Here is a 1,097,165-nt window from a genome sequence, read left to right on the forward strand (position 1 = left end):
CCAACGATGTGGCCTCCCAATCTTCGGGCCACAAGCTCAGAAATATGAAAAAATTTATGTTACTAATTAGAGGCTAACACAAAATGCAAATGAAGCGAGCAACACTCAAATTTGTCATATTAAGTGTTGTCTATTATATGTTTATGTTTATGTACAATTACAAGTACAAGCATATCATAAACAAATTATAAAACTAGCAAATGACTAATAATTTATATAAATATTATATCTTGCAAAATCTAAATAATAATTACACAAAGAGTGGTCTTTTGGGATAGGATAATGCCAAAAATATTTGATATTACCTTGACAATTAATGTACTAATTAGAGAAACCTTTGTCCGTTCAAAATAAATATATAATATATAAACTAAAATATAAGTTGGAAATATCAAAACGAAAAGATTTTATATTGTTTAAGAATTTGTTTCTTATTTCTTACAAGATAACGAATGTTCCATTTCTGATAAATGAGTTATCTAAAAATCAAGGAAGCAAATCAGCGACCGCAGCTGGGAAAATGTCGGAGCAATTTCAAAAGCGATTTCGAAATCGTCGCACAAATCGATCCAATGAATTCCGAATTCAAGAGGCGTTGGCTCGCTTTGTTTACAAACAGAAGAGGTGAGCGATGGGGGTTCGGTGTGTGGGGCCGAGGTAGATCCATCGATTGGGGGGCATATGACAGCCCAAAGTGCTCCATGCATATTAGATAAAATTATAAACAAAACATGAAAAGGCAACGCTGGAAATTTGTCACGCCCCACCGCGGCAAAAACCGACGTGGGGGTGGCGGTGGGGGCAGCCAGGGGTGCCGAACCCAAAGGGGGGAGGGGGTGGGGTCTCTAGATCGCGCTTTTTGTTGTCTCTCCATAGCTGGGGGTCGACCTATTCAATATGCCGACACACGCGCCAAACACCTCCTACGCAGGGCTAGATTGCCTTCGAATGCGGCGTAGTAGAAGACCCGCAATCAGTCACTTTTGCCACTGTGACACAGACGTACTTGTATGAGTTTAAATGAATTCAGAAAAATAAATGGGAATGAGGAGTACCTAAACATTAACCAATAATGCCTCACGCACCAAAATCGATTGGGCAAAATCGTGAAACATTTTTAAACTCTTTGCTATAATATATGTGTTAAGATGAATATGATATATTACATGTAATTTATAAATATTTATTTAATACTAGTATTTATTTAATAGTACTTTTGGTACCATATTTTAAAATCTCACTAAAATCAATTAAAATAAAAAAACAAAATTTGCATAAATTTTTATGTGTTTTGATATGAAATTACAAATTACAATTTAAGGTATGTTTTCCTATTTATTATATTCGAAAAAAATCAATTTTTAATAGGTTTTGACTTTCAATAATGAGAATCTATACAAATTTTATACTTTAGGAGAGTTTTTGTTTATCTCACTTGTAAATTGCATTATTTTACATTTGAAATAAATATATACAACTCTAATGAATTGAGATTTTTTATAACTAACTAGCCCTTTATATTAAACTTATAAAGTTAAAACCTAAATGAAACAACTTGCAACCTAAGATTTCCTATTAAATTTCTTCGTTTTCTTTTTTTAAATTTTTTTCTAGTATTTGAATTGCCTATTTTTTTTTTTTTGAAACTTTCGACATATTCCAGTGTCATACGAGCACTTATTTATTTGCTGGCAGTTTGCAGTCCAGCGTGGCTTTATTTTACAGTCCCCAGCCCACTCGATGAGTGGCGTCCATTGTTTTCGCCTCGCTTTGTTGTTGACGAAACGATCTGTTGAAGTTTGCCAAATGGATGACAGACAGGCGGACCCAGACCCCAAGCCAAACCGAAACAAACCGAACCCATGCGATGCCATGCCATGCCATGCGATCCGATCCAGATTCAGATCCAGATCCAAAGCGAGAGACCCATGTGGCGACCACTCGATCGTCGCATGATATGTGTCTCTATGAAATAAAATGAGATGAAATATAATGGCATGGAGGGGGGCACCAATAGTGGCGATTGTTTAGGATATCAAAGGGAATTTCGGTTGTTGAGTGATATGGAAAATATTGTTTATTTATCTAAATAAACAATGGCACACTTCAAACATTGGTTGCTTAAACAGCATTATTTGCTTTATAAACATTACAAAAAAATATGTTTAACATTTTATTGCTCTGTTTAAGAAAGAAATAAACATACATGTATTTTTAATACATTTATTTAGAACCTCAAATTTAAATTTAAAGCATTATATGTTCGAAAAAAACATTGTATGACTAAAATCTAAGAATATAATAATATATCATATTGCATTATAGTATTAAACCACCTTGATTACAAGTTCACAAATAATCTATACTATCTACAAAATAGTTTTTGTTCTTGCATTAGTTTTTATTTAATTTTAGTTTAACCAAACTTATACACCCCTTTCATACCCTTTAGTTTTATTTTAGCTGCACGAGTGCGATCCTCATTTGGCGCATTTGCTATTCGACTTTGGCTCTGCACATTACTTTTAATCACTCGTCATATTGTTGTTGCCATTGTTATTTATGTATCTGGCGACTGTTGTTGTTGTTGCTCTCGCTGGTCGCCAACTAATTTGCATATTAATACCCGCACACCCGAAGCGACCGACTTATCTAATACGAGCACACAGCTGTGCCTATTTAGAGCCGTGTTTCAGGGGTTCCAAGCCGAGTCCAAAAGCTCTCTATACTTCGCTATACTAAATATATTGGCTATGGGTATGGGCATGGGTATGGGGTATGGGTTTGGGGTCTGAGGCTGGGGGCCATATCGCAGATAAGGAGCTCGCCAGCGATCGTTTGTTTATAGTTCGCCCTCCCTCTAGTGTGCAGTCGAAAATATTGGGGTGAATTTTTAAGCAAAAAATATTTTTATGTTGTTTCTTATATTTCTTAAAGAAATTTATAAAAACCCTTGAGTATACATATAGGAATTACTCTAAAATATTTGATTAAATTTTAACATTTTTATATTTTAAATTTGATTATTAAAATATGTTACTAGAACCTATACTAATAAGTTCCCCAGGGGAAATGATTTATTATCATTTACAGCTTTCTTGCTACTTTATTATAATATGTATGTGCTTGCGACTTTATGATAGTTATTTTTTATGGTGTAGACTAGATCAAAGAGGTGCTACTGTGTGCCAGGGGTGCCGAAGCCCTGGCGCTCTTTTTTGTTTACTTTGAAAAGAGCCCCCCTTCGCATGGTGATGTCACAAGAATAACAAATGTTTTATTTTTTCTTCTTTTTTCTTCTGCTTTGTTTTTTTTTTTTTTTTTTTTTTTTTTTGCCGCTCGCCTCGACGACGGGCACGTTCACGATCACATCGGGGCGTATGTTAATTTTTTGTTTTGTTTGCAATCTATTAAAAAAAAAGGAGAGAAAAAATGATTCCCACTTTCTGCTTTGAGCATTTAAATACAACGACCAAATTAATTCGTATGCCATGTTTGGCGCCTGTTTCTGTAAACCAGCTTTATCTTTTCTGCCTCGCCGTTCGGATTAAAAAAACAAACAGCACACCATACTATTTTTTTTTTTTAGTTTCTCTATGGCCAAAGCACTGAACAGGCCCAGCTATGGGTTAATTAATTGACATCATGTGCCGACCCTATATGATCATTTCTGCCCTCCGTGGGGGAGAACTCGAACTAAATGAAAATCGATTACTAAAACGATTTTCTATAATTGATTAATCATAATTATGCAATGATTGCGGTGAGAGAAAGAAAACGTGAATATTTTTTAATGTGTTTACATATCGTCGTGGGTTATCGACTGCAAAGGAATACTTCCCCTGGGGAACCCAAAAATAAGTAAACAATTTGTGAGATATTGTGTATATTTATGTGTCACAAAAGCGTAGGTGTTGAAATGGGAGGAACGGGCCCACAAAGAGACATTAAGAAAATCTCATTAGCATCAGCACGAGATACAGTACTTAAGGAAAGGCGTCATCCAAGGGTCAACAGGGTGCAAATTTATCTGTCTGCAGTGATCAACAAATAACATTTTTATTAGCTTCCCTCATTTTTTAAATAAATAAAAAATACATACAAAAATATAGAAGATATGGAAAATTTAAAACTGCACTTTAAATCATGATAAACTATAATCCAAATACATAACTATTACTAGTTTGTATATAATTTGTTAAATAGTGTACATGTGCTTACAATTGCAGTGACGCATTTCATTTTTGGCACACTTACCATTTTCTTATTTAAATCAAAGTGCTTAAATGAATTGCTTTTGTTTTAATGAACCCATTGCCAATACTGTAAACCGTTTATATTATTCAGGAAAATAAAATTGCATCTTCCCTTATTCTCTGTTTTAAAAAAGTAACTTTTAAGCAATAAAATGTATGTACTTTACAGCTCATAAAGAAAACTGAGCTCAAATTGCCATGCAAATGGTTTATGTTTTGGACCTTGGATAAAGTGCATGGTGGGACTTTGTCAGTCATATACAATTTAATCTGTGGAGAAGACCTCGCCATTGTTGTGGCTTTTGACAACTTTCAAGTTTGGACCAAGGCCAAAAGCGTTAGCTCTGAAAAACAATTGTAAAAATGAATTCTAATTGTTTTCCACGACTTAATTTACTTATTGCAATAATTGGAAGAACTTGTTTTTAAACAATTTGATCTGGAATATAATTATGAAAAGTGAATACGCGTTCAGTTTTTTATCACACGGCGACTGCGTTCAGTTTTTCATCATTTGGTAACTGCGTGATTCTCCATCAAAACCTTTTAGTTCGTATGGCGTCTTGTTATTTTGCACTATTCAAAAATATTTTTGGAAATGTATAAGTGTTGTCTATTCGTCTGCGAAGACTATTTAGACCGATAAACTGATTGACGCAATTCCATTCCACGCGAGAAGGATCGCTGCGACTTGTTGGACATATGGAGGATTGGCATAATGAATGACTTTGTTTACAGCCAAATGTATCTCATGGATTCGCACGCGTCGAATGGCATTTCGATGGGCCGTTTGCGAAGCGGGGGAAAGTTCGACGATTGCGGGGCGCAAACGATTTCAGTTTCTTTTTTGGTCGGATCCTAATGATATCAATAAAAAGAACTAGGCCATGATAAAGAAGCGTTCGCCCGACTGTTTGTTTATAATTGTTTATACGATTTGCAGACCGAACAACTTTTCCAGATAGCCCGCAATCTATTTCCATGGGGAACCAGATGGGCAAGGCCGGATTATTATGGTGGGGCGGTTGCGGGGCCTTGAAAAGCACACAAACATCCCGTCACACACACTTTCCCATATAATTACACTCTTACTTGTGCACAGAAAAAAATAAGATTTACTAAAATTAGAATACATGAGATAAAACTGATAAAACATATAGAAATGTCTCTAATTTTGGTGTAGAAATCACTTGTTTTAAAATTCGCATAAAAATTCAATATTTTTAGTAATAAATTTATGAAATTATACATGAACGCTACTTACGATACTTAAAATTAAATTGATTTTTATTTCAAGTCTGGTTTAACAACGATTTCTCAAGGCGGATATATGTTCTCCTTAAATTCAAAATGTATTTAAAAAATTAAATTTAATGAAATGTGGGCTCTAAGAACATTTTTTCTCCGTGTACCGAAACTCACACTCAGATTCATTTCAATTCGGTGCTTGTATTTTGCAATTAGATTAGAGAACCCAAAAGACGTCGCAATAAAACATGAACAACACAACCAAAACCGGCAAACAACAACAACGAGAGCAACAACACAAACAACAACATAAGCAACAAGAGCGCAAAGCAAGAAAAACAAAAACATTAAATGGCGATTAAAAGTAATTTAGATAAAAACTCACCGAAAGCAGCAAGAACAAGCGAACAACAATGAAATTAGCAGAGTGTCTTGTTCTGCCTTTAAAATGGATTGGGGTATCCACAAATGAACAATGCATTTGTTGTAGAGAGTGTGTCATTAGCTAATTAATAAATTAAGGAAGTCTAAAATTAGAATTAAGAAATAGGATATTAAAATTAAAAATTATTACCAAGGCTAAAAGGGCAAATATAATTGCTGAAAAATATGATTCGAAATTTAGTTTTTGCTTATAAAAAAAGTAAGTTTTCATCCGTAAATTGACAAATAAATATTGATTTTTCTTTAAAGCGCAATGAATTTAAAAAAATGTATTTACCAATGACTCCAATTAAAAAAACATAAATGTACAATATAAACTCTTGGCTGTCCCACACAAGAACTTATAGCATATGTATTTCCTTTTATATATGAAAGTCTAATTAAATATTTTCTAGTTTCTGCAGTTTTTTTTTTTTGAGGGAAACATGCTTCGTTGCAGTTTGCCAATGTGGAAAATACATATCTTTAGCAGCAACAGGAACCAAAGCCACTTCTGCATTGGAGTTGGGAATGTTTTTGGGGTTGGGGCTTGGTGTTTCATGTTGGATTTTTGGGGAGCAGCCAGAGTGGAGGAGCAAAGAGTCGGGCAGTCTGATAATGGGCGCCAGACTCGCAGACTGGAGGCGACCGACGCGCTTAACTGATTTAGTTAATTGTATTGTTTTTCAATTAAAGTTCGTATTAATTGAGCAAACAGCGCCGGCAAAGCCAGCAGATATGGTGCGCTCAGTTTGGCCCGGCGTGACCCGTAGTTCCATTCCGCCGATAAGATAAAAACCGTGGCAAAAGGCAAAATCCGTGGGCAAACAGCGCGATACCAAAAACTGAGCAGAAACCGAAGAACGAAGTAATGAAAGCACTGAAGTGCTGGAACGGAGTTGGCCAGGCCGAAGTAGCGCCGTTTTTTGTTTGCACATTGATAAGCGCGATGTGAAAACATAAACAAATATTTATGCGCCTATTTATGCCCATCCCCAGCTGTCCCTGTCCCCATATACTATATACTATACTATACTTGACTGGTTGTAGCCTATCTGTATCTGTATCTGAACCCGATTCTGTATCTGTATCTGTGCATATTTGCAGCCGTTTGTGGAAACACTTAATTTGCTTATTTACTGCACAAATATTAACACTACAGCTCGAGAGGCAGAACAAGTTGATCTCGGATCCGTGGAGGAAGACCAGTTGACAATCTGAACGTGATTAATCTCGGATTAACGTCATGGTTTTGCAATTTCAGAAAACAAACGATTAAACTTATTGTAGTATTCTTCTATAAATAATTTCTTTAACAATATTACCACAATCAACACTTTTAATTGCTTAACTTACAAGAAGATGCCTTTCTGCATTACTTTTCTATAATTTTTTTCCATTTTATTTTTTATCAAATATAGCTTTAAACAAATACCAACAATAAGTCGTTCAAATATGTTTGCAACTCTAATGATTTTTTCCAGTTTCATTTCGTTAATAATACAGTGAACTTGCCTGTCAGAATTCCTTAAAGGTAATGTGCCTTTTTATTAAGCGTTTTATATTCATTTAGCCATTAGTGAATAGCTTGATAAAAAATTGGAATGCAAAATTAACTTTTAAAATTTCAATTGATTTCGGGCAATTTTAAATGGCATGCAAATTCTAAATTCAAAAATCTGGTAATGGCTTATATTTAGCAAAATGCTTTTTAATGCTGTGTGACAAATCGATTTTGATGGCCCGAGAAGTTTATAAATAAAACGATAATTTAAGACACCCGAGTTACCGAACAGCCATTCGAAATGGCTCGTAAAAGCATGAAATTTTGACAATTTGTGAGTGCAAGTCACTGGCTTAAACTGGTTCGATATTTGATGGCTTTACTCCGGCACTTCGATTGTTAGGTCACCTCAAAGGGTTTGGGAATGGGAATGAGAATGGGAATGGGTAAAAAAAAGGCGTAGGTCTGCAATCGAGTGTGTGATTGCAGGGCAGTTTGTTTGGGTTCTGCTATAATAACAATAAAAGTGGCTCCGAATTCGAAATCAATTAACGCAGAGTGCTACTGGGCATGACAAGAGCGTCAATATTTGCCCAAAATAATGACTGACAAATAAACAGAATGAAAATGACACTCACACGCAGACCATTTTGGGCCTTGTCCCATGGAATTGACCCGTTGTCGTCTGGCCAGCGGAAACCAATCCAAACGAAACGAATCCAAACGAAACACAACCAAAACAAGACCCTGCCACGCCCACAAATTTTCAGTATTTGCTTAAGCAACTCGTCGGATGTCACAAATGTGTCAATAACCAAAAAGGAAAGTTACGCGCTCATATTGCCGCATCGAATCTATTCAACGATTTTTGTTTATCTGCCAAGTTTTTCTTCTGGGGGACAAACATAAGCAAAGTTTTCCAAGAAGTTTCCGTAACTTTTCTCTGTTTACCACCGAGTGACATGCTAATGTGGTCAGCCGACACTGATAGCAAGGCCTTGGCTCGGTCAACATCTATTTACCATTTACCATTTACCATTTGAATGGAGGGGTTGCAGTGTCCACTGCATTGTCCCTGGTGTTGGCCAATACTGAAAACATGAATTTCGAAATTAGTGTCGCTAGAATATGGCTGACATGTTTATTTTGACCCGAGACTTTGCCCAAGAACAAAAATAAATAAGAACTTGTTCTGTGTGCTGAGCTACAGGCCCCTAAATAACTCATTTTATTTTGACGAGCAAGGCATAAAATTGTCTTTCATAAATATTATGTGTTTACCCGAAATATCTAGCTTCAGATCTTAATTAACTAATGTGGTTCCATCATAAAAAGCAAAGGATCATAAGTAAATGAATTATATTATTTATTAAATTATTTAAAAGAAAAAAAGGGAAAGATTTTAAACAACCAATCTATACAAACTTGTTATAACGTTATTTTCTTTTATTATTTAACCTCAATTTCGGTTTAAAATTAAGATAGCAAGTCCGCTTAAATTAATACACTGCACATAACTCAGCAACAAAGAATGTAATATGGAAATTCCGGAATTTCACGTATCCTTCGATATATATGTTTGGAATTTGATTTCCTCCACTTATATATATTTACATTTATTCGAGTGTTCGCCGTTGTGGATTTTGGGCCTTGTGTGGCATATTGATAAAGAATATAGGCGGCGGGCGGTGGGAACTCCGATATTAATGGAATTTCTAAATCAACGGATTTGCATTCCATTCCGCAGGAGCGACGAGGACGACAGCCCAGGAGCGCAATTCATTCATTCGGGATTAGCTGGAGCGACCTCGCACTTGCCGCAGTTGAATGTGTGCACGTTCAACGAGCCTCCTCATAAATCTTTGGGCATTTTTACTATGCAAGGACCGAAACTGTATTTTAGCCAAAAGAAATTAGAAAAGAAAAAAAAAACTCCCGGCCAGGGACTGAGTTATTGCTTACCTGCCGCCGGGATCCTGCTTCCTGTGTGTCGGCATCGGTGTCCTAGTCAAATTCATTCATAAATTTTAACACCGCTTTAAGTTGAGCTGTCAGCCCGGAGGTGCGAAAGAGATGGAACTAAAGCGGCACTCGGCCGGGCCATAAAAATGTCGCATTATTTTATGCCGACACACGTGCGAGTTCTGCGAAGGACACTTCCGGTTTCAAGGATTCCATGGAGGACCACAACCAGAAGAAGAACCGTGTGGAAATTCGGTAACGAAAGACTCTGGCCTAAGTGACTCGACTGCTTTGTGGCCAGCTCCTTTGTCCGGGGAATTTGCATAGAACCATGGACAAGGTTTCTCCTCAAGGAATCTGGCCTTGAGAAGCATTCCTACCTGCTCAATGGATTGTGCAATCGAAACTGGAGCAATTAACCTGACTGCTAATTGAGTCCGCCGAAGCGAAGGTTAATATTACGCCATCAGTTTGGTTTGCTGGAAATCTGCCTTGGGCTATTGTGTTTTATATGATTTCCATAGAAAGGATTCTGCTTTTATGATTCTTAAAGTGCTGTAAAGGAAACACGGATATAAAAACCTAATAATAAAAAATATATAATATCTGAATTAAATACTAAAACGATGCCAAGGAAAAAATTAAATATGTTTAATTCGTAATGTTCTTTAATTCAAAGGCTTTTGTGAAAAATCTTTTTTTGGTGGAGCCCCAACAACTGATGGATTTATATTGCCTAGTGGTTTCCCCAGATATCGATAGATAGACAGACTTTGACACGTTTCAGGTCACTGCATTTTCAGCTGCAAAATATCACTCAAAAAATATTCCATTTCGCCTGTCAATCATGCAGCGCTTTGATTGCCATGCAATATAGCAAAAATTTCTGCGTATGCAACAAATTTGCGCACAATTCGCATTTCGCTTTTGATTGATAACGGCACGCAGACCGAAAAAAAGATACATAGATAGATACATGCCCGGCATGCAAATATTGCCACCACCCCCAAAAGAAATCTGCAAAATTGAATCATTTCACAGTGACAGCAAAATATGAAATCAGAAATGGAATTACAAAAACTGGCAATACACCAACCATCATCCACCTGCAGTCGGAACGGAAACGCGGGCAAATTGAATTGTGTCACCCTCCGAGAAAATCACCCAGCCCTCCCCCTTTCTCCCCCTTCTCCACTCCAGACCCTTGGCCACCCCCTTGGGCATCGTCTGTCAGTGGGTTCTTGAGGTGAAAATGTAATTATTTATTAGCAGAAAAAACGAATATGTATAACCCATGCACACTGGAAAAATGTGGCCAATAAATACGTAATAAAAGTGGATTCCTAGGAGAACTGACTAACAGTTTAAGGCTTAAAAGATTTTACTTAGTAAACCTTACTAAACTTACTATTGGGTAACTTTGAATCTAAAAAATTATTTATTTATTTTACTAACATGGAGATATCACGTGATTAAGATTAAAAAGACTGTTTCATATGTCAAACCTTTTTTATTTAAAAATTCTAAAAGGGTTAATCAAATTTATTCCTAAAATGTGTATTAACAGTTATGTAAGAACTTCCCTGTTTATCGAAAAAAAACATAACTGTTCTTCAATCTTCCAACAATTTTGTGACATTTTAGAAATTGGTTAACGACTTTGTGATGTTTTCTTTGAAGCAGGCTAAAAGCCTTGTTAATTTTTAATCACCATAATGTCGAATCAAACCCGTATGCATAAAACAACTGTTGCGGGAAGACAATTTGGCATTTGTTTTCTGTGCAGCCACCGGCACTCCGTTCCGTTCCGTTCCTTTCCGTTCCGTGTGGAAAACCGGAGCGAATCCGTCCGTGTTCATGACGCCAATCAAAACATGACGCACGGCCCACAGAGGGCGCCACCGTGCCCCAACGCACGTAACGATTTGGTCGCTCTGTGGGAAGCCAAAAGGGAGAAGGGAAAAAGGGGGGAAGGGGAGGAGGAAGTGGGTGGTGAAAAGAGGGGGTGGGCCAACGGGGCGGATGGGTGATAGCTGACACGGGCACGTATGTAGAATTAGTTTACGAATTGCTGCAGGATACGTGGCCCAACATTTTTCAGCAAACATTTCCCCCCACATCCCCGCATCCACACACACACAAAAAAGGGCCTGCACGAATCGAAGGACCCGGAGTTGGGTAAAACGTAGACCCCAAAATGGCACAGTGGGGAACTTGTCAAATAAAGAACTTATCGAAGTTATTTTGGAATTTCCGTATTCAAAGCCATCCGGGGTGGGCCGAATCCAAGGAGATGGCGATATGAATCTTGGCCAGGTTTGATTTCTCAGATGCCCTCCTTGGGGGAAGTCCATATGGGGGAGTGTTTTTGACGGCCAATATTTATCAAGATTTAAGAAGAGGGATAAAATACTGACCATTAAATAAGGGGGTTGGGTTCTTTAGCAAGTAAAATTTCCATTGTTCGATCAAACTTAATTTGTCATATAAACTTATTTTGCAGGAATTTAAATTTAAAGATTAGTTTCTATTTTAAAAATATTTATGATATGTATGTTAAGGTGATTATTTCGATATTTAACATTTTTGTATATAAAGACTTTAAATATCAATTATTTTAACAGATAAGAGAAGATGTGCGAGATAAAATCGAAAATATTTCCACTGTGGCAAGACCGAAAAATAGACAAGTGTGCAAAAATGGGAAGACAGCAACATCATAGTTGCTTGGCAGTCGGGGGAATTGGCTGGGATTTCGGTGGCAGGGCTTTAAATGGGGGGCTTTGGACGGGAAATTAAGGTGGCATTACGGGAGGGGAAAAGCGAAGCGCCTCGAGAAGTGAGCAATTTGGAGCGCTTGTAACGCGGCGTCTGCCGACAAGCAAGGCAACCTGAGGCACACAAATTTTGGCAGCTCTATTAAGCGATGCCGCTCCGGATCCGTATCCGGAAAATCCCCCCTCTCCCCCTTTTCCCTCCCCTTTCAGGTATCCAAAAACGCCAAAAACCCTTGCCCACCTTTAGCTGAAAACTTTTTTTGTTTGCCTCTCTCACAGTTCGTTGATTTTTCTGCGGGGAAGGTGGCAAGGAAAAGGGGTAAAGGAACTTTTCCAAGAAAACTTGGTCATGTGTATGTGTGTGGATTTTGAAATGAATATGCATGGGCATGGAGGGGCGTGGCTGGTTGGAGGGGGCGGGAAAAACTCTTAGCAAAAGTAAATTTAAAAGTTTTTATGCGCTACTGTCGGCGTGTCCGCCTTGGAGATATGTATACATATATATATGAGTGGAGTGCACACTTTTAGACAAGTTTTCTAGTTCTTTCCCGTTTCAAAAAGTCCCCCACGAAACCCCTTTTTCGATGCCGTAAAATGTGCGATAATTCACATAAGCATTCTTATCATGTGTGTGTGTGTGTGCGTGTCGAGGCGAGTGGGCGTGGAAAATGATTGCAGTGTGTGTATGTGTGTGTGTGTGTGTTAAGTGCGTGTGTATGCGTACTTCCTGCGGAAAGAAATCACCTACCGAGCATTTAGGCAAGCGAAGTTTTCCCGGCTCACGTTCCACTCGAAAGCCATTACACCGCCCCCATGCGAAAATATTAGTACTCCCAAGTGTTGCAACTATTTCACAAAATCAAAATCTATAATAGGAAAAGGAAATATTTTAAATATCATTGCAACATTTGATTTGCAAACCTAAAAATTGAGTGTGAACTTTTGTTTATTCTTATTTGGGGTTGTATGAAATTATTTGAAACTTATTTCTTTTTGTTGGATTTATTTATATATTTCTTAAGAACTGCTTAGAGAACTTAAAAATTGGATTCCCTTGGGAATAATTAAACAGGGAATGCCTAAGAGGTCCATATATGTAGCTTATCGAAAATATTCCCACGGCACTACTTAATACCCTTTTTTATTTGTCTCAATAATATTTAAAGCTCTGAATGACTCAAGCTTTTTAAAAAGTTGAAATATGTAGAAGTTGAAGTTACAGATAAGGATACATATTTTGATAACGATGATTTACACAAACCAATCCGATTTTCTTTGTAAAAAATTCCAAATAGTTTTTATACAAGGACACCTATTCAAATCCGTTTGAGCTAACAAATCGAGGCACATTTTTTCCTTGGCAAGGATATCACACTGCTGGATTCCGACACCTGGATTATTACTAACATTTTCGCACGTACGCATCCGAAAACCATTTAAATAACGCTCCATCATCTAACCCACCCACGGCTGTGTGGAAACTTTTACACGGCAGCACTGTTGCTTCGGGCTGCTGCGCTTTATGGACTCCTGGATGGGTTTTCCCCCGGCTTTTCCATACCATTTTCCTCACCACTACTTGCCTAACCCATAGCTGGCGTTGATAAATGCACGGAGCATAAAAGTTTGAACAAACTACTTGAGTTTTTAGGCAAATTTTCGCCTCGAACTAGAACGTAAAACGTAGCCAACTACTTTCCACTTTACCTGGCGGCGTGCCACGCCCCCCTTCAGCCGCAACGCCCCGCCACGCCACGCCCTCTTACAAATCGCTGGGCCCATTAGAGGCTTGGCAAAAACGCCGCTAAATGCGACGTGAATTATTTAAGGCACGTGTGTTGTGCAGAATGCGGCAAATTCGACAGTGAAATGCATTTATTATTGAAGATATTGTCGGAGTCTGCGGGCGGAAAAAAAGGGGAGGGGATTGGAGGGGGTGGGAGCGGTATCCTTTTGGCCAATTATGTGGGTGGTCGAAGGGGGGGAGGAGTTACATTTTGATAAACGTTTTACAGTTTGAGAACTTTTCTTTTCTGGCCTGGCACGTGATTGGAATTACGCGTGTTCCGCCCTTGGCCCTCAGCCAAAAAAATTTACACAAATCCACAAAATGTTGGATGGATGGAGCTGAAGCAGAGTTTTATTGGATGAGTCGGTTTGGGCCAGCAAGCGTGTGTGCCAGTGTGTGAGTGTGTGTGTGGAACATGTTTGCCATTTTGGCAATCGACAAATGTTGCACACACTGTGAGAATTAGCATAATTTAGTTTTCGCGCTCGGGGCGTTCTCGAATCTCCAATCTGTCTCATCGCATCACGATTATCGGAATTGATTGAGTGCAAAGCACTTCAGGTGGAATAAACCTTTTTCCTTTCAGACGCCTCAATTGAATTGGTAACATATACCCGTTAATCCAAACAGAAACGCATCAATTACAGAGGCGATTCGAAAACTCCGAATTTAATTTTTGTTTATGTATATTTTTAATGCTTTACAAATCGGTAATTATTTATCTCTAAGTGATGTATTCAATTGCAGAGTAGTAGAAAATGGAATTACAAAAAGGATTTAGAATAGATGTGGGTATGCGGTGTAGATAATGGTTTTACATCTGGCGATTATTTTAAGGACGTTTAGGTCCCTCTTCCGTTTGATTGCACCTGAGAAAAAACTTTAAGGATCGGAAAAAACCATTAACATTAAATTGAAATACAACTTGTAAATTAAGTTTCTTTCTATGCAACAAATTGGCAAATATTTTTTAAAAGCGATTTAGAAGAAAATTAAATTTGGAGCACCATTGCGAGCAAAAATCCCAACGATTTTAATTTTTTCTATATTAAAAACAAATAAAATGGTAATCAAAAATTTTGTTGTGGTGAAATACCTTTAGGGTAAAGCGAAAAAGTTTATCTGTTTGCCTTAAATATTTTTCTCAGGTGCACCTAGGACTTTTCCCTCCCTAATTTTTCAGTCTTCAGTTGGCAGCTGGCTCGCCTGCGCCATGAACGTGCAGGATCATCTCAAAAGGATCCCACTCGAGATCGGATTCGTGCTTGACCCGCCGCCGGATGGCCTGTGGGTGGTGTGGGTGTTGTATTGCCAGCGGGGGATGGTGTCCTTCGTGATGGTGCTGCACCAAGCCGATGGGCATGTCCTGGGCGTGCTCCACCAGTCCTGCGGTGGGCGGTGTCGGACGGTAGTGGTGCAAATGCTGCGACGGGTGGTGCTGCGGCTGCTGGTGGTGCTGTTGTTCGCTGACGATCTCCTGGATCTGCTCCCTGGTCTGCTCCCGCTCATCGACCTTCTTCAGCAGGATGTCGCGCATGAAGGTCATCCGATCGAAGTGCTCCCACGTGGAGCGGAAACCCTGGTGGGAGTACTGGGCGTGGCGCTCCTTTTGCAACTCGTCCACGTACCGCTGCTTGATGATCGACCAGCGAGTCTGCATTAGAGCTGGAAAAAATCAAGAATTTTTCGGAGAATTGTGAAAAGTTTTTCAATTTAATTTTCGTTTAAAAAATCTTCAATCTCATTACCATAACGTAATGAAATTTTAAATTGATCTAGTAAGCAAAAAATAATTATAGTTATCTTGTCTTTAAGAATTTGTTGTTCTTATTTGAGACACAGGTCCACTTACTTGGGGTGAGTCCCATTTCGATGGCCGCCTCCTTCCAAACGGCGGACGTTCGACTCTGGCCCTGTCCCTTTTCGCTCCGTTGGCGTCCCGCCCAAAGGGATGGGCGAGTTTTGATGGCATCGATTATACGTCCGCGCATGCTATTGTGCAACGAACTTGGGCGGCCCAACTTCCTAGGGGGCGTGGCCACAGCCTCGGAGACCACAGCAGCTGGCGGAGGTACCAAACCCGTAAAGGCGGTATAGGTCATTCCATGGTTTTGCCCCTGAGGCGGTTGAGGAATAAGATGTGGCAGCGGAGGGTCGGTGGGAGTGGCAGGAGACTGTAGCCAGCTGAAACTGCCGCTGGGCCGCCCGCGTCCATGGGAGGCGCTGGGCAATGGAGGTGGCGGCGCTGGAGCAGCTGGTTCCTCCCCAACTGGAGGCGGTTGAGGCGTAGAGGGGCCAAGATCTGAGCTGGAGCCACCACCGCTCGAATGAGAGCCCACGATCTTGGCTACCGTTATGTTATACATGAAGGACATTGGCTCAAAGTGCTCCCACTTGGTGTTGAAGCGATCCTTGTGAAGGATCTGGCGGTGGACCAAATTGTGGTAGTGGTACTTCATCTGGCTCCATATTGATTGCAGTTTAACTAATAATACATAATATATATTATGAGGAAAATTATAAATGAAAGTTAAGAACTTTTAATAATATTATTATTATTATAATATTATTGCATCATAATCCAACAAAAAGAATTTTCCTTTATTACCATGATATTGACTTTCAAAGTAAGCTCAAATAAACAGTCCATTTGCACTGCGATGCTCTTTTATGCCAAGTCTTGCCTTCTCGTTCATGAATATTACAACATCTAGTGGCGTGGCAAAGATAATTAAGCCTATTTTGAGCCACCCAATTGCATTTATCAAAGTACATTACACCCCTCAATTATTTCCATTGCGAGTGCTTCAATTTGCATTATATAGTGGCGTAAGCTCTTCTATTATTCCAAACGGGCGGAGACTTACAATTTCTTTACGACATGCCCTTTGGCTATTTCAGACTAAGCACTGTGACGTATGTACTTAGAAACAAAGGCTTAGCATTAGTAGAACCAAGTTCTTTAGGTATTAGGTATAAATTAGGTATTTTAAATACCAGCAAACTAACTGGTAACAGCAAGTAGATTAAGTATAAAATTAGTTTTGGTTCTAATTTATTTTTAAGCACATAGTTTTTAACAATGATTATGGATTATTTACAGGATTTGATTTTTTTTTTGGGGATAAGTAATATTAGTCCCCCCAGAAAAAATCACCACTTCGCCACTGGGTGTACACTAAAAGAGAACGCGAAAGGAGAGCGCGAAAGGCAGCAACAATTTCGCACCGGTTGCGAGTGGGAGAATGGCACAGTGGCGCCGAGTGTGAGGGGGTCTAAATAAGAGTGGACCATGGGGATTGGCATCCTTGTTGCGCTCACCTGTCGGCACATGACCACCGAACTGCTCGGCGATCTCAGTCCACATTGGCGATGTTACGCTGCGGCACATGTGCAGCTTGTTATTGGAGTCCCAGATCTCCGGGTATTTTTTGATCGCCTTTAAAAGCTGAGCGCGGTTCACGAATGGATCCTCCTTCGGCATGGTCACACTCAGACCTGGGCACACTGGCGCACTGGATGATACCGGGAGCGATTGCAACGAGAACAACGCCGGCGGAGCACAACTGCGTCCTTTGACATCAATTATCGGCGAATAACTGAAAGTAGAGTTTGCAAAAATATGCGAATTGAAAATGAAAAGGCACAGCGATTGGGGAAAATAGAGAAAACGATGACGGCGACGACGACGGCGACGCCAGCTTTTCGCTGTTGTTGTTGCCCCGATGCCGAAGAGATTGGAAAGGCAGCGAAAGCGTACACGAGATGAGATACACAAAATGCAGGCGAGAAGAGAGAACAGGGAGAATGTGCAAAAAGAAAAAAGAATGAAGACAACAACAAAAAAGAGGCAACAGCAGCGACGTCAGTTTTACATACAAAAGTCTCCGCGTGTAGGTGTATGAGTGACTGAGTGTGTAAGATGGCAGGGCGAAAAAAAGCAAAACAGACAAAAGCAACAAGACCAAAGAGGAGACAGACAAAAAGCAACAACACATCAGCAGCAGCGAAGCTCAGAGCTGCAAAAACCGAAAAACAACAGAGAAGAAAAGCACAGAAAGAAGAAGAAGAAAAAGGAGGAGGAAAAAAAGCAGCGGGCTGGCAGCCCAAAAGAAAGGCAACGATAAACAAGCTATCTCTCTTTCGTTGGGGGTCTCTTTTACCCCCTCTCACTTCTACTCGTAGGAGAAGGTGGCTTCGAGCCATCGCAAACGAGTGAGGGGGTGAAAGGGGGAGCATTAGAAGCAGCGAACAGCGAAACAAAAGAGCAGCGAAGAGTGCAGAGCAAAATGCAGGTCCGCAAAACGGAGAGCAGAGAAATCCACGATGACCGAAGTGGAGAGGTGCTGATGGGGCCGAGGGGTTAGTTGCGAGGAAAGAGAGCGAGAGAGGGAGGCAGGAGACCCGGAGTCCGAAGCCCGGCTGTCTAAACCGGAGACCCAGCAACAACTACAACAACTGCAACTACCAGGGCAAACAACAACTGCAGCCCGAACACGCAACAAAGTGACGAAGTAACCGACGAACAGTGGGAGCCAGTGGAGGTGGCACAGTGGACCCCAAAATGGATGGGGCCAGTAATGCACTTTCGGCAGTAATGTCAGGTCTGGCTTGGATTTGAGCTACTCCGTGGACTAGCTATTAAAGCAAAACGGAGTTGGTTGTCAATAAAGTAAAATAATATACAAAATCCTATTACTATCAAAAAAGAAATATATAATAATCAGGGGATATAAATTTTTCCCCTAATTTGTATTTCATGGTAACAGCAATTCACGACAATAACATTTTTAAGAAAATATTGCTATGCGACCAGTTTATAACAGTCGGCGCCATAAGGTAGGCAATAGTTTTTTCGGTACGTAAATTGTTACGTATACGAAAGTACGTATACGCCTCGTAAAGACACAAAAAAAAAGATAAATGAATTTTAAGAATCGGATCATTGAATAATTGTAAAATTTAAATGTATTACTTCAGTTTTGTTTAACAATAATTTAAAAACAGTTTTAAATAACTTCTAAAAGTATGCCGTGATATAGAAAAAAGTTTTTTTTTTCAAATATTTTTTCGCCAAGTTTAGCCATTTTTGTGCAAAAAGCGTCATCACTGTTGGGTGGGACATTCGGTCGTTTGGTCGTTTAGTCGGTTCGTCGTTGGCCGTTTTGGGCGCCGTGCGTGTGTTTGTGCTAGTGTACGTGCAATGAACCCGCAACTACAACTGCACACAATTGCAGCACGCACACTCGCACACCCGCCCACACACGCACACAGAGTGCACTCGTGTTGGTAGCGTTTCGTAGGCGCAGCGTTCATTTACTCAGTGCCCCAGACCCCGTTGCCGAGCACCAACCTCCCCCACCGTTCACTGCCCACAGCCCACCACCCCTCCTGCTTTGCCACGCCACTTACCTTCTCACGACCCCTCCCCTTTAGATATCTACACTCAGCTAGAGAGAACGAGACTGCAAAACAAACAAGATTCGGCATAAATCAGAGGTGGTCAACTATTTACATAGTGGGGTGTTTGTGTACGGGAGCGGATTTGTGTAACTTAAAATAAACCAAAGAGCGCCCATTACAGCGATTTCGAAATTAACAAACAAAACTAAGAGAGTCGGAATTGAAAGTTGGCGAAGATTTGTATTGCCAAAGAGTCAGTTCCTCACCGCTTACGTTAATCAGATCAAATGATAGGTATAGAAACTTCAGTACTCAAAATTAACAAACACAAAAAAGAAATTTTTATCGTCGAGAAAAAATAACGATTGTTTAGCTTTGATATTAAATTCAGAATTCTGCTTTAGGAAAAGTTTAATGTTTGTACATACACTATTAATTTTACCAAAAGATTTCGTTTGCAATCAAAATATGATACTAAACTAAAACTGAGGAGCTTAAATTCCCTTTATTAATGGGGTGCACATTAATATCAATTTAAGTACCAAATGTTTATACGCAACTCGTTTTAAGACACCAATTAGATAGCTTCGTTATCATACCCCCAACACAGCGATTATTTCGGGGTCATAAAAAATTGAAATGGCTCGGAACGCATACACATAGTGGATTTATCCAAATAAGGAGGCTATCAAATGACATCGGAGATGAAAGTCATTCAAGAATCAATTCGATTAGTGCCAATTGCCCAGTATATGATGTGACTGTACGAAATGGGCCCTATTTGCCAGCATAATTTAGCAGTGAATTGGGGTCGGATTGGGGATGAGCTACTTATCCGTGCCCCCGCTTAATTATTCAACGACAATGGCAATTGTCAATGGCGACTCTATCAATCCGAAATGGCCACTCCACCGTGCCACATCCCCGTGCATCTGTAATGCGGCTGTTAATGTTTTTAATGCCCCCCATTTTATGGGCTACTGTTGCGAGATATCTTTCTGGGTCGGTATCCGTAAATATCTCTGTGAGATGCGTAACTATGAGCTTCCCCCCAGCGAGCCGCATAATGAACGCACACGCACTTTCTTATCGGCCAGAAAAAAAACGGGAGAGGGTCGGCGTCTTTAATTTTTATGGCAGCATAAATGGTCCACCGTAATTTGCTAGATTAGAATTAATTTGAGTCGCAGTTGGGCAGTCAGGGAAGAAGAAGTGCTTTCGGGTACAGTGAAGCCACCTATTGTTTAATTTGCGAAAAAGATTTGTAAATATAAACTTCGAAAACTAATACAATTTTAAGATTTTTTAAAAAACAAATAACCCTTGAAAATAAAATGTGTATTACGTATACGCATAGTTGTGTTGTTAAAAAATTTTTGTTTTCCTGCCTAAAAATTTTAAAATATATCAAAAAGAATACGAATAATAAAAAAACCCATATGTATCATCGAATAAACTTATTTACAGTTATATTTTTTATTTCTACCAAAAAAATTTCTTAAGTACTGAACTTCAGAAATAACAGAAGAACTTCAATTACTTAATTATATAACCGGTGCACTATAATTTTCTTGGTGCTTTTATATGTTTGTGGGACTTCACAACTTTGTAGGCTCCACTGTGTCCATAATTCTGGGTTCTGCCAATGCCCGTGGACAAACTTCGACAGTAAAAAGTAATGTATCTGGGGATGGATTCGGCTCGGGTCGGTCGCACATCAACTGCAGGCAGATAGAGAGGCTGCTAGGTCCCAGGTTCCAGATTGGGGTCCAGACCCAGTCACAGGCTCCACATCAATTGTCGTTCTGCGGATCGGCAGGGACCATGGAGCTATCTGCTGTCTGCTGCCTTTGTTGGGTTTTTATTTTCATTTATGCTTTTTAAGTGCTTCATTAAAATCGCGTACGGCAACGGGGACTGTGAGGCGGGGAGACCTTTGTCAGCGTCATCATCGTGGCACACACAGGCAACAACAAAAAGTATCTTTCGGATACATGTCCAAAAAGCAATGAAAGAAAGCAACATGGTACGAAAAAAGACCAGAGACGACGGTGAAAATAAATAAAAAGAATTAAATCCAAACATGTTTTTACTCAGTTCGCTTCGTGGCTCTGGCTGTGCCTTAAACAAAAAAAAAATCAGTGGAAAAAATCAAAGCAAATCCAACTTTAACTGAGAAAAATATTCTGGGTGTTTGATTTACAATTGTTTATAAAATTTATTGGTGTATCAAGGATTCTGATTCGAATGCAAAACAAAGATGGTATTATGGTATCTTGTGTGGGTTCTAATAAATTTATAAAATAAAATTTTACTTGTAGTTTTTAAGTATAATATGAAATTAGTTTTGTTTTTCTGATTTATTGGTTGTTCACTTTTAGGTACGGTGCTTTATAATGCTATTTTTTCCGTGTACAGCTTGAGCTCATGCTAAAACTCCAACTCGAATCGCAGCTCCAACTCCGGTTTCAAGCCTATGCCCCCTGCATCTGTATCTGTAGCTCTGGGTGACTGTGTATGTTGTATCTTCGACTGCGTGGCAATAAGTGTGCCCCGTTCCTGAGGCAATGCAAAAAAAAAATCAAAACAAAAAAACAGAAAACAGCATTAAGCATCTTGTTGTTGTTTTTTAAGGTGCGCATATAAAGAGGCCTTAACAGCCAACCATCCGACCAGTCTTCGGACCGTTTCCCCATCCTCGGTGAATCACAGTGGATTAAATAGCTGCAGTCCGCTGTCAAAAATGTACAAGCAACGGATTAGGCCTATGTGATATGTGGGTGATAGCATTAAATCCCGTATAACAGAAGGTAAAGAAAATACGGGACAGAAGTTGAAGTTCTAAAAAGGCTTAACAATTTTTTCTAGATCATGAAAGTAATCGGATTAACGTTATTTATTTATATTCGTTAATTTCATGCTGAAGTTCAATAACCTAAAAATAGCTGAGAGTATAAATATCTTCGATCATCAATAATTAACTTTAAAATTTCATTTATTCCTAAATAAATTTCATTAAACATTTTATTTTTCTTTTCATATGAATATTAAAACTATTATGTTAAAACCGCATCTGGGGATTCTGAAGTCAAGCCAATCAAAGAGAAACTCGAATAATTGAATGCCATGGGATGTGAACTTAGGGGTAGCCTCTTAGTGAATTATTTATAAGCGCGAAACCCTGAAATCAGCCCACAGTGCAATGGCACCGATTGCCAACGTCAGAGATAACAACAGCAACTCCAACAGCGACAGCAGCGAAACAGCAGAGGATCGCATTTAAGGCGCAGCATCGAAGAAGCGAATCCATCCGCACTGTGGTACGCAGGGTGAAGAGGAACGAAGGGGGGAGGAGAGGTTTGGAGAGGAGAGGAACGGTGAGGAGAGGAGAGGAACAGAGAGGTGAGTGGAAGAGTGAAGAGAAGGGGGGAGCAGTGGAGTGAGTTCGCAACTCCTTTTCATCCTCATGCCATGTGCAAATCACATACAGTAGCAAAAAATTTCGACAGTTATTTACGATTAGCACAAAAGATACGAGACATGACATGCGCTGAATGGAGTTGGGGACCGGGACTGTGGTCTGTGGACTGGGGTTTGGAAATGGGTATGGGGTATGGGGTATGGGGCATGGGGTATGGAGCTTGGGATGGGGATCGGTGGATGGGGGCCTGAAACTGGGGACAGATCGGACAGACCTGAACCTGGAACCCAGCTTCAGATACGGCCACAGCTCCGGCCTACGCTCCCCATCTGTGCCGGCTACTGTTCCAGCGGATACGTGTTGACTCAGCGGGTGTCGGGCCAGAGATCTCGGCTCTTCAGGTATACACTACGTATATCTGTTTATATGTATGTGCATGTGCATTCGGTACAGTAAGTGATACAGTTTTACCCAGAAAAGTACTAACCAGAATCACCATCTGTTTTTGTTTAGCCGCTCATTTAAAATCGAGATATGGAAAAATGTTATTTTTCTAACAAAAAGAGGTGGCCAATTTGATATGAAATACTTTGTAAATAATAAAATAATTATCATAAAAAAGAATAAACAAATTTTTTACTAATTTGTATTCTTTTTAAAGTATTTTCTTTGGGAATTTAAGCTGAAATAAATTTCTTAAATAGTTAACATAACTATTTAATTACAAAAAGCTCAGTGCTATTATATTACCCTTAGTTGTACCTGCACTCATGGAAAAAAAGAACATAGAGTACACACACTTATGCATGCGGGACAATGGCGATGGGGCACATTTGTTAGCCGGCTTGCCTTTCTCCTCCGCCAAGAGCTGACCTATTAAATGGGTAAACTACTTTGTGTATCTCCCCATGAAGATCAGTTTTTATTTTTTTTTTTTTTTTTTTTTTTGTATCTATCCGCTGTTCTAAAATGGGCCATAAAACGTGAACTTCAATGCTACAACTTTATGCGATGCTGCTAATCGCAGTTTGAGCTCGAAATTGCAGGGCCTATCTGCTAATGGATCGTTGTCGTGCATCTGAATTTGATCACTTCTGAGGACGAGCGGTGTTTTTCACAAGGCATTATTATTAAATCACTATAATTTCTTTACGACAGTGATCTACAGCTTGCTGTATCCATTATATTATTATAATAAATAAGTTACTAGCGCAATAATAATAGGTTTGAACTTGCAGCGAGTGGCTATAGAATTGAATAAATTCAACAACATAGTACAGACAATTAAAAGTATATACAAATATAAAAAAATATTAAATTATTCCGTGAGGAAACTATAGATTACATATAGTTTCTATTTCATTTTTATAATTGGTTAGATAAGCGAAGCAACTAAATGTAAATGTAGTTTGTAGTTAAAATGTAGTTTGTTTGATAAGGTTTTAATACAAGAAATCTCCTCATTTAAACACAAGTTCTAGTCTCCCAGCTTAAGCAAAATGTTTTCCCAGCTGTTTAAGCCCAAGTGGTCGTAGAAAAAAGGCAACCCGGATCGGCGAGCACTAATTGCAGCTGCCCGGCTCTTTATGGGATTTCATTAGGCGCTTCTCCGGCGGCAGTCATTAGACCACTTGGCCACCTTCCATCCAGAGGGTTCCGGAGTGCAGGGGAAATTTATGGTTCTCCTCCGCCCTCCGGCCGCCCATTTGCAGAAACTCGAACCTGGAGCTCCTGTCCGGTTGTCAGACTGCTGAATAATTTAGCTGCGATAATAAGCGGCTGTGGCCCAGTGTCCACCGCCAGGATCGCATTTTGCCATAGAAAAGTCTCGCAAAAAACAGAGAGAGCAAAAAAAAAAAACAATTTATCGAGTCGTGCGTCCTGTTGCGTGCCATGCAATTTAATTGCGGTTTTTTTGGGGGCGTGGCAGGGACGCCTTCTCCCATCCCATCGCCGCCCCCTTTGCGTGCATTTTAATGCACTTTATCATTCGCCCCTGGCCCCGTGTTTTATTATTTATATTTACTATAATTTTCCCGAACGGCCGGCAATAAAAACACAATATAAGCAGCCACGGAACAGTAGCCAGAATTGAGAATCGCTACTGGGGCAGGGCAAATAGAAGCGCAATAATTATAATTAAATACATTTTTACGTGCCGTTTTACCGTTTGCTGGTTTTTCCTTATGCAAATATATAATTGCGTACACCCTTTCCATGGCCAGTTTAAAACTATAAACCCAGAAAAAAAAGAAATAAAAATGGTACATAAACTAGGAAAAAACTGAGGCAATTAATAAGGTTGCCTACCGGACTGAGAAATGAAAAGCAGAATCTATGAATATATTAAGAGGCTTATGCAATCTTAATTTCAAGCGTGTTTTCTACGATTCTGTCGGTGATTTTTCAAAGAATTTTATTCAAATACGGCATAAGCCTATAATTTATTTCTAATTGTTGTAATCTTCTGCAATTATACTGCACCGATCGCAATGGAAGATCGCAACTCATTTGTTAATAAGTCATAATAGTTGGAGACTTTTGATTTGTATGATCTTAATTAGCATATCTTAGAGCTTTGATTAATTCTAAAAAAATTGTTAAAGCAATATGACTAGGTGTGAATAATAACATACAAATGAAACAATTTTTTTAACATGAAAACTTTCTGTAATTCTGAAAATATCCCTTAAAATTTGAGTGTAGGCTCGAACACCTATTACCATGTTTTGGAAAACTTTTTTGCTGACACATTTGATATGAAATTTGATTAATTTCGTCACCTGATGGCACTTGCTGATAAGCCATTCAAATTAAAATGATTGACACTAAAATTGCTTTAATGAATCATTAAATACAAATTACACCTAATCGGTGACATTCTCCCCATCTTTTTCTTTTCCCCTAGACTTGTTTTTCCTCTTTTTCTTGTGGGTGAGTGAGTAAATTTTGTTTTTCTCATGCAGGGAAACGCTCTGTCATTCTGCCTTTTCTGTATTTTTCTCTTCGTGTTATTTTATTAGGGGCCTTTATTTTTTTGGTTTGTGTTTGACGAACAAAATTGCGTGCCGATGCAAAAAGGCAAAACACGCATAATGGATAAATGCGAACAACAACGGCAAAATGAACAAGAAATAAATTCTAATTGCGTGCTTTTGGCATAAAATCAAAATTCGTTATAAAAATGCGAAAAGTGAAGGAGCAAGGCGAGTCGAACACATTTACACAAAGCCCCAACAAAAGGGCAAAAAAATGCCTGCCAAATATGCCCAGAATGAAGTCAAACAAAAACCTAAAACAAAAATATTCCACGATTATTTAAATGTAAAGCCGAAATTTAAGTACTCTAATAATTACTTAGGAATTATTTTGAATTTATTTAAAATTATATTAATTTTTAAGTACTTCAACTATGTTTATAGTTCCCTTGAAAAGTTTATAATTCCAAACCAATGGAATAGGTTTGTTGGAATAAAAGTAAATATTAAGAAAAATAAGTTTTATGTTTTCCTTGCGAATCGGTCATCCCCATTTTTAAGGGTATTCCGAAAAAATCAGTTTTAATAAACGTGTCAGGCAACAAAGAGAGGCAACGGTAGCGGCTATATATACACACTATACAGTATGTACGTCCGTGCCCCAACATGTGTGTGTGCGAGTGTGTGTGCGTGCATGCAACGCATTAATTATGAATTTAATTCACCCAGGCTTTCGGCTGTGGGGAAAGGGGGTTCTGGAGAAAAGAAGGGGGGAGTGGGGGACACGCAGGCAAGTGGCAAAGTCAACAAATGTGCAACGGACACAATTTTCTCAATGCACAAACACGAGGGCAGCCCGCGGCCAAATGGCTTCGCCCCTTCCCCATATTTTAACCCCTTCGCAGCCCCTTAACCCCCTGGCGGCCCCAGGCTGCTACGATGTCTTCGGTGCCTTTGCCACTTTTTCGTAATTTTTCATTGGAAATATCGCGCTACGCAGTTGATTGCAGCATTTAATTAAAGCAACAGCAACAGAAGGAGCAGCAGAAGCAACAAAATTGCAGATGCAGCAGCAGCAACAACTACAGAGCACCTCCAAAAAATATAAAAAAATTTTTATATTTTTTGAAGACCGCTATCCATCTCAAAATAAATACAAAATATTTGTCATAACGAAAATTTATATTAAAAAGTTATTTTTTTGGTTCTTTTATTTTTTTGTAAGTTGAGTTTATTTAAAAAGTAAAATATTTCCAATACTATAAAGTTAATAAATAATAGTTTTTTATGTATTATGTTACTTGTTTAAATGTGCATGTTATCTTTGATCTTGAAATAAATTGTAATAAAAAGATATCTCAGAATTAAAATGAAAAAGGGAACTCTGTTAGGTGTTTCTTTTGTTATTGCAATTTTTTCAGTGCAGCAGCCAGAACGGCATCAACGATTGCAACTACAACAACTGCAAAAGATTTAACAAAAAAATACAATAAAATCAAGGCGAAAAGCAGCAGAAGCAGCATCCTGAGGCAACAACAAAGCATAACAACATGTTGCCGAGATATTTATGCGCAACACTTGACAGATTTATTTATGTGAGGTTATGTTGGTGTGTTGATTTTACTCGGCTGCGGATATATACGTATATATGTTTGCGTTCCATGCTCAATCATTCTGGAAATCGGATGGCAAGGAGGGGGGCGGGTGGCAGATGCATCAAAGAGATAACGAAAAATTTTCGGTTTTAATTTCTACACTCATATATCAAATTTGCGAGATACATATACACACACACGCTTCTGTAAAACTAACGAACAAACAGTGTCTTCTATATTTGAAAAATCAATCATTTTTAGGCATGAGATTTGTACACATGTAGAATTTATATTCAGCTACATGTATCTGTGTCTGTAAATTTATAAATTATGAGATATTTGAGGAAGTACAACAAAAATATTAAATAGTTGCAATAACAAAATAGAGCACCCACCTCAAACCAATTACCAGTTAATAAAACATGTAATAGTTTTAAAACCCTTTTAATTCCCTAAATAAAATGTTTATATTTTACAGCTTAGCCTTCCAATCTATCATTTTATTGCCTGATCTACAAATTCCCAAAGATGTTCTTGCTTAACCATCACATGTCGAAAAGATTAGCCCCATTTTCCATATTTCTAGCACTCGATTCGGTGGATAAATCCAACAACGATGGGGCTGGTGCATCGCGGAGGCTGGGGCCATAAATCAATTTACATTTTCTGGGACTCTTCTTCTTTTTGGCAAGTTAAATTTTAATTAAAATAGAATGGAATCGAATGGAATGGAATGAAAGCGACCACAGTCGAAATGTGCCCCAGTTCGATGCGTGGATAGCGACAGTTTCCCAGAGACTTTTCATTTTCGAAAATAGCTGAGATATCTGCTCTAGTCCGTGCATCGTTCGTCCGATTCGGATACAACATAATTATATTGGAAGCTGGCCCATAAATCAAAGGCATAGTGTCGGCGTGGCCACTGCAACTGCAACTCGGGAGAAAGAAATGGTACTGGGAATGGGTGAAAGAATCGAATTGCACACTTAGAAAAATGATAGACATTTTATGCAAAATAATAATATAAAGAAATAATATTCTAAAAAAAGTCCCAAAATTAAATAAATATTATTTGTTGTAAAATCAAATAAATTTAGCATTTTTTTTTGTATTTATCCTGTCAGATTTAACAAATATTTATAGAGTCTTATGATTATAAACTTTTTTTTATTGTTTGTGAATGTAGTTTAATTAAAAAGAAAATACACAAACGAATAGAAAGTACTCACAAATTTTTTTTCAGTGTACTGTTCGTGGTAATGGAAAGGGAAATGTTTGTGTGGGCGAAGCGGCTGAAGAAAGAACCTCTCCAACATTTGGCAGCATGTGGCAAGTACGCGAACGCAAACGCAAACGCTTCGCTGCAACTTGTAGCTGCAGATGAAAATGAAGATGATTTATGCTGCATTTGTCTGTCTGTCGGCAGCATGTGCCGCATTCACCCGAAATTCATTTTAACCAAGCCCAATAAATTGAAACAATATTTATTTTCGATTCGCTGCCAACGTATTTATTACATCCAGATAATAAAGCCAAACGGCACTCGCTAATGAATTAAAATTAAACCAATAACTCAAAGCCTTTAATTAATGGAACAAATGTTTATGAAGACTATTTGTAGAGTTAAATTTACTTTTCACATTAACATATTTCGAATAAAGAATTTTTTGTGTGAAATGTAGTTTTGCGTAAAAAGAGCTCTAGTTGCTTATCAGTAGAAAGGCCGACAATAGAGTTCGCATTTGATGGCCCACAAATCAAATGCTTTTAGTGGAGACTTCATACGGCGGTCATAATACAAAGACAGTCGTTGTCTTGAGTTTGTCAAATGATCCGTGGACGGCGGCCCCATAGATTTTCAGTACAAATTGGATGCCGAGGGGGTTCGAGGAGGTCAGCGAAGGTCGGCGGTGTCGTAAACCGAAATTTGTTATTTATACACGAGCGTTGACACAGAAATCGGGCAAGTGCCATAAATTATCGCATAATATTAACATAGAGCCACGTAACGAGTGCCACATCTCGTGCACTTTATGTTCTGGTATTGGATTACATAATGCCGGCCAGCTTGAGTTATGATTTCAGCGATACCAGGCCGAAATTCCAACTCGGTCAGAGAGTCGTAATATTTCATATTTTATTGGGATGAATTATTTTTGCATCATCGTAGTGCCGGGGGAAGTCTGTCAGAAACTAGAGACCGCAACCATTCCCCGATGAGTTATACTCCTTGTGATGCCTTTTTAGGGTCTCCCATATGCTTATTGGCCGACAATTTATTCAGCGATAAGAAACTATGCTTTCTCATTTGCATTTAGCTGATGGCATCTTTTCGGTTGACAAAAAAAAGAAAAGTTCTAAAAGGAATAAAGATACAAACCTTAAATATAAGTATATAATATAATAATAAAACATGCTTGCTGAACTCTTTTAATAAAGTTATTTATACCTATTGCTCAAGTAAAATAAATATCATAAGTATGGCTTAAGTTGATATGATTATAAGTGTATATAGAAATCTATAAAGAAGATACCTGAAAAGTCAATATTTTGCAACGTGACTGTACAACAGTCGCAGCACTTTAGTCACCTTAATGTATTCCATTGCATATTTCCACCACCAAAGAGAAAAGTCGCAGTTTCTTTGGCCATAAACAGATATCAAAATCAAACATCCATCGTTACGGGCATAAATGTCGCCAAGAACACACTGTAATCAATGAAAGGCAGATTAAAGTTATTGCCATGACCGATTCTCTAGGCAAGAAAAACAAAAAAAGAACTATGAAAGAAGGACTTGTGAAGCTTTTGTTCGGATGACAGGGCGGGGATTAAAGATTACAGCCGGTTGCCATGGTCATAAACATTTTTATTACGCCAGTATATGCCCATTCAAATCTGAGATTGGGATTGATCCGTATGATTCTCACGTTATAAAAAGCAGAGAACTTTGTTCTTTTCAAACCGCCCCGACTTATTCGCTGAACTTACAGCTGCTGATGGCCAGAGAAACCGATTCCGGTGGCATGCGGTGTAAATTTCACAAAGCCGGAAATAAATCTTAGTTATGCCTCGGCCGAAATCCCTCAACAATGAAACTCAAAAACTATAAATTGCGTCATAATTTTGCGCTGGCAAACAACAAAAGGGGGAAAAACAGGCGGCGTTGGAAAATCGTGAAAATCGTTCGTTTTGGGGGTTCAGATTCAGAGTTCAGGTTGTGCAGGAACTGTAAACTAAGCGATCGGGGTGCAAGAAAGGAGCTTGTTATTATCGCAAGGACACACCCATTTATCCCATTCCCATACCCTACTCCTCCCTCTCGACTTTTATCATGCAAATGATAATGCCTTTCTTCGCCGATCTTCGCCTTGAGAAAAGTGCTGCCTGGGAAAGTGCTTTATTAAATATCTATAAATCAGCGAGCGAAAAGTTTTATTGTTACGCAAATTTTGGCTTTCACCTCCTTTAGAAATCTCGCGTTGACAAAAGGTAATTGTAAACTTGTTGCCTTTTGTTCGTTAGGCAGCCAAAAGAAGTCCCAGAAATCGCAATCTATCAATAAAGTTGTCGGGTAGGTTCTTCACAATGGGTGCAAGGAAAAACAACAAGTAAACAGAACCCGGTTTAGACACAAATTTTCCAGGGGTTTCCACTCAACTTTTCCCCGAACGACGGTTTTCATTGTCTTCGCTGCGGTTTCCAGTTTTCCTCCTCGGTCTCGCATTACAGATCCGGGAATTATCGTGCCTCAACCCTCGGTCTTTTTTATATATTTTTTTTTTTTTTTGGGATCCTCCTTTAAGGGCTCCCCCTGCAGTTATTAATTACGCATCAAAAGATACCGATCTGCAATTTGTTTCTGGAGAGGCCTCCCAGTCCAACTTTGATTTGTTGCCCTGCCTTTAATAGCTTCTATCTTCGATCTCGCCCGATGCAGATCCATTTGCATATTATGAAATTATGTAAATGGCCCCCAAAAAACACAAGATCAGACACAAAACAGTAGTCGGAATCGCCGTCCAAATTATATGAGAATTAATTATGGCAATTAGATCTTATCCGTTGCGGTGGGTCCCAGCCCCCACTTTTAGCTGTGGATTATACAAATTTTAATTAAAAATTGGTTGGTTTTTTATTTTACGCTCATCAATTAGTTGCCGGCCGCTCATCAGTTAATGGTTTTAATGGCGTCTGCGGGTAAAAAATCAAAGAAACGGATATGAAAACAAAAAAAAAGGGAAATCATTTGAAATTGGTCATGGCAAGAATATCACCTGGGGATTCTGAGTTCTGAATTCAATATACCATTACAAATTGAATGGTTTTAGAGATTTTATTTAACATAAAAGTTATCATATGTGTATCAGTATTTAATAACAAGTTGATGGGGTAAAGATATTCAATTTGATTTGGAATATTCCAGAACTTAAGATCTCAAGTGCTCTTCTGCTTAATATTACCTTAACAAATAATTATATTGCTATGTACTTCCTTGGCATACTGGTACCTAAATAGGTATTATTAATCCGTATTACGGATAATTAAATCAAATTCCTCTGGTAATCCCCCATTATTCAATTAAAGCGTATCATAGACTCCAACAAAGTGAATTGTTCTTTCGGTTTTTCCAGGGCATTCGGTGAACTCCCAACTCGAAAGATTCAAGTGGTGATCATCATACCGCCGGTGGAATATTTTCGGAATGCTGCGGAAAACAAAAGGCGAAGCCAGGAGGGAAAAACGCAAAGAATGAATCTCATTTCCCGTGGCATCGGCGGTCTGGGAAGTGGCTAACTCGGGGCCTCCGACTTGGCTAAATGGGAACTTCGCACCGTGCCACTTACAGAAAATATGTGGTAATTATGCTGCCAGCTACAGACAAACAAACAGAACCGCCAGTAGAACGGAGACGGAGTTGGAGTTGGAGTCGGAGAGTTCGGTGGACAGAACACAATGTTGTAAATTGTGCAGTTGTCGAGTGGATTCTATTAATTGTTCGGTTAAACGTGAATTTTCACCGGAACCGCCGGCAAGTTTTTCTTACTCTGACAGAGAAAGGGATTGCGGCCAAGTCGGCATTGCAATTTGTCTTGAAACAAGTTGTACCCTCGACTTAAACATGTTCTTGTTTTAGTTGCTATACTTACCCGAAAAAATAAATAACTGGCTTGTACTGTATATTTTATAGAGGCATTACAAATTTGTTTGAAAATGATTTTTTGTTTAATAGCTTATTACATAAATTTGTTTATTTTTTTCAATCGGAAATTAAATGTTAAAATTTGAAATGTGGAACACTTTAGAAACTGGTAATATGTTTAACTGCAAAATGTTTTCATTTTAATAACTGATTATCTAATAAGTTACAGAGTACTATTTTGTATATATCCTAAAAAGGTATAAATACCAAAAAATGATTTCAGCTAATTAAGAGGTATGTTTTCGTTAGAACTCTTTCATATTGTTTTCCTTCAAGTTTTGGATCTTTGTTGTGGCGTTTTGTTATGAAATGAGTGAGAGGCAGCGGAGCGAACCGAACCGCACCGGCAAGAACTCAGCTGCTCGAACCACATACCAAGATACCCCATCCCTGTCCCGATTCCCTTTTTCCCGACTCCCTTTTTTCCGATCCCCCCTTCCCGCTCCTCTCACGGTTCCTGCCATCAACTCAAGCTCCATTTCGACACGGAGAAAAAAATAATAGGCACCTACCTATATCTGAAAATTTCAATATATGTACCTATAAGGTTACTTATGTCTCATTTTAAAATAGTTACTATAGTATAGGAAAAGAAAACCATTTGCCTTTTAATCGGTTATCGTTTAAGAACTTGAAATATATGTCTTCTTGATTTTATATAAATAATCTGTTTTTGATTAAGATTATAATTTCTTGACAAAAGAACCGAATGCTATGAGAAAAGCTGTTTGAAATGAGTCAATAATTTTCCCGGAAAACATTTTCTCCCAGTGCAGGCTCTCAGCTGTTGTCGCTGTCGGTGTCAGTCGGTCGCTTGTTCGCTTGGCTGGCTGGTTACTATAGTCTGTCGATCGGACCGACTGTCGGCGGTTGTTGTTGTGTTGCGGGTTTCCGGTATTATGCCCATTTACAAAGGCTGCGAGAAAGGCAGCAACAACTTGAGAAGTTCTAAGGTTACAAAAAACCGACAGCAGCAAGAAAGCAAACAATAATGACAGCGACAGCAAAACGCTGATGGGACAATGACAATGCACACTGGTCACAAGCCGAGGGGAATGGCTTAAACTTGCCTTGCCAAAAAGAGTTGGAGATCGTATCGGATTTTATTGTATATTTTAAAAAGCCATTCCCGTTTACTAAGGTTCGAAAGCAGTCAAAGAAGAAAAAGCTGTATTGTTAAGCTTATATTCCGTAGATCAAAACAAGGAGATATATTTTTATTATTTTTTAAATATTTTGTAGAAAAACTTTTTTAAAATCATATAATCCATTAAGATATAGACATATCTTAACCATTAGAAATATTTTTATATACTTTCGGAAGCTCAAACATAAAAATGGTTTAAATTTTAAATTTTTTTTAGATAAAATTTAGTATGCATTGCCATAAAATGTACAGATAATTTTTTTAACCCCGACTTTTCACTTAGTATACAATAATATCAACCAGGCTATACTGTTACTGGAAAAGAACAGGTTCCTCTTCCTAAAATCGGTGTTTTCAATGCAACTTTGTATATGGCTTCAATCAGCGGCTTAATTTACGATCGACTTGATCCACAGCTTTTCGCTCGCGAAGATCACAGTGCGGCTGGATGAAAAAAGAAAAAAAACCGAAGAGATAAAGGCGAATAAATAACTACAGGCCGACCACAGTGACAGCGACACTGACGACACCCGACAACGTCAGCTGAGTGAGACAGGCGACCAGCAGCTTTAATTGTGCCAAAACATTCTAAGTACCCGTAGGTAGTTCTTTGAGCAACCCATTCGCCGGCAACAGCTGATTGTGGAGGGGCGGACTGGAGGGGGCTGGGGCAGGGGGAAAGGGGTTCGGGGGTACGGGGTCTACTGTCAATGTCATCATCAGAACCATAACCAAAACGAGAACCAAAAGCGGTAGCAGCCACTCCGGTAGCCGCTGACGTTGGCAAACTATGCTGGCTCTTGGGTTACGAGCGATCAGTGCTGACAGTGTTGGCTTTTTTTTAGATAAAGCAAGCTATTTTTTAGGATAAAAAAGTTTACAAAACTTTTACTGATAATAATAATTTTCGTGAATTTTTTTGTACATTTCAAAGATGCGAAATAAGTACTTTTTGGAAGTGCTTACGAAAAGTATAACTTTATTTAACAAACAATAACAAAATCCTTTAAAAAAAGTAAACACATTTTAAGGTATCTAGTTATGACATTTAATGATGGCTTGTTTTAAAATCATTAAAAGAAACTATCATACAATCAAACAGGATATGATATCATATTTATTATAATAAAGCTATTGTTAAAATCTTTAGCGTTCGTTTTTTAACCATGGTTATAAAAAGGGCAGAGGCAAGCAAACAACAGATTTGGCTTCTCCAAAGCTGGACAATTCTTTTTATTAATAATCAAAAACTTGTTGTTGTTAGTTTATCTTAGTTGTTTTCGGGTATTTTTTAACCAAACCTGAGAAGTGTTTGTATCATCTGCTTTTTGGTTGCCAGCACTATTTGGGCTACCTTTGCTGAAGGTAAAGGGAGCACGCACAAAAACGAGAGCAACCATGAGGGAAGAAGGGCAGAAGATGCCGCTGTCTCCTCGGTCGCTGCTGGTACTTAAGTTTATGATATGAAGTGTCACGGCCCGGTCCCTTCGGGATCCCTTTCCCCGACTTTTCTCCCCGGGCTCGGCCTTCGCATTGTTGTGCAACAAAAGCGTTGAGAACTTGTTAAAAAATGAGTGGAATTTCGCGCTGCATTGCACTTGGGGGCACCGTCGCTGGCAAAAGGGTCTTGGACGTGGATGTGAGCGAATCATGCGGGCCAGGATGCCAGCTGAGGCCCTGCAATGGATGGCTGCACTGAGAGATATTGTATTACCTTTGAATATTTATTTAATAAATTTCCTACCAAGAGGTACCAACAACATTTTGGAAACGAATATAAACATCAGAAATGCGCAGAAGATACAAAGTTAACTCAAAGAAAGTTAAAAAATAAGATAACTTTGAAAGTATTTATTAGATAGCATAGTTTCTTCTATTCCCAATTTTAATTTTAATATATATTATATATATAATATTCATATTTTTTATTTAAATATTTTATTCCTATTTTCCTTGCTCAGTTTTTATTTTCAGTATGCACTTCGACTGGATATGACTGTCCCCCGATCCATATCCCTTCAGCCGATCCCCATATAGAACAGCCTTTGTCATTGTTGTTGGAGCGGCTTAAGAACCCAAAAAGGGTTGCACCCTAGCCCGATTATATGGCCGCAACCACGACCACGACCCATATAATAAGCTTGATAAAATCAACGCGCTTGTTCAGGAACAGAAAAAACGAAGAAAAGCGGCAATAAAAACAAGTAAGCTAGAAACAATTACTAGGACCATGAAGTACTCATTAAACAAGGGGCATACAAATTATTCCATAAAAAATTCAAATAAAAATAGTAAACAATAAAATAAATTGGATGGGCAAACTAAAAAATGTATACCCCTAAAATTTATTAAGGAATTTAAACAACAAACCTAAAAGTACTGTATAAATGTTGATGGTGTTTATTAAACATCCAAGGTAGATAAATAATAAATATAAATTCATAAGTAACACATTTATAAATTTTTAAAGACACAAATCCCACTCAATGCATTTGTTTTCCTTGGTTATTTTAATAAAAATGTATCCCATTTTCCTTGAAGCATATCTCGAGTACAGGGTAAGGATAAAAAGTGGAAAGTAAAAAATTGTTTTCGTTGCATGCGGGAATTAGCCAGTGGCTGGGGGCACAGACCCTCGGAAATCCCGGTTGGATGAGGGGAAGTCAGGACCCGGCTGGCTGTCTGTCTGTCTGTCCGTCTGCCTGTCGGGCCATGAAAAACAATTTGGAATTTAATCTTCTTCGAGAGGAGCTGCGCACCGCAATCGCAATCGCAATGGCAATCGCGATTCGTATGCGGATTCAGAATCGCAATCGGCATCGACGTTAGCCTGTTTTGTTGCCAGTTTGTTGCCGCTTTTGTTTGGCTGTTTGTTTCGCTTTTATTTTTGGGTGGATCAGCCGCGGCTTATGTGCAGCCAACTTGAAGCTGAAGCTGAAACTGAAGTGCAGGGAACTTGCAACGGCGGGATTAGTGTCACGGGAAAGTCGAGAGCGCGCTAATAAGATGGCAGTTCCGCTCCCCAGCGACTTGGCAGCAGATTTGCCGCCGAACTTTTATCATTGGGCCAGGCGGAAAGTTTGAAGGATTTGCGCAATTTCCTATAATTGAGGCAAGCCGGCGGAATCACATCATCGTCCTTGATGTTGTCAAAGCATTCTGTGGCTTCCTCTTGTGGAAACTCCATCGATGGCCTCCTCCCTTCCCTTCCTTTCCTTTCCAAGGATTCTCGAGCGGAGGTTGTTGTTGTTGTTGGGAAAACTGCCAGAGTGGCAACTTTAATTGGATCCACGTGAATGGGCCGTGAAACCAGAGTTTGTCCAACATTTCTGCCAAGAACAGAATAGAAAGTTCACCATCCACTAAGATCAGCCAGATTGATAAGCTTTAAAGTTGAGTTGATGTGTGCCTGCCATTAATTTAATGGCATCTAATGGGGAAATAAAAATCGATGGTTCGGCTAGAGAAGTTTTGTTTGCTGCTGGAAAAAAATACAAAATATGTTACATTTTATTACATAAAAAAACTCAAGAGAACTTTTTGAAAGATTTTAGTGGGTAAGCTACTTTAATTTAAACGTATTGCTATTATTGATTGGTTTATAAATATATTGTAATTATATATAGTTGAAAAATTCATAAGCTATCCCCAAAATAATTTGTGCTGTGGAAATATAATGTATCATATTTATTTACAATTCCTCACCCTTGTAAAAATGAATGCGAGCATGTTTTAGGTCAATTAGTGCGGCGATGCAAGAAAGTAATACTCCAGAATTCGCCTCGGAACGTCCCGATTCGGTCACAAGACCCTCAGCCCTCAACCCATTCAGCTGGGTAAATCTCGACCATATGTTTTGTGGCTCGGACACGGTCATCGGATCCACCGGCCGTCAGCTGTCCGTTGGCCGGCAACTTGCTACCCAAAGTGGCCAAGTATCCGCAGATACGGGGCATGCATTCACCGAGTATCTTTCAACCATATATCCATCCATCCATCCATCCATCCATCTAGTAACATACATGGCAAACACTTCTTTTGTTTTGTGTACTTTTCGTGGTATGTTAATTTTGAAGAATGCCGGCGGTTGGGGTGTCTCCATTTCTGTTTCTGTGTTGCCAAGTGAAAAGAGGAGAGGCAAGGAACAAAAAAAAAAAACAGAAAAAAAGAGGCAACGCACGCATAATATATTGTATTTTAGCCATGCCCGTGACCATGTCCAGGGTCGTATCTTGTATCTGTAGCTCTGGCTGTATCTGTATCTTGCGGATCTCCACCTCACACCCGCAGTTTGTCAAGCAGCTTCAGTCGTTCGTATATCCGTTCGTAGTCGTTAGCTTCTGGTATTTTATGCTGTCCATCGTCTCTTCCTTTTTTTTTTTTTTTTTTTTTTTTTTTCCTCCCCGAACACCTTGCCCTTTTTCCCCGCCACCATTTCCATTTTCTGGCCTGTCGCTTGGACGGCTTCTGTTGTTAAGTTGGCATTAATGTGTAGTCGTTTGTAGTTAATTCGTTGCTGTCTCTTACGCTCCCCGATCCACTGACCCTGCAACCTCCGGAACCCCCATCTCCTCACCCAACCCAATCCCCCTTGGCCGCCCGGAATGTCTGCACTGAATGACTTTAAATGTATCTGTCCGCTGCAAAGTACCGAAAAAATATATTACACTTTACATGAGCCGAAAAAAAATTATAAAGAACGAACGGGCAAGACGGCAAAAAAAAACGCACCCAGATACACAAAAAACTCTTAGCTTAATGCTGAAAACAAATAGAAAGCAAAAGGGATTTATTTATAAACCGAAAATAAAGAATACCCTTTAAAAATGTGTGACTAAATTTGGGGTACAAAAAATTTAATTTTAATTATTACAACAAAATATTCAATCATAGAATTTTATTTAAATATATCTTAAATATTATAAAAGCATTGATTGAAGTTGAAAAGAATATGAAACTGTTTTAATAGTTTGTTAGAAATAAAAAATTAACCACTTCTGAAAAATGTATTAATGAACCCAAAAGAAATTGATATTCAAGAACAAATTACTCAATGTAAAGAGGAATGTTAACAAAGTTTTATTGTTGTCAGATGGCATGCTTATAACAAATAACTTACTCCCTTTCGAAATCAGCGATTCGTGGCAATTCACGTATACCCCCGAGGTCTCCAGGGTATATATCTGAAACGACATGAAAAAAAAGAAAACGATTTGCGACTCAAAGTGAAATTAAATGAAAACAGAAAAAAGCATTTCCTCGAGCAGGGTGATTTGGTGTGCTCGCAGCCCTGTCGACCAGCTGAGACTCATTATATATCCCATATATATGGCTGGCCAACTATCATTTCCACTTCCCATTCGTCCTCGTTCAGTTGACCAAGTGTACACAAATTAGAGCAGGTTTATCTGATAAGAGTCGGAAATTCTCCCCTCGCACACTGGCTGCAATCTATTGACGGACATTTAGCATTGTTTTCATTTTTTTTTTTTTTTTTTGCTTTCGACCAAAGTCGGGGGTAGACTTTTTTCGCGTCTTTCTTCCGTTTTCGTGTTTTTTGGTGGTTTTCTTTCGCCCCGAAACATTTTAGTTGTGCTTGGATTGCGTTAATTTGGTAAATGTTTTGACGTTCTTGCAATTAAAAAGGCACCGGGTGACTGGCGGACAGAAAGACGAGCGGACGGACAAACGGACGGACGGACAGGGGCCCTTCCGTTTGGTTTACTTTGTTGAACCCGTGACACCGGGCGTCTGTTTTACTAATTAAAAGCAATGTTCCAGAAATGTGTTTACCTGCTGCTAATGAGTATCCACAATGAATTGCTGTCGTAGATAGTCAGTTCCTCCAACTTTATCCGCCGCTTTCCCCCCCTAAAACCCCTCAACCCCTCGGGTTCCCATTCTTCTATCCAGCGAATGTTTCGCGCTGCTGCCGCATTGCGGATTCCTTTTCATAGAATTGTATAATATATATAAAAATATATGTATGTGTGTGGTCAAGGAGCGGAACAGCTACAGGACACGTTTTTGCTGGCTTTGCTTAAGCGGCAAGATAAGGGCCAACTGCATGGGAAACGGGTTTCACTTGGCTAAAAATAGCAGTTACATTAGCCGGCTTACATTGTAAACGAAGGCTGATCGCTCGGATCATTCCAGCTGGCTTTTTAACTGCGTTAACTTGGCAGTTAATTTAATTATTTTGCGGTTGTCGTTTTTGCACATTCAAGTTCGTGTAAAGGGTGTGGTTCTCTTATTGTTATACAAATTAATTTGTTAATAAAAGAGTAACATATATATGTATATTTTTTATGACCAGATAATGCAGTTGAAGAAATTTTATGCAGCATAAAACACACGTTCAAGCTGAAAGGAACTATTTATAAAGGGTTTGACTATTTATAGGTTTTATATTTATATGGGATTAAATGCTGTAAAATAGTTAAAAGAAATCTTACATATTTTATGAATATTCCTTTCATTGTCTAAGGTTTAGGTAATTCTGCTTCTCTTATTTATTTTCAAATCTTAAAACACAGAGTATAATTGCTGCAAACAGTTGCATGAAAACTAGAACATGAAAGCCAAGCAAATGTTATCCAATTTAAGCATCAACTAGGAGTCAACAAAAAACTCAATTGCGATTGTGTTGTCAAAACTAAGGACACCCGTACATCTCGGGCGCCATAACTCTGACATCTTATTGCCCCCGAAGATTATCTGTTACCTATCCAATTGTCCAATCCCCCGATTGCAGGTTTCCCGGGCGGGCAGTAAAATATTTACCCGGCAGCAGCAGCAGCTGTTTGAGTGCCAAAGTTGTCGGTGGGGAAAAAGTGCATAAATATAAAAACTAAGGACAGCAACTAAAGAAACGCTTCCACTCAGGTTGGCATCTTCATATTGGTTTTCCCTCCTTTCAGTTGATTTTTGGTCGGTTTTCGGTTTTCAGCTTGCTGGTTTTTTGTTTTCTTGGCTCAGTGCGTTTGAGTTCGAGTTGCTGGCGCTGCAGTTTCGGGTGCCAGTTTGTGGTATCTGAAAGATACAAAATATGTTCGGCAATTTACCTTTTTCAAGTTTATTGCATCGCGTGTGTGTGCCACTGAGTGTGTGTACCGGTGTGTGTGTGGCAGTAGCTAGTGGCCAGTACCTCAGAAATCAATGTGTGTAACGAAAGGCAGCCGAAAATAAATGTTCTGTGAAGGAATTTCGACGGTTTTTGCCGCCGTGTCTTTTGTATCTGTATCTGTATCTGTATCTGTATCTGTATCTGTCTCTACCATTGCCATTTCCATTTCCATTCCCATTTCCCTTGGCAATGCCAAACCATTTACTCCGCTCCCGGTCCCTGTGCACCGTTCCCGTTTACGTTTACGTTCCCGGTTTCGGTCTCGGTTTCGGCCTTATTTGTTTGCCAGCTTGTGTTTATACCTTTCGACTTATTTAATGCCTTCACTTCAAATGGGAAACAGAACCTAACCGAACCGGCAAAGGGCAGCGGGGGACAGACAATGGAAGTTCTTTTCTTTTGTTTTGTTTATTGATTTAAGTTTATTGCATGCACTACAAGAAATCACCTTTCTTCCAATTTTATTAAACTATTTTTCACCCAATTGTGATAAGTTTTCTATTACCAAATTTAGTTTTTATCATCCCCATTAAATACATTTGTGAATTTCACTTGAAATATTTCTTAGTTCCCAAATAACTTTGAAATGAAAAATTGTTGTTTTTATCTCATGTAACTTAATTTCCATATTTTAACCATTAAGTTACCTTCACTACTTAAACACAGTTTTCTAGTTCCGTAAGATGTTGGCTTAACGTGTTAAATCTTTTTAAATAGACCTTGTTCAACCTCCCTTTTAACGAAGAACTACCAAGATGATGTCAGATAGCCACAACATCTGTTTTTTAGTTTCCAGTTTCGGGCTTCCACGAAATATTCTGAGTGACCCACGGAAATGTCAAGCTTTGAAGCTCACCGCTGTGAGAAAACCGGCCAGTTGGTATTTTTCACAGTGTACGCATGAACGGACATCTACAGGAAATAGGTGTAAGTTTTCCTCTTCTTGTTTTCGTTGTTTTCTCTGTTGTGTTTTTTTTTTTTTTTTTTTTTTGCCAACATTTCGTTATAATGCGTTTGTTTTGTCTGCCGGCCGGGCAGCGTTTGGTTGGCAGGTAGTGGCGTGGGGTGATTAGGGGTGAAGGTTGAGGGGGCGGAGGGCGGCCAGGGGTCAGCCAGGGGGCGGGGCCGTTGCAATTGCAGTTGCAATTCATGCAAGAACGACAGCAACACAACCGAGAAGCAGAACGGACTCGAATGCGAATACGTAAATGGTAATGGAATCATATGTTATGAGGGGCGGGAAAGCGAAAAGGAGGCGTGTCGGCAGAGAAGGCACACAGAAAACAATTTACATAAACATATCTTACTCGGGAGCAAGCCCTTATTAAGCAAAGAATATTTAAACAATAAAACAAAGTAAGCTTTGCAAACAAAATTGTAATCAAAATTAAAAAAAAATATGACATAGAAAAAATATGAATGTATATTTTGTAAACTTAATAAATTATATGAAAACTTTTTCTACCATAATAAACTAATAATAATTCCAATCACATCTCTTATTGGTAAAACTACAATTTACGTAATCGCGTTTTGGCATGTTTGCAGTCATGCTAAATACTGTTCAAATGAATTGCTAATGCAAATTAGTTTGTAAATTAAATGTAAGCTAAACCAATTTGAGAACTTTCAAATATTGTTGCCGTGCAGCGGGAACAACACAAAAACAGAAGCAGCAACATTAAAACACAACGGCAACAATCAGTGAACAAGCGGGCAAATAACAACTTGGGAAATTCTGTGAAAGCAACAGCAACAGCAACAATAGCCCCAAATGCCGAATGCATAAAAGTATAAACAATTGACAGATTCATAAATATGCAATTTACTTCACTTTTTATTTCGCTTGCTGCATTTCCTGTTTCGGTTTCTGTTTCTTTTTCTGGTTCGATGTTGCTGGTTGCTGTTGCCCTGTGCTTGGTGTTTTGTGTTCTGTGTTTTGGTGGGCACTAAAATTACCCAACGGCAACCAAATGGCAACACATGCCCATAAATTAGCATTTAGAAAAAAAAAGGAGGAAAACCGAAATAAAAATGGAAGCGACCGACCGACAGCAGCAGCAACAACAAAGCGAAATGCAAAGAGAAATGTAATTCATGCCCGGCAACAACAGCAACCAGAGCCAGCAAATGGACCGAAAGGCAGAGGAGCCATCAGGAAACTTGGGGCACAGTGGTAAAATAGCACTTATTTATTTATATTTTTAACAAAAGAAAAATATACACACTCCCAGGTCAATTATCCGCAAAAAGGGTTACTATTTGAATACATTATAAATATTATTTTTGGAGTAATTTATGATACATTTCATTAAATTCATTACATATGTGGTTAATAAAATTCGAATCAATTTTTTTAATAAACAATTCTTAATTATAGATTCTAAAAAATATGAAATAGTAGACTGCTTTTCTTAGATTGTTTTTTATGCAAATTATTATTATTTTATAATTACTTTTCCAAGTATTCTAGATACTTTTTATAAGCACTTACCGAATGTTTTTCAGAACAGCTAGTTTTGCAAAAATATTCCATCGTATGCTTTACCACCGGGCACACCGCACATCCAACGACACACAGAGAGAAAAAGCTTATGTAGATTTAAGCTTAATTCGATTTGGTTTTGCTGCCTTTTTGTCTTCGCTTTGAAGTAAAAAACCAAAAATAAATTGGACTTATGCAGGCAGCGGCAGCAGCGGCAGTGGCAGTGGCAGCGGCAAGTTGGCCAATTTGCGGCAAGTTTACGTTGCCGGTGCGGCTCCGTTTCGGCCAGAGAGATAAGTCGGGTCAACAACAACAAGGGCCAAACTGCTGTGCGGTTTAACATGGCCAATTTGACTACGATTTCGGGTTTCGGTATTGGGATTGAGATTTTTCGGGGGGCCCAAGGACGAAGGACGCAGGACGAACGGCTCCTGGTCCGGATAATACTCGGGTATAATTTAGCTTACTAAATGGCCTTCTAAGTGCGATAAAAGGACTTTTTATTAAAATTTCAAATGGCTGTCCAGAAGGAAGAACTGAAAAAGGGGGCGGGGCAAGGGGGGGATGGGGGCGTGGGGTTTGCCAATTGACTTTTATTAAGAGCTCCATTCCGTCCCTTTCTGTCTTACTGCCCAGGCTATTTATTATGTCAAAGTTGGAAGCGGTTTTTAGTTTACAACGATTGCCATTGTATGCTGCCCGATTTGCGGCGATTGCTTGTGCCGACGTATTAGTTGGGATTAGAGGATGGTGTTCTACGGGCGGGATGACATTCATGACAAAGGTGGAAACCATTGACTTTATAGGGGTTGTCCTTTGGCAAGGAAATGTCAGGCAATCAATACTGCCAGCTGCTTAAAGTTCCCAGTAAATTAAAGACTTTTTTTTTGGTTCCCCAAGACAGGTTTTTAGAGATCGTTGAAGCATAAATCCTTTAAAGAAATTTATAACAATGAAATCAAATAATTTAAATATAATAAATCAAATAATAATTTAATCCTTAAAGGAATAGTTCTATGTTTTTAAGGTATTAAGAAAACCTTTAAACCCTTTGCAACATTGAGAGAAATCTGTTGCGATCTGTATCTGTAATTTCTCGCAGTGGCGACCTGGTCCAATTGGTATTCCATCAGGGCGTGCCATCATGCATTGTCATTACCCGAGTGGGGGCCTTCACCTCGCCCGCGTCAAATCCCAGCGAAATAACCAAATTTAATAATAGCGTGAAAAAGCGTTCACCTCTTTCATATGCAATCAGAGAGTCAGACGGGCAGACAAAAACGGCGGAGCTGCAAAAAAGTAAACTAAATTCTGAATAATGATGGCCACGCGGAACTGAACTGGAACTCGAACTCCAACTCGAGCACACAGACCCGATCCCCAATCCCCAATCCCCATCCGCAATCCCCAACCCAATCGCAGAGCCAAAAAGCCAAAGCCAAACCCGAACCCAAAACCCAGATCCGAACTCCGGTTCTCTACGCTTTCTGATTACACCGCGTAATGTTGGGTGTGGGAAATCTGAATCTGAATCGGAATGGAAATGTAAATGGAAATGGGCTCGGAGTTGGGAAAGGAAGTGGGTGAAATTTCGCCAACTGAATGCTGAATGCAAATCGTAATTTGGGGGCTTAACATTTGATGGGTTTTTAATAAATGTGCAAAGGCTGAAATCTGTTCCACTTGGAAATCACAGACAGTTAATGATTGGATGTTAACTGGTTGCAAAGCTGGACTGAACATAATATGGTATTAAGTTATATGTGATTGATTTTTAATATTTATTTAAATACAAATTAATTAATGTTTGGGATACAGGTCTCTGAAAGTACAAAAAAATTTTGTAAATATGATTTTCATAATATCAATTATTAATAATAACTTTTTGTTTTTGTTCTAATAGAAATTAATTAAAAATTCTGAACACCCTAAATAATAACCGAAAGAAAAACATGTAATGAACTGGTAATTTGCAAATAATAATAACAGCAATCGTAATTCGTGGCTTACTACCAAATGAGGCTTTAATAAATTCGCCAGCGGCAGAAAAATAGCCCACTTGGAAATGACCGAAATTTGTCAGCTTATCCAACGCGGGGTTGACTTCTGGCTTCTGGAACCCAAAACTCCTTGACTCCCTGACTCACTGACTGCTTGACTGGTTGGCTGCCAGACTGGTTGGCCAAGCGGAAGCTGGCTAATAAGGAGATTCCCTGGCTCTCGGATTGTCTGTCTATGAATCATGCGCAGCTTTGACATTTATGGCCTCAATTTATTTGATAAATTTCACACGCACGTTATCAATTGGCTCGACAGTGGCTCCCCTCGGTGGTGGCAATAAATTTTGACGGATTAGTTCGCTTATGAGTGGCATCGGCATCGAAAGGACTCGAAGGACCCGAAGGACTCGCTGGCCAAACAGTCGAGTGGGCGAAACTATTCGGTCTGGGATAAACTGTAATAATGGCCATTATTATTTATTTTTATTTTCCTCCCCGCTGTGTGTGTGTGTGGCGTATCAATTTTCATAAAATATCGATGCCTGGTTATTGATAACCGTGGCTAAAGTCATATTATTTCCCGGTGCCCTCTTCACTGCGTTCCAAATCCGGCGTGAAAAACCCTCCGCCGATTGATAAATTTCCACATTTCGAGCTCGCTCAAACCGTGCATTTGTCAATTTCGGCGAAACTCTTTGGGGGCGGCGTTTGATTCCCCAGATTTTGTTACCAAGTCAAGAGAAGTCATCTATGCGTTGATTTTGGCCATAAAGGTTTTAAAGCGGGGGATGCTGACTTGAAAAAAAATCAGGGAAATTCCAAGGGTCGTTTATGATTGTCAAATAATGCCTATATTTGAACTTATTTAAGAAGTGCTCATCTAAGGAGATAAATTACCAATCATAAACACATAAAATTTCTTTATTTCTACTTCAACAAGTTTAATGTTTTGGGAAAAATACATTTAAAGTGATATGGTTTTTTGATAAAGTTTTATTACATACTTTTTATTTTGTGTTACCATTCAAGGAAAATATAGAATTTTTTTTATTTTAAAATCAATAAATAACCGAATAATTGAAGACCACAGCTTTAATGTGAAATGGGAAACACAAACATTTATTTAACTATACACATTGTGCAGCCCCTTTGCGGAAATTATCCAGTTGAGCATAAGCTGCATTTAACCAAATCACGATAATTGCTCCAATCGAGACAATTTGCCGAAGCCAATTGATTAATTAATAAGGTGCTCAAGCTCGGAATAGAACTGGCTGCGTTTTTGGGTGTGCCAGCCAGGCAGCAACACCAGCTCTCCAGATTTCTGGCTACCTACATAATTTAAACCTAATTAATTTTCCTGGCGCAGCTCATTCGAAATACATCAATCAAAGCCCGAGTCGGTCGGGCTAATTGCATTTACCTGATGACGGTTTTCATTTTGGTGCCGCCCCTTTCCCTTCCTTGGCTTTTCCGTCAATTGGTGACAAATTATTCACGCTGTCATGTGGAACACTTTTCGTGTGTGTGCTTTGCATTGGTTTTTGGATTTGGCTTTCGATCGACTCGGTTTAGTTGGGGTTTTTGGGGTAGTTTGTTGCCCCCCAAACACACAAACAACAAATAGAGGTGAAAGAAAACGCTGATTAGCTATTATAATTAGTGGTTTGTTTGTTTAATATTTTCAGTTTATTTCAATGGGTTCAATTACCGAAAACAATCAAGAAATTAAAATTTTTGTTTTGATTTATGTTTAGCGGGAGTAAGGCATTTAATTTGGTTTGATTCATTGAAACATTTGGGAAATGCGATTCATAATTATTTCATTTTGTTTAACTCATCGTTTATTTAAACTGTTCATGGTAATTTTGTGAATAACTACATTTCATTGCTATTCAAACACCCAATGTAACTCATACCTTCTATCCAATTATTAATTTCAATGTGTTGCCCTTTGGTGACCCACAAAGAAGACACAGTAAAACCCAGAGCCATCAAGATCTCAGATAGGGCCTGTGAACGTGTTCGTCTGGCCCCTCGATATGAGAATTATGGGGACACGTTGCTATCGCCAAAATCTGATGCCTAATCCTCGAAATTAATTACCTTCGCTGCACCTTTGCCCCCTGCCCTCGCAGCTCACCGCAGTTCTTTCTGCGTTTTTCCTACGAAATTAGGCAAAAGGAAGAGAAAAGAAAAAGAAAATTCCGTGTAGCCAAAGGCGATCCTAGAAACCAGATACGAGTGGCTCTCCAGACACTAGACTTATGCCCGTGCACGTTCCACGGCGAGAGCATCAAGATACTGCGGAAAAGCGGCGAGGCGGAGGCCACTTGACGCTTCCTTCGTGTGCACACTGTACTTGCACTGACCAAAAAATTATGCATTAAAAAAGTAAAGTTAAGTTGTTGTACTATTTTATTATAATATCAGTATAATCACTAAATTGTGAAGCTATAAATTATACATTTTTGCAATTAATAATGATATTTTCTGTAAAAATTTACTTATTTCCCAGATACTTATATATTTTTTAAATTGTATATTTTATTCCAAATTGAAGCATTGCCATGGTTACCATATTTACATATTTACTCTTATGTTTTTTACCCAACTCATTTATAAAAATAACTTTATTTATATACTTTAAAAAAAACCTTTATGGTTATGCTTATAATCCCCATTATGGGATAATAGCATTTTTTCCAGTGGGACTCTTTCCGTAGTTTGGCTTATGGATGACCCGGCCATCGTCAACATCATAGTCATGTAAATTTTTGAAATATAATTGGCCTAATATTTTAGCCTGTCCGTTCGTAATGCTCGGTCCCAAACACGTACTGCCAGTGTGGCTGGTTGGCTTTGGTTGGTTTGGTTGGCTTGGTTGGGGGCCCCTCGGCAATTCGGTTACTTGGCCCCAAACTCCACTCGTACTGGCACTCATGCTGCAGGCCATGATTTTTATCAGTTTACCTTAGTTTGTGTTTGGCTAACGCACCCAATTTTCCACGGAATATGGGTGTAGCCCGTTGCCGGCAGTTGCCTAATGTGGAAACCTCCTTCCATCCTCCATCCAGTCGCAGTCCCATCTGGCCCAGCCCAACCCAGTCGAATCCAAGCCAAGCCAACCAACCCAGCAGAGCGACCAAACTAACAAAACTAACAAACGGCAAACAGAAAACAGAAAACGACACAATCCGTGCATTAGCCAAACTCAAACTCAAACTCGAACTCAACTCCATGCCATTTGTTTGCTGAACTTTTGATATTTTCCAACCGCCGTCGAGAGTTGTCAGTTGGGATCCGCGAACCTTGGCATTTGCCTGGTCGCTCGATGGTCGATATATAGTATATCTGAATCTGCGGAACAGGTGCCGGACTAAAGGAGTGTGTGCCGCAATGAGATCGCGGTGTGGGAATATTTAATCTAGCACTTCAGTCAACCCACCGACACGAACTTTATTTACAGTATGCGAAAGATTCGAATCTATAAATTACCGAGGGGCACAACGATTGCTGGAGATATAACTGATTGGACTGACAATTGTCGATTGGCAGACTAAATAATTAATTTCTGAGCATTAAGTGCACAGTGTTCCAGGTACAAAAATAATTAACTTAAATATAACTACTTAATATGTTGATAGGACTAGTTTGGGCAATTTAACATTCGTCAATATGATATTTTCAGATTTACAAAGCCCTAGGAACTTAGAGGCAAAACAATTCTATAATTGTTACAAAGGTATAATGACTGAATTAAATTTCATGAATTAAATTTCATGAAAATCGGAGGACTATTTCAAATTCTTAGCTGTCATGGGAAAATATAGGGTATATAAATTTTGGCTCTCCGAAGCTAGCTTTCTTTAAATAAATAAATAAAGATTTTAGCAGTTTTTTCCAAACTAATTATTTAGCTTGCTCATGACAAGTCTTTAAACCAGTTTCCTTTTTTACACATAGTTTTTAAAAATAAGTTGCTAATTTCTATATTTTTGGCTTTATAGTTTGTGGTTACTTTTGTTTAATTTTTATTTTATATTAAACTTGTCAAATAAACAAATTTTAAATAAAAAGACGTCAGCAATCTTTGTTTATTGCTTTAGTAAACCGAATCTAGCATTGGTTTATAGTTCAGAAAACAATTTGAATTCAAGTTAACAAAGGCTTACACCGAAGTATTATTTATAAACATTTTTTTCTTTGGCTGGTGACATTGTGAAGATGTCAAGGTCATCGCGAAGTTCAAAGTTGCCTCCCGTTGTTTCCTCCTCCGTGTCCTCCTTTTCCGGAAGTGAATCGGTTCCAAGTTTGGAGGCCATGTTGCACGTGACTCAGGTGCAGACCTCGGAGGTGGACAACACCGAGATCTACTTCTACAAGGATGGCAACAACAAATCCAAGACGGATCTTCCAAAGAAGGACAGCACTCCCAACTTCGAAGAGGAAGTGCCCACAAGTCCGCCATTTATGGCATTGGTCAGCAATCTGCCAATGGAGTGCACCGAGCGCGAGTTGCAGAAAGTTTTTACCAACTTTTCAATTCGTTCTTTAACTATTCCAAAAAAGGGAAAAAGACCCAAGGGATTTGCCTACGTTGAAATGGGTTCTCGACAGGATCTAATTCGATTACTTCAACTGGATAAGCCCAAGTGTCGTGGTCGTTGTCTTATGATAAAAATTAACGAGAAGAAGGAAACCCCACAAATTGGAGGTGGTGATGCTCATTATAATCCACTACCAAGCAGTGAATGCGATGCGAACTCAGATCATTATTCGGCAAGTGTGAGTGATCTCAGTACCATTGATTCGCCAACCAGTCAAAGTGGATCTCCGATTTGGCCAGAAAGTGAATCGTCCTATTATAGAAGAGATATGCCAATAACTCGTAAGCCAAGTAGCACTGAGGAACTGGAGCGCCGAATGGATATCCGTCTTAAGAAACTGGCTGAATTCGAAAATGCTCAATCGGAGAGATTCCAAAATGGGAGCTTTGATGATCAGGACTCCTACAGCTTGTCCTGGAGCGATATCCTCAGCGAGACCAGAAACAGTGAGGCCAATTAGTTTGGTTCAAGTTTAAATATGTCTCACTATTACCAAAAATTATTATTAAATTTTCCTGCTTAAAAGTGGTTTATGAAATGTTTTTTCCCCTTGCAGATAATTTATTTATTTTGGGTGGCATCACCAGCGAAGTCAAAATTAAATTGTTATAGCCATATATTATTTAAACAGTATTCGATTTAATTTCCATTAAAAAGCTGCAGTGGAAAGCCCAGCCAATGTCCACAAGAATTATGGCCCCAAAATGAGCTAATTAACAAAGCTGAAAAGCTGTTAATGACCAGTCACAGCTCCATTCCCCCTTGGCAACAGCTGCAGGTTTCCAAAACCGAAAACCGAAAAACCAAAAAACCGAAATTAAAAGAAAACAATTTATCAACAATATTGACTAAAAGCTGTCAACTGAATTAATTTAAACTGATTTATTAATGTGGCGACAGTTGGGCGATCGAACCGAACCGCTGACGGCAGAAGTCGATGGTAAATGGTAAATCTGGTGAATTTGGCCCCGCCGCACCCTCTGCCACCCAAAATCCGTTCTCTGTTTGGGCCAACAACAAACAAAGAGCCAAAAACAATCCGGTAAGCATACGCTAATTGACCAACTAATTAGCGCATTTAATGGCTGTGATATATATATATATATATATAGTATGGATAAAACACGGTCACCGAAACAAGAAAGACAGACTTGCTAATGAAATTAACGTAGAGTGGTTAATAGTTTTGCCAAATTTGGAAAATTGTTTTCATCAAATCGGTCGGTCTTGGCGTCATTACTTCTCATGCATTATCTTTATTTCTTTATCATTTTTATTCCTCTGTTAATTCCTTTTGCAACTAATGAGTCGGCCCTTGGGGGCACGATTTTTGCCAGCGGAAAATTACTCATAGCTCCAGACACTCTGGCGATGACTAAAGCGGCTCCATAAAAAAGCCCACATGGATTCACCGACGATGGAAAATTCGGAGCTACAGCGTAGATACTGAATTTGGGTTACTAATTAATATGGGAAAACTTTTTCATTAGCTAAGGTATGGTTCATTTTTGGGTGATGGTTTTTAAAAAGTGCGATTATTTTTGGTCGCATTTTAAACAATTTTTGTGTTAATGAATCTTAATTTAGACAAATTTTCATAATTGGTTCAGGAATTTATTAGTTTGCTTTTAAGGAGTATTTATAAACAACAAGTTATTACATTTTAGTTATGCACATTTATTTTATGCTATGTGAAGGGTTCTAAAAACTGTGTGGTTGATTTCGTATATTAATTATTTTTGGAATCCATCTTATCCGAAATTTATATGATTCCCCATTCTGCCACTTTTGGGGCTTCAATTTATCGACTAATTGCTCGGGCCCGCTTAAATTAGACTGGCTTTTCTTCTAACAATTCGGCCGGCTGCACATAAAATGTCTGTCGACGGGTTTCTCCCTTTTTCGCCCATCCATTCTTTATTATCTCCCTTTTTCCTCTCGACCTCTGTCTCTTCTCATTAACTCAACGGTGCGGACAGCCCTCTCCAATTTGGTCAGAATCGTGGCCAGAACCGCATTGCCTCTGTTAGCGTCATCTGGACACTAAGAAAAATATTACGCAATAAAGTAAAGGATTTACCACTGGCTAGATGCCATAAAAAACGCCTGAAACAGTTGAAACTTTAAATATTAAAAAATATAATAATCATTTTGTAACGTCTTACATTTTTAGATGAATAAAAATTATAATTTAGTTGAGCCAAGATAATACCAACAACACTTTGAAAAATGGTAATGGAAGCTGGTAATTTATAAATAACAAGACAAGCTAAAAGATAATTAAGTTATGTATTTACAGTTTTCATATTTTTTAAATAGTTTCTTCTTCAGAAAAGCTTCATTATTGAAGCTTTATACTGCATTAAAATCGATTTTTCTGCTTGTGTATATTCAAGTCCCAGGCCAGAAGCCAGGAACCACGTCCGGAGTGCGGAATGTTCTGGCCATTGCCGTTGCCAATTTCCGGAAAACGGCAATGGGCATCAGGAGCAGAAGCAGAAGCATGAGAAACAGGAGAAGCGCCGGCCGTTGGGCGTAAATTAAAATTAAATTCAAATGGAAAAGTGTCGTCGCCGCGACCTGGACTCTCATCCAGAACAGGAGTCCGAAGGAAGGAGAGGATGAGGAAGGGACAGGGACAGAGCCAAAGCCAAAGCCAGAGTCCTGGGCATTGGCCATTGGCCATTGGCCATTGGCACGTCTGTCGGTTTATGCAACATTTTAGCAATTATATTCGCGTCGAGCGACATTACAACGGCAATTACACGCAGGAGCCGCAGAACATCGCCCGTGGGCGGATGGCAACGACTTTCGGGGGCGGGGCACTCCATCCGTCCGGCGCTTTGGCATTCCGGCATTCTGGCATTCCGGAGTCCCTGTCATCGTCACGTGGAACGGCAACGTGATCAACTGACGCACGGCTCTGATGGACGACAGTTGCCGCCGCAGAGGGTCCTGTCACCGGCAGACTGCCAGGATGTCGGAACGTTGGAACGTCTGAGTGTCTGAAAGTCTGACTGAATGGCTGAATGGCCCGCCGGCCGGTTGACTGACTCAATGACAGGACATGAAGTGCAGGGCAAAAATGGTTCAGCTTAATTGCCGAAACAACGACATGGAGATGTCCTTTTCGGAACGCGAAAAAAGTGTAATTGCATTTAAATTGTTTAGAGTTCAACGTTGAACGATTTTGTTGATTTTATTGGAACATTTTTCATTGCTTATATAGGCAATCAATTGCAGAATACAGATGTTAAGTGTCTGAGTATAATTTAGTTTCTAAATTTATATTAAAATAAAAACTTGCTTTTAAAACTAAGAAAATAAATAAAAAAATAAATAAAAAAATAAAATAAATATACATCATCGTTGATATCATAGTCCAACTTTTTTTTAAAATGTTATGTTATTAAATATTTAAAAAAAACTAAAAACATTTATATTAAAAATTTAATGAGATAATTAATTCAGAAAAATCCTTTTAAAGAGTATACAAATTAAGCAGCTTCTAAAATATTAAATTCGCCTGCCTGTGTGGGCGGTGCTCATGGTGGTTTGGGTAAATGAAATAAAATAAATGTATGAAAGCAATAACCGACCGACATTACATAAAAATCTACTTGGCCAGGACACATAATTTGTGTGTGTGCGACGTGGGCCTATTTAGGGGGATGTGCGTGTGTGCATGTGTGCATGTGTGCGGAATATGGCCGACACTTCCGTTCGACATGTTGCACATGTTGCTCCCGTTTCCGCTCCGCCCAACTCAACACAATTCGGCACAACTCACCTCATTTAACCCACCTCCACCTCCCACTGTACACTGAGAGCATTAAGAGGTGTAAAACGTATATTATTTATAAAGATTTGTAAAATAAAATGTATGAAACTATAAAATGGTGATAATTTTAAGATAAGCATAAGAAAGTTATTTGTTTTTAAATATTAATAATACAATGAGGCTATTAATATTATTAAAAATTGTATTTAATCAATTACATTGAAATAGTTAATACGACAAATTTAAAAAAAATATGTTTATTTAAAAATATATTGTTTAAATACTATCACCTAGAAAAACCTTTTAAACCTTAAGTTCTATACTGTTGTTTTAAAAATCTCTAAATTTATGGAAATTCCCCCTGATTTCTTCGAGTGTTCCCCAACCAACTTACATAAAACACAATATACCGGAGTCGCCATACATTGTTGTTGTCGCTTGCGATGTTCCTGTGCTTGTAGTTGTTATTGTTGGTCACGCATGGTGTTCCTGTCGCTTGCTGTTTTTATTGCCCGGGCTTCCTGCCGTTCGCTTGTTTCATAATTAATATCCTTTCACACATTATTATAACGGAAATGAGTGGGGATATTTTTATTTCATTCCTTTTTTGCACACACACACACGTGTGCCTATTTGTGTTTGTGTGTGTATGTCCTGCGGTCGGGCAGCAGGAGCTTGTTAAGCATTTTATGCGTTTGGTTTTTCATAAATTTCATTCCGACACAACCCAAACAAGAAGTGTGTAATTAAAAGCTCATGAAAAGTGATTAAAAAGTGAGTTGCGGCTTCGCTCGGTGCCATATATTAAATGTTTTCGCCTCCTCCCCATAAAGTTGTCAAAACAATGAAAGGCAAAAAACAAAAAGGCTAACTGCGCCATAAAAAATGACAAATAAAATATCACACTTTTCCACCAGCTGATGCTGAGGTCAGCAAGCCAGCCTGGCTTTTGGGTATTCGAAAAAAAAATATATAAAAAATTTATTTTAATCCATAAAATCCTAAAATGAACGTGAAACTTTTATGTGAACCAGACTTCTGTATCATAAGGTCTGATTTACTGCTCTCTGAACTAATCAAGAAAAAGTCAATGCCATCTTGTAAAGCCATTTATGGCGTTTTCTCATGGATATCAAACGAGTTTTCCCCTATTTCCGTCAATCAAGTAAACAAGCAAAGCATTTTAACGCGAATTGGGCTTTTACAAATGACTACCAATCAACTAACAGGTTTGAATAGAATTCGGATTTACAAGGGCGGTTGACTCTCATTACCAAAAGAATGGGTAAATGTTACATTGGGTAAAAAAAAAGAGAATGGAAGTTTGTGTAGGAAAACCAAAATTAGCCTTCAAGAAAAAATAACAATTTGTATACTTTTTTTCGGGGGTTGCTTCTTTCTTACCCTGCCAGGATTTTTTGTAAGTGTTGGAACAAATTTTAAAATATCCAGAAAACTTGACCACTCCAAGTGATTGATCTTTTTCCCCTTCCCATTTTACCGCAACCGCAACATTTCCTAGATTTTCCTAGAATTCTCTCGACTGACTCATGTCCTGGGACCTGTGACGCATTTCGTTGGGTGGCCGGCAGGCTTTTAAGGATTAGCATTTAAGAACGTATTTATGGTATGCATAAAGATATTTAAAGTGTCCTGCTGCTGTTGGCAGGCTTTTCGGGCGATAACCGGCTTACACGCATGTCCCTGCCAAGGATGACGCATGACTTAATGCCACGGATTTTCGGGGGGCACAGGACGGGGAGTTGGACTCCGTTCTCCGTTCTCCATTCTCCATTCTCTGTTCTCCGGACTTGGAGCTCCGGATACGGGGCCTGTGACAGAACTATCGCACATGCAGGCCCACGGAACGGAACGCATGAGTGGCATTCCCGCGTCATTTCCATACGCGACCACTTTGCCCGATTCGCGTGTTGCGTGCAATTTGCGTGTAATTCTTGAAAACTCCCGAGGAGAAGGCGGTTGTGGGAAATGGAAATGGTTGGCGGTGGTTTCGGGGAGGGGTGGGGGGAAGGGGTGGTGTGTTTTAACTGCAGCAGTGTCCTTTCGCCGTGCGTGTGTGTGTGTCATCGCTACGCGCGGCACATAAATCATAAGCAACAACGCAAACTGCGTCGCTGCAAACAAACAGAGGCAAGGAAAAGCTACAGAAAAAAAGGAGTTACTGAATCTCAGAGGACTACTCGAAATTAAAATACTTCTTAAAAATATTTTATTTCAGGTTTTAAATAATAATATTAATATTTTTCATTAAAAAGAATTTATTCCTTGATGTACCTTAACTTAGAGTTTAAGACTTTACAAAAATCTCTCTCAAAGATTTTCATATGAGGTTATAGTATTTTCTTTAAGTATATGAATATATGTTAAGCATCCAGTTAATTTATAAAAATAATCAAAATATAATCCTTTATAGCTTGCTTTTGAGGATACCCCATTTACTTAACCAACAAAGGGTATTTCAAAAAGGACGCCAAAGTGAATTGCGTAATTTATGCTGCGCAGGACGCGCAAGGAAGTGCCAGAGTAAAGGGGCGTGGCGGGGCGGGGTGGAGTGGCAAGCAAAGGCAGGAAGGAAGCAAGCGAACACGGACGCACCGTGCCAGGAATGACTGTACCGTGGCAGAGCTTGCAGTTTTCCACCCAAATGGAACTCCCCTCGGAGAAATGACTATTCGAAGTTTCATCTGCGACGCAATAAGGAAAACTGCGATTGTCTTTTACTTGAAGAGCAACCCTCCTCCAGAACAGAAACCCATCGCTTTGTACTTTCCCCCGTAATCCAGCTTTGAATTCAATCAGAGGAGGGTGAAAAACCGAGGAAACTGCGCAGTGCGTCGAGGAAACTCCAGATTGAAGCCCTAAGCGGAAAGTTGCCATGGAAATCCTGAGAAGTTACATATGTTTTGGTTGAGTTCAAGAGCTGATCTTAATCGCAAAGCCCTAAGAACAACAACCAGTTTTTAAGTAACCATTCAGATTAACTGGAAGGTAGGCTTAAAAAGGTTTTTTAAAAAGATAAGATGCTATCCAAATCAAAATTAAAAATTTATTTTGAAAATAGTAATGAACTGTATTTTATTTACACAAACATGTAAGTCTTTAAGCATTATAGAAGTCAAAAGAGTACTAAAAAATAAGTACAAAAACTACCCGACAAAATAATACGTGCTGCAAAGACTTCGCACATATAATTTCGAATAATTTAAAAAATGCCAGGTTAGAAAAGTCTTTTACCATAACTAAGTGCCTTGCCTATGTACTTAGTCACCTTCACATTTCCCATTAGCTATTCCCGCCCAGTCCAGTGCACTCGACTCCAATCCAATCCAATCCGATCCGATCCGGCAGAGTCCTCCCCTCGGTTGCGTTTTATTTTCACATTTCACTGGGGTCGAGCTGACACACACAATAGTGACAGGTCGGTCAGTGGAAAATATGAATACCACTTGAGCATGTTAACCCCGAAAGGCGTTTATAAAACTGTCCAAGGCTATTAATATCAAAATTCCGCACACAGAGCAACCGCCTCGGGCAGCAACTGCGCAGTGTTTTGGTTTCGGTGAGAGTGGAGCGGAGCGGAGTGAAGTGGAGTGGGGCGGAAAAAATTGAACAGGACACTGACACGGACACCCAACTAGCGAAGTCCTGGTCAGCCTATCAAGCGCAACGGACGGAGAAAAACGACAAACGGACAAACGGACAGACTGACGGACAGACGAACGGACAAACGGACGGACAGGAGGAGAGACAGAGTGGCATGTTTGGCGTCCATGAGGCGGAAATGAAAGCGCCTGGCAACAGGGCGTATGAAGGGATCCTTGGTCAGTGGTCTGAGGATTATCAACAGGCAAACACTCACACTCAAACCCACGCGGATACCTAATAAAAACAGAAGGAAAAGCACGATTCCGCATTTCGGTGGAAGGATACCCGCTCACGGACTTTTAATTTTAAAAGCTCAAGGTGTTGAAATAATTTATAAAGTATATAACATATATATTATATATTTATATAAAGTATATTATATATTTTTATACCTGTTACTAAATGAACACCACCGAATAATTGTTAAAAAAGTGCTTTGGAGCTTTTCCGTTTTTGCAATCATTTGTGTTTGCTCACTGCTCACAACACCACCAAAAAATGTGATGTATCCTTTAATGCCTTCGTGTACTGGGTATGAGTATAGCCCTGGTCAACACGGCCACCGGCTGAGGGTAACTCCGTGTTGTCGGGCGGAAGGCTTTTGTTGGATGAAGCTAAATGCCGGGCCCCTGCCGCCATGTGTCCATTGTTATTTATGATTAAAAGCGCAAGGACTTGCCGGTGGGCGTCCGCCATGACGCCCCCCGCATATTTACATGCGGACCTCCTTCTTTCGAAAGCCCCCGTTTGTGTATGCTAAACATAACGCTGCATGTGTCCATACATGTCCATCACTTAATCACGCCACCACACACACACCGCCGACCTTTTTTCTCAGACTCCCTTTTCAAATCACCAAGGATATTCTTTCAACACGGACATGAAAATCTGGTGTGGTCATCTTTGATTGCCCTACGAGTGGGAAATTATTTTACAGAATATGAGATTTAGTACACCATATTTATAAAGTCATTAGAAAGCAAATTTAAAAAAAAAAATTATTGTGAATTAAAAGTACATAATAGGATTTAAATTTACAAATAGTGATTCTTTAAATTTAAATGTTATTCATTTTTATAAATATAAGAAAGTTGTTGGAGTGAACAAATTTTATATGATAAATAAAAGTAATGACTGTTCTATTAATAAATAATATTGATTATTGCAACTTTTTTTCAAATCATAAAGTACCAACTGTTTCGGTTTAAATTTAATTCAGCATAACTTAAAATGTGTACTTTAGTGTATGTTGGTTCGTCCTTTGTCAGTGAATCCTTTCTGCTTGTATGTTTCCACCTCTGCACGCTTTTAGAAAATCTTTGGGATATTAACTTAACCCGGCCTGTCAACCGGCACAGAGTCCTTTTCTCGCCCGCTCACTGAATAATATGCAAATGGGTTAATTTTTATTTATTTTCTTTGGGCATTCCTTTTGCATTTCAAGCGGCACGGTCGGATGATTCACTTTATATAGTAGGGTCCGCATCAACAGAATTTATGATGCAATCGCCTTACGCATTCCGGTTTTGCTCTTGGGGCGAGACGAACAGAAACAGAAACAGGAACAGGACTTGGCAGGTATCCTGCCGCGTATCCTTGGCTTCAAGATTTCCCATTATTATGATCTCTCGCTTCGGCTCCTTTGGTCTCTGTGAGTGTTTTTTATGGTACGTGGAATTCTTTGGGGCAAAGGGGTATATTGTGATGATGCAAAATAAGAAAAAGAAAGATATTTTAATTAAATTAAATATATTTGTAGTTTTATGGCATAATATTTATTTCTAAGGAATACCGTCTTTGAAACATTTTTTTAATTGTTGTGAATAAAATGACAAAATAATTCCTTTAATTTGCTGGTGTAAAAATATATTGTTACTTAGCCCGAAGGACTCTCCGTAAAGATATTCTTTAACATTCCAACCCACATTTAATTTGCTCAAATAAAATAATGACATGTTTTTTAAATGGGTATTAGGTATCGGGAATTCGTGACCTTCCACTGGAGGCTTTCCTTCCGCTTGGCTCTTTTTTGCAGCAGCAGTTGCCAGGCGGCATCTGGGTTGTCCTGCATGTCCTTCCGCCATTAAGGGTGGTTGTTGCGCCACAGGCGGTTAGTTAGGCTTTGTTCCCTGCCCGCCGAATGGACAAAGCATTTTATTTGAGCTTTTTATTTTGCTCAATTCCCTTTTTTTATATGCGCCGCATTCCCAACTCCTTTTCCCTCCGCTTACCTCCTTTTTTCCCGTCCAGTGTCTTTGTGTGTGCGAGTGTGTGGCCTTTGTCCTTTGTTTGCGAAATGTGTGTCAGTGCGTCAGTCGGTTGCCAGGCACTTGGTTCGACTATTTCCGGTTTCAATATGCGCACTGCCTTTGCCATTGCCTTTGTCCTTGCCCGAATGGTTCAGTACAGTACAGTTGGTACAAGTCCTTCAGCCCGCTTCCCCTTTCCCCTACCCCTTCCACTTCCACTCCCAAATCCAGTTCCAGTTTCAGTTCCATATCCAGTTTTATTATCCCTTTCATTGGCACAAATTAGAAGTGGCCCTGCCGTTGGCTACATGTTATTAACTTTTGCTATGCCTTGTCGACTTGTCGACAAAAAGGTGTCAGCAATATGGGGTCCTGATTTACGACCACAATATCCATGTATATATATAGCGCACTATGCGAGCATAAGTGAATGAATACATTGAGCCAGGATCGAGAATCGTCACCTCACTGAATCCACAGCCACCCATCAATTTGACAGCTGGCGAATGCGTCCTTGCGATGACTTCAGTCCACAAAATACCAGAGTGTAATGAGCTGGAAAACTACTTTGGCTACGCAGTGGCATCGCATGAATAAAAGGTAATATTTTTGGGCTAACAAAAAGCTGAAAAACAAAAGACAATGGGTTAACTTACCGGTGGGGCGAGATCTTATTTTTAAGGTTCTCGAAGGCATCAAACCAGTTGGGGTAATGGAACTTGAGATGTTCCAGAAACTTGACAAGAAGATCGTTTTGGATAATTATTTGCCTGGAAGGGAGATTCCCCTCAGTTGGATCCTGTTTATTAAGTTACTTGTGTAGCTGAATTGAGATTTTGAAAGCGTATCTGGTGTCAATTCAATTTGAATGTATCTTGGTGATTGATAAATTGTAATAAATAAATAATAAAAATTAAAGGAAATTCACAAAATGGAGATATGTTGAAACCGTTCCCTTAACTAATAATAAAATCACCTTAGGTTGAATAGTTGGTATTTAGTATTAAGATACAAATGTTTACTGAGATCATCTCTCCATATTTTACCCTCGTGATCTTTTGATGCAGAAGATTAGCGAGAGAAATTCAAATTACCCCGAATCCGGAGTTACCAATCGATAAAGCCGAACCAACCGGTGATAATTCCCGCTTTCTTCGTGTCAATTCAAGCCGATCGAAAAGCGGAGAGAGAGACTGAGTAAAATCAGAATCGAAAATCAGTCAACTAGACGAGATCACTTAATCAGGCGGGCTCCAAAGAGATTGGAAATGGTACGGAGCGAGGTATTAGATGGGGCCTCCAAATTGGAGCACATCGATCGATCCGCCGATCCACCGATCGATCCGATCTTTATGCGAGACCGATTTCATGCACGACAGCCTGCGATTGCGATGAAAAGAAACCATTGAGCTGGGGATTTTGGGGTCTGGGGATCGGCGAATGGGGATTGGGGATCGAAGATCGGAGGGGAGTTGATTGCTCCACTGTCCGACTATCGGACTATCCCTCCGATGGTCGGGCAATTGCCAGCATGCCATCAATTAAAGTAATTTAAAGGAATCAGCCACGACGGCAACGGCACAGCAGCAGCAGCAGCATACGAGTATACTCATACAACATTGTATGGATAATGCGCGAACCGGCTAAAGAACCAATGTCCGTAACTAGATCCATAAGCTGAAAATCAATCAGGCGGAAAGTCAGACCGTCGGGCCTGTTGTTCAGCGAGGAAAAAAACAAAGTAACAAAATAACAAAATAACAGAGAGCGGTGCAGAAGCCTATTAGAAGACAAGCGGCGGCGAAGGCCCAAGGCGAAAAGCAGCCAGCAGAAAACAACAACAACAACAACAACAATAACAACAAACAACTGGCCGACAACAATCGAGAATAACAGCAACGAAACTTAAAATTGGATGAACTAGAAAGAAGAAACAGTAGCCACGAAATCGATTGAGGAGCTAAAGACTTGGCGATTGGAGCGCTTGAGTTTGGGCTCCGTTTCGATGACGGGTGACGAAGATGTTGTTGATGATGATGATGGGCGATGACGGTGCACAGTGGAGCAAAATACCAAAAAAAGGAGTTACAAAAAAAAGGTGCAATACAAAACTCGAAGACAAGATTTTCTTGCAGACTTTATTTCTATATTTTATTTATTATTTTATTTTATTTTTGCATATAGGTATGTTTAAGCAAACTTTAAACAATAAGTTAAGTTCAACAAAATGGATACATTGTCTGTTAAAAAAGATGTACATATTTCTATATTTTTAATGACAGGTTTTTTAACGGCTGCTATTTGTTTTCATTATTCAAATATTTTAAATTTCGTAATGAAAAAACTAATGCATATAATGTAATATTTATAAAGAAAGTCACAGTTTTCCTTCCTTTTCTGCTTACAATCTCCTAAGCTCGGTTCTTTTTTTAAATTTAAAAGTGCATCTACTCATTCTAATTTGTTGGTAACACTGTGCATCATGACGAAGACTTTGCTGCAAGGCATTTACTTAACAATAGCTGCAGCACCGCCAGTGAAAAACAAGAGCAACAGTCATCATTAACAAACAGTAGCCGAAAGAAGGAGTCGGGCCAGAAAAGCGGTTGTTCGGTCGCTCGAGTCTTGGGTTTTGAGACTTGGGTCTTTGGTCTTGGGTCTTCGGTCTTGGGTCTTCAGTCTTGGGTCTTAAGACCTGACTACGAATCAATAGACGGACACGATTCGAGTGGATAAGCGTGTCTGTGGGCCATAAAAGTGTAATATCTGTAACTCATTAATGACAGCAATTTCGGGCCACAGCCGATACCGATGCATAGATATACACAGACGACGGGTCTTTGGGCCCAGCTGGACCCGAAATTATTATGCTAAACTCCGAGTGTAAATCCGTGGGCATAAACACAAAGCCAGCGACTCAGAGGGGACACGGCTCTCGCTCGAATCCGAATCCGAATCCGACTGGTTCCAATCAACTGCCACTTAACTAAATGACTCTGCGTCTTGCCAGTCCAGCCGAAGGTGAAGACGAATATTCAGAGATTCGGAAACTCGGCGACTCGGAGATTCGAAGACAAAAGGCCAGACGGAAACTGAAGACCCAGACTTTGCAGCCAGACTCGTGAACCGGGCCCAAATAAAATCTTGTCCCGATGCGAGTGCTCACCGATTTTATCACGAATGACTGATGAATATGCCATTAAAGATATACGAGTACGAGTAGGAGAGTCGGGCCAAAAAGCAGTTTTCGATGCTCGATTCTTGGTTCTTCGTTCTTGGTTTTTTGGTTCTTGAGACACCGGCAGATAAATGACCAGCTGACCGAAATGAAACTGATGTGTTATTGCTTCTCGGTCGGTTTTCTGTTGTGGGTTCCGTAATTGCGGACCCCGTGGTGTTTTTCGACGGCACTGGATTGGAAATCTCTTCAATCTGTTGCGGGTTCCTCCTCTTGATTTGTGATTGCTATATGGCTCTAGTCTGTTTGTGCCTGGCAAGGTAAGGTTGTTTGCTTTTGCCCAACCGCAGGCAAATACAGTAGAAACCTTTTTGGACAGACACACTTCAAGGCAATGCTATAAGCACGATATTTTAACCCATGATTCAGATAACTAAAAAATATAATCGTTAATAAAAGCACACATTTGTCCAACTAAAAAAGATATATAACCTTTTTAAATCAAATCCTGAATTGATAATGACTAAAAATATTTTTGACATATTTAATTGAGACAGCTATCAACTAAACATAAATCTTTTATATTATAATATAAATAATATTTAGAGAAAGCTTATATAATATACTATCCCCACAACATTTTGCAAAATTTATAACAATTTTTAGACAGATAAAATTAATATTCAAAGCAATAAACCATTCATTTATTTTTGTATTTGAAAGCATTTTTGACAGATAAAACTTAAACACCATGCACTTAAGCATTAATCTCTTAAAACTATATAGAGCCAGTGAAAGCATAGCAAAAGCCGTGATAAAATATATCTTTAAAATTTATTACTTCTCTGGGATAAATAAATAATTTTAATTAATCATTTGCTGGTCTGCTGACGCTTTTGTGAGGAGGGCAACGCATTTGCATCCGAATCTCCCCATAAATCACTCGAAAAGTGAACTTAATATCGGGGCAACCGCAGGTGAGCCTCACCCTTCGGTCAGTTTATGATTGCCACACTAATCACAGCTGGCTGTGGAGCCCCAGATCGGGCTATCCATATATACATATACATACTATATATACATATATGAAGATGGATGCACTGGGGGAGGCGGATGGGTGTGGAACTGGCAACTGGCTACCGGGTTTGCGGTGCACCGCGATTGTCTATCAGCTCTCGACTTTGGCTTTTCTTCGTTTCGGGCCAACGCCTCCATTTACGACTTACGACTTGCCCCAAACCATGAGTTGGCTTTTATTGTCTTGCCTTTTGGGCTGGAGTCCCCCAAAGGGCCTCAAAAGTTAGAGTGTGCCATTAATTGTTTGGGCTCTCGGCCCTCGGACGGAGGCAACTTTCCAAAATTTGGTTAGTTTTTTCTTTGATAAATGCTCAGCTCTGAAATATTAATTACACTTGTGCGCTGCTCGTCGGGTGTTGAATTTGCTTAGCGGCCATTTCCCGAAAATTTATTGAAAACAAACTCAAGACGCGACTCTCCCTCTTTCCCCGAGATTTATGCCATTGTTTTTGTTGTTGGTTGCATAAGTGGAGTTATCCATTAACTCCGACACCAGTTAGCACGGCTTTTCCGCCAGATGACAGCTGATGCATGGCCTCCAAGTGGTATCCACTCATCATCATTTTTCTAGCTCAAGAAAACACAAAGCTATATAAAATATAATTTGTTTTGATAAGTTTTAGGTATTAAATCGTAACTATTGTTCAATGAAGTAACCAACGGAATTGTTATTGCTAAAATTATTACTTCTCAAATGTGCTCAGAAACTTAAACCATATACCGAAAAACAACCCAGTTCGGTTCATTCGATTTCAATTTATCTATTTTCATATCTCATTTTCAAGTCGAAACCAAAGCACTCCATAATCGTTGACATCATCTCGTGACTAACTCGCCGGTTTGTGTTTATAGATCAAATCCAATTCCCCGAACTTCCAAGACAGAGCAATAATGACTTAACTTATGCAATAAACGCACAAAGCAGCAGCTCATGAATCATTTATCAGTCATCGGTTATCAGTGCGAGTATAGTTCAAGTTTCGAATTCAGGCCTTGAGTTAAAAAGTAATTTTACTGCTCTGTCAGCTTCACGTTTCCACCGCTCCCATCGGGCATTCCTAATCAATTCGGGTGGCTGGGGGCCAAGTTAATAAAATTTCATTCATTTTGTGGCAGATTGGTGGAAGGAAGAGGCTACAGTCGGAGAAATTCCTTATGCACATTGCCCCAAGTGGTACAGCAGGATATTCAACTCGCAGATGCTTCTAACTTTTTTTTCTCAGTGCTCTAGTTGGCAGCATACAAAATGTTTATTAATGCTAATGAATGTCTCTCGGCCAGCTGCTGTTCTCTCATCTCGTCATTCGCATCTATTTCAGTACACTGAGAAAATTGATTGAACGTTTTGTATTTCGTAAAAGTGTTGGCTAGAAAGAAAACTATTCATTGTGAAAGGGAAAATGATACTCAAATAAAATCACGTATTTTGCAAAAAACTAAACTAAAAATTAAATAATTATTTTATATGTAAATATTTTCAAATATTTTTTTTTTGCATGGGAATTTCTTCTTCCCTTAAAACATTTTCTGATTGACTACCTGATTTGTTGCAGTATATCTATTGCTGTATCTATATCCATCCTTGTATCTGTGCACTCGCATTTCGTTCATTTGGCTGGCTTCGTCAATCAAAAGTTTCATAAGCTTCAATGATGAAAGCACTCCGTTGGGGGCAGTTGTCCACTGTCAATGATGCTGGTCCTGCCCCCCTGTTGCCAGGGTCCTTGGTCCTGGTTCCTTGGCTCTTGGTGCTTGGTGCTCGGTCCTTGCAATGGTCAATTACTGGAACAGGCTACGAGGGAAACGAGAAGGGCCCTCATCGAGTATGCAGCCAAGTGTAAATGAGCAAAATATCACACTGAATTGCAGAAAATATGCCTCCAGCTGCAAATGAATCGATCGATCTGCTTGATTCTGGATTTCCATCCTCACTCCTCGGGGGGTGGAATATAATTCCCGATTATGCGTACTTCAATCGAATGCAAAATAACGTTTTCAATTTGAACGCCTGCCGCACAACTCTTGACTGCTGACTAATTCACCAGCTCCCCCATTGTTTTCCTGTTTGCCCCCACAATTGCCACACTTTCCACGTTTTCCATGTTTAATTATAAGTTCAATGCAGAATGTTGCCGCCTCCAACCCGAACTCTGCCCGGGATTGGGATTGGGATCCAGCTCCTGTCTGTCAGTCAGGCAGTCAGCCTGTCCTGGAAAAAGAGCGTCCGCCTCCAGGGAAATTTACGCAAACTGCCGTGCCAAGACACTGGGTCGATGCTACTAAAATGTGAAGCAATATCAAAAACGGGGGGATGGGACAGCTGTTGAATGTGCAAAATAATAAGGCCTAACACTAACCCAAGAATATAATTTTTTAGAATTTTTTTACAGGATCAACATGGACGAGATAAAATATCTCTAATGTCTTTTTTAAATAGGTTTCATTTTTTACAGCCAGCTTTATATTTAATGTTTCGTATAAGCTGAATATTTTCAAGGACTTTTAGAACATATCGACTTAAATATTTGAATAACAATATTAAATTTATTATAATTTAAACTTTAAATATTAAACAAGTATTCAATATAACATATTTTAAAGTGTATATTCATATTATAGCAGTTAGTTAAATCCGAAATTAATTATTTGTCTCATATTAATACAAATATTTTTTACCAAAGGGTATTCATATTTTAAAAGGTCTTGAATATCCCTTTTTTTCTTGCAATACCCAATAAGGACAGGGACACTGCCACTTAGATGTCCCCATACCTCCTTGTTTGCCCTCCACCACCATCTGCCCACATCCTTTGAAGCTCATTTCGAGCGGAGAGGAAATATGAGAAGAAGCCGAGGAGGATCTGAAGGGGAGAAGGCTGCCACGTTGACTGGCAAGTGTTTCGTCTAAATTGAATATTGATTATGAAAATAATAAGCAAAAATTGCGTAACTTTCCGCCTGGGCCTGACAACACAGCCAACAACTCGAAGAGGTGGAAGGAAATTTGGGGGAGGAGACAATGGGAAGCATACGCCAGCCTCCGACTTCTCCAAGTGGGCGGGAAAATGGGAAATGCGAAGTGGGTGTGGCGGTGGCGGTGGGTCGCGCAGTGCTGCTCAAGTGTCCATTGATTGACTGCCAACATGGCGTATACGTAATAAGAACGTTTTTGTTTTTTCGGGGGTGGGCGGGGCTAATCAAAGAGTGTTAATTTACCCAAAGGACTTGCCCGGAACAACACTTTCGAAACAGGGAGAAAAACAATAGAGGAACAGGTAACAATAAATTATATTATATTCCAAAGAAATGTAGAATGAATATTTGTTGGAAATTTAGAATATATCTTGCATACTTATCAAATTTATTTATAACTAATATGATTAGATGGCACGTAAACTTTTTGGTTATTAATTGCATGGGAAACATTACTTAACTTTCCACAAAAAAATATTTAAGGGTTTCAACTATGGAGTTGAGTAATTTATAAATTTGTAAAGCTATACTTTTGAATAATATTATTTTTTTTGTGTAGTATTTTCCCCCCTCCCACTGAATCGCCTCATTATTGTACTCATTCGGCTTTGTATTCGTGTTGGTCGAATCTCATTTCGGGGCGTGCCAAATTGACGTTTCGTCTCCGGCATAATTTCGTGATGAAAAACTAATTTGAGCCCCACTCCCTCACTCACCAACCTTGTTGCCTTTTCGCAGAAGAAGCGACAGCTGGTCGGAGTCCCTCTTACCGCTTCCCGCTTCCCGCTCCTTCGGTTGGTTATTAATAAATTAAGCAATTAAATGCGCCGGACGCTTTGTTTGTTTAATGAAAATCTAATAAATCGCTTCCGTGTCCGAGGAACTACTCCTGAGCAAATGCTTTTCGGCCCAGTCACGTGCGTAGTGCATAACTCTCGGCCACGATTTGTCGACGCCCGTTGGCCTCTTTTCACCGCCTGGGACACTTAACTTTGATGTTATGGCCCCGGACATCTGTGGCCCCAACTTGATATGCAAATGGCTAATTAGCAGTGCGGCCAAAGGGGGGAAGGAGTACAGGTGCGTGGGGAATGGGTTTTAATGAGTTATCTAGCTGGGGCGCACAACAGATGGCTCCTTTATCGATTATAGATTAAGTCGTTCCCGTTCCTCGGTGGCACTTGAAAAGGATTTACGAGTTATTAGCAACGAACTTCATATTCATTTTGTAGAATGAATACGAAATGCGGTGTAATTGTTTCCGCTTTCATAGTGGCACTTAAAAAGCATTTACCAGTTATTAGCCATCACTTTGTGTTAATTTTGTAAAGGGAATTCGGAATACGTAACTAACCAATTTAATTGGTTCGCTACCTAACGAAAACTTCAATTAGTTTTGAATAATTAATATCGAATTTCTGTGACATTCTACACCGACTTAATTATTTTGCAAAGCGCTTTTTTCCTTTTCAGAACTTCACTTTGAGTGCCTAAGGAATAAACACTTTAAATATTTAATTAGGTTTTAGTTTCCCAAATGACTTTTGATAGATATCTTTGCACCGAAAAGTAGCTTATTCGAGAAGCGAATGTCTTTAAATTACTAAAGATACTTTTACAGATTTCTTCAGCCAAGTTGACAAATTGATATTAACAACCATCGACGGCTCTCGTCAAATATTTTAGTGGGGTGATTCGGTGTATCCAACTTTTTATGGGTCGTGCAATGCTAATGGGCTTATGTGGGTGCTAAAAGCGACTCATCCCGGTTAATAGGCCATCCGAATAAGGATAATTAGATGACGGGTCCGGGCCTGGTCCTTGGCCTCGAACAGCTTAATCGTCTTGAGTTTAACTCGACAAATAACCCGAGGCCAAATGCCATAAAGCTTGCGAGTCGTTCGGCGTTGGGTGTCGTCTTTCGTCATGTTATTTATATTTTTTACAACATTTAAACTGCTGCAAGCTAATTTCGAAATTGCCGACGTGGCAGCCCCAGAAATCCAATTTGAGTGGATGGGCTTGTCGTAAAAATCTCCTCATACGGAATTTTCTAAGAAATTTTAGAGAGAATCGTTGAATCGAGAGGAAAGCCAATAAAACTTTAAAATAATTCCTACTCAATTTTAAGCGATGAAACTCTAGAAGCCCAAGTGCAGGGGGAATCTGGAAGGGAACTAAAATTTTCGAGGTCTCAATTACCAGGCAAAGATATGGAATATGGGGAATTTCAGGGTCGAGGGGAGGCGGGCGTTTTTAATGAGCGCGCCGCAGGGGAACAATTAAAAAAGCGTAACGTGATCAAAATTTCAAATGTCTTTTTGGTCCTTGACGTCTCTGTCGCCTCTTAGGCTTTTGGCCATGAAATTAGGCAAAGTGCTGTGGCAAAAAAGGAAAATACGGAACCCATAAAAAGAGAAGAACTGCTCCGAACATCAAGTTCGTAAAATTTTAATGAGTTTCATTTGGTTTTTCTCGGCTTTTAATGCTTTTTTCTCCCTCGCCCATTTGCCCTGCTTTCCTTTGCCTTCTCTGTGAAATGATGCGAAAAAATGTTAATGTAAATTTATATACGAATATAATGCGCTGAACAAGAAATAAATGCGCTTATAAATAAATAAATTAAGAAAGAACTGGGTTCTATGTTCCGGAGTTTTCCATTCTTTCTGTAAAAATATTTGGGGACAGCAATTGTTTAAAAGAATTTGTGGGAATGACATTATTTTAATTGAAATTGATTACATCTGAGGTATTTTTAGTAAAAGAAGAAGTTAATACTTAATCATTCTTTAATTCCTTAAAAATCATTAAGAATGAAAATAACCTTACTCTTAAAACACATGTTTAATATTATTTATGTTAAATTAGTTTATTGAACCTTATTTAACACACATTGGAATTTATTTGTTTTTTTTTTATTACCACCTCAATAAAGGGTTGCAATGAACTAGAAATCGAATCGAATCGCCGTTAACACTCTTTCAAGGTGCCCCACTACCACTACTACTTACTACCCCCTTGACCAATTAGGGGTTAAGGGGTTATGTAGTAATTTGTTGTACGTGGATAATGAAAGTCGAGTCGAGTCTCATCGAGGGGCGGGACAACGCCCTCTTCAAATGTCAAGTGCATAATTAGCATCCGACTTCTGCTGGAAAATGCCGAAATGTCGGTGCGAATGGAACTACTCGAGGAGGAAAAACCGGTGGAACAGCAGGGGGAATGGTCAAAAATGAGGGCTCAAAGGAGGGGGAAATGGTCTGGGCCCTGGTGTTGTGTTGATGTCACTAAATACAATGGGAATATGGGACAATGGACCGATGGGAGCTGGGGATCCGTCGGACCTTTTGACCAGAGCTGCCAACACACAATGACAGGGGTTTCGGGTTCGAGTTTTCGTTTGGGTTCGAGTCCGACAAATAGACCAAAAAGTCCGGCCAAAATGAACAGCAAAAGCAACAGCAACAGCAACAACAACAACAACAACAACAACCAAAACGACCGGCGACCAGCGACAAAGACAAAAGGTTAATTACAACAATGGCAACAGCAACAATAACAATGGCAATCATGAAATGATCAAATTAATAAAGAGCAGCAAACAATCGAGAAACGGACCAGAGTCCCAATGCCGAAGGGGGTGATTAGAGCTCTGTGGAGTGGCGGGGAAAACTGTATGGGAAAATTGCAGTGGAAAAATTACGGAACAAAATGGAAACAGACGTTCGCCAAAGTCGGCGATAGAGGTGGTACTTCTGAAATATTAGCTACTAATATAATTCTATAATCATAGTACAAACACAAAATCTTATGGTTAAGAAAATATAATTTGAATTTTGTGGGTTTTCTTTGTCAGCACAGGTGTACAATATTTTGTTTATTTATATTTCACTACAAATTATAATACAATATTTTTTATTATTATTATTAATATTATTATTATTAGTAATATTATTATTAGGGTTTTAAAGGATGAGAAAGCTCTTGAAATTTCTCTATTGAAACTAATAGGAAATCGACTGAAGTGCCATCCCTAAGCTGCGGCAATTGCATGGAAATGGAAACAAACCTTAATATAATTTATTTGCGTGTAATAAACCACAAAACAAAACTCGACCCGCTGAGTGGCAGTACTATCCCCTCCCCTCCAATACACCGCACCATATACCATCCTATCATATCCCATCCTATCCGAACCATCCGAACCATCGAAACCATCCCAACCACCCCGTTTCGATTTCGGGCAGCTGCTCTATCCGTTGCCTGCAGCTCGGCTCGGGAAATGCGGTAGTCGAGTGGAAAAAATAATAACAAAAACATTTGATTGTGAAAATTAAAAAGATGATTTCTCACACGCGCTCCCTGTCGTTGGCAGCGCCGTCATCATCACGAAAATCATCATCGCTGATGGGTTCGGGGATGACTGCGGCAAACACTGATGATAATGGCAGTGCTATGGTACACTGGGACTCGAAACGATATGCACTCCCAAATGCATGACAAATTCGAAATTTGAAACCCTTCAAAAATATCTACTGGTTCACTACAACAGCATTCTAATGGTTTCTTTACGCACTCGTAAATGTAATAGTTCTCTACAATTTCAAAATATATGAAGAGCCATGAGTTCAATAGGCCTCAAAAACCTTCGAAAATTTTTCATGTACGTTTTTTAATTTTCCAATAATTCAATAATATTAATATTACCTAAATATATTTAATTTGTTTCATTGGCTTGGAATTAACTTTATTGAATATGGTCAAATTAAAAAAGTTTCTGCTTCATAAACCTTTATACCATATACTCTATAATATACTCGTACATTGTACAATTATTGCATTTTGGATTGACTTGCATTCTATTAAAAATGCCATAGAAATGTCTTTAAACTGTTTGTGATTCCTATTGCTTGAGTTTCTGTTTCAATATCATTAAAATAAAAAGTGTCTTTGTAGCTTGGCTACTTTAGAGATTCCTGTGAAATGTTGCAATATTTTTGGCAAACCATATACCACGGTAACTGCGATCCGATCCGAGTGGTCTTTGTGCAGCAGCCGGGGCAGAAGCAAACGCAAACGCAAACATGCAGCAGGGAGAATGGCGAATGGCGACGACGTTGCATGTTGACAGATAAACACAAACAACATTTGGGATGAATAGGTAACGGCCGTGGCAACGGTAAAGGCAGTGGCAGCAGTAACGGTAACGGCAATCCCGGCGAGCACCCCATTAATGCTTATTACACAACAACAACAACAACAACACAACAACAGACGTCCGTGTTCGTCCTCGTGATTTCGTGCCAGTCCCCGGATTCCTGATTCCGGGATGTTTCTGCCGGGGATCTCCGGAGTTTGCTAGCTCGGTAGCTGGGTAACTGGGTAGCTGGGTAGTCCTTCCAGGTAACGGTACCGGGAGTCCTGCGCTCCTTGGGCGCTTCAAGTGTCGAGAGCGTGTCGAGCGAGTTCTTGTTTACCGCTGTTGCAATTGTTTTCGCCGTCATTATTATCGCTGCGCTGCGTTGTTATGCCACAGCACACCATATCGCACTCCCCGCACACACATGGCCAAAGTCCTTCGCGTGGTCCTCGTATTCATCACCGCCCACCACCCACTCCCCTGCCACCCACTCTTCATACTCGTCCTGTTGAGCGCTCAAGTGCTGTGGCAAATTCGTTTTGAACGCCACTCCAGGCGCCCGTCCGGATACGTGAGGGCATCCTTATGCACTCCAAAAAAATATAGAGCTTCTTACAAAAGATAATTTTTTGTGTCTTAGAAAATATTGTATTCTTTATCTTAAAAAGTTTTTGCTATGAGAAAAATTCAGCTAGTCGTATTTTGTTCTATTCGTATTCTTCTAATATTATAAATTCATAAAAATATACATTTAATATATTCTAAGATTTTGTTATACAACAATGTTATGTTCTACCAAGGAAAAATATTTTAAAAATATATTATCTCAGTTTCTCAGCTTTGAGTAATTTATATTTCAGTTATTTACTCGTTTATCAAACCCGCTTTCTAGTAGGTTGTTTGCTATAATTTCTCAGTTTGAAGCTTTAAATACTTAACATTTTTTTTCGTGCACAGCCCCACCTCCAGTCACTCAGGTCCACCCTACATTGTTCGGCTTGCATGTTGATTACACTTACTCCTGCCAGTATTCGCCCTGTCCCACACAAGCTGGCGAACTATGCGCTTTCAAGCACTTAGGAACAGAGTGGAGTTGCCGGGAAGGTGATCGAGGGATGGGAGAGGGGGAGGGGAGGGGATTGGGTGGAGGAAACCCAGGGAGAAAACCAGGGGCCTTGAGCGAAACGTGGAAATGGCAATGCAATTTGTCCCGTGTAGTCTCGTGTCCTTCGGTTGCAGTTGCCTGCACTCGAGTCCTTATCTTATGGGATTACATTAAAATGTCTTCGGGACGCTTGCTGAAGAATCTGAATTGGTGGGCGTGGATGGGCGGTGGTGGGTGGTGCATGTTACTCGTCAATCTTCATTTGGCCCCCCGACTGTTTGCCAACAACACCGCAGCTTGTATTTCAATTCGAGCAACGGCCAGCTGGGATTAGAGCAGCAAATGCTGGCCAAGTTAGCAGTTGGCATATTAAGTATACCTCTAAAAAGCTTCCATCAATCTGGATCGAATTTCCCGAGCACTTTACATATTTTACTAAAATAAACTACATCTCGTTCAAAAATAAAATGGGGTACTTTATTTATTTAAAAACATTTATTGGAACCAAGAAAATGTTAGAATTGTAATTATTAGTTATTTAAATAGCAGGAAAATAATTCAAAAACTTGGTTACATAAGAAAAAGTTAAGTTAAAATGTGATCATATAGATATATTAAAATATATTATTAGTTTACACCTTGATATATAATAAATTTCTTATTTTTCCCCTGAAACTATAATCCACCATCCCCATATTATCCTGCCCCAAATGGGGCATTTCATTCCTAATTGGATATTTACCCCCACACAGCGGACATAATTACTTCGGTGGAGTAGCAAAGGTTACCTGCAACTAATGTCAACCGAAATGAGCCGAACTCGAGAAGGAAATGAAAGTAAAAACGCTTTCGATTAGCTCTCGTTTGGAGGGCCCTCATAAAGGTGCACCCATGTATGTGTTGCCTTCGTTTTGGGCAATTAAATGCAAAGAAGTCCGGGCCACAGCCCAAAAAAGGTGTCACTCGAGTGCTCCGGGTCATTTCGCTGCCACAATGGACACTCTTTTGGGCGGATGGAGGGGCAACCGAGGAGGCAGGGAGTGGGAATGCCAAATTGGATCAGGCTAATGCTCGGCAACTGTCATGTGCAGTTAGGCAAACATAGCATAAAGTACAAAAAGCCGCACTGTGAAAAAATATCTATCAAATGTCCCTTTTAACTGTAGGTTTCGGTTTCAATCTTAAGATACACAAGAACTCAGAAAAAGATTTACTTTCAAAGATAAGAAATTTATAAAATTTAATAGATCCTTAAATAAATGGGAAAGTAAAGAATAATAATAAAGATCTAAAAGATATTTAGTTCTTATTACCATTTACAATTTAAAGCATTGTAATTGTTTAACTGTCGAAAATAGTAGAAAATATAATTCTTTTTCTTTTCTCAGTGTAATTACACACACACTGTGTATGACACTTGACGCTAAAAGTTAACGCACGCGACGCCATTAGGCGCAACTTGGCCTGCACCGGCAAAACACCTAACCTCACTGCCCCTCTCCACTTCCACTCAGCGCCCCCTTCCATTTTCCATTTCCATCAGGCGAGCAATACGACAACAACAACAGCAACAATGAAAGCAAACCGAAAGAGCCAAACAACTTTGAACATTTTCGACAAACATGTCACACATTCATATGCGCAACGCAACGCCCCCGCCCTCTAGTAACTAAAATAAGGGGCGCGGCACAGTGGGCACCAAAAAAGCAAAAATATTAAAAGAATACTATTCTTTTAGAAATATAGTAAAATAGCATTTTACTAGTGTATAACAAAATAAGAAAATTTAAAATGAAGCAAGGTATTAAATCAAGAAACCAAACCAAAGCAAATTTTTTTATTATTATCTTTTTTGTAGTCGGAAAAAAATTAAATATAGGTATATTTTTTTATTGTAGTATTTTGTAGATTTTGTCAGTCCTTGCCACACTGCATGGGCACTTGACACCATCGTACTGTATGAACATGAGCACTATTCGACCTGGCAACAAGCTATCGCTATCGTTTCTGGCCAGTTCATCCACTGAGCCTTTTTATAGCCACCTTTTTAAAATGCATTGAAATTTAATAAAAAAAATTAATTACCTGCAAATTTCTGTTGGATAAACTTATGAATAACGTCTATCACAAAGACTTTTTTGAACACAACACGTTGGGAATACCTTGATCAACCAACTATATATTATGGTTTATGTAATATTTAATATTTGTTTATTATAATTATAATATTTATAGTATTTCTCTGAGTACCTGGCTGTGTAGTGTCGCCACAACATCGATCGAATTCGAATCACACCGCCGTCGTGTTTTCGTTGTTGTTGTTGTTGGTTGGAGGCCCTTCAATCAGCTGTCAAATGAAAATGTCAAAATATCAAAAGTGAAAAAGGCAAAGTAAACTTAGGCCCCGGGTCTCGAGCCCATTATTGTGTTTCTTCCTCCTCGTCTATGCTGCCAGCCTTTTAAGAGGTCTCCTGTTCTCGTCTTGTTGTTTTTGAGTGTCCATATGTGTGCCGGGCTATATGCTATATGCTATATGCTATACTCGTATGCTATGTGTTTTTTGTTTTGAGTGTTTGGCATCGGTCGGTCCGCCGATTCGTTAGTTTCGTTAGTTCGTCATGCAATCAGTCAGTCATCCACTCCGCGCGTCATTCCGTCAATCTGTCACTCAGTCAGTCAGTTCGTCAGTCGCCTCAAAGTGGCCCTAAAACGGCTGAGAAGCCTAGTACAGTGGAAACTAGGGAGCAGTGGCTTGGCCGTAATCGAAATCTTTATAAATCCAATTTGATGTTAAAACATTTGAACATTTAATTTCGAATAAGGTTTTAAACAATGAAATTAAAATATCTATTTACACGGAAATTATAAGTTATTCAACGTACAAAAAGCTTTAAAATTTCAGATCAACAAAAAAAATCATTCAAAATGAATCATTTTATTTAAATCATTTGTTTTTCTTAATTTGGTTAGAAAAACAGGTACACAACTAAACCTTTATCTTATTCCACACGTTCCACTGTATGTACATAAAGCAAACCTCAAAGTGTATGCAGGCCGTAGAAAGAAAAATCAACAGATAGAAACAACAGACATTTCGTGCCTCGAACACATATAGTACACTCGGCACTTTGTATACCTTAAATATATACTTGAGGCTGATATACCTTCGCATTGAGGGTAACAAGTTGACGGCTCTCTGTGGCGCAAGGTGTTTGCCATTACAGGGCTAGATAAACACATTCGAACTGTTCCTCCAGCAATCGAGCCAGGAACTGGCTGTTCAAAAGGACACAAAGGCACATAGGCGCAAACTATCGCATCCTAATTGGGTTTTACGACTCATAAACAAAGGCACACAAGGGATCCATGTGCTAACTGATTCGTGTCCAGAAAGTTATAAGTCTTACTTCTGTATCTATTTACAAAAGTTATTTATTATAGTTTTTTATTAGTATTCTTTTCAAATCATCCCCAAACCTTTAGAGACCTATAAAATAGTTTTCATCATCAAATGAAACTTTTTTTTAATATTGTCTGATTTTTTAGCAAACTTCAATGGCACATAAAAAACATATAAAAATTAAACTTTAAATATAAACCAATCATAAATTATTTGCTCATGTTGGAAATATGAAAACTTTTCACTAAACTATTGTTAAATATTGACCATTCCTACTTAATCATGATTTAGTATATAATCAGTTGGCACCTTAGAGCCAATTAAAGGTTCACGAAAGGGGGAAACTCGTGGAGAGTTCAGTGACGGATGACGTTTGACATTCGACCCCGCCCATTGGTGAAAACATGACCGTGACAATAATCGCATTTCCAGCGGCTTCCTTATAATTCGGCACACCTTTGCACCGTCCGTCGCAAATCAATAGCTCCGTAGAAAGACACGAACGGAACGGCCATAAAAGCGCCTATCGAGATACGAGATTGTGGGGCTGGTGTGTTGTGTTGGACACCATTTATGGTCTGGCCCATTGTACTATCAATATTTGTGGCTCCTCTTCGGTTTATTATTTTTGGCTTTGTGCATGGCATTACCTCCGCTTTACATATTCGGCGTGTGGGTGTTATACTGCTCGTGCTCTTAACGGGTTTCTCTGGCTTTAACGGTTACGGCCGCTCTTTTACGACTCGTTTTATTGCTGTTATTAATGCCCGAATCTTCCATTTTTGGGCGGTGCGATCTTTTGTCTGTGCCGGTGTTACCTTCAAACTCGGCTTGAATGTGAAGTAATAATCGACAGCGGCTTGAATGCTATCACCAATTTGTATCTCCGAGTGGCGAACATCTCACGGATAGATATCTTCGTATGTCGTGTTTTTTACTCATTTAACTTTGTTCGATTAGGAAAGAAAGAAAAGAGTTTACGATCAAAATCAGTTTTCAATAATAAATCTTTAAACAGTTTGACAATTTAAAAAAAATAATAAATAAAAACTTTCTTTCTATAAAACGAATTATCTATTGGTTTTTTAATACATTTAAGTTTCTTCTTTATTCAAAACATTCATGTTGATATTTTATTTAGCTTACATTTTCATCAAATTATTTTATGTTCCAAAAGCATTTAAATTGAAAAAAAAGAAACAATAATACAGTCCATAAAACCGAAGTCCACCAACATTTGCTCTTAACGAGCTTCATCCCATTTCAAGTAATATTTCAATCAAATTCGCGTCGCCGCTCCAAATTACAACATAATTTTCAGATCTTTTTGCCTTTTACAATTTCCGCATTACAAATTAATTTCGACGACCCTCCGCCGCCCCGAAAAAATGCCACCCAATAAACGCTGGAATATTAAAAAATTGAAATCTGTTTAATGTGTTTACTCGACCAGCGCAGGGGAAAATTTCATTAAAAGGGAAAGCCCGGCCAGAGGATGCGAAATAGGATGTCGATGTGGGCGTGGCAAGAGTCGCATGGCGGGAAACGGGAAAAGGCGGAAAGGGGGGAAGGGGGGTTGGAAAATTGTGGCGACTCATGGCGCAATCGTCAATTATGGCCAACAAGGAAAGCGGAAAAAATATTGTGTTCGATAATCAAACCGAAAATGTGCACAGCTTGAGTCAAAATAACGAAAGGGGGATGGGACCAGAAAAAGAAAACAGGGCAACAAAAGGCGCAGAAAGCGTAGAAAAAAAAACTGTGAGGGGCAGGACTTTTGAGCAGCAGGATATGCGTACATTCGACTTCCCCTTTTAGTGTAACCTTGTAGTGCGCAGTACTCTAATGGTATAGGGGTATATGAAGTTCAAGGAACAGAATAATAAAGTGTCAGTACAAAATAGGGTTTTTGGAAAAATAATACAATATTAAAAAACTATAAGACTAAAGATCTTGGGGAAACTATGTGTAAATTAAAATAATAAAAATCGATAAATTTTATAAATAAAATTTAAAAGGCAATCTTGTCGACCTTTATTAGAAACAAATGGTTTTTGTTAGGACTAAAAAGTTAATGGTACTGCAAACTATGACTTTTGGGTATCCATAAGTCGGTTAACAGGATCCTATCCTTTTTTCGGGCCTTTTCCAATTTTTTGTTGTTGTTTTTTTTTCTTGGCAATTTGCCACCCACCGCACGCGTCGCCGTCGACGTCGCCGTTGACTCAGAAGTTGGCAGGCCCATAATTAAATTACACATATTTTAGTTCGGTGCGTGTGTGCGTGTGTGCATGTGTGCAGGCCTGCTGACTTGCTTTTCCCATTGTGCGTCCTGTTTTGCCGCCCAGGATTTCGGGACCTGCCCCGCCCCACGCCCCCCGCCCATTTGGGCATGACTTAGACATCCGGAGAAACCGAAAACTTGGCCCTTAGTGTGAAATTAAATATTACCCTGCGCAGTGTTTGTAAACGTAAAGTATGTAATCACCGAAATGTTGCTTGAGTTATTTAAGTAATTACAATTTTATTTGAAACAAAAAAAACAATGTTCTGAATTGTAAAGCGCATAAAATTGTGAAATATTTGCGCTTTCAATTGTAAAAGTTTTACTTTGAATTAGTTTCTATCTTGGTAGGAGCATTTAAACATAATTTACAAACGACTCAAATTTTAGGGGATCAAACAATTTTCAAAAATGTACGTTATAGGTAAAGCTTTTCACACAAATTGTATTTTTCGCGTTATGAAATTGTAAATATTACCTACTTATATAAACATGTTCAAAGTTTATTGTACGCCATTTAATAAAAAAATATGTCTTTTAAAGTCTTGAAGCAGGACACTCTACAAGTTTTTAAATTTTGTATTTTTGTTTTAATCTTTGCAGTGATATCTACAGCCCTTTTTGATTAAGGACTAGATTTTTTTAATCAAGATCCGATCCCAATTTCATTTATTCCACGGGTCTCTAGCATATTACAGTAATCTCTCGAAATGAGCTTCCCAATGGGTTAAGGGCAGCTGGCGACTGCGAAATGAGATGAAATCGAATCGCTGACGGCTCACTCGACCGCAGCTGGAAATGAGAGTGGAAATGTGACCTTGAATGCGGCATATACTATATGTATATATATGGTACACATGGACAGGAGCGGCAGGACTCGGATTACGAATGCGCTGCGCGTGACTTCCAGTTAAGTCCTAATTATGTCAGTAACTCATACGAGATTGCAAAGGATTTCTGGGAGGACTTCAATGGGGAGGGGGAACTGCTGCGTGCCCGACACGTTCGCCGCACGGCGGTGACGCAATTTCCAAAAGATTTGCAACCAAAGTACACAAAAGGTGGCTCGATGTCCTTCGGTGCAGGATGTGCTATGTGCTATATGCTATACTATATTCCATCGTACGCCATCGGGGGTTGATGCGCCACCCATCCGAAGCCAACTGAAAATATCTGAAAACAACTGCGGCAGCCGGCTCTCGTCACTCACTCGCTGCCCAAAACAGATTTTGCACTGGGAAAAATTAAAAGCCATTAGTTAATTAGTTAAAAAATTTAATTATTTCCAATATCAACATATAAAGGTATTTCTATATGATTTTAAACAAATCTACATAAAGTGTTATAGTTATTATAAATATATTGCTTAAAGGTTACTTAAAAAAATTGTTTTACAATTACCAATCTTATTTTAAACTTAATATCTTTTGCTAAATGCAGAACAGCATTGAATAATAACCAGTTTAATCATATAATTATTTTCCGATCTTTGTTTTTTAGATAAGAGCTGTACTTTAACTATCATAGAGTTAAATTGTAATAGAATATAATTCATTAAAAAAATCTAAAAAATTTCCCTTTGTGCAGCTATTATAATAATGCGATTCCAGGGGGCGTCGGTGGGCGAACAACCCTCGAATGTGCAGAGCCTTCACTCATTCATTCATCCATTGTGGCATTCAGTCAGTGAGTCAGTGGGAACCCGGCCAGCCAGCCATCCAGCCAGCCAGCCAGCCCACTCACCCAGTTATGAGTGTCCTGTGCCTTTCGTCCTTTCGTCCTGCTTGGCAACAAGCAGAAAAATTCCACTTCGTGGCATAGGTAAAGCGTAGTGGAGTGAAGTGAAATGAAATTGGTGGTGCGTCCGATGCTCTGATCCCGAGATGCATCCCCCAAAATCGACAGTGTTTCAACCCCCGATACGATGATTCACAGCGGTTGCAAATGCCGTGGAAAATTCCACGCGTCCTTTAATAGTACATATGTATTTAATAAGTAACCTTCAAATGCGCACATAGCCATCGAAGCTGTTTAGGCAATTTTAATTTACATATATTAAAGTATTTATATATGTTGCGTGCAGCAATAATTAAAATTCCAGAAAAGTAGTCACAAAAAACGTGACTTCTAATTTACCTCAATTCTTTTCCATACATTTTTTTGTTTTCTATATTACTCACTTCTGTATTTATTTTTACTTTATATGCTAATTGCTTTTACCATTTTAACGATGAAAATGTAAGCCTAGAATTATGTTTCACAAAGGTTTAATTTTTGTAGGCAGTTACTGTTTCTTAAATTAATCTCGGGAATTATTTTATCAATGCAAGTTAAGTTTCAAGGGTCAATACCCATGAGAAAAGCTTTCGAAATCGGAAGCGATGGATCCATTGCAAAAGTGGTTCACCTGCGAGTGTCCTTCGCAACTCAGACTGATTATGAAACCAGGACGGTGGCTCCGTCTCCACTCGAGTGCCTTCTGTTCCCATAATCATCTTAATAATTCCAGAACTCATGTCTTTATTACATTTTCCCACTCCCCTACAGTTTTCCGGCACCGCCACCGCAATATAATTTCCCGGCTCTCGGAGGAATTTTTTAATTTCAAACAGAGGAAAGTATCTTGTGGCGAGGAAGCAGCACAGCTCAAGAATAAAATATAAAAAGTAAGAAGAGAAATTGTATCTTCATGCGTGTGTCCCCAGACGCATTTCCATTTCTTAAGTAGACGTATTTTATCAAAGATTTTCCCTCTCGCCTTCGTCTTCTTGCCACGTAGTAATTTAACCCCTCAGTGCTTTTCGTGAAAAATTTGGCTGTAATAAAGAGGGAAAGCGGGAAAGCGGGAACCCTTCGCCTCCCAGCAGGTGACCCATCAGCCATCGATGGTGAAAGAGCAGCTTAGCTAATTTGCAGGAGGACTCCCAATCAGCCGTAAGGATAAGGACCCGCTGCACGGGGCGGTCCTCAGTAATATCCCCTAATCCTTCCGAGGCAACAAATCAAGACCTGTGTAATCCATTGGGGGTACACCTTGATTGAAGTCTTTTCCTAAAGACCTTTGTAACTGCATGGGATCTCAGCCCTCTTGGTTTCGGTTCATTCGGTTTTTACTCAAGCAAGGAGAACTTTGATTATTAACGCGTATTCTACTTTTTTTCTTTAAACCTTATGAAATGAAGAAAATGGGAACCTTATCCATACAATACATAGAATATACAGAAAAACTATTTAAAGAATACTGCCAAATATATTGGGAATCTATTTTTTTTTGCATTTATACTTGTAGTTATCCTGTATTATTCAAATTTGACAACAAATTTTAGTTATTCTGTTGTTAGTTAGTTTCCTCAATTAATTTCCATTAAGCACGTAATTTACACTTCTGAACTTCCGAACTTAACCATTTCAAACATATTTGCCTTGTCATGCCCATTTGTGTTTTACGTATTTCAGATCTTCTGTCGATATATCATTCCCTCAGTTCTCAAATACTTGTCGTTGCGCTTGGTAAATTTGGGATATTCAAATGTTTTACTTCCCCATATAAAATAATTTCCAACATATTTTCTCTGTCACATTTATTTGTGTCCTAAGTATTATGGACAAAAACGGAACGATCTTCCCCTAAAACCGATTTTCATGCCTGCTGCGCCGGAGATTTAAATTTAGAACGGCCTTCCAACAAAACCAAGAACAGGTTCCATGGTTCACCCACACACATGTTTACAGACCGAACTAATTTTAGGTCCCATCCCATCCCATCCCTTCCGACGGAAACATTTGAAGGTCTCCATGCAGTGCAGCTGCATGAAATCTTTAATTGGATGGCGTTGGGACCGATCGCCTTAATTTAGAGTCTTCGTTGGCAGGGGAATCCGAAAAAGGGTTGAATGCGATCCTGCCACGATTCCCACGCACCTCCAACAGTCGGTGGATAAGGGAAAAATGCAATAATAGAAATGGTTCTGCAAAGAAATATAATTGGACCGAACTCTTTTGTTCCAACAAATACAAATTTTCTTTTATTCATACGGCTCTTGAATTTATTGCGGAAAACTTCACTTTTGTTTAACCACATAAATTACTTTAATTACAATGCAGCTTTAATAAATAGAGAAAATGACTAAAACTAAATCAATCGCATGGCAGAGCACGCTCTAATACTTTTTTTTTGACAGATTTAAATATAAGATTTTTATACTAATCGTCAATCGTATATTTTGAAAACCTTTAGTTTAAAATTGTCAGTTGTCCTTTAAAACAAATTTTCAAAGAAAAAAATGTCTTACTTTTTGTAAATGAAAATAAAAATGTCTTCTCTTCAATTTGGAATGGTTCAAAATAAAATATGCTGATTAAGGTTCTGTAGGGTATTACCAGTTTCGAGCTTTCAAATAGCTCATTAATCTGGTTGGTAAGTGTTCCGGCTAGATTCGCTGAGATAGATCGCTGATCGGTGATAACCCGCTTGGAGAGCAAATTACCGAATGGCCGTCAGTTTTCGACGATCTGCCATCGCGAGAGTGTGTCTATCGATGCATACCTATTCAGTGACTTACGAGGGTTCTCCCAACAACACCCCCGGTTCCTCCTCTTATGTGCCGTGCCTGACCTTTGCCCCCGGTCAGAATGAATCCAATCAAACGGTAGAGCAGCGGATCGGACCGCTTGTCGCCGAACGAACTTCCCGGCGGCGTTTCTTCTACGGAATTGAAGTAACTGCCAACGAAATGGGCGGCGGGCCACCAGTTTGCTTGAACTTCAACCACTTCCTGCCACTTCTGCCGACCTTTGTCAGCGTCGTTTGGCTAAATCAGCGGTACTGGGACGTGGAGCCAATCGGGCAAGTTAGGAGCCTCCAGATGGCCAAGCACCTGGCCACCCACATCCCCGTGCTTCCCCACCTGACGGCTTTTAGATTGTCGGAGCGGCGACTCAATCAGTTCCTGGACCTCAACTTCAGCAGCATTTTGGCCGTTCGAGGCGATCAAGTCCACGAGGACCAGCGGTTCCGGTTAGCTTTGCCAATGATCGAGCACCTACGGCAGCAGCGAGGTGAATTGTTTGCAGATAATTTGAATAACATTCTATTTTTTACCAAAATAAAAAAAAAACCATTAGAAAAATTTGAAAATTAAACAAAATAATTTCAGAAAACATACAAAGCACTTTTTTCAGCAAGAATTGTAGTAATTTTCACATAGAAAAAATTGATTATAATAATCGTTTGTTCTACCAAAAATCCCCGCTTAAATTCCATATTTTTTCCCAAAAAACGAGTTTGTACATATATTATACATATATTTGTTATATAATATTTTCGTTACAGAAAATATTTCAATCTGCGTGGGTGGATACCCAGAGGGATATACCAATTTAGGCGACTTTCCTCCAGCTTTTACTAAAAACATAGCATTTCTGAAAAAAAAGGTGAGTTAACTTTATAGTAAACTTACTTCTTTGGCTTCCATACTATGATAAGTATATTTTATTAAGGTTATAGCCGGAGCAGATTGCATTATTACCCAGATATGTTACGATTCCGAGGCAATTGTGCAATTCATAAAGGATTGCCGGGCTGCTGGGATCACTGTTCCCATTTTAGTGGGACTGACACCGCACGAATCCTTTCGTTCGTACTTGATGATGGAGAATGTAGCCAATGTCCGACTGCCGACCGACTTACGCCGACTTCTTGACGACCAGCGAGGCATTCCGATAAGGGATACGCTGACCGAAGAAGATCCTGTTAAAAAGTTCTTTATAAACCTAACCGTCAAAATCGTTCGCGATGTCCTGGATGCTGATTTGGGCATTTGGGGTTTTCACTTTTTTACTCTCAACCAATTTAAACTTGTTCAGGAAGTGCTTCAAGAACTTCGAAACCTTAATGTGATAGAAGATGGTGACCAGAATGGAAAGCAAGATTGAGCTTAAAAATAAAAAAAAAAAAAAATAAAAAATAAAATAGTATATTGTAAATGGATGTTATTTATTTCCTTGTCAACATTTTGGTCTCAGGTAAGTTACAATATTTAAGTGATCTTAAACAAAAGTCAAAAAATTATACCAAAATTTATTTTGATTCGCATATGGTCCAGAAAGAGGGTGGCAAATACCATGAACCCCACGCGGTTTCCATCTAAAATAAATGTGCGTACAACCCCTTTTCCTTGACCATTGATGGGCTGCAGCCAAACAATTGCTCATGATGTGACTGACATGTCTAATGACCGGGGTTCGAGATCTGCAGCTGGCCAATAGTGGAGTGTGATGAATGGATCTCGGAACCCTTTCCCCTCCTTTGCATATGGAATGCGAAGCTTTGCAGCTCTGGTGCGTCATCAACGTCAGTCAATGTCAAGAGCGGCTCAAATCGCAGGCCAAAATGCGTAGATATTTGTTGATGGTTCTCGACCGGAATAATAGAACTGTTGCGTCATCGCACCTTCCTTCGGGACTTGCCACCAGAGGGTTGTCGCCCTCCTGCCCTCACAAAGACGCACTGAAAGGTCCTTTGACAAAGACGGAATTTGACATTTGTAACTTGCGGTTGATCGGCCATGGAGAAGGGATAAGTGATGGCCACCACACTCGGAGAAAATATGTGCGATTGACATTGGACAATATACCATTAAAATGTTGAGTATTTTTGTATTATTAAATTTATTTTTAAGAGAAAATCAATTTTTATGCTTAGCCTCCTTTTCACGAACTACCTTAAAACATTTCCTAATATATTCCAAAAATACATTTATATTCAAACTGTGAATCAACCCTTAATGGCAGTAACATTTCTCCGAGTGTACTTGGAAGGGGTTGCCGTTCACCACGGGCTCCCAGATGACACAGATGGAATCGGGGCTAAAAGGTTTCGCCGCCACCGGTTCAAATCCAACGCCTGCTTCTTTTTTTTCGCAGCTGTCGCCTGGGCCTGAAAAATGATTTGCGAATGTGAATTTCCTTCCTTTTCTTCCGGCTTTTGGTTGAGTTTGTTGACGCGGAGGATGGGGGATGTTTGTAACTTCGCTTTGCAATTATTTATCGGCAATTAAGCCAAACAAATGACGCCGTTAGAAAGGACAATGTGCACGTTGCGTATACGCCATGTTTGCCAGCCGAAAAAACTCCTGGGGATTTCGGTTCTCTTTTTGATTTAAAACTTAAAATTTAGCAAGTGCTTTAAAGCGCAGTTCAGCAGATTTAATGGATAATATACTTAAAGTAAGATATACATTTTTAAAAGAATACAATAATAATAATAATATTTTTTGATTTTTTTTGAATTGAATGTTATCATATAAACCAACATTGCTAAATTGTATCAAGATAAAATATATACCTTAAAAAAGTTTACCAATATATGTATAGACATATATAAGAACCCGAAAGTCACGTTTGTGCCCCTCTGTCGCAGTCGCAGTCGGCAGAGGCAGTGATCAGCTGGCAGATCACAGCTGAGCTAAACAGCCCTACTCACGAACAAGTTCTCTCTATCTCTCTTATTCTCTTTATAAAATTTAGATTTTATTTAACTCAAGAGCAATCCAGTTGCCGTAAGAGAAAGATGAGTGGAAATGATCGAAGAGATCCCCTGAATTTGAGTAAAAAGAAGCTCAATCGATCAGAAAAGTCACTCAAGAGAAAGCTGGTAGTAATAACGTTCATAAAGCTAAGCAGCTTCATAAATTTGAATAAGATCACTTAAAAGGCATAAATAAATTAAAATGAATATTAAAATGTATATTAATTTATTTTAAGAACCGTGTTGTTTTATTAATGATTCGGGATGTTAGTTTATACGGTCTTAGATTACTCTTTATTGTTTTACCTTCGAATTTTTCTCATAACATTCCTTAAGGATTTATATAAAAATTTGCATTTACTTTTTTATAGGCAATATAGATTTTTGCTAAGTTTGAAAAGACGCCTTTCGTTGCATGGCAGCCATGGTGTTGAACGCTTTTGCAGCAGCAACATCGGCAACATTGCTAATTTGCGACCTGCCCCACCGCAATTTGCATACACCGCGTGCGTGCTCGTGTGCGCACTAAATTGGCACACAGATAGATGCGAGAGATACAGATAGTCGATCGCAGATGCAGATACATTTACATTCGAATTTACAGATACACGAGCCGAACGCATGCAAAAGCGAAATTTGCCAAAGCTCACGCGAAATTGACGGAAAATTGTAACAATTTTTAAATTAAATTACTGCAATAGCAAAATTTGGAAAGTGCCACCTACACGAACACAAAGTAATTATACTCTGAAAACTAAAATTTACATTTGTTGACATGCGGAAATCCACTTTAAAATATAATGTATAGCTACTGATTTTTTGTTTTATGTAAAAGATTATTTTTACTGTGATGATTATAAAAATTTAACTAAAAGACACAAGCCAAAATTTATTAGTATTGCTTTTTTGTTTTTCAAAAAATGAATTTGGCATCTTATAAAGTGGTTACTTAAAAATAATCAGCTGCAAATTAGAAAACATTTACATTTACATTCTTATTTACCGGCACTTGTCCGATCCAAAAATGTGTGGAGATTCTGGGAGGAATATTTACCTTCTGGGGAACGAGCACACTCACACATGTTCCGTTTGGTGGTATAATTTATGGCTAGACTCGAGAGCGATCAAAAATAAAATGATTATTTTCAGAAGGAAGCAACAGAAATAATAAAATCGAAGCGCTACGCAAATTATAAACAAACGTCAACGAAGAGTCAGCTACGAAAACATCAACAAGCTACGTAAGCAGCCACAACTAGATCGAATAATATTCATTAAAATATACCGTGTAATATAGATTTTAGTACCCTTAAAAATTACTACAATTAAAATCAATATAATCTCTAAAACATAGGTAATTTTAAAGGCTCGCACTTTTGTAAAACTTTTAAAGTGATAATTTAGTAAGTTAAAATAAATAAATGGCGACTAAGACCTTTTTTATTTTAATTATAATACAAAAAATATCTTAAGCATGTATTCTGATAAAGAAATAAAATTATTTTTTGTACCACATTGGGAGCAGTAGCCCAATATTCCCCACTTAAATTCTTTTAAGGACCCAGAGACCGATTGCAGTGATGCTTTTTGATCTTTTTTGTTCAGCACGGTGCTGTTGCATTTCTCAGATAGTCAGATACTCGGATACTTGTGTGTGTCCGCTGCTTAGCAGGGCCAGATAGTACTCGAGTGTGTGTGGCCTGTCAGCGGCAGAATTGGTAGAAAATATGCGGCATGCGAAAGACGGCAGCAGAATTGGCAAACATAAACCGCAGGCGGCAGGCCAAATCGGAAGCTGCACTGAAATCGAAATGAGTGAGGAGGAAATCTCGACCGAACTGAGGAATCGTAAATTGAATTTGGCATTCAGATCGTCCATTAGCTTTCCACACAGTCTCTGACGCAATTCGCACCCATATTGCCATATAGCTTTCGCTTTGGGTTAAATCTTGAGATGTCTGTGCGGCAAGTACAGCTGCTTTTACCAAAATATTTTGTTTTTAACGTGGGGAAAACAAATCGAATATTTTTCTATAAACCGAGTAAACAACTTATACATTTACTTTAACCAATATTCGGTAAATTTGTTTACCAAGTCACATATTTTTAATTTAAATATCCAACAATTATTTGGCACACAAAACTACTTGTAAAATACATATTTATAGAAATACTCGTATATAATTTATATGTTTTACAGTGTATACTATAAGTATGGCGTATCAAAACTGACATAGGTTCGGTATTAAAACTGTGCACCTCTTAATGAGTACTAGAAAGGCAAATAATCGGTAGGAGGGGCACAACTTTTTGCCTGCAATTACACGGCTAACAGCTAACTGCAAATGGTGCTAGAAAAAAAATAAAGACAGCAACAAAAGCTAAAATAAAATCGCGCCAGACAAGCTGACGGCAGCGTGTGATTTTATGCCCGCTGCGGTTGAACAACCACGAATGGGCGTAGAAAAGGGGGTTTCAAATAAATAAAGTTTGGCTTGCAGTCATAAAAAATATTCCACTATAAACTACTAATTTCGAATATATTTTGATTTTCTGAAAGCACTCAGATTGGGAATAAGAAGCTACGTCTATGTTTGCAGAAAACTGGGAACTGCAATAAAAAAATCCAAATGACTAATACCCTTCGCAAGCAAAACAACATAAATGCATGTTTATTATCGCTTTTATTGGTAATATTTTTGATTGGAAACTGCATTCAGCAATCTTTAAAGCTACATGCATTTATGCAAAAACAATCTAAAAAAGAATAGAAGTTAACGAAATAAACTGAATTTAAACTCATGGTCTTTAAATTGGAACTTGTAATGTAAAAGGTATTGCTTTCAGTGGAGAGCATTCCACCTTCGGTTCGATAAAAACTAGATAGTCGGCGATCAAATCGAGATCCGTGCAATTGCAGGCCAGATCGTGGCACTTTTCACAACATCGCATGATGATTGATGATTAGTCATCGACCGGTTTCTCGATTGTCGGCCGCCCAGCAACAGCACGCGAGTTGAAGGTTCGACGTGTAATTATCGAAGCCACAACACATCGGCCGGGCCAGAAAGTACTGTTAGTCATAATTGCCCACAGCGATTTTAAATTGAGGACCGGCTGACCACGATCCACAGACAATCGTTAACCACAATTAATTGTTGTTCACATAGTAAATGTCAATAGTGAAATATAATATTTCTTCTTTGTTCTTTTGGCCAAAGATTCAAAGAGGGTGCAGGTGCACAAATATATATATTTGCTAGTTACAATTTAATATACCTACATATATTCATTATTGTTTTAAAAACTTACAACAAATTCTCTTCTAGATATAAAATATTGAAAGTATAGTTAAACCACCTTCGGTTAAACAATTAAATTGTGAGTACGTCACAGTAGTTAGAAGTGACGTCTGAATAATTTCTGTAGATCCTCTCGAGTACGTGGCTCTTTAAGGACTGCTTTTCCTAACGTAGCCGCCAAACTCTGAACCGCACGTGTTTCTGTCCAATATTTTTTTATAAGTTAAGGTTCAACGATGACGACTTTGTGACTATGATTCTGCAGTAAAACCTACGTGACGACTGAATCAACGTGTAGCAGTGATCAATTTACGATTTTTGTATACGTATACCATTAATTATACTACATAATATATTCCTACTGACGCTTTGAAAACCCTATCATTATTTTAACAAATTCTATTGGTAATAATGAAGAATGATAGAAATTATTAAGAAATTCTTTTCTAAAGCAGCTACTATTTATTTTATACTACTTTATATATTTTATTTAGCACTTGACTTTAAAAATGTGTGCACACACAGAGCAAATTTTGTCCCATTGTTGTTGGAAGGCGCTGTCGTTAACCTTGACTGATCCCCAACAAACTTCAAACGTGCTATTCCAGAGAATTGATCAAACAATTCAACAGCTGTTCGCGTGCGCTAATCGAAATTTAACAGCTTGTCAACAATCTGTATTCTATAAGGCCTTTAACCTTTTTTAGGTTGTTGCTTAAATTATCATTGCAGAGCAAATTCGTTTTTAAAGTACTACTCAACCTTGAGCAATCTTCCCTAGAACACAATCTTGAGTCAAACGAAAGGATGAACTAAAGAATAAATCCATTCAAAAATTAATAACACTACAATACAGTGCTTACCAAAAGATACTGTCTACAACTAGTACAACTATTAGAATTACCTTCTTCCCTGTCAAAAAATGTACTAAATAACTTATTTCTAATTTACACATTAAAATCCGCTTAAATTAAGACGTTTATTAAACTAATAAAAATTTGATTTTCCATGGAAAAGATCTAATGAACCAGATATAATCTGGTTTTATGCATTTTGTCAGGCATGACTAAATGAATTTTATTTTTCAAGACGAAAAGTATAACATTTATTGGTAAGAGTTTTTAAAAGTCTCTTGATAAAAACCTTATTTAAAACCAGCATATGAATTCATACTTATAAGAAAGGACAAATTCTCAATGGGACATCATACTGAAAACTCAAAGGACTGAATGACAGAAATGGGCCATTAGCCATCTGCCTTCAGGACAAACAATGGAAAACTGTCTCTTTCTTGGATGAGTTTCGGCTGTCGTTGCTCACTTTCGGAACATTAGCACAAGTGGGGTCCTGAAAATATTTGAAATCGGAACCCAAACTCTAACCGAACCGGAACCTCCTGCTGAAAGGATTGAGTAAGACAATGGATGAGTTTTCCGGAATCATCGGGCAGCTGATTTTTGCGCACGTGACTGAAATAACATTGAATATGAATAAGTTGGCATGGAAAGGGAATGTGCCTGTTAACAGCTGGATTTTCGATGATCACTGGGTTTGTAAGGCAGTTTCCGTTTTCGTCCTGTTTTTAATAGTTTCTTGGTAACTTGTGAAACAGAACTTTTTGATATAGGAAGAACTTACCAAAAATAAATTAGAGCCTGGACCTTTTTTTTAATAAAATCAATTACGTACTTTTATGTAAAAGTATAATTTTGTTATTAAAAATATAAAGTTGATAAAAATTGAATTGAAATTTTTGTTAAGAATATATTAATATTACGATTATTAACTTTTTTCAAAGTGATATCTTTTAATTGTTTTTTTTACGTTTTAGTTACTTCACATATGATTTTACGAAACCTTTTTTTTTTGCTTGTTTTTGAAAATGAGGACTATGTTGTAGTTAAGTTTGAATGGGTACAATGTAATACTCTTCTATATGAAAAAATGGAATCTTATCTGATCTTAATGTATTTACGAACTTGTATATGAAAAAAAGTATAGTGATCAATCGCGGCGAATCCTTTGCAGTTTGCAGGTTCGCTCCCAGATGACGTGATTGATGTGCTCACCCAGACGATAGTAGACGAAGCCGAGGACCATGACCAAGATGAAGAAACCGACCCGCAGGAACCAGGGGATGCCTCCCAGGAAGGGGTACACCCAGATCCCGGTGACCCACCAAACGAAGTGGATCCACGCCAGGTAGCCCACCATGAAGAGACCCAATCCGATGAATCCCTTCATCCTGCTCGGATATCTGTGGTGGGTGATGGCCAGCTCGAGGAGGGCGTAAACCACGACGAAGGTGTGCATGGCGTGGTTCAGCCAGCCGGGATACACCAGATCCAGCACCACTGGGTATATAGACTCCCGATCGATGGCGAAGAGGGTCCAAAAGGTGAGGCTAACTGTGAGCGATAGGGGAACCACAAAGCTGGCCATCATGTAATCGCGCAGGGTGCGCAGCGATGACAGGCGAACGAGGTCATAGGTCAGCGCCAGGAAGTAGTAGACGAACTGGATGATGCCGCCCAGGAAGGTCATGTACTTGAACTTGCCCCCGATCGGCGGCTCCAGGCGGAGGACCACCGCCAGCTGGGGCAGCTGGGCGAACCAGTAGTCGAAGTAGATGGCGTAGCCCAGGTGAAGCGAGGCGGTCAGGTGCAGCAGCAGGCGCGCCTTTCTCGCGCTCACCGGCCAGTTGCTCCGCTCCATTTCCGGGTGGATACTGAGCCCTCCTGCCTCCAGTTTCAGACCGTGCTAATCGGGTCCCCAATCGATCCGTTCTACGATACGAAACCATGGCTGAAACGGTTCCATTCATCATGGTACCAGGCAGTATAACCAAAGCTACAAGTTTTTTAGAATACAAAACTCTGAAATCTAGTGCTGAAAATGTTCGGAAAAAATCTTAAGTCAGATATTAAACCATATGCTGAATTTGAACAGCATTAAGAATAGGCAAAAAATAAATAAGCATATGTATAACATTCTTTAAGTAAAAATAAAATGCAAATAAGTTTTCAGACTAACCATTAGCTAACCATATTCCAACATAACAATACATTTAATTAAAAAGCTTAATGAAAAAAAAAAAAAAGACAATTAATTGTAAAAATATACAATTGTTAATTTTTTATTCATGGAAGTTAATACAATTGATTTACAAAATTATTCCAAACTGCAGTAACTCCAGCTTGCAGATGGTTTTCAATTTTGTAGCCAAACTCCATTTACCAACTTCTCTGTTAGTTAAATTATTGATCCACTGCAAATAGTAGTGTATATTGAATTGGGGAGGTTGCTGCGAATAAACAGGGGTGCGACCTTGGGCACAGCTGATTCGAATGGACCGAGCTTCTCCAATTTCGAAACCAGATGTTGAAATTGGAAAGGAAAGGTCCGCCGACCGCAGGCAATCAAATGGATGTGTGCTCCGTAAATATTTGTTTGTTTCCTTTGTCGGCAGTGCAGATCTCAGCGATAATTAGTCAGGCCCATCGCCACCATATGTCCGAGGGAGAACCTTCGTGTTTGGCCAAATTACCTTTGCTTATTTCAATTCAGCCATCTGACGGGCAATCGATACCCACTTCAAAATGTTAATTAAGGAAGAGGTGAAAATCTTTATTAATATAAATAAAATGTAATTTATTATTGGTATTAGTTATATATTCCAAATCAATGTTTGTTCTTTCTTACTTTAAAAAAGAATAGTTTTAATATTGGTTAGTAAAATAAATAAGGAAATTGTATTTCCTCAAACTAGTCATTTCCGGTTTTAAAAATATTCAGCACACTTATTGACAAAATCTCAGACTAAAGTAAGTCGACATATGTTTGATTAGTTGGTCTTTGCTTTATGCGTTTGAATCCAAATGTTAAATAGTAGATTGTTGCTATTTATAAAATTAATTTAAGCGTCTGTGAAGGGTGATAACCAATCTGAGTTAAAAACGAAAGGAGTCGCGAAAATTAAATGCCATGACGCAGGTTCGATGGCTGGATGTCTGCGAGCCATTTATAAGATCGATGTATGCCCATTTAATTATGATCGCCACAGCTCAGACTAATTGGAGCAATGTTGTTAATTTTTAAAAGCCGCCGTCGGACACGTTTCGCTACGGTCATTGCGAAAGAGATATTCAAATAAAGGTAGACGACTCTGACCGATATTTTCGCACTTGTAATGGGGTGTACAATATTTGACAGTCAAACATTTTAATCTCTGTGGGGCAAGGGGTTCTGCTGGAGGTGGGTTGAGTGGAATTACAATGCGGAAAACCTCTTGAGCTTTGGTGAAGAGCAGATTAAACTGCGTAAGAGAGTCTATGTATGAGTCAAATAAGCTTCACTCAAGAGAGCGATGGGTAAAAGGGGTTTATTTTCACACATTTCGCACTCTCCTCGAGTCGTTTATTCGAGTTGAGCTAAATATTTTGGGTGCGTTTGCTACCAAGCTCAAGTTTTAGCTTGAGGGATAAAATCTCAGAACCATGTAAGAAAAATTTTTACACTATAATCAGTTTTTCTTTTGTATAAAAATCATCTTGGCTCAGAAATTACACCTATAGCAGGAAAATATACACAATCAAAGTCATACATAATGCAACCCGCTTAAATATTTTAAAAATAAATCTTTTTATTAATTCCAGCATTTCTTTTCAACCAGAACTTATCTATATCAGGGCTAAATGACAAAACAATTTTATTGTAATTCTATTTCACATAGAAATTTGTAAGGTTAATACAATTGTAAATTATTTGAGAAGACCATTGAACTATGAAGAAATTTAAGAATTCTCTACCATTCTAGAGCTAAAATTTAAAGCTTAAAATAAATTACTAAAGAAGTTATAAGGTAAAGGGTTACAAAAGTCGCAGGAAATTTTCGCATAATTAATGCTCAAATCATCTTGAATAAAAGCGTTGCGTGCAAACACCCCAGCGAAATGGCCGTATCTATTAAAATTGTCAAAACCACCCAAAAACTGGCGCATTATATATGTATACATAGCTCACTACCTTTGAGATTCAAATTCTAGGAATAAATTTCGCCCAACCCCTTTTTGTTGCTAAGAATTTTCTCTAATGACTTAAACGCGGTAACCACTAAAACATTTACAGCGCATACGGTCCTGTTGTTCACTTTTCACCACATCTCCGCCGGAGCAAAGGTAAAAACCACGACGCCCCATAACATCCCCAACCCAATTTCCATTCCATTCCCCCCGGCACTTAAAGGTAAAGAGTCGCATTTTTGCGCAAATTTTCCCCGAAACCGCAAGTAGAAAACTCATTAAGCGCAAAGCGTTTGGTGGCAAAATAGGCTGGGAAATTGGAGGGCTGGTGTGCCATTGGAAGCGGGGGGAAACTTTGCCTGATCTACTTGTATTGCCATTAATTTGAACTTTTCGAGGTATGGTTTTTAAAATCAAAGTTGGAAGTGAAGTGGTTTCCTAGTTTTGAAGACTTTTCCTAACTACATAAATTACACAGAAATATAGGACCTATTTTATTAAACTAATATTATCTGCACATTAAAGAATCGATATCGAATATACACTATTTTTTTTATTTTATTAAATTTAAATGTATCTTTATTTGTAGATTCCATCTGAACGTTCGTTGTCCCACATTTTTTGTATCGACTGAACTCGATTTATTTTGTGTGTGTATTTTGCAAATTTGTATCTTTTAAGAGTGCTTACGGTAATATTTGGATTGCGTGAACCTGTGTTTGCTTTTCAGTTGTTTGAGGTTGGTTTTTGATCGGGAAGGGGAATGGTTTTTCCGACATGGGACCTGCGGACTACATAGACACGTGCGTTTGCCAAATAAATCCGCCGTAATCCCCTTTTTCTTGTTTCTTTATTTTTCCAAGCGAGTTGGACTTATCCTTTTTTAGCATTCGAGTTCGCATACTTAAATTTCGGTCTGAAATATTTGAATTTGGTTATTTTTTCTCCCTTTGCACATGTCGCCTTATTTCGGAGTCAGGACATCACTTTGTAGTCACACACATGCAAATTTTGCGCATACATAAAATTACGCATAAATTCAAAATATTCAGGAGCCTTTGATTTGATCTTGTTATTACCTAACTATTGATTTTAAAATTCCAGAAATAATTGTTAAGCTCAGACATAAATGAAGACACGATTTAGCAAACGAAATTGACATTTAACTTTATTATCAACTAGTTTTGGCATTGAGAGCCATCGTCTCCCAAGGAGCTTTCCAACATCTCTCAAGGACCAAGAGGCGGCTGCAGGATGCAGTCCGCAAAGGTCAGCCCAAGGACAAACATCTAGCGAGATGCACAAAAATCCAGCTTTCCTATTAAAATCGATATTTAGTGCCACAAGCAGTGATGCCAAAAATGAAAAATAAACATGGCAAAAAAAAAACACAAGAAAAATTGAATATTATAAAAACAAAGTTTCTTTTATGAATGACATTAATTTCTGCTGTTATCATAGCATAGGAATTTTAATATATCTTGATTTCAATTTTTCACTAGCTACTTTCTATAGTTTTTCAAGTTTCCTATTAGCTTTTAGAAGTGACAACACTGGACCAAATAACGCGACTGGGGCGTGGTAAGAGTATTTGCATTAAATTATGCGGCGAACTGCGGAAATGTTTGGCATTAAACGCAGAAGGGCTGGAGAATCGAGGGCAGATGAAGGAAAAATCCGAGATGAAGGCAGCACCGCGCACCGTTAAGTGCGGCGGAAGCAATTTCACTCTTCAGCAAAGGGAAAACCAAAAAGGGAAATACAAGTAAAGCAGCCACGACATCGCTGAAACAAAACAAAAATGTAATAGAAATCCTTCAAACATCTGCGAACCGCTCACTTCACTTTGCTGTACGAACACCCCCACAAAAAACCCAGCATCCTTTGGTCCTGTATTTGAATACACACACACAACACACACACACACATACGCACATACAAAGGTGAGCACGTGTGTGTGCTCGCATTTGTAATTGTTTCCTTTTTTGCTTTACGAGTTTTTCATGTATCGCACAATGTGTCACCGTCTCATCCTAAAACTCAGCCAACAATTCACTTATAAAAATACAGCTTTAAAATATTTAAAAAGAATTTTAGATATTTTTGGAGATACAATACTTTTCCTAGGTGTTCTAAAGAATGTTTAACTTTCTTAGTGTAAATGTATATATATAAAATAGTTAAAGGGCAAAATAATTTATTAAACTAAAAATTTGCACTTAATAAATAATTTTTTTAGGTGTACAAACATCTGGCAACAGCCGCCAGCCACTGCAATTTAATCGCCGTCATTAAGGCGGCAGGTTGGTCGCAATTTTCGTATTCATTCCATTTTATACCACCGTTTTCGAAATCCCTAAGTACAGCCTTAAATACTTGGCATTCCTACTGAAAAGTTAGAAACAAATAGGTATTTATGGAAATTAAAAACTAAATTTATTTCTTTTAAGATTTTTTAAAACGTTTTTTATACAAAAAACTAAGACCTGTCTTATAAATATTTTTAAAATATTTTGGGATAAATTTAAGATTATTATTTTGTTTGCAGAGCTCTAAACTCTTTAAGGAAATAATCTTAGACTCCTTTTCTTGTATGGAATTAATGTAAGTACTGAATTTTGGAAAGCTAACAACACTGCGAGAACAAATGCGACCTTCTGGGGTCGCTGTCAAAATAATTATGTTCATTTGTATGGCCAAGCTGTTCGTCATCTCCGGCGGCCATTACACCCTTTCCCAGTTGCCGCCGGGCAGAAATACTCAGTGGATGGCCAACAGCCCGGGATCCCACTTTCCGTCCGCTTAGTTCCGGGTGGCATTAAGGCAAATCGACATTTTTCGCCGGGAGTAAACTTTATGGGGTCATCGGTAGATATTGTCCTATCGTCCCATCAGGACACTTGGGTCCTGGTCGCTGGCAGGTTTCAAGAGAGCTTCGCCCAGCGGCGACAGCATTTTTCTTTTCGCTTATTAACATAATGACCAAAAGGAGATGAAAGGGACATAAGGCCAAATGGCCAGCACAGGCAGTCGAGCGAAAGCTAGGAAAAGTTGTCAAATAAACCAAGGAAAAGCGAGTGCTGCTCGGGCAATATTTCTACTCATTATGCTAATAAGTTCGCACGAAACCAGCGCTGGAAAAACGAAATTTTTCAGAGGCAGTGGACACGAATTTCAATAAATCTGGGCGCAAAATCTTTGTTTTAAGAACTCAAAGTGGTGCTTTCTTACACCAAAAAAAGGAAAGGGTGAGGAAAAAGCATTGAAGATAAATGCTTAGGGAATTTTAAATTATGCAATCATTAAAATTGTTGATATCGTTTAGAGAGCATGAAAACTTCGTAATTTGGAAAGTGGCTGTTTTATTCCTATTTTCCTATTTACATCTGGCTGTCGAATGTAGCAGCTGATCTTTGGCTTTCGATCTGTGTTCCACATGTTTTTACTTAGAGCACAATTATTTCCACATCCCTCTTGGATACAGCAGCTGGAAACACATTTGCATTTGATACTGGGTTGGAGTCTAAAATGTTTTTTGTTTATTACATAGGGGCTCTAAAAGATAAATTTCATTAAAAGTTGTGACTTAAAGTGGAAGGGAATGAATTAAGAACAAGTCTGCACCCGGCTTATAAAATATAAAATATAATTTATAGAATTAGTAACTTAGTAACTATTTTTTCTATTTTGTAGTTACTTTAAGGGAGTACGTTTATTTTTAATAATTAGTTAAATTTTTGTTTTAATTTTCTGAGTGCACTCTGTATACTAGAAAACACATTAAAAATGTTTTATTTATTGCGTTCAACGTGATTTCAGCTATACATTCTCAGCTTTCTCCCTATCGAATAATTTTGGAAAACAACAAGTGTTTTGAGGGGCCTTATCTCCCCCAAGTACAATTAATGCCTCCCCAAAGACCCCAATTTTTCGGTTCCGTATGCAAAATGGTACGCACTTGACTGCATCATTATACAAGATCATTGTTCGCATCCCATCGAGTGATATTCATTACTGAAACACATAGAGTCGATTCACACGAGTATAGAATGCTCATTGAATCACATCTGAAAATGTTTAAATTAATTAGATTTTACATTAATCTTGTTACATTTAAAGAGTCATATCTTCGCACTTATAGAGAAATCATAAAAGCAGTAAATTTATTAAAACATTCTATATCTTTACAGAAGTTTGTAATGTTGTTTTTTGCCTTGTTGTTAATAAAGTTAATTAATGTAATTTTTTTTGTACGACACTCACTGCTCTTTATACCCCAAGCCATATTATATTATGAATACATTTTAATTATTAAATGCAAAGACACTTCAGTCTTTTAGTTCCATTTTACTTCGCAAAAGCAAAAAACGCCAAAACTAGCAAATCAAAGCAAATGAACAGCAGTCGTAGGTGCTTTTTTCTGCGGGCTGGGATTAACTTGCCATGAATTTCAATTAGGCAAAAGGGTTTCAAATAGGCCAGTGGTTGAAGGGCTCTGGCTCCGGCTCTGGCTCTGGAAACTCATTACGCAGGCAGGCAAACAGCGGATTCTATGGGGTTTCTTCCCAGCGAGCCGAGGAGAATTCGCTTTGCTTTGTGGGACAAAGAGCAGAAAGAACAAACAAGTCCAGCGGTACTACTTGAAATAATAAACCATGGCAGATAAAGCCATCGGGATCGGGGATCGGATGGAGAGGGGTGGTAAGGGGGAGGTGAGAGGGGAGAGGCGACACGGAGAGGAACGTAAAATAGGAGGCGCAACAAAAACAATAACCAAATACTTTAAGCCCAAGAACAACCAAACAGGGCATCCAGTTTTTCTAGCCCAACCTTTTTTTTTCGTTTCTTTTTTTTTTTTTTGATTTTTTTTTTGTTTTTCTATGTTGTTTTTTAAATCAAAACAAACGAGCGTGGAATGAAGAAATCCAAGCTAAACGTAAACAACGCAACGGAGGGGCGCTAAAAAAATATAAAATAAATGGGAGTGACTGGGGAGTTCGGGCGGAATTGAGGAATTGAGTGTGTGTAACTCCAGTAGTGGGCCTCGCATAAAACAACCTTCGACAACCAGTTTGGCCAGTTTCGGCCTCTTCGGCCTCTTTGGCCTCTTCGCTTGCAATTTTCAGCTCTTTGCCTCGTTTTGTTTTTTTTTTTATTTTTTTGGCTCAGCCACAATGGCCAACAGCCCAACAGCAGATCTGCATCTCTTAGCCAAATGTCCCATAAAAACATGGGCTTGCTGCTCTTCAGAAACAGCTTTGGATAATTGAAGTCCGTGGCTTTAAGCCATAAAAACTATTAATTGCTGTTCAAAACTGTTGAAACGACTGCAATTTATTTTCTTTAACCATTGATTATTTAGCAAAAACGTGAGAACATTCAAACAAGAAGTATTTTTTAAAGAAACTCGTTTGTGATTCTTTGATATTGTTAATATTTTTATTTTAATTTATTTTTAATATGCCAAGAGATTTCTATAAATTTAAACTTAATAGATTTTAAATAGGTTTTCTTAACTCAGGTTTCACACATTAAAAATAAAAATTTTAAACTATTGATATTTCTCGGGCAAGAAAAAACGTTTAAGTAATTGAAATGAAGATAGTTTTATAAAGCAAAAGATTTTCCATAAGAAGAAAAATACAATGACTTGCTAGTTATAGAAAAGTACGCTAGCGTCACGATTTCTGATTGTGAATAAAACAGTTTTAAACTGCTTAATCCTGGAAAAGACTTAAAAAAAGTTCCATAGAAAATATAAAAAGAGTTTTTTAAGGTAAAATGTATTTATTTAATATAATCTCTATAAAGTAATGAAACGTGATTTGAAGCTCGCCCAGTATCTTCAATATCATCAACTACACTCTCGTAATTTTTGGCTAAGCCACAATATATCGCTGTCTAACGCCAATTGAGATTGGAAATTTTCCATAAGGTTTACGCAGACCGGCAACGTTTCACTGGCAAAAACTTCTCCGCTTGCCAACAATTATAACAGCTGACTCAGCAGCTGACTGACGAACCAGACCAGGCCAAAGCCAAAGCCAAAAGCCCATCTTCAACCTCAACTTCAAGTTGGAGCGGGGCTGTCAAAATCATATGGCAAGACCCGAACCCATCTGAATGTCTCTTTATCTGTTCGCCTTTGGAGTTGGCACTTTGGCTTCTTTAAAGCTATAAAATCCAGTTAAATTTTATTTATTTTTTTTTTTAAATTTGTTTTTATTATAAATATATTTTTATATAATTTTATTTCAATGCTTTCCTTTCCTTTTTCCTAACAAAACCATTTTCAAAGTTGCTGAATCATTTATTGAATACGCCATACATAAAATCTTGAGAGAGTTGTTTTGCAATTATAAGAATTAAATGTTGGATTAATTGGAAATTAAAAAAAAACTAAAATTTTTAAGGCAATCTATACGAATTTCTTAGATTTTGGCAGCACTGGGCTGCGGTAAAAGTCGGTTTCTAGGGCCAACTTACTATACTCTTACCCTGCCCAAAAGCTTTCCCCCGTGTCATGTCATGTAGAGAGCATAATGGCACCCAAACTGCGATTGGGGGGAGGCGGGGGGTGGGGCATCGAGTGAACGGGGGCTGGAGTAATTACCGGTGAACCCAAGCGAGCCAAGCTCCAGAGCCCCAGAGCTCCAAGTGATCTCCGCCTGACAGCTGACGCTCGTACCCAGAGCGTTGACTGATTTATGAAGACACTTTTGCAAGTCGCCCAACTTGATTTTCATAAACCGTTACGGCACTGAGTTTTTACATGTCTGTCGAGCCAACTTGTCCAAACCACCGAATTTGGGAATGCCCTCTCCTCAAAAAAGTCAATGGTAATCAATCAAACAACCTTAAAAAAATTCAAAATATTTATAGCAGTACATAAGCATTAATCAAAACCAACGTCAAATAATATGTATTATTAATACTTCAAAAAATATAAAAATAATCTTAATATTCTGAAAGATTGTTTATTAAGGAATTGGGAATCCTATGTTTACTACTTTTATATTTAAGCTTTATATAAAAAATATTTGCCAGCCCTTCTTAGTCAACATTTATGTTATATCTATAGAAAGGGTATAAAAAAGCGACTAAATTGCCAGGCGGCTCCCCTTAATTTTTGTCTATTGCCGGTATACGAATACTTACTGAAGTGTCTCGTACGTTTTGAGCCATGTTTGTTGCCAGGCACCAAAATAGCTGGCTGGCTGTAAGTCTTTCTGTCCCCAGCTTTGTCTTGTCTTGTCTTGGGCCGTCTTGTCTTCTCGTTTTTGGCCCGGTCTAGTCGGTCTGCTTGGCTTACTTTGGCTCGGTTCAGCTGGGTTGGGTTTGGTTTTGTTGGTTTGGTTTGCTTTGGCTTGGTTTGGCAACAGTGATCGCCAGATCTTCCAGCTGCTTTCGACCGAACTGCGATGGCCCAGTTGCCGGCAGTAGTTTCAGTGCGAGGTTAATCGCCGGCGTAATGGTAATGATCGTGTTTGCTGCTCCAAATCAGCTGATTGCCGATGTCCGATAATGATGAGTCAGCGCTTTCAATCCACTGACTTTGCTTTCAAAATGCCTTCTAAGAGTGGTTCTTAGACCTGCGATTGATGGTGGAAATTGCTGTCTACCAAAATCGCATTTATCAAAGGTGCTTTGGATTACTCTGAGCCGAACAAATAAAAGAAAATGTAGTTCTTGGAACAGCTTAGTATTTGCAAAAAAGAAACCAGTTGCATTTATAATATTTAAAATTTTGCAATGAAATTAAAAATAATATTAAGGGAAATTCATAAGATCTCTTAAATATTTTAAAGTGTAAAGGGGCTTTGACTGATCGATCAAAACTTATGGAAAAAACATTATTCATATACATGTGAGCTAAATTCAAATAGTTCCACAAGTAGTGCAGATCAATCTCATTCGATACCAACTTTGAATATTGTCTTAAATTAATAGAGTGATAACTACACAAGAAAAACTTAATTCGAAATGCCTTTCGTAGGCCTAGGAGATCATCCAAATAACTGGCAGTATCGCCGTCACCGGAACCAATTCTTGGGTCGCCACCATGTCGGTGACTGTGTGGAGGAGCAGGAGGACGTGGATCCTCGACAGAGGGGCATCCTGCAGAGCACCAGCTGCCGGCGTCATCGGGAAAGGCTGCGCTCCTCCAAGCAGTCGGATATGCGGCGAAGTCTCGTCATCATTGCGGGGCTGGTGGTGGTTTGTAGCGCGGTGATCCTTCTTGGAATCGATTTGCCCACAGAGCGGAAGGACATTCCCGAACAGCAGGAGGATGGCCTCTGGTCGGGCGCCTTTAGGCTGCTCGGTTTGGAACAGGACCAGCCAGCAGGATACTCTTTTATGCAACCCAATGTAAGCATTTCAATTATTGAAACAAATTAACAGATTACGTTAGTTACCGAAAAGGTGTGATACAAACAAACAGAAGACTTCCAAGGGTGTTTTCATAAAATTAGAAAAATGTGTTAAATTGAAAATATCAAAAATAATATTAGTAGAATGTAGGGTATAAACAAATTGATCTACAAAATAAATTTAAGTGAGGAATAATTTTGAAAATTGAAGCAATTTAAGTTTAATTATTAAAACAAAAAGCTTTGCTCTTACAATTAACACATTTTTATTTCTATAAATTTTTTATATCAGTTAATTATTGTGCTAAATAGAAGTTTATAACTTATCACGGAATCTCAAAAAATTACTCATACTTTTGTTGACGTTGTCAACAGAGTTACGATTAGGTAAACTTATGCTCATCCTATTTAAAATGACATTTTCATAATTTTACCTCATTGATTATTAACTACAAGTCTTTTGTTAATATAAAAATAATTTCAAATTAAACTTAAACTCCACGCAGGCTGAGTTCTGCAGTCCGCAGGCTCTGGACTTGAGGCGGATCTTTCGGCAGATGAACAAGGTCGTCCTCAATCAGGAGCAGGCGATGGCTCGCCTGGAGCGGGCACTGAGCGGCACGGAACGCTTCCGCTCGGTGGCTCTAATTGGACCGCCGGGAGTGGGGAAAACCCTGGCGGCCAACACCTTGCGAGAGTGTTCTCCCTGGCCGGAAAATGCGCACTCGTACTCCTGGAACACTCGGGTTCAAGATGAAGCGAGAAAATTCCGACTGGTGAGGCAGTACGCCGAAGGGCTTTCGAACTGCGGAGTCAATCTGCTTATTATCGATAATCTGACGCCCTGCGACCACGGATTGGTACCCATCTTTAATAGACTGATTGTGGAGCGCGAAGGCGATCAAAACCGGAATCAAACTGTGCTGGTCGTCTACATTTTCAATCTGGAAACGGAGATGTACTGGGAGCAGTGCGAATTGCTGCAAGAATTGCCAGCGGAGACTGCCATGATTAACTTTCGGTTCTTTAACCGAGATGATCTTCAGGATTGCCTGACCAATGAGTTGTTAAAAGAGCATCGAGCTCTTAGCAGGGAGAAGGAGTCCCAAATACTCGATGAGGCCATGGAGATTGTGCAAGACTCTGGATGCAAAAGCCTGAGAATGCTTCTTTTAAAAAATGGAAACAAACTTTAAAATTTTATATATGTAATAATTTATAAGACCTAACAATGAAATTTACCCAAGCTAAATTAACAGTACTATAATTAATAATAATAATTTTATTCATTTCTTTAAAAATATTCTTAATCTAATCATAATCAACTTTGGACTTGTGTAATAATCGTCAAAATCTTTGGCAGGCTTGCCTACAAATTTTGAATTATGCGTCTCGCTGAAATGCAATGCAGATAATTATTTTACCGTGAGACACACACAAGATGCATAAATAAAAGTACTGCACCCATTTATCAAAACAAAAACTAGAAGAAAAAAATGCAAAGCAAACAAGCACCAAATTGCATTGCTGTAAAGCATGTTTTGTGTTTGCTTTTTTATAGCATTTTTAAACAATTTTTTCTGTTTGGCGAGCAAAACTTCTAGGCCGTCGAACGATGTCGCTGCCTACAAATTGCACGTTTGAGTTCGCTAGGTTTTGCCAACAAGTTTGCTATTAATAAAAACTTACAAATTCAGCAAACGAAAGGTACAACTTTATTTAATATAATAACCAACTTATCAAGTAATAAAAATGTAGTGTACAATATAAATATAAATTAATTATAAAGTAAATGTTATACATTTAAGAAACTTTAATTTTTAGGTAATTTAAAAGTCGGCTATGCCCTTAAAACAACTTGTGATGCAATGCAAAACGCACACGTTTTCGGCGCAGTGCGTTTCGCCTTTGCATCCGAAAGATACTTTGATGCGAGTGCTAAGTGTGAGTGCGGTAGCAAGAGCCAACAACCGCATCGAGGCCAGGGTGCACTGAAATAAAAAGAACATTCAATTACTAAATGGAAAATAAATGTATACAAAACTTTACTAAAATAACAAAGCTTTAATAATTGGTATCTAAAAAAGTATTTTTAAAAGCTATGAATAAAAAACTTCCTTAAATTAAATTGACTTATAAACTGGTAAAGTGTTCTTGAAAAAACAAAATATTTTCCAGAAGGGTTAACTTTGCAGTAATAGTGCAAGTATAGAACATTTTCTCTGAGTGCAGTGCAACGACAAACGAAACACAGCCAGCGGCTTTTGTAGTTCATGAACGGCCAGCGAACTCGGCGTTCAGCGTTATAATCAAATAAGATTCGACTGCTCAACAGTTCGTGGCAATTTGACGGCGGAAAATGGCAGCTAGAGGGGTAGGAAAATCAGGGGAGGCGACTCTGATATTATTTTGTTTTTTTTTCTTTTTGGCGTAGACTATGCATTCGCCTGGTCACGTAAGCAGCCGTTTCAACGGAGCGGTTTAAGTTTGCATTGCAGTTACATAATCCTCCGATTGATTTAGTTTTTGGTTTTGCGGAAGAAAGTAGTCGTGTTTATATTTGGAAACAGCGAAGGACAATGTCAAGAGTTGAGTTTAAGTTGAAAGCTACAAAAAGTGAAAAATATAAGTATTATTATTTGTTTTAGAAGTGATTACAATTATCTAATCAATCGTTCGTATAAAAAATATATTTAAGAGTTGTACACTAGACAAGAAACCTCTATTTTTTATTCAAATTAAATATGTAATACAGACAAATCAAATGTTGTAACAGCTTAGAAATTTTATATATAACCAATTTGGGGTATTCTCTTTTTAATTCCAAAAGTTTTTCCTTTACAGCTGCTTCGGTGGCTTCGGTTGCACAAAAGTTTTAATTGGTAGCAAAAATGACTCTGCATAAATCGGTCAGTGTGGTCGGTTTGAATGCAGATTTAGTAAACATTGTTGATCGATTGTTTTAATAAAGTGAAACCCAATAAGGCAACTTAGGTCACAAATAAGCTAGACAAGAGAAGGAGCTCAAAGTGCTGCAAATGAATTGCAACTCAAATAAATTAAAGAAATGCAACAAGCCGACATTGTTAGCCTTCGACTGCGAGTTTGAGTTGGCTTCGATTGCAGCCAAGTTGCATGAGGAGACAAAATAAATTAAAGAGAAGCCGACGACGCAGACAGAGCCGTCGACTTAGATTGGGATTGGGTCTATTGAATTACAGTCAACGAAATTACTGTATATAGAATTTAATGTAAGAACGTGGCAAATATGAAGTTAAATATAAACTACTGCATTTCTGGTATTATTTCCTTAAAAAAACTTTGAGTTACCTTTTGAACATTTACTGAAAATGAAGAATAATATTCATAATATTAAAAAAATATATGTATCCTTTATTCAGGCATATAGTATTTTATGAGTGTTTGGCAAACAGGACTTGAACGGCGACACCATGCAATGCCAGTCGCCAATTGCGCAGCAAAGACAACTGACCTGGCCAGACGAGACCAAACCTGGCCAAAAAGCAGACAGATAAGTGGAGTAAGAGTGTGGATGGGCCACAATCAGAAGGCAGCAGAGAAAAGTTCTAAACTAGGCTGGGAAAAACCGGAGAAGGGAAAGCTTCGACTCTCTGCATCCGTATCCATGAGATACTCAGGCTATTTAGTCGCACAAAATGTTTCTAATCTGTGCCGCCGTTGACGCTGCCGATAAATACATCCCGTGAGCTGCCTGTTCGCATTCCCATTTTTACACAGAACAAAATTAAACAAAATCCAGCTTGGATTTGAGAGTCATAAAGAATGAAAATAATAAACTAACAGAACACTTATAAAATAGAAAATCTAATTTAAAGCTGCCGAATGAATGATCTCTCTTTTTTTTAATGACTTCAAATAGTATTATAATTGATGACCAATTTAAGTGTTATATTTTTTTCAGTGCATTCCCATTCCCAGTACCATTTCCATTGCCATTCTCATTCTCATCACATCAGAGTACCGTCTTCGTCTCCGTTCGTGTTGGCCAGATTAAATTTCAATTAACACTGTAGATACTCGTACGCGTACACGCACAAATGTGGCAGACAGCAGCCGGAGTATCAGTTTTTCAATTAGATTTCGCATTAATTAAACGAGCACAGCGAAGCAGAAGACGCTCGTTTCTTCTGGCCAGAATTACAATGGCAAAGTGGCAAACTGATGGCATGGGATGAGGTAGCCTGGCATCTGGAATCTAAATTAGTTACATACCTTTTCTACGCTTTTCCTAGCCATCGAAAACAATAAAAGTCTCGCCTATTAATTATATTTTCTTCTTCGCATTTGTATTTTTAATTTAACACTTGCACGCAACAGCACTGCAAAGTGCTAAAAACAAATTTAATTTATTTGCTTTCTTTCTTTTTTGACTTGGGAGATTTCGATCTGTAGCGTTCAGTTCCAGTTTAAGCAACTAAGGACCTAAACCAGAAAGAGGTGGCACAAGTGTAATTTAAGCTTTAACTTCGGGCAAGTTAACAACCCTGATGATTATATGCATTTGTTTATGGCCACAAAGGCACGCACATAGAGCATAAATTATGCACATAGTATACTTATTCACTGCTAACAGTGCTGCTCTATTGTAATGGGTAAAAACTAATAAACTTATTTATAATTATAAATTGTATTAAAAACATTGTTTGAAAAATAAACCAGGCTAGTTTTACAAATTCTGGAAATGAAGTTAATGTAAGTTTTCATCTTTAAAATTGAAGCAGAACATTTATTAATGATTGAAAAATAAAAGGTCTTTTATACCACAAAGAATGACTGAAAATATGGCTGAGAGCAGCTCTGTGAGTCCTGGAAAGTAATATTGGCTGGACGTGAGGGCCAGGATGTCGGTAAAAATCGTTAAATTAACATGACAAATGACAAAGAGCTGATAAGACATCCCTGCATGCATGCACGCCACCCACTCTTTATTTTTATTGTGGGTGCAGCGCAGCGTTGACGTTGAATGGCAGTCAACACAATAATAAATCCGTTAATATAATGGCCAAGGATACTTTGGTAATTGGGCGAGCTTATGCTTAACGGCGCTTTAATTTATGCCGGAGTGCCCGCCGCCGAGCTGTCCGTCCGTCCATCCGACCGCCCATCCGTCCGTCCGTCCGCCGCACAACCGCCGGACCTTCCGCCGGCCATTAACCACTCGGCAAGTACACGGCTCTAGCCATAAAATGTCGCGGTCGCCTCGCCGTCACTTCCCAGCGGGAAAAAACCTGTGGAAAATATGCTATTTTCCTGTGCTTTCTTCATACAAGCGGAATGTGGAAAATCCCCTTTACCCCTTACATTTTTGCCGTCTCTCCTTTCAAAATACACGGGGGTGACACAAAAATGAAGGGGTAAAGGGAAAAATCCAGTGGACCTACAGCTGCTGAATGCAGGACAAAATCCTGTGGATGCTCTGGCTGCTAAAAGCAGGGCAAAATCCAGTGGACCTACGGCTGCTGATTGCAGGGCAAAATCCACTCGTTTTTGTACTGAAAAAACCAGTGGAAATCTGGCTGCTTAACGCAGGACAAAATCCACTGGTTTTTGACCTTCCCGCTTTACAGAATTTCCACAATAAAAAATAATACTTTTTAATTTGGTATATGCATTTATTAATCTATTTACAGTCCAAGGTCCTTTATCATAAATATTGTTGTATGTTATTATTTGCCTTAGTGAACGGTGAACGCAGATCATCTTGATATTGGGGAAGACTGTAATTGTCGTTTCTGAGTGACTCTGAAAATAAAAACCATAATATGTTAATATATTACACATTAATACATATATAAAAAGTAATGGGAAAAATGGAGAAATTTAGAAAAATAAGTAATAAACATAGTAAAAAGCATGGGGACAGGGCTGTTGAAACTTATTAAAAATTTAGTGAGTACTTACAAATTCTTCTGGATTGGCTTCGGCATCGGAGTCCAAATGGCCGAGTTCTTCAAATGACGAAATCGAATTGTCCGCTTGCGCTTGTTCAGATTTGCCGTTAATATTAACACAAGGGCCAGAATCTTTGAAGTCGAATCTATTACAAACTCTAAAAAAAACATTGTTTGTTCTTTTAAAATTGAAAAATAAATTTAAATGAAAAACTTACATACTTACTTGACAAACGCCTCCGGCGGCTAAAATGTAGTTTTTGGAAAAATGCCTATGTTCACCATATCCGTAACGCTGAAATAAGGATATACATACAAACAAAAATATTTATGTTATAACTTACCTTTATCTTGTTTTTTAAGATTAACACAACGTTTTTTCACTTTTTGCACGAAATTTTATACTGATGTGACCGTGCATCATAACATAATTTATAACAACATTCCGAAGAAAGACAATAATTAGTCACAACTTCGTTGTAACTTATGGTCATATTCAGAAACCCACCCCATTTAGCGGTCCGAAATTATTTACCCCTTCCCAACGCCTGCCAAAAGAAGTAGGTTTTCATCTATCCCTACCCCTACGCCTGCTAAAAGCAGTAGGTTTTCCACTGGTTTTTTCAGAACAAAAAAACCTACTTCCCACTTTCCCGCTGGGTTGTTTACGATTATGGCCGCGTTCTATATACCACATATATACACACCACACACACATACATACATATGTACGTTCAAATATTCGTGTGTGTTCAAGGGGCGCTGCTACGTGTGTGCGCTAAAATTTTAACGGGTATGTGTATAAAAATACCGGCTTGGTCACCCACTCAACCGCTCAACTGTGGGACAAATATGGATCTATAACCATTAATTCAAGACAAATTTGTAAATTATTTCATTTAGTTTGATTACCTAAATTAATCGGAAAGGCATTTAGTTAATAACCTGCTGACAAATAAATAAAAATTCGAAAAGTAATTGATGAACTTATTAAACCATTAATTAATTAAATATAACAATTCAAAATAATATAAATATTTATTTTCTTACACCACCATCTTCTAGTTGTTTTATTAATTTGATGTATAATAATTCAGGTTAAAAAGTTCGAGTGAAGAAATTTTAGTAGTACTAACAAATATTACAAAATTCACAACAATGACCGTATACTTTTAGAATAAGTTGAATTGGGTTTGATAAGCTAAGCTCCTCAAAATTTTAAATTTTTTATAATTTCCAGAATAATAATGGCTTAAACACCCACTGTTACTCCTTGGGGAGGAGCAACTGATGCCAATGGCGAAGCGGAAACGGAAGTTGGAACACATTTTGTTGTTTTGGTGCTTGGTGGGCACTCGTCTTTTTATTACAATATTTGCCGGCGTAGTTGCCGTTGCGCTTTTTATGAATGCTTTGCATATCGTTAAATTAAATGAACGAAAAATGTTTACGTATTTTCGGACTCTTTTATTACACTGGTTTGCAGGAATGTCGTGGGGTTGCACATTCTATTATTATCGCATTCCGGGTGCGCTGGTGCTCCTCGCTAATTTGAATAAGGCGATAAGCAGAGTAACAAGCTCGTCCACCGGGTTGAAATCTAGCATCGCCAGCGTTGTCCGCATTGGAATCAATTAAAAGTCGCCATCCCCGGGGAAAAACCCATTAAGCCATCCAACCGTGCTGTCGCCAATCCAAAATCCTCGTCGTTCTCCGCCTTCTTCATTCTGGCCATTGTTCATTCTGAGTGGCAGCAATTAACCAAGAGTCGATTGCTTTATTACCTCGTCTGCAAACAATGTGTATCCTTCTCAGTGATGAGAGAGGTCCTTTAAAAATCATAGCATAAAACACTAATTCACTTTAAAACTTTTTTTAAATAAGGAAATGAGTTTTGCTCTATTGCAATGCTTATTCCATTTTTATATATTTTCCCTACTATTTTGGTATATTTCTTTTGCAGTATTTCATGTACAATAAAGACAATAAGTACACAATACCTTTGTTTAATGATGCACTTGACTCTTCCCATCACTGATCCCTTTCACGGCAGAGTAAGAGATAGAAAGTTTGTTAGTGCGCTTAGTAGTTTCGTGTTCATACATAAATTATGTTAATACCATCAAACGAGAGTAACTAGCCATAAAAACACCAAATAAAGCCCTGCATAGCGAGCGGTTAGTGGACACCAGGCATCAGGTGAAGCAACGATGGACAAAAGGACGAACTGGAGGATGCGGAGCGGCAGGACACGCCGAATGGGCAAACGCATCGCTTTATGGGGTCGTTAAAAGGTCCAGGGACATAAAACTCATGAAGGAAATTAAGTTCTGCCAGGCGGACAAAGTGAATTTCTGATCGGCACTTCAAGCTGAAGCTTTTCAAGTTCCCTGACTTTAATGAAAAATGGTTCCAAATTGTTACAATTCGATTTTTGAAATAAAAAATATGTTTTTTAAGATATATCTTAAATAAAATAATCGCCAAAAAGGAGCCACATAAGTAAAAAATTAAACTAGCCATTAATTTTAATTAAAATCAAAATTTTATTTAGCTTTTATGTTTGTCTTCTGCAAAAATAACAATCAAAATTTAATTATTTTGGAGGTTATTGTCAATTTTAAACATTTTTAACCTTTCTATTTCTTGGTATTGTATTGTTTTAAGACAGTAAACCGTTAGCGAATTTATTTAAAAAGATTATTAACAAAGTTATCAAGCACTCGTAACGTGATAAAATATAGGTTTTCCTCAGTGTTTTTCCTTTCAGTGGCGAATTACCCGTTCATGATTGATATCCTTGTTAGGGGAAAGCAAATTAAAGTCTGAAAAATAGTACTTTAATACATTAAAATGGCTTTCCTTTCAGGACATTCGCCTCAACCCAAATCGGCCGCTTTGCCACTTTTTTGTTTTGATTTTTCTTTTGCTCAACTCTTCGGCGATACCTTCATCAATCATTTCTCGCGAAGGCAAACACTGTCAGGTCCCGGGTCTTGTGTCCTGTGTCCTGGTTCCTGTGTCCCGAGTCCTGAGTCCTGCGTCCCGGTTCCGTTTGGGTTTGGGTTCGGGTCGCGGCTGCAGTGGATTAGGCAACGAGTACGACATCGGCGACAGTCGACGTCATCCTATCCCTTCCGGGTTAACAAATGAATTTCGCGCGTTGCCCCTTGCGACTTGAAAGGATTTCAACGCACTGAAACCCAGACGGATTGAACGGATGTGTACAAGAAGCTGAAATTCGAGGGAAAACCAAAAAAAAGGAAGAGAACCAAGTAAAAGATACCTAGTACTTGATAATATGATAAGATGGTTCATAATTATCAAATGCATACATATCCTTTTTTAAGCTTTGTATTAGAATAGTCATTTCATACTAAGAAATCCAATTCTATTTTAAGTTTTTGTAGATAATCCGATCTCGAGTAAACCAATACACCCTAGTTTCAATATAAAAACTGAGCAGTAAAAGGAAAAAATAAGAAGAACTGCGAGTAAAGGGATAACCAATGACTTTTACCCCACGTGTGTTCCGCCCTCTAAACCCGCACTCGACTTCATTTTAGTCGGCGAACTGTGAAAAAGCAGCCAAGCACGAAAATAATAACAAATTCCTGCACAAAGCCGAGTGAACTGAAGTAAAGTGAAATGTTTTTTTATGTAATGAGCGTAATAATCAGAGAAACATGCGAAAGGATCTCCCACGATTTTGTTGATTGATTCCGGCACAACAGCGAAAAACCTTATTAAATCTAAACACCCCAGAAAAGGCTTTCATTTCTATCACTTCGCTCTGGCCCAGCTCTCTGAAAAATCAAAGCCGAGTTAACCAAGACAATAAAAATGGGGTAAAAGCATCGACAGCGAGAGGGTTTGAAGTCCTGTAATCAGAAGGCAGTTTCCAAGCCATGATGGATGAGGGAATGTAATCTGATTGGGTTCCGAAACCATTTGTAGGCTGTGTACTAAAAGCGTTTATTCAACAAAGTGCTGACGTATTTAATGGCTTTAAATCAATATTTTCCTCAATTGTATGTACTAAGATATATATAAATTACCTTTTAACATCTAGTATGCAGATGCTTCTTGATAAAAGAGAAAAGCGTACTTACTGCGGAATATATGTGAAGGTTAATCCAATGTCGTTGAACCAGTCTTTGCTGCTGCGCCACCGATAAATAAGAATAATGTGCGGAATCCGGCGAAGGAAGCCTCCATAATGACCATGAAAGAACAGTTTATGGTTAAATAAAGGCACAGCGGCAAAACTCCATTTTCTAGACAGAGAGTCGGGCGTTACTGTACCGTCCCCTCAGCGGGATATTCTCGATGGTTATGCAAAGTAATGCAAAATTGCGACGCCGGCCAGCGTCAGCAGCGATTCAAATGCAAGTGGTCCACTTACACACACCATACGCACAGTGGTCACAAAACCATGACGAAAGCCAAAAAATAGCAATATGTCTAGCTGAAAATATAATATACATTTTAAGATTAACATAAAAGCCAAGCAAAAAATAAAAATAGGTAGGCATAGATTATTTTGGGTTTTGCCTTCTTCATTTTTGAATTGTTTTGTGTGCTAAATCTATTGATTTCTAACCACGGTTCAAAGTTGTTGTTTTTACAGCTGTGCGCTTGGCTGAAATGCATGGGTTTGTGTGTGCGTTTTTTTTTATTGGCCAAGCTTGATAACGCATATTTTTGGCTTATTTTGCAGCTTACTGCTGCGGTAGCAATTTTGCACAACTGGATGTGTGTGTTCTATTCCTGGGATCACAGGACATGAAAGGGAATGTTCAGCTGTTTCTACTCATGCGACAAAATACCCTGACTTAAAAATAAATATATTTTAAAATTTTTTTTGTATATTACTTACTTACTTTTTTTAATTTGAAAGTTAAGTTTAATTTTGTAAGCTTAAAAATTAACACATAGTAAAGTTAACTTAAAAACATTTGGAAAACTTATAAAGATTATTAAAATAAACTTGTTTTCCATTTATTTTTCATCTTTCTACAGGGTACAATAGAAATTTGTAATGCCTTTGTGATTGGATTTTCACACAATCATTTTTTGTCGCTGCGGTTTGCCCTTCGCTGCCCGTCTGCCGATAATCACGCTATTGCCCCATCAACCGGAAATGGGCGCGCCGCCATCTTGTGTCTGCGTTGTAAGCATGTGTGTGGCTGTGTGCTTGTGTGTGTGTCTATGTGTGCTAGTGTGTGTGTGTAAGCCCGACGAAATATGCGTGCAAGTGGCATAAAGTGGCAGCCAGGCGGCCATCTTTTGGGTCTTTGCCGTGCGGACGGGTCTGCCAATCTGCTGCCAAAGTGCAGAGCGTATATTGGATTTGCCAATCATAAACTGAAGCCAACTGCATAATCTATGCACCATTGCAGTCGCGCACAGACGCCGAAAACTGGATGGGGGCGTATGGAAATCGGGATGAACAATTTGCCAAAATGGTTGCGGCTCCAAAAATCACGGAAAAGAGTCACCATCAGTATTCGAATTCTTTTTACTTTTTATAAATTTAAAAAATATTATAGTTTAAAATCATTGAACAATCTTTCGAATTTTCATACCATTTTCTACAATGCATAATTTTTGTTGCGTTTTTACATTGCTTTTATTTTTTTTTTTTTTTGTTAAATAACTATTATATTCACATTTGCATTGTGGGAAATAATGTTGAAAATCTGTCGGATGAAAATTCCAAATATTTTCATTTTAATTGACATCTCGTGTTTAACTTGTTTTATAAAAATACGTACACAATCTTTTGGATTTACATGGGAAATGCTTATTGACGTAATCGCTTTGCTTGTTGTTTTTTCCATAAGGTTATTTATCTTGGACTTTTTTCCACAACTATTATATTCGCATTTACATTTTTTTTGAACTGTGAACAAAATAAAAGCAGACTTAAACAGCAGTCCGTCGGATATTCAAACCATAACAATTCCAACACATTTGCGTCCTTGTAAATCCGCGGCGCATGGCTTTCCATTTTTCCGCCACTATTTCAGTTTCGGTTGTCTGTGGCTCGAAATAATAACAATAACTATCTTTTATATCTGCTTAACAGCCAATGCAGTTAAAAAAGCAAATGTTTTTCTCAATTGCCACTGCCATTGTCATGACTGTTATTATACTTGCTGCTGTTGTTGCTGATTCTGTTGCCAGTGGTTCTGCTGTATCGCTGGTTATGTCCAATTCCCTAAGAGAGAGAGTAATATAATGGTAGCAAGATATGAGTTTTGGAATTAATGCGGGAAAAGCAAAAATATATAAAAAAAAAACTTATAAGCTTATGAGTTTAAAATAATTCGGTATGTGAGATTGTTTAAATGAGCTTAATAAATTCTAAGATTTTCAGGACATACTTTTAGTAAGTTTATCATATTGGTTTTGTTATTTATATATATTAATTTTATCCTTTTAATGAACTATATTTGGTTAAATGATTTAAAGCTTTGTGTTTACTGTTGGGATTGTGAAAAAAACCTAAAAAAGGATAAAATTTATGTTTTAAATCCCTGTGATCATTTAGAAAGGGTACCAATGACTACGACTTGTAAAACTTGAGTTTCTCACTCCCCCTCAACTTTTCCCCTTGTTAGAACGCTCTTGCCAACGACATCCATGCCAAAAACAATTCCCACTGAATTTTTACAGCCGAAATAATTTTTAATTTACATAAATGCCGGTCGCTATTCACAATGTAAGTGTGTGCTGTCGGTTTACTCTTTGGCTTTTGCCGGTTGCATTCAAAATGGCAGTGGATCCGGAAGGCGAATGGAAGCGTCTCCGGCTCGATCTTTCCCTCTTTTGAACCCGGAATGTGGGTGAAACACTGTAATAAAAGAAGGGGAACAACATTAAAACCAAAACAGATATAATATTACCCAAAATAGGTATAAATGTTTATTCAATGTTTGATCTTTGAAGGAAATCAATATTTTCCTAATAAACTACATTAATTTATACTAAAAAAAAATTCAATAAATAATTTTCTTAGAGTGTAGCTCCCCCTCTAGTTGGCAGCTGCAAGCTTGCGACACATAATTCTGGTTCATATTCGCATGGCAGCGACACAGCACCCGAAAAGGAAATAAGTTCCTGCGCTCGATGTTTTTACGAGGGAGTTGGCACATCCAGATGCAGCACTTTTGGCCATCCGCCTCCAACTACGCCAAATGGTTGGACATTTATCGATTGGCTCGGCCAGGAATTATTCGGGCTGGCTGGGCGTCGTCATCTCTGGTAATCTATGCTGCTTCGCACCGAAATTATCTTCATCGCTCATACGCCGCGTGGCCAGGGAAATGCATGAAAATTGTCACTTATATTCGTGGTAATTGTTGTTGCTGCCACTGCCTTAGCCGCTGCCTGTTGTCCGAAATGATAAATGACCAAGAAACCGCCTTGCCTTGCTATTCACAACATTTGTCCACCGCCCAACGTCTGCATAAATGTATATCTATTAGCATTTATCTTGGTCTCGGACCCGGACAACTTTCGCCTGACTCAAGAATTAATCATGTGGCAATTATGCTGTGGCAACAGTTCTTCCTCAGCGTCCATTTGCACACACATACATAACCTTCCTTTCTGGCCATTTCCGCTTAGGTATGTCTTTGATATCATGAAGCGGACGCCCAGCAGGATTTCAACTAAATCATTGTGTCTGAATTTATGCCATGCCCGTCAGAGCCACCAACCAATATTCGAAGCACAAGTGAACCTGTTCATCTACGGTTTGTGCTGGAATTAAATCAACTTAACTGTAGAGCTAGCAATAATCCGAGAAACAAGGATACCAGAAGCTTTAATAATTTGTGTTGGTATGACTGAAACGAATTAGCATAATAAATACATATAGTAAATATAAAATAAATAATAAATTTAAAAATATTTATATATATCATCCAAATGGGTGTACTGTGTTTTAGAAAGCATTTTTGTTTAATGTCAGTGGTTTTTTCAAAATTGTTTCGTTAATTCAGAAAGTTGTGTTTCCAGCGCATAATGGCCAGCAGGGGCAACAAACTATCCTGGGCGGTGGGCAAGAAGACTGTGATGTGTGTCGGCACCACGACCATAGACTTCATCTCAACCATTAATGCCTTTCCGGTGGGAACCCACAACGTGGCCACCGCTGGCTACTGGATGCGAGGTGGCAACGCGTCGACCAATTGCACGGTGCTCTCCAATCTGGGAGTCGAGGTGGAGTTCTTCGGGATGCTGAGCAACCTCAGCATGTACCAGCTGCTCGTGAACGATCTGAAGGCACGCGACATCATTGTGGAGAACTGCCCGACATGCGCTCAAGATGCACCCTTTTCATCGGTTATCCTCTCAAAATCGCCGAGGGCGAGGACTACTATAGTCTGCAACAGTAATTTTCCCCACGTGGGGGTCGACGATTTCAGGAAGCTGGACCTCAGCAAATACGGGTGGATTCACATGAGGGCATTAAACTTCGAAAACACATTGGGAATGATCAAGGAGCTAGCTGCGTACAATGCCTCCAAGGAGGAGAAGATCGTAGTTTCCCTGGAGTTCGATCACAATCTGGAGGAGATGTGGCCCCTGACAGAATATTGCGACTACGCATTTTTCTCGAAGCAGCTGGCCCAACCGAATGGATGGACTTCTCTCGAGGATGCCTGCAGTCAGCTGGATGAGAAACTGCGCATGCGATGGGGTCTCAATCTCAAGCGACCGTACGTGATCGTGCTGTGGGGCGATCAGGGTGCTGGAATCATGGATCTCAAAGGGAACTACACCCACTCCAGCCCCCACAAACCCAGACGAATTAAGGATACCCTGGGAGTCGGCGACACCTTCGTGGGTGCCGTCATCTACGCACTTTACATCCGGGAGAGATCTCTGCCAGTTGCCGTGGACTTTGGCAACCGGATGGCCAGCTACAAGATGACCAGAAACGGCTACGATCACATCGCCAATATTCTACTTTGTCCGGTTTTATAGCTAAATTTAAAAGAATTATTATTTAAAAATTATCATTCTGTAGTAATAGTTCTGTTAACTTTTGATATGCCAGAAAATTTTTTACTCCTTTAAATAAACAAGAAAGGTAGATATGATTTTTCTATTAAAATTATAATATGTTATATACATATTTTTTTTTTTAATTTTAAGCAAACCTATTTTTGGGAAATTTGGAAAGGGGAGGTTTAGCCTTTAGGTATATTGTTCGACTTACTTAATAACTGCAAGGGTATATAGACTTCGGCTCGCCAAAAAAAATAAAAATAAATAAATAATATTTAGACAAATTATAAATATTAATTTTTTTCAGATTTAAAAGATTTTCACTAGACGATACATGGCACACTTCCGACATCCCTAGCTGGTTGATGGCCGCTCCACGAGATCTCCGACCGCCGGCTGCTCCACGGTGGCGATGGAGGCACTGTCGACCTCCAGGAACTCGGCCGGACGGAGCAGATACTTCCGGCAGGCGTTCTGCTGATCATTTTCCTCGTCGTCGTCGGAGTCCTGACTTTTGCCCTGCGTTAGTTCGGGCAGCTTGACCGAGTCGATCTTCAGGGTCCCCAGGCAATCGAATCCCACGAAGGCCAACTTAAAGCTGGCCACGGCATTTGCGAAGTCCACGGCCTCGGCCAGAAGCCTTTTTCGCACAAAGGCGGCGTAGATGAAGCCGGCCGTGAAGCAGTCACTATCGCCAACCCGATCCACGATCTTCTTGGGCTTGTAGGGCGGCAGCTCGAAGTAGTGGCCATCGGTGGTCATGCATCCTGCTCCCAAGCTGCTCCAAGGAACAATTACACAGGGCCTCCGGATTTTGATATCCCTCGGCATTCGCAGGAGCTCATTTATACCCACGCAGGCTTCCTGCGGCGTCTTCCAGCCTCTGGTCTCCGATATGTACTTGGTCACAAAAACATAGTCACACATTCCGATCAGATCGACAACCGTTGCGAAGGCATTGAAGATCTGCAGCGAGACCACAATGCGATCCGCTTCCTCGCGTCCGTTGTTGTGATCCTGGATCAGGCGGATCATGTCGCAGGTTTCCCGCGGAGATCGCGCCTCGAAGTTCACCCAACCGTACTGGTCGAGGTCCAGTTTCCGGAAATCATCGGCCGTCACATACGGAAAGGGCTTGTCGCAGTAGAAGACCGTGATGCGACGCGTCCAACGCTCCTGGATGATCGTCGAGAACGGCGGACTCTCGTCGGTGAAGGTGCAGTGGCTGATGTCGATGCCCCGCTTCTCCAGATCGTCCAGGATCATGCGGTAGGTGGGATTGCGGCTCAGCACGCCGAACAGCTCGACATTGGCCCCCAGGAGCCGCAGGGCAGTGCTCACATTCGAGGATCTTCCGCTGCGCTGAAGATACCCGTTTTGGGCGCGGGCTCGGTCCTTTTGGAAGTCCAACTTCTCGATGCTCGTCACGTAGTCCACTTCCGTGCAGCCGACGCAGAGCACGGCCTTCATCACACTGATCGCACACCATTGCGTCATTTTAGGTGGTGATTGCTAAGTACTAAGTAATTAAAATCCTCAATCTACGATCCCTGTCTTAGTTCTCGTTTGCCATAATTTGGTTCACAGTTCCGAAAAGTTTGACACATGGCTCTCAGTTTTCAGAACTAGAATTCTAAATCAATATTACTTACCCATTAATAAAAAAAGGTTCTCAACATATTCCTTTCAATCAAAATTTCTTATAGAAATAAATAAAATTCTTTCTGATAATTTATTTATTGCTGCCTTAAATAAGATTTCACGGATGTTTATTGTATCAAAGTTCAATAGTGCTAATAATAACAATATATAACAGTGTTTCCCAAACTTTTCGGGACCGCGACCCACCTACACAAAAAATTGCAAGATCTATATGACAATTAGTACCCAGCAAAAATCTACCCGCGACCCACCAGTGGGTCGCGACCCACACTTTGGGAAATACTGATATATAATAATATAATATATAATAATAACAATATAAAATAACTTTTAGGGCGTTAAAACCTACAACTTTAAGGCGTCACACAACATAAATTATTTCCATTTCCATTCAACCTAAAATTCGAAAATTATGTTTTTAAATATTTCAAAAAAATTCTGCACGAGCCTTTGTTTTTAAAATCTAGAGAAGATATTTTTATTTAATGTCATTGGCTTGTGTAAAATTTCTCCGAAACGTCAGAAAGTTTTTATTTTCGGAATGTTTAAATCAGAAAAACGTGTAAGCTACGGAACCAAGCGTATCCGCGGCAGCAAACTGAGTTGGGCGGTGGGCAAGAAGACGGTGATGTGTGTCGGCACCACGAGCATGGTCTTTGTCGCCACCGTGGAGAACTTCCCGGAGGCAACCCACAACGAGGCCGCCGGTGGCTATTGGATTCGCGGTGGCAACGCGTCGAACAACTGCACGGTGCTCTCCAATCTGGGGGTCAAGGTGGAGTTCTTCGGGATGCTGAGCAACCTCAGTATGTACCAGCTTCTCGTTGACGATCTGACTGCACGCGGCATCATTGTGGAGAACTGCCCGACTTGCAGTCAAAGTGCACCCTTCTCATCGGTCATCCTCTCTAAATCGCCGAGAGCGCGGAGCATTGTAATCTGCAACAGTAATTTTCCCCACGTGGGGATCGAGGATTTCAGGAAGCTGGACCTCAGCAAATACGGGTGGATCCACATGAGAGCTTTGTACTTCGAAAACACACTGGCAATGCTCAAGGAGTTGGCGGCGTACAATGCCTCCAAGGAGGAGAAGATAATAGTTTCCTTGGAGTTCGATCACAATCTGGAGGAGATGTGGCCCCTGACAGAATATTGCGACTACGCTTTTTTCTCGAAGCAGCTGGCCCAACCGAATGGATGGACTTCGCTCGAGGATGCCTGCAGTCAGCTGGATGAGAAACTGCGCATGCGATGGGGTCTCAATCTTAAGCGACCGTACGTGATCGTCCTGTGGGGCGATCAGGGTGCTGGAATCATGGATCTCGAAGGGAACTTTACCCACTCCAAGCCGTACAAGCCCAGGCGAATCAACAGTTTTTTAGGTGCCGGCGACACCTTCGTGGGTGCCGTCATCTACGCACTTTACATCCGGGAGAGATCTTTGCCAGTTGCCGTGGACTTTGGCAATCGGATGGCCAGCTTCAAGATGACCCGAAGCGGCTTCGATCACATCGCCAATATTCTACTTCCCCCAACTTTATGACTCTAGTAGATAAATTTAGAAAAGGTATACATTTTAACCGAATTCAGACTTAAACATATATGTTGAGCATGTGTAAACAAAATCAGTAACAGTGATGTAAGCTTTTTATAAACCGACATGTTTTAACAATTTTAAATGAAAGAAATTTCAAAATACAGTTTAATTTTATTTTAATTTAATTGTATTTCAATTTTTTTAAGTGTATCACTCGCAATTTAAAATTTTAATTTTTAAACCGTTAAAACCGAGTATTTATTACGTATGCGCACCGTTGGCCAAAGATAATAATAATTACCTCACCAGACGCTCGCCCAAAGTGTATCGGCAATAAATTAATGGATATGCGAATACAACTGTGTTTTCGCTCCACCTCGTTCACATTGTCATTTTGTCGGACTTTCCAATTGATTACAAAACGGACCTGCAATGTCATTGGGTTTTCCTCCTGCTGAAAAGGGTTCAAACGATTCCCATTCATTTGTGTACCTTTGTCGTTTGCGTTTACCCTTGGCAATTTGAAATATAGCCAGATTATTTAAATAAATGGAAGCCGTTCGGCCACCAAATGGGGCAATACACATGCGACCAGCAGGTGACCAAGTTGTCCCTGTTTCAAGTCGATAAATGAGATCTCCGCCAGCCATCGATTATTATTCGCTTGTGTTCGCACAGATTATGCAAATGCGGCTCAGTGGAAATTCTTAATTAGAGATTTGCCATGGCAAATTCGAATCAAAATCAATAAAATCCCTGATTTTTGAAATTTGTTATCGTCAAGCTTGAAAAGTGCATGGACCACGAAAAGAAAATCCCCGAAAATAATTCATAAATATTCAAATGAAAATCCTCGCACCAATCCCTCCCCAAAAAAAAAGTCAAATCGAATTATGTATAAATTTATACGCACAATCCTGCGATTCAAGGAGCCAAGTGGTCAAAATGGGCAACTGGCCGCCGTCAACTTCACTTTTGCCGCTTGATTGAAACTCATTTATCATCATAAATTAGAAGTGGGGGGTGGGGGGATGGAAGAGATTCATCATACTCCCGCCAGTGGACTGTAATCTGGCTCAGATTGAAAATTAATGAGGTCATCAGGCTCTGCATACCCAAATAGCTATGCCAAGTAATTTAAAGCAGTGCGCGTTTTTCTCGTTCTTCCTACAAAATGTTATATTTACCGTCAATCTCGTGCTTTTTGTTGCTTTTTATAATTTAAGTTAGCGATAGCAGGGGAGCTGGAAATCATCCACCCACCGAGAAAGTTCCTCGCCCTCTGCATATTCATCCCCCACATTACCAAATAACTTTTTGAAATTGTTTTATACTCAAATATTCGTTTATAAAACCAACAACCAATGGTTAAAGCCAACCACAGCTAAATTATTTTTAAAACAGAAAAAAAGGAAACAATTTAAACAAAAAAATACATTAATAATGTTATGGGGATAGAAACAGGATTAAAAAATATTATTCTATACTACGCTTTTCAATATTCTTGTACTTTCTACAAACAATTTTTATCAGCGGAAAAAGTATTTAGTTTTTAATTATAAATATTGGTCCTTTAACTTCAGTTTTCAAAAGGTTTTGATTGCGTATTGAAACCCCGGACCAATTTATACTGCTTGTAGAGCTTCCGGTTTATTGGGCAATTACGCAGGCAGCGCTTTGATTATGCATCAGCCGGCAATTGTTTTGACATTTAATCAAGGGAAGGACAAAGGGACTCCCCTGAATGGTGGAGATAGTGAATGTGGGGATGCTGCCATGGAAACCCTCCTGGATTTTGTCATCCGGGTGCCTCGATAAGCTTGACTGGACACTTTGGTAATTGTCCATTGGCACCGCAGTTCAATGTCCTCTCAATGCTACTTGCACATTAAATAGTTTAATATATATAACTCATAAAAATGATGATCTAAATAAAATAATATAATCACTTCAAAGAGAACATCCCCTATTTGTTCTCTCTAATAAACAACTAAAAGTATTCTATTGGTCGAGTCAATTTTCTTCGTGCCAACATGGCCGCCACAAAATGCTTTCATTTCCTTTTCAGCTTCCATTGCTGTCATTGTGCAAAGGAAGAGACATGACTGTAATAAGAAAAACACAACTACAATACTGGCCACATCCTTCGATTATGTCAAACAAAGAGCCAGTAATTTGGATTTAAAAAGCGACCTTGGGGGTATGGACATGGCTATATGGCTTTTGTATGGTCGGTACTTCAATTTACTTGCCACATTTCCGCCAAAGTCTTGCCCAACTTTTCTCATTTCGGCTGCTGTTGTTGTGCTTCATTTCTATTTCAATTGCTACATCGAAAAAAAGAACTTCCGCTTCCGCTGGCGCAGCTTGATGCTCCCAGCCAAAAACTTTTGCGTTCACTCTGGCCTGCGAAAAGTCCCTTGATTGAGGATCCCCACTGCACTTACATCTTCAGTGCTCTGGCTTAGCACTCGAGACTGAAATTGTTTTAGGTCCGAATTTATATAAGAAATCAAGGAGAACACAATCAAAATGTAAATAGCTTTAAAAATCATACTGCTTTGGTGACTAGTTAAACGTTATTTATTTACTAAGGCCACTCGTATATTTAAACTTCTACAAGGATATAGAAATGGTAACATTTCTATTCGTAAATTTTATAAAAATCTGTAATTGAAAAATATTATATTTAAATAAAACTAAATATAATTACTTACCATGTTATAATATATAATTGAAATAGGTTTCAAAAGTAAAAACTTTTGTAAAAGATTTCTTTGAAAAATGGATACACATTTTAAATATATTAAATATAAAAGGCTGCAATTTATTGGCACTCCAACTATTAATAAATTAAGCCCACTTCTATATACTGTTTATTACATAAGCACTTTATTTTGCTCTGACTTTGAGTTCTTTCAGAAAACTTTACCAACTGTTCGCATGCGAAATGAAAAGTTCCCCCAGCGGTCAGAAAGTCAACAAGATATCAAATCCTAATTTGCATACACGATGCCCAAGTTAACCGAGCGATGGAAAACCCTTTCTCCCCGACTGACTGACTGACTTAACTCATGTTCTCGTTTGGCGCTATTGGGAAACGGTGCGTATACGTAATTAAGGCCCCGGGGTCTTGATGAACTCGCGTCAATTTACACAATTTAACCCTTTGCCCTTCAGTTTCCTTTTCTGATCAACACGCATAAAACAGGGATTTTAGCAGTTTAAGAAATTTCGTTAAATATTGTTACTTAATAAAATGAGCAAAGGCACTGAAATTAGAAACATTTTTTAAGTTAGTTTTTTATTTTACATACTTTAATGCCAATTTTATGTAATACACATTTATTTTAAGGATTTTCTTTTTGCTAACACACCTATAAAATAAAATTGGAAACTATATACTCATTATTGCATAGTATTATACCCAACTACAAAATCAGTGCTTTGCTTTTACGATTGTCTTGAGGGATTTTAGCCCGTGAAATTAATTCGATATTTGCTTGCATGGTTACATAGAAGCTATTTGAAGAACAATTTCCCTCATTCGATTATGGGAAATCGGGCCCCTGACGCGAAGACCCTCATTTGGGTCGGTCCGATACGCTACCCCTAGACAGATAATGATGACCCGGGTTACCTGGGATGTTATTGCAGACAATTGCATGCTATTGACATTTCAATTGTCTCCTATTATTGCCAGGAGCGAGGACAAAGCAATGGCGAAGGGGGCGGGAACGACCCTCATTTAAATTACAAAAAAGTCGAAACAATGGGTGAGCAGTTCCGTGGGGGAAGGACACGCATGCAGTAAAAGCAAAAATTTGCATAATAATAGCAATTGCACACGCTTCAGGTATTAAAGACTCCGCTCGAGCCATCCTCAACTTAATTTGCAAAAGGGAAAACAACCGAAGCTAAAATGAATGCAAAATAAAAAGCGAACGTGAAGGGGAAAGGCGGGGGATAAAAGGCCAAATGTAAAGAATCCAATTTTCACTTAATTTTCCGCGAGGATAGAGTCTCTTTCCCAGAGTTGTCCCTATGGTCGGTCGGTCACAGCTTCTATTTGAGGATATATCAACGTCCCCGTTCGACAGCCATTTTCACTCCTCTTCGCTTCATTTCGCTCGGAGCCATTTTCATTTCGTTTGTTATTTTGTTTCAAAGTATCAATTTGTGTATCATTAAAATAATTTGATTTCCACTCGAAGAAAAGGCGACCCTACCCGTAGGATAAGGGTTCTTCGCCGTTGACTCTCACGACCTAATTGTGTTCGCATTCAGCCGACGGGTTTTCCGTCCCTTCGCAAGATTTTCCTACCCCGTCCTCATGACAACACGACCCGAAGGCCCAAGTAAGGCATCTAATACCACAACTTGATTGACTGGCATCCAACACATATTATATTTCATTCTCGTCGGGGAACTTAATAAGCTCGTGGCTTGACGCTTACATTTTAAAGAGTAAACAAGGAAACAGAGTCCTGCGAAGATATTTTAAATTTAAATTTAAGTTATTTACTGCAACAAGAAGTTATACATATTTTATATTTACACCTTATACTAAATTAACACGAACCGAATAAATGTTTACTATTGCATTTAATAGCATCCAAATTAAATAAATAGACATTTTTCCTTTGTTTAAATACATGTTCCAAAGATAGTTCAAAATAGTTATATTCCGGATTTCAAATTGATAACACTTTATCTTGTTGTTTTCTTTCAAATTTTCGTGTTCCTGCCAGACACCAGAGTATATTTTTTGTTAAGCTTCTTGTCGATATTACAAACATCCTTTCGGTGGAACAGGATGAGCTTCTGCAAAAAGGGTGAGCAGCGCCAGGAGAGCGACACCTTGGGACCCATGGAGGTGCCCATGGATCGCTACTTCGGAGCTCAGACCATGCGCTGCATGCTCAACTTTCGCATCGGCGGCGAGGAAGAGCGAATGCCGGTGAGTTTTCAACAAAAAAACATTATAATATATAATATTCGGATCCAAATTTGTTGTAAGCAATACGACCACAACAAAAACTACAAGAACTAACACATCACCGAAATTATTAATGAATAACCTGCTATATCCAATTACTTATTTAAGTTTCATTTACAGTTTAGTGAAATATTTTTAAAATTGTTCATAGTAATGCCATTTTAATTCTTTTCTGTCCAACCAACATCACCAAAACCAGCGCCAGGTAATCCAGGCAATGGGCATCCTGAAGAAGGCGGCTGCCGAGACCAACCAGGAGTTCGGATTGGACCCCAAGCTGAGCTCGGCGATCTCGAATGCCGCCGATGACGTGATCTCGGGGAAGCTCTACGACGAGGGACACTTTCCACTGCCCATTTGGCAGACGGGATCCGGAACGCAGAGCAACATGAACACCAACGAGGTGATCGGCAACCGAGCCATCGAGATTCTGGGCGGAAGGATCGGCAGCAAGGACCCAGTACATCCGAACGACCACGTGAACAAGTCGCAGAGCTCCAACGACACCTTTCCCTCGGCGATTCACATTGCGGTGGCCACCGCTCTGGCCAAGGATCTGAAGCCAGCGGTGACGGGTTTGCGGGATTCCCTGCATGCCAAGTCCTCCGAGTGGAAGGACATCGTGAAGATCGGAAGGACCCACACCCAGGATGCAGTGCCCCTAACCTTGGGTCAGGAGTTCAGTGGTTATGCCCAGCAGCTGACCAATGGACTGGCGAGGATTGAGTCGGTCCTTCCGCGGGTTCATCAGTTGGCTTTGGGCGGAACGGCAGTGGGAACTGGATTGAATACCAAAAGGGGTTTTGCCGAGAAGTGCGTGAAGCGGATCGCCCAGCTCACAGGACTCCCTTTCGTGGTGGCTCCCAACTTCTTTGAGGCTCTGGCCAGCAGGGATGCCATGGTGGAGGTGCATGGAGCTCTCAATGTCTTGGCTGTTAGCCTGATGAAGGTCACCAATGATATAAGATTTCTGGGATCGGGACCGAGATGCGGTCTTGGGGAACTCCAGCTGCCGGAAAACGAGCCGGGCAGCTCGATCATGCCTGGTAAGGTGAATCCCACGCAGTGCGAGGCCATGTCCATGATCTGCGCCCAGGTGATGGGCAACCATGTGGCGGTCACCGTGGGTGGCGCCAACGGACACTTCGAGCTGAACGTTTTCAAGCCGCTGATCGTGTCCAATGTTCTGCGATCTATCAAGCTATTGGGTAATTATAATATAAACATTTTCTCTAGCTTTATAATTTTCCTATATCGTTAACAAAAAGGATAACATCTTCTTAAGCTTTTAAAATACCTATATCTCAAATGGATGTTTAGCCTAAGCTTTTATGCTTATTAAAACAATATTCTATTCTATTCTATATACCTATTCTATTCTGTTAACCGATTCCTATTTTTCTCTTTATAGCGGATGGATGCATCAGCTTCAATGGCAATTGCGTCAAGGGCATTAAGCCCAACAAGGAGAAACTGGCCAGAATTGTGAACGAGTCGCTAATGCTAGCCACCGCCCTCAGTCCGCACATTGGCTATGACAAGTCGGCCCAGATCGCCAAGGCGGCTCACAAGAATGGAACCACTTTGAAGGAGGAGGCCTTGAACGCCGGCATTTCGGAGAAGGACTACAACGACTGGGTTCGTCCCGACAGGATGCTGGGTCCTTCTTAGGCTCCAACCATCTTTGAAATTAGTCATTGCCATTCAGTGTCACTGCAATACTTTTTATTGAAAACCATCAAGTGATCTGTAAACAACAAGAATTATTCTCGAAGAGTTGTCCACCTTAAAACGTAAAAATTAAAGTTGAATTAATTCTACTTATTTAAACCCAGTCATTATTAAATACTATGAATGTTTTTAAGAAACTACATTTTCTAAAAACAAAAAATAAAATAATTAGTAAAAGAAATAACCCAAGAAGTAATATCTTTAAAAAAAACACAAGACCATCTAAAAACATCTGGAATTTGGGCGACAATGATGACGTGACAGCAGCCCATTTTCTGGCGACAAGTTGGTCATTTTGGATTTGTGGTGCGTATGAAATTACAATGTTGCCTTTGCCACAAACGGAAAATCATTTTTGCCATGAAAAGAACAAAGACTCCCCAGACGTAAGAAGTTATGAAACATATTTTACTCGCTTATATACACCATGCAATTGTTTGGAAATTGACTTTGTCTTAAGTTCTTAGGAGTGCTCAAATAAAAATATATATTGTATACATATGTATGTATTTATATTTTTCTAAATTCTAAATTCAGCTACTTCAACCAACTTTGTCAGTTGCTTGCCCGCAGCACAGAGAAAAAACTATCTGAAAAAGTTGCGTAAACTTCAAGTGCAGGATAATCGAAAAGAGAACAGAGTTTTTGAGAAGTATGTTCAAATGTACGTAACTATTCTGAGGCAACACAATTCAATTAAACTTTTTCATTCCTTTTGGCCAACTCTGCTGTTTTTGTTTATTCCCCGTATGTGTGTGCAAGTGCGATATGTGAATGTTATGGCCATTTCCACCGAAGTCGGAGTGCCTTTCAAAATCAAAATGTTCCTTATGCACGACAGATTTCTGATGGAACGAAACAAAACGAAATAAAAGCCAACGGCCTGGAAGTTAACCAATGTTCATATATGTATTTACATACGTATGAAGGATGGAGGGCATCAGTACGAATATGTGTACCTATCCCACCCTATTTCACTGTCCGCGATTGTACCAAGCTCACCGGTTACCATGTTTGACTATGAACAAAAAAAAACTGGGCTAGTCCAACAGTCAACACGAAAACTAATTAACGCTTATTGTGTATATTGGCCGGAATCATGCGCGAAAGAAATTATGGATAGTTATACTTTATCTTCCCAAGTTCTTTAACCTTTTTCATTTATAATATAGTGTTGATTTCAACGAGAATTGTTAATGAAATTGAGTATATGCAAATGGTTCCTAATAAACCTACCAAATGATTTAACTTTCCACCCGAAATATATTATTCACTGAAAAATGAAGCATTGCGTCTGCTCATTTTTGGTGAAAGATGTCCCATTGCATAGAACGTGGTCGACATTAAAGCACGAGCACCCGGCAAATATATAGAGCTCAAGGAATCGGGAAAAGATGGAATACGTCTCCGACTCATTTTATTTGCAAGCAGCCGGGCCATAAATCTCCGCAAACTAGCGCCAAGTGGGTCGGTTGGGCGGCGGAGAGGTCGAGTGGTCGAGTGGACGAGCGGTCGAGAGGACACGAAACACGAAATCACATTCGCAAAAATAATTAATATTTATTACCCAAGAATGAAGTATTATCAAATTGCATAATTGCTGTGTTTCTCATTCGACACGACAGGCGAGCAGAAGACCAAAAGGGAGCCCTGATCCTGGCCACCCGCACAGGTCCCTCCGCAAATCCAAGCCCAAGCCGAGGACCTGCCTGTAAACTGTGTACAATATATATTGCACACTGATGAAAAATCGCTAACTTTGTTTGCAAATCAAGGAAAAAGATTTACATTTTCTTGGTTCACATTTGCAAATAATTTAATTTAGGAAATAGATGGTATATTAGTTAAATCCTATGTAATTACGCACAGTTCGTTATTGCTGAATTAAGAGTAAATTATTTTATTATCTTTCATTTTTTTTAGCACAACAACTACATGACAAAATATATATGGTACAACCGATTTTTAAATATTTTGAATTAGTAAATATATTTTTTTTGCTTAACAATTAATAGATAACCTTTTGGAACATAACAAAAAATTCAGAAGAAAATAAAATCCAAAATAAAAATTCGATCACTATGTCAGCACTAAAAACCATTACTTAAATATACTTGCCAGTACGATACGAAGTGTGCTTCAGTTTACAATATCTGCAATTGGTAAAATTAAAATTATAAAAAGTTTATTCACTATTGTACCCTTTTTTCGACCAGTGTAGAGACGTCGTCTCGGACTTGGCCTGCGATTCTGGTCTTGGCAGTGGACCCCGGCTACTTGCGCGCAAATTGCTACTCTCGTCCACTGCGCGGTACGAAAAACTTTTTGATATATGAATTAAGTTTCCTTCTCGGGCTTTGTATGTGTGTGTGTTTGGGTGTGTATGAGTGTGTAAGTGTAAGTGTGTGTGTTTGTTTGGGTGAGTTTGCAACGGCTGTGCGGCGTTGAGACATTTTGGATTTACGTTGTAATTACAGGATTTTGGATTTCTCCGTCGGGCAGAGCCAACTGGCAGGCAGGCAGGCAGGCCCCCGGGTCGCTTGAAGGTTATTTATTATGACATGTTATTTAGGTTTCATTTCAAAAACTTGATTGGACACTTTAGACTGCCGTTGCAGCGGAAACATTGCGTGCCCATGTGTTGTTCGCCAAAAAGCGAGCAGAGCACACGGCAGCAGAGCGGCAAGGAATCGCCAGGAACCGCAAGGAACCGAAGGAACCGCAGGAACAAGGACGATAATGGGAATCTAAGGAGAAGGAGGAGCGCCTCTAGTATTTCGTGTGCCTGGGTGTGAAGTTTCAAGCGGCCAAAACGCACGCGATTCAACCCGCGGGGTCAACAGTTAACCCAAGATTGCCCCAATAGACTGCTTATAAACATCGTGTAATCCAGCTTAACCACAACTTCTGAACTACTAATTTGCTAAAGTATTTTACTTGGATGCATCTTGGATAAGATCAAAATTGAGTAGGGGAGGGTGGTCCCATACCGACCCCCTAAAAGGCAAAGGCGATAAAGGTGAGAAAAATAAATTTTTCAGTTCAGTTCAAAAATTTACTATGTAGAGGGATCAGTTTACTATACATCTAAATGATTAGTAAGTGCGTAGGTGCTTTGAAGCGTTAGATATTCAGGCAAATATAAAACTCCACTTTTTGGTCGTACTCAAAAGTAGTGGTCCGAAACCGACCCCCTTTTTTCTTAACAGAAAAATTTAATAACATAAAATAGAATTTAATGATTTTGACGTTTATAAAGAAATATATTGAAGGTTCTTTCCAGAAAATAAAAATTAATGTATGAAATAAAGGGCACTGTAGTCAATTGATGAAGTCTGAGTTGTCCTCTTTCTCATAGTAAGTTTTCGCGTTGTTTTCGCGTTGTTTTTCGAAAGCCGCTCGTTGATGACTGTCTCTTCGCTTTCTTCTGATGTTTTTTTTTTGTTTCTGTTACTTTTCTTTACTGAATCTTGTTTACTTTTTCATATTTTCCCTCAAAAATACGCTATGACATATTAAGCTGCCTATAAATGGGGGTCGGTTTCGGACCATCACTTCGCGGTCGGTTTCGGACCACCACAACCTTTTCTAATTAACTGCTCGCCATTATCTGATGACGCAAAGAGCGATGTAATTCTAATAGCGTGAATGACAGCTAGGACTATCAACTATCAGAAAACCTTACCCTCCGATTTTTATGCGAAGAAAAAAAACTTTAAAAATATTTAAGCTCAAGTTCAGTAACGAAAAAAAACTGAATGTCACAGGCGTTGAAACAAAACAAACGGAAAAATTGCAGTGAAACAAAAGAAGTCAAATTGGCTTTCTATCTCCAAAATGTCTGTGTTATAACAGCTTTTCACTGAAGTTACCGAAAATTCGGCTAGCATCGCCATCTCTGAGAAACATGGGGGGGTCGGTATGGTACGACCGGTCGGTATGGGACCACTCTCCCCTATCATATTTCCAAAACTATTTAATACGGTGAAAACAAAGAGCAAATGTATTAAGTAGCTTACTTTAAAGCACCAAAAAGTTTGAATACCTTTTTACTAAATGAAATATTTTATAACAATTCTATCATGCCAAAAACTATTCGATTCGCTGAAAATAAAAAGCACCTTTATTACGTAGTTAATATTACATTAAAGCACTCTTAAAAGTAAACACCTTTTAAAGACCGCGAACCTATTAATCCAAAAACAAGAGACACACCCAGCTTAAGTGATGAGTAAGAAGGGCGGAGAAATCCTTTCAAGTAGAACCTTCATGAAAAGAGCCAAGCAACAACAAAAAATCACGATGATGGGCATGATATACGGGTTTTGGGGCCAGACAATGTGAGAAAAGAAAAGCAAAATCCGAACGTGAATTCATTTAAATAATTAAACCATGATTCCAGCGTGTACACATTTGACCTTAAGAGCCGGCGAGTTAATAGCTCTCAAATTATATCAACTTGTATGACGGACAGGAAAATAAGAAGCAAACAGCTTCGCAGCAGAAAAGCAGAAAAGCAGAAGAAGGGGAATAATTAAAATAAACGAAATTAATTTGTTCCACTTCAGCCACCCGCCTAACAATGATAAGACGTTTTTGCCCGACGTCGATTGTCGGCCACGTTTGCCCAGATTGTCTGAGCCGTGGCCCAAGCCCTTGGCCCAAACCACTGGGCCAAACTCCATGACATAACGCACGTTTGTCGAGAACACAGCGGTTCTCGCCTAAAAAAGCCGCTCAGCAGAATCACACAAAGGGAATTCACATACACATACTATTCGGTTGGACAAAAACCACAGGTAATTTATCTAAGATGTACACAAAGAGAAATAATACAAAAGTGCTTCCGATTCTTAAGAAAAAGGTGTGCTATGGTTAGATCAACAATAATTTATAATAAAATAAGATAAATAACTAATAACAAAAATAATAAAATAAATAATAATTTAACATAAATAATAAAGTTTGATTTTTAACAATAAATTATTAAAGTGTTTAATGATATTTTTTCGAGCTGAAGTACAATGGATATTGAAGCATTATATTTTCGCTGAAAAAATGTGATGTGCAAAATGTAGGTAAACGATTTTTTAAAGTGTAGAACTGGCCAGCCAGCCGTGCAGGCGGTAGGTAGCAATGACTGGGCAAAAACCATCGAAACCGGGGCAGCAAACTGACCCAAAGAGAAGAGAACCAGCAGCGAGGATCAGCCTCACCTGCATTTCGAGGGTCGGAGTGCAGTTCACTCACTTTCCCCAGTGACCTTAATCAATGTCATCAGCTTCACGCTTCCATATTTCAGGCCAGTCGACCTTTCGATAGCAGCCACCTGTGCCGACCTCTTATCCTGACTCCCATAAAGTGGCTAAATTATTAGCCCATTTCAATACTTTTATCTTTTCCTTATCGCCTAACCATCTTAAAAATACACAAGAGAAAAGGAAGCTACGTGCCGCTTATTAGTAACTCACTAACAAAGAATATTTATATTTTGTATTTTTAACTTACACTTTTTCAACTTGAGTATTATAATACTACAAATATATTTTAGAAGCTTAAAACATAAAAAAGAAGGAACGCAATGGGTTGTCTGTTACTTTATACATCTATATACAGTCACCCTCTTCTTTGCAGTAATAAATGTATACTTAACGGGTATAAAAATACTATAGTAATATGGATAAGAGACCAACGCCCAAAATTAAACAGCGTAAATAAGAAGCAACTGGCTTAAAAGACAAGAAGGATAAATACTATAAAACGGCAAAATTACTTTGCCATACAGTTAAAAAAATCTTAGAAAATTATACTCGTGCTAAAGAAGATCAAGATCTAAAAAAAGAAATAGGGAGTAGGTGTATAATATTTATTTTCAATATTAAGTTAGTGGTGACAATATTTTTTTAAAATTAAATCTAAAAACATCAAATGGATCTCGTTTTTTTCGATGCCTTGAACAAAACTGTGAATAGATTTCTTAAGGCCAAGTTCTAATTCCGAGCGAAGTTTGTGTGTCAGTGATGCGTCGTTAAGCTGCAAAGGACCGTAAAAAAAAGCGGGCCATAAAAAAATGAGCGAGTAGAGTAGAGAATGGAACAGAGACTGGAAGCGATTTCCTGCCACAAATGAACGGGGCGCAGGCGAGTAAATCATTTTACAATGGGCCATAGGCCGCCAACGGCTTTATGGCTCTCATGAAGGACAATCAAGTAATAGCTGGCGATTTTTACGATGACACAGAACTACATAATAAAAGATATATCAGCAGCTACTGTCCGGGCGGACGGGACGCCCATTTGGCCAGTGAAAGGCGGCTCCGGAATTCAACAAGCTCTGCTCTGTCTAATGCCCAAATCGTTACATTTGGCACGCCAATGTCGGCGATGCATGTCGGCAATCACTCTTCCGCCAGTTGGACTCGTCCGACATTTTCAATTTTCCATCCCTGTTTTCCCTGCTGGTGTGTGTTATTTTCCGCCAGCATATTGAAATTGACGCACAACACGCAAGCCAATAACCCTGTCAGTCCTGTAACATTATGCATGGAATAAGTCCTCAAAATCACACGCCAGTGCGAATTACTTTTTGAAAAAACTTATCCAGGACCTCGTTATTAAAAATATAACCAAATTCGGAGGGTTTTTATAAATTCTTCTTTACAAGGAATAAGGGTGAACATCTCGAAGGTTTCAGAAATTATTATAAGTTAAGTAGGTTAAAAAATTACCCATCCTAATCATTTTAATTAAACTCCAAGTGGATATTCAAATAAACTTAATTTTCGGACAGCAATGTCTCATTTCCCAAACTGAATATACATTAATCATCCTTACTAGGTTTGTATCTAAGACAAGCCCTTAAGCACATATATTTCCCCATATTATTTTCTGGTATGCGTTGAATCCACCCAAAAACAATGTGACAGTCTGGTCTAATGACCATATAAATTTAAATTACCAGACTGAAATTGCGTCATGAATTCCGAAGTGGAATATTTTAGTACTGACTATTGTCTAGAAAAAGTTAATAATGCTTTTAAAGGTCAAAGAGTTTTACAGTAATTGCTAATTAAAGTGTCAATTACTTGTAAATAAAATATTTAGATATTCTCATGCGATGTAGATTTATTTTAAGTTAATATAAAAATCGATTAATTAAAATGAAGATCCTTTCAAATCTAAAATTCTATGTAAACTAATGAATAACTTGGTAACAGGTCAAAAAGGGATTTAGTTTATTTGCACGTTTAGCTGCATCATGGCCAAATCGCTTCAATTTCGAATTTCGAATGAACTTTTCAATTTGTCACTTGGTTGGGCAGAAGGGCTTTAATGTTCTTGGCTTCGGAGGGGGAAAGGGGGGAAACCGTTGGCCGACTTGATTGACAGTAATGACATTTTCACGATTCGCCGGGCGGAAAACACTGCGAAAGCAGCTCGCTAGCACGGCAACCGACAACCAGCAGTCAATAATAAAAATTGCATGTTGAAAACACATTTGGGATTCCGAGAGTCACACACAGTCCTTCTGTTGCCAGTCGCCGTTGACTCCATCGCAGCGGAAGCAACAGCAACAACAAAGGGAAAAATGGTAAGGGGAAAATGGCAAAGGGAAAAGGGAAAAGGAAAAGCGACCGGAGCGGAGCGGAGCGGTTGACACTTCGGGCCCGGCGGAATCCGGGAACCCTTTAAGCCCCCTTTGGGGTTGAGGGGGGTTTCCAGTTAATTTATTTTTGGTTAATTTCTTTCGTTAGTTATGTTAGTGCCGGCAGCTTTTCCGGGAAAACCCATGGCACCACATTTATTGCACATTGGCAGGAACTTTCTGATTTACTTTACTACAGTGAACCGAACAATTTTGGGACAAGGCTGTGCGAGAGATTAATCAATGAATGGGGCTAAACTGGGGATTACTCGGGGATTACCGGAAAAAAGCTACCACAGTGTTAAACCACTTAGAAAAAATATGATCCTTAAGCGAGGAAAATCCTTAACAATATTTTACCATATCCACTATACAATAAAGTTGATTGGAGTTGACCTTGCCCAATTATTTTGGATGTGAGTTTCTACCAAAAATAACTTTATTTTTAGTGTAATCGTAGAGCACATTTATTTAGAGTTTATTTATTAAAGAAAGGCGACTGAAACTAAATATAAATTTAAGTATCCCATTTGGTATAAAGTAAAAAAGTAATGTTCCTCATAATATATTTGACAAACTTAAAACCAACAACTTAAATAGAACTGACTTTGTCCGAAGCCCTTGAAGAAAATCAAATGGGGCATGAAAAAGTAACAGAAAATTTATATTAGCAATAATTCGAAACATAAATTCTTTTATTGCCCCTCGCAATCATTTAATCATCTCGAGTCATCAGTTCTCTCTGGCCAGAAACACGGTGGTGTGGGGTAAGGAACTGGGTGATATAGTGCGTGGTGCGGTGGCTTGCGATTCGGTGGTGTTGAGTGGTGCGCAGTTCTCTGCCGAAGGATCCAGATCCCCGAGTGGGAATAGCAAATTTTGTCGCGCTTCCCCATCGACCATTTGACACATGTGTCACTTGCAACCGTTCCGCTTGCTAGCAAAGTGACAGTGCTGCCGTCTCAGCAGTTTTCCAGTCAAATCTAGCTTGATTTATGGGTATTAAAAGAACAGAAAATTCTTTTTCGAACTTTAGTAAGGTTTTTAGTTTATGAATTTCAATGAATTTATGTTCAACTAAAATAGTGGCACATACTATATGTGTAAATTGATAACTCTGTGTTCTTTATCATACCTTAACCTATAAACTTTTTTTAAGCAAAAAATATAAAAATTTAACATTTTCTAAAAATTTTTTTGGCAATAATTTATTAGGATAAGGTTGCGTCAGTTATCTATTTTACAACTTTGGGATAGAACAGTTAACGAATTCTGTTTACAGGTATAGTAACTCCTTAACTTAGTACTCTCTAACCTACCAAATATAAAAATTTTTTAAAACTTAAAAAAATTAAGTAGTCCCCGTATATTGTTAGAATATTTATTCTATTATTTTTTTTTACTACCACTGACGATAATGATTGTTAAAAAAAAAACTCGACGACAGCACTGGCGACTGGGAACTGGAACGGGAATGGGACTCCGAAGGGGCCTGCGAGTGCGAGTGCGAGTGGAGCTGTCGCCTTCGGTTGACAGCTGTCAGTGTCAGTTTACATAATTTATAGATTTCAGCGCATAAAAAAGTCATAAAATTTACAATGTTGCTTTCAACAAAAACACATTCGGGCGATTCTTCTGATGCCTTATTTTTATGAGGCAAGACATCAATTTTCGCACAGCACAGTCTAGCCTGCCTACAACCAATACACACACACACCATCACAACTACGCCAGCCCGTTTATATTTCTCAATTTTCCATTCTTCGAGGCAGTAGGAAAAGATTGTTTGTATTGCCATTGCCATTCGAAATGCTTTTGATTTATTTGTATTTATGTGATTCCTTTCCCATATCCCAGCTCCAGCGATAAATTCTTGCACTCAACAAAATACATAAACGATTTATAGTTGCAAAAAGCGGGCCAAACAATAACTAACAAAGCGCAGCGACAGCAGCCACAATGGAAGCGACGACCCAAAAGGAGCCAGGAGTGGAAAGGAAGAAAGGATTTCGATGGGACTCGGATCCCTCAGCGCAGCATAAATCTTTAATGGAAAACCTTTCGCACTTTTAGCTGCTAGATGTGATTAAAATGCTAGAGTTCTTTTGTGGAGCAATCGTATATCACAGTATTTCTCACAGGTACCCATTTAACTATACTATTTTTACTTCATTTAAATGGTTGTTTATTATTATATTTAAAGGCAACGCCCAAATTCAAAAAATTTTAACATTATGGATAGATTGATATGTATAATATGAAAATATGAGGCCATTCTGAGAAATAAATTAAATTAAACAAATTTCTAACTTTTTAAATGGCCATATGACTCTAGATAGTTAGAAAGCTATATAAAGAAAATTCTCCCACTCCAAAAATTATTTCTTAAAACACTACATTACTAAATACATAATTATTTTTCTTTAAATAAAATTTATAAATTTAAAAAAAATATTAGGAGCAATAAATGATTTTCAGACAAAAGGGTGGCTTTGAGTTTTAAGTCAACTAAGGCTCCCAGTTAATAATATAAATAGTTGGCTATTTGACCAGAGGCATTGCTGAATATAAAAGATTAAAGAACTATAAACCGTAAGCTAATTAAAGTATTTGCACTGCAATTACCCGTTTAAGTTGATTGATTTTGCAGAACCTCTTTCAAGATGCCAGAGGAAGTTGCCGAGAAGGATAGGCCGGCGTATTCGTTCTTCTTCGGATCGATGGGAGCGGCCTCTGCCATTATCTTTTCGGCCCTGGGTGCGGCCTATGGAACGGCCAAGTCGGGAACTGGGATCGCAGCCATGGCCGTAATGCGACCCGAACTGATCATGAAGTCGATCATTCCGGTGGTGATGGCGGGAATCATCGCGATCTACGGACTGGTTGTATCGGTTCTGATTGCCGGATCGCTTTCGGATACGTATACCATTCGCAAGGGATATATCCACTTGGCAGCGGGACTATCTGTTGGATTCTCTGGCTTGGCAGCAGGATTCGCCATCGGAATTGTTGGGGATGCCGGGGTAAGGGGAACCGCTCAGCAGCCACGCCTCTTTGTGGGCATGATCCTGATCCTGATCTTCGCCGAGGTTTTGGGTCTCTACGGACTGATCGTCGCTATTTACTTGTACACCAAGTAAATTCATTTTTATGCGCAACTTAAAAAGGTTTTAATATAAAATAAATTTATAAAAAATATTATGTAAATAATTACTGAAGTAAAAACCAGGATTTGTGAGCTAAATATAATAAATATTTTAAGTAACTTTTATGCGGTTTAAAGGTATTAGGTTGGAGATCCGGATCAAAGTAAACTATGCTCTACTGACATTTTAGTGTAGTAAAATCTTCGCTAACGAAATCTGTGAGTTATTACCGCAGACTGAAAATTAAAGTTTGACTGTGGTTCAAATTTAACCCACAATTAAAACAAACCAACTGTGTCAGCTTTCTGAGAAAGAGCTGAGCTAGAACCTACCTGTTCCTCAGCCAAGAAGCAATCAAGAATCTGCTGCTCTCCCCCTTTTCGGTTCACACAAAAGTCGCCTGTGACAAATCTGTGCCAACTTAACAATCACATCACACGAACGCAAAGCCACTGACAAAGTTACAAGCTCCCTCAAGGAATATGCGGAATATATATATTCAAAATGCAAAGCAGCCAAGTTGGGGCCACAAATAAAAACGCGACGGCGAAGGGGGAGCAATTGAAGCCCCATTCCCACAAACAATTCCGTCCTTTTCCCCTCGACGTTGGCAACAAATTTCCATTTCCATTTTGGGGAAACGAAACAGCATTGCCGAGGTGGGGACTTTCAAAAGTGTCGCCTTTTTAAGCTCAATAGTCGAGTCGAGCTCATATTTTCCAATTTGTTTAATTGAAACAAGTGGAGGGTAACGGAAAAGCGCTGAAAGGCAATGGGGAAAACCACTCAAAGTGGATAGGTAACCGCAGCTTCGATTTTGAATACGTAGAATGGCTTTTGAGGAAAACCCATAAAAAGGAGGAACACTTTTACTTTCAATCTGTTTGCATTTTTAAGTCAATGAAAACCATTTGCGTTTGCTATAAAAACACTAGGATTGTCAAATTAAAATCCAAATTTTTCCAGTTTAGAAAAGGCTTTATTCAATATAAAAATATATATAATATAACTTATTAAACCAATTGTTATACATATTGATCAGAATTAGAAATTATCTTGAGGACTTGTATTATTTATTTCTTTAACTTGTATAAAAGAGAGAAGGCTTTGGGAATTTCTTCAATCTGTTATTAAAAATTAATTGACTTCCAAAAGGCCTAAACAAAATGGTAACTGCTGCAGTAGATGATCCCTTTCCGGCCTTCGCCATTTTCTTGGGAAGTACGGGGGCGGCGTTCGCCATTATATTCACCTCATTGGGAGCAGCCTACGGAACAGCGGTTTCCGGAATCGGAATTGCCAAGATGGCGGTGAACCGACCGGATATGATCATGAAGGCCATTATACCGGTCGTAATGGCAGGGATCATTGCGATCTACGGCTTGGTGGTTTCCGTTCTGATTGCAGGATCGATCAACGATGAGTACACTGTCAAAATGAGCTATCTGCACCTGGGCGCCGGATTATCGGTCGGACTGTCCGGACTTGTGGCCGGAATAGCCATCGGAATCGCCGGAGACGCCGGAGTCCGGGGAACCGCCGAGCAACCACGGCTTTTCGTGGGCATGATCCTCATCCTGATCTTCGCCGAGGTGCTCGGACTTTATGGCCTTATTGTGGCCATCTATTTGTACACTAAATGAATTAGGTATTTTGCACCGTAAGTTAGTGCCATTTGCATTTATTGTACTTCAATTGTATTTTTAATTTTAGATGTCCTGAATTTCTGTACTTTTTATATGGATTTATGAATATTTCTCATTTCTCTTAAAACCATAAAAAACAATTCATGTAATTGATGTCATTATATGTTACATTTATATTGAAATGAACATAAGCTATAATATACTTATTTTAAGTCACCCATTAAATGTTTTTTTTTTATTAATTCTTATAATCATCAAATATACATTCCCATTTTATCGGCTTCGCACATTTGGCTAAGTAATTTTGTTTCCCTGTTTGTGTGTTAATTGAAGCAAGCCGTCTACCTTCCATCAAGAAGCAATTCAATCAATAGAATGAGATGAAATGAAAACCAATTTCAGCTCGAAAAGTGTTGAAATGTGAAAAGGTATGCGTTTCAATTTACATTTCATTCGCAGGCAAATAATACGTTTTTGTGTACGCACGTGTGACACTTTTTTGGCAACCTTTTGCGAATCGAAGTGTGTTTGCATAATAAATATGATAACACAAAATATCGATTCGATTCAACCGCAAATCCCTTGAGCAGCAGACATCGAAAGTAATAAACGAAAATTTGCAATTTACTTACGGATTCGAAGGATTTATGCTTCACCTTCCTGCAGATAATTGTTTTCACTTCCTCTGCCATTCAATGAACTTTTAATGCTGAAATAACAGTAAATGCGTGAGGAGTGAGTGGGTGGGATGGGTGGTTGGGTGGTTGGGTGGTCTTAAGACGGTCCAAAAACGGAAGCAGTACCGCCCCCTCTCAAGGTTCCGCCCACTTGCCATCGGCCCACTGACAAAGTGCTTAGCGAAATGGGTTTATTAAGTGCAAACACTTTGCACAAATGGCTGGCAAACATAAATAAATATGTATTTAGGAAGTAATGTGCGGGAGGAATAAAATATGTGCCAGCCTCCTAAGGAATTAAATCCTAAAAATGGCGTAGCCATCATCTTACGTATTTTGTGAGCCACTATGTAAAAGAAACTCTTAAACAGAAAAAAACTAAATTGAATTAAGAACCCAATCACATTTAGAAATCATTTCTAAAGCTTGTTTTAACAAATTCCTTTCCATTTTGTATATATATTTCCATCTATATTTCCTGAATTAAAGCATCCTTAAAAGAGACCCCATATTCATCAAATAAATAATGTTTTAACTTCTACGTATTTGAGTAATGGTCAAGGAAATCGAATCATTCCTAAACAAATGTTGTATGACCTCCGCCAAAATCAAATATAAATCAAGAAGTGGTTTGTCAAATCCGCAGGACTTGCCCAAAAGTTGTCCTGTCATACATCAAACGTACATCAATATAAGGGACTCCTGTTCTTCTGTTTATAGGAAGTTGGAGAAAGCCATTTGTTAGGTGGTTATGCTTGAGGGGCGCCGATTTGTTATTGCCGAAAATGTGGTTTCCATTAAAGCCGCACACATCAATTGTGGTCGACGGAGCAAACGGACGAAAATGGCCAAAGGCCATTCTACTTTAATTTTAATGTCCCTGACAGATTCTCCCATTTGCCTTCCATTTGGCATCTTTATTCATTCATTCATTCGAGCAAATACTCATTGAATAACTTGCTCGTTGTCAGCCGTTTTGCCATCCCATCATCATTATGATCAGCTTTATACGATTTTGGACCCTAACATGGCTTATTTGGCTTATAACTAAAGAAACTTACTGGGAGAAAAGGAAATTGGGGAGCTTTTCATATGAAACCAGTTTAATCTATGATTTTGCATTCTTTATCATGTTCCTTAGAAAACCTTTTTGGATATTAATACCACATATCTTTATTAAATATATATCCGATGTCATGTTTCACCTTTAACCTTTCATTTAGGGCAACTAAGATTCGACTTCTTAGAGAAATTTGCCCTCAATGTACTAATTTCATTTTCGTATTTCTGTGGCTGAGTATCCAATGATTTGGAAACAATTTATATATTGTGTATATGGTCGGGTTTCGGGACTTGGGGATGGTTATATTATGCTGTGCGGCAAGGACATTTATTTCTTGCTGATTTCATTTTCGGATTCCGACCGACCCCAACCGCTGCTCTCAATAAATACGAAATAAACACTAAATGTGTAGTTGGTTGCCTTCGCTTTTCCGCCCTTCCCTTTTTTCCTCCTTACTTACTTATTTTTTTTTTTTCCTTCTTCTATATATATTTTTTTCTGCTGATTGAAGCTTTTCCTGTTGGCAACACCTCAGAGGGCTGACTTTTGTCCTTTGCCCGTGGCATGTTTGTCCTTTTCCTTTCCGATTCCACGCCCCCGATTTCCGAGCTTCCCCCTCCCCCCAGTTTTCCCCACTCCCACTCCCTTTCCCCATTTGCCAATTCCATTCCCTCTCCATTCATCAGCGCGTGTTTGTGTTGTGTTGTGTTGTTTCCTTTGCATTGAATTATTCTCCTCCTGTCTCTTTGGCGTCGCACAATTTCCCTCCATTCCGCAGTTTTCCTCTCTGACCTCTGATATCGTCCGACTCGCTTTTCATATCTGTCGCCTTCGCTTTTTTTTCTGGGCGTGTTGAAGCGATGTGTTAAATATCTGCCAAATGAAATCGCGATGGCAACCAGCAGGTGGGCGTCTGGCCTAAAAGCCAAACACGTGCCAAATATCTCCGCAGTTATTCAAATATTAAGTGTTAATTAAAAAATAACTTAAGTGATTTTATTTCTAAGTGTTAGAAAATAATGTGTTACTTGGTAAAATTAATGAAAATAAATAGTAAACTTTAAACTTAGTACTGCTTTTTTAATGAACCTAAGTTTTTTCTTGCCATCTTTTCGCAGCTGTAAAAATATAATGTTATAAATTATTTTTACGACAATACGGTTTCAGTAGCTTTTGTTCAGGACTTGAAGAATTTTTCTTTTGCTTTGTTCGAGAATTTCACAATGAAAAAGGGTCAACAGAATGGTCAGTTAGAAAAAATATCCGAAGTCAGCAAAAAGAGAAGCGGGTGTTTTAAATCGAGCAGACGATTGTCTTTCAGTGCTGTCAGTTTCAATTTTGGAAAGTCAAGCATGGTTTATTACGTTTAATAAATTTTTAAAATGCTACATTCAAGATAGAATGAAAACTACGTTAATACATAAAGAATTTGTAATTTTAATATATAAATATATTTTTATTTTGCATTTAAATAAAACAAAAAGTTTTTAAGACTTTGTGGAATTTTCTTCATCCTGCATTTATAGATACATTGAGAACTCATGTATTTAAGATATATGTTGCTAGGATTTTCTTTTTTTTTGTAAATTTTTAAAGGCTCTACTGAGTTCACTTGTAAATTAAACCCATATCTAGGCAACTTTGCAGTCAGTAAACACAGTCAATCCCCGGCAGTTCGCTCAAAATGAAATTTATTTGCCAACCACAGTGAAATTATGAGACGGCGGCTGAGGCAGCGGGAAATCGAATAGTGGGAGCTTTTGGATGGAAACCCACATGTGCGTTTTATTGCATGCGGTATGCGTTCCAATTGCGTGGGTTCGTGGGATGGCGAACCCAAGAACCCCAGAACCCCACAACCCACTTGCCACCCCCTCTATAACTATTAAGGTTGTCAACGCCCCCCCGAACAATCTACAGCAGACAATGGGTGGATGGCTTTTGTACGTTCGAGTATTTTTATTCATTCTATTCCGTTGGTTTTTTCTTACTTTATTTATTTATTTCGCTCGCCGGTTGCCAGTTGGTTGTCCACCCTCCTCCGACGCATTTGAACAAAAATAAGATTTTTATTTTATGCTCACAGTATGTTGTAAATCTTGTCGCTGCTGCTGATGAAACGAAACGAAATTAAGAATTTTCCTTTTTTATTTCTCCTTCGCAATTCCAGTAATAAAAGAAATGCCAACCGGGATGACGACGAGGACAGGACGAAGACAGTTCGCTCTGCTTTTGCTTTTGGTTTCTAGGCGAGCCGAATGCGAGTGCGATTGCGAATGCGATTGCGAATGCCTTCCTGCCCATCCCGACATTCATTATGAAATCATTTGGTATTTATTATTTCGTTTATGTGGTTCCATTTGAGATATTGCCTTCATTTGCCGCGTTGTTAGTGGCGACAGTTGAGGAAGCTGCCGGCAGGAATCACCAGCGGCTCCTTAAAGATGTGCGGAAAACATCTTTGAAATGGAAATCCAAATCCTACACATTTTAGGGATTTAACGATTTCTGTATATTTTATTTTAATATTTTTTTGATGCACACTTATACAAAAAATAAAAAATATATTTTTCTATAGGTTTTCACCAGTTTATAATTTATCTGTTAGGCAATAAACTTTTAGTTTTTATTTTCTAAAAATTAACTTAACTTTTAAGTTATTACATTTTTTTAAATTTGTTTATTATTGTAATAGTTTTCTTATAGATTTTCTTCCTTAAAAAGTGCCAAGTGTATTGTACCTTGAATGAACCAGATTCCGATGCTCAAATGCATACTCTTGAATCGGATGTTAATTCAGGAAAACTAGGGGGTTATCCTGCATTCACCGGGGATTTCCCCCGCCCCCTTTCCCGTCCATCAATCTTACAAAATCCCGCATTCCCTGCTCTTAACCCTTTTCCTCGTCCATTAACCCACATTCTAGCACCCCACTATGCGCCGGGATCAGTCTAAATGTTTTTGTGTAAACACGAAAGTTCGACCAAGGGCTCCATCGTCCTTGCTTATCCTCCCCCCCTCCACCCTCCTCCTCCCCCGAAACACCCATAGAATACCTCATCCAAGGACTGAGTGGGTGGCGGTGGGCGGACACAGTGCTCGGTAATTGTGTGCGCCTTTGTTGCCGTTGCAGCTTTTGCACTTTACTTCCTTCTTCGGGCTTTGTTTTTCGCACAGTGAGCAGAATAAATGTACGGCTCTGCAGATGGGAGGGATTGTCAGGATTTTACAGAGATGCTAAATCTGTTAGAGAAAAAGATGAATGATATTCGTATTCACATATATTTTTTTTTTTAATTTTAAAGATCTATATAGTACATAATTCCATTTGTATTTCAACAGGTCATATCATAAGTAGGTCTTTAAAATAAATCTTTGCATTAAATACTTTGACACAAAGGCAACAGAATATCCATTGTTTTTCATTGTAATATTATATTTAAAAAAAAAAAATATTTGAATTATGTATACATATTTTTATATACATTTAATGTAATACTTATTGTTTTCGATTACAATACTACCATATCTGTTATCTACAGAAAAAAATTAAACCTTTAAATATACCTTTGATGTTTAAATATAGTACGATTTTAATTTTACTCAGTAACACACCTATAAAAAGAGATAAATTATAATTACGATTTTAAGTTGCAATAGATAAAATAAAAAAAACCTTTTGTTATTTTATTTTCAAATAATACTTTAAAATAATGATGAGTTCGGTACAAAGCCTTTTTAGTGAGATAAGAACCTTTACTCCCCATCCATTTCCAAGGCTGACTTATCCGGGGTTTTTCTAGTAGCCCGCCGGCATCTCTGGCCGTGGAATCCGGGTGTTTGAACGGCGGACAGCTTCGGCTTGCTACTTGTCCGGACTTTGCTTGCCTTCCGTTTTGTTGGCGCTCCCTTTGTTGCTGCCTTACACAATGACTTAAGCTGAAATGTCAATTGGATGTGCATGGCACGACCAGAATCGGGATCTCGAATGGGAATGGGAATGGGAATGGGAATGGGAATGGTAGCAGGAACGGGAAACGGGAGCAGGACCTCGACGATGAGGAACCGGACCAAAACCACCAAGACCAGGGCCAGAAATGAAAATGATGAAAATACACCCCCGGGGCAAACGGCAAACGTAGCGCTGAAAAAGTGCTTGTGACAGCAGCAAAAGCAGCATTCCCCATACCTAATTCCCCATTTCCCCATTCCGCTTTCCCTCTTTTCCTCTTTTCCAGGCAAGGCAGAGAAAATCCTTTCTTGAGCTAATAGAATTCAAACGCATGAAGGCTCTGAATAGGTTCGTTTTCGAAGGACGACGCATTGACGTTGAGCTCTGGCCATTTTCCGAGCGGAAAGTGGTCGGAGGTGGAAAAGTGAAAGTACGTGACATTACACTGCCCTCCTGAAGCGAGGGTTTCCACCAGCACACTTTTCATTCAGAGGATAATGAATTTAAAAAAGTATTACTCTTTAATAAGTAATGTGATCAATACAGTTTCATTACAAAATTTAATTAAAAAATAAAGAATATATTATATCAACATATAATCATATTATATCATTCATATCATATCACTCCACACATTTCTTAAATTTTCCTGTATTGTAAAATCATTCTATTGAACAGTTGAAAATTTTAATAATGCAAAATGTTCTTAAAATACCCAATATTATAAGTTTCTTAGAGCCACCCTCGCGCCTTTTGAAGACGGTGTCTGTGACGTGGCCAGTGCAGGTTGGCAACTGGAGCCGAAGCCAGGGAAAAGTGGGAGGACCTCGGTGCGGAGCCATCCTGTGTATAGTTTGTTTTATAAGTTTTGCGAAAAACCATTAACGACGCTCCACAGCTTTCCCGTTCGAGGCTCCTTTGCTCCAGCTTCTGCGCTCAAATTGAAAAGAGAAAAGTGAAAAGCTGAAAACTTTTAAAAGTTTGAATTCTCAGCTCTTTCCTTCTCGGACCTCCTGGATACTTTGTGGGCGGCCTGGCGCTGCTCATTTGGTCAGCAACACGCGTTCGGGGGCTTGTCCACTTCTTGACGTGACTCGGACCAGGAGAAAATTGGCAAGGAAGGAGGAGGAAAAAAGTGGAATTCGTTTCCTCGTCTCAGCATTTTCTGGCCCAGCTAATGGCTGTGAAAATGACTAAGTGAATTTCCATCAAGGAGAGTGGGATTTTGAATTCTGTAAGACGGCCAACGGCTGGGTCAGGGGTCACTAATAGCCTTAAACAACAAAAAATAAGGCCAAATACCATTTAGGTTTCAACTTCGCATGGTTTTAAATATATTCTTTTATAAGGAAAATATAAGAGCTGGAAAAATTGTATTATTTTTGTTGCTTTTTTATTTTTATGGGTATTTATTAGAATTTTTAGTGTTACATTTCATGAAGTTCGAGGTTTTAAAATTGGTTTGGTTTGCTATTTGAACCTTCATCTTTATGATTACTGTTTTCAAAATACATTTCTTTTTACAAGACATACTTATAGTTTAATGTTAATCTATAATGACTTTGTATGATTGAGTTCATTTAAAATCTAATCACAACCTAATTGTGCAGTTTAAATTAGGCATAATGACTTACCTTAATGCAGGATTTATTATATGTCATCTGGTTAGGTGGTTCCATATACATAATATTTCTATGCAGTCGATAATAAGAGGGGGCGTCTTAACAACTGTGGGAACCTGGCAAAATGGTACTTGCAGTAATTCCCGACCAGGCTAAATAATGAAACGGACTGCGGTTTTGGTCTCTGTTTGTCTCCGTCATGGGGAATGGATAATATGTAATGGAGTGGACGGTCGGCGCTGTTTGATTTCTGCATTATTCAGGTAAAGGGCTCAATTAAATGGGCGTCGCAGTAATTTCACCGCATTGTCATTAGCTTCTTGCTCTGTTTGCATTTCCAAGTGGATATCGATTTGCTTAGAGGCTAAAGAATTGCAAACATCACAGTAAAATATTCAATTGATAAAAACTTTAAACCAAGTATAAACTTCAGTATATCTTATAAAATTATTGTAAAATATTTACATTTAGGGTTATACCACATAAGATGCCTATGTAAGATGCTCTTTAAAAAATTCTAGCAAATTCAAGGAGCAACCAAAATGAACTAGGGCATTTGTGAAATATGCATAAACCATTCCCCGGAGGCGGCGAGTTTGCCCAGAAAGTAGTTTATTTAAATGTCCCAGCTCGTATTGCGAATTATTAAAATAAATTTGTAATTCAAAGAGCTTGCAATAAATTTGGGCGCCCGCAAAGACGTCGCGGCCTGAGGATTGCCGCAAGCTGCGAACCGGAGAGACATACAAACACACTACACATACTATATACCATATAGCAAATATAAATAGGTTGCGGGTAGCGACAGGAGGGATTCCGTGGGTTAGTCCTGGTAGTCCTGGCTGAAAGCGGTGGCTAGGAGAAGCCCGGCTCCGCTCCGCTCCATTCCGTTCCGCTGATGTGTGCTTGTCGTCGGCACGGCAAAGTACTTGAAGAATTACACACAATGTATGCATTATTCATGCTTACTTCAGAATTTGCGTTACAAAGTAAAAAATGTTGTAAGGACACTTGTGCCATGCCAGGCAAGTCCTCGTGAAGGCAAGCAATCCCGGCGAGTGTGCAGAGCGGCCAAAACACGACGACGACGACGACGAGGAAGTGTGAATGGGAAAGCCGGGCTAAGGAGCACTCGTCGCCCCAAAAGGAAAAGTGCAAAATATTCGAGGTGAGCGCAGAGCGCAAAGCGCACAGACCGCTGATAGATTAGAGTCGTCGCCCGGTGGTCGTTGGGCCCCTCAAAAATACACTGCTAAATATGCCATATAAATAAGTGGAATTATTGAGAACAACAGATAACACTTTCTATTTTAAGGGGAAATAATATTGAAACAATATATGGCTCCCAATTTGTGGTTGCACATGCCACAGACGCAATTTCGGATATCAAGACCTTTCCTCCAGGATCTGGGTTATTCCAAGATTAAATTCAAGTTGCAGGAAAACGACGATAGTATAATTTTAAAAAACATTTCACCATTATCCCAATTAATTTCCATTTCTTGGGAAAGAATTATTCGTTCCAGCTTTCTTAATGTGTTAATATTATATCAATATTTCAAAAGGTCACCTATAATTTTTAAAGATGCTATTTGTGATCGTTGTTCAAACTGCACAGATCATATTTTATACTTCAAATGAACATATATATAATAATAATCACAATATATTTGTCTTTCCAGATCTCATTATTCCTTAGGAGCATCATTCCTTAGAAAAGTTCTCTATGTGCAAACTGAATTCTCCAAGTGCAGATTCTATTCGTCGGCCTGGCATGTAAATTGCGTCAGCTTTCTGCGGTGGTTTGGAGGGGGGCGACACCACCAGGGGACAAATGTACATAATCATGTCAGATGTCAGCCGAAACGAAACGAAATGAGTAACGAGTCCAGGAATCCAGAAATGCCGGCAGGCCCTTTGATTGCCCCAGTGCTCCCCTTCGCCTCGAATAAATGGCAATTGCCTGCCTTGTTCTCAGCTGCTCGGAATACTTCAGTTTCTTTGTTGCGCAACAGTCGTCTGGTCGGTTCGCAGTTTCCGATTTGACGTCTTACTGCACTTCGAATTTGATGGAGTGTCTGGTTGGTCAGCGATTCCTTATAACCCAAACCGAACTTTAAAAATTAACAAGCGAACAGAAATTAATCAAAGCCAATCTTTCTTTAGAGCACAACTCTAGGATCATAAAGAAAAAGTAAATTCTTTGGAAGCAGTGATTATATATTTTTGTATATCTTTGAATGGATACATTTAAAAACCTGAATCCATTGGATTTAAATTTAAATTTCTTAAGTGGTTTAAAATGAAACATATATTTGGTAACTTAATATGTAGCCATGCAACGCTTCGTAGAAACCTCCCATCAAGCCTGAGAAAAGGGATAACTTCTTCCCCTTTAAAAAGTTCGACTGATGCCCTTTAATATGGCCCAGCAGAGAACCGGGGATGGGATGTTAGATGAAAGTCAAATGAAATGGAGCCGAATCGTTGGCGTCTTATCAAACCGCACACGCGCCCATCTTCCTCGTGAGGAGCACTATACATTGCCACTGCCACATCCACATCCACATCCACTTCCACTACCACCGTCGTCATCATCTTCATGATGCTGCAGGAAAAGAAACAGAAATCTACTACATCATAAACTAGAAAGATGGGGGCGGAGTGGCTGTGGCTGTGAATGTGGATGCGGCGATGGCGATGGCGATGGCGATGCCTGGTGCGGATGGGTGGTTTTCGAAATTATGTTGATAACCTCGCATGATCCTGACATTAGAGCTGCTCGGTTGCTCGGCTGCTGCTGTCGACAACGACCGACCTGGGATAAAATGCGGACCGACAGGGACTGCGATGCGAATGGACCAAAAACGAGATGGAGATGGAGATGTGCACGTACCGGCTTAAGTATATTCTGGCATATGGAGGGAATCAAGTGAAAATCAATAAAACCCAAACACGTCTACACAAATCACATGAAAATCGATGTTCATGGCAGTTACCGCATCTCCTAGTTTGCACCAAAGTCCACACCGAGAAAAACAAATAGTTAATAGCGATGGTCAACTAAACTATCCAACAACTAACTATCATATCCTATATTTTGTAAGAATATTATATTTTAATGCACAATATTGGTAAAAAGTTAAAGAACAGAATTACAAAACATACTTAACCATATTATATCCCAATTTACTCGCAGTAAAATTCGCAACTGATCATGATATACCTCATAAATATCAAAACGATAAAAAAAAGGAATAAATCGCTAGCAAATTTCGTACAAATTGTACCTGTTAAAGTGAAATATATTGCCAATACCATTTTTTATTCCAAAGCCCATATATTTGGAAACCGAGAAATAAATACTTTGAATCTTGATCCGGCTAATTAATGGGCTCTTCATTTTTTTTCACTGTGCAATGGGCGCGAGAACTAAAAAGCCACTCTAGGCTAGCTCCAGTTTCCTGCTCCCAGGCGATGTATCGAAGAACTTAAAGGATTGTTGGCCATGTTGTTCCAGCTATTTTATTGGGAAAACGTGCAACGCATTAAAAGAGCCGGCTCCGCATTTTCCTCCTGCGCCACAAAGGCCCACTAAGTGGTCCATTCGACGATAGCGCTGGGTTGCACGGAAAGGCGTTCATTTGTATCCCATTTGGAATCCCAGCGAAGCTCCAATGGTTCCGTTCGGAATTCGGAATTGGGAATTTTGATCCTGCGAAGAAAGGATTGCCGCTCTAAGTGCCCAGCAGTCGGGGCTTTGGTTGAGGCTTTTAGCCACACATTTTCTTACGGCTCCCATTCCGCATCGCATTTGTCCTGCGAAGTGCATTTGTGTGTCTGCGAACGTGGCAGGCTTTTCCAGTTTCGGTTTTACACCTGTGGAAAGGTTTTCAAATCACGAGAAAACACCCAAACTGAGTGGATACGCTATATGGATTTCATGGCACTTTTTGTTAGTTGAAAAGCTAGTTTTCCTTTTTTTTATTATGCTGAAGAAAAATGCTAAAATAACTTCTTAACCCATTGGACCTCTCACGTTTTAAAAATAACCTTATTCAACAATAAAATTTAACTCAATTTTCGCTTTACCTTCGCTCTCTGTAAAATATACAATTTATTGGTAAGATCTTTACCTTCTTAACTTACCCTGAAACTTATCGTTTTTCTATTAAATAGTTCACATTTTTCCTAAATGGATTTTATGTAGTAATATCAGTATGCTTTCAGCAAACTTTTTTTAAAAAGCAGTGCCAGTTCTTCGCAAAATAAAGGCCTTTACATTGTGACAGGGTCTATTAGGCTGCCATGGGTTGATTTTGGCAAGGGGAGTTGTAAGCCGCCCTGAACATCTCATTTGGCTAACTCCCGACGGGACGTATTTAGGTTAAACTCGTGTGGCACTCACTCACATAAATCATGCATTTGATTAATTGTATGCCACTGACTTTTATCCTGTTCGACACTGCTGCAGCGTGGCAACAAAAAATTCAAAAGAAGATGAGGGAGTGCTGGCCTTTAAAACTTTTGGCATACAGTTGAAAAAAAAAACCTTTAAATTCAAAGTAACAAAAAAATTCTACAAATAAATTTTTTTAAGTAAAAAAAAGAAATGTATAGTTTGAAAGATTTCTTTAAGTATTTATTGTTATACAACAAAATAAGCATTTCATATTGGCTTAGAAATGTATTCCACAAACATTTTCATAATTATCCAGCAGAAAATATGATTTTTATGTTTAATGTATTTTCCTTGTTGACTTAGTGCAATATATTTCAACTATTCAAGAAAAAGCTCTTAAAATTTGACCAACAGATCAGCTTTAGTTCATGTACCGCAGCTCCCACATTTTTTCATATTTTCTAACCCAAAGTATGATTAAAGTCTGACTTTTGCATAGTGGTTTTTTGTTTAAAAAAAAGAAACCATTAAATGGAAACATAGTTTTTTAGAGTGAGCAGCGGGCATCTCGCAGCAGTGGTCTATGGCCAGTCTTCCCTTATTTTTTTTATTATTTTAATTTCTTTCTCTGTACATCGGTGCGGCAGAAGCCCCATGCTGGGCATTCTGCCCCCACCCCCTCGCCCTCCGCCAGGCAATTGTGTTGTGTAAACATTTTTTCAGCATTAACTGACATGTGTAAATCCCCCCGAATGCCACACAAAAAAAAAAAAAAAAAAAACGAAAAAAAAATAGAGGCAGCTAGACGAGGGAAATACGGATGCTTTCTCCAAAAGCCGATCCAATGGAGAGCGGAGCACCCACAACGAGCCAAGTGACAAATAGGAAAAGGGGAGTGGGTGGTGGATATGGAATATCCGATATGGAATGGGTGGCTATAGGGGGGATAGGGGGGATAAGGGCGGCTTGAGGGGGAGTGTTGGCCGGACTGTCCAACGCCAGCGGCGCCATTTTTTATTTCTATTAAGATGAATTGTTAAAACAGTGACAGGCCCTGTGTCGGCGAAGCATTTTCATCCATTTTCTTGCTTTTCCCTTCCATTTCCACCAGAACGAGAGGCGGTACAATGGGTCTTGTCATCCGGTAAAGGCCAGATATATGGCCATCAACATATGTACATACTGTACTATACTATATATACGCCGATATATGCACAAGTGTGTGCGGACGACGTATTCCCCAAAACACCATAAATCGTCCTACGAAATTCGAATAAAAAAAGGACCAAATGACAAATTAAGAAAAGCTTAAGAAACCGGCTAAAACTTTGTTAATGTTAATGTTAATGTAACGTTAATATTCACAACATATTTGCAATCCTAAAAGTTGTTTTTATCAATGATGTCCCCAAAAACAATACCGCTTTTATGAACTCATAACCAATAAAACTATAAGGTTTGTTAATTGAATTCAATAAAAAAAAATTTTGATCGGTGGAAAGTTCCTAAATGCATTTTTCAACTTTAAAAATATTATACATTTAAATAAAATAAACAATTTTCACATAATTTTATTTAATTAAAAAAGTAGTAATGTATCCCCAAAAGATCTCAAAAAATTTTTGTTTTTAGCAAACCTTCAAGTGAAAAATGAATATGTATATGTATTATTAGATGTGTTATTTGAGAGTAAATCTCAAATATATACTTCTTAAAAGGCTTCTAAATTGTTTCCCTTTGAGCACTTTTGCAAATCGACTTAAAGAGAATATGTGTCATAAATTTTTCAATAAGTCTGTTCTAAGGCTCAAGAGTTCTCCAGAATCGCTCAAGAGAGCAGCACTGGCAAATAACTCAATCGCTCTTGAGTGGACTTGAGCTCGAACAACAACAGCTGACGGCGACGGCAACACATGATCGGCAGCAGCTGGCCGGCAGAAAAGAGAGAGAGAGAGACAGCACGCTCAAGAGAGAGTTCACGGCCAAGGAAAAGCTGCGACGCCGGCAGCGCTGCCCTCGCGGAAAATCGGTATAAAAGCAGCAGCACGCGAGCCGGCCGGATAGTAGCTTTGGAAAACTGTTTGGAAAACTGCTCCGCTCCGCTCAGCTCAGCTCTCCAGTGTGTCCCGTTATCGAAGTTGCCGCAGTAGCAGCAGCAGCAGCAGCCGCAGTCCAGTTTTTCTTCTATTTTCCAAGCTCTCTCGCCGCGCTGCTCTCACCCACACAAGCAAACGATTCACAGCTGAGCGAGCGTTGAGGAAGGCAAAGAGAGAGAGAGAGAGAGAGCGAGAGCCCAAAAGGTGCCTCTCTGGCAAAACTGAAGCTCCGTTTTTAAATACGCTCCACACACCGAAAATCCCGCAGTCGTACGCGGCCGCCAAAAAAAGCATCGGACCAAAAGATAGAAACAGAAAACGGCAAAGCAGAAAGAACACTTCTACTGAAACGCAGCCATCAGCACTTGAAACTCCGCCATATGTAGCAAAGCAAGCGAAGAAATAAATTGAAAATCTCTGTCCAACCAACAACAACGTCTTGAGTTAAATCAAAAACCATGTGCTGTGCTTAAATTTATTAAAAAAAATAACCAGACAGAGCGAGATAGGAAAGGAGAAATAGAGCGAGAGAGAGCTGAACGGGGCGGCAATTTGCGTTGATTTATTAGCATGTATTGAATTGAAATGTTTAACTAGAATAACAAATTTAGTTGTTGATACTTTTCCAATTGTTTGTTAAACGCTGTCGCTGGAAAATCGAACTCTCACCGCCACACAACAAACACCCAACACACGCGAAATAAAATCAAATTCTTGTGATTAAAGTGCATTTCTATACGTACGTTAAGTACAACTATCCACACTCACGCAATATATAAAACGCAACGAAAATCGGTCGAGATTAGCATTGGGATCGAAATCTTTATACCGAATTCGGGAGCAGGCGACAGGCTTTAATTTGAAAACCACACTCGGCTGAAAACACACAAAGTAGCAGTTTCAACGGCGATTCTATGAAGATGGAAGTGCTCTCAGTACAAAATCACATTCAGGGAAAATTCGGTGTTAATAAAATTAAAGGTAAGTTAACAGCTAAATAAATTTAAGTTTTAAAGTTACTGAACAACTTAGGATTTCTGTGAAGTGAACTTACATAGGTGCTGTGATAAATTTTCTTATGTTGGAGTGTTTTTATTTTTCTTCTCTCAGTTGCAAACTTTTAAGAAACTTTTGATAACTTTTTAATTACATTATCTGTTGCGGAATTTTCATAAAAAGTTTGGAATTGTAAACTTTACAAACAATTTCAAGCTGTTTTCTGAAATATATTGAAGAAAAATGAATTTAGTGCTAAACTAAAACCTTGCTTTATTTAAATAGTAAATCACAAAGTGCAAAAGTTTTTAAGTTGCAGTGATACTTGTGTAAAAAAAAGTTCAACAATTATAGAAAGTTTTTTCTAGCAAGCACTTTGAAAATATAAAAATCGTGTGTGAAACAAAAGTACTTTTTCTGATTGCCAAAAACAACACCTTTTGTTAAAATTAAAGTCAATGTAAAATTTCGATTTTTTTTTTATTGGTCTCGAATCAGAGAACATTTTTGATTCAGAAGTTATAAAATGCGGCACAAGCGTACAAACAGCAAGCAATACAAATTTACTGTGTTGTTAATACGCTTGATTAATTTTAATGCCCTGCCACACATTAAAACTAAATTTAAGGTCGCTGCTCACCTTGTGAACTTACAAAATCCACTCCGGTCGTTTCTTGCAAGAATTCTCAATTAAGGCACATTTCGGATATTTTAATGTGCCACGAACATTTTTATTTTTCATGTTTATGGGCCATTATTATTCTTTTTTTATTCAATTAATTTTATAGCGTACAGGAACATTTCATTTGATGTCTTCAGCAAATTTTCCAGAGATTATAAAATTCATTTATTCAAGTATTTCTTTAGCCAAAGGAAAATGTTTTTTTTTTTTCAATTTCAAATGGAATGCGTTGAGTGTTTTTTGATTTTGATTGAGATAGTCGTGCACACAACTCCTACTTTTCGGATTCCCACAGTTTTAAAACATTTTTTTTTGGGAAACGAATATAGAATGTTCATTGATGAAATTGTGTGCTTTTTTACAACCCGATAAAACTCTGTTTTGCGGGGTTGCAAAAATGTAAAATTTGCATTATGCATTTTGCACTTTGTTCCTGTCCGAAGCCAGGCCGGCATATCCTGTTCATGTGTCTGACGGGAGGATTATGCAACATCCTGTTAATCCTGTCACTTTAAACTTTGCACCACGGCACCAAGAAAGAGTTGAGTTGGGCAAATTAGACGGGGGACAGCCGTCTGGGCAAAATGGAGGGATTGCATATGCATATAGCCACGTAGCACGTAAGCCAAAAACAGCAAAAAATGTAAAATCACCCAGAGGCGAACACAACACAACAAGCGGCGGTGGTAGCGACATGCAACAACATGTCGCCTCGCACACACACTCCCGCAGACTTACCGTTACTCGCAGTGTTGCCAATTTTAGCGGGAATATTTGTTAAAAAAGTGAATATTTTAGTGAAAATATATGATTATATTCAATTATATACAATGATGTTAATCTAACATTAAAAGTATACCGAAGACGTTACCCGCTAACAAATTTTTTTATGCAAACGCTTTTTTGCCGACGCAAACTTATGTAAATACTTTCTTCAACATTAGGATGATTTGGATAGTTATGGCTTATCTGTATTTACATACGTAGTTTATAGTATGGCTTATCTGTAGTCTCGTAATTAAAAGTTTATTTGTTCATGTTTTTTTTAAGCGATGTCCGGGATTGTCATATTAAAAGACAGAAAGTTTATATAAACCACGAAAGCATACCATTTTTTGTATTAAAAGATTGTTAAAAGTTTTTTTTTTAAGTTTGGGGTAAATTTAAATGCTACATAGATAACAATGCAAAATATAGGGCCATTTCTTTTTAATCAAAAGACTTAATGGTCTGGAATGGACAGATTCGGCGTGAAAAAAGCTGAGGGGGCCGCGTTGGTTACATTTCCACCTTGTTGTTGGCTTGCATCGTGCTCAAAGCTCTGCAGACCCCACCAAACCTCCGACTCTGTACCACCCCCTTTACCGCCCTTCCACGCCCCTGGCAACGTATGTATTTGCAGTCAATTTAATTTCATGACTGACTGAGCGCATGCAATTTTATTTTCGAAGGACATACGAACAAGCCAGCCTCACCAGCACTCACACATGGTCATTATTCTTTCTCCATAAAGAATATATACAGCTGGGTTAAAAATAATAGTAGAAGTATTAAGAACACTTAATTTATTTTTAAAAACAGTAATAAAAAGATTCACACTAAATATTACATAAAACTAAATTTAGTAAATTATTGCTGTGCTTCTGTTTTGATTTGGAAATGATTTGAACACACTTTGATTACAAAACCATACAGTAAAAGTCCCCAAAAAAAGATGTCAGAAAATGAGAGGCACAAAAACTGGGCTGACAGGAGAGGGTGGCAATATTGTTATTTAATTATTTAATACATTTCTTTGCATTAAATTACATACATATGTACATACATATGTGAGTGCCCCCTCTCATTTTAGTTTCCTTACAATTACAAATGTATACTCCTGTTGGGCTTTGCAAAAAGGGTTATAAAGAACTTGATTTAATATTTATCAACCCCATGCGTAGGTTTGTCAAATTTAGATTCGGAGCTGTTTCCAAAGATTTCCATTAGGGGGCCAAATGCGAATGACTGCCAAAATTGGTTGTCATGAATTATTTATAAACTGCTTATTGATTCAAAAAAAAAAAAAAAACTAAAATACATGCAGACCCACATATGTATGTATGTATGTACATATGAAGAATCATACACAGTCCCATACGAGCCACAGTTCATGGAGCGTCTTACATCCAATTTAACTCGATTAGCGTACTTTTATTAAAGATCCAAAATAGAATGGAACCGAACAATTAACTTTGATAACAGTTCAAACTGTTTACTTTGGTAATTAAGCTGTAGGTCTAAAAATAACAAAACCAGCCGAGCCATCTTTTATTCTAGTTCTATTAGTGTAAACAACGGATGAAAAATAATACAAAAAATTATTATTAACTAAATTTTGGTTAAATTTTTTGAATTTTTCTTTACTTTTCCTAAAATCAGTTTTTACTTTTTTTGTTAATAAAGTATATTACAAATGGTGTATAAGTTATTAAAAGTCTTACAAGGTATATGTACATGCACTGTAAGAACATCATTGTCATTTCAAAATGCACGAAAATTGAATCTCAAGGCCAAGCGACGTCACGCACTAAGAGAGCCAAGTAATAAGCCCCAAGCTCAAATATCGCCCACTCTTTCCCTCAACCCCCGCGCCCCCTCTTTGCTTCTCATTCACGCTACACAACAACAGGAAAACACAAGAGAACAAGAACAGTGATGTTTGCGGTGTACCGTTAACTTGGATGGGCTGATGCTGCGTCGGTGCTTCTTCTTTTTGCAGGTATTGTTATACATTCTTGGGTTCCTGAGTTGTTGTTCTTGTTGATTTCGAATGCACAAAATACACAACCACAAATGCTCCACGATTGCTGCGGCAAGTAAGAGAGGGGAAGAGCGAAGTGTAGAGGGGTAGACAAGGTTGAGGGGGAATGTCTGTTCATCAATATGCCCATCTCTCTTTCAAAAGCAAATATGCATACAAATATGTAGAAACACACCACCCACAAAATACATATGTATGTACATATGGTTGAATGTTCATCCTTTAACTTATGTACACACATATATGTGCGTACATAGATATATAAATACGAGCTTATTTACCTACATACATATATATGGTTAAAAGGCACTGTCGAGGTACATACATATGAACATATATACGTACATATATACATACATATATGTATGTAAAAGTCTTCATCTTTATTTAAGTTTATCTGTAAAGTGTAATAAAATGATCTTAAAAGTATTTGTTAAGGAATCGATAATTATAGTTAATGTCCATAACTTACACTTTTTATGTAATGCTGTTACCTTTAATTGCCTTTTTTTTTTAATTCTGAAAAAAACAAAAAAAAAAATGATTTAAAACCCTTAAGGATTAAATTCACAACTTTAAAAAATTTTTGTCGAGCAAATTGAGAATCGGAGAGAATCGGAGTAACCTTTAAGATACATGTATAGGTGCGATTTATAGAATTTCTTTTATTACCTCTAAAAGATAACAAGATTTTATTCATTTATGGGTAAAATTTTTGTTGCTTCTAATTTGTTCCCAGTTGTGGCAGAAGTACATACATCCATACTGACAATGTACGCATTTGTTTGTGTGTTTTGTAATTAAGTGTGTGGTCGTTGTCGGTTTTTTTATGTATTTGGTTTTTTTTTTTTTTTGGCTTTCGCTTTTTTGACTTTGCACAAACCCTTTTGTGGAGACAACGGCACTTGACAAAATCCAATAACACATTCGTGGTGGGAAAGAGACGGGCTATCGAGTGGGTGTGGAAGAGGAAGAGAGATGCACACATGTGGACACATGCAGAGCCGCAAACATGTGCCGTTAATTTCTTAATTACGCGGGTGTGCTCCCCCAGCGCCCCAAGGAGCCAGAGGGAGATGGAAGACTAAAGAACGACAGAGCGTGCAAGATGCAGGGGTTGGGGCGAGGGAGAGAGAGATACTTGCAAAGCTAACGAGAGCAAATTGTCCATTCAGCAACGTTGCAATGATTATACAGTGGGCGGCATGGGGAAAAAGAAGGGAATATGTTATGGTGATAGGAGGCAACCCCTTGAAAGAGTTTCCGCGCTAATTACAAGACGTTGTCGAGACAAGCCAAGTAGTTAATTTGTGTCCGCCTGCTGCACTTGCAGTGACATGTTTATTGAACAGAGAGTCATAAGGAGTTGGAATTTGTTGTCGAAGTACCCTTAGAATAAAAAATAAAGTTATGGTCGCTAACATTAATTTAAAAGAAAATATTGTTTTAATAACCTCCCTCTTTTTTTGGGTATGATTATTCAAAAACTTGTTTAACGATTCGTCCCACTGTGCCATTTCATTTGGAGCTCAGTGAAGTTAAGTTTTTGAGAGGAGTTGAGCTCCGCTTTTTTTATTGTCTGGTCGGACGGGTAATAAAGTAACAGCAAAAGAAATAAAAGCAAGTGGCGGAGAGGAAGTCGTGCGAAGGGGGTCAAATCGAAGGGGGAGCGGCATAAACTGCTGACTTGAGAGACAGAGAAAAAGATACAGAGCGAAAAAGAGAGAGAGTGAGCGTCAGCTGGAAATGGAAACGGCTGATTTTCCAGCTGTTGTTGCCAGGTGATTTCCCCCGCCCCCGCCTCGCCCCCCTTCGCTCCTTGGAAGGGGATTCTGCGCACTGCACTCTTTCCGGTTCCATCGCGTGGAACTCAATTGTGGATTCCGAGTCTCACACATCAGCTGATTTTTTTCGATTCCATTCCCATTCCCAAGTAAAACTCTTTGCCGGTCGGTGTGCCATCCATTACTACAGTCAAACTTCCGTAACTCAAACATTTCCTAACACGATTCTCGCGTGAATCGAGAGAAACGTGTTAACAGTGGTTCAATGGCTCAAGGCATTTAAAATGTTTTGGAGGCTTTTTTACTTGTCAGGTATTTGAAAAATGGAGCTATAAAAAACCCCAATTTTTAATACAATAGATGAATTAAAAGTTTTGTTTATTTGATTTTTAATCGAAAATATTTGAAACTTACAATGCGTTCAATGCGTATCTTTTGAAATGCGTTTTTCTAGACATTGATTGCTTCAGAGAACTTTCCTTTGTTAATGGAACTTTAAACTTTTTAACCGATTTTAACTGATTTTTGTATTCTCTGGTTTTTGCAGACTGGCAATCTTCAACGGCGCCGCTGGAGGAGGAGGCGGAGCTGACCGCGGTGGTGAATGGGAACACAGCCGTTGGCGAGGGAGTCCTTGACGTCGACGTGGTTGATGGCCATCCGGCCTCCGTGTTGCACATGCGACAGCATCAGGCTCTCAACACCCGCCCAATTGCGCCGCCCCCGGCGTCGGGAGGCGGTGGTCCGTTGGCGGGTGGCGGAGGAGGGACCGGAGTGGGCACTCCCAAACAGGCCACCTCCCCGATGGCGGCGGCCAGTTTCGAGGTGCCCGTTAGCGGTGCAGCCGCCTATCACCACGCGTACATGACCAACGTGCTGGCCAGTACCGCCCAGCAGCATCAGTATCAGCACCCACTGCCCGCCTCGCCGCTGCAGTCGACGGCCGGCGCTCGATTTGGCGCCGCCGACAACCTGGACGATGTGAGCGCCAGCGCGGTGCGGGAACTGTCGCAACAACTGCAGGCCCAGCTGCGGGACGCCAAGAGACGCCACCTGGCCTGCACCGAGGTCACGCTGCCCAACGACCTCACGCAGCGCATCGCCGCCGAGATCATCCGGATGTCGGAGCGGGAGCCGTGCGGCGAGCGGGCCTGCACGCTCTTCATCGAGTTCGAGAGCGAGCCCAATAAAGTCAGGTTAGTACATGGGCAATAACTGGATAGTCTTATCGGTTTTAAAAATCCCGCTCTTCGTTTTCATACACTACAAAAATTTATTGGGGAAAATTAATGTAAAAATTGTTTTAATCTAACTCATTTGATTTTCTATTTAATTAAAATTATTTTATTTTAAAGTTCAGGTTGGAATTTTTTGTTTATAAATTTTTGAAAAATTATTAATTATTAATTTCCCTTTGCAGGCGTATTGCTTCGTTCAAGGTGGACCCGGATACGGTATCCATATTCGAGTTGTACTTGACTTTGAGGCAGGACAAGAGCGGCTGGACCTCCCTGCTGCCGCAGTTCATAAAGTGAGTAAACTTGAGCTAAACTCGGTTAAACACCTTTACTAAATAGCTCTTCGATTCCCTTCAGAAACCTCACCCGTAGCAATACCATCAACATCAGTCCCGACTTCACGCTGACCAAGAACAAGCTTTACCCATCGGAGTGAGTCGCTCGACGGAGGAGCCGCATGGAGTGCGAACCAGGATCGCTGGGCTGCTCAAAACTCAATCCCTCCGAACAACAACAACAACAACAGTAACAGCAGCAGAAATAAGAGCAGCAATCGCAATAGCAAACATCTCCTCGGTCGCGATCTCCAAGACTCAAGATCTTTATGATGGAATACGGAGAGATAATGTTTAACCCGTAGAGGCAAACTTTTGGACCACAAACTATCAACTTACTCCTGCAAATAACAAATCAACTCTACGCTAAAGCAAAAACAATTATTTTGGAACCTAAGCTCTAAAACAAAACCAAAAAACCAAAACGAAAACAAAAACAAATCAACTGCAGTTGCAGGCAACTCAAAACTCTTATTGGACTGACTTTTTGGCTTAAACAAAAAAGGTACTTTTTGAAAAATGAAAAAAATTGCAAAAAAAAAAGAAGTATTGAAAATGAGGAGAAAGAGAAGAGCACACAAAACCATAAGGAATATTCAAAATATTGTAAAACGATAAGGCAGACAAGCAGAAGAAAACTTCACTCAGTGAACGGTTGTCGGTGATCCGTTTTAAATTGAATACAAAAGGCAAAACCCCCGGATGGAAGTATAGAGTATTAACCCCATTTGTATGTATGGATGTGTGTACACCATCACCTTGTATCATCATCATAATCCAGGAATCAAATGTAGCTTAACTATTATGTATGACTTCAATGCATAATAATGAGTACATGTTTTTTGTCACGATTCAATTAGGCTATTACTTCTAAATGCATGCATACATACATACATCTATATACTGTATTGAGATAAAGAAAACCAACAAATTTCTATATATATTTGAGAGCAAACAATACGAATCGGAATCGATCAACCGAAGCGAAAAGAGGAAAGTTAATAATAACAAATATAAAAACAAAGTTGATGTGATATTATATAATAATTATGAATATTGATAAAAACGCATACACACACTCACGAATACACTCACATACACCAAGAAATCGATTGCAGAATTTTTGAACAGATTGGAAATTATTTCGAAATTTTGTTCGATCCCGACACTCAACAAGTCGGTGCCCAGTTATTTTAGAGAGAACCAACAAATTCATGTTAGTAAAATAGATTCAAACAATTCTCAAAATATTTCCACCTATGTACGATTAAGCTCTGTATTATTATTTTAATTGAATATTATTATTTTCTTGTTTTGTACAGAGTTCCAAACTCTGCGAGGAAAGTGTGGCCAAGTGGCTGAATATACAATATACATATATAGATATATATGAAAAATATTTCTAATATTTGATGTGTTTCTAATGTAAGATTTTAATATTAAACAAGCAAAAACGAAATCAACAACAAGAGAAACTAAACTAAAATCCAGCAGAAGATTTCATTCAATGTGCGTAGCTGTGTGTTTATCTGTAGTTTAGTTAACGTAAAAACAAATGCAAACCAACAACAAACAATAATAACACGATATGACAAACAAACAAAATTGATAAGGAAGAAAGGATGAATATCGATAGGAAGCGGATAAAATATTTAACTTATATACATTTATGGATACATTTTGGCTAGTTAGTTGGCGAACAAATTGTTTTGATTAACGAATGATGTAAGCAGTGAAATTATTTATAAAAAAAAAAAAAAACAAGCAAAAATTTATGAAAAAAAATGGGTAACTATTGTGAAGAGGCAGAAGCAAAAACTTTCGGAAAATATAAAGTCATCTGTGTTAATAAATTTTAAAATAATTTTTAGCGTAGAATAACAAAACAAAGAAGTGAAGTCGTAAAGGCAAAGCAAAATTCATTATATCTGTTGTTAATGACAGACCTCTTAAAGCTCTCACATACGCCACAAAACAAAAAACAAAAACAAAACAAATCCCAAGTATTTGACAGGTTAATTGTAGTTTATACTCGTGCATAACACACACCCACAAACAAACACACGCAATGGCAAACAAGAATTTATTTATAAAACCAAGAAATACAAAAAAACATTTGCAATAATTTAAATTAAACTAACTAAGTACTCTTTTCCATCAATAATCAATCCCACAAAGATCTCGACTAATAAGATGAAGAACTCATTATATGATAAAGTGAAGAGCGGAAGGAAAATTACACAAGCGAAAATACAATTTAGGTATTTAAAACTTTCTTTAAACTTATTTAGGTTAACCAAGGTGTAAAATGCCAACAGCCCTCTAACGCATAACGAATGTTTTAGCCATCTCAGACTCAAGTATCGACGTTTTTTAACTCCATTTGATCATTAAACACAAACACACACATAAGCATATGCATATATTAAATATATATAGTATATGTACATAAATAGGGCCACCGTAGCAGCAATAAATGAGAAGAAAACAAAAATTCTATATATACTGTATTAACTAATTAAATGTGAACATAAATAAAGCAAGTAAAGAAATAGAACCATGAATGTGATCTATTTAATAATCAACAAAGTAATTTTAACTAAAGTTGCAGAAAGCAAGAAAGAAATCATTTAAAATCATTTCCTTTTGTTCGATTGATGAAATTATTAACCAAGTAGTTGTAGAAGATTTTAATTTGTAGATCTTCCGATATGGTTTGCCCAACATCTTTCCATATTAATCGGTTAAAGTTTTTGTTCACAAGTTGCCAGGCTTTGTAAGATTGTAGGACTCGCAGCGCTTTAAATGTGGTTTTTCTTGAGCTTTTTCTTTTTAAATCGGATATTGTATTTTGAAGTAGAGAACTATCTCCAGTGTTCGGAGGATTTTTCGTTACGTTTTCCATGGATAAGTGAAACTGTATAGAGATACAAAGAAAGAAATGAATCTTAGATCTGTCCAGTGCTCCTCAAAGTATTTTGTAAACAATAATGATAAACCAAAAACAAAAAGAAAGCGAAAACAAAAATCGTGACAAGTATCAAGCCCATAAGCAAGCGGATATAAATATGTATTTATGCATGGGTATGCAGAAAGTTCTATATATGAATGTAAAATAGATGTATGGATATATCTATATAAATTGTAGAATTTTTACACATTCTATTACAAACTACAGAGTTACCGACTAAGGCAAATATTATGATTACTACTACGGCAGTACTAATGTATATTTTCAATGTATGTGTGTGTGTTGTTTAAGGGAACCAATTAATGCATTCAAGAATCAAATAACAAATCAATTAAACGAACGCCTCAAGTGAAATCGAAAGCAAATAACTCAATCCGCAAATCTAGAGATCCCTTCAAAAACTAGACAGTCCCCGAAAATAAATTTAAATTGAAACTGCATTCCAATTGCGACCGAAATCAGTATGGCATCTTCGATTATCGATAGGACGTTTAATTCAAACGATTATCCCACCATATGCAATCTGAGCCAGATTTCATTATCATTTTCATTATAAGTTCACGGCTTCATCTGCCTTCGTTGGCAGCTACGCTCAATCAGCTAAGGAAAATCTAAAAATCCGATTCCCTCCCGAATTTTTGTCCAGTTCAAATCTGCGCTTGTTTCATTTACCACAAATCAAAAATTCAAGGGAATGGAAAATTGTTTCAGACTACCGTTAACGAGAATCAGTGTTTTACACCATAAAGTTATATGACGAAATACTGTTTATATATAACAATTTCCATTATACATATATGTGGCAATAGGTCTTTAACGAATACCGAGTCTAAAGCAAGATCTGAAAAGAAGGAATGAGCGGGGAAAATAAAATATATATTATATATGTATACCATATACTACCTATATGATTATGAGTGTATGTAATGAAACAAAACAAATTTAAATTTTAGTAGCGCTTAACAAATTCTAGCAATTTAACAAATTTTAATTAATCAAATTAAACAAACAAATGCAAAAATTGCAATTTAATTTTTTTCTCTGTGTAAAAGTTGATTAAAAAATAAAAAATACAAAAAAAAAAAACAATAAATTTTTTAAATGTGAAAAAATGTGGTTTTCTTTTTAATATCTTTTTTATTTACTGGAATGGAATAAATGGAATAATAGTAAACCAATTTTTTTGAAATTCTGGCATACGTTGTATTGTAATCAGTTTTATGGATTTTTACTTCCAACTAACATATAAATTGTCTTTAAATATTTGTCGCCACCTGTCAAATAATTTTATATTTACTTTTCTACCCAACTTCCCCCAAAAAATAGTTTCCTAAAGCGATTATTACCGATACCAAAATGGTTCTTTGGCAAATATAGTATAAAGTAAATAGCTTTGGAAGAACGCGTTAAAGGCGGAACTTGGGAGTTTACTATAAAAGTGGTCGGTAAATTTTCAGTAAGTCACAACATCCAATCGATTCTTATCCAGAAGATCCGAAATACCCCACCATCATTTAAAATGAAGTACCTCTTCGTAGTTGCCCTTATTGCCTTGGCCATTCAGTGTGCCTACTGCGCAACCGGAACAACTACAACCACAACAACTACAACAACCGCTGCCTCGACCACAACAACAACCACAGATGCAACAACCACGACCACAAGCTCTTCCACCCACAAGAAGCGTTGTTGGAAGGGCAACAACTGGTGCCACACCAGGATTCCCAAGAAGAAGTGCAAGCACCCCAGAAGGTGCCACAAGACCGTCGTTATTGTAACTCACAGGAAAAATTAATCAGATTCCTTGGACTTTATGCCTGAATAAACATATGCATAGCAACAATTTTAATTATTTTTATTTCGGGGTTTTCCTTAAATCCCACTTATACTCCCACTCTTCCAGTGAGAATCATAGTGTACTCGATTTTGCAGCACCAACGGAGATATTAAATAGAAGATTTCATGTATTTGAATTACTGGTTTATTTCGCATTAGTTGAGTTTCTACAACATTCAGGCATTTTCTTCTCAAACGCTCTTGCCAATCTTCTGCTGAACACTGCGTATAGTTTCCATGAGATCCTTTTGCAGTAGTTCCCCTTAAGAAAATCCGTTGCAAGCAATGGACTGTCTTCACTTAGAAACAATTTCAACAAGGATGGTTGTGTCCTGATTTCCAATCATCAATGTAAGGTCCACCTTCTTAATTTTTATTTAACCTTTGTAATTTCAAAGGGATTATTTTTATTATAAAACCAGGCATCTTTTTTTTAATTTTTAAATTTAAGATGAAATATGTGTATATTGTAACCCGTACAATTTCTGTTATTATTGTCGTTTCAATGTGTTGTTTACATGAACACGAACATGAATTTTGGATGGGTTGGCAAAACACTCCAGAGGTTTCCTTACACGTTTATTAGCTATAATATTGCAGAGCTCACATTTTGAAATCATCAGTTGTTGCTGCAAAAACCAATTTGGAAATGAGGAAAACTTTACCATCAAAAAATGTTAAGTTTTTTTTCGAAATATTTATTTTATTTTGCAAGGGTTTCGATTAATTTTTCCTGTGAGTTACAATAACGACGGTCTTGTGGCACCTTCTTGGGTGCTTGCACTTCTTATTGGGAATCCTGGTGTGGCACCAGTTGTTGCCCTTCCAACAACGCTTCTTGTGGGTGGAAGAGGCTGTTGTAGTGGTTGTTGCATCTGTGGTTGTTGTTGTGGTCGAGGCAGCGGTTGTTGTAGTTGTTGTAGTTGTAGTTGTTCCGGTTGCGCAGTAGGCACACTGAATGGCCAAGGCAATAAGGGCAACAACGAAGAGGTACTTCATCTTTAGATATCGTTTAGAATTCTCGGAGACCGCTAATGGAAGAAACTTTTAATTGTTTCGAAATGGTGGTATCGAGTGTTGTGATTGATTGGAGTACCACAAGCCTCTTTTATAGCGATCTACTAGGTTTCGTGACAGCTTTGTCTGTTTGTCCAAAAATAATAATCGACTGATTTCCTGACCGAGTGCGTATCAATTGAAAAGAGTTATTGTTTGCTTAATTAAATACTTTGCAAACAGCTGGAAAACAGACACGACTAACCCAATTATAGGCGTTATTATGAGCTAAAGTATTTAAGAAAATGTTTTTTTTAAATATTAATTTAAATTAATAAAAGGGCTCTTTTCATTTCTTAATATCTGCTTTTGGAAATCGGTAGAAGCTAGATTTCATTTTGAACCATGAGTTAAAGTTGTTATTATATGGTTTAGTTTAATTTTTTGAGAGGGAATTATAGTACAGCAAAGACAATTTGGTAAGAATTAAAGTAAGGAGTCTATAAATTGTATCTCTTTTGGGCGCTCTAAAATTAATAACAAAGGTTTGTGTATTTGCTGGGAAGTCAGAAAAGTAAAATGTATAAATAAAAATAAAATGTCAAATCAAATCATTGTGTCAATGTAAAGTAAAGTATAAAAAGTAGATTAATAAAGAAGGAACGATCATAATTCAGACGAAGATGGAAATAAACTCGTATGGAAACTAAGAAATCTAAATAGTCCTCAGTTTCTATTTAAATAGATAGATAGTAACTCTCCAAATACTTGCCAAGTTAAGCATTTCCAACTTAATGTAACAACTACTTAAATAACTATGAGGTTATCATAAATAAATCTTTTCAGATTGGTACTTACTCAGTTAGCTCCTTGATCTGCACTGCAATCTTTCGTCTTCTTGAAGTAAGATAATCACCGCAACCACGTTATTCGCAACATTTACACTTAACACTTTACCCTGAAATTAAATAAAAAAAAACAAACAAAATATAATAAATATTTATATATTTATATTATATGTCTCTATTTGTTTACAATTATTAATTGTGTTTGATTTTCATGTACTTCAAGTTCAATATTTGATAAAATTTACCTTTAAAATTTCTTTCATGTTCTTGAAAACTTTCAGATCTTTATCTGTTGCTTTTAGTTTCTTTGTCAAAATATTTATGATTTCTTAAAATATATAACTTAATTATTTATTGTCTAAAGGATGTACTCACTGCGTAATAACCTTGGTGCAGTGCATCCTGATGTCGAACTTCAAGTTACAAGTTGGATGGTGTCACCAATTATTTTCTGCAATCAGCCAAATACACAACCAAAAACCTGAAAAAAAAAATATAAAAAAATTGAATTAATTAACTGCATTTTTTTTAACAAAAGCCACGTCATCACATAATTAAAAAAAAACAGCAACTCACCTTTTCAGGTTTGGATGCCCTGCATCCTGGAGTCCACTGCATGCAGGAAGGGATCGGGCACCTTTAAGTTCATGCCAAGTCAGGTCATGATGCAGTGCATCCTAGGAGGAGTCGACCCATGGTGCACTGCATCCGGGAGTGGACACCAGTAGGAGGAGTCGACCCAAGATGCACTGCATCCGGGAGTGGACTCCAGTAGGAGGAGTCGACCCAAGATGCACTGCATCCGGGAGTGGACTCCAGTAGGAGGAGTCGACCCATGGTGCACTGCATCCGGGAGTGGACTCCAGTAGGAGGAGTCGACCCATGATGCACTGCATCCGGGAGTGGACTCCAGTAGGAGGAGTTGGCCAGATATTCTCTCCCACTCTGGAACCACGTCACTAACACACACGCACACACACACACTTCCAGAGACCGGAAAAAGTTTCTTAGAGAAACTGCCGGTCATCCCGGAGAACTGAGAAAATGGCCAAAATCAAGGGGTATCCCACTACGAATCAGCCAGAACCACTTGGGAATTATAGGTGCAAGAAAACGAAAAAAATAACTAATTATCATTGTCGCTGACGTGGCCATATTAATTTAATTAACATTTAGTTAACATTACATTTACATTATATTAAATTAACATTATTTTAACATTAAATTAACATTATATTAATATTAAATGGATTTTAATTAACATTTTACATTTAAAATAGTTTTTTTTACCTGTTGCATTTTGATTGATTGGTGTTGTTGTTTTATTAAAATAGCTTTTAAAAAATATATTCTGTTCAATTCAGGATCCATCATATATCGTGCCACAAACAACTTCATTTGCGACCACCGTGGAAAGCACAACTCAAACGGAACCTCCTGCCGTTTCTCGATTGCATCAAATGTGGCTTTGCCTGAAAAGCGATAATAGTTTTCGAAAACAGCGAGAGCGGAATGCTGCGCCTCAAAAAAACGAACAAGAAGGCGCCAATGTTTATGTCAACAGTGTTTCCCTCATCATGATTTGGAATGATTTTGAAACAAAAGGGGCGGGGGGGATATTGAAAATTTGTGAGGTCATCACCCCACTCAAAACTGTTTCTCCGGCCCTGCTTGCTTTTAAGACTTTTACGTAAATATTTTTAACTTTTGACGAAGATTAGTTCCACGAGTATTTTTTTTTTATAATTAAACTTTATTTAAAAACTTTTTATATTGTTTAATACATATAAATAAACTCACCTAGCAATAAAGGCAATTGCACTTTTTAACAGCAGTTTATCTTTTTCTAAAATTAAGTCAGCTCGATCGATTGAACCCGAAAATATTAAGTCTTGGTTCGCATGTTTACATTATTGACAAATGGTTTGTTCCATTGATTCCATTTTTAGAAATGCATTTTTGGAACCAAATGTACCTATAAAAGGCAAGGAATCCCCAAGGAATTTATCAGTTTGTGGGCTTTTTCCAATTGAACAAGTCAATTCAATTAAAAGAAAGACATGAAACTGACCTTTGCCTTTATCCTAGGTATGTAGCACCGATCCTCACGGGAATCGGGAATACTTTTAATAGATACACTAATCGATTTCTTTTCTTAAAGCGAGCATCCTGCTAATTGGCTTTGCTAACGGTACGGATCTTGGTTGTCCATTGACATCGAGCACTTGTAAACCTTCTACGACGACATCCACTTGCAAGCCACCAACAACCTCTTGCCAACCACCAACAACCTCTTGCAAACCACCAACAACCTCTTGCCAAACACCAACAACCTCTTGCAAACCACCAACAACCTCTTGCCAACCACCAACAACCTCTTGCAAACCACCAACGACCACTTGCAAACCACCAACAACCACTTGTAGGACAACACCTACAACAACTAAGCCGTCAAAACCCACCAAACCAAGCAAACCCACCAAACCAAGCAAACCCACTAAGCCGTCTAAACCAACCAAGCCTTCTAAGCCAACTAAGCCGTCAAAACCCACCAAACCCACGGAATGCACGAAACCCACCAAACCAAGTAAACCAACCAAGCCGACGCAATGCACAGAGCCTTCCAAGCCAACTAAACCCTCTAAGCCTACTAAACCTTCGAAGCCCACTAAACCAAGCAAACCAACCAAGCCTTCAAAGCCAACGGAATGCACAGAGCCCACCAAGCCATCCAAACCTACGAAACCATCTAAACCCACTAAGCCCAGTAAACCCACCAAACCATCCAAACCATCCAAACCCACGAAGCCATCCAAACCCACCAAGCCATCTAAGCCGACAAAACCATCCAAACCCACCAAGCCATCCAAGCCCACCAAGCCATCCAAACCCACCAAACCATCTAAACCCACTGAGCCCTCTAAGCCTACCAAACCATCCAAACCTACCAAGCCAACGGATTGTACTAAACCCACCAAGCCATCGAAACCCACCAAACCAAGTGGTTGCAAGCCTTGTGGTCCTGGAGGAGAGCCCTGCAAAGGATGTCCTGGAAGGGAATCGCTCTGCCAGGAGCTCCTCAAAATGGTTCGTGACCTCGACCGAAGGATCCGCCAGTGTGTGTGCGGCAAAAAGGATTAAAGCATCTAAGGATCATTTAACCCTCTTTTGATATTATTGATATCATTTGACCTCTGCCAAAATCAATTGGTGGGGATGTTCGTCATAGGGAATACTGCTCTGGATCCTGTAACTCTTGTTTTTATTTCTTTCATGGACTTGACTTGTTGTTGTTAATAAAAAAATTTTGTTATCGCAAATATTTTTCTAGCATTTTTTTTATATTACCCTCGAAATAATTCCTAGATAATGAAATCATTTTTGGATTTTACTCCTGTAAAAATTCTTATCTTCTTTTTAGACTTGTTTTTCTGTTTTAAGCATATTATTATTTGGCATCAAAAATTGATCAATGTGTTGATAATAAAATAGTTGTTGAAGTGGACTTAAAATTAATATAATAACAAAAGGCACTTGTTAAGAGCACTTGAAAATATTATATATTTAAATATTTTTATTTAAACCAATTTATATTTCTTTACAAAATCTTTGATTTCACTCAGAACGCCAGAGCCTTCGCCCAGAGATCTCTTGTATTTGGAATTGGTCAATGGATCAGCTGACGGTTGGTTCGTGCTTGAGCTTCGGTTTTGGCCCGGCTCGAATCGGCGGCTTTGGCGATCCGCTCGCCACTCGATCGTGGTTGCTTGTCGCTGGTGGACGCGTTTCGTTGAGGCTTCGATTTCTCATTTAAATTTATTCGGCGCCATTTCATAAAATTCCAGTTGAGTGTTGGTGATAATTACCCAACCAAAGTGTGAACAGAATCCATATAAACCAACGAAATTCCAGGATACGAAAGCAACAGCAATGTGCAACATATAATTGGTGGGTGGTGCAACACGTAGAATAACTCGGATATATTTTTCTGAATGTGTGTTTGTGTATCTGATGCCGAGATAAAACTGCCTGCCTTCAAATTGTCAATTGCTGGTGGTTAATGGCTTGGCAATCTCAAGAATCGGCTCTTTTGTTTTGGGCATCGCGGCCGGCAGTGAGTGCATCGGATCGAATTGAATTGAATAATATGGATATGGATGCGCGGCACCGCTAAATAAATGACTAAAAACGCTCTTCCATGTAAGATGTCTATCTCAGGTGGGCAAGGCATTTAAGCTCGAAGCGGACTAATCGTTGGCAGACAATCGTCGGCGGCCAAGGAGCTCGGCTTAATTGGTGGGACCACCCATTCCGCCGAGCCCTTTGACAACATTCGGCCATTGTACTTGGCCGGCCAGGCGATCAACTTGTTTACTCACCTTCGTTGCCAAAGAGTCCTCAGATTTCGCCACTAATCCAGTGCAGATCTCTCGGGAACTGGCAGTGCCACCCGCACGCTCGCATGCCAAATATCGATCCCTATCGAGTCATATGCAGCACATGTATGCAAAGTGTTCCAGCGAAGTCGCCAGTTGCCATTCTTTTGGCAGAGACATACACTCGAAGAGTTATTCAAGTTGGTCAAGGGATCAACAAGTATTTCTTGAGATTTATAGGTAATTTTAGGGGATTTTTACATACTTTTTATGGAACCACTTCTATTACTATTTTTACATTTGAAATTAAAAATTCCTGAAAACATAATGTGTTGTGATTCAAAAAAGCTGGATGGTACATAAATGTTATTTAAATCATACTCTTTTTTTATTTTTATACAATTTTATAAATTATAAAAATCTAAACTTAACAGTATAAACTGTGATTTCCACAATTTTAAATAGTAAAATGCAACAACAGCGTTTGATTAATTTAAAGAAAATTTATATTATTTGCATATTTGGCAACCAATTCAGAGATATAATGACTATAAATATATAATACTTTAGTTTCACCATTAGTTTATTAAGTCTTGTTAATTTCTTGTTCAAATATATAATTATTTAAATTTCTTTTTCGTACAAAAATTCCAAATAAACCTAAATAAACGAATTTCGCGGAAGAAATGTTTCGCTATGAAGAAAGAGCGATAGACGCGAACAAGTGCAATTGCCAAAGGGCCTGGCGCCGAAACCTGACCTCCGATCGGGTGTTAACCTTTCAAGGTGGTCAAAGGCCCCTTTTTCTGGCAATTCGCCTCGATTTTTGCTGAGTGGCCGTGGCAGTAGGGTGAATGAGTCACGAGTCAGGCATTTCCTTCAGTATCAGTTTGCTAACTCGGTTCTTATTGGTTTCCAGCTGCCATAGAGAAAGACCACGGAATGGAGTCCAGCAGCAGTGCCATCGCCGAGGTGGAATCCCCCGGTCCAAGTGATCATGGTCAGCCCACCCAGATCACCTCCATCGATGGCTTCTTCAATCGCAAGCGGGGTCGTCCGCCAAAGAATCGCTTTGTGGAGGTCTACAAAAGCGTGAGTATTGGAAAGATAAATGCTAATAAATATTTAGTATAATTTTTGAAAGATTTTTCACTTTTTTTACTCGTAAACAAGAAAAAATCAATCATGCTTCTATTCCGTTATTGGATGTAAACCAATTCAATTATTTTATATTTTTTCTACATTTTTTAATGAGTAATTTAATCCTCCATTAGATACAGTTATTTAAAATTAAATTTTAGAATTTGGAATTCTAGAAGATTAAGTTTTCATTTTAATATTTTTTTCAATTATTGTACTCTTAATAAGATAAGTGTAAATGGGTTTTTAGATTTTTAAAAAGTAAAAAGTAGAATAAGGGTTATTATTGCTTTTAAAAAGTAACTTTCACACTCCCCCATTCTTTTAATATTTATTCCATTTTCCGATTCAATTACGAGGTTCTTGTGAAAATATTTGTTCACTGACTCGACCCAGTTGCTTGGTTCCTTTTCCGTGTGTCTGCGACCCGATCGAAGCTCAATTATAATTAGGAATTTGCGCCTATTTGTGTGCAACGTCAGCCATTCAGCGCCCTGCCACGCCCCCCTCGTCCCACCCCGCCCCTTCAACCGTTTCCCCAACGATCGAGGGAGCCTAATGCGGCATTTTGTGTGCTGTGCGTTGAATTGAGTTTTCGGATTTGGTTTTTGCCATATTCGTCATATTAATATTGACAACGAGTGTTTCCGCATTTATTTCATTTGCCCGTCTAGCGTCGTCGACGGCACTTCTCTTGGCACTCGGATCACCTGCCCCGCCTGCCCCCAATCCTACCCTCCCCTCCCCATTTTGCCACCCCCTCCCAACGCCCTTCCCCCGGCGACGAGCATTTTGTGCTTTTAACTGTCATTTTCATAATTTCTACATTTTTTCGAGCCAAGCTCATGCACACGCACCACATCGCACTTGTGTGTTTACGATTACCCAGCCCACGCGTCACTCTCCTTGGTGAGCACATTTAACATGGCCAGTACACTGAAAAAAAATCACATTTTTATGAAATATTGTTATATCAAAATTAGGGAGTTGAAAAAACTTACATATGTTTTTTCGGGAGTCACAGAAGTCTTGAGAATTCATTCCAAATCTATTGACAATTTATTTTTGAGTATGTATTTTCAATATAATTAATATCATTATTTTATTTAAATTAAATTACATAAGTTTTTTAGCTTTTTTACGAGCCAAAGGTATAATATTGTAAAAAACTTATATAAAGGCAGTTTTAAGATTTCACTTAATAAGTAAATAAGAACAAGAAAACCTAAATTACATTAAAATTCCTTTTCCTTAAAACCCTTTAAAAAGTGTGCACCATTGAGTTGCCAATTCAATTAATTTTTTCAGTGCACTGTGTGTGTGAATAAAAACAGAAATTTGAATAAATATTTTGTCCATTGCCATTTGTGGCATTCTTTTGGGAAGTAAGCCGCGCCAACTTTGAGAGCGCAAAGGGGGGAAAGGTGACCCAAATTGGTCGCAGGAATCAAGGTGGTGCAATGGGTGGATCTCCTCTCACTCCACCACCCACCCAAGCTCGCGGGCCCCTTCGATAATCCCAAACGGCGATGGAAAGGAATGATATACACCACTAACAATAGCAATAAAAATAATAATAATTTCTATACACACTTATATCGCATTTAATCAAATAAGGTGTGTGCTTATGTGTGTGAGCCACAACTTATCAGGTAAAGCCAAACTCGTTTCATTGTCTTTCAATATTTTCGGTGTAATTATTGTTATAAGTGAACACGAGAGGGTCATATACTCTGCATGGTAGTGAAAACTATTTCTGAATTAAGAGGGAAATTTAGTGAATTGTAGATCAGTATTCGGTTACCTATTGTTCCTTTTACCTTTTTCGCCTGCTTTAAATATATTTAACTGATTACGATGTCATCTTTCTACATAATAATTTATTTATTTTCCACTTTTGGGAAAAATATTTGAGTGCCATTTTAGTAATCCTATTTTTGGATCGTTTAGGGTATCTACGCGTTGCACTTGTGTTTTTAATTTCGAATGGTTTCTCCTTTGTTTTTGCTTTTGGCTTTTTCACTTCACTCGTTCTTTCTCTCTTTTTTTTCGTTTTTATTATTGATTTGATGCGTGAACAAAATTTAAATAGTGACATTTTGGGCCAACGACAAACATTAACAGTAATTTCGGAAATACGAGTAATAAACTGGTTGCGCGCCGATTGTTTGTCATAAATCCAAAATTCAAAATCCGAAAACTATGACAATGACAACAACGGCAGCAAGTACGGCCCTGCCATGCCAAAGTAATTTAATTCCATGAAAGGCGCCCACATTGCTGCGTGGAATATCGCAGATAGATTTCGATTGTCAACAAATATAGAAATATAAGTTGTTGTTTTCTGCCTTTTTCCGTTTTTTTTTTCACTGCAGGCACAACACTCGCCGCAGGCCATCTTCACCAGTTTCAAACTGGAGAGAAGCGATCACTCCGTTCAAGGAACTCCAGTTTCCAGTGGTTCGCTACAGGATAATGCAGAGGATCGTCTTTCTATAGCGGATCACGACGGATCAGCCACCGATCTCACTTCTAGTCGGAACCGGAAAAGGGCTCGAGTTTGGGCCCCATCACTGAATTCCCCAGCGGATCATTCAATCAAGAGAAGCTCTGTTCATGTTTCCCCTTCAACAGCGAGGAGTGAGACTCAGTCTCGCAGTTGCCGCAACGAGTCTTTAACACAGGTACTAAAACATTTAGTAATTAAGTAATTAATATGTTTCTAATAATGTTCCATACATTTTTAGCCTATTTTACAGCCTTTAGAACCTTTAGAAGCAGTCCCGTCAAAGAATATGCCAAGTAGAGCTCTGGATAAAATTTCTGGTAAGTTGTTGTTTAGTTTGCTTAAGATATATATTCAAAACTATTTAAATTTTGATTTAAATTTATATAAACTTAATTTTATTACTTAATTAAAGTTGTTCGTGCAGCGGGAACTTTTTATCCGGAGAATGCGAGTTCAGCTGGGCATCAAGAAGTGCCGGAAGCTGGATCTTCAAGATACATAAGTGGCAGGGAGTCGGCAGACCTAGAATTGGATCAGCCAGAGGATCTGAGCATGCGTTCTTCCCTTTCCGAACCAAACTCCTCGACAGTGGGACCAGCTTTGAATATGAATCTGCTGCAATTCAAGCAGCTGATCGATTTGTACCAGCGACAGTTTTTACTACCCAATATTTTGGCGGCCGCCAGTCAACCCATGGCATTACCTGGATCAGTATCCGGATCAGGATCGGTATCTGGACCACTTCTGGATATGCGACTTTTGCTGGAGAATGCCGCCCATCAAAAGCTGATGCTCCTGAATGTAGCTGCCAGTGCAACGGCAACCGTAGCTTCAAATTCCACGGCGGATTCCGTTCAACGGCCTCCGGTGAAGAGAATCCGGGATCACGACATCCCCAGTGGCTACCTGAAGTTCCGTTTCAACGAGGACTGCGGCTTCGAAAGATGCGGCTACCGGAATCACCAGTCGCACTTTCACTGCAATCGCCGCGATTGCCACTACAGTTTCTGCGACAAGACGCGGTTTGTGCAACATACGGCGCGTCATGAACGAATGGACACTCTAATGGGAGACGATTTCCGCCAGTTTCGGGCCAACATGCAATGCGGAGTGGCCAGCTGTTCTTATGCCTCTTCAGCGGGTGGAGGAGGAACAGATTCCCATCATCCAAACCGGCTGGGTAAGTCATCAAATTTGGATTGTCCTTTTCCACAGTTTTTTTCAGGAAAATGATTTTAGTTTTAAAACTATGAATCAACAAAATTTTTTTTTATTTTTACTTTATATATATTGCAACATTTTTAAAATATTTCTTTGCAATATTTGGACAATTGCATACAAAAACTAAACAAACTGAAAGCCTAGTTGTTCTTTCTTTTAAAAAATGTCGTTAAGCTGTGTTTCTTATATCCATTTACTGTAATGTTATTAACTCCCTAAAAAAAACCTAATTCCTTATAAGAGCTTTAAGAATTGTACTATTTTTAAGCATTGTTTCAAACATTTCCTTCCTAATTTAGAATTTAATAAGTTTTAGTAACATTTCCTCTTTTTTTTTGCAGATCCAACAGAGGCAGGTGCGGCGTCCTCGAGGAAGACTTCCCACTTCCACTGCCGCAAGTGCGACTACGTGTGCACGGACTCCAACAAGGTGGTGGCCCACCGGAGGTTGCACCTCCGCCAGGATTATGTGCGCAGTGCAGGATTCCGCAAGGTGGGCGGAAACGAGCCGTGCGATTCTGCAGGTTGCTCATACGCCCTGAGGCACACGCACTACCACTGCGTCACCTGCGACGGCGGCGTCCTTTCGCGGGCTCAACTCGCTGGCCACAAGCACCGAACACCGCTGCCCAAACAGGCTGCCGATAGCAATCCCTAGCATATTCTAGAAAAATTATAAAACAAAGACAAATCCTCGTATTAAATAACAAATAAAAGTCAAGAATTGACCTTGTTTTACACAACGTCACAGTAAAATTTATTTTTGCTAAACCAAATTATCTAACACTTAATGATTTTTCCAATTTTTATTTGTATTAACTTTATATTCTTATAGATGTTGTTTTTGTATGACGTTTGTAATTGTAAAATTCTTCAGCAACAATTATTCTTATTTATTATGGTAATTTATAATATTGCATATTTGTTCATAAAGTAATCTATTTTATAGTTATTTTAAAAGTCCAGGCAAAGTCTAGTCCTCGCTTATCGATGTGGTGTTTCGGGGGAAACTGAATATGCAGTTTGTTGTGATCCGAAGTCCACTAAAGTTCAAACAAAAATTAAAAACTTAGTATTAGTTAGTAGTATCCAGACCTACCTTAATTTTGGTGTCCTCCATGCCCAACATAAGGACTTCAGTGCTTTGCTCATTTATGATCTCCACATCGGTTCCCAAATCGATTCCTGTCAACATGACATTCCGGAATACATTGATTTCCCTGCCGAGTGGATAGATATCCAGCTCATTGGTGTCATAAGGATAATCCAGTACGAATGCGTATACGGTAATGATGCCATTGGAAACCTCCTGTCGTCGCGTGTACCAAACATTTGGAGTAATGGTATCGTTCTGATAAATCCAGGGGACACTTGCGTAGATACCTTCCCCATTGATTTTCAACCAATGACCCATATCCCTCAAACGTTCCTCGAATATTGGTAAAATGGTGCCATATTTGGTGGGTCCCACATTTATCAAAACATTGCCATTGCAACTGACAGTTGTGACGATCTCTGGAAAATATAGTTTAAAACAGTATTAGAACTTTATTTACTTTTGTAATAACTTGACCCACCTTTAATCACCTCTTTGGAGGTCATAAAATCGGCCAAACTGACATCGAATCGTTGACCCCAGCTTTTGCGATCCAAAGTGAAGGCATTTTCCCACTTGTGAGCCTGCAAGACTCCCGGATTGAAGCGATCCGCGCAGTTATAGAAATCGCCATGCAAACAGGCGGTGCCGAAGCCCCAACGATCATTGGTCACCACGGTATCCCTCACTGGACTATCGTTGTAAAGCCAGGCGATGAACTCCTCGGATCGCCAATACTTCGCCGGAGCCTCCCAATCGCCATCGGACCAAATGATCTCCGGCAAATACTGCTCCACCAGCTCCATTTGCTCCGGTCGCACCTTTCGCTCCACAAAGTGCTGCTGCATCAGCAGGTGCAACTTGTCGTCGGTCCACAGGGGGTTGAACCACTCGAAAAGTGAATAGTATAAACCGAATTTCAGATCGGACTCTTTGCGAACCGCGGCAGCTAGTTCCTCTGAAGGATAAAACTAGTATGTCAATTTCAACTAAATATATTGTTTGTGTATAAGTATAACTAGTAAAAATTCATAATTAAAAAATTAATAATAGTAATTCCATTCTTGATTTTTTAACTTTTTAAAAAAATTCAGCTTTTGATATTTATAATACCATATGCGAATGTATTCAATGTTTTTTTCATTATAATTATTTGTCAGGTTTTTGTTGCTTATAAGTTTGATTAAGAATTTTTTCAATCTTTGATCACCAATGGCAAAAAGTTTTTAATCTTATATAAATATAAAATATAATTTATTTTTTAATTCATTTTTTTGATAATGGAAAAAGAAAGTACAGAAGTAATAACATTTACTTCTTTTCTTAATCCATTTAAATCAGCTTATTTGGCTCTACCATTAATCTCGAGTTACTAATCATAATACAAACTTACTGATTATATCCCGCTTCGGTCCCACATCCACTGAATTCCAACCGAAGCTGCTCTTCGATGGCCACAGCGTGAATCCATCGTGATGTTTGCTGGTCAGCACTACGTATCTGAGGATAAATATAAGAATTAATGATCGGTGGGATATAGAGATAATACTGAAAGAGTATGTATGTGAATACCTTGCTCCGCTATCTCGGAAAAGTAACGCCCACTGAGTGGCATTGAACAGCTCCGCAGTAAATTGGTCCGCGAATTCCTGATAAGTGAAGTCGGGCTTGTAATTGCGTTGCATGAATCGGATGTAGTCGGGATTACGGAGACCTGAAAAAAGATTAATTCTTTTAAGAAACCCAGTATAAAATTGTAATATTTTATTTAAATAAAACTAAAGGACCGTCACATGTTAAACTCTTTGAAAATTAAATAACATATTAACTCAATACTCAAAAAACAAAAAACAAAACAAATGTTCGTTGCACTTTCATTAATTCTAAAAAATTTGTTAAGTTGTATTCAAGAGAATAAATTATTTACTTTTTCAAATTAGTTTATAAGTTTGAATAACACATAAAAAATGTATATGCCGCACTGAGTTCTTTATCACTTCCATAAAACTTGTTTAGTTTAATTTCCACATAGTTGTTAATTTTATTTTTTTTTAATTTTATTTTCGTAAAATGTAATGTAATGTAATGTAATTTCGTACTTTTCCAGTTGGTCCAGAACCACTCGGAGCCAAAACTGGGCACCGAGTAGACGCCGTAGTGGAGAAAGATGCCCACCTTGGCCTCATCGTACCATTTGGGCAGTGGCCTCTGGTCCAAACTGGCCCAATTGGGCTGGTATCTCGTTCGAGGGCCTGGCACCTGGGCCCCAACCTCCGCTCCCGATCGCCAAGCTATAAGAGCCACCAGAAGCGTCCAAGCGGAGATTGCCATTTCCTCAATTAGCCGGCGATCTGATTTCCAGCTCACTCTGATGATGCGACTGGCTCGCTTCGTTATCCAAACACAACTGAAATGAGAACTGTGAGCAGAACGAACAATTCGCTCTGAAAGTACGGCTTCCAGCTGAATTATATTTTTTGTGGGTTGTGTTTACTTTCACAGAGGGATAAATAAACAGCTACACTTAAAAAAGAATCAAAAGAATCTGAATTAAACAACAGAAGCTAAACAGAGCGCTTTGTTAAAACTTGCTTAAATGTATATTTGGGTTTGATTATAAAGTACTTTATTAATAAAAGTACTGATATTTTTTTGAGTGATTAAAATACTTTGCAAGTGGCAAAATTTTTGATAAGAAGTAAAATTGCGGTTCGGGACAGCATTGCTTATCAGCGTTTCTAAATTGTAAACAGGTTTTGGGACGCCAGTAATTTGTTAACTGATTAAGAGGCATATGTTCAAAATTCTTATACATACTTAATCTTTGGATTGCAAATTATTAATATTTCTTGTATTGTATTATTTTAACTTGTATTGAGTATTTTTTAATTTATTTCCCTTACATATACATAATTTACATATCCTGAAAAGGAAAATAACATCTCAATGCCCATTTATTTGTGATATCACTATATCTCAGGTCCAAAACCATCGCTATTGGACGTGAAGGTGCGGAAGCGACGAACAGGTCGAGGGCTGAATGGCGAGGAGAGCGAAGCACTTGTTGGGTCCTCGCGAACCAGAGTTCCACCCAGAGTGATCACTCGTCGGGATTCAGAGAGAAGTTGCTCCGCAGCGGATGAACTCTTCGAGAGAAGCGAGTTCTTCGCGATCTGATACATGTACTCGTACTTCTCGGCCAGGCTGAGAAAAGTGGACTTGCCGGGACCATCGTAGAACTCTTTGGCCGAGAACTTACTGAAGTCAATCAATTTGATCAGATCAGTTACGTATCTTGGCTGTATGGCCTCCTTGCTTGGGTTGCTGGAACTGCATTCGACTGGCGGACAACTGGTTGATGGAACATCAATTTCGGTTTCAGTACTTTCTGCTTTCTCCACCTGAGTTACAAAATCGGCGATATCGAAGCCATTATATTTAAGATACATTTCGAGCAGGCGAAAACGCTCCGCCTCGGATATTTTCCCCTCAATAACTTCGATGTAGTGCTTGAAGACGTCCCAATTGAACTCGTAAATGCCCGTGTGATCCAAGGATCGTTTGAAAGTAGTCTTGAGGTCCCAGGACATTGTATCAATCAGCGATTTTCGATTCACCCGATGGGCACACTGAAATAGTCGAAGTAACTCCCCCAAATCGAAAGTGTCCTTGCGCACCATCAACTCCCTAATGCAATCCTCCTCGAGGGACAGAACCAGATACTTGTTGGCAAACTCGCAGAGTCGGATTATCGTATCAAAGTCATATTTCGGCAGCTTCTCACAGTCGTAGCCATACACGTAGTCCCGGAACTTTTCGAAAATATTGGGATCAACATCGCTTAGTTTTACCATACCGCTGGTCGACTCATTATATTCGCCGTAGAGCATTCGATCGAAAACATCCGAGGCGCAGCTGAAGATCAGTTTGTGGCACGGAAAGGATTTGCTTTTACCGCCTTCGAGTTCGATCACAAAACTGCAGTCCGAGTGGCGATTCGAAAGGCCAAGCTCGGCGAGGGAATCCCGCAACCTGGTACGAAGGGATGTACGAATGGACCTGCGATTTAGTTATATCAAAATAATAACACTCTATCAATTTGGATGGCCTCTTACCAGGTACTCATCTTAACCAAGCGAATCCAAAAAACCCCTCAAATTTTTGAACGAGAAAATTTGGTGTGAAGAAGTATTCCTTTCGAGAAGCCAAAAAAATTTTTACTTACTGAATGAATGAAGTGTACTGCTATGAAAAATGTTTTGAGTTTCGGATCTGAGTTTTTAATACCCAACATAAAACCAGTAATAAAACATCGCCTCTCAATTGAACATAACAGTTTATTTTATTCTCATCTCTCTGCTTTCGCCATTTTTGCATTTAATTGTTTTTGCCGACTTAAAAGGTTTGTCTTAGCATTCAATTTCCTTTCCACCTGTATTCTATTAATAACTCACATACCTACATATAAATACATGTATCTTTTACCGTGTGTCTTCATTTTGTTTTTGTTTTTGTTTTTGTTTGAGTTCATTGCATCGCATTGAAAGTTCAACAGATCGAAAGTGTGTGTTTGTGTGTTCGTTAAGAGTATAGTGTTTTGTAGCTTAGGCCTGGACAGTAGTTCAGTGAAACTGGTGTGGATCAAGTTGCATTATCTACATCGGGACAGGTGAACCATTTGTAATACACAAAATTTGCCTCTAATATTCTACATCAAACGCTTTCTGTTTCTAAAGTAAGTTTCCTTCATTGCCATTTGTTTTCGCTATGGGTTATTACAAACACAACACAAACACAGCACAACATACAAGTCCCTTTTTTCCATTTCATTTGGTTAGAAGTCCTCCGAAGCATAAATCGCATATTTCCCTATATCTTTATTATTTAATGTTTCCAATCAATACAAACTTGGTTTAAAATTGCCATACTTTAACAACGTGTGGATCCCAACTGAGTGGATTGTGTGTGTGTTTTATCCGCTGCATACTTTTCGGAGATATTTCGGTGCGATCTTGAGTGTGTGTGGGTGAGGTGTGGTACGTAAGTTGTGAAATATTCGGTGCATACCGTTAAGACACCTGATCGCAGTTCGTGTGGGTGACTTTTCGGTGCATACTTCCAGGCGCTCGGTGCCAAGTACACTGCCTGTAAATACGGGTGAGTTCCTATTTTAAAACTGCGGTTCATCGCCTAGTGGAATTTGTGTGCCTATGTCTTTGAACAATTGAACCAGTGTACGCTCTATTTTAAAATGTGATCTTGCTTAGGTTAGTGCCGAAACTAAAACATTAGACCATTTCATTTGCACTTTCAAAAAAATAGGAATATGTATCGTTTCTACAAGATAAAAAAAATTCAAATGTTTTTTTTTTGAACATCTACAATAATTATAGTTGGGTAAATGTGATCCTTTTTGCAGGAATAAATTATAAACGTAGACTCCAATTAATAAGTTCGGCAATAAAGATTATTTCAACAAAATAAAATTGGAAAGCACTCAGAGAAAAAAAGGTGTATAATTTGCTGTATAATCTTTTCTAAAAGTGACTTTTTCTCAACATTTGGGAGTAGTTCAAAACTCTTTTATTATTGTTGCCTTCAAGGCGTTGACTTTGTATTTGCACTCAGGCTTCAGTCAGGACATTTTAATTGTTGTAGAAGAGTAAGGTTAAAATACGTGTAAAGCATAAGCACGCGACAACTCTAAACTCTATGCTTGCAGCTCCTTCTTCCTCTTTCTCTTCTTCTTCTTCTCTTGCTTTTCTATACAATAAGTACATATCTAAATCAACGTTACGGAACTACGATGCCAACTTCGATTAGCTATCTTAATAATTTTGTAGCTTGTGTGTAATGGCTGCTGCTTGTTGTTGTTTTTGTTTGTTGTTTTTGCAAATTAGCTGCTGTTGCACTTTAATGTTTTTCTTTTTTTTTTTGTTTTGTTTATTATTTTTACAATATTTTCAACTTTAGGATCATAGAAGTAACATTAAATAACATTTTTGCGTAAATCTAGTATTTCTAATGTTTTTTGTTGTTGCTGTTGCTGCTGCTGCTGTTGTAGCTACTGCTCCACTATGCCGTGGTGGTTGAGGAGGCTGCTGCAGTGGCTCCGCCGGTGGTTACCCCAGATGGATTGACGCCACCTCCACCGCCAGCTGCATTGCACTGAATGAGCCCACTGTGCTGATGCTGCTGCTGCTGCTGATGCTGCGCCGCATGATGGTGATGGCCATGGTGGCCATGGTGGTGATGATGGTGGTGGTGATGGTTCAAGTGATTCAGATTATGATTATTGTTATTATTGTTGCTAAAGTTTAAATGTAGTGCGCCCGCGCCGCCATTGTTCAATGCGGCAGCATCTGTGCCACCGATCGATGCTGCTGCTGCTGCCGCTGCCGCCGCCTGAGGAGGAACCGCCGATGTGCAGTAACGCGTTGTATCACCAAATTCGCCGCTGGTCAGGTCGCCCAGTATGCCGCCCAGCAGGCCGCTGCTGCCCGCCGGCTTGCAGCCCGCTCCCGCCTCGGGTTGCGTGCAGATCGGCGGCGCCACCGCATCGCCATCGATGAGGGAGACGCATGCCGATGCCGATGCCGAGGCGGATGTGCTGCCATTGTTGCTTTGTGAATTGACGTGCAACGCCTCCGCCGACGAGGTGCTGTTGCTGTTGCTGCTGCTGTTGTGGTGTTGCTGCTGCTGCTGCAGTTGCTGTTGCTGTTGCTGCGGCAGATCGCCGGCGGAGTGGTCGTGAACCGACGAGGACGACGTGGAGGTGGCATCCGGACAGCCACCGGTGTCGGTGTCGGTTAGCCGCAGTGCCACCTCAAGGTCGCGCAGCACGTCCGTCTCCTTCTCGTCGATCAGATTGAAGCGCCGATGGAGGGCGGTGAGGTGCGCGAACGTCAGATTTAGATGGGTGTGCAAGCCGAGCAGCGCGATTTCTCGGAAATGCGCCGCATACAGATGCGCTATCACATGAAATTGCAAGCGTAGTATCTTCCGCGCGATCGACTCGAACGAGCCGGGGAACTCGTTGGCGTATTTGGTTGGGAATATCGACTCATCGCTGACCGTCTTCTGGGTGAACGTCATCACGTAGTCGATGTACTGTGGAGCTGCGACGCGCGTCTTCTTGCCCTTCTCGTCGAACCATAAGTACGTTCTGTGAATCGATTTATTATGCAATTAGTTGATGGCTCCATTGAATAGAAAGTGTTCCGCTGGACTCACCTGTTGCCGGGTCCGGTCATGTCGGCGCATCCGGATTGTGTACAAAATTCACTAATAGTTCCATAGACCAAGTTCACGTGCTCAAATAGAGCAAGGGCTAAAAGAATAGAGAAGATAAAAGATTAATTAGGTTAAACAGGAATTTCAACAGATTGTTACAAGGTTAAAATTTCTAATCATAAAATAATAACTTTAAAAAATCATAAGCCCATTAAAAGTAAACAATTTTTAAAATATGATATACATAAAATAATTATTTAATAAGATGTTTAAAAGACTGAAAATACTAAACCATATGCTCTGTTTTTTGTTTCCAAGTGATAACACAAAGTGGATTAAAAACAAGATTAACAGAATCACAGAACTACAAACATTTCTATAACTAAATAAATGAAGATCAACAACCTGCTAAACACCTGCCAACTCTTTTTGTCCAGCAACACTTTTAGCAGGTGCACAGATAACTTTCAACTTTCAAAGCAAAAGCAATCTTATCATCGAAAAGAGACAGTGGTTTCTTTCAGTGTGTGTGGTTTCCAGAGATAAGAGCCCACCGTCAGCATACGATGATATTTATTGAGCGGAGCCACCCGGTAAGGTCAATGCCGACTCAATATTTGCACAAGTGTCCCCATTACGTCAGTGGGAGAGCGCTGCATTATGAAATGCCAGCCGCAGAATTGGAGCAAAATAAACCGATGGCTTAACTCGCTTTTCTTAGACCCCGATTCCGAAATAAGCCAAGGGGGAAAATCCAGGGGGACTGCCCGCCCGTAAAGTCAGCAAATTCAAATATTAAATTTGCATATGAACTTGCAGCTGACGCCATCGGGCGACGTGAAATGACCCTGATCATCGCCCACGACAAACAGTTTGGCTTTGATTGTTTTGTTTCTCCAAAACGAAGGGAAGATAATGAAGAGGGTTTTTCGGTGGATATAGGGGAAAAAGAGGCTGAAGACCGAGGGAATTGTGTTTGCAATGCCCCCGGGTGCCTTTGGTGGCCGCAATTTGCTGATACATTGCCAATTATTTGCCTCATTTGAGTCAACAAAGAGCTGTGTAATTTGCATTCTGCCACCCAGCAAACAGATTATTTACAAGATGATGTAATTTCTCAAAATCGATTCTCTGCCCTGTTCTCTCCTCCAATGATGTAACCGAAAAAAATAAAGACTCCTCCGTGAGGAGGGGCAAGAAACTAATTAAGCTGTGACTCACAGTATATTGGCTTATGCGGGATTTAGGGGTATATTAAAATTTAATTAAAGAAGGGGTGCCGTTCTGACTAACGAAGAAAACACATACAAGTTTATGACAGCGATTAAAATGTTTGAATAACAACGAGAATCTATTATTTTTTAATGAGTTTTTATGACCAACAAATCCTAAAATAGCACTCCTTCAAATTTAGAATTCTAACAAAGCGTTTTTGAAACAAAGCAACCACCTGATCATATATTTTTCTAAATTTATTTGCACCCTGGCACTTTTAAAACTGCAGCAGATAATGGCTATCGTCCAGACAGAAATCTTCAGTTCAAGTTCATTGGCTTAACGATAATGTATCATACTATATAGTGCATTGTGGGGAGTGCTCCATAAACCGGGGCACTCGACCGGAGCCACCGAGTGGCCAGTGGCGATTAGACTATCAAATTTTTGCCAACCAGTAGCTGAAATCGCTTGGGGCCAGCCGCTCGTTAAACTCATTTGTAAATCACACGATAAAGCTGCCAACAATGGAGGCAAATGACAGATGTGGGTAAATAAAGGCAATTTGAAAAGAAAATCAGCAAACACAAAACATCACGTGAAGTTCAAATAGCAAGGTGTGGGTCGAGGTGCAATAAGATATAGACAAAACAATAAACATGTTTGCTATAATGATGGATTTATATATCAGTCATGATATCATCCTTTCAATAAATATATTACAGTTATTTTAAAGTCAAAGTAATGGTATTTAATTCGTAAACCTTTCTTGGTTATCGTTTTATATAGTATTAATTTTACAGCTCTTTTAAATTCAAAGTTATTATTTATTGTTAATGTTTTCACTTATTTTTTAAGTGTTTAAATCTTAACTTACTGTGTGACGCTAGCCATTCATTGTAGTCCAAACCAGCTGGAAGATCCACTAAGGCTTTGAGATCAGCTTCAGGTAATTTACGTTCTAGGACACTCTCCTCCAAATACAATTTGGTGTCTGTTGAATTTTGATCGCCATCGCGTTCTTTGCGACGGGCCTTGCTGCAAAGATAAAAGAAAACATAATACAATTAAATGACGATCATGGATAATATTATTTACTTTCTAAGGTTCATATAGATATAGAAGATCTGTAAAAGGAATCTCACCCAGCTACGCATAGAAAACTATCGACAGAGTCCTGAGCATAACGGTACAGGGTACCTATGGTATCACCGATTTTAGAGGGTATTGTCGTCACTTGCCACATAAAACGCGCCGTTCTCAACAGACATTTAATTACATAAGAAGTTTGGTTCGGTGGGGGTGTTGTGGTGGTTGTTGTTGTTGTAGTTGTTGTTGTTGTTGATATTGTTGAGGTCGACGTTGATGGCGAACTTTTTAGTTTTCTCTTTGGATCCGATTCAGATACAAACGTTACTCCTATTCTTGTTGGCACCTTTGAGCTTAGAGTTTCTTTCATTTTTTGGTATTGTTTACGTTGCTTTGGTCATCTTGCCTCCTGCGGTTCGCATTCGAAATAATTAGACCAAAATCGAATCCGATTTAACCAACCGAACCGAACCGCGAACTCGCTTCAAATGTTATCGCTTGATAAATATTACCCTCAAACGACCCCGGAACCAAAAGTTCTCTTGGTGAAGAAAAATTTCTCAGAGAATCGAAAAAAAAAAAAAAAAACTATAAGTCACTTAAGCTATTCAATGTTATATTAAGGAATTGTTTATTGATAAAAAAGAAACCGAATGACCTTTAGGGGAACAAAGTTATGATAAGAAAAATAGAAATTACAAAGGGTTTACACTATAAATAAGTATTTCACACAGCATTTCATAATAAAATGACACCATAAAAGCTCAAGATAATATATAAATAACTTGAACGGCTTTAGTTGGAATTCAAAAGAATTAAAATATTCAATATATCGAACACTCGGTTCTTTAAACTTCATAAAATGATACCCAATGTGCAATGATCCTCTGAGGATGGCAAAAACCTTGAACTTGAGCAAATATTTAGCACGCGCCTCTGTTAAAACCCAGAATTTAGTAAGAATAACTGGCACGTTTCGAAAATATTTGCAGAACCGAACTCAACTGCAGTTCTTGTTTACATAAATACTCGTTGAATGGTGTTTAATCCATTTTTAAAATTCCCTGTTCAAACTGCACAAAAACAAAAGCTGCTTGGGTCCTATAAAAGCAGAAGTTTCCACGAAGAAAGGTATCAGTTTGTGGATTCACCTCAGAAGAACTTAAATATTCAAGTAATTTAAGTATGAAGGCGACTGTTATTGGTGGGTAGAAAATATCCTTAAACGGAGATAACTTTCATGGTTGTCAAAAGGATAAAACATTAAAGTAAAATACAATTTTATGGTTTTTCCTCTTTTGCAGCTGGTATCCTGGTTATAAGTTTGGTGGGCTTCACCACAGGAAATTCTTGTGGTTGCACTGATCCAACGACAACCACATGTGCACCACCGACAACAACATGTGCTCCACCAACAACAACATGTGCACCAACGACAACGACAACGACAACGACTACAACTTGTGCTCCACCAACTACAACTTGTGCCCCAACAACAACCACAACAACGACTAAAAGAACAACAACTTGTGCACCAACAACCACAACAACTACCACCAAGAGGACAACAACTTGTGCCCCGACGACTACAACAACCACTTGTGCCCCAACGACTACAACAACCACTTGTGCTCCAACAACAACAACAACCACAACAACAACAACAACAACAACAACGACAACAACAACCACCTGTGCTCCACCTACAACTACACCAACAACTACAAGACCACCAACAACTACACCAACAACTACAAGACCCACAACAACCCCTTGTGCGACAACAACCACCACCAAAAGGACAACAACTGCGGCTCCAACTACCACTCGCAAAACCACTGAAAGGACCACACGAAGGACCACTCAAAGGACCACACGAAGGACCACACGAAAGTCCACTTGTAGAACCACCCGAAGGACAACCACTCGCCCACCCAAACATGGTTGTGGTTGCGGTCCAGGGGGTAAGAAATGCAGTGGTTGTCCTGAGCAGGATCAACTCTGCCAGGAGCTCCTCAATATCATTCGCAATTTGGATCGCAGGATCCGCCAATGCGTGTGCGGTCAAAAGGAGTGGCAGTTGTAAGCCCTCTTCCCAGCATAAACATGATCTACTACGATCCTATTCGATCCCATATGACTCATTGTTCCACTGCCACCAAACAAGGACTACGATTTGGACCACATCATTACAGTAGATACTTATAACTTTATATTTATTGCATCTTGTTGTTAATTTGTTGAATTTTGATAATTAAATAAATGTGTAACTTAGTAATCATTTAATACAATAAAAAAGAAGGTTTATAAAAAACCATCTCATCCGCCATTACTTTCAATAAATATAAAACCAATTTTTTATTTAGTTAGCAAGGAGTTTGTATTTTAAGCAAAGCCTTTCTAGACAAAGAACGTGTAATTATCAAGTTTAAATACTTTCACGTGCCATAATCTAATTTCCCCTTTGAAAGCATGAAAAAAACAATGCTTATCAAAACTAAGAATCAACAACAGGCCTTTTCATATTTGTTTTCCTCTATGTATTTTTTATGCAAAGAGCTCTTAAAAAAGTGCGTAGCTCATGAATGCTCGGCTCGTGCTCATGGGCATAACCAACTTTAAACAAATTTATCAGTCGACCGGAGCGCGACTCTTTAGGCATTTAAACAAATGAACTTAGTTGTGATTATAATTATGCCACCCACCGCCCCCCCGTTGTTCCCGCATGATATCGGTGAAGCGTGCTGATAAAACTCGAAATGCCTAAGCAAAACACATATGCATTCGACTATATAGTCATTCGCTTGTGTACACGGGGATATCAGACAATTGTGCGCATTTGTTTTCCATTACATATTTGCTGGGAGGCGGCGAGCCGTTTCCCCCACAGGTAGCCCCCATTAAACTTCCCAGTTCGGTTGATGTGGTTGTTGTTCTGCCAGATAACGAGAATCCACCCGCATTAAGGCCCCAGATGGAGTGCTTTTTTAAACTGGGTTTGCTGGCTCTGGCACTCTAAGTAATAGTTTTTCCATCAAGTGCCAAATAATGCCAAGGACCTCCCCCTCATTTCCTATCGATCTGCGGTACCTTTCGCTTTTTGTCGCCCCAAATTTGCGTGTCAGGTCAGAGGCGCCGTGGAAAAGGTCGTCCTAAATGGTTTGTGCTCGAGTCTCAATTTAAATGCCCTGCGATGGCTTACTGAGATTGGGGGAACTCAAGGCGAGGCTAAAACCCTGTAATCGGACAAATTGCAAGGCACTTATTTCAGGGCAAATGTAGCCTTAAATATTTAGCCTTCCTTCAAACGAACATATATACATATATGTATAAAATTAGAATAAATTAGAAACTCAATAAAAGCATAAAAATAAAGAAGCTACAAAATAAAATTAATCTACAACTTAAACAAATATTTTTAGTTAATATTGCATCAACCGTATTAATTTTTCTTAATATGTATTTTCTATCATTAATCAAATCCAAACAAAATACATTTTTACATTTATTCATTTAATAAAAGCAAAATAAGCTACAGTATATCAAATTCCCCTTTCTCAGTTTTCCTATATCCGCGTGACACATATTTTTCATGACTGAGAACTGAAAAACACGTTCACTTGGAAAAGCTCTTAGTCGATTACCGATTCGTGCGACGACTTTATTACTGCTCCGATCGAATGAGAAATAGTGGCAAACAAACCATTAACCCACACACACACACCTGCACACTCGCACACTCAATTTACACACTGGGCCAATCAAAGTGACGTGTTTTGTGGCCCGATAAGACGACTTCTATTTGGGGTCTTGCAATTTCACAAGAAGTTCTTAGGAAACGTCACACACAGGCCCTACAAAAAATAGGTTTTATTGGACCCAGGTAGTCGTATTTTATTTTACATATAAACACCTCGCTTCCATATCGCAGAATAGGCCGCAAATATATTTGCACGTTTCGATTTTAATTCGCATTTCTGACTGCGTCGAGCGAAAACCTAAAACTAAATGGCGAAAACAAAAAAAAAATGGAAATGGAAACGAAGCGCCATTAATGGGTGCATAAAAAATTGGTGATAAATAAAATTGAAATTCGAACTCATCAGTTCCGTATTGGCACGAAGTGGATAAAGGTGGGTGGGTGTGGAGCTTCGGCTTTAACCTTGCCGAAGATAAGGCGAATGGCTTTCAAATATTCAGAGCTGGTCAAGAATCAATTAGCCAAAGGAGAAAAGCCAGACACAACACAAGACCACAGAGCCAAGGGAATTTAGCATATGTAGTCGGTCCGAAAATGACCAAGAACCTTGCCCTAATGATATATTTATTATTGTTGTGTCCAGCGAATCGAGCGATTCCGAAACATATGGTAAAAAAAACACCCCGGGGAAGTTGACTAGGCGAAGGGACTTCGAATTGGGGCATATGAGCCCCCATTGGAGCGGCCCTGAGCACACATGTTGCTGCCCATGTGCACTTACCTCCCCCCATCCCCACCTCCATTTTTTTATCACTTCAGATAAGCAACACGGCTTTCCCAACTTCGCTCTCGTGTGCCATTTACCCCGAAAATATTGCGATAGGCCTCGCCATATGCTGCTACGCACAAAAGCAATCATCGTGATATTGATCTATCAATTAAAAGGCTTTTGCTGTTGCCACATCGCACAAGATATTAATTGTAATCAGGTAGGTGTTTTTTTTTTTATTCGTACGTTAATGCATATCATACCCAAAAAGTCGCTAGTCACTCGAAATTCGTAGACAAAAGCACTCGAGTATCAGGTGGTTATCTCCGTTTTTTATTTATAACCAAGCTTAATTGATAGAGCAAAGGCACGAGACCGTGATTTACACCTATTCTTAGTCAATCACCTTTAAGAACTTTTAAAAAGTATAAGTTCAACAGGGTTTCTCTGCTCCTCTTGACTTTTATTTGTCTCGAAATGAAGTCTTATGTAACGCTTTGAATATTTTATTAGCATGAGCAACTTACAAAGATTGTATGGCGAATATGGAAATTTTTTATCCGACAGCTGAGTTTTTCCAGTATTTGTTCTGTTTTAAATTTAATTATTTTTTCTGATATTCCCAAAGGCTGATAAATAAGTAAACATGATGTTTATGTATTTACAAAAATAAAAACATTTTCAGCCTTTCAGATATTCTGAGAATACTGTGTCCCTATGACACACATATGGCCATAATTACATATAAGTTATTTTTATGCTGATACTTGGGCATCAAAATAGCTGTTTATTTTATCCGCTGATGATGATGAAATCGAGCAAATGGCCAAATAGACCGACTAACTGGGCTGATTATTACAGAAGAAGAACAGCGAGGGAAATGGAAATGAAAATGTATCTCATCGAGAGTAGGTGTAGTTGGAAATATTGCTTAATATCAGACAATGACTAAACTGCGCCCAGAAACAAAGGCACATCTACGACACATCCACAATAGACAATGGAAGACCCTTGTCTCCTCCGTCCTCCTTCCCCTCCATATCGTAGTTTTCCATAACTGCTATCAACTGTGGAAGTATTTAGCTATATACCCGCCTATATACGACTCGGTGTGGGTGAGGGCGGGTTATTGTTGTTGACGATGTCGAAAGTAACGGCGGTGTAAGTGTCCAAAGGTGTTGAAATTGCTGAAACAACAACCACAGTGGCGGAGATATAACCGAGTCGTACGATAAGTTAATAGCCACAAACGGCGGGCCAGAATGCAGTCAACAACTACACGGCGAAAGACAACAACAAGAACAGCAATAAAAAAAACTGATAAGATACAGGAAAAACGAGGTAGCACACACACACCCAGATTCTCGATGAAAGGCACTTTAAATAGGTTCTTAAAAGAAAACATTTGCTTCAGTTTTGGAAAAAGCTAAGTGATGTAAATAAATGTAAAAAAAATTATCTAAGTAAACCTCCTTAAAACTAAACCAGTTGGGAATTATAAACGCCCTTATAAGAAAGACGTACTGACCTTCTATTTTACCGTACCAAATTATTCTGTATTATTAAACTTTTTTCTTCTATTGGATTTCAAGGATTTCAATAAGGTCTTATGTCTACGTTTACAAGTACAAAAATATCAAGAAAGACCTCAAGCAAAGGAACTTTCACTACTAGAATTGGCCACAAGCAGTGTTGACTGTCACCCCAATCATGATATGATGCGGATGATGTAATGCTCTGGCCATAAACACGGCCTGTCTAACTAGCTCCGTCTTGGGGTCTGGTCGCTATAATAGTGTTATTGTGGTCTGACTCCCCAGTTCTTTGTGTCTAACACTCGAGGCAAAAAGGGCCAGCCCAAGCCGCAGAAACAGAAAAAAAAACCAAACTGCCGAAATGAGCATAGAAACGTGACAGAATAATGGCATCACATAAACGTCTCATTGATACACGATAGCTCGGGGTGCGATGAAGTAAATGGCATACATAAAAGGCCGACTTCACCGCACAAGCCAAATGTGGGGCAGCAACTCTTTAAACCCCAAGACGCAAATAGAGCTGGGTTAAATTACGCTGGAGTTCGAGATGAACTGGAGACAGCTGAGTTTCAATCGAAATGGTTGTTCTTTCCAGGAATACTCTTTCCAAACTCAAGTATTTTTTATTTTACACAGTTTTTTAATAATCACTTCATGTAATCCTGAATTTGATTTGTGGATCATTTTCTGTTAAGTGTTATAGGTACAAGTTCTAGATCGTTGGATCATTATTTCAATTAACTTAACATAGTTTTACACTTTAAATAAAGTAAACTTGTTTGATCTTCCGCCCGTGGGAGCCTCTACTGTATCGAGACTGACAATCTCAGCCCCAATTTGCCATTGCCATCGCTGAGATGCAATCGCATCTGTAAGTGTATCTGCATCTGTAACCGGTTGGAACCGTTCACCCGTCGGATATTCATACAGAATGCATAATCGCGAAGGCGGCAAACTAGAGGCCACTCAACCGGGCGCGAGTTACGTCATCCGATCGAGCGGTGCATTTATCCAGATGGATTCACACTATTCCGCACTGCACCGCATTCACCGCAACTGGATTGCCCGATTGTTTACTTTATTGACACGCCTGATAATTGTCTATTGGGCGAAGGAACACCTAGGCAAGCAGCCGCCAGACACTTGAAAGCAAAACTTGGGCAATTAAAAAAGAATACCGAAAGGTTTCCCCAAGTGCGTATAAATTATCATGGCAAATCGAAGCAAAAGGCTGCGATCGCCAGAGCTTAATTAACGACAATTGCGGGGTGGGCAGACATATAGTCAAGTACAAAGACTGGCGATGTGTCTGCCCTCCTTTGATCGATGTCAATTCGTGAGTCAACCGAATTCATGAGGCACAAACCGAGAAATAGGCGGTAAGGCACGACAAGTGCATGGAATAAGTCATGGCGGAGCCGATTAAGAAATCCCTGAATGGGCAACCAACCTCAAGCCATTAAAAACTGTTCCACCAATAACGATCAAAGTCGAAGGGAAGTTTAATTGCATATAGGAAATATCAGGTAAACGGCCGAATTTATATATTCAGCACTTATAAGAAACGTTACGAATTAATGACGGATTAGTATGAGGCAGCCTTGATAAGAAAAACTTTTAATTCTTTTTTGCTACTAATGACTCATGAAGTACTAACTATGATATTATTAAACTGAATCACAGAATGCTTAGGTTTACATTTTTAGAGATATGTATTAGTATGTATTGCATTTTTCTTTGGCGGAAATCGTCATTATAAATCACAAAGCTAGAAGCTTTTCGAAACAGCACTCAAGATAAGATTAGTTGATTGGAGGGAGCTTTTCGACTGTTTACTACAGAAACGACACATTAACCAATTAACCCATTCAGTTTTGCCCATACTCCTTTTTATGTATGCTACTGTGTGACTACGATTGTGACTGAAGTGAAGTGGCGACAAAAGACAAGTGCACATAATCAAAAGAAACTTCACAAAAGAGACGATTCGGCGTCGCTGAAAAGGGGGGAGCGACTGGGGGGAGGGGAGGGGACTTAGACAAATGACAAACTTATTTGAAGGTTAATCGCGGGCGGGGGCCGGTTAATCGGGTGTCGAACGCGTTTTTCAAGTCCAATGAAACGGGTGACGCGAACGCAGAAGTTGGCGTCGACGCGTACGCCGGTTGGGGCTTTTATTTTAATGCACAGTAAACAAATTTTATCTTTCTGGACCAGAGTGTATTTACATCAACACATTATTTCATTTAGCTATTTTCTTAAAAACCGTATTTAAATAGGGTATCAATACTGTATAGAATTTATTAATTAATTTTTTTTTAAACACAAGTTTAAATGAACTCAAAATTTATTAAATTCTATTCGTGTATTTATTTACAGTGTGCTCAAATTAATAACTCTACTTCTAAACATTCAGTTGCATTTTATTTATGTAACAAAAGTGTGATCTCAAAACTGATCAGTAATTTGTTTCTGTGTTTTTTTTTTGTGTTGCTTTAATTTAAAGTTCACCCAGTTGCGGATTTTTGTTGTTTCCCTTATTTTGCTTCATTTGTTGATTATGACGCGTACCGTTAACCGAAGGAAACGAGTGATCGCAGAACTTTGTTGCTTGTATTATTATTTTATTTTGATGTTTTGTTTTTGTGCGTATTTTTCACTTTTGGCTTTTATTTTTGGTTGTTTTTATTGGCAATATTTATGGGTTTCCTTTGTTTTTCTTGTTTTTATTTTTTTGTTGCGTGCGTGCGTGTGGCCCGCCGTTCGGCAGCGGAATCAGAAGACTGTCCGTCCGTCGCGACGCGCACCTTTGTCGCGGCGCAGCGCGCTTTGATTGTGTGCGCGGGAGAGAGAGGGTCTGAGCCATTAGAAACGTGAGAGAGAGAGAAAGAGAACCCCCACAAATCAGCTGTTCGGCCGCCCTCTCTCATTCTCTTTATAACCTTCTCCCGTTCTAACGCTGCACTTTGAATGAAATTGGTAACGGCAGTTTGCATTTGAGCTTACATATCGCATATTGCATTCATATATTGCATATTGCGCACATATATAACGTGGCTCTCATAAATTTTGTTATGCAAACCACGCGTCACTGGGGTTCTTCTTCTCGGAGACTCTTCATTTTTCAGCTTTGAATGACGCAGACGAATGTCCCAACGCGATGTGGATTATGACTGCAGAAAAAGGGACAGAGTGACATGTACAGTGGAGCCTACCTATTTTGCACCACTCTAAATTTCTGCTAAAAATAAAACCAGACATTTACCAAATGTGTTGCCTACATCAAGGACCGAATTGGGAAGTGGTTTTTTGTAGCCTACGTCATGGGGCAAAATACTTACACATACACATATGTAATTTTAAATGTTTGTGGTTTTGTAAGTGATATTTTGAACATCCGCAGTCAACACGTAGATAAAAAAAGTTGATTGTAAAAATGATTTAACAATTTTATTTTATCTGAATGAACGACTGTTCTAGGAAAAACAAGAAGTACCCCAACATGCGACAATCAAACAGCTGCGCTACAACAAAATGTGTACAATATCAAGTCGCGATGGACAGAACGCGGGAGAGGAAGGGAAAAACGCTCGTCAAATTGCCTGTTTGCCCCATCAGCGCTTTCGTTTGCCTTTGCCAAGTTCAAAATTATTTAAAACAATTAATATTCATTTTGTTCCGTGTTGTTTTCAGTGTGTTATTGTTGCTTTCAATTAGCCTTGCTCAAACTGATGATCATCATGCTATTTCCCTTGCTCTTCCACTGAATGTCTTCCTCTTGATGAAGGTGTCAGAAAATTGCAGCCATAAATTAATAAAAACAATCACAAACGACCAAATGACTCGAAATTTATTCAATTAATCGCACGCTGACGACTGCACAACACGAAATTATATTCTACGGATATAACGCTTAATTTACAAGAAATGTTCAAAGTTTTTTGGCAGCATTTTACGTGAAAAATATTTGGTGAATGCAGAATGATTCAGCCAAATGTAAGCACCTTAAGTAGTATTTCGTTAGTTAATTGAAAAAACTAATTTACTTATCAACACCAATAAACTAACTATCACAAACTATTTAGAAACCTTTTAAAGTAAAACATATTGTGCACATAGCATAGACCTTTACTCACTTATAATGGAATGGTTTCGACCACAGGGAAGTAAATTCCAATTTAATTATATTGTTTTCTGCACAATAGCAACGGATTGCACATTATTCTCGATGAGCTGGCTGCATTTGTCGGACAAATTGTGGAGCTAGGGGTTTTATTGATTTTGCATGTGGATGTGGCAGACAATAGAAGAATTGTGGAGCAGCTCATGGCGAACGCATTAATCTATCAGAGCCACGCTCCATTTACGCGGTAGACAAGCTGTGGGAGCGGCTCCATTCCCCCCAGTAACCACCCCCTCCCCCTTCCACTAAATGTGTGTCACAATTAACAATACGAAATTACGCATTAATCAAGCACAAAGACAAAACTTTACCGTCATAACAAGAGGCATTTGGTGCACAGCAGAAAAAAAGGTGAACTATTAGAATCCAGATTTATAAATATATTACTTCTTTAGAACATCATATATGTATTACTTCTTAAAAATTTCATTCTTATCTTGATAACCGATATTCTATTTTATTTTTTTTTTTTAGCAAAAACGTATACCTTTTTTTCTATGTGTATCAACACGGACATGGCAAAAAGAGCTTAGGAAATATACATTTTAATTAACGTTATTTTTTTCGTCAATGGCGGATGTCGATGGATATATGGATGGATGACTGAGGAGTGGATGACAGTGGATTGGGTTTGGGAAAATGGCCAAAAGCCGATATGAATCAGCTTCTGCCAAAATGTGACCGAGTCCCAATCATTTTGCTGCTGCCTCCGTCTCTTTCTTATTGGCACAAGACAAAAACCCCGGCTATAAATCGAAAAGTACCGTTTTACCCATTTGGCACTGCGACACTCATTCAGCATACAAAACATTTAAGACGACTGTTTGTTTAATAAAGTTGCAAAGGTGAGATACCCTGTACTTCATTGGATCCATATGGGATTGCATTTCTTACTAGTGAAATGCACTTTTAACTTTTTTAAAGAGTACTTTAAATTTATTTTTTTAAAACTTCTAAGCTGAATGGAATACTGATAGGGAATATTATAATATGTAAAATTAAAGCAAAATATATTTATCGATGTTTATTATGCAGTTTTTGTATACTTTTTTTTTTTGCAGAATAAATCTCTAAGCTTGATATTTGGTTTTATTTCTTGTTTGGTATACCCTTTTACATTTTAATTAAGGGGAGAGTAAGGTCAAATCATGCGAAAAAAGCCATGTTTTTGAGATTTTTTTCCTGACGACATAGTTAAAATTTATTTATTCAACCAACGGTATATTAAGGTATGACATTAGAAGAATGTTTTACCAAATTTTTACAAAAAAATATTAAAAAATGTGGCAATGGTAGCAATTGTCCGGACGTGTCGCCAAAAAAAGTTGAATTGCGGTGCCCCTAATAACTCGGTGCTGGATCATCCGAAATCAAAAAATGAAAATTCATTCGTTAGATAATAGTTCGCCCCAGGTAACGCTGTAAAGTTTTTTTGAAAATTGCAATTTTTTAATTTTTTGGAAGATTTTGAAGTGAAAAACACAATTTTTTGGGAAAAAATCGGTTAATTTTTCATTGCAAAATCAAAATTATGAAAAAAAAAAAAAAAAACTCGACAGCGTTACCTCGTAAAATATGTACAGAAATAGTATTTAAAATTTCAAAAGGATCGGTGCAGTAGTTTTGAAGTTATGAGGGGCACCGACTTTGAAAATAGCGTGTTCGGCAAAATCGATTCAAAGTATTTTTATACGTGAAAATACGCCCAAATACGGTTGTTTAAAACGCTGTAACTCCGTTAGTTTGACTTTAATTGACTCAAAATTTTTACACAATGTTCTCGACATATTAATCATTCAGAAAAAAATAAAAAAAAAAATATTAAAAAAAAAATTTTAAAACCTTACCCTCCCCTTAATAGGCACAACCAGAATCGTCTGATGCGAGAGCTACAAGTTTTTGGCTGAGAATGGGAACTGGCAACTGGTAACTAGCAACTGGGAACTTGAAACTGGTAACTGCTGACTACTCGCTGATAGTTGAGAGCATGGCAGTTGGCTTAGAAGAGCAACTCTCTCGCACACAGCTGACGACAGCAGCTGTCCGAGAGCTTCACTGTATGTGAGCTGGGTGAGTCATTTGGCCAAGACCCCACCTTCCACCTTCCAAACCCCTCGACCCACCCGGGGGTGACGACAACTGGCATTAATGTCTCACTGATGAAGACAAAAGCAAGAGACACAAAATAATAATAATAATAATAATGGAAAGTATTTAAAAGCGAGAGAGAGACTCTTCGCCCGGACAGGTAGATGGATGGCGGCTGATGACGGGCAATCACATGTGGCTAAATGGATTAAAAAGCGGCCAAGAGAGCGAGAGCGGGATGGCGAAAAGCTGGGCACGTAAATGAGCCACAGCCGGAACTTGGCCCCAAGTCAAGGTAAACTTTTATGGGCTTCGTTACTCACTTTTTCTGTTTCTGCAATTCTGCATGCGGGTGAAATTGAAAATACAAAAAACACAAAACAAATTTACTGTAGAAACACCATAAAAAGTGGGCTTTATGGGCTACCAATGTGTGCGGTAGCAATTACTTGGGGGCAAAAACTAACGAAGACAGTTCGTAAAACAAATTATAAAAAGAGACAAATGATGCTCTTATTTTAATGAACTTTTAAGGGGACGGGGTCGGATTGGTCTCTTGTTATTTAGGTCGAATTTAACGAGGCCCAAATATTAAATGGGACAATAAAAAACTGTAATTCTTTGGGTTAATGACTTTTAAAAAAATCTTAAGCTCAAAAGAAGTATTTGTTCGCTCGTTAAAAATTGTTTTTTATTAAAAATTTGTAATGTTGTGTAACCATACATTTTCTTTTCAATGTCCCTAATAAAAGAGAAAAAGTTTAGATTTATGTAACCCCATTTAAGCCCTTAAAATTTCCACCTAGGGTTACGCCTATTGTTTCTCTTTTTTTTCTTGTTTGGGCCCACCTGCAATTATGTTGAAAACAAGTTCACGAGGCTGCCAAGTCGCCCATTGTCATCTTTTTGGCATCAGATGGAAGCGAGTGGTTCTGGGAAATGGAAATTTCCGTTGACCTTTGCCGCTTTGGCATTGCTCCCCCATTCGACACCAAAGTCGTGTTCCAAATTTCCAACATTTGCCATACGCGCCAAGCTAATGGGCAAATAATTACAGCCAGCATCTGGACGGCTAACGTTATCCGCTGGCTACCGTTGCACAATTGTTGGCTAACTGGGGTCGGGGGTCGCAATTAGAAGTTTGTTTTATGGCAATTGTTTCTCTTCCCAAACGGATAATTGCTCTAAAGTTAAGACACCGTTCTTGATTCGTCTCGAAGTGCCGTTGCTTTCAAGAAGTTTACTTCATTTTTGGAGGTCGGGTTAAAGGAGTCACATGAACTCAGTTGGGAATAGTTGAAATGCTCCATACAGAAACTGAGATAACCGTTACAAAATCAATTAAATCTTAAACAAGGGTTCACTCATCCTTAACTGCATTAAAAGCTTATTAACATACTTGACACATTCATAAATTATCAGTGTTAACAGCAAGCTGACCTTTTAAAACAGGAAAGCCATAAGTCATAATCTCATAAAACTAGTTTAAAGTTTCTTTAAGATAAACTGCATTTATATTAATTTAGGAAAAATTAATGTTGAGCCCGGTTTTTCTTATTAAAATATTTTATGTTTTTTCTCTTATAATAGGGGGTAATGCAAACTTATTTTATCTTAAGAAAACATTTTTTAGAATTATTTAAAAGTTCCCGCAGCTTATGTTTTTATAGTTCCATGATTTTAACAGGTTTAAAAATATCTAATTTGTTCGTAATTTGGAAACCCTTGAATCATTTTTCAATGGGCGTTTTAAATGTTCTTCACACATTAAAACACCTTAATGCAAGAAACCTTTGCCAGTTCTAATTCTTGGGGCCCTGGGCGCTAATTGCCCGTTCTCCATCGCTGACTTGCTGGCCGTCAGGCAATCGTAATGAACTCGGGTTCGAGTTGAGTACCTTGATACGCCTGCTGGCTGCACTAATTCGAGCTTGATCCGGAGGCGCTTTTGTCTTTGTCTCCGCGACAGCTGTTCCCTTTGTCAGTAAGTCAGTTAGTCAGTCAGTCAGTTAGTCAGTCAGTCAGTTCGTCAGTTCGTCAGTCATTAAGTGGTCCAGTGCGTGGAGTGTCAATGAACGGCGGCTTTAGAAGCTCGGGATCGTCGGAGCACCTGTTCTCGTTTGAATACCAAAGCCCAAGGTGATGTGACAGCTGTGGCGGGTTAAAGCCCAGATGATTAGCAGACCGAACTAATGGACGGAACGGAAAGCCTCACTCTAGTGCTCCATCTAGAATTAAATCTGAAAATCTCTAAGCCGCTCTTTCTCTGTCTGCAGAAATGTTTTGATTGCTCGTAAATCGCAAATCAGCAAAGGCAAAACGGTCGGGCTATAAAAGTCCGGCATACACCAAACATATTAAATTGGGACAGGAAATTAAAACGTTAGCAGCCAGCTGGAGCAGAAACGGTAACAGAAACGGAGCTCCCCGGCCATATGATAAGGCACCGAAGTCGAAGTCGGGGGCCCAAGCATGTGGAGCGAAAAACCCAACGAGCCAAAGTTGAGCAGCTGGCGAAAAGGGCAGGGGAAAAGCGGCTTGTAGCTGCTACCAAGATTAATAATGCCCAGACACGGAGTAAGAAAATGAGGAAAAAGTGCAAGTAACATGTGTGTTTGGGCTGGTTTGTATTATGTACTTTACTTTACTGGACCGAAGTGGACCCATTGTAACAGTGGCATTCGGTGCCCAAGGGAAAAAAGAAACAAACCAAAGAAATGGAGGTGGAGTCCACTTCCTTCGTAGATGACTGAGTGAAACTCTTACTAAGAAAGCTAGCTACTATTTACGCTTTCTACAAAACTTAGGGAGTGAGTGGTCAAATTAATGTGACCGAGTAATTACAAGAAGCAAAATTACAGCAGAGTGACCATGTTCAAAGTTCCAATCTTGTTGTTATACAACAATGAAAACAAATAAACCCATCTCATAACGATTCTTTTTGTTAAAATAGCAAATATTATAAGCTTGTTAGTGAGTCACAAGTGATGATCTCAAATTTGGAAGAACAATTCTAATTCCCACAGTTGTAGATTTAAGAGATATATCTTCAACACACCTCCTAATTAAAACTTTGATAAACAGCAAAAAAGAATTAGGATATTGCTGTTTTTTGTCGTATAGGAAGTTTTTCAAGTGTTAAACACTTTGTGTATATTTCTTTGTGTTCAATTACCTCCAAAGTACAGTTGGCCACAAAGAGATCTTCGCTCGTCTGCAGACAATATTACTCATTTATGAAGACCTGAGTCTTTGTCCGTTTTATTTTTGTTAATTTTTTATTTGTTTACATAGTATGTTTTTATTCAAATTTTGGAACTTCTTGAAGAAAACCGAAGCAAATGAGACAATCAAAAGTTTCGAGCATTATTATTATGTAAATTCAGGGCTCGGGGATGGAGTTGTTTTTTGGGGCCTGGTAGCTTAGTGTGCCATTGACACTCTCTGACAGGTTTATCATTATCATTTTCATAATGCGTTCCCTACTCCCCAGCCGCATTTCCTTCATCAACTCACTGAACAAATGACTGTTGTTATGTGGTTCTCCTGCTGCTTGCTTCTCACTCACTTTGTATACTTATACTGTTAGTCATTGTTTTGGGGGGAGGAGGAGGAGGGTCTGTATGTGAGTGGCATGCACAAAGGCGACCCCCAAAACCCAGTGAATAAGTTGTTACTCAGAACGTTACTTCGTGGATTTTATAGTATTCCTATTCGTATAGTATTTATGCATGTTCATGTGTGTCAATATTTGGTTTCCTAACTAATTATCAGTTCAGCGCACTCTGTGGCAGAGTGTCAACGCTTTGCGGTTGTCTCACCTCGGTAATTTGAGAGTTCGTTTAACTTTGCTTCTCAAATAAAGCCGGATCACGAGCAGATAATGCTCGTTTGAGTTAAATTTGGACACTGCAAATAAGGAAGCAGCAGCATCAGCTGTTAAGCCCACAAAGCCAGTCGCCAAGTTACAGTTTTGTTTTACAGAGCTTCGCGTTTGGGTCACCACCTAATTCTGGTGACCTTGGGGTCGCATTTTTATGTGTTAGCTTTAGGCCCAGCATATGCATAAATTTCGTTGGCCACCTTTGTTTCAGTTTCTATTTCTGTTTGCTTCTTGGCTGCTTCCACTCTTGTGATGTTTTAATTGCCGCTTGAACCTTGAATTTGCGCACCACAAAGTGTTTTTGGTGGTCACCAAACAAAACGAAAAAAAATAATAACTCTACAAAAGCCGCTTGAGAAATGCTCGTAATTAAAGCCATAAAAATGAGTAAATACCGCATTTATCTGCTCTGTTTTCTGCGTTCTTTATTGTTCGTTCAGTTTTTTTTTTTTTTGCTTTCGGCTTCCTTTGTTCGACCTCTGACACGGGTATCTTAAGTATTTCCCTAATGCGGACAAATTATAACTTTGTGCAATTCTCCATGACTCGACCTTAGAAAGTTGATCGCAATAGAGTGAATGCTAACGAGCGTAATGTTGATGGAAAAAAGATTAATAGTACTTATTGTTAGCCTAAAACTATTGGGCATTCACAAAGCTGTCCATAAATCATTCTTGCAGGTAAGTATATCATATTATCTCATGGGAAACTAATGCATTTAATTAAATAAAATATAGCCTAAGTTAAATAACAAGTAATAATGGAATACGATATCCTATCAATCCTTTTAATTGTCTAATTAATTCAATTGTGGTTTATAGGCTGGCAAACTAGAACCGTAAATCAGTTACTTTCTCATGGTTAAAAATAGCATTCAGTCTGTACTTTCAAAACTGGTTTATAAGTTATGCTAAATTATGGCAGCGAATGTATCAAGTGCTATTAGAAATTCTCTTGAATTGGGCAATTAATAACTTGTGAACAATATGATTGACACAGCTGACGTATTTTTGTACGAAAGCCCCAGCAACAATGACTAAATAAAACTGGCAAAATCTGCCGAAAATACCGGATTGGGGACTCCCCTCTTTCTGCCACCTTGCTAATCCCCCCGAAAACACAAATCATACAGCTCTATTGTTCGTCGAGAACATTATAAATTCAATTCGAATGGCATTTAAAGACTTACGCAACCAATCCGCCCAAGAAGGCAACTGGACCGCCGCCGATTAGTCGGATCTTCCGATGACAGGAATCGAAGAGGGAGGTTCTCGTTGGCGCTTGTGAAGTGGGTGACATGATGATAGGATGATGATGTCCACCACTGTTGTTGCTGTTGCTGGTGTTGCTGCAAGTGATGTTGCTGCTGGGATATTGCCGATCACTTGGCCTGCTAATGAGCACTTGTTGCTGCTGTTGTTGTGTTGATGTTGCTGCTGTAGTTGCTGTTGCTGTTGCTACTGCTGTAGCTGCTTTCCACGCTTGTTGTTCACTTGTTTTGCAATTGTAATTACGAATGTAGTTATTGTTGTTGCTACCCGAGTGCCGCGTGTTTTTACTGTTTCTATAATGAGTGTTGTTATGATTGTTAATGCAACTATTAGACAAACTGTGGCTGCTGCCGCTTGTGCTGCTGCCACTGCCGCTGCCGCTGTTGCTGTTGATGCTGCGGCAACTGTCGTCGTCGTCGGTCGATGTTGCTGTTGCCGCTGCTGTTGCCGCTGGCTTTGGCTTCTTGTTTCGCCTGAGAGCCGCCGCAAAATTATAGCCGCCCAACTCCTTCTTCTTCTTCGGCTTCTTCAGCAATTGCTCCGAGTTTGTGGTTAACGTTGATGTCAGAAACAACAAGCAATTGTCGCCTTGTTGATAAGAAGAAGTTTGCTGCTGCTGCTTCTGTTGCTGCTTGAAATAATATTCTGTTTCATGTGTCTCCTCTGCTGTGACTTTCGGCAACTTGTGTTGCTGCTGCCTGAAGCGTTGCAACAAAGTTTTGCGCTGATGTTGCTGCTTGCCGTTTGGTGTTGCTGCTGCTGCTGCTGCAACTGATGTTGCTGTTGTTGTTGTTGTTGTTGTCGTGGTCGTATTCTTCGTTCCGAAGCCGAGTTGCACGATGTGCTGTGTGGGAGCTCTCAACATTATTCACTGTCACTTTTGGCTTTTTTATTTTGTCACTATAATTTACTTTATTTGTTGTTGCTGCTTCTGCTGTTGCTGTTGCTGCTGCTGCTGCTGTTAACTGATTTTGCACACAATTTAATTTTATTCAGTTCGTTTTTTTCCATCTTTCACTCTTGTTTAAGCCAAACTTTCTTCTAAATAAAAATAAAACAAACAGGGAATTAAGTTTCAAAGCGAACTTTCAACTTCTTTTTCTGTTTTTTCATTATTTTTTCTTTTTTTCTGCTTTTTGACCATTCCCTTTCGCGTTGCTTTGCGAAATGGTAAAAAGCCATTGAAAACTTCTCGTGCTTTGGGTGCCAGTATGTGTCATTCATCAGCTTCAAATTTTTCCACAAGAACTGCACAGTGGAACGAAAACCACTTAACGGGGATTAGGATTAAACTAGATTTTCGGGAACCAAAATAATTGTTGCACATAAATAAGCCTGCAAGATTTGATTCTAAATATACAAACAACATTGGTTTGACGAAAGCCTTAATCCGCATAATCCCAACCAAAATCCGACTGAGTTGAACCAATTTTGTAATAAATTCTTGGTCGCTAATCTCCCACAGTGCGATGATGGCAATGCCATGTGCTTTGAGCTTTTGTATTTATTATTTAGTTTTTATACATATAGAAATGTGCGCGCTTTCAGGCACCCCACAGAAAAATATATATATTTAAATATGTGTATATATCGTTAGAAAATGCGATCGCGTGAGTTTTTCGACTCGTTGCGTAGTTCACACAAAACCAAAGAAAAACAACAACAAATGCAAACAAATTCGCAATGGTGAGTGATTCGTGTAGGCGCGTGTTGGTGTGAGTTGCTAAGCTGAAATCCGCTTATATGTTAATTAGATTTACTAAAGAAATAAATTATAAGTTTCTTCCGTTTTTGCGTTGGCCTGACTTTTTGTTTTGCTTCAACTTTTCAGCTTGGCTTGAGTTGTTTGTTTTTCCCTTTTTTATGCACTGCAGTTAATTAATGCAAATACTTCAACACCCAAGGGAACAGCAAGTTTAAAGATTTAATTGTACAAATAAATGGGAAACAAACAACAAAAAAGAAACTGCGCTGCCATTTCAGAGTTCCTTTTCACATTCGATTCAAATTGTCGCTTATTTATGTGGTTTTTTAAGTCATACTTTAAGACAACTCCGGCACAGGCCAAAAGAAAAAGAAAGTAAGAGGCGGCGGCGTCATCATCCGCTGGCTTACGCAATCGCAGGCAAAAAAGCGAAACGACAAAAGCAAAATTAAAACACATCATTAAAGAAGCACGACCAAGAAATGGGCTGGGCCCCAAGAAACTGGAAAACCTGCGGCCCAAAAGATGTTCAAGAAAAAAAAACAGGAGAAGTAACTCGCAGCAAAATTGACTGAAGACTGCAAGCAGCGCGTCAAAAAAAAAGAAAAAAAGAAAAAAAAGGAGTTGGACACCCGATAACCTTCACCCAAATACCCACACATAATGGATTGGGTCCACCCTAGCCTTGCTGAAAAGAGAAGGGCACCTAGTCAATCTAAATAGATTGGGAACTGATTGAACCGATGGGGGGATATTTGAAACTATTTGGTAAATGAAAATCAATATAATGGTAATGGCACAAAATCAACACAAAAGGATTGTCGGTGATAAATCTTTTGGGGCAAGGACGATGTCAGCCTGATGAATGCAAATTAAATGAGATTAAGAAGATTAAGATGCCTTACTTAGGCCCAATGATTGATATTAAAATTGTATCTGGTTCTAAAATAATTAAAAAATAACAAGAATTTGAGAAGCAGGCAAACAAGAAGATTAAAATTTCTAAAATATTTTTGTTTGTTAGATGCCCATGGAGCTTTGAAATTAAATCTCTTTCACATATTTATAATCCTTATCTTTTCAAGAACCCTGACAAACTCACATAATTGCCATATATTTTCGGAAGTAAGTCAAAGTTGGCAATTTCGGGTAGCGACTTCGAGATTAAAACCCAAATGGACGTCAGAGTTTTAGCAGAGTAAGCCCTGCTCAAGCTGGCGATTACTGTATCGCATTGGATGACACACGGATCTCAACTTTATGAATATGCCACAGAATTTCCCGGCACATGACAAACAAGAAAGAGCTTATCTGGCATGAACAACGTGCCCGATGAGCAAATTCAGTGATTCAGTGGCACGAGACAAACGAAACAAGATGACGACTTGAAACAGTTAGCAATAAAAAAAAAAATATATATATATATATAAAGAGATATGGAAAATTATCTGTTCAGCTGAAGCATAGCTTACGGAAAAGTAAAAGAAAAAGGTGTGAAAAATAGAATGGCCTCGCCGTTTTGACACCTCGGGAAGTGTTTGGGAACTTTCACAACGGGCCAGTAGTACTCGAGATTGAATTGGCTCGGATGATAATGATAGTGATAATGATGATGATGATGGGTGGTGCCAGCCAACACCTGGCTGAAAAATCGAAAGTGTGTCTTATGGATTTGGCGACTGTAAAACTGAAGCTAAAGCACTTCTAAAGGGGAACACTTTCTATGGCTTTTAATTAGCGAATTACATGCATGCAAATTCTGAAATTCATTTTGTTTTTCCGTCTCGTCATGATGCTCGTTTCTTAGTGGATTTGCCAAGCACGTTGTTGGCCATATAAATTGCTAGAATTAAGCCAAGCTGGCAGCCATGAAAGTTTCCAAAGAAAGCCGAGTGCAAAAGCATGAAAGATCTTAGACAGACAGTTCGTTTTTTGGGGCGGAGGTGATCACGATGATGATGACACTTGGGATTTTTACTTTTCTATTATTATTTTATTTTTTTTTTTTTTTCGTGGGTTCTACTCCTCCGAAACCCGGCAATTGACACTAGAGAGTTGGAAAATGGGGCGGTTGTGTGGTTTTTTACTGTTGAGTGTGCGCAACACGCTTCGAGAATTTTAAAATGAAAGTTCGTGCCCGTTCACGGTTGACAAAGCATGCGGAAATCTCAAGCCGAAGAAGTAAATCGCTTAAGAGCAAAATAAAAGTGTAAAACGGCGAGAGGAGAGGGGAAAAAGGTGGAGAAGATACAAAAGTCTGGGCAAGAAAAATAATTATATTATTTTAATGTGTTTTCTCTGGTCTGGCTGCCTTTTCCACTGTTTTCCTCTGTTTTCCTCATGTTTATCCGCAGCAGCTGTCGTTTTCTAGCTGGCATTACTGTGAATTTTCAATTAAGCCAGGCCAAGACGGGCTGCTACCACTGCAAACCATTCCATTCTCCGCCATTCCTTTTCAATGTGGCTGCTGCTGCACAAAAATCACAATGATGATTAAGATGATGATGATGATGATGAAAGCTTTCTCCACTCTAAGCCCCTTTGCCGATTCTTTGGTTTCGGACGCTTGGAAGGGTTTTTCAACTTGCGGGCTTAAATCCCGGTACTTTGTACTCAGTACTCGGTACTCGGTACTCAGTACTCAGCGAAGCAAGAAGTGTCATGGAGTGGCAAGGTTATGCGCTGTGCATAAGCAATTAGCTTTGTGGTTTCCACTCTCGAATGATATATATACCCATCTATCTAGCTAGATATAAATGAGCGTTTGTGTGCCGCAAGAGTCAGCTAACCAGCTTTGAGGTCACACACATCGCGGCTACACACACATTAAGTAGAAATGGAAATTGATTTGGCGCTACTTCGATCATTACTGGGGAACACAGAAGTCTCTTTCTCAGGGGGGATCGCTTGAAATGGGCACAGCATTGCGTACTACATTCTCCATTGCATTTCACAATCGCTTGTAAAGACCACATTTAGATTCTAGATGTTGCCTATTGGACATCCATTAAAGATGTAGTAACAAAATATAAGACTGTGTTCCATTTATAAATCACATATTAAACCATCAAGCATTTTGGATATTAATGAATTTAAAATGCCTTAAAAACATTTGTAATGGTTCTTCTAGGCATAAGAATTAAATTATCCACATCAAATTGATATGAACTAAATAATTATAAACATTCAACGCAAAGCTAAAACTTGTTATAATCTCTAAGCTTGAAACGAATCACACTTTTCGACACACAATCTAGTATTATAAATTCGCTTCAATTGAATTATGGAATTTTCTCAAGTGGGTTGGAAACAATCCGATTTGATGTGGAACGTCTAATGTTCTACTAAAGCTTAAACTAGAGCTCAGCATTGATGATGCTGATTAATGAATTGATTTCCATACAGCCTACAAAAAGTGGAAAACTAATTCGAATCATTAACACTCAATTTGATCGATGAAATCAGAAAATTGAAAAAGTAGAGCACAGGTTTGAACTACAAACTGGGTTTCGGATAAAGCTGCCCTTTTAGCTTTCAATTTGGTAATGGAAACTCAATGATTTGGCTCCAATGACCCCATCGCATCGGACAATTGGCCAAGCCCCCCGGTTTCAAGGGCTCGGCCCCAAACGGATGATGATAGATCGCCAGCCAAGTGGATCATGTGTACTTGCATCGCGATTGCAGCTGCGCGTTTAGCGATTGCAGCAATTTTCACACTCCGAAGGCCAAACACAATTGACTGATTAACGCCGCTGTGAGTTTGTGCGTTCAGTATGCAAATGGGATGGTTTACCAGTGCAGCCATAAAACAAAAGAAAATTTAAAATAAAGAAAGAAAAAAGCGGAAAGGCAATCCGTGGATTGATGATCCATCTACGTGCAGCAGTTGCTGGGATCTCTGCGATTCCGATTCCGATTTTGATTCAGATTCCGATTCAGTTTACAATTCGAACGTTTCAATTCGCTGCTGTCATCTAAAGCGAAGCGAAACCTGAGCGATTGCAAAGCCGCGATGTTCTCACGGCGAGTTACACAAAAAGCCGCACATCACGTTTCCAGCATTAATGGGGGGCTGCCCCCCTCCCTATTGCTATTGCTCCACTGTACCTCGTCGTTTCACTGTACTCCAACTGGAAACTGAAAACTCCAACTCCAACTCCCCAATCCAATTCAATCCATTCACGACGGCGCTCTCAGGCTGCGCCATAAACTTGTACGAAGCCCAAAACGTGAGAGAAATAAGAAAGGCCAAAACCGAATGAAACAACAACAAAATAACAGCCAAGAAGAGACCCACTGAAATTACCGAAGAGAAAAACAATAAAAATAAATACATAGACCCAATTAAATCGTGTAAAAAAAAAAATACAAAAAAAAAACTAACCCGCGGTGGGGCCTCGCATTTATATATCTGAATAATGTATGTGTGTAAGTCGCGCTAATTAAGCAAATTAGTAAAAAGCAAAATGAAAATATGGTAAGAAAAAAAATAAAAAATTATTGTGCTGCGGTCAGCGGCGCGTCTGCTTTACCCACATTTTGTTGTTGTTTTTTAGACGGCGGCGCATTGTCAACACAGCTGAAATTTGACCCATAAAATTTCCCACAAAATTATAGTAATTTCGCTAACTCAATTTGATGAACGAAAAAAACAGAAAAACAGGGAGATAAAATTATAGGAAAATCCAGCCGTTGGGGAAATGCGGGAAGTGACCGGGCCGGCTGTGGGAGTCTATTGCAAAACTAGCCAAAAATTGTTTACCCGTTGCAAGGGAAAATCGGGGAGGGAAAACCAGCGCAATTTTCACCAGTATCCAGTTACCGAACTTCTTCTTTTCACTCCGGTTGAAGATGCCGCCGCTGCCGCCGCATCTCAGCAAGGGGATAATGGTGGGGGTTGTGATCAAAGGGGCCCAACCGCATAATTATAGCCCGCCGATCTCAGCGGCCAGCTTTGCGGGCGGTGGGCGGGCAATTGGACGACAGAAAAGCGGCCTGCAAACGCAACTCGAAGCGCTTCATATGAAAGAGCACAGTGGATGATCTCGGTGGGAAATGCTCATCAACTATCGAAATCAGCGGGTAGGAATTACTAATGGATCTTAATTTGCCCAGGAAAGTTTTTTTTTTTTTATAGCGAGGAAACGGAAAGTTTGAACTTCAGTTACCTTTAACTAAAACTTGGAGTGAAAAATTGAATATCAGTGAAGTGAAACAGATACTAAAAATAATAGAAACAACCTAAAGAAAGCATTAAAGAAATTCAATAAAAATAGTGAAGGGGTTTTAACATTACTACCCAATAAAAAATTTAGTATTGCCGTAAACAAATAATTTTTGAAGTACTTCCTAGTCAAATCAAAAATCTCTCAATAAATTCTAAACATTTGTAACAATATTTTCATTTGGTTCAGCTTACATCCTTTCTAGGTTCAAAAAACTGCTATAAAAATACATTGAGTTGAATGAATATTGTTGTAAAATATTGAAACATTTCCTCAAAACATTCACAGCTTGAATCCAGCCATATAAACTGCCCATAATGTTGCTGACTATGGAAATGCATCTGAACTTCCTCTATAAAAAGCATTTGATTACCTCTGCTCAAAATGCAGAAGTTGTAGTCAACCGTGTTAACAAGACGCACGAATAGCGGCGAGAAAGGCAATAAGTCAGGTTGAACATATTCATTTTTCATAAGTTTTTATCACTTGGAGACCACAGTGCCTTCGTTTGGTCATTGGAGATGGAGGATGGTGGGGGGTTAACGTGGGGCTTTCTTGACAATGTTGTGGGAGCACAATCTTCTCATACAACATCATCTCGAGTGGCGCAGTCTCGCTGCTCCGAGGCTGTTACAAATCCTCAAAAAAAATGGGCGGGGGCGGGATGGAAAAAAACACGATTGCAACACGGATATTTCATCTTCTGCTGTGCGGCGATTTAGCCTCCAAGTTTTTATTTTGTTTTGTCTCGATATATGTTTTATTTGTTTTGTTTGTGTGTATGTTTTTTTTTTAGCCACGGCAAAAAGTGACGGCTAACAATTATTTAGGAGGCCTGGTGGCAAGTGTATCTGTATCTCAACGAAATGGTTGCAAACGCATGCAATTAGCGGCGCGTGTTTCTCGGTGGGAAAGGTGAAGGAGGCGTGAAGTGCTTTCTGTGACGGAAACATTTTGCAAATTTTCGCTAGCCACTGCACAGTATTCATTTATAAAATATGAACACATGTACATATATTCGCAGTTTATTTTAGGAAGCTTTTAGTGCCAGCCAGCAAAAAAGGACTAGAAAAGCGGGCCAAAAAGCAAAAAAAAAAATTAAATAAAGGAAGAAAAATGCTAAAAGAGATGGGAAAATGCCTATGATGGTAATGCCGACAGCTGAATAATAAATTTAGCACGGGCGGGCTCTTCGATTTTTCCGATTTCACATCGGTTTTGCTTTCGATTTGGTTCGGTTCAGTTTGGTTTTCGTGGCTAACACAACAACAGCTGACATTGACACTTTTCGTGTGGCCTGGCGGCGCAGAAAAATCGTTTAAGGTTATTTATAAAAGCAAAAATATCGAACAGTCCCCACAGACAAAAATACATGAATGTGCCAAAGCCAAGCAGAGGAAAACGCACAAAGAAATATTCAGCGGGCAAAAAATTGCCTGTCACAGTGAAATTTCCTTTCAATTCGTTTTTGCTAATGCATTGCAGCATATATTTCAAAACCTTTTTAAACCATATGACAATCATTTAGCGGTTTGGTCTAACTAAGCTTAGATATTGTTTTTCATGAATGCATAAATGTTTTCAAGTTAGGCATTTAGGCATTATAATATTTATGCATTTAAAGAAACCACTTACAAATAAATTATAGAAAACAATTGGCACTCGCACTTTTAAGAATTCTATTTTAAAAGCCCGTAAAACTGCAACCATAACTGCTCCTTAATTTTCTCTAAAGAAATACGATTGGAGAGTGTTAGAAGATAATGGAAACTCAAGCTAGGAAGCCAATAAAACTCCCACTAAAAGTGTCGAAAAAATAGACCTCTGGCGTAAAGGGGTTAATTCTTTTTTGCCTGCTTGAAAGCTTGAACTATTCGAATATCCAAACGCTCAATTTCCGCGTCGCTGTCGACTTAACCTTCAACTCGCATTGAAGCCAATTTGCTGACTGTTGTCTTGTTATTTTTTTTTATGTGTTCTTTGTCTTTGTCGCTGAGTTTTTCCCCTTCTAGTTTCGTTTTCACACCTCCGCCCATTGGCGCCATCAAATCAAAATTTATGATGTGATTCTAGTAGCGCGGCGTCGAGTGTTTTGGATTGCCATTGCTCGCGTTTTGAATGAGCTTAATTGTTGCCGATTTCAGAGTGTTGTACACCCGTTAAAGGTCAAATGAGCATTTGGCAAAGTGAGAAAGAGTTTTGGAGGAGGAGGCAAAAAATAAACAGAAAAAAAAAATAGAAACCGAAACCGAAACTGGCAAGTCAAAAGGCAGAGACAGATAGAAACCCCCTGGTTCGGTAGAAAAGCTGTAGAATTATTGGTATCAAAAGAAATAAAAACGAGTTCCACAACTGAACAACTGGCAACTGGCGAGCAGGAAGACGGAGACAGATATGGAAAGAGAGATAGAAGTAGTACGGCGGTGACGTGAGATGCACATGCAATGGATGACATGATATACATAGATAGTTGTGCTCCTCCATACCCCCTTAAACGCCATATACACATACATACACATACATATATATCGGTTGGTGGTGAGCTGGTTTGGGTTATTTTGTTGTTGCCTTGTTGGTTTTGGATGCTGCCCGGCAGCATATATGGCATAACGGTTCACTGGAAAGGCGGAGAAGTTTTCGGGTCGCTAACTAACCCAGTTAACAAGAGATTTATCCGACAGCGCTTATAACTGTGACTATCCTTTTCATATGGGTTAAGCGATCGATTAATCCATAGCGAAAATTCAGTAAAACACAACAGAATCGATTAAATACACAACCGACTATATACAGTTTATTTGTAATAGCTTAATGGGGAAATACCGTGAGAAAATAATTTCATCACGGGGGAAAACACTCAATAATAAATAGTACACAGTAACTATTAGAACTAGTTGGTGTTTGTACGATATCGAATTGCATTCATAAAATAAAATGCTAAAGTTTATTTACTGGGACTTTCTGAGAGGTTTACAGATTTTCTGCCTAGCAACAAAGTGTTTTATTTGTTTAAGCACAGATTGACACCACTTTTATTAAAGTTTTGTTTTGATTAAATGAAAAGTTTTGAGCTGTATACACCTATACTGCAGGAAGTCAAATGAAAAGTCAATCCATCCGTTAGATAATATCGCACCACAAGCGATTGGATTAAATTCATTTCGCTGCCTTCCGCAAAAGTCCATGGGAATTCAACTATGGGAATCCGCAACTAATTCCAGTTGGTTTTGCAATTTTTAGCATGACCTAAAAAAATCGATAAATGGCCCAGCGCATTTCAGGCTCAAAAGGGTTTACGAGGGGCAGGGCGAGGGGCTTTTCACCGGAAGGTGTGAGAAATAACAAGCTGCTGGTTGAGCCACTCGTACTGTTGTTTTTTCAGCGTATTGAACACGTAGGCGTCAACGGGGTTGACAAAAAATAAAAACAACGCAGCCAGGATGTGCACCGAAAAAAATGATCACTGTATAATTAATGTTTTTTTCAAGATTTAACACACATTTTTAGAAAGCAGATTGTACAACAAAAACTTTAACTATCTCTGAATTATAATTGTTAATATAGTGTGGCTTAGAAAAGTTTTTTTTTTAAATATGTCGAAATTGTGTCGAATAAGCTTTCTATCAAATTTCATACTATAAAAGGTAGTAGTTTTTTTCTGTGTTGCACAGAAACACCTGACAGTGTGTTAAGGGTGAGGGGGCGGCCGAAAGGGCGGGTTGAGGGATGGATGGCCAGACAGACAGGAAGCCCGTGAGGAAGGAAGTTCCTGCCGCTGCGGCAAAGGAAGTGGTTAAAACAATATGGCAGAGGAGGAAAAAGCAGTGGTGGAGTGGCACACCAGCAGGGCATTGTGAATGTACCGTTGTTGTTGCTACTGCAGTGTCTGCTGTTAGTATTGTTGTTGCTGTTGTTGTTGTTGCTGGTGTGCCAATTCTAAGCGTTGCATTGGCAACAGTCGCGCTTCGCCGGTTTCGCAACTGAACTCTCAGCTGCTATTGCTCCTCTGCAGTTGCTGCTGTTGTTGTTGCTGTTGTTGTTGTTGCTGCTGCTGCTGCTTCTGCTGCTACTGCTGCATTGCGCGTAATCAGTGAAGCAACAAACCGTGGCAGCTAACTGCAACAGCAACAATAACACGCCAGCAGCAATCGCGGCTCTGAGGAAAAACTTGAATGCAGCTTTTCGCAGTGAATGACACAGTTTCACACTAGCACACACACACACAGAGAGATTCACTTCTTTTCTTTTTTATTTTTTTTGGTGAAGACTCCTTTTTTTCTGCTTACATTTTTGCCCTTTTTGGGATTTCAGTTTTGATTTGCTTTCAAATTTTATTTCACAATCTAGCATAGCATTTCACGAAGGGCAATCGATGTTGCTGCTGCTGTTGCAAATGTTGCCAGCTGATTTAGTTTTTAACTGCGACGCAATGTGATGCGATATAAAGAGGTTGCAACCGACGGCGGCGCCTCGAAAAACAATGTCAAATATTGACGCGGCGATAGACAACAACAGTCCACCATCGACGACCTGCGACCGCTCGAGCGACCAAGCTTGCCAAAGGAAATTTCTACACTGAGCCAAGCCGTCCGTCTTTGACTGACTGCTGCTCGTTCTGCTGCCAGCAGCAACACATACACCGCAGCAGCAACAGCAACAACAGCAACACTAGCAACAGCAACAAAAGCAGCAACATCAACACTCACGCAAATAAGGAGAGAAAAAAGCAGAAAAAACAGAAAACTGGCAAACGAAAGCAGAGCGCACAGTAAAGATGAAGTGGTTGCTGTTGTCGTTGCTGATGTTGCTGCTGTTTTTGTTGCTGATGTTGCTGCTGTCCCGCCAACCAGCAACATCTGCTCTCATTCGCTCTCTCGCGCGCGCAGAGAGCAAATGCCTATACTTGTTTTGCATACAAATGCGTCAGTCAAGCGAGACACGCACATTTATACAGTTTTCGACCACTTGTTTGACTGCTTTGGCTCTCCCGTACTCTATTTATCGCTCTCTGGCATCAGCTGAGCGCTCATGTGTTGATGCTCAGCAGCTGACAGGCGCAGCGTTGCCACTTGGCCGAGAAAGAGAACATGGCTAAAGTTGCACTAGAATAGTAGTAGGATCTACTACTTTTTTGGGTCTAAGCAAAAGGGAAAACGTTTCATTTATTTTTGAAAAGATCTTTAAAGGTAAATTTGTTTGGTAAGCAGTATTTATTTTTTAACGCCTTTTAGTATTGTTAAATTTCGTAATATTATAATGTTGTAATAAAATTTATAAGTGAACAATTTATTTATTTGACCCTTTGCTTTGACCCCTCAAAAAACTTAGTAAATTTAAAAGATTACCTGGGATTTAAGAAATCTTCACTTCACAGAGTACTACAAAAATGTGGTATAGCATGTCTTACTCACCTGAAAGAAAAAGAAAACAAAATTGATTAAAAGAGACCTCCAGCAAGTCCTTATCAATGAAGTGACCCCAAGCCCGCATAATTTGTCCCCCTCTGACCATCAACATCCCCGGAGTGTAATTATCACGCTCCTTTTCGGGAGGAAGACATAAAACCAGAAATCAAATAGAACAGAGCGGTAGAGGAAAAACGAAGAACACAGGAACTGCATTTGATGCCTGACTTACACAGAATCTAGACCCGAATAACAAAACAAAATATAAACGCATCGTCATTCACAGTAAATAAAGTCGAAAACAGGAACATGGTAATACACTCAGGGAAAAAAGGTGCATGAACTAAGGGTCAACGTACCCGATTTTACCCACATAACAATCATTTTACTTCATGAAAAGTTCGAAGATCGCAAGTCTACTTTTATTAGACTTCGATTTAAGGCTTTTTAAAACGAATATCATATGACACCTTTGAAATAAAATTTACCATATTTTTTTTTAAATTTTTTTAAGTGTATTATGAAACAGCTGTCGGTTAAAGAACTGAGAAAATAGAGCTAGGGAGAAGAGGTGAGAAGCGGATAGACGGAAAAAGGAATCTTGGCCGTGGACAACGAGCACCTGTGACCGCCCGCAACGCAACTGCAACGGCGGCAAGTTCATTTGCACCACATCAAAATTTCATCCACAACAATGCACACACACCGAGCGACTAATGGAACATCTGATCCGCACTCTCTATATCTGTATATCCCTCTCTTTCCACCGATTTTCTCCATCTCACTCCCACCGAAGGGGCAATTGCAACTGCAACGCTTGGCTGCTTTCTAGCGGTTCAACTGCTGCCATTTGCCATTACTCGAATTGCTTTGTGCCCATTACTTATTGCAGCGACTGTTGCAGTCGGACAGCAAAAACGGCACACGATCGCGATCTGCGGATTATAGATATTGCGACAAGAGGCTAGACAAACATTTCCCAAGACCAAGAAATTAACAAAAAAGGTAAAAAGACATACGATAGACCACCAAGGGTCATATAATTAAATACAGTTGTTTATAGGACGTTTTGAGGCATTATAAGTTAAGTTCTTTAAGGCCAGGGACTGTGTATAATACTACAAAAACATAAATAACTTCAGCATATGCACACATTTTTAAAATAGAAAAATAAAAACTATTGTTGAATTCAATTATAACTTAAATTTTAACTTTTGTCTACAAAGTAAGGGGGCATTAGTTTTATTATTTAACTACACACGTATATCTTTAAATTTAATTTGGCTGCACCTTTGTTATCCTTTTGCTCCCAATAAAAACCAGGACAAGTCACCCAAAAGGGCCCCATAAATATGACAGAAATAAAAAATGGCTCCAATAGCGTAAAAAAGTTCAAACAATGCTCCAAAAAAGTTCACTTACATTATGGGTAAACTTTTATTGTTTATACAAGTACGATGTTCGCCGAGCAACCATAAGAATTATATTTATATTTACACTTGAAGATTGTAATTTTATGTTAGCTTTAAAAGATAAAAACAAAATCAAAAGAAGACATTGAAAAAGAAATAAACCGGCATAATTAGAAGTGTAAAACATTTTTTTTTTTTTTTCCTTTTTATACAAATTTTTGAGCACATGAAGTATCTTTTAGTTCTTTATACTAATTTCATTATTTTCTCATGTGACTCACTAAATAATTTAAATGGCTTATAGGCTTTTAACGTAACCGTGCTAATCAAATAATTTCTGTTCTTATAGATTAAATTTGTATTAATTTCAAAGTTCTACCTTTTAAGTGGTGGAATAGATACTAAGATACTTTTTCCCTAAGTATATTTGTTCATATACATATGAACCCAGCTAAACGAATGGTTGTTGTTTATCAATCATAATATTTGATTTATGATTGGTTGTTGTTCCTCCACCTCCAACTTCCCTAGTTAATTGCAAAGTGAAAGAGTTAAGGAGATTGCTTCCTGGTGCCCGAGAAAAATAACAAGCAAACAAACCATCTGCATAAGTATGCAAGGAAAACACAATTGTTCATAATACACACACACAGTCTACACAGAAAGAAACCATTTTTGTTATAGGAAATAAAAGAAATAAAACAAATAGTTCTATTATGTTTTTATGTATCTTCATATTTCAGCGATTAAAAAAACTTTTTGTTTTTTATAATAGATTAGCTTTAAGTTCTTTGAATTCTTTTGATTATATAAATTCTTTCTGTGTAGCCTGCTTAGTGTGATTTGTTTTTATTGCCGCCGTGCCCGAGATGCTGTTGTTGTTATTGCTCGCTTATATGTTCGTTTCTAGTTTTGCTTGGGGCCACGTTTTGCGATTGGGGAGGTGGAAGAGGGGGGGGCAAAGGGGCGCGCTTTTAGATGGTGGGGCAGGGGGTGGGAGTTCCGTTTAGTCGGTCACGCCACCACATAAATAAGACGGAACAACAAAGCGTATCAAGATGTTGTTGCCAGCGTTACTGTAGTTACTGTGCCCCTGTTTTTGTTGCTGTTTCTGTTAGTGTTGTTTTTATTGTTTTTGTTGCTAGTGCTGGTGCTGCTGCTGCTGCGGGTCATGCGCAATGCCAATGACGTCAGAGGTTGCCATCAAATTAGGAAATGCGCAAAAAAAACATCCACAAAAAATGGCAAAACAATGAATTTGAATGAGCGCCACATAAATGCAGACACATACGCATAAACCTACAGCGGCAGTTAAAATCGTAGCAATAAAAACAATCGTGGAACTTTTCGACTCTCAATTGGTAAACTCAATTGTTTTTAAGAACCATTAAATTTACTGCAAAAATAGGTAGTAAAAGTCTACGCAGTCATATGTTTTTAATTAAGAAACATTAAGCTTAATCTGGTATGCTAAAAATGGCAATTTATTCAGTTTAAACTGGGTTTAAGGAATACCATTAAATTTCAAAAAAAAATTTAATATTGTTGATATTAATATGATCAATTTTAATTGGGAATCATTCAAAATAAAACGCTTATGTTTTCCAAACAGTTAAGATTGTGTTAAAATGGTGTATATTAATTTATTTGAAATTTTTTCTTTTAAATAAATTTTCAAATTTATTACAAATATGGTTTTCTGTAGAATAACTTTTGCAAACAATATTTTATTACTTGCTGACGCCCCAAACCCCTTTAAACGATCTACACTCGTGACCCCAACTGTGAGTTTGAAAATGCGTCTCGGACATGGCACTGTGAGATTTATGTGTCGCCGTTTAATGAAAGGGGGCGTGTGTAAATCGCGTCAGGCGGTGGGTCGTTGGTGGGGGGAGGTTAATGCCAAAATGCCAAAGTAATGTATATGTATGCAGCAGTCGTCTGGAGGTGTGAATCACCAGGGACCAGGGAACCCTCCTGTCTCCCCGCCCATGGACATCGCAGGGGTTTCTCTGCAGCATGGAAACCCTACAAAAACCCCAAAGCAGACCAAGGAAAACTGCGCCGCAAAATGTAATAATTTACAAGAAGGAGGGCTAAAGTCGAGCAGGGAAATCCAATAACAACAAAAACAGCAAAGAAAAAAACGAAAACACTGAAAGACAGACGCAGAAATCAGCTGTTTGGCGAACTTTGTTCGTTGTGAAGCACATATGATATGGCCAAATGGAGGAAAACTGAGAGAAAAACGAGTCGCAGAGAGTTTCCATCGGAGAGAGGGTGAAAGTATAATAATCACCAAACTCTCGCACACACACACACACAAACACACTTGCCTTGGGAAATTGCCTTGTCCCTAAACGAATGCAAAAGAAACGACGCAATTTTCGCGATTTTTCCAAAGCAATTAGGGAGAGCCCCAAATGACAGAAAAACTATAAAGCTTGGCAAACATTTTGGCAGTTTCCACCAACCCATTAACTGAAATAAACAACCAGCAAATCTTTGATAATGTCTTAAATAAAATTCGCATAAAGGGATTTTCCGCTACTGCAAGTTTAGCCTATAAATATAGTTGAAACGAAAAACACTTTTTCAGAATTGTAATTTTATTAGAAGCTTAAGTTTGCCAAATCAATCAATATATAGTGTGGGGAAAATTCGTTGCATTGAATATTAACAAACTGAACACAGGAAACCTCTTAAATAATTCATTCTTACAATTTCTTCTTTTTTATGAGAATCGCAAGCAGAAAGGGTCGCCTTCATAATGGAATATTTAATTTAATATTCTTTGGGAGGATTCCTTTTAGGTAAGCTAAGTAGGCACACCTTTAAGAATTTTGGTTTACTAAGCTTTTAATAAAATTAAAAGTAAAAGAAAAAACAAAATTGTTGACATAATCTGTACGGGCTTTAAAGGAGTTTTAAATCCTTTCACTAAAGTAGACAAATAAAAAAATGTTTTCTTTATATTGGTTTCATAAACAAGGTTATAAAAAAACTGTGGCGATGGGAATTATAAATAAAAAATGCGCTGAGGGTATACTAATGGGTTAAACATCCTTGCTCTCCTTTAAAATAACTGAAGGATTTTATAAATCACCTCACTTGGGACCCATTTTATTGCACATTTTCCCACTCCTTACCGACAGAAACAGGTGACGGTCTCCTCGACGTCCAACGGCAGCGAGAGCTGTGCCGCTGGTCCGGAACCCGTGCCACCTGCTCCACCACCGCCCCCGCCAGCACCACCTGCCCCGCCTGGAGCACCACCACCACCACCCGCGCCCGAGGAATTCCCCTTGCCGCCGTTCTGGCCATTGGCATTCTGGCGCGGCACAGCCCGCCCGGGAATGTGGCGCGATGAGGCGTGCAGGAAGGTGGCGGCGAAGGTGGACGACAGCGAGGAATGCGACGCCGAGGGGCGTGGCGTGGAGGCGGTGGGCGTTTGGGGGGCCGTCGAGGATCCATCGGTGGTGGCGTCCGCCAGGGGAACCGACGAATACCGGACGAGGATCGCACGGCTAACGCGGTTGCCGCCCGTCAGATTCGAGATGGCCCAGTTCATGGTTAACCTCCGGAGATGGTTAATGGAACGGATTTTGGCCAACTAAACGCTTCCGCCGCTCGACTGCAACTGAGCTGTTGGCCAGGCCAGATGGGGTAAAAAACTAGGATGGTTCTACTGCTGCTGCCACTGGTGGTTGTGTGTGTGTGAGTGTGTGTGTGTGTTGCAACCTTCTTCGCACATACTAAATATACACAATCTTGGGGCTGCAAAAAAATTGATTTTGTCTAGTGATTTTCTGATTTTCTGCCACGCCCCACAACTTGGACTCGACCGGCGCTGTCTGTCAATCAATGAATTCCCTCTAAGGCTGCAAAAAACGGCCAAGTGTCGCTTTTCTCTCTCGCTATTTATGCCTTTCCCCCGGTGCATTTGTTTTTGCATTTTTGTTGCAGTTTATTTGTAATTTTCCTTTTTTTTTCCTGCACTTGCACCCGTTGCCGGCTAATTCAATTAGAGTTGTACTAAGTGCGCTTCAAGGCTGTCGGAATGCACACGCCGTCGTCGGAACAGCGAGGGTTGCTAATGAGGTATACTACAAATTTACGGGTGCCAGCTCGAAATTACCTTATGCACATGTCGCATTTTCACCTGTGCGAAAAATTAATTTCCTGAAACGGACGCTTTAATTTCGAACAGCAAGTGCGCAACAAAAGTTGCACAAATTAAAATAAAAAACTTGCATGGATTTTAAATTCAAGAAATGTTTGAAAAGTAATTGGAATAATAAATGAGATCTAATTTTCTTGGAAGAAATATATTTTGAAATTGTTCTTTCAACAAAATTTAGCTTTAAAATGATATTTATTATTTTCTTACTATAAATACCCCTAGAATTTCTTTCCAGTGGATGTAAAAACCATCCTCGCTGTGAGAAAATCGATAGCCTTTCTCTTGCCACATTTTTAATTGTTATGCTAGCTCTAATGAAACCCCGCTCCATTGGAGGGCGATGACGTCCAGCCCAGTCCACCCAAAAAAAAAAGTAAAAACCCTTCTGCAGATATCTCCGCACTCGTATGATGTTGTCCTCCGCTGGCAGTGCCATCAACTGATGTGTACTTTTCCCCTTTTTTTTGGTGTATGGGGTGTGACATGTGACACAATTTGTTTGTTCTTTGTTGCTCTCACATCGTTTGTTTTTTGTGTTCCTTTGCCTATTTGGATGCTGTGACAGTCCACAAAAGATTGGCCCCTGTATGTACATATATATATATATATATATATACGTACCTACATATAGTACATATTGTACCCTGGTATATAGGTTTTACTAACGACTTTAGCATCTGGCTTTGTAGGCAAAAAAAAGAGACACACGTAAGCATCAAATTGTCAGTGGGATGTGCGGACTTAATTTATCCAGTCGACCAGGGAAGCTTTCATTATGTATACCCTCCAGCCAGAACGTCTGTTTCTGTCTGTTTCTAATCAACTCGATTTCCGCATTTTGCCACCGCTCGATTTGTCTGTTTAATCACTAAATTGTGCTTAATTGGCTGTCTTTCCGAACTTTATCCCTTTAATTTGCTTAGTTTTCGAACAGATAACGTGCAGAAGTCATGGACTTACGACCCTTAGTTTGGTGCTTAAGTTTGTTCGTATATCTTAAGAGTCAAAAGTGAAAAGCAAATGTCTATAAATAACTGATTAACCTGAAAGGTAGTTAGGATTAGGATAGCCAATAAGCAATAATATTTATAAGCAAAATTTATGATATACGTAAAATCAAGTTAGGAGTTCTGAAATGACCTACAACGTACAAAATCAGACTAGAATGCTAAGGGTGATTTTGTCTAACAAGTCTCAAAGGTAAAACTAAAGAGATTTTCATCCACCATCTTCACAGGTAGACCTAATATTTTATATCTCTTACCACCCTTTTGGTATTCGTGAATCCTTAAGGGTTCGAGCATTGTCCCTTGCAATATAGAAATTCCTATTAACATTTTGTGAATGCCTAGCATAAGCTTCACTCATAAATAATGGATGATTGTCTTGGTAGACTACGGATATGGTTGTAATTATTAAAACAACATTTACTAGTTTTAGGAAAAAGGTAACTTTGAAGGGGCTAATATTCTTTATTTTTACAATTATGTGATTACTAAATAAGATTTTAAAACGTAGGGTTGAAGTACAAATGCTGAATTCTGAATAAAAGCATAAAACTTAAGTGTTGTAGATATTTAAACATGTTAAAAATTAGATTACACATATGTATGTTAGTTAAATATTTCTCATAATATGAAATGTGGTAATCTTTGGTAATTGCGCAATCTGCTCAAAACGTACTTTGAAAAGTCGGCACTGTCGAAATATAAATTTGTTTGTGTTTCCTAAACATGATAGCGAAATGGTTGTGTGGTCACATTCTATAGCTAAACCGACACCATTGTGGTAATGAAATTGGCAAGTTCATTAAACCTGCTCTTATCTCCAGAATTCCGACCCTGCTCCAAGGCAAAAACAAAGGGCGAAGAAGAAGAGGAGGAGAAGGGGCACCGCAGACGGGCGCAAAATAAACGCAGTGCAATCAAAGTGCAGCGATGGCCTTGCGACTCCGATTCCGTGGGAAGAAGAAGAAGCAGAGGATGATCACGCACACCATCACACGCTGGACACACACACAGACACATACGCAGGCACATCACAAAGGTCATTCGAATTACTGGGAGTCCGGTGGGCAAGTAAATCAAAACACTTGCGACTTGGTAACCACATTTGAGAAATCGATAAAATGCCCATTGATTTTCATATGCCGCAATCACAACAAAGAAATGCCTGTCATGTAACTGGTTCTGAAAGTAATATGTCGAAAACTTCTGCCTGAGTAATTTATCAAATGGGAATAATGGAACTAGTGGAGCAGGGAATAAATTTGGTACTTTGAGTTTGTGCAAAGAAAAAGATATTTATTGAAATGGGAATCGTTCTGCAAGATATCACGAGCTAAAATTTTAGATTATATAAACAAACAGAAAAGTTTAAGTATTAGTAACGCTAAAATTGTTTGTCAAGGTGTCAAATTTAGTAAACATTACCACTATCTCCTTTGTTATGTAAACACCTTTAAGTTCTTATAGTTCACGGATTCGAGAAAGTACTGTAACCAAGCTTTAATGCTACAATGGGAAGAAAGTAAAGGGCTTTTTTCGTAGGGTATTTCAGAGGTTTACATTCCTGTGGGAAGCAGCGACGAAAAAAGAAATTTCAGTCAGCGAAAATGCGAAACGAGGCCAATTGGCAAGAGGCCAAATGGCGACGAAAAAGAGCAGCAGACGAAATAAAGCAGAGGACACCGAAGACAAAAGCGACGCAAAAGACCCACCAAGTGGCCAAAAAAAAAAATATACCCTGCATGTGTATGTTTTTCTTATTGGGACGAAAGGATCGTGCTAGGATATATTATATAGTGGTGTAACAACTTACCCCATAAGCCAATCGACCGTGTCGCGTAGATATTCCGGAATTCGCTCCAGCTTGACGGCTGTTTTTCCTGCTACCTGCTAATTTTCCAAAAAGTTTTTCCCCAGCTGAGGAGCGCACGCACACACTCTCGCCGAAACACTCACGCTCACGGACGCACACACATACACGGTTAGCGGTACGCTCACGGACACGCACGCACACCACCACGCCACCAGGATGTGGAGGATCACCAATTCGACACTTTTACTTTCGTCAATCAATATTTGGGTGATTTTGGTTTTGAAACTTTGCACATCAAAATTTTTCCTGCTTCTTCTTTGCTTGTTTGTGCACTTTGTTGAGTCCCGTTATCGACGCGGTACGATAGTAATCGATAGGCCCGACCTGCGCACTCTTTCGATTGCAGCTGCGCAGCGTTTGCAGGGAGGGTTTTATGAATGGTTTAAAATCAGGAAATACCTGTTTTGGCTCACCTTTCAAGTTCAAGGAATCAACTGCAGGCACGCAATAGAATTTACGGGCCCATCGATAAGACAGCTTAGATTTTAAGCATGCATCCCTGGTTGTTGACAATCAGCTGGGTGGTCAACAGAGGCGTAGACCCAAGCAAAAATAAAAGCAATGTAATTTAAGAAATCGAATTAAAATTTGACAGTCATAAAATTTAATTCGAATTGAGTATCTGTTACTTCATCTTTATAAGTTTATGCATGACTTAAGAAAGTAATCCCCTTTAAAGTTTTTGTGACTACGCCGTTATTGCGCAGTAACAGCTACTTTAAATTGAGAAATAAACACAAACATGACTTTCAAGCTTATTAAAAAGCAGTCAAGGTTAAATTACACATAATCAGGTTTTGTTTTAGTTAATACAATTAAAATAAGTTTACAATTGTTTTAGAAAACAGCTTTCGATTACACCATTCCCCAGAACGACTACCCTATGACTATCGATTACCCAACAGCTGGCAGCAGGCCATGCAGTTCCACAGATTTAACAGCTGTTAAAATTACATAAAAATGGTACAAACTTAAATCACATTGTTTTTGAAGCAAAAACAAACGTAACTTATTCCGAATTTCCTCCATTCCATAATTTAAAATTGTCCGTGCGATGTCGACCAACTCGAATAATTTTACCCCGAAGGCGAGCTCCGTGATTTTGGCCGGACTTGGAGTGGCCGCCGTGGGATTCGCCGGCAAGCACCTAATCCGCCGGATGCCCCAGATGACCACGAAGTTCAACGAGGCCCTCAAGAACCTGCCCAAGTTTGATGCGGAGTCACTGGCGTCCTCCAAGTACTACAAGGGTGGCTTCGATCCCAAGATGAACAAGCGGGAGGCTTCACTCATTCTGGGCGTCAGTCCCAGTGCGTCCAAGCTCAAGGTATTACTACGTTCAATCTTTGGAGATCTCGTTAGATACATAAATATATACGATTTTGTAATCTAAAGTTTTACAAATTGAACTTAACTTTTCATTTATTTACAGATCAAGGATGCCCACAAAAAGATCATGCTGTTGAACCATCCGGATCGAGGGGGTTCCCCTTATTTGGCGGCGAAGATCAACGAGGCCAAAGACTTTCTGGACAAAGCCAAGTAGACAATAAATCCCGCCTTAAAGTGCAAATAAAGTAATTTGTGATTAGCATGTAAGCTGAAGTCTTATGCGTTTTATTACCGCTTTTTAATCGTTCATATTTTAATCAACAGAAAGATTGCATTGGCTGAAATAAGTCCATCACTGACAAGGATCAAAACAATTGTCTAAAATTGTAATTGTGCTAAAGGATTTATTACTCAGGAATCAAAAATGCAATAGTTTCATTTATATATTCATGTATATACGTTAATTGAGTTGTTTGCGGGTGCCTTTTATGGAAAATAACAGTTTTAAAGGGCTTAATAAAATAAAAAGGAATAAGCCTATTGTTTTAAAGCAAATATTTATTGCAAACGTATACAGCAATTAATTTTGTAAGGTTTTAAGTAAACTTTTCATACAGGCAACCCTTTCCGAGTCCCAGGTAAACGTGTTCCGGAAGACAAACGCAATTGTACATCCAACAGTAAACAATTCTTAAGCTACATGTCCGATGTTCTCCCAAACTACATTCTAAAATACAATTTATATTAATATTGTTCATTAAATTGACTTAGGGAGCTTACTTGGTCGCAGCATCGGATTGAGCAACCCAAATACGTCGAGTATTTTTAGGTTTAGGCAGGCAACAACTAATATCAGAAACTTCAAAATCAACGACATTCTTGGTGTGAATGATTTCCAGTAATAAACTACTGTAAAAAATAGTACTTAAGATTTAACAAAGAAACGCTTGCAGCCAGCAAGTGTTTATTTAAAAGTAAATCAAATATGGCTAGGCATGATTTCATTGGAAATCTCGGTTTATACTTATAGTTACACCGAACAAATGTTTATTTTTATTAAACACTAATCGCAATTGATCTTGCTTGAAACATTCTATGTTGTGAGGACTCACTTATTTTTATTCCAAACTAAAAATAGTCTAATTAAACAAGTCCTTCAATGGCGCTCGTGCAAGTAAACATAAAGTCTTTTTTAAGCCCAGACACTATTATTAGAAATACTATAACCAACAGCTGAACCCCAGAATTATTTAAACAATTGCTCTAAGCTACACTTAATTTTTCGCAAATTTGTGTGTTTACTCGACCCTGTTTTACCTGCAGTTGTGATTAAGTGACGTATTAGCTTCTCACGCTGAAATCGAGAGCAAAGACTACGGATTTCAGATGTTTGGTAAAACCACTTGTTGCACTCCAATCACCGAAAGGAGTATAAATAGCGAAGCCCAGACTCCAGAACAGCATCAGTTGATCGCCTTCGTTTAGGAACCATCATCATGAGGTATTTCTGTGTCCTGATCTTTTTGGCCACCTTGGCTATTTGCCTGGTGGGTCAGTCAAGTGGTGCCAGTTCCACAACGACGACGGAGGCAACCACAACGACCACGACCACCACCACCGCGGCCTCGTCCTCGTCGTCGGACAGCACCACCACCACAGAGGCAAGCACGACAACCACCACAACCACCGCCTCCTCCGCCAAGTCTTCCTCCTCTACCAAGAAGAAGAGGAGGACCCACTGCAAACGCAAAACAAAAAAACCAAAAAAGATAGTCAAAAGGCGCAAGCACAAGAAGAATAAGAAGAAGAGTTGTTAGGCTCCAGATCGATCCCCCAAATCCCCAACTTCCTAAAACTCAAACCAAAAAAAGATTTATATTATTTAATTTAACCTTAGTTTACGTAATAGCATTATAAAATAAAATAAAAAAAAAAGAAAACAACCTGAAGATCAGTGAAAAAACCATTTTAATTCGTTATTAATTTTTAAGTAAAAGCCAAGTTATTATTTGCTGTTATTATTTTAGGTAAATGGTCTAAAATTCGAATGTTTTCCATCCCAAATAATTATCAATAAATCAAAACTTAATCCTTTTTTCTTTTGTAAGACACTTTAAAACAGGAGTATAATTTTTATTTAAAATATTTGAGAATATTTTACTGAGAATAGGAAATATTTTTGCCATTCTTATAAAGCTCAACTCCAGGTTAAATTCCCTTCTTCATCTCAGCACGAAATTGAGCAACGGATGCCATATCAACTTGATCTCCTTGATCTCCTTGATCTTTCATCAGACTTCGCCAAATCGATTCGAAGTCATCTTTGGAGACAATGTCCTTAAATATTCGTTCCATTTCGTCCTTGCTGCGTAACATTTTGAAGTCACTTGGCCAGACGCCACGTACAGTTGGCAGATCGGGATTCATAAGGTCCTTGACATGGGTATTGAGTAAGTCCTGCTGAATGGGTGTTTGGTTAGGATGTCGAAGGACTCGACCTTCGGCAGGTTTCTTCTTCAGATCGGCACACAGCTCGCGATATGCTGTATCCTGATTATAAACAATATGTGGCACTGGTGATAGGGCTCCAACCATTGGCAAGGACTTCAATATTGAGAGGAGTTGGCACAAATCCTCGTATTTAACTCGTTCCGAGGAGCAGCCCTCATCTACGATTAACTTATAGTGTGAAACGGCGGTGCGAATTTTCTCCGCATCCGCGGGAATATTCATCTTCCGCATCACAAGGATTATCTCTGGCAATGGAAGCATCTTTGTGCTTTCTTTATCCCTTTTTGCCAGCGCCTGTATTAATTGGTTCATATTGAAATCGTCGCGTTCCTGAAGCAATTTCCGTATCATATTGAGGTGACTAATGGCACTGGCCAACTTTTGGCATAAGACGCTGGGCGAGGTATTTTCCAGCAGCGACTGCATGTCCATATCATGGGGCTTCACTTTGCCAAAGGTCATGTCTTCCGGGATCTGGTAAGGGTACCAACTGGAAAAAAGAATAGTTAATAACATTTATAATAAAACCAAAAAGATATTTGTAAATGAGAGAATAATGTAGTTAAAAAATCTATCGTTCAGAAGGGTAGTTTATATTGTTTGACTGAACTTACATGTACTTTTTACCCAATGGCGCTTTGGTGCGATCATCCAAGTCCTTCTGGGGCTTTTTGACTATCATCAGGTGCTCCTCGCCTTCTTCCAAGCAGCGTTTTACCCTAATGCCACTGTGTTCGGCACAAGCCGGTAAACCGAAAGTATTTTGCCGATTGAAATGCTTTGAATATCTAAAACATAAATTGGAAATAATATAATAGTTCATTTGTATTTCTTATCTGACCTTCTATTAATCTGCTCCGAAGGAAAGTAGTGATTGTGGCTGGTGATGTGTTGATTGTGAAAGTAGGCATATTCGCGATTGACCTGATTGGGTGATTTTGGCGGCATAACCAGGCAGTATAGAGAATCTTCGGCATTGGATGCTTTGCCAAAAGTTCGGCTTAAATTGGTCACAGAGTCCGGCTTGGAATTGGCCCCCTTGGCCTCACCCAAAGCAGGTTTCTTAAAGAACATATTCTCGCGAAACTTCTCCTGGAACTCGGCGAAGAGTCCCTTGCCATTTTTGCCAAAAATTTCTTCGATCCTATTATTGGGTAGCTTGGGTGTTCGCTTGCCATAAGGTTTGGGTATGTTCCTCCGGCAAAGTGCCCTTATACGATTCTCCGCCTCTTCTTCTATGTGGTTCATTGGTAGGCACTCCTTGGTGCCGTAGTTGTTCGCAGGATCAGGAAGTGATGTGAGTCCTGCAGCCCGCAGTTCGGGATTTCTGTCGATAAAGCGGCCTATGTTTGCCATTTGTATTGTTTTTTTGGTTCAGTTTAGTGATTATGTTATATAGTAAGTTATGTGAAGGTATTTGAAGTATGTGAATAAGACGTCTTCGATTATATATTTAATTGCATCAGTTTATGGTTTTAAGAACCTATATTAAAAAGTTTACTAAAAACGCTAAAGTATGGTACTTTCCAATTATTTTTTACCTTGTGAAGTTATTATATATTCTCCTCAATTACTTAAGAAGTATGCGATTTATTTTAATTCTGCTTAGCTTTTATTTGTATAATAGTAAACTTGTGATATTATATAAAAGAATTTTTGATTCACAATTTAAGACGGGGGAGCAGTTTTTTTAAGCACTTCGGCTCGAAACTGAGCAACGGAAGCCATGACCTTTTGATCCTGTTCTTTGTTTTCCCCCATCAGCCGTTGCCAAATGCGTTCGAATTCCTCTTTGGATACAACTTTTTCAAATATTCGCTCCATTTGATCTCTGTTCCTTAGACAAGAGATGTCACTGGGTTTAAGACCAATCTTCGTGGCGACTTCCGGTTGAATCAGATCCTTAACATGCATGTTGTCTTCAAATCGATCCCATATGGCTCTTTCTGATTTACCTTTCTCAAGATCTTTACAAAGAGTTCTATAAGTAGTATCCTTGTTGTACATATTATCGAGAACTTTGCCAATGCAACCAACATTTGGCAGCGGTTGTTGAGCAGAAAGTAACCGGCAAAAGTGATCGTAGTTAACTAGCTCCGTGGAACATCCTTCGTCAGTGAACATCCGGAAATGGGATAACATGGTGCGGATTTTGGCCTCTTCCACACGGATGTGCAACTTGTGCATGGTCTCCAGAATCTGAGAAAGTGGCATGTGCCCCGTTTGCTTTTTATCGATCCTCTCGAACACAGCAATCAAGTCCATCATGTAGAAGTCAGTCCGCTTGTGGAGATTCTCACGCAGTCTGTTCAAATAGGATAGCGCATTTACCAAGGTGTCGTCCTCTTCGCAGGGAGTTGTGTTCTCCATTAGCATTTTGACACCACATTTATCTTTCTCGCGTTGACCAAACGTCAAGTCGGGCACTTTATCCAAGTATCTATAAAAAATATATTTTTAGTATTTTGTGGAAAAAATTATAAAATTTACTTATGATTTTTGCGACATTATCAACGCTTATTAATTTACTTTCTTTTATCCTCATTGTTCAAATTTACCTATTAAAACGTGTTGTATTATTTTTCTTGTTTTCACAAAACCATGAATAGAAACTTCAAAAATGAGGCCTTAGTATCTTAATAATTGCGACTTAATTAATAAAATGCCTAGGCTTGAATGGCCACTTGAGCAAACACTTGAGTAAACCTAAGTTAATATTGCAAAAATGACTTTCTGCGTTTTACTTAAGCGTTAAGAAATATAAGTAGAATAAGCCAAAGAGTTTCTTGAGTTATCAAAAGAGTGGTACATTTTTAATTGCTGCGAAAAGAAAAGAACATAAGAAAAGCTGCAGGGTTTTTTGTGCAACTTCAATGGCTACTTATTAGGGATCAATCTGCACTCACTTTTCAAATTTCTTTCCCAAAGGTCCTTTGGTGCGTTTCATGTAGTCCTGCCAGGGCTTAGATACCACAGTCAAGTGCTCATCTCCTTGCATTAAACACTTCTTCATAGTCGTTCCTAAGTTATCAGCGCCAAAACGAATTCCAAAAACTCCAGATCGATCGAAGGGCTTGGTATATCTGATTGAAAGATAATATCGCATAATTAAACATTTAAGAAACCATAATAAAAACGTAAAACTTTACCATAACTTGTTATTATAAAATTAACAATAAATTAAGGTTTGTATTGACTTGTTTTGTACAATAAACACTCAACTAACCTGCGATTGATCTGCTCAGAAGGAAAGTAATGATTGTTACTGATGATGTGACCCTCGTGAAACTCACTATACTCCCGATTGACCTGATCGACTGACTTTTTTGGCATTATGGTGCTATATAGAGATTCCGATTCGGGATTGGCACGTCCGAAAGTCTGACTCCAGTTGGTAACGTGATTCGGTTTCGAATGGGTTGGCTTAACTTCTGCCAATTTTGCGTTTTTGCAATACAAATCCTCGCGGAACTTCTCCTTGAAGGTTGTCAATCGTGTTTTATCACTTTCGCTGTCGAGAACATCGGCGATTGTGCTTTCCAAATTGAATGGCGGAAGTTTTCCGAAAGGCGGCGGCTTGTTTTTCCTACAATTTCTTTCTATATGGCTGCGAATAAAATCCTCCGGATGTGCAATAATCAAACATTCCTTGCAACTCATCTCAGGTCCATTGGGATCAGAAGAAGGCAACCCGGCAGCTCGATTGGTGCCATTTCTCTCTATAAAGTGTCCTCTGTTTGCCATTGGTTTTTTTTTCTTTTTTTCCCACTTTTTTTTTTGTTTTGTATAAAGTGTTTTGTGAATGTTTTTTTCTTTTATGAGTTAACTTAGTTTTTTTGACATTTAGGGGAGCGATCAATGTTGACTTGGAGTTTCATTTCAAAAGATTACATTTTATATAAGTAGGTATAAGTATAAAAAATAATCAAGTATTGTTAGTTGAGATTAATATTATGGGTATTAAGAAAAAGGAAATGGATTTAATTGTATTATTTTCCAAACAAATGTGATCTTAACCTCTATTTCGGAACTCTTTCTTATTAATGCGCAAAGGTAGCATTAAAATATTTACAAGCTTTAAGAAGCATTGCCAATAAAATGTATCCAAATCTTTCCATTTCATAAAACGATACTTTTAAAACTGGAAATTCCGAAGGAATGGTAGTGATAAGGAATGAAAGCAAGGTCTTAATCATTTTAAGATATTTATTTCGAACATAAATTGATATACAAGTTTTGGTAATGGTCTTCAATTCTTCCTGTGGGTTACAATAACGACGGTCTTGTGGCACCTTCTCGGGTGCTTGCACTTCTTGTTGGGAATCCTGGTGTGGCACCAGTTGTTGCCCTTCCAACAACGCTTCTTGTGGGTGGAAGAAGCTGTTGTCGTGGTTGTTGCATCTGTGGTTGTTGTTGTGGTCGAGGCAGCGGTTGTTGTAGTTGTCGTAGTTGTTGCGCTTGCGCAGTAGGCACACTGAATGGCCAAGGCAATAAGGGCAACGACGAAAAGGTACTTCATCTTGAATTATTCTTTAAGCTTTAAAAACTTCTGATGTATTCTATAAGAACTCGAGTTGTGTCTTATCACAGAAAAACTGTAGCCTTTTATAGGTAAATTTATGCTTTTGTTATGTTTGTATTTGCCAAACACTAACTCTAGAAATGATTTCCTATAGTAGGCCTACTAAATTATATTTCTATACGATGTCAAATATTAAATTAAATAAATATTTGAACAGCCATAAGTATGCCTAATAGATAACTGTCTAGGAAAAACAGCTGTTGAAAGACTAACCCGATTAAGCCAGATTGTATTTAGGTACTTTAAGTGGTGGGTGTTTAGTTCAAAAACGTATATGGCTTTGAGGCAAATGTTGGACCTTTTTATTTTTTGCCGTTTTTTTGTAATAATTATTGCTCTGTTTAAAAGAAAACTCTTAAAATTATTCTTACGTTACGTTAAAGGAAAAGCCATACCAGCTAAATAATTATTAATTCTAAATACTCTTAACTTCAAGAAATAAAAACAATTTAAAATATTCTTTAAAATGACTGTAAACCAATATATTTTAGCAATTGTAAATTACAACAAACAGAGAAATTTAGACAAACTGATAGCTTATGTTTGCTAACCTTTCTTAGGTGGCAAAATAGCCACATTTAAATGAAAATATTGCTCATACGCAGTGTTACCTACAAAGAATAGCTTGGGTGGTAACGTTAAAAAAACAATCCTAAAATAAATGTTTAATAAAATTTAATGATAAATTAAAAATCATAAATTATTTTTCTTTTGTCCTGCACTATGTTATACAATTGTCATAAGTATAATTAGTTTTGAGACTACAATATCATAAAATTCAGAATGTTTTAAATGTCGGTAGAGTTTTATTTTTTTTTTTAAGAAAGCTTTATTTATTTTTTATTTTTGGATTTAGTTCTTCCTGTGGGTTACAATAACAACGGTCTTGTGGCACCTTCTCGGATGCTTGCACTTCTTATTGGGAATCCTGGTGTGGCACCAGTTGTTGCCCTTCCAGCAACGCTTTTTGTGGGTGGAAGAGGCGGTTGTAGTGGTTGTTGCATCTGTGGTTGTTGTTGTGGTCGAGGCAGCGGTTGTTGTAGTTGTCGTAGTTGTTCCGGTTGCGCAGTAGGCACACTGAATGGCCAAGGCAATAAGGGCAACAACGAAGAGGTACTTCATCTTAATGTTTTGGGGTGTTTAAAAACTTCTTTTGATGTCTTATCGAATTGAAGTCAACCAATGTTGTGATTTTTAAAAGTAGAGTAAGACTCTTTTATAGGTCTTTTATAGGTTCCGTGTTCCCTAAATTTTTAATAGGCTGTTTCTAAGATTTGGCAAATAAAAACTCAGGAAAAGATTTCCTCATTATAGAATGATTCAGCCAAAATAACACATATGTATACAATGGTGGGAAGTAAAATATTTGTATAATATGAGGGTGCCTCTTGTTTATTAATACGTGCTGACAGCTGGGCAAATACTAATTTATTTTACCAGCACGACGGTATTTACCTAAAATTATATTTCGTGAACCTCAAAAGTATATTAAATAAATAATTTTGCCCTTGAAAAAGGTAAAGTACTACGAAGAGGTATATTTCATCTTTAGCTCCAGCTAAAATAATAAAAACATTTTATGTAACCCAATGAAATTATTTGAAAATTAATACTATGGTATAGTTTATATCGTTTCAAATTTGACGCATTTCTCATTATTATTTAATTACATAATTACATAAAAAAGGAAGTAGTCAATAATTTATTTACATTTCATTAGGTTTGTTTAAATTACGACTTGCGAAGTCAGAAGCAGGTACAGAATATAATTTAAGATAGGCAGCATATATTATCATAAATTAATATGAATAATTATAATTTTACAAGTAACGAAGAAAAAATCTTAAATATTTGTTGCACCCAGCCTTTTCCGCCAAAACAAAATTTTTAAGAAATTCGTAAAAATTCGTGAATTTATTGACAAATTTAAAACAAAAAGTTTTGTTATAGTTCTTAAAGTGAGGTAAAATAAAGAATATGATAATATTAATGACACTGCCCAATAGTAATCGCTCCATTAAAAAAAGAAAATATAGTGCTCATATTTATGTATTTATTTCGATATTGTATTAAAAATCAGGTAGTGGTCTTTAGTTTTTCCGATGGGTTACAATGACGACGGTCTTGTGGCACCTTCTTGGGTGCTTGCACTTCTTGTTGGGAATCCTGGTGTGGCACCAGTTGTTGCCCTTCCAACAACGCTTCTTGTGGGTGGAAGAGGCGGTTGTGGTGGTTGTTGCATCTGTGGTTGTTGTCGTGGTCGAGGCAGCGGTTGTTGTAGTTGTTGCGGAGGCGCAGTAGGCACACTGAATGGCCAAGGCAATGAGGGCAACCACGAAAAGGTATTTCATTTTTAATGCTGCTGACAAGTTGAAAAAGGAGTAAATCCGGTTGAAAAGCTGCGATTGAGTGTTGTGATTGACTAAAGTTAAAGTTACCTCTTTTATAGCTGTAAAGTTATTTCCGGAACCGATTTGTTTTTCTTGAGTTGTTACTAGAGGTTTATACCTTACAAATAGCACTTACTAATTATTCAGCTGCCGAAAGCTAAATATTTGCTAGTCACAGGGATCAGCCCAAAGTTATGCTATAATTTATGAGAAGATCGTCAGTCTTAAAAACATAGACAAAACAAGAAAGGAAGGTAACTTCGGCGATTAGAAGTTTTCAATGTGTTATTAATAGGTACATATATTTTTTATCATTTTATTATTACATTATTATAGGGTATTATAGTATATTGGGCATTTAGTTTTTTATTTGGTTTTTATTTCATTCAGCATGCTGCTACGAAACTGGTTGACTGATGCCATTTCATTCTGATCGTTGTGCTCGACCATTAAACTCTGCCAAATCAGCTCGAATTTATCCTTTGTTACAAGCTTTCCGAAAATCCTTTCGATTTCAGCCTTGGGACGCAAACGTGTGAAATCGCTTTGATTTAAGCCACGCAAAATGGTAAAATCTGGATTTATAAGGTCCTTCATAGAAGTTGTATCCTCTTCCAACTGCTGGTTATCCTTTGGCTTCCCCGTATCCTTAGGCTTCTTATGATAATCGTCACAGAGTAAACGATATGTGGTATTCATGTCATGAACTTCCGAAGCTGAAGCCAAATTTCCTATTTCGGGAAGTGGTTCCTGAATAGACAGCAGTCGAATGAAATCCATGTAATTCACTCTCTCTGTGGCACATCCTTCATCAACTATCATCTTAAAATGTGACAAAGCATCACGAATTTTCTGTGCATCCAATTGGAAATGAAAGTAAGCGATGATTTCAAGGATTCTCCTCAGCGGAAGATAACCCGTTTTATCCTTGTCGTTTCGCTCCAGTAAGGAAAGAAAGTTTTGCATGTCAAAATCAAGACGCTTTCGCAGTCTTTGCCGATTTTTGTTTAAATAGCTAATGGCATCTAACAAGCGATTTGTTTTATCGGAATCCACGCTATTATTTAGCAGCATTTTTACATCGCCATTGCTGCGCAAAGGAATACCGAACGTGATGTCGGGAACTTCATAAGGATACCTATGTTATTAATTGAAATATTATTTATTAATTTAAATAAATTTTATAGAAGAACTCCTACTTTTTGAATTTGGATCCCAATGGAGCTTCGGTGCGATTCATAAATTCAACTTGAGCCTTTCCAATAACCTTCAAATGGTTTTCACCCTCCTCAAGACAACTTTTCACATGATGTCCAAAGTTGTCGATGCCCTGGATTTCTCCACAAGGATTTTTACTATCAAATGGTTTGGAATATCTGAATGGAAATATATATGAAAATAAATTATTAATTGGGTAATCAGTTATAAATATAGAATTGTAAGAGATATACCCTCGATTGACTTGCTCCGATGGAAAATAGTGATTGTGGCTAATGATGTACTTGTCGTGGAACTTTTGGTACTCCTGATTTACTTCTTTGGGGGATTTGGGTGGCATTATGGTTGTGTATAGGGAATTACTACCATGGGTTGGATTGGCTGCTCTTCCGAAAGTCTGACTAAAATTTGTTACGCTTTCCGGCTTTGAATGGGTTTCCTTAGCATTACCCAATTTGGCTTTTTTGAAGTACAACTCTTCGTACAACTTCTCCTTGAAGGACACGAAGAGAGATTTCTGCAGCTCACTGGTCATCAAATCTCGGATGCTGCAACTGGGCATTACCAATGCACTGGGAGAACTTTGGGATTTTGATAGCTTTTCTTTGCATTTGGCTCGAACGAAACTTTCGGCCAAATCTGCTGGGTTTTTAATGCTGAGGCACTCGGCCACATCTCCCTCGCCATCCAATCCAATGGTGGACAATCCTGCTGTCGGAATATCTAGATTTCTATCTACAAAGTGTCCCTTGTTGGCCATTTTTAATGTGTGTATATTGTGCGATTTTCAGTGTATTCTATGTGTTTATAAAACCTTAACTAAAAAGTCAAACTACAGCTGATTTGACATCATTCTTTAAAGTAACACGATATTCTACACAAAAAGAATTGAATAAAATAAGTGGCACCTAAAAAATTTAGGCTTAATTAAACATTTAATTACATGAGAAACTTGAAGTATTTTATTTTTAAACTTGTTTTTAATCTCTCTTTATAATTACACATTCTCCTACGGCTCTCAAAACAAATCATTTTGAAACCGCATCTAAATTAAAATAAATAAATAATTGTTTTAATTGGTTTTGCAAATGAGTATGTTTACATTTCAAATAATTTATGGCTTAGCACTAGTTCAACTTTAGCTAGGTCTCCTAGTCTATTGTACATGGTACGAGTACATGATTGCACGTCTCTCTGGCCGCGGAGATGGAATGTGGATATTTTTCTCAGTGCAGTGGGTGGTTTTTGTGCAGGACAAAGTCCCAGGTGTCCTTCCATCGCAGCCGGCGCACCTCGCCCACGCTCATCTTTCGCGCTCCATAACTGAACGGAATGAACTTGAAGAAAATGCTGACCACGCAAATCAGCCAAAAGATTAGGATGAGGCGATAGAGGCGCACCAGATGAACTCCGCGTCCGGTGCAGAAGCGCCGCAGCAGATAGTCCAGATGCTCCACGACGAAGCACAGGAGGAGTAACTTGAACACAAAGGCTGGCAAGTAATTGTGCAGGAAGAGTGTGCGATCCACGAAGAAGTACGGCAGGTAGTGGACCAAGTAGCCTACGAAGAAGGTATCGCCGGCAATGAGGAACCTCTGCCACTCCTCTTCGGAAATATCGAAGCACAAACGTTGTCTTCGAACCGCGTAAAAGGCAAGTAATGCGGCGTAGACGAGTATTCCCGCGGTGGCCGTGTACCAGATGAGTATGTTGCCCAGCAAGTAGATCTGAGCACTGGACTCCGAGTCCAGCCAGTAGGCGATGCCCTTGTCCATCAGCGGCCACTCGTGCGGCATCGAGCTGTACATGTGGCTGGGTATTCCCCTTGTCTGGAACAGCATCTTCGACTGCAGCTCCAGTAGCTTGGCCCAGAACGAAAGGCGAGTCCGTTGAGTGGGAATCATTTCGGCGGTCAGCAGCTGGCGTTCTCGTTCCTGGTGATCTTCAGCTGTTTGGAAAGAATAAAGTATTGTAGGTATTTAAAATAATTTTATATAAGTGTGTTGAAATACTTACTCTGTGTATATCGGTGCTCTTCGACATTCCAGATGGTGTGCTCGTTCAACTTCTGATCCCGATCCGCCACCACTTCGTGCTGATTGAAGCCCCAATCCGGCAGTTGATGGCCACTGAACTTGAGAGCGGCTCCCGTGGAGACGTGAATCAGACGAATCTCCGACTTGATGGCATGCCAGCTGTCGCCTTCGGAATCGCGATTCATGATATCCACGCGCCACAACAGTTCACCGGCCATTTTGATCTCGTAGTCGATGTAACAACTGACCTCCTGACATTGTGGCGTCATTGCGGCAGCCACATCGTGGGAATTCAACGCTCGACTGGTGATTCCATGCACCAACTGGATGATGTCACCGTGTCGAATCACATCCGGATTGTCTCCCACCACCAGATTCTCCTTCGTGGGTCGTTTCACCAGCCACCAGTTGTTCACATCCTTGAAGGAGTAGCAGGTGACCTGTTGCTGATGCGAGGAACCCCTCTTGTCGGGATAACGCACTGGATAAACAGCTGCATGCGAATGAAGCCAGCAGGTGCGTCCGTGGGTGTGCCGCAAAGTGATCTGGGATCCGTGCACCACATCCAGTGGTTGTCCCTTTGTAATCGATGCCAGTCCTCCCTCCAGGGAAGCCTGAAACGCACTGGTCATGATGCTGTCATGGGGTCCTGCTCGGTGCAGTGTGCGGAAGTGGACGTAGAAGACTCCTATGTAGACGGCCAATGGAAGACCAATAAAGAGCAGCAGACGACTTATGGCGTGCACCCACAATTGGCGATCTGAAAAAAGAGAAAGTTAATATGGTTTCATTTGCAAATGTAAAAAAGTTAATGGAAGACAAAGAACATTTTAAATAATTTTTGTAACTTTAAATTATTTTTATCAATTTGTCTTAACGTATACGCAATATTAACAGATTTTCAAAAAATCGATCTTATATTTTTGGTAATGCATATTAATTATATAGAGCTTCACAGTTATTAAGAAATCTTTCAAACTTATCTTAAGAAAGTTATAATGTTTCCTACACCAGAAAATGCGTATACGTAATGTGAGCAGAACGTTAAGAACATTTTTAAAAACTTTATAAATAAAATTGGCTTTAGTTTTTTTTTTTTTGTTTTTATATTAATCAATGCAATATACATCCTATGAATCTTGAATAAAATGTTTCGAATGTACAACAGTGCGTATGCGTGACAAGAATTTCAGTTCTTTTCCTTATCAATTCTTACTGGTCAAACTCGCATCGTAGAGCAGTTGCCAAAGCGTGCGGCACAGCATATAAATGGCCAGTCCAAGTGCGAGGTATCCGATGTACTTGATCGTTCCAGCTGCTCCCAAAAAGACAGCGGCCGCTGCTCCAGAGATTATCCATTGGACGCTGCCGAGGCGACTCCTCTGGAATCGGAGCAAAAACGCGATGCCCACTGTGCTGGCCAGCAGCAGCATCGATTCCATGAGAACGAATCGGGATTGGGTGAGCAAGGAGTTGTCCAGGACGACGAGCAGACCACCCAAAGCGGATGACCAGCGACTCAGCTTCGCTTCCAGCAGAAGTTTGTAAGCTGCGGGTGCCAGCAGACTTCCGCACATCGCCGGAACGAACCGGAACCAAAAGATGGGCATTTCCGGTGAGTAGGGCTCTCCGATTCGGGTAAAGTTATGGTCACCTTCAAAGCCAACCAGGCTGACCAGACCGGCGATCAGCTGTTTGCCCAGCGGCGGATGTTGGTCGAAGAAGAAGATGTTGCGCAAGTACATTGAGATGTACTTGCCGTAATGCAGTTCATCGAACCTAAAATGTTTAAATATTTCTTGGTTAAATGTAAATTTAAATTGTTAGAGCTAGTTCTTTATTTATATGCAGGGCTAAAACTTTCCCTTTCAACAGTTGTTAATGAAATCAGAAGTCATAAAATGAGTTAAAAATCGGAAGAGCAACAAAAGAACAAATACAAACTTATTTTCTTTTTAACGTGTTTTGTGATCATAGATTATTTAATGAAGTTTTGAGGGACATACAAATGCATAACAACAAATTGCTTTTTAATATAAACATCACTATACAAACAAAAATATTTCGATAACATTAACCTAATATCTTTTAATAGATCATTTTTGGTTTCTCTAGCTTTGTTATTGTTTTTGTTGATCTTTACTTACACAATATGCGGCGGTGTTGCCAATTTGTAAAAACGCGTGCCAAAGGCCAAGAAAAAGAGGGTCCAGCTGAAGAGATCGATGTTCAGGCTAACGGTAAATGGTGGCATAGCATCGGGATCTCTCTCTTTTGCTGTCACTGATGCTGCTACTGCGCTGCTCTTGTGTTGTTTGTGGCAGGCTGAGAGCGAGCGGGAGCGAGACGGTGAAGCTGAGCGAGAGCGCGAACGATCAGAGGTAGGCGATGGGGAGACTTGTTTTGGCGTCGCTGTTGGAGTAGGCGTCGCAGTCGGCGTCACCGACGGCGTCGTTTGCCGGCTAACGCTGCCGCGCAGCGGCGCATTCAAATGGCAATTCACGTCGACGCAGCAATTGAACATCGTTAGAGCACCGTTACAGCACAGTGGTGAAGGTGAATTTCTCACAGCCGACGCAGTTGTTGTTACTTTTGAGTTTGTCGAACGGCTGCGAAAGTGAAGTCTTTCGTTTGGCTCGCCGCTCGAATCGCTGGCCGCCCATTGTTGCTGTTGTTGCTTCGTCTTGGTCGTCTTGCGGCGCTGTGTAATAGTGTTTGTGTAGGTGGAAGACATAGCGGTTTCCTCGTTTTTGTTTTTGTCTTTTTAGCATGCTATTTGCTCATCGACATTTAGCGGGCATTTCTAGCTCGCATTGTTTTTTCTCACTCACTTTCACTGATCAATTAGCATTCATCAAACATGAGATAATTCAGTGATAATCAAGCGATCACTTATTTTCACTTTGTTTTGTTTGGGTTTTTTGTTGTTGTTTATTTCTTATTTTTGCCACGTTTGCCTGCTAGCCGAAAACCTGTTTTGCACTTTCTACACTCCACTTGTCTCGTTGGCTCTTCCTCTTCCTTGCCTTCTTCAGTAATTTGCATTAACATACAAATGATGGCCAGCTGGGGAAGAAAGTTTCGATACCGAAATATTCCCACAAACACACACTCACGGAAGTGAAAAAACAAACTATTTTTATTTCACTGGGCTCCTTGGCCAAAATCGCAACCTGCACGCTTAAGATCTCGCTACTGAATGGCCTGGGACTTCGACTGAATGGAAATGGATCCGCGGTGGCTCTCTTTCTTCTGCGCAGCCGCAGCTGCTGCTGCTGCTGCCCTCGGCGCACAGTGGATTGATTTCCCAAAAAGCGTAGCAAAAATGAATGTACATATGTACATATAAAACTATTTAAAATACATGATTGTGATTCACTATGGCTAAAAAATTTAGTTTGTGCTATGAAGTTTTCTCTAAACGTTTTGTTTTTAAATTAGTTCCTTTAAGATAACGACCACTTTAAAAAGTCAACAACAACATCATTGGTTTTTAAAATGAGTTTCTGATAAACGATCCACTGTGCGACTGCGCTGTTATTGCCTGGAATGCGGTTCGGCTGCTGCGGCCCTGTCTCTTTCCTCGTCTTATTCCTCTGCGCCTCAGTCTACCTTGATTTTTAACCCATTTCCCGTTTTGTGAGGCAAGAAATGCTCAGTGATGACAGATATTGATTAGGAGAACAGCTAGATTCTAAAAGTCGTAAAACTAAATTACATAAACAAAAAAAATTTCAACGTTAATGCACTCTAATTTACTTTTGGCCCTCCCTTTGAAAAATATGTAATCTAGTGGAGTCCATGTCTTTCTGAATTTTAATCAGAACAACTTTGACAGTCAGTGGACGCAGAGTAAAATAAACTGAACGCAACCTTCAATTTTTTTTACAACGAAGCTATGAAAAAGAATGTATTTTTAAAAATGTGCGTGGGGTCAATAAAATCTAATTTAGTATGTAGCTATTTTTGGTCGAATAAAATCTGAACCTGCAACACTGGGTGAGCATGCAAAAAGATCCATCCTGTTCTCAACCCCTCTCTCGCTCTCGATCTCTCTTCCGTAGGTGAGTGTCGCCAAACGGAGTCTGCAAAAACAAAGAACACCAGCAGTACAATTAAACACCATTTATTGGCGCTGTAAAGAGCGGTTGTTTGGTATTTAGCGGCTAAAGTTATGTGCATATGTATGTCTATATGTATGTTTTGTTAGTATGTTTAAGTGAGGGGAGACGTAAAAGCACGCGTCACAGGTTGAGAGTTGGGAACCTGTTCTCTTGGCTTGCGACCCATTCTATTGGCCATGGACCAAAGATGTGGGTACCCGCCTGACCTATTGGCCTTATTTATGTTTTTTCCTTTAGGCCTCGAAGACATTGTATTAATACATTGTTGCTTTGCATCAAACTTATGACATCAGTTGCCGGATTTTTGTTTAGTCTTTTGGGTTAGGTAAACGGTTCTAAACTGGTTCTACAAATAACCAGAAGTTGGTGCGTTTTTTCTTCCCACAGAGTATAGAAACAAAAACATTTGAAATAGAAATGTGTTTACCTAAAAAAATATACAAACAAATCTGGTTTAAATAATGGTTTACATATGGTATTAAATACTTAAATCTTAATAAGAATAATATTTTAACTCTACAACAAAATTTATTAAGATGGGGAAACGTAATCAACCCCATAAATAATTTTTGCAAAGGTTCTTAAACTATGAATAACGTGTTTCTAGTCTGCTACATTTAACACATTGTTTTCCCAGAGATACAATAATAGAATGAGAAAGTGCGTGGATAAGTTTATACAGGTGAAACTCCAAACCAGAGTCAACATGTTTCAAGCTAAATCTAAAGTCTTCAAAATATCTTGGATATTTGTACAACTGCCTTGTTGTAGGCATATAATTTTTGCGAATTATTGTTTGCTTGCCCTGGATAGAAAGGCCTAAAGATGTGGATCAGCTGGTATTATGCGTAAAGTTCCCACGCTAATTCGGATAAACCCAGATAATACAGATGTTTACTTCCGAAGCTAACCCGCGGGGTATAAATAGTGAGTGTTTCGAACCAGAAAGGCATCAGTTGATCCACTTCAATTACCAATCATCAACATGAAGTTCACCTGTGCTCTGCTCCTTTTGGCCACTTTGGCTTGTGTCCTGGTGAGCCTGTCAAGTGCTGCCAGTTCCACAACCTCAACAGAGGCCAGCACCACCACCACAACAACAACGGCCTCGTCCTCGGACACCACCACCACCACTGAATCCTCCTCGGACACCACTACCACCACCACTGCTTCCTCTTCTTCCTCCTCCGGCAAGAAGAAGCACATTATCCACTACAAGCGCAAGGTGCACCGCCCCAAGAAAGTCAGGAAGATCCACCGCAAGAAGAACCGCAGCGGTTAGACGCCCTTAAAAATCCATCGCTCCTGTTAACCTGTTTCGAACCTTAATCCTGAACCACTGCAAAACTACGCTTTTATAGTTATAGTTCAAAATCTTGTTATTTTTATTATATAAGCACCTTATACATGTTATTTAGTTAAAAATATATCAAATAATTATTCAACCAAAATTTTTAAATTACATTTAAGCCTTCAGCTTTTAAATAATCAAGCACAATAATTTTATTTCTGAACCTGAACCCTAAACCATTGGTAACTACCCTTTTTAGTAAAAGTTAAAAATCTTCTATTATTATTATGTAAGAACCTTATACTTCTTGTTTATATAGAAATATATCAAACCACTTTTCAAATAAGATTAAAATTATATATTAATTTATATTTTACTCAGAGTGCTTTGATTTTCTATACACCAGGAATTCCGAATTAAGTTTTAATTTTCCTAATATATAAACAGAAACAGTTTCGACTTTATAAATTATGAGTGAATCCACAACATTTTTATTTGATTCTTTCCGTTTTTGTAGTTTGTCCTTCATTTGATTTTTTTTATAAAAATTAAACATAACTCAAAAATTTGTTTTTCCTCGATATAAATATTTTATATTTTTTTTTAAAGATCAAACATTTTTAATATGTATTTAACATATTGTATTTACATATCACAACAAATTATATACATTTACATTGTCAAAAATGTCGTTGTCACATAATTTTACAAGTGGCAGTAGAGGAAATGGGCGTTGACAAAACTTGAATTGCGTGGGTAACACACGTGCCACATTTCGAACGCCAATTTGCAAGCCCCTTGGGTGATTAAATAAACATGTTATGCAAGTTTTTTTTTGAATAAAATATATATTTAACAAGCAATTTAACAAAAAAGCGTGTAGTGCTTTCACTTAAACAATAAAACGATTGTAGTAATAAATTAAAACCAAAGTGTGGAAGGGATTCAGGACATCAGTCGTTCAGGCGGGAAATAACGGTAAACAGTTTCGAGGAGGCTTAGGCGCTGCTCTTCTTCTTGTGGTGGATCTTCACGATTTTCTTGGGGCGGTGGATCTTTCGCTTGTAGTGGATAATGTGCTTCTTCTTGCCGGAGGAGGAAGAAGAGGAAGCAGTGGTGGTGGTAGTGGTGTCCGAGGAGGATTCAGTGGTGGTGGTGGTGTCCGAGGACGAGGCCGTTGTTGTTGTGGTGGTGGTGCTGGCCTCTGTTGAGGTTGTGGAACTGGCAGCACTTGACAGGCTCACCAGGACACAAGCCAAAGTGGCCAAGAGAAGCAGAGCACAAGTGAACTTCATGTTGATGATTGGTAATTGAAGCGGATCAACTGATGCTTTTCTGGTTCGAAACACTCACTATTTATACCCCTTAGGCATAGTACCATTTGATCCAAATCTGGGATACTTTATCTTAAAACGAGGTTGGGCAAACAAAACTTTGCAAAAAACTATGCCTACCGCGAGTCAGTTGTTCAAACAATAAAGCCACAATGACGTTATTCTTTAGAATCACCTGCTTATATTTACACACGCACTTTTTACAAATTTAGTAGGCAGTTTAAATAAACACAATGCATTCTGTTAGTTCAATTATATGTATTATTAGCATGCCAAATTATATCATTTCAGAAATACATTTTCTTGTCGTGTTTTCGGATTATTATAGACCATTATATAATATAATATTTATGTTGTTAAAAAAAAATAACTAAGCGAATACAAATTGTATATTGTTCTTATTGAAAACAAAAAAAATTTTCTAAAAAATATTTAAATTAAAAAAATGTTTTATAGTTAAAATTGGGATCAAAACTTTTCTTTATTTAATTATCATCTCCGCACCAACGGTCCACAAAAAAAACATTATCTGATATAATACTTATTTGAAACCTTTTGGCTTTTTGCGAAGGTGAATAAGAATTAAATATTTCTTGAGTAAAAATTATTCCTAAATATTTGGGTGCAGTTTTGTATATTGTATTGAAAGTTGGTTTTAGCTAAGTCCATACACTTTATGGCATAAATACATAGTTCTATTTATAAACGCCAATTAATTAGAAACTTGGTTTAGCATCGGTATTTTTTTTTGTGGGGGCATTAACCTTATTAGAAACTTAATCTGGAGCGCTCAAAAAATATGAATAATATAAAATGAAAAATATAAAATATATTCTGTAATGTAACCATTGAAATGTAAAAATTCAACGAAAACTATCATAAAGATTAGAATGGCAAAATTGCTTGTATTTGTACAATAAGGATTTTGATTACAGTTGTGGAAATATAATATCAGAAGAATTCAGGGAGTCAGATTTTGATATAGCCGGAAGAGGATTGGGGGAGTTCTACTGGCGTTTAACCCCTGCGGCTCCTGTTAATCTTGCGGTGGATCTTCCTGATTTTCTTCGGGCGGTGGACCTTCCGCTTGTAGTGGATCACGTGCTTCTTCTTCTTAGTGGAGGACGAAGCAGTGGTGGTGGTAGTGGTGTCCGAGGAAGCAGTGGTGGTGGTGGTGGTGTCCGAAGAGGAGGCCGTTGTTGTAGTGGTGGTGGTGCTGGCCTCTGTTGTGGTTGTGGAACTGGCAGCACTGGACAGGCTCACCAGGAAACACCCAACTATGGCCAAAAGAAGCAGAGCACAAGTGATCTTCATGTTGATGTCGGACAATTGGAGTGGATCAACTGATGCTTAACTGATTTTATCCCTCACTATTTATACCCCTTAGGTTGCTGAGGGAGTTAGTGTCTGACGTATGTGGGTTTATCCGCAATACCGTGATAGACTTACGCACGATACCTGATCTAATCTACATCTTCAGGCCTAACAAAAACCAAGCCAAGCAAATAATAATTTGCAGAAAGTTATGCCTACTACAAAGCAGTTGTGCTAATATTTTAATATACTTTGCGAACTATTAATTCGCGAAAACAGCAAATGTTTTAATAATGCGAATTAAGACAAACAAATTTAATGGAAAAATTTTAGTTGTTTGATAATAAACAATTAATAATAATTGATAATTCTTAAATCATTCCGATAAAGTAGGTAAATATATATGATATTTTTTAAATTTTATTTTAAGTTGACCGTCTTAAAATCAAATCAAAGTCAATTAACTTAAAAATAAGTTAAAACTCTCCTCTACTTTACATTAATCTCTTGCTCTACACAAACTTAACATAAGTCTCCCCTGTTATTAACATGATGCTGTGAACAAACCCACATGAATAGACTAACGGAAAGAGGGAGATAGAGTCTCGTAGAGTGAAAGAGCAAGGACGAGACACAAACAGATAGAGAGCACACTCGAAAATCCGTGGTGCGAGTCCGAGTTCAGCACAAATCTGATGAGAACGTGAGGTTCGATGGGTTGGTGTGCAAGTGTATTGGTGTGTTGGAGTGCTGGTGTGTCGGTGTGTGGTGCGTTGGTGTGCGGGTGCTTGTGGGTGTTTGTGGCTCGGGGAGTGTCTGCTCTGCCACTGCAACTTCGAGCTTGGAGTGCAGGACAAACGCCCAGGACCTCTCCTCCACCCATTCGGAAAGCATCGGCGAGGTGGGGGTCATGCCTACAGCCAGGTCCTTGCAACTGCAACAATAAACGAAACGGGGCTGAGATGCGGCAAGGCTGCTCTGCTGGCGGCGGATTGGTTGCCGGGCTTAGCGGTGTGGCTGTGAGGTCGCACAGAACTCACAGGACTCACAGGACTCGTGCCCACCTCCCACGCCCACTCCCGCCGTTCGCCTCGCGGCCTGCACAAGTGCAAGGATATTGTCGCCACCGCCTGCTATTGCACGCAGAAAAAAGGATGTTGTTTTTAGGTTCTACAAAAATATACTGTGGGAAACATATGTTCTTATATGTAGGTTTACTTCTAGATTTTTGCGAATCTAGAAAATGTTGTTACAATATGATGGTCAATTAAAACAGCCAACTTATAACAACCATTTTTATATTACATTATAGGATTGAGATCCAATATTAATCGAAACAAGAAACGTTGATAAACTTAACAATATCTTAAGAAATTTTATAATCGTAATAATAATTCTTCTTATTTGTTTTACAAATGTACCTAGGGATATATTATTTCTAACTATAGTTTCAATGATTTTAGGAAAAAGCTAATCTTAAGCATATGCTAACCAATAATGTGGCTTTCTGCAGAGTTTTAGGCTTTTGATTTCTGAACACAAGTAAGTACTGTTTTTTTTCTTTCAGTATGCTGGTGTTCCTGATTCCTGTTCCTCCGTCTGTTCCCCCGTCCCTGCCCCTTCCCCATTCGCTTTCTGCGCCTGCATCGTTGCAGCATCGCTGTTGCTGTTGTGTCTCGTTTTCGCCGGATGGATGGGCGAATGGATGGGTGGTTGCAGGCGGTCTGGCGGGTGGGTGAATGGATGGATGATGGCTGGTGGGTGGTTAGGTGGCTGTGTGGCTGTGTGGGTTGGTTACGGTGGTTTGGTTTGGTTTGCTGCCTGCCGTGTGCCACTTTGGCCATGTTCGTGGCCGTGGCCGTGGCCTCGACTCATGCGCTCGTTCTCGTTTCCCTGCAGCTTCACCACTCAACCAACCACTCAACTCAACTCAGCTCAACTCCAGCCAAGGCCAAGCCGGCAGAGGACGACGTCGCCGGCGATAATGTGGCACAATGACATTGCCATTGAACTAGGTCGAGGACGTGTTCCCTTTTGGCCACCGCCACCGCTTGTTTGGTTAATGTCTGCCTCCGTCTTCGTGGCCTGTTTCTCGTGGGCGGCGGTGGCACCACGAACCACACCAAACCACACCGCACCCCGTCTTGCGGCGAAATGCGGAATGCGAATTGTGGTTGTGGCAAGTGGATGGCGATGCAGACGGTGCTTTGACTTTTTACTGCATGGCGCAACGGGAGTGTTATCTATTAAAGGTTAGCTGTTCACTGTTTTCTACTTTAAAAGATGGCTTTCGAGATATGATGAAGCGAAAAACTTATTAAAACTTAAAGATATATATACCATCTCAATTTAATAATATTAATAATGGTTAAAAGTATGGTATCCGTCTTGAATTTCTCAAAATACTTATATTACTACAAGCGATTGAGCAAATACTTCAACAAATATAGCCACTAATTTTTCGTTATAATTAATTATATGTTATAAAAATAATACTTGTTTTTAGCTACAAAAAAGACCAAAGCTCCTTTAAAGTAAAAATAGAATAGAAATAAAAGATAATAACTGAACTATATTTATAATTATTATATATAATATACAGATAACTATTTCAAAGAATAAGACTTAATCCTTATACTTGTGAAATAGCAAACAAAAAGCAATTACATAAATTAAAAATTCAGCATGCTGTCCAAGAACCGAATGCCAACTAAATAATTTCTTAATCAATTTTTTAGCTCCTTTGAGAAACTCAATACGTCATCTTGTTCGTGCGGAAAGATTGTGAATTTAATGACATTAGGCGCAATGTCCGAATACAGCCGGAGATTAATGGAATTTTGCCAAAAATAAAGCCGACAAAGACGGCTGGCAATCAATTAAAATGCATAGACTGCAGTCGGCCTAATGAAAGCTTTTTCTTCGATGTCCAGACAGCTTCATCTGCTGGCAATTTCGGGGAATTGGGAGTAATGGAGCCAAAAGCGGGGTTCGGGCCATTATGGATGTGTCTGCGCTTTGTCTAAGTTCTTGTTTTTGGGCCGCCGCGTCGGTTTTTGGGGACGAGTTTTATTTATTTTAATTTAAATGAAATTTATTTTATGCACATACGCACGCACACAGATGCTGTTTTTTTGAGCGGCTAGTCAAAAGCTAAGGGTTGATTTTGTACATTTATATATGCACATGGATTATGCACCCACACACGTTTATTCCATTCGTTCGTTTTCATGTGTAAATAGGGTGGACCTTTCAATGGCTATATTAGAAAGTTAAAGCTTACCTTTTGTTTAAGCCTTTATGATAAGATCATGATGCTTTTAAATTAATCACTACAATTTTAAGATATATATTACAACTTAAGGCGGGCAAGTCAACAGATTGTTTTGTTCTTTTTAAAAAAAAATCAAAGAATAATACATTTTATTAGGCTTCTTCGTCTGCGCTGTTAGTCAACACTGCGTATGAGTTATAAAAATAAAAGCAGATATTTCCCATGATAATTATTTTTAAAGCTTAAAAGCTTAATTATTTGTTATATTAAGGTTCACCCTAGATCGCATATTCCATATAGAAAATGCAACTAAAATGTTTCACAGGCAGTTTGTTTTTGCTGTTTTATGGCCAGTGTCTGGCCTGCCGCACCGCCTACTCCCCCCACAAAACCGCCCCCTTAACCGCCCTCATTCCGCCCACTGGTCGTTGTGGCAGACGAGATATTGCAGTTGCAGTTGTTGCAACAACATTTGTTTTTGTTGCTGCTCGCCTGCAGTCTGGCAAAATTTTTGCCATTTGATTGCATTTTGTTGGGCGGCCTTTTTGTGTAGAGCAGAGTTTGTTGCACTTCACCATGAAGTTAGGTGATGCAAGCGCACACACACACACACCTACATTTTCACAGGATGCAGAAAAACGCACTCACACAGGCACACATGTGGCATAGGCCTTAGGATACTACAAAACTTCTACATATGCATTTGCCTAGACATACAAACCAACGCATTTGTGTGGGCCTGGGCGTTATGTAAAGCCATTTTTTTTATTATATATAAATCTCTATACATATTTTATAATATGTATACATAAAATTCCATTTTTTAGTTTGATTTTGCTTGCTAGCGTCTGCTAAAAATAATAACAAAATGGCCGACCAGCCGGTACAGTTGTGTTCAAAACATCGACTAGTGCAGTTTCCTGTGCATGGCATGTATTGCATACTTTCGAGCGTTGCACAAGTAACACACTTTCGGGGCACAAGAAACGGAGGCATTACCCCTTGTTGCAACGCTCCCCAAGGAAGCACTGTAACCAGAGGGAACACCAAAAGCCCCAAGTGCATCACTCCCTTCCATGGCCATTTAACTACAGTCAAACTTCTGTAACTTACATTTCATGGTACTGTTTTCAGAAATTAAAGATAGTTTAAATAGTTTGATTGTTAAACAGTTGCTTATCAAAATATTTGAAATTTTATCATGATAGTATTTCAAATCTAAAATATCTTGAAAATATTTTGCTTACTTAAATCAGATATCAAATATTTTATTTCTTTGAATAAGTTCGGTTTTTAATGAAGTTAAGTTAAGTTGTCAAGCATTTGCATTTGATATTGTTAATAAGTTTCCAAACAAAAACCTTTCATTCATAGCCTCTTCTGTATAATATTTCCCCCTTCAACCAGTGAAAATTTGGTTCGCCAGCTCAATTTAGAACGCGTTTGGTTAGAGAGTTTAGACTGTGGCCAACCTAGAAGCCATCCATCTGTGCAGCACCGAACATTGTGGGTGCTTTTTTAAGCGCGGCACATACACGTATGGTCGTCGCCCAACTGCGGGGCATGCAGCAAGTGGCAGAGGACCACCGGGCGTATGAGTTCTCCTCAGAAGGCCTCCTCCAGCCACGCTGCCAACTGCAAACTGCCAACTGCCAACTCCCAACATTCGGCCGACTGCCGACCGGTTTGTTTAGAATTTTAGATTTTAGCGCGTTTTAGAATTTTATGAATGAATTTTTGGCGCTCGGCAGAGCTCCGCCTGCCGGGTGGTGCCCCCATTTTCCACACCCACTTCAATTTGCCGGAGCACTCCGAATCGTTTGGCTCGATTCACTTTTAGTTTTTGGTTAGTTTTCGGTTCCCCATTTGTTTTTTGGGGGTGTCGGTGTGACCTTGCCGGGGTGTTCCGGTGTTGTTTAGATTTAGTTTCTATTGGGCTGCACTTCAGCTGGTCCCTTTTTGCAGTTGGCACAAATCTATGCATATACATGTGCGAGGCCCTTAGACAAAAGTCGGTCCTGTGCCCCTTTTTTTCTCGCATAAGGGTATTGATTTTATGGGAATTGTAGAGGTTTCACCTCTTTAAAATTACAAAGCAATGAAAACACATGGTTGGCTAATACAAAGATGTGCGTTTAAAAGTTTCAGATTAAAGGAATCAATACAAAACAGCATAAAGGTATAAAACTAAGGTCCAATGAACTAAAGAAATTTAAAATTCATTTATAATGACTTCATTGATTTTCAAAAACACTTAAAATCAAATCATTTTCTGCAAACTTTTGAAGACTGAAAAAAGGTAAACCATTTTCCTCTTTTTTAAGTTGAATTTTTGTTACGATTTTAAAAAGTAAGCTTATCTACTGACAGGTTTGGCAAAGCGTAGATTCTAAATAACTCAAGTATTTTATTTACGATTGAAAATTTAATTGCGATATAAATTATTATCATAAACACAACTTTTTTGGAAAGCAAAGTTTGTTAGCCATCAATTTGGTCAAAGAAAATGTTCTGTAGATAATTTTTCTGTCATGCTGCTATCGAATACTTGTTTCTTCACATTTAAATTGTCCATAGGGAAAAGACAAGATGTAACCCCCACCATCTTTCTTGAGAAAAATAATTCAATTTTTGAATTTGAATGCTTGCAAATAGATATTTACTGCATATGTACAGGCTGTCATGTATACATATATCATCCTCACTAAATTTCAACATGGCCCATACCCTTCAAAAACTGGAATCAAATAAAATGATTTGTAGCCCGCCCTTTAAGCTAAACAAAGACTGCTTTTTGTGCATGACCATATACATTACATAAATACATAAGTGCACTTATGTAAATTCCCATGTACTGCAGTACTTTAATAGGTTTTGTTAGATCTGATGCAGGCAAAAATGCCTATTAAAAATGCGTTTGGAAAAAACTGTTGCATACCTGACGGCGCGCGCTCAAATTAACTAACGGAACATTGAAAGTTGCATTGTGAGCGCAAGAGAGAGTTCGTCAAGTGACGAACGCATGAGAGCGCAGCATCCGAGTGGGAGAGAGAGAACCGAAGCGTGGCGAAGTATAAATATAAGGGGCAAATAGGGAATTTCGGCACTAGATGTTCGGAGGCCGCAAGATGCGGAGGGGGCCGAGAGCATTCGGCACTAAGCCGGCGAGAGAGCAAACACAAAAGCGAAAGCGAGGAGCCGGCATAGGAGTTGTCTGTGTGCGTGTGTGCGGTGATTGGGAGCGGGTGTAGTGACTCTCGTCTGTGTGTGCACGGATGTTCCTATAGATATGTGTGTGTGCGTGTGTCGCTTTGTCGGCAATTTAAAGAGTAAATAATTGTCTGCCGGTGGCAAACATTTGGCCAAACTGCTAGTCCACACATTTTGCGACTGTATTGGTATTGCTACTTTCGTCTGCCTGTATTGGTGCCGAGTATCGGCTCTTCGTCACCAAACTCTACACAATTTTAGGCGCCGGACGAACGCACTTTCAATCAGTTAACTTTATAACGTCAGCGTCGACACTACGTCATCCGGTCGAACGTATCGAATCAAATTGGCACCGGTGTTACGCCCCCGAGAACACAAACTTTGCCCTTGTATTCGTTGCCGCGCGCTGCGATTTTCGTCGCGTTTTTACTTTCACGCGACCAATTCGCTCAAAGTCAACAATTGTCGTGAAAACGTGTGTCTGCAAAGTGTTTTGTAACCTGTATTTAAGCATGCTTTTATCGTGCTTCTCCCCCAAAAGCCGGCAAATGTGACTTAAACGCCGAGCAATTGAAAACCTGTGAGTACATAGCACTTTTCGGTACATGCAAATCACTCAAGGGAACTTAATCAAGCAATCAGAGCTGTTGTGGGCACACAAAAGTATGCTATTTAAAATTTTATTCACTAAAGCCTTATAACAACTCTTGAATGGTGTAACAATAATTCATACCGACACCATAATTTAAAACAAATACAAGGTCCCTGACTATTACAATTAATGTGTACTGAACGATGTCTTAAAACCATTCGTTAATACGAATAAAGAATATTTTAAATATAAATAAGAATTTATTGTAAAAAGCTTTTTATTATGAATCTTTGGTTGAATCAGCTAGAATATTTTATTAACTTTAATTAGTTTTGACTTTATTGAATTTATACGTGTCCCCTAAAAATTTTTTTTTTTAAAGCAGTAATAGTAACAATAAACTTAAATAAACTTTTAGACATATCCCTAAAAAAGGCTAAATAATTAGTTAAAATTCATTGAAGAAAATAGTGGTACAAATTATAGAGTTAAAAAATTTGAAGGCAACCTATTAAGCTTGCAACATTGCTATCTACCTACTTTTACTGCTCAAAATTTTAAGCAGCTTCTTAAATCGGAAAACGCACTTTCATCGGCGAAATGCCGGCCACTTAATTCGCACACAATCGGGCAATAAATCAGCATTTAATGCGCCTGCATCGAATTGGCGACTCAGCCGGCATAACGTCATCGACATCATGTGACCGCGTTTCCGAATTTCCCCGAAACTTGTGTACGTGCGTTGTGTGTTGGCCCCGAAATACAAAATACAAAATACGGAATACGAAATACGAAATGCACGGCGCAACGCGGCGCAGACGACGGGTCATGGCCACGGCCACGGCCACGGCCACGAATATGGCATTTCGGCGACTCCGGCTGCGGATACGGCTCCGGCTCTGACTGCAAACTCCGGCTCTGCCGTGCGTCGCAGTTTCACTTTCACGGCGCATACACACACACTTACACACACTTGCACACACACAGCTGCGAGGGCTGCGAAGAGACGAGATCCGTGGGCGTTGCGGGCGCGACTTGCACTCAGCCTCACAGTTCGTCTTCCCCGAAATCGGCGGCGGGTGCACAGTCACGGCCACGGATACGTTTACGGACACGATTACGGCCCACTCGACCTGCCAATGACAATGTCGCACAGTGGGCGGAAATTGGTTTTTGTTGGGCAATAAACCAAAATGCGCGGGCGGAACTAAACTGACTTAACTGGAATTCACTTGTGCGGCAGAAATGTTTTTTGTTTATAACTTTTAAACCCTTTAAAATTTAATTGGTTATTGTTCTTAAGTGGTTTTGTTCAAATTGATTAAGATTTTCCCCGAAATCAATTACGTATACTTAATATAATTACGTATACGCTGGGCCAAACCAAAAAGGGGGCGGAACTAAACTGAAATTCATTTGTGCAGCAGGAATGTTTTTTCTTTATTTCTTTTGAACCCTTTAACTGTTTGTCAAGTGGTTTTGTTCAAATCGATTAAGATTTTCCCCGAAATCAATTACGTATACTTGATATAATTACGTATACGCACCTCCTAGCATCAAAGTAGGCAATGATTCTTTTTAATGATGATATCTAAGAAGTCAGCGTAGTTGTTATTTTAACTAGTAATATACACCAAAATAACATTCTCTGTGCCTTAAAAATACACTTTCTGACTGGTAAAAGGTGCAAAAAAATGCATCTTAAACTGTTTTTAAAATTCAGTGCCTTTGTGTGCCTTTTGTAACACATTCTGCATCCGTTGAGAACGTGTTGGATTGAAGAAGAGTAAAAGGGTTCTGGATGGCGAAACGGAAATTGGAATGAGATTGTTGACGGGTGGACCGGCAAAATGCGCCGACTTCCGCATGCTCATTTCTGCCGATATCCTGCCGCCATAACGACCACAACGACGATGGCGATGGTGATGGTGATGCAATGCTGTATGCCGGAAAGCCGCCGAAGTGCCCATGCACACAAAGCACCCCATCACAACAGCACACCCACAAAACACCTCACCCACACTATTATGCGCATGGGAGAGTTGCACTTGCCGAACAGCCTCGCCATGAAGCACCCCCTTTATCCCCCTCTATCCCGTTATCCTGGCGCCTCTTTCTGCCGACACTCTCACTCTCCGCTTCACAAGTGTGTGAGCTCTCGGTGTTTACTCGCCGCCGAGTGCAGCATAGCCAACTACACTGGGAGAAAAATGTGAATTCTTGAAGTTTTAAATGACATTTCATTCTGCAGATTAATTCTTATTAGTTAGATTATTAGTTAAATTAGTAAACATAAAATCTGGCTTAAATTGAGCAGGCATAATTCATAACTAAACTATATAACTTTTAGGGTATTATTATTTAACAAAAAAAAACAAGATTCTTGTTTGCATTATGGTATTATACATTAAATGTTCATAACTCATGATAGGTTATATAAGTTACAGTATTTTGAGGAGAAGGGAAACTTATTGAAATCCTATAAAATATTAAAAACTTCAACCTATATTTTTATAAAATTGCATTTATATAGAAATAATGTACTCGTATGTAATTAAGCCTTTAAAAAATGAAAATCATTGAGTTGTTGGCACTTAGATATTTTTTTCCCCTGTAGCATTGAGTGCAGTTACCTCTGCTCCTGGAGATGGGCGATGTTTTCGGAGTGGGTGTTCTGGGTGTCCGTGGGTCCGGGGAAGCCGGCCGTCTACTTTGGTGGTAGGCTGTTTGCCGGGAGCATCGCATCGCATCGCACAGAGCATCGCATCGCTACGTCATCGCCGTCGCCGTCGCCATCGCCATCGTCATCGCCACCGTGCCGGAATTCGTGTGCGTGGCCTGATTTCGTCGATTGGCCTTGTGCGGGTTTCAGTGTCAGGAGCGCAGCATCTTTGTTTTGGTTGCAATTGTTGTTGCTGCTGCTGCCGCTGCTGCTGCTCGACTTGGCCTGCATATATGCAAATCACGCACACACACGAGCTGCACTCCTTGGAGTGGGAACGAGTGGCAGGTCCTGTATGCGGGAGCAGGTCCTTTTGTCTGGAGAACTGTGAAGTGGGCATTTGTGCGCCCTTCATGTTTCAGATGGCCAAGTAAACAGAGTCGAAAACTGGGTTTCAAGTGCTTCACGTTGCAACTCTTTAATTTTTTACTTATTAGTAGGTACTCAAAGAATAAATACTAGACCATTTTTTACTTTTAAATTTTTTCTTAGATAGCAAACTATTTTGTTGTGATTACTTTAAAAAATATGCATTCCTTTGCCTTATATATATTTTTTTTTCCATTAGACTGTAATCTATTTATCTTCAGAAAATTATTAACTAAATAAGTAACGCTGATTTTATGTGATAAAAATTCGTGAAGCTTAAATAATTGCTTTAGTACAGCGATGGATTCAAAGGTGTTACTACATTGTGTTGTGTTATTCAATGTAATTTTAGCACGAAAAAGTTATCACAATGGTGAATAGCTCATGTCCCATTAAAAATTAGGTGACCATTTATTTTTTTTTACTTTTTTACTTAATATCTTTAGATAATCACTATGAAGTTGTGGGAGTAGACTGCAATGAAAACGAAGCAGTCAGCTGTATGCTGATTAAATGCCAAGATACCAAATTTTGTCCGCCGGAGAACTTTTGCTATAACCCCAAGTGCGTTTGCCGCAAAGGATTTCGGCGTCTTGGTAATAGTTGTGTGCCAAAACACAATTCCTGGCTGCTAAAAGAAAGTGCATTACAGTCAGCTCTGCTGGAAATTCCCTATCGGGAACTTTTCTTTTAATTGTTTTTATCTAACTTGGTAAATACTTTTAAATTATATTATTTCAATAATGTGTAAATAGTTTTATATTATAAAAACAGTTTATAATGAACTATAATAAATAGTAAACACTTTTAAATTAATTACTATATATTATATATAAAAAAAAAGTTTAAAATGAACTTTAATAAACATTTTAGAGCTGTGCACAGCAGTTGACGAATGTAATCTTTAATAACAACTTAGAGTAATCGATTTGATCTCTATTATTTGATTAAGTCTGCAATCTATATCTGTGTAAATCCAGCCCAAAGATATTTTTGTTGCCAATCTCTTTTCAAAATGGCAAACAAAGTGTGTTCTTTTTTGCCAGCCACTTTGGGAGAGCGTTTCGATTGTTGGCTCTCGCCACTTATTCCCGATTCATATTCGTTGCTCTCCGGCACACACACCAGCACACACAAACACACACATAGTTAGAGCAACTAATGCAAAAATGGGCGGATTGTGTGGGGTGTATTTTGTATTTTGGCCAGGCCATGCCGGCTGGCTGGCTGGCAGGAAAGAGCCGAGAGCCGAGCCATTATGTCTCGTGGCGGAGAGAAAAGTCGGAGTACTATATAGCGACGGGTATCGGTAGTAGTAGTCAGTAGTCAGTAGTGAAGCTACGCGACACGCCGCCAGGTGGCTTCGTTTGTGGATGCGGCGGGTGTTTAATTCGCATGTGCATGTGCATGTGCACCGCAGACATTGAACGGTACGAAAAGCCCTCCCCCTTCCTCTCTCCCTCCCCCTCCATCGAAGTAAAAACCCCTCCACAACCCGGTATCCCACACAATACATACTTTTTTTTTGTTGTTCTCCTTTTCTGTGTTTTTTTTTTTTGTTGGCCGTATTTTCGCCGCGGAGGAGGTGACCTCCAGAATGGGCTGGCAAATGCAATTGGCTGCACTTTTCCTTTGTCAGCCCGCCTTGCGTTTTATTGTGTCACGGGTTCGCGCGCAGATGGTAAAAATAAACGACCACGGTGTTTTCCCAAGTGAAAGTCTGTTTATCTACCGGCAAAAATGGAAAACTATATATACACCATAGTTGTTGTGCCGCGACGAAAACGACGAAATATATGTGTGTTCTCAATTAGCAGCGACACTAATTTGCGTGCCTAGTGAAAATCGATATGGCGCAGCCTTTGACTTTTGGCACTTGGCGAATCGTTTTAGAATGTTCAACACTGCGTATGCGTTATATTTTGATGTAACTTCTCGATTTTCTTAGTTTGAATTGTATGAGGGCAATGAAAATTGCTCGCACAGGCGGTTTAGGTCAGCCCTAACCTAATCTTAATGTAGCGACATACTAAATTGCCATATAGTGGGTCGTCATCGCCGAAACCCCCCTTTGAAATATTACCCCCCTGGATTTTTATTGTTCCCACCTCCCTGTCTCCCCACTTCTTGCTTTCTCTCTCGCTCTCGTTGTCGCACAGCGCGCAGGATTCGCGCTCTTTTTTATCGCCACCTTTACAGTTGCAAAGTGGGCGGTGGGCGGCTGTTTAGACGAAAGTTAGTGTGTCTGTGTGTGTGTGAGTGTGTGTGTCCTGCGATTCGGCAAGTCAGCTAAAATAACAACAACTGCAGCGGTGTTTTCACTTTCCATTCGAAAGCCTTCTAAGCTTAAATTGTGCTGCAGTTTTTAACCACCGTTTGTTGGTCTATTTTGGGGTTTTTACTGATTTATGGGGTTATTTGGTAATAATAATAATAACATTATTAAATACTCGCTGATCAAGTTATAATTAGGTTTTATTTGTTGAGTAAAGAGTGTGATTGTTATTATTTATACTTATAAGATTATAAGATTATCTTACCAGATTAGATTAAAAAATTAATGGATTACAGGATCTTGAAAATTAAAGGGAATGAGCAAAACTAAAACTTAAACCAAAATGGTATATATTTTAATTGTATATATTACAAATCCCTTAAAAATATTTTATTATATATTTACCGTTCACATTTAAACACTTTTATAATTTTTCTCAACGTTAGTGATGCAACTTAATCCTTTTAAACCTGAATCCTTATCTACCTTTACAATTCTCATTTCAGTAGCCTTACTGTCGACGCACAAGATCCCAGAAAACCTCCCAGGACTCCCCATTTCTAGCTAAGAAACGAACGCACAATGAACTTCACCCCGTTTGGCAACACCTTTCCCGGCAACATTCCCGGCCTGCCGCAGTTCACGACAAGCACGGCGCCCCTGGTTTCCACGGTGACAGCCGCCGTGACGGACGTGACCGTGACTGCCACCAACAATCCGCAGCAGCAACAGCAGCAGCAGCAGCAGGATGCCGCCGGCAGCAGCAATCGCTACCAGCAGCAACAGCAACAGGTAGCGCACTTTGGCCAGGCCACCATGACTTCGGGCCAGGGCAGCAGTGGCAACAAGTTCCGCGACGGTCAGGAGGATGCTCTTCAGGGTGACAAGTACAATGGCCACTTGGTGGCATCCGCCCAACAGCAGCAGCAGCAGCAACAGCAACAACAGCAGCAGCAGACGCAGTATGCAACTGTTGCGTACGCAAGTGCAACAGCCACGAGTGCCGCGGCGGATGCGCTGCAGGCGAGCACTTCCGGCCAGCAGCAGCAGCAGATGCAGCAGCAACAGGTCACCGCCCCGCAGGAACTCACCCAGGATCTGTGCAACGCCATCCTGCAGCAACAAGGTAAATATCAAAGAAATACATTTAAGTAAGGGCATAATACTTTAAAGCTTTACCAACTGTATGAAATTTAACTTCGAGACAGTAGTTTGAATAGAATTCTTTCAAGCAAATTCTAACGTTAGGCTAAAAAGCAAATTAAATAAGTTAAAAATTGTATCCAAATTATTAAACCTTTACAAAACGAATAACATGCGATTATAGATAAAACAATTTTTCACCAGATAAACACTTTAAAGTTTAATAAATTTTACCTTCTTAATCCGGTAAATTGAGATCCAAATCTGTACGAAAATAACTCAAAACATATATATTTTAACCCTTACAGTACTTCAGAATACCTCGTGGCAAACTCTGACGCCGGGCACCACAGTGGCCGACTACCTTTCGCATCTTCCAGCCAACACATTGCCCCTGTCGCTGCACCACTTCCTCAAGTATTCCGCGGAGACGATAAAAAAAGAGAACCAGCAAAATGTGGTAAGGATAATTGACTTTCGTACAGTTTCAGTCGCAGTAAGACCTATGATAGTTAAAGCTGACTTTATTCAAATAAACCATTCCCACGTAACCAGAGATTCTTATGATTTCTAAGGTAGAATTTCAAAAATCTCTTTTACTTGTATATAAAGAAAAAACTGAGAATGAATGTTTGGAAGTAATCTTACTTCTTTAACACTCTTAAGGATGTTAATGATTAGCTTCTCATAAAAGAGCTTTTGCATCATTAAAAACTAAAGATTGACTCTTGCTTTCAGGTACTGCAGGTGCAGACGGGACCAGCCATCGGGATCAACACCCTGGGCACGACAACCATTAGTATACCTCAGCAGGAGCAGTTGACCCTGCAGCCGCAGCAGCAGCAGCAGCAGACGACGTTGCAGGTGCAGACGCAGTCGGCGGCTGTTACGGCGACGGCGACGGCGACGACGGCGGCGACAGGGACGACGGCCGGCGGATCCGGCGGAACTACGGGCAAGAAGAAGAAGCGCAAAAAGCGAAGCAAGGACCGGAAACCGAAGCTGCGACCCGGCGAGATTCGCCTGGGAACGGCGCTGGACGGGAGTCCGCTGTACATGTGCCCCGAATGCCATGTGGCGTATCCGGAACCGGAACTCCTCGAGGTCCACCTGGTGGGCCACAACCTGGAGAAGCGGTACGTGTGCGACATCTGCCAGGCGTCGCTGAAGCGCAAGGACCACCTCACCCGCCACAAACAGTCGCACAATCCGGAGAGGCCGTACATCTGCACCGTTTGCCTGAAGGCCTTCAAGCGGAAGGAGCAACTCAGCCTGCACTTTGTGATCCACTCGGGCGAGAAGCGCCACCAGTGCGGCGAGTGCGGCAAGGGTTTCTACCGCAAGGATCACCTGCGCAAGCACACCCGCTCCCACATCGCTCGCAGGGTCAAGGCCGAGTTGAATAGCCATGTGCGACGGGAGAATGGCACCAGCATGTTGCAACCAGTCGTCACGGAGGCAACGACGGCTGCCTTGCAACATGCCAATCAGTTGGCCAACGCGCAGCAGCAGTTGCAGCAGCAGCAGCAGCAACAGCAGCAGCAACAGCAACAGCAGCAACATCACATTGTGATCACGCAGCAGCAACAGGCGCCGCAGCAACAGCAGCAGCAGCAGCAGCAGACTTCGCAGCAGCAGCAGCAACAGCAGCAAATGATAAATTAGCCAAATGATTTTTGTAAAGTCAGTTAAAGCAAAATTCAATTTAGTCTCATCTGAACCCTCAAATGGGTTTGGCTGCTCAAAAAAAAACATAACTCTCTCGGTCCACACAATTTAATTGACTCTCACAAATCGGATAATACAAACAGGAGGATGTTAGCTAATGTCTTCGAGGATATCCCCCTGGGAAATCTCAACGTTGTACAATTTTAATCGTAAGTCCACGATGATAATAGGGATCGACCATTAATAAATACACACTCATTGGGATTGAAATTATTTTCAAGATTTATGTTTCAAAATGATAGGAATTCAAATTATAATGAAACTAATAACAGATCCTCCGTCGTTAAGAAAAATCATTGTTTTAAAATGATTTGAATTAAAATACAATAAAATGAATAATAATAATTAATAATTTGCAACATCTATGAACTCAAGAACAACGATAAATTTTCATAACAACTTCAATAGATAAATATTATGGTCGATCCCAGGCCTTTGTCCGCCCTAACATTCCATACTTTAATTTAAGACAAATGTGCAAAGGAATAATAATTTTATACGCAATGTATTTTAGTGAAATGTATTTTTCTACAATTAGAATCAATGTTGTATGGTATATATGTCTGTCCATATGTACATACACCTGTACGAATCCTTGAATAACGTTCACTGGCAGCGAACTATATATTTATATACTATGTAAACAAACGCAATTTAGATTTACACTTAAATGTATGGACCCTAAACCCGAGTCCCAAAAACCTTGTAAATATGCAGTAAATTATATAATTTGATCTAAACTGAAACTGAATTTTATTGAAACCTAAATACATAAACAAATTTTAATTTTTGGGGTTATCTATTTGCTTTATTAAGAGTACTCATAAATTACGATTATTATGCACCATTTATTGTAGTAATTAAATAATTAATTATTAGCTTTATCCGTATTATTATCTTTATATATACGTCTGCGTGTTAGTTTTATATCGTTTATTTATGTACGAGCAGGTTTTGATTCACCGTCAATATCGCGTGCGTACCTTTCTAGGCTTAACGTTATGATGTATTACAAAGTAGGCATTAATTTTATGGAAAGGAACGTGGCATGGAGGGGTATTTATTCACGGTAAAAAAGCGGACAGGTCGGGGTTGACGGCTTATCAAAATTTGTGCTTTATACACATTCAAATCAGGAAATTCAATAATGAACCATTCATGGATTTTTTTTTCAATTTCGGTTCTGATGATTATACAACGAGGCCTAATTAGAAAATATATGTTTATAATATTTATAAGGATAGTGTTATGTGAGAGTGAAAATGTGTAAAAGCGGGTGTGCCTCGATTTCCATTGCAAACATTGCAAAGTTCGTTTCACGCCCACTTATTAACATTCAAGATCGTAGATAATTTCTGCGTATTGTTTTTTTCTTTTTGGTAAGTTTTGTGTTTCGTTTTCGTTGCGAAAAGAACTCTTAGATCACTGTACATAGAACGAAGCGCGACGATAATTCAGCGCCTACGGTCCGCAGAGAAACTTTCGCTTTTGGTCCTCCATGTAATCGCGCGTCGACATCTGGATGGCCTGCTGCAGCATCTCGCTCTCATTAACTCCTGTTAAAGGTAGGGAAAGGAATGGAATTAGTTTGACATATATAAAAACCTAAAAGATAAAGCGTGCTCTTCAATTTATAATCAGATTTTAGGTCCCTCAAAAAGGGATAAGACAAACTAGGTTTTATACTTTGATTGTGATAAAAAATATCACATTTCCTTTCTCTCCCTATATCACAATTAGAATACAAAACTCACCCTCATTGGCGTAGGATGCCTCGAGCAACTCCTGGTAGAAGTTGGAATAGCTCTGCTCCCTCGGCGACTTTGAGTCTCCGCTCTTCTGTGGCGAATTGGAGGACTGCTTCGAGGTGCAAGGGCGCTGCTCAGCCTCTGGCGTGTTGGCGCGAGCCACAGAGGGCCCGGAATCGCGCTTCGGACTCTTCCTGAGCGGAGCCTCTAAAGCCTCAGCGCTGCAAGTTAGGAAGGAAGGTGGGGGCCTTAGTGAGCTGCAATACAAGGCATTCGGAAAACCAACCTCTTGCCGGACAGGGGCGCCTCGCGAGTCTCGTGGCGACGCTTCTTTCTGAGGGCAGTTGTGCGACGTTGCGACTTGGTTCCCTTGCTGGAACGCTGACCAGACGCCGTGCTGGGCGACGAGTTCCCGCCGCAATGACCCACCGAGCTGGTGCTGCTCATATCTGTGGCATCGCTGTCGTAGCCAGCCAATTCGTTCACCTCCGGCGGCAGCTTGTGACTGAACTGACTGAGCGTTTTCGGCGACAGGGAGAACGCAGGAGCTGTGGCATCAGCACCACCAGCACTGGTCAAAGTCACGGCCGGATTGCCACTGCTGCCGGTGCCGCCACACGAGGTGTATTTCGAGGGCGAGGCATCCGAATCGGTGAGCGCCTCCGCCGATGTAACCGTAGAGGAGGTGGCCGAACCTGCGGCTGTGTTGCTGCTGCGCGAACGTTGCATATTCTCGCGACACCACTGCAGGTAGGATTCGCGAGCGATTTGCTCCTCGATGGCTTCATTGGTGGCCTCCCAGTCTGTTGTCTTAAGCTTATCCTCGAACATGGTCTGTGAAATGGACGAGTTAACAAAGTGAACTCAATTGAGTAGACAGAAGTACATACCTGCTCAATCTCCAACTGCTCGCTGAGACGCACTGCCTCTTTAGTTTGGATCTCGGGCTTGTAACCAGCCAAGCCCAAGCCCACGCCCACGGTGGCGTTGTAGGGATCTAATATAGCATTGTAGTGTGATCCGCGCTGATAGGATAAACGCAGTGGTGGATAGCCAGCCTGGGACTGTTCCGAGTTGAAGATGTTAATAGGATCTACAATAAAAATAATACACATTTTAAATATTCATCCCCAAATAAGAATCTTTCTGATTTGTTCGTTGTTTAATCAATGCAACTTACTCGACTGGTAGCAGTATACTTCGACGGTGCGGCTGTAGATCTCGGATATGGCCTGGATCTCGATGTGGTTGCCATGAGCATCACGAGCTCGTTTGCGCTGTATATAGCTGTTGATGTCCTCGGTGACGAACTGACCAAAGTACTCTCGATTCTCGTTCTGCAACGTAAACCATTTCAGTTAAAGTAAACTTTATAATATCCAAAATAATTACTTACAATATAATCCATGGTGTGCTGGCGGATCACATCGTGCATTTCCTCGTCGCCGTAGATCTGCAGCGAAATAGAGCGAAAGAGGCAGGCGCCGTCCTCCTCGACAGGCTTCAGTTCGTAGCCGCGCTGCTCCATGCACTTGGCGAACTCCAGATCGCGGCGCTGCCACTCCTCCACCGGAATCAAGCGCTCCTTGGGCTGAAGGTGCTCATCGCCGCTGTTGTAGCCGGAGAAGGTCTCCTCCACAGTTTTCACCAGATTAGCAGCTGCCGTTGCCGGCGACATTTGAACCTGAGCCTTGGGCACCGTGGCACAGCCTAGTCCCAAATGCTCGGGTGAATTCCTGCCCACCGCCGAGGGACTGCTACTGCCGGAAGTGGACGCCGACGGTGGACTGTTGCACTTGTTTGACACGCCGGGTGATCCGTTGCCCGTGACCGCCGCCGGATGGTTTAGTTTCTCGCGCTCCAGACGATCGCGCTTATAGTGATGGGCGTGGGTGTCGTGATGGTCGCGACGCTTCGAACGTGTGCTGTTTGAAAAGAGAAAATCGTCAAAATTCGATTCCAAATTAAGTGTTACAAAATTTAGGATTTTAAAGATTTGAATGGCAACTATAGATTTGAAAACATAGCCAGTGAAATTTTTAAATCAGCCTTCAAAATTTAAAATATAAGTGATGACTTTGATGGCTTTGTCTTAGAAAATCTGGTTGCAATTTAAGATTTTAGAAAAAGGAAAGGAATTCTTACTAAAGTTTGGTCATCCTTTAAAGCTATTATTTCTGCAAATGTTTTTGTATTTCAAGAATTTTAGTGTTTTTTTATATATGGATTAAGAACCTTTCAAATAAAGGAACATTAAATGATCTAAGCAAACTATTTGGAATACATATTTATACTAAAAGTTATTTAGGTTGCATACACTTAATATTTTCTTACTATACTCCTGCCGATTTCCCGTTTTTTAGCCATTAGAAGTAATTATACTAAAACCAAGTTGCATTTTACAAAGACTGCCTATTAACTGCCTTGTCACGCAAGTTAAAAAACCACCAAGAAGGATCCTACCGAAACCCTGTAAATTGCTTTGTAACACAAGTTATGCAGTAAGATTGCCGCCCAGACTTAGGGTAATCCCCTTTCTTTTTGCCCGTAGGCGAGTAACCCAATTAAATGCAGCTGCTACAGGGCGTAGGACCCCACCCCGGGAAATCCAGTGGCTCCCAGCTCCATAACTCACCTCTTGTGGGGGCTGCAGCGATGGGTGCGTGCCAATTCGTCGTAGACCTCGCCACGCCTCTGGGGACTCTAAAAGGTGGGCGTAAAAAATGAACCAAATTAATGGGTTAAGGCGGGGATGCGATATTAGCCCACTTACCTGTCCATGTCCATCGATGACGACGTTGCGGTGGTTGTGCGTGTGGGTATGGGTCTGGTTAACCACCGACTGCTCCACCACAACCACCTGAGCCTCCTTGTTATCCTGATCCACATTGCCAGCAACGCGTTTCGCACTCGGTGGTGCGCTTACTGGCTTGATTGTCATGGTGGTGCGCTGCTATTCTAGTGGTCAGCGGCACTGTGCCCACTTCTTTTTGTTATTACTTAATTTGAATCACTGGATTTAAGCACGTTCTTAGGGAGAAAACTATTTGTTGCTTGCGACGTCTCCTTTTTATATTCGCCTTACACACAAATCACAAAAACTATGTGTTCTTTGTCCCGAGATGTCGTCGCAGAAAATGCGACCTCAGTGGTTCCTTTCACCCACTCGAAATGAAGTCTCCCTTTTTACCGAATAGTGAAAAACGTACGGCTTTATTGAAAGCCGATTGTGTTCTTTAGTTTTTCAATACCAATTCTGACACCAAATCACATGGACTGCTGGATTTGACAAAATAATAAAAAATGACAATTTCCAGATTTTCATCTGTTTGTGCTTGTATGGGCGAGTGTGTGTGTGTGTGGGCAGTGCTTTGGTCACACTGAACGCTGCAGTGTGGCCGCGACATTTCCTCACAAAAATGTTATTAACTGGGAATTTGGTATTTCATTAAAAAAATACTACACATATTCCGTGAATTCAAAAATACGTTTTTATTGTTTTTTGTAACTGTCTAAAGGAAGGAATAAGGAATATACACTATTTTTGCATAAATTATCCAATTATTAAATATTTTAAAGAAGATTAAAGTTTTAATTTATTAAAGAAAATCCATTTTTATAGCTGCCTCCTTTACTTTAAAAACGTTTATAGACATTTAAATTTTACTTTTTAAATAAACAATAAATGTTTGTCTTTAAGCTTTTACGAATTATCTAATATGTATATCTGAGACAAATATGGCATCAATATTCAGACTACTCGTGCACTACGCAGGTTGGTGACTCTATGTGGTTTGAGATTCAACTTAGAAGCATGTGTGCAAATATTTAGTCCAGTATAACATTAGTTAATTTTTATTTTTGTTTTTGTTTTTTTTTGGAAAGGTATAAAACACCAAAAAACGTAGTTTAAATGTTAGTCGATTTTTCAAACATGAAGACAGAGGTTCTATTTTGTATTATTGTTTCGGTGGCGATGATGGTGGGGCTTGCTAACGCCCAAAGTACTACAAGCACCACGGCAGCCCCCACAACAGAATCTCCGTCAGTTCCCCAATGGTCATGGACGGATTTCTTTAAGTTTTTCAACAGTAGCAGCAGTAATGGAAACAAGTTTTACTTTTTCTTCTGAAGCTATTTTTGCGCTTTTATATCCCGAGAAAAAATCTTTATACACCTGTGTGTTGATTTACTTGGCCAAATAAAAAATAAAGACTATTAGAATCATTGAATTTTTATTTTGGAATAAAATTTATGATCTGAGTTTCAATAACCAGCTGAATAAAATAAAACTTTTTTTAAATCCATTTAGTTACAGATTGGCTATTAGCGGTCTAAGTAACGTGAACGCATATACTGAAATTCGTAGACCTTTAAACATACATATGTATATAATTTTTGCCATCCCAACAATTAAATAAACAATTGTATAATATTCAAATGCATATATTTTACAATCGTTTATATTAAAGTCACAAGCCATTTTTACTGGCCCTTTTCAATATGGTCCAACTTTAATATTGATTGCTCCAACCGCCCCATCCGCTTCCGTAAGGACTCCATCCGTATTGCCAAGACGGCCTGGTTCCGACGCCCACCCAACGACCGTTGCCCCACCAGTAGGGATATTGACCGGTTGAGCCCACGGAGCGTCCTTGGATCGTAGCTCCGACATTCTGCCCGTTGACGGATGCAGCTCCATTATTAAAGGTGCGCGACTGTGTGTCAACACCATTTTGGCCTCGAGTTAACCGGAATCGGATGTCTGGAGATCCTTGGACAATTGAACTGTCACCAGAGAATCCCGAGCGCTGAGTCCAGGATTGCTCGCCACGAGATCCGATTGCACCTGCAATAGAACCTGAAACAGATGAGCCATCGCCGTTGTTGATTTCACCATCTGTGGTCTTTCGCTTAATAAGTTTCGACCAGGAACTCGAAGAATCTCCACCGCCGACAGAGATTCCAGCATCAATGGTTGGAACGGTTAAACGGATGGGATCAGATGTCCTCGATGAGCTAGACCAAGAGTATTCAGTCCGAGTTTTAGGAGCCGATGAAGTTGTCTTTGTAATTATAGTTTTTCTTGTGGAAGAACTAGACTTTCCATAAGATCGAGGAACATTAGAGCTATTGGAGGTAGAAGTTTTTGTTGTTTTGGTCGTCGCTGAGCTCGACTTTCCGCCATTATGAGTGTGGGTACTTGAAGATTTGCTTCCTTTGGTGGAAGTAGTTGTAGTTGTTGTGGAAGATTTTGAACTTGTCTTTCCTCCATTAACCGAAACTACTGGCGAAGATAAGTTACTTGATTGCTGATTGCTTCCTACGTTTGTGGTTGTTGTTGTTGTAGTAGTTGACGATTGGCTGGACTTTCCACCATTACTTTGGGAACTTCCTTTGGTGACCTTGACAACAGGAGAAGATGATGCTCCATATTGGCTTTCAGATGTAATTTTTGTTGAGCTGCCATTATCTATCAATGAGCCACCCTGTGCGCTTTCCAAAAGGGGGTCCGAAGATGAGGTAGATTGACTATTGTCTGAAGAAGTCGTAGTTGTTGTCGATGATGAAGTCTGGCTTGATTGTCCGCCGGTGGATACTTTTTTCGATGAACTAGACCAGGAGTGTTTTACTGTTGGTGTAGAGGAAGAGCTTGTCGTTACGGTTGTGGTACTTTCGCTGGTACCAGTGCTGGATTTGCCACTTGATTTTGGAATTTTAGAAGTCTTCGACGAATAAGTTTTTGTGGTTTTAGTCCATTTTGAGCTAGATTTTCCACCCTTTATCACAACACTAGGTTTGACAGGTGAGGATGGGCCATAACTGGTTGTTGTTGTGCTCGTAGTCTTCGTCGTCGAATGGCTAGACTTTTTACCACCTTTGTGGGAGCCATTTTGATTGACTTCGACAGCAGGGTTAGAAGAGGATGTTATCGTGGTGGACGTTGTAGTTTGAGTCGAGTTTCCAGCACTGTCCGAGGAGCTTCCTTCATTCACTGACACAACAGGATCAGAGGAAGAGCTGGACTGACCGTCATCCGATGAGGTTGTCGTTGTGGACTGGCTAGAGTTTCCATCAGCATTCGACGAGCTTCCTTCAGTGGATTCTACAACAGGATCAGACGAGACTGTCGATTGAGCGTCATCCGAGGATGTTGTTGTGGTGGTTGTTGAGGATTGCGAAGAGTTTCCAGCACCGTCCGAGGAGCTTCCTTCAGTCACAGTCACAACAGGATCGGAGGAAGAGCTGGACTGACCCTCACCCGAAGATGTTGTCGTTGTGGTGGTTGTTGTTGTGGAAGAAGACTGGCTAGAGTTTCCATCAGCATTCGACGAGCTTCCCTCAGTGGATTCTACGACAGGATCAGACGAGACTGTCGATTGACCGTCATCCGAGGATGTTGTTGTGGTGGTTGTTGAGGATTGCGAAGAGTTTCCAGCACCGTCCGAGGAGCTTCCTTCAGTCACAGTCACAACAGGATCGGAGGAAGAGCTGGACTGACCCTCACCCGAAGATGTTGTCGTTGTGGTGGTTGTTGTTGTGGAAGAAGACTGGCTAGAGTTTCCATCAGCATTCGACGAGCTTCCCTCAGTGGATTCTACAACAGGATCAGACGAGACTGTCGATTGAGCGTCATCTGAGGATGTTGTTGTGGTGGTTGTTGAGGATTGTGAAGAGTTTCCAGCACCGTCCGAGGAGCTACCTTCAGTCACAGTCACAACAGGATCGGAGGAAGAGCTGGACTGACCCTCACCCGAAGATGTTGTCGTTGTGGTGGTTGTTGTTGTGGAAGAAGACTGGCTAGAGTTTCCATCAGCATTCGACGAGCTTCCCTCAGTGGATTCTACAACAGGATCAGACGAGACTGTCGATTGAGCGTCATCCGAGGATGTTGTTGTGGTGGTTGTTGAGGATTGCGAAGAGTTTCCAGCACCGTCCGAGGAGTTTCCTTCAGTCACAGCCACAACAGGATCGGAGGAAGAGCTGGACTGACCCTCACCCGAAGATGTTGTCGTTGTGGTGGTTGTTGTTGTGGAAGAAGACTGGCTAGAGTTTCCATCAGCATTCGACGAGCTTCCCTCAGTGGATTCTACAACAGGATCAGACGAGACTGTCGATTGAGCGTCATCCGAGGATGTTGTTGTGGTGGTTGTTGAGGATTGCGAAGAGTTTCCAGCACCGTCCGAGGAGCTTCCTTCAGTCACAGTCACAACAGGATCGGAGGAAGAGCTGGACTGACCCTCACCCGAAGCTGTTGTCGTTGTGGTGGGTGTTGTTGTGGAAGAAGACTGGCTAGAGTTTCCATCAGCATTCGACGAACTTCCCTCAGTGGATTCTACAACAGGATCAGACGAGACTGTCGATTGACCCTCTTCCGAGGATGTGGTTGTGGTGGTTGTTGAGGATTGCGAAGAGTTTCCAGCACCGTCCGAGGAGCTTCCTTCAGTCACAGTCACAACAGGATCGGAGGAAGAGCTGGACTGACCTTCATTCGAGGATGTTGTCGTTGTGGTGGTTGTTGTTGTGGAAGAAGACTGGCTAGAGTTTCCATCAGCATTCGACGAGCTTCCCTCAGTGGATTCTACAACAGGATCAGACGAGACTGTCGATTGAGCGTCATCCGAGGATGTTGTTGTGGTGGTTGTTGAGGATTGCGAAGAGTTTCCAGCACCGTCCGAGGAGCTTCCTTCAGTCACAGTCACAACAGGATCGGAGGAAGAGCTGGACTGACCTTCACCCGAAGATGTTGTCGTTGTGGTGGTTGTTGTTGTGGAAGAAGACTGGCTAGAGTTTCCATCAGCATTCGACGAGCTTCCCTCAGTGGATTCTACAACAGGATCAGACGAGACTGTCGATTGAGCGTCATCCGAGGATGTTGTTGTGGTGGTTGTTGAGGATTGCGAAGAGTTTCCAGCACCGTCCGAGGAGCTTCCTTCAGTCACAGTCACAACAGGATCGGAGGAAGAGCTGGACTGACCCTCACCCGAAGATGTTGTCGTTGTGGTCGTTGTTGTTGTGGAAGAAGACTGGCTAGAGTTTCCATCAGCATTCGACGAGCTTCCCTCAGTGGATTCTACAACAGGATCAGACGAGACTGTCGATTGAGCGTCATCCGAGGATGTTGTTGTGGTGGTTGTTGAGGATTGCGAAGAGTTTCCAGCACCGTCCGAGGAGCTTCCTTCAGTCACAGTCACAACAGGATCGGAGGAAGAGCTGGACTGACCCTCACCCGAAGATGTTGTCGTTGTGGTGGTTGTTGTTGTGGAAGAAGACTGGCTAGAGTTTCCATCAGCATTCGACGAGCTTCCCTCAGTGGATTCTACAACAGGATCAGACGAGACTGTCGATTGAGCGTCATCCGAGGATGTTGTTGTGGTGGTTGTTGAGGATTGCGAAGAGTTTCCAGCACCGTCCGAGGAGCTTCCTTCAGTCACAGTCACAACAGGATCGGAGGAAGAGCTGGACTGACCCTCACCCGAAGATGTTGTCGTTGTGGTGGTTGTTGTTGTGGAAGAAGACTGGCTAGAGTTTCCATCAGCATTCGACGAGCTTCCCTCAGTGGATTCTACAACAGGATCAGACGAGACTGTCGATTGACCCTCTTCCGAGGATGTGGTTGTGGTGGTTGTTGAGGATTGCGAAGAGTTTCCAGCACCGTCCGAGGAGCTTCCTTCAGTCACAGTCACAACAGGATCGGAGGAAGAGCTGGACTGACCCTCACCCGAAGATGTTGTCGTTGTGGTGGTTGTTGTTGTGGAAGAAGACTGGCTAGAGTTTCCATCAGCATTCGACGAGCTTCCCTCAGTGGATTCTACAACAGGATCAGACGAGACTGTCGATTGAGCGTCATCCGAGGATGTTGTTGTGGTGGTTGTTGAGGATTGCGAAGAGTTTCCAGCACCGTCCGAGGAGCTTCCTTCAGTCACAGTCACAACAGGATCGGAGGAAGAGCTGGACTGACCCTCACCCGAAGATGTTGTCGTTGTGGTGGTTGTTGTTGTGGAAGAAGACTGGCTAGAGTTTCCATCAGCATTCGACGAGCTTCCCTCAGTGGATTCTACAACAGGATCAGACGAGACTGTCGATTGAGCGTCATCCGAGGATGTTGTTGTGGTGGTTGTTGAGGATTGCGAAGAGTTTTCAGCACCGTCCGAGGAGCTTCCTTCAGTCACAGTCACAACAGGATCGGAGGAAGAGCTGGACTGACCCTCACCCGAAGATGTTGTCGTTGTGGTGGTTGTTGTTGTGGAAGAAGACTGGCTAGAGTTTCCATCAGCATTCGACAAGCTTCCCTCAGTGGATTCTACAACAGGATCAGACGAGACTGTCGATTGAGCGTCATCCGAGGATGTTGTTGTGGTGGTTGTTGAGGATTGCGAAGAGTTTCCAGCACCGTCCGAGGAGCTTCCTTCAGTCACAGTCACAACAGGATCGGAGGAAGAGCTGGACTGACCCTCACCCGAAGATGTTGTCGTTGTGGTGGTTGTTGTTGTGGAAGAAGACTGGCTAGAGTTTCCATCAGCATTCGACGAGCTTCCCTCAGTGGATTCTACAACAGGATCAGACGAGACTGTCGATTGACCCTCTTCCGAGGATGTGGTTGTGGTGGTTGTTGAGGATTGCGAAGAGTTTCCAGCACCGTCCGAGGAGCTTCCTTCAGTCACAGTCACAACAGGATCGGAGGAAGAGCTGGACTGACCCTCACCCGAAGATGTTGTCGTTGTGGTGGTTGTTGTTGTGGAAGAAGACTGGCTAGAGTTTCCATCAGCATTCGACGAGCTTCCCTCAGTGGATTCTACAACAGGATCAGACGAGACTGTCGATTGAGCGTCATCCGAGGATGTTGTTGTGGTGGTTGTTGAGGATTGCGAAGAGTTTCCAGCACCGTCCGAGGAGCTTCCTTCAGTCACAGTCACAACAGGATCGGAGGAAGAGCTGGACTGACCCTCACCCGAAGATGTTGTCGTTGTGGTGGTTGTTGTTGTGGAAGAAGACTGGCTAGAGTTTCCATCAGCATTCGACGAGCTTCCCTCAGTGGATTCTACAACAGGATCAGACGAGACTGTCGATTGACCGTCATCCGAGGATGTTGTTGTGGTGGTTGTTGAGGATTGCGAAGAGTTTCCAGCACCGTCCGAGGAGCTTCCTTCAGTCACAGTCACAACAGGATCGGAGGAAGAGCTGGACTGACCCTCACCCGAAGATGTTGTCGTTGTGGTGGTTGTTGTTGTGGAAGAAGACTGGCTAGAGTTTCCATCAGCATTCGACGAGCTTCCCTCAGTGGATTCTACAACAGGATCAGACGAGACTGTCGATTGACCGTCATCCGAGGATGTTGTTGTGGTGGTTGTTGAGGATTGCGAAGAGTTTCCAGCACCGTCCGAGGAGCTTCCTTCAGTCACAGTCACAACAGGATCGGAGGAAGAGCTGGACTGACCCTCACCCGAAGATGTTGTCGTTGTGGTGGTTGTTGTTGTGGAAGAAGACTGGCTAGAGTTTCCATCAGCATTCGACGAGCTTCCCTCAGTGGATTCTACAACAGGATCAGACGAGACTGTCGATTGACCGTCATCCGAAGATGTTGTTGTGGTGGTTGTTGAGGATTGCGAAGAGTTTCCAGCACCGTCCGAGGAGCTTCCTTCAGTCACAGTCACAACAGGATCGGAGGAAGAGCTGGACTGACCCTCACCCGAAGATGTTGTCGTTGTGGTGGTTGTTGTTGTGGAAGAAGACTGGCTAGAGTTTCCATCAGCATTCGACGAGCTTCCCTCAGTGGATTCTACAACAGGATCAGACGAGACTGTCGATTGAGCGTCATCCGAGGATGTTGTTGTGGTGGTTGTTGAGGATTGCGAAGAGTTTCCAGCACCGTCCGAGGAGCTTCCTTCAGTCACAGTCACAACAGGATCGGAGGAAGAGCTGGACTGACCCTCACCCGAAGATGTTGTCGTTGTGGTGGTTGTTGTTGTGGAAGAAGACTGGCTAGAGTTTCCATCAGCATTCGACGAGCTTCCCTCAGTGGATTCTACAACAGGATCAGACGAGACTGTCGATTGAGCCTCATCCGAGGATGTTGTTGTGGTGGTTGTTGAGGATTGCGAAGAGTTTCCAGCACCGTCCGAGGAGCTTCCTTCAGTCACAGTCACAACAGGATCGGAGGAAGAGCTGGACTGACCCTCACCCGAAGATGTTGTCGTTGTGGTGGTTGTTGTTGTTGAAGAAGACTGGCTAGAGTTTCCATCAGCATTCGACGAACTTCCCTCAGTGGTTTCTACAACAGGATCAGACGAGACTGTCGATTGAGCGTCATCCGAGGATGTTGTTGTGGTGGTTGTTGAGGATTGCGAAGAGTTTCCAGCACCGTCCGAGGAGCTTCCTTCAGTCACAGTCACAACAGGATCGGAGGAAGGGCTGGACTGACCCTCACCCGAAGATGTTGTCGTTGTGGTGGTGGTTGTTGTGGAAGAAGACTGGCTAGAGTTTCCATCAGCATTCGAAGAGCTTCCCTCAGTGGATTCTACAACAGGATCAGACGAGACTGTCGATTGAGCGTCATCCGAGGATGTTGTTGTGGTGGTTGTTGAGGATTGCGAAGAGTTTCCAGCACCGTCCGAGGAGCTTCCTTCAGTCACAGTCACAACAGGATCGGAGGAAGAGCTGGACTGACCCTCACCCGAAGATGTTGTCGTTGTGGTGGTTGTTGTTGTGGAAGAAGACTGGCTGGAGTTTCCATCAGCATTCGACGAGCTTCCCTCAGTGGATTCTACAACAGGATCAGACGAGACTGTCGATTGAGCGTCATCCGAGGATGTTGTTGTGGTGGTTGTTGAGGATTGCGAAGAGTTTCCAGCACCGTCCGAGGAGCTTCCTTCAGTCACAGTCACAACAGGATCGGAGGAAGAGCTGGACTGACCCTCACCCGAAGATGTTGTCGTTGTGGTGGTTGTTGTTGTGGAAGAAGACTGGCTAGAGTTTCCATCAGCATTCGACGAGCTTCCCTCAGTGGATTCTACAACAGGATCAGACGAGACTGTCGATTGAGCGTCATCCGAGGATGTTGTTGTGGTGGTTGTTGAGGATTGCGAAGAGTTTTCAGCACCGTCCGAGGAGCTTCCTTCAGTCACAGTCACAACAGGATCGGAGGAAGAGCTGGACTGACCCTCACCCGAAGATGTTGTCGTTGTGGTGGTTGTTGTTGTGGAAGAAGACTGGCTAGAGTTTCCATCAGCATTCGACGAGCTTCCCTCAGTGGATTCTACAACAGGATCAGATGAGACTGTCGATTGACCGTCATCCGAGGATGTTGTTGTGGTGGTTGTTGAGGATTGCGAAGAGTTTCCAGCACCGTCCGAGGAGCTACCTTCAGTCACAGTCACAACAGGATCGGAGGAAGAGCTGGACTGACCCTCACCCGAAGATGTTGTCGTTGTGGTGGTTGTTGTTGTGGAAGAAGACTGGCTAGAGTTTCCATCAGCATTCGACGAACTTCCCTCAGTGGATTCTACAACAGGATCAGACGAGACTGTCGATTGACCCTCTTCCGAGGATGTGGTTGTGGTGGTTGTTGAGGATTGCGAAGAGTTTCCAGCACCGTCCGAGGAGCTTCCTTCAGTCACAGTCACAACAGGATCGGAGGAAGAGCTGGAATGACCCTCACCCGAAGATGTTGTCGTTGTGGTGGTTGTTGTTGTGGAAGAAGACTGGCTAGAGTTTCCATCAGCATTCGACGAGCTTCCCTCAGTGGATTCTACAACAGGATCAGACGAGACTGTCGATTGAGCGTCATCCGAGGATGTTGTTGTGGTGGTTGTTGAGGATTGCGAAGAGTTTCCAGCACCGTCCGAGGAGCTTCCTTCAGTCACAGTCACAACAGGATCGGAGGAAGAGCTGGACTGACCCTCACCCGAAGATGTTGTCGTTGTGGTGGTTGTTGTTGTGGAAGAAGACTGGCTAGAGTTTCCATCAGCATTCGACGAGCTTCCCTCAGTGGATTCTACAACAGGATCAGACGAGACTGTCGATTGAGCGTCATCCGAGGATGTTGTTGTGGTGGTTGTTGAGGATTGCGAAGAGTTTCCAGCACCGTCCGAGGAGCTTCCTTCAGTCACAGTCACAACAGGATCGGAGGAAGAGCTGGACTGACCCTCACCCGAAGAAGTTGTCGTTGTGGTGGAAGAAGACGGGCTAGCGTTTCCATCAGCATTCGACGAGCTTCCCTCAGTGGATTCTACAACAGGATCAGACGAGACTGTCGATTGAGCGTCATCCGAGGATGTTGTTGTGGTGGTTGTTGAGGATTGCGAAGAGTTTCCAGCACCGTCCGAGGAGCTTCCTTCAGTCACAGTCACAACAGGATCGGAGGAAGAGCTGGACTGACCCTCACCCGAAGAAGTTGTCGTTGTGGTGGAAGAAGACTGGCTAGCGTTTCCATCAGCATTCGACGAGCTTCCCTCAGTGGATTCTACAACAGGATCAGACGAGACTGTCGATTGAGCGTCATCCGAGGATGTTGTTGTGGTGGTTGTTGAGGATTGCAAAGAGTTTCCAGCACCGTCCGAGGAGCTTCCTTCAGTCACAGTCACAACAGGATCGGAGGAAGAGCTGGACTGACCCTCACCCGAAGAAGTTGTCGTTGTGGTGGAAGAAGACTGGCTAGCGTTTCCATCAGCATTCGACGAGCTTCCCTCAGTGGATTCTACAACAGGATCAGACGAGACTGTCGATTGAGCGTCATCCGAGGATGTTGTTGTGGTGGTTGTTGAGGATTGCGAAGAGTTTCCAGCACCGTCCGAGGAGCTTCCTTCAGTCACAGTCACAACAGGATCGGAGGAAGAGCTGGACTGACCCTCACCCGAAGAAGTTGTCGTTGTGGTGGAAGAAGACTGGCTAGCGTTTCCATCAGCATTCGACGAGCTTCCCTCAGTGGATTCTACAACAGGATCAGACGAGACTGTCGATTGAGCGTCATCCGAGGATGTTGTTGTGGTGGTTGTTGAGGATTGCGAAGAGTTTCCAGCACCGTCCGAGGAGCTTCCTTCAGTCACAGTCACAACAGGAACGGAGGAAGAGCTGGAGTGACCCTCATTCGAGGATGTTATCGTAGTAGTGGTTGTTGTTGTGGACGAAGAAGAGCTCGACGGATTCGCAACTTTTGTTGTACTTGTTTCACTCGATTTATCCGCGACAGTTTTTGAGGTCTCATTTGAGAGTTCAAGTAGTTTTTTTCCGTTGACACAGTTCACATAATTTGGATTTCCGAGCAGTTCTCCGTCGTGCAAGAGAAGTAATTTTCCAAAAAGTCTATCCAGCAGCCACAAGCGTATATCCTTTCGTATTTCAATTAGAGTTTGGCGAACACTTTCACAACATGGCTGTGCTTTTATATCAGGGGAGGCCACCGCAGTAACCGCATTAGATTGGGATTGGGCGGCTGCGAGGGCGAGCAAAGCGGCCAAAGTCGCGACGAAAAACAACCGCATTATCCTCCAATTAACCGCGATCGGTTAGATCTGTTGCCAAAATTAAAATTTCGAAACCTTTTATACTCTAGCCCGGGGGCCTTATTATTTTTTGGTTATTTGCGTAGATGCTTGTCTAGCTTGCAAATTGTATTTGTTAAACAACATTTGGTACTTCTATTGTTGCCAAAAAAGAACAAAAACTGATCAAACGTCTGAATTATACTATACGTCAAAGTCAACATCTATTTAATACCTCTTAAAGAAACAACTGTGCAAAATATTTGATCTTAGCTTGGATTAAACAATTGTTAGATATTTTGACTTTACGTAAATCGCTAGCTCGTGTTAGAAGAATACGTCAGAGGTGCATTAAACGATTTTTGAACAATTGTTTTGGGCCACACGAAAACCATTTATTTGGTTAGCCAGCTCTATAGAAATTATAGAACTTAAAAAACAAAGTCGTAATTTAAATGTTTGTTTATTCGTACAATTTAAGATTAAATGATTATGTAACAAATTATAAATTTGAACTGTGGACTGTGTTGGCTTCTAGTATTCGTCCTTCTCGAAAGGGTGGTGCGGGTGACCGTACTGGCTGTAAATATTAAAATAAAACATTTATAAGTATATCTCGTACAAAAGTATTTCACAGCAACAACTTTTTAAAACAGCCGCAAGGCAAATAGTTTCTAATGGAACAACTGGTTAGCTATAACAAACTAAAACTATTTTCAAGCTTATAAATTCACTTCAGTTATTTCACAAAGCAAATATAGAGTGTTAAAACATATGCAGGGAAAGGTAAACTAATATTAAAAGCAAAGTTTATCAAGCTTGTGTAAATATCAACAGTCAGGAGAAAAACACGTTTGGGTTTAAAAACATACGTTAACCTCGTGTTCATGTTTATGTAGATCTGCGGTATATTTGATTTCTTTCTTCAAAGAGTTTCAGTTTTCAATAGGTATAATTTCTCATTTGTAGGAATTTTTCTTCATTACTTCTCGCTTAGCAGATATCGATTCGATAAAACCTAATACTCGTCGTGAAATGGGTAGTACTTGTGGGTACCAGCATCGCTAGATAAATATAAATAAAATGGCAATTTATAAAACCAAAAAAATGTTTAAAAATATCCCAAATACACCCAAATTCCATGAATAAAGTACAAAAATAAATATTATTTTTAAAGAGCTCTGTATACTTACTTGAGCAGGGGCACCAGGCGACCATTGCACTCGAAGCTCTCGATGGTTTTGATTTCCTCGGGTGTCAGTTCAAAGTCAAAGACCTGGAAGTTGGACTCAATGCGACTCTTGGTGACAGACTTGGGGATAACGATGTTGGCGCGCTGAATCTGGTAACGAATGAGGATCTGTCCAGGAGTTTTGTTTTTCGCGGCTGCGATCTCCTTGATCTGAAACAGTATTATATAATTGAAATTAAATAAGCAAAATAATTTCCTTACTAAGAATTAACATACCTTAGCCTCCTCGAGGATGACCGGATCGCCGGCCTTGGCCCATGGGCGATTGGGGGATCCCAAAGGACTGTAAGCAGTGATGGTGATATCTTTCGACTTGCAGAAGTCGATCAGTTTCTTCTGGGTCAAATATGGGTGGCACTCGATTTGGTTGGTTACCGGCGGAATGGTGGCCACCTCCAGCACGCGCTCAATCTGCCTCCTGTTGAAGTTCGAAACGCCAATAGACTTGACCAGACCTTCCTCGACCAGCTTCTCCATGGCCTTCCACGTATCGACGTAATCGACCGGCGAGAACAGGGTCTTGCCCTCCTTATCGGTGGGGAACAGTTCGCAGCCCTCCTTGTAGCCCATGGGCCAGTGAATAAGATACAGATCGAGGTACTTGAGCTTCAGCCCACTCAATGTGTTCTCCAGAGCAGTCTTAACCAGATCCGGACGGTGGAAGGTGTTCCACAGTTTGCTGGTGATGAACAGATCCTCACTGAAAGTGGTTGAAGTGTAATTAAAACAATCGAAGAATGTTAAATTTTATTTTGGACTGACCGCTTGACAACGCCCTCCTTGATCTTGGCCTCAATGCCCTCACCGACCTCATCCTCGTTTTGGTAGACATAGGCACAATCAATGTGCCTGTATCCGGCATCGATGGCCACCTTCACGGCCTCGGTTACTTCTCCCTTGGGGCTCTGGAAAAATAATCGCGTGAGATTGTTAATAATAAAGTAAGGGAAAATCTAATGCTTTTATGCAGAACAATTGTAGTAGTTACTAATCAATTGTAGTTATCACCAGTTTAATTATCAAAAATTGCTTCTTGCAGTTTCCATGTTTAATAAATTGTCGGCATTAAATTTTTGCAAGTAATATGCTTAATAGTTAGTTGATAAGTACGTCACTATGGAATGTTCGATGTTCAAAAATGAATTTCGCAATTCGATGTCAAGCGAAGTTTCAGTTAAGAGGAGCGTGATCTGAAATCTATAAGTTTGCCAATCTGACACTTGACGTCACTTATCAGGCCCCTTAGTTCCCGGTTTATGAAAATGTACCCCGAAAAATCGGAATTAGTTCATCAATTAAAATTAATTTTAGATTTAAGCACGTGAATTTTAAAGCCTAAAAAGGAAAGATTAATATTTCAAATTGTGCGTTATCTTTCATGGAAAGGAAAGGTCAAAAACTTTCATTTCATTTTGACATAATAAGTACATATTACGAATACTTAATTTGTTTAATTTATGGGTTGGGACGCAATTCCCGTCCAATCGTGATGTACAAATAGTGCACGTAAACTAAACAGATAAGACCTCTTTCAAATTACCCTTATAATACCCTTGCTTATTAAGCGCTGCTTATCAGCGACTTTCCCAAAGTAATCTAAAAAGCTTTTCTATTAGAAACTATTTTTAACTTAATGGTTTGAACGCAGCTTTCTATTAAAGGGGCACGTCTTTCATGAAAACTTCAAACGTCTCCATAATGAAAAAAAAAATACTTAAAAAAAACTAAAGTATTGTTGTCAGGAAATCCTCCACTTCAGATAAGAAAGTTTATCAACTTCTGTCTGCGAATAATACTTGTAGAACCACCTAGCACCTAGCTGCCCCAAATATATGATTGTTTGTGGGGGTATAACAAGAAGTGATGTGGCAAATATTTTCTAAAAGTTTCCACTGCCATAAGAAGGTAAAAAGGGTCACCTTGGCAAAAAGGTCACAGAGATCCTCAAATTGAAAGCCATTTCAATAGGGTGTTAAAGTGAACAGTTGCTAATTAGCATAAACGCTCTAGAAAATCAGTTATTTTGGTACTATAGCTGCCATTTTTGACACTCCCACAGAAATGTGCAGAATTATATTCTGTATATATGGTAACTATGTATATAAACAGATTGGCCGGCAAAACATAGCCGGCAAACTATCAGCAATACGACGCGTGTCAATTTTTTTTTGTATCCCCCATTTATTTAAGCATCAGTGCAAAAAGAACTTGGGGAAAAAACGGGAAGTCGTGGGCAGCGGAAAACTACCCGATTATTATGTCCCACAAATACATTTGCAAGCATTTTGCAAACACTATAAAGAGATTAGTGCACTTAGTTAATATTCTACTTACGCCCCAAGTTCCCAGTCCAATGATTGGGATTTCCTTGCCGTTGTTGAACTTAACGTTTGGTACTTTGGCAGCCATTTTACACTTTTCTTGCTCCTTTTGTTTACTTAAAGGATTTAAATAAAATAATAATACAATTGAGCACCTTTCGACAATTGCTTCTTTTCTACAAAGTGAACAATCCCCCCAGCTGATTGCCGGTTTTATACGACCCCAAAGCTTTTTTAATATTCTAAAGAGCTTTCAAAACAAATCAGGGCTGCAATATTATTGGAGCAGGTTTAACAGCTGAGCGATCGTCAGTTTGATTTAAAATTTATGTATTTCAAAGTTTGGTTTTTTTTTTGGCATACCTTTAACAAAAAAACAACCAACTCATGAAAAAGGACATTAATTGATGTACAAAAATGTGTTCTATTGCTATTCGTTATAAATTCAAAGAAAGAAATTTAATTGCAAACGTTTATTATTAAAAGCGACAAAACAAGAAAGGTTGGTATACAAAGAATTTTCAATTCAATTTTTTCTTTCTCTGCTTCAACAATAAAGTAAAATTTAAACTTTTTAACACACATAGATTTGAGTTTGAGATGGAACTGCATTAACTCTAACGCTGATATGCGTAAACTTTTTAAAGCTCTATAAGTGCACAATTGTATTTTAATCATTTTTTTCTAAACAAGTTTTTTTCTTTCAAAATTCTTGTAATTTAGTTTTAAAAATTTTAGATAAGGATATCATGGCAAATTTGGCTAGCTTAATTAGGTGTTCAAATTCTACTTACGTTCCATGTTCCAAGCCCAATTACTGGAATCTCTAGGCTGTTCACGAAAACAACTTTGGGAACTCCAGCATACTCCTTCTGACACCTTAAAATATGAAATTAAACTTTCGAAGATTTGTTGGACTTCCACATATAATACCACATAAATCGCTCCGCTTTTCCATAATTCCTTAATGTAGATCGAAAAACAGGTAGAACCCGTTGGATTTTCAATACAGTGTTCATAATAGTTGGTGGATATTTCGGTTATTTAAGTAAACACTATTTTTATGCTTTGGAATGCAAAGCCTTCTTGGTTTTAAATTTTTTTTCTAAACAAAAAATAGCAAAACAAATGTGTATATGAAAATAAAAAGCCACATTTTACCAGAAATTTAACCTTGACATTGAAGTCTAAAGCTAAGCTATAGTAAATATAATGTTACACATTTTTATTATATAAACACTTAATACAGATATTGGTTAACATTGGTTTATGCTTGCATTGATTTTACACGAAGTTTGATTATCTCCGATAACAATTTCACTGCAAAAAAGGCAATTCTGCGTCTTTTGACTTGTTTTTGGTAAGAGTCGTCTACCTTCTTTCCTCCAAATCCAGAAAATGATGTATTACGGCTGAACTGGCTCAAAAGGATGATGAGGGTGTCCATAGGCCCTGTCACAAGAAAAAATTCAGGATATTAATTAAAATAATAGAAATTGCAGATGTTAAAGAAGTTTAAAGGCCCAGAAAGCACTAAACAAAGTGGATTTAAACCAAACATATGGTATCAGGATAGAAATCACTTACGCCTTCATGGTCATAAAACGACCATTACAGTCCAGATCATGAATAGCCTTGATATCATCTATGGCCAGTCCAAAGTCCCAGATTCGTTTGAAATTATCCTGCATGTGATGTTTGCTGACGGATCGCGGGATAACGATAATACCCGACTGTGTCTGATATCGAAGAAGGACCTAAATAAATGTAAAGTAAAAATTTAGTATAAAAATAATTTATAAAATAAATACTTGTGCCGGTGTCCTTTCGTATTTCTCAGCTATAGCCAGGATAGTCGGGTGCTGAAGCAAAGGATACGCGCCGGGCTTTTCGTAAGGCGTGTGTCCTGATCCTAAGCAGCTATAGGCGGTTACAGCAATGGCATTATCATAACAGAGAGTAATCAATGGCTTCTGACTCAGGTACGGGTGACACTCGATCTGCAGAACTACCGGCTTTAGCTTGGCTAAGCTTAGCAGCCTAGTGATCTGTTGTTCATTGAAGTTTGACACACCAATGGCCTGGCAAAGTCCCTCATCAACCAGATCCTCCATGGCCCGCCATGTGTCCACGTAGTCAATGTCCTCGAATACAGCTTTATTCGTATCCGGACAGGTGGGATATAGGACATCGCCCGACTTGTAAGCCATGGGCCAGTGCATCAGGTAGAGATCCAAGTAGTCCACTCCCAAGTTTCTCATACTTGTCTCGCAGGCAGGCCTCACTAGCTCTGGTTTGTGGTGCGTATTCCATAGTTTGCTCGTAATGAAAAGCTGGTCCCTGAATAATTTAAATTTTAGAACTAAATTACAAAGAATTAAATTGAACATATACCGCGTCACCACACCCTCATCTATTTTCTCCCGCAGAGCAGCGCCGACTTGGGCCTCATTCCCGTAGATATGGGCACAATCAAAGTGGCGATATCCTATATCAACAGCATCCTTTACAGCTTGAGTTACGACCTCAGGGGGACTCTAAAACGGGGGAGGTACTATTAAAAGCTAAAGTGCAACTAAAGCTTTTGAGCTTTGACATTGACCGTGAAAAAAAGCATTGTAAATGCGAATTTCAGCAGGTGAATTATTTAATAGCCATTTATGTATATTGAAACACTTACCCTCCAAGTTCCAAGACCCACTATAGGCATATTTTTACCGTTGCTCAAAAGAAAATTTGGCGTCGACATCTCTATTTTTTAAATGGAGTCCTTCCGCTCCTTGTGAAATACTGGAATAAGTTATTCTTGTTTTGTAAATCTATAATTTATAGTTTACCAAATGATTTAAACTGAAAAGCCGATTAAATTGGCTAGAAGCAACATTTCTCGTGACAGCTCGTGGTATCACAACTATATATACTTAAATTGTTTAATTTTAGAAACTTTAGGCAAGCAAAAGACCTTCACTAAACAAAATCGATTTGCCGCTAAGAAGAATTTACACATTTTCAATTTTGCTTAATACAAAAGACAAAAAGTCCCAGCTTATTATGATTTTAAAATCATAAAGGTAAAAATTATTCGATTCACTGGAAAAAAGGTTTTCTTCAATACTTTGTTGCCTGCTAATAAAGATGCAAGTTCCGGTTTTGGGAATTTCCAAAAAAAAGATGTTATATTTTGAAACCTTTTTAGGGAGATCGGCTTAAAGTTTATTTTGTAATTTTTTTAAACATTGTTAGAGATAAACACTTTTAAAAACCTATAAATCATGCGATTCTACCGTGATAGACAATTTTCCCAATATTCCCTTGATATTAAGAAAGTTTCAAGTAAATTTTTATAAATAAAACAATAAAATTAATTTTTTAATTTTATTTTCTTAAGATTATGAGCGTAAACTCGTTTAAATTTTGTACAGTTTTTGTCCAATTCAAACCTGAAGCACTATCGATAGCGGTACCGACATACCCATAGACCTTATCGATAGTTTCATCGCTGTTTTACCATCACCAGTTTGCCGCCTGTCCAAAAGAAAAACAATGTTTGGCACCGTAAATAACTATTTATCCGGCGTGCTGCACGCTGCCCAGGACTGCGATGGCGAGTTTTTGGCCACCCATCTTTCGCTGCGTGACGTTCACGTGCAGAACCACAACCTCTATATCGCCCAGCCGGAGAAACTGGTGGAGCGGTTTCTGAAGCCACCACTGGACGAGGTGGTTTCCGCTCATCTGAAGGTCTTGTATCACCTGGCGCAGGTGCCGCCCGGTTACATGGAGGCCTACACCCAACAAGCAGCGGCTTGTGGAGCGGTGGTGCGTCTGCTGCAGCAACTGAAGGATGAGAATTGGTGCCTGCCTTTAATGTACCGTGTCTGCTTAGACCTGAGATACTTGGCGCAGGCCTGCGAGAAGCGTTGTCGTGGATTCACACCCGGCCATGTGCTTGAGAAGGCCGCTGACTGCATGATGGCCTGTTTTCGAGTCTGTGCCGCCGATGGACGCGCCTCCGAGGAGGACACCAAGAGGCTGGGCATGATGAACCTGGTCAATCAACTCTTTAAGATCTACTTCCGCATCAACAAGCTGCATCTGTGCAAGCCCCTCATCCGCGCCATTGACAACTGTGTCTTCAAGGACTCCTTCCCGCTGCCGGAGCAAATCACCTACAAGTATTTCGTAGGCAGACGGGCCATGTTCGACTCCAACTACCAGGCTGCCGTGCAGTACCTTTCGTATGCCTTTAGTAACTGCCCAGATCGGTTTGCCAGCAACAAGCGGTTGATTCTCATCTACCTGGTGCCAGTGAAGATGCTTCTGGGCTACCTGCCTAGCAAATCCCTCCTGCAGCGATATGATCTCCTCCTATTCCACGATCTTGCACTGGCTCTCAAAGCGGGAAATGTGAATCGTTTCGATGAGATCGTCAGAGACCAGGAGTTGGTTTTGATTCGCAGTGGCATCTATTTGCTGGTGGAGAAGCTCAAGTTCATCGTATACCGAAATCTTTTCAAGAAGGTGTTCATCATTCGGCAGACCCATCAGTTGGACATGGGAGACTTTCTCTCGGCGCTTCAGTTTGTGGGCTTGACGGACGTTTCTCTGGATGAGACGCACTGCATCGTGGCTAATCTCATATACGAGGGAAAGATAAAGGGCTATATCTCACATGCCCACAACAAGCTGGTCGTGTCCAAGCAGAATGCATTCCCCTCCATATCTTCGTAAATCATTTTATTGACTGTAAAGCATTTCATGATTGTGAACTTTTAAGGGTAAAAGTCTGGCTTAAAAACCCGTATTTTATATTTTTGTTGCTGAGGGATCAAAACTTTTTAAAAATAATATAATTTAAAAATGTTTACCTCTAAAATACAAAAGAAGATGTAAAATACAAAAGAAGAAATAAAATATTTGTTTTAAAGATTTCATAAAGACCACCGTTATAATTTATTTATTCGATATTTAAATAGAAAAATCGACTACACTGATGTATCGAATGCCGAAGGTACTTCCATCTCTTAGCAACCTACGGTCACTCAGAAATTTTTAGGCAGCTTCGTTGAATTGTCGTAGTTTAGCGAAATTAAACATAATAACACAAGACTTTCGCTATTACTTGGTATGTGATTCAGATCCTGAACAGAGCAGTATGCACCATAAACAAGTGTCGGCAAATAAATCGAATTAGTTTTCAGTTTTTTCTCAGCCGGCGACGTGTTGTCATTTTGCTATCGTAAAATCAATATTACTAATTTTGCTTTGCGTTTACAACGTGACATAACTAATTCGCAAAATACGGTGCGTGGTTGTTTTCCATTGCTTTGCAGGAATCCGCTGAGACAGCTTATAAAACACACGGAAAAAGCGCCAAGTCGCCAAATCGCAAAGTACCTGGAAAAGTGCGTCCACAGTAGAGGCTAAACTAAATAGCAGGCATGTCTGCACCGGTCATTGTCGAGGCCACGGCCAAGCAAACCGCCACGGTGAGTATCCTGGCGTAGTCCCTTTCACAGAGAGGATAAATCTAATATTCATTTTTATACATTCCAGCTGATCTTCATGCATGGATTGGGAGACACGGGGTGAGTGTTTTCTTTTGCTGCAAAATAATAACAATTAAAACAAGAATGGTATTTTGGCCATGTTAAGAGCACTAGAGACATCCACTTAATATCAACATCTTAAAACATTTCTTATACAAAATCAAATCAAAGGGGGTAACTGAATTCCCCAAACTAATTAAATGGTTTGTACTGGGACTGAAGATTGTTATAATGGTTATACAAAATAATTTTTACTGATAACAATTACATATCAAAATTTAAATGTTAATGTGGTTTTTATTCGATAAGACCTCATAACACATTTCTCAAACTGAGTTTGCCAATTAAAGTAAATGTATAATTTAGTTTTAAGCTATAGCAGTGCTCAGAGCATATTTTGAATAACATGCTTATACTTTTAATTCCAACATTAATTTATTTATTTCTTTCAGCCATGGTTGGAGCAGCGCCTTGGCCGCCATCCGACCACCTTTCATGAAGGTCATCTGCCCCACGGCGCCCACACAGCCCGTTTCGCTGAACGCCGGCTTTCGGATGCCTTCGTGGTTCGACCTGAAGACGCTGGACATCGGAGGACCCGAAGACGAGCCTGGCATCCAGGCAGCCCGCGACAACGTGCATGGCATGATACAGAAGGAGATAAGCGCGGGGATTCCGGCGAACCGGATTGTCCTGGGTGGATTCTCGCAGGGCGGAGCTCTGGCATTGTACTCTGCACTTACCTACGATCAGCCGCTGGCCGGCGTGGTGGCCCTTTCGTGTTGGCTGCCGCTGCACAAGCAGTTCCCCGGCGCCAAGGTGAACAGCGAGGATGTGCCGATATTCCAGGCGCACGGAGACTACGATCCCGTGGTGCCGTACAAGTTTGGCCAGCTGAGCGCCAGTCTGCTCAAGTCGTTCATGAAGAATGTGACGTTCAAGACGTACAACGGGCTATCGCACTCGTCGTCCGACGACGAAATGGATGACGTCAAGGTGAGTGCGGCGCTTGGAGCGCCATTATCGGATTCCATTGGCAATCAAAGCGCTAAAGAACTTCATAACGCTCGCTCTGCTCTTTTCGATTTCAGGACATAATCAGTAAATGGGTAAACTAATTTCCAATGAACCTTAGCACTCTTAGAACGTACGAAAGCCCCCGACCCAGCCCGTTGCATTCCAACGACCACGAAATACGGAGCAGCTGAACATGATTAAAGCGTATTTAATAAAAATCAAAGCGCAGTAAGAGAGTCACACTGAGAGTTACACGAGTAGGCTCTCTATAGCCCAATTATGGAAATTATCACTGAAAATCAATTCGAAAAGCAATCAATTATACACACGTAGCTATACCTAATGAAATGCCAAAATACAAGCAATTTGCGAGGGAAATTCAACTGCGCGAGACGTTTCAGAGTACAGACAACTCACTTTGATATTTGTTCGCTGCTAATTATTTCGGTTTACTTATTTGGGAGTTGTTCGTATTTAAATTGAAATTAATAAAGTTATATAATCCAAGAAAAAACGAGAAAAAAAACTGTAAGCCGCAATCTAAATTGGATTACTGTTTTAACTCAAGGCCCGCTTGCCAGCGATTTTGTTTTGCTATTCAACTGGCAATCGGGTGCAATTTCAGATATTTTGAGGCACTACCTAACATTTGTTTGTTCATTGTAGCTAACATGAAACCTGATACTTTTGATTCCATTTTGATTTGATTCTTTGTTTCTCGTTTTGTTTTATTTCGCACAGCAACAGAAAAACAATCATCTGTAGAGCCCGCGGCCCCACTGGCTACGATTTGAAATTTGCATCCTTCAGTTGTTAAACCAATGGCAATAAACAAACCGGTTGTTCAGATTAAACGGGGCTCCCCTGGGCCCTCAAGTATACTCTCTCTCAGACTCTTTACGAACTCACATGATTCACCTGCTAAAACCCGTAGTCCTGCCGCACCACTCACCATCTCTCATCTATATATTTGCAGACACATTGGGAAAGCCAGAACATGGCTAGAAGGGCGCAATGCTGCCAGATATCATAGTAGCATCCGAATGCTAGTGTAGTGAAGGTTCCTTCCGCAAATCAAAGCTCCTCACCCTAGTCAAGACGTCTCGGGCCGCACGAGAATTGTATTTTAGTAATTATTTTGTATATATACACGATGGACTTGGTGTACCATGAATGGCTGTCCTATCACCTGGTGAAGTGACAAGAAACTGATTCGCTAAAGCGAATGGCCAATAAAGTTGTTTGAAGCTCTCAAGTGCAAGACGAACTTAATCGAAGGTGAAACAAGAACTTAATCGACAAAAAGGGCTTCCGTTACACCTAAGGCAAAGGTCAATGTTTTTTTTCGAATTTGTAAATGTAACAGTTTTGTTTTTTTTTCAAGTTTAGAACCAGTGCTGTACAGCGTATGATTGCAAGCTTTGATTTTGCCAAACTTTGTTATCGATAAATCTGGCGCGGTTTCAAGTCAGATTTAAATTTACTTAAACTGTAGTGATTTTGAACTTTTAAATTTTGTTGCAATTTTGAACTTAAGTATAAATTTATATAAACAACGTAAAAACTTAAAGGTTTCTTTTTGTGCATTGCGTATTTTAAAATTGAACTTGTGTATATCACTGTTCGACCAATAAGAATAATAACGTTCTTTAAATTAACTTAGTTAATTTAAATGTGATACTGGAGTGATAGCTAAAATAAGATTGAAAAAACCTTCAAAAGGAAATTATATTGTTATTTTTCAATATTCCAATATTTGTCTATTTAAATAATAACAATAACAAGGCAGAAACTAGTCATATTTGGTGTTACGTTTAAATTATCTAGACCTTAGGACAAAAATGTAACTTTAAAACAAATGTATAAAAAAATATATGTTTGACATTGTTCATGGTTAAAATGATGTCAAAATATTTCGTTGAATTTTTTTAAACTATAATCGTCTGTGTACTGCGACTGACCATTTTTATTTGGGGAACCCGTTGGATGTCGACTTCAAGTGCCGACTAAGCGGCAGTTGTTTTCACGCCGCCGTCGAGAGTGGACGCGTTTTCGCCAGCTCTTCGATAATACATTTTACGCCGCCATATCCTCGGCTAATTCCAGTAAAGTTTTCGCGGAGAAATATTAAAAAGCATTACACAACGAATTCCAATGTAAGGAGTAAACAAGAAAAATCAATGCTATCTAATTTAACTGCAGTGCAAATGCCAATCAAAAAATATTTGGCGAACAAAGCGGTTTATTTAAGGTTTCGTGTCTGCGGCTTTGTTTTGTTTTGGCTTTGTTTAGAAAATAAGAGCCTTTTGTATTGTGTTTGACCAGTCGGATGTGCAACAATGCGACAAGAAGTGCTGGCAATATAGCACACAAAAAATATAATCTAAATATGCACCCAAATAAGCAAGTTCTATAAAGTATCATTATGTGAAGTACCATTAAATAGAATTTCCGACTTTCGTAATTTATCTGAAAACATGCAGGAAACTTGGATTGCAATAAAGCTGATAATAATATAATTTTTATTACATGTTTGTGTACATTTAAGTAAGCCTGAAAACAACGAATCAAGAACAAAAGTTTCAGAACAAGACTTTTTGTTCTAGATTATATTATAAAAAATAAACAAATTTATACGTTGTATCAAATGAAACAGAAATATTTCGTAAAATGATATTGTAAATTATTTATACAAATGTTTTTTTGTTATAAATTTCATTCGGCTTGGCTTTTTACGATAGCATTGTATAAAAATGTACGACGTATAAAATTTATGAACGTAGTTTACTTTTCATGGGAAAAAACTCACGTGCATTTTAAACACCAAATAAAAACTGATCCCAGCTTAATTGATCGTCTACGTCTTGGCTTAAAATATTTGTCGATGTTATAATATAAAATTCGACACATGGAAAACAACAAGAATTATATTTTGTTAAAGTAGTTAAATTTATAAATGCTAAAATGATTCATGTTTATAGTACTGCTACCTGAATTTCCCCCTCGAACCATCGATTTTGTTTTCTGTCACTGACCTATAAGTCCAATGAGTAATTAAACTTAAAAGTGGTTAACCAAATTGCTCAAAGTACATGCGTTTCTTTGTTGATTACTGAGTTGTATGGATTGCGCTCCTACGTGACGTGGATTTAATCCAAAAGTTATAGGAGATTGCTTTATAATGCACCTCCCTTAAACGGTTGGGTGATTTGCTTTAGATCTGGATTCGGATTTGGGCATGCAATATATACATATAATAAAAAGTCATAAACAGCAACGCTAATATTATGTAGATTGAATCGCCTAAAGACTTTTTAAATAACTTTCAAATTATGTTTTTCTGAATAAATTAAAGTGCTTTCAAAGTTATAATCATAATTTGTATTTTGTTGATAAAAATTGCAATAATTATCTTTTTTGAATTGTTATCCAAAGACTTCTTCTAAAAGCATTTATAATGATTTTAAAAATAAGTCATTTGTCAGAATTTGACTAATGGTTTTTGAAGTGATTAGCTGAAACTCAATTGCTAGTTTGCCGGTTTCCTCGATGGTTGTTTTAGCTAATGTTCTCTGTATGCTAAACTATTCATCGGGGGTCAAAAGTCTAACCAAACCGATGAGCTTCTGTTGCCACCTGACGTCACAGAATAGACCGCAAAGAATAGAAAATAAATCTGACAGCCGACGAGGAATTAGCATAAGTTGCTAAACTGAGTGTAGATTGGCATGCATATTTAAGCTTTCAATTAGCCCCTCTTAAATTACCACCTTACTCATTTTCTTGTCGGGAATTAGTGTTCGTTCGGATGCATTTCTTCTTTGTTCGCATCCCAAAGAACTTAATTCCAGGTTTAAATCTGAAAATGCCTCTTGTCCAGAAACCAGAACGGGTTTCTCGTTTGCATTTAGCCAGTCGGCGCCAGTTAATTTCGAATAATCCGACGACGCCAAAAGCATTAAAAAAGTAAATAAGACAAAAACAATTCCCATTTGGATTTGGGGACACAATGCGGCGAACTCTGAAGTTTTTAAAGAATCTTTACTTGTCCGACAGGAGCAGATCATCAGGTTATTCGGAATGCTTTGAATAAATAATAAATAAATACTAATTTGTATTGAAATAAAATAAATTAATCACTGACAGTTGATGGGGAATTAAATTACTGATCGTTGGAAAAGATGTTTTATGCGGATAGATTTTCAAAAGAATTAAATAGCATTTTTTGTTGTAAGTAATTGTTTAATTTAATCGCTGGCGAGCGGAGCGAATCTCAAGTGTGAAAACGTGATAAATCTGCGATGTCAACACAGCTCCGCCTCGAAAGCGGAACGTTCGTGATCCGTCAGTCAGTTAGTCAGTGGTGTCATCGATCTAGACTCGTTAGCTGGTGATTACCGTAATACTCTATGAACTGGCTTTCTGACCTGCTTATTGTAGTTATTAAAAAATAGTGCATTATAAGGTAACCAGCTTTTAGTTTTTATTGTCTCGGTTCAATCTTTAAGGTTTGATTTAATAATAGTTCCATATCGAGCACTTTGTTTAAATTTTAATGTTCTCACAATTCACATTTCATTTATCTAATTGTGGTTGACTTGCATTTTATAATTTAATACTATAATTATTTCCGCGTTGTTATATTAGTGAGATACTTTTTTGAACTTTGAGTTTGTTTAACGTTGTGAAAGCGCTGTTTATACAAAACTATGAAAAGATAAAAACTGGGGAACATTAAAAAAGTTCTGGTGAAGTCTCATGTCAGATAGGTTATTTTTACCGATGATATCTGGTTATTATCGAACTATTTGCCATATTCATTATATAGTTTTGTATATATGGTGAAGAATGTAAGCAAATGTGCAGCTGGGTAAAAGGGTATTAGCAATTAAGATATTTATCACTGCCTATGATACCTGTATATAGTCAATAAATTGAAAACATTGATTTTTACTCCATAAGCATTGACATTGAGCGTTGGTTCTGTGGGTGCTTGTTAAACTTGAACTTGAATAGGATCAATGCAATTAGAATATTACTACTATCTTCAAGTTTATTGGCTAGTTGAAAACTGTAGTGCATAAACAATACCGGTTCCTACAATAAAAATAAAAATGTGATGACTAAGTAAAAATAAAATTAAGAAACCAAACAATTGTGCAAACATTTACCCCAAAAAACCTTTATCAGGTCGACCTGTTGGGCGTTAATTTCAAGGCTGCCAGAAGTTGATAAGTCGTATTTACTTATGTTTCTTTTAATTCTGACACGCTCCTCCTTCCTCCCACACATGTCAAAGTCTATAATGATTAATTTCTTATTTGCAGCGCGTAAGTCGCCAGCGTGATCAAAACAAAACGGGCAATAAATCTGCAATCACACGAGCATGCGTGCATGAAGAGGAACAATAACAAAATCAACAATAATAATCGCAGCGCTGGCAAAAGTACAGAAAGAGAAAAAGTGTGCAAAATATATAAATAAATAAGTCCGGCACCCATTCCCATTCCAATTCCGACTTTGGTGCGGTAGGTAATGACACATTCGGCAAGCGGCGCACGTATCTAGATGCGAACGAGCCAGCGAAAAGTATCTGAATCCATCAGTGAAAATCCGCGGAGCCACGACTCCGCCTTTTGCCACCCGCGTAGTTCACTAATATATGTGCTTTTGAACGCCGCATTAAATAGCAATAAACAAATTATTTGAAAATCCACCATGGAGCTGTCGCGAAACCTCCTCGCCAAACAATCAAAAGATGTGGAGTTCCAAGATGTCTTCTACACAGTTAAGGAACGCAAGAACTTCTGTAAGTTATACAATATTAAGCTTATATATAATTAACCTGTAGTTGGTAAGCCATTAAATTAAACTTAATCAAAAGAATGTAGTTATCATGAATTATTCATTCAAAAGCACATTTTCTCCCTTGAGTTACTATGATAAATAATCATTATTTAATCTGCACTTGAAGGTTTGCATAAGTACAAAATTATCCAGTAACCTTTCTGTTTCTAATTTATGGTAATGGTTAAATTTAGAACGGGTTTTACATTACTTAGAATCTAAGTTTCTCCAGTTAAAAAAATATATATAAATATTTGTTTTCTTTAAATTTAAATTGTGGTTAAAGGTAGCTGGTAACCTCTTTAAGACTTTAGTAATTTGACTTAACTTTATGATCCCTTGTATAAACATGTGGGTTAATAATAAGAGCTACTTAAAGCATATTTAGTTTAATAGGTTAAGTCATATTTAGTTTAATGGGTTAATTCATATTTAAGCTTAATATGTTAATATGGTATCGTCACAAGTCCTTCATGGCTCCATTGCCAAACGTCTTCAAAGTGCCAAATATTTGTACGAAATGTGCTTTTGGCTTGCGGAGGTTTTTATTTGCATTCGAGTACATCAGACTTGTTTTATGTGCTGTGTGCAATGTTTTCTTCGTCGGCGGAGGCAATGGTCATGTAATAATGACCAAGTAGTCATCTGGCCAGCACTAACTACTCCATAATTGAAGTGGGCCAGCCGGTTTGCTCTTTTGGCCTTTTCTTTGCCTCTATTTCTAATGTCAATTGCACAATATGTTACAATTTCTTAAGGTTTTATTCGACATTACATGCGACACACTTGGCCGAGATGGTCTTCGTTCTCGGCCACGTTTATGGCCACAACCTCTGCCTTTGGTGTTGTGCCAAAACAAGTTTTTCCATCCGGGGAATCAATTGGATTTTCTAGGCGAAAGTTCAACTTAAGTGCGGATTATATTGCTGTAAATGCCATTGACAGAGAATCGAATGGATTGAATAATGTAATGGATTGGCAGACTGTCAAGTTTGTTCTGGAATTGAGTAGTTGATTGAACCGAATGAATGGAACTTAAACTGCCCACTGCCGGAATCGGATAACTATTTGAATAAATTTGTTTGCACTAATAATGTTCTTGTTATTTTATTTATTTAAAATGAAAGTTCAAGGCTCAATGGCATTTATATAGAAGCTGTTATATGATAGTCTTGCGTATTAGGTATGTTATTCAATTGAGTCATTATTTTAACATATATCAACTAGTTTTTTTATATAAGCTTATACTAAGAAGCTTCTGTAGATATTATGTAGATTTAACTATCCCGTGCCATTTCGAGTATTAAAACGCATTTGATTTGTATATATTTTTAATTACAAGTACTGGTAGTAACAAGTAATACATAATACAATCACTTATTTATAATATGCCCTTGAAATTTTTTCTGCATCATTTATATTGTAATTTTAACTTCATTGTGTAACAAGCATGATGGATTGTAGCTATTTACTTAATTTTTTTTAAAAAGTGTTTTTTGCAATCTGTTAACTAAAGCAAGTGTTCGATTGATTGAATTTGACATCTGTTTGACAGAAGGAGAAAAGTTTTATAAACTACTCGCACCTAACTTACTTTTCGCTGCTACCTGCAGCTTGAAGTAAAGCTTCCTGATTGAAGAGTCAATCTCAAGTACAACTGGTGATTAATTATTGCTCATACGCCATGTGCAACGTGCAACCAACGGCGTGATATCGCCTAATGTCGTCGCCATGGGGAATAAAATAATGAACGACGGGCATGAGAATGCATGCAAACATGGCTTCACATAAATGTAAGGCACTTTGGAAATATTTTATTTCATTTATTAAGAATTTATTTGAATGATAAAATAATATATTCATTCAATTTAGTTGAAGTGCAAAATTAACTGAATGAATCAAATTGAATTTTCAAACTCTCAAGCCAAAGAATTATAATAAAAGGTGGTTGAACTGCGATTGAGTGTAGTGGGTCAAGTCAATATTATGTTTTCACCGAAATCACTACTTTATACCGCACTGTACGAGTAAATAAGTACCCAGAGTTTAGTATGTGAGCTTAATATTTTGTGTACACATTTATCTCGGCGCACACACACATTCACACATCGTGGATACATTGCCACTTCCTCGATGTGTCCCGCATCAATGAAAACTACAGTAGTACTGCTGCGACAAAAACATTAACAACCTCATCATCATCATTACCATCATCAGCAATCATCATCATGATCGGCAGCAGCAGCAGCAGCAGCAACAGCAACAGCAGCAACAACAATTGCAGCTACAACAGCAACATTATGTTGTTGGCGCACAGTGAAAAGCGAAAATTGCCCAACATTGATTGAATAATTTTCCCCTCCAAAAGTCGCCAAAGCTTGGACACGTTTTTGTTTTTGTTTTAGCCTTTTATTTTTCTGTTCCGCGAGAGAGACCGCGCTTTTCCATTCCAAGTCCCCAGGGCAATTTCAGATTAGTCTGCCAGTCAGTCAATGTCCGGGTTTTTATTCAGTCTAAGGGGTTCAGTTTGACTATTGGGATGCCAATTAAGTGGCATGCAACTCTACTTTTGCACTTAAATCAGGCACTTGCACATGGTTAATTCAATTCCAGTTTGCAGATCAGTGTAAGCTACTTGTATGCATAAATGTTTGACCAAATACCAATTAAAGATTAAAATTCTAGTTAGGGATACGGAAGTACTAATTGCTAGGTGGTAAACCAATTAAAATTAATTTACTATCATTGAATAACTACTAGAAATACCAAGCTTTCTACACTTTAATTTATAACGAAATATTTTTTATGCAGCTTGAATAATTCAAACTTGGTTATTATTCTATGCACTGCTAGATTATATAACTTGAATGATTCAGAAGGGATAGGTACGCCGAACTTGGTTATTATTCTATGCACTTCTATCTTATATAACTTGAATGATTCAGAAGGGCTAGTTAGAAGATCAAAGATCACACAATTTCACTGAATCAGTCAGTTCCCATTTCTATTGTTGTGCCGCATTGTAAGTCGCATTTGTCGGGCAAACGCGGTTGGTATGCTAATTAAATTGTGTTAATTAGTTGGAGCCAATTCAATTGCATCAATTAGCGAGCACGTCCCTTTTCCCACCTTTTCAGCTTCTAAAAAAGTGACTCAGCAGACGATCTGGCTAGAATTCACAGATTCGTTCAAGCAATTAAAGATTTGTGTTTGTTTGAGTCGCAGTTTCTATTTTGGCTTGAACCAAACAAATCTGAAATTAAGATTAACAATTTCGGAATGTTTTTGTTGATATTAGTAAAAGTTGTTCCTAGTGAATAGTTTTTGTTTTCGTTCTGGTGTTATTTTCCACAGATAAATGTTTTCGATATTTACGATATGTAAACTGATTATTTATTATGCTGAAGATGTTTACCGATATTATGTTACCTGCTTTTTCTGATTTAAATTTTAAAATTTCCGACAAAAGGTAGAAGTTTGTAAAAACAAAGCATAAATCTGACCCAACAAAAAGTGAAGCGGCAAACCGGGTTTCCGTATTATCGTCTGTAGATCAGTTTCCCAACAAATTGTCACGCCTCATTATGTGACTCACGTAGAATCGTGGGAGCCGCGGTTTACAATGTTTGAGGAGGGGGAACGGTCCGATAAATCAGCCGAGCCAACGTACTGTTGATTATTCGTTGTTTTCGCTGACAGTTGATTATTTTTTTTTTTATTTATTTTTGGTCTTGGCCGCTGCGCGTGCTCAGAACGTGGTGGCCAGAAAGCTGAAAAGGCATGCTCGAACAACACCGGTTAATTGATATGTCGCCAATTGATATGGAGACTGGTTGCCGGTAAACACTTTTTGATAATAGGATTTGTGACAGAAGCCGACTTGTCAGTGACCTTCTTGAATTGGTTCGCGAACTGCAGCTTAATTGTGGAATGAATGTTGATTGATTGCAAGGAGTAACTGGGTCATAAATTGGCAAAGCAAGGGATTTGATTCAACGGAAATATTAGTTTAGCAGTCAGGAAAAACTAAAACATTAAACCACTTTTTAGTTGTTATTAAAATTAGCATCTTTATAGTGAAACAAATTCAATTCGTATTGTAGGTAAATAATAAAGACTTCTCTTCATTAGTAATCTTTGAAGCCAAGAGGGGAACAATTTTTCTTATTAACCATTCGCCCTGTTGGCAACCGAAAACGAAAGTGAATCCCAAGAATCATTTATTGCGTGAGACATTTGATTCCGGCCTTCGGTAACATCGCTTGGTATATAACAGCTGCATTGCTGATAAGAATTCCAGTGGCATTGGCACATATTCAACTCATTTGTGCATTGAGACTGACAGATCGTGAAAAATGCAGGTCAGGTTCGTACGCGATAATGATAATTACTGGGAAAGTAAAAGCCTTAACCTACAGATCTTTGATATTAAAAACTTCCTGCGATTAAGAATTCTTCACCCAAGCCAAATTTAATTTGGAATAAATTATGCGCGTGCGGACACCTTCGAATAATTGTAGTTTTCAGACAGTCGAATTGAATTTGACAGCTGGTTTCAGTTTTGCAAGTCATGTAATTTACTCAAACACAATATTTGTTATCTTCGGAATCTTTTTGCTTCGGAACCATGACTTGATAATAATTATTATTATTTGACTTTTTCCCAGGCTATATTTAACAATCAGATATTCTGAGCTGTAAATATCTATGAATTCCCCAATGAATGAAACTGAAATAATGTTTTCCATTCACAATACTGGGCTGATAATGAAACTTGATATGTTTAATTTATTTCTCTCCGCTTCTTAATATCTCATGTTCTGCGTTATAAGCAATCCGTCTGGCTAAACCAGAAAACAATTTATTCAGACGTAATAAATGGAATATATTAAATACAGAAGACGTTGTTTTTTATGATTCACTCAAACTATCAATTTTTTGTGGATGGTGCTTAGCATATTCGAGTTTTCAGTTAGATTTAATTTACATTAATTTAAGACACTTTATTCTAAATAAACCCAAACAGAAACTTTCCAAGACAAACATGTCATTTGAATACATCTTTTTGAGTAGTGATAAACTTTTCTTATAAAAACAAGTTAATAAGTATTTAATAGATAAAGAACCTTTTCATATTTAATATATTTGTTTAATATAAATTTTTATATGTTATTTTTAGGGCGCGTAACCGGGGAGCGTCAAATTCTGAACGGAGTCAGTGGCAGCTTCCGGAATGGACAACTTTCGGCGATCATGGGACCCTCGGGAGCCGGAAAAAGCAGTTTGCTTAATGCGATTTCGGGTTTCAGGTGAGAACAAAAACCAAACAAACTCGACTGCAGTTAACTTTATGCTTTAAACGTCATCGGTGCTCAAGTGTAACCAAAAAAGCAATAATATTTGAGAGCCGAAAGTTAACCGGTTCTATGTTCAACAAACTGGTGATAAAAGTCATGTTCTTGACTGGATTCTGACTCAAATGCGAAAAGTCAAAAAAGTTCTTTAGGGTTTGAGGGGTTGCAGACAGGCAAACAAATGTCTGTAGTCATTTGATTCCATTCTGGACCAAAATAACCTTGAGACTAATGCTTTGTCAGAATATGTTGGAAATTTACCGACTTAAATAGAGTTGAAAAATCTGACAAGTCACGGATCTACGTGGTATATAAATAGTTCTGAAAAGGTTGTCCAGTTTGTGCTGGAAATTTTAAGATTTTGCTGGTCGTCAAGCGAAATTGTTGTTTGGAGTCTGAAGGGAAACCAGACAGAAAAAACAATAGAACCATCAAAAGAATTGGAAAATCACTTATGGAATCCAATCATCTGTTATTTGTCTATAAACTTTATATAGTTTATTAGTTATTTTTTACAAATTTATTTTATAATTACAATTTTTAAACTATCGTTTGTATTTATATTAAAAAAAATATTTAAAATCCATTGATCATATATTAAGATATATTTGGATAGTACTTATATAGTTTTAAACAATTCTTAATGAATTAATTTTTTTTTAGACGCGATGGAGTCACGGGAAGTATTAAGATCAAGAGGGACAATGCCTGTTATATCACTCAGGACGACCATCACCAAACTCTTTTAACTGTGGAGGAGCTAATGAATCTCGCCTGTGATCTCAAACTGAAGCAGCGCCACAAAAAGGCAGAAATCATGACAGACATCCTTGAGAATCTCAACCTGAATCACCGGCGAAATGTTACAGCGGAAAAGTTGAGTGGCGGAGAGCGAAAGCGATTGTCCATCGCCTTGGAATTAGTGGACAATCCCAATATATTTTTCCTGGATGAACCAACCAGTGGTCTGGATGAGGTGACCGCAGCCCAGTGCATCCGATTGCTGCAGGCGATGGCCTACGAGGGTCGCACGATCGTATGCACCATCCACCAACCTTCGGCGACAATCTACAACTACTTCGATAGCATCTATGTCCTGGCCAAAGGACACTGCGTTTACCAGGGCAGTCCTCGGGCCACCATTCCATTTCTAAGATTGGCTCAGCTCGACTGTCCCATACATTATAGTCCCTCGGATTACAGTGAGTTTATTTCATTTATTTTTAAAGAAAACAACAAATAAGGATAATAAGTATTTATCTCAAACTAAAATCTGTTTATTTTGTGTACGTTTTAATGTTTGATTGTGTTATAAAACTTTAAACTGAATTTAAATAAAAGTTCTATTTCTATTTAATACTAATAACGACTTCATATTCCTACAAATCGTACCAAATTTAATAATTTATATAACTCTCCCTTAATATTTTGTAGTTATTGAACTGGTGGATGCGGAGGATGGCCACCTGGTGCCAGGACTCAGCGACCTAACCGAAAATGGCAAGCTGATCTACGCGGTAAATGCGTCGGATCAGTTGGGAGCCACGCTGACATCTCAGCAGGCGGTGACCACGATGTTCGTGGAACAGCAGAAGCGTCCGTTCCTGCCCTCCTTTTTTGCCGGCAGTGCCGCCTCCACGGATGGTTCACTAATTGGCGGCACGAGTGCGCTTGTGGAACAGGTTAAGGCCTTCTCCCGGCGACTCAACTCGGATCGACGGGATGTATCTGGAGTGCGGCAGTTCATGGTGCTCATGAGGGTGATGCTGCTGCGGATAACCCGTGCCCGTTTGGCCCTGACCATCCAGCTGTTCCATCATTTATTGTGTGGCTTGTTCTTTGGCTTGATATTCTTCCAGTTGGGCAACCAGGGTGCTCGGATGTTCGATCACCTGAAATTCTGCATCGGTGCTGTTCTTATGATTGTGTACACCCAAGTGATGGTGCCCATTCTGAGCTGTAAGTTATTCAAATCCCACTCCAAAGTATCTTACTTATTTCATATTTTATGCTGAAGATCCCGCTGAGGTGAAGGTGGTCAAGAAGGAGACCTTCAATCGCTGGTACACCCTGACCCCTTACTATATGGCATTGACGATATCGCGTCTGCCACTTCAGGTGCTTTTGAATATCACCTTCATGGCGGTCACCTACTATATGTCCGGATTGCCACAGCAGTTTTGGCGCTTTGGAATTTTCGTGGCCGTGGGCTTGATGATCTCTCTGGTTGCCGAGGGAATGGGATTGGCCATTGGAGCCACCTTTAGCATAACGGTGAGTTCATCTTCTTAAGGAATTGTACCAGTAACCAGTAACATCAGTTTTTTAAATATTTTCCCTTCAAAAAGTATACTTTTGGGCTCAAGCAATCTTGGCTAAAACTTTCTGTTCTCTAATCTTTGCAGAATGGCAGTGTGGTGGGTCCCATGATGATAGCACCTCTTATGGGACTGGCGGTCTACGGATTCGATTTCGCACCCCAAATCTCCGGAGGAATGCAACTTCTGATGAAGTTCAGCTACGTGCGAGTGGGCGTGGTCTCTCTTGTTTTGGCCGTCTTCGGATTTCATCGAGAGGAGCTCGACTGCGATGAAATCTACTGCCACTTTAGCGATCCCCGCGTGCTTTTAAAGTTTTTGGACGTGGAAAAGGTTTCCATGCTGCACCAGTTCGGGCTGCTGGCCATGCTGATGCTCTTCTTCCGGGTGATGATGTACATCAGCCTGCGAAAGAGATGCTACACCTGATTTTGCAACCAAAACACCAGATGAATCTTAATCTCTAATTGTAGCCAATGTCAATGCTGTGATGTTCGATTTTAAACAGACAGATAGATACTCCCTGTACATATGTGAATATACACCATTCCCCTGACAAGACAAATGTTAACATAAATATAAGTTAGTTTTAAGTTAGAATACTAGTTGACGCCTGCAAACATATCGAAATTAAAAATAACAGAGCGGAGCCTAAAATCAATGATGTCGAAAACAAGCAATTATCTTAAATGAAATTTAGTTAGCCGACTTATTTTTTGATCTTGTTTAGAAGGCGACCATATTTTGTATAGTTTTCGTGGGTAAAGTAAAGTTATACAAATTTGACAAGAATAAAACTAATGTCTTGGATATTTAATATGATTTATTGCGTCGTTACAAAAAGTGTTATAATCTAAAGGCCAACACAAATGGAGATATAAAAACCCACATTATTCGTTTTCTGGTTTGGGATTGGCTTCTAGAGTATTACTCCGAATGGCTTTTAGAAATTCCAAATACTGTTTCTTCCGCCAAGTAACTTTGTCCCACGAAAGATCCAACATGTTGGAAAGGCTAGAGAACAACGTATAGGACATTTTGTTTTTGAAAACAGCTTTCAGTGCGTAATACTCATCTTTGGTGGTCACCTCGTCAATGAACGGAGTGAGAATGTCCTGGACTTCCTTGTTGGAAAAGCTAAGAATGGCTTGTTAATTATTCTCTATTGGATAGAGTATTCATTTAGCACCCACCTGCGCAGGATTTCCTCCATTTGGTCATTCAAGAACTGAGTGCCCAGGTGATGACCCAGTGGGGTTCTCAATACGGCGGTAAAAAGACCCACGACTAGTGATTTGGGAACCTTATTCTCGTCGAGGGCCCAGTTGAGCAACTTCTGCACAGCCCAATACTCCGTGGTGCAGCTGAGGGAGCGCAGTAGGATACCCTTCTCCTTCTCCTCCGTGGCTTCAAGGTACATGTCCCGCACTGTTATCCAATCCTTCTCCAAATTGTTACGGATACCCCTGCAAAGGACTATTTCTCGTATGTCCTCCGGAATCGAGGAGCTGGATTTTTGATTTATCGCCGACTTATAGAGGTTTTGTGCATCGGTTACGCAATCTTCAATATCAAATTGGCACGCCAAGCGGTAAATAATTCCTGGCAATTTGTTGTTTGTCTCTGATTCACTTGATTTTGATTCAGGGTCACTCGGTGTTTCAGGATTTGTCCTGGCTTTCGACGAAAGGGATTTCACTGTTGTTTTAAAAGTAGGCTCAACTAGTTGCTGCATGAAAACCTGGAAAAATAATTTATAAAAAATCTTTTTACTGCATTGATAGTAATCAAAGTCACCACCTTAAAGATGCGATATCCAGTACTCAATCTCATGATGTTGTGGATTTTTTCGAAATTCTTTATTGCCATTTGCCAAACGCTAACGCTGGTCTCGCTTTTAAGGTACTTAATAACTCCTATGGAGGTGTTATATTCCATTTGACCTGACCAGGCCAACGCGAGGGCATCGTCAACCAACTGGGCTCGCCCCGCCTCCGGAATCTGGTTGTGATCGTGGAGCAGTGCCTCACTGATCAGCTGCCAGTTGTCCATGTCATAGAGGACACGCACTGGTGCTGCAGCCCCTGTGTTCACCAGCAGCCACTCGTTCGGTTTGGGGACGTTGGTCAACTTCAGTTCATTCGGTTTGTTCCTCTTCCCACAACCGAGCCACTCAACTTGATACAGCTCCACACTCTTGGTGATGTAGATGACGGGCAGCCACCAGCATTCTTTGCCATTAGGCGGGGATTTACCCTGATAATAGCGGCTCTGAATGGTGGTCACCGTGTTGGACTGATCGTCGCGCAGGACGGTGAGCAGCGGGTATCCCGGTTGATTCAGCCAAGAGTCCATCACGGTGGTCAAGTCGATGCCGGCGGGCAGTTGGTGACCTCGGCGCCCCGCTTTTTGGAACTGCTCCCACAGTTGCTTGGTTGTTGCAGCCGACCCGCTCCACTTGTGAAAGAAGTCTTGCAGTCCCTCGAAGAAGACCTTTTTGCCGACGGCCGAACTAATCATGTGGATGAGCAGGCACATCTTATCCTTGCGCAGCTTCTGGTGTCTGGATGATCTCGAGTCTGTTTTGAGTGCCATCGTGTCGTCTAGCGAATCGTAATGCATAACATCCAGTCGGGTTGTCAGCAGATGGGCCATCTTGAGGGTGTCCTTGTTCTCCATGGCCATTACATGGAGTGCCAGATAGTAGTTCAAGCCGTCGCTGACATAGGATGTTTCCGATTCCGCAGCGCCTACCAGAACTCCGTTCCACTGACGAGCCAAGAGCTCGGCCAGCATTGCCTGCATATCTTCTGGTCCTTTATCGCTTGAGGTCACCTCACCCTCGCCATAGATCAACAGACCCTTGCTGCTATCCACATCCGTGTACTCAGGGAGGACGACATGATCGTAACTGCCGCCCCAATCAATTTTGCCTGACAACGGACGGTTGAGCAAGGTTTCATAGCTACGGAGCAGTTTTGTGGTTAACTCCGCCGCCTTTGATAGCTTCTCCGTCAAGTGCGGTCTTGCCCACACAGTCACATTGCCGCCCGTTGCAACTTTCTGAAGGCGGTGTAGAGTCCACATGACCATGTGAGTTGGCAGTGGCGGTGTCTGCATGAAAGTAGTCCAAACATAATCATTGATTTCCGCACTGCGAGGAAACAAATAACAAATATAGATTTATAAATATTTAAATACATTTAAGAGAATATACTTACTGTGGTGTCAGCTTAATAGCGGGCATATTGCTGAGGGCAACATATTTTTGATTGTGCACAAGGGTAATGTTGAAAGGGGTCCGGTAACGCGGGTTTTGGAAGCAGGGAAACGCGTAGTGTGCGTAGTCCGGCGACAAGCGAGTTACTCCGTACAACTCCCTAGGTGTTTTATTGTATTGACCGACAAAGAAGCCAATCCGCTCTGGTCGATTCAGTCCCGCAGTGAAGTACATGTGCAGCGTGTAAACCTCGCCGACGTTGAAAAAATGTGTGCATGTTAACATTACCTCATTGGGTTTCTTCGCGGTTCTTTGTATTTCCCTCACATCGATTCGCCCCCACTGGCATATCGCACAATCCAGGTTTTCTTCACATTTAAGCTCAACTCTCGGGGGGCGTTCAAATAAATAGTATTGCTCCTCTGCTTCGACAACATTTTGATGGCCATCACGCCCTCGTACCGACTGTCCGAAATTGGGTTAAACAAGTGCGCGAGAATGGTTAGATTGTAATGCAGCGGTTTCATCGTGGATTCTGCGACATTTCCCGATGACAAACTCCAGCACAATACAAGTGTCCACAGCAACATTCTGAACGCGAATGCATATAATCCGCAGCAGCTTCAGTTTTGTAGTGTCTCCGAGTAATGCCAAATTTCACGCATCTTGGTTCTTAAGAGAGACCTAATCAGTAAGAGAACTACTTCCGTAAAAAGAGGAAATATTGTGGGTGAGAAACTACACTGGTAAATGCGATTACAGAAGTACCTTGCTGGCATTTTAATTCTTTTCTTTACAGAATAACTAATTTCACAGAAAATTAGTTTATTTACAGGAAAATGATCTTAACCTAAAGTGCACTACGGTTTTTATACGGCAATTCAAATGGTTAAAAGTTACTTGAATTATTGGGTTACAAAAATAACAACATGTTCATATTAAAATTTCTCTACGAAGCAATTAAGTTAAAAAGAAGTGAAATTATAAAAACTAAAACTCACTGAAATAATAACTCTATTTAGAAATAGATATTCTACTTCTTCATGCTGCCCATTTTCTCCTTGCGTTTTTTCACGTGCTTTTTCACTTTCACCTTGCGCTGCTCCGCCTTTGCATCTTTTACGGCCTTCTTCCGCGCCTTCTTGCTGTCCGGAGATTCCTCCCTCGGTCTTGCTGAATTCTTAAAGCGGCTGCCATCATCGTCGTTTTCCTTATCCTGCGAGTCCTCGTCTTCGCTACCGCTGGTTTCTGCATCACTACCCTCCTCTTGTTTGGAAGATGCAGGTTCCAGGACATCAGGCTGCTGCTGCACATCCAGATCCGATGTCAACCCGGTGATCTTGCCGTAGATGAGATTTTGCTGCACACCCTGTTTAGCCTTTGCCACATCGCGCTCAAAGTGACGAACCTATAAAAAGGGTTCTATTTAAGAAACCGACTTTGGGTAAGAAACTGAATGGGAAAACCTACCTCATCCAAGCGCTTGGGTATGTATGTGTTTTGCCACACAGCCTCGTCGATTTTTTCCTGAGCCGAGATGGCATCAAAGTCACGGTCCTTAATCCGTTCTGAGATGCGTTCCAGGCACTCCTCCATGTTGTCCACGGTAATAGTTTGGTCGGTAATAAAGTCAAACAGTTCCTTGACAGTCATCGTGGCCACCGCTCGCTTGCGGAAGAACTCAGATATATTGGTGCAGTCCTTGCGCAGGAAATCAAATGAATGTGGATGATCGTGCTCCACCGACTGGCTCACATCGATAATCACCAGCTGGCCGTCCTGCAGCAAGATGTTGAACTCCGAGAGATCGGCGTGCACCAAGCGGCACTGATTGTAAATGCGCCACATGATGACCACACAATCCCTGTACAACTCGCGCGCCTTTGAAGTGCTCAGCTCAACGTCCTTCAGCTTGGGAGCGGGCCAGCCGTCTCGACCGCAAAAGCGCATTACCAGGACATGCGAACGCAGCAGGATTGGCTCCGGCACTGGAACTCCAGCGTTGCGCATCCGCAGATAGTTACGCATCTCCTTCTCCGCCCAGGTGCGCACCATTTTGCGCGGATTGTGCTTGCAGTAACCGTGCCGGAAGCGGAACTCTCCGGACACATACTTGTCGCGGTCCTTGAACACCAGAATCGAAGTCTTGTAGATCTTGATGGCGAACTCCTCGTCACCGTTTTTAGACACAGCATGGTAGACGTTGGCCTCCTTACCGGTCGAAATGCATCCGTTGATCTCCTGTATGAGGCCACGATTGAGCAGCTTGAAGAGTATCATCCGGGTGCGCGGATCCATCACCTGTTCGGCGGTTGCCCGATCGTGTTTGTCGCGCACTTGCGTTCGATCGCGCCGATCGAAATTCACCAACCTGTTGGCCGCCTGGGCGCTCATATTCGTGGTGGGATCATACTTCTCAACGTTGATGCGAGCAGAGTAGCGGCGCAGCAGTTTTTCGTTTGGCTGATAGCTGCTGACGCGTTGTGGGCCACCACCTCCTCCTCCTCCGGATCCGCCACCACCTCCACTAGCGTTTGTTAGCTGCGGTTGAGTGTGGAGCTTGTTGAAACCCGTGTAGGCCTCCTCGTAGGTATCGTAGTCATCACCCACATCGTCATAGTCTTCTTCATCGTAGTCCTCGGCCTCATCGACGTCCTCCTCCTCCTCTTCGTTATTGGGTTCTATAACTTGGGCCAGGTCATCGTTGGCCTCCTTGGGCGTCAGCTTTATGTCCTTGAAGATTTCGTGTTTCACTGTAAGGTTCTTGAAGTCCTTAACCCATTCAGACTGCAAAAATTAAAATAATAACACGGTGCTCCTAACATTGGATAATTTTGCTTACGTTCTGTAGGTCTTCTTCATCTTCCTCGGCGTCGCTGTACTTGTGCTGGTCGTCGTTCATCGTAGACATTCAGAAATTAATTCAAGTTTATGAGGTATTTATAGCGCAGAAGCTTGAAAAGCCACAAAACAAATTTCGCAAACTTCTAAAAGCGCTAAAATTTCACAAATGTGTTCAACCGCACGTGTTGCGATTGCCATTCACAGTAAAGCGTTGACATTGTTTTGGTATTTTCCACCCATTCGATATCATGTTTAAATATTGAAGTAGTTTTTAGTATTATTTATTTGATGGTGTGACCGCATACGCACTACACATGGTAATTCGCATTCAAAACAATGAACGACCATTAGTTTTTAAATCTTTATTTAAAAAAATTGGATGATATGTTCGTGCTGGCCGAGCTGAAGGACAATGTGCGAATTGCGCCGGACCAGTTCCACTTAAAATTGGTGGACGCAGTGCGCGACGAGATAGACCGCAAGTTGGCCAACAAGGTGGGTTGAATGGGAGTCCCATTTGAGGAGGTCCTAATTTCTCGTTTCTTGTGTACTGCAGGTCCTGCTAAACGTTGGCCTGTGCATTGCGCTCAAGGACATCGTCTCCCTAAAGGACTCTATCATCCTTCCGGGCGATGGAGCCTCACACACTGAGGTGCTCTTTCGGTACGTGGTTTTCCGACCGATGGTGGGCACCGTGATTACCGGAAAAATACGGAACTGCAGCCGAGAAGGTGTCCATGTGACACTCGGCTTTTTCGACGACATCCTTATCCCACATGCCGCCCTGCAACATCCCTCCCGATTCGATGAGGCCGAACAGGCCTGGGTTTGGGAATATCCACTGGAGGATGGCGCCAAGCACGATCTCTTCATGGACGTGGGCGAGCCCATCAAGTTCCGGGTATCGCGAGAGATCTTTGAGGAGACCTCACCCATTGGACCGCCCAAGGCAGAGGCTCAATCGCAACAGGGACCCAGCACATCATCAGCAGCTTCTGCCGCTTCACAAGAAGTCAAGACACCGTACAGGATTATTGTGAGCTACTTTTTGTCTTATAAAGGCTTTATCCTTATACGAAACCACTTGCTTACAGGGTGCCATTAACGAATCCGGCCTAGGCGTACTCTCCTGGTGGGATCAGCAGGGCAAGGACGACGAACAAGACGAAGAAGACGGCGACGAGTATGACAACGATGAGGATGGTGAAGGCGCTTGCGAGGAATGACCCTGACGTTTACTCAACTGTATGATAATTGCATCCGGTTTTATTGTTAAGTTGTCGATTTCCAATATTAAAACAAACAAATGTTGGACCATAAAGTTTTATTTAAGACTGACAAGTCATCAGACTTTTTTTTATACCGCTTCAAAGTTATTTTCCCAACTTTTTCCCCATTAAAACAATTCATTCAAATTCATTTTACCATTTATTTATTTTATCATGTACTTGTTGAATTGTGTTTGTTGTTGGTTTAAGACTGCAGTTTCCAATCTTCATTTGCTTAATGTTCATGATGAAACTCTCTCACATTGGAATTAAAAACAAAGCATTTACATTAGGTTTGAATGTGAGGGTTTTGCTTAATGAGGAGAGCAGCTTTAACGTAAGCTAGATATATAGAGTATCTTTGACGGCCAGAAGTCGATTGTTTCATGATTCGCACCTTGACAACAATTTACTAAACATTGTGTTAAATATTGACTTCATTGCTAGCGTGCATTTTCTGTCACCGAATCCTTGCTTAAAATACTTTCAGTTGCCGTAAGTTAATTACAGATTAGTCATATGGTACAATCGAAGTAAGGTTTCTCTGGTCAGGGGCTGCAAAAGTCTAGGATTTGTAAATTTCAATTGCAAATTCAATCAAAAGCTGTCGGCAACATTTGCACGTTTCCGCAACACTCGTAAATATTTTTGAATTTTCTTCTTTTGTTTGTTTTGCTTCTTTGAACTAATTTAATTTAATTGCATATTTTGATTCACTTTGTATTTTGTGTTTTGTATTTCTATTTGTTGTTTGTTCGTCTTTTGGGCGCAATGTTTTGTTTTAAATCTTTGTGTTGTTTGTTTGTTTGTTTCCTTTTCTCAGTAATTTACACGTAGACTGCATGTTTAGTTACAGCGAGAGTAGTAAATAAAACGTTCGTTAAAAACTACAATAATATAAATAATGTATATTTATAAATATAAATATATATAATTATGTATTTGTATATTAGACATATTGGTATTGCATGTAAATAAATATCATCTTCGGGTCTTTTGTGGTACATCATCGTCTTAAACAGATCAACTTAACTAAGTTCCGTATCAAATCACAGCAGAAATCAAAAAAAGTCTAAAACTATAAGGGATAGAGTACAGTGTTGAAGGAAAGTTAAAGTCACATAGCACGCGAGGAACTTGCCGACTGGAGGTTAAGTTAACCAAAATTAGCATACTCGAATACTCGAATCCAAAACGAAAATCACTGCTCCGAGAGCTCCATCGGGATCGTCGGTCCGGTCGGTCCATCCGGTCCATCGATTATTCGATGATCAGGCAGCGGGGCAGGTGTTCCTTCAGGTAGTCAAACAGTTCGTGCGACGCCCCCGGGCAGTTGGTCAGCTCCAGCTCCTGCAGGTGCCTCAGCTGGATCAGGCTGGACAGCCCCGAGGAGGTGAGCAGCGGGCACCCGGCCAGTGAGAGCACCTGCAGGTTGCGCATCGAGCAGAGGTGCTGCAGCCCGAAGTCGCGCACCTGGGAGCACCAGCGCAGGAAGAGGGCGGTCAGCGACAGCATCGTGGAGATGTAGCCCACGCCAATGTCCGTTATGTGCACACACCTGAAAAGGACACGCAAGAGGATCCATCGATTATTATTAATTATTAATAACATAAAAGGTAAGAAAATCATTACAAATTTAGTTTTTGTATTTATTTAACCAGTAATATTAAACGCTCTTATAAAACTTCTTTTCACATCATTGATATTATTAAAATAATTAAGCTTGAACCCATCGGTCAGTTTTAAAGCTTTCTGTTGATATTTTTCCATGAGTCTGACATAAAAACAGATTAATTAAATAAAAAACCGATGACAACGCCTGAAAAAAAAGTCCCAAAACTTTATTCGAGGCATACAGTCAAACTTCTAACACTGAAATAATATTTATTTAATATTAACTATATTAACTAGTTCCGCTTATTGGTAATTAAAAATATAGTGTTTCACTGATTTATAGAGTGGTAATAATTTCCAAACTAAGGTCGTTTCCTTTTCAGAGGTACTATCAACACAAAACAATTAAATATTTTCTATGTGTACTGATAATGGTTTCTTCGAAACAAAATGTCATGAAGATCAATTGCGATTCAAGCTCTGCGTTAAACTTGTGATTCATTCGCTTCGTGTATCTCCTAAGATGAAGACGTTCTCTGCTTGGATTCCTTTGTTTGTTTTGTTGCTCGGCCACCAGGCTGCTTCCCAGTTCCTGGAGCCATCCTGTGGATTCGTACTCAATCCCAATAAGAATGGTGGAGTTACACAACCTTCTGCCTGGATGGCATCCATAAGTAATGCAACACAATTTCTATGTGGAGGCTCGTTGATTCATAGACGTACGTTATTGATTATGGAATAAAAAATTGCTTGATAACAACTAAGAATCTTTGCAGGCTTTGTTTTAGGTGCTGCTCATTGCATAAATGGCCAAACAAGTCTGTAAGTAACACAAACAAACTAACTAACATAGATCTTAAATGCCAGAGTTTTTTAGTTAAAAACTTTTCTTTTAAATGCGAAAATAAGATTAAAATGTTTTCAAATGTATTAATACACAAATGAATAATAATAACTGAACCGGTTTTATTTTTCACAAAAAAAAAAAAAAAACTTTTGAGGTTTGTTTTATCAGCAAAGTATGCAATACTGAACTGAATTTAGAGTATTTTAAATTTTGTTCATTAAAGATACGTAAATTTGGGAGATGACACTACTACGCAGGAAAGGCATTCCTATACAGTAACATCGGCTATAATTCATCGACTGTTCTCCGAAGAAAATCTCGAGAGTGATATAGCTCTGCTAAAGTTGTCGCACAGCGTCGACTTTAGTGGTAAGTAAATGATCATAAAGAATGTTCAGTTGAAAAAAGATTATTAACATATTTCTTCACAGACAAAATTTTTCCAATATGTATAGTGTTGGACACCTCTATTAAGAGCTTTGTGCAGATGACACTAAAGTTCAATACCTATGCAATTGATCCAAATAGTAGTGGTGAAGATTTTTTAAGAATTACCATCGATCATCTAAATCCAAAGCAATGCAAACAAATAATGGCTGTTGGTCCCAATTCGAATCAGATATGTGTAGCTTATCCGAGTCCGCAGATCGAAAATGTCGATTCCGGGAATCCGTTAAGTCAACTTCTAATTCTTGATCCAAGCACAAACTCGTATCGCGAAGTTCAAGTGGGGATCGCAAGCAGAATCAACTCCATTGGAACCGGTTTTTATACTGATGTGGTAGGCTACGGGGCCTGGATTTCAGAAAAAATAAAGGATGCTGACACTGAGGACTTGCCCGAGACAGTCCAACCAGGACCAACAAGGCCAACTGAAGCTCACAATTCGAGGAGTCCATCAGTGGCTCAGAATCAGGGAATCTGGTTGTATAGCGACTGCGGTGGTTACAACTTAGAATCGTACTTGATGGCAGAAATTCGTGGAGCTAACTACTTTGCCCACGGTGTCTTTATTACAGACAGTGAGTGCCTTTTCCTAAATTCTAAACTACTATTTTCCTTATTTCTGAAACTACATATAAACTCTTTTTTTGTTTGTAGGGTTTATCATTACAATCGCCAACGGTTTGCCGAATAATATGTAAGTAGCATTGCACTCTGAAACTACTAGAATTTTTTGATAGCTTTATTTATTTAGCAGAAAAGTGATTCCGATGGGAGTTAATACATATCCATACCCTTCCGTAGCCGTTGACTCGATCAATATTCATCCGAGTTTTTCAGGCGATTACCAGCACAACATTGCGTTGATCAAACTGAGGCAACCAGTTAACATAAGTAATATGTTTATTTTGTAATCCAGTCATTTTGACCAACTAAGAATTCTTTTGCAGATGGCTTGAAACCAATCTGTTTGATACGAGCAGCGAAGAAAATGTTTCAACGGGGCTTAGAATCTTCCCCGCCTTTTGCATTCCATGATGCCGTATTAACTGAAACAAAGCAAATCATATCCACCCGGAATGTGGAACTCGCAAATCCCGCCGATTGTTCAACTAATCAAAGTGTTCTCGGAGAAAGTCAGCTCTGTGTGCCATTTCCTCCCGTAATGAATCAACTTTATGGATACCGAGGCGACGTATTGGGCAAACAGATGATGTATTCGGGAAAAGAATGGTTTGCCTTGTTTGGCCTGGTCAGTTATACTACGGATAGAGCTTTCGTTCTCACAAATGTTATGAAGTATTCCGATTGGATAGAGCATGTTATAACGAATACTTAATAACTGCTTACAAAGTCTTTCTATTCAAAATATTTTATCAATTCTTGTTTAATCTATTTTTTGGATTTTTAACAACAACAACTTTGCTTCGGGAAAAAGAGAAGATTTTAATTGAAAACAAAATAATTGCTAAAACATTTGATATTATAAGTCTATGCTATCCCTTTCTTTTCATTAATCTCATTCATAACTATGCTTTTTAATTAAAAATATATTATATTTCACGTATATATAAAATATTTGTGCAGTGTATGAGTGGAAATATTGATGATATATACTATTATTAGATTAGATTAAAATCACTAACATATAATGGGACTTTTAACAGGCCTACGGATTTTTAACAAATGAGTTCATATCTTTTTCCTAATTATTCTGAAGGCAGTTCAATAATCAACAAACTTTAGTTAGTATTTTAAAAGGCGATTCTAAATAGTAACTACGCTATTTATTTAACAGACAAGTGAAAAAAGAGTACAACTTGTTTTTGGTAAGTGCAATTGGCTTCAGTTTTGGCCAACTAATGGTTTGCCGGCGGAGATGAGGTTGAGTCACTAGGCGACGGAAATTGAATTTTTCTCATGAATAATTAGGGCCCAAAGGGGACATTGGAGCACAAGAGGGAAGCACTCACCTATCCAGCGTGAGCTCCTCCAGCTGGTTCAGATCACAGGCGATATACTCGAGCGAGGCGTCCGTGATGCGGGGACACCAGGAGAGGTCCAGGGCTCGCAGCTTCTGCAGGTTCTCGGCAATCAGCTCCACGCCGTCGTCCGTCAGTTTGCTGCACCCGGAGAGGCTGAGCACCGTGAGATGCGGCAGGGAGTGCACTGCAATCGGAGGAGAAGAACGGCAGTTTGGCATTAGTTTCGGGCCCAGGCATCAGCTGGGGAACTGGCTCCTCGGCTGCGGAGAATTCGCCTCACGTAGCCGGCTGCAGATGCTCCACTTTGTAGGGAACACGTCCCAGGAAATGGGGTCTCTGCAGTCGGCCGGAGAAGTGTGTTCGTGTGGCTAATGCCTCCCAGGAGTTGGCCCCATTTAAACTCAAACTTTAAGTAGGCATTGAGTATGAAAACTTAGTTGTTCGCCCATTAAATTAACGCAGTAATCACCCAAATAAAGTTCGGCCAAAATTGAATTCATGTCCCCTGGGTTGCGTAAACTTTAATTATTTTTTGGTTAAATATGTGTTTCAATTTTAAAGAAGTCATGTTTTCTTTATAAAAATATATACTTTGTAGGTATAAAATCATGTTTTCTTTATAAAAATATATACTTTGTAGGTTAGGAACTTTAATGGAAGGGAACCTAATAAAATCTTTTAAGAACAAAATAAAAAGAGTTTTAAATCTTGTCAATGAAACTCATTAACATATATTTTGTTGGATTCTTAAATCAAAAAATGTCTTGAAGTAAACTAGAGTTCCTTCAAAAGTAAGTATGTACATATATAAAACCCGAATGCAATATGAGTGGTAATTAGGTTTTGTGGTTATTCATAAGATTGCAACACCAAGAACCTATTTACATGAAGCTATTTACTTGCTCCGGATTTGTTGCCAAGCTCTATTCTGTCTTGAGATAGACTAATGTGTCATGTATCTAATTACCACGGCTATTTAAGGCCCACAGAGCCAACTGCTGTTCTAGTTAAACAGAGAGGCTGTTTCTCAGCTCGTTCCATTTGTGTCGACTTCAGTTTACTCTGCTCCACATTTCGCCTTGTCACTTTTGGCTTGTTTGTGCTGCTTTTCCTTTGCGAATCACGGATTATTTGTCCTTTCGGGGGATAAAGGCACAATGCCCTGTTTACTTGGATAAGCTTTGGGTTTGGAGCATGTGGGGAATATTAGAGGACAATTGAAGAAGAATAATGGCACAAACTTCTTTAAAGTTTAAAGAAAAGTCTGATACCCTCTTTCAATGGTACGCGCAACGATATTTGGGCAAGAAACCATGTTGTTGTTGTTTCATAAATTTTAATACAATTTTAAGATTCTAATTTTCAAAAGGCAAATATTCATGTAAAGATAAATCCGTGACAAGTCATAGTTGTCAACTCATTGCCTTTATTTGGCCTCCTTAATGATAGTCAAAGGTAAAAACCCCAAACAAATAAATCAAACTCAATGGTTTGTTGATGACGTCAATATTTACATTTCCCTGTGTTGTGGAATTTCGAAGAGTTGTTTTGTGTTGCTTTGTCATTATGGATTACCAATAAATGATAATGTATAACTTATAATGTGTAATGGAAGCACACAACTGCAATTACCGTTCGTAAGCCGCTTAGACTTTGCTAATGAGAATTAGGCATATTTTCCCTTGGTGAAAAGCGAGAGGTAGTTGGGTTTAAGGCGGAAGAGGAGGCCACGTGCTGCGGCTGCGTAAACAGAGATAAAAGCACCCAAAGAAAACAAACTCCAGGCAATATAATGCGCTGTGTGTATATGTGTGTGTGTTTGCGGGAAACTCCCGACCCCATTATCATCCCCAAACACTTTGTCCCCATTCCAGAGTTGAAAGAAGTCGAAAAATGCAGGGTCCGGTCAACTAAGCCGCTTTGTATTCACTTAGAGTCACTCCATATTCACCTTAGAATCACTCAGAAAAAATATAATGACAACTAAGGCATATTAAATAGAAATATAAATTGCTTTAGTTCGAAATAAACAATTACTGTGGCTGTTATTAAACGTTAATCATTTTCAGTTTCTAATCATTAAGCTCCTAAAAAAATAATAATATAACAAAAAGTAGTACAGCATTCCCTGACTAATATTTATATAAATGAATTATAATAGTTTCCAGTTTGGCCAGTGCACTTCTATCTATAAGTACGCAAGTAGGTGGGTGTGTGCCCCACTTTGGTTACCGCCACATACTATACTCACATACTCAGAAACTTAGATACTTGCGAGGAGCTGTGAAGCGCTCCTCTTGTTTGGCTTCTGACCAAAAAAACCACAAGGCCTACGAAAAGCGATTTGAATTACAAAATATTCGCCAACGAGCGAATCCACGCAAAGATAACCGCGATACTAGCTCCTGGGCCAAATGGAAAGCCAACGCAAACAGCGATCTGAATGGGGGCCTATGAAAAATTAACACAAACAAATCGCTGTGCTCAGCCTTTCTGTTGACTAACCCAGCTGAAGCGAAGCTTTTATGTGCTCTACATAAAAGAACCTTTATTTTTAGAGTTTAAATTTTGAATTTCAAAAAGTGAATCGAGAACGAAGCGAAAGGAAATTATTATTAGTCCATGACAAAATGTTTTTATTGTCTGAATTCGTTTGTACCAAAGATTACTTAATATTTAAAAAAAAATATATATTAAAACTTACTTCACAAAATTAATAAATAAGTGCTGTTTACATGGGACTTAAATAATAAGTGGGAATCTAATTTTAAAGTTTATATAAATAACCCACAGATAGTTACATTCACTTCTGATAAAGTTCCCACAAACTGTCTCTTCAATTGTCTTAATCAATTTGAATGTGCTGCTTGGGTATCTGATTTGGAGTATAAATTCACCGCCTTATCCCTCCATTTAAGGAATAGCAGCATTTGTAAAAATCCCTTTTTATCTGGATGATTGTGAGCGAAGGAATTGCAAAACCATTGCATATTCAGTTGTAATCGAGGGGGCGGCTGGAGGCGTTCGGCGTTCGCCGTTCGGGGAGAAGCCACAGCAGTGACAATAACCGTAACGCTGACGACCAACTTGGCTAACGCGGGAGGGCTCTTGGCCAAGTTACCAGGCGACGGCAGCTCCTCAAGGAGCTAACTGTAATTGTATCTATCAAGCGACGGATGCAGTACAATCCGCAATGGCAACGGCGACGCCCCAAAAGCTAAAAACCGCAAAAAACATCCAACGACAAAGGCGCCTCTGTGCACACAAACATCTAGTGCAGGCAGTGAAGCTTCATTAAAGGGAACTAATAACAAATAATTGATAAATAAATAAATCTAAAACGCTTAATAGGTTACAACATAATTATTTCAAAATTTAAAAATGATTTTTAGGAGAACTTTTTAAATTGGGAAACAAGACTTAAACACCAATATTTTTACCAAAATGCTTTATGAGTAAAAACTAAGTATACTTTTTAAAAAAAATTATTGTGATATTTCTTTCAATAATATCTACTTTAAAGCAAATAATAATATTAATAATAAATACTGATTATTATATAAAAGTATTGTTTTTATTTAGCCCTAATAAACAGGAAGATCTTTATTTAATTTTTGGTGGTTAGTGGCTTAGAAGTTCTACTGTACATCTGTGTATTTATACCATAGACAGACGCATATACAGTTACGATGCACTAAGTCGTGATGGCAACTGTGATTAAGAGCCGCCGGCGACGCAATCAGACCACAATGCGATAGGGATAGGGATAATCCGGGGATCGGGGAACGGGAAACGGGGAGCCGTGTTCGATCGATAATGATCGCAGCCAGAGTGACATCGATTGAATTACACTCGGAGCGAGTTCGGAGCATTAGCGTTAGCGTTAGAAGCCCCTCAGATCGACCAGATGCAGCAGATCGCATATTTATCACGCCTGCAATCACCGCTGAAATTCATTTCGTTATCAGCGTTGCATCGGTGCACAACTATCTCGTGATTCTCGACTCGAGTCCCGATCGGAATATTACTTTATATTTGCCCAGGCTAAAGCCAGTGATCAGGAGTTCCTATCCTGTGTTGTTGTTTCGTTTTGTGACCGACACTAACGGGTAATTGATCGGCCCCCAAAAGCCGCCCACCGCAGGATTACTCGTTTTTGCGATCACAAATCCTGAAATTTCAGCAAAGAGCAGCAATTCAGGGAACCAGTGAAAATATAATATAGTATTGAGTGCTCAAAAGAAAATAAAAAATGGCAAATAGTAGCAATTGTTACAAGAATTTGTATCCATATTGACAAAAAACATATTTAATCTTTTTTTAAAAATATATGTTATGTGAAAAGGAATGTTAAATAAATTGTTTTTAAATGCGTATTATCAGAATTGCAGAGAAGATGACTTCTTCACACGAGGTGGGTATAATTATAATTACTAACAACATACATTCATTAAAAAGTTTCATTATTATTGTTTTAAAATTCCACTAACTTAAAAGAAGATTTTTTTAGTCGAAAAGCAGCACTCATTTTATTATTCTATTTATATTTTGCACACTGCGTTTTATTGATAAGGAAATTCAATGCCAGACTTGCAAATATAACTTAATCTTGAAATTGTTAGCCTCACGGGAGAGTTGTAGATTATATAAGAGGTCGTCACTGACTGTAACCTCTATATATTTTATTCATTTCGTCAACTTTTTTGCTCTTAACCATTTGAATTCCTGGTAGCTGGCTTTCCCAACATTGACTCTCTCTTTTTTTTTTTGGGTGGCTGCCCCGCAGGTGGGGAAAAACAAATTACTAGCCTGCAAAGTTCGGAATGATTCGTTCGTTCTATGAATAAATTGGGTTCATTTTCCGGGAATTTCCGGCGGATTACGAGTCAGGAGAGTTGACGAGAGCAGAGCAAAGTCTACCTGGCTGCTTGATATGGAAATGGGAATTCGCGGCTGACAAGACAACGGCATCAGAAATAGTGTCCCAAATCGTGGGCTTCTATTCCCCCAGCACACGCACTCGTTGAGACAGAGACAAGTGTCAATAGAAAGGACTTAAAAAAAAAAAAAATGAGAAAGGATGGGGGGCACAAACATGTCAGGCAAACAACTTGTAACTTGTGTATCTGTGAGATACATTTACATTTCCCAGAACAACTAGCGTCGTTTATGCGAGGCTCGTTTGGCATTCAGCTTGGGTTTCTTGTTTCCCAGAATTTCACACAATAATGTTTGGCCTGTCAACGCTTGACAGCCATAATTTAATTTGCTCATTAACAAAAAGTTTTCAACCACAAGGCTTCGATTCAAAAAAATGGCTGAATCGCATATTTTTATATATTTCTGTAAACTTTTGTTGTCATTTCTTCGAAAAGAGCCCCTGTCAGTTTGAGTATCTTTCCCGGGACTGGGACAACTCACAAATTCCATGCTTATTGACAGTTCATGGCTCTCGTCATGGCTTCCATTCTGCTCCCTTTTGGCGTGCCAACGATTTTTATTGATTTTTCGAGCTATTACACACTCACATGTGGAAAGTTATGCTCACAGAACGGTTAGCATTTGTTTATGACATTCATTTGATGATTGCCGATTCTTTCAAATTGCCTCGTTTTGGGTTCAATCGGCAGAATTGTATTTGCTCAAAGTTTTCCCATTCAGACAGTACTTAATTGTGATACACTGCGTATGAGTGATGTAAATATTACGTATACGCATTACTGATATATATATTGCAATTTTTAATAGCTATAAAATAGGAGTAAATAACTGAACTTAGTTTTTAATATTGGATATTTATCTTCCTAAAGGTTGTTTGATGGTCTAAGAAACTTATAACAAATGTAACCACTTAGTTAAGTTAACAACTAAGAGAAAGAACCAACTTTTCTGCCCACCAGAAGTTAAAAGCGATTAATTCTAGTCATTAAAGGCAACTGCCAGTCGAACAAAAATCAATAAATTAAGCTGGTCTTCAGGATTTCGCCGAGCAATGTGAAACTCATTCAAGCAAACTCCAATAAAGCTGCTTAAAGTTTAGGTTCAGTTGCCTGCCAGTGGCAGTAGATGGCAGTCATTATGCCAATTACTCAACTGTTGGGCAGAGGAATGAAGTGAGGGGAAAACGCCATGAAATTTCACTGTGGCAACAAAACTTTTACGAGTATATTAAATAAAGCAGGAGCAGCAGCAGCAGAATGAAAGCATTTCAGCTAAATCAGCTCATGCTAAATCGAAACGTACCAAAGTCGCCTTTCAGTTTCTTTGAAAATAATATTCAAAATGGTTTCTTAACAAATGAAATGCCTTCAATGGCATTGCAGCCGCAGAAGTTACCAATAAATACCCCATTGTGCGAATACCTTGGCTTGGATTTAATTTCCACGTCAATAAACACTTTGTAACATTTAGAATTGTTTATTTACAATTATTTGAGGCATAAATAAGAGGTCTGGAAATAAATATTAAATTCCTAGAAGCTATTCCTTCTAAGAATTCAAAGGAAAATGAATACAAATTTTTGGAATTTCGTAAAAGAGATCCCAGAATTTCTTTGAAATCAATTAATGAGAATCTCCTCAAAGTTTTTCATAAAATGGTAAAAATGTGTTAAACTGTAGAAAGCTGTAAACCAATTTTAAGTTGGCCAAGGAAACTTAAAATTTTACCGCACAAGGAAAGTTAATGAAAGCCTGCAGGAGTATTTTAGTGCTGAGAAGCCAGGATTCAAGTTATTTTAAGTTACCTCCGCCAAGGATTTGCAAAAGCTGCAGTGTTAAAATAAATCTTACCCAATTTCCCGGGCTGCAGGGAACTGAGGCTTAACCGCTTTAGGGTTTAAGTGGCCTGTCAATTACCGGCAAACTTTGAGGCCAAACAATGAGTGCGTAAATGAGCGGGGAAAGGTCGTCTTGGGGTTAAGAGGTCGTGGTTCGCGAGTCTAGTTCCCTCGCATAGGCAAATAATGTTCGAAACGTGCAGGCCTCATTAGGCTTCCCCCTCATTACAGTTTCCATGGCAAATGGCAATGAAGTGGGCGGAAAATGGGGGGAAATAGCGGAGTGGGCGGAATGAACTACCGCGAATCGCGATGAGGTTGCGCAATGCCAGATTAGCTCCTCCTGGGGGTTTGGGTTATGGTGGAGCCATCAGGTCCTGACAACTCAAGATTCCAGGAAAGTTAAAGCAAGCTCCTCTTAAAATCCAAAGAGGATTCGCCAGCTAAGTATTACAAATTAAATTAGAATTTGTTACTCTTTATGTAATCTTTATGAGCTGAAGTTCTACAGAAATCATTGGCATTTACTAAAATCATCTATAGAACAATTGGATACTTTGCTTTTCAACAAAGTAAGAGAGCTTCAAATAAATAAATCTCTTTAAAAGGTGTTGAAAACTGAATAGAGAACTAAACCTAAATCTAAATAAATCTGTTCAAAAGGTGTTGAAAGCTAAAAGTCTAAATAAGTTTTACAGTGAATGAATGTCTTGTTGACATAGCACCTGAAAACAAAATCATTATTTAATTTCTTACAAGACAATTCTGCATAAGTCAAAACCAGAATCGCCAACCTTGAAATATCTGAGTGTATTAAACTAATGTTGATAAATGCATGTGCTATGTTTTTATTAGGTATATACCTATACGTTTATTCTTCTTATGTCTTGTTATACCATAAATCGTGCACTAATTTATGCAAATGATGCGATACAAATTGCCAAAAAGACAAAAAAAAAAAAAGAAACGTTGAAAGCGTGCCACAAAGAAATCGACGAAAATAAGATTTAGCTACAATTACGATTCTTTTGGCAGTTTGACAGAATTCACTGCAGGCAAACAGTTTCAATCAGAAATAATCTTGTTTCTTTTCTTTCGGCGGGGATTGCTTGTCAAACTGGTAATTGAGATTACTATGTTCGGGGAATTATTTATTTATTTGAGAAGTGATAGGGCATTTGGTTTAGTTCAACTAAGGACACATAAGTACAAAGTATTTTAATTTCCTTAATCTTATATGCTGCCTAAAAATACCAAAATCATATGCTTGTTTCATAAAAACACCCTTAAATTCAAAGATTATATTATTGCTTATTGTTTAATCCGTAAATTTTAATTTTTAGAATTTTTAAAATATTTTATAATATTTTATTAGTTAGCTAGAGTCCATACATATAAAACTGGTTAATTGGGGGGCTAATTTCCCTTACTACCTTATACTACCTTATTTATTAATGAGGTGGCCCAACTTAATAATTAGTTAGTCTTAAACTGATTGACCCACTGAGTCCTATTTTGTATTTCTCCTTGAAGCGACTTTATTAAAAATGCATTTTAAATGCTCAGGTGAATTGTCGTCTTATGGTCCCCGTGCTCTGGATCTTTCTGGATACACAAACATACATATATTATATATACACCTAACAAGTCTGTCTGCGAACGTAGTTTCCCTGCCTTTCCCACATTTTCCTGCGTTTTCCACGCGTTTTCCACATCAGATGGCGCGGGTCATTGCTTGTGTGTGTGTGAGTGTGTTTGTGAGTGTGTGAGTTTGATTGGCAGTTGGCAGGAGCCTCTGGAGTCCTCCCTTGTGACTTGGCTCACATCTTTTCCAGGCATTTCCGCAAGCAAAAAAAAAAAGGGTAAATTGTTAACCCAGTTTCGTGTGCTGTTGTCTGTTCTTCTATTGGCCAACGAGTGTTTTTTGCAGGGCTTTCCGCTCTGCTTCTTGAGCATTTCCACTGAAAACTTTAATGACGTCAATTACTCCTCCCCAGTTAAAGTTAGATTGCGCCAGTTTGACTCACCGATTGCTTTTTAATTGCTGAGAATTGCTGCAGCGGTTGTATTTTGCTTTGTTTTGCTTTTTTACCAATTGAAAGATTTTTTAGCTTATATAAAATAACTTTTGCCAAAAGTTTGAAGAATGGAGCAGTTTAGGTACAGCAAAATCAATAAAGTTTTAAGCTTTATAACGTGTTCAAATATATGTTACATGAGCATTTATCTGTTATAAGCAAAATAAAAAACTTTTTAAAACATTAAATATTTGAATATGGTTACGATTTTTAAATTTTCTAAATTTTCAGAGAAAATACTACGACTGAAATATTGGTTGTCAAATGTTGAATGTTTTTACTTAACAAATTCCTAACTTTTGACACCATTTTAATAACAATTTTATAAGTGTGTCAAAAAATGACACAAACTTTTGAAAGCAACGTGTTTGCTCTCTACTTTAACATACATATATAATAAGTATAAAGCTCTGCCTATGCCAAAATTAGCAAGAAGCTTATGCCATATCTTGCCCCAGTTCGAGTTTTGTGTACCATTTCACTTGACACTTTCCTCACTGTCCGGCGAAAGTGACAGAAAGTCCCCACAGAAGTCACTTTCTCCGGCAAGTGGAGAAAAGGAGGGGGAGGTGGGTGGTGGGTGGTGTTAATCCTGAGCTGCAGATGGGCGCCTGGTGCCATATATACGATATAATATAATGGCCAGAATAAGTAGGGACTGGCTAACTGTTTGGAGCCCAGCTGTCGGCCAGTGACAACATCATCAACATGAAAATCAGCATCTCCATGATGCCCCAAGTGAATATGGTATATGTGTGTGTGTGTGTGGGTGTTTGTGTGTGTGGAGGGGGAGTGGGTACATTTATGCATTGGCAGCTGGCAATTCTTCTGCCTCTTCCTCCGATTTTCCGGCGTGCGTCATTGCGTGCCACTATTTCCGCCGTAATTCCGTGTGCGTGCGGCTGTCTCAGCTGCCATCAAATGCAGTTAAAATTGAATTTCACTCTCCCACGCGCCCGCGCAACTTTTGCCTTTTCACAACGCCGTTTTTGATATTAAACTTGCTGCATGTGGCAGCCTCTCAAATCGCATTACATGAGCCAGCAATTATGTTCCTTGTGGCCTGGCCCTCAACTTTGAACTTGCATGTTTGCATTCAAGTTGACGTTATGTGCGTATATATATGTATATAATATAGTTGCACTGAAATTGGAGGGGAAATCTCGCCGGCGAAGTGCAAAGCCAGTTTGTCCTTGCCCTCCATCTGCTATCTGACATTTCGAGCCTCGAAAGCAATCTGTGTGCATTTTATATTGCATTTATTTAAGGCCTGCATTTGTCAGTTTTATTATTTATTTATTTCTCCTCCAAGTGCCATTCAATTGCAATTTCATATTGCTTTTGCGAGGACTTCATCCGTTTAATTGCTTTTATTTGAGCGATTTTTATTGCACGTTTATTTGGAAATAATAAAGTCTGCAATTTGTTTCTGGTAGACCGAACTTTTATAGTTTTTTATTTGTTATTTCGAAAAACATTTCGAAATAATTTCTAAAATATTTATTTAATAAATGTTATACATTTTATATCTTTATCGATGTAATTCATAGTTTTGTTTACTTGTAGGTTCGCATTTAAATGTTCATTCCCCAGGAAAACCTCTTTTAAAAGCCGTGGGAAAAGGACACAATCTCAACCCCGTTTATCCCACCTTAAAAGTTAAGAAGCTGCCTTTAATTAACTCAAATCACTGGGGAGTGCACTTTCCATATCGCTGCACCCATCGCACTTCAGGTGATCTTTAAGTCGCGCAAGTTTGTTGGCGATTTACATTAAGTTCATGGTCACCGCCAGCTGACAATTGATTGACAATTTGGCCAAGTCTCCGTCGCCGATGCAGGGGAAAATAAGAGAAGACAATGCGTGTTGGGGGAAAACGATGGCATCGCCCCCCGAAGAGCTTTTGTAAAAATAAAGTTAATTAAAAATTTCTCGGCGAGAGAGCGAAAAAAACACGACGGCACGGCAGCAACCTCGGCTGCCAGGGAAATGCAAATGTAATTAAATAAACACGACACCCGAAGGGCGTTCATCATCAGCATCGTCAGGGAAATGGGACCGACCGCGACTAGGATTCGATGGACGAAGGACGAAGGTCGGAGGATGCGGCAATGCCACGCCCCTTTTTTCCCGGAAAAACCGAGGGAGTATATCAATTTTTGGTCTCGGGGGCGGACAGCTGAAGAAGATAAATTCGATGCCTCGGTGGACAGGAATTTTGTCTTTGCCAAAGGAAAAGGAAGAGGACAAGGGAATCCAGGAAAGGTAAATACAGATATTGCCTCAACGGTGTATAGTTACAGGTTCAACATAATCAGCATTGGGTGGTCTTTAATTTAATCTTGAGCTCAAGGATCTGGAAAAAAATTATGAAATTGAAGGGCAGACTAACACAAAATTATTCTTAAATTTGTTTTCATTTATGTTCTGAAGTAAATTAAAATTGCTTATTGATGAAAAGATAAATTGAATGTATTTCATTTTGTTGGAAATATTATTAATAATTTAACCATAAATTAAAACTGGTTTTTAAAAGCAGTAAAAATACAACCAATGTATTTTATTTTACGCTCCTGCTCAATCAAATCACATTTTCCTATGCACTTTGTTTAGTCGATGGGTTTGAATCCCACTGCAATTTCATCATGTGCATCCACTGAATGGTAGACAAACAGATTGGCTGGCAAACCCCTCTAAATTTGGGGATGCCTGAAAGGGAATCGAGCGGATGATGCCGCGGGCGGAGTGCAGTTTGCGGTTAAATTGATGGACATGTCGCATTCGCGTCGACAAATGCAATTGTTCAGGCGCGAAACGAACCGCAACCACTTCATTAGCAGTTTACCCAGCGAATCAACCAGCATCCCACTATTCAGCTTTTTGGCAATTAACAAGCTTCTAAATATTGGGGTGTTTTTAAGGGGATATGTCTCATAAACAAAATTTTAATAATGATTATGGCTTTAGTGTGCAATCAATTAATTAAAAGCTATTTTATGTATGCATAGGGGTTATTATAATAATCCTAAAGAGTATTAACAAGATATTAATTTATTTGGATATCACTTATGATTTTGGATTTAAATTCCAAACCAACGATTTTTATGTTTAAAGGTGTAAGATTTTTATAGGAAATGTACTTTCTCAAACATTAATAATTGGTCAAATAAATGTTATTAGGTTGGTTAAAAATCGCACTCTCTTCTTTCTATTTTTATTTATTTCCAAGAAACCCCTTTCTTTACCCAACACAACGCCCCTGGTTAATTCATCAGCTGCGAGTGCTGCTCACAATGAGTGAAAAGCTCGGTGGGCCAGGTAGAGGAATTTGATTTGTCGCCCGGCAAGATTTGTAGTTGCCGCAATTCATTATTTCTTTGCTGTGGCTCTGCTAAATGAAAGGCGACATTCCTGATGACACTGCTAATTAATGGGAGATTAACTTGTTCATTGTTTCGCTTACGATTCGCCACTCGCCACTCGCGATTCGCAATTCGCACTCGCGATGCTTTCTTGTTCACGTGCGAACGCATAAATCACGCATACGCCCGGTTGAACGACCTCGTCGGCAATTAACGACGCGGCCAGCAAGGGCGTCCTGTCAATGTGTCAGTCAGTCATTCAGCCAGCCATTCAGTCAGTCAGTCAGGCAGCCGCTCTTCCGGTTCCGCCTGCGGGACGGATTGCGTGCCAAATGATGTGTCACCTCGCATTCAAGTCCCGAAGTGGCAAATAAAACGGCAGCCACATAACACGAGCCAAAAAGAAAAGCACCCATTTCACGGAGAAAAACAGCTCATAAATTGGTCAGCTGCTTACATTCGACAGCTCGCATTTGTTTTGGAATTCTGTCAATATGTAACATAAAATATAACTTCATTGCTTGTATTAGAATATGAAACTACGGTTCTCATGTGAGTGCCACATCACAATTATTTATATTGAATATTGAAGGTCAATTCAAAGTAAATACATTACAATAAAATGTAGTTGCTTCTGGCAATTCTAATTCAATTTCGTTAGATAGGTTGTTATTTTACAGAACAATAATTTAATCAAGGCAAACTTTCAACTTTTTTTTTGACCATTATGAATCTTCATTTATTTATATAACTACCTAAAATACTACAAAGTGAATTAGTTTAACGCCACATACAAAAAAAAATCCCTTGCTTATAATATAAACATATATAGAAAAATATTAAATTTTAAAAGTACGCACTAAAATCTAATTTTGAATTAAACTTAACAATTTTCGAAGATCTATTGATTCTTTTTGAATTTTTTGCTTCTCTGTTTTATGTACAATCTGTTACATAATCAAGACTCGAGTTTTTCCCCCAGTGCTGCTGACACGGGCCATAAAAATGGAGCTGGCCGAGTGCCAAGCGAGTGGGCAAGTGGGCCCCCGTTGTCTCCTGTGAGCGGAGCCATCACTCCGAACCTGGAGCCTGGCCCAATTCAATTAGATGCCAAATGCAATTAGCTAAATGGCTTCTCGATGTTGTGATAAGCACCCACCGGAGCAGACAGTTGAACCTGCCACGGCAAACAGCAGTTTTCATGGCCGCCGGGCAGCGGAAACGAACTGGGAGTTGTTATTAAAAGTTTTGCCACCGACGGGCCAAAAGTTCAACGCCAGGCAGCTGAAAACAGAAAACTGAAAACAGAAAACTTTAAACTGTAAACTGTGAACGGGCTTAGCCAACTTTTGACATCGGCTTAGACTACAACTTGCCACTAACTGTACAAGGTTGCGCTTTAAATGCTAGTTTTAAACTTAAGCTAAACTTTGGATAGCATATTGCTTCAGTGAGGCAAAAAAGTCCGATTTAAGTGCAGCACTTTATAGACATATGTTATGTTTTAAGCCATGAACTCATTTTGTTTTTAAAATGAAGTCCATTGAATATATTAAAGCTATATTGATTTGTACAATTAAATGAAGCCCATCTACCTGAAAATTTTAATTTCAGCTTGCACTGGCACTTGAAAAATGGGAAATGACAGCATTAATTATGTTCTTGGATTACTGTGAAAATAAATGTTTAAAATGTCCGTCCTGTATTGAGTGTTAAGGGTTTTCGAGGCCTTTGAATGACCATTAATTATTCATGTTTTTTCGGAATGCGGTCACTTAAATTAAATCGTAAAATAAATAATTACGGGCTTACATTTTCCGATGGCTTTTTCCCGTGATCTGTCTCTTTTTTGATTCGAATTTTCTGTTGGCTTGTTTATGCTTGCTGGGCAAACAGTTTATGATTGGGCTGCAATTTACACAAAATGCCGCCATTAAATATGGCGCCTATTTGCTTATGTCCTTACGAATCAAAAGCCCATCGCTCTGCAAAAAAAAAAAATAAAAACAGACACAGACAAACACGCAGACAGAGGGAAGCCAATCTTTGTTATACGGGGCGGATGTGTAATATGCCTTTTATACTTTTGTTACTGGCTGTTTTTGGCCTTTTGGTGCTCCTTCATCCATCAAGCTGTTTGCAGACGCACAAAATATGCTTAACACAGCGGGTGCTCGACTGTGTTTTAATATTTTATATATATTTCATTTTCCCTAAGCTCTAAAAGTCATGTTTAGTTTGTTTATTTTTCAGCTTTTTAAGGGAAATGAAGGGATTTACGATGGAGCATTTTCTCTCTTATTTTTAATAAGTTTACTTTGAGGGCTTTATGGGCGAAAGTATTGATTTTATTATTATTATTATTAAGACTGCTTTTAATATTTTTATTTAAGAGTATACTTTTTATATATTTTGGTTCTAATTTTTTAAGCTTTTATTTTTGCAACTTCAATTGAAGAATAATAAGAACTTAATAAACAAATCTTTTATTTAATTAACCTTAAGATAACTAAATATGTTTTTAATTTAAAGCTTCTCTAGAATATTTTTCTGCTTAATCTTGTTTGGTTTTCATATCTCCAACTTTAATTTTATTCTTAATACCTTTGATTTATGTTTACTAATGATCTTATATAACTCAGCTGAAGTATTTTTCCAGGAGTATCTGTGGAAATCAGTGTCATAATGCCACCCACCACCTCCTCCTCAAAAAACCAGCGACTGCAGCCGCGTCGATGATCAGTGAACTGCGATAATTCGATTTCGATGCGCAGCTCTGCAGCCAGGAATCTGGCTGGTTAACTGCCGAAGCCGAAGCTGAAGCCATTGGAGCCGGGAAATGCATGGGAAAAGCGGAGGGAAACCCAGCCGGGGGAAGCCATCTACCATCTACCTGGGCGCCTGCAGCAACTTGCTGCAATCTGCAGCTTAATTTGTGGCGCAATGTGTGCCGAGGATAGGGAAAAGGCAGCCTTTCGCCTTTCTTGATTGCCAGCTGGGGGAAATGGCGGTGGGAGGAGGTGCTGGTGGAGGTAGTTGGAAAAGAAAATGACGTGCCATGAAATTGATTGCAAAGTTTGCCCCCAAAACTCAGGCCCCCCGGAAAAGAGGAAAACGACTGAAGAGGCAGCTCCTGGAACTCGGGACTCAGGTGGGCGTCGTCAAAGGTCAAAGCAGCGTGCATAGGCAAAGCAAAGAGTGTGCCAGCCCCTCGACCTCCGACCCTTAACCCTCGAGTGGGCCGGGGGCTTATGTTTGCCAGCTCTGTCGATCGCATATTAAATGAGTTTACCGCCAGGCGCCTGAAAAAGCCCCTAAGCACGCCTTAAAATTGCTCAGCTGCGAGGCATTGTGGCCGTCAATTAAAGTGGTTTATGGCCAAGTTTATCCGGAGGATGTGTTTCGAGCAAAAAGAGCAAGTTGAAGCCGCTTTTGACTTGGCTAAACTTCAGCTTAATCGAGTAGTTTACTGCGTATAATAACGAAGAACAAGGGCTACCGCAAAACTTTGTGCATATTTGTTGCCTCAAGTTTTTTTTACCCAAATTGTTATCTTCGATAGAAAGAAATAAAAATCATCCTTTATTGTAAATTTGGAAAGGGGTTATAAATTAAATTAAAAAAAAAAAAACAGATAAAAAAATAAAAATATTTCTAATGATGCAGTTTGTTATAGAATAAGAAAACAAACATTTAGAGCTATGCCATTTCTAAATCTGATTAAATTATGCACTTAGAATAAGTGAATATTGGTAAATTTTAAGAAAATTAAAAAATTCTAAATTCTAAAATATTCTATAATACCCTCTGAAAGAGTATACAAATTATATAAATAGTTATAAAGGTTACAAAATCCTTTGTTTGGATGTTTTATACCACCACCACAGAATTGCTTTTCCATAATATTTTAAACCACTTTTCCAAACAAATTCTGTTTCCGCGACAACAAAGTTGTTCCGGAATAGACTGTCTTATTCTGGTTTATTTATTTATTGGTTTGTTTGACCAGAAACCTATTTATTCAGAGGTTTTTCTAAACCTGTGGTCAGTTACGTATTTATTTAGATTTTTTGTCGTTGGCAACCGTGGAATTATTTCCGAATAAAACTTTTATTTGCTTTCATATTTTTTGTTTGCTCTGGCCAGTGGAGAAAAAAGTGGACTTCTTTGGCCTGGACCCTGCCAATTTGCAAGTGAAAAGGGTTCTTTTGCGCCGTGACGTCAAAGGATGTAAAAATAGCTGCTTACTCTGTTGGCCAGGAAACGGCATCGCACAAAAAGTGTCCCACAAAAAGTTTCAATTAGTTGAGTGCAATGTTTAGACATGATGGCGAGGACCCAAAGACACCCGTTTTCGGAAGCAGGACAGACCCGTGGGGCAAAAGGATCCCTTACTCTCAACACGGGCATTTCATTAGCCATGTTATGTCCGCAATTCTTCTACAACTCGGGCTTCCATTGGCACACTCCCGGCGGATGTCCTGCACAGTTTTTTCGGATCACAATCAGCACGGATGCGAAGGACATCATTACACGCGTCCACTCAGTTATCCGCATTTCTGAATAAAACATTACAATCGATGGAAGTGGATGCCAGCGCTCAATTATTCTGATTGTCAGGCGAAACGAAAGCTTTTGCTTTTTTATAAGCAGTGAGAAATAATTGTCAAACACTTCTTAAAATTGTATTTAATTTTTTAAATAAAAAAACTGTATACTGAAATACTATGTACTATCATCAGAAGAAAGTTTCTATGTTCAATTGCATTTTGAAATGTATTCTTGAGATTTCTAGGCTTTATATTCATTGTTTCCAACTTTCGGGAACCACTTCAAAGGTAACTTGATTTATTGTATTTTTTTCCCTGTGCAGTTTGCGGAACAAATTGTATCCGATACGACCCCTCGCATTCGTTCCACATGTTATTTGATTAATTTGCAGGGGGCAAAGTGTCGCTTACCGATATTAACGATGCCGTGGTTGGTCAGTTCCCAGCAGGACTGCAGTCGCAGGATGCTGAGGCTGTGGCTCTGTTTGGGCGAGAAGTAGCCGAGTGCCGCATCCGTGACGTGGTAAGCCTGTTGGGAGCGAGACCAGATTCAATTAATCCAATGAAGGGTAAAGGGGAACAGTAGGGAGTGGGGAGGGGGAAGGAGTATCTCCCCTCCCCTTGGATCCCCATCAATCTGAACTTGCCTGCAGCGAGAACTCGTAGAGGGAGGGCAACAATTGGGCCACCGCGCCCACCGCCTCGTCGGCGATATTGATGCAGTCCGCCAAGGAGAGCGACACGATTCGGGGCGTCAGACACGCCCACAGTCCCGCCTCGGTCACCTCGTTGCAGCCAGCCAGCTCCAGTTCAAACAAGCTCTGCAAATCAAGGGGAGAAATATTACAGTCCATTCATAACAAGCATAAACTTTATTTACAGCGAGGCATAACAAAAAAACAGGAATCAAATGTTTCTTTTATATATAAACTCTCGTAAGTCTGGATTTTATTTTATGTAAAATATATTATTTTTTTTTGTTAGGATTGTTTAAATTTTTAAAGCAAAGTTTAAACAGAGAAACCCCTCAAATCAAAAGGCAATTCATTTTATGGGCCTATAAAGCAATGTAATAAAAGTCAAACTTATATACCTCACAATTTCAAATAGAAACCATGTGCAAAAAAATGTTTCGGCAAAAATATTTGTAAATTTGATTTAAACCATATTTACTTTACTTCAGTGCGTTCTTTTTCTTGGCAATGAACTTGATTTTCTATTCAAAAGACTAAGAAATTCCGAATATTCCTAAGTTTTGTTGTGGATTTCTTAGTCTTAAATTTGCTATATTCGTCTAAAAGGGTGTCATAAAATCGTCAAAAGTTTTTATGATCTGCCGCCCGATGTATTCTAAAATACTTTTGGACATTTTTCACAGCGTTCATAAGCGTTGACACTTGACGAGCCGAAAAAATAAAGGCCAATCGCAGGCCAGTGAAATTATCGGAACGAAAATACCTCTGCGCATATATTTTTACATAAAACATATATAAAAGTATATGCATTGGTATGGTATAAATACGTTTAAATCTCAGGTGATTTTATATATTTATCATCTGCTAAAGAACATTCAAAATTACCACATAATTATACGCAACTTTTTATTTGCCTTGACGACCACGAAAATTTCCAAAAAAAATTTATATCTATACACTTTTTGGAAAAATATAAAACCAATTAAATTGAAGTTCAAAATATGCAAGTAGTTTCCTTCTGAAATGTTTTTTCGCAAAGCTTGAAACTTAATGGAATTTTTGCATTCACGGCAGTCGGTAAACAAAACACGGAAAATTGCATTCTGAATCGCTCCGTGGATTGCGTAGAATGCGGTAAATTGAATGGAAAACTGGACCACACAGATCCAAACAAATTACTGATGCCACCTGGTGGTTACGACCATATTACCGACGATATATAACACAGAATAAAAGTGGGAATGAAGTAAAATTAAATTGCATTGGGTTGAACTTTTTATGCAAAAAGTAACGAGTCAGCAAATTGGCAAAACTTTTCTACTAACCCAAAATAATTTATCCATGCGTTGGGCGAGCCATTTAATTTCCTATAACTGGATAAACTTTGACCTTTTCAAGTGCAAAACATTGTCGACGAAATAAAAACAAACCTCTCGATGGTGGCGACCCGATTCGAGTGGCAGACTTTGTGTCGAAATGTAGTAGCCATTGTTGTTTGTGGACCCTCGATTTGAAACCATTTTCCATTTCCCCTTTCCCGGGAAAACCGGAAACAAAGAAACAAAGGCGATAAACAGTAAATGCAGCCGGAAGCGCGATATAAAAATGAAAATCCCAAGGATGGTCACACACAAAACGCATCAAGCGCGAAAAATTCCAATTCTCGTAGCTGACGCCAAACTGGAGACTGGGGAAGAATAACAAAACGTAAACAGCTAAAACAGCGAGATACCAATTTAATCAGAATCCTGCTTAATGCGAATTCCCGTGAGTTCGTGTAATAAATCAAAATTAATCCATTCAACCTCCTTTTCGGATTAATTTATTTTCTCAGCACGAAAAACCAATAAAATTCTGGCAAAAATGTTACGTAGAACATCAAAGAAATACCTTTCTGTTGTTATTACACAAAATCTGGTGAAGCATAGGGAGTTTTGGGTACTCTATGGGGTTCCCAACAATATTTTTAAATAGAAAAAACAAATCAAGGAAAGGATTTAATGACTGAAAATTGGTTTCTGTTTTGTCAATTCAGAAAAAAGGATTCCCAAAACCATTTCCAAGTCCTTTTCTTGATTTTATCTTGGCTTTTCATTAGTGTCCGATGAAACGTTGCATAAATTAGAACTAAGGATCCAACTCATTAGCGAATTAAATGGTCTAATTGCGGATGTGTTGAATATACATGGCCAGTAATTGGATTCTGTACATCGGTTAACTTTGCCAACAATCAGCAGGGAAAACACAACAGCAGCAACAAAAATACCAAGCCTTTTGGCATGACTTCATTATGAATGGTAAATGCTCGGTTGTTGTTTAGATTTTTCCTCTCTTCGTGTTCCGTATTTTGTTTTTATGGACAATTGTGGAACTTTTTCCCCCCATGGCTAACTCACACTCGAGCCGCAGAACGGAAAACACAGAGCAGAAAACACGTTGCCGTAGCCAAGGGAAACTTTTTTTCGGTGCCATGTGTTTTCGAAAATCGATGGGAAAAGTCAGCCACGCAAAGCAGAGTTCCACAATGAAATGCTAATGGTGGCACACACATGCCAGGATGTGTGACTATTTAGCCGGATAAAGTTTTTCAGTGTTTTCGCCTCGGTTTCTGAGGTTTTCGTTGGAGCGACGACAGTTTTTGGTCGGTCTCGCCCAGGAAAAGAGATAAATTTAACATAAATTGGGTAGATGTAGTGTACTTTATCTTGGCTTTCAAATTACGAATATTTCTGCTTGCATAAACAGAAATATTTATTTGACTTCCGTGGTCTGTGTGGAAATAGAATTTCCTTTTCCTTCGAACTTTAAGCCTTTCATTGCAATAAAACATTTTATTTGATTGGGAAAAAATATTTTGAACAAAAATGCATAAATTAAATTCCACAGACTTGAATAAAAATGATACATTTCGCTTTATATATTTTTTTTTTTATTTACGTTTTGAATATAAAATAATTTAAGATAAAATGTATTTTCTAATTGGCCGGATTATATTCTAAAACAATATTTTAGCTTTCTATTTAATCACTTTCAGCAGTGGCATTTGCAGGCGCATTAAAAAGAAGTATTTTCCCACAAAAGAGAAGTGAAGATTGTATTTAAATAAATTGGCCAATTTAAATTCGCAATTGCAGCTCAAACGGAATACGAATTTGAATGGCCGAAGGTGCAAGAGCGTAGCATAATTTTCTGGGTCAACGCAGTTGGGTTCAACGTGCTCCGGAGCCCGGACCCACTTGAGGCCCCCCTCGGAAAAGCGAAGAGTGGAAAGTTCGGAGCGGCAATGCGGAAATCGCATATATTCGTATTCGCCGGAGGCGACTGCAGTGTATTTGCCATTAAATATGTATAGGAATGCAGGAAAGTCACCGCATTTCCGTCGCATTCAGCGCCAGTAACTAACATTAATTTCGCGTTGCATGTTGAGGTTTTTCCGGGAAGCTTACGAAAAGCGGGGAGTTGGGTTGGGAATTCCATTTGGTTAGCTCGCATCCACTTTATGCCGAGTCCCCAAGGTCGAATTCCTGAGCCCAGTGCGGTTGATCCTTTCGCATCATGGCGAACCCAACTTGTCCCCAGTGTGTCATTGTTGTTGACATTGCCAGCGACAACAATTTGCAATCAGACCATTTGTTGGCGCTTCCTGCGCCCACAAACTCGCATTCATCGGAAAATTTCCAAACTGGGGAAATGCTACTGGCTACTAGGTACGAGGTACTAGGCTCATAAACATGACGTGCATTCGCACTGGATTAATTCTGACATCAGCATGTGGGAGTGACGTATGCACAAAAGGGTGAGCCTGTTCTACCCGGAATTCATTTGAAGTTACAGCCCTTTTTTATTTAAAATCCAACCTTTTCTACAGGTTAGGAATCCAGGAAATCAAAGCGTTTCAAAAGGTTAAAAGTACCATTTATAAATTATATGGTATTCTACCCTCTTTACTTTTATTCATTATTTACAAAGTGTTGGATTTGGAGTGCGTTTGAAGTCAAATTTGCAAAGGCTTTTATTCATAAATGAATTATTAAAATATTGGAAAAAAGCATAGGTTTAAATCAGCATCATACGCAGCGTTGACCCTTGTGTAAAAACAAAGTTTATCAAACAGAAGCTTGGCATAAATTCTTGAACGAATTTAAAGTTTTTAAACTATGTTTTTCATAAAACATACTTTAAAGTTAAAGATTTCCGTATATATGAATTGGTATGCATATTTAATCACGAATATGGGATTACAAATTCTGCTGTTATTTATTCAACTTTTTCCCAGCGAGGGATCACCCTAACATGAAAATTCCCTTAAAATCAAGGTTTTGGGGAACAGAGAAGAGTGATGGCAGTCGACTCAACGAGTGTGTGACTGACTGAGCTGACAGGACCGCAAATTCATGGAGAACGCTGCTCCACAGAGGACTTGGCCACAGTGAGTTCACCAACATTATCCACTTTACTGGCTTCTCCCCAAATGTGTGTGTTTGTGTTTGTATTTGTGTTTACTTAGATGTATGTGCTTCGGTTTGTGTGTATGTGTGTGTGTGGTTGTTTGGGGGATTGTACCATTTCCGGTGCTTCATGCTGGGCCCCTGGTGGATTAAGTTCCCAGATTGGTCGGGATTGGTCCATGAAATGAATGGATTAGTTCGCCCGGGGCCCTCCACACAGTTGGCCATCAATTAAGCTCCCCACTTGTTCGTCCAAATTCGATTTGGGCCTCCCTGGGATTGTTGGGGCAGTCCGGCAAACCGAAAAAGATGAAATCGGTTGGAAGGCCATAATAAAGACAAAGCGTGTGGGGAAACCAAGGATGAAGTAATGGGTTATTATGGCTATTCGAGATGAGAGCGCTGTAAGTGAGAGCTTTTGCCAGGATTTGGATTATATTTCCATGACAGAACGCCAAACTGGGTAATTAAGATGAGAAGATATTGTTTAAAGCCCCTTGAAAGTATTCAAAGCAGAAAGCATCATGCTTTAAGCTCACCAAAGTTGGATTATATTTTGGTTTTGCAATTTTGCTGCCTTTATTTATCATTAAAGTAAAGCCACAAAAATGTAATAAAATATTTTAAAGCATTGCTATTCAATTACAATTTTGTAGTTTAAATTCATTGCTGAGGAGTCCTCTTAAATTGCTGAATTATTTTAATTAAATTTGGAATTTCCCCTCCAAACAAACACTAATAGTCCGGAACTGGAGTGCATCTCATGAAAGATTCACCTGGCGGAGCGTGGAAATTATGAATGCACCCTGAGTGCTTTCAATCGAGCCACTCGCACAGTTCGCTCAAATTAGCGCAACAAAATAATAGGCTAAATTAAATGAAATTTATGACGGGGCTTTGATGTGATTTGCAACTGAAATTGATCGCATCAATTCATTATGCTGGTCGTCGAGTGACGAAAACGGGGATTGTGGAGGGGGGGTTGTGTGTTTTTAGTTTTTAGCCATTCGCGAGGCGATGACACACTTTCAGCTTTTCAGTTTTCAGCTTTCAGCTTTCAGCTCTGACACGTTTCATTTCTCTGGCGCGCGGCACAAGTCCCGAAATAAAATCAAAAAATAGTTTGCTTTAACCATTGCCCAGATTCAGATTCGTGTGCGAATTTATTTCGGTTTTTTTGTGGCCCAAAGCGGGACTGACCACTGTCAACTTGCCGCTGGCCAAAACGCCCACGGCCCAAATACTTATGCTCTCTCAGCCATTCTCCGATTCCATCTCCGTCGGGGTCCCCCCCCCAAAAAAAGGAACACAAAAACCAAACAGACAGCAAATCAAGTCGGATGTTGCGCCAAATGAAAGTCGTTTCCAGGGGCCAGCTGCTCCCCAAAAAAAAAGGGGAGCCATCGAGTTGGGAGCAACTGCTTTGGGTTGGCCTTCAGGGCCAGATTTCCGGACATTGCCGTCTGCCCCCGGGCCAAGTTGTCTTGCATTTTAAATAAACGACAGCCCATTACTTAGACTTGTGTGTGAATACTATATATATATAAATATATATATATATGTCTAGTGGAAACTTGTAACTCAAAGGACGAAGGGATAAAATCGAGGCTTGCCAAACATTTTCAGTCTGCTCTGTTACATTTTCTCAGTGATTCATCTTAATGAGCAAAACAAATTTTCAGCTTCTGTTGATTGTACGGGCTTTTGAATTTTTGAGTCTGCTTTAAACTTTGTGTAAGCTTAGAAAAATGAGTAATTATTAGAGTTGCCTAAACTTATATTTGACCATTAAATATATTCAAATTAGTTCTTTGAGTAATAATTTGATTTTTGACTTGGCACATCAATTAAATAGTTCTGTGATATATTATATTTAACTATTTATCTGGATATTATCTAGTAAAATGTAATGATAAGAAATGCATAAGTGGATCTCTTGGAGACTTAACAAGTTTAATACCCTTAATTTATGAAATTTTTAAGGTGTTGAATTTAATTAAATTGTTGGTACTCAAAAGATTGAATTTCAAATGACCTTTAAAACTTATTAAATCGTTAACAGTTTCTAATTCCTTGTATTTTATCCTTGATTAAAGTAATAAATATTTTATAGATGCAAACTCACCTGGAGATGGTCGAGCAGGGTCTCCAGCCCCCGGTCGCTGATCGAGGAGCAGCGCAGGCTGAGCGAGTGGACGTGCTTGGAGGCGAGCGGGAAGGAGTGGACCACGTCGAGGGCGTCCTCATCCGAGGCGCCCACCAAGCCGAGGGCATGGAATCCCCGTCGGATGAGCGAGTTGTAGAGCTTGCCGCGATCGCAGCCGGGCATTTGGCGCAGTTCGCGGCACTGCAGCGTGGGCAGCAGGCCGCTCCAGTAGCGCGGACTGCGGTACAGTGTGTCCCGCCACTTGATGCACACCTGGGCGAGCACCCGCCGCTCGTACGGCGAGAAGTACTGGAAGAATCTACTCAGAAAGCGGTCGTCCAGCATCAGCTGCTCGATGCTGTGGATGGGCGGCGGGTGGAGCTGGTGTTGCATGATCAGCGGCGAGGCGGTGATCCCGCCTCCCATGCCGCCGTACGGATGGTGCAGGTGCGGATTGGGCAGCTGCTTCCTCAGCTGCAGCGGAGTGCCCCCGCTGCTCGCTGCCACCTTCTGGGCGGCCACCATGCCCATGGTGCTAAACGTGGGCGATCCCGGGTTGACTCCGCCACCCGGTATGGTTATGTTCATCTGCTTGGCAATGGACTTCACTGTGGGCGTGGGCGGGGCGCCCAGCGGCATGCCACTGGGCGGGGCAGGACCCACCATCACATGGTGGTTCGAGTTGATAAGCGTGGATGCCTGCAGCTGCAGGTGTTGCTGCTGCGACTGCTGCAGTTGCAGGTGTTGCTGCTGTTGCTGCTGCTGTTGTTGCTGTTGTTGCTGCTGTTGTTGCTGTTGCTGCAGGAGGTGGTGTGTGGAGTTCTGGACCTGCGACTGTCCGCCGGGCATGGCGATGCCCCCGGGACCGGGGCTACTGCCGCGGGAAGGCTTGTCCGGCGTCTGGGGAGGATTGGCGTTGCTGGCGGGCGAAGGAGCAGCGGCCGCTGGTGCAGAGGAGTTGCTATTGGAGCTGTTCGATCCGGAACCCGAGTTCGAGTTCGAGTTAGAGTTGCCGCCGCCACATAAAGCGTTCGTCACGCGCTCCATCACCGATGTCTTGCCGCTGGAAGCTGCCGGCGGGGGCGTGGCACCCGAACCGGGGGCGGAGGAGTCGCCACCACTGCCCGCGGCGGCGGTGGAGCTGTGGTGGTGCTTGGACCGCAGCCCCAGTCCGTTGATCCGCTTCGAGAGTTCGGCGGAGGCACGCTCGACCACGCCCTGCGCCGAGATCGATGACATCGTGTGCTGGAACAGATTCACCTTGCCTTCCTTTGGAAGAGCCCGTCTCGGAAAAGTGACCACCCTCGTCCTCCTCCTCCTCCTCCTTCCTCCTTCCTCTTTGCTGTTTCTCTTGCTTCTCGTCTGGTTTTGGCTCGTCCTTTACATCCTGTTTGCACTCTGCATTGTTGACCCTTTTCACCGGCAGTTAGCGATGTCCACCTGAAACGAGGAAGGTGATATGCGAAGGGTTAATGCTTTGGTTTTAGGTTGCAAAGGTGACTCGTTAGGACAGCGGAGGAATTTCATTAAATTAACATATGTGATTTACTGGGCAATGACTTTATTTTTGTCATAGCCTCCAGGAGAAATACTCTTACATTTAATTACAAGAGCAATCCTTATTATCACAGTAAATCAATAAATATGCAAACTTGAAAGAAGCAGTCGATAATACAAATAAGTGGTATATAGTAGTATCCACTATTTATTTCTTTGCATTTACTATATTGAAAAGTTGAAGAACACTTTAAACTTTCGCTGAAATCATTGTAGGAAATTAAATATTTTTTACTTCTACTCTGCAGTTTATTTTTAGAGGCATTTGAAACATTTATACTCCGCAATCAGCAAACCACTCGGCAATTTGTAGTAATTTCCTTCAAGAGCCACTGCAACTACATGATTTATAGGAAGTTGCCAACTGCGGTTTGTCACTCCCTGTCGATAGTTTCGCTGCGACTTGCCCCATGTCGAATACGTGGCACTTTCGCGTGCCTCAGCACGACATGACCAAATAAAAAAGAAGGCCACCACCGTCCAGATTTATGGCCCACTTTCGTGGGGTTGGCGTGCAGGCCGTAACCTTCGACCTCGATTCTTTCTGCGACTTGTTGTGGCTGCAGAAAGTTCGCCGATAAGGCAAACAATGTTAAAACTGCATTCGAAGTAAGCCAAGGTGAGGCGCCACCCGGTGCATTGCCTCCTGAGTCGCGATTTCGGACCGGAAGTACCGAGTCCTGCGAATCTTGGGCGGAGCCATTGGTCCTTGAAGTCTTTTCGAAGATTTACAATCGAATTACCAAGACGGATACCGTGTGGCAAAAGCTTATAACTTTATTGATGACTTTGATTACTATCTCAATTATGGTAAAATAGGCAATAGGTTGCTTTGGATATCAAATTGTATTTTCTAGCACGTGATTTTCAAGAACTAAAGAGCTATAACTTCAGTTATAACTATTTATTTGGAAAAGTTTTGTGGATTATTGAAATCCTCTTCATACTTATATTTAAGCTGGCTTCTATTTTGATGATATTTATTTTAATTTTAAATAATACAACCTCCATCCAAGAAAGTGACACTTTTGTATTAATAGATACAAATTAAATGAACCTTTTGTGTCGATATTGAAAACGATAGCTATTGCTTTTAACCTTAAGTACATAAATAAAAACTTAAGTGCTCAATTAACCGAGGCCACCTCGAAAGCTCTTCGCCGAGGATGCTTTATCGAGGGGATATTTTGCCATTTTACGGAGAGGCAAATTTAATTGCCATAAATGCGCGGATTCTGTTCCGAAAGAGGGGCCTTAAGCCCCGAGTCTCAAGGTGAGCCCCCTCCTTTCGCAGAGCGCTTATCTTTGGACCGCCTGGCTGCATCGACATCCTTCATCCTTCGGTGGGAAGGATAAGCCATCTGGGGGTCCTGTCCCAATCTTTGCAACCGTCGCTGCCTTTCCGTTTGGACGTGAGCCCAAACAAAAGACAGTCATCTCGCCGCCCAAGGAGGCGTGGCAGCGACATTGACTGAGCTTTCTCTGTCTGTCACTTCCGGTCGGTTCCAAATGAGGAATGTTCCCCAAAAGCACACTATTATAGACAGGGTATTCTGCTATATATAGCAGATGTTACCAAAAGTATATTGTCAGAAAAACAAAACCAAAAGAATACTAAAAGCATTTAATTCTTGATACCAAATTTCGTATTCTTTATTAATAAAAAATTATTTACTATCCTCCGATGTGTTAAAATTATATGAAAATATTCAGTCATAACCTTGGCAATAAATCTTTCTAAACCAATTATTCATTAAAATCATATATCATATCATATTATTTTTCTATTTCAATTTTCAAATTGAAAATTTATAAGAGTATTTAACCTTCGGCTTGATTGTAATCGCATTTTTAATACGACTGGTTTTTATTGTTGAGATTTGATTGTGCGACAAATGCAAATACAAATTTGGTGCACGACACAGTCGAAAGTTGGCGTTACCCAAGCAGGCTTCCTCGGTCCTTTCCGTCTGCTACAAGTTACACAATCCTCCTTGACTTTGCCAAAGGACTCGCGGAGCAGAGGAAGCGGAAATGGAAGTGGGACGGGTGAGGGGGGAGGGGGAGGTCCTGGCGAATTCTCAATTGGGTTACTTCAAGTGGAAGCGAGTGTCTCGTCGGTTGGGTGAAAATTGGCTTGATAATTTTACAAATCACTGTGTATGAGACTCCAGCCCATACTTTTCTGCTAACTTGGTTAATTTAAAACAGCATTTTAGACACCACCAATTTAAAGGCATATGTACGGCTTGTTTTCCGTAATGAAATGAGGTGTAAAGCATAGAATTTACATAATTTATCGTCGAAAGGAAGCTGGTACTGTATTTGTTTGTTAACTATGTTGTTTAGCTTAAAAAACACATTTGTTTGCATATCAACGTGTGTTTTATATCCAAATGACTAAACGAAATCCTAACCATCACCATTTAAATCTATCAGTCACATATAAAACCAATTTCAATTGTTTAAATTGGAAAGAAAAATCTAGATCGGATATTGCATTTCTTTTCTATTTTCTTGTTTCAGAATATTATTTCAATTTATTTTAATTGTAATATTACGTTGTCTTGAAGATGACCATGCTTAACTTTTAAATAACAAAATTATGCATCTTGCAGAAATGTCAAATTTACGTAAAGCCATTTTCTTTACGTTTTAAACACATTTAGTTATCCCCAAATTGTTTAAATTAACCGAGCTTTCAAGAGCAATTTGGCGAGGAAGTGCAGACCCACATCTTTGCCCTGCCCGAAAATGTTTAATTACAAGCTAAGTAATTTGATTAATATTCCGGAAAGTGCATTTCCCCACCCACTGCCACACCCACCGACCTCCGACATGCAACTAAAATTTTGAGAACCTTTTGCTCTGCTTTCGGCGAGCCAGCAGTAAATGTGCAGCATACTGAGAGGCGCAGTTGGCGCAGGGAATAATTAAACTATGTATGATAGCATTATCTCAAAGAGAACCAAAATGTCTTTAAACAAAATATTAAAATGGTAACTATTCATAGGAAATTCATAATTTAAGTTCATAAATGTCTAGAATTGGTAAAAATCCTTATAAAGATAGGAAAAACATTATTGTTTTTGTTCAAAAAACCAACAAACAAACATAAAATTACGCAATTTCGTTAATAGTTTAAGAAAGGTTTTTTTTAATTAAAAAAAATACTCCTGCAATTTTTAAATTAATTTTATTACAACCATATTTAAATATGATTTTTTCTATACATATTTTTAGTGCTCTTATGATTTTCTAAAAAGAATTTTCCTTTTTTTCTATGAACCACTAAATATGGGTCTTGTTTAGAAAATGCGTGCTCAGTGTGTTCGAGTGTTTGGGGGTGGTCGAGTGGGCGGCTGGGCTTGCCTAGTGTGTTTCTTTTTTGTGTGCCCTCCGTTTTGTGCGCATTTTCCGCAGCTTGGCTCCGAGTCTATTTTTGGAGTTGGTTTGAGTTCGAGTTCGAGTTCGCGTGCTTATTGGATTTTCCAGCGAACCCACCCCCCGCCACGCCCTCCTGCCTCCCCGCCTCTCTGTGTCAGGGCCTGCTCCACATTGCCCGTGCACTCCGTCCGGACTTGAATCCGGGTACTGTGCGGGTATATGGGTGTACGGGTGTGTGGGTTTACGGGTGTGTGGGTCTACGGGTCCGGGTCCAAGCCACGTATCCATAAGCCTGCGTGCTGCCAGCGCAGCAGTATCGATTTTCGCCACTCCGCTCTCTCCACTCCCCACTTTCCATTCTCCGCTCAAAACAAAACAAAGTGCGGAGACTGAAAAGAAATAGTAACCCTACCGAATAGCGAATGTCAATATTTCTCCTCCGCTTCCCGCTCAAGTTCAGTGTTGTTCTTCCCATCAGCTGGGAAAATGGGAAAATGTGTGGCAAGAATGGAGCGAACAAAACACGGGGACTGCAAAAATGTTGCACGTACGGATTTGGTGGGGGACAAAGTTATTTAGTTAATAGTTGCGGCAACCAGGGAAACCCTTGGGATTACGTTTGGCAACACTTAAATAATTACAACTATGTTGCTTTGTAATATCTGTAATAGTGGGTGTAAAATGTTTCTCTTTAACAGAATTTCACCTTTAATACTAACTTTGATGGTGTATATAATATATTTTGAAAAGCCAGCATAGGTAAAATGTCTATAAAACGTTTAAAACTCAAAACAACGATAAAGTATTTATTTACATGTATCTCAAAACGTTTTATTTAGTGTATTTTTGATTTGTTTTCAATTAAAATCAAACCAGTTTCTGCTCCGAAAACCAAACTAATTTGGTTGCATATGGAACACCTTTTCGCAGGATTGAATGTGCCACGTGAATTTCAACTGGTTTCGATTGCAAATGAGTTATTCTGGATGCATCGAGGCTACTCGTTTCACATGCAAATTGAACTTGGTTAACACAATCTCCATCCGAACCATCATCCCAATACGAACCCCAATCCCAGTCACGATTCGATCCCCCACAAGCTATAGCCAAGCAGTACGTCAGTGTTCGTTTCTGGGTCACTATGCAACTTTGACCTGATTTGTGGAGTAGGCCGACTATATACACATTAAGTACATGGTATATAGTCCACATGCAGCCGTGATAACGGATGATTTTCCAGATATCGAGCGTTATGCAAAGGAGTCCACAAAGAAATCCGCAAATCAATGAGCTCAATGAGGCGCTCATGAGAGGAGGACGCGCCAGGATGTCTAAGACCATTATTGCGATTATGCCGATGGGCGGTGGGCAGTGGGCGGGGGGTGGTATGACATCACAGACGAGTGGGTGGTGCCACCCCCTGGGGGGCGGTTAGCGACCGGCTCTCTATTTTTCGAGGGTGAGCACTACTGTTTCCACACAAGAGGGTGAAACTGGCTAACAACAAATCACGTGCAGCCACCAACAAATGTTGCATTAACTCAAGTTAATATCTCTTCTTTTTTAACATTTTTTTTTAAGTTTGTTTTTAGAACGTTTTCATTTTTTTGGGTATTTGGGAAACCAACCTTTTTCTTGCCTGATTCTTTATATAATGCTTGAACTCTGCGTCTCATACAATAAAAATCAATTTGGCAAAAGTTGCGGCGCCGCGTTTTCCCAATTTCCCTTTGTGCTTATCGTGGCTTTTCTTTGGGCCCCGTATTCGCAGCGGAAACACACAAAAACATCGAAAGAAAACACACGCGAACGGAAAAACCAAAGCCGCAAAAGAAACCCGCTGTCTCGCAGACAGAGAAGGAAATTGCAGTAAAACGTTCGAAAACAACAAAAAAAGTGTTTGCACGCTTTTGTCGCCTGTAATTGTTGTGACCGCTGTGGAAAATTGTCGAGCGGAAAAGCGAGGAAAACGAGCGTTAGCGCGCACGACTCAAAATTCAAACTGCAGACGGATGCCACCAGCGAAAGTGGAAAAGCCTGATTCTGTTTTCCCCGCGACGAAAGAGAGAGCCTGCGCACTCGATAGTGCTCTCTTTTGCTCACGCGGAAAAGCTTTTCCCATGGACGTAGTGCCTCAGGGATTCGATGGTTTAGTTCGCGGAAAAGCGTCCAAACAACCTGGGCCTACTCCTCTGTCCATTTTCTCCCAGAGTTTGCGCCCTGAACTTCGGTGCAAGGTAAACAAGCTCAGGTGGAGTTTCCGATGGGTGACCCACCCCACGGAAAACTCAGGCTTTTCCAAGGAATTCAGCCAGCCGCTTAGGCTGATCGCCCGTGGGTGTTCACGTGCAGCAGTTAACACTGTAAAGAGTTGTACTTTGTTTCAACAAATTTTTATATGAGTTAATATTATTATTTAATCATAAGTAGAAATACAAAGTGATCTTTTGGATAAGATTAAAATCATTATTGGTACTTTTAAGTGCAGCACCTGATTATAAAAAATCCCACACTATTTATTTTTGTTTAATGTTGACCATAACAAATGAAATAATTGTAGTAAAATGCCGGGCCTGGTTAATGTCGCGATAAAGCGCTTAGATAGTTAACATAACGTCCTTGGCTTTTGTTACCGAATGTTGTACGAACTTTAATGTAGGGTAAGATGGGGTAAAACCGCCAAAAATGTATATTTGACGATGTCAAGCTTTCATTTATAAAATGATCAATGATCCAAATCATATTTCTGAAAGTTTAATCCCTTGGCTACATAATTCATTTAGAAAGTTTTTATGTAGCTTTTATTTTAAAAGAATTGTGATCGTTCAGAAGAAAAGTTTAAAACGGCGGTTTTACCCCACCTAGTGGGGTAAAAACGCCATTCTGGTTTTAGTGTAGTTAAGTACCCAAATAATGTCAATAACTTCTGAGAAAAATTTTTATTCAATTCAAATGGATATTACATGTTACAACGAATATATTATATAAAAGTAAAAATAAGAAATTGAAGCGAAGTCATAAACAAGTCGTCGAACTGCTGTCCGAGAGAAACCAAGAAATATAGCTGATGCTTTTATGAGATATTTCTCAAGCGATGCCTCTTGGTCGTCAGTAAAAATCTGTAAAATAAGAATTACGTGGTTAAAATAGTTTTAAACTAAGAAGAAATGTCGCATTAACAAAGGTTTGAAACTGAAAATTAAAATATTCTTATTTAAAAGATAAAATCATTTTATACAAAACTGTTTGCAATTATCTGTTCAAAAAGAAAGGCTGTTATTTTTAAATTGAATTGAATTCAAAATCATGACATTACATATTGTTTCAATTGACAAAAATTGTGAATATTTGACACTTTACCTGGGGATGATGGCCATAATAAGCGTTGTGCGCTTTGTTGACTCGGTCTCGCAAAGTCTCTCGGGGAATCCCATATTTTTCGGCAACAACTGCCACCTTGCTGCCCTCCTGAACTTCCTCGATTGCCCGAAATATATTTTCATCAATTTTTGATTTTTTTCTTGCGTAATTGCGAGGCATGATGCTGAAAGACATTCATTCTCGATTAAAACGAGTTTTTCCGTTATCAAATTGTGTGGCGTTTTTACCCCACCTTTTCGCGGCGTTTTTACCCCATGCGCCAATTTTTTTTCGAGGTCACTTAGTTTGTACAATTTTGGAAATATTGACTAACTTGATACATGTACATCAGTATCAAGGTTCGTACTATAAGCGGACACTTACCTCTTTTTTTAAGCCGTTCACTTACACTTGATTGAGCAATCTTTATAACAAAAATTTTTTGGCGCCATCGAGTGAAACAAAAATGGCGCTATAGAAATTGTCACGATAAAGCTGCAGTATTCCGACCGACTTCAAAAACCGCGCATTATCAATCAGAATCTACATTATCAACGGTTAATCGTTTCGGCGCTTCATTTGAATTTGAAATCCAAATGGCGGTTTTACCCACCGGCGGTTTTACCCCATCTTACCCTACTCCTAAACAACTTATTGTTCCGGGTCAATAACAATTGTGCCGAGTAGAGAAATAATATGGAGATCGAATGCTAAGATTATTATAGCCAAACAAAAAGAATAATTGGAAGAATGGTACCCGAAATACTATCCCGAATTAAAAATTCTTCAAGTAAATACATTTTTCGTTAGCTAACCTTTTAAACATTCTCATTAACACGTTTTCAAACAAATAAAAACTCATTGGCTATTTAGTGAAATGTTCTAAAAGCCTTCGTGACCAGAATACTGTTTCCCAATAATTACTCCCATTTCTACTTCTTGGCCGATAAGTTTCACTCCATTCTGTCTGTTGGATTTGCATTTGTAAATAACAAGCAGCTGATTCGGACGTTGGCGTTGTGTACCCAATTATATCCATGACATTCATCGAGGACAACAGAAGTGTGTTGGCAGCCAAATAAACACGCAGGAGGACGTCTGCACCCCCGACCTCTGACCCCGGGAAACGGTCCACCCCCTCGGCGGTGGCTGCTTTGTTTGTGTAACTAGGGGGTTTTCGTGTGGGCGAGCGTCGTTCTGGGGGATTACACCGGAATGCACTCGAACGTAAGGCGAAGTTCGCATTAAAAAATAGACGACCCTAGACAGCGGAGCATGAAATATTAAGCACTTCGGCTGGATAAACAAAGGCGGCGAGAGAACGACTTGTTGGATTATTTTCACTTATTTGTGCGGCCAAAACCATTTGAGAGCAAATAGCGCTCATATGCGGAGTCCTCGGAAAAGCCAGAACGCAAATATGGAAATTAAGTGCACACAAAAAGGATTTTTCGGCTTAAATCTGGGAACCTAAAATTTAATACATTTTTTAAAGCTTAACTAAAATTAATAAAGTCAATTAACATAATTTATTAAGATCTACTTTGAACTTAGTTTTATATTGTAATTTGTATTTATATAAGTCAAAATCTTTCTTATATTAAATAAAAATTAAATTTATTACTTAAAACTATAACTTTTGAATTATAATACTTACCAAATAAATGATTTCTTATAAAAGTAAATGCGCCTTACCTTCAAGGAACTGTTTATTTCAGATAGCTTAATTTAGTAATGGCATTTTATAAATATTTTTACCTTTTCGGATATCTGCGCATAAATTGTTTCTTCTTTTCAATTTTATGTATATTTCAAAGTATTTCGTTATATTTTTTCAACCGGTGATGTTTAAATTTAAATTGTTATATGTTAGATGTGGCAATGCCGTTAAGTGAGAGTATAATAATTGGTTACAGGGATAGCTGAATTACTAGCTAAGTTTCCCACCTAGCCGTGCAGAAGTGTTGGTAAATTTTAGCGTTCGTGTCTTGGTAACACTGCTACACAAAAAAGAAATTGGCGGCGGAAATTTTATATTTTTGCCGTTGAAAAGCAGGAAAAATACGTCAAAATCGGTTACAGATGAGTGCCGCTCCACCCATGAATATACCTGGACCCACCGCCAACTGTGAATAACAGAAAACAACGCTGTTTTTTCTGGATAACAAAGCCGAGAGACTGGTGAGTAGCGTGGAAGTCGCCAGGTCAAAACGCCATTCATTCTATATATACGACCGATCCTACAGATAAACCTACGATGTCATCGACGTCGGCGGCTGCCTCGAACTCAGCGCCCGCGAAGACGGAGGTGCGCTACGTGACCGAGGTCCCCAGCAGCCTTAAGCAACTGGCACGCCTCGTGGTCCGTGGATTCTACTCCCTGGAGGACGCCCTCATCATCGACATGCTGGTGCGGAATCCGTGCATGAAGGAGGACGACATTGGCGAACTGCTGCGTTTCGAGAAGAAGCAACTGCGAGCCAGGATAACCACGCTACGCACCGACAAATTCATCCAGATCCGGTTAAAAATGGAAACGGGGCCTGATGGGAAGGCCCAGAAGGTCAACTACTACTTTATAAACTACAAGACCTTTGTGAACGTGGTCAAGTACAAACTTGATCTGATGCGGAAACGCATGGAAACGGAGGAGCGGGATGCCACCAGTCGGGCCAGTTTCAAGTGCTCCACGTGCTCCAAGACATTCACGGACCTCGAGGCCGACCAATTATTTGACATGGCCACGCTGGAGTTCCGCTGCACCTTCTGTGGCAGCTCAGTGGAGGAGGACAGTGCTGCGATGCCGAAGAAAGACTCTCGCCTGTTGCTGGCCCACTTCAACGAGCAACTGCAGCCACTGTACGATCTACTCAGGGAAGTGGAGGGCATTAAGCTAGCGCCAGAAGTGCTTGAACCGGAGCCCGTGGACATCGATACCATTCGAGGACTGAACAAGCCGAACGCCATGCGACCGGATGGCATGGCTTGGTCAGGCGAGGCGACGAGAAACCAGGGCTTCGCCGTGGAGGAAACCCGCGTGGACGTCACCATTGGCGGCGACGACACCTCGGATGCCGTGGTCGAGCGCAAATCGCGACCGATTTGGATGACCGAGAGCACTGTGATAACCGACACGGATGCCGACGATGGCGCAGCCGATGCGGTGCAGACGGCCAGCGGATCCGGCCATCGGAACCGGAAGGAGAACGAAGACATCATGTCTGTGCTGCTCCAGCACGAGAAGCAGCCTGGCCAAAAGGAGCCGCACATGAAGGGCATGCGCATGGGCTCCTCGAACGCCAACTCCAGCGATTCCAGCGACGATGAGAAAGACATCGACAATGCCAAGATTCGTAAGGATTCAATATACATTTCATATTTCAATCAAATAGTAATTTAAAATTCATATCCCATCTACAGCCGATGTTGACTTCGACAATTATATCAACTCGGACTCCGCGGAGGAGGAGGACGATGTGCCCACTGTACTGGTAGCAGGACGACCACATCCGCTCGACCAACTGGACGACAACCTGATAGCGCAGATGACGCCGCAGGAAAAGGAGAACTATATACACGTATACCAGCAGCACTATAGTCACATCTACGAATGAGGACCCCTGCAATTAGCCACGTTTTCCCTTAATTCCCCATCTCACGCATAGGTCATTGTAATTATAAGTTAGCCACTAGTTCGAGAGAAACTGTACAAATGAAGTGCGTATATAAATGTGCATAAAGAAATTTAATTTTGTATAATCTTCTTGATTACCGAACAACGTAGCGGTTGCTTCATCCGAAGTCCTGAAACGTAGTTCACTGAGATCCCCTATTTTATGCGTACTATTTCCCGTTTTTATCAATTTATAAAATATAAGTAGGATTTCAATTTTGTCGTACAAACATAATTATTTTTAAAATTTGCAAAAGCTCGTGAGTTTTGCGAGATATCACTTGCCATCTCTAGCTCGAGCCGCTCCCATCCCTAGTCGGCCCAGTCAGCTGTGTTTGCAATTTATGTAGGTTTATTTTAAGTTTATTCTGGTAAACCGACCGGCCCGGCGCCTCTTCACGTTCGTCGGTGGGCGTATTGAGTTTATAATAATTGGTGTGCCGCAGATAAGGGGAATTCGTAAACAAACGACGGCAAACGCAAACAAACATGTTGACACTCGGCTCGAAACGCCCGGGGTTCCAATCAGTCGTGTTGTGGATGTTCGCCTAGCCGGAGCCCTCGATTTCTGCGGATTGTGCGTGGTGCGGGTTTAAATTAGTGCTAAAAATGCGACAAGTTCCCAAGCCTTCTAATTAGCTGACATGCGAAATTGATGATTTTTTTTTAACAAAAAAAAAACGCTAATGTAGCAAGTTCCAATTGGAAGAGAAACGTGATCTCGGGCACTAAACACATGGATACTAAAAACACTTGCACTTACAGCCGTTTGCATGTGTGAGTCAAACACATGCTTTTTTGCTTGAGTTCGCATTTTTTGTGAATGAACTGGAAAACGCGGTAATTTAGCACCGATAAAACGCAATTAGTATTGATCTTTGTGGCGCGGTTAAACGTAATTACGGCAGAATGAAGGCCACCATCGATAAGGAGCTGCTGCCCATGAAGGCGCACTATTTTCTCTTCAATGCCGGTAAGTTATATGCATGCTACTCCCCCTAAAAAAAATACACCCACAAACCCATTAATTTAAGTACCGCGCATCGCTTACATCAGCCGATAAGGTTTTCCCGTTTTTAGACGCACGCACGTGCTAGAGGTTAAATATTGTGCTGCTAATTGCGAACTTTTGATCTCTCGCTTCGATTTCGTCATTCAGAACACTTGCCCTATGTTTAGAGATAAGAAAAACACCCGGAATATAGAACAAAAGGCAATGGCGATCGGAGAGTCCAATAAGCTAGCGATAAGCTAATGCAGGCCGATTCGGGTTACAATTCCTAGCGAATGATACAGCACTTTGCTGCGTTTTAATTGAAATTACAGTAACTTATAGGCAATTTTTTTTTTTAAATGGTCAGTAATTTTAAACCACATTCAGAACGGTAATCTTGCTTTGGCGATCTGGAAATGTTTGTGGGGTCTTATTAATTGACTTTATTTGATTAATGAAATCATATCCAATGAATAAATCATTTTTCTGTGAAATCACACTAAACAATATAAAAAGTATATGGTGATACATATATGGAATGGAAAATTCTGACCAAAAACGTCTGAGCTCTAATTAAGAAACTCTGGGTTTTGCCCGCATGGAAACCAAATTTTCGAATTTTCAATCTGCAGTTAACTGACAAAATTCACTCACTACTCAATTGGGGTAGCTGAAAAAGGAACAAAGGCTGTATTTTTCTATTTTATTCTAGTAATTCTAGTAAAGAGAATAAATGTTTACGTAAGTGATTAATACATACTTTGCACTTTGTTCACTTGCTTAATTTTATTTACAAGATAATAACGTTATAAAGTAGTACATTCTTTAAGATGCAAACACAGACACGAGATAAGGTCTTCTCATAATTGTTGGTAGAGCTCCGTGACTAAATGCCGAACCAGAAATATCTGAAATTCAGACTTGGTCTCTCCTTCAATTTAGAAGCAGTTTGTATAAGAATTCCGTAAAAACATTAAGAGGTATTTCTCTATAACATCAGTTTAAATTGGTAAAGTTATAAGCTTTTTGCCACAAATGTGGGCAAAGGTAAAAAAACGAGATTTAATAACAACCCCAGCGACCGAGTGAACTGCCGCTCCCCGAAACTCATCAAAAGTTAAGACGTGCCGACAGCCAAACCACTTTCAACAATTAAAGCTTACTTTTACTTTTCTTTTCAATTACCATTAAGTTCTACTTGGCAGCGAGTTGACGATATCTAACTTACTTGTTTGCGATAGACGTTGCTTATCAGTGAGGGAGAAACACCCACAACTAGACGAAAACACTGAATATAATGATGTCAACTGCCCATATGCATATCTCCACCCACTCACTCATCCACTTATCAGGTCCAACGCATCTGAAAGATAATCTAGTGTTTTTGCATGCTCTATTATCTAGGTACCGCTCCCGTCGTCCCCTTCATGCCCACTCTGGCCGGACAGCTGGGATACTCCCCCGCGGTGGTGGGCACCATGTACATGATTCTGCCCATCATTGGAATGCTGGCGAAGCCCCTATTCGGCTACATTGCAGACCGGTGAGATGATCTTCCTAATCTGTAGACTTACTAAACCTATTTATCAAACGTTTACTTTAGAGTTGCAAACAGCTACAGTTCCCATTTCATCGTAAAACGTGCTCACTTACAGTTTCTATTTACACAAACCTATTTATTTATACTAATACCCATTTAGTGCCTTTTACGAGCTACATTTTTTTCCCGAAACTCAACACATTTTTTAATTTTTAGGGTAAATATACCCTTGTTGTTCAATGAGCTTTTTAGTTTTTATAAAAGCTGTAATAGGTTTGAACTTGGAAATAATATTAGCGCTTACTAAAGAGTATGACAAAATAAATCAATAAGCCTTTTTATAGCCTCAGTTGACTAATTGAATAACATGGTAAATAGAGTTATTATCAGTTATCGTAAAATTGTATTTTATTAGCAATCGTTTCTATTAATTGGTTGAGTTGACGTATTGATATTATTTAAATTGTTAACGTATTTATTATATAAAAGAGCTTTCAATATACACAAACCGTTTTTTGGCCAGTAAATTATTTCTACAATATTTAATATTATTTATATATTTTTACCTATATAAAGGTTCCATCGGCATCGCTCCCTCTTCCTTGGGGGCCAGGTGCTCACCGGCATTGCCTTCTTCCTGATCATGTTCGTGCCGGGAATGGAGAAACCGCTGCCCAAGGTGGAGTTCCACTGCCACTCGGGTGTATCCAACGTGCGATTCTGCTCCGGCTTTGGCGAGTGCGTGGAGCGGAATCTAGAGCGATACTACGGAAATCAGTCGCTGAACTGCCACCTGAACTGCGAGGCTAAGCCCTTCATGTGGGACATTGTGTGCCAGGATTGGTTGAAGAACAATACGGACAACTGTGCCGCAAATCGCACCAATCCTCAAATGGAGTTTGGAACGAGCATCAGCATGGCGGAGATTTTGCCCGAGAAGGAGTGCTTGTTTTTCATGATTCCCCATGATCGCGGCCAAATTGCTGGTCAGAATGTAACATTCAATTGTCCAGCGAACAAGGAGTACTTCGCAGCCAATTGCACCATGGACTGCCAGGAGGAGTACATCAAGGAACAGCTGGCGGAGAGTGCGGTGATCAACACAAGTAGTGCCTTGTCCATGCCGAAGTTCTGGCTGTTCTTCGGCCTGCTCATCTTCAGCTGGATTGGCATGGCGGTGGTGGTCAGCATCGGTGATGCCATCTGCTTCGGCATCCTCGGGGATCGCCATCACCTGTATGGCAAGCAGCGCCTGTGCGGCTCCCTCGGTTGGGGAGTCTTTGCCCTGTTGGCCGGCGTCCTCGTGGATCACATGTCCGTGGGTGAGGTGAACAAGAACTATACGGCCGTGTTCTGGATGGCGCTGATTATCATGGGATTCGACGTGTTCGCCTCATCCAAACTGAGGGTGAGTTGAACGTAATACCACAGTCATTTCAAAGAAATATGATGACTGTCTTATTAAATAAAAACATTTATAAAGATTATATTTTAATAAACCACTGCACAATATTATAAACTTTTTTTTAGCACACGCAAACCCATTTGTCGTCCAACATTGTCAAGGACGTTGGTCAAATGTTCCTCTCAGTGCGCTGTGTCATCTTCTTCCTGTGGTGCGTGGCTATTGGACTCGGAACGGCTTTGATTTGGAACTTCCTGTTCATCTACTTGGAGCAGCTGGACAAGGCGTTCGAGGGATGTGACAGCTCGATCAAAACCCTGGAGGGTTTGGTCATGGGGATTCAGTGCTTCGGCGGAGAACTGCCGTTCTTCTTCCTGTCCGGATGGATCCTGAAGAAGATGGGGCATGTGAACGCCATGAGTCTGGTGCTTTTCGGATTTGGAGTGCGATTCATTTTGTACTCGATGCTGCAGAACCCCTGGTACATTTTGCCCATCGAACTGCTGAATGGCGTCACCTTCGGGTTGTTTTACGCCACAATGGCCTCATACGCGAGCATTGTGGCTCCACCTGGAACGGAGGCCACCATGCAGGTGGGTTTCTTGGCCCTAAGAAGAGTGTCCATCAATCCATTATCTTTTTTCTTGCTCTTTCAGAGTCTGGTGGGCGCAATTTTCGAGGGTGTCGGTGTGTCCATGGGAAGTCTGATTGGAGGCCAGCTCTTTGAGGCGGTCTCGGCACGCACGACCTTCGAGATCTTTGGAATAGGTGCCTTCATTATCTTCGTGATCCACGTCTCGATTCAACTGTACCTGCAGCGCAACAGGAACATTGACGAAAATGGTAAGGGTAGGGTCTCTTCCGCATCCGCCACTGCCACTGCCCCAGCCACTGCGTCCTTGGAGACAGACAGGCCCAAAAACACTGACCATAAAGACGGTGACGGTTTCCGCGAAGTCGACTTGAGTTGATGCTGGCCAAGGTCCCCCCTTATAACATTTTTTATTGAACAAACGAAAAGGCTAGCTCCCTGAATTTATTTAAGTATTAACCGTTTAAAATACAGTGTAGATAGATTTTTATCTATTTGAATTTTTATTTGGCAAGTGTACTTAAAATGCCCTCAAACAAAGGAAATCGACATACTATTACCACTCGAAAACCATCCTATGATTTTTAAGATCTGCCATAGATTATATTGTAGATAACTGACTCAAAATGAATTTAAAGCTCACTTGCCTGATTAAGTAAAATTGAATGAATTTAGCAAATCACAACGGAACTTGATATTCTTATCATTATTTTTTTAATTTAAATGTATGTGAACTGAAATCAAACAAATAAATCGACTGTTCATATTCTCTAATGAAGATGAAAAAATAATTTAACTAAGCACAATAAAATATATTTGTGGGGAAACAAGAAACGTTATTATTATTATTAGTTGGACTATCAATTTTCTAGCGACCACATAGCCCTTATTTATTTTATTATTTTTCAGTATTTAAAATATTTAAACATTTTACTAACTGTTCTGAATATTTTTAGGCACTGTCAAGTATTTCGCACCGACAGATGCAATGCACATGCTGAATGATCAGGAGTATAGTAGAGTTAGCTAAACGATGTTTGGTTTGACCGCATCACCCACACCACCAATCAATCACCAACGAACCAGCAACAGCGACCACAAGAGGCCACGCTTCTACTGACCAACTGAATGCTCCACACCAACATATTTCTACTCTCGAAGCTGCATGTTGATTCGGTGTACTACCTATATTGTAAACGTGCTTTATTTAAGTAGTAACTTATCTTAGTAGCCCCACACTCTCACACATTGCCACCTACGAGCATGACGCGCAAGCGAAACCCTTCCTCATTTACCTTTCAATTCAATGTGAGAACTTAATTATTTGTAGAATTTCAAGCGCAGCAGGTTGTTTGCATGTTCTAGTAGTTACAACCAATGTTTACCGTGAGTTTTAGTTTATATTATATAAGCCGCTGCCTTGGCGCTGTGATTGTTCAACTATTGTTTCTCCACACCATCTTAATGTTTAACGAGTTTGTATATTTATATGTAATATTGGTAGCTAAATGTATCAACGTAGTCAATGGCTTCCCCTGTTCCGGGTGCATGTGTCTCTTATTTTTGCGAAATCTCTTAAGTATTTACTTAACTATACACAATATACAATGTAATGTTTTTCGACTTATCGCAGGCATACGATAGCCAGTTCTTATAACGTATACAATAATTATTATTATGTATCCAAATGGTTTAACTTTTGTTCAACTGTTATCTTTGTTAAGTTGTTATCGGGAATCCCAATGTAAATGCGCCTTTACGAGGTGTTGAACTTGTAAAATCCCAGATCCACCTGGTCAGATGGGATCTGATAATCTAGTGCTTCTACTGGCTGCCGATGAGCGACTCCTCATGCTGTTGCTTTTCGAGTTTGCGCTGGTAGTCGCGCTGCTTGCAGGCCGCCACGTTTGCGGCGCGTTTCTGTAATCAGCAATTAAAAAGCTAATAAACGTTTTAATCAACACAGTTTTTAATTTTTTTTATTGCTCCCTTTACTCTTTTACCACGGGTTTTTTTTCCTTAAATCATTTCTCACCTTCAATTCTTTGGTGCGCTGGTAGACGCCCTGCATTTCCTTCTTGATCTTTGTCAGTTTTTCTTTGTATCGCTTCACATCGCTCATCTACATAAATGGAAACGGCAATAAAGGCTGTTACTTTGTAGTTTGTAATTTCGAGTTGATTTATATGCTCATTGTTTTGAGATTAGATAGTGATCACAGACGTTTGCCTGCACCCACAGATAAGATTTACCAACCTAATTGGCCAAGCTTTTTTGTACTTGGCTATTGTGCCTTATAAAATGGCCCTAATTGTTCGGAATTAGTAATTACACAATTGACATGATATACATATGGAAAGCTCGATCGGAATGCATTCCTAATCAATCACGGCATTTGTAACTAATAAAATAACAAACAAGTCAAGAAAAGCGAAAGACTAGCTATATCAAATTTTGTATCATTAATAAGAATTAAATATGTTCTGACATTCGCACATTTTATAAATGTAGCTCCTGCTACAATATTTTTTAAAAAGTCTACAGGAAAACCAAGAGAAAATTTGTTTTGTGGATTTATAGGAACATGAAATGGTTCTTACCATGTCATTCAGTCTGGCCACTTCGCTGCAATCCAGTTTGTATTTCTCCTTGGACAAATCGATGTATATTTTGTTCTGCCTTCCACTAAAAAGGGATTTTTTTAACATTTAAGGATGGGGTCCTGAAAAAAACACTTACATCAATTCCCTAAGTTGTACGCGAACATGTTCTAGCGGAGGTTCCGCTATTTGCAGTACCCCAGCGGACAATTGCAAAGCGGCTAGACTACCCATAACATCCTGATCCTTGGATGAGCAACAGGTTTCCGCTTTCTGTTTTTTGTTTCCATCGGGGGAAGGTGACACTGCCGGATCCCTTTTTGTTTGGTCAGGGATTTCATTAAGGACACTATAACGAACATTTCGGGAGTTACATTATGGGAATATCAATGTTTTACTTGATGTACCTATTTAAATTGCTGCTCTTCAACATAATAACAAAAATTGGCAGGAAAATCAAAACAAACCAACAAGAGATTAAAACTGAAAAACAGCTGATTGATCGGTGTTGGAAAACTTCAACATTTAATACCGGTACATTGAACACAAATCAGAAATTTAAATGATATAAAAAACTCGGTTCCTGTAAACAAAAATTTACTTTCTTTAACCTCATTATTTATTATTTTTGTTTTACTTTTGTTTTTTACATTTAAAAATAAACGTTGTTTTCTGCTCGGATAACGAATAGTTTTATCCATTATCCGTTTAGTAGAGTTTTAAGCCAGTTTAGCGGCGACACCTAATACTGTTTTTTAATCAGCTGTTCGTATATTTTCAACAATAAATTATTATTGCTTAAATGCGCTGCGCTGTGAATAATTGCGGAAATAATAATCGCAATTGCAATAGAATAAAATGGCGATACTTTCATTTCCCCAAGGAGAAACCGGTTCTTCAAAAATGGATAGATTTCTGCCAGCGAAAAAGCATGAATCCTGCTACAGGTATTATTTAATGACAGTTTAAAGAGTAAACAAATTATTAAAAAATATCCATGTGTATATAAACAGCTTGTATTTGCAATGAGCACTTTACACCTGAAGATTTTGAACGGAACATGCAGTACGAACTTGGGTTTACCAGAAAAAATCCAACTAAACTTAAGCCCGGCTCATTTCCCACTATAAATAAACCCCGAATGCTGAAAAAGCGTGGAAAACCAAAAAAGGATAATTTTAATGTTTCTTCAGCTAAGTCTAAGAAAACTCAATCTCTAGATGATGATGATAATGAAACCATCGAAATCCAACTATGCGATTTTGCCACTGATTTGCAGCATCTCAGAGAAAATTCGTCCAGCAATGAGGATGTGGAGCTAATCAGCGAATCTGATTTAAATAAAGACCCCAAGAGACTGAAAGATTATATGCATTTGGAAGTGGAAATCCTGGATCCTTTAAATCCGCAACCAAATGCCAAGGATCATGTGGAGATCGTCGACTCAGAGGGCGACAATTATGTCAAACATTTGGAGCACGAAGTGTTAGTTTCTGCCATTAAACGTTATGATAACATTTTTTTATATTTTTAAAAACATATACACTATTCCAGATGTTCCTTAAAACGAGAGGTATTTTTTCTTAAGGAGGAACGCAAAAAATTACTGGAAGAACTTCGAATCCTCAAGGCCACTTTTCAAAAAACGGAAGTCTAAAAAAGGCTGAAAAGGCAACTCTTTGTCAATTGCAGCGTAGTTGACACTTTTTCATCAACATATTTTATACAATATAACTGATTTCACCTTTTTGTAATGCATTAAGAAGTAATAATTAATTATAATTAATTTTAATAACTAAGATGTATTTTAAAAGTAAGCAAATACTATTAATTTGATGTCAACATATTCACTTGTAAATAAATTCATTCAAATGAAAAGCCTACATCCGTTCTTTATTTAAAACAATCGTGTGTTTCTGTTTTAATTTAATTAATCCTCGATGATGATATCTTAAGTAGCGAGTAGCAAATGTTTTACATTTTTAAGAAAAACCGTACATTTGTTTAACATGTGGCATGCAGGCGATAAGCCATAGGCAAAATTTTGGAAAATTGGCCTGCTACCTATTTTCCGATTCTATCTACTTAAGCACTTTCCACTAAATCAGCGGGTACTCAAAAACATTTTCTAGGTGTCCGCGTTATCTTTCTCAGAAATTTTTGGGTAATCGCGGTTAGGTCGTTTTTGCCAAGGTCAAAGTCATTACAGCAGGCAAGGAAACCTTACCCGATAATTTACTTTACTTCGCCTACCTGTAGGAGTATAAAAACCAGTGGTCTATTGGCAATCGATCTGCACTGCAAGCGATGTCCTCAAACCGACTACATCCTGTCGGACCGACGACAGCTCCAAGAAGTTCAGGAAGTCAAGGACCAGCAATTCACCTGAGGACACAATCAACCAGCGCTTGCGGTGTTAGCAACGTATACAAGTTTAGACAATTGTAAATTCTAGTTAATTTGATAGATCAATTGTACATTTTAGTTAATCTTCTAGTTCAATTGTATATATACATCATCAAAATTGTATATACCAAGCTAGCCAATTTAGTTTAAGTAGTGCATTTGTATATAAAATCCTTATACCAATTTTAGTCAATTCAATAGTCCAATTGTATATACAGACAAATCATAGCAAATTATTTAGAACAATAACTCCAGTCTTTAAAGTTCTGGAAAAAATGTGATGATCGGTCTGCACTGCAAGAAATGTCCAACAATCCGACAACATCCTTTTTGGACCGACGACAGCTCCGCGATCCATCGATGTACTTTAGTGGAACTTCAGGATCAGATGTCAAGGACCAAAAACTCGCCCATGGACACAATCAATCAGCGGTGTTATCAAATAATCCGAATTTAGACAATTTTAGTTAATTAAATAGATCAATTGTACATTCTAGTTCAAATGTATATATACATCATCAAAATTGTATATACCAAGCTAGCTAATTTAGTTTAAGTAGCGCTTTTGTATATAAAAACCTTATTACAATTTTAGTTCAATTCAATAGTCCAATTGTATATACACACTAGTCATAGTAAATTATTTAAAACAAGAGAGGAAGCAAGCTTCCCTGTTGATTGTCGAGAAATTCGAATAAATGTTTAACAACATCGAAGTAACCAATTGTCTATTCATTTTTGAATAGCTTCCCTGGGGAAGCTATGTATGTATATGACCAAGAGGAAAAGCTATTTTCACTAGAATTAAGTATGTCCTCAAAGTTAATATCATCCTCATATTTGGCCAATATATCGCAAAACTTTGCTTTGTACCAGCTGCAAGATATTTACTTCTGTGGGAAAGAAAACCAGGAGTTTTGGCATAGCACATTTCATATTTTCATCACAGTACCAATTATTCAAACAAAAGTTTGAAAACATATATGAATAGCTGTGCAGTCTGTTTTAAACATTATTTTAATGTTAAAAGTGGTGTACATTGTTGCTGTTACTATAACAATTGCATCTCTGTCAAAAATATAGCTATAACTTAAATAAAGAACGACATAGCGAACATGGAAAATACAAGCCTATCTGTGATGAACACAAGAGATGAACTAAAAGTAAAAACTTAAAAAGCAAATTTGTACTAACTAAATTATATATATTTGGGCAGACGACCGTCGCTAGTCGCTTGAGATACAGGCTCTGTGGGCAGTTGGAATTGTCACAGATAGAACCCTTATCCTTTCTTAAAGTCAAGGAGGTCGTCCAACGCCGCCGCCTTGCCGGAGTCGTCTTTCTCCAGTTCCGCACGCGTACAGCGCCCACAGCAGTCGGCCGAGGGTTTGTTTTCGCACTCTCCCAACGCTGGTGGCTTAAAGTTGGGAGTCCAGGGTCCCAGGCTGCCACTGGCGTAGAAGTCCATCGGATACGCGTTGTTGCGTGGCGACGTGTTGTGTGGCGTCCACTCAACATCGCCCAAAACCACGGATAGCTCATAAGGATTTAACAGCGGTTTTGTGAAGGCAGATCCCCAGTCGATCGAAAGTCGCGGGCATGCAATCTGTACGAAGGCGTCGATGTCCTCAAAAAGTGCCAATTTCTGCGGGAAGATCTCCGATAGCAGCAATGTGGTAGTCTCGATGCCTTTGGCATGCAGTCTTTTCTCCAAGAATCGATGCACCCTGGAACTGCCCTGTCTGCCGAGTGTTCCCAGAATGATGCCGATGCGACGAGCCTTCTTCGAGCGCTGTACGGCATCCAAGCGAATATTCTGCATAGCCGTGTGGTCGTACTGCTCTATGGTAAACTTCTTCTCATACGGATCGTACTTGTAGGCCTAAGAAGGTAAACAAAAATAGTTATTGACAGTGGAAAACGCATTTTGAAGCTACCTACCTTCAGCAAAGGGTTGGCAATCATGGCGGATTCCAGGTGGAAACGCCCATCGCCCAGGTAAATAATCATCTTTGCAGTCTCTGGCAGCTGCGGCGACGTGCAGCCGAGAATCTCTCCGGGACTTAGGGGCTTGGCCTGAGGCACTATCACATCATAGCCGGCTGCCTTCAGCTCTGTGGAAGCAGCCTGCAGCGTGGTCACAAACTGTATTGTGCTGACCAAAGCAATCTGGCCCACCTCCGGGCGGAAGTTCAGCTTTACAGAGTCCAGAAAGTGCAGCGGGTCGATTTTGATGTCCACAAATATGTATAGCACCTTGATGCCGCAGGTCTGATCGACGGGAATGAGGCAGCTGTGGCCGTAGTGGACCAGCAGATCCGCTCCCAGAGCCTTGGCTGTGTAATCGTCCACACAGCAAGCTCCGTAGGTTACATCACCCATTATGACGGTATCCGCACTGGTGAAACGCTCCACTATGTCGCTGATGACCATGGCGTACATCAGCAGACCCTCCGGCAGCTGCAAAGCCACTCGCTTGGCCTTCATCTCCCGTATCCGCCAGATGGTCTTGTGCATCTCGAAGTTGTAATTCGAGGGCAGGCGGTCAATGGCCTGCTGCAGCTGTGGATCATCGAGGAGCTCCTGGGGAATCCGATTAATACGCGCCTTTGGCTTAAACACCTTTTTGGGCCTGGCCCTGACCACCACTACTTCGGTGCTCTCGCTGCTCGGCAGGTTGCTGTTCGGTTGGATCACGTCCAACATGGTGCTAAAAAGAATACAGTTAAATCAGGAAATGAGTGTACGTTCAATGAAAAACCAGGCCTACTTTTGCTAACCGAACAGAACATAATTGCTTGGATTTAAGTTAGATATTAAGTTTGTGATCGCTTATTCGTTTTTCATTATTAAATAGTTATTAGAAATTTATAAAAAGTTTTTTTGTAATATATATTGATATTTTTTAACGTAAAATTTTAGGAATTAATTTAATACGCATTAACGTTAAGCTATCAATTCCTTAAACCAGACATGTTAAGGTCAAGATTGTTTTGATTATTAGACATTATGTATTCAGTTTTCATGCTTTTTTTGTGGTGATAATTTCAACAAACAAACAAAGAGACAACGCACTGCATGGATTTGGTTGCTGAAGCTGGCGTACGTGACTGCTGAATGGAATGGAAAGGGAGGACCGGCCCCTTTGGTTGCAGTAAACCGGAAAAGAAAAACCCGAAATCTTATATTTAGCTTTTGCCAGGTGGTGAATCATTTAATTGACAAGGCGGCCCCACCTTGGGGAAACACTTTTAAATGAGAACTTTCAAATCAAAGCCGCGCCAAGGTCTGAATTAACAATTGGCAATTACAAAGCAGAACAAACTTGTGTTTTGTATAGTAAACTACTAATTAAACCAAACACTGATGAGTAAACCTTTATTTTTTTTTAATCATGGACACTTTGAGTGGAGTTTTAATATTACGAATTGGTTTTCGAAACACAGCACTGATAATTTAAAATATTTGCATAGAAAAACAATAATCTCCAACCAAAACTAGTTATGTATTTATATGTTTACATTCAACACAAATTGAGTTCACTCTAGAGACTTTGTCTTACCCGTAGTATTTGTTTAGTTAACAAAACTAATTTTATTTAATCGTATAATACACAAAGTGCTCGGCTCGGATCGTTCGATACCTTTATCAGTTGAACGTTAGACGCGGTCTGAATTTCAGGGGTTGCGTTTTGCCTTTGGCTGCTGCACGCAGAAATTGGTCACTGAACTTTCCGTTTGTGTTGCGCCATTGATAACTGTTTCTGAGTCACGTAGGCCGCACACCATGCAACACGAAACGGGTTGCTTCTGCTACCTGATTTCGGCAATTGCCTGACCCAAAATATCCAAAATATGATACTGGTTCTAGTTGATTTCACTGCTCTTTGTTGCCAGGTGATTGTTTTTCTTTCGCGCTAGCTATTATATCACTTGCACAATTAATAGTTTGCCCTTAGCGCTTTAGTTTGTAGGAAAGTGTAATTTTGGCACGCTTAGTCGCACAGCTGATGCAAAATTGTTGCTTCGATTGCCTTTCTAAATGCCACTAACTATTATTTTCTTATTATACGGGTTTTCACTTAGTTGTCTTTTAATGTTACTTACAATTTCTGATTTATAAGCGTCTGTTGTTAAAGTTAAACTTATTTCCTCGCAATCCCGCGTGTAAATGTAGAATGACAACAGCTGATTGGACTGAATGGCTCGTGAACTTGTGAAACACGTTTTAAGCAAGTTCCAGTTGAGGAACCAGTTGTATTGAACACTAAAATTGTATAGTGTTGAAAAACGATGGATGCCCTTGTTGGCGGGATTTTAATAAGTTTTAAATTTTATGAAACCCTTAAGTTAATTACCGGGAGTAAATTATATCAACTGTACAAGAACGTTTTAACTTTGATTTTAGAAGGATAATCAAACAATTAGTTGAAGGACTCTTAAATGTGTCGTCTAACTTTAATATTTTTAAGGACTTCTTTATAACATTACAGCTCCATTGAAGATTTACAGCTTTGAGCTCTCTGCCTCGGACACATCAGCCTCCTCCGCATCCTCTGTAAATAAATGAAATATTACAAAAATAAGTGGGAATTGGCGGAAAAGCGTTAGAGATATAAAACCGCCTTCGTTCACCTACGCTTTCCGCCGGGAAGCCGCCTTTGGCGTTCCTGTTCCACGGCAGCAAAATATTCCGAGGCTGCCTGTTCACAGGCTCCCTCAAATGGAGCCATATTGATCTTTCCGTTGATCATCATGTTGTCCGCCTGATCCTGTCCGTGATTGGCCTTCACCTTCAGCTTGCTCTCCCGTGACTTGGCCTCCAAGATCTTCTCACGGCGGTTCTCACGCTCAAACATCTGAAGAAAGATTTTTTTATCAAAGGGTTTTTGTATTTAATTACTAAGAACTTACCGCAGTTAGCAATGGCTTATCGTTCTTGGCCGACATCACCATGTTGTCGGATACTTCGATAAGGAAGGTGGCTCCCAACTGGCTGCCACAACTCACAAACTTGCCGTTCTCATTGGTCCGGACACAAAAAAGTGGCTCATCACAAACCTTCACCGTGAGAACCGGCTCATTTTGCTGCTGAAGCAGATCCCAGGTGTCCAGGACACCATCCATGCGGGTAATGAAGAACTGGGAGACTCTAAAAGATTTATTAGTAATAACCCCATTAATCTCAAAAAGATATATGTATGTAAACTTACTTGGTGTAGCTCCAGGCACCGTCTGTCAGCATGGAGCTGCTGCTCTTGGTCCAGATAATGGAGCTCTCTCGGCAATCCTCCGACCAGATGCGCGCACACCAGTCGCCCACGGTGAGAAAGTTCTTCACAAAGGCCGGATTCCGGGTGATGGCGTACACCGGACCCAAGTGGCACATCATCTATAGAGGAGAAAATAATATAAAATGAACAAAACCCCTTACCCAACAACCATCAGCCTACCCTTATTTGAATTTTCTCCGTGGGCGTCTTGCCCTTTCGATTGCAGGAGAAGAGCATGCCCATTTCGGTGCCAGCCATGAACCGAGTGGGAATGGTGGTCTCGTATTCCAGCACCGAAATGCCATAGGATCGGGATAGATCCTGATCGTCACTCTTGACTGGATCCATTAGCAGGCGATCCAGGGGCTCACTGAGTTTCCGGGTATCCCACCACAGAACCTGACCGTCGGATCCGCCGGAGAAGAACTCGGTGCCACTCTTCGAATTGTTCCACAGCACCGAGTTCACTGGATCCCGGTGGCAGACCTCCCTTTCGCTGATCATCACCGGGTGCTTTCCATGCCGTGTATCCCAGGCCGCCACCTGACCATTGTACATGCCACTCACCAAGCTGGTTGGATCCTTCTGATTGTACTCCAAGCACACGCAGGGAACCTTTGGCTCCAGGGTGAGGAACGGTTCGTTGGGGTTCTCCACCTCCCAGATGTACGAGTTGCACTTCTGGTTGGACTTGTCGCCCTGAAACCGCATGTCGCAGTGGCTGACGGCCATCTTGATGCCGCCATCCGGGGACCAGGAAAGATGCTTCACCGGCACCTTGACGGGATTCGGATCCCGGTAAACGTTCACCGTTCGCGACTTACAGGGTTCGGGAAGTGGAGCCGGGTCGAGATTCTCGAAGTAGTTCTCATAGATGTTAACCGCATTGTTCTGATGGATGTAGTGCTCCATCGGCTTGGTGAGGTTCATCACCTGGGTGATATAGTTCTCATCCTTCTCGATTTTTCGCTTGTATCGCACCGTCTGCTCCGGATCGTGCATATTAATATCCTTTGGCCATCCTCCCTCATTGTGTGTTATTCCCGTACTTTTGTAGGTTGCCCTTTCTGTATTTGCCACACTCAGCGAAGTTTGTCCAGCGTATTGCGTCACCCGATCCACGGGATTCTGCAGGATGTAGTTCTTAACCAACTCCGGATTGGAGTTCTCGCTGAACACCACATCATCCTTGTCCTCAAAGGTGACGCGGGCACCAAAGGTTCGTCGCTCCTTTTTAAAAATATATTCCATTTTTGCCAGGAACTAAATGTAACCACTCCTCAGTTTCAGCAAATAAGTCTACAGACAATTTTCTGGCCTATAGATGTTCGATTTCAGCCATGGCAACTGATTGTTTGGTCAATATTATCATGTCGCAATCAATGGGTTTCCGGATGGGAATAATAAAACTAATTTATACCTATACATATTTATTTTCCCAATCAAAACAATCAAAAATGATCCACAGATATTTGCAAGTTTATTTTAAACATAAAATGAGAGATTTATTTCGCGTAGAAATGTTTGCAAACAAATGATTGAGAATGCTAAAACTTTCGTACTTACAATAGTAATAGTTATAGTAAAATTAATGTTATCGAACTGGTATTTTACAGGTAAATCATGAGGCTGGGATCGGGGTTTCTACTAACGGGTATCTATACACACAAACATTATCAATATTTCTGTTTTGTTTCGACAAGCACCGATCCATTAAAGAGTGTTTGGTTTGGTTTTGGTTTGGGAAACACTTGGCTTCCGATTTGTTTGGGGGAAAGGAATTAGTATCTGTTTCCAGGGCAGGTATTCCATAAAATTACTCTTAAACTGGCGACGGTCTCTAATATTTGTATATAGCATTGCCTAGCGGCAAATCGCTCGAAGATTTGTTATCGTTAGGTAGGTGTATTCGTTTCTAGCTTTGCTTCCTGCAACATCACATGATTTCCTCCACTCGGCGTCTTCTACTCGGAACTTTAAATCGAATTGGATCGCACTGGGGACGGGGTAACTAGAGCTGGTTTTTTATTTCATTTCACTTGATTGGAACTTATAATAAGATTTAGCACCAAAAGCAGCTGGTTTACGTAAAAGAAACTACACTTAACACCTACAATAGATCGCTCAAAAGTCATGCATAAAAGTGTATTTCTCTCGTTTGTCTTAAAATGAACAAATCGGCAATTATATATACTGGTACGTTAAAAATAGTTTTCTCCATGCACGGTCTCGCAATAATCAGCTTGACAAAATATAATCGCTTATTCTCGTTTTGTGGCAGTTCGTTTTGCGTGTCCTAAATAAGTCTATAACTGCTCCGATCTCAAAAATTTGGCGATCCAAAATTGGACCCTGGCAACTGACACGCGAGTCGATAAACTACACAACTAATAGTAATCTTCGGTCCTCCACAGCTAGTAATTCACCGGAAGATGTCACAATACAATAAGTTGCCAAATAACTGAACTAAAGCCACGCTGAACTAGAATCTGAACCTTAATCTGGACAAACTGCAAACCAATCGAAACGAGTCTGGCGGCCTACGCACATACATATATGTAGTTATAGATTAGGGATTTCTTTATCACTTTGCTTTTTCTGATCCACTCCTCGACTATCCAGCCATCCATCCATCCATTCCGCCTCTCTCCAAGGGTAAAACTTTAACACACACATAAAGACTTTCATTCGCAGCCAAACAACCAATCCTGCACGCCTCCGTAAAAATACTATCGATCTATCTCTATCTCTCTCCCTTGGTCCGGTCCGCTTACAACGAGAAGTACTTGAGAAACTGGGCCGGAGGCACCGGCTGGGCCAAAGCCAGCTGTCCGCCCGCCTCCTCCAGGCGCTGCTTGTAGTCGGGACTCTGGTCCACGATGCACGGATGCCCGTCCGACGGCCAAAAGAGGCAGCAGCACGAGCGGCACAGGGCCAACACCTCCGCGAACTGGTAGTCGTCGTTGACGCCGTACGTGCGTCGCAGCTGGTGATAGATCTGCTTCCAGTCCTTGATCTCGCCCATCTGCTTGAACTTGTCCAGGTCGAGGATCGTGTGGATCTGGCGCTGGTTGAAGTGGAAGCGGGTCAGCTCGCGCCAAATCCTCTGCTCGGAGACCAGCTTGGCCATGGTCTCCCAGGCCTCGGCGGCCGACTCCAGGTCCCGATGGTCGGCGATGCACAGGATGATCTCCCGCACGCACTCCTCCGGCAGCTCGTGCAGTTTCGGTTTGGCCTCCGGATCGGGCTAAAATATGCGTATTATAGTTTTTTGTTGACATTTATGTAGCTCCACTCACCTCTCGAATTTCAATTTGGCTGGCGACGCGCTGGATGCGCTTAATGGTGGCCATGTGCTCCTTCCACAGGTAGGTGCTGCCCAGTGGCTTTCCCCAGCACTTCTGGTTCTCCTGGCTGACGATGTTCTCCAGCTTCAAGGCCAGGCCACGCAGCACATTCGGATGCTGCTGGCTGTCATTTACTAAAATAATTCAAATAACTATTAAGCACAGTTCAGTATGTTATAGTGCATCACTTACCATGGGAGGCAACCTCCTCGACCATTTGGAGTAGCTGGCGTTGAGCACTGCCCGGCAGACTAGCCAGTCCCTTATTGGACACGAGCAGCAGGAAGGCGCAGATGTAGTGGAACCTTTTCCGATCCCGCACCGATCTTTGAAAGTTTAGACGCTTAACGGCCTCGCTAAAGCCATTGAATCCTGCTATTTCTCGGGTACACCGAATAGTGATGTGGTAGTGCGGTGGCATCACCGCGTCCTCCTCCGAACTGTCGCTGCCCGCATCCTGGTAACTGCTACTTCCCTCCGAATGATGCCTGCAAGTAGAAGGAAGTATAACTAAGTTTTGATTTTGAAACACGATTTCAGCAGTAATTAATTTAAAAATGTTTATTAATTAAAAGTTAACTATATTACTCATTCTATGTTGTTATTTTGTTCAAATGCAATGCCTTATTTTACCGGCAGTGTAAGGCCAAATAAACCATTGTCAATGCAACATTTCGGAAGTGATTCGGCCCAACTCTCTGGCACTCCTAACAACTTGGGGGATTAACCAGTTTGTCCAGTTGTGTGTTATGCCAACTCTAAGACTGCGATTGCAACTACCATTTGGATTTGGCGGCTCACAAGTGTTAAACGTTTTTGAGCCATTTTTCAAGAGGCGGAAGCTGGGCAATTTCCCACCACCTGATCTGCGGACCTGTTCGGTTATTAAATTAAGCAATTCAGAGAGGAAACCCAGCGGAGTGTCAAGTTTTTAGCCATGTTTAATGCAATTACAAGCGTTGGGTCGCGTAATTTGTGAGATTGTACACATTTACAATTCAATTTTCAACTAAGCTGAGTGTCATTTGAGAGCAAAGAGGAAATGAAAGCGTTTAGAAGATGGGTATCTTGTGTAAAGATTTATAAAACCGGCACTATCAGATTTATAATTTGTTACTGGTTATTTGTTGGGTTCCGTAATTTAACCATTGTATTTGTCTAAAACAATAACAATGGTAAGTATTTGCTCTGGATTATACCCTTTCATTTGCCAGTCTCCGAGACAGACTCAATTCAAAAAGGCATTAGGCAAAGAGTGAAACCCATTAACGACCTTGAAAATCGACATTTGCAGCGTTTGAAAGTTGTGAAAAAGCCCGATCTAAGAAAATGTAATTACGAGGCAATTATGGGGGGGAAAACTTCAATTAGACAAAGTGCAGTCCCACGAGAGGCGAGCGCAGTTTGACCCAGTTTGGGGGAAATCAAAAACAATTTTCCGGCACCCAAGGACAGGACGTGTCCTCGCCGAAATTACAAACCGCAAATGGTCAAGGCGCATCGATTCGGCTAGCAGGGTCTCTTCTCAGGTATGTACATATGTATACCCTGCCTTTCGAAAGTAAAGTAAATTTAATTCTGACCCGGAATTAGGACCGTAATCAGTGGTAATCCACTCATGCTCCCAACAAGAGGAACCGAGAGGAGAAAGAAGCTCCAAGGAGAGCAACAATCAAAGACAGGACGAAAGTGGGACGAGGAACAACTGAAAAAGAAAACGCACAAAAGCTCCTCGCCCCCAGCTGAGCGAGTCGAGAGCCGAGAACAGACGTTGGCCTGGTCCACAAACTAGGTCACCGCTTTTATTGGCCACCACTTCGTATACGTAATGTGCATTGTACGGCCATATGTTGCTGCCATGATTTGTTTTTGTTATGGTTTTCTTTTCTAGTTTTGGCATTGTATTTTCGCATTTCATTTGAGTGACACTAGCGTATGCTCAAGAACAGAAACGATGATATTTAAAAGCAACTTTAAAATACTATTTCTTAGAGAAAAGAAGGTAAATGTTGAAAATGAATATTAAAGGAATATGTTCATATTACACTGTGCGACAAAAAAATGTTTGAGTTGATTTTTTCTTATTTTTCACTTCTACTAGTCAAAATAAGAATACAAGTTTGTGGATTTGTTAATATCAATAGCCAATCAGCTTCTACGCACACTCAAAGGTCCCAAAAACGCGTGTTTTTGCATATTTCACAGCCTTATAATACCATATTGGGAAAATATTTTTTCACCGTTATAAGCGTTTTATGCAAGTTCAATATCTATTAATTAAAATATATTAAGCAAATATACCGTTAGGCTTTTATAACAATGCTTTAAAATTTTTTTCTCCCAGCTCTATACTCTGGGCGACTACGTATGGAACTTGTTACGCGAGGATACCTCTGAAAAAGCAAAAAAAAATCAGAAAAAAATTTCACTTTTAAAAAAAATAATAGTTTATTGGAAGTAAAAAAAAAAATAATATTTTGTGTTAAATATTTTCATAATAATAATTTCATAGTATTTATCATAAAAAAAGAAATCCTATCACTTAGAAGGTGGCATAAATATTTTTGTGCATAACTTATGCCCCTTAACCGAAAACAAACAAAAAAGTAACTCAAACAAACATTTCGTTAAATTTTGTCGCACAGTGTTATTTATTAAAATGGTATTTTTGGATAATCTATTACTTAAACTATGTATTTTGTCTTTGTTTTGATATACACTTTCTTTCCTTTTTACCAGTTTAAATGCAATTAAGTTAATTTGTTGCTCGTGGGCGTGGTTAACTACAATTTAAAAATACAATTTCAAAGCGACTGAATCGAATCGCATTACCGGAATCAGATAAAAGAAACAAAGAATTTTGCCCATCCCAGTCAACACTTTATTATTGTAATTTTCAACGCCAATTATTGTGTTTTGATTATTTCTTTGCATTCCGTTTTCTTGCCCGAAATTCGTGATGTTGTCGCTGTAGTGGCTGTGTTTTAGTTAAATGTGCAATTATCTGCGGATCTGTGTAAAAATAGCTGGCGAACAATGAAATCACAGCGGCTCTTGCTCCCTGGATGCCTCCTCCTGCTCTGGATCTCCGATTTCGTTGGAAAAGTGCGACCCTGCCCACAGCCATCGTCCCATCATCCAGCCAACAGAGCATGGAGCAGCCGACGACCACGTGAATCATATAAATCACTCAACGACGTCACCATCAAGCGTTCGTTTACCTTTCTCCAAGCGAATTAAACAAATGATTCGGAGTGCGAGGCCCTTTTTGACTGGCAGGCGCAGCGGGAAAAACTACGAGTTGCAGCGGAAAATCGCTTTTCTATTTATACGCCTGTGACCTTTTTCGACATAAATAATTGGATTTGGAGTTGAGGACCAGCGAAGGAGCCAGAAAGTGATTTGAATATTTCTAATTTTAGAATCAGAAATTGGAAGAGATCACAAATGAGATGCAGACTCTCATTCGTAATGAAGAAACTTCGGTTGCAAAAGATTTAATTGGAATTGTGAGCAAAGCCATGAATATTTTTAGAAAATAATGAAACAATTTTAAGCCATACGAAAATCAACAAAAAAGTAATTTTAATGTTTGAACATAAAAACTTTTCCCAATTAACTTGAACTTCTTAAAAAAAAAACATTAAATATCAGTCAAAAGGATTTCTACCGGTTTCAATTTATTTTCTCTTGCCTCCGCGATCTGCTTGATTTTTTGTTAAAAGGCAATTTTCGAGTGCAGATTTTCGCAGTCATTAATCAATTTTAAGCAACTCTGAACACACGAGTTTATTGTATGTGTGTGCACCCATATGAAAAGCCATTTTCCGCGACCTCATGCATCTTGATCGAGTGGAAAAAAAAAAAAAAAAAAAAAAAAGAAAAGAGAAGCGAGGCGAAAGACGGGAAGGAAAATCGATCAAAAAGCGAGCGAGCGGGCGATCGTTGGTCCGCAGATGTGCAGCGAAGAGTGCAGTGAAAGTGGGTCCGATTCCAACTCCAACTCCAATCCCAATTCCGACTCTTTGACTTGGACTCCATATCCACCAAGTAGTCGTCGGCACGTCCGCTCGTGCACCACGGATTCGCTTTTCCATACAATCTGGCATTTCTAATTATTGTTTTCAGGCATTATCTAATGGGTTCAGTGCCGGGCGACGGCCATTTGAATTTTTAATTGACCAGAAAGAAAGTTGGGTAATGCTCGAAATACGAGTGCTTAACACGGTTACGAAATGCACACGAAAGTTTGGCAATAAACCTGGTAAATACGCTTTATAATCGTTAATAAAATTATGCACATTGTAAAACAATTTATGGATTTCAGGAAAAATTAAGTCACGAAAGTTAGACAGTCGAAAACATGTGCTCCACTTCCCCATTAAGTTTTCAACTTGAAATAAAGCTTGGAGCTGTCGTTTTAATCTAAAAATTGGAACCCAAAACTTTGGTATGCTGATTAGAGAACATTAAAACGTAAATTGATTTTGACCTCCTAAAACTGGCGAGTTATTTTGAGATAAGCCGCGGAGTTACATAAGACAGAGCATCGTAAAACTACGGAAATAACGCAGACGCGGAAGATGTCAGGGGAAAAGGAGAGAACTTGAAGTGCACTTTTGACAAGTCATAAAGAACGAACCAAACTCATGGAGGGGGCGGTTATTTTTGGTCTTTCGAGTAGTCGTAAATGGGGAAAATGCGGAAATAACGCCCCTCGTGATCTAGTCGTTTAGGAATATACAGTGAAGGTAAAAATCCTAGTACTACTACGACAAACAAACTAAATTAAATAAGAACCTCTTTAGACCTTGTGTTTAGAAAAGAATAATACAAAGTTAATCTGGTTTATAAATTGATGGACCTATTGGATCGACCGTGGCTGTATGACAATAATGTGTTCCAAAAATAGAAATGTAAGAAAGGTGAGCCACCAAATGCATATAAAGCCCCATTGTAACTACTTTATGTGGTGGCTAGACAGGAGAAATTAGTCTTAAAAACTTCAAAAACCCCCGAATTTACCAACTGTAGGCGTAAAACTCGGTCAAGTTTAGGCCAAAGTATGGGATTGTGAGAGAGCTTGCAACGGCACAAAAAGCTCAAGGTTCCGCAACGCCCACTGCCGCCCACTTTCGACCTCTTAACTTCCTTTTTCCACCCAACTTCGCCTTTGAATCGATTCGATATATGTCAGTCATCAAGTAGGAATTTTTTATACTAGCTTACCGGAAATCCATCATTATGTCAAATTAAAAATAAATAAACGTAAGAAGTGCAATATCGTAATTAAAAATTAGAAGGGGATAGAGATGATTGAAATACTTATTTAATATTCAGAAAGCCCTTGAAAATCAACAAGGCTTTACACAATTTTTACTTTCATTGTAGCAAAGCATCTTTAAAGATTAAAGTCGAAAATATATATAGTTTTTAAACGAACATGAACATTGTGAGCGAAAAAACCTATTGTTTTTTCGAGCTATGTTTTCACTCTCACCCTCAATGGTCTTAATGTTCGTAAACTTTTTGTTCCACTTGCATTTTCCAATTGCAATCGTGCGAACAATAGCAATCAATCAAATGAGCAATCGATCGGATGACAGAGATATAAAAACCAAGCCAGACAAACTACAACCACTCGAGATACGGATATCGGTGGAACTTCTGCTACTTTCACAGCCATTTCGAGTGACTCACCCAAACGAATGCTAAATTCTGGCCAGAACTAGTGCCCCACGGTACACTAAATAAATCAAGATATTCAGCACTGATTTGCTGATTTTTTAACGTATATATTCAACGGCACAAAACACAAACATTGATTGTCACACACTTGATGATGTGTTGCTGCCTCGGGCTTGAATTTGAGAAATCATCGATTCGGACATCGAAGGGAAGTGGGTTCCATTGTGTGAGCCACAACAATTATTCGCTGGTTTGCTTTGGCCAACTTCAATGGCACCACTGGGCATTGGACCCAAAAGCGAGTCTATTAAGCTGAATGATTTAAAGGTTTCGGCAGTAAAACTGCTAGACAAAGCGTCGATGTGATTGCCAATATTTAGTATTGAGTTTAACGGATTTTGATGTTTGTAAATATCGGAAGTGTATATATAACATACGCCTACCCTCAGACTTTAGATAAATACAGAATAGGAATAATAGATATTCATCAAAATGGTGTCGAGGCCGATTCATATGGTTCAAGGCAAAATGTTATCTTTGCTGATAAGAATTTTGCAAGTAGACTTTTATATATAACCTTGCTATTCCCAAAACGTAAACATTTCAAAACTGAAACCCAGTGATAAATCACGATACGGAAATCTAGACATTGCTTAAAACATTTTTTTTACCTATGGGAACGAGACTAGAATATATGACTAAGCAATTATCATAGCAAATACAGTTTAATAAAGAACATTTTTATAAGTTTTCAAATTCACATAAACATCATAATAGTGCGTTAAAAAATCACAACCACAATCACATCAATTGCTTAATAAAAAATCGATCACGAAAAATTTTTCTTATCGGGCTCTCAAAAAGACGACGTAGTTTTTTATTGGATGAGTACAAGATTGCCAAAGCAACGATTCCATATAAGGTTCGACAAACAAAGCTGCAATTACTGCCAAATACTATTGTACACTTCGTAGCTGCCAGTCAAGCTTTTATAACTAAAACATTGACTAAATTATATGCGATAAACAAATATCAAGTCATTCATTTTAAGTATCAACTTTTTACTTTCAACAAAAAAAGGTAAGAGCATTTCAAAGAAATGCATTTAACATTATTTCCTTTGTCTTTAAATGCGTGTATGCGTTACAATGGTTTATAAAAGGGAGTCAGATTATATCAAAAAACTTTACAAATGTAAATACTTTGTGTGTAATTTTTGGAGATTTAAATAATTTCGAAATCAAAATCATTGTCTATTATAAAATTGTATCGCTGATAAGGAAAGGGGGTAACTTACCGCTTCCGTTTGCCTCCGCATTCGAGCACCTTGGAGCGCTCCCAGCCGCCTTCGGTTTTAATCCAAGTTTCCCCCGGAGATCGAAAATCTTTCGAAATGAACGCCATCTTTTAAAGATTTTAATTCGGCGGAGTTCGCGGTTTTTATTTTTATTTGCCCAACGATCGTTTGGTTTTTGCGTGAAGTTTTAGTTATGTATTGTTTACTGTTTACGTTTTAAGCGGACGGTTGACGAAACGCGTTTGATTTTGCTGCAAGAGGGAATTTCATAATTAGGTGCAATGCTTTGTTTACAGCTCATAAACTAATAAATTCGTTCAATTAGCTAGAGATCATATTAATTTATTTTGAGGTAAAAAAAACGGGAAATTAGTTCGTAAAAAATATTCATAATAGAACATGAAGATTTACAAGTATATTTGTGCAACTTAACAACAAAAATACGCTTTTACTTTTAACCTAAACTAAAATCCAATTGGATTAGAGGCGAATGGCTCGCAACAAGCGTTGAGTAAAAATCAAAACAAAAACAAAAGTCAGTCCAAATAAGGAAAAAACAAGTGATGAGCTAGCGGGAGAACGAACAAGAGAGCGAGAGAGAGGCCTCCACGACCAGCTGTTGGGTTTCTATGGTCGGTGGAGGAGCGGGGCGATGGGGTCTTTGGAGCGTCGTGCTCCCCGCCCCCCTCTTTCTGGGGCTCTAGTTCGTCCGTAGGTACACAGCTGATTTCTGCAATTACGCGTTTGTTTTGCCTTTGTTGTTATTGGCCGTAAAATTTTCAGAGCAGTTTCCCAAACACGCAACCGAATTTGTACTTTCATTTCCGCATTTCAAAGTCACCGCCGAGGCTTTTGTTGCAACGCTAAAATCTAGGGATCACAAAACTCTCGAATTTACGTACTCGTGCGAAAATGGGGCAGGTTCTGGAAATGTGGAAAACGCAGTTTTCCTCCGAAGCTTTAATTACGCACTTTGCAGTGCAATTACCGATAATAAGTTGTGGCTGACTTGCAGGCAAGTAGAAATGGCGCACTCTGCCTGGAAAAGCGTTTTCCGCTAAGCACGTCGCACTCGAGCCACCAACGAAAGTGAACTGTTAATTTCAGAGGGCCCCAAAATAGAGGAAAACTAAACTAAGCACTCGTTGTAACGGACGCAAACGCGCAGCTCCCGTTAGAGTGACCGCCGATGGGGGCGCCAAAAAATACTATAGGTCTTTGGCGCTGCCATTTGATTGTAATGCTATCCAGAGTTGCCAGAGCGGAAATTTTGTTTAATATAATATAAAATATTTTAATATTGAAAATACCATGTAGTTAATTACATTTCTGATTTACTGCACAATCAAAGCCAATATTTTTTAAACAAAGCGCAAGAAGTCAAAGGATTTAAATATTTCAGACTGATGTGGGGTTAATAAGTAGGCGTTCAAAAAGCTTATTAGTCAAAACACACTGTAAGACGCAAGAAACATTATCAGTGTGGCCATATTCTCTTTAAAGTTTAATGGTAACACCATTTGTGTAAGAGATTTCATAATTCCTGCTGTTTGGCGAGAGAAACGCGAATAAAACCTTATTTAGCAGCGATTATAATGTCGGCGTCGGGGCAGGGACCTAAGATAAAGTACGGGGAAAGCGCTCCGAAGCTGGACAAGGCGCAGCTGCAGTTCATGAAGCTAATTGAGGAGCAGAACTTGGACCGCGTGCAAAAGTTGAAGCGCGTTCGCCGCAACAATCTCCTGACCGCCGGCGCCTTGGGTGTCTCAGTTTTGGCTATCTACGGCTACTCGATCTTCTCAGTGCAGCAGGAGAAGTTCCTGGACGATTTCGAGGAGCCGAAGAAGGTGTCTTCTTAGCTCGATCAGTTGTTAGTTTTCACTAGTTTGTAAGCGTTTTCATCATTTTACACACCGTTTTACACTTTCGAAGTCGTTGCACAACAGGGTAAGTCATTAATTCGGCCTTATCTGCCCAGTCTTATAGAACTTATTCTTCAGATGGCTCAAGCTAGTGCTCGTGTGCTTCAAAGCGGAATGCGTCTGCCTCCAATGCCCACGATTCGAGAGCTAGTAAAGCTCTACAGACTGCAGGCCAGAAAACAGCTTAGTCAGAATTTCCTCATGGACGAACGGCTCACGGACAAAATTGTCAAGTCGGCGGGCCGAATAGATCCCAGGGACTTGGTTCTGGAAGTGGGCCCTGGTCCCGGTGGCATAACCAGATCTATTTTGCGCCGCCAGCCGCAGCGTCTGGTGCTCGTGGAGAAAGATCAGCGTTTCGGAGAGACCCTACAGTTGCTCAAAGAATGCGCCAGTCCGTTGAACATTCAGTTCGACATCCACTACGATGATATCCTGCGCTTCAACATCGAGCAGCACATACCGGACACGGCGCAGAGAATCCATTTGATTGGCAACCTGCCGTTCGCCATCTCCACCCGGCTGCTGATCAACTGGTTCGAAGATTTGGCTGCAAGACGTGGAGCTTTTCGGCGCATCGACACCTGTATGACTCTAACCTTCCAAAAGGAGGTGGCAGAGAGGATTTGTGCTCCAGTGGGAGGTGAACAGCGCTGCCGACTTTCCGTAATGTCGCAAGTTTGGACGGAGCCCGTGATGAAGTTCACCATACCGGGCAAGGCATTCGTTCCAAAGCCGCAAGTGGACGTGGGCGTCGTTAAGCTCATCCCACTGAAGCGCCCCAAGACGCAGCTCCCCTTTCCTCTCGTTGAACGCGTGGTACGACACATTTTTAGCATGCGGCAGAAGTACTGTCGCCGCGGCTATGGTACTCTGCTGCCTCCTGAAGATCGAGAGGAAGTCACGCAAAAGCTCTTCCAGCGCGCCGAAGTGCAAGACACACTGCGTCCCTTTGAACTGTCTGTGGATCAGTGCTTACGACTTGCGGAAGTTTACTCGGAGCACTTGGTGGCCCATCCCGAGGTGGCTGCCTACGATTACCGGGCGCCGAAAAACGTAGAAATCCTCTAAAGCAACGATTTCACTCCTGTTTATAAATGTGGTAAAATGTATTTAATTAGTTGATTAAACACAAGACTCTAAAAAGTTGTAGTCATGTAAAAAACTTGTACACAAAAGTGCGGACGGAATGTTAGACGAGATTCGTCGTTGTCGAGTTGGTTAGTAAGGCACTTTGGCTTTTCACTTTTGAAGATATTCTAGCGGAGAAGCAGCGCAGCGAATGCGGTGAGCAGGCCCATCAAAGCGGACATCTTCAGACCACTGGCGCTATTGCATCGGTGGTCCAGGAAGCAGAAGCAGAACGTTGTGTCCGTAAAGTAGTCCCGCCGCACATCGTGCTCCTTGATCGTATGGTTGACGTAGTTAGCCAGCTTTAAGTCCGTGGCAGCAGGACGACATCCTTCATACTTGTCGGCGGGAATGTCTTTGCGGAAGTTCAGGGCGCTAAGGCAATCGCGGGTAATTGTTTCCCTAGCTGAAAAGGGATTCGAATTTAGGTCATGTGATTGGGGCGACCAAATCTCACTTACAGCCGCGTCTTTCGGTCACTTTAACGCATATGTCGTTTGGCTCCGGGCAGTGCTCGCCCAAAAATCCTATTCCCCGCCAGTTGAACTTTTCCCCGCAGCCGGGAGTGGCCGAAGTGCATCGGTAGCACCAAATCGCAGAGCCTGTCAACAAATTAGTTGAATGATTACACATGGTAAGTGGCTTCTATTGCTGAAAATCGTAATTACCTTCGTGGATCAATGCTGCCAGCAGCAGGATTGCTATGAGATTCGTCCGGGGATCCATTTTATTACAAGTTCTAGGCTTGTAAGCTAGGGATTCTTAACAAATTAAGAGGAATTCACAAACGTAAATAAAAACTACGAAGAAACGCCCTGCTAGAGGTGGTACAAAAAGCGATGTTTGTAATCGATTTTCTAGGCAATATGGCATCACTGTATGGAAAATATTCAAAACAAGTGTTGCCTAACGCAATCAGATGATTATTTTGGCGCGCTAAGCTAATAATTTAAAAATATTCATTATAGTTGGTAATGTTTGAATTGGTAAGAAATTAGTATTAAAAAATATTTTATAGTGATTATACAAGTTAATCAGAAATTATTTCAATTGTTTAAACTTTTAAACTAGTCTTACATTTTATACTCGAATGTATTTAAGTATTGAAATGTTTAAAATGCAATAAACACTCGGGAGCTAGAGAATCTAAAAAAGCGTAACAAAACCGTATGAAGTAGTATAATTGTAATTTCTGTTTTTTATTGCTTTTAAAAGTTTAAGGACAGCTTCTATTTCGGTAACATCCACAGCTGAAAATCGAGTTGAGTGCCGAAGCACCGGCATTTCCTGTTGGCTCTAATAAACCTGGCTATAAACTTAACATTCGCATCAGGCGCAAAGTCGGTAAACCGTTGGACTCTCCGTGCAATAAACTTTTGATCGTATTTGGAGCCAAGCTGCGGATCGTTTCAAATGCGGCATGTGCGATGTTTGCCCAACGAATGATCCGCAGATGAGTCAGCCGGCTATAATCCCATGGCTTATTAACAAAGTCCCAAAAAAGAAGAGCGCGTAATCCGGTGGACTGCGCAAATAAACGTTCAAATTTGGAAATGACTCTGCCAATCACGTTTCCAAGCCAATACGTTAAAGTAAACATTTGCATATTTCAGATTTTTTATTACTTCGCTTAAACCTTATGGACTAAACATAGTTGGTTTTTGTTGTTAGTCATTCTTGCAAATATCGCATACAGGGACTTTTGAATAAATCAAAACAATTTGAATTATGCTCACGCGTGAAAACATGACATGGGGAAAGGGGAGTTATGCAGATAATGTGTTATTTACAAATTAAAATAAATAAATTAGGAATGAGTCACAGGCACGCACACAGTCGCTCGATTTCATTCACTCTTCACTTCATTCAAACATTAAAGTACTACGAATACATTTCATGTAAAATCACGTTTCATTTGCGCCTATACTATATATAGGGGATATATAGCGGGCGATTTACAGCGAGACGATAAAGTCCTTGCCGGTCTTGAAGTCGACGCACTTGAACTGCGGACAGCACTTGGGGAACCGCCAGTTGGGATCGCTGGGCAGCTCCTCGCAGCCAGGGGCCTCCACATAGGGACAGGTCTCGATGCTGATTTCCCGAGCCTCCAGGCTGCAAGTCATCGCCGCACAAATGCCCTTCGGCTTGTACTCCTTGTCGGGCAGAAGGGCCTTGCGGGTCAGCTTGTCGAAGCACTTGCCGGGATGTGCTGTAAAAAAGAGGGGAAATGCGATTTAGTACACAGCAAATAAAAGAAGGTAATAATAAAAATAAATTACTGATCAGAAAGTTGTATTTTTCAAAAATAAAATTATAAGCTTAAAAAGTTATTGTATATATATTTGTTGCATGAAAAACACTTCGAATTGTGGTAATTTTAATAAAATTATTTTCACTTTACTGTGTTGCAAGCGGAAGTGGTACCAGTCTTCTTTGTTGCTTCCCCGAAGCTGTCGTAGTTACTGCGATTTATTTATACGCTGTCCCCCGACTTGCGAGCTTATGAGGAAGTGGCTATAAATCGTGATTGTGTCCGATCGAAATTGAAATATGTGCATGCATATCGCAGACTGACTTACAGAAGATAAAAGCGAACAATGCTGCCCAAGGGGAGATTTTTTAAGAGCTCTTCTGGCTAGTTTTTCGATTTTGATTGTTTCTAAATATAAATAGCTTTGTAGAGTGCCATAACGACTTCCACTTATTTTAAGACTCTAATTGAGCAATGGAAATTTTCGCCCCTTAAGGAAAGACCTATTTTTGTGGCTATCCATGACTTGCACAAGCGGAGCAAACGAAAGACTTAAGGCACGAACTTGACAGTCATTCGACATGAAAATTGGCACACATGAGTGGAGGCGAAGCACTCGCCGGGATATAAATACATCAGAAACAAGAGCTATGGCCACAGCCTGCGGTCGCGATTGCCATTGCGATTTGAGCCAGGGAACTGGGGGAGATTTATTTTTAAACCTCGAGCACTAAGTCGAGCTGACAGATGGCGATGGAGCGAGCGTACGGCGCACTCGTGCTTTTATTTATAACGAACTGCCTGCGGCTGGGAATTGTTGAGTTGTCGGGTTCAAAAATAAATTACCGAATAGAAAGGTAAGTTTGATTAATGACACTCGCCATTAATTTACCATCACTCGAGGAGCCCCGAAAAAGAACACGCATTCCGACCAATTGTGCAATTAATCGCCGGCCGCGTGAACTCATCGCCTATTTTTAAGCAGTTGGCGCTAATTTCTTATAGATTAGTGAACCAGTCGCGTCGAAATGCCCGAAATTCCCAGCCAAAACACATCGGACGACCTTCACGCATGAATAATTCAGCAGCAGGAAAATATCTGGCGATATGGCGATCTGGCTGCGGATTGATAATCAATAAGTTTTCTAACTTAAATCCGCATAGCGATGCAAATTAGCAGGGAGCTTGAATAATAACCACATCAGCACATTTCTTATGCTAATTTTTGGCGAATGCGAAAAACCCAAAAAACTTAAATTCATATCTATCTCTATTCGAATCTGTATCTGTATCTGAATATGTATCTGTATCTGAATCTGCTACACAATCGAAAGGGGGCCAATAACATGACAAATTTGAAATTTCATCTGATTTGAGCTTTTGTTGTTTTCGTTTCGTTTTCGCCTTTTGCGTTGTTCGAATTTATTGTTTTCTTTTGTTTATAATTTCGATTTGTGTTTGTTGACGTCAGCGAAAGCTGCCAAATATCACAAACATCTCAACCCATAAATCACATGGCCAGCGACGTAATCTTAAACAAAAACTGCTCGACTTTTGACGTCAATCTTCGGCGGTTGACCAAGAATTAAGTTCTTTTGGACTTTCGAGTGAGTCGATCTGCGAGATCGGCATTCCAATCAAGAATGAGCTAATGTTGGACCTCGAAAAATCATCGCCACAATCGTAAATCAATCACTGAATCGCCCGCCAGCCGCTATCAACATTTAGTTTTTATTGTTTTTCGTGGTTGGTAAAGGTCGCCAATTAATTCGAAACTTAATTGGAAAACTCTATAAGCAAGCATCGAATTAATTGCATTTTTCAATCAGAAAACTTGCCTACATTTTTAATCAAAACAATAATGGAAAGCTCACGATTTTCTCAATGTCGCATTAGAGTGTTTTTTTCCTAAAACTAATTGATGGGGTCATCTTTTATATTATCTACTACATTAATTTTCCTTCTATCTTTCTGATACAATAGTTTTTAAGGTTTATTTCTAAATAAACACTTACCAGGTAGGAAAATGGCGGGCTGGGAGTAAACTGCTGCATCCACAACGCTGGCGAAGATTGCGAAGATCGCGATGGTGGCACAAACTTTATCCACTTGCATTTTGCAGTTGAGTTTTCTTTTGGGCTTGGATGTTGTTAAATAATTTGATAATATTCTGTACGATTGGATGCTATTCCACTCTCGTATTTTTCTTTGATCACTTGCGGGGTTTTGCGCGTTTAGCTTGAGTTGCTGTTGCTTTGTTTGCAGAGCTGTTTACGGGCTGAGTTTCAGTCACCAACTGAAGCTACTTGGCTGGGGGCACCCATATTTAAGTCGGTCGAAGTCGAGAGGCGCCGAAAGAGAGCCCTGCGATCGGGTTATATCTCTTTCGATCTGGCTCTCGCAGATCGGCCGAAGCACATGTTTTCTTTTTCGTCGCGGGGGCTTGGGATATTCCGGAGTTTGGGCGACCGCCATAAATCTCACGGTTATTTCGAGAGCTATCACCACGGGCTGGCGAAATGCTTTTACCCCCCAATACGAGTATGTCGGGCCATTGTTCTGCATTATTTTGCAGTTTCGCGTTATTAATTACACGGCCTCCCCAAATGGGTCGATCACCAGGTAATGGGCCGGGTAATGGGTTAGGTGCCTGGGTGTGCCTAGCATCGGAATGCGGGGTCGCCCACCCCTGATCTTCATAAAAGGCAAACACTTGGCGAGCCGAGCCCCATTTAGCCGGCAATTGTCGAGGCGCATCGAATGGCCCGTCAACCGAGCGAATCTCGGCTTAATGCGACTAAGAGATCTTACCAAATTTGGTAGCACTTACGACGAAGTCGGTGCTTTGAAGATATGCAAAGAGCTCAAGGAAAATGTTGACAACCGATGGCCTATAATGGTGTTGATCAATATGGAGTAGGAGTTCAAAGAACAAAAAACATATTGAGACTTTAAAAATAACATACTGACAGTTTGGGATTCAACTCTTTCAAAAGAGCTTCAATCCTAATTTTCGAAATAAAATGTTTCCATTAAAAATGGGAAATAACACCGATATATTTCTTGATTAACAAATTGCATATTGCAATTAAGGCAACGCACACATTTTGTTAATTGACCCAAACAGTTGGCCATAAAAATCTCATTAAAGTGTTGGTGTCAACAGCATTTTACCTGAATACTGAATGTTTGATCCAAATTCTCCATATTTATACTCACCCCCGATTGTGTTTACGGCTACACTGAAAAAAAGGCTTAAAAAATCAAGTACATATGTTTCCCCAAAGGGTTGATGAACCTGGCGTAACGTGGATATTTAAATTGCTGCTGCCGTGCTTATTATCCCATTTGACCGACGCCAACTTGTCGCCGTTCGCCACCTTTTGGCCAACAAAAGGCGTAACTCTTAATGAAAACTAGTCGCTTCCCGACTCTTTAGTGCTTTTATTGCATGCCAGGAACCTGTACACAGTGTCGTCGGTAAGTTTACAATCCTGGTTTACCAAGAGGTATTTACGATATGTTAAAAAATTATTGCCAACATTTTTTATAAGAAATAACTTACAGCTTAAGCAATTTACCTCCAGGTATCCATATTTTATAAACAAGAATCTGTACTGTATTATTTTCCTACATTAAAGTGACAAGTGTCAACATTGCGTATGCGTAATGAACTTAATGATAACAAATAAACAAACAGTATAATATATTAATTGTGTTTGTTAAATTCAACTATATATCAAAAGTATAAGCAATATACTTTCTTTAATGATTGTCAAAAGTAAGATAAAAAAAATATTCATTAATTAACACATTAAGACAAATAACGTTGAAAGGCCTACACTGCGTATGATTGATTAATTATATAACCGCTTTTTACAACTTTTTAATACACGATATTTAATTTATAACTTTTATGCCAAACATTTATCTTTATATTTTTTACTTAACTTAATTTTTTTGCACATAGGCACCCCCTAGTGCTCTTTAAATCTCACCAACTTCTCGATCGGCCCAATTGTCTCGCGTTGTTTTGAAGCCAGGCAACATTTTTGATTAAGGCCCCGTTGTTTGTGTTTGCTGCCTGGGATGTTGGGATCTTGGGATCTGGGTATCGCACTCGTACCCGCACTTGTACCCGTCCAACCCGTTTCCATTTCCACCGGCAAGCCTTGATACGTATGTCGCACTTGCCGAGGATCGCCAATCTCAATCTCAAGCGGTCAGCGTGACGTCAATTTGTTTTGTTGTTTTGCTGTTTTTTTTTTTTGTTGTTTGTTTGCCGGGGCCTCGACTTTTTGTTCCGATGCAGAGAGCAATTCACTCCGCGGCGCACGCTGGAATTTATTAATTATGGCCGCAGTCGGAGGGGAACAGCCAGTATATAGTAGTATAGTATTCCATGGTATTCCTGATCTTTTGACACAAGGAGATAAGGTCGCCAGCAATGAACTATGCTTAAAATTCCACCCGAAGCGACCGATTTGCGGTTGATTTATTGTTCATTCGTTTTCGTTTTATTGCCAACTTTTTGGCCTACGTGCCATCTCCACTAGCCACAAGTCCCATATGTCCAATGTAAGCTCCACTCAAAGAAGAAATCAATTTTTAATTGAAGAATAAATCCTTTAAACAACATTACATCTCTTTTTCTTAATAAATAAGTTTTACAGGTTTTTCAATATAATTCTTCCTCCTAATAATTGTTGGTAATAAGATGCCTAAGTTTTTCAATTTTCCACATATTTCTGATTATTTTATTGTATTAAATTAACTTAATCTTAACCTAATAGGTTTTTTGTTTTTCTTTTCTGAGTGTAGGGCAACATACATCAGACCATTCTGGGATGTCACAAAAAACCAGAGACAAATCGATAAATATTTATGTGCCTTAGTTTTGTTGTTTTGACGCCGCGCATAATTAGTAATTAATATTGGCTTTTTTCCACTTCGAGCCCAGCGGCGCACACGGTAGCGAGCAGGTAATTTCTGCCTTCAGCCAATAAACGATCAATTTATATAAAAATTAATTGTTGATTAATTGCCGCTCGGGTGTGATGCATTATGTATGAGCAGCCCATCGTTAACATTCACTTTGCTGGAACATGGCACTGGTTTTTGGCCCACAACTGGATGGCCGAGGACAAGTGGTTATAACACCATTTTAATGGCACACCATTTTCGTCCTTGCAACAAAAAAAAAAAAAAAAACAAAATAAAAAATGCCTTGACGAAAAATAAACGGTTAAAAACGATAACGAATAAAAACAATAGGTATTATTTATTATTTTTTCAGGCAATGTTTTTATTAGACAATCATGATTTTTGGAACATAGAGTTTTCTTGAATTACAAATTAAATTTTATCAAAATCGGACGACTATAACATATAGCTGCCATATGAACACTAGTCAAAAATATGGAAAATTAATAGAAAAATCGTCATCGATTCGATGTTCTTTAGCCTTTGTGTATTTTTTTCAAAATATTTTATGACTGCAAGGGTATATTAGCTTCGGCTTGCCGAATAACTAGACTTTGTAGATATTCAAAGTGTTTTTTTTTAAACAATTGTTTTAAGAAATGCATTACTTCGTTGTGCAGAACAGGTTAAAAAAAATACTCTTCCTACTACTTATCAAAGGAATTTTACGCCGCTCATTATGCTAATCGCAAATGCATACCAAATTGAACTTAAATGGAAACTTTTAAAATGCACTTACTACCCCGTGACCTAATAACAGTTCGTGCTTAACTGTGTCAAAAATCCTTTACAACCGTGACTTAAAAACAGTTCGTGCTTAACTATGTCAAAAATCCTTTACAACAATATATATATATATTTTCTTTATTCTTTTTTTTGTAAAAGCATAAACTTCATTTTACACTTTCATTTTTCTCCTTTTTAGGGTTGTGCCTTACATTTTCCATTTTCCTTATGTGGGCATAAGTATTGAGGATCTAATATCAACAATAGACAGAAAATTAATTAAATTAATTAATTAATTTTAAAAACTTACTGATTACGGAGATTGCCACCAGGCAAAAAAGGACAGCTTGTAGAAATACCTTAGTAAACATTGCTAATTTTTTGAGCCAGTATTCAATACTTACTCCCTTTTATATACCATGAAAGTATTGGGTTGCATAAGCTAGTTAGGGCGTAGCATGCCTAAAAGCCGAGAAAGGTTGAAATTACTTAACTTTTTTACTAGGGTAATCTTTTTTTTCGTGCGCCTACAAAAAATTAAAAATAACTCGACTTTGTTGATATTCAAACTGATTTTTATTTTTAAAATTAATAATTGTTTTAAAAAGTTCATTACTTCGTTGTGGAAAACAGGTAAAAAATATATATAGGTACATTATTTGAAGGTTCGAATAGCCTTCCTTCTACTTATTAAAGGAATTTGCATGGATACTTAGCAAGCCTCTTACTAAGTATGGTCATTATGGTAATCGCAAGTGCAGACCAAATTGAACTTAAATGGAAACTCTTAAAATGCATTTGCTAAATAATAATAATGGTTCACAGTAAGTGACTTTATTGGTTTCTTACCATATTCCTAACTGCTAACAATAGGAGTTCCACTTTAAACCCTGCGTATAAATGCCAAATTGGCCAGCCTTTTTTGCATAGCTCGACTGGAAATGAATTTATGGGGCGGGCACTGGGCTGTCATGTACCATAAAATCTGTCAAATTCCCAGAATTTACTGTGGCGACTTGGAGACGCGACAGACGTCGTCGCATCTGAAATCTGAAATTCCTGCATAATCGGCTGAGATTCGGCATAGGGAAATAGACTCGATTCGGCAACGGACTGGACCGGTCAGTCCGGCTATCTTTTCCACGGCGACAGTAGCCAAGGCAATGTGTAATAAAATCTTCACGCCGATCAGCCGAAAAGCGAAAAAAAAAAAAAACAAAACATACCCATATTATATAGTAAACATCGCAGCATCGCAGCGTTCCCAAAGACGATTAGCACATGGAGCGGACGTGGAGCTCAAATAACTTGATGGATTATTGGCAATTTCTTTGGCGCCAGACTCGATTCCAATTAGCTTCTGCTCGTATGCGGATTTCGGATTTCGATGCTCGGGGTTTTTACTCCCGTACGATAAACAAAAGGCATCTGTGTTAAATATGCAAATTTGAGTCAAATTAATTTATCGAGTCTGGGATTAAAGAAATTTCTTTCCCTTTTCCGTTGTCCGCTCGTCCACCATTCTGGGGAATACCTGATAGAGCCATTAGCTGATTGATCTCGGATTCCATTTGCCAATTTAGGGCTGTCGAACTAGAAACGCCCCAAAACTTGGGCTTCAATCTAAATGAAAGTGCTCAGCTTGTTGGGCTAATATGTTGGGAAGACCCTTAGGTGTTTAGCTCATAAATAACTACAACTATTTTAATAATATGGAAAAACCAAAATTTAAATTAACATATTTTCTGCCATATCATTTAAATATTTTTTCTCCAATAACCTGAATGGAATTTAATTTAGAATCTGGACTAGAATCGCCTGAGTCATTAACTTTGAATTGGGAATGAATTTAAACCGAATTTTATTGACTTAATTCCTAGTTTGAAATCAAGCATGTCTTATGATGCTCAAGATTTTGTTAATTTCTTTGTTTGCTGGTACTTCTAGTAGATTAAGTCCATAAAAGCAATGAGGAAGCGTTTCCGATTAATTTGGCTACGCCATGACTAAGTTAATTAGATCCACCAAATTTGCAAGAATTTCTGCATAATATACCATTAAAGGCTATCTTAGATGTTGAAATAGGGTCACTGTTGTTGGTTCTTATATAAAATGGTTAGCTGGGCGAAATACATCCCGAAAAGTTCGATTCAAGCAAATGAAATCAAATATGGGCATAGCTAATATTGGGGAATTTCCGCATGCCTGTCAAGTGACTAACAAGGCACAACAAACGGTCCAAAAGCTGTCAACTGATATGGCTATATCGCGAAATATTGAATATCAAAGTCAATTCGTGACTGGCACACGCTTATCAAGTTAGTTAAGATTCATTTATTCGGTGAAATTCCAGCCAATCGTTCGGAAACATTATGAGAAGTTCAGATGAAACATTGTTTTTGTTTGTTCATGAAAATATATATAACAGAAAGGATGATTTGTTATTGAATCCAATTATATAAATGTACAATTTTGTATGAAAATATTTATATGTAAATTTAAAGAACTGCATAAATGATTGATCATGTTTTATGACTTCATGACTTTAAACTACTTTATTTTCAAGCCGCTTAATTACTTTTGCATAAGTTGTTAAGCAAGTTTGAAACCTTTTGTAATCGCTAATGTACCGATGTTTACGACTTTTTGTTTCAATAAATCCGATATAGCGGCACTCGGCTCGCAAAGTGCCTGAATTAATCCGCTAATTTTATTTGCCCACATCCGAAACGGTCAATTTACGCGATCGCCCCCGCAGTTCGGCTTTAACGCTCCGCTGGCGAAAATCACTTAGCGGAGAAACCGGCAGCGGAATGCAAAGCGAGGAGAAATAAACTGGGAAACGATTAAATTACATTTGTGCCTGCGACTAACACAATGGGAATGGGATGATGGGGTTTAACTTTTGGCAAATTCTTTGTTCGCAGACCCTCCGCTTTGATTGCCCATTTCGGGGGGTTTAACCCACTGGATCGGCCGATCTGGCCGGCAACTTTCACGATCCGGTTTCGCGGCAAGTGACGTGAATTAAACATAGAAAAATCGTAGTAAACAGCGGATTTTCGTTTGCCGAAAACAGCCAATAATTATGCGAATTCGCCAGCGAAACAAACAAAACAAATGCCAAAAGAGAGGAGGGGCAAAAAACAAAAAAAAACAAATATGAAATGCCAACTAAGGTCGCCGCCGGAGAACCTGCACCACTGGATCCCCAGATGGACCACGGGGCCAGGGCTATGGCTATGATCACTAGGAATTCCCCGATCGACGTTGCTAATTCAACTTGTTATCGGCGGCGAATGAAATATTCGTTTTAAAGTCCGCCGCACGACGGAGTTTCTTGGTCCACTTTTCAGTTGGCCGTTGAACGATTTGTTTTGATGCTTTGGCACCGTTACTATTAATATTTGTCATTGGCTAATCTCAAATCGTTATTTTATCCATATTTTATTTTTTGAATACAATTTACGGACATAAGCTAATAAACAATAGAAACGCCTTCAATTTGTTTGTTTAGTCGATTTAATTATATTAATTAGCTGATTACAATTTTTGGATAGATTTATTTCAACGTATAATAATAGATAAACCGAAAAGTATTGCTTTATAAGTTTCCATGTTTAAAAGTTGAAAAAATAATTGTATACATTGGGTTATTCACATTTTACTGAAAAAAAAACCAAAATACAAAGTACAAGTCACAAATTTATATTTTATATTTTTTAAATGCTTATCGATTCAAACAGAAAACCCGTTACATTTTAGCGAGGCCATCAACCTGGGGTTGAAAACCTGCGGGTGATAAAAATTATGCGAAATTATAAATTTAACAATCAAAACATTAAAATTGAATTTGTTACTAATCTGTCTACATATTTTTTTTTTCAAATAATGTCCTGAGAGTTTGTTATTTCTGTAATGATTTGTCGGAAAAGAGATTTCCCGCCAAAAAAAAGTGTGGCCATCGAACAAAGGTCTTTGGTATTGCTACCGGAAATATTGACGCCCACACTAAATTTATGCCTCCGAGTTGTTGTTTTTGTTTCGTCTCTTAACTTAAGGTAACTTAAAGGAAATAAACCGATTGAATCTCAATAAAACCTCTTGGTTATCTTATTTGTTGCGCAACCAAGTAGAAAGAGTAAAGAGCTTCCAAAGAAGCAATCGTAAACCGTATTGAATCAGGACATCAACAGGTGCGGCGCCGGAAAATGGGAGACGTTAAGGATTGGCGGCCTTTTGTTTACGGAGGAGTTGCCTCAATCACGGCGGAATTTGGTAAACAAATCGCAGGGGGTACACCTGCAAAGAACCTCCTGAGACACCCATCACTAGTTGGGTGTTGACTTGTTCTTATCAACCCGATCGAATCGTTGTAAACAAATCCATTTGATTGCAGGCACCTTTCCTATCGACACTACGAAGACGCGCCTCCAAATCCAAGGTCAGAAAATCGACCAAACGTTCTCCCAGTTGCGATATCGCGGCATGGCCGATGCCTTTGTAAAAATCTCCCGCGAGGAGGGGACTGAGGGCCCTGTATTCCGGGTAAGAATATTCAGGGGGGATCTTCATTTGGCACGTTGTCAAAACATGGTCTCATCATGGCATTCTTATCGCGGTAAACGTGACGGTCACGTGTTCGTTTTGCTGGGGAGCATTAAAAGTCGATGGCACAAAGTACAGTGAAGCGTCCTTAAGATGGACTACAGAGTAACCCGCACTATAAGCTTTGAACATCTCTGGCTGTAGCTCTAGAAATCAGAATGGATATCGCAATGGGCAGCGAAATTCTTGAAATGCCTTTGCATACTCTTTTTTTTTATTGCTCAGCACATCAAATGTGAATGCTATAGAAAGTAGACTGTAAACAGACAACCATTGATAATGCCTACTCACGGTGGGCCAAAAATAAAACATTTGTTGGGGCGGCTGGTTTAATCAGTTAGAAAACTTTGCCCGTCAGCTAATTCGGTCGACTTTGCATCGGATATTGATAGCAAGGCACAGCAAATAATAATCATATTGGACCTGATACTTTGAAAAACTGCGAATTTCGCAATTTTGCTAATTTCTAGTATAAAATCTTTTACTGTTTCAAACTTTTCGAACATCTTGCAGTATTTGGCCAGCGGTATTGAGGCAGGCGACCTATGGCACCATTAAATTCGGCACCTACTATACGCTTAAGAAGCTGGCCACCGAACGTGGTTTGCTGACAAACGAGGATGGCAGTGAAAGAGTGTGGAGCAACATTCTCTGTGCGGCGGCGGCAGGAGCTATCTCCTCGGCGATCGCCAATCCCACGGACGTACTGAAGGTCCGAATGCAGGTGCACGGGAAGGGTCAGCACAAGGGACTGATTGGCTGCTTTGGGGAGATATACAAATACGAAGGAGTACGTGGTCTCTGGCGAGGAGTGGGCCCAACGGCCCAGCGGGCCGTCGTAATCGCCTCCGTGGAGCTGCCTGTCTATGATTTCTGTAAGCTGCAGCTAATGAACGCCTTCGGAGATCACGTGGCCAATCATTGTATGTAAGTGTGCGGAAGCTTGTTAGATCGTGCGGCTTAATAGCTAATTTGCACAAATTGCAGCTCGAGCTTTATTGCCAGCTTGGGTAGTGCCATTGCCTCAACCCCCATAGATGTCATACGGGTAAGTCCGGACTAAGCGCTGGCTTAACTGGCACTGAACTGATTTATTCTCTTTTGCAGACCCGCCTAATGAACCAGCGACATGTGAGCATATCATTAAATGGAGTTGTCACGGCGGCAGCCACACCAAAGCTTTACAGCGGGAGTCTTGACTGCGCTGTGCAAACGATCAGGAACGAAGGACTTCTAGCCCTGTACAAAGGATTCATACCCACCTGGGTGAGGATGGGTCCGTGGAATATAATATTTTTCATTACGTACGAACAACTCAAGAAATACTAGCATAGGCGAGTGGAATGTGCAGGGAATCCAAGTACAAGTCGTATTCTAGCATTCAAACCAAAAAGATCAGATCTGCTGCCAGACCTGGCGTAACTTTAGGATCATAGTTAAAGAACAGAGGGGTCACTAAAGTGCCTGTAACACACTGGCTATTCTATAGCCTCCAACCTGATCCAGTCTCATCTTGCCTTGGGCAAGAGTGAAAACGATTTGTCGCATTTAAAATGTTGGCGTATTTAAGTATTTGCATTTTTGGGAAATTTTTCAACGAAGAATATTAGCTGTTGCCATGGTTTGGTCGTTGCACTCTATTTAGCTAAATTAAGCTTTTAAATTAATTACTCTCTTAGTGGAAACTTTGCATGATTTGAATTTGTATTAAAAGCGCATTTTGTTTTCTTCGAAATGTAGACATAATTTTCGATCGTATTAAATATGCATCATTGTAAATATATGCATTTAGTAATATTTATCTTACTAATAATGTTACTAATACAGAATGTACATGTATACAAATTTACTCAATAAACTGTTTGTTGGAAATCTCAATTGATTTAACCATTATTAAAGGTTATCGGGAAAAAATTATCCCACCGTTGTTTTTGATCATATCGACTTGATTCTCCCAAATTATGTTCCTTAACTATTATTTAATTTATATTCATATTTAAATTTAATCGAAATCGGATGACTATATATATATAAGGCTGTCAAAGCAGCATTTATTAGCTTTCAAATGCATACTTTGACGGCGCCAAAAAACAATCGATATTGATTGGTCAAACTGATCGTGCTTATTACTTAACACTGCCTTTACTGAACACCGCCATTTTGATTTTTCGGCGTTTTCCATCACGGCAGACGCCAGGAGAAAGTTTAAAATTTCTGTTTTACTGAATTTAACTGCCTAAAATGGATTTCTTTACTGCCCTGTCGACTTTAGGCAATTCGGAAGTGAGTATACAGGTTAAGAGTTTGTAATTTTTGATGGTTAAAACCAAAATTTAGTCGGTAGCCGGGGAATATGCTTGTGCTTTCCTGCAAGCCGTGACTTCGGACCCGCAGAATTGGATTGTAAAGGTGTCACATAAATTTGTGGGCCAGTGCTTTCGTATTCTTGGCCTAAATTTCAATGTGAGCGAAGAGGCCTTTAGCAGGACTCAGGACCATCCATATCGCAATGATAACGCCAACTATATCTTCGATCCAGTTCCATCTTTAATGAAAGAAGTTGACTCGTTTTTTATTCGGCTGCCCAGTATATTGGCCGAATTCGGGGATGAATTGGCTAAGGCTGGATATCGGACAAGATTTGATGAGCTGACTCAGCCATTTCCATGTTATCTCAGTCTGATAATAAAGTGGATCAGGGTGGTCCACGCCTTGGACCAAACAATGGAACTGCACAGCAGAACCTCCTCGGATCGATTCCTCTGCGAACCGCTGTCCAGAATGTGTAGGTTTTGGTCTACCTATTGAGTACAATCTTTTTAAACCAATATCTACATTAGCTTTTAGCATTCTTGGTGGCTTGGCCAAATTACTGCCAAAATATGGCGAAGACGTTCCGAGACTTAAGGAGATTTGCATATCACTTTCCGTAGACGTTCGCTATGGTATACTGTAAGTAAATTTGCGAAATATACACAGAAATACACCATTCTTTTTAAATTAAATACATATGTTATAGTCATTGAAACCAGATACTTGCATCAATTTATAATTAAAAACTGTAAAATTAAACTTTCGTTAAAATGTTAAAATATTTGTTCAGCTACCAGGATACCTGCCCAGTGGTGGTTCCACCCATGCTGAATATGTTCAAGGAGAACTACACCATTTTCGGTGGCCCCGAAAAATCCGCTTTGGACTTTGTTTATTGTATCTTGACCGTTGTGGTAAGATTGTTGTGCAAACAAAAAACTACATATGTTAAATACCTGAACTTCTAGGAGACCAATGATGATAGCTATATTCAGGCTTACGAATTTTTGGAGGCCATGATTAACAAGTTTGCCAAGATTAAAGATCAAAGTCAAAACTTATATCTACGGCCATTTACCAACGAGTTGATTTCTGGAAAATATCTAGTGCTGATATTTGAAAAATTAACGTCGAGCAATTCAAGACTTTTGCTTTTGTCCGCCCTAAAATATTTGATGACCCTTCAAAGGTAATAATGTATATAGCTAAAACATTTGTGTATTACCTAAAATCTTTCTACAGACATGTTGTAAGCACAGAATGTTTTACCGTTCGTTTCCACGAGGCCCTGTTGCAGGTGGTTCTTCGAATGCAGAACTCTGCTCCGTCAGTGGCAACTCTGGCAGCCGAGGTTTATATCACAATGTCCCAGCGTCAGCACCAAGATCGGGATATAGCACAGCAAATTCTGGAGACCTATGCAAAGATTAACAGTAATCCACGAAAAAATATCACCTATGCGCAGTTCCGAAATGAACTCAGGCGCTATCTGAAGACCCTTATTCGACATTTTCCCGCACTGCAAGAGTTCGAGTTCTACGCTAGTCTTCTCACTGCTAAAAATGTGCGCTATGAATTGAGCGTTATAGCCGCCCAATCTGCGAGCATTGTCTTTGAAATGCATATGGCAGGCTACAACTTGTTGCCAGAAGCCTGTGAGCAGGTCAACAAATTCCTGCGCTGCTGGCCACTTTTTCTCCAGTCATCGATAAGTCAAACTCGACCTGTGCTCTACAGTTTTTATGGCATGATCGATTTTGACTCTGTAGCGCAGAATGATGTCGATGTAAGCTTTAGGAATGTTAATGTAATATATTTTATGCAAACTTTAATATGATTTTTTTTGCAGTTGCTTTTGACCTTGGAGACATTTTGCCTAGATCACTTTTTAAATGACGACACTCTCGGTGAGGCTGAGCTCTATGGACTTTACAACGATTTATCGCGTTCTGTGGATGAAACGGGCAATATTCAAATACACACAACAGCCGCGAGAGCTTTACGTGATCAGCAATCTGAATTGAAGGATCAGTTGGATAAATCCAACTCTAGTGGGCCGGAAAAGAAGAAGCTATTGGACGCGTATGCCAAAAGCATTCGCCGCCTTCATGCGCTTTTAATGGCCAATAAGCTTCACAGTCGCTATGTGGTGGACATTTACGAGACATTGGTTAAATATGTGCTGGAAATGCCTACTCAAAATGACAGCATAAGTAAGTATTACTGATTTAAAGAAAGTTCATTTTAATTGAGAATGTGTATTTCAGCGCTCTATGGCTCTGAATGTTTGGCTGCTATTTTAATCCTCTTATACAAAGATCTAAAGGAATCGGACGACGAAATGGGTGTCAAGATTACCGTTCTAGTGAAGCAGCTGCAAGAATTTTGCGTTTCTAAATTTTCTAACGTCAATCTCGACTTGAAACGAGCCAAGTTCTTTTTCTGTTCTATTCTCATATTGTATATCAGCCCGTTGCCATTTTTGACACTTGATAGCTCTACTTATGACAAGCTTTTGGACCTATTAACCACTCCACTACCATCGCAACCAGAAAACGATCTGCTTGCGAATAGTTATCTGCCAGAGATGCACATTATCTTTCGGCAACTCATTCGGGCACAACATATTGAATTGCCTAGTAATCGTATATGGAAGGTGTTAATGCAATACAAAATGGTGAGCTGATAATATATAACACAGTTTATGCTATGCTAATACTATTTTTATCTTTTTCTAGTCAGCAAATACGTTAAAGTACCTCGACCCCGAAATTGAGGAGCTTATTGCTGACCTCTTGGAGTGCCGAGTCGAAAGTTACGTGCATTGCCTGCCGATCATTGAGTTGCGCATTTGCAACGAGAACAACGTCAAGAAGCGAGCTTTAGATGCTTTAAATGCTCACCTGGCGCTCATCGATAAGCACGCTTCCACTTTGGATTCCTGGCTGCTGCGGTTTATAATTCTTCAAAATTCGCTTAATGTCTTGAACAAAAACATGCGCATTCGGCGATTCGAAGCGACCAGTTCACGTAAACGAAATCGGCTTCTTCCGCTACAACATTTCATGAATTTGGTGTCGAATTTGCGACTTCAGGAAAAGCACTTCCTTAGCATGTGAGTTCAATAAATTTAAATATTTTTGCCTTTATCTTATGTTATGCTTTTATACAGCGCCAAAATGTTGCACACCTTAAAAGAGGAGGCGATTGGACCTCAAGAAAATTCGGAAATCGAAAACTTTATTACAAAGATCAGTGTATTTAAATATCAGGTCGAAGATGAACAGCTGGAGGCTACGAATAACGAGAATTTCGAGGGTAAACTTATTGAGTTGCCTCCTGGTCCACTCAATTTTTGGCAACACAATGCTCTTCATGATAATGGGGATTCGTCTACATAACTCGTCAATGAAAACACTTAAATTACTGGAGAATTTTCGTTGTTTTATGAATTCCACTTATTACTTTAGTGATTTTTTATTCCTAAAAACTGCAAAATTTACAATGTTCTGAAAACTATTTTAGTTTTAATGTTTATCTGAATTTATAATTTTGAGTTGTTTAAATTAATAAAGCAGGCGAAAATCATAGTTGACTTTGATGCTATGGGTACCGACTCCTTTCAAAATCTCCTGGGCCATAGATATAGAACACGATATAAATCAGTGCCTTGTTTCGAAACAAAGATTTCAACAATGACTTCCAGCAACAACAAATCTCTTGCTTCCTCGGCCATCGAGGTGGATGCTTTGGATGAGTTGGCCCAGGAGCGGTTGGAATGGGAGTCCCTGGTTCTTTGGCGTCGTCCGGTGAAGACCTTGATGTACGGAACCCTGGAGGCAGGTCAATTACTGATATCGTTCATTGCCAAGCTGCTGAATTTTTGGCTATTGGGTGTTTTGCTGTTTCTGGCCATGATCTGTTTTCTGCCCGGACCACATGCGGATTTTGTGAATTTCTGCCAGCAGAGGTTCGGATTCGCCGTCTACTGGCTGGGATTGGGAGTACTCTCAGCCGTGGGATTTGGCACCGGACTGCACACCTTTCTGCTCTACCTGGGCCCACATATAGCGGCAGTCACTTTGGCCGCCTACGAGTGTCAGACGCTCGATTTTCCAAGCCCACCTTATCCAGAGATGAAAGTCTGTCCACCGGAGCCGTATAAACGCCAGTATATAGATCTCTGGCTGATTCTTTCGAAGGTTCGGCCGGAGTCACTGCTTTGGGGATTAGGAACGGCTCTCGGCGAGTTGCCACCTTACTTTATGGCCCGTAGAGCCAGGCTTTCCAGTAAGGAGTTGGGCGGAGCAGAGGCGGAAAAGCTATTGGCAAGCAAGCGAATGAGTGGAAACCTTAATATTTTCGAACGCGGCAAGCTATTCATGGAGCGGGTAATGCGAAGAGTTGGCTTCTTGGGGATTCTACTCTGCGCCAGTGTGCCTAATCCGCTTTTTGACCTCGCTGGGATCACTTGCGGCCACTTCCTGGTTCCCTTCTGGAAGTTTTTCGTGGCCACCCTGATTGGCAAGGCATTGGTCAAGGCCACAATACAACAGGTGTTCGTGATTGCCTCTCTTACGGAAAATCTGGTGGATAAGTTTGTGTCCTATATCGGACAATTGCCGTTCATGGGATCCCCTTTGGAGCAGATCATCAAAGACGTTCTGCGGTCCACCAAGATGCAGATGCACGGAGAAGGAAATTCCGATTCTCTGACCTATCTGGGTCTGATAGTTCGGGCCTTTGAGCTGTGCGCCTTCATCATGGTCGCCTGTTTCGTGATATCCTCGTTGAACTGTCTGGCCCAAATCCATTGCAAACGGCGGCAAGAAAGAAAACGTAAGATGCGAGATCTGGAGCTAATCCTATATGCCAATGGAGATTCCTCATCATTGGAGGAATTCGCCGTCTAAGCGGCAGTTAATATATTATATTTTTGTTTCTGATGAGTAACTTTTGACTTAATTGCTTTTATCATTTGTTGAGCTATACGATATATTTTCTTTAATCCTAATATTCATGGGGTATATTTATTTTTATATTTTGAAATCTGCTATCTATTGGAATTTAATTTTTTTACTTACTTTTTTTAAGCCAAATGCCAGTTAAACATCTTAGTTATAACGTTTTATATTCTTTATTTTATTATAATTAGTTTCTTTTGGATTTGGGTTCTGTTTTCTGCATTGTTATTGTTTGATGTGTTCTGTTGATGATCTGTGTGTTTCTGTGTGTTCAATGCCATCGTAATTATTATCATTGTACAAGTACATTTATATTCAACAGCAATTTAACACAAAGCTAAGCATTACTTTACGCGATCCCTTAATCATATTCCTTCGATTCGGGTTAGTATGTTTCTCAATTGTTATTGTTTGTTCGCTGGTAGGTATGCATAGTTTTTTTTATTTTAACTCAACCAAAGGCTTTAACTCTAAAAGTTGTGGACTTTCTGTGTTTCGGAATGCGTGCAGTAACTGAATCAGGAAAATAATGCACTCGTTGCTCCCTAAAGGAGTAAAACGATCCGACTTCGGTTCTATGGCGTAATTTCGTCTAAGATTTGCACTACGATTTACTGTCCGTGGCTCTTTTCGGTTGTGTACCTAGTCAATCTATGCTTAAATAGCCTTTAAGCCCATAGTTATCCATCGAGGGGCTCGAACCCCTGGCTCTCTCCACACAAAAAGAATTTAATTTACATCTGCGTGTACACGATTCTCTACCGAACTCAAAGGTTTTGATAGTAACTTGCATCACACTTGCATATGATTGCGTGGGAAAAGCAGGAGATTTTAAAATGACTTATTCGGAATATTTTGTTGCTATTATTTAGGTACATACCCACATGTATTGTACCATACATTTACATATAATAAGTAGAGTTAGACTAATTGCGGCAAGTCTTTTCGAGATTTAGAGACGGTAGAAGGTATTTAAAAAAAACGAATCTTAACACATTGTAACACTTACACTGGGAAAAACGAAAAGCTCTCCCCACCATCCACACTCGCCTATTATAATCGTTCCACACAAAACATCGGGGACCTGCAGGGTCTACAAACTATCCGGCTCCCTAATCCTGATCTCCGGACTTTCGTCCACAGTCCGAGTCCCTTTCCGATTGATTTGCTTTTAGGTAAATATATGTATATTTTAACTACACTCATATACGACATGATCTAACCGATTTTCACCAGTGGGGAGTAGGCATGCGATTACGAGTACAATTACGATTAGATATTACAATACAATCTTGCCTAAACGCTTTATTGACGCATAATTTTCAGTATTCAATATTCCTGTATTGCATAAATTAGCTTTGTGGTTATTCAGTTATTATTTAGTATCATTTATTATCATCGGTTTTAAGTAATTAAGATTAATTTGTTGCCATGTATGAATGTGGTTTTAGCTCATACACACATAACATACATATCTATTCAATGTGTTTTTCTTTCCTTCGGCATTTTGCCTCTTGGTTTTCATTTCTCTTCTAAAATTTGACGCCTAATACAATTTGCTTATAATTTTGGTTAAAAATTCAATTTATCATAATACCATTTTCCTATAATTTATGATATAGTATAAGACGCTTGTAGTTTTACAAATAAGAGACGGGCAAAAGAGGGGTGAAAAGAATATATTTTTCAGCGGAAATTATGCCTAGAATATTAGTTAATTTAGTTCTCGGGTTTTTCATTACTGCTAAGTACAAAACTAATTTAATTTGACTTATTCGCTTTGATCGGGCTGAACGTATACCTAACACTTTCGCACTTAATTGAATAAATTGTATTTTCTGGCTTAGCAAAAGGAGAAAGTGTTTTTAATTATCGGCTATTATCTGGGAAAAGAATATCGAGGAGCCACAAAACTTTTAAACTAACCGGGCCTATGGAAGTATTTTGAAAGACAATTTTTAGCAGCGGAAAATTCTTACTTATTGCTTCTTAGTATAAGTATTATTATTAAGACTTGCATCTGTATTTTGTAGTATGTACGATATATTAAAAAAATATTAACGGCGGGAAGTACTACAATCATTTTGAAGCATTTTAGTTTGGTTTTCTCGAGTTACACATCGTCGTCAATACGAGTATATATATATATGATCGTTATCATTCGATTTTGTAGCAAAATGTTTTCAACTCTGTTTGGTTTTATGTATTTTACGTTTGTTAAATTTTGTGTAGAATTCGATTTTGGTTGATTGTAGAAAATTGTATCCGGACATATATTCTGTAGGTTAAAATGCATGCCACGTTACGTTCTCAATTTAGTTGTATCAAAAGCAAAAGATTTCACTGTATTGTCCTTAATGTCTCAGAATATTTCCGTTAAGCATTGGTTGTTTTTCGGCTCTTGAATGAGGAATGAGTCTCTCGGTGAAATGTTTGCTTCTGTCGGAGTCTCTGGATAATGATCCCAAGGATAATGATCATCGGGCAAATGCAGACTTCCCAGTGGACAATGGTTAGTGGAGGTGAAATTGTATAGATGACAGCTGCGTTAGAAGTTTTCGATTTGGTTTTGGTTTTGCTATGTAAGTATATTGTCGACTACTTATGTACATCCCTTGTTTTGGTTGATCTTCTTGTGTCCATTTTGTGATTAGAATTCAGCTTAATTGTTGTAAAAACGCCCTGGCCATTATCTTCGCCAGATATCTCAAATTTGTCAGATTCGGAAGTTGTATATTAATGACAGTTTTCGGTTATTCTTGTTTGAGCTTTAATACTTCTTACGGTTTCTGTTCACAATTCAATTAAATGCTTACGATTGTTTCTTTCAAATGTTAGTTTACCTCAATGAATCTGCGACTATCTCCGATTCGTTATACAAATATTTTAGGGATCTTTCTCTGTGCATATTGAACGCAACCCGCTATGCAAACTAAGTGTCTTTAATCGAAGAGCAATAATTCAAGTCGAATTGCTTTCTAAACATACGTAATTACCTAAATAAATGCCAACATACTTGCACAAAATTAGGATAGAGGACTCTTCCGTATTACTTTTTGTTTCAGTGGATATGGGGTTTGGGATCTTGTTTTTTAGCCAGCTTGTTGTATTAATCAGTTAAATCATAAACGATATATTTATAAACTATTTACAGGTGCACTGGTTATCCGACAGAACCGACGAGTTCTGCCCAATGCGATCGAGATTCTGCTTGGGTACGAGGAGAGATCTCTGTATAATACACCCTGCGCGGTGATGTCCACACTAATTGTTGTTAAATATAGTCTTACAGTCCTGCAAAGAAAATGAGTGATATAATTTGTCAGTTATATGGATATTTTTTTGACTAAGAATAGCTTATACGATATATACAGGGTAAAGAAGGATAGCAAACAACTATTTTTAAGCTGTTCTATATAATATATAATCCATAAGAACTCATTTTAAACAATTTTAACCTATGTATATTGAAAATCATGCTCGTGGAATTAAAAACAATAACGGTATAATTTGTATACCCTTGCAGAACAAAGGGTATTAAATTTTCAGTCAGAAGTTTGCAACGCAGTGAAGGAGTATAATTATAATTATAATTATAATTATAATTATATATAGTCTTAATCAGCATCACCATCAGAATCCAAATACGTCTGTACGTCTGTCCGTCTGTCCTCCAGTCTGTTTATATGTAAACTAGTCTCTCAGTTATAAAGCTATGTTCCTGAAACGTTCCCAAAAGCTATGTAGTTATTGCACGAAGTATATAAGCAGGAACGAGTTACCATTTAATTGTTATTAAATAAGTTATCGATAAGCAAAGGGTGGTATACGGGGTTGTTGGCCTAGGCTTTGGAGAGAACACATGTGAATAAGATTAAAAATAAAGATTTAAACTAAAGACTACTAAAGTTTTGACGTAAGCACAATAAACATTAACTTAATTTAAAAGCTTATTTTAAAAGTTCTCAAAGTGAATTCCTGATAAGAACCATAATAATGTGTTAATAATTCCTAGGGGGGAGGGGGGGATTGTGCGATAGGGGCAATGGCCCCCTCCCCCCTCCCCTGCGTCCGACCGCCATTTAGATTAAAATTAATTAATTTTTTACTTCAAATTACAATTTACTTTTATTTTAATTTATTTTTCAATTTTCATTTACTTCAGCTACTGTACATCACATTAATACAAATTTGCATTTATGAATAGCGTTAGAGTTTAAGTTATATTTATGTTCCTAAGATATCGAATGAGGTTGTGAATTAGACCTTATGTGCAATGTACAGTGTGTTTTGAATAAAACTATAGTATCACCTTATTGTTTGAAACTGCGTATAATTTTTTATTATTTGCCACCTGCTACTTGCATTATTTAAAAACAATTATGATCGCCCTCCTCCTGGCATATACCTGTATCCGCCCCTGAATATGTTTATAAACATTTTATTGTTTTAGGTCTTATCGCCTAAGTGTTCGGAGATCTTTTATATAGTGCAACATTGGCTGTCTAAAGCCAGTGTTATAATTTCTCTACCAACGACAAGAATGTCTCGATTGAAAGGAATACTTTCACTTCTGTGCCTTCTTCTCGCCACCTGGCAAGTCGAGTGCGCTTGTGGTGGAATGGAGGGTTTTGAGTGCGTGGTCCGTTCAAGGTGCAATCTTGATTTGGGTTTTGGAACTCTGGAGGCCTCCAGCATGGGATGCGCTGCCACGGAGATCTGCTGTCTAGATTCTCTAATAGTAAGTATAATAGTGAAAGTTACAAAAATACTGTGCCAAAGAAATCACTTAAATAAATAAATATATACTATATGTACATATTAGGGGGTAAGGTTTTGAAGGCAAAAAAGGCAATTTTGTGGTTTTTTTTTTGTGTCGACATGAGTCATTTAATTTTGTTAAGTTTATTGACATATTATTATTCAAATTTTAAAGAGTATTAGAAAAAAATTTGAGTGGAAAATATTAATAAATAGAAGCGCCTAGAAAAAATTGTTTTGCTGTGAACATCATTCCTCGTTATCGGATCATCCGAAACAAAAAAATGTATATGCGTTTTAAAGGTTAAAGGTTTTTTTGCAGCACTTGGAAACAAAAAATGCCATTTTAGCTCAAAAAATCGCTTTTAATTTATTATTAAATAATAGACAAAAAAAATTTTAAAAAATCTTAGTGTGTGTGAAGAATTTATGTTGAAATTTTGAAAAGGATCGGTTTAGTAGATTTAGAGTTAAGATGTTCACGGTCTTTAAAAATAACGTTTTCGGGAAAATCAATTTAAATTTTTTGTATAATTAGCAGAGAGCGGCAACGATCACAATTTTTTCGATCATACTCGATCATTTACTCGGATTTTTTGTGATTGAAAACATTGGTTCAACAAAAATGTATGATCGTAAGCCAGCCATTAAGATTGACATTTTTTTAATTTTTAAGTTTTTTTTTTATCTTATTGAAGTTTGTGTTCTTTAATATTTGAAGCATTAGTTTTGTTGATTAATTTAAGAATTAATTCTATTTTAATTTTGAGCTTTAATAATGAAGAAATAAATGAAGTTTTGTATTTTGATTAAATAAATGCGTCGCAGCTTGTTTCCTTTAAAATAAACATACATATTTACATAACAACTATGCACACATTTTCGATCTGATTCGTTCACTCATATTCAATTTAAGTGCAACTTGATCGAAGTCTGAGCGGTTCGTGCGTCGTTGTACTTGATCGTCTTTTTCGGTACGATCATTTTCGATCATCATACTTAAACCAACAAATCAGTTTGAATCAGTAAGCAGAACACTCAAGTGAATGGTTCGAACTTCGAACTCGTTCGTTTTGTGCACGAAACTCGATCGTACCACTTCGTAGCGAAGCGCTGTGTTGAGTTGTGATCGGTTTGAGCAAGTTTGATCGAACATGAACGATCATACATACTCGATGCAGTTTTCTACTAAAGGTTTTCAAATAATTTAAATAAATTAATTAATTTATTTATATATTATATTATATATAGTTATAAAAATTAATAAAATTTATATACAATAAATTTATGTGAAAACATTTTAACTTGCGATAACTTGAAAATGTGTTGTTTCAACATAAATTATAAAATATACAAAAATTTCCTCATAGAAAAGCTTTTGTTTATTTTTTTGCCTTTTTAGATCATCAATACAGTTGGGCAAGTCGATGAGGTATCAAATACCGATTGTGGACGACGTAACTCATATGGAGAATCAACTGGATTTGCCCAGGAGGCCGAAATCCCTTGGATGGTGGCTTTGCTTAGATCAAATCTCAGCTATATGGCCGGTGGCGCCCTGATTGCCGATAACGTGGTTATCACCGCCGCCCAAGTACTCGGAAACCTAAGTGAAAGCGATCTGATTGTCCGGGCTGGCGAATGGGATTTCAAAACGACCTCCGAGACCTATGGCCATGTAGACGTTGGCATCCGGAAGATTGTGCGTCATCCTGATGTGGATCTTTCTAACGGGGCTAACAATTTGGCCATCCTATTTCTTAAGGATCGGATCAAACTGGCCAAGAACATTAATCCCATTTGCTTGCCAAACGAAAAACAGTATCCTGACTTTCGTGAGTGCATCTTTACTGGCTGGGGACCCAACATGGATCTCATGAGGAAGGTGGAGTTGCCGGTGGAGCCAAACGATGTGTGTGAACGAAAAATGGGCAATTTTTATGGTCTTGACTTCCACAACAGTCTGATGTGCGCCGGCGGGGAGGAGGTCAATAATTTCTGTCAAGGCGTCGGAGGATCCCCGCTGGCCTGTCCGATGTTGAGCGATCCTACCCGCTATGAACTGGCCGGGGTTATGAACTTCGGCGTTGGATGCGGAGAAAGGGGTTATCCCATTGTTTACACAAGTATTGCAAAGCTTAAAAGCTGGATTATACAGGAGGGCTATAACAATTTCATCCAGTGGAAACCACCGAACCAAATCAATTTTAACGATCAGCAAAGAGGGGTCAATTCAAACAATCCTCAATTCATTTATGGAATCAATAATTATGAAGTCCAATGGGGTGTCTTTTCCCCTCCTACACGCCTTCCATGGACAATCCCGAGTTCCCGAATGATGCCGACGCCCTAATAACATCAAGAAGGGAAGCTAGCTTTGGCAAGCCGACTTTATCATATAACCGACATATCGATAATATGGAAAATTAATAAAAAAAAAAGTCATAGCTTCGATGCTGCTTAGCCTTCATGTATTTTGTTCGTGTGCTTGATGACTGCAAGGGTATATAAGTTTCGGCTTGCCGAAGCTAGCTTCCTTTCTTGTTTTTCCATTATTTATATATATATTTTTCGATCTTTCCTATGTATGACAGCTATATGATAGAGTTGTCCGATTTTAATAAAATTTAATCAGAAATTCAATAGTAGTTAGAAAACACCATCTGGAAGAAATCAAGTGGATCTGATCAAAAACAACGGCGTAAGAATTTTTTATTTCATTCTCTCGTATTGGAGCTATCTGATAAAGTTGGCTGATTCGGCCCGTTCCGACTTATATACTGCTTGCAATAACTACACAACTTTTGGGAAAGTTTCAGCAAGATAGCTTTAAAACTGAGAGACTAGTTTACATAGAAACAGACAGACAGACAGACAGACAGACGGACAGACGTACATATATATTTCGATTTAGATGCTGATCAAGAATATATATATACTTTATGGGGTCTGAGGTGTCTCCTTCACTGCGTTGCAAACTTCTGACTAAAATTATAATACCCTTTTGCTCTGCAAGGGTATAAAATAAATAATATATAATAATAATCTTTTCATAGAAGTCTAGGAATATAATTTTAATTTCTTTGTTTTTTTAATAACCTATAAAAGTTATTAAATAGATCTAAGTATATTCTTCAAGCATACTCACTTCATTTAATGCTCTGCAAATATCCATAAATTTACTTAATAAAGTACAGATTATTGTGCTGAAGTCAATCGGTCGATGCACAGTGTTGCCTGGCCCTAGACGAACCACTCGTCCTTCTGCGCAGCGCCGACGGCGTTGGCATTGGGATGGCCGGCTCCGGCGATGTTCGTCTGACTGAGAGCGGCGTTATTGTGCGAAAGATCTTGACCTAATTGACGGAATTTGCCAAGCACCAAATGGGACGGACTTTGGTGGCCATCTTCAAGTAGTTGTGTGGAGTGCGGTGGTACCCGGATGGTCCCGCAGGGTGATGCCAGTTTCCCGGATTCGGCAGCTGGGTGTGCTCCCTCGTCAGCGTTCCGCCGACACTGATGCCGTGGTAATGCAGATGTTTCGACGACCCGTTCGTGTCGGCCGTGTGGTGCACTGCAACAATAAAACCACGATTTATTACTGAATCCTTTTCTATTAAAGGAGATGCTCTGATTTGTCCACTTACGCTGGAGCGCGGTGTTCTGGTTGGCGGCGTTCTCGTCCTGGCGACGACACACGCAAATGGCCACCGCCACGATGAGGGCACTCAGGACGAGCAGGACGCCCACGACAATCAGGACGAACCAGGTCATGTCCAGCCCGAAAACCGTGCTGCTCGTCTCACCTAAAAAAGGATAAACAAATTTAGAAAATAATCTACAAATTTCTATAACTTTTACTTGAGATTTTATTTTGTATGTAAGTAAGTAAAATAAATATTTTATTATATAATATTTTATAAAATATTTTAAATTAAAGAATGAGCTCTTGCTCAAGAGAACTGGCAAATATATAGCAAAAAAAATTTTAAAATTCAAAATACCACTACCATTTATATAATAAATTCAAAAATGAAAGTAGTGTGCAGTTTTCTAAAGAATAATTAGTTACACAATTAATTAAGCAAAATCTATTTTATGCAGTTTAGCTTTCCAATTCGGTAAATATTATTATTTAAAAATAAAAGTATTTGTACAAGCTTTTGTAAATAAAATATATATTTATAATTGAGGAACTCTTAAAATACATCTTGTAGATAATCTTTAAGATATTAAAATGTAAAAGAAAAGGTATTACTTCTTCTACAGAACTCAAAATTGTTCTAGAATCTAGATAATGATTAGGAAATTATTTGTAAATTTCGTAACCTAATATGATTGTGGTAAGCGGAGAATGCACTTACTCTGGCAGAGATTCTGCACGGACTCGTCGGAGTTGTCGCCGCAGTGGTTGATGCCGTCGCAGAGGAGATCGGGATGGATGCAGAACTCGCGGGTGGCGCAGGTGAAGTCCTTGCAGGTGTGCTCTGTAAGGAAATTAGCTTGTAATGGGATCTGCAAGGGAAGACACCATCCTCCTCCGCCAATGCCACTTACTGGGATCCTTCACCGACGTAATCACCAACTTGAAGCCGTTCGCATCCGTTCCCCAGCCGTCGGTCACGTACTTCAGAGTCACAAAGTTCGTGCGCGTGAGGAGCGCGTTGACGGTGTTCTTGGTGTTCCGACAGGAGATGTCAATCTGGAAGGCGCGGAGGTATCCACAAATTAGTATCTGCTGGTTTATCATCAATTACAGTAACGAGCGCACGCCGAGTGCAAATGGGAGCAATGATTTACGTTTCAAGTAATTGCGGGCCAAAGGCATTGGAATTCAGCCACGATTGTGGGGCTTTGATTTATAGTCACTCATTTCAATGGGAATAATTGAAAAAAGGTGGCATTTCATAAACGAATTGGAAATAAATTAAGTGTTGGCCTGGCAAACTAGAAACTTAAGAGCTAAAAAGTAGAACGCGACTACTCGAGTCTTGCTCAGCATAAATTCATGAAAAAGTTATATTTTTTAGTCCAACTTTGAAGTAGTTGCAATAAAACTCAAGACTTAATTCCTTTGACGCTGTCAATGCTTTCTGATGAGAAAGAAAGTCAAAGGAGGGAAAGCTGCTTTTCTGCAGTGCCAAAGAGCTGAGTGGCAACTTTTCGCATTACGGGAGGAAACCATCGATGAATTGCCATCGGGCAACCCGCTTAAACTGCAACCCACATATGTACCATATTGATATTGATGTGCTCTGATTCTGATTCTGATTCTGTGGTTAATTTCACATCAGCATATGTACCTGCAGAGTGCACTGCAATCACACAATCAGACAATCAGACAATGAGGCGGGAAAGGCGGGAAAGGCGGCACAGGTGGGCTGGGCATTGGGGCACACTCGTGTGGCGTCACTTTTGCTTGCCACTCCCACGACACCTCGCTCATTCGCCCGCATTCAAGTGTGCAACAGACTGGGTGGCAAATGGCAAATGGAAATTAAGCCCAATTTACACCTACGGAAAAAAAAAAAAATGTATTTTCCTGAAGAAGATGCCTTTTCTTGGTCTGAGGTTTACAGTTTCATAGTACTTTCTTAAATCGAAAGTTTGTTTTTAATATCAAAAAAAATTGTTTTTCTATTAAAATTGAATGAGCCAAATATTTAGAAAAAAATTTTCTCGTTTCACATACATTTATAACATATTAAAAATTGGTAAAGAAGAAATGTTTTCAAGATTCATTTAATATACGTTTTGTTTCATTTTAAGTAATTTAAACCAGTAATATTAGTATTTCCTTTCAATCTTGGAATATTTGCCTAAAAACATTTTTCAAATTTAACTGTTTGATATTTGAAAACAAATGTATTTTACATGTTTTACAGTCTTATAAAAGAGCTACAACAGCCGTTTAATTTGATTCTGCAATTAATTTGCAGAGCTTGTCGAACTTTTTCCACTGTCGTCTGCTGGTTGGTCACGTTATCGCCATCGCCATCGTCACCGCATCCTCATCCTCAACCGACGTTCCCATCCCCATCCTCATCCTCTTCCTCATCCGCCGATGCCGCAAAGTGTAAAATGATGATGATGTCTCCGCCTCCTGGAAGGACCTCCTGCCCCACTCACTCCCCTTTTTGGCACGTGTATGCGTCACGTCGCCTGGTTCATCACCAAGGATTCACTGCCACTCCCACTTTCACCTCCCATCGCTTTCCCAGTCCATCGACCACCCGCAGCTGTGTAAATTTGTAATGTTGTTGGCTTTGGCTCATGAAAGTTCCACTGGGGGTTCATCAACGTCCTCCCAGGATCCCCCCACAATCTCCCCTTTCCCCTCCTCACACATTTGTAGGCTTTGCTGTGGCTGCTTTTCTTGACACAACGTCCTGGTCTTGGTCCTCCATCTCGTCCTTTTTCCCCCTCCATCATGTGTGTGTGTGTGAGTGTTTGTCTGGCTCGGGCGTTCCTGCATCTTCGACGTGCGGCGCTTTGTGGCATATTTTAATTTTGTTGCAGCCCGAAAATGCAAACTTTTCTCGGCTTTTTTCCCCCGCACGACGACGACGACAACGCTTTGTAAAGCTTGTCATCGCTTCTTCTATGTACATGTGCTTGGAAAATTTTAATTTTGGATTTTTGCGGCCACCGCCCAACTCCTGATGCAGTGACAACTTCTTTTGTCAAAAACTATTTACATATTCGTAAAATTGTATTCGTTTTCCCCCTCAGAGTTTTTGGGCCTTTGCTGTGGGCAGCGTGGCGTATATTTACATACTTTTGCCACTTTGCCGGCAACTGAAGTGTTTCGCGTTCAAGTCAAATTCATAAATCCTGGCCGGCAAACGGCAACTTCTCCGCCGTAGAAATTGTGGAGAGGAACTTACAAAGCTGCTTAGGTGGCAAATACCGCAAGTCGTCTGATTCGCAACTTCTGCAGCTTCAAATATGCACAGAGGGACTGCAAAACAAGACACTCGACAAATATATATCCGCTAAGGTGCTTATCGCAACCATTTAGATGTCAACCGAAGAGCAAAGAGGTCAGGAAAAGGTGGAGATTCTCCATCGTAGACTTTCAGGCTTATTAGAAATATGACGTGCAAGGGGAAGTCCTTTAGAGTCATTCGAAATTCACTCATTCAGCTTAGTTTTTAATCATTTGAGGGGTATACTTTTGAACATAAATATTGAATATAATATTAAATATATGTATAAAAAGTTTATTATAAATGCTTTTAAACTAGGCATTTAATTAATTATAAATAACAATTTATTTAAAAAGCTATCTACTATGGTAGTAAATTTATCAGACTTTTAATCAATTAAGTAATTGCAACGTTGCTTTAGTTTATTAATTTCTTTCTTTCTTTTTGAACTTGTTGTAATAAATAAAATTCAGCCTTAAAGATAAATATTCCATTTAAACTTTAAAATGTTTTGAGATCTTCATTTAGTTTATCTAACAATGGATAAGCTTTAATCAAATAAACTTAGAAAAATAAATGGATAATCTAAAGTACTGGGCAAAAGTTCCTGGCTAATCCATTTTGATTAAATTAGTTCCAGAGATGGGGATTAAATATATTTATTGCAACAACGCCTTGCCCCAAATTAGTGGCTTTGATGGACGATGGGTTGGTGGGTCGTAATTCGACAGGCGGCACTGCATCCAGCTAATGGCCGAATCAGGCGGGTGATTCGGGTGATTCAGTGCCTCATCCATCCTCATTGTTTTGGCCATGAAGGCGTACGTGCGTGTTGACCTTGTTTGATTTAAGGTTGTGGCCCCCCTTCAGTTCGTGTTTCCCCTTCCCCAATCGCACGAGTATATTCCCCGTTTTCAGACCCATTGAGTGATGGCGCCTGTTGAGCTCGCTTGTTGTCCTTGTTTTGGTCCTTGGCATCGCCGTCGCTGATTTGGCAGAACGATTTTACGATACTTTTACTTTTATGGCCTTCCATTCGCCTGCTAACTTATTTACGATGGGTTCTCCTCTCCGCAGGGCGAACCTGCCTCCAAATCACTGTCGTCCTGCTCCTTGGTCCTTGGATAATAACTGTCACACGAACTGGCATCTCGAGCACTGAGCTCTCATAATTACGGCTAATTTTGTTGCCATCGATATCGACGTGGCCGTTTGGAGTACCGCTCAATAATGTTCGAAGATGACTCTTATTTCGGGGGACGCAAAAACCAGCAAAATTACTTTCTTTACGACCTCATCTCAACTGGCATTTCCACTCGCTTCTGTAGCCTCTGTTGCAGGTTATAACCCGACTTTTATTTCTATTGTTTAGCCATATTTAATGAGCGTACTTTGATTTAGATGTACTTGAAGTTACGTTCATTTCGAATTTTTTATGGGAGTATATCCGAAGTTTTTCACGTCCTTAACACTTATAATGTATATAAACATATTTTCCAAAGTTAAAAGGTTTAAGATTTCTGTTATATTAGTAACGTTTCGAATAGCAAAATAGACAAGGTGGCGTATACGTAATATTCGTATACGTAACAATACAATGGCTCAGCATTACGTATACGCCATGTATATACATTTTTTAAGGGGCACGGGGGGGACGGTGGCCCAGCAGGTAGAGCGCTGGCCTCCGGTCCGGAAGGCCCGGGTTCGAGTCCCAGAGGCTCCCCGAGAAAAAGAAACGGTCTCTTTTTCCAAATCTCCACCACTTCTATGCTCTATCACTCACTTAACTTTAGTAACAAATTTCGGATCCCCGGACCCGCACACCCCCTCGTCCACGTTACTATGGACCCAACAATAGAACTTTCGTCACTCCTAGATGGCACCAGGTGGAAACCCCACCGCTAGGATAAGTCGCTACTGGCTTATCACCGGTACGATCGAAAATCAAAAGATAAATGAATCCTCTACAAGAAATTGTAGAGGCTCTAAGCTCCCGGGTGGAGTAAAAGAATGTAAAAAAAAAAGGGGCACAACTAGTGTGACGGCCTAAAAAAATGGTGATGTTTGGGAATTTTTATAAAAAAAACTACTTGATCAATTCTTTTCAAATTTTCAGAATATATTTATACATGTTTTAAGAATGTATAGTAAAATTTTTAAAGAAAAAAGTTAAATATTTTTTAAGTTATAGTCGATCTCCAACGGCGCTAAAAAAAAAAGTGCCTCAACTGCTGCAGTGATTCCGGCCCTCTCCGTGGACGAAATCAAAAAATGAAAAATTCTCGTGAAACTAGATAATATTTTCCATACCATGAACTACGATAAAAAAAATATCAAAAAATGACAAAATGGCAGCGTTTTAAAAAAAAAAATCGAATTTTAACCAAAATTTTGGTCGTTTTTGGCCTGCCAAAATTCGATTTTTGATCGGATCAAAAAACCGATAGTTCATGGTACGTAGAACTATATAAAGAACATGTAAAAAAAATTTGGTAGTGATCGGATCACAAGTTTTTGAGTTATCACTGCAGCAAATTTGGAAAATGCTGTTTCGAGAAAAACGCGTTTAAAGATAAAATGATCGTTTGCACTGCTATGAGAGCGGCTGCTCTTAAAATTGTTATAACTCAAAAACTATTTGAGATATCGATTTTAAATTTTAATATGTTATTTTAAAAGGTGTAATCTACCGAAATATGAAAAAAAAATTTTTTGATTTTTTTAAAACTTCACACTAGTTGTGCCCCTTAATCAAATATAAAATTATGCTATCTTTTTAGCGAAACTTCGAAAAAAGTGGTGTTTTTAATTTTTTAAGGAACCTGTGACAATTAAAAAAGTTTTTTTTATAAATTTTTACAAATTTTTTTTTTTAAATATCTTGGATTGATTTATTTTCTCAGAGAATTTTTTCAACCATGTAAGCCAAAAAAGTATTCTTTAAAAAAATGTACAAGATGTTGCTCGCAAAATGCATACAAAATTAGGTCTGTAATAATTTCGCTTTGGCCCCGCCAATCTGACCAGTCCAAGTGTCAGTCGCACTCAATCTTTTCCCGGGGAAAATGACAGGGCTTTGGCAGTGGCCCAGTGGCACGGGCTCCGCCAAAGTAGCCCTAGATCTGGCAGAACCACCACCGCTAGAACCGCCAGGAGATGGGAAATTGGGTCGCGCCACACAGGCGACAAAAAGCGGCAGAAAAATTGTTATTTTTTTTAGCTTTGGCACATTCAGTTTCAAGGTTTTCCCCAGAGAGGAAAACAGAGAGTGAAAGTGGGAGGGCTGAAGAGGGGGGAGTGGAGGGGGGGAGGAGGGGGTTACGGCTGCCTTGGCTGGCATTTTTCTAATTTTCTAGTTGAACATTTTTTATGCATATTTTTTATGTGTTGTTGTTGCATTTGTTGTTGTTGCTACTGCTAGTGGCACAATGTCGCAGCTTCCTTTGGCAAATAAAGGATTTGGCTTATGCGCGCTCTATTTGTGGCCACTTTCCTTGGCTCACATTGCACAGACCAACATTTTGCCGCTTTTCCCTTTCCCCATTCCCATTCCCTTTGGCAGACCGCATTAAATAATGCACTGAGTGGTGGGGGTTGGGGCTTCCACGGGGGGGTGGAACGAATGAAAAATGGAAATTGTTGCTGATAAAATCACAGAGCTATCAGCGGCACCAGAAGCTGTTGCCGCAATGCAGCCAGCCCAGCCCACTTTTCCCCCGTCCAACCCAAAACCAACCAGCACACAACATCCTTGCTGGCTGTCATCATTGCAAATGTTGCAGCGGCAAAATTATGCCTGCATGAGTGTTTGTGTGTGTGTGTGTATTTAAGTGTGTAAGTGTGTATGTGGAGCATCGCATGTTGGCTGAGCGGAAGCCCCACAGGGATTGAACCTAAAATGTCAGAGGCATCAACGTGATCTGGATAATGTGGTGGCTGCGGCTGCCACGCCCCCAATCCCCCTGCAGCTGCCCCCTTTGCTGGCAAACAAATTGCAGTGGATTCATATATAAAACACCCACACACCCACACATCTACACACACCCACACACACTGGCAACTATGCGCCTTCGAGTGTCGCAAACTAAGCAATGATTGGCCTTAACTATCGACATGTGATGCCAGCGCATATTTACACACACACATGCATGCATGCAAGGATGTGCAAGGATATGCAAGGATGTGTGGCGACATCGGATTCCTTAAACGTTACTTAACCGGGATGCAGCTCCTGGGATCTGGCATGTAATCGATAGGGGAATACATCGATGGCTTCTCCCTGGCCAATTTCAACTGAATTCGACAAGGCATTACCCAAATTAAGATGTCCTTTGACTTAAATAAGGCCAGTAATTGAGATGCAATCCTTACAGGACTGTTATTTAACTCAGAGGCAGTTTAATTATGATTGCCTAAATAAAATAAATGGAAATGTAATAAACATAAATTTAGAGATGGAAAAATAAATGGCCATATAATGAGATAACAGTGCATGAAAAATAATTATTTCCACTATACAAAAAATATATAAATATAAATAAATAATATTTTTCGCTAGTTTTACCTTTTTAAATTAAATCCCAAAAAATATCTCGAATATATTATGCTAATAACCACAGTTAAATGCCAAAAACTGATTAAATAAATAAGTTTTTATGCATATTTAGCGAACGAAAAGGTTCAGAGTATAAATATTAGGCTGGCAAAGGTTTTTTATGTACGTTAGCAAATGATTCCATAATGAAGGTATGCAAATATATATGAATACGCACGCTGATGGCCTGGATAGTATCTTCTCCCATCAGGGACAAATTAAATATACATTACCCGACCCAAGTAAACACAACGGTGTTTCCGTTGGTTAAACAAACGAAACAAAAATCTATAAATAAATATTTATATTTTTGTGGGATGGGCCCTTTTTTTCTCCTTTGTTATCGATAGAGTGGGGTATAAAATCCGATTTGCAAACAGTGCACTGCAAAAGTATCGATGACTTTTATTTGATTACGAAAATGGAGAAGCAACATCATTTAATTCACTTAGCATATATCCGCATTTGCATACATATCACTCTGCCGTGAGTGATTCTAATTTGAATTGCCTGTTTCACAGTTCACTTCGTAATAATTCAATCTACTGTGCACCGATATCCATCTCCACATTGCCACATCTCCACATATCCACTTATCCACATATGTGTCCCCGAACGTATGCACATAATTACAGCTCCGTGCACTTCTCCCCACTCCCCTCGGGAGAGTCCTTCTCCCAGGAATTCGATACAAACGCACGGTTGCAAGCTCAGACTGCGTCGCTACCACAATTTAATTGTTCACACGGCGCTGCTCGACTCACTCATGTGATTAGCCGTTTCCAGGCGAGTCAATAAAGGGATGGTGCAACAATACACTCAGGGAAAAAAATGTATACAAAATATTTAGAAAAAAAAATGGTTTTAAGCTAAAAATAGGAAGCATAGGGAAACCTTAAATATGGTAAATAAAGGGATCCATTCCAAATTAAAAAGTTTCGATATATGGAAATGGTAAACATAATCTATGATGGAATTGATAAACTTTGGAAAATTCTGTTATAAGTATAAATGCAATCAGCAAATTCCTCATTAATTATATCAATTGTTGATTAAAATTCTTTGTCTTATTTTATTTTCTTGCCAGTGCAACCTTTGTACAACCTTTGTGTAAAAACCAGTGAAACGGATTTGGTTCAACTTTTCGATTTACATATGCAAATGAGGCATCTCGCTAATAAAAATGTGGGGCACGTACCGCACCCACATTGGTTTTGAAATTCACCCAAGGCAGATTCCGATACCACCCTTTGTGGGAGTAATATCGGTTTAATTACCGGAGGAGAAGGGAGCAATACGTGTTTAGGGGACTCACCTTGGGCGTGGATACGGCATGGGCTCCATCGTAGACCAGCAGGTGATCGTTGCAGTCGAGTTGCAGCATATCGAAGCGCAACATGAAGCGCTGCAGCACGGAGTGCGTCTGGAAGGTGATGATGCAGTCCAGATTGCGTTCGTTCTGCGACCAGAGAACTGCTCCGTCGATTTTCCTATAGAGCTGCTGCAGGAAGTGGTTCTTGCACAACGATTGCATGTAGTCTGCAGAGATACAACAAAAATAGGTAAATTAAATTTTACTACCTTTATATTTATATTATATATATTTATATTATAGTATAGAGTATAGAGTTTTCTTACGACTCTCGAATTACGATTTAAATTTTATCAAAATCGGATAACTATATCATATATCTGCCATATGAACAATAGTCGAAAAAATGGAAAATTAATAGAAAAATCAATGTTGATAAGCCTCTATGTCAGTGTTTCCCAAACTTGTCGGAACCGCGACCCATCTACACGAAAGATTGCAAGATCTGTACGACAATTAGAACCCACCTAAAATCTACCCGCGACCCACTGGTGAGTCACTTAGGGATATACAGCTTTATGTATTTATTTATTTAATTATATACAGGCTTCGGCTTGCCAAAGCTAGCTTTCTTTATTGTCTTAGTTTTTGTTTTGGATTTTAGAAAGTATTGACGTAAGCACAATAAACATTAATTTAATTTGAAAGCTTTTTTTAAAAGTTCCCAAAGTGAATTCCTGATAAGAAGCATATTAATACACATAATCATTTTATTGTTTTCGGTCTTATCGCCTGAGTGTTCGGATGAGCATTTATGTAGTGCAACATTGGCTGTCTAAAGCCAGTTTTATAATTTCTCTACCAACGAAAAGAATGTCTCGATTGAAAGGAATACTTTCGCTTCTGTGCCTTCTTCTGGCCATGTGGCAAGTCGAGTGCGCTTGTGGTGGAACGGACAATTATCAGTGCGTAACCCGTTCAAGGTGCAAAGTTGATTTGGGTTTTGAAATTCTACAGGCCGCCAGCATGGGATGCGCTGTCACGGAGACCTGCTGTCCAGAATCTCAATTAGTAAGTATAATAGTGAAAGTTACAAAAATACTGTGCAAAAGAAATCACTTAAATAAATAAATATATACTATATGTACATATTAGGGGGTAAGGTTTTGAAGGCAAAAAGGCTTTTTTGTGTTGTTTTTTTTGTATCGACATGAGTCATTTAATTTTGTTAAGTTTAATGACATATCATTACTCAAATTTTAAAAAGTATTCGAAAAAAAATTTGAGTGGGAAATATTATTAATATAAATAGAAGCGCCTAGAAAAAATTGTAAACATTCAAAAATTTTCTAATATAATTTTTTTTTTTTTTGCCTTTTTAGATCAATAATACAGTTAGGCAAGTCGATGAGGTATCAAATACCGATTGTGGACGACGTAACCCATATGGAGCGGTCTCTACTCATAGAGAATTATATGGATTTGCCAAGCAGGCCGAGATCCCTTGGATGGTGGCTTTGCTTAAACCAAATCTCAGCTATATGGCCGGTGGCGCCCTGATTGACGATAACGTGGTTATCACAACCGCCCAAGTGCTCGGAAACCTAAGTGAGAACGATCTGATTGTCCGGGCTGGCGAATGGGATTTCAGTACGGACACAGAGAAGTATGACCATGTAGACGTTGGCATCTGGAAGATTGTGCGTCATCCTGATGTGAATCTTACTAACGGGGCTAACAATTTGGCCATCCTATTTCTTAAGGATCGGATAAAACTGGACATAAACATTAATCCCATTTGTTTGTCAAACGAAGAACAGTATCCTGACTTTAGTCAGTGCATCATCACTGGCTGGGGACAGAAGATCTTACAGCTTTATCCCAACTTGAATCGTATGAAGAAGGTGGAGTTGCCGGTGGTGCCAAATGATGCGTGTGAACTTCGAATGCGCCATATTTATGGTTCTGATTTCGAGCTCCACAACAGTCTGATGTGCGCCGGCGGCAGGATGATCAATAATTTCTGTCAAGGCGTCGAAGGATCCCCGCTGGCCTGTCCGATGTCGAACGATCCTACCCGCTATGAACTGGCCGGGGTTATGAACTACGGCGTTGAATGCAGAAAAAGGGGTTATCCCGCTGTTTACACAAGTATTGCAAAGCTTAAAAGCTGGATTATGCAGGAGGTCTCTAGCAATTCCCTGGATTCCCAACCGGAACCTCAAGGAAGGAATCAATCATATTAGGATCTGATCGTGATGCTGATCAGGAATATGACTGACTGAATATATAATACCCTTTGCTCTGCAAGGGTATCAAAAAAAAAATTTTTAGAAGTCGAGAAGTTCAAATTCAAATTATATATGAGTTGTTTGTTTTGAATTGGGAATCAAATTGGGAAACCCTTGTTTTGGGGTGTTCCCTTCATAAATAGTGTCTGTATAAAAAAAAATTCAAAAGAAATAAATAATCAGATCACCTTGATTTCTTCCAGAAGGCATTTACTATTGAATTCCTGATTAACTAACTAACTACTGTTGAATTTCTGATTAAATTTGATCAAAATCGGATAACTCTATCATATAGCTGCCATAGTAAAGGTCGAAAAATATATGTATAAATAATGAAAACAAATTATAATATCGTTGTTTTTAATCCCACGAGCATTATTTTCAAAATATGGAGTTAAACATCTTTTTTTTTTCATCAGACAAGCATGTTTTTTGGAGTTTTCTAACGACTCTTGAATGCCGAATTAAATTTCATCAAAATCGGACGACTATATCATATCGCCGTCATATGAACAATAGTCGAAAATATGGAAAATTATTAAAAAAATCGTCATAGCTTCGATGCTGTTTAGCCTTTATGTATTTTGTTCCACATTTTTAATGACTGCAAGGGTATATAGGCTTCGGCTTGCCGAAGCTAGCTTCCTTTCTTGTTTAATATTTCCATAACCCAAATACAGGATAAACTCAGTCACCGCCCACCGACTGCCACGCCCTTTACGCCCCCAAACGCCTGCAGGACGTCTCCGCTGGCAACTTCCTTTCGGCTTAATGGCGTTGCGGCGTCTCGTGCGCTGCGCCGGAAAATGTGCACTTAAATTTTAATGGAAGGATGAAAAATTCATTTACGCTTCGCTTCGCGTATTACTCGCACATGTTCCCAAGCTCACTAGTTGCGTTTATTATGCCTTTCCATACTGCAAACTGAAAACTGCACTGCAGTTTTCCAGTTTGGCAACTGAATGCGGTGCATTTGCATAATGCCCGATCAGAAATTCAACGCACACGTTAATACCTAATCTACTCGTAAAACGATCCGGAGAAGAGCTTTTCCCAGCAGTAGATGGCCAGAAAGGATTTAAAAAGAGGAAATTCAATTATGTGCTAACTTAACTTAAGCATTTGCTTAGGGAATAGTGCAACACTTACTTGTTAAAACTTATTTATTTAAACAAACACTCCAAAGTAGCACATTTGTATGTAGATTTTCCAGAAATAATTAAATTTTACTGATTGGCTAACAATTAATTAGAAAACTTAAACAATGCAGGAAACATTTACAGCATAAATGAAACTTTTTCATTTGCTAATGTCAGCAAATAGAATTGGTTAACCAACTTGAATGGAAATAGGACGCCATTTCCCACTTTTCACTCCATTTTAAACCGCTGTTCCAGCGAAAATACATTTATATATATTGTATATATATAGATGAAAGGAACTTTCCTATCGTTGGCCACTTTTAGTGATAACTTTGAATGGTCCGAGGGGACACTTTCCGTGTCGCAGAACTTTTAATTTGCCCGGCTCAATCAAAACGACCTCAAGTGAAAGCCAGCTGCAGACAAGCGGCAATGCGAGAATAATATCCCATTATTTAAGAAACTTTTAATTAGTTGAATGGCGCTAACTATGGCGCTTAAGTGCCAAATGCATTAACATGAAACGCGAGCCATTGCGAAGGAGCTGTCCAGTGGCTCGTTGCATGCAAATGAAGTCAGGATTCTCCTGCCTCACCAACGCACACACACATTCTCATAATATGCCGTAAAACCAAAGGCGGGACATCTGGGCGGGTTTTTAATGAAACATAGTAGTAGTAGTGTAGGTGGGTGGGGGTGGAGAATAAAAGTGGGGCAGGCAACCCCCCACCGAGCTTACATGCGCCTGATTTCAGGCAATTTCCTGCCTAGCAACCGCTTCCGTTCCCGCCGCCGCACTAATTCAATTTCGCCCCCAATAAAACGCACACGAAAAGATGACGCCGCATCCTGGCCAACTGAGAGATTGGGAGTTGCAGAGGGAAAGGGGGGAAAAAGAAGCACGCCCAAGGAATTTACTACAAATTTGTTTTACGCCCCGGCACTGGGAGCGAATGATGGGCAAAAAGAGCCATCATGTGAGCTCCTGGGCTTCCGGCAAATGCCTCATTTTCGGTCACAAATGTTGTCGTCGCCGCGCTGCCAACTTCAAAATTGAATTCACAATTTGGATTGAATTGCTGACAGACTTGGCTGCCCTTTGTTTTAGACCCTATTGCTTTTCTACACAGAGAAAAACACGAAAAAGGCATTAACTATTCCTTTTGTAAAAAGTATAGCATACTTTTTTGGGCAAATATTGTAATAAACTCAATTAAATCTTGGGAACATATGTATTGAACTTGTATTGATCCCTAATTTACTATTGAATCCTAAGCTACTGTACAGATTTTGAAACAATTTTTAAGATGATATATTTTCTTGTGTATTTCCCCTAAAAAAAAAAAATAGATTTCCTACAGCCTGAATAGGTAGACAGTTTTCCTGCTTTATATGTAATTGGCAATTTCGTTACACATTTCGCTTTGATCTCCGGCAAAGTAAATAGCAGAGTGTAGCAAAGAGCCCAAAACGGGCGTAGAATGGGAGGTGAAAATGGGGGCGTGGTTGCTCCGCTCCTTTGCCACCTGCACAAATTGGCCGCAAGCCACTTGGTGAGTAATTTTCCGTGGCCTTTCAGCCAGTGGAAATTTTTGAAGGCAGCCATTCCGCCGCTGGCTTCTGTACTTAGCTCAACAACATTCAACATTCTAGTGAGTAAACAAAGCAGGGAAAAATAACTCACAAGTCATGGCCTTAACGAGAAATTAACAGATTAGCGTTAGGTAATGGCTGGCAATCATGATACCAACAAAATATGAGCGTAACATAACGCCCAGTTTGTATTAAGTTTGCCTAATGGCTTTTTCATTACGGCTTGTAAGCAAACTGTATTTACAAATAAATGCGATACCCAAATAGAAACTGAAATTATAATAAATTATTTATATTGTAAATAAAGATAAGCTTTAACAAGAAAATTAATATAATACTTGTTTTTTGATAGTTATTCAATCTAAAAGTATAAAAAAGTTTACCACCTACTCAAATTAATTCTGGCACATTTGTATCTTTTTTTTAACAACTGACTTAAAATATTAAGAAGCATCTGTGATATTCTTGAAAAAAATTACTTGACTTTAGTAAATGCGATACCTAAATAGAAACAGAAATTATAATAAATAATTTGTATTGTAAATAACGATAAGCTTTAACAACAAAAATAATATACTACTTGATTTTGGATAGTTATTCAATCTAAATGGGGTATCTAAAAGTTTAAAGAAGTTAACCACCTACCAATATTAATTCTAGCACATTTCTATCTTTTTTTTAACAAATGACTTAAAACATTAAGAAGCATCTGTGATTTTCTTGAAAAAAATGACTTGACTTTCTGCTGGATTTTGGGTTACAAGGGCTTTCGGGCGCAGCTGGTTTTACTGCTCTCCTGAATATGTATATCAGAAGTTATGTTATCAGAGCTCTTCCTGCTGATAAATTCACTTGCAGCTGCTGCCGGTTGAATAATTTCACTCAGCTGGGAGTGGAGTGCAGCATCGACAGCGACAAATGGGGCAACTCAGTTCGGCGCAGCGCGCAGATCCATGTGCATCTGTATCCGCATTCAGCATTCGCATCCGTATCTATATCTGCATCCCATATGGCAACTGGAGGTTGGGGGTGAAGTGAGAAATAGAAATAGAATTTCTGCACAATTTGCCACAGAATCACAGAGGACGAAGGACGAAGGACGAAGGAGGTTGGAGCTCTAAAGGAAATGAACCGGCAGAGACAATTGTAAAATATCAATTACGTTGTGTGGAGTGAAAATGGAGCGCAAAGTGCTTGGTTGCCGTTTCCGTTATCATTGGCTCCTCGGCGGCCAGAAATCCCTCAATCATTTCTGGACAGGATTGCCACTGGACTGGAATACAGTGGAGTTGGGGTTGCACTTTGTGGAGTGGAGTGGGTTCGAGTTGGCTGTGTGTGTTTACCCCCGAAGTTCGTATCGGGATTATCATGCATCTGCGCTGAGGCCCCCGGGGAAGAAGGAGATGTACCGAGATAGATAGGAGGCGGAAAAGGAGCAAGAGGAGGAGGAGGAGCAGGAGGAGGAGGAGTAGAAGCAGGAGTAGGAACATCAGGAGTGGGAGTGGCTGTCGGGACATGAGCAAATCGTGGCTGCCTTCGGGCTGTCGGTCCTTCTGTGTGAAGTGAAAGACAAACGAAAGCCGCGCAGGACGTTGAAACCCATGTGACATTCATGGCAGCCCCGGGATGGAGTCCTTTCCCATCCAGCAGATACATTTTCTATAAATTAAGGCATTTCTGACACAAATGTTGCCAGCTCCAGGGAAAACAATTCCATTTGCCGGGGGAATGGGGAAAGGGGAAAGGGGGAGGTGGCTCATCGCGGATCTGGTGGCTGAAATTGCAACATGCTTCAAGTTCAGTTTTTCCCTGAGCCAACTGCATGCACTTTAAATAAATTAATTGAAGTTGTCAAGCTTAATTTTGAAAAGGTATTGTAAATTCAAACCATTTAAAATTGAATGTTCAAACTTTTGATATTGTTAAGCAAATCTTCAATATTCTCCTTTTGAACATTGTCTTTTTTTTTGACAATAAATTATAAATTGAAATAAATATTTGTTCTGAATATAAGTCTACAAATTGACGCTTTAATAAAAAGCTATTATTAAAATTTCTTGTAAAACTTAATAACATTTTTTTTTTAAATCTCCTTAACTAATTAGTAATTTTTTAATATTTTTTTAATTGCATTTTCTTCATCAGATTTCCTAATATAAATATCTTTAATTTTTCCCTCGGTACCCTAGCTTATATATATTCTCACATAAGTATGTTTATCTTCAATTTGTTTATGCACTCGCAGGGAAAAAGCGGGGAAAAATAAATGGAAGGGCAACCGAACGAAGATAACGAGGAGGAAAAGTGGAAGTGGAAAAACCACTCGGATCTCGAGAGGAAAATTCGGACTTGGGGGCAGTTGGGAGCTTAGTTCTGATGGCTGGGCAGCAAAAACACAGGAAAACGGCATTTTCGAAATTAGGGATAATGCCCGGCTTAAATCCGAAGAGTGTCCCACATCAAAAGGGAGACGAGATGGCACAAAAAAAAGCAAAAAACCAAGCAAATCTGTACGGCGTGTTCATGGAAATATCCAAATCCAAAACCGACTGAGTCGCATCTGCCATTCAAAGCCAATTTTTCAGTTAATGGCAGGGATTACTTGGTAGGAATGTCGTTTGCTAAGACTGAGCCAAAAGGATTAAAAATGGCATAATTAATTTGGTGGCTTTAATTCCCGCGTTATTAATCGACTAATAATGCCACGAAATCTGTTTTCCAAAAGCTCAGACTTTCAGCTTTTTTTTATGTTGCCAATCGAGAAAGATTCAGCCAAGTTTTCTGCCTTTTTTCAGCTCCTTTCGGACTTATCGTGATGGCTAAAGTCCCCATATTGCCAGTGGCAATTCGCAAACAATCTGCGAACGTCCAAGTTGCGGGTCGTCACCATAACTCGCGGCACTCGGAATCGCATTGGTAATGGCTTTCGTAGCAGGAGAAGCTATTCCACAGCTTAATGCTTCCGGTCGAAAGGGGTGAAGGGTTGGCCGGAAGTGTTTGGTGGTCCTAAATGCGTTTTGGCCCAAACTCCAGTTGCAGTTTTTTCGGTTTCTAGACTCGCCTCCCCGGACACTAGATGTCTTCTTTTGCTCGGGCTGGAAAATGATGTTTACTCAGCTTTCTAACTTTCTTCTCTTCCCGTTTTCTTTTGGGGACACAGTCACACGCATGGAGCGACCTTCGCAAATAAAGAAGTCCTTTGGTACACGGGAAACAATTTTGACATTGATTTAAAGCAGATTTTTATTGAGTTGGAAAACATCTCTCAACTTTTAAATAATTATATTTTTATTTTTAATACTGATTTACCAAAAATTAAATACTTTTTATTCGATTTTTACTTTAAAAATTTTTTCACTTATAAAATATTTATTAACTTTTATATATTATATTATAGATGCTCATACAACTACTAAAAGTTTAGTTTCCAAATATCCCCAGTTTTTTAAATCTTTAATTTCTATTTTTTCTCAGAATAAAACTACCAATAGTGGAGTTTAATAAACCCTTAAAATATTATTATGTAAGCTCATAAAATAAACTTTTCTTTGTGTGCAGCTTTTAAAACTTGGAATCGTCGCCATTTCTGGCACCTTGAGAGCATTGGCAAATATAGAACGAGAGTGGAAGCTCTGAGCAGCGAGCTGAGAATTATTATATTCGTTGACACACGTAAACAAGTGGATCTCGGCTAAAAGTGTTTCCCAAAGGATATTTCCCAGGATAATCACCAGGAGCATTGCAAATACGTTGGCAGGTATACTGCATCGGGGAACGGTGACTTCGGTAAGTTTATTTGATGAATTTAACTTTGTGCCAAACTGTGATTAGAGAAAGTTTCGAAGATGCCTTGGCAAATATTTCGCTGGCATCGCAAAACTTTGGTTGGAAAAACAAAGTGTACGAGAGGAACTTCAATATTTATTGACTCCTCATGTTTTAGTTGGTAGTTCAATAAAGTGGTTAAATGAGTTTTAACTTTTTCGACTATGGGTAGTTCGCAATCGGATGAATTTTAAAAGTTTGAAAGTACTTTAGTAGTTAGTCGTGTACTAGGCTAAAATAATATAGACTAAATAAAATATGGGGTGAGTTTTAAAGTTGAAAATGCTCTAGAGTTTGCATACATTTATTTATGATTTTAAATTAAAATCAAACACAAACTTCTCTTAATAATATCCAAATATTTGGTAATCAACTTCTCTTCATAAATCAAAATCTCTCAAAGAAACCGCTTGCAATTTCCTTAGGAATTTAATTTATTCTAGTTAATCAAGGGGTTTATTTAATTAGCCATCCTTTGGCGATTCTCCTTGAACCCGGCCAACAGGCTAATGCCCATTTAAGAGCTTATACTTATACTTATACTTAGCATATCCTGCAGCCGAAAAGCGCCCGGAATCGGGATGCAAATTTAATGTAAATATTTTAAACTAATTTCCAGTGATTATGCAAAACCACAAATAAATCTGCAGCAGTGGAGCCGGAACCGGAGGATGGAGATGAGGATGACCACCGTGGAAGGAGCTGTGGCAACAATGGGAGCTGTGGCAACCAACGGTAACGAAACCGCAACCGGGAAAAGCTTGCTGCGTGCCCCAAAGCACCGGGATTGAACGAAAGTTTCGTTTGGTGGAGATTTTCCGAATGGGGGTTTTCCAAGGGGTCAAAGTTGCCTTAGCTACTCCATGCTTGCTCCAATGCTGTGGCAACTAACTTTTCCCCTTTTCCCCTCCTCCCCCGCCTCGGAAAATCTGCTCGGTTTTCGATCGAGCTCCGCCCCATTTTCACTCCGGATGCGAACGGCAACTTGGCTGCAACAAAATAATTTCGCTGGCTCGTTTGTCAAACTAATGGCAGGAATTTGAGCAATTTAAGCAACAAAGGTTAAACAATGAATTTCCTGGGCTCCGATATTGAATTTTACTGGCCCCCAAATGACCCGCCATGTTCGTGTAGAGTCATCGCCCCACAAACTATACACTGAGTGGTGAAAAGTATGGGGTATACCTTGCTTTAAAATTTCAAAAGTAATTCTGGCTGAAATAATAACTAATTAAATTGTTTTAATAGTACAGAAAATATTTTACTTTATCACACTTAATTTATCCAACATTATTATGCCTTTGAAGAATGTAACTTGATTTATTTAATAATATCTACTTGCTGAGTTTATTTCAGATTCTTTGCTTGAAATATCATTAAAATATTTTTACTTCTACTTATTTTTTGTCGGAATTTCTTGGGTGGAATGATAACTAATAAATTGTTATTTATATTATAGAGAATATGAAACTTAATTATCAAAAATTTACCGAAAATTATTATGCTTTTAAATGAATGTAACCTGAATTATTTAATAATAATAACTTGAAGAGTTCATTTTAGATTATTTTAAAAGATTTTTACTTCTACTGGCTCTTACAGATTTTTAGCGATTTTGTATATTTTTTTAAATTCATATTTCATGGTTTGTATGCTTTATAGGCTTCTCCTTTTTCAATTTTCTAATTTTTTGCCAGTATTTCTTGGGAAAGATTATAAAATTGTTGGGTATACTGTACGCTCCATCCAGTTGACTAAGTCGAAATGCTGGCTGAGTGGGACAGCTGGTGGCGGACTCACACGCTCCATTAGCGCCACCGAAATTCGATGGCATCTTGGAGGCACACTGCGATGGCCACAAGGATTCGCAGGATTCGCAGGACTCGAAGGACTCGCAGATGATGCCCCCGGACTTTTGTCGCTTGATGTTGCTGCTTTAATGAAATAATTGAAGTAAATGCCTTTCGCCTGGACGACTCCGTCCATCGGAGCTCATCGGTTGGAAGGCGTTTGCATAATGAGCTTAATCTCCATTCAGGAACGGAGTCCTCCTGCTGTTGCCGTTTGCCGTTTGCCGTTTCTATTGGCCCCAGGATGTCCGTCAGGATAATTCTCGTGGAGCTGGCTCATCGAGGAGCTCCATTCGCCGCCGGCGGTTTGTCAAAGTAATTGGCCAATTTGCGTGGCACATCGGACGGAGAGGCTTTCAAGTTCCACGGATATTTATGCCAGTCGGCAATTATTACAGGTCGCATTAGCTCGTAATTACCCAATGATTGTAATTTTTGCCACGCGAACTACTCAGCCCACTCATCGCTCATGTTTTCGACTTTGATCAAATTAATTGCAGATGTGGGCCAAGTTAATATAATTTCCTTGGAACCAACAATTTTAAGTGTCATGTAATTGCGATCGATATATATGCATGGTAGATTTCCAACAATTAACCTTTAGTATCAATTATTTCTCTTAGAAGTTAAAGCCTACTTTTATATACATAATATAATTATATCTTCTGTCTTAATATCATGTTCATTTATTACTAATTTGAGTCAATTAAACAGCTGCATAGTTCAGTAAAAGTATCTAAGACTCATTTCATTATAGTAACTACACAAAAACAGACCACATTGCCATGAAGATCCTGCAGGACATTCGAGCTATAGCATATCCTTCGCAGATATTTGCTTTGCTGCCATTTTATACTCGAAATGACGAGGATAACTTCCGATTGGGGAAATGGGGTCGCTGGTATGGACGCCTAGTTGCCTTGATTATACTGATCAGCTCATTAATCTTCGCCGAGGATGTCCTTTTCGCCTCGAAGGAGTACAGACTGGTGGCCAGAGCCCAAGGAGACACCGAGGAAATCAATCGGACCATTGAGACTCTTCTCTGCATTTTGAGCTACACAATGATGGTTTTGTCCAGTGTACAAAATTCATCTCGACATTGTCGAACTCTACAGGATATTGCCAAAATAGATGAGTTCCTGGTGGTGAGTGGATTTTGCGAGAATTACAGCTGCAGAAAGCTGGGAATCCTGGTCACCTCAGCTGCATTTGGAGTACTTTCTGTGGCCTTCTACTACATTCACTATCGAAGTGGCATTGGCTCCAAGAAAAAGATTATTCTGCTTCTGATTTACTCCCTTCAATTGCTATACTCCACTATACTTTCCATATATCTTCGATCTATTTTAATGGCTTTATCCCAAAGGATTGCTTTCCTTAACCAGCGACTAGATTCCTTGGGTCTTCAGGATAATGGAAATCTGGATAATTGGAGGGAACTGTGCAATCTGATAGAAGTGCTGTGTAAATTTCGCTACATCACCGAGAATATGAACTCTGTAGCCGGAGTGGCTCTACTATTTTACTTCGGTTTCTCTTTTTATACAGTGACTAATCAGAGTTATTTGGCCTTTGCCACCTTGACTGCCAATATTTCGAGTTCCAAAACAGATGTGGCTAATACAATTGGTTTATCCTGTGCCTGGGTTTTAGCTGAAACCATCACAATGGCCGTAATTTGCGATGCCTGTGATTGTTTGGCCTCGGAAACGAATAGTACGGCTCAGATTCTGGCCAGGATTTATGGAAAGAGTAAGCAGTTCCAGAACCTCATCGATAAGTTTCTCACCAAGAGCATTAAACAGGAATTGCAATTCACTGCTTATGGATTTTTTGCAATAGATAACTCCACTTTGTTTAAGATTTTTTCAGCTGTTACTACTTATTTAGTGATTCTTATACAATTCAAACAATTAGAGGACTCCAAAGTGGATGAAATTAATCAGACTTAAGGGGAGTTATTATTATTATAAAGCAACTACTACTAAATTATATAAATAAGTTTAAGAATACAAAAGCTATCTAACCCTTCTGTTATTAACTGCAAATAAAATTACATTAAACTTAATAAAGAATCCAAATCCCATTTTTTTAATCATAAAGGAAACAAGTAAATTGGGTTTGTGTATTTCAGTTGTCTGAAGGCGATGTTAAGTGCCACGGAACCTACACCATAATTTGTCTGGAAGTTGCGTGATGAAAATCAATAACTTGCTGGCAGCTGCAATTTTTCCAAGGCTTCTCCTCCGTTTGGCAAACAAACATTGCAATGCGTATGGCTCATCAAATCCTTCTATGGAATCGAATGGAGTCGAGTCCTGCGGAGGAGAACACTGTGGGTGCCAAAGGGCATGCCACGTGCAACTTAAACGCATCATTAAACTTTTGTCACTCTTCAGAATGTGGCAACCTCAGAGCTCAGAGCGGAGGCACTCGAGCGTGCAGCCAAGATGAAGTGCCAAACTAATGAAGGAACTACTGGGACAACTGGGCGGTGGCAACTGGCAAGTGGGCGGGGCTGGTGGCCACAAACAGGAGGAGCTGGCAGGCGAAAAGGACACGCTAGAAATGGGCCACACGATAAGTTTCCTCGAAGGACTTTTCCCCGCCATTCCACGGCAATAATCAAGCGAATTGTCGCTTGTCAAAATGTTTGAATAGTCAAAAGTTTCACAATTTATACTTCACTTTTTTTACTTCGATAGCGATGGCTTCCTAAGTGAAATAACATTAATGTCGATAAAATAAATGATAAGGGAAACGTAATGGCAAATGACTTTTATTTAACTTTTAGATTTCTATAACTGTAATAAAGTATGAAAAGTTAGGAAATGTTTATTATTTTTGGAACTTGTTATATACTTAAGTGTTCTAATAACTATTTTACTATTTTATACATTTTCTTTTATCTATTCAAAAAGACTTTCGCGTTCTATAAAATCTTTAAGGCCATTGTCGCCACTTTTACGACGAATGTTCAAAGGACCTAGACTCCTTCTCCTTTTTTTTTTCCAGATTGCACAAACTTTGGCAGTTGCGCTTGCAAAAGGCAGTTTAATTATGTGCGCTTCTCAACTTTTCATTAAGAACTTGTCAAGGAGCTCTCAACTTGTCATGCGGCCATCGAAGGGCTACTCAATGCCAGGACTAGATCATTTCCAGCCAGAACTATGAAGGTAAATCCTGAGCTAAGACCCCTGGATATCCGATGTCCTTCGGGAGGAGCCTTGTTTACTTTGAGCCCTCACAAATTGTTAATTAAATTTTGCACTGCCCTTCGCTGGCATTTTCCCGGTCTTATCTGCCCCATAAACGGGGACTTAAATATATATATAGTATAATATTTTTCGAAAATCATCTCTCCTCTTATTAATTCCATTTTTGCTGGTGCTGCGAAAAACAAAGCGAAAACTTTTTGCATAGTTTTTGCCGGCGAGTTTGGCTCCATCGTTAGTTTATTACGCTATTGTTGTTCCTGCGGCTTTTCTCTCTATTTTTTCTGTGTTGTTTTTTTGTTATTATTGTTGTTTACTTATTTCGGTGCTATTGTCTAGGCGCGCTTCTTGCAATATTTTTCTTTCAGCCACCGGCCACGCCCACCCACGCTCCGCCCCTTTAGGAATCTTAGCTCGGTAAGATAATTTCGACGCTTTGTTTTGCCGGCGCGTGGATTCTGGATTCCCTGTGCAACGCCTAAGTGGATCACGCGCACACAAAACTCAACCAAGGATACAGCACACACAGATACTCCTTAGTATATATATAAAATATAATAAATATATATATATACTCTATATATGTATTTGGGCAAGAAAAGCCGGCCGATACAAAAAGCCCATCAGGAGAGGACACGAAAGAGGTTTGGGACTCTCGCACTGGATTTTTCTTGAATAGAACTCAATTTTCTGTGCATTTGATTACAAAAGGGATTCATGTGCTTAACTGACGGCACAATGCCCGGAATGTTCAACTCATTTTATGCCCCTTTGTGGCCCGTCCTGCACAGTGTACACTTTCCCTCTTTATTCGCTCCTCGAGGATTTGCGGAATTCATCAATGCAGCACTCAAGGATTCAGTGTTTCGCTGTAAGGTTTCCCAATTAAATGGGCAAATGTTTCGCCGGAGATACAACGCACCAAATGAATTCATCTTGGTCTTCTGTCATTTTAAATGGGTCAGATATGCTTAAATATTATATTTAAATATTCTAACAAACTAAATTCTAGTTTTTGGAAATTTTAAAAAGAAGTTTCTGGTTTGTCTTAGGAGCTTCGAAAGTATTTTTACTTCAGTAAGTTTTACAAGTCGGAAAAAATAATATGTGTAGAAATTAAATTATTTTAAATTGGTTAGACTTCTTAAAAACTGAAAACATAATATATAAATAAAAATGTATTATTCTTTTTTCACTCAGTAATTTAATATTAAATTATTTTACCAAAAAGTTTGTTCAAAACAAACATCAATAAATAAATACTGATTGGCTGCCAAGGAAAACCCTTTTCAAGCCAATTAAAAACGGGTGAAAGTTTGTAAATTCCCCAAATTCAATTTGTCAAGTCCAATTCGAGCAATTGACAGAATGTGTATGTTTTTTTGGCAATACATAAATTAAGTTTGGAAATCGTTCGACTGCGGGGTTAGTGGGCCAACGGAACCCACACGTATACGGTATACCATATGTATTGCATTTATCGACCGATTTCGAATAATAAGCGATTACCTACTCCGAATCCAGCAGCCGAGCGGAAATATTGATAAATGATCCGCCCACGTTCGTGGACAATTTCACAAAACCAATTCGCATCGAACGAATTCATTGTTCGGTGTTTTTCGGTGGGAAATTGGTCGGAGGTGGGAGGCTTCTTTTTTTGGAGGTTCAAGAGGGGACTTTTTGGCAATGACATCGTGCCGCGGGATGCCAACGCATCAATACTCGATTTGGCATCGCTCCCTCGCAAAAAATCCGCCTCTTCAACTCTTTTCAGTTGCCCCGTTCAAATATTGCCCCAAGTTGCGGACTACAAATGGAATTTATTATGCGTTGCCTGATTTCTATCCGCTGGCTGCAATTTATCTTCCATAAACATTTATCTGCGCATTTGACTGTGACCTGTGCCCGCTCTCCAGGGATCGCTAAGCAGCTGAGTCATCGTCGCCCCGGCAAAGATTTATTATTAGACGGATTGGGATTGGGGGACTGGAAGCCAGTAGGTCAAAGGTTGCCATGACCCACAAAGTGAATAAACTTCGCTTTCAACATTTTAAATGCGCCCAAATGCAGCATAGTTTTATTTTGAGGTATAAAAAAGTAATAACAAATAAATGTAATAATATTTTTGTATATTTCTTTGTCCTTTCGAATTGCTAAATATATTTTCTAAAATATATTTTCAATTTTAAAAGAACTTAGAAATTTCAGAAATATTTGTTATAAGCATACCAATATTTATTATTTTATTTAAATTATTTTGAGGAGTATATTGATCACGTCGAATTGGTTTATCTTATGTCATATATTGTCTTTAAAAATGTAATTCAATTTCCAGTACCCGCCAAAATCTATTTTAAAATTAGTATGGGAATATAAATTCACCTTTTAAATAAATAACAACTTCAATGTGACATGTTTGCTAATGAAAGACCTGAAAAAACAAGTGTACCTCCTTTTTTGTTTTATTTAACATCAACATAGGCATCATGTGAGTTGAACCAGTTTAACTCTGATATAAAAGGGTTAAGCATTTGGGACTTTAAGTCAAATAATGCCACTCACAATTAATCAAGATATGCCAGACAATCATTTTCTCACTTAGAGAGAAGTTTTGAGTTTTGAGGCAGTGAAAAGAAAGCGCCACCAGATGATTGCTGCGGCTTGTTACAAATCTCATTTCGTATGCGCAAGGATTTAGGGAAAATTAAAATTTATTGCCCATGGAAAGTCTCCCCTTTCCTACCCCCTTTCCCTTCCCCTTCAACCCTCTTAACCCCCTTCAACCCCCTTTAGCCCTTTTGCCTTTGTGAACTGAACCGTTGACGTGGGAAGACCGCATTGGTCTCCTCGACTGAAACTCATTTTGGAATATTTCCATGTAGCAGAGCGAGGTGGAGTATATGCCGCAGTGGACCAGTTGGTCCCACTTCCATTCCCATTTGGAGCTCCTGCTTTGGCTCCTAAGCCTCAAGTCCAAATCCATTCATTCATATTTATGCCAACACAAAGAGCAAAAGTTTTATGCCACTTCTTCGTCCTCGTCGACAGTTGTTTTTCCCTCAAAATTTATTGGCAGTCGGCCATCGGCTTCTGTTTGAGTTGGACTCGGTAACAAAAAGGAGGAAGGAATGGGGGAATGAGGAGTTTGATCCCAGCAACGTGACATATTTTCAAAATTATATAATGTTCGCATTATTGCATAGAATCGCACAATGCGATGGGAAAAAGTGGGGAGAGTTTAAGGTTTTTATTTTCCGGAGTTGGGGAAAAAGCGTGCGAGCTGTCAGTATCCCTTGTCAAAACATACGCATTTCCGCCATTATAAAAAGCCAATAAAATGTTCGCATAAAAGTTAAAAAGTATCCGCAAAAAGTATAAAAAAGCAAAGGAATCCGCCAAAGATTTGCACATTGTAAAAAAGGTAATAAATAACTGCTTACAAAATTGTGAAAATGTTTTATAAATCTGGTTATTTACTTTCAGTCTGATAAAAAGGTAAATATAAAAAAAATATATGTATATTTATATTAAATTACAAACACCAAAGAATTCACTCTTCTCATTATTTTAAGGCGTAAGACTAACGAAATAACTTCTACAATTCCCAAAGTCATATTCCACATTCGCCCAATTTGCTAAACTAACGCACGTCTAATTTAACAAAATTGAACGCAATCCAATTATCAAAACACGAGACCCCAAGCAATAAACTTGTAAATATATGTTTATATAATTACAAGCAAATAGCGCACACATAATTGTGAAAGGTTTGCTAACAAACACGTGAAAGTGGAGTTCCGGTTTTGTGACAGTCGCAAAGTTTTCAACACACATCCATTTACCATGAAGAACTCACACAAAGTAATTATGAAAACCACTTGCAAATGCCTCTGAAAACCCCCCAAAAACCTCTCAAATATATATATGTATATGGCTGGGGTATATATTTACTTATGAAAGTAACCGTTTGCAAGTGTTTTTGGGCAGAATGGAATTTGAGTGAGACCCAACAAGTTTGTCCCGAGTCGCTGCTCGTGCGAGTCATTATAAGTTACGCTAATCAAGTTGAACGTGCGACCGCATTTTGTGGCAAAGGAGAGGGGGGTAAAAGGATGTAGGAGTAGGTGGGCGTGGCCACCAACAGGATGCCTGGCAGACGACACCAAAGTGGCTGCTTCGAGAGCTGAAGAAAGGAAATGACAATTCAAATTAAAGATACCAGTCCAGGAGATTTTTCTCCTCCTTTTTTTTTTGTGGAAACTTTGGGTTGGAAGAGCAGGCTTTTTGGAAAAGGGGGGCTGGTTGGCTGGCTGGCACGACCACGCCCACCACTCGCATTGCCACTTAACATGAAATTAATTATGAAACTTTTGTGCAAATTTTGTTGAACGAGTTGAGAAGTCTTCAATGCGGCTCGACAGCGGAATAAGTAGGGGGAAATAGGGGAGTTTTCATGGCAGAGGAGGTATGAGGTAAAAAAAAAAAGAAAAAAGGGGGCAACGGCAGGCAGTAAGTATGTGGCCGGTGAAAAAAGTTAACGCGCCCTGGCGATGAGCATGGGAAATTAAGTACACGCCACGTGGGCCACAATTCTGATGGGGACACAACCGGCGAGGGAAGCGCCAGCGGTTCGCGTTTGTGTCTCAGTTGGAGTACGGGTGTGTGGCCACTGCAAATAAGGAGCAGCAGGACCAGGATCACGGGAACCAGGAGCAGAAGGAACAATTCTTTGAACAGGAGCAGCAGAAAGTGCAGCTAAGCGTCGCCCGGAAATGAGCAAGTAAAACAAAACTATGGAAGGGAACAGTGGTATATGATGATAAAACGGGAAAGATATCTAAAGATAACATTATAACATTATACCATAGTTGTACTGCATCTATTTTTTACTAATAAGAGCTAATCAAACAACAAATCATTTTAATTATATTTATTTCAGTTTTCTAGAATATATAATATTTTGTTTTATTTGTTTTAAAATTATCTCGCTAAAGTTGTTTCTATTTTATACCTATTATATTCATATTTTGTTCTTAAATTTATCTGGAATTGTTACCACAAAGAAGATTAATATCTAAAAGTTTTCTAAGACTTTAAAATTTGATTTAATTTGATTACAAATTTTTAAAGAAAATGTAGTAGAAATTTGTAGTTGGCTTATTTCAATGTGCAGGAAAGCAAATCCCAGTCAGCATCGACACTTGTCACCCAGCTCTTTTTCCCCTGGATTCTGCAATTAGGCTGCATCTCTCCTCGCGGAGGAAAAGCGGGGAAAACGGGGAAAGCGAGGAAAGTGGAAAGGAAAGGCAGCCGCGTCAGCAGCAAACCGGAAACAAGCCCAAATAAGTATGCAGCGAACTTTTTCTGCGCCCTCGACTAGGAAAACTTTTGCAGCGACTGCAACTGCGACTGCAGCTCCGCCCCCGAATCGTTGAGCCCGCTTTTCCCGCAAAGTAGGCGGCGCCCCCAATTGCTGGCATGTAAGTTGTTTTACTTCAAATTTTAATTATGATTTAATGCTAAAATACGGAAATAATTTGCGCCAACAACTTTCGTCGCCGGAACGCAAACTGCAAGGGAATGAGTATGGTATGGAGGTATGGAGTGCATACTTTGTAACCGAGCAAACGACGCGTCGCTCCGCCCGAGTAATTCCATTTCATGGGTCGCCAATTGCGGTCGCCATTCTCCGTTGGCCCCATCCGGGAAACCATATACATACGGGTACGGTCTCCCCAGCCAGTTTATAATCGGACTATTTCCGACACTAGGCTTGTTAGCTGAAAACTACTTTTCTGGGAGGCAAGGGGAATGTTTTATAACTTTAATGTGTAACATTTGTCTTTGGGTTGTAGGAAAAACAAGCTTATCTCTTATATGGAAAGTAAATATTTATTTAAATTTATATCAAGTATTGTTTATTGCAGATAAATATTTTTAGTTTGAAACTTATACCAATGTAATTTCTGCTTGAGAACTTACAAAAGAAAACCTATTAAATCCTAATTAAATTCTTTACTTTAATTAAGTTCTGCATTGATTTAACCAAAGGAACCTAAAGAATTTATCCGAAACCGAAATACTTAATCCGAGAGTCACATAAATACTTTTGTCCCAAAAATAAATGCCTTTGCACGTGCTTTTGTACACATGTAAATACTTCTCTCTGCACGTTGACATTGCATCATAAAAATGTATTTATTCGTTGTTTATTTGCCACATAAACAATATGCGGAAAGTGAATGAATTACCACAAGAGCTTTGCCACACAATGTTATCGCCCTACCACATATATATACCCATTTATATATATATTTATATACATTTGCGTGAGTGCGTGGTGCTTATATGTTTATAGTTCGAGGATTCCCATTTTTTACGGATTTTTCCGTTCGGCAACATTTAAATGCACTTTTATTACATTTGCTCAAACAAATTTTTATTGTCGTGCAAGGGAAATCGCAGAAAAACATAAAACTAAGCTGTTGACAGATTTCATTGTACAAGACGAGCAGAGTTTATGGAGGGTGGAAAATGTTCGTTTCCTATGGGTACATATAGTACTATCATCAAATGCCACGATGTATTCCATTATGTCAATGCAAGAATGTGGATTTTTATTTAAATAGAAAACACACATTGGTGGCTATGTGCAAAATGAAAAACCATTTTGCGGCTGACATCGGAAATGCGATAAAAGTTTCTTGCTAACAACAAACAATTATGTTGTATGGTCTAAACAAGATTTTTTTATAAATCTAGAAAAGCTAATAACCACTTAAAATAAACTTTAAAAACTTATTATAAAACCTTGATAAATTTTAATTCCTTATAAATATAGTATACTATAAAAATTTAACAAGAATATCTTGTAATACTCTTTTTACTTATACTGGTTTATAAAAAACATATCAAGTAAAGAAAATGTTCCTTGAAATTGGTTTAAACTTTTATGTTGAGAAGAAGAGAGAAACTTTAGATAATATTATACGTTTTGAAAAACATTTTATGAAGTTCTCTATAAAAAATTTAAACTTTTTAAAGCATAGTATTATACAGTTCATAATTAAAAATTAAGCTTTTATAAAAACGCCTTTGATGTATAATATAATTCAAAGAGCATTATAAAAACAATTAAAATTACTGTATGATATATTTATAAAACAATCATAAGGTGTACTTACAGTGTTTACTCTTCTCGGCGGCCACCTGGCTGCTCGGTGTCTGGGCGAGAATGGCGAGGAGTCCGAGGAGGATTAGCAGCCACTGGGGAATGCTCGACCCCGAAAAAGTCCTTGGGGCGTGGATCCCTGACCGCCGGACCGACTCGCCATCATCTGTCGCTCTTCGGGGGGCGGGGGAACGTGGGCGGTAGTGGGGGCGGGAGTGGGAGGGGCAGTGAACGTGGGAGGTGTGAGAGGGCAAGGACGAGGGATGGCCGAGGTCGATGGGTGGCCCCGGCCCACAGGATGTGGGCATCAACAGCATCGCCGCCGCTTCGTTGGCTCAATTTTTGCGGCTTTAGCTGCTTTTAGCTGCCTTTTGTCGGATTGCCTAAAAAGTTTGCTTCACTTTTGTTCGCTCGCGCCGATTTCTTGTCGCGTTTGTCATTCTCCGGCAATTAGAAGCTTTCATTTATGAATTTTCCTTCCCCCGAATGTGTCGCCCCATTGGAGATTAACGGCTTTGCGCCAGAGGTCCAATTTCGCTCTGCAAACAAAAAGTGCATTTAGTTAGAAAAAATGGCATTTGATGGCTGGAAAAAATTGCCAAGGCAATTGGCAACAGCTTGCAGCTAACAGATTATAATGGATAATGGTCTCTGGAATTAATTTTTAAAGAAAAGCAGCTGTACTTTCTAAATTTTTAATTTGCTGAAGATATGAAAGAGTCCCTAAATAGGAAAGTTATTAAAGTTAAACTAAATATAAACCCACTCCAAGCAAAAAATTATAATATTTGAGTTTAAATTTAGTTATTTTCCCTTAAGCTTAATCCCATTGAACTGGATCAATGTTTGGAAGCGTGAAGACATCTCATAAATCGAGGCAATCAATGCATAAATTTATCCACTGGGAAATGCGGAGGCAGTTGGCACTTAAGAGTGCATGCAAAGTGAAATATTACGCATACGCAGTGTGGACGGGTTTATCATGGCGTCGCAGGCCATGAATACATTGTCTCCCCATGCAGATGCCACCCCAAAAAAAAGGATGTGTGGGTGGCTGTTCGAAAGTAATGAGGCTGGCAATAAGGAGCCAGCTTTGATTTCCAAGTGCTGCCCAGCTGCTCCACTTTGTTCCTTATCCGTGGATTCAAAAAAGCAAAAAAAAAAAAAAATAGAAACGCCATGGGGCTTCGCTTGCAAGTTTATCACACTTGGAAATCGTCGCCAGCTGCTCCACATAAACTGAAATAGTAATGAGAAATCAGAAGTGGCGTGCAAAAAAAATGCAACATATATATCATGGGCACACACATCCACTGTACTCCATATTCTGTATATATATAGTATATACATATATTGGACTTTAAGTAGAACCCGCAGCCAAATCGTGAGTCTTGGCCAGTGACCGTGTCACACACATTCCAAGTTCCAAGCTAAAAGTTGCCTGCCTGACATCCAGCCAACGTTCCAATTTCGTGTTTAATTAAATCTGATTATAGCTTTTCACTTTGTCCTCTTTTGTGAGCCACTTTTTCTGCTCTTGGCATCCCAACCCCACGGGTGGCTTTGTACACAGCATCGCCCCAAGAAAGATTCCACTTTTATAAATTCCGATCCCCAGGATAGTAGATAATAGCATGAATGTTGTGTAGAAGTTAAGGTGAAGATATTTACTAGAGTGGCTAATATAAATATAAATGGTTTTAGTCCCAACAAAGTTTTTATTTTTACCTTAGAAATAAAATAAAAATTATTGCAAACATTGGGAATATATTATTTAAGTAATTTAAATAATTGATGAATAGTCTTTAAAAATACTGCTCTTTTGATTGATTCTTTTAAAAATAATTTCTCAGAGTTTTTTAAATAGTAAAGAATAGATTAAAAACAAAAATGTAGTAATAAATATTTTCTGAATATCAGCTTACAGCTTACAAAAACTCCTCCTCCGAATTTTAAGTGATTAAAGCCCTGAACGAAATGTTAGCAAAACTTTCCACTAAACACCACACAATCAGAGACAAGCAACCAAATGTTGTGCTAGGAAAACAACAATTAATAAAATGCCCACCCGAGGAAATCAGGAAAAGCACACACACACACGTCTGTGACCTAATATTCACACTTGCACACAGGTCCACACACACACTCACACACACACACTCGTAAGTAAAGGAAGGTGTATATGTACGATACGAAGGAGCAGGCGAACATGTTTTTCCATGGCTGCTCGCTTTTTGTTATTGTCCCGGCCACCATGGCAACCAATTTTCTGGGCAGTTGAGAAAATCGCTTTCGAAAGGACATTAGAGGATACAGTTTTCCCTGTTAGCGACGACCATTTTCGGCGTGTGTGTGTGTGTATTTGTGTCTGCCTTTTCAGCGAAGTGAAATAAAAGTTTACGCTTTGATTGCCCTCTAATTTGCAAAACTCGAAAAACACAAATCAAAGCGAATAATTTTGTCTTGGCTGGTAACCGAATGGTATTCGGTTACTGTTTCATGTTTAATAGAGAAAATGTGTGGAAAATTTTGAGGAAAAATGGGAGTGGCAGGGCGGGGAAGCCGCATAAATTACCAGCACTAGTATTTCAACACAAAGAAGGCTGCAACGCAACAAAAGCCGCTTTGCCAGCTCCCTAGGAAACATGGCCAACAGAGTTGGCCAACTTAGGAGCAATAACAGTAACAACAGCTGAAACTATGGCCGAAAATGGCCAACACAACGTAACTGTGAAGAAAAATTAGGCGACATACAATTAATGGCCCTGTGGGGTTTCATCGTCAAATCGCTTTGGAGCCCTCATTCGTTGGTTTTTTTTCTTCTTTTTGTTCCGGCCATATTTCCTTTTGTTTGACTTTGATGGCCGAGTGCACCCTTATATTTACCATATTCCATGGGATTTCAGTGACAGAGGGAAACAAAAGGCTTTAAGCGGAGTGATAATGGGAATGAAAGGCTGTAATTCCCTATCAGATCCATTAAAGCAAATAAAGTAAAAGGGGAACTTCTATATAGAACATTAGCCATCCTAAAAATTATTGGGGGAAATATTCTTCACTCTGGAATGAAAACAATTTAACCCAAAAACATTTACCTAAGTTTGATTATAGGTTTGGCTATAATAGAATACAAAAACAGAGAACCATTTTTTACTTTTTGATCAGTGACTTTATAGTGGTTTTTCAGGAAATAAAGTCAAGACTTTGGCACACTAGTACATTATGAATATTTATACGCAATGCATGACATAAAAATCCAGTTCGCTCGGCACCTGAACAATTTTTGACAGGGCGTTAAAAGCACGCAAAAAACGCTCACTTTGGCTTTCAGTAAATACGTCGAAAACGGTAGCAGGAAAAACATTGGCAGTAAGGGCGGTAAGAGCAGTAAGAGCAGTGGCAACAATGGCCAAAAAGGGGGAGTCACGAAGGGATGCCCTTTGTTGTCCTGCGACTGGAGTCGTGTGGGGAGCATTCGCCGACACCTCGGCAACACCGCACACAATGCAAATGTATTAACTGCAGGACGCTATAAACAAAAGAAATTACGTTATGGCGGCGGAGTGTTTTATGTTGGCAACACTTCGCCAACACCCGCCAACAATTGCTAACGGATTTCGCATATTTTCTCCACCCACATACACATACGAAAAGATCCAGAAACTTTTTAATCCTTTTGTTTAACCATAAATATGTTTTATTTAAAAAAAAAAAAAAGTAAATACAAAATGTTATTTTTAGGAAATTATACTTTTTAATCCTGATGAGCAAAAGAAATGTTAATTTGTTTAAAGTAATATTATTTGTTTAGCGAAAAGTCCTAAAATATTAAATTCTACCATAGAACAAAAAATATCTGTAATTAGTTAATTAAAAAAGTGTAGAATTGAAGGGCTCTATTTTATTAAAAAAATTATTTACAAAATGAAGAAAGTTAAATAAGGATACTGTAGGCGACAGCTAAAAATAAAATTGGTTTTTTTTCATCCTTGGTGAGAACAATTTTTAAGGTAACAACGAATGATACATATATATTATTTTTCTGGGTGCATGCATGTTTGCCAACCGCTTTTCCCTGTCTGTCCGCCAGTGTCCTTCCCTGTCCTTCCCTGTCCGTCCCTGTCCGTCCCTGTCCGTCTGTCCGTTTGTCCGTCTGGGTCCGCGTCCGTATCGGTGTCCGCCGGTCTCCGTCCATGTCTGACTCACGTCTGCACGGGGCATGTCTATTTGTCTGCTGAAAACGGAACCGAGCTGCCAACAGCGACTGCCACAACTACAAAAACAACAACACTAACAGCAGTAACAACAATAAAAACAAGAACAACAGCAGAAACAGAGAAACACGTCACAATGTGTAAGTACATTCGTGCTCCACGGCGAATGAGTAATTTCTGTGGCAAGAAAGGGTTTTCGGGAGGGCCACATTGTTTTGGCCATCGCTTTCGTTTAGGTCTTTTGTGCGAGCCATGTTCGCGTGTATTTTTGAAGTCATTTTCTGCTGAATTTAGTACTTTTATGTTTTTTTTTTCCATTATGTGCACACAAGATCATTTTACAATAGCACCCAGCATTTAAATTAAATATACCAAAAAGGATGACAATTAAAAGGAATTTCAAAGAGCAAAAATACGTTTCCTTTATTTTTAAAGAAATATTTTAAAGACTTACAACATTTTATTAAACATAAATAAAAGTTTGAAAAATATTCTTCTTTTTTAAAATATCTTAAATTTCACAAATAACCACTCCCATTTGTGGAGTGCTGAGAAAACCCTTCGTTTCGCCACTCATGATGCCCATTTCCTTAAGCTGCAAAAGTGCCAAATCATGAGATTGTGCCTCCATGGCGATTGCGATGACAAACCGTGAAAGTGGCGGACTTTCTGGGGAAGATGGCTTAGTGGAAAGGGTGTTGACAAGAAGCCCTAACGACTGACAGCTGAGACAATCCCAAGACGCAAAAAGCGGCCACAATGATGACAAGAGCAATCGGATGGCGAAGTACGAAAAAATCAAAGCCCTCGATTTGCCTTTCGGCCAAATCCCACTGACAGATTAATGGCGAGGGCGAGCCCGGGGGGCGAAATCCAAGTCCGTGTCCAAGTCCAGACAAGAAACCGCAATCGCAATCAAATTTATTTATTTATTTTTATGTTCAGCCATTGGCAGTTTTCTCATTTGTGCCCAGCGCAGCACATAAGCTGACAGCCCCATCAACTTGTTTTTCTGCTCTTCGATGGGGGGAAATGGGGCTTTTCAGGGGTTGCTTCGAAAGGGTCGAGGTCAGGCTAATGATTAATACGCCTGGCTGCTCCAGCGACTCGGAGTTGAGTGTCCACCGCAGGAGCAGTAACAGAATTATCCAGCTTTATGCTCAAATTTATTAGGGTCGAACTAACCAATTTAGAGTACATTTTAATTCGAAAAAAGATCTGACAACTAAAAACACACAAATAACATGAATGATTTTAAGGAGTTAATTGTTTGGAAACTAATTAGTGTCAAGTTTTATAAATTAAATTACCTGAATAGCTTTTCGTGTTATAAAAAGTGAAAAGGGTACAGAAACAGTGGAACTTCACATGTCAAAATTTAATTGTTTTTAACTTGTTAGATATTTATAAAAATGTTATTGTGTATTTATATAGTTAAAATATGTTTTAGCTTACAGGGTTCTTCAAAAACAAATCTTATTAGGTCATGTTTCCCTGATTCATGTTTCCCATTGTGTTGTTAGTACTAGTTAGGGAATCCTGACTGTTTTTATATGCGTCCCTCGAGTGGTGGCCAGGATTACGGCTTGCAGCGAGAACTACTGGGCTTTATGGAGTGCGGACACAAATAAATCACCTGTCGGTGAGCCTTGGCTAAAACCTGGTCGAACAAAAAATATAAATTAGAAAATCCAAAACGGAGCAGCCCGAGAAATGGAGTGGGGGAAAGTTGGGGAAAGCAACAGAATAATCCTCCATTACCACACTTCCTGACCTGACCCTGGCACATGAGTGTGTGTGTGTGTTTGTGTATGTTTTGATGTGTGTGTGACGCTTGACACTACTTTCACACATTCGTCTGCTGTTATAGTATGTACTCCTGCACACACACACACACACATGCACATATATGCCAGGGATATGCGTGAAGGACCTTCGCCATCGACCACACCACTGCACTGCGAGTGCGAGCGAGACAACAGGCTTAACAGAAGTCCTTGCACGCTCACACAGCGCGCTCTCGCAAAGAGAGCGGAGAAAACGGATACTACTCGCTTGTAGTACTCGTAGTCGAGGGCGTAAAATGTGTAAAACTCAACTTGACGGCTCCGTTTTGCGGCTCTCTGATGAATGAGACGAACCGGCGAGCCAAAAATCCACCCCCTTTTTTGGTCCTTGCGACAAATGAGTGCAAATGACCTCAACACACAGGGAATACGGGAGCAGCAACCCCCGATCCTGTTCCTATTCCTATTCCAATTCCAATTCCTATTCCCCTTAACGCTACCGTTACCGTTCCCGCTTTTGTGGTCCTTAAAAGCGGTGCCCATTCGCAATACTCGTCCTTTTTTTTGTATTTTTTACGACACACTAACTGAATTTATTATGCACTTGGCTTTTGTTGTTTATTGGTAATTCCATACAGCCTCCTGATTAATCGCGTGTTTTTTTCATACTATACAGATTTACTCACACAATCAAGAGTTATCACTTAAAAATTCACAACTGGACTTCGAACTTGTTTGTACGCAAAAGCTCAAGCGTTTATTTCTACGAAATAAGCTTTGCCCGTGTATATTGAATATTAAGTTTTATATTTCATAGTATATTTTAATAAATTTTGGCTTGGCACAGCGCGACGAAAAGCTTCTCACTCAACGTTTCAACTGCGACTGTGACTCGTTTGATTTTAATGGCGATTATTTTGGCGTCTCGCCTTAAACTTTTTACCTCCAAACACTCGCTGCTGTAAGTTAACGGGAAAAGCTAACAGCGATGAACGAGTGGACAGCACTGCTGTTACGCTTATCGATTGCAAAGCCGTGTGCGAGCGAGATAGATAGACAGCTCCACTGAGACTCCGAAAATGGGTGGACAGTTTGAGGCTTATATTTGCAGTGAAAATAGTTAGTTGCAGGTTTAGTTATCACTTTCCATTTGCTGTTTAACACAAGGTTTATATCTTCCTTTGCATTTGTTTATATTTAAAGCACCGAAATTGCACATTTATCTCAAACGAATCATTGTGACAACCGGAGAGGAGCGAAGTTGAAGGCGAACTGAAGCCGGCGCCTTTGGGGGTAGAAAAAAAAAACCTGCCACCTAAATTCAACCACCCCTTTGGCATTCTATTTCGCTCTCTCAGCACACAATTCAAAACTCCCCCTATTTTTCTCTCACTATCTTTTTAACTTGTTCTATTCGATTTAGGTAGAGTTTACTGTAGTCAAATTTGGCGCCCTGTTGGGGATAACTTGGTTTTCTTTGAATGATTTTGAATCTGCACCTTAATCTTAAAAGGTTAAAAGGCTTATCGTATCATTAAATATTTAATTATTTGTAACCAACTGGACTTTTACTTGGCACCGTATATCCAGAGGCAAAACTATGTACATCAATGTACATTTTTGAATGTAAACTTTCATCTTTTAATATCTATGATATTATTAAATAAAATTTTACTTTTTAATCTAAAGTAATCTCCTACTGGCACTCTAGCAGGGCTTACTTTAAAACCCTCTATTACGATAGGCCTGCATAGATTTACTTTCCACATGATTGCTAAGAAGGCGCTGAAAAACGGGTGGGTGGTGTCGTGGGCTCTTATCAGATGGCAAGTGTAACATGAGACTGGTGCGTCTGATGTCTGATGTCTGAAGTCTGGACTCGCCTTGGAATCAAATCGATTTCGAGGCAGCACCACCCCCGGATTCTTCCATCGATGAGTTGGCGCGCAAAAGGAGCCGCCGTGTCCTGTAATTTGTCGCCGCACGACAGTGACGCAAAGTGCCTGTCAGTCTGCCACGGCCGCCCACAAAAGGACCCTCCTCCTCCACCTCCTCCCGATCCTTGGACAATTTAATTATAGCCGGAGACCGAAACGGAGCGTAGACGGAGTCGTCGACGGCTTTAAGGTAACCGGAGCCAGCACGCTCCCCACTTTCGAGCGCAGTCGAGCCTAAGCGCCTACGTCAGAAACATCAGGAACATGCGTTTATCTCGTAATTAAATTTAAATGGAATAACTTTGTGGCCGGCGTCACTTCCGCCGCACAAAGAAATTAGCGGCTGTCTGGCCTTTGCCTTTGCCACGCCAAAAAGCGCCGAGATAGCTGGCTTAAATAATAATGGAGAGGCCGCTTTGCTTTTAATCGCTAATCGGACTTCTTTTTGCAATTTTAAGACGCCGTTTCAAACTTGACAGCGCTATAAAAGAACAAAGATAAACTAGGCTTTTTTTAGCACTTTATATTTTACTTAGACATAATGCAATATTTTTAAGTTTTAGTGTACCTTTTAATATAATTGAGAACAACCCATTTCCCATTTCATTTAAAACCTTCTCGTTGTGGAATTGTTTTATGTTATATTTGTAAGTACTTTATTTGTTTTATATCTTCTAAGCAGGATAAGTAGTGTATCAACTGGATAGGAAGCATTAGAGTCTGCATGTAACTTCTGAGTCAGTAACCACTCTAATATAAAATAATTCCTATAGTGTTACCCGTAATCCCAAAATATATATATTCTATAAACCCTACCACCACAATCCTATAACTAGAATACAGATCAAGACATGTACTTAATATTAAAAGGTTTCTGTTTGTTAATTCACTTTAGCTAGTCGCTTATCGATGCACTTCTGACTTCGAAGGTCGAACCATTTTCCTGGACTGCAGTAGTGCAGAACAGCCTTTCCCTCCAGACAGACGTAATATTTATTGTGCTGATCAACATCACCAAATCGTGTATCCTCTTTAACTTTGCTGCAATCGGGGAGTCCTTCGGCCAGTAAAGCTTCAGGAATATCTGAGGATTCATCTTTTAGCAATGTTTTATTTACACCCGCTTGATTCTCTTCTATAGAACATTGAACCAGACTCGGGTAATTGCAGAAGTTTGACTTGGTGTCAAAGTAAAGTCCCCGCGGACACTGACGAGAAATTGGACGTCCATTGGCACAAACATAGAACTTGCTACACGATTTCGGATCTCTAACATAAGCGCCATTTTTCAAGGAATTGCAATCAATATCCGACTCTGTGTTCGAGGGTTTTTTGGTAACATTTTCCAGAACTTCTTCGGCGGAACAGTCCACCAAACTGGGGAAGTTACATACCTTCCGCTTGATGTCAAAGTTCAGATTTCTGGGACAATGGCCTGGAATCGGTTTACCATTGAGACACACATAGTATTTGTTGCAAGACTGTGGATCCCTGAGAAAGACTCCATTTACCAAGTTACTGCAATCGTTCAATACTTCAGGAAGACGCGTGGTCGTTCCAGTTGGAGGTTCCAAAGTTGATGTGCTAACTAGGTTTCCCTGAGTTGAAGTTTCTGGTTTTGGTGGGGTTCTAGTAAGTGGCGTTTCGGAACTGACATCATTTCTAGGAGTTGTAGTAGGATCTGTGTTTATGGGATTTTTAGAACTGGAAATATTATATTCTGTCGAAGTTCCAGTTGGAGGTTTCAATGTTGAAGTTTCTGGTTTTGGTGGGGTTCTAGTAAGTGGCGTTTCGGAACTGACATCATTTCTAGGAGTTGTAGTAGGATCTGTGTTTATGGGATTTTTAGAACTGGAAATATTATATTCTGTCGAAGTTCCAGTTGGAGGTTTCAATGTTGAAGTTTCTGGTTTTGGTGGGGTTCTAGTAAGTGGCGTTTCGGAACTGACATCATTTCTAGGAGTTGTAGTAGGATCTGTGTTTATGGGATTTTTAGAACTGGAAATATTATATTCTGTCGAAGTTCCAGTTGGAGGTTTCAATGTTGAAGTTTCTGGTTTTGGTGGGGTTCTAGTAAGTGGTGTTTCGGAACTGACATCATTTCTTGAAGTTGTAGTAGGTTCTGTGTTTATGGGATTCTTAGAACTGGAAACATTCTTTTCTGTCGAAGTTTGCGTTGATGTCCTTGTGGAAGTTCCTCCTCCAGGACCATTATTTCCGGGTTCTCCAAAGTTTTCTCCGGTGGAAGGTGGGGGTTCTGTGGTGGTTGCTATCTTCGTGGAGCTTTGTGATGTTGAAGCAGCGGTACATGGAATAGTACTTGTGGTTGGATTATCGGTACTGGGATTATCCACCTCAGTGCTAGAAGGTTCGGTGGTTATGGGATTATCGGAGCTGGAATCATTATTTTCTGTCGAAGTTTCCTGAGGAGACTCTGTTGAAATACCACTTTCGGATCCACTATTTCCAGAGCCGCCGTCCTTCTCTGTGGTTTCTGGTGAGGATTCGGTGGTCGATGGACTTTCGGGTATCTCGGTGGAAGTTTTTGGAGTTGAAACTGCAGTACATGGTGTAGTAGTAGTAACTGTGGATGGATTCTCCGAACTGTTCCTTTCAGTTGTGGTTTCTACTGCAGGCTCTGTGGTCAAAGGACTCTCGGAACTGGAAACACTTTCCTCTGTCGAACTGGAGTCACTTTCCTCTGTCGAACTGGAAACACTTTCCTCTGTCGAACTTAATGGAGGTGGCTCTGTGGAGACTCCACTTTCCGAACCACCATTTCCGGAGCCACCGTCCTTTTCTGTGGTGTTTTCTGAGGGTTCAGTGGTCGCAGGATTTTCAGGTGTGTCTGTGGTAACTACAGGATTTGAATCTGTGGTGCAAGGAATTTCTGGGCTAGAGATATTCTCCTCAGTTGTAGTTTCTGCTGGAGAAGGTTCTGTGGAGATTCCACTTTCAGATCCACTATTTCCGGAGTCATCATCTTTTGCTGTGGTGCACGGAGAAGATTGAGTGCTTGAAGGATTCTCGGAACTGGATACATTTTCCTCTGTGGTTTCTGTTGATGGTTCTAAAGTCGTTGGATTTTCAGAGCTTGATATGATATCCTCAGTTGAGCTGGGTGGCGATGGCTCTGTGGAAGGATTCGAGGATGAGGGACTTTCGGAACTGGAAGAAACATTCTCTGTAGAACTTTCTGGAGGAGAACTTTCAGTGCTGGATATACTCTCTTCCGTTGAACTTTCCAAAGGTGGCGAGCTTGAGGATGGTTCTTCGGAGACACCACTTTCTGTGGATTCTGTTGAAGGTTCTGTGGACGATGGATTTTCAGAGCTAGATTCTTGATTCTCTTCTGTTGAGCTTTCTACGGATGGTTCTGTAGACGAGGGATCTTCAGAGCTTGAAATATTCTCTTCCGTTGAGCTGTCTACTGATGGTTCTGTGGACGAGGGATCTTCAGAGCTTGATTCTTGATTCTCTTCTGTTGAGCTTTCTACGGATGGTTCTGTAGACGAGGGATCTTCAGAGCTTGAAATATTCTCTTCGGTTGAACTTTCTACTGATTGTTCTGTGGACGAGGGTTCTTCAGGGCTCGAGCTACTTTCTTGGGTGGAACTTTCTTGTGCAGATTCTGTTGACGAAGACTCCTCTTCTCCAGTGGATGATTCTGTGGATGAAGAGGTTTCAGTGCTTGAATTACTTTCTTGAGTAGAACTCTCTGGTTCTGATTCTGTTGATAATTCTGTAGACGGGTCTTCAGAGCTTGAGCTACTCGCTTGAGTTGAAATTTCTGCTTTAGATTCTGTCGACGAAGACTCCACTTCTCCTGCGGATGATTCTGTGGAAGAGTTTTCAGTGCTTGAACCACTCTCTTGGGTGGAACTTTCGAGCTGAGATTCTGTTGAGGAGCCTTCCGAACTGGAAGCAATTTCTGTTGTTGGTTCTGTAGACGAAGGACTTTCCGATCCTATGACTATATCTTCTAGAGGGGCATCCGTGGACAAAGGGCTTTCCGAGCTTGAAATACTTTCTTGGGTAGAACTCTCTGCTTCTGATTCTGTTGAAGAAGACTCATTTTCCTCTGCTGAAGATTCTGTGGACGATAAATCTTCAGAGGTTGAGGTAGAGATACTTTCCTGTGTGGAATTTTCAAGTTCAGATTCCGTTGAGGGACTTTCCGAGCTTAGAATTATATCCTCTTCGGAAGCTTCTGTGGACGAAGGATCTTCTGAACTTGAACTACTTTCTTGGGTAGAACTCTCTGCTTCTGATTCAGTTGATAGTTCTGAGCTTGAGATACTTTCCAGTGTGGAACTTTCCGGTTCAGATTCTGTTGAAGGACTTTCCGAGCTTAGAATTATATCCTCTTCAGAAGCTTCTGTGGAAGAAGGACTTTCCGAACTTGAATTACTTTCTTGGGTAGAACTCTCTGCTTCTGGATTTTCAGAGCTCGAGATACTTTTCTGAGTTGAACTTTCTGGTTCTGATTCTGTGGAGGCACTTTCGGTACTTGAATCGATGTCAGGTGATGATTCTGTGGTCAAAGAACTTTCCGAGTTAAGGAAGATATCCTCCAGTGAGGATTCTGTGGACAAGGGGACATGTGAGCTACTTTCTTGTCCAGCTTCTGTGGTTGAGGGTTCCTCTGAGCTGGAAATTCTTTCCGGTGTGGAACTTTCTCCTGCTTCAGTGGAAATTTCCGGTGGTGATTCACTTGTGGAAGGACTCTCTGAAGAACTATCTGCTGAGGATTCAGAAGAGGATGAGTTCGGAGCTTCTGAGCTAGTTAAGTTATTCTCAGCTGCACTATCTAAAGAATCATTTGCAGAACTGGAAGCTGTTAAAGAGTTGATATTTTGCACGTTTTCACTTTGTTGAACATCCCCGACACTGTTAAATAATTGCATGTGAACTATGGAGTTGGTTTTCGGGGGCGAAGGAGTGGTAACCTCGGAATTACCCCATAGACTTGCAAAGAAATTGAAGTTTCCAAAGATGTTGAAGATAAGTGGTCTGTCCACATTCACATGTTGCCTGATGTTCACTTCCGTTTTACCTTCATCTTTTCTTTGCTGTCTCAGTGATTTTAAGGATGATTGGCTTTCGAATACACATGCCAGCGTTTCACCATCAAAGCTATATCCATTTTCGCAAGTATTCTTTATTTGGCCGAGAAATCCGAAACAGAGATAGTAAGATCGAGGGTCTTCGGGATCGACGACTCTGGATCCAAACGATTGCCCCACGCAGAAATCCTTTGCGAGGGCCTGAGGAAGGAACCAAAGCAAAGCCCAAAGGACTTTTTCTGAAAAATAAAAGCGATGAAATATCCATTTCGGGAATTGACTTTCTCAACACTTACCACATAGCATTTTAAAAGCACATTGAAGAAAATGCTATGGGGCAGGCCCATGTTCACTCCTTTTATACTTTACATTTTCGTTGAAAAACAAGTAAGTTATCTTAAGTGGAATGTGTACAACAATTTGTAAAGTACAAGTATTTTAAGCAAATTAACTAACGACCAAAACAGAATGCTTGTAGATTGTAACACATGTTTCATAATTGCAAAAAAAGGAAGTAAAAATATCCATATTATGCAAAACGATGAACGAAAAAAATGTACTAGGTTTTACAAAATATTATTCAATGTATTTTCGTTCACAGATTTCTTAATTTTAATTTTTTTTCGGTTCTTAGATAAGGAGTGGAAAACTTCCGATGAAATTACAGATCGAATTGTATAACAGATTTGGGGCTTGCAATACATTTTTAAAATGATTTGTCCATTGCAAATCCATTAAGTATATGTAAGCATAAAATAAATTAACATTATAAAATGCATTAAATAGCTTAAATTTCTATTAACCCAAAAAGCTAATAGTATTACAGAGTTTATTAAATATTACTTGAAAAAAACTTAAAGAGATTTATGTAAGCGAGATTTGACTGTGAAAATACGTTTGGATGAGATTTTGGTAAAGCCCCTGATAAAACAAAATATAAATATGAAAATAACAACTATTTGCACGATCTTGATTAGCGATTATATTGTCTCTGGAAAGGTCTTCCGACCGCATTTATAATCTGTCTAATCTGGAACCGTAATGGAGCTGTCAGCGAGTCTTTATCTCAGCTCACCTTGGGCGGACGCCAATGCCGACCGTTGTATACGTATCCCACCCACAAGTGCCCACCACCCCCCCTTTGCCCCTTGGGGCGGACCCAACCATACGCCAACCCTCCAGTCCACCCTCCCTTTTCCATGGAACATTTCCGATTAGTTGTTGATGATAAGGAACCGTCTCAGCACTTATCGCACCCGTATTCTTGCAATGATTACTCAAAACCCCGGGCCACTTGTTGTTGTTGTTGTTGATGGTTTTGGGAGGGGCGGGACAGGTGGGCGTTATATCTATTTTTAGAGCGATAGAAAGCTTTGGATGGGAAGCTCCGATCTCCAGCACATAGCACCGTTTTGGCCCGCACTCTTATCGTAACTTGTGTGGCTTCGAATGTACCTAGTTGAGGAAAGATCCCATGTCGGATTTTGTTACCTCTGGTATTCGAGCCAATAAGTTCGGCCACGAATTCGCATTTTATCTTTTGCATTTTTATTATTTTTGATTTTTTCGTTTTTTTTTTTTTTTTTTTTTATTAATTTTGGAATTACTTGCAGCATTTTTTTTGGCCAGTGCACGGGGTCACCTGCACCTGCTAGAATTTCCGTAATTTGCCATGTTCAAGGTGCTTTAGCCGGTACTGATACCACATACTTTTGATAACTCCTCTAACTTAACTTGGCCCACCAACAAAAATGCATACAGTCATGTTAATTTTGATTTAAGTGGCCTTAAATTGGTTTAGCTATCAGGGGGTCATGTTTAATTCTTAAAACCGGTGATCTATTTTTTAGAATAATCAGCTTGGGTCGCAAAAGTTTGGTGAGCTACTAAACTTTTGTTTAAAAGCAGAAACCTTTAGACATTGAATTTATGGTAAATATTTTGTAAAATCAATTAATGATTGCATTGTGGTTTTAATAATATATTATATTAATTATTATTACAACTAAGTAAATTTCTTCTGCATTTAAATTAATATTGTTAAAACGAATTCATCAATGAAAACTTTTCTTTTTTTTTTTGCAATTTTTTTCATATTATAAATAAGATTTTATTCAAGACACATATTAAAGATATTTCGTGAAAATGTATTATAATACTAATCAAACCCTTAACCCATATAGTTTGCCAACCAAGAAAAACTTCGTAATTGGCAAGAAAATCTAGTCGAATTTGCATACACCGAGAGATCATGCAATGGATTAGAGTGGTCTCGAAACTACACATTCGGTGCTCTCCTTGCAAACTGCATTTTGGGCCAGTGAGCCGGGGCACTTGCTCATCCGTTAGCTAACGAGACCATTCCAAACACGATAACGATCAGGAAAAGTGCACATATCAAGCTGACGGCTATCGGTTTATACCCAAAAGACAACCCCCACCAATCCCCAAGAGGGTCTTCCATTGCACTTGCACTTTACTATATGTATATATAATCAGGAGGTTATCACTCTTTAGCAGCGATAAGCATAAGTTGCCACTGGCAAATGATTAAAAACGACTCAAAATGCAGTTGAGATCGGATCAAAAATAAAATAAATCATACTTTAATGGCAAGGAGATCAGTTGTTTATCTCCACCGTGTCCAGATTCCTGTACTGCTCCCTCTGCAAGCGATTTCCATAGGTGCGCGAAACGAGATTCCAGGCGTCCATGAAGCGGTCCATGCACTGCGAAATGCATCGCTGTTCGGTGGTGTCCAGGGCTTTGCCCGGCTTCTGGATGCACTTCTTGAAGCACTTCTCCGTCATCTTCGAGAGCATCTCCTGGGCGTTGGCCAGCGCGATCTGCTGCTTCACCTGGCTCATTAGCTCCCCCTTCTCCATGTTGGCAGCCGCCATCTCCTCAGCTCCTCACTGGATCGACAATTTTTATTTACAAACGAAACTGAACTATTCAGGTTTGAGCCTCTGTCGAACACCTGGTTCGAACAGAAAAAGCAAATATAACTATTTTTATAAAGATATAGTACTTGTAGAAGTTAAAATTTCAATATGAAAATATGATATATAGAAATATATAGAAATTAGAATTTATTTTTCTCTCAGGCATTTAAAAAACTTCCTTAAATAAAAAAGCGTGAGTTTTTTTATTTGTTATGCTTATATATTTGTGCCAAAAAATTGATTATTACATCAGTTTACAAATTTTGTTACCCCTCAGCATTTACAGAATAGTTTTGAATTTTTCCTTAACTTTGTTCTTCTTTTTATAAAAACAGATACATTACCGATAGTTTCAAAGTACTTTTTTAAAATATTCAGGCAGATGTAGCTCTTAAATGGTTTCCGTTTATAAAAATATAATCTGTTGATTGCGGTGTATGCTCTTATACATATTTTACAATATTCGTTTAATTTGTTAAGACACTTTTAGTACTTGTTCTCTCTGATTGTTATCAACTATTTCCTTGTAAATTTGTTGTTAGTAGTTAAGAGTTGAGTTTAGACCCAAGCACAGACGCTTGCCAAAGGCAAAGTGATCTCATTGAGAGACTGAAAGCAGCTGAGTGAAGATTAAAAAGTGTGCTTTTGATTTACATATACCATTAGTTTTTCAATTTGAGTCTGTGCGTAATGATTTGGTCTGATTTTCGGATTTGTTTAATTATTAAGTAAGTAGACGTCGAAAAAGGAGTAGTAATTTATTAATGTAAATTATTTAATATTAAGTTTCATAGTGCACAAATAGACCTTCATCGAAAAAAGAAACTAATTTATTTGAAGTATAGAGAATTTATAATCTCTAACGTTTTTTTAGTCATAATACTGAACATTTATTTAACTACTCGAAAAGAACATTTCCCGTTTACCTACAACAGAATGTTTCGAACTAAAAACTACCAATATGCAAAATTTTCTAAATTCCCAAAGTGCACAATAAAATTGATCGATTTAAAATCTCATCCAACTTCAATCGAATTAAAAGTAGAAAGTAGGTGCAAAGTTAAACTTTAGAGTTATAATTACAATTAAATGTCCAAAGAATGTTTTATGTGGTGGGCATAAAATATTTACATCTGAGGCACAAGTTGAAAGAAATAACACTTCTACTTATAAGTTATATATATAATAGTTGTATATGGAATGTACAATCACTTCAAGTATTTAAGTATTATTTCGATCAAGGGAGGACAGGCACAAACATATATTAGTATTGCATAATCCTAGGCCTGATTGTCGGTAGGCAGAGTGTCCCAAGAAGTTCAGAGCTCGCTCGTCCGATCTGGTCAGTTCCTGGGCACCGTGCCCAGGCGATGCCAATCGCAGTGCTCCTGGCGCAGGTCATGTTTCGACAGATCCAACTCGAAGCCTCCGAGCAGCTCGTTCTCCTGCAGCGTATCGTGTGACCAGACGGTGACCTGCAGTCTCCGCTCCTGGATAATATTGAGGGGCATGCGGTACTCCAACTACAAAGAAATATCCACAAATTAATAAGACATTCCCAGGATAATAAAGGTAATTCTAATACCGTTTCCATGAAGCTGGGAACACAGGTCTTGCGCACCACTTTGGTCTTGCGTTTGGTCTCCTTTTTAGGATCCGGTTTTAGGTAGCACTTCACATAAGTGTTTGGCTCCTGACCGCCCTGCAACATGGGCAGTCCTTTGGCGTGGTGTATCTGCAATAAACGATTCAGAGGTCCAATGATTAAACTATCATAAATCAAACTATATAGTACCACCCACCATCACAGTAAGTACGCCGCGTTGATACTGCAGCGATAGTCGAATTTGGCCAATCTCGTCAGGATTATCCCGCGAAGGTTGTCGCTTCACCTCTGCAACATATTTATACATTTATTTAAATATAGTATATGTATTTACTTAATTAATTTATTATCTCACCCTTTATCTTTGGCATCCCTAGTTTGGCCTCCTGCTGATCGCGCAGCAGCGGATGGAAGAATGTGTACACGAGCTCGGAATGCGCTATTTCCTCGGACGCATCGAACAGTGATTTCAAGAATCGCTGTATGAGAGGTAGTCGTTTTTCTGCCACAGATTTGATATTAGAACGGCCCACATGAACGCCAGCCGGAAGACTAAAAAAAAGGGGAAAAACATGATTTAAAAATGTGGGTTGCAAACAGATATTTAATTGGTATTTATTTATATATTATTATATTGTTTAAATAAAAAATAAGGGCTTTTGAAATAATTATACAACTTAAAAACTCATTATTCAAATAGGAACAATGTGAAACTATAATATTAATTACCTATACTAATTGATTATTTAGTTAAACATTTTTCATGCCAGAAAAGCTGACAAACAAGTTTGCTAATAGCGATCCGGACAGTCGGTCGTATTACATTTAACCGTAACAAAATACTTACAAAAGATCGATCAAATTGGTAATAATTGAGTGTAAACAAAATCGGATTATCTATAATTACATGGGCGTTACTATCTATCGCCTAAGATACGGTTCGTCGGCAGCTTTTAATAGCCGGTCATTGAGAAGCCATTATTATTTTTTTCATGGTGTTTGTAGAGTCAGCGGTTTGTGAAGGTGCGTTGACAAATCATGGTACAAATTGGCGATTACTTATCAGTGCTGGCAGAGCGTCTCCCCCAAAGTCCATGGCACTGAGGTAACACCGCTAATAGCTGATAAATCGGCGACTCAGTGGGACTGATTTCACCCGAATCGGAGAACCGGAGAATTATTGCAGAATTATTATTGCAGAGAGTGGGAGAGCCAGAACCTTTAATATGTAGTGGGTGAAAGAGTGAGTGAGTGAGTGAGTGAGATATCGGGCCCGAATCGCTTCGATAAGCGGCGAACGGAACGCTCCGCTCCGCCAAAAGCGGTAGCGGCAACGTCAGCGCTCAATCAGTCGACAAGCGAACTGGGAAACGGAACGGAGGAGCCGAAGCCCAAAGAGCGTTTCGATTAGCAGACGACGTGGTGGTGAAGTTTCATTTCATTTTATATATTTTTGGCCAAAACAAAGCCGTCGACTTAAAGTCAGAATGCCAAGCCAACAGATTTGCTGGTGAGGAGACACGAAAGACATGGCCCAGCTAACGAATGTGGGCCAAGGTAGGTGATCCATCGGCTATTAGATTATCTTCCAGAATTTGTTTACCCCTCATTGAATAATCTCTCCAGATCAGCAGGCCTTTGTTGGCCCACTGGTCGCCTCGGCCATGTTGCTCATGGGTTTGGTTTTCGCCCTGCTGGGCATCAAGTTCTTTGGCTTCCGGCGGCGTTTGACTTTCGGTGGATCGCAGGTGCAACAGTCGCCGCAGCAAAATCAACAGCCCACAATCAATCCGCCACGTTACGCAGCTTTCGAGTCTCAGGTGCGTATGCAAATCACAAGAACTTAACAGCCGATGCACGCAGTTTATAAAGGTTAATGTGATACCGATACCACCACTGACTGATACCCATATATATATTCATATATAAATACATATATTTACGAATACACAGATCCAACGACGAGTGGTTCTGATAAGGCAGGGCAAATACGAACACAAACATTCGCAGGTGTTGTGGCTATATCAGTTTGGAGAGTGTGTAAGTTGGACAGATAGCGATGGGGGCGTGAGGAATGCAAATCGAATTCTAAATCGGCTTTCACTCAACTGAATATTGGCTAGAATGGCGGGGTTCTTCATTTAAATTCTATGCTGCAGAAGGAAGTTGAATGAAAGAATTTTACGAGTTTTCAATGGGCAGCCATAAACATTCGCTTAATTCAATTGTAAATTCTCTTTAGATTTAAACCTTCAAATCAAAAACAGACATACTTCATTTGTATCTTACCAATAACTATTAGTTTTGTGGTTTCCCATAAAAAACAGGTTGCTTGAAACAAGAAGGCTAAATCGCTTATCGAAATCATAGTTAAACAGACATCTCAAAGCGAATGGTAAAATCACACCTTATCGCATGGACGTGTTTTTTTCATACTCGTCTGAGTTGGCGTGTCTGTGGTCATGTGTAACACCTTTTGCATTTGCACTTGTGACGCATCCCACTGATCAGCAGCTGTTCATAATGAATTCCGAATATCGCAATACCCTAAAATGCAATTTGTGTAATTCAACAGGTTAATGGCACCGATACCGCTGTTCACGGAGTGTTCCGACGGCGCAATCTCGAGGAATTCGAAAGCCCATGGCCATCGCCATCAACAGCGACAGGTGAAGATAGCAAACCGAAGGCATTGAATCGAAACTACTATATTTAAGTAACAAGTGTCGAAATTTCCTGACTCTTTAACTATTTAAAGAAAATGCTTGGTTACTTGTTTTTGAAAACGTCAAGTTCACAGATCTTTTATAAATATTTTTTTTTTTAATATTTAGAGCAAACTGTTTAGTAAACTTTGAAGAACTAATTATAAAAATTTTTCTATTCATATGCCAAGTAATATTTCTGTCAATAGAATTTCCTTTTAATTAACCAACCATTTTAGTAATTTAAATTATCTTTTTTTAATAGGTAACAACTACATAACTGGTAGCGTTCCAAATCTGCAACTATTTGGTGCCAGTCCCAGGGAGACGAAAACCACTGAAGGATCAGAGGTCTCCTATAGGGACAAATCAAAGGCTCTGCGAGTCCAGCGAATGGAGGTGCACAGTGAACGCTATGAATACTATACCTCTCCACCAACCCGAAAGCCACCTGCTCCTCCCGTAGAAACGGATATAGATGAGGGAACACAAGCGTTACCTTCTCCATCTAAAATACCGGAATCTATACCATCATCATCATCTAAAGCTGCGACTGATGCTCCAACTTTACGCAGGGTTTCGCCTCCAAACAATCTACCCCTGACTTCAGTTTCTGCTGATTCTGTTCCAGAACCTCCCAGCGAACTGGGAATGCCGAATTTCGATCACTTTGCCGAGAAATACAACCTGTTCAGTGTGAAACCAACGACGGAAGTCACAAAAGCAACCCAGCTGAGCAACAAAAACAGTGGTCGTTACGTCAAATTCGAGCCTGTGGATGATGTGCCGGAAATTCTCACCCCGGAGGATTCGATTCCCGAGCCACTGACTCCGGATGATGGTTTGGGAGGAGCTCTGTCAGTCACAGCGGTGGTGCATCGAGGAGCAATTCCCAAGGAAGAACCAAAACCAGACGGCCAAAGAAGAGATCCCTTCGAGGATGCAAGCCATGCAGACTCCGCTTTCGTGGTGGAAATCATAGCAGGAAGTCCGGAAACGGAGGGAACTCCAAGCATGCAGCTCCCAATGCAAAGGAACCTCTTCGAAGATCTTGAGTTGCCACAAGGTGAGCACGATAGCGACTTCGTGCGAATCCGTTCGTCATTCGTGATGAACGAGGCGGACATCCTGGATTTGGATCAGCTGCAGCTGCCGGCGGCCAGTAGTCCGCCAGGATTTGGCAAGAGCATCGACGAGGATTGGGAGAACTTCGAGAACCTCGACGCGGCGGTGGATCTGCCAGAACCCAACTGGGCACACCATCCAAATAGAAATAGTTTAGAGCAATTGCCCACGGTGGAGACGACGCTAAGTGAAGCCACTCTCGGATTGGACAATGTGCCACGGGATGAGGGTCTTTTCCATCAACTGGAGCTGGTGGAGCCCGGGTTGGATATCTTCGAGCCTGAACCGCCAGCTCCCGTTGTGGATCCACCGCCCTACGATCCTGGTCTGCCCTATCTACCCGACTACGAGTCCCTCATGCAGTTGGAAAGCGCGAAGAGCGGCCAGAATTTACCCAAGTACACAGAGGTAATGGAGCAAAGGTCCAAGAAAGCCAACTATGTGAGTAGCATAGAGGATCTGTACGCGGATCTGGAAGTGAATGGATTGCAGGTGGCAGGTGCTTCTCCTAACCAGAGTAATGGCATTCAGAACTTCGAGGAATTGTGCCAGGAAATGGCGATGGTGGCGCCATTGGTGCGTCAGGCTCCTCAGCCAGCACCAAGATCCACAAAGCTAGCCACCCTGAATGTTCGGGGGGATGCTCCTCCTTTGGCGTGCTATCAACCCGGCGAGCTGCCCAACTCCAGTTCCAGTGATTCGGATGGCGAGGATGGAGCCCGATCATCAGCTCCACAACCTGCCAGGCGTGATCCGAAATCGCTGAAGGTCCGCTTCGACGTGGATAACCTGCAGTACTACCAGTCCGCCGAGGTGGTAACCTCCAGTGGCGAGGAGTCCGGCGAGGATGAGCAACTGCCTCGCCCGACGCCAATGCAGCGCGTCGCAATCTTCGAGCCGAGGAATAACGGAGTGCCCAGTCTCTTCGGTTCCCAAGTCTCCCAGGAGGACAGTGATGAAGATGACGATGGCTTTGGACGCGCGATTAGCCAACATCGTTCCATGACCGCGGCCCTGAGGACAAACGCTGTGCGGAGTGATTCCGAGGCCTAATCCTTCCTAAATTCGCCAACTGCCGCACTTTCTGACTTCCTTAGCAAATACAGTATTTTACGTGTTAATTATTGCCAAAAGGCTATGACCTATTTATGTACATACATTTCGCTGATAAGTTGCCATATCGTGTTGACTATATATAATATAATAATAAACTTATAACAGGAAAGCCCATGAAGATAAAAAACACACATTTTTAACATAGTTCTTGGGGGCCTTAAAAAATTATTAAAAACGAAAATCAAACATTTTTTGAGTACATATTTGTACAGTTATTGATTATACGGCATGTGAGTTTTCCATTCTTCAATGTCTAGATAAAATGCCTGATAGACATAAGTCACTAACTGGCAAAAGGGTAACCATAAACAAGGTATATAATCAACTTATCAATCTCCTATCAGTAAGTATAAAAAACAAATCATTTGTTAGTAATAATAAATCATTTAAAATGAAAATTGTTTTAAAAAAATTCGAGGGAATGGCAAACGTTATAAAAAATGTTTTTCCTAACTATTTAAATAATTATTAAAAGGCATAATACCATTGACAAACTCACCTGTGCAGTTTAACCAAGGGAAAGTTCCAGCATAACTTCTGATGGAACTCGGTAAACTCGCGATATGATCTAAACAAGTGGGTTGGATCCGGCTGTCCATGTCGCGTCACTTCCAGAATATACATATAGAATTTTTCCATGCTATAATGCTTCTGGAAACACACCACTTTCACAATCTTCAAGCGGCCATCCTGCTGCATACTGAAAGAAGGAAGATTTATTTAGCTAAAATATAGTTGTTTAATATTTAATGGTACAGAAAACTCACGTATATTTCCTTGGCACGAACGACAGCAACTCGCCGTTTCCCTCATCGGGGGTAAATCGCAGCTGAGCCAGATTGTGCAAGAAGAAGTTGAACGGCGTGAACCAGCTTTTCAGCGAGGACTGTATCATCTTGGCAAAGGTGGCGGCCGCCTCGGGATTCGATTGCGATGGCAGCAGAGCACGTCGCACGTACTGCACAGCATTCGAATTTACTCCTGTCATGCCGGCAGTGGCCATGTGAGCCAGAGTATGTAAAAGAAGATCCGCGTTCTTTCGCACAATATTAAAGGCCCGACAGCACAAGTCCACAAAATAGTGAAAAGCAGTGGAGGATTTATCTCCGCCATTTATGACGTACGCCATGTCGGAAGTCAGAACAAATGGAGTGCGATCTCTGAATAAAAAGAAATAATTATAATAATTTAATAGTATATTATGATCAACTACAATACCTCTTAAAGTTGCCAAACATCTGAGCATCGCCAAGGAACTTTCCAAAGTCGATGTGGAACAAATGTCCCGAAGTCTTTAACATGATATTGTCGTTGTGCCGATCACAGATGCCCAACACATAGGTTGCAACGCTATATCCAGCGCAGGATAATGTGAAGTTCCGCACAGCACTCTGGTGATCCAACGTACTGGGATTCTGCTTGCTCAACCACTCGTGGATCGGACGATCCTTGAAGGAACCCGTCAGTCCATACTCCACTTGGATCTTTCGCAGTGTTTCCGCCTCGTTGACCAGCTCAATCATGCCGCTCTTATATCCCGTGGGCACACAATTAAAGGTAACCATTTTCAGGTCTAAGCGTTCGGCCAACCACATTTTGTTCATAATCCGAATTAGTTGTATGGTTAACTGATCCTGCTGCAGGTCGTCTCCGCACTGTTGGTGGATTGGATTCATTAGTTTAGGATTTGCATGACATTAGTAATAGAATATCTACCTTAAAGATTGCTGGTAAAGATTCGGCATCGGGTCCCACAAAGTTTATTTTCAGCGGAAGCGTATTTGAGTTGAAGTAGCTGCAATTCCGGACACTTACTCCCGTTACCTCCAATTCGGGTCCCAAAGGCAGGCAAGTGGGTTTCTCAAGCAGATCCTGATGCACTTCGTCCATGCCTGCGGCCAGGGTCTTCTGACGCATTGACTCCTTGGCCTCTTTCACGGACTCCGCAATCGTCGTGAGTTTCTATAAACAATACATAAAAGATTAACAAGATGTTACAAGGATGTAGTTATACAAATATGTATATAATTATTCAAAATCAAATGGAATTAACCAGGAAATTAATTGACCAAGAAAGTTAAAAGTTACCTGACACATGCGATGTTGGTACATGAATCGTTGCAGCATCTTCTCGCCACAAATGGCCATCAGAGCGCGCAGCATCATCTTGTTGCGGCGGTAGTAGCGCGCCTGGGTAACCTGCGATTCATCGTACTCCTGGTCCACCATGGCTGCGCCGATCGAGTTGTGCGGATCATCCGGCAGACTGTGCACCAGCAGCCAGTACATGTGGTGGGCGAAACGCGGCGACTCCAGACACTTGGCCAGCAGGAATCGCGCCATCGCCGAGCCTTCGTACGTGTCATGCTTCAGACTTTGAACCAACTGAGGCAGAAAGTCAACCAGCTGATCGTTGGGCATCTTGGAGATCCACTCCACGGCCTTCTCGCGAACCTTGGCATCTGGATAGCGTGGCAGCAGTAGCTCCAACGATTGCAAAGGTGACAGCGGTGCCCACGAGTGAAGGAGTGCATGCAAATCAATCAAGTTCGCATAATCCCAACTGTGCGCAGCATGCAAAACCTTTGGCAGGGCGTTGGGATAGTTCTGGAGGTACAAACGCTTCTCCCAGAAGACTTCACGACGCTCCGTTGCGCCAGTGTAGCCCAACTCAGCGGTGTCCAGCAGCTCCTCTTGCAGATTGGCATCCAGAGAGGCAAAGTCATAGCTGAATAAGAACATTTAATTAGTTTCTTTATTATTACGATCATATCTTTTGAATCTTCTACTTACTGCGGTGCAGGTTTGGGTATCTCCTGGTGCTCGGGGAACTCAATTCGCCCTCCGTACGGTGGCACCTCGATACTCAAGACGGGACAAAAGTCGGGATGCGGATGACAACCCCTCGCCGGCGCTGGTCCCAACATCTTGTCCGTGGTCGGCGGCCACAGGGACAGCAAGTAGGGGCCGCAGATCATCACGCGCTTGAAGTCAAACAGCTGGATCGAACACCAACCCAACTCGGTGGTCACCTGGCGCCGCTCACCATTCTGTTCTGCATTTGGTTCACCTTCGCTGGCCGCCTGCTTGCCATACAAGACGAACGTGATCCTGGCCTCTCTTGGCAGAGTGCAAATGGGATGCTGATCGAAAGTCAGCCAAGCACTGAAGTTAAGTCGCGGAAACAGGCCACCACTCGTGTCATTCGAGCAGGTGAGCACATTTGGCCTGGACAGCAAGCGAGTTCCATAGACTATTTGGACACAGAGAGAGTAATCCTCGTACTTCCAATTTGGCGGTGGTCTGTGTAAGCAGTTAATGCAAACCACAATCGGCTTGGACACGCAGGAGATGGGAATTGGAGCTGAAAAATAAAACAGAATCTGAACTAAGTATGTACATATGTTTAGGTTTTAATCAGCAAACTTACTTGTTGAGTAATCGGGAGTCTTTACAGAGAATGCCACCCGGAACACGTTCGCGTAGAGCTCAACCAGTTCCTGAACGGCATCACGCAGCTCATTGCACTTGACCTTGATCTGCTCGAGCATCGAACGCGGACGGAGAACAACTTGAGCGTAGTCACCATAGTCACTCACAATCTCCGGATTGCTGGCACCCGCTGAGTACTTCTTCTGCTCCACTTCGCAAATGCGCTTCAAGTCAGCAACACACCGGGCAATTTCCAGGGTATCGATGGAACCCAGAAGAGCACAAATGGCTTTCACCGCTTGCACCACTCCCGAGCAGCTGACCACACTCCGACCGGGCACTCCGTCGGCCGCCGACTCCAGCTTATCGATCTCCATTTCGAGCGTCTCAATGAGTATCATCATGTTGTCGTAGGTCACAATCGGCACCACTTCGTTGGGCAGCAATTGCTCTGGTAGAAGGTCCGCATCGTGCTCGTCATCCCGCTCCGTTCGTGCCACCGCCTGCATGTTGGCCGTCGTGCTGAGGCACAAGCCCAGATGCACATCCTTCTCCAGCTGGAAGCTGTTGTGCACGCACTCCAGTTGACTTAGTTTCGAGGTGGGTGCCAGCCACTCCAAAAGGCCAATGGGCTGCAAATAATAAAAATAAATTAAATTTATAATGCAATGTTATTTATATTCAAATACCCACTTTAACCACATAATCGGTGACGGTGCCCTTGACTTGTCCCTCCAGCGAAACCAAAGCCTGGGCAATCACCTGGGCCACAACTGAGTCAACTGTGGGCAGAGAATCAACCTTTAGAGAGATCCCCAAACAATTTAAAATCTCACTTACTATCGCAGGTGAACGTAACTGGCGTTCCATAACCCTTCACCTGCTCCTTGCCAATCGAGGCGGAGAGAACGTGCGATTGAAGGGTGTTCAGAGCCGGATGCACAATCACCTTGATGCTGGTGTCCATTATGTAGTGGTAGTTGAACTCGGCGGCCACAATATGACCCACATTGGTGGGCGCATCGTCATGCGGATATCGAGCACGGAGCTCTTTAACCATGTGGTAGAACTCGAGCAGCTCGGGATCATCCGTGCGCTGATCGCTGATTAGCTCGTAGAGACGCGTGCAGGTTTTCCGTCGATCCAGGACCACGCTGGCCGGAATGCTTGAGGTATAGCTGTCCGTCAGATGAGTGGATTGGTGAGGTTTCGAGGTGGTGGGCACTGTTGCCTGAGTTGATTCATAGAGCTGTTGATTCCTTGGCGGCAACGGTGGCGGCGGTGAGATGCTTCCGGATCCGTTCTCCGACACCTTTACACTCTCCTCCGGCGGAACATCACCGTAATACGACGATGATGTCGCTGGTTGCGGTAGAAAATCTTGCCGCCAACCGATGAAACCCTCTTTCGGACTAACCGTGGTCGCACTTTTGTCCCACCTGTTGACCGCCTCGTACATGGGATCCGAATTTTGGGTGCCTCCATCGCCGCTGTACAGAAAGTCAAACGGATCGTATTCCGCATAGTAGGAGGTGCTGTCGGAGGCGCTGTCGTATCCTGCAAGTAGCGAGTGCATGATCAGTTCCGGTTCGAGTCCAGTTGCCAGACCCCCAGTCTGAATATTGCCAGCAGTTATGCAAATATGTTGCTCGAGACCCGAGGCCTACTGCGGCGTGAGTCCGGGCACATTAGATCGCGTGGCCAAAAATAAATAAGAGACGACCCCAACAGGCGGGCCAAGCAGACCGCTGTGGATTGCACATAGTTGTGTGAGCACCACTGGCGATGTGAGAACGTTTCGCAAATCTACTCTAACAAATCCGGCGGTCGGCGAGGCTGCTCTGCCATCGCTAAAAGCTAATTGTGATTTCTGACAAACGTCGCCCACGCTGGCCCGGTACAGTGGAGCACCGATCATGTCTAGACATCATAAATGTGGAAGGCAAAAATTCTGATATTTCATGCAGGACAACTTTGAATTTGACTTTCAAATAAACAACTATAAATACTTATTGGTCTTTCCACATTTGTATTTAACCTAAAGCTAAATTAAGTATCCCATTTTGATTTGTAGTCGACTGACCACTGTACCACTGTATTTTTAAATCGCTTTATTTATATATTCCTTTCCAATCCGTCGTCTCTAGTGCCCTCACATCTGTTTCTTGTACCACAAAAAGGGAAGCTATTTCCCTAAAAGCCTTGTAATTCAAAGTCATTGGCAAAAGTCCAGATGTAACCAATTACTCTGAAAAACTAAAACTTCTCTTAAAACAAAACCATCGAAAATTAGTTAGTTACAAGAAAATGGATTAAGGTGCAACCATTTAAACGCAAGCAAAAAGTGAAAGTATTTCAACAAATCAGAACTGTTCCCAAATCCCTTTGAATGTAATGAATAAATACATACATATGTTAAAAAGCTTTTAAATTCCAATCTTACGACAATTATTGTTTAGTAAAGCGTAAACAAACAGGCATAATTAAATCTGGTAAGCGGGAATTGGAAACGAGCGACTAAACGATTAATAAAACAACAACAGACTGCAATTTGTTTAAGAAATTATTTATTTGTTCTCTCACAGAAATACACGATAGTATTAAACATATGTATGTATTTATTTGTTGTATATATGTGTATTAATGGATATATGTAGCAGCAAATCACAACGTGTTCATTTCGTAATACATGGTTATAAAAAAGAGAAGACTCGATCTTCTTTTCGGATCACTTTTTTTCCTTAAATGACAGTCGTTAAATTCTTTTAAATTTTGAAAAGCTCAATACTGTTCGATCGTTATGAATATACGATAATTATAATTATAATATGATAATTTCGACATCGATTTATTGGCTGTCTTCAAAATGCTTCACGTAATAGCGGAAGGCACATTTAATTATTTGACATTATTACTTTCTGTGTAAGTAGGTGGTTCTAAGTATGTGCTGCTACAGACACTAAATGGTCTTTGCCTCCGAAACGAACCAAACCGACCCGAAACCTTTTAGATGGTGTAGTTTTTGTGGGTGTAAAGTAGTTGCAGTTTTTTGCAGTTTTGGTAGTAGTAGTAGTACTGATAGTAGTAGAGGACTTGCAATTAATATGGATTACTTTTTCGACACTGCAATATAGAGAACGAGAACATTCAGTTTAATTTTTAACTAATGGCGAGTGCCGACGTTCTAATTAGCTATTATCAATTCTACAGTTTTAATGATTCTGTAAAAATACACCTCTTTAGTGTTCAAATAATGGTAGCTAATTACGAAAAAAAAATAAATAATAATAATAAAGTACTTTAAGCAATAATTGAAAAAACTAGGCTTTAAATGAATTTTAATTTTAAATCAAGTAAACGTTTTTTTTATTCCAAACCTAAATTCGTAATCCAATACTAAAGCTTAATAATGTTTTTTAAATGTTCTTTGAAGTATAATTTCATTTATCATTGAAATAGTCTAATCTGGAATGTAACTAGGCCAAATAGCTTTATTGAAAACTGGACAATGTTTAAATCTGTTTAGGGTGTGAAAATACTATAGAATTTTTGGCTGAGATCCGGGGACTACATGTTAATTACAACATTGTGGTTTCTTACCGGTATTGTCGTTCAGCAGGGGATCGAAAGCCTCCAGCACACTCACACGGGAACTGAAAAGTCAAAAGAAAGGCAATATAAATTGTTAAATACTAATAGGTTAACCAGAATTTAGGGGTACATACTAATCCTCCTGGTTGAGGTCTATCAAATCGTTGCCCCTACGCGGTCCTTGAGGATGACCATTGTTCCCGATGTGGCTACTGGAGCTCGTACTGCCGGTCGTTGGCACTTGGCGACGCGGCTGGAAGGCCACTCCATTTGACTCCAAAGAAGTGGGAGGAGTAAAGCGATTGGACGGCTGACTGTGATGACTTCTTGGCGGAACTGGTGTCGGAGCTGGTTGCGATTGGGGACGCTGCAAATCCATGTGTGTGTACACACCACCAAAACCGTATCCCTGAGCTGGATACTGCGGTGGCATATAGGCAGCCGATCCGGATACAATGGGCGCCGTGTAGGGTGCCACAAGCGCTCCAGGATAATACAAATACGCGTTAGGCTGAGCAACTGGTGCCACGGCCATTTGGGTGGGCATACTGTACAGCCGCTGGAGCTCCTCGTTGTTCAGCGGCCTTTGCTGCTGGACCGCCGGTTGATAGGGCACCAGCTGGAGATCACCATACGCTCCCCCTCCGGCTGATGCACCTGCCACCATGCCATACGCAGGCGGTGCCTGTTGTTGTTGCTGAGGTGGATAGCCGTAATGCGGGGGTATCGATGCGGCTGCAACCGGTCCCATGGGCACAACAGCCGACTGCGGATTCGTGACCTGCATTCGCTGCAGATCCTCGATGAGTTTGCCAAACGGCGTGCTACTCTCCGGCTCTTTGCTGGTGGGACTTGCGAAGCATATCAGGTCGTTATCCAATACCTGAGCCGGCGGTGTGCGTGATCGTTCCACATTCCCCGAACTAACGGCCACCTGATGGACTTCCGAATGTCGTCGAGCCTGAAAGTCACGCTGGTAATCCCTGCCAGCTGAGTGGCTACTTTGATGGTAGCCCGATCCAGTGCCGTATTTCTTGTTCCGCCGGTAATCGTCGAGGGCATGCTGCTCCAGACTCAGGGCGGTCGCCTTGGCCAGGTCATCCTGGAACTGCTTGTCGTAGTCGATCTGCGCCTGGTTTGACATTATCCCCGCTGAAGCGTCCGTTGCGTTCAACTGCGAATGACGACCTGAACAGAAAGTAAGAAAATTTCAAATTTTGTTTCAATTTTTTCTTTTTTTTTTTTCTTTCAATGCTTATTTGTTATTCTCTATGCGAACAAAGGCATTTGCTTTTGGGACCTCTTATCTGTGCGATAACAAACAGGCAGCGATAAAAGCGATTATGCCTTGTTAAATGTAAAGGTATGAATACCTGGACGAAGAACAGGTGAAAAACAGTTTCATGGGGGGACCCTCCTCACGAAATAGCTTTTTAAGAGCTCCAAAAGGGGTTCGGCAATCGGAATATTGGCGAGTACCAATCGGATGATTCAGAAACCAGACAAATGCTGATTGTACGTTGAAATAGACTAGCGTCAATATGCTTTATAACGATTACAATCTTATTGTGGAATCGTTCTTATTCAAAATGCTTTAAATAATGATTTTTAAAATATACAAATTGTTTACACGGCGCGTAAACTAACATTTAAGCTATGTATGGTCAGCGTAAGCTTTCGGGAGCAAATGAAAATATTTTAAAATTAACAACGGAAACAGTATTAAAAACTATGATAAGAACACAACAAAAAAAGCATATAGTCGGGTCATATATATATATATATATCAATATTTTAAATTTCACATACAAACAAAAATTTGTGATGCGATACCCCGGATTGGCGCAAAAAGGCGCAATTGAGCGCTCAATTGTAAATAAATAAACAAATACAAACAATAGCGGCGGCATCAATTTGCGTGAATGAATGCTGCAAGTGCCGATTCCCCACAGATTATATGTATATATATGGAAATTAAATACATGTGTATATCTGCAATGGAAGTGTTCTGATTTTTTCCCCTTGAAACCGTTTTGTATGCAGATAGGAAACAGCTGTTCAACATAAACACACCCACAGACGTCATGAGTGTGTGTGCGTATGGCGAAAGAGGGGAAATGGAAGATAAGAAAATGCGAACCGGCGAGGGAGAATAAACAAGAGAGGGAAACGGCAAAAAGAGAGAGAGAGGGACATTTGCAGCAAAGGTTAAGGTAAATCAATAGATTACAACAAATATAATTTAACTTTTTATACACAGCAATCAGCTCAATTGATTGCCAATTTATTCGAATGTAAAATAGAATGAGAATATGAATTAACTTTTTAAACTCTGAGTTTTGGTAGAAGGGCGAGGAAATATGATAATTTAGGCTGCCATTAATATGCAGACTTGTATTTCTCTTTGTTATTCTCATTCGCTTATTGCCAACTTACTCGCTTTTTAAGGTGTCACCTTTGATGGCTTTTTTCGGTTCCGTTTTGAACTTGCTCAATATGCTGGGGTTACAAATTCCGGTAAGCTGCTTGCTTTTTTCTTGCTTCTTTACTTGGCAGTTATAATTACCGAATACACTAAATAGTTATAACTTTCGGAATATTTTTTGGATGGGGAGGTGCTTCACCTCCTACACACATTTACACCCACACACACATGCGGGACTAAGGCGAACGAACATACACAAAAGACGAACAAAAAACAGTCACGAAAAACGGTAAACATAACACGTCAAAATACTGATAACTTGGATTTTCCTTAGATTATGTTCTTTCACTATCACATACTATTTACATATTGGTTAATTTTATATTAAAATGCTCTTTCTTTTGCACGAACGAATAACATGAAAACACGGAATGCAACAAGCACTCAGGGAGTGTGACCAACGAAACTTTAAAAATAAATACATCTTGACTTTAAAAAAAACATACCAACAAAGACCGAAAAATAATTTTTTAAATTAACCGAAAATTTTAAAATAACCGAAAACCAGGGAAGAATCATTTTTATAAGTCCTATTCACACAAATATTTAGTTTCTTATAAAAAAATATTCTAAAATACATAAGTAATTATGCGTCTACTGATAAGTTTTTTTTATTTATCTTTGGTTAAAAGTTTCTATTTAAAGTTGGCCAAAAATGCCTCATCCAAATCTAGATTCCTGCCGTGATCCATTGCTGCCTTGGAGTCATCGTCCAGTCCACCACCATAATCGGGATCATCTAAGGAACTACTCGGTGGGGCGTTATACATCCGACGGTAAGAGGCCTCTATATTCTCGTCCAGCATTCGATCCACAATGTCACTCTGAACTTGGCCCGGTTCTTGGGCGGACATTTTGGATGGCAACTGGATATCCGTGATGGTCTGTGGATTACCCCGTCGAAGGGCAAATTCCGCAGATTCTGCACCCATTTTGCAGAGGGCACACCTGCTGCGAAGAATCTGCTTCTTCAGATTTACCAGGGCGATACGATCTTGTGCCAGAAGCATTCGTTCCTGGGCCAATTGGGCCTCCTTTTCGCCCAGATCCTGAGCCCGTTTGGCCATTATCTTGAACTTGGCCTGGAGCACCTGGTCCGCCTCTCGAGCCTTTGCTCGGCCAAGTGGGTGCGGCTGGTGGCCAGGCGATAGGCACCGGTGGCTTGACCCAGCTCGTCCTCCTTGAGATTGAGGGCATTTTCCTTGTCAAGCAGAAGACGTTTGCGCTGCTCCACTTCCCGCTGAAGCTTGTGACACCGATCCCGCTCCTCATCCGCCCGTCGAATGGCATCGCGGGCCACCTGAAGTTGAGCCTCCAACTCTCGGCGATCTTTGTCCGAATCGCCGTGCTCGTGGAGCTGCTGTTTCAGCTCCATTTGCTGGCGTTCTACGGCCAGTTGATTTCGCTCCTGTTGGAGATCCTGGTGTAGTCGCTCCATTTCGGCCAGCTGAAGGGATTTCAGGTCTTCTACGCGCTTTTCATCGCGCTTCATTTGCTCACGATGAAAGTCCTTTTCGCGCTCGAAAGCCTTGCGTTCCGCCTCCAAACTGGACATTCGCTGTCGCAGCTGCCAGTTCTCCTCGGCGGAATCCTTGGAAAGGCGGCCCAACTGAAGCTCCAGGGTGCTCACAAGTTCCATAAGTCGGCGCTTCTCCTCGTCAGCCGTTTCCTCATCAATTTTTAAACGCCTTTCCTGGTCGGCCAACCGACGTTCCCGAGCCTCCAACTGGCGTTCCTTCTCTTGGTTGCCAGTCATCCCGTCGCGAAGCTCCTGAAGATTACTGGAGGCCAGGCGGAGGGTCTCCAGATAGTTTCCATGATCCTGCACGGCAGAAAGCTCCAGCATTTTCGCCTGACGAATTCCCTCGAGATCCTGTTCGTGTGACTGACGCAACTTGCGCACTTCGTCCTCGTGATCCTGTCGCAAGTTCGAGATCTGTTCCGTGTAGTCCTCCTTTTGCTTCTCCAGTTTATCCGTGTAGTACTGACGCAACTCGCTGTTCTCCAGCTTCAGGCGATCCTCCACGGCGGCCAAGTGCTCCTCCAGTACTTTTAGTTGCTTTCTGGAAATTAAAACAATTTGTAAGCATGATTTGTATTGTAAAAATTATGAAAATGTAAAAGAAAATACTTGAAATATTTTCATATACAAAATATAATAATGAAAAATATTTACTTGTATGAAGTGTCGATCATTTCGATCTCCTGCTCGTAGTTGACCTTCATGTTGGCCACTAGCTCATCCAGTCGCTGTTTTTCGAGCAGATTGCGCTTGGCTTCCATTTCAAGGAGCAGCAAGTGTTCCTGTTCCTGGCTCGCTACCTTCATGGTATCCTTGGGTTCCGGTTCCGGTTTCTCCACGGGTGCGGTTACCGTTGGTGGTGGTGGTGGTACGTCCTGGACATGAACGGGTTGCGACATCATTAGCTGGATATGCATATTAATCCGTTCCTGCTGTCCCTTGATGTGCTCCTCCATCTGCTGCTGGCGCTGCAATTGCTGTTGAATTAGAGCCTGGAACTTGCGATCCTGGCTCTCCTGACGCCGTTGCATCTCGAGCAAAGTCCTTTCCTGGTTCTTCATTTGCGCGGCAATCACCAATTGCGCCTCCTGTTGTTGCAAGGCATTGAACTTGTGATTGCTCTCCAAATTGAGATTGCTAAGCATCAGGATATTTTGAGTAGAGGCTGTCACGGCAGATGGAACAGGTACAGCAGGCATTTCCGGTTCCGGTTCGATTTCGTTCTCATCGGAGTCGGGAAGTCGCAGAATTTCGGATGTATTCTTTGGAGCGTCTTCATTGGATTCCTGCTTCTTTTGGGGCGTCTGCGGCTTGAGAGTAACGGGTTGCTGATCCTGTTCCTGCTCCAAACCCAACCAATCGGCGGTGGTTCCCCGCTTTCGCGAAACCGGAGTAGACATGCCCGAAACGGTGGCATTTGTATCCCTATTAAAAAGTCCCAACGGATCGGTATTCATGATGACCGATTGCGCCGAACTCCTTCTACCCGTGGAGGTTTTGGGTCTCGCCTGCGAGTTTTCCGTGGTGGTATCCGTGGATTGGCGGGACATTGATGGTTTGGCGGTGGCAGGACGTTTGCCAGCATCTCCCGCGAGAATCTCATCGAATATATTCTTCTTCGGCTCCACATTGCTAGGCAGCAAGTCGTCGAAAAGACTCCTTTTGGCACCACCACTTTTGGGACGCTTGGGATCAAAGCCCAGATCGTCATCATCGCCGAGGTCATCATCCAGTGAAATCGAGGGTTTCTGCTTCACAATCCTTGGCGTGCTGGTCGCATTGGGTTTGTTCCTGGCTCCTGAACCCTGGCCCTGTACATCAGCCTCCGTCTCCTCCTGAATGCCAAACAAATCCTCCAGTTTTCCCTTCGGTTTTGCCGATTTCGACGGTTTTTTGTGTCCTCCTCCCGCTGGAGTGTCAAAAAAGTTGTCATTATCCAGGCTATTATCGCTGAGAAGTTCCGCTAGTGGATCTTCGTTAAAATTCATGCTGAAGTTAATCAAAACTCACAATTGAAAAAGTACAAATCAAAGAAAAGTAATAAAAGAAACAAAACGGTTGCCTAGTAACACATTCTAAACGTCTAAAGGAAAAAGTTATCGAAAGCGCTTTAGTTAATAAATTAATGTTAACTTACCTTATTTAATCTATGTGAACAATTTTTTTATTACATTAAATTAAAAAGCAGTTGGAAACATAAATGTTTCTTTTCAAAATTATATTCGTTATTTTCTTTGCCTGTCCATGATAATACAAGGGTATTATTTTGGTATTTTTAATATAAATTTTCCACCGTCCGTTGGTAGTTTTACAAAACCAAACTCAGGTCACACTGTTGCATTGATTGTTTTGGTTAGTTGTTATTATTTTGCCAAAATGAGCAATATTTACATCCAAGAGCCGCCCACATCAGGCAAGGTCCTTCTAAAGACCACTGTGGGCGATATAGACATCGAGTTGTGGGCACGGGAATGTCCGAAGGCTTGCCGCAACTTTGTACAACTTTGCCTGGAGGGATACTACAAGAACACCGAGTTTCACCGACTGGTCAAGGGATTTATTGTCCAAGGAGGCGATCCAAATGGGGATGGCACGGGTGGCGAGTCCATTTATGGCCAGCCCTTCAAGGACGAGTTCCATTCGCGTCTGCGGTACACGCGTCGTGGTCTCGTGGGAATGGCCAACTCTGGGAAAGATGACAACGGATCACAGTTCTTCTTCACTTTTGCACCCACGCCGGAGTTGCAGAATAAAAATACACTGTTCGGCAAGATAACTGGTGACACCATTTACAACATGCTTAAGCTAGAGGATGGCATTGTTGACCACCAGGAGCGTCCTATGCACGCACATCGAATTGTTTCCACGGAGGTGCTGAGCAATCCCTTTGATGATATCGTACCTCGAGTATTTGCTAAGCCGTCCAGCAAGACCAAAAAGAGCAAGAAGGATCGACAGGGAGTCAAGTAAGATATCAGCTTTTCATCTCAGATATGACTTTATGTATTTACATATTATTGTTGTAATTGTTGTTCAAAGCTTCTTACGGTTTAAAAATTTCAATACATATTTGCATTTTTTTATATTAAATTTTTTCCTTACGTTTTCCACCGTACCATTTATCTACTTATAGGTGAATATTTAACCCTTTACATGGTGGTGATGCATATCTGCATCATACCGTTCAAATTCATTTATTTTTCAACGGGCGTTGCAAAACTTTCTGAAATCTTTTGATGCAGTTCAGAAACTTTCGTTTTTTATATAACAAGTGTTAGTCACTCAGAATTCTGTCCAATACTCAACAGATAATTACTTTTCCCGCGAATTTGGTGAATGTGGAAATCTGAACTGGTTGTGCAGTTTCTCGTCCAAATATAAATATCAAAAAAAAAATGTACAGTTAATTTAATTTATATTTATAAACAGGTAAAAATTATATTTTGTTATATATTGTCGAGTTTTTGTGTTTGTTGCATTATAATACGAATAAATCAGCAATTTTGCCTTGTTGCAAATATGCATTAAAGTAGCTTTACACATAGAAAAAATAAGGTAAAACCAAAAAAATTAAAAAAATAAAAAGAAGTGTATTTTTTATTTTCACTTATCTACCAAACAAAAAAAAAATGAAGAAAATCGGAGTTATTGCCATGTAAAGGGTTAAATATTTGTATTAACCGTGACCAACAATTTGTTCCAGTACTTTGACTTAGACTTTTTAAATATTTCACAGAAACTTTGGCCTGCTTTCATTCGGAGAAGAAGCCGAGGGCGATGAAGAAGAAACCAACGTGTATGTTAAACAGAACGCCGGTAAAGCTAAATCCCTGCACGACGTAACCGATGATCCTAAACTGAGCAAGGAACCCATTCGAGTACCCAAGTTGGAGAAACCCGAAATCGAAGAAGCTTTGTCCGATGATTGCCTTGAGGACAGTGTCAATGATAAACCGTCAGCCGCTAGTTCAGATCTCATTAAAATGAAGCTATCAAAAAGTTCAAAGACTCGACCAGACAAAAAGGCTAAGCCTGTGGAAGAAAAGACTGATTCAGAGGACGAAGAAGATGTTTTGATGACACGCGAGCAAGAACAAAGTCGAAAAGTCTCCGAAGAAAAGTAAGCTTAATTATATTAAACTCTGAGTTCCATCTTAATTTGTGTTTACCCATTTCAGATCCAAGATCCGTGAAGAAATTGCCTCCCTAAAAAAGCAATACCAAATGGATAAGCAGACCAAAGACAAACTTCTAAATAGTCAAGAGAAATCATCAAAATCTTCAGAAATTAAAGGAGCTAGCGAAAACCATTACATCCACGATTTTATAGAGTCCAAGGAAAAGTACACTGCTAAATCTAAGCTCCAACCAAAAGGACAGTCAAGGTAGGTTCTATCTCCTAGCAAAACAGATTTTGTGTCATAAAAACTTTTATTACTTTCTAAGAGAGGAGTTTACATTGAGCTTGCTCTCCAAATTTCGCACAAAACTGGATAACTTGAAGCAAAAGTCAAACTCCGATGATACTGAACCGGAACCCAAGGAACTGGATGACAGCTCAGTGGAACAGGAAATAATCGGCGACGACTGGCTGTCGCACACCTTGAATTTCAATAGCACCGCTCCTGTTTTGGCTAAAGACGCCAATAAAAAGGGTGACGATTGGTATGATGCCTACGATCCACGAAACCCTTTGAATAAACGCAAGCGCGGGGAAACTGGTTCTAGCAAGTCTAGTTCGAGCCAATCAAAGTCGAGAAAACGTGACTAGTAATAAAATATAAAAACAAAAAAATAAAACCTTTTTAAACAAATAAATTGTATTTTAAGGGTTAATTGATTCAAAGAATTACATTGTTTTAATTTGTGGAAACGATGAATTTCCCATTAACAATATTTCTTTATAATACGATACAGAAAGTATACAGGGCAAAATATTTATTTTATTCGCTTTTAAATTGCGCGCCAAATATTGGGAGTACCATATATTTTTCAGAACGCCGCTCATGTTTAACGACACAATGAAAACGACACCTGGCCACACTACAATTTGAGCCATACACTGTTAACCGCAGCTGAGACAAAAAAAGCTAATTCAAGGTGAAGTAATTGGCTTCAAAATAACAGGTAATAATACTTGATTGCCAAACCGTCTCGCAGAAATGTTGAAGTATCTAAAAAACTTCAAACGTTGCGTGCAAAACGAAGGCGAAGTGGCAAAATCAGATGGTTGCGTCAGGAGGAATTATTGATTTTATTCGTCATTTGTTTTCGGTCGCCACAGCTACTTGACTTTTTTGAGGGGGAGCGCCCTGAGTCACTGCACACAAAAGAGCACAAAAATTACGGAAACACAGACTTCCGGCGATGAGTGCCAAGAACAGAAGACCCGGGACTGGCGGCAGCCAGACACCCAATGAGTGCGTCCAAGTGGTGGTCAGATGCCGACCCATGAGCAATCGGGAACGCTCGGAAGGATCCCCAGAGGTGGTTAATGTCTATCCCAATCGAGGAGTTGTGGAGCTCCAGAATGTGGTGGACGCCAACAAGGAGCAGCGCAAGGTCTTTACCTACGATGCCGCCTACGATGCGAGTGCCTCGCAAACGACACTCTACCACGAAGTGGTCTTTAACCTGGTCAGTTCCGTGCTGGAGGGATTCAATGGGTGCATCTTCGCCTACGGACAAACGGGCACCGGAAAAACCTTTACCATGGAGGGTGTGCGCGGAAATGACGAACTAATGGGCATAATACCGCGCACCTTCGAACAAATCTGGCTGCACATCAATCGCACCGAGAATTTCCAGTTCTTGGTGGATGTATCCTATTTGGAAATCTACATGGAGGAACTACGTGATCTCCTGAAGCCGAACTCCAAGCATTTGGAGGTAAGGGAGCGGGGATCTGGCGTTTATGTGCCCAATCTGCATGCCATTAACTGCAAAAGTGTGGAGGACATGGTCAAAGTGATGCAGGTGGGCAACAAGAATCGCACCGTGGGATTTACCAATATGAATGAGCATAGTTCTAGGTAAGAAGAGGGGTATTTTGGTGGTCTTTGTTCCGTAACAATGACTGTGATTTTTAACTTGCAGATCTCATGCCATTTTTATGATCAAAATCGAAATGTGCGACACGGAGACAAACACCATCAAGGTGGGCAAGCTAAATCTCATCGATCTGGCCGGCAGCGAGAGACAGTCGAAAACGGGAGCCTCAGCGGAGCGCCTAAAAGAAGCCAGCAAGATCAACCTGGCGCTCTCCTCCTTGGGAAATGTGATCTCCGCATTGGCGGAGAGTTCCCCTCACGTTCCTTATCGTGACTCCAAGCTGACGCGGCTACTACAGGATTCACTGGGTGGCAACTCGAAGACCATCATGATAGCCAACATTGGACCCTCTAATTACAATTACAATGAGACGCTGACCACCTTGCGTTATGCCTCGCGAGCCAAGTCCATCCAGAATCAGCCGATCAAGAACGAGGATCCGCAGGACGCCAAGTTGAAGGAGTACCAAGCGGAAATCGAACGGCTCAAGAGGCTGATTGCACCGCAACAGCAACAGCGAAGCGAAAAGCAGGTCACTGCGAAGAAGCAACGGGTCAAGAAGCCCAAAAAGGAGCCCGTATCCAAGGAAATGTCCGACTCTCTGCAGGTGTCTACCATTGAACAGCCGGCGGAAGAGGAGAGCGATCCGGAGGGGGCAGAATCCGAGTCGGATAAGGAAAACGAGGCCGAGGTAGCCAAGTCCAACGAGGAACTGGAGCGCGAGCGTGTTGAGAACTCCAAACTGGCAGCCAAGTTGGCTGAGCTGGAAGGTCAACTGGTGCGCGGCGGCAAAAACCTGCTGGACACTTATAGCGAGCGACAGATTGAGCTGGAGAAGAAGCTGGTGGAAATCGCCGAGCGCAAGAAGCGCGAAATCGAAATCCAGCAGCAGCTGGAGCTGCAAGAGGAGACAACGCTAGAGATACGCGAGCGAAATGTTTCCCTGGAACAGGAGGTGGAGCTAAAGAAGCGCAAGCTATCCAAATGCTATGCCAAGTACTTGGCCCTGCAGCAGGAGCTCAACGACTGCAAGTCTGATCACAACCAGGATCTCAGAGAACTCGAAATGGCCCAGAATGAACTGGTCAAGGAGTTGAAGCGTCAGCTCTTGATAATCGATAACTTTGTGCCCATCGAGGTTAAGCAACGTTTGTACACGCAAGCAAAATACGACGAGGAGCAGGAGGAATGGAAGTTCTCCTCGATGCCGTTGCCCACGCCTCCCGGTGGCGATGGCAAGTTCAGCAGCAAGCGTCCCGTTTCGCATCCTCAGCGCAGGAGGCCCACCTCCGAGTACGCCCTGCAGGAGGCCAAGTCGAATGCACCGAGCTCCCTGCGCTTCAAGAGCGAGAACATCGTGAACTACGAGCTGGAGATGCCCTGTCGCACCACCCAGGAGTACCGTACACCCAAAGTGTCTGCCTCGCTGCAAGCGGTGCTCGCCCAGGCCATGCAAACGGGCGGCGATGATATCGACATTGTGGATTCGCACACGAATTCACTGCGCAGCCGGCTGGAGAACATCATCAATGCGAATGCCAATGGAGGAGCGGGTCCTGGCGCTGGCTCAGCCGTGGGCAGTGCCATTCCCAATGTCCGGAACATTAAGTCGAGTCGCGGAGTCCCAAGTGCCGCCTCTAATCTCGACTCGAACCGCCGTCCGCCCACAGGTCGTCTGCCGGCCAAAAAGCCAGCTTCAGCGTATCCCAAAGCCCGCGGCCTGGTCAACAAATAAAAACACAATCGAAACGACTCGAATTGCAGCTAACCAATATCATGCAAACACAACACTAACCAAAGTATTTCATAGTCATCGCAATATGTACACCTCGGTACTCCTAGCCCAATTTACCCACATTTCGCGCTTTGTAAAAGTTTCCTTTTGGCTTGTGCCAACTCAAAGGACTGGCATTTGAACTACTGAGACTTTTTCAGATCTGAATCATCAATTCCATTTTAGAGAATGCCATATGTTTTAAGAGATTCGGCCAGCCGCCCCTTACTTTCATTAATTGTTTTTATGTTTATTTGTTACTCGACTCGAATTATTTGTTATTGTTTTTTATTATACATACATATACGTACTTTTGTGCTCGGTTAAGTAGGCGCTTGCATTTACTGACTTGGCCAGTCTTTCTTTCATCGTGCAATCTAAGCTTAAGTTAAACGCAACTGCAACAGTCTATTGTTTACTTAGTAAATGATCTTTAGTTAATATTACGAACCAAATAAAGCAACACCTTAAACACAGCGATTGCGATTTAATAGTTATGCGGCATGGGTGACTTTCTGGTCAATTTGTTTTTGTTTCAATAGAACGTAAATTCTTGTATAACCTGTCTTTTTTTTAGATGGTTACTTTAATTCTTATTTGTTTCTTGATTATTTATATATTACAAAAATTTAAAATATAGATAAATGCAACATTTAAATGGTTATCCAAGGTAAATTCATTTTTGTATAAGCTTCTATACATTTTAATGAAACTAAATCGTTTAAATGCGGTTTCATTTATATAAATGCAATACACAATACTGAAACCAGTTCCCGTTCCTTACTGGATTACTTTCAAAGAACGACCGACTTCTATGAACGCATCAACTGCCCGATCGATTTCCGCTTCAGTGTGGGCCGCCGAAACTTGGACGCGGATGCGGGCTTTTCCCTGAGGAACCACTGGGTAGCTAAAGCCAATAACATAGATGCCACGAGCTGAAAGTAAAACACGATTAAGATAAGTAGAGCTTAAGGAAAAGCAATTGGCTAACTCACTGAGCATCTCATCGGCAAACTGGGAGGCGAGGCGAGCATCGCCCAGCATCACGGGGCAGATGGGATGGTTCTCGCCGGCAATGGTGAACCCAGCCTTGGTCATGGCCTTTCGGAAGCGCTGAGTGTTGCTCTGGACCCGCTGCGTGAGCTCACTTGACTCGAGCAGCATGTCCATTACCTTCAGGCCAACTGCCACCACGGCGGGCGGCAGGGTGTTGGAGAACAGATACGGCCTGGACTTCTGGCGCAGGAACGAGATTAGCTCAGCGGGACCAGTGGTGTAGCCACCGGATGCGCCGCCCAATGCCTTGCCCAGCGTCGAATTGATGATGTCCACCTGGCCCATGACATTGTCGTATTCCTCGGTTCCCCTTCCCGTAGCACCAAAGAATCCCGTGGCGTGGCATTCATCCACAAACACCAGTGCATTGTACTTCCTACCAAGCTCAACAATGCGGGCCAATGGTGCTATATTTCCGTCCATGGAAAACACACCATCGGTGGCGATGAGCTTAAGGCGAGCATCGCTGGCCTTCAGCTGATCCTCCAGGTCCTTCAAATCCCGATGCTTGTAGCGCTGCTTCTTGGCCTTGCACAGGCGGATACCATCGATGATCGAGGCGTGGTTGAGTTCATCCGAGAAGACCGCATCCTCTGGAGTGAGAATGGCCTCAAAGATGCCGGCATTGGCATCAAAGCAGGAGGCATACAGAATCGTATCCTCGCGTCCATGGAACTGGGCTATCTTTTTCTCCAGTTGCTTGTGAATATCCTGAGTGCCACAAATGAATCGGACTGAGCTCAGCCCGGCGCCATATTGCTCCAATAGCTTCTGGCTATGCTCCACAATCTCCGGATTATTCTGGTGGTCAAAAGAACTTATAAATCGAAACTAATGGGCATTTATTCAATTAACCTACCGCCAGTCCAAGATAGTTGTTGGCACAAAAGTTGAGTATCTTCTTTTCGCTGCCCTGCACTGTAATTTGGGTGCTCTGCGAGGATGTGATTATTCGTTCTGCCTTGAAGGTACCCGCTTCCTTAATCCCGGCCAGCTGGGTGCCCAAGATCTCGCGCAGCTGAGTCTGAGCCGCAGCGCTGTAATGACGTCCGCTCGCTGTGAATGAGATTTAATTTTTGTAACATAATCTCAATTTAGTGAAAATAAAAAGGTAGAAATTCAAAAAATATAAAAACTAAACAATCCTTTTAGTTTTTATTTTTATAAACACATTTATATTTAAAGGTACATATATCTTTTATACACATTTGTATGTACATATATACAATAATTTTGGTCTATAGAAAACGCTTGGTTGTCTTACCCGCTCGGAACAGCAAAATTTTTGAGAAAATTGTCATAATGCGGCTGGTTTGTTTTTCTATATTTTCCTATTCGCGAATATATATTTTCCGCCTGGCTGGTGTCCAGATCGGTTCGACGACTCGCTCTTGACTAAATGACGGCAGCCAGTCGACGTAGACAGACGTGGAAACAAGTAACCTTAGTTGGGGGCTCGCACTGCCAGCGGCAACTAAGCAGCTGATTTTTGTTTTTACACTTATAAATAGTACATATGACTATGTATCCATGCGAGTCAAGCCTCACAAAACAAATACATACCGGCAGCTTTCGTTTTATCTAAATGGATTTAATTTGCTTTCCCTCTCGTTGTCATGGCGGCGTGTTTACATAGGATACACATGGAGAGATACTTAGATACAATTGTATCTGCTTATCAGTTCATGCAGAATAGAGATTCGTGCTTATGCTACAGATTGTGCAAATTGTATCCAAGGTCGATGTCAGTTAAGCATTGCTTTTATTCCAATTGAACATACTTTCAAAGATTATTTGTCAAGCTGATAATGCAAAATAACAAACGATGAGTAAAATTAAGATTTTAAAAAATCTTTCATAAATCATTATAAATTTGGACCAATTCTTATTTTTTCCCCTATTAGTCTACCCAAAGATATATGTATAAGTGGCTTATAATGGAAGTTGTCAATATTTGTTAAACAAATAATACATAACTTAAAGAATATACACTACATTAATGCAAGTAAAATAAAAATGCGGATTTTCAGGTTCTACCGAGATTTGAACTCGGATCGCTGGATTCAAAGTCCAGAGTGCTAACCATTACACCATAGAACCACTAATTTTCGGGAGTCCAAAATAGGAAACAAAATTAAACATTTTGTTTCAGAAACGAACCTCGATTAATTGCCTTCAGCTATGAAAAACATGTCTTATCAGCGCAGTTTAATCAGAGATGGGGTTAGGTCAAAACACATATATAAATTATAGACGGCTAATTTTCACTTATAAATATGTAATAACATTTCAATCAACAGCAATTTCCGCTACTAACCATTGTTATAAAATCTATTATTATTTGCGAAATAAAATCTTTTATCCCTTTTCATGTCAGCTAAAGGATTTCATTTATCAATTTAATTCAAAATGTACATACTTTTCTATACAAATAAATACATACATACATTATTATTAAAATTATAGATAAGCTTTAACTTTATGTCTTGGCTTTAAAGCAAGGACCTTGTGGATGTGAATGACCGGTAGGTAAAAAATTTGCATGGAGCCGATGGTTCTGATTCCAAACATTACTGATTATGTTTGAGAACCGTTCTCAATATCTTAATTTTAATTTTATGTGCAACTCACCAATAGAAAATGAGTTCCACAGCTTCTCATTTTACCAATATTGTAGACGCCCACTTTTTGTCAGTATAAATTCTGGGGTCCAAGTCATTCTGGCTCCAGTTCCCGTGGATATCGCCTGTCGTGTGGTGGAAAAAATTATTAAAGCCAACAAAGAAAAAATATAAAGTTAAAAAATATATAAATTTCTTACAGAACAGACAAAATGAACCAAAATGTTTCTTAAGCTACTTAAAATACCATTTGTGCTGGTGTTGTGCTTACAAATCTTGTCCGCAAAAGGATATAGCGAAAATCTGGAGCAGCGTGCTCAGATCGTAAGGCAATCAAACGATAACCTCCTCGTCGAGGTAGCAAGGGATCAAAATGTAACTCTGAGATTGATGGGCGAATCAGCTACTGTGACGATCAACGATGTGGACATGTTGTCGTTGCTCCGGCGACGCCAAAGGATAATAGCTAATCGCCAGGCGGCGGCTCGAAGAGAGCCCCTTTCGTTGGAGGTGGTTAGGGATCAGTTCCGGAATGTTGAGCGAAAGATTACGAAGGTCCAGAGAAAGGTCTTTAATGCGAGCAACTCCACGCGAAGGGGTGGCCTGAATCAACGCATCCTCCGGCGACAATTGCAGCGCGTGGAACGGGTCAGCGGTATTCTGGCAACCATAACCGCGAATCTGGTTAAGAACGAGTGCGAATCAAGTCCCTGCAAGAACGGGGGAACCTGCCACGACGCCTACAAGGGATTCCAGTGCGAATGTACTGCCGGTTGGCAAGTGAGTAATCGGGGGCGTCTCTTTTGTAGATCGGGGGCGTATTCTCACATAGAAAGAAAAAGGTTTCGTTAGTTAGCATTTCAAATATGCATGTATAATACCTAATATACAAATATAACATAAATAATCTTTACAACAATTTCAGTGAATTGAGACTTTTATTTTAAGAAAAGACAAAAATGCAAATATTACAAACCAGTGTTGCAAAAGCATATCAAATGAAACGAACGGCTTATATTAATGTGTAACAGCTTTTAGCCAATGTTGGTTAATGTGTATGCTTCGCCGTTAAATAGTCCGCCATATTTAATAAGGAACTTTCTTCCTGAATCATTGAAGAAAAAATTACTTTTTTATGTCTTAGGGGGAAACTTGTGAGGATGATGTGAACGAGTGCATCACCTTGGCAGGCACAGATCTTGCTGGTTGCTTGAATAATGGCCAGTGCATAAATACACCCGGTAGCTATCGGTAAGTGAAAAAGGATTAAAGGGATAAAACTGTTAAGGCACGATTTTAGTTTCCGGGGCGCCAAGATTTGAGGACATATTTTGGGTAATTGGCCCAAAATAAACACTTTTTAATAAACAAAATTTTTTGATATCTCGCACAGTTTACGAGATATCGAGCCTTAAATATCGGCTTGTAGTGCGGCCGTTACACTGGCAAAAACAATTTTTTTAAAGAAATTATCTCAAAAATAAATATAGCATATGTATCAATGCATAAGTGCGCGCGCACTTATGCATTGATACATATGCTATATTATTTTTTGAGGTAATTGTTATAGAAAAAAACTAAGCTAAAAACTGAAAATTGGCCAAAATTTTATTTTTATAAAAATTATCTCAAAAAAATAATATAGCATATGTATCAATGCATAAGTGCGCGCGCACTTATGCATTGATACATATGCTATATTATTTTTTGAGGCAATTGTTATAAAAAAACTAAGCTAAAAACTGAACAAATAAATTTAAGTGTTCGTCTTCGACCGAAAGTACCGCAAAACTTGAAAGTTCCAGGAAAAATATGTGCAATAAGTAATTTCGCCTGCTACCAGCCCTCACTATAATCCGAAATTTAGGGCTCGATATCTCGTAAACGGTGCGAGAAATCGAAAAATTTTATTTATTAAAAAGTGTTTATTTTGGGCCAATTACCCAAAATATGTCCTCAAATCTTGGCGCCCCGGAAACTAAAATCTCCCCACTGTTAAAAGTTCAACATGTTTAGGTGTGTTTGCCGAAATGGCTTCTCCGGAACCCATTGCCGACTCCGTCACAATTCCTGCTTTATGAGTGGATCCCGGGAACTCTGCGGCGAGCATGGGACCTGCCTCCAGGCCGCCAATTCCGCCGGCTATGTGTGCATCTGCGACCAGGGATGGACGTGGGCCGATGAGAATGCAACCTCCGCCAGTCCAAGTGCCTGCACCAGGGATGTGAACGAGTGTGATCCTCGCGTGAATCCCTGCCATGACGTGTGCATCAATCTGCCGGGAAGCTTTCGCTGTGGTCCGTGTCCTCCGGGATACACGGGTGATGGTCGACTCTGCCGCGACATCGACGAGTGTGCTGGCGAGGATAATGGCGGCTGCAGCCTCCAGCCACGGGTGGCCTGCACCAACACAGAGGGTTCCCACCTTTGTGGCCGCTGTCCAACGGGTTGGACAGGTGACGGACGCACATGCACAGCTGCCGATTCGAACTCATGCAACCACGAGGGGATCTGCCATCCCCTGGCCAAGTGCGAGTACGTTTCCGAGACGGTGGTTTGCACCTGTCCACTGGGCAGCTTTGGTCATGGTTACGGTGCTGATGGATGCACCTCGGACTCCAGCCGGCAGCCCTGTGAACAGCATCCGTGCCAGAACAACGGTACCTGCGTGCAGAATGGCAGGGGAACCACTTGCATATGCCAGCCGGGTTATACTGGTGCTGTGTGCAACCAGTCGGACGCCTGTCATCCGAGTCCTTGCCTGAATGACGCCACTTGTCGCTTGTTGCCCGAGAACAAGTACCAATGCGTTTGCCCACGAGGCTTCACCGGCACCACCTGCTCGCATCAGCGGTTCTTTTGCGGAGCCACTCTCACGGGGCCAACGGGTCAGCTACATTTTCCACCCAACACGGCCGACGGGAATTACCAGGCGGACGAGCGCTGTCCATTTATCATACGCACCACTCCCAATATGGTATTAAATTTAACCTTCACCCAGTTTGAGCTGCAGGACAGTACCGACTGCTCTGCGGACTTTCTGCAGCTGCACGACGGTCACTCGCTGTCCTCGCGCTTGATTGGTCGCTTCTGTGGATCCCGCTTGCCCCTTACAAACGGGAGCGTGATCACCACCCAGGAGGAGGCGTTCTTTTGGTTCAGATCCGACAACGAGACGCAGGGAAAGGGCTTCCATGTGATTTGGAGCTCTCTGCCGTTCGCCTGCGGTCAAAGTATGAATCTGACACTTGCACAGACCGGCGTTATCAGATCTCCGGGCTATCCTGGCCAGACTCGACCGGGCGTCGACTGTCGCTGGCAACTGACGGCGCCGTTTGGCAGCCGGTTGCTGTTGCGCTTCTACGACATCACACTGGGCAGCACCGAAACAGAAGCGGCTAATTGCACTCAAGATTCGCTCATTGTTTACGACTCCGATCGCCAGTTGCTCCGAGCCTGCCAATCGCTCCAGCCAGCGCCGTTGTATAGCTCTTCAAATAGCTTGCGCCTGGACTTCCATACGGACAATGTACGCTCGGATAGTTCCTTCCAGATGCACTACGAAGTGGTGCCAGCACTCCCAGGGTGCGGAGGAGTGTTCACGGAAGCACGGGGTCGCATCACTGGCCGAATGGATGCCGAGGTCTGTCTCTATCTGATCGAACAGCCCCAGGGGACACAAGTGGAGCTGGTTTTTAATGAAGTAAACCTTATGGGCTGTCTCTGGCAAGAGATCGACATCTTTGACGGCAGAACAACTAATTCGATCCCTCTCAGACAACTGTGTGGTAGTCCAGAGGCTAGTGAGTTGGAGCCGCTGACATCCACTGGAAATGTTATGCTCGTGCGCTATAGATACCGGCTGAGTGGTGTGAAACAAAACAAAAACTTTGTTTTGAGTTACAATAGGGGTAAGTAACGTGCATTTATAACCTAATGAGCTTAAAAACATTTTGAACTTGCACATCAATTTGCTCCTTTATATGATAAGGTGTTTCTAATTAAATGAACCATTTCGAAGATAATAATAATAAATGTGGTGTAAATTTAATGAATCTATGTATATACTTATCACATTATAGTGTGCACTGGTAACTTTGGTTATAGCTTTCTGAGCTCATCTGGCATCATCACAACACCAAACTACCCGCGTTCCTATCTCGATGACATAAAATGCACGTACAACCTGACGGCACCGCTGAATACAGTGATTCGTCTCAACATCACAGACCTATCTCTGGGAACTGGCAATAATGACAACGAAACATCCTATTTAGATGTAAGTGACTCATTTATTATTTTACATTACTTATCACGGTTAAGTCCTGTAGGTATATTTATCGCGTGATGAAAAGCGGCACATTGTGAAGTCCACGGAGAACTTTGTACTGACATCCCATTCAAATCGGGCTAGTCTGGTCTTCCGGGCAACTGGCAATGGCCGCGGCATGAAAGTGGAGTACAACTTCATCCACACCCGTTGCGGTGGTTTTTTAACCGAACCCGATAGAGGATACATGAAACAATCCGACGCCCCTTTGTGTCAGTATTTCATTGACGCTCCAGGAAGGAAAAAGATTTCGGTCCGTGCATTCCGTTCATCGGAAATAAAAATATCTATATATGACAATTCCACAAGCCCCGATATTCTGTTAAATACGTGCGTATTTGTCAACTAAAAAGATTTTGTTATATTAAACCAATTATTCACAAATTTTAGATATACGGGAACTGTAGACGACGTGTTCGACGGAGATCTTTTGACCATTAACATTGCATCAGTAGAAAGATATATTGCTTTGTTAAGGTTCGAAATTGTAGAGCAAGGTAAGTTCAATTATAGAGCTTATACAAGCAGTACAATTTTAAACAATATAGAATTTTAAACAATATAGAATTTGTACTGCTTGTATAAGCTTTTTAACTGTAGATTTGTACGTAGACTTTATGCATTTGACCTCTAATATGTATATTCGAATTAGATCACTGTGGTGGAAATTTCACAAGCCTTTTCGGCTACATAAAGTCGCCAAACTGGCCAAAGAAATACAGTGCAGATCAGGATTGTGAGTGGATCGTGCAAGCACCATTTGGCCACCGCCTGGAATTGGTGGTGCACAACTTTACGCTGGAAGAAGATTTCACTCCCACTTGCAAAAGCGACTGGCTAGAGATCAGGTGAATATTCCAAGAAACCGCTTAATACGTCTTCAGCATATAATTTTAAATAAATTTACCCTTAGAAACGGGAATTCTGCTACGTCACCGCTAATCGGACGTTACTGCGGTACTAATATTCCCAGTCGACTGCCCTCGTTTGGAAACGTACTTCGCCTGAAATTCCATTCGGATTTCGCCTTACAAGATAAGGGATTTCTTATAAGTTGGCAACAGACCGGAGCCGGTTGTGGTGGCAAACTCAGCTCCTTCACGGGAAGCATTCATTCTCCGCATTTGTCGGGGGAATTGGCAATGCCATCGCCTGCGACTGGCAAATCGTCGTCGCTGAGGGCTCAAGAGTGGATCTGCAACTGGAGAGCAATGACGAGCAGCTCTGCAACGGCCAACTGACCATTTTTGATGGTCCCACTACCGCCAGCAATACGATGGTAATCCGATGCAATGGTACCACTGCCCAACCGCTGAAGTCCTCCGCTAACCGTGTCCTTGTCCGGTACGATGTACGTCATGGGACGGCCGACAACATCGCGTTCGTACTAAACTACCAAACCGATTGTCGAGTTCAACTTCAAGGACTGGAGGGTGCCATCGAATCGCCGAACTTTCCGGACAACTATCCACCAAATTTAGACTGCGAGTGGGATATTCGTGCTGGCGGACAGAATCACTTGCAGCTCGCCTTTTCTCATTACTCCGTAGAGGATGGCAATGGCGAATACTGCTTTGATCACTTGACACTAATAAGTATGCAGGACGACAAAAGTCTCCAAGATAAGAAATATTGCAGACTCGATGGCTTGGCGCCCATCACTACGCCAGGGAATCGGCTCCTTCTTCGCTTCCAAAGCGATTATTCAGCCCAGGAACAGGGTTTCCGGGTGGAATACAAGCGTGTAGGATGCGGAGAACACTTTCGTGCGCCAGGCGGATCATTTGAATCGCCAAAAACATCATCCAGCGGGGACATGGACTGCGATTGGGTCATCACATCATCAATGGGAAGACAAATCCGTCTCGTGCTCCATGAAGTACAATTTGATGCGCCTCAGGGCGATTGTACCGAGGCACAATCTAAACTTATAGTTTCCGCGCCCAATGGATTTAACTCATCGGTCGTTTTATACCAGACTTGTCGCGAGGAGACGCAGTCGCAAACCTTCACTTCCCCGGGCACTGAGCTGAGGGTTCGGTTTATCAGCGGTTCTGCGCCGGGCAAGAAGTTCTTCAAAGCCAGCTACGTCCAGGTGCCAGCTAGTTGTGGTGGATATATCAGAGCCAGCAGCGGTGTGCTAACCACTCCTGGCTTCCACAATCTCCAGGACAGCAGCAACGTCGCCAATTACTCTTCTAACACAGACTGCATATGGACTATTGAGGTAGGCCTGAAGGAATCATAGGGTAAATCGTAATTTGTTGGCAACAAAGATTTAAGCTCTCTAAAATCCGCAAATTTATTCCAATTTATTCATAACTAAAAACCGATTGTTTTAGGTAACCAACGGCTATGGCATCAGGGTGCGGTTTGAGCAGTTCAACCTAACCGACTCGAGCAACTGCTCGACTTGCTTCTTGGAACTCGTCAAGCTGGACGCGGACGACAAGGAACTGTTTCTCGAGAAGGCCTGCGGAGACGATGCACCCCTGATCCGAATGATTCACGGCCAGAAGCTGCGTGTCCAGTTCAAGGCACAAGCTGCCACTTGGGGCCGCTTTGCCATGTACTTTGAACGACAGTGCGGTGGACCTCTGTCCACTGGAGAGGGCTACTTGCAATCCCGCCTTGACGAGGACTGCAACTGGTTGATTTCCTTGCCGAAGGGCAGCAAACTTAGTCTTCAGATTAATCAGCTTGAGTGTCCAAAATGTTTCGCATTGTCGGGAAATTGCACGGAGGGTCTGCAACTGCTGAACGACGATGACGAGGTAATACTGTACCAAATGTGTCGCGATCATCCGGCCAACTTGATTGTGCCCGCCAGCAATGTGCGCATCCTGACCAAAGGCGTTCGGCTGCAGGCGCAGTATAGCACTTTTGAGAACTCGTGTGGCGGCAATATCACATCCGCCCGCGGTAGTCTCAGTTCGCCCAACTATCCGGACAGCTATCCGGCCAACATAGAGTGCGTTTGGACCATCGAGATTCGGCCGGGAAATGCTTTGGAGATCAATTTCGAGGCAATGGACATTGTCCGGTCCGAGCACTGTAACGAGGATTTCCTGGAGCTACGCGCCGGCGTCCAGGGTCAACTGCTGGGCCTTTACTGCGATAAGAAAAAACCGGAGGGCCCCTTGGTTGTGCAATCTCAGGTTTGGATTAAATTCCGCAGCAGGCCGAACAACACGGCCGGCGGTTTCCGTTTACGTTGGAGTTACGGTAGGGGATCTTTAATAATTGTTTGATAATCTATCTCAACTCTTTCGTTTGCCATTCTTAGTGCATAACATAGAAATAACATCGGGAATAAATGGAACAATAGAGCCACCGCCACCGCTGTTTGTTAAAGGCGAGGATCAGCCATTCACCTGGCGCATTTTCTCGAGACGCGATGAGGTTTTGGTGCTGCATTTTCAGGATTATATATCCGGACTTTTGGTTAGTATGGTTGCATTCTTAATTTAGTGTTTGAGTACGTCATTTTAATATACGAATTGTAAACTACCCTTTAGCTCTTCAATGGATATGATGAGAATGCTTTGGCAGTAAATATCGCAGACAGTCCGAGACAATTCACCTCCAGCAGCAATGTGGTCTTTTTGAAGACTGTGAACGCGGAACTGAACCCTTTTCGCATTACGTGGCACATGTTGGCCAGTAATCTGGTAGAGGGTAACCTCACCCTGACCACCAAGGAGTGTACAAGGGAAATTACTATGGAAAATGCAGCATTCTTGACTATAAGATCACCAGGATATCCGACCGGCTACAGACCCAATCTTGATTGCGAATGGACTGTGAAGCCAAAGGACCCGGCCCGTCATGTGTATGTCAGTTCCTACGAAACTAACCTGGAGGATTTTGGCGAGTGTTCCGCCGATTATCTTAACATCCAGAGCTCGTCCGATCTTAGCCACTGGACCAACGAGCTGCGCAGTTGCAAAGCCAACGTTGCGAATGCTCAAATTCACGGCACGCCCAATCTTAGACTGCAATTCCATAGCGATTTGTCCGTGAATGGAAGCGGATTTCAGGCATTCGTTCGCACTACTTGTGGCTCCAACATGACGGATAGTGTTGGCACCATTCTGGCCAGCATGTTGGACACCGAGTGCACCTGGCACATAGATGTTCGGCCAGGTCGAAAGATAGATATCTCTATTGAGTACGATAACCCGGCATTTGCAGGGGCTTGTAAGTCGTACGGTCTGATCTACGACGGACTGGACGACCATGCGCCTTTGCTGGAGCATACAAAATTCTGCAACGAAGCGCCTTTTAGGAAGACAGCGTTCCGAACAAGCGGCTCGCATGCCTACATAAAATACAATCTCGGCCTTAGAGGGTTCCAAGCTATGAACCGTTGGAAACTCACATACCGCGAGTTCAACGAATGCAATGGTGAGATTCAGTTGAACCACAAGGCTCCCAACTATGTGATCGAGTCGCCGGGTTTTCCCAATTTTCCCCAACCGCATTCGGAATGCACGTGGCTGGTAATGGCGCCGGCGGGTGAGACCATCGCTGCCACCTTTTCCGATCCATTCGAGCTGAGCGCCCGTCACTGCAACATGGAGCACGTGGAGCTCTTCGATGGCTCGACAAAGCTGGCCCGCAGCTTGGTCCGCACCTGTCACAAGCCACAGACTACGGTGCGGAGTTCTGGCAACCTGATGCTCGTGCACTACCAGTCGGAGCTCAACGAACCCAACGGAGTCTTCCGGCTGAACTTGTCGCTAAGCGCTTGCGGCGGAGAGTTCAGCGGAATGTCGGGAACGCTCAACTCCGAGAACTATCCGACTCTCGGTGGGTATCCCAAGCCGTCGGTGTGCGTTTACAGCATTCGCTTGCCCAAAGACATGTTTATTCGCTTGAACATCACGGATCTGCACATACCATACAATCCTGATGGCATTTCCTCGAAGAACGGCAGCGACCGTCTGGAAATCGTTGACCTGATGGACCCGACCCAAGAGCTAATGATTCTGGACGGCAGCACGGTCACGCCCATGGTCGTCACCTTAAACACCAATGCGGCAGACATCCGCTTTGTGGCGATCCAAAATGTTAATAGCTATCGGGGCTTTAGGTTGGAATATAGACGGGCCATCGGAACTTGCTCGCGGGATGTTAACGGTGCCGCCGGGGACATTGTGATCCCGCCCATGCCAAGTTCAACATGGCTGAGGTTCTGCCGCCTCACCATCATCGTGGCAAAGGGACAACGGGTGAGGTTCGATCTCTTGAACCTTGCTGATATTCGCGTTCTCATCCGAAACGACACCAACCGGTAAGTAATGCCATCCAAAGGAGACTTGGATCGATTTATATTCATAATTTGTTAACTAGAACTATATTATTTGTTAATATGTATTTAAAAAAGAAAAATCTTATATTATTTTAGAAAGATTTAAAGGGGCTAAACTATCGGTTTTTTAACTAATCTCAGATTCTCAAGACGTTTGGAAACTATGCCGCATTTTACTTTCTATAATGACGCCAACTCACTTTCCAAAATCACTGAATTCCGGATCGATGGCTACAACGGCAGTGGAACTATCGAGTCTACGGACAACTTCATGCTCGTCGTCGTGACCACTAACCAGTTGGATTTGAGCACCTCGGCACTGAGGGCAAGGTACAGCTCCAGCGAGCCTTCAGTCTGTCCACCGGACATTGGAGACCAGGCCGCGGGATCGCTGTCCATTCAAACGCTTCTCCAGCTGTCCGACTACCATTGCACAGTCCGATTTGTGGGCACTGCAGGCACAACGCTAACCTTTAAGGTCGATGAGTACCTGTTCCAGACCCGTGGCGGTCCAGCAGTTGTATTCAGGGACGGCGTTCTTCGTACTGCACTCAAAGCAATGTACGCCAATGTCACCAACAGTTTTGTATCACTGGCCACCACTTCTGGAAGTGTGACGCTTCTGAACAGCAAAGACGTCAAATTACTTCGCTTTCGGGCGACTTATCGCCGGCACAATTGCGGCGGAAATCTGCAGGCAGCCGAGGGTGTCACCATTGCGTCCCCGACACTGTTGAGCACCCTTGGCGAGAACTACGGTGAACTGGAGTGCCTTTGGACGCTGGACAACAGTAACGACTATGTGCTGGAGGGCAATGTAACCCTAACCGAACGCTGCGATCGCGAGTACCTGGTGATCTTCAATGGCCAGAGGGAAGTCAATCGCATTTGTCGAGGCATGACCATGAATAGCACGCTTCTGGAACGACCGTTATCCAAGATACTTTACCACTCGGAAAGCCGAGTTCTCGGACAAAGTCGGTTCACCCTGCAAGCCCGACAATCCGTGTCCGTGGCCGGCAACGTTGTACGGGTTGACCGACTTCCATCGCCACCGGTGACAATTGGGAGCAAGAATTACCTGAACAACATGGAGCGAATGTGGGAGTTTGCTACCAAAGATGTTTTGTCCCTGCAGCTGCAGTTCCAAGATCGCTTCTTCATTGAAACGTCGCCGAACTGCACGAAGGATAGATTGACTGTAGAGCGTTACGATCGGTCAACTGGAGTGTTTACCGAGATGGTCAGCCTGTGCGGCAGGCAAGCGCCGGCCAAGATTCTGGTGCCATCTTCCAAGATGAGAGTGATATTCCGTACGGATGCCAATGTCACCGGCGACGGCTTCAGTTTCCAAGTCTCGCCCAGCTGTGATGTCGTGCTGCAGGCCACACCCGAGATCCAAAGTGTCGGCAGTCCCGATTGGGAGGCTTCCCGCGGGATGCAGCTTAACTGCAGCTATGTTTTCCAAACTGCAGAAGAACACCAACTGGTGGTCAGTGTGAAGGCCACAGGACGTTCATGGACACCGATTATCTGCACCAGATCTTACTTCGCTGCTTATCGTCGCGAGAACGAGAATGCGGAAACGAATTTGGGCAGGATGTGTCCAAACTTTGAAGTTAACGGCTACGGGGATATTCGCCTGCAGTATGTTTCTCCAATGGTGCGTCGTTTTGAGATCCAATACCATCTCATTAGGTGCGGCGGCAGCCACGATAAACCCTTCATCCTGCGCCCGCCGCAAGGAGAGGAATCCGGCGTTTACGCCCACAACACCAAGTGTCAGTGGCTGGTGACGGCACCTCCGCAGCACGCGATTGTGATTGATTTTAAGTACTTTGACATGGAGGTCAGCAGAACTTGTCGTTTCGACAGCCTGAACATTTATCGCGGCAAAGTGGCCAGCGAGGAGAATCGGGCCGTGCAATTGTGTGGCAATCAGACCAACGATTTACTCATAATGGTGGACAGCAACGAAGCACTGATCGCTTTGTCTACGGACAGCTCGAACAGTGCCCGCGGATTCCTGGCCAGCGTGCGCTTCACGACGAACTGCAACGAGAACGTTAACCTGGACGCGGACGCCAATCGCACTAACTTGATGCGGTCGTACAGGATCAATGCCACCGAGTCGCTATTGTGCCATTTCAGGGCCACTGTCCCGCTGGATCATCGCATTTCCCTGGAAATGCGCAAGTTGCAACTGAATGATGCCGACTGCAAAACCTGCAGCTACCTGGAAATCATTGACAACGCACTCGACGAACGTCAGAGCCTTGGCAGATACTACGAAACGGAAGCAAACCGTGCTATAGTCTTTAGCTCGTACACGGAGATGGAGTTCACGTTGAGCGCCAAGGCTAAGCAGCAGAGAAACATTAGCTTCGAACTGATCCTGCAAATGGAACGCACTCCTTGCGGTCAAACGGATCTCGACATGACATTAAATGACGTAATTCTCTCTATGATATTAATAATTTGAATTGGCTTTTAATTGAAATACATTCCATTTTCTATGATCCGAACAGACCATTACGTTGGGTATACATTACGACAATACCACGAGAAACATAGAGGGAAGTATTCACTGTACCTGGACCATCAAGGTCGAGGGAGATGTGGAGTTGGATTTCCAAAAGCTTCGCCTTAAGGAAGTATCTCAGCAGACAGGAAAATGCGAGGACTACCTACAACTTTCATATTCTTACGTAATATAGAAATAGTCGCTATTTGACATAACATATACTAATATAACCGCATTGCAGTTTTCCCGATCATTTTGCGGTCAGCACGACAAACCCTTCAGGATAATGGAAGAAATTGGAACTAAAAGTTTGCAACTTACCTTCCACAGTGTTCATCTCCTGGAAACTCAAGGGTTTGAAGTTATTATCCGAAAAAAACCAAGTATGTATATTGTGTTAAGAATATTTGGTTCCACAAAACACCTAAAATTACTTGGTTTTATTACAGTCTGCAATCGAAATTTTACGGAACTGACTCAAAAGTTTGATACCAGCAATCTGTCCAACTGCACGGAATATATTCGCGTGCCAGAAGGTTACAGCATTACGTTTTACGTAATGTCAGTGTTGTTCAACAGCTTAAATAATAACTACTTAAATGTAAGTTAATGGTTATTTATAATATTTAAGAATTGAATTACTTTGTGAAACCTATTTAGGTGACGGATTTAAAGTCAAACAAGACGCTTTTTAGCACATCGCACATTCAATGGGAAACCAAATCCAGAATTACGACGACCAACGAGTTGCGCCTCGACAGTCGCGGAGTATCCTCTTTGAAATTCTTCTACTTTTCCACTAGCAACCAGTTCCCCGGAGGCTGTGGTGGTGAACTAGCTGTGGCTGGATCGAGCTCAAGTTACCTGGAGAATCCCTCGTATGAAGGCCGAAATAGCTCTTTGTGCAGTTGGACTATATCAGTACCGCAGGGTGCTAGCCTAAGATTCAGTTTTCCAGGTAAGCCTAGAGTTTTTTTTTTTAATAATTATCCATTATATAACATCTTTATACCTTTTAGAATTTAACATGGGCTCGCTAACCAATTGTGATCTGGACAATTTGCAATTCTATGCTAACAATACTGAAGGCCCCAGACTTCTAAGAACCTTCTGTGGGCCGAAAATTCCAGATGATTATACCGTAACCAACAATAACGTCATCGTAACTGCGAAAAAATCACCCAATTTTGATGGTTTAGGATTCAAGATGGATATTTTGCAACTTGGTTAGAAACTGGCATTCTTTTACATTTTTAAAAATCAGAAGCTATGAAATTGATTAATAAAACTATCAACATTATATAACATATGTAGGCCTACGAATTCTAATATTTCTTACAATCACTAATTGCCCGACAAAGTTTAGATTTTAGCTTGACAAAGACGTTCGCATTAGAAATCAAGTCGTCAACATCTTTGCGATAGGGAGTCAATCTGGCAGTGTCCTCGAAAGACTGCTTAGCACGTCGCAACCGGCTGTGAATCTCTCCCAGATCGTGAATCTGGCCAATGGAAAGCTCCAGATCGGTGGACACCAAGATCGAGAACAGAACAGCCGATTCCGGACTAATTTTGCTTTTGTACCCAACACATGTCTTTTGCTCCACCTCTTTGTTGTCCACAAGTAAGGTTTGTGATATTTCTTGGGAATCTGGTGTCTGAAAAAATAAAGGAAATTTCAGAGATTCGACTAGCTAGATTCTAGACTATTAATAAAATCAACTTTCATAATATGAAGCAGAAGTTTTAAAGTTTTCTGTGTTATTGGAATATAAAGGTCATATTGAATTTTTTTACCCTCGTTAACTCGATATCGTCAGTTAGTCTATAATCCTTATGGCGCTGCAAGACGAAGCGGGCCGCTAGTTCGCAGTCCGGACTGTACTGATAACCCTCCGAAACGCGTCGAAAAAATGGATGGATATCCAGAAGCTTAAAGCGCTTCGCAATTCGCTCCGGTAGTTTGAAAGTGTCCAGTCGAGGTAGCACATCTGTAAGGAATATGTGGCACACTTCGGAGACAGAGAGATCCTCAAAGGACTCAAGTTCCGTCGTCCATTCCTGCCAGGCAGAAGCGTCCTGGATGTAAAACATCCGACACGAAGCCGTCGCATAGTGGATTAACTCCATATGCAACGAATGTCCGGATGCAGGCAAAGGTGTGGACCGTCCTGATCGGTATGTACTGGCATCGAAGATGGTCTGGTTTACTGATTCATCCATTTTCGTCTACAATTTGAGCATCAACAAAAAAAAACGTCAGTTACCATTTGCGCTTTTAATTCTCCGTTTTTTATCGATATCGGGAAGCAACGCTGTAATTTAAATTCCTCAAAAGGGTACTCCCGCCCAAATCGTTTTATTGTAACGTTTTTTCCTCGCAAAAAACCTGAGAAGTCAACATATTTTCAGAAAATCCGCTGTTCTGAACATTTTTCCGATTTTTTTTGTAATTTAAATGTAACTTATAACCGCAAAAATTCGTATTCCTAATTAATATCATATCGTAAAAACTATCGCTATGCGCTCTTGCGATATCGCAAGCTCTTCGTGAGCGTTTACTGTGAATTATGCTCCTCTCAATTCAAATCACGCGTAATCTCCTCCCTAATAAGAATTTCTGAAAAATGGAAGATGAATTGGAAACAATCAGCAACAATTTAAACAATGCGCTGGCCAAGTTGAAAGGCAGCAAGGGCGATGACCTGCAGGGCCGCAAAGAAAAAATGGCCCAGCTGATCCGCCTGCACCTGCAGCATATCCAGACCACGGTGGTTACGCACAGGAGAAGGACCCAGCTCAGAACCAGGCAGCGGTTTAGGAAGCTGCGCTCTTTTTTCATGCGCCAGATGATAGAGATGCACTCTAATTACCTCCAGATGTACGCTATGCTGCGCCTGAAACACGCACAATCGGACGAATTTGATTCGGAGACCAGCGAAGAGGATGGTGGACAGCAAGAGGATTTCACCATGCAAGCGGAATTTCCCGGCTTTGATTCGAACTTCTTCGAGCATGTCATTCCCGAACTGTGCGAGGAGGAGTTCCTCAACACGCTCCACGTAACGCGCGGTACCTTCGAGACGCTTTGCAAGCAGTTGGCTCCCACACTGCGATCGGCCGATGAGTTGGTCAAGCGATTGCCCGCCATTTCGCCCGAGAAGTGCGTAGCTTTAGCCCTGTACTTCCTAGCCAGCGGAGAGCGCCTTTCGCTGATCGCCGAGAGATTTTCCCTTCCCCGTCCAAGGACGATTAAGTGCCTGAAGGTATTCTGCAACGCAGTCATGTCCACCTTGGGTCGAGCTCTTCGCCAGTTGCCGCAGCTTCCGGTAGACTGCAAAAATGTAGCCGAGGGCTTCCAACGGGAGAGCAACATGCCCGCCGCCCTCGTCGGAGTATTGGGCGTCTGCTCGATTCCAATAAGAGCGAACGGAGATGCCAAGAACTCGGTGCTGCGCATGGAGTATCTGCTGGACGACCGGATGCTGTTCCGGGAGCTGCAATTGGGTTGTGGCCTACGGGCTACTTTAGTTCCCATGTTTTCACACTCGCCAAATACGCTCTCCGCGCTGCCCAAATTCCGTATCAATTCCCACCCGGTTCCGGCTTTTGTCCTGGCTCCGGTTTCCCAAAATTATCCACTGCGTCCTTGGCTGCTGCAGCGCTATTCCGATCCGGTTGCCCCGCATGAACACGACTTCAACGAGGTAGCCGAGCATCTGCAAGAGCTTAGCGACTGTGCCCTGCATCGCCTTATGTCCCGATGGAGTTTCCTAAGCCAGCCGCTGGACATTAGTTTTCACACCGCGTCCTGCATCATAACAGCAGCCGCTGTGCTGCACAATCTGCTCGAGGAACTGAGCGAACCGCACATGTTAGAGTGGGGCAATTTGGTGGATGTGTCCAAGTTTCGGGCAGAACCACTGGATGATTCCACTATCGCCGAGGACGAACAATCGCAGGCGGCACTTGAGGTCCGCGACTTTTTGGCCAGAACAATAAGCTCCACTGAAATTTAAACCTAGCTTTAAATACTCATAAAATTGTAAGATAACTAAGTATAATTTCGATCTATTCTAAGTTCTGTAAATCTTTAAATCCATTAAATAATGTGAGACGCACACTAATGCAATACAATTTAACCCAACAAATAGGTTCCCATAAAGATTAAATTGTTGCAACATATTTAATACATTGTAAAAATGTAGGCTCTCATTTATTTCAAGATGTTACAAAAAGAGGACAGCCAGATCTAGTAGAGACGCTGGGGTGGGCCCATGGAGGACTTGACGTGCAGGGAGCGCACGTTCTGCCAGTTCTTCTTCAGCAGCGAGACCAGGAAGTTGATCGACAGGTTGACGTTCTGGGCCAGCTCGTCGGACTTCATGCCCACGTGGCCAACGGCGACGGACAGGCAGAGCACCTTCTTCATCTGGAACTTGATGGTCGACTTGACCTCCTCGATCTTGCCGATCATGGACTCCTGATGCGACAGCAGGGCAGGGAACTTGCCGGCCTTGTTCAGACCAGGGCCAAGCAGACGGGGAATCTGCTTGATCAGCGACTCGGAAGCCAGGAAGGCGTCGTACGACTTGGCCAGCTTCTTCACCAACTTCTTGTTCTTGTTCAGCTTCTTCAGGGCCTCGGCGTCCATGAAGTCGACGTTGTTGGCCTTGGCCTCGTCGCAATGCTGCTGATCACCAAGGATGCACACCTTCATCTTGGGACGGGGGATGTGCTTCAACCTGGAAAACAAAAAGTGGAGGTTTAATAAGCTGGCGTGTTTTGGGAGCTTTATTAAAAGGTATTTGGTGGGGGCAGGGAAAACTTACAAAGCCCACAGGGAGCACGTTTTCGTTTTTGTTTTAAGGGGGGACGGTGTCCATTGCTGGAGACCTACTCAAATTTTAAAGACCCTGAGTGCAGGTCCGCCGAGTTGTGTCAGATATCACACATTCTCGACTACCTGATGCCGTGATGGACTCGAATCTCAAGAGATTAGGTCTCAAAACACGTGCGCAGGTGATTTAGCCAACATACTTGACGGTGCCGGAGAAACGCTTGTCCTTCTGGGGATCGTAGTTCTTCAGGCCGATCTGCAGTTCCACCGTCTCGAGGAAACCGCGCTTCTTCTTGGCCGAAGCCTCCAGGAGTCCATTGACGCCCTCGTACAGCGTATCACGCGAAACTTTCGATCTGCGAGAACAAAATTCTTTGTTAGCCCATGCTTTTAAGAAATAAATATTAACATCAAGTTTAGGAAGCCGGTAAAATGTCAAACTAATGCGCAAAGATGGCAGCCCACATATTAGTTGCATATTTAGCACAAAAATCACGTTTTCTTTTGCAATCATTTCCAAACTAATATTGACATGGAAAAAAGTCAAAAGAGCTGGTTTCTGATTGCCAAAATTAAAAAGAGCTGACCCAATTAATCAAAGTATTGCGAGGGCTCTTAAAAAATCCAAAGATGTTCTAAATTATGGAGTTTTTAACTTACGCCATCCTAACTGTTCAACGTGCAATTTCAGAAAGGAAGAGGAAACAAGAGGAAGATATTAGTGATGCAAAAACATCGATGTCGCAAACGATGATATCGTTATTATACAATTCGATGTTTTTTCAACGAAATCGATGTTTGGCCGCCGATGTTTTTGAACCGACCGTCTAGAAGGCATATCTTTTATTGTCAAATCGTCTTAATCGTATTTATTTTTCAGAACCTATACAGATTTTATGCATTTTCGAAGCTTCAAAAAAATTCTAGTTATGTTGGGATGTGCCTGAAAATATCTTCGATTTTTATGGTGCTGCCAATTTGTGTTTAAGATTTAGTTTAGCAGCCCTGGCTTTGCGGCTTTGTTTGGAGCCGAGTAAATTGATATTAAACTTTTGGTTAGTCTCTCCACTAGAATAACTTTTACTGAAAAAAAAAACATATAAATAGCTGTTAAATTTCTGTGTAAATATCTGGCCTACGTGTTGCTTGCAAATATCTTAATTGACTTATTTTCTTTCAGGTCCAGTTGCTTGTTACGAGAAGAGACCTGTCGGCTTGTTAAGAGAGGCAAACCGAATCTCCCAAGCGCGCTCTCTTCGTACTCTTGCTCTCTCATTCTCTTGGCCACTGAGAGTGCGTGGAAATAAAAACATTGCTTTCAACAGCCTCGCGATTTTAGTCCGCATATTAGTTTAGTCGGCATTTCTTAGGTAGATAATAACTCAGTGCGTTGCAGCTGGCCGATTATATAAGGGATTTAAGCTGCATTGATTTTCCGTCGGTTAACCATGGCGCGTGTCGTCGAGACCAATGTAAGTTAACTGCAAAACAAATCCATTCACCGCTGATTTTACATAACTCCCAATTCGTATCCGCTGCCCCGCCCCCTTTTCTTTCTCAACTTTCTTCTTGTTCTCGCATTCTGCCATTTCATAATTGTCAGCGATGATCTTTTGTTTTTCTCTTGGCAAAATTCCTAAGTGGTTTTGCACTGCTGTTTATATTGTTGGTCAACAGTGATGGGAATCTTTTCAGCCACCGTTTAAGGTATTTTAAACAGATTGGTGTAGTAACAGGTACTTTTATACTTTAAACTAAACATACACACTAAATGATAAAAATTAATTTCTGTTATTTAGTTACCTCTTCTGTGCATTTGTCTTATTTGTAATATGCAGGCGCTCCTTAAAAATGTACTAGCCAAAATTATTTATCAAATACATATGTACATTTGTTTTGGTTTATTTTTTTTTTTTTAATTTTTTGTTGATATAGATCTCTTGAAAATGTTTAAACTTACAACAATTTAGCAACTTAAAAAAAATGTGCAGCTCAAGCTTGTTCATATTTCTTTGGCCCACTTCTTAACCCAAAATAGTACCCTTCCCATCACTGTTGGCCAGTGACGTCGCCGGTATAAGAATAGCTATGATGTCCGCCTGGTGAACGGCTGAAAAGATGAGTGATGCAGATCGTCTGGTGGCCAACCTGCGCCATGTGCCCGTTCGTCTGCCCAAGGAGGTGGAGGTTCGCCGATTATGTCGCTCCCTGAGTGACTTGCTCCTAGAAGAACCAAATCTGCTAAGCCTCCAAAGTCCGCAGATTGTGTGCGGCGACATCCACGGACAGTTCCAGGATCTGTTGCACCTGCTGGACTTAGGCGGATCGATCGACTCGGGACATCGCTATCTGTTCCTGGGCGACCTGGTGGATCGGGGAAAGAACAGTTTGGAAACCTTTCTCCTTCTGGCAGCACTTAAAGTTCAGCATCCTGGAAAAGTGAGCTTACTGCGGGGCAACCACGAGTGCCGTCGTGCCACGCGATCCTATGGATTTTATGCGGAGTGCCTGGCCCAATATGGTTCCGCTAATGTCTGGAAGATGTGCTGTCGTGTTTTCGATCTCCTGCCCCTGGCGGCCATCATTGACGGAAACATATTTTGCGTTCATGGCGGCCTCTCGCCGGAAATCAAACAGTTGGATAAGTTCCAAAAGCTGGATCGCTGCCACGAGATTCCCGAAAGTGGCTGCATAGCCGATCTCCTATGGAGTGATCCCCAGGAAGCACCAGGATGGACTGCATCGCCACGCGGACATGGTCATCTCTTTGGCGGCGATGTTGTGGAGGAGTTTAATCGGCGGAACGGAATTTCCCTTATATGCAGGGCTCATCAATTGGTCATGGATGGCTATCGGTGGCATTTCGGCCAAAAGCTGGTGACCATCTGGTCGGCACCCAACTATTGCTATCGCTGCGGCAACAAGGCGGCCATACTACATGTCAACTCTGGCGGGGATTATGACTTTCAGGTGTTCGAAGCGCAGGCGCTGCACACAAGACCACAGCCGAAGAGACTCAAAAAGCGGTGTCGTCAGTTTTTCCTATGATGCAATCTCCTCGACAATCTTATCGCTTGATACAATGTCAAGTTCGCAAAGAGCAGAAGCATCAGCTGTTGCAACTAGTCACATACCCACCTAGACACTCTTAAATCAATACTCTCCCATTCCACAATACTCTTAGTCTGGTAATCAATAAAAATTTACTCAGCGATGGATCTCTTAAAGCTTTACCCATTTATTTTATTATCTCTCTCCTGACTTTGCAGCTGTATCTTTATACAGCAATGTTTTTATCATTTTTTAAAAAAAATTTGCAGACATTTGTGCAAATCGGCATAAAGAATTAGGTTTGTTTTTAAATGTTTTTAATAAATTGTAAAAAAAATAGCAATACATTTTTTTCAAAATGTACACAATTAATGAGATTTAATTAGAAACATTTTACAAAATCATAGATTTTATTTAGCTGTCAGAAAGTTATACTTTCATTGTTAAAATTGTTAGTTAAAATATTTACTTTAGTGGAGAAAAATAAGTGGTCATATACTTTTTGCAGTCACGGTGCTGAATCGTGCTGACTATGCAGTTTAAACGCAGAGAGAGAAGAGTAAGTTAAACAAGGGAAAAAGGGGACTGAGTCAAATTGAGAGCCTAAGTTTTTGTTGTAGATGTGGGGGGCTCTTCCACGCGTCGACTTCACTTCATTTCAATTGGAAATTGGAATCGGCAGCACGCGGTTGCTTTCAAGTTCGGTGTGCAAGTCAAATCAACAAATTAGTCAGCTTACAACAAGTGTTTTGTATTAAAATGACGGATTTCGATGTAAGTTCGAGTGAAAACTTTCTTCCTGGTTGCTCTCTCCACATTTCTCTTTTAAAATGCCGGCTCTCTGTTTATCTGAGCAGTAATTGTGACGTCATGGCTAATGGGTTTCGTGTTTGTTGTTAGGGTACAACATTTTTTTATGAATACGTATAACTCAAGGTCGGGTGTGATATCGGGCCAAAGTTTGGTGTCTCGAGCTCGTAACCCCAATTAGCCGCAGGTTTTTGTTTGAGGGGCTTCGCGAATATCATTTTCGTATGTGTACAACCAAACACTATCTGAGATTTCTGTGGTTTGGTATTAATATTTTCTTATCACTGTCGGCAGTTTCCACTAGCCATCGTGACCTCTCATCAAAGCAGAAAATCAGCCCACCAAACGTCTAACCATAACATCAAGTGCTAACTCACCTATTACTAACCAAAAAGTTATTTAAATGTACCACTCAAGTCGAGATAAATGTTAATTCATGGAAAGTGAGTTGTGACAAAGAGGTTTTAGTAGATGTTAATTGGACATTTATAACTTTGCCGCTCATTAACTTTGAATAAGATTGTTCTCAGCATGTTAATCATGAAGTTATAGTTTTGCTGCTTGTTAAATTTAAAATAGAATGCGCTTAGCATCTAATTCAGAAGTCCATAGTAAATTTCCCATTTAATATATATTTTTTATATTTTAAGCTTAATTTATTTAAGTTATTTTATTTATATTCAGCAGTTTCCCACGGTGGATTTTGCTTTACCCATGAGCATTTTTGAATTACTTACGTAAGCAAGATTGTAAAAGCAAATCAGTATATTATCAGTCAGGTTTATTTACAATCAATACGCAATTTGTTTAGAACTAATATGCAATCAGCTAAGGGTGAATTTAAAACCTTCCTGGGTCAAAGACAAATCGACTTTTATTAAATTCCGTATTACATATTCTATTTATTACCATTTCCCTTTAGTTATTGGACTTGTTTACTTGCTAGATTACTTATCTGACTTTCAATCCATTTCTTGCAGTTTGTCCCCATCGCAGTGGGCGTGGTTGCCGTGGTCGCCGGCGCCCTGATCGTCCATTACTTTCTGAACAAAAAGTCCACAAAGCCACGTCGCGAACCCAATCGCACCGCTCGTCTGCGCACTCTGGTGGATCCCAATGACAAATACCTGCTGCCCCTCATCGAAAAGGAGAATCTCAGCCACGACACGAGGCGATTCCGGTTCGGATTGCCCTCCAAACAGCACGTTCTTGGTCTGCCCGTTGGTCAACACATCCATCTGATCGCGACCATCGACAATGAGCTTGTCATTCGGCCATACACGCCCATCTCATCGGACGAGGACTTGGGCTATGTGGATCTGGTGGTCAAGGTATACTTCAAGGACACGCACCCGAAGTTCCCCGCCGGCGGCAAGATGACGCAGCACTTGGAGCAGCTCGAATTGGGCGACAAGATCTCGTTCCGCGGTCCCTCGGGTCGACTGCAGTATCTGGGCAATGGCACCTTCTCGATCAAGAAGCTGCGCAAGGATCCGCCCAAGAACGTGACCGCCAAGCGGGTGAACATGATTGCCGGCGGCACGGGCATCACTCCCATGCTCCAATTGGCCAGAGAAGTGCTCAAGCGCAGCGACAAGGACAAAACCCAACTGGCACTGCTGTTCGCCAACCAGGTTAGTTCGAAATTAATTCTATTGTTTGAAAGTATTTATAAATTATTAATAACCTTACAGAGCGAAAAGGATATTTTGCTGCGCGGAGAGCTGGACGAACTGGCCCAAAAGCATCCCGATCAGTTTAAGGTCTGGTACACCGTCGACAAAGCCGCAGAAGGTGAGTTAAACTATTAATGAAGTTTATATTACATTAACCCCATGATCGTGTTCATCAAACAGTTTCATTTGTTATGTTTGGTTAGAAGGTATTATTGATTCGTAATTCTTGTAATTATAAGCAAATAAGCAAAAAACTATTTGATTTAAAAACCTAAAAGATGAAATTCAAAGAGGATATTATTGTAGAGGCTCATCAAACAAGTAAAATGTTTTTTAAAAGTTATAATTGTACAAGAATAATGTTTTTTAAAATTATTCAGGAAATGTTTGGTAAAACAATCAAAGATTTTAATAGCTTAACGTTCAACTTTTATGCACATACGAAAAATAGTACAATTTATTGAATTCTATAGTAGCCTGCACCAATCTTTCCCTTGACTTGAGAACTCACACTCCCATCAACTAGTATCATTCGCATTCACCATCCTTAGTGGCAGTTAACATATCATTGAGCCATGTGCCAAGCATCTATTATGTTAAGAATCTTGTGTCTGCCCCTCGAACCATGCTGCACTCAAACGGATGCCGCGAACTGGAAACGCGCGGTTTGTAGCCTGGTCCTACAATACTGGCCACGTCAACGACGACATGATGCAGAAGCATCTGTATCCACCGAACGAGGACACATTGTGCCTGCTGTGCGGACCACCGCCGATGGTCAACTATACGTGCATTCCGGGACTGGAGCGACTTGGCCATCGGGCCGAGCAGCGATTTAGCTATTAGGATTAGCAGCTCCAGCTGGCAAACTAGATTCTACACCTGTGTTTTGCTTTCATTTAACAATGCCAAGCCAGTGTGGGAAAGATTGTGTGCAGCAGGTCTCCCCAATGAAAAGCTATCCTTTCTCAAATATATCATTTAATATATTTTTATTTGTATCTTTTGTTTACTTAGGCTGGCCGTACAGCGTTGGCTTCATCAATGAGGACATGATTGCCGCCAATTTGCTACCCGCCAGCGATGATACCATTGTCCTGCTCTGCGGCCCACCGCCCATGATCAACTTCGCCTGCAATCCGGCGCTGGACAAGCTCGGCTACCATCCGGACACCCGGTTCGCCTATTAGAAACACACTCCTGCGGAGCGAAGAAGAAATTGCATTTCGGCTTAGTCATTTTCCATTAATATCGGTTGCCTTCATTGAAAGTTCGTCTGAATCCTCGAGGAATCCCCGAAATTGCGGCTTTGGATCGGTGTGTTTAAACGCAAAGCGAATAAAAACTAATTCGATTCTAATTGTTGAAGTCTTATTTTATGATTTGTGAATAAACGAGTGTTGAAAACAAAGCGAGCCGAAAATTTCATTTACAATTTAAATGTATGCGCGAGCAATTTGCCGGCGTTGAACTTGCCGATCCTCAATTTACATTTTGTTGTGGGGTAGGTTTGATAAACAAAAATAAAATAAAATACGAGTTTACAGTTCTTGTATCGCATTTAACTTTATTATATATTATATTATTATTTTGAAATTATTAAATCAGTATCAATGTGCACTCAGTTTTTCCTGTGGGTAACAATAACGACGGTTATTGAATTAATTGAAAAATTAAATTATAGTGCTCACATTTATGTATTTATTTCGAAATTTTATTGGTAATCAGGTTGTGTTCTTTAGTTTTTTCGGTGGGTTACAATGACGACGGTCTTGTGACACCTCCTTGGGTGCTTGCACTTCTTCTTGGGAATCCTGGTGTGGCACCAGTTGTTGCCCTTCCAGCAGCGCTTTTTGTGGGTGGACGAGGACGTGGTGGTGGTTGTTGCATCCGTGGTTGTTGTTGTGGTACTAGCAGCAGTTGTTGTGGTTGTTGTTGTTGTTGTTGTCCCAGTTGCAGAATAAGCCACCTGAATGGCCAATGCAAAGAGAGCGATCACAAACAGGAACTTCATCTTGAATTTTTTTAGGATCTTTTTGTTGATCTAGTTGATTTGAAACTTAATCGAGTTGTGATTGGAAGCCAGTAAATCATGCTCTTTTATAGCGATCTACTAATCTTTGGGCCACATTTGTTCCTATTTGAGTTAGCAAATACCAACTTTTGATCTGATTTCCTCAATGAGGGCCAAAAACGGTAATTGAACTTGTATCAATACAAGACTTTACAAATGTCGAGCAATCAAATATTTGCACAGCACAAACAACGTCGTATGTTACTTCAGAGGAAAAACTAATTTTCAAACAAGAAACTTGCTAAAACTAAATTATTTAAAATATATATCATAAATTTCTAATATTAAAGAATCCTACAGGAAACCTGAGATAAAGATTCTGAAGAGTAAGCATAACCATATTATGTATAGTCAATTGTAGAAACACTTTTTTAATTAAGTTAAGGTTTGTGTGTTTGCTAAAATGTAAAGTAAAATTCAAGTACATGTATACATGGAGTTCGAGTAGATACACAATTTTTAATATATTTTGGTTTTGTTGTTTTCCCCAAATAATTCTTTTGAGATCATAAACGTTGCTTGAAACTCCAAACCAATAACTAAAATAAGTATTCTCAATATTTTTGTTGTGCATGTCTTTCACATTTTTATTGAATACAATAGGTATATATGGAATATACGGCCTGCGAGCACGACGCACTCGCATTGCTTTTACCAAATTACATTGAGAAGTTAGTACAATCGTATATAAGTTATGTTAACGTAGAACCTCGCTAACTCGGCTTGTCTGCATTTAGCTATAGCTCTTTTAATGCTCTCAGCAACATCAACCCACCCACCGACACGGGAGATTAGACTAAGTTTAGTAAACATGTAGTAAGCGTCATTAGATTAAGATAAATACAAGTCGGGCAGCAATTCGTGGCTGCCACCATTTGGATCGGGACGATTGGCTGTGCTGCTGGTCTATTGGGTGTGTGCTTTCGTAGGCGGCTAAATGTGTATATTTTGTAAAATTCACTTATGTATTTCGTATCGTGGTTCACAGAACATTCTTGGCCTAATATAGTTGGTTTATATGTATAAATATGTTAAGGTAAAATAGTTCTTCAAGCTAGCTGTTTCTGCTTAAGACACATTGTATACATCCCGTATGAATCAATTTATAAATACATAAAAATACATCGAGAACAGAGATAGAACAGAAAATAAAATATTGGTAACCTGGGCAGATCAACTAGGTAAGGTTTTCGTTGTTGTTGGTCGGATAGACTAAGACTGCCGCAGTTCCTACTGCTCACGCTTGGCGTGGCAAGCTCTCACCGTGGACAGACGTGAATGCTGGGTTCAAATTAAGAGTACTTGGTTTGGAAACTAATCTTTCATATGGCGCGCATATAAAATTGTCCAGTACTTTTTACGGGAGCTTGCCAATCGGCCAATCACTGCAGAGAGCTCGTATGCGACCTCTTTTTTTTATGGCATCAAACTGCCTTTCCTCTACGTTGTGTATGTGAGTGTGTGTGGTGTTTACACTTATATCTAAAACTACGAAATGCTACATGGGGGTACACTAAACTAAAATACAATTTGACCATGGCAGAGGCGAAAAACACTTAAAACTTATAAAACAAATTCACGTTCGATTTGGAATTGCTGCTGATTCTCGTTCTGCTTGGCGTTGTAGGCCTGGCAAAGCTGATCAAAGTCCTCTTTGGTCAGCTTAATTGATTCGATCGCAGCAACCTTCTTGTACCTGCAGAAATAAAAACCTTTTAGCACCATTGCACCATTGGATTTCTAGTATTTAGCCAAATTACTTGTCTCTATTGTACTTTTCCCGCATGGCCTGCGTGTTGAGGTCCTTAGCCATTTTGTGTGTGTTGCAGAGTTGCAGGACCACGGTTTTCAGGTCCTCCAGCTTGTAGGTGGTAATCTCCTCCAGCTGCGGCGACCACATCTCCATGCCGAGAAGGTGGCGCGCCAAAGCGAGCGAAGCGGACGACATCAGAGAGGGCAAGTATTGCAAGTAGGTTTCACCCTCCATCAGCGACAGCTCAGAAATGTACTAAATGAATGCGAGGAATAGGGAATTAAGTTCAGTTCGGTTGTATAATTTTTAGGGACATACCAGCGTCAGGAATTTCAGCTTCTCGGGCATGTCGCACAGCACCGCGTACGTGTTGATAAATACATAAGCAGTCGGTGTGCACAGATCGAAGGAGAGAATCTTCAGGATGACCTGTTCCATGCGCAGCACTTGGGCCTTGGTGTAGCTGTCGTCGGTGAGGAAGACAAACTCGCCCACATCTGGGGGATAGATCTCCTCGTATTTCCTATACAGAAACATATCATATCATTTTGTTTGTCTATCAAATTGTGAACTGTAACCACTTACGAGGCAATGTACATGGCTGCTGTGCCGACCAGCTGCAACTTGGAGCGCACCACCGCCATCAGGCTGAGGAAGCGATCCAGATAGAAAACGGATAGGTAGAGCGTCTCCGTGTCCAGCTTGTACTCCTCGGACACCTCAACCAGCCAGTCAATCAGGATGGAGCGCATGTTGTGGCTAATATCCTTCTGCCGGCGCATATACAATGGCTTCGGGCGGTGTTTCTTCTGCAAGATTTAAACAACAGATTAGTCTCGGCTGAGCAAATTAGCAGCAAACCCATAATTTCTAATTACTTAAGCAAACTTTGCTCAGTTTTGGAAACTGAACTTCGGTTGGCTTAACGAAATTCTCATCGTTAACATATTTCGCGCAAATTTTGGTAAGGCTTGATGCCTCCCGCAAACACAGTATTTATTTCCATAAATTTGTTTAGTTTGCGGGGAAAAAAACCTGTGAGCTGCTCTGGTTTGTCAGTGTATCAACTATTTTGTACCTCTTAATTAAAATAAGTTTACTATTTGATTAAAAAAGTGAGTTTATTTTGGGTGCAAATAATATCAACTAAAATTTAAAGTAGATTAAAGAAATTCGAACATATATAAACAAGGGTATAATACATTTCCATATAATATCTGAAACAAAATTCACTCCAGTCAACCTAAACGTATCCCAAGGGAGGAGTGGCCAGCAAAAGCGAGGGAATCGAATTTACCAATTTTTATTTGTTTATTGGTTATTTCGTGGTACGTGGTACGTGAGTCGCATTCAAATTCCCAGTTCAAACGTGAAAATCTTTGCCAAAACGCCTATGTGGGCAATATGTACATTAGGTGTTTATTTAATGGCCGCTTTAACGATTATTGGACACGTCAAGCGCCACGACCAGCAGAAATGGAGAAAAGGTTTAGACCATTTTGCCTTCTCAATTGGTTTGGATATTCGTAATTGGTCAAAATGCAAGTACGCTTCGTTTTATTTTAACCTTTTGGTATTCCAAATGCAAAAGAAGCTTTTACTAAAATGTTCTAAAGATTACCTAAGCTTTAAATGGTTAAAACAAAGATGCATATTTTAATGAACAAATTGGTAGCATGTTCTTTATAATCCATCTTAGTGGTTTGTGTGGTACAATACCTTTAAAAGGAATCGACTGAGAAAGGCTGACTGTACAAGAGTATTTACTAAGGACAAACAACAAACAAAGCACCGGGCAACCGGGCAAACAAACTCAACCGGAACATAAATAAAGTATTCATTATTTTTCTACAGGGTACGGGAACGGCAGACATTTCTTCAGACCTAACAAAAAATCGAACAGAAATTTAGCCTGTGTATTTTGTACAACAATACCGACACAAGATGACGCTCAAAATCGGAATATGTACGAAGCAGGACCTGGACGATGCGATGAAGCTGCAGAAGCGGGAGCAGTACGAGGATGAACGCAAGCGGCGCATCTTCAACGCCAAGCAGCGTCTCTATGGGGTGAGTAATCTCCAGAAATCTCTATTAAATATATCCCTTAAATCACCTTGGTACATCGAACTATATAGCTTGATCTGGAAACGCTGGATAAGCAAATCCTGGAGAAGAAGAAACAGCGGACCGCACAAGAGGAGTGCGACAAGAAGTTCGAGGAGCAGGAGCAGCTGCAGAAGCGTCTGATTTCCGCGCAGGAAAAGGAGCTGGAGAAGAAGCAGCGCATGGTGGACTCGGATCTCAACTACTATCGCTGTCGCTATCAGCGGAAGGAGCAGCGTCGCGAATTCGACCTTAACGATCCGGATTTCCTGAAGAAGGCGCGTCCGACCCGCGTGGCCGACAACGACATCGCACTGGGCGTGTCCAGTGCCCAGATCTTCCAGGGCGAGGACCTGTACAACACCGAGCGCAAGGTGCGCCAGCGGGAACAGCAGCGCGCCTGGTTGGATCAGCAGGTGCAGGAACGCAAGCGAGCGGAGGAGGCGCGCAAGCAAGCCGACAATCTGCTGATGGAGAACGTCGGTTGCCGGGACCAGCATCTGCAGGAGATGGCCAAGTCCGATCACCAGATGCGCAACCAGGTGATCCAGCGAGTGCGTCAGTTCAACATCAACATGGCCAAGCAAAAGCAAATGGATCGCGAGCGGGAGAAGCGCGAAAAGTACGAGGACGACATGGCCGAAATCTACAATATGCTCTCCAGCGACATGCTCACCGAAAATCCGGATGTGGCCCAGTCGCGCACCGATCCCAACAAGAAGATCGCCTTCATGTATCGCGGCATGACGCCCGAGGAGCTGCGCGTCTTTCGACTGGGCCAGGAGCAGCAGCTCCGCTTGGCCACGCAGCGCAAGACGGAGGCCCAGATGATGGACAAACAGTGGGAGCAGTATGCCATCAACATGGATCGCACACTGGTGCTCCATCAGATCGAGGACGATCGCCGACGCAAGGCGGAGTTCGATGAACTGATGCGGGCCAACTCAAAGTTGGCCGTGGAGCAGGACAAGCAGCGCAAGGAGGCCCTTGTGGCATTGAGCAACGCAGTCTCCGACGATTTCTACGATCAGTTCAACAAGAACTCACGTTGATTGATTTAAGATTTAGTTCCCCACAGCGGAAATTGATAATGATGACCTGGATGCGATTGGGAAGCTGCCTCACCAGAACTTGTGTGTGTGTTGCAATTTTCCACACGGATCCAGAGCTCATTCAATTGGCAAAAGTTCGTTGGGAATGAATGTTCCAAGGAAATTCTTTATGTTTTAGTTCAAAGCTAAAAATTTGAGTAAATTTAAGTTAACAACATTTTAACCTAGAATTGCACATCAAAAAATCTAATAAATTTTAACAAGGCTTAAACATTCATAAAAATAATTCATGGTTATTCGTTAAAGAATAAAAAATAACCATTTTATTTTAAAATTTGAACTATTGCTTTATTGCATATCAGAAAGAATCACTGCGCTACCAAAAGTAGTATACGAATTAATTTGAATATTTAGTATTATAAATCAACTAAATGCTTTTATAACTTTTTATAACTCATTTATTTCAATACAATGAATTTCAGCTTTGTTGTTGCACAACAAATCATTGCTACAAATATGCACAATTTTGTCTAATTTTGGCATTAAAAGAACCCGAGCAAAACGTGTCAACAATAATTATGAGTATGTATTTTTGCTTTTCTGGAGCAGGAAAACATAGCGTGGCCGCAAGAAAACAACAGCAATTAGCTGCAAGTCAAATTCCATTAGTTCCGAGGGTGCTGCGTCTGTCGGTGAAATAGTGAGGAGTCGGGAGAAGACGAAGAATAGTCAATAGTACCGGGGCGAAGGATGAGATGCAGGCGAGCGTTGCGTTTCCCGCCCGATAAACATGTGCCGAAGACGGGGAAAAAAGCGAGGGAATGGGAACCCACGGACCCAGAAACAGAGACAGAAAACGGGCAGCGTTGCGTGAAGGGAATGCGACATTAGGGTGCGGCAGGGTCCGTCTTCCTGGTTTTTTTTACCCCCGCTCCTTGAGAATAGAGGAGTTACGTCTGCCTGCGTCTGTACACAAATATGAAATGCACATGGCCAGAGAAATACGCGAAGGGTAACAAATACAACAACCAAGATACTCAAGGGGAGAATCCCTACCAGACGACATTTTTGTTCTTATCATGCTATCTTGGTTTTCTCTATCACGATAAAAGAAAACCTCGTCTGCAATATGCTTTAAAATAACTAAATGAATTTATGATCATACTTTTGGAACTACACTGCCTTACATTTTAATAAATCTTTTTCTTTCTTATCAAGAACAGCGTTTCTTTTGACTATAATGAGTTGATTTGACTTGCCAATTTACATTTGTTTATCGCATTTTTAAATGAATTAGCATAAAGATAAAGTTGTTGTAAAAATCTCACTTTACTTAAACTTAAAATTGTCAATTCTAGGGTTTTAAACTTATAAGTTTTGGTTTCCAAACTTACCTCACTCTCCCGGAAATTTTCGAGTATGTCCATCTGGTACTGGACCACTTCGAAGAACCGCTGGCGATCGTTGCACGGCGGAAGCTCCTTGGGCTTGGCTACCACTTCCACGACACTGTCGTCATTCGACTGGATGACACCAAGGATCGAGCGATCCACGGACATGGGTGATATGACCTCAGTCACGGACATGGGCGTGCCGTCCGGATCGCAATTGACAAAATCCTTTTGCCCCGCATCGCTTTTGGATATTACAAACCATTAAAGTTTGGGAGGAAAACCAATGAAGCCCAATCAAAACTTACAACTTAACGCCGGCATATTGGTTTTCCTTGTCGGCAAAGGATGCCAGCGATTTGCCGGGTGGCGCCACCTGGGTGTCGCAGTTGTCCTCGTAAACGGAGAAGGTCTTGAACTGCTCCACCACCGGCACCACATTCGATTTTTTGGCCCCATACTCCACATTTTCATCCACATTATGGTTCCGCACGTCACGTAAGACTTGCTGGAAGGAGCGTACAAAGGAAAAGGGCAGATAAGTAAACGGAAAAAAATATGATGCAATAGGATGATATCATTTTGAAGATAGGCTATGTTCTTAAATGTTGTCAATATTGAATAAAATAACATGGAAATAAATAGCTCCAAGCATTCGCAATAGCATGTTGTTAATTATTAATTTACAATTCAAAAGAAATAAGCCATGAAATCCATGAACTGTGAATTTAAGAGCAAAAAGGGTTAACGACTGTCCCCTTCCCTCCCGCTGGAGTGATCCTGTTATTTAGTTGCGCGCCTTTCCCTGGCTTCCCATGCGTGCGCCTGTGCATGAGTGTGCGGGGGTAATTGCATTTGCTATTGCTGTCCTCTTTTGTGTGCTGATTTGTTGTTGCAGTTGTTTGAAAAAGGCGCGAAATAGCAAGGCTTTGCGCTCTTTTCTAGGAAAGTTTAGAGGTTAGGCTCCAATGATTAGCAAAATTTGTCTAAAAAGAGCAACTAAAGGAACAATGTGGTGAAGAGAGCGGGGAAAAAGGAGAAAAACCACCACCGCTAAGCAGACACACGTTCAGGCGCAGTAACTTGGAGAGCCCACCACCATCATAAAAAAAACGGCAGCTGCATTGGAATTACGGAAAACGTAATCGGAGAAAAACGGTACACTTACCACTTTTCCTGACGGACGCGGCACATTGTTGTTGCTATTGAGCACGGCGAAGTTAGTCCGTGGCGCAAGCGCATTTTTCTCCGATTTTACGCCCAACGGCTGCTTGGCATTTTTCACTCCGGCCGGAATCGTAAGGCCCGGGTTTTCCTTGTTGCTGGTGTCTTGGTGAATCTGGAAACTGGACATCTTTGCTCCTTTTTCTTACTTTCTTCGTCTACTAAAATGGTGACTTCTCGCGCCGTTCTCTTTGTTCCACTCTTTCGCTAAGCGTCGCTGGCTTAAAGTTGTTGTTGTTTTGCGCTGTTTTCTTATGCTCGACGCTCTCACCGACACGCACAAACACACACACAATCACAGGCTCTTATGCTCAACAGCAGCGCACAGACACATTGGCAGGGGCGCAGGCAAATTTTATCATCAAATTGACGCTTGAATTACACGCACACACACAGTTTAATACAGAATTCATTTGACTTTCAATTTTTACAGCGTTTCGCGTCACGGGAGCGTTGGAATATGTTTCCTCGTTTGGATACGCTCGCTCGGACCCAGCTTCTCTTCACTTTTAGCAATTCTGTACTTCTGTGGAGGATCGCGGTCGAAAATCAATTGGAGGCTTCGTTTGATTTCTTCCCGGTCAACACGTCGGAGCAGGGTTGTCAAGCGCTGGCAGTTGTCGAAAATATATCAAAATATCGATATCGATATCACAATTTTTGTTAAAAAAATCCTATATTGCAATGGCGGGCTTACAGATACCTTACATTAAACAAAATTACCCAAACTGGTAAAAAGAAGACAATTTAATGCTTAGAAAATTATTGAATAAGAGTAAATCGCGGCAGGATTGTAAAATGCATTTTCTCTATATTTGCCTGCATAGATCTTTTCATCTACCTAGAAATGCATTGGTTTGTGGCAGTGATCGGTTCGTAAACTTCCCAAAATATTAAAACCAGTATTCTGCGATCGAACTCAGCAAGCGCTAGTACATTTTAGCGTTGCACTGCGTGCCAGTGTTGGCAAATTCAAAGTGGGCGGGACGTTTAAGATTAATGACTGGTAAGTAAAGAAAATATTTACACATGATTTTGAAGGATTCAGTTATTTCAAAGATATTTAAACATTATTGCTGTCAGTTTCGCACAATAAATAACACTACATGGTTATTAGTTGATTTATTATCTATTATTTTTAAAATTAATCTGCCTAATGACCCTAGAATGTGTTGTATTACCATCAGTACAAAACTCTCTTAGGGAAAATTAAAGCAATTTAGAAACATTTTCGGTTTGTCCTTGGCTTGAGCAGTCGGATTTTTCAAAGGTTACGCTCTTTAAGCGCCTTTTCTGGATGAAAACGCCTCGGAAAGACCTTTTTGTCGGTCGCGCTGCAGATGCTTATAGTTTGCTCACTAGACAAAGCGCCGCAGGACTTTCGGATTTGGCATTGTCCTGGACCTCTGATAGTCGACTTAAGAGGACAGCAGCGGGCGGCTGATGGACATCTTCGTTCGTTGACCCAATTGCAATCAGAGATGAGTATAACTATTTTTGGTACCTAAACAAAGTGCAGGTGAGGTTCATGTACCAAAGAAATATTTATGAAAACATTACTTAGGTACAACAAAATATAAAATTAAGAAGCAAGCATTTATATTCAAATTTAAGATAGCCAGAAATAATTTCTATATATATATAAGTACCTATATGACTACCAGATTTTTCCCTCCACTAGTTGCAGTTGCATGCAACATGGGCTCGCGCTCAAAATGCAATTTGTGTGTATGACTGCGGAGTCCATTGTCCTTCTACCTGGACTACAGGACTACAGGACTCCAGGACCCCAGAGGTCGGTTTGCATTTGTGTTGACTCTTCTTGCGAGCAACGGTTGTGCAAAACGCACAACGTTATGTTGGCCAAGACTGCGGATACGTGAGCTGTTTTCCATTATTTTAAGGGGTTTTTTTTCCATACCCACACATGTACGTCTGTCCATAACTCTCATTGTTTACGCATTCCAGTAGTTTTCTGAGGTAGGAAAGTTAGTTTCCGGGGCGGCAGTTGCAGGATTTCTTGCGCAGGACAATGCGAAATCTCATACACCTTTCACTCACTGTCTTGAGGCGATTCAGCTGCTCCAGAAAATTGATTTTCCTCCCCACAAACAGTTTCCATAGATAAGAAGACAGATTATTTATGGACAGAAGAACACTTTTTGTTTTTGGGAATTAATTTGTTATATTTATACACATATTTAATTACGATGAAAAACTCAAAACTTATTAATTAAAATAAGTGTGTACGAATGTACAACATCAATTATCTACTACAATATTATTCAATTTTTATTGTTAGTATTAAAGAATTGTGAAGTTGTGAAAACCAAATATCTGGTAAATTTCCCAAGTCAAAAAGCAATTAAATAAAATAAGTTTTAAATAAATCTAGTATTAAAAACCTTTAAAATTGTTTTGTTAAATCAATAACAGCAAAACCGAATATCTGGTAAATTGACCTAGACAATCAAAAAAAGGTTTAAATGAATCTTAATAGCAAAAAAAAAAAAAAAAAGGATTAATTTTTTGATAAAGTATTAATGCTTTCAATAGAATATGTTAATGTAAGCAGTTAAATTATCCGTGGACAACATTAATGCTACTGAGAATCACTTCACAAAAAAGAAAACCTTTTTTAATAACATTGAATAATGATAACTTATAATTTTTTTGGCTTTAAAATTCAGTTAAACAGATAACAAATACTTGTTGGTCAGCATTCAAATAAGTGCTTTAAGTTTTTTGACAACTATCAGAGTAGGAGGACTTTGGGCAAATACGGGTTGGCGGAAAAGCAGACACATCTGGTTTTATTTTTTTGGGGCGAGACACATTTATTCTGGCGGGAAAAGTTTCCAAGAACTATTGATTGACATCTCACTTGTTGTGGCCAAAATGGGAAAGTGGCAAGAGGGACAGACTGGCGCCAGTTGGGTTTGAGGCTTTCGGTTAAACAATCGCAGCCAGTGAAAATAAAAACGAATTAACCGCAGAGCAGAAACTTTCGACTTTCGGCCAACTGTTTGTGGGCCTGCAGAAGTCACCGCCAGAAACTGATTCAGAAACTGTATCTGAATCTGAAACTGAAACAGGGACCGCCGCAGAAAGTTTTAATCGGCGGGTAGCCGAGGCCTCCTGGGGGTTCGATCCAAACGGCGGACTGTGGACCACCTAATGGGGATTAAAGTGTTTCTGTTTACCAAGCAAACCTTTTGGACACAACGCATTGCAGGGTTAACTAAGCGCACAAACTTCACTTCAAGTTGGAGGACTTTAAAATCAGATTTATGAATAATTTCAAGGAGAGCTTATGGAAATGAGAAAATTAATTCAGAATTAAATTCAACGAGTTTGAACAATTACATACAAATATTATGATTATGAATCCAGAAACCAGCAAATTGCATTACTTATAAATGGTAAGTTTACATTTTAAGAAACACAACCTTTGAAAGTTAAGTTAAATACATAGGTATATAAAAATTAGATAATAATTTTAGGAATTAATTAATTTTCATTAAAATTGAACATTATAAAAATACTTTAAATAAATATAATTTCTCTGAGTTTAATCAGTTCAGAAGTATTTTTCTGGTAGTAAACATATAAAGATTATGATAATTTTCTGAAACTTACACCTATGATAATATCAAGTTTAAAGCAGTACTTCTAACCCAATGAACCGAGCTTATTGGGTGTCGAGGTGCGAAATTCAACCATTAACTATTGCAAATCACATCGTGGCTCAAATTCAGCACACCTCACTCTCGCTCGAGTGCCAATTTGAGCCGAGGAAACTGTGCCAGGCAAGTTTAAATAATTACTTATTAATGTGAGTAATGGCGAGGAGCCGTGGCGAACATGGCCAACAGGCAGTGGCTCGTTTTTCGATTTCAGTTCGAAATAATCGTGATTAATGGCCGTGATTTCCAGCAGGTGACAGCAGTTAACAGACTGGGTCCTTCAAGGGTTCCTTGAATGGCTCCACGCGGAGCAACAAAAAATGACTTAAAAGTCTATTAAACATTTCCCAAGGACACTTTCCCCTCCGTTTTTGGCCGTTCATTTTTCACAATTCACGCAACTCCTGCGAAGCACAGTAAAAATGTATGCTCAATTAATCTCGGCCAGCAGAGTTCTTAGTAAAAGGCAGCAAATCGATAATCTATTCCCGGTCAATAATAATGAACAGGCAGTGGAAAATTTTGGCCAAAAATCCCTGCAAAATTAGTGACAATTTATGGGGAGTAATTACATTAATTCGGAAAGCGGTGGGAATCACATTTAACGAACATCACTGCAAAATTAGTGGCAATTGATGGATGGTAATCAGATTAAATCTGGAAAATTCGGCTAACGGATTCGGGTTTTCAAAAGCCAAATTACGCTTATAAACAGCGCTTAATTTAGTTCATGTGGAAAAGGTGTCTTTAGTTAAGCAAATCACATTAATTTTGCAGTAGAGAAGTCAAGAGAAATTTTCTTTATTTAAGTATACATATAAGTATTCGGTGTTAAAATACAAAAGCTTTTGGGGAACAATATCGCTTGTAACAATTTCTAAGTCTTACCAACTGCTAGTTTGAAATATGTAAAAGTTTTTTGTACGCTAACAAATATTCCCCATTGTTTCCTACTTTTTTTCAGACTAATCCACGAGTGACATTTAGTGGGCGATTGCGAAGTGATTTACTTAGCGTATTAATTTCCACTACCACTGCACTCGACTAAATCCCAAGATTATGTAATTGTCAGGGTGCGAATTTGTGCATTAAGCTCCTTGTCCATCGCTGATGCACTTTCCCCTCCAGCGAGAGCAAAAGAAAATCACTGGAAAAGCGTAAGGAACAACAAAAAAGAACTTCGTTTAATTGGATTTTTTTTTTTTTTGAAGTGCTAGCAAGGACTTGCATAGCGGATCAGCGGCAAGGAGCATCCGCATCAGCTTTCCTGCTCAGAGCTGCTCAAAAGAAAATATTTGGCAGCGAAAAGTCCGCGGAGAGGCGAGAGTGTCCCTTCGAGTCCTTCGACAGGCGACGCAGGACAAAAGCCCCGCCCGAGGCGCATTTTCCGCTTTTCCCGACATCGCCTTTGAAGTTCCGCAGGGAATTTCTTAAAGCAAAGCAGCAATTTGGAAGTATTCCAAGTTTAAATGGTTTTAGTGTACTATATTAATAAGATGATTTCTTCAGTTAGTAATTAAAATTCTTTTCATATTAAAGCCAACAAAACATTGATAAAATATCAAATAAATTAAAAAACAAATCTATGTACAATCTGTTGTTCTACAAAATAATCTTTAAAACTGCATCCAAGATTGCTGAATTTGTAGTGAATTGGTAACAAATATTTATAACTACATTAGGAGCAACACTTACCTTTGTATTTTCATGGCATCCGGAGTATAATTTCTGTTCCTCGTTTGAAACCCATTTACCAAGAGTCCAATTTCGTACGGGGTCAAAATCCTAAAGAGTGGAGTTCTCGAACTGTTTCAGCGAAATGAAAAACCCAAAGTTTCGCCAAACTTTTCGGGGGACCCCCCAACCGACACATAAAGGGTGAAATTGTTGAGAGTGGATGGCAGGCAAATAATAATAATAATAGCAATAACCGAAATAAAGCTCGGAATAAAAGTTGCTTAGGGTTTTGTTGGCCCTTTTTTTTTTGCTGGCTGACTCTTGAAATTGTCGCCGAGATTATTGTTGTTATTTGTGCTGTTTCTGCTACATACAGTTGATAATTTGTTCAAAACTTCAAGTTGCCACTTTGTTGGCCAGAACGAAACGAGGAATGGGATGGGATGGCTAAATCCCTTTTGGCCGCCCTGCAGATTTCAGCTTAGTCGGTTCCAGTCAGTTTTTGGGTGCAAAACAAAATGTTGATGGCTTTTTTATCGACTCACCTGCAGAGGCAGCCGGCATTTCTTCATCTGGCTCTCATTTCGAGCCACTCGAGCTCTGCTGCCTCCCCTTTCTTATCCTTGCAGGTCCTTTTGCTTTTTAGCCATTTCTCCACTTGAGTCCTGAACATTGTTCAAAAGTTCTTAAACCGTTGATGAACCGAACACCTGAACAAGGAGCAGGTGGACTGCGCAGTTTAGTGTTTTCTACTAGAGATAAACGAACTGCGGAATTTAGCCTATTTTCTTGGTTCTGCAACTTTGTTGAAGATTTTAATTGCTGGTGATACATGTTCAATTTGTTTTATTGTTCTTTTATTTACGGGATGTTGGAGACTTAATTGTTTAGAATGGTTACCCTATGCTATACATTAAAAAATATATATAATAATTTGATTGGGCAAACAAACAATGTAAACATCCTAACATTATTTTTCATTTAAAGTTAAACTCATTTTACATAGTTTTTGTTTAAGTTGACAACCAATTAAGAAATCCTTGGTTATAATTTAATTTTACTATATAAAATGAACACTTATTATGTTTATTTAAAACCACATTTTACAAAGCTTTTTGTTGTTTAATATTTGCAAACGAACAAATACTCTCAATTTCAACGACCACCAAAGTAATCAAACGAAAAAGGTAAAAAAACTGCAATAAATTGTCCTTGTTCACGTGGTAATAATCTTATTTGCTTTTCTCTGCCATAAAGTTCGCTTTTAGCTTGTTTTTATCACATAGTTTACGAAAAAGAAAAGAGCTTAAATAAATAGAGAGTTTTATAAATAGTTGTGTGCTTTGTATTTAGTTGCAATGCCACAAAAAATTATACAATATTTGCAGTGTCCCATCTGCAATGGCCATGTTATTAAGGCAGACTTATGCCGGTTGGCCCTAACATGGCTAACTTACGTTGGCTTAAACCTAACAGCCGTGTGGAAGGCGTTTTAACAGCGTAAGAGAAACTAACAGCGAGCTTTTTTGGCCACCCACTTTTGGGCCACCAAACATTGCGCCACCCCACAGAATTTAAAAACCACAACAAATCGCATCAAAGTGCGAAGATGCTTTATCACACAATGATATCCGTTCCTCCTCCGCATTTATCATAAACAATGCGTATTACGTATACGCCGTGTTGCTTGTAAATTTATGACTTCATTTGCAAATCGTCATGTTTCGTTATCGGGCGTTAAAAATAACGCCCACACATTTATATTTGCACAGGGATTTGCTGCCGGGGATGTCTTCAATCTCCTTCGCAAATAAGCCAAGCCAAGACCTCTAATAAACAAACAAATGGGCTAAAAGGCGTCAAGCGCTGTGCAAACGAATGCCACTAACCCTGATTTGTTGTCCTCCCAGCTCTTAACTTTTAATCAAAGATACACTTCTCCAACTCTCATTCGCTCCCACTATTTGGTAGTTGGTTAGTAGTTCTTTCAATTCGCATTGCTGAAATCCCCAGGAAGTTAAATCGAAAGTCTCGTTGTTTGTATACAATTCTATTTTACTGCTCGCAGCATCCGAAAGTTTACCTCCAAACTAGTTGGCAAACAACAACAATGCCAGGACTCCTGAAAAAGGTATCAAATTCCTTCTGTAGTGATTGGCGGAAACTACTTGTTTGTCTGTAATTACAAGACAACAATTACTGCCAAACTTTCGAACATTTTAAGGTGATTTGCATGCTTATCAACTGAATTACTCGTCATTCAGTTTCCTTTATTAGTAACTATTTAATTATTAGTGTTAAGCAATGGTAAGAATCTTAACTGAATAAAAACAGATTTTCTGATGGTCTAATATAAAATAAGAAACTCGTGAAGACTTTTTTTAATAATGTCATACGTAATATATACAATTTATAGCAACTATATAATATATTAATTAACAACTGGATAAATTACAATATTTAGCAAACGACTTGACTTCAGTTGCACCGAAACACATTTCCAGCAAATAATTAATGACACTCTTAGGGTTCGTTGCGACAAATAATGGAAATGCGACGTGTCTTCGGCACCGGCGTCCCCTGGAACTCGGATTGCTCCTTGGCCAGGATCTCGTGCGTGAAATTGTAGCGAGCCGTGTGGCTCATTATGTACAAGGAGCGACGTGGCAGCAGGAGATCAGCGTAGAAGTTGTTTTCCAGTGACGCCACCGGCTGATGGCGATAAGCTGCATCGGGTTCTGACCCCTTGGATTCCGGTTCCGTTGCAGCGTCTGCTGAATGCTGCTGGTACCGCTGGGCATCCGTGCGCACGAGTCGCATCACACTGTCACTCAGGAGGCTGATTCCAGAGATTGTGGTGCCGCAGTACTAAAAGGGGAACAAGTTTATTTAGTTACTTGTTTAAATTTCTCAACCCTTAATATGATTTTTTTACTATAAAAATATGTAATTATAAGACAATAACTTACTCGAGTGCTGTCCACATGTGGTTTTATAACGCCATCCGGTGCGAGATCTAGGATGTGAACATAGGGCATAATTGCTCCATCGAAAGCTACTTGACGCACGCGCTCCAGAACTTCTCGATTGTGAGGGAACCACTTCTTCCGTTCGGTCTCCCGAAATCCATGAATGGCCTGCAAGATAGTAAACCTCAATTTGGGTACTATATTTATAATTAAATATGTATATATTGAAGTCTAAACCCACATCATCCCAGTGGTCGAACTCGTAGCGCAGGCGACTCATATAGGGTTCGATTTCCTCGTGAAGCTGTTGTTCCTCCGATTCACTAATGAAATCCGGGATGATACGCATGTGCTGCCGGAATTCCTGTTTCTCATTTTCGGGCCATTTCCCAAAGTATGCGGTTAAGTTTGCTTTAATACTGCCGCTTTCAACCGCTAAATAGGATTGTTTAACATAAATACAACTATCAGGTTATATGTGTGATTAATGTTTTTAATTACCCTGACGATGACAGCGCCTCAGAATCTGTTTTATAGGCGAACATCTATTCAGGATTATCATTTTCCGGTATGAATATTGTTTTGTTTTGAAAGTTACGTGCAATTAAAAAAAAAGTAGACAAACAGCTGACTGATAATGAAACAGCGTTGCCACCCTCTCTGATTTTATTAGCTGTTGTTGATATTTTTTATCAACCGTTAATTTCAAAAATTATCTTAGACAATTAATAATTCTGCCACTCAACAATAGCATTTCTTTTAACAGCCATTTAATATTACCTTCTATCTAGATATCTTTCCTCCCTCCGGCAAGGGATATATTCTCATTTTTGCGCAGCGCCATAGGCACTTTCCCAATATTTTTTATTTTCGTTCGCTTTTAACGGTGGGCTGCGCACACACCGTTGTGGCAACAATGTAATGAAACCATCATCCGTTCTTTTGCTTTTGTTTCCAACTTTTTTCATCGTGTACATCGCACAGTCTTGTTATTGCTCGAAAGCCTGTTGCAGACATCATGGAAATGGAGTGAAAGTTTATACGCATCCAAATGAAAACCAGTGAGTGTGTCGGAGGATATTCAATTTCGACAGTTGGTTTCCATTTGAGGATGCATCTGAACTGAATTCTGATTAATCCGGCTATTTCACGAACATATGAATATATTGCATATAGTATATCCAGTATATGCAATGTCATTCGTTTTCTGTGAGACAAAATTAAAGATTGAACTAAATTAAATTGAAATACACATGAAATATAATTTTTTAATTCTTCTCTTTCGAAAAATATGTAAAACTGGTGTTTGACCCGTTAAACCTGTCGTTTTTGTGTAAAGTCCATTGAATTTTTATCAAACTCGGATGAGAAGCAACGTAGTACTAAAAGTATTGCAATTTTATGCTGTCCCCCTGGGAATCAATTACATTTTCACCTTTAACAGAAATCCACGAGCCAAAATCCACATTGCCATCATGGAGAGCTGGTGAAATTTATTGGAAATACGGGTACACAACGTGCCATCAAAAATTGGTTAGAAATTCGGGGAAAAGCGTCGAATAAAAACAAAGGCAATTTGTGAGGCGAAACACCCCCGAAACCAAAAAAAAAAAAAAAAAAAACAGAGGCGGCCAGCGAAGTGCATAAAAATGGGAGGCGCGCAACAATTGAGCGGAAAGTTGGTGGGGATTTTTCAACCATTTGCCGAACCGACCGCAAAGTGATTTAATCAATGCAAATGACGGGCCGATGTGCCGCATGCGCCGACATAAAGCGTTAATGGAATTTCAACCGACGGCCGGGCTTTTGGCAATAGAATCCCGTCCGACCCAGCCAAAATCCCATCTTTTGGCCATGTTTGGACTGTTTTCCCGTGCGTTGGCGTGTAAATGATAAATGAGGGGCACCGTCGGTGGCTCTGCGTGCAACTGTTCCGGCCGGAACCACCGGCACATCAGCCCCTGAAAAACCTCCAACCTCGAACCTCCAACACCGCCGACACCACAACGGACCATTAGGTGCCATTGTCCCTTTTTGTTCGTCCTTCTCATTTTTTTTGTTCTCCCCTCAAAAAGTGCCTCCTTAGCCATCGCATCGCCAGGACAACAACGGGTATTGTTCTGTCCAGGACCATTTATTGTTGCCACGCCCATCCTTTGATGTCGCAAGATGAATATTGCCCGGCATCCAGGAGCCATCAGTTATATAGACTCCCATTTAAGCTGAAGTACTTCGAGTGCTTCGTTCACGACTTTTATTATTGGCTTTGCGATATTTAAGACGACCTTTGGAGTGGACAAAAAAAACGATAAAAATAATTAATTCACTGAGGATTTAGGACAAAGTTAGTAAAATCCGTCCAAAGCCGTAATTTCATTTCAAAGTTACCCTTCATACATATAATTAAAACTAATATAGCTCAAATCTTAAATATAAAATATTAATTATTATGTTTTATGTCTTATATTTTACTCTTTTTAACAATATTTTTGCAACATTCTTTGATGTATTGAAATGTTTGTAATACAACTTTAGGTCATTTCAGTTTTGAGTTTATTAAATTCAAATTTGTTTCCCAAAGTGCCTTAATTCATGGTAATCGATTTTACCAAACTGAATTTGCATAACATTCTATGGCAAGAAACTTTAAAACTGGAGTTACCCATGTTCCTCCATATGGAATAAACCAATTTTCAAGAAAGACAAGGAAGTCAAAGGCATATACATACTTGGAAACTCCTTGTGTTGAAAGTGAACTTCAGGTTTGGACGAAGCACAGCTTATGATGAGATTTTGGCTGCATCTGTTTTCCTGTGCAAGATTTGTTGCGTATTCTGGTTTCTTGGGCAACGTGAAAGCCCTTTGAGGATTATGGGGCTACTACAGCAGAACCTTTTGCGGTCAAAAGTTTTCTTGCCAGGCCAAAGAGCTTTAAAGTTGCCGGGGGATATTGCAAAACAGAAGGAAAACAAGAGTTGGCAGTTGAGCAGCCCCAAAATGTGTGGAGAACAGATCTGTGTAAAGTAGGTTCCGACTATAATTTTGTGTGCGTTTCAAGCGAACAGAACTTTCTATTTAAAATACTCAGTAATTTTCGTTTTCTACGTTGATTGGCTGCAACGCATAATTGAAATGGACACGGTTTCGCATTAATTTGGCACGTTTGTGCTGCCAACGAGTGATCAATATGTGCATAATAAAATAGTAATTAATTTATTTACGCACATGGGTAAACAGAACTCAGCCACAGCCGATACTATCAATCATATTTACTACCATTACAAAACAGTTAGCCTGAAATGACAGCTGCGCCAGCTTGGGCAGTAAACTGGGGGGTTTCCCATTAATTACCAGTTATTGGAGGTCACACATGGAAGATCAAAGCCCTTAATATGCGACACTATTAAATAATTGTATTGATCTTAGTAAAAAGCAGGTGTAAGTTATGGATAATTTAACCATAAATCATTTGATTCATTTGCACAGCAAGCAAATGGTTTTAAAAAATTAAGCGCAAATAAGTTTCAAATCAGATAAAAATCGAATGACCAACGATCGATTTATTTTTATCGAAATCACAGAGCTGCCACTGCTCAACTGTCATTTTATGAGATCTTTTTTTAATTATTAACTCTGGTCACTCTACGTTAAGAAGCGGCAATTTCTGCATCAAAACAAACAAACAAATAGTAAAAACCCAATAGAAAGTAAATAAACGAGATGGAATCCATCAACTTCAACGATTTTACGCCAAAGGAGCGTTACGAAATCATTAAAGAATTTCTGGTGAAAATGCGAAAAGCTGATTCCATGCCAAGCAAAGATTTACATGTCCAAAAATTCTTTGAGCATTATTTGCGAAAATTCTACAAGTTGCCGAGAAAATTGGTAAATGATATTGCCTACTGCCAACGGGCTATGAAAACACATCTGGCCATACATCAAGTAAGTGAATATATATATATAAAATAAAAATATATAATAATAAGTGGACTTCGTTGTTTCTTGCAGACAATTGTTGGTGTTTTTGAACAACAGGCGGATGCAGTAAGTTATTGCTTATCGAGTTGTTAATGAGTATTATATATCTCCCATTTACTGGTCTCAGTCATGGGAAAATAAACCTAATTAAGGCGCTCTACGATTGAACTACTCTTAGAAAACAATATCAATTAAGATAGATGGAAGTATTTCTAAGTCCATTTGATTCTACAGTATTTTAAAAATGAATTTGTCGAATGATAACCTAAATACTTTTAAAAATTGAATCCGACTTCTTAATGTCTTTATAAATTATAGGATCCCGTGATGAAAAACAACTTTATTAACGAACTGGAGGATATATTGTACGAATTAAATGCAGAATGCCATTACTTGGTTCTTCGTCTCCAGGACGACATAGATCGTTTCTGCTTGGCTTTCACGGAACAGAATTTGAAACCGAACGAATTGGTGATTAAGGACATTGTCAGTGAAGCCATTGTTCCCCTCATTGTTGCCCCGGAAGTTAACATCAAGCCGTGTTTTGTATTGGAGCGACCCACCGAGACTGAACTGCTCAAAAAGTATTTCATAATAGAGGGTGCAGAACACCTCGTCGAATCCAAGCCTATGGAACCCCCGAAATCTCTGCCATCCACAAAAACTGATCTGGAGATTAAGAAAAGCCGCATTCATTTACAGGAAGCTCTCAAACGCGCTCGGTCTAATTGCAAGCCAGCGAAAAAGATCCAGGAAGATGTCGAGCCGGAGCAAAAGAATTTATTTATGCAGTCCGTGGGTCTCTGCTCCCATGAGGAGCACAAACGCCTGAAGATGTCGATGGTTTTGGTGCCGAAACGTAGGCCAAAGCCAACTGAAAAAACAAAATAACTCAAGATGGAAACAATTGTTAAAGTTTTGTCATTTATAAGTTATTTTAAGTACGCTTACAATTATATAGGCTTAAGAGACGTAAGCGCAAGAAAATGTGAATAAATTTGTCAAATAATTTTGGTAAACAAGCCCAAATAATTGAAAACCTAAATCGATCACTTTTAAACTTTCAACATTAATTTGTTCGTTGTAAACTATGTTAAATACATATTCAAGAACCTGATTGTAAAACGAAAAACTTGGCGTACACTGAACAGAAAAAAACTGCATTTTATTGAGATGTTTTGTAGATGTTTACACAAAAGATAGATAATATCTAGTGAATATTTCAATGTAACAAACAAAGTATTCTCATTAGGTTCAGTTGGTTTGTTCAATGTGAACACAATTGGCTTCGCCAATCGCAAGTATGGTTTTAAATCCAGTTTCATTGTAAGTACAACTTCATTCAGTACTTCAAACGCTGGCGGATTCAGTTGGTGGCGTGGAAAAGTTGGCGGCGCACTTCATGGGTCCGCGTTTATTTTGACTCACATCAGCCTGGAAGGCAAGAACCTGCTCGGCAAGCTTGTCGAAATCATCACCATCACTGTTACACCGACGCTTAGGAGGAGCAGATTTCCTCAAGAACTCGCTCCACATCTTGAACTTGTCCATGTCGAATTCCTTGCCGTGCAGCTTGTACATTTTGATGGTCTTCTTGACAAGGGAGGCACGCATCTTAAGGTCCGACACCGTCTTGATGAGGGCAACCAGGGCGATGTGGCAGCGACTGTGCTCCAGATAGTAACCATCCGTTTGGCAGCTGCTGATGACGGCCACAACAACTTCGGCGAGCGGCTCGCCCAGTGCCTCGGCCAGTTTGGGCATTTCGAACTTCGAGAACACTGCTCCAGCCAGCGGAGTGAGCACCACCTCGCCGCGTTCCACCTGGTGGGGAACCAGCTGGCAATACTTCTCCACGGCCAGCAGACTGGCCTGCTTGAAGGACAACAGCAGGACACCCCGCACCACGAAGGGCTGGCTCTGCGGCGGATCGCGGATCCAGTGCGTCTGGATCCGAACCTCGCTTCGGATCGGAGTGCCCTTTGCGTTCTTCACATCCATTCGCATCGACCAGGATTCGTCCTTCTTCTGGGACTTGGCTGCCGCCGCCTCCTTGCTGAAGGTGAAGATCACCTCCTGGGCGAAGCGACGACTGGTCGTGGCGTTCTCATAGCTGGGCTCCTCCTTAAAGTCCGGACAGATCTCACTGAAGGTCTGCTTCAACTTCTTGAAGTCGAAGACAAATTGGGAATTTGGTTGAGTCATAGTTCTGAAATATGGATTCGCCTTGGATTAAAAATAATTCTTAATTTTGGTAAAAAACAATTGTATTATTTCCTGTATCTTTATATAGTTGAAGGTTAAAAATTACTTTTTGTAAAAATTACTATTTGCCAAAATTATTATTTTCGGTATTTTTAAATAATTATTATTGTTAAATCTGATTGTTCTTTCATTTCAAAATTAAAATGGGAATACGGAATTTTATATCGAATTTTAAATTGATTTGAATTGTGTATTAAAATAAAACACAAACACAGGCAATTGTAAAAGTTTTTTTTCATATCGAATTCATTATCATTGCAGTAAGTTAATTAGGAATTTTAACAAATGATAATGAGCAAATAGCCAATAGCTTTTTTTTGAAAAGTTTAAATTGAATACAGATATGTATGCAGAAGATATGTAACCAGTTTTAATTGCTTCCTTTTGCAAATTTAAATGATGTATATGTTTGTATAATTTCGAAAAAAAAATACAAATTGGGCTTAATTTTTTGTTTAAGTATTTGATAAATATTATTTAATATGCATTTGGTTATTCTGATGTTTTTAATTTGTATATAAGCTTAGTAGCAGAAAATTGCGCTTTTTATTTGCAGGTTTTTCTTATTTACTTCATCCATGTAAGCGCACCGAGGAGTTAATCAACTTTGTCTTTGTTTTTATATGTCCATATATATGTATATATCAACGCAATTGCACGGAGTGATTAATAAACAAAATAAATACGTATGAATCTTTGAGAACGTACACTGAAATTTTTTTGAATTGTAAGAATACACTGTCTTTTCATATAAGTTTCACTGTTTTGCTTCGTTTTTATCTCACTTATTAAATGTAAGAGTAAACCGAGATGTTATGCTTTTATTTTTCAAAGTCCCACTTTTATTTCCATTGACGCAGCGTTTTTGTATATATTGTATATAATATGTACGTAAAGTAAAGATAAGAAGGGAAGAAACCCGGCGCAAAATGCCTTTACAATGCTCGCGATCCGCCGAAGCGTTGGATACTGAACTTGGATTTCAGATCGGGCGTTAAAGCAATTGTGTATAAGAGCGCACAATTCCAGAGGCATATCTATAGTATATACATCCAAAGTGCATTGTTAGCCATACGTACATACATATCGTACTCAATTTTTCATACTATTTCATTTGCTCATCGGTTCCAGCTTGCAGGACTGGAGATAAATCTAGAAACACAGATTTTCACAAGCGAATGCATATGTACATACATTTAAAGATACTTACCTATGTATATCAATATTTATTTATTCTAAAAAAAAATGAAAATAAACAAGAAAGGAAGCTAGCTTCGGCAAGCCCAAGCTTATATACCCTTGCAGTCATCAAATATGTCGATCAAAATGTATTTCTATTAGTTTTCCATATTTTCGACTCGTATTTCTATATAGATTTTTCGATCGCTCCTATGGCAGCTATATAATAACGTTGTCGGATTTTAATCAAATTTTTTTCTTAAATTAAGGGTTATTAAAAAACTCCATGTTTTGAAAATCATGCTCTTAGGATTAAAAACAACAACTTTATTATTTTTTTCCATTTTTTATATATATATTTTTCGATCTTTTGTATGGCAGCTATATGATAGAGCTATCCGATTTTAATAAAATGTAATCCGAAATTCAATAGTGGTTAGAAAACGCCATCAGAAGAAATCAAGTCGATCTGATCAAAAACAACGGAGTGAGATTTTCTTTTATAAATCTCTCGTATGGGAGCTATCCGATATAGTCGGCCGATCCGGCTCGTTCCGACTTACATATATACTGCGTGCAATAACACAACTTCTGGGAAAGTTTCAGTAAGATAGCTTAAAAACTGAGAGACTAGTTTGGGCAGAAACGGACAGGAGGACAGACGTATTTTTATTCAGATCGTGATGCTGATCAAGAATATGATGTGTCTACTTCACTGCGTTGCAATCTTCTGAATGAAATTATAATACCCTCTGCAATGTAAAGCGATCCAATGCGAACGAAGCATAGTGATCTCTTAATTTTTTGGAATCTTTTTTTATAGACATATTTAAATTATCTAAAACAAACTTTTGGCATATGTAAAGAATATATTTTATTAAAGACAAATAAACAATAATGAAAAAGCAAAGCTTTGATCCAATCCACAGACGTACATATTCGTTATTTTCGAAATACTTTTTAACAGTTGTAGCAAAATAAAAGCTTCTCTTTTTTTCGTTTCATAACATAGTTTTTTTTTTTTTAAGTAAAACCATCGATTCATTCGAAAATATTTTCAACGGGTTTAGCAAGTTAAGAAAAGATTTTCGTATTTCTCCTTGTCGTTTAGCAAATTAGACTTTCCGACAACGTTGTAAAAATCAATTTTAGTCATACGGTTATAGTCAATGTAGCCCAGCAAAGTTTTTATATATTTAAGATGCGTTCGTTGTATCCTGCTTTCTTTTTGATCGCCTACTGCATCATCTGCAACTTCTCCACTGCTATTGCAAATCGCCTTAGAAGTTCCTGGTTTGTCATTCGGTTCTGGTTCTTCTACATCGCTTTCTTCAGAAGTCACTCTTAACTTAACTTCTTTCTTTTCAGCATCGACGACATCCTCTGAATTCTCGGCGAAATCGGCATAAAGTCCTTGTACTTTAACATATAGCTCGATCATTTTGAAACGTTCGATTTCGGGCACATTTCCTCCTCCGCTTGCAATGAGGTACTGCTCGAAGGCATCTGAAGTCAGTGCCATTGCGTCGCTTATGAAACACTGACTTTGATTCCGAAATAATGACTTCAAGCGCTTAAAAAGATAAGTATACAAACGAAGAGGATTTTATTTAATTAATATGTAAACAATTTAAACGAGAAACATCTAGATTTATGTTAAATAATTTTTTTCCAAAAAATGTTTCAAATGTTAAATGATTAAATAATAAAAAACGATTCCAACTCGGAAAGTAAGTTTTTTAATATGTATACCTGTTGTTAAGTTACAACAAAATCTGGCTTGAGTTGCTTAATTTTTGAATGTAATTAAGGGTATTTATTAATAAAATTATGTATATCAACAATTGTTTGTGAACATTTTAATTTGTTTCAAACATTTTATAAAATGTATAAGTTATATGTATTTTATATTAAATATATTTTGTATATACATAGAAAACAAATTAAAAAACTCACTTGGTATATGCTGTATGTATGTACAAATATAAAAAACAAAAATTTCACTAAGCGCTCTTACCTGAACACAGCATTCCTGGAGCTCGTTATGGTTTGTGTCGTGGGCGCTCTGAAAAGTCGGGACAAGATCGCTGATTGTCATACCACCGATCCGTCCTTTTAAGATCTGAACACAGTCTTTTTGAATCGAATCTACCAGCCAGGAGGAACCGAGTTTGAGGAGCTCAGTTAGCATCGCAACTGAATGTGCTGCGAGTTTTTCCTTGTTGTAAGAATACACATATTGAAGGAAGTGGCTAAACGTCTCCGCCTTCACCTCATTCAAGCGAATTTCGCCCGATTGAGACTCCTGGAATTTGCCCAGAAACATACGCTCAAAAAACTCTGATGCAACAGCCAAAATATTTTTATGGCAAGCAAAAGATTGGTCTTCTACCAATATAAGACAGTCGGAGAACATCTTGTTCTCTCGCATTTTGCTGAGCGCGTGTTCCAGACTGAAAAGTTTGATTAAGTTCATTAAAGTAATTTTCACTTCTCCTTGTATACTCACCTGTCACTCATATTAGTTTGTATTGTTGGCTATCAATAAATAAAACGATGACTGTTAAAAAACTAAGTTATGAGTATTCAAAGAAATGCGATGAAGCTGGCTTTTTTCCGCTCCTTCTACGTACTTGTTTTTAAACTTGCATACATATATTAGGATATCGGTACATCGATTAAATATCGATACAATATTTATTGTATTGTTATTGCGTCTATTTTAAATGATCGATTATCGCATATCGATTTTATTACCTGCAAAGAAAATAACGCAAAAAGGTTTTTACGCGCAAATTTGCGCTATTTAATACATATGTACATCTTACATCTTCAATATTTTTTTGCGAAAGAAACAAAACCAACAACAATACCGATTCGTTAGTTTACATCGGAGTATTGGCTTGTTTTTAATAGCGATGTATGCCTTAACCCTTTACATGGCAATAACTCCGATTTTCTTGATTTTTTTTTTGTTTGGTAGATAAGTGAAAATAAAAAATACACTTCTTTTTATTTTTTTAATTTTTTTGTTTTTACCTTATTTTTTTATGGGTAAAGCTACTTTAATGCATATCTGCAACAACGCGAAATTGTTGATTTATTCGTATTATAATGCAACAAACACAAAAACACGAAAATATATAACTTAATATAAATTTACCTGTTTATAAATATAAATTAAATCAACTATACGTTTTTTTTTTTGTTATTTGTATTTGGATTAGAAACTGCACAACCAATTCAGATTTCCACATTCACCAAATTGGCGGGAAAGTAATCATTTGTTCAATATTGGACAGAATTCTGAGTGACTAACACTTGTTATATAAAAAACGAAAGTTGCTGAACTGCATCAAAAAGATTTCAGACAGTTTTGCATCGCCCGTTGAAAAATAATTGAATTTGAACGGTATAATGCAGATATGCATCACCACCATGTAAAGGGTTAAAATTTAATTTATTTAAACCAATATAAAAAAAAATCGATACAATTTTATTTCAAATTGATATTATCACGCCGTTGTTTTGATCAGATCGACTTGATTTTTTCCAGATGGAGTGTTTTAACTACTTTTGAATTTGGGATTAAATTTTATTAAAATTGGCAAACTCTATCAAAAGGATAAAAAAAATATATATAAATAATGGTTATAATTATAACATCGTTGTTTTTAATTCCACAAGCATGATTTTCAAAATATAGAGTTTTTTAAGTTTTTTTACTTTAAAATATTTTTTAATTTTAAGAATTTACTGTCTTTTCATAAAAGTTTCACTCTTTTGTTTCTTTTTTATGTTACTTATCAAATTTAAGAGTAAACCGAGATGTTATGGATTCATTTTTCGAAGTCCCACTTTTATTTTCATTGACGCAGCTTTTTTGTATATATTGTATATAATGTGTATGTAAAGAAAAGATAAGAAGGGAAGCAACCCGGCGCTAAATGCCTTGACTTTGCAATGCTCGCGATCCGCCGAAGCTTTGGATACTGAAGTTGGATTTATGATCGGGCGTCAAAGCAATTGTGTATAAGAGCGCACAATTCCAGAGGCATATCTATAGTATATACATCCAAAGTGCATTGTTAGCCATACGTACATACATATCGTACTCAATTTTTCATACTATTTCATTTGCTCATCGGTTGCAGCTTGCAGGGCTGGAGATAAATCTAGAAACACAGTTTTTCACAAGCGAATGCATATGCACATTTGAAGATACTTATATCAATATTTATTTATACTAAAAAAATGAAAATAAAAAACTGGTTCTGAATATGGGGAATCACTGTCAATTGTAATATGACAGACATTGAAACGTTTTGTTTAATTATTACACATACCTAAGCATACTTATACAATTGCATTTGAAATCTATTAATCTATCTTTCTTACTCAAATATCTCATATCATTATTATTCAAATTAATTGCCAATATTAGTAGAATATTAAGGTGGCTCCAATGGTTTGTGATAGAATTTCATAGTGTTAACTTTTTTCAGTTAGATAAAGTTCACTTTTTTTTAACCCTTTTCAAGTGCTATTTTTTAATCCATGTTCTCTTATTTGTTTTAGGTATCCGATGGATTACCGCATTACTAATTGTTATAACTTATAATTAAATCGGTTAATTTGTCTACCCAAATTCGGATTAGGGTTATAGTTTTGTTGAATTCCGGTTGTGTAATATCCGGACTAAACGAAATGTGCTGAAGGTTGTGCCACTTCTGTCTGTGGATGTGGGCGGTGTGGGAGTGGCATCGAGTCTCCTGTTCATTTCCATATACATCTAGACATATATCTGTGTGTGTCGGCGGGTGGCAGTCCTTTTTTTTTTATTATTGACTTGCCAGTCTCCGACTTGCGAGCAATTTGCATACGAAATGTATCTGCACAACCCCGCATCGCTTTTCTATTCCGGGGTATTGATATATCGCAACCAAAAATGCACAGCATGGGTGGAGGGAACAACAAAAGGCATCGCACAATGGACTCTGACCAACTGACAAGTGACACATTTTCGAATTGAATTTCAACACCGAACTCCACTCGGCGGCGAAGTGGAAACTGGAAACCGGAGAAGTTATATCCGAAGTAGCCCCTTCAGGGCATGTCAGCCGAGATGTCATAAATTCACATGAGCATAGAGATCGAGTATTCCAAATTGAGCTCTCGTTTTGAATTTCTGTAAATTTCCAATACCAAACTGCGGAGCAAGCAGAATGGATGGCTGCTACAACGACATCTTGGCCCCTCTAATCCTGGCCGTCATGGTGGCCAATGGCCATCCACTCACTCTGGACGAGATCGTCGATGGACTGATAGAGGTGATAAGCTCCCAAACCGAACATGCCGTTGTGTTGGAAAACATTGGAGACGGCAAATATCTTCCCAAACCTTGCAGCTACAAACGTTGGCGTTGATAAGAGCATCATTTGTGTATTAACAAAAAACATTTAGACCGATAACATTACTACGACTCATGTGTATATTAGTAGAGCAAAACCATCATTTAAAATAAAGAAGTCATTATAGCTGATAAAAAACATGTTTTTTAACATTTAAATTGTTTATTTTTGATGCAACTAATACAACTTTCATATTTAAAGCTTAAACAAGTTTAAAGTAAAGTTTAAAGTACAAACGAAAACAAATTTACCGGTGAATAGTTTGGAATTGAAAACTTTTATTAAATATTATCAGAAATCCAGAAAGTTAAAAATCACATACTTCTTGTTTTGAATGTTGCTTGCCTAACATTTAATGTCAAAACAACATTTTGAACATCTTTTTAGGTATAAGCATCCCAAGTTAATTTTTCTGATAAAATAATATACTAAAGCAATGATCCTTTTTTTTTAATTTTAGGGAAAAAATTCAATTAAATGATTTTGGTCAAAAGTCTTTCCTTTTAATCTTTCTTACCTTTAAGCATTTCGTTTTACTCCTTAATTCAAAGTCTTTGTTTGGAGCTTAAAGGAGGGCATAGTATATATTATATTCTCCCACCTGAATGGTGTACTATACACACATGAAGGTGGAGATAACCGAAGCAGAAACACGCGTGGAAAATGTACGAACGGAGCGAGTTAAAAGTTTTCCAGCGTCGCGAAAAATTGTTTATGTTTCGCCTTAAAAGGAGCAAGGAACATTTTTTTTTTTTTTTGAATATGTGGTGATGGTGGGTGAATGGGTAGGGAACTACGGAATCGCACCCAAGTGGCTCTGGCGGTGAGCCAATGTGGATGAGGATGCGGTGTGGTTGCGTCGACTGTGGAAAACACTTTTCCACGGGGCTGGGGGAAATTGTCAGCACCTGTAACAGCCAGCCGGGTTGGGCTGGGAAAATTTTCGGCGAGGTATCCCACACGTACGCTCGTTCGCCTAATAATCACGTGCCGTGGAAGCTCATTAAATTCGAAGGTGAAAAGAAGCCTTGTCCTGTCTGTCGCCAAGTTATTGCGCACATGGCCACATAAATATATCCTCTGGCAAGTAAGTAAAAGCTGCGAAGCTCCATTGCATTGTTACTTTTTCTTTAGCACTCAGTTTGAAAAAAATATATACATGTCAGAGGTGGGCCCTACATATATATTGAGATTTTAGGTTACTAAATCCTTTGTTACAATTAAAAAAGAAACTTGCTTTTCTGCCTTACATAAAATATTGCGTCTTAAATATTAGATCTTTATTGTATTTTAGCTGAATACACATATTTATCGATTGAAAAAAGTCTACTTCAATGCCGATAGCGTTTTCGATCTGTTCCCATATCAAATTCTGTGACTCCCAGTCAGTTGCAATTACATTTTCCCCGGGAGCGGGACGTTCAGAGGAGCAAATAAATAAAGAATTATCGAGGAACTGCGCAGTTTTAGTTTGTTTATTTGTACATACGATTCGAGTGAATACTGAAATCCTAAACGTTGCTATTTTTTGTTTACAAACATCTACGAAATAAGAAATTGTATACGGTTTCATTAAGTGCATAAGTCTACTGTACGTATTTCCTGATTTTTTTTCAAGAATTTGTGATCTGCAGTATTCAGCGAAAAAAGTGTCTAGTTATAAATAGTTTGATATGGAATTAAAAGACTTTTAAGGGGATTATAATTTCTTGTTTTTAGCTCAACCAATACTAGTTCTTATTATAGTCTTATCATTAAAGCTTTAAACCTTAAAGTCGGCTATAAAGTCTACAATTCCTATAATAAATTCAATCAAAGTGATTTCTTAATCTGCTGATTTCCTCGTGTGTAGGTCATCATGGCTAGTGGATCTCGAGGAATGTCCAACGAATTTGACTTCAAGACTCTGTGCGCGACTTTTGCCGAAATCTGTCCCGACTTTCGGAATGGCTGTGGATCGGAGGAGATGGAGAGCCTGGACTTTGCCAACCGGGTGATATTCGAGCTGGGGCCCAAGATGCGGCAGCTGAAGCAGAGTGGCAGGGACCAGATGTGGCGCCTCGCCTTCCACGGCGGCGGCAGTGTCTATATCTACACGTACACCTTCCAGAAACCAATCAGCGGACAGCCCCGACTTGGAGGCGGAAAGCTCTACTTGACCCTCAAACAGGCGGGTCTGCTGGCGGTGAAGAAGTTGTGCGATTTGCTGCCAGTGTATCACGATCCGCGAGATAAAATACTGCTGACTCCGCTCGCCAGAGTCGTGTTCGATCCGTCGAATATCCAGCGGATTGCCAGCGGACTGTGCACTCTGCTGGGATGTCGAGTGGATTGCAGCGAGGTGCTGCGCGCCGTGATCAGCAGCTGCCAGAGCGATGGCCACCACTTGGAGCACAGCCAGAGCCACGTCGCCCTGGTGGCCGTGGGTGCCACAACTCGGGATGCCGCGGAACGCAAGAAGCTCCGCAGGAAAACAATCAAACAGTACAGCAAATGCGGCAAGGTCTTCGATCCCGATCAGTACAAGATCTACGCTAGATTCTCCAGGATGGCTGCTCCAATTGCCGCGGAGCCACCAATTCCCGATCCAGAACCACCAAAGGAAAAGCCACCCGCCAGTGTCCGCAGTGTGAGTGGGGTACTGCGGTCCATTGCCAAGGCCATCGATGATCCACTGAGTGGTGACACCATCGAGATGCAGTACAAGGCTCCACCGGCTCCAAAGAGCAAAGAGGACACAGTGGGGGCTATGTGCCCATCCATGGATGTCCGTCTGGAGGGCATAACTTTGGATCACGTGAGATCAATTGTACTGAAAAATTAATTAACAATTTCGTTGAGTTTTATTATCGAAAGCAGTGGCCAATGAAATCATACAACAAATGTGCTGATTTTCTATTCCAATTTGTTTATAACCAGATTTTTGCACAAGTTTCGTCTTAATAAAAACCTTTACAAATTATTGTTTAAATACGAAATTGTATTTTAAAATTGTGAAACCTTTTCAATTATAAAATAAAGGAATATAGTATATATAAGTTTAGTCTTTTAAAACTTTGAAATTCTATTTCTTATGTGCTGATTTTCCTTTTCTAATTATTATTTTTAACCAAATTTTAGCACAATAAATTTCTTAAAAAAAGCATTAACAATTTATTGTTTAAATAAGAAATTGTATGTCAAAGTTGTAAAACCTTTTCAATGATAAAATAAAGGAATATAGTATATACAAGTTTAATGGCAAAGTTATCTTTAAGAGGGCCAAAAAGTCAATTGCACTATAAAAATAAAATGACCATCGAATAGACCATATTATACACACTCGTATACACACATGATGTCATAAAGGGAGGCTCCACTGTAAGCTTTGAAGTGTCCAAAAGAACCACATAAATTGTTAAATTTTTGCAATTTCCGCCGTGTCTTCGCCGCGCTTTGATGGTGTCAATCAGGCATTAATTTCAAGTGTTCAACAATATATGGCGCTCGATGGCGATACCGTTCCGTGATCCTAAGGAGCCCGTAAAATTTTATGTTCGCAGCCTCTCGTTTTTGTCCTTGACGGGAAGTGAAAGCTCCGTCGATGGCGAATAAAGTGCAGGAAAAAAGGGCGGAGGCGGAAGACAAGTTCGCAGTTCATAAAACGGCAGACGGGGTGCGACAACAAAGCAAATTGGTGGACATCCAGGACATGGGAGCTCGGCTCCATCCGTGGCAGGATGTCCGCAGGAGTGAGTCCTTTCGACCGCAGACTCACTGCTGCGGGCGCTCGTTTTTACGTTCGTCGGTTCGCCAGTAAAAATAATCTTATGACCGCTTATCTGCCCTGCCGAGTCCTTTGCCATGTCCTCTGCCATCTGCAGATCCTCTCCAGCGCGAGTTTCTGGTTTGAAAGGCTTGTCAGCGCGTTACTCTCCTATTTTATGCATCATTTTTATTTAGCAATTTAAATAGATAATTTTTCATGTCTCTAAGTTCTGAAGCCATTGAAAAGTGAATACTTTTTGAAACGTTTACCAAAAAAACGTCAACTTAAGTTCCAAAAGTTTATACACAAATTCTTAAGGAAAATGTGCAAGATATTTGCAATTGTTTTTAAGTTCCTATATTTTATATAAGGAATTGATGAACTAAAAATAAAATACATTTGGTTAATTAATTTGAAAAAATATTTTTTAGGCTATTATTAACATTAAGATAAATTTTCTCCTTAGTCAGAAAATATTAAATACAAAGAGGGATGCTCTAACATTCCAAGGTAATAATTAATGCTCCTTCCTAAATTGGTATTAGCGAATTTGATTTTATTGGCCTAAACTTATGCTGTGTTTATCTATAGTTGATGCTAAATATTCTGAAATGTTCACTTTATATTATTACTGAAGAATATAAAGTTCATTTGGAAAGACAATCAATATACCAATATACATATAAATTCGTTTGGGTTTGAAGTTGGAGCACTCTGAATGTAAATGGGTCCCTTGGGCGTATTTTTACGGATGTGCTGATATGAAACGATTTCTCAAATTTTAATTGATTCCCTGTACCTCGACTCGCTTTTTGTCTACCCGATAATGAGCAAAAAAAAAAGCATAGGACTTTTTCTTGCAAAATAAGGTTATTTATTGCACAAGGAACCATTAAACGTGTGCCACAGTCATTTAGATAATTGAGGCATCAATGCCGATGGTGTTTTACTGCCACAGCAAGAAACAATTGATTAAAATACATAAATTCGTTCGAATGGAAATAAATTTAGGGATTTTCAGCACAAATAATTGCGTTCCTTGAGGCTTTAGTGGTTGACTGTCTGTGAGCACTGAATTTATATTAGAAATACCTGCCTTTTTAATTGCGGAGACATTTTCCACTAGAAACTAACCCATATCTTTCTTCCTTTTTCAAAAGATTTTTATTGATTTGCCCTTGGCTCACAATTGACCCACTCTTGGGGCAACTTGGAAATTCGTTTTTCCATTTAATTTTATTTCTTTTCGGCGTGCTGCCGGTTTTTTTTTTATTTGTTTAAAGGGAGCAATCTGCGAGGGCCACCATAAGTGACTTCATACATAACTCGGTATATGTATATCTACATGTATATTTACATGTACCTATGTATGTATGTTTGTTCATTTATTGGCGTATCTGCATCTCTGTATCTGTATCTGTACATTTTCAGTGGCCTTTTGTGCTTTGTGTACCACTGATTTCAGCTTTTCATTTCAACTGTCTCGCCGTTTGTAATAAAAACGTTGATAGAAGCGAATTCCCGAACAAGAATTTTATAGCCTAATTCCAATCCACAAAAAAATAAAAAAGGAAAACAATTAAATGGGTGAAATTTTTTTCTAATATTTAGTCTTTAAATAAATACATTTCTAAATAACTGGAAGATAATAATTTTTAGTAAATGCTATATTTTTTTATAAGTTCAGAAATGTGTTATCCTGAAATTCTGGATTTTTTTGCTATTCAACAACCTATAACGAGCTTTGTGGTAACATCAGTTCTTTTTTTTCTGGAGTGTAGAAGAGCTTCCTTTGCCATGCAAACTTTACTTATGGAAAATGCCGGTTCAGGCTCGTAAATCGCCCAAAACCACGCTCCATGCATAACCAGACCAAGAGGTTTTGCCTCGTTTCGGGGCCAAACACGAAAATCAATCGAAATGTAATTGAATTGCAGGCACTTGAGAGTGAAAACCGCCGAGGAAACGCATGCATATTTTACGTGAGCGATTTGCCGAGGCGCTGTGCGAAATGGGAACCAAACTGAGGGAAAACGAAAGCCGCAAACTCGAGACGCCTCGGCGTTGCAGAGTGTGGAAATCCTTTTACCCAAATTGCCCGCAAAATATGCAAAAGCGAAAAACAAATATCGCCCTGGGAACTGGTGGGCCGTTTGCTCACCAAGTTTAAAATATTTCGCGAACGTGAAAGTCGGGCTCTTCCAGCAGTTCTACAGTGCGTATGAGTAACGTTGGCGGCACGTACACAACGTATTCGTCATATGTCGACAGGACGGAGTCTCGGGCAATTGGCAAAAAAAATCGAATCGAAAATGTTGTTTTTCTCTCCGGACTCCAAGGACCCCCAAGGCGACACCGAGTTGCCGAAGAAGGAAGCGGAAATGTAAGCGGAGCACACTGGTTCAAGATCAAGAAACTTGCCTTTGAACTAAAATTAAAATAATATCGCTGGAAAATTTATATAAACATATAAGCTTTGTATTTCTTAAAATCAAAGTACTAAGATACTAAGAATAACCTGTTTAAAATTGTACAAATTTAAATTAAAAAAAAAAAAAACACTAGTTGCCTACAAAAGTATAATATTAAAAGTTAAATAAAATATAAAAAGTTTGAAGGTAAATAAATATGAACCATTTTATATTATATTTTAAATATGTATATATTTTCTTACTTTTATTTTCATATCTTTATAGAGCTTTGAAGCCCAATGTGCAATAGAAACGAATGGGGAGCCAAAACACCGGCGTGGTCATGCATGAACGGCAAACGACGGCGAGGAACAAGGACTACGGCCGTACTCGGTGCGCCGTACTCCGGCAGGATGCGCCGTGAGTGCACGAACGCGTCCAGGAGAAGATGGCCAAATTAACCGACTTCACGCGGATGATTTTTTGAATTTGCGCCTGGCTTTGTCTTCCCCCCAAGTTTTCTCCATTGCGGAAAATCATTGATGTTCGCCAAATTGAAAATTCAAAGCTTATGCTTGTAAAAGTAAGAGGGAATCCATTTGTGGCTCAGTGGCTTTGCAAGAAAGTCTTTTTAGATATTATTTATATGTCCAATAATTACAGAACAAACCACGCGCTAGGATAAACAAAATGTTCTATGACAAAAGCCTGAGGTTTCCCCTTGACTTTGAAAAGTTATTCTAGTTATGAACAACGTTGTGATTGGACTATAAGGCAGTGCTTGTATTTACTATGGTACATAAATAGTAAACTTTACCACCCACGGAGCATTTCTCGATGGGATTGGATGTGCAAAGTTGGCTAGCTTCCGACTTAACGACGTGTCTGTAAGAGTTTCGGTTCGCTCTGGCATACGCATCCAGAGTTGGTAATTCATTTTTAATATTTCCCCTATGAATATTTGCATGAGCCTGTCTCTCACCTATGTATGTTGCCATCCTTTTGCTTTCTTGTGGGTGTTATATATCTCGCCCGACTCGATTCCGCCATTATGTTGTCCATAAACGTGCACATCTGAGTGCCGGAGTCCTCCAGTCGGGCTTCCTTCCACAAAGATTTTAACATCGCCGTAGATTTTCATATTTCATGGAGTAACAACCAAGCAGATGGACAAGTTGGCAGCATGGGAATAACAAATGTGTGTAGGGAGAACATTTCTTATAACAATGTAATTTTAATAACAAAACTTTTTGGAAAATTAATTGGAAAATATGAGAATCTCGTATTAAAAAATTATTTGTATTAAAAACTAATTAAAACTTGGTCAAATAAGTGTGAAATAAAATATGTTTTAAAATATTAACATCTGTAGAATATGTTATTTAACACTTTATGTCAAATATGGGTTATATTTTTCTCTCTGTACCTATATAATACCTTTGCTTACATGATAATGACGGTGGGCTGGTGTCGCATCTTTGTAACATTTCCTTCGACGGCGAAACGGAGTTTCCTTGGCAAATGCACTTTGCAGGCGGAAAAACAACAAAAACTAGTGCCGTTTCCCCCTGAAAACTAGCCCATCTCCTCCTCAAAGCAACTCAAAAGAAAAGTGTTAAGTGCGTAGCTTTAAAATCATCCTTCGCAACAATATTAACACCACAACAATTGGGCTTCAACGGAAAAATAACCAAATATCATCATGGAAATAGTTTGCGTGCTTTTATTGGACTGATTAACTTATAATAATAATAATAATATTAAACTATATTTAAGAAAATAAATATAAATACAAGTTATAAAAAAATAAAACACGCAATACGGGTTTTTCTCATTTTTCGGCCAAGAAGGTAAACAATAAAAAATAAAAGTTATATGTTGTAGAACACAAGTGTGAAATATTATTTATTCAATTAAATTTAACTAGTTTGCCCTAAAAACAAATCTTCATAAAGGACCTGTTTGGCGAAGTGCCCAATTGAATCTAAAAACGCCTTGAGCCAGTTGCTCTTGAATTCCCCCGCAAAACTAATTTTCACCTGACAAATGCAGCATCCAGCCGTAAATAACCCCATTTGCAGGCATCGGAACACAGGCAATGGTCAAATTTATGGCACCACAACATTAACTACACTCTGGGGACGGACCATCGCTTAATTACGACCGTGTTCTGTTGGCCAACTCTTACAAGCCAAGTCATGAGCTGGCCAAATGAGCGTGCCAAATTGGCCTGCAGCAAAAGTAAATCAATTTCAACTTGTACGCACAACACGCACAGCCAAACAATGGCCTTTAGAAGCACAAATGCCACGGGACAAGACTCCTTAACTATTTCCTACCCATTTACTTTAACCAATACATATTTCAATAGATAGATATTTTAATTATATAAAAAAAATGGTTAAAATACATAAAAACTATTATCAAAACTATATTTGTGATCAGGGAAATACACTTTACTGTTTGTAAAAAATCTTTTACATTTTTCTTTTAATTTACAACAGTTTACATTTAATTTATTTAATTTTTACAAACTTCTGTCTTAACACTACTTTTGACATTTTAAATTTGCGTTATTAAATCATATGCAATGTGCTCACATAACAGCCAATTTTAACAAATGTGCATCATTTGTAGTCCTACACCAAAGTGCTGTGGGTAAATACCGATAAGCCTGGGCAAATATCAATAGCAAGTGGGAAATGGCCGACCAAGATGAATTATTATAAATGGATTAAGGGCGAGTTGTGTAATAATTAACTGCTGTTTGTCCTGGAAACACACTCTGTGGCCAAGTGTTCGATGGAAAACGGGATTCGTATGTGTGCATAATGCGGTTAGCATCGATGGGAAGCCAGGATTGGCAGCAAGGACAACGTCAGATTTGCAGATTCATGTCCGACAAATGGAAAATTTTGCAAATTTCCTAATTACTTACAGCTGGGTGGGCGATGACCGCCCAACAACGGAGTCGGTCAATTGTTCAGTACCACAATATTTACTATCGGATTTGCCTGGACTCCCCACGAATGAATGTCTTCGACACACCATGGATTGTATGTGTGAAGTACCGACCGCCCAGTGGTCCATTGAGGCAAACAGATTTGTGATAATTTATATTTGAGCTGACCAAGCATTTACCATTCGTTGCGAGTTCACAGATGATTTTTGAGTAAAAAGCTTTGAAACATGATTAGGCCTCAAGTATTAGGTTGGGTGTATGTGAAACTATAGTTTTTAGCTCCCATAAAAAAAATGGGAAATTTCAAAGTTAGAGAGTTAAGAATTGTATAAGTTACCTAACACATTAATCGATGTTTAATAAATAAAAAATTGTATTGTAGTTTCCAAGATGTGACTCAGGGCTTTGGGTAATTTTTTTAAAATATCGTACTGATGATATATCAATGAAAGCTTTTTTCCGTTATTTTCTTTGCGGTTAACAATATCGATTTGCGATAATCGATCACAAAGAATGGTCGCGATAACAATATAATCAATATTGAATAAATATCGATGTATCGATATTTTAATATATGTATATTCGACATCCCTACCTCACATGGTTTTAGCTTGGGACTTTCCAGTGTACGAGGTCGTCTTCAATTTTTTCAGGAGGGCAAGAAACGGTAAGAAAAATTTGTTCGTATGCATTAAAAATGGGAGTTCCCCGAAAAAAAAACTTGCCAAAATATCCATCGTGTGTATAATATAAAGCTAGCTTTTTTTTTTTTTGGTTTAAACAAAAAAACATGTACATACGTAGAAAGAGGGGAAGAAAAAAAGCCGGCTTCATCGCATCAGTTTTAATACAAAGAGCTTAGTCTTCGTTTAATTTGTTGACAGCCAACAATGCAAACTAATATGAATAACCGGTGAGTATACAATGAAAGGAGAAGTGAACATAACTTAAATGAACTTTATCAAACTTTTCAGTCTAGAAAACGTGCTCAGCAAAATTCTAGAGAACAAGATGTTCTCCGACTGTTGTATATTGGTAGAAAACCAATCTTTCGCTTGCCATAAGAATATTTTGGCTGGTGCATCAGAGTTTTTTCAGCGAATGTTTCTGGGTAATTTCCAGGAGTCCAAATCGAGTGAAATTTGCTTGGAAGAGGTGAAGGCAAAGACATTTAGCCACTTCCTTCAATATGTGTATTCTTACAAAAAAGAAAAACTCGAAATGCATTCAAATGAGATGTTAGTTGAGCTCCTCAGACTCGGTTCCTCCTGGCTGGTAGATTCCATCCAACAGGATTGCTTAAAAATCCTACAAATTCGGATCGAGAGTATGATAATCAGCGATCTTGTCCCGGTTTTTCAGGGCGCCCACGACACAAACCATAAAGAGCTCCAGGAATGCTGTATTGAGGTAAGAGCGCCTAATGAAATTTTTGTTTTCTATATTTGTACATACATACAGTATTTACAAAGAAAGTTTTTTAATTTGTTTTCTATGTATGTATATACCAGAGATCTGCAACGAGTATGATTGAATCAAAACGATCAGCATACCAAAACTTCGCTTAATTCAAGTAAATTCTCTCGGCAGAATTGTGCCACCACTCCATTAAATAAAAATTTTGGTCAATTTCAACATATTCCTTGCAGTATTTTTCCAGTTCGCCCTCGGGTGTTTCTGGGATTTTGATTAAATTAGGAAAGAAAATAAAATATATTTAATATAAAATACATATAACTCATAACTTTTTGTAAAATTTTTGAAACAAACTGATATGTTCACAAGCAATTGTTGATATACATATTATTGTTAATAAATACGCTTAATTACATTCAAAAATTAAGCAACTCAAGCCAGATTTTGTTATTGTTTTTTGAACTTAACAACATGTATTCATATTAAGAAACTTTCTTTTAGAGTCGGAAGCGTTTTTGCAAAAAAAGTACAAAAAACAATGTTTGTTTTCAGGCAAACGTTTATTTGAAAAAAAATATTTACAATAAAATTTGTTTATTTGGAAAAAAAATACTTATAATAAAATTCTATCAGTTTTTCATATAATTGTTTACACATTAATTAATTGAGATCATTTTCGTTTGTATACTTATTTTTATTAAGCGCTTGAAGAGAATCTTTTTGCAAAGTAATAACTGTTTCGCAATGGACGCGATGGAACTGACTTCAGATGTCTTCGAGCAGTACCTCATTGCCAGCGGAGGAAGAGTGCCCGAAATCGAACGTTTCAAAATGATCGAGTTTTATGTTAAAATGCATGGACTTTATGCCGATTTCGCCGAGAATTCAGAGGATGTTGTCGATGATGAAAATAAAGAAATTAAGTTAAGAGTAACTTCTAAAGAAAGCGATTTAAAAGAACCAGAACCGAATGATAAACCAGGAACTTCTAAGGCGATTTGCCATAGCAGTGGAGAAGCTGCAGATGATGCAATAGGCGATCAAAAAGAAAGCGACATACAACGAACGCATCTTAAATATATAAAAACTTTGCTGGGCTACATTGACTATAAACTTATCACTTTTACTGAATTTAACAGCGTTATTACCAAGTCTAATTTGTTAAACGACAAGGAGAAAAATCGCTTAGAATTACGCTATTAAAAATATTTTCGAATGAATCGAACGTATCTATAAGTTTTACTTAAAAAAAACTATGTTATCAAACAAAAAATAGAATAAAAGAATATCTTTTATGTTGCTAAAACTGTTTAAAAGTATTTCGAAAGTAATGAATATTTACGTCCGTGGATTGGAGCAAAAACGTTGTTTTTTCTATTATTGTTTATTCGTCTGTAATAAAATGTATCCTTTTCATATGCCAAAAGTGTGATTTATATAATTTAAATAGCGGCTAAAAAAATTTAGGAATCACTAAGCCTGGGATTGTTTTTACATTTCTTTATTTAAAACCAAGCATTTGTGACATCACCTTTAAGTAGTAAATAGCTTTTATTTTGGGGGCAGAAGGGGATAGCACAGATTTATGATGCTATGAAGCGCAAATTTCGGCCACATGATGCGAAATTCCACTTATCAGTAGCCACACAACAACAGGATGGGGAAGAAGGAACAACATTTTGCTCATTATAAATGTCATCAGGCATTATTTTGTCCATCAGCTCGTCGCAGTTGTCGGAGCGCATTGTTTATGGCTTTTTGCCTCGTGGGCCGGAGTTGAAAGCGGAATCTGCTGGCGCTGGCTTTACTCGCCATGCAATGGGCCATTTATAATGGAAAGAAAAATTAAACAGGAAATTGAAACCGGACTGGCGTGTTAATGAGAATGCGATGCCATGCCGCTCGTCTCGTTAACGGTCACTTCTTAATTTTCGCCTGGGGACGTCCATTGTCCTTTAACAGCCGCCCCAACTTCCAGTGGATTGTCCTGGCTGTTTGCGCTGAGGTGTCCGTGAAATTGGGTAATTACTTTTAACGGCCAATGTAACTGTAAACGAAGTTATGATGATGTCCACAAGTTCGGTAGCCGTAACTTTGCGCTAAATTGTGGAAATGGAAAAATACTTTTTTAACGCCACTCTTAAAAATTATATACATAAATAATTATAAGGAAAACCTAAACATTTCTATATGTTGTATTATAATTATTTGTAATGATTTTCAGCATATCTGTTGTTCTTTATTATTTAGAAATATGTATGCAAATATAAAAGCAAGATAACAACAACAAGGATATAAACATTTTAATAACATATCAAAACAAATTGTAATGTTTTAAACTTAACAATATTAATTAGAAGTTCAAAGGTTACAGATATGTGGTTTTGTTTAAGCTAAAAAAATATGTATTTGACTGGTGTTTTTTAAAGTAAACTTTTAAACTCCACTGGAAGTTTTTTATGATAACTTGTATTCATATTCAATGCACATTTGTACAAATAGCTTCCATGTAGAATTTATAAACATTTTCCCCCAGGCAATATTCGCTGAAATTCGAATACAAGCTTAGCCAGCGGTTCTGTCTGTACACAACAATTAGTGACTCTATTAAGTCGTTGCAAAATCAACAAAATTGAACAAAGCCCAGCGGAGTGCTGTGATGCTGGGGGTTTCGAAGCCAAGCAAAAGCAATCAAAACCGAAACTTGTAAACAAAACAAAAAACAAAAGAAAGAAAATTAAGGGAAAAAAGTCTGATATGAAAACTTGATGGCGTCGCAGTGATGTCTGGCCCCGAAAATCGTTGGGATTTTTTCTTAGTTGGGAGGCGGCCGCTTAGTTTCATTAAAATTTAAGCAAAACTCAATGGACTGCAAATGCACGGAATTGGATTGCTCCCGCCGCCAATTTCCGGATCTTTTGGGAGTTGCTTTCTCAGTTGGACTAAGAGTATCTGGAAATAAATACCGGAGAGGAGACAATAAGACCGAATAGGCCAAGGGACTCCGTGTCGTCGCAAAGTAGTAAAGGAGGAACTTTGCGAACTTTCCCATTCTTCCACAATTTTGATTTACGACCACTTAACGTTTTTTATGTTCCCAGACTCAGCGATTGTATAAGGAATTCATGTGTGCGTGTGTGTGTGTGTGTGTAAAAATTATCGTATAGCTAAGCTAACGGCACTATGTGCTTGCGTATATAAACTAATGTATCCAAAGCTCTTGATTGATTAGGCATAAAAGTGTGTAGTTTAGTAAGCAGAACTAAAATTTTTTATCAGATTAAAGGCTTTCAAAATCATCAAGAAGCTATTTTGAAAAAAAGTATCAGTTATCATCAGTATTAAATTATGGAAAGAAAATCCCAACCAGATTACCTTTTTTCATTGATTTTGTTTTTAGTATGTGAAGAACCCAAAAGTGGAAAGAATAACACATTGTATGTTGTTTTTTATTTTCGATTTATTTAAGGAAATGTGTTTGGGTCTATTCGATTATACACATTGCCTTTGCGGGAATTTACTTATGTTTCAGTTTCTCTGTGGTTTATATATATAGGTATATATAGCTATGCATACACGAACAATATTTCGATTTTTGGTTTTTGATTTTTATTTGGTTTTTTATCATTTGTTTTAAACTAACCTAATGCAGAAATTAAGATGGTTTTAATTGCATTCGCCGGGTGGCTGTTCTTACAACAGATTTTGCAGTGCATGTTGCTCGACTTTTGATCCTGGCCTTTAATGCCAACTGTGAATCTGGATATCCGTCCGCTGCGATTAATTCAGTTTGATGATTTATATTCGGGTGCTTGTGTGATGCTCGTGATTAAATATACTCCGCTTAATTGCGATAATTAGCGTGAATCATTGATGTGTGACCTACATATTTAATATAATACAGTCGCAGATAAGTCAAGAAAGATTTCGGTTTGCGGTTCGGATTTCATTGCATCGCGCATACGGCCCGTGGTACAGCAACATTATCAAGTATCCGCACTGTGCATAAATTATGCATAGCCACAACACCAACAAGTTTAGCTGCAAACAATCATGGGCTAAATACTAGTACATTTATTATTATTATTATTTATTCATACGCCTATCGATGCATCCTATGGAAGTAAATTACGAGTACGAACTAATTATTCACGGCATTTTCCACGAAAGTTTTTTTTACTGGCGGCGAGTAATGGATTTTAGAACTGCATAGCTTAAAGGGTCTACAGTTGCACAAATAAGTTCAGGTTTATATACAATTTTAGCTCTTCATTGGGTTTACAATATATTAAAAATAAAATTGAATTATGTAGTTATTGAGTACAAGCTTTGTTTCAATTACAAATAAATCCAGGTAAAATGTTAAAAATAAATAAAATTTCTGAAATCATTTTAACATAAATTAGATGCAGTTTGCTAGATTTTAGGAATCTCTCCTAGATTTATTTGTCGCATTACTCGCCTCAAACCGAACCGCCAACCGAAGTCCCGTGCTTTGACTTGCCATCCAAAAAATCGGTTTACTGGAGCAGTTCGCTGACCGTAAAACTCGTGGTCGTCGCCGCAATGAACGCTGGATGCGAGTGGTTTGTGGCAGAGTCCGAGGTCGCCTCCGGACTGCGATCCCAGAAGTTCTGTGCCTGGCCACCCGCCAGTGTTGCCGTGGTGCGATTGGTTCGCTCCACGGTGGTTCGCTCCACATTGGTTCGCGGTGGTTCCTGCCGTCGCTGCCTTACAGCCTGCGATTGCGACTGTGACTGTGACTGCGACTGTGACTGCGCCTGTGCCTGGGGTCACGAGGACATGTAGGTGCACTGCGTCTTCGGCTGCGGCTCCGTCTGTTCGATCGGTTGGATGGCCGCCCGCTTCCAGTAGTCGCGCACCGTTTCCACCGTCTCCATGATGCGCAGAAAGTTCCGGCCCGCCAGCATGGCCACATCCTCCTCGCTCCAGTTGTGATCCTCGAGCAGGGCGGCCAGCAGTTCCGGATACTTGGACACATCCTCCAGTCCCAACGGCGGCATTTCGATGCCATCGTAACCGGCGCCCAGTCCAATGTGCTGAATGCCAGCAATGGCCCGCACATACTTGATGTGCTCGATCACGTCCTGGAGGCGGGCCTGCCGACCACAAGCGACGTCCTCGGAGTCGAAGCTCAGCATGATGAGGCCGCCGTTCTCGGCCACCAAGCGCAGGATGTCGTCCGGCACGTTGCGCGTCGAGTTGCACAGCTGGCGGGCGGCGGAATGGGAGAAGATGACCGGAGCCCGGGTCACCTGCAGCACATCGCGGGCGGTGGCATCCGAGCTGTGCGACAGATCGATCATCATGCCCAGCCGGTTCATTTCGCGGACGATGGCCTTGCCGAAGGGCGTGAGTCCCTGTTCCGCCGGCGAGGCACTCGATCCCGCCCACGAGACGTCGCAGCGATGGGTCAAACTGAGGTAGCGGGCGCCCAGTGAGTAGAAGGATCGCAGCACCCCCAGCGAGGAGCCGATCGTGTGGCCGCCCTCGACGCCAATCAGCGAGGCCAGCAGGCCGCGGCGGTGCGCCTCCACGATGTCCTGCGAGGATGTGGCCAGCACCGTTTCCCGGGCGTACATGTCCGACAGTCGCCGCACAATGTCGATCTGCTCCAGTGCCAGTTGGACCGCGTCCAAGCCCTGCGCCTCGCACGGCACATATGCCGACCTGCAAGGAGGAAAGGAGAAACGGACAAAGGTCAGAGGACTTTCGCTCCAGGACACGCTGCCAAAAAAATCTATACAAAAAGGAAAATTGTTGTACCATTGTAATACGTTTTAGGAGTTCAAAACGTTGAAGTGATTTTATATTATTGGATAGTAAGCATTAATGAAAAGTTTATATTTCTTAAAGATGAAGTAATAATATACTTTTTTTTAAATTTTATATTCTAATTTAATATTTCTGATTAAGTTCAATTTAATTCAACTATGAATCTTATTTCCATTGTTATATTTTCTTCTCGTTTTGAATAATAAACTTTTAATTTTAAATATGTATATTTTCTACTATTTTTTTTTTTTTTTTTTTTTTTCAAATATTAAGCGCTTAAAAAACCGTACAATTTATATTGATCTTTAAGTTGAATCTTTATAAATTTCTCATGGCAAAGCATTGATAAATTGCGCCAGTTTACACATTATCTCATTAAATAGCTGAACATTCTGCCCCCAAACGACTTGAAACTGGCAAATGCAAATTGAAATGGCTAGTTAGCAGCAACGTAGAACGTTTCCATATTGGTTGCCATTTGATACGGCAATAAGCGAGCCGGGGGCCATTGAAAACTGCAGAGAGAGCGGCGAAAACCAGAAATCCCCGCTGGTTTGGGCCAAACTTCTAAACGAAGTTCAGCAGAAGGCCAGCCAGCGAATTGAAATGCGAAATTGGCGAAAAGTTACGCTTGCGCCATCTGGCGGTCACAGCGGTAAGCGGTGGGTGGTGGGTGGTGGGCGGTGAGGGGGTTTTTGGGGGCGGAGTAGGTTTGCTTCCAAAATGAAGTCAAGTCGATTGCCCATCAGCGTTTTTCCCAAACTGCAACTGTCTGCCGCCTGTCAGATTGTGTTCCTGCCTGTTTCCTCTGGCCAAATTCGAAACGGGAATGCGGAGTGGGTGTGCAACTTACACACAAAAAAAAAATACCTAACACTTACATTATAATTTTAATTCTGAATTATTTTCTGTTAAAAAAAGTATTGCATATCCAAAACCGCAAATAACCCCTTCATCTGTTTTTAATTAACTATTTTTGATGATAAATAGTTTATTTTTCTAATTATTTATGTTTATTCATTGATTTTATAAAAAAATATTATTTGTTTAACAAGAAAAAAACTGTAAGGAAATAAGTTGATTTATGCATTCAAAGTAAACAGATAATTTTAAATATCTATTATATCTAATTCATTTCCGCAAGAAGTATTTTAAACTTCAATTAACTTAAAGTAATTAAAAATTTTTTTTTCTCAGTGCTCGCTTTTTGCAGAAAGAGGCAGTGGGGAGCCACGGCAGACAGGTTGGCTACTTGCCCTGGGGCTTCCAGGCGGTTGCCAAATTTTATTTTGCAGTCAAATTGTTGGCAGCTTTTTATTGCCGCGCGGGGAAAACTGTTGAGGTCAGGAGTGGGCGGCTATTTGGATGCGCCCACTTGGTGGGCGTGACAGCAAGGCTGTATGTTGCCATGTTTTCGGCCAGCACTCGAATGCATCGTCGAGGGGTCAAATCTCTGACCCGGGTAGATGTCGCATCGTTCTGATTGCAGTTTTATGTGAATTTTCAATTTTCATGACTTGGCCGCTGGTGGGCGAATTTTCATTGCGTATACGCCCCATTGCATTTTGCAATTGCAGTTAAGCATAAAAACGGGCTCAATTGCATAAAAATCATGCCAATGTTTGCAAAATGATTATTGTTGAAGGCTTAACCTTTATGTAATTGATGTGTTGTGTATCAATAATTGGAAGTAGTAGGGTTTCTCTTTGAATGGAGCAATAAATTATAAAATTGAGGTTTTAAAAATATAAATATTATAAGGTGTCTGATGAAAGGAGAAATGCAAAAACGATCTTTTATGGAGAGTTACTTACTCTACACCAACTCTTCAATAACAGAAACCACTAATCTAACAATAAACACTTGTAAATACTAAACTTTTTCTTTAAAAAATCTTGATTATCTACAATAATATTTTGTAAGCACTACTATTTATTTTTTTTAATATTTTTTGTGTGCTCTTATTGAGTCCTCTGAGTAGCTTAGAGATTTTCCAATGGACTTACCACACTTGGACGCTGACCAGTCCCTGCTTGAGTCGCTCCATATCGGTCTGCGCCCACGCTGGCCGCGCCCACAGCGACTTGTGGTCGACGTCGTGGCTAAGATGCAGCTCCAGGCTGCTGTGGGCGTACTTGCGCACATTCCAGGCATAATTGTTGTGGCCATCGACCAGCGGCACCTCGCGCAGGATCCGCCTTACGATTCTCAGTCTTTGGGCGTGCGAATTGCGGCTGGGCGCCATGAGGAAGTGCTGGTAGGCCAAGGTGGCGGCGATGGCCAGCAGGCAGATGGCACTCACCAGGGTGAGGGCCACCAGCCAGGAGCCCCTCCTCCCCTTCTGGCCGCCATCTGCTCCGGCGTTCGCCTTTCTCGACGCCTTGCCCTTTGCCTTCCCCGCTGCACCGGCTCCCGTCGCCGAATTGAGCGATGTCGGCGATTTGGCATCCAGGCCGACTATATCCCCGCCCACGACCACGCCCCCGGCCAGGGGATTGCCAAAGTTCACCTTCGACTTCTGGATGCTGGCTATCTCGCCGCCGGAATCGCTGTTCGAGATCGAGTTCTGGCGGGACAGAGTGCGGCGGATGTTCGAGTGCTCGGTGACGTCCGGTAATCCACCGAAGCCTGTCGTCTGAAATTTAAAAAGAAAGGGGAAAACCAATTTTATTAAAAAGTATTCAACTGAAAATACTCTTCTTATTCTGGTATTTTTAAAAATAAAATGTAAAGGATTGTCGAAAATTTGTGTTGGTAATAGTAACAAGTATTATACTAATTACTTTAATCAATATTTTATTTTCTTCCCTTTTTTGTTTTTTTTTTTTTTTTTTTAAATTAATGCTAAACTTGTTTATTAATTTTTTGAAATTTCATTTGGGGGGTTTAAGATTGTTTGACCCACAAAAACCAGCAGCATTACTAATATTAAATTTTACTCTATAAATTAAAAAGAATTCTAAAGTAATAACTGCAGCAAGCTGACTGGTTTGGCGGTTCAACTCTGTGCCGAAACCCAATTTTTCCTCCCACAAAAACAATGCCCCAGTTCGAAGGGAGGGAAGAGGATTGGAGGAGGGGAAGGTAGAGGAGGGGGAGGGAGGGGTAGAAGATTCCTGCGGGGTGATACAACCGTTCGTCGAAAAGTTGCTTCATTAAAAGTGCGTCAAAGTTTCTTCGTTGATTTTGTGCCCTAATTAAAACTGCAGCCGAAGAAGCAAACTTCGAGAGCACGGCTGTATTCATAACTTGCATGAAACATCAACACGGTGCGCTGGGGAAACTTTTTAATGAACCGAATAACCATATCAGAATCAATATGATGGCAGACCAGCCACCACCCGATTTTCTACTTCTTCTGCCGCTCCGAGTGACGGAATCATGGCTGCCGGGCTAATCTTGGCCCGACATAATTAAGCCTCAGCCATAATTCATGGACTTGGGCCACATGTGTCCCCGGGTCCGAAAAGCCAACATCTCCGACCCTTTTTTCGATCCCTCGTGAGGGGTGGGCGTGGCATGCGCCCAACATACATAGAAGGGACAAAATGGGAAAGTTTGTCGTGCGAAAGTTGTGACATAAAGTTTGCCCGGGGCAGGCAATGATTTGTTTATATTGCGACTGCCTGAGGATTTATGCCAAACTGCGCAAAGTACAAATCAAATCTAAATGCACACATTGTTCAGCACAAGCCAGGGAATTCCAGGGAAGATGAAGAGATATCCCAGCTTGAAATTGGTTTCAAAGAAAACTTATGATAGCGAAAGCTACCTTGCTTGTTATTTTAACTGGAGTAATGTGAATCAGTTTTCTATCGATGGTGACCAGCTTTGTATTTTTAAAATAGTCATTTCCGATGTTTTCATAAGCCTTGGCTTATTCTTTCAATGCATTTGAAACTCTTTTTTTAATGCATTTTAAATTGAGGTGGGGAGCTAATTAAATATTTATGCCCCTGTAAGTTAAAAAAAACTATAACATTTTCACCCAATCGTTTTGTCACATTAATAAATAATTCATGGCTTAACACCAAACAAGCCTGCTCAAAAGGCACACAATTTCCTGTTTGATGAGGTTTACAAATGAATTCATTTCTTTATAAATTTACTTTAACATCCAGTTGAGAATTTTTATTTATACTCGAAATGTTTCAGTTAAATTCTTCACATAAATGCATTTTTCTTTTTTTTGGAACTTTAGAACTTAACATTTTTGTTAAGGATGGCTTTGCAGGAGTTTTGACTTTTCCGGACGGTGGCTAATTAGCTGGAAAATCGGTACCACACGGCGTATGATCAATGGGCGTGATGAAAAGCAGAGCATTGCTTTCCTGGGCTTTAGTGTACGGAAATAATTAAAATTAATTAAATTTTATTTAATACGACCACAAAGGATGATGTAGGCACTGCCTGCTCGCTACATTTTCAACTATTTTTAATTATGAATTTCAAACATCATGAGGCGGGCAACGGCGAAATCAACTTTCATAAAAAGCTAAAAACTTTTGTGCTGCTCGGGGGAAAGTAATAAAACGATAACAAGCTGACTGAGGGGAGAACTTTTTCGGCAGCGAAAGAAATATTCATCTCAATTTATTCAATTTTTAATAAAAATGCAAATATTTTACGTGCTTCCGCTATCGCTGGCACCCTTCGCAATGCATTCCGCTACATAGTGGCATAATTTTTCCCCTCCTGGATTTTTTTTCGCGTTCAAAAAAAAAAATCACGCTGAAAAGTTTTTGGAGCCAGCGTTTCGCTGCTTAAAAGGCGCTTCATTGTACCGTGCACACTGCACTTTTCCGCTTTCCACTTCTGTGGGAAAAGGACGAGGCGTGGTTTTTCCGGGACAGCTTGGTGTGACGCGAAAAGTTTGTTTGCCAACGGAGGTCGCATCCTCGTCGTCGTCGTCGGCGGCATTGCGGCATCTAAAGCTGTAATCCGGCCACCAGATTTGGCCACATTTTCCGCAGACTTTGCTTGCATTTTGGCAGGCGTCAGTGCCGCCCGAAAAATGCATGACCATGAGGTGGATCTGATGCCACGGGATCTGTCCCGCAGGTTCGCCCGAGTTTCGCCAAGTTTATAATTAGTTTAGTCGGGGTCATGCCCCGAATTGACATGCCGCCGAGAAGACAAACATTTGCATCTATGGGCGAGATTAGTTTGTTAAACAACATGGGGTAACTAATTGCTACCTTCAACAAGTGAGAGGTGCATAAGATGTAAATTTACTAGTCGTTGAAATATGTGGTAATCACTATATTTTATACAACAATTTTCTAAGCTATTATTCTTCAGAGTAAACTATTTTTAAGAAAAACTAGGAAAAGTGTGATTTTCAATTCTTGTCTTATACTTTCTAGAACAAAGTTGTCTGCTTAAACATAATTTTACTCCAAAATACCCATCGTAAAACAAAATACAGAAAAATTCATATTAACTTAAAAAATTTTAAAAGGGTTATATTTAATTGACAAAATAAATACTTATAAATTATATGGTAGAATTATTATTAAATTAAATATTTAGAGTATGGTTATTTTTAACTGCCAAATAACTGACTAAAACACTTATACAAATGTTGTATTATTATTGTATTTGAGCCCGTCAAACTATTGAATAACTAGTGCATAACTTTCTAATAGTTGGTTATTTATGATGTTATTATCTGTACTTGGTTATCTGTTTCTAGCTCACTTAGCACTTTGTTTCCACCCACATAAAGTGGTTGCGATGGCAACGGATGACGACGGCGATTGTGCGTCTGGCGGACTTGGAGCAAATTGGCCCCATTGTTGTTGCCTGTTGCCTGATCCCCGACCCGGGGCAGAAATTCGTCCAATTGAGTTTTAAATAAAAATGAGCAGACGATGCGGCAACAACAATGGCAAGTGCAACTCCGGTTCTCCCCGTTGGCAACAGCGGCAACCTGCAGCACGTCACTGGCAGCAGCAGCAACAACATCAGCAGTAGCAGCAACATCAGCAGCAGCAGCAACATCAGCAGAAGCAGCAACATCAGCAGCAGCAAAAGCAACATCAGAGTCATTCAGCTCGAACAAAAGGCGAAAGGAAAGGCGGCAACAGGACCAACGTCAACAAGGACAATAACAATGAAAACGGCAACGGCAAAAATAGAAACGGGAGCAAGAAAAAAACTGTTACGGAATGCTTTATAGTTTCCGCCATTATTTTCCCTTTTGCCGCTGCAGTTTTTAGCAGAACCTCTATATATATTTCTTCTTTTTTTCGTTTTTTTTTTCCTCAGTTGTCAGCAACACCCTGGCAACGAGAATTTAGTCCGAGACTAAAAACAACTAAAATCTGTGCCGCATGTGCAACAGCCAAAGGGTTTCGCAATGGGCGGTGGACAGGAAACGCTCTTTGCTGTATGCTGAAAAGTATTTGTCATGCCATATAACATATATATATATATATATATACTATATCTCATCCCGGTCCACGTGCATTTATCATTTTGTACGCGCCACTCGTGGGAAACAAAGCAAATCCATTCCATAAATAATTTCCCCGGCAGCTCCATCGTGAATTTTTGGGGAGCGGAATGGAGTTGCGAGTGCCAAAATATTCCCACATCCTCGAAAAGCTAAAAAAGGGCAGGTAAATTGGATGTATGGCTTAATCTCTTCCCTTCGGCTAGTTTGTTTCTCCTGCAGAGCTTTTGATTTATAATCAGCTTAACATGATAATACGGTTATTTTCTTAAACGCTATCAGTTTGTTTACTAAATTGTCCGAGGTGGTTATCGCTTCAGACGAACAACAACTTAGCCAAAAATTTGGTAAAATTAAAGGGTTTACACTAGAGTTTTTCACTACAGCATGAAATATTAATAAATATATAGATTCAATAATAAATACATAGATTCATTTTTGAACTAAAATTTGATTTAAATAATTTAGATGAAATTTAATTTGGATTAAAGATACTGTAACGCTCAACTTGCATTAAAGCTATACAAGCTATAAATTAAACTAGAAGTATATTTAGTTTCAACCTAAAGTTAACCCAAATGGATATTGTTGTTCCTGCATTGTTCAGGTTTTGTGGAGATTTCATGCATCAGGTAAGAGCAAACTTTCTGGAGGGGCAATAACTTTCGCAGACAATGCAATAAACTTCACCATATCAATTTATCGAGTTGTTCTCCGCCTTGATTATGATTGATGCGACCATGAAGGGAAAGTAATGTACAAAGAATTTGCGGTCAACTTTATCAATTCGCCTCCTTTGTATAGTACGGCGAATGCGATGAAGGACTCCGGGTCTGAATCCGGGACTGAGTTTCTAAGTCCGGAATATAAGGACCCCGGAGAGTGCGCAGCAGGCAATTGAAATCCCGAAGTTCTCGACTGCGGTGAATGCCAGCTGCTGTTCCCGTTCCTTCTGCTGTTTTTAGTTTTTCAAATGTCATTTGCCCATTTCACGCTGATGGACATCAGTCTCTGTCCCCGAACCCTTCGCTCTTCGTCCTTCTAGTCCACAAATTGCCTTGTGGCTGCCACGTAATTTTTGCCTTCCGTGCTGAGGTTGCTCTCCGGCAACAGCCGCATTCAAATGTTGCAATTGTGGATGGCAAAACCGAAGCCAAACCCAAACACACACCAGCACTACACTAAAAAACTTTAAGTTATAAAAAAAAGAGCAACAAATAATTAAATAATACTTTTGTGAGCTTTTGAGCATTCCTTCTAAATTAGTTTTAAGCATGTTTAAATTGTTTTCATAGACTACTAAACAAACAATGCTTATCAAATTTCATGTGTTAAATGTAATTAATAATAATTGTAATAAAAAAGAAAAAAACAATTACACATTAATCAGAAATAAATTTGGAGTAAAAGTAACTTGTTTATTTTTAAGTTAAATTAATAGATAGTCAAATTAGTAACTTTGAAGATAAAAACATCCGTAATTTAATTTTTTAAAAACTATTTTTTATAAGATATATATTACATCTTTATTTATATATTCTACATATTTATATTCCCCTTCTCTGATGTCTAAATTTTTCTAACATTTTTTTTCTCAGTGCAGGTCCTGGAGATTGGTCCGAAGGACAGCAGACTGTTGGCCGTTGGCGTTAGCCACAATGGCTGTGTTAGAGCCTCGCATTTTGTTTGTTTATTCTGCCGTCCCATTGCGACTTATGTGGGCGATGACCGGCAAATGTCGGCACCCTCCGACCATTCCGACCATTTTTCACCCACTGGACGACGCCTTGTGTTTGTTTTGTGCCAACGGAATCGAAACGTTCTAAGTGTTCATTAAACAATTTAAAGTTGATTGGCCCAGCCCGGCGCACAGAAATGTGTGCTGTGTGTCTCAATGGATTTGGCCTTAAATGTAATTTGGTAGCTGATTGCGTTAAGCGCCTGAGCACTTTCCTAATTGTAATGTCTTGTGGCTGAACTAATGCCTGATCGGAAACAGATTGATGTGTGTTATCATCTGGTAAGCTTCAATGAAGATTATAGCCCTTTGTTAAAGATAAGCTAACTAAATTTGATGAGGCTATTTGCACAGAAATTCATTAACTAAAAACCATTGAAAAAACAATAAGCTAGACAAGAAAATATTATTAATTAAGTGAGTAATAGTATAACAAAATTTACAATAAAATAAATTTATTTATTATTAAAAAGCACATAAGTATTTCTATAACCGTCGTAAGTCATATCACATAAATTTGTATTTCTATTTGTATTATATTATGTGGTTGAATATTAATCAAAGAATTATTCTTTTGTATTCCTCGTAAAGGCAGTAATTTGGTGATTGGGCAAATTATACTCAGGAGTCACGTGCAGCCGCACAAAAGAGTGTTTCATCATTTCCACTCCGCTTTTGTGGAGCCTGACAGCCTCTCAACATCCGCGAACAGGAACAGAAAACCTGGGAGCGCAGGACAATGGATTCAATGGATGCGGAGTGTCTGGTTTTGGCGAACTTGACACGCGACTGGACCACCGTGTCCATCAATCAAAACTTACTTGGAGCTGCGGTGGCACAGTGTCTGCAAAAACTTCTCCACTGGCTGGCGGCTCTCGGTCAGAAACTATTTGCACACGAAACACAGGAAGCGCTGGGCGGAGTGCAAAGTTTGACTAGAACCGAAAGTGTGGACTCGACATTTTTGGGCGGTGTCAATGGAAAAGGGGGCGGGGTGTCAGGAATTTGGCAAACTATTGGCAAACTCAATGATGGGAAGCAACGGAGCGAAGCAACCGACACGGATCGGACAAAAAAATGATGCATAGGAAAAAATTTCAGGAATTTTAGGAACAAAATTTAACACAAAGTTTTCATATAATAATTTGTGGTAGTTATATGAAGAGAACTTTAAAAAATGTACTGCAAGTCAGGCAAAAAAGGTAATCATTTTTTAAATATATTTCCAGCATTTAAAGATAGAAACGTTTATCTTAAAAATGGTAAAAGCTTTTAATTAACGCTTACTCGATATAAATTTGAAATTGATGTATATCGTGAAGAAAACCTAATCTAATTGACATGCAAACCTATGTTATTGATTGAAAGCAATTAATTACAAATGATAAGCTATTAATAACCACATCTTGTGTTATTTTTCCCAGTATTTCAGTGGGTCCTAAGCGAGTGGACAAGGCAACAAAGCGCGAAATGAAGACGGGAGGTGTGGGGCTTGTGGGGGAGCTGGAAAATAATGGCGATTTTTATGGCTTTGGCGGAACGCATAAAAAACCCAAGAGCCGTGAAGCTGGAGGAGATTCAGCTCCGGGTGGACAAATGCCCTGGCAAACTGCTGAAAGGCAACTGAAACTGAAAACTGCAAACTGAATCTGCAACTGCAACAGAACGACATTTGCAACATTTAATTTATTATTCAAATGTGAACAAATGGCGCCGGCGACCAAAGATGACAGCGCTCCCGGTGAATAATGGTTTCGAAGGACAATTGCCTCGCTTCCCAGGACCTTTTGCCCCGAATTCCCTTTTCTTTTTCCATTTTTTTATTTTTTTTTTTTTTTGGGTTCTTGAGCTTAAGTTTGCCAGTTTATTGTCGGTGGCTTTGGCAGTTGGATAGGAATCATGTCCTGGATTTGATTCGCCCTAGTTTGCAATCCAAACAAATTGAGTTACATGCAAATAATCGTTTGTCCGATTTTGTCACAGGATGTGTGGGCCACGATGGTGCAAATAAAATCGTTGGTATTTATCATGTTTGGTTCCCCTTGGTACTTTTGCTTTTTCTGTCGAATCACGACAGCTAAAAGATGTTACCAAAAAGAAAAGTTGGAAAAGTGGTGTCCTAAAAACATTTTTAAAGATCTCCTTGACTCGCTTAGAATTTACCAAGAGCTCAGGAAAGTTATTTACATATCCTTACTTCAATGCTTTAAGTTTCGTAATAATTGACACCTTTTTGTAAAGTGGTTAACCACAGATTTTGTTCATTTTTTTTGACAGATATCATGTACAGCAGAAATTGCTCTTTTTTTCATCAAATTCAATGCAACCGCAAATAATTAAACATTCATCTGATTCGGGTGCGTTATATTCACTTCAGTTTACACAACTTTTTGGCTGCACACCTCAAATTCAAATGTAACATCTGGCAGAGCCAATTTGCATGTTTTCAGCATGATGGTACTCTATGGTCTAACTAAATAAACCACTGCAAGTGAGCACTTATCAATGTATGATAAACGTAGAATATATTTACATTTTAATGTATGATAAACGTAGAATATATATTTACATTTATTATATACATATCTACGTTGTTTAATTTACGCTCTTGAATTTAGTGGAGTAGTACAAGTTTAGTTTGAAAATGTTTCCTGTTAGTTAAAAGTTTACTTTGACTAGACTTTGTTTGGTGATTCAATATAAAATCATAAAAATCATAAGGGGACCCACAGTTTCCTCGACGCTCTACGTTCTAAAATTTAATAATCTACCTTGATTTAGCGATTGTTTGACCTTTTTAAGACCCTTGTGTCTGCTCCAAAACATGTCGTATAATAAGGGAATACGGATATAGCGGATATGTGCGGCATAAAAATATACGAGCGTCTTAATGGGGGAATCTGCATAGCGGATCCTATCTGGTTGAAATAAAAGCGTCACAGCTTTCATTCAAGACCAGGTCGTTTGATTCTGTTAAGACAGTCTTTACACTACAGAAAATATATATACATATATATAAATGTATTGGTCCAAATGTCTTCATGTTTTACTATATTATATATATTATTCGTTTTATTTAATTATTTTTAAAAGTATCACCTTTAAATAAAAGTTTATGACTTTAAACATAAATTCTAGAATTTAAAGTTATATTTTCTTAGTGTTTGCTTTGTGACAGGCGGTGTCGTCAAGTGAAATCGCGGCACGAACACAAAGACCCGGCAATAATCGTAAATGCTTCCCTCTCCTCATCCAATTTCTGTGGGATAAACGCCATGAATGCCAATTACAGGAACGGCAGTGGTCTTATCTTAATAAAAATTGCCACCCACCTCTAAATTGCTAGATTCCTATACATTACTTTTTTCTAATCGCTATTTTTATAACGTTTGTATTCTAAACTTTAAAATACATAAGCAGGTTTTGGTGTTTTTGACGTAGACAATACCCAGTAAATAATTTAATTTGCTGATATCGGAAAACTTCTGAGGTAGCTCAATATGTATTGTGTTTTGTGGTGTTATTTCTCACAAAAAATACGGTTGAACTTTTTAGACTTGTATAAAATAAAATATATTAGAAACATATAACATAAAATAAATAAAAAAAATTAATAAAATTGTATTGTCACGTAAATGTTTATAAATCAATATATTTTGTATGCCCAAACCTAAAACCAAGATGTATAAAAGCCTCTAAAACAAATTGTAGACAATATATTTTATGTTGTGAATACCAATATATTCACTACAAAAAAGGGGAGATTAATAATATCTATTTGTTTTATTCTGCGCTTTAAAAGAGCCCTCAATAAAATTGTATATACCCACTAGTGGTTTCCAATAAAAGAGGAATAAAAGCATTTAGTTTTCCCCGGCTTTCTCTTCCAAAAGTTCTATTCGTTAATCCCCTCGATTTGTAGACCCACCTGGTAGTCCATGTAGTTGTCGAAGTGCATGTAGGAGCAGCTGCCAGCATCGCCGGGAATCCCCGGAATGGGCAATCCGTTCTCGTCCAGTTCGACGGCGGGCGGGGGCGGTGGCGACGGAGGCGGCAGGTTGTCGCCCTTGAAGGACACCCTCTTCGGCTTGCCATGCCCACCCACCAATCGCCTTCCGCGTCCCAGAGTCCCGGAACCCATCATATAAGCCAGCGAACCACAACCCACCACTGCATCCTGTTGCTGGTGTTGCTGCTGATTCTGCTGATGTTGTTGCTGTTGTTGTTGTTGTGGGTGGTGCAAGGATTGGAGGCCGCAGGCTCCGAAACGGAAGTGCGGCATGCAGGTGGTGGTCATCCCGCCCGCTCCGCACTCGCTGCCCTCGAAATCCGACTCGACATCGGTAACAAATGCAGCCGGTTGGAAACCGCGTGGCAAAGTCGCCGCCATCGGGGGATTTGGATTGGGATTGGGATTAATATTTAGATTGGGCATGGCCATGGCCATTGCCGGCATCCTTTGGCGTCCCAGCGTTCCGGTGCACAGGATATTCATTTGCTGTGGATGCTGTGTGATTGTGTGTGGAATCTGTTCGGTGCCAGCGAGGAGCGTCAATTCGCCGGGATTTCCTCCCGTGCTCGTTGCTCCTCCTACTCCTACTCCTCCTCCTCCACCTCCTGTTGTTGCTACTCCTGCTGCTGTTGTTGTTGTTGCCGCTGCTGTTTCGATTGGCAGGAGGTGGTGCGTGGGCTGCAGCTGATAATAGTGCTCCACCAGGGCATTACCACCGCCAGCTAAACCACCACCACCACCTCCTCCACTGGGAATGCCTCCACCCACTGCTCCTTCGAGAGGAGCCGGCAGCAGGGCGGTGGGTATCACCATGATGGGCATCATGGCCGGCGCAGCCGAGGATGCGGACACCGTTGAGCCGCCGGCCGCCTGGAGCATCTCCATTTGGCACATCTCCTCGTAACTCAGCGGACGCAAGTGCTCCATACTTTATTTTTATTTTAAAGAATTCTAGGGCGTGTCGTCTGCTCAATTCCACTGAATATTTCACTTCACTTTTGTTTTTCTACAATATTTTTTTTGGTTTTCTTTGTATGTTTTCCACCTGTACACACTACCAATACATTTACCAATACATTCACATATTTTTTTGGGGGGTTGGCGTGGAGTGGGTGGGAAGTTTTCGCGCGCGTTCCCTTGTTTTTGCTCACATCGCGCTCGATACTTAAAAATCGCGTGCGCCTTGATCCTTTCGGCAAACTTTAGTCCGCGACTGTCCTGCAGCAACTGAGTGTGTCTGGCAATCTCTGGAGATTTTCGCACCGCCAATTCGCCGGAGTCTGTGCAGGATTGGCGCCTGCGCCGCTCGAAGTCCTTTTACCAGGCTCCGCTTTTCGCCGGAGACAATCCCCCTTTTACCCCCACTTGACGTGTTTTGTTTTGATTCCGTTTCGTGCACGGAAAAAAAATTAAACCAGAAGAATGGCATTTTATAACAAATAAAAAAAACGATTAAAAATAATTATGGTGTATTTTGTATTAATTGTACAGCACTTAATTGATAAATGATTTATTCGGTAAAAGATATATTATTGAATATTCTGTACCCCTCTGTATATTTTTTAGTTTTAATTACAAAAATCTCATGTTTTAAAATAAATTTTTATTAAACGATAATTTTTGAAATTTTTTTAAACTAGCTAATATTTTTGTAGCTATCTAAAACATGAATATAAAAAATCCAAAAAAATAAATATATATATATTTATTTATAACTATTCAAAGATCAACCTTAAAAAACATCCCCCTTTTCTCTCAGTGTTGGCTTAAGGGGTTATATACCTTTTTGACCAGAGAAATACAGGGTTTTTATTTATTTATTTTTTTAGCATGTTGCCATTGTTTTATTTAAATTCAATATATATTTTATCAAAGTACGTGTCCTTAACTTAATTCGTCTGAAATTTTGAGTGAAAATTTTGAGAATTGTGGAAGTTATAGTCCTTGCCGCAGAAGTCCTTTTTTCATTAGAGGCTTGCGGTGAGCAAGAAAACAAGAAAACGGCTCAACGAAAAAAAAAACAACAAAAAAACTACGTTAGTATATAGTGTTACCTAGTTCGTGAACGAAGGATTTTACGAAAAAAAATTATTTACAGTTACAGTGATTATTTTTTCAAAAAAACCGATTTTTCGAGGTCTAATAATTTAGTTTTTCGCCCCAAAAAAATAGAAAAATTTATCGAAAATAAAATTCCTTCGTTCACGAACTAGCTATTGTATCTACAAACAATCCCCCAAAATTTCAAATCGATCGATGTAGTGGTTACCGAGATATCGTGCTCACCGCAACGACCTTTTCTCAAAAATGCGATTCCGAGATAATCGCGGTTAAAGTTTTAGGTGGACATTAGGTAGTCATGCACACCGTGCGCTATGAACGGCTGTATCTTAGGTTCTATTGCCCCGATCTCTAAAAAAATTTTGCAGAAAAATTGTTGAAAGTATGTACATCAAAAAAAATCATAAAATTTTTTTCGATTTTTTGATTCTGAAAAAGGTATATAACCCCTTAACGTTGGGGTTGGCGAAGTTGATTGCTCCCATCGTCTGTTTTGAAGCCATGTTGATTTTCGTACGTCGTGGGAAATTAAAGTGCTTCCCAGCTGCTCCCGCCACTCGAATACAAGATTTTAATTGCCGCTTGCCGGGAAGCGTGGCTGGGAAAATCCCAGAAGAGCGGGAACACCACGGTGCAATCGCGTCCTTTTGGTCCTGCCGCAATGCGCAGATGTGCAACCAACTGTTGGGCTAGGAAACCAGTCACCATCCCACCCACTACCTATACCCACCCGACTGCAACTATTTATGCGGACGATGAGTGGTGAACGCCACCCGGAGACTCCGAAGGGAATGACCCGGCTGAATGGCCGCTGATTGCACGAAGGTGGTCTGCAAATGACTTTCTGATATGGCCAGAAAAATATGGACTGCGGCTGAGCTTACACAATCCCACCGCTTTTTCAAACTCATTGGGGAGTCCGAAAACTACTTTCTGTCGAGCACTGAGCAAAATCGACATGCAACTGACATTTATTAAAAAAAAAAACCAGGTGGAAAAACTCCCCCAAACTGCAATGATGGCTTACCCTGCGGATGGGTGATATTTTTTATGTTTTTTGTAAGGCTGTACCTGAAAAATCACTCATCCGCACCGAGGGCCCAAAAGTGGGCGAACTGCTGTATTAAAGTTGTATATATTCATGTTGTGGGATGACTTCTTTACTTTTTACAATTTAAGCTAAGCGTAAATAAAAAGACAGAGTTGTTTTTAAAAATGAACAATTAAACATTAATTGTAGAGAACTTTGAAGTATTTATATCAATATAGAGTATTTACTATAAAAAACCGCTAAGCGTGCGCTATATCGTGCTATATTATTTCAATTTAAATTTCACCGAAATAAACACGGCATTTGTTCACTTTATTGTCACAAAATTCCCGTGGCAGCCTAAAATGAAGCCTACAAAAAACGTACAACCGAAATTCGATTGATAAAAGAGCTTTGTGTCGACTGCCGGACAAATGCAAAACAAACAGAATGGCAAAAATTTGTATGTGCCAAAAAAACATTTGTATCTTGACACTTTGGACGACCAGGGCCCGTAAATTTGTACACCAAATAAGTGAATTCAGGCAGCATCAAGATAGAGCTTAAAATATTTGTCATAGTCTGGAGTATCGTACATGGAAATCTAGACACGACAGACTTTTCACTATGTGAGGTAGTTCCCTTCAAAAAAAAAATAAAGAAACACCCTCGAATAAATCCCTGTAGTCACGAGTCGCGATTTCTGTTTTATTTTTGTCGTTTTTATTTATTTTTTTTTGCTACCTGCGGCGATGTTCCATTTGCAACAGAATAAAAGGAAAAAAAAACTCTGCTGGAGATGTCTTTAACAGATTTTTGAGTCAACGTTTTTATGTTGCGATTTGTTTTGTTGTGTTCTTTTCCTTTATTGTTATTATTTTTTTTTCTTTTTTTGGTAGCACACTTCCCAATGCAACTGGCCTCCCCCTTCATTTACATTTGTTTCATCCTATTATCCTGGTTAACCGGCCCGTTCTCAGCACTCCAGCAGTTCCACCAAGCTAAACAATCTCCAGCAGCTCCACCGTCGTGCCATTTGTCAAGTTCTGCGAGCAACTTTAGCCCGCGGCTTTTTTGTAATTACACAACTGGTGGAGGAGCGGTGGGAAGAATGGAAAGCGGGGAAAAGTGGAGTGGAAAAGTGGGGATTTTCGGGCGGGTAAATGAAAGCGGCTTAAAAAAGCAGAGCGTTCGGGGTTTTGTGGTGCTCGTTAAAATTTGTTGCTCTCATTTCGATTGTTGCTGCGGTGGCTGTTGTTAGCTTGTTGTTCTTCTTGTTTTTGTTTTTGTTTTGGTTTTGCGATTGTTGTTTGCGCCGCTGTTGCCGATTTTAGTGCGATTTCCCCCAACAACGATGGCCCCAACAGGCATAAAAGTTGGCCCAGGGATTGAAGGTATTACGCTTGAATATGCGATGCGGATTGAAAAGCTCGCTCGAAGTTGTCCGACCATGATTCATGATCCCCCTTCTGGATGGCCACTTTAATGCTCATTCAATTTTCCAGCTACCAACAATTAAGAGTTTTTAATCATCCTCCACTAGCGGAGGCCCAAAAGTCCCCAGCTGGATGGCGAACTCTATATGGCCTTTGAATGGCTCCATTATGCGGTTGATTTACTACCCAAACAGCTGTGAAATATCATGGGCCACCACCGGGAAGCCTCTTGACCGATGCCAAACGGAACGGAAACGGGTCAAAGGGATCTCCACATATGGATATTGTCCCCCCTTTAAGTTGGCAGAAGTTTCGTCATTGAGGATTCGAATGGAAGGGGATTTTCATAGGGATTTTAAATGAGGAGAACCTAATAAATATTATTAAACATTATTATTAAATAATATTTGTAAATATTATAATTTTTAAAATATAACTTATTGTTCTTAATTCAAATACAAATTTTTGGTTTATTCTTAAGCAGACAAAGTAATTTATATACTGATGAAATTTTCAGAAGTTTTGACACTGGAGATTAAAAAGTTTAAAGTGAAAAAAATGTTAGGCGCTTGTCATTACTATTTTTATTAATTCAAGTAATTACTACATTTAGTATTCATTCAGCATATTGCATATTGATTATTTATTAATAAATTTGTATGGCAAGCTTATGAGCTTATAATTGAATTACAAAAGTTCCTGTAGAACTGGTCTTCATTATTCATATTGGAATACGTATAGAATTCATTCTTTGAAATGAGAATAGTTTTTATATATATTTTTTTTTAATTCATAAACATGTCTTCCTGTCTGGTCTTTTAAAATCCCAGCACTCTCATATTCAACTATTAAAGGATTACCCAGCACCCGACTGGTAATGACTGCATTTATTATCCATTTACTGTAGCAAGTTAATGCCCTGATCCCTGGCTTATCTCCGCTCGAAGGCAGCAGAAGCAGCTTGTTTACACCCATATTTATCAATGCTGTCCGCAGTAAGACTTCGACAGAGCCATGAAATGCCCTTCTTCTCTTTAGCTGAAAGCAGAAAGTTTTGAGCAACCCGGCTAGAAAAATCAAGTGGCATTAGGGCCAGGGGTCTGGCGAATCTGCTGCCGCTGCTGCTGCGGCAAGATAAATAAATTAACTCGTTCAACTTGGCTGACAGATGGACTTAGTGCCATCGTGATGGGACAGAGTCATCATACCCCTTCCTTTTTGCCTGGCGAACAAACAAGTCGTTAAAAACGCGTGAATCCTGGCTAATTTATGGCTAATTAAGTTGACGCAACTTTTATGCGGGGTAATAATGGCAGGGGGATCCCCCTTCCCCCTCATCATTCATCAGCAACATATGCCACACGCTTCGAAGGCAGTTATGTCATTTGTGTTTGAAAAGCGGTTCGCTTTCGGTGTGTATGCACCAAATTTTCCACCATATACTTATGCACTTAGCGAAACAAGGAGCGAAACAGACTTGCCACTGAATTCCTTGCCAATTAAGTAGACTGTTATGAGCAGCTTACCAGCGTAATACATTTTTATGATCGCAAATGGAATTATAACTGCCGGGCATGTGACTACACAATGGTCCACCCAGTTTTACGTTCACTCTTGTTCTTATTCCGTCTGCAAGCAGAAGTAAAACACTGAGGGAAATTTCTCTTTCAAATTTAAGAATAATTAATGTGAAACATTTCCTGAAACTACAGCATGAATATTTTTCTGTTCTTAAATGTAAAATGTTTCCTTTAAATATGCAGCATGAAATTTACATAAACTGAGTAAAAGGAATATGGAACCATCTTATTATTATTCCTAAGTACTGTAGTAATTTAAGGTCTACCAATATTTAAATAACTAAGTCATTGTTCTTAAGGACTTTAAATTGTATAAAAATTGTATATTGTTTTTAAATTTAAAAATATTTCTAATAATTTAATAAGATTAATATTTTATAATTCTTTTTTCGATCCTCAAAAGTACAGATTTGGTCTATTTAATTTTTGGATTAAAGAATTAAAGTTAATTTCCATATCTTTTTTCATAATATAATTTATTTCAATAAGTTTTTTGCTCTCTGTATTCACACACAATTCCATTACTGGGGCATAGGTTATGGTTGGATGGGCCAGCAGGAACCCCGTAGACAGGATCCGGAGTCCGGGAGGATTGTACCTCCACAACATACAGAACTTGTAGGGACTTGGTAACATAACCCAGCTCCCATCTCCCGGCTGCCGGCTCTCCTCTCCGGGTAATTTCGTAGACAAACATCATTGGCATTTCTGTTTGAAGGCTCTGAGTGCCAATTAACTGAACGTGGCTGGGCCACCTGAACCGGACGGATGGGTGGACAGATGAGGGTGCTCGACCCCCGATTGCACAGAATCCAGCGCATATATAGTATAGCATAGCAGATATTGATCAGAGCCGGAAAACATACTGCCAATGGGTGTTAATCGCATTGCCGACTGAGAGTGTCGTAATTTTTATCAAGTCATTACAAGAACTTGAACATGAAGTGGTTTTACTATAAATAGTGTCAAGGTAATATGAGTAGTTTTAATTATTTGTAATCAATATAAACGTATACATGAAATCAAATCTTACTAAACATTATCATTATGAACTGATATATGAAATTTAATCTTATTAAACAGCATTTATTATTATCTTCAACAGATAGATATAATTAAATCTTATCAAACATTGACATTTATTTGATTTATTTCCTTTATTGTATAGATAATTTTCTGCATCATCAAATTGAACTTGTTTCTCAGTTAACTGCTTGTAGGCTCTAACAAAATAATTAAGTTATTATTTAATGATTCGAGGAAACAGCCAACAGCTTTATTTGCACTTGAGTTTTTCCTCGTCTACTTCGGTTTGCCTTTGGCGGTGACTTGGCAAACTTGGTCATCAACACGTAGTCCCATTCGGAATACTTTAACCACACACAACTCATCAAGGACCCCAGCCGAGATGGTTGGCCACGTGCCGAAAAGCCCCACCCCCTGGCACTCCGCCCACTCCTCCAGGAAAAAGGATTCCGTTGGGTGGAACTGGAACCGAGCTTTTAAATTAAATCACAAAATGAGGATGGAACGACTAAGGCAACCGAGTCAGCCGCTAAAACCAAATAAATAAACCCTTTGGCCGCAGTCCTTTCTCGGTGTCCTTGCTCCTTGAAGGCGCGTCCTCCTTGGCAGAGATAACGGCAAAGACAGGAAGTCAACTTGCCAGTGGGCCAAAAGGAAAACAGCGAACGGTGGACAAAGTTGTTTATTAAAAAACAAAATAAAAGAAAACATCAAACGAGGTTACTTTTGCTAACAATTTCGGAAGACATTTCTTCAACATAATTTTTACTTTTCAATTTGTTTGTTTTCCTAATTAACTAATTTTAAATTAAGTAAATATTTCACTATTTCATCCACTGTGAAATGGTGGAAAAGCGAGAGAGTTGACTTTTCCGTTGTGCTCGGCAATCCGGTAGCCAAAAAGGACACACGGAGACCAAAAGGGATAATAGCATAAAATCCAACAAAATGAAAAGAAAGCGGCAAATCATGTTAAGAGATTTAAATTGGATTAGTCGACATGTGAGTGTGAGTGTGTGTGTGTGTGTGTGGATGCCCTTAGTCCTTGGTGGTGTCAACTGGCGCTGGCCGTGAAGCCCCTGGATTTTTTTCTTTTCGCCCCTGGATGTGGATATCCTGGCACGGCCGCCGCTCGCTCATCTTGACATCAATTTTGTCACTTGATTTCCCTTTCCCTTTCTTTTTTTTTTTTTTGCATTTTTTTTTTGGTGCCGCCCCGTTGCTTTTATTTATTTTTGTACGCTTGACACAATTCCACGTTGAGGGCTTAAGGCTCGAGTGTCTCTCCATCCCTCGATGCCATTCACTTGGCCGGAATCTGCTCTTTCCCAGTTCCCGACGAAGGTTTCGACCAGGCTCTTCTGCATTTGACAACTGAAGTGGAGGCCACCTTCCATCCGCCGTCCTCGTTCCCTCGAAGGTGAGGGATATGGTATTATTTGGACAGGTTGACTTGCCATAATAGTAGGTGTCACTTTGTGAAAAGCTCTGGCTGAGCAATGATTTATTATAAGGAATGAGCTCAGCTTAAAGTAATTGCTGGTCAAGAAAATTCATTAAAAATTCATACTTAGACTTCTGTTTTTGAGCTTCTTCTTGTGGTTTTTTGATGTTGTTTTTCTCAAATCATTTGATGCGCAGCAAATAAATATTAATCTAGCAATAAAGTATGTTTGTGGTGATTTTGTGCAAAATAAAACCACACCAACCATATTTTGTAATTAAATCTTTTAAATTACATACTTTTTAATGAGTTTTAGGCTTTAGTAAAATTTGTTTTTATTTCAACATAAATTTTAGATTGACCGGCTTTTCTTGAGTACTTGAGATTTAAGACACCATGGTAGTTAAAATAACAAAGGTTGAAAATTGAAAGTTACTTAAAATTTGGGTCTACACAAAATATTATCCCGGGATGTACAGATTTTATTTCAAATATTATTTTTTTTCCTCCTGGTCCGGCTTCTTGCGATACTTGATTTGAGAGGTGAAGACATCGTAACCCAAGCTGATGGTGTTATCGTAGAAGACCCTGTACTGCGGCTTGATCAGCAGGAAGTTGATGAACTGCGCCAGTGGCCACACTGTCCACTCGGCTGCGTAGAGGATGAGAGCCTTCTCCCTGATCTCCTGCTGCAGTTCCTCCCACGAATTGTCCTCGAGGAGAGCCATGGTGAGAAAGAACACGGCGATGTACAGCGGCGAGCAGATGAACTGGTCCAGCAGGATCTTGATTACAACCACCTTGAAGGTTCGCTTCGGAAACAGATAGTCGAGGTATTGGTACCAGTAGTGGCACACCACGCCCACCGTGAATCCCGAGATTCCCATTCGCAGAGTGCGTATCCGGTTCCATTCGGGAAGTTCTCCGATGAATCGCTCGTACGACTGCTCCATGGTGTCGCCCACCATGCTGAGACCCACCGAAATCCCAATGTTGGTGTACAGAAGGAACTTCGGACTGAAGGCTGCCTGGTGGAACCGGTCCGCGGACCTTACTATCTGCTTCCACAGCACTCCCACCCGTCCTGCCATCTAGGATAACCAGATGATCACTGCCCTTCGTCGGTGGGCGTGGCCATGCCGAGGCTAATGCTCAGAAATAACAAATGACAAACAAATCACAGCAGCCCTCAGTTTGGAATTTTAAATAATTTCTGACAAGTGTCAACTGAATATGTTTGTAAAACCCTTTTCAAATAATTAAAGTTTTGTAATTAAATTTTGTACAACAAATATGTACTTTTCTAACTCCTCATTGAAGATAGTATATTTCTTAGATAAATAGTTTAGGTAAACAAAATAAATTAGATAAATAATAAAATATAAAATTATTTTATGTAACGCTGATTATTCTTAATATTTCATTTTTGCATTGTTCAAATTGCCAAATATTTCATTTGTTATCAAAATAATTTTAAGCGAGTGTGAAGCCACGCCACTAATATTTTACCGAAGGCCTCAAAATTCCAATCAAAATTTTAATCAAAATGCCGCAGGAATGCCGATAAATATATTTGTTAAAGATAAAGGCCTGACCTAGGAAATGCTGTAACTGAACGAAAGGATTCGAAATGGATAGGGGGATTTTGGCATTTAGCTGCAAAACAAAGCTCAAACAAACAGGCAATGAAATCAATTTGGCGCCAGCCAAACGAAATGAGTTTTCGGAGGATTTGTTGAGGTAGCCTAAGCAGGATCCAACTTGTATCTAAGGCCTTCGGGGGAGGACTCCATCCGCCGTTGAAAGGATCAAAAAGGGTTTGCCCGCCCGAAAATAAAACCACCTCGCTTGGCATTCAAATGAGGCTTTCTTTCTCCTCGCTCGATAATCCCCGCCCCACATGTTGCTCCTCCGAAAATTTTTGGGGAACGGGTTCTTTGGGGGGTCCTGATGCCTCCGGCAGGGAATTCTCGTTGGCACTCGGGTGTCGGGGAGTTAATTCTGCCAAATCATTCGCACGCGATTCCCAACCGCAAACCCCGAACCGAAACCCCCTTTTTTTGGTCCCCCTTGGGGAAATCATATGTGCGCTTCCCTCTTTTGGGGGCCAGTGAATTGAAAAATATTTACGGCCTTCTACGAGTACAATCTACGCTAAAATCCAATTTTATTTTTATATTTTCCCTCCGAAAATCCGCTATAAAACCATCGCCCCTCTTCGGTTTTCCAGTTGCCCGTTCCGGTTGTCGATTCAAAAAGCGGCAGCCGTAAATTCGGCTTTGCAGTTTGTTTGCCCGGGCTTCCCATTTCAACTGATTCTGATTCTGACAGAATCGGAGGTCGGGGTGCCGGCATTTGTTTCATTAGCACCGCAAAACTCAGATCTATTTACTGTTTTTCACCCGACAATTTCCTGCATGCGCTGCATTATTTGCAGGTGCTAAATATACGAATTCTAAATGATGTCAGAGTGTCAGTTGAAAAAAGGCACGGAATCAAAAATAACAGGCGTAAATACGAAACCAAAAATAATAAATGAAAACGAGTGACATAATTAAAATGGTATGATGCATTTGCACAAAAATAATTTCAAAAGATAAACTGGCAACTCAAAATAACACTGTTATGCAGAGAACAAAAGTTTATAAGAGCAAACATTTTATCGGAAAGTTTTTAATCTTTGTTATAAGCAGTACATTGTTTTTATTACATTTTAAATATGCTTGTATATTACCCGAAATGGGTGATTTAATTATTAGAGAATGCTTAGAATGCCACTAAGTTTACATCAAATTTTTAATTTATTTTAAAACAAATATGTACTTTGACGGTTTAGTTATAATTGTTTATTAGAAATATTGCATAGGTAGACATTTGTTTTAGGAAAGGTTTGTTTTTAATTAATATAATGAGGTAAAGTCAAAGCTGTTTTCAAATATATTCTTCATTTTGTTGAACAACAAAGAGCATTGCCTCCAATGTTCGTAATCAAGACAGCCTAAAAATCTTTCCCTTTGAAAAGGTCGACAACAATAAATGCCGATTCGGCGGGTTTCGTCGCAGGACCTTTGTTACAAAACCCTTCTAGGTCTAATTCTTTGTGCAAATGAAATGTGTTTACAGGACTGGGCTATTTACATACTGGCACTTCCAACCCATCGCATACGAGGTCCCTGGGGAAAAGCGGAGAGTTATGGAGATGGTATATTGTGTCGCCTGTCCCGAGGTCCATGGACACATGAGTACGTCTGGCTGAAAACTGGATGCTCGCCAGTTTCGTGGAGCGTGGCGAAAAACTGGACACAAAAACAAAAAAAAAAAAAATAAAGGGAAAGGAAAAGTGAAAGCAGCCATGCCGGGCGAATGCATTTTCATAGTTTTTCCCACTTTGTTATGCTGATTTTTCACATTTTCGTTTCCTTTCGTTTATGTTTTTTTTTTTTCTGCTGCCAGCGAGCCTCGTTCGTTCCGCTCTCAATTTTTTCCCTGGCACTATATGTTATCCGTTTTTTTTTTTTTTTGGGGTTGAGCCATCGAGTTGTGGGGCTCGTAGCATGTGTGCATTTTAATTGAATTTTTCATTTCGCTCAATAAAAAGCAAAAGTCGAATATGCGAGCAGCGAGCCGCAAAAAGTGTCATAATTCCCATCGTGTCCTTGGACCCATTAAACTGAATGGTTGGCTGGGGAGTTCGGGAGACCGGAACAAAAGTCCGGTGATTTGGTTGATTTACTCCACGGGCGGCTAAGCATTCCATTTAATATAAATATATATTGCAAATCACTCTCTAATTGATTTCGAATCGATTTTCAATGGCGTTTTAGTTCATGTTTAGACTGCCTCGGCTCGGCTTCATTTTCCACTGGCTGCCCCTCGACTTCAATTTATGCAAATTAAATCGAAATGTGATTTTAATGGTATTTCAGCACGCCCAGGCCCAAATGATGATGAGCGTGTTTGCAAATAAATGGAAGTCAAAAAGTTTTGTGAGCTCTGTGTGCAGGAATCCGTGCACCGGGGAAAAGCCACTCCGCCGAGGGAAAGGAAACTATAACCGCATGTTCCGTTCCGGAAAACTAACTTATTCAATTAGTGGATGGGAAACTTTGGATGTTTACACAACACTCGGAAAAACTATGGTTCAACAAACTTCCTATAGAAAGAGTATCATAGAATATAATATTGTATTTCACCCTCTAAGAATGTCCATGCATAAACATTTTTTTATTATAAAAAATTACTTGCTTTTGAAAAATGTTTTTGGAGTCATTTAAGCTTTACAAATTTAATGGTATATTTGCTGAAGCCTAAAAAAAAGGACTATTTTTACCAGACTTTTTCTAAAATATTTTTTTTTTTCTGAAATTGTATTCATTATTGTATTATTTTCCCCAATGTATTTCGAAAAGTCAAACTCTGTCATCGAGTTTTACTCCAAAGCTGCAGCATTGATTGCGGATAAAAAACAGCACTGCAGCCAATTAATCAACTTCCATATGAACGCAATAAATCTCGTATATACATACAAGAAAATTCCTCTATTTTTGTAGCCACAACTGCGGGCCAATGGGAAAAACTTTAACATTTTTATATACGAATGCTTTATAAATACATATAAAAAGAGCAGATTGTATTAAAAGGCTTAATACCGATGAACATCGGCTCAGATTGATATCCGTTTTAATGGAATTAAATTACTCAATATACAAATTTTCCAATGAATTACCTCCCAACCAAAATTGTCCGTTTATACGAAATATATATGTGTATTAGACTAGTTAAAGAATTATTTCAAACGGAATCCCAGACGCGCACAGTGAATGTCAAAGGTCAATAGAGTTGACAGGTGCAATCAACCGGTTGTGGGGTAAAGGAACTGCCGGCATATTTGAATTGCACCGCCGAGGAAAATAAGTCAGCTCACCGTTAACGTAAACGAGCAAATAGCCAAACAGGCAAACAGTCAACACGGCGGCATCGCCTTCCGCCACTCGTGCCAATTTCGTTAAAGCAAACGAACACAAACAGAAACAGGGACCACCCCAAAAACAGTCGACCCAAACCAAACAAGAGCCACCCCATTTTTCGCTGGCTGTCTGGACGTTGCACAAAAACAAAAGAGCAACAAGGCAAGGAGTTGGGGGACGGATGACAGGTGTCCTGGTTCGCGACACAGGTGCACTTGAAAAATATTTCACCAGCATCAAGAGTTTATTCTTGGGAAGAAAGTCTTTTTTTCTTAAATTTAAGAGCTGAACTTCCGGTTATTAGAGGGACTTAGTAAGTTGATTAAGGGATTGTTAAGTAGTCGCATTCTCAATGTTAGGGATATTTCGTGGAGTTCAATATTGGTTACGGATATTTCTTATTATAATCATAACCATAATCATATATAGGTTTATATTTTGAAAAGCGATTGTAGGAATGTAGATTATTACAAGCAAGAGGTGCTCGAATAAAATCGAATAAAATTTTTATTGTAGGAATGTAGATTATTACAAGCAAAAGATGCTCAAATAAAATCGAATAATATTTTTTTATTTAAGTACCTAACCAAGACATTTCAGAGAGTCACAGAATATATATTTTTAATAATATTATTAAATATTAATATTAAGAGATATTTTCGATCCTCAAATAATATATAGTATAGATTATTTTACAGTGCTCGTTGCTTATTATCGGGTGTAGAGCACAGCTGTTTATGAGGCGCAAAAATGTCATACATCATGCGACACGCGATGTCAGGATGCGAGGACAAGGCAGCCAGGAACCTGGCCGCCTGCTCCTGCTCCTCGTCGGAATCGGAGTACGTCCGTGTGCCTGTCCCTCGGTTCATCCATCTGTCCGTCCGTCCGTCTGTCCGTCCGTTTGTCCGTTTATAACGCGGAACGAGATGAAATTGGCTTGGTTCGCTAAAAGGGGGCAAAGCGGCAGGCATGCAGAAAACAACGTCGCGGATTTGTAACCGAGTTGGATCCACTAACGCCAGAGAAACGAAAAATGAGTGTTGCAAGGGAGGATGGAGGATGGGGCTATCCGGCAGACAGGCTGCATCATCAGCACCGCCATCGCCACCAACTCCCGCATCATCATCATCATCCTGCAGTACTTTACCATTATAATCAGCGGCATTACGAGGAGGAGACAAGTCCTGCGTCCTGGTGACTCCTCGCCAGGATAGGCATTCACGCCCAGCTAAGTGGCACACGAAGCGTTAAACTATTAAGCACATGTTGCCACTCCGCGGGTGATTCATGAATGGGTGGGGAGGGGGATGAAGGAGGGGTGGAGGGAGGAGGAGGGTAGGTTACGTCACGCACAGGAAGTCCTCTCACCGCTTTTGTTATGCGACTCAAGATAAATCATGCACATAAGTCCCGGGCTGTGTCTCCTCGCCGGGAGATTACAACATAAATTCAGCTTGCCATCACATTTAAAAATTTCATTTTGTCAACGTTTTCAGGAGCTGTCCAAGTGACGTGTGATTGGGTCGCAATTTCGCCTCGCAGGTGACAGAAATTGTCTCTGGCGGAAAATAACAAATTAAAGTTACATTTGTTATGAATGGAAACCATATGAACGGAATCATTTATTTTAAGGATATATAAAAGAAAGGGAGATTTAGAGTTAGGGAAACTCCTTTTTAACGAACAACTTTTATTTAAGAAAATAAGGTTCCAACATTTTAAATTCTGTAAAGTAAAAACGGATTTTTGATCCGAATAAAACACAATTCCAAATAAAAAATGTATAAAAAATTTTCAAAGGAAAATAAAGTATTTGATTCACAAACTTACATTAAGGATTGGCATGCTGTTCAATGCTATTGGAATGCAGTAAATGGATTGAAAGTTTCTCAGAAACTACATCTAATTTAAATGTTGGCTAGTTGACTGTGGGCAAGTAACCAAGGACTTCAGTCTCAATTTCAAATCAGAAAGGTAAATACCTTTCGCCTGAAGCTTTTATCTACAGACACACACACACACAGGCGCACACACATTAGCTCTTTGAAGGAAGTGTAACTGCTGGTAAACTAAAGTGCTTTAAGCCAGAAAAATAACAGACAAATTAGAAACACACACAGACACAGCTCCACAGCTCCACAGCTCCACTCTCCGTCTAACTGAATAACTTTTCAAAGGCACTGCAAAGGATATCATGGAACTGCGGGGGGTGGGGCCACTCTAATTAGAATAATTTCTCGCTGCGTTGCGCTTGACAACGCTGCAGAGCTGGCGCCATCTGGTGGACGCTCGCTGGCACGAGAAAGGTGATGCCTGCAGGACCTACACTCATACATACTCACTGACACACACACACATACACAGGCATGCTAAGACACAAGGCAAACAAGTGCACTAAAAACTTTAATTTATACCCCTTTCCAGAAATAATTATTTTTACTTTTAATTTTTAAACTTCATAGAAAAAAACTTCAATTTATTTGAGATTCAAGCAAGTCATTTTCAAGCATTCATTTTGTGGTTACGTTAGAAATATCTGTAAAAAATTAACTTTTTACCATTACATAAAAAAAAATTATTATGTACCTATTATGTGAAAAAAATATTTTTTCTAAATTTACTTTAAATTTCTCGCTTAAGTGGAGAATTCCTAGAAAACGAATCAGCCTCATGTTTTTACCTTTAATAAATAAATCAGTTCCTTAATTTTTTTGTAAGTGCAAAGGAGTCCTGGCCTGCATTGGAGTGCATGAAGAGCAAATGTCAGGACGAAAGGTCAGCGAACCCAGGTGCGGAGAGCCCCAGGGGGTTGCGCAACATAATCATGATAAAAGCATCACACATACGTACCGTGCGCCCGCAGGAGGCAGCGAATTCAAAAGGGGCCAGCCTTAAATTACAGAATTTAATTAATTTCGCAGAGATTTTTCATCGGTTGCCGCGCACTTGACTTTGTTCTTTTAACTCATCGCCATTGCTCTTTCGGCTGCCACTAATTTCGCCATCATCTGCGGTTGGGAAGCCTTTTCATGGGGATCAGGACTCGAGTTCGCCACATGTGCAGGATTCGCGGAGCTCCATTTCCATAACCATATCCATATCCACATTCACATCCACATCCACATCCAGATCCACTCCCATTTTAATTTAAATTAATTTCAATGTGTATGTGGCAGCTGTGACTGTCGCCTCGCCAAGAATCATGGCACTGGTTTCCCGGAGGCAGTCGAGCAGTAGCCAAAATGATTATGAGTAATTAGTTTTAATGGGCTCGAAGCATGTCCTGCCAGCTGCAGAATGTCGCACGTTTCCCAGGTGAAGCACTACGTAACTTTCGGCCAGGATGCCTGCATCCTCCAGAGATGAAAGTTAACTCGAGAGCCTGGCTAACCAAGGGCTAAATATTTAAGTTGGTTTTGCAAATTACAATATAGTGCAACCTTGATACCACGTTTACCTTCTGGTTGATTAACCAGCCTAATTAAATGCACTCCAAGTGGATATTCTCGTTTGGGTGGGGCTCTACTTGTTAGGTGAATATTAAATTAAGTTTAAGTGACATACTTTATACACTTTGAGAACATTCATTTGATATTCCAGGTAATTTAAAATTCTGTTTTCGAATTATGTTTAATTGGGTAATTGAACGATGAATTATTAAATAAGTAAGTATACCATATATGCCTGTTTGATGGTTTCAAAATATCTTAATAATTAAATAAGTAGCATTAATTATAGAAAGACCGTGTTTGGATTTGCGTTTCAAACGAAAAACAAAGTCCTGCCCATTATTAATGACCCACAAAACAAATTTAAGGTGGAATACCTTTATTAATTAATGTTAAATAATGTTAAAATGGCTTATAGCATAAAAAGTAGCTATTTACAGATACACTAAATAATATTTAATTTGAGTTATGTAGAATCAGTTCAGGAAAAACATAACGTAAACCACCTATAATCAGCTTTTTCCATGGCTTTCGATCTGTATCAATACGACTTAAGCTGAATTTGCGAAAACAAGTCATAAATCAAAACCAATTTGTGATGCAATATAACTGGCATTTCGCTGTCTCTGCGCTTTGATCGCTTTTGCAAATAGATAAGTGTCAACAAAATATTTACAAGGACGCCGAAAGCTTCAGCCAAAAACAAAAAGGACGAAAATTTGGCGATTGACTGGGGGAAAATCAAATCACAGGAATCTGAGCTTTGAACGCTGAACAGCAAGTCAATTTGGAGCACATACAACAATGCGAAAATGTATGCTATCGAAAGAATGGGAAAATTGCGAGAAAATTCAAGAGAAAGCTGGGAAAAGCGGGTACCATACAGAATTTAATGGTGCGCAAATTTTGATTGTTTTACTTTGAGAATGAAAGTTTCCTTCCTCCCTTTTTTATTTTCATGATTTTTTTTTTTTTTGTTTCTCGTGTTCCATTTTGTTTGCATTCGCTATTTATTTATTTAGCCAAGCTTTGAATTCGTTTTCCCGCATTTTATGCATATTTCAGACTCAAATATTTTTCCTGTGCTATTTGCGTTGACTGGTCCCTCGCGTATTTGTATTTGTTTAGCTGCGGGCTCTCATCTATAAACATTCACAATCCTCATTTCAGCCAGAAAACAATGTCTAAACTGGGCGATGGATGTTCTGTTCTGTTGGCCTTCAGGTGCTTTTGTTTCCATTCTCATGTCGTCCATTGAAGAGCCAGTAAAAAGTTCTTGTCAATGTGTTTCAATTCGATTCCCATTCCACTCGACGGACTGTTTCTATGCTTCTATGATTGCGCATACGCTCCGTTGGACAAAAAGCAAATTGTAATTAGACACAGTGGCCGAAATGCGACATGCGTGCGGAAAACAATGAGCGGAAATTCTTCCTAGAATCTCGTTGTGTCCAACTAGAGACGGCAAAGAAGTGACCTGAGTGGGACTCTAATGAAAAGATGCAATAACAAAAGAAAACGAGTCCAAGAAACACCGGAGATGAAAGACAGGAATTTTATAAGAAATTTTAATTAATTTTAATGAAGACTTTTATTTTGTATTTCCATTTGAGTTAGCGGTAATAGCGTCCCCATTCTGGAAAATTAGATACAAAATGAAAAAAGATAAAGTAAAAAGCAAATGATAAAAACCCAAAGATTGCCTTGCACTTTGACTCAACACTCATTAAGCTGTAAGCCATTTGTGTTCTAAATCCCAGTGAATTTTTATTCCTTTACTATTTTTTTTTATTCTATAGAATTCCAGCTTAGACAATGTTGGCCAATGATGTGGATGTTACCAATTCAGATGGGCAAAGTGAGGCGAATGCAGTCGACAATGCCCACGAATTCGATACCTCGAAATGCAGTTGCAACTCCCCAGATCTACAAACTATTGATCTATCAGAACAACTAGAAGTAAAAATCTCTTCCACAATTACTTCTGAAGAGACCTTTAAAGAAGACTGCAACTTGCCCAGTTTGCCAATGGAAACACTTTTGTCGCCTTTAAATATTATCGATCGATTAAAAAGGGAGACTGAGGTAAAGGACTTTTTACCATTTAAGTGTGGAGTGGGAGAACTTTCTTTTTTTGGCAATCAAGAGCAATCTTTGTGCGAAAAGCCGGATTTTTCTGAAGAGAAGAAAGTGCCTATGCCATACTTTATTCCTGAATTGGAGATGGCGTGTGCCAATGATGAGAAAATAAATGATATAAATTCATCTGAAATTAAACAGACAATTGAGGCGAAGATCGAACTACCAGAAATTCAACCTATCAACGAACCAGTTTCACCAGAAATCAAAGAAACAACATTGTTTCGGATTGAAGAACCAAAACTTGCTAAGATAGAAGAACCAAATTTACAAGAAATCAAAGAAATAAATGAATCTAGAACAGAGAAATCTACTCTACTAGGGATAAATGAAGCAGAAGAAAAGCATCAACATAACGAAATAATTCACGAAGAAACTGGAAAAGAAATTTCTACAGTTCTTCAACCAAAATCAACGGGAATCCTAGCTCCTTTAACTTTGCAGATCGAAGAGCTGATGGCTCCATTTGTGGAAATAGCAAAGCCAGTAAATAAATTGGGTTTCATTAGTTCCCTCTTGGCAAGCAGATCAACTTGGAAACCCAATGTTAGGACATCTTTTGGTGATAGAGTTTCGATAAGGAAAAATAACCGATCCAGGGAAAGAATTCAACAGGAAGCTTCAAAATCACTCAGGGCTCTTATTTTAAGTTTAAATATGCTCAAAAGATTGGAGGCATCTTCACATGGTAAGTAATTATCAACAAAAAAAATATTTAACAATTATTAAACTAAGCTTTATTTTCAGAGAACTCATATAAAAGCCGAATAAACAGATTTGAGAAAATGCGCAACTCATTAACCTTTTCAAGAGTGTTTAGGCAGAATATTTTCCAGCTCACTTCGGCTGCAGAAAGTAGCAAGAATAAAATTGAAGAAAAGTCGTTGGCTTGTGAACCTGTAATAATGAGACCAAACATAAATGAAGAATTACTTCCTGTATTATACAGAGAAGATGCGAGTGAAGGATTGAATTGCAATGGATTAAATATAAGCAAGGATTCTGTTTTTAGTGATGTTTACGAAACCGATGACTCGGAAATCCAGAAGAAGTTGTGTGTGAAGAAATCTCTGACAGAAGTACACAATTTACCAAAAAGAATTGACAATTTGGCGGAAATTCAGAGAAACGGAAGAGTTATGTTCAGCCAGTGCGTAAGGGTTTTCTGTTTCAACAAATTGAAGGAGTGGAAACGGCAAGGTAAAGTTAAAGGTTCCAACGAGACTCCTTACCGCTCCCCATCCTTCTCAGGCGAGGGTCAAATCGAGATCATGGAACACCTTGGACTGTACTATATAATACTCCATGACAAGGTCACCGGTGAACTGATCATCCTGATGCGAGTGGACGAGAAGTGGCGCATCGACTATATGTCCCAAAGTTCGTACAGCTGCCGCTGGACGAACATCAATTACGCATGCTGTCGCGAGGGAATCCTGGAGAGGATCGCCTGCTCCTTCCGGGAGCCCAGCCACGCTGCCGAGTTCGTCGCCAGGATCCGGAATAGTGCGATCCAATCCCGCATCGAGTAGAGTTCCTTGTTTTGACTTTTTTGTTTTTCCAGCCTTCGAGTTGATTTCCCAGTGAAATCTTGGTGTTTCTTTCGTTCGAGGACGTGCTACAAGCCGATCTATAAATTATGGTGGTGTCTTTCAATATATTTTGTATAAATTGTGGTTTAATTATTAAAAATTCTAGAAGAGAATAACATTTTTGTCAAATAAATGGGGTTTAATAGATATACAATGTGACTCAAAAATGTTTATTATTTATTTTTGTATACTTTAGTATGTATCATTCATTATTACTATATTATTATTATTAGTATTATTATTACTAACCTTTATTTAAAAGTGTATTTAGTTGTTGCCAACCACCAGATTCCTTCGTTAAACTTAATCGTTGCCACAGCAACTTTAATATCGATTAAACAAACAGTTTAGAAAGCATGTTTTGTGAAAACTAATTTGAAGAGGTAAACCACAAGGAGGAGGTCATGGAATCGGACAAGTTGAACGAATTAAACCGACAAATAAATGAGATTAAAAAGCGCATATTGTTGGCTGGTATGTTTGCAAAGCCTTTAAATTATTAAAGTAATAATGAAACAAATTCCCTTAAGAGGGCCAAAAGACGGCCAATGCAGCCGAGTGGCAGAAGCAAAACCGCATCAATTGCGACACGATTAGCTCCTTGAAGAAGGACATCAAGGAGCTGACGGTGAAGGCAAGTCGCCTGCGAAATCCTCTCCAGCGACCGGTGGTCATCAAGGAATCCACTGGGGAGTCCCGCCGGGCTCAAAGTTGTACACCAACACTGATTGTGGGCAAGGCCACGTATCCTGTGGGGGCCAAAAATGCCGATGATGCCATTTTTCTCACTGATCTCAAGATTACCGAGAGCCGCAAGCAGATGGACTTGCTGCGGCATCGTTTCAAATCCCGCCAGCAGCACTTCAGCAAGTTGGTGGAGAAATATCGAGGACTCCTGGCCAACAAGGAGGCACAGAACCAGAATCTGGGCGAGAAACCACCCGAAACTCTTGAGGAGGATGCAAACAGGAAGGTAAGAAAGTAATTATCACATTAAACTACTTTCAGGAAAACTTAAGCTACTTATTAAAATTATTTTAAGCAAAAAATCGGTCTAACTTTTATTAATGAATTGCTTTTAAGAAGTTTATTAAGTATTTAATGCAAATTACTTTCGGGAAATGACTGCAATTACAATTTAAATACAGAACAAAAAAAAATTCTTTAAAGAAATCAATTAATATTCTTGAAATTGACAACCATTTAAATATGCATATTATTTCAGTTTAAGCTTGTAGTATCTTTAAAATTTGAATGGTTTTTAATCCCTCAAAAATCCCACAGCTTGTTTGCCAGCTGGAGAACGAGATCCACCGCACCAACGTTCAGTGGATGGAGGCGGAGCACATCCGCAAGAAGTACCGCTCCATCGAGGCCTCCTTGATGACGGATGCGGAGCGATTCGAGAGGAGTCTGCGGGAGCTGGAGGCCTCGTTGAGCGACCAGAAGGCGGAGATCGAGCGACTGCAGCAGGTGCACAACGAGGCGGTGGATATGCGGGACGCGGCCAAGGTGATCCTGCAGCGCCAGGAGCAGCAGGCGAATCTCTCCCAGAAAACGAGGGAGCGGCAGGCCCTCGACTTTCGCAAACAAGTGGAGGCCCGCAAATTGGAGCTGGAGCGGATTGGTCGGAAGCTTTTTGCCGAAACCAAAACGCTGGTCCATCAGGATAGCGTGGGCTCCAGTTCCGGTGACCAGCATACTGCCAAAACGGAGAACGGCGAGGAGGAGCCGGTGTCCCAACTGGAGAGCGTTACCAGCGACATGGAGTCCCTGTTCAAGCAGCTCATGGAGGCCTCCGGTGCCACCTCGCCCTTCGAGGTCTTCGAGAGATTCAGCGCACAAAAGGAGTCCGCAGCGCGGTTGAACTATTTGCGAAAAGCCGCAGAGGCGGAAAAGGCCAATTTGGAAGCGGAACGAGAGGCTTTAACCAGCGAACTGGAGGCCTCCAAATTCTCAGACGTAAAGGAAAGCGAAGTGTGAGTATACTATGATTAATGAAATTCCTAATAAGAACATTTTAAAGTCATTGAAAAATCTTTAAAAATTTAATCTTTATAAATTGAAATTGTTTTATACATTTATAACGTTTGAACCTATACAAAATGTTTTAAAAACAGTTTAGCAACTTATTACTTTATTTGAAAATTTGTTGAAATTCATATTGAATGATTTTTAAAATAATTTATAAACAGAAACCAAGAGGTCATCGAGCAAATCAAAAACAGCATTGCCGCCAAGGAGCAGGATCGCAAATTGGACACCGATGAGGCGGGCAAATCGATGGGCGTACTTAAATATCTCAAAGAACGTATCTGTGAGATGATCTTTAAGGTTCAGGAAGTGGATGAGAGCAACATTGAAATACCCGAAAGGAAGCTCCATGTCAGCGTGGCAGAACTGCCTAATTTTTTGGCACACACTGCCGAAGATGAAGATATGATTGAGGTGGGTATTTAAAACTAATATTTATGAAATCTGTATTAATTTCTGCTACTATCTAAATAGATTTTGAAATTGAAAATCAAACGCTGCCAAGAGCTGAGCAAATCTGAGGATGTGCCACCGTTTGAGATTCCCAAGTTGGACATTGTCGACGAGGAGGAGGATGATTTGTACAAGGCGGAACCACCCAAATCCCCATCTGCTCCCGAAGGCGAGAAACCACAACCAATGCCCGTTTGCTACTACAATTTGTTCGCAGGACGAGCTCAGCGAGCGGCAGGAACCTCCTCATCCTCTCCGGAACAGGCTCCAGCTGCAGGTAAACTTAACATAATAAAATATAAATAATCTGCTTACTAATTTATAAAAATCTTTCATCTAAAGTGGCGACAACTGATGATGACAATGAAGTGCCTTCTCGAAACTTCCTAAAGCGACAATCCGTGCTTATTGTCGACTCTAAATCCCGTCGAAAACCATTCAGACCAACACCCGGAGGCAGACGAAAATAAAAGAGTTTATGATAAAAACACTTTAGTTACCCATCAAGTCTTATTTTATAGACTAACTGGAATGAAATTTAGTTGCCCTTGAAATTTGTACTAAGTTTTGTGCCTTTCCTAAGTTAAGTTTAATCTAAATATTCAATAATGAAGTATCTTTTAAAAGGTTCTAAATAAGAAGCAGTTATGAGTTCATTTCTTTAATTTCTTGACAAGAAAAGGATTTTATTTGGCAAAAATCCACATCGACAAATTCTGAGTACATATACAAAGTGCCAGCAGTGGATAAATTTTTAATAATGGATGAAGTTCCAAGAAGGACAATTTGGCTATCTATTTCTGTACTTTATGAGCGTTTCACTTTCAAGGCTAGAATTTCCGACTAGAATGCTCCACAGTTTCTTGTTGCCAGCGGGCGATTTAATATCTGAGGCGGCATCCTCTGCATATTCATTCCGCTTGCTGCAGTTTCTGGATAAATGTCAGCAGCTTCAGTCAAACGACATAACAAATAGCTGTCCTGGCGATGCATCTACTGCAAAGACAAGGACAACGGAGTGGGTAAACAGAATTTACTGCCCCGAGGAGGATGACTTGGCCGCCTGGGTGCCGGGATGCCTCGGTGCCGGGATGCCTGGGTGCCAGAATGCCTTGAACCAAAGGGACGACTTGGAGGCTGGCTTGGGTGGCCGGGTGGTAAATGAAGTGCAAAGCGGAACAAAATGCGGACCGCGGCTGTTTCAGACGAAATAACCTTTCAAAAAATGTTTACACCACTGGCTTACAGTGGAAAAAATAACTGGTAGCACAAGTCGAAAATGCAAGCTTGTAAAAAATATATAAATAAATAAATTTAGAAATAAATTTATATAACGAAATACAACTTATCTTTATTATCAGAAAGTTAAAGTCACAAGTAATTTTTAGACATTTATTTTAAGTAATATTGTGCAGATATTATACGTTTCATTTACAGAAAACTTAATTTAATAGTATTTCAAATATAAAAATCAATTATAAATTAGTTTGGCTTGATAAATTATTTAGTTGTTATAATAAGTATATATTTCTTTACGTATTATTTGGTTAAAGAGTTTTTAAAAGCTGTTTATAGTAATCAATGGTTTATGAATTTGCCAAGAGCGCGATGACTGCGCTTAGATCTGCAGGATATAAAACTCTCAATGAAACTTGGTAGTTTCCACTGTCTGGCAAAGCAGAATGGACGTCCTGGCTTTCCTCGTTAGCAACAATAAAGCGCCCCAGCTGACGATGAACAATCGGGAGTGGAGGAGTGAAGGAGCGAGAGGCAGTGGCAGCTGCAACTTCGGTGGCGATGTGTAAACAAAGACGCCGATGATCCATTGCCAGGGCTTGTTGCCGGAAGTCCAAGATGGAGAACAGTTCGGGAGGAGGAGAATGGGGAGGGGATCCGTGTTGTGTGTGTCAACTAAATGTCAACAAGGAGGACATAAACCACAGCAGACGCATACAAACAACCAAGCCGGCAGTAAGATGGAAAACGGCAGTCGAGGGAAGGCGAGAAGCGTTCACTGGGAAAACTGGGAAACTCCAGGCAGCAAGGAGGTGGCCCGAGTCAACCAGTTGGAAAAACAAAAGCGGGTCCTTTGCCTGCGGTAAAATGCGGCAAAGGGATGCCAAGGATTCGAGGGAATGGCGCTTAGCAATGGAATGGCAATGGCATTGGCCCTGGCTGGATTCAATGAAGCCCGGCCAGGATGGTGGATAACTCGAGGGTCTCGGCGTTTTGTGCGGTTTTCACTGCCATCGAAGGAAAAACGCTTGACACTGGAATGTCGCGGCCTGCGGTTGAAGTCAGTCCGCATTGGATTGCACTGCTTGGCCCCAACCACATTGGCCACCACAACCACTCGCACCACTGGCCCCACTCTTTGTCCTCCTCCGTTTTGCAAAAGGACTCCAAAGGACTGCGCCGTCATTTTCCCCTCTAAATGAATATGAATTATTTCTAAATGAGAAAGTGCGCTTGAATGCGGGCGTAAAACAAAGAAAATTCTTTTGAAATTGATTAAAACCCAGCAGGTGGCTGGGAAAAGATTTAAATTTAAATAGGGCTTAATATGGATAAGATGGAAAAATGTGGTCTTTTTCTTGGCCTTCAGAATGGCATTTTATGAGGTAAGATTTGCTTTACGAATATATTATATATAGCTACTCAAACTTAAACAAAATACAACTATCTCAAACATTTAAAAAAAAATAATTTCCTAATGGGTTTCTATTTTAAGTTAATTAATTTAAAAGCAAAAACAAGATTTGTTTTAAGAGTTGATTCCTCAACTTGTTTTTATATATTTTCTGGCAAAAGTGAGAAGTTTTTCTACTTCAGATCTAGGTGCTAGAGCAAGTTTGTCGAAGTCTCCCCGTTTTATGACTTTTAGTACCCCATCAAAACTTCAGTTTTATTGAAATTAATTTCCGAGATAAGCTGATAAATGTAAGTGCGGAGTTAGATGGTAGATAACATAAATACCGTCATTACATTTCTCCGCCGACTTTAGCAGTTATTTCCCTTTTTTTTCTATGTTCGGCAGCAGAAAAAGTTTCCGCGGCTTCGAAGTCTGGCCAACTTTCTTCAGTAATTTTTTTTTTGTGTTCTGCCATCCAGTTGGGCATAAAGCCGTAAAGTCCTCTACAGCAATTACTAAACTCTAATCCCCGGAGTGCGCCGTCGGTTAATCCCCGAACCACAATTGAGGACGAAGACCTTAAAGGGAATTAGCTAATTAAAGGTAAGTGATGGCGGAACCAAAACGGCTTACTGCCTCGACTTGACTACATCGTGTGTAATTGGATAGTCACGACTTTTATCCAGCCATTAAATCCACCCAGCCTTCTACACTCTACCATACAGTCAGCCATCTCCTTTCCACACCCACGGCCACGCCCACTTTTAAGGCAATTAAGCGATTCAATCTGATGGTGGGACCGTTAATCAAACGCCCATCGATTCGCAAGACAACGCCACTAATTTTAAGCCCATCGACTAAAGGTGGGCGTGGCAGGGACGACCGGCAACCGCAAACAATAAATTTGAATTTCTGCTGCCGCCGCGGAAAACTTTTTAACTGTGCACAAACTACGTTGGAAAAGCATCAATATTTAACACAGAAAAAATTTTGAAATATATAAAATAGGTTATTTAAAGAAACATATAATTTACTAAATCTAAAAATAAAAATAAATGTAATCTTTGTAAGCTTAAAATTATTTCTTAAAAATAGTTAAGTATCTTTAAAATTATTCAAAATTAATATTATTATAGATCTACATATAAGTTATATTTGAAAGTAACCAAGCCATTTACAAATTATTAAAAATTTTAAGTTCCTTATACATTACAACATATTTCTTTTAGTGTACCTGTGTGTGCGCTTGACAGTGTTGTAAATAAATGAGCGGATCCGGAAACGGTTTGGGAGATGTCTGGCTTTCTCTTTCTCTCTCTCTCTCTCTCTTTTCCATGGGAAAGTGTCCCTTTCGCTGGGTCGCCACTTTGCGAATGATAAATAACGTAATTTCTTTACAACTTTTCATTCAAATTTTCGCTACTTTTAACCGCACTTCGGGCTGCGTTCGCAGCCTGTTGTTAAGTAAAATAAATTGCGATTCCGTGTAATAAAAGTCAATCATAATAATTCAATGACGCGACGCATTGTTGTGCCTCGTCATTGGGCTGCCTGCAGCCATAGCCTTCTACCAATCCCTCTTTCCCCAAAAAAAAATCCCCCCTTCCCTTCAAAAGAATTTCCTGAAACACCCACCCACCCATTGGGCTTTCATAAATACAGCTCTCTGGGGAATATTTGAATTTTTCGTTGATTCATTTGATTTTCTGGCAGGCAGACTTCAACTGGAAGATGTCTCTCGTTGACTCTTCACTTGTGCTTCGTCGAATGGAAAAGCACAAGCAGCACTTACAATAATTAGTTATCATTAGTCATCTAATCAATCACTCAACATTTTCAAAATACTTATGCTTTCTAGAGAAAGAAGGAAAACGTTTGGGTCGGAAAATAAGCGCTAGACTTGCCATTGAATATTTGTATTTTTTATTTATCATCTGAAATTCATTAAAGAAGAAGTTTAACGTTCTTTTTCAAAAGCAAAAAGCAAATCTCGAACTGAAAGAAAACTCAATTTTTTTCCGACCCAGACTGACTCAAATTGGTGAATGGAAAAAAGGCGAAGCATAAATCTTTCTTGGTTCTTTCTCATTTCTTGTTTGTTTTTGGTTCAAACTCGTACCTTTTTCTTGAGAAAGTATTCAGTGGTTAGAAAAGAAGAAAAAAGACGTGGTTTTTGGTGCCGACGAAAACAATTTTTGTATAGACAACTGAAGCATGAGCAATTAATTATAGGAATATTGATTGAGTTTAGCCAAAGCAAATAAATAACGTTTTGATTTTTTTACCTAGAACTTAATTTAATGTAGGTAATTATATTAAAAATTACCAAAAAAAATTGATATTTAGATGATTTAATACATGCGGTTTATTTTAACACAAAATATTTTAGAAGATAAAGTGTATCTGTTTAAATTGTCTATTAATCCCTGTTCAGTATTATAAATTTATTTTCCTTTTTCTGCAAACTTTTGCGTTTACAATATTGTGAATTTTAAAATTAAAAATTTTTTTAAATATTTTTTTTATCCATCCATGAAGCACACCCTGTAATTGGGAAATTCCTTAGTGCAGCGCCACAAAAGCTCATCGAAATAAGGTACATCCGTTGGGCACTTTTCCGATTTCATCGAGCGATTATCCTGGCAAATAGTATACTCCTGACAACCCGTGTTTATGGTGGCCATCAAAAACTGATTCACATTGCCGCAGCGATCGTAGGAACAACTATTATCCTTGGGTGAACCGCATTTCTCACTCCACCACTCAAAGTGCTTTCCCCAAGGACAACTGCTCCATTGTCCTTTATCAAACTGAGAAGTACAATTGTAATAACCATAGCAGGTCATTAAATCCGGAATTAATTGCGCTCCATCCCTATCCATTTGATAATACTTGTTGCATATATGATAATCCTGGGATGGTGGCATTTCCCAAAGAAGATCCTCATCCTGATCGCAATAATCTGGCATCCAGATTTGACATAGACCAGTTTTCCTGTTGAAATATCTTCCACCGGTGCAGTTGATCTGAATTCCAAATCCATTTTGGCATTTGTAGTAACTCCTGCAGGTGTTGGGATTTCCCACTAAGGAACCATCTTTCATATAAGAGCAGATATTATCCTGTGGGCAACCGGACACCTCCTCCAAACAGGTTTGCATTTCATTACTGAACACCTGACCTTCTCCACAGTCAATCCAAGAATTTTCACCGATGTCCTTGCACTGGATATATCTACGACAGTTAGCTGGATCGGCAATATAATCTTCAGGTTGGAGTTTTGCACAAATCTCTGAAGTATCAGAATGACAATTTGCATTCGATACATTTCTGCAGGTTCCATCTCGAAAGTTGAATAACAATCCCTCATTGCAGTTACTCCGTCCGCTGAGTTTGTTGTCCTGGCAAAATCCCCAAGCACGACAATCACTTGGATCTCCGATGTAACCTTTTCCAGCCAAATGCTTGCACTTTTCCTCCATCGAAAATCCTTGGATTTCGGCCAGCCAAGTAATAAATATGGCCAAGTGGCAAGCACATTGCAAAACTACGATGATCTATCTTTAGTCTTCGAGCATTCATCACTCCGCTTTCAGTACCTCTCATTTTTGCTAGACCGCCAACTCTTCCGGAACTCAGCGAACTGAACTTGTTTTCCAATCTATTGACATATTTAAGTACTGAAACGTATCTTGCATTTCTTGTCGCAGTCTGTTTGTAGATACTAAAAACAAGGCGATAAGAAAACGACTTTCAAAAATGTAATTAGAAATGTTTTGGTTGAGTGACATACGGATAAGACTGTCTCGAATAACCAAAACAATCTCATCGAAAATGTGACGGGGAAACCCTTCTATAACAATTAACAAGGTATTTCCCTTGATAAACTCAACAATTACTAGTTGCAGCGATTTAAATGTCTAAATATAAATCCTGAATGTTTGTGAGTTAAATAACTATACAAATGTTATATTAAGTATGTGACTTTATGTGAACTTCAACATTGGAATTTAAATAAGTAAAAATGAGAACAGGTTTTTGCAGTCAATTTTTAACAAGGTAAAAAAATGTGTGTGTATAAAAATATCTGCCATATTCTGCAACGTCATGGCAAAAATAATAATACAAAAAAAAAATAATCAAAAAATATGAGCACTGCAAAAAAAATATCATCTGACAAAACATAAAAAATATTGACACCCTGGCCGTTTTTACCCTGATCTTTATTAAAGTCTCTTTATGTTTTTTAATATCGCAACATTTTAAATAATCCTATTTATCTCCATTCTTTAAATTTCGTTTCCGGTGTAATGCAAGCGAGAATTTGCTTATCCAAATACGTTTATCGGAAAATATGAGACGCATGCATAAAGATAAGCTTGTGGGTGTGAGTGTGATTGTGCTTTTCCGTGTCCTTTGCATTGTTAGCGCAGATCCTGCTGGAAAACGGCGACACCGGAGGGTAAAAAGGACTCGGAAGGACTCGGTGCCTCAGTGGCTTGTCGCAATGTAAACTGCTTAGCATCGATTGGGTGCACTTATTGACATTTTATGCTTAAGGACATGCTTAATATCCACAACGTGCTCTCCCAGCCGCTCCGACTGCTCCGTCTTCGCGGTATTAAAGTCCTTAGAGGGATCCAATGGCACAGTGGAATAATTGATATAAAGAATTACAAAAAGAAAACGTATAAATGTATACAATATTAAGGAAAGAAACTTTTGTCTTCAAAATAGTAAAATAAAAAAATGATAATAGTAATTTAAAATAGACAAATAATTAAAATAAACTGTTCATTTGGTGTTTAAAGACAAGCTGTTTAACAAAGCTCCCTTTTTTTGTCGTCACAAAATTGTAATTTACTGAATTATTTTTTAATTTGAAGAGGGAGCCTTTTTAATGCCTCAAAAGGAATTTTTGATCCCACAGTAAATGTGGGAAAAGGAACCTGCTCTGCGGAGCAGAAAGAAACAGTTGCCATCAGCGGATGCCGTCTAGGGGCATAGAAATATCTATGTGTACTCTCGAATGCAAATGGCTGGGGGTCCTATGCCCAATGCCTTTGGCTCCGGGGCTTCTACCACTTCCGGAACCCAAGGCCGCTGGTCCCAGTAGCGGCGCCGCTCACTTCCGTTTCCTCTCGTCCTTTCGCAGGACATTTATGCTGCTCATCAGCGCAGCAGCGCCGTCGATGTGGAGACCATCTGGCGGCCACCCGACTACAACTACTTGCCCGTAATTTTCTTTTCAATCAGTGGCTGGCTGCCTATCCCCAGGGGCCATCCCCTCATCTTCCATCTCCGATGCCATCTCCAATCCACCTACACTTACAGTGGCAAATTGTGCGGCTGCGACTTTTTCCGAGCACTCGATATGTTTAAGAATGTACACGGCACAGATTTAAGAGGTTTAATCAAAAAGAAAATTTAAAATAAATGTTTTTTTATTTAACCAAAGCTTTGCAAACAAAATGAAACATAATTCTTAAAGGTTTTCAAAATATATGTTGCAACATCTTAACACCATTAGATTTTAAACAACATTTGGCTTAACTCTCAGCCAAGGGTCTTCTAACCTACTTAAATATTTTTTGCTTATGTCAGATGTATGAATTTAAGAAAAAAGTACAATTCCAAAACCTAGATTGCTTTTGACTTTCCTCTGTGTGTTTTTATGTGTAATGACTGTTAAGGATTTGTTTCTTCATTCGAGAGACCGCCTATTCTGTCCGTCCATTTTTCACCTTCCCCCCGATTTCCCTGTCAGTTGGCTGGATTTTTGTGCGCCTTTTCCTTTTGCTCTTTGTAATTTTCCCCACATGTTCACGGCTTGAATATTTTATGGGCTTAAGTACTTTCAGTTAGAGCCTTTGCCTGGCCTTGTGCGTTTTGCACCTTGCAGCCCCTACATAAATTCATTAGGTTAGTTTGCTCTTTGCTCCTGGACACTGTTTGCTGATTGTCGAGAAGAAGGATCCACTTGTTGAGACTTGGCTCCATTAACATACCTGCAATGATAAGAAGCGGGATAGAAGTCAGTTTGGGTTAACTGGATTGTATCAAAGAATAAAGTGGCTTTTTAGCTTAAGGTTTTGGGTAGGAATCAGTAATTTGATCTTAAATAAAATGTTATTCAATAGTGTTATTTACGGTTAATAATAGTAATTAAAGTTCAACATTGTGATTAAATACTTTCCGCTTGCTTAACCTTTTATCCATTAAATTAGCTTATTAAAAGGCAATTAATCAAGTTCCACGAAATGCTTTCGTATTGATATTTCGCCATTACAGAACTTGTAAAATTACTTGTATTCATTCTGTTGATTTATTTGTAATGTAAAATATTATTCGCAATAATTACTACCCTTTTCGTATTTCCATTTTCCCTTTTTATTTTTTTCCTGTGGTAAATTCAAAGCAATAAATCTCGCGAACATTTTAATGCTGATTTAAAAATCGCAGCGCACATTTAACTCCTCAAACGAAATGTTACTCTATCACAAGTAAGGGAAAATGTTGAAAAGGTAACGTTAAACATTATGGCGACTTGTGCGGGAGGGCGAAACATCTTTAGCTCAAGGCGCCACTTGGAAAAGCGGGGGGAAAATGAGCTCCGGCAAAGTCAGCAGGTCAAGGATTAACACGCTCTCCCCACCTGTCTCATATAACTCATTTTAATTAGGTTAAATATGCAATGGAAAACTGAAAAGTGCCGACCGAGCAGGAGGGAAAACGGAAAAGCGGAAAAGGCAAGACACAGACCCCCGAGATTCCGGAAAAGCGTTCCGGGGCGGTTTTCATGAGCGGCTACCAGCTCAATGAGATGCAAAGGACGATAAACAAGTCCGCCAGCGACGAGGAAGCTCCGCTGAAAAAATAAGGTTACGGGTCCTCGACTCAAAACCGAAGACACGATGCTCGGTGGCAAAAAGGCTGAGGAGCAAACTGCACGGCCAACGGCAGCCACCAAGTCATATTTCTTTTGGCCAAAATGAAAACGGCAAACAAACACGGAGGAAAGACCCAAGACCTAAAAAAAAAAAAAAGAATTATGGTGGCTTCGCTTCGAGTCGAGGGCGGTGAGCCAAATGTGGCTGGGGGTGTGGCACGTACTTGAAGTATTTTGCCAAAATTAAAATTTATGAACAGATAAAAAAGCGTTAATGGCAACTCGCAAAGGTCACGAGTGGATGGACATACAGTGGGTCAAACGGAAAGGAAATTGTAATTTAGACAAGTACGTTATGAGCATATCGTCAACTTAAATTATATACTTTAGAAAGTAGTTAAACTTTTTAATGACAACATTACCATTAATAACATTTTACCTTTTAAGTCTAGACAATTTTAACCAATTGTCACACAATATAAAATATTTATCCGTTTAGTTGAGATCAGCAACTAAAAGTTTTTAGTTAATTTATTACAAATATTTTTTATAAAATTTAAAGAAATACTGCTCTAATTTACTTTTTATTTTAGTTATATACATTAAAGTAACTTACAATTTCTTCTTACATTTTCTGTAAAATGTTGTTTTATATAACTTTTCAAATAAGATAATTATCACCACTGTGCTAGTGGGGTGTTAGTGTGTAACAGTTTCCACCGCGAGTGGCAAATGGAGCGAAGTGAACGTGGCCGCAAAAAAAAGAAAAACCACATCGAGGCAACGACAGCGACCAGCCATAAACGATGCAATTTTATTGCAGGGTCTTACGAAATTCTAGGTAGCTCTTCCAATGTCCAGATGGGAACCAAAGTGCTCCGTCCCCATTTTCTGGGGGAGTGGCAGACATTAGAAGGGACGATTTTAGGTGTAGGCACTTTGCCAGAAGCCACGTGTTGACTTAGAGTGGCGCCACCTGGGGAGCGGTTCGGGTATCTCGGCCATAAGCTAGCAAGGTCAAAGTGCATGGGTGGTCGAAAAACAAAACAATAAGATATATGTTTAGTAGTTAAGGTCATACTTTGTTTAATTTGTTGTTGGTCACGGAATATTTAATTTTCCAAGGGTTTTTTTTTTGGGTAGCCTTAAACAAAAGGACCTTGGAAAATAATTCACCTGAGTAATGGTTACTCTCAAATATATTTATAAAATAACTTAGACTTCTTAAAAGTGAATTATGTATTAAATTTGTAAGTTACTTTTAATAACATACTCGTACACATAGAATTACATACTTTGTTATTCCACGCCAACATGTTTTTCAATATGCTGTCTAGACAGCTTTTTTCTTCAGATAAGTAACATGTGTGAATTTTTCCATTTGGAATTTCGCTCACTTGGGCTGTGTCTCTATAATTCAAAAGCGTGGGATAGATGTCGAGCTGCCGGAGCTGCCGAGCACACGGGACATGTTGTCATTGCTCTTGCGATTGCTCGGCCTGCGAGTGCGAGTCGCCGTCTTCAAGGCTTCAAAGTCGCGTTTCTCGCTCTTGAAACAATGTCGCCTCGTTGACAACGTCCTGAAGTGCACCTTCGCACACTCCCCAGATGCTTTGTGCCAGGGCCACGCCATCCTCATCCTCATTTCCATTCCCATTCCCATCAACACCCCCATTCTCATCCTCTTCAGCATCCTCGACCAACTCAACGATGCTAATGGTATTCGCCAGTTGTTGCTGTCGCAAACATTACCGATGTTGCTAATGCTACTTCTATTGCTGCTGTTCTCGCTGCACTTGCATATAAATTAAAAAAAATGTTTCGAAGAAAACAAGTAAAATATAAATAAATTATGTAAAAAATAGTATCCTGTCAGTGCAGGCAGTGCAATTTGATTTAATGGTCAGTAGTTAATTGGAGTTTAAAAAGTTAAAGGAGAATTCTTAAAAGTTCTTTCTTCAATTATAATAAACTATAAATTTGTTCTTAAGCTTATAACACCTGGAGTTAATTGCTTAGTTATGCTTCAATTACTAGTATTTCGTTTTATTTTAAATTCAAATAGACAAATTTTAGTTTATTTTTTAAACACAAATTTAATAAATATCAATGTTTTAGCTGATTTAAAAATTAATTTCATTCACTAAAGAAAAGTTTGGAAGAAGCTAAGGTTTTTTCGAGTGGCATTCACTCGAAGGTACTTCTAAATATCGGATTGTTCTGAGTGTTGTGCCCCATCCACGTCCTGAGCAGCTTTGCCTTACCCCAAGTCACGCGCGGTTGAAGGACTCGGACCCAAAGGGGAATCCATGGGCAGTGCCAGTGGCAGGCACTTTGGCCAGATGCAAATACGCGTGAGTGGCGCCTGGGTCATCTTTTCACCGGGAAAAGGGGTCCTGCGATGGGTCCTGCGATGAATCCTGAGATGGGTCCTCGCGGGCTTCTCCGCTCTCCGGTCGGTCGTGTTGTTTGCGGCGTTTAACGACCTTTTAAATGTGCGTCTAATTATGTTTACGTGCTGCCCCGTGCGACACCCGAAACCTAAGAACGGATGGCTAAATTGCCAGGCGAATGGCTAAAATGGGTTTAGGCCGACTAGAAGGCGGGGGCGGGTTGACTTGCCACAAATCCATTTGCTCACAGCCTTGTTAATAATGCGAGTTTACGGTCACTCGTTGTTCCAACGTGACCTTCTCCTCGGCAAAAGTATTGTTTTAATTTTTAATTGGATGTGGACCCAAGTGGGCGGAAACATAACCTTTATTGGCACCACCTTTTGCGCTTTGAGTTTTAAAATTCCGGCTTTTTAGCTGCTTGACAACCACTTTCTTTATGGCCAAAAGTTTACTAATAATTTATTAATCTCTGCGTTTTTAATTGCTCTCTTTTGTGTTATTTTCATAAATCTAATATTTATTATGCATAATAACAGTGCGAATAGAGGTGACAAAAAAGTTTAGAAAGTAAAAGTTATAAAACTTATTATTAGCTCTGAATTATTTATTTAAACAAACTATGTTGTAATATCAAATCTTTAAATTATTTATTGGGTAGATTTTTTGTGTGTTAATAATACATTTTACTTATGAAGGACCCATAAATACTTTTCCTTGGTCGCTAACAAAATATAAGCTAATTTTTTAAACAACTTGCCTTCATTCTACTTCAATGAGCTAAACAAAGCGCTATTAAATTACGCCGAGGGTCGAAACCTCCTTCACCTTTCGCCGTGTCCTTCCAGCCACTTGGCCGTTTTCACCTTTTCACCTTAGCCTTTGCAAGGAAAACAGCGGCTGACCTTCTTAGCTGTTGCCTGGGGACGGTTATTAATTTCTTATTTTGAAAGTGGCCCTGTCGTTTCACTCAGCTCATTCTCCGGGGGCCATCTCAATATCGCGATGCATTTTAAATAATTTCCCATATTGCCACGATGTGTAAATTAATCATCAGCATATTGAGGGTGAGTTGTTCGCCATTTTCGCAATGAGATGGAGTACACAAGTACAAAGGAAAGCTCGCTGGAATTATTCATAAATTGAGGACGGGCGTGGCGTTATATTGCTTTTTAATAACCACCAACTGGGGCTTCGTCGCACTGCCGATGAAATCGAATCCGCCGCCCCGAAATGCATACCATATATATATTTCATATCCTTGCCGACAGGATACGCCCCCAATTTTTATGGGGCTTCGCCGAAAATTCAAGCGTGAATTGTGGCTCTGCCAATATGGGAATGAAACGATCCGACTGCGTTTATTGCATCGCCCGCAACAAAATGTTTTATTCGCCAGACAATAAACCATAAATGCAAACATGAAAAAGTATCTCGCAAATCTGGGCTGGCATAAAGTGTAAACAACTGGAAGGATGCTGCCGGGATATATATTTCATTCGTTCTCTCCGCGGGTAATTAGAGATTCACGGTTAATGGGACGCATTAAGTTTATTGGCTCATTTTGCTCAGGTTTGCTTGGATTCCACACAAAGTTGAATGCAAATGCCGAAACAATTCTTGTTTATGTGAGCATTTAACGCAACGTTTCGCGTGCTTGCATTTCTTTAAAAGCTAATTTGAATTTTACAACCACGTTTTGTGTATCAAACATTTTTGTCAACCTTCTTTAAAGTTGCTTTAACCTAAAAAGCTGGAAGCCAAATATTGTATTCAATTTAGCGAAGGCCGGAGGTCATATATTGTGTTATTTAACAATTATATTTTAGGTTATTTAATTTGAAATATTTTACCAAATTTTAATCCACAAGAAGCAAAATTGTAAAGAAAACATAAACAGGATTAAAACAAAACCCAACATTTAGTTCAAATGATATTCTAACTTGTTTAAAAGCAACACTTTTAATTGCCAAGAAAATATAAATTTAAATGAAATTTCCTGTTTGAAATCTAGCAAAGAAAATATTTGTAATCCAAAATCCTTTCTCCTATTGTAATAATACCATCAAACAGATGGCTTCAACAATCCGGAGTGGAAGTCCCCAAAGTAAGAATGGTACTCTAATGAGGGAAACTCATTTGGGTAAAAGCACAAAGCAAAGCATTCCGCCCATTAAGAGGCATAATAATAAATACTTATCACCAAAGGAGCCTAGCGGAAAGGCGAAGGGAAAAGCGCAGCAAACATATTGTCGCCGCACCGCCGCCCACAGAAATTCACCCGCCGCTTTCACCCACCTTTCGCACTTTTCTCCCGCAGCGCACAGATGTGTGGCAGCAAATGCCGTAAAACAAATGTAAAGTGAAATTGCTTTCTCTGCTGCCAGCAACCAGCAACCACGCCCACCGACCTGTTTGCTCTACGCCTCCGAAAAATGAATGAATTTCTGGCAGTGTTACTTTGTGTGTATTTGTGCAGAGAGAGAAAGTTAGGGCTATTTTATAAAATAAAAAATTTATTCTATTAAAACAAAAAATAATATCAAAATTATAAATAATAATAACTATAAATGCCAACAGAACTCTCAAATTGATTTTTATTATTACCTTCACTTAAAAAAAGTATTCTTTTCTTTTCGTAACTTCATTTTTTCAACATTTTATTAAAAAACTTTTCTTTTCACAACTTAACTCTCAAATTAAATTTAATTATTCTTAATTATATAACAGTTATGTATATTCTTTAAAATTTTTCTTGTAATTACTTTTAGATTTGCCAAACTTTTTCTTCCAGTTACCTATGCATATGTGTGCGTGTCGACAGACGGATGCGGAAACGGATGTGAAAAGTGCAGTCATAAATGTGCCGCCGCCCTTTCTTTAAGACGTTAATAATTGCCGACCGAAGGCGCTGAGCTGGGTTGCTTGTTGGCTGTTGGTTGTTGGTTGTTGGCTGGTTTTAAGGTTGGCTGTTTGGCAAAAAACATATTTGGAAGCTTTGTTTCCCTTCGCAGCTGCCATGCCAACGAAAACGGAGATGAAATTTTCAAATTCGCGTATTTTCTTTCCATTTTATGGCGTTTCTACTTGCTCTTCGGCTTCCCACGGGCGTGGCTTTGTAATTATGACAAATGCTAAAATATGGAATGTGTGCGCACACATATTTGACTCAGTGTGTGTCGTTATGTTAGGGGATTTCAGATTTTTTACTTTGCCAGTTTCTACGGCGGATCTGAGTTAAGCCCCACAGTAAACATAAAAATCCCCAGGAAATCCGCATTCACACAAACTACTAAATCAAAATTCAGAATCGCCCAGGAGATGAAAACTAATTTGAAAAAAGATTTGTTATTTTCATTTTCGGCTTATTTTGTTTGGTTTGTATTTGAAAAGATTAAGGCTAAAAACAATGTTCATTTAAATATAAATTTATTTGTTGATATGGGTTTTATGCTTGACAAAGTATTGAGTATTAATTAAGGTTTTTACATTTACCTACAAATATTCCCTATTTATTGTCTACAATTTGACCCAATTTTTCAAGTAATTGAAAAGCATTCGACTCTCAAGTAGTCCCTATTTATTGTTCACAATTTGACCCAATTTTTCATGTTATTGAAAAATGTATGCCGGCCTTTGGGCCTGTCAATCATACCTGTTCCATAAAGACTTGCCTCTCGGAAGCTGATGGCCGGATATCAATTGCCAGGGCTTTATCGATGGGATTTATGAATTCTGCATTTGTTTGCTTACTGTTTCTGACTTGGCTGCAACGAAACTTTGCTCTCAGGCATAATAAATTTGCCGTGTCTGGATTTCTTGGCGTCGGTCGGATCGGAGAGAACTTGTTCACAGTTCGATATTTTCCAATTACATGCACGTATCCCTTGGCACTTGGCTCCATGTTCCACTCGCAAACGCACACTCGACTCTAAAAGCTGTGTGTGCGAGAGCTCGACATTGAAATCCAAACTTTAAATTGAATTTTTGCGGTTTGTCATTGTTCACATCCGGGTTCTATATGCGAGTAGAAGCGACGCCTGAATTCTAGGGATGTGCACCCAATAAACGAGGCGGTTATTGTAGGGAATATTGCTTTTGAATCGACATTATAACATAAAAAACTTAAAAAGATTTTACAGAAAAAAAATACCCTTAACTAAATTATAATAAATAATTTAATAAATTATTAACTAAATAATAATACTTTAAAGCAATATTATTTTTTACGGTGTCTATCAGTAAGAAAAAGATAATTTCATATTATACTTTTTCTTTTTATATTAAAGAACGTAACATCTGCTTACAAATTTGTATCTCTTTGATTAAAATAATAAAATAATTAAAATTGTTAGCCTTATGACAGATAAAGTGTGACTTATATTTGAATGAAATTATTAAGTAATTAAAAAGTTAACGCTTTATGACAGATCTAGTTTGGCTTATCCAATTTAAACCATCAATATTTTAAAAAATCGATGTTTCAGCCTTCTCTGTTTCAATTCCCCCATATCAGCGGTCACTTTTGTTCGTTAAAATGCGTTTCTAATTCAATTTGCTGTCAACGCGGTGGCCAAAAATCGAGAAAAAAAAGCGAAACCGCCAACGCCAGTTGCATTTCCAGCGGTCAAAAATCGCGTGGGCGTGTCATGTTTGCATTGCTATCCTCCCCCGATGACTAACTTTTTGCGGTTTGGAAAATTATTTCGCTGTAAGTGATATCTTTTAATTTGCGGAAATTGCGCCACGAATTGTTGCCGCTGTCACAGGGGGCATCCTTGAAAAGCCATCGACGCTGCCATTGCCATTTCTGTTGGAAATATGTTTGCATTAAGCGGATTGCGAACGGGAATCGAATAATGAATGGTCCTTTTGCGTCCTTTTGCGTCCACGCCCCGTTGTTTAGTCATGTAATGCGATTGCCGCCATGTAAGCGAAACAATAGAAATTTAATTAGAATTTCAGGTTATCTAATTAACCGCGCGATTTAGCGATAACGAAGCTCGACGGGGTTGTAATATGGCTTTACCCATTGCTCTGTTGTATAATTGCAAAGTATATGAATTATTGAATAGTGTGTAATGTGCTCTAATAAAGTTGACAACTTTCTATATGCTCCTCGTAGGAATTTCCCCCTTGGTAAAACCAGTCCAATTACCACGGATTAGCACACAATTTGTGAAAGAGTTCTCGACTCAAAACTTTAAATTGGATAATCGAGCTGAAGCTGAAGCCGAAGCTGAAGTTGCCTTTGTCAGTTGGCAAGCGTTTACCAAGTGCTTTGCACACATTATGCTTCGTTTATATCAGCCATCGTTCGGCTGACGCTGCGTATGCGTAATTTTGCAACCATCTCGGGTGTTTACAGAGCAATTTGCAAGTTAAGCCAACATTACCAGCCAGGGGCCAAGCATTTATGAAATGGGGTTCCTATCCTAACGTCTTCACTACGGAAGCGACCCACAAACAGGAATTAAAATAATAATCAAGACCGGAAGTGATTGAATTAGAATTAAGTGAAGATCAAATAAGTGGGTTCTGATGGATATATAATAAATACAGGCCTAAAAATATTATAAAAAAAATTCTAATATGCAGTTTTTTATAGAATCAAAAAACAAACATTTAAAGGTATACCACTTCAAAATCTGATAAAGATTGAAAATATTATGGACTTTCTTAGAACTGGTAAAATTTGGTCAATTTTCAGCAAACAACAAAAAAATTGGTTTGCTAAAAATTTACCAATTTGTAGCATTGTTAAGTCCATAACTTCTCTCATTTTAATCCGATTTTGAAGTGGCATTGGTCCTTTGTTTAAACCATTCTTTTATCTGAAAATGTTCATTGGGGATTTTAGCCTTTCCTCACCTTTTCTGCGAACCAGAAAGAGTTTATCATCAATATAAATTGCAGACATTCAAAATGCAAATGAAATTCGCGGAATTAAGGCGAGAACTGCCAAGAAAACTGCTTCGGACTTCTTTTCGCATTGATGCGGCTTTTGGAACGTGCCCGCAATTGTGAGTCCTGAATTTGAATTTCAATTATTTTCGGTTTGTCAATCGGCATTTGAATGCGATGCGAACGTCTGTGCCACGCGGAGGCGACTCGATGCCATGGCAATTAGGAAGCATAATTAAGTGAATGCCAACCGACGGCATCGGGCTCTATCACGGACGTATCGTCTGGCTGTTGTGGCCGGGTTGATGCCAATTTAAATGCAAAAAGCCTTTTGAGCCACTGCGTAGAGTGGCAGCCGAAATGTGCCAAACAGGCAGTTTCACTAATTGCGAGGTGAGGCAATAGAAAGCTGGCCAGGACATGCCTTTTGGTCGAGTCAGCAGCACAAACAATGCTCAGCAGCCACTCGATGCACAGGAATAAATTTTTAATCATGTCTGATAATATTTATAAAAATAAATTGGGTGACATACATAGCTTTTTTTGTTAATTAATTAAGAGACAAACATAAAAGTTATGGTTAATGGAGAGACACAAAATAATGTTATTGGTATTATTTAAGTTCGGTTAAGTCAAAAAAAAAACACATTGTTTAACAATCAGAACTTAAACATAAAATATATTTGACAATTTTTATTTGTTTTATTTTATTTTAACAAGTGTACATATGTATGTAGTGGAATAAAAATAAAAGTATATTTTAAATATTTAATATGAATGTTATAATGTTAAATGTTATTAAATTTTTATTTATTAATACTAAGCACTTTTTTGGTAAGTTCTGTATTTTATTGCAGCGGATATGCTTTTGATTTCGTTTTTTTCTCTGCACTTTTTGGAAATCTTAAAAGTATGCTACGTTAGTTTTACGAGGCCTGTGGAAAAGTGAATTAAAGGAGGCTCCGGAGGAGGCGCTTTATCTGATTCAGTGACATGGTGGTGCCTTCTCCTTGGGCCACTTGACGCTGCAGCTGGCGCTTAAATGGCCGAGGACCTTGTGGAATTTTGTAATTAAAACGGCGTGGATTACATTAGCACGTACTCGCCAAGGACGCCAAGGACACACTCACACACTCACAGTTGCAATGGCAGCACTGGCACACACACATACATGGGCCAGCAACTAGTGGTCAGTGGTTAATTAAAGAACGGAGGGGCGGGGCTAAAAGAATTGGAGTGGGCTGAAGTGGGGGAAAGTGGAGAAAAGTGGGGGAAAAGGGAAAGGGGAGGGGGAACCTGGCCAAACAATTGGGATGCCTCGTGGCGCACAGGGTCAAAAGTTGTTTTCTATATGAAATATTCGCATTGACAGCCAGTTGGCCGCAGGACATGGCAAACATGTCCAGCACACACACACACACAGATACCCACACACACATACTAACAAAGAAAACGAGGGTAGGCCCATCGAGCAAACAAAAAAAGGCAGAGCTGTTGAAGCTTTCGCTTTGTAAATCTGACAACGTTTACACTTCGAAGCTGGCCAGTTTTTTTGCGAAATTTCATTAGCCCAAAGTTTACCAAAGAAATAAAAGCATTTTCAACAATTGTTTTGCAAAGAATTAAGCATTGTTTGTAGTTGTCTTTTTGAAGTTCCCAGGTTGGGAAATTAAATGGAGTTCGGAATTGTTTGGCATTTTGTTATTTAGTAATAATATAAATAGGTATTTTCTTCATCATATTTTAATGAATTTCTAAGCTTTTTATTTGCCTTGATTTATTACATTTACTTATTAAGTCTAAATTTGAGCATTTTGCTAATTATTATTTTTATTATTATAAATTATTTGTCTTTAATTTCTAGTATATTAGTTATAAAATTTAAGCTGCATACGGAAGTTATTATTAAAATTATTATTAGATTAAAAATGTAATTAATTTTGCTTGTTTTGTCTGCCATTCAGCAGTCCACAAACTTAATTTACATGGAAATGAAATATAAATTTCTGGGAACAATATTTTCTACGAGTTGCTAATTGCATTAGAGACAATTACCTTGGAGAAAAGGTAACTTTCCACCCAATATTCCCAGAGCTGCCCTCGCAAAGTCATTGCGCAGTAGCTGTTGCCTTTGGGACAGGTGTTATTTTTGCTTCGCCAAAAGTTTTGCGTGTTCAGCGGTGGGCGGGCAGCCACGCCCACCAGCAGGAGCAGCGGCAACAAGGATGCACTCGACCAGGAAGCCACTTGTGTGTGTGTGTGTGTGTGTATGAGTGTGTGAGTGCGTGCTGGTGCACATCCTTTCAACCTGCAGCCGCTGTCCATAAGTTTACTTTTCAGCAGAAGTGATCATCAGAAAGCTGGCATCGGACATGACATGCGATCTGCAGTTGGATATATACATATATATATTTGTATATAATACAAACTGCTGCTGTCGGCCAGAAGATAAAAACGTCACTGCCGATGGCGGGAAATTGAAAATGCTGTACGTTCTCACTTTTGACGATTCACCCGGCGCAGTATTGAAAAACCAACAGCGTTCTTTGAATGGGATGCCTTCACAAAATCATTAATTCTATGCAATTGCAAAAACTCATGTCACGAGGTTTCCGCACGGACAGCACTTTTGACTGCAGTTTAATAATTTATTTTACTGACAAATGTTGTATGCACAAATACTGCCATAATCTTCGATTCTGTGTGTGGCAAAAATAATATTTTTCATTCAACAGTACATTTGGAAATAGTAAGCCACATATTTTGATTGTCAGAATGTATATTCCGTTTGTGGTTATATTTGTTTAATGGACTTTGCTTGATTAATTTTGCTTTGAGACAACTTTTAATTACAGAGCTACAAGGACTTAGGATTGAAATGATGTTCCACACAACTTGCTCTACCTATAACTTCGTATGCTAATCCCGACTAACTAACCAAATAATGACATGTATCTACAAAGCACGTGGCCCGTGGCACATTTGTGATTGTGTTTGTCCTATGTTGCAGATACTTTGAGGGTCGGATTCCGCGCCACAGAAACTGTGGCAATTCACCGCGGTGACAACCATAATTAATTCGGGGAACACATTTGGCCTTCGGGCCTCTTTGGCTTCACCGTTGACATTGAGGCAATGACAGACAGCCAACACAAACAAAATCAGGACGTTCCATTAAATGTGGCGAGACATCAAAACATAAGGAGGCAAAAATGTTTTGAAGACAACATTAAATATGGAAAACACATGATTGCGAATACGTAGACCGCTAATAATTGTGAAACCTGTTAGGCTGCGAGGTCTTTCCTAACTTATATATTCACAAAAGCCCAAGGAGGATACACAAAAGAACTTAATGTCGGTGCTTATATCTATAAAACACTTTGTTTTATGAGTTTGAGAGGCGTTTCGTAGGGGGGTGAAATAAAAATATCACAATAAATAGTAGAATAGAATTGTACAAACAAATAAACAAAAATATAACAACTTATTATCGATAGCTAGATTATTCTGCAAACACAACACTGCGTATGCGTGATATATTTTTAAGGCATAAGTAAACTTGAGTTAATTAATTAGTAAATTTGGGTAACTATTTAAATAAAAAGAACATTTACATTTCATTAAAAACAAACTTCTTTTTTCTCCCTTTAAGTTGAAATAATTTAAATTATATTACCAAAATAAACATCTTTTGCCAGAACACCACTGCGTATAAGTGATATAATTTAAAGCCAAATGAAAAGTAAGCCAATCAGCCATTTCTTTTAACTGCTTAAATGTGAAATAAATGTAAATTTAACGAAAATAAAGCAAGGCAAGGATGTGCACATTTATTCCCTTTGACTTCTACGCCCATGTCCTTTAGAATAAAACGCGGACGTGAATTGTACTTGGCGATAAGTACATGTGACTGCCTGAACTGCCTCTGTGTATGAGTGTGTGTGTGTGTCTGTGTGTGCGTGTGTGTTTGTGTCATGTGCGGTCTTGAAGCTTTGTAAGTTTAAGTGGTAGATATTATTCAAAAGGAATTAAGACCGAAATGAAAAGCCTGTCGACGACGACAGCCAAACGAGGCGAAGAGGAAAATGGCGGGAAAGTGGGAAAATGGGAAAGTGGATAAGCGGGCTGCCAACCGCAGGACGAATGCTTTTAATAAATGTGAATGCTCCGTGCATGTGTGAGTAGAATGAGTAGTGTGTGTGTGTGTGTGCGGTTGTCTATGTTTACCTTTTGTTTGTCTGTTGATTTTGTGTGGCTGCTTGTGATGCGAATGTCGAAGGAAATGAGCAACAGCTGCTTTGGGCCAAAAGCGGCGAATGCGGCCGAAAGATCAGCAGAGTGCAAACTAGTTGACTAAATTGTGTACACAAAGAGGAAAATATAAAAGAGATATTTATGCTAATTAAAATTGCAGGTCATTATAACTTCTGCAGGTAATTTAGCTGTAAGATATTTAAACTTTAAGAAAGTAAATTAAAATAAATACAAATAATAAAATACACTTCCTTTAAAAATTTTCTTTATTTTAACTAATTTGAAAATTAATTTTAAGCAAAAAAAAATATATATAAGTTTTTTTTTTAAATGTATAAATAACTCATAAAAAAGGTATTTTTAGGGGTTAGAATAAACAAATTTGTAATTAATATTTTTAGTGGCTGAAATATTCTTTAGTAACATTATTCAAATAATTTACTTATTGCTCTACTACTACTACTATTCTGTGTTTATTTTTTTCTGGGTGTAAGTGTGTGTTTCGGTGAGGGAAACCGCCGAACCAGCCAAGTACAAAGATGTGCGGCGATAGTTGCGGCGCGCTTAAATAACGAAGCCAAGTGTCAACAGGATAAGTTCTCTCCAGCGGAAGCGAAGCGGTTCGGGGTCATCAAGTGCCACTAAATGCGATTGTGGGGGATGTGGATGCACTTGCACAGCCACCAGCCACCAGCCGAAGCCAATTTAAGTACAAACAGTCGGGTGACTTTGCCTACTATTCCTGTGGAAGGACCCCCAAGGGAAGGGGGGGGAAAGTGGGGTCAAAGGATCGGGGTCAGGTCGGAGGTTGGGCTGTGTGGCTTTAGGCGGCAATGCCACCCAGTGCTTGGCCACATATTCGCCTCGCTGCGTGCTAAATGAGTTTAGATTGCTGCACATAAATAACCATGGACTGGCGAGGCGACAATCGCAGGCACAGCCATCCAAACAGACATGAACCAGGACATGGACAGATCCACCGAAGGAGATGGAGACGCAGATGGAGATGGAGGCGGAGATCCTGACACAAACAGAGAGATGCCATTAAAAATGGAAGCAGAGGGAGGGAACAAGGGTCAGGATGTCCAGGCAGATTAGTTCCTGTCGAACCATGGGCATTGTATTTCACTTAAGTTTATTTAAATTTAATTAAAATATGTATACAAGAATGAGTAAGAAATTTAGCGTTGAAAATATATTTATTTACAAGCTTTAACAAATCCGAAAATATAAAAAACTATCAGGTAAAATTTTAGTTTTAAAAAATTGTCGAAACATTTTAATATTTTACAAATGCCACTTGATTATGCTTTATAATAATATACCCAATTAATTAATTTATATTTAATTTTCTCTGATACAGCAAAACCAATGAAGTACTTTTTTGCAAATTAAAAGATAACAACTCCCGCCATCAATTGATTTAAATTTGTTTATTTCAGTCAGCACTTTTTATAAAATAATTGCACATGCTAAAGCCTTAAAAACATATTAGGCTGCAATTATTTCCAGCTTATAAAATCAATTTGATTTTATTTTAATCAGATCACAAGTGCATAAAAACATTATCATCGACCGCCAGTTCATTTGAATGCAATTAATTTTTGTTTACGTATCATTTGGCAGGTATTGTCAGTACTCAGAATCTTGTAATTACATTAAAATATTTTGCAAGTAGCAATCCAAATAGTAGGAATTTAAATCAAGTTTAATTAGTCGGCAAACGCATAAATTAATCCTGGAATTTACAATGATTTTGCTCCGAAACCCCACTGTGCGGCCACAAGATGGTTTTCCTTCCTGAAAACCCCAACTCCCAGCGGAGCACACATGGTGAATCTGCTCGAATGCCGAAAACTGGTAAGCAGGACAATACAAATAGTCACAGAAGAACTCGCCCACCCAAAGGCCCTTGCACACACTAACAATTGGCACAAGGTTGCTCCTATTTACACAGCAGGCGGTGGGTGGTGTTCGGTTAAAAGTGAGTGGTGGGCGGTGCAACTAACAAACTGCAATCCTGTCAGGAGCATAACCCACTCATCTCAATTCATTAGGAGCCAAGATAAACTGCCGGTGTCCAAATGAAAGCTCCCCACTCAGACAATAAATCGCCTTGGTGCACAGAGTTGGCATAGAAGCAGATTTGTATCCTTACTGGAAAGTGCATAAGTGCTTTAAAACGATTTTAAATTAAGCTACCTAATAAGGTTTATAAATCACAGCATTGCTTACCATCATTTACTATAGTATATTATTAAATATCTAAACAGCTTTAAAATTGATTAACATTTTTTATTTTAGGAATTAAGGATTTAATACATCAGCAAAAAAAGGATTACAATAAACATATTTAATTATTTCTTTTTTTTACAACTAACAATTTAAGAGATTTTAAATGGATCCGTTGAAATAAATATAATTTATTGTACAAGTACTGACTAAATCTTTCCAAATATTTTTGCATTCATGGGCTTAACAAAAGCTTGAAATTCCATTTGTTCCGCCGCTCGAGCAGTTTGTAATTTGTTTTTATGGCACCCGGCGCTCGTTAAACTTTAACTATTTTTAATTATTTAGTATTTAGATATATTTGCCTGTGCAAATGCCAGGGGAATCATAAAACCCTAACTCGTTTTATTGCCGACTGTGCTTGTGACGCGGATGGTCGAAAGCTCAGTAAATTGCGCCAGTTTAGTTGGAAGTTTTGGCGGGCAACCGGCTGGTAAAGTCATTTACACGCCGCGCTCTTTAAAATTCGATCAACAGTGCGTATGCGCAATGTTAGTCTGTCAATTACAGTCGGCTGTCAAATGTACGAGTCGCGGCAGTCACGAAAATCAATTCCCCCGCCCGCCGGCCGTCGCCTTCAATGGCACTCAATCAATCATAATTAACTTTCGAGCACTTTCACTTGAATCGTTTTTTAAATTGCCTTCCCTTCTGTCGAGCGAATTTTCAAATTCCCGAGCTCCCGACTCAAACTTATGAACCCATCTGAGCTGAAAGGAACTTAGAGCTCGGATCCTTTAAGGGTTCAGAGGCAGGACCTCTGAAAGGGTTGGCATATCATGCGCAAGGCAATAAATCTCCATGTAATAAGATTAAATTAGAACAAATGAGTTCATTTGTTCCGGGGCCAGCTGACGCAGCGCGAAACTCGTTTCAACCGAAGGCTAATGGCCAAGTTCAAGCCTTTGAGGGGCTTTTAACGGCCCGGCCAGTGAGCAGTGCCTGAAATTGGCTCGTGTCACAGGTCATGGCTTAAGCTGCGGGACTCTTTAAGTCGCCTTCGCTTCAGATCAAAGCGAAGCTGGCAGGGAGAAAAACATTCAGCTCCTCTGAGGCGTACTTACTTGACTTTTATTTGACAGATTCCAATTCAATTGATTTTTCGGGGACTCCTCAAATAAGACCACAAAATTTGAATTTATTATAAAAGCAAATAAATGCGAGAATGCAAAGTGGCACTGGTGTCTGGAAAACATTGTTTTCTTAAAGGTTTCTAGCAATCTCTTTGGCAAAGCTTAAATTTCTGTCATGAGCACTGTAAAATAACTGAAACCCTTTTGGCAACTGTTGCTAAGGGAAATATTCGTTCGGAGGATAAGTTGGTGGACGTGTCAACTGCAATGTCGTATAAACTCGCATAAAAATCACTTACAGATTCATAAACTGTCATAAATAAGCCAGTAGAAATATCGACCCTTTTTCAGGCTTCCTTGTGAGTATTTTCCCCGGCAATATTGCCTTGATGGCATTAAGTTACTTAGGTTGTGTGTTAGCCCGCCTATGAATAATACCCATGTGAAAGCAAATTATTGACAACCTGGAAATTCATTGGCATTGCCTAATTTCATTAATTTCATGCGCATTCAACGGCATCTGCAAATTTCACAGCTTGCCAACGTTTCCTATTCCCCAGGGGCGCCACAAAATGAGGCACAATTTAGCTCCCCGCTTTTCTGTGAGATTTATGCCTCTGTGAGTTGGATGGTTAGGCGGCATTCAGAGCCATTTGACCGGAAGTGACAAGTCAGCAAAATTGGCCCACTTACCTTTCAGGGGGGGCGGGGAAGGGAATGTGGTGCTTTTTTCCCCCTCTGACTCCACTGATTGGCTGGGGAACCAAGGCGATACATAATGTATGCCATGGTGCCTGCCTAATCATCCATGGAGCCGAACGGCAAATGTCATACGAGTTATCGAACTGTCCTCCGTGGGTTCGAGGTCCTTGATGTGTTTTGCTTGTCTCCTACTTCAGCATACATTAAGGAATCGATTCATTTCAGTTCGTTTCGGTTCGTTTTGGGGGGCAATAAAAATTGAACATTAGGTCACCGGTTTCCCTTCCCGGATTTCCCTTCCCCTAAACTTATCGTTTACTTTACTTTCTGTGTGTTTTTTGGGGCACGTTTATGATTTTGATTAATGTTCTCCGGTATTCACCCAAATGTTTCTGTCCATCAGCATAATCATAATGTCGTAGCTAATGTTGATTTACATTTAATGTGTTGTGCCCAATTTTTTGTTACATTTTCGTTTACTCATGCACTCTGGCCCCACACCAAAAAGCCACATGTGGATGGATGAATGGGTTTTTAAAGAGCTGGCCTTGCAGTTGGGCCCGGTGGAAGGTTAACCCAACTCCTTGCTGGCGAAAAAATATGCAGAGAAATTTCTGCGATGCTAAAGTATGCGGATAAAATGTTGGCAATGGTTTCCAGCACGAACCGTAAATAAATAATATTCATCTTTTACGCCAGAATCAAAAATATGTAGTTCTCATATGTATGCAAAAATGTTTCATATCTGTAAATTTTTTAAAATAAAGCTAGCACAAGAAAAACTTTGCTGCACAAATATTTTTGGGTGTTAAGACACAAAGATTTTTCTTTAATTTGAAATGCTTTTGAATGGTTTTTTCGTTATTTGCATCAAAAAGTTAAAGTTTATAAATATCAGCAAGTTTAATAAAAGATAAATAATATAATGACTTTCTTTTCTAAGTTAAACTTTTTCCTAAGAACGTAAAAATGTCACCAAGTACGATAATGTTTACTGTTCACTTCCCTTTTTTTTCTGAATTGAATGGGGAGTTTTTCCGGGGCGTGGTTCAGGTTTTCTGCCCTTTATTTCGGCTTCCGTTATGTTTGACACTTGTCCAACGTTGGGCAACTTTTTGTTTTGGCCTCCGCCGGAGTCGCCACCCCCTTCGCTGCCTTCGCTGCCCTCCCTGCCTTCCTTATCCTGCGGGCACGTCGACGTGTCCTCGCGGACAAACACGGCCATTGTTGTGGCATGTCCTGTACGTCCTCGCTGCAAATTGCTGCCGCCGTTGTTTTTTCATATTTCCCGCACTTTTTGCATCGTTCCATTTTTCTTCGTTCCCTTCACTTTTTCTCTTTTTCTTCATCAGTTTTTCCCTCGCTCCCATTTATCCTTGAGGGCACGACAGCTTCGGTAGATGGGGACTTTAATGGGCCAGAGGAGCGCCAGGATCTTAACGACTCGAATCTCACTGTGGGTCGAGTGCAGTTTTAATCCCTTTGAAATGCACCAAACTGCATTTAGCAGTCGATTATTCTCCTAATTGGCCAACTTTCTTAGTCTCTTTCCTAAGCGGGCCACATAAAGTGTTGTCTGAAAACCCAATTACTCCGAATCCTGCTTTAATTCTTATAAAATCCTTTAAGAAATCTATCAAAATGGTTTAAAGGTATGTCGCTTTAAAATAAGATTTAAATTGGTGGCTACAGGTTTTAATTGTGGTTTATTTTTTGCAATTGATAAAAACCTTGAAATAATCTAACAAATAAAAAACCTTTATCTGGAACTCTGTATCGGATATGTTTAAGATTGATTTTTCTTTCGGTGCAGAACCTGTTTGGGATCCTGGGGAAGCCAACCAGCCTGCCTGGTTACCCGTACCGACTCGACGATTAATCAAACAAATCAATAATTCATCAAATCAACGTCAAGGACGACAATCAAGGCGAATCCTGGACGGACCGTCTGTTTGGACCGTCTGGACATGAAAAATCGAATCACTTGCATTTTCACATCAATTTGCTCACTTTATCCTGCCCAGATCCCCGTGCACTGGGGTCGGCAAACATTTGGAATTTGTGCGCACATCCCGAGAGCTCTAATTGTGTGTGGGGGGGTGGGGGAAATCGGAGGAATGTCTGCATCCAGCAGATGCAATCCTTCTTCGTTGGTCTCCCCCACGGAACTCAAGGTACATTGATTGATGAGGCGTAGCCTTATCTTGCGACTGCCACAGGAAAACAAGCCGAAGCATTTACATTTGTTATTTATTTCGCTCTTACTCCATCATCGGGTTAACATGGATTTTCGATTTCATTGACTGCAGTGCAGTCGGCGTTGTAAAAAAATCGAGTCACGAGGTCGGCAATTGAATTTCAAATCATATTTTCAATAACTCTGTGTGTTCAGCGATTCGTTGGCGAAAAATCCCAACTGCAAAAAGTAAAAGTCGCGGTGCGTATCTGAAATCAGGTTTTATGGAAAAGCCATGACTTGACAAAGGGTGAAACCATTTTATGAATTCGTTTCCACGCAAAGCACAGTGGGGATATTACCCCATTTAAGTTGAATTTAAAATACATCCATTTTGTAAATTTAATTTAATGGCAACTCCCGAAAATAAAAGTTGCAGAAAAAGAACTACTTGCATTTTATGAATTTCCTTTTCTTATTTCCTTCCATTTCCTCCGAATTTTCTTTATCCCATTCATAATATCTTTTTTGGCGAAGCGCTTGCTACAAAAGTACACAAAGTCAATTGTGAACTACTCTTCTACTGTAACTACAATATTATCTTTATTCTATTATTCCAATCACAAAACCTTCCACTGTTCTCCGCTGTTTGAGTTCACAAAACGGAACGTGAAAAATGACTTGCGATGTCTGCCAGAAGGCAAAGTTGTGCGCACTGTTATTGCCGCTGATGTTGCACATGCAACTGCAAAGCTGAAAGTTTCCGAAGGAAGGGGCTTAGCGAAATAAAGGGGATTATGGGGAAGGGAAACAGGATACTCGGCACCGCGCGTCACATCGTTAAAGGGTAAAATCAATTCAACGTCAACCTGCGACTTTTGCTTTGTTTACCGGCTTTCCCGTGTTGCAACTACTGATGGTGCTGATGATGATGATGATGATGCTGCTAGGGAAGGTGATGCAGGTGACTGCGACGAGGCCTCTGAGTAAAGCTCTAAAGGCAAGGCCCACGTTTTAGGACCAGTGGCAAAAGCAGAGTTGGTTTCAAGGGGCTTGGGATTAGATAAAGGCTTAACAAAAATATTTAAAGGAAATCCCTGATTTTCAATCAGTTCTAAAAAACTACACTGAATTTCAGTAAATTCTGTATTTACCACAACGTTTATAAGATCCACAATAATAAACGCTTTTTTCGATTCAATATGATATATAAAAATAAATTTCGAATATCTCTGGATCTGTTATTATTTTTTTTTTTAAATTTCTCAGTAGCACGGCGATAAAGTCCTGTTAATATTTGCGAACCTCCTTGGTGGCGCCACCAATGATGATGATGATGCTGCTAGGGAAGGTGATGCAGGTGACTGCGACGAGGCCTCTGAGTAAAGCTCTAAAGGCAAGGCCCACGTTTTAGGACCAGTGGCAAAAGCAGAGTTGGTTTCAAGGGGCTTGGGATTAGATAAAGGCTTAACAAAAATATTTAAAGGAAATCCCTGATTTTCAATCAGTTCTAAAAAACTACACTGAATTTCAGTAAATTCTGTATTTACCACAACGTTTATAAGATCCACAATAATAAACGCTTTTTTCGATTCAATATGATATATAAAAATAAATTTCGAATATCTCTGGATCTGTTATTATTTTTTTTTTTAAATTTCTCAGTAGCACGGCGATAAAGTCCTGTTAATATTTGCGAACCTCCTTGGTGGCGCCACTGGCAACAGATGGCGGCTTGATGCTGACTTGCAAAATGTTTGCAAATTTATGCAACACTCACCTGTTCTGAAGCTGTAAGCTGAATTACGGTAAATACACACAGACACACACACACACACATTTACACGTCGCCCACCCCACACGCACACTCACGCACACAAATACGCGCACTGCCAACATGATTACAGTGAAAACAGAATAAGGACGTACGGACCGCCGGGAGCAAGGATCAATCCGCTTACATAGCGAAGCCAAAGGAAAGAGTTCCCACACTGTAAAAAAAATTGAGCGGGAACTACAAATTCATAGCCAAAAAAACATTGATCCTAATACTACAGTGCAAAAATAATAATTTAAACGTCGAAATGTTTTTGGGTTAATAAAAGGTTGTTTGAATTTTTATTTTAAATAACCCTTTCTGTATATTAATTAAGTAAAATACTACAGCTGAAAAATTTTTTTCTTGTGCATTATGCTGCTACCCGCTCTTCCACCCAACCACCCACTTGGTGGGTGGGTGGCAATGCCTTTCAAGCATCTGTAAAAACTATTATGCAAAGCTATGCAAACGTAAGGCATTGCCTCACCACACTCCCCTTAAATGCGGGCAAAAGAAGCCACAGGAATCCGAGGGAAAGTGGGGAAAAGCTGAAAGAAAAGGCCACGGCGGTTGAAATTTAAATTTCATTATCTTCCTTCGGCAACGCATCGCTGCAGAGCCCATTGAGGAAAGTCAATTCATAACGCTGCACAGTGGAGCTTATGAAAAAAGAAAACAATAAACCTTAAACCATATACATTTTGAAGAGAAATTAACCCAAGACAAAGATATTAACAATATTAAAATCAAAAGAGAAACAAAAGATTTAGTTGAATGAAATACAAATATTTAATGGCATAGTAAGCTTTAAATCTTTTAAAGAACTTAAGAACAGGCGGTTGTTATTTCTTCTGCATCATTACCTTAAATGTCGCCATTTTTGAGTTGCCATGAATATTTCCGAAATGCACACCATATTCACACAAAATCATTTACCACTTAAGTTTTCCCCTCGCTCAAGGACTCTCCAGCAAGAGATGCCACTCAGGCGCTGAGCAGTCCTTCCGAATATCCTTCCATTGTGCACAGCTGTCTGTGAAGAGCTGCGCTCGATACCGCAGTCATTCTTATTATCCTGCCATTCCAGCCGAGCGGGCTGTTGTTGGTAAATACGCCGACCAATTGAAGGCGAGCCCAGGAAAAGGCCTCGATGGCCACTTCAGAAGTCGAACGGCGATTTATGGGCCAGTGGCTTCAAGGGGTTGAAAGGACCCCCCAGGCAGGCCATCTTGGATCCGGCATCGCAGGCTCGGCTCATCCCCTCCCGACTTTCTGGCATTGATTTTCAATTTGTATGGCGGCACGTGAAGTTCTTCCGCTTCATTTGCCATTCTCAGACAAAGTGCCGCTCCGGAGGAAGTTACCTAAGTGAGTAAACACGCGTTCGTCTCGTACATCTCACTTCTTATCCTGGCGACAGTGCTGCCAAGTCGGGTTTTTTTTTCATAATTTTTGGGTACTATTAAGCCAAAACTGGTACTCAGCGTAAGACTAAACTATTTTTTAAAAACATGGTAACACAATTGTTTAAAAATTCCATTCAAAAAAACATTTTTGAAAAATATTAACTGCATCTATCTATATAAAAATAATAGAGTTGCAAACCTAAATATTGGGTATTAATCATGAAGATAATGTGAACATAAAAACAAGTTTACATTTTACAATAATTAAAGTTCCTTTAAAATAATCCTTTACTTTGTCAACACTTACTTATAAATTGGAAAATAAATTATTTATTTTATTATTTATACAAATATTTTCCTTCCCAATGGATGGCAACTCTGCCTAAAGACCGCAACTATCTTGCGATTACTGTTAGCCAGTCAAGCGTTGATTCAAGTTGTAAACCAAATAGCCGACTATAATCCAAAATTCGGAGCACGGAGGATTCGAGTTCAGGTGAAATTGAATTAATTTGGCCGTATCCATTGAAAGGCTCCCTACCACGGAAACTGTTTTTCCGGATACGGAAAACTGCACGCAAAGATCAAGAGGAAGAGGGGGAAATGGTGGCGGGTGTGCCCCGAAAACTATGCAGTGCATTTTTATTTTCACGCTTTTAGCCGTTTTTTTGCACACATAGACAAACGATGGCGGCTTTTAAAACGGCATTCAAGCAAAAGTGTAAACAAATTGCTGAAAAATGCAGGCGCTGTTTACTAAATTTCGACCACAACTAATAGAGTGGAAAACTTGTAAATATAGGAACTATTTTCCAATTGTTTACCGCGAAAAAGTAAGGGAAACCTATTTGCAATGTAATAACATAATGGCAACAAATTTAAAATGATAGCAAATAAAAAATTGAGTAAGTAGATTAAAAGAAAAGTGACGTGAGTACATTATGTAAATTTAAAGTGAAAAAGAACTTCGATATTGTAATTTCGCTGCTGCCGTTGAACCATTTTAATGGGAAATGTAAAGTACACATAAATTGATAATTATATATTGGCTGAACTCCTTTCCTTCCTGACCATTTTCAATCAGCTTTCTGAATCGGTCCGGTGGAAAACTTTTCACAGTTGCCGGGGATCCGCCAATTGTCTGTCACATTCATTCCGGTTTTAATTGGAAACCACATTTAATTTGCCTGCTTTCTTGTTGTTGCCACTGTCGTAGTTACAGATGCGTTGGCATTGGTTATTGTTTCATAAAATATGGAATTTTCGCATTTAATATGTCGCTGATAAATGGATTTCATCGCATGCCCACACACACAAAATAATTATGAAGTGGGCGCGCTTAAGGGGTTATATACCTTTTTCAGAATCAAAAAATCGAAAAAAATTTTATAATTTTTTTTTGATGTACATACTATCAACAATTTTTCTGCAAAATTTTTTAGAGATCGGAGCACTAGAACCTAAGATACAGCCGTTCATAGCGCACGGTGTACAGTGTACCTAATGTCCACCTAAAACTTTAAACGCGATTATCTCGGAATCGCATTTTTGAGAAAAGGTCATTTCGGTGAGCACGATATCTCGGTAACCACTACATCGATCGATTTGAAATTTTGGGGGATTGTTTGTAGATACAATAGCTAGTTCGTGAACGAAGGAATTTTTTTTCGACAAATTTTTCTATTTTTTTGGGGCGAAAAACTAAATTATTAGACCTCGAAAAATCGGTTTTTTTGAAAAAATAGTCACTGTAACTGTAAAAAATTTTTTTTCGTAAAATCCTTCGTTCACGAACTAGGTAACACTATATACTAACGTAGTTTTTTTTCATTTTTTTTTAAGTTGAGCCGTTTTCTTGTTTTCATGCTCACCGCAAGCCTCTAATGAAAAAAGGACTTCTGCGGGAAGGACTATAACTTCCACAATACTCAAAATTTTCACTCGAAATTTTATACGAATTAAGTTAAGGACACGTACTTTGATAAAATTTTTATTGAATTTAAATAAAACAATGGTAACATGCTAAAAAAAATAAATAAAAACCATGTATTTCTCTGGTGAAAAAGGTATATAACCCCTTAAATCGAGTCCCTTCTTTCTACAATTTTGTTTCATTTATACGCTTTAACCAAACCGAAGGTTTTTGCACGATTCTGAAACCATCTGTATATTGCTTATGGCTTCATTTAATTTTTAATTAAATTATTCGACCAAATGGGCGTCAACTTAATGCATCGATGATTACTAATTTGCATTAAAGGCCATTCCAATCAAAGTTGCCTGCATATATAATTATTAAATTTAACTTGTGAAGTAAATAATTATTTTCTTGCTCAACATTATTGAATTTGCATGCCACAGTATAAAAGCGAATTTGCCACATCAATTGGCATATTTAATGTCATGGGAAATCTAATTCTAAATATTGCCCACTAACCAAATAATTAAGATCGATTTATCGTTTTAAGTTTCTTCGCTTAATTAGTTTTTATTTTCCTTTTTAGCTTTTCAGTTTATTGCACATCAATAATTTATTAATAAATGGTAATGCAGACATTTCGAAATGCCGATTCAAAATGTTCTTTTACCTTTGGTTTTAGTTTGCCAACAAAATTCCAGTCACCGAATTCCAGTTCTCAATATTGGCAAAACAAAATACTTTCGATTAATAAAGGAGAAATACTCGGAAGGTCCTTCTGTTTTGGATCCGCTTGGCTGCGAAATCAATTGACAATGAACTTTCTGCCCGAACGACAATTTCAAAATATTTTCGATGCCAACGAAATTTATAAATAGAATTTTTCATCTTTTCCCTTCACTTGCTTTTCATGCTGGAACGAGTTTCGTTCTCGAAGCTAAAAGGCAAAGAGGAAAACAACATCAACTTTTTTCCCCGATAGTTTTCCACTTTCTCATTTCTTTTTTCTCATTTTCCATTGTGGGTCAAGAGCAAGACCTTTCCCCCGCATTCTCCCCTTGCCAGCATCCCTTTTCAGTCTCAATTACGAAACTAAGCACAAATCATTAAACAAAATAATAATTTCCGCAACGGAGGACCGGGGACGAGCGAGGTCGAGTGGGAAACTGACAAATTGCACCACCCACATGGAATGGAATGGGAGGGGATGCCGGGGGTGGTGGTGGTGATGGTGGTGGAGGTGGTGGTGGGGCTCCGGACACACCTAAATCGGATGGGCAGGCCGGTTCCGGCCGAATGTCAAGAACAGGGTCCTAAATTGTCGCAACCTGAATGGCACACTTAGCGAAACTCAAAAACTCTTTAAAAGTAAAACTATACTATACAATTAATCGTAATATAGGAGAGTCCCGTAAAAAATAAATTAGCTACAAATTTATTTCTAACAGAAACACACTGGAGCTAATAATTAAAAATATGGTTTAATTTCAGAAATTCTAAAACACACTACAATATTGTTTTCGAAAAGTTATTCTAATAAAAATTGTGCTTTAAAGATATTTTAACATAAAATATTTGATGATTGAATAACTGATTGATTTACATACATTTTATTTGCCGAAAAAAAATGTTATATGTTACATATTCTTTTAAAATATGAATTCAAAACATCTTTTTCTCCGTGCAGGACCAAAGCACCAGAAGGATGTGATGGGCACTCGGCCCCAGGACCTGTCGTCCACTGTTGACCAGCCTGCTACTTCTTGTGTGTCCTGGGGCAGGACGAGATGCCTGGAGGGGAGCATTAATAATTTAGCCTACTTTTGTGCGCACTTAAGTCCTCTTCCTCTCTGTTTTCCAGTTTCCCCAAGATGTGGCAACGAGGATTTGGAAATTGTCAAATGTGAGAAACGCAGTGCCAGCAAAAGAGCAGTGAAAAATGTGAAAAACTTTCCTAATAATTTGCATACTTTTCGACGCGCCGAGGAAAACTTTCCCGCACGCACGATTTTCGCCATGTACACTGACTTCACTGCCATTTATTCAGCGGCGAAAACCTTCAAGATGGATAGTTTCTTGCAGTCAAGATTATGACAAATAATGATGCATGGTTGGAAAATGTAAGATGACTTATATATTTTTTTATGTTTAATAAATTGTAATATGATATATCAAGTAAGAAACTTTTTACCAACAATTTAATAGAAATAGAAACATAACTAACTCAATGGTTACAGTATTTATATTGTAAATTGGGAACCTTCGCTCTGATTTAAAGATTTAAAACGAAAGGAGTGGCTTAAAGGATAAACAAAAATCCTTGAATCCTACTTATTTGCGCGCTAAATCAATCTCTTTCACTTCAGTGTGCCACTTCTCAGACCGCAGAAATTAGAGCGGGCGAGAGCTTAGAATACATTTTCACACCCTTCGCGAGTGCAAACAAAATTAACGGGCACGCAAAACTTTAAGCAACCAGCTGACACGCCCCCCTCTCTCCATTCCGCCCTCGTTTTCCCCTTCCCCTATCTGTTGTGTTTTCCCCCCATAAAACGCAGTGCAGCACAAAAAGTTGCACGAATGCAAAAACCTTCTGCGAAAATGTCACAAAAAATAGTAGCAGTAGGACGACGGGCGGAGGTTCAAAGCAACCCGGACTCGTAACCGTAACCCGTAACCCGTAGCCCGTAGCCCGTAACCCCCTGTCCGCTTTTCACGCTCCGGACTCCCAAGTCCGGACAGGGACAGCATTTTTACGGCAAAGAGCGCGCTTTTACCCCAACGTTGCCAACGGGCGAATGCCGGCACTCTTTGTCGCCATTCCGCTGCTTTTCCTACTTTCCTCGCTTTTCCCATCCAAACAAAAAAAATACTCAACGAATAACAGGTTGGCACGCTTTAATCGTGCGAGACGACTATAAAATTCCGGGTACTGACTATATTAATAATCACATATTTTGAATTTATTAGGGTGGCTTGTAAAAAACTAATCTAGACGATTAATTGGTTTTCACTAATTGGTGATTTCTAGCAACAATAAAAAATGATGGTTTATTTAGACTTTGATATGCAATTTTCCGGCTCATATACAAACTAAAAAATAGTTTAAAGGCTTTTAAAATATTAAAGAATTATAACGGTAAGTACAGTATATAATATAAAGTGATTCTTTAAATGTTTAGTACACTTTCGATTTAAAGTCCATACATATCCCCTGTGATCTATAAGTACCAAGCACAAAAATGACACAAGAGTCCTCAGCCTTCGTACTATTTTACCCACATTACAGCGGTAACTTAGCCAACTTGCCAGTGGTCAAGACTCGATGGGTGGGCGGTCCTTTTTCAGATGGCATGTGAACCGAAGGACACTGGACTGCAGAAAGGCAGCTTGTTGCTTCTTCCCCGTGGACAAACTGCAATTAGCAATACTTTTCCTTGTCCCAGGCAGATGCGAAAATCTTGAGCACAGTTTGCTGGCTGTCCGGTTGTGTCCCTCGAAAGTTTCGCATTTGGAAGTTGTTGGAAATAATGAACAAGGACGCAGTATTTGATGGTGCTTAAGAAGTTCCCAAAACAACTTTGTTCGGAGTTGAAATGTGAGCCCGAAAAGGTTCGATCTTCCAGCATGGGGAATCAAAGTTTCATAAAAGTTGTTAAAGAAGATAAACAAATAAAAAAGTATTATGGGTTTCTTAAATAAGAAAGGTATTAAAATGAATTTAATTTATGAAGTTGCACAAATAGTTATTTTATACTTTAATTATTTACTACATTTAATGGAAGTAAGTGAACTCACTCTTGATAATTCTATACAAAACTTTAAAATGTTTATTAACTAGTTTGCATTTCATATTAGCATATTATTGAAAATATTTTAAAAACACTCAATTCTACAATCAGAGAGAGCGGAAATATTTAATTTAAATTCCAGCCAGCAATTACGACCCATGCTGATCCGTGTCCGACCTCCCAGGAGTATCCTAAAAATATGGCTCGAATTCCGTGCCCAGCAAAGCCAAACAAATACCCAATTAATTAGTTGGGGCCCACAGACTTGGTCATCGTGTTTTGGTTTTCAACTTTTATTTCGTTTCAAGCAGCCACAGAAATATTCGACTACAACTTTGAGAATAAATTTGCTTCGCGTCGCTGGTGCTCCTGAAAATTTCTAATGCGAGAATTTTCCCCTCGGCTTTCTGTGAAAATTATACATCCACCTAAATATATATGCACACACCCGTATAGTTTGTTGTTGCTGCTGCGGTTGAGCTGGGTAAATAAAACGGAAAACAAATGAATATAAATGTGAAACAAACCAAGTCCAAAGGAAAAAAAAAGGAGTCCGATGCAGGGAGAGCGAAATGAAATTGCAACGGAATTTAGTTGTCCAATGCACAGAAAATATTAAAACTTGTTTTATCCAGAGTTTATAACCAAAAGTAATTAATGGCAAATAATCTAGAAACTTTATAGAGTAAAACTAGGTGAAATTCAAACTCTGGATAAAGTCTTAACCCTTTAAAGAAATTCGTAAGGAATAGATTTTTGTTTACTGTGTGGAGCTTCTGGATGCTTTTCAGTGCGCCATCCTTGTTTTGAGTTTTTCCTTCTCATATTTGCTGCCACCGAGTGGAAAACAAAGGAAAAGAGCAAGGCGAGTGACCATTAATGGAAATCTGCTCAAAGAAATTTCGCATTGCAGAGTGGGTGTTGTAATAAGGGAACTCCGCTCTGGAGAAAACAGGTCGACAGACAGCAGGGCAAAACTTCAATTCCAAAATCGAGTTTTGTGTGCACAATGTGCTCGCATTACTCATGCGCCCCGTTGGCCAGCACGTAATATTCGAAAGTGCGCAAGAAAACAGAACGGCAGAGTGGAAAAACAGCTCCTGCCTTTGCTTTTCCTTCTGTGCCTTTGCCTTTGCCGGTGCCGTAATAAAATGATAAATGAGTACGTGCACTCCAAGCTAAACGTATTTTAATTTGAAAAACGGAAGCAAACTCTGCTGCAGGAAGTACAATGTGGGAAACAAAAAATAATCTCGAATGGCTGGCAAGGGCCTGCTCATTTTTCTTGTTTGCCTTAATTATGCATTCCCAGCTAGAGAGCACCGAGTTGATTCCTTTACCTACGAGGTATTCCAGCCTAAACAACGTGTATATACCCGGTACTTCAGAGATAAAATGCTATTTTGTGCTTCTGGGAACCCTCGTTTTACTCGTATTTTACAAAAAATTACAAATGTTTTCCACATTTTGAATACGAACTAAAACCAAATGCAAGTGCATTGAAAATATTTACCGAAATGGAAGCTATTTATTCTCCTTTATCGACTTTAAATTAACCTCCAAAGCAATTAACCTAATAGTCAAATATTTTTAAAAATATTTTTAAAATAGCATACGTTTTAGTTAAGAGGTATTTTTGATGCAAACAAGCTACTCATTTTTTCTGTTGGCATTCAGTGTTTTTATTCCGCATTTATGGTGCCGGGCAACTTCTGGTCGAGTTACTCGACTCCGGCTTTCCTCGATGTTTTTCCGAGCTGAGCAGCAAGTGGCAAGGGACTGGTCGACAATGTTTGTTTATGCAAAACTCATTTGACTCCCGAGAGCAAGGCAAACGCAATGTATTTCCAATAGTGCCAACTCGGTGTGCGAGTGCAATCATCTGCACTTTCCCCAGCACTTTCTCTCGTCACCGGTCCCCAGAACATTTGCACAAGCAAAATGTTGTCGGAGACACGGATGAGTCCCAGATGGGAAGGCCTATTCAAATTTTCCACCCGCTCCCCCCGAGCATTTCCCACCGAACGCACCCCCCCTTTTCCGACTTCTGAGCCGAGTAAACTGTCTGCCTGTCAACACGTTCGACCGAGTATCGACATTAAATTCCTGATTGGCAGTCGATATAACTACAGAAATGCCTTGCAGCTGGGAAATGCTTCATTTTTGCTCTCAGCTTGCGGTCAGAAATAATAAGGCATTTATAAGCTAAACCAATGCTGATGGTCTTTTTACAAAGTGGCGAGGACATTTTTCGAATTTCTGAATATTGCATAAATCAGTTATGTGGGTAACGTAGAACTGTGGTCTTGGTTTGCCAATTTGCACTTTAAATGTAGTTTACTTATAAGATTGTAATAAATGTAAATGTGACATCATTTTCAAGATATTTATATTCTACCTTTATAAAGGTAAATGTAAATAAAGCACATCTTTAGGTAAATTTTTTTAAAGGTTCCTAACTTTAAATAGCTCTTAATACTTTAAAGAATTTTTGTAGAATTAAATGTTTATCTTCAAAATGTGAAGATATTTTAAAAACCACCAAATTCTACTTACGATATTGAAGTCCCATCGTACGTCACCTGGCAAATGCACAAACTCAATTGCAGTTGCATACTTTCATGCAGAAGGCTTATGGAAATAACATTATTTTTCGATGTCATGCTTTTAGGCGACTGCAAAAAATATACATTTTCCATTTGTTTGTCTCAAAAACAGGCACTCAATTCGCTTTAGATTCCACCATCAATTTACCGGAAAACATGTGTAAGTACCCAGATACAAGCTGGAAATTCAATTTTCCGCACATTTTTGGTGCACGAGCCTGCGTTTTCCCGCATTTTAAACATTGCCCGGACCGGAACTCACCTGCAAGTAAATAAATGGAAATAGAAATGAATTTCATTTTTAGAGAGAGCGAGTATAATTTATTAATAAATCAAATTTTATGCAACCAAAAGTTTTTGGGCGGGTGTCTGTGTGTGTCGAACAAACACCAAACTCAAAACCCAAATCCAAAAACCATTACCGAAAACAAAACCGAGCCAGGACCAAAACAGCAGAATAGATCGGGTCGGCATGCAGTTTGGCACGGCCGGAATAGTTGGCTGCCAAAGTGGTCAAAATGGACAGTCGGAATTGTAGGCATTTGGACATTGCCTTTGACTCGGTTTTCCCCGGGGGCAGTTCTAATGGAAATTATGGAGCTCCTGCTGCCTCCAAACGAGCAGATGATTGAGTCAAAGGCATGAAAAGCAACATATAAATGATGGGCCACCCGAACGCTTGGGGCCATGGAGCAGATACATGTATCTCCGCTCGCAGGTCTTTGGCAAATCCTTCAAATGCCAAGTCCAATAACTCAGTAGGAAGCAGTCAAAAACACTAAGAAAAAGCAGATAAACTGGAAGAAATACACCTTAAAAATTATTTACTTGTATAACAAGTAAGACATAAAAAAAGTTTACCTTAAACAAATTAAATCTTTATTAATAAATTTTTATTTATTTAAGCATCAACATTTTCTAAACATACAAATCATGTAAACATGTTAGTAAAAAAATTAAAAAATATATTTTTTTACCGCAGCTAAGAAAACTTCTAAATAACTTTAGAAAATTTAGAAAAATCATTTTTTTTTTTTACTATTCCAATTATAATTTACTACTAAATTGTATCATATTTTTTCTGTTTAATTCATATGACGATAAAAACCATAAAAAAAGAATACAAGTTTGGCAAGTTGCTTTAGCTTGTGTTTTCATTTTCTTCGACTTGAAAATGTATTTTCCGAGTGCCTTTGTACGCATTGCGTTCAATTTTCGTTTCCTATTTTCCTGCGGGGCTAGTGCACTGCACTCGTTGACTGGGTAAAAGCTTTAACTGAAACATTTTGTTTTGTTTTCCGATGAAGTGCAGAATCAACTTCGAGAGTTTCGACAAACTTTCCATCCACTGCAGCGTATGGAAGCCAAAAGACAAGGAAAGTGCAAAAGGCAGAACAGCAAAAAGGAGATACTGGAGTCCCACTAGATAGATTTCCCCAGGCAGTCACTTCAAAATGTATTATAAAATATCAAATTTTAAATAAATACATTTGGAGTGCAGTCAAATATCGAGCAAGGCATTAAAGTTTGAATGAGAAAAGAAAAATCACGTTCTTATTAAAAAACCACATGGCAACAAAACTTTGATCATTTTATTGTATGTAAAAGTTTTCATCTTTGGAGGAAGTTTGTTTGAAATTTATTAAATAAAAAATACAACAATTCCCACAACTGAATATATATTGAGCAAGAAAAATTTGCAAAGAATACTTCCCTCACTCTTCTATGCTTTCGTTTTCGCATTATGATTTAATATAGGGCTTCAGTTGAACTATTTAGAACTAGAACTTCCACAAAGTACCTCAAACTTTCCCCCAATACGAAGGCAGCAAAAATAAAGTTTTACGTTGAAACGATATCAACAAAGTTGTGGGGACACTTTTAAGTTTTGCACCCACGCGATTAAATGCTTTGTATACTTTTTAAGAAGCCAATTAAGATGCGTTCTCTTATTATATAGCTCTCAAAAAAGTTCGGCAGAGTTCGTCGTGTAAGTTATGGTAATTTAGATGTATAAGGTAATGGCTTGTGAGAACAAGCACCATCAACAAAAAAGGCCGTCATGAGGCACAGATATAATAATATGGCCGAAAAGGTTGTCCACAGATTTCCCTTCCATTAAGCCCGGTCTGAAATAAATAAATTCAAAATCCCCAGCAAAAAAAAAAATCATTTTATCCAGTGACCAGGAATCCTCGTTAGGCCCGTTGTAACCAACATTTGTTGCCGCAGGAAAGTTGAATCGAGCAAACTATTTTTTATGGCCAAGACTGGGCGGGAAATCATGTAGCATGTGCTGAAGGGGGCGGGAAAATGGGAAATGCTAAACGGGGAGGATGGAGAATGGACGGGGGGGTGGCATCATAAAAATAAATGAAAAGGTCACTTTGTATTGGTTGTGGGACAATTTAACACAGGCAAATGTGTATGCAACTGTAATTTTTCTGTCGGTGGCAGCCGTCCAGCAGCAAAACCATATGAAATAGCAACAATTGTAACAACACGCTGGCACACGAAATACATACCAAATAGTTGGGGCATGTCCTTGGTGTTTCTGGGAGGTGGGAGGAAGGGATTTCGGGGGTGTCCTGATGTCCTGGCAAAGTATTCGTGTGGCTCTGTTGTGCTGGCCTTTCATTTGCCGTCCCACAGAGGCTCGCACCAAAGCACCAACACACCCACACACAGAAACATTTACTCATAAGCCCTAACAAGCGCCATTATTATTGGACCCACACACACACACACACCCCGGCAATTTCCCATTTTCCACGCACACACATGCGGCCAAATGAACATGTTAAGTTTTCAACAGCTATAAATTATTTCTTTACCAGGCGCACTCGGCTTTTTCTCTATGCTAAATGCCCCTAAATGAAAATAATTTATTGTGGTCATTAGGGGAGCTCCTCCCATCGGATCCTCCTTTGAACATTCCTCGCACAACCTACAACTTATTCCTGTGTCGGGTAATTATTTACACTCAGACATCGGCAACAGTCGCACGATAACAGAATCGCCAATCGAGCTGCACCGATAAACATCTGGTGCTAATCCCCGTTTTAAGTGTTTTGTGGTGGCAACTGTACTTCTCGATCAACTGTTCTAGTTTAATTTTGATTCACATCATATTTTAAATGACTAGAAATTATGTCACCCACATTATGAAGAAGAATTCTTGACATTTTCCTTAATTAATATATTAATAAATTATACAACATAATATTATATAAAATATTAATTTTTTAAATATATGTTTAAAATTATTTTAAAAAATTTAGCTATGCCATGGTTATTGACTTTACTTTCACTTCAAACAATTTTTTTTAATGTCTTTTATATTACGATCATAAAATGCTTCGCCTTCAGTATCATTTGGTTTGTACGCCAAATCACATTAAAAGAAACCCCTTCACAAAAAGTAAAAGTTAGCTAAGAGAACTATTTATATTTTGGAAAAATGCTCTCGCAGATGCTTTTACTCCTACTGTTTTCCAAGCCCATCGTGGAAATCGGAAAGTCCTTGGTTTCCGAAAAGCAGAGATGTTCGGAGGTCTGTCCACGCTTTTCCGTTTTGGTTCTCAATAAAGCGGATCCTGGGGAGTCCCGTTTGATAGGCGGAAACGGAAATGAAACCATCACCCAGATCACTGAGAAAAATTGGAAGCAGTTGTTGACCGGCGAATGGCTATTGCTAATCTGTCAGAAAAAGGAATCCAAATGCAGGGAGCTAAAAATGCAATTTATCGAACTGGCGACCATTACAAGAGGCTGTCTCGACGTTGGATTCGCATTTGTGGATATGGTCGAGCGCTCCACTCTGCCAAGAAGATTCTCTGTCTTCACTAGGGAGACCATCTATCATGTTTTGGATGGAGAGTTTCGAAGTCTGAACCCCAAACAGGACTCCAACTCCTTGCGAAATCTCCTTTGTTGGCGCGAATGGGAGGAGATCTCCCCTTTGCCATTTTGGCAACATCCCACGGCTCCACTTATCCGATTGAAGGTATTCGCTTTAAGGATTGTCTTGAAGGTCTGGGATTCGGGTATCACTGGTTACCACTTTCAGACGGCCAACTACTGTTGCACATTCTTTTTTGCCACCGTTTTTTACGCCAGTTTGTGGATGATCTACTTCTTGTGCGGTTTTATCAGAAACTTTTTCCAGAAACGTTCGCCGCTCGATTTTCATGATGGATATGGGGACGAATTTAAGAAACAGGAAAAACAAGGACTTTCTTCACTAATTCAAACAACCATTCATGGAAAATAACAACCAATTATCCCATTCCTTTAAAACAAATGTATACCAAACAAAATAAAATAATTTTACACTATCAGATCAAAAATTTTGGGTTAATCATAAAATAAAAAGAATAATACCTTAAGCCTTACTAATCATGCTTGTTATATTTTTTAATAATAAAACAGTAATAATTATTAACTCACAAAAACCAGAACTAGATATTTAATGCTGAGGTAAGTACATACTAGTTTTATTAATGTTCTTAAAGTAGTAGGAAATATCAGACATATTATTTTGCATTATAAATTTTAGTGTTGATTAATCCACAAATGTTAAAGTAAACCTAATCGAATTCAGTATGTTCGTGGAGCTGGTGGAATGGTGGCCACCGAGTCGTCTAAAGTGTCGTCTATCACCGGTCGATATTTGACCGAGGCGCATCCCTTGCCTCCGAGGACAAAGGTCAAGGTGTGTTTGCGCCAGTGATTCTCGATGGGCTTCTTTTCCTGTCCCTCCATCGGAGCTCCGTAGTCCAGTTCGTCCAGGCGCGTCTTGAAATCCTCGCGAGAATGCGATCCCCTCGACTCCTTGCGATTCTCCATGGCCGTGATTATGTGCACCGCATTCGCCAGCATATTCTGCAGTTCCAAAGTCTCGATAAGATCTGTGTTCCAAACGAGCGTGCGATCGGTGACCTTGATGTCCTTGAACTGCTCGTGCAACTCGGCGATTTTCAGCAGTCCCTCCTTGAGGAGTTTTCCCTCCCGGAAAACAGCCGCATGTTTGGTCATCGTCCTCTGAAGTTCCAGCCTCAAAACGGAAGTCGGCGTGCAACCATTTGCATTTCGCAGGCATTTGAAATTATCCAGCGACTTGTCCGTCGCCTTGTCTTCCACGCAGGGCGTCTCATCCCCCGGACAACTATTTTCGGCAATGTCCGAGGCACAAACCCTGCCGAAGATTATCAAATCCAAAAGGGAGTTGGCTCCCAATCGGTTGGCGCCATGAACCGAGGCACAGGATGTTTCTCCGCAGGAGTAGAGTCCTTTGACCACCTGCTCCTTTCCATTCTCGTCCATGGTGACCACACGTCCTCTGTAGTCCGTTGGTATCCCACCCATGATGTAGTGCACCGTGGGCAGAACCGGCACTGGCTCCTTGGTCACATCCACTTTGGCGAAAATCTTGGCAGTGGCGAGAATACCCGGCAATCGCGTCTTGATAATCTTGGGATCGATGTGATGGAGTTGCAGGTGCACATGATCCTTGAGGGGACCACAGCCATTGCCGGCCAGGACCTCCATGGTCATGGCTCGAGCCACCACATCCCTGGAAGCCAAGTCCTTGGCCTTGGGGGCGTATCGTTCCATGAACCGCTCTCCCTTGGAATTCAGGAAGAAGCCTCCCTCTCCGCGAACTCCCTCGGTGATCAGACAGCCTGCTCCGTAAATGCCCGTCGGGTGGAACTGCACGAACTCCATGTCCATGAGGGGGAGCTCCTGCCGGGAGACCCAAGCGTTGCCATCACCCGTACACGTGTGTCCCGCGGTGGTGGAGAAGTAAACCCGGCCACAACCGCCGGCGGCAACCACTGTGTTCTTGGCCAGGAAACGATGTAAGGTGCCATCGTCCAGCTTCCAGGCCAAGCAGCCCACGCAACTGCCCTCCGACATGATCAAATCGAGGACGAAGTAGTCCACAAAGTAGTGGCATTTATCGCAGTGCTTCAGCGTTTGTCCGTAGAGCGTGTGGATGAGAGCGTGACCCGTGCGATCTGCGCATGAGCACGCCCTCCGCGCCACTCCCCCCTTTCCGTAGTCCAAGGTCTGCCCGCCGAAAGGTCGCTGGTAGATCTTGCCGTCCGGGTTCCGCGAGAAGGGCATTCCGTACGAGTCCAGCTCGTAGATCGCCTTCTCCGCCTCGCGGCACATGTAGTGTATGGCGTTCTGATCGCCCAGCCAGTCGCTGCCCTTCACCGTATCGTAAAAGTGGTACTTCCAGTCGTCCTTGTCCATGTTCGAGAGCGCCGCATTCACACCGCCCTGGGCGGCGACCGTGTGGGATCGGGTGGGAAAGAGCTTGGAGATCATCGCCGTCTTGAAACCCTTCTCCGCCAGTCCGAAACCCGCCCGCATTCCCGCTCCGCCGGCTCCGATCACAATGGCATCGTACTTGTGATCGGTCAAGGCGTACTCGTCCTTGCAGCAGCAGTTTCTCACGCAGGATGCTCTTCCGAAGAGCCCAGCTGGACGGAGGAGGCCTCTGGTGACAGGGTGTAGTGTCCGCTTCACAAAAAACCGATTCATTTTCCGCGGCGGTTTTACAACACCTTATAAAATTGAGTTTTGCGCTGTTTAGTTCACAGTGTATTGGAGTTTGGATAGAAAACACAAAGACTATGAGACTATCATAAACGAAGAAACGAGAAAAGTTTAAACAAGTTCTTTTATTTTATATTTAAAACATTTCTTAAATCTTCAGTAAACATTCCACTAAAGTGATTTCATTCCATTGGGAATGTTTCATACATAATTTTTAAGGAAAGGGCCACTACTAACACATCCTAAAAGAAATTTATACTGAATACAAAATTCACCACTGTCTTAAAAACATCTTTCTGTAAGTTTAGTAAGTAAATGAATATAATTTCAAAGGCAGTTATTCTTTAAAAAAAAATGATATTGAAAACCACTAATTGACCAGGAAGCTTGAATTCTATTTTCAAAGTCAAATCAGCAATCCCACTCCCAACTTTTTGCGGACTTGTTTTCCTCATTCGCTGTTTGTGGAGTCACGCCATTTTCAAGTTTGGAGCTCGTTAAAGCTGGAAATTTCCACGAAAATCCTGCTGCGGCTTTGAAGGGCCAGAAGTAGACGAGCGGCAAACGGGCCGAGATGATACAAAATGGTCAAGATGGCACAAAAGCAAACACGGAGAGATCGGACCGGGCAAACATACTTAAGCGCAGCGAAAACAGCAGAAAACGAGCGATATGTAAATGAGTTTTGGGTTTTGGGTCTGCGCTTGGGTCTGAGTTTGGGTATGAGTTTGGGTTTGGGTATGGGTTTGGGTTTGTGTTCGAGCAAACAGACTAGAAAGGGGCGAACCGATGGGCGGAAAGCCAAGAATGGCGAACGAAAGACTTCGGACACGAACTCGAACGCTGGGTTTGCTCTGGGTTCATCGATATCGTCTGCGGGATTTTCCCGCCGGCTAATTGCGCTCAAAGGACATGCATATTTGCCAGGATCCTGTGTAAACCGAGTGCCTGCCCCGTTTTCTTCCTTTTCGGTTTTAGTTATATATATTTTATTTTATTTTTTGCCTGCTCGACGTTCGCACTCTCGCGTGTTTGTTTTATGAGTTTACAACCTCAGCCTAATTGAGGCGGGGAAATTCGCTTAGGCGGCCATAAAATCGAATTGTTTGCAAACACACAAGCAGAAAGGATTGGCCATAAAGCGTCTACAATGCCGTGCGGTGAATATTTAGGGCAAGGACGATCTCCAGAAAAAGGATTGAGGATCGCGGAGGTTTGGACCGCATTTCCGCGTACTCCTTCTGCCGGATTCTTAATGAAAGTGTGCGGCACCTTTAATGAATGACCAACATCTATAATAGGTAGCCAGACATCCGTCACGGGTGCGACAACTACATGGCGATCCATTCGATTCACTTGTCTATCGGCCAGATACATTTCTCCATTAGCCAGCCCTTTTGGCCTCCCCTCCATTTTCATCTGCGTTGATTTTATTGAGTTCCCTGCTCTGTTGATTTTTCTCATTTACCACCGACGGGTTGCTAGGTTGTCGGGCTGCCAGGTTGCCGGGTTGCAGACCTTAAACTAATGGCCATCGTTGCCCGCGGGTTGTTTGTCTTTCAGCGCCATAGAATGCCCAACTTTTCGAACGTTCCCAGCCCCCCGGATAAAGTCGGCGGTCCATTGACACGCGGCGATGACTTGAAACCGACTAAAATGCGAGCCCGAATTTACTAACAAAATTACTAACAAAATTTCGGACAGCGACTGCAAGAGGCGCGTGATCTCGAAAATCACGAAAAAGCTATAAATAGTTGCCGCATCGAAGCTCAATAATACACAAATTTTACACGGCCCAGCAAATGTTCAATGAATCGGTTTGAAAATTAGACTAGGAAAGCGTTATTCACCTTTTATTATATTCTTTAAATTAGCACTTGAATTAAGGCAATAATAAATGGTTAATGAAAAGGTATTTTTAGATACGCTCTCTTTTAAATTGTCTATAAAAAACATTTATTAGAATGTGGAACTCGAATAATTATTTATACAACTTGTCATCATAAAATTATTAAATAGCATGGCTAGGAAATCAAAATGTTAAGATATAATTGCTGTCTAAAATCGAACATAAAAAGACCTCTGAACCTTTTCAAATTAATTACACCTTTATTCTTGACAATTTCGCTCCAATTTTGATGCCAAATCTCGTTGGGTCGAATTTGGCCACGCACCGCCCCAAAATCGATGCAACTCCGCCCCGGGCCAACTTTGTATTTTGGCCACATACACAAATTGACGCACGGAGTCAAATGTTTACAACTCGAAATTCGGCTGAAAATTTTACCAAAAAAAAAAACAAGTGTTGGATCGGCAAACCCGTTTTGGACTGCAAACAGACCCCATGGAAAAAAAATTCAAAGTTTTAATTGGTTGCGCAAACAAAACACGAAACGAGCGTCTAAACAAATCAAAGTCAGTCTGCGGCGAACAACGGACAAAAACCGACGGACAGCAAGTCCACAGAGAAAAATACAAATCAGTTCTACAACTCAACACCCTATTAAATATATTTAAAGAATACTGTAAACAACACATTCCCCTTAGGTGGTTACAATACAAAAACATTTAATGCATAAAAATGTTTATAAAAAGAATATAATTATTATGCGTTGTATTTAGATTTCGAATCCTAAAATCTCTGATCCAAACTAGCTTAACTTTCTTACAATATTTTTAAGTCCTCCCTATACCTTGTCAGCCTGAATATAAAACTTAATTTAATCCAATAATATTCTACAGCATGTTTCAACGTAAATTATCTGGGTTTAATATTTTTATCTTACAATATTATTTAAGCTAAGGAAAATAAATTTTAAAAATATACTGCAATGATTTTCTCTCCAAACTAACGCTTTAAAAACAAATAAATATAAAGTTGATTTATAATAAAATCTTAAGGGGCACAACTAGTGTGACATTTCAAAAAAATCTTTTTTTTTTTCTTTCATATTTCGGTAGATTACACCTTTAAAAATAACATATTAAAATTTCAAATCGATATCTTAAATAGTTTTTGAGTTATAGCAATTTTAAGAGCAGCCGCTCGTATAGCAGTGAATACGATCATTTTATCTTTAAACGCGTTTTTCTCGAAACTGCATTTTCCGAATTTGCTGCAGTGATAACTCAAAAACTAATGATCCGATCACTATCAAATTTTTTTTAGATGTTCTATATATAGGCCTCCCTACAATGACCTATCGGTTTTTTGATCCGATCAAAAATCGAATTTTGGCAGGCCAAAAACGACCAAAATTTTGGGGTAAAATTCGATTTTTTTTTTTTAAACGCCGCCATTTTGTCAATTTTTGATATTTTTTATTTATCGTAGGTCATTGTATGGACAATATCATCTAGTTTAACGAGAATTTTTCATTTTTTGATTTCATCCACGGAGAAGGCCGGAATCACTGCAGCAGTTGGGGCACTTTTTTTTTTTAGCGCCGTTGGAGATCGGCTCTAGCTTAAAAAATATTTAATTTTTTCTTTAAAAATTTTACTGTTTATTCTTCAAACATGTATAAATATATTCTGAAAATTTGAAAAGAATTGATCAAGTAGTTTTTTTTATAAAAATTCCCAAAAATCATCATTTTTTCAGGCCGTCACACTAGTTGTGCCCCTTAACGTAGTTTATGCTCTTGTTGGAATCCAAAGTTAAGTTTCTTTTTCTCTGTGCAATGATTTTGAGCAACTGAAACACGTTTCACTTAATTTTTGGCGCATGCAAAATTGAACGATTATCCACGGGGCTACAGTGGGGCCTCCATAATCCCGCCTAGGACTCCGATTCGGCGAGGAGTGCTCGCCCTGAACGATCCGACTCAGCTGAGGGTGATACCGAGATACCAAGGCTTCTTGGCATCTTACCTGTTGCCGGGTTCCCAAGCGATGGCCGCAAATTGACCAGCCGAAGGAAAGAGCGAGATGCAAGATCGGACAACGGTCTTACCTGTTAGAGGGTGTGGCCTAAACATCCGCTAACCGATCAACGATCGGGCCAGAACGAGACAGCTATAGGAGCGGGAAAGAGTTGCACTAGCCGGCCATCACGGCCAAAAGCAACAAAAACCAATACCAAAACAAAAGCAACAACAACAACAACATCGATGTCGATGTCGGCCAAAGACGAGAAATAGAGGAACCGAAAGCGCGGCTTGTGATGGTTGAAAAAATTAGCACCGATCGTTGATCATTAGCTCGGGAACGGTGGCAACGCAAACACACGATCGGCGGCAGCTCACAACTCGAAACTCGAATCTTGAAACTCGCAACTCAACTCGAACCGAAAATCTCAAAAAACCTGAAAAAAGGCACGCGGATCGCGGCTGTCGCTTCTTCCTTTTAACTGATCCTTAAACAAAAAAATAAAAAAAAAACATAAAAACGCGGCGTGATCCTGAATTAAGTGAGCCTTCGACCAACTAGTGTTAACAAAAGTGCAAGATTTAAGGGCTTTTCCAACCAAGTTCAAATCAAAACCAACACAACTTCAAAAGGAGCTCTCCCACTGGATTACATCAAGAACGCCGAGTTACGGCGCGAAACATTTTTTAAAATATGTAAGTTTGTTTTGAGATGTTCAACCGAAATTTCTCTGCTGTTTGTTATTATATTTTATTATAAATAGTTTAACAAATTTTAGGGGTGCAAGGTTAAGTAAAGAATTAGAATAAATCGGATACACTGCTCTAGAAACAGTAAGCATAAAATTTTTCTTTTGATTTTTAGAGCATATATGTATATGTTTAATATATAGAAGAAAATACGAAGTATTTTAGAATTCAAGTTTTAAGTTGTTAAAAGCTATTAAAACCCAAAAACCGAAAAATACTTCTGCGAATTATTTAAAATCAATTGCTTTGTTTAATAGATCACACTATTATTAAAGACGATAGTCTTAATAAAAACTTTTGTATTTTAAAAAGTATAAAGAGTATATTATACCATAATTAATCCCGTCGGCAAAATAGGTTAAAAAAAATGTAACAATTATTACGGCTAATTTTCTTTTAAGCTATTGGGTTTTCTAAATAAATTTCTAAATTTCTGGCTAAATACAATTCATGTCTCATACGAAGCTCACATTTTTAAAATATTTAATGCTTGTGATTCATCAGACAAAATCGTCGAAATTGTTATGACTAAAGCTCTGTCACTTGTTGCTTTAAAAGTGCAATAAAACTTCATGGCTTAATTCAACTAGTATTAAAAGTCTGCAATCCCAAACTACTGACCCCAAAAACACATATGGCGCCTGAAAAGTGCACATCGCCATTTATTCGATTCTCCGAATCAAGAGCTCAGAGATCATAAAATGTCAGTGTTTGTTTCGCTTTGTGACATATGACCATAAACGTAATCAAATAGCAAATTGGCAAACCTATTTAAACGAACGTGTGAAATCCAAATGCCGAAACCAAACAAAACCACCAAACAGACACTTTTTGACACTTGTCCAAAAAAAGCGAAAAAGTGTTGACGGGCCGCCCGAAATCCAGCGGGCAAGTGACAAAATCCCCCATTAACGATCCTAATAATACCACTAATGACATAAAACAGCAGCCGAGAAGAAGGGGGCGGGAGGAGCTATATATTTCCATGGGCCGTGGGCGTGGCAGACGTTCACACGCAAATTAGTGGGGACATAAGAATTTCAACGCAGACTTTAGATATGGATTGCCGAAAAACACCAAGTTAAATCGATCTGGCCGGCCGGCAGCCAATTACGACGCATGTGAAAATTATCCTATTAAATGCAAATCAAAGATGACCATAAACAGACCGAAGGAGGCCCCCACTCCGCCCCCGCAGATCGTTTAGTACTTGACAAATGCTTACTAATTAATTACAGTTTGTACAAAATTTTAGTACGCCGCTCATAAAGTGCGCCTATCAGTGTGCCGTGCAGTGCAGAAAACAAAAGTGTGACAATCGGCGTGTACCCCCCAAAAAAAGTACAATAAATAACAGAAGCAATCCGGTTAAGGTAACCCACTTCCTTTTCTTTCGAAGGCGTGACCTTTGACATTGTCCAACGGAAATACATCCCGATTGGCTTCCCTCCTTCCGTTTGCTCGAAAAGGTTCGAATTCAGTTCGCCCCCGCAGTGTCTAAATTTAAATTCGGTTTATTTTCATGCGAAGTGGTGTGTGAAATTTAGCAAATTTGGCTTAATCGCCTCCGACGGGCTACCAGCAACTTGTCATCGGAGCCACCCGCCGGCATCCTGATCAGGTGCGAATTATAATCCTTCCGAACAAAGTGCGAATCGGAGTAGATAAATCGATGGCATAGCGAATAAATGCAAACAATCGTACACGTGTGCGATTATTTACCACGGGTTTGCGGTCAATGCTTGATAATAAAAAGAATAAAATAAGACTGTAAATACCAAAGGAGAAAAATATTTAAATAAATGATTAATACACGTATTCATTGGAGAATTATTTCAGAAAACTGATAAAAATAATTACAAAAAGAAATTTAGAGCTACACATGTAAAAAAAAGTAAACATTTTTTGTTATATATTAATTGTTAAAAGTGCAATTAAAAAAAGTGAGTCAAGAGATTAACATAATGACGGCATTGTCTTAGCTTCAGCAAAAGCTAACAAGTTTTTTAAATCACAGCTTTTGCCTTTATTTGAAACCACGTTTAATCAACGTTTATGTAAATAAAGCTATTCAATCAATTTGTCCATGCATTAACACCCAATTAAAGTGTTAAATATATATTTTCTAGAGTAATAAAAAACACTTTTTAAATTCCATTAAAGAAGGAATATATTAAATGGACCGTTTTGTGTGCAACCAATTAAAGCTTAACTACCATAATTAAATGATGGAGATATACAACTCATTTAAAATTTGGTGGTGGTTTTTCCGTGATTTAAAAAGGATTTATTAAGGCGAACCCTCCTATTAACTGAAACTCCAAGCTAAATAAATCGGATGTAACTAAGGCTTGTCGAATGTGTTTTAATTCACGACCATTAGTACGTGTTTGCCTGTACTTTTGTACATGTACTTTGAGTACGTAAGCGCCATGTTACAAAAGGTTCGCTTCGATTTCGAATAGCGCGCATATTTCATACGAAAAAAAACCCCTCAAAGCGTCTGGGTAAATATCAAAGTCACGAAATGATTCAAAAATCAACAAAGCCAACAACAAAGCGGATGGGGAAAGAGTCCAAATGCAAACGCCGAGCCGAAAACCCGTCATGGCTGCCATCAAAAGTCAAAGTATATACCCTATACCATATATACTATATGTATATATATGGTACACATCGGCAAACATTCACACACGCTGCCGCGGATGAGGAGACAACACACAAAAACGGCTTTTCATTAAGCTTAGTGATGGAGCTCAGAAGCTCCGATGCTGGGACACTGAAAAATAGAGTCTGGAGTGGCGTGGCGGTGCGGATCGATGTGGAACACAAACACGGCCATGGAATGAGCCATGTGGGCAACCATCAACCATCAGCCATCAGCCATCACCCAACAGCCATCGCCCAACACTCTGGGCCATGAAGAGTGAATTTTTATGGTGTCGTCTATTGGGGACATGAGAAAAACCCGCTGAGAATCGCGTGAAAATTAGGATAACGCGACGCAAACACGAGCTGCAAAAGCGGAAGTCTTTGAGAATCCATAAACCGAATTTATAACTTTCCGCCGAAAGATCGAAATGGTTGAACTTTGAAGTTCAACTGATTGAAATCAATTTAAAACTTTTTAATTGGATGAAAGCGTACAGATATGCGGACAGTAAAATGTCACTGCTCTTTTTTATTTGTTTTAAAAATAATAATTGCTTTTGCTTGGCTTTGCTTGAACTTTTAAAGCACAAGAAATTTCCCATAAATATTTATATATTTATTTGATTAAAATTGGAATAATTTTATGGCAAGAAAGTGCTTTAAAAATATCTGCAAAAACCAGACTAAAAGTGAGTTATTTATGAACGCTTTCAGTAATTTCCTTTCAACCACACCAATGAAAGTATAAAGCGATTTGGTTCTTTAAAAACCCCTCCATGATTGATTTCTTGATTTGCCCTTTAAACTTTAGAATCCTCCAAGGGGAACTCATCTGCTGATTGATTATAGAGTTGGTTTTATGTGGGTCTCACCTAGAACCCAAGAGAAACCTGTTCGCTTGACACCATCAAATTAAATGGTTGACAAATACGAAAGACATCAAACCGCATTCGGCTGTTGCCATTTTATGATGGAAGATGGGCCAAGACATTTCCCATAAATCAAATCTGGATCCAAGAAGCAAGAACAATCAGTCGAAGGTATTTCGGGTCGTTTCCATAAAAGAATCCTAGACGGCGGCACTTGGCCTCCAATTCGTGGCCCAATAAAGACAAACAAAACAATTAATACATTTTGTTAATTTATGATTACAAAACATTGCGAGAAACACTTTCGGTCCAGAATTTAGACATCACCCAAAACGAAGGAACCGGCACATCTGAGGGGTTTCTTCGAGGGGTTTAGGGGTTTCAAGGGGAACCGTCCCATACAAAATGACCCTGGCCCGAACCCGACGCAAAAACAGAGGTGTTTGTTGCCGCGGCCATAAATAAAAAGGGTGCCCGTTGTTTATGGCCAGCCAGCCAGCATCTCAGTCGACTCATTCTCATTCCGAATCCCCTACCCATTCCCATTTCCATTCCCAATCCCAAATCCCAGCCAGACCCACTCGCAGACGAAATGCCAGCCATGGCTAAAGTGTGCAATATAATTAAAAGCCGACAAGAGCGCTGGACGAGCATTCTTCTAATGCTCCTGGGACACTGCTGTAAAAGCATAAAGCCGACACTTCGTCAGTTTTCCGGCGGGTGATGTGGCTTTGATGTAATGCCACTGCACACTGACCACACACTCGATTGTATTCCTTATCAAACGTAGAATACAAAACTATAACCAATCTGTAATATCGCAGCCATTAATCTCTCTCTCAGTCATTTATCTCTCTTTTTAACACATAAATTTTATTTGAATTTGACAAATTATAAAATATGTATGACTTGTTTTCCAAAATTTGTAATAAATTTTATTCGTGAGAAAACAAAAATACAACATAATAATAATGCTTATAATTGTAAATTATAATTTTTATTACCATAAAAATATGGTAATTAAAACTGAAACTCTTCTATCCTTGAGTCCCATTTCATCTAATCATTATCAAACTGTGTTAAGACAGTGTAATTTTCCAATGGCTCCTAAACCGAACAAATAACGCGTTTAGCTAACAACGAGTTTTCTTGTTAACTCCAACATTAATTAACTGAAAAAATTCTTTTTAAATTCAGAGAAAGCTGAGATGTAGCCAATCATATGCAGTTATATATACGTTTAAAAAAATGAACGGATAAAATACATTCTACCAATATAATAAAATTTTAGATAACTTCCGTATACGTTTGAATAAAAAACTATGTATATAAATAAAAAAAAACTTAATAAAATCAAAATGATAAATTAAATATATTTTCCTTCTGTACTTTGCAGCTGACATGACCACATCGCACATCTTGTCCGCCGTGGATCCAACGACCGGGCTCAGTGGCAATGTGTCGGGAGGCGGTGCGGGTGGAGCCGGGGGCGGCGGTGGAGCAGGTGGCGGTGGCTCTCCGCAGCATGTGACCCACAATGGACACGGCCATGGCCACGGGATGGGCGGCGTGGTGGCGGTGACCGCAGGCGGTGCCGGCGTGTCCGGAAGTGGTGGCCATCGGGTGGTCGGCGGAGCAGGCAGTCCCAACGAGCTGGACCGCAATCTGCGCATCTCCCTGGACGATCGGGAGCTGTGGCTGCGGTTCCAGAACCTCACCAACGAGATGATCGTCACCAAAAACGGCAGGTGAGCGCCTCAAATTTTCTGGCTGCCTATTTAAATTTCGAATGTGTTAAATGGCGATGGCGGCGCATTTTGTTTTCCTATGCAAATTGGCAATGAGGTTTTGCGCTTTTGTTTTTCTGTTTCGCTGCTGCATCGGTTTTCCATGGTTTTCATCTCACTGCTCGTCGTTGGCAAGTCATAATGAAGCGTTAACGTTTTTTCAGTTCAGTTTTAAGGGGGTACACTCGAAAAAGCAAGTAGTTTACACTTTTAACAAGAAGCACACAAAAATAAGTATTGCTAAAGAGCACTAAACTTAAATATAGTTGATTCTTTTAAGATTATAATATATATTTCAGAACTAAAATATTAAATAAATTGTTTTTCAATTATTTTAAAGTTTAGTTCTGATTTAATAAACATACAAATAACAAAATGAGAAACTATATGTTTAGTTGCTTTATAAAATTATTTGTGTATTCCCTTAAAACAAATTTTAATTAGTTACATGTTTTAATGAGCCCAATTCCAATCGCTTAGATCCAGCTTAAAATCTAAAATGCCCTAAGGTTTTCAAAATCTAAGTATTTACTTAATTCAAGGCTTTAGTAATACCCAACTATATTTAGCTTAAAATGTCGTATACCGCATGAGTGAGTTTCTCTGAGTGTAAGGCTAGATCTCTACGTGTGTTTATTTACATGCCAGCATTTGTTGAAATAAGTAAAAATATTTTCCAATTTACGGGCATTCGGTGTCGGTGTGTGTGTGTGTAAGTGTGTGTGAGTGCGAGGGTTTGTGTGTGCGAAACGCGCGTTTAGAACTTGGAACCGGGCCGAGAGTCGGGTCTGCTGGCCTGGTCAGGTGCTAATTAGCACGGCCCGGCAACAGCCGCCATCTTGTACTAATTGTTGTGGAACAGAGCCCGCATGAGCGTTCCAATATTTGCCCACAACGCAATCCGGATTCCGGACCCTTCCCCACTATCCTCCATCCTCCATCCTCCTCCTCCGAATCTCCCAGGGCTTCAGGGGGTTTTGGTTTGGTTTTAAGGTTTCGGGTAGAGCCATAGGTTTGGGTCTCGGCCAAAGGCAATGGCAAAGGTAAACGATTCGTGGCAGTTGACCATTTGCGCTCACTGTTTGCCCACCATTACGAATGCACGGCGACTGTTAGGTAACTGTCATAATCGCTAATTGCAATCCCCGTTGTCACCGACAGGCGCATGTTCCCCGTGGTGAAGATCAGTGCCTCGGGTCTGGACCCCGCCGCCATGTACACCGTCCTACTGGAGTTCGTCCAGATTGACTCACATCGGTGGAAGTACGTCAACGGCGAATGGGTAAGTCAACTAACTATTTTACTCTATTTTTAGTTACTAAAAATAAAAAGCTGGCTATCCAAAGGTGTTTCCAACATGAATAAATAAATAAATAACATTAAATAAAATAAAACTACCGTAAAGCACTTTTCATGATCTTGATTTCAGTTCTTGATTCATTCATTAAAATTTTTTTTTTTTTTTTTTTTTTTTGTAAAAAAAAATCCGAATTTTTAACTATTTGGTTTAAAAAATGTTGGTTCAATTTAAATATCAGATAATGTCTAATGAAATATTTAAGAAATAAATTAATTTTGTTTTCCCCTTTAGGTTCCTGGTGGCAAGGCAGAGGTTCCCCCATCAAACCCCATTTACGTACACCCCGAGTCACCCAATTTCGGAGCTCACTGGATGAAGGAGCCCATCTCGTTTGCCAAAGTAAAGCTGACCAACAAAACCAATGGCAATGGACAGGTGATGATGATCGCTATTTAAATTAGATTCACTATTTAAACGATTTGATATTATCTTACAGATAATGCTAAATTCGCTGCACAAGTACGAGCCCCGTGTCCATTTGGTGCGTGTGGGCTCCGAGCAGCGTCACGTGGTCACGTATCCCTTCCCGGAGACGCAGTTCATCGCGGTGACGGCGTATCAGAACGAGGAGGTCACCTCGCTGAAGATCAAGTACAACCCCTTTGCGAAGGCCTTCTTGGACGCCAAGGAGCGACCGGACACGCTCTATCCGCACGACACCCACTACGGCTGGCTGATCCCGCCGCCCACTCATTATACGGCTGCAGCTGCCGCCGTGGCCGCCGCTCCACCGCTGTCCATTGCCCAGAGTCACGGGCTGGTGGGCTCGTGTCCGAGCGTTTCCTCGGCGGGATCTGTCGGATCCTCTGGGGGCGCCAGCACTTGCGATCGCTACGGAAGATCCCTGTCCACAAGGAGTGCGGCGCCCACTCGCAGTACGCCGTACAGTCGACCGAGAGTGGTCTCCGGTTCCGGATCGAACGGAAGTGTCGGCAATGCCTCGTCCACATCGCCGCAACCGCCTTCCGCTCCGCAAACGCCGACCAGTCTGCACTCCTCGTCCGCCGGATCCGTGAGCACCAGTGTGAGCAGCTCCGGTGCCGCCGGAATCGGCACCTCAGCGAGTGCCGGTTGCTTCAGCAGTTCCTACGCCCAGTCCGGCTTCATGCCGGTCGAGGCCAGTCCCACGGCCTCCGTGTTCTCCTATCCCAGCAGCTGGCAGAGCAACGGCAACTACTGGAACGCCACCAGCGTTCCGGGTCCGATGACCATGAACGTCTGCAGTGGCCGCAACATCTGTGAGTATTCCCCGGAAAAAGGAGACTTGATTCTTGTAAAAGTCTCTGAGTCCCAATCAAAGATAACCTAACTGATCACTCAACCTAATATAAACATTGTATATAGTTTGTGGCTCAGAAAAGCTTAAAGGTTCTTACAATAAAATTTCATTGTATTCATTATTGCAAAAATCACTAAGTCCTGATCCGAAAGAAGCTAGCTTATCCTTCAATTCGAGTACAACAAACACAACTTAAAGCACTTTATAACGTTTTAAATAGGTTCTTAATTAATTGGTTTGTTCCTTCAAAATAACAGAACTATATGGTTTCTTTTGTAGAAAAACCTTTTCGGAAATTATTCATGTTTATCAGTTTAATACTATAACCACATATATAATATTATCACACATATCAAGCATGATTATATAGAAAACACACAAATTTTAAGTTCATGTTAAAAAGCTATTTCTGTTAAGAAACAAATGTTAATTTCTTTTGCCTAAATATTTTTCCCATTTTAAGAGGAGACAATATTGTTATCAATTATCAATGACCCTCGATTGACCCTTTCAGCCTCCCACAACTCGCCGTCGCCGACGAACGGATCCCCGAGCTACACGACCTCCTCGCCCAGCTACACGATCCATCACCTGACGCCGCACAGCCACCAGTACAACATGACCCAGCCGGACATCTACGGAACCGGCGTGGGCCTCGGCTCCGGAGTGGGCGTGGGAGTCGGGGTAGGAGCCGGGTCCGGAGCGTCGGGATCCCCGCAAGCGGCGTACGGAGCGTCTGCCCACCAGGTCTACCATCCCACGCCCCCCTCGCCCACCCACCAGCTGTACACGAACGCCGTCCTGAATGCCCCCTCGGCTCTGAGTTATCCGGCCAGTGGGTGGCACAACGGATCGGGGGCGGAGTACGGATTGTATCAGAACGCCGCCGCCGCTGCGTACTACCAACCGGAGTATATACCCCTGGAAATCGGGTAGGTTGAATCGGGGGAGTTCGGGGGGGAACTGTGCGATCTTACCGCTAACGTAGCTATCAATGATTCCCGCGCCCAAACCCGAAATTGCAGCTATGCCAGCCATCCGTTGGAGCCCGTGGAGGTATCGAAGTCGCTGGACGATCCGCAGGCCGAGATGTACAAGCCGAGCGAGGAGCAGGGATCGGTCATCACGCTGGAGTGCGCCACCTCCACCCTGAAGACAAGCCACGACATCAAGATAGAGTCCTCGTCCCTGGAGAGGAGCAGTGTTCCCGGCGGCGCAGCGGTGGTTGCCGTGCCCACCGCCGTGGTCAGCGGTACTCCGGCCGTGAGTGCCGACACCTGGACACCCCTCACTCCGCCCCAGAGCACGATGCAGTGATTACCCGGATGCGGATGCGGATGCGAATGCGAATGCGGATTCGGATACGGATACAGTTGCAAGCCCCAGCCATTAGACGCACGACCCCATGGATGTACGATCGAATTAGATGTAAATTAGTAACGCTATTAGAAATGCACCAGCGCAATCGCACATATTGTAGAGTTATCTGTATGCTGTAAAACATTATCCTATAAAGACGTAATCAAAGTACACAACTGGATGGGTTATTTTTTATGATCCCCTTTGGGAAGCCTTTGTTTTTAATAGTTACAACATTTTGGATTTCTTCAGAAGCTGTTCGTTCTATTTTTTTTACAGAAACTAATTTCTCGCATTTCGGAAATTAGTAAAGGTCGAGGTTTTTATACCCTTGCAGAGCAAAAGGGTATTATAATTTCAGTCAGAAGTTTGCAACGCAGTGAAGGAGACACCTCAGACCCCATAAAGTATATATATTCTTGATCAGCATCACCATCTGAATCCAATTCCGTCTGTACGTCTGTCCGTCTGTCCGTCTGTCCGTCTGTCCTCCTGTCGGTTTCTATGTAAACTAGTCTCTCAGTTTTAAAGCTATCTGGCTGAAGCTTTCCCAAAAGTTGTCTAGTTGTTGCACGCAGTATATAGGTCGGAACGAGCCGGATCGGCCGACTATATCGGATAGCTCCCATACAAGGGAATGAAATTAAAAATTCTTACTCCGTTGTTTTTGATCAGATCGAATTGATTCCTTCCAGATGGCGTTTTCTAACCACTATTGAATTTCGGATTAAATTTTATCAAAATCGGATAACTCGATCATATAGCTGCCATAGGAGAGACCAGAAAATATATATATAAATAATGGAAAAAAATTATAACGTCGTTGTTTTTAATCCCACGAGCATGATTTTTGGAACATCAAGTTTTTCAAATACTCTTAAATCGAGAAAAAAATTTCAGAAAAATCGGAGTAATATATCATATAGCTGCCATAGTTTCCTATATCGAAAAATCTATATAGAAATAACGGAAACAAAATTATTACCTCGATGTTTTTCATCAGACAATCATGATTTTTGGAATATAGAGTTTTCTTATGAGTCTTGAGTTACAAATTAAATTTTATCAAAATCGGACGACTATATCATATAGCTGTCATATGAACAATATGGAAAATTAATAGAAAAATCGTCATAGATTTGATGCTGTTTAGCCGTTTTGTATTTTGTTAGACATATTGCAAGGGTATATAAGCTTCGGCTTGCCGAAGCTAGCTTCCTTTCTTGTTGATTTTGCAGATCATTTATTTTTTTCATAAAAATCGTCATATTGATTCGTAAGTTTATGAGTTTATTTCGATTTTCAGAACAGAGAAGGGAATAATTTTTCACCTTTTTTACTACCTTTTTTAAAACGAGTGCAATATTGCTGGGAAAATAAATGTGCTCGCAGTGGACTGCTGCCAGGACTTGAAACCACTTGGATCCTTGGTGTTGCACAATAAAAGTCACCCAGCCAGGGGGGCCACTGAGTGCAGTATTGCATCGTTGGAGTAAAACAAAAGATAAAGTCCTTAGTGTTCGAGGGGTCAGAGTGCTTTGCACTATTCGAAATGGCAGCTATTAAACTTGAAATCGTCTTAACAATTACCGACAATAACGATGTGAGGAGGCGAGGGACCCCCAGCTAAATCCGGGCATCCAGCTCATTGTTGGCTCCAAAGGGGTATTCAATTTAGTTTAAAACTTTGCCCCATCCTGCGGGCCACTCGCAGTCAAACAATGAAGCACTTGGCCGAGTCAGTGCCCCCGGGAGGATCTCCGGGCGGCAATCTGCCAGGACCAACCAATCCAGCCGTGAGCCCGGAATGCCCACAAAGGACCTCCGCGATAATGAGTTCGGATAACTCGCGTGTGTTGGCCGCACCGAGTGCATTAGAAAGTGGAAGGTAATGGCCACTGACTGTGCCGCCATTCACCTGAATTCCCGGACACCCGCACTACAGAAATAGTTGCTGCAATTAAAATTACACGCCGGAATCATTTGCGAAAGAATGTGCTCGCCAGGGATTCCTTTGCGGTTTGGATGAAATGGCAACACGCAGAAAAATCAATCAGGCTTAAAACACCTCAAATGCTATACAATATTTATTATAGTATTTCTCTATTATTCAAATTGTTTGAAACTTTTTTTCTAATTGGAATAAAAATTCAACTAATATAAGGTCAGCTAGCTTTGCTATTGTATAATAACTCCATAAATTAATATGCAATTCATTAGTAAGTCTACATTTAATTACCGAATAAATTGATAAGACTGTATATGCATGATACAACTTCCCCACTAGATGTAAGTCTGTTCTCACTCACCTGATAGTCCATCGAGTTGCCGTAGCCCATGTGATTGCAGGAGCAGGAACAGTGCTTGATATGTTGCTCCAGTTCGTCATCGATGACAGCGGATGTGCCTGCTGTGAGGTGACCGAGTCCTTCGTGGTGGAAGTGGACGTGCTCGAGTTCCCAGTGATCCCGTTGCCGGAAGCGAGTGTCCTTCTGTGCCTGCTGTTCGACCAATTCCACCTGATTTGCAACCTGATGTTGCTGTTGGCCAAGATGTTGCTGCTGGCTTAAAAGATGCTGTTGCTGTTGCTGATGCTGATGCTGATGCTGATGCTGCTGCTGTTGCGATTCCCCGGGCCAATCCAGCGAGGACGACTTGAACATCCTTCTGCCCGCTGTGGATTGCGTTTCCCTCGCGGGACTGTTACTCGGACTGATGTCACTGGCTTTACCGTTATCGCCGCTCTCTTGCCCTGTTAAGCTGCCGCCGCCGAGTTGAAAGAGAGCGCTGCTCTCGAAGCTTTTGGCCGCCTGATGGAAAGCTTCGTACGCAACAGTTTCGTCCTGCTCAACATCGCTGGCATTCTGGTAGCGTCGCACTGGCAGGACACCACCAGTTGCTGCTGTCACAATACCGTTACAAATACCGTTACCGTTACCAATGCCCAAGCCGTTCCCAATGGCCGCCGTTGCCGTTGGCGTTACGGTTACCGCCGAGCTGGCCGCACTGAGCATCAATCGCAGGACTTCGTTTGTATCCTTTGTGGGCAACGGTACACTGCAGGAGCCCGTTTCCGCCTCGGACACTTCCGGCGGCTCCGAGTTCATCTCGTCGGAGCCGTTCGATTCCTCGACCTCGAGCTGTTGAGTCTTTTGGCGTGCCACTATGGAGGCAGCCGTGGAATTGGCCCCGTACTTCCAGTACGTCTTTCCGGTGCCGGAGATCCTTTGCAGGTGACTACTTCCGGTCGCCTGGCGCTTCCGCTCCTGCAGCTGCTGCAGATTCTTGAAGGCCTTGCGCACCGGTTGCGTGTGATGCAGGGTGGCGCAGCGTCGCATCGGCGGCGGCGTGTATACCGGTGACACACTGTAGCTGTGCGAATGGCGTCCGGGCGACAGGGAGCCACTCGATTTGGCGCCGACCAGGCGGGCCTTCAACTTCCGCCCGAAGCCGAGACCACCGCCGTTTCCGCTTCCGCCGGCCGTACCGCTTCCGGTGCGCGAGGTCAGCGAGTGGGCGGACAGGGAGAGGGCGCGGCTGAATCGCAGGCCAGCAGCCGACCGCTGCTGCTGCTGCTGCTTCACCGCCATCAGCTGGCACTCGTCGATCGTCGGCAGCTTGAGCAGGTGCGGATGCAGCTGGGCGTAGGTGAGCGACGGCTTCGCACTGGCCGAGGGCTCCGCAACGGGATTCGGCAGCGGATCGAAAAGGTTCCGCTGGCTGAGGGCCAGAAACTCGCGCTGCTCCTCCTCCTCGAGCGCCTTCAGCGCCCGCAGGTCCCACTCCCCGGAGGACATCCTTTTTGGTTCGGATTGTATCTAACAGCTAGACCGAATGTCCAATTCAGGGTCAGCGAGGCATAGTTAACAAAGCACCTTCACTTAGGCAACATTATCTTCATGAGTCATAATGTCAAGAGGAAGGTACCTCTTTGCACAACTAAAATTTCATTCGATCATTATAGTTTAATTCAATCACTGCTGCAATTAAATTTAAAGGATATGTATGTACATATACATATATTACAAATTAAAACCTAAACGTCTAAAGTTTATTATGATGGATAATTACTTAAAATATCTAATAAAAACAAACTTGTAAGCAGTAAATAATATTATTATTAATAAAATCAATGATGTAATATTTTAAATTATAACAACTAAATAAATTATAAGCTGTTATGAAAACAGAAAAAATAAAAAAAAAACACTGATGCAAAAAGTGTAAACAATAGCTTTAAAACACAAATATTTTTTAAATTTAGGCATTTAAAGTTTATTACTACCGCTTGAAAAGTTCTCTCAATACTTGTAATGAGTATTAAGTTTTTTGTGTTTTCATCATTTTTTAGTAACTTAAACAAATAAAATATAACACGCACAATCCCGCCAATATTCCGTCACATTTTCCTGCCGATACCGAGTACGTTTACTGTTACCACCGTTACCGTTACCGCTAGCACACTGGCCTCCATATGGCTTTTACCGCTACTTTATAACGGCATTGCTAACAGCAGCAGCAACAGCTTCCGCAATAAGTGAGTGGATTCTGTGGATTGTAAGTGACCTGGCCCAACAAAAAAGTAAGGCAGTGGGTCGCCATGTTAACGCAAGTTGGTGTTTATGTTATTAAGCTGTTAAAGCTCGACAATATTAAAAACAAAACTGATTAAGGGGAGGTTCTTTTCTTTTTTTTTGAAAAAATCGATTTTTTTTTCTTTAATAAAATGAAAGTTACATATGTTTAGAATATACGTGCCAAAGGATATTTCGATTCGACGCGTATTTCTTGAGCTAGAGCGTGTCAAACATACCCATGTCACATGCGCTGTGGTACGCTCTAAAAACTTTAAGGGGGTCTTCCTATGTGACGGTTTGAAAAAATCGATTTTTTTTTTTTTTCATAAATTGATACCTTAACATGTCTAGAATACGGTAGTAAAGCGATTTTAGAAAATTCGAAGTCGTTTAAAAGATACAGCAGGTAAAAGAAAGAGCGGTTCGGAGCGCTGAGTTGGCAGTTAGAAACTTTAAACGCGTTTTTCTCAAAACTGTGTTTTTCAAACTTTCCTCCATTGTATCTCAGAAACGGCTGGACCGAATTACTTGAAATTTACAGGGCACACTCAATATATGTAAACGCATGGAATGAACTATTATCAATCGAAAATTTTCAAAACTTCGATTTTTTTATAGCAAAAAAAAACAAAAAAAAAAACGCCAAATTTGCAACTTTTTTTTCAAATGTCTATCAAAAATCCAATTTTTTTTATATTCATTTGATTGTAGTTCATTCCGTGCATTTAAGTCTACAGATTAAAACGCCGTTTACTTTTTTTTTTTCGGATAAGCCGATCAGCCGGAATCGTGGAGGAAGTGGGAGCTCCTTTTTTCGAGGCGGGGGTGTTCAGAGCGCTGTAACTCTAGTTTGACCGAATATTTTTTGCTGAAATTTTTTATTTATACTGTCCAAATATGTGTTAATAAATGATAAAAAACTTGAAGCTCTAAATATTTACTGGTCGTAGAAAAAAAATCCTAAAATAACCCTAAAAAACAGGCCGTCACATAGGAAGACCCCCTTAAACGCGTTTTTCTCGGAACCATGTTTTCAAACCTCTTGTCGCGCACAGGGGTCGTTCTATTGATCCGATTTCCTTCATTCAAAAAATTTTTGAAAGTATATACTTTTTTGTATGCCTTATACCTAAAATTGGCATAAAAAATTGTTTATTTATAATTTTTAAACGAGATCGAAGTAAAAAAAAAGTCCATTTTTTTTAAATGTCCATAAAATTGGTTTATTTTTACCAAAATTGATTCTAGTTAGGTATAAGGCATAGGAAATTCCATCAATTTTAATAAATAATTTACATTTTTAATTTCGGTTCACTACCAGCGGCCCGACACTCGACAAAGCAGAAAAATAGAGGTCTACGAGATCCGCCATTTTGAAGCCGCCATTTTGAATTTCCTGAATATTGAATTTTTTTTTAATCCTTAATAAACAACGAATCAAAAGTTCAAAAGCTTAAGTTCGTATGTCTTTTCATTTTTCCGCAATTAATTCTTAAAGTTTGCTTAATTTTCGAAAAAAAGAAAAGAACCTCCCCTTAATGCTATTTAAACAATTAACCAGAAGAGACAGAGATTTATTTAAACTATAACTTCGATCTTTAAAAGAAATTATAGAATGAAATTCTTAATTGATGATACACCACTTCCTATTTTGATATTTGTATTTGGAAATAAATATTTAAATTACTTTTTTATTTTTATTTTTATTTTTTTGGTTGCCCCTAGATATGTATGTAGCTCTATATTGAACCTGAAAGAATATCCAGCCAAGAACCATTGTTTTTATGACGAAGTTAAACCGACTTAAAGGCAAAGGTGGCCCGCAGGTGAGACCGCAGGTGACAGGGCGGCAATGAAATATGCAAGTGCATTCATTTGACATCCAAAGCAATTTCGCAGTCAGCAGGACGACACACAGCAAGTTTTGTTAACCTCAACTCAAAACAAGTGAACAAAAAGAGAGGCGATAACAACAAAAAACGAACATAACGCTAAAACAAATCAATTGGCCTTAGCAACTTAGAAAAATAGTGGGTTTGTACTGATGAACAGATGTACATATGTACAGATGAGCGCTCATTGTCAGCCTATAATTTGAAATTATTTTTATAGAATTATATTTTTTTCCAAGTGTTGACTTTCCTTGTAACTTGGCAGCGCCACCAGTTAACGGTGCAATGCATGGCCACATTTCTGCAGACCTGTGCTTGCGTACATACTATGTACATATGTACATATATGTAGGTAGTGACACATGGCACACAAGTCCTCTGAAGTGCTCATCCTTCATCCTGATGTACGGTCATCAAGAATCGGACAAGGTGCCAAAGAAGGGGAGTCGGAAGGAGGAGAGGATGTAAGCGTTTACACCGTTGCACTACCCAAATCGTGTTAATGAAATTCAAGCTGGGTCTAAAAATTTGCATTAGCACGTGCTACACTCAAATGCAAATCGTATGCAAGATACGAGGTCATCCATAATTAATAAAAAGCGGATATACTATAAGGTCCCCGGGAATATATCTTATTAAGTTAACATATGTAAATTTATATTATATAATTTACAGATTATAAATCTAAATTTCTTATCTTAAATAACCAATTGAAAAGGTTTTGTTATAAAATAATAAATAGCTCTGCAAACAGAACATTTTGTTGAAATGCTGTTTTCAAACAAAACATAGTATTCTGCTTAGACCTTGGATCTGATTGTTGTACACGTATAAACGTTTTTATGAATAAAAATTAGATATTAATCAAAAAATAGGCCTGGCCCTAGAAATTAAAAGAGCCATGGAAAAGCCCGTCTTTAAAGTACATACATATATCGCTGTCGGAGTCAAGCCATAATTTCCCAGAAACATGTTGGCCAGCCACGCCCATGCCCTCGACTGCAGTTCCCTGCCACAGAGGATGTCAGAAGTCAAGATCGAAAACAAGCGAAAGTTGTAGCAAGCTCTTCTGTTGCCGGTCTGCGTTTAATTTCTTTCATAAGGACATTGAAGTCAGTGAGCCGAAATCGAACAGACCTCTTGTTCTGGCCAGATGGCAAACTTTGGCTGGAAAGCCAGGACCATCTGCGTTGCATGTTGTGCCATACAACCAAAATCGGGGCCAAGCCAAACTTTATTGAATAAAAATTTATTTCATATTTCTGTTGTTTTTATCCCTCTTGCTTGAAGATAATTGGTAGAGAATTAAACGGGAATCGGTTTGGTAAGCTTAGCTTTATCTGTTTTTATGCATGACGCCGTCTCTGTTTCCTTGATACAAAATATACAAATTTAACATTATTTTTAATCCCCTTACAGGTTTACCACTAGTATTTTGAACTCAATTAAAAATTTTCCTTTTTGAAAATTGAATACTATTCAGAAAGAGAAATTCACACAAGGCTAGTGGATTCTAGAGGCTTGCAATCACATCCCAAATACTTGGCAACCGTTGGGGCGACAAGACAAAAATTCATTAAACAATTTCAAACTGCATATTTGTCATGGGCTTTTCGACCCGCGGGTGCACTTGTCCCGGTGGATATTTCGATGTTTTGGTCCCATAGCACACAATGCTCCCAAAATGCCCTGATTTATTGCCTGGGTGCCATGCAGACATTTGCTTTCAGGCCAGCACCTTTCGAAGCATTCGGTGCTTTTCACACGCCATCGGATAGCTGAATGTCAACAAGAGAGTTTTGTTTAAATAAAAACGGGGGGAAAACTGTGAGATTCAAACTTATACTTTCCTTTAAACCTTTTGCACATCTTAGATTTTATTGGAATTATTCATTGAATAAAGAGTCACATTATGAATGTTTCAATTTTTATTCGTTTTCAATTCATGTAGTACTTTACACATTTTTGATTAATATATATATGTATGTACATTCATATACATATGTATGTATTCAACTTGTGTTATAAGAAGCCTTAGTTAATAAAGAAAAAAACAAATACAAGTTTTCTGAGAATTGACCAAATTAAAGGAGTTTTCAATAGTTCGTCAAAAAGTTGTTCTTGGGTGGTTATTTTTCTACAAAACGAAAGAGCTCTTACTTAATTGTCAGGTAAAGATTTTCGAATTTCTCCTGGGAAGTTAACAAAGGCGATTTTCCAACAACTTCATAAAATTCCTTACTAGTCATCGATGTGTAATTAATGTGGCTTAAAAGCCGCTTTTTATAATTCGAAGGCATTTCTTCTTCAGATTCTTCTTCGTCACCCCCATCCGAATTTTCGGTTTTTTCGGTGTAAGATTGAACCATCCTGAACCGTTCGACTTCTGGCAAGGCTCCTTGAATAGCTTTGAAGTAATATTCAAAGGCTTTTGAGTCCATACAGAGAGCATCGTAGCAATTCAACGAAGCTGGAAAGCGTTCTATCAAATTCTGCCAAAAAAGTTGGATTTGTTAAAAATATGTACATACATATATAACATATATCAGCACTAAATTGCTGAGTTACTCACATATTTGGACACAACCAAGAGCTCATTATTGTTAAGTTTGACTGAGAACTCAAAAAGGTTGAGAAGACCAGTAAACTCGATACTTTCAGCGCGCTTCGTGAGGAGTTCCATACAGACTGAGGTAAGTGATTTTACAAGCCATTTGGATCCACACTCGAAGAGCTCCATAATCGTGGAGTCTGAATACTTATCAAAATCCTTTACGTTCTTGGTATAGGCATAACGAATAAACTTGTAAAAAGTTTCCGAACTAACGTCGTTCAACAAATATGCGCCATTTCCTAAATTTGGGCTTTTCAGGAGCAATCCCTCGAAAAATCCAGATATACCAGCCAGAATAATTTTGTGGCAATTATAAATGTATGGCTCCACCTGAATGCGGCAATCAGAAAACTTTTTTGCCTCGAAAAGTTTTAGGTAATCCTGATCATTCCTAAAAAAGTGCAGCTTTTGAGTAAAAGAAAATTCTAAATTCGTCTAAACGAAAGCTTACATCTTAATTTTATATCCTTTTATGGCTTGGAATATATGTATGTAGACCTATAATAATTATAAATTTTTATGTTAATTATAGTTTATGAATTAAACAAACTTAAATTTAAAAAAACTTAATTTGTGTGTATATACATATGTACATACATTAACTCCGTGAACTTAAAATACGACTCATTCTGAAATTTCTTGGGAAATATTCAATTTCTGGGAATCCACTTTTTAATAAGAAATTTTCACTTCTGCTAGTCGGTTTGTTATGCACAGGCAGTTGTGTATATGTATGTACATATATACACGAAAATTTATTTAGCACTCTTACTTAAACGATTTTGAACACAAGCACAGCTGTTCTGCTTAATTTTTTAATATGTAAATGGCTTTTGTAACAAAAAAAAATTTAAATATATGCGTTACTTACAACCTTCGATTCTCGAGTTTTTCCAAAATGATCTAAGTTTAAAGGGTCAATCGATAAAGAAGACAATTTTTTGACTAAGTCTTATCGATTATTCTTAAGAAGTTCGATTTTAGAATAGTAGTTCATTTTCACTATTCTTTTCTATATATTTTAACTATTATATATGTATACTTCAACGCTGTGCTCAGTAGGATATTCTTACTTATACAATTTTTCTTTTTGGTTTCGGATAATTTTTATTTCTTAAATACTTAGTTCGCTAATCAAGGTGTGAAAATTCTAAACATGTTCAGCCTAAAAGAGTTTGCTAAGCAACTAATGTTAATAGGAAAATCTATCAAAACAAAAACAATATTATAACTAAAATAAATACATCATAATATAAATATTATAGCTCCGACTTCAATTAATTGCGAAATGTAGCCATTATTCTGATCCTTAAAAATATTTTATACAAGTTATCCAATTCCAGTTCCTGAAAAGTCACTAATTTGTAGTTATCAAAAGAACCAATGGTTCACCTCAGGGCTCCAATCGCTTGAACTTGACAGACGTCAAAATCATATCGTGAGTTGGCACATTTTTAAAAAGACGTTCGGGATAATTTTAACTAACTGGGATTGCATGATATACGAATGGCGGCTCCCCAGCAGGACGATGAGCGCGTTAAGGCGCTGACCCAATACCGCACCAAGCTTCTCGAGCACCGTGAGATCGAGTCGCGGTTGAAGGCTTTAAGGGACAAGCACAAGGAGCTAAGTGCCCAGTACGAGAAGTCCGAGGAGAACCTGAAGGCGCTGCAGAGCGTTGGCCAGATGCTCGGGGAGATCCTAAAGCAGCTAACCCCGGACAACTTTATCGTGAAGGCCTCGAATGGTCCGCGCTACGTGGTCGGCTGTCGCCGGCAAATTAACAAGGAGAAGCTGAAGGCCGGCACTCGGGTCGCCCTTGATGTGACCACCCTGACCATCATGCGCTACCTGCCGCGGGAGGTGGACCCCCTCGTCTACAACATGACCCACGAGGATCCGGGCAACGTGAACTATGCCGAAATCGGAGGACTGGGCGAGCAGATCCGCGAGCTGCGCGAGGTCATCGAGCTGCCACTGCTCAATCCGGATATCTTCGTGCGCGTCGGCATCCATCCGCCGAAAGGATGTCTTCTTTACGGGCCACCCGGCACCGGGAAAACCCTTCTGGCCCGCGCCATCGCCTCTCAGATGGACGCCAACTTCCTCAAGGTAAGCTTTTCGCAATTCTGACGTCAGCACAAATCAATGTTCTGCAATTTTTTTGTACAGAGCATAGAAAATTCTACTTAAGGAATCTGATGAGTTAAAGTTTGGTCGAAAAAATAATATTAAGTTTACTTATCACTTGCTTTTTTGGCAGTTTAATGGCATAGTGTTTTCATTATGATTCTATGATTAAAATTATGAAAAACGTATAAACAAAACTAATCTATGCAGTTAATCGAAAAATTTTTGTTTACATTGTTTAAACTAACTTTTCTTAAACTCTTATTCCTAAACGCACAAGTTGTGGAAACCAATTATAAACATTTCTATATAATCCTAAACTTAAACCATTTCTTACAATCCCCCTCAAAGGTGGTTTCTTCGGCCATCGTGGACAAGTACATTGGCGAGAGTGCCCGGCTAATCCGCGAGATGTTCGCCTATGCCCGTGACCACCAGCCGTGCATTATTTTCATGGACGAGATCGATGCCATCGGAGGCCGACGATTCTCAGAGGGAACCTCCGCCGATCGCGAGATTCAGCGTACGCTTATGGAGCTGCTCAACCAGATGGACGGCTTCGACGCCCTGGGCCAGGTGAAGATGATCATGGCCACCAATCGGCCGGACACACTCGATCCTGCCCTGCTGCGTCCTGGGCGTCTGGATCGTAAGCTCGAGATTCCGCTGCCCAACGAGGTGGCCCGCATGGACATCCTCAAGATTCACGCGGGACCGCTGTCCAAGCGCGGGGAAATCGACTACGAGGCGGTGGTCAAGCTGTCGGATATGTTCAATGGCGCCGATCTGCGGAACATTTGCACGGAGGCCGGTCTCTTCGCCCTGCGATCCGATCGGGAGTACGTCGTGCAGGAGGACTTCATGAAGGCCGTCCGCAAAATTGCCGACAACAAGAAGTTGGAGTCCAAATTGGACTACAAGCCCATCTAGAAACCAATTTAATGTTTTAAATATTATCCAAGTATAAGGTTAATTACTGTTTCACACGCCAACAAGAGAGTTTTGTTTAAATAAAAACGGGGGGAAAACTGTGAAATTCAAACTTATACTTTCCTTTAAACCTTTTGCACATCTTAGATTTTATTGGAATTATTCATTGAATAAAGAGTCATATTAAGAATGTTTCAATTTTTATTCGTTTTCAATTCATGTAGTACTTTACGCATTTTTGATTAATATATATATGTATGTATTCAACTTGTGTTATAAGAAGCCTTAGTTAATAAAGAAAAAACAAATACAAGTTTTCTGAGAATTGACCAAATTAAAGGAGTTTTCAATAGTTCGTCAAAAAGTTGTTCTTGGGTGGTTATTTTTCTACAAAACGAAAGAGCTCTTACTTAATTGTCAGGTAAAGATTTTCGAATTTCTCCTGGGAAGTTAACAAAGGCGATTTTCCAACAACTTCATAAAATTCCTTACTAGTCATCGATGTGTAATTAATGTGGCTTAAAAGCCGCTTTTTATAATTCGAAGGCCTTTATTCTTCACATTTCTCGTCGCCACCCCCATCCGAATTTTCGGTTTTTTCGGTGTAAGATTGAACCATCCTGAACCGTTCGACTTCTGGCAAGGCTCCTTGAATAGCTTTGAAGTAATATTCAAAGGCTTTTGAGTCCATACAGAGAGCATCGTAGCAATTCAACGAAGCTGGAAAGCGTTCTATCAAATTCTGCCAAAAAAGTAGGGTTTGTTCACACATACATATAAAATATATATTCATTGTAAATCACTAAGTTACTCACATATTTTGACTCAACCAAGAGGTCATTATTGTTAAGTTTGACTGAGAACTCAAAAAGGTTGAGAAGACCATCACACGCCATACTTTCAGCGCGCTTCTTGAGGAGTTCCATACAGACTGAGGCAAGTTGTTTTACGAGCCATTTGGATCCGCACTCGAAGAGCTCCATTATCGTGGAGTCTGAATACTTATCAAAATCCTTTACGTTCTTGGTATAGGCATAACGAATAAACTTACAAAAAGTTTCCGTACTAACGTCGTTCAACAAATATGCGCCATTTTCTAAATTTGGGCTTTTCAGGAGCAATCCTTCGAAAAATTCTGATATACCAGCCAGAATAATTTTGTGGCAATAATGAGTGTATGGCTCCACCTGAATGCGGCAATCAGAAAACTTTTTTGCATTGAGAAGTTTCAGATAATCTTGGTCAGTCCTAAAAAAAGTGCAGCTTTTGAGTAAAAGAAAATTCTTACACTTAGACCAAAGCTTACATCTTAATTGTATATCCTTTTATGGCTTGGAATATATGTATATGTATAGTTGCTTAGACCTATAATAAATTATAAATTTGTATGTTAATTAAAGTTTATGAATTGAACAAATTTAAATTTAATAAACCGCATTTGTATGTACATATATATGTACATTACTCTGTGAACCTAAAATATGACTCATATGTAGGTATGTATTATTAATTATAGTTTATGAATTGAACAAACTTAAATTGAATAAACTAAATTTGTATGTACATACATATATAAATTCATTGACTCGGTGAACTTAAAATACGACTTATACAGAATTTTTTTTTGGAAATACTCGATTTCTGGGAATCCTCTTTTTAATAAGAAATTTTCACTTCTTCGGTTTGTTATACACAGGCAGTTGTGTATATGTATGTACATATATACACGAAAATTTATTTAGCACTCTTACTTAAACGATTTTGAACACAAGCACAGCTGTTCTGCTTTATTTTCTTAATATGTAAATGGCTTATGTAACAAAAAAAAATTTAAATATATGCGTTACTTACAACCTTCGATTCTCGAGTTTTTCCAAAATGATCTAAGTTTAAAGGGTCAATCGATAACGAATACAATTTTTTGACTAAGTCTTATCGATTATTCTTAAGAAGTTCGATTTAAGAATAGTAGTTCATTTTCACTATTATTTTCGATATATTTTAACTATTATATATACTTCAACGCTGCGCTCGGTAAGATATTCTTACTTATGTATACAATTTTTCTTTTTGGTTTCGGATATTTTTTACTTCTTAAATACATAGTTCGCTAATCAAGGTGTGAAAATTCTCTAAAAATTCTAAGCAACTAATGTTAATAGGAAACCTTATTAAAGTAGAAACAATATTATAACTACGACTTCAAACAATTAATTTCAAAACGTAGCCAGAAAAATTCCTTATACTTACACGATCTCTAATTCCAGTTCCCGAAAAAATCGTTAGCTTGTAGTTCTCAAAGGAACCAATTGTTCACCTCAGGGCTTAAATCGCTTTAAGGGGGTGATATCCAGTTGCAATTTTAAAAAAATCGAATTTTTTTTCCCCCGATTTTGAATGTATTTATGTATATTTAAGAATGTTGTCTGAAAATTTCAAAGTAATCCGGTAAATTATTTCGGAGTAATGATCGTATTTGTAAAGACAACTCCGACGAATGTAGTTCAATTAGAAGCCAAAACTTTAAATGCGTTGACGCCGATCTAAATCCCAAGGATTTGCCTTGGAACAGACTACATTATCCGTTCCGCGACATGCGTTTTTCTCGAAACTATGTTTTCAAAGTCGTTGAGGAAAATTTCTCCGATACGGCTTGATCGATTGACTTGAAATTTTCACAGGCTCTTTTTAGATATTTTTGGGTCCGACAAAATTTCGTTTTTTTTTTTGTCACTTGAAAGCTTTAATTTTTGTGCAAAAAACAAAGTTTTATGTTTGGGAAGTTGCCATTTTTTCTAAAATCCAAATTTTGAAAATTCCCCGCGTCTTTATCATAATTTGTCTATCCTTTACGTAATCCTTTTGGTTTTTTCTATTTCTGATAATTTGGATCAGAGATATCTTCGTACCCTATATACGAACCCTTTACTTAAATGAAGTCAAAATCATAACGTGAAATTGTTCATTATGTTTACCTAAAACGGTTTGTTTTTAAGAATAAAACTAAATATTGGGCGGAAGTCGATGAAAGCTTTAATTAAGTAAGGAAAGCTGAAGAACGATTGTAGAAATAAATGTAGTTGGACTAAAAAAAAAAATAGTAAAACCTAATCGGTTTACATCGTCAATCATTTTCGATAAAAGAATAAAATCTGTATATTTTTGCAACGTTTATTATTCTATCTTTGAAAAAAGCATATTTTACGTGTTATAATCTTCACATTCAATTGCTGTATTTTTTCAATTTCTGGCACTAGGTAGAACAAGCTCCGTAAGAGGTTTGCGTTGCGATGCAGCTCTGTGAGCCAACGTTAAAGTACATGGTGTCATTACAAGCGATGGTGACGCCCTCCCGACCATCGACGCACTCGATATACTTCTGGCATCCTTCGTCCTGGGCGACCACGTAGCCATCCTTCTTGCCGTCGCACCGATCGAAGTCGCACTTCTGGTTCTCGCGGGGAACGCACGCCTGTCGCTCCTGGCTGAAGAAGTAGTCCTCGCTGCACTGCTGGTAGGTGGGATCGGGATCGGGCACGCCGGAGCCCAGATCCCGGCAGTAGTAGTAGCCGCGACAGGTGGCGTTATCCGAGACGAACTTGTTGCGGTAGGCCAGCTTCTTGGTGCCACATGCGTCCTCCGGCAGCGGATGTTTGTCGCATACGACTAGCTTTTTGTCAATGCAAGTGGCCGTGGCAACGTCGAAATATTTGCCAGCATCGCAGGTCTTCGGATCCAAGGCTCCCTTGCTGGTGCAGACGAAGTACTTGTTGCAGTTGTCCTCGTCGCGGAAGTACGTCTTCACGGGCACAATGTCGCACATCTCGTAGGTGGCAGTGCAATCGGTGTGCTCGGGATAGACGCACATTCCCTTTTCTTTATCGAAGACCATGCCCCCGTCGCAAGCTCCCTGGCCCTTCAGGTCTTTACCATCGCAGTAGTACCAGTTGGCGCAGTTCCTGGTATCGCCCACATAGCCCTTAATGGAGGCCTTGCAAATATTGCTTGTGCTGCAGTAGGAGGAACTGTCCGAACTCTTGTAGCACTTGCCCTCCGAGAGACTGAAGTACGGAGTGGTGCCGGAACAACTGCCGCCATCCGTAGACACAGAGTCCTGGCACACAATCTTCTCGTTGCAGGTGCCCGGCTTGCGGAGTACTGTTCCACTCTTAAACAGCCGACAGATGTCCTCGGAGGAGGAGCCCAAGTAGAGCGTTTGACTGCTCAGGCCGACCATTAGGACCAGCAGCGCGGCCAACAGGATTGATGAACTTGAGAGTTCTGAAATGGTTTACTCATATTACTTTTCGCTTTCAAAGCTCCACGATTCGGTTGACAACACCTCGCATTTTGAAATCGGCCACCCGTCACCTTCTGTTTAGTAATTGAACTAACTTTAAACAGGTGCAAAATGGGCTTTTTATAGAAGCCTTAGTGCTCAAGTGACAAATAACAGATATTCCCAATCGGATGACATTAATTTACTACACCGAAAGATGATAAGATTTGGCTTATGTCACGCATAGATTTTGGTGGTTTTCCAATTAAATTTTTTGGTAACTTCAGTTTATATATAAACACTGATAAGTTTACGTATTTTCCTAAAAATAAATGTATATTTAATGATGTTCTTTTAACAAATATATTTGCAACACCTGCAAATTGAAATTGACTTTTATGTTTGAGTTAAACTTTTTTTTGTATGTGTGCTAACTTAATCGAAAGGGTGAGCAAATTTTCGGCGTAAGAATTTAATCGATAAGCTCAATAGGAACATGTATTGTTAATTAAATTGACGAATCAATAACTAAAAATACTCTATCGTTTCAATTGAGTTTCCAGTTATTAATACAATAATTACAAAACTCATAATGGCTTTAAAAATATGTCACAAAATAAAATATAACATTAAAAGAGTAAAAATATGTAGTTCTGAGTCTGTGTAGATTTTTATACCCTTGCAGAGAGTATTTTAATTTTAGTCAGAAGCCCCATAAAGAATATACGTTCTTGGTCAGCATCAAGATCTGATTCAAACTAGACGTGTACGGCTGTCTGTCTGTTTATATAAAAACGAAACTCTTATTTAAAGCATGTTGTATTTTAATTCTCTAACTAACTGCATCATTAGTATATTTTATATTTTTTTTAACTTTAAATTATCTGGTATCAGTTCAGTTATGATTGATTTCTTAGATTTAGGGAAGTTATATGTAATTAATTTTTTTTGCTTGCGAATTCTATAAAACAAAACATCCTTAACGAGATTAGTTTTAGTTTTTAGGCGACAACTGTCGTCTTCTCCACACTCAATTAAAATGTATTGCCTGTTAAATCTTGCGACACTTTTCGTCTCGGCACTATAATAAGTGTAATTCCATTGATGACGAATCAAAGTTGTTTACTTATTCTGATCTGTAGTAAATACCCGGTCAGAGTCACGATTGCACTTGGCTGGCTTCTCCCAGCAACGCGGCTGCCACTTGCACTCACAACTTGTTGAATTGCGTTCACTTTGTCTTTTAAAATCATTTTCGATATCTTGGTTTTCAGGTATTCTGGGGACACAGTTGAAGTTGAAGTTGGCTTTGCTTGCGACACTCTGCTGATTGTTTCTTATCAAAAGCACTGATTTCGAATGGTGCTAGAGTTGAAATGAGCGGGTTTCCTTGGTATATCTATGCACCAATCGATCTCAGTTCTTCGATTCGAAGGCTTCTGTGTGGATTCCTGATTCTTGATACCCATCCTGCCGATTTCGGGATCGAGGGCCCAGAACTGAAAGCCGTGCTTTCAACGATCGGTTGCGAGGCGAGGTTCGCTGATGACTGTGTATATCACAGGCGCGACCTCTGTTTAAATCCGAGAAACCTGTTACACCTGAGAAGATATTCATAATAGAGGCTGTATGGGTGCGATGGCAGATCCACTCATATTTCCGATGGGCCCCCTTTTGTGCCCCTTATGAAGTCAGACGATGGGCGAGCGGTGTAATGGACACCGAAGAAGAGTCTAAGCCTTTCCATCCAACTCAACTACAACTTTTGCTCTCCTTTCTACCATTTGGGTCTCCGCCAGTTGGGTAATTTAATTCAAGCGTACTTGGCCAGCATTTGAATAATTAGAATTGCGCTGTCTTGAGTTTCATCTTCACTCGCGAGCAGGAAGCCTCTCACCGCAGTCTTTGGCGAAATGTGTCTCGTTCTTCAGTCTTCTGGGTCCATAATAACAGTACTTGCTTGTCATGAACCGATTGCATTTCCCTGACAAATAGACCTCCCTCTACTTCCATCACTCCCCCTTCCGAGATTGAAACCCATTGGTGAGTAGTGGCCCAAGTGAAATGACAGGAAAAAGTAATTTCCCCCATTGAATTTCGCATCCGAGCTAAGAGCGCATCTCCCTCTAAGATGACAAGTTGAAATGCTATTTCAGTGCTTTGTTCTTGTTTCTTATCGGCAAATTTGAGTCGGTGAGATTGCATTCAATTCCAGGAATTAAAGAAATAGACCTATGTCTACTTTTTGATAGCAGCATTTAAAAGTTCTCTACAATCGCAAAACCATGGAATTTGTGAATGGAAGTAAGGTCTCTGCGGGGTGTGACTTAAATATAAAATGGCCACTTTTTTAAGACAAAACCGAATTTTTTAAATCTGGATTTCTTTTTAAAAATCTTACATATGTATTTATTTTATAAAATTTTTTAGTCACTTATTATTTTATTTATATATGAAATATGTGGAGTCAAAGTACAAAAACATGTAAATCAAACACTAACGAAACAAAGGATAAGTAATATTGAACAGAAAAAACCTTATTTTATGAGTTGATTTTTTGAAACGTAAAGCACACAATACATAAATAAAAATACAATGAACTAATTACCTTACTGGCTTTTGTAAAAATAAATCAAGTATCCCAAAGTCGATCATTATGCGTAGTGCTCGGAAGTCTATCGAATTTCTGGCACTTCATTTTGAGCGACAATAAACGTCATTTAATTTGAAGTGGCAATAGAGCGATCCGAATGATTAGGTGTTCGATTTGGCGCTTATCGAGGAGCGTGCGGGAACAAAAAAATTAGACAGACGCCGGGGCGGTAACCATTCAGCAGTTGAGAATCCGCGCAACTATTTGGATTCCCTTTTTTGTGGTGCAGGTCGTGTGATAAGAAGCCCAGAACTTCAGAGAGAAACCCACACACAAACAACCACCTACCTACCATAATTACAATTGCGATAACGAGTGGCGCAAACAAATCAGTTGTCGAACTAATCGAGAGATAGATTTGGTGATTGGTATTATCAGAAGATTGACTACCGATTCCAGGCAGCCAAAGCAGTTAAATGGTGCCACTTGGCCAGGTTTGCCACTTAGTCGTTCGCGAATTTCGGACTACTTCAAATAGGACAACTTCGATCGGTTGAAATGCGGAAAGTCAATGGAAGTGGTTAGTGATCAAATGGAATCCAGCTTCAGTTTTCCCACAAAAATACGCTTTACTCTTGTAGGCTTTCGGATAGTTCTCCTGCTGAGCGTTCTGCAGATTGCTGTTGGCCAGCTGGCAAGCGTTTGCCTTCTCGAAGAGGACGGCACTCGCCTCCCGCTGGCCACCCACTGTGCCCGCTTTGTGGTCTGCCAGAGGGGTGAGGTCGCCATCATTGGCAGCTGTCCGCGGGGTCTTCACTTCAATCGGGAGCTGCGGGAGTGCGATTTCCAGTGGCGAGCCAATTGCCTGGGACTCTCGGCCTTCGCCGCAGAGGATGATCAGTGCACCTGCGACTGCTGTGCCGAGGAGTGCCAGGATGCCATCGAGGAGATTGAGGAGACGACGACAACCGACTGTGATCCGGACACGCCCACTTCGGTGACATCGGATCCCTCCGATTCCACGGATCCCACGGATTCCCCGGCTCCCTCGGACTCCACCGATTCCACGGACGAGACCACGGAGTACGATGACGCGAGCAACTCCTCCAACACGACTCCTTCGACTCCTTCGGGCGTGGTGCCCTCGAATTGCAAGAGTTCTCGCACGGATTGCGTGGACAAGCCAACCGGCACCTACGTGGAGTTGCCCGGAATCTGTGTGAGCTTCCTGCAGTGCAACGACAGGTGCGCCGAGGAGTTCACATGTCCATCGGGTCTGTACTTTAATAAGAATACAAACGATTGCGATTACTGGTGGGTGGTGGACTGCACCCCCACCGCCGATGCCTCCGATGAGGTGGTAGGTCCCTCGGGAACCACCTGCTCCAGCCAGGGGGTGTGCAGAGGCCAGAAGGACGGAGCCATGCTCAAGGACCCGGACTCGAACGGATACTTTGTGTGCCAGTGCCAGTGCCCCATTGCGATGCCCTGCTCCGAGGAGCTGACCTTCAACCAGACCGCCCAAGTCTGCGATTGGAAGAGGAATGCGAGTAATTCGGATAATGATGGGGAAGGTGCTGCCTCCTCCCGGGTTGTGTGTCCCGATGGCCTGGTGTACAATGCCACCGCGGATCAGTGCGACTGGCCGGTCAACTATGTGCCCGAGGTGCCGTGCAATTCGACGAGCAGCGTGTGCCAAAATCAGCCGGAGGGCGAGCTCTTCGCGGTGGAGGGCAAGTGCAACATGTTCTACAAGTGCAACTTCAACTGCGCCGTGGAGCAGTACTGTCCGGACAACCTGGTCTACGATCCTGATATCGAAGAGTGCACCTATCCGCAGTTCTACGATTGCCCGTGGGAATACACCCGTCCATCGGGTCCAAGTGCCGGTCCCTCGGGAATCGCCTGCGAGGCAAACGGGCGCTGTTCAGGCAAACCCGAGGGCACCTACCTGCCCTCCACCACCGACTGCGGCAGCTTCTCCGTCTGCCAGTGCGAGTGCGAGGTGGAGATGGAGTGTCCCGAGGGGTTGTACTGGGACCAGGAGATGGAGACCTGCAACTACGAGACAGACGTGGCCTGCTCGCTTTAACTGCGCGGTTGTCGAATAAAGCAAATCACTATCAGAAAATTGAAACCGATAAGCAAATCAACTGGCTTTTAATCGGCTTCTTTATGAATGGAGCTCGGGGTGGGTAAATCACCCTAATCATTAATCAGGCGGACTCAGTCCAGCAGATGGTGGCACTCCATCATAAAGAGTGGCATACACTCAACGATTAGAAGTACCCTTTGATTAATATAATAAGGGGTATACTTTAAGTAGTCTCTTTAACGCTGCGCAACTAATCATAATTAAACAATTACTTTAACAAGTTAGCAAATTCCTTTTTTTTCGTTTTATCATTATTTTTTATCGCTTAAAAATCAATGAGTCTAATACTTCCCTTAATTTTGATCTGTACAGCATTTTACTTTTGTAAGATAAGAAGGAAATAATATTAACAGTATGGCGCCATAAATTGTTTTAGTTTTCATTTTGATAAGACTTAAAATCCTGATAGAAGTCTTCTTACGAAAATTTGTTTTTTTTTTTAACATTTTTAAAACTGTGGGTTTTTTAAAAGGATAAAAAATTTTCTTTTGTTTGTAAAGTATAAGTATACTTTGCACCGAAGTCAAAATACACTACCACCCAAAACACTTTCAATTAGGTTCTCCTCCAAATATTTCTTTCTTTTTTTTTGGTGGAAGTGGAAATATGTTTGCAGAAATTGCAGAGGAAGCATGACAGATATTTCCTTCTGCACTCTGCCAGTTCACGGATTCTCCGCTCTCCGCTGGGTTTTATAAATAGTGACAATATCAATTGCTTGTATAACTACTGTAAATATATGCTGATAATATCGCGAAAGATTTCACAGTATCACCGGCACATGCTGTGAAGCAGGAAAAGGCATTTCATTATTTTAATTGCCGGTAAATATAAAAGGAGATATGGACCGAAGAGTCATCAGTGAGCGTTGGAAATGCGCAGTGCAAAGATGGCTCAATCCAGAAGAAAACATTATGGTAAGACTAGACTTTCAAACACACCATGGATGGATCTTAAACCCGAGCTTCCCCCCAGGAGTTTCCCTGTGCCTCGTGATCTCCCTTTTTGTGGGTTCTCTAAACGCCGAGTGTTGCAAGGAGGGCGAGACGAAGGTCGATGAGGAGGACTGCACCAAGTATCAAGTCTGCTGCCATGGCGAGTTCGTGTCCAAGTCCTGCGGAAGTGGCGACTACTGGAACTCGGAAATCGAACTCTGCGAGAAGGACAGTGGCCAGTGCCAAGCGCCAAGTTGCAAATGTGGAGAAATCGAACCAAATCCCGACGATTGTGCAGGTTATTTGGAGTGTGTGAACGGCACTTGGGTAAATCAAATTTGTTCGGATGGAAACTACTTCAATTCGACCCAGAACAAGTGCGTTGTGGACACGTGTGGAGTTTGCGTTAATTGCACTGAGGGAAACGAAAAGGAGGATCCCAATGATTGTGCCAGCTTTCTGATTTGCCTCAATGGCAAATACGTGTCCAAGTCCTGTCCCAGCGGAGAGTACTGGGATTCCGAGATCGGGAAGTGTGAATTGGACGAGGGTCAGTGCAATCCCACTCCACCCTGCAAGGAGGGGGAAACCGAGGTGGATCCCACGGATTGTGCGGGTTACTTGATCTGTTCGAATGGAATCCTTTATCCACAGAGTTGCCCCGAAAGAGCTTATTTCAATGAAACCTATAAGACCTGCATTCCCGATGAGAAGGGAGTTTGCCTGAATTGCACAGAGGGATCCTTGGAACCGGAGCCATCTGACTGCACCAAGTTCAAGGTTTGCACAGGTGGAAAGTATGTCACAAAGTCTTGTGATGACGGGGATTACTGGAACAACAAGACGAAGGTTTGTGAGAAAGATAATGGTCAATGCAATGGCAATGGATCTAATTGCACTGAAGGCGTTATCGAAGAAGATCCTAACAATTGTGCTGGTTACCTGATCTGTTCGAATGGCAGTCTGGTGGAAAAGCAGTGTGCCGACGGAGCTTACTTCAATAATTCCACTCAAACCTGCATTCCCGATGAGAAGGGAGTCTGCCTGAATTGCACGGAGGGAACCTTGGAGCCCGAACCATCCGACTGTACCAAGTACAAGGTTTGCACAGGTGGAAAGTATGTTACAAAGTCCTGCGATGACGGAGATTACTGGAACAACCAGACGAAGCTTTGTGAGGAAGACAAGGGTCAATGCAATGGCAATTCATCCTCATGTACTGAAGGCGAACTCGAAAGAGATACTTCAGATTGCGCTGGTTACCTGATCTGTTCGAATGGAAGCCTCGTGGCAAAGAAGTGCCCTGACGGAGCTTACTTCAATACGACCCTGAAGACTTGTGTCCAGGACACCGATGGAGTCTGTCTGAATTGCACCGAGGGCGCGAAGAAGGCCGAGCCCAGCGACTGTGCCAAGTACCAGATCTGCGCCGGTGGAAAGTACCAGGTGATGTCCTGTGCCAGCGGCGAGTACTGGAATAACAAGTCCACCATCTGCGAGAAGGACAATGGCGAGTGCCACGGCAACGCCACCTGCACTGAGGGTGCGGTGAGGGAGAACCCCGCCGATTGCACCGGTTATCTGGAGTGCATACACGGCGACTATGTGGCCAGGCAGTGTTCCGCGAAGGAGTTCTTCAATGCCACGTCGAAGGAGTGCGAGGTGGACACGGATGGCGTGTGTATACCCAAGACCTGTGATCCCGATTGCTGCGACGTGCCCAACAACTCCATCTGGCCGGTGGAGAACAACTGCTCGGCCTTCTTCTATTGCGTGGATGGCGCTAAAATCGAGCAGAGGTGCCAGTACAACCTGCAGTTCAACAACAAGACGGACCAGTGCGACTATCCCGAGAACGTGGGCTGCGACGACGGATCCGCTCCGCCCAGTGGACCCACCGCCGGTCCCTCGGGAACCTACTGCGAGAGCCAGGGCGAGTGCGTGGGCAAGCGGGACGGCACCATGCTCCCCGATCCCAGCGGCAAGTGCAGCTCCTCCTACGTCGTCTGCCAGTGCGAGTGCGAGGTGAACTTCAGCTGCTCCTCGGGGCTGCTCTTCAACAAGGCGGTCAACTCCTGCGACTGGCCCGATAATGTAGATTGTGTAGAGTGAATGCCACAATAAATTTTGTCTTAAGCAGCGCAATTTTTTGGGTGATTGTATCACAGGTTTTAAGGGCTTTCCAATTTTTTGATAATCAATTTTTTTTGAAGCCAAAACCCAACGATTTTCAAGTTAAATGTTTACAGCTTCCCAAATAAAAAAAGTTATTTAAGTTTCTCATAAAATATTTTTTTTCACATCAATTAAATAAAGAAATTTTCTTGATTTTGCCAAAAAAATTGTATTTTTTTTGGTTTTTCCTTTCTTGGAAGGTAGTTTTGAATTTAGCCTAAAACATTTTACATATTATTATTATTAAAGTTCAGATACACGTAAAGGTTTTCGTTTAAATTGTATAAAATTGATATATGCCTTAAGTACTCTTATTCGAAAAGTCGCATTTGTATAAAGTTAAGAACTTTAATTTTTGGTAAAGGAAGTAATGACTTTACAAGAAATAAATATTAAAGAAATACCCACTGAAAAATATCTGTAAAAGTCGTTTTAACCTTTTACAATAATTCCATATCAAACATTTTATTTTCGGTCTCATAAAAATGAGTTACAATCGTTTGGGCTTTCGAACAAGTTTCTTGGATTTCTTTTGCTGCGTCTGGCATTTGGCAATCCTGGGGTAATCGCATCGCGAGGATGCAGCATTGAAGTGCAATCCAGAGGGGCAATCCATCACCAGGAACATCATGTTGCTGCAGAGCATGAACTTGCCGCAATCACTTCGATGGGCGACGAGTGAGTTCTCCTTTTCCTCGGAGCACATTCCTCCAGTGGTGGCAGGTCCATCCAGTTGGACAGATTCCTTTGCAGCCGAACACTTGGCTTCCGATGGCTTCATGCAAATTCGACGACTGGGACTAAAGTGTTGCTGACCAGAACATTGGCGAAGATGGGGTTTCTTCGCCTTGCAGACAAAGTATTCCTCACAGGATCCTTTCTTCGCCAGCATCACTCCATCCTTCTTGCCAGCACACATTCTACTCAGAACATCAGAGACTTCTACATCCTGTTTTGCAGAAGTTTGTTTCTTTACTGGTTTGACAGTCACAGGAGGATCAGTTTTAACAATCACTTCATCATCATCTTCATCACTTTCTGAACTCGATTCATTGTCACTGGTCAATGCACCCTGGGCATCAAAAATACAGTCGACTTCATCAGCCTTATCGCAATGTAAAGTCAAGGGATTAAACAAGGTATTCTCATCGCAAGTTCCGATCACAGCCCTTCCATCCGCACACACATAATATCCTTTGCAATTTCCGAACATGGGTAAAAGTCCACCATTTTTGCCATCGCACATTGCCGTCTTGAATGCGAACCCGTCCTTCAAATTTAAACATGGTTACTTTATCTACTTTTGTGTATTTATTTCCAAAACATACTTGTATTGCAGCCAGTGTACTTTCTTGGAGTATAAGAATTCCCCAAATCAGCCCGAATAGCTTCATTTTGTCTGACGCTATCGAATGTTTAATCGAACTGAAACTTTCCGCTCATCGAACTGCGTTTATATAGAATATCATCTATGGGAAATTTGCATGATATGCCAATATGTAATGTCGAATTCATTGATTGTATCGTACTAGTGAGATAGGTGCTCGAATACGTACCATCTATATAATTTTACTGGGAATTGATAAGCGTTCATTCAGAACATATGTAATGTCTCAAAAAAAAATGGTAAATGTATACGTATGTACTCAGGCTGAGGTTAAAGACCACAATTTTAGAGTGGAACACCTTTCATGGCTCAAAGAATTGTACTTAGTTAAAGAAAATTAAAAGTTAAAAAAGTTTTTTTTTTCTGCAGCTTTAGCTTTTTAAATTGTGTTAAAGCAATTGGTCTAGTTTATGATTTCATAAATTGTTTTTGTAAATGATAAACACCCATCAAAGCCTAAAAGTAGGTGACGAATTCCGAAGAATACAACCTGTTGATTTTGTAGAATTTAAGTGGCACATGAAGAGAATGGAGCCAAGTTTCTGTGGAATCTCACTGAAATTAATTAAAATGAAATCAGAAGTGGAAAGATGTTAATCTTTGGTGATTATTAATTAGCCGTTGTCTATTTCCTTGACCAAAAGGCATGTGTTTTCTTTCTTGTTGCTTCTAGTAGAATGTTATCAAATTTATTAGTCATTTTTAGAAAAAAAGTACGATTGGAAATCGTTTATCAGTTGTTATTGCTTAGAAATTGCCAAAAAAGTCGAAACCGATTCAGTTAATTCCAAGACGTGGGAATATAAACATCCCAAAACTACCTCAAAAGAAATATTTTTAAAGCAATTTAAAGATTGTATTATATTTATATTTTTTATGGCATTACCCTTTCAATCAAATCTTACAAAAATCTACGCAATGAGAGGTAATATAATTAATTGCTTTATCCTCGTACTTTGTTCCATAATATTTAAAAAAATATTAATATATATTTTTTTTATTTATAGAACTTGCATATTTTCCATTTATTTTTTGGATCTTGGCAAGTGTTTTCTGTGCCGGTAGCCAAATTCCAAGGAAAACTGTTGATCTAAGCACACAATTATCGTTGTCGGAATCCAATTCACCAGAGTGTTTGACTTCTTCGGAAATGGATTCCTCATATTGTCTAACCTTATCGAATGGATTTTATCAATATCCGTATGACTGCAGCGCATATATATCTTGTAATGATTCATGCGCCGATTTGGAGTACTGTCCGGATGGAAAACTTTTCAACAGTCCTTTGCGCATCTGCGATACTCCAGAAGCAGTCGATTGCAATCCGATGCCATATCCAACACCTCCATCCACGGAATTACCACCAGAGAATCCCTGTGAGGGCGTAAAAAACAACACTTTGATTCCCTCCGCTGATAAATGTAATGAATTCATTGTTTGTGTAAACCAGCAAAGTGAAGTGTATAGATGTCCTGGTGAATTGCTTTTCAATCCCGATCTTAAAGTTTGTGATGATAAGGATAATGTGTTGTGCTACGGTGACCGAACTACCGAGGATCCTTTGACAACAACAGGGAATGTTGAGGAATCCTTTACAAAATGCGAGGGTCAAAAAGCAGGAACAACCTATCCGTATATTGAAAATTGTCAAGAATATTACTACTGCTGGGGAAACAATTCCTACATAATTCTGCCCTGTCCCGTTGAAAATTGGTTTAATCCGATGAGCGGCAATTGCGGTCCTGAAATATCACCCAAAGCTTGCAGAGATTTGGTGGCTACAACTGCTTCTCTTTCTACCACTCCAATTTCTACCACAGATGCTCCCAAAACAACGGAAGTCACCGAAGTGAATCCCTGTGAAAATCAGGAACTGGGAGCAAGTTTCCCACTGAAAACCAACTGCCAAATGTATCTTTTATGCCTAGGAAGTGGCCAGTCGACTACAGCAAAATGTCCATCAAATGCCTGGTTCGATCCAAAAACTGGCGACTGTGGACCAAATGTATCGCCAACTGCTTGCCAGGAATCAGAAACAATCACCACAACAGTTGCCACAACTCATTCGAGTAATCCCTGTGCCGATCAGGAGTTGGGAGTATCTTTTCCAATGGTGACGAATTGCAAACAATATATTGTGTGCATGGGAAATGGCGAATCCTCCGTGGCTAATTGCATTTATAATGCCTATTTCGATCCGCAAACTGGAAATTGTGGACCCGAAGTTTCACCAACGGCTTGTAAGGAAACTGAATCCACGACAAGTCCTGCAACCACTTCTCCAACAACAATTGCATCCACTTGGTTGACCACCTTACCCACAATTTATCCAGAGGAAACAACAGAAATACCATCGGATACTTCAGGTATTTGTACTGGACAGATCGATGGTTATTATGCCACTTATCCCGAGGACTGCAGCAAATATATATTGTGTGCTAGTCCAGTGCCAATAGCATTTTACTGTCCAGAAGGATTGTTTTTCAATGAAGAGCTGCAAAATTGTGTGGAATGGGAATCGAGCGAGTGTCCCAAAGATGATACCACAACTGCATATCCTGACCTTACAACTCTCAGTCCAGAAGATTCGATCTGCTTTAATAACTCTGGTAATAACTTGCCCTACCAGGAAAATTGCCAATGGTTTATAAAATGCGTGGATGATAGTTCTTATATGATGGGGATCTGCAGCAGTGGCGAGTTTTTCGATCCTTTGAGTGGAGAATGCGGCTTTGATGTCTCACCGGAAGCCTGTCGTGAATCCTTCACCACTGTTGTTACAGAAACCACACAGGAATCGACCACAGTCACCACCGAAAGTACTCCAAAAACCGAAGTAGATCCTTGTGAAGGAGCTGCTGAGGGAAAACTGGTTCCCTATCCGGATGACTGTACAAAGTTTATACAATGTGTTTGGCCCACTCCAAAGGTCTACGACTGCCGCGAAGGTCAGGAGTTCAGTGCCTCTTTGGAAAGGTGTATGGCTCCGTGGTACGCGAATTGTTCGATTCCTGCCACAACTACAACTGCCTTTCCCATCACAACAACCACATTGCCGTCGCAGGATGGCTTTTGTGAGGGCAAAGGCGAAGGATCTTTGGTTCCTTACCCCGGGAACTGCAGCAAGTACATTGTTTGCCGGGATCCCATTCCAGTGGGTTACGCTTGTCCGGAGAACGAGGAATTCAGTCCCACAGTTTTGACCTGCATGGATGCTGAACTGGCTAACTGCAAACCCAGTGGCTTAAGACTTCTTTCTACTAATTTGTTAACGAGAAAGTACTCAAATGGGCAGACCGTTTCACTTTGGCAGTCTTTTAAAAGGATTGCAAATTGGTTTTCGTTTTAAAGCCACAGAATTGAGTTGTACTTCTTTAACAAACAGCCATGACCTGAAATAAGGTTACAAAACAAAAATACAAAAATTTATTTTTATGATACAACCGCTTCTATAGAAATAACCGGTGAAAATATGGATAAATAAATAAAAGAATCGTATTTACTTCAATGTTGATTAGCCTTTATGCATTTTTCTCGACACTTGTAATGTACATGGGAATATAATATTCGGCTCGCTGAAGATAACGTCCTTTTCCCGTTTTTCTCAGGATTTTAGCAACCAAAAATAGGTGATTGCATAACTAAATCTGATTTAGAAAAGACAACCCTCTCCCTTAACAGTCTTTGAAATCGACAAAACTCTTTTTTTTTTTGTATTTTTTTTTATGCAGAATTTTTAAATTGTATGCTTTTTATAAACAATATTAATAAAATGTCTTATCTGCAAGGCTTTAGTTTCACTGGGGGTACTGGCAATCAGCGTTGGATGTGTTGCACGAAAGTTGGCTTGGGTTCCAGTAAAGATTTCCCGGACAAGTTAAGACGGTGGCCGTTGGTCCGCAGTAAATAAACTTGTGGCAATCGGCGGGATACGGAATGTAGGCATTTGAAATGCCTTGGCACCGGGCTTGGGCATCAATTGGTAACCGACCAGAATCAGTGGGAGTATATCCTGCGGATGGCGGAGTGGCAGCAGTGGGTATAAGATCAGTGGGTGGGGTAACAGGGGGAACTGAAACAGGATTGTCCTGGCAACTCGCATACTGGGGTGCCACACAGCGCTGGAATTGTTGGCTCCAGAGGAAGTTCTGTTCGCAATGATGGACTCGTGTCTCGTAGAATCGACTGCAGTCTCCGGGAAATGCAGAATACTGCACATCGTTGTTGGGTTTTGGCGGATTGTCCGAGGTGCAATCGGAGTACTCAGCGTAGTCACATCGGTAGGTTAACTGGCTCCAGAACAAGTTCGAAGGACATTGCCGCTCGAAGGCCTGTCCCCTTAGGCATGTGTAATACTTGCGACAATCGTTGGGATATGGCAACATGACCACATGATTGGGATCATCATAAGGTGGGCAATGCACAGTTGTTACGGGTTCAGCTAAAATTGTATACTAGGAACAGGGTTTTCTTATAAAGATTTGCATTCAATTGCTTGGTTTACTTACTTCGCCCTTAACAGCGGACAAGAAAGCCACCAAAACTAGGTACACAAAAGTAGGTCCTCGCCGCACTGAAAATAGTAAATTAAATTATAATCAGAGCTCAACTGTTTTTCGCTCCTTAATTACTTTTTATTTTATCCAGTCAATGCGCACTGAAAAAGTGAGTGGAATGCCTAGATGGAGTTGCGCCTTTTATACTCACATTTTGCTGGCGATTGTTATCAAGTTCAAGCTCTTTTATTTATCTTAAAACATTCCTGAGAAGCTAAGAAAGTTTACTCGAAGAATCCGATTCTAGAAAATAAGATTACCTATGCAACCAATCGGAAGCCTCTGTAAATGTCATACTTTTACTATTACTAAGAATTAATAATCGTAATTATTTTCTTTTCCACTTGACCGGACATAAAATAAGATAAGATTCAAGGACGAATGAGATATATAAAACAAATAATTGGTTGAAGCAACTGAAGAATCGATATTTATTTGTCAATAATGGCTATTTGATAAGCAACGATATAAAAGAGTCCCAACGATCAGTGAATAAGTCTCAGATGAACTAGAGAAACTTTGCGGAGCAATAAAACAGTATAAGAAATGAATTTATTTAATGTCACTCTAACTTTCTTATTTTTTAGTGGCAAACAATTTTTCCCGGACATTCTCATTATGTGTACTGTACATTGGGCTCTGTGTGGCACAAGTTGTAATTAGAGAGTCCTTTCCCAATGATTGCAGCCGATTCTACGAAACACGTGAGCTGAAATGTCCGCCGGAATTTCACTGGAACTCCCAAAGGCAACAATGTGATTTGAAAAGTGTCGCCGGCTGTTCCTCTACCTTAACGATACCGAATTGGAATGACGTCGAGGGTATTAACCCGATTTCGAACCAAAAACTGGAACCAGAAAAGCAGAATCTTTCAGGAGTTTGTAACAAGCAACTCGGACAGTTGATCGCTTATCCAGGTGATTGCACCCGCTTCATTCAGTGTGATTATCTGCCCTTTGTGAAGACCTGTCCGCAATATCTCTATTGGAACTCCCAGCTACTTACGTGCGATAAGATTTGTGTTTAATGGCTTTAAAGATACAGCAAATGACTTGTTTTTTGTGGTTTGTTATTAAATATTAATTACATTGGCAAATCGTACGAAGTATTTAAGAAGTGGCAGTAAAACTCTAAAATTATTTGCGAAAAACACTTAAATGCTTAAGATCAAGCTGCATCGAAATACAAATAGGTGTTTGTAGATGGCACTCGGTTAAGCTGTCCTACAATTGAGCCCCTTTAAAACTGATCTACTATAATATGGGTGGGTTAAAGTTGGGATCCTTGGGTCCAGGGATCCCCTAGCATTTGCCATTGGTCGTGGCCTTGGGCCGGCAGATCTTGCTCCTGCCATTGGCGCCGTAGACAATGTTGCAGGAGAAGGTGAAGTAGCCGCAGGTGGAGGACTTGGTGTAGTAGGTCGACTGGAAGTTCTTGTTCTCCTGCGGCGGGTTCTTGCTGTTGTCCATGCTGCCGGTCACCGACTTGGTGACGGTCACATAGCTATCCGGAGCCCGGGGAACCGGCTTATCCCCACGAACCGGACCCTCCTCTTCGGGGGCGGCGATCTCCACCCTCTTGGGAGTGGGAAGCTCCAAGGCCTTGGTGTGGTACTTCTTCTCCACATTGACGGTGCCTCGGAATCCCGGTGGCACAGCCTCGGTGGTCGAGGGTTCGGTATGGACGCTCACCTTGCCGTTCTGCTTCTGCACCAGTTGGTATTGGTCTCCGGCCACCGGAACCACAACGGCCTTTTGGCTTTGAGAAGGAGAGGATTGCTCGAAGGCCTTGGTTGCCGGAGATGGCTCCGGTTCCTTGACAATGCTCGCCGGCTCGGGACTCTCCTCCAGCTTCACCGGCTTCTCGTTGTAGTACTCGTCCTCATCGTAGTCGTCCTGGTCCTCCTCGTCGCCATCCTCGTAGTGAGCGGGCTCCGGCTGTTCGAGCTTTCCCTCGGGCTGCCTGGGTTCCTCCTTCGATTTGGTTGACTTCAGAAGCGATTCGGGCAACACGTTGGAGTCATCAGTGAGAGCCGGTCCACTGTAGACAGCATCAGCACGATCAGTAACCCTGAAAGGAATAAAAACATATAATGATAGTCAACTTGCCAAGTTTAAGAAATCAAAATAAATCTATTGCCAAAAAAACTTACAATCACAGTCTTCCCTTTTAAATAAGTTAATAAGTCTTGTTCAAATAGTTTTTTATTTATTAATAACAAAAATTGAAACTTGATAATGATATTTAAATAAATATTTGATGATCACAATAAACAATAATGAGACTGCATTAAATATATCAAAAACTGTGAATGACAAATATTTTGTTAAGTTGAATTTTTAAATATGCTTGCTTTTTTTTAAATTTGTTTCTTTAATTTAATTTTTTTTATGCCAAATTTATTCCAATTTAATTAATATTTAAAGATATTTCTTTTGGAATTACTCACGCATTGCCGTTGTTGCCGAACTGACTGATGGTGTTGAAGAGCTCTCGGTTCTGCTCCCTGTAGGAGGCCACCTGCTCCTTGGTTCCGGATGCGGATTGTGCAGCACCATGATACGAAACACCAAAGCTGAAATGGAAACCATCAAGTAAGAGGCATTTCCAGAGTACTCCAGAATTTCTTTACTACCTAGATGTTCCGTGGATCTGCGAACTACTCTGACTAGAGTGGGTGCCCGATGAGGAGGAGGCCTGACCACCGCCGTCGGCAGCCGTTGGACCGGCATCCTGACCGGGACGGAAACCGATCTGCGCCTGCGAGGAGGTCTGTCCAGGTCCACTGGACTGAGCATCCGCCAGTCCACCCTTGTCATTGGCGTGCACCTCGCTCTGGCTCTGCTGGATGATGCCGCCGCTCTGCGAGGAGGCCTTGGTGCCGCCATCCTTGGCCACCTGCACCTGGGCCTGCGACTGGGCCTGTCCTCCAGATCCCTGCGACTGGCTCACGGCTCCGTCGGCGTTTCCGGTCACCTGGGCGCTGGCCGCGCGATCCGCATCCGAAGTCATGGCGCTGGCGCTGAAGGTTCCGCCGGAGCTGTACGTTCCCGACACCTGCGTCTTGGCCGTGCCTCCGTTCTTCTGGCCCTGGGCACTGGCCGAGGCCTGTCCGTCGCCAATGGAAGACTCCGCCTGGGAGAAGGCGTCGTCTGCTCCACCAGTACCGCTAGCAGCTGGAACACCTGTTAAGGATTATAGTGGGTTAATGCTCCTAATGTTTTAACCTGTTTTAGCTACTCACCAACTCCGCTAGAGCCTCCAACTCCTCCAGCTCCAGGAACTACTCCAGTACCAGCTGTGTAGCGTCCAGGTGCTCCGATTTGTCCACCGGCACCTGGCTGTCCTGTCTGGACTCCATATCCTGGCTGACCCACTCCAGTTCCCACACCTGTTCCGCCTACTCCGGGTTGCACTCCGTAGCCGGGTTGTCCGCCGCCCACTCCTGGTTGTCCCCCGACTCCTGGCTGGGTTCCGTAGCCGGTTTCCGCCTGTCCACCAACTCCAGACTGTCCTCCATATCCAGGTTGACCGACTCCAGCTTGTCCACCAACTCCCGTTTGTCCACCAACCCCCGTCTGTCCACCAAATCCCGTCTGAGTCCCGTAACCGGGTTGTCCGTATCCAGGCTGTTGGCCACCAGCTCCTGGCTGAGTGCCATAGCCAGTTTGAGTTCCGTATCCAGGCTGACCTGCTCCAGTTCCCGGTTGGACTCCTCCAACTCCAGGCTGGGTCCCATAACCGGGTTGTCCGCCTCCGATTCCCGTCTGTCCCCCAACTCCAGGTTGGACTCCATATCCCGGCTGGCCGCCACCAACTCCAGCTTGCCCTCCAGTGCCTGGCTGAGCTCCATATCCAGGTTGTCCTCCAACACCTTGTTGAGTTCCGTATCCAGGTTGACCACCAACTCCAGGCTGGGTACCATAACCGGGCTGAGATCCACCAATGCCTGCTTGGCCCACACCAACTCCAGGCTGAGTGCCGTAACCGGGTTGACCGACTCCAGCTTGTCCACCAACTCCTGGCTGTCCTCCGAATCCAGGTTGAGTACCGTACCCAGGTTGGGCTCCACCAATACCAGTTTGACCTGCTCCAATTCCAGTCTGTGTGCCACCAACTCCGGGCTGGGTTCCGTATCCGGGCTGTCCAACTCCAGCTTGCCCTCCGACTCCGGGTTGAGTACCATATCCAGGCAGAGATCCACCGATTCCGGCTTGGCCTACACCAACTCCGGGTTGAGTGCCGTATCCGGGCTGACCGATTCCAACTTGTCCTCCGACTCCTGGCTGTGCTCCGTATCCTGGCTGAGTTCCGTATCCCGGCTGAGCTCCACCGATTCCGGTTTGGCTTCCACCAACTCCCGGCTGAGTTCCATAGACTCCAGTCTGTCCGCCAACTCCAGGTTGAGTTCCATATCCTTGCTGTTGTCCTCCAACACCCGGCTGAGATCCATATCCAGGTGAAGTTCCGTAACCTGGTTGGGATCCTCCGATTCCTGTTTGGCTTCCTCCAACTCCCGGTTGAGTTCCATATCCAGGCGCTACCCCAGTTCCCGTCTGTCCGCCAACTCCGGGTTGTACTCCGTATCCAGTTTGACCCACTCCGGGCTGTCCTCCGATTCCAGTTTGACCCACTCCGGGCTGTCCTCCGATTCCAGTCTGAGTTCCATATCCAGGTTGGGAGACACCAGCTCCCGGTTGACTTCCTCCAACTCCAGGCTGAGCTCCATAACCAGGCTGAGTGCCATAACCAGGCTGCGTTCCATATCCGGGAGATCCCGCAGTTCCAGGTTGCGCACCGTATCCGGGTTGTCCGCCGCTCACTCCAGTCTGCTGGCCACCAGCTCCTGGCTGAGTTAAATATCCGGGAGCGGAGGGTTGGCCTCCATAAGTAGGTTGTCCATATCCACCTTGACCACCAACTCCCTGCTGTAATCCGGATCCGGGCCCAACTCCTGTCTGTGTGCCATATCCGGGACCTCCATACCCGGGCTGACCAGCTCCAGTTGGTCCACCAACTCCGGGTTGCGCTCCGTATCCGGGTTGTTGTCCTCCGACTCCAGTTTGACCACCATATCCAGGTTGAGATCCCCCTACTCCGGCTTGGCCTACACCAACTCCAGGTTGAGTGCCGTATCCGGGTTGCCCAACTCCAGCTTGTCCTCCGACTCCGGGCTGTGCTCCATATCCAGGTTGAGCACCATATCCACCTCCAGGTTGGGTTCCATATCCGGACTGTCCACCACTTACTCCAGGTTGACCGCCAATTCCTGTTTGAGATCCGTATCCGGGTTGAGTACCATACCCGGGTTGACCAGTTCCAGTTTGTCCTCCAACTCCCGGCTGAGTTCCGTATCCAGGCTGTTGTCCTCCGACTCCAGTCTGTGAACCATATCCTGGCTGACCTCCACCAATGCCGGGCTGACCTCCACTTATTCCTGGCTGTGTACCTCCACCTCCAGTCTGAGTTCCGTATCCGGGTTGCCTTGCAACACCAGGTTGTCCTCCGTATCCTGGCTGAGATCCACCAATTCCCGGTTGACCTCCGCCAATTCCTGGTTGAGCTCCTCCAACTCCGGGCTGTGTTCCATAACCGGGTTGTCCGCCTCCGATTCCTGTCTGTCCGCCAACTCCTGGCTGACTTCCATAGCCGGGTTGTCCATATCCGGGCTGTTGTCCTCCAATTCCCGTCTGTCCCCCAACTCCAGGTTGGGTTCCATATCCCGGCTGGCCGCCGCCAACTCCAGCTTGCCCTCCAGTGCCTGGCTGAGCTCCGTATCCAGGTTGACCACCTCCGACACCTGGCTGCGTGCCTCCCACTCCAGGTTGAGTTCCGTATCCGGGCTGACCGCCAACTCCAGATCCTCCGTCAGCTCCTGGACGTGAGCCGTATCCAGGTTGTCCACCACTTATTCCCGTCTGTCCTCCAACTCCGGGCTGAGTTCCGTAACCTGGCTGTGTTCCATAGCCTGGCTGAGCACCACCGATTCCGGGCTGAGATCCACCAATTCCTGTTTGGCTTCCTCCAACTCCAGGTTGGGTTCCAATTCCGGGTTGACCAACTCCAGTTTGACCTCCAACTCCCGGTTGCGAACCATATCCAGGTTGAGATCCACCAATTCCGGCTTGGCTTCCTGGCTGCCCCACTCCAGGCTGGCCTCCAATTCCGGGTTGTCCACCTCCGATTCCTGTCTGTCCACCAACTCCGGGTTGGCTTCCGTAACCAGGTTGTCCACCTGCTGAGCCTCCGATTCCTGGCTGAGATCCATATCCAGGCTGAGCTCCACCAATTCCTGGCTGACTTCCTCCAGCCCCTGGCTGAGTTCCAGGTCCGTATCCTGGCTGGGATCCACTAATTCCGGGCTGTGATCCTGCAGTTCCGGGCAGTGAACCGCCGATTCCTTGCTGCCCTCCGATTCCTTGCTGACCTCCGATTCCTGGCTGTCCACCAATTCCTGGCTGTCCACCAATTCCTGGCTGTCCTCCGATACCAGTCTGTCCTCCAATTCCTGGCTGTCTACCGATTCCTGGCTGTCCACCAATTCCTGGCTGTCCACCGATTCCTGGTTGACCTCCGATTCCGGTCTGACCGCCAAATCCTGGTTGTCCTCCGATTCCTGGCTGTCCACCAGTTCCTGGTCGTCCCCCGAATCCTTGCTGTCCTCCGATTCCTGGTTGTCCTCCGATGCCTGTCTGTCCTCCGATTCCTGGCTGACCACCGATTCCAGTCTGTCCTCCGACTCCTGGCTGTCCGCCGAATCCTGGTCCCGTTTGGATTCCTGGTTCATAAATAGAAGGGGGTGTTCCATTGCAATAAGAAAGGCTTCTTATTTAAAAAAAAATCTTACCCGGTAAGCTTATAATAGATTCGGGTCTGCCAGATCCATCTGATCTACTGGCGTCCAGTATTCTGCCAGAGGAGGAAGGATAATCCGTTTGGTAGCCAGAACATCCATTGCAGTCGCCGGATGAAAACTGACTCTGGGCCTGGCCCATTCCATGGGTGCCAGCTGAAAGAGTTTTTAATCAGTCAGTAGGGTAATACACAAATAAATTAAAGTAGGTATATAATTATAAATATATTTTATATATATTATCTATACTAATATTATAAAGAGGTAAAATTTGTTTGTTTGTTTGTTTGTTTGTTTGTTTGTTTGTTTGTTTGTTTGCAGGGAATAGGCTCCTGAACTACTGGTCCGATTTAAAAAATTCTTTCACCGATAGAAAGCTATATTATCGTGGAGTTAAATAGGCTATAATTTATTTTGAAAAAAATTAGGGATCCGTAAGAAAATTGCAATATTGTCGCATATAAAGTGAGTTGCTACCTCATCACACTGACAAACACGCTCCCTTAGCATTTTAACTCAATTTTTGTGTTCACTGTGAAATTGTTAAAAAAAAAAAAAGAATTTTTATTCAATTTAAGTTGAACTGTGAAAATTATGTGGATCGTGCATTTGAGGATAAATTCACCACTCTGTCCATAGTCCGAAATGCTTAGAGGACGACGTGCAAACATTGGCCACAGACATCCAAGCCAGCAACAAGTATATTCACAAAACTTAAGCGAAGAAAGACAAATGAGCGCATGGAGATCATTGGCATCATTCAATCGCTTGGCATTCCAATATGACCCCACTGCGAACTACAGTGATAATGAAAATTTAGATATTGGACTATATACCGATATTGCAGTGCGTTAAAGTTTAAAAGAGAAACGGCTGGATTGTGCTGCGCAAGTGGAGAAGTCAAACTGGAAAAGTGTTAAATAACCATCTTTCTATACTTCCCCATATATTTGAAAAATGTTGCAACATTGACTTTTATGTTGTTAAATTGTGTTGGCCAGCGAAGCGGACACAGGCCCTCTAGTTTAATATAATAATAGAACTTACAGACAGTTGAGCGAGATCCATTTTCGGTGGCCTCCGCCTCGGCCTTGCCATCCTGTTCGGGTTTACCGAAGTTTAAGTACTGAGACTGGGTTTGTCCCCTTGAACTGAGGAAAGGCAAGATTAGGTTTATTTATTTACTTTAAACAATCTTATATATTCCAATTATGTTATAACTTTTATTCGAGTTTTATTAGTTTTATTCGATTTTTGTATAGATTTATATTTAATTGAAATTTACTTACTAGCCTCTGCCGCTTCTCTTCTCTCTCTGCAAGTCATTCACAGCAGCAATCTCGTCTTCAGTTGCCAGCGTGTTTTCCTGAAAGTTGTTGAAACGATCTATGTTAGTTCAATGCTAATGTCAGCTTAATCATCAAGCATTCCACATGTGTCTGCAAGTGCCCCCAATTCGATGCCGCTTCTAAAAACTGACCTTGGTCAAATCAGGTCTTATCGGCCACAAATCGAGTGGAGTTCATTTGCATTGAACTACTCTAGATCCGCAGAGGCACCGACTCAAGGGATTTATTAGCATTGACAAGTCGAAAACTTACGATGGCGGCTCCATTTGCGCTCACTACGAAAAGCAAGGCGCCAAGCAGCAGGCCCAAGCGAAAGGGCAGCATTTCAATAAATTAAGCTCTGAATCCAATTGAAATGCGTCGACGTCGTCGCAACACAACCAGCAAACTGTGGAATGGGATGAAATTAAATTGTATTATCAACACACTGTGTACATGCGTGTTATTATTAGTTCACACTCCTTCTCTCTGTTTCACAGGGGTTATCACTTTTATAGTATTTCTAATGAGCACGCACGATGTTGTTCGATGCCAAAAAAAGACAATCGATCTTGAGTTCTATTTCATTCTTAGCAATGATGTAATCGTTAGCTAATTAAACTGCGGTCTTTTAATCAACAGGGCTTAACTTGGCAACTGGCAATCATATAAAAAGGATATTGAGGGGATTTAACAAACACTATTTACACTTGCTTTATATTATATTTATATATTTATTCATATATGTTTACATACGATTAAGTACATAATACTCTTTTTCTCACTTCCTGTTTTTTCAATTTCACTTTTCCTTTTCCCAATGTTTTCTCAATTTATAATTGTATCTAACTGCTTGAACCAAATTATTTATTTTATTTTTGTAAACAATCACGTTGGATTTTAAGGTTTGAAATAAAACATTTTGATTATCCTTGCGATATTATTATGTATTTTATTTGCTTATTCTGCCTGTCAATTTTAAGGCTTATCACTTTTCATTTTTCTTTCATTGATATTTTTCGATGATGTAATCGGAAAAAGTGATTCGTTTAATTGGCGTTGAACTTAGAACATCCTACTTAACAGCTCAACTTCCTAGGATATCCTTAAAATAATTGTTTTAAAATGTTTCAAGAATTTTTAAGATTGTTATTCAATTGAACTTTGTTTCCTTTTATATTTTATGCTTTTTGATGAATCTCATTTTGCAATTGTAGCTTTAATAAAATATTTATCGATTTGTTAATATTCACTTTTTTTTTTTAAAGACATTGAATTGCACTATTCATATAATTTTTCTTTTATATTCACAGTACTTTTGATTTAGACAACACTTTTTAAAATAAAATAATTTGTAGTCTTAGTTCACAGTTTACATGATAATCGGGATTGCCTTGACCCAATTTATATTTTTTTTCACACTATGTAAATCCTTTATCCGAATAATGGTCGAGTCCTTGCTGAAAGACATACTTCGCCTGTGTGTCTAAGGATTCCAAGGGAGGTTTTCCGATTTGCTTCCGATCGCGACAACAGCTGGATTGCGAATAACGCTCGGGAACTCTAGAGCTTGAGCAGAACTCGAAATTCATTGAAGAAGGCGAGCAATTTCCAATACATTTGCATGTGGCCGGAGGCAGCATGAATATTTATGTATGGTACTATATTTATGTAGGATCGACACTGAGAAGTGAGTACTGAGCAGTGAGCACTGAGTGCTGGTATCTGTGAGGCGGATCAGGGCACTTGGAGCTCCGGGCTTGGAGCCCGTCGCCAGTGCCATTCATTCGAGTGTCTATTCCATTACGTATCAGCGCTTTGATCGTGTCAATCGATCACTTGGTCTGGTCGCCTCTCCATGGAGGGGGAGCCGTCGACGTCCCCTTCGACAAATGAGTTTCTGGGGGCATTACAACATCACGGTCTTCGCCATCGGATGGGGGACACTTTTGACCCATTTTAGGCAAATGTGCTGGCATTTATTAGCATATAAAGATACGCAATTGTACATCTCTTGGATACATTTTCAAGTGTGTCTCGCTTGGATTAATGTGATCTCTTTGGGTTTGCATTTCCCCAGCAAACTTATACTCACTTCGATGGGCTTCATTTTGATTCAGCCAAAATTGGCGGAAGTAATTGGCTTGTGATAACCTTTGAGATTAAGAATTCGCTGGTTAGTCTGTCCATCGTCATATCTATATATAGAGCTGCCCCTCTTCAAGCCCCCATTCAATGCTGAGTTCGGTTATTTCTTATCTGCTGAAAGCGTCTATGAGACCATGTGTTTATATTGAACTCAAGCATTAAATTTTAATTTTTTAAAGTCCCATAGGCTGTATGGGGTGTGTTTCAAGGCTAGCTATGTTTTTAATTGAAGCCTAGATTGATAAGATCTACGAAAATGCGTAGGAATTTTAGAATCCGAGTATTCTGACTAGAGAATACCCATTGAGTTGGCCTTTCTGGTACTAAGTGACCACAGAAACATAAGGTAAATGCCTTGTTTTATGCACAAAATTGCATTAATATTGCTAACTTAAATTAAAGTTTTAACGCTAAATTTATCTGAATTTAAATATACTTTCGTTTTATCCATGCCAAGGGTATTTTATAGTATAGAAGAGCATCTTTCCAATGAAATAAATTTGCATGCACCCAAAATGTCAATCTATTGGGAACATCTCAAAAAGCCTAAATGAAAAAAGAATGATCACGAATGTTTTTTATTTTTATTTATTAAACCATATTTGAGTGTTCATCTTATGCATGTTGGTATTTTCTTTTTATGTGAGGATTGCCAGCAGATTTTTATATTTATTAAAATATTTTTTCTTTCAATATTAAAAGACATATTTAACAAAATGATTGTATTAAAGCGGTTGAATACTGATTTCGGTTAACCTGCAAAAGTAAGGTAAGGTAAATATTTTATTATTGCTTTTTTATAAGTATTTAAAATATTTAAACTTACATTTATTTGCAAAACCGTTGCGACTTTTGGCACATTTCACTAACAGGGTTCCAGTAAAGCCCTGAATTACAACTCATGACGATTCCTCTCGAGCCAAGGCACTTTATGTATTTCGAGCAATCGCTTTCATAAACATCGAAATTTAATCCTGGTGCGCAGGAAATCGATTCTCTTGCCCGCGAATCTGTGCAGTATTTATTCGACCAATCGCAAACCTTGAGCTCCGGGTTCCAGTACAAATCCTTAGGACATTGGCTCTCATATGCCACGCCATTACTACATTGCAAGAATTTAGTACAGTCGGTCGGATGAGCCACAAAATCTACTCCCGGACCGCAGACATTCTCCTCTGGACCAACATTTTCCTCATCGTTATAGCAAACACTTTGAGATCCGCTGCAGACCAAATTCTTATAGTCCCAATAGGTATTACCTGGACATTCCATAACGAACTCGTTTCCATTACTGCAGTGGATAAACTTGCGGCAGTTTGTTGGGTGTGGCAAATATTCCAATCCACTGCTGCACGAAAGCGGTGGTGAAGTTGAAGTCGAGGTGTCGGGAAGAGATGTCGTTGACGATACTGAACTTGTGGAACTTGAATAAGAAGGAGTTAAACTACTTGTGGTACTCTCTTCGGTTGTGGAACTTTTAGTAGGATGTGGTGTGGAATCCTCTACGGAGGTGCTTGTTTCCGGCTGTTTCGAAGATTCTTGAGCAGTTGTCGAAGTTTCTTCTGGAATCGGCTTTGCCTCTTCATTCGTGGTACTATCTTCAGGATTGTTTGTGGAGGCAGTGGAGGAACTTTCATCAGTAGTCGCTGTTGACTCAACTATTGTAGAACTTTCTTCTGGCTCAGCTGTAGTAGTTTCGTCAGAAATTGTCGTTGAACCCTTAATCGTAGTACTCTCCTCAGGTTCAGCTGTACTAGGTTTGTTTGGATTCGGAGTAGAATCCTCTGCAGTGGTAGTTTTCTCCGGCTCATTTGCAGTAGTTTCGTCAGGAGTCGGAGTTGAATCCTCTACCGTTGTAGTTTCCTCTGGTTCAGCTGTAGTAGATTCGTCAGGAATCGGAGTAGAATAATCTGCAGTGGTAGTTTCCTCTGGCTCAGCTGAAGTAGTTTCGTCGGGTATCGGAGTTGAATCCTGTGCAGTGGAAGTTTCTTCTGGTTCAGCTGTAGTTGTTACGTCAGGAATTGGAGTCGAATCCTCTACCGTAGTAGTTTCTTCTGGTTCAGCTGTAGTTGTTTCGTCGGGAATCAGAGTCGAATCCTCTTCAGTAGTAGTTTCTTCTGGTTCAGTTGTAGTTGTTTCGTCAGGAATTGGAGTTGAATCCTCTGCAGTGGTAGTTTCTTCTGGTTCAGCTGTAGTAGTTTCGTCAGGAATTGGAGTTGAATCCTCTGCAGTGGTAGTTTCCTCTGGTTCAGCTGTAGTTGTTTCGTCGGGAATCGTAGTCGAATCCTCTGGTTTAGCTGTAGTAGTTTTGTCAGGAATTGGAGTCGAATCCTCTACCGTAGTAGTTTCCTCTGGTTCAGCTGTAGTAGTTTCGTCAGGAATTGGAGTTGAATCCTCTGCAGTGGAAGTTTCTTCTGGTTCATCTGTAGTAGTTTCGTCAGGAATTGGAGTTGAATCCTCTGCAGTAGTAGTTTCCTCTGGTTCAGCTGTAGTTATTACGTCAGGAATTGGAGTTGAATCCTCTGCAGTGGTAGTTTCTTCTGGTTGAGCTGTAGTTGTTTCGTCAGGAATTGGAGTTGAATCCTCTGCAGTGGTAGTTTCTTCTGGTTCAGCTGTAGTAGTTTCGTCGGGAATCGGAGTCGAATCCTCTGCAGTGGTAGTTTCCTCTGGTTCAGCTGTAGTAGTTTCGTCAGGAATTGGAGTTAAATCCTCTGCAGTGGTAGTTTCCTCTGGTTCAGCTGTAGTTGTTTCGTCGGGAATCGTAGTCGAATCCTCTGGTTTAGCTGTAGTAGTTTTGTCAGGAATTGGAGTCGAATCCTCTACCGTAGTAGTTTCCTCTGGTTCAGCTGTAGTAGTTTCGTCGGGAATCGGAGTCGAATCCTCTACCGTAGTAGTTTCTTCTGGTTCAGCTGTAGTAGTTTCGTCGGGAATTGGAGTTGAATCCTCTGCAGTGGTAGTTTCTTCTGGTTGAGCTGTAGTTGTTTCGTCAGGAATTGGAGTTGAATCCTCTGCAGTGGAAGTTTCTTCTGGTTCAGCTGTAGTTGTTTCGTCTGGAGTCGGAGTTGAATCTTCTGCAGTGGTAGTTTCTTCTGGTTCAGCTGAAGTTGTTTCGTCAGGAATCGGAGTCGAATCCTCTGCAGTGGAAGTTTCTTCTGGTTCAGCTGTAGTAGTTTCGTCGGGAATTGGAGTCGAATCCTCTACCGTAGTAGTTTCTTCTGGTTCAGCTGTAGTTGTTTCGTCGGGAATCGGAGTCGAATCCTCTTCAGAAGTAGTTTCTTCTGGTTCAGTTGTAGTTGTTTCGTCAGGAATTGGAGTTGAATCCTCTGCAGTGGAAGTTTCTTCTGGTTCAGCTGTAGTTGTTTCGTCTGGAGTCGGAGTTGAATCTTCTGCAGTGGTAGTTTCTTCTGGTTCAGCTGAAGTTGTTTCGTCAGGAATTGGAGTCGAATCCTCTGCAGTGGTAGTTTCTTCTGGTTCAGCTGTAGTAGTTTCGTCGGGAATCGGAGTCGAATCCTCTGCAGTGGAAGTTTCTTCTGGTTCAGCTGAAGTTGTTTCGTCAGGAATCGGAGTCGAATCCTCTGCAGTGGAAGTTTCTTCTGGTTCAGCTGTAGTAGTTTCGTCGGGAATTGGAGTCGAATCCTCTACCGTAGTAGTTTCTTCTGGTTCAGCTGTAGTTGTTTCGTCGGGAATCGGAGTCGAATCCTCTTCAGTAGTAGTTTCTTCTGGTTCAGTTGTAGTTGTTTCGTCAGGAATTGGAGTTGAATCCTCTGCAGTGGAAGTTTCTTCTGGTTCAGCTGTAGTTGTTTCGTCTGGAGTCGGAGTTGAATCTTCTGCAGTGGTAGTTTCTTCTGGTTCAGCTGAAGTTGTTTCGTCAAGAATCGGAGTCGAATCCTCTGCAGTGGAAGTTTCTTCTGGTTCAGCTGTAGTAGTTTCGTCGGGAATTGGAGTCGAATCCTCTACCGTAGTAGTTTCTTCTGGTTCAGCTGTAGTTGTTTCGTCGGGAATCGGAGTCGAATCCTCTTCAGTAGTAGTTTCTTCTGGTTCAGTTGTAGTTGTTTCGTCAGGAATTGGAGTTGAATCCTCTGCAGTGGAAGTTTCTTCTGGTTCAGCTGAAGTTGTTTCGTCAGGAATCGGAGTCGAATCCTCTGCAGTGGAAGTTTCTTCTGGTTCAGCTGTAGTAGTTTCGTCGGGAATTGGAGTCGAATCCTCTACCGTAGTAGTTTCTTCTGGTTCAGCTGTAGTTGTTTCGTCGGGAATCGGAGTCGAATCCTCTTCAGAAGTAGTTTCTTCTGGTTCAGTTGTAGTTGTTTCGTCAGGAATTGGAGTTGAATCCTCTGCAGTGGAAGTTTCTTCTGGTTCAGCTGTAGTTGTTTCGTCTGGAGTCGGAGTTGAATCTTCTGCAGTGGTAGTTTCTTCTGGTTCAGCTGAAGTTGTTTCGTCAGGAATTGGAGTCGAATCCTCTGCAGTGGTAGTTTCTTCTGGTTCAGCTGTAGTAGTTTCGTCGGGAATCGGAGTCGAATCCTCTGCAGTGGAAGTTTCTTCTGGTTCAGCTGAAGTTGTTTCGTCAGGAATCGGAGTCGAATCCTCTGCAGTGGAAGTTTCTTCTGGTTCAGCTGTAGTAGTTTCGTCGGGAATTGGAGTCGAATCCTCTACCGTAGTAGTTTCTTCTGGTTCAGCTGTAGTTGTTTCGTCGGGAATCGGAGTCGAATCCTCTTCAGTAGTAGTTTCTTCTGGTTCAGTTGTAGTTGTTTCGTCAGGAATTGGAGTTGAATCCTCTGCAGTGGAAGTTTCTTCTGGTTCAGCTGTAGTTGTTTCGTCTGGAGTCGGAGTTGAATCTTCTGCAGTGGTAGTTTCTTCTGGTTCAGCTGAAGTTGTTTCGTCAGGAATCGGAGTCGAATCCTCTGCAGTGGAAGTTTCTTCTGGTTCAGCTGTAGTAGTTTCGTCGGGAATTGGAGTCGAATCCTCTACCGTAGTAGTTTCTTCTGGTTCAGCTGTAGTTGTTTCGTCGGGAATCGGAGTCGAATCCTCTTCAGTAGTAGTTTCTTCTGGTTCAGTTGTAGTTGTTTCGTCAGGAATTGGAGTTGAATCCTCTGCAGTGGAAGTTTCTTCTGGTTCAGCTGTAGTTGTTTCGTCTGGAGTCGGAGTTGAATCTTCTGCAGTGGTAGTTTCTTCTGGTTCAGCTGAAGTTGTTTCGTCAGGAATCGGAGTCGAATCCTCTGCAGTGGAAGTTTCTTCTGGTTCAGCTGTAGTAGTTTCGTCGGGAATTGGAGTCGAATCCTCTACCGTAGTAGTTTCTTCTGGTTCAGCTGTAGTTGTTTCGTCGGGAATCGGAGTCGAATCCTCTTCAGTAGTAGTTTCTTCTGGTTCAGTTGTAGTTGTTTCGTCAGGAATTGGAGTTGAATCCTCTGCAGTGGAAGTTTCTTCTGGTTCAGCTGTAGTTGTTTCGTCTGGAGTCGGAGTTGAATCTTCTGCAGTGGTAGTTTCTTCTGGTTCAGCTGAAGTTGTTTCGTCAGGAATTGGAGTCGAATCCTCTACCGTAGTAGTTTCTTCTGGTTCAGCTGTAGTTGTTTCGTCGGGAATCGGAGTCGAATCCTCTTCAGTAGTAGTTTCTTGTGGTTCAGCTGTAGTTGTTTCGTCAGGAACTGGAGTTGAATCCTCTGCAGTGGAAGTTTCTTCTGGTTCAGCTGTAGTTGTTTCGTCTGGAGTCGGAGTTGAATCTTCTGCAGTGGTAGTTTCTTCTGGTTCAGCTGAAGTTGTTTCGTCAGGAATCGGAGTCGAATCCTCTGCAGTGGAAGTTTCTTCTGGTTCAGCTGTAGTAGTTTCGTCGGGAATTGGAGTCGAATCCTCTACCGTAGTAGTTTCTTCTGGTTCAGCTGTAGTAGTTTCGTCGGGAATCGGAGTCGAATCCTCTGCAGTGGAAGTTTCTTCTGGTTCAGCTGTAGTTGTTTCGTCTGGAGTCGGAGTTGAATCTTCTGCAGAGGTAGTTTCTTCTGGTTCAGCTGAAGTTGTTTCGTCAGGAATTGGAGTTGAATCCTCTGCAGTGGTAGTTTCTTCTGGTTCAGCTGTAGTTGTTACGTCAGGAATTGGAGTTGAATCCTCTGCAGTAGTAGTTTCTTCTGGTTCAGTTGTAGTTGTTTCGTCAGGAATTGGAGTCGAATCCTCTACCGTAGTAGTTTCTTCTGGTTCAGCTGTAGTTGTTTCGTCGGGAATCGGAGTCGAATCCTCTTCAGTAGTAGTTTCTTGTGGTTCAGCTGTAGTTGTTTCGTCAGGAATTGGAGTTGAATCCTCTGCAGTGGTAGTTTCTTCTGGTTCAGCTGTAGTTGTTACGTCAGGAATTGGAGTTGAATCCTCTGCAGTAGTAGTTTCTTCTGGTTCAGTTGTAGTTGTTTCGTCAGGAATTGGAGTCGAATCCTCTACCGTAGTAGTTTCTTCTGGTTCAGCTGTAGTTGTTTCGTCGGGAATCGGAGTCGAATCCTCTTCAGTAGTAGTTTCTTGTGGTTCAGGTGTAGTTGTTTCGTCAGGAATTGGAGTTGAATCCTCTGCAGTGGTAGTTTCTTCTGGTTCAGCTGTAGTAGTTTCGTCGGGAATCGGAGTCGAATCCTCTGCAGTGGAAGTTTCTTCTGGTTCAGCTGAAGTTGTTTCGTCAGGAATTGGAGTTGAATCCTCTGCAGTAGTAGTTTCTTCTGGTTCAGCTGTAGTAGTTTCATCAGGAATCAGAGTTGAATCCTCTATCGTTGTAGTCTCCTCTGGTTCAGCTGTAGTAGTTTCGTCAGGAGGCGGTGTTGACTCGTTTATATCTAACTCATTTGATTCTGTAAAATTATTCACTGGGGCTATGTCTCTTTGAATTGTGTTCCTTTTATTATATTTGTGTGATGGGTAACGATTAAATATTGCAGTTTGCAAAGTTTTTTTAAGGAAGTGGCCATTATCAATTTGATTGCTTTGCTCTTGAGAAATTTGTTTATGTTCAGCTTTCACGTGCACAATTTTGGTTAGTATCACAGTTAACACAACACAAAGCAGAAAATCCTTGCTGAGCAGCTTAATATAATTCATCGCTCCCGATTTGAGTACGAGTCTTATAAAAACATTTGTCGAAATGAGACTTCTACCTGGTGCATTCATATTTATAACCCCATTGTATGGCTCATTCACCATCTTATCTCGTAATTTTCGCGAAGCGTGTTATCTTTAAGAGGAACTCAATTGAACACCAGTCTGCTTAAAATCAATTACGTTGAATTGTTTATTTCTTTATTTTGCTTCCTAAGTACGTACATTTTTGTGGGTTATTACAAAATGATACACCAATTGCTAGCGGTTATTGCACTTGCTAGACATCAGAAAACGCGAGTCCATTGTCGCAAGTATAATCACACGACTGAAGGGGTTGGTTCCAAAACAGTCCAATTGGACAACTCAGTTTGAACCCGATATTGTAGACACACTGGATGAACTTGGTGCAATCGGGAGCGTAGGGCAAAAATGGTAATCCAGATGCACAACTCAGAGACGGAGACTTAGTGGTCTTGTTTTCCTCATCAGAACAGTACTGCGATTCCCAGGCGCAGACATTCAGCTCTCGATCCCAATAAAGTCCTTCGGAACACGATTTCAGGACACCTTCACCGTAAAGACACTGATAATACTGCCTACAATCTGGAGCTGGAAGAAATAGATCCTCATCATCACAAAGGACTGGAGGTGGCAGGGTAGTTATTTCTTCAGTGGTATTTTCATCTGTTGTGGCCTCAATGGTAGTGTCTTCTCCTGACGAGGCATTCGCACTCATAAGGAGTGCAAACAATCCCAGTATCCTGACAAGTTTTGATCCTTAAAATAAATTAAATATTATTTTTCGCTTCAGTAGATATAAACTTGTGAACCACCTTTCATGTTCCTAAAAATGCAACAACTTTTCTGTTAAAGTGCAATTTTACCGAGGTTTATATAGCCTTCAATTGACAGCTAACTATTTTTCTTTTTTATTTTTCTAATCTTTTGATTTACACGTGTATTGATAGTTATGGTAAGTCAACTATTATTCCTGTTATCAATTTATTGCTTTGCAATTCTCAGGGCTATTTGTCTTCTCCGACGGACATATACTCTTGAGACTAACACCAAGGCAAACAAAACAATTGTCTTACAAATTATTTAATTTATTTAAAGACTTGTCTTATGTTTACCAAACTTGAGTCATCACCTGAAATTCTTGGCTTCAAAGACCTTCAGCTATTCATTTAAGATCTACAAATATTAATTCATATTTATTTAAATATATTTTTCAGAAATTTTGATTAAGTAGAAAAACGTGTTGTTTAGTTTGTTGCTGAATATTTGCTTTTTGATACTTTAATGAGTACCCTTTATCAGCGTTACTCATTTTTAATGACTTAAGTTTGAAGTGTTCTGGGAATTTAAACTTCTGTCCTAGTTATTATAAGTGAATCCGGAAGCCTATAAACTACGTATCACAATGAAAAATTAATTATAGGCTTGTATTTTCCAAGTTATATTTGAACATGCTCTAATTAAAAAAATTCTATCTTATATAATTAAAGCAAAATTATTTTTCGCAGCAGAAAGCAGCAGAAAAATTATTGCACTTGTTTTTTATTATAGGGGGAAGTACCAAGTAAAACTTTGTTTTATTGATAAAATGTGCTAAAGGAAGGAAAGTTAAGACATTTGTGGGTAATCAAAATCAAAGTGATAAAAATTTTCCATTCTTAAATCAAATATGTGATTGGTCTTGTTTATGTCTTTTGGTGGCCATTACTTGCACATTAACTGTCCATTCGCAATACATATTGCTTTTTATCGAAGAATCAGTACCTTTATCACCAGTACACAATATTTTAACAGAGCAATGCCTTTAACATTGTGGCTTTGATTATGTTATTCTGCTCTGTTAGGCTATCATATTGTATCATTATCTTATCATAATGAGACATATCGAAATGTCAGTTGTTGGTCTTGAAAAACTGATAAACAAACAAGAGATGCTTATTACCGGATATAAATGTAGTAAAACAATTAATAATCGGTTCGATTTATTTTATCTAAATGCTTGAATTATCTATGATACTTTAGTTGATTCATTTCCTTAATTTCCTGGTTTATTTCATAGCAGCTTTAATACCTTATCAAGTCAATTATGCAGACTTATCAGACTTCAGCAAAGATAGTGCTAATTAATACAACTTAGTGCCTTGTTTTATGCTAATTAATGGCTGCATCGCGTGCATTGCAAAATCGTATAAATGCAACGCCAATCGAAGAGTTTTCATTGGGCTGAGTTGCTAGAAGACTGATCGCAGCTACAATGAGATGTAAGTACCGATCGAGAAGCTGAATAATATCCTTTAACATTATAGGTAAACGCTTTCGGATTTCAGTGGTCTGGATATTGATGTCCTTGCAGCTTATGCTCCTTGCAACTGCGCTCAGTGCCAGAAGATGCGTCAAGCCAACTGTTGCACCAACGACCACGGAAGATCCTGACGATCCCACCGACGATCCCTGGGATCCCACAGACGACACATCTGAAGAGCCATCGGATCCAACAAACGAGCCCCAGGATAGCACTCCAAAGCCCACCGATTTACCCACTGAAGTTCCGTCGAATTCAACTGAAGGTCCTTTGGATCCAACGGGGGATCCAACTGGTGAACCAACTGGTGAACCAACTGGTGAACCAACTGGTAAACCAACTGATGATCCAACTGATGAACCAACTGATGAACCAACTGGGGAACCAACTGGAGAACCAACTGGTGAACCAACTGGAGAACCAACTGGGGAACCAACTGGGGAACCAACAGGAGAACCAACTGGAGAACCAACTGGAGAGCCAACAAAAGAACCATCGGAAGGGCCAACTGGGGAGCCAACGAATCCGTCAGAAGAGACCACTGAACCTCCCTTAGATCCCACTAGAGAATCCTCCAATTCCACGAAAGAACCAACTAATCAACCGTCGACAGCAGAACCCACAACTCCAAATGATCCAAGTGGAACCACCCAAGACACGCCCAGCGTGGATGTGAATGCCTCGTGTCGAGCCCATCCGGGAGTCCAATTCCTGCCCCATCCGTACAATTGCCATCTGTACATCCACTGCAGCGGGGAAACGGGTTACATCATGGACTGTCCCAGTGACCTTTACTGGAACTCCATCGATCTGACCTGCGACAAGACCTGCGCCTAAATAAATAAAGCACTTAGAATAGCATGCTCTCAAAAATCAATGTATTTCCTTTAGCTTATTGAGTGATCTTGAGCTTGAACACTACCATGTTCATGACATTCATTCATAACTTTTCGAATTTCCATCGTCGAATTTTGGGGAGTGGTTAAACGGCGATAGCTGTTGACTTCCAGGAACTACACAGTTCACACCTCAATTAGACTGACATTATGGGTCCATGTCTAACATGATCAACATAATTGGGGGAGATAAGGTTACCTGACAGCACTAATTTCGTATATAAAAGACATGAAATTTTTGGCAATGATGCGGAGTACATTTCGACCATCACAAGCGGAATAAGACAAGCGAACAAGATGAAAGGTGAGCTCGCCAAGGATCCTAATTTTAACTAGGACTTCAAGTACCTTCTCCATTCTGTAGTTACTCTGCTAGCTGTGGTGGCACTCACTACAGTGGCTTCCCTGGTTGGAGCCGCCGATCCTGAATGTGTGTATCGGCGAATGAGAAACCTGACGACTCACTGGCCAAAGCCCTCGAGTTGCTCAACGTACTACCGCTGCTCCTCGAAGAACACCGTCCGCACGGTGACATGTCCTGCCGGCAAGGAGTACAATCCCAAGAACGGCAGGTGCTCCAACGCGGGTCGTGGCCTCTGCAAACTCAGCCTGGTGGCTCCACTCTTGGAGGTAAGTTCATATTTTACATTAGAGCATTCGAGTAATTCCAAGATTTAAACCGTTTTCTAACGTTGATATTTTATTAAACCACTTAAAAATGTTATTATTTTTTACAAGAATATTTTGTTTTTTTATATAGAAGTACCTATTCCTTTATTTCAAATCCGTTTAACCCAATTCTGATTATCTGCAGGCCACCAATGTGTGTTCCGACGAGGTGAACGGCGCTTATTTGGCCAACAGCGATAAATGCGGCGAGTTCTTCATCTGTGATGAGCAGGTGGCCTACGCGCAAAAGTGTGACTCCGGCAGTTACTTCAACGAGACTCTGGCTGCCTGCATTCCGGATACGGATTCCCTGTGCTGGCAAAACCTGTGCATAAACAAGACGGACGGAGTCTTTGTGGAGAACGAGAATAACTGCGGCAGCTACTACATTTGCTCGGATTCGGAGGCCACTCTGCAAACCTGTCCTTCGGGCAGCTTCTTCAATACCACGGTTGCTGCCTGCACAGTGGATGTCGGAAACTCGGAGTGTTGGGTCAACTTCTGCATCGGAAAGTCCGATGGATCGGCTGTGGCCGATAAATCCGATTGCTCCACGTTTTATGTGTGCAGCAACAACACGGCCACTCGGCAGGAATGTCCAGAGGGCAGTTACTTCGAGGACAACAACTGGGGCTGTGTTCCCGGCGATTGCCCCACGGAGCCACCTTGTGATGGATCCACCACCACAACCCCTGCACCTTGCGATGAGGTCACCACCACAACTGAACCCTGTGAGGAAGTCACCACCACAACCACCGAACCCTGTGAGGAAGTCACAACCACAGAAGCTCCGGCTTCCTGCGATTGTGGAGATGTTAAGAATGGTGACTTCGTTCCCGATGAGAGCAATTGCCGCAAGTATTCAATCTGCGTTGATGGCAAACTGGTTTCTGGAGATTGCGGCAAGGGCAACTTGTTCAACGCCACTCTGAGTGTTTGCGAGGTGGACGATAAGAACCAATGCTGCGTTGCTGATTGCACGGATGGAGTCCTGGAAGTGGATCCCCAGGATTGCACCAAGTACTTGACGTGCACAGCCGGCGATTGGGTATCCACGTCTTGTGCAACTGGAAGTTACTTCAACACGGATCTGAAAGCCTGTCAAGTTGATGAGAAGAATGTGTGCATTACTCCCTCGTCGACAGTGAAGACCATTTCCGCCAACCAATGCAGTGCCAAGGATCTCCCGACCAGTGGCAAGAACTGCTGGAGCTACACGGTCTGCGTGGATGGCCAGTGGGAGGAGGGAACCTGCTCCAAGGACTACTACTTCGATGACGCCGTTGGCATTTGCCGCGAGGACACCCGCAACGTTTGTCCCGAGAACCGATCGACTGGATCCCGCAAGAAGCGGAGTGCGGACACCTGCGAGGGAGGCATTCAGCAGGGAAGCATCATAGCTCATCCCACGGACTGCGACAAGTACCAGATCTGCGAGGGTGGACAGCTGGTGGTTGGCCTGTGCGGCGTGGGCAATCTCTTCCAGAACAGCAGCGGCGTCTGCTATCCGGACTACAAGGCCACCTGTTGGGTGTGCATCAACAAGCCGAACGGCTACCAAATGCCCAACCCCACCGACTGCACCAGCTACCTGACCTGCTGGGACGGAGTGGCCACGGAGCACTCCTGCGGATCCGACGAGTGGTACGATGGCAATAACGAGTGCGCCGTCGATGTCGCGGCCAAGTGCATCAATCCCTGCGGCTGTGGAAACGGCAACGTGGCCCATCCCATCTGCACCAAGTACTTCCAGTGCACGGACGGAGTGGCCAAGGTGGTCCAGTGTCCCGCCGGTCAGGGCTTCGACTCGGAGACAGGTTACTGCTCCTCCAACGTTGAGTGCTCTGCTGAGGATTGCTCCACCGCCTCCGATGGCACCACCTATCCCGTGGCAGGAGATCCCAGCAAGTTCTACTACTGCAACGACCAGGTGGCTACCATCGCCTCCTGTCCTCCAAACTCCGCATACGATGCCAGCCTGGGCTTATGCCAGTCCGAACCCAGCGTAAGCTGCCTTTGGTAATCTCTAAAAATAATTGTATTAAAACCTATTCCAACTGCAGACCAGCTGCGACCAGAGTGTTTGCAAGACAGCAGCGGATTACTCAACTTATCCTTCCCTGAATGACGACTCCTCGACCTTCTGTGTGTGCCAGGATGGCGGTGGCTACATCAACTCCTGTCCCACTGGCTTGTTCTACGACAAAGATGAAGAAGCCTGCACTTTCGTAAGAATATAAAAACATTATTGGATGGTAGATTAAATTAACAATATTTATATTTATATTTGCCATTACAGACAGGAAACTGCGATCCTCGAGTGTGCGATGACGAGTCGGAGTACTCCGTCTCCCAGGATTACGCAGATCCGAATAGCTTCTGCCTGTGCCGCGCCGGCGATCCTGTTTCAGTTCCCTGCCCCAGAGGCTACACCTTCGACAGCGAAAAACTCTTGTGTGTCCTCATTCCCCAGCCAGATGTAAGAATTAATACTTTTGTAATTAAAAGAAGAAATAATCAGATTTCCAATCCCATTTTAGCCACGTTGCTGCAAAAATAGCTGCGTCGGAAAATCGGACTTTGACACCGTGTCCGCCTTGCACACAGCCGATGGCTTCTGCCTCTGCGTTGATGAGGTTCCCAAGTACACCAACTGCCCCGCAAATTCCCAGTACGATGCTGACCTGGGTGCCTGTACTCCCGTTGAGGTAATGGTTACAAGTTTCCAGAGTTCCATTAGCTAATCTAAATTTTTGTAGGAGGAAACCATCTGTGCAGCGAACGAATGCGAAGCCACTTTGTGCGAGAACCAGCCGGACTATACTACCTATCCCCTGGGATGCAAGACATCCGGTTTCTGCTACTGTTTGAACAACTGTCCCGTTTATCATCCCTGTCCCGGTGATCTGGTCTACGACACCGATCTAGGCATTTGCGACACTCCTGTGGTGAGTAATGAATACTGAAATATAGAAATAATAATATAAATAATATAAATAATAGAAATAATACTGAAATATGTAATAATAACTATATTCCCTTGCCAGGATCCCGACTACAAGCCCAAGTGCAACGACGATCAGTGCGATATACTGGGGGATAACACCGCATTTGCTCCCAATGATGGTTTAGATGGCTTCTGCTACTGTGACGACGGTTTGGCCACTTACCATGATTGTCCCGCTGGCGAGCAGTTCAACGAGGAATTCGGCATTTGCCAAGCACCTGATGTAGGTTAAAAGAGGTGGTTATAAGAAACTTTTGTTTATACTCTCGTCATTTGCAGGATGCCTGCGTGACCGCTGAATGCGATGTTGCCAAGTGCGCAGCTCTGGGCAATGGCGGTACCTTCCCAACGAACTCGGCCACCGAGGATAGCAACTCCTTCTGCTATTGTGACGACGACCAGGTTCACCTGCTGCAGTGCGGCCCCGAATTGGTGTACCTACCGACAGAGGGAATCTGTGGGGTGAAGGAGGTGAGTAGATACTATAATAACAGTACTCACTTAAATAGCTTTAAATATCTAAAAGTAAAAGCAGATCCAAGAAAAGTTTTTAGCCCAATAATTGTACAATTTAATCACAATAAACACGCATTTTTGTTTGTTGCAAACACTAATGGTTTTTAATATTTAAAAATTGAATACATTGCTAATTATATGTTGTTTTCCAGGCACCTGCATGCACTTGTGAGGCTGGTAAATGCACCGCCACCGACGATTACCTTGCGTATCCGGCTCTGAATACGGAAAATGGCTTCTGTTTGTGCGTGGCCGGAACTCCGGTTTACAAGGATTGTCCCGAGGGCGAGAGCTTCGACAGCGACGTGGGTGCCTGTCTGTCAGCCTCAAAGATGTTGAGTGTCTACGGCATTTGTGATAGTGCCCTGTGCCACAGCCGAGCTGTCTTGGCCACCACCTATCCGGCCAAGAACACAACGAATGGATACTGCAGTTGCCAGGAAGTGGGTGTCTCCAGCTTCACCAGTTGTGCAGCTGGACATGTCTACGAGCAGATAATGGGAACCTGTGTGGTGGAGGCCTGTGATTACACCGTGTGCCTGGAGCGATCCGCGCCGGAAGCCTTCGAGGCGCGGAACACCACCGATGGATTCTGCTCCTGCAACGGAGTGCCGATCTTCCATCACTGCCCGAGGGGTCAGGCCTACGACAAGGTGGAGAAACTTTGCGCGATCAAGGACGCCATCGCGATGATCTCCTGCAGCCTGAAGGAGTGCAAGAGGCGAAGCCAGTTCGAACCCTTTGCCGCCGAGAATACCAAGTCCGGATTCTGCTCCTGCGATGACCAGGATCTCATCAGTGTCACCTACCATCCCTGTCCGGCGGGCGAGGTCTTCGATCCCGAACTCGGCGTGTGCTCGTTCCACAGCATCCAGAAGCGCTCCTTGGAGGCGGAGGAAAACGTAAGGTCCATCTCCCTGTTCAAGAGATTCTTCCCCAAACTCTTCTAGGCCAGCTTTCGGCCAAGCCCTCTATATACTCTACCCACTATCCTAACACTAACTAACTAGTTGTTATTTATGAGTTACGTTTCATGTGAATGTTCCGCTTGTTCCACTTCTATACGTATTAAATACCCACTAATGTACTCTACCCACATATGCGCTATAATAAATTCAAAATAGATGAATTACAACCTTTCGGCTTTTCATTTGTGTGCCTATAGAATGGAACATGTGGTAAATGGGGGGTTCAAAGTTCAAAGAAGCTTCAAAGTTCTGTGTGGCAATAATAGTTTCGGTTATATAGAAATGCAACTGCAAGAAATTATTATGTTTGGAAGTAATAACATAAATATTTAAAGTATTAAAGTTTAAATTAAGAAACACGAGTAGTACTTTTTGTTTTAGAACTTGTTCTTGAACTCCAGAAATTCCTAACCCTTGTTTAAATTTTATAAAATTTTAATAGCATTTCTTCTTTCCATTTTTAATGATAACAATTTGGTTTATTTGAAGATATGTGACCCGGATGAGATGCGTTCTGTGCCGGCAAACTGTTCCCAGTATGAAGTATGCATCGATGGCCACTGGAGGCGACGCACCTGCTCCGACCAGCGGTACTACAATCCAGAGCAGCAGCGATGTTTAGAACCGCGGGATGACTTGGTTTGTGCCTACGCCAGAGTATCGAATCTCCCGATCTGCAACGATTCAAGTGAATCCCAGACTGTGGCCACGAAAAGTGGCAACTGCTGGCAGTACTTCCGCTGCTCCGGTGGCAAGTGGCGCCTACGCAGCTGCCCCAGGCAGCACTACTACTCATCTGGGATAGAGTCCTGTATTCCAGTGCCGAGGGGCCACGAAAAGGACCAGAACCAAACGGTTTGCAATTGGGCGAGGGCAAAGTCGGCTGTGATTCAGGATTGCCAGCACCTGGAGGTGCGTCCTTCGTTGGCAGGCGGATGTCTCAGTTACCTGATGTGCCTGGACAACTCCTGGTGGCTGCACCAGTGTCCTCTGGGCATGTATTTCAGCACGGAGCACAACTACTGTTTGCCCAACGATGCAGGACAGTGTTCCCTGCCGGAGGAGCTGATTAATTCGAATTGCTCCGATGGAGAGAGCAGATCCCTGGTGGGCAGTTGCCACAGTTATGAGTTCTGTTCGGAGGGACAGTGGATTAGGAGGCGTTGCCAGGAGAAGGAGCAATTCAAACCCCTGATGGGTTGTGTGCCCAGCGATAGGAGCTGCCAGGATAATGGAATGAGGCGCGTTTGCAGAGAGGGTGAATTCAGAGCCCAGTTCAACAATTGCTCCCAAACATTCCTCTACTGCGAATCGGAGGAATGGCACTTGGGCAGTTGCCTGAGGGGACATGGTTTCGATTCGGATCTCAACAAGTGCCAGTTGCAATCGAAATGCCAGCCGAAGGTGAAGGATTTCGGTACGGAAAACCAATGCCTGGGTCAGTTGGATGGCCTGAGTGTTCCCGATCCCTCGGATTGCACTCGATTCTACTTGTGCATCCAACAAATGCCGGCCCTTCTGCAAAGCTGTCAATCTGGCAGCTTTTTCGACTCCAAAGAGGGTTACTGCCGACCAAATGATGGCTCCTGTCAGCTGGCCATTTGTTCGGGGTTGGAAGATGGCAAACTGGTGGCTCATCCGGAGGATTGTCGCTCCTACTACAGTTGCTCCACTCAGAATGGAACAACTTTGGTGCAATGCGAGGAGGGTCAGTACTTCCACAGCCTCCTCTCGATGTGCCGCGTGGATCATGGTCAGTGCAGAAAGGTTTCCGATCAGGAGGACACGGGAAATTCCACCAGCTTGTGCTCTGGTCTCCATGGAGTAAAGGTTCCCCACGAGACCTACTGCAATTTGTACTACGCCTGCGTGAAAGGCTTAGCAATTCCCATTGAGTGTCCCGTACAACACCAATTCAATCCGGTTCTATCGACTTGTGAACCGGAGTCACAGGCCGTGGAAAAGTGCCTCAATGGCCAGCTTGAGGGAAACTCCAGTTACGTTTACAGCTGTGGAAATCTGCAGGATGGCAGCTTTTTGGCCAATCGAACTGACTGCACTCGGTACTTTATTTGCGCAGGAGGAGTAGCCACTGCCCAGAAATGTGCAGCTGGCACCTTCTTCGACCCGGAAAAGCTGCTCTGTGTTGTGGATGACGGATCCTGTCCGCTGGTGGAAACCACTCCCGACGACGATGACAATCCCAATAACCAGCATGTCCCGCCAGATCCCCTCGTTTGCGAGGGAAAACATGGTTATATTATGCCCGATCCAGCCAACTGCAATAACTTTTACATCTGCGTTTCGGGAAAACTCCGCCATGAACTTTGCTACACGGATTATTTCTTCAATTCCACTTTGCAACAATGTCAGGCTTATGAAGTTAACTCTGATAGTGGTTATCCAACCGAGAAACCCGTGGAAACCCAACAAATGGAGATCGGTGGCCAGGAAAAGGCTGCCACTTCAGGAATCTGCAGAGATGCTGCCACCAGTTTCGCTGACATTTGTGGAATTATTGGAAACGGAGCCTCCGTGGCGGAACAAGGAGATTGTCGAAGGTACACCAGTTGTGATAATGATGAACCCACATCCCAGCGATGTCGCAATGGCGAAAGTTTCGACAGTCTCCTGGGAATCTGCCGGCAAAGCGATGGAACCTGCTTAATGGAGAATGGCGAAAGACTTGGTGTCTGCAATGGAAAACATGGACAACTGATCCGGGATGCGGATAACTGCCGAGGATACTTCACCTGTGTCCATGGGCAACAGATCGGTGGGGAATGCGAGCAGGGAGAGTTCTTCAATAGGTTGACCAACTCCTGTGAACTGGATGTCCTGCAGCAATGCAAAAGTGACACAGAAGACGTAATCAGGGGAGATAACCTACGTTAAACGGAGGATAATGCTTACTCTGTGAACTCTTGATCTGATTTAGTTAAGTCAAAAATTTGGTGGTGGTTGAAAACATATTCTACAACAATATTTCTTCCGGGAATAACAACATTCCTGTAGTTCCGATAAATATACTCAACTTAAATATCAACCAATTGCGATTCCGTGCAAATTACAAAACTTTAAATGTTTTTCAAAGGTTAAAAATAAATACCCATGTTTGTATAAAGTTGTAAACAACTCATTAACATGTAAATTGAGGAATTTTCTTTCAAGTTTGATGTTCCGCAATGAAAAACCAGATTGCGTGCACTTTGTTCTCTCATTTTCCTAAGTGCTCTGCGACATTATTGAGTTCTTTCAAAAGCTTTAGAGCGTTAAAAATAGACATGCAATATGGAAGTAAATAAAACTTGAACTATTTATTCACTAATAAACACATTAAATAATTAAAAGCTTAAACATTTAAGTTAAATGCACTTGCAAAGGGGCCTTACTTGACCCAAAAGACTTTTTCTTTTCCTCACTCAACTGACGCAATAAAGTCGACAAATAACAGCCATTTGCATACTTGAATTCTTGAGTACTTCTTCTACTTTACTAACAATAAGATACTGTCAATCAGAAACAAATAGAGCTGACAAAACGGTCAAATCAGCACGCACTAAAACCCGAAATAAAAAAAAAAAAACCAGGCAAGGTTGCTAGAGTTATTAATGACGTGCATTCAATCAAAATAGACTCCCGGCCGTACAATAATAGTACTTACAACATACGAGTACCAGACAATGTCGCATAGGACTCTATTTTTATGGTCACGAATTCGGGCTGGTAATCAAGCATAGGAGTAGTGCGCCCCTGGGATAGCTTCATTCAGGCCCCAAATTAATTTTGTCTATAGGTCAACCGCCATTATATACTATATTTATGTGGGAGTCTAAATGCCTGACGTCATCTACAACTATTACCACTGTGGTGCGGTGCTACAGGCGGCCTGATTTAAAATTAGAAAGTCATCACGAAGCACCTCGTGCAACAGCGAGTCAAATACCATATTAATAGGATATTCGTGTTAAAAGTACCCTTCGCATATCCCACACAATCATTATAGAAGCGTGGTTAATATGGTTTAGTCAGTGATGCGAAAATTTTACTAGTTTTCATTATCAAGAACTTATCAAAATGGTTGTGGATCTTGTTTTACTAAATATTTTGAACTTAGTAATATTTTAAACTTAACTTATTTTGAAGATATATTGGAACGTAACTTTGCTCTTTGTAATTTATTGATTACACTAAAACTTTGAATTATTTAATATATTTATAATTGTACATATCTTCGATCAGAGAAGTATTTCTTTTAACCAAATCATACCTAAATTAGTTTGATTTTAGCTTATTCATTTTAGGTTTGATACGTAATTTTTTTAATGGTATATTGTATAATTGCATAGTAATACAAAAAAATGGTTTAATTACCATTTTACTTTTAATTGAATTAAGTTTAAGCTCGACGGTATAACGTCCCAAAGGAGCACATATCTATCAATATGCGTCTAAAAGGTACTCGTTGACCACCCATCCCTACTCGTAGTGCTCCTTCCAGCGATATATACTCAAGTTCCACTCATCGGGAGAGCTGTGAGTACCAGTACAAGTACGAGTGCGAGTGCGAGTGTAACCGTGATTAGCTATCTGTCCCAGAGTGTCACTGTCCTGGCCAATGGGTCATAGCTCCTGGTCGGCCAATCGGTCAATCGGTCGGGAGCCGTCGTGGTGAGCGGAACGCCATATGGAAACCGGAAAGAGTCGAGTTCCGAGTGATATGTGAAGTGGCCAGGATGGACGTGCGAGCGTGTTCCTGAATAATGTGAACCTTGATTGAAAGATAATAGTTACCAAGTGCATTATAAAATCAATAGTGGATGGAACGTTTCAAGCTGGAAATTGAAAAAGAAAAACCACCAATAGATCTCGAGTTGATCAATTAACGTGAAAGTGATACACACTCAACTCCAATTGCATTTGAATACTAACCGCAAATCAATAATCGATTACTCATACGTATTGTGCTGGGAACGGACAGGAGCGAATCAATAAACCTTCAATTGTTGTGATTACTTCAATGGCATGGGACTTTTCACAACTGCCAACGAGCGCTGACATTTCCAGGACGTCCGTCGCACGCTTATTAGTGATCCAGGTACGAGTTTGAGTCCGCGAATGGATTTATTTGTTTGTCGTCCGGTGGCAAACCGCTGACCTATCCCCCCCACACCCACATTCCCATGTTCCGTATCCCCAATACCAAATCTAGGACAATTATTTAGAACCATTGTCATTCGTTGTAGTCACCACTCGTAGCAACAAGTTAGATTCTCGACCCAACTGGACCCTCTCCCAGGGTGCATTAGTGGCTAATGTGAAGGCATTATTCCCAGTGGTCGTAGTTTTTACCCCTTCCCCAAACGCAGATATTCCCCATCGGGCTGTACAAACACCTTCCGAAGGGTCAATGTCGAATGCGAGTTCACCTTTTGATTGGAGCGCGCCTGCAAATGAAGATACAAATACTCCAAGGGGTATAAATTAACGCCCCGCTCGAGGTTGTAGTATAAACATACATGAATAGTTAATGTGCGGTGAGCTCTCATCGAATCGGGGGATAAAGCTACGCCTATTGAATGACAGCTCCCTTCCGTAAAACTTTTCGAACTCGGTACCCTAAATAGTTTATCATGGGTAACGGAGCAGGTGCTCCGGAATCGAGTCTCTAAACTAGGCCAAATTAAAATGTGGCCCCATATGACGCGACGCCCCTCCAATTACGCTCCACAGGATTCCGATTCCATGACGCACTGAAGAGAGAGGACGATGAGCAGTCACGAAGGACGGTCCGGCGAGAGGTCACACATCTTTCAAATTCGGATCGACAGCGTCGAGGATGAGAGCACCGCCCCCATAACGGAGGCCAGTTCACGGGAGGATCTCATCGGGAGCGCAGCCAGGGAAGGCGACCGGAGCAGCGAGCAGTCCGTCTTTCAGTTTCCCAGTGAGTTTAAGAGTGAGGTTAAGAGTGGCAGCATAAATTACAAATATAAGAATATATAATCGTTTAATAGCTAAAGTTATACAGTGTTAACAGTTAACAATGACTACAAAAATTAAAATATAAACAAAAGTTAAATCGTTTAATAACTTAATTACATAACAGAACCAAACTTCACTAAATCAAACAACAGTCTTTAACAAAAATGTACAAAAAGGGATTCCCAGCTACACAATTAGACTTTGAATTCAGCATTGGATTGTCTTCCATTAATTAAACACCTATAGTTATTCATTCAACCTTTTTTAAGAAATAAAGCACAATCTTAGACCTTTCACATAAATGTTAAATGTTAATTAATTAACATTAAATACTCAAATTATACTCGGAAATATTTTGAGCCCTACAGTGGATTATGAAAAGTTTCTCAGAGATAAGCACCTTTCAAAGGGTATAATTTTGAAACATTAAAATCATTTAATATAAATAATTATTAAACATTTTATATGAATTTCTAAGTATATAAAAAAATGTACCTAGTAAACATACGTTAAAATTCCTATTATTTTTACTAATATTTCTCAAGGATTCCTTTCGGTGCCAACTCTGCGTAGTCCTCGCCAATCCCCAGATCCCTCCATCAGAAGGCAGGTGATGTCCAGTCCGGCAAAAAGCGAGCGAATGAGCCGCCGGAGTCAGACGAAGGTGAGACCACGAAGACTTAGCCAAGATAGTGGCATTGTGGCAGGAAGACTAATAGGATACGGGGTGAGTTTGGTTTGTGCCTTGAATAAACACATTATTCTGAATTCCGAATTCACAGGAGAGTGCTTTAATTGACTCGGATCTCCCACCAAGGCAAGTTGTAACCATTCCGGCAGAGAACTTATACCCCTGCCAAAAAGACGATAATGTTTCGGTTGGCAATGCCAAGCCCGCCACTCCGATTCCTCCGAAATCCAAACTGAGTGGAAATAGAGCGCGAGCTGGTTCGGCTACCTACACGGAAAAGTGGCTCAACTCCACGGTGATGCGGACCAGCAATGGCAACCCGCTGTTTCCCAAATCCAACTCGATAGCCGTGCCATTGCCCACTCACCTGGAATCCGAATCCGCTGAGCCAAGTCCCACGCAGGCATTTGGCCCGAAAATCGTAGGAAGTAATGAAGAGGACATTCCTGGCACTGCAATGCGTCGAAACCTCGGTCTTAATTTGAGTCCCACTTTAGAGTCCGCAGATCGTGTTAATCAATCCTATGAGATAATGGAGTCCTCGCACTCCAATGTTTTGCCCGATCAATTTGGCTATCGGCAACTTATGCCCACGGAGAGAAAGGCCTCGGATACCACGAGTTCCGTGAGTGGAAGTTACTACGGCAGTCGAAAGGCCAGCAAAAGCAACAGTTTGGGAGGTGAATCCGGAGATGAGAGAAGAGTCAGCAAGCAGGATCGGGGAGGGCTTGGATCCCGAATCGTTGATGTTCCGGGATGGCAGACGGAAGGTGGACATGGTCTTGGCTTGGGAGGAGGAGGATCTGGGCGTAATGACCGAAGCGGAAGCAAAAAAGCGGGATAATCGACGCTGCTTCATGGAGAACCTCATCAAGGAAGGACTTGAGGTCGAACTAGAGGACAAATCGCAGTCCTTCAACGAAAAAACATTCTTTTTGAAGATACATCTGCCTTGGCGACTAGAAACACGGCTGGCTGAAGTCATGAATCTGAAGCTTCCCGTCAAAAGATTTATCACCATATCCGTAAAGCCATCTTGGGTGAGCTCTTTCAGGCTTTAAAAGGTTAAAAGGGGTTTTAAATTATTGTATATCTGTTGACAGGATGAGGAGAATGTTGTTCTAAGAAACGTACAATATTGGAAGGATGTGTGGCAGCGCTTGACCAAAAAGATTCAACTGGATCATACTCTTTTGGAAGGAGAAACTACATTTAAGTCTGCAACAGCTAATGGCAATCCGGAAGAACAGTAAGTTATTCACAAATACAATTTTTGGGAGAAATTTCAGATTTATAAAAACCTTTAGTGATTCTTTTAATTTTTCTAAATTCATCATTAATTTTTAAAGATTATAAAATTCAGAAAACTATATAGGAAAAAATAAGTAAATAGTAATGTCAAAATGTGATACTGAAAAATATACATGCGTATACTTGATATTGCGCTTATGAATTGTTGTGCGTATACTTCATATTAAGTATACGTAAGCCAAATTTTTTTTTTTTTCTTACTAACTGTTTTTAATTTATTTCCATTTTTACTTACAGATTTATTGTAAAAGACCGAGCCACGGCCTTTACTAGCGCCCAGCGATCGCTGATGGTGATGCAGGTGCTCATCCGAACGCCCTTCGACGAGAGCGATCGCAGTGGCATCCGGCGGCTGATGAACGACGGCACCTACCTCGGCTGCTTTCCGCTTCACGAGGGGCGGTACGACCGACCGCACTCCAGCGGAATCTCCCTGGACCGCCGGGTGCTCTACCAGACGTGGGCTCATCCCTCGCAGTGGTACAAGAAGCAGCCGTTGTGCCTGGTTCGCAAATACTTTGGCGACAAGATCGCCCTATACTTCTGCTGGCTGGGATTCTACACGGAGATGCTCGTCTATCCGTCTGTGGTGGGAACCCTTTGCTTCATATATGGCTTGGCCACTCTGGAGTCGGAGGACAACACTCCCAGCAAGGAGATCTGCAATGAATACGGCACGGGAAACATTACTTTGTGTCCTTCGTGCGACAAGGCTTGCAGCTACCAAAGACTCTCGGAGTCCTGTCTCTTCTCACGACTTACCTATCTCTTTGACAATCCCTCGACGGTGTTCTTCGCCATCTTCATGTCCTTCTGGGGTAGGTAGTTCTGAAATCCTTTAAAGAAAATTGTATCATTTATTAGTACCAAAGTTATTATTAAAAAATGTTTGAGAAAGATTCCTTTATTAATTGATCAAATTAATCATTAACTAAACTTGGAACCCTTTAAACAGCCACCACTTTCCTGGAGCTTTGGAAACGCAAACAGTCGGTTCTAGTTTGGGAATGGGACTTGCACAACGTGGACATGGATGAAGAAAACCGTCCAGAATTTGAAACGAATGCCACCACTTTCCGGATGAATCCAGTCACACGGGAAAAGGAACCATACATGTCCACATGGAATAGATCAATTCGATTTGTCATTACTGGAAGTGCTGTGCTTTTTATGGTAAAATTTAATACATTTTATATGAATTTTTTTTGTCAGGAATTTATTGTAAAATTGTTTTATTTACAGATCTCAGTGGTACTCTCTGCTGTGTTAGGAACCATATTGTATCGCATAACGCTGGTCTCAGTAATTTATGGTGGAGGAGGATTCTTTGTTAAAGAGCACGCCAAACTTTTCACCAGTGTCACGGCTGCCTTGATCAATTTGGTTGTTATTATGATACTCACAAGAGTAAGATTAATTTGCAGTTTCAAAAGAAAACATTCGACTTATAATTTACATTCCATTTATAGATTTACCATCGTATGGCCATCAGATTAACTAATCTGGAAAATCCGCGCACTCACACGGAATACGAAGACTCCTACACCTTCAAAATATTCTTCTTTGAATTTATGAACTTTTACTCGTCGCTCATCTATATCGCTTTTTTCAAGGGCCGTTTCTTCGATTATCCTGGTGATGATCAAGCCCGGAAAAGTGAGTTCTTCCGACTAAAGAATGATATCTGCGACCCAGCGGGCTGCTTATCCGAACTTTGCATCCAATTGGCCATTATTATGGTGGGCAAACAGTGCTGGAATAATTTCATGGAGTACCTATTTCCCAAGTTTTGGAATTGGTGGCGACAGCGGAAACATAAACAGGTAAGATCTAAAATTACTAAAAAAAAATAAATAAAAATTAACAACACTTAAATAAAATGTAATAAAAACTATATGAGCTAAAATTAAGTTTAATAGGATTCAAACAATTCTTTTTTTAGGCCACAAAGGATGAATCACATTTGCACATGGCCTGGGAACAGGATTATCATATGCAGGACCCAGGTCGATTGGCTTTGTTTGATGAGTATCTGGAAATGAGTAAGTATTTTGTTATATTATATAACACAACTACATTAAAACTTACTAACTTTAATTTCCACAGTTCTTCAATACGGCTTTGTCACTCTGTTTGTGGCTGCTTTCCCTCTGGCACCACTTTTTGCTCTCCTTAACAATGTTGCAGAAATCCGTTTGGATGCCTATAAAATGGTCACGCAGGCAAGACGTCCTTTGGCGGAAAGGGTAGAGGATATTGGAGCTTGGTACGGCATCCTGCGGATAATCACATATACGGCCGTCGTTTCGAATGCCTTTGTAATAGCTTATACGAGTGATTTTATACCTCGAATGGTGTACAAGTTTGTTTACTCCGAGACCCACACTTTGGCTGGTTACATCGAGCACTCGCTATCCATTTTCAACACCTCGGATTACAAGGAAGAGTGGGGTGCCTCGGTCAGTGAAAAAGATCCTGACACCTGCCAATATCGGGGCTATAGGTGGGTTATATTCTTCAATCTATATTTGTACAATTTAGTAAAGGAAATGTTTGTTTGTCTAGAAATGGCCCCAAGGACTATGAACCTTATGGACTGAGTCCTCATTATTGGCATGTCTTTGCTGCTCGTTTGGCATTTGTTGTGGTTTTTGAGGTGAGTATCGTTTACGTTTATTAACTACTTAAACACTTAGAACTATAATAATTAAAAAATATATTACAATTTCAGCACGTTGTTTTTGTCATTACTGGCATCATGCAGTTCATCATTCCGGACGTTCCATCCGAGGTAAAGACCCAAATGCAGAGAGAGCAACTGCTGGCCAAGGAGGCCAAGTACCAGCATGGAATAAAGAGGGCTCAGGGCGATAATCAGGATATCATGAGCCTTTTCCGGGACACCAGCAATCGCACCTCGATCGCGGGAAGCCAAGTGACTGCCCGTGGCAGTTGGGCTCGTCGATTCAGCCGGCTGAGCGATGGATTGGATGCCCACGTGGAGGTGGCTGCCCGGCCACGAAGATCGGTGGAATCCACGGTCTGGGAGGTTTCCTGACACGAGGAAGAGGCCGAAAGTGAGGCCCAGGATCAGAACAAGAGATGAGGAAGCAACAGGAACTTCTAGGCATTGACCAATACTCGTCTCCTCTCCAAAAATCAATAAACTAGATTATTTCATGTGTAATTGTTGTCGAAAGCTCCACAGTTTATAGTTTTTTGTTAAACACAAATTTCATGCCCTTTGTAAATAAATAATGTTCAATGTTGTCGTGAAATAAAAATTGTTTAGTCTTAGATATAAAACTGGTTTGGAAATAAGTTTGGGCTTTCGTTTGTATTACATATTTGTTTATTTACTTTTAGTAGGTATTCTATTTCAACCTTAAAACCATCCGCCCCGTTGCCCCAACAACCAATTTGAAAAGACTTTGTTTATACCAAATCAGTTGGCTTTATCTACATATAAAACTATCTGACGTTTTAAATTTAACAGAAATCTTTCTGAAACAAAAATTATTTGAGGATGAATAAGAAGCTTTCGCCAGAAGATGCATTTTACGAAAATTTGACATTGGGCCTTATAAGGACCCTCTGTGAGTACGAGATTATCTTTAGAACTGAGTCCTGAAAAATTATGAAACACAAATTTTCAGCCAATGTGCCGAGGGTGTGTAATGTGACTTTGGAACGCCGACAACCTCTGAACTCCTGTCAGGTTGTCAATTGGGAGCAGAGACACTGCGTCTACCTTCCCGAAGATATGAAAAAGTTCTATCTTTCCTCTGATGGATTCATTCTGAACTGGAGTTATCAATACGCTCGTGAGTGGTTGTCCTCAATTTCCTTTTTCCTTTAAGAAAACATTTCTTTTTCAAGCAAACGATATCCGGCGAGTGGGTCACATCCACTTTCCACACCTGCTTCAGGTGACTCTTCTGCGGGAGAATATCGAAACAACAGCAAGCCAGTCCAGTAATTCAACGACTATGCCCAATAGCAACTCGGATGTCCTGGGCGCGGCAACCAGCTCGCAATCCATTCCAGCTACAGTGTCCTCCGGCAAGGACAAATGGGGAAATGCCACGCCTATTATAACGGCCAAGTCCAAGATTTTTGAGATCAACAATGTGAACGAGGTGGCCAAGGTGGGTTCTATGATTAGTATATAGAATCCTATATAAAAGTTCTCCGACAGGTGTGCATGCTGTACGAATCCACCAGTTCCAACAATCCCAAGTTCTATTTGCTGGAATTGAGCACCTTGAGCTGGCAATTTCTGGCGGACACTTTCAGTGAATACCTGAGAATGGCCATCGCCCATTTGGGTCTGCCCTACTGGGAGCTGTGCTTCTCCACCTGCGGACTGCCCTCTTGGACGGAGCAGCTGTTCCTTCTTCTGGCTCCACATCTCCTTGAGGAACACGAACCTAGACGCGGTAGAGTGTTGAATCCCGCCTGCGAGCATCCGTACAACATAATCGATCCGAATATTTTTCGGGGCAAGCCGAAAAGTGTGGCTAAAGCGACTGCCAGTAGTACTAAGCAAAACCATAATAAGTGACTTTCAGTAGAAAAGAAAACAATTTATTTGTGAGGGTACATAAATGCCACAAAACAATGAAATGAATACGTGCAAGGAGTTTCCTGAGGTAAGATTGGGTCAATATGTGCGGAAAAAATTCAATAAAGTAAATAAACCCCAATAGCAGATGTCTTATAAAATTTTCGGGTATGAAATTAGGTCAACTATTTTTGTCGTACCAAAAATTAGGTATGTATTTCTCATATAGACACTTATTGCTTACAAACGGGGTTCCAGTAAAAAAGAAATCCAGCTTATTTTCTTTTAGTTTAACTCTTTTAAAAAAATTAAAAGAGTGAACCAAAAACCAGTTTAAATTCCATGACTCATTCCTAAAATATTGACCCTCTTCTCAGAAAAGTGAATGGGGATTATGATTTGGCTACGATTTAATAGAAGTCAGCGCTCTTGTCTTCCAGATCGGCCAACATTTTGTCCCTGATTTGTGGTCGCGGATCTTCCGTAATCTCCGTGGGCACTGCTCCCGCCTGTCCCAACATAAATTCCAACTCCTCAGCGGTCAGTTTCTCGCCGCGCAGCTCCAGGGGACCAATGTATTGCTTTTTCAGCGATCCCTCGTGGTAAATGAAGATGGTGGGCAGGTTCTTCTCGGGGAAGTTTGGTATGCAGGTGGTGGCAATGGAGCGCAGGAACTTCGTTTGCGGGAAGCGGATGGCCAACTGTTGCATGTGATGGTGGATCAGGGCGCAGAGTGGAACTCCGTTGGCGTACAGGTGGAGAACCACCCAGATACCCTCGCCAGCTTTGGTCACCTCGTTGACGTATTCTTGTCCGGAGATTTCCCTCACCGATCCAAACCGCGCCTTTTCAGCCGTGGCCCTCATTTCAGCCATTCGCCTTTGGCGATATTGTTCCAAGACTTCCTCATCCTCGGAGTCTTCCAGCTCGTCGAGCTCGTCCAACGACATGTCGTCGATCTTCTTATCCCTTTGGCCCTCATTTAAAGGGAGATCTGTGCGCCGCTGGATGGCATCGTCCATCAACTTCTGGATTTGATCCTCGGTGATTTCCGCCTCCTTCGCCTTGGGTCCAATGATTCCCTTGGCGCGGAGCACATCATTCCACTCGGTGTCTTCATTTGGATCCTAGGAAAAATAAAGCCACGTGAGTTTTCATTCAGCATTTTCATTACCAAATATGGAATTTATTTTTGGCTGCACCATAAACACACCCACAATCGCGTTTACCCAAAGGGAACCAATTGTTTTTAGGGAAATTTGTGCAATTTATTGGGGTTTATCTTACCTGCATTTTTATTGACTGAACTTTGCTGAGATAAATAACTTAAATATATTAATTTTCTGAACGCATGCAACGTTCTTTTTACTAAAAATAAAACTGAATAATTCTAAACGAAGTGACTCATGACCAGGGATGGAGCGAATACCGATATATCGCCTGCTGTCAGTCGCTTAGAGATGCCAACTTGTTTTATAGCTGGTGAATTTAAATTCAGTTTTTAAAAATTATGGATAATAAATATTGGTAACTTAAAAGCGAGAGTTATAATAATCAACAAAATAAGGTTTTAGGCACACATATACATTTATTTAATATTTCATGGCAAGCGTTTAAAGAACAAATGTATGGACGCACGACCAAAATGATATTTTCAACAGACACTCTCCTTAGCTTTAATTTAAAACCGCGCTTCTTAACAATTAGGTACCGATTTTCTTTGTATCATTCATTTGTGATATGAAAAATGTTAAGATAAATAATATAATTCTTGGGCAATTGTATTTGGAAATTAAGCGTAATCATAAATTATCTTCACATTTCCTGCTTTGCCCTTTTAATAAATAATATGTAATTTTTATTCTTATTATATAAACTAAAACAAAACATAAATTCTTTTCGTTCTAGCATATAAATTACATTTCTAACTTTATGTTAACAAAGCTTATTCGGACACTCAGGCTGTAATTCTTTCGTTAATATTATTAAATGTCTTTCTAAGCGCACAATACTTGCAAAAACAATTTCCTACCTACGATACCCTTCACAGTTTTATTTTAAGACGTTTTAAGTTTTCGTTTGGGATCTAGAATTATCCTCAGATACCTTGTAGTAGTTGTTAAAATTAATAATACATATGAGGTCTCCGATTTCCTCCTGGTAACCAGATGCGGCCGCTTTGTTGCCCAAATATATGAGATACTGCATGAACTTTTCAAACTCGGATTCCTCCTGCATAAGGCGTTTAAAGCGGGGGTGCACAAACTTATTATCTTGATCCATTACAAATGATTGCGACTGAATGACTCTGAAATATAAAATTTAAATGTGAGTATCAACAAAAAAGAATAGTTGGTATGACTTACTTGCAAAAACGTAGCACAATAACAAGGATATTATCAATTGTTTCTTTAACCTTGGCACTCCTCCGATTAAGGAGAGCTAAGAAGGCGACCCGCTTTAAATACACAGCATGCTGCTTGTACAATCCCTCGATGGAATCGACGTTGCACAGCGCCTCCTTAAAGCTCCTCCAGGTGGCTTGCAGGGCTTTGCCCACTAAATGTGTCTGCAACGAGGTCATAAAGTGCGACAACTTGTGTCGCACCATCTGCAGATGCCGAAAATGAGCAGCTGTCCGGAGTTCCGGTCCAAGAAGCTTGCCTACTTGTTGCAAATACTCGTAGGTGCCTTCCAAAACATAGCTAACATGGCGTAGTTTTAGTAAGTGCCTGAAAATCTGTGCATATTTGACCAAAGTCTCCGAGCTTATCACCAGATTTAATGGCCAATCCACCTTGCAGTCAAGTGTTAGGAATGAAGTGGCTTCCACCGACATGAAACTAAGCGTTTCCGGTATGTTTGTGCAGTTGAGAGTGAGATTCTGGGATACCGTGGTCTCATCCGCCGGACACGCAGCCAAGGCATTCGTTAGCATTGTGTCCAGGATTCCCTTCTGACAAATGCTTCGTGGATCAATGCCCGCCTTAATTCTTTCCAGGATATCGTTTGTAAGTAATGTTCCAAACTGTCCGTCAAGTAGGAAAAAGTAGTTCCTCAACTTGCGGAAATGCTCATAGATACGAAGCTCCTGGAAGATCCGTAGCACCTCGTTTCGAAGCAGTGCATAGTGTGCATTTACAGGAGCCATTACGGAAAGCTGCAGACAGCGGCGGGCCATGAAAGGATTGCAGGCCTCCGGTAAAATGGGCAAGGTCGTTTCCTGTTCCAACTCCATTCCCATTCCAAAGCGAGAGGGCAGATGCAAAGTCGGTCTAAGCGATTCGGGTGATGAACCGACTGGTTTAAAAATTACAAGTTCGTGCCCTGGAGACTCCGCATAAGACTTTTCACTATTTACACTAATATTGTTATTATTAGCAGCATCGTTATCATCTTGTTCTGGTATTTCTTTGGGTGACAAGCCAAACACATCTACATCGGAGGTGGTGGACATGGGTGTTAGCGCCGCCAAAGGAACTTCAACATGCAGCTTGTTAAGTTCCAGCGGAAGACGAGGCAAGCGTTTTTCAACCTTATCGCCCACGATTATATCGTATTCGCTGCCCAAAACGCGCCGTCTATTCCGGGCACGTTCTGAATCCGATTGCACTTGAGTGCGCAATCGCTGAATGTGTTCATCCTCGGTTGAGTTAAAGCTGCAGAAGCCATCGTGGTGCTGGCTCCGCAGGCGGTTCCGCTGTAGATCACTCAGCTCTTTTGTTTCCGGGCGATTTAGATTGGCATTGATGTCTGGGGGAAGTTGAGCGTGCAATCCTGATCCCGTGCTGGTTTTAACTGAATCCGACTGTTTAAGATGAACAATCGTTTGACACTCCTGAATTTGATCCGAGGAAGGAATGTGCTGGCGATTTCGATCAAGTTCGGTTTTGAAGGCTGGCTCATTGGAGTTCAGAACATCCGAGTGACTTCGTAGGTATTGAACTCCGACTGAATCCGACTGTTTAAGATGAACAATCGTTTGACACTCCTGAATTTGATCCGAGGAAAGAATGTGCTGGCGATTTCGATCAAGTTCGGTTTTGAAGGCTGGCTCATTGGAGTTCAGAACATCCGAGTGACTTTGTTGGTATTGAACTGCATTGGGAACTGAAAGTTCTGGTTCTACCACGACTGATTGCTCAGGCTCCACACTTGCAATACTTTCCGATCCCACAGTTTGTGGTTGTTTCATTTCATCTTCAGCTGGCTTCTCCTCAACCTTGTCCGTTTTCTCATCGTCTTTTTGCGAGGGCGAATCTGCTCGATCATCGGGTTCTTCGAGACAGGATGTAAAACTGAGGTCGCTAAAAGTGCTCTGGTCCGGACTCGCCGCTTCATGAGTTTCTTTTTCAGCCGATTTGCCAGCCAGCTGTGATACTTTCTTCTGCAACTCTTGCTTTTCCAGCTCTAGCCGCATATCCTCCAACCGTTCACTTTCGCGCTGAAAAGCAAGCTCATTGACAATCTCCTGTCGCCGCTTCTCAAGGCGATTTTGATGATCCTGTTCTATCTCCGCATTGAGTTTATCGTACATGATTTTCTTCTGGGCGTTCGCCTTAAGCAGTAGTTCACGTTGCTCGTTTTCCCAGGCGTCCAAATGGGCCTGGGTGCGTTTCACCATGATGTTTGCGAAGTTTCGTTTAGCGGCCATCCGTTCTTCAAAAATGCTTTGCATGCTGCACCATCCAAATTGCTGGTAGATATCTGCATACCTTTCCGCTAGGTTGCGACGCATCTCTTTAAGCTGCTGCTCTGTTAGACAGACCACTAGATCTGGGTACTTCACATCAAATATGGGGTGCTATGAGGTGAAGAGAACGACTAAGAGAAAGTTGTAGGTTGGAACCAACTTTTACAAACCTGAGCTTTGTAAGCCTTGAGCACCTGGTTGTAATTGCCACACTGGAGGATGTCCTGCTCGCAGCCGGTCAAGAAATCTGGAATCGCATCGTCCACTACTTGGTAGCCCCTATCGAAGAATTCCTTGCTGCACTCGTCTAGCAAAGCTGGCGAAGTATTTATGCAGCGTGTGATAAAAATCTCGTTAACTGCCGTATCCAGTTCGCCCTTGTAGATCCATTTTTGGAGCTGGATGAAGTACGTTTGGGAGATGCAGCGCAGCAAATAGATGAGCAGTTGCAGGAAGTCACTATTGCCACAGGTGTCGATGGCCACCCAGATGCAGCTTAGCAGGAAGGAGCCAGATACCCCAGTATCAAGGTTTACTATTTAATTGAAATTATAATTCGACTTTTTACTATATGGTACGGTAAGGTATTCTTACATCTTGGCTCATTCTTGAACATAATTTCCACTTGACAGAGCAGCTGCATGGCAAGACGCGTGTTGTCCAGCAGCTGGGGAAGGTTATCCACGGTTTGCGTGAGGAGAAACTGTCGACTCGTAGCTAGGAAATCTGCCAGGACCTCTCGCATGGCCTGCAAAAAAATCTTGATTCGGAAACCATTCTGCAGTGTGTAAGGGATTTTAACTTACCCGATTTAGAGGCCTTTCTACGCGAGATTTGGTGTTCCGATTCCATCTGACGCGCGCACTCAATCGCCGAAAGGCACTGCCTGAACGCAGAAAAGGATGTGCAAAAGCTTCTAGCACCTCTGGCAGCACAGAACGTAATGTGGTGTTGGGTCGGAATACCAACTCTAACTCATCCTTTGGAGAACTTAGGATTGTCTCAGATTGAAGGCCTGCAGCTGCTTTTTTTAGATGAACAATGAAGATTGATTCCTCTATATAGCTGAGCTCCAGTTCTTTGTTCTGGAGGAGCTTCAGTTCATTGGTCATCATTTGGTCAGAAATAAAATACTTCTCTGGTCCAGGGTTGGCTACAAAGGGCGGTGGCTTCTCAGGAGGTGGGCTCTTTTTCTTGATGACTGGCAATCGGGGCGGTGGGTTCATTGGGGAAATATTGAAATCTTCCATGCGCGACATGGATTCCGCTATGGCGGAAAATTTTAAGTAAGCTGGGTTGATCTTGGGTCGTGGCCACCTTGGGGTCGTCTCCTTTTTGAATCTGCTCATGAGGAGATTAGAGTACGGCTTCAGTTGCAGTGGCTTCAAAGCGCGCTGCATTTGGTCCAGAGAGTTTAGAGACTTGGGACATTCCTTTAGCAGAAGCTCCTCGGTTTTGTGAAGCTGCAGTACACCCGGTTGTAGCACTCTAATTCTATTTTTGGATAAGTTTTCTTCATTTTGCTTCTGCTCCTGAGAAACCTCTTCTTCCCGTCCTTCCAACAAATTCTGGATGCTGTGCAGCATCTCGCGCTGTTTAGGGTTCTTGGCCACCTCATCGCTCACCTGCTCGAGCATCTCCAGTTTCTCCTGGGTGGACATCGTCCCGCCGAGCAGCAAAGCTTCGTATATTTTGATGCGCCGCTTGGCCACCATCGCAGCTGTGGGAACATTGGGCTCCAGGCCCTCCGCCTCCAGCATTGTGGCCAGCTGGGTCACCAGGTCGAGGACGCTGTGGTTGCATTTAGCCACGGTTGCCATCGGAATTCTTTTTGGACTGCACAATAACGGGATACGTTCAACCCAATAAAACAAAAACAAACCAAGGACTAGAGCGCGGTGTGACCGCACCGCTGGGTTGGAAATATACTGAAATTTTGGAAAAATACCAACTGATGTTTAAATTCCGTTATGTTCAAAAATTTAAAAGTTATACACACTTCATGATAAGCCTTTCTAAGGTTTTAAAATGTTTGAAACCTTAACTGTAAATTTGAATATTTATAAAAAAAAGTGTAGTTCTCATGCCAACATTTTTCAATGATTTTTTTTTTTTCATATATAAAAACAAATATATTGAATAGCCCGTTGCAACCGAGAATCAAACACTAAGCCACTGTCACAAAAAAACGATTGCGGTTTACACTAAATTAAAAAGTTTTAAATATATTGTTCTTTTGTTTTTTTTACAAGTACACAATATTCTATTTTGCCCTTTGGCTTACAATATTAGCTTAGTTACCTTACTTTTGTATCGTAACACAATTAAGACATGCAGAATTTGAAATTGAATCTATTTTATGCAGATTTCTCTCATCATTTTTTGGGATTTACAATTAGTTTTATGCAATTTTTTTGTATTTTGCGGTTTATGCTTTTTTTTTTTTTTTGGGGCTTGCGTGGTAACATCAAGAGAGTAGCTGAATGGACAACGGGATAAAAGTTTGTAAATGGGAACGTTCCGTGACTGATGACAGACTATTGCAATGGTGTGGTTGCAGCGAGAAGCGGTTGTCCAGGTGGTGTGGCCTGCACAGTTGCCGGCGGACCACCGGATCCCTCCTGCTCGATCTTCCGGTCGTGTACGACCACGTTGCCCATTAGCACGAATCATGAGGCGCTGTTCGTCTCGCCGTTGCTCTCGTGGAAGTTGGTGCCATTAACGATGAACGAGGTGCCCAAGCCATAAAGGTGTCCAGAGTACTTGGCATGATCGATGTTATCCTCGAAGAACATCTGAAAAGGTTTGAAGAACCATTAGACATGAAACTTTAGATCGTGTTTGAATTGGGACAGGACGAAATTAGTGACGAAATTAGTAATGGTATGAATCTCTACGATGTTCTAAGCGAGCAAGATTAATTCGATACATTGAAGCGTTGAAAGCACATACATCTCTACCGCAGCAAATCTTAATAGTAACCCCAATCAGATCGGGAAGTCTTAATTATAAAGTTGTTTAGTTACATACCGTATACCCATGTGGTTAGATGGAGGTTTTATATTAGTAACATTCTTAATTTTGTTGGTTAGTATAGGAGTGGGAATAAATCTGCAATTTTCTTATTTCGGAATTCACCGGCAGTTCGTTAGAATGTAAAGCACTTGCTAAGTTGATACACACAGTGCAGTGTGTGGAAAGTTACGTCATTGTAACGCTTAAATGGCAAAAGACACAATACGATGTTTAACTCTGTTAAAAAATCAAAACATTTTAAACTTAAAACTAAAATGAACTCAATAAATTAAAAAAGGCAAAGGTCCCAGCTAATATACAGTTAAGCCAAAAGTTTAGGTGATAATCAAAAAGTTGCGTACGCATTGCCCAGGCACCAAAAAATATAAATAAAAATTTAAAAAGAAAATTAATTCCAATTCATTTAATTTTCAATTCAAATCCAGCAATTCTCTCAGTTCACTTCGTTTCGCGAGCTTTAAAACTAAAAGACATGTTACACATGGTTTTAACAGATTCAATCTAACTAGAAAACACTTCAAGTTATGGATTTCATTCATAAATTCACAAATTACTGCCCGATGGCACTGCAGATACTGCATGGTATAAATAACTATTTACATATGTATGCTATGTAAGGAAATGGGTGAGTTGTGACAACCATGAACCAGCTTAACCTAATGAATTGATGATATCAACGATGATGATTGGCGGAGGCAAGTTATGTTAGTAGTGGCAAGGGCAGGGCAACACCACTGCTATTTAAAACTCCAGTTTTTTCTTGGCCTGCGAATCGGAATAGACGCAAAGCAATTGGGCAAGCGAGGAGTCATTGCGATCCGGTAAGCCGGGAGTTGCGGGAGGCGTGACCACTAAGGAGCTCGAGGTAAGTAGGTCGCCGCTGGAGGAGCTATTGTTGCCCGTGCCGTTGCCACTGCTGACCTTTGCAGCGTCATCGGGAGGCGAACCACCGATGTACGCCGGACGGCTCAGCAGATCGATCCGGCTGACCGTCGGCTTCAGGTTCATGGTGTGCTCAAGCAAATAGGAAAAGAGTACAACGGGCGCTTCAAGGTCAAAGTGCAAATCAATTGTGTGCTGTACCTCACGCATTTTGAAGAACGCCATGCCTGTCAGCAAAGCATCGGAGCCGGCCTGATGCTGGGGGCCAACGCGCCGCAGTTCCAGCTGATCGGCCACCTCCTGCAGGCCGCCCTTCAGGGTCTTGCACGACTTCATCAGATACTTGATGTCGAAGATGTTCGGGAAGTAGATGTGCAGCAGCTCGAAGAACTCGCTTTCATCGGCGGGCAGGTTCTGATCGGTGAGCAGCTTCAGAAGGTAGCCGAAATCGTAGCCGGAGTGGAAGCACAGCCACTTAATGTTGTCCACCAGCACGATGCCGGAACTCATCAGCAGCTCGGCAAACTCAATGGGGTCGATGCCGTCCTCCTCGTGCTTCTTGAACTGGATGCCAGAGTTCTGCAGAAGATCGATAGAGTCCTGTGCGTACATGTCCTCGCTGGGGAAACCAAAGGATATTAAAGAAGTTTTAATAATAATTTAACGATTGTTATCTTACCTCAGGTTAAACTTGAAGTTAAACTGCCAGGTGGAATAGCCGGGGGGTGTCTTGCCATCATCGTCCATGAAGGTCAGGCCCAATTGGATGATCCGCAACAGGTCTACATTGCAGCGCAACAGCTGGTAATGGTAGTCCGCCGTGGAGCGGAATTCGCCCACGGGTCGAGCCACCACACCCGGAAACTCTGTGTCCATGGCTACATAGTGGTACTTCTGCACCACCTTGCGAATCGTGCGGAACTCCTCCTCCAGGTTATGCTTCCACACGTCCCTGATGCCGCATTCCTCGTTGCTGGGTATGTGGACCTGGCCATGTGCGGCGCCACTTATGGCCGAGGGCATTGTCTGCGAAAGGTATGGGGTTTCATGTAAACAAATTTGTAACCTAAGCTTTTTCGGGGGATATATAGTGTACTTATGTGTAATTGTGTGTGTTTTGGAGTCCCACAAATAAATTTATAAGCTTTGGCAAATATTGCATTCATTAGTAAGAAATACTATATGGCAAAAAAAAATTTGTATAGAACAAATAATATTTAAAAAATATATTCTAATAAAATAACCCAATTTGAAAAATGCAAAAAGGTTTCTATAAATATTTTTGTAGCCCCTAATAAAACTAATCATAAATAATATTTCACCAAGTGAAATGAATTTTGAAAAGTTCTTCCCACAATTTCTGATTCGCTTGCATCCATATTGTACATAAGTAAAAATAAACAGTTATTCCTCCAAGTGTGTGTTGTGTTTGTGTGTATTTTGTGAGGAGGTGGGGGTTAGCAACATAATAAAATAGCTGGTCCAATTGGTTAAACACGTTAGAGAGCAACTAAACAAGAGTTTGTAATTGAAGTTCGGCCAATTTCGCTGTTAGAAGTGCTACAATTTTGCTGCAGATACGAAAGAACAACGAAAAATCAAACAAAAACGAAACAAAGGCACGATTTTGGAAATTTGCTTGGAGGTGGTTACTGGAGTGATGGGGATTACGATAGGCGCTGCTTACATCGTCGCCGGTCGCCGCCTGGTGCGCACTCTTCGTCGCCGGATCAGCCACCTCTTCGCACTGACCTACAACCAAGCCTCAAGCAACAAGTTCCTCTTGGGTAAATGGTATTACGGTTTGGTTCTGAAGATCAATGCTCTTGATCAACTTGGGAGGGGAATCGGAATACATACAATTGTAACTATGCCTTTACAATAAGCTAGTGCACCTAAATCATATTGTATTCGTCGACACACTTTTTAAATATCATACGATTTGCATTGAAGGCCTTAGACTCAGTTAACGACAACAAATCACCAAATTAAAACTATGTTTTGTATTCTGTGCTGTATTGCCAATACTAGTAGAGTAAAACGGGTCAAATAAAATGTATTAAGACTCGTCTCCCAGTCATTATTACAAAACAAATGAATGTATTGTAACACAAATACTTCACGCTTTAAATTGCCACCTCGTGAGTTATGGTCAAAAGTTTCTATATGCGAAATTGACTGTATCTGGCTTTCATAGATTCAGGGATCTGTTGATGCGAACAAAAAGACGGATCCGATGTTTAAAAATACATATATTTATAACTATTTGGGGGCTGAAAACAACCCAATAAAATTGAACAAGGGAAAATCATGTTATCCTGGAAGTGTCAACATTTGCTAGGTTTCGTTTAACCAAAAATATACAATGACACTGAAAACTTTCAAGGTTTTTTTTAAATTTAATGGAGGATATCGCCACAGTGTACAACCTTAATGTAACCGTAAAAAAGTTACAAAATCCGTTAAATTTGTTGCGAAAATTAAGCACCTAATAAACAGTTAGAACGCCCTCAAAAAACTGCATACACACACTCACCGCACCGAAACGCATACACACTCATGCAACGGCATTGAAGATGCATTTGCATTTGCAGTTTTTTTTCCATGAAAAATAAAGGCCCTGGAATCCGGCCCTCCATTCGGAATATCCGTACACCCACTCGTTCGCCTTAGCAGCTTACCCATTTCATAATATTCGATGGCGGTCTGTGTAGATCTTAGATATTTGCACAAAATGTAGTTTTGAGCGGCGTCTACTCGTTTTGCGGGGTGGTGAGGGGGTGATGGCCGGGGAAATTGTTTGGATTTCGGCACTTTCGCTACCGTTACAGCGGTCCTCTCGAGCAGGAACCTTAGCGTGAAGAGTCCTTGACGTCTCGCAATGGCTTCCAATTGATTTTATTCAGCGAATATTGTTTGCGAGCCGCGCAAGTGCCATAATAAAAAAAAATTGTTCGTGATTCCGACAGTGTAGGTAAGCGCTTGCCTTTCGATTTTAGTGCTGGTAAGCGTTCGAATAACGAAATATCGATAGTTCAGCCACTATTTGGGGCCCTACTTTAAAATTTTGAGTTTTGTACACATGTGTATATGAAAAATTATAAAATGCAACATATATTTTGATAAAATATTAATATAGGCCAAAATAATTTGTCTGTTTTGAGTATTGTCAATAGTGAGTAGCGATAAGATCCTGCCTTTAGCCTCCTAGAGGTCGCTAATGTGAATAAGTAAGGTTTCGCAAAGCGACAACCCTAGACTTGCAGCTGTTCAGTGGAAAGCAAACAAATTTATTTATTTCAAACTCACCGGTACAAGTGCTTGCAAAAAGTTATTAACATAACTGTTGAGTGATAATATCTGATAATTGTTTAAAAACTATAAAAGAACCAACCAGTAAAGGTTGCTTTGTTTGTTTTTCGGTTTTTGTGTATGTGTCTTTCCTTTCATTTAGTTTAACCCATTTGTTGACGCAAATTCTGCGAAAACTGGCTCGCGTTATAAATAAACAATTGGTTTCCCTGTCTTCGTTTTTTCTCGCATTGTTTACTACTACTACATTTTCACTACTTAAATTGTCGGGTATAAGAAAACTAGTTTTTGGGGTACATACATTTGACTGGGAAAAAAGAAAGCAAAAAAAACGCAGATTCCTTCACGCCGTCTGTCAACAATCGGCAATTAGGTGTTTTCATATGAATGTACCATTTATGTACATATGTATATACACATGAGCATATCAGTGGTCTCTCCAATTATATTGGTTTCGTGGACCGGGAAAGAACGGATTTCACCAGTTTTTGTGAAGGGTTAATAAACTTTTCGCGCTTCACGTTGCACGTTTTTTGCTTTTATGCTTTTTTAATTCCGGTTACAAGTTCCTGATAAAGAGTACTTGAATGAACGTTCCCCTACTGATAAGAAATTCTCTTCTCGCAAGTCTTGATCTTGATTATTAGTAAACTTACAGCAAGGTCAATATAATTGTCTAGCTTTACGGAAACCTTAAATTTAAATATTAGGCTTTTTCTTTTGGCAGAAAATAGATTTTAATATACCTTTGCAGTTCTAACTGTTTAAGTTTAAAAGTTTCATTCTTGATTTAAATGTGGTTTTATAGTATTTTTTAATATTTCAAAAATCGTGGTTAAATTGTATGCATATAACAACTTTCTAATGGTTGGCGGAACTAATAATACACACTGCAAATCATTCGGCACTTGAAACCCAATTTATTTACGCTTTAAAGTGGAACTATGCACATTTAGTAAACAAAAACGGTGCTAAATCAACTGAGTATTACTCTAAAAAAAAGTTAAATACTTAATGACACAAATAACAATTTACTGCAGTTCAAATAGTCTTTTAAAATCCAATTTAAATAAATGCTGATTATTATTTTTACAAAATGATTTCAAAACATTTCCATTCAAGCTAAAGTAAGTGATATAACAAACAAACGATTCGCGCAAAATTATTGGCCATAAATTGTAATTAATTCGCAAACAAAACAATTCGAAATTCAATTTGCGGGCACATATCTCGTGCTCATATTTATTTCTTTCGATCGAGCAATTTGATCACGTTTTGAGCGGCCCGAACCAATACTTTCAACTCTGCCACTTGTTTAGCTAATTGAGGCGGTCGTGTGATCACTGATCAGTTACTCTTCGCTCACGCGATCTCCCGGAACGATCCGTTGACTTATTCTTCAGTCTTTGGCCAGCCACCCAACCGATCTGAGCTCCAAAGCTCACCGGGCTTTTACCCAAAAGAATTTACAAAAAAGAATTCAGGTCTGCGAAAGAACGTGCCCTTCGCACAGACAACATCAAAACATTTGTTTAAATATCTACGTGAGTTTCCAACAAAATATAATGAATTGCGGGTAGATAATAGACTTTTTCGACCGACTTTGTTATTATGTGAAATTGGCTTAAGTGCCTCGAAATAGATCGTTGAGTTATTGCGTTTGGCTCACCCTGAGAACAGCTACTCAAACAATTTCCAATCAAATAAATAATGTAATGAACCAAAATATATAGAAAAGCTGCCCTTTCGGTTTAAAATCCTTTAAAATTAAAAATGTTGAATTTTATAACTCATTTGTGAAACCTTTCATCACTTTCATTTCAATCAAATTAAAATACAAACCCAGTTTTCTATTAAATCGGTTTTATTTATTCGGTGAGACATTTGTAATCATTAAGGTTTGTTTGCTATTCTTCTTTATTTATCACAAACTCGTATTTCTTCTATTGTTTTGAGTTCCTCGGGGCTTGTTTATGACTTGCTTTTTGGTAATAACATATTTTGACGTCTCTTTTTCTTTGGGCTTGTCCGTCACGCAGACGTCTCGTAATCAAATGTATAATTATGCTAAATTTGGGCAAGTCGTTGACCTGCGCTTGTCAATCTTTAGATTTTTTAGATTAATTCGCTATTAATCTTCATTGAAAATCTCTTTTTGTCATATTAATGAAATACAATTTACAAGAAATAAAAACTAAACAACTATTTTAGGTTTCTAAAAAACTTCAAATAATCCAATCAATATTCTTGACTTTAATCTTCAGATAAATAAAACATGAGCCTCCGGGAATGTGGATATCGGCTCCTGCCGGGTCTCAAGTGGCTGCATGGCTACACCGGCCAGGATGCAGTGGCGGATTTGATAGCAGGAGTTACAGTTGGACTCACAGTGCTGCCCCAGGGATTGGCATATGCCACGTTAGCTGGATTGGAGCCACAATACGGCCTGTACTCGGCTTTTGTGGGCGGCATCATTTATGCCATGTTGGGCAGCTGCCGCCAAGTGACAATTGGACCTACGGCTTTGCTGGCTTTGATGACCAGCCGGCATACCGGATTGGGATTGGCATCTGGGCCTGCATACGCAATACTCCTGTGTCTTATATCTGGTATAGTGGAGCTCGGAATGGCAGTGCTTAAGCTGGGTGCATTGGTGGATCTAATTTCACTGCCGGTGACTGTGGGATTCACCTCAGCCACTGCTGTCATCATTGGAACATCGCAGCTGAAAGGCTTGCTGGGTCTGCGTGGAGGATCTGGATCTGATTTTATTAACACCATGCGCTCGGTTTTCGGAAACCTCAACAACGTGCGACCAGGCGACTTTACCCTAGGATTGACTTCCATCGTAGTTCTCTTGCTGTTGCGTGTAAGATAATACTTTTAATTACCTTTTGCAACCACTACTAATTATGTTCCAATTTAAATAGAAACTTAAAAACGTAAATCTAAACGGAAGAATCACAAACTTACGTGCACAGCAGTTGATAAGCGGTGGCATCTGGGTCATCGCCACCGGGAGAAATGCGTTAATAGTTCTGGTGACCAGTATGGTAGCTTACAATACTTGCGAGCAAAATGAGGATTGTCCCTACATCCTCACCGGAAAGGTTAAAAGCGGCCTGCCCAACATTTCACTGCCCAAATTCGAGACCACGATTCTGGATAAGAATGGCACCGAAATCACTCAGAACTTTCAACAAATGGTAAGCTTTATGACTCACAATCTAGTTACTTTTTTTTGCGACCGAATAAATTTCAAGGTCTACAATCTGTTTAACTAAGTGCGTCGGTTTATCTGGTTTATTATTGCTTGCTTTAAGATTCTCGTAGCGTTACTTGTTTTTAATTGTTTGTTCTAATGATACTTAGACTTGAAGGTATCTAAATTAATTCAAATGCTTTGAATTGGATTTATTATTGAATAGGTACTGTTTGAAATTAGTATTTAATATTCGGGATCGGATCATTAACAACTTTAAATTTTATTTATATCATTCCTTTCTTTCTTACCATTTCAGTTTGCCGAATTGGGTCCTTCCATGTTGGTACTACCCATTATCGCTGTGCTGGGCAACGTGGCCATCTCGAAGGCCTTTGGCGGAGCTGGACTCAGTGCCACGCGGGAGCTAATTGCCCTTTCGATGAGCAACATTTGTGGAGCCTTCTGCAGCTCCATGCCGGTGACTGGATCCTTTTCGCGCAGTGCTGTTAACCACGCAAGTGGTGTTAGGACTCCTCTGGGAGGCTGCTACACGAGCATTCTGGTTCTCCTGGCTCTTGGCCTTCTGGCTCCCTACTTCCAATACATTCCAAAGGCGGCACTCAGTGCGGTCATTATTTCGGCGGTTATATTCATGATCGAATTCGAGGTCATCAAGCCACTGTGGCGCTGCAGCAGAAGAGAGCTGCTCCCGGGTGCCATCACCTTTGTAATGAGCCTTGCTGTGGGCGTCGAAATTGGCCTCTTGCTGGGCGTGAGTGCCGATGTGGCCTTCCTGGTTTATCGAGCTGCCCGACCCGTACTGACTGTCTACAAGCTGCAGACCAGCCATGGCATCAACTACATTCTGATTCGTCCGAAGCACAGTTCACTGTACTTCCCGGCCATCGAATGGGTGCGATCAGAGATCTCCAAAGCATTGGCCACTCACGGAATCGCTCCTGTTGTCCTGGATTGTGCTCATGTTCACGGTAACTTTTTGTAAGAGGTTATCCAGTATTTTTAATAATATTTTCTGCTTGCAGATTTCGATTTTACGGCTGCTCGAGGAATGGGTTCGTTGCAGAAGGAACTTTCCAAAGCAAATGTGCCCTTGTTTTTGATGAGTGCTCATAAGGATATTGGTGTTATTCTGAAAGAATCAACCAACATTGATTTCCCGACTATAGAATGCGCTGATGACTTGGAGTTCCTGTTGGAGCAAAGTGAGATTAGATTTGGTAGTTACAATTTTCAAGCTGTTCATCCTTTCTGGGCAGGAAATTTCTCACGCTTTTCTGTTTGCTTCGCTTTTATCCACAGCTTGTTCTTCTGTTTAATCCTATAAAATCAGCAACGCCACATCTAGCACCCTCCATCTCTATTAAGTCAAGAATCTGAGTTCGATCTGTAACTAAAATTTTGTTTTTCCAGCTCCCGAGTACTGTCTGCATTTGCAGATATCAACTCCACTCGTTGAATCGCGTCTGGTACATTGCGATGCTGGAGAGCCCACTGAACTGAGTAAACTAAATGGAAATACTTCTTAAGAACCAGGATATTGTTTGTTTTAACTGTACTTAAGTATACGTTGCGGCACAAGTCTTATTTATGTCACCTTCACCTGCATAATTCTTTGCAATAATTTATAAAACTCGCAGCTCTCTAAGCTTTTCCTATTCCCAACTATAGTATTTAATTCAGTCCACATTTCATTTGCAACTCTTCCATTCCTGTATCCTAAAGTTTCCTCGATTAAGTTAATTTCAAAATGTACATACATATATAAATAAGTTTTTATAATTGTTTTATAAGTTGTTTTTAACTACTTAACTTTTAGGTAATAAAAAACCAGCTTAAAATTATGCACTGAAAGTTTTGAAAAAACATAGTTTTAAAACATTGCTCGAACTGATTAGGCATATCCCCAAAAGACTACACCAAACAAGAAAGAAAGCTGACTTCGGGGATCCGAAGCCTATATACTCTTGCAGTCATCACAAGTGTTGAGCTTAATGGATAAAGGCTTAAAAACCTTGAACCCATGACGATTTTTCTATTAGTTTGTTATATTTTGACAGATTTTTCCCTGACAGCTTTATGATATCGTCGTCCGATTTTCATGAAATTTAATTCAAAACTCAAGAGTCGTTAGAAAATTGGATATCCAAAAAACAACGATGATATAATTTTGTTCTGTTCATTTTGAATAGATTTTTAATTTTTCCTTTGGGACATATATGATAAAGTCGTCCGATCTGTAATTTTCCGATTTATATACTGCCTGTCTGTATTTACTACTTAACTTTTTTTTCATTAGGACACAAAGAGTCTCTTTCACTGCGTTGCAAACTTCTTACTGAAATTGAATTCCCTCTGCAAGGGTATAAAATGCTAAATATAAATTTTTTAAAAAGGTTGTTTTTATTTAATCTTAATAAAATTCGCATTTACTTTATATATTTGTTATTTATAAGAACTGATGCTTACGATAGATATGTTTTTAAAACTACAACTTTACATGCGTATGAACTATTAAAAGACAACTTTAAAGAAAATTACAAAAAGAGTGTCGTGTTTAAATTAAAAAAAACATTCGAAGGCAATAAATAGCAAAAATTAAGGTCTAGGGTAGCGCTTAAGTTAGGATAGCGATTAATTCGAAGGGTTCACGACGAGTACAACACTACACAACAATCGACATTTACAAATCGGTGATCTCGTGGTGAGATTCATAGACACCGGATGCTCCGCCGCCGATATTCGACATCCGTCCGGCTGGATCCTCGTTGCTCATGGAGATCCGGGTGAGCAGCTCGGTCTGGATGCGCTTCAGCACCTCGACCACCTCGCAGAGGACTCCGCTCTGTGCCGCCTGCTGCATCGCCTCATTGGCGTCCACCAGCGCCTCGTTCAGTGCTCCCAGTTCCATGCGCGCCTTTGCCCTGGCGTAGTATCCCTCGTAGCTATGTGGCTTCTGGGCAATTGCCTGCGTGGCCAAATCTATGGAGGCGTCAAGTTCCTGGTGATCGTAGAATTGGTAAATCAGTATACTACTTTCTATTTGTATTTATTCCATACTCACATTTAGTTTTCGCTTGCAGCGCGACAGATTCAGCAGCAGATTGGTCCGCAGCTGGGCGAAGATGGCATTCCTCTCGAGCAACTGCTCCAATCCAGAGATCTTGCGCAGGGCATACTGATACCGATGGGCGGCCTCCTGGAAGCGGTTCTTCCTGTACAGCACATTGCCATCCTCCAGCAGTTTGTTGAGCAGCACCACCAGGATTTCCGGCTTGCCCATGGCCATGCTCCACGTGGTGGGTCCCAGTTTGGCTCCCTTGCGCAGGAACACCTGCACGGCTTGGATGTTTCGACAGGCAATGGCTCTGTCCAGTGGCCGCATTCCGTGCACATCGATGTGCTCCAAGTTTCCACCCTGATCCAGGATGTACAGAACCAGACTGGCAGCGCCCTGGTAAGCAGCCAAATCCAGGGCAGTGCGTCCATTGTGATCCTCGTGGTGGCGATTGCAGCCGTGTTCAATGAGCGTCTTGGCCGCCGCCAAGTGGCCACGCAAACAGGCCCAGCTGAGCGCCGTGAATCCCTCGTGATCCTGGGCTTCCCGGGCAGCTCCTCTGGCCAGCAGCAGTTCCACCAGCTCCAGATGTCCCTCCTCCGCGGCAATCATCAGTGGTGTCTTCCGGGTTTGTCCCAAAGGTTCATCTAAAAGGGCACCACGTTGCAGCAGATGCTCCACCACACTCCAGTGACCCTCCTTGACGGCCAGCCAGAGAGCCGAGTAGCCCTGACGATTCCTCGCATCGATCTGTGCGCCGCGGGACAAGAGGATGGCCACCACATCCACGCAACCATGTCGGGCGGCGGCAGTCAGCGCCAGTTCACCGCTGCTCGGCTCCATGCCATTCACATCCAGATCGAACTCGGACTCGTTGAGATCCAGCAGATCCTCGAGGATCTTGCAGTGCGCCTGCGCGGCGGCTCCAATCAGCGCCTGTTGCAGGGCCACCGATCTGGTGACGTCCTGGGAGTGAGGACGCGGCGACCAGTCGCAGGCCAGCAAGTACTTCACCACCTCAGGTTAAACTTGAAGTTAAACTGCCAGGTGGAATAGCCGGGCGGTGTCTTGCCATCGTCGTCCATGAAGGTCAGGCCCAATTGAATGATCCGCAGCAGGTCCACATTGCAGCGCAACAGCTGGTAATGGTAGTCCGCCGTGGAGCGGAACTCGCCCACGGGTCGAGCGACCACACCCGGAAACTCTGTGTCCATGGCTACATAGTGGTACTTCTGCACCACCTTGCGAATCGTGCGGAACTCCTCCTCCAGGTTATGCTTCCACACGTCCCTGATGCCGCATTCCTCGTTGCTGGGTATGTGGACCTGGCCATGTGCGGCGCCACTTATGGCCGAGGGCATTGTCTGCGAAAGGTATGGGGTTTCATATAAACAAATGTGTAACCTAAGCTTTTTCGGGGGATATATAGTGTACTTTTGTGTAATTGTGTGTGTTTTGGAGTCCCACCAATAAATTTATAAGCTTTGGCAAATATTGCATTCATTAGTAAAAAATTTTGTGGCAAAAAAAATTTTGTATAGAACACAAAATACATATTTAAAAAATATTTTCTAATAAAATAACCCAATTTAAAAATGCAAAAAGGTTTCTATAAATATTTTTGTTGCCCCTAATAAAACTAATCATAAATAATATTTCACCAAGTGAAATGAATTTTGAAAAGTTCTTCCCACAATTTCTGATTCGCTTGCATCCATATTGTACATAAGTAAAAATAAAAAGTTATTCCTCCAAGTGTGTGTTGTGTTTGTGTGTATTTTGTGAGGAGGTGGGGGTTAGCAACATAATAAAATAGCTGGTCCAATTGGTTAAACACGTTAGAGAGCAACTAAACAAGAGTTTGTAATTGAAGTTCGGCCAATTTCGCTGTTAGAAGTGCTACAATTTTGCTGCAGATACGAAAGAACAACGAAAAATCAAACAAAAACGAAACAAAGGCACGATTTTGGAAATTTGCTTGGAGGTGGTTACTGGAGTGATGGGGATTACGATAGGCGCTACTTACATCGTCGCCGGTCGCCGCCTGGTGCGCACTCTTCGTCGCCGGATCAGCCACCTCTTCGCACTGACCTACAACCAAGCCTCAAGCAACAAGTTCCTCTTGGGTAAATGGTATTACGGTTTGGTTCTGAAGATCGATGCTCTTGATCAACTTGGGAGGGGAATCGGAATACATACAATTGTAACTATGCCTTTACAATAAGCTAGTGCACCTAAATCATATTGTATTCGTCGACACACTTTTTAAATATCATACGATTTGCATTGAAGGCCTTAGACTCAGTTAACGAAAACAAATCTCCAAATTAAAACTATGTTTTGTATTCTGTGCTGTATTGCCAATACTAGTAGAGTAAAACGGGTAAAATAAAATGTATTCAGACTCGTCTCCCAGTCATAACTACAAAACAAATGAATGTATTGTAACACAAATACTTCACGCTATAAATTGCCACCTCGTGAGTTATGGTCAAAAGTTTCTATATGCGAAATTGACTGTATCTGGCTTTCATAGATTCAGGGATCTGTTGATGCGAACAAAAAGACGGATCCGATGTTTAATAATACATATATTTATAACTATTTGGGGGTTGAAAACAACCCAATAAAATTGAACAAGGGAAAATCATGTTATCCTGGAAGTGTCAACATTTGCTAGGTTTCGTTTAACCAAAAATATACAATGACACTGAAAACATTCAAGGTTTTTTTTTAATTTAATGGAGGATATCGCCACAGTGAACAACCATATTGTAACCGTAAAAAAGTTACAAAATCCGTTAAATTTGTTGCGAAAACTAAGCACCAAATAAACAGTTAGAACGCCCTCAAAAAACTGCATACACACACTCACCGCACCGAAACGCATACACACTCATGCAACGGCATTGAAGATGCATTTGCATTTGCAGTTTTTTTCCATGAAAAATAAAGGCCCTGGAATCCGGCCCTCCATTCGGAATATCCGTACACCCACTCGTTCGCCTTAGCAGCTTACCCATTTCATAATATTCGATGGCGGTCTGTGTAGATCTTAGATATTTGCACAAAATGTAGTTTTGAGCGGCGTCTACTCGTTTTGCGGGGTGGTGAGGGGGTGATGGCCGGGGAAATTGTTTGGATTTCGGCACTTTCGCTACCGTTACAGCGGTCCTCTCGAGCAGGAACCTTAGCGTGAAGAGTCCTTGACGTCTCGCAATGGCTTCCAATTGATTTTGTTCAGCGAATATTGTTTGCGAGCCGCGCAAGTGCCATAATAAAAAAAAATTGTTCGTGATTCCGACAGTGTAGGTAAGCGCTTGCCTTTCGATTTTAGTGCTGGTAAGCGTTCGAATAACGAAATATCGATAGTTCAGCCACTATTTGGGGCCCTACTTTAAAATTTTGAGTTTTGTACACATGTGTATATGAAAAATTATAAAATGCAACATATATTTTGATAAAATATTAATATAGGCCAAAATAATTTGTCTGTTTTAAGTATTGTCAATAGTGAGTAGCGATAAGATCCTCCCTATAGCCTCCTAGAGGTCGCTAATGTGAATAAGTAAGGTTTCGCAAAGCGACAACCCTAGACTTGCAGCTGTTCAGCGGAAAGCAAACAAATTTATTTATTTCAAACTCACCGGTACAAGTGCTTGCAAAAAGTTATTAACATAACTGTTGAGTGATAATATCTGATAATTGTTTAAAAACTATAAAAGAACCAACCAGTAAAGGTTGCTTTGTTTGTTTTTCGGTTTTTGTGTATGTGTCTTTCCTTTCATTTAGTTTAACCCATTTGTTGACGCAAATTCTGCGAAAACTGGCTCGCGTTATAAATAAACAATTGGTTTCCCTGTCTTCGTTTTTTCTCGCATTGTTTACTACTACTACATTTTCACTACTTAAATTGTCGGGTATAAGAAAACTAGTTTTTGGGGTACATACATTTGACTGGGTAAAAAGAAAGCAAAAAAAAAGCGCAGATTCCTTCACGCTGTCTGTCAACAATCGGCAATTAGGTGTTTTCATATGTACCATTTATGTACAAATGTATGTACATATATACACATGAGTATATCAGTGGTCTCTCCAATTATATTGGTTTCGTGGACCGGGAAAGAACGGATTTCACCAGTTTTTGTAAAGGGTTAATAAACTTTTCGCGCTACACGTTGCACGTTTTTTGCTTTTATGCTTTTTTAATTCCGGTTACAAGTTCCTGATAAAGAGTACTTGAATGAACGTTCCCCTACTGATAAGAAATTCTCTTATCGCAAGTCTTGATCTTGATTATTAGTAAACTTACAGCAAGGTCAATATAATTGTCTAGCTTTACGGAAACCTTAAATTTTGCCTCATATAAAATTTAGGCTTTTTCTTTTGTCAGAAAATAGATTTAAATATACCTTTGCAGTTCTACCTTTTTAAGTTTAAAAGTTTCATTCTTGATTTAAATGTGGTTTTATAGTATTTTTTAATATTTCAATAATCGTGGTTAAATTGTATGCTTATAACAACTTTCTAATGGTTGGGCGGAACTAATAGTACACACTGCGAATCATTCAGCACTTGAAACCCAATTTATTTACGCTTTAAAGTGGAACTATGCACATTAGTAAACAAAAACGGTGCTAAATCAACTGAGTATTATTCTGAAAAAAGTTAAATACTTAATGACACAAATAACAATTTACTGCAGTTTAAATAGTGTTTTAAAATCCAATTTAAATAAATGCTGATTATTATTTTTACAAAATGATTTCAAAACATTTCTATTCAAGCTAAAGTAAGTGACATAACAAACAAACAATGCGCGCAAAATTGTTGGCCATAAATTGTAATTAATTCGCAAACAAATCAATTCGAAATTCAATTTGCGGGCACATATCTCGTGTTCATATTTCTTTCTTTCGATCGAGCAATTTGATCACGTTTTGAGCGGCCCGAACCAATACTTTCAACTCTGCCACTTGTTTAGCTAATTGAGGCGGTCGTGTGATCACTGATCAGTTACTCTTCGCTCACGCGATCTCCCGGAACGATCCGTTGACTTATTCTTCAGTCTTTGGCCAGCCACCCAACCGATCTGAGATCCAAAGCTCACCGCGCTTTTACCCAAAAGAATTTACCAAAAAGAATTCAGGTCTTCGAAAGAACGTGCCCTTCGCACAGACAACATCAAAACATTTGTTTAAATATCTACGTGAGTTTCCAACAAAATAAAATGAAGTGCGGGTAGATAATAGACTTTATCATTATGTGAAATTGGCTTAAATGACTCGAAATAGATCGTTGAGTTATTGCGTTTGGCTCACCCTGAGAACAGCTACTCAAACAGTTTCCAATCAAATAAATAATATAATGAACCAAATTATATTTAAAAACTGCCCTTTCGTCTTAAGATCCTTTTAATTAAAAATGTTGAATTTTATAACTCATTTGTGAAACCTTTCATCACTTTCATTTCAATCAAATTAAAATACAAAACCAGTTTTCTATTAAATCGGTTTTATTTACACACTCTAGTTTATTCGGTGAGACATTTGTAATCATTAAGGTTTGTTTGCTATTCTTCTTTATTTATCACAAACTCGTATTTCTTCTATTGTTTTAAGTTCCTCGGGGCTTGTTTATGACTTGCTTTTGGTAATAACATATTTTGACGTCTCTTTTTCTTTGGGCTTGTCCGTCACGCAGACGTCTCATAATCAAATGTATAATTATGCTAAATTTGGGCAAGTCGTTGACCTGCGCTTGTCAATCTTTAGACTTTGTAGATTAATTCGCTATTAATCTTCATTGAAATTCTCTTTTTTGTCATATTAATGAAAGAAACCCTTTCAGAATTTACAAGAAACAAAAACTTCAATTAATCCAATCAATATTCTTGATTTTAATCATCAGATAAATAAAACATGAGCCTCCGGGAATATGGATATCGGCTCCTGCCGGGTCTCAAGTGGCTGCATGGCTACACCGGCCAGGATGCAGTGGCGGATTTGATAGCAGGAGTTACTGTTGGACTCACAGTGCTGCCCCAAGGACTGGCATATGCCACGTTAGCTGGATTGGAGCCACAATACGGCCTGTACTCGGCTTTTGTCGGCGGCATCATTTATGCCATGCTGGGCAGCTGTCGCCAAGTGACAATTGGACCCACGGCTTTGTTAGCCTTGATGACCAGCCGGCATACCGGATTGGGATTGGCATCTGGACCTGCATACGCAATACTTCTGTGTCTCATCTCTGGCATAGTGGAGCTCGGAATGGCAGTGCTTAAGCTGGGTGCATTGGTGGATCTAATTTCACTGCCGGTGACCGTGGGATTCACCTCCGCCACTGCCGTCATCATTGGAACATCGCAGCTGAAAGGTTTGCTGGGACTGCGTGGAGGATCTGGATCTGATTTCATCAATACCATGCGCTCGGTATTCGGAAATCTCAACAATGTGCGACCAGGCGACTTTACCCTAGGATTGACTTCCATCGTAGTTCTCTTGCTGTTGCGTGTAAGATAATACTTTTAACTACCTCATGCATTCACTACTAATTATGTTCCAATTTAAATAGAAACTGAAAAACGTAAATCTAAACGGAAGAATCACAAACTTACGGGCACAGCAGTTGATAAGCGGTGGCATCTGGGTCATAGCCACCGGGAGAAATGCGCTAATAGTTCTGGTGACCAGTATGGTGGCTTATAACACTTGCGAGCAGAATGAAGACTGTCCCTACATCCTTACCGGAAAGGTTAAAAGCGGCCTGCCCAACATTTCACTGCCCAAATTCGAGACCACGATTCTGGACAAGAACGGCACCGAAATCACTCAGAACTTTCAACAAATGGTAAGCTTTATGACTCACAATCTTGTTACTTTTTTTGCAACCGAATAAATTTCAAGGTCTACAATCTGTTTAACTAAGTGTGTCGCTTTATCTGGTTTATTATTGCTTGCTTTAAGATTCTCGTAGCATTACTTGTTTTTAATTGTTTTTTTTAATGATACCAAGGCTTGAAGGTATCCAAATAAATTCAAATGCTTTGAATTGGATTTATTATTGAATAGGTTCAGCTTCAAATTAGTATTAGTAGTAGGTATAAACAACTTTTTTATTTTATTTATAACATTTATTATCATTCCTTTTTTTCTTTCCATATCAGTTTGCCGAACTGGGTCCTTCCATGTTGGTACTACCCATTATCGCTGTGCTGGGCAACGTGGCCATCTCGAAGGCCTTTGGTGGAGCTGGACTCAGTGCCACGCGGGAGCTAATTGCCCTTTCGATGAGCAACATTTGTGGAGCCTTCTGCAGCTCCATGCCGGTGACTGGGTCCTTCTCACGCAGTGCTGTTAACCACGCAAGTGGTGTTCGGACTCCTCTGGGAGGCTGCTACACGAGCATTCTGGTTCTCCTGGCTCTTGGCCTTCTGGCTCCCTACTTCCAATACATTCCAAAGGCGGCGCTCAGTGCGGTTATCATTTCGGCGGTTATATTCATGATCGAATTCGAGGTCATCAAGCCTCTCTGGCGCTGCAGCAGAAGAGAGCTGCTCCCGGGTGCGATCACCTTTGTAATGAGCCTTGCAGTGGGCGTAGAAATCGGTCTCCTGCTGGGAGTGAGTGCCGATGTGGCTTTCCTGGTTTACCGAGCTGCCCGACCCGTACTGACTGTCTACAAGCTGCAGACCAGCCATGGCATCAACTACATTCTGATTCGTCCGAAGCACAGTTCACTGTACTTCCCGGCCATCGAATGGGTACGATCAGAGATCTCCAAAGCATTGGCCACTCACGGAATCGCTCCTGTTGTCCTGGATTGTGCTCATGTTCACGGTAAGTCTTTCTTACAGGTTATCATTTCTGTATTTTTAATAATATTTTCTGCTTGTAGATTTCGATTTTACGGCTGCTCGAGGAATGGGTTCGTTGCAGAAGGAACTTTCCAAAGCAAATGTGCCCTTGTTCTTGATGAGTGCACATAAGGATATTGGTGTTATTCTGAAAGAGTCAACCAACATTGATTTTCCGACTATAGAATGCGCTGATGACTTGGAGTTCCTGTTGGAGCAAAGTGAGATTAGATTTGGTAGTTACAATTTTCATGCTCTTCATCCTTTCTGGGCAGGAAATTTCTCACGCTTTTCTGTTTGCTTCGCTTTTATCCACAGCTTGCTCTTCTGTTTAATCCTATAAAATCAGCAACGCCACATCTAGCACCCTCCATCTCTATTAATTCAAGAATCTGAGTTCGATCTGTAACTAAAATTTTGTTTTTCCAGCTCCCGAGTATTGTCTGCACTTGCAGATATCAACTCCACTCGTCGAGTCGCGTCTGGTACATTGCGATGCTGGAGAGCCCTCTGAACTGAGTAAACTAAATGGAAATACTTCTTAAGAACCAGGATATTGTTTGTTTTAACTGTACTTAAGTATACGTTGCGGCACAAGTCTTATTTATGTCATGTTCACCTGCATTACCTTAAGTTATTTCTTTGCAATAATTTATAAAACTCGCAGCTCTCTAAGCTTTTCCTATTCCCAACTATAGTATTTAATTCAGTCCACATTTCATTTGCAACTCTTCCATTCCTATATCCTAAAGTTTCCTCGATTAAGTTAATTTCAAAATGTACATACATATATAAATAAGTTTTTATAATTGTTTTATAAGTTGTTTTTAACTACTTAACTTTTAGGTAATAAAAAACCAGCTTAAAATTATGCACTGAAAGTTTTGAAAAAACATAGTTTTAAAACATTGCTCGAACTGATTAGGCATATCCCCAAAAGACTACACCAAACAAGAAAGAAAGCTGACTTCGGGGATCCGAAGCCTATATACTCTTGCAGTCATCACAAGTGTTGAGCTTAATGGATAAAGGCTTAAAAACCTTGAACCCATGACGATTTTTCTATTAGTTTGTTATATTTTGACAGATTTTTCCCTGACAGCTTTATGATATCGTCGTCCGATTTTCATGAAATTTAATTCAAAACTCAAGAGTCGTTAGAAAATTGGATATCCAAAAAACAACGATGATATAATTTTGTTCTGTTCATTTTGAATAGATTTTTAATTTTTCCTTTGGGACATATATGATAAAGTCGTCCGATCTGTAATTTTCCGATTTATATACTGCCTGTCTGTATTTACTACTTAACTTTTTTTCATTAGGACACAAAGAGTCTCTTTCACTGCGTTGCAAACTTCTTACTGAAATTGAATTCCCTCTGCAAGGGTATAAAATGCTAAATATAAATTTTTTAAAAAGGTTGTTTTTATTTAATCTTAATAAAATTCGCATTTACTTTATATATTTGTTATTTATAAGAACTGATGCTTACGATAGATATGTTTTTAAAACTACAACTTTACATGCGTATGAACTATTAAAAGACAACTTTAAAGAAAATTACAAAAAGAGTGTCGTGTTTAAATTAAAAAAAACATTCGAAGGCAATAAATAGCAAAAATTAAGGTCTAGGGTAGCGCTTAAGTTAGGATAGCGATTAATTCGAAGGGTTCACGACGAGTACAACACTACACAACAATCGACATTTACAAATCGGTGATCTCGTGGTGAGATTCATAGACACCGGATGCTCCGCCGCCGATATTCGACATCCGTCCGGCTGGATCCTCGTTGCTCATGGAGATCCGGGTGAGCAGCTCGGTCTGGATGCGCTTCAGCACCTCGACCACCTCGCAGAGGACTCCGCTCTGTGCCGCCTGCTGCATCGCCTCATTGGCGTCCACCAGCGCCTCGTTCAGTGCTCCCAGTTCCATGCGCGCCTTTGCCCTGGCGTAGTATCCCTCGTAGCTATGTGGCTTCTGGGCAATTGCCTGCGTGGCCAAATCTATGGAGGCGTCAAGTTCCTGGTGATCGTAGAATTGGTAAATCAGTATACTACTTTCTATTTGTATTTATTCCATACTCACATTTAGTTTTCGCTTGCAGCGCGACAGATTCAGCAGCAGATTGGTCCGCAGCTGGGCGAAGATGGCATTCCTCTCGAGCAACTGCTCCAATCCAGAGATCTTGCGCAGGGCATACTGATACCGATGGGCGGCCTCCTGGAAGCGGTTCTTCCTGTACAGCACATTGCCATCCTCCAGCAGTTTGTTGAGCAGCACCACCAGGATTTCCGGCTTGCCCATGGCCATGCTCCACGTGGTGGGTCCCAGTTTGGCTCCCTTGCGCAGGAACACCTGCACGGCTTGGATGTTTCGACAGGCAATGGCTCTGTCCAGTGGCCGCATTCCGTGCACATCGATGTGCTCCAAGTTTCCACCCTGATCCAGGATGTACAGAACCAGACTGGCAGCGCCCTGGTAAGCAGCCAAATCCAGGGCAGTGCGTCCATTGTGATCCTCGTGGTGGCGATTGCAGCCGTGTTCAATGAGCGTCTTGGCCGCCGCCAAGTGGCCACGCAAACAGGCCCAGCTGAGCGCCGTGAATCCCTCGTGATCCTGGGCTTCCCGGGCAGCTCCTCTGGCCAGCAGCAGTTCCACCAGCTCCAGATGTCCCTCCTCCGCGGCAATCATCAGTGGTGTCTTCCGGGTTTGTCCCAAAGGTTCATCTAAAAGGGCACCACGTTGCAGCAGATGCTCCACCACACTCCAGTGACCCTCCTTGACGGCCAGCCAGAGAGCCGAGTAGCCCTGACGATTCCTCGCATCGATCTGTGCGCCGCGGGACAAGAGGATGGCCACCACATCCACGCAACCATGTCGGGCGGCGGCAGTCAGCGCCAGTTCACCGCTGCTCGGCTCCATGCCATTCACATCCAGATCGAACTCGGACTCGTTGAGATCCAGCAGATCCTCGAGGATCTTGCAGTGCGCCTGCGCGGCGGCTCCAATCAGCGCCTGTTGCAGGGCCACCGATCTGGTGACGTCCTGGGAGTGAGGACGCGGCGACCAGTCGCAGGCCAGCAAGTACTTCACCACACTCAGGTGACCCATCCGAGCGGCATGCACCAAGGCACAGCGTTGCGTGATATCCAACTGGCCAAGGCTACTGCCAGCGGCCACCAGTGGACGCACCACATCACAGTGGCCACGCATGGCGGCCAGGATCAGGGGAGTGCACCCCTGACTGTTGGTCAGTCCCACATCAGCACCGAACTCCAGGAGCAAACTGACCATGGGTAATATACCCTCATGAGCAGCTATGCAAAGGATCGGAGCTCCGCCCATGTAATCCGTTCGGTGGTTCGGAGAAGCTCCCGCCAGGAGAACCAAACGGGAGACCTTCAAATTCGGACTGTACACATTGCGCAGGGCGCCTAGCGAAGCGGAGATGTTGTCCGCCGCTCCGGCCAACCAATAGGATTGCAGATCCCTGGGGGAAAGCAGAGTCAAGCTGGTTCCCCCATACAAGTGCGCCTTGAGCATGTGGTGACCCAGTTCCAGGGTGAGTTGCGGAGACAGCGGAGCCTGCAGGCGGGACAACCGGAAGGCGATGGCCGCATGACCCAGCCGGGCATCGCAGAGGAACTTGTTGGACTCGCCCTCGTCTCGTCGCATCAGCCACTCCCGCAAGGAGCTGTGGAAGAACATGTACGTGTTGTCCAGCCGCTTGATCAAGAAGCCATCCAGCAGCTTGAAGCGCTGCATGAAATCCGGCCAGCTAAGCGACTCTCTGCCATGACCCAGTGCCTCCATGCTGTAGTAGATCTCGTCCAGAGTCAGGGGATACAAGGCAGCCAGGCAGACATTCAGGATGGGAGCAGCCTGCTCAAAACTGCGAGCGGTGGGAAAGCGCAGATTGAAGTGCAGCAAGAAGATCTGAGCCAGCGAAACGGGGAGCACTTTGTAGCTGGACGACTTGATGACCAACTGGCCGCGGGCAATGAGATCCAGGATGAGCTTGGCATACAGCATGGATCCCCTGCTCAGCGACTGCAGATGCGAGACGAACTTCGTCTGCGGCTGGCCACCCGACTGCGAACTCTGACCTCCGCCTCCACCGCCACCGATGTTCATCCGGATTTCGGGACTGTCTGCCAGTCTGGCTCCAATGTAGTCCAGCATATCCTGCTGCAGGGCCTGGCTGCTGGCCCAACTGTCCAGCGTGAGCTGCGTGTAGCTGGGCGCCTTCACCAGCTCCAACATTTGGGTTCTCACGGTGGCCACCAGTTTCAGCCAGGCCGGGAAATGCGGCGTCAGTTGAGCCAGGAAACTGGCAATGGTGTGTCCATGATCGGGTCGATGGTACTCCGCCTCGCACAGGGCATCCACCAGGATGACGGCCACCTTGGCGGGTATCTTGCCAGCCCGATGCAGCTGGGCCAGTGGCTCCAGGATGGCCAGCTTCATCACCCGCTCCGCATCCGCGATGCACTCGCGCACACTGAGAATGTCCTGGAGATGCGGCTCCGACAGCAGGTAATCCCTGTAAGCGGTGAGCTGCGGAGCCTGGCACAACTGGGCGGCCAGGGAGTGGACGAAATCGGGCACCTGGCAGGTGAGATTGGCGTCCGCCTGGCAGAAGTGGTAGCCCACCATGTGGGAGGCCAATCCCCGCATGCGTTCGCAATGGGCACCCAACTGGAGTTGGCTGTAGATGCCATCGGGATCCTCCTGCATTTGCCGCCGGCCGAAACAGGAATACTCCACCAGCTGGAGGCAGAAGGCGGTCTTCCCGGTGCCCGGTTGTCCATTGATGAGCACCACCCGCGTCTCCGTTCCCAGCAGGATGTTCGAGAGCTGCTGCACCAGCCACTGGCGACCCACGTACGGTGGATCCGGTTCCTGCAGCGGCACCTCGAAGAACAGAGGCTTTAGCGCTAGCTGAACCGCTGCCAAAGTGGAGGCAGTTACTCGGGATCCCACAGCTGCTGCTGCTGCTGCGGAGGAGGATGTGGAACTGGATCCCTGCTGGCCGCGAGTCGATCTCCTTGCGTTTCCCTTGCGGCTCTTGCTTGGCAGTGCCTCGTACACGTGCAACATGGAGCAGCCCGCCTTGAATTTGCCGCACAGACTCAGTGCATCCTCCTTGACGCCGTGACTGGTGGCCACCGACAACTGGCTGCCACTCAGCATCCCGGCTCCGCTGGCCAGCGTCTGCTCCGGGCTGACGTTCTGCGAGGAGCCACTCGTGGTGGTGCTCGCTGCTCCCACTCCGCTGCTGCTGGTGGTGCTCGTGGTGGAGTGCGCCGAGATGGGTTCGCATCCGCTGCCGCTGCTGCTGCTGTTCCCATTGCACCCGTTGCTGCCTGGATCGTTGAGCAGCAGGCCGAGGCGAGCGTGGAGCTGGTCCTTCTGCAGCTTCTCGTTCAGGAGAGAGGAGTGGTGGTCAAGGGCGTCGCTTCCTAAGGGAAGAATTATAAAAAAAGGGGATTAGATAAGGTGCTTATTATAAGGAGAGCATGCAAAAAACAGAGTTTTATAAAATTTTAATAAGGAATTGTAATTTTGATATAACTTATTTTTATAAATTAATAGCAATTAAGTTATGTTCCTGATCTTCAAGACTTAGGTTATGGTCTTCAACATTTAGTCAACAGGGAACATTTACAAAAAATTTTGATAAATAAATAATTAGTGCAAAAAAACCTTAGATTTTCTAAAAAACAATTTAAAACCAATGACTAACAAACCTAGTTTGAAATGGTTTAATTTGAACAAACGGAATTTGCTAAATAAAAACTTATAAAAAAATCAATAAAAATATTCCTATAACATTAAAAGCCTACAAAAATGTTAACTTACTTACTCCCTAAATAATATTTTCTTATTATTAAAAATAAAAACATGCAAAATAGCTTCATAAATGAATACTCTATGTCATGACAAGAAAACTTGGTTAATTAACGACAATGAAGATGCAACATGCGACGTCTGAAACTGGAAGATGCACAAATGAGGAGTGGATCCATGCCTGCTAGTTGGTTCAATCCCGCCTCGCTCGAGTTGGAGGAGTTGACGCTCCACAGGGACTTGATCTTGCCGAAGACCAGCGAGGACAAGTGGCCCGCATAGACTGAGGTTCCGGCCAAACTGAGCCTGTTTAGTCTATTCTCGCTACTCGCTCCGTGGCGAGCGGAGGTCTTCAGGTTGTGATTGCTCACGTTCTTCCTTCGCCGCCTGGTGACCGCCGAATCCGAACAGGTGGATGTGTTCAGGGCATTCGACTCCTTGCCCTCCGTCTGGATGTCCTGGTGATGATGCTGATGGGGATGATCTAGTGATGGATGATGGGTGAGTTATCTTTTCGAGGATTTTGTACCATTTAGAGAAGAATCTTAATTTACAATCTAAAATGCATCCAACTTAAAGTGTTATTCTTTTAGGTGAAATTATGTTTGAAATTATAAAATTCCGATTATAATGAAAATAATAATTATAATTAATTATTGATCTAATTAAATCTAAAATATAATATTATATATATTTTTTTTATCTTATTAAAGAAAGAGTAAAAATATTCAAATATAATATAATTTTTTAATGTGCAACTTGTGTGTCTTCATTTTCGATCTTTTGCAAACAAAAAAGTCAACAACATTTGAACCTGACCCCCACTTGAATTCCATTCTGAACTCACCTCCGGACAGGATTGATGCCGTGTCAATGGGACAACCTCCATTGGAGGCAGTGCGTCGATGGCCGCCGCCCACTCCTCCAGCGGCTGCTCCACCTCCTCCTCCACCTCCTGATCCACCATTGCCTCCTCCAGTGAGGGCACTCCGCAGATTCTTGTGGTTGAAGAACCGCCTACGCGTCGGCGGTGTGGCAAAGGCCGGTGGTGCGGCACTCAGTTCGCTGTAGGCCACCGCATGGATGTTGTGGCTCAGGCTGTTGCTGCGACTGTGGCCACCAATTCCATTGCCGTTCTGCTTGCCAGCGGCGGAGGCAACGTTGGCCGCACCACCACCACCGCCGAGGTGGTTGTGGTGGTGCACATCCACGGTGACCGTTTGCGTGGTGCCGGTGGAATATCCATTGCCATTCGCCGAGGCCACAGCCCGGGGCAGCTTGCCATTGCTCGCGTAGCGGTGGTGGTAATCCGGCGACTGCGACTCCTGGCGGTGCTGCTGCAAGAAAATGTGCCAATAGAGTTAAGGACTTATCAATGATGAAAGTGTATATATGGAGAGAAAACATTATAATAATAGGGAAATTATACAATCAATTTATTTAAAAGAAATGGATTTGCTTAAAAAAATTATTTTAACTTCTTGTGCAACTTTCTAATTGTAAAGTTATATATAAAATAATATCATATAAATTTTACTAATTTTTTTCTGTGTTTTTATAGAGCAGCTTTCGTCAATTTGAGCAGCCTGTAAAAGAAAAGGCGTTGCTATTCGATTGGTCACATGTGTGGGCCATCTCGAGATGAAAGCTTTCAAAAGTGGTCATATATTCAAAGCACCTACTTCATAAAGCCAACGAGGTGGTGCTTCTAGGCAAAAAACCCACCTTGCAGCTGCCCTAAACCAAAATATTGTCAGGCCGATAAAAAGTGCAATTTTACCAGCCGTCATACATAATTATCATTTCAAGATCAACCTGCACAACACTTTTAAAAATTTCCATGGTTTTAACCTTGGTCTCAAAAAAAAAGTTGGGGAATTCTTTGAATTGCTGAACCCAAAGTGTGGAAAGTCAAACATGTTAAACAATTGGGGTGTTAAAATATGCTGTGAAAATGTAAAGGCCAACCAATTATTCACAAGCTAATACGAACTGCAAATATTTAATTAACAGATTTTACAAGATAATATTAAGGTTTCAAAAATCGAACAATGATTTCATCTCATAAGATAAAGGTACCTGAACTATTTAACATTTTTTATTATTATTGTATTATATTCAAGGTTAGTTTTTCTTAGTGAAACCCAGAGCCTGTCCAGCTTATAGACTGTTGTCCTCCGGTTTCACTGGGCACTAAGCATAACCAATTTCATTCACATTCGCCACAAATGACCAGCGATCGAGGTCTTAGTCATCGTCTAGTCTTTGGCTCCTTTGGATGTTGGATTGGATATGGGGGTTTCGTCTTAATGAACTGCAAATCATTTTCTGTCTGCGTTGGTTTTCGCCTTCTCTTGTTTTCCTCAGATTATGTATTTTTTTTTTGGGTAGGCCGAACAGAGACTGGACATGGCACAGAAAAGCCTGAAGAAACGTGATTTCCAGGCCAGAATCGGTAACAGAAATAAGAGTCAGAACCTGAGAACCAGTTTCTGGGTTCTGTGTGGGATAATAAGATGAAATTGGTTGGCTCCGCCAAACAGAGTCTGAGTCTGGAGTCCATTAATTGACAGCCAGGAGGTGTGTTGTGGAGGCAGGCAGGTGGTTGGATCCCGCGGAGGACCTTTGGACTTTGGAGCCAGCCAAAAGCATCGAAGGGACTGTTATGAAATTAATTGAAAGCCAGGAATTTCAAGGGATCGATCCTCTATTTAGATCATCGATTAGGGGCTTTAACAGAGTTGTTGAAATTATGGTTAGGAAAGTATAAACATTGAGTGTGTCGGGCTTGGAGCTATTCAATTTGGTCCGTTTGATGATTGTGATTTGGCTAAAGAACCCATCTGACAAGTTGGTCCGCCCGCGGATGTCTGAGTGCTCTGGTTCTCTGGTTTGCTTCCTCCAGCGGATGTCTGGCTTTCGGATCTCGAAGTCACGACCACGAGTCGCCCACTTCCGCTGGAGGATGTTTGAACAAGCCAGTCTGCCCACAAACTGTCAACTGTCTAAGTGAATATACAAGATTCTTAGATTTTTCCTATTAAAAAAAATATTACAACAAATCAATTTAGAAATGCTAAATAGAAAAAAAACAAGACAAAAATGAATGAAGAAAATCTAAAACTTAATCTAAAGTAAAAGCAATATTATGTCTTTAACTATTATGTTTATAACTGAACTTCTATAATCCTATTTTATTTTTAGAATTTTATTTATTCATTTTTTTAAGTTGATAAGGAGCTATTTAGATTTCGAGATACTTTCTATTAAACTGCAACCGTCAGCTACTTTGGCCAACTCTCTAAGGCCTTTTGAGTATCGCTGATCGCAGGCTCCAATCTCGGATAGGCGAACCACCGGGATCAGCTGGGGAATTCCGTGGCGCTGATCTCCTATCCATCGATATGCGGATCTATTGATCCGTGGGCCGAGTTCCGCCTCTATCGCATCGTAATTAAGCTGCGGTTCGCTTTGGTTCGCTTTGGTTTCGATGCGCTTCACTCAAACTCAAACCCAACCCAATCCAAGTCGATCCAATCCCAGTCCCAGTCCAAGACCCCAATCCCAGACCCCTCCTTTATTTCTTTCACTCGATGGTGATGCTGATGCTGATGCTGATGGTGGTGGTGGAAAGGCTTTCTTTAAACTAGTTCGTCGTGGGGTCTGGGATCTCTTATCGCTTCCCGCGGCGGCGTTTTAATTGGCCCCATCACTTTGATTAAGTTGTAGCCGTCACACGAGCCGTGTGCTTTGGAAAATAATTAACAAATTATGCTTGCCATACAAGGGGGGGCCATGGAAAATTCGAAAATTGAAAAAAAATCACAACTGAAAAGGTGATTTTCACTTTTCCCGCTCGGCAATTTGTCCGCCACAGAGAAAGAGGAGTTGCCACGCGGCTACCGTGAAAAAAGCGCCATAAAATTTGCACCTCTGGTTGGAGTTGGAGATGATCGGGGCCATTGAGATGGAAACAGGATGCCATTAAGTAGTGTAATTTGTTAAGAAACACAGGTCATTGTCCACTACACGTTATGCGATCACGGTGTCTCGGAACATAATCTTAATAGACATTTTTAACATTACTACAAATTGCTGCGATTTCTCTTAAGACAGGCCTTAGGTTTCAAAATTGCTATATGATTTATTAGAAAATAACTCTTTGTGGACTTAGCATACTTAAACAAACCTTAAGTGTACAAAAAACTCAGGCCAATCTTCCATCCGTACACGACTTTGTCCAAACCCACTTTTAAATCCAATTTAAATGTTTGGCAAATTATAATCGTGAGAACACACCAAACATTTTTTTTTTTTTTTTTTTTTTGTTGTGAGGAACAAATCATGTTAGAAACTTATGAACTGTCAACCGTTTTGCTGAACTTTAACCGCTCCCAAGTCAGCAAACAAATGAGCAGAACGAGCCAATTGACCGACTGACTGCTACCCAGAAATTATATCGGCCAGCAAAGCTCAAAAGACCGAACCGGATCGAAACCCCGAGGGGAGTCTCTATATAACTGCATCTGTATATCTGTATATATACCGAGTCGCAGGTGTAATAATGCCAGCTGCCACAGACTCGACCAGAAAAAGCCAGTAATTGTAATATGACAAACCCGCATTAATTTGCTCGCAAAAACTAAAGCGAAACCGAAACTGAGAAAATCGGCAGACTCCGAGACTCACACAGAAAAAAATATATGTTAAAGCTCATGTTATAAAAAATATGTAAATAGGTTGCAAAAGCTTAAAGGAACTTTAAGTGGAAATATTAATTATATTTTCCATATAAATACATAAAATATTACTTATAAAAAAGTGGTTTTTCTTTCAGTTTAAGTGGCCCACAAAAAATAATTAATGATTCTTTTTCACAATCTTGGTTACATATCGCTTGATAATATTTTGCAAATTTAAATTAAATAAATATTTTAGTTCAATATTTATTTATGCCACCGAAATTTTTAATGTTGCATTCCAATTTATCAGTGCAATGCAATTACAGCGGCGGTATTTAATGATCGAGTCCACCGAGCTGGCAACAAGATTAATGGTTCATTCAAGAATTCGATTTTCGGCCACAACAACAACAGCAGGTTCATATCAAAACAGTTTTCTTTTTTTTTTTCGCTTTTCGTCAGGCATTTTTTTCTCTTTTAAATTATGAAAAATAAAATATACATCTCATGTTTGGCCGCGGGGCGTTTGCGAGAACAACAACAGCGTCACAGAATTTGGCGGTCCCAGACATTGTGACACCAGCAAAATGCAGCAGCACCACGGCAAACGGCAAACGGCAATCTGTGGCCAAAACGAGTCTTGGCCAAAACCACGAGGGTGTGGGTCCGGCCAACTGGCTGGTTAAATCAAATGATATTTCAACAACAGTTGCCTGTGTTGAAAAATAATTGTTTAAATGTCATAAAATAAACAACACAAAACCCAGCGGAGGTCAACAAGTGTGGAGAACTGCAGGAAATTGCATTGAAAACTGGCCAAATTCAATTCAATAGTTGAGAGCGCCGCCCAAGTAGTTAGTTTTTATTATAGGTTTATTAAGTTAATGAAATTATTGAGACCACTTTTTAATTAAAAGATTTTAAAGTGCTTATGATTATATAGATCTAAGCATAACATTTAGCGTGAAGCGTTTAAATTTAATAAAAATTTAATGAAGAATGGAAGATAATAATAGTTTATTAAGCACAATGAGAAATATCAGGTTTGAAATCATAAAGTAAGTTAGAATTGCTTAAGTTGTTTGTTCCATTGAACTAGATATAAAGATATCCCACATAAATTACCCATCGATTTTGATTGAAACCTCCTCCTAAACCTTGGAATCATTACAAAACACCACTCAGCATTATTCATCCGTGACAAATGTTTATGATCACGAATCGCATATGGATGAAAATGTTCGAGTACCATTTAGTTGGAAGCATTAGCGAATCGCATGCAAACGCTTTTGTGCGATTTTAAACGCGCTGGCATTTCAAAACCGCCAGTAAAAATCGCCCACTTTGCATTCGGCGTCTAATGGAAAACGTTGTGCTCGTTGGCGGTTTTTTTTTAGAAAAAAAGGAGCCCATTAAAATGGGGGCCCAGCATTGTTGGCACTCGTATACCAAATCTCCAGTTGCTTGGAAGCATTTTAGACTAATGCATGCGCATTTTGGCCAACGATTCGATTGCCAAATCTTCTGGCTGGCATTATTAAAACATATTTCTTGTATTGTAATCATGGCAGAATGTTGGCCAAGTCTAAGGTGTTGCCACAAATTGGATTTCCTTGTCCGGCTTGTCCGACTGCACCGAGAGAAAAAAGCCAATTAGGCACCGATGTCATATCAACAAATACCATTTAATCTAAACTTCACAACAAACACATTTTTTCCCGTGTGTCGTTTTTTTGGCCACTTGAGTTGGAGTGCATTGAAATCTGAGCCAAAACAAACAACTCAATGCAAAGTGATTTCGGCACTTTGTTTAATTAAGATTTTGCATTACTCTGTGTACTTTGTGCTGATGTCAGCCCAATTTGAATACCAAATTTTATTAGGATCAGCGAGTCGTTAAAATGGATTTGCCATTCAATTGCAGTCAGGTGAAAGCGTTCGCCTTTTGCTACCGGGTAAGTGGAAAAGCTTGCCTAACAATAACCGAATGAGCCAAACATTAATCAGTTGGGTAAACAAATCAAGCGGGAAATAATGTACTCGTATGGTAAATAAAAGAGTGGAGATAGAGTTGTTTTGGGGGAAATATGTCAGCAATTGCGCGGACATTTCGACAATTGCAGCCGAATTGAGTGAGAAATTAAAGGCCACGCGCGGCTCTACATGACCATAATTAATTGACAAGCTGGGAATTTGGTTTTCCACTGGCCAAATAAATCAATGCTGGCCAAGAGCAGTGCATGCTGAGCCTCTTTACTTCGGCGAACACGGTTACACGAGCGGTGAGAAAAATTAATGCATTTACTTAACGATCGATAAATCGAGTCGAAAAAGCCGCTCGACGACAACCGAATTGCGCAAAAAAATATTATGACCATCGCCATGTGGCGTATATCAAAGGCCCCCGCCAAACTCTGGGCCAAGATAATCCAAGCCAATCCGGCCAGATCAACAAGACCGAACACACGACCTGAGAAATTGTTTCTCAACATGCAAATGCCGTGCGATTTATTTGAGGAAGCGGCTCGCATGCCAAAACCCAAACTCCAAGCCACAAACTCTAAGCTCCAAAACCACCTAGAGATAGAGATACGGGGAGATAAACAGGTGAGATATTGAGACAGCCACCTGACTCGGTGAAATGGGTGAGAAAATATATATACTCGTATATATACGATATTCATATGCCGGTGTCAGTATGCTAAAAATGCAAATGCACTCGCGTAGCGAAATTAAGTTGTTGCTGCTTGCCCGGCTCATTTATTTATGGCATTTCGAAAGTTGACAATCCTTTCGCTATCTGTCACCTGACCCATTGGACTTTGGTCAGCTAAAAGGCTTCTTCAAATTGATTTTCCCATCAGCTTTCACACGATCGGGCCAGAATAATGGTGCACTCTCGTCTTCCCACAGTGGCAATAATAATTCCCCCGATTTTCCCCCTTGGGTTCCAAACTCATTACTATCACTGGCTTTCCACAAGATCCCATAAAAATTATAACCACGTGAAAGAAGGCGCACACAAATCATAAAAGCAAATAAGCCAAAGCTGCGAGAAGATCACACATCTAACGCATTTCGGTTGGTGCGTTAATCAATGGGCATATTTTATAAGGTGAGTGCCATCGTAATTGGGCAACAACGCAGTTGGCTTACAAGGAAAAATATAAATTTATTTGTGAAATAAAGGAATAAAACCCAAGTTAATTGGGAACCGAAAAAATCTTAAATTTTTTATAAAAAATATAAGAAATATGAAATATCTACAATTATGAGATATTTTAAATAATTTTAGAAAATATTTAAGAACTATTGTTTCGATTTTACAAATCTCACAAAAAAAAAAACAAATGATGTTCTGATTTCAGGAAAATCCGACATCCAATTTAGGGGTGTTATAGGGCATTTCCCTTGTATTTTTTTAAGTGTAAAGAGCATTTAAAAGTGGCATTGCTTGAGATTGATTAGGGCATAAAGGTACTCGCACTCATCAGACTCGCGGGGCGTCTTCAATATCACGGCTCTATTGATTTCTGGGAAAGTGAAATGCACTTTTGAGCGGTTCAGCTGGGCTTGGCTATTTGGCTGTTACGGAAGAAAGGCACTCGAAGAAGCGTTAAGGTAACGAGAACAAGCTGGGCATAAAATGCATTGCATGCGCACTTTTAGTGGCGGCTTTCTAATGCCATGGCCAATACTATATGTATGGTGTACCTGGGGTCGGTTCGTTTATGACCCGGCTGCCCCTTTTCGGCTTTTCCCCGGAGAGTGTGAAACGTGCTCGGCATGCCGAATGCTAATGCTAATGGCCATCGTAGGGGAAATGGACCAGCCACTCCGGCAAACAACATCCCATCCATCCGTCCATCCATCCATCCATCCTCCACTTGGCCAAGTACTCCACTTGAGCCCGGCTTAGTTGAGCGTAAATAATCTTCGGATGGGGAGGCTGCCACTACTGACTTGTGGGTCAGGTGGAAAGAATCATTTGGCACGATCACGCTCGCCAAAAGCCAACTAAAGCGACAGAGTGTGGCCCTAATGATAATTAGAGGTGTTTGGGGTTAATGAATTTATGGCAGCATTAAAGCAATTCGTTTTCAAAAGGGAATGGCTTTTCACAGGGGTCTAAATGGGTGGGATTTATTTGACATGTAACAGGATGTTCAAATCGGTTTTTCTATGTCAGTTTGTGGGTTTCTTTTGGGCTAATAAATTATAACAAAATATTTAAGAAATGTTTTTGTAGTTAGAGTTTTTTAAAGAAACCTAACACTCCAACTTTAAGTACGCTAGAAATCAACAATCCAGCGCATTTCCCAATTTAATTAGCAGCTTTTAAAGTAAACAAGCCTTAGACACTTTAACACCTTTTGCCAGAAATATCCGGAAATGGTCTCTAGGCCCTTGGAGTTTTTGTTTACTTTTGACCAAGGCTTAGAAAGTGAAAACTTTCATGATCAATCCAAATTATAGAGGCCAAGCCAACATGCAGCGTTAATTGCAATTCGTGCCTCGCACTTTTGTAAACAATTTCAATTTTAAAGTGCAATCAAATCGGGTTTTATTGTGTTCCATTTTTGTAATGGTTTGTGAAATCACATATGGTAAATTTATAATTAAATATAAGTATTTTTTAAACAACTTTAATTTGTCTTATTAAGCGGTTAGATTCCTATGAATTTGCTTCTCCGCAATCTCAAGTTTGCGAACCTTTTACTAAACTTTTATCCCATCTTTAGTTTATATAGTCATGTTTTTTGGTGAGGAGCTCTGATCATTGTTTGGACTTAATTTTCTCCGCATATTATGCAAATGTTTTCAGCCATTTCTCCAACGCCCCATCTGCTTTCATCCCAAAGTGTCTGCATGTTTTATCACTTTTGGCACAGCCCGCAGTCAAATTAATTTCAGTCAAAATCTTTTGCCCAGCCCTTTTGGGTTCAGTTTGAGTTGGGTTTTGGTTTTGGGTTTGGGTTTGGGCTTGTATTTTGGGGTTTGGGTAGGTGTGTTTTATCCGCTTGGCTCTTTCTTCGCCCGACTTAATGATTAATTTGGCCACATGTATGTTTTATATTTCGCATTTATTGTGCTGTGGCCTTTCGGCAAGACATCTTGTACCCGACATTGTGGCTCATATTTCTGCTGACAAGCCAACTGATGTCCATGTCTCCTCTTTCTTTATTCTCCTTTTTTTTTTATAAGGGGGCCAGATTGAAAGCGACTTTCTTTCCATTTATCACGGTACTGAAATTTGGCTGCGGCCTTTGTCTTAATCGCTAATTGCACTTTGTGGCAGGCCTCAATTTACTTGTTGGCAAATTGAAATTTGGGCCAATAAAGATAAGCCGTGTAATTTGTTTTATATTTATTTCTGCTGCTGACCGATGTGGGCAGTTCATTTATATGGATTTTCGGTTTATTTTGATTTTAATTACGGTCCAGCTGAAGTCAAAGCGAGTTAATTTGATGTGGGTGTGTTTATGATACGGCATGGATTTTTATCAAAATTGGTTCGTAAATTAAATTTTGCCATTAATTGAAAATGGCATGTGGCATATGGCATATGGCAACTTGGCATTTATTTTTATTCAGTATTTAATAAATGAGTTATCGAACGAGCAGTAACGATCTGTAGATTGTCCATAATCCATTTTACAATCACATATAGTTGTTCAGTTTCTTAACAGGATTTTGTAATTTAGATTAACTTTTTAACTACACCATAAATTAACAACTTTATGAAAGTCGCTGAATTGATAAATGCTGTGTATTAATGACTGTAAAGTGTTATTTTCAACAAAAGATAAATTGTTATTGAGATTACATGAATAGGGAAGTTAATGGGTTACAGAAAAAAAGGCTATATTTTTTATATTTAATATAGAGTTATATATTATAGGTTGACCCATTCCATTGAACCGATCATAGTGCCACGCCTCCTTTAAGTGTAAATCAGAAAAATGTCAAAGAGGCGGCTAATGAACATATTTTGCGGCATTTATTGAACAATTCCAGCAATTTACGTTTATTAGCGACCCACTAGTAACTCGCAAATCGCTGCGAAGCCTTTGACTCATTTGCATTTTGCATAAAAATGTGGTCAGCGGACATAAGTGTTTTCCAGTAGCTCAACCTGAAATCAATTAGCGACTTACTATATAGTAGTGGCTTTTGAATTTTTAAATTAACTCCTTGGGCGATTTCCCAACAGCAAATGGCTTTAGTCCAAACAAAAAGTTCTTTTTATGCCAGCCTTAATTAGAGACTAATTCTGATCGAAGATATAAAGAAAATTGATAAATTGTCGGTTTTCAAGCCACCCAGCAGGTGGCGCTTTGAGTGTTTGCGCTTGCCAGCGGTTTTTGTCGCCTGCAAGTCGCGCCGGGAGTTCAATGACGCGTTTGTCGCTTTTGTTGCAATAATCAGTCGCTTGTTCGACATCGGATTATGATAGTAAATGATATGTTGGCTGTGGCTATTTTCAATGTGCATTTAAGCCTGATTGCAGCTATTGTTATGACCGTAATTAAGCGAATGATTGTTGAGTGAGGGAAAGTCAAAGTGGAAACGTGGGGCTGTGTGCATAGTATTTATGTTTGTTATATATGAGAAAAATTAATGGTAAAACATTCTAACAAAGCATAGTTATTAATCTAGAAAAATGTATTTAACTTAATTGGATTTCAATTTAGAAAAAATACTAGAACTGCAGGTAGGTTTCCCTATCATTTATTAAAATAAATATTGTGGACTTCCGGCTAATATAATTAACATTTTATCGGAATGTAATACTGATTCCTAATCACTTCTTTACATCACTTAACAAATCAAATATTCAGATTTCTGGTCTTGTATTCGCATTAGTTTGTGTGAGATTATCATATACCTTACATTGCTTATTCAATTCGGAATTGAATCACTGGATTTATAATTTTGCTTTCCTTTTCCTGGGTCACACCCTCAATCCAACCTGAACCCGTGAGTATTTGCAAACATGTCGCTAAATCACGGCCAATCGAAAGTCATCGAGATCAGCAATGAATAATTGCACAGCGGGAGGCAAGTGAACAAAAAAAAAAAAAAGAAAAACAAAGAAATCAGTTCGAGATGCGGCGATTCAGGCAGGTGTCGCAGTGCACCACGTAAATACATAAATCTCTTGTGAAATCGAAACAGCAGCCGGTGGCAGAGCTAATGATACACGATACTCGGATAGTCGTACAACTGCCACACATCCATCCAATCGAATACCAATTACAATGCTTGACATTCCGCAAAGTAAAAGATACTGGCGAGTACTCAAGGTGCGCTCCATTTGATTGATTGCCTTCCCCAACTCGCGTTTGCTTTTTTTTTGGCTTTTGCTAATCATTAATACGTGATGCTATCGAAATTGTGGATAATTAACGCCATATTTGTTGCCAGCAATGGACAATTAGACGAGGCACAGACCAAAAGGCAAAATAAATTGCATGCGAGATAAAAATCTCGCGTTGCGTTCGTTTTCCTTGCGTCCGGCTAATGGCTCGAAAAACGCGTTCGAATCGCTCGCAAATCGTCGCTCGCTATCGCTATCGACTTTATTTGGCGCTTTTAATGCAAACTATTTCGCATTTGAATCACTGGCATTTTCCAAGTTGATTTGTCGCCTGTGCATGTCAATCACAAACATTGAGGTACCTCGATTTCGTTTTTTGTGCCTGTCCAACTTACAATGGCAGTCAAAATATTAGAAGATGTCCTAAAAATCTATAATAAATCTTAAAATTTATTCAAAGAATTCATTTTCTACAAATGCTAAAGCTTTAAAAAGGATGCTCTTGAAAATGTAAATATTATTAAAAATAAAAAGCCATCGTTATTTGCTAAAAAAGTGTTATAACTCAAGAACATTTTTTTTAATAATTTGAAAAGCGTTTTTAGATTTAGTTGGAACAAAAACATTTGGTTTTAGAAAACCAACAGAATTTATAAATGTAAGTACTTTTCAATATGCTCCTAGATTTTGAAGCTCTATCTCTAAACATTTTTTTCAAGAAGAATAGGTGCTATGTAAATGTTAATGGCTGTTAATTTTTTTTTGTCGAGCAGCTTATAACACGATTTCCAAACGATAATTAGACAGAGACCACGGGGCCAGCTGCCACTTAATCTAATGACAGTTCTCAGCCCCAGCACACCTCACTTGGGGCAGCCAACCAACTGGCCGGCTGATCGGCAATTGCCTAAACGACTTCTGGTTTGGCTTAGATAGATAGATAGTTATGTAAAGTGCTCGTTGGCCGGCAAACAACCAGCTAGCTGACACACTTCCGACACTCGAGTATCGCGAGCATAACCATATCCACATCATATCGATCGCGATCGCGGAGAAATGGAAAATGTAAAATGGAAAATCAAGGCAACTCCGGCACTTTTGCGGCCAAAACAGAGACTGGCACTCATTCTCCGGCCATAAACTCAATTCACATAAATTGCCAGGCATTGAGCAAGTTTTTCCGGGCGCATCTCGACTCATCTCAAAATCAAATCAAGTCGAATCAAATCAAATCAAATCAAACTGATTCCAAAAGTATCGCGACGAGTCGTATTAATCAGACGCGATTGTAAAAGGAAACTTTCTTTCTTGGTCATTTCTTTGCTGGCATTTTCAAAGGCTTCGACTTGTTTGTGTATTCGACTTAATGGCACTTAGGTGTCGAGCATTTTATGATTTTACGATCGATGGTGTTATATGGCGTGCTGTCTGCTAGCTTTGCTTGATTAATTCAGGCAAATTGGGGATAGGAAACAAATGTGGGCTTTGTTTATTAAATGTTATCTTGGGAAGCGCCAATCTAAACGTTTTTATGTGGAAATTGTAAACGGAAAACAATTGATATATAAATACTTTATTTAAATAACCCAAATAAAGTTTAAAGTTTTTTTTATTTAAATCCTATAAATTGTCAGTTCAATAAAAGCCTCTCTCTTTTACATAAATCCCATAATCACTTGCTACTTTCGCAAAAAAATCAAATCAAATCTTTTGGCTTTACAATATGACAATAATTAGAAATCAATTTACACGTCGGATTTGAGATCACCGCCGATCTCTCCCGACTTGTGGAGCATTGTTTGTCTAGTCCGTCCTTTTTGGCTGTCGGATCAGAGTCCGCGGCCAAAATTTACATCCATGTCCATGTCATGTGTCCGAAAGACTTGGCACGTTTATGTTTGCTTATGTGCGAGTATTAAAGTCTTAAGTGAAATCCCATGTCACGTGTCAGAGAGCCAAAAAAAAACCCGAAAACTACAAAAAATACAACCCCAGCCGAAATTGAAATCGAAAACTGAAAACTGAAGCTCAGCCCCCAGACCGAAATCAATTGAGAATCGCTATGAAATAAATACTTCAGCGTTTGCAAATGTTTATAAATAAATAAGCTGCGAGAAAAAAATATTATGCAGAGACAAAAATAGTTTAAGAAATTGTATAAATTACTGTATTAGATTTTTTATTAAAGATGTTTTATATTTTGTAGATAAGAATTTTGTGAAATACAAATCACATAAATAAAGATTTTAAATGTTATGTTTTATTTACTTTTTATATGTTTATTTTCAGAAATTTTTTATAATTCTTTCCCTGAGATAGAATTGTTTTTCCGATATAGTTATAATTTTTTTGCTCCGTGCAAAGTGGGTATTTTGGCCTGGCTTAGAAAGCAGAAGACACTGGACGATGGTCGGGAGCCCGAGGCGACGGTCGTCCGCCGGAGTGACCCAGTTTCCCTCCATCGCCATACCATCTTCATCTCCATCTGCGGATCTAGAGTTCCCCAACTGCTCCTCCTGCTCCACACGACTGCCACTACCACAACTACTTCGGCTTCTGCCCAACTTTGTCTGCCGTCGAGCGGTGGAAAAACAAACTGTCAGTTTAACCATTTGACAGTCGCTTTGAGATACACAAGCGCAGATATGAGATACGACTGCGGGTTCGAGTATCTTGCAGCTACTTCTGCGGCGACTGCATCCTGCCAGACAAGCTATCTGGCACCGGCGATCTTCTCCAGCCCCCCAACTTCATCCCCATCCTCGTTCCGATCCCCATCCTCATCCCTGATCCTCGCAATCCTCAAGAATTGACTCCCAACGGCGCCCGACAATTGAAACTTTTGCGCCGTTTTGGCGTATTTAAAGTGACATTTGCTGACAGTCGGTCGGCAATGATCCCGATGGAAAAGATTCGAGAGGATTCGTGGTGGAGGAGGAGCAGCCAGTGATCTATGATACAAGCCATGGCTGCTGGTTAATCGACCAGACGATCAGTTCAGTGGGAAGAGCCACCGCTATCGTTGTGCTTAAATCAAATTCATTTAATTAAGAGGAAAGTGATGGTTGTAATTGTTTTGTAGATGGTTCGCCAACGGCTGCTGATTTCTCGAAAATTTTGCGGAGTAACGACGGCTACTTAACGTATTTAAAAAGCGAGTGAGTTTATTTTTTAGTATATTTAAAATATTTCTAGGAAAGTATTAAACTCAGCTATTTAACCAGGTCAATATTCTTTTAAAATTTTGTCGTTTTAATATTCTTTTTATCAGAATATTAGGGTAAGATGGGGTAAAACCGCCAAAAATGTATATTTGACGATGTCAAGCTTTCATTTATAAAATGATCAATGATCCAAATCATATTTCTGAAAGTTTAATCCCTTGGCTACATAATTCATTAAGAAAGTTTTTATGTAGCTTTTTTTTTAAAAGAATTGTGATCGTTCAGAAGAAAAGTTTAAAACGGCGGTTTTACCCCACCTAGTGGGGTAAAAACGCCATTCTGGTTTTAGTGTAGTTAAGTACCCAAATAATGTCAATAACTTCTGAGAAAAATTTTTATTCAATTCAAATGGATATTACATGTTACAACGAATATATTATATAAAAGTAAAAATAAGAAATTGAAGCGAAGTCATAAGCAAGTCGTCGAACTGCTGTCCGAGAGAAACCATGAAATATAGCTGATGCTTTTATGAGATATTTCTCAAGCGATGCCTCTTGGTCGTCAGTAAAAATCTGTAAAATAAGAATTACGTGGTTAAAATAGTTTTAAACTAAGAAGAAATGTCGCATTAACAAAGGTTTGAAACTGAAAATTAAAATATTCTTATTTAAAAGATAAAATCATTTTATACAAAACTGTTTGCAATTATCTGTTCAAAAAGAAAGGCTGTTATTTTTAAATTGAATTGAATTCAAAATCATGACATTACATATTGTTTCAATTAACAAAAATTGTGAATATTTGACACTTTACCTGGGGATGATGGCCATAATAAGCGTTGTGCGCTTTGTTGACTCGGTCTCGCAAAGTCTCTCGGGGAATCCCATATTTTTCGGCAGCAACTGCCACCTTGCTGCCCTCCTGAACTTCCTCGATTGCCCGTTGAAATATATTTTCATCAATTTTTGATTTTTTTCTTGCGAGGCAGGATGGTGAAAGACATTCATTCTCGATTAAAACGAGTTTTTCCGTTATCAAATTGTGTGGCGTTTTTACCCCACCTTTTCGCGGCGTTTTTACCCCACGCGCCAATTTTTTTTCGAGGTCACTTAGTTTGTACAATTTTGGAAATATTGGCTAACTTGATACATGTACATCAGTATCAAGGTTCGTACTATAAGCGGACACTTACCTCTTTTTTTTTAAGCCGTTCACTTACACTTGATTGAGCAATCTTTATAACAAAAATTTTTTGGCGCCGTCGAGTGAAACAAAAATGGCGCTATAGAAATTGTCACGATAAAGCTGCAGTATTCCGACCGACTTCAAAAACCGCGCATTATCAATCAGAATCTACATTATCAACGGTTAATCGTTTCGGCGCTTCATTTGAATTTGAAATCCAAATGGCGGTTTTACCCACCGGCGGTTTTACCCCATCTTACCCTACTAAAAGCTTTCTAGTGCCACCCAGAAAAGAACAATTCTATTATAATGACTCCTAAAAACCGTATTTTAAATAAAACAAATTGGTTCACACTCTTTTATGACTTGATTAAAAGCAGATTAAACCGTTTTACGATCAACTATGAGCTTTAACATAATTTCAAAGCCCAAAAAGGTGTTCCGCCTACGATTTCCCCTGAATTTTTTTGTTGAACTGGAACTCTTATGGAAATTGTGTCAAAGTGGCGCTGATAACCCAAATGGGCGACAAAAGAGGCGCTTAGAAAGATGAGCGGAAATGGGAGTCGATGAGATATATAACAAAAGTCGCATCACCGACAAAAAGGCGATTATAAAAGCGATTTCTTTCTCTTTTCCATTCTGCTGCGTTGATTTCGATGCCCTTTCTTCTCTTTCCCCGCAGCTTTTCCATTTATTTGATGGAGTCTCTTCATCTCTAGTGGCAGCATAATCAAGAGGCCATTAAAGTAAACACACTAAAGACGACGCCGAAACCCCTTCGTTCCCACCTCAAATCGCTTGTCAGTGATATGAAAGGGTACTGTTTTTCATTTTACGTGGGTTAGGTACAATATGGAAGAGAATAAACTGCTGGGTGATGTACAGTTTATGTTGTTTTTGTTTAGGTATTTAATCTGATATTTAAAGTTTATGTTTAATTCAAAAAAATGCTAGAAAATAAAATTATCTAGGTAACTTACAAAATGTAATTAAAGGTGTAAATACAAATTCAAATAATATTGTGGAGGTACGTTCCCACTTATAGTTATCTAAAATATTCTATTTTATTCTCTGATATAAAAAATTATGCCAAGATTGCCAATTTTTAAAGAAATTAGTTCTACAAAAATCTATAATTATAAGATATATGCACATTACAAAGAACTAACCTCTCCTAAATATTTATACAATTTTTTTAAGTATTAGGTTCTTTACTCCTCCTTCCTTTTTAAATTATTTCTAAATTTTCAGAAAGGTTTTTTCCTTTTAAACGTTCTTTATTGTACCTATAAATTTATATTTTTCGGTTGGCTTTTTCTTTGGAAAATGTATATAGTGTACCTTGTTAAGCAGTTACACTTTCCATCACTGTTTGCTTTATGACGAAGCTGAGTGTGATGGCTTTTTGAGGAGGAGTATCTCGGGGAGTATCTCGGGGAGCATTTCGGGGGATCAGGGGGTAAGTACTCACCTGCATGTAGCGCGCCAGAGCCGCGTTCCGCTGCGCATGCGATCTGAGTTGCGGCTGCGGAGATCCGAGTGGACTCACAATCGTCGATGTGGATCCACCGATTCCGGTGTCGTAGCCCTGAGCGTTGGCGCCATCAACATCTGCAACAACAGAAAAAAAAAGGTCATAAAACAAATGCAAAACCATGTTAGTAATCAAGTCAAGAAATGTTTGCACAAACGCACAAACGGGGAAAAATTGCAAAGTTTAATTGTGGAAATGTGTGAGTGCAAAAAGCCGAGTGAAAAGTGGCACACATGTGTGGCCCTTGAAAGAGACGCTTTTCCTGCCGCGTGCAGCGGGTCGAAGATGATGGATGTGGGTCAAGAAGTCATCGGGAACTCGTGAATCTTTATTGAATCGCTGGGAAAAGTATCGTGCTAAATTTCCCTGTTCGAAACTCAAGCAAAATAAACAGAAATGATTTGTAAATAAAGATAAATTGCCTACTCATTTCTTTCTTTTTAAATTTAATTAAATTGTAATGCCATTGTTGAGGAATTCAAATATTTAATTTACCAATAAGATTGAAAATGTATAATGCAGTAATCAAAAATATTCTCAAGGGTTTAACTAAATATTTCAAGCATGTAATAACAGTTTTTCTTATTAAAAACATTGTTTCAAACTTTGTAAAAGTGATCGCAATCATTTTTAAAGTGCTCTTTCTTAAAGTCCCCACATAATTATCCCATCTAAATACCGTAACCACATCCACTACTGGTTGAGGTAATTTCCATTCCACGAACTGTATCACTTAATTAGGTATGCAAATAAAGCAGAGCCCTGATCATAAATAAAGAGGCGATCCACTGGAATTGGAGCTGTGGACAGATCGTAAATTGTGGAGAAGCCAGAGGGCTGAGAGCAGGTGACACGATCGTGTACGATTGGCAGCCAATAAATCCAGTGGCAGCCAGGGAGTTGGGCCACTTTAATCGTGTCAGCCACTAAATACGGACATAACTTTCGTTTTTCATGGGCATGTAACCGGTAGGAGTGGGCCTCTTATTTTTATGAAGTTAACCGACAATACGAACCCTGCATGCCAAGCAATTTGTACACAATTTGAATATTAATTTTCCAGAAACAAAAGGTGAGTATGCCAAGAACAGGTATCACACGATCAGTAGCTGCATTTGCAACTCGAACCGCTATTTGAACGACAGAAGAAATTGCCAGGCAGACTGAATTCTAAGGGGTAATAAATTAAGCTAACGATTGCAAGTTTGAGAGTTCTTTGAAATGCATATTTAAGGCTTGGTAAATTTGGAATTATTATTGCTTAATATTCTAAAGAATATATATCATATAGAAACTTACTAACTTACTGTAGTATTAAATGATTATTCTTTATATTGCCACAAACTTGATAATATAAAACGTATTTTCTTTATCTTTTCTCACTAAAATATTGAATATCAAAATCCCCTATTTTATTATTACATATAGTTCTTTCTGTCTGCAATATTTTAAAACATATATAAAAATAAAATAAGGGGTTCAACCATACCATTTTAAAAATAACTCAAAACTATTAAATTTGTTGAACCCTTTTCTCACTCCAATTAAAGATGTATCTGCAACCACTTAAGTATCCATTTGTTTCAGCATTCCTCCGCATAAAAAACAACACACCGGGTATTATTATGGTCGCAGTGCAATTTCCGCGGCATTTTGCACTCGACATGTAACAAAATATTTGCCAGCCTCATATGGCATATCCGAGAGATATGCGAAAAGTAAATGAAAAACCGGCGAGATACACATTAAACAGCATATCTGCAGATACTGAGGAGTACCTGGCTGGACTTGGCTGGACCTGGCTGGAGCTGGGGACTCACCTTTCAGCGAGCTGTTCATGCACATGGGGCACTGATCGTTGCGGAACATGCAGGAATAGCAGCGCTCGTGGCCGCAGGTGTCGATCAGTTTCCGTCTCTTTCCCTTGTCGAAGGATATGCGGCAGGAGGGGCACACGGATCCACTGGCATCGTGCTCCAGGAGACGTCGAATTGACTGGAGATCTGCAACAAGATTGGCAAAAGGGGAGACATTATGAGTTGTGGTTCTGTAAACAGGTTGCAATATAAGTGAGCATGCGTACAGAAAACAGGAAAACAGGAACAGTTTAAAGCGTTTCGAAATGGTAATGACGAAATTGCCAGAAGACCTTCAAAGGATTCGACAAGCAGGTGTTTATTTATTATTCCCGGAATCACTATTAGTCGGCCAGATTATCATAAGCTCCAAAGCTTGATTGCTGCCGTTATTATTATAATAAACATCATGGGCAATAAAATGAGTTTAAGAACCCTTAATTTCGATAATCATAATTATGTCATTAAGTTTGCGTATACTATTAAACATAATTTAAAGGATTTTAGCTTTAATTTTTTTTGTGTTCTATGATATATTTATCTGTTAAGATATTTTATTGTGGTATCAAAAACATGCGAACTAATTCAGAAATAAAAGGAATATATATATAAAATGTTTTCAGGAGCTTTTATATACTTTGAATATTTTATTTCGTTACCATTGTTAATAAGACAATACAGCACTCCCATTAATTTCAATTCCCTTTTCAGTCTTGTGGCTCAGATGCCATTTTCCACTGCTAACCAGATCGAATCACCGAAAAAAACAGTAACAAATTCAAATCTAAATACACAAATCTCGTTGCACTTGTTTTATGGCCACCGTTTGCATAAATTGACTCTGTCAATTAAATCTCGTTGGAGCAACTGTCAATTGTCTTGGACCCAATCTCAGTTGGCAAAAAGAGGTATTCGCCAGTTCAGTTTTTTGTTTTAGGATCGTTTATCGTTCGCTTGGCTTTTCAGCTGCACCTGCTCTCCTCCTTCAGAGTTTTTTCTACCCACAAACTGGCCATTTAATCCAAAGCCGTGCCGCAATCAGCGGAATTCTTTTCTTGACTGCACTCGGTTCGTTCTCGTAATTGATTTAATCTACGCCGCCTGCCTGGTTTATTATTTCTATTAGCACTTTGTCTTTCTGTGTCAATATTATGTAAAAATGCCGGCCACCGATCGTCAGCGTTTTCATTTGCGTTCGTTTATTTGTTTTTTGTTTACAAATTTTGAGTGAAAAAATTGCTGACAATCAATTGGCTTCAGCGGAATTGCGAAGCAATGGGAACAACTTTTTTTTTACTCGATGTATAGCTTACTTTTTAATGCAGTAATCATGTTTTAATTTAAACTACAGTGTTAAGAGTCTTAAAATTAATAATCTTATGAAGAAACTTTTATTATTATTTTCAAAATTACCATCGCAGTTGACAAAAAAACATGTCACTATATATAGGCAATTTGTGGCTTTAAAAATTTAATTTATTAACTGTCATCTGATGTTTCGCATTCCCCAATTAAGTTTGCAATTTGAGGACGTCAGTTGCAGTTGCAGCTAGTCACTTGCAACCCCAACATGCATTTTTCCACCCCTTATGAAAAGTTTCCCTCGCTTTTTTGTGGCATCTGGTGGTTTTGCTGCTTTTTCTGCTGTTGCGCCTGCGCACACGACATGAATTTGACATTTTGTGCAGTATGCAAATTGGCTTTGTCTGCGGCCAAACAAATGTCAGGCAGGCGCACTTGTTGATGGAACAGTTGTCCATGGGTTGTGCCATGTGCTGCTGGCTCTTCGCAAAGGGGGTCACGCACTGGCATGGTCAACTGTATGCCATCATCATCCGAAGTCGACGCTGCCCGTGAAGTTCAAAGATAAGCGAATCCATGTGGGCTGCGGTTGCCTCCTCCTCTTTTTCTTTTTTACCCAGAGCCTCCTTTCGATTCCTCTCCATTCCAGAGGACAGAGAGGCAGCTGCGACTGCCCACGCGGAAAAAGCAGAGAACCGGCGAACAAAATATCAAACTACGGCTTTTGATTTGCAATAAATAAGCGAAAAAACGTTGCCTGTTTGTTTACCCTGTTTTTAGGTATTTAGGAGTAAGTTGGACTTACAGAGAATAAGAACAAGAAAAATGCAATAAAAAGGTGTGAGCTTATAAAAATTATACAATTTTACGTTATACTTTAAATATTCAAAATATTTTCTGAAACAATTTTATTTTTGTTAAATTTTTAATACAACAAAATAACTTTTAAACAGAAAACATTTCGATAATATTTTTGAACAATTAAGGTGTTCTACTAAACACTTTATTGAATCATCTTAGGATTTTGATAGACAGGGAAATATTTCTATAATTTAAATTATTTTTATATTAAAAAAAAAAAATTTGTAAAGCCAAAAATTGCTATATTGCATAACCCATTTAAACGATATTATTAGGTATGCCACAGTCGACTTATTAGCTTTAAATACTCCTTTTTGTTTTGCTTTTGTCAAGTGGGCATGAATGGCTGTGGATATGGAAATAAAAGTTGGAGTAGAAGTCGCATTCGCATTCGCATTTAGAGTCGAAGCCCATGCGCTTGTAATCCACTTTGCCAGCCGACCGGACGTGGTTCTCGTTGGCGTTTGTCGAAGTCGTTGGTTGTTGCTTGTTTCCCACTCTTGAAAGTCCCGAATGGAAACGGGAATGCAAAAGCCTTCCAGTTGTTCGGGGGAACCATCTTGGCCAACAGCAGAAAACCGACTGGCCGTCTGCCATTTGTACTTATGCAATCGATAAAGTGTTATCTCAAAGTCGAAGTCAAGTCACCTGCTGGACATGATGATTTGTTGCCTGTCCTCCCAGGTTACAATTTTCTGTGTGGGCTGGGAAACTATTCAGTGAAAAGCTAACTAGACTTGTATTTTAAAAACCTAGATGATATAATCAAAATAATTATACACATTTTACAGATATTTCAATATATTTAGATTATTTCTCAATATTAAAGAACCAATTAAAAGTTATATACTTTTAAAATGATGGAATATATAATTTTCCCCCAGTTTCTTAATTACATTTAAGCTTCCTATCTCTGAAATATATGTGCATAGCTATTATATAATATGCATTTAGCTTTTTATCTCCATTTAAATTGATGACATCCTGTGGGAATATGTAAGCATTTCCTGCCTCCTGCAATGTTCTACGTATCCAACTTCTTTCAGTTTTTTTTTAAGTTTTTCCCGTGGAAGTAGATCTGATAAAGAGTGTGGGCTGTCCAGGAGTTACTTGCTTGTAGAAACATTAACATTTTTATATGCATTTATCAGGCTCAGACACGCACCTTGTTCTATGGACCGTGGAAATATACTTAATTTCATGGGTATTAAACAAATTAATTGCGTGGATGCCGTTTCGCAATTCTTGGCCCGTAAGTTATGGCCAAAATGGAAAAAGATCCCAGCTGTGGCTGATTTATGTGGCTTGTTGCTGCCGAGTCCAATGCACTCTCTTGTTAAAAAAGTGCAACAATAGAGAAAAAACATCTAAATTGCTAAATTATGCGAGGTTAGCTACCGCAAGGGATCTCGCCTTCTCCCCTTTCAATTTTCCCTATTTTTTTTCTACGCATGCGCGGCACAATTCTCGACGGCGGTTAGTTTGCTGTTCATTGGATTTTATTCATTGCAGCTCGCAGCTCAAAGTTGCGGTCTGCGCTAAATTGATTTGAATTTTCCGCTGCATTTTCCTCCCTCCCCCTCTCTCTCTTTTCGGTCGCAAATAAATGTTAGTCGCTTGCCGGTTTGCCCCCTCAAAGCTTCCAAGTTGCTGCGTTGCCATGTGGGCGTTTTATTTCACCTAAATTGGCAAACCGCGGATCGTACGGCTATATAGTAGTTGGGTATAGTAGGTGTGTGGGCGATATATCTGCGTGTCTGCATCTGTCTGTCTGCGCTCTTGTGCTGGCACTTGTTTTCCTTTATGTAATTTCTTGCAAATTATTTTCTTAATGCCCAACTCGGGCCTAATTCAATTTGCGGTTTTTCCCCTTAGCCGAAACGATTCCCAGCGGAATGCCTTTGGAATGCGGCATGATGATCACTGTTGTTGCGGCGGGTTAGCCACAAATTCAAATTTGTAAGTACATAAGTAGCAAATTGGTTCTCAGGGGAATGTGGGAATCTAAGAAGGGAATTCTTCAGTTACAAAGATCAAAAACAATCAAATGGGGGTAGTAACATTACCAACAACTCCAGGAAGAAGCTACAACCTTTTACAATTTTAAATCTTTAAAATACCTTCCTTTTTCTAAGGTTTGTTGCAGTGAATTTAACAACGCAACGAATTATATTAAACTAAATTAGCTACACTTTTAATTTCAATTTTTTCTGTATTACTTTAACTCATTGCCTTTTTGAAAATGATTCTCGTATGGCTGATATTGGTGTCCATACTTTTCATTTATCCTGCTGATTCTAAATTTTTCACACGTAAGCTAGTTAAAACTATTAAAAAATCCTTAAAAATTACTTTTTTTTAGATTGCAATAATGACGGGACTTGCGTTAATGAGAAATGGAGAAATGGCACTCATTACAACCTCACTTGTTTGAATTGGATGGAACTCGAGAGTGGCGAAGTAGATACTTGTCCCAAGCCTTGGAAATGCTGTCATACGACGCAATACGAAAAGAAGATTCCATATCCAAAGGGCTAACCGTGAAGCCGTTAATTTTATATCACCTATATGACAAAATCACACAAACTGGTTTCTGATTTTATGACCCGTTAAAAAATACAAATCAAAACAAAAGGGCACGAGCTTCTCTAGTTTTTTCGCGAAGAGGTTTTAGGTAAAGCTTTGCATATAAAATGATTTAAAAATCTACATACAATTTTTTGTAGAGACATATTAAACTGAAAATGTATAGGTGTTTAAGAATATAGTAAGTGTGATCTTCTAAAACAGCCACTTTGTAAAATTTATTTATAATACAAATAAAATAGCCTAATTACGCACAAAAACAATTTAACATTTTAATGGATAAGATAGACAAAAAAAAACCGTTATTTTTTGTGTACAGTTTTACCAACAATGAGTAAAAGTATTTTAAATAATTATTTCTGATTCGCAGGGCAGGTCAGGGTTATTCTAAATGGGGTTTCGCCATGCTGATTGGACAGCTCAGGGTTAAGTGGAGAAACATCTGACCCAGCGGGGGAATGATGGTCAAGGCGGAGGGGAAGGGGAGAAGGGGGGACAACACTCCCGTCGAGCTCCCATAGAAAAATGCGTATTCATTACAATTGATTGACAGACGACTGGACTCCGATTCAAGCCAAATCAATTCATGCCTGAAGTGAGCGCCCAACGGACCATGGACCATTTACCAGTTGCCACCAAAGAAAAAACACCAAGCACCACTGACCACCGACCACCGACCACTGGCCACCAGTACAACCACAATCGACAGCTTTTTGCAGCCTCAATTAGGTTTTAGCAAAAACCACAACAAGACCACACTTAAAATAAAACATTAAATATTCTAAGAAAAAAATATAATTAAACTTTTAATACTCTAGCAAAAAAAAATATAAAAAGACTTAAAACCATCTTCCAAAGAAGTAATCTTCTATATTTAATTTTTTTATTAATCCAATAAAAGGTACTACAGACTAAAAAAAAATAGGAGGCTAATTTAAAATAATATTGAAAGTGTTCAAATATTATTTTATTATTTACATTATTTATTTATTATAAAATAAATTTTTAACATTTTTCTGAGTGCTCTGCAAATGAGTTTCCAGTGAAAAGGAACCTTTTCTTTCCACAGCAGCAGTTTTCCATTGTTTTCTGTTTAAATACAAGTTTTAGTAAATTGCTTTGACTTTGGTTTTTTTTTTGTTTTGTTTATGCTTAATTGCTTTAAACATAAATTTTATATTGTGCTTTATTTTTGATCACTTTGAAGGGCTTTGTTTGGATAAAACATTTTCAAGTTCACAACGTGGGTAGAAAGTGTTGTTATATTTTTTGTTTTATTACACGATTTCTTGTTAGTGGGTTTCTTTCGCCTTTTGACGTGCACATTTTGCGTGGGTCATGGTTTTCATTGTTGTTATTTCGAGAGCGGTATCCAAGTGGATACTGTTTGTCATCGTTGCTTTTCGAATGAGTCAGCTTCCCGGCGAGTCGGAAGTGAATCGAAGCGATCTATAATTATACCGGTATTCCTGTGTACTTAAATTTGCATTATTCTGGCGAAGCAGTCGGTGCGGATTTAAACAAAGCCTTAAGCATTTTGTGGGATTGGCTTTAACAAACCCTTCCCTTAGAGAAATGGTGACAAAATAAAAGAAAACAAACCCAAGAGAAAGGTAGAAATGGTAGGAAAAATAAGACGGTAGGCAGGTAAGCTAAAAAAAAAAACAAACAAAAACAAATCAAATTAAGCGCGAAATTGGACGTTTCTCAGTGGTTTTTCGTTTCTGGAAGTTATGCGTTAACTTTTTATATATTTTTTTGTTTTATTTTTGTTTTTTTTGCGAAAGCCCGTAAAGTGAACCCAGAAACGAACTGTTAAATGTGTCATAAAACCGCGAGAGCTGTCCGCTTAAATGAGTGACCATAAATAACCCAAATGGCCGCTCGAATGGCAAATTTCGTGAGATTCTGCACTTTGATGCGCTCTCTCGCAGTTCGTGAAAACGTGAGTTGAGTTTGGCCGAGAAGAGTTACCTAAGCGTAGCCTGCGGCCAAAAGACTGGGCGGGAAAAACGAGGCGTTGCCAACCGGCCAGCAACTGAAAATGTACGGACCGCTGCGCAGAGGGCTTCGCTCACTTTTCAGGGAAAACCCATGAAAATGCACAGGGGAAAATGAAAAATAAATTGATTAGAAATACTGATTTTTCGAGGAAATATATCTGATAAAATTATTCAAAATAAAATACTTTCATTTATTAAAAGAAGACATGTTCTTTCTGAATTCATTATTTTCAATCAATAATAATAATGAAAAATATAGCTTAAGTAAGAATTATATTATATCGTAAGTAATTTGAGCAGCTTCTGGTTTTCTTACTATTTTATATTTCTTAGGATTTTTTTAGTCTATTCTATAAGATCATATTTTCTCTGCAAAACAGGATATGCCCAACTCACAATAAAAAACCACTTTTAAGTACACTTTTTCCATTCAAAGTTTAACCGTTCCCATGTGTTAAAGCATCCCACAACCTTAACTCTCTACTTCCTCACCACACTCCAAATTTGTTTTCTTTTATCTACCATTTAGCATTGACCCACATTCCCGGAAAGGCGGCAAAGACAACAAGTTCAGGCCATATGTGCCATGTGTTTAAGACACCATCTTGAGGTGATCGGTGAGTGAAATGTCACCATTAGTCAAAGCCAAATCAAATCTATATGTGTATATGGCCGCAAATTAATATTTATGGCACTTAAAAATTGTGCGAGACACATGCAAATTCAAATGTGTGTCAAGCCGGCCGGAAATTTGCCAACACACACGCAGTAAATACACAGAAATAAAATCACCCAATGCGAATAAATCAAATGGCACTTCCGCTGCAACGTGGGCAGTGCGATTTTTAAAGAGCTGGAGAACCCGATTCCGAATTCGAATCTGAAACCGCCAAAACGAATGAAAAGTGACAATTTCATTGTGGAAGACGTCGAGTATCCAACCCACCAGACGACAAGCACCCAAGTCAATGCCGCGGGATTTCGTACTTGTAAAAAATGTTTGCTGTTTTTATTGCTATTTGGTTTTTTTTTTTGTAGCTTTGAGTGGAGTGCAGATTTTTTTTTTTTTGGGGGGGAAAACCCACGCACAGAAAATCGGCCCAGACAAGCTGGCCACCTCGTCTATCGGGTAACTCATTCATTTCCAATACGCCCCAGCTGCATTCACAGCTGATTCATTCGATTCATTCACTCGATCATTCAGTTACGTTCCATTCCATTCATGAGACATTTTTGTTTTTGACAAACAGTCTTCGAGTGTTGGCTTTTTTTGGGTCGTCGCAGTCATCGTGGTCGTTTTGAGTGGAGTGGTTTTAGCCGTGGTCCAGAGATCACTGTCCATAATTGGCAGCGACCATCGATCAGTCGCCCAAAGTTAATGCGGGCTTGTAGGCTGCATTTAGCCAGAGTCTTGAGTTCCCAAAGATTTAGTGCATCGCCTTCGCTTTGCGTTTATATGGCCGATCGGAGGTGGGCAATTTGTTAGGCCATAATTGCCTGCATTATGCGGGTTCGAGGTGGGAATGAATAACAGGTGATAAAAGCAGATAAATCATACGTCCGTTTTTTATTGGGTTGTAAAAAACATGAAGTTGGAATCATAAAAACTTCGCAATGTGCATAAGAATGCAATGCAAAAAGTAATGTGATAGAGATAAGTATTTAAAATCCTTAACCAAGCTTAAGATTTTAAGTTTCTTAAAATGGTATTTGATAAAATTAATTGGCGAATACTTTAAGCATTAAATTAATAGCGCTTTATTTCCTATTTGAATTAATTTAGTTAATATTAAAATCAGCTTACAAAATACTTTAAAAAGAAATCAGCTTTTACACATTCCGTTCCACCAAATCCATAAACAACTGATATCAGAAATATAAGATCTTTTTTTTAAACGTTTTTTGTAAACAAAACCAAAACATTCCGAATCAATACAAAGCCAAGTCATCGCTTAAAAATTCATTTCAATCGATTTAGATTAACTTTCCATCAACAAAAGACTTCCACACCGAATCGACCTTGTGGCATTAGTCTTATGCATAATCGGTTGGACTAAAATGCATAATTATGCAGATGAAATATCATCTGCCGAAAAGTCTCATCCTATATCTGCTTAACTAGTCGGTCGGCTTTAGTTTGTATTCCCCCTTTGGGGTTAAAAATTAGACTGAGATTAATTAAATGAAATTAAGTGGCTAATTTGGGATTCGAATTTCTTTAATACTAAAAAACCAAACAAGCCGCCTATATTAATTACGCATTTTCATCGAAAACGAATTAATTTAGTAGACCTAAAAACTACAAAATAAAAGAAAGAAATCTATAAAAAAAAATATTTGTTTTATTTCGATAGTTCTTTCAACTCTACAATACTTTAACTTTTTTAGCAATAAATCTAAAAAAATTTGCTTTGCTAATGTCATGTTTGAACATAAATTAACGATGCTATCTTAATAGTTAATAAATGTAGCTAAATGTGCTAAAATCTATTTTGGTTATGCTAAATTCGGTAGAACGTGGGAATAGAGAAAATTAATTATTTGCAAAAAGTGAGCAAGGAAATAAGTTGTTTTCCAAGAAGTATAATCCAGTTTGTATTAATAGAAACATATATCTATTTATATGTTATTTGCAAATGTTTTTTTAAACTAATAATAAGGTAGCAGTTTCTCATTAATTTACTGATAGCCATCTTCAATATTATACTCAAGTTTAAGGCTATTTGATTTAAAGAGCCGCTCGGCACAAGTCTTCTATGTTGGGTCTATCACCATAATTTGTTAAAACAATATTTCTGTTTTGGTTGTCAAATATCGTTGGCGACATTAGCACATCATTAGCAGTATTTGTTGCTGGTTCTCGCAAAAGAGCTTTTAACTATTTCTGGTTTTTTGGCTACTGATCTAAGAACCTCCTTCTGGCCAACATTGGTCCATTATGCAAATGGGCTGAAAAAGCGGCTTTGGAGTCCGCAGACTTTTGCAGAGGCTTAAAACAGAAAATTATAAAATATTTCTTTCAACTGGATTGGGCATAAATCTGCATAAATTACCCATATGGGTACCCTGATTCCCCCTCCAGGAATTGACAAGTTTTCAGCATTTGTCTGGCGCGTTACGCGACGCCATCGATGGTAATCTGCCACAAGACTTCGGAGGCAGCATACCAAATGAGGATGGCCAACACGTGTGGGCGCCACTTCGAGTGGATGCCACACACTCAGCAATACAATTATGATATTCAGAAAATTATTATTAAAGAACAACAAAAAATATCAGTTTATAGAAGCAAACTTTTACTAAGTACCAAGCCCAGTTTTAAAATAATAAACAAATAAAATAGAATAGAATAAAAGAAATGCTCGTACAAGTAATTTAAGTATCAAAGCTGACTTATTTTAATTTATTAAAAAATGTTATATTCTTATAATTAATGTTAAAGTTTTTTGAAATATAAAAAAAACAGAATTTTAATTTTTTTCCCTTATTTAATCCAAATTTTCTCAGAGTGCATTTCCATGTAATCCCTATTTGTATCTTTCATTTCATTTGGTGTCTATAATGTGTGTAAGATTTAATTTCCCCTTTCGATCTTTTGCCGTTTATTGTGGCGTTTGAGGCACTTTCTCAGCTCCGTTCTGGCGATCATTAATCAATTCTTTCTCTGGGCGGGGCTGGTAAATATTTTGACCAATATTTGTACCAGTTTTATCGTTTTTGTTTCCTCGTGTTCGGCTTTTGTTTTTGTAGTTTCTGAATTTTTAATTTGCTGTAAATAGAGCGTGTGATTGGCCTCGCCGTTGGAGTTGATTTCGGTTTTTTTTTTCTTCGGTTTTTGTATCTTAAAATGAGATTTTTAATGCCTTTTGATTGATTGATTTCACTTTTTATTTGTAAGAATCAAAGAGAATCAGCTCTGCTGGTGGAGTATTTTTTTGTGAAATCAATCCTTTGGATAGAATATTCGGTTACACTTTTGTAATTCTTTGATTGACAGCTTTAATTGGCATCGTTGGCAAAACAAAAAGTGATAAAGTCAATAGGGAATTTAAAAATATTTTTAACTGTCATTGTTTTAAGTGAGTCATCAATTGGCGAACTGATGGATGGATTACAGATTGCAGATCATAAAACAATGGAAATTACTTCAGTTAGCAGTAAGCCGCTTTCATAACTGACCTTACATCAAAACGACCTAATAATTACATGGTTAACTAACTCATCCCTAGCAGCTTGAAACATTAGCTTTTGGTAACATTACCCACATGATTAATGGAGCAAGATCGACGGATCGGTGAGCACTTGAAATGACACTGAGGGAAAACCAAGCCCAACCAGATTAACCTCAGATTATCGACACAACATGAGCATATAGCAAAAAAGAAGATCTAATGGCTCGACTTGCGACCAACATCGAGTGGTTATAGTTACTCAATCAGAGTCTCAGGTGTTTGACTCTCGAGTGAATGACAAAACCAGTGTAAAACCTCATGTAAGACCGAGACTTTCCACTCCACTCCCCTCCAATCTCAATGTGAACCTCAGCCACTTGGGCAATTTGCCACGCTCTTTAGAGTGTATCAAATTCAAAATAATCCAGCAACAAATTGCCTCCGAAAACGTGATCGAGTTGACATTGAAATGTTGTTTTGTTGGCAAACTGGCATGGAAAACTTAATAGCTGCGCCACACACATATCGCCCTATGAAATCAACTATTCTATATACATATAATGAACTAAACAAAGTTGGACTGTCAAGCGTATTTATAGTGAAAAGAATGGAACGCTTCAATTGATAATGAAAATACACAATTAAGAGTTCAACTGATTTAACCCCTCGAAATTGAAAAGCCTCAACATAAGTTTGCGTCTCGCTTCGATTGAGTTTATTTTTGTGTGGAGCTGAGAATCGGGCACAAACTTAGTTCACTAAAATTCTAGACAATTACAAGTATACTTTATTACAAGATGACATAAGCCTCGCAAGTATTTGGCACTTATTGTTCTTGACTTTGCTTGTAAATCGGTTGACCGACAGGTCAATAAATCAAAGCCATTTTTTAACATGGGTACATATTATATTCAAGATCACATATTCAAGATCGCAGACAAGAAATGGCAATGTTCTCTTATATAAGATGCCTATCAAAACTGTAAATCAGTTGTACAAAAAGAACATATGACAAGGCAAAATGATAATGTCCAGAAATAGAACTTCAGAGTTTTGTAGACACAAACGCAGTTTGTTTTTTAAGATGTACATATGTTTGATAGAAATTAGGGTGTGTGCCTTGATTGATGACTGATCGTGTGCCAAAGTTCTATAAATTATAAATTACCCGCACATTTTTCACCGCTTCTGTGTGTAATTCTTTTGGCTCAAAAAAAAAAAACATCCAATCAATTTCCTGTCGTAAAAAACTTTCTATGGAAGCGCTGCTTAACGATTGGAACTTTATAATTAGAACCTTCATGAGAAGCCAGATCGGCTCATCAAAAGTTGTTGCCTGCCACCGTTTAAAGTGTTTACGACGATGTCTTGGCCATGGCTCTTGAGATTGAAACGTCTCTTAATTGCATGTTAATTGCTTCAAGCCGCCAGAAGAGAGGAAAAATAAGAAAGAAAAACTTGCAGATTGCCGGAAGATACAGATGCAGAGAGTATCTCCGAAGAATCCACTAGGGATTGTTATGCTGTTTCTTCTGTTCATTCTTCTGTTATCTTTTCTTTTCTTTTCTTTGGGTTTCCAGTGTAAACTGGACTGCAGGTTCGGGCTAAAACAGTTGCACTCATTTGTTGGCCCAGTCGTTCTTGTTGCTCTTGATCTTCTTGGCTTCTCCAGTTCCCAACTTACCAACTTCCCGACTTCTCCAGTTCTTGAGTTCTTAAGTTCTCAAGTTGCCGAGTGCAAGTAGTGTCTACTACTAAAGTACGTGTGGCTTTATGGCCGCCTCAGTGCCTTTTTGCCCCAGCCTCTGGCCAACGCTGGCAAACTCTGGAGACAAAGACAAGTTTTTCAAGTTTTCCGACGGGGGCACATGAAGTCATTCAAGTGGAAGCAACGAACTGGACGGTAGTCGTGGACAGGCGAAAGGCTTGTGGTCTCCGCTCTTCACTCTCCAGTCTTCGTTCTTCGGTCTCTTGTCTTTCCTACTCGGAGCTGTCATTCGCACTTGAAGATCAAGTGATATATGTCTCGCTATCTGACTCTCTGACTATCCCACTGTCCGACTGACTGACTATCTGACTTTCTGACTCGTTTCTGGGCACGAAGACAAAGTAGAACCACGGGCAGTCGTATATTTACATGGTATCAGGCAAAGTCTATGGGGAGCCAATAAGTTTCGATTAGATAAGAATCGGGTACTTGACGCAGTCTCCGATGAGGTGTTCTTGTTGTTCTTGTTGCTGCTGTCGCTATTCAGATGGTGTAAGTGCGCAAGTTATAGACCACTTCATGTCATAAGCATTGGGAAACTGTGAAGTGCTCTAAATGCTTAAGAAGTTGACTAACACTGATCTCAAGTGGGTGGAAAAGGGGTCAAATGGTGTTGAATAACAAAGTGGAAAGCAGTGACAAATTAAGATCTCATTACAGAAATAAAAAAAAAACAATTTGATAATGCTTGGGTAAAAATAAATATATTAAAATGAATACAATATTTTATAGATAAAATTGCAAAGCATTTAATTAAGCAAGTGATATTTGCTTCTAAAAATTGGTTATGAATATCCCCTTCTTAACGTATTTTTTTCTATAAAATTTTTTATAAAATTTTCCATAACAAAAGAATATATATATAAATAACCCCCAAAAGCCACCAGCTCATGGCCTAAACTTAATGGCCACTAAACTTTCATAGTTCTTAGAACAACCGATCCCTGCAAACTGACCGCATTTTAACACCTTCAGCGCTTAAAGTGACTTGCGCTGCGATAATGTTTGAATATAACCTGGATTTCGGGGTAAATAGTTGGGCCTGCCCCTTTATCGCCCCGTCATGGGTTCGTGTGTATTTTTCTGTGGCTTGGATAGATATAAAAAAAACGAACCCCAACAACGAGCGACAAAAGCGGAGCACTGACCCAATTCAAAATTGAAATGAATATTCCCAAAGTTCGTAAACGGGCCAATGTGCCGGTGTTTTTGTACGGATTCACAGCCAGGTGTTAATTAAATTTATTTAAACCCCCTTTGGAGTAAATCTACGATTTCAATGATCCGATACGAGCCAAATGAAGCGTGCCCAAATAGATTTGCCCTTTAGGGATTGGCCCTCATTTTCTTTTTTGGTTGGGGAAATAAGTTGACAATTGTGAACGGAAAACTTGAAGCGAGTCCAAAACCAGAAAACTAACCACACCAGATTGGATCGGTTAGGCTTGAATGGCTCCCCCGAAAATAAAGTGGCTAAATGTAATTGCCAAAAGCATCAACAATTTTTATCACAAAACCTGTCACTGCCACTATGGCGACTATGCCAAATGGCCTCAACATAACTTTTGGACATAATTAAGCCATCAAAGCAAAATCTTTGCCATTTGCGTTGACAGTAACCTGTCGCTGTGTTGGACACCGGTGTGCACAGCCAACTGTGCACACAAAGCTAATTAATTAAAATAAACTACTCAAAATGTGGCCAACACTCGACAATTTCTGTTTTGGCATTTCGCTTACGACACTTGTGGGATGATGAGTTGCGATGATTTGAGCTAAATTAAGTGATTAAATCGGGGTATTACAGGGTTATTTTAGATTGGTAAATGGTTAGATTAGTAGAATATTAATTTTATTTTAGAATTAATATACTCCTAACATATTTATTCTTATTTATTTGGCAACTTAATAATCATAATAGTTTTTTATAAGAATTTTATATAAATCCATTACAAGCTCAAAGCATTTTTTGTATTTTGCGTATAGAAGATCTATTTACTTAGGAACTCCAAGGCTACCATCAACTTCCTCCCTTGACTACCAAACAAAACAAAGGCCATGGAAACCCCACAACTTACAGATGAAATCAGTTAAACAAAACTCCAGTCAATAAACAACCTTTGAACAATGCAATATTGCTGGCTGCCTCAAGAACGCCGTGAACCAATTGTACGGGAAAAGCCACCGGTGGTGCTCTCCAACAACAGATTCCAGCGAATCCGTGCAAATGCCTTTCAGGAAGCCAAGAAGGAGAAGCTGCATCAGCAGGAGCTGCGCAACCAGGCGGATGAGAAACTGCGGATTGGAGGCGAGGAGCTCCTTCGGAAATTCGCTGGTAGGAATTTGTGCATTTCGAGGGAGGAGGAGTGTGCCCGTGAATTAAAGCAGCTGGAGGAGCAGCACTTGGAGGCAAAGCGACTGGCGGAGGAGGAGACGAAGGCCTCTCGCCTGGAGCACCAGAAAACCAAGAAGGAACGCATTGAGAAGGCCCAGAAACTTCTGGAGCAACTGCGTCCTGGTCCCCGAGAATTACAATGTGCCCGATTGCAAAGTGAAGTCATGCGAAGTGTCAATGTTCAGAGGGAAGTTCAAGCGGAGTTTGACAAGGCCAATCAGAAGCAGAAGGAACTGGACAGGAAGATCTTCCAGGAACAAGTCCTTCGAGGATTCGAGGAGGCTCAACAGCGCCACAAGGAGCAATGCCAGCAGTTGGGAGAACACAAAAAGGAGTTATTGAAGTTAATTGAGGAGAGGGAAAAGGAAAGACAGGTGGGTTTTAAAAGCACATTTAGTACATATTATTATCACTTATTTTTTGCCACAAAATATCAACGAAATGTTATCTACACGTTTTCTACATTTTTTGTTTGAAGCTAGACAATAAATTTATGTTAACTCACGTTTAAATATCTGACTCAGAATCAACTTGAAAACATCTTACAATGTGCATAATTATCTACCTAATTAGCTGGTAAGGTTTTTATAAACGTTAGTAATGAATTAAAAAATTTATGGCATGACGTTTAAATAAAAAATAGTCAACAAACTTATTAAAAGTGTTTTTTAAGTGTCTCACATATGTTTAGTTCGGTATAAATCTACTTTATTTTCTGTTCACATCTTTTTTAGTCTTAAGATAATAAATAATAATCAATTCATCTCAAATTTAATTCTTAAAACATGGAAACATTTTTTGTATTCCAATCAAATTTTAATCAATCTAAAAACCTTTTTTTTTATTTATACCCTCAGGCCACCAAAGCCAGGGAGTTGGAGGAAGCCCTTGAAGAGCGTAGGCGCAACGAGCAGATGTTAAAGGATCAGCAGGATAAGGAAAAGGAGCAGATTGCCCAGAAGCAGCGCCAGAAGAGAGAGGCAGCTCTGGCCTCCCTGGCCATGGCCGAGCAGAAGCAAAAGCGCCTTCTGATGCTCGAGGAGGTGGAACAGGTGCAGTGCGATGTCCACAACCAGGCCAAAGGTTATTTGGAGAAACTCAAAAGGGACAGGGCCAAGGAGCGAGTGGAGCAACGCATTCGGAGAAATGAAAAACTGGCCCAAGAGTTGGCTCCTCGACTTCATTACAGTGCTCGCGAGGATGAGGAACGCCACCAGCGACAATTGGAGGAAATGCGGAAAATCCACAGTGCCGAGCAGGCCAAAAAGAAACAATTAAGGGAGCAGGCTAAAAACGCTCGTTTGGCCATTCAAAAAGAGGAGGAGGAATTGGCCAGAAAGATAAGGGAACAGGCTGAAAAGGATCGCCAGGAGGCAGTGAAGCTACGCCTTCAAAACGATCTAACTAATGTCAAATTTAAACAGCAGCAGCGACAAGATGAACTAAATCGCATTAGAGAACTCCGACGAGAACTCGATGAACAGGTGAAAAAACGAGTTGAGGAGGAAACTCGACCAGGTACAAACTACAATAGAGAAGCTCAATTGGAGGAGCTACGCGAGGATGCCTTTTTCTTTGACTATGCTCGCCAGTTGATGGACGAGGCCAAGAGCAAAGGATGTCCTTTGAAGCCATTCATCCGCGCTGTTGGCCAGTACAAAAACGATAATCGCATTGGAGCTGAGATACGGATTCCCCGCCATATGGTAACTCGATTGCCGATGGGCAGACGCACTCAAGGAGATAGCAAGGCCGAGGGCAGGGAAAAGTCCTTGGAAAAACAGGAACCAAATGCCGAGGAGCTGAGCAAAGAGGAACAGCTCCACAGGCAGAAGATCGAGGAGAATCTCAAAAAAATCGAAGAGTTGGTGTTGCAGGAAGCCAAGGCAAAAAATGAGTCAAAGGTTTCCAAATAAATTGATTGGTTTTCAGAAAACAAGAATTTAAAGCTATACAAATACATTTTTAGAAATTTTATATTTATTTATTTTATTTATTTCTATTGAAGTTTAGCTTACAACTTTAACTACCCCCTGAGTGATCATTAAATAACCTAAAGAAACCTCAAAATAAAATGGTTGAAAATAAAACCCCCAACTTGACATGAATTGCGGTTAAGTATGTAAGCTGTAACTCGAAGGCAAAGTATTCGACTGATATCAATTACAATGGCAACACGAGGCTGCCAATAAAATGTATTGAATTGCAATTAAAGGTGCGAAATTTAAGTCGCCGGCGATCGATTTCCAATGCCATTACTCACTTCTCTGCCGAATTCCGTCTTCGGGCTTCAATTTCATTTAACAAACTTTCTAGAAGCTCAAAAATTTAAGTATTTCAAAAGGCAGCAGGCTTGAGTAAATCAATTCCCAGACACAGCTCCCTCAAATATCAGTTCTATATAAAACGTAAAGCAAAACGGTGCTCTAGGGAAATCTAAAAGTTTTTTATATAGAAAATCGAATCATTTTTTTTACATTACTAAATTATTCGTTGTTTTTTTTGGGGTGAACAAAATGCAGGCACCAAAGGCAGTGAACCCCACTCCGGTTCTCACAATGAAAATCGATGATCTGAAGAAATATGTTCCTGAATCCGAAATTGAATTGTTGGAGCGCAAGAAGGACGAAGAGACTGCCTTGAAGGTCGAAAGGGAATTATTTCAGACGAGATTGAATCACTTGCTGCACCGCTTGAATGATCTGGATGATAAGTTGGAGCTGGAGGACATTTGCGAGGACGATTACCGAGCAACGGATCACCTCAGGGATATTTTATCGTTGAGACATCAACTATTGGTGGAGAGACTCGTGCGGATTGGAACCCAACTGGCCAGGATCAAAAAGGAACTGAAGTGTAGGGAAACGGCTATATACGCGGATCTTAAAGCCAGGCGATTGGTATAGAAAGTATCTCAAAATCTCTTTTGTTGTAAAAAGTTAATACATTTATCCATGGACCAAATGGAAGTTTTTTCACGTTTTGTATGAGTGGCAAATTCCTCGCAGCTTTGAAAGTAATTCAAGAATCCATTTTGTGTACCCTGGGATGTTTTTTAGTTTTAAATTTATGGATATAATTATTTTGGAAACCAGATATGTAAAGGGGTCATGTAAATAAATACAGAATTAAATGCAATATAGAAATGTAACAAAACTCTTCGTTCTTAATTGGAGTTTTATTATTCATTTAAATCTTATCATTTGGTTCTTCAAGCCAAGAGAACCCAAAGTTTTACAATGGAAACTTACATAAAACCGATTTGATTATTGCCACCCCCAAAAGGCATTGAGTAAGCAAGTGAATTATCTGTTTTTTTTTTTTTTTTTTTTTTGGCTTGTCACTCAAATGGGCTTTTAGGAGGTTCATATGACTTTTTGTTTGGAGTTCTATTTACCTTCTAAGCAAAGGTCTGTTGGCAATGAATGGGAGCATTTGTATTGGTTTGGGTATCTTTGTGTATTTGCCCGACGCTTTAAAGTTTTTATCTTTTCTGTATTTCTATTTTTTTTTTTTTTTTTTTTTTGGCTGTGCTTGTGATGTCGTCGTGAACTTGTTGATTTTAGATACAAACTCGGAGTCGTTGTCGCTGTTGTCAGCGGTTGTAGTTGTTTTATTTGCGCAACGAAACGAAAAATACATTTCAGAAAATTGTCAAAAAAGTAATGCCAACGAATACCCGACTTGAAGGTTAATGTAGCTTCTTCCATGCCTTTGTGCATTTTGTGTTTGATTGCAAATAAAGCCGAACAAAAAAAACAAACCAAAAAACGAAACTTCAGCCAAAAGGAAGTGAGATTGAGGTGAGCTTCGGTTTCAGTCGCCAAACGATTTTGCCAGACATATTTATGAAATATTGTGTCCACACTCGGTTCCCGGAATTCACGTTTGAAATATGAATTTAGACTGACACAGGTAGAACTCCTTTCTTCTTGGTCTTGTTTTAGTTTGCCAATTAACCGAAGGATTTGGCAGCCAAGGAAACTGGTTATGAGATCATATCGTGTTTGCCGGCTAATTATGTTAAATGATTTGGCAAATGAAGCGTTTATATGGCGGCTGTCTAATGGAGTGTGTCGAGCAATTCTGAAAGGCCTTACATCTTAATAAATTGAGCGTATTTTTCAGGCTATGGAAGGCAGGGTTTCGTTTAATTAGGTTCAAGTGAGATCAGACTACTGATTTTAGGGTTTTTAAACAAGACATATGGTAACTCGGTGCCATTTAAAAGCCCTTCAAAAGTGAGGATGATCTAATCCATGAATCCATTTACCTTAAAGTACCACTTACGTTTATTTAACCAAGTTATTTACTTACAGATGTGTTAATAATATTGAAGAAGTTACGTTGAACCAAAACTTACCTGAAAATAAAAAATACACAAAATTAGTTTGGTCTTGGAAAAGATATGGGATTACAAAAATATATAAATAGCTCTGATCTCATTAGATGTTCATTATGTGGAAAGATCTTCCATAAAACAAATCCTCTTCATAAAAATAAAGTTTTACAAGAATCTGCCTGGGTTGTTTACACAAGGCAATTGGCTCTTACACATGTACTACAATTCCCCAAACATTTTAATAGCTCATTAAAACGGTGGCATTAAAAAAAGAACGACAATTCTGTGAAATTTAAGTGGCACACAGAATCATTAAAAGCAAACACACATGTGACATCAAAAGTATTATGTCTCAACTTCTTACGACAGTAAAACCAATTTGTATCTAGCGCGATTCGATTGGAATTAATTGTTTTGACATTTTACTGGATAACCTCTTCAAAACCCCCTTTTCCCAGATAGGATGCCAATTTGAAGTTTGCAAAATACTTGACAGTAATTAAGTACGACTGATATTATTGCCCTCGTTCTCACTTGAGATTTTAGTGCGTTGTTTTGCATTCCATGGGAAAATTATAGGGCGCCAGACTTTAGTTTTCATAAGATCGTACAATTAACATAAAATACCAAGAACTAACCACAAATATTAATAAAAAATTAATGCTTTATTTTACCAACAGATATTTTGCTATTTGAATTTTTTGTAACACTTGGTAAGCTTGAATTTTTAAGCCATAAAAATGTGGTTACCCCAGCAATTAAATATTTTTATTGATTCACACATTCTTGTTATTACACTACTTTCAAATGTCAGTGGTGTCAGTGTCATTTAGATAATGCAGAAACCTTCGGAATACCAATAAATAGAACAACAATCAAAGAATCGTGGCCACAGCAAATCACGAAGTTTACACAACTTGATTTGTGCTTGGTGTAATAAAAACAAAATCGAAATAATACAGAAAATTAAGCTTGAAAAATGAACCAGTGAATAATCGTAACAAAGTGTTGGTCTTAACCTGATCGGTCTGATCGGCAACTCTTCCGCTTTGTAATTAATCAATTTCAGGCTCGCAATGCATACAAAATAAATCGCGCGCATTGTGTGAGAAATCAGCAGTCAAGCTGCTCGCTTGGCTTTTATAATAAAAATGTTAAAATTTACGAGACAAAGGCGAAACATTGACGGCGGCAACATGTATCCGACGACTTCAACTTCGACTTTGAGTCTGGATCGCATCGGATCGAAGTCGGCGAACAAAAAAATAAAACTCAAGAGTTTAAACATCCGCAGAGGAGGGAAATTTTGCATTATATGGCCGGCGAAGTTCCTGGGCATATGCATTGTGTTTATGGACTTTCGTTAAATGTTTGCCAACATTATGAAAGTCGAAGGGGCGGAAAAGGCTGCTGGGAAATGCAAGACACTGTGGGAGAATTTTAAAAGCAAGCGAAAATAACAAAAGATTTTTTGGTTACTTTTAATTAATGCATTTTTAATGACCAGTCTTAGTTGAGAGCTACAAAGTCAGTAATTAAAATAAAAAATATATTGTGTGATAAACTCTTAATCTCTTCAAATTAATTATTTGCTTGGTGGTAAACTTTTAATAGCTTCATTAAATTTCACAACCAATTTAGGATACTTAACTCCTTTACTACATTTTATATTTATTGTAGTTGTGTGAAATAATAATTTATGAAAAATATTGTATATCCATGTTTGTATTTCTTGTGCCAGATTTAAATCTAAACCTATCAAATTTTATATAAATAGGTTACTTTTCAAAATTCGAAACAGAACCCATTAATTTTAAAACTGTCAAAAATACATGAAAAATTCTACTCAAATTTCGAGCAATGATAAAAATCAAGACAAGCTTATCTTGAACCGAAAATTTCTTAAAAAGTTCTTGGTTTGAGCTCAAATTGTTGTGACTCATTTAAAAGAGGAAAATTCGGGTTTTGGCCTTTGTTATCTACCATTTTCCACTGTGCCGCGTTTTGGGCCCAAACAGTTTTCCTACTTAGCCGTGGCCTATAATTTATGTTTGGCTGCATTTAACCGGCAGGCAGAGCGCATTTGGTAGTCGTGCCGTTTGGGCCTGGAAATTTGACTGCGGTTACTTCCTTGGCTTGGCTCTCTGTATCGCCCATTGAGCATCGCAACGCATAAATCAAACTTTGGTCTCGCCGAGCAACGAGCGACGAGCTTTTCCTCGCCAGAAATCAGAAAAAATTGTGGGCATTCGGAAATGTTTGGCGTTGGCTATGGGTTTTGGTTATATCAAGTTGCCAGCTTCTTGGAAGTCCGATGGTCCACAGCCAGTTGGCCAGTTGTCCGACAAATTTATGGCCTTTTAATGCTGCAAACTTCTTTCCCTTCTTCTTCCTTTTCTTCTTCTTCTTCTCGTTTGGCGTTGACATTGTAGCGGTACATTTTGATAAATTAATTCGCAGCAATGTTGCAACGTTGCAACGCTGAAATGTTGCAGGTTCCAGGTGAGTCAGCGAACCCCAAAAAGGGTTCGACATAAAAACTTCCAGAAAATGTCAAAATAACGGCAGGGGTTTTTATAAAACAACGTTTTTTATACACCGAAAAATTACAGAAATATTTCGTGCAAAAGAATTTTATTCCCGGAAATCTCCACATCCATCAAAATCAAAAGTTAAACTGCTGTAATCCGCTTTGAGGTTTCAGGTGTCAGATCAATTTACCCGATTGCCAAATTTCTGTAATGAGCTAAGATCCAAGATTACACATTCACAAAGTTCAAAAAACTCTTGGCGTTCCGCCCTTTTGTTATTGTTTCGGTTTCATCTGCGCGATGGATCTTCTAATTAAATGAAATGTTTAGTCATTAGGCCGTAATTTCACTTTGGCGAGGTGAAAGTCATAAGAAAATACAACAAGAGGAAAAGAGGAAAGTAAAGACACTAAATCATCTGAGCGGCAATTAAACCGAGTGAGAAAAAAGCACTTAATAAATTACCGCAATGCGACACGCCCATTTTGTAAAGACCAAGAAAAGGTTTTTTGGCCGAAAAGAGGAAACAGTAAGTGAATGAATGACAACACTCGAATGGCAAATTCATTTGCAAAAATTAGTCAGCCAAGGGGTTCCTCTTTAAGTTAAAAATCGCCGATTTTATGACAGCAACAAGCTTACGTGTAAACACGGAAAACATTGCAAATTTAAATACGAGTGCACTTCAGATCTATTGATTTTTTATTGGAGTTCATAACCCACGCGGCTTTGATTTTTTAGATAGAAGATCCAAAGATATGGTTAGTTTAACCATTTCTTTATTAAAAGAATATAATACATATATTAAAATGTATACAAAAAATTGTAGAAATACAAAATGTTTATATTCAAAGTTTAACATTGGCAATAATATAAATGTAATCAAAATAAACTTCTAAGATATAATTTTCTAAGAAACTTGTATTAGTTGGTTACTGCTAACTCATTTTTGATTAGTTTGGAATTCGCGAAATGTGAGGACCTTTAAGATTAGATATAGTAGTGACATATTTCCACACGTGAAAAGGTTACGACTTGGTGTGATTCGCACTTTGGCCACAAATGGGCGCACCTGTTGCTCTGTCGCCGAATCGATAAGGTTTTCGGTGGTTTTCTTAACTTTTTTTCTGCGGGCGCCAAGCGAAAAGTCGGTCGGACATTTTAAATATTTACAAATAATTAAAAACGGTAATTGGCTTTGGCTGTTGTTGTCGTTGCCTCGCTCGGGTCTAAATAAACAATTGTTGCCGCTATCTGAACGCAAAAAGTTTGCTTGGCAAATTATCGCGGCGCTCGAAATGAAATAAAAGAAAAAATAGTTGAAGTTGAGTGGGGTGGAAATAGACGATTTTAGTTTGTAGTGCAAATATTAAAGGTAAATTTGCATTTGTAAACAAAAGTCAACAAATGTTAGCTAGGCACTTTTTTTGCACGTCTCTCTTTGTATCGTTGGTTTCTTTTTTTTAGTCGATCTATCGCAAGTTGATCTTAACTTTTATGCAGGGGAGGCTCCGAAGAAAACGTGACTTTTGGCGACTATTCGCTACGAGAGTTTTTAATGGGCAAGATGGGCTAACTCTAATGGAGATTGCAAGGTCTGATAAGACCATGTGCTAGATGCTAAAATCAGATACTTTATATATACTATGGATGAGTGGAGGCTGAATTTCATTTCGTTCCCATTGAGAGTCCTCAATGAGTTGGAATTATTAACCATAAATCAATTTATGTGCCGGAGTTATTCCTTTTGAACACATTGCCTCCACATGCTTAATCCATTCAAGGTTTTTTCCCATCGCCAATTAAATTTCATGAATGTAATTGCAAATCCATTGAACAGATCGCCACGAGATATACGATTTTGTATCTCCCCGCTACTTCTTTTCTTCTTTTTTTTTTTTTTGCCACTCCATTTGAATTCGGTGGCCATGTCCTCGGCTACTTGTTCACGTCTCTTTTCGAAACATCTGAAAAAGATACCGACAGGCCCGAAGACATCGGCAAACTACTCACGCCTACAACTTCACAGCAGCTGCCACAATCACACGCAGATACTCTCAAAAAGTACAGTGAAAATCAACAAAGAGTTACTAAAAATATTTAATAAATCAATAATGCTCTTAAAACCCTTTTAAGAAAGTTTTTGTGCAAGGATTATTTAATCATAAATTAGACTCTAAATAAATCTCTTAAAATTTATTTTTCTTTATAAAAGTACCTATCAACTTTGTTTACTGTACACTTGAGATAAAATGTGTATAGTTTTTTAGTTGTATAATATTTATCTCTGTGTTACTACAACAAATTGTTACGCAGCTAAAGGCAGTGGCAGTTTTTGTTGTTCCTTGAATTTTGCAATCTACAACGAAAAATAACAGCCAAACAGCAACCAGAGTTAAATGGGCAAATAATTAATTGGTTTTGTGTCTTTGTGAATTATTTCTTCAGCATTTAAGATAAAAGTTTTAGAGGCTTAACCTTACAGCCGAATAAACGGGGCATTCAAAATTTGTTTTGTTTGAATGTTTATGCGAAGTTTTATGCGAAAAGCGGCTCAAGTTTTATGAATTTGCTAATTTTGTTTTTATAGGTGTAAATTTGATTGTTATGTGCGGTTTATAAGCCGAGTTCGATGATGGGGAGTCAACCGAAATGCGGTTTCCTTGGAATAAAAAATATAAAAAAGAAGAGGAAACACAGATGAAAATTAAAGATATGCTCGCAATTATTGATTGCATCAATTAAGAGCGGCAAGACTTCTGTTGCGCCCAATTGCGGTCGGCAATAATTCGTGAAAGATGTTAATGAATTATATCCAGTGGCTAATGGGAGAAAGAGTGTCGGAGTACTTAATCATCGGTCGTCGCGGAGAAAAGTTGTGCAAGTTTTGCACTTGCGACAGCGGCAACTACAGGCACATGTTTCTGGTTTGCCGTTGTGCAGCCAACTCTTGTCAGCCAGAAACTTCTGCAACACGTTTTGCCTGCCAGGCCAAGTTGATTTCAAAATAATGAGTTAATAAACTCCCGAGAAGAAAGACCAAAAGAGCGATGGCGAAACAGCGCGAGCGGTGGAAAGATGATATGCGCCTGCAAAGTGTCAAATAACTCAAAATGTCACAGCAAATGCAAAAACAAATGGAAAGCCATTTTTCCTGCCCAGCTGCGGACATGTTTATGTTGTTAGGGAGCAGCCAACATGTTTCGCTGCACATGCTGGGTAATAAACATTTTCTTTCCACTTATCAGTTGCACAAGTTAAGAGAAATTAAAAACAATCGTACTTTGGGGAGAAAAAAATACATTTTTAGAAGCAGAAAGCTAGTAAAACTATTTTGTACCATATGAAACAATTAGAAATAATTTAGAATTTATTAGATTACAATGTGATATTCCAGATACTATAAATTTATTTTATATATTTACCATTACTAACTTTTAAAATGTAATCCCGTAAAATCCCAACTAAATAGAGCTATAATTCTCCCACAAATTGGAAATAAGGAAAACCGTTTAGCACAATTTGTAAAATACGACATGCTAAATGGCAGTTTTATGGGATTGAGTAGACCTTAAGTTGAACTAAGCTTGCCATTTTTTTTTTTTTGCCCGACTAGTGCTCATTATTCATGCTCATCGGCCCTGCCATGTGGCCATATTGCAATCTCGTCGAGCTTGGCGAGTTTTAGCCGACACTTTAGGCGCTCATTTAGGTGGCAACCCGCAGAGCGGCTGCTGTTGCCGCTCCTTCCGCCCCTTCCGCTCCTTTGGCCCGACGCCCATGTGCTTGACCCCCAGGGCTTTGCATTTCCAACTTCCAACTAATTCCCCGGCAGCTCGTCTATAAATCTCACTCGGAGTGCAGGCTAATGAGGCCCGAGGGTGTGTTTTGGCAGCAAATTAACTCATTGCCACTCACAGCTCGCAGTTCCTCATCTTCCTCGCCGATCTCCCTTTCTAATTCGATGGACTGCACAAGGAGAAACCAATTCAATCATAATAGATTTGTATGATTTGATAAAAAAATTTGATAGAATATTATATTACATATCATTTATTATAATATATAAATATAGAATATTATTTAATATACAATAATATATTTTATTATGCTTTATTTAAAATTTATAACCTTTATTTTGAGATGTCAATCGGTTATTGGTTGTGAAGTCTGTATTAGTTTTGACTTTTAGAATCCATATAAACTGATTGATTAAACTAAACTAAAAAGTGAAATTAAATCCATAAAATCCTTGAACGATAGTGAAAGCCGGAAATGGTCTGACAAATCAATTCGAAAACCATCCCCTTGTTTGTTCAGTGTAAATCTGACATTGAATACGACCGTCTGCGAATGCAAATGCCCAGCTGGTGGATCTAAAAATATGCAAGATATTTGTTCGGCAGCGCAGACATCGCCTTAATTAGACTCGTTATGGTCAGTTTTGCAATTTGCAATTAAAACTATGCATCCGAATGCTTCGACGGATCGTCTCGTCTGGCAAATGGTAGATGGTGAATAGTAAATGGAATTGGAAGCGATTTGCGCAGTCTGCTGCCCCACACGCGTCGAGATTGGAATTGGCATCGGATTCGATGTGGCCGGCTTTGAAGGCTGGTTACCAGATCGAATCAGATCGAATGAGTTATTGGCTAGCAATCCTCTATGGGGGAGCCTCATGAGCCCCATTGAACTGGTTCTAGTGGATTTATAAATCATTTTATCGGCTCTAAAGTGTGTAAAGCCGGGTTTAACTGAGCAGAGATTTCAAATGCGAAGCGAATTCCTTGCGACTTTCATAATTTTAAAAGCTTAACAATTAATGTAAGGAAATTTTAAATTACTTCATTTTTGTATTTCATTAAAAGTGGATTAGATAAAAGTTAATATATGTATTTTGCTTTACAGCTTAAACAATTTTTAATTACTTCTTTTTCTATCTTTATAAATATTTCTTTCCATTTTATTTGAAATCGACACCGCTTTCTTAAAGCTTTGCAATCCTCAAAATCTGCCAAAAGCTGTCAAAATGAAGAACACTTTAACCCATTCAATTTCTATTGGTTTAACAAACTCCTGGGCCGCTAAACCTCTGAGAAATCCACTCGAACAACAGAACTCCTTCTAATTCAATCGGAAGGCTTCAGTTCATTCCCGGCTCAACTTTAACCTTCAACTTGAAGTCTCAGGCAGCGAACAAAGCCGGCGATAAAGAAAAGAAGCCAACCCAGCAAACACTTGATACACTTCATGGCCCAGGCCAAAACAACAAACAAAAACACAGTGTTCCCTGTGTATTCGAATAGCTTCTGTTGTTGTTGTTGTTGCTCTTGTTGTCTGCTTGTTAACAAATTTCGAAGTAAAATATTTCTGGGAATTCTTGCAAGCGCACAGACACACAAAACCAATGAACCCACAACACGGAAAAAAGTGAAATAGAAAACGTAGTAGTTTTTTTTGGATTTGGGATCAAAATAATTAATTTGACATTTTTTTTTTGTTCTTGATAGACTATATATTGTAAATTTTTTTTAGAAATACTCATTTGTGTAATAAATATATTCCAAAATCTATAATTTTTTTTTAAAGTGTATTACCAACAGATAAACAAAGCGCATGTGCCGACATCCCAAAAACTCTGTCTTACTCTTCTTCCCACAACTTTGCGCATGCGCAATGAAAAGATCGCAGAAAACGTAAAGAAGCTTTTTTGGTATTGCGCAAGCGCAACATAAGAAGCAGAATAAGTAGGTTTATGTTGTGGCTTTGAACCCTAGAATACCCTTTAAGACAATGTTTTGGTTCTTAACTAGAATTATTTAAAAACAATTTACTACGATGTACATAATATAACGATTTTAATTGTAGCTTCATATCAAAGATCGTATTGAAACCAAATCAACTTCTTCTAATACCCATAAATTTTAAGACCATTTCTTTAGTTTATGGTTAATAATGCTTAAGCTTTGTTAATTAAGCTCTATTTAAACAGTTTATGTTAAACAACGATCCTATTAAAACTTCTAATACCCATCAAATTTTAATTGGATTGCGTACACCCTGGTATTTTGCAAATACCGTGTAAGACAAAGCAGAGGAAGGAGTCCCGAAGACTCTGGAATTTTTATGGCATTTCACATGGTTCAAGCTCACACTCACTTAAAACTCCTCCTCCCCCGCCCCCAACTCACACACATACTAACACAATGTACTGGTGTGTGATCATCACAAAAGACTTCCATTGTCTCTCCAGGCGATTTTCTGGTCACTGGAAAGGGGAGAGAGCGGTTACATTTTCCACTGCAATCGTCGGCGCGACATGTAAATTAGTGCAAAGTATTTGCATTTTATTGTAAAGACAACAACAATGCCGCAACACAGAAACAACGACAAACTCAATTTGAACAGAAAATTGCAATTAATGCAATTTGCATTGTAAATTGCTGCTAAAAAAAGGGAACCACTTCAAAAGTTCGCGACATAAAAGCGACATTACGGAAAAAGGTAAATGCGATTTGTGAAATTGCAGTCATTCCAATGAAAGAGATGCGATGGTCATAAGATAAAGCTCAGGTGATCAAAGGAGCCGCCTTAATCGAGATGGTTCGAAAAAGTTTTAAGTGCAATGGGCGGAGTGTTACTAATGAAGCATTATTTCAAGTGAAAATACAAAAAAATTGTACAAGTTGCAGCAAAATTAAAAAAATCCTATCTGTACAAAGTTATGAATAAATCTTTTAAATTGTAAGCTATTTAAAACGGGGCCTTATATTTTTTACCATAATACATTAACTTTTTCTCACTTCCCAAGCATGTGAAATATTTAATTAACGGGACTCTTAAGTGCTTCACTTAATATTCACCTAAAAAACTGCAGCTATTTCCACTTCCAGATCGACGACCGGTTGTTTTATTGCAGCTCCAATTATTTTCAAAATTTCCTTTATCCTTAGCGATGTTGCTGCCGCCGATCTGTAGGTTGTTATTGTTGTTGTTTATATTGCCGGTACCTCCGATTATAAAGCTCGTGGTCTGGTTGTTGTTGTTGTGGTTGTTCGTATTGTTGTTGTTGGTGCGATTGCCACTCGAAGAGCGGTTGGTTAGTGGGAACATGGCATGTATCTTTTGTGGTTCGTTGGCTGCCTCATGTATGTATCTGTATCCGTATCTGTATCGGCACTGTTATATATGTATCTGAATCAGTATCTGGATGGATGCAGTTCCAGCTGCGAATCCTTTCAAGTCGATTTTGTCCAGCTTCTTGGGCCGAATTCCTTGTTCTGCCCGTTTTTTTTTTTTTACTTATTTTGGCAGCACGTACTTTTGTGGATTTTTCCTTTATTCCTCTTCGTTAAATTCGTTTTCGAAATACATTTAAAGAGCCGGCGTTGAACGCTTTACAAAATAAAACACTTATTTAGATTTATTACTTTAATTTTTTTCACACCTTTCGATCAATGAGTTAAGGTTGGTTTTTGTTTCGTTTTTTGAGTTACTGTGCCATGATTTTTACTTGATTACACTGAGTCCTTAATCCTTGATTTATTTTAAAATTATTAGATCAATCGTTATTTGAGAAAACTTGAATTAAATTTGGAAATCTTGGATACTCATTTAAGATTGATTTATCACTGAAACTTCAAAGCAGACTTATTGTTCTAATATTAAATATATTCGTGAAATAGTGTAAATCCCACTTTCCAAATTTCAATAAAGGTTAGTCAATGGTTATCTTATCTGATTTTGTCTTAACCTGTGACTCAATTGGTACTCTTGGAATTTCGCCATGTAAACAATAAAAAACTTGGCACATTTCGCAGACGAAACAAAATTCCTAGACAATGACACACACACACACACACACATTCAGTCGTATTTATGCTCAGGTGAATATATTACATTTATCCGCACTGTGGTCACATTACGTATACGTCACATGGGAGCTTTGTATAATTTAGCGATTTTAGCACGTTTTGCGATTTGAAACCGTATCCAGAGTGTCGAACGAGAAAATGCCGGTTGAACGATCGCGAGTCGAAATGATTTTCCGATTGGAGGCGGCTTTTCCGATTTGCATGCGGTACGCTTGCGCGAGCTTTGAAGTGCGTTTCGAGACTGAGCGCAAAAAGCCAGATAAGTGCCGCAGAACCGGAGAGTCGTGCAGAGTCTCCACTTTGAGCCAGCTGAGAGGGCAAATCTTGGTAAAATGAAGGCTAACGGACTTAACCCGAACGATTTGTTAGCCGAAGAGACAAACTTATACGCATGCTACCATGGAGCAAACTCTCCACACATACCGGTTTTCCAGCCCCGCTCTGTGACTCTCCCTATCTCTCTCCCTCTCGGTCTCTCTCTTTCCCTCCGATACGCGATCTCAGCACGGCGCTCGTCGCTTATCAGTACCACTATCACTATCACTCGTTTTTCAATTTGCGCTGAGGAAATTCATTCACGCTTCGTTGTCGTTGTATTTTTATACCCTTGCAGAGCAAAAGGGTATTATAATTTCAGTCAGATGTTTGCAACGCAGTGAAGGAGACACCTCAGACCCCATAAAGTATATATATTCTTGATCAGCATCACGAGTAGAATCAGAATACGTCTGTACGTCTGTCCGTCTGTCCGTCTGTCCGTCTGGCCGTCTGTCCGTCTGTCCGTCTGTCCGTCTGTCTGTTTCTCTTCAAACTAGTCTCTCAGTTTTAAAGCTATCTTGCTGAAACTTTCCCAAAAGGTGTGTAGGTATTGCACGCAGTATATAAGTCGGAACGGGCCGGATCGGCCGACTATATCGGATAGCTCCCATACGAGGGAATGAAATGAAAAATTCTCCCGCCGTTGTTTTTCATCAGATAGACTTGAATTCTTCAAGATGGCGTTTTCCAACTGTTATTGAATTTCAGATTAAATTTGATCAAAATCGGATAACTCAATCATATAGCTGCCATAGGAGAGATCGAAAAATATATATAGAATTAATGGAAATAAATTGATAGCATCGCAGTTTTTTATCCCACGAGCATGATTTTTTGAGTATCAAGTTTTTTAACTAGCCTTGATTTATAAAAAAAATTTCATAAAAATCGGACAACTATATCATATAGCTGCCATAAGAAAGATCGAAAAATCTATATAGAATTAACGGAAATAAAATGATAACATTGTTATTTCTTATCAGAAAATCATGATTTTTGGAATATAGAGTTTTCTAACGACTCTTGAATAGCAAATAAAATTTTCGAAATATTTGATGACTGCAAGGGTATATAAGCTTCGGCTTGCCGAAGCTAGCTTCCTTTCTTGTTTGTATTTGTTTTTAAATACCCGTTGTTTATGATGCAAAAGGGTATGCTGCACTGATAAGAATTCAACTTATTCAGTTTATTATATCCTGAAACTGAATTCCTTTAAACAATCTCATGGATCTCATGGATCTTATGAGCTATAAATACCAAGTTTCGTATATAAATTAAAATTAAAACCAATTGGTTTACCCTTAGATGCTTAAGGTATGTTGGCAATTAAAAATAAAATAAGCCAGTTTCACAATTAGCCATCGAAAGTGCCTTTAATTTAATTGGAAATTTACTATAGCAGAACTTAAGAGGTTCTTCAACTTTGTAGTTTTTTCTTAACAAAAGTTTCAAAGTTGCATTAAATACCAGGTACTTCACATTCGATGCCCTTAATAACAGTGGTAACACTTGTGGAATTTATATTTGTTCTTCATGGGTTTTGACTGATTGAGGTGCTGACTGCAGGAGTTGCCGCTTATCGCGGTGTCAGTCCGAAATAGCAAACATAAAAGTCAGGCTAAGGGTCTCTTGTCTCCCTGTTTTCCAGTTTTTAGGTCCGGACCTTTCTTTTTTCCAGCTACCCAATGACGCAAGCGTACGTGCCTCTGGTGTCTCATTAACCCACGAGATACTTTCCACGCCACACAGGTTATCTTCGCGATAAGCGAGCCACTTTATTGTGAGGGGATGTGCGAGGATCATTGTCCCTAAAAGTGGTACCCGAGATTTAAGGAAATTGCTTTTCAATTGAGTCATCTCTCACGCATTTTTATGTACTTAACAGGGCCCAAAGAATGTTATAATCAAAGGTCGAAGTCAAGTATTATAATAGATGAGAAAACAAGGAGTGACAAAATCAAACTTACACCTTACATGTTATATACATTTTCTCCTGAACTTCGAAGGAAAAAATAGAGTTCAAAATAAAGTAAGAACCATTAAAACATTTTAAAAACCTTTCTTAAAAATTCTAAGAAATGTAGGTCAAGAAAAGCGTATATTTCCCATTTGCTACTATCTTTAAAAGCTTTTTACCAATTCATAAATATTCTTGCAACGCTCGGATCGTCATCGACACTATCAACTTCATCATTACCAATTCTGGTAGCTTTCCAGGCCATTAGCAATTACTTTGGTGTTGAGCAAGCCACAAACATTTCGATAAGCGAAAGCCGGACACAACTTCAATTACATTAGAATTAATCTACTCATTAGCGGGCAAATGAAATGTTACCGCTGCCAGTTGACAACGGTAATAGTTTGTAATCGCCCAAATGTTCCAATGTTGGATGCGATCCCCATAGACCCTGAATCGATTTCGTTTTGAGCCCCCGAAAATGAACTAATACCTTTGACACAATCTTGATTAATGGTCTTCGATAAGGGGAGCGCAACGAGGTAGAAGTTGATGTTTAGCCATTTCAAGTTTTTCTTTCATTTGGTTGGGGAAATCTGTGCAAAGCAAAAATCTAAAAATGACGTCTAATTGCAAGCATTTGTAAGATAGAAAAGCCATAAATATTGTTAGAGATTAGATTGCAACACGAAAGAACAATATTAAATACTTGAAGATAAGGCAATAATTTAGTTGTCTATTGGAATTGGAGCAGCTATTATATATAGCTAAGTTCCCATTTAACTTCTTGTTGAAATTGTTAGCTCTGAATCAGTTTATATATAACTTGGTATGTTGATTCTCTTTAACCTAAAGACCTTTAGGAACAGTTCCTTACTGGCAGCACTTTCATTATCGCAGGCCACGAAACTAACTGCAGAGTTCAACTCATAAATATTGAGAGACCAATTGCAAATTCAAATTCAAGTGCATTTTCGATTGTGGGAATCGCCGGCTCGCGGTTATCGAACACACAAAATGCATTCGCCTTTTGCCGGTGCGTGCGCCGCAATTTTATGGGACTCCTATCTGAATCTGCGACTGGGTCGCCGTCCCCGGGATCCATTCCAATAAATACTATAGCTGGCCATCCGAGGAGTCCATGCTGTGCCCACGGCAACAAAGTTGCAATTGCAATTGCGACTGGGGATGGAGTTTCAATGCGGAGTTCGCATCCCGTATCCGTCAGATTCAGATACAGTTGAACTTCTCTAACCAGAATACTTCTGTGTTTAGTTAAATATGATAGGTTTTTGAAGTACCACTTAAATCTTTAATATTCAATGGGGAAAAGAATATATTTAATATTTTTGTTTAAGGGCCAATGATATTTTCAACAGAAAACGAATCTAGTTTACAAAATAAATAGTTATGCTGAAGTAACTAACATTACACTTCTTCTAATATAACACTTCATCTTATATAAAAATGGATATATTTGTTTTAAAATAAATAACATTTTTAAAATATATTTATTTTAGTTTTTTTTTTTTTTAATTTATTCTTCTCCATTTTTTTGGTTTACCGAATATCTACTGTAGTTCCCAGCCGGTTTGAGGTCTGTTGTCCATTCATGGCAACTACCGTTTGGGTCTTTTGTTTGACTTTGTCTTGCGGCCGTCAGCCCGCGTCTATTTGTAGATACAAGCCAGCCAACAGCTCCTCTGTCCTCTGTCCTCCGTTTCCCACCCCAAACCCAATCCCCAATCCTCTAAGTCCCCTTTGCCCAACCTCCGTGGATCTTTCTCTTGGCGGTGTGTGCTTAGGCTCTTCTGCAGAAGAGCTTCATTTTCGTATACCTGTTCGTAGACGCGTCTTTCGAGCGCTCTTCGCTTTTGGCTCGGCCACCGAGCTCGTTCTCGCCGCAATCTCAAGTGTTTTTTAAAAGTTTTCCAGCGATAAGCCATGTAACTTTATGGCCCATCCAGCCGCATATCCGATGGCTCGCCTGCTGCAGCTTCATCATCATCATCATCCATCCCAGTTGGCCATGCGGTGGAGTGTGCTGGAGTTCGCCTTGGTGTGATCATGATGTATATGATTCATGACTTTTCACTTTTCCGCACACAAACACACACGCACGCACAAAGCTGGCAAAGTAGCAAAATTGCAGCACAATGGGGTGAAATGGGGAAAATCTATAAAATTTTATTGGAAATCTATTTCTGTCTAAATTGATGGAATACCATAATTAAAATGTACAATTTCTAATTGTAATAGGATCACTAAACTGTAAATGTAATCTTTCTATAGATAACCATCAATTTAGTATTCATTAAAATGTAAGTGTCTTCCTTGACTTTTAAGAGATCTTTGAAAAAGGTTACACTTAAAAATGATATAATATTTTAAAAGTTTTTCAATGTTTCGGTGTCATACGTTTAATTTTATTTAAGATTTGTTAAGTGGTAATAATATTTTTAAGAACTATGTCTTTGTTTGAATTTATAGTAAACTAAAGAACATCATTATTGCCTCCTTAATTTTTAAAAGAGAAAATAAAAACTTTTAAAAGCTTCTTAAAACACAAGCCTAACAAGATGACGATGATCTCATGCCGAAAAGGCTTGAAAACATTTTAATGACACCAGTTGGCGAAACCTCCCACTATGCATATACATATAGTATATTGACGAGGCTGACACTTAACCCTTAGCATAAATTCTCATCAGCTTTGTGGCCGTTGAACATGTTGCACGTAAATTACTGTGACATTGCACTTTGCAACATCATTTGGCAATTTGTTGAACACTTTTGTTGCTCGCGCTGTGCGGCTTACTAACTGTGCCAGTTTATTGATTACTTTTAAATGAAAATGGAAGTCAGTTTGCGCACGGGCATAAATCTTGGCCAATTTTCTTATTAGAAACTGTCAATGTCAGCGAGTTTTCACCCCGAGGATCTGCTCGATACTATATGCAAACCAAATAGGAGATGGATAAACGCGGTGGATATATATCCATTTGGATGATTTATGACCCGGGCGGGCTTGTTAAACATCTGTGTGAAATGGGCAAACTCCGGCCACTTGTTTGGCTTTCACTGGCTTTGTTTACTCTATTGCCAATCGAGTTGTGTGCACTGTGAAGGAATCTTTAACAAAAGAATATCTTTTACAGCTTGGGAGGTTTTTATTTTTGAGTATTTTTATATTTTAAATAACCGAAAAATGTTAGGAGCAGTAAAACTTATCTTAGAGTATTTTAATAGCTTGCGTGGGCGTTACAGAAATTGTTTCTATTCAAATTAAATTCAGAAAAATACGTTTAAATAAACAAATTAAAATTCTGAGTTAGGGGGAATCTTTAAAAATGTTTATCATAAATTCAAAGCAAAAATGTAATATTTTATACAATTTATTCTTTGATAATAAAGGATTTTTTAATCTAAACTGTGTTTTGTAAAAATTCAGAAAGTTAGAATTTATAAAGAAAATTCTTATTATTCGAGAAATCGCCAATGTGATCAATAATAGAAAGCCGGCTATTGTTTACAATTTCCTGTTAATGAAGTAGTTTTCGGGTTTATAGGCCTTAACAAAAAATTAAAAAACCTTGAATTGTGAAACCAATATTTTTCCAATTGTTTTAGAACCATTCTCTATAGTTTTTTGCTATTTTTATTCGAGTGTACGGAAAGATGCCCGCGGCCATTGGAAGTTTGTTAGTTTTTTCGGTGGAGGATATACTCGTACTGCTGATGATGTTGCAGTAGGAGGCTGGGAATGCGAGGACCCGCGGATCCATGGATCCAAGCAAAGGGGAAGGGGGGAGGTGGAAGTGCTGGGGGTCAGCCGCCGCCTCGCGGGCAGCCTTTCTAATGGCGAGCAAATGGCGAAATGTCGAAATGGCGAACTGGCGAAATGGGTCCGCTGCGAGTGGGTCATTAAAACGGTGCGCCTGTTTGCATGTCCGGTAATGAAGGATTGTAAATGAGTTTAATGCCCTGCTGCCATTGATGGATTGCCTTTCGGTCAGCGAAGAAATCACCAGAGAGAAATCGTTAAAGTGATCAATAATAAAAAGCCGGCTATTGTTTACAATTTCCTGTTAATGAAGTAGTTTTCGGGTTTATAGGCCTTAACAAAAAATAAGGCCATGCCGCTTGATTTTAACAATTGGTTTTACTCTCGACAAAAACAAGGTACTCAAAATTGTAACCAGCCAAAAAAGAAATTAAATAAGCTGTTAAATTAAATATCTAATGGTTTTTAGCCACTTTTCCGGAAAAGTCCTATTTTTTGGGATTTAAAATATATAAATAAAATACTAATTGGGTTTTTTTTATAGTTAATATATAGATTGTATCAACTGACACAATAGTATTAATTTTAAAATAAATACGTATTTGGGTTTTAAATATCTAATTTAATATTATATTTAATAAATATTTAATCAGCTTCGAATAAAAAGTTTTATAACTAAAATTTAAGATCTTTTGCGATTTATGGAATCTCTTAAACATCTTAATAGTTTATCAATTTATATATTTTATTTGGTATGGGTTTGTTTCTAAAAAGTCTTTGAGCACTCACCACTTTCTGCTGCAATGAGGCACTTGGCGGCCATCTCCTCGTTGAGTTCCTCGGCGGGATTCCCTTCGCCGGAGTCGAGGACACAGCTCACACTGGCCGATCCCCAATCGAGGGCACTCACCCCATCGCTGGACATCATGGATATGTCCAAAGGAGGCACCGAAGTGCCCCTCAGGGTGCTGGTTCCACTGATGCCACCCGAATCTCCACCGTTCAAGGATGCGTACTTCAAATCCAGAGAGGAGTTCATGGATCCCCCATACAAGGAACTGGTGAGCGAGGCACAAGTGGAGTCGAAACTCCGATTGCTGGCTCTTCGCTTTTCCGGTGTGGCATAAACGGGATCCGCCTCCTTTCTGGGCGTGGCACACTCGGAGTAACCCGGCGGAGCAGTCGACGATATCTCGCTGGTTAGAGAACCATTCAGAGCTCCATAGACCGAGGTCATCATGATATCATTCCGATTGAAGCTTGGCTGCCAGAAGTCCTCCTCCACATTTCCGGAATCCACCAGATCCGAGGATTCCTCCTCCTCCTCCTCCTCCTGCTGTTGCAGCTGCTCCTCGGCCACCAGTTCGTCCAGATAGTCGGCCTCCAGGAGACGCGACTCATCGATCATGGCGATGGTGTCGTCCAGGTTCTCCATTCCCTCCTCCTCCTCGCTGCCCGACTCGTCCTCCTCCTCGTTGGCATTCAACTTCTGGAAGGTCTCGTCCGCCTGCTGCATCATGTCGTAGGCGTGTGGAATGGACGATCCGTGCAGCGAGTCCGAGTCGTTCTCCTCGATGCAGGACAGGTGACGCGTGCGGAACCCATACACGATGCCATTGGCCAGCATCTTGGGAGGTGGATTTATCGGGAGCGGGGGCGTTGGCAGCTCCACCTGATCTCCTTCCGTTGGGAGAGCCAGTTCTCGCAGGGTGGGCATCCTATAAAAGATATAGATAAAGTATTATTAGAATAATAATGTATTAAAAGTGTAGTTATTAGTATTAATCTATTAAATGATAGTTTTAAATCCGAAATAATATTTTTTGTAAGCATACAAAAATAGTGATGAATATAGTAATATATATTATAATAATATAGTAATAATGTTCCATTTGGCATTTGTTATTTATTTCCCATCAACAACTATCTTTAAGCATACAAGAAATATTTAGATAAATTAAAAATAAGTCTTAGAACAACTTAAAGCAATAAAATGCAATGCTTTGTTGGGTACTATCTCCACTTTCTAGTACAGTAGCACCAGCAAATGCCTTTGTACCTGGCTAATGCTCCACATTAAACATAATTTGACATATGTAATTTTAGGGCTGCCTTGACTTTAACGATCAGCCATAAAGGCGCACTGAAATATATGGATTTCCAGCGGAAATGGGCAGAGATCAGTTTAGTTATAGTGAAAGACAATGACACAGAAAGAAATCTATGCAACAATATTATCTATTTTGATGTATAATGATGTTTCATTTAGATCATAAATGATATGAGGTGATATGATAAATTTTTCAATAATAATTCTAAATAATTAATATTGATGTGGTAAAAGTTTTTCTTAAGTTCTTCTTTGTTGGAGATTTGTTTTATTTAATTTCTCAAGAATGGAACTATATTTCTTTCCTGTGTAAACGCATCTTGAGGTGCGAGCTTGTGCTCGGAAGAGATAAGCCCGGACAACTTTAATGCCACTTAATGCCCGGCTAACAGTGGGACGTGAAATTGTCCCAACATCAATCTCCAGCCCCACAGTTCCCACATTTTCGGGGGGAGGGAGCAGGGAAATGGGAATGGGAATGGGGATGGGGATAGATACAGCCATACAGCAACTGCAGACATGCAGGGCATGGAGTTTGGAGTACGGAGTTCGGAATGGGGAGTATGGAGTACACAGATCCCGAGACGGAAGTGTCCCCCGAGCAATAGACAACGACTTCCCCTCGCTTTTAATGGCCACATGCGCATCTCGCTCACATTTGCTGCGCGTGCGTATCTGTCTATCTTTTCCTTCTTCTTCTTCTTTTTTTGTGTTTAAGTGTGTGAGTGTGAGGGTGCCCCCTGCAGCGATTCTGCTGACGGATTCAGCTGCTTCTTCCCCGGTGCAAGGAACTCAAGTACAGTAGAACATCCATAAGATTATATAATAATTATTATATATATGTATAATAATTAATAATTGAGATTTTAAAATGAATTTTCATACCAGAATAACCAAAATGAATAAAAAGTTAATACGGAGTTCGGTTTTAACTTTTAAATTCTACTTATCAATTTCTTTAAAATTTGCTTTTGATTTTTGTTGTAGTTTTCTATTAATATTTTTTTAATATTATAAATTGTTAGAATTGTTTTTGTATACTTTTATAGGATTTTTTTTTTTATAGTCGCATATAAGGACTCTAAATTTTTTATGGAATACTAAGTATTAATTTTAACCTGTTTCTATTAAGGGAAGTTTGACTGTAGTTGTGCTGCAATGTCGTCGGCCTCTTGACATTCCCCTTCCCCTGAACCCCCGTGATTTTACCCTCGAGTAGGTGTTGCAACAGTTATTGTTGCTGCTGTGGTTTCCCCTCCATTCCATTCCATTATCTAAAATTCGCTGGGGAAAAACTAACGTTCGGCGTGTGCCACTGCCACTGCAAGTTGACTTTGGCAGTGCAAAGTTTTAAATAAACACCGCCATCGGTTTGTTTGAGGGCAAATTTGCTTAGACAGGGTTGAACTTGATTTTTTTGCTTGCTCAGGTTTGGCGAAACTCCACTGCAGAATTTGTTAGGGGGAAGCTATAAATTAAACTTAAAGGGGTCCTTTTTTTAAAATGCATTGTAAAAAGTTCTGAGGGGTTTTAAAAGAGATCTATTAAAATTCAAATTAATAGAATAGATTGCATTTATCTAATTAGAAGTACATATAAAATACGATTTATGAAATGAATATAAAAGCTAAATGGAAAAAAATAGATTGAAATGTTCGAATATTATTAAAATTTAAGTCTAAGTGATTTTGAGAAAGGAAAATAAAATGTTATGCATTTTTATCTATTTCAAGCATTTTCAATTCTTCAAACATTTAACTTTCGCCGACTCAATTTTTACTTTTATTGGCCCTATATAAAGAAAATCTTAATCATTGTGTTTTATGTATCTTGTTTTTTCTGCAGTGTATATTTTCCACAAAACTAATGCAGCAAACAAATTACTCGAGGCGACGAAAAACTACACATCCCAAAGCGGTACGAAAATAGATCGGGCAAACGATCGCCGGAGGAGGAAAACTAAGCGGCGCGACGTGGTTGCAGTTGTTGTTGTTGTTGTTGCATTTGTAGTTGTTTGTCGTGCGCCAAGGGGCGTGGTAAAAGGGGGAGGGGGCGGAGAGGGGGTGAAACTGGGGACCAGGATCCCCAGCAAACTGCATTAAACTACTTTCCGTGCAGTTTATTGCTTCGTCTGCGCGCGTTTCTACTTTTAGCTATTCTTTCTCGGTTGCATTTGTGTGCGTTAGCGAGTATCTGTGAGAATCTTGAACTTGTGCTTCTTTCACTCTTTTTGTCTTGTTTACATTTGGCAGCCTCCTACTTTTTTGTTTTTTTACTCATTTTTTTTCGTGGCAATGGGCGCCCCATCGAACATGCGACATTTTTCAGTTGATTCCCAATTTAAATTCAGCTGCCTTTGTTTCGGCTCGCCGCTCCAGACATTTCCCCACATTTCCACATTTCCACTTAAATGCTCTGAGTTGTGGTCACTGAACGGTGCTCCCTTTTTAGGATCCGATCCGCGATCGGAGGGATATTGCGCATTCCACCAGCTACTTAGACGACATCGAATTACTTTGCCATTACTCATTCCGAGCCATTATAGATTGAGCTCCCATTGAGGTAAATGCAGTATTTAAGGGAATTATTTACAAAGAATTTTTTAAATTTCTGGTTTATTCAAAAAATTTTAAATATAATTTTTGTGAATTATTTTGAATTAGATGCAATGATTGGAAAATACCTTTAACACATTTAAAGAGTATCAAATATTAATAAATGAACCTAAATTCAATGCTTTATTTTTCTCCTATAGTGTTATGTTGTGCTTATTAGTAAATGATTTTTTTTTTAATTTAAATATTTTAAAGATTGATTATTCAATAATTCATTTTTTCAATATTTAGTTATTTGCAATCCTTATTAATCTAAAAAGTATGCTATAATATTAACAACTGTAATTTAATACAAACCTTAAGTTGATTTAAGTATTCCTGTTGTTATATAAGATTTATGGGCTCTTATTGGAATCGACTTGGAATTTTAGATTTAACGAAATCTTCTTCACTCACAATAAATATTAAACAATAATTAGTTTAGGAACTGTTTGCAATCACTTTTCAGGGTTTTCAATTGTATAATGCCACTTATCAAAAAGAATTCTCTCACTTTCACATTCACTTTCTCACTGATAATCCAATGTGGCAATTAATCCGATTGGCGCTGCTGTTTCCGTATCTGTATCTTTTGTCCGCCGTAAACGAGAAACCGTATCCGTACCGAACGCGCGCTGGAATGCAATTGAGACGAGCGGATTGCCGAGCGGCAAATGCAACTGCATCCGATGGTTGAATATATCAGAGGCGAAGGCAGCGCAGCCGCAACAGCCCTCGGCAACAGGAGGATCTATACTCGTGCTCGAGATATGCAGATACAGATACATCCGTGCTCGGATGTACGTGTATCTGCCCCATTGCTAACTAGACGGAGAGCCAAACACGGCGCTAAAAATATCCCCGGCCAGAACGTGCAGTCAGCGCCGGTCCATCACTTTTGTTAGATTCCGTTTCCAAAACGAATCTGCGCAATCAGATATTTTATGGCCAAGTATCTAGATTTTTTTGGATCTAACAGTTCTACTGAGTGGATAAAATTGTATAATATTTTCTGCATATATCATTTTTGTAGTTTAAATAATTTTAAGTCGGTTTGTTCTAGCATATTTTTTTAAGATAAGATAAAAATTAGGTATGCCTCAATTAAAATTTTATTTATGTGATTATGATACATTTTTTCGTTACTCAAGTTGAGGTCCTGATATTTATTAAATAGCTTAAAAATTTAAATAAATATTACTTTTTAAAATCTTGTTCATATTTGGAATAGGTTTTATATAATTTTTTTATTTTAGCTTTATTTTTTCTATATTAGTCATCTCTGATCCCCAAAAAGTAGACGCAACGTCTGTTTTCGCTGCACCCCGCGAAGCGTTCTCAGTTTCTAATGGGATGTTTTCCAGGGGAAAAGGAGATGGGTGGGGGGGGGGGAAGTCAAAGGGGGGGAGTGGTATGGCAGTGGCCCAAAGTTTGCCAGCGGAACCAGAGTGTCGCTTGCTTGGTTGCCATTTAATTGCACTGCGATCTTGCCAGTCGGACTTCATTCGATGTCTAGGGGAATTCCTACTTTGGTGAGTGTTTGAAGTATCCCTCGAAAAAAGACATAGAGTTTCGTCTAAACTAAGCGGAATTTAGATATGAAATCTATTCGGGGGAACATTTTCTATTAGTAGGAGTTTTCTCTGCATAAGGGAAAAACGTTCTTCTAAAAGAAAGGATTTTATTTTATATTACAACTAAGGAATTTAAAAATAGTCAAACCTTTACAACTCAATGGATTTATTCTATAAATCTATCAATAAAGGCAATATAAATGCAATTTGTAACTACTAGATACAATTATTAGGAATGTTTAAATGTCTTTTAAATCGAAGACTTTCTTTGCAGTAAAGCCTTGTATCTTTTTCCAATTAGCTGATATCCTGGTGACTGTACTTGTGCCCCAAAACCACCGCAACCACAACCCCAATAAACCGTGCTAAGCCCGAGTTCAATGCACCTGGGGTGGGACACTATATAGTAATGTAGTAACGCAACACATCGGCAACAAGTCTGCCGAGCAGGACTGGATACAATTGCAGTTCGTTCAACCCGCGGAGAACAAGGATGAGACGAGGTGAGCACATGGAGATGCCATCTAAGTCTAGCGACGGAAATGGACTAATTTTTCATGTTTTGAAATTGGATGACAGCAACAGGAGGACACACTTCCCGCGAACCAGCGACGCATGCGCAGCCCCAAAGTTTGTTCACCTCGCGTATCGAAGATGCGATACAAAGATACATAGATACATAGATACAAGATGCATCCGTGTACTAAGTAGTTATAGTTACGCACGGATTGTATTACACGATGACTGAATGCTTCGCTGGAAGTGCTTGGCCCCCCTGAATTTTGGGTGATTTTTCCAAGCAACTGTTTCAATTTCCCTGGCTTTTCCCTGTATTTATCTTCCGCCGCTTTAATATCACTTCCACTTTCACCGCGCCAACCCTCTTCGCTTCCTTGGTCGTGTGAATGATTTGTGACACCTTCTTGATGACTTTTCCGAGGTGCGCCTGCGCTCCGGAATCCCCTTAATCTCGTCAGATCATTTGAGGAGTCCTCCGTTGGCAGAGGCTTTTCGTTTCATTTGCCGCTTGTCGTTTTGATAAATTATTGTGGGAACCACACATAAATTTTGGAGGCCATCAGACCTCGTCTTGTGAAATCATTACAATAACCTAGTCTTTGAGAGTAATATCATCATATTTTAATATATTTTATGTTGATTGGGAGGAACGAGTTGAACTTATTTTCTTACTAATTTACTTTATTTTATCCATTGCATAACAGATTATTTCAAGTTTCTAAATGATTTGCAGTAGAAATACTGACCTTTCAGAGTAAACAACTTATTTTTACTTTCACTTATATTCTATTTAAAAGATGCATACCTCTAAATATGATTTCCATTAAATTTTTATTATTATTTTATTCATATCAAAATTTTCCAAGTTGTCTATGATTTCCATAAGATAACCCACATCGGTACTTCCAGAAGTCAAAACTCTCATAATTATTATCCAATCTAAAAGAGACAAACCTCTAAACGATTGTGATGGAATTGCAAATCGAACTGCGTTTAAATTTTTCTATTTGAAGAGGGTAGAAATTTTTACCCACGTTCATGTAAGATTTGTTCAAAACTAAAATGGTTTGCGCAAAATTAACCAAAAAAGGCACTTCCAAATTCTGAAACTTGACAAATTTTAATCCGATCTTAAAGTGACTTACCTCTAAGAGTTTGCGATACAATTTTTAGGCAGACTGCATAATTTTCTGTGGCGCCATAAAATATGTGTATTCTGTTCGCTTGTGAAACTAAAAGATCTGGTTGAAGGCTTTGATGCCGAAGGTTTGTGTATTGGGTAAAGTTAATCAGGCGCTAAAATGTAGTTTCAGTGACTTCACAGTAAAGACTTTGTACCAAATGTTGTAGTTAAAATATATTGTATTTTAGAAAGGATTAAAAAATTGTTCGGTATTCAGTTTGATAAAAAAAAACAAATATTACTTTCTTTATAGCAACTGTATTTATAGTTATACGCTTTTGGGATGTAGGTTTGAACGTTGGCTAATGTTGACAGCTTTTTCAGCAACATGTTGCAGTGCACATTAGTTTTGCCTTTTTATTGAAATTAGCCTCGAAATTAGGAATGCCGGTAGATCTTTATGATTTGTATTTCCTTCAAAAGCAGACATTTCCTTGAAAGGTTTTATCTCAACAAAGGAAGATGTATCATCCGATTTTAAAATATTAATTAAAAACCCAATCAAGTCGGTTAGTAAAACTTGTTTTATTGTATGGATTTATATAACTTTAAGTCTATATTTTACAGCTTCGACTACGTCAGTCCGCACTTTAAACAATAAGATAACTTAAAAGTACGGCAATAAAAATAATTACAATTACATTTACTTATGTGTCTGCATGGCAATAATTTTGGGAAATTTAGCAAATTCTCTAAACAATTATTAACGGTCAGTCTCGTTTGTTGGGCCACATTACAATCTAAAACGATTTTTACAACAAATTCAAATGACAGTATCTACAAAGCTAAATGCAGAAATGATTTAAGTGGGGTGAATTTCGAAACTTTTGGATTTGACTAAAATACTTTTTGATCTTAACTCATAACTTTTAAATGCCTATGCTACTTAGGTATATAAACTAGCTCATTAAGCTTAATGAAAACGACTCAATGTGAGTCAGTCAAGGAACTTTTTGCATCTGCATGGATTTTGAGCAAAAAAAAAACTTAATTATCGTTGTAACATTTCCGTAGACAGTTTGTTGGTCATGTCAATAAATGGCACTAGGGGTTTTTCGAGGATCGCAGGTTCTCTAGAACTTTTCGTCATCGATGTTGCTTCGGCAATTGTTCAGCGCAGATTGTCGTTTCAGCGTTCCAGTTTCGCAATCATTGTAGGTTTTGGCCAGCACTTTGGGCGTATTATTGTGGTGTATGTTGCGGTTGATAGTGCCGTTGCCATTGCCAATATTACTCGTTTTGGCCGGCATTCGGAAGCTGGACTGCCGTTTCGGTCGCTGCTCGTAGTACTGTAAAATAAAAAAATAATATATATTAGATAGGGAAATATAAAAAAATTGATAAGTCAATTGATCAGCATCAAGAAGTAACTTTAAAATCATATGTGTTAAAAAAGGTAATCATTTTTTTTTTTTTTTTGCATACAATTATAGAAGTTTTAAGATTTTGGTTCATTTTATTGCTTTTTTTTATATTTAACTTACATCCTTGGTAGGCAGACTGGAATACTGATTGGGATACGTGTCGAAACTGGCCGTTGTGGTCGTGGTTTTGTTCAAAGCCTCTTCGGCACTCAGCATAAATCGTTTCTTGGTGTACCGATAGGTGGCATAACAACAGCCCACAGTAAATAAAAAGCAAAGAGTTATCACGATGGGCAAAGTGGCAGTTGAGGCAGAATGGGTTTCTGTAAGATCAACAAAAAATAAGTTTTAACTATGAGATCACTTGTAAAAATATTGAAAGTAATTAAAAGATTCCGATTTTTAAGTTCTATATTATTTTAATAATTTGTAGAAATATTTTAAATAATTAAAAGATTCCAATTTTTAAGTTCTATATTATTTTAATCACTTGTAAAAATATTTTAAATAATTAATAGATTCCAATTTTGAATTTCTATATTATTTTATAGCTTACAAATATTTTTAACTTACCCTCGCATTCGTTGGGAACACAGGCGGTCTTCTCAAACTCTGCACCATGGCACTCCTTTGAATTGGGATTTTCCACCAAACAGCGGCGATGTCTTAGGCGGATGCCATCACTAGAACAACTGGACCACTCACTCCAAGAACTCCAGCCCAGGAAATCTGTTAATAAAATATATAAAAATTAAATACTTGCAAAATAAATAGAGTTTTCGTGTAAACCCACCTTCACAAGGCACCATTTCGCACTTTTGCTCATCGAGGGCGCGACCCTGGCACAATCTCTCGTGTCCTGCGAGGCAGCGGCGAGTCCTGCGACGGATTCCCAGTCCACAGGTGACCGAGCAGGCTGACCACTCCGACCAGCAGCCCCACTCCCCGTGCTCCACTTCGTTGTCCAAGGAATTGCTGCTGAGTTGCTGATCATCCGCTGGACAGGGATGCAGATTGCAAACGCGACTTTGGACTCCACGTCCTCGTTGTCTTTGCTGGGTTCCTCCGCCGCAACTCACGCTGCATGGCGACCAATCTGCTGCATCTGCCGAGTCCTGGGAATCGTGATCGCCCTGCCTTTGGCAACTTCCATCGGCGTGGCAATTGCGCAATTCTTCCTTGGCCAAGCCAACTCTCACGGAACTTGCATCCGGACTTGTGGCCCGGCAGACGTATCTGAAGCGCTTTTCCACGTGCGGTTCACTGGCGTTTCCACTGCCGGAAACCGTAAGCCACGGAGTCCAGGCACTGAGTTTCCTCACCTCCTGGCAGCTCTGCATGTTGCACTCCTCGTAATCCAAGCGACAGCCAGGACACTCCAATCCTCCATTCAGAGGAGCAGGATCATTGCATTCCCTTCTTCGCATTCGGAATCCTCCGCCACACTGGGCACTGCACTCACTCCATTCGCCCCAGGGACCCCATCCTCCGTCCACGGATTGCGGCTTGGCCACTGGACACGGTGGCAAGTGGCGGCAGTACATTTCCGACTGCTCCGATCCCACACAGGTGCGACCTCCGAACGCCGGACGGGGATTCCCGCAGGTGCGTCGTCGGATCTTCACGGCAATGCCGCAGGTTTGGGAGCACGGCGACCAGGCCGACCACTCCGTCCAGCCTCCGTGCTGCGTGCAGTTCGTCACCTGGGTGCTGTAATTGGATTTCATATTAGAAGTGGTTTAAAAAAGTGGGAAGATTCACTTTTTAAGAAATATAAGAGCTCTTAGAATATATACTTTATGTAAGTTTAGAAAGATTAGTTAGTTTTTAGAAATAATTGTTAAAAAAACCTTTTAATAATATAAGTGATTATTTTTGGAACTGCATCTTCATAAATTCCTCTTCATTTGTCGATCAATATTTTAATAATTAAATCCTTACTCTTAATTAGGTACTTTATTTTTGTAACAATCATTTAAATTTGGAAACCCTGCTTTGCATTATATTATATAGTCTAGAACATATCTACTTTATTCAGACTTCCTTTATCACTACAGTTCTCCTTGTAGCAGTAAAATAATTCAAGCTCTAAAAATTCTGAGACACTTTAAAAACTTTCATACTCAAACTGAATATAAATAGTTCAGTGTTTATAAATTTATAGCTCCAACCCACCTGGTGCCACTTGAGCCTCCTTAAAATTAATTGTAATGTTTTAATAGTGAACAATTTTGATTTCGATCCTATTCAAACTTTTTCTAATTTTTTTTTAATTTTTATAAAATGTATAGCTCCAACCCACTTCCAATTAATTGAAATGTTTGAATAATAAAAAATATCGGATTCTAAATCGTTCTTATTCTATCTTCTTATGGTATATAGTATAAAATTTATAGCCCACCTGATGCCCTCGCAACTTGAGCCTCCGTGTTGCGGCTGCGGATTGTTGCAGCTGCGCTGGCGACACTGGCAATTGCTGTCTGGTTGCTCGTGCTGCTGGCAAGCCGCCCAGTTGCTCCAAGTGGACCAACCACCATCAATTGGGGCATTTAACACCGGACAGGTGATCTCGGGAGCCTGCTGCCAGTGCTGCAGGACAGAGGAGTCCAGTGGCTGGGGCATGCAACGCTCCACCAACTCGTTCCAACCGCAATAGGGATCCATGGAGTTGAGGCAACTGGACTGCGATCCGTGACGACTGCAATGCTGGGCGGGAATCCTTGTTAGGGCCAAATCGGTGCCCAAATACAGCGAATCTGTGACCTTCAAGTAGGCCATATTCAACAAGGAACTGCTCCCTGTATCATCCGCTTGCCAAAATTCCACCAAACAAGTCTGAACTCCTGGGTTTCCATACTTCACTGATAATTTCTTAATGTAATTTCCAGTGGTGGCCACAAAAAGCACATGGATCTGCTCCGTTTTTGTGTTAATTATATCCAAAGCCAATCTACCAAATTGTTCGAGTTTCGAGTGGTATAATGGTTCGGAATTAATTGGTTGCACTGCCAAATCCATCAGTTGGTAGCGGGAGCTCTCCAAAATGTGGCCAAAACTGGTAGAACCGCACTGGAATTGACTTCTTTGCCTCGTATTTACAGTCTGCCAAGCGGCATCTGCGTGCTCTTGATGTTTAAAAGGTCCATCGAAGGCTTCATTGATCGCACTCAGGTTATAGGCACACACAGCCGATCCGAAAATGCTAGATCTATAAGGAGAAAATAAAATATTTTATTATTAAAATAATAGCTACATTTCAGATAATGTATTTATTATTTTATTTATTAAAAAAACATACCCTGAAGTTCTGAAGGTGGCATACAATATAGATTCTGATTCGGCGTATGTCATGCCCTGGATTTCATCAAAGTAGTAAGGATATTCCCCAGGCAAAGAGCAATTAAGCCGAGCCTTCAGAAATGAAGTCCAATTGTCCTTTAAAAACTGACCACTGCCACCAGCATCGTTTTTGCAGACACGAGCAATCCTCGAATATATTGCCTAAGATATGGATTTGGAAAATAAGTCTCGTAAAGATTATAAGATTGAAAGGTTGAAGTGAGCACTCACCTTGCCACAACTCATGTGCTCGGCGGCGGATTCGCGAAACAGAAAATAGACAAAGTTGCCAGCCTCGAAGCTTCCCACGAATTGGGCTCCACTCAACCAGTTGTTGTTGTAGAGCTTCGTGCGGAGGAAACGCTGAAAATTGGATAATAGAACCATTACAAATAAGTGTGGGCAGGGGTGTGGTTTAGTAGGTCAGCACATAAACTATTATTTTTGTATTCACCCATGTAGCATTTTAAAACGATCTTCTTTTTTTAATTTTGTTTCATTTGTTTTTTCAAGCCCTCAGGCAAGCATACAGGCAAATAAATTTTTCTTGCTTTATTTACTGAAATCACGTCATTTGATTCGCATTCAATATATTTATGGACTATGATTAATTATATAAGAAATTAAACTAGTCATTAAAGAGTTTTCTAGTTGGTCAAAAAATTACTCATACGCAATGTGTGCTACAAAAAATAAGTTAAGTGTTTGATAAACCGAAAATGCATAACTTAGTCATCAAACTTAATTTTTAAACAAAACACTTAACTGGTCTTATATCAAATTAAATAAAAGCTTCTTTATATTACTCATCCGCAATGTGGTCCCAATTGACATTCGATGATTTTTAATTTATTTATAAAACTGCAGGGTATTAATATCGAATTGATCGAATGTTATATTTTTTTTGATTTTAAATACGATTGCTTTAATTCGTAAATCAATACAAAGTGATACAAACAAAGATTATAAGCCTTCTACCTATATTATATCATTCATACGCAGTGTGGTCCTAATCAATAAATTGAATCACTCTAATCATGTCCAGATATAGAACATAATTTGATTTAAGTAAGTTAGAAATGTAATACCTTTGCTGACATTTCCTTACTAGACATTACTCATCCGCAGTGGTGTACCAATGAATTAAACAAATAGGTATCACTACTTATTCAAATAATCGTTAGTCAAGCTCACCTCATTGGACTGGAGTCCTGTGCGCATGATGGCCACATCGCCTCCCGAGAAATCGGTGGCGGTGCCCACGAACAGCTGGCCATTGGAGTGCAGCAGACTGGTGCTGTTCGCCTGCGGATGAAACGGACACTTGACCACGCCGCTGTCCACGCCCGTCACCGTGAGGTTCTCCATCTGCAATGTAGAAATAATATATATAAAATGGGAGAAGGGTTGGGGTAAATGGCGCGTCAGCCTGGCGACTCCAAGAGTCGCGCCGAGAGCCGAGTGGACAACTCACCTGGCGCCACGAACAGCTCGGCTGGAAGGCGTTCGTCCCACACGCGTACAGCTGGTTCTCACCGTAGCTGTGGAGCACGCGCACGTAGTTGCGACACCATCGCTCCAACTGGCCTTTTACCTGGCACATGGCAATCTCCGACGGCGTGGCCCCCCAGCTGGCCCGCTCCAGCGGCTCCAGGTCGAAAGACATGCGGTACAGGGTGTCCCTGCAAGCGGAGATAGTTAAGATATTTTAGATATTTAATTGCACTGGGAGAAATTCACAACTTATTATATAAATGTGATATGAAAATGTAGAAGAAACCAGAAATCATATACATATTTAGAAATCTCTATTAAGAAATATATATAATAATACTTCTACAATTCTTAAATAAATTCTTAAATGCTTAAATAAACATTTTAAGCATAGTTTGTGTGGTATAAAAAGTGTAGCATACTTATTGGATTCATCCTTTCCTTTTAACAACAAAAGACGAAACATGAACTTTAATATTTTAAAATTGTATAAGTTATGTTTTTTTATAAAAAATATTCAAAATATATTAAATAAAGTTTATTTAATCAGTTAATTGGTTCCATGTGTTTATATATTATTTAAATATCTTTATTACAAAGTAAATATCTAAAATCTTAATAAAGTTATACATTCAAATAACGTTAACAATGTTTTAACTAATGCTTTCTCGCAGTGGAATCCTGTTGAAAGGCTGCCGATTGGCCAGCAATAACAGTTAGAGAGGCGGCCCACAATTGTTTACAAATAAGGCAGACTCCGGCTCCAGCTTCAGTTAGCATTCATTCCCCCCGAAATCCCCCCGCGGCCATCAGCTGTCATAATTTTGAACTGGTTGGCCGCCAGTGCATTGAACTGCAAGGCAAACAGGTAACGAAACTTGGCCCCACTACAGTGGTCTCAAATTGCAGTGGGCCAGTTGGAAAAGCTCTGGAAAAATTCGCAAAACTAAAAGTTTGTGGGCGATCTCGAAGGCTGACATATTGACAAAGTCGCAGACAAGAGCATGCCTTCGATAAGATTCCTATCATAAGTTTAGCAATAAAAGACAAAATGTTGAGATATGAAAAAGTGAACACTTTGGTTTTAAAACCAGTTAAAGTTTGAGAACATTTATTTAAAAAGTATAATATTAAACTCCCCGTAGCTCAAGATACATACTAAGTACATATACGAATATATGTTTTTTTTAATTTTTAAGTTATATTTTAAATCTTCTTAAAATTACCACTGTACTTAGCAAACTTCAGTAGTAATTCCTACACAACCACTGTGCTACCCGCATTTGGCGAAACAAACACGAAGATCAATAGATCAAGTGCATTCGAATGCGCGAGAAGCAATTGCTAAATGGTTACATCTCGACTTGGACAGCGGCATTTTTCCAGCTAAGAGGTGGCGATTCTACTGAGAGATTTTAGAGGGGGATCGGGCATAGAATTGAAAATGGAATCGGTGATGGAGAATGCCGCCGTGTTTGGGCTTTAGAAGGAATGCCGCCGACCAGACGTCGCCAAAGAGCTAAGCTGCAAAAAAAGAGATCACTGCCCACAGTTCGGCCATCTAATGGTCACTTGCGAATGTTTAGCGGCCTTAGGATATCAACTGAATGCGGAGCTGGGCCTTGCCATAATACACTTGAAAAATATCTATATAAATTCCAAGTAAATTTGCAAATGATTTTATAAGGAAAAGAATAACATTAGTCATAATGAAGTCTGCCCTTTATAGAAAGATTTGAGCTTTCTGAAGTCAACACATTTAAATATTATTTTGAAGATTGTTTTTAATAAATAATGGGAATATATTGGATATATTTTCGGAACACCCATAGGTACAATATTTCCAAGTAGTAATCTATATAGCATTCCTTTTTTCCCTGTGCAGATACTGGATCGTCAGGCGGCTCGCCCAATATCAATCATTTGGATTGCAGCTGGCGCAAGGCGCGTGGCACTTTAGCCCCCGTCAACTTGTAACTCAGGTAAACATATATATTTGTATGTATATGTATACGGCTCAGGTGTAACACGAGCTCCACGCGATGCTTGTGCGTCTTAAGCGGTACGTGATGAGGTAATAAACACGCCAACATTTGCGAAAAACGCAGCTCAGCCATCGGCAAACATCGTCGCCCTTCCCAAACATTCGAAATGTGGCAAGAGGAGCAGCTGTCAATAGCCCTCGATATTGGCAAAATGCTGTGTATCTGGCAGATGCAAAACTTATATGGCTTTCATGGTGGTTTCACGCTTAAATTACGGCCTTTGATTAAGTGATAAATTATTGTTCTGACAGCAAACCATAAGCAAAGTAAAGCAAAAGGAGTTCATACAACGATATTGTAAGCAAACAATGTTGTCTTTAATTTTTTTTTTTTTTAAATATACAAGAATAAAGAATATCATTGTATATGTATAAAACGTGGAAGCATTTTCTTGATTCTGAAGTTTTCTATTTTATTTTAAAGCCTTTTAATAGACAACTTCCTCTGTTAAAGCCAATTGAACTTTGTTCTCTATTTATTGGGCTTTAAATATTATATCTACAAGTTTCCTAAGAATTGCGCTTTATGGCTTTTGTCAAGGGTTCTTAGGTAACGTAAATACTTATAGCTTTATAGATTCATAAAAGTCCGTCATTGCAGTTGTAAACAATATAGAAACGCATTAGAACCCAAGATTACAACTGCATTGGAGGTCTTAGCGCCTGAAAAGCTCCCATATCAATCGATGATTGAAACTCAAGTGTTAGGGGAGTGTTTCAAGATCTTCCAAAGAGGCGTTACCGGAAATCAATTAAACTTTGCAGGCAACACCCCTGGACACTAATTCATTCGAATATCCATGTGAAAATGACACGACAAAAGCCGGTGGAATGTGAGTGCAAAATTGCAAAAAGTAAACAACAAAAAAAGGCATTTTTGTTGGCATGTCGTGTGTAAATTTCAGCTAGACTTAACGGCTGCGAAAAATTAATTACTGCTGATTGTGCTCGTCACAGTCTACAGTTTACAGTTCTTGGTGAGTTGGTAAGTTGAGTACCCTGACAAGTGGTCTCAGCGGTGCGATTACATTTGTCAAGCCTACTTATATACAAAAATATAGCAAAACGTTTCTAATAATAAACGACATTCCCTTTATTATTGGTAAAAAAAATTAAACTATAAAGCATTGAACAAAAAACACACAATCTTAGCTCTTCACATTACATATTTTAATGCTTTCATAAATGTTCACTTTTTAAAACATTATTGTTTCTTTTTTTCTCCATTAGGAAAACAAAGGAGTGGAAGAAAGAGTATTAAACACTTCTAATATTTCAGTTTGCCTATTTAATTTGTATGCTTATTTTATTTTTAAAGCTAGAACACAAAAACAAACATGTAATAGGCGTATCGAATTCCTAAACATTTTGTTAATTTTAGCACAATTCCTAGTGCACTGGAAATAAATAAACTAGTTTTCCTTTTACATGTTTATTAACAACGTGCTTGTGAATTTTTAATCACCTCAAAGGTGTTTCCTTAGTAAATATTTTAAGATTTATTTTACTTATTTTTCAACTTAAAAACTATAAACATTTTTTTTCTGACAAGTTCAATGAGCTGTTTTTTTTTAGAAAAAGCAACAACAACAAAAAGCAGCCAGTGAGCGATAAGCAACGGCCTTGTCAATTAGCATTGGCTTTCGAATGGCTCCCCGCTCCCCCTTTTTTTCCCCTTTTTCGCACCCATCATCAGCGGCCGCCTCACCTGATTTTATCTTTCGTTTCACCTGGCAGCAGCGAAAATTCCGCTTAGGTGTGAAAAAGGCCGATACACATGTATCGCTTTTCTTTTCCCACTTTTTTGTGGTTTTATTATTTCTTCAACTTTGTTCCATTCGTATCTGGTGTGCTGTTTTGGTTTGTTTTGTTAGTTGTTTAATTTGTATTTGTCATTATTCTTTGCCATTCGTATCTCTGCGGAGCGCGTGCGTGCAAATATGCCAAGTTTGAACATGGAAATGCTCGGATGTTTGCTCGCTCGATCACCGCATTCAGGTAACAGGTAACGGTATCTTCTCTAAGCTTATTCTTCCCGCCATATTTAGAAATGATCGCATTTTTTTTAAACGGATCTGCAGAGCACGTGATTAGTCTTAGGTTTTTGGCATGTGATTATTCTTAGCAAAAGTTTATAAAAAGCTAAGAAGAAATTATTGTTGGGGAATGTATTATTTATAGAAGGAAGTTAAGCAAAATAAATATTTCTGCTTCTGATAAAAAAAATATAATATAGTAAGTCGCGTTGCGGTTTTATTCAAATTTTTTATATTTTTTGGAAGAGGAAGAATCTTAAAATTTTTTTTAAAAATAATTTTACAAAATCCAACTAGATATACCCCTAGCAATGCAACCACAAAATAAATAAACAAGCGAAATCCTACAAAATTGTGAATTGCTTTCAGGATCGCCATGACCCATTTGCATCACCGACTTATCCACACCGCAGACCCCAATAATGATCTACATGTGTGCACCCCTGAGCATTCGCATTTCGCATATTTTTCGCACACCTTGCGACGCTGACTTTTATTTGAACGACAAGCGCGACAAGATAACAAAAAGGCCTCTTTGTAAGCGCAGTGGAGCAAGTGGAGTTGGGGCTTGAGATACAGATACGCGGATACACGGATACACGGATACACGGATACATATTCGCCGGGGAACAGCGATCGCAGCGACTGGGGCTATTAAAAATGCAGTGTCGCCGCCTGTCGCCTATTGCCAGGTATTTTACCTGCGAGTTGATTTTGCCGCCAGTTGCTCAAGTGGTCGAGTGGTCGCCAGTGGTGGCGGTGGTGCCAGTGGTGCCGGTGGTGCGCCAGGTGCGTGGGCGTTCTGTCTGCCGCTCCGGCGGCAAATCTCGCTGTCCGGGCTTAAATGGGTTGCTTGTAATTAAAAATGCCGTTGCACTGGCCAGCGCTAATCTCAGCTAAAACTGCAGCAATTACAGGTGAACTTACAGAAGTCACATTGCATAATGTTAGTCATTATATAACAAAAAAAAAAAAAGATAACTCAATTACTCAATAAACGGTTCTTTAAAAACTTTTCTGTTTTAAGTAACCTCTTTTGATATTATTATAATAGATAAACAAATTCTATAAAATGATAATTTATTTTATGTGGTTTCTAATAAATAAATACAAAAACAAATTTTGTACATATATAAGGAAATAATTTTTGGTCCCTAATAAAATTTTTTCATATTTAAATTACATAATATTTTTATTTTTATGCTGAATAGTTAACCAACAAACGTTTTCCAGGCAAAACAGGATAGAAACTTTCAGCAAAAATGAAATAGATTTTTATATAAAAAACCTGTACCAAAATATCACTACATTTTTGTACACTTTATTGGTAGTTTAAGGTTTTAAGAAAACGTTTCTTTTTAAGGAGGTTCCACTGTATACGTTTTATGCGATCTGCCTACGCTACCGCATTCCTTGCTCTCAATCTCAATCCGCGTTCGAACGAATAGCTGAGTGTCAGTCTGGAGCCGCTCAAGAGGTTTTTAATAGAAATATGCAAAATGCTTGCCAACAGTTCGCAGAACGCCCTGATATTCACCGACTAGTACCCACGCCCCCCCTGTCGGTGCGCCCCTGCCTTTTTTCAAAAAAAAAAGGAGGGGGGCTGGTACAATGAATGCAGTTTGATTAATTTTGATTTCAATTTCGGCATCCGTGTGCTCCAGTAGCCGTCGAGCTGACGTTAACTGTCACAGGTGCATTTTTGTATCTTGTAGTTCAGAGATTGAGTTACGGGTTAGTTTAGTGATTTTGGGTGGTTCCTAACCCACAATTATTAAGATTTATTATGGCTTTGTTATATGAGGCTCATTCAAATGGAATGCAAATCAAACGAAAAGAAAATGGTTTATAACACTTGTAATATTCAATGTTTCCCAAGGAAATGTTTTGTTTTTCAATAGTTTTTCTTGGGTTTTAGTTCAGGCCACCCCAGCATTAAAGTTGAAATAAAATCCTCGACTAGGGAGACCTGCTAACATCGTCCACCCGGCGACATTCGAGTGGAAAAACAATATTATGGTTAATGCACAACACACGAAAATAATTTCCTTGTTTATATAACGTTTCGGTTCGGCCATTTGTATAAACATTTGAAATGCTTCCCAGCAGGTCATTTGCATGCTCCATTTGCGACAGGCCACAACAGAAAAAAGCAGCGCTTAGCCGACCCCTCCGAAAAATAATCCATATAAATATGTACTGGTAATGCAGGAACTCCACTAAAAAGGTTGCCGTTGAAAGACAGGCGAACGAAAGCGAAAACAAAACGCAATATTATTTTAATGCAGTCTATATCAAATTTCGGCCAGTTGCAAGAGACTTCGTAACCCATACACTGAGATAAAAAAGGAAGAAGTCTGATTTTGACACATTAAATTATGTGTTTATGTTCTATGTTGTTACATAACAAATTATGTAATTAAAAAATTACGATTATCTAAATAAGTTCTTTAAAGAACAAGATGAATTTTAGTATAAACATAAAAATTTTCAAATTTATTCCAACTTTTGTGTTGTTATTATTTTTAATAAAATTATTCATAAAAGAGTAAAATGTTTTTACCACTTTAAATAATTTTTCTCTCAGTGTACCTATAGGGCACCAACTCCAGTTTTCTGTTCATGACAGAAAATTACGCGATGGTTACCAACTGAGCAAGTTGCCTCGTCACTCGTCATGGGACACGGGCAAAAGACCCGAGGAGTCCCATTCCCATTCCCATTCCCACTCCCATTCCCGTTCGCATTCGCATTCCCATTCCAGTCCCGATTCCCTGCCCATGCCACTCGTCGTTTCCAATCCCATTTTCCAGGCCCCGTCAACAGGCGGCTGGCTGGCAGTAATCCGATCTCGCAGTCGTGTCAAGTGTGCTGCAGTCCAGATGCAAGAAGCAAGAAGCATGCACTTCACTCGCCAGCACATCTGCGGATCTCAACAACAAAGAGCCTCCCAGATACGAAACCACATATTGCCACAGTACACTGTACTAGTGGCAGTACCAGTACGAGTTACCCAGCAATTGCCCATCCTAACCACAGAAATCATAAGACCATTGTACAACTAGTTTAGATATGTTCAGCCGGATTGCCACAATTAAAATGCGGTCGGCGATTAGAGAAGGTTTTGAGTTGCGGCAACCTGAGGGTCATTCGGTGGCTTTCGACTTGCGGGTCTTCAAAGTGAGTTCTTTTTCTACATTTCTTATTTGGAAGAAGCCTTATCGAAATCGCTTTAACAAGAATGATGGTTAACCTTAGGTGGTTAGAGATTAGAACTGCAATTGAGAGAACACCTTGGTAGTCGTAATTATCTTGACAACTGCAAAACACGACCACTTAATCCCTTAATAAAATGGTTTTATACAGAAATTAAATACTATACAGTACTATACTGAACATCAAGAATTTCAAATATTTAAAAGTTTATTCTACTAGTAATTTCAAGACTTTTATAGTAATTTAAACAATGATACTCTTTCTTCTAGTTTAACATGTACAAAAGTAAGTTTCTTTGTAAAAATTTTATCAAAAGGAAACACATTGATACAAATTACTGATTAGTTTTCCTGACAAGCTGTCTCATTTTATTACCTATATTTCTAATCAAACGACATCAACTTTCACAAAATAAAAGAGCTTAAAACCTTAAACCCACCGTCTTAGGGCAAAAAGTAGAAAGAAACCCAAGGCGGCGGCTGCTGCAATCTAAAAACCCGTCTAGTCCCTTTGATTAGTTGGCCTTATCAACTAAGCCCACACATTATAGAAATAAATTACGTTTTATGTGGTTAATAAAGCCCACTTGCCTATCTGCCCGCCTACCTACTTAATGCTCGATGTGCTCTATGTGGAGCAACTGCCCTTCGCTGAAAACGGTTTTTATATCGGGCCAGCCTTATCTTACTGCCATAATTCAGAGGTTGGTAAAAAAAAAAAAAAAATAAGAGTAAAAAAGATGGGAAACCAGTCGAAGTGAAAATCATAGGTAATAAAGAATAGAAGGAGACTGAAAAGTCTGACAAATGATTGACGACAACGGCATGATAAACGACTTCCCCTCGGGCAGCAATGGGTTAAGGGCCCACATCGCACACACTATATAGTATGGCTGGGTTTATCAACATGACGACACTATAGACATCTGCGTCCATGTGTGTATCTTATCGGGTTTTCCTCCACTTGGAGAGGTGTCGCATCTATGCGAACGCAGAAACAAATAAACTTCAGGGAACCACATCACATCGTTCTCAGCGCGTAAATGAAAAGCAAACCCCGGCTACAGATACATATACATTTACGCAGATACAGATACGCGTACTCGTATATTAAATTGCTCAACAAATAAGTGGAGTACTATACACCGCTTCTCTTTTGGGCCCTCCAATATTATTTGGTTACCACCTTTTCGTTTCTTGCCTTTTCCCCTTCTTTTCTTCTTTTTTTAATTTTTTAATTTTCGTTTTTACACTCAATTATCTTTATTTATTCCCTTGTGCACAGCAGGTACTCGAGATAAGTTCTGTTTGGGTTGTTTTTTTTTTTATTTTAGAGCTTCGGTGATATGTTCCAGATATTCGGTATATCATTGCGTGCACTTTCATTTTTATTTTTTTAACTTGCGTAATATGCCAAAAAACCAGAAGAAGAACATTATCAGCCAACGTTTTACGTACGCATTGCATGTGTTTTTTTTTATTCTTTGGATCGTTGAATTTTACGTAATGACTTTAGCTGATAAGCCAAAGCCAACAAGATTTACTTTTTTGGGGGGTGTTTTCCCTTTCGGTCGTTATCGCTATCAATGTTGAAAAATAATGACCCACTTATCGGTTCTACTAATTAAAAAGTGACTCCTACAAGCGGTATCTTTGAGATTTTGAAGCTAAAAACAAAAAAAACAGTCATAATGACTAGGTACACGGCTTAGCCGTGACTCAATTGGCCGGAAACAAAATCTATAATAACTATTATAACAAAAGGCTCCCGGTTTTTACCTGGCGCCGACTATCACTTGGTTCCTGGCCACGTCGAAAAGCATTTCCGAATACCAACTCGTTTCGGGATCGTAAAATCGTTTGGCCGTCGACATTAAATCTGTAAGAAGAAAGGAAATGTATTTTTAAAATAGTTCAGTCGTATAAATAATACAACAATCAGTATTAAAACAGTTGGAGAAGCGTAACTAATTGCAGTTTTAGCAAAAAAAAAAAACTCATTAACTCATTTATTGGATAATTATTTTAATGGCTAATTTAAATTATTCAAGGCTGAATTATGTTGAATACAATTTCGCAGAGAGAAATTAATGTTCCCTTACTCCTGATTCATTACCCAATATTTAAGTCCGTCTGAAGGGCTCTCACTTTTCATGGGTAAACAATAAGTTTCTCTCGAATTTTAATATTTAACTTGGGGTAAAAAAACACTACATAAAAATTAAAATCAATGTCAACAAAACGTTGAGCTGAGTTCGCTTTTTAAGTCGAATTTTAAGCTACATTCCACTGCAAAACCAGAAAAAAGAGCAAATATTTAAACAAAATGCAAAACACGAAGCTTTTTTTTTCTGATTAAAAGCAGCAGATACACGGATGTATTCGGGTGTCATAAAAGCGGCTGGCTGGGGGATTCTTTTAAATCGAGATCATTGTTGACGAGTTGGGGAAACAAACAGGTGGGCAGATGGGTGAAAAGCCGCCTGTTGATCGCAGATTGCGCAATCGAGTGCAGACTCTCGAAGCACTTAGAACCCTGACAGGCATCAACCCAATTTACAGTTTACAGTGTACAGTTCCCCTCAAGTGGCCAACTTGATTGATTGCCTTGCAATTGACACAGTTTCGTGTACTTTATTTTTTTTGATAATTCCCACCTTAGAACTTACCTTGATAGGAGATGTATCGCGAATCGTTGTCCAGCAACTCCACATTCGATTGTGTCTTGTAACCACTGCCGGCCGAAAGTTGGGGGCCTTGCAGGGTTAAGAGCGATAGAAGCAGAAGGAGCCACAGTTGGCTAAACATTTTGGGAAGTTTTAGAATTAACATGCTGCAAAGAAGGAAAATATAAAAAATAATTGTAGAAAGGCAATGCGTACAAAAATTATTAGGACGAATTAAAATTAAAAAATTGGATAATACAATTTTCAAAGAACAAATTTAATATACATTTATTATTTTTGTGCTTATTGAGCTATTAATAATCTAAATATTTATTAGACGGTGTAATAATTAAAATAAAAATGTTACAAAACAAAAATAATTTGCAGTTAGTGAATTTGATTTTCATTTACAGCTTGAAAATTTTGTAAGCTGTAATAACATATACACGAATACTATTTTTAACACATTTTACACATGTTTTATTTTGTAAACGTTGATTAGCTCATAATGATCGAATTTAATTTTAAGTGCGAATAACAATATTTGTAAAGTTAAACATTCTGTGTGTACACAGCTTCCGCAAACATAATTTAGTCTTTTAACAAGCCGATTTTCGATCTTGCTTTCAATATCAGAAATACATTTCTGCTAAAAAAATGTACACTTCCTCAATTAAATATTACAAAAAATGTAAACAGTAAAAATGCGGATTACAGATGAGATTGTTCGAACTTACTTCATTTAGTGTCACGTAGCGTGCGAATACGAAGATTAAAATTTATTCCATTCAACTTTTGCGATGAACAGATTGTAAAAGACTGTTGGTAAATTGTATAATATAGGCGTGCGCTTGATAAACAAGCGAATTGATTAAGCGCGTGTTTCTTATTCTTCAGATGATGATCATTTCAGATCACGGATGTTCACTTTTCACACAACAAGCACTCACAATTTTTCAATTTTCGGTTTGATTTTTGTATTTTTTTAAAGATATTTTCAGAAGAAAGGCGAAATGGCTTCCCCTTGAGCTGTGTTTAAAAACATTGACAAAAGACACAGATAGACACCAACAACAGCGACAACAACAACAAGAGCACACAGTCGACGAATATAGCGAGACGGGTTTTTTCTTCAGGCTTTATTTTCTACTCTTGTGATTTTTCAGATATATAGTCGCGCATGCCCCACGATCGGCGAAGTTAACGGCGCAGAGAGTCGCAAGAAACTGAACTATGGAACGCTCTGCGATTTCCAGTCAGCCGATATTGCGCGAAGAGAGTGAGATAGCGAGAGCGAGCGCGAACGAAATGAAAACAAAAACGTAAAAACGAAGACCGAACGCAAAACAAACAACAAACGCTGAAGCAAAACGAAGAGCGAAGAACGGGCTAAAACGCCGACGCGCAAGCGCTGCCCACGTCGCAGTGGCAGCGCTGCCGACGAAGATAACCGGCTTCGACAGCGGCCTCGACTTCGGCTCAACTTCGGCTGGAGTTCGAGTGTACACTCAGAAAAACCAATTGTTACTAAAATAGCAAAAATTTATTTTAAAAAAACTCTTTATAAAAATGTATTTTGGGTAACTTTTTTTCAATAACAAGAAATAAGTTTCATTAAGGCTAAAGGACTTTAAGCAGTCCAAATAAAACAAAAAGTTTAGCACACTTTTTGGGGTCAAGGCCTAATTTTATGCTGTATAAGCTTCCACCAATTATAAAGAGCACTTAAATCTTTAGGAAGATTGATAACCTTAAAAACCTTTTTTCAAATGCTGAGGATATTCGGAAAATGTAGCATACTTCTTGGGGACATCCGGTATCAGTAATTAATATTTTTTGCAAGATAAAAAAAAAGGTTTTCTAAGTGGGAATAACATATTAAAGATTATAATAACCGAAACGGAGTTCCTATTTAAAATTGCTAACAAAACTAAGAAATTTTTACATATGATTATTTACCAGAATTTCAGGCCATTAGATTCTCTTAAACCAGGCTAGGAAAATTCCATTTTTTTTGAGTGTCCGCTTGGGAGTTAAGAGGCGCGGTTACGGCAGCCGCATCGACTGTGGCAGCAGCAGCAACTGGGCAGGGCGCTCATATATCATGAGACAACGACAACGACAACGACAACGAGAACGACTCTTCAGAATCTCCGGGATCTGCAGTTCAGGGAAGAAAAGAACAAACTGGATGGTGGGAGGGGCACTTGCTGTGCTGCGCTGTGCCTCGATTTGGTAGCCTGACAAATTGACATTAGTATTGCCGACGTCGCGGTTCGAGGACACGTGATATTCGTCCAGACCAGCGACTAACAGATCCTATCTCTTGGATATTTTTGGGATCGTCAGCGAAAATATATCAGCAAATCGCAGAATTGGCGCCAAAATAAATGAATGAAATAGATCTGATGGTGTCTGGAATAATTATATTTCACTTTAGCTGCAAAAAATGTTTAGCAAAATTTTTTGTAAATGGAAAAGTTGGAACTACATTTGTATTTGAAAAATACACCTTACTTGGTAGTATAAGATATTAAGTATCTTAAAAATTAAATGAAATCGTAGTTTTCTTGTCTTGTAAATGCCACCTTTGAATTATACTAACATATTGATTTACAACCCAAAATAAATACCTATAAGGCAAGACTATAACCTTCCCATTTAAGAAATAACAATATATTTAACGCGTTTTCTTGGGATTAGATTTGCTCGTTCTTTAAGATCTTTTTATAGCTCCTGCCAAGGTTTCGCTTTTATTCAGGGAGTTTTAACTGCATGCAGCTTTGTTGTGAGTTGCAACAGCATCCCAAGCCGAGCTATTCAGATCATTGTCAACCTTGACTCGAGAGTGAGTGTGAAAACACAGCTGGCCGCCAGAACAAATACACCATCAAATGGACCGTCTGTCGTGGCAGTAACCTCAAGTTAAATGCAACTGCAACACGATCTTCCCAGTTTGTTTATGCCACAGCACGAATCCGAGGGATACACAAACATATAGAACGTCTGGCAGGCAAACCAATCCGATCCGATCCGATCCGGGAGTTAAGTGTGGGCAGACAACGATCGACATTAGCATAGGCCCAAAACATAGCCAGCCCATGACAATTTACGGCTACCTGAGCCATTGTCGGTCTGAGTTTCCTTTTCTTGGCCGAAAAGATACAGTGGCCAAATATGCTAATTCTGTTGGTATCACAGCCGAAAAACCATTTCCCCGAGAATCCCGATAATTTACAGCTCAACTTTCCGACCGACCGACAATTGTAATGTTAATGTGGCATCGACGGGTTTCCGTCAGGTAAATATATGGTTGTTTTCTTTTTATTACCAAAATATCTTTTTCCCGGCTTCTGTGAGTCATTTGCCAAAAATCGAAAAGGGAAGTGTCCTTATCGAAGGGCAAATCCTTGTATAGCCAAACTTCCTTTTCCGGGACAGTTTATGGTTTTCACCTGTCAATATTGTTATTAACCCACAAAAGGTTTCATTTAACTGCGTTTTGGGTAAATATAGGGAGGTTTTCGAATGGGGGAGATTGACAGTTAGTTGGTTCAGTTGGGTCGTTCGTCAATATTTGCATTTGTCATTCGTTTGAACCAAAAGTGAATTATTATGGCTTTGACAGGAGATAAGAAAGGGGTGAGCTGCCAGGTGCACAGTAACAAAAATAATATATATTTATTAAATATATTTTTCTTAAATTTTATAATGAATGTAATGGATATATGTTTTTTACTCATTGTTATAATCTTTTTAATGCTCTGAATAAATTATACAAAATTATATTAGATTTTATTCTCTGTGTAAAGCAGGCCAACTCAGATTGTTTATTCTCAAATTTTTCGTTTAAGTTTGGGGTCTTAAACCCTTTAAATCAATTGCGGTCTAGATATATTTATGAATTGTTCAATTGTTCCGAAAGTTTCAAACGACAGTTAGAAGTTTAAGAGAAAAAATGTCATTGTTCCCAAAAATACAATAAATGTATATAATTGCTTCAGTCATCTGATCTACTTCAATATCCACTTACAACTAAAAGAAAATCTTTGTGGCTAGTTGGGAAAGCAGAAATAAATAAACTTTTACAACTTAAAATGCACCAAGGGAAGCCCCGACTTTCGAGCACTAAAACTCAACTCCCGGCCAATAAATTCATAAAAAAAATTTGATTCGAGAGCGCAGAAATATATAGTTATATAGTTCAACTGCGAATGTCTGTCTGGACCAATCAAGCCCGCTGATGATCATCGATTGGGCATGCAAATTGAAAAGACCTTAAAATAGAATTGAAGCCAATGAAGGGGGACTCGAATCAAAGTGCGAGTGCATTTCGATTTCGATTGGGGACACGAGGCGAGCCATAAATTGTGGCTCGTTGGCGAACAATTGAAATGCGTTGGTGTTGCACGGTTAATTTTTAGGGTGATTAAAAACTGTCAGGGGGCGAGGCAGTTAAAGATGAAAAATCGAATACGAGTATGCTAAACAACTTTCCACGACGGACCAAAAACCATAAAAAAAGTAGAAATCTGTTTTATTGGCCTTCGAGAAAATGCCATAAAATATTACATTCCGAAACATAAATTCTGACACAATAAAAAGAATTCAATTGCGCGACCCTCACGAATTGGAATTGATTATTAAATCTGCTGCTGCCACACAGCTTATCAATAGCTGAAATAAACTATTATAAATATAGGGTTCAAGCTCAAGCCAAACTATATTTCATGAAATTTATGACATCGCACGAGGCGATAAGGAAGGGGTCAAAAAATATTCCAACTCGAGTTCAACAGACAGCGGCGTCTTTGGAAACTGTTTGATTTAAATTGGAATTACATTTCTCATTCGAAAATTGTGTAAATATTCCAAATCGATACAAATAATGTGTCGAAAATAAATAAATAAGCCGAATATGGTAATGAGCAACTGCCGAGTGATCGAAATAACCATCTTAAAAGCTCAGTCATTAATTTGTGATTTTTTTTTTTGGTCGTTAAACTTGGAAATGAAGCGAATAAATAACGACTAACTTACTTTTATAAGGGGTATTCATAAATACATTTTATTATCACTTGGGTAAGATAAAAACTCTTTTTTTTCTTAAAATATAAATGACATTAGACCCCCAAAGATTTGTTCATAATTAACGTACAATAGATTTTAGTTAATTTCTCATTTAAATCATATCTCAAAAATGGCTTGATGTATTTTCTATTAACTTAGTTTCCGTATAATAAATTTATACAAAAGTGAAACCATAATTTAGGCCGAATACCCCTTTTGAGCTTTCAGTCCAAACAATTTCCATATTAACCAGCTTAAGCCGTGATTTCATTTAGATCTCGATTTATTGCAATAAAACAAATTTATTATCATCTTTGTGTGTAATGCCTTTGACCAACTCCGCGTCTGGCAAAGAAAATTAATAAGTTTTAACACAATTCCTACTGGATTGGTAGCAAAAAGGCGGCTGAAGGGGGATCTATGCAAATGTTTCGCTTTAGCATTTGTAATTTATGAAAACATTCAATTCGACGAATTCCACCTGCTGTGGCTCTTAATGATCTCAGTTAGGAAATTATATATTCCGATCATGCTGCGAGCCAAAAGGAAAAACATTTCGAACACTTTGGGGCAGTTAAAAAGCATTCGGCGGAACTCCCCCCAAAATGGAAATATTTCGCCTAGATTTATTACTCAAATGATCCATGAATGATTTTTTATGCGTCTCTTTTAGGTTTGTGTTGCTTTGGGGAATTTAAAAATATCAAGAAATAACAAGAAATTTAGAGCGAGCTGTCTGCCATATTTGGCGGCAAATCAATTTACAACTTTTGCCCCGAATCGCCAAGTGAACAGAAATGTTTTGTATTATTTGATTTCGCTCGGAACGTTCTTTATTTAGACAGATTAATGAGTGGCCTGGTCGAGCTGTCTGGTGTCATTTCATGCCTCTCAGTTGTCAAATTAAGGCCTTTGCAATATGTGTTTATTATACTTATGTTTGAGTGTCTACAAACTGCAAATGTCGCGTCGTCTTAATGGTCTCACTTCAGCTTTTCGCCGCAACTGACAGCGTTACAATGGAAATTAGCTGGAAAATCGTATCTCTCTTTAAGTGCGAATTAAACGATCTCAAGTGCTAAATGAGGCAATCGTCTATGAAACAGCAGAGCTCAACAAAATATTTTTCTTTGGTTCTCAAGTAATGGTTGCCCATATAAAGAGGAGTCTCTTATAGAACATTCAATTATTTATTTTCTTGTCGATTTTTTTTAAGTGGGTGTAAAGTTTTTTAAAGACTCATAGCCGGATATTGATTTAAGATGGCAAACGGGTCAATAAAATATGATTTTTGTAGGAAATTAAATACCTTACAACAATAGCTATTAAAGCAATATTGTTTCTTTAACTTCCTTTAGTAAAAAAATTCAATTGTATTGTTGCTTTTAATATGATTTTTCCATTGTAAATGTAAAGCTACAGTTTAAAGTTTTCCAATTTCAGTTATTAGGGAAGTAACATATTTACAATAGAAAGTAATACAAATCCAGTTTAAGGCACATTTTATAGAGAGTGTTTTATTTTAGTGTACTTGCTCCCACTTTCTGGGGACATTTCATTTTCAGCCCGGTCAAAAGATTTGTGCCAGATTTCATTATTTGCCAGAGCAACCGGTTAAACAGTAGCTCGACTTTTACATGGGTCGCATGTAGTTCTCCTTTATGATTTAGTTGTAAAAAAAAATACGACTCGAAAGAGTGAAGGTAAATTCTGAAAGATTGTAAGGGTTTTGCCCTTTTACAAAAGAAAAGAGAAGGCCACACACGTTGGAGTTTTTGGGGCTTTTGTTTTTCTACTTGTAAGTAAAACGAAATTAGAGAAATTTTCTTGAAGAGCCATACAGATGTGTAAAAGTAAATAGAAAACTTTCGAGTGGCAAAAAGCCCATTACAAATTACAGATTTTACAAGGGCTTGAGCAAAAAATTAAAAATATTTTTGGGAGGAGTGGCGGATTCCCTAATCCAGAAGCCAAAGAAGTTTATAAAGCCAGCGAGCAGCGAAAATTTACATAAATTTCTGTTTGGCACACCTTATCTCACATTTGAATGTCTTCATTTCGGTTTAATTTTCACTCTTTGTGGGTGTCGCACTCAAAAAAAAAAATATACTTTATATTTATGTGCGACAGTGAAAGCCATAGAAATATGAATCGCCGTGCGATCATATAAATCAACCTGAATGTCCCCTGCCACACGAATGCACACCCTTTTTTCGGAGTTTCCGCTTGATGTAGTTGTTTTTGGTGTGGTGTTGGCTATTGTTGGGCTGCCCAGAAGGATTAAATGATCGTAAATGGCACCCAACACGCGTGTGGTCTTTTATGAGTTCGGTTATGGGTGTTATATGAAATCAGAGAGCAGGAGAACTTGTTTCATAAGGCAAGTTCAAGCGTAATTCCATTGAAATCAACTGGGAAAGTTCAAGGAACACTTGAGTCGAATTATAGCTCATATGTAGAGGTAGGTACATTATGATTTTTAGGGAAAAAGTATCAAAAATGTTACCTTTTAATGTAATATTAAAAATAATTACATACTCAAATATATTACTGTTTAAATACTTACAATTTATATAATCTCAGCAATTGAATAATGTATTTTTTTTTTTTGTTGTGAATTCTCTGAAGTGATTTTGCAATCACAAACCCAAACAAAAATGCATTAAAAATCGTTTAAGTAAGTCCCCTCCCCTCTGACGTCAGTCAATTCCAACTAATTCAAAATAGTCATAGAGTACAAAAAATTCCAATAAACTCGAGGAATTTGTATTGCCATTTAGCATAGTGACAGAGTCAACAACAAAAGGCCATTAAAAGTAATTTGAATAAATCAAGGGAGGGAAGCGAGAAAAATTAATGTTTAGCCACTGCAAATGTCCAGTCGTGAATACTTCATATCTATATAAGACAAAAACAATTCCAACCAGTAGAATATTTCATTTACACGAGCACACGATCAAAATCAATAGAAGGCTCGAACCGGAGGTGCGGATAATTTATTAATGTGATTAGCATTGCCATTGTAGACTCGACCGAAGATCCCATGGGCCGTCTTTGTTTCGCCCAGATGAAATCATAATAGTGGCTAAGCCCCATCTTAGATCTTCGAGGTGTGAAGAAACATAAAACTATGTAGGAAAAATATGAATCCATTAAGTTACGTTCAGAGGTGTCCGACCAAATGGCTTCTATGAATGTAAATGGATTTGACAATGGACCTCCCACAAATCTTACTCAAAATATTGATCTAATTTATGATAGCCTTTATTGGTAACTTATAATACATATAGACACCTTTTATCTTACAGAAAAATCTTACATTAATATTAAGGTAATATGTTGTTTGAAATTAAAGTAGTATGTTAAGAGTATCCATTTTAACAAATGTCATAATTTACTCCTCAAATTAAATACAAAATTTTCTCGGTTCGTAGCTAAATTCGCAGTTTTTTAAAGAAAATGTCTGTGGAGGAGGCCACCTTGAATCTTCCGGCTCAGGTAATAAACTTGACCATCGAAAAGCAAGTGCTGCTGGAGCGACTTGAGAAGATCCAGGACATCCTCAAACTTCTAGAGAATCGCGACGAAGGACAAACCTGCACGGTTTCTGCGGGAAATGTCTACCAAGTCACCACCGTGAAGAATTTGAGGGTGTTTCTGGCCATCAACCGGTCCGTCACAATCAGCTATTTTGTTAAGGCCGACAGGAAGCTCCTTCAATTACAGCAGAATATGAACCAAAGTCTCGTCAACACCAACAACAGGACGGAGACATCTTATTAGAACTCAAATGGCAAATTAAATATTTTATTTTTAACAAAATTATTGTATGCAAAAGATTTAATATGTAGTTAAGAATAATATTTAAATATTATTTAAATTCTCTCTGAATAAAAAACTTATTAAAATTAAACAAACCTAACCAATTTGAAACCAAAGTTCGCATAATCCAAAGATAAATAAAAATTTTATGGGATTTATTAAAGTTACAAATCAGTGTTAGTTCATCTGGTCCTAATCTCCATAAGTTATTTAATAATCCACATTTTCCTCACCCCTGACCGCTAGTTTTTCCATTAAATCATTAAATCACGTAATGCTTCCCTGGGAACTCGAGAGGAGTTTAGCCAGTCACTGATCGAGTTGATAGTGCTGACGACATCGCCTAAAGACAATGGGAAGTCAAATGGCAGTTTTCAACTTGAGCGACAACATGGATCATTAAAGGCATTAGTGTCAGGCAGAAGTCAGCAGCTCAGGCAACCGAATAAAGTTTCAACTGAATTTTCACAGTTGAATTTCCCTATGAGCCGAGACAGTGTCGGAGAGGGGGTTCAGGTGGGCAGAGGAGGAGCAGAGGTGGAGCAGCGGAGAAGCAGAGGCGTAGCCGAGTCACCTTGTCGTAATTAAATGTGTAATATTTGTCTACGCTTTCGACACCTTTCCCTGTTCCACGAAATCTTCGCAGACCCCCAAACTCTCATCTGAAATTCCCCAAGTTTTCTTTCAACGCCTCCGCAGATGATCGTGTAGTTGTTGTTCAACGAGCCATGATCTTTTAAGTGGATTTTTAAATACTTATATTTGATATACTCGTATTTAAGACAAAAATTTAACCCTTTATTTGGAAATGATAAATTATTATTCCGGCTCTTTAATAATTCCATATTAAAATTAATTTTATTTATAAAAACCTACCTTGAGGAACTGCAATTTAAAATTACTTTTAAGTCCTTGAAACTCTTTTTTTAGATTTAGATTAACGCTTTAAACAAAAAATGATTCTAGAGGAAAAAAAAAAAGCCTTATTTTCGGATCAAGTTAATACTCGTAAGCCTCGAATTCTTTTTAGGTGGAAAACACTTTGAAATTCTTTTTGTATAATTAGAATAACGCTTTTAACAAAAAATGATTCAGAGTAGTTGTATAAAAAAACCTTTTTTCAGGTTTACAAAACCCAGAAATCGCAAGTTTTAGCCTTAACGTTAAACTTAAAGTAAAATGTTTTCTAAAAAAAATACCCAACCTGCTCAGAGAAAGAGCAGGGGCTTCCACGGGCATTATCCACATGTAACGCGATAGGTGTAAATTGGAAAAATCACGGGGATTTCATCAGTTTTAAAACTCTATTTCTTTTATATATTTCCGAAACTGGTTCCGCTTAAGTCGGCCCAAAAGCGAAAAGTGCGTCGGCTTTGGTTTTTTGGCCCCCTCGATATTTCCCTCTCATCCGAAAGCCTCTTTTGGAGCCATTGTTGTTTGTGTTTTGTTCGACTTTCTTTTGTATGGAGTTGTTGTTGTTGTTTTTTATTGTTTGACTGCATTTTGCTTTGCACTACGCTTCGTTGCTGCTATTGTTGTTCTTCTGGCTGATGTTGTTGTTGTTGTTGTTCTGCAGATGAGGTTGTTTGTTGTTGCTGTGTTGGCACGTGCGTCAAAAGCGTGCCCATGTGGAAATTTAATGGTTGAGCTTGTTACCAAAGTGGTAAGAGCTATAATTAAAATTGATTTTTTCAAGGGCTTTTATGTAAGATCAGGAAAGAGGCATTAAAAAATTCTACCATACCATAAAGTTAATATTTTTTTTAAATTAAAGATACATTGATATACTTTTTGAATAATATCATCAAGGCATTTTGTGACCAGTAAAATTATTTGGCACCAAAAACTTATTACAAACTGACTATTAAAAATTCATTTAGAAAACATATCCTTCCTTTAAGACTTGGTTGTAGCTTATATCTTTTAAAGATATATTTTTTCAACAAAATAATTTTTGTATTTCCTATTTGCCTTCCCAAAAATTTCTATTGATCTTCTTGCATTTCCTATTGGGCATCCCCGTCTGTATGCCCAGCACTGATTGTTTTGTTTGGGGGCTTTGTAATCTTTTGAGCATTTTTCTCTCTTATTTAATAATCCATCAATTTAAGTTACGAAAAATGAAGTAATTTCGGTGCGACTGTTGATTTGTTTGGCATTTAAGGGGGTTCGAGATCGGCGGCGACCCCTCGCGACTCGTGCTCAATGTTGTTAACAAGTCTGATTAATGTCCCCGATTAGCATAAGTAAACATTAAGCAAATTATGTATGGAGTACGGACGGGTTCGGCTGCCGCCAGTTCGTTTGCCGCCCGATTTCGTGATTCAATATTAGATTTCTTGATTTTCTGTCTATTATTTTACTTGTGCTTTTTTTTTTTTTATTCGCTAATCAGTAAACAGCCGAGCGCCAACGAAATGTAGGTAATGCCTGCGGGCCCCAAAGTCAAATAAGTGCTGGAAAAACTCCGACACCAATAACGGCTGTAAACAACCTTTAACGTTAATTTAAAGTGTACACAGAAATTTGCATTCACGACAAAATTGGTAACCAAAACATTTGTACAGTGGTAGTTCCTTAACTTCGAAGGAGGAAAATTGATACGTAATTAGAGGTTATTACTTAATGTATCAAAGAGATTTCTGGCAAACCTTTTTTTAATTGATTATCAAATCTGTTGAAATTTAGAAATGATTTGTTCCTTTTTTGATTGGAAAATATGGTTTTTAAAATATCTAGTAAATGGCCTCTCTTTATATTTAAAATATTATTTTTTATAGTTTTTTTTTATAAGAGTTTCTACTGTACCCGTAGCATAGATATAAAAAATGAGCTAGGCAGGCCAGCTCGCCTTTTTGATTGAGTTTGTCGGCGAATTTATGCGCTGACCGCTGCTGGCGGCTATTTGGCGTTTCTTAACGTTTTTTTTTTTTGAGTTCCTTAGCGTTTCTAGTATCTTGGCGTGTTGAAGCTGAGCGCCGTCTCAACTGTCAGTTGTGATAAATGCCGCTGGAAATCGGTATTCTGTTTTGGCCGCATAAATAATTCGGATGTAATTGGAAAAAGCCGCTGAGATTATTTTGACATTCGTGCCAGCTTGCAGGTGAATGAATAGTTTCTGCATATGCCAAAATAAAACAGTTTTCAATTAGCAGTTTTTTTTTTAATTTTCTTTAAAGCAGTGACCTTTTCATAGATAAATGCATGCCAATTAGTTTTTTAATGATTTAAAAGCTTTCAGAATAGCTGATAAGATTATTGAATTAAATCTGTAAATTGTTAGCCGTAATTTGCATTGATTACGTTACTTAATGGAAGTAGTTTTTTCTATAAGCCAGGTTGTAGAATTAATCAAGCTTCTATTAGCTTATGGGAAAACAGTTATTGATTACTATTAAAAGTTAATGGTTTTTAAATATACGAGAATATACACTTCGGATTAGTCTATAAATTTGTTATTATTTTTAAGAGGATTATAAATCCGTTTAGCTATACAAATTGTGATTCTTATTCACATACAAAGTATAGGTATAGTTTTTATATGGCTTGTAAAGCATTAAATTTACAGGTTTTTCCATTCTAAAAACATAGTGATTTGTGAGTTAATGATAAATTTGTATGCTAATTAGATACGTATTTGGCAAAAACATACAATTCATCCAATTAAACGTATTAATTAACCCACTAGACACCTCTGCGATATCACACATTTTGAGCTGTCCATATTTCATGTGAGATGAGACACAACCTCTATAAGGAAGTCGGTTTCCCACTCGCAAGTCAAGTTCAATGGCAATCGGTAGTTCGTAGGCATTCGTTATGCTGTCACTCACCTTTCTCCACCGATCCATTCATTCATTAGTAAAATTAAATTGCTTCAGTTTTTCGGTTTGCCGGCAACGTGGAATTCCCCGCAAATTTACTATGGTGGCTGTAAAAACGCTGTGCAATGCGGCCAAAATAAAATGTAAAAACGATTTGATTAATGGCATTTACCAACTGGTGAGCAACGTTTACGATAATGATTGTTACCCCGATGTCGGGTCGAGAATAGCTAAATAGGTGGACGGCTATAGGCATTAATCAAAAAGCGTTTCGAAATCGAAAGAGGCCAAAAAGAGGCTTCATCTTCGAATCAAAAACCAAGGTGGCACGTTCTGCTCGTGCGACACTTGCCAAGCGCCCCCATATTCGGGATGGCTTACTATATACATATATATATATGTATTCATGCCCATTATAATATAGGCACGATCCCACTCACATTATAATGATTGCCATGATACCGCAGAGGTGGCATTTTGATATGCGATGTGCTGCCAACGCCAATGACGCCCCCATTGCTCGCCAGTCTGGCCTAATCTTTTTCCCCCTTTATTTTTTTTTTTTTGGCTAAATCTATGGATTTATATGGCCATAAGGCTTTGTCTTAGTCTTCGATTCCGCATCGAAATCGAAATCCACAGGTTTTCACATCGCTCCGGTGGCGTTTTTCGTGCTAAGCGTGCGTCTGGGCTCATTAATAAAACCACTGCGATGCGATCCTATATCCCATCTGATATATATCCATTCACACAGACATACTATATACAGTATATTGTTGTGTTTGGCAGCTTTGCACTGTGGGGCCAATGAACTGGAAAAGCACACCGGGCTGGAAATTGGATGCCAAATGTCTAGACAAATTCCTTCACTGAAAACGAAAGTGATAACCTAGCTTGGAAAGTCGACGATCTAATTACAGCATTGCGAAGTGCTGTTGAATAGAATTTCTAGGCTAGCAGACAGAAATATTGCAAAACCGTTCTACTATGATGTTATGGTAGTAACTCAAGAATTTATTTTGATTCCCAAAAATAAATGAGTGTATAAAAATGTATACAAATAATTTATCTTGTTGAATAACAAAGGTTGAAAGGAATACTAAAACTTTATACTTTCATTTAAGGTATAAGAAAGTAAATAAAAAATTGTTATAAATAAAATATAAATGTATGTATGTAATTATAAATACTTAATAATTTTTGTTAGTCACGAATTTTATTTTTAAAAATTTTAAAGCAGTGAGGGAGTTTTAAAAAGTTTACAAATATGGGAAATGAATGCTGAAGTTGTAATTTATTAGCTTAGACATTACTTAGAAATTCGATACCCATAAATCACAGCATTTAGTTATTAATTACTTGCTGCTCTCTCTAAACTGTAAGTCAACAGCTCTATTGACTCTCGAATTTCACCCCATTTCCATTAGCCATGGATCCCACTGTGCCGCCCGCACAACTCCGCCAAAAAAAAAAAAAGAGTTTAAAATAAAACTCCAACCTCGGGCCGCTGCGTTGGTGTTGCAGTTTTTTCGATTTGGGCTCGAGTTTTCGAGTTTGAGTTAAACAGATGGAGATGGAGTCGAAGTTGGAGGTGCAGTTGCAGTTGCAGTTTTCGGTGTTTTGGTGATTCGGTGTTGGCCTGGCCAGCGATTTTGAACGGATTTATACGGCCAGCGACGCCAGTTTTCGTGGCTTTTCTGTACAAATTTCCTAAAGGGTTTAGTTTTTGTTTTTGGCTGGAGTGCAGTTGCGTGGGCCAAAACCATTGAGCAGCGTCTTTCTTACCATTTTACTTACTTTTTTTTACCATTCGATGTGAGCCGGCTGCTGCTGTTGTGGCCATAAATTTGTTGGTTGAGGTTTTTTGTTGTTTGTGGCTTTTTGGTGGCTGCCGTGAAAGTTGCGTAAATCAGCGTGAAGTAGAAGAAAAGTTCAATAGTATTGAAAATAATTGTAGAAAGTTTTTATTTTTTATTCGCCCCCACCTTCGCCCTCCCATTCGGCGAAGTGTTTATGCAACGACCAGATACAAAGATACGTAGATACATAGATACATAGATCGAAAGATACGCTCGAAGGCGTGTTCCAGCCTCTGCGATCGAACCTTAATTGACTTTCGTTTGTCCAGCGATATTTGTTTGAGTTTTACATAAACCAATTGAGATGCAAACCACTCCAAACTTGAATCTATTGTTCTCTGGAGGTAAAATTAAAACATAATTGGTTATAAATTCTGCTACACATGGTAATTACTTGACATACTTACAAAGACCAAAAATAATTGAAAAAAAATAATTACATACATAACAAGTAGTAAAAAAAAAATTAAATAAATGCACATTAAATAATTATTGCTATAAATCTTTCAAAAGAACAGTTGAGTTTATAGTTTTAATATTTTTTCTAAATCTCATTCACTTTAATTCCATTTCCGTTGATATGTTAATAACTAAATTCTTTTCCACGGCAATTAGTTTTGATGCCTATCGAATCAAACGTTTTTACAAAGAATTCGTCTGGCTTAAGATCTAAATTCTTAACCCAGGCGCCATGTCAACCGGGAATCACTTAACATGCATATATGGTTATGTAATTAGCATCAGGTTTATTTATTCTGAAATCGGTTCGCGTTAATAGCTTGCGGACAGATATGATAATTTGTAAGTTGTCTCAATCAACTTTTCTAACCTTTGACAAGTTAAGGTTGAATTCGAAACTCTGGGGTTAGTTCAAAGATTTCCAGTCAGATATCCAAAGGTTTAAGGTTACGACCTGTAATTCGATATGTCTAGATTTAATCAAAACATCTTGATTAAAATGTTGTAAAATATTTGTGGAGAATATTATAAATTCTTGAATGCTTATATTAAATAAACAATGATAAACTCATTTTTCCTCTATGGGAAAGTTTAATTATTTAAGGTACAACCCATCTCATTAAAGGTATCTTATTAAGGGTATAACTTTTTCCGAGGAATTTCTCCTTTTTTTGGCACACCTGATTATGGGTTGCCGAAGATAAACCCATTAATAAACCAAGACTCTGATTCGAGCACATTAAGCTGTCCATTAGCGTAATACCTCAGCCGTCATCAGTCTGTAATTTCGATCTGAAATTAATGTAGGACAGAAAGTTCCCGCTCGGTCGACTTATGGTACATACCATACTTCATATTCCCCAGCGATAACTGACACCTCTTATCCAAGTTGGTGGACCAGAAAACCGGCAGCCACCATCGCGCATACGTGTCCGACATCCAGGCATTAACCGTGTAAGCTTTAGTTACCGATCCAGTCCCAAGCTAAGTTCCACCGATCCCAAACAAAATCCGGTCACATCCGTGGTCGGCCAAGTGTCGCAGCTGACCCACATTCCTCGGGGGGAAAAAAACGAGCCAGCAAACTACTACCCAAATGAAATGTTAATAAAATGAAATCAAAAAATAAATTACACAAAATGGCAAAAAAGAAAATCTCTGCCTCGCCTCAACTCAACTGACAGAAACGGTTCGTCGTCGTCGTCGATGCCAAAAAAAGGAAACCAGTCGACAACTTTATGATGGGAACAAACTGAAATCGCCAACAGAAAACAACAACAACAACCAAAAAAAACAACAAAAATGGTTTTGAAAATCGAAAACTGCGTTGACGTCCGGTACAGGAGCAATTAGGCAGCGGTCTTATCAACGTCGCTCAGTTTCGTAAATAAATCTCAGCACCCAACTACTACTGTAGGTAAATTTCGTTTCAAATTTTAAAGCAATTAAGGGGCGACAAGATCGAAGTCTAAATGCTCTTAAGGCCTTAAAAAAATATAACTAAATATACTTAAAATTAAGAAAAGTGTTTCAAAACTATTTTAAAGTTTTTAGAACGTAAAATAATATTATAAAAATTACTAAGAAAGCTAAGATAAATGGAAAGATTTTTACAGGAATCCCAGTTTTCTCCTTAATCCATTCTAAACTGGGGTATTCCCACAAAAAAAATTCTCAAAGGCTTGAAAAAAAGGTTCAGAATGAAAAAAGTAACGTTTAATAAAACGACAAAAACACGATACCCAAAAAAAAAAAATAAAAAGAGTTAGCAATGCCTTTGAACGACCTTCGCCATTATTTTGTTTCTGTTGTTTTCTGATCGGTTACCTTTAAAAGTATTTCGCTGTTGTTGCTATTTTTTCTTCAACATACAAGTGGCCTTTATATACTGCTATATGTGTGTATATAAATTTGTTGCGGATGCATAAAACATGTTACCGATCTCCACGGAGTTGCCTTTTGCCTCCAGGTAAACCCAACTGAATTTAACCCCTTATTGATCGCTCAATAAATGTGAACAAAAAAATTCCAAGAGGTGAAACAAAAATTGGTTGAAGTTTTAACTTATTGGTATGTTACTCTTAATATTTTACCAATATATAATTTTTATTTATTAAGAAATTCTTTTTTAAAGTAAATCAAAATTAACCAAGGATCTTAAATGGGTTAACTCGACTCAAGTCAAAAAAATCTCAGCTGACGGTGGTGCGTGTTCATCCGTTGGGCCAAGTTTCCATCAAGCCGGGTTGGCAACATGTAGCCAAGAAGATTGGCAACAACGCTTCAATGTTGCCAATTTCTGTTGCCAAAAGTGGCGTGATTTCTCTCCCCCAAATTTGTGTGTGTGTGTGTGTGTTTGTGGAGCGTTTGAAGGTCGCACAACGTTTGTCCGTTGAAAGGTTTGAGGGGGTGGGCATCAGGACACTCGAAAAATATTTAAATATCACTATTTAAAATAATTTTTTTGATAATTTATTTTAAATGGTGCATAGCAAACTGTTGTTTGTAATGAAGAGTTACAATATTAAAATAATTAGCATTTTTATACATTCTATTTTATATTGCCTTTCACTTTGTAACTTAACAAAAAACCTGTAGCAAAACAGTCAAAAATGTTTTTTCCCAATATATACTACAAATTACTTCTTCATATAAAATATTATAAATTTGTTTCTGTGCATCAAAAGCCCGCCAAAAAACTAGGGAGTTCCTGAAACCGCTTTCAGTTCAATTTTCAGTTGCACCTAATGAATCCTGAGATTTATGGCCTTGCGGTTGGCTATACATTTTTTCCATTTTGGTGTTTGGCTGTTTTAGATCTAAGCCAAGTTTGGGATCTTTCAATCTGATGATTTATGCATTTGGAAGCGCTTCGAGCGCATTGGAAATTGCCTTGATTGATGCTGGCAACACATTGCTTGCGAAAAGTGCCAGGAGAAAATTGTATGCGAAAGAAATTGCCTAATCTCTGCGAATTATCTTCGATCGGAAAAGTGTGAAAATTTAAGCTAAAGAAAGTTAAAATTTTTTAACAAACAAAATGGAGGAAACGAGATAAACAAAATAAGTTTAAGAAATGTTTACTTCATTAAAGGATTCAGTTTGATGTTCTTTTATATTTAAACACAAATCTTAAATTTCAGCTCACTCCGAAATAATGATTGATTTGCCCAATTTGTCACTTAAAACGCCAATCTGCGATATTTATGCATTTATTTATTTGGTTCGAGTGGCAAGTGATATGCGTGTGATTGGAATCCATCGCAATGCGAATTGACACCGCCTTTGCACTTGGCTGCCACAAAAAGTTGCTCGAGTGGCCAAAAGCAAAACCCCCTCTGATCTCCAATTGATTTGGCCGCTGCATCTGAGGCTTGGAAGTCGTATCGGGTTTCCACTTCGCCTTCGCTTTCAGCTGCAATCACTTTCAGCTCACTTCCAGTGTATCTCGGCTTGTCAATTTGTATCTCAACACGGCTGGCTGATAAAATGTTAAACTAAGTGACAAGCTCTGGTCAAAAAGCGGGGAAAAAATAAAAATACAAAAAGATGAGAGGCAGAGGCGCCTCAGGGTCGTTCACTTGTCTATTACTCTTTTGGTCATTTAAAAGCCAAAAACCAAAAAAAAAAAAAAACTGAGCCGGGCGGCCCTTCATTTGCCATTTAAGGCACAACTTTGTGGGCTTTCTGAAGGTCGCCTCGAAACGCTTCCCATGTAAATTATGTCAATTACTCCGCTCGCTGGTTTTTAAGCTTTTGCATTACTTCTCTTGTCACGACCTTAGTTATCACCTCAAAAAACACTCGGTAAAAAAGTGTTAAAAGTAATCTTAACCTTCTGGTTTTACTGGCTTTTTTCTGTACAACCTCTGCACTCTGACGTGCATATTGTAAGTTCTGAAAAATACAGCAAAAAGTTACAAAAAACCAATAAGCTAAAGCTGCCATTTAGCTCACGAAAGTCTCAAAAATAAATCAAGCGAAGGTCGGTATAGGAAAAGTTCTAGATTCAACAGGTGGTCTTTGTTTTAGCTGAGTTATTGTGCGAAAAAGAGATACTGAATCGATCTTTGCATATGGTACAGCTAGATTAAATTGTAGAAACATTTACAAATCAAATTTATTTGCTTTAAATTAAAATAAAATTCTTAAAGAATTAATATTATTATTTTTGCTGTTACAACTTCTTCGATCTTCAACATTCTCTAGAACTCTTTTTTATTTATTTCATACAGAATATAACCCATTTTGTTTATAACTTCACACAGGAAATACAATTTCCCATCTTAGGGATTACATGGCCTTATAAGCTCAATGGCACTCCGATCTTTGGCCAACATATGCGATGGTTTTTGTTTTTGCTAAGACACCCTGACTGAGTTTAAAAGATGTTTTGTTTTATATATTCGAAACAAAGCCGCGGCATTCATTGAATAGCGAAACTAGCACATAGATACGAAATACACGCACTATTTATACAAGTGATTGTATTTATTCACAAGTTGAGTATTACTGAAGCAGGAAGTGCAGCGTATGGCAGCATTTTAGTCCATCTTCTTATTTGTTTCTGCTGAGGCAGCAAATGTGAGGCATGCTGCCAGATGATTTAGTAGGCGTTGCAAACATTCGCCATATGCGTGCAGCATGCGGCAGGCAGCCACTTAAACTCAAACTCTCATGCCACAAAAAACAAAAACAAAAGGGGAAAAACAAAAACAGAAATCAACAGCAGAAGAACAGCGCGAGTTTCCTCACTTCCCCCAACTACTGACAGCTTTTCGCACCAGCACTTTAAAAATAAATTAGGAAAAAATAAATAAATAAGAAACAAATAAATCAAGTTTTCATACTTCCGCAAAAGGAATTGTATACCGAGAATTTATAATATTTTTGTAACTACAAAATTAGTTTACAAACTTTTTTAAATATTAAAACTTGTTGAGAAAATTCTTTGAAATACATTTCATAATTTTAACAAATGTTTAATAGAAAGTGAATCAACCATTACATTTTATTAAGTGTTTTATTATATTTAAATATTATTCTTTCTACTGTTAGCCAGTTTTTTTAAGTGTTCCCTTCCTGTTGGATTATGCGGACTGTCCCCTTATGAATCCCTTTTAAGCCCCTCAACTTTCCGATCGGGCTCATTGGAGGCCACGCATGCGCAAATTGCTCGCCGACTGCTCCGGCAATAAATTCATAAAAAATCATTAAGCAGAATTTAAGCATCCATAAGATGCAAAACTTCTTCGCACATCTGAGTGGGGATTGGAAAGAGGCATCGGAATCGGGAATCGGAATTGGGTTTGGGATCGGGATCGGGATTCGGATCGGGGCTTTTGGGATGGGCTGTAAGAGCTCTGTAACATCGATGCCGATGGCGCAGCCGAGATGTCGCATTAATTTCAAGCTTAAGCAAAGGCACTGTTGGACATCCCCTATATAAATGGTATCTCAAGCACTTGGGCCACTCGTAAATTTTACTCAGCAGCAGCGAAACGATCGACTTGGGTGAAAAACAAGGTGACTCAGGATAAAGACGTTAGACAATCCCATAAACTATATTAGATAAGTGCTTTTATCTCCATTACAGCTTGTTCATGTTATTGCTTTAAAATGGCAATTTAAAGCTTTGTTTACTGTCACGGGATGTTTTATCATGTTAAAGTGTGTGGGGTAGGTCAATATTTAAGATGCTTGTAGTATATATATAAGTTTTTACATTTTAAGACTGTAATACCCTTCAAAAGTCAGTTGAACCGATTGAAGTTTTACATCGGAAGCGCGGTTACTTAAAAACATACAAACAGAACAGAAATTTGCATTCTGGGCATGAAGAAGATTTCTGAAGAGTCAAGGTTCCGCAAGAGACAACAAATGACACCACAAAACAGAAACGGAATGAAAACAAAAATTATTTTAATTTTATGCTACGTTCTTCGACTGTTTTTTGGGTGTTGTTGAGGTTTTTTTTTTTTTTAAGCCCAGCTTGGGAAGGCGTCAAGCGAATTGTTTGTTTATGCGAGTTGACAGACCAAACAAACCGAGGATAAAATTTGAGATGAGCCGAGGGAGTGGCAATGCAGAAAAGATACCGACGTCGCCGACCGAAAAGATATAAGTTATAGAGATAAAAAATGTGCATATGAGAAATTTATGCGTTATTCGCGCTGTGAATTAACATTCAGACATCTTCAAATTAATGCTGACACTTGTCTCCTCCCAAGATCTCTTTTTTGACCTTCTCCGCGCCACGCGATTTTATCTGCCCAAAACAGAACTCATTAGAATCCCCTTCCAATTTAACTCAAGGTTAGGCCCGCTCGTCCTCAACCCTCTGCAAATTTATTATTTTCTTAATTCTACCCTCTGTCTTCTCACTGCCATTCTTCCTTCGGACTCCAGTCTTCAGTATACAGAAGCTCCTCTTTCAAATCAAAAACAAAAGAAACAGAAAACCACAAATCTTAAAGCTGATAATTCTTTTCAGCTGCTGCTTTGTTCAGTCAGTCCGATCGGGACTTATGATTGCATTTGTTTTATGAAGTTTTTACTCAATATTTTATAACATTCTATTAAAATAAATCTTAAAATCTGTACTTAGAAAGATATCTATAAATTTGAACTTATAATATAAACTACAAGAACATTCCTTAATCCCCAAAAATATTCAGTAAGATATTGATATACTGAATTATTGATGGTTCTGATGTACTGATTATCCCTTATCACCCAAAATATTATATATTATATTCTACTTAAAGATTGTTTTACCACTTTTCGGATACACAACTTATTATTTCTTTGATTTAGCCGTTTCTTCAGTGTCAAATGCAAATCCTCCAAACTCAAGTACCTCCAACTCTTGGCCAACAGTTCCACCCTCTTGTTCGTTCCTTTAAAAGCCTTCCCCCGTCGGTTTGTTTATGTTACACCATTTTGGTTGAACCAGGCTTTGTGACGCAGATCTCGTTGCCTGCACTCCACTCTCTCTCTGGCTTAAGTGGCCGACGTCATCACTCCACTCCACTCCGATCCACTCCACTCAGATCCACTCCCATCCCATCCACTTCCCAGCGACCCCAACCCATTCCATCTGATCCGATCCGATCCGATCCGATCCGATCCGATCCGACCGATCCTATCCTATCCTATCCGATCCGATCCGAACCGACCACATGTGGTGTTTGTTGTGCATACACACACACCACAGCCAGCTAAAAATCTCCATGATCATGAAGATCGAGTCGCGGTTTTTTCGCTCTCACTGTACAGAGAAAAAAATGTATATTTTTATAGGAATAATCTTAATCAAACGTTTAAAGATCCTCATAATAAATTAATTTTATAAAATGGGTCTTAAAAACATTTTTCTTTATATATTTATTGGGATAAATAAATAGGTTTCAAGTTTTCATGGATGTGTTAAGATCATTAAATAATTACTAAAACTCATTTACTCAATTTTAAGAATTAACATGTTTTTTGAAGTTTATAGTTTTTGTTCTGGCAAATGTTTGCCATTTGCAACAGCAGCTCTGAGTTTCTTCAGCAACTTCTCCTCCCGAGTTAAATCTTCGCTGCCGATCTTCAGACTAAGACAACGTTTCTATTATTCATACCCGTTCGCAGTCTTTGCGTTTGCAATCTTTGCGCATTTCTTCCAGTTTTCACACTTTCCTGGGGCTCTGCGAAAATGGTTGCTGCAGTGCATGTAGCAATTAAAAATAATTTGTTTAGCTTGTTTTGTGTCAAAAATCGTGAAAATACATCATAATAAAAGTAATGTTGTTATCAGAGGTGCGGCTTTTACACTGATAGATGCGATATCTAAATATTCATGTTGGTTGCATATTATTTGTATTCGTTTTTTAGCTTGTTCACCGAATGGGAATCATTTGTTGGGAGAAATTCGCTGGGGAGAAACTATTGAGAAATGGGGGAGATTTGCTGGGATTAACCTTAGATTGGATTATTAATTTAATTATCTATGGGATGAAAGTTTATGATATATAATATATAAAGTGTATTTTTCAGATCAGAATAACAACAATTTATCATTGTCTATCACTTAAGACACCATTCCGAAATCCCTCTATTATGCATTATATAACTTTTGGGGCTTCGACCCAGACCTTCGAATTGAAGTCCGGAACTGGTTTACTGACTGCAAAGACCGATTGAAGTGGCTCTTGAAACAAAAAAGCACAACAAAAAATATATATCAGCGAATTCAGCCAAATGTAAACTTATTTCCCTCGCCCGAGTGGCTTTGATTGAAAGGCAAATAAGCTGCCGGATTCAATGAAAACAGAGGCTACTCACAATCCATGGACTTCGGCTGGGAGATATGATGGAAATCCATTTGACGACGGCGCTGACAGCGGCAACAACAACAACAAAAACAGCAACAACAACCAACAAAATCGCCGAGCATAAATCATTTGCACAGACTGAAATGCAAATCTTTGCAGATTAAAACAAAAACAAGGCGGCTGTATAAATAAACATCAGGCGAGCCAGACACAAAAACCTAAACCTGTCAAATCCGCGATATCGTGAAGATAAACCCGTGAGCCGGACAGTCCCCCCTTGAGTGCGTTTTCCCCACCCATCAAATTTGTTTTAATTAAATGCCTATCGCCGAACGTAATTGCGGCACATTAGGTAAAAAATCAAAAACAAAAATCCAAAAAAAAAAACTAGAAAAAAAAACTCTCAACAAATCACATAAAATATTTTCAAAAATATCTCCGACGTTTTATCTGCTCAAGTTGAAATCGAAGCGGACATTAATTGACCAGCAGAGATTAGCCAACCGACTTGAGAGGCTGAGATACCATCGACCATATAGAGATCATGAGGAGAATGGCCAATCGCCAAATCTGACAGTGCTTAAAAGGTCAAAAAGATTGTACAGGAGATCCGCAATGATAAAAAGTGAGTTAAAGATGAACATTTATTTTTCATTACTAACCAAATTCGTTTATTCAAAGCAAAAAAGTCTATGCAACATAATAATTTTTATTATCAAAAAGTTATTGTATATTGATTAAAATACAGAGCTTTTTTAATGAACACTTTAAACATATATTTCTCATATCTATAAAATCCCTCTTAAATATGGCATCACCTCATGATGCAAGAATCATGAAATATAATTAGTAAGTCATCGGAAATTGTATTCTTTCAATTCAAAATTAATATCCATAAACAACATGCACAAAAAAGTAATTACCAACACTTAAACAAATAATAAAAATGAAATAAAAGACAAATTAATTTGCATTCATTCTTAGCTTGCGACAATGTATAAAAAAACACACTGATGGATTATGTCCAATAAAATTCTACAAGTCATTACCACAAAATTTAACAACCTGAAAATGTATATTTGGTCTGTTATTAAATTTAATAATTATAATAATTATTGTGAGCGTAGAAGTAAGAAAAACAAAGCCAAATGCACCCACAAAACAAAAGCAAAAAAAAAGATAAGTATATGAAACCTTGACTTTAAAAACGTTTGATATTTTGCATAGTCTGTGCAAGAGAGCCGTGGTTGTGGCTTGATCCGCAACGATCATATTAAAATTGCCAATTGAAGGTCTACTATATATCAATAACTCCCCCCAAGACCCCCGAAAAGCTATATCCCCATTAACTCAGTTGCCATTGTGCCGCGTTTGTTTCGAGGCAATTAGGCGAGAATATTTTTATTTGTTATGGTAATTACATTTGCCGTATTTCTTCATGCGGCCAGTAAAATAACAGCCCCGGCAGTATTTTGTTGATTTGAGCTTGAAAACTTGAACAGCGAATGGCGAAAAGGTCAATGATGACCAAAGCTTTGAAGTCGATTTTTCGGGGCGTCGCTAAGTGATTTCTAATAATCCGCTTGAATCGTGTCTGTAGAAGGTTGAATCGGAATTAAAAAAAAAGTTCATAGATCAATTATTGCAGCAATTAAAAATAAGTTCATAATATTGTATACATACATTTTGAGTTCAAGTTTTGCTTAGATTGAAAAATACTTCAACGTATTCCACAATGTAAATGTTCATGTCTCAATGCATTAAAAATCAAATAAATTATATCTGTCGCATTAAAAATCTCTTATTTATGCTACTCTCGCCAGCACCACTCTTCTAACCATATCGACTGAAACAAAGTACTCTTAAGGCCCACACACCATATTTCATTATAACTAATGAACATTATGTGGCGCATTGACAATTAATCAAAATTTAATTAAATAGACAAAATGCCGCATTAAAGTATGCACTTTGCATTGTTGCTTTTGCCATGGCAAACAATTTATTGTGCTTGCATATTCAGATGCAAATCTGTCGCCAACGTGCAAAATCTTAAATTGTTTTACCAGCCACCGGGCAGGCAAGTGTGTACTCGTACTCGTACTCGTACTTGTACTCAAACCCGTACTTAGACTCACACTGGTACTCGAACTCACACTCAGTGGTGTGGTTTTGGGCCAGGTTCGGTTTGTGTGTGGGCCGCAATTAGTGGAGAAGGTTGAATGTGTGCGGGCCTTAGCCACTTCGAATGACAGTGACAGAAATGTTGACCAGTGCTGCTTGTAAGCTCCTAGGTTTAACTAATAAGTAATACATTGTAGTATAGTAGTGTATAATTAAACAAATGAATAGATAAGAACAGATAGCTTGGGTTTGTGAGTCAGTTATACTTTTTATTTAATAATATAAATTTATTTAATTTAAACTTCAGTTACATAAAACGAGACAGTTTTTCTTTAATACATTTGTTTTGTCCTTTCAAGAAGTGCCTACTTATGCACTATGTTTTTAATGAAAATATATACATACTTGAATTTTTCAAAACACTGAATTATTGTATGAGCTTAAAAAAAATCACATATCCACATGCAGTTGAAAAATACCCCCAGAGGCAAGCACACTCATCCATGGCCACTGACTACCGACTATTGACTAGCAACTAAAAGCTAGAAGAGCATTTGGAACAGCGATCATTATCAGCGACATGCGATCGAAGCGTGCAATTTGAGAATTTATCGATTTCCAATAGTCGAATGCGATCTGCATAAAATGTGGGGAGCCGGAAAGTTGGCTAAAACATGCAACGTTTCATGCAAGAGTTCTCAAACATGATTTCGTGCTCTTGGCCAGATGCATTCATTAATGCATAATTATAGACAATTAAGTGTCGGCCAAGTAGAAGAAGCCAAGACGAAGAGTCGGGGAGTTCGCTAATGGTGACGGTGGAAATTACCGATCAGGGAAAATTGCAACAATTCGATCGTAGCCAAAAAAAAAAGTGTCTCAGATGAGCTACAATCGATACGAATCGAACGAGTGTATCTTTGAATGGCTGCATATCTTGTATCTCGTATCTTTTGTGGTTTTCCTTTAGCAATTCATGCAACGCGTGAGCGATTTGCCTGTTGCAATGTTTCGGTCGATGCACTGAGAAAAACAATAAAAACTAGAAATCAAAAAAATTTAAGTTTGTATCTCCTTGCCTCAATTGTAAATCTTTCTGAAAATTTACTTACAAAGGTTTTTTTTCTAGCATGGTAATTATTGGTAATTGGCATCTCTTTTTTTCTTTTCGTGTCTCTTGTTGTTTGTTTAAGCTTTTAACGCTTTTCAGCTTGACTTGATTTCGGGGCGATGTCGAACTAGTTTTCCCACGTTGGAAATTCTTCGATTTGCGTGCAATCGCAATCTCAACTGACACCTTTTCAGATTCCCCCTCCTGACGTTCTCCTTTCCACTTGAGATAAATACCTTGCCATAGAGCAAGAGAGATATTTTGCAGCCACATATGAGCATAAAGGAAATTCTTTTGCCAATTGCTTGATTGCGGACTGCAACGATTAGAGAAAAGAATTCCATGGTAATGCCTTGTTTGAAGGGAAAACACTTCTGCAAACTTTTACAAATTTGCAATCCCAAACCTCACAACAAACAGCTATCCCACGTTCCAAAAAAAAAGTTCAAGTGAAATAGACAAAATTCGAATGATTGAACAATGAGAATTCAATAAAAAAAAATGTACAAAATCATTAAGAAAACAACCAGCAGATCTTTCACACATAAAACAAACTAAAGCCTAAGAAATAACAAAGAGAGAAATATAAAAAACAATTGCGAAAAACAAGTAAACTCATTGATGAGAAATCACAAAATCTGTGTCACAAAAATGACAAAATTTCACAGTAGAGAAAATGTAGAAAAACAAAGAAAGGCAACCGAAAAATTGGCATACATTTTTAAGCCAAACATCCTATTGGCGATTAGATATGCCAAGATATTAATTGCGATGGAAAGGGTCAGAAAGAATCTATGCCATCTTAGCCAATTAATTTTACTGGGCTTTCTAATATTTAAATGGGTATTTTAACAACCTTCGAACAACTTCCTTCTATTTGTTATCTAAATGCGATCAAATATTTCAACGAAAATAAATTCTCATTTTCCGAGACAGCAAAAGTGGATTTATTAAAGCCAAAGTATGGACCAAAGTCGGTGCCAACTGGTTCCAACTGAAGATCAGCATCGCGTGCTATCCGGTTAATTTTCTGGGTCCCCCGAAAATCGTGTTAAAAAACACACTACTAACTGACTCACCTCCGAATACATGAATACCAAATTAAAATTTATACAAATTTCAAGCGCGCCTCTTAATTACAGCGAGTGAGTGAGTTTGCCTAGGCCTAAAGGTATATATACCAAAAAAAAAAAAAAAAAAAAATTACCGGCTCAGTCCGGGTTCACTCAACTCGGTCCAAACGAAATCATAATTATTTGACGAATGTCTCGCGGCTCATTAAATCAGGCAGCACATTTTTGCCGGTTTTTTTTTCAGCATGTGTTTTTTGAATGTTCACAGTGAGAGTGACCGTGAATATGTTTTTATGTTTTTCGGGCATTTCGACTTGTGGTTCGTATGATTAATGTTAATTAGTTGCCACAGGAAACTATGCAAATTAAAAACGAAAAAGGTAATAATTAAGATGTATGCACGGTCTTTGCAGAAAAATTATGATTTCATTTGTAGGTAATCCCATTTGCTGTAAACTTTTCTGTGGTCTCGGGTCGGGTCAGCTGGTGGTATACTCATCCATCTTAAATGGGTGTTCGCTGGGAGACAAAAGCCACCAAAGCAGATGATTTATGTTGGCATGCGAATTTGTTGGTTTTTGACATAGATTCAAAAGAAAATGGGTTATGTTATTAATCAATGCCCCAATGTGGGTTAAATTATGAAAGTTTTCAAATGGAATTGGGTAACAAACTTGTGTAACTATTTACTAAATTTCACTGGAGTTAGGCACGTGTTTGGTTTTTTGGATTAAGAAAAAGAAATGTTAATAATTTTATAGAGCTCTGCAATTTCGAAAAAAGATTTTTAAAATTGTCGCCCTGCAATTTACTGAACAATAATAATTGCCTAAGCAAACTCATTTGCATAATTAAGCCGTCAATAAACGATGCGAAGACTGGACAATTGATGTCATTACCCAGAGATGAGGAGTGAAAAAGAGACGGGAATAGGGACAGACTGGGAGCGAGATACAGCACTCTAATGTAATAAAATAATGCAAAGTGCTTAAAAAAATTTTATATTAGGGAAAATTTAACTTATACTAAAAAATATAAAAAAAAATAAAATAATAAATAACTGAACTTAAATATTCATAAAGTATTTATAAAGATTTTCAAGCATATTGTAATAATTCTAGTATTTTGAGCGGAACTGTACGGGCCACTGGCATCCTACATATATGGCATTGCATAACAATGCGCACCGTTAGCCGGCTTGCTAATGAGCAAAGGAGAGAGGTAAGAAGGAGTGGGGAGATGGAGTGGGGAGAGGGCGAGGGGAGGGGAGGGGATTGGAGAGAAAGGAAGGAGTGATGCTCGTAAGTAAGCAACGCACGTAACAGTTCTCTTCTGATCCGGCGATCCAAAAGAACCAGAAGCACGAAGAAGAATTGTGCATATTAAGATAAGAATGCAGTGGTCAGCCAAAGAACTCGGAACTCGAAGAAAAGCCAAAAGAGTTGCCGAGTGCCCCAAAAGAATCTGTTTTTTTTTTCTCCGTTCAGACATGCATCGGTTGTATGTACCTACATGCACAAGTCAGTGCAACTGGTTGCAACTTGCCTCCCCCATTTGCAGCCCAAGAATCTGCTTCTAAGCCCGTCAGTCTGGTTTTCTTCTCCCATTTTGTTCTTCTTCTTCTTCGCTGCCGCATCTTTTGTGGCATCGCCTTAAGCTCTGAAATGGGTCAATTTAGTGACAAGCGATGCGATGCGATGCAGTGCCACAAGTCCCAGAGTCTCGGGCAGTGACAACTCGACATCCCTGAACGATTGACACATGCGGCACACATGCAAAAAATTCTATTCATTCTTGACAAAACCATAAAAATATCTTTTTGCTTAAAGAGTGCTAAATACCAGAATCATCGGAATCAATATACATATCAAAACTGTATAGTAACATATTTAATCAGTTCACAAGTATGTTTGGTCATATTTACGACCATCTATTTGTATACAGATATTTTTATTATTTTCTGTGCTTAATACAAAATTCTTTATAAAAAATATTTAAAATGTGCTCAAAAAAAAATATAACAGATCAAGAATAAAACCAACTTTTCAAATTATTTTCTCTGCAGCCATCAAACAAGATATGGCTAGCACATGAATGTAAGGCATTTGCCATTTCTCTCATCGACGGCGAATATCTCAAACAGGGAATCGCTTCTGCACAAATTCTATGTTAGATGCACAAAAACCTAAATAAGATATATTTATTCTTGAACTCTAATTTCAAATACAATAATTTGAACAATTGCAGTAGGCATTGACTTAGTCTTAGTGATTATTGCGTATGTCGTGCAATATATTTTAGTTCAAGATTTAATAAGATAGTCATAATCACTCAAAATCAAGATTCGTAAGACTGGTAAGATTATTCTATTTTTAATGAAATTGTGCTATTATAACCCAAAAAATATAAAGGTTTTTTACAAAAAATAATATAATGAATAAAAATTAAATTATATTCCGAGCTCGATTCAGAGCCATAAATAAATTCCCTTGAAATGAAGTCACCCTTTTGTATGTAAAGAACTTTTTATTAATTGTTCCCATCAGAGCAATTATATTGTTTAAGTTTTCCCTAGTTAATTTTTGCGGAAAACGATAATGTTTGTTTACAGGAAATAAAAATACTATATTATTACTAAAACCGACTTTAAGTTCAAGATCGCGGCTTTTCGAACAAAGAAAAAACTTACATGATAGCAAGAAAGCGAGATAAATAAAATTCGAAAGCCCCGACTGCCGGACTCAAATAAAGTCAAAAGATATAGGCCTTTATCGAAAGCAGATAGTGTGGGCTCACAAAGCGAACCTAAAATATTTTACATATTACCCACGAACGTTAAAACATATTCACCCACCATACGAACTGAAGGTAATCAATTAAGCCCGAGAATTATGGGGTCAGTTCATGTCCGACTACTGGTGGACGTGGGTGCCACTTTATTATGCGGCTTACCGCATTTGACTTATTTGATTTTATTGCATTCTGCTGGCCAGAAACAAAAGCCAACGATAATAGAGGGGCGGCAACTTTAAGGCGCAAATAAATTAGAGCAACATGGTTGGGTTTCAGGTCGCGCTGCCAGTTTTATCAATCGAACAATTATATCTTGAGCAGCAGCAGCGAGAGTTTCTGGGGTCCCCCCTTATTATTTATTTTTGGTTTTCCTGCCCAGCGAACTGGACCGGCACGCAAAACGAGTCACGATCCCACGAGCCAGGAAAAAAGGAACTATGGAACCAGCCAGAGATTGGCAACCAGCCCAAAAAGATGACGCCAATTCGCAAACCCAAACCGAACCGAAACCGCCTTAACTTATTAATTTAACCCACTTTTTCGCTCGTGTCGCAGCCCAATAAAGCAGCCAAGAGAAAAGATTGTCTAAGTAGATCTGGGAAGCTTTCAAATAATGGAGACAAGAAAAGAAAGTCTAGTTAGGTCATCGAGATGAAGAAAAACGAGACAACAACTTTAAGAAAAATACAGAACTTTAGTGCATCAAGAATTTAATTAATCTAAGATTTAATTCAAGCTTTGGTGCTGTGAACTCCAATCTTCATTTTAAATTTTTGTATTTATTTTTATTTTGTTACCAAGTTGACTAAATGAACCATTAATAAAAATATCGAACTAAAAAAACTATACGTTTTAATAACTAAATGATTGTGTTTATTTTATCGTAAAACCTTTTGCAAAACGTAAACAAAAAATGAAAATCCGCAATAAGAGAAGCCAACAAAGAGATTCAGAGAATCGTGGAGCTGCAAAGAGTTATCTCGCAGAAGAGAGACTTTTCGTAGAAGAGAGTCTTCGGTGGTTTGAGTGTGTATGAGTGGGAGTTTTAAAACCAGTTTGTTTGGCGATCTTCCATCTCTTTCCTTCCTTGTATGTTTTATACGCTTTTAAATTAAAAGCCGTTGTCGCGTTTTCCATCGTTTTCCTTTCTTCTTCTTCTTTTTCTTCGGCTTGGCTCCTTCTTTCTTCTGTCTCTGTCGCACAATCAAAACAAACGCGCTTTTCGATCGTTCTCTGTTTTTGTTTTGAGTTCCTCTGGTTGCTTTTGTCGTTGCGGTTGATTCTTTGTGGTTGGTGTTGTAGCTGTTCTTCCTCTTTTCAGCTCATTAAACTTTTTACTGCTACTGTTCCTCAGTCGCAGACTATCCCCCACCCCCTTCCACACACTCTAAAAAAATTATGTAGTTGTATAACTTGTTCTCAGAGTTCATCACACTCCGCAAAAGTCAAAATACTTTTATATCAATCAACGAATAAAGTAATGTAAGTAATGATTTATTGTAATTTCTTTTTGATATTTTTATGTAATTAACTTTTAAAAGAGTTAATAGTAAAATAACTTTTCAGTTGGAGCTAAAAGTCTTTTTGTCCCAACTAATATATTATAAAAAATTGTTGCCTGCTTTTCAGCGTTTACACTACAGCCTTTGGATATAAAAAGAATACTTTTTTAAAATAATTCAAACCTATCTTTTGCAACTTCTTTTAGTCTGAGCCTTATAACTGAACAATTTTCCAAAAGTTCTTTAAGAACTCAGTATTTTAGTTTTCTGTGTACGTGCGTAATTAATTTCAATGGCCGCGAACTGTTTGGGGCACGCTCAATCGTTCTGATAAGCCGCCTTATTGGTTTCGTGTTCTAAGCGAGTTCCATGCTTAATTGACTTTTCTCAAATCAAATTTGTTTCAACTCACAGTTTTTGTAATGATACAACGTATACTCTATAAAAGTAAAAAATCAAATATTAATATTAAGTATACGCCTAATGGTCTATATTATTTTTACACCCAATTTTGGCTTTATAAAATGGAAAGCATAAAAACTTTTGTGTTTTAGTTTACCATTTCATTTTTAGGTATTCCAAAGTCGAGTATTCAAAACTTCTAGAATGTTTAAGATCGTCTTCCCATCAGTGAATCTCCATCGGTTATCTGTGAACCTGGCTTTATATGTTTAGGCCGGATAGTCTCATTTAATGCTGTTCACAGTTAGATTGAGATGATAGACCAAGGAAACAATTTCTTATTCTTGTCTTCCAAGAACTTTTGTGCCGCGTAAATTGGGTTAAGCTAAGCCCACGGAGTTAACAGATTTTTTTGGGCTTGTCCGCCTAATTGATACGTCGACGTACCTATGCATTAATAAAGTTTGGGTGTAGCTGCTATCTATAAAACAACTATAAATTTGACTTAAAGTACTAATTACGAGTCTGAGTAAACAAGTTTCATCGTTTTGTATCTGATCAGCATAGTATCTTGTTTTATAGATTTCTATTAATTGTAAATTATAAAGATTTGAATTTGCAATTTAATTCGAAAGAAATGTTTATTAACAGTTTGCAAATGTGAAAGTAATATGCCAACTATCTGAGTATTGTGAAATCCGTTGTATTTATTTTTTCGAAGTCCGTAGGTTCGGCAACTTCTTTCGGCCGAAAAATAACACTTAAGCTTCGTTGGGAACGCTTCAGCTGCGGCACATTTATGCAGATTTTGTTCGGTTTAGGCAGGCATATGTACATATCTTATCTGGCTGCACCACCCACCCACACGGTGCCACACGGGCGCACCGCATAAGTTGTGTTACTTTATGGCCAGACTTGTGTCAATATAGTTATGAAGTGATGCAGAGAAAAAAAATATTGTGTCAAAGATCATTTATGATAAACAATAATGATGAAACAAGAAATTTATAAAGTAATAAGAAATTTTAGTTCCTAAAAAATAAAAACTATAAAACTAAAAAAATTCAGATTATAAAAAAAAACCTAGCTATATATAGTTTATAAATAAAAATCCCATATTTTTTAATAAAAAGCGCTTTGTTAAATTGCATAGATTTTCTTTGCAAAACGTGACTGTTCAAAATTTTCTTTGCAATTGTTATGCCTATGGATGCAACTCTCGGCCGCCAGCGAAGCTGTAAGCGTGATCTGAAGCCGATTTAGAGTTGGAAAAGGCAATAATATAATACAATCCAGCAATTGTGGGCGCACACCACCCTGCAATCCAGCCATCCAGCTATCCTGCTGATCTGGAAACCAGTTGGGGAACTCACGTAAGAACCGACCGACATCGACCCACGTCAAAAAAAGGGACATGGCCAGCATAAATGCAATTGGAGATACACGCCGCTCGTCGGGGATCCTATAGGATGTGGATGTGGGGAAATGTGGGGGAAATGGGGGAAAATGTGGGGATATGGGCCGTCTGTCAGTACTGACTGAATGGATGCGCGTCGAGTGCGCCGAGCCCATGACAACCTGCAATCAAGCGCCAGCAGGCACATCCAACCGATCGGGATATTGCATCAATACACAGAAAATATTGAAATAGAGTTCAATTTAAAGAAATATTAATACGGGTAAATAACAAGAAATAAGAAATAACAAACATTAGATTGTAAACTTTTATTGAGCATTTAATTTTAGTTTAGAAACAAAACAAAATGCGCTAAAACCAAAAAATTACATTATTGTTAATAGTTTATTATCATAATTTACTAAATAAAAAACTTTTTATGCTGCTTGAATTGTTTTATATTTTGAAACTATCCCATGAATCCTCATTTTATTCAATTGTCTTTTTCTGGGCATCAGTTGCATGCAACCGAACGAACCGAACGCGTAGGCCAGCTACAACGAACGAGCAACCGGCAACAAGCAACTGGCAACTGGCAACATGCAACAGACAACGGACAACATTCAACAATACGACATTTGCACGGGCTTTAACTTAAATTATGCGCCAAACAAATAAGGTCTCGCCCAGTCTCAGCTTCGGAGCCAGTCCCATAATGATGCCATGAGGCCATCGGCAAGTTGTTAATGTTTCTGCACTTAAAAAAAAGATTGAAGGATCTTCCTTCAAAATTATAGTTAAATATAAAAGCATTAAAATAGCTTAACTTCATTGTATCACTTTTCAAATTGTGATATTCTTTAATATTGCTTCATATATCTTACAAATCAATCGAAAACTTTTTCAAGTGCTGTTAAAGTGGCTGCGATGTCGCCAGTTGCACAAAGTCATGGCCACAGTTGTCGGTTTTTTTCAACTGCGATTGGGGTTCCCGAGCGGAAGGCAAAAAAAAAGAAACAATGTCAGCAGCCACAAGAAACAATTAAGTTTTCTCGACACAATGAGGAAAGCCACGTTCAAACAGACAGTTGGATCAGCGTGCTTATGTGCTGCTTGAATTGGGATTGAAAGGAAGCATGGCATCATAATTGCAGCTCTAGTTGGAGTTTTTGTATTTTCAGTGAATAAGAAATCGAAATATATATTGTTAATATTATTTTGTAATGTTTTTAAAACATACAGACATGTTTATGCAACAAAAGATACAAGTTTCGATACAAATTTCGTCGTTTAAATTGTCAAGTTCTTTAATGAAGGCACACAAAATGCGTTAAAATAAGCCATTAATGATTTATTTTTCATCGTATGTGTTTTTTAAAGCTAATTGCTGCAACAGCTGCTGCTGCGGCACGAGCCAAGCGTCATTAAAAAACTTCTGGTCGGAAGAGGGCAGCTTTTTCGATTAAGTGACAGGTTAAATGCTAAACCATAAGTTTTGGCCAAAAGCAGCTGGCAATCACCGAACACGAGCCACAACATTTTGCACCCGGCCAAAAGCAGGAGCCAGGAGTCCAGCACAGAGAAAAATATTTCCTTCATCCGGTTATTAGGATTCTATAGCTAAAGAAAACTTTTTATATGTTCCTTCAAAATGATTTTATAAAGAAATATACAATTTATTATAATAAAATCATAACAAAATCTTTCAAAATCATAAATGCATTGAAAAAGGTTAGAATTTAGCATTACATTTTTCAAATATTTTATCTAGATTTTTTTCTTGTGAAGACTGGTAGAGTCAGAAGACAGGAGGCTCACTGGAAACCGGTTGCAAATCTCCCACAGGCACCTTCTGTCTGATGCGACGACGTGCGTCGGCCAACCATTAGTCGCAATCTTTGGGCAATTGTCGCTGATTGTCGTCGTCCGTTCTGCCTTGGGCTCTTTCCCAGATGCAGATGCAGATGCTGTTTGCCGCTGCCGTTGCAGATGCAGATACATTGACGGCTGACCTAGCTTGATTAGCTAAAAGTGCGTGCGAAAACCATATGGGGAAACATTTGGGGCAATTGTAAGCCCCAGTAAATTCATTCAAATTAATGCTTAAAGGGCTGAATCTTCAACTTCTAAAATGACATGAAAATTTCCTGATTACAATTTAAAAATAAAGATTATTAAGTTTAGAATGATTGGCTTGCTAACATTCCCAAAGTAAATATTATGAAGAAAAGTAATACTCCATTTGAATTAGTTAAACTTAAGCATTGTACATAAAACAAAATCAAATAAAATTTTTTCGACCTAAACACCAATTATTTGTTTACAGATAATATCTGTAAGCGATAAAGATTTACAAACTGATAACCCGTAATTTTTAATAAGTGAAATAGTTTATTTAGTTCGACACTTGAAAGTTTTAAAATTTTCCCGCCATATAATACCAGGGCTGTCTACCTTTAGAGTTGTAAAACGTAGAAATTGGGGGAGCATCGGTTTCAGTTTCATCTTTAGGTCACATTGTTTTTCTTTTCCGATAGTATCGAAAAAAACACCGAGTTATGTTTCATCTCTAGTACGACAACAAACGCGAGGACATTATTAAGTGCGCTTAAAAAACAATTATACTAATTAAACGAGAACCACTGACGTTTTCAAGTTGCAAACATCTTGAAGAATATCACAATGCCGTCGAAAACGATTGCAGGTGGTGAAAATGGAAAGCAGGGGATTTTGAGTTCTCGAAGAACGATCAGCGGACCGAAGAGCAAGCGGATTGCGCTGAACAGCCGCAATCGAAGTCTTGGGGGTGAAAAAAAGCAATTGACGATGAGCCTCAGCGAACGTTCCCGCCAAAATCCGAATATGAGCAGTTCTACGAGTCTGTGTTCCTGGCGGAAGAGACACCAGAGAATGAAGTATGTTTTCCCATAATTTATTCTTAAATATGTGATATAAAGTCCAACCACAGTCAATGCAAATCACCTTCTTTTGAGGTGCTCTTGTTCCTGAAGTTAAATGTCTAGAATCAAATAAATAAACAAATCTATTTATTGTTTTCAGGTACAGGCTGTTCGCCGGAGACCTGGACCGCGCAGCAGCAAGCGGCCTCTGCAAGTCCTCCTTGATGATGAACCAACCCCTTCGATAGCTTCTCCACCCGCAAAGATAACAGCTCCGAAAAAAAACGTTGAGCCAGTAAATGCAATTGCATCGAAGAACGAGACATCTCCAATCGTCAACGGCATCTCCTCAAAGGCGAAAAAAATGCGACAAGCTAAATTTGAAGAGTTCTACACTAAAACGGAACGTCATGTATGGAAAAAGGATGCCGAGCGAATGTTATTGCAGTTGTGGGCACAACATCTAAAGGATTTCCGAGGCGAAGCAAAGAATGTCCTCATTTACCGGCAAATGGCAAAGGAGATGAGCGAATTTGGACCAAGTCATACGGAACTTAAAACTAAAATGGACAATATGTCGCGAAAGTATCGGTAAGTTATAGAAAGCCATAGCCGTCTTACGTAATCATTTTATATTTCATATATTCCTATATTTAATTACAGAATTGAAGCTGAGAGAGTCCGAGAATCCGGAATTCCATCAAAGTGGGAACACTTTCATAAGCTCCAAGCATTGCTTATTGGCACCAATGCGGTAGATGTGTTCGAAGACATCATGGTCGATAATCCAGGTAACAAAAATAAAAAAAACGATGCAAGAAAAGCCCTTAAAAACCTTTTCTTTTTCTTACAGCCCAAGTACTTTTCGGAAACGATGAAGACTTTGAAAACGAAGAAATGGCATCTATAAAAGATGATTCAATAACAGAAGACCTTAAAGCTGAAAGTGAAAATGAGTTGTGTACGAAAAAAACTATCATCAAAAGAGCACGGTCCCCCTCACCAGTTTTACCAGATATCCAAGAAGAAGAGGAAGAAGACGAAGGTGATGGTGAAGCTGAAGTGGATCTTGAGGAAGAAGAAGAGGATGAGGATGAGCTGCCGGAGGAAAGATCCCCGTCGCCAGTTCACAAATATCGTTCTAAGAGAAAGATAAATGTTAGCCAAGCAGACAGACTCCTTCAAATCGAAGAGGAGAAACTACTAATCGAGCGAGAAAAGCTGCAAGTTATGAAGAAAGCGTTGGTGGAACTTAACTCATTCCACAAAAATTTAATTAATTTATTTAAGCACAAAAATTAACAAAATAAATTTTAAGTGTTATTGATAGAAATAGGTTTGTACTTTCCCAAAATATAATTAAACTAAAGTACGAAGTGAAGCTAGCTTTTGGAGGTTCTGATTAAACATAAATGTATACATTTTTTTTTTCGCAATTTCGTTATAAAATATATTAAAGCCATGACCATGGCAAAAGTCAACTTTAGTTCTAATTTAATTCTTAAATAAATTTTATATAATAAATTCATTTTTTTAATAACCGTTTCAACATTCCATCTTATCGTTTGGGATGCATTCCTATAAACAAAAAGTATGGTATCCGAGACTCCAACCAGGTCATTGAAAATTTAGGGAACGTGCAATTCGGTATTTTTTGGTATTTATGTTCGCAAGCATTTGGAGGGCACGCCATTTAAGAGTCTGGCAACACTGCTTGTTTATAACTTCCATGACAATATTATAACGCGCAAGAAATCCTTAACTTAGTTAAAATGATTGATGCTCGTACGCTGCAGGACGACTTAAAGTTCCAGGAGACCGCCCGGGAAATCTCGAATAAGGTGCTGGGCGGCGAGTATCGGCTGCTGCGGCGAAAGCAGGGCAATAGCGTGTGGAAAATTTACCGGGAAATAGTTCGCAGCGATGGGGCCATTATCAGTGGGCTCTACTTCTGTACCGGCTGCAAGCGCGTCATGCGATCCTTTAACACCTCGAATCTGCGCACCCACAAATGCCACGTGGAGTACCTGCGGCAGAGTGTGGATACCTCTACCGGGACGTTCAGAGAATTGGAGCCCTTAAGGCAACAGGTTCGTAGTTGCACAACTGTATGTTTGCCCCATAAATCTATTGTTGTATTTCAGGATACGAGTCCTACAACGGAGCGCCGTCCAAACACAGCCCAACCGGCGGAATGGTCTTTTCTTGCCACCGAGATGCTCCTTCAACTGTGGGCAGGTCATGTCGTCGATCTGCGAGACTCTCGCAAACGGGTGGATATCATCTGGAAAATAGCTGCAGAAATGAAGACGCTGGGATTCACTTTCCTAGAAATCAAAAATAAAATGGATGATATGGCCCAACAATACCGGTAAGAAAAAGATAGTCCTATTTAAACTCTGCCACAAATTTAAACTGCACGTTCAAAAAATTTTACTTTGTTTCAGGCGAGAAGCCCACATGGAGAAAACGACTGGAGAAAAATCTCAGTGGGAATTTTTCTCGGCTCTACAGAAGCTGCTAACTGCAGATCACAATCTCGTGGAATTTAAGCCTAAGACAACGGTTAATTCCAGAAACGGATCGCACAGCATAAGCGATCACAATTCATTTTCCAATCAACCAAACCTATCTTCAAAGAATCAAAGGTACTCTAGGCATTTGAAAGAGGAGTCTACAGAAGAGGAAGACTTTAACGAAGACCTTGAAGGATATCAAGAAGATGTAGACGAGCTACGCATACTAAAGGACAATATTATAAGGGAAATAGAAGAATCCTCCACTGTACATTCCCAAGAGAACTACGAGGAAGAACTCGACCAACAAATTTCCCAGATTGAGGAAAAGAAAAGAGTCAAACGCAAAAGATCTGCTAGGATGATCGAAATAGAGGAGCAAAAGCTGGTCATAGAAAGAAAAAAATGCAAATTAATGAAGTTTTTCGTACGAGAAATGTCCTCATTTCACCAAAGTTTGTTTGAACTTCTGAATAATTCCCAAGAAGTTTCGAAGCCATAAATACTTATTAAAATGAAGAGTGATCTGCCACACAACAAGTTTCTATATTTTTAAATTATTATTTATTATTATTGATACCTCAAAAAAATTGGATTAAAAATAAATAAATTGGATTAAATTGATAACAACATATAAGTAAAGTTTTCCAGTTTGATGTTCAGAAATAGTTTGGCATTCACTTTATTTTTATTGTTAGATGATGTTTACCAAGACAAATAAATTTTGAAGATAAATGAATTGTTTTACTTGCATCGTTGATGCTAAGGTTGTTCAAAATTAATTAATAACAATAAATTTAATTTTCGACTTATTCGAAATTACTAAGTGATGCCAAGTCGTTTTCGCCTCTGGCTAGAGGTGGAGAATTATCGATATTACCCGATGTTTTAAAAGCATCGATGTTGGCATCCATCTCTAGCTCCGGCTGTTTGTGTTTTACTATGAGCATCAGGATTGCGAGGCAAAATATGTTTATAATAAACACCCCCGAGGAGGAGGAAAAGTGCACAGAGGCGCAGCTGGACATCCTACTGAAGATCAACACCGGGGAGTACCGACTGGTGAAAAAGAATAAGCGCAGTTCCGTATGGAATGTCTACCGGGAAATAGAACGATCGATCGATGGCTCCAAATTGCGATGGCGCTACTTTTGCACCGGCTGCAAGAGGGTAATGCAGTCCACCGGTGGAACTACCTCAAACCTTCGCATCCACAAATGCCACGTGCGGTATCTTAAACAAAACGCTCATCTCACCGAGAGCAGTCTACCCCAGGGACACGCCCCCGCCTCTAAATCCGCTAGTCAGGCGCTGCATCGCATCCAGAAACCGTCGATAAAACGACCCTCAACATATGCCACCAAGTACGACCAGTTCTATCAAGTAACTCCCCACAACCAGTACAGCGACCTGGACGAGGACACAGAGGTGCCCTTGGAGGAAGAGTGTCTTGTGGAGCATATTGTAAGTGGGTGGAATAAGGAAAGAAATTATTTTTATATGGTCACAGCCTGGCTAATTTTTTTAAGCCATATAATAATTCTTTCACCTTCATCTACTTTTATTCTGTACTGTAATTTTCAATTCAATTTTTAGTCAGAAGCCGAGCGTGTGGTCCAATCATCTAATTCCCGACCCCTGCTAAAACTATTCTCCGAGGAGAACTTATCGGTCGAACCAGAACCGGAAGAGGGCGGAGAAGAAACGGGAGAACTTGAGGAACAGGTACCCATCGAGTTGGACCTAAATGATATCCACCAGACCTCACCGGACTATAACCATGAGACAGTCGAGGCGAAATCAGAGGGAAATTGCAATCAGTTCGATGCCAGCGCCTTGGCCGAAGCTGAATCCTATGCCAAATCATGGGCTCACGCCTTTCTCCGACTAAGCGAGGACCAAAAGTTCTATGCCAAGCGGTCTATTGACGAGCTCCTCGTCCTAGGTCGTCTAGAACGACTCAACATTTCAACTGTCACATCCCTATCCTCAAACCTCTAGCACCTTACAAAAACAGCAATATATATTTTAGTTTAAAAAATTAATTACACTACAGATAAAATAATTTGCTCAACTAATTTAGTTGTCTTTTAAAAAAGTGAGTTAATAGACATCAAAATGTCGCCATTTATAGACAAGTTAGTTAATTTCCTCTTTTATTAATTTTAGGTAAAATATTGTAATAAGCTTCTCAAGGATTTTGTTTGTCCCATTTTTTTTCGTATTAGACTTGCCATTAAAATATAATTATTAAGACAAACTAAACCAAAAGTTGTTTTTCAATTTTTTTATTTTTTCCAATACGTTTTTAAAGTTTTTTTTTTTACTTTTCTTTTGTTGCCATCTTGCATTTGTTGTATGTTTTTTTGCTTTGCTTCTTTTACAGTTTTTTTGTTGTTTGTTTGCTGTGAATTACATGATTTATTTTTATGTTTGTTTGCTCTGCTTTGCTTTTATTTCTTGATGCTTTAAGTGGGGCTTGCTTCCGCCTGATTTAAGTATTTCTCGATTTAAGATGATGTATAAGTGGGACAAAAATTGCGAGTTGGTATAAATGTGAAATGTTGATCTTTAATACGAGAAACTTAATGTTAAAGGTTCGCGTAACGCACAACATAACAACGTTCGAGAGGGGTTTCAAAAATAAATTAAGTTTTAAATAAACATTAAGGTAATTGTATGTAGGCGCTGCTGCCTAATTGCTGAGCGTATTTGAATTTATTTTTGTTGATGTGGTTCATATAATACAATTCGACGTTTATGCAATTTTCGAAGGCCAGGCATGATAGAATTTGGTTTTAGAATTTTTTTTTTTTGGTTGTGGTTTTCATGTTGCTGTTATATTGGATGGTGTATGTCGGTCTTTTGACACTCTTGCCCTACAAAACAAAACAAAAAGCAAACAAACCGAAAAAAACGCGGCGGCTCAATAAGCAAAGTGCTGCGCTATTTGCTGATGTTGTTGCTCCAATTTGCAGCGATTGCTGATGTTGATGTTGTTGCTGCTGCGATTGCTGTTATGTGCTGCTGCTACTGCTGATGTTTTACGACTGTTCGACGGTCCTCTTTATGCAGTGCTCTCTGTGGTTGTATTTTGCAGCTCTTGAGCGCCGTTCTAAGGGGATTTTTTTGGGAATGGTGAGGGGTAGAAATCATAATGATAATTAAACTTAAAATTTCGATCGTTAAAAGTAAAATGCAGGTTTCGGTTTTACATTAAATGTGTGTGTGTGTTTTTGTTAGCCAATTAGTAGTTACAGGTAACTAAATTAAATGAATGTTAGACCCAAAGCCTCCAAGTTAAGTGTTAGGGTTTCTCCTCTTGTTCGCTGTTTCTCTGCTTTTCGTGTGAGTGCGAGTGGCTGTTGTTGTTAGTGGTTATTTATGAATGCACCTTCAGTGCACTTTAGTTAGTTTTTCGTTTTTTTAAGTGGCCACCACCCATGTAGACCTTGTTGTTATGGCTGCCACTGGCTGTTGCCGATGTTTACTAGTCAGATGTTGTTATCGTAGTTTTACTTTGGCGAAGATGTTTCAGTTGTTTCGGTTGTGGTGATTAGTTCATTACCTGCTGTGGCTGCTGCTCCAAACCACCGCCAGGGCCATTTGGTTTCCGATTCTGGCGACGTGGACGTGGCTGTTGAGGGCGTGGCGGTCCCTGACCTTGAACTTTAAGAAGATAATAATATGTTAGAATCGAAAGGATCTTATAATTGAAGAAGTTAAACGATTTCATCTGACTTTAACTGAATTAATACTCACTGTATTCCCCGCCATCGCGACGTGGTGGTGGTGGTCCATTGTTGTAGTTGCGTCGGAAGAAGCGCCTCTGAGGTCCACCTGGTGGGCCACCGGGTCCGCGACGCGGTCCTTGTCCCTGCTGCAGACCCTCCGGATTCTGATCGTGAACGCCTGGCTCGGCACTGCCATCGCCGCCGCCTAGGCCGCGACGCGGTTGACGCGGATAGTAGTTGTTGTAACGCCGGGGGCCACCAGGAGGTCCGCCCGGTCCTCGGGGTCCACCACGAGGTCCGCCGGGCGGTCCACCGGGTGGGCCGCGACGGAAGTTCTGACGGGGCTGACGCGGGCCGGACTGCAGCTGCTGCTGCCCGTCAACGGACGATGGCGGCGGCTGCTGCTGCTGGGCCGGCGTCTCCTGCTCTTCGCCTTCAACCTCGCCGTCCTTGCGGCGGTTCCTCTTCATCCAGGGACGGAAGCTACGGCGCTTGTCGGCCGCAAACTGACTGCCCCGCACCGGCTCGCCGGACGGACCGGTCACGTTGGCCGCCTCGTTGCCCTTCTCGCCAATGACCACGTCGAACTCAACGACTTCACCGTCGCCCACCGAGCGGACCGCCTTTTTCGGATTGTTCCGGGCAATGGCGCTCTGGTGCACGAAGACGTCCTCTTTGGTGTCATTGCGGTTAATGAAGCCGTAGCCGCTCTTCACGTTGAACCACTTGACGGTACCGGTGACTTTGGTGGCTGTAAAGAGTAAGGGAAAATGTTACCGCCACAATTCTCTTTTTAGAGTGATTTTATATTGAAAAGTTATTGAAAACAAAAAAAGATAGAAAAAAAACAATTTAAATGCGCAGCTAAAAACAATTAATACACAGTTTCTTAACTTATTAAAACGTGTGAAAGATCAGAAATTTTGAGTGCGAAAGAATTAATTTACCGAAATCTTCTTTTGAAATAAGATATGCTACACCTGTCATGATTAAGCTCGTTACAATTTTAAATTATGTTCTTTGAAAGATAATAAAGTTGAAGGCCGTCAAAATAAATACATAATGTCCCTAGAATTCTTAAAAACAACAGGAGAGATTGGTGAAGTCCTCCGATCATATCGTAAATCAGTTGCATTTGGTCTCGTGTTTTTGAATCGCCTTAAAGCCAGGTGTGCATGTTATACGGCTGTGTGTACAAATAGATGTACCAAAACAATGAACACACACACCCGCACCGGCTGTCTGCCGTCTTGTTCGCACTCGTGCTGCGCGCGCATTAACAAATTGGGTTGCCCTGGTTGCCTGTGTGTGGGTGTACATCAAGGGGGGAAGTACGGATGAAGAGGGGGGCACGAAACGCCGGGGGACGGTTGTGGGTGGGTGGTTGGTTGGATAGACAGACGACCGGCAAAAGGCAGCATTTTCAATTTGGTTAGCCGGCGGCGCGAACGTTGTATATATACGTACATATATGCGCTCTGCCTTTAGCCGCACAAAATGGCCGACGCGCGTATATTTTAAGACCCAAACACGCACACACACGAACGCAGGGAGGCATGTTTTTTTTTTTTCTCCTTTTTTCGTTGCTATTTTTGTAGCAGCCGCCATGTGTTCTCGCGTATGAATGAAATGGGTTGGGATTTTCAGATTTAGATTTTTAAATTCACTGTTTCCGATTCTCACTAGTTATTTTCTTGGTCTTACCAATCACTTCCTTAGGCGGCGGAGCGGGCTTGCCTTGCTGTCCCTGCAGCTGCTGCTCGTCCTGCGGCTCCTGCTCGAGGTCCTGCTCCTGCAGATTCTGCGGCTCCTGCTGATTTGGCTGCTGCTCAGCGGCCAGTGGCTTATTCTCTGCATCGGCCATCGTTTATCTTGGTTGTTTTTATTTTAGTTAAACGAAAAGCGGGAAAGCGAGCGAGGCTGCTGCTGATGTTGTTGCTGTTGGTGGTGGTGTTGTGTGGTTGCGAGTGCCGCCACTAAATATCCGTTTTCCCTGCTGTTCTTCGGGGGTCTTCTCGGGCACTCTCTCAACTGCCACTAACCACTTTGGATGTTGTTTGTGAGTGTGATCTTAAAACACTCGCCACTCGCAGGGTTTTCTTTGCCTTAGGCGATTCTATTTTGTTCGCAAGCTCCGGAAGTGTAACATGACAGCCGTAGTCAGGGTTGCTTGCACTCCACCATCGATAGGTGCTGTCGATGTAAGTGAGCAGCGGTCACTAGAGTGCTGTTAGACGCAAGCTGTTGGCTCTCAACAGTACTGTTAAGAAGTCGTTGGATTTAAATTTAAATGGGTTAAAAACGCTTATGTTTATATTTTCTTAAAGCGAATAAAATTTGTTTAAGCCTTTCGAGAACAAAAAAATAAGTTCAAAGTAAATTTGCAAATCAACCTTTTTTTAATCGGAAACCACATACAAATATGTATTATAAATTGAGTAAAAATTTTGGTAATATAAAGATCAACTTTTTGGTTAAAATTCAAAGGGAAAAAACAATATTTCATTAAGAATTAGGAATTAAGGAATTAGGAAAGGAATTAGGGTTATCAGCTAAAGTTCGTATGCTTCTTTGCATCCAAAAATTGTGAGAATGCTCGATTATAAATCCTATACAGCTTATTCCTATGCCCACTGACCAAAGATAGAAGGCACCCTGTAGGATATCCAGAGTAAGGACCACACGTTTCTTTCGCTTAACTGTCTCACTGGATCCTGGATCTGTGTCCGTCTGATCGCCTAGATCCTCCAAAAATTCCTCGGCATTCGGCGAGGTTCCATCCCTAGTGATTAGATCCATCTGGCGCCAGTGCTCGAAGAATCCATGTTCGTGGAAACCAGAAAACAAAGATTCAAATCGTTCCAGAAAGGGTGAACCTCTGGGCAGGATGTAGGTGCACAGCATGGACCGCAGGTACTCCTTGACGATGTGGTAGGCGGGGCGATCCGCCTGTGAATTGAAGGTGAGGGCCAGAAAGTCACGGGCATGAAAATCTCGCATTAGAAAGGATGCCCGGCGATCCCTTCGACTGACTATCAGATGGTAATACGAAGTGGTTAATCCCAGAGGCAAAGGGCGACTTCGGTTCTCAAGCAGCTGAAATTGGTGCTCCGACAGAGCGGGCTTGACTGCATCGAACATGGTGGTCACCGCATAGATGTGCACATCCAGATGCGCCAGACCCTCCACTTGGTCCACTTGTGCCTCATAGCTTGGCCGCACGAATCCCGATTCCAATTTGGCAAAATAAATTGTGGTCAGGACATAGCTAAAGAGTATCCAGCCCATGAGAAAAGTCCGCATCGAGCTGAAGGACGAGAGCCTTCCTGCAGGTTCACCCACATGTGTTTTGCCAAACATTTCAAGGATTTCGTACCAGGTGGCCTCAAACTGGGTAACTCCACGCCGGGGAATCCTCTTCTGGAGCATTTGCATAAGCCAAAAAATAAAGACCACCACCAAAAGGGTGAAAAGCAAAAGGTGCCAAACGGAGCGCCGGAAGACGCGTACGAAAATCAAATACTCCGGAAGAATTTCGGAGGCGGGAACCACCAGGTAGAGCACCCTTCTCGTGTGAGGATACAGGACCTCTACCTCAGGCCAAATGCAATCCAATACAAAGCGGGAGTTCGGTCCAAAGTGGGTGAGGCCAGCCACCAAATCTCTAGTGACTCCGGTGAAATTTCCATCGCGCAAACAGCGACCATAGGATTCATTATCCGCTGGCAGGACATAGGTCACGGTGGCATTCAGCATCCTGGCCGCCACTTGGGCAGCCACTCCGTCCACCTTTTTGTAGCCTGCTGTCTCCACCGGAATTTGGGGCAAGGCCGTCAAAGGATCCTTAAACATGGAAAAGCGCAAGGGGTAACCCCTCAAATCCTTTAACTTGTGTGGGTAATAAATATCCTTTTCCAAATGCTGCACCACCTGAAGACCTCCCACGGCAAAGGGATCAAAATCAAAGATGCCATTTTGTTCACGGGTTAAAGCTAATCCGTAGAGAAGTTTCTTGGACCAACAGCCGCGAAAGAGAGTCAGTAGTTGATCTTTCTTGGCATTGGGCCAAATAAATAGATACTTATGAAGGTGTTTGCGTGGTTGTCGGGGATTCAACATGTCCACTATGCGACGAACCAGGGGGTTTCCCTTCTCGCCGGCTGGAATGTGAAAGATGCTCAGGCTGTCCGTTCGACGCAGTGGCTCCACTTCGTGAGCCTCGATGTTCCGTGTGACCACTGGCAGTCGACTGGCGATGCAGCGATACAAATCCAGTTCCAAAGTGGAGTACTCCGGATCTAAGGTCGCTGGACAACTGACACATCGGTACAAGTAGTTCACCTGGACATTCTGCTTCACGGCTATTCGACAAGCAATCTCCGCCAGGGAAAAAATCCCGGGGAGGAAAATCAAGAGCAAAAATACAACTGAAGACTCCATGTTTCAGGGAGCAACTAAAAAGGCAAACCATTTTTTGGTAACACCAACTAGTAAAAGTTTTCCCTGAGGAGTCGTAATCCCCAATTAGAAGCTACATTGCGTGAGAAGTTCATTAAGCGCCATTTATTGGGGGTGCAACTATGAAATACATTTTTCTGCATGAGTTTTATTTAAAGTTTTTAACTTAAATGATTTATTAAAACTTTTTTATAAGAACAATATATACTAAGAGATTTTACGAAATGCAATTTACAACAAATAATTAAAAAATAATAAAAGATAATGTAGTTCATAAGTTAACCTTTACGTATAAGGGAGATTTTGTTTCTATGTGAAATATTGTTGTTTAGCAACTAATCACCTGAACTAATTTATGGGTTAATTATATACTTAAACTGATAAGGTGTTGTTTGTTCTAAATCTGCATAGTCAAGTCTAACAGGTGAATCATATCAACATCTAAAGTCATTGTGAAAAACACTGCAATCCCTATTTCAAGAAAATAACATTGTGGTAAATATAGTCACTAAAAAAATATTTTTAAAAACTGAAAAGCTTAATAAGTTTGTAATGTTGCTAAAGAATTCCAGTTTGTTGCACTTTAAGTAACATTACATTTTTTTGTTAAAAAATCACTTAAAAGTAGGCCTCCGTTAAAATTTCATTTATTTTTCATTTACAAAATTCCTTTGGTAGCGTGTTGAAGAAATTTTCATAAAATTTAAAAAAAAATTTTTAAATTTCTAAATTAGTTTTTTATTGGTGAAGTTATGGCAGAACATCCGACATTTAGAGGACCAGTATGTACACTTATTCTAATATATTAACAAGCTTTTTCATTTTCACTTTTATAGATCCTGAACCAATGCGAGATATATCCGCGTCGGCGGACAACGGAATTTTATAAAACTCCGGGGCCACGAGCTTCGTCTCAAAGCCGAAGGGCGGAGCATCCAAGGGATATCCTGAACAAAGTTCCTAGTCGAAATCGGGAGACCGCTCGCCAATTACCTCGTATCCAACCGCCAAATAACTCGGATAGTAGTGTTCTTCGAAATGGTTACTTTTCATAAAGTGTTTGTACAAATCATACAAAATTATTTAAATGTTTAACAAATATTCATTCTGTTTTATTTTCTCTATTTCAGTTTTTATATTTTTGTTTGCCCAGTGTGCGAATGCAAAATAATGGTATCAGTTTTAGATTGCAATGTCATCTGTTGCCTTATAATACATATATGAATTAGGTTTGTTGAGGATGGCAAGCTAAAGATGTAAGAGGGGCAGACATATTCCGATATGTTCTGGTTTGGACTTTTGATGGTCCATTGTTCTTTGTTGTCTACACGAGTTGTTGTTCCAGCAACATGATTAATGCTCCGTGTTTTGCAATTTGGAATATTTTTAGCATCGGTTGATAAAGATGCGCCTGAACAGTTGCTGACCCGGCAAACAAAGCCGACTGCAGGCTTATCAAAAAACTGCCTAGTAACACCTTAATCGACAGGTGATCGCTCCACAATGTAATCTTAATCGCTTACCAAATGGGTTGAAAAGAGGCCTGTCACCTGTTAATATATAGAAAATCGAAAAGATTATTAAATAAGAAAAACATTTGCTACACAGAAAAAATTAAGATCCTCTTAAGCTTGATTTCAAAAAGATGAATTTGGTTATACCAAATACAATTAATACATTATTTGTGTGACTTAAGAAATAGATTATTTTTTGTTGTCTCCCAAGTTATTAAAGTGTGGATTTGAACTTTCAATATCAATTTAAACGAGATTCTTTGAAGGTTTATAAAAAATAATTAATTTTCTAAAGACATTCTTTAGATAACCTTGTATTACTTAATTGTTTTTTAAAGGTATTGGTTGCAAATTAAAATGTTTTGTAGTTGATAAAAAAGGATACTTAAGACATTGACGTTTCAAAGAAGTTACATTTTGGGTGGTTTGTCAAATCTTGAAAATAAATATTTCAGGTGGCTAAAAATGAAATAAATGAATTCTTGAATTTAGATAATGTCTTTTGGTATGCGATTGCCTGCCTAATCTGCGTCTTATCACCTGCAATTTTGGATTCTGCAATGGGCTCTCTCCTCTTCATCTGGCGATTCTTGGATGCCAGGCGCCGATCAGATCCGGCGATGGAGTGTCAAGGTTACGGAGGTGACCGGTCATTAACCGCAGTGCAATCGGATCGGATCTCGGTGGTTGGGGTATAAATAGGGGCCCTAAGCCAGTGCAGCAGTATGATTCGATTCGAATCGATTCGAGATGAAGTCGTTCACGGCGATCGCAGTTGTTACGGTGGCTCTGCTGGCCGTTCTGGGCCAGGCCAAGCACCTGGACTCCAAGGTGGCGGACAAGGACTTTCTGGTGAAGCAGAACTTCGTCTTCCAGATCCTGCAGCACCTCTACCAAGACGATGTGTTCGTTCACCCATTCGCTGGCAGCTTCGTGGAGTACAAGCCGTGGGAGCATGTGGCCGACTATGTGCACCCCGAGATGCTGGAGCACTTCTTCGAGCTGTGGCAGCACCAGCCGTTCACCGATGACATGGCCTGGTCGGTGATGTACGAGAAGCACGAGGAGTATGTCGTGGGTCTGGTACGCCTGTTCTACTTTGCCAAGAACTGGGAGACCTTCCAGCACGCCGTCTTCTGGGCCCGCCAGCATGTGAACAAGCAGATGTTCGTCTACGCCTTCACCATCGCCAGCCTCTTCCGCGACGATATGCAGGGAGTCGTCCTGCCCGCCCACTACGAGATCCACCCGTGGAGCTTCTTCGACAGCCAGGCCTTGGAATGGGCCGAGCACTACAAGATGCACGGCTTCCACCACGTCAAGCAGATGGACAACATCTATAATGTTGTGATCAAGGCCAACTACTCGAATGCCCACGGCTCCCTGAACTACGATCACGATCTGGCCTACTACCTCGAGGATGTCGGCTTCAACGCCTTCTACTACTACTTCAACCTGGACTATCCGTTCTGGACGAAGGGCGGCGAGGAGCACATCCTGAACAAGGATCGTCGCGGCGAGCTCTACCTGTACGTCCACTGGCAGCTGTTGGCCCGTTGGTACCTGGAGCGCTTGTCCCACGATCTGGGCGAGGTGCCCGCCTTCAACATGTACGTGCCCGCCGAATCCGGCTATGCCAGCAACCTGCGCAGCTACTACGGAGTGCCCCAGTGGCACCGGGAGAACCACCACAACTTCTACCACCAGAGCAACTACGAGAACATCGAGCACGTGGAGATGTACACGCAGCGCGTGATGGACTGGATCCACAAGAACGAGAAGTACGACATGGAGGCCATCAACATCCTGGGCAACATCATCCAGGGTAATGCCGACAGTGTCAACAAGAAGTTCTACGGCAGCCTGGACAAGCTCTACAGGTACATTGTGAACGAGGGCCACCACTACGGCAACGGAGACGAGAGCTTCCCGGGTCTGTTCATGCACTACGATACCTCGATGCGGGACCCCATCTTCTACGAGGTGTACAAGACCCTCGTGGGCCACTACTGGCATCTGATGGAGACCTATCCCGAGTACCAGAAGAAGGACTACGCCTTCGAGGGCGTCCAGATCGATGCCGTTCACATGCCCGAGAGCCTGACCACCTACTTCGAGTACTTCGACTCGGACATCAGCAATGCCGTGAACGTGGAGCCCGCCGTTGAGGGTGCCACCGATCCGCTGTATAACTTCGGCAGGAACTCCCACTACAAGGGCGCCAGCTATGCGATCAAGGCCCGCCAGCAGCGTCTCAACCACAAGCCCTTCGAGTTCACCATGGACGTGACCGCCGACAAGGCCCAGGAGGCCGTGGTCAAGGTATTCATTGGACCCAAGTACGATGAGCACGGACACGAGATCCCATTGGAGCACAACTACCAGAACTTCTTCGAGCTGGAGCACTTCAAGGTGCATCTGGAGGCCGGCGTTAACCACATCAAGCGCGCCAGCGGTGACTTCTCCTTCTGGGTGAACGATCGCACCACCTACTTGGAGCTCTACCAGAAGCTGATGGACGCCACCAACAGCGACTACAAGTTCAAGCTGGACATGTCCGAGGCCCACTGCGGTGTGCCCAACAGGATGATGCTGCCGCGCGGCAAGAAGGGCGGCCAGATGTTCCAGTTCTTCTACATGGTCTACCCGTACCATCAGCCCGAGGTGGCCCAGTTCACCGGCTACGATCCGGTGGTCAGCTGCGGCGTGGGACACGGCTCCCGCTACGTGGACGCCCTGCCCTTCGGCTTCCCCTTCAACCGACCGGTGAAGCACGACTACTACTTCGATGTGCACAACTTCAAGTTCGTCGACGTGAAGATCTTCCACCGCGACGAGCACACCAACGTTGTCTAAACGAATCCCTTACGAATATGATCCCCAACGAACTGACGATATAGAAACCTTATATGTTAACTCTTTGCCTACATCCACTTCCCCCATAGAAGACGTAATTTAACTCGGCTTTGCCTTAACTTGTCAGTCCACCTTGTGGGCATTCAACAATAAACGTATCTAAACAACAGTTTATAGTTTTTTAATTATTTTAATATTACTATCAACTTTTGTTCCAGCGTATAGTCCGCAGTTTTGGATGTTCAACAATAAACGTATCTGAAAAACTGTTGTTAGTTACCTTACAACGCTTTTTTTATTTTCAAATGACCTTTGGAAAAGTATACTGATCAAAATAAAAATAATTTTAAACATGAAAAGAAGAAAAATAATAATGGCGTTGATTAAAATTAATAATATTAACATATACAGTAGAATCTAAACACTCTGCTTCCGAAAGAATTCAAGATAAGTTAAAATGTATTATAGTAACAGTGTTTTGTGAACCTAATGCTCGGAATGCCAGTGACAGTTTAAGTACAAATTTTAAATAGCTAAGATTAATTGATTGATTTTAGGAACAATCTATTTTAAGCTTTTTTAAAATTTGAAGTAACGTAAAATAAATCAGTGTGACCATCTTCGAGTTAGGTAATCGATAGATCGGCGGTGTCAACTAAAGAACAATCAGGTAATTTCCCTTCATCTGGCAACGCTAATGACCCAGCTGATTAGCTTAAAGCCCAATCGGTCTTGTTTTCTCGTCGGAGGTGAAATGCAATTGTTTATCAATTTAACAAATATACACGAAACAAAAACCGAAAACAAATATGAACAGCAAGTGTTAAACAATAACTATCATAATACAATGCGGGCTGCCAAGCAGTAATGAATTATTCAAAGCAAAAGTGAATCAAAACAGATAAAAGGTGATAAAGGTGCTACTAACTTGGTAGTGGTTTATGATTAAGATAACGTGTGACTGATTTTTTTTTGAAAAATCATTAAAAAAACGTTTTATTTCGTGGAAATGCACAAATAATGTCTTCAAAATCTGTGTGGCGTCACTAAAAACATCGTATGATCCGGTCGAGCCTTCTGATTGGTTGAAAGCGCTTACGCATGCTTTTCCACTTGTACGTGTGTGTGTGCAAAGTTTACAGTGGGCCATGTGTAATGATGAAATTGAAAGGAATTTATAACATTCGAAAAACATATTTTTATATTTTTTAATATTTTGCTTTCGTTTTTTTAAATGTCTGTAAAAAATTCTAATCTATGTACCAAATATTTTTGTTTAGACATAAAGAACTTGTATTTTAAATATGTACTATAAAATTTTTTTTGTTTTTAATTTTTATTCTGCGGTAAAGATTATCTAAGCGTATAGCTAATGTTTTTTTTAAGTATTAAAAAAAGAACTAAAACTTTTTTCACTACACAACCTGTTGTTGTCCCACAGTTGTTTATGTCGTCTAATTGCGCCGCTTGGAAGTTTAATAAACAAACCTCAAATTGGTCCCGCCAGTATTTAATTGCACAAGATTTTTGTTGTTTTCATCAGCAGCATCAGCGATGGACACAAATTCGATGAACTTTATGGACGCTCCGCTGGACGAGTCCATGGATTTGTTCAAGGCGGAGGATGCCTTCGACATGATCAATGAGGTCCTGCATTCGGACATGCTGGACAGCCTGCTCAACGAAATGGATCTAGAGCCGGCGCAAATGTACAACATGCTGCAAATGGATGATGCACCTCGAACGCATCCCCAACCGACAGCGATGGAGCAGCAAGCGCATGTGAAGAGCGAACACTCATCACCAGTGCATATCAAAGAGGAGCAGCAGCAGCAGCAGCAACAGCCGCCACTGCTGGTCTACAAGCCGGATCCACTAATGGCCTCCAACTATAATCTCCCCCAGCAGCAACAGCAGCAGCAGCCGACGCTTCTAAAGGCCGCCCAACCCACGGCCACCATCCATCACATGGACGCACTACGATTGCCCCCCGTTTATACCCCAGCTTTGGGCAACAGCTTTATCTACCAGACCAACTCCCCTCCAACTTCACCGGCGGAGTCATCGCCGCAGAATGTCAATGTCATGCAGCCTATTCCTACGGCTGCGACTAAATTGGCTTTGCAGCAGCATCCTCAACCCTTCATAATGTACGCCCAGCCAATGGCCACAAGTCCTGTACTTTTGACCTCGGCTTCCCCCATGCCCGTGCTAATGGAATCGAAACCTACGACGACCACGGTGACACCGACTTCTGTGGCAAGTCCAAAGACATCGCCACCTGTGGCTTCACCGCCGAGCAGCCGGGCTAGCAAAGTACGTGTGGCACCGCTGGCACCTTCCAGCGACACAACTGAGATTCAGGGCAAGATGCCCATCAACCGGGTGCAACCCAAAGTGAAGGAGGTGAAGCGCTCTGCACATAACGCGATTGAGCGGCGCTATCGCACCTCGATCAATGACAAGATCAATGAGCTGAAGAACCTGGTGGTGGGCGAGCAGGCCAAGCTTAACAAATCCGCAGTGCTGCGGAAGTCTATCGACAAGATTCGTGATCTACAGCGACAGACCCATGATCTGAAGGCAGAGCTTCAACGCCTGCAGAGGGAACTGATGGCCCGCGACGGCTCCAAGGTAAAGGATCTGCTGCAACTGGGCACGCGGACGGGACGAGTCTCCAAGAAGCGTCGCGAGAGCTCGCTGACCACCACCACGGATGCGGGACTCACACCGCCCCACAGCGACGAGTCGGATCCTTCGCTTTCGCCCATTCACTCGGACATTTCCATGCCGCCGTCACCGTACGGCGGATCCACTGCCAGTTGTAGCAGTGGCAGTGGCGATGAACAACTGCCCGTCGTGCCCAGCTCCATGCGGGGCATGGCGGCCCACTCTCGGCTCGGACTGTGCATGTTTATGTTTGCTATACTCGCGGTCAATCCTTTCAAGAATTTCCTTCAGCGCGGGCAGTACGACAGTAATGACGACATTGGCGAATTGAGCGGTCAACGACGCATTCTCTCCTACGACGTGGATGGTGGTAATTTTGTCGTCAAGCTTCTATAGAGCTTAACTAATTTAACCATATTTTGTTTGCTCCAGGTGATGGCTTTTCTGGCTGGCAACAATTCTCTTGGATTTGGCTTTTGAATTTGACCCTAATGCTCGGCTGTCTGATCAAGCTACTGGTTTACGGCGATCCACAGTTGGATACACAGACGGACGCCTACTGGCAGTACAAGCAACGCGCTGACTCGCACTTCGCCCAAGGACAGGCATCGCAGGCGTACGCCGGTTACCTTAACTGTTTGCACATGTTTGGCTTGAGTTTGCCGGCCACGCGGTTGGAGTGCTATCTGCAGACCACCTGGCAGTTTATGCGATTCCTCTTCCATCGCCTCTGGCTGGGTCGAGTGCTATCGCGTCGTTCTGGAGGACTGTTCAGCAATGCGGCGAGTCGGAAACAGTCATTGGCTTCGGCACGGGAACTGGCTTTACTGTTCAACCGACTGAATCAATTGCAATTGACTGGAAACGCAAGCCGCGGCGACGGCAATGGCATCATGATGGCCCTCTACGCCAGTAACATGGCTGAAGTGGCTCACAATCTCCTGACTCCGCGCGAGATCATCTGCATCCATGTAATGACTGCACTGCGAATGAAGAAAAGCGCGCCAAAGTGGCTGCAGCAGCTCTTTGCTCGATACTATATGAGCCGGGCGCGTCAGGAATGCGGTCGCACACGTGCTGCTGAGCAAACCCAGGAGTTGCGTTGGGCCTTTAGTCCCTATGGATATCGTTACTGCACCACGCACGTCTTTAGCTACGATTTGAACGATTCCGGCGAGCAGTCTGGCTTTTTCACCCGTTTAAGGAATCCCTGTGACCCCGCTGCCCACGTCATAAAGGTGAGTTTGCCTTAAATTTTACGAGATCATAGGATTACCAGTATTTCTTATTCCACAGCAATACCGCGAACATCTCTTGTTCAAGGCCATTCAATGTCTAGTGGGAGCTGGTCACAAGTCGGGTGGTTTGCCAACATCTTCTACTGGAGGAGAAACGGATCAATTGCAGCAACAGCAGCACAGCGGCACCATAGTTAGCAATGTTCTCAAATACACCTCGCTGCTGAGAGATACACTGTGGGCCGATGAGGACGAGCGCGATTTGAATGTGGTGTGGTGGGCAAATGTCCTGGAGATCGCAGTGCACTGGCTCCTGGGCGAAGACACATTGGCCGAGCAGTTGTACGACAGCGTGAAGCAGATGCCCGAGCAGCTGCAGCAATGCAGCGAAAACGATCATCTGCCAAGGGCTTTGCATGCGGTGCTCCGTGCCAAGACTATACTACTAATGTAAGTAAATATTGTGTATTGTATTAAAAGATACTTCAACTTATTAAGTTATTCTTGCAGGAACAATGGCAACACTCTGGACAAAGTGGTCAAACAATCGGTGAACAGTCTGTGCAACGAGTCAAGTATACAGCTCCAAGAATGTCTAACTGTCAACCGAGTAACCAACGCCAAAGGCATAAAGCTGGTAAGAAAGTCTGCATCCTGACAAATTCATGGTGACCGAATGCCAGAGGACTCTTCCAACGGAGATGACACGCAGGTGCATTGTAGTCGCATTGTCTGTCCCAATTGCTTCAGGCAATACAACTTCAGTGCAAGCTCTGTGCATTTCACAAACAACGTCAATTGTCGCTGGCAAAAGTCGCCAAGTTTTAGAGACACATTTTAATAAACTTGTATCAATTTTTACGTTGCAGTTATTCCAATTGCTCACTTGTGACTGGCTGCTCGAAACACGGACTGCTTTGTGGGAGCTGGAGTACATGAATATAGAAGATGATGGCTTCTACCAAGTTCCCGGTGATGTTTTGGAGAGTTTCCAGTACGATTTGAATTCGTTGCGCAGCATTGTGGAAAATATACCGGTGGGTTCTAAGAAATTGAAGACCGATGTTGTGGTATTTTCGGGAGATAAAAATGCTTTGTTATTAAAGCTTTAAGATTTTCTTTTTATGAAACAATTCTATTCAATTCTAACGTGTGATCCCCCTTTCCAGAACGCCCAATCAAGAATATATTTGTATGAGGCAGTCTGTCGCCTGATGGCCGGAGCCTCGCCTTGTCCAACGCAACAGCTTCTGGACAGGAGTCTCCGATCGCGCTACGCCCACTCGTCCATCTTCTGCGGCAGCAAGGATCGGCGGCACCAAAACTTCGAAGGCGGGGAGCGCGAGCGGGCATCGGCCATGTACGTTGCCTGCAAGTATCTGCCGCCCGCCCTGCTTAGCTCACCGGGCGAGCGTGCTGGCATGCTGGCCGAGGCGGCCAAGACCCTGGAAAAGGTGGGCGACAAGAGAAAGCTGAAGGAATGCTACCAGCTGATGAAGTCGCTGGGCAACGGCATTGGCAGTGTGAAAGCTTAGGATAGGAAAGGAACCTTTACTAGAGCTTTTATTCACGCTTTTCTCCTTTTTTCCCGCATTGGTAGCGTGAAAGCTTAGGTTAATCAGGAAATATATATAATCATAAGTAACAAGAAGGGATGGAAATTGATGTTAATTTGCAGTAATTTATTACCGTATTTTCTGTCCCACAGAAGTAAAACCTTTTCCAGGCCTCTTCTATTTACGCTTCTCCTCTTTTTTCACCCCACCCAAATATGCTTAAATTGTAAGTCAAAACTAATTTAATATGGAAATTCGTATTTGTTTAATATACATGTATAACGTACAGGTTAAACATATTTAAACCAATAAATATTTTAACAGTTTCACAATGCGTTCTTACTGGTTTTGCATGCACTTAATTTGTTAAATAAATGTATGGAAGACCGACCTATTTAAATCGACAGTAAATACTTTTCCTTTATAAAATACATTATTTCACGACGGCTTCAGTCATTTGAAGTCAGCGGAGGGATTGCTTTAGACCAACGGTGCACTTTATTTTATTAATTTTTAAATAAATATATTTACAAAATTAAAACAAAAATCAGTTATAAAAGCAATAACCACAGCACAAAAATGTACAAATACTGAATTCTTAACAAATTTGGGACACACAAGACATATACATTGAATTTACTATACAATTTTTTAACCTTTTTTTTTACTTATTAACAGAAAACCTATTCTTAATTATTTTTTATCCACTGTTGTACAGCAAATGTGGTCATTTTAAGTTTAAAGCGTGTTTCAAATTTAACGCAAAATCACAAAGTTTTTAAATGACCAATATTTTAGTGGAGCCAAGCTATTGGAGTACAGTTCTAAGTTTTCTTGGTATGTTCATATATTAAACAAAAGCAGAAGCCTTTTAATAATTATAATTAGCTCAGCAATACTTTACGGATTTACATGCCACTTGTATTTTATGGCATCCATCGTTTGATTTTCGTCTGGAAGCGGTTGAACCGCTACCATTAATTATCATGGACTCGCAGAAATGGTTAAACCTATCTGACAGCAAGGATGTTTATGATTACAATAGGAAGCGATTAGAGTTTGAGGACAAAGGAATCGCCATCAACGATTGGATTTTAAGGCTGACTGTGGCCATAGAAAGTTCCCACTGTCAGGTAAGTTTATGGGGAATACTACTGGTCAAAGATAGTATCGCATTTGGAGTGGGTATCAGGTTGACAATGATGACAGGTGGCTCCCTCGAAGGAAATCCGTAAAAGATCCTGATTCTCCACCAATTTTTTAAACTGGAAAATAAAATAGTTACACCCCATAAATAATATATAATTAAATTGAATACCTTTTCTTGAGTATCCGATGCCTTGATGAAATCAATGGTGATTGAGAGTTTATTTTTTGGATCCGATCGTAAGTCCCGAGCATTTTCTAGAAATCTGTTTAGCTCAGCGGGTGACATTTGCCAACGTTTGCCCAATTTCAGATGATTTAACTTGGGACAATTGGTTAGTAAAGATGACAGTTGTCTACTTCCATTTGACAGTGAGTCAATGCAATCTAAAGCCAGGCACTCCAGTTCTTTTAACTGACCCAACTGGTCCACCGATTGAGCTGGAAAGTTATCGCAGTCAAGAGCTCTCAGTCGGCAAATTGAAAGGATATGATGCACTTGGTCGCCTCTTACACGAACGGATATGAATTGCAGCTTTTGAAGGTTACCAGTGGTTTTAACTACTGATCTGTAAAAGTCATTGCTCACTTCCGCAACCCAGCGGGAGATCAAACGAAGCGACTGGAGAGATTTAAAGTCCCCCAATTCGTGAAAGGTGTAATCAAAGTTTTCCAACGTAAGGTGCTCCAAGTTGGGAAATTTTGGTGCTAAAAGAGAAAACTGGTGGGATAGCCTTCTGTATCTGCCAAAGTTTAGAATGAGCCGTCTCAAGGAGTCCTTGTTGTCGAACATCTGCTGGAAGGCGCAGTCACTGAGGTTAGGATCGATCCCATCCAGGTCAAGGGTCTCCAGCTTAGGAAACTGAGGCAATTGACGTACTGCATGGAATGAAGATTTAGTTAATTTAAAAAGGTGTCCTTAAGTTCTTTCTTGGGTTTAACGTGAGTTAAAGAGTTTTATAAGATTCTGTTAAATAATCTCAAAGAAGCTCAAAAACAAGACAATTTTTTGATGATTTTTTCGTTAAAAAGTTTCTAATTTTTCGAAAAAAAATGATTACTTACAGTGAGCGGATGTGGCATCAATCAGAGTAAGATTGGTTAGACTAGGTAACTCGAGGAGCAACTGCATGATTTGGCCTCTCTCCCTTGTTTCCGGCGGGGTCTCTGTTACGGCGTGCATAAAAATTACGATTATTTGTCGTAAATTAGGACAGTGCCGTCCGAGGAGGCCCAGAAAGGGGTATGTGAAGGGCTCATCCCAGCGGCCATGGGGCACATCACATCTGGTCACTTCGGATCCGCACAGTCTCAGTAGAAATTCCCAATCCGCAAGGGATTTCAGAATCCGCACATTGATTTTCCTGTACCGCGGTCGCAGAACGTCCGTTAGCACATCCCGAAAAACCGGATGGGCACGGCCCAGATTTAACTGATCCTCTAGAGCACTTAGGTGGGAAAATATTTCCAAATAGCACTCGTAGTTCAGATCTAGGAGGCCGGGTCCCCCACTCAAGTCCTGCGGTTTACCGCCCAGAAATGAGAACGGACACCCCAACCCCAGTTTTTCCATTCTACCGCAATTTTAAATAACCAACTTTACGTCGTATATTTAGTGAATCATTCCGTTATAATCTAAATAACTTTCTGCAGCAACCGTTTGATTTTCTTTTTCTTAGTTTGATATCGATAGTGGAGCAGCTGCCGATATATTTACGTTAAAGTAATAAACCCTTTTTTTAAATCGATACTATCACAAAGAACCCCTTATTTAAAAGCGAATCAGCAAATGTAGTAACATGTTGTTATGATCTTGTATTAATTTTATTTTTATTTTTGCCTAAGACATTTTTAGCTTTTCAGGAGCAGATTCCTGAGTTCGCAAATTCTTTTTATCACGCCAGTATCTATTCCATTTGGAGATCCCCCGAAATCGGTTTATTTTTGTTTACACCGAAGAGCTGGCAGGAGAAAAAGATGACTATTTGATTGGATACATATTTGAAGGTTCCAAGTAGCCAGAAACTTTAAAGGACTACAATACTTAACAATAATTTGTATTTATTTTAGATCAACCCAATATTTTACTGATAACGTCAGAATACCTGAACTCAAGCACTTTTGAGATAAAAACCAACCGATTTGTGGGACCGCGAAATTTTAATAGAAAACCAGGATGTGTTGAATTTTACCTTCTTCAGCGATTTAATGCTGAAACCGGAAAGACAGTCTGGAATCGGGAAATGGATAGTATAATGGCCGGTAAAATGAAAAATCTTGAGGGACGAGAGGTAGTCGTCGGCATCTTTGACTATAAACCATTTATGCTATTGGATTATGTAAGCATTTTAATTATTTTTGAACTTAAGAACTAATTTTAAAATATTTTTATGTGAAATAGGAAAAGGAACCGTTTTTTTATGATCGCTCAACGAATACGTCGGAAGTAACCATTGATGGTACGGAGATACGACTAATGCTCATTTTCTGCCAGATATATAATTGCACAATTCAGGTGGACACATGTAAGTTATAAATCTTAAATTAAAGAACCTTTTTAAAAACAAAAAAAATTGTAACCACAGCTGAGACAGCAGACTGGGGTGATATCTATCAAAATGCATCGGGATATGGACTTGTGGGCATGGTTCTCGATAGAAGAAACGACTACGGCGTCGGAGGCATGTACTTATGGTAATAATCTTGATTTTATAATTCAATATGCAAGTGCTGCCATATATATATACGTTACGAATAATAATTTAATTTTAAAATGTACAGAACAAGAGATAAAAAAATTTGGTATAAATTTGCATCCTAGGTACGAGGCATATGAGTATATGGACATCACCCATTTTCTTGGACGATCTGGAGTCACCTGTCTGGTTCCGGCTCCGAATCGCTTAATCAGTTGGACTCTTCTTCTGCGTCCTTTTCAAACCGGTCTATGGTTGTGTGTGATGCTCTGTTTACTTCTCGAAAGTTTGGCCCTTTGTATTACCCGTCGATGGGAGCACTCTTCAAACACCCAATCTAACTCCTGGATGGCTAGCCTGCGTTTCGGTTGCATTAGTACACTGAAACTCTTTGTAAGTCAGAGCACCAGCTATGTGACTAGCTCTTACGCTCTGAGAACTGTGCTGGTAGCCAGCTACATGATAGACATGATATTGACGACCGTCTATAGCGGGGGACTGGCAGCCATCCTGACTTTGCCGACTCTGGAGGAGGCGGCCGACTCTCGACAACGTCTTTTCGATCATAAGCTCATTTGGACAGGGACTTCGCAGGCCTGGATCACGACCATTGATGAACGATCAGCGGATGTAAGTTAAGAACTAAAACATAATCAAAATTATCCCCTAAAAACATAACTCAAATATTTTAAAAATTTACAGCCAGTTCTGCTTGGTTTGATGGAGCATTATAGAGTCTTTGATGCCAAATTGATATCTGCCTTTTCGCACACGGAGCAAATGGGGTTTGTGGTGGAGCGTATGCAGTTTGGACATTTAGGAAACACTGAGCTTATAGCCAATGACGCCTTGGAACGACTAAAGCTAATGGTTGATGATATCTACTTCGCCTTTACGGTTGCATTTGTGCCTCGGTTGTGGCCACATTTGAATGCTTATAACGACTTTATCCTGGCCTGGCATTCATCAGGTCTGGATAAATTTTGGGAGTGGAAAATCGCTGCTGATTATATGAACGCTCATCGCCAAAATCGCATTGTGGCCTCCCAGAAACCAAATCTGGATATTGGACCCGTAAAACTGGGCATCGATAACTTCATTGGATTGATTTTGCTCTGGTGCTTCGGCATGATCTGCAGTCTTTTCATATTCGCCGTAGAGCTGTGGAGAGGTCTTGAATAGTCTGTAGCTTAACAGTTTTTATTATCTTTATTATAAAACGCTTGAAAAACATATGTACTTTATAGTCGAATCTTAAGAAAAACATACTTTAATATTCAGAAATGATACCCTATGATAATTTAACTTTTTTTAATTGCTTTAAGCTTCTTAGAGATCTGATGATTTTAACTAAGAACCTAGCTACTGCTCCTCAAGTGCAGAACCTGGTCGGTGACGCGAGTAATAAGAGGATCCAGCTCATTGTCGTGCAACTCCTTGCCCCACAAATCATACAGGGTATCAGTGGCCAACTGAACCGAGTTGCTAACAGCGGATGTGTTAAATGTGCGAAGTGTTAGGAAGATAACGGCATCTTCTACGATAGGGCTGTAGGTATCGCAGATGGTGTGAAAAGCACGTGCTCCACTTGGTGCAATCTGCGAATTAAATGTTTCTAAAGAGTATTGCAAAACAACATAAACGCTAGACACTCACTTCATTGAGATTCACTATTAGGAAAACCTTTCCATCATTCACTTTGGCCTTGAAACGTTCAATTGCCAACCCATAGTCTTCCGTACCCGAACCGAAATCCTCCCTGTTCATGTGAATCAGCTGGCGGGGGGCCACCTGTGGAAAAGGAATATATAAATTGAAGTGTATAACAACTAATGGGATGCGACTTCCAAAGCCAACTTACCAAAACACATAGAGGATTCAGCTGCAATCTCATTAATTAATTTATTAAGTTTGGAATCTTGATGCAGAAACAAAAACACACTGGGATGCTTGTCCTTCTTGTTTATGAGTCCCTCGACCCCAGTTTTCAGGGCTTGCCAAACTTTCTCCGGCTGCTGGGGATATTTTCCCCGAAGAACCTCGAAGGCACACTTTTTCTCAGCTATTTCATTTGAACCCCGAGCGTAGACAAAAAACAAACCGACCAAAACACCGGCCAGTGCTAAAGCTAAACAGAGTCTATTGCCGGCCTGCGGTTCGTTGAAGGAATGGTGGGGCTCTTGCCTTGAACTGAAATACTCCGGTTTTGGGGTTGGCAAACTCCGTCTTCGGGACAAATCCCTGTCTTCAGGAGCATCGGTTTCGTCCTGTGAATCGTTTTCTTCATGTTCGCCAGCTGAAGAGGTGCCTTCTTCGTAGCTGTTTGCCGAGTCGACTTTGAAGGTAATATTACTTGGTATTTCATCCTTCGACTGGGGAGGAGTCCTGGGCGTCTCGCCGTGCAGTGGTCGCCTCTTTAAATCATTCATTTTCCCAATATAAACCAAATAAATAAAATAAAAATGACAATAACGAAGGGCTCACAATAGTGATGGAAGAAATTATCGATGGCCATTATCGATGTTGCAGCGATAGTTTTAAAAACGAAAAGATAGTGATCTCAACGATTTTTTTTAGAAATTGTTTTGATTCTTGGCCAGCTAAAAACAAAAGCTTTTTTGTTCAGATTTTAATATTTGATTTCATAATAACTTAGCATTAAAATACATAGATTTGTGTTTATGTACTATAAAGTGTTTAAGACAAGATATAATTATTTAGCTGTTTATTAATTACTATCTCAATTTCCTTGACAAGTGTATTTCGTTTAGCTTAAACTTAGGTTTACTTTGTCTAGCTATAAATACTTATTCTGCCGTTGACACCGTATTTAATGTCAGGCGCCGAAGTCGGCCCAAGACGAGGATTTCGTCTATTGCTTTTTTGGCATAGAATTTCTGATCCTCGCTCAATTTGCGGTACTCAAGAGACCAGGTCTGGGCATAAATATTTGACTCCTCCGCCCCACTAATATCGTGGGGAAGTGCAACCTCGGGAATATCCGGGTGTTGCAATGCACGTGAAACTACGGGGGAATCCCCACTACCGGCCACTCCGGCCACAAAGGCTGCTACCTCGGCGACTGTGGGTTTTCTTTCCATCTCATCCGACACGGACTGCAGGTCTTCTTTGGTCTCCAGCGCGACCCGCCGCTCTTGTGATTCCCCTTGAAAAGTGTACCCATATAAAGCTTGTTTCTTGAGATACTGCCGGTGGCACCTGTGCCGCCTTAAGTTTGTCGTCGATTTGTGGGTAAAGGACATGACGCTTTTGCAGCCAGTGCAGAATAATACATCCTCAAGAAAGCTACCATCGTCCTTCTCGATTTTACGATATACCCGCCAAACAGTGCTTCGCGTGCTTTTGCTATTAACAGTCAGTTTGTAGATGCCACTTTCTATTTTGTCGTGTATTTCCTCAAATTTAAGCGGCATTCTGCTTTATCTTGTTATGATTTGCTTATAAGCTCTTAGCGATGTACCGTCGTCGCACATTGCTTTAACAATCGATAGTAAATCGGCAATAGTTTTCCTAGCTGGCAACGCCAGGGGCACATTGAGCCGGCATTATATATAGAGCATTTTGTTTTTATTATTTTTAAACACTTTTTACTAGTTTCTTTACAAATTTACCATGGCGGCTTTGTGCTTGGACTTTCTCGGTTTTCAGGTGGGTAAAATAAAGTGCCCTTATTCATATTAAATGGCTTTAAGTTCACAAACAGGAGGCGCTAAAGAAGATGCGAGATGTGGACGATAAGATTATATATGCTCTGAATGCTCTTCCCACGGAATCGTTTAAGGGTCAGGTCAACAGCGAGAGCACCTGTCGCGATCTGTACTCAAAGCTTCAAAAGTCGCACCAGTCCAGGGTAATTTTCCCTTAAGTACAATGACTGCGGCATATTTCAATCTAAATGCCTCCTTGCAGCAAGATAACATACGCAGTTGCATAACCATATCGGCTAATAATCTGAAGCAACTTAGGGAAAGGCGGGAAGCTCAGCCGGATGATGTAGATACGGATAGCCAGTTTAAGGCTGAGCAGCGCAAGGTGTGTATCCATTCTGCAACCTGACAAATCTCAAATAATATCGAAACCCCTTTTAGCTGCGGGTTCTTCAAGCCGAGCTCAATGTAGAAGATATTATCAAGGAGCGTACCTACAAGACTTTCAATGAACGATGCAGATCCTATTTTCACGCAGGCCAATAGCCAATATGAATGCAATAATTAGTTTAAGGTGGATTTATTAGTTGTAGACTCAAGGAACTGCTCTACCAGGTGGCATTTACATATGTACATGCACTTGGTTGTTTTAAAAATTGTTTACAACAAGTACATGAATACTACAACTCGAAAACCTTTTTTATTCTACGGTGGGCAGGTTGTAGGTGCCATATAGCGATCGAATGGGAACGCTTTTAATGGTAGCCATGGCGCCCAGGATTAATTGCGTCGCATCCTTCAGGTCGTTGTACTCGTGAAGCAGCTCTATAACCTTCTTTTTTTGAGTATCCGTTGAATCTTTGGGTTTATTGGCCATTTTACGGGGTTTTTTCTTGGAATTCTTCATTTTGAATTGGATTGCAATTGAATTGTGGTGACAGCTATCGGTTAGTGTTGCCATCGATAACAAAACAGCTGTGTGCTCTGCACTCTGGACAGTCTGGCATCATCGCTCCTCGAAACGTGTAAAAGTTCCCAGTTTCTTTGCATGATTAAAACGCGAAAAGGATTCTCTGGAACAGGTAAATTGTGTATTATCGGCGCGGTGTTATGATTATAGATACCGGAGTTTCGGTAATCTTTAAAAGGAAGTGTTCAAGAATATCAAAATTGATAATGCTGACCTAAGCCCGCACCCATACACACGCACGCAAACCAGCCGTGTGCACACAAAATGAAATGTGAAAGTGTTGTGAATATGTGCATATTGCCAGAAAAACTGAATAGTTCATTAAATGTACAATATTAGCCAAGCAACGTAATCTCTAGCTTTCCAGAGATGGAGGATTACTTAATTGCAGGCATTGGGTGAATGTACACTGGGGCTTTCAGGGCTACAAAATCTAGTTTAAAATTTAATCACAATATCAGAGAAAACGCACTCAGTTTCCTTTTGACTCACTGTTATAACGACTGCAAAATCATAGACTCCGAACTAAAATTACAGTTTATTTTACCAATTTCTTTTTAGGTGAAACATTTTTGAAAACAGTAACTTTTTGATGTGTTAATAATAATCCATTACCAAATATTATATTATAGCAGTGTAGACAGTAGCTCCTATACCAGTAGCTTGTTTATAAAAACCAACGATTTTTATAACCTTTCGCAGTTTTTCAATTGCTAAGACGACGACATGTCCGCCACCCACAAACAGCGCTACAAAAATGCCGCTTTGGATTCTACCGAGATGCGGCGTCGACGCGAGGAGGTTGGCATCCAGTTACGAAAAACCAAACGTGAACAGCAGCTCTTCAAGCGGCGAAACGTGGTTCTGGAGCCGGCCACATCCTCGACTTCAGCCGGAATGGAGAACAGCACCAACAACGAGCTGCAGGTGGGTTGTCAATAAATGTCAAAGTCTTGATCTCAGATAATTTTTAAATCAATCTTTGCAGACTGCTGACATGCTTATGGCGGACAGTAGCACAGGACCAACGCATTTTTCGGGTGGCCAAAGCGATTCAGCTGCTGGATCCGGAGCACAGCAATCTGTAATCAACGATGAGATGATTCAAATGCTATACAGTGGTAGGGAGAGTGATCAGCTGGACGCCACACAAAAGTTCCGCAAACTTCTGTCCCGTGATCCTAATCCACCCATTGAGGAGGTTATTCAAAAGGGGATAGTGCCGCAGTTTGTGACCTTTCTGCGGAACAGCTCGAATGCCACACTGCAATTCGAGGCTGCCTGGACGCTGACAAATATTGCCTCGGGCACCTCGCATCAGACTAAGATCGTTATCGAAGCTGGGGCAGTGCCCATATTCATTGATCTGCTCTCCAGTCCCCACATCGATGTCCAGGAGCAGGCTGTTTGGGCTCTGGGCAACATAGCTGGTGACTCGCCCATGTGCCGTGACCATCTGCTCGGCTCGGGTATTCTAGTGCCTCTCCTGCAGTGAGTAAAAATTGGTACTCCTCCTAGACTTCTGTTTTACATTTTATTTTATCTTGTAGCGTGTTGAGCAACTCGGAGCGCATTACCATGATACGAAATGCGGTGTGGACACTTTCTAATTTGTGCCGCGGCAAGAATCCTCCCGCGGATTTTGCCAAAATTGTCCACGGACTGCCCATACTGGCAAAATTATTGGACTACACTGACGAGGACGTGCTCAGCGATACTTGCTGGGCCATTAGCTACCTGTCGGATGGACCCAACGATAAAATCCAGGCTGTTATCGATGCTGGCGTTTGCCGTCGCCTCGTAGAACTGCTATTGTGAGTAGTCCCTTTGCTGCATTGCAAACATCCCGAAATACTAATAATTCTTCCTTGTAGACATCCTCAGCAAAACGTAAGCACAGCCGCTTTGAGGGCTGTGGGCAACATTGTGACCGGTGACGATCAGCAGACCCAGGTGATTTTGGGCTTTAACGCCCTGCCCTGCATTAGCCATCTGCTGCGATCGACGGCGGAAACCATCAAGAAAGAGTCCTGCTGGACAATCTCAAATATTGCAGCCGGCAATCGGGAGCAGATCCAGGCCATAATCAATGCGAACATATTCCCGCAGCTGATGATTATCATGCAGACGGCAGAATTCAAGACGCGTAAAGAGGCAGCTTGGGCCATAACCAACGCAACTAGCAGTGGAACCTCGGAGCAAATCAACTACTTGGTCCGGGTGGGCTGTGTGCCGCCCATGTGCGATTTCCTTACCGTCGTCGACTCTGACATCGTTCAGGTGGCCCTTAATGCACTGGAAAACATATTGAAGGCGGGTGAAAAGTTCCAAACGCGACCCAATCCCTATGCTATTACTATTGAGGAATGTGGAGGTAAGTGAAACAACTAACTTGGTGAATTTACCCTCTAAATCTTAATATCGTCAACTTAGGACTGGATAAGATCGAATATCTGCAGGCGCATGAAAACCGTGACATCTACCACAAATCGTTCTACATAATCGAGCAGTACTTTGGCAACGAGGAAGAGGACAGTCGTGTGGCCCCTGTGGCGGGTTCCCAGCAGTTTGAGTTTAACCCGGACAACATGCCCAACAGTGGCTATAACTTTTAGCATCATACCAGCCAGGACATCATCACCACTACACAAATGAGAATCCTTCTGAATCCCTGAACCCAAAAGCACACTACACATGAGGCGGAGGCTTGCCTGCGAGAATTTTAATCAAGGCCAAAGCACGGGCACGGACCATTGGCCGTCGGAGAGGGCAGACAATGCCTAAGTGCAGTCACTAGTAGCATTTAAGTAACGTTGGTCATTCAGTCGGCTCGTTTTGTCACTTTGTTACACATACTCGTCTGCATACTTTCTCTGCGGTTTTAAACTATTATTTTCGAAATGGTCCAGGACCAATCATGACCTTACGCGAGCATTTCTTCAGCTGACGAGATCGCTTTCATCTAGTTCGTATTTACTAATTTAATATGTTATACAACCTAATGTATATGTTTTTGCTTTTCTCAGCTTGAGTTTGTAAATATTTTTCATTAAGCCCAAATGCGTTGAGATCCTGACATGGTGTTGTTGTACATTCATACAAACAAAACGTACTTTACGATATTAAAAACGAATAACTTTAAATGTTTTTATTTGATTTTGTTATGCAATTCGCCGCATGTAAAATTGTTTAAATTATGAAACTTGAAATTAAATTTAGAGGACACATCAATAAAGAACAACTAGACCACAACTAATAAGTATATCATAAATGGTTATTAATACTTTTTTAACGTGTAGATATATGTATTGAAAGAGGACTATGTTGAAATATGTTTTTTAATCTTATCCTATTTAAATGGATTTATTCTTCAACCGGGAGTTACAAAGGGTAATACATTTAGCACCATCTCTTGGTCCTAAGCTTATATTCAAATGTTTATTACACTTAACACTTCAACATGTACATATATAATATATGTACTATATTCCCCAATGGACGTTTATCACCGACACCGTGCAATTGAATAGTGCATTCAGTTGCGCCTTACGAACTGCACCTTATAGGGTTTTGGAGTGAGCGTTATTCCAGGCAGCAGGACCATGGATGGAGTTTCACCCGGCGGAAGGATGATGCTGAAATGCTGAACGATTCGCACCAAAAACGAGAAGATACAGGCACGAGCGAGGGCATCGCCAAGACAACGACGTCGGCCCAGTCCGAAGGGCATGAAGTACTCGTCCTTGAAGCACTTACCAGCCGAATCGAGAAACCGCTCCGGTCGGAACTCAAGGGGATCTTTCCAGTGCTCTTTATCCAGATGCACAGAACGCAGGCTAATCAAAATGGTGGCGTTCTTGGGTATATCGTAGCCACCAAGCTTGGTGTCCCACAGTGCTCGCCTTGGACCCGTAATCGGAGTAATGTGAAAGAACCTCTGCACCTCCATGATGAAGGCATCCATGTAGTCGAACGATTCGCGCCGGCTCAAGTGGGGAAATGCGTCGGAACTCGCAGCAGCCACACTAGCGGTGACCTCAGCGAATAGCTTCTCCTGGACATCCGTTCGCATGGCCAGCACCATCAATGCCAAGTTGATCGTATTGCTGGTGGTCTGAGAACCAGCTATAAAGAAATCCAGGATGGTCATCACCAGCTGTGTCTCATTGAAGCTGCTGTTCTCGCCACTGGAACTGCGATCCCTCATCTCCTGAAGGTACGCATAAATAAGATCGCTCTCTGACGGCGAGGGATCCTTGGCTAGCAGCCGCCGGTGCTCCTCGATTGTGTCCATAAAGAAGCCATATAGCTCCGTGTTCAGCTGCTGGATGAGATTGTAGCCAGTGCGATCGGGAGCCACATGGCGCAGCCAGGGGAACTGGGCCAGCAGGCCACCGCATATGTCAAAGAGCTTGGATCGACGGTTCATCAGGTCAAGCAGGCGGCGCAGGGTGCCATCCTCCTGGCTGGCGATTCTTTTCCCGGCTATCAGGCACCAAAGCACATTGAGGACACTTTGTGCCAGCCATGTGACCGGTTCAATTGGCTGCTCCTCCGTGCGTTCTAATTGGCTGAGTAGTTCCTCGGCTTCCAGTTCGATGTGGTGCTCCATCTGACTCCGTCCGTAGCCCACGTGTCGCATCTGCTTCATGGCAAAGTGGCGATGCTCGTACCAAAGTTGTCCATCTGTGCAGGTGATTCCCTTCCTGGTTCCCATGGTGCGCAGGCGTAAGAAAAAGTTATCCGGTCGTCCCTCGAAAACCTCCTGCAGTTGGACTTCCTTGACCATCTCGTGACCGAGGGCAACCACCACGTACTCTCGACCGAGTTTTAGTCCCACCAGATCACTCCGAAAGTCTTGCGCCCACCGCTCGAACAGGATGTGCTGGCCACCAAGGGCACGGGCTTCCTTACGGAACTGCAGAAAAGGTAAATATATAAAATAAAGCATAAAGATATTTTTGATATTTTGAAAAAAAGGAAGAAGGCAAAAGTAATATAATTTATAGATGCAACATTACAAATAACTAAGTAAACAAATAAGTTGATAAAAGAATCTTACCTGTAAAGTGTTGCCCAGCCATGGAAGAAATGAAGGTCCTGTTTAGGAAACAAATTAGAGAAAAATTATAAGTAAGGTAAAAAAAAAATATGTTAACAACAAGTAAAATAAATAAATGGTTAATCAAAACATTACTAATAATGTTATACAAGAAATCTGTCTTTTTCGGATATAAATTGACTACATTAAATCAGTTGGTGATAGGATTTCGTAAAGGTTAATGTGCCCAAATTATTAAAGTTGTTTTAACGTATTACTAATCTAATCGGATCTACAGAAATCTGGTGGGCAGTAAATCATCAGATCAAAAGTGAAAACTCTATCATGAAATCATACCGCTTGGTAAGTAGCTAACTAAAACGGCACATGTGCTTAAACTTGATATGCTCTATTCAATTTCATAACGATATAAAATATAAAAAAATATAAAATATCATCCCTTTGCAGTACACCATTATTTGACTTGCAAATGTTATTTAATTTACAAATAATAAATATCTGCCTATGGAAAATTGACTTCCAAATCTATAACAAACTGCATTTGTAATTGGAATAAACCGACAGGCCCTTGTTAATTACGATTTCAGACCAGTTAGGCCAGGTGTCAGAAATATGTGACGGTTTTATCAATGAGATTTATTGGCAGTTGGAGACGTGTGCCGTCTGGCTCTCCATTACAAGTTGCTAATGAGCTATCCAAATGGTCGTGGGGCAGGTCGTCGGATCGTTCACTGAATATCCATCGGGCCTACAAACTTTTATTTTAAGTATTACAAAAAATTTTAGGCTGAAGTAGAAAACATTTCTTAGCAACTTTTCAAATTATGATTAAATGAGTCATCCTTGTGTTTATTTTTTAGGCAATAAAATAATTTTGCAAAGAAATTCTGAGAAAGTGAAAAGTTCCTTATCTTTACTTATAAAAAATCCAAACATTTATTCCTAAATGGACAACAAGAACTTTGTCTCACCTGGAGGAAAATTCTTGGGACGCCGAACTGAGCTGATAAGTGAATAAATCACAAATCCAATTAGAATCGCACACAAAAATATGAGGGCACTCATTTTAATATATCTTATGTGACTGTCACCAAATCCAATTTGTCCAATTAAATTGCTATTAAATAGGAAGCCAAAATTTCAGAGCGTCCGAACGCCACGCCAGCTCTATGCCAACTAATTCCGAACCTGAATCCGATGAACGAGAGAGGCACTCAAACTCAAACCCAAACCCAGACAACCCCACGCGCCTGGGCTGCCGCCTTTTCATGTGGGTCTATTGATAGTGCAAGCAAAAAAAATTAAGTAAAATAAAATTAAACAAAAAACGGGCAAAAAGCCCGTCTCAGTTGATAAAGCAAATACACAGAAGTCATGTATATACCGACATAGCGACATATGTATGTACCATTAGTAGTTATGTGCCCGAAGAAATTCGAGCAACGATCACGTCCAAAACGTGCTTGGCTAAGAACTATTTGTTGTTTATAATTTACTGCGACCTCTCTTTTCGACAATTTCAATCGGTAAAGAGCAAGGTAGAGAACTTGATAACTTGAAATTAAGATTGTTCCCACGATTGTACAATAAGAGTTCCTAAATTCTTATCTAAGCGAATCTCTTTTTAAAGTTCTTTAATTGGTGTGGTACAAAAATGTTGAGCTTATCATTACTAGAGTTTGTACATCGAATATGATATTTCAACCGCCGGCGCCAGCAACACGATGCGGAAGATGATCTTTGGAAATGTGTGTAAGATTTGGATTCGTTCCCAACAGGAACTGTCGTATGCCTTATAAGAAGACCGAGTTCTTAGCAATTATGTAGTCAACCTCGCTAGTCCAGGGATTTTTGAAGGCCCGCCACTCGCTTTGCAACTGAATGTAGCTGTTGTCCTTGCATCGGAAGCGATAGACCTGCGTGGTGACCTTCTCCGGCACCTGCATTACCATCTTGTGGGACTCCATTAGTGCGGCAATATCCTCGTTGTGAAAGTACTCGTAGAAACTGGTTCCAAGAATCTCCTGAGGAAGGAAGCCGATCACAAGGGTGGCACTAAAAAATAAGCAATAAAAATAATTATTGAAATTCTATTGTCTCTGAAAACCAGGAAAGAAAATAATATTACAGATATACGAAAATACGCTATCCCTTTAACTTTTAAAAGCACAAATCAGCTTAAAGTGTACACACTGCAACACATAATAGAACCTACCGCTGATCAATAAAAAGGAATTTTCCCTCGCCGGAGTGTCTCGAGATGAAAAGCACGTGCCGAATGTTTGGTTGATTGTCCAGCGAAGCGGGTACGGTAGAATTGCGGACGTTGGGAGGAATACGACCAATCGCCACCAGGCAGGAGAGATTCGTTGTCTGCTCGTCACTGTCACCGTCCTGATCCTCATCCTTGATGGGTGTCCAAGATTTTAAGTAGCCGGTGCACTGAATCACTCGGTACTTGTGGCCCGTACTCAACCTTGATTTGCGTTTCGTAGAGCTTCGAGAGCTGGATGATGTGTCTGATTCCTCCTTAATTTGATTGTTGTTGGCGGCGCGTAGTTTCATGCGGCAGAAGAACGATCGACGGGCACCGGGACACAGGCGGCATAAGCTCTGCGGGACGTCGGTTTTTACCGGCAACATAGCTGCAGAGGGAAGCCAGATGTACGTCATTAAAAACACAATAAAATATTCATTTGCAGGAGACTCACTCTTTGCATCGATGAGCCTTTCTCGGGGACACTGCTCCAGCGACGACAGTTGCTCCTTGACCTTGCCAATATCTTTTGGGTGCAGGACGTCGAACCAGCTCTGACCAAGTAAATCAGCTTGAGTGCTGTTTAGCACACTGGACACTGAATCGGAAACGTACAGGATGCGTCCGCGATCACAACCCACTACAAACAGGAATCCCTCTGAGGCCTGCAGGATGATCATCTTGAGTTCCTGGTCCGACAGAAAACTCGGTCGGTAGTCGGATCCGTTGAAAGGATGCAAGCTGCCGCTGCCACGAATTCCCCGTAGATGCTGCACCGCCATCCGCAGCACAGTCAGCTTGTCCAGTTTCCGCTGCATCGCAAAGCACATGGGGATCATTGAGGAAAGCTCGTTTATGTATGTATTCATCTTATCCCTTCGACGCTTCTCGATCTCGCTGTGGTTTTGCCTGTAATAGGAAAATATTTTGTAAATTAGCTATCGTATAATCGATTCTACTTGGTTTGTAGATTATTTAAAACAAACCAACTATGTAAACTAAAGTTATTAAATAATTGGACATGTATTTTGCTTGAAATGTTTACATAGTAATAATAAAATTACAATATAAAATACTTTACAATATAAGTAAATCATTGCGCTCGTTTATTCAATTTGAACAAAATAGTAACGGTTTCATGGCGATATTTAGGCGATAACAAAGTTAACCGTTAAAAGCATTCAATTTAATAATTATTTTCTTACTTGCGATTTTCATCTGAAGTCCTAGCAGATTTTTCCTCGTCAAAGGTTTCATCTTCGATCTCCTCCAGATTTTCACTAAAATAAAATCCAACAAGAATAGATTAACAAAATCCCCGCAATTCGTTAAGAAAGTGGGTGGGTTTTCCATGTAACGGGCGTCAACTGTTGCTGCCTTTTCCACCTGGCAAAGCTCTGTGTGTTTGTGCAAATCTGTGTTGGGGGGTGCTCACACACACACCGACACCGCGTTTTATGTAATTGTGTGTAATTTGCAATGCACTTTTCCAGATAACTTACCAAAACTCTTGCACTTCCATCGCCAATAAATAGCACTTCTATATGGCGAATTATATTCTTTTCAATCAAGAACTTTCGGTTTGTTTACTAACATTTACGCCACTGGCGTAAATAAAAACATTTAAAACGAAAGTATGTGCAGCGACGGCACAAGGGAAAGATTTGCGAATTTGCGACTGACTCTCTCTCTCTCTTCTCGACCAATATTTCCAAATAATTTTCCAACAGACCTATCATATGCACCATCCTTACCTATCCAATACACCCTCCTAACCTAGCGAATACATACGCCTACTAATCCGATTCACTTAGCACCTTGCTTTAGCGAGTACATCAACCATAGGTATAAAATATAAGGCGCGGGACATTTAAAATTTGAAATGAGTGATTTTTTTTAGTAGACCAACAATTTTTTAAATGCCCTTTTTATTTTGATTAAATATTTTTGTATATTTTGGTCATAGATTTCTTATTCATACAACATAAATCCAACAAAACTAAATAAATACACAAAACTATTAAAACTTGTTCTGAAACAAAATCACAGCTTAAATGTGATACATTTTATCCAAGCATATCGTTATGACCTGCATATAACGATCCCAAAGACAACGAGTTTCCTGGTCTCTGCAATTGTATAATTTATTGATAAATTAAAAAACCAACAAATGGCTCAGCACAAGTACTCACCTAGATATTTCCAACTCCAAGACGCTCTGTGTTATTGAAGCCAAAAACTTGTTCACTTGTTCTCGATTCCAACCATTCTGACGCCAAGGATCAATTAGTTTCTCACAGAGATCAACGAATAGATCACGAAGTTCCCGGTTTCGGTGCAAATTGCAAGCAATTGTGATCAAGGCGCGCCAGTAAGAACTGTAAAACAACTCGATTTGCTCCATGAACTTTTTATATACTTTAAAAAATACTCTTACCGGAAATTGCCATCCAATTCATGAAATGCTCGTTCTAATAGAACGGGTTTGAGGCGCATGCAGACAAGGCTAAATAAAAAAGTTGGTTCTTTTAAGAAGTCATTGGAAATTAAATTGATTCTTACTGCTTAATTTCCTTTTCCTTATCCATCAGGCAACGTAGTTCCCTCAAATCCAGAAGAAACTCCTTGTCCATTTCTGTGTCATAGTATTCCGGGCCAGTGTGCTGCAATAAATGTATAAGTTATGCAATGAGTTCAAAAAACTAAGTCATGCCTGGTAAGTGTATGTCCAGTAGATCATGATAGCATGAGAGCAGGTCAATAAATCGCTGAAACTTAGGTATTGCAGTTTCTTTTTGGTGGTTTCAAAACGCAGGCAGGCAAGAAAAACAATGCAGGCATATTTTCTGTAAATTATAAAAACTTTGAGCTTATTGTATATGAGAGGAATATATATACATTACTTTGCCAGATCGGTGGATATAAAGAAATGCTGTTTTATATTGTTGGTCAGCGTACCAGGCATTTCCTCGACGGATTTAAAAATTCGCTTTACATTGTCAAACTGCCGTCTGATAAGAAATATAATTGTTATCATATATTCTGCCTACAAAATGATGAATCTACTCACCGAACCGACTTAAGCTTCACGCATGTCTTTTCGGCTACCTCGTCTAGATCCTTGCGGTAGCGGGAAGACAACTTCTTGCCAAGAATCTCACGGGCCACCACATCATCGATGGAATAATACTTCTCGGTGATTAAGTCCCGCATATGTGGCTCCAGCTGGAAGCAGGATTGCTCCATCAGTTTTGAGGGTGCGTTGAGATAGAGCTCAATTAGGGAATAGGTGCGGTAGTGGTCCAAAACATCGGAGGCAATCAGGTCACTGGGAGCGCCCATTGAGTGGCCGAATCCTTTCTGTTTGAGGTAGGACACCGCCTCGCTGGCTGAAAGCGCAAATCGAACGAGATATATCAAAGGTAAACAGTTGGAATTCCAAGCAGTCAACTTACAGGAGAAGCCTTCGATCCATAGCTGGTAAATCTCGGGATCCACGAGGGTATAATTACTTATAAAGACATCAACATCGGCCTGCAAATAGGGAGTTTTAACGAATTCCTGCAGAGAACACTAGGTTGTTGTAGTTACCATTTTATTTGTAGTGTGGCCGTTTGCTCGCAGTGCAGTTAATGATGTTCAGGCGTTAGAGATGGGAAATCGCCAAAGCAACTGAGATATTGTGTTCTGCTTAATTAATTATGCCTAAAAATTTATACATACGAATATTAAAAGGAATTGGTCTTATTAGGGAAGTAAATATAAACAAAAACAATAATTATTAATAATTGTTTTATAGTTGAACTTTTAGGCAAGACAAGTTTTTATCCCAGAAATACGGATTTTAGAAGCCAAAGTTAGGTTATTGGCATCATTAAATAATAAGCCATATTTAATTTTGTTTATTTCCTGAGAAACGGTATTTATGTAAATAACAGTTAAACATTTGAATTATGAAATCCAGAGATGGGCTAATAAGCACAAAACGCGTCCATCGATAGCGCCCAAAGCACGCGATATCTGCAACGCGCATGACAACTCTAGTTATCATGAGGAAGAAGAGGAGGATATCAACTTTTGGAGACGAAATTTAGTAAAGTTTGAGCTTAAAAAATGTAAATTGCACTGTACCAAAATCTGTAAATAGAGCAATGCAACGAGAACGCGAACAGCGCGCAAATCGCATGTGAGTGTTGTGCGCGGGAAAAACGCAGATCGCGGCGGCAGCAGCACCAGCACAAGCAACAGTAACAACAACAACAGACCGTCCGTCGTCTCGTCAGACGTCGTCGAATATATATCGTATATCCAATTGCAAGTTGCAATTCGATGAACAATCCAACCAAATTAACAGCATCGGGCCGCAGAATAAGTGAAAGTGAACTACTGGCATAACAATAATATGGAAGAGGTTGACTCCTCCACCGAGCTGCACCTGAACAGGAAAGATTTGGCCGCGCTGGCCGATGAGGTTGTGAAAGAAGAGGTGATATTAGAAAGCCCGGGCCATCACCAACATCATCATCATCATCAGCACCATCAGGTAAAGAGGAGCAACAAACGAGGCGCCTTTTTTGCCTTTGCCTGTAGCGGGGTGGCTTTTGGTTCCAGTCTGTTTTGTGGTTCAGGTTCTATATCTGAATCCGAAAAACCGAATCTGGCTCGAAAAACCGCTCCGCTTCGCTCTGCGCAGTTGTGGAAAGTGGGTGGTGGGTGGGTGGGTTGGTTAGGACGGACTGCTGGGCGGCCTGGGGGTGGCGCAACTTGCGCCATACAAGCGCTCCATGCGACCCACTGGGCCACACAGAGCCACCCCCCGCCCTTCCATCAACCTCCACATCCTCCACCCACCGCATTTGTGGCGCACAAATGTTGTGTATACCGATTTTCATTTTTCCCATGCTGTGTTGTTTACTTACATTCGAATTTTCCTCTCCGATTCCTGGTCAAAACGCAACGAAATAATTCACAAACGCCACCAATTGGCCGCTGGACATTCGACCACATACATGTGACGACCGTGGTAATATGTGCGCTATGGTAATGCAGTTGGACTCCAAGGTTCGCATGGTCACATCCTCCTCCAACGATAATAGCGGCAGCGGCGGCGCTAGCGGCGGAACGAGCGGAGCGGGAGGCGGCGGCGGCGGTGGCGGTGTGGTCTCGGTGCCCGTGTCCCTGCCCATCGGTTCGATGATAACCGGTACCACCTTTAATGTGATCACCCCTGACCAGCTGCCCCACTTCAAGCCGATGCTGTGCGTCGACAACAATGGCTATCTGTCCGGTAGCACGGTCAGCATGGCCAACGACCTTAAAACGATCGTCATCCAGCAGCAACAGACGCAACCCAGCGGCGGTGGTGGCGGCGCCAATAGCGCGGGCACCAATACGACCGCCACCAATACGATTGGACTGAACCACGATGGCTCCGGGAGTAATAATAGCCACGACAGTTTGGCCACTATGGAGCACGCCGGCGGTGGAGCGAGTGGTGTCGGTGGTGGCGGAGGCGGCGGTACGGGAGGTGGCTCATCGGGCTGGTCGGAGAATCCGTCCACCCAGCACATGGAGGTCTTCCAGATCCGTTGCAAAACCACCTGCGCCGAGCTTTACCGCAGCAAATTGGGGTCCGGCGGCCGCGGACGCTGCGTCAAGTACAAGGACAAGTGGCACACGCCCAGTGAATTCGAGCACGTGTGCGGCCGAGGATCCAGCAAGGATTGGAAGCGCTCCATCAAGTATGGCGGCAAGTCGCTGCAGTCCCTCATCGACGAGGGCACGCTCACGCCGCACGCAACCAACTGCAGTTGCACGGTCTGCTGCGACGACGAAGCAGGTGAGTCAGGTGAGACAAACAACAATTACTACACACTCCGCCACAAGCACAAGGAACTCGTGCACATCTCGAGAGCAGTCGCAAGGTAGTAATCATCCTTAAATTCAAAAGCCCATTTAGGATTCCCTAATGCAGTATCAATTAACTAATTCCTTGCCGTTCGCAATTTTTTTAGGGGAAAAAAATTATAGTTGAATTAAAACTGTTAGTATAATTGTTTTATAAATTAAAAAGAAAGTTGATAAAGTAACCTATTTTCCCCGTTAACATAACAAAAGGTATTTAAAATTTGTAGTTTTATTACTTTATAATATTTTACTTGCAAAGCTATTTAACAATGATTGAAGAAGTTAGAAAATTGGTTTTAATTTGAATCGGCTCTTGGCTTTAAATGTCTATTAATAATAATTTATGACGCTATAAGATTTTTATCATTTAAATCGATCCAATAGCTCAGCAAACTAACTTGCGGACATATAAAAAAGTTAAAATTAGTCTTAGTCAGTACTCCTTGCTTGGGTGCTCTCCAGTTATGCCGAGTCCAATGTGCACCACTTAGACCAGTGACAAACATTTGTTTAACCCCCTTACACGCTCATCTTGTTTAGCTTCCGGACCTGTCCGTCTCTTCACGCCGTACAAGCGGCGGAAGCGGAATCAAACTGATCTCGATATGGAGTCTGGACCCAAGCGCAAGCGTAATGCCCATCACAGCAACAACAATAACAGTAACACCAACAACAACAACACAAGCGGGAGTGGAGCCAATAATTGTGTGGATGTGACTGCCGCTGTGGCCGCAGCAACAGCGGGCGTTGTGGACGAGAATAACATGTTCCTGTCGGAGGAAAACATCACGTCCAAGGATGAGCCGTGGGCAGCACTTAACGACAGCCTGGACACCTCCACCGAACTGGTCGACCAGTCGCAGATGGGCAACACCTACGAGCGGGAAACGTTTGTGGTAAACATCAACGATGGGTCCTCCATCGCCGTCCTGGACACCAGTCAATCGATGAAGAACATCGAGCACGTCTACTGCACCATGGTCAAGGCGACCAATGACTTTAAGCGCCTGCTCAACGACATGAAGCAGCACTATGAGCGTCGTATCGAGAATCTGCAAAAGGAGCGCGATGCGGCGGTCAGTGCGATGCGTGTCCAGGTGCACGCGGACATCGACGACCCGAATATATCCGGCTCCCTGCATGGCAACGAGATCATTTCGGCTAAGAAGGTAATTTTCAATAGGTTTTCGTACATAGACGTTATATAAATACAAAGATGAAAGGCACTCGTTTCCCCTAAACTCACATAAAATTCGGATTGGAATATCCAATTTGAATAATTTAGACCATTATAACTATATTTAATACCCATTGGGTGAGAAATGTATTCTTTAACTTAAAACATTCAATTCCCAACTATTATTATCCTGTGATTTATTATATTCAAAAATCTCTGATAAATGTATTTTTGTTTTTTTTACAAAACCTTGCAAATTTAAAAGCATTACTAAATAAAAATCTACTTTTTAAATAGTGCGCCAACTGTAACCGCGAAGCACTGGCCGAGTGCTCACTGTGCCGAAAGACGCCGTACTGTTCAGAGTTCTGCCAGCGAAAGGATTGGAATGCTCACCAGGTGGAGTGCACAAGGAATCCACAAACGACAACGCAACAGGTCATGCTGTTGATCGACGATCAGTCCTAAGCAACGTAACGAATTGTACATACAAATTTTACTACTAATTAATACGATCATAAGAAGTATCCCCAAAATCCTTACTGAACGGCCCCATCCCACCCCGCTCCCCTCGACCCCATTAGCAAGCCTGCATCCTCTTAGACTTATGTCCTATATTAATGTAATTCTTAACGTACATATAACTATATAAATATATATACATTTTACTATTGATCGTAGGGCAAGCCAGCAAAAAAAAGAAACAAACAAAAACAAGCGAAACGAAAATAAAATTAATTAAAAAAAGAGAAAAATGTAGCAAGCGAAAATCAAAGCAAGTGCAAAGGCGTAGAGAATTAATTAAGCTACGATTTGAAAGTAAAAGAGAACTAAACCGATTACTTGTAATTCAATTTAAATTTAATTAAATTAATAATAGTTGCAAAGCGCATAGCATAACTAACAAGAGACCCAAAACATCCAAACACCCAGTTCCCCCACATCCCATTAAAAAAATACACACAATCACCCACAGTGAAAAAGAAAAACTAGAGAAACCTAAGCGAAGATAAAAAATTCTGAAATTACCATACATATTCGTCTATGTATACACTTTTCATTAGACTCTAAGCGCATAGTTAAACTTTTAACATTTTACCATTATAATTTTATGGATACTACTGCCCGTTACAAGCATCCAATAAAGATTTCAAACAAACAAAAACAACCACACTACGAAGAAAACGCAATGCGCATCCGAATTCCAATTAAATGCCCGCACAGTAATCGAATCGAAATGTAAACGTATTGATGAAAATCGAAAATCAACAATTTACAGTTTGTTAGCAGTGTGTAAATGTGTCTCGTAGGGTTTTCCCCCCAAGTTCGCCCGTTTGTAAAGTTTTTTGCCTACGCCCCCAGCTGATGTAACAATTCTTATAGTCTGTAGTCTCCATATGCTAATACATTTATATATGTAGTATATATATATATAATGATATCTTTAAACAACTAGCTATATATTCCGATTCACGCACACGTACACCGAGAGAAACTACACACACATGCGACACATCGCAGATGCAAAGCAATTTACTTTCGATTTTCAGGCTTCCGCCTGGGCAAACCAATTTGAAATCTTTATTTTCATGTCTGTAATGGTTTCGGATGTTGCATTCAATTAAAACCAAACAACGCTGTTCGGCTACACTGCAAGAAAAAGATAGAAAAACAATCACAGCAAGACACACTCACACAGAACACACAAATCAAAACTGGAGCGCAACTGCAGATAGAGAGATAGCGAGAAAAGTGCAGAAGAGATCAACAAAATATATACATACATTTAAATGTACAAAGCCTACCTTTGTGTCGTGTTACTTTCTGGTTTCTTCAGGCTGACTAATTTATTCATTCATTTTGGGCAACAATTTACATCCTTTTTCATATCTTCTTACGATTTTAATAGCAATCAAACCCCATTTCAAAGCTCTGCGCATCCTTCTAATTTTTGTTATAAGCCTTCTCACAATAGGTGTGTGGTTATATAAAGTGCGAGAACATCGTTTAAAAACCGCAAAGGACATCATCCATGATTCACACTTCAGTTATAAAGGATAGTTGTAAGGTTATACGATCCCTAAAAAATTAAGTCTCGAAGGCTTGAAGAAATGGGGTCTCTTAGAATTGCTTTATTCAGATTTTTATTTGAAGACTTTTTTAAGACTTAGCTTCACTTAATGAGAGACACCCCATGAATGTAAGTACTAAGTGCATTATTTACCAAAATTTTTACCATCGAAAATAAAACTTTCTACTATTTATGTTTATGTTAGTTATTATGCACATGTTTCATTTATTATTGCATTTCATGTTGCTGTGTAGCATTATTATCGAATTATCAGTATGCTTACTATTATTATATTCTATTACCAAAAATAATTTCTTAAAACTTGTTTACTCGTTTAATTTATTTATAGGTGTATTATCAATTATTTTAAGTTTGCATTCGGCAACTGCTCGGGGTAGAGTGTTTGCTATGTAATTAGATTTATACTTGCCAGCGGTAGCTCGGTAACTTGTTCGATAATTCATTATTTGCACAAACTACAATTACGTGGAACTCAAAACTCCAGCGGGAAGAGCTACAGTTGAATGTTTTTAAATATATATTCGGATCCGTGGAAGTGGGTGGGGAACAGTGGGTGTACATTGAACGAAACCGATATTTAAACATACTGTTGTTTATTTTGCTGTCTAGATTCGCTTTTTGTTGCTATTGGCATTAGTAACTAATTTGTGTGATAGATTTTCGATTCGTTTTTGCGTACTTGCGATTGCGTTTTGTGTGGATTTCAGTTTTACTATGTAAAAGACATTTGTTTCACAATAAATTGGTACAAAACATATACGTATAAATAACGTGCCTAAAGTTATAACATTTCTCAATTGGCTAAATAATAAATTTATGGGTATTTTGCTGCTGCCCAATGAATTAAACAATACACATATAAAGAATCGCCAAATGGGTTCTTAATGGGGGGTTACAAACACAACGTTTAAACGGTTAAGATTAGGATTTGAACAAAGCCAATGGAAGGACATGGGGAGGATTAGTTTAGCGTTTAACCTAACCCGAGGCGCGGGTGACGCTTTAAGCAAAACTTTTTTACATACAATACATCGTTTGTTCGCGTTTTCATATTCATCTTTTTGTTTGGAATCACAAATGTTAGCTAGTATTTAAATACACATGTAGGTAAGACATTCAAAAAGGAAATTGGGGTTTTCGTTTAGCGTGGAGAATGCTCTTGGTGGTGATGGTGTTAGAGAGACGACGGCTGTGGTGGTGGTGATAAAATGGGTGGCAAAGTGCGGCAACGTTCAAGCTGCTTCTGCTCCTGCTCCGGATCTGGTTAATCTGATTCCTGCTCCAGCTCCTCCTCGAGCTTCACTCCAAGTTTCGCACCTCGAATCGCTTGTACGTGTAGTTGATAAAGACCCAGTCCTTGGCGATCTCACCGCCCTGCGGTATGGGCGCCGATGCTGCAATCGTTCATATTTAACATTTTGTTTCTCTTTAATGTTGAGAGCATGCTTACGTATCTCCAGCGAGACATCGGGAAACTCGTCGAAATTGGACGTATCGTCGATGGAGCGCACCTCAACGGGTATGGCCGCGGGACGTTCGCGTATGTGCTCCCAATCCACTCCCCGGAAGAACGGCACCGACTTCAGATCCTCGAGACCCCGCTGGGAACCCAAACGTCGATCAGCCTCGCAGCAAAAGTTGATGATCGTATCCTTGGCCTCCTCCGAAATGGGGATTTCTGGCGGGAATATAAGCGTCTCTCGCCAGTTCATCACCTTGCGGTAGGTGTCCTGTGGATTGTCCGAGCAGAATGGCGGATAGCCCATCAGCATTTCGTACATGATGACGCCCAAGGACCACCAATCGCAGGCGGGTCCGTAGCCAGTCTGCAGGAATACTTCGGGTGCAATATAATCCGGCGTTCCCACCGTGCTGTAGGCGAGGGCGCGTCGGTTTCTCTTCCACGACTCAGCTCGACGTTTTGAGTCCATCGGACTGCAAGAGACATTTCGATTGAAAGGCCAGTCCAAAACAGACAACGAGGTTCACTTACCTAGCACAAGTGCCAATAAAATCGGATGGTTTCGCCTGCGACAAGTCCCGATAAAAGTCTGTTCGATGTGACTTCTTGAGGCCAGTGCAGAGTCCAAAGTCCGAGAGCTTTAATTAAAATATAGTAAGTAAACATGACAAATAACAAAGTTGTAACAACTCACCTTGAGGTGCCCTCGCGCATCCAGCAGCAAGTTATCTGGCTTAATATCCCTGTGTATGAAACCAAGTTTGTGAATCGAATCGATCGCCAATGCCGTCTCACTGATATAGAACTGTGTGCCTTCCTCGGATAGTGTGTCCTTCTTCATCAAAAGCGTCATCATATCACCACCAGGCAAGAACTCCATTATCAAATATAAATTGACCTGATCCTGTGGAGTTAGTCAACAAGAAAAATGTTTACTTTTCAATTTATCGAACCGAGTAAAATGTTGTAGTGCAATAAATCCTTTAACATTTGAGTACTATTTATTTCTAGTGCAAGGATAAAATGCATATTTTTTTGAATAGCTTGTATTAAACATTGTATAAACGCTTTCGCAAAGGTTTCTCTGTACAAACAAGATATGTGTAACTACTTTATTGTTGGGGGGAAATGCTATAATTATAGGATCACAAATTTATTGAAATCGAGTAATGCTTTCCTTACTCATAAAAAATATCTACACTTGTGTTTATATCAACTCTTTTTTGTTGCTAACTAAGAATGTAGCCAGATATACACAGCTCCTTTAAATGCAAGGAATATATACATTTTGGTTCTGTTTTTTTTTCGAACGTGTCTGTTATCTGCCGTTGTTGAAAGTTTTTGCGAGATGCTCGACTCCTTATTGTTACCTCAGTGTACTTTATCTAACCATTCGATATAAAGATAAATATTAGAAATAAACAAATAACAAGCATTCATTTTTGGCAGGTTTGCCTGTAGCAAGAACTTTCACCGAGGATAAGTGGAGAAAAGAGAACTGAGAAAAACAACAACAAAGGCGGCCCGCAGCAAAAGAGAGAAAGGGGAGAGCGAGAGAGAGACGTGACCATATGATTGGCAAGGCGCTTTTGGCATTTGCACTTGTATTGGTTTATTGATTTTTTGTCCGTGTTTTAACACAATTCTTTTGTTATGCGCGCTGCCAGCCCCGCTTTCTTCTCCATTCCCTCACCTCTTGTCTTATTGTTGTTGTTGTTGTTGCAGCTGACGTTCATTCGTCACTCACCTGGAAGCTATAGTACATCTTGACCACCCACTGATGATCGGCCTCGACGAGGACATCTCGTTCGGCACGTACATGGGCCACCTGCTCCTTTTCCAGCATATCGGCCTTGCGCAGCACTTTCATGGCGTACACATGTCCCGTGTCCTTTTTTTGCACAAGTCGCACTTCACCGAAAGCACCGCGTCCAATGACTTTCAGAGCCTCGAAATCTTCGACGCCGAGGCGCAATCGCTTGAGGCGAAGGTATTCCGTCTCTTTTTGGGCATGTTGCAACCGCTTCTCCTGGCGTTGCGCCTCTGACAGACTTTCGTCCTTCAATTGCGCCTCCAGCTTTGCCAGGCGCTGCTTTCGCTCACCATACTGCGTCACCAGGTTGCTGTAGTAGTTCTCCAACGTCACCTTCGCTTTGGTGGCCTTGTCCAGTGTGTGGTCGCTGAATCTGATCGAGGCACCGTCCGCGTCCTGCGTTCTGCTGCTCATCATCTAAGCTGGGGTTTTTTCCTCCTGGTCTCCTCGGTCGAATTGTGTTAATCCCTGCCCCCCGATGTCGGTGTGTTTGCGCGCGTGCGGTGTGTGTGTGCGTGTGATGAGGAGTTTTGCACTTGCCAAAGCACACACACTGCTTTTTTCGCCCGTTTCTTGCCTTTTTCCTTGGTAATTTGTTAAAATTCCTCCCTCTGCTGCTTCTTCTTCGAGTGCCATTCGCATTTTGCATCCCCAACAAAGCAAAGTTGGCTTCGCTCCAGGGGGGGATATCGATAGGTGATCGATAACCTTCAGAACTTTAGGGCTTTTGGGCAGATACCAGTGATGACAAAACTGCGGCACTTATAGGTTTTAATAAATATAATAATAATAATACTAAAACTATGCTTTTTTTTACGCTTTTTTTGAAATATCTTATTATAGTAATTTTGAAATTTTACTAAGGCTCGGTTGGTTTTGATCATTTTGATTAGGCACAGTACGCTTTGTTCTAACACCTATAAGCTTTTTCCCGTCAAAACAGCTTAATTAATTGGCAGCACTGACATACTCAATTAGTAAATAAATAGAACTAACCGACTTGGCGGTGATTTTTCCATGTTAAAATTAAAGCAATCAACTGCCTTTATTCATATAATCATATTTTACCTGTGACAAATCAAGACAATGACAAAGGCCAGCCAATAATGGCTCGCATTACCAATATCTTGGACTTGGATCCCAGTTGTATATTATACATTTTTAAGCTCCTTAGCTTGGAGGACCAGTTGCACTTGGCCCGCTGTTGTCGCCTTTTTCGGGATGCCTTCCTCTACCTGCACCGCCATCATTTCCAGACAGTCATTGATAAGGACACGAATCTAAGGACTTTGGAAGATTGGCACACATTTTTGTGGCTGTGCGGTGGTCGTATTCGTACCTTGGAGTCCCATTTCGACGATGACCATCCACTGCAATTGCTGCCGTTGATCAGCAGACATTGCTACAGATTAGAGGAGATCTCCATATTCAATGCTACGGTGGCCCGCGCGCAGCCTTATCTCTTGAGGATTAGTTCTCTAAGGAAGGTGCATGTGCGCAACTACAAGAGCACTAGCAAGGACCTAATCAGGGGCATACGAATACACCTGCCGCGTGTTAACAGCTTAAGTCTGGAGAGCTTTGATCGCAGGGAGTGTAATAAATCCTATTCCTTTCTAATTTGAAGTAATTAATCTAATCGTCTTTTTTTTTACAGTACAAGAAGTGCGTCACTTCAGCGAAATGATTGAGCTTGGCTTGTACGATGAGGTGACCTCCTCAGAGTTTGCCACAATTGTAAAGTCCATGCGGCAACTACGTTGCCTCCAGCTGCGCAACGCCAAACGCTTTCTGGTCACAAGCAATCTTAGGATGCTGACTACAAATTGTCGCCAGTTGGAGAAGCTGACGTTTCACGACTGTGACGCCGATCTTTTAATCCTGCCGCAGTTTGCGAACCTCAAGTACCTGCAAATATACTGCCCGGAGGAGCTGAAGACGCGCCTTTTTCAAGGCACTGGCGAAAAGCCAGTGCTCCACGCAGCTGGAGTACCTCATCTTGCATCGAAAACGTTGGGTTGACGAAGAGCAGGCGCAGTACATCAGTGTTCTGAAGGCACTCCGATGGCTGGTTTGCAAGCCACGTGATGACCTTTGTGTTCGTCATTTGTCAGAGTTGCGGCAACTGGAGTGCCTTTCCCTACAGGCGGCGCGAGAAATTGGAGAAACACAGCTCTCCCTGCTGGTGGCCAACAATGAGCGGCTGCGGTATCTAAACATCTGCTTTTGCCCTGGCATCACAGACGCCTTCGTTCTGGATACTCTCGGCAGTTTGTCCAGACGCACAGTTCACCAACCTCTGGAGCTTTTTGCTGCGGCCACTGACATCAGGCATGACATCATGGAGCGGGTGAGTAATCCGCTGTTACGCTTTATACAAAAGTCCTTTATTGAGTGCCACGTGTTTTTAGGTGCCGCATGAATTTCCTGTAAAAATGCTCAGTTTAAACTTTGAGTGCAGCGAGGGAATGACCAGCGGGGGGCACTTTTATGCCGATGAGGCAGAATTCGATCGCCAAGCTGTATGAGGCCTTATTCGTACCACAACGAATGAATCTTACATCATTACCAAAAAACCAAACTAAATTAATATTTCTTATATACAGCTTTATTCGTGATCTTACCACTTTGAGTGGTATTCTTTTGTTATTGCACCCCGATGTATTCAAACTTTTTCACTGCATAATTAAAAAAAAATATATATCTCAATGAAATTTGTTTACTATAATAGTGGATAATGCGGATAGTGGATAATTTCAAAGAATAAATAAATGAATCATCAATAAATAAAATCATTTGGTACCTTCAATTTGAATCCGATACTTGTGACAACTCTCACGCGGGTTCTTATCGAACTATCGATGGCAGGTCGCATATCGCATTATTTTCACCCCATCACTATTATTTATATTCTTGTTTGTTGGCGAACAGAGGAAAAACGAAAATTCGCAGAGAAAACCCTTGTTGAAGACGCAACTAGAGGGCCGCCAAGATGCTGTCCATGCTGCAGGAGAAGCGTCCACTAAAGCGCACCCGCCTGGGACCGCCGGACATCTATCCGCAGGACGCGAAGCAGCGGGAGGACGAGTTGACGCCCACGAATGTGAAGCACGGCTTTACGACGACGCCGCCGCTTTCTGATGAATTCGGGACGGCCCACAACTCGAATGTGAACGCCAGTAAGGTAAGCGCCTTCTTTAGCGGCGTTCTGGCTAAGAAGGAGGAACTGATGACCCTACCGGACACGGGGCGCAAGAAGCAGCAGATCAACTGCAAGGACAACTTCTGGCCCGTGTCGCCGCGACGCAAGTGCACTGTGGACGCCTGGTTCAAGGACCTCGCTGGCAATAAACCTTTGCTCAGCCTAGCCAAACGAGCTCCGTCGTTCAATAAGAAGGAAGAGATCTTTATATTGCTGTGCGAGAACCAGGTGAACATGCAACGAGCCACTTGGTTCATCAAACTGAGTGCCGCCTATACGGTCAGTTTTACCGAGTCAAAGAACAAAAAACGCAGCATTTACGATCCGGCCGCTGAGTGGACCGGCAACATGATCAAGTTCATGAAGGAGCTGCTGCCAAAGCTGCAGGAATACTATCAGCAGAGTAAGAATGCTTTTATCATCATTAATCTTCGTTTAACACCGTGTTTTTAAAGGCCACGAAAAGTCTTCTGCAAATGGAGGCACTGCGGGGAGCCTGACTGCCTCCGGTAATAATTCTACCACTAATGGGACCTCTGGAAGCAGCTCTATTAATTCCGTGACTGCCAGCAGTGCTCCATCGAATGTAATTCCTGTGCCCAGTATGGCCAGTCCCCTGCCACCGATTCACAGTCCTGCAAACGGACAGCAGGGAGCACCTGGCGGCGGAGTGGGCTCGGGCAGTGTCATGCCGACGACAGGAAGTCTCGGAGGAGTGGTCGGCGGACCGGGATCATCTGTGGTCGGAGGCGCTGCTGGTGCAGGAGCTGTTGTGCCCCCAGGCTCTACCATATCTGGAATCGGAAGCCAGTTCGAAGACAGTCGCAATGCACTAAAGTATTGGAAGTACTGCCATCAGCTGAGCAAGTACATGTACGAGGAATCGCTGTTGGACCGGCAGGAGTTTCTCAACTGGATCCTCGACCTGCTGGATAAAATGCGCACCCAGGCAAGTTTCGACGAGCCACTGAAAAAGCTGGTGCTCAGCTTTGCGCTTCAGTACATGCACGATTTTGTGCAGTCGGAACGTCTCTGCCGGAAGATGGCGTACATAGTGTCGAAGAAGTTGGCTCAGCTACTTATCACAGTGGTGGAGCAGCAGGCCATTAAGGAGTTGGATGAGCATAAGCTGCAACATGATCCCTACGAGCTGGCGTTGCAGGAGCAGATGAGTTGTCCCCACCACCGAGATATTGTGCTTTATTTAAGCACAATCCTGCAGATCGTTACGATAGAGTGCCCAACTGCATTGGTCTGGAGTGGGATAGCTGCGCACCGGGCACCTTCCTCGCTGCTGGGCAGTCCCTTGGATCATCTGCCTCTTGCGCCCTCAGTCCTGCCGATGCCGTCGCGCTGTCCCCGAACGAATCAAGAGATCCGGCGGCAATTGCGTGCCGCTGAATCGGACATAGTGCTGCGCACTCAGCACGCTGAGCAGCGCTGGTTCGCCGCCAAGTGGCGAAGTGCTGGCAAAAATCACTACACCGGTGTGCTGGCCACGCTGGATCACCTGGACACGCACTGCTTCGATCGAATGGAACACAACAACAGCATCGACACGCTCTACGCACATATATTCCCCAGTCCAACGACCAGTCGCCGGCGGGAGGAGGATCAATTGGAACCGCGTCCTGCGTACGAACCGAAACAGGACAAGGACACGGTGCGTATCCTGTGCGAATGGGCTGTGTCCGGACAACGCTGGGGTGAACACCGAGCCATGGTGGTGGCCATTCTTTTGGATAAGCGCCAAATTGACGTGACCAGCACTCCGGCAGATCAGCAGTCCAGCGATAAGGATGATAAGGACTCTTTGGCATCGGGCGCCGGCTTGATTGACGGCCTGCCCGTCTTTCAGCACGTTCTGATGCACTTCCTCGACCACGATGCTCCCGTTTTGGATGAACACAATAGTAGCAGCCAGCAGCGCACCGAGTTCACCAATCTCGTCCAGTTGTTTAGTGCTTTGATCCGTCACGATGTCTTCTCACACAATGCCTACATGCACACGCTAATTTCACGGGGGGATCTCCTTCTGGAATCCGTGCTAGTAATTAAATCGGGAGCCACGGCCACAAAGACATCGCCACCGCCGCCGGCTCCGCCACCGACGACGACGCACGGATTCGATGATGATGGTTTCGGCGGGGGCATTGATTTCAAGCACAACGAGTTCGACGACTCGAATGTGGACGATGATCTGGACAAGCTGGTGCAGAACATCAAGGAGAAGGGACAGCAGCACGAGGCACCAGACAGTCCCAAGATTGGGCCGCCAGGCGATGGCGAAACCACCACCGGTGGCAGTATATCCCGGCACTACGTTTACACGAAGCATTTCCCCATTCCACAAGATGATCCCAGCATGAGCAGCTACAGCAGCGAGAGCAACCAGCGGTACATCCTGCTGTTTGGAGTGGGCAAGGAGAGGGATGAGAAAAAGCATGCCGTGAAGAAGATGTCCAAGGAGATTGGCAAACTATTTACCAAAAAGTTTAGCATTGATGTGGCTGCGGCTGGACATGTGAAGAAGCATTCGCGCAATGAATTTAACTTCGAGGCCACCACCTCCAAGTGCCAGCAGATGGCATATTTTGATCAGCATGTGGTCACCGCTCAATGTGCGGCCAATGTGCTGGAACAACTGAACGGCTTCGCCTTGGGAAACAACAACTATTTGCCGGTGCAGGAGCATGTGGCTTTCCTGTTTGACCTTATGGAACTGGCTCTCAATATCTACAGTCTGCTGGAATTGTGCGACAGCCTTCTGAAGGAGTTGCCTGAGGTGGAGCTCCAGTTGCAGTCGAAGAAGTCGAACCTGGTGCGCAGTTACACTACCTCGTTGGCTCTGTACATTGTTAGCATCCTGCGTAGATACCACAGTTGCCTACTCCTTTCGCCAGAGCAAACGCTGTCTGTTTTTGACGGAGTCTGTCGCACTATCCGTCATGTTTCCAATCCCAGCGAATGCTCATCGGCGGAGCGATGTATTATCGCCTACCTAAGCGACTTGCATGAGTCCTGCGTTCTGTTGCAGGGCAAGGAGCAGTCCACGGAGTACTATCAACAGCTGCAGTGCATTAATAAGTTTAAGGATATCTTTAATACACCAGAGCAGTTGAGGTGAGTTTGGATCATGCATTATTCTATGAAAGTAATACAATTTCGGATGCCTACTCTTTATTTTAGCCTACCACCGCAAGGATATAATCCCCAATTGTTGCAGGAGTTGTTTATGGCTCCCAGAAGAGGTGGAAAATTGGATCCCCATTGGCTGGGAACACTAAAAGAGTCGTCCGCGAACGTCTACAGCTTTGTGTCCAACGCCTTGATTGCTGTTTGTCGAGAGACTGACAACGAGCGACTAAACGATGTGGCTTTGGCGTGTGCCGAACTGACCGCCAGCTGCAATGTCCTTTCCGAGGAGTGGATCGCCGCACTGCAGAGTCTGTGCAGCGGGAGCAAGAGCCCAAGATATCCGCATCTGGGTGGCCAGGTGGACATTGGCCAGGGAAAGACGCACAATGCCCTGGCCGTCTTCGTGTGCATCTTGGTGGCCAGACACTGCTTCTCGCTGGCGGATTTTGTTAGCAAGTTTGCTTTGCCCACGTTGGCGAGATCGGTGAGCGCTGGCGGAGCTGAATTGAGCGTAGATGCGGAGGCAGGAGCTCGACTGACTTGCCACCTGGTGCTGAAGCTATTTAAGACCCTGGAGATCCCGCAACCTGGTATGTATTCCGTCAGCACCTCCCCGAATCCACTGCACGCCGTGGGCAATGATTTTAGTATCCGGCTGAGCTGCGATCGTCATCTGCTGGTGGGTGCACATAAGACCATACCCATCGCTGCTGTGCTGGCCGTGCTCAAGGCAATCCTCATTGTGGTGGACAATGCAGCGCTCAAGACTCCATTGGCTGCTGGCAGCGGATCCTCCTCCTCCGGAGGATTGGGCGGCGCTTTTGGCAGTGGCAAGCGCAGTGGCTTCAACACTCCAGTTCATCCGGGCAGCACGCCAAAAAGCAACGAACAAAGACCTGCCGACCTCAGCCAGATCCTGGGCACCAGTGATCTTCAGTTGGGCAGCAGCTTAACAAGCGAACCGGAAGCTCTGCAACAGCCATCGGTCGGAGGAATGGAGCAGGTCTCACTGCTGGAATTCGCCCAGGCTGTGCTGAAGCAGATCTGCGCGCAGGAGCACGTCCTGGAGAGGTGCCTCAAGAACGCCGAGCAGCTGTGCGATATGATAATCGATGAGATGCTCACGGCCAAACAGGCGCAGCGTGTGCTGCACATGATCTGCTATCCGGAGGCGGAGTTTAAAATCATTTCTGAGCTGGACCAGCGTTCAATGATCGTGCGCATTCTGGAGAATCTTGGCCAGTGGACGTTGCGCATTTCGTGGTTGGATCTGCAGCTCATGTACCGACAATCGCTGAGCAACAACGCGGAGTTGAACATCTGGCTGGACACTGTGGCTCGAGCGGCCATCGATGTCTTCCACATGGAGGAGGTCGTACTGCCGGGTGCCGTGAAGGCGACGCACAAACCGAAACCGTCCACTTGGCTGGTGGCTCCACTAATTGCCAAACTAACGCCGGCCGTGCAGGGCAGGATTCTGCGAGTGGCTGGCCAGGTCCTCGAGAGCATGAACTATTTCTCCAAAGTGTCCAAATCCGATTGCAATAGTTCGGGCAGCGGCGATGAGCGCGAGAAGAGCAACAGTTGTCACAGCAGCAATAGCTACGGCTTGGGGAATGTGGCCGCGCGCAACAAGAAGATGCCACTCAATTACCAGCCTTTCCTGGGACTCATCCTGACATGCCTCAAAGGCCAGGATGAGTACAAGGAGAACTTGTTGGTTTCCCTATATGCCCAGCTGTCCCAATGTCTGCAGTCATTTGCTGAGGTGAGTTTTGATTTGCCAACTTAAAGCTAAAGTTGCTTATAACATTTTCCTTTTCAGCTGGACACAATTGGTGGTATTGATGAGCCGCAAGCACGCGAGGAGATCCTGGATGCTCTACAACTGCGCTTTTCGCTGGTGGGGGGGCATGTTCGAGGCCATCCAGAAGAACAGTACACCCACTACAGATTGGGCGATTTTATTGGCCCAATTGGTTTGCCAGGGTGTCGTGGACCTCAGCTGCAATCGAGAGCTCTTTACCACCGTTGTGGACATGTTGGCCACTTTGGTTCATTCCACACTTGTTTCTGACGACGAAAGGCACTACATGAACCTCATGAAGAAGCTGAAGAAGGAAATTGGGGAGAAAAACAATGCTTCAATACGAGTTATCCGCCAGCTTCTTCCTCTCTACAAGCAACCCACTGAGGTGAATATTTTTACAATTATAAGATCCATTGGAAAACTAATGAACCTTTTTTCTTTAGGTCATCGCCTGTGAACACGCTGGAATGGACAGCAAGGGCAACAAAATCTGCGAGATGGACAAGAAACAATTGCGCATTTCGGACAAGCAGCGCATAAGTGTGTGGGACATCCTAGAAGGCCACAAGAACCCAGCTCCACTTTCTTGGGTGTGGTTTGGTGCTGTGAAGCTGGAGAGGAAGCCTCTAACCTACGAGGAGGCTCATCGCAACCTAAAATACCACACGCACAGCCTGGTGAAGCCTAGTAGCTACTACTATGAGCCATTACCGCTACCTCCTGAAGATATTGAGCCCGTGCCAGAGAAGATTTGCATAGTAAGTGCTTATTTCTTATCTACTATCAGTTCTTTTTTGAAACAATTTCTTTCACTTTACAGAAGGATGAAATGAAGGCCGATACGCCCTCGTCGGTGGATCAGTCTCCCAGTGCTGTGGTGGGTGGCACAGGAAGAGGTCGCGGCAAGGGAACGACCACGCGGAAACGGAAGCCGAAGAACCCGAAGACGCCACCGGTGGTAAACACCCAACAGCAGCAGCCTCAGCTGGCGCCACAGCCGCAGCAGGCACAAAACGTACAGCAACAGCAAATGCAACAGCAGCAGCAACAACAGCAACAGCAACAGCAACACATGCAACAGCAGCAAATGCAACCCAATCCAATGGGGCAGATGCAAATGAACATGCCGGTAAGAAATTGAAAGATTTGGGTTACCCTAGCAGTACTAATGTTATGAATATTAATTCCTAATTTCTATATCAAAAGTAACAATCCATTAAGTAACAATTTGGCTTAACTAAAAAAGAAAACAAAGCAACCAGCTATGAACAAAGCAACTGCAATAAAATTCAAAAATTTGTTAATTTATGTATTAGAACTTTTCTAGGTGCTCTACCATTCCTTTAAATTTCTTTAAGCCTGCCTGAAATGAAACTAAAACAACTTCTTCCACAGATGAACATGCAGCAGTTCGCACAAAACCCGAACAACATGATGCAGCCGAATGCCATGATGCAGCAACAGCAGCACATGCAGCAAATGAACAACAATCCGCTGCAGCAGCAGTTGAATGTGGGCGGTGGCAATGGGCAGCAGAATCCCCAGATGAACTTCATGCAGCAGGGACCTGGTGGCGGTGGAGCTGGGCCATCGGGCATGCCTGGCCAGCAGCAGCAGTGGCACAACGCCCAGCAGCAACAGCAACCGCCGCAGCCGTACCACAATCAATATGCTCCGCATCAGCAGAACATGCAATGTAAGTCGGAATTTAAAGTCAAATAGAACTAAAATATTAAATTGTATCAACTTCAACAGCAAATCGTATTGAGAGACCGCCGCTCAACTCCAACTCCAAGCAGGCTTTGTCTCAGATGCTGCGCCAACGACAGCCATTCCAGCAGCAACAAGCTCAACAGGGACCCGGCGGTGGTTTCAATCCGATGCAGCAGCAACCGCAACCGTCACAACAACAGCCGGGTCCGCAGCAGCAGATGAATCCCAACCAGATGCGACAGCAGCAGATGAACCCGCAACAGAACCCGCAGTCCGTTGCCGCCTTCAATGCCATGCAACAGCAGCAGCAACAGAACGCCCAGCAACAACAGATGAATCCGAATCAGCAGCAACAGCAGCAATTTATGCGTGGCGGCAACATGCGACCCGGTATGGCGCCCAATCAGATGAACCAGATGAACATGGGTGGCCAGGGCATGCCGCAGAATCCAATGATGCAGCAACAGATGCCGCAGAATATGGTGGGCATGGTCAATCCGAATGCCAATCAAATGATGCAGGCCGGAGGCGCTCAAGGAGGCAACGGTGTTGGCGTTGGCGTGGGTGTCGGCGTTGGCGTTGGAGGCGCCGGCAACAATCCCAACATCGGGATGGGCGGCATGCCGCAGCAGGGCATAATGCAACAGCAGCCGCAGCAACAGCCCCAGCAGCAGGTCCAGTTCCAGAACTTCCAGAATCAGTACCAGCAGCAGCAGCAACAACAGCAGCAGGGCATGCAGCAACAGGGAGGCGGCGGAGGCGTTGGCGTCGGAGTGGGCGTGGGCATGGCGCCGAATCAGCAGCAGCAACAGCAGGCAAACATGATGGGCAACTTCAATCCGCAGATGCAGCAAGCGAATCGCAACAATCCCGACTTCATGGCCGTGGCAGCGGCTGCCCAGCAGCAACAGCAACAACAGCAGCAGCAACAACGTGTTGTTCCCGGCGGCATGATGGCCGGCAACCGAAACCAGTACATGAACCAGGCGCCCAACGTTACCATGTCCAACATGATGGGTCCCGGACCGGGCGGCGTGGTCGGTCAGGTGCCGCCGTACGCCCGTCAACAGCCGGCGGGCGGCGGCAAACCGGGCGTCCTGAACACCCAGCAACAGTTCCAGCAACAGCAGCAGCAACAACAGCAATTGAGGCACCAGCAAATGATGCAGATGCAGGGCATGGGCGGCGGCGCCGGTGGGGGAATGGGATCCGGTCCGCAGCAGCCGGGCGGAGCGGTTGGTGGGGGCGGCGGCGGAGGGATGGTGCCGCAGCAGCAGAGCATGAACCAGCAGCAAACGCCGAACCTGGTCGCCCAGCTGCAGCGGCAGAACATGATGGGCCAGCAGCAGCAGTATCAACCGCCACCGTATTAGATCGTAGACACTCCCTAGTTGTAAGCCTAGTCCTAATGATTTATTTATCAGATGTATTTGCAATAAACGTATGTACATTCAAAACAAACCTTAGCAGATGGAATATAGATAGATATTTTATTTAAATAAATAAAATGTCCACATAATTTAACATCGAGTTTTAAAAAGCTTTATTTTATGAAAATTTACATCCCAGCCAAAAGTTTCAGTCAAAACTCAATTTGAAGTTTTTGAGATTCGGCTAGCCGAAGCTAGCTTCTTTTCCATTATTATACAATTTTTAGTTGGATTCAGATCGTAATGCTGATCAAGAATAGTATATATATTCGCCTTCGCGGCGTTGCAAACTTCTAACTGAAATTATAATACCCTCTGCAAGGGTATAATTAAAGCTTCGAGCCAATCCATCGCTTAACTATCGACAGTTCTTCCATCTCTAATCAGCTGAGCGCCGTTTGAAGTGATGGTATGCGTTAGCATTCGTGTGCGTGTGAATTAGAAATAATAACTTTTTTCATAGACATATTTTGGAGATTTGGTTGAATTAAAAGTAGGATTTGTAAAAATTAGTGCTATAGTTTAGCCGCCGCGAATGATACACATATGTAGCAACTGAAAAAACTTCCAAAAACTGCTTTCGTGGCTCGTTTCATTCATCGATTGGGTCAAAATTCGATTCGAAGTGTTATTTTTCACACAATTGTTTGCAACTGCTTCGCAAGAGGACGTGTTTTTTAGTGGGTCATAGTCATAGTTAAATTCTTTAAAAACAATAATGAGCGAATTGCCAGAAAGCAGTAAAAAGCGTCAAAAAACGGTGAGTACAATATATATGGCCCTGTCCTAAAAAGCAGAAAAAAAAACACAACTAGAAAACTGAAAATTTCTCTAACTTTATTTAAACAAGTGCGCCGAAAAAGTTGGATGCAGCTATGAAATATTGCTCAATTTATCACTCTGTTTAAACAGCCGTTGGTTGTCAGACAATTCGAGCAGATACATTCCATTTGGTTCTACAATCATTGTTTACTTTTTACGCCCTTTCTAATACTCACTGTATGTTTTTCCGTATGGATGGGAAAGCACGTAATACCAGAGTTCATATCCTAATCTTATCTTGCACTACGAGTGTGGTTCTTAACCCAATTAAATTTGCACTTGACTACCCAAAAAAGCATCAAATTCGCTCAAACTTAATAATGTATGCAGGCAATTGATAAGATTATATGTATGTACAGGTTTCAATTAACCAGATTGTCGAGGCGCTATACCATATATAAGTTATAGTAAGAACTTTTTAAAAATTGTTGATTCGACAGAATTTTTTTCTACACATGTGCATATAACCGCAGAGCTTGCATTTTTCTATTTTTAAAGCTTTTCCGAGAACACAAGCATAATAACTTTTATAAAAAAAATGTTAAATAAATAAATATATGGTTTTTTAATTGAGTTTGGTACATTCTAACATATATCAACTTGTTGAATCATATATTCTTCCTAATGTATATTAGTCATCCTTGTAGTGGGAAATGGGATTGAAACTATAATTTAAAATGGTTTTTTACTGCTACAAGACTTTCTTCAATTACAAATAATCGCTACCTCTTTTAAAACAATTGTCGACTCCTAAAAGTGTCTTATGCAACAGCCACTATTTCCTTGATAACAACTGGTTACCACAACAAATGTTAGTGCTTTTGCTGAAACAGGTTCAAATTAGAAAGAAAGTCTTCCGAGGCAACTAAACTGGTACCATCGCGTTGTAAACAAGTCGGGCTTGAGACATGAACTCGAATGGGCCACTTTTTAGCTGGCCAAAAGTAGTTGAAAACTTGGTCAACAACCCGGCATCACTTGCAGGTTGAATGACCACACTGATAACTTGTCCAAGTATCTTTTTCCCTGACATTGTTTTTTCTTTATGAATCACATTTCTGCGAAAGATCAACACCGAACAAAATTGAAATAAATATTTATGTTACTAAATGATACCATTTTATTCAGCGTCTAGTTATCCGTCAGATCACCTGTAATTAAACTCTAAACATTGCAGTTTAATATGATAACTACATACTTGTATAAAGATAGACAATTAATTTTCTTTGATGTATTTTTAATTTAATTTTTTTTTTACTTTCTAAGCCCTTTTTTGCCTGTAATTTATTTTCCATACAGCAACACTTGGTTTTAATGGTTATTGCTTTTATATGTCATTGCATTACGTGTTAGCTCGACGGAATTACTTTAATCAACATTAGTGATTGCTAAGTAAATTACTGTTGCTCTTCTTATACATTAATATTGTTAGGTGCAAAGTCTATTTAAAACTTATTATATAAGAAATTGCAAGTATAATTAAGATAACATGTTTGGTACAAAAGAAGATTGCTCTAGAAATTGTGGCTTAGGCTGTTGTGAAGGTTATTTTATTTCCGTAAATTCCCACTAAATTTCATTATTTACTCATGCATAAAAGTTTATGTACTTAGCTGTGTGTGCAATAAAAACAAAACAAATTTAAGTCTTTCTAAGAGGAGAGTTTATTAGCTAAATAGCTCCATGAACAAGTTTTTCTATGTGGACCACCAGTGCCTCTGCTCCACCCAAATTAAGCTCTATCTTTGCCAAGTGCCAGCGTATTCGCCTGGCCTTTTGTACCTGCCTGCAGTCCGTGGAATTTCAGTTGCAGTTTTGAGCTTCAGCGAGAAAGTTCATCGTTTTTGGCGGTTGACTTTGCTTTTCAGCTGTGGTGCTGCTGTGCGTTTGCTGTGGTTCGAAAAACTCTCACTTGTTTAATTATCAAAGAGTACATTGTGTCGGGGCTCCCGCTTTCTTTTCACCTGCCAAGAGTTCGTTTCGTTTGTGGAAAAATGTTTACCCGATGTGCCAATTCGCTTGGCCACTACAATAATAACAACAATAACAATAACAATAACAATGGCTGTGCCGCTTCTCCAAAGTGCTGCCTTTCCAGTGAGGAAAAACCAGAGGATGCGGTGAGTTCCATTTGGATGAAGCATTGAAATTTACTAGCCACAACCGGGAAAAGTCAGTTATCCCCAAAATTTGTGTTATACGTAAATGGAATTGTTTTATCAAATAAACAAAACTAGTGAGCATATATTTTTTCAATTGTTTTTTTTTATTCTGAATATGAATATGAGTAATTATATTTCATTCATATTTCAACAGATTATATTTTTACACTTAAAAAGAACCTCTTGACGATTAAATGGTTAAATTCTGTCATTCATATTCAGTTGTCATTCATATGAATGCCAATTTTGTAAATTTATACATTCGTATACAATTGAGCTCATCTAAATTGCCGTAACATCTGTGTAAATACTTATTTCCTTCGATTTGGTAAACCACTTTTAGGTCAGAGGCAAAAGGTATCCATTAATAATATAATTTATTAAAAATGCAACTGAATCCCATTCCCAGAGCTCCCCAGTTATTTTGCTCTTTGATTTTCTCCACAAATTCCGATTGGATTCTACTATATCCAGAACCTTTCCGCATGACATTTGATCTTTGGGAGCTTATTAGAATCGAGAAACAAAATAAATATATGTAAAAAAGGGGTAAGGGCATCGAATGAGGGGGATTAGTAATCAAACAAACGGTGGAAAGACTGTGCAAACATTTTCACCATATGGAACCGGAGAATTGAAATGATGCGTGCGTGGATCGCCGATCGTGAGATCAGAGCGATCTCTCTCCGAGTTCCGTTCTTCAGATCTTCGAAGAGCCAGAGCGCCCCTTATAACACCATAAATATTATTAAAAACTTTCAGTTCGCTTTCAACGCTCGTCGCGTGTCTATGACGAAAGCCATTTGCATCCGAGAGCTCGTTTTCAACGCAATCTGAATCGAAACCAGGCTGCTATCAGTGTGTTCAATGTAAAATAATTGAGCAATAAAAACCAAACCGATTGCAGAATAATAACCATTGGTTTTAATAACAGTAAAAATAAAAAATGCCGAATCCTCCCATTGGATTTTATCCCCACATTAAGAGAAGGGTAAGGCAGAAAAACGTTCACAAAAATATAAAGATAACTTAGAAAACGATCTTCATTAAATGGATAATAAGAAACAAAAATAAATATAATAAAAGAGATAGAAAGTCATACAAACAACCTTTATCTCTAAACACTTAACTCTAAATTAAGATGTTCAGAGATGGTTGCTTTTATGAGAGTGAGATTAGCAGATGGGAAAAAACATTTAAACGACAATCTAGCACAGTGACCTACTTTAATATTATTCTGCGAAAAAAACTATAAAGACTAGTGAGAAATGTAAAGCTGAGTTTTAAATTTAAATTGATTTACAAAGGTTTTACTTAAAATATAAAAACGAAAGATTTATAGACAAGACCAACGCTTTTAAGAAAATAAACTAAAAATGGAATTGGCTTTTTTTCACACAGTAAGTTCCCTTTAAAGCCATAAATAAATTTGCAAAATTAACTAGAAATGCGAAAATATGTGCACACACTTCACTTTGAGATTGAGATTCATCCCATGGGCATGAAAGCATATCGCGTAACTCCATTCGCTATTCTGCACACACGAGTTCCAGCGGAAGGTCAACAAACTGAACGTTGGAGCTGGGCAAAAAAAATCGCCCTGGGGTCAAAGCGAACTATTTCGATGATGACTTGCCTCTGGCTCTGGATTTTCAGCTTTGATTTTGGCTCTTGTAACCGACAGAAAGGCAGAACAGACCCGCCTGAGGCAGAATCCATCGCCATCGCCATCGCCAGCCCAACTGGGCATGAATATTAATTTATGATAATTTCGAAAGCTAAACCCGATTTGTTCTTGCTTCGTTTGCAGTGCCTACAGGTGGCCACGAATGTGACCGAGCAGAAGCACCATGTCACCAGGGAGACGAGAGGCAAGAACTTGGGACTCTGCCGCGGATTCCGAGGATGCACCGTTTGGCTGACAGGTAAGGGCATAAATATCCTTACATAAATATTTATGACTTGTTGGACTTAAGCAAATTTATTGCAGTGTATTTAAATATCAGTTCATTATTTAAATGTCCAATAAATCCTATTAAAATGGGACATAATTAAACTATTTTCTGTTGATTTATGCATCGTATTTCTTTTAGCTTTGATTTATGATAATCGGTAATTTATATGTTTTTTCTACTTATAATTGACATAAAATGTTAATATAATTTTCGCATAACTTTTTTAATATATTTTGCAAATCATTTAAAGTTTTAATGTACATTATGATTTAGATTAAAAGGATAATTTTTTGCAGTAAACATAAATGATGATTTTATTATTCTATTCCTTTCCATTTTTAGGCCTAAGTGGCGCAGGAAAGACCTCGATTGCCTTTGAGCTCGAGGCTTACCTCGTGTCCCGCGGAATTCCAGCCTACGGCCTGGACGGCGACAACATCCGGACCGGACTGAACAAGAATCTGGGCTTCACGCCCGCCGAGCGCGAGGAGAACATCCGACGCGTGGGCGAGGTGGCCAAGCTGTTCGCCGACAGCGGAGTGGTGGCCATCTGCAGCTTCGTCTCCCCCTTCGCCGACGATCGGGAGATGGCCCGCAAGATCCACAAGGATGCGGGCCTCAAGTTCTACGAGATATTCGTGGACACGCCGCTGGACGTGTGCGAGACGCGCGACGTGAAGGGACTGTACAAAAAGGCGCGCGAGGGCGTGATCAAGGGCTTCACGGGCATCACGCAGGAGTACGAGCGTCCCCAGATGCCGGAGCTGGTGGTCAACACCCATGGCTACACGGTGCGCGAGTCGACGCAGAAGCTGGTGACGCTGCTCGAACAGGAGGGCATCATTCCGCGCTCGCTGCGCGACGTGGATTTACTGCCGGAGCTGTATCCCAGCGAATCGATTGCCACGGAGGCACTGCGCCACGAAGCCGAGTCGCTGCAGGCCATCGAGATCAGCACCGTGGAGCTGCAATGGGTGCAGGTCCTGGCCGAGGGATGGGCCTATCCGCTGCGCGGTTTCATGCGCGAGGACGAGTACCTGCAGACGCTGCACTTCAACACACTCCAGAGCGGCATGGACGGCTCGTATCGCGAGAATCACTCGGTGCCGATCGTTCTGAGCGCCAGTCAGGCGGACAAGGATCGTCTGGATGGCAGCTCCTCGCTGACCCTCAAGTACCAGGGCAAGGCGGTGGCCATTCTCCGGCGACCGGAGTTCTACTACCAGCGCAAGGAGGAGCGGCTGGCCCGTCAGTTCGGCACCAGCAATCCCAACCATCCGTACAGCAAGCAGGTTTACGAGTCCGGCGAGTATTTGGTCGGCGGCGATCTGGCTGTGATCGAAAGGATCCGCTGGGAGGACGGTCTCGATCAGTATAGGCTGACGCCCAACGAGCTGAGGCGCAAGTTCAAGGAGCTCAATGCGGACGCCATCTTTGCCTTCCAGCTGCGCAATCCCATCCACAACGGACATGCGCTGCTCATGCAGGACACTCGTCGCCAGCTGCTGGATCGGGGCTTCAAGCAGCCGGTGCTCCTGCTGCATCCGCTGGGCGGCTGGACCAAGGACGACGATGTCCCCCTGGATGTGCGCATGAAACAGCACCAGGCCGTACTCGATGCCGGTGTCCTGCGGCGTGAGGACACTGTCCTGGCCATCTTCCCCTCGCCCATGATGTACGCCGGTCCCACGGAGGTGCAGTGGCACGCCAAGGCGCGCATGAACGCCGGAGCCAACTTCTATATCGTGGGACGCGATCCCGCGGGCATGCCGCATCCAGACAAGGACGCCTATCCGGATGGCAACCTGTACGACGCCACTCACGGAGCACGAGTTCTGAAAATGGCTCAGGGATTGGACAGCATGGAGGTATAATTTAGAACTCCACACTTTCTTGATTTGAATTGAATTAATACTCGATTTCTTTCAGATCCTGCCTTTCCGTGTGGCTGCCTATGACAAAAGTGCCAGTAGAATGGCCTTTTTCGAACCAAAGCGCAAGGACGAATTTGAGTTTATATCGGGGACCAAGATGCGCACGCTAGCCAAGACTGGAGCTCTACCGCCAGATGGCTTCATGGAGCCGGAGGCGTGGCGCATTCTGGCCACTTACTACCAGAACCTGCCGCAGGCGTAACCCGCTGCCAACATTCGACCAGCAAACGTGCAATTCCTCCTAGTTATATATAGCTTATGTGCTTACACATATTTCCACTTAATGGCCGCTTATCACTTACCACATTTTCTGTCCATCGTTACTAACCCAAAGTCCGGGCCAGTCCCTTGTGTGTGTGTTTTTGTTGTGCTCCTCCCAACTAAATGTTCGTATCGTACAATCTACTTGTATCTACACTTAAGTCACCAATTCTCTGTTTATCTTAAGCGAAATGTCGTGCAGCTATTTTGTGGACTGTTTTTTAAATACATATATAAATAATTATTTAGAAAATGTGTCTACTTATTTGGGATGCTGGAAGCTATTTAAATTTTAAACAAATAAATTTTAGTGAACATTTTAACATAGCGAAAGGCATACGTTAACATAGCTGTTAACATTGGTTGCTGACAAAAGCTCCCTGTCACGAAACCGATTTTCATAACATTAAAACCCCGCTCTCTTTGGTTTTTGCACATGATTTATTTTTATAAAATTGTATACGTTTAATCATTAATATTACAAGTAATTAATTAATATCAAATATGCATTTAGTTATTATTTAATTTCACATTATTTATTTTACTGCGCTGTGTATGTGTTCTCATAATTGTTTATTGCTGCCGATCGATTGTATTTGATGGACTACCTTTTTTTTCAATGCTGATCTCATCTGCAGATCTTTATCAAGGTTTATTTATTAGGTGTAACGTTTTATTGACAGATTCGTGTGGAGTGCGGCAAAGAACGAAAATAAATAGAGTACTAACTAACCAAATGAAATGTGTGTGAAGATTAAGAAGAATAATAATAATATAATAAGCACCCTTGAACTGTGCGATACTACCACATTTATGTTATAAAGTTAGGGGAGTGGGGAAGCCAGAATTTGGGGGGGAAATTGTGCGTCTGGACATCCTCCGTATTTCTAACATAATGGCAAAAAGGATTGGTAAATCGATTGAAATTACACACAATGAGCAAAACAAGGACAGGTGGAACTAACCATATGCATATATAGCACATATATATTTCTTTTACAAGTAATAATTTACAAATCGATATTAACAACCATGGCTGCTAGAGAAAATCAAAGTTCCGTAAATACTAAAAACCTCTTCGAGAAGGACGCGGGCGGGATTGGATTGGCTGCTCTTCGCTTTACGTTTACGTTTACGTTATCGCTCGTTTTAACTTGAGTTATATACGTATATATATCATATCGTTATCATGCCTAGGTATATTTCGTACACGGTCGTCACATACTTTATTTAATAACTGTTTCATAATGCAATTTGTGTTCTATTCCATTATCGCGCTTATTCGGTTAGGGAGAGCCGGCTGTTGATGTTTAAGGTTGATTCAGAGATGTCAGTTGATTGGTTGGCTTTTTGGGGGTACCGATTGTATTCGAACCTAACAGGAGTTAAGAGAACTACTACCACTACATCGTAGTTACCACCATAAACCACTACTGCCACGTAGTCGTTGTTGCCACCATGCCGCATCAGTGCCGATTGCACGTTGCCACGTCAAAGCAGACTGCACCTGGACAACCAACTGTCCTTCGTCCGACTGTCCATCGGTTTCAGCTGATGGCCGCCCTTGGGTGGGTTGTTCGCCTCCTGTGCAGCACAAAAAAAGGCATTCATAAATGGCTTTGTTTGGGGTTTCGCCGTGAAGCACTCACCATCCGCTTTTCCGTTTTCGCTTTGATATCACTGGCTAGGGTGAGGAAGGCTTCTTCCACGTTGATGCTGGCTTTGGCGGAGGTCTCCATGAACTTGATGCCATACTCGATAGCCAATTGTTCACCGCGCTCCTTTGAAACCTACAAGAGGGAGAAAATTGTTTGATTACCATTTTATTCAGCACTTAACCTTTGATTAAGAATCATATTTGTTATTTTACTATGAATATATTGCAGATATTATACAAAGTAGACGAAAAAGCCATATTATCTGCCTGCTTAAGTTGAACCGTTCGTATACTTTCATTTTGTTTATTGGTTCAATATGTATGTAGATGCTGTGAGTCAGCATTAAACTTTTGTATGACCGAAACGTTTATGGACAACCGCAAAACTGAATCAACCAAAAGTTGATAAAGCCTCGTTGAAATTCAGAAATAGCCAATGAATTCATTAATTCCCATTCGTCTTACCTGTCTCTTATCGGTCAACTCGCACTTGTTGCCCAGTAGCATTTTCTCGACATCGGCGGATGCGTTTTCCTCGATATTCCTGATCCAGTTTTTGATGTTCTCGAACGATTTCTCCTGGGTTATGTCATACACCAGCATGATGCCCATGGCACCTCTGTAATAGGCCGTGGTGATTGTGCGAAAGCGCTCCTGGCCGGCAGTGTCCCTTTAAAATTCAAAACTTTTAGTAAAATAAATCACAGAAGTTGCTCCATTATCACTTACCATATTTGCAGCTTAATTTTCTTGTTATCTAATTCAATTGTTCTAATTTTAAAATCGATACCTGCAAAGAGAAAACAGATGAGAATACACACGCTAATTAATTCGGGTAATTTGGCAATGGTCAGCTGAACCCGTTTGCTTGGCAACCCATGACGTCGAATCTAATGAAGACAAAGAGCGGCAAAGAAATCGACGAACCACGCAATTGACTAAAACAATGTCGTTAAGTAAATAGCCCAAAATTGGAAGTGTCACAAAGAAAACGTGCCAAAAACGAAAATAAACAATTATTAGCCACGAGAACTAATGGGAATCGTTCGACTTTTGTGTTTACAAGTAAAGAAACGATTTGCATGCCAAAAATTATTTTGAGATAGGTACAACTTTTACCCCTTTTTTTACATGGTTCGGATGATTATTATTTATAAATTTCCTGGCCTAATTAAAAGAAGCCAGGTCCCTACACCCGGAATATTCTTTTGTAATCATGGTAATATACATAGAAATTATTTTAAGCTTTATTCCACAAAGGCTATAAAAGCCATAAAGAAAGAATTTATGTAGTTCGAAACATGCATTTATGTATTTGTTTTATTTATCAAATTCTTATTGTCACTCAAGTAAAGGGACAACATTTAGATAAGGGCCTGGTGGCTAAAAATACATTTAAAAACGTTTTTCGTAAACTTATATTTGCACCTCGAAACTTAAGATAAAGCCACGTGTTAGCAAAGTTTAATTTCGAACATATAGTATATCTGTCTAAGAAAAACTAATGGATCTCGCTCAAATTATTGGGTAAGTCTCGATAAACCAACAATCCGGCTTATTGGGCGATAAAACTGAAGAAATTACAAAGACGGACTGTGTGTGGTAATTATTTTAGTTCGCTTTCCTATGCGGGTGTGTATCTTTAACTAAGATATGGAAATCCGGATGTCCATGCATTGAGCTTGATTCCAGCAGAACCTTTTTATAAAAGCGGGAACTTAAACTGGGAGGAGAGGCCCTTCCCAGAAAAACAACAATAATTATGACAAATACATTGGCGCAGCAAAGAAAACAGAGAAGAACTTTGGAGCACATGAGTCATAGGGACTGGAAGCTCGAATTCCGAATGAGTTCATGCAAGCCAAGGCACCGTAATTAATTAGAAATCGGTGGAGATGAGAGACGAGATGGCTCACTCACCTATTGTGGATATAAACGTCGTGTTAAAGGCGTCCTCGGAAAATCGGAACAGGATACAGGTCTTGCCCACACCAGAATCGCCTATCAGGAGCATTTTGAACAGATAGTCGTAGGTTTTGGCCATTTTTGCGGTAGGATCACAGTTGTCGTCGCCCCGAGATAGTAGTGATTAGGGTAAGGGTTAATGGATAGATCCCAAATGAAGCACTGTACACGTCGCCGCCTTCAACCAAGTAACTTCCTTGCCGATTCTTTGCTAATAACACTAATCACAAGTGTTCTCCATGCGTGCCGTAAAATATTCCTAGACGTAACCGCAATTTGCAAACGTATATATGTCTTTTTCGTTTTTTTTTTGCTCTTTCTCTCAGGTCTTTTGGGTGTGTGTTTTTGTGTTTTCGATTTCGGAGCCGTGTCAAAAATGGCGACGTAGTTTTAAGACTTTTTTCTGCGTCTGCGGTCGAGTTTCGCTTTTCTCGCGGCGGTTTTTCCGGTGGGAAAATACAATGGCGCTCGCTTCGCAGTGCGAATGTGTGAAGGTTTGTTGTGGTTAGGACGTGAAAATTAACTTTATTGCTGCTTTCTAATTACGCCCGAACAAAAAATAAGACTGTTTGCAGTGTTGATCAACGACTTATGCTGTCAGAGGTTTTGTCCAACACTGACACAAGGCGAATTAATCGCCTATCGACTGATTATGCGAAACAGCTGTTACGGACAGTGTTGCAAAGAGCCAGCCAGTGGCAAGAAACAGAAAAATAGCACAAGACACAAATAAGACAGGTGCATAATATAAATAGTCCTGATCCTGCTCCGTGATCCTTAACCGTACCCTATTATTCCGGCCGCGACTGTCAAGTGAAGTTTAACACAAATGTAAACAGTGGCGTCGCCAAACGCAGCAGGAGGAGTCCCCAAATCCATTGCAGCACTGCACCCCCGCAAACAAAAAATTCTGTGCCATGGGCACCAAGGAGTCGAAACACTCCAATAGCATCAGCTACGAGGATTCGGTGAAGCGCGGTGAGTTTTAACTGCCTCAAATTTTGGATGGTAACACCCTCCGGTGACTGCGGAAAATGGGTCACTCTGCTAATCAAGAAAACAGAACCCCCGCAATAGCAACAGCAACAACAAACCGCAGGTGTGATTGCGCTGCAATCGATTCCATTGTTGTTGCTTCCACGATTTCTGCCCAGTGGTTCCTATACTGACCACCACCTATATGTGCACCTCCCCTTCATCTTGGATTTCCTGCACTTTTCTTTTGCATCTAATTTGCCATTCCAGTATAAAGGCATACTGCATACTAATTGTGTTTGTGTGCTGTGTGCATGGGTATTTGCGTCGCCGCCGCCAGTGACGTCACAATAGAAAAGCTCAACGAATGGGGTGGTTTGTAGGTTGCAGTGGGAGGTTGGTGGCTGTGAGACAACAAAGCAGCGACGCACAGAAAAACAGTTAAACAGCCAGCAAGTGCAATGCATGCTTAGGGTGACTGGAATGCCCGGATAAGGTTCACTTTAAGTTCAGCAAGCCATTCCAGTGTTCATTTCGATTCGCGTTTTAAATGCAAAAAGTACTTTGTAGTTAAAAAGTTCTTTATAACTTAAAAAGATCTTAAATAAATAATGACGACAAAAATTGTAAAATGGAAAATTAATTGATGACTTAAAATTCATCTTAGTTAATGTTCTTTATTTAGACAATGGGATTCCTGCAGTATAAGCTTGTTTCAGTTTTTGCATGTAATTTCCCATTTTCTTATTAATTTGTATTAAGTATGTACTTAGCCAATCTGAATAACATTCTAGGAATAAATCACTTTCAATACCATTATTCAGATAATTTTAGTAGCAGCCGATTAGAAAAACTACAGTCAAGCTTCTATAACTTAAATTTCCAAAGGGTTATATAAGAATTATAAGAGTTATTTATCTAAATATTCATTATTTTCATTCTATGTTAAACGTTAAGTGGAAATATAAAAAAATTGGTTTTAAAATTTTAATATGGGTTTTGAGTAATTCGTTATCTTAAATAGAGCTATAAATTATAAAGAATGAAAGCTTATTGTTTTTAAGTGCTAGAAAAGTGAGAACCCTTCTATCAATTGTTAATCATTTATAGAGTTTAGATTATGTTAGCCAACGGGAATAACTCTTCCCTCGAGCACCACCCCAATCTCAATGTCGTTTGCGAACTGGCACTGCTTTTCACCTACTTTATTTCACCTTTTCTTTTGACTGGCATTCATCTCACTACTGGTGTTGTTTTGGTTATGGCTGTTGATTTGCGGCCAGACCCAGTTAAGAGTTAAGAAAACGAGTGTCGCTGATAAGGTTCCCCCCTTTCCCACTTGACCACCCCCTTTTCCCGCTCGGATCGTGCGACCAGGTGCGTGTGTTTCTTATTAGCCACACCGACCGGTTCCAATAAAACCGAAGCCAACGGAAACACACATGTAAGAAACGCTGGCGGGGGGGAAATAAATGCTGGCATGCAAGTACGGCAGTCGCAAATCTCAGACCAAAGTTGCAGTTGACATTCAATAAAATTCCGTTTCCGTGACGTCGCATAATTCCCAGTGCAATATTGCCCAATTAATTGCGCAATGTATTGTATTTCCACGCTCCGTTCGCTCTTATCAGTTGGCGATGTTCTCAACCTGATCGAAGAAATTAAAATGGATTATTTATTGTCAATTTAATGGCACTTCTTGCGGTTTTTTATTTTCTACATAAAGTTATCAACATTATTAATTGTAAACAGTAAGCTATGAATGAAAGTTGTAGATTTTATAATGACTTATTTTACAATTACAATTAATTAAATAAAAGTGAAAAAAGCAAAAGAGTGTAACCAAAGATTATAAATCAAGAAAACTTTGTGAAATGGTATTGAACAAAATTTAAGTTACCTTTAATTTTCTTATCGGGAGCAAAAAACTTCGGTTTGTTACGTGTTTAATGGACCTCTTATTTTCTTTCCTGTCGTTTTATGACTTGAATGTGTTACGATTTTTAATTATCATTAAATATATGTATATGTGCCAATAAACATATGCATGTGCACTTGTGATTCCTAAAAGAGTGATTCATAAACATTCGGAAAACAAAGGAATGAAATTGCAGTCGACTTTGGAATACTCATTTTGTGTTGTAAAATATGTTGAAATTCTGAAAATGCTGAAAGGATTTAACTAAAAATTTATAAAGCTTCATTTGTAGAGTAAGTTAATTTTACTACTACTTTTATAAAATGAACAACCAATCTATTTATAACTCTTCATGTTTCCTACTTTTGCATTCAGGCCATATACTCTTTTTTTACGCTAGGAGTATAATTATCAATTACAGATAATTTCCAATTAGGTAACAGCGACAATTAATACCATAATTGATGTATAGATAACTAATTTCGAAAATGATGTCTATTGCTGTTATTAACGATTAAAGCAGTTGTATTTGAATTAATTTAAGGTATTTGATTTTTACTATTTGACTTTTACTCCAATAATCGGTTCATTGTTGACGTCACATCGTGGTGGTGTGAAAACGAGATCGTAAATCGTATTAAACGCGGGGACTCCCAGATACGGCTATTAATTAGAGACATTCGGGACAAACCCTGCCTGAAACGTTACTCATCCACCGATTACTGATTGCAGTTAGCGATGTGGAGCTTCGACGCCTGAGGGATGCCTTCAAAAAGTCGGCGGGCGTTGGCCGGAATTTCCTCAGTCGGAATGCCTTCCAGCAGGATGTGCTCTGCGAGGGAGTTCCGCCGAAGATCACGGACATGCTATACACCGCATGCGGTGGCACCCAGCGCGGCATCTCCTTCAACGATTTGCTCTGCGGCCTCGTCCTGATCACACGAGGCACTCAGGAGGAGAAAACCAAGTGAGTACAAGAATGTACAGAATTATCAGAGGGATAATTAACACAAATTTAATTTCTTCCTTACAGATTCCTGTGGAACCTCTACTGTAACGATGCCGGCACCTTTATTATAAAATCGGATTATGTGCGGAATGTGAACCTGGCTCCATATGAGAGCGTCTCCCTCTTCGCCCAAAGCGAACGCGTCAATTTCGATCAGTTTCAGGACTGGATCATTAAGCATCCCAATGCCACTGTGCTCTCAAAGTGGTTGCTATCCGACAACTGTGTCAGTCTCACTTCGGAGCTGGAAACGCCTACGTTTTACCAGAGCCTCGCTGGAGTGACGCATCTCGAGGAGAAGGTTATATCCTACGATAAATATCCCAATTTCTGCACTTTATTCATGCTATATGTTTTGCAGGACATTGGTGATCTGGAGAAAGAGTTCTGGCGCTTGAAGAACACTTCGCAAAACGGACAAATTGATCTGCAATTCCTGGGCCCCCTAATTAGCCCACCGATACCAAAGAATGCGCTGGCAGGACTTTTCAATGCCTTCGATGAGAACCGCGACGGGCACATTGACTTTAAGGAGTTATGTTGCGGAGTCAGTGCCGCCTGTCGAGGACCTGGCGTGGAAAGGACACGCTGTAAGCTCTGCATACTAATAATTTTACCATTTAAATTCATATACTATATATATTAACCACCTGTTTTTCCCATTAGTTTGCTTTAAAATCTTCGATGTGGATCGCGATGGCGTTCTAAGTCACGAGGAGACGCTGCAGATGATCAATGTGCTGTTGTTGGTGGCCAAGGAGAACCGCGAGGCGCAGCAGTACAAAGACCTGACCAAGCAGCTGGTGATAAGTGATCTGCTGGAGTTCGGCCAGCGTAGGAGTCCGGATGGAACGCCAAGCAAGCTAACCCGCGACAATGTCTCACTCACCGCCGAGGATTTTATGCTGTGGAATGTGCAGTGCGACTTGAGACTCATGCAGCCCCTGCTGGACTTGATCTTCGAGCTGTGCCACATTGTGTTTGGCTTGTGGCCGCAGTGCAAGCACATGGAGAACGACATAGTCCGCGGATGGCTGCGGCGCGAGGAACGCAGGCCGTACCATGTGGGTCAGTTCTGGTACTTGATATCGCGCAACTGGTGGCTCGGTTGGATGCAGTACACCCAGCACACGGCACACACCTGTGACTATTGCAAGCGAACGGCCAGCCAGCGAACCGCTGTCGACGAGGCGGTCGTCTGCGACGAGAGCTTCAATACCCACAGTCTGGAGCAGCACGACAGCTACTCCCTGGGCTCTGGCACGGGATCGGCATCGGGTTCCGGCTCGGCGAGCAGTGGCATCTCAGCGGGAAGGCACTGCGGTCCGGTGCGACCGGGACCCATCGATAACAGCAATCTGATCACGGCCAATCCCTTCCGGAATGTGCGCACCCTGACTGGCGAGGGCGGTCACCTCAAGCGGGACACGCCTCTGGTGCATCGCCACGACTTTGAATTGGTGCCCAAGTCCCTGTGGAAAGCCCTGAATCGATGGTATGGCGATAATCTGCCATTGCCAAGACAGGTAAGCAAACTAAATCATCTGTTTTGAAGCCCTTCCTTTGAAGTAATACAATATTGCAATTTGATAGGTCATTCAACCGCCAAATTCGGATGTGGAACTAGAGCTGTACCCGCTGAACCTGCGGATTCTACTCCACCAAGCGCAGCCATCGCAAACAGGCGTTGGCGGCGGAACTCAGTTGGGCAGCTGGGGATCCTCGGTGAGCGGTGGCTATGGAGTCCTGGCCTCCGGAGGCGGATATGCGGCCATAGCAGCCAGCAGTGTGCTTCAGCCACCCAAGAGATATCTGGCTTACACGGCTGCCTTCAGTCGATTGGCCACTGTGCGTCAAGTGGGCGATTTCCTGTGCGAGCAGCTGCGTCTCAAATCGGAGGACATACGGCTGTGGCACGTTCCGCAGCTGGACAACGGTGTCATACTGCTGGAGGAGGATTCCATGTGCCTGAAGGAGCTGCTCATTCGGGACAATGACCAACTGCTGCTCGAGATTCGCAACAAGGATCTCACCTGGCCGGAGGAGCTCGGTTCGCTGGCCACGGCTCAAAGTGGACAGGGAGCGGGAACGCCGGGCGATCGGCGACGACTCACACGCAGCTCAATTATGTCGGTGCATGCACCGGGAGCCACGGGGCTGCACAACCTGGGCAACACCTGCTTCATGAACGCCGCTCTCCAGGTGCTCTTCAATACGCAACCGCTGGCGCAGTATTTCCAGCGGGAGATGCATCGTTTCGAGGTGAATGCGGCCAACAAACTGGGCACCAGGGGCCAGCTGGCCATGCGCTATGCGGAGCTGCTGAAGGAGGTGTGGACCGCCACGACGAGATCGGTGGCGCCGCTCAAGCTGCGCTTCTGCGTCAACAAGCATGCACCCCAGTTCGCCGGCGGTGGGCAGCACGATTCGCAGGAGCTGCTCGAGTGGCTGCTGGACGCCCTGCATGAGGATCTCAACCGCGTGATGGAGAAGCCGTACAGTGAGCTAAAGGACTCCAACGGGCGCCCAGACAAAATTGTGGCCGCCGAGGCTTGGTCGCAGCATCATGCCCGCAATCAATCCATCATCATCGATTTGTTCTACGGCCAGTTAAAGTCAAAGGTCAGCTGCCTGGGCTGTGGACACGAGTCGGTGCGATTCGATCCATTTAGTTTGCTTAGCCTGCCGTTGCCAGTTGAGAACTACGTCTATTTGGAGGTTCTAGGTGAGGCGTTTGTATTTAAAAATTAATAGTTTTAGTGCCAAAGTATCTTGTGAATTATCAAGTTTAAAAACTTACTTACAAATCTGCCTTCTTGTATTTTAGTAATCCTGTTGGATGGAAGCGTGCCCATTAAATACGGCTTTCGCCTGAACTCGGAAAGCAAATACTCGCATCTGAAACACAAGTTGTCGACGCTGTGCTCCCTGCCGCCAAATTTGATGCTCGTCTGCGAGCTGTGGAACTCGCAAATACGCCAGGTGCTGGCCGACGAGGAGAAGCTGCGAACGCAGAGCGCCAAGGAGCTGTACGTCTATCAGCTGCCCGAACAGAGTGTGCGAACGCGATCCAATTCCGTGCTCAGCATGCACATCGAGCAGGGTCTCAAGGACATACAACGCAGTTCCGGTAAAGCAGCTATACAATACATTCTATATACGAGTATTCCATTTAAATGTTTACTCCATTTCAGCACTCATCACGGCACAGGACTCGCTGTCCTCGCTGAGCACGTTGCAGACCTCCAGCCAGCGCACCTCGTCTCGAGTCCTTTGCAACGGACATGTTCCGGGACTCGATGTCGAAGTAGAGCCGGAGATTGAGCTCGAGGCGGACATTTCGCGCTTTAACAGCAATGGCAGCAGCAATAATTACAATCCTATCGTTAGCAATTTCAGCGGAAACGGAAGCGGCGAGAACCAAGTGCACGAACTGCTGCCAGATGAGGCCGGAAAGGTAAGCCGGTGCTTTGGAAAGAGAGAGTGCATGCCCCACAGCCTATTTTGCTTCAAGGTATGGCTTCTAAACTATATTAACATACACGTATTTAATATCATATAGATTTACGCCCCAAAACTTCTTTTGGGGCCAATCGAATTCTAAATATATTCAGAGCTTCCGAACTTCAGAACTTCAGAACTTCAGAACTTCAGAACTTGCCCTTGCTCATAGGATAGCGAACTTGCTCCTCCGTCGGGTCGTCTTCGATTGCAAATGCGAATGCGAATGCGAAATCAGAATCCGCTCAAGATTCCGCCTCCGTCTGTTTTATTGTCGAGTGTCACTTTACAAGCGTTTAATTCGAATCTAAAACATATTAAATACCACTATGTTAAATGAACAGTTGCCGTCTGCTGCGTGGTTTGTGGGCTTCCCTCTTAACTATTTAAACTACTACTAGCTACTATACTCTGTATATTTTTCCTACTTTCGTATTCGCACACACTCTTACCAAATTGATATCAATTATTTGTAATCTATATCTCCTCCTTCTACTAATCATTTAATTTGTTGCTGGCCTTTTACTCTCTAACTATGTAAATTTTTTGCTTAAATCAAGAACAAACATTTCGAATCACCACTTTGCTATCCTTGGAAATCTTTGTTGTTGTTGGTTATCAAGTTGGAAGTTTGTGAATTATAATTTATCTTGTAGTACTTAGTCATTCCCATAACTTTGCAATTTCACATTCAGGGATATATATTATATATCATCCACACCTTGTGTTTGTTTTTATGAATATTTTTGAGTATCCGAATTTAGATTGTCTTTGCTTAGAAGATAGAAGAAAGAATTTTTGATATAAAGTTTGATTAGCTTATGTATTTAGTTAGCTTTGCGAACCACAGTTCTTATAAAAATTTGAATTTTATTTGTTATAAACTTCCGTGATTTGTAGTGCCTTAAAATCAATGAATACTTTTAAATAAAAATCAAAATTTAAACTAAACCAATTCCTTAAAAAAAAAAACACATTCTTCGAAACCTGTACAAAAACTAAATCATTTTTATTTAATAACTAAAGTTAAACTCACGGAATAACCTGATAAAAACCGAAAGATAATTAAAACACCAAGCATAAACAATTTGTAAATTTTGTATGTAGATTTTGGATATATTTGTAAATTTCCGAGTAGATTGATCCTTGGTTAATTGAGTTCCCAAAGCTTTAATACACAACCACCCGCCCCTGAAACACTAACCCGAATCGCAACCCAACCAAATCTAATGCCGAATCTTGGTGCAGGAGTCGCTCGTCCTGAGCTCCAGTCCGGAGAACACTTTCATGCACGGCACGGCTGCCCAGCAGAAGCGCGTGTCCTCCGCCAAGTTGCTGCACACGGAGAGCAACACCAGTTCGATGTCCTACACAAATCACTCGGGCGAGAACTCCATGGAGAGCTCGCTGACGGAGCCGATTCCTCTGGCCGATCTGGCGCCGGTGGCGAATAGTCGCCATGGCAGCGGCAGTGATGACAGCTCCTACCGGACATCGCCGAACGATTCCAGTGGCCTGAGCACTGGTCACACGCTGGGCGCCAGCCTGGATGTGGACGAGCAGGCGGAGGAGGGCAACGAGGAGGAGCACGACCAAAGGGATCAGATAACCACATCGCAGCCGGAGACGAGCAGTGGGGTTTACTCGCGTCGCTCCTCACAACCGCCGCACAAGGCGGGCAAATATTTGGTGGCAGTGCATCGCAAGATTACCCGTCACGACAGCTACTTCCTCTCCTATCACAAAACGAGGCCAAGTCTGTTCGGGGTCCCCCTGCTAATCCCGAACAGCGAGGGTGGCACCCACAAGGATCTGTACTGTGCCGTTTGGCTGCAGGTGAGCCGGTTGCTCAGCCCACTGCCCGCCACCACGGATCAGGCAAATCATGCCGCCGATTGGTATTTATATCTTGTTTATCCTACGAACCATTTTATTGATCGTATTTTTATTTTGCAGTGACGACAGCCTGGGCTACGACTTTCCCTTCACGTTGCGTGCCGTCAAAGCGGACGGCCTCACCTGCGCCATTTGTCCCTGGTCGAGTTTCTGTCGGGGATGCGAGATCCGCTGCAACAATGACTACGTACTCCAGGGAGCCCTGCCGCCCATCAATGCTGCGGCCAGTAAGTATACCTTTTGAATTAGGTTGCTTGTTTATTAATACTCCCATTTTTATTACAGGTAATACCTCGACGCCAAAAATGAACGCTAAATTCCCATCGCTACCAAATCTGGAGGCTAAACGGACGCCAGAGTACACCGCCTCGTTGTCGTACACGCCGACAACGAAATATTTTGAAGATTTTACCATTGCCATCGACTGGGATCCGACCGCCCTGCATTTGCGCTACAAAAGCACCTTGGAGCGAGTAAATATATAAATATCATATTAACATATCTTCAGAATACTCATAATTAACTTCAATTAGCTCTGGGTGGATCACGAAACCATTGCCATAAGTCGGCGGGAGCAAGTTGAGCCCGTTGATCTGAATCATTGCCTGCGCGCGTTCACCTCCGAGGAGAAACTGGAACAGTGGTACCACTGCAGCCACTGCAAGGGCAAGAAACCCGCCACCAAGAAGCTGCAGATTTGGAAACTGCCTCCGATATTGGTGAGATAATACTCCTCATCCAAAGGGGATACTCTCAATCGAATTTTTAATTTAATACTTCCTTTTTAGATTGTGCACTTGAAGCGTTTCAACTGCGTCAACGGCAAGTGGGTGAAGTCCCAGAAGGTGGTGCACTTTCCATTCGACGACTTCGATCCCACACCCTATTTGGCCTCAGTGCCCCAGGAGACGATATTGCGGCACAAGGAGCTGCTGGAACTTAAGAAGGATGCCGACTTAAGTATGGCCACTAATGAGGTGGTGAGCGAATTGGACGAGATTGATGGAGGCAGTAGAAGCGACAAGGAGGAACTCGAAACGCAAAAGGGGACAGCTTCAGCGACTCCAGCGCCCAGCGCGAATATCCTGCGCCAGAACAAGTCCATCAATGTTAACCGGCGACAGAGGCTCATCTCGACGAGTCTCACCAAAACTCCGATTGTGGATGGAGAGTTCGAGGACTATCACCAGCATCGACTCAAGCCGGAGGTGGATGAGTTCGATCCGAAGTATCGATTGTATGCTGTTGTGGTGTGTTTATATTTCTTTACCTTATTCCTTATTGATTATTGATTAGTAACAAATATATATTTCCCACAGTCTCACTCGGGCATGCTGAATGGAGGCCACTACATTTCCTATGCATCGAATGCAACTGGTTCCTGGTATTGCTACAACGACAGCTCCTGCCGCGAGATATCCTCGAAGCCGGTTATCGATCCCAGTGCCGCCTATCTGCTGTTCTACGAGCGCAAGGGCCTGGACTACGAGCCGTATTTGCCGAACATCGAGGGACGAACGCTGCCCAGTGCCGCCAGTGTGCCGCTCGAGGTGGACGAGACCGAGGGAGAGCTGAAGAAGCTGTGCTCAATTTCCTAACTGATGTCCCCCACTTCCTCCCGGCACTGTGGGCTATCATGGCATCATGGCTACAAAGATTATCCATTCTCCATTCTTCACCGTTTGCGTTTTGCTTTCGCACCGCGTATGTTTTGTTATTTACTATTTTAAGATGATTTTCTTGAGTTTTCCCCAATAGTAGTTGTGTTTAGCCCCGTAATTAGTTGTAAGCCTAATTCTATTCTATTTCTTTGCCGAGAATTGATTAATGCATGTAATATATACACAATATTCAAGGTTAGCTTGTAAATAATACGTTAAATTGGTTGGCCAATGTGGGGCCTTTTGTTTGCTGCGCCGAACAAATACCTCCTCATTTATTTCTTGTTACTTTGTTTTTGTTGTACTCTATATAATTTTAAATTCGTAATTGTATTAGGCCAGCAGGGCCAGCTTATTATTATTTATGCCAGACCATGTCGGGATATTCCATTAATTTGTAATTATAACTGCTGTAAATAACAGGCGGAAGTGAAACCCGAACGAACGGCAACCAAACGTTGTAGACAGTTTGATATTAAACAGCAATATCAATATCCAGATGTTACGAATTTCATCCCAAGAACTCGCAGACTATTGTTGCTCTACTCATACGTATTTACATACATGTATTGATTGGCTTTTTGTGACGCGCCGATTCGATTCGGTTCGAAATTAGTATTGCGCTTATCAGATATGACTTCAATATGTCTAACGATTATGTATTTGATATTTACAAACTATATATATATACACCCACAGATATATATATATATACACATAAAGAACATACCTAATTTATATTAATATACATGAACTTGATGATATATTCGAAACGAAAAGCTATGAATAAAACAACTTTTATCGCTTAACCCAAAATGCATTTTTTATAACCTAAAACCAAAAAAAAAAATTGTCCGATTGGAACTCTTAGGTTTCAAATACCAGGCCAACAGAATTCATTAGATAGGAGTTTTGATTGTGAGAATTTTCGATGAAAAGGTGTAGCATACTTTTGGGGGTAAGTAAGAAGTTAACATATTTCATTAGATGGGAGAATGGAAATTTTCCATGAAAAAGTGTAGCATACTTTTGGGAGCAAGTGAATTTCGAAGAGCAGCAACCTACTATAGCTTTATGTTCGCCTGGTACTTCAAATGCGTTTGGCCCAAAAATTGTGGGCTTGGCTGACCGATTTCAATGAGTGCAATCGAGATTAGGATTTTAAGTATCGATTAATTTTGGTCAATTTATAGCCAAAAACTTTTATCGGTTAAGCGATTTTTGGTAAATACATATCCAAAAATAAGAATAAAGATTACCCCAAATATTCCCCCCAAAAAATAGATCCCCGTCTTTGCAATGGAATTTCAATACATTTATATTTTGTATCTAGATTATGTAATCACATAGTAAAGTAAAATAGAACTATTATACTTGTCGTATGTGAATCGACCGCGAGTCCTGTTCCGCTGAGATCCGCCCCAGGAGCAGAATCCTGGCAGCAAGCTCGCCATTCGCCAAGTGTCAAACATTTCGAATTAATTATTTTTGTGTGAACTCGTTCGTTATTCTTATCGGGATTTCATTGCAAATGATTATGATAAATATACGTATGTGTATGTTATATGTTGTGGGTGTGCAGGTGTGTTCTCGTGTGAAAATTTAAGTTCTTAGCTTGATTAAAGTATATTTGCATGGAATACGAATGCTCTTAACATAGATATTGAGGAGGAGTTGAAGCCTAAACGCCGGAATTATTCGATAGCTGTCCGGGCACCGAAAACTGTGGCCGGAAGTTGGCAAAGTTGCCAGCGGGTCCGCCCGTGAATGCTGGCAATGTTGTGCCCTGGAATCCAGCCGGGAATTGTGCCATTAATTGAGCTGGAAAAGAAAAAGAAAGAGTATTAAATATAATACATTTAAAATTAAAGAGAAAACACTTACCAGCATTTGAGGCATTGCCGGCGGTGGCCGCCAGTCGGGAGAGAATCGATCGCTCGGACATCTGCAGCCGCTGGGCCACCGGCGGGATGCGGGCCAGGGTGGCTGGCAGCCGGGACACGTCGCTCTTCATGTCCGAGAGCAGCTCCTCCAGCTGGTTGAGCACCTTGTGCAGCACCGCGTTCGCCGGCTTGTTGCCCGCCAGCGATTCCTTGCTGAGATGCTGATGCGATTCGGCCAAACATTCCACCTCGGCGAAGCGGGCGTTCAGCGACATGGCCGGATGGCTGGGGTCCTGGGCGAGATTCAGGTAGGCAGCCCGTCGCAGCTGCTCCTCGATGACCAGCGCCTGTTCCAGCAGCTTGAAGCGCCTGGCGAGGAACTTGTTCTTGATCTCCAGGAAGTTGCCCTTGCCCACATCCATCTTGAACGGTTCGTTGATGATCGCGAAGCGGATGTCGTTCTGGATGTCCTGCCAGCGCCCGTAGCCATGAGTCACGATCCCGGCCAGCAGCCAGTAGTCGTGGCGACGGTGCCAGATCTCGTACTCCCTGCCGGGAACGGCGGCCTTCTCCTCGTTCAGCCACAAGGTGTGCAGCTCGGTGAAGCCGCCGTCGGCGATGTTGAACATGAACTTGCGCTTCAGCACCTCCAGGCTGTCCTCCACACCCTTGGCGCCCGTGGCAGCGGCAGCAGCAGCGGCGGCGGCAGCAGCGGCCGCCTTGTGGTCCTTGGGCGAACTGGCGCTGGGCTTCTCCAGCTCACCGTCCTCCTTGACGATCATCACGTCGTCGTCGTCGTCGTCGATCACTGTTGCTGGTGGTGGTGGTGGCTTCTTGTCCTCCGCCTTCTCCTTTTCCTTCTCCTCCGCCTTGGGTTCTTCCTTGAGCTCGGGATCCTTGACCTCCTCCTTGGGTTCGGTCTTGGCCAGTTCGGTTTTCACCTCGGCCACGTCGCCGCTGGATGGTTTTGTTTCGCTGGCGGCGGTTTCCTCGGCGGCAGGTTGCTCCTGCTTCACATCGCCGGGCTTCTTGTCCTCCTCGGCCGCCTCCTGTTCCTGCTTCACCTCGCTCTTCTCGGCCGAGGTCTTCTCCTTCTCCTTCTCGGCGGTGTCCTTCTCCTTCTCCTCTCCCTTCTCGGATGCCGGCGCTGGACTGGGTGCCGCACTCGTGGCCGGCGTGGCGCTGTTGCTGGTGGTGGCACTCTTGTCCACATTGCCACCGGCAGGCGGAGCCTCCAAGGAGGCAACATCCTGCTTCAGAGCCGATCGCACCGGTTCACAGGGCTTAAGGATCAACTCGGGCATGCTGTAGTACCCGTTGATGTGCTCGAACTCCTGCACCTTCTTGCGGATGAGCGACATCACTCCGATCCGGGTGAGCACGTGCTGACGGGACAGACCCTCGCGTGGCACTCCATCGGCAAAGGTCTCGGCATTGTCCGCTCCCGGTTCGCAGAGATGCCGCATGAACAGCGAGACATAAGCCTTGAAGTTCCGCTCCGACTTGCCACGCAAATCCCGCACCAGCCACTGCGAATTGAAGGCGTCCTGCGGCGGCATTCCGTACCGCATGATGGCATTGAGGAAGCTCTTGCGCTGGCGGGCATTGAAGCCCAGCACCTCGATGTTGCCGCCCACGCGGGCCAAGAGCGGCGGCAGAGGACGATCATCGCGTCGCTCCAGACGCCGCTTGGCCTTCCGCTCGCCGCCATTCTGCTCATCGAAGTCATCGTCGGCGCCATCTTCATCGGAGCCAGCCGAATACTCCGAGTTGTACTCGCTCCCATTGTCCTGCCAGTTGGAATCATCGCGGGTGGTGTCCGCAGCCACGACGCCGCCATCCGTGTAGTTGACCTGCTTGCGCACACGCTTTCCCTTGCCCAGACTGCGACCCACGTCCTCCTGGTGCTGCTCGTAGTGGTGGCGCAAGAGCTTGACCCAGTACGCCGGATCCGAGTTCTCGGCATCCTGCTTGATGATCTCCGTCTCCTCCTCCTCCTCCTCCTCCTTGGTGGCGTAGGAGGCCACCTTGAACGAGGAGAGGTACTCGTTGGCCCAGGACTCCTTCTCCTCGATGCCGCGATTCGTGCGATCCAGCAGCTCGGCCACCGCCTTGTCATCGTAGTGGATGGCCTCCTCCTTGTCGTCCTCCTTGAACAGATCCTCGGTGCCGAAACGCAGGATATCGTCCAGTTCCTGCTTGGTGAAGTTGGCACCCTTGCCGCCCATTCCCGGCCGCACCACCAGATGCGTGAGCATCATCTTGCGCTTGGCCACCTGCGTGACGCGCTCCTCCACCGAGTTGCGGGTCACGAAGCGGTAGATCATCACCTTGTTGGCCTGTCCAATGCGATGGGCACGCGAGAAGGCCTGGATATCGTTGTGCGGATTCCAGTCCGAGTCGTAAATGATGACAGTGTCGGCGGTGGCCAAGTTAATACCCAATCCACCGGCACGGGTACTCAGCAGAAAGACGAACTGCTGGGCTCCCGGTGCATTGAACCGATCAATAGCCTCCTGACGCAATGTCCCGGTGATTCCTCCATCGATGCGTTCGTACTTGTACTGCTCGCCCTCGAGGAAGTCCTCGAGAATGTCCAGCATCTTGGTCATCTGCGAGAAGATCAGCACACGATGGTTCTGCGACTTCAGCTGCTTGAGCATCTTGGAGAGCAGCACCAACTTGCCGGCGGCCTTGGTCAGCGAATTGATCTCGTAGAGACCTCCAGCAGAGGTGGTGGCCTCCTCGGCGGCCGAGGGAAAGAGATACGGATGATTGCAGCACTTCTTCAGGTCCATCATGATGTTGATCAGCGAACAGGAGCCGCCGCCACTCTTCGAATTCAGAGCCTCGTAGTTCTTGGTCAGGATGAACTTGTAGAACTTCTTCTGCATGGCCGAGAGCTCCACGCGCACAATGAACTCCGACTTGGAGGGCATGTTCTTCAGCACATCGGTCTTCAGGCGACGCAGCATGTGCGGTCCCAGCATTTCGTGCAGGCGCTTCACCTGCTCCTCCTTGGACACGTCCGCGAATTCGCCCTGGAAGGCCTGCAGGTCGTTGAACTTGTCGCGACTCAAGAAGTTCAGCAGATGGAACAGCTCCTCCAGGTTGTTCTGCAGCGGGGTTCCAGTCAGCAGCAGCTTGTAGGCAATGGTGTAGCTGTTCAGGATGCGGAAGAACTTGCTCTGGTTGCTCTTCAGGCGATGCGCCTCGTCCACCACGAGTACAGCCCAATCGATGCTGCCCAGGCAGGCGGCGTCCATGGAGATCAGCTCGTAGCTGGTCAGCAGGACATTGAACTTGTACTGGGTGGTCCGCAAGCGGGACACCTTGCTGCCGCGAATGGCGCCCTCCTCGAAGCTCAGCTCGTTCTCGCGGATGACCGCTCGCGAATCCTTGTCGCCGATGTAGGTGATGCAGTAGAAGTCCGGGGCCCACAGCTCGAACTCACGCTCCCAATTGACCAGCGTGGACAAGGGCACGGCCACCAGGAAGGGTCCGCGGCAATGGCCCTCCTTGTACAGCGAGTAGAGAAAGGTGACCGTCTGGATGGTCTTGCCCAGACCCATTTCGTCGGCCAGAATGGTGTCGATGCCCTGGCCCCAGCTGTAGCGCAACCAGTTGATGCCCTCGATCTGGTACGGATGCAACTGCATGCCGGTGCCCTCGAGGAAGGCCGGCTGGTCCTCGTACTTCTTCTTCAGATCGGTGGTGGGCTTCTCCGGCGGCGGTGTGTAGTGCTTCACCGGACGATCCTCGTCGTCCTCCACCTTGAGCTTGGACTTGCGACCCTTCTTGCTCTTCTTGCTGCGCGACTGCGTGGTCTCCGAGGTGCAGACCGCCCGCAGATCCTGGTAGTAGTCAATGGCCTGCCGCAGACCCTGGATGTCGTCGCCCTCCTCCTCCCAGGTGGACTTGTCGTACGGCAACTCGCGCCACTTGACCAAGTACATGGTGCTGCCATCGCGCGCTGTTCGGTGATTGATGACACGCTGCACAATGAGCCACTCGGGCTTCACGCCGTTCTTGTAGAAGCGCTCCTCCAGGAGCTCGCTGTCGTCGTCCGGCTTCATGCCCACCTTGTCCTTGTGGCGCTGAATGCGCTTGAAGCGGGTGTCCGCCTCATCGAGGGACTCCTCGAACTTGGGCGGCTCCTCCATGTCGTACTTGCGCTGGAAGGAGCGTATCATCAGCGGATGATGCACGTCCAGCTGCACCTCGGGCACCCACTCGCAGTGCCAGTAGGACATGTTGTGCCACTTGATGAAGTACTCGCGCACGCGACTGTTGCTACTCTTCGATCCCTTCGAGGTGGAGGGGCCGTCGTCGCTGCTGCGCACCGCCCAGCGCCAGGTGATGATCTTCTCGGCCTTCCCGGTCAGCGGGGGGCAGCTGCAGCGCGGACAGCGCCAATCCCCGTCCGGGATGGTGTCCAACGGGGGGTTCAAGCAGAAGGTGTGATACGCGGAGGGACACGAGTCGCAGCAGAGCAACTCGCCGCCGTCCTTGCACACGCGACAGAACTCCTGGTGCTCGTCGTCATCCTCCTCCTCGGCGGCACCGCCATCCGCCTCGCAATGCGGACACGACCACTTGCCCTCCGGCGGCTCGTCCAGCTCCGGCTCCAGGCAGACCAAGTGATAGGCCCGCGGGCAAGTGTCGCACAGGATAATCTCGCCGCCCTGCTGGCAAACCTCGCAGTAGTCCTGGTGCTCGTGCTCCCCGTCCTCGCCCTCCGGGAAGTTCTTGGTCTTCTTGAGCTTGTTCTTCTTCTTGAACTTGTTGCCGATCTTGGTCTTAGCCTTCTTGCGCACCACCGGCGCCCCGGAGCCATCGTCCTGAGCAGCCGGAGCGGCATTATCCGCCTTCGCAGAGGCAGGAGCCTCCTTTTCGTCGGCACTGTCATCCGATTTCTGCAGCATGCGCTCGAATTCCAGATCGGAGTCCCTTTCGGATCCACCGCTGGCATCCTGCTCCTCGTCCGAACTGTCCCGCTTGCGCTTGCCCAGCAGCTTGATCTTCAGAGTGGGCACCTTGCCCGAGGGACGACGCCCCTTCTTGCCACGCCCACTGCGCTTGCGACGCGGCTTCTTCTCCTCCTCCTCCTCTTCCTCCTCCTCCTCGACGGCCTCCTCGTAGATGTCGTCGGGCTTCTCGTTGCGCGACGAGCGCGAAGATCGCGGCTCCTCCGGCTCATCGCCGGCCACACTGCGTGCCTGGCCAGCGGAAGTTCCCGAGCCGGCAGCTCCGCCCTCCTGCTGGATGTGCGGATTGCTCTCGCAGAACTCGCGCCACTTGGCCGCCACCAGCATCATCAGCTTGGGTGCCGCGATCTTGGGGTTCTCCTTCTGCAGGATCGGACGCACGTGCTGCATGAACGCCTTGTAGGTCGTCAGGCTCTGCAGCTCCTCCTCGCTGTACTCGATCTCCACATCGCACACGCTGAACGCCGAGCAGACATCTTCCACGGAAGGCATGCCTGAAATGATTTCAAATCCAGTTTAATATTTTGTTTATGTCGATTATACATTGTGCATTATAAACAATCTTTTTATATAAACATTTGATTATATGTATATTTGTTTCTTACCAGATGAAGCGGACTCCTTCTCCTTGGCGGCCTGCTTCTCCTCCTTGCGCTTCCTGCCGCGCTTCGAGGTGCTCGGGTACTCCACCTCCTCGTCGTGCTGGACGAAGTCGCTGTCCTCCTCGCTCTCATTCTTCTTGCGCTTCTTCTTCTTGCGACCCTTCTCCTCGCCCTTCCTCGTCTTCCGCTTCTTGCCCTTCTTCTTCTTGCGATTATCCTCCGGATCGTAGTCATCGTCCTCGTCATTCTATTAAAATTATTTAAAATAAATTATTGATTGTGTAAATATGGATTTTATGGATAACTACTTACATTCGGTTTTAGAGGCGCATCGGAATCGTTGGAGAGCTCCGCGGCAGGAGCATTGTCCTCCTGGGCCTCTTCTTCTTCTAAAGGAGATTGCAAATAACGGAATATTATTGATTAGAGGTATTCTAAAGAAGTGATCGCTTTAACAGGCGACCTGGATTTACCGTTAGTCATGTTCAAAGAGCTTCAATCGATGATAAAGGAAATAATAAAATAAAAACCAATTTCAATCTTTTTTTTCGATTCAATATTTTATTTGATTCTATTTTTTTGCTTTTTTTGTCAAGTTTTTTTCTTTCTTCTTTTGTTGTTTGTCGTCTTAATAATTACTAGTATATAACAATATCTCTTTTTTTGTAAGATTTTTCATTCTGCTGGTTTTGTCAGCGGTTTTGCTCTTAAATGTACAATAATAATAATAATATTTTTCTCATGTCTCTTGATCTGTTTTACTCTTCTTCTTCTTCTTCCTCCCTTTCTCGGCTTACACAATCATTAATCGTTAATAAGTTCCTTTTTCAATTACTGTGTTAGTTCATGTGTGTCTGTGTGTGTGTGTGTTTGGTGTGTTTTATTTTTACTTTTTGTTTTGTGGGTGTGTCATATGTGGTTTATTTATGTATGAGGGCGTGGCATTTATATAAAACTAGTAAGTTTCTTTTGTTGCTTATCAAATGTCAATGTTGTATATATATATATATATATATTGTGTATATATTTAGTGGTTTTTTGTTGTATATAAATTGTATATATGATTTTGTTTTGTTGTAATTGCTACGAATCGATTTTAAACGCTTGATTTTTTGCAACTTGATCTCAATGTTTCATTTGATTTTCCCTTTCGTTTGTTTACTCCTTTCCCTACTACTTAAATATCGTATATAAAAAATATTGCAACGAAATAGCTAAAATTTCATGGTTTTATTCAATTTCGTGTTAGTTCTCTTAACCCTTCTTCTCTTTTTGTTTTGTTAAGTTTGCTTTTGTTTCGTTTCGTTTTGCTATCTTTTTGGACACTAGAGTTTCAGCAAATAATTTGATAAATTTTTAAGCGACTTTGTTATCATCTCTCCTCTCACCTTTGCTTGTGTTCCGTTTCGTTTAGTTTGCTATTATTATTAATTTACTTAAGGAAGCTTTCGTAACATGCTTAGAGTTGTCCTAAAAACTAAAAGCAAACAACTTAAGGGGCCGCCATAGCTGTGATACAACCATTAAGTATATCATTTCTATTAGTCCTCTCATAGTTTTGAGCAATAACTAGTCCAAAGCCGCGAAAAACATATGTATAAATAATAAAGTCTCTGTCTTCGGTCAGTACACTGAAAAATGTCCCTATCTGTTCAGTTTTTCAATAAAGTTTACAAATTGGAAAGGTACGGTTCGGTATTAATGGTACTTCTGGTGTTGGCTAAAAAAAAAAAAAAATTAAAAGCTGCGCACGCGAAACAAAACCCTGTGTACAATTAAAACACAAAAATATATAACAAATTAACTAGTTATCGATAAAACAGAAGAATTTTTTTCTACACAAGCCGTTTAAAAGTTCAGTCTATTGTTTAGAGGCACGCCCGCATGCAACACCACCTGGGGAATTATAATTTACACACTCCATATCGCATATTAAATGGGGTTAGTATGAAGATCAAAAAGGAATTCAATGTAAAACACAAAAAAAAAATTAACCGTTAAAAAAAGTTATTTCGTAAAACGGTATCAAAAAAAAGTATTTTTAAAACGGTATAAAAAAAAGGTATTTTGTAAAACGGTAAAAAAAAAAGTACTTTACAAATGTAAAAAAAATAAACGAACAATTTATTTTTAAATACCAACTTGACTTTTACAATTTAGGATTTAAGTTCAGAGAAAACAAGAAATAAACTAAGCCCAAATTAATTAACTTCCCCCAACAATATGCAATACTTTTATCAGTTTCTTTCTGTGGTGCTCTCTTTTTCTCTCAGTGTGTGTCTGTCTGTTTGTCGGTTACGGTATTCAATCATTCAATTGTGGTCATCGTAGGCCTAGGCAAACATTGGCTCAATATCAATTAACTCTACTCGCACCCAATTCCCGATCCCGATTCGGATTATCCCGATCCCCATACCAAATCCCACTATATCCCAGGATATCCAGGACCTTTGGGCACGTGCAGTCGGCGGCAGCGAGGACACTTTGTGCTGGCCTACTCGCTCGCTTTTATCTCTCTCTCTCTCTCTTTCTCTCTCTCAATCTCTCTTTCTATACACAAATCTATAAACAAAAGCTTTGCCCAAAAATGCAATAAATTTGTCGATGAGTGAGTGTGGTGTATAGTGTGTGTGTGTGTGTAATATTTTCCTTTTTTGTGTGTGTGGATTTTTCCTGTGTGAGGTGTGAGTGTTTGCCGTTTGTAACAAATGTTAAACAAAAATCAAGAATAAAAATAAGAAGAGTCTAGATTAAAAACGAAAAACATACACGCTATATTTAAAAGTTGATAATAATAATATAATAATAATAATAATTATTACACACAAAACGCAAGGAAAAACATGTGTTTTCGTTTTCATTTAGTTACTTATGCCTGCGCTTATTTAAGCTGCTCAATATGCTCAACAAAAAATTAAGTCTACAACTCGTATATAATTTTTTTTGCTTTCGCCGTTGTTGGTTGATTTTTAAAAATATTGATTTTGTTTCCTCCTCAACTCGGTCTTCTTCTGGCTTGTTGTTGTTGTTATGTATATAGTTCATATACGTATATATCTATGTATATATATACGTGTATATATATATATGTGTGTGTTGTGTGTAGAATCGATGGCAGCAGAATTGGCCCCGCCGCCTACCATTCCTTTTTTTTTGTTTTAAATGTAATAAAAATTATTTTACGCGAAAGTTTTGTATTTTTTGTTTAGTTTTTGTTAACATAATTTCAACATTTTTTTGAAGGTTTTTTGTTTGCTTGTAGTACAATTTCTTATAGAACGTTTTTGTTGGTGTTTTTTGTCGGTTTTGCTTGTAGTATTTGTATTTTTTTTGCGTTTTTTTTACTATAATAGTTTGTTGTTGCAGTATTTATAATAGTTTCTTGCTTGTTTTGCCTTTTTACACATGGGGGATAATCAGCGGTTCGGTCATCGAAGTTCGAAGTCCCAGCAGGATCAGCAGGATCAGTAGCGTGCCTCATCGTCATCGGTATTGGAGTTGGAGTTGGAATCTTCGCAGTCCTCGTCGTCATCATCGTTTGAATCCGAGCTATCGGAACTCTCATCCGAATCGCTAACATTCTGTTGCTGTTGCTGCTGCTGTTGTTGCTGCTGCAGATGTTGCTGCTGCTGCTGTAACAGTTGTTGTTGCTGTTGCGGATGATGCTGCTGACTCGGATGATGCTGGTTCTGCTGGAGATGGTGGCGTTGCTTCTGCTGCTTCTGTTCTATCGTCTCGGCCGCATGGTGTTGCCTCCTCTGCTGCTCGGCTAATCTGGCCGCCACCGCCGCCTCCGTTACAGATGGATCCGCAACTGGCACTGCCACCACTTCCGATGGTGGAGGAGCAACAGTCGCCGCTGCCGGCGTAGGGGCACTCATCAAAGTCTTGTCGTAGTCCATCACCAACTGCTTGATGTGCGCCAACTTGGCGTGGAGGTAATCGAAGCGCTGCTTATCCTCTCCAATGGTGCGATCGTTGTTGATCCGCTCGTACTCGCACACAATCTGCCGCTTGATGTGATCGTAGTCGCCGTATCCATTGTCACACCGCCGGGCGCTGTCCAGGCGCTCGGCCAGATCCTGGAAGCGATTGCGCACATCCTCGACGCGCGTCAACAGCTTGCGGTACTCGTCGTAGTCGCTCTCGAATTCAGTCTTGTAGCGCCGCCGCACCTCCAGCGTCTGGATGGGCACATACTGGCTGAAGTCGTAGCGGGGCGTGGCATTCGCGTCCGCGTCCGCGGTGGCATGGGCGTACGCATGCGCAGCAGCCGCCAGTTGTTGCGTCGGCGATGGATGCTTTGCCTGCTGATGGTAGTGATTGTGCTGCTGTTGTTGCTGCTGCTGCTGTTGTTGCTGCTGCTGTTGCTGTTGCTGCTGTTGTTGCTGCTGCTGCTGTTGCTGCATCTGCTTTTGCTGCTTTTGTTGCTGCTTCTGCGGTTGCTGCTGCTGCTGCTGGAGGGACGATCTCGAGGAGTTGGACGAAGGCGGCGGCACCTGCTGATAGCCAGAGTTCGAGGCACTGGAGGAGCTCCTCTGCCGCTGGCCATTCGCTCCACTGGGACCACCACTGCTGCTACTCGTCCTCTTCTTGCTGTTGGAGGCCGCATGTTGCGTGTTGTTGCTGCTGTTGCTGTTGTACGTGCTGTAATCGCTCTGCTGCTGCGGCGGCATTCGCTGCTTGCCCGACGAACCGGAAGAGGAGGCGGCAGGCACAAAACTCGCTGCCAATTTCGGCGGAGTTGTCGAGGAAGAGGCGGAGGCGGAGGAGGAGGCGGCTGAGGATTTGCTGTTGCTATTGCTACTGCTGCTACGATTCGAGGACATCGTCCGCTGGCGATCCTGTTGCGTTTCGTAGCCACTGGAGCTGCTCGAATTGCTGCCGGTGGAGTTGCGCTTATCCTTGTTGCCTCCATTCCCGCTGGCTCCGCCTCCCAGCGAGGAGCTTCCCCGTCTGCTGCTGCTGCTACTGCTCCTCGGATGATGCTGCTGCTGCTGCTCCACAATCGATTGCTGAGTGGCCGCTGCCGTCGAGCTCATAAACTCCTCCATGTTGTCCAGCACATTGTAGCTGAGATCACTGGTACTGTGATCGTCCAGCGGTCCCGGCTGCCGTTGCGGCGGCGTATAACGATTCCGACTCGAGGCGGAGGAGGAGGTGCCCCCCAGTGCCATCGATACCGCGGCGGAGGAGTACGAGGTGCCCGAGGGCGGGGTGTCCTTCTTGTAGTGACTGATGCGCTGCTTCTTCGGCTGAACCGTACTGAACATGGTCTCGTCGTACTCCAGACTGGTCCGCTTCAGGCTGCCGCCTCCAGCTCCACCGCCGCCTACGCCACCGGGACCACCACCGCCATTGCTCGACGGCGGCGGCGGACTGCCCGTGTGCGTGGACGTGGGACTCTGGCCGGAGGTGGAGCTGCCCGCATCGGAGCTCATCGGCGGCGTCAGATTCTGGGGCTTGCGACGCTTCAGCTGCTGCACTTCCTGTTCGCTGAAGAAGGGCCAGTTCTCATCGACATCGTTCCACATCTGACGGCGCAGATTGTACACGTTGTGCGACATGGTGCTAATGTCCAGGAGTATATTGGTGATCTGTTTGCTCTCCCGATCCCGGATGCCCTCGTTCTTGAGCCGCGTGAAGAGCTCGGGCTTCTTGAACGCCTTGAGGGCCAGCAAATGGATGAGACGTTCGCGTATATTGCGCCTGGACACATCGGACATCTTGTTGCCGCCGGACGACTTGTTATTGGCACTCCTGGAGGACGCTGAGGATGAGGAGTTAGAGTTGGAGTTGGAGGCGGTCAGGCCTCCGCTTGGCATCTTGTTGTTGCGTGAGGAGTTGATGGCTCCGCCCGACGACGACGACGACGATGATCCGTGCGGCATCATGGTGGCTAGGTTCTCCTTTGGCGAGCTGCCGCTCAGGTTTTTGTAGCCCTGCGAGATGCCGTTGGCAAACGTGGAGGCTAGCGATGAGGCGGCACCGTAGCGACCGCCGTGACCACCAGAGCCATTGACTGTGCCGCTGGCGCCCAGCGTGCTGGGATTCGGCGAACGGGAGGCGAAGCCGCCGGCTGAGCTGCTCATGCTGCTGGATCCTATGCCTAGGCCATTAAATGGCGATGTACCTAACTTACGACTATGGTTGTTGCTATTAAAACTATTGCTGCTGCTACTGTTGCTGCTGTTGTTGTTGTTGTTCCCACTGTTGTTGCTGTTGCTGTGATGATGAAATGCCGTCGTCGTCGTCAAACCGGAGGAAGAGGAGTTGGAGTTGGAGGAGGAGAAGGCTGCTGCTGCTGCCGAGGCATTGGAGGCGGAGGACATGGACGATTGAATAGACGATGGCGGCTTCTTCACCTTACGCCCGATATCCGACTGATTCGGCTTAATCTCCCTGATGCACTTGCTCTTCTCCGTCTCCTCGGCAATGGCCATTTTTGTGCGTGTCGTATCGTAGACATCGTCGTTGGCATGGATCCGCATTCGCACTGTGACCGCTCCGAGGACTCCGAGGTTCCTTTGCTGCTGTTGAACGCACTCCAACGTTCCCTCCATATTGTTGATGGTGAATCCAAATTTTCGACCACCACCTCCGGCTCCTCCGGATGGGTCGCTGCCATTGCCATTAGCATTAGGGATGCCATTAGCATCCGTCGCTGGTCGCGGGAACTGGATGACGCCCGTGTTGCCAACAAATTGGATTTTGGCCCGTTGGCCCGGCGGCAATCGCTTGGCGTTGTCATCGCGCTGATATTCCTCGATCGCACGGAACGCTGAATCGGTGAGCTTAACGATGATGTACTCCTTGCTATCATCGGTGTAACGGTCGCTCTGGGACATTCCATAATTGCCGGTCGATAGTGCATTGGGCAGGCATTTCGTTGACGCAATCGAATTGGTCATAACGTGCGCGCAGCTAGCCGCCAATAAGGATTGCAATTACTATTAGCCCCCTCGATCGTTTAATCAATTGGATCCCGTTATTTGTTGGAAGGTTTCTTTTGATGTTGCTGTTGTTGTTTCGGCCAGCTTGGAAATATTTTGTGGGAGGAAGGAAGGGGGTGTGTATGTGTTTGTGTTGGCGTCTGGAAGGTGATCTCTTCGGTTTCGGACGGGAAGCACTCGTTGTGAAGGTTTGTCCTGGAAGCTGCCACTTTAAAGTCCCTCTCTCCTGATCTTTTTGTTGTTGTTTTTGTAGTTGTTGTTTTTGTAGTTGTTGTTGTTGTTAATTCTGTGCAAATATTGCTCGATTTTAGTATGTTGTAATCGTAACTGAAATTTACGTTGTTGCTAAGACGTGACACACATGCACAACGCTCTCTTATGCTCACAGACACACTAAAACTTGACTAAAAAGGCTCTCTTATTATCATTTATTTTTAAAGGCTGAGCTTACACAAAAATCTTTTTGTTTAACAAATGCAGACTCTCTTTGTGTTGGCTGTAAGAATTTCACTTCCGTATGGCAAAGGCAACGTTATTTTGTTAATTTTACACTTTCAAAAAGTCATATACTCTCTCTCTCTCTCTCGCTCGATTGCTCTCTGGTATGTGTGCTGCTTGCAAATAACACAATTTCTTTTGTTAAATAATATGGTATTTTAATTGGGTTAAGGTAGCCATGTATGTTTGCTCTCTTGTCCCTGTTTTTGTTGTTTCTCATCGAGGGAGATGACTGGGAGGTTGGGTAAAGAGGGGGTGGAGGCTTTGGCTATTGCTCTCTTCTGCCCGATGTTTTTGTTGCTGTTATTAGTTGAAAGTGCCGCAAGCAGCGACTCCTGCGCCAGGTGTCAATATATATGTATGCGTGCTTGCGTGCGTGTGTCGCATGCTCTCACTCGCTCGCACTCGCTTGTTTGTATGTATGTAAGAGAGCACCTCAGGTCATAAGCAAAATCAAAGACAGCAAATCAATGCTCTGCACCGCTCGCACACGTCCGTGACTGCGCTCGTGCTCTCTCGCTCGCTCTAACGATCACAGCGAGCGCGTTGAAGCGAGACAACTGCTGGTTTGATTGGCTTCTCCGCGACTTGTTGTTGTTGCTGCTGCTTGATCTTTTTTTCCTTTTCGCTTTTTCGCTAAAAATCATCTGTGTTTGTACGCTGATTTTTATATATTTTACTGGCACTGGCTCTGCTTATTATATTTTTTAGTTGCACATAGATACATAAGTACGATTTGATCTATCGCAGTGTGTGCAGAGACACACACACTTTAAAAGGTTTCTTTGCACATTCACACAAAATTTCAATTTCAGCACTTGAAATATTGTTTAACTTTAATGCCTTTTAACCACTTTTTGTGCTGCGATTGTATTGGTTGCACACACACGTACACTCTATAATATATGTACGCCTTACGCGTTCAAGCACTTTTACTCAAGACATTTTTGGTTAAGTGGAATTTTTGTACTTTCATTTGGAACTGTTCTTGTGTTTTTGTTGTTTGCGTTCTTGTTATTTTACGTGTGTTTTTTAATGCAGTTTTAGTTGCCTTCTCTTCTTTGGCAATGCGTCTGTGTGTGCCAAGGTATCTTAATCAACGTACAAAAGGTATCTGCTAAATGAAATCGAAACGAGTTGCTTTCAAGTGGTTGCCCGTCTCTAGTTGTTGTTGTTTTCGCTGCTGCTGCGGCTGCTCTCTTTGCACTCGTTTATTACAAGTGAGAGAGCGGAAGTAGCGAGTGTGTGATCTTTTACCTCTTAGCCAGTCTCTTTGGCTCTCTCGCTTCTTCAGTATGTACGTGCCTTGTATCACTTGCCGTCTTTTTGTTATTGTTATTGTTGTTTTTGTTTTTGCCAGTGAAGCAGCAAAGCAGAAATAAAAACAAGTTTGCAATAAAATAATGTGCGCACTTGGCACTCGTCAATCTCTTTAGGTTTGTCTCTTAGGTCTGTTGTGTGTTTTTGTGATCTGGGCACGTCTTAGCAAATATTACAAAAAAAAAAAATAGTATGCTTACTTTTGGTAGTGTGATTTGTTTGTGTTTTTTGCTGAAAAACTGCAGGCGTCACTATAGAAAAAATAGTTCAGCTTTAGTTGCGGATTAAGTAGCAAACATGCAAGCGGGCGTACTTACAATTGATTATGTATTCTACTAAAAAACAGATTGCTTTTTTGCTGTTGGAACAGCTGTTTTGCCACCTGTATGCCCCCACACCACGTCACACGTAGTAGTTTGTGCTCCGCTCTCTCCCTCTCTCTTTCGGCTCTCTTTCTCGCTGCAGCGAAAAAGTTCCACAAAACAAAAAAAAGAAAGAAAAACAGCGCAACTGCAACAACAACCGTGTGCCAGTCGCAATCAGCTGTTTTGCCCTCACTCGCTCTGCTTTTCTTTGCCCAGCAGTGTTGGTAAAGGCGAGTAATCGATTAGATGGTTCGGTGATATCGGTCAATCGACATAGAAAGCAATACGGAAAAGTGAGCTTTTAATTGGACGTTGACTTCTTGTTGCTGGAAAATTGTGACCAATTTTAGTATAAAATCACGTTTCGGGCTTTATTAAGCATACTTGTGGATTGATTGTTGCTTTTCTGTGCAGGTGTGTGTATTGCTGATTTCTGCTCCGTAGCCTGGTTGCTGCTTTGACTTATTTTCACTCTACATTTTGTTGAAGAATAGGGAAAAACACTTTAGTATTTTATTTGATTTGCACTTCAGATTGTTATTTGTTCCACTCTCCCCATCCACCGCGAAACCGTTACTTTTTCTCTTTTGTTGTTTGTTTTGCGTTACGCGGTTCGCGATCATACGTTTTTCGCACTCAGCTGTTTTGTGTTTACGTTACTCGTTGCTCTCTCGCTCTCCCTCTCTTCTTCATCAAGTTCTCTTAGCAAAGAGAGCGGGAGTGCAGAGCACGCGACCATTCCTCCGTCATATTTTTGCCCGTTGTTGTTTGTGGTATTTTTTGTTCACTTTTGACATTTTTGCATACGAAAATTTTCCGCTTTCAGGTAGATTTACCGTAGCGCAGATCTTCTAACTTTTGTGTGTGAGTATGTCTGAGTTTGTTTTGAGTGTTCGCATTTTCATCGTGCCTGTTTTTCTGCCTATATTGTTTTTGTTTTTGCCTGGCTTATCTCTGTTTGTTTTTTCGCTAGGAATTTGAGCCGAACACACATACACTCGCAGTACCACGTGCGTATATGTACGTAAAGTAATTACTTGTGTATTCCGCAATGAAACTATATTTCTATTTCGTTTTTCCCCAACTGTCAGTGGTTAAAAGTAAGGTAAAACAGTCAAGGGCGCAAACCTGCCAGTAGGAGGGAGGGAAAAAACCGCTAACAGCCAATGGCCTAGCAAACGGGAGCGAGAAGATAGGGAGATGAAACGATGTCGTCTTGAGACTTCAGAAAAGTGGAATATTTCATTCCAAGTATTGTTATATTTTAAGCGAGGAATAGAAGCAGAAAAATAAGGTTTACAGAAAAGTCACTTATCAAGGCCCTTTTGGCTATGGTAAAGGGTTTGCTCTTAGAATGTTTTAAGCTCTACAATATAAAATCGTTAATATAATAACTGATTTATATATTGTTTACATTACATATGTATAACTACCTATTATTTTTTCCTCAACTGTAAATACAATACTGTCCCTGAACGGCCTGTATTCGTTCGTACGTCACGGAAACAAAAAAAAAATTCGCAGTCAACTTTAAACAAATTAGCTGAAATATATTCAACTGGGCATATAAAACAACAAAGAGTCGCAGCGAAGCTAGCAAGCAACCATAATACAATTTCAAGTTTCGTTTTTGTTCAAATAGCATTGAGGGAAAAACGACGAAAGGCCAATGCACTGATATATACAACCAACATACAAAGAGAGCTACGATGGCAGGAGGGGGTCGAGGAGGGATGGAACTGAAGAGGGGAAAAGGAAGCAGGGCAGAAGAGGTGCCACAGGGTCAGGGGGCAAAGGACAGGCAAAAGGAAATGCGAGGACTTCGACAACAGCTGGCCGCAGGAAACAGAAGCCATCAACCGCTAAGAAACCAAAGGAAAAGGCAAACAATGAACAAGTAGGAAGTGCACTATTCAGGCTTCGAAAATACCCTGCAGATTACTATACCAGATGATGGTAAATACAGGTTTCTAAAGATTGCAGTTAACAATCTCAAGAACACGTGGTCCCAGTTTATACAAAAGCAAAGTCTACAATCCAACGTGCCAATCTTAGAGATAAATTTTGACAACGAAATGTATATGTAAATACCAAAGTAATACTGCAAACGAGATACTACAGATAAAATTTAAAAAACTTACAGATTTTTACTGATTAAAAAATTACAAAAATTAAGATTTTAGAAGGAATTTTAAGATTTAATTTATTTAAAATTACTTTTGTTTTTTTTTAATCACTACTTATAGGCCTAATAGCTCATTATTGGACAACAGATAATCCCAATGGATTACTTGGCACTTCTTAGGGTAAAATGTGTTTCGGTCTGTCAAAACAATATACCCTCATTCGATGCGAGGTGTAACAAATGGAAACTTTTTGAAAAAGATGGAAGAAAAACGTGTGCAATGGAATGCTCAAGAGAAAAGACAAACGCACACGCTCACGAATGCGAACACACACGTTCCGTTCCCTAAACCCGCCGAACGTACAATCCAATTCCCCTAGGTGGTGCATACTCTACACCACACCGCATATGTAAAAATGTATAATCTCACGGGTGAAAAATAGATGACACACACTCGCCGCTCTACATACACACGTATATGAATGTATGTACATGTACTTGTGAGTGTTTCGTAGAACGATGCAGCTGTCAGCTGTGCACGAGCAGTTTTCTTTGTGCTACACTTCTTTACAACAAAAACGAGTGATAACAATGCCCAATGAGGAAATGGGGCAACAAGAAAATCAACGGGGACGGGCCTCTCAGCTACGTTTGTATATACTATGCATGCACATATGTGCAGACTTCATTTATGGGCTATACGTTTATTGGAAAATCTTTGCAAAACACCAGGGTTGCCACCTACAATCGCTCACAAATACCACAACAATCGATCGACCGACTAGGGCTAGACCATAAAAAAGGAAAATGCAAGCATTTGTTATCAAACAAAATGAAATAAGGTTCTTATCAGGGAAGTGAAGAAAAGTATGGTCACATACAGAAATACAGCGACTGTAGGAAAATTTGTACTTGCGGAATGGAGTACTTTCCAGAAGTTACTAGTATCACGTTTACGTTTAAGTTTTATATTAGAAAGAATTGCCATTTTATCTTATCGAAGCTTAGACCATTTTTAGACTCATAAATTTAGTTGATAGTTTAAACTTATCACCTAGAGTCAAATGCATTTATTAAAATTTAGGTTGTTTATTAAATACATATTTACAATTTTTAAAGATTGTTTTTAACAAAATATTTCAGTAAAACTATTTGTACGCACTCATAAAAAACATATTTCTCAGAAGAAAAGCTTAAAAATTCTCGGAAAAGTGATAAAAATTGCTTGAGATTCTTGGGAAACGAGAAAAGGTCATAGTATATTACTATACTAAAGAAAAATAGCTTGAATTTAACAACCGAAGCCAATCTGTTAATATTGCTGCAACTCAAGTTTTTTTTCATTAGTCGGAGTACTATCGAAATTAATGGCAGTCACAACTAATTAACAGACTTTGCACCTACTAGAATCAAAAAAACAACGAAGAAATACAAGTGTGCTTGAAATGCAACCGTCTGGGAGCAAAAGCGACTATATGGTATATCTATGTATGTATAAGGAATCGGGCAAGTATTATACATACGGGGTTTGCGAGAGTGCCGAGTGAATAATCAATTGCCGGAGCAACCGATAATGATGGCAAACCAACCGACTGGGGCTCGGGATCTTGACGATCAACCAGCAGTTGGGGGACTCATTGTGGGGCAGCGATTCCGGCAAACCGACGACAAATGCCTTGGACATTGAACAAGCAAACATATTTCGTATTGTTTTTCCCCCATATGGGTGCATTTTCAGTACTTCAGAGAGCGGCGAGAGAACCGAATCCCATCATGCCCACATCTATTTTATATAATAAAAATGGCAATATTTTAAATTTTATCTTCGGCAGTGTGCTATTTATAGTCCAGAAACGACAACAAAACGCCAGAGAAGCACCCACAACAACAAGAAAAACAACAAATATGCTCTCTCAACAGCAGTATTTGTTTGTTCGACTGTGTGAGTCACACATCAAGTGGGAAATATTTCACGATAAAAAAGTAAAAATAAAAAGGTGCTAAATGCCGTCGCACCGCACTCGAAGTTCAGATGCCGCTTGGCGGGGTTAAGTCCCCACAGTGTTTAACCGATTGTTAAGTCCGGTTATCGAAATAATCGATTTGAACATGCCTAATCGTGTGTCATTGAAATAATCAAAAAACCCAGTAGATGTTCATATAAACCTATGCATCTCCATTCAGGAGTACTATTTAATGATAAATCGGTTATCGTACTTAAAGATTGAACTTTAAACGAACTAATTGTGCAATTAACTCAGTTTACTGTAACAATTACTAGCTTATAAAATGTCGTGTATTAACATTCCGAGGTAAACATTTAGCGTGCTGAGTAAAAGGTTCCCAAGAAAAGCCTTTATTTCGCCTGTGGGAAATGCTACAAAACGTTAAATGTGTGTAATTATTTTTATTTCGAGAAATAACCAAACCTATGATGCACAATTCATCCTAAGCTTATCTGAAGGCACTGAACTCTCTATATATCGGCAGCAGTCACAAAAAGATATATCAAAATATAAGCACAATAAGCCACATATAAAAAAGTGCGTACAATGAACTTGTAGCCCGTTCAAATTCTCGATTCAGAATGAGAACAACAAGAAGGGGATAACAACTGAAGAATCGAAACTGCTCGTTCAATGACCGATCATTGCATAATTCAGATTTGCCTGCTTGTAGCTAAAAAGTGAAACGGAAATGCGTAAAGCTCTGATATTTATATGTGTATACGAGTTCAAATCGGAAAAACATTGACCGTGAATTGGCATAAACCGAAATTTAGACATACGCCGACATAAGCAATTCAAGATTAGATTAGGAAAACTTGTGTGTGAGCTTATTTACGTGACGGTGTTATCTCCGCGCGGGAAGGAAAAAAAAAAAACAACAACCAACAAAAGTACCCCACAAAATCAATGGATAAAGAAAGCTTTTAGCAGCTGTTTGAAGTCTAGAAAATCGGATTCGAACGAAACGAGAAACCACTTTGAAATGTGTTTTCTACGAAGCCTGTATTAATGAGCCACTCTCCAGCAGTAGAATCTGGTTTTTTGGGGTCCAATCAACAAACGAAAACAAATACAAATGAACCCCGACAATAAAAAGCAATTTAAATTTAATCAGAAAAACACACGAAGAGGCGGATTTAAAAAACAAAACTACCGGCACACGTAGTCTGGGATTTTTATTTAAGTAGCCTGTGGCACTAACAGGTTTGCTTTTAATATTAGAATTCTAACACAGGGCGATTAAAAATTTAGCAAACCCCTTGTCAGATTAACTTAAAAAAATGTCACCAAAATATCTTATAAATTCATGATTTCTTGTGTGCTTTACTTGTATGTATTACCAGTACTATAAACGATTAAACAAATATTTTAAGCTATGCGAAGGAAAAATCCACCAAAACATTTCTGTTGCTAACTGGTCTTCGTAAAGCTCTACTTCATTTAAATAATAATTAAGCCTCTTTTATTTTCAAAAAACGACGAAAATAAATAAATAAATAAAGCACTTTGGCAGTGGCGCAAAGGCAAAACTTAAATAAATTTCGAATAAAAACTTTTTATATGTGGGGGGGTTTCGTAACGGCAAGTCAGTCGGCAGGCAGTGCGATATCTTCAGCACAAATACATATGCATGCTAATCAACGGAAAGCAAAAAGGCAGCAACAAACAACACCCAAAAGGCCCGAAAGAGTGGAAAACCCGATACGAAACATGGCCAACTGAAGTGGTAAGTGGCGGCGAAGTGATGGGGTTTCGACTAGAAGCCTTCGCCAGTCGAGAAAGAAACAACCAGACCACAGATTTCGGACTCGGATTCGGATTCGGATTCCGATTCGGATTCGATACAATCCGAGCCACGACGAGAGTGAGCGGCTCAAAATGTTTGCTTCGAAAACTTGTCTTCCCAGATTCAGTTCGGATTTCTTCTTCTTATTGGAGCAGCGGCAAGACGAGACCGACAACAACACCAAATCAAAAAAAAAAAAAAAAAACATGAAAGGAGGGACACAAAAGCCGAAGGTGGTTATACACTTAGTGTAGCGTATACTTTTTCATACATTAAAGTCAATTTTAACGATTACAAATCAAACAAAATTGTTTATATACATTACAAAAGCTCTCAGTTTGATTATATTCACAATATTGATTGCTTTAGTATAAAGTTTCAAAATAACTCATGAGATATTTATTTATCTTTGCGCAAGTTACAAGGAATATACTTTGTGTCATTCTTGATATTGATCCTGCGTCATTGTACTTATTTTAAATCAATATCAAAAATGCATTTGCAAATGAAGTGATTCTGCCAAGAGAAAAAATATCTTACTTAGTAGGCAAACCCCATAGTACCTCCAATTTCAGGGTATTAATGGAAAAAATAAAGAAACAACAGCAGTAAGCAACAGTGTTGGCAATTTGGAACTGGACTACAAACGGACTTGAAAGAAACCAAATAACAACAACAATAACAACCACCAACGGAGCGAGTCGCGATTGCTGACTGGTATTTCCCTCTCTGGCTTGTTATGAATCTGTTGTATTTGTTGTATTTGTATTTGTATTTGCTGTTGTTGCAGCCGCGCTGTCTTTCATTATAAAAAATGAATATACATTTTGTATATACTATACTTTATATGCGTACAAACAAACATACACGGCACACGGACAACGGACAACGGACGGACACAATTTTAAATGTATCTGAGGCTATATCTTTAAAAATTACTGAAGGTCAGTCAAATTGAGCGTACAATCAACTTTTTAATATTTCATTAAACCATTTTTACTGCTGCTTTATTGGTTGTATTAGAGTTTCGACCAATTTAACTTCGGATGGCAATGTATGATCATTTTTAATGTCGAGATCAGTTTTAAGTACACACACGCACTTCACACGATCTTCTGTTGGGTGTAATAAGATTTACGAAAAATAATTCCAGTTAACAACTGGTTAAATGCAAATGCAGCTAAATTATAGCTTCAAAAATCTGTACAAATTAGCACTTGTGGCAGCTTGCTTTCGCTTCCTTTCTCTCTTTCCACCCAATTAGTGGGTTGCTAATTGAACTTCCGCAGAATACTCCACTTCTATTTCTACGATAGCCTATTGTGTGTCATACACACACGCAAAGCACAAAAAGTTGCTTTGGAAGCGTCGGCTTTGGCCATCACCTTGCCTTGTCTATACGTCGGAGTTTCCGGTCTCTGTTGCCATTTTGCCAAGCCGAATATTAAGCCGAATCAGAGCAGTAGGTTCCCAAGAAAATAAGCCTAGAACTGGCATTGAATATAAATAGAATAGAAGTAGGCTTAGGGGACAAGAGGCTTGTAGAAACCGGAGCTTCACATAAAGCCATTTAACCCTGGTTGGATTCCAAAAAGAAATATGAAATTTTTTTTAGAACTAAATAATTTTTTTTATAAATTATGTTACATATTTTAAAAAATTATATATAAATAAACATATTTATTTACTATGATTTGTTTAAAAGAAGAGTTATAAATGCACCCGCATTTGAACTTTTGTATAAACAATTAATTGATATTCGATATTTTCCATTAATTTTTTTTGTGAAGTCCATCGCTCAGTCCTCGATTTATGTTGCGGTTGGTTTTCTTATCAAGTACTATTTGTGAGCCATCGAAACGAAAGAGCGAGTTGGAAAAATAAAACAACAAAGTCAGCACTCGAGCTGCGCTTTTGTAGAGTTGAGTGCACAAAACCCAAAACCCAACCCACAAACGAGCCATAAAAAAACTTGTGCGGTATGCATGTGAAAAATAAAAGATACGAAAAATTATATAAACATTATAGGCGAGCGTGAGTATGACTAAACCGACCGCAAGCAACAACTACATACTTATAGCTACTGCCGCAAAAGCGAGAGCAACAACAACAAAAACAAGTGAAACAACCAACAACAACAACTACCACTGTTGAAGCAATATGTAACAAGTCGGGTGGCAACAACTATAACAACGAAAACGAGGGCTTGCTGTCAACTACTTTTGTTTTTGTCTCTTGGGTTGGTTGGTAATTTTAATGTCGGTTTTTCGGGTTTCATTTTCTGGTTTCTTAGCTGTATGAACGAAACTATGCCAAAGTTAACGACAGATTACAATAATCACAAATGCCTATACAGGTGCGGTTAGGAAAGTATTTCCAATATTCTACTGTTAAAAGAAAACATTTTATAAGCCAGGCTTAAAGTCACAAAAAATTAGGAAATGCGTTATATTCAAAGCTTTATATACATATGACATAAAAATGAATTTATTGTAAATTTTTAATTTTTTTTTTTTTTTTTTAAATTTTAAACTAAATATTGAGTAAAGACGACAAAGTTTGATTCACTGTATTTAGTGGTTTCCTTTAATTAGTCATAGTTCAGGTCATTGCAAATATATTTTCGATAAGAAACATTTTTAATGTTAAACCCGTGAGTCACCCCATTCATAACATAAGTAATATTTAAAATTAAATTTTCTTCAAATTTTGCTGATAATAAAAGTCTGTAAGTTGTATTCTAAAAATGTAACCTTTGCTGTTAAGACACATACACACAAATTACCAAACAGTGGGCGATGGCAATGGCGTTGGCAACAATTATTCACCTTGTTGGCAATGCTCAGCTTATAAGCTGTCGCTTTGGCTTAGCGAGTTACTAATTGGCTAATTAGACAACAGTGAAGCGCAAAAAGAACCGACCCAAGCCATGATTTCGATAACATTCGCTAAGAAAACTATAAAGGAACAATACAAATCCGCTGACACAAATACGCATGTTTTGGCATGGAAATGACACAAATAGATTCGCGTGCTGTTGTTTGTTTACACACCCAGAAAACATAATTGTTACCGTAAACCTATTTTCGGTGACAATCGAAGCACAAACTTGGCTCTGCTGTAGGCCGCAAGCGGAACCCGATAACAATTACAAAACTATTGAACCAATTAAGTTAAGGCTATTAAAAACAAAAAACAACTCGGTTTTTTTTTGTGTCAAACCCAAAGAGAAACGAGAGAGCAAAAGAGAAACAGAAACGGAAACCACAATGGCGACCGACGGATGGCAAAGCGAGAAACGAGACAAATACGAAATGAAACGGCATTTGCCATATGACCATTTATGTTTCGGCATTTTCGCTGCGTAAACATTTCCATATGCAAATATTAATGACCTTCACTTTCACCTCCCGTGCTGAAAACCATTGAAATGCAGACGGGCCTACCAAAAAGTTGGATTATCAAAGATATTTTTAAAAAGTACAAACTTACAATGATATCTGATGCTATGCATTTAAAAGAGGATGATGTGACTAATAAATTAATTAATTGTGTAGGCCTACAACTATTTTAATCAAATTGTAAAACTCCAAATAAAACTATTATGCTTGATAAAATACCATTTGCATTTCAATGCTTTCAAGTTTGTGTCAGGAAAAATAATAAACGATCGATTTTTTTCTGAAGGCATGACAACCCTAACACTCCCACATACAAAACGAAAACATCGATAAAACTGATCATTTCAACAATTGATAAGCTTCGATTAATTTTCACATTCCCATACAAGTACACTGAATGATTATAAATAAATTAACTCGTACACAATCTGGTGCATGAGTGTATTTGTTTGCGGTGGCGGTGACTTCCAAAAAAGAAAAAATGTCAATTGCTGCTCGAGTTTTGTCACTGTGTGTTTGCATGTGAACGAATAATCTGAAACAAATAGCAGTGGCAGCACAACAACTGAATCGCGGCCTTCTCTCCGAGCGACAACAAGACAATTACTGTAAATAGGTAAAATAACAAGACAACCAGCAGTTGCACAAATATTAAAAACCACACGGACGACAACCACACGATGCCAAAAGGTATTACGGTAATCAATGTCAAATGCTGCCGATTTCGTGTGTTAGTGTACTCCAACTGAAAGCAACAAAAAAAACTGTGGAAGAGCGACACACACGCTTCCATCAAAGAGCAAGAGAGATATAGATAGACAAAGACAGAGCGAGAGATACGCGTCAAATGTCAAAATCGAAAAGAACAACAAAAACCACAATCGACCTAGTGTTTGTTCTATTTGAGAGAACGATTTTTGAACAAAACGGAACGTATTGAAAGCTAAGATAATATTTACTTTTCCTATTTGTGTTTCATAGTTTTGAGGATTTTAAGCGCAAGTGTAAACTTTTCGAAATGCCAGCACACACACTATAAATATATATACATATAGATATATACATGGCGGATATAAAAAAGCACCACTTGTTGTTGGCTTGATTAAATGCAGTGCGTGCGAGTGGGATGGCATGTTGTAGTTCGCCAAAGCAAGGTAAGATCGCCACAAATACAACGCCAAATGCAGCTCACACACACACAATATACTTTCACTTCTTGTATTGAATTTTTGATTTTTTGTAATGGCGCCACGTTGTTGTTGTTTTAGATATGGACTGTTTTAAGGCAGATTTATGCAGTTAGCAACAGAAGCTTTTAAAATAAGTTAAACAAGGAAAACTTAAAGAAATTTCATTTCCAAGAACTAGATCTTTTCAAAGGTTTTATAATCAAAAACCAATTTTATATATTGACAAATACAAATTTGGCATTATTTAGTTTAAGTTATTGAAGTCATTAACTTCATAATCAATATCACACCGAATTTTCTTTGTGTGTACACACGTAGGCAAAATACATACGTCATTGCGAATGCCTTTTCCCTCTCACACCCTTTAATTGTTGCATTACTGCATAAATAGTGGCACTCATATACAGCCCCCCCTTAACACCCTCTTTTGGGGCTCATGCAATTTATGCAATGTCGCATTAATCGCGATTGTTTATTTGTAGTAGAATAACCGTAAATTGGTGTGGGGTGTTAAAATAAACACTTTCATCAAATGCTCAACACATGTGTAACTCATAGAAAAGTGATCGCAGAACCGGCAAATGGTGAAACAAAGAGAAATGGGTAAGAACAAACTTATGCTGACGTCACAAGAAAAGAGCATATCAGCATCCTATCGATATATCGAAGGATAACGGCGACGAGCCATAAATCCAATTAGAATGATAAGAGGGGGAGACAAGTGCTAAAATTAGACACTGAAAGTTGCTCCCACGCTTATTCTCTAGGATAACTTCCACACGCACACACATCGTATTCATATATATACATACACGCCCACAGTGCAACAGCGTCAAACGGAAAAAAAGAGAGGCGAAAATGGGGGCAGGGACAGAAGAGCGTAGACAGAAGAGGAACAGCTGCGAACAAATTAACATAAATTGTATGCGAAATTGGGGTGGATAATGCCGTTTTCTTCTTTTTTGTTACACGGTGGCGGCATATTGTTTATCGGTTTTCGTACAAACTACTACATTCCAGCAATTTCCTTGCCGTAGACAGGCACCCTTCCACTGTCACCCTCTCTTTCCACACTCTACTCTTCTCTTCTTCTTCTTACTTGTGTGTTGGCATATTTTGGTTAACTCGTTAAAAATGCTATTTTTCGATTATTCTTTGGTTGTTTTGCAGGCACTTTGTATGATTGTATTCTGGTTACTATTTTTTTTTCTTTTACTAAATTTAATTAAAACGCGTCGGGGATTTTGGGGTTTTTTCGGTTGGAGCGACTGAGACGGGGCGACGGCGACGTTTTGCTGGAGCGCGCGTGCATAACACGCAGACATACAGAGACGCGAGAGAGTGGAGAAATCAATCAAGAGAGCCCGTCGGCGAAGGGGGGAGTGAAAAAAAAAATCACATTTGTATGTGCGTCAGTGGAAGTGCGACAAGATTTTCCACAATATTCCACGCATCTTTGTTTCGTTTCTCTGCATATGCACATTATTGCTTCGTTTTCTTTTCGCTTTGCTTTCTTACACAATATACGTATATATTGTGGTAATTTCAGGTTTTTATTTTTTGCACACACTTTTCTTTTTTCTTTCTTTTATGTTGTAGGTTGGATATATTACGCACTGGATTTCTGGATTAACACTGGCAATCGATAGGCGGTGACGAGTAATGCACGTATTCCCCTTAATTAACAGTTTTCGCTACAATTAATAGTGTAATCTGTTTAACAAAAACTCAGAAATCACGTCATGGCTGCCACGTCCAAGCAACAATGAATGTAAATGGTGGCAGACAAGGCCGTCTGCGGATTTGCGATGAGCCCCAACACGGGCACACTATTTATCTGGAGATACCGTTTCACAACAAATGGTCACACCGTATATACGGTCACACCAAGAGAAAAAATTAAAACACCTAGATTTTCTTGGTTTCTAATTGACACTTAACACTTTACGGATTAAATACAATACTTAATTGCTAAAAACTTAAAATTAGCTAAAAATCTATCATTTTTTCTAAGATTTACGCTTTTGTTTGCCGATCAAAACAACCGCGTAAAACAGATGTTTTGCTGTGCGAGCGGGACAGCTATAGGGCCTGCATTTGCGAATCAGGAGAACACAAAAATGCAATAATAAATGTGTGTGGAATGAAAGACGCACAAAAGCCTGAAAAAAACGCGCCACACATGTATAAAATTTCACCAACAAACGAAATTATTATGATTTTCTTACGCTTACAACAATGTCAAACGCCAATTGGCGCTGTTGACCAAACAATAAACAATTGGAGAGGGACATAGCACGCTGCGCGGCATTTCGGCTCTTGAACATGACCACGGCTCTCGGTTGACCGAGCGAATTTTTTCACGCCGACTTTTGGCCGTCTAAAACAATGTACTCACCCTGGAAATTATCGTCATTCTCTTCCTCCGATGCCATGCTAGCAGTCGAATGCAACTTTTACGCTTTTTAAGCACACGAAATTGGCTTAATTTCCACAACAAATAATTAAGCACACACAGACACGACGAGAAAAAAATAGACGGTAGTAAGCGGCTTCAACAAATATGGCGGAGCGGAGAGCGACAAAAAAGGTGAGAGAATCAGAGCTGCAAATCGATTAAACGATGACAAACGGCCACACTGGTCGGAAAAGTGTGTATGTGTGTGCCGTAGGCAACCCTGTTTGATTTCTTTTTTAACCACCCTGTCGAAGAATTTTTCAGTAAAAACCTTGTGTGCTGTTTTTTCATTTGCAAATCGACGATTTAAACGCTCGAGGAATGTGCCAAGCTGTTGGTAAATAACCTTTACTTTTTAGTCCGACCCATTTAATTGCGAATTATGTCGTCCATTATAACGCGCAAGGATGGCGACGTCGACGAGCAGAAGTTGTCCAAAAAGCGCGCTGCCGCCACAGAATCCGGCGCCATCGAAGCACCCAAGAAATCCCGCTTCGATGTCCTGGAAAAGAATGGCAAAAGTGACCAAAAAGAGGAAGCGGCCGCCACGGCCTCGCTGAGTTCCACGCAGATCAAGCTAATGATGGCCCATGCCCAGCGGGAGATCGAGGAGCGCAAGCGGGCGTTGAGTAATCTGCGTGACAAGGATCCCCTGCTGGCGTCGGTACCCTCAATTGGAATGCCCGTGGCCCTGGCCACTCAGGCGCTATCGAAGAAACCCACGCCTGAGGACTCGGAGAAAGCAAGGAAGATAGCCGAGCTGCAGGCACAAATTCGGGCCAAGCTCACCGGAAATTTGGCCAGTCTGATTCAACCCACAGCCGTGGCAGCCGCCGCCGCAGCTGCTGCCCAGGCGCAGGAGCGACCGAAACCTTTGATTCTGGACGATGAGGGGCGCACCGTGGACAAGAGCGGCCGAGCCATAAATATACCCACTGTGACGCCCACTCTCAAAGCCAATATACGAGCCAAAAAGCGGGAAGTATTCCAGCGCCAGACGGGCTTAGGTGAGCGGAGTGAATCTGCCACATCGGCCCAAGATGAGGCCATCAAGTACTTTGACGATCGCATAGCCCAAAAGCCGACGGTGAGGAACAAGAGGACGCTGCGTTTTCACGAGCCAGGAAAATTCCAGCAGCTGGCCGAACGGATGCGCATGAAGAGTCAGCTGGAGCGGCTGCAGAATGAGATTTCCCAAATAGCCCGCAAGACGGGCATTTCGTCCGCTACCAAACTGGCGCTGATTGCTCCCAAGCAGGACATGCCCGACGATGTGCCCGCCATGGAGTGGTGGGACTCAGTCATTCTCACCCAGGATCTGGATACGTTGGACGAGGCGAGTGGTAAGATAAGCATACGCCAGTCGGCCATTAGCAACCTCATAGAGCATCCCACACAAATGAAGCCGCCAAGTGAGTAAATAAGTGTGCATAACCATTCAATATATACTCATTTCTAACTCTTGTTTAGATGAGCCCATGAAACCGGTCTATTTGCCCGTATTCCTCACCAAAAAGGAACGCAAGAAGCTGCGGCGCCAGAATCGTCGCGAGGCCTGGAAGGAGGAGCAGGAAAAGATTCGCCTCGGCTTGGTTGCCCCACCGGAGCCCAAGCTACGCATCTCCAATCTAATGCGCGTTTTGGGCTCCGAGGCCGTGCAGGACCCCACTAAAATGGAGCAGCATGTGCGCGAGCAGATGGCAAAGCGGCAGAAGGCGCACGAGGATGCGAACAATGCCCGCAAGCTGACCAGCGAGCAGAAGAGCGAGAAGAAGCAGCGCAAGCTGAGGGAGGACACCAGTTGCGGGGTGCATGTGAGCGTGTATCGCATACGCGATCTGCAGGACAACCAGAGCAAGAAGTTCAAGGTGGAGACGAATGCCAAGCAACTGCAGATGACCGGCACCGTGGTGCTGTTCCGCGATTGCTGTGTTGTCGTCGTCGAGGGCGGTCCCAAGCAGCAGAAGAAGTATCGCCGCCTGATGCTGACCCGTATCAAATGGGAGGAGGACATAGCCAAGGGCAATGACGGCCAGGACGTGCCCAATTCGTGTGTGCTCGTCTGGGAGGGAACTAGTCAACGACGGCATTTTGGCGAAATTAAGTTCAAGATCTTTCCCATGGAGAAGATGGCCCGCGAATTTTTCCAAAAGCATCAGGTGGAGCACTACTGGGATCTCGCCTACTCAGGAGCCGTGCTCGAGGCCTCCACGGATCAGCAGTAGAAGATCGTTGGCGCAGCGAGAGGGAAGCATTTTAGCAATTACTAAAAATACACTATGTACTAAAAATTCACTTTCGAAAGGATACAAGTCTGAATTGATGTTTTGAAGCGCTACGCATTTGTAATGTTATCTTTCTCGGAACTTTATGAACCTTTGGAAGTGCAAAAATATAAATAAAAGTTTTGTCAGGACTCAAAAGAATTGTACTTATTTCTAGCTAGGCATTGATCTAATTAAAAAGTTTTTGAACTTTTTTAGCAATTAGTCTAACAAAAAGAATTGCGCACAAAAATAATATGTTTAAACATAATCTACATTTTATTGACTATTGCCTTTTAACATAAGGATCTTCCTTGATGTTTGACTGTATAAACTCATCCACTCCCTGCGATTTTAGTCTTTCGATAATTTCCGCCAACCGTTGATCCTCCAGTGCGCTTTCGGCCTTCTCTCGCAGATCCAGTTCGTGTTGCTCCTTAACCCGCTTGTTGAGGACACTTTTGACCAGCTGCCGCAGCGACTTGTTGATGGCCAGCGTGTAGTCCAGCAATTTGACATATGTAGCAGGACTTAGATATCCGCACTGTTGGCACTGGGCAATCTGTTCAAAGGTGTCCATGCTCGCGGTGATGATCAGACCGTGTTCTTCGATAGACGAGGAGGTTTCGGATTTGCTACTGGTGCCGCTGCTGCCGCGATGCTTCCACAGCAGTTCTTCCACCTTTGCGCTGGGATTGAGAAAAACGTGTTCCCGAAAGATACAAGCCGTGGAGGCCGTAATCAAATCGTAGGTGGAAATTCCGCACTCCACCAGAGCAACACCACAGCAGTTGATGGCCGTGCTGAGCAAGCAGCCATCGTCGTCGAGAATAAGCACCCGAATGTCCAGTTGGAAGTTGAGGAACTCCGTTCGGCAAACAACCGGCTCCATGGCCTTGGTCAACATGCTGCTCAGGTGGCGTTCCCGTTCTGGCACTGATTCCAGATCCCCGGTGGCGAAGGCCGCAAAATTCACATAGCAGTTGAGCACGCCCATGTTCATCCGGCGAGCGCTGGCGCGGATTAGCTCTTTTGGCGGGGCCACAATGGCTAGTACCTTGGTGTTTCCATACTCCATGTATGCGGAACCTCTCACAGTGGTTAAAACTCCCGGCCGAATGACTGGAATAGGGGGTTTTACATTACAACAATTGGCACCATTAGGAAATTATAAAACCAACAGGTGTTCCTGGGCTCAAGTTTTGTGGGTTCCTTTGCCGGCTTCTCCAGACTTTCAAAGAAATCCTCGCCTTCCTTTGGACTTGTATAGAGCTCCTCCGCTATGGTGGCTCCATCGAGCAGGCTGTTTTTGGTCTGGGTTACCCTCAACATGTTATTAGCTTTACAATGCTTTAAATTTAAACAAAATAAACTGAATTCACATGTGGGCAAAACAACATGCCCTTTAATCTGGTATTTTCAAATGTGAGGCATGGTTGTATTTTTACATACAAAAATTATCGATTTTGTTATCGGGAAAAAAATATATATATAAAATCTTTATTTTGTTGTTTATATTTATTCGCTATTTAAAATTGCCTGGAATTAAGAATTAAAAATACCAACCCGAAAAAGTCTCACGTACTTATAACCTTGCGGATTGTAATATTTGGATTGCTTGAGCACCAAAGAAAAGAAAGAACATATTTTAAATTTGCTTATTATATTGAAAATTGAAAAATGTAAGGCAATTCAAATAACATTTTTTAACAGTATTCAGTCATACAGGTTTCCTTTACCTGTCACAAAAAAAATATATACCTTTCTATGAGCTACAAGTATCGGCAACAATATCCAAAAATATCGCAAACGGCTGCCATATCTACCACAGTGTGACCAGCTTGACAATTTATTTATTTTCGCTGACTAACGCAGCATATCCTGGCGTTCGCCACTCGGTCACACCTGAAAAAAGCGCTGTGTAATTCTGCTGTTTCAACAACGAAAAAAAAAGGAACAAAAGCGAACGCCGCATTACAGTTTAAAACTAATCCGAGAATTAGGTATATATTTTCTAGTGGGGAAAAGTAGGCATCGCAAGATAGCAACCTAGAAAAATGACGGGCGAAACCAAGCAGGAGAAGAAGCTGGCGCAGCCGGCGCCAACGGGCGGCGATGCCAAGGATGCGAAGGCCAAGAAAGATGAAAAGAAGGACGCCAAGGACAAGGTAGAGCAGCCGGAGCTTTCCGACGAGGATCAGCAGCTGCAGGAGGAGCTGGAGATGTTGGTGCAGGTACTGCAGGAGCCGGATACAAAGCTCTACCAGCACACGCTCGAGACGATGGCCAAGTTGATACGGGCCTCGACCACGTCGATGACCTCGGTGCCCAAACCGCTGAAGTTTATGCGTCCACACTACGACACTATGAAGACGGTGTACAAGCACATGCCAGACGAGCGTGCGCGCCAGTTGTGCGCCGACATCATCTCGGTGCTCTCGATGACCATGGGCAGTGGTAAGGATTGCCTCGCCTATCGGTTCCTCTGCGATCGCAAGCAGCGCATTGGGGACTGGGGCCACGAGTATGTGCGTCATCTGTCGGGCGAGATTTCTGCCCATTATCACGACACCACGGGCGACTTTCGGGTGCAGCTCATCGAACTGGTCAAGCAGATCATTCCCTACAACATGGAGCATAACGCCGAGGCGGATGCCTGTGATCTTTTGATCGAAATCGATCATCTGCACCTGCTGGGCGACTATGTCGACGAGTCGGCCTATCCGCGAGTCTGCCTCTACCTGCAGTCCTGCTATCCCTACGTTCCCGAACCGGACAACACGATTATCTTGGAGACTGCCCTCCAGCTGTCTCGCAAATTCAACCAGCACACACAGGCCATGCGATTGGCTCTGATGCTAAACGACATGGACAAGATCGGGGAGATCTTCAAGGAGCCGAAGGAGCCAGCCATGCAGAAGCAGTTGGCATTCATGCTGGCCCGCCAGCAGATTTGCCTCGAGCTGGATGAGTCTGTGCCGGACTACGATGATCTCATGGAGATTATGTCCAATGCGAACTTAAACAAGCACTTCCTTAATCTGGCTCGCGAGCTGGACATCATGGAGCCCAAGACCCCGGAGGATATTTACAAGTCGCATCTGGACAACTCGCGTTCGCGTTTCGCATCGATCCAAGTGGACTCTGCCAAGCAGAATCTGGCCGCCAGCTTTGTGAATGGCTTCGTCAATGCCGGCTTCGGTGTCGACAAGTTGCTGTCGGAGGATGGCAACAAGTGGCTGTACAAGAACAAGGAGCACGGTATGCTCTCGGCCACCGCCTCTTTGGGTTTGATCCTTCTGTGGGATGTGGATGGCGGTCTGACCATGATCGACAAGTATCTGTACTCCACCGACGACAATATCAAATCTGGCGCTCTGCTCGCCTGTGGAATCGTCAACTGCGGAATTCGTAATGAGGTCGATCCGGCTCATGCCCTGCTGTCCGATTATATCGACAACCAGAACTCGTGCATGCGCGTTGGCGCTATTCTGGGGTTGGGCATCGCCTACGCTGGCTCCAATCGCTCCATTGTGATCGACACCCTGAAGACGGTCTTCTCGTTTGGCAGCAACAACAAGAGTTCCGCCAGTGTGGAGATATTGGGCATCACGGCCCTTTCCCTGGGTCTCATTAGTGTTGGTTCATGCAACGCTGAGATCACCGAAATCCTGCTGCAGACGATCATGGGCCTGACCAAGTCGGATCTGAAGGACACCTACACCAGGTTCCTCTTCTTGGGCCTCGGTCTGCTCTACTTGGGACGCCAGAAGTCCACTGAGGCCGTTATGATGACGCTGGAGGTGCTGGAGGAGCCGCACCGCAGCATGGCTACCACTATGGTGGACATTTGCGCATACGCCGGCACTGGCAATGTGCTCAAGATCCAGCAGCTGCTCCACATCTGCTCCGATCACTACGAGACCACCAATGCCGATGACGAGAAGGAGAAGAACAAGAAGGACAAGGGCAAGGATAAGGTAATATTTTATTTAATAATAGTTAGCTTAAATAGCTTTTTCATTAACATTTTCGTTTGTGCAGGACAAGGAAAAGGAAAAGGAAAAGGAGCGTGAGAAGGACTTGTCGGCCACCCAATCGATTGCCGTGCTGGGTATTGCTCTGATCGCCATGGGCGAGGACATTGGCGCCGAAATGGCGTACCGCTCCTTTGGAAACCTGCTGCGCTACTGCGAACCGGCCATCCGACGTGCGGTGCCCCTGGCCTTGGGCCTGATATCCGCCTCCAATCCCAAGCTAAACATCATCGACACACTGAGCAAGTTCTCGCACGACAGCGATGCCGAGGTGGCCCACAATGCGATCTTTGCCATGGGTTTGGTGGGCGCCGGCACGAATAACGCCCGTCTGGCCTCCATGTTGCGCCAGTTGGCGCAGTACCACTCGAAGGATCCCAGCAATCTGTTCATGGTGCGCATTGCCCAGAGTCTGACTCACTTGGGCAAGGGAACGCTGTCGCTGAGTCCGTATCACAGCGATCGCCAGCTGATGAACCCCATGGCCGTGGCTGGTCTGATGGCCACGCTGGTTTCCCTGCTGGACGTCAAGAACCTGATCCTGAACAGGTCGCACTATCTGCTCTACACTCTGGTGCCCGCCATGCAGGCCCGCATGCTGATCACCTTCGACGAGGAGCTCAACCAGCTGCAGGTGCCCGTCCGCGTCGGTATCGCCATCGATGTGGTGGGACAGGCCGGCAAACCGAAGACGATCACCGGTTTCCAAACCCACACCACGCCCGTCCTGCTGGCCATCGGCGAGCGTGCCGAACTGGCTACCGATGAGTATCTGGCCCTCACTCCGGTCATGGAGGGATTCGTCATATTGAAGAAGAACCCCAACTTTGTTAAATAGACAGTGCATTCAAACATCTAACGTTTAAGGTCATGCGATAAATTGAAAATCAGCAACTAACTCCCAATAACTATTTGTTCCCCTCATTGGCAGTTGATTCAAATGTCATTAATACAAAATATATCTACTTATAAAAAATAAAAACAATGTATTTATACTTTTTGAAAAAGTGTTTTGTGGGTGAAGAGTTCAGAAATTTGAAGAGATTTTATATACGAAATCTAAATGAAGGCAATTGAAAGTTAAGGAATATGAATTTTAGGTATATTAAAATATAATTATACACTGTTCTCCCAAATATTTTTAATTAACCCTGGAAAGATAGATCCTGTAAAACACATTTAAGATCACATTAATGCACTGTAAAAATATAAATGTATACTTTATTCAGTGGCTTTTAGCAGTATCCTTTTTCGTGTGAGTGTATTTCAAGTGAAGTTTTATTTATGCACGTATGTTTAATTGTAAGTGTAGGCGCTAGTGATAATTTGTGTTTGTTTTTTCTGTGATTTTGGAATTATGTTTTGCTTGTCAAGTACGCATTTAGCTTTAAAAATAGATTTGCTTATTGCTGTAAATATATATTTGTATACACTCTGCCCTAATTACATATGATAAATTTGTCTCATTTCTTTGCCACAAAAGGTGAATTTACATGAGCTGAACAAGATCTGAAGTATATTCAAAATAATTCAAATTAGTTTTGAATTTTTGCGTTTAAAATGCCCCTGTATCTTCTGTATTGTTAAGTAACTGGCAAATTAGAGTTAAATATATTTGATTTTAGGTTTCGATTTTGGCGTACAACTGAAGTGAAGGCTTAAAAGAGTCGGCGTTAAAAGCAACGAACCACGTAAACAATTTTGAGGTCAATGCGAAATCCGACAAGGTATTTGTTTTTACAAATGTCCAACATTATAAATCAAAAACTAAATACAACACAACATAATAGAAACATAGCAATAAAGATAATGGTTTATAATAAGTGCCTGGCTTGGCATCGCGTTCAAAAAGGTTGGCGACTAAAAATTAAGCAAACTAAGCTCTGCGATGGATGTGAATCAACGGGAGGCGATCAATGAGGACGAGGAGGAGGTGGAGCAGCAGCAGCAGCAGCGGCGGCGCCTGCGTCAGCGCCTCTCGTATTTCGACGGCACCGATAGCCTGGTGCGAACGCCTCCCGCCGATCCGCTCGCCTTGGTCCTTTCCGAACTGGATCGACGTCGGGCGATTGTTCGTTTGCTGTTGCTGCTGCTGCTGCTACTGTTGTTGTTATTGTTACTGGTTGCTGGCAGTGAATGGTTATTGCTTCTGTTGCGGCTGGCTGCTCCACTTCCGTTTCCTGACCCGGCACTTCCGTCGCTGTAGCGCTGTCGCTTGTTCAGCGCTGCATTATCTGTACGGGGTTTCAAAACAAATGCAATTAGCTTGGATCGAAAATAGTGTTGCAATTCAAGTTACTATTTAATTAATTGCCCACACAGTTGTCGTCAACTGGGTTCGCAATGCCATTAACAGTCACGGCTCTAAATTCACTACATTCATCATCATCAATAATACCAACATCGACAGCATTATCGCTGTGGGCCAACACTTCCGGCAATTCATCCGCCGCCTGCTCCACATCTGCCAACGACCGCGCGTTCACATTTAGAGGAGGAATTTCGGTTAAGGTCCAAAGAAAAAAAAGGAAACGTACAAAAGATAAAACAAACGGTCCAAACGGATCAATTTTGATTGAAATTTTGATTTGATTTCGATCGGTGGGGCTTTCATTGTGAACTCATGACGATGGTTTTGATGCATAGGTGGTTTTGATGCACTTATGATGCTTATGATATATGTACCAATTTCTCTCCCTGTTGGCATGTGGTTAGGGATTAGTTCAAGTGCATCTAAATACAGATGTGCGCTTTACCGCGGTTCTACAGTTGATATATGCTTAATAGGTCAATGAAGTATTATTTTAAAAGGAAATAATAATATTAGAGTTAATTAAACTTTGTAATTAGACACAACTTAAGCCTCTTTAAATAGTTATTTGTATAAATTATAGGAGAAAAAACGATGTAAGGTAAACAAACTGATTTATGTATGTATACTAGCTTATAAATCGAAAGAAAACTTTAAGTGGCAAAAATGTTATTGTTTTTCTGTAAGTGAATTCCTTAAGCCTCCCATTTACTCAATGAAAAGCGGTCTTCTCCACAAACAGAATAATATTTTCCCGCTCAGATTACAGCATGAAAACCGAAGCGGTGACAATGTGTCCAAGCGAATGACTACGATGGATGTGGGACTGGAATGCTGGTCTCTGATGCTGCAAGCTGATGTGGCACTCACCTTTGTCGTTCAGCTTGCGCTTCGCGGTGGAAGCTGCAGCGAGTCGCGTTCCGCTGACACTGCGCTTCTGGCCAGGATCCGATCGCCGCTCCCTAGTGTTCGCCAAGGTGCTGAATGGCTGATCGGCACTCTTCTTGGCCACGTTCTTGCTGTTGTTGCTCGTGCCATTGCTACTGTTGCTGCCGTTTTCGCTCGCCTTCCCCTGACCGCCAGCGGTCGATGTTGCACCGCCGCGCTTCAGATGGGCCGGCATCCGCTTTGGCGGCTGCATCGAACTGCTGGAGGCTCCGTTTCCCGAGTTCGATGCCGAGGAGGTAGATGCTTGGTCTGCGGCCGGTGCCGGCTTTTGCGGCGACTTGAGTGTCTTCGGATCCTCCACCTTCTTGTGCATGCCCACCTCTAGCCAGAACTTGAGCTGCTCCTCGCGCTGCCGCTGCATCAGCTCCTGACCGGCTGTATATTTGCTCAGCATGCCCTGCAACTTCTGCACCGTTTTGTAGACCGTCTCCGCGGCAATCAGGCCGTAATCGAAGAGCGAACACATGTGCAGGATGAAGTTGCGGTAGAGATTCTTGCGCACAATCTCGTTGCCCTTGGCCTCGAGGAACATTTCGCAGGCAATGGGCAGCTGGCAGTCGCCCACGAATCCGTGACGCATCACGTGCAAATTCCACAGCTTCATCAGCTCCTTTTCGCCCTCGTTCACGTCGGAGAACTCGTCGATCATCTGGATGGTCTTCTGGCGCAGCCACAGCGGATCGCTTTCGCCCTCGGAGTCGATGTCCAGCTCCTTTGGATGCACTGGCAGGCAGGTCTCCGTGTGGTGGTAAAGTCTGTAAAGGTTTTTGGTTTTAAAAATGAAGTGGAGATTAATAAAGGATTGATTTCTTATGGTCTTACTTTAAACTCGTTTGCTAAGCTAAAATAAATTCATATGGCACCTAAAATTCATTAGATTCCTTTGTCGATTTAGAAAGATTCACTGACTCACCGGTTGTGACCCGTGATGTACGAACGCTGGTTGCTGATCTCGTCCTCGTCCAGTTCCAGGAACTCGTCCAGGCAGGTCTTCTGGCGTCTTGGCCGGCAGACCATCAGGCTGGTGACCGAGGTGCGTCTCACCGGTCCGCAGGTGCGGGCAAACGAGGAGCCCGACGGTCCGGCCAGGTCGTAAGGCGATCCGGCATACGATCCATCGTAGGCATCATTTATGGTGACATCGATGCGCGCCCCACTTCCAGCCGGCTGGTAGGTGAAGTTGAAGCGCGCGTGGCAGAGTTTAAGGTGCTTCAACAAGGCATACAGACGCAGGCAGTCCAATCCGCACCACGGGCAGTTCAGCTCCTGCGTGTACTCTGTCTGCTGGCGTGTATTGTTGCTGTACATAAAATTGTAGACGATCTGAATGTGCTCCGGCGTGGATTTGCACAAGGTGCTGCCGTTCTTCAAGCCACTGCAGTTGTTATTGTTGCTGTAATTATTGTTATTGTGATTCATCTCGGCCACCGCATCCAGATGCTGGACATATCGCTGCAGCTCCGGCGCCTTAATAATCTCGGGCAGCTGCTCATTGGACAGTGTCAGATGGAACTTGAGCATGGGACTCTGCTGGTAGACATCGTAGGTTAACGACAGTGGAATGTAGCTATCGGGCATCGTTTCCCAGGTGCATTTCTTTGGTGAGAAGGACTTAATGCTGGTGGTGTTCAGCGGCTGCAGCATGGCCTCGTATTCGCCTTCGGTGATAAAGCCGCTCGACTTTTCGTACAGTATCAGCTCCGAGCCAAACATCTTTTCATTGCGACGCGATCGCTTGTTTGGTGGAGTTTCTGCAGGACAAGAAATAAGAAAGCTTTGATTTTGGTGGTAAAATTGGAAGCTATGAAACACTCACCTGCATTCTCATCGTTGCATGTGCTTGGCGCCAGCACCTTGATGCGAAAGAGCAGCTTGTACAGCGTATGCTGCTCACCCATTGGCCGCATCGTTTGCAGGGGAATGCTGATGGTGGCGTGCTCCACCACGTGATCCTTTGGATTGTACACGATCTGTGAGCTCTTGCTGAGCAGCTCCTGAATGTCCAGCGTGCTGTCCTTGCGCTTGCTGCGTGTGATCTTGTAGAGCGTCGTCTCCACGCTCACCGACTCACCAGGTTCGCAAAGTAGCTGTTCCTGCAGCAAATCCTCGCCCGAATCATTGCCCGTTGCCGTCGACTGCAGCTTCTCTTGCAGCGAATCGTAGATGATGTGCAGGTAGTTTTGGCTCACAGCCTCCGACTTTTGGGTAATGCTGTCCAAGATGGAGTTCACCTGGAAGCCGGTACGTTTTTTGTTGTTCCTTGACATGCGTTCCTTCATGTAGCTGAGCGTGCGGTTCAGGAAGATAGGCTTTGTTTGGGAGATAAGTTTACTTATTAAGAGGCGTTTCATAGTTTGATGCTTTTATCTATTGATTCGTTATTAACTTATTAATGTAGATTTGCTAAGACTTTGGAAAGGATACCCCTTCGGTCAAGTTTTAGAGTTATAAATAGGGTCACAAAGATTTAATATCAGCTCAAAACAAAGAAGGTTATTGGGCCATCGATATTTGTTGTGTATTTCTGGGGCACCGGCCTTATACAAACTTACATTGGTCTCGTGTCGGTTTCGCAGGTAGCGATATATCTGCGTGGGCTCTGCAAGGTAAACATTTGTTGGATGATTTAGTTGGGACACCGGGTTAATCCGATGGTTTTGTTTTTCACTCACTCTCGAAGGCCTGCAAAAAGAGTTCCTGCTCCTGCTGGTGGCCATTGAGTTTGATCTGAACCTCGGCTGCCGGCGATACAGTGGAGCCTCCATTTCCCGCATCCGGTGCTCCGTTGGCCATTCCGTTTAGATTTAGGCCATTGGTGGCCGCGCCATCTGCATTATTGTCTTTCTCGCGTTTTTTCGCTGGTGCCATTGTGTGTGTGTTTGTGTTTTGTATGTGTGTTGTTGGCAAGGGTGCGGGGCGGTGGCGGCGGCGGGGCGGTACGGGCTCTACGGATCACAATTACAACCGCACGCACTTGCTTTTAATTTGTGAACATTTTCCCCGCAACAGAGTCCATTTAGAATCGGTTTTCTGTAAGTTTTTCGCAACGCTTTCAGTGTTTTTTTCGCCGTCCTCCTTTTCGGCGCGAAATCTTTTGCTTTTGTCTCAGCGTTATTATAGGCGTATTCCGAACGCTACGACTGCATGATGACTGCTTGATTGCTTTTGTTCTTAATCTAGTTCGCTTTTTGCAATCGTTCACTTATAATTTTGATTATTTTTGGGTAAATCAATTTTTAACCGCTTTTATTCGTTTCCAAACAATGCTTAAGATAGTTTTTCCTATCTATCAGGCGGCATGCATTTCTTGGACGTTATTCAACACTGCATCAATATTTGTTTTCCTCTGATTAAGGTTTGCACCTCATAACAACTGCTTTAAACTAGATCAATTATAAAAACCAAAAACTAAAAACTAGATCAATAATAATTTAACTTTTTTTAAATTATAAAACTGTACAGACAGCTGTTTGGTAAAGCGTTGAAAGGCCAATCAAACACAACCCCCTGGCAACCACGGACACCGTGGTATACTTTATAAAATCCAAAACGGGCACATTGCACCATTCTCACATGCATTTAGCCGACTTTATTTGTTAAAATTCTTAACAACTGGTAAAACAACTGCTTAATTAAAGCCCAACCTCAACAGATCTACCCGCATCTAAATCAGAGAAAATGGACAAGAACAGCGCAGCATTGTACAAAAAGATGCAGACTGAGGTTGAGGCATACCAGACCCTGAAAAAATGTGAGTAATATCTTCCGAACCATCTGGTTGTTAATTTTAATTTATATGGAATATATATAAATTTGACCAGCCTGCATTAAAATGGTCGAACAGAGGGCTTTGCTGGAGAGCCAATTGAACGAAAACAAGTGCGTCCTGGATGAACTCAATCTACTGGGCCCAGACAACAAAGTGTATAAGCTTTTTGGTCCCGTTTTGGTCAAACAGGAATTGGAGGATTCGCGACAGAATGTCGGCAAACGCATCGAGTACATCTCCAAGGAGCTTAAGAGTTCCAGTGACACTCTGGAGAACATGTGAGTAGCTATTACCAGGATCTGGATGCCTATAATTTAGGCGTTTTTTTTGTTTTTACAGGGAAAAGGACATGGTGAAACATCGGGAAGCCGTGGCCAAGTACCAACAGCAATGGCAGGTGGCGGCGGCAATGAAGTAAAGTCCTGGCGACACAATTATTTTATAACTTATTTGGGAAGACTTTGATGGCTCGACCGGCAAAACCGCTTCATTTTGAAATCAATAAAATGTAGTTTCGATTTGTGGCAAACCACTCGTAGCTAGTTTTTCTGATTTTCATAACATCATTCTTCTATTTTTGTAATGCCTATAAATTATTTGAAATCGATCGCCTCATCTGAAAATGAATAAAAACGCTTTAAAAATGTCCCGATAATCAATATTTTATCTGAGAATGATTATTGTTTTTATCATTACATTCAATACATTCATTATTGAGTATTTTTATCGCAACGGTTAAAAATATGTTTTTCGGTACTAAAAACAGAATTTCCCTAATATTTAGTACAAATTTTGAATCAGCTGTAAATTTTAGCACAACCGCTTACTTTTCATGACATCTTGTCGCTGTCAAACTGCTGCCACACTAATATCTACGACGAGAATTGCCACGAAGAACAGAACTTATTTGTTGGCACAATTAAAAATCGGTGGCTTTTAGGCGCTGCGAAAGTCAGTGTCCGGTTATTTGGAATAGAGGTTGACACACTCGCAAACCATGGGCTCGAGCCACAGCATCCATGTTCCCGGTGGCGGCACCGAAGGTAAGTGGCCCACCAACATCCTATTCTCTCTGCGGACCACGTAAACGTAAACCTGCCGCTTGTCCAATCAGAATCAAGACCTCTACAATGAGGTATAGTCGACTATAAGATGTTATTTCTTCAGCTCAAAAATATATTTCATATAATTCATCATGAATATATGAGTGACATGATGTCACAGCACTTGTGACAATCACAATAATCACTTAACCCAAAAACTTAATTATTAACAGTTCCCTAAATCTCGACATTTCCTAATTTTATGAGAGTATCTTAACTTGGTTGTTGTAGTTACAACAAATTAATTTAATTTGTTTTAAAAAGTAAAAAACGTTTTCCTGTTTTAAGATATTAAGGCAGTTGGTTTTCAACCACAATAATTTTACAATTACAATTTTAATAACTCAAATATCAAATGTTTCTTTCATTGGAATACCAAATAAACCACAATTTATCTTTTGCAGGATACCATGTACTAAAAGTGCAAGATAATTCGCCTGGTCAAAAGGCAGGGCTGGAGGCCTTTTTCGACTTTATCGTGGCAATTGCCGGGACTCGTCTGGACCAGGACAACGATATGCTTAAGGAGCTGCTGCGCCAGAACGTGGACAAGCCGGTGCGGCTGACCGTGTATTCCAGCAAAACGCAGACAGTCCGCGAACTGACCCTGACGCCCAGCAATAGCTGGGGTGGCCAGGGACTGCTGGGCGTCAGCATCCGGTTTTGCTCTTTCGAAGGCGCCAACGAGAGCGTCTGGCACATCCTTGAGGTGCATCCCAATTCGCCCGCCGAGTTGGCTGGTCTGCGGGCCTACAGTGACTATGTGATTGGGGCAGATGCCATACGTCACGAGAACGACGATTTGTTTACCCTGATCGAAACGCACGAGCAGCAGCCGCTGAAGATGTACGTCTACAATCTCGATGACGATGCCTGTCGCGAGGTCACCATCAAACCGAATACCGCTTGGGGCGGCGAGGGAGCCTTAGGTTGTGGCATTGGCTTTGGCTATCTGCACCGCATTCCAGTCCAGGCCGATCCTGTGGCCAGCAGCGCAAGTCCCACTGCCGCCGCGGAGTCCTCGGCTCCGTTGCTGACCGCCGGAGTAGCTGCATCTGCAGCCGGTGCTCCTGTAGCCACAGCTGGATCCGCTGTGGTCTCACCAACATTGCCTTACATACCGCCGCTGGCCAACACCTTTGGATCGACGAACGCCGAGGTCAGACCTCCGCCCACCATTGAGCCACCGGCACAGAGCCTGTTCAAGACCTACTTTAATCCGGATGAGGCCACCGATGCACTCACCGCTGCACTGGAAACGCAGGCTAACATAGCCGAGCCCGCTCCAGTTCAAGTTCCAGCTGCAGCTCCAGCTCAAGCGCCAGCTGCAGCTGCAGTTGCAGTCGCTGACGTGTCGCAAGTTCAGGTTCCGCCACCAGCGCAACCTTTGCCACCGCCAGCTAACATCTTTATACCCGGCGTTTACGATCCAAGTACACAACAACAGAACACAGCTACTTTAGGTGGCATTCCAGCCGCCCAGCTGCCTTTTCCCCAGGCCACGGCAGCGCCAGCGGCTGTGCCCATGTTCTCTGCACCGCAACAGGCTTACATGTCCGCACCGGCGGTGCTCTCCTATCCGGCCGGCGCCCAGACGGTGCCGTCGTATCCACAGGTGCAGCCCTCGATGGGCGGATTGTTTCCCACGCAGCCAACGCCGTTGCCGCCGCAAATGGCCCATGTGTTCGCACCTCCAGTACCACCGCCCGCCAGTAACAGTGCTGCTCCAGCGCCAGAAAACGAACCATCGGGACCGGCAATACACCAGGTCGGCAACTAAGACTACAACTGGGCTAATTGACCAACTGCTAAACCTGGACAAACTGTCGTTAAGCTTTTATTTTCGAGGATCATCCGATTGTTTTGTATGACTGCGTTAGCAAGAATCATAAGTGGCGCATGCAAGAATATGTACATTGCATTCATAATAATAATCTAAATTAATTCTTATAATAAATAAATAACAAAAATATATGTATTTAAAATTTGTACATTTATTTAATTTCCATTAACTCATGAAAGTAGTTATAAACATATCACAAATGATATTAACTAACGATCCTTAATTGGCTATTAAGCGTGTTTTTGGAATGTTGGTTTGATCGCCTTAAGGAAATTTTCATGAAAACTGGAAAGATCTTCGGCCATTGCTTGCATGGCTTTAAGGGTTTTTCGTTGAACGGCCAAAGTTTTTTCTTCCACAGCTTCGGCTTGATCGAGTTCATAGTGCTTAATGTTCCATTTGGAGAAAATTAAATCATCGGAAGAATCGGATTCATTCCCCGAACTTCTTTCATCAGTTGACTTTTCTTCAACGAAACTATTCTCTGTAAACAATATAGAGATATAATTATTTGTAAAGTACAAAAATAAAATGCCAGAGCTGAATATTGGCTGTTCTTGGATTTACCTTTGCTGTAGTTAACCTCTTGTTTCTGAAATTGTTAAAGGGGTTATATATCATTTAAATTAATGAATTAATTCTTCGTACATATTTATAGTTCCTTTTAGTGGACGGTGTGAAAAAGCTTGTGACTCCCTCATCGTCAAAAGAATCACTGCTCTTCTCGATGTCAAAATCAGAGCTTAAAGCCATATTCATTTCATTTCTGAAACTGTTGTGGTTGAGTCGGAAATCCCCATTATCTGCTCCACTTTTTTTTAAACGAACGGAAGTCTGTTTTCGGTTGTTTGCCTCCTTGAAATTAGATCCTCCTTAAAAATAAAAAGTTTTGATTTGTTTTGGAGACTACAATGATAGTGTTTTTTCTTTACCTAAATATAACTGAGTAGGCCGGATTTCTTCATCGCTTTCATCACAATCCTCTGCTTGGCCATGATTTCTTTTATAACGTTCAATGCCATTTCTTTTAATGTCGGTGAATGGAAATTCAAATTCTTTCGAAGAATCTGAGTCACTTTCGAAGATATCATCATCACTATTTTCCATAATATGTTGCATTTTGGGAAAATATAGCCATTTGGACTTTTTAATTCGTGATGAAATAATTCGCAGGGACTCCGTTCTAAAAGAAAACCAAAGACGTTAATATACATATACTTAAATATTATGTTATTTGTAAATACCGGTATTTTCTCTTCATGTTGTCCATTTTTGCCTTTATTTCAACGGTAGAAATTTCAAATTCCTTCATGTTGTTTGCCATTTCCTTAATAATAGATATATTTTTGCGGTACCCCCTAAAGTCAGACAGATTCTCCAGCCACATTTTCAACAGGCGTTTTGTGGCCTTCTGGGTCCACCGAAAGTACTTTTTCCTCATAGCAACTGAAATATTTTTATATGTACTTATTAAATATATATTTTTTAATTACAATGAGCATTAATAATTTAATTTTTTACAAGTTGTTACCTCCCCTTTTCGGCGGCATTTTATCATAGAACAGCTGTTATTTGCGTTTGTCAACAATTAAATCGATAGACAGACCTTCAAAATAAATCGAATCGACATTGCTGGAATTCGCTGAAATTTCAAAACAACTACAAATAAAGTTACAGGTTCCAAAAATGCAGTTTTGAGTTTCTTTTTTTTTTTTGTATTCAAATATTAACCGTTTATTTACACACTCGCAATAACAGGTAAATTTAAGACTTGAAATTATTTGCTGAAAATAAAGGGTGTAAATTTTTATTATTAGTTTTGGCTGAATAACATTAAGCACCGTTTTTAACATTTAATCTAAGGCCCACTGACAGTTTATAAAACAATAATGGACACCTTAGACAAAACTTTCTTATAACGGTCATCAAATGCGGGTAGCTGCAGTTTAATTTAAGGCGTTTTAAATAGTCTTTCTGAAGCTTGAACAGAAGCAATGTTGCAGATTAACGCGCTTGTGCAGCACATAAAACAAAAAGAATATATAACTTAAATTTGTATAGCTTTTAGCAAAATTTTTTCATAAATCTATATAACTTTCAAATTTGAAATTAAATCGGATAGACACATCTAATAAAAAGGGATGTGCAGAACATATTTCAAAGCATACAAATCGCTCAATAAAGTACTTGTACAGCAACATGAAAAGAAAATAATATTTACATATATAACTTGACATTTATGCGAGCAATTTAGTGCGATAGCTAATTTGGCAGGCACCTGGTCTGAAAGTACTTCTCATCGACGAAACGACAGAACTCAACCAGATGCTTAAACTTCTGCACTGTCTGCGCCAGCGCCATGTTGGGCAGATTTGTGGTGAGTATGCTGAAGAGGTGTCCAAAGGCGATTGCATCCAGTTCGCAGGGCTGATCGCCGTAGAAGAAAGGAGTTTCGGGGGATTCCTTCAGTTTATATTCGAGTGTCTCACAGCACTTGGCCACCTTCTCGATGACGTTGTCAATGTTCAGATCATCCCACTGGTAGACCTTCAGCAAACGAAGAGCGTTCCTCCGCTTGCCATAGTTTTGCATGTGATTGAGGGGCCAAGGAAAGACAACTCCGTTCCGGGGAGCAGTTACCTCCTTGTAGACACGCTCGTTCTTAAAGCTGATATACAGCTCCGCCATGGTAAAGATGTTTTCAACCAAGGAAACGTAGGTGCGCATGTCGGCCTTTTCGTCCTCGTCTTGCCAGCTGCCAATGGCCATGTCCTTCTGCTCCACAAAGTTCACAATCGGTTCGAACTCCGCAAAGATAAATGCTCCCGCGCGGATGAAGGGCAGCTTGGTCATCCGGCCGCCCGGGGACATGTGCTCCGCATTCGCGCAGGATCGGACTCCAAAAGGTAGGTTGCACATCTTTAAGTAAGCTTTTACCGCCAGGCAACTGGCATTCTCCGGCAAAAGGATCTGCTCTGCCTCATATGGCTTTTGGTTCGAGAAGACATGGAAGTGGAAAATGATAACTAAAAGAATTAAGCTTTATAGTGCCAACTTACCTGGTAGAGTGTGGTGTCTTCCGGCCAAGGCTCGGCGGCCAGTTTGTCCGCCGTATTTAATTGGCTCAGGTATTGGGATGCCATTTTCCGAAATATCCCCACAAAACTCGCCGATGAAGTAATAAACAGCTGGTTTGTAAGGGTGGCGTTGCCAGATTTACACGAGCAGTGCCATTCAACTGATAGTTGTTTTTAAATAGGCCATCAAATGTTAAATAAATATGTTTTATACGTTTATATACATTTCATTAAATGGTTTAATGATTTCAAGTTTTAAAGGACTAAAAACATTATTTTTTGAAAGAGTATTAATTTATTTTTTTTATCATTTTGGAGTTATCGGCGAAATAGCCTAAGTTCACACTCATAATTCTAAGTTCACCTACTATCGATACTTTTTAGGCTAACATCGATTTCTGTTCCAGCTCTTTCGCCGAGTGTTTTTCGTTATATTTTGCTTTGTTTAAAACTAAGTAAGAAATAAGTTGAAAAATTCAAAAAAATAGATAAGCTAGCTGGGCACGTTACCGTCAAGAAAAAAGTTTTGAAAACACCATAGTTTTTGAATAATTTTGCTTATTAGAAAGGTGAGTGCGCGTCGCTGTTTGCAGAAATGTGTGTGTGTGATGCGTTGCGTGCCAATGCATGTTTTTTATAATAGTATCGAATTTAACTATAGTAATATAAAATCGGTTAGCATTGTTCGCAAACATTTGCTTATCTGTTGGCCAGGAACCACTCCCAAAAAATTGTACTTCAAAATCAGTGACGATGCATGTGCCGGCGTTAGTGTGCGTGTGTGTGTGAATTGGTGTGTGTGATTCATACGTCTGGGTCTTAACATTCTTCGTCCACATTTCTTTATCAAAAAAACGAAAAAAAAAAACTGGCATGGTTCGTACTTTTCCTTGAATTATCCCCACAGTCTGGCGGGGGGTCGTGTCCGTCTCTCTCTCACGTTCCCCGCCCCCGCCCATCATCATCTATCTCTCTCTTCTCGCAGTTTTGTTTGGAATTTGAAAATTCTGTTTGGTCAGATATTGTTCTTGAAATTACCTTTTCTCACCCAACGTTAATTATTCCGATTGTATTTGTTGGCCCAAACTTTCGATCTTAGTTCGAAAAATGTTTATTATTTTTTTGTATTCCCACACATGCAAAAAAAAAAGTATTTAGTGCTATAAAAATAAACCTGATATAAAGGTATCAAAACAATACACAAAAAACTATTGAACTTTGGAGTTAAACATAAAAAAATGCTTACGATTTTATTTTGTTGTGTAATTCATGACTTATTTAATTATATTTAATTGTTATTAACCAATACTATAAAAAAAATCAAACAAAACTAATTAACTTTAAACTGATCTTCATAATTTCTTTTCTGTGTACACATGTGCTTGCAAAATTGTTTGTATAGATACATTTTTATTATCTCACAACAAGTTGATGTCAAGTAATAACATTTTAATTTCATGTTCGGTTTTTGCGCTGTCCGATTTATAAAGCCAAATCTGGAGAATAGAGAATTATTATTGGCCCAACATTCGTTGAAAATGGACATAAAGCAAGCGACGTGTATTTAGATAATGGGAAACAAAGCAAGATAATAATAAAGGCGTTGGCGGGGCGGAGGGTTTTCGGTTTTTGTCGCCCGTTCTGGTCAATATTATTCAATGCCGCCGATATCCGTTCCCTCTCTGTCTATCGTACGCTCTTGCCTTATCTATCTGCCACTCCGTATTTGGTTGGACCTTTTTTTATTTTCCAAGCCAACCAGCTGCAAGTCGCCGGCCCCCTTTTCCCCGCTCCGTTGCCAATCACACGTCAGTTCATCAATGCGTTAATAATTGAAATTTAATCAATATTATTGAACGGTTATATGAAGAGGCTAACATTTGTTCGAAACAGAAGCATTGGTGTTGCCGAAAAAATGAATAAACCCTTTCGATGCTGATTAAATGATAACGTAATCAGCTTTACAAATTGCTAATGGTACAATGGTTGTTTTACTAAACTTTATGATACACTTTCTATTAGCTCCAAAAAAAGATATTTCTTTTCTTTTTATAAAAATGTGCACAATAAATAATCTTTCAAAACTGACATAAATTCTTTTAGGGGTCAAATTCGAACCTGAGTCAGCGGTTTTTCCCAATCTCTTGATCAGGATCATTTCCGTTTATGTCGTTAGACTGTACAATCATAAGAGCGTACATACATTTATATGGATGCATATTTTTACATACATATATCTATAAAACAATATTATCGTCAACATGTTACTCACACTACTAAAAATATGCCTATGACCCACATGCTTCTCGCACAGCAACTGAGAAACACTAAACAAAGTCTGCAGCAGCCATTTAACAATAGCACCAGCAGGAAAAAAGACTAGCGCTACTCATTTAAATGTAATTGATTGATAAATAAACAATTGCGCTTGGACAGTTTTAGGTTAGAAGCCATGGCCGAAACAGAGACGAAGCACCATCCCGAGCACCACGATGAGGATGTTCATGATGCCAACTACCAGGCGCCTCCAGAAAAGACCATCGAGGAGATAATGGCCGCCGACCAGGAGGACGAGAGCTTGCGGCGCTACAAGGAAGCCCTTTTGGGTGCCGCCCAGACCGAGAAAATTATTGTTGGTAAGGGAGCAATAATAAGTATAATGTATGACCCATTATCTTAAAGATAAAACTTATCTTTTCAGATCCCAATGATCCGCGAAAAGTTATTGTAAAAAAACTTGCCCTCGTCGTAGAGGGACGTGACGATATGGAATTGGATCTTACTGGTGACCTAAGTCAGCTTAAAAAGCAGGTAACTATAATCGCAAAACTTTGATTACATTATTACATCAATAAATGATATATATTTTTACAGCTTTTTGTGATCAAAGAAGGTGTTCAGTACAAGGTGCGCATTGATTTTATTGTGCAGCGTGAAATTGTCCATGGCCTTAAATACGTGCAAAAGACTTCGCGTTTGGGTGTTAATGGTAAGTCTGGCAATTAATTTTATTGCCTAATTATTTGTTTATTGTTTTGTGGCAGAATCAGTTTTTGTTTAAACAAAGTCAGCCCGCTGTTTTAGTTTAAAAGCAAGAATTCAAAACCATTTCTTTTTTTCTAAACTTATTAGTTGGGCTTTCCTTATCAGATTTGTAAAGCATTAACATGGAGTTTTTTAATCGTTATATGTTATATATAGTATAGCTGATTTATTTAACTATCAAATTAGGTGATAGCATTTAAAATTCTTGAAAAATCAAATTAAATGTAACCCTGAGCTCTATTCTATGCTGTTTGTGTATACCTCACATGATTCCAGCACTTTTGGGACTTCAATGTTCCGAGGCCGCAGCACAATTGATAGTTACACCTCAGTTCTTGATTGAATTTCGAGCAAACTAGACGCACTTTGTGCTGAGAAAGAGAAATGGGAACTAGTTGGTTTAATGGCACAACACTTTTATTTGGCTTTTGCAGTGCCGTCTATGTATTGTTTTTAACATTTGCAATATTAACTTTAGTTATGTGTTAAATAACTTACATTAATATCCTATTGTTTCCAATGCAATAACCTGATTTCGGATTGTATAATTTTTTAAGTTGTTGGTAAGATGGTGCTGAATGGCCGCAAATGTGAATCTTTACTAAACAGAATAATTTGTTGTCATTCTCTAGTTGACAAAATGAAGCATATGGTTGGCTCCTATCCGCCCAAGAAGGAAATTCAATTTTATTTGACGCCCGCTGAGGAGGCACCCTCTGGCACATTTTCCCGCGGCACGTACTCGGTCAGTTCGGTCTTCACGGATGACGACAAGCATATACACCTGGAGTGGGACTGGACCTTCGAGATTAAAAAGGACTGGGCCTAAGAAGCACATCAAACAGCACACACACACACACACACACAAAACACAACACGACATACGCTTTTTGTTTTTCCCAAACATGTCTTGTAAATGAGTTGATTTTTGTTCCAAAAATGTAAGCGAGATTTTCCAAAATGTAATTGATCGTCAAGTATTTTTGTTAACGGTATTAAATTTTAAATATTTTTGTAACTAAAGTGTATTGTAAAGCCATGATAAGTATTTTTGATACCCATTGCTAATTGAATGTGTGCCGATGAAAAGCATTTCTCGCCTAAGTCCTCAATGAGACGCCAAGTCGATCAGTCAAGTCAAAACCAATTTAAGTCAGTAGGCCAGTCAGTCAGTCAGTCAGTCGGTTGGTTCTAAATGCCATTGCCTATGTTTAACATACATTTTCAAACAGATTAACATTGAGTAATGAACTTTAAGAAAGTTGTTTGCATTTCGCTATATATATTTAAAAGTAATGAACGAAAAGGTTTATGTTAAATGTAAGTTCAGATCCCCCGAACTAAAGGAAACAATACCCAAAGATGATTTCCATCTAAAATTATGCAACTCGATCTGTTGAATGTAACTTAAGCTGATACTTTATGATGCATTTGATATTTGTGGAGCATGCAAACACTGAAATCTACATTATTCTAACTATATACTATCTCTGTGTATTTTTTGTGTACAATATACGCGAATGCTGATTGAATGCAACCGAAGAGCAATAAAGAATAAAATATACATATTTTAAAATGAAAGTTCTACTTCCCTATCTTTATTTCAAAAAACAGTGGGACATACGAGTATTTTTGTGGAGTAATAGCATATCAAATAAATAGTAGTTACGGTCTTTGCACTGATTTAGCCTTAGCCAAAGATAATTTGCGCATTTCACACTTTATAATCGCTTATCAGTTGACTTGGCTGTGGGGTAAACGTCATAAATTCTTTGCGGTCGGCAAAGGCACAACATGAATTACTCATACGCCGTGTGAGCTGAGAGAAGAAAATGGAAAATCGCGAGAGCAACATAAAGCAGATTTCTCTGTTTACATTCGACTCTGTCAACATGTTTACCAGTTTTTGAGGCCGGCCTGTTGCACTTGACTGCTTCAACTTGTTGCCCAACATTTGCGCCTTTAATGCAGAAAATAATAACCACATTTAATATGCCAACGCACATTTGTCTTAAGAATCGCGAAAACCGGCATAAATAAGTAAAGTGCTTGCTCGGAAATGGCTCCAGCTGCCAAAGGGAAAATCGCGTAATTGAAGAACAACAGCAGCTATATTTTGGAGGAATAACCTGGGGCACGCGAATGTTTGGGGGAGCTGTAATTTTTCATATTGTCTTTCAAAAAAACATTTCTTATTTATGTGTTTGTTTGTTTTTGGATAAACCAATTGAGCAACAAAGAAACCTACAAATGTTCTTCCTTGAAAAACATGCCAACAATTAACAAACGAATAATTTTTGAACATTTTTCAAGAGTGTTTTTAAATTTATAAATAAAAAAAATTTGTTGATATCATTTTTGGTGGAAGTTGTCTGCAAAAGGTGTTAAACTTTTTTCTAGAAATTATTTTTGACCAAATTTTGCTTGAAATGTAATAACAATTTTTGAATGTCAATCAAGTGATTGATGGCGGCACTTAAATTTCATTCAGCTTACGAGTATCCGCAAACCATTCGATTATTGCTGACTTTACCTTCTCTAAATGCCAATATTTTTGCATCCAACATTCCCGTCTATCTTTGTCCGTCGAGGATGTTTTGATTGACGGACGGGATGTCGAATTTTAACCTCCACCCGTATTATTCAAGCCGACAGCGCATTGTGTGCCCACGTGGCCTTCTTGCCCCCAATCCTGGCAATTGTCCGTTGCCTCCTTCATGGTCCATTGCATCCGGCGATAAGGTTCAGTGAAATTTGCAGGAAAAGTGGATGGAAATCGAATGAATGGGAAAAACAAAAGCTGCTACTGTGTGGGGATAATAAAGTAGGAATGAAATGAAATCAAAAAGGAAACCAGGAAACGCAACAGGCTAAGTGCACACATACGCACTCATGCACATACACATACTATACGCACACATGCACACGCGTCCGGATACGCGAATGGCGGCCATTTTGTCCGCATGCAGGTGAAGCTGAAAAGAATAATAATTTTATTTTCCACCAGCTTAAACTTTACATACCCGTACAAAAATAAACAATGAACGATATAGAGAAATTATTGTAGATAAATATATTTTTTTACATTTTAAAGTGATTTTTTATTGTACCTAGGTTTTTATCAGACCAATTTTGCCACTAGACCTGTTGCAATCTGTTGCATTGCCAAATGAATAAGTGAAGTGCAGTTAATGTCAAGCCACAAAAGCTTTTCTGCAACAATGAATATTTAATCCCTGCGAATGACTGGACATGCTTCTCTAATGGGCTTTGGATGTTCACGAACATCACTCTGTCAGCTGTAAAACCATTTAAAAATTTATCTCTCACAATGGCAGTAATCCAATATATAATAAATATCCCAAAGGATTTGAATAATTTCATTATTAAATAAATATCCCATAGGATTTTAAATCAAACAGCAATAAGCCGAAAAACAAAGCATTTGTCCGTAAAATATGCCACAAATGACAATAAATTTGAACCAGGTCATGTGGCAAAATAAAATTTTCTTTGTGCAAAATTTAATTAGTTTCATTTTAGAGCCGGTGTATGTCCACATTTATTGGATTTGCTCTGGCTGTGTGTCGACTTCTGCTAAGCCTATTTAAACATAATTAAATCTAACAAAGATTGAAGCAACTTTTTCGGTTTCTGCTGGTCTCTTATTTAGTATGCGGGTCAGAACACGGAGCAACGTGCGAAAGTTTCATCCTCCTTGGTGCCAGAGGCGCATACGTGGCGTATGATGAATTTTACGTCGATGAAAACAGATAGAAACCAACAGGGACAGCTTATTGTTTTCGTTATTAAATTTTCTTTAATACATTTGTGGTTATTATAAGTGACAAAATATGGCATGCAACCTAAGTTTTAGTCTAGGTCGTAAAATTAATTTATATTACAGGGAAAACATTAAGTTATTAAAATGATGATGAACTGAGATCATAATTTAAACAATAAGGCTAAATTGATAACATGCATTGTGTTGATTGAAATAAAGAAACGGAGCTTTAAAAAAATAATAACTGTTTCCCAAACCATAAAAGTCAAGTTCCTTATTTTAGAACGTAATATTTTCTATTACATCACTTTTAGCTGCCTTAGCTCATAAATGTTTTATTCCTTTTTTTATTACTTCAGTGCTTTAGTGGCTTTAAGTTAAGCAACTTTAATGGGGAGTGTCGAATGCGTCAGAAAACGGTGGAGTTAGCCATCAGATTTGTGCGTGTCCGGCAGGACATAAAAAACAAACAGCAACCCCTCCAATCGGCATATATTTTTTCAAAGTTCTCGTTTTCCCTTCGCTTTTTTTTTTTTTTTGTTTTTTATGCCTCTGACCCCCACGGACAGTCAGAATAATTTGCGTTTATATTGAATTTGTTTTTCGTGGGGTTTTTTCTGCTGGAGATTCAATCCAAAGCTCGCAAGAAATTGCATGATTTGTGAATATATTTATTCAAACGGTTTTGCGGTGGGCCCCGCATTTACATTTCGACATTGATTTTTGCTATAAGCAATCCAGGTTTGTGTTGATTTTATACGTCTCTATTTTTTGTGTGAAGGTTATGTGAGTGTAAGAAAAGTTTGATTATTCTACAGGATTGTGGAGCCCGTATACTCACAACTATTATTTTTTTTACAATTTATAAGGCTTTTTTAGGTAAGTTAAACTTAAGTTTTTAAACTAAAGTTGTTCTTACTATTATAACAATTAAAAGACAAAGAAGTTTGTTTAAAACTTTGTGAATAAATTATGCAGCCAGTTTAAATTCTGATTTATGGTGCGTACCCAAAATTTGCACCATTTATTCAAGCAATTTAACCCTAATTTCAAACTTGTTCGGCCACTCTGCTCCAACTTGCAGCTGAATGTGTCAAATAGGAAAGGACAAAACACATTTCAGGCTCTTTAAAGGAGGATGTCAACAAGCTGTTGCCACAATACACAAAAACAAGCACAATTTCCAGCGCCAGTTAATTGTCTACCAAAGGACAGAGATCCCGAGGCAGCCGGGCTTTATTATTGTTGCGAATTCTGCTGTTGTTTCTGTTGACTTTGCAGTTCCCTAATTAAGTCGAGCGCATTAATTAAAGAACACTGCGTAATTAGGCTTTACGTCCTAGCCAACTGACTGCCTCTTAGTCATATATCCACACCAAGTATGTGAGCAATTTAAATAATCTTTGACCACGGTCGGCTTTAAATTGATTTTCCCGCACAGGAAAAGCTCAAGGGAGCCCATTAAAAATGCAAAAAACCTTAGAGGCTATATTGACTATGACCCCCGGTAAATGGCATTGACTGACATTTAATAGCCGTTCATTAAATTATCATTTACCTGTTTCAATTTCATGGCACACACCAATGTCGAAGAAAGTTAAAACCTGAAAATGATTTACGGTAAGAGAAAGTGAATAATAATGGAGCTTAATTTTTGTTTCTATTTTAAAGGTATTCTTATATTAATAATACTTTTGTTAATACAAAAAGAACACACAAATATATTTAGCTATATAATTCTCAATATTTAAATAAATAAAAAATATGAAATTTATAATGATTTTCAAATTTAAATATGAGTAAATACGAGTAAATTTAAACCATTAATGAGTCAATATATTTCAAAAGCAAAACTTTGTCTTAGTATATTTTAAAATTCTATTCGAAGTGCGTTCTGTTTTGTGAAAATATTCATTTGAAATCATGATATTCATTAGATATTCAACACCAAGTCTGCTAAATACCAGCCTATTCCGATTCGAGGAAAACTCCCAAGGGGAAGAAGCCTTTTGGCTTTTGGCCACCTTTCGCTGTCCTGTCTGAAGTGGCCATCATTGAGCCAGGACTAACTTTTCAGAGCGGCGTGCGAAGGTAAACATGTTTTGATTTCGATCTGGTAATGTATTATGCATTCCTCCTACCCTCGAACTCACTGGAACCCACTCTTGACCTTGGGGACACACCAACACTTAAAAAAAACTATTATAAAATAATTTCTTAAATATAAATAATAATAAAATTTAATGTATAAAATAAACAGTGTTTGAATCTTAAAAGTAAAGAAGGGTAATCAGTATTTTGTTCCTATATTTTTATAATATTAAATATTTTTGTCTAAATAGCTTGGAACATTTTTATCTGTGTACTTTTGGCACTCTTTAATCTATCGGCTGGCGAGACACCTTTATCGGGGCGCAAATATATGCAAAGTCCATTTGAGCCTTCAATTAGTTAATTTGCCTTGATCCTCGAGTACTTCACTCGGCGGCTTTACACATTTCAAATTGCCTTTTAATGGTGGCTTCGGCTTAAAGCTGCTTTATTTCTGTGTGCCCACCAGTTGAATTTCCATTATTATTTATGCAAATCCGAAATCCCCCAGGAGCACCATGGAAATGTTGCCTGCGAATTTTTGTCCTCCGGCAATGTGGTGTACACCGCACAACCAAAGGTGTGTGTCACATGTATTTTGCGTGTTTTGTTCGTTAAAAATTTATTGGACTCCAAATGAATTTGCGGCAGAAAGTCAGCAATTAATGTTAATAAAGTAAGTACGATGTAAGGGAATGAAAACTCTTGTTTATATAATTTTATTTAATCTTTAAGAACATTGCTGATTCGAATTGGTTGCTTTTACCTCAAATTAATTCCGATCGATTACACATTTTAATAAGTTATTGAAAATAAGCTTAAATTTAAGGTAATTAGAAGTAAAATAACTTTCCATTTTACTCATACAATGGCTAACTTTGTGGACATCTGTTGCCGATGCTCTGCCTAAACTCATTACGTATACGCCCCGTGTTGTCAGACGGAAATTGCACAAGTTAGCAAACACAGTGCAACCAAAGTACTTACGTTGTGCAGGTGTTTGTGCGTCAACAAAGCCGTTCAAACATTTTCCTACACTCGGACAACAGGATCCAAGGGTGTTGGCAACGACTGTTGACAATATCCTGCTAAGCTGAAATTAACAGGGATCCAGCTGAGCTGCAAGTAAGTAATTTAATTTCAGGAAATTGAGGTTGAAGTGCTGTTGGTGTCGATTGCACAAGCTGCAAATCAAAGTTCTGTCAACCGGATCTTGCAATTAAATGGAAAGTCCTTTGTGAAAATCAATTGCATTCCTTTCGAACGTTTTTCATAAAAACCAAGAATTTAATTGAAGTTTCTATTAACAAAAAACTTCAATAAAAAAAACCTCAATTAAATAACCGTGATAAGTATGTAGTTTAAAGATTACACATTTCCTTGATAACAGTGGCAAAGTTTTAAATTGAATTGCACTTTTAAGAACGTACTTGAAAAGATTACAAGGAATGAATTAAAAACCTGAGTTGTCGTTTATTGTTTGCTTATTGCTTACTGTCAGATTTTATAATGATCGATTCATCGACTAGTTTATATTTTGGGCCGATTAACACAATGGCAACCAAAGTGAAATCCCAAAAATAGAAACTAAAAGCCCATGATGCATAAAAATGCTCTTGCATAAAAAAGGTTTGATTGAAAAAAGTTATAAACCAGTTTGGAATAATCTATGGTGTGGATTTAACTTGAGCACAAAAAACTGCAAAGTTCATTGCACATTTTCTATTACGGGTATTAAACTTTTAATTATGGATTTTCGTTAGCCTTGAACAATTGCAATCAGTGAAACCCAATCGAAAAGGTAGTGGAACTTTTTGCTTGTAAGTATTATCTTTTATATAGAACTCCTATGTGTAACAAAAAATATATTAAGTATAGTAAGTACATACCCCTTCTATAATTGTCTTTATGTATTTAATCTCGCAGTTCTATTAAATATGTAGGTTATAAAATTTGTATAAAAATATATTGTCATCGCTAGTAAATTAATAATCAATGTTTGATATGTCTGGCTGTGATTCCTCCACTCCCTTATTGGGAAAATCCACGCAAAAGATGAAATGACAATTTATGGATAATAATAATAAAGGTTTAAGACTGTACCACATGGCGTATGATTAATAATGTTTGGGTAGGGCTCATATTCTTCAAATTTTTTATTAATATTATACCCATGTTTATTATATTCATAGGTAGGAGTATTACAAAATAAAGTATTATTTCTTTTAAGACTTTTGGTCAATCACAAGTTATTGGTCATCGAAAAGTGCCGGCGTTTCGAATTGTTATTGTGATTTTATTTTGAAGATGAAAACAGCGACTAACGGTTTGGCTCTCTTCTCCGCTCGAGTTGCTCTCTCGAAAATGATTGGTTGCCGCTCATTTGACAAGGTCGGCAACATGTTGCGTGTGTTCAGCCTGTTGGACTTTTGGTTGCCCAGTCTCAGTTCTGATTAGAACGTGCACGGGTGCGGTTCGCTGGCGTTTCGAAAGCGGTTTACAAGCGGTTAACAGGCCGACGCGTTTTTCGCGCGTTTCCTTGCCAGCGGAAAAAGCAAGTGTTTGTGTGTGTGTGGTGTGTGTGTGCGTGAGTGTCAGTGTTAATGTGAGTTTTTAAAACAACATGTGCCATTGGGAAATGTCGCCTAATATATATGCACAAATTATAAATAAATATATTTATTGATACAAATGATTAGCAAATAAACAGCTTAAAGGAGTCAACAATCAAAAAAAAGGTATTTTAAAAAATTAAGCTGAAGCAAACGAATGATTAATATAAACGGAAACTTTAAGCGTTTAATTAATATCAATACTATTAAAAAGTGTTTGGATAAAATGTTTCCATTCTAAGGGAAATATTTACAACCAAACCTTCCAAATGGAAACTTTTTTTTCGAACTGATATAAATAAAAAAACCCGATAAAACTAGTTTTCAAAGAAAACAATAAATTGTGATTCAACCGTGCAAATTATTTTATTTCGATTGCATTCATAAACCATTAAATTCGCATCATTTAGATATTTAAGTTCATTGTTAGGTTATGAAAAACAAACAGTGATTTCCTCGTTTAAAAAATGAAACCAATCCAACAGCAAAGCGGAATTCGAGCAAAATACAAATCGACAAAATAAACATCGAACTTGGGGGACCGGCAAAGTGTTTACCTGCGATCTGCTTTCATATAATCAAGTGTAACTAATTGCCAAGCTCAATAGCAACTGAAATTAGCTAAAAATACAAATACAAAAATGCGATGCGAGACGGCGAGCGAACGTATCTGAATCTGAATGGTTAGCGACAGATCGAAATATATATTCACAGCCGTTTCTCGCTTTCGAGCGTTTTGATAGTGCTAATCGCATCTGATTTCGGTTTTCCATAAAATATTTATTTTCATTTGAATTTTGGTTAGCTGTTTATTAATTAAAAGCAAGAGCCGCGGCAACAAAGTCAACCTTAACAACAATAACAATAAACAACAACAACAAGTGTCCCCGAATTAAAAGAAAAAATTAATGCTGCTTTTAACTTGGCAGCTGGTAGCGAAATTCTGCGTCAGTTCTGCTTGTTATTGTTGCTTTTTCGTGTTTTTTGTTAGTGTTTCTTTTTTTATTATTTGCAATTTATTTCAACGGCCGAACGAGTTGATGATCGCCTATGTGTGAATGTCTGATGAAAGAAGTGATACAAAACATATATGAGTTCGTTTGTGTACATATTTTCGTATACAGCTGTGTTCAAATGATTGTGGTGGAGATTTTTAAACGTTTAAAAGCATTTTGCTAAGAACAATATTTGGTGTTTTCCTAACGAACTCGAGTTTAATTAAAAATTCAGATTTAGTAAAATAATCCCAAGTGATTCAAAGGGAAATTTGTAACATATTACAAAGCATTACATTTTTGTACGCATTAAAAGTGTCTATTAAAATCTTTTTACTTTGAATTAAGCAAAAAATATATATAAAAATATAAAAAAATATATACTTTTACTATAATTATGAACGCTGCTGTTTATTTATTTATTATCTTAAGTGGCTGTATGTCAGTTGACTTTGGCATTATTAGTATTTATAGTTGCATATCTCTTAATACATTTTTGGCAGAATAACTTAGAACTTACCCCAGTTTATAAAAAATAACAGCTAAGCCTTGTAAATATTTTGAAAATTTAGTATTCATCGTGGACATTTTCAAATGTTATAACTAATAAAATTCATTAGCTTATATTGCCTTTCAGTATCAACAATGACCTTAGCCAATGTCCTTCTGTTTATGTTTCATAATTTCGATTTATTTTTAAATTTAAACCACAATCTTAACAACACCAACTCATCCGAATCGTTTGCCAAATGCTGTTGTCTTTAAATAAATCAAGTTATAAAAGTGTTCTAGCAGATTTCGTTTTGGCTAACGGCTCCGCATTAATAAATTAACGCCCCCACTCAGCGTTCCTCATTTTTTCCAGCTTATTTTTTATCTTTATAGCAAAGAACAAAGTCAAGATTCTATAAAAAAAAGTGTCATGCTTCGTATATAAATATGTGAGAATAAAAACCAAATCAAAGCCACTTGGCATATGCTATTCCGATAACGAAATGAAGAAGCGACCTTTTTCGGGGTTTTTGGGCAGGGCCATTATCAAATAGCGATAGCGCCGATAAAATACTTTATTAAAGCCGCCAGTAAGTCCAATGAGACAAATTGTATTTTAAACACTTTTTTTGCCACATATATTTCGGGGTTTTTTTTTTTATCAAGGACCTTTAAATTATAAAATGATTGACATCAAACGTCTCAAACGTTCGACTTATCAAAAGTGTCTAACTAGGAATGAGTAATGCTCCTAATAATTATTAACGATTTATTATTTGTATACAAATATATGATCAGCCAGTGAGTCATTGCTACGGGTTTTATAAGATTGTTTGGAAAATTTCTTATCATTTTGAGTTGTTTTAGCAGTCTAGACCTTATCTTTATTCTTTTGGATAAGTGTATAAAAATAATATAAATTCTATTCAGAATTTTGGTCAAGTTACAGCATATTTTGATACATTTTGTCTGCTGTTTAGTATATAAATGTGTGAAATTCCTCTTTTAATTTACCAAAAATTCCTTAAGAAAATTTTATTTAATAAATCAAATCCACATATATGTATTGAAGAAAATAATAAATGTTGGGTTCTGAAAATATGCTGTCGCCTGTTTTTTTGTGTGTGTGCCTCGCCTTTTTTTCACATTTCCTCTGTGACTTGACTTTGTCAAGTTTAAAAAAATTTGTGAAAATTGCGTTTTTATTTGCGAACACAGTTGCAGCGGCAACAATGTTTGTTGTTTTTCCTTAGGTCACACAGCTTCTTATTTTCACAAGATCTCCGCCACTATATAGTATTACCCGTACATACATATGGTACATACATATGTGAACGAAGCTTATTTATATTTATTTCTCGTTTGAATTTAATTAAATTTGCACATTTGTGTTAAATTTTCAACACATGTGTCTGTCAGTCTCTCGTGCCCGCTGCGTGTGTATGGGTGTCTATCTATGAGGGACTTTGTGTCAGTCGGCCGATCCGTCTATATGTCCGCCCGTCTGTCTGTGTTTGTGTGCCCCCTATGTGTCAACCTAGACGCCTAATCAAACAACAGCAACAACGAGAGCTATATCAGCCAAATTCCAAACCCTCTACAGAGAGAGAATAATCTGTAATCTTTAAACTATACACAAACATTAATATTAATATATATGATTTCATATAAAATTAAATGCATTAAGGAAATCAGTACAATTTTATAACCACTTGTGTTTAATATTTTGTGAAAAATAAAGATATTCAAATACCAACTTTAAGCGAGATGAACCTAGGTATCAAAAATAAGAAAAACTAAAAATTATTTAATGTCTAATTTACCTTATAAATGTAATGAAACTAATTTTCATGTGTAATTGAGGGAAGACCTGCAGCAAAAGTTATAATAAACATGTGTAATGATGGGAAACGAGAGTAAAGCAAACCGAAAATAAACACAGGCAAATTGAAAACTGTAACATATTAAAGATAAAGGGGATTTATTAAAAATTTTCAAGGGAACATTTTGAAAACAGTCTAGAATCATGATATATATAGTGTTTATAAATAACAAAGAATAAAACCTGTTTCGTCTTAATTAAGCGTAATTATAGACAATAAACAATGTCTCGCTGCAAAACTAATGTGAGAAAGTGTTTTCAAATTGTAGTAGAAAACAATTATAAGCTGTTACAATTAAGAAATTAACAATCGTCGCAGATCATTCACATTTAATGGAGATAAATACTGCTGAAGCTACGAGATGTTCTGATATCAAACTCAATTGCTTTCTATAAAAATGTCATTAATTTTATTTATATAAAGCCATATGCTTTTCCTCTTGCCCCATTTAACTTATTTTTATTATTGCATATCCATTTAAAATCAATTTATTTTCCATTGTTTTTCTTTAGTTTTCAGTGGGCATTTTAATGTATTGCGGCATTAAGCAATTATATGTTGGCTTAAATCAATATTCATTCATTGCACAAAAAATATGAAATAAATTTGGCATAAAAGTAGTTGATAAATACATTTTAATTGGAAAAGCATTGAATAAAATCAATTCTCAGTTTATTTTTAAAATCACTCTTGAATACAGACTAATTAGTTTTTAATTAAACCATTTAGCTTCTGATTTTTTAGAACCTTAATATTTTTTTAAGCTTGATATTGGTTAGATATTTGTACTTGGAATGAATTTTACTTGCGTCGCTCGCAATTTATTGACGCAAATTGCATCTTAAGATTTGATGAAATTTTGCTTATAAAATTTAAAATTATTGCAATCAATTTGCGAGTGCAGCAAATTTGTCTTCAACGTAGATTTGTAAGCATTTCCTTTCACACTTGTCCGACTTGAGAATGTCAAATGATCGCGCAACATTTTTCAACCGATAGCAAATTGATTTATTTGCCCAGGCCTTTTGGCCATAACGCAAAGGCCGCAGCCTCGCGATGCCAGAAGCCAAAAATTGATTTCATCCGAATGGCTAAGAGCATTTGCACAAATCTTTGGGCTGGGCCACTTTACTGGTCCTCACCAAATGGGCGCGAAATATAATTTTATGGCAAATCAAGTTTGTCTTGCACATTGCACAAATATTTCATTTTGACACACAAGTATTTCAGCAATATAAAGAATCCAAATGAAATGTATTGCACTCGCATCCGAATCCGAAATCCAAAAGCCGCGTGGAAAGCGATTTTCTGCATTTCGCCAATTCACAATGTTTGCCATTGTTTATTTGTATTCTTAATTACCTTTTGTTTCGGTTTGGCAACCGCTTGACTGCCGCTTTTCCCTCGATCATTTTTTTCATTTTCTTTCTTTTTTTTGGCTAAGATTATTTTTAGACTTTTGATGTCGGCGACTTTAATGGCCGGCGGTAGCTAATAAAATCGCTTAGCACATGTTTCAAACATTTCTTTTTGGATCTATAAATGAGCAATTAAAGCATATCTTAATGCGATCATCCCAGGGAATGGAATGCAGCTAAAAATGGATAAGCGAGTACTAGAAACACTTAATTAAATTGTCCTATCAAGGTCTTTTTGCTTATGAGCTTGTCCAGAATGCTCAGAAAGTGTGCTCCCGAAATGGGTAAAAACTGGTATAGCCAGTTCGAATTGGTTTGGATTAGACAGCCATTTCGCGCTTGAGTTTAATGAGACTTGCACTCCAGACACTTGAAAGCGTCTCAAATAATAAATGGATAATTGCAGTCCAAAAAGTAAGCTAATAATGCATTAATAATTTTATAAAAATAGGTTTCAATTAGAATTTCTATTGATGTGTGAGCTAGATAAAAAACACTTTACTTTTATTGAGAAAGGGTTTATGAGCTGTTTGATTGCTTCCCAAGTTTGTTAAAATAAATGACTCTGGCATGTAATTTATGTTTTCATTGGCAACCGCTCGTGCCGCCTCTTAATTAGCCCAACTTCATGCCAGTGCCTAATTGATGTTTTCCCCATAAGTAGTTTATGCATTCTCTGCCAAATCAAATTAAACACCATCCAGCAAAGCGGCAGGAGTCACGCATCCACCCACCAATTGCAATTCAAGGCAAGATGGGACGTGCTAAGGAAAAACCGCAGAACTAGGGTCTTGAATCCACAGGAGCCGCCCAGACCGCAACAGCCACACCCCCAAAACACACACACACACACCCACCCTACATATACATACCCCAAATATACACATACAACCCAAGGGCGGTTAGCCTAATTCGCATTTAAATGGCTCTCTGTCTGTGGACGAGAAGGTTTGGCTAATGAATCAGCATTCATCTGTCAAGAGCAACACAAATTTTCGCATACTATATAATAGCTGCCTAGCATTTATTTTATTTTCATTTGTTTTGTTGGTCAGCAATTCGAGCATAGAAAACAAAAATTAGCCCTCTATTGAAGTTTGTTGTGCTCTGTTGGCGGTCCAACGTTGCGTATACTCGATGTTTTGTGGCCGGTCACTTGGGCTTTGATTGCTGATGAAGGCTGCAAGGACCTGCACTCCATCTAATTGCATTGCAACTAAAAATCCCTTCGCCCTTCGTTTTTTGGCAGTCAATTAAGAAAGTTTCTCTCGAGTCCCAAGTTTTATGATTCGCACTTCAGCTTCCTTTTTGTAGTTTCACTGAAATTTTGATTTAATTTTCAGCTTGTTATTTGGGCAACAGTTTCAGCCAAGACAAACCGCCCACGAAATGTAGCTTCAATGTTTTCTTAACACTATTTAGTTTGCTCTTTCAAATGATTCTAAAGTTATTTTAACAACTTAGGTCAATATATAAGGAATTTAAATAAAACAACTTCATTAAATAGATTTGAATATTTTTTTAAAATAGAAAAAAATTCTTTCTGTTCAAGAAAAACGATTTTTTTTAGGTTTTTTTTTTTAGTTTATACTACTTGTGTTACAAATTTTGTCCTTAAAGAGTATTCAAAATTGTGTAACATTAATCTACATTCTTTTTACTGCCTTGTGTTATTAATAAACAGATGTTCAGCTTTATGACCGCTCCAGCAAATTTGTTGGCGTGAGCAAAATTTAAGATGACCCGAGGTTGATAAGAACATAAAACAGAGATGAAAGCATGTGTGAAAAATTTTAGGGCTGGCAAAAGTATAAGCAAACTTAATTGGATTTGGAAGTACATTAAAACCAAATAAAATATAATGCTTGAAGAACAAAACAACTTTTAGAGAAACAAACTTTAAGACAAATTTCTTAAAAATACCTCATACAGATAAATCGTAGGGGTTGCATTGTTATTTATACTCTAAGCACATCATCTATTTTCCGAAAGTTAATCTTTAATACCTTTGTCTCCAATGTGATAAATATGGTACGCAAAGTTTGTCCAATTATATATAAATGATGACAAACGCACGAATATAATACTTTCCACAACCCCAGAGAGGTGCTCAAGTTGAAATATGAGAGACACGCTGGGCATCAAAATCCCCGAAAGCGGCGGAAAGAAAACTTTTATCACCCCCCACGCCCAACTCGCCGGAACCATTGGAGTGGCGAAGGCAATAAACACGGGCGTAATCATTAATCATGCGCGATCAAAGTCAAAGATACAAAAAACAGACACACATACGTACTATATACGTTCAGCAACACACTGAGAAGCCCACTGACACACTAACACTTGCACTCACGCTTATTCAATCAAGTGTACACCTAAAGAAAATGTTTAAAGAGATTTATAGTTAAAAATATTTGGATTAAAGAAATACAAAATACAAATCATAGGTCAAAACTCTTAATGCCATTTAAATTCTATATTAAAATTCAATCAATGAAATTTAAATCATTTAAAGAGAAAACTTTTATTGTTAGTATTTAATATTTATTTTTTGTGAAAACCCCTTTTTTTCATAAATAATTTTTTTTCGGTGCACAATTGTTCCGGGAACGGGCATCATTTTTCTGGATGGATGGTTGGGTGGCTGGGCGGTTGGGCGCTACTTTAATCAATTTTAAACCAGAAACACAAAACACTTGGAATCTCATCGTTCAAAAAAAAAAAGAACGAACGCCAGGTTCCTTGGGCAAATATTATTGTATATAAATGTTGATTAAAGGCAAAAAATTATATAGCCGCGAGCTTGAATGGGAATGTGGGGAATTTTCGGGTGATAAATGCCAGCGGCTAGCAAACAGACGACGTCATATTTATCAAATTGGAAATATTAACACACATTTTTATATACTACGTATAAAACGCTGCGAGTCATTCGTGCACCTTTCGAACTGCAATAAACGGGGCAAATTGAAGAGTAAAAACTGGAAAAAGGAGAACAAAAATTTATGATTTTCCGTTCATCCCAGTCCACGGTTGCCTCACTAATTCAAAAGACGATAATTACGATAATAGGTTAAGTGCAAAAATTATGATAATTGGCCGACGAGAAAGCAACGCCCTCGCTTTCAGTGCATTCTCATTCTCCAGCGAACGAGAGGAAAATATTAGCAAGTGCGAATGAGATTGCTCATCCGCCACGTTCGCCGGCTAGCCATAAAAATATGGCAATGCAGATTTTCAAGGAAATGCACATTACAGAGCCATATTTATGGCTTATGGCTAAACTGCAGATAATTTTTAAAATGTTTACTCGTGGAAATTGAATACACGGTGCTAAATATTTGTGAAAAAGTTTGTTTATCAAAAAAAAAATATATATAACGGATGGTAAAATATTTATTGGTCCATGGCTGTTGAAATGAAAATAAAGATGAAATTAATAGAAATAAAGAATATAATATACAAATAAACCAAAAAGTAACTAAAAGTAGTAATTATTCTTCAAAATAATAGAAATACTTGATCAACATCAAAATTGCTGTCAAGTTAAGAACACTGCAATTGAATATTCGCAAAAAATTAAAACAAACTTGAACCTAATCTGTATATGAATTTAAGCAGCCTGCAAAACGCTTTGTTTATTTATTTCCATTTCGCTTATTTTTGCACCACTGCTGCTCTAAACTGAAGCACCCCTCTCGGCAATGGCAAAGCGTAAACAAACCCCCTTTTTTCAAAAAAAAAAAAAAGAAAAACAAAAAGCGAACACACGAACCGGCGAGCAAAGCCAAACAAAACAATTCAGAAAAGAACTGAGAGCCCATCCAAAACCCAGCAAAATGCGGCTGAACAACAATGGATCTCCGTATATTTATTTATGAGTAGTTTAAGCGAGTGCCCCCGCCTCTTTGTGTTTTTTTTGCTGCTGGTTTTTTTTTTTTTGCTGTCAGGGGTCAAACGCGTGGTCGCTTTTCCCTGTTTGTGCGCTTACAAATGCGAAATTCCACAAGTGTCCACTACAAAAACGAGACTGAGGCGAGAATGACAATGAATTTGAGTTGGACTTGAAGCTTATCAGTGGCGCTATTATACGCCCAATCTAAGGTCTTTGAGCAAGGCCAACTTAAATGAAAATAGCTAGCGAATTGTAGAAGTATAATCTGCAGCCTGTGATCTGTAAAACTAGATAAAAAGTTAAAGAACTTTTGAAAAGTAGCAAGAAATTCTAGAAATATTAAATACTTTTCACAGACTAAGAAAGATGTTCTAACTTAATATTTATCAGATTTATCAGTAGCTGCTAATACTTCAAAAGAATTCAAAATTTCAAAAATTAAAATTTACAAACACCTGCACATGTTTTTATAAAATATTTCTTGACTATTAGGAAGAAAATATTTTTTTTGTTAAAAGTATAAAAATTCGATAATTTTCTTTTCCGCATATAATTTTTTAATATATCTAAAAAGTAAATAATCTTTTTAACTGCATTAACCTGCAATAGCATAAAAATAAATATTTCGTTTCAATAAATGCGATTTAAAAGCCAATTTGTGTTTACAATAACTCTTTGTTTGTATTTCCCAGCGATTTCTGTGTAAAGAAAAGTTACAAATATTAAAGAGTTTCCACAAATATCCTGAAGCGAAAACCAGTTAAGAATTTCGGTCTTTGTTTTTACTGTCTCCAGTACACAATTCCTGCAATACTAAGTTTATTTATTTGCGCTCCACTTCAAATTAAACTGACACAATTTAACTTGACCGAAAGATGCAACCGTAAGCTGCCAAGCGAAAACATTGAGCAATTCTGAGTAGCAGAAAGTTTTCCCAACTTGGGTGAACAACGGTGGCGCCAAAGTGTAGTTAGTTTGGTAGCTTGACAAAAGCAAAAACTTTTCCCCCAACCCCGCGTCTTAGTCAATGGAAAAGCGGGAAAAATAGGGTTGGGGAAAATGGGGTGGTGTCGCATGTCGCATGCCTTAAGGATATGCGAGAACTTCACCCGAGTCGGCCTGACATACTGACATTTATTACACAGTGCTCACAGGACTTGCAAACATGTTTTCCTAAAAATAAGTGCTTGGGAAATGTTTTCGTGCTGATTTGAAAAACTTCATAAGTAAGAAAAATGTTTTTCAGTTGTCTTGTTTGTAGAAAAACACAGTGACAAATTAAATAAAGAGTTTAGATACATTGAAGATAGAAAGCCTCTCCCTATTTCTATTTTATGGAAATCAGTTGAATTTGTTTAATCATGGAAAATACATTTTAGTTTCTTAAATTGTAAAACCCTATTCTTTGTAGTGTAATTTTATCTTCTCCAGATGAGCCAAGGAAAAAGTTACTTTTGTTGCGTTCTGCTGGCAACTTTTATAATTGCTGCATAGACAATTTCAAGCACAGCCCACAAAAGCAAAACATATTTACATACTGAGGCACATACGTTTTCTTTGTAAAACTGCCGGGAAAAGCGAAGTGGAAATACGTTAGTAAAGTGTTGGGTCTAAAAACAACATTTAAGAACATCAAACAAAGTGAACAATAAGTTCGATGCTGTCACTTTTACCTACTGTTGCATCAAACATTCGAGAAAGTGCAAATTAAAAATGTTGGGATATAAATGGATCATTCTCCACATTGAATAAAACATATTTTATCGAGAGTTTAAGCCTTTATACAAGATTTAGATGTTATATGGAATATATAATAATTTTTCCATTCACATATCAATGTTAAAATCGATATGATGTGCAAATATTTTATTTTTATCCTGATTAAAGCTTCAATTTAGTATTCTTAATCAACTTGTTAAACAATAACAACTTATTTTTGTGAAAGAAAGCTTTCGGACTAAACCATTACCCTTGTTTTCCGTTTCGTTTCGCTTCAGTTTGCTTTCTCCATTTCCGCACGGAAGGAAGGAAGTCGGCAACAAGTGTTGGGCACCCAGAAGCATAAATTGGCAGGACCTTTTGGAAGAAGGGGGCGAGGCAATCAGGACACGCAGCTGGCGGCTGTAGGAGGTAGTGCCACCCCTTTTCCGCCCTTTCCGCCCCCCGATTTCCGCCATGTTAAATCGCAATGCGGAATCTGCGAAGACGGAAAACGGCAATGCAAATGCAACGAATCTGATTGTTAAGGCCAGCGGAAATGCAGCTCAGCCCAAGACGATGACGTCATCGGCGGCCAAAATGACAGAGGCTCTGTCGGCCTCGCTGGCCGATTTGAGCGAGCAGGAAAATGGAACCACGGGTGAGTGTGAAAATCTCTGTTAATCCTTGAATGGGAAAAGCCTCTTCAAATCAAATTAGTTTCACAAAGGAAGCATTTGGTGTACACAGAAATTTTGATTTGAAATGTGAATTTTATATTAAATATTTATTAAAATATATTGCATAAAGCGTTTAATTTATTTACAAATTTAATATTTTTAAAGAATAAATAGAACACACTCTTATTTATAAAATTAATATGGTGAAAAATAATTCTAATTTTATAATTTTAAACCTCAGTTTGTAATTTAGGTTCTTATACAGGTTTCAAGTTCTTTGCTTTATGTTTCGATTTCTTTTCCACACCAAATGGTTCGTTTCTTAACATATTGTTTCACTAACAAAACGATTACTTTAAAGTGGTGCGACAATCTGAAAGCCAACTGTATTTAAACTCCTGTTGTTGGTCTATTAAATAAGCCCCGGGCTCGGTTACCATTCATCTTTTGGTCAGCTCAGGGCCGTGTTAGCTGGTTGCCTTGGTTTGGTCCTTAAATTGAATGGCCCAACCCCGATTCGCCGCGGACCCTCCTATTTTATCCCCGTGGCTGGCTGGCTGGCTGGCTGATGTAACCCCGTGCGCTACTTAATTTGGGCTTGTCACGATAACATCAGGCTCTCCCCATTTCCCGCATTTTCCCCTATATTTCCACTTTCAATTTCCACCGACGGCTGCCTTCTTTGCGTTTGTTGTTTTAATTAAATTTGGCTCACTCGGGCTCAGTTCATAATGATAATCACAATAATAATAATGATGACAAAACAGTTGCTTTCACTATTAATTTTTGATTAACTTGTGTCCACTGAGCGGGTTAACTAGAAAAGTCAAATTAATTTGGGATAAACATTATATTTGGAGTTTGCAGACTTTGATTAGTATGAAATAATTTCAGAGTTGTATTTAAAATGGAAAATGAGATCGTACGCGAAGAAAATTAATGAAAGTGTTGTTAGGCATTTCTGTCCAAAGTTCATTGACGCAGCTCCGCTTTTCTTATTATAACAATGGTGATCGCACTGACTGCAACCCACTTTGAGATTTTCACTCTTCTCATTAACTAGAATCGAACATCCCAAATTCGGCGACCAAAAGCAGCAATAATTTTTAATAGCATCTGTTATGGGATATTCTGAGTGGAGTAGAATTCTCTTTCGATGACAACTTACGGGTTATATCATAGATCTTTGGTACGCATTCTGGGAAGGCACTTTCATTTTTGAAATATTTTCTAGTAACGGCTACTTTATCATCTGGATGGCAATAAAATCCAGTAACGCGGTCATTATTGGTTTTGAGCCCCGAACAGTTTCCACATTTATTTCTCATTCCTGGGATCGCTAATAATACAATTAATTGTTACTTATTATTCTGGTAATTTATAACATAATTATAAATATGTGTCTTACTTACTATGATCATCATGCTGCCAGGTGTTTTTGAAAACCGAAAGAATCAGAACCAAGAACGTTATTGTAATTTTCATTAAAGACTATTTTTTTGAATGCTTTGTCGTTGTTGACTTAGTCAGTAATCTGTTTTTTTTTTGACAGTAATATGCTCTTTATTTTAAACAGAATTGAAATGAAAAGTTGTATGATCATATTGAACTTGAAGTCTCAATAATTCAAGTTCAATATGAACATGCAACTGCTCATCAACAAACATTAAATTTTAAAATACAAATAGTTAATGTAAAGAGCGAAAAAAGTACGGATTGGATTTTTAATGCATTGTAACCTGAATTACTATTATTAGAGCTTATTTGTTCTTTCTGCAGTGACACGATGCAAAATTCCCGACAGCTTTGGCAAGCAATATTATAATCATCTCTGATGCTTTCACCCAGAAGTACTGAACAACCCAATTCTGGTGACCAAAAGCAGCAGTACTTCACAATTTCCCCTAAAAAAACGATTTTTTTATCTGGAACTAGACCCAATTTTCATTGCAAACTTACTAGTCAACTCGAAATCGTTTGGTACGCAATTTGGTAACAAATTTTTCGTTGAATTTAGTTTGAATCTCACTGCTGTCTCGTCTTGGTAATAACAATTGTAACCTGATCGATCGCCATGCTGATTTGGTATCATCGGACAAGCTTTGCAATCTAAAAGATACTGGTAGCCATTAGAAAAAGATAGATGTAAAAAAAACACTCAAATGACTTTTGTTTGAGACGTCACTTCCGCATTTCGCAATAAAAAACAGAAGAAGTAGTAGCAATTTCATTTATTAAAATTTGAATTATCAACTTGAAAATTTTTGAGAGATATAACCTAGGTTTCTTACATATTTTTTCAAACATTTTTTCGTACAGCAATAGTATAATGGTATTGTTTAGCCGATTCTGGGATGAAATTTTAATAATGTTTTTAAAATGTCATCCCAGAACCAATGCTAACAAAGCCATCAAAGGAAATAGAAATCCATATCCCAAGATTTGAATACTCCCAGCCTTGACAAAAACATATTCCGACGATCCCGTGCAATATCGTTTGCAAATTGCGCAGTAGTCAAGCTTTTTGTCGTACAATCGCCTTCCAATGAGGACCGAACATCCCAGTTCCGGTGACCAGAAGCAGCAAAACTTATCTATGGCACCTATTTTTGCATTATTTTATTTGTATAATAAGTATTATATGTTAGACAGTGAGAACTCACGGGTTACCACATATGAATTTGGCACACATTTTGCATAAAGATTCTCATCTAATTCATAATTCCTTGAAATTGCCTTTTCGTCTTCGTAATGGCAAATGAATCCCGGATTGATGTGAAAGTTGTTTATATGTGAACAGTTTCCGCAAACAGGAAAAGATTTTATGCCCTCAGCTTTGTGAATATAATTTAATAGTCAGTGTCTGAATGCCAATGAATTAAAATATTTACCTTTATAGTAAGCGGAGGCGGTATGCAATGTAATGAATAGTGTAACCACTAGAAATTTCATTCGGAAAATTTTATGATAGGAAGCGAACATGCCTTAAAATCAACTGTCAGCCTGCTGAATAAACTTTATGATATACCATAAATGATTTTGAAAATCCTTATGTTAATTATAGGAACGTATTCTAAAATACAAAGAGAAACACCTGAGGCTAAAGCCAAAATAAGAAGATTCCTTGTATTTTTATACCTAATGGTTTGCACAAGCAACCTGTTGTTCCTTTTAGATTTTGTTTAACATATCTTCTCCTCAAAAGAAGCAATGCCCTTGGCATATTTCATGATACATATACGCATAAACTCATACAAACTAAGGTTAAAGATGCCTTTAAGTTTGTACTTTTTCGTCCATTGCTTTTTACTCAACTTAAACCATAGTAAAACAAAAAAAAAATTCAATTTATTAATTGTACTGTTTAAATTTAGTTACACTTGTGTATTTTCAGTTTTGCGTTGTTCCCTTCTTAAGAAATAATAAGAAGTTATTATATAAAGGAAATAGATTGTAATCACTGTTAAAGGTATTTTGTTAATAATAACTCTTACTTTCAATTTAATTATCTACTCACCGCAGGTTAGGAAAACAAAAACCCAGTAGGAAATGCAGTAGGGGAGACTATGATTTGCATAGATATTTATACCTTGTGCACATGATACTGAGGCATAAATAATCACGTAAATTAAATACAATGTTTCAGTTACTATGTAGACCAAAATTGGGGTACAGCCTCTTTGCTAAGTTTAACAATTATTAAAGATTTTCCATGCTTATTTTTATTTTAGTTATACTTACCACTAATACAGAATAGGATAAACACATAGCTGCGACCAAATGCAATGCTCCCCAAAGAAGATTTGCCCAGTCTATAAACAATAAAACAGTGACATGAAATGAACAATTTGACAATTACCTGAGAACGCATCATCATCATCATCTGTGATATACCTCATTCCTGCAATATAATAGTCAATAAAAATTGTTTTTTTTTTTAATGTAAAGTTGGGGTTAGGGTTTATTTACTGAAGAATTCCACGAGATGTGCGGCACACAGACAAAGCGTAAAAAACGCAATGATTGTGCAGCCGATTTGCAAGCTTGTACAATAGCAAAACCGTCGTGCTCGCCACATTTCATTCATAATTTTTTTTGGTAAGGTTTACATTTTAAATTTTGTTTCCACACATGTGAAATTGACGATAAATACAATGGGTTACTTATGTACCAAATATGAAATATAAATGGTATACTGACATTACTATAATTTTATTTTTATTTTTACTTTTTTTCATTTACATTTACTTATTCAGCAATATTTTCAGTTTGTCTTTCCTTTAGCTCCCGATAGTACGAATAAATGATGAACATAAAGTACAACGTCAGAGCTAAAATAAACAGTATATTTATTTAGATTTAGATATATCTACAAAAAAATATTCTTACCAAGCCAAAATACCACGTACAACCAATAGGTAATATTATGCCAAATGCTTTCATTTATTATTAAATTGGTTCCTAATGACGCTGAAATAATGCTGAATAAAACCAGGTAGACTGCCTGAACCACATACAAAATCAGAGCTGTCCAAAACGTCCACAAATATTGCTAAAAATGTATATTCGTTAGTAGGGTGTTATTATTTTCATGACTACGTACCGATATAACTGCAAATATCAGAAATACTGCTGCCAAAACTGATATTATATCCGGAATAAGTTGTAAGACGGTGTAAAGTACTTGGGCTTAATTTTAAAAAGAAATAGTCACCAAATTATGTTAGTAGATTTGGAATACGGATTACGTTTTACCTGGGAATTTATACTGGATTTCTCGGGCATAAGTTCCTATAAAAAAATTTAATTACTTTTTCTAAGTTCATTTACTTATTATAGATATTTATTTACTGTTTAAAAGAAAAAGAATATAATCAATATTCATGCCAGCCAAAAATATTCCAAGCAGTGCAATAAAAATGCACCCCGTTTGTAAAGATATACAGAAGCAACATTTTTTGGCCACAATCATTACTAGATATTTTGTCAGTATATGCAAAGCTGACTAATCAAAAAATATTTTTCTTTAAATTTCTAAATTACAACTATTTTCCCTACTGCATCCAATTAAAAAATAAATTATTTTTGAAAACTATTGTCTTAAAATATTTTTAAACACTATAGAAAAAAAACCACCATGTAAAATGTTAGATAAAAATGATTTTCTTGTACCACATTGCGTATACGTAATTTATTTACATTGCGGAAGTTTAAGGGAAATATTGTTGGATTGCTTGCCCAGATGTTGGTGCCAAACTTAAACGAAATTGCCTCCTCATTTTCCTCTTGACTGCGATGTGGATGTGGGGAGTATTAACTTTTTTGCATAATTTCAATTTAAGCAATTTGTATTATGGCCTCATTAGCATTAGCCCAGAATTTCCTGCTCGATGTGTGTTTGTGTGGGTGTTTCTGTATGTATGTGTGTGTGTGTCAGGCACGCGTGGAATCGTTTTCAGTTCTCATCAAGATGCTAATGAAATTATAAAGAAAATTGAGTCTGCCATATTAGCACAGCAAAAAAAAAGTTATCCACACGATGACAGTCCTATCACTTGCAGAACATGTGGTAGATAAATCGAAATAGCTTTATATTTTGATAGCTTAAAACATCATTATGTGAAAATATTTTGGCTTAAGTAGGTAACATCCTTTTAATACAGCTCATTTTTCAACACACGGCGGTCTGAATTCCTCTGGATGCCCTTTTACATAGTAATATGAGTAGACTATAAGCAGGCAAAATATATCTATGGCTGGCAAAGTCTGCAAATTATTTATAGGATCAAGAGATATAACATTAAGATATTACCGAGGGTCACCGCATTAACCAAAACATATAGAGATAAAGATAAAGCACTTCCCAAAAAAGGATTTCGAACGTTGACAATTGCATTGAAGACAATGTAGTACGATATCATGTGGATAATAAACAATGCCATCCATATAAAAACCATTTTTATATATTTCTAAAAAGAGTGGGAAGTTGAATAAAATACGTTAAAGAAATCTAAGGCTCACCGTCAAAACAGAAACCAACAGAATAACTGCAGCTGCAATCATCAGAAGTATATGAAAAACATTAAACCATTTCGCCCATATATCTGTTTTAAGTGCTGTAATTTTTAAAAGCCTAAGTACTTTTTGTTTTTCTTATGGAATGTCTTAAAACTTACTATTTCTGTATATAACCTCATCGACAGTGGTTCCCGCATTGAGAAATCCAAATATCAATGTGTAGAACGAAATTATAATACATCCAGATGTGAGGGAGAGACAAAACAAGAATTTTCGTGTTACAAGCCTTCTTAAACATGGCATCAAAAATACAAATTCGTAGCAATAAATTTCCAAAACTAGCCTCATATTTGACAAGTAACTCTTAACTCTTTAAGCTTGAAAATCCTTTAAAACTAAAGCCCCCAATGATTGTGCCGCCCACCAACTGGCGAAACTCAATCGCTGCATCTCCTCTGGTTTCAGGTCACTGCAGTCCATCTTCCTCAACAAAGTTTCAAAACGACCTCCTTCCTCGCCAAAACTTTAGCTCTACAGAAAGTTGGCCAAAGTCCCTTGGCCTTTTTGCACAACCACTGAGTAAAGTCAAATGACTGTTTTTTTTTTGTGTTTTTTTCTGTTTGTTTTAAGCGTTAATTGAAAGCAGCAGCCGTCTTAAAAATTAGGCTTCAAATGGACTGGTTAATAAAGGCGGATTGGTTGGGTTTGGGCTTTGGATTAAAAAAGGTAATTGGGATTAAACCACTATTAAAACCAAAAAAATAAAAAGGTTTTTGAGAGTTAGATTATTGTTAATAAAAGTTGTAAAATGCAAATACTGATCACTGTAAATCAAATTATTTTTAAAGAAAGTTTTCCATGTCATTTTCCATTTTTAAATATTTTGAGTTGCTTATGACCCTTAACGACATTGTTTCTTGAAAATAATGAAGCCCAATATGGCATTATTACATTGTGGCCTGCTAATGAGGCTAATCAGATCAGTGTATTGTGCGCCCAGACTTCATTATCCGCGTACACCATATGGAGGCTCCACTTTTGATTGATTGCCGCATCAATTTATTTGTCATTAATACTGCCATATTAAATCGAGTAAGCAACGTGTTGATGGCCCATTAAATGCCGGCAAAAAAAGAAGGACAACCAAGCAGACAGAAAAAAAGTTAAAGTAAAATAAAAAAAAGGCAATGCCACATATCATAAGGCTCGTTTTCTTTTGGCCCCGTCAACACATCATCGATCGATTGCAGGACCAAGGACCATTTCGAATCTCTTTCATCCACTTCCACAAGCCATTGGCAGCTCATCTATCATCATTGCCCCGAGTCCTTTCTATCCGGGAATGCTTTTACTGTATCCTGCATCATCCTTCTGCCTTCTGCCACCGATTGACACCCTAGCAAACCCAATAACCCAAACACCCTAACACCCCAACTGGCGTATTTATAGCATCTTAATTGAATTTCAATTTTCAATTTCGCTTTTAATTGAATTCAATGAAAAAGTGTCGATGAAACGCTATTCAAACCCCCTTCCACTTTTTGCCACCCATCTTCAGCCGTCAGCATTCGATTCCCTTGCAGTTGTTCTTGTTGTTGTCGTTGTTGTTATTGTTGTTGTTGTTGTTGATGCTGTTTATTCAGCTGCCAGTTGAGCGCCGCCTGGCTGCCTCTTGATGGCCACTAAAAAGTCCCCAGTGAGCCTCTGTCCCCAGCACTGAAAGAAAATGTACCTAAGGTCCTTAAACTAAGCTAGGTCCTCATGAAAGTTTCATCGTTTCAAAAGGTTATGATGGTTAAGTCGTAATATGAACAAGTTGTTTTTATTTCAAGGCTTTAGGGCACTAATATTTAAAAATGACTACTGTTTTAAATAATGATGGCTTTTAACTAGTTAAACAAATATTTTATGAACTGTATTAAAAACTGTTTTTAGAATGAATTGTAACTTAATTTTTAATGAAGAAACAACCTAAATATGTTTCATTTTTACTTTCATTTTTTATTATTATTATCCTTTATACTATTTTTATATTAAAAGTTTATATATATTTTTCAATAAATCCATATAGTTACATAATTTTCTCAACGTATAATCCTTAGTGTACTGAAACGACCCACAATTGGCTTGATGTGATTGCGCTCATATTTTGCACTCTGATTGGTTTGTGATTGACTGAAAAGTTGTAAATTGATTCGACTGTGAGTAAGTGTGGGCCAAAGCGAGATAAACAAACCAATTTCGTTGGTTAGTGGGTTAAGCAATAAATCAAAAACCAAAAAGTCAAAGCACCAGCACTATTTGAGCAATAATTGCGGTTGGTGGTGTTTCATGTTTTATGATATACACTCGGAGGTAAAATAAAGTATAAACAAAAAAGGGCTGAATCATTCTTAACCAAGATTCCAATGCACTGTCATTATAAACTCTGGAATAAAGAAGACATGTGTCACATACATCATAATCCTGTAGGAAAAAAATCTGTCACCAGCAAAACAACTCAGACAAATAGGAATTCAAATGAATGCAACTTGCATGCGAAATGAGAATTCCCGTGAGAAATGGCATCGCAGCATCTGAATCTGAATTTTTATCTGTTTCTGTTTCTGTATCTGTATCTGTAACTGGCGATGAATCTGCATTTTGCCGACTGTCTGGCTCCCTGGCTGACTGGCAGTCTGGCAATCTGGCTTATTATGCGACCACCATTCCTCAGTGTGTCTGCTCGACCGTGCCATCTGGTTGTGAGTTTGTATTCATCATGGAAACATGTGTGCACCAGAGGCTCAGCCGATATGAGATTTATGCCACTCAACGCAAGACGAAAAATGTTCCCGACAATAGAGCCTCCACATTTCCACATTTGCATTCCGGGGTTGAAGGTGACAACAGAGGTCCTCCGTTCCGTTGAAAGCGAGTATTTCGCGAAATTGGCCCCCAAAGATAAAGCCAAGCAAAAATAGAAACCAACCAAAAAAATATATGCATGCAAATTACTTTGACAGTGAATTCGAGCCCCGAGCAGTGTCAGCGTTTTATTGCTAAAATATGCACATTACAAATCCAGATTTGTGGGATTCGTATCTTGATATCGTGGGTGAAGGTTAGACTCCCCCACTTTCCTTTAGATGAAATACATCAACGTTTAATAGCAAATTGATAGCGACTTGCTATAAATTCAATATTCATGTCAGCAAGAGATTTTTCTTAATCGATTTGAGGGTAAAGTGTGTTGCGATATAAACGTTTGACTTCCCAGTGATTTATAAATGTAGAGAAATAAGATTTGCAAATATTGCAGCAAGAAAACAGGATTTTAAATCGATTTGAGGGTAAAGTGTTTAATGGAACAAACCTTTGACTTATCAATGATTTTTAGATTTAGAGAAATTCGATTTCAAACAGCAAAGATGGCAAGGAAAAACACTTTAGGTTTCTACAACTCAGATTTATTCAGAATATTTTATCCAATCGATTAATTTTCCTTTCAATTATTTGTTAACTTGACACCTGTTCCCAAAAATAGTTTACCTTTTTCTTATACTCTCCATTTGCTTACTCAAGTAACCAAGAGAAAGGGATGTTTTCAAAGGACACCTATTGGGATTTCACACACTATTCGGCCATTATGAAAATTGAAAGCTTAAGCATTTTGGGCTTGATAGCAGACTGGCTTTCGTGCCGAAGAACCAAAATGAAGGTAACAAGAAGCCAAAAAGACAAGTAGAAAGTAGTGGAGAAAAGCTAAAAATAAAAATTATTTGATCGAGTATAAGATACCTTAGAATGTAGTTTAGAAAAATGTAAGGCAAACTTGAGTGAAACGAATTAAATAAATTTAAAAAAGTGATATAATTAAAATTGGGGATTGTAAAAGAATATTCATTATATTGGATGTACGATTTCCCAATAAAATGAGTATAAAAAGTATTTTTCCAATTTTAATCTAAAACTAAAATATTAAGTTATTTCATTTTCTTTTCTGATGGGTGTGTTTTATTTAATACCTCGTAGACGATAGTGGCCCTCTAGAAAAAGTGTCAACCGAAGCAAATGGGCAAAGGATGGCTGAAAGAGCTAAGAGAGCTAAAAAAGGTGGCTGGAAAATAAGTTCTCGATGTCAACGGCAGGCTGTTGTGCCGCTATGGCTTTTGTCTTAGCCATGACATTATTTACGAGCATCGTGCCAGCGACACGCACAGAAAACCAAATAAGCAGCTGCGTTCTGGCCTGTGAGTTCTGGGCTAAAAGAATAGAAAAGAACTCGAAGAATACGTGCCCCGCAGGGTCGACTTCGGTGGCACGTCTATTACCTTAAACGTCTGTTGCCAATTTGGCTTCCTTTTGCCACGAGCAAAGTAGCTTTGGCCAAAGGCTCCGTTCGCATTGACTGCACCTTGATTAATGCGCTGCCACTATGCTCCTTTTTTTTCCGGCTTCGCAGGATTCATCCTTTCAGTTTCGCCATTAGCAAATGCGGTGGCCATGAGCACTTTCATTGTTTCGCTTCCTTCTTGCCTGTTGTTTTGTCACCAATTTGCTCGGATCTGCTGGCTGCCTTTCTGTCGCCCAAAGGACTATTATTTATTCGAGCTAGGTGTTGATGGCTCCTGTCAGAGAAGTTGATGAATTTGCGGCCGACGGTGATGGAAATAATAAGAAATGGTGCCATCATCAACAGGGAACATTTGCTGAACAAGTCCTTTTTCAGCAGGCTCACTAAAAGAAAAGGGTCCTTTTGCATTATTGCTTTATGTGCTTTTGTTCAATTGAGTGGGATGGAGGCAATCAAATAAATAAAATAAAAGCTCCGCCCATAACCTTGATTACTTTGGTAAGGATTCTGCAAACAAATATTTGATCATAAGAATTCTTTTGAATTGTTTTGGGGAGTTAGATATTTTAATAAACTAATAAAATAATAAACTCTTTATTTTTCATTTTTAGAAACTAAAAAGAACCTGTTTCGTTTATGAATAAATATATATAAAATCATAAATCTTGTACAAATATCTAAGAAAGTTTTTGTTATATTTTATAGTCTTGTTTACAAGCGGATAAGCCCTTTAAACATGCGACCCACATCACCAAAAACATCTCCTTCTAATATGACTGAATGGTGCGTGAGGGTACATACAAATAACCCTAAAATACACATTCCCACTGAATGGGCTATAAAATCAAAGTGAATGCAAACAAATCGTCCGTTCGAGCAGATCGCCTGACTAAGCCCCGAGAAAATGTGGACGATGTTAGGTGGCTATGGCGGAAATCCCTTTCAAGGCCTCGCGCTTAAATCGCCAACTTTCGAGTCCTTCGAAAGGACAACCCGGTGTGGCATTGGTGTCTGGCAAGCTGCTTGCCATGCGGTTCACGATTCAGCGCAAAAAGCTTGTAATTCCTGTCTCAACCGGAAGGGATGCAGTTTACAATTTACCATTTACAATGTTGCAGCAGGTGGCCGTTGCAACGGCGTTGTGCAACGAGCGGAGTGGCTGTTTGGTTGGCTGTCAGGCATGTGCGGCATTTGCAGCCATGCATTTTGTTGCACTTTATGTTTTCCACCCGGGCCGACGGGTCGTATGTGCAATATTTCTCGCATCTCCATTGCCAACGATGGAGCAATGGTGTTGCATACTTGCCGGCTGCCTTAAAACCGAAGAGCAAAGTATTTGGAAAATTCCAATATAGCAGCGAGGCATGTGCACATTTGCTAAATAAATTAAAACTGGCAGGAGGTAACGAGTCAGATATAAATTAAATTTACTAGTTGTCTTTTTCCTCGGGGAATTAAAGTTTCAACAGATGCAGATGCACAAATGTTAGTCTGGTATTTCAATTAGTAGTTATGAAAAAACTGTCAAAACCGCATTTCATAAATGGTTTGTAAATTGAAAGCCACAAATATTTTAAATTTTTAATTATGTCTAGTAATCGAATACCACACAGTTAAAAAACTTTTAAGAGGAAAGCAAAATAATTTGACAGATAGAATTACAGATTTTAATCAAATCGTGATAGGACTTTAAAATAGACTTTTAATTTGCAAAAAATGATTATTATATTGAGTATTACAAATATATTCGGAAAATATGTTTTCTTGACAGTTGTTTTTGGCATATAGGACACTTGCTGGAGAATTTCAGAGATGATTGAATGCACTTGCCGCAGAATATGTGACCACACCTGGTTGAAACTGGATCCCGCTGATAAACATTTGCCAAACACAAAGGACACTTAAAGCAGGGCGAATCCTCTTCAATTTTCATTGGTGTTGGCTCTGTAATTAAAGTGTATTCGTCCAGAATGGCCTCATAAGGGGTTTTTATTTCCCTGAGTTCTGAAAAAAAAAAAATGAAAATAGAAAGAAGAAAATATTAAACCTTTCTGGAAGTTGTTACCTATTTCCTTTTCGATGTTGAATAAAACTTCATGTAAGGTCTTACAAAGTGTATAACCTGAAGGGTTTATACGATTTTGTATAAGAACCACATTTTCTTTTGTAAATATCATATTTATTTGACTGATCAGGTTGTGTCCCGTGTTTAGCAAATCGTTAAGGTTGTGCGGCTGTAAAAAACAGGAAATTTAAAAGCTGTAAAGTTAAATTGAATACAAACTACCATATCCCATGTTTTCGGTGCTTGAGCTCCGTAAGTAATGATTTTAGGCATCCTTCCTAGATTTTCAGAATATAAATCACTTCAAATTTAGTTATTTCACAAGAGTATTAAATTGTTTTTTTTTTTTTCGTAACCACATGTATTTAATTTTATTTCATCCACTTGAATTTTGTTTGTGACCTACTGGGTCATTTTTTTTTGTTATTTTTTTTCCTTGTGGTTCTGGGATGCAGTTTCAAGTGAGCCAGTTTGAAAGCAGCTTCACCACTAAGCCGGTTACCCAATAGCTTAGCCAGAGGCTGGGGTTTAAGCCATCTTGTGCTTTTCCGTTCGGGGCTGCTCTGCATCTTTAATGCGATGGCAGCCCACATGAAAATTCGTTGGCAACGAACTCAATCCCCTAATCGCCTGCCCCGCCCTCCCGTCTGCAGAATCCTCGCCAGGATTCCTTGACAATGTGTCCACACATACTTAATCACATGGAAGGAGAAGCCGTTGCGGATCTCAGCATTTCAGCTGCGGGATGAAATAAAATCTATGCCAAAAGCTTCGGCAATGTCGCTGCTCTTGTCGCTTCTTCTAGTCTAGGTTGTCTGCAACTGTTTCACTTTGGCCGCTTTATTTTTTATGAGCCATCGCGCAGATACTCGCACGAGGGTGATTCGGTTTGATTGAATGGAAAACGCGAGATATTTTTTATGTAAAGTCTTCCACGTAAAAGGAATTCGCAATAAAGGAGCTATTGATAAAATTTATTGCCTACATCAGGGGATTTCATTTTGCTGATTTTAATAGCAACCCATTTTTTAAAAAATCCGAGGCCAGAGATCAAACGGTTTTCCCTTTCAATAACATTGCATTCTTCTATGGAAGATACAAAATATAAATCCGAAATTTGATTAATACAATAGCAGCATAGATCTCAAGAGAGCCATATGGTTGGTTAGGTATTATTACAAAAAAAAAGTAAGATCCAAAAAAAAATTAGTTTGAGTACTTATTCCTTTAGCCTTCATATTTATGCATTATGTTTTTTTAAGGCAAAACAGAATTACTACAGGCAGTATATAATTTATCTTTTGTGTTCCCCAGATATCATTACTTATTTTCAAGAATAATAATCACTGCAATTTCTCTGGATTATACTTCTATTCTAAATGACAAATCGGTCCACCCTGACCCACTCGAACTTTTACACACACACACACACATGAGTGTCTGTCACTCTGCACTTGTGTTTGTGCTGGCGCTTATAAAAACACAGGCAAACTCATACACACACACACACACTTAAACATCCAAGCTCTTGGTTCGTGTCAAAAGAATTTCTGTTTGATTGCAGAGAATAAACAAGTGAAGGCAGCTCCATTCCCCGTACAACATGTAGATGTAGAATGTGTTGCTGTCCTCTGCTGTTTGCCTCTCGACTTATTTTTCCCGCCTGTGGCTTTCCCTGAATTTTTCACTTAGTCGCTGTGCAGCAACGGGCGAATCCTAAGCTTAATGCCATGTCGACAAGGCGGTTAAATGCGGTTTCCATTTATATAACCCGCCCGGCAGCTGTAATATATATTTTATACCTTAACCCGCTACTTATAAATAATAATGCATTTCAAGCGCATTTTCCTCCTTTGAGGTTCTTAATGTCTTCTTTATGTTTGTAATTCTTCGGTTTAAAATGATAACCAAAATGGTTGTCGTAAATATAAAAGCAACCGTTAAAAATATTTTCTTAGAATCTGATAGGCTTGCTGAAAGGATAAATAAAGCTTATCTGAAGCCTTACTCTTAAATAAAAATGAATTGCGAATTGAATGGCTTTGTTTTGAAAATTTCTGTTAATTTTTTTTAAATACAAAAATTGCATATGCAAAGTAAAGTGTTTTTAATAGAATCCCTAATAAATTAATCTTAGTTTGTGTTTTCAAAACCACGAAAAAAGTTTTCATTCAGTATTTTGCATAAGTTTTGCATATTTTTGTCATTTATTATGTATGAAATCGAATACGGCACAGGTTTAACCTAAATTTTTCTGTTTTGTTAGAATTTACATATTTTAATCAAGCCTTGTGTTAACAGATTTAAAGCTTCCAAAAAGGCAACAAATTTCCCCTAAAATAACTTTGCAAACCCTTTTTAATGTTTACACATTTCATTGTGCCAATAATTTGCGGGTGTGTCCCTCATTAATTAACCAGACATAAGACCACTAGACAAATCCTCTTGACTTCGCCACTCAGACTTGTCTTCATTCATGTTTATTAAGGGCCCTCAGACTGGCCATATATTGATTTATCGAATCGACTTACGTTAGCTGATAAATAGGGCCTGTGCGAAGGGGAAAAAATCAATTTAGCTGGCAGACAAAAAATCAAGTAACCAGAACAGAGCTATAAATAGGATGACCGCAACGAAAACAGACTAATCTGTTACCAAATATCCATCCATTGGCCTATCTGCCATGTCTGCGACCATAAATAAATCAAACACTTGAAATGACCCCAGTCAATTAGCGAGCTATAAATCTGTGCGTATCGATTTACAACTTCTACAAAGAGGGAATTTTCAACAAGGGCAAAGCGAACGCAATATGCTAATTTCGTTGTTGAGAGTAATTTAAGTGCGTGTACGAAACTTTTATGGGAAAATTTGAGTTTGTTTGCCTGTTGATTTATTAAAGTGGCGAGCGTGTGTGTTGATACTATTTTTGCTTAATTGCAGCTTTGAAGAGCGATCGATTTTATTTTGCTGGCAGCATTTAAAGCCCCGAAATATTTTTAACCTGATTTTAGTTTATCATTTAATTCGAATTGTTTATTGATTAGGCTATTTCTGAATCAGCTTCAGGAGATTTTCATTTACCCAAACTGCTATTTGTTTCCACTTGTATATGCATTCCTATATCCAATCCCGACTTCACCCTCTGGATCCTGACAGCTCAATTAAGTTGCGTTTCAAAGACAATTGTCTGTGAAATTGAAAGGCGGTGGAATGGAGTGGATGTGGAGTCTTTGCCAAGTATACAATTTCTTTGCGTGAGCGTCTGAGAAATGTATGCCACTGTTAAATGTCAAATTTAAATGCCAGACAAGCCACGTTCCTTCAGTGGGCGGGCAATTAATTCCGTTTAAGAAGTCACCCATCACGTACCGAACCAGAAATTGCTCGAAGGCTGACGAACTTAAGTTCAGGATAAGCCAATTAAGATTATGGATTTATGCTAATTTTAATAAGGTTATTAAAGTGCGAAGGCAGATTGAAAGTCACTGGTGCAAATTGACAAGCATCAGCATTTATAAACTTGATTTTTTTGATTGGTGATAACTTTTTATTAAAGTTAGATAAATTTTTATTTGTTCTCTACTTTAAGATATATGTATCAATATATTATCATATACTTTTCAAGTTAATATGGGCAGCTCGAATTGCGCACATTTTCTTAAATCCCTACACATCTTCCGGGAATATTTTTCTCCCCTCTTTTCTTTTAAAGAAATAACCTGCTAATGGATGCTAATAATTCCCACTTCTGTTCTTCTTGCAGCTGAGGACATCCACCTAAACGATTTATACACCCGCTACCGCCAGAGACTCCGCAAGTCGCTCTTCAGATCGGGACTGCTTACTTCGCTGCTGGCATGTGTTGTGTCCATAATAATTGGCATCATCTACGACCAGGTGAGTCCTTAACACGTTTAGATTGCTGCAAGTATTTAATAGCTTAAGCACTGAAAAAAATATCCCAATGGTTTTATTTCCGTTGTTCGATAACTTTGGAAAATAAGTATTTAATGTATAACATATAATAATCCTCTTTATAAGGGTTTGCTTTAATGTGAGAAAAGAATTAATATTTAAAAGGTTTTCAACGTAGATGAGCTTGGAAGTATTTCCTTCTGTTTATTTTCGGTAAAAAAAAACTATAATATAATATTATACGATTATATAATATTTCAATATTTTTTTTTTACCACATTATATTGATAACCTATTTCTCTCTCTGTTACAACTGAAATCCACAGCACCTGGGACAGACTCTGCTGCTGGCACTGGCGGCCATAATCTCGGGATCCATCCTGACGGCTCTGCAATTTCCGGCCGTGCTGAGCTCCCCGGCCGCAGCCTTGGCCTTCGCCATCGTCACCACCTTCTCGCTGGGCACAATTGCAGCCATCACCGGGGATAAGCTGGCCCCCCTGCCCATGTACGCCCTCTTCCTGGTGAGTAGAGAGAGAGAGTCCTGTGCTCTATGCCCAGTGCACTGCACTCCTTAAGGGGATTATAATGCTCAAGTGGCCCGTTGCAGTGCATCCACTCCATGCTGCCCATTTCGTGGCCCGTTTCCGTGGTGCTGGCCCTGTTCATGACCGCCATTCACATCGCTTACCGCATCGGCGAGAATCCCAATTTGCCAATGGTAAGTGCCGCATTCATTTGCATTCTCCGCGGAGCCCCATTAATGCCCTCCACACTCTGGAGATTGGATTAGTTTTCGTGTGATTCGCGTTTACAATCGCACAGAATGTAGAACGAATAATAAATGGGGATTACCGTGGATCAGAATGAACAATTAATTCGAGGGCACCAGCATTCTTACTATAAGCAAGCAGAGTTCAGAGTTCAAAGTTTTTGTGTTATTTAAAATATTAGAAAAGTTTAATATTATTTTTTAACTTATAAATATTTACAAAATGTGAAAAAAATGTTAAAAATATGATTTTTACTACTTTTAGAAAATAAAAATAATTAAATAATTTCATTTTTAAATAACGCTCAAAAAATTACACATCTATAAATTTAATTACTTAGAAAACTGAAAAACTGGTAGGTTACTTATTAAAAGATAAAGGTTTTTTTGCGCTTTCTTTCATTTGTTTGCAGTAAAAGATTTATTTACTAAAAAATCCCTTTCAGCAGCCAAAGACTTTTCAAATGTAATTCTGTTTTATGGCGAAGCTCACTGTTTGCTCAGTAGATAAAAGATTTATGTTTACCCATGGTTTTAGTTGAAAACCCACAGCCATAGACAAACAAAATCCATCTCTTGAGCGCAGTTTTTCATTTAGCCCATTTGGTGGAACTGTTTAATTTCTTTTGCGCTGGCTGGATGAGAAATAATTTGTTTCCCAGCTCCCTTCTCGTTGCAATTCCCCTAACTCTCCTAATGGGTTGCGGTTGCATCCGCGTTTCCTGTTCCCCTAATTCCCCTTCCCCCTTCCCCTTCCCCTGATTCCCCTCTCCGTGATTTGTTAATTAGGTTGCATCGTGTTTTTTGTGCCACTCTGCAAGGACACTGAGATGCGCTCGGTGCCAGCTGGTAATTGCCATCCCGGGTTAGACATTCATTATTCATGGAACGTGCCTTGCCCTCGTCCCCCTCTGTTTGTATACGTATTCTTGTTTCTTCTCCAGCTATTTGGGGAGATTGTGATGCTGGCCAGCGCCTCCATTTCCGGGCTCTACTACCGCATCATGTCGGATGCGGCACACAACCGGACCGTCGACGGAACCCGCACGGGAATCGAGCAGCGCGTGAAGCTCGAGTGCGAAAGGGAGCAGCAGGAGCAGCTCCTCCTCAGCGTCATTCCCGCCTACATTGCCGCCGAGGTGGGTACGAAAAATCCAAACAAAATACATTTTTCAGGGCAAAAAATGTGATTGAAAGCGACTTTTGAAGGAAAATGTAATGTTTTGCAGGAGGGAGATCTAAAACTAAACATTTGAAAGCCATAGTTTAAGCAATTTAAAGCCGATTTCTTAGTTTTTGTACAATATTTCATTTTGATGAGGATCGATTTTTGACCTCTGTTAATGTCAGATATTACAGAGTTTTAAAGTGGTTTACAATGGTGCTGAATAACTTTCATATTTCATAATAAATTAGATGTTAGTTATTATAAATATCCCTCAAAAAATCGCTTTGGTAAAGTTAAATCTTTTTCCAAAGGTTCGGATAAACAATTCCTTGGTAGTAATAATACCGATGGTGTTTTTTTTTACTCTTCCGCAGGTGAAGCGCAGCATCATGCTGAAGATGGCCGATGCCTGTCAGCGAGCTGGAGGACAGGCGTCCACTTCGGCCACGCGATTCCACGAGCTGCATGTCCAGCGCCACACGAATGTCACCATTCTCTTCGCGGACATTGTCAACTTCACGCCCCTTTCAAGTTCTTTGACAGCCAGCGACTTGGTCAAGACCCTCAACGATCTCTTTGGACGATTCGACCAAATAGCTCAGGTAAAGTTTACTTAACTTCAGCTACTAAAAGTCGAAGTATTATTCTTTTTCAATTAGCACTACTTTATTCGATTAAATTAAAGAGTATGCATGAAACGAAGTATTTATATGATATTTTAAATTATATCACCCAAATCAGCCACTTCTATTAACTTTAAAATCAAATTAGTATTTTTAAATTTACTAGTCTGTCTGTCTGCCTGTCTGTACTAGTCAAAATCGGACACCTATATCATAAAGCTGCCATATGAACAATAGTCGAAAATATGGAAAATTAATAGAAAAATCGTCATAGCTTCCATGTTGTCTAGCCTCTAGGCCTCTAGGTAGTACGTTTGGATTCAATGTCCTTTAACATGTCTCTTATAGGACTGATCTGATCCATGATCCAGTTCTCGAAAAAAGTAACGTTTATGTAGATACCTGGCCATTCGGTCTGCCCGCAGTGCCGGTGTCCATAGGACACGATACCCTCCAGGACCCATACATCATAGAACGACGACATCAGAGGGCCACCAGAGTCTCCCTGGCAGGCGTCAGCCTCTCCTCCAGCGCACATTTGACTGGTTGCCAACGATATGTTTTTTTTCGAATATTGTTGTTTACACCAAGCCCAATCCACGTAGCTGACTCGCGCTTTAAGCTTTGTGCGGCTAAAAACATTGCGATTCTGAATGGTATGTTCTGTGTCTCCCCATCCTGCCGCGGTTAACCAGTAGCCAGGATCAAACCACGTCCTACGCACAGAAGAAGGCAAACAAACAGGTGTGATGCATGGCGAATAGGCAACCCGTCGCTTCAGACGGATGAGGGCAATATCGTAATCGTAACTAACGTGGTTCCAGCGTTCGTGGATTATAATCTCTTTGATGTCCCTTCGCACTATGCGAACATCTCTGACATGATGAATGCCCAATATTACGGAGACTCTGGGAAATTCGATTAACAAGTTAGCCGTAAATATTAATTCCAGATCCCTTCATAAACTTACGGCGGTTCGTCCAGACAATGGGCTGCCGTCAAAACATAATGGTGGTTGATCAGATTCCCCGCACATCTCTTCGCTTCTTCAAGGAACTCCAGCAAAACCATCCAGGCAAACTCTCCTCGGACGGAAGGACAGGCATTGCTATAGCAACGTATGTTAGAGTTTTTTCCGCAAACGGACAGATCGGAAACGAAGTCGGTATCCATGGTGCAGCAGACAAGTCTCGGGTTGTCGTAGGGGTGACAAATTGATCTCTCTATGAACCTCCTCTCCGATAGCGATCTGGCTTCCTCGCTTTTCCACGATAAGGCCATGCACCGGTCAATGTCTATACAATACCCATCTCGATGGTTGGGATTTTGGCACGGGGTCACTGCGAGCGGGGTTTTTTTTTTTTTTAAGTAATCAGTAGCGGGCCTTGAGGACCTCTTCGCTATTGGTACTCACGGTTTGTTTGATTTGCGTTGCAGAAGACTTGCAGGCACAGAAGAGCCACAGCGAATACCTTCATTGCTCCTGCCTTAGATCAATCTCAGCTTAGTTCTATTAACTGAAGGCGGGCTTTATAAACTATCTCGGTATCAGCTGCGAGCTTTCTATGTGGCTGTCAGACAGAGATCTACAACACCTTGACTCCTCTAAGAACCTCCTCTCCGATCGCGTTCCTTATCTTCTCTTATAACCCGAGAAGGTCGTGCGCTGGTCCAAATAAAAAGTCAGACCACGAGTTCTTCAAGTGATAGGATGTTACAAAAACTATGCGACAATGAAAAATAATGAAAAGCAAATCAAATTGTATTCCAAATTATTTATATTTAAAACTAGATGAACCGGCGAACTTCGTACCGCCTTAAGCGTAGCTTTGATGCACTACTTAATTTAATATAGCTCACCTATCTTATGTATGAGTACCTACCTATTCAATTTGAACTGGAATCTATAATATCTATATATAGTTAGCATGCTAATCACGGGCCAGGATATAAACTTCAGTCAGTCCAGGGCCCCCTACAGAAATATTTATATTTACGGGAGACAGGCAGGAGAAGGATGTGCCGGCGGGAGGCGGGCTTCTCTTCAGGTGTGCATATCGAGGGGGAGTCGTCTAGCTGCTCTTTATTTTCCGCGTTCACGTCTGTACTTTTCAAGTTTGTAAAACCGACTTCCCGATCGGCGGGCAGCGGTAGTTGCTCGAAGCCCTTATCGCTGCTTTCGTGCGAGCTGTCGTCGTCCCCTTCTCTTTGCAGCTTTCCTGCCTCGGCGTCACTTCGTGTGATCGTGCTGCTCTCTCTCTCTCGTTGGTTGGCTCTGCCGCGGCAGAGCATAACGGTTTGATCGTTGGCTCTGCCGTTTGCGGTGTTAGTGAAAATTTGTGAGGTCATCACCCCACTCAAAACTGTTTCTCCGGGCCAGCTTAACCATATGTACATGGGTGTGGCGGGGCCGCGTGAAGGATACCTCACAATATATAAACACATCTACACAACACTGGCTCAACATATTTTGCACCAGCTACATGGTTGTAAAACTAATTAAAATTGTTTGCCATGATACTTACTTACCTTGAAAGTAGGCATAAAATTGTCTCGGATTACTTTTGTTGCGCCAAATGATGTCATTTGAAAGCAATTATTGTATTGCTGTATATGAGTCAAAAAATGATTCGAATCTGGCCCATTTCCGGAGACCAATGAATGTAGTGCCTCTGGTGGTGGTACCAATGGCGTCAATTTGACAACAACGTCGTCTTCCAAACATGACTTTATAATTTCTGTACAAAATTTACTCAGTTCTAGGCCTATAATTACCTACTGAGTAATACCTACTGAGTTTGCAATGTACATATAAGCGGAAAAATAAAATTATTAAAACATTAAAAACCTCAAAAATAATAAATAGTTTTTTAACATATGTGAATCTTAACCATCCTCAAATCCCCTGGAATACACACTAAAAAATTAGCCAAATCAGACAAGCCGTTTTCATGTTATTTTGTGACAACGGAAAACGGGTTTCATTTTTATATATATAGATAATCGCAACTAAATGAAATTTGATTTATTCGATTCCCATCCAATGTTGTTTTTATGCAAACATGAAAACATTTAATAAAGTAAACTGTATGATATGTGTTCCATATATTCCGTTAAGTAGTAATTAATTGGCTTATCCCCGCAGGAGAACCAGTGCCTGCGCATCAAGATCCTGGGGGACTGTTATTACTGCGTGTCGGGACTTCCCATTTCCCGGCCCCAACATGCAACCAATTGCGTCAACATGGGCCTGCAGATGATCGACGCCATCAGGTGAGTGTGTTCGAGTTGGCCAGCGCTTTTGGCCCCTTTCCCGTTTCCTCCCTTTGGACTTTGGTCTGGGTCGCTTTGGGCCTGGTCCGTTGGTAATGCAAATGTTTGCATTGGCCCCGTCATCGGTTGTTCGACTTGTTTGTCTTTCGCTCCTGGCCAGCCTTTGACTTTCAGTCGGAGCTCCTTCGGCCAAGGCCATTTGACACCGTGATTGTTGGCATTGCGGCCAGTTGAAAATCCCGGCTGCATTCACTGTTAACTGAGCCATAAATCGCTCTTTGTTTGCTTGGTTTTGGACTTGGTTTAAGGTTACAGGGAAAAGCTGTTTATTAATGTTTTAAAGGTGAAAATGAGTTCATTCGAAAATTTTATTTAATTGCATTATAAAGGTAGCTGCACAACCATAAAATAGTTTCATACTTACTTTAATTGAGGTAAAATGTGTGTATTAAATTAAACTGAATACATAAGTTTTCTCTTTTGTTGAACACGTAACGAACTGTTATATTTTTTAAAATTTTTACTCAGTTGCTGTTTTTGCCCTGACACTTTTTTTAATATAGCTCAGAGCTTGAATATAAATAAAGCACCAAATACGTTTTAATACAATGCAAATGCAAATTGAACACATAAACTCGAATTTCTCCTCAATTAAAAACGTGACAGCACACTGGATATGGCATTTTTGTCTGTGACAGGGTTCGAAGCTTTAATTGCCGCCAGATATCCGCAGATATATTTCGTCTGAAGTCACTTCCTCAAACCATCGGTTTTACGGCGGCCCATTAAAAACGTATTATGCAATAAAGCCGCACGAACGAGATGGGAAAAGCTGAAAGCCAAACAGCAACATCATAAAATACAATAAACAATATCGACACAAAGGCCATTTTATTACACGCGAGAATTTATGCACAAGTGGCCTCAGGACCAAGGAACCTCTCATTTTGGCCTTTTCTGGCCTTTTTCCCTGCCTTTTATTGGACTCGGTGCTTATTTCTATTGTTTATTTTTTGTGCGCTGGCCCTCCTTTAATTCGTTGTTTCCCGGTGCCGTGACCTTTTAATCTTTTGCGACGGCCAATGCCCCAGAGTTTGGCTTTTTGTTCTCGCCACAAACTTGGCCCGAAGAAGAGATACTCGTGCTGTTGACTTTTGCGTTGCTTAACAAGCCAGCCGGGGAAAATGCCAAAAGTTTTCAACAGAAAAGGAAACATCATTTAATTATGAATTGCATTTCCTTTGTCCGAAAAGCCTCAGAATTATGAAACTTTAATAACGGCCGCGAATTGCCCGAGAAAGTATGCTATGGATTTCGATGCAAAGTCACTGGATTTTATCTCTATTCGTTGGGAAAACATTTACATGAATTATGCAGTTCAATCAGAATTTCGCAACTTTTTGTTTTCGTAAACTTTGGCACTCAGATATTCAGAAGCCCCAAATCCGGATTGAAAATCAGATTTCTTGTTTGCTTTTGCGGGCATATCCATATCCTCCTGGCCAAATGACCAGGAAGGGCGAAGGCAAATAAAACCCTGAAGGGCTCCCAAGTGATTTGGCCTTCGATGCGGCTCATTTGACCCCGATGGCAGTCGGGCCAAAGAAAACGCTGGTTAACGTTAATAACTCAAGAACTTGTTTGTTGCCTGGCCTTCAGTTTCTAGCCACTTTCTACGGCAGAAGGCAATACAAGAACTAAAGTTTCTACTAGAACAACACTAGAAATACTCTTCAACAAAATGTGATACTTGCAAGTAAAATAGAAATAAATTTGATAAAGGAAATATAAGAAGGAAATATTTATTACTAGGAAATCACTCTTCTTTTTTTAATTGTTTTCATTTTTATTATTTTTAATTTTAACTTTTAGGCAAAACATATTAATATTAGTTTTTCAAAAATAATATATATATATATATAATATATTTCCCAGCTAAAGAACATTACTTGCTATTATGTTTCAGTTGTTAGAACAGTTGTAACACATATATTTAACAATGTTTTTAGTGTACCTTCAAGTAGTCCTTTGTTCCTTCTCACTGGCTGATTGCTGTCCATATAAAACCCGTACATCGGGACCGAAGTCGACCTGGTCTGCTTGTGTTTTATGGCCCATAAAATTGTTAATACGACGGGACCAACTAGCCTGTAGTTGTGTGCACATTTCCTTAATAATACATCTGCGAGTGTGCGCTGCTTTTGTGCTCCTTTCATTGTTTGCCCTTCATGTTTTTGTAGTTTTTGTAGCGTTGTTGTTTCTTTTCTTTGGCAGACACGTGCGTGAGGCGACCGGCATAAATGTTGACATGCGAATTGGCATCCACACTGGCAACGTTCTCTGCGGCGTCCTTGGCCTACGAAAGTGGCAATTTGATGTTTGGAGCGACGATGTTACATTGGCCAACCACATGGAGAGTGGCGGTGTCGCCGGGTAAGTGGGGGTGCACTAAAAAAAAAAAACCTTGCCGAATATAGCTGATATAATATTATGTAACTTGTATAGAAAAATCACCTATTGATATTTTATATTAATCCCTAAAATCACGGAAAAAAGAAGATTTTATACAATTCATCTTCAATCTGTCCCAGGGTCTAGAAATATTAAAAGGCATTTTTTACCAATCAGAAAATCAATTTCAATAAGCGAGTATACATAAAAAGTCCTTATGTCTGTTATTAGTGATCTGTTCAACTCAAATAATATTAAAAGATTTATATCACAACTTATAAAAAATGGAATTCTTAATTCGCATGTCACAAACTTCTAATCAAACATTTAATAAAATTTATTTGCTTTCTTAAGTAGGTAATAACTTAGAACTTTTTTTCGATATACTAATATTTAAATGAAGGGATTAGCTCATAACTATTTTTTACCGTACATGCAAGTGTCTTTCCTCATTTCGCGATTATTCTTGTACGAATGACAACGATGACGAGCGAGGCGAACAAAAATAAATAAACAAAACGGAGAGCCCGCGGGTGGGCCGAAATGGGGTTGGCTGGTGGTGGCGGTGGGGTTCCCCTAATGGCGGTGGCAGCACAAAGCGAGTCAAGCAGTTGTAATGGCAATTTAAATTAGCCTCGGCGTAGCCCCAATTAAACGAGCTCCACGCTTCGTGTCTGGATAGCATCCGCCTGCAAAGGTTAAGGAGAGCTGCACTTCAGCAATGGAACCAAAAGTATACAAAGGAATTTTCATTTGAAGAATTCCTACATATGCTAAAATTAATTAAACGCACCGTCACGGGTTTCCTTTAATTAAATTTTTGAGTTGCATACGAGATGAAGAATTTCAAATGAGAGTTATTTTGTCAAGTTAAAATAATTGTTATGAGCTGCTTATATTTTAAACAAACTTAAGTACATGAGGTGCTATTTTTATTAACTTGAAACAAGAAAAATTCAGAAACAGATAAATGTACTCATTTCAATGCGTACATTTTTTTAAAGAGCCTTTTCCGTATAATTAAATTTAAAAAAGGTTACTGTTCCACTTGGCTTTTACCAAGAAATTCCGTGTGTTTGCTTTGCAAATACCAAAGTTCTAAACTCCCCGCCCTCAAATGTTCAACTTTTATGCTTTCACAACCAAACAATTTTCTTTTGGTTTATTCATTTCGCGTACTTAAGCGGCAGTCAAGAGTTTTAGATGAATGGAAGCTGAACATGTTGAAACGCTTCTCTTTTATCTTACCTGCGGTCACAAACGCCGACTTCAATTATTCCGAATTGAATTGAAATGCTACACTCAATGAGCCGGAAAACACTCAAACGCCTCCATTCTCTGGCTTAACGCACGAATTCCCTTTCCTCAGCAAAAATATAAACAGAATTACGTAGGATCCAGATAAATAGACGCAGACAGCGGCATCCTAAATTATTTTGCATAAGTCTTTTTGTGTGTACACTGAAAAAAGTAGCAGGGAATAAATAAATAATATAAATTTTGAATATGTAATGCTACTCTCTTCCCTTTTACAAAATCATCAAAGGATTAAAAAAATATTTTGTATAGAAATGTGAACTAAACATTAAAAAAAAATACAAATCCTCTGAAAAATTCCTTTTTCGTGTAATTATGTGAGGAGAGAAAACCTTTAAATTGAACATGACGTTAAATTGCTCATACGCCCTGTATGACAACCCCCATGCATTCATCATCATTTCTGATATGTTTTTTTTCTCTTTTGCAGGCGAGTCCACATCACGAAACAAACTCTGGACTTCCTGGGCGAGAAATTCGAGGTGGAGCAGGGCGAGGGCGGAAATCGGGATGCGTATCTGGCGGATCACAAGATAGAAACGTATCTCATAGTGCCACCAAAGCCGGCGTACACCTACAGCGTTCCGCGAGTGGTGGAATGCATTGAGCACAACGATCCCAGTTCCACGGAGGAGGTCAAGGAAATTAAGGAGAATCAGAACTCCAATGATGCAGCTGATGTTACGGATAATCTACTTCCGGTTACGGTGGATCCACCTCCACTTACAGTCGACGAAAAGATGTCGCCCACTTCAACGAATAGTCAGGAGGCTCCGCTGCACGCTCCCCTCGTCTCCACTGCCTCGATGTCGATCAAGGAACTCTCCGAGGAGGAGGACGAGGCCGATGAGGAAACCGCCGTCACCGAACCGCTGATGGCCAAGGATCAGGACAAAAAGGACCTGGAACCGGAGATCAAGGCCAATGGCAACCATCGTGGCAGCGGTGATTCCGCCGTCTCGGAATCGGCTGCCAAATCAGCGGCACTTTCCCTGCCCGCCGAGGATCTTCTGAGCATGAGCGGTTCGGAGAGCGGTATCTCCAACAGCGGAACCCCGGCTCCGTCCTCGAATGCTGCGAGTGTCACGCCCACCGCAGCCGCCTCCGCCGGAGGAGCGGCCTCCACCACAAACAGCCTCACGGTCGCCGAGGCTCCGGAAAGATCTCGAAGGAAGTTGTCCGTGCAAGGTAATAATTATTATAATTTGCTCAGGACACTCTATAAAATTCTAACTATAAAACTAACCAAAATCCTCTTTGTTCTTTATACGTTTTTTACAATTCTAAAAATGTTTTTGATTTATATAAATATGTTAACCATTTTTGTAGTTTCTCTAACCACAATCTAAGAGAGTTTTTTAAATGAATTTTAAATTTCAGTAGTTATTCTATAACTATTCTGGTTTTCACTTGAAAAAATTTTAAATTTCAAAGACTTTTATTTAAAGAATTTACTTAAAATGTCATTTAATTTTAATACTGCTTAAGTGTTCTTAAAATTCCCATTCAATTTGTATTTTATAAACCGAAAATATTTAAGAACTTAATTCGGAAACTCCTTGAATAAAAGTCTTATTTAAGAACAAGTTTTAATTTAAAAATTATTTTAAACTGGTGGAGGTTTTACTACTTGCCTTTTTAATTATTAGTTTTCATGCAAACAAACCTACGTTCAAAAGCCATTAATCACAGCCTGTAATGGGCATTAACACTTCGGTGTTGCCGACGATAGCTCTTTATTTATGAGACCACCTTCTCCACCTTCTTTTACAATGTCCAACCAGGTCTGATGTCCTTCGCCGACAGACGCCGCTCCTCAGGAGCCTTCATCGAAGGACGAAAGCTGTCCATCCACAGCGGAGAAAGTTTCCGCAGTCATGCGGGTAAGTTTTCCCCCTCGCAAACCGTAAACCGTAAAACGGAAAACGTAAAACGCAACAGTTTAAAATCACTTTCACAAATGAGCTCAGGTTATGCATAATTTTATCGCTGGCAGGGCAACTTTTGCATCGTAAATTTATCGCCGGCCTGCATTTGTTTGCGGATTGGCCTTTGTGAAAACTTTAGCCATGGCCATGAAAAGTGGACATGGACCGTGGACCGTGGACCAAAACCGGGGCAATTAAGCTCCTTTGACAGCCAGCTGGGTTTCGTTGGCCCTTTTAGTGGGATATAATATAAAATTTTTTTTTTATTTTGGCTTGTGTTGTGTTGGGTTTGGGGACACAGGCACTGCACGTGAAGCCACGAGGTTTTTTGTGTTGGTTTATGAGTTTTAATTTGCCAAGGACATCGACTACGGCATGTGGCAAAGTCACTTTGATGGCATTTTTAATGCGAATGGGTGACTTTTAATGAGTTTGTCTGGCTGACAAACCCCCCAAACTAGCTCAACTGTAAAAACTCCGCAGCATCTGAGGTGTAATAAGCCAGGCGATTTGGGAAAGATTTTTCATTATTTATGGCATCTTACCGGACCGAACAATAATCGTAAAACACCAGAGACATCCGAAATATTTTTAAGGGGGGCTTCTCATGTAACATGCCAAAAAGTAGTGGTTTTTTGGGAATTTTTTCACTTGGAAAATGAAAACTTACACGAATAATTTTTTGCACATATTTGAAGACATATTTAAAGTATGAGAAAAACATTTTTTGAAAATTCTAAAAAACAAGATGGCGGACTTATTCAAGGTCGCGTGTGGCTCGACGCGGCTGAGGGACTTATTGCGGTACAGTGTGGAGCAAAAAGTTTTCATCTGAAAAAAAAAAAAAAAAATTTTTTGTATGCAGCAAGGTTCAACCGAGTGCGTGAATGTCAGCCACTTCAAAAAATTCGATTTTAAAATATTGAAATCACGTCTTGAAAAAAAAGTGCCATTTTTTCGTCTTTTTTTTTGCTGAATTGGGCTGAAAAGTGTATAAAATAACTTTTTTTCACAATTTCAGATATTCACGCACTCGTTCAATGTATAATCTGCAAAACACTTTTTAGAAATCAAAAATCGGTTCAGTAGTTTTTACGTAATCGTGTACCGCGTTTTTTAAAACATAGTTTTGAGAAAAAACGATTTAAAGTTTTGAGTTAGTGTGGGTCTTGAACTTGAGCGCGCTCGTTCAATCACTGATATTTTCCATAATATTGAGAGTTGAGTCATAAAACTTCGGGAATATACTCTCAAGACGTTATTCCATCGATTTATGAAAAAAAAAAAATTTCGATTTTTTTTAAAATTTTACATGAGAAGCCCCCCTTAATGTGCTCGCAAAAAAACTATCACATTGTAGTGCGGCACTTAAAATACTTTGAGATTTTACTTTGTGGGATGATTAACTTGAGTGCTTCTCAATTTTTTGACACAGTTTAATAATAATTTAAATCCAGAGTGCCCCAATAAAAAACTTAAGAAGATTATTATTTGTTTATTTAGTTGTTTAATTTAATCAAGGCAGCAAAGTTGATTTATTCTTATTTTATAAACACTTGTAAAAGCTGTTTACTTTAAAATAGTTTTAGGTATTTTTAAAAATCCATTTGAAACATTCATATATCCAACTCATCATGGTCATTGCACTAAACTTTAATTTTGCGCTGAACCTTTTCAGGTCATGTCACACGCAATCGTCCCTCATCGAAGATGACCAAATATGTGGAGTGCTGGGGAGCAGATCGACCCTTTGCCAACATTGCCGAATCCAAGCTAGTGAAGAACATCGGACTGGCGGTGAGTTGAGACCGAAATAGATTGGGATGGGTTCGGTTTATAGCCAGGCTGGAGGATAAAATCAAATTTAAATGGTCAGGAAATTTCAGCAAACTGGACAAGGCCAAGCAGACAATTTTCTTAGATTGCTGGGATTATAAACTGAATTCAGTAGATATTTGTTGTGTAGAAATAAGCACGTTCACTTTACTTCAAAAATATATATAGATTAAATATTAAATTTAAAATAACAAATGTAATTAACAAACTGAATGGCTTAATTTTAAAGAAAACAATTGATTACGGAAAACACAAAATTAAAATTTATCATAATAAACAATGCAAATAAATAATGTAAATAAGAGGGCATAAGATTTTTCAAAAATGGTTTACTTTACATAAATTATTTTAGAGCATTTTATTTTATTTTATATCAAATCCACAATATCTAGTGTAACTCAATTTAAGCGCCAGGATTCATCTTTATTATTATGTGTCCTTTTCGTTTTCGTTTTTTCCCCTTTTCTGGCCGCAGAGCATCGCCATGATTGAATCGAATTTACTGCCGCCGGAGCGTAAATGTTTCAATTTTAATTTCTTCGGACCGCCGACGGAGCTGAAGCCGTTCACCATGTGGTACCGCAACACGCCCCGGGAGGCGATGTACCGCGCCCAGCCGGATACGCACTTCCGGTTCGACCTGATTTGCGCCTTCGTCCTCTTCCTGTCGCTGGCCATCGTCCAGCTGATTGTAATCAAATTGTAGGTGAGATCAACTCGCATTAACGACCCCGTCTACTCACCTCCTTGGTCTTTATTTCCGTGCTCGCATCACCCAGGAACCTGGCCCTGCTCGGCTCCCTCTTGGCCAGCTTTATATCGCTGTCCCTGTTCCTCTACCTGAGCAACATGTCCGTGCCGGATGTCCATGCCTCGTCGACGGAGCGAAACGGCCCCGGACAGGTGGTGGCCAGCAGTCGGTATCTGCGACTCGCCATGTTCGTCATCGTCAACATCCTCATCTCGTCCTGTGCGGTCTTCAGTGTGGTAAGTCCATCAAAGCGAGAGCTTAACTAAGCTGAAAAGAGTGCAATTTTATCCTATTGCTTGTTATATTTATTTTGAAATGATTTAAAAATAATGTAGTTGTTTAAGTAAGGGTTCAGGAAAATATATTCACTTTGGATATAAAGTTAAAAATATTGAGGAAGTGGATTTTGTCAAGCAACCTTATTATTAAGACCTAATTGGATATTTGATATATATTAATTTGCATGGCACAAAATATTCATTGTTTTCCCATTGTAAAATTCTCTATCAATATATTTTTAAATGAATTTTTAAGATCAACTACACCGTGCCAGACGGGGTAAGCAGTGAGCCATCGAATGAAACATTCATAGCCAATTTCTCGATGGAGTTCTTTAACGGCACTCAGGAGGAAATGCAGCCGTGGGAAATTGCAAATGCCATACCGATTGCACCAGTATTCCTATATTGTTGTGCCATCAGTCTGGCGGCCATTTCAGCCTTTCTGCGATCTGGTTTTATCCTAAAGCTAATTGCAATGTTGGTGGCCGTGATCGCACAGGTTACCGTACTCGGATACAGCGATCTTTTTGTGCAGTACAACCAACTAAACATCGAATATGGGTGAGTTACAAAAACTAACAAAATATATAAACAGAAAATAAAATAACCTTTTCGTTCTATGGCAGATTGCGCTTGGAGGTTAAGGGATTCCTGTTGCTCCTGGTAATCATTCTGGTGCTGCACACTTTGGATCGTCAGGGTGAATATGTGGCACGAACGGATTTCCTGTGGAAGGCCAAGCTGAAGGTCGAACAGGAGGAGGTGGAAACAATGCGTGGCATAAACAAGGTTCGAGCGATAATATATTATACAAGAGCTCGAAGCAATTCGATGCTAATGGAAAATGGATTTCATTCGTTCATTTCAGATCCTGCTGGAGAACATCCTGCCGGCCCACGTGGCCACCCACTTCCTGCACCTGGAACGCTCCACGGAGCTCTACCACGAGAGCTACTCCTGCGTGGCAGTCATGTTCGCCTCCATTCCCAACTACAAGGAGTTCTACGACGAGACCGATGTCAACAAACAGGGACTCGAGTGCCTGCGATTGTTGAACGAAATCATTTGTGATTTCGATAAGGTAAGCATTTAATCTCATATAAAGAAGTAAAACAAAATTTAAAAAAATTTAAATTTAATTTAATTTAATTTAAGTGAAAGTTTAAAGAAAATATATTCTAGGAACAAATGTTTCAGTTGAAATCAAATTATTATATTTTAAGAATTGTTTTTTGTTGATAAATAATATTGTGAATATACATTTGTCAGTGTAAATTGTAATTATTTTGTAGCTTTTACTTACTTGATTTTTACTATATTTTCAGTTGCTATTAAAACCAAAGTTCAGTGGAATTGAGAAGATTAAGACCATAGCCAGCACCTATATGTGTGCATCGGGTTTAAGGCCCGGAAAAGAAGACGGCGCCACGGTAAGTGAAGCATAATATAATATGTAGAGACCTTTTCTCTATAATGCCTGCGTCTATCTTGTCTTATTCAAATCTTTCCAATGCTTTCACTAATCCTGTAAATAACAACATTGTCGAATTCTGACTGGATTGCCCAATCCAGTCACGAAGCTTTGCGGTAAGTCCTTAAAGTAGTCTTCTTTAAAGTTGTTGTCACATTCTCTGCTCGAAACAATGATTAATTGGCCAACATAATCCGAACCCATCAGCTTTAAATTGAATGCTTCCAATTCAACCAAACGAAAAAATGCCGGAATTCAGTTTAAATTCCAACCTTTTCGCCCCTTTCCCCCCAAATAAATCCCAATCGACCGAATGTTATTTACTGTTCAAATGCCTTTTAATCGCTGCTTAGCACTTTAATTAAATTTTTACAACTACCAAACAAAGAGGAAATCAAATCACATTGGCTCAACAAAAGGCCAAAGAGAGACCAATAAAAAAAAGGGTCGCCAAATGAGGGTCAAACTGGGGGCAGGGATTGGGATTAGCTGAATCTAGGAGAAGGGCAACAAGGACTAAATCGAATCGGGACTAACGCACTTCTCCCTTATTGTTTTTTCCCCCAATAAAGGACGAGAAGCGAACGGAGGAGCACAACGTGGTCATATTGGTCGAGTTTGCGATTGCTTTGATGTCCATATTGGATTCGATTAACCGGGAGTCCTTCCAACGCTTCCGTCTCCGCATAGGACTCAATCATGGACCCGTGATTGCCGGCGTGATTGGCGCCCAGAAGCCACAATACGATATCTGGAGCAATACGGTTAATGTGGCCTCACGCATGGACTCATGTGGCGTCATGGGTCGACTTCAGGTGAGTGAGGGATCCTGAGGCTACCCAAATTTCATCCATGTAACTTTTAGAAGCTTAGGGAAACTGGAAACATTTTTTAAAAGTTTTAAAATTTCCCTTATGGTTTCCATTTTTTGTTAATGAATACTTAGAAGTATTATACCTCATCTTTTTCGGGCTTTTATTTTCTAAGGTGCCTTTAAATGTAGTGTTATATACTATTCAGAAATAATATAATAAATAATATTTATAATATTAATATAAATGAACCAAACAGAATGCCTAACGACATTCTATTAAATTTGTTAAGAATATAATTATACATTTGAGAGTTATTCATATCTATTATTAAAAATTGCCAACGTAAGCACAAGCTATTGATTTATGCATAAATTCCAATGATCAGATATCGACAATTGACCAATTGACTTACTGACGGAATGTTCATATAATTTATATTATTGGGTCGCATTCTCTTATTACGCAACTATTGAAACTCACACCCTTCTGTCTGTGGGTCCAAAATAAATATTTAAATAAGCCTTATAGAAAGCCAGTAAATATACATACTTAAAATAACCCCTTCTTTATTTTCTCTACACAGACGACGGAAAACACGGCAAAGATATTGATGGCAGCCGGTTACGAGTGCGAATGCCGAGGCCTCACCTACGTGAAGGGCAAAGGCAATCTAGTCACCTACTTTGTAAAGACACCTTTCGATGGGAAATTGTAAATCACCCAATTGCTGTTGATACTATTTAATGGATATTTATGATCATGTACACGTAGCATAGGCCAAAAGTCACTTCAAAGCATCTTCTTATTTATTTTGAGCTTTTCATTTTAGTTGTAATGAATTTGCCAGCATTTAAAGTACGTTGCTCATCATACGCACATGTTAAGTATTTGTTAGCGAAAATTTGTTTTTTAGTTAGCTAGTAGAATTTAAATGTTATTGACTATTTCGTACAATTTGTTAGCTAATCTTATGCGTAGCCATCACTTAAACAGCGAATAATTATATACGATTCGAATTAATGTTATGATAGACAAAGAAATGCAAATTATCCCACCCTAGCCCAAAAATTACCCATCAAATAAATACGAGTAAATACATAGCCAAAAAGCATATCTTCTTACCAACTCCTCTGTTAAAATTCTTTTCGAGGTTCTCAAGATTTCGAGCACTATATAAATCAATATGTTAAATCTATGCTATTTTCGCGAACGACACTAGTTAAATTCTGTAAAAAGAAACAATTAAAACTCTATATATTTTTTTACTCAAATGTTTTTTACTGTTACTAAACTATTCACTACATCATAATTTTGATATATTTATGTATATAACTATAAAAGATAAAGGCCACCAAAGCGAACTACTTTCTAAGACAAATCTAAGCTCAACAACCGCATCCTGTGTACCTAACATATCCCAACCAATCACACAATACCTCCGATGGAAACTGACCTGCTTCGATGTGCAAATTGTACCCCAATGGATTTCAATCGAACTCTCAAGACATTGAAACTGATTTTGAAATATCTATGCTGGAATACAACAATAAAATAACAAGTTTACGAGCACACTCTAAACACGCTGCAGTAGTTTTTAAAGTAGATTCATTGAACAATATTTGATATTATCAAACAATTTAATTGATTTTAATTCAATGATAAATAAAGGAAATCATTACAATATTATGATGTATTAAAATGAACCGTGTTTCTTTTACTGGGTTGATATGTGTGAAAGTTAAAGTCCCTTATCCAAAGCACAATCTATATTTAAGTAAAGTGGATTACAATTTAATTTTAATAATAAAATACATTTCGTAATGAATACATTTTATAATATTACACAATTGCATTGCACAAAATTCGGTATATGCTCAAGGTAAAGATTCATTTAAAGGAGTTTGCTTATGTTATTGAGAAGAGAGAATTTCTCAGTTTATAAATAACATTTTTTAAGCAATGCAGAAACGATAACGTTGCAGACCAATCTTCAATACCCCTGGGGTCAGCACTTCGCCTCGAATATCGCAGCCCTTAGAATTTATTCCCCAAAGGAGCTTGGTCAGCATTCTCGGATCTCGGATCTCGGATAGCCATGTATACATAAACACAACGCATGCGCAGACCCCGTGGCTCCGCCGAGATCCCAACTCGAGTCTGCCTAGACTTTCAGTTGCCGTCGCGGCTTTAAAGGGGAAGGAGTTTCCCGTTCACATTTATATTTGGTTTTATTTAAACATTGAGTGTTATCGTCATATAAAAACATTTTATTAAAAAAAAGAGACCAGTCCTATAAGAGTTTTTTTTTTATGTGAATCCTCATTTATAACCATCGACATCTTGTAAGTGCGATCAACGAAATAAAATAAATGAAAAATTCAAAAATGATATGTGCTTGTGATAAAGATAATCCATTTAAAATAAAAGTGTAATACATTTTGTGATCTTGTGTTATAACTTGCTTTTAAATAGTTTAAATGGTGCTCACAAAACAAATATTATAAAATAGGCACAAAAATACTTGTTTTTTCTGTTCCAGTATCAAAAGTATATTCGCATATCTAAATTTAACTTATCAAATGTTCTTAAATCTATGCTTGAGTTGCAATACTGATCAATAAACGGTTTCTTGAATATTGATCTGGACAATAACTATGTTGTATCATTTTAAGATACCGATACTTTTTAAATTATAAATACTACAGAAGGTACGCTCAGTTTAACACAATATAAAAGGGTCTAGAGCTTGGGAGATTCGTTAACAAACAGTTTTTAGGGGATTTCCAGCTCAAAGTTAAGATGTAGCAGTTTAAAAAACAAATATATAAGGTTACTTGTCAATTACATCAAGAGCGATAACGATCATGGAGAAACAAAAGGTGTAACAAATCACAGCGCAAACTGCAAAGGATATGAGGAATCCGAAGATGCCGTCTTCCTGTCTCTAGAAATGCGGCAGGCAGACCTTGCCGGCAAACAGTTCAGAGACCACGGTTATCCAGAGGGCTAGGACGAACATGATGTAGGATATGCCGATTTTGAAGGTGTTGGGCAGTTGATAGGCCTGTCCACCGATCTCCTCGACATGGAATCCCAGCGGAAAGACGACGGCCGCCATGCAAAAGAGAACCATGGCCGTGAATCCCACCCAGCGGGCGTAGGGAATCACATTCCGGTTGCAAGACGACGAGGCCAAAAGAATCACGGTGGTGGTCACACAAATGCAGCCCACAAAGATGCAAATTAGTGCAATAAGCCATTCTGGTTGCAAATCGGGAGTGTAGCACACCTGGGGTCGGTTATATAGTGTCATGCAGGTCCACATCAATCCCAATCGAATGTCTCCTAGAAAATTAAAGATATAAGATACATGAATTTTCAATCATTTCCGTGTTTTCTGATTTTTACCAGTTCCCGACTCCGTGATAATCCAATCCGGTAAAGCCAAGCTCACTATTGCAAACACATCGGCCGCCATAAAGAGAGTTGCACTTATAGTCGTTAATTTATCCATTTTATTCCGTCGTTTATGTTTTTATTCGCTTATTGTTGTTTTGCCCTTCTGCTACTTTTAACACACTAAAAAACGACAGACGGCGATAGCTACTGAAAAATTAATCGAAAGAACTGGTTCTCCTGCTCGGAGTGGTTCAAAAGAACAGTAAAGCGCGCCAGTATTTAAATTACAAATTCAAAACTGTTATTAAGCAGTTTGTAAAAAAATGCAAACAAACAGTTTTGACTTTCATGACTTTATTAAAGCTCCCTTTGAAAATGTAATTGATTAAAATATACTCAACTTATTTAAAGTTTTATATTTTTTATTCAATAATTATGAGTTACTACGAATTGTCAATCTTTACTTAACATAGGCTATAACAAAAATGTTTAAATCATTAAAATTTTACCACCAATGGAATAATTATACTTAAACCGAGATTGGCAAACTGTTTAAAAACAACTAAGCTTAATACAAAATTATAGTAATAGTGGCATACTCCTCCGTTTAGATACTACTATATCCCAGTGATATGCACTGGCATGTGGCGTATAAAAATAAAGTTATAATTCCAATTATAGGTGAGGGAATTGTACGTGGCCACGTCACATTGAAGTGAGCGTCGCTGACGTGTCCTTAGTGTACCTGGTGCGTCCAGGTTGACCCAGGTTATGCCGCCGGTCAGCTTTATAAAGGGGGTGGTTCACTTTTGTTGGATAGCTGGATAGGTGGCCCGTGGCGATATCTGCCCAGCGATATCTGTTCTCTCAGCCCCCTCGAATGGCCCATAATTGCCGGTCAGGAACTCGTGGGGCTGTTGCTGTTATCGCCCTTCGGGCCATGTAATTCTCGTATTATTAGCAAATTCATTTGCATTCATTCACTTTTCGGATGTGCAACTCAACACTTGCGTGCTTCTTCGATTGTCGGGCCTCAAATTTTGTCGCGACGTCCAGAAGGCCAAACACGAAATTGAAACCACCGCGAAATCCTTCGGAAATAAGAACTGTCTACTAATGGAGATTTGTTTGTTGATTAGACCGATTCCTGTTTACAAATGTATCTAAATTATGCTTGGCCGTGATATCTGGAAATTTGATTCATTTCCAAATGGTCGGAAGTCCACAGTGGTCGAGTAAGCATGCAGAAAATTTATAATTAATTTTTTAAATCTTAGATTTTTTTATTAGTACAAAAATTTTATCATATTATTTTGTCATGCAATTGGAGAGTTATCAATAAAAAAACTTCTGTAAGCCGTTGGTAATAAAAAAGGTTACTTTTTAATATCTCATTTTTAGCTAATTGAAACTTTCTATTCGTTTAGATTTCTGGAAAGGTCGTATTCCTCGTACTCAATTTTCGACTCAAATTTTTTTCTATTTACAGTTCCAGATATTTGTCCAAAGTTTATTAAAGCCAACACCGAAAGGCTAAGCGACCTGCCATTCGATACGAGAACCAAACAATAACTAGGCTTTTGTATATACATTTTTAAATATAAGAAGGAAACGAAAAGCGGCCTGCTGGCAGTTATTGGCACGACATGGTCGTGTCCGAATCAGAAACCGAGTTATTGAATACTGAATCAGGGCCTGAACCTATGAGTGAACACCAGGCAGCTATAACTGATAAACTGGATCTTGACTTGAATCCCGAAACACAAGAAAATCATAAGGATATCAGCCAAAGCCAAGATCGTGAAGAAAAAGAGGAGTCCAAGGAACTGGAGAAAAATCAAATAGATTTGGGCAGTCCTACGAAAGAAGATACAAATAGGCCTCTAGTTCTTGAAGAAAGGCACTCGCTGTCCATGTAAGCAAATTTTAAATGTATAACCTTTCATTTTAATTTTAATTAAACAATTATTTCAGAGCGGAAACAAAAAAACGAAGAGCCAGTGTATATTCCAACGAACTACTTTTTATCCCCAAAGAACTCGCCCGCAGTGAACTTCAACTGCGAACAAAAAATCTGAAGAGATACGCCAAAAATCGTGAATACCACCTACGAATGCTGAAATTTCCCGTGGTATCCGGTCGTCCTCGATACGTCGCCAAACAAATGAAGAAAAGCCAGGAGATCGAGAATCTGAATCGCAACGAAACCGAGGAAAATAACCTGGAAAGCCAAGCGGAAATAAAACAGGAAGAGTTTGTCGAGGAGCCAACCGAAGGACTGGAAGATTTTAACGACTCACAGCTAAATATGCCTGATTTGGGAGTTGAAAATGGAGCTAAGAATCAACTTGAAGACGACGAAGAAATCAGCATTCTTCTACACGATTTGGTAAAAACGGAAGCCGAGACTGACAATTCCTTGGGGGAATTAATCTTAAAATCCTTCAGAGTCGCCGAGAAAGTGTGATAAAAACAATCAGCAAATTTCGACATTATCCCTATTTACGATGGCATAATCCAGATCAAGAAGGAATGGATTTTAAGATGGATGTTTTGAAGCAAGTGAAAACCAAAACGGAGCCGGAAACTCAAGAAGAATTCTGTGAGGTTAATAATATAAATACCACAGAAAGCGAGAATGAATTTGTGCAGGAGGAAGATCAAGATCAAGTGGAATTTAACCAAGAAATGGTGAACCCTGAAGAGATCGAAGAACCAACAGATGTGGAACCCCAGTTACAGCCACCTGAAACCAGTGATTACCTAAACCCTCCAACATTAAACGAATCAACTAATGAAATTCAACCTCATATGGAAATGGCTGAAGTACCAGTGAATAACTATGTCCCAACTGTATCAGAATCCCTTGAAGTTCCCGAACTGCGAACAAATTCAGAACTTCGTCAACAGCTCATTCATCACATAGTTCAACCAAATTTGTGCAACCAGGAAGTTTGTCAATCGGTTACCTGCAATAACAACGCACTCGATCGAGTCAATCAAAATCTGAGGCAACAATTTGCTCCGGAGTCTCAATCCCAAGATCTAAATTATCGGTTTAATCCGCCAAACGCTGACAATCACCTAGAGCAATCGTTCCACAAGCAGCAATTGCACCATCAGCAGCAACATCTGTACCAGCAACACCATCAGCCAGTAAGCCAACAGCAACAGGATATTGTTTACCAGCAACATCACCACGAGGCCGATGATGAATTGCAGCAAATGAGGATCTTGCATCAGCGCATCAAAAGTCGAGAAGAGAAGCAATTGCGTCAGCTGGAAAAATCCCTAAAAAAGGTCCTGGATGAGAAAATGAATTGTGAACGACAACATGCCGAGGAAAACCGCTTGTATATGCTGAAAATGGCGAAAATAACTAAACTGGAGGAGAGTCTCCAGTTGAACAAGGAGCAACTGCAACGTCAAATGAGATCGGATCTCAGAACTTTGGAGCTGAGAATCACTGATCAGCAACGACAGCAGGATGAGAGGGCTTTGGCTTGGTCCTGGCAACAACAACAACAGCAGTTGCAGCAAAAACAGCAGCAGCAGCATCAGCAACATCAGCAACACCTGCAACTCCAGCAACACCAGCAACATCAGCAACACCAGCAACATCTGCAACACCAGCAACAATTGCAATTGCAGCAGCAACAATTGCTGGCGCAACAGCAACAACAATATATTCTGCATCATCCAAGCAACCAAGAATCCCAGCAGCAACATTCGTTTATTTACGATCCATCACCTTATTTATATCCAACTGCCTATCAGGAATCGATTGTGTATCAACAGCGCATTCAAGCCTATCACGATCAGCAGAATTTCAATCCTGCAGAATCGCAAACCACAGCAATTGAATTGCAGAGAAGAATGCTCCTGCCTCCTCAGTACTATCCACCCAGTAATAGGACCTCCACCGAATCCAGTTCAGCGTCCAGAAAAATAAGGCATCGTCGTGCAACAACTGATCAAAGATCAGATCCATATATGCCTCCGATGAGGGGACCTTTGCCACCGGCAGCTGAAATCATGCAATTCCAGAGACATCCGCAAATTAGTCCAGCTGCAGTCCAAAATCAAGACCCCAGAAACGAGAACTTGGGAATCACCTCCGTCTTGAATTATGTCGCCAATTTCATGAACTTGCGTGGGGAAAGATAAAAAAAATTGTCGACTTAATTTTAATTATTAAAAATACTTACTTGTGATTAAAGTAGTTGTGCTTAGAGAAAAGCATAAAACTACTTTTTTAACCGAACCTTTTTTATGTGTGACAAATAAACTTGCGTATTTATGATCTAAAGTTTTTTTTTAACAATAAAAAAATTCTACTTTAAAATAAATAAATACTAAACAAATAACAATAAAGTTTATAGAAATTTTTATTTTAGTTTGGATATAATATGGTTTTGGATTTGGTGTATAAATTTTAATCATATCATTACCGCGTTTTTGTTGTATTTCATTTATTTTAAAGAAGTACAAGTATCTTTTTATCTATTTGTTCAGAGTTTATTGTTAAATTTGATTGCTTTTCTTATCTATTGTCCCTGGGAGGAGGTCGCACCAATCCGGGATGCCAAAAGTAGTTGGAGCAACTGCACCGCGGACAGTGCCAGCAATTTCCGCACTTCATGCAAACATTTCCACCGCCATGTTGGGCGGCCGAAGAATAGGGGGCGTGGCCCGAAGGAGCCGCCGAACTATTGGTCCACAAATCCTTGTTCCTCACATAGGATCGACTGCGCTTCGGACTGGCTGAACGGTTTCTGGTCAACCTGACGGAGGAGGAAGATGTCGTCGGTGGTGCTGGTGGTATTGGTGTTGCTGGTTGGAGAGGTGTTGTTAGTGGATCTCCCAGCGGATCAGGATCCTCTCGCTTGCCAGGACAGGCAGTGGAACCTTGATCGGAATAAGCAGCTGATGGCGCATAAAGCTGAAAGGCCAAAGGCGTTGGCACTTGGAGTTCGGAATAGGACTTCTCCCGCTCCCTTCGCAACTCGGCCAAAAGGCGTTGGAATGGCAAGTCATTCCGCGCCAACTGCTGCGTCGGCAGCTGCGAATCCTGTGCAGGACTCGTCACAAGCTGCTGCTGCGGCAATTGCTGCGGTTTGACCACTGGCTTCATCAAATTCCACGATGGGGGAACAGGAATTAGACTGCAAAGATAAACGGGCTGCTGATTCGTGGGATAAAGGCTGCCATCCAAAGTGGGTGCTGCGAGGTAAAAGATCTGCGGCATTACAGTGGGCACTGGAGTTGGTGGAGCTTCTTGGCGATTTGCAATCGATGGGTTTGGCAAAGGATACACAGGAGTTTGCGGAGCAGGCTGCGAATCATATCCTCCGATTGTGCAAGATTGGCAAGGATAGTTGTAAGCTGGCGATTGGTGGGGATTGGGATTGCAGCTCGAAGTAGTTGTTCCTGATTGCGTTGAAGGGAAACCATCCACATAGCCACCATTGAACTGTGGAGAGCAGGAGCAGATCATCTGCTTCTTGTACTCTTCTAAGTTAAAGGAACTCGGCAGCGGAACGTTGCAATCAATGCTGGAAATAGGGATGCGTATTTGAAATTAAATTAAAATTAAAGAAAATCACGTTTAATAGAGTTGGAAGGTATTAACTTATTATTAAAATCAATGATATAAACAGGGCTACAGTCTAAGAAATTAAAAGATATGCTTTAGGTAAATATATTAGTTATTTGTTATTTCTAATTGTATTTTTTTTTTGTTAATAAATTTTCAGGATTTATATATTCCTAATAATTGAGTTTAACATACTAAAGCTTAAAATAAAAATGGAGTTAACCCACCTGAGACCTTCTGGACATTCGGTGACCAAACACATTCCGACCCGCGGTGGCGACACTTCACTGTTGAACTGTTGGACCGACAGTGGAGCCTGGCACATGTTAAACTGCTGCTGCTGATGGTGATGGTGGTGCTGATTAATCAGCATCTGCGATCCATTCCCATGGCCGATCACTTTTCCTGAGGAAGTTGCATTGCATCCGTGCTCACAACTCTCTGTGCAGAACATCTTCAAGCTGTTTTAAATTTTGAACATTTTAAACCACAAATTTTTGACAATTTTCTGTTGAGCTATAGAGATTGCTGGGCCGAAACAACTCCATAAAAATATAAAATTTATTTGCTTTTCATTATTTTATTACATGCATATTGCAAATAAATTTGTTTATGTATTAGTTTTCTTCTTCATTTATTTTTAAATAGCACAAAAAATAAAATAACAATATTTAACAAACACGTTTAATAACAAGTAAACATCAACAAATTATTCAAAATTGACAATCTTATTAATTCACCTAAAAAACATAAAAATGGTTTAGAATACGTAATAGAAAATCAAAATTCGTGGCGAAATGGAGTCCCAGGGAGATTCATCTTTGGTGCAAGCCACCAAAACAACCGGAAAAGTGGCTAAATGCTGTTTTGTGATCACCGTGGGAAGTGATGGTCTAATCGAGATCAGTACGCATAATCCAGGAAGTGATTCCGAAGGTGCACAAAATGAACCAAGGAGTATGCGTTTTCCGATGGCCGACCAGTCGATGAAGCAGCTCTATAGATTTCCTGTTTTAAAGGAGGTTACTAATAGCTCTAAGAATAATAACCAAGAAGTAACCAGCAAAGATAAGAGCAACAAAAATAAAAAACAGCTACACGAAATTGAGAAAACGAAAGTGAAGATTCGCAACAAAGACTCTGCAAAAAGACGTTCTGTCGTGGTTAAAGATAGACTTAAAAAAGATCTGGAGCAGCCGAAAGTAGATCAATCTATTCACAACCAGGACACCCAAAAGAATAACACCTCCTGTGATAAAATCAACCGAAAAACTACTGATAGAATTGAAGCTGGCAACAGTTCCTTTTCTCAGGAGCAGCAGCAACATCAAAAACTGAATGAGCAGAAACAAGATCAACTTCAGGACAAGGTTAAACAGCAACAAGATCAGCTACAGCAAATGCAAAAACAGCAGCAAAATATGAAGGATAAACAGGATAAATATTTAAAGGATAAACATCAGCAACAGCAGCAACATGAGACACTACAGCAGCAATTCCAGCAGCCCTTTGGCAATAATTCTCCATATGTGACCCTCAGTTTCTTACCATTCAACCAGACAGAAGCAACAGCTGGCTGTCCTGCGGTGTATCCTTGCCAGCAATTCCTGAGTGCAGCACCGAGCAACATGTCAGGTTGCTCCTGCTGCACCTGCAGCAATTGCTGTTCGCCAAGGACATCGCAGGTCTGCCAAATGCCGCTGAGTTGCAGTTTTAATCCGTGCGACGGGAACAACTGCTGCATGTTGAAACCGGGGAAAACTACTAATTCCACTCCAATGGAATTTAGCGGCCAGTTTAGTCAGAACTTAGTGCAACCCGTTCTGCAGCAACAGCATATTAATTTTCCGCTTGCTAATAATTTGTACTCTGGATTTCCCTGCCAGCTGTGTTCCTGCAACCAGAACAGCCACTACAAAATGCACCATTGTTGCCACTGTCCAGGATTCTTGAACAACCAGCAAAATGTGCAACAGCTTAACTTTCAGCAACAACACTTACAACAGCAACATTTACAACATCAACGCCTGCAACAGCAACATTTTCAGCAGCAACAATCTCAAAATGTTTGCTGCCCAAGAAATGCAAGCAAATTTCGTAAATACCCCACCAAAGAAATCAGAATACCAAAAGCTAGTGAAAAGCAAAGCATCCAAAATGAAGAAAAACATGTTCTTAAAAAACTCCCTGAAGAAGTTTCAAAACTAGAAAGTCAGGAACAATCTGAAGATCAAAGTCATATACCCATAAAAAATGAAGAATTTCGTTCGGTGGGCGGTGCTAGTCCCATAAATATTCAATCAACTTCTTTGTGTTTAGATCGCTTGGGAAGAACTTGCTTTATTTTGAGACCTGCAAATAACGCCATGATGCCACGACTCTTGACCAAACGAATCAGTCGATATACCTCTGTGATAAGCTGGCCAACAAAAAATTTAAAGTCATTGTAGCCTTAAATTTATTTAATTATTATCAGGATGCAATGTAAAAATTGTTAGTTTTAATACAACAATACAAAAATACATTTACTTTAAAAAAAACTTTACATTTTGATAAAAAAAAATTCATTCAGAGTTATAAATCCGTTTTAGTTCGACTACTTAAAATATATTTGGCCATTAACAGATCATGACTCGAATCAATTTCCAAACTGTCTTGAGAATCTATTTCAACAATGGAGCACCTAAAAATATTAAGTATTTAAATTGAAATTAAAATATGATTACAAAACATGTTTTCTATTTTATGATTATTTGCCACTAGTTACACACCTGTTATTTTGTAACAATCCGCTTTCAACCAATCGCCTCCTTGAAAAATAAAACATTCCTGTTTCCACAATATCTCCCTTCCAATCCTGACGTCTTGGTCTGGCATTTAAATCAAATTCCGCAGGCACCAACAAATCGTCTACCATTTTCCATCGTAGATAATGAGACCTTACAATAAAAATATTAAAATTAGTTATAATTTTTTAGTGCTTCATACAAAGTTATAGTTACTTACCTCTTCGCAGCAAAAACACAATCATGAAACGCAAACTTTTTAACAGCTTCTTGAATGTAGTTTGTCTTTAAGAACACGGATGTGCATTGAAAAAGTGCAAAATCTTGAATATTTTTATGAACATCGAGAAACTCAGTAATTGCGTGAATTGAGGGAGTATCGTCTCTTGCGAATTTTTCAGGTCGTTCATGTACAAGGGCACCGTCTAAAAGTTTAAATTTAATAAACCACAAAGTAATCTATTGAATAAAACTCACACTTTTGCGCTTCTGTTGCAATTCTTTTGTCGTCTGTGGAAACCCAAATGTGTTTAAAACAAGAAGAATTCCTAATTGTTATAATTGTTCGTGCCAAGAGCGATAAACCGTCAACTTCTGCTAAGTTTTTTAGCTTAATGCCCTTGCTTCCTCCTCGTGCTAAAATTAATGCGTGTATATCATTTTTTAAGCTGAAAATATTTTATTTTTTTTTTAGATATTTTATTTTGTTGTCATTTTTGTTAATTTTAATTTTTTTCTCACCAAATCCCTTTACACTCTGTTTGAAAAACAAGCACTAGTAAAATCAGACAAATCACAGATTTGAGTGTTATCATTGCGTTGTGCTTTATAGATATGATCCAAAGCAATAGAAAGACAGTAACCACATAGGTAATATGTGTTAAGGTGAACCAAGGTAATAATAAATAAAATAAATTTATAATAAATTACCAAAATATTCAAAAGAATAGATTTTTATGTACTAATTTTTATTTATTCGTCATGTTTTCTGTATGTTATTATTTTCTATTTAAAGCTTTAGATAGAAGTATCTTTATTGTCCACTCTGATTTCGTACTGATTTAAGTGCACACAATAGCCTAATTTAGTTTATTATGATTATTGGGGTGACTCTAAGCTTGTATCTCGTATGTCCGGACTCTTGGCTACTTTGGTTTTTTTTTATTACTTGATTATATAGCAGTATATAGCTGGCAGTCTACTGAAGCGGGTGAAATTTTTCTCCCGAAAACATGTTTATTAAATCCAATTTTAAGCAAGTGAAACATACAAAAATATATAAATAAATGTTCCTCTGCAACACACAACATTTCCTCAACAGCATAATTTTCTCCCCTTTTTATACAGACAAATAAAACCAGAAAAATTATTTATTTTTATTTATTGCACAGTTTTATATTTTAAGCTTTATAATAGAAATAAGTTGTTCAATTTATTTACTTTTCTACAAATGAAGTAAATAATCTTATAAATACCAGGTATTGTGAGGTAAGTTGTGTTAATATATATAAATATGTATAAAAATATATTAACAGAAGCTACGTGTATACAAAATAAATTCTTTGTTTTTTGAAAAGTTTTACCGAAAAAAGTAAAGAGTTGCGCAGATATACAGACGCTTACTGACTGACTATATGTAATCGTTTAAAATTTGTAAGATTTTTTATAGCTACGAGTATTCATCTTTTGAGACGGTTCTATTATTACATTTAAGTGCACTTTCTAAAGGACACTGGCATACCTTTGGTTGATGTATGCCTTGGTGTGGTAATTATAAGTTCTTATCGAGGCCGCCAGTGTTTGGATTAATTGTTTGTCCCTCTTTGCTGGTGCATACGAACCAATGTCACTGCCACTAAAATAATTGAATGATTATTGAAATAAAAAACAGAGAATAATATTCTCAAAAGTGAATATTTCACCTGATATCTCGTGTGCGCAGGACACGTTCCGCCCACGTCTGGGGTCTTGGTATTTCCCGAGTCACTCCAGTTTGTTTTTTCTCAATATAGTCAATTACATCATCATAATAATTGGTTCTGTAGTTGTACATATATTTGTATTGGAGAAACTTTGGCCTGCAAAAAAAAGGTTGGGATTGCATAAGAGTGGAATACATATAGATTAAAGAGCACAAATATTTCTGATTTAAAAAGCTCAGTGATCACTAGTGATTTGTTTGGGGTAACCTATTATTATGTCAGTAGTACCAACCTGACCCAGTGTCGGTACAACTGCACTGGTTTCCTATAGCCATCGTCTTCTGGCGGAGGTGGTGGCGGTTTGATTTCCTCGATTTCCCCAGCAGCAGCCTCCTCGTTCGCCGGAGTTCCTGCCACCACGCTGTCGGCCTTGTGATCGGAAGCCACACTCGGCGCCTTTGAAGGTGGGGCCGGGGTTCCCTGGTTGGATGCCTCCTTCGAGGCAGCCGCCGGCTCAGAATCGCCACCGTCATCGAAACCCCATGGATCTTCTTCGTCTGCCATATTACTGGAATAGAAAGCGGGATAAACTCAGCAATCACAGCAATCCCTAGAGAAGAGGTTCTTTGCATAAAAATATTTTAGTGCAATATCCATCTGATATTTAAAGATATAAACGGGTATAAACGCATTTGCTATCATCTAATTTATTATTGATCTTACGGTGACCTTTTCAGCAGTTGCATAACATTGCCTAAGCTGAATGTCTTTTCAAATAAAAAGCAAACACCTATTTTTCCCAATTAATTGCGAAAGTGCTTTGACATTCTTAAAATTCAGGACGCCCAAATAGTTTAAATGCTTTGAATTCAGGACGAATTAAATGGTTCAATGCATCTAAATTTATTTTTAAATCATTACATCATTTGTTTAAATAAATTTACTTGGTCTTTTATGGTAAGTATTTTTAAGCCGCCTAAATTTTTGTTAATATTGCACAGGATCCCTGCAAGTTGCAATAGTTGAAAATGTCCTTGTCATTAACTGATTGACAAATAAATCTTTCTATGTTATGGGCAAGGGTATCACTTTGGTTTCAGCCAACTAGGATATTGGGTTCACCAGAAAATCAGCGGAGCATACCTTTACTATAGTGTTTATACTGATATAAAAGAAAAAAGACTAAATGATCGAACTGCTGCTCGAAAGAAATGCACTTAGAAAACTTAATCTAAATATATCGAGAACCCGAAACTATATACATAGCTTGACATACATACACACATACTAAATTTAATTGGCCAAAACACTATTAACACCTATGTACTTCGACAATCAGCTAAGTTCGACAGTTTTACTCGTTTAATGTTTTACTATAATACATATATTAAAAAAAATTAAATATTTTTTCTTTTAATAATACCAAATGTTATTTTAAAATTTTTTACCACAAGCACATTCATTTTTAAAAAATAATCATTTTTAAATATATTTCTTACTAGTGATTTTCCAACGTATATAAAGTGGTTTCAGAATTAGTTTTCATAACTGCTGTCAAGTAGTTTATATAAGGTCCATTCAGTTTCTCATAAAATTTCTTTAAATTTGTAAATTATTTTGCTAAATACGCATGAACTTCACACCAAGCTTATAAAATGATGAAAATAAAATAAATAAACTAAGCGTTATTTTATTACAATATGCAATATTTTCCTTTATTATTTTCTTTATTTAAAATTCAAAAAAAATCTTATTCAAAAACGGTCGGGGAGCGGCCCTTCGAATGGTCACTCTTCATTGCTTGTTGCCTTATCGATATTTCAACATGAACAAAAACAAGATATCGATATAGGCCCAGTTCAATATATATCGCGTAAATTCCAGCCACCCCTAAATTTGTTGTATTGATTGTGTTTTGGTCGAATGAGTTTATTGTCTTCGCAAAAAGTGTTACTGTTTAATTTAGCAGGTTGCAGAAATGTGCCTGAATCCGATGTGTAATTTTTCTGCAGGTAATAAACACACACGCCCATGCAGGCATCGAAAGCCCGAGTAATCTGAGCTATATACAGCACTTCGCTCGTTTTGTGTGCATATATTGTGTGTACATATGTATATATGCAGTCAAGAACACATATTAATATCAAAAATAACAAATTTAGGACGAATCTTTATTGGAATAATTAAAACGCCTATACAAATCTGGTTCATTACGGATATTTTAAGGGCACGCTGGCCCATGTGACAAACAAATGCAATACAAATGCAGATACATATGAACGCAACAAAACACTTTATTTAAATTGAAATCTCCGACTATTCGAGCCGGTTATATTAATGCATTTAAAATACTTGGGCAAAAATAGTGCCAATTTATGTAAGACAGTGTATCGAGAACCCCAATTGGGAGTTAGAACGTGTAGTGAGCTAAGCCACCCAACCCATCGAAAACAAACCCTGCTTTAATTGTGCGAAACATTTGGCTTGGCCTGATTCGGAAGTGCTGTTCTTTTTTTATCAAGAGCCTAACCCGATTGAGTGTGAAAAGTATATGCAAAAAAAAAGGCCATAACACCCATCTCTCGGTCAGAATAAAAATTATAGGCGCGGGCCGTGTTTTCCCCACGTGACACGCAGGCGTATGCGTGTGCCAAAAATTCCATTTCGTTCGACGCTTTCATCATGAAAGGCGATTTAAAATTGCATTGGCTTCGCATATTCCGGAACAGAAAGTAGTAACTAGCTAAATAAAAATCGTTTTGGGTGGTCCATATACTAATATACATAATATTGTCTTGATGGCACTATTAAAATACCTGTTTAAAAACAAATAACAAAATTTATAGCAGTCTAATTACTTAAAGATTGACCATGACCTTTGGGAATTTCAGTAATTTATTTAGCTTTGGTTAGGCAAACAGTCAAGTCATCAATAGTTTTTAATGTTACAATAAATTTGTATTTTCACTCATAATTTAAATTTTAAAAAATTAAAAAAAAATAATAATTATCTAAACCAACTATGATTTTGTTCCTTACAAAACGTTAAAAATGTTCTTAGTTATTTTCCTTTAAAATATTTCCACATATACTTAAAACGTAATATATATATTATTTACGATTAATTATTAATAGCTACATTATTTTTGTTTTCAGCGTATTAGCCTCATGAGGTAAATAATGCTTTGACTTGGTCGACGAAAAACAATCTCACGTAAGTAAATAATATTATCTGAAGAATAAAATATAAAATCCTTCCAATAATATTCGTGCCTAGCTTAATTATAGCCTAAAATGCATGACTAAACCGATACCTAAGCAGCCAATTAAACAAATATGATTTGTATCAAATATTTTCCAAATGTGTGTGTAAACCTTTAAAATAATCAATCATACTAACTTATCATGTTTTTACCCATTCGGATTTTATAAAACCACCAATAAGAAAATAAATGAAATATGTATAAGGAAAAACCCTTGCAGATGATTTTAATACTTTTAAAAACATTTTTGACAAAAAATGATAAACAAAGAATGTTTATGGGCAACTTTCGTTGTTTCTGTATTTTAGTTTTACTTTCGGACATTTCACTATAAAAAATATATATACAATTAAAACAAAAGAAAAAAAGTCTGTTTAAAATTGTTTACCGTCAAAATTAGAAATAAAAGGTTTGGGGACCAAACTAAACCATTGTTTGCACTGTTGTATCCAATGATCTTTGCTTTCTCCGGAATGGCATTTTGCATTTTGACGGAATCGCAGTTTGTGTGACGGTTTATTTTTTTTGAGGGTAAGCTAACCGTTCTACGTGGGAACTTTTTAATTTGCAGCTCTGCATCGCTTTTTTTACATTATTATAAATAATACTTTACAATAAATAACAACAATACGTTACAATTAAAAATTGACTAAAACATTTAGTTATTTATTCAAAATAACTTTAAAAGCGGACAGCAATAAGCATATTTTGCCAATAAACCAAAAAGCTTCTACGCTGAGGAATAACCCTAATGGTGAAACTCATACGACTTTTATTAATTTATTTTTTTTTATTCAAACTATTTTACATTTTAGCATTTCGAATTTCTTAATTAAAATTAACGTCCTTGTAATAAATTTATTGGAATAATTGATAAATGTTGTAGGTGAACGTGACAACCCTGTTTCCTTTTTTAAAAAAGTCCTGCCGTGTACAGAAAATATGGTTAACCAATAATCGTCATGTATAGAGACAATTTCCGCGCATGCGCCTGTACCATTTGATTAGTCCTTCGGTACACATCAGGTTTGAAATATACAAGTTAATAGTCAAGTACATTTTTGCTTATTATTATCAAGAAAAATTTATAAATGAGCCGCTCGTTCAATCATCATTTGTTCGTGCCACAATTCATACATATCGTTAACGTAATGCTATACAAGCACAATTATTGATTTGGAGTTTTTCTGTCCACAAATAAACATTAAGTCAAATGTTCAGACCAGGCAAAGCAATTTAAACAAAGAAAAAAAACTAAATAGAAACATATTAGCTCCTAAAAAGTTATAAACAGTGAAACATGGGGTGCTTAAGTAGTAAAGACAAGTTGACCAAAGAAGACATGGAGTTTTTAAAAACGCATACGAGATATGACGAAGCCACAATTAAAGAGTGGTATAAAGGATTTAAGGTGAGTACAAATATTACCACACACCAATGGAAAAAAGTCTCAAATTATGTTCGTTCCTCTCTTTTTTTATATAGCAAGATTGTCCCAACGGCCGTTTGACGCCAGCAAAATTTGTCGATATGTATAAAATGTTTTTCCCATCCGGAAATGCGGAAGAGTTTTGTGACCATGTTTTCCGTACATTCGATATGGACAAAAATGGATATATTGACTTTAAGGTAATTTTTTCTCAACAAAATTTTTTTGGTGCTGCCGATACAGAAAATACTCTTCAACTATAAATTATGTTAGTTTAGATACAGAAAGAGTGCGTTTCAAAGTTTGGTTTCTATTAAATTTTTACTCTTGTACTTTTTACATATTTGTGTAACTATCAAACAGGCTAATAGAAAATGGGTTAAACGGATAATCTAGGACCAATTAAAGCCGAATTATTCACTTGACTGTTGAATTTCTAAGTTTTTGGTGATTTTTTTAAAGCCGATTGTTTGTACATATTTGGATGTCCATCATTTGTGAATCGGACGGATCGTATGTATATTGTGTATGTGATGAGAATGCATATTGTGTTGTTATTGTATAGCTATGTCGTTTTGTGGGCCCCTATCGCGCATGGTACTTTTAATAATAAACCAACTCAATTTATATGTGTCCTTATTTGACAATTACTACAGCTAATGGGATAAGTCAGTCTTTAAACAATCTTAAAATTGTGATTTCAGGAATTTTTACTCGCAATAGATGTAACTTCGAGCGGAACACCGGAAGAAAAGCTTAAGTGGGCCTTTCGAATGTACGATGTCGATGGCAACGGTGTCATAGACATACAAGAAATGACCAAAATTGTTCAGGTAGGAACTAAAATAAATTAGTAAACCCATCTGTGATTAAAGTATGCGTTCTATGTTAACAAATAAACAGTATAAAAATGCTAACAAATTAATATAACTTTAATATTCTTAGGCAATTTATGACATGCTAGGAGCGTGCTCATCTAATCGTCCAGCTGATTCAGCAGAAGAAAGAGCAAAAAATATTTTTGCAAAAATGGACGAAAATAACGATGGTCAATTAACCCAAGATGAGTTCTTAAAAGGATGCTTGCAAGACGAGGAGTTGTCAAAAATGTTGGCACCATAAACAATTATATCCTACAATATGTGTGTATTTGATGAAATCAGTAATGAAATGTATAAATATTTAATTTATATTTCTTATACTAAAATTAAACTACTATAAAACTATGAACTCATTTAACTATTTTCAGTGTGTCATTAAAATTAATACATTAAAATTTTCCATCACAGAAAAAAAAATTAATTCCTCTTCACCGTGTCGTTTATAATTTTTTAATTATACATTAATCAACAATTTAAATTTGTTTCCCTTATCTTGGTTATGAGCGGCATACGATATAATCTTTTAATAAACAGCTGCGTTCTGACGATTTGACAAGCTTACAACAACGCAAAAACGGAGAAAAAAATAATTTTCGTACTGGATTTTGTTATCTACCAAAGGGTTTTTAATAAAAAATAAAATATTATAAATGTTCCGAAGATAACATACCAAAGCTACCCTATTTTGGGAATGCTGTTTTCGACTTTTTGAAGTTCTGAAAATTTTTTATCTGCAACATGGGACATTTGGAAGTTTATTAAAATGCAGTGGAAGGTACATGGACGTTCTACAACGGCAGTAATATTTGTTAAATAAATAAATTGGTATAACTGTACATAAATTGTGAAACAAACCATTTATGTGTATATATAATAGATTATTTATCTGTTATAAAAAATAATAAAGGTTTACACTGCAGTAAGTTGGTAAAACAAACTTGATTGGCAATCTGCTTAATTTGGCTTTCCATAAACAATCGGTCTGCAAGGGTATTAAACTTCGGTACCCGATGATAACTATTCTTTGTTTGTCCAGTATAAAGTTGTTAATTATAAACATTATATTGCTCTTTAAGATAACTGTATAATGAAATTGTTCTGCAACAATGGGAAAGCAAAATAGTAAACTAAAACCTGAAGTTTTGGAGGACCTCAAGCAAAACACAGAGTTCACAGGTATGCTGATTTTGATTTTAATCTAAATAATATAGCATAGTTAAAAATATTGAATATTGTTGTAGATGCTGAGATCCAAGAATGGTATAAAGGCTTTCTTAAGGATTGCCCCAGTGGGCATTTGTCAGTAGAGGAGTTTAAGAAGATATATGGGAACTTCTTCCCATATGGTGATGCTAGTAAGGTAAAGATTAATTCCTATTATTCAACATTATTTTATTTACCAAATTAGTAAATAAAGAAATAACCATTATTACTTAATTACCTAAATAACTAATAATTTCTTATTTAGTTTGCAGAACATGTTTTTCGAACATTCGACGCAAACGGCGATGGCACTATAGACTTTAGAGAGTTTTTGTGTGCACTAAGTGTCACATCTCGAGGCAAACTCGAGCAAAAACTTAAATGGGCATTCTCAATGTATGATTTAGATGGAAACGGATACATATCGCGGCAGGAAATGCTAGAAATTGTTACAGTAAGTCTTAGAGAGAGAGCATAAAATAATAAATACTTATAATAATACTTATTTTCGATATGTTTAAAGGCAATATATAAAATGGTCGGATCGGTAATGAAAATGCCAGAGGATGAAAGTACTCCTGAAAAACGAACCGATAAGATTTTTCGGCAAATGGATCGAAACAAAGATGGAAAATTAAGTTTGGAGGAGTTCATAGAAGGAGCCAAAAGTGATCCATCAATAGTACGATTATTACAGTGTGATCCACAGTCTCATTAACTTAATTACTATTGAAAAGCAAGCAATAATCATTTAAACGTGTATAGAGTAATTGCGAATTAAATTGTTTTGTTTCAGTATGGCCATTATGTATATTTCTTTCTAATAATAAACAATTCTTATAATATTAAATTATAATATTAAATAATATCTATTATGACCGTTCCAAAACACCCATGTTGAGGTTTTAAATTTTTTCATAATAAAATGATCATAAAGGATTCATTTTTGTTGAAATATATATGGATATGTGAGAAAAGTAAGTACCTATTCTTGATTTAAATCAACAATAGGAACCATAAATCCTAGAACGTTATCGCCTCTATTTAATAAAACGAATTTCTTTGTATTCACTTTTTTTGGTTGTGTGGTATCCCAGCAAGATTAGATTGCACGTTCTAAATGGTAGTTATATATCCCAAACTATCTTTATTGCTGCCTCCGATTTTGTGTTAGTTTATTTATATTAAAACAACCAAATAAAAACCAACCTTAATAACAGAGGGATAAAATAAATTCATTTTATTATTCACTTTGGTAACATATATATTGCAATTTTCAGAGCACAATCATTTTTCGTTTTCTCATTTCATTGTTATTTAAATAGCTTGAAGCACTTTGCGGAAGCGATCTAGGACGATATTAGCGTGATATTCCTTAAATATCAAGGCTGGTCGGAATCTAATGGAAATTTCTCCACAGCCTCCCGTTTGAATGCCGTGCAACTTGAGAGCGCCAATTATTTGATCTCGCACTTTTGTGTTGGTGCAATTAATAGCCAAAAATGTGCCACGACCACGAGTAGAGTTGAGGATATGCGGGAATTCCTGCTCCAGGCTCAATAGGCCATTCTTCAGGACCTTTCCGGCCACAGCGACATTAGCCAGGAGCTTCTCCTCCTGGATTACTTTTACCACTTCCTCGAGGAGGAGGACTTTACCCGGATCGCCCATCCAGGTGTTAAAGATTCTATACGGCTCGTTCGGAATGAAGTCGTCGTTGTGGAAGTAGCCGCCCAGTTGCAACTTCTTGCTGAAGGTGACGACATCGGGAGGACTCTCCAGCTCGAAGTGCTCGTGGGCCCAGAACTTTCCAGTGCTACCTCCGCCGGTTTGCACTTCATCGATCAACAAGGCGATACCGTTCTTCTTGCAAATGGCCTGAAGGCTCCTGAAAAACTCGGGCGAGGCCTCGTTGTCGCCTCCCTCACTTTGGATGGGCTCCACCACAATTCCGGCCACAGGATTCTTGCTGGCATACTGCTGAATCAAATCCTGCACCTCACTAAGGCACTTCTCGTCCTCCTTCTTGTTGTGCGCCACATTTTCATCTAGGGGATATCGGTATTCGGGAAAAGATGCGATCGGCCAATCGAATGAGGGAACGTCCAGCTTATGAATATATTTCGAATGTGTTGTGGAAAGAGCGCCCAAGGTGCGTCCGTGGAAGGCTCCCTTGAACGAGAGAATACTGAGTTTCGGAGCTCCTGGGGGAATGTTAATCATGCAAGAGTTCTTCTCCTGCTCGGTAAGTGGTTTACCGCCGCGAACTTTGTTTTGGTACCTAAAGATAAAAAAGAGAGTAATAAATTATAAAATAAATGTTGAATAATATTTTATAGAAGGCAGGTAAGCATGTAGTATAAAATCTAAACAAATATTCACTTACCAGATAAAGATGCTCTTGTATGCATTTTCATTTGAACAAGAGCCACACATCATCGTTGTGATTTTGTTGAGTCCTTTCGGTGCAATATTCAAAAGGACAGAATGCAGTTTTTCTGGCCATTCTTTGCCAGGGAAGACACCAAGTGCAGGTCTGTTAATTAAGGCTAAAAATATAGCAACATTTTACTTAAAGTTGTATACATAATTTGATCTATTTTATATATTTTATAATAAATTGGTATATATTAAGGTCATGGAAATATCGTTTAATTTTTTTTCAAACTCACTTTTCAGGTTTTGGTCGTTGTTAAAGACATTGTACAGTCTCGGATGATTGTAACCCAAGGGAACTGAGGAAATCTGGGTGTAGACATCTAGCAAAATGTTTCCATCTACGTCGCAGATGTAATTTCCGATGGACTTTTCGTAGTCAGCAAAGAATTGGATGGTTCCGGTGGCCTATAAAAAAGCAATTCGTTTCAATAAATAAATTGCCTATGAAAGAACGAAACACTTCTGGTTCTTTAAAAAGTTATCTTTAAGTGGAAGTGGCCTGATGTCCAGATAAAATTTAAAACAAATTTGTGCATTTGTGTAGCGTTTTATACCTGTGCACTTGATAACAGAAAAGATTAAACTTACCTGAACAGAATCCAGTTGCTTTTTAAGCTCAATTGATTTGGGGCCAGGTATTGATTTAGTTTTCACCACGGGCTCCTTGGGCTCAATTTTGGTGGAGTACCTTTTGGTACTCAACCGATATAAACCTTAAAAACGAACTCAAATTAGTGGTTATCCAAGTATAAGAACTTTTCTTTTGCTTACTTTGCTTGGTTAGCGTATTTAGCCACAGACTCCGCATGGTTACTGTCGAATGCTCCGGGGTTAAGTGAAGGAATTGTTCAATAGAAAGGCTAACAACGAGCCACTAATACTTATTTATTAAAGAGAAATGTATATTTACAGAATACAAACATATAGGTGCTTATGTATGCGGGTACCTACAAATATCCATGCTCTTGGGCACAACCACACACTCGCAGTTTGGAACTTATCAATTTAGCTTTTGGAAATTATCATGGTTCTGCGTCATTTACATATTCTTGTCTAGAAGTAAAGAATATTGATAATACTTTCATAATTTACTGTTGGGCTGCATAGCCTCTTTGAAATGTTTACTTTATATAAGTAAGCTTTTTTCAGTTTTAAACATACACTCAAAATAGCGAAATACGGTTTAAAAAGTAACGTTTAAAAGCCTTGTTTTGATTAAACATTTTTTGAAGCTTACAAAAACGATAAGTGTATGAAAATGTGACTATGATTCCAAATCAGGTTCTTTTTAAATATTTAAAATAAAAACATTTTTTTTTATGTTTGATATTCGAATAAAACCAAAATTGGCAGTTCTCTATTAAAAATAAATATAGCACATTTGCTTTTGAAAACCGTAAATAAGAAATTTACAGGTAAAACGTTGTTAAAAAAAAAGTTAAAGTAAAACTTTATTAAAAAAAAACATTTTATTTTTAGTTTTTAAATTTTAATACATTTTTGTTTTTAAATTTGAATACATTTTGTTTTTTCTGGATGTTAATAATAACGTTGAACAGTCTATAATTAAAAAACTTAAAATTAAAAGAAAAAAGTAACCAATTTTTTTATTTAAAAACTTTGGATTTTATATAAGTCAAATGCAAATAATGTTTTTTTTTTAAATTTATTGAAAATAAAAGTTATGGCCGATAAAATATTTCGATTGGTTGATTTAAAGCGTTTTTCCTGTTAATTAATATTATTTTAAAATTAATAACGACTAACTAATTTATTTATAAAGATTAAAACAACGTAACAATGTTTCTATTCTCCTGTTTCAACTTTTGTCGAAATTCAACGCTGCGAATGAAACAAATGGAAAACATTGATATCGATTTTTGTTCTATGTAAATCGATGGCACATGCGGAATGTACAATAGGAGACAGTTGAAGCCCAGTGATTTTTCGTAATATGATTGAAATGAACAAAACTGCTATTGGTATAGCAGCAGGAGTGGCTGGAACTCTATTTATAGGCTATTGTATCTACTTTGACAAGAAGCGCCGCAATGATCCCGAGTACAAGAAGAAAGTCCGTGAGCGTAAGAATATTTGAGGGCAAAGAGTATGTTATGAAAGAAACTTAACATTTCATTGCATTTCAGGTCGTCGTCGCAACAAGAAAACCGGCACTGCCAAACCAGGAATTCCAAATCTAAACGACCATGAAGCCATTGAAAGGTAGGATTCTATGTTGCGAATCACATTATATAATGCGGCACGTGTAGATGTGCCGATTCATTCCCCCCATTCATACATGCGAGTCCATGTTTTTCTACCAAAACTGATGCCCGCATGTATATGTAAATATGTATGTTTGTGCATGAAAATGTATACATATGTATGTGTGTCGAAATGTCAGGATTAACTAAACTAAAGCAGCATATTAAATTGTCTCCAGTACTTGCTAGGGCTTACAGCGACTGACTTACTTTCTAGTAAAAAAAAGCTAACGCAATGTTGCTTTAAAAAGGTAAAAACTCCCAGAGCTTTTTACGTATTCACATTTTTTTTAGTTATTTGTAAACATAAACAAACATTCAGCTTGGTCCTCTTAAAAAAAAAAAAAACAGATGGCTGCATATTATTATTTTAAATGAGTAACTTTTGTACGTGAATGTAAATCTCAAGGTTTTTTATGACTCATTATAAACGTATTGAAACCATATTTTGGGTGTGCGATAAAAAACAATCCGTGTTCTTGTTATAAAGAGAAAAGTAGAAACTATTTTTTAACGGAAGGATATCCCATTGCTTAAATATTTTTCTCTGATTTGTTTCGCAAATAGCAAAGTGTTGTTGTGTTATCATCGTCGCACATTATATATTGTTTACTTTCTGTGCTGTTATCATGCCCAGCTAATATGATGAAATCTTTTCAGATATTTCCTTCAAGAAATCCAGCTGGGTGAGACCCTGATCGCTCGCGGAGACTTTGAGACTGGCGTTGAGCATTTGGCGAACGCCATTGTGGTCTGTGGCCAGCCGGCTCGCCTGCTCCAGGTGCTGCAATCCTCCCTTCCAGCTCAAGTATTTGCGATGCTGATCGTCAAAATGCAAGAGTTTGGCAACAGGGCGGCCGAGGGAAGCGACGGCCCAATCTCGTTGGGACAAAGTTCGGGGCAACCGCTTGACGGCGCCAAAATTATTGAGTGTTCATCTGGAAATGCCAGTATCGATGACCTTGAATAATAGTTTGAGATGGCTAAGAAAATGAAAATATAAATTTCAACAGTAGAAATTAAGGGCTTCATATATAAACATCATATTTTTTTTATATATTGATTTCTCTGGATGTTCCCAATACATAAAAATAAATATGCGTAAACTGTTAACACTTAACAATTTGCTATTGTTTTGTTTTGTGCGGTAGTGTCGTTAAGCGAATATTAAAGATCAACTATGAATCGATGTTTATTTGGCCAATATTTTCAAATGATGGGTACGTAAATGTATATAATATATGAAAGTATGTTTACAAAAAATAAATGTATGTTAAAAATATTGAAAGTCTTGCATTTTGTATTTTGTCGATCAGCCATTTCAAATTGATTGATCACTCCACGATTTCGTTTTAAGAATGTTTAACTCTTAGTAATTAAAATTGAGTAAAAAAAAAAAAAAACATTTTTTCAGCGATTTTAGAAGGTTGACTTTTCTTGTACCAAAAACAGAGTTTTATGGGGCCCGGTATTTGGCGTACAGAGTTGCCACTCGTTCGGTAGGAAATTTATAGTCACAGTAACTCACAAATATCCCAGGTTTTTATTGTAAAGGAAAGTCTCGCTAGGTAGCGCTAAATTGACAAATTTCATAGCTCTATGACACTTGAAAAGGTTTTTAAACAAGGACTATTTTATAGGAACAAGTTTTCCTCATATTATTCCGGGTATATGACAAATCTCAGAACTCTATGACACTAAAAAGGTTTTTAAACAAGGATTTTATAGGAACAAGTTTTCATCATATTATTCCGGGTTTGCTAAATAAATTATTTTTAATTAAAGACTAATGGTCCAGGAAATTAGAAAAGAAATAAACCCTTAGACCCTTTATAAAAATCACTGAAAACCACAACGCAAATTTATAATGACTTATTTTAGCTATAATTACCTTTTATAAGCTTATAAATTACGATAACGTTTTTATAGTTAAAATATGTAGATATAAGTTAAAGTAAGTAGGTCCCTGTAAAATATTTACATATTTTTACACAGCACGCGCTATAAAGAAATTCCTGTGCGAAACAGCAGAAATGAAGTAAAATGTAAATTTTAACATATCCTCTGCTAAGAAATTGGGAAATTTCCCCGAGAATTAAAAAGGTGCAATAACATAAGGGTGCGCCTGTAACTTTAAGGGGAAATAGGGGTTTTTCAACCCTTCGAGTTCTGCGTGGCTTGGTTTGGGTTGGAGGTTTCAGTTCGACGTTGCAACCGGATATCATACAAACTGAAAGGACCAACTTTGGGCTGGAGAGCTGCGATGGCCAAAACTCGAATCAGTTGAATTTCTGTTCTCATTGACTGCGGTTTATATTGGTTTAAGTCGCGGCGTACTGTATCGTCGGTAGCTTCCAATTGAATAGAGGAAAAGTATGTTTCAATCAAAAGACGCGCTGTTCATTTAATATGACTACCGAGTATAACCGACGACATGCGATTCAATAACGATTTCCACGCCAACATGGATTTGCAGTGCTAGTGATGTTTATAATGTTTATAATGCAAAAATATATAAGTACGTAATGTGTGCCACCAACACACAATTACTAGAATTATATTGTTTGATAAATAAGTGTAACAGTGTTTATGGTTGCATAACCCCATGTGGTTTGGCCGATTTCAAGAAACGGAATATCTTGCCAGTCTGTGGAATAAGCAACGGAATATAACTTAAAACGTCAACTATCCAATCCTTAAATTGGGAAGCCACTGCAGTACGGATTATCGCGGAAAGCAGGGTTTTCTTTGATTTTCTTTGGAATTTTAGTCATTTATCAACATGACCAAGTATTTGGTTTTTGAAACCCTGTTCCCTAAGAAGTTTTACGATTTCAATATGCACTAAATCTCGGATTGAATCTGAATAGATTTGTAAAGCTGGTTATTTAAAGAAGATTGATTTTGAAATTTCTCCAAGCTTCTCTTTTTTTAATCAATTTTTTTGTTGTGGAATTAAGTTTTTGAAAAAACAAATTGGATTGAAAAACAATATCTGTTGGTGTTGTTATATAGCCATAGAATAGAATTTAATGGTAAATAAAATAAAAAAAAATATATCAGGTTAGCACACATCGTTAAAATGATAATGTAAATAGGCCATATTGATTTCTGTAATGGGTTCCTGTGTTTAAACTGGGAAAAGCATTGAGAAAAATGGCTGGCTTGTGCGGTCCAATTCATTGAAGACGCTATGCTTCTGTTTTAGGGAATCACCTATTTTTTTTTGTGGAGAATTCGTTAAAAAAAAAGGTCGATAGTTAACCTTTTTATTTTTGAATAGTCAGGATATGGAATAAGAATTCAAACGCTTTTAGTTTCAAATTCGTTTAAAAATACGCGCCCTGCTTGCCGATTGCGATGTCGAATCTAAGCGTGATCGTAGATACCGTATCTGTTAGGTAGCTTGGGAAAAGCGCCATCCAGCGGATGAACAAAACTGCCAGATCGTCGATGTATCGAGATTCAGGTGTGACCGTAATCTGGATGTCCGTTTGTTTGTTGAAGAGAGATAGGGAGAGGGCGATCGTAGTTAATGGTGCATATGTACATGCAGCTGTCAATTAGTGTATAAATCCGCGTTAGCTCCAGAATTCGGTGATGAATGGAAATGAATGAAAATCAAAACCAATGAAAGTGTGCTTCGCAGCAATAACGAACAACCAACGAAAACAACCAGTGTTAGTCATTTTCAGCAAATTTGTGTGCACAGTGAATTCAACTTTAAATTATAAAGGTATACACACATACCTAAGTTTATTTGTATGTGGGTTAAACGTTTTCAAAAAATAGTTCAACTGTAGGTTGTGCATTTTCTGTGTTGTACCACTAAAGTGCTGCCTACTCGAATTTTATCACGGCAGTTAGAAGTGTGTGTGTTTATTTACCTTATCGGAAAATTAGGCCCACGGAAAAGGAGACACATGTTATCTGTGTATATATATGTATGCATTACATTCATACCTATGTGAATGTTGCACTTCTATGTAAAAAGTGGAGTTTGTGGTTGTTAAATTGTGACTGTGGATTTTCGGAGTGAGAAAGAAACCCAACAAGTTGAAAGGGTTTCAGATACGTCAAATTTAAGCTTGGCTAAGTTTCCACTAAACAAGCACTGAAGTTTGGTTTGACTGATTCATAAATTCTGTGCTGGTGAACTCGTTTTTCTTTTTTATATACACACATGTGTGTGTATTACGGACTTTATTACTCATAATTACCTACGCGCCGCACCAATTTCGCAACCTTCACATTTTCATGAATCTTTTCGAAATTTCTTCTGCCAACAAGTTCTTTAATCAAGTAATTGTGATGACATACTATTGTGTTCGGAGAATCTTCAGATTCGTAAAAAAATAAAAGTTCTTCAAATAAAACAAACCCTTCTCAAGATCTGAAAAAAAAACGAAAACTATTTGGGCAACATCTCCAACAGGTTTTATGATGGAAATTTAGGCCCTTCTTTTCACACTTTCGGTTTATTAGTTTTTCTTATCTGTCGGAGGTTTTAAATAGAAGGCATTGTTATGGGCTTAAACGTTTAAATAACGAACTATTTCCGTCTTCCAAGCGTGATATCATTTTAAAAATGGTTCAATACTTATATTTTATTATCTTTATAAAAAAATAGTTTCAAGACGTTAGACAAACCATTTTAACTAAACTTAATTTATATTTTATTTTATTTAAACTAAAGTGAAACAGAAACTTGTGTTTAGTTAAAATATTGCAGCTATTTTAAATTGAATACACTTCCAAATTAGTTGTCTAATTCAATTAAAAAAAAAAAGTAATTAAAAAATAAAACTTTACTTCCCTTCGTTGATAAGAGAATCAATGTTTTAAACTGAAAATAAATTCGATTTAGTTTTAGTCAGACTCGTCAGTGAATTACAATAAAGCAAAAACAACACTAGCAAACTAAAAGTAAAAACCTATTACTAAATGGGTTGGACATTGGCTGATAAGGTGGTCATGCCCTCTTTAGTTTTGAATGTAGGTCAAATCAATCTCATAGGGCCGTTTTTAAAATTTGTCACTTTTTTACCACAGTTAAACTTAGAAAAAAATTGAAACAGAATAAAGAATTAATTAAAGAATTATGGCTTTCTTATAGGAAAAGTTTCTTTTATAAAAATTTTTTTGTCGGTTTTAATTTAAGTGTCTCGAGTTTCTGTTATGCTTTAGACAATTAAAAAAATCGGTTCCTGTATCCTGAAAAGTGATATTATAATGGCAGACGGAAGTAATATTTTATTCGCTGCGAATATAAAAAGTATACAGCTGTCGCCAGCTTTAAAAAAAATAACGAGTATTTACGTTCCACTGTGAAAGAAAGTTTACTCTAAAAAGTTATGACTAATGAATAAACAAAAAACTAAAAAGTTGAATTATTTGTTAAACATATTAGTTTTTCCGTCAATTGTTTTTTCAAATAATGGAATAATTTTTAGTTGTTTCCCAGAAAATCACTTTAATTTAAGACATATTTTTTAGGTTCATTTAAATATTGCTTTTTAATTAAATAACTCTTATTTTTTCAACTTGCAGGATATTATGTGAAATAAGTGCAGTATATGTTTACTATGAAGATTAAAAAATATGTAACTCCTGTAAAAAGAAAAGCTTTCAACATACTCCAATGGATTTCACTACTGTGTAGTCTATGTCTAATCGCCACTGTACAAAGCAAATCCGATGACAAACACACAGCGACCCTCGAATATAGACTAGAGAATCAATTTGAGAATCTGTACAGATTTAGCCATAATGTATATAACGTTACCATACCAGAAAATAGTCTGGGAAAGACTTACGCTAAGGGAGTATTGCATGAAAGACTGGCCGGCATGAGAGTTGGCTTGAACTCAGAGGTTAAGTATAGGATAATAAGCGGCGATAAGGATAAGCTATTCAAAGCCGAGGAGAAACTGGTCGGAGACTTTGCCTTCTTAGCTATTCGAACTCGGACAAATAACGTTGTGCTAAACCGAGAGAAAACCGAGGAATACGTAATCAGAGTAAAAGCACATGTACATTTGCACGACCGAAATATATCAAGCTATGAAACGGAGGCGAACATTCACATCAAGGTACTGGATCGGAATGACCTGAGTCCGCTGTTCTACCCAACCCAGTACACGGTGGTTATTCCAGAGGACACTCCCAAGTATCAGAGTATCCTTAAGGTCACCGCCGACGATGCCGATCTCGGGATCAACGGGGAGATCTACTACAGTCTCCTGATGGACAGCGAATACTTCGCCATCCATCCAACGACAGGTGAAATTACCCTGCTGCAGCAGCTCCAATATGCGGAGAACTCGCACTTTGAGCTCACTGTACTGGCCTACGACCGGGGATCCTGGGTGAACCACCAGAACCACCAGGCGAGCAAGGCAAAGGTCAGCATTTCGGTGAAACAGGTTAACTTTTACGCTCCGGAAATGTTCACGAAAACATTCTCAAGCGTGACGCCAACTTCGAACCCCTTGATTTATGGAATCGTTCGAGTCAATGACAAGGACATCGGAGTGAACGGCAATATTGGACGGTTGGAGATAGTCGACGGCAATCCGGATGGCACGTTTCTTTTGAAGGCGGCGGAGACCAAGGACGAGTACTACATCGAGTTGAATAAGTTCGCGCATTTGAGCGAGCAGCACTTTATTTACAACCTAACTTTGCGAGCAGAAGATCTGGGAACTCCCCGTCGATTCTCCTACAAATCCGTTCCGATCCAGATAAAGCCGGAGAGCAAGAACATTCCCATATTCACGCAGGAAATCTACGAGGTCTCCATTCCAGAAACGGCCCCTATAAATATGCCCGTGATAAGGCTGAAGGTGAGCGATCCGGATTTGGGTAAGAACGCGCTGGTCTATCTGGAAATCGTGGGTGGGAACGAGGGGGATGAGTTCCGGATTAATCCCGATTCCGGGATGCTGTACACCGCCAAGCAGCTGGATGCCGAAAGCAAATCCAGCTACACCCTCACCGTTTCCGCCATCGATCAAGCGAACGTGGGCTCTCGAAAACAGTCATCGGCTAAGGTGAAAATCAGCGTACAGGACATGAATGACAACGATCCCATTTTCGAGAACGTGAATAAGGTGATTGCCATCAACGAGAACAACTTGGCCGGCTCGTTCGTGGTGAAACTCACGGCCAAAGACAGGGATTCCGGTGAAAACTCGTACATATCGTATAGCATTGCCAATCTGAACACGGTGCCTTTCGAAATCGATCACTTCAGCGGAATAGTTAAGACCACGTCCCTGATCGATTTCGAGACAATGAAGCGCAACTACGAGCTGATTATCCGAGCTTCGGATTGGGGTCTTCCCTACCGAAGGCAGACGGAGGTGAAGTTGTCCATCGTGGTCAAGGATATCAACGATAATCGACCGCAGTTCGAACGGGTTAATTGCTTTGGCAAGGTCACCAAATCGGCGCCAATGGGCACCGAGGTTTTCGTTACTTCGGCAATTGATTTCGATGCCGGCGACATTATTTCCTATCGACTGAGCGATGGCAACGAGGACGGCTGCTTCAACTTGGATCCCACCTCGGGTTCCCTGTCCATATCCTGTGACCTGAAGAAAACCTCCCTAACGAATCGAATTCTCAAAGTTTCTGCCACTGACGGCACTCATTTTTCCGACGAACAAATAATCAATGTGCACCTAATGCCCGAGGATTTGGGTGGCGATGCTGGATTGATGCATGGCTACGGATCTTTCGAGTGCCGCGAAACCGGAGTGGCCAGAAGGCTAGCGGAATCATTGGCTCTGGCCGAGAAAAACAATGTGAAGAGTGTGTTGCCATCGGTTTTCAGTGATTTATCCCTAACACCCAGTCGATATGGCCAAAATGTGCATCGTCCTGAGTTCGTTAACTTTCCACAAGAACTTTCCATCAATGAAAGTGTCCAGTTGGGCGAGACAGTGGCTTGGATTGAAGCCAAAGACCGAGATTTGGGCTACAATGGCAAGCTGGTGTTTGCCATTTCCGACGGGGACTACGATTCGGTTTTTCGCATTGATCCCGACCGCGGGGAACTCCAGATCATCGGGTACTTGGATAGAGAGCGTCAGAACGAGTACGTCCTGAATATAACGGTGTACGATTTGGGCAACCCAACCAAGTCGATGTCGAAAATGCTGCCGATAACCATTCTCGATGTGAACGATAACCGACCAGTTATCCAGAAGACCCTGGCCACTTTCCGGCTGACGGAGAGTGCGAGGATCGGAACCGTGGTGCACTGCATCCATGCCACGGATGCGGATACGGGGGTCAATGCCCAGGTGACCTACGCTCTGTCGGTGGAGTGCAGTGACTTCACGGTCAACGCGACCACGGGATGCATTCGGCTGAACAGGCCACTCGATCGCGAGAAGCAGGATAGCTATGCCCTCCACATAACGGCCAAGGATGGCGGCAATCCGGTGCTCTCCTCGGAGGCTCTGGTCTACGTTCTGGTGGACGACGTCAACGACAATGCCCCCGTCTTCGGAGTCCAGGAGTACATATTTAAGGTGCGCGAGGATCTGCCCCGCGGAACAGTGTTGGCCGTGATCGAAGCCGTGGACGAGGACATTGGACCGAATGCCGAGATCCTCTTCTCACTGAAAGAGGAGACCCAGGACGAGGAGCTCTTCAGGATCGACAAGCACACCGGGGCAATACGAACGCAGGGATATCTGGACTACGAGAACAAGCAAGTGCACAACCTCATTGTCAGTGCCATCGATGGTGGGGATCCGTCCTTAACCTCGGACATGTCCATTGTGATTGTGATCATCGACGTCAACGAGAACCGATTCGCTCCCGAGTTCGACGACTTCGTGTACGAGGGCAGGATAAAGGAGAACAAGCCCAAGGGGACGTTCGTCATGAATGTCACTGCCCGGGATTTGGATACGGTGGACCTCAACTCGAAGATCACGTATTCCATCACAGGTGGCGATGGCTTGGGAATCTTCGCGGTCAATGACCAAGGTAGGTGTTCGCTTTGCATGACTTTTCTGATCGGATTAATTTAATTTTAATTTGTGATTTTATTGGTCAGGTTCAATAACTTCCTTATCTCAACTCGACGCGGAGACGAAAAACTTTTACTGGCTGACTCTGTGTGCGCAGGATTGCGCAATTGTCCCCCTCAGCAATTGTGTTGAGGTAAGTACATATACATTTCCTAAAACCTTATGTTAAAGCCAATGTAATATTAGGTCTATATCGAAGTGGAAAACGAAAATGATAACATTCCGCTGACAAGCAAACCTGTCTATTATGTTAACGTAACGGAAGCAAGTGCGGAAAACGTCGAGATCATAACCCTGAATGCAGTAGATCCAGATATAGACCCCACACAGACCCTTACATACAACATCGTATCGGGAAACTTGGTCGGCTACTTTGAAATCGATTCAAAAACAGGTAACATAAGAAAACGAAATTTTAGTTATAAAAATTCAAACGTTGATTGTATTTTTAGGAGTGATTAAAACCACTGAGCGAAAGTTGGACAGAGAAAATCAAGCGGAACATATTTTGGAGGTATAAAATAAACGTTTATCGAATTAATTTGAATTAGTTAATACTCACCCATTATTTTAAGGTGTCTATATCTGATAATGGATCGCCTGTATTATCGTCCACCTCGCGAATTGTGGTGTCAGTTCTCGATATTAATGATAATAGTCCAGAGTTTGACCAACGGGTTTATAAAGTGCAAGTTCCCTCTTCAGCCACTGTCAATCAATCGATTTTTCAGGTGAGTTTAAGGTTTAAAATGCATTCATTCATTCATTATTAAATGCAACTTTTTATAGGTTCATGCTATCGACAGCGATAGCGGTGAAAACGGAAGAATTACCTACTCCATAAAATCGGGGAAGGGTAAAAACAAATTTCGCATTGACAGCCAAAGAGGTCACATTCACATAGCCAAGCCATTGGAATCCGACAATGAGTTTGAGATCCACATCAAGGCTGAGGACAACGGCATTCCTAAGAAGAGTCAAACTGCTAGAGTTAATATAGTTGTAGTTCCTGTAAATCCCAACTCGAAGAACGCACCATTGATAGTGAAGAGAAAGTCGTCGGATAATGTCGTTGATCTGACGGAAAACGACAAACCAGGATTCTTGGTCACTCAAATTTTGGCTGTTGATGATGATAATGACCAGTTGTGGTACAACATTTCCAGTAAGTTAAATGATTAAAAAAAATATGCAATTTGTTGTTTCAAATTCGATACATATTTCTTTTTAGATGGCAACGAGGAAAACACTTTCTATATTGGCCAGGATAACGGAAACATTTTACTTTCGAAGTATTTGGACTATGAAACGAAAAGTTCTTACAATTTGACCATAAGCGTGACTGATGGCACCTTCACCTCCTTCACAAATCTCTTGGTTCAAGTGATCGATATAAATGATAATCCCCCACAATTCGCCAAGGATGCCTACCATGTGAATATATCCGAGAACATCGAGGAGGAGTCGGTTATAATGCAACTCCATGCCACGGACCGCGATGAAGATAAGAAGCTCTTCTATCACCTGCACGCCACTCAGGATCCTTCCTCCTTGGCCCTGTTTCGTATTGACTCCATAAGTGGAAATGTGATTGTCACGCAGAGATTGGACTTCGAGAAAACCGCGCAGCACATACTCATCGTGTTCGTTAAAGACCAAGGAGCTCCAGGGAAAAGAAACTACGCCAAGATCATTGTAAATGTGCACGACCACAATGACCATCATCCGGAGTTCACGGCGAAGATTATTCAGAGCAAGGTGCCCGAGAGTGCTGCGATTGGCTCCAAGTTGGCCGAGGTGAGAGCCATTGACCGCGATAGTGGCCACAATGCTGAGATTCAGTACTCGATCATCACGGGCAATGTGGGCAGTGTGTTCGAGATCGATCCGACTTTTGGTGTGATCACATTGGCCGGCAGCTTGAACATCAACAAGATCCAGGAGTATATGCTTCAAGTTAAGGCCGTAGATCTGGGCAGCCCGCCTCTGTCGTCGCAGATACCCGTGCACATCATTGTCACCATGTCGGAGAACGATCCCCCAAAGTTCTCCACCGACAATATTGCCATTGAGATATTCGAAAACCTTGGCATCGGAACGTTTGTAACCCAAGTCACCGCTCGGTCCTCATCCTCCATATTCTTCAATATCATTTCCGGCAACATCAACGACAGCTTTCGCATAAACCCCTCCACTGGAGTTATTGTAATCAATGGAAACATCGACTACGAGCAAATCAAGTAAGCAAAATAGGTTAGGATTTTGATTTACTCTACTAAAAATATATATTTTGTAGGGTATTCAACCTTACGGTTAAGGGAACCAACATGGCGGCCGAGTCATCCTGCCAGAATATAATAATACATATCCTAGACGCTAACGATAATATTCCGTATTTCGTTCAAAATGAATACGTGGGAACATTATCTGAATCGGCTGCAATCGGATCTTACGTACTCAAAGTACATGATTCATCTAAAGAGTAAGTGTTTTCTGTGCTTAAAAAATAAATTTAATATATGTTTTAATGTCGAATTTACGTTTTTTTCTAGTCATTTAACATTACAAGTAAGGGATGCTGATGTTGGCGTAAATGGAATGGTTGAATACCACATAAATGACGATCTGGCCAAGAATGTTTTCAAAATTGACTCCACAACGGGAGCAATTGAACTTTTAAGTCACTTGGACTACGAAACAAATGCTGGCTATACTTTTGATGTTACGGTAAATACTATATAATATATTTAAGGTATTGTTTATTTAAACAAAAATATATTTCTTATTTTAGGTTAGTGATATGGGGAAACCCAAACTACATTCCACAACAACAGCACACGTCACAATTCGTGTGATTAATGTTAACGATTGTCCTCCAGTATTTAATGAAAGAGAACTCAATGTAACATTGTTCCTTCCGACTTTTGAAAATGTGTTTGTTGCACAAATTAATGCCAAGGATGCTGATAACGATACTTTGCGATTCGACATTGTGGATGGAAATATGAACGAATGTTTCCAAATTGAGAAGTACACTGGCATAATAACAACAAGGTAAATTAATCGTAATCATACAAGAAACCTGCTTAATATTTTAATTTATTTAAATTACAGAAATTTCGAAATTCTGAATAATGAAAATGATAGGGATTATACACTGCATGTTCGTGCCTCCGACGGAATATTCTCTGCCATTTTAATAGTAAAGATTAAGGTTCTGTCTGCCATTGACTCAAACTTTGCATTCCAAAGGGAATCCTACAGATTTTCGGCATTTGAAAACAACACCAAAGTGGCGACCATTGGATTGGTTAATGTGGTGGGAAACTCTCTCAACGAAAATGTTGAGTACCGCATTCTGAATCCCACGAAGTTGTTTGACATTGGAATCAGCTCCGGAGCTCTGAAAACTACAGGCGTTATTTTCGATCGCGAAGCTCAAGATTTGTATAAGCTTTTCGTTGAGGCCAAGTCGTTGCTGTTCAATGGATTGAATTCGAATGTTCGCAGAGCTGTTACCTCGGTTTACATATCCGTTTTGGATGTTAATGACAACTGCCCTTTATTTGTGAATATGCCTTACTACGCCACTGTTTCAATAGACGATCCCAAAGGAACGATTATAATGCAAGTTAAGGCCATCGATTTGGATAGTGGAGAAAATGGTGAGGTTCGCTATGAGTTAAAAAAGGGAAACGGTGAGTTGTTCAAGTTGGACAGGAAGACCGGAGAGTTATCCATAAAGCAACATGTGGAGGGACACAATCGAAACTACGAGTTAACAGTGGCAGCTTATGATGGCGCCATTACTCCCTGTTCCTCAGAAGCTCCACTTCAAGTTAAGGTGGGTTTACTTCGCAATAAATTCAAGAAATTGTAATGTAAAGAGTGTCTCTCCTTTTTAGGTAATTGATCGTTCGATGCCCGTGTTTGAGAAACAGTTCTACTCTGTGAGCGTCAAGGAAGATGTGGAAATGTATTCGGCCCTTTCCGTTTCCATCGAAGCCGAAAGTCCCTTGGGAAGGAATCTAATTTACACCATCTCCTCGGACAGTCAATCCTTTGAAATTGATTACAATACAGGTGCGTTGTATTTCTATTATCTTTTTATTTATTTATTTAAATGTTAAATTTTGTATTTATTTTTTTTTTAGGATCAATCTTTGTGGTCAATGAGCTGGACTACGAACAAATGAGCAGCCATGACGTTTCAATTCGGGCCACCGACAGTCTTTCTGGAGTTTATGCTGAAGTCGTTCTATCTGTTGCCATTATCGATGTCAATGACTGCTATCCAGAGATCGAAAGTGATATCTACAACATAACCATTCCGGAAAACTCTTCATTTGGAACACAAATTTTAAAGATTAATGCGACTGACAAGGACTCTGGAGCAAATGCAAAACTTTCCTATTATATTGAGTCCATAAATGGCCAAAACAATTCCGAACTCTTCTACATCGATGTCTCGGATGGAAACCTATATTTGAAGACTCCCCTGGACTTTGAACAAACGAAGTACCATCATATAGTTGTTAATGTAAAGGACCATGGCTCACCATCACTTAGTTCCCGCTCAAATATTTTTATAACTGGTAATATTTTGTATAATTGATTGACTATTTTCATTTCTAATATTTAATATTCTTTTTTATTATATCAGTTAAAGACTTGAACGATAACCCTCCATGCTTTGTTGAGCCTTCCTATTTCACCAAGTTATCAGTGGCAGCTGTTCGTGGCCAATTTGTGGCTCTACCAAAAGCATACGATAAAGATATTTCCGACACTGATTCGCTGGAATACAAAATCGTTTACGGAAACGAGCTGCAAACTTATAGCATTAATAAGCTAACAGGAGTAATATCCCTACAGAACATGTTAAACTTCACCGATAAAAGTAGCACAGTCTTGAATATTTCCGTATCCGATGGGGTTCACACGGCGTATGCGCGTTTAAAAATATCTTTGCTACCAGAAAACGTTTACAGTCCGCAGTTTGAGAGGAGCAACTACGAGGCACAAATTCCAGAAAACCTGTTGCATGGTCACAACATAATTACGGTACGTATTTCATTTTAAGTAAGTTACTCTTTTAATACAAAACTATTATATCCAGGTAAAAGCAACCGATGGAGATTTCGGCACGTACTCGAGCCTTTACTACGAAATAGTTTCCGAAGAAATGAAAAAATTCTTTCTGATCGACCGATCGACGGGTGTAATAACCTCAAAAGTGACCTTTGACCGCGAGAAGAGGGACGAGTACATGGTGCTATTGAAGGTGTCCGATGGAGGCGGAAAGTTTGGTTTTGCCACCCTCAAAGTCATTGTGGTTGACGTAAACGATAACGTTCCCTATTTCCTGTTGAAGGAGTACAAGATTGTGATCAGCACAACAACGGAAGCTAATAGCACAATCTTAACGGTAAGAATAGTATAGTTTACTTAGTTAAATAGTAATTAGTTATCAAGGATCTACTAAATGTTTCCAATGAACTAAATTTAGTTTAGTTTAGTTTAAATTTAGTTAAATAGTTATTAAGGATCAATGTTCCCAAACTCCCAATCCACTCCACTTAATATATTCTCATATTTAAAGGTCAAGGCCAAGGATGATGATATTAACGAAAATGGATCTGTCCACTACCAGATTGTTCAGAAGTCTAACGATGCGGCATCCAAAGATGTGATAGAAATTAATGAAAACACTGGGGACATTGTCCTGAAGCAAGATGCCGCATCCTTTGGAGTGGGCTCCTTTCAGTTTTTCGTTCGGGCTTCCGATGGAGGAGAACCCCAGTTCTACTCGGAAGTTCCCGTGTCGATCGAAATCATCGACACAGATTCCAGCATTCCTATTTTCGAGAAGTCCTCAATCCTGCTCAAGATCATTGAGTCTACGCCGCCGGGAACCGTGCTCACCAAGCTGCACACGATCGGAAATTTTACATTTAAGTTCTCGATTGCAGCGGAACAGGATCTCTTCATAATATCCGACAGTGGCGAACTGATCCTCCAGCAAACCCTGGACAGGGAGCAACAGGAGTCGCACAATTTGATTGTGGTGGCGGAAACTGCCACGGTTCCGGTTTTATTTGCCTACGCTGATGTTTCCATCGAAGTGCGGGATGAAAACGACAACTATCCCAAGTTCGACAACACTTTCTACAGCGCGAGTGTTGCGGAGAACAGCGAAAAGGTGATCTCGTTGGTGAAAGTATCTGCAACGGATGCTGACACCGGGCCAAATGGGGATATTCGATACTATCTGGAAAGTGATACGGAAAACATTCAAAACATCTTCGACATCGACATCTACTCGGGCTGGATAACCCTGCTGACTTCACTGGACAGAGAGGTTCAATCCGAATATAACTTCAAAGTGATTGCTGCCGACAATGGTCATCCCAAACACGATGCAAAAGTACCTGTAACTATAAAAATTGTAGACTATAATGACAATGCACCGGCATTCAAATTGCCCATCGAAAGACTTTCGGTTCTCGAGAACGCACTGCCTGGCACAGTATTAGTTAATCTGCTCCTCATCGATCCGGATATCGAGAAACAGGAGATGGACTTCTTCATCGTTTCCGGGGACAAACAAGCCCAGTTCCAGATTGGCAAGAGCGGAGAGCTGTTCATTGCCAAGCCATTGGACCGCGAACAGATCGTGTTCTACAACCTAAGCATCATTGCAACTGATGGAAAATTCACTGCCAAAGCGAATGTTGAAGTAGATGTAAAAGACATAAACGACAATACGCCTTACTGCCTAAAGCCTCGCTATCATATCGCCACAAACGAATCAATCTCGATTGGAACCACACTGGTCGAAGTCAAGGCCGTTGACTTCGACTTGCAGAGCAAACTACGCTTTTATTTATCCGGGAAAGGTGCAGACGATTTCACCATTGGAAAGGAAAGTGGAATCCTTAAGGTGGCCAACTCGCTGGATCGGGAAACCACTCCGAAGTACAAGTTGGTGGCACACGTCCAGGATGGCAAGGACTTCACCCAGGAGTGCTTCTCCGAGGTAATCATCACAGTGAATGATATAAATGACAATACACCGGTTTTCTCAATGGCCCAGTACCGAGTGAGTGTACCCGAGGATGCTCAACTGAATACTTTGATCACGAAAGTGCACGCAATGGATAAGGATTTCGGTGTAAATAGACAAATCAAGTACTCTCTGATGGGCGAAAATCATGATTACTTTAAGATCTCCAAATCGACTGGTATCATAAGGCTGGACAAGAATCTCGATCGCGAAACTATTTCGTTGTTTAACCTGACCGTCAAGGCGGAGGATTGCGGCATTCCGAAACTACATTCCATTGCCACGGTGGCTGTGAACATATTGGACATCAACGACAATCCACCGGAGTTCAGTATGCGGCAGTATTCCTGCAAGATTCTGGAGAACGCTCCCCATGGCACAGAGGTCTGCAAAGTGTTTGCTGCTTCGATAGACATTGGTGTCAATGCGGATATTCACTACTTCATAATGAGTGGCAACGAGCAGGGAAAATTCAGAATGGATTCCCTCACCGGCGAGTTGTCGCTGAATGCCACGTTGGACTACGAAATGTCAAAGTTTTACTTTCTGACCATTCAGGCCATCGATGGCGGAACTCCACCGCTCAGCAACAACGCCTATGTGAACGTATCCATTCTGGACATCAACGACAACAGTCCCAAGTTCCTGCAGAACTTTTACAGAGTTAATGTAAATGAAGATATTTCGGTGGGTTCCAGGATTCTGGATGTCAAGGCCACCGATGAAGACTCCGGTGTAAACGGACTTGTGACCTACAACATCGAAAGGGGTGACAACATCGGTCAGTTCTCGATCGATGAGAAAAACGGAACGATCAGGGTGTCAAGACCTCTGGACAGGGAGACCATCTCCCACTACGACCTAGAAATCCAAGCCTGCGATCAGGGAGTTCCTCAGAGCTGCAACAGTGTGCCCGTGAAGGTGAACATCTCGGACACCAACGACAATGCGCCGCTCTTCTCCAGCGCCAATTACAGTGTTGTGCTGCAGGAGAACCGACCCCTGGGGTACGTCTTCCTCACTTTCAAGGTATCAGATGCAGACGAACCGCCGAACACCACTCCCTATACCTTTGATATTCGCTCTGGCAATGAGGGCGGACTCTTCCGACTGGAGAAGGATGGTTCGTTGGGCACTGCCTCGCGATTCAATCACAACCTCCAGGATGAGTTTGTGATCCAAGTGCGTGTCTTCGACAATGGCACACCCCCACTGTACTCCGATGCCTGGGTGGTGGTGAAGATAATCGAGGAGAGTCAGTATCCTCCCATAGTCACTCCTCTGGAGGTGACCATCAATTCGTTCGAGGACGACTTCTCTGGCGCTTTTATCGGGAAGGTCCACGCCTCCGATCAGGACAAGTACGACGAGCTGAACTTCGGTTTGGTGTCCGGTCCCGAGGACATGTATCAGAGCTCCAAGTTGTTCAACATTTCCAGCAAGACCGGAAAGATCTACGCCATATCCAACCTGGACATCGGGCTGTATAAGCTGAACGTATCTGTTTCGGATGGGAAGTACCACGTCTTCTCCATTGTGAGGATCAATGTGGAACTCGTCACGAGTGAAATGCTCAAAGAATCGGTTGTGATTCGGTTCAGCAGGGTCTCTGCATCCGAGTTCCTGCTTAGTCACAGGAAGACCTTCATGCGCTCCATTCGCAACATCATGCGCTGCCGCCAAAAGGACGTGATCCTGATCACTCTGCAGTCGGAATCCCCCAGACGCTCGGCCACCAACCGATATGTCAGGTCCATTGAGTCCGATTTGAATGTGGTGTTCGCCGTGCGGAAGCAGCAGATCATACCCGATTCCGATGAGTTCTTCACCAGCGACGAGATACGGCAAACCCTGGTCGAGAAGAAGAACGAGATCGAGAACGAAACCAACTTGGTCGTGGAGGAGGTGCTGCCCTCCAGCTGCCAGAGCAAGCAGAACTCCTGTGTGCACGGCGAGTGCAAGCAGATCCTGCGGATCCAGAAGAACAACGTGACCACGACCTTCACGGATGTGATCAGCTTTGCAGCTCCGTCCTACAACCAGGTGAACCGGTGCGTCTGCCGGCCGGGATTCGATGGCAAGCACTGCAACGAGACGGTGAATGCCTGCTCCACGGATCCCTGCTCGCCGCAGAGGATCTGCATGCCGTCCGGATCGGCTGTGGGCTATCAGTGCGTGTGCCCCAAGGGATACTCGGGCACCTACTGCGAGCGAAAGTCCTCGAAGTGCAGCAACGAATCCTGTGACATTGGCCAGTTCACCGCCGTTTCCTTTGGCGGCAAGAGCTATGCCCACTACAAGATCAACAAGGTGAAGGCGAAGTTCACGCTGGAGAACGAGTTCTCCTACTCCCTGCAGATCCGTACTGTCCAGCAGACTGGCACCCTGTTGTATGCCAGTGGGAAGGTGGACTACAACATCCTGGAGATCATCAATGGAGCGGTTCAGTATCGTTTCGATTTGGGCTCGGGCGAGGGCGTCATCAGTGTGTCGAGCATCAACATCTCCGACGGCGAGTGGCACTTCATCAGTCTGGAGCGATCCCTGAACAGTGCCAAGCTGATGGTGGACAACAAGCATGTCTCGCACGGCAGTGCTCCGGGTGTGAATGGCATACTGAACATCCAGTCGAACGACATCTTCGTGGGCGCGGAGGTGCGACCACATCCCTCGATAATCGGCTACGAGGACATCCAACGGGGTTTTATCGGCTGCATGGCGAACATCAAGATTGCCAAGGAGTCGCTGCCACTGTACATTTCCGGCGGAAGCACCATTGCCGCTCTGAAGAGATTCACCAACGTGGAGTTCAAGTGCGATCCCTCGAATGTGCTGGTGCGACTGGGCATCTGCGGATCGCAGCCGTGTGCCAATAGTGGCATCTGCAAGGAACTGGACACCGATGTGTTCGAGTGCGCCTGCCAGCCGCGATACTCCGGCAAGCATTGCGAAATCGATCTGGATCCGTGTTCGTCGGGACCCTGTTTGTTTGGGGGAAGGTGCGACTACCACGGACCCAACAACTACAGCTGCACGTGTCCGATCCACTTGAGCGGCAGGCGGTGCGAGTACGGCAAGTTCTGCACTCCGAATCCGTGCAAGAACGGCGGCATTTGCGAGG

The 1,097,165-nt window shown here is 40.1% G+C and overlaps 181 protein-coding genes, 4 long non-coding RNA genes and 1 other non-coding gene across 288 annotated transcripts in view; 91 read left to right on the top strand and 95 right to left on the bottom strand.

Annotated features, from left to right (window-relative positions):
- Nucleotides 1–14,627: 14,627 nt before the first annotated feature.
- LOC108100654 lies at nt 14,628–17,809 on the bottom strand. 2 transcript variants are annotated; one of them, XM_017204665.2, is made up of 3 exons: nt 17,281–17,809; nt 15,812–16,444; nt 14,628–15,624 (listed from the first exon to the last, which is right to left on the bottom strand). In XM_017204665.2, the coding sequence occupies exons 1-3, from the start codon at nt 17,441–17,443 to the stop codon at nt 15,146–15,148; spliced, it is 1,275 nt and encodes a 424-aa protein (XP_017060154.1). In that variant the 5' UTR covers nt 17,444–17,809; the 3' UTR covers nt 14,628–15,145. The 2 variants fall into 2 exon arrangements, with proteins under 2 accessions (XP_017060154.1, XP_017060153.1); XM_017204664.1 differs by lacking the exon at nt 17,281–17,809 and adding an exon at nt 16,568–16,808.
- Nucleotides 17,810–49,523: 31,714 nt separating this feature from the next.
- LOC108100198 lies at nt 49,524–50,452 on the top strand (the record flags this gene model as incomplete). Its single annotated transcript, XM_017203972.2, has 1 exon — nt 49,524–50,452. A coding segment is annotated over one exon (864 nt), but the record flags the coding sequence as incomplete, so codon positions are not given.
- Nucleotides 50,453–52,483: 2,031 nt separating this feature from the next.
- Nucleotides 52,484–52,833, top strand: LOC108100145. The gene is given in 2 exon segments (XM_017203899.1): nt 52,484–52,559; nt 52,601–52,833. Coding segments are annotated over 2 exon segments (309 nt in total).
- A 30,179-nt stretch (nt 52,834–83,012) lies between these two features.
- On the top strand, nt 83,013–84,765 carry LOC108100715 (probable methylenetetrahydrofolate reductase). 2 transcript variants are annotated; one of them, XM_017204747.2, is made up of 3 exons: nt 83,013–83,838; nt 84,113–84,213; nt 84,280–84,765. In XM_017204747.2, the coding sequence occupies exons 1-3, from the start codon at nt 83,271–83,273 to the stop codon at nt 84,712–84,714; spliced, it is 1,104 nt and encodes a 367-aa protein (XP_017060236.1). In that variant the 5' UTR covers nt 83,013–83,270; the 3' UTR covers nt 84,715–84,765. The 2 variants fall into 2 exon arrangements, with proteins under 2 accessions (XP_017060236.1, XP_017060237.1); XM_017204748.2 differs by having other exon boundaries at nt 84,287–84,471.
- A 6,589-nt stretch (nt 84,766–91,354) lies between these two features.
- On the bottom strand, nt 91,355–92,843 carry LOC108100153 (androgen-induced gene 1 protein). Its single transcript, XM_017203910.2, has 2 exons — nt 92,778–92,843; nt 91,355–92,370 (listed from the first exon to the last, which is right to left on the bottom strand). Exons 1-2 carry the CDS (start codon nt 92,841–92,843, stop codon nt 91,615–91,617), a joined length of 822 nt encoding a protein of 273 aa, XP_017059399.2. The 3' UTR covers nt 91,355–91,614.
- A 9,635-nt stretch (nt 92,844–102,478) lies between these two features.
- Nucleotides 102,479–104,304, top strand: LOC108100185. Of its 2 annotated transcripts, XM_017203956.2 has the most exons (3): nt 102,479–102,498; nt 102,582–103,001; nt 103,510–104,304. In XM_017203956.2, exons 2-3 carry the CDS (start codon nt 102,615–102,617, stop codon nt 104,197–104,199), a joined length of 1,077 nt encoding a protein of 358 aa, XP_017059445.1. In that variant the 5' UTR covers nt 102,479–102,498; nt 102,582–102,614; the 3' UTR covers nt 104,200–104,304. The 2 variants fall into 2 exon arrangements, with proteins under 2 accessions (XP_017059445.1, XP_017059443.1); XM_017203954.2 differs by lacking the exon at nt 102,479–102,498 and having other exon boundaries at nt 102,505–103,001.
- A 12,592-nt stretch (nt 104,305–116,896) lies between these two features.
- Nucleotides 116,897–118,047, top strand: LOC108100196 (ketohexokinase). Its single transcript, XM_017203970.2, has one exon. The coding sequence runs from the start codon at nt 116,971–116,973 to the stop codon at nt 117,934–117,936; it is 966 nt and encodes a 321-aa protein (XP_017059459.1). The 5' UTR covers nt 116,897–116,970; the 3' UTR covers nt 117,937–118,047.
- Nucleotides 118,048–118,229: 182 nt separating this feature from the next.
- Nucleotides 118,230–119,570, bottom strand: LOC108100180 (ketohexokinase). The gene has a single exon (XM_017203949.1). It carries the CDS (start codon nt 119,455–119,457, stop codon nt 118,315–118,317), a length of 1,143 nt encoding a protein of 380 aa, XP_017059438.1. The 5' UTR covers nt 119,458–119,570; the 3' UTR covers nt 118,230–118,314.
- A 548-nt stretch (nt 119,571–120,118) lies between these two features.
- LOC108100186 (ketohexokinase-like) lies at nt 120,119–121,339 on the top strand. The gene has a single exon (XM_017203957.1). The coding sequence runs from the start codon at nt 120,164–120,166 to the stop codon at nt 121,163–121,165; it is 1,002 nt and encodes a 333-aa protein (XP_017059446.1). The 5' UTR covers nt 120,119–120,163; the 3' UTR covers nt 121,166–121,339.
- Nucleotides 121,340–125,862: 4,523 nt separating this feature from the next.
- LOC108100730 (probable fumarate hydratase, mitochondrial) lies at nt 125,863–127,982 on the top strand. Its single transcript, XM_017204765.2, has 3 exons — nt 125,863–126,119; nt 126,358–127,366; nt 127,570–127,982. Exons 1-3 carry the CDS (start codon nt 125,976–125,978, stop codon nt 127,827–127,829), a joined length of 1,413 nt encoding a protein of 470 aa, XP_017060254.1. The 5' UTR covers nt 125,863–125,975; the 3' UTR covers nt 127,830–127,982.
- A 9,059-nt stretch (nt 127,983–137,041) lies between these two features.
- On the top strand, nt 137,042–138,734 carry LOC108100188 (V-type proton ATPase 16 kDa proteolipid subunit-like). 5 transcript variants are annotated; one of them, XR_001771970.1, is made up of 3 exons: nt 137,042–137,317; nt 137,391–137,674; nt 137,737–137,835. XR_001771970.1 is itself a non-coding variant. In XM_017203960.2 (3 exons), the coding sequence occupies exons 2-3, from the start codon at nt 137,625–137,627 to the stop codon at nt 138,671–138,673; spliced, it is 540 nt and encodes a 179-aa protein (XP_017059449.1). In that variant the 5' UTR covers nt 137,048–137,321; nt 137,391–137,624; the 3' UTR covers nt 138,674–138,734. The 5 variants fall into 5 exon arrangements, 3 of the variants coding, with proteins under 3 accessions (XP_017059449.1, XP_017059448.1, XP_017059450.1); XR_001771971.1 differs by having other exon boundaries at nt 137,391–137,615; nt 137,675–137,816; XM_017203960.2 differs by lacking the exon at nt 137,737–137,835 and adding an exon at nt 138,184–138,734 and having other exon boundaries at nt 137,048–137,321.
- Nucleotides 138,735–139,769: 1,035 nt separating this feature from the next.
- On the top strand, nt 139,770–140,547 carry LOC108100212 (V-type proton ATPase 16 kDa proteolipid subunit). 2 transcript variants are annotated; one of them, XM_017203988.2, is made up of 2 exons: nt 139,770–140,339; nt 140,393–140,547. In XM_017203988.2, the coding sequence occupies exon 1, from the start codon at nt 139,846–139,848 to the stop codon at nt 140,320–140,322; it is 477 nt and encodes a 158-aa protein (XP_017059477.1). In that variant the 5' UTR covers nt 139,770–139,845; the 3' UTR covers nt 140,323–140,339; nt 140,393–140,547. The 2 variants fall into 2 exon arrangements, with proteins under 2 accessions (XP_017059477.1, XP_017059478.1); XM_017203989.2 differs by having other exon boundaries at nt 139,770–140,327.
- Nucleotides 140,548–154,109: 13,562 nt separating this feature from the next.
- LOC108100477 (protein charybde) lies at nt 154,110–162,558 on the top strand. Its single transcript, XM_017204409.2, has 4 exons — nt 154,110–155,118; nt 160,950–161,598; nt 161,823–161,933; nt 161,998–162,558. The coding sequence occupies exons 1-4, from the start codon at nt 155,052–155,054 to the stop codon at nt 162,074–162,076; spliced, it is 906 nt and encodes a 301-aa protein (XP_017059898.1). The 5' UTR covers nt 154,110–155,051; the 3' UTR covers nt 162,077–162,558.
- A 3,850-nt stretch (nt 162,559–166,408) lies between these two features.
- LOC122319895 (protein new-glue 1-like) lies at nt 166,409–166,798 on the top strand. The gene has a single exon (XM_043207753.1). It carries the CDS (start codon nt 166,466–166,468, stop codon nt 166,739–166,741), a length of 276 nt encoding a protein of 91 aa, XP_043063688.1. The 5' UTR covers nt 166,409–166,465; the 3' UTR covers nt 166,742–166,798.
- A 661-nt stretch (nt 166,799–167,459) lies between these two features.
- Nucleotides 167,460–167,871, bottom strand: LOC122319902 (protein new-glue 1-like). The gene has a single exon (XM_043207772.1). It carries the CDS (start codon nt 167,779–167,781, stop codon nt 167,506–167,508), a length of 276 nt encoding a protein of 91 aa, XP_043063707.1. The 5' UTR covers nt 167,782–167,871; the 3' UTR covers nt 167,460–167,505.
- A 4,523-nt stretch (nt 167,872–172,394) lies between these two features.
- Nucleotides 172,395–178,596, top strand: LOC108100663. 2 transcript variants are annotated; one of them, XM_017204675.2, is made up of 6 exons: nt 172,395–173,242; nt 173,922–174,094; nt 176,518–176,826; nt 176,890–176,968; nt 177,064–177,831; nt 178,214–178,596. In XM_017204675.2, exons 1-6 carry the CDS (start codon nt 173,089–173,091, stop codon nt 178,528–178,530), a joined length of 1,800 nt encoding a protein of 599 aa, XP_017060164.1. In that variant the 5' UTR covers nt 172,395–173,088; the 3' UTR covers nt 178,531–178,596. The 2 variants fall into 2 exon arrangements, with proteins under 2 accessions (XP_017060164.1, XP_017060165.1); XM_017204676.2 differs by having other exon boundaries at nt 172,395–172,574.
- A 154-nt stretch (nt 178,597–178,750) lies between these two features.
- LOC108100664 (putative alpha-L-fucosidase) lies at nt 178,751–181,386 on the bottom strand. The gene is made up of 6 exons (XM_017204677.2): nt 181,068–181,386; nt 180,541–180,682; nt 180,362–180,468; nt 179,450–179,926; nt 178,972–179,387; nt 178,751–178,915 (listed from the first exon to the last, which is right to left on the bottom strand). The coding sequence occupies exons 1-6, from the start codon at nt 181,297–181,299 to the stop codon at nt 178,811–178,813; spliced, it is 1,479 nt and encodes a 492-aa protein (XP_017060166.1). The 5' UTR covers nt 181,300–181,386; the 3' UTR covers nt 178,751–178,810.
- Nucleotides 181,387–181,827: 441 nt separating this feature from the next.
- LOC108100293 lies at nt 181,828–183,217 on the bottom strand. Of its 2 annotated transcripts, none has more exons than XM_017204090.2 (2): nt 183,084–183,217; nt 181,828–183,027 (listed from the first exon to the last, which is right to left on the bottom strand). In XM_017204090.2, exons 1-2 carry the CDS (start codon nt 183,092–183,094, stop codon nt 181,938–181,940), a joined length of 1,101 nt encoding a protein of 366 aa, XP_017059579.1. In that variant the 5' UTR covers nt 183,095–183,217; the 3' UTR covers nt 181,828–181,937. The 2 variants fall into 2 exon arrangements, with proteins under 2 accessions (XP_017059579.1, XP_017059580.1); XM_017204091.2 differs by having other exon boundaries at nt 181,828–183,000; nt 183,084–183,212.
- A 70-nt stretch (nt 183,218–183,287) lies between these two features.
- Nucleotides 183,288–227,033, bottom strand: LOC108100292 (MOB kinase activator-like 2). 6 transcript variants are annotated; one of them, XM_017204084.2, is made up of 5 exons: nt 217,157–217,465; nt 205,856–206,978; nt 188,294–188,454; nt 186,202–186,298; nt 183,288–186,133 (listed from the first exon to the last, which is right to left on the bottom strand). In XM_017204084.2, the coding sequence occupies exons 2-5, from the start codon at nt 206,800–206,802 to the stop codon at nt 185,044–185,046; spliced, it is 2,295 nt and encodes a 764-aa protein (XP_017059573.1). In that variant the 5' UTR covers nt 206,803–206,978; nt 217,157–217,465; the 3' UTR covers nt 183,288–185,043. The 6 variants fall into 6 exon arrangements, with proteins under 6 accessions (XP_017059573.1, XP_017059577.1, XP_017059575.1 ...); XM_017204088.2 differs by lacking the exons at nt 205,856–206,978; nt 217,157–217,465 and adding exons at nt 188,562–188,914; nt 197,049–197,318; XM_017204086.2 differs by lacking the exons at nt 205,856–206,978; nt 217,157–217,465 and adding exons at nt 188,562–188,914; nt 197,024–197,317.
- Nucleotides 189,691–191,889, top strand: LOC108100123 (salivary glue protein Sgs-3-like). Its single transcript, XM_017203876.2, has 2 exons — nt 189,691–189,713; nt 189,775–191,889. The coding sequence occupies exons 1-2, from the start codon at nt 189,691–189,693 to the stop codon at nt 190,589–190,591; spliced, it is 840 nt and encodes a 279-aa protein (XP_017059365.1). The 3' UTR covers nt 190,592–191,889.
- Nucleotides 227,034–227,633: 600 nt separating the features above from the next.
- Nucleotides 227,634–228,637, top strand: LOC108100732 (mitochondrial import inner membrane translocase subunit TIM14). 2 transcript variants are annotated; one of them, XM_017204769.2, is made up of 4 exons: nt 227,634–227,713; nt 227,838–228,077; nt 228,183–228,345; nt 228,407–228,637. In XM_017204769.2, the coding sequence occupies exons 1-3, from the start codon at nt 227,711–227,713 to the stop codon at nt 228,294–228,296; spliced, it is 357 nt and encodes a 118-aa protein (XP_017060258.1). In that variant the 5' UTR covers nt 227,634–227,710; the 3' UTR covers nt 228,297–228,345; nt 228,407–228,637. The 2 variants fall into 2 exon arrangements, with proteins under 2 accessions (XP_017060258.1, XP_017060257.1); XM_017204768.2 differs by lacking the exon at nt 227,634–227,713 and having other exon boundaries at nt 227,720–228,077.
- A 35-nt stretch (nt 228,638–228,672) lies between these two features.
- LOC122319888 lies at nt 228,673–228,963 on the bottom strand. The gene is made up of 2 exons (XM_043207724.1): nt 228,863–228,963; nt 228,673–228,809 (listed from the first exon to the last, which is right to left on the bottom strand). The coding sequence occupies exons 1-2, from the start codon at nt 228,957–228,959 to the stop codon at nt 228,679–228,681; spliced, it is 228 nt and encodes a 75-aa protein (XP_043063659.1). The 5' UTR covers nt 228,960–228,963; the 3' UTR covers nt 228,673–228,678.
- A 612-nt stretch (nt 228,964–229,575) lies between these two features.
- On the top strand, nt 229,576–229,930 carry LOC108100733 (protein new-glue 1). The gene has a single exon (XM_017204770.2). The coding sequence runs from the start codon at nt 229,579–229,581 to the stop codon at nt 229,897–229,899; it is 321 nt and encodes a 106-aa protein (XP_017060259.1). The 5' UTR covers nt 229,576–229,578; the 3' UTR covers nt 229,900–229,930.
- Nucleotides 229,931–230,174: 244 nt separating this feature from the next.
- Nucleotides 230,175–232,006, bottom strand: LOC108100176. The gene is made up of 3 exons (XM_017203944.2): nt 231,435–232,006; nt 231,208–231,381; nt 230,175–231,083 (listed from the first exon to the last, which is right to left on the bottom strand). The coding sequence occupies exons 1-3, from the start codon at nt 231,947–231,949 to the stop codon at nt 230,291–230,293; spliced, it is 1,482 nt and encodes a 493-aa protein (XP_017059433.1). The 5' UTR covers nt 231,950–232,006; the 3' UTR covers nt 230,175–230,290.
- Nucleotides 232,007–232,182: 176 nt separating this feature from the next.
- LOC108100184 (EF-hand domain-containing family member B) lies at nt 232,183–234,424 on the bottom strand. The gene is made up of 3 exons (XM_017203953.2): nt 233,820–234,424; nt 233,500–233,676; nt 232,183–233,033 (listed from the first exon to the last, which is right to left on the bottom strand). Exons 1-3 carry the CDS (start codon nt 234,335–234,337, stop codon nt 232,262–232,264), a joined length of 1,467 nt encoding a protein of 488 aa, XP_017059442.1. The 5' UTR covers nt 234,338–234,424; the 3' UTR covers nt 232,183–232,261.
- Nucleotides 234,425–234,781: 357 nt separating this feature from the next.
- LOC122319898 (protein new-glue 1-like) lies at nt 234,782–235,213 on the bottom strand. The gene has a single exon (XM_043207758.1). It carries the CDS (start codon nt 235,110–235,112, stop codon nt 234,843–234,845), a length of 270 nt encoding a protein of 89 aa, XP_043063693.1. The 5' UTR covers nt 235,113–235,213; the 3' UTR covers nt 234,782–234,842.
- Nucleotides 235,214–236,009: 796 nt separating this feature from the next.
- On the bottom strand, nt 236,010–236,350 carry LOC122319905 (protein new-glue 1-like). The gene has a single exon (XM_043207779.1). It carries the CDS (start codon nt 236,295–236,297, stop codon nt 236,028–236,030), a length of 270 nt encoding a protein of 89 aa, XP_043063714.1. The 5' UTR covers nt 236,298–236,350; the 3' UTR covers nt 236,010–236,027.
- Nucleotides 236,351–237,239: 889 nt separating this feature from the next.
- Nucleotides 237,240–237,577, bottom strand: LOC122319904 (protein new-glue 3-like). The gene has a single exon (XM_043207778.1). The coding sequence runs from the start codon at nt 237,524–237,526 to the stop codon at nt 237,266–237,268; it is 261 nt and encodes an 86-aa protein (XP_043063713.1). The 5' UTR covers nt 237,527–237,577; the 3' UTR covers nt 237,240–237,265.
- A 290-nt stretch (nt 237,578–237,867) lies between these two features.
- LOC108100603 (EF-hand domain-containing family member B) lies at nt 237,868–239,683 on the bottom strand. The gene is made up of 3 exons (XM_017204589.2): nt 239,017–239,683; nt 238,765–238,941; nt 237,868–238,703 (listed from the first exon to the last, which is right to left on the bottom strand). The coding sequence occupies exons 1-3, from the start codon at nt 239,541–239,543 to the stop codon at nt 237,932–237,934; spliced, it is 1,476 nt and encodes a 491-aa protein (XP_017060078.1). The 5' UTR covers nt 239,544–239,683; the 3' UTR covers nt 237,868–237,931.
- Nucleotides 239,684–239,833: 150 nt separating this feature from the next.
- On the bottom strand, nt 239,834–244,036 carry LOC108100602 (protein O-mannosyltransferase 1). Its single transcript, XM_017204588.2, has 4 exons — nt 242,967–244,036; nt 242,036–242,598; nt 240,800–241,579; nt 239,834–240,731 (listed from the first exon to the last, which is right to left on the bottom strand). Exons 1-4 carry the CDS (start codon nt 243,551–243,553, stop codon nt 240,010–240,012), a joined length of 2,652 nt encoding a protein of 883 aa, XP_017060077.1. The 5' UTR covers nt 243,554–244,036; the 3' UTR covers nt 239,834–240,009.
- A 1,528-nt stretch (nt 244,037–245,564) lies between these two features.
- LOC108100251 (protein new-glue 1) lies at nt 245,565–246,225 on the top strand. The gene has a single exon (XM_017204028.1). The coding sequence runs from the start codon at nt 245,929–245,931 to the stop codon at nt 246,223–246,225; it is 297 nt and encodes a 98-aa protein (XP_017059517.1). The 5' UTR covers nt 245,565–245,928.
- Nucleotides 246,226–247,232: 1,007 nt separating this feature from the next.
- Nucleotides 247,233–247,529, bottom strand: LOC108100144 (protein new-glue 1-like). The gene has a single exon (XM_017203897.1). It carries the CDS (start codon nt 247,527–247,529, stop codon nt 247,233–247,235), a length of 297 nt encoding a protein of 98 aa, XP_017059386.1.
- A 1,056-nt stretch (nt 247,530–248,585) lies between these two features.
- LOC108100143 (protein new-glue 1-like) lies at nt 248,586–248,882 on the bottom strand. The gene has a single exon (XM_017203896.1). The coding sequence runs from the start codon at nt 248,880–248,882 to the stop codon at nt 248,586–248,588; it is 297 nt and encodes a 98-aa protein (XP_017059385.1).
- Nucleotides 248,883–255,826: 6,944 nt separating this feature from the next.
- On the top strand, nt 255,827–264,929 carry LOC108100725 (histone-lysine N-methyltransferase 2D). 2 transcript variants are annotated; one of them, XM_017204761.1, is made up of 4 exons: nt 255,827–255,946; nt 261,831–262,450; nt 262,776–262,927; nt 263,206–264,929. In XM_017204761.1, exons 2-4 carry the CDS (start codon nt 261,907–261,909, stop codon nt 264,130–264,132), a joined length of 1,623 nt encoding a protein of 540 aa, XP_017060250.1. In that variant the 5' UTR covers nt 255,827–255,946; nt 261,831–261,906; the 3' UTR covers nt 264,133–264,929. The 2 variants fall into 2 exon arrangements, with proteins under 2 accessions (XP_017060250.1, XP_017060251.1); XM_017204762.1 differs by lacking the exon at nt 255,827–255,946 and adding an exon at nt 260,391–260,479.
- On the bottom strand, nt 258,465–259,273 carry LOC108100727. The gene has a single exon (XM_017204764.2). It carries the CDS (start codon nt 258,909–258,911, stop codon nt 258,666–258,668), a length of 246 nt encoding a protein of 81 aa, XP_017060253.1. The 5' UTR covers nt 258,912–259,273; the 3' UTR covers nt 258,465–258,665.
- LOC108100726 lies at nt 259,335–259,865 on the top strand. Its single transcript, XM_017204763.2, has 2 exons — nt 259,335–259,422; nt 259,496–259,865. The coding sequence occupies exons 1-2, from the start codon at nt 259,350–259,352 to the stop codon at nt 259,741–259,743; spliced, it is 321 nt and encodes a 106-aa protein (XP_017060252.1). The 5' UTR covers nt 259,335–259,349; the 3' UTR covers nt 259,744–259,865.
- Nucleotides 264,930–265,023: 94 nt separating the features above from the next.
- Nucleotides 265,024–269,321, bottom strand: LOC108100624 (OTU domain-containing protein 5-B). Its single transcript, XM_017204623.2, has 8 exons — nt 268,717–269,321; nt 268,579–268,646; nt 267,340–267,868; nt 267,124–267,280; nt 266,834–267,036; nt 266,230–266,777; nt 265,950–266,164; nt 265,024–265,751 (listed from the first exon to the last, which is right to left on the bottom strand). The coding sequence occupies exons 1-8, from the start codon at nt 268,882–268,884 to the stop codon at nt 265,657–265,659; spliced, it is 1,983 nt and encodes a 660-aa protein (XP_017060112.1). The 5' UTR covers nt 268,885–269,321; the 3' UTR covers nt 265,024–265,656.
- Nucleotides 269,322–269,877: 556 nt separating this feature from the next.
- On the top strand, nt 269,878–270,166 carry LOC108100254. The gene has a single exon (XM_017204030.1). It carries the CDS (start codon nt 269,878–269,880, stop codon nt 270,073–270,075), a length of 198 nt encoding a protein of 65 aa, XP_017059519.1. The 3' UTR covers nt 270,076–270,166.
- A 279-nt stretch (nt 270,167–270,445) lies between these two features.
- LOC108100142 (serine-rich adhesin for platelets) lies at nt 270,446–280,423 on the bottom strand. The gene has a single exon (XM_017203895.2). The coding sequence runs from the start codon at nt 280,421–280,423 to the stop codon at nt 270,458–270,460; it is 9,966 nt and encodes a 3,321-aa protein (XP_017059384.2). The 3' UTR covers nt 270,446–270,457.
- Nucleotides 280,424–280,870: 447 nt separating this feature from the next.
- LOC108100668 (aldo-keto reductase family 1 member B1) lies at nt 280,871–285,047 on the bottom strand. Of its 5 annotated transcripts, none has more exons than XR_006245378.1 (7): nt 284,930–285,047; nt 284,791–284,875; nt 282,438–282,580; nt 281,892–282,375; nt 281,617–281,825; nt 281,302–281,487; nt 280,871–281,003 (listed from the first exon to the last, which is right to left on the bottom strand). XR_006245378.1 is itself a non-coding variant. In XM_017204682.1 (6 exons), exons 1-6 carry the CDS (start codon nt 285,013–285,015, stop codon nt 280,958–280,960), a joined length of 1,053 nt encoding a protein of 350 aa, XP_017060171.1. In that variant the 5' UTR covers nt 285,016–285,046; the 3' UTR covers nt 280,871–280,957. The 5 variants fall into 5 exon arrangements, 2 of the variants coding, with proteins under 2 accessions (XP_017060171.1, XP_017060173.1); XR_006245377.1 differs by having other exon boundaries at nt 281,296–281,487; XR_006245379.1 differs by lacking the exons at nt 284,791–284,875; nt 284,930–285,047 and adding an exon at nt 284,010–284,190 and having other exon boundaries at nt 281,296–281,487.
- Nucleotides 285,048–285,195: 148 nt separating this feature from the next.
- On the bottom strand, nt 285,196–287,012 carry LOC108100394 (aldo-keto reductase family 1 member B1). 2 transcript variants are annotated; one of them, XM_017204254.2, is made up of 6 exons: nt 286,834–287,012; nt 286,677–286,775; nt 286,391–286,533; nt 285,808–286,336; nt 285,584–285,753; nt 285,196–285,448 (listed from the first exon to the last, which is right to left on the bottom strand). In XM_017204254.2, the coding sequence occupies exons 2-6, from the start codon at nt 286,743–286,745 to the stop codon at nt 285,403–285,405; spliced, it is 957 nt and encodes a 318-aa protein (XP_017059743.1). In that variant the 5' UTR covers nt 286,746–286,775; nt 286,834–287,012; the 3' UTR covers nt 285,196–285,402. The 2 variants fall into 2 exon arrangements, with proteins under 2 accessions (XP_017059743.1, XP_017059742.1); XM_017204253.1 differs by lacking the exon at nt 286,834–287,012 and having other exon boundaries at nt 286,677–286,827.
- Nucleotides 287,013–287,505: 493 nt separating this feature from the next.
- On the top strand, nt 287,506–288,864 carry LOC108100393 (PCI domain-containing protein 2 homolog). Its single transcript, XM_017204251.2, has one exon. It carries the CDS (start codon nt 287,540–287,542, stop codon nt 288,725–288,727), a length of 1,188 nt encoding a protein of 395 aa, XP_017059740.1. The 5' UTR covers nt 287,506–287,539; the 3' UTR covers nt 288,728–288,864.
- Nucleotides 288,865–288,967: 103 nt separating this feature from the next.
- Nucleotides 288,968–291,817, top strand: LOC108100395 (acyl-protein thioesterase 1). 5 transcript variants are annotated; one of them, XM_017204258.2, is made up of 6 exons: nt 288,968–289,121; nt 289,330–289,485; nt 289,553–289,584; nt 289,998–290,541; nt 290,600–290,654; nt 291,539–291,817. In XM_017204258.2, exons 2-5 carry the CDS (start codon nt 289,438–289,440, stop codon nt 290,648–290,650), a joined length of 675 nt encoding a protein of 224 aa, XP_017059747.1. In that variant the 5' UTR covers nt 288,968–289,121; nt 289,330–289,437; the 3' UTR covers nt 290,651–290,654; nt 291,539–291,817. The 5 variants fall into 5 exon arrangements, with proteins under 5 accessions (XP_017059747.1, XP_017059744.1, XP_017059746.1 ...); XM_017204255.2 differs by having other exon boundaries at nt 290,637–290,654; XM_017204257.2 differs by lacking the exon at nt 291,539–291,817 and adding an exon at nt 291,304–291,443.
- A 772-nt stretch (nt 291,818–292,589) lies between these two features.
- Nucleotides 292,590–304,903, top strand: LOC108100391 (ATP-binding cassette sub-family G member 1). Its single transcript, XM_017204249.2, has 7 exons — nt 292,590–292,718; nt 295,890–296,371; nt 301,589–301,718; nt 302,427–302,965; nt 303,198–303,722; nt 303,781–304,037; nt 304,169–304,903. The coding sequence occupies exons 2-7, from the start codon at nt 296,281–296,283 to the stop codon at nt 304,508–304,510; spliced, it is 1,884 nt and encodes a 627-aa protein (XP_017059738.1). The 5' UTR covers nt 292,590–292,718; nt 295,890–296,280; the 3' UTR covers nt 304,511–304,903.
- LOC108100389 (thyrotropin-releasing hormone-degrading ectoenzyme) lies at nt 304,887–307,586 on the bottom strand. The gene is made up of 4 exons (XM_017204248.2): nt 307,303–307,586; nt 305,882–307,235; nt 305,275–305,822; nt 304,887–305,218 (listed from the first exon to the last, which is right to left on the bottom strand). The coding sequence occupies exons 1-4, from the start codon at nt 307,584–307,586 to the stop codon at nt 304,972–304,974; spliced, it is 2,433 nt and encodes an 810-aa protein (XP_017059737.2). The 3' UTR covers nt 304,887–304,971.
- A 26-nt stretch (nt 307,587–307,612) lies between these two features.
- Nucleotides 307,613–307,978, bottom strand: LOC122319884. The gene has a single exon (XM_043207709.1). The coding sequence runs from the start codon at nt 307,889–307,891 to the stop codon at nt 307,625–307,627; it is 267 nt and encodes an 88-aa protein (XP_043063644.1). The 5' UTR covers nt 307,892–307,978; the 3' UTR covers nt 307,613–307,624.
- A 74-nt stretch (nt 307,979–308,052) lies between these two features.
- On the bottom strand, nt 308,053–310,349 carry LOC108100392 (serine/threonine-protein kinase RIO1). The gene is made up of 3 exons (XM_017204250.1): nt 310,144–310,349; nt 308,772–310,088; nt 308,053–308,709 (listed from the first exon to the last, which is right to left on the bottom strand). Exons 1-3 carry the CDS (start codon nt 310,210–310,212, stop codon nt 308,335–308,337), a joined length of 1,761 nt encoding a protein of 586 aa, XP_017059739.1. The 5' UTR covers nt 310,213–310,349; the 3' UTR covers nt 308,053–308,334.
- A 96-nt stretch (nt 310,350–310,445) lies between these two features.
- Nucleotides 310,446–311,466, top strand: LOC108100529 (DNA-directed RNA polymerase III subunit RPC8). The gene is made up of 3 exons (XM_017204490.2): nt 310,446–310,640; nt 310,702–311,181; nt 311,240–311,466. The coding sequence occupies exons 1-3, from the start codon at nt 310,530–310,532 to the stop codon at nt 311,369–311,371; spliced, it is 723 nt and encodes a 240-aa protein (XP_017059979.1). The 5' UTR covers nt 310,446–310,529; the 3' UTR covers nt 311,372–311,466.
- Nucleotides 311,467–311,560: 94 nt separating this feature from the next.
- On the bottom strand, nt 311,561–341,686 carry LOC108100527 (F-box/LRR-repeat protein 16). Its single transcript, XM_017204486.2, has 5 exons — nt 340,340–341,686; nt 333,719–333,892; nt 333,483–333,600; nt 316,292–316,487; nt 311,561–312,971 (listed from the first exon to the last, which is right to left on the bottom strand). Exons 1-5 carry the CDS (start codon nt 341,597–341,599, stop codon nt 312,674–312,676), a joined length of 2,046 nt encoding a protein of 681 aa, XP_017059975.1. The 5' UTR covers nt 341,600–341,686; the 3' UTR covers nt 311,561–312,673.
- Nucleotides 313,497–315,841, top strand: LOC108100528 (prostasin-like). 2 transcript variants are annotated; one of them, XM_017204487.1, is made up of 7 exons: nt 313,497–313,746; nt 313,804–313,849; nt 314,098–314,243; nt 314,306–314,896; nt 314,976–315,015; nt 315,073–315,212; nt 315,269–315,841. In XM_017204487.1, the coding sequence occupies exons 1-7, from the start codon at nt 313,551–313,553 to the stop codon at nt 315,655–315,657; spliced, it is 1,548 nt and encodes a 515-aa protein (XP_017059976.1). In that variant the 5' UTR covers nt 313,497–313,550; the 3' UTR covers nt 315,658–315,841. The 2 variants fall into 2 exon arrangements, with proteins under 2 accessions (XP_017059976.1, XP_017059977.1); XM_017204488.1 differs by having other exon boundaries at nt 315,076–315,212.
- LOC108100530 lies at nt 320,284–332,644 on the top strand. The gene is made up of 3 exons (XR_001771994.2): nt 320,284–320,717; nt 326,726–327,424; nt 331,181–332,644. It is a non-coding gene; the product is annotated as an uncharacterized LOC108100530 (long non-coding RNA).
- LOC108100531 lies at nt 332,550–333,241 on the bottom strand. Its single transcript, XR_001771995.2, has 2 exons — nt 332,770–333,241; nt 332,550–332,700 (listed from the first exon to the last, which is right to left on the bottom strand). It is a non-coding gene; the product is annotated as an uncharacterized LOC108100531 (long non-coding RNA).
- An 8,948-nt stretch (nt 341,687–350,634) lies between the features above and the next one.
- LOC108100502 (general transcription factor IIE subunit 1) lies at nt 350,635–352,413 on the top strand. Its single transcript, XM_017204450.2, has 3 exons — nt 350,635–350,845; nt 350,911–352,017; nt 352,085–352,413. The coding sequence occupies exons 2-3, from the start codon at nt 350,922–350,924 to the stop codon at nt 352,276–352,278; spliced, it is 1,290 nt and encodes a 429-aa protein (XP_017059939.1). The 5' UTR covers nt 350,635–350,845; nt 350,911–350,921; the 3' UTR covers nt 352,279–352,413.
- A 258-nt stretch (nt 352,414–352,671) lies between these two features.
- On the top strand, nt 352,672–358,070 carry LOC108100501 (major facilitator superfamily domain-containing protein 6-A). Of its 2 annotated transcripts, XM_017204449.2 has the most exons (6): nt 352,673–353,310; nt 354,736–354,874; nt 355,448–356,279; nt 356,402–356,869; nt 356,933–357,119; nt 357,825–358,070. In XM_017204449.2, exons 1-6 carry the CDS (start codon nt 353,247–353,249, stop codon nt 357,896–357,898), a joined length of 1,764 nt encoding a protein of 587 aa, XP_017059938.1. In that variant the 5' UTR covers nt 352,673–353,246; the 3' UTR covers nt 357,899–358,070. The 2 variants fall into 2 exon arrangements, with proteins under 2 accessions (XP_017059937.1, XP_017059938.1); XM_017204448.2 differs by lacking the exon at nt 357,825–358,070 and having other exon boundaries at nt 352,672–353,310; nt 356,933–357,702.
- Nucleotides 358,071–358,329: 259 nt separating this feature from the next.
- LOC108100503 (biogenesis of lysosome-related organelles complex 1 subunit 6) lies at nt 358,330–359,986 on the bottom strand. Its single transcript, XM_017204451.1, has 5 exons — nt 359,876–359,986; nt 359,608–359,817; nt 359,469–359,553; nt 358,904–358,990; nt 358,330–358,788 (listed from the first exon to the last, which is right to left on the bottom strand). Exons 1-5 carry the CDS (start codon nt 359,899–359,901, stop codon nt 358,693–358,695), a joined length of 504 nt encoding a protein of 167 aa, XP_017059940.1. The 5' UTR covers nt 359,902–359,986; the 3' UTR covers nt 358,330–358,692.
- Nucleotides 359,987–360,243: 257 nt separating this feature from the next.
- Nucleotides 360,244–361,351, top strand: LOC108100201 (52 kDa repressor of the inhibitor of the protein kinase). The gene is made up of 3 exons (XM_017203975.1): nt 360,244–360,415; nt 360,482–360,953; nt 361,023–361,351. The coding sequence occupies exons 1-3, from the start codon at nt 360,271–360,273 to the stop codon at nt 361,123–361,125; spliced, it is 720 nt and encodes a 239-aa protein (XP_017059464.1). The 5' UTR covers nt 360,244–360,270; the 3' UTR covers nt 361,126–361,351.
- A 1,522-nt stretch (nt 361,352–362,873) lies between these two features.
- On the bottom strand, nt 362,874–366,103 carry LOC108100647 (2-(3-amino-3-carboxypropyl)histidine synthase subunit 1). 2 transcript variants are annotated; one of them, XM_017204652.1, is made up of 3 exons: nt 365,981–366,103; nt 363,816–364,584; nt 362,874–363,756 (listed from the first exon to the last, which is right to left on the bottom strand). In XM_017204652.1, the coding sequence occupies exons 2-3, from the start codon at nt 364,578–364,580 to the stop codon at nt 363,157–363,159; spliced, it is 1,365 nt and encodes a 454-aa protein (XP_017060141.1). In that variant the 5' UTR covers nt 364,581–364,584; nt 365,981–366,103; the 3' UTR covers nt 362,874–363,156. The 2 variants fall into 2 exon arrangements, with proteins under 2 accessions (XP_017060141.1, XP_017060142.1); XM_017204653.2 differs by lacking the exon at nt 365,981–366,103 and adding an exon at nt 365,437–365,594.
- A 229-nt stretch (nt 366,104–366,332) lies between these two features.
- On the bottom strand, nt 366,333–368,444 carry LOC108100232 (dynein axonemal intermediate chain 2). Its single transcript, XM_017204009.2, has 5 exons — nt 367,327–368,444; nt 367,087–367,265; nt 366,788–367,025; nt 366,509–366,732; nt 366,333–366,429 (listed from the first exon to the last, which is right to left on the bottom strand). Exons 1-5 carry the CDS (start codon nt 368,395–368,397, stop codon nt 366,411–366,413), a joined length of 1,731 nt encoding a protein of 576 aa, XP_017059498.1. The 5' UTR covers nt 368,398–368,444; the 3' UTR covers nt 366,333–366,410.
- Nucleotides 368,445–368,604: 160 nt separating this feature from the next.
- LOC108100621 (F-box only protein 32) lies at nt 368,605–378,658 on the bottom strand. 4 transcript variants are annotated; one of them, XM_017204618.2, is made up of 5 exons: nt 378,488–378,658; nt 377,479–377,729; nt 370,686–370,981; nt 370,446–370,627; nt 368,605–370,393 (listed from the first exon to the last, which is right to left on the bottom strand). In XM_017204618.2, the coding sequence occupies exons 2-5, from the start codon at nt 377,583–377,585 to the stop codon at nt 369,917–369,919; spliced, it is 1,062 nt and encodes a 353-aa protein (XP_017060107.1). In that variant the 5' UTR covers nt 377,586–377,729; nt 378,488–378,658; the 3' UTR covers nt 368,605–369,916. The 4 variants fall into 4 exon arrangements, with proteins under 4 accessions (XP_017060107.1, XP_017060106.1, XP_017060105.1 ...); XM_017204617.2 differs by having other exon boundaries at nt 378,467–378,658; XM_017204616.2 differs by having other exon boundaries at nt 378,381–378,658.
- A 309-nt stretch (nt 378,659–378,967) lies between these two features.
- On the top strand, nt 378,968–379,337 carry LOC108100667 (cytochrome c oxidase assembly factor 3, mitochondrial). The gene has a single exon (XM_017204680.2). It carries the CDS (start codon nt 379,074–379,076, stop codon nt 379,335–379,337), a length of 264 nt encoding a protein of 87 aa, XP_017060169.1. The 5' UTR covers nt 378,968–379,073.
- A 141-nt stretch (nt 379,338–379,478) lies between these two features.
- On the top strand, nt 379,479–380,549 carry LOC108100665 (dimethyladenosine transferase 1, mitochondrial). Its single transcript, XM_017204678.1, has one exon. It carries the CDS (start codon nt 379,479–379,481, stop codon nt 380,469–380,471), a length of 993 nt encoding a protein of 330 aa, XP_017060167.1. The 3' UTR covers nt 380,472–380,549.
- On the bottom strand, nt 380,486–381,370 carry LOC108100666. The gene is made up of 3 exons (XM_017204679.1): nt 381,200–381,370; nt 380,993–381,133; nt 380,486–380,937 (listed from the first exon to the last, which is right to left on the bottom strand). The coding sequence occupies exons 1-3, from the start codon at nt 381,255–381,257 to the stop codon at nt 380,660–380,662; spliced, it is 477 nt and encodes a 158-aa protein (XP_017060168.1). The 5' UTR covers nt 381,258–381,370; the 3' UTR covers nt 380,486–380,659.
- A 760-nt stretch (nt 381,371–382,130) lies between these two features.
- Nucleotides 382,131–385,092, bottom strand: LOC108100209. The gene is made up of 2 exons (XM_017203985.1): nt 384,801–385,092; nt 382,131–382,743 (listed from the first exon to the last, which is right to left on the bottom strand). The coding sequence occupies exons 1-2, from the start codon at nt 384,898–384,900 to the stop codon at nt 382,487–382,489; spliced, it is 357 nt and encodes a 118-aa protein (XP_017059474.1). The 5' UTR covers nt 384,901–385,092; the 3' UTR covers nt 382,131–382,486.
- A 3,524-nt stretch (nt 385,093–388,616) lies between these two features.
- LOC108100249 lies at nt 388,617–388,878 on the bottom strand. Its single transcript, XR_001771977.2, has 2 exons — nt 388,805–388,878; nt 388,617–388,745 (listed from the first exon to the last, which is right to left on the bottom strand). It is a non-coding gene; the product is annotated as an uncharacterized LOC108100249 (long non-coding RNA).
- A 3,609-nt stretch (nt 388,879–392,487) lies between these two features.
- On the top strand, nt 392,488–394,980 carry LOC108100707 (mitochondrial uncoupling protein Bmcp). Its single transcript, XM_017204735.1, is given in 7 exon segments — nt 392,488–392,555; nt 392,631–392,772; nt 392,894–393,018; nt 393,020–393,042; nt 393,616–394,029; nt 394,090–394,150; nt 394,210–394,980. Coding segments are annotated over 6 exon segments (912 nt in total). The 5' UTR covers nt 392,488–392,555; nt 392,631–392,705; the 3' UTR covers nt 394,432–394,980.
- A 321-nt stretch (nt 394,981–395,301) lies between these two features.
- On the top strand, nt 395,302–398,816 carry LOC108100471. Its single transcript, XM_017204402.2, has 10 exons — nt 395,302–395,385; nt 395,440–395,887; nt 395,943–396,054; nt 396,206–396,329; nt 396,384–396,604; nt 396,658–397,201; nt 397,265–397,628; nt 397,683–398,092; nt 398,154–398,530; nt 398,588–398,816. Exons 1-10 carry the CDS (start codon nt 395,344–395,346, stop codon nt 398,814–398,816), a joined length of 2,871 nt encoding a protein of 956 aa, XP_017059891.1. The 5' UTR covers nt 395,302–395,343.
- A 46-nt stretch (nt 398,817–398,862) lies between these two features.
- Nucleotides 398,863–400,368, top strand: LOC108100473 (vacuole membrane protein 1). Its single transcript, XM_017204403.2, has one exon. The coding sequence runs from the start codon at nt 399,021–399,023 to the stop codon at nt 400,326–400,328; it is 1,308 nt and encodes a 435-aa protein (XP_017059892.1). The 5' UTR covers nt 398,863–399,020; the 3' UTR covers nt 400,329–400,368.
- Nucleotides 400,369–401,651: 1,283 nt separating this feature from the next.
- Nucleotides 401,652–446,339, bottom strand: LOC108100474. 2 transcript variants are annotated; one of them, XM_017204404.1, is made up of 8 exons: nt 446,010–446,339; nt 439,079–439,604; nt 417,979–418,202; nt 409,698–409,842; nt 409,505–409,627; nt 408,788–408,946; nt 408,289–408,714; nt 401,652–403,673 (listed from the first exon to the last, which is right to left on the bottom strand). In XM_017204404.1, exons 2-7 carry the CDS (start codon nt 439,380–439,382, stop codon nt 408,497–408,499), a joined length of 1,173 nt encoding a protein of 390 aa, XP_017059893.1. In that variant the 5' UTR covers nt 439,383–439,604; nt 446,010–446,339; the 3' UTR covers nt 401,652–403,673; nt 408,289–408,496. The 2 variants fall into 2 exon arrangements, with proteins under 2 accessions (XP_017059893.1, XP_017059894.1); XM_017204405.2 differs by lacking the exon at nt 446,010–446,339 and adding an exon at nt 445,753–445,989.
- LOC108100476 (phenoloxidase-activating factor 2-like) lies at nt 404,879–407,614 on the top strand. Its single transcript, XM_017204408.2, has 2 exons — nt 404,879–405,120; nt 406,543–407,614. The coding sequence occupies exons 1-2, from the start codon at nt 404,923–404,925 to the stop codon at nt 407,491–407,493; spliced, it is 1,149 nt and encodes a 382-aa protein (XP_017059897.1). The 5' UTR covers nt 404,879–404,922; the 3' UTR covers nt 407,494–407,614.
- LOC108100475 (gustatory receptor 68a) lies at nt 429,347–431,064 on the top strand. Its single transcript, XM_017204407.1, has one exon. It carries the CDS (start codon nt 429,462–429,464, stop codon nt 430,629–430,631), a length of 1,170 nt encoding a protein of 389 aa, XP_017059896.1. The 5' UTR covers nt 429,347–429,461; the 3' UTR covers nt 430,632–431,064.
- Nucleotides 446,340–447,624: 1,285 nt separating the features above from the next.
- On the bottom strand, nt 447,625–452,375 carry LOC108100141 (flocculation protein FLO11). The gene is made up of 3 exons (XM_017203894.2): nt 452,366–452,375; nt 448,124–452,308; nt 447,625–448,087 (listed from the first exon to the last, which is right to left on the bottom strand). Exons 1-3 carry the CDS (start codon nt 452,373–452,375, stop codon nt 447,885–447,887), a joined length of 4,398 nt encoding a protein of 1,465 aa, XP_017059383.2. The 3' UTR covers nt 447,625–447,884.
- Nucleotides 452,376–454,647: 2,272 nt separating this feature from the next.
- LOC108100174 (mitochondrial import inner membrane translocase subunit Tim13) lies at nt 454,648–455,075 on the bottom strand. Its single transcript, XM_017203941.2, has one exon. It carries the CDS (start codon nt 454,967–454,969, stop codon nt 454,691–454,693), a length of 279 nt encoding a protein of 92 aa, XP_017059430.1. The 5' UTR covers nt 454,970–455,075; the 3' UTR covers nt 454,648–454,690.
- Nucleotides 455,076–455,826: 751 nt separating this feature from the next.
- On the bottom strand, nt 455,827–471,466 carry LOC108100159 (phosphatidylinositol 4-phosphate 3-kinase C2 domain-containing subunit beta). Of its 8 annotated transcripts, none has more exons than XM_017203916.1 (17): nt 471,374–471,466; nt 471,026–471,163; nt 468,724–469,777; nt 468,599–468,651; nt 465,839–466,555; nt 465,692–465,780; nt 464,997–465,630; nt 464,360–464,930; nt 463,655–464,294; nt 463,283–463,528; nt 462,785–463,221; nt 462,334–462,726; nt 462,066–462,266; nt 456,976–457,172; nt 456,817–456,908; nt 456,600–456,749; nt 455,827–456,537 (listed from the first exon to the last, which is right to left on the bottom strand). In XM_017203916.1, exons 3-17 carry the CDS (start codon nt 469,731–469,733, stop codon nt 456,358–456,360), a joined length of 5,610 nt encoding a protein of 1,869 aa, XP_017059405.1. In that variant the 5' UTR covers nt 469,734–469,777; nt 471,026–471,163; nt 471,374–471,466; the 3' UTR covers nt 455,827–456,357. The 8 variants fall into 8 exon arrangements, with proteins under 8 accessions (XP_017059405.1, XP_017059404.1, XP_017059408.1 ...); XM_017203915.2 differs by having other exon boundaries at nt 471,026–471,177; nt 471,374–471,456; XM_017203919.2 differs by having other exon boundaries at nt 471,026–471,137; nt 471,374–471,449.
- Nucleotides 457,307–461,855, top strand: LOC108100162. The gene is made up of 4 exons (XM_017203925.2): nt 457,307–458,177; nt 458,247–458,440; nt 459,196–459,289; nt 459,591–461,855. The coding sequence occupies exons 1-4, from the start codon at nt 458,150–458,152 to the stop codon at nt 461,501–461,503; spliced, it is 2,229 nt and encodes a 742-aa protein (XP_017059414.1). The 5' UTR covers nt 457,307–458,149; the 3' UTR covers nt 461,504–461,855.
- A 218-nt stretch (nt 471,467–471,684) lies between the features above and the next one.
- Nucleotides 471,685–474,621, bottom strand: LOC108100160 (trichohyalin). Its single transcript, XM_017203923.2, is given in 3 exon segments — nt 471,685–472,188; nt 472,191–473,137; nt 473,251–474,621. Coding segments are annotated over 3 exon segments (2,760 nt in total). The 5' UTR covers nt 474,585–474,621; the 3' UTR covers nt 471,685–471,709.
- A 307-nt stretch (nt 474,622–474,928) lies between these two features.
- On the top strand, nt 474,929–477,425 carry LOC108100163 (spliceosome-associated protein CWC27 homolog). Its single transcript, XM_017203926.2, has 4 exons — nt 474,929–475,562; nt 476,333–476,716; nt 476,775–476,981; nt 477,043–477,425. The coding sequence occupies exons 1-4, from the start codon at nt 474,973–474,975 to the stop codon at nt 477,365–477,367; spliced, it is 1,506 nt and encodes a 501-aa protein (XP_017059415.1). The 5' UTR covers nt 474,929–474,972; the 3' UTR covers nt 477,368–477,425.
- Nucleotides 477,426–477,632: 207 nt separating this feature from the next.
- LOC108100161 (kinesin-like protein Klp68D) lies at nt 477,633–480,898 on the top strand. Its single transcript, XM_017203924.1, has 3 exons — nt 477,633–477,723; nt 477,881–478,628; nt 478,693–480,898. The coding sequence occupies exons 2-3, from the start codon at nt 477,964–477,966 to the stop codon at nt 480,380–480,382; spliced, it is 2,355 nt and encodes a 784-aa protein (XP_017059413.1). The 5' UTR covers nt 477,633–477,723; nt 477,881–477,963; the 3' UTR covers nt 480,383–480,898.
- Nucleotides 480,899–481,096: 198 nt separating this feature from the next.
- LOC108100167 (2-amino-3-ketobutyrate coenzyme A ligase, mitochondrial) lies at nt 481,097–484,225 on the bottom strand. The gene is made up of 6 exons (XM_017203930.1): nt 484,112–484,225; nt 483,044–483,282; nt 482,745–482,962; nt 482,340–482,536; nt 481,420–482,281; nt 481,097–481,359 (listed from the first exon to the last, which is right to left on the bottom strand). The coding sequence occupies exons 3-6, from the start codon at nt 482,779–482,781 to the stop codon at nt 481,202–481,204; spliced, it is 1,254 nt and encodes a 417-aa protein (XP_017059419.1). The 5' UTR covers nt 482,782–482,962; nt 483,044–483,282; nt 484,112–484,225; the 3' UTR covers nt 481,097–481,201.
- Nucleotides 483,509–483,580, bottom strand: Trnaq-uug. The gene has a single exon. It is a non-coding gene; the product is annotated as a tRNA-Gln (tRNA).
- LOC108100158 (cubilin homolog) lies at nt 484,205–497,578 on the top strand. The gene is given in 18 exon segments (XM_017203914.2): nt 484,205–484,881; nt 485,246–485,352; nt 486,118–488,012; nt 488,184–488,380; nt 488,433–488,761; nt 488,822–488,928; nt 489,084–489,279; nt 489,345–489,556; nt 489,559–490,658; nt 490,774–491,656; nt 491,718–491,875; nt 491,950–493,727; nt 493,887–496,197; nt 496,274–496,453; nt 496,511–496,652; nt 496,719–496,870; nt 496,930–497,227; nt 497,289–497,578. Coding segments are annotated over 18 exon segments (10,815 nt in total). The 5' UTR covers nt 484,205–484,323; the 3' UTR covers nt 497,501–497,578.
- A 16-nt stretch (nt 497,579–497,594) lies between these two features.
- LOC108100171 lies at nt 497,595–498,521 on the bottom strand. The gene is made up of 2 exons (XM_017203939.2): nt 498,067–498,521; nt 497,595–497,927 (listed from the first exon to the last, which is right to left on the bottom strand). The coding sequence occupies exons 1-2, from the start codon at nt 498,490–498,492 to the stop codon at nt 497,595–497,597; spliced, it is 759 nt and encodes a 252-aa protein (XP_017059428.1). The 5' UTR covers nt 498,493–498,521.
- Nucleotides 498,522–498,838: 317 nt separating this feature from the next.
- Nucleotides 498,839–500,390, top strand: LOC108100166. The gene has a single exon (XM_017203929.2). It carries the CDS (start codon nt 498,897–498,899, stop codon nt 500,286–500,288), a length of 1,392 nt encoding a protein of 463 aa, XP_017059418.1. The 5' UTR covers nt 498,839–498,896; the 3' UTR covers nt 500,289–500,390.
- Nucleotides 500,391–500,459: 69 nt separating this feature from the next.
- Nucleotides 500,460–501,856, bottom strand: LOC108100173 (60S ribosomal protein L10a-2). Its single transcript, XM_017203940.2, has 3 exons — nt 501,770–501,856; nt 501,310–501,465; nt 500,460–501,014 (listed from the first exon to the last, which is right to left on the bottom strand). The coding sequence occupies exons 1-3, from the start codon at nt 501,772–501,774 to the stop codon at nt 500,522–500,524; spliced, it is 654 nt and encodes a 217-aa protein (XP_017059429.1). The 5' UTR covers nt 501,775–501,856; the 3' UTR covers nt 500,460–500,521.
- Nucleotides 501,857–502,467: 611 nt separating this feature from the next.
- LOC108100169 (NADH-cytochrome b5 reductase 3) lies at nt 502,468–508,057 on the top strand. 4 transcript variants are annotated; one of them, XM_017203933.1, is made up of 4 exons: nt 502,468–502,581; nt 505,951–506,604; nt 506,665–506,764; nt 507,664–508,057. In XM_017203933.1, the coding sequence occupies exons 1-4, from the start codon at nt 502,558–502,560 to the stop codon at nt 507,834–507,836; spliced, it is 951 nt and encodes a 316-aa protein (XP_017059422.1). In that variant the 5' UTR covers nt 502,468–502,557; the 3' UTR covers nt 507,837–508,057. The 4 variants fall into 4 exon arrangements, with proteins under 4 accessions (XP_017059422.1, XP_017059424.1, XP_017059425.1 ...); XM_017203935.1 differs by lacking the exon at nt 507,664–508,057 and adding an exon at nt 507,277–507,507 and having other exon boundaries at nt 506,665–506,763; XM_017203936.1 differs by lacking the exons at nt 502,468–502,581; nt 507,664–508,057 and adding exons at nt 504,807–504,934; nt 507,320–507,507.
- LOC108100170 (serine/threonine-protein phosphatase 4 catalytic subunit) lies at nt 502,473–504,342 on the top strand. 2 transcript variants are annotated; one of them, XM_017203937.2, is made up of 3 exons: nt 502,473–502,581; nt 502,713–502,845; nt 503,148–504,342. In XM_017203937.2, exon 3 carries the CDS (start codon nt 503,228–503,230, stop codon nt 504,155–504,157), a length of 930 nt encoding a protein of 309 aa, XP_017059426.1. In that variant the 5' UTR covers nt 502,473–502,581; nt 502,713–502,845; nt 503,148–503,227; the 3' UTR covers nt 504,158–504,342. The 2 variants fall into 2 exon arrangements, with proteins under 2 accessions (XP_017059426.1, XP_017059427.1); XM_017203938.2 differs by lacking the exon at nt 502,713–502,845 and having other exon boundaries at nt 502,486–502,581.
- A 128-nt stretch (nt 508,058–508,185) lies between the features above and the next one.
- On the bottom strand, nt 508,186–508,972 carry LOC122319908 (protein new-glue 1-like). Its single transcript, XM_043207806.1, has one exon. It carries the CDS (start codon nt 508,658–508,660, stop codon nt 508,385–508,387), a length of 276 nt encoding a protein of 91 aa, XP_043063741.1. The 5' UTR covers nt 508,661–508,972; the 3' UTR covers nt 508,186–508,384.
- Nucleotides 508,973–509,662: 690 nt separating this feature from the next.
- On the bottom strand, nt 509,663–516,821 carry LOC108100165 (G2/mitotic-specific cyclin-A). Its single transcript, XM_017203928.2, has 7 exons — nt 516,191–516,821; nt 515,331–515,530; nt 515,026–515,266; nt 511,059–511,282; nt 510,792–510,996; nt 510,481–510,728; nt 509,663–510,416 (listed from the first exon to the last, which is right to left on the bottom strand). The coding sequence occupies exons 1-7, from the start codon at nt 516,374–516,376 to the stop codon at nt 510,284–510,286; spliced, it is 1,437 nt and encodes a 478-aa protein (XP_017059417.1). The 5' UTR covers nt 516,377–516,821; the 3' UTR covers nt 509,663–510,283.
- Nucleotides 512,251–514,204, top strand: LOC108100168 (RIB43A-like with coiled-coils protein 2). Its single transcript, XM_017203932.2, has 2 exons — nt 512,251–512,543; nt 512,612–514,204. The coding sequence occupies exons 1-2, from the start codon at nt 512,418–512,420 to the stop codon at nt 513,629–513,631; spliced, it is 1,146 nt and encodes a 381-aa protein (XP_017059421.1). The 5' UTR covers nt 512,251–512,417; the 3' UTR covers nt 513,632–514,204.
- Nucleotides 516,822–523,974: 7,153 nt separating the features above from the next.
- On the bottom strand, nt 523,975–525,196 carry LOC108100203 (alpha-ketoglutarate-dependent dioxygenase alkB homolog 7, mitochondrial). The gene is made up of 4 exons (XM_017203977.1): nt 525,080–525,196; nt 524,820–525,013; nt 524,579–524,746; nt 523,975–524,477 (listed from the first exon to the last, which is right to left on the bottom strand). The coding sequence occupies exons 1-4, from the start codon at nt 525,138–525,140 to the stop codon at nt 524,133–524,135; spliced, it is 768 nt and encodes a 255-aa protein (XP_017059466.1). The 5' UTR covers nt 525,141–525,196; the 3' UTR covers nt 523,975–524,132.
- A 3,030-nt stretch (nt 525,197–528,226) lies between these two features.
- On the top strand, nt 528,227–529,604 carry LOC108100688. Of its 2 annotated transcripts, none has more exons than XM_017204704.1 (3): nt 528,227–528,523; nt 528,590–528,625; nt 528,878–529,604. In XM_017204704.1, exons 1-3 carry the CDS (start codon nt 528,299–528,301, stop codon nt 529,448–529,450), a joined length of 834 nt encoding a protein of 277 aa, XP_017060193.1. In that variant the 5' UTR covers nt 528,227–528,298; the 3' UTR covers nt 529,451–529,604. The 2 variants fall into 2 exon arrangements, with proteins under 2 accessions (XP_017060193.1, XP_017060194.1); XM_017204705.1 differs by lacking the exon at nt 528,878–529,604 and adding an exon at nt 528,687–528,851.
- A 94-nt stretch (nt 529,605–529,698) lies between these two features.
- On the bottom strand, nt 529,699–531,775 carry LOC108100686. Of its 2 annotated transcripts, none has more exons than XM_017204703.2 (2): nt 531,533–531,775; nt 529,699–530,768 (listed from the first exon to the last, which is right to left on the bottom strand). In XM_017204703.2, exon 2 carries the CDS (start codon nt 530,762–530,764, stop codon nt 529,910–529,912), a length of 855 nt encoding a protein of 284 aa, XP_017060192.1. In that variant the 5' UTR covers nt 530,765–530,768; nt 531,533–531,775; the 3' UTR covers nt 529,699–529,909. The 2 variants fall into 2 exon arrangements, with proteins under 2 accessions (XP_017060192.1, XP_017060191.1); XM_017204702.2 differs by lacking the exon at nt 531,533–531,775 and adding an exon at nt 531,396–531,515.
- A 1,077-nt stretch (nt 531,776–532,852) lies between these two features.
- On the bottom strand, nt 532,853–535,977 carry LOC108100699 (kelch repeat and BTB domain-containing protein 7-like). Of its 3 annotated transcripts, none has more exons than XM_017204725.2 (5): nt 535,167–535,357; nt 534,637–534,760; nt 534,513–534,541; nt 534,021–534,456; nt 532,853–533,576 (listed from the first exon to the last, which is right to left on the bottom strand). In XM_017204725.2, the coding sequence occupies exons 3-5, from the start codon at nt 534,521–534,523 to the stop codon at nt 533,070–533,072; spliced, it is 954 nt and encodes a 317-aa protein (XP_017060214.1). In that variant the 5' UTR covers nt 534,524–534,541; nt 534,637–534,760; nt 535,167–535,357; the 3' UTR covers nt 532,853–533,069. The 3 variants fall into 3 exon arrangements, with proteins under 3 accessions (XP_017060214.1, XP_017060213.1, XP_017060212.1); XM_017204724.2 differs by having other exon boundaries at nt 534,513–534,563; XM_017204723.2 differs by lacking the exon at nt 535,167–535,357 and adding an exon at nt 535,862–535,977 and having other exon boundaries at nt 534,513–534,760.
- Nucleotides 535,978–537,127: 1,150 nt separating this feature from the next.
- Nucleotides 537,128–537,552, top strand: LOC108100238. The gene has a single exon (XM_017204015.2). The coding sequence runs from the start codon at nt 537,229–537,231 to the stop codon at nt 537,427–537,429; it is 201 nt and encodes a 66-aa protein (XP_017059504.1). The 5' UTR covers nt 537,128–537,228; the 3' UTR covers nt 537,430–537,552.
- Nucleotides 537,553–538,826: 1,274 nt separating this feature from the next.
- LOC108100181 lies at nt 538,827–540,659 on the top strand. 3 transcript variants are annotated; one of them, XM_017203950.2, is made up of 2 exons: nt 538,827–539,005; nt 539,267–540,659. In XM_017203950.2, exon 2 carries the CDS (start codon nt 539,273–539,275, stop codon nt 540,236–540,238), a length of 966 nt encoding a protein of 321 aa, XP_017059439.1. In that variant the 5' UTR covers nt 538,827–539,005; nt 539,267–539,272; the 3' UTR covers nt 540,239–540,659. The 3 variants fall into 3 exon arrangements, with proteins under 3 accessions (XP_017059439.1, XP_043063671.1, XP_017059440.1); XM_043207736.1 differs by having other exon boundaries at nt 538,830–538,895; XM_017203951.2 differs by having other exon boundaries at nt 538,838–538,883.
- Nucleotides 540,660–547,142: 6,483 nt separating this feature from the next.
- Nucleotides 547,143–549,371, top strand: LOC108100177 (kelch-like protein 41). Of its 2 annotated transcripts, none has more exons than XM_017203945.1 (4): nt 547,143–547,202; nt 547,340–547,448; nt 547,510–547,945; nt 548,654–549,371. In XM_017203945.1, the coding sequence occupies exons 2-4, from the start codon at nt 547,426–547,428 to the stop codon at nt 549,152–549,154; spliced, it is 960 nt and encodes a 319-aa protein (XP_017059434.1). In that variant the 5' UTR covers nt 547,143–547,202; nt 547,340–547,425; the 3' UTR covers nt 549,155–549,371. The 2 variants fall into 2 exon arrangements, with proteins under 2 accessions (XP_017059434.1, XP_043063673.1); XM_043207738.1 differs by having other exon boundaries at nt 547,188–547,202; nt 547,295–547,448.
- A 2,032-nt stretch (nt 549,372–551,403) lies between these two features.
- LOC122319890 lies at nt 551,404–552,744 on the bottom strand (the record flags this gene model as incomplete). The annotated part of the gene is made up of 1 exon (XM_043207727.1): nt 551,404–552,744. A coding segment is annotated over one exon (273 nt), but the record flags the coding sequence as incomplete, so codon positions are not given.
- Nucleotides 552,647–653,482, bottom strand: LOC108100409. Of its 2 annotated transcripts, none has more exons than XM_017204296.2 (3): nt 651,828–653,482; nt 555,754–556,382; nt 552,647–553,642 (listed from the first exon to the last, which is right to left on the bottom strand). In XM_017204296.2, exons 1-3 carry the CDS (start codon nt 653,313–653,315, stop codon nt 552,745–552,747), a joined length of 3,015 nt encoding a protein of 1,004 aa, XP_017059785.1. In that variant the 5' UTR covers nt 653,316–653,482; the 3' UTR covers nt 552,647–552,744. The 2 variants fall into 2 exon arrangements, with proteins under 2 accessions (XP_017059785.1, XP_017059786.1); XM_017204297.2 differs by lacking the exon at nt 651,828–653,482 and adding an exon at nt 565,871–567,167.
- LOC108100417 (mpv17-like protein 2) lies at nt 574,842–575,724 on the bottom strand. Its single transcript, XM_017204308.2, has one exon. The coding sequence runs from the start codon at nt 575,620–575,622 to the stop codon at nt 575,026–575,028; it is 597 nt and encodes a 198-aa protein (XP_017059797.1). The 5' UTR covers nt 575,623–575,724; the 3' UTR covers nt 574,842–575,025.
- Nucleotides 584,699–586,794, top strand: LOC108100414. 3 transcript variants are annotated; one of them, XM_017204304.1, is made up of 3 exons: nt 584,699–585,777; nt 585,837–586,595; nt 586,654–586,794. In XM_017204304.1, exons 1-3 carry the CDS (start codon nt 584,766–584,768, stop codon nt 586,674–586,676), a joined length of 1,794 nt encoding a protein of 597 aa, XP_017059793.1. In that variant the 5' UTR covers nt 584,699–584,765; the 3' UTR covers nt 586,677–586,794. The 3 variants fall into 3 exon arrangements, with proteins under 3 accessions (XP_017059793.1, XP_017059794.1, XP_017059792.1); XM_017204305.1 differs by having other exon boundaries at nt 585,837–586,289; nt 586,341–586,794; XM_017204303.1 differs by having other exon boundaries at nt 585,837–586,794.
- On the top strand, nt 587,079–589,638 carry LOC108100413 (myosin-9). The gene is made up of 6 exons (XM_017204301.1): nt 587,079–587,155; nt 587,212–587,654; nt 587,966–588,660; nt 588,877–589,129; nt 589,190–589,445; nt 589,511–589,638. Exons 1-6 carry the CDS (start codon nt 587,086–587,088, stop codon nt 589,636–589,638), a joined length of 1,845 nt encoding a protein of 614 aa, XP_017059790.1. The 5' UTR covers nt 587,079–587,085.
- On the bottom strand, nt 594,235–595,425 carry LOC108100415 (peritrophin-44). The gene is made up of 2 exons (XM_017204306.2): nt 595,400–595,425; nt 594,235–595,347 (listed from the first exon to the last, which is right to left on the bottom strand). Exons 1-2 carry the CDS (start codon nt 595,404–595,406, stop codon nt 594,323–594,325), a joined length of 1,032 nt encoding a protein of 343 aa, XP_017059795.1. The 5' UTR covers nt 595,407–595,425; the 3' UTR covers nt 594,235–594,322.
- On the bottom strand, nt 633,494–635,856 carry LOC108100412 (succinate dehydrogenase [ubiquinone] flavoprotein subunit, mitochondrial). Its single transcript, XM_017204300.2, has one exon. It carries the CDS (start codon nt 635,576–635,578, stop codon nt 633,626–633,628), a length of 1,953 nt encoding a protein of 650 aa, XP_017059789.1. The 5' UTR covers nt 635,579–635,856; the 3' UTR covers nt 633,494–633,625.
- LOC108100410 (T-related protein) lies at nt 639,164–649,591 on the top strand. 2 transcript variants are annotated; one of them, XM_017204298.2, is made up of 7 exons: nt 639,164–640,158; nt 645,130–645,481; nt 646,682–646,802; nt 647,112–647,255; nt 647,317–648,118; nt 648,674–649,091; nt 649,185–649,591. In XM_017204298.2, the coding sequence occupies exons 2-7, from the start codon at nt 645,135–645,137 to the stop codon at nt 649,474–649,476; spliced, it is 2,124 nt and encodes a 707-aa protein (XP_017059787.2). In that variant the 5' UTR covers nt 639,164–640,158; nt 645,130–645,134; the 3' UTR covers nt 649,477–649,591. The 2 variants fall into 2 exon arrangements, with proteins under 2 accessions (XP_017059787.2, XP_017059788.2); XM_017204299.2 differs by having other exon boundaries at nt 639,165–640,158; nt 649,148–649,262.
- Nucleotides 653,483–657,906: 4,424 nt separating the features above from the next.
- Nucleotides 657,907–658,675, bottom strand: LOC108100693. The gene is made up of 2 exons (XM_017204712.2): nt 658,560–658,675; nt 657,907–658,479 (listed from the first exon to the last, which is right to left on the bottom strand). The coding sequence occupies exons 1-2, from the start codon at nt 658,668–658,670 to the stop codon at nt 658,144–658,146; spliced, it is 447 nt and encodes a 148-aa protein (XP_017060201.1). The 5' UTR covers nt 658,671–658,675; the 3' UTR covers nt 657,907–658,143.
- A 1,195-nt stretch (nt 658,676–659,870) lies between these two features.
- Nucleotides 659,871–661,728, top strand: LOC108100691 (26S proteasome regulatory subunit 10B). Its single transcript, XM_017204710.2, has 2 exons — nt 659,871–660,713; nt 661,083–661,728. The coding sequence occupies exons 1-2, from the start codon at nt 660,108–660,110 to the stop codon at nt 661,659–661,661; spliced, it is 1,185 nt and encodes a 394-aa protein (XP_017060199.1). The 5' UTR covers nt 659,871–660,107; the 3' UTR covers nt 661,662–661,728.
- A 483-nt stretch (nt 661,729–662,211) lies between these two features.
- Nucleotides 662,212–663,540, bottom strand: LOC108100692 (kelch-like protein 40). Its single transcript, XM_017204711.2, has 4 exons — nt 663,513–663,540; nt 662,968–663,026; nt 662,477–662,909; nt 662,212–662,403 (listed from the first exon to the last, which is right to left on the bottom strand). Coding segments are annotated over exons 2-4 (627 nt in total). The 5' UTR covers nt 662,970–663,026; nt 663,513–663,540.
- Nucleotides 663,541–664,818: 1,278 nt separating this feature from the next.
- LOC108100731 (peritrophin-48) lies at nt 664,819–667,476 on the bottom strand. 3 transcript variants are annotated; one of them, XM_043207722.1, is made up of 3 exons: nt 667,090–667,476; nt 666,004–666,262; nt 664,819–665,942 (listed from the first exon to the last, which is right to left on the bottom strand). In XM_043207722.1, the coding sequence occupies exons 2-3, from the start codon at nt 666,008–666,010 to the stop codon at nt 664,915–664,917; spliced, it is 1,035 nt and encodes a 344-aa protein (XP_043063657.1). In that variant the 5' UTR covers nt 666,011–666,262; nt 667,090–667,476; the 3' UTR covers nt 664,819–664,914. The 3 variants fall into 3 exon arrangements, with proteins under 3 accessions (XP_043063657.1, XP_017060256.1, XP_017060255.1); XM_017204767.1 differs by lacking the exon at nt 666,004–666,262; XM_017204766.2 differs by having other exon boundaries at nt 666,004–667,476.
- Nucleotides 667,477–669,057: 1,581 nt separating this feature from the next.
- Nucleotides 669,058–670,625, top strand: LOC108100239 (chondroitin proteoglycan 2). The gene is made up of 2 exons (XM_017204016.1): nt 669,058–669,113; nt 669,175–670,625. Exons 1-2 carry the CDS (start codon nt 669,092–669,094, stop codon nt 670,623–670,625), a joined length of 1,473 nt encoding a protein of 490 aa, XP_017059505.1. The 5' UTR covers nt 669,058–669,091.
- Nucleotides 670,626–671,563: 938 nt separating this feature from the next.
- LOC108100140 lies at nt 671,564–678,669 on the top strand. The gene is made up of 3 exons (XM_017203893.1): nt 671,564–671,605; nt 671,664–673,731; nt 676,251–678,669. Exons 1-3 carry the CDS (start codon nt 671,578–671,580, stop codon nt 678,532–678,534), a joined length of 4,380 nt encoding a protein of 1,459 aa, XP_017059382.1. The 5' UTR covers nt 671,564–671,577; the 3' UTR covers nt 678,535–678,669.
- A 313-nt stretch (nt 678,670–678,982) lies between these two features.
- Nucleotides 678,983–679,570, bottom strand: LOC108100139 (peritrophin-1). Its single transcript, XM_017203892.2, has one exon. The coding sequence runs from the start codon at nt 679,568–679,570 to the stop codon at nt 678,983–678,985; it is 588 nt and encodes a 195-aa protein (XP_017059381.1).
- A 433-nt stretch (nt 679,571–680,003) lies between these two features.
- On the top strand, nt 680,004–680,779 carry LOC108100138 (peritrophin-1). The gene is made up of 2 exons (XM_017203891.1): nt 680,004–680,025; nt 680,329–680,779. The coding sequence occupies exons 1-2, from the start codon at nt 680,004–680,006 to the stop codon at nt 680,766–680,768; spliced, it is 462 nt and encodes a 153-aa protein (XP_017059380.1). The 3' UTR covers nt 680,769–680,779.
- Nucleotides 680,780–680,793: 14 nt separating this feature from the next.
- On the bottom strand, nt 680,794–689,959 carry LOC108100640 (uncharacterized PE-PGRS family protein PE_PGRS54). The gene is made up of 9 exons (XM_017204643.2): nt 689,396–689,959; nt 688,196–688,331; nt 687,884–687,960; nt 687,642–687,745; nt 686,589–686,750; nt 682,986–686,519; nt 682,377–682,926; nt 682,191–682,316; nt 680,794–681,811 (listed from the first exon to the last, which is right to left on the bottom strand). Exons 2-9 carry the CDS (start codon nt 688,265–688,267, stop codon nt 681,043–681,045), a joined length of 5,394 nt encoding a protein of 1,797 aa, XP_017060132.2. The 5' UTR covers nt 688,268–688,331; nt 689,396–689,959; the 3' UTR covers nt 680,794–681,042.
- A 683-nt stretch (nt 689,960–690,642) lies between these two features.
- LOC108100637 (mucin-2) lies at nt 690,643–697,989 on the bottom strand. Its single transcript, XM_043207728.1, has 4 exons — nt 697,960–697,989; nt 697,406–697,903; nt 690,897–697,041; nt 690,643–690,826 (listed from the first exon to the last, which is right to left on the bottom strand). Exons 1-3 carry the CDS (start codon nt 697,964–697,966, stop codon nt 690,899–690,901), a joined length of 6,648 nt encoding a protein of 2,215 aa, XP_043063663.1. The 5' UTR covers nt 697,967–697,989; the 3' UTR covers nt 690,643–690,826; nt 690,897–690,898.
- A 1,402-nt stretch (nt 697,990–699,391) lies between these two features.
- On the top strand, nt 699,392–700,319 carry LOC108100636 (cell surface glycoprotein 1). The gene is made up of 2 exons (XM_017204638.1): nt 699,392–699,405; nt 699,472–700,319. Exons 1-2 carry the CDS (start codon nt 699,399–699,401, stop codon nt 700,281–700,283), a joined length of 819 nt encoding a protein of 272 aa, XP_017060127.1. The 5' UTR covers nt 699,392–699,398; the 3' UTR covers nt 700,284–700,319.
- Nucleotides 700,320–700,509: 190 nt separating this feature from the next.
- Nucleotides 700,510–708,480, top strand: LOC108100136 (zonadhesin). Its single transcript, XM_017203888.2, has 13 exons — nt 700,510–700,536; nt 700,598–700,646; nt 700,707–700,972; nt 701,157–701,720; nt 701,781–703,016; nt 703,075–703,239; nt 703,311–703,490; nt 703,552–703,719; nt 703,771–703,959; nt 704,059–704,241; nt 704,298–704,489; nt 704,687–705,436; nt 705,992–708,480. The coding sequence occupies exons 1-13, from the start codon at nt 700,510–700,512 to the stop codon at nt 708,395–708,397; spliced, it is 6,375 nt and encodes a 2,124-aa protein (XP_017059377.1). The 3' UTR covers nt 708,398–708,480.
- A 1,889-nt stretch (nt 708,481–710,369) lies between these two features.
- LOC108100233 (anoctamin-4) lies at nt 710,370–716,598 on the top strand. The gene is given in 14 exon segments (XM_017204010.2): nt 710,370–710,600; nt 711,236–711,449; nt 712,033–712,214; nt 712,270–712,899; nt 712,901–713,218; nt 713,282–713,427; nt 713,727–714,307; nt 714,445–714,662; nt 714,732–714,896; nt 714,959–715,312; nt 715,432–715,531; nt 715,596–715,992; nt 716,055–716,145; nt 716,221–716,598. Coding segments are annotated over 13 exon segments (3,687 nt in total). The 5' UTR covers nt 710,370–710,600; nt 711,236–711,271; the 3' UTR covers nt 716,548–716,598.
- A 349-nt stretch (nt 716,599–716,947) lies between these two features.
- LOC108100567 (tubulin polyglutamylase complex subunit 2) lies at nt 716,948–718,195 on the top strand. The gene is made up of 4 exons (XM_017204545.1): nt 716,948–717,085; nt 717,146–717,313; nt 717,369–717,637; nt 717,688–718,195. Exons 1-4 carry the CDS (start codon nt 717,016–717,018, stop codon nt 718,051–718,053), a joined length of 873 nt encoding a protein of 290 aa, XP_017060034.1. The 5' UTR covers nt 716,948–717,015; the 3' UTR covers nt 718,054–718,195.
- On the bottom strand, nt 718,051–719,470 carry LOC108100568 (viral IAP-associated factor homolog). Its single transcript, XM_017204546.2, has 2 exons — nt 719,341–719,470; nt 718,051–719,180 (listed from the first exon to the last, which is right to left on the bottom strand). The coding sequence occupies exons 1-2, from the start codon at nt 719,344–719,346 to the stop codon at nt 718,464–718,466; spliced, it is 723 nt and encodes a 240-aa protein (XP_017060035.1). The 5' UTR covers nt 719,347–719,470; the 3' UTR covers nt 718,051–718,463.
- Nucleotides 719,471–719,634: 164 nt separating this feature from the next.
- On the bottom strand, nt 719,635–724,639 carry LOC108100566 (gamma-tubulin complex component 6). Its single transcript, XM_017204543.1, has 5 exons — nt 723,553–724,639; nt 723,341–723,494; nt 722,917–723,281; nt 720,420–722,857; nt 719,635–720,361 (listed from the first exon to the last, which is right to left on the bottom strand). The coding sequence occupies exons 1-5, from the start codon at nt 724,564–724,566 to the stop codon at nt 720,121–720,123; spliced, it is 4,212 nt and encodes a 1,403-aa protein (XP_017060032.1). The 5' UTR covers nt 724,567–724,639; the 3' UTR covers nt 719,635–720,120.
- Nucleotides 724,640–724,944: 305 nt separating this feature from the next.
- On the bottom strand, nt 724,945–729,674 carry LOC108100493 (CCR4-NOT transcription complex subunit 7). Of its 3 annotated transcripts, none has more exons than XM_017204437.2 (4): nt 729,346–729,665; nt 727,344–727,690; nt 726,866–727,283; nt 724,945–725,541 (listed from the first exon to the last, which is right to left on the bottom strand). In XM_017204437.2, the coding sequence occupies exons 1-4, from the start codon at nt 729,352–729,354 to the stop codon at nt 725,416–725,418; spliced, it is 900 nt and encodes a 299-aa protein (XP_017059926.1). In that variant the 5' UTR covers nt 729,355–729,665; the 3' UTR covers nt 724,945–725,415. The 3 variants fall into 3 exon arrangements, with proteins under 3 accessions (XP_017059926.1, XP_017059925.1, XP_017059924.1); XM_017204436.2 differs by lacking the exon at nt 724,945–725,541 and adding an exon at nt 728,352–728,498 and having other exon boundaries at nt 726,170–727,283; nt 729,346–729,674; XM_017204435.2 differs by lacking the exon at nt 724,945–725,541 and having other exon boundaries at nt 726,170–727,283; nt 729,346–729,672.
- A 203-nt stretch (nt 729,675–729,877) lies between these two features.
- LOC108100491 (sodium-independent sulfate anion transporter) lies at nt 729,878–735,053 on the top strand. Of its 7 annotated transcripts, none has more exons than XM_017204427.2 (6): nt 729,878–729,975; nt 732,241–732,845; nt 732,907–733,182; nt 733,498–734,170; nt 734,225–734,419; nt 734,613–735,053. In XM_017204427.2, the coding sequence occupies exons 2-6, from the start codon at nt 732,252–732,254 to the stop codon at nt 734,726–734,728; spliced, it is 1,854 nt and encodes a 617-aa protein (XP_017059916.2). In that variant the 5' UTR covers nt 729,878–729,975; nt 732,241–732,251; the 3' UTR covers nt 734,729–735,053. The 7 variants fall into 7 exon arrangements, with proteins under 7 accessions (XP_017059916.2, XP_017059914.2, XP_017059922.2 ...); XM_017204425.2 differs by having other exon boundaries at nt 729,916–730,094; XM_017204433.2 differs by having other exon boundaries at nt 729,920–730,094; nt 734,502–734,801.
- Nucleotides 735,054–737,162: 2,109 nt separating this feature from the next.
- LOC122319879 (CCR4-NOT transcription complex subunit 7-like) lies at nt 737,163–739,619 on the bottom strand. 2 transcript variants are annotated; one of them, XM_043207683.1, is made up of 2 exons: nt 738,284–738,408; nt 737,163–737,621 (listed from the first exon to the last, which is right to left on the bottom strand). In XM_043207683.1, the coding sequence occupies exon 2, from the start codon at nt 737,616–737,618 to the stop codon at nt 737,268–737,270; it is 351 nt and encodes a 116-aa protein (XP_043063618.1). In that variant the 5' UTR covers nt 737,619–737,621; nt 738,284–738,408; the 3' UTR covers nt 737,163–737,267. The 2 variants fall into 2 exon arrangements, with proteins under 2 accessions (XP_043063618.1, XP_043063617.1); XM_043207682.1 differs by lacking the exon at nt 738,284–738,408 and adding an exon at nt 739,277–739,619 and having other exon boundaries at nt 737,166–737,621.
- Nucleotides 739,620–739,821: 202 nt separating this feature from the next.
- On the top strand, nt 739,822–744,996 carry LOC122319706 (sodium-independent sulfate anion transporter-like). 6 transcript variants are annotated; one of them, XM_043207679.1, is made up of 6 exons: nt 739,822–739,906; nt 742,168–742,772; nt 742,834–743,109; nt 743,426–744,098; nt 744,157–744,351; nt 744,545–744,996. In XM_043207679.1, the coding sequence occupies exons 2-6, from the start codon at nt 742,179–742,181 to the stop codon at nt 744,658–744,660; spliced, it is 1,854 nt and encodes a 617-aa protein (XP_043063614.1). In that variant the 5' UTR covers nt 739,822–739,906; nt 742,168–742,178; the 3' UTR covers nt 744,661–744,996. The 6 variants fall into 6 exon arrangements, with proteins under 6 accessions (XP_043063614.1, XP_043063612.1, XP_043063615.1 ...); XM_043207677.1 differs by having other exon boundaries at nt 739,877–740,025; XM_043207680.1 differs by having other exon boundaries at nt 739,877–740,025; nt 744,157–744,336.
- A 525-nt stretch (nt 744,997–745,521) lies between these two features.
- LOC108100284 (protein TANC2) lies at nt 745,522–810,968 on the bottom strand. 11 transcript variants are annotated; one of them, XM_017204070.2, is made up of 8 exons: nt 810,634–810,968; nt 806,401–807,329; nt 769,683–769,865; nt 767,800–767,939; nt 750,818–751,304; nt 750,152–750,454; nt 746,206–749,582; nt 745,522–746,142 (listed from the first exon to the last, which is right to left on the bottom strand). In XM_017204070.2, exons 2-8 carry the CDS (start codon nt 807,326–807,328, stop codon nt 745,825–745,827), a joined length of 5,736 nt encoding a protein of 1,911 aa, XP_017059559.1. In that variant the 5' UTR covers nt 807,329; nt 810,634–810,968; the 3' UTR covers nt 745,522–745,824. The 11 variants fall into 11 exon arrangements, with proteins under 11 accessions (XP_017059559.1, XP_017059558.1, XP_017059562.1 ...); XM_017204069.2 differs by having other exon boundaries at nt 750,818–751,307; XM_017204073.2 differs by lacking the exons at nt 806,401–807,329; nt 810,634–810,968 and adding exons at nt 798,542–799,073; nt 799,578–799,795 and having other exon boundaries at nt 750,818–751,307.
- LOC108100290 lies at nt 773,529–774,030 on the bottom strand. The gene is made up of 2 exons (XR_001771982.1): nt 773,948–774,030; nt 773,529–773,885 (listed from the first exon to the last, which is right to left on the bottom strand). It is a non-coding gene; the product is annotated as an uncharacterized LOC108100290 (long non-coding RNA).
- Nucleotides 774,091–774,518, top strand: LOC108100289. The gene is made up of 2 exons (XM_017204083.2): nt 774,091–774,193; nt 774,244–774,518. Exons 1-2 carry the CDS (start codon nt 774,124–774,126, stop codon nt 774,417–774,419), a joined length of 246 nt encoding a protein of 81 aa, XP_017059572.1. The 5' UTR covers nt 774,091–774,123; the 3' UTR covers nt 774,420–774,518.
- Nucleotides 784,383–787,116, top strand: LOC108100287 (trichohyalin). Its single transcript, XM_017204081.1, has 2 exons — nt 784,383–785,179; nt 785,663–787,116. Exons 1-2 carry the CDS (start codon nt 784,538–784,540, stop codon nt 786,719–786,721), a joined length of 1,701 nt encoding a protein of 566 aa, XP_017059570.1. The 5' UTR covers nt 784,383–784,537; the 3' UTR covers nt 786,722–787,116.
- LOC108100288 lies at nt 787,204–787,956 on the top strand. The gene has a single exon (XM_017204082.2). It carries the CDS (start codon nt 787,322–787,324, stop codon nt 787,709–787,711), a length of 390 nt encoding a protein of 129 aa, XP_017059571.1. The 5' UTR covers nt 787,204–787,321; the 3' UTR covers nt 787,712–787,956.
- A 3,129-nt stretch (nt 810,969–814,097) lies between the features above and the next one.
- On the bottom strand, nt 814,098–830,979 carry LOC108100286 (semaphorin-5A). Its single transcript, XM_017204080.2, has 12 exons — nt 830,487–830,979; nt 829,753–829,916; nt 828,863–828,962; nt 819,769–819,976; nt 819,489–819,662; nt 818,526–818,657; nt 818,254–818,456; nt 817,357–818,163; nt 815,749–816,665; nt 815,529–815,684; nt 815,076–815,278; nt 814,098–814,880 (listed from the first exon to the last, which is right to left on the bottom strand). Exons 1-12 carry the CDS (start codon nt 830,489–830,491, stop codon nt 814,665–814,667), a joined length of 3,285 nt encoding a protein of 1,094 aa, XP_017059569.1. The 5' UTR covers nt 830,492–830,979; the 3' UTR covers nt 814,098–814,664.
- A 7,217-nt stretch (nt 830,980–838,196) lies between these two features.
- On the top strand, nt 838,197–838,736 carry LOC108100237. Its single transcript, XM_017204014.1, has one exon. It carries the CDS (start codon nt 838,279–838,281, stop codon nt 838,600–838,602), a length of 324 nt encoding a protein of 107 aa, XP_017059503.1. The 5' UTR covers nt 838,197–838,278; the 3' UTR covers nt 838,603–838,736.
- A 27,337-nt stretch (nt 838,737–866,073) lies between these two features.
- Nucleotides 866,074–867,883, top strand: LOC108100151. Its single transcript, XM_017203908.2, is given in 5 exon segments — nt 866,074–866,340; nt 866,343–866,417; nt 866,563–866,993; nt 867,066–867,193; nt 867,256–867,883. Coding segments are annotated over 5 exon segments (1,239 nt in total). The 5' UTR covers nt 866,074–866,184; the 3' UTR covers nt 867,705–867,883.
- Nucleotides 867,884–868,106: 223 nt separating this feature from the next.
- On the top strand, nt 868,107–869,454 carry LOC108100722. The gene is made up of 3 exons (XM_017204755.1): nt 868,107–868,492; nt 868,547–868,773; nt 868,850–869,454. Exons 1-3 carry the CDS (start codon nt 868,175–868,177, stop codon nt 869,418–869,420), a joined length of 1,116 nt encoding a protein of 371 aa, XP_017060244.1. The 5' UTR covers nt 868,107–868,174; the 3' UTR covers nt 869,421–869,454.
- Nucleotides 869,455–869,833: 379 nt separating this feature from the next.
- On the top strand, nt 869,834–871,194 carry LOC108100152. Its single transcript, XM_017203909.1, has 2 exons — nt 869,834–870,382; nt 870,515–871,194. The coding sequence occupies exons 1-2, from the start codon at nt 869,861–869,863 to the stop codon at nt 870,917–870,919; spliced, it is 927 nt and encodes a 308-aa protein (XP_017059398.1). The 5' UTR covers nt 869,834–869,860; the 3' UTR covers nt 870,920–871,194.
- Nucleotides 871,195–871,469: 275 nt separating this feature from the next.
- On the bottom strand, nt 871,470–874,810 carry LOC108100609 (Y-box-binding protein 1). Its single transcript, XM_017204598.2, has 4 exons — nt 874,357–874,810; nt 872,681–873,403; nt 872,487–872,587; nt 871,470–872,033 (listed from the first exon to the last, which is right to left on the bottom strand). The coding sequence occupies exons 1-4, from the start codon at nt 874,514–874,516 to the stop codon at nt 871,986–871,988; spliced, it is 1,032 nt and encodes a 343-aa protein (XP_017060087.1). The 5' UTR covers nt 874,517–874,810; the 3' UTR covers nt 871,470–871,985.
- A 347-nt stretch (nt 874,811–875,157) lies between these two features.
- Nucleotides 875,158–877,092, bottom strand: LOC108100274. Its single transcript, XM_017204059.2, has one exon. The coding sequence runs from the start codon at nt 877,090–877,092 to the stop codon at nt 875,158–875,160; it is 1,935 nt and encodes a 644-aa protein (XP_017059548.2).
- A 670-nt stretch (nt 877,093–877,762) lies between these two features.
- Nucleotides 877,763–878,211, top strand: LOC108100243. The gene is made up of 2 exons (XM_017204019.2): nt 877,763–877,892; nt 877,947–878,211. The coding sequence occupies exons 1-2, from the start codon at nt 877,863–877,865 to the stop codon at nt 878,163–878,165; spliced, it is 249 nt and encodes an 82-aa protein (XP_017059508.1). The 5' UTR covers nt 877,763–877,862; the 3' UTR covers nt 878,166–878,211.
- A 1,163-nt stretch (nt 878,212–879,374) lies between these two features.
- On the top strand, nt 879,375–881,649 carry LOC108100463 (larval serum protein 2). The gene has a single exon (XM_017204392.1). It carries the CDS (start codon nt 879,375–879,377, stop codon nt 881,478–881,480), a length of 2,106 nt encoding a protein of 701 aa, XP_017059881.1. The 3' UTR covers nt 881,481–881,649.
- A 539-nt stretch (nt 881,650–882,188) lies between these two features.
- Nucleotides 882,189–887,270, top strand: LOC108100461 (sterol regulatory element-binding protein 1). 2 transcript variants are annotated; one of them, XM_017204391.1, is made up of 7 exons: nt 882,189–882,388; nt 883,024–884,520; nt 884,583–885,388; nt 885,447–885,838; nt 885,899–886,025; nt 886,258–886,425; nt 886,558–887,270. In XM_017204391.1, the coding sequence occupies exons 2-7, from the start codon at nt 883,035–883,037 to the stop codon at nt 886,921–886,923; spliced, it is 3,345 nt and encodes a 1,114-aa protein (XP_017059880.1). In that variant the 5' UTR covers nt 882,189–882,388; nt 883,024–883,034; the 3' UTR covers nt 886,924–887,270. The 2 variants fall into 2 exon arrangements, with proteins under 2 accessions (XP_017059880.1, XP_017059879.1); XM_017204390.1 differs by having other exon boundaries at nt 883,027–884,520.
- Nucleotides 887,271–887,372: 102 nt separating this feature from the next.
- Nucleotides 887,373–891,968, top strand: LOC108100135. The gene is given in 9 exon segments (XM_017203887.2): nt 887,373–887,781; nt 887,833–888,077; nt 889,936–890,014; nt 890,017–890,097; nt 890,161–890,429; nt 890,492–890,615; nt 890,676–890,784; nt 890,912–891,416; nt 891,489–891,968. Coding segments are annotated over 9 exon segments (1,947 nt in total). The 5' UTR covers nt 887,373–887,726.
- LOC108100464 lies at nt 887,974–889,734 on the bottom strand. The gene is made up of 3 exons (XM_017204393.2): nt 889,156–889,734; nt 888,263–888,969; nt 887,974–888,209 (listed from the first exon to the last, which is right to left on the bottom strand). The coding sequence occupies exons 1-3, from the start codon at nt 889,661–889,663 to the stop codon at nt 888,096–888,098; spliced, it is 1,329 nt and encodes a 442-aa protein (XP_017059882.1). The 5' UTR covers nt 889,664–889,734; the 3' UTR covers nt 887,974–888,095.
- An 8-nt stretch (nt 891,969–891,976) lies between the features above and the next one.
- LOC108100465 lies at nt 891,977–893,278 on the bottom strand. Of its 2 annotated transcripts, none has more exons than XM_043207812.1 (3): nt 892,631–893,278; nt 892,443–892,577; nt 891,977–892,384 (listed from the first exon to the last, which is right to left on the bottom strand). In XM_043207812.1, exons 1-3 carry the CDS (start codon nt 893,213–893,215, stop codon nt 892,145–892,147), a joined length of 960 nt encoding a protein of 319 aa, XP_043063747.1. In that variant the 5' UTR covers nt 893,216–893,278; the 3' UTR covers nt 891,977–892,144. The 2 variants fall into 2 exon arrangements, with proteins under 2 accessions (XP_043063747.1, XP_017059883.2); XM_017204394.2 differs by having other exon boundaries at nt 892,648–892,788.
- A 218-nt stretch (nt 893,279–893,496) lies between these two features.
- On the bottom strand, nt 893,497–894,269 carry LOC108100518. Its single transcript, XM_017204475.1, has one exon. It carries the CDS (start codon nt 894,218–894,220, stop codon nt 893,594–893,596), a length of 627 nt encoding a protein of 208 aa, XP_017059964.1. The 5' UTR covers nt 894,221–894,269; the 3' UTR covers nt 893,497–893,593.
- A 48-nt stretch (nt 894,270–894,317) lies between these two features.
- Nucleotides 894,318–895,148, top strand: LOC108100519 (protein MIX23). 2 transcript variants are annotated; one of them, XM_017204476.1, is made up of 4 exons: nt 894,318–894,455; nt 894,511–894,657; nt 894,717–894,839; nt 894,896–895,148. In XM_017204476.1, the coding sequence occupies exons 1-4, from the start codon at nt 894,420–894,422 to the stop codon at nt 894,998–895,000; spliced, it is 411 nt and encodes a 136-aa protein (XP_017059965.1). In that variant the 5' UTR covers nt 894,318–894,419; the 3' UTR covers nt 895,001–895,148. The 2 variants fall into 2 exon arrangements, with proteins under 2 accessions (XP_017059965.1, XP_017059967.1); XM_017204478.2 differs by having other exon boundaries at nt 894,333–894,455; nt 894,500–894,657.
- On the bottom strand, nt 895,019–895,408 carry LOC108100520 (DNA repair protein SWI5 homolog). Its single transcript, XM_017204479.2, has one exon. It carries the CDS (start codon nt 895,359–895,361, stop codon nt 895,155–895,157), a length of 207 nt encoding a protein of 68 aa, XP_017059968.1. The 5' UTR covers nt 895,362–895,408; the 3' UTR covers nt 895,019–895,154.
- A 15-nt stretch (nt 895,409–895,423) lies between these two features.
- LOC108100515 (importin subunit alpha-7) lies at nt 895,424–898,676 on the top strand. Of its 3 annotated transcripts, none has more exons than XM_017204471.1 (6): nt 895,424–895,536; nt 896,127–896,351; nt 896,413–896,915; nt 896,975–897,238; nt 897,299–897,798; nt 897,858–898,676. In XM_017204471.1, the coding sequence occupies exons 2-6, from the start codon at nt 896,151–896,153 to the stop codon at nt 898,037–898,039; spliced, it is 1,650 nt and encodes a 549-aa protein (XP_017059960.1). In that variant the 5' UTR covers nt 895,424–895,536; nt 896,127–896,150; the 3' UTR covers nt 898,040–898,676. The 3 variants fall into 3 exon arrangements, with proteins under 3 accessions (XP_017059960.1, XP_017059962.1, XP_017059961.1); XM_017204473.1 differs by lacking the exon at nt 895,424–895,536 and adding an exon at nt 895,896–895,985; XM_017204472.1 differs by lacking the exon at nt 895,424–895,536 and adding an exon at nt 895,931–896,005.
- LOC108100517 (probable cytochrome P450 305a1) lies at nt 898,558–901,645 on the bottom strand. Its single transcript, XM_017204474.1, has 3 exons — nt 901,458–901,645; nt 900,487–900,524; nt 898,558–900,342 (listed from the first exon to the last, which is right to left on the bottom strand). The coding sequence occupies exons 1-3, from the start codon at nt 901,549–901,551 to the stop codon at nt 898,960–898,962; spliced, it is 1,515 nt and encodes a 504-aa protein (XP_017059963.1). The 5' UTR covers nt 901,552–901,645; the 3' UTR covers nt 898,558–898,959.
- A 458-nt stretch (nt 901,646–902,103) lies between these two features.
- Nucleotides 902,104–904,432, bottom strand: LOC108100708 (protein cycle). Its single transcript, XM_017204739.1, has 5 exons — nt 904,246–904,432; nt 903,949–904,023; nt 903,198–903,652; nt 902,702–903,131; nt 902,104–902,541 (listed from the first exon to the last, which is right to left on the bottom strand). The coding sequence occupies exons 1-5, from the start codon at nt 904,263–904,265 to the stop codon at nt 902,280–902,282; spliced, it is 1,242 nt and encodes a 413-aa protein (XP_017060228.1). The 5' UTR covers nt 904,266–904,432; the 3' UTR covers nt 902,104–902,279.
- A 236-nt stretch (nt 904,433–904,668) lies between these two features.
- Nucleotides 904,669–906,397, bottom strand: LOC108100189 (acidic fibroblast growth factor intracellular-binding protein). The gene is made up of 9 exons (XM_017203962.2): nt 906,335–906,397; nt 906,199–906,277; nt 905,814–906,132; nt 905,647–905,754; nt 905,457–905,589; nt 905,306–905,406; nt 905,181–905,249; nt 904,936–905,121; nt 904,669–904,872 (listed from the first exon to the last, which is right to left on the bottom strand). The coding sequence occupies exons 1-9, from the start codon at nt 906,335–906,337 to the stop codon at nt 904,794–904,796; spliced, it is 1,077 nt and encodes a 358-aa protein (XP_017059451.1). The 5' UTR covers nt 906,338–906,397; the 3' UTR covers nt 904,669–904,793.
- A 380-nt stretch (nt 906,398–906,777) lies between these two features.
- On the top strand, nt 906,778–910,992 carry LOC108100494 (deformed epidermal autoregulatory factor 1). 2 transcript variants are annotated; one of them, XM_017204438.2, is made up of 4 exons: nt 906,778–907,286; nt 907,793–908,591; nt 909,191–909,819; nt 910,125–910,992. In XM_017204438.2, the coding sequence occupies exons 1-4, from the start codon at nt 907,146–907,148 to the stop codon at nt 910,293–910,295; spliced, it is 1,740 nt and encodes a 579-aa protein (XP_017059927.1). In that variant the 5' UTR covers nt 906,778–907,145; the 3' UTR covers nt 910,296–910,992. The 2 variants fall into 2 exon arrangements, with proteins under 2 accessions (XP_017059927.1, XP_017059928.1); XM_017204439.2 differs by having other exon boundaries at nt 907,793–908,582.
- A 1,095-nt stretch (nt 910,993–912,087) lies between these two features.
- Nucleotides 912,088–915,849, bottom strand: LOC108100496 (serine/threonine-protein kinase tricornered). Its single transcript, XM_017204440.2, has 5 exons — nt 915,129–915,849; nt 914,076–914,285; nt 913,913–914,019; nt 913,370–913,854; nt 912,088–913,313 (listed from the first exon to the last, which is right to left on the bottom strand). The coding sequence occupies exons 1-5, from the start codon at nt 915,609–915,611 to the stop codon at nt 913,219–913,221; spliced, it is 1,380 nt and encodes a 459-aa protein (XP_017059929.1). The 5' UTR covers nt 915,612–915,849; the 3' UTR covers nt 912,088–913,218.
- A 310-nt stretch (nt 915,850–916,159) lies between these two features.
- On the top strand, nt 916,160–917,903 carry LOC108100710. Its single transcript, XM_017204741.2, is given in 4 exon segments — nt 916,160–916,790; nt 916,852–917,141; nt 917,143–917,544; nt 917,606–917,903. Coding segments are annotated over 4 exon segments (1,299 nt in total). The 5' UTR covers nt 916,160–916,300; the 3' UTR covers nt 917,723–917,903.
- Nucleotides 917,904–918,112: 209 nt separating this feature from the next.
- Nucleotides 918,113–926,523, top strand: LOC108100500 (mediator of RNA polymerase II transcription subunit 12). The gene is given in 9 exon segments (XM_017204446.1): nt 918,113–918,799; nt 918,852–921,519; nt 921,586–923,302; nt 923,360–923,440; nt 923,442–923,729; nt 923,788–924,102; nt 924,165–924,473; nt 924,740–925,040; nt 925,100–926,523. Coding segments are annotated over 9 exon segments (7,623 nt in total). The 5' UTR covers nt 918,113–918,186; the 3' UTR covers nt 926,431–926,523.
- Nucleotides 926,524–926,877: 354 nt separating this feature from the next.
- Nucleotides 926,878–933,865, top strand: LOC108100347 (bifunctional 3'-phosphoadenosine 5'-phosphosulfate synthase). 4 transcript variants are annotated; one of them, XM_017204175.2, is made up of 4 exons: nt 926,878–927,247; nt 931,282–931,396; nt 931,769–933,294; nt 933,356–933,865. In XM_017204175.2, the coding sequence occupies exons 1-4, from the start codon at nt 927,206–927,208 to the stop codon at nt 933,560–933,562; spliced, it is 1,890 nt and encodes a 629-aa protein (XP_017059664.1). In that variant the 5' UTR covers nt 926,878–927,205; the 3' UTR covers nt 933,563–933,865. The 4 variants fall into 4 exon arrangements, with proteins under 4 accessions (XP_017059664.1, XP_017059662.1, XP_017059663.1 ...); XM_017204173.2 differs by lacking the exon at nt 926,878–927,247 and adding an exon at nt 929,104–929,429; XM_017204174.2 differs by lacking the exon at nt 926,878–927,247 and adding an exon at nt 930,222–930,462.
- A 178-nt stretch (nt 933,866–934,043) lies between these two features.
- Nucleotides 934,044–937,832, bottom strand: LOC108100349 (ras-related protein Rab-8A). Its single transcript, XM_017204176.2, has 5 exons — nt 937,199–937,832; nt 936,008–936,068; nt 935,744–935,948; nt 935,271–935,411; nt 934,044–935,205 (listed from the first exon to the last, which is right to left on the bottom strand). Exons 1-5 carry the CDS (start codon nt 937,320–937,322, stop codon nt 935,113–935,115), a joined length of 624 nt encoding a protein of 207 aa, XP_017059665.1. The 5' UTR covers nt 937,323–937,832; the 3' UTR covers nt 934,044–935,112.
- Nucleotides 937,833–937,922: 90 nt separating this feature from the next.
- LOC108100346 (ubiquitin carboxyl-terminal hydrolase 32) lies at nt 937,923–949,012 on the top strand. Of its 2 annotated transcripts, none has more exons than XM_017204171.2 (14): nt 937,923–938,221; nt 940,869–941,103; nt 941,170–941,446; nt 941,507–941,735; nt 941,812–942,671; nt 942,739–943,870; nt 943,973–944,275; nt 944,340–944,659; nt 945,895–946,544; nt 946,603–946,769; nt 946,828–947,015; nt 947,076–947,261; nt 947,331–947,792; nt 947,862–949,012. In XM_017204171.2, exons 1-14 carry the CDS (start codon nt 938,161–938,163, stop codon nt 948,138–948,140), a joined length of 5,349 nt encoding a protein of 1,782 aa, XP_017059660.1. In that variant the 5' UTR covers nt 937,923–938,160; the 3' UTR covers nt 948,141–949,012. The 2 variants fall into 2 exon arrangements, with proteins under 2 accessions (XP_017059660.1, XP_017059661.1); XM_017204172.2 differs by having other exon boundaries at nt 944,340–944,602.
- Nucleotides 949,013–949,496: 484 nt separating this feature from the next.
- On the bottom strand, nt 949,497–977,899 carry LOC108100269 (chromodomain-helicase-DNA-binding protein Mi-2 homolog). Of its 2 annotated transcripts, none has more exons than XM_017204051.2 (5): nt 977,722–977,899; nt 955,989–956,065; nt 955,680–955,923; nt 950,088–955,568; nt 949,497–950,024 (listed from the first exon to the last, which is right to left on the bottom strand). In XM_017204051.2, exons 1-5 carry the CDS (start codon nt 977,756–977,758, stop codon nt 949,885–949,887), a joined length of 5,979 nt encoding a protein of 1,992 aa, XP_017059540.1. In that variant the 5' UTR covers nt 977,759–977,899; the 3' UTR covers nt 949,497–949,884. The 2 variants fall into 2 exon arrangements, with proteins under 2 accessions (XP_017059540.1, XP_017059541.1); XM_017204052.1 differs by lacking the exon at nt 977,722–977,899 and adding an exon at nt 956,150–956,174.
- Nucleotides 958,427–977,665, bottom strand: LOC108100270 (RNA polymerase II elongation factor Ell). Of its 2 annotated transcripts, none has more exons than XM_017204054.2 (5): nt 976,941–977,665; nt 965,197–965,285; nt 964,765–965,138; nt 964,648–964,698; nt 958,427–962,915 (listed from the first exon to the last, which is right to left on the bottom strand). In XM_017204054.2, exon 5 carries the CDS (start codon nt 962,585–962,587, stop codon nt 959,141–959,143), a length of 3,447 nt encoding a protein of 1,148 aa, XP_017059543.1. In that variant the 5' UTR covers nt 962,588–962,915; nt 964,648–964,698; nt 964,765–965,138; nt 965,197–965,285; nt 976,941–977,665; the 3' UTR covers nt 958,427–959,140. The 2 variants fall into 2 exon arrangements, with proteins under 2 accessions (XP_017059543.1, XP_043063629.1); XM_043207694.1 differs by having other exon boundaries at nt 976,423–977,665.
- Nucleotides 977,900–977,999: 100 nt separating the features above from the next.
- On the top strand, nt 978,000–980,197 carry LOC108100271 (U4/U6 small nuclear ribonucleoprotein Prp3). Of its 2 annotated transcripts, XM_017204056.2 has the most exons (3): nt 978,000–978,118; nt 978,188–979,193; nt 979,252–980,197. In XM_017204056.2, exons 2-3 carry the CDS (start codon nt 978,362–978,364, stop codon nt 980,004–980,006), a joined length of 1,587 nt encoding a protein of 528 aa, XP_017059545.1. In that variant the 5' UTR covers nt 978,000–978,118; nt 978,188–978,361; the 3' UTR covers nt 980,007–980,197. The 2 variants fall into 2 exon arrangements, with proteins under 2 accessions (XP_017059545.1, XP_017059544.1); XM_017204055.2 differs by having other exon boundaries at nt 978,000–979,193.
- A 104-nt stretch (nt 980,198–980,301) lies between these two features.
- On the bottom strand, nt 980,302–981,464 carry LOC108100272 (exosome complex component MTR3). Its single transcript, XM_017204057.1, has 2 exons — nt 981,227–981,464; nt 980,302–981,167 (listed from the first exon to the last, which is right to left on the bottom strand). The coding sequence occupies exons 1-2, from the start codon at nt 981,375–981,377 to the stop codon at nt 980,332–980,334; spliced, it is 987 nt and encodes a 328-aa protein (XP_017059546.1). The 5' UTR covers nt 981,378–981,464; the 3' UTR covers nt 980,302–980,331.
- A 449-nt stretch (nt 981,465–981,913) lies between these two features.
- LOC108100470 (26S proteasome non-ATPase regulatory subunit 2) lies at nt 981,914–985,077 on the top strand. Its single transcript, XM_017204401.2, has 2 exons — nt 981,914–984,025; nt 984,090–985,077. The coding sequence occupies exons 1-2, from the start codon at nt 982,103–982,105 to the stop codon at nt 984,918–984,920; spliced, it is 2,754 nt and encodes a 917-aa protein (XP_017059890.1). The 5' UTR covers nt 981,914–982,102; the 3' UTR covers nt 984,921–985,077.
- A 199-nt stretch (nt 985,078–985,276) lies between these two features.
- LOC108100373 (polycomb protein Su(z)12) lies at nt 985,277–990,756 on the bottom strand. Of its 3 annotated transcripts, XM_017204221.2 has the most exons (7): nt 990,014–990,756; nt 989,894–989,940; nt 989,158–989,650; nt 988,255–989,092; nt 987,264–988,096; nt 986,382–986,546; nt 986,202–986,316 (listed from the first exon to the last, which is right to left on the bottom strand). In XM_017204221.2, exons 1-6 carry the CDS (start codon nt 990,207–990,209, stop codon nt 986,389–986,391), a joined length of 2,565 nt encoding a protein of 854 aa, XP_017059710.1. In that variant the 5' UTR covers nt 990,210–990,756; the 3' UTR covers nt 986,202–986,316; nt 986,382–986,388. The 3 variants fall into 3 exon arrangements, with proteins under 3 accessions (XP_017059709.1, XP_017059710.1, XP_043063759.1); XM_017204220.2 differs by lacking the exon at nt 986,382–986,546 and having other exon boundaries at nt 985,277–986,316; XM_043207824.1 differs by lacking the exons at nt 986,202–986,316; nt 986,382–986,546 and adding an exon at nt 986,553–986,779.
- Nucleotides 990,757–990,888: 132 nt separating this feature from the next.
- Nucleotides 990,889–991,769, top strand: LOC108100378 (probable prefoldin subunit 6). Its single transcript, XM_017204227.2, has 3 exons — nt 990,889–991,092; nt 991,163–991,388; nt 991,450–991,769. Exons 1-3 carry the CDS (start codon nt 991,020–991,022, stop codon nt 991,526–991,528), a joined length of 378 nt encoding a protein of 125 aa, XP_017059716.1. The 5' UTR covers nt 990,889–991,019; the 3' UTR covers nt 991,529–991,769.
- Nucleotides 991,770–991,952: 183 nt separating this feature from the next.
- On the top strand, nt 991,953–994,191 carry LOC108100374 (Golgi reassembly-stacking protein 2). The gene is made up of 2 exons (XM_017204222.2): nt 991,953–992,153; nt 992,618–994,191. Exons 1-2 carry the CDS (start codon nt 992,108–992,110, stop codon nt 993,991–993,993), a joined length of 1,422 nt encoding a protein of 473 aa, XP_017059711.1. The 5' UTR covers nt 991,953–992,107; the 3' UTR covers nt 993,994–994,191.
- On the bottom strand, nt 994,188–995,636 carry LOC108100375. Its single transcript, XM_017204223.1, has 6 exons — nt 995,588–995,636; nt 995,301–995,502; nt 994,989–995,239; nt 994,705–994,928; nt 994,624–994,648; nt 994,188–994,540 (listed from the first exon to the last, which is right to left on the bottom strand). The coding sequence occupies exons 1-6, from the start codon at nt 995,604–995,606 to the stop codon at nt 994,287–994,289; spliced, it is 975 nt and encodes a 324-aa protein (XP_017059712.1). The 5' UTR covers nt 995,607–995,636; the 3' UTR covers nt 994,188–994,286.
- Nucleotides 995,637–995,833: 197 nt separating this feature from the next.
- Nucleotides 995,834–997,260, bottom strand: LOC108100376 (metaxin-2). Its single transcript, XM_017204224.2, has 2 exons — nt 997,116–997,260; nt 995,834–997,044 (listed from the first exon to the last, which is right to left on the bottom strand). The coding sequence occupies exons 1-2, from the start codon at nt 997,197–997,199 to the stop codon at nt 996,319–996,321; spliced, it is 810 nt and encodes a 269-aa protein (XP_017059713.1). The 5' UTR covers nt 997,200–997,260; the 3' UTR covers nt 995,834–996,318.
- Nucleotides 997,261–997,510: 250 nt separating this feature from the next.
- On the top strand, nt 997,511–1,001,759 carry LOC108100377 (rho GDP-dissociation inhibitor 1). Its single transcript, XM_017204225.2, has 5 exons — nt 997,511–997,702; nt 999,570–999,769; nt 999,835–999,944; nt 1,000,008–1,000,122; nt 1,000,811–1,001,759. The coding sequence occupies exons 2-5, from the start codon at nt 999,586–999,588 to the stop codon at nt 1,001,005–1,001,007; spliced, it is 606 nt and encodes a 201-aa protein (XP_017059714.1). The 5' UTR covers nt 997,511–997,702; nt 999,570–999,585; the 3' UTR covers nt 1,001,008–1,001,759.
- Nucleotides 1,000,158–1,000,927, top strand: LOC122319911. The gene is made up of 2 exons (XM_043207825.1): nt 1,000,158–1,000,741; nt 1,000,811–1,000,927. Exon 1 carries the CDS (start codon nt 1,000,563–1,000,565, stop codon nt 1,000,665–1,000,667), a length of 105 nt encoding a protein of 34 aa, XP_043063760.1. The 5' UTR covers nt 1,000,158–1,000,562; the 3' UTR covers nt 1,000,668–1,000,741; nt 1,000,811–1,000,927.
- A 6,761-nt stretch (nt 1,001,760–1,008,520) lies between the features above and the next one.
- Nucleotides 1,008,521–1,053,857, top strand: LOC108100507 (adenylate cyclase type 2). Of its 3 annotated transcripts, XM_017204458.2 has the most exons (21): nt 1,008,521–1,008,791; nt 1,019,346–1,019,707; nt 1,035,912–1,036,045; nt 1,036,390–1,036,587; nt 1,036,674–1,036,784; nt 1,037,780–1,037,974; nt 1,038,378–1,038,605; nt 1,041,772–1,041,899; nt 1,044,174–1,044,332; nt 1,046,098–1,046,855; nt 1,047,452–1,047,550; nt 1,049,274–1,049,392; nt 1,049,907–1,050,133; nt 1,050,211–1,050,418; nt 1,050,717–1,051,024; nt 1,051,090–1,051,252; nt 1,051,332–1,051,544; nt 1,051,789–1,051,893; nt 1,052,036–1,052,050; nt 1,052,507–1,052,749; nt 1,053,333–1,053,857. In XM_017204458.2, exons 2-21 carry the CDS (start codon nt 1,019,524–1,019,526, stop codon nt 1,053,462–1,053,464), a joined length of 3,927 nt encoding a protein of 1,308 aa, XP_017059947.1. In that variant the 5' UTR covers nt 1,008,521–1,008,791; nt 1,019,346–1,019,523; the 3' UTR covers nt 1,053,465–1,053,857. The 3 variants fall into 3 exon arrangements, with proteins under 3 accessions (XP_017059947.1, XP_017059948.1, XP_017059949.1); XM_017204459.2 differs by lacking the exon at nt 1,052,036–1,052,050; XM_017204460.1 differs by lacking the exons at nt 1,008,521–1,008,791; nt 1,019,346–1,019,707; nt 1,035,912–1,036,045; nt 1,036,390–1,036,587; nt 1,036,674–1,036,784 and having other exon boundaries at nt 1,037,961–1,037,978.
- On the bottom strand, nt 1,020,562–1,021,260 carry LOC108100513. Its single transcript, XM_017204468.2, has 3 exons — nt 1,021,139–1,021,260; nt 1,020,895–1,021,065; nt 1,020,562–1,020,842 (listed from the first exon to the last, which is right to left on the bottom strand). Exons 1-3 carry the CDS (start codon nt 1,021,209–1,021,211, stop codon nt 1,020,601–1,020,603), a joined length of 486 nt encoding a protein of 161 aa, XP_017059957.1. The 5' UTR covers nt 1,021,212–1,021,260; the 3' UTR covers nt 1,020,562–1,020,600.
- On the bottom strand, nt 1,021,943–1,022,740 carry LOC108100514. The gene is made up of 3 exons (XM_017204470.2): nt 1,022,618–1,022,740; nt 1,022,390–1,022,560; nt 1,021,943–1,022,329 (listed from the first exon to the last, which is right to left on the bottom strand). Exons 1-3 carry the CDS (start codon nt 1,022,706–1,022,708, stop codon nt 1,022,109–1,022,111), a joined length of 483 nt encoding a protein of 160 aa, XP_017059959.1. The 5' UTR covers nt 1,022,709–1,022,740; the 3' UTR covers nt 1,021,943–1,022,108.
- Nucleotides 1,023,053–1,023,876, bottom strand: LOC122319883. Its single transcript, XM_043207697.1, has 5 exons — nt 1,023,696–1,023,876; nt 1,023,586–1,023,627; nt 1,023,468–1,023,538; nt 1,023,244–1,023,409; nt 1,023,053–1,023,186 (listed from the first exon to the last, which is right to left on the bottom strand). Exons 1-5 carry the CDS (start codon nt 1,023,811–1,023,813, stop codon nt 1,023,101–1,023,103), a joined length of 483 nt encoding a protein of 160 aa, XP_043063632.1. The 5' UTR covers nt 1,023,814–1,023,876; the 3' UTR covers nt 1,023,053–1,023,100.
- LOC108100511 lies at nt 1,023,905–1,024,705 on the bottom strand. The gene is made up of 5 exons (XM_017204464.2): nt 1,024,578–1,024,705; nt 1,024,482–1,024,517; nt 1,024,330–1,024,415; nt 1,024,116–1,024,278; nt 1,023,905–1,024,057 (listed from the first exon to the last, which is right to left on the bottom strand). The coding sequence occupies exons 1-5, from the start codon at nt 1,024,696–1,024,698 to the stop codon at nt 1,023,975–1,023,977; spliced, it is 489 nt and encodes a 162-aa protein (XP_017059953.1). The 5' UTR covers nt 1,024,699–1,024,705; the 3' UTR covers nt 1,023,905–1,023,974.
- LOC108100510 lies at nt 1,024,885–1,026,105 on the bottom strand. 2 transcript variants are annotated; one of them, XM_017204463.2, is made up of 4 exons: nt 1,025,903–1,026,105; nt 1,025,748–1,025,842; nt 1,025,539–1,025,695; nt 1,024,885–1,025,476 (listed from the first exon to the last, which is right to left on the bottom strand). In XM_017204463.2, exons 1-4 carry the CDS (start codon nt 1,026,090–1,026,092, stop codon nt 1,025,391–1,025,393), a joined length of 528 nt encoding a protein of 175 aa, XP_017059952.1. In that variant the 5' UTR covers nt 1,026,093–1,026,105; the 3' UTR covers nt 1,024,885–1,025,390. The 2 variants fall into 2 exon arrangements, with proteins under 2 accessions (XP_017059952.1, XP_017059951.1); XM_017204462.2 differs by having other exon boundaries at nt 1,024,885–1,025,482; nt 1,025,903–1,026,101.
- LOC108100512 (putative peroxisomal biogenesis factor 10) lies at nt 1,031,763–1,032,541 on the bottom strand. The gene is made up of 3 exons (XM_017204467.2): nt 1,032,368–1,032,541; nt 1,032,146–1,032,314; nt 1,031,763–1,032,084 (listed from the first exon to the last, which is right to left on the bottom strand). The coding sequence occupies exons 1-3, from the start codon at nt 1,032,416–1,032,418 to the stop codon at nt 1,031,816–1,031,818; spliced, it is 489 nt and encodes a 162-aa protein (XP_017059956.1). The 5' UTR covers nt 1,032,419–1,032,541; the 3' UTR covers nt 1,031,763–1,031,815.
- Nucleotides 1,038,628–1,040,603, bottom strand: LOC108100509 (serine protease 7-like). Its single transcript, XM_017204461.1, has 4 exons — nt 1,040,510–1,040,603; nt 1,040,041–1,040,349; nt 1,039,597–1,039,966; nt 1,038,628–1,039,534 (listed from the first exon to the last, which is right to left on the bottom strand). Exons 2-4 carry the CDS (start codon nt 1,040,102–1,040,104, stop codon nt 1,038,928–1,038,930), a joined length of 1,041 nt encoding a protein of 346 aa, XP_017059950.1. The 5' UTR covers nt 1,040,105–1,040,349; nt 1,040,510–1,040,603; the 3' UTR covers nt 1,038,628–1,038,927.
- Nucleotides 1,053,858–1,054,995: 1,138 nt separating the features above from the next.
- Nucleotides 1,054,996–1,056,325, bottom strand: LOC108100718 (uncharacterized protein C16orf52 homolog A). The gene is made up of 2 exons (XM_017204752.1): nt 1,056,158–1,056,325; nt 1,054,996–1,056,094 (listed from the first exon to the last, which is right to left on the bottom strand). The coding sequence occupies exons 1-2, from the start codon at nt 1,056,261–1,056,263 to the stop codon at nt 1,055,694–1,055,696; spliced, it is 507 nt and encodes a 168-aa protein (XP_017060241.1). The 5' UTR covers nt 1,056,264–1,056,325; the 3' UTR covers nt 1,054,996–1,055,693.
- A 1,469-nt stretch (nt 1,056,326–1,057,794) lies between these two features.
- LOC108100133 (trichohyalin) lies at nt 1,057,795–1,060,315 on the top strand. Its single transcript, XM_043207729.1, is given in 3 exon segments — nt 1,057,795–1,058,063; nt 1,058,123–1,058,565; nt 1,058,568–1,060,315. Coding segments are annotated over 3 exon segments (2,460 nt in total).
- Nucleotides 1,060,316–1,060,609: 294 nt separating this feature from the next.
- On the bottom strand, nt 1,060,610–1,062,267 carry LOC108100194 (putative uncharacterized protein DDB_G0290521). Its single transcript, XM_017203968.1, has 2 exons — nt 1,061,972–1,062,267; nt 1,060,610–1,061,703 (listed from the first exon to the last, which is right to left on the bottom strand). The coding sequence occupies exons 1-2, from the start codon at nt 1,062,196–1,062,198 to the stop codon at nt 1,060,692–1,060,694; spliced, it is 1,239 nt and encodes a 412-aa protein (XP_017059457.1). The 5' UTR covers nt 1,062,199–1,062,267; the 3' UTR covers nt 1,060,610–1,060,691.
- A 197-nt stretch (nt 1,062,268–1,062,464) lies between these two features.
- On the top strand, nt 1,062,465–1,064,203 carry LOC108100713 (mediator of RNA polymerase II transcription subunit 15). The gene has a single exon (XM_017204744.2). The coding sequence runs from the start codon at nt 1,062,542–1,062,544 to the stop codon at nt 1,064,192–1,064,194; it is 1,653 nt and encodes a 550-aa protein (XP_017060233.1). The 5' UTR covers nt 1,062,465–1,062,541; the 3' UTR covers nt 1,064,195–1,064,203.
- On the bottom strand, nt 1,064,186–1,065,345 carry LOC108100714 (N-acylneuraminate cytidylyltransferase). The gene is made up of 5 exons (XM_017204746.2): nt 1,065,272–1,065,345; nt 1,065,008–1,065,198; nt 1,064,751–1,064,955; nt 1,064,516–1,064,683; nt 1,064,186–1,064,427 (listed from the first exon to the last, which is right to left on the bottom strand). Exons 1-5 carry the CDS (start codon nt 1,065,343–1,065,345, stop codon nt 1,064,319–1,064,321), a joined length of 747 nt encoding a protein of 248 aa, XP_017060235.1. The 3' UTR covers nt 1,064,186–1,064,318.
- A 551-nt stretch (nt 1,065,346–1,065,896) lies between these two features.
- Nucleotides 1,065,897–1,067,661, bottom strand: LOC108100154 (flightin). The gene is made up of 4 exons (XM_017203911.1): nt 1,067,596–1,067,661; nt 1,066,745–1,067,020; nt 1,066,453–1,066,608; nt 1,065,897–1,066,385 (listed from the first exon to the last, which is right to left on the bottom strand). Exons 2-4 carry the CDS (start codon nt 1,067,014–1,067,016, stop codon nt 1,066,253–1,066,255), a joined length of 561 nt encoding a protein of 186 aa, XP_017059400.1. The 5' UTR covers nt 1,067,017–1,067,020; nt 1,067,596–1,067,661; the 3' UTR covers nt 1,065,897–1,066,252.
- Nucleotides 1,067,662–1,068,405: 744 nt separating this feature from the next.
- Nucleotides 1,068,406–1,072,370, top strand: LOC108100639 (neuronal calcium sensor 2). Of its 2 annotated transcripts, XM_017204641.2 has the most exons (6): nt 1,068,406–1,068,464; nt 1,069,609–1,069,666; nt 1,070,531–1,071,126; nt 1,071,201–1,071,344; nt 1,071,849–1,071,977; nt 1,072,090–1,072,370. In XM_017204641.2, the coding sequence occupies exons 3-6, from the start codon at nt 1,071,016–1,071,018 to the stop codon at nt 1,072,264–1,072,266; spliced, it is 561 nt and encodes a 186-aa protein (XP_017060130.1). In that variant the 5' UTR covers nt 1,068,406–1,068,464; nt 1,069,609–1,069,666; nt 1,070,531–1,071,015; the 3' UTR covers nt 1,072,267–1,072,370. The 2 variants fall into 2 exon arrangements, with proteins under 2 accessions (XP_017060130.1, XP_017060131.1); XM_017204642.2 differs by lacking the exons at nt 1,070,531–1,071,126; nt 1,071,201–1,071,344.
- On the top strand, nt 1,068,413–1,074,026 carry LOC108100638 (neurocalcin homolog). Its single transcript, XM_017204640.2, has 6 exons — nt 1,068,413–1,068,464; nt 1,069,609–1,069,666; nt 1,073,102–1,073,201; nt 1,073,267–1,073,385; nt 1,073,494–1,073,682; nt 1,073,752–1,074,026. Exons 3-6 carry the CDS (start codon nt 1,073,132–1,073,134, stop codon nt 1,073,944–1,073,946), a joined length of 573 nt encoding a protein of 190 aa, XP_017060129.1. The 5' UTR covers nt 1,068,413–1,068,464; nt 1,069,609–1,069,666; nt 1,073,102–1,073,131; the 3' UTR covers nt 1,073,947–1,074,026.
- Nucleotides 1,074,027–1,074,453: 427 nt separating this feature from the next.
- On the bottom strand, nt 1,074,454–1,076,570 carry LOC108100696 (4-aminobutyrate aminotransferase, mitochondrial). Its single transcript, XM_017204718.2, has 5 exons — nt 1,076,439–1,076,570; nt 1,076,256–1,076,380; nt 1,075,901–1,076,072; nt 1,075,615–1,075,777; nt 1,074,454–1,075,509 (listed from the first exon to the last, which is right to left on the bottom strand). Exons 1-5 carry the CDS (start codon nt 1,076,473–1,076,475, stop codon nt 1,074,546–1,074,548), a joined length of 1,461 nt encoding a protein of 486 aa, XP_017060207.1. The 5' UTR covers nt 1,076,476–1,076,570; the 3' UTR covers nt 1,074,454–1,074,545.
- A 984-nt stretch (nt 1,076,571–1,077,554) lies between these two features.
- Nucleotides 1,077,555–1,079,051, top strand: LOC108100149 (mitochondrial import receptor subunit TOM20 homolog). The gene is made up of 3 exons (XM_017203905.2): nt 1,077,555–1,077,751; nt 1,077,815–1,077,890; nt 1,078,592–1,079,051. The coding sequence occupies exons 1-3, from the start codon at nt 1,077,622–1,077,624 to the stop codon at nt 1,078,899–1,078,901; spliced, it is 516 nt and encodes a 171-aa protein (XP_017059394.1). The 5' UTR covers nt 1,077,555–1,077,621; the 3' UTR covers nt 1,078,902–1,079,051.
- A 1,379-nt stretch (nt 1,079,052–1,080,430) lies between these two features.
- LOC108100440 (fat-like cadherin-related tumor suppressor homolog) overlaps nt 1,080,431–1,097,165 on the top strand; it is an 18,968-nt gene continuing 2,233 nt past the window's right edge. For 2 of the 3 annotated variants that reach the window (XM_017204361.2, XM_017204363.2), the window contains exons 1-17: nt 1,081,437–1,081,667; nt 1,083,482–1,086,934; nt 1,087,005–1,087,111; nt 1,087,165–1,087,372; nt 1,087,431–1,087,492; nt 1,087,554–1,087,709; nt 1,087,768–1,088,143; nt 1,088,210–1,089,218; nt 1,089,275–1,089,460; nt 1,089,531–1,089,705; nt 1,089,770–1,090,032; nt 1,090,093–1,090,822; nt 1,090,884–1,091,061; nt 1,091,133–1,091,573; nt 1,091,642–1,092,042; nt 1,092,098–1,092,406; nt 1,092,581–1,097,165. The exon at nt 1,092,581–1,097,165 is cut by the window's right edge and continues 711 nt beyond it. In XM_017204361.2, coding sequence (XP_017059850.1) covers nt 1,083,508–1,086,934; nt 1,087,005–1,087,111; nt 1,087,165–1,087,372; nt 1,087,431–1,087,492; nt 1,087,554–1,087,709; nt 1,087,768–1,088,143; nt 1,088,210–1,089,218; nt 1,089,275–1,089,460; nt 1,089,531–1,089,705; nt 1,089,770–1,090,032; nt 1,090,093–1,090,822; nt 1,090,884–1,091,061; nt 1,091,133–1,091,573; nt 1,091,642–1,092,042; nt 1,092,098–1,092,406; nt 1,092,581–1,097,165 — 12,613 coding nt within the window. In that variant the 5' untranslated portion in view covers nt 1,081,437–1,081,667; nt 1,083,482–1,083,507. Of the gene's footprint in view, nt 1,080,450–1,081,436; nt 1,081,668–1,083,481; nt 1,086,935–1,087,004; nt 1,087,112–1,087,164; nt 1,087,373–1,087,430; nt 1,087,493–1,087,553; nt 1,087,710–1,087,767; nt 1,088,144–1,088,209; nt 1,089,219–1,089,274; nt 1,089,461–1,089,530; nt 1,089,706–1,089,769; nt 1,090,033–1,090,092; nt 1,090,823–1,090,883; nt 1,091,062–1,091,132; nt 1,091,574–1,091,641; nt 1,092,043–1,092,097; nt 1,092,407–1,092,580 lie in introns of those variants that run through there. The other variant, XM_017204362.2, reaches the window with a different exon arrangement.

The sequence above is a fragment of the Drosophila ficusphila genome, unplaced genomic scaffold (genome assembly GCF_018152265.1).
Source record: "Drosophila ficusphila isolate 14025-0441.05 unplaced genomic scaffold, ASM1815226v1 contig_286, whole genome shotgun sequence".
Classification (NCBI taxonomy): Eukaryota; Metazoa; Arthropoda; class Insecta; order Diptera; family Drosophilidae; genus Drosophila; species Drosophila ficusphila.

Excerpts from the sequence above, each read along its gene's own strand:
- LOC108100726 (XM_017204763.2), top strand. The coding sequence starts at position 259,350 with ATGGATTCAAAGGTGTTACTACATTGTGTTGTGTTATTCAATGTAATT. Across the intron at positions 259,423-259,495 it reads ACGAAAAAGTTATCACAATG|ATAATCACTATGAAGTTGTG; the intron begins GTGAATAGCTCA and ends TAATATCTTTAG.
- LOC108100637 (XM_043207728.1), bottom strand. Across the intron at positions 697,042-697,405 it reads ACTCGCGTTTTCTGATGTCT|CTGAACATAAACAAATTTCT; the intron begins AGCAAGTGCAAT and ends TGCACGTGAAAG.
- LOC108100269 (XM_017204051.2), bottom strand. The coding sequence starts at position 977,758 with ATGGCATCGGAGGAAGAGAATGACGATAATTTCCAGG. Across the intron at positions 955,924-955,988 it reads ATGCGCCTCTAAAACCGAAT|AATGACGAGGACGATGACTA; the intron begins GTAAGTAGTTAT and ends TAATTTTAATAG. Across the intron at positions 950,025-950,087 it reads CGGCAATGCCTCAAATGCTG|CTCAATTAATGGCACAATTC; the intron begins GTAAGTGTTTTC and ends TTTCTTTTCCAG.
- LOC122319905 (XM_043207779.1), bottom strand. The coding sequence starts at position 236,297 with ATGAAGTACCTCTTCGTTGTTGCCCTTATTGCCTTGGCCATTCAGTGT.
- LOC108100512 (XM_017204467.2), bottom strand. The coding sequence starts at position 1,032,418 with ATGCCTAAAATCATTACTTACGGAGCTCAAGCACCGAAAACATGGGAT. Across the intron at positions 1,032,315-1,032,367 it reads CACCGAAAACATGGGATATG|CCGCACAACCTTAACGATTT; the intron begins GTAGTTTGTATT and ends TGTTTTTTACAG. Across the intron at positions 1,032,085-1,032,145 it reads CAACATCGAAAAGGAAATAG|AACTCAGGGAAATAAAAACC; the intron begins GTAACAACTTCC and ends TTTTTTTTTCAG.
- LOC108100665 (XM_017204678.1), top strand. The coding sequence starts at position 379,479 with ATGGCTCAAGCTAGTGCTCGTGTGCTTCAAAGCGGAATGCGTCTGCCT.
- LOC108100517 (XM_017204474.1), bottom strand. The coding sequence starts at position 901,551 with ATGAGTGCCCTCATATTTTTGTGTGCGATTCTAATTGGATTTGTGATT. Across the intron at positions 900,525-901,457 it reads TCCCAAGAATTTTCCTCCAG|GACCTTCATTTCTTCCATGG; the intron begins GTGAGACAAAGT and ends TTTCCTAAACAG. Across the intron at positions 900,343-900,486 it reads GGCTGGGCAACACTTTACAG|TTCCGTAAGGAAGCCCGTGC; the intron begins GTAAGATTCTTT and ends CCTTTTCTGCAG.
- LOC108100528 (XM_017204487.1), top strand. The coding sequence starts at position 313,551 with ATGAAGACGTTCTCTGCTTGGATTCCTTTGTTTGTTTTGTTGCTCGGC. Across the intron at positions 313,747-313,803 it reads AGGCTCGTTGATTCATAGAC|GCTTTGTTTTAGGTGCTGCT; the intron begins GTACGTTATTGA and ends GAATCTTTGCAG. Across the intron at positions 314,244-314,305 it reads GCACAGCGTCGACTTTAGTG|ACAAAATTTTTCCAATATGT; the intron begins GTAAGTAAATGA and ends ATTTCTTCACAG.
- LOC108100414 (XM_017204303.1), top strand. The coding sequence starts at position 584,766 with ATGTTGGCCAATGATGTGGATGTTACCAATTCAGATGGGCAAAGTGAG. Across the intron at positions 585,778-585,836 it reads ATTGGAGGCATCTTCACATG|AGAACTCATATAAAAGCCGA; the intron begins GTAAGTAATTAT and ends CTTTATTTTCAG.
- LOC122319911 (XM_043207825.1), top strand. The coding sequence starts at position 1,000,563 with ATGGGAACTAGTTGGTTTAATGGCACAACACTTTTATTTGGCTTTTGC.
- LOC108100176 (XM_017203944.2), bottom strand. The coding sequence starts at position 231,949 with ATGGCAAACATAGGCCGCTTTATCGACAGAAATCCCGAACTGCGGGCT. Across the intron at positions 231,382-231,434 it reads TCGGAGCAGATTAATAGAAG|ATATTCAAAGCATTTCAATC; the intron begins GTCAGATAAGAA and ends TTTATGTTTTAG. Across the intron at positions 231,084-231,207 it reads CCATTGGGTAAAAAGTACAT|TTGGTACCCTTACCAGATCC; the intron begins GTAAGTTCAGTC and ends TCTTTTTTCCAG.
- LOC108100503 (XM_017204451.1), bottom strand. The coding sequence starts at position 359,901 with ATGTTGAAGAGCAGCAATTTAAATAG. Across the intron at positions 359,818-359,875 it reads AAGAGCAGCAATTTAAATAG|TGTCCTTAATGAAATCCCTG; the intron begins GTACATCAAGTA and ends TGTTCGTTATAG. Across the intron at positions 358,991-359,468 it reads TGGCCAGACTGAATGACATG|ATGAGCGATGTGAAGCGATA; the intron begins GTAAGAACCATT and ends CCATTTATGTAG.
- LOC108100286 (XM_017204080.2), bottom strand. Across the intron at positions 819,663-819,768 it reads CGAGCTGTTCGTGGCGCCAG|ATGGAGAACCTCACGGTGAC; the intron begins GTGAGTTGTCCA and ends TCTACATTGCAG. Across the intron at positions 818,457-818,525 it reads AGCACATGAGTTGTGGCAAG|GCAATATATTCGAGGATTGC; the intron begins GTGAGTGCTCAC and ends TCCATATCTTAG.
- LOC108100515 (XM_017204471.1), top strand. The coding sequence starts at position 896,151 with ATGTCCGCCACCCACAAACAGCGCTACAAAAATGCCGCTTTGGATTCT. Across the intron at positions 896,352-896,412 it reads GCACCAACAACGAGCTGCAG|ACTGCTGACATGCTTATGGC; the intron begins GTGGGTTGTCAA and ends CAATCTTTGCAG. Across the intron at positions 897,799-897,857 it reads TACTATTGAGGAATGTGGAG|GACTGGATAAGATCGAATAT; the intron begins GTAAGTGAAACA and ends TCGTCAACTTAG.
- LOC108100189 (XM_017203962.2), bottom strand. Across the intron at positions 905,407-905,456 it reads ACTGGACATACACTTACCAG|CACACTGGCCCGGAATACTA; the intron begins GCATGACTTAGT and ends CATTTATTGCAG. Across the intron at positions 904,873-904,935 it reads TTGGAGTTGGAAATATCTAG|AGACCAGGAAACTCGTTGTC; the intron begins GTGAGTACTTGT and ends ATACAATTGCAG.
- LOC108100162 (XM_017203925.2), top strand. The coding sequence starts at position 458,150 with ATGGCCCAGCTAACGAATGTGGGCCAAG. Across the intron at positions 458,178-458,246 it reads GCTAACGAATGTGGGCCAAG|ATCAGCAGGCCTTTGTTGGC; the intron begins GTAGGTGATCCA and ends TAATCTCTCCAG. Across the intron at positions 459,290-459,590 it reads ATCGCCATCAACAGCGACAG|GTAACAACTACATAACTGGT; the intron begins GTGAAGATAGCA and ends TTTTTTTAATAG.
- LOC108100212 (XM_017203988.2), top strand. The coding sequence starts at position 139,846 with ATGGTAACTGCTGCAGTAGATGATCCCTTTCCGGCCTTCGCCATTTTC.
- LOC108100389 (XM_017204248.2), bottom strand. The coding sequence starts at position 307,586 with ATGTTAACATGCACACATTTTTTCAACGTCGGCGAGGTTTACACGCTG. Across the intron at positions 307,236-307,302 it reads GCTATTAAGCTGACACCACA|TGCGGAAATCAATGATTATG; the intron begins GTAAGTATATTC and ends GTTTCCTCGCAG. Across the intron at positions 305,219-305,274 it reads ATGGAGGAAATCCTGCGCAG|CTTTTCCAACAAGGAAGTCC; the intron begins GTGGGTGCTAAA and ends AGCCATTCTTAG.
- LOC108100165 (XM_017203928.2), bottom strand. The coding sequence starts at position 516,376 with ATGTCCAGTTTCCAGATTCACCAAGACACCAGCAACAAGGAAAACCCG. Across the intron at positions 515,531-516,190 it reads CGCGTCCGTCAGGAAAAGTG|CAAGTCTTACGTGACGTGCG; the intron begins GTAAGTGTACCG and ends CGCTCCTTCCAG. Across the intron at positions 510,729-510,791 it reads AGCTGAAATTCCTGACGCTG|TACATTTCTGAGCTGTCGCT; the intron begins GTATGTCCCTAA and ends GCATTCATTTAG.
- LOC108100378 (XM_017204227.2), top strand. The coding sequence starts at position 991,020 with ATGGACAAGAACAGCGCAGCATTGTACAAAAAGATGCAGACTGAGGTT. Across the intron at positions 991,093-991,162 it reads ATACCAGACCCTGAAAAAAT|CCTGCATTAAAATGGTCGAA; the intron begins GTGAGTAATATC and ends AAATTTGACCAG. Across the intron at positions 991,389-991,449 it reads AGTGACACTCTGGAGAACAT|GGAAAAGGACATGGTGAAAC; the intron begins GTGAGTAGCTAT and ends TTGTTTTTACAG.
- LOC108100196 (XM_017203970.2), top strand. The coding sequence starts at position 116,971 with ATGGCCAGCAGGGGCAACAAACTATCCTGGGCGGTGGGCAAGAAGACT.
- LOC108100602 (XM_017204588.2), bottom strand. The coding sequence starts at position 243,553 with ATGTCTTCCACCTACACAAACACTATTACACAGCGCCGCAAGACGACC. Across the intron at positions 242,599-242,966 it reads GCAACACCGCCGCATATTGT|GTTCGATGAACTGCATTACG; the intron begins GTAAGTAAAGAT and ends TAAACATTTTAG. Across the intron at positions 240,732-240,799 it reads AGAGCACCGATATACACAGA|CTGAAGATCACCAGGAACGA; the intron begins GTAAGTATTTCA and ends CTTTCCAAACAG.
- LOC108100194 (XM_017203968.1), bottom strand. The coding sequence starts at position 1,062,198 with ATGTTCTGCACAGAGAGTTGTGAGCACGGATGCAATGCAACTTCCTCA. Across the intron at positions 1,061,704-1,061,971 it reads GAATGTCCAGAAGGTCTCAG|CATTGATTGCAACGTTCCGC; the intron begins GTGGGTTAACTC and ends CCCTATTTCCAG.
- LOC108100474 (XM_017204404.1), bottom strand. The coding sequence starts at position 439,382 with ATGCTGTTGATGCCCACATCCTGTGGGCCGGGGCCACCCATCGACCTC. Across the intron at positions 409,843-417,978 it reads ATGCCGTATCCACGCCCAAG|ATTGACATCTCCTGTCGGAA; the intron begins GTGAGTCCCCTA and ends CGCGCCTTCCAG. Across the intron at positions 408,947-409,504 it reads CGTGCAGAATCTCTGCCAGA|GTGAGACGAGCAGCACGGTT; the intron begins GTAAGTGCATTC and ends ATCCTTTTTTAG.
- LOC108100639 (XM_017204641.2), top strand. The coding sequence starts at position 1,071,016 with ATGGGGTGCTTAAGTAGTAAAGACAAGTTGACCAAAGAAGACATGGAG. Across the intron at positions 1,071,345-1,071,848 it reads ATGGATATATTGACTTTAAG|GAATTTTTACTCGCAATAGA; the intron begins GTAATTTTTTCT and ends TTGTGATTTCAG. Across the intron at positions 1,071,978-1,072,089 it reads AAATGACCAAAATTGTTCAG|GCAATTTATGACATGCTAGG; the intron begins GTAGGAACTAAA and ends TAATATTCTTAG.
- LOC108100170 (XM_017203937.2), top strand. The coding sequence starts at position 503,228 with ATGAGTGATGCAGATCGTCTGGTGGCCAACCTGCGCCATGTGCCCGTT.
- LOC108100173 (XM_017203940.2), bottom strand. Across the intron at positions 501,015-501,309 it reads CGTTTCTCCGGCACCGTCAA|GTTGAAGCACATCCCCCGTC; the intron begins GTATGTTGGCTA and ends TTTGTTTTCCAG.
- LOC108100141 (XM_017203894.2), bottom strand. Across the intron at positions 448,088-448,123 it reads TATAGAAGAGAATCAAGCGG|ATATTCCTGAAGCTTTACTG; the intron begins GTGTAAATAAAA and ends ATGAATCCTCAG.
- LOC108100209 (XM_017203985.1), bottom strand. The coding sequence starts at position 384,900 with ATGCAAGTGGATAAAGTTTGTGCCACCATCGCGATCTTCGCAATCTTC. Across the intron at positions 382,744-384,800 it reads GCCCGCCATTTTCCTACCTG|CACATCCCGGCAAGTGCTTC; the intron begins GTAAGTGTTTAT and ends TCTTTTTTACAG.
- LOC108100392 (XM_017204250.1), bottom strand. The coding sequence starts at position 310,212 with ATGTCTACGATGAACGACGACCAGCACAAGTACAGCGACGCCGAGGAA. Across the intron at positions 310,089-310,143 it reads ATGAAGAAGACCTACAGAAC|TCTGAATGGGTTAAGGACTT; the intron begins GTAAGCAAAATT and ends TAATTTTTGCAG. Across the intron at positions 308,710-308,771 it reads TACCCAAGCGCTTGGATGAG|GTTCGTCACTTTGAGCGCGA; the intron begins GTAGGTTTTCCC and ends CCCTTTTTATAG.
- LOC108100153 (XM_017203910.2), bottom strand. The coding sequence starts at position 92,843 with ATGGAGTTTGGCTACAAAATTGAAAACCATCTGCAAGCTGGAGTTACT. Across the intron at positions 92,371-92,777 it reads CTGCAGTTTGGAATAATTTT|CACGGTCTGAAACTGGAGGC; the intron begins GTAAATCAATTG and ends GGACCCGATTAG.
- LOC108100501 (XM_017204448.2), top strand. The coding sequence starts at position 353,247 with ATGAAGGCCACCATCGATAAGGAGCTGCTGCCCATGAAGGCGCACTAT. Across the intron at positions 356,280-356,401 it reads TCGCCTCATCCAAACTGAGG|CACACGCAAACCCATTTGTC; the intron begins GTGAGTTGAACG and ends ACTTTTTTTTAG. Across the intron at positions 356,870-356,932 it reads GAACGGAGGCCACCATGCAG|AGTCTGGTGGGCGCAATTTT; the intron begins GTGGGTTTCTTG and ends TTGCTCTTTCAG.
- LOC108100699 (XM_017204723.2), bottom strand. Across the intron at positions 533,577-534,020 it reads TCCAGGAATGCTGTGTTCAG|CGCTTGAAGTCATTATTTCG; the intron begins GTAAGAGCGCTT and ends TATCTTTTTAAG.
- LOC108100149 (XM_017203905.2), top strand. The coding sequence starts at position 1,077,622 with ATGATTGAAATGAACAAAACTGCTATTGGTATAGCAGCAGGAGTGGCT. Across the intron at positions 1,077,752-1,077,814 it reads CAAGAAGAAAGTCCGTGAGC|GTCGTCGTCGCAACAAGAAA; the intron begins GTAAGAATATTT and ends ATTGCATTTCAG. Across the intron at positions 1,077,891-1,078,591 it reads GACCATGAAGCCATTGAAAG|ATATTTCCTTCAAGAAATCC; the intron begins GTAGGATTCTAT and ends AAATCTTTTCAG.
- LOC108100722 (XM_017204755.1), top strand. The coding sequence starts at position 868,175 with ATGATTGATGCTCGTACGCTGCAGGACGACTTAAAGTTCCAGGAGACC. Across the intron at positions 868,493-868,546 it reads TGGAGCCCTTAAGGCAACAG|GATACGAGTCCTACAACGGA; the intron begins GTTCGTAGTTGC and ends GTTGTATTTCAG. Across the intron at positions 868,774-868,849 it reads GATATGGCCCAACAATACCG|GCGAGAAGCCCACATGGAGA; the intron begins GTAAGAAAAAGA and ends ACTTTGTTTCAG.
- LOC108100376 (XM_017204224.2), bottom strand. The coding sequence starts at position 997,199 with ATGGCATCCCAATACCTGAGCCAATTAAATACGGCGGACAAACTGGCC. Across the intron at positions 997,045-997,115 it reads AAGACACCACACTCTACCAG|CCATATGAGGCAGAGCAGAT; the intron begins GTAAGTTGGCAC and ends TCGAACCAAAAG.
- LOC108100391 (XM_017204249.2), top strand. The coding sequence starts at position 296,281 with ATGGAGCTGTCGCGAAACCTCCTCGCCAAACAATCAAAAGATGTGGAG. Across the intron at positions 302,966-303,197 it reads TTATAGTCCCTCGGATTACA|TTATTGAACTGGTGGATGCG; the intron begins GTGAGTTTATTT and ends AATATTTTGTAG. Across the intron at positions 303,723-303,780 it reads GATGGTGCCCATTCTGAGCT|ATCCCGCTGAGGTGAAGGTG; the intron begins GTAAGTTATTCA and ends TTTATGCTGAAG.
- LOC108100168 (XM_017203932.2), top strand. The coding sequence starts at position 512,418 with ATGACGCTCAAAATCGGAATATGTACGAAGCAGGACCTGGACGATGCG. Across the intron at positions 512,544-512,611 it reads CCAAGCAGCGTCTCTATGGG|CTTGATCTGGAAACGCTGGA; the intron begins GTGAGTAATCTC and ends CGAACTATATAG.
- LOC108100688 (XM_017204704.1), top strand. The coding sequence starts at position 528,299 with ATGGAATCCATCAACTTCAACGATTTTACGCCAAAGGAGCGTTACGAA. Across the intron at positions 528,524-528,589 it reads CACATCTGGCCATACATCAA|ACAATTGTTGGTGTTTTTGA; the intron begins GTAAGTGAATAT and ends TGTTTCTTGCAG. Across the intron at positions 528,626-528,877 it reads TTGAACAACAGGCGGATGCA|GATCCCGTGATGAAAAACAA; the intron begins GTAAGTTATTGC and ends TATAAATTATAG.
- LOC108100177 (XM_017203945.1), top strand. The coding sequence starts at position 547,426 with ATGCAAACTAATATGAATAACCG. Across the intron at positions 547,449-547,509 it reads CAAACTAATATGAATAACCG|TCTAGAAAACGTGCTCAGCA; the intron begins GTGAGTATACAA and ends CAAACTTTTCAG. Across the intron at positions 547,946-548,653 it reads TCCAGGAATGCTGTATTGAG|CGCTTGAAGAGAATCTTTTT; the intron begins GTAAGAGCGCCT and ends ATTTTTATTAAG.
- LOC108100713 (XM_017204744.2), top strand. The coding sequence starts at position 1,062,542 with ATGGAGTCCCAGGGAGATTCATCTTTGGTGCAAGCCACCAAAACAACC.
- LOC108100284 (XM_017204069.2), bottom strand. The coding sequence starts at position 807,328 with ATGCCCACCCTGCGAGAACTGGCTCTCCCAACGGAAGGAGATCAGGTG. Across the intron at positions 767,940-769,682 it reads CATGAACAGCTCGCTGAAAG|ATGTTGATGGCGCCAACGCT; the intron begins GTGAGTCCCCAG and ends CTGTTGTTGCAG. Across the intron at positions 750,455-750,817 it reads GGCATCAATCCTGTCCGGAG|ATCATCCCCATCAGCATCAT; the intron begins GTGAGTTCAGAA and ends ATCCATCACTAG.
- LOC108100514 (XM_017204470.2), bottom strand. The coding sequence starts at position 1,022,708 with ATGTTCGCTTCCTATCATAAAATTTTCCGAATGAAATTTCTAGTGGTT. Across the intron at positions 1,022,561-1,022,617 it reads CGCCTCCGCTTACTATAAAG|CTGAGGGCATAAAATCTTTT; the intron begins GTAAATATTTTA and ends ATATTCACAAAG. Across the intron at positions 1,022,330-1,022,389 it reads AAATTCATATGTGGTAACCC|GTGCCATAGATAAGTTTTGC; the intron begins GTGAGTTCTCAC and ends ATGCAAAAATAG.
- LOC108100624 (XM_017204623.2), bottom strand. The coding sequence starts at position 268,884 with ATGACAATCAAGCCAGTAAGCGCACCACCGAGTGCGAAACGCGTTGCT. Across the intron at positions 266,778-266,833 it reads AGCAGTTGGAGATTGAGCAG|ACCATGTTCGAGGATAAGCT; the intron begins GTATGTACTTCT and ends TCCATTTCACAG. Across the intron at positions 266,165-266,229 it reads GCGCCCCTGTCCGGCAAGAG|CGCTGAGGCTTTAGAGGCTC; the intron begins GTTGGTTTTCCG and ends CCTAACTTGCAG.
- LOC108100732 (XM_017204768.2), top strand. The coding sequence starts at position 227,805 with ATGTCGACCAACTCGAATAATTTTACCCCGAAGGCGAGCTCCGTGATT. Across the intron at positions 228,078-228,182 it reads CCAGTGCGTCCAAGCTCAAG|ATCAAGGATGCCCACAAAAA; the intron begins GTATTACTACGT and ends ATTTATTTACAG.
- LOC108100201 (XM_017203975.1), top strand. The coding sequence starts at position 360,271 with ATGCGCTGCGCTGTGAATAATTGCGGAAATAATAATCGCAATTGCAAT. Across the intron at positions 360,416-360,481 it reads AAGCATGAATCCTGCTACAG|CTTGTATTTGCAATGAGCAC; the intron begins GTATTATTTAAT and ends GTATATAAACAG. Across the intron at positions 360,954-361,022 it reads AAACATTTGGAGCACGAAGT|ATGTTCCTTAAAACGAGAGG; the intron begins GTTAGTTTCTGC and ends ACACTATTCCAG.
- LOC122319883 (XM_043207697.1), bottom strand. The coding sequence starts at position 1,023,813 with ATGAATGAAATGTGGCGAGCACGACGGTTTTGCTATTGTACAAGCTTG. Across the intron at positions 1,023,539-1,023,585 it reads TGATGATGATGCGTTCTCAG|ACTGGGCAAATCTTCTTTGG; the intron begins GTAATTGTCAAA and ends TATTGTTTATAG. Across the intron at positions 1,023,187-1,023,243 it reads TTTTGTTTTCCTAACCTGCG|TGATTACAATCTATTTCCTT; the intron begins GTGAGTAGATAA and ends TACCTTTAACAG.
- LOC108100188 (XM_017203960.2), top strand. The coding sequence starts at position 137,625 with ATGCTAGAGTTCTTTTGTGGAGCAATCGTATATCACAGTATTTCTCAC. Across the intron at positions 137,675-138,183 it reads TATCACAGTATTTCTCACAG|AACCTCTTTCAAGATGCCAG; the intron begins GTACCCATTTAA and ends TTGATTTTGCAG.
- LOC108100395 (XM_017204255.2), top strand. The coding sequence starts at position 289,438 with ATGTCTGCACCGGTCATTGTCGAGGCCACGGCCAAGCAAACCGCCACG. Across the intron at positions 289,486-289,552 it reads CGGCCAAGCAAACCGCCACG|CTGATCTTCATGCATGGATT; the intron begins GTGAGTATCCTG and ends TATACATTCCAG. Across the intron at positions 289,585-289,997 it reads CATGGATTGGGAGACACGGG|CCATGGTTGGAGCAGCGCCT; the intron begins GTGAGTGTTTTC and ends TATTTCTTTCAG.
- LOC108100566 (XM_017204543.1), bottom strand. The coding sequence starts at position 724,566 with ATGGCAACCGTGGCTAAATGCAACCACAGCGTCCTCGACCTGGTGACC. Across the intron at positions 723,495-723,552 it reads TAGAAAGGCCTCTAAATCGG|GCCATGCGAGAGGTCCTGGC; the intron begins GTAAGTTAAAAT and ends ATTTTTTTGCAG. Across the intron at positions 720,362-720,419 it reads ATTGTGCTACGTTTTTGCAA|AGTCATTCAGTCGCAATCAT; the intron begins GTAAGTCATACC and ends TTTATATTTCAG.
- LOC108100152 (XM_017203909.1), top strand. The coding sequence starts at position 869,861 with ATGAGCATCAGGATTGCGAGGCAAAATATGTTTATAATAAACACCCCC. Across the intron at positions 870,383-870,514 it reads AGTGTCTTGTGGAGCATATT|TCAGAAGCCGAGCGTGTGGT; the intron begins GTAAGTGGGTGG and ends TTCAATTTTTAG.
- LOC108100417 (XM_017204308.2), bottom strand. The coding sequence starts at position 575,622 with ATGGCAGGACGGGTGGGAGTGCTGTGGAAGCAGATAGTAAGGTCCGCG.
- LOC108100374 (XM_017204222.2), top strand. The coding sequence starts at position 992,108 with ATGGGCTCGAGCCACAGCATCCATGTTCCCGGTGGCGGCACCGAAG. Across the intron at positions 992,154-992,617 it reads TCCCGGTGGCGGCACCGAAG|GATACCATGTACTAAAAGTG; the intron begins GTAAGTGGCCCA and ends TATCTTTTGCAG.
- LOC108100471 (XM_017204402.2), top strand. The coding sequence starts at position 395,344 with ATGGATTTCTTTACTGCCCTGTCGACTTTAGGCAATTCGGAA. Across the intron at positions 395,386-395,439 it reads CGACTTTAGGCAATTCGGAA|TCGGTAGCCGGGGAATATGC; the intron begins GTGAGTATACAG and ends ACCAAAATTTAG. Across the intron at positions 395,888-395,942 it reads CGAACCGCTGTCCAGAATGT|CTTTTAGCATTCTTGGTGGC; the intron begins GTAGGTTTTGGT and ends TATCTACATTAG.
- LOC108100159 (XM_017203916.1), bottom strand. The coding sequence starts at position 469,733 with ATGTCAAACCAGGCGCAGATCGACTACGACAAGCAGTTCCAGGATGAC. Across the intron at positions 465,631-465,691 it reads TCACCGATTATGTGGTTAAA|CCCATTGGCCTTTTGGAGTG; the intron begins GTGGGTATTTGA and ends TATTATTTGCAG. Across the intron at positions 457,173-462,065 it reads CCCTTGGTTAAACTGCACAG|TCTTCCGGCTGGCGTTCATG; the intron begins GTGAGTTTGTCA and ends CCTTTTTTTTAG.
- LOC108100287 (XM_017204081.1), top strand. The coding sequence starts at position 784,538 with ATGCAATATTGCTGGCTGCCTCAAGAACGCCGTGAACCAATTGTACGG. Across the intron at positions 785,180-785,662 it reads AGAGGGAAAAGGAAAGACAG|GCCACCAAAGCCAGGGAGTT; the intron begins GTGGGTTTTAAA and ends TTATACCCTCAG.
- LOC122319908 (XM_043207806.1), bottom strand. The coding sequence starts at position 508,660 with ATGAAGTTCCTGTTTGTGATCGCTCTCTTTGCATTGGCCATTCAGGTG.
- LOC108100663 (XM_017204675.2), top strand. The coding sequence starts at position 173,089 with ATGCCAAATATCGATCCCTATCGAGTCATATGCAGCACATGTATGCAA. Across the intron at positions 174,095-176,517 it reads TTGTGGAGGTCTACAAAAGC|GCACAACACTCGCCGCAGGC; the intron begins GTGAGTATTGGA and ends TTTTCACTGCAG. Across the intron at positions 177,832-178,213 it reads CCATCATCCAAACCGGCTGG|ATCCAACAGAGGCAGGTGCG; the intron begins GTAAGTCATCAA and ends TTTTTTTTGCAG.
- LOC108100174 (XM_017203941.2), bottom strand. The coding sequence starts at position 454,969 with ATGGCGGCTGCCAACATGGAGAAGGGGGAGCTAATGAGCCAGGTGAAG.
- LOC108100377 (XM_017204225.2), top strand. The coding sequence starts at position 999,586 with ATGGCCGAAACAGAGACGAAGCACCATCCCGAGCACCACGATGAGGAT. Across the intron at positions 999,945-1,000,007 it reads TAAGTCAGCTTAAAAAGCAG|CTTTTTGTGATCAAAGAAGG; the intron begins GTAACTATAATC and ends ATATTTTTACAG. Across the intron at positions 1,000,123-1,000,810 it reads TTCGCGTTTGGGTGTTAATG|TTGACAAAATGAAGCATATG; the intron begins GTAAGTCTGGCA and ends GTCATTCTCTAG.
- LOC122319902 (XM_043207772.1), bottom strand. The coding sequence starts at position 167,781 with ATGAAGTACCTCTTCGTTGTTGCCCTTATTGCCTTGGCCATTCAGTGT.
- LOC108100507 (XM_017204458.2), top strand. The coding sequence starts at position 1,019,524 with ATGTTAAATCGCAATGCGGAATCTGCGAAGACGGAAAACGGCAATGCA. Across the intron at positions 1,019,708-1,035,911 it reads GCAGGAAAATGGAACCACGG|CTGAGGACATCCACCTAAAC; the intron begins GTGAGTGTGAAA and ends TTCTTCTTGCAG. Across the intron at positions 1,051,025-1,051,089 it reads CAACTAAACATCGAATATGG|ATTGCGCTTGGAGGTTAAGG; the intron begins GTGAGTTACAAA and ends GTTCTATGGCAG.
- LOC108100638 (XM_017204640.2), top strand. The coding sequence starts at position 1,073,132 with ATGGGAAAGCAAAATAGTAAACTAAAACCTGAAGTTTTGGAGGACCTC. Across the intron at positions 1,073,202-1,073,266 it reads GCAAAACACAGAGTTCACAG|ATGCTGAGATCCAAGAATGG; the intron begins GTATGCTGATTT and ends ATATTGTTGTAG. Across the intron at positions 1,073,683-1,073,751 it reads AAATGCTAGAAATTGTTACA|GCAATATATAAAATGGTCGG; the intron begins GTAAGTCTTAGA and ends ATATGTTTAAAG.
- LOC108100693 (XM_017204712.2), bottom strand. The coding sequence starts at position 658,670 with ATGGAACTCCTCACGAAGCGCGCTGAAAGTATCGAGTTTACTGGTCTT. Across the intron at positions 658,480-658,559 it reads TCTTGGTTGTGTCCAAATAT|AATTTGATAGAACGCTTTCC; the intron begins GTGAGTAACTCA and ends CTTTTTTGGCAG.
- LOC108100692 (XM_017204711.2), bottom strand. Across the intron at positions 662,404-662,476 it reads TCTTGGTTGAGTCAAAATAT|AATTTGATAGAACGCTTTCC; the intron begins GTGAGTAACTTA and ends CTTTTTTGGCAG.
- LOC108100349 (XM_017204176.2), bottom strand. The coding sequence starts at position 937,322 with ATGGCCAAAACCTACGACTATCTGTTCAAAATGCTCCTGATAGGCGAT. Across the intron at positions 935,949-936,007 it reads AAAATTAAGCTGCAAATATG|GGACACTGCCGGCCAGGAGC; the intron begins GTAAGTGATAAT and ends TGAATTTTAAAG. Across the intron at positions 935,206-935,270 it reads CGAAAACGGAAAAGCGGATG|GAGGCGAACAACCCACCCAA; the intron begins GTGAGTGCTTCA and ends TGTGCTGCACAG.
- LOC108100139 (XM_017203892.2), bottom strand. The coding sequence starts at position 679,570 with ATGTTGCCATATCCCAACGATTGTCGCAAGTATTACACATGCCTAAGG.
- LOC108100529 (XM_017204490.2), top strand. The coding sequence starts at position 310,530 with ATGTTCGTGCTGGCCGAGCTGAAGGACAATGTGCGAATTGCGCCGGAC. Across the intron at positions 310,641-310,701 it reads ACCGCAAGTTGGCCAACAAG|GTCCTGCTAAACGTTGGCCT; the intron begins GTGGGTTGAATG and ends TGTGTACTGCAG. Across the intron at positions 311,182-311,239 it reads AGACACCGTACAGGATTATT|GGTGCCATTAACGAATCCGG; the intron begins GTGAGCTACTTT and ends ACTTGCTTACAG.
- LOC108100567 (XM_017204545.1), top strand. The coding sequence starts at position 717,016 with ATGAATAAGAAGCTTTCGCCAGAAGATGCATTTTACGAAAATTTGACA. Across the intron at positions 717,086-717,145 it reads GGGCCTTATAAGGACCCTCT|CCAATGTGCCGAGGGTGTGT; the intron begins GTGAGTACGAGA and ends ACAAATTTTCAG. Across the intron at positions 717,314-717,368 it reads CTGGAGTTATCAATACGCTC|CAAACGATATCCGGCGAGTG; the intron begins GTGAGTGGTTGT and ends TTCTTTTTCAAG.
- LOC108100519 (XM_017204476.1), top strand. The coding sequence starts at position 894,420 with ATGGCGGCTTTGTGCTTGGACTTTCTCGGTTTTCAG. Across the intron at positions 894,658-894,716 it reads AAAAGTCGCACCAGTCCAGG|CAAGATAACATACGCAGTTG; the intron begins GTAATTTTCCCT and ends GCCTCCTTGCAG. Across the intron at positions 894,840-894,895 it reads TTAAGGCTGAGCAGCGCAAG|CTGCGGGTTCTTCAAGCCGA; the intron begins GTGTGTATCCAT and ends AACCCCTTTTAG.
- LOC108100718 (XM_017204752.1), bottom strand. The coding sequence starts at position 1,056,263 with ATGGATAAATTAACGACTATAAGTGCAACTCTCTTTATGGCGGCCGAT. Across the intron at positions 1,056,095-1,056,157 it reads TATCACGGAGTCGGGAACTG|GAGACATTCGATTGGGATTG; the intron begins GTAAAAATCAGA and ends TTAATTTTCTAG.
- LOC108100167 (XM_017203930.1), bottom strand. The coding sequence starts at position 482,781 with ATGACAATTTTCTCAAAAATTTTGCTGTTCCGAGCGG. Across the intron at positions 482,282-482,339 it reads ACAACTATCTTGGACTGGCG|AATAATCCGGAGATTGTGGA; the intron begins GTAGGTTAATTG and ends TTTGACCACCAG. Across the intron at positions 481,360-481,419 it reads GTTTGCCGATGAGATGCTCA|CTCGTGGCATCTATGTTATT; the intron begins GTGAGTTAGCCA and ends TTTTACTTTCAG.
- LOC108100520 (XM_017204479.2), bottom strand. The coding sequence starts at position 895,361 with ATGAAGAATTCCAAGAAAAAACCCCGTAAAATGGCCAATAAACCCAAA.
- LOC108100654 (XM_017204665.2), bottom strand. The coding sequence starts at position 17,443 with ATGCCGAAGGAGGATCCATTCGTGAACCGCGCTCAGCTTTTAAAGGCG. Across the intron at positions 16,445-17,280 it reads CGGTGGTCATGTGCCGACAG|TTAAACTGCAATCAATATGG; the intron begins GTGAGCGCAACA and ends ATGTATTATTAG. Across the intron at positions 15,625-15,811 it reads CGAAATGGGACTCACCCCAA|CTCTAATGCAGACTCGCTGG; the intron begins GTAAGTGGACCT and ends GATTTTTTCCAG.
- LOC108100491 (XM_017204427.2), top strand. The coding sequence starts at position 732,252 with ATGAGCCTCCGGGAATGTGGATATCGGCTCCTGCCGGGTCTCAAGTGG. Across the intron at positions 733,183-733,497 it reads CTCAGAACTTTCAACAAATG|TTTGCCGAATTGGGTCCTTC; the intron begins GTAAGCTTTATG and ends TTACCATTTCAG. Across the intron at positions 734,420-734,612 it reads GCAAAGTGAGATTAGATTTG|CTCCCGAGTACTGTCTGCAT; the intron begins GTAGTTACAATT and ends TTGTTTTTCCAG.
- LOC108100144 (XM_017203897.1), bottom strand. The coding sequence starts at position 247,529 with ATGAAGTTCACTTGTGCTCTGCTTCTCTTGGCCACTTTGGCTTGTGTC.
- LOC108100668 (XM_017204682.1), bottom strand. The coding sequence starts at position 285,015 with ATGAACACTGTATTGAAAATCCAACGGGTTCTACCTGTTTTTCGATCT. Across the intron at positions 282,581-284,790 it reads TTGGGCTTGGAACATGGAAC|AGCCCCAAGGGAGAAGTAAC; the intron begins GTAAGTAGAATT and ends TTATTTTTCCAG. Across the intron at positions 281,826-281,891 it reads TCATCCTCGAGGAGGCTAAG|ATCAAGGAGATCGCAGCCGC; the intron begins GTATGTTAATTC and ends ATACTGTTTCAG.
- LOC108100513 (XM_017204468.2), bottom strand. The coding sequence starts at position 1,021,211 with ATGAAAATTACAATAACGTTCTTGGTTCTGATTCTTTCGGTTTTCAAA. Across the intron at positions 1,021,066-1,021,138 it reads CTGGCAGCATGATGATCATA|CGATCCCAGGAATGAGAAAT; the intron begins GTAAGTAAGACA and ends TTGTATTATTAG. Across the intron at positions 1,020,843-1,020,894 it reads AAAGATCTATGATATAACCC|ATGCTATTAAAAATTATTGC; the intron begins GTAAGTTGTCAT and ends ATCCCATAACAG.
- LOC108100509 (XM_017204461.1), bottom strand. The coding sequence starts at position 1,040,104 with ATGAAGGTATTCGCTGTGGCTCTTCTGTGCCTGCAAGTCTTCTGCAAC. Across the intron at positions 1,039,967-1,040,040 it reads CAACGCAAATCAAACAAACC|TGACCCCGTGCCAAAATCCC; the intron begins GTGAGTACCAAT and ends CCCCGCTCGCAG. Across the intron at positions 1,039,535-1,039,596 it reads CATTGTCTGGACGAACCGCC|AGTCTCCGTAATATTGGGCA; the intron begins GTAAGTTTATGA and ends CGAATTTCCCAG.
- LOC108100143 (XM_017203896.1), bottom strand. The coding sequence starts at position 248,882 with ATGAAGATCACTTGTGCTCTGCTTCTTTTGGCCATAGTTGGGTGTTTC.
- LOC108100733 (XM_017204770.2), top strand. The coding sequence starts at position 229,579 with ATGAGGTATTTCTGTGTCCTGATCTTTTTGGCCACCTTGGCTATTTGC.
- LOC108100138 (XM_017203891.1), top strand. The coding sequence starts at position 680,004 with ATGCAACCAATCGGAAGCCTCT. Across the intron at positions 680,026-680,328 it reads GCAACCAATCGGAAGCCTCT|TGGCAAACAATTTTTCCCGG; the intron begins GTAAATGTCATA and ends CTTATTTTTTAG.
- LOC108100647 (XM_017204652.1), bottom strand. The coding sequence starts at position 364,580 with ATGTTGGACGTGATCCAACCGAACAGCAACCTGCCGAGCAGCGAGAGC. Across the intron at positions 363,757-363,815 it reads TTGCCAACCCTTTGCTGAAG|GCCTACAAGTACGATCCGTA; the intron begins GTAGGTAGCTTC and ends TTACCTTCTTAG.
- LOC108100461 (XM_017204391.1), top strand. The coding sequence starts at position 883,035 with ATGGACACAAATTCGATGAACTTTATGGACGCTCCGCTGGACGAGTCC. Across the intron at positions 885,839-885,898 it reads GCCAAGACTATACTACTAAT|GAACAATGGCAACACTCTGG; the intron begins GTAAGTAAATAT and ends TTATTCTTGCAG. Across the intron at positions 886,426-886,557 it reads GCATTGTGGAAAATATACCG|AACGCCCAATCAAGAATATA; the intron begins GTGGGTTCTAAG and ends CCCCCTTTCCAG.
- LOC108100154 (XM_017203911.1), bottom strand. The coding sequence starts at position 1,067,016 with ATGGCAGACGAAGAAGATCCATGGGGTTTCGATGACGGTGGCGATTCT. Across the intron at positions 1,066,609-1,066,744 it reads TTGTACCGACACTGGGTCAG|GCCAAAGTTTCTCCAATACA; the intron begins GTTGGTACTACT and ends TTTTTTTTGCAG. Across the intron at positions 1,066,386-1,066,452 it reads CTGCGCACACGAGATATCAG|TGGCAGTGACATTGGTTCGT; the intron begins GTGAAATATTCA and ends CAATTATTTTAG.
- LOC108100203 (XM_017203977.1), bottom strand. The coding sequence starts at position 525,140 with ATGATAATCCTGAATAGATGTTCGCCTATAAAACAGATTCTGAGGCGC. Across the intron at positions 525,014-525,079 it reads GAGGCGCTGTCATCGTCAGG|CGGTTGAAAGCGGCAGTATT; the intron begins GTAATTAAAAAC and ends AATCCTATTTAG. Across the intron at positions 524,747-524,819 it reads AGTTCGACCACTGGGATGAT|GCCATTCATGGATTTCGGGA; the intron begins GTGGGTTTAGAC and ends ACTATCTTGCAG.
- LOC108100238 (XM_017204015.2), top strand. The coding sequence starts at position 537,229 with ATGGATGGCTGCTACAACGACATCTTGGCCCCTCTAATCCTGGCCGTC.
- LOC108100169 (XM_017203935.1), top strand. The coding sequence starts at position 502,558 with ATGGCGCGTGTCGTCGAGACCAAT. Across the intron at positions 502,582-505,950 it reads CGCGTGTCGTCGAGACCAAT|TTTGTCCCCATCGCAGTGGG; the intron begins GTAAGTTAACTG and ends CATTTCTTGCAG. Across the intron at positions 506,764-507,276 it reads CCGTCGACAAAGCCGCAGAA|GCACTCAAACGGATGCCGCG; the intron begins GGTGAGTTAAAC and ends TCGAACCATGCT.
- LOC108100413 (XM_017204301.1), top strand. The coding sequence starts at position 587,086 with ATGGAATCGGACAAGTTGAACGAATTAAACCGACAAATAAATGAGATT. Across the intron at positions 587,655-587,965 it reads AGGAGGATGCAAACAGGAAG|CTTGTTTGCCAGCTGGAGAA; the intron begins GTAAGAAAGTAA and ends AAAATCCCACAG. Across the intron at positions 588,661-588,876 it reads GACGTAAAGGAAAGCGAAGT|AAACCAAGAGGTCATCGAGC; the intron begins GTGAGTATACTA and ends ATTTATAAACAG.
- LOC108100477 (XM_017204409.2), top strand. The coding sequence starts at position 155,052 with ATGAAGATGGAAGTGCTCTCAGTACAAAATCACATTCAGGGAAAATTC. Across the intron at positions 155,119-160,949 it reads CGGTGTTAATAAAATTAAAG|ACTGGCAATCTTCAACGGCG; the intron begins GTAAGTTAACAG and ends TGGTTTTTGCAG. Across the intron at positions 161,599-161,822 it reads AGCGAGCCCAATAAAGTCAG|GCGTATTGCTTCGTTCAAGG; the intron begins GTTAGTACATGG and ends TTCCCTTTGCAG.
- LOC108100666 (XM_017204679.1), bottom strand. The coding sequence starts at position 381,257 with ATGGATCCCCGGACGAATCTCATAGCAATCCTGCTGCTGGCAGCATTG. Across the intron at positions 381,134-381,199 it reads GGCAGCATTGATCCACGAAG|GCTCTGCGATTTGGTGCTAC; the intron begins GTAATTACGATT and ends ATTTGTTGACAG. Across the intron at positions 380,938-380,992 it reads AGTGACCGAAAGACGCGGCT|CTAGGGAAACAATTACCCGC; the intron begins GTAAGTGAGATT and ends ATCCCTTTTCAG.
- LOC108100142 (XM_017203895.2), bottom strand. The coding sequence starts at position 280,423 with ATGCGGTTGTTTTTCGTCGCGACTTTGGCCGCTTTGCTCGCCCTCGCA.
- LOC108100691 (XM_017204710.2), top strand. The coding sequence starts at position 660,108 with ATGGCGGCTCCCCAGCAGGACGATGAGCGCGTTAAGGCGCTGACCCAA. Across the intron at positions 660,714-661,082 it reads TGGACGCCAACTTCCTCAAG|GTGGTTTCTTCGGCCATCGT; the intron begins GTAAGCTTTTCG and ends TCCCCCTCAAAG.
- LOC122319898 (XM_043207758.1), bottom strand. The coding sequence starts at position 235,112 with ATGAAGTACCTTTTCGTCGTTGCCCTTATTGCCTTGGCCATTCAGTGT.
- LOC108100410 (XM_017204298.2), top strand. The coding sequence starts at position 645,135 with ATGACCACATCGCACATCTTGTCCGCCGTGGATCCAACGACCGGGCTC. Across the intron at positions 648,119-648,673 it reads CTGCAGTGGCCGCAACATCT|CCTCCCACAACTCGCCGTCG; the intron begins GTGAGTATTCCC and ends TGACCCTTTCAG. Across the intron at positions 649,092-649,184 it reads TATATACCCCTGGAAATCGG|CTATGCCAGCCATCCGTTGG; the intron begins GTAGGTTGAATC and ends CCGAAATTGCAG.
- LOC108100140 (XM_017203893.1), top strand. The coding sequence starts at position 671,578 with ATGGCTCAATCCAGAAGAAAACATTATG. Across the intron at positions 671,606-671,663 it reads ATCCAGAAGAAAACATTATG|GAGTTTCCCTGTGCCTCGTG; the intron begins GTAAGACTAGAC and ends GCTTCCCCCCAG. Across the intron at positions 673,732-676,250 it reads GATAATGTAGATTGTGTAGA|CCAAATTCCAAGGAAAACTG; the intron begins GTGAATGCCACA and ends CTGTGCCGGTAG.
- LOC108100714 (XM_017204746.2), bottom strand. The coding sequence starts at position 1,065,345 with ATGATAACACTCAAATCTGTGATTTGTCTGATTTTACTAGTGCTTGTT. Across the intron at positions 1,065,199-1,065,271 it reads ACAGAGTGTAAAGGGATTTG|CTTAAAAAATGATATACACG; the intron begins GTGAGAAAAAAA and ends AAATATTTTCAG. Across the intron at positions 1,064,956-1,065,007 it reads TGCAACAGAAGCGCAAAAGT|ACGGTGCCCTTGTACATGAA; the intron begins GTGAGTTTTATT and ends TTAAACTTTTAG.
- LOC108100163 (XM_017203926.2), top strand. The coding sequence starts at position 474,973 with ATGAGCAATATTTACATCCAAGAGCCGCCCACATCAGGCAAGGTCCTT. Across the intron at positions 475,563-476,332 it reads AAGGATCGACAGGGAGTCAA|AAACTTTGGCCTGCTTTCAT; the intron begins GTAAGATATCAG and ends AATATTTCACAG. Across the intron at positions 476,717-476,774 it reads CGAAAAGTCTCCGAAGAAAA|ATCCAAGATCCGTGAAGAAA; the intron begins GTAAGCTTAATT and ends TACCCATTTCAG.
- LOC108100288 (XM_017204082.2), top strand. The coding sequence starts at position 787,322 with ATGCAGGCACCAAAGGCAGTGAACCCCACTCCGGTTCTCACAATGAAA.
- LOC108100409 (XM_017204296.2), bottom strand. The coding sequence starts at position 653,315 with ATGTCCTCCGGGGAGTGGGACCTGCGGGCGCTGAAGGCGCTCGAGGAG. Across the intron at positions 556,383-651,827 it reads GCAACTCGATGGACTATCAG|ACGACAGGCTTCGGTGGATT; the intron begins GTGAGTGAGAAC and ends TTTAAATTTCAG. Across the intron at positions 553,643-555,753 it reads CTGGTCAGCGTCCAAGTGTG|GTCGGCATATGTGCCGTGCG; the intron begins GTAAGTCCATTG and ends TCCTCCTTGCAG.
- LOC108100727 (XM_017204764.2), bottom strand. The coding sequence starts at position 258,911 with ATGCAGGCCAAGTCGAGCAGCAGCAGCGGCAGCAGCAGCAACAACAAT.
- LOC108100603 (XM_017204589.2), bottom strand. The coding sequence starts at position 239,543 with ATGGCCAACAAGGGACACTTTGTAGATAGAAATCTAGATATTCCGACA. Across the intron at positions 238,942-239,016 it reads TCGGAGCAAGTCAATCGAGG|ATATTCCAAACCATTTGATA; the intron begins GTATATCTCTTA and ends ATTTCCATTCAG. Across the intron at positions 238,704-238,764 it reads TTGGGATCCAAATTCAAAAA|GTATCCTTATGAAGTTCCCG; the intron begins GTAGGAGTTCTT and ends TTAATAACATAG.
- LOC108100123 (XM_017203876.2), top strand. The coding sequence starts at position 189,691 with ATGAAGGCGACTGTTATTGGTGG. Across the intron at positions 189,714-189,774 it reads AAGGCGACTGTTATTGGTGG|TAAAATACAATTTTATGGTT; the intron begins GTAGAAAATATC and ends AAAACATTAAAG.
- LOC108100510 (XM_017204462.2), bottom strand. The coding sequence starts at position 1,026,092 with ATGAGGCTAGTTTTGGAAATTTATTGCTACGAATTTGTATTTTTGATG. Across the intron at positions 1,025,843-1,025,902 it reads TGAGGTTATATACAGAAATA|CACTTAAAACAGATATATGG; the intron begins GTAAGTTTTAAG and ends TAAAAATTACAG. Across the intron at positions 1,025,696-1,025,747 it reads TGTTGGTTTCTGTTTTGACG|AAATATATAAAAATGGTTTT; the intron begins GTGAGCCTTAGA and ends CACTCTTTTTAG.
- LOC108100621 (XM_017204618.2), bottom strand. The coding sequence starts at position 377,585 with ATGGCGTTCATTTCGAAAGATTTTCGATCTCCGGGGGAAACTTGGATT. Across the intron at positions 370,982-377,478 it reads TGCGGAGGCAAACGGAAGCG|GCATCATTCGGAGGGAAGTA; the intron begins GTAAGTTACCCC and ends TTCTACTTGCAG. Across the intron at positions 370,394-370,445 it reads GCCAAATTGAAATTCGAGAG|CCCGATCCGGAGGCCAAACC; the intron begins GTGAGTGGAGCT and ends CGCATATTTTAG.
- LOC108100251 (XM_017204028.1), top strand. The coding sequence starts at position 245,929 with ATGAAGTTCACCTGTGCTCTGCTCCTTTTGGCCACTTTGGCTTGTGTC.
- LOC108100473 (XM_017204403.2), top strand. The coding sequence starts at position 399,021 with ATGGGTACCGACTCCTTTCAAAATCTCCTGGGCCATAGATATAGAACA.
- LOC108100232 (XM_017204009.2), bottom strand. The coding sequence starts at position 368,397 with ATGGAATATATTTTTAAAAAGGAGCGACGAACCTTTGGTGCCCGCGTC. Across the intron at positions 367,266-367,326 it reads CGGAGAAAATTCAAATAAGG|ATGATGTGCCACTTGGGTCC; the intron begins GTAGGCTGATGG and ends TCTCCTCTATAG. Across the intron at positions 366,733-366,787 it reads ATAAGCCATTGCTAACTGCG|ATGTTTGAGCGTGAGAACCG; the intron begins GTAAGTTCTTAG and ends ATCTTTCTTCAG.
- LOC122319904 (XM_043207778.1), bottom strand. The coding sequence starts at position 237,526 with ATGAAATACCTTTTCGTGGTTGCCCTCATTGCCTTGGCCATTCAGTGT.
- LOC108100184 (XM_017203953.2), bottom strand. The coding sequence starts at position 234,337 with ATGGCAAACAGAGGACACTTTATAGAGAGAAATGGCACCAATCGAGCT. Across the intron at positions 233,677-233,819 it reads TCTGAGCAGATCAATCGCAG|ATATACCAAGCCCTTCGATC; the intron begins GTTAGTTGAGTG and ends TCTTTCAATCAG. Across the intron at positions 233,034-233,499 it reads TTGGGAAAGAAATTTGAAAA|ATACTTGGATAAAGTGCCCG; the intron begins GTGAGTGCAGAT and ends TATTTTTTATAG.
- LOC108100463 (XM_017204392.1), top strand. The coding sequence starts at position 879,375 with ATGAAGTCGTTCACGGCGATCGCAGTTGTTACGGTGGCTCTGCTGGCC.
- LOC108100518 (XM_017204475.1), bottom strand. The coding sequence starts at position 894,220 with ATGCCGCTTAAATTTGAGGAAATACACGACAAAATAGAAAGTGGCATC.
- LOC108100186 (XM_017203957.1), top strand. The coding sequence starts at position 120,164 with ATGTTTAAATCAGAAAAACGTGTAAGCTACGGAACCAAGCGTATCCGC.
- LOC108100237 (XM_017204014.1), top strand. The coding sequence starts at position 838,279 with ATGTCTGTGGAGGAGGCCACCTTGAATCTTCCGGCTCAGGTAATAAAC.
- LOC108100239 (XM_017204016.1), top strand. The coding sequence starts at position 669,092 with ATGCGGAAAGTCAATGGAAGTG. Across the intron at positions 669,114-669,174 it reads GCGGAAAGTCAATGGAAGTG|GCTTTCGGATAGTTCTCCTG; the intron begins GTTAGTGATCAA and ends TTACTCTTGTAG.
- LOC108100667 (XM_017204680.2), top strand. The coding sequence starts at position 379,074 with ATGTCGGCGTCGGGGCAGGGACCTAAGATAAAGTACGGGGAAAGCGCT.
- LOC108100185 (XM_017203956.2), top strand. The coding sequence starts at position 102,615 with ATGCCTTTCGTAGGCCTAGGAGATCATCCAAATAACTGGCAGTATCGC. Across the intron at positions 103,002-103,509 it reads ACTCTTTTATGCAACCCAAT|GCTGAGTTCTGCAGTCCGCA; the intron begins GTAAGCATTTCA and ends AACTCCACGCAG.
- LOC108100493 (XM_017204435.2), bottom strand. Across the intron at positions 727,284-727,343 it reads AACTTCAAGTTTAACCTGAG|CGAGGACATGTACGCACAGG; the intron begins GTAAGATAACAA and ends TGGTTTCCCCAG.
- LOC108100243 (XM_017204019.2), top strand. The coding sequence starts at position 877,863 with ATGGCAGAACATCCGACATTTAGAGGACCA. Across the intron at positions 877,893-877,946 it reads ATCCGACATTTAGAGGACCA|ATCCTGAACCAATGCGAGAT; the intron begins GTATGTACACTT and ends TCACTTTTATAG.
- LOC108100696 (XM_017204718.2), bottom strand. The coding sequence starts at position 1,076,475 with ATGCGGAGTCTGTGGCTAAATACGCTAACCAAGCAAA. Across the intron at positions 1,076,073-1,076,255 it reads AGCAACTGGATTCTGTTCAG|GCCACCGGAACCATCCAATT; the intron begins GTAAGTTTAATC and ends GCTTTTTTATAG. Across the intron at positions 1,075,778-1,075,900 it reads CAACGACCAAAACCTGAAAA|CCTTAATTAACAGACCTGCA; the intron begins GTGAGTTTGAAA and ends CTATATTTTTAG.
- LOC108100161 (XM_017203924.1), top strand. The coding sequence starts at position 477,964 with ATGAGTGCCAAGAACAGAAGACCCGGGACTGGCGGCAGCCAGACACCC. Across the intron at positions 478,629-478,692 it reads ATGAATGAGCATAGTTCTAG|ATCTCATGCCATTTTTATGA; the intron begins GTAAGAAGAGGG and ends TTTAACTTGCAG.
- LOC108100254 (XM_017204030.1), top strand. The coding sequence starts at position 269,878 with ATGAAGACAGAGGTTCTATTTTGTATTATTGTTTCGGTGGCGATGATG.
- LOC108100502 (XM_017204450.2), top strand. The coding sequence starts at position 350,922 with ATGTCATCGACGTCGGCGGCTGCCTCGAACTCAGCGCCCGCGAAGACG. Across the intron at positions 352,018-352,084 it reads CATCGACAATGCCAAGATTC|CCGATGTTGACTTCGACAAT; the intron begins GTAAGGATTCAA and ends TCCCATCTACAG.
- LOC122319895 (XM_043207753.1), top strand. The coding sequence starts at position 166,466 with ATGAAGTACCTCTTCGTAGTTGCCCTTATTGCCTTGGCCATTCAGTGT.
- LOC108100664 (XM_017204677.2), bottom strand. The coding sequence starts at position 181,299 with ATGGCAATCTCCGCTTGGACGCTTCTGGTGGCTCTTATAGCTTGGCGA. Across the intron at positions 179,927-180,361 it reads ACCGAAGCGGGATATAATCA|AGGAACTAGCTGCCGCGGTT; the intron begins GTAAGTTTGTAT and ends TTTATCCTTCAG. Across the intron at positions 178,916-178,971 it reads TGGAGGACACCAAAATTAAG|TGGACTTCGGATCACAACAA; the intron begins GTAGGTCTGGAT and ends TTTGAACTTTAG.
- LOC108100292 (XM_017204084.2), bottom strand. The coding sequence starts at position 206,802 with ATGTTGAGAGCTCCCACACAGCACATCGTGCAACTCGGCTTCGGAACG. Across the intron at positions 188,455-205,855 it reads TTCTTGGGCGGATTGGTTGC|CAAGGCCCGTCGCAAAGAAC; the intron begins GTAAGTCTTTAA and ends TTATCTTTGCAG. Across the intron at positions 186,134-186,201 it reads ATGACCGGACCCGGCAACAG|AACGTACTTATGGTTCGACG; the intron begins GTGAGTCCAGCG and ends ATCGATTCACAG.
- LOC108100470 (XM_017204401.2), top strand. The coding sequence starts at position 982,103 with ATGACGGGCGAAACCAAGCAGGAGAAGAAGCTGGCGCAGCCGGCGCCA. Across the intron at positions 984,026-984,089 it reads AGGACAAGGGCAAGGATAAG|GACAAGGAAAAGGAAAAGGA; the intron begins GTAATATTTTAT and ends TCGTTTGTGCAG.
- LOC122319884 (XM_043207709.1), bottom strand. The coding sequence starts at position 307,891 with ATGTTGCTGTGGACACTTGTATTGTGCTGGAGTTTGTCATCGGGAAAT.
- LOC108100730 (XM_017204765.2), top strand. The coding sequence starts at position 125,976 with ATGAGCTTCTGCAAAAAGGGTGAGCAGCGCCAGGAGAGCGACACCTTG. Across the intron at positions 126,120-126,357 it reads GCGAGGAAGAGCGAATGCCG|CGCCAGGTAATCCAGGCAAT; the intron begins GTGAGTTTTCAA and ends CACCAAAACCAG. Across the intron at positions 127,367-127,569 it reads GCGATCTATCAAGCTATTGG|CGGATGGATGCATCAGCTTC; the intron begins GTAATTATAATA and ends TTCTCTTTATAG.
- LOC122319888 (XM_043207724.1), bottom strand. The coding sequence starts at position 228,959 with ATGTCGTTGATTTTGAAGTTTCTGATATTAGTTGTTGCCTGCCTAAAC. Across the intron at positions 228,810-228,862 it reads CAATCCGATGCTGCGACCAA|AATGTAGTTTGGGAGAACAT; the intron begins GTAAGCTCCCTA and ends ATTGTATTTTAG.
- LOC108100347 (XM_017204173.2), top strand. The coding sequence starts at position 929,304 with ATGTTTACCCGATGTGCCAATTCGCTTGGCCACTACAATAATAACAAC. Across the intron at positions 929,430-931,281 it reads AGGAAAAACCAGAGGATGCG|TGCCTACAGGTGGCCACGAA; the intron begins GTGAGTTCCATT and ends CTTCGTTTGCAG. Across the intron at positions 933,295-933,355 it reads AGGGATTGGACAGCATGGAG|ATCCTGCCTTTCCGTGTGGC; the intron begins GTATAATTTAGA and ends GATTTCTTTCAG.
- LOC108100272 (XM_017204057.1), bottom strand. The coding sequence starts at position 981,377 with ATGTTGAGGGTAACCCAGACCAAAAACAGCCTGCTCGATGGAGCCACC. Across the intron at positions 981,168-981,226 it reads ACTTGAGCCCAGGAACACCT|TCATTCGGCCGGGAGTTTTA; the intron begins GTTGGTTTTATA and ends CCCCTATTCCAG.
- LOC122319706 (XM_043207679.1), top strand. The coding sequence starts at position 742,179 with ATGAGCCTCCGGGAATATGGATATCGGCTCCTGCCGGGTCTCAAGTGG. Across the intron at positions 743,110-743,425 it reads CTCAGAACTTTCAACAAATG|TTTGCCGAACTGGGTCCTTC; the intron begins GTAAGCTTTATG and ends TTTCCATATCAG. Across the intron at positions 744,352-744,544 it reads GCAAAGTGAGATTAGATTTG|CTCCCGAGTATTGTCTGCAC; the intron begins GTAGTTACAATT and ends TTGTTTTTCCAG.
- LOC108100640 (XM_017204643.2), bottom strand. The coding sequence starts at position 688,267 with ATGCTGCCCTTTCGCTTGGGCCTGCTGCTTGGCGCCTTGCTTTTCGTA. Across the intron at positions 686,520-686,588 it reads ATCTATTATAAGCTTACCGG|GAATCCAAACGGGACCAGGA; the intron begins GTAAGATTTTTT and ends TTTATGAACCAG. Across the intron at positions 682,317-682,376 it reads CAGATCCACGGAACATCTAG|CTTTGGTGTTTCGTATCATG; the intron begins GTAGTAAAGAAA and ends TTTCCATTTCAG.
- LOC108100393 (XM_017204251.2), top strand. The coding sequence starts at position 287,540 with ATGTTTGGCACCGTAAATAACTATTTATCCGGCGTGCTGCACGCTGCC.
- LOC108100274 (XM_017204059.2), bottom strand. The coding sequence starts at position 877,092 with ATGGAGTCTTCAGTTGTATTTTTGCTCTTGATTTTCCTCCCCGGGATT.
- LOC108100181 (XM_017203950.2), top strand. The coding sequence starts at position 539,273 with ATGGCTAGTGGATCTCGAGGAATGTCCAACGAATTTGACTTCAAGACT.
- LOC108100725 (XM_017204761.1), top strand. The coding sequence starts at position 261,907 with ATGAACTTCACCCCGTTTGGCAACACCTTTCCCGGCAACATTCCCGGC. Across the intron at positions 262,451-262,775 it reads CGCCATCCTGCAGCAACAAG|TACTTCAGAATACCTCGTGG; the intron begins GTAAATATCAAA and ends TAACCCTTACAG. Across the intron at positions 262,928-263,205 it reads AAGAGAACCAGCAAAATGTG|GTACTGCAGGTGCAGACGGG; the intron begins GTAAGGATAATT and ends TCTTGCTTTCAG.
- LOC108100289 (XM_017204083.2), top strand. The coding sequence starts at position 774,124 with ATGATTCTCGTATGGCTGATATTGGTGTCCATACTTTTCATTTATCCT. Across the intron at positions 774,194-774,243 it reads TGATTCTAAATTTTTCACAC|ATTGCAATAATGACGGGACT; the intron begins GTAAGCTAGTTA and ends ACTTTTTTTTAG.
- LOC108100465 (XM_043207812.1), bottom strand. The coding sequence starts at position 893,215 with ATGAATGATTTAAAGAGGCGACCACTGCACGGCGAGACGCCCAGGACT. Across the intron at positions 892,578-892,630 it reads TTGGTAAGTTGGCTTTGGAA|GTGGCCCCCCGCCAGCTGAT; the intron begins GTCGCATCCCAT and ends CCTTTTCCACAG. Across the intron at positions 892,385-892,442 it reads TAATAGTGAATCTCAATGAA|ATTGCACCAAGTGGAGCACG; the intron begins GTGAGTGTCTAG and ends TTTAATTCGCAG.
- LOC108100475 (XM_017204407.1), top strand. The coding sequence starts at position 429,462 with ATGAAGATCCTGCAGGACATTCGAGCTATAGCATATCCTTCGCAGATA.
- LOC108100511 (XM_017204464.2), bottom strand. The coding sequence starts at position 1,024,698 with ATGATTGTGGCCAAAAAATGTTGCTTCTGTATATCTTTACAAACGGGG. Across the intron at positions 1,024,416-1,024,481 it reads AATCCAGTATAAATTCCCAG|CCCAAGTACTTTACACCGTC; the intron begins GTAAAACGTAAT and ends TTTAAAATTAAG. Across the intron at positions 1,024,279-1,024,329 it reads TGATATTTGCAGTTATATCG|CAATATTTGTGGACGTTTTG; the intron begins GTACGTAGTCAT and ends ATACATTTTTAG.
- LOC108100494 (XM_017204438.2), top strand. The coding sequence starts at position 907,146 with ATGGAAGAGGTTGACTCCTCCACCGAGCTGCACCTGAACAGGAAAGAT. Across the intron at positions 907,287-907,792 it reads ATCATCATCAGCACCATCAG|TTGGACTCCAAGGTTCGCAT; the intron begins GTAAAGAGGAGC and ends ATGGTAATGCAG. Across the intron at positions 909,820-910,124 it reads AGATCATTTCGGCTAAGAAG|TGCGCCAACTGTAACCGCGA; the intron begins GTAATTTTCAAT and ends CTTTTTAAATAG.
- LOC108100412 (XM_017204300.2), bottom strand. The coding sequence starts at position 635,578 with ATGAATCGGTTTTTTGTGAAGCGGACACTACACCCTGTCACCAGAGGC.
- LOC108100708 (XM_017204739.1), bottom strand. The coding sequence starts at position 904,265 with ATGGAAGTGCAAGAGTTTTG. Across the intron at positions 904,024-904,245 it reads ATGGAAGTGCAAGAGTTTTG|TGAAAATCTGGAGGAGATCG; the intron begins GTAAGTTATCTG and ends ATTTTATTTTAG. Across the intron at positions 903,653-903,948 it reads ACTTCAGATGAAAATCGCAA|GCAAAACCACAGCGAGATCG; the intron begins GTAAGAAAATAA and ends TTCCTATTACAG.
- LOC108100270 (XM_017204054.2), bottom strand. The coding sequence starts at position 962,587 with ATGACCAATTCGATTGCGTCAACGAAATGCCTGCCCAATGCACTATCG.
- LOC108100496 (XM_017204440.2), bottom strand. The coding sequence starts at position 915,611 with ATGATGAGCAGCAGAACGCAGGACGCGGACGGTGCCTCGATCAGATTC. Across the intron at positions 913,855-913,912 it reads TTTATTGGCACTTGTGCTAG|TCCGATGGACTCAAAACGTC; the intron begins GTAAGTGAACCT and ends TGTCTCTTGCAG. Across the intron at positions 913,314-913,369 it reads CGATGTCTCGCTGGAGATAC|CATCGGCGCCCATACCGCAG; the intron begins GTAAGCATGCTC and ends GAACGATTGCAG.
- LOC108100609 (XM_017204598.2), bottom strand. The coding sequence starts at position 874,516 with ATGGCCGATGCAGAGAATAAGCCACTGGCCGCTGAGCAGCAGCCAAAT. Across the intron at positions 873,404-874,356 it reads GCCGCCTAAGGAAGTGATTG|CCACCAAAGTCACCGGTACC; the intron begins GTAAGACCAAGA and ends TACTCTTTACAG. Across the intron at positions 872,588-872,680 it reads TCGCGATGGCGGGGAATACA|TTCAAGGTCAGGGACCGCCA; the intron begins GTGAGTATTAAT and ends ATCTTCTTAAAG.
- LOC108100476 (XM_017204408.2), top strand. The coding sequence starts at position 404,923 with ATGTCTCGATTGAAAGGAATACTTTCACTTCTGTGCCTTCTTCTCGCC. Across the intron at positions 405,121-406,542 it reads GCTGTCTAGATTCTCTAATA|ATCATCAATACAGTTGGGCA; the intron begins GTAAGTATAATA and ends TTGCCTTTTTAG.
- LOC108100394 (XM_017204254.2), bottom strand. The coding sequence starts at position 286,745 with ATGTCGACGCCAAATTTTCTTTTGAGCAACGGTAAAAATATGCCTATA. Across the intron at positions 286,337-286,390 it reads GATGAGGGTGTGGTGACGCG|GGACCAGCTTTTCATTACGA; the intron begins GTATATGTTCAA and ends TAAATTATTCAG. Across the intron at positions 285,754-285,807 it reads ACGAAAGGACACCGGCACAA|GTCCTTCTTCGATATCAGAC; the intron begins GTATTTATTTTA and ends ACATTTATTTAG.
- LOC108100171 (XM_017203939.2), bottom strand. The coding sequence starts at position 498,492 with ATGGATGAATCAGTAAACCAGACCATCTTCGATGCCAGTACATACCGA. Across the intron at positions 497,928-498,066 it reads ACGATATCGAGTTAACGAGG|ACACCAGATTCCCAAGAAAT; the intron begins GTAAAAAAATTC and ends TTATTTTTTCAG.
- LOC108100373 (XM_017204220.2), bottom strand. The coding sequence starts at position 990,209 with ATGGCACCAGCGAAAAAACGCGAGAAAGACAATAATGCAGATGGCGCG. Across the intron at positions 989,941-990,013 it reads CTTTTTGCAGGCCTTCGAGA|AGCCCACGCAGATATATCGC; the intron begins GTGAGTGAAAAA and ends TTTACCTTGCAG. Across the intron at positions 989,651-989,893 it reads GAAACCGACACGAGACCAAT|CCTATCTTCCTGAACCGCAC; the intron begins GTAAGTTTGTAT and ends TCCCAAACAAAG.
- LOC108100527 (XM_017204486.2), bottom strand. The coding sequence starts at position 341,599 with ATGTCATCGATCTCGGCGCAGGGCGTGGTCGAGCGTGCCTCCGCCGAA. Across the intron at positions 333,601-333,718 it reads TCTACGAGTTCTCGCTGCAG|GCTTACCACGTCACGGATGC; the intron begins GCAAGTTCAGAT and ends CGCTCCCAACAG. Across the intron at positions 316,488-333,482 it reads CCACGGCATCGTTAATATCG|TGCACTCCCTGCCGCATCTC; the intron begins GTAAGCGACACT and ends CTCCGATTGCAG.
- LOC108100375 (XM_017204223.1), bottom strand. Across the intron at positions 995,240-995,300 it reads AACATGAAGAGAAAATACCG|AACGGAGTCCCTGCGAATTA; the intron begins GTATTTACAAAT and ends GTTTTCTTTTAG. Across the intron at positions 994,541-994,623 it reads AGAGGTTAACTACAGCAAAG|AGAATAGTTTCGTTGAAGAA; the intron begins GTAAATCCAAGA and ends TATTGTTTACAG.
- LOC108100346 (XM_017204171.2), top strand. The coding sequence starts at position 938,161 with ATGGGCACCAAGGAGTCGAAACACTCCAATAGCATCAGCTACGAGGAT. Across the intron at positions 947,262-947,330 it reads GGAAACTGCCTCCGATATTG|ATTGTGCACTTGAAGCGTTT; the intron begins GTGAGATAATAC and ends CTTCCTTTTTAG. Across the intron at positions 947,793-947,861 it reads ATCGATTGTATGCTGTTGTG|TCTCACTCGGGCATGCTGAA; the intron begins GTGTGTTTATAT and ends TATTTCCCACAG.
- LOC108100166 (XM_017203929.2), top strand. The coding sequence starts at position 498,897 with ATGGAAGATGAATTGGAAACAATCAGCAACAATTTAAACAATGCGCTG.
- LOC108100271 (XM_017204055.2), top strand. The coding sequence starts at position 978,164 with ATGTCGTCCATTATAACGCGCAAGGATGGCGACGTCGACGAGCAGAAG. Across the intron at positions 979,194-979,251 it reads CACACAAATGAAGCCGCCAA|ATGAGCCCATGAAACCGGTC; the intron begins GTGAGTAAATAA and ends ACTCTTGTTTAG.
- LOC108100464 (XM_017204393.2), bottom strand. The coding sequence starts at position 889,663 with ATGGAAAAACTGGGGTTGGGGTGTCCGTTCTCATTTCTGGGCGGTAAA. Across the intron at positions 888,970-889,155 it reads TGATGCCACATCCGCTCACT|TACGTCAATTGCCTCAGTTT; the intron begins GTAAGTAATCAT and ends CATTCCATGCAG. Across the intron at positions 888,210-888,262 it reads CATCGGATACTCAAGAAAAG|TTTAAAAAATTGGTGGAGAA; the intron begins GTATTCAATTTA and ends TTTATTTTCCAG.
- LOC108100715 (XM_017204747.2), top strand. The coding sequence starts at position 83,271 with ATGGCCGTCAGTTTTCGACGATCTGCCATCGCGAGAGTGTGTCTATCG. Across the intron at positions 83,839-84,112 it reads GCACCTACGGCAGCAGCGAG|AAAATATTTCAATCTGCGTG; the intron begins GTGAATTGTTTG and ends TTTTCGTTACAG. Across the intron at positions 84,214-84,279 it reads TAGCATTTCTGAAAAAAAAG|GTTATAGCCGGAGCAGATTG; the intron begins GTGAGTTAACTT and ends TATTTTATTAAG.
- LOC108100180 (XM_017203949.1), bottom strand. The coding sequence starts at position 119,457 with ATGACGCAATGGTGTGCGATCAGTGTGATGAAGGCCGTGCTCTGCGTC.
- LOC108100136 (XM_017203888.2), top strand. The coding sequence starts at position 700,510 with ATGATCAACATAATTGGGGGAGATAAG. Across the intron at positions 701,721-701,780 it reads CCCCTGCACCTTGCGATGAG|GAAGTCACAACCACAGAAGC; the intron begins GTCACCACCACA and ends GAACCCTGTGAG. Across the intron at positions 704,490-704,686 it reads GAATCTGTGGGGTGAAGGAG|GCACCTGCATGCACTTGTGA; the intron begins GTGAGTAGATAC and ends GTTGTTTTCCAG.